The sequence below is a fragment of the Dipodomys merriami genome, unplaced genomic scaffold (assembly GCF_024711535.1).
Source record: "Dipodomys merriami isolate MVZ:Mamm:240054 unplaced genomic scaffold, mDipMer1.0.p SCAF_137, whole genome shotgun sequence".
Lineage (NCBI taxonomy): Eukaryota > Metazoa > Chordata > Mammalia > Rodentia > Heteromyidae > Dipodomys > Dipodomys merriami.
Window position 1 is genome coordinate 1495446 of NW_027202682.1, and position 1070382 is coordinate 2565827.

Below are 1070382 nucleotides of genomic sequence, written 5' to 3' on the forward strand. Positions count from 1 at the left end.
CCAGCTGGGGTTTTGGTGGGGCTTTGGAGAAAACCAAAAACACCACCAAACAGAACTCGCCAACTCCGGGACGGGAAGGTGGCTCCCGGAGCCAGCGTGGGGCCTGCTGCCCCGCGGCTCTTCCAGAGGCCGCAGCCCGGCATGCTACACCCCGGGGAGCCATCCGGGCCTGGGGGTCATGGGGTGTCTGGGGGGCCAGCCCCGGGGCGGTGGGTCACGGGGAGCCGTCCGGGCCTGGGGGTCATGGGGTGTCTGGGGGGCCAGCCCCGGGGCGGTGGGTCACAGGGAGCCGTCCGGGCCTGGGGGTCATGGGGTGTCTGGGGGGCCAGCCCCGGGGCGGTGGGTCACGGGGAGCCGTCCGGGCCTGGGGGTCATGGGGTGTCTGGGAGGATCCGTGCGAATCCAGGGGAAGATGCGGGCACCTCGGTCCCCGCGCAGCAGGGCAACTTTTGAAGCTGTGCAGGGTGTGGGCTTTGCCCACAGGGTGCGGGCTGTGCGGGGTGCGGGCTGTGCGGGGTGCGGGCTGTGGGGGGTGCGGGCTGTGCGGGGTGCGGGCTGTGCGGGGTGCGGGCTGTGGGGGTGCGGGCTGTACGGGGTGCGGGCTGTGTGGGGTGCGGGCTGTGGGGGTGCGGGCTGTACGGGGTGCGGGCTGTACGGGGTGCGGGCTGTGGGGGTGCGGGCTGTGGGGGTGCGGGCTGTGGGGGTGCGGGCTGTGCGGGGTGCGGGCTGTGGGGGTGCGGGCTGTGGGGGGTGCGGGCTGTGGGGGTGCGGGCTGTGTGGGGTGCGGGCTGTGTGGGGTGCGGGCTGTATAATGTGCGGGCTGTACGGGGTGCGGGCTGTGGGGGCGGGGCGTGTGGGGGCGTGCGCGGGAGGGGCGTGTGGGGGCGGGGCGTGTGGGGGCGTGCGCGGGAGGGGCGTGTGGGGGCGGGGCGTGTGGGGGCGTGCGCGGGAGGGGCGTGTGGGGCGGGGCGTGTGGGGCGGGGCGTGTGGGGGCGTGCGCGGGAGGGGCGTGTGGGGGCGGGGCGTGTGGGGGCGTGCGCGGGAGGGGCGTGTGGGGGCGGGGCGTGTGGGGCGGGGCGTGTGGGGGCGTGCGCGGGAGGGGCGTGTGGGGGCGGGGCGTGTGGGGCGGGGCGTGTGGGGGCGTGTGGGGGAGGGGCGTGTGGGGGCGTGCGCGGGAGGGGCGTGTGGGGGAGGGGCGTGTGGGGCGGGGCGTGTGGGGGCGTGTGGGGGAGGGGCGTGTGGGGGCGTGCGCGGGAGGGGCGTGGGGGGGCGGGGCGTGTGGGGGCGTGCGCGGGAGGGGCGTGTGGGGGCGGGGCGTGTGGGGGCGTGCGCGGGCGGGGCGTGTGGGGGCGGGGCGTGTGGGGCGGGGCGTGTGGGGGCGGGGCGTGTGGGGCGTGCGCGGGAGGGGCGTGTGGGGGCGGGGCGTGTGGGGGCGGGGCGTGTGGGGCGTGCGCGGGAGGGGCGTGTGGGGGCGGGGCGTGTGGGGGCGGGGCGTGTGGGGCGTGCGCGGGAGGGGCGTGTGGGGGCGGGGCGTGTGGGGCGGGGCGTGTGGGGCGGGGCGTGTGGGGGCGTGCGCGGGAGGGGCGTGTGGGGGCGGGGCGTGTGGGGCGGGGCGTGTGGGGCGGGGCGTGTGGGGGCGTGCGCGGGAGGGGCGTGCGCGGGAGGGGCGTGTGGGGGCGGGGCCCGCCGGCGCCGCGCCCGCAGTGGGCGGGAAAGGACGTTGGCGCCCGCCCCGCCCCCGCCTGTGCGCGCGCGCCCCCTGGTGTCCGGAGCGCCCGGGAGGCCGCGGAGGGGAGGGGGCGGGGCCCAACCATCCGTGGACCTGGCGCGGGCCCGGGGCGGGACCGGACGACCCCCTCCCGGACCACGGCCGCGTCTGGGGATCGGACGCGGCGTCCCTCCCCGCACCCCTCACGGGTCCGGACGTCTCCGTCGCCCTGGTCCCCGCAGGGCGGCCCGCGCTCGGCCCGGCCCCGCCCCCGCCCGGCTCGGCCCCGCCCCCGCCCGGCCCCGCCAGCTCGGCCCCGCCCCCGGCGGCCCGGCCCCGCCCCGGCAGCTCGGCCCCGCCCCCGGCAGCTCGGCCCCGCCCCCGCTCGGCTCGGCCCCGCCCCCGCCCTGCCCCGCCCCCGGCAGCTCGGCCCCGCCCCCGCTCGGCTCGGCCCCGCCCCGGCAGCTCGGCCCCGCCCCCGGCGGCCCGGCCCCGCCCCCGGCAGCTCGGCCCCGCCCCCGGCGGCCCGGCCCCGCCCCGCCCCGCCCCCTCCGCCGATCACTCCGAAGTTTCCAGCGCGGAGCGCGGACGGGTTCGCGGCTCGCTCGCCAGCCGGCCCGGCCGCGCCCCCGCCGGCGCCCGCCCCGCCGCGCGCCCAGCGGTTCCCCGTGGCCGGCAGCCGTCGCCGCTGCCGGGCGCGCCGGGGCGGGAGCCGGAGTCGGAGCCGCGGCGGGAGAGCCGGGTGCGGGCCGGGGCGGCGGGGACCTGCGCCCGGGCGATGCCCGCGGGGACGCCGCCGGCCGGCGGAGCGAGGTGAGCGGCGGCGGGGACGCGCGCCCGCCGCGCCCGGGCCCCTCTCAACTTGGGCGCCGGTGCGGGCGGGGCGGGGCGGCGCTCGCGGCGGGCGGGGGCGGGGCGGGGGCGCCGCCGCTAATGAGCGGAGACAAAGACGCCCGGCGGCCGCGGCGCCCGCAGCTCCGGCGCGCCCCGCGGGCGGGCGGCGGCGCGGTGACCGACCGGGCCCGCGCCCCGCCGCAGGTGCCGCCCGCCGCCAGCATGACCGAGGGCGCGCCGCCCGCCGGCGAGGTCCGGCTGGCCCTGGGCGCGGCGGCCCCGGCCGGGCCCGGGGCGCAGCGCGGGGCGGCGGCGGGCGCGTCGCCTCCCGAGAGCCCCGCGGCCGAGCGCGGCGCGGAGCCCGGCGCCGACGAGGAGCGGCCGGCCCCGTACCCGGCGCTGGCGGCCACCGTCTTCTTCTGCCTGGGGCAGACCACGCGGCCCCGCAGCTGGTGCCTGCGCCTGGTGTGCAACCCATATCCTTCCGGGCGGCGCGGGGCGGCGCGGGGCGGCGCGGGGCGGGGCCGCGGGGCCGAGCGGGACCTCGTGCGCCCCGGCCGGGACCGGGAATCCTCGCCGGCGTCCCCGGCGTCCGGCCCGGGGAGGGGGGGGGGACCCCGGTGCGGGGCCGGTGCGGAGCCAAGTTTTGCACCTGCGCCCCGCGTCCCTCGGGCGGGCGCGGGGAGAGGGGCGGTGCCGCGGGGAGAGCCCGACTCCCCGGCTGAGCTCGGGCCGGCCGCGCAGCCGCGGGGATGAAGGGGGGGAGACCCGGCACCGCCGCTCGCTGCTCACCACAGGCACGCAGACTTTCAAAGAAGGTTCCAGAACAGAGTTGGGTCAGGGCCAGGAGCCGTGTCTGGGGGGCAGCTCGAGGTCCGGCGGTCCCCAGCAGGTGGCCCTTGGGGACCATCCCAGCCAGGCCGCGCTGCCCGCGGGGTCCGGGGGGCCCGTGGCCGGGGTGGGCGCTGCTCCCTTCCCTCCTGGGCCGGGCTGGCGGGGAGGTGCAGGGGGCCGAGACCGGAGCCCGCACGCTGCCCCTGTGCGAGTCCAGGAGACAGGCGGGGGGAGCCGTGTGTGTATACATTTCCCTACCGTGTGTGCTCAACTGTATAAATATTAAATACAAAAGAGGAGTCTGCAACGAAAAAAAAAGTAATCAAGCCCGTGTTTCTCTTCTCTGAAATCCAAACACGGGGTGAGTCAGCTTGGGCCGCGCCGCGGTGGTCCCGGGGCTGCGGGCTGGGCCGCGGCCCTCTCTGAGCCGCTGGTTGCTAGGCCCCGCTGCTGCCTTTGTCCCCTGCAGCCTGGATGAGGTTTGCTGCTGGCATCTTTAAGCTCAGGCTCTCCCTCCCGGTCTCAAGAATGGAGACCGGAGGACTGGGCCACCTGGTCCAGGCGGGTGGCAATGGCCGCTGGCACGTGCCACGGACCCCAGGGGTGGCGGGGTGGAGGTGGCCGCGCCCAAGCCCTCCTGTCACCTCCCAGCTTGTGCACACCAGCAGGGGACGCTTGCTCTCCCCAGCCCCGTGTGAGCTGTCCTCTGGTAGTCGGGTCTGGGGCTGACCCTGTGCGCTGCTCCCCGAGGCCCCACACAAGTTGTTTGCACTGCCTTACACAGGGAAAGGGGCTCGGGCAGGTGGAGGCTTTCTGAGCCGAGGGCTGTGGGCTGCCCCTGGCCTGCGTCTCCTCCCTGGACTCCTACCTGGCCCAGGAGGACGCCCTGGTAGCCCAAAGAGGGACTTCGGCGTTGCCTGCCTTGGGGGGAGGGCCTGGAGAGCTGGCTGTGTGTGGTGGGAGCCCTGGGTGTGGAGAGGCCTGGGCTCTACTCTGCCTCCAGCCGCCACCATCTCCAGGGGCCCTGCCTGGCCCTGCTGTCCTGGCCCTCTGTGCCTCCCGGCAGAGTGTGACCATCCCGCTAGCCTCGAGCGCCGTCTGGAGACAATGGAGCTGGGCTCCAGGACGGCCCGGCATCTGTCCCGAGGGCTGTGTGGGGACCGACCTGACCTCCAGCAGATGTCAGGCCTGGGGAGGGTGTGTGTCTGGGACTCAGGGAGATCCTAAAATAAGCTGGCACGCCTGGACAGGTGGGGGGATTGACTTGCTGGGGAAGCCCGCGTGGGCCGGGGCTTTCAAGACTTCGCATTCCTGGGACTTGGAGGCTGGGAGCTGGGGGCGTTGGCCTGGGAGGAAGACTTTGTAGGGGGCTGGACGTTGCTGGCCTGGGAGGGGGCTTTGTAAGAGGCGGAGCACAGCGTCTCTCCAGGGTTGTGAAATGTCTTGTGGTCAGAGGGTATTTCCCAGGCCCTGGGTGTCCCCCACAGGTGGCACTGGTGTTGGCCAGATCCTTGTCTTTCCTGGAAGGGTCAGCCTCCAGCGAGGGGGCAGGACTTGCTGAGAACCCCCACTCTGACGCTGTTCTGCGCTGGTCCCTGCGGGGTGCTGGGGGTCAGGGAAGACCTCCCCCACAGCCCTGGGTCTCTCGGAAGGCCCAGAGGAGCGTCCCAGCACCACGCGCGTGGCCCTGGTCTGGCCTTAGGGGTGCAGAGGAGTCTCCAAGGACAGACCTTGTCTTGATTGATTTACTCTGCTCTTTAAAAATACAATCGGGCTGGAGCTTTCGGGTGAGTACTGCTGCTCCTACACAGGCTTATTTATAGAGGAAGGTGGGTGGCCCGGGTGCTGTAGCCGGCTCGGCTGGGTTATGTGCAGCCCCGGCTCCCCAGGCGCTGACTCCTGGCTGCCTGCGACGCAGCTGCCGGTGTCCCAGCCGAACTGGCGAGGCCTGGGCGGGTACCGGGCTGGGAGGCCGCTGGCCTGTCCTGCGCCGCGGGGCCTGGGGCTGCGCCGAGGGGCCCGGGGACGGTGGGACCGTCAGGAAGGTCCTTTCAAAGCTCGTCCACCCCCAGGGTCAGACACCTAATGCCCGGGGTCAGCCCGCTCTGGAAGGGCGAAGGACGTGCCAAGGTCATTGGCAGCTTTAGGGCAGAGCGGGGTTGGTGAGGCTTGGCGTGGAAGCTGGAGAGTTTGGTAGGTCCCTGGCTGAACAGGCCTGAGTGAGTCCCCGTGACATCTCCTACGTGTTGGTGCTTTGAGACGTTTCCTGTCACTGCTTCTGAGGCCGCCAGTGTCTGGGCTGAAGGCAGGAGCTGGTGACCCCCGTGAGGAGCAGGGGGGGGGGCCGGCTTTGTCCTGACTGCGCCTGCCCTGGCCCTCATGCTGCCCGTCATAGCAGTCTCAGAACTGGCTGTCAGGGCTGGAGGTCACGGGGCCGCCCAGGACTGAGCTGGAGACACTCAGCAGGCCAGGGTTCTGTCTGTCCCGTCTGGCGTGGCCTCTGGAGCCTCCCCTGTCCCTTGGGGGTGTCCTGGACCCCAGACCCCGGTCGGCACTGTGTAATTCTGTCCCGTCTGGCGCTGGCTGGATCTCCTCCTGGACTTGGGATCCCCAGGTGGGCGCTGTAGTACAGCTGCTGGTCTCTGCGCCCAGCACCGGGGACGAGGTGACACAGACGGGTGGGGCGGGCTGCCCGTGCTCCGCCGAGGGTCCGTCCGGGGGTCTGGAGAGGGCACTGTGGGCACGCCCCGTAATGTCACCTTTCCTTCTCCCCCCAAGGCCGGAGGTGCCCTGCACGGGGTTGTGTGACACACGTGGGCGTGACCTGCGGGGGGTCACGTGGCACACAAGGGCACAGAGTCCACCTTCGAGGCCTGCCTGGGCCTCTCGGGGCAGCCACGCTGCCTTGTGTTCAGGAAGGATTTCCCAGACCTGGGTGCCCTGTGGGGATGATGACCCTGGCTTCACCGCCCTCCACGGGGGTCTCCCACGTGGCGTCCAGTTGGCTTAGTTGGAACCGTCGCTGGCGTCGTCCGAGCCTGGCCTCCAGCGCATGGGCGCCCTGTAAGGCAGCTCGCCGGCCAGCCCGATGGAGGCTGGTTTGGAGCACAGGAGTGTGGAGGTGTGGGGCCACCTGTGGACAGCAGCCGTGATTCCTTTACTCAGGGCCCCCTGGCTGGCGCTGCCCCCCCCCCGGCTTGTGGAGGGTGGGGTGGGTCAGCACCAGCTGCTGGCTGGGCAGGACTGGCACGGGCCAAGGTCCTGGGTTGGCTGGCCAAAGATGCTGATGGGAAGAGGAGGTGTGCCGAGGGACCCGGCGGCCAGGGGAGTCCTGTGTGCTGTGGGCCCGAAGCTGCCCCAGGGAGTGTGGGGAGCAGCAGGGGGCTGTCTCAGGAACTCCGGGGTGGGAGGGGTATCGAGGCAGAGCGGGGGGGGGGGGGGAGGGCTTGTAGAGGGTACCGCAGAGACAGAGGCCAGGGAGGTGCCGGAGACCCACTATAAAGGAAGCTTGGCATCGCCCTCCGCCCCCCACTGAGGGCCGCTGCCGCCCTCCACGGCGCGCTCGGGGTGGTCTGGCCGCCCCCCTCCCCTCCTCCCCTCCCCACGCCGTGCCGTGGGCCGGGCTCCCAGCCGCCGGCGGACGCCCCTCCCAGGGTCAGGATGTGGAGGAGCACCGGGGACGGGGCGAGTCCCCAGCAGCCTGGCGGGCCCCGCGCCAAGTCCGATCAGCCCCGAGCAGTCAAGGTCAGGCACACATCCATTACCTTTGTTTCTCGCAGATGTCAGCCGGTGCTGAGCGGCCTCGAGGCCGGGCTTGGAGTCTCGCTCCTCCTCCAGACTGCCCTGTCCAACCCGCCCTCCTCCTCCGAGACTAGGGGCAGCCCTCAGCCCTGCGGCCCAGGTTGAATTTCCAAGCCTGAGATGGCAGACTGGCCCTGGTCCTCCCAGAAATGAGGTGCCTGGGCAGCTGCTGCCCGCAGAGCCGGGTCTCAGACACGATGTAGTCCAGGGCACGGACAGGGAGGCCTGAGAGAGATGGCGGTAGGCCTGGGTCCATCCCCGGAGCCTTGTCCGCCTAGGGTGACCTGGGCCCCCGAGCCACGTGCCGATCGCTCCCCGGTCCTGACACTAGACAGGTGTGTACCGCTGCCTCCACGCGTCTGTCCGGGCCCGTGTCCCGAGGGGCGGGTGGCGAGGGCGGTGCGCTGCAAGCCTGCCAGGGTGATTAGAAGGGATGCCCTGGAAGGCAGCGTGCGTGCATGCGTGCGTGCGCATGCCGGCTTCCCTGTGAGCTGGGTGTGGCCTCTGCACCATTCAGCGCCAGCCTTCCTGGCCTAGCACGGTGGGGGGGGGTCCTAGAGGACTGAGCGGGACCTCACCACCGTCCCTGGGCAGCCTCACCCCTGCGGCCCCTCCTGGAAGCAGAGGTTGTCCCCTGGTAGGGGGCCGCCGGCTGTCCCAGGAAGGGGCTTGGTGCAGGCCCGCCCTGCCGGGACCGCTCCAGGGTGGGTCATCTGCGTGGGATGGCCGCATTCCGAGTTGTGGGGGAGACCGCCCCGCGCGGGCTGTCAGGACCCCCTGGCAGGCGGAGTTGGTGGTAGCCGCGGGCCTCAGGGGCGTGGCAGGCCTGGTCTGTGGGGGTCGAGGAGCTGGGGTGCACCCCTGGGCCAGTCTCCGGGTAGCATGGCGCCCCAACCCCAGCAGCACGTGGGCGCTCTTGGCAGGAGCAGTGGCTGGCCCGGCCGCCCTGCCCTCCCCCCTCTCTATTTTGGTTCTTTCTCTCCCCTGCCCTCGGAACCCGGTGAGCCCCGGTGTGCGTGTGAGGTCTCCTCGCGTTGGTGTGAGGGCTGACGGGGTTAGAGGTGGCACCGGCAGCGGTCAGGGCTGACGGCCAGGCTGACCCTGCATCCTGCCTGCCTGGGTAGTGTCTTGGTTTCCCCACCCCGTGGTGCTTGGCGCTCCTCCTGGGTGACGGGTGGAGGGTCGGTGGGGGGCTGGATGTGACTCGCGTGACTCGCGCGAGAGGCTGCTGGCCTGGCGGCTCTGTGCGGGCCAGCGCTGTGGCTGGACAGCAGGAGTCTGGCTGTTCAGGGGCCGCAGGCCCTGTCACTGTGGCTGCTCTGGTCCCTGGCTCTGAGTGGCGCCCAGTCCCTGTGTTTCCCTGACCTGCGCTGGGGCGTGTGACGGGAGGAGGGAGTCTCTGGTAGTTTTCCCATAGAGCAGTAGATTTGGGGTGAGGCCCTGGTGTCCCTCAAAACCACAGTGACGGATGAGGGGCAGGTGATGGACAGGCGTAGGTGGTGGATGAGGGGCGGAAGGCCCCGCCTCTGCCAGGCCCTTCCCGGCGGGAAGCTGACCCCCTCGGTGGACAGGCTGTCCCCAGGCCTGTGTCCTTCCTGTGGGCCAGGCCCAGACCTCGCAGAGCGGGGGGAGCAGCCGGCTGGCCCTGGCCTCCAGACCGGTGCAGAGTACCTTTCTGTTCACCCGCACAGCTGTACTGCGTTCGTATGGGACACCAGCCCGGCCTGTGCCCCTCCCGCTGTGCCCGGCTGTGGGGCTCTGAGGCGGCCCTGCACACCCGTGCCGCCCCCTCCCAGCCCTGCCCGTGGCGCCCCACCCCTGCAAACCTCCGTGGGGCAGCAGGCCCCCGGGCAGAACACGTCTCGGCTAGACGCTGGCAGTGTGGGGTCGGAGAGGGGAGCAGTTGCTGGGAGAGGGGGAAATGGTCCGTGAAATCTGTCCTTCTGAGCACTTCCCACCTTGGTCCAAGGCCCTGCCAGGGGGTGGCGGGGCTCACCCCTGTCCTGGGGCCTCCAGGGAAGCCCTCACACTGGCAGTGTGCAGGAGCGCTCCCGTGGGGCCGGCTGGCCCACCCACCGACCTCTGTGAGTGTGGGACCCCGGTGCGTCCGCCCTGCCCCCTTGGTCCCGGCTGATCCCGACTTGGCCTCTGCTCCCAGGGGGCTAGGGTGGGGGTGGTGGCTGGGACGTTCAGCCGTGACTCGAGGCCAGGCACCCTGAGCCCCACCAGCACCGGCAGGCTTGGAGGGGACTGACTCCCGCTGCGGCTCAGACCTCTCACGGAGCAGGTTCGGGGCCTCGGGCGTCCATGGAGCAGGGTGGTGTCCATAGGTGGCCAGGGAAGAAGTGGCCAGAGCCCCGAACCCAGCCTCGAGCGTGCGTAGGGTGCACCCGGAGGCTGCATTGGGTGGGGGCAGGGGACACTCAGTCCCCCCACCGATGCCGCCCACCTCCGCTCCTGGGCAGGCAGTGCTCAGGAGCCAGGGTGGCCGGGAGCCGCTGCCGGCCGTGGAGGGCAGCCCTGGTGGCGTGGGACTGCCGAGATTGCTGTGTGCCCAGCCGTCGGTCCTGAGCCCTGGGCAGGGCAGGGCGCCCGTGTGGAGGTGGTCCCTGCCCGGGGGGTGGGCACGGGGTGTCGGCTGCGGGCGGTGCTGCACCCCAGGGAAGGAGACGGGCCTGGCTGGCGTGCCCTGAGCAGCCTGCACCCCGCGCCCAAGCCTGGCTTCACACGTCAAGACCACGCACGCAGGAAGCCCGTCCGGATGTCCAGGCCCAGGCTGCTTCTCAGAGCCACATGGCGCTGTCCCCGCTGCATCCCTTTGTCTTTGGCAGCGGACGCCCGTCCAGCCAGGGCCGGTCTGGTGAGTCAGCCTGCATTAGCGCCTCATTAAAATGGACCAGCTCTTCCCGGCTGGCGGGGAAGCCCGGCAGCCTCCATACTGGCGTGGCCCCGGGCTCCCCTGAGCCGGCCGGGTGCCCCGTGACCGGCAGCACCCCTCCCCAGCCTGCCACCGGCGGGCTCAGCCACAGGCGGGTGCTGGTGAGAGCCCCGGCCAGAGATGCCACTGCCCCCCACCTCCCCCCCCCCGGCTGGCTTGCTGTGTCACTGCAGGAACTCGGTCCCCAGTGAGTGCCAGCCCTCAGAACTTCTCACCCCCTGACGGACAGCAGCTTTAGGAGGCGAGGGGCTGACCCGTCCGCCCTCCAGGGAGTAGCCATAGGTGCCGAGGCCACCTCTGTCAGGTGGTGGTGAAGGGAGGAGCAGGCAAACCCAGGGGCCCGGGCCCCCAACATTGCCCGGCCCCGGCCGCCTGTGGCTGGGACAGACACCAAGAAACCCAGGCACCCAGGGAAGTGGAGTTGAGGGGAAGCAGCGGAGAATGCCTCAGGTCGGGGCCGCCCGAGCGATGTTGGAGCACGTGCTGAAGGCGGTGGATCGCAGGCCTCGGCTCAAGGGTGCGGGTGGGTAAGGACTGGAGGAGGGTCGCCAGGCCTGCAGTGGCAGAATGGCCTCGGGAGCAGGCATCCTCCTGCCCGGTGAGGAGGTCAGCCTCGAGGAGCCGCCGCGACCCCGCTGCCCCGGGCCAGCCTCGAGGACCGTGCAGAGGTGATGCTTCCTGGCACACCGGCCGTCAGCGCCCTGCCCACGGGGCGCCCAGGCTCGGCCCAGGCTCGGGCCGGCGGCTCTGGAGGGCGGTGCCCCTGCTTTTCCAGCTCCCTGGTTGGCTGTGACCTGTGTGCCACAGACACAGGCCAGGTGCCACTCACGTCTGCCCCATTCACACTGCAGCCGGCTTCCCAGGGAAGCCCTCGATCCCTCCCCAGCACACAGCCGACGGTCCCATCTGCTCACACCCTCCGCCGTTCAGGTCTGCCTTCTTCCAGGAGGTTTTGTGTGCATAGAAGCCTGCATGAGCCCCTCACTGGGGGGAGCTCACCGAGTCTCTGGTTTGGGGGTTCACCTGTGTGTGGCACGTGGCACTGCCTCTTTTTTGGGGGGTGCCATAATGGGCTTGAACTCAGGGCCTGGGTGCTGTCCCTGAGCTCGAGGCCTGGGTGCTGTCCCTGAGCTTTGTTTTGTTCAAAGCATTCCCCCTACCACCTGAGCTTTGGCTCCGCTTCTGACTTTTTGTGGTGATTAACTGGGAATAAGAGTCTCAGACTTTCCTTCCTGGACTGGCTTCAAACTATGCGGAGGCCTGCTGAGTAGCGAGGTTCACAGGCGTGAACCTCCAGTGTCTGGCTCCAACTCCTTTTTATGGGCAAGTTGTTGTGTGTGTGTGTGTGTGTGTGTGTGTGTGTGTGTGTGTGTGTGTGTGTGTGTGTGTGTGTGTGTGTGTGTGTGTGTGTGTGTCGGGGGGGGGGGATGAGGCCATGTGTGTCTGCTGGGGTGCCTAGGCTGCGGCCGCCTCTGACACTGCAGGTACTCGCGTGGACAGCCAGGGTCCAGCTCACGGGAGAGCGGTGTTTAGCCACACGAGGGAAAGCCGTGATCACTTGTGAACCCCTGGCCCTGCCCTGGGCTCTGAGCCACTGTCTTGGGGCTGCGGCAGCCCCGCGGGTGGGCGGTTGGGTGGGGCGGCCGCTGTCCATCGGCTCTGGGCCTTGGGTGACGGTTGGTCCCGGCTAGCCGCCTCTCTGCAGTCTCGGGGCCCTGGCGTGCAGGTGGGGTGGGCGCGGGAGGCGCTGGCAGGCAGAGTCGCCCGGACCCGGGCGGGGGAGTCACCGGCGCGTTATGTTTGCTCCGCATCCTTCCCTCCATCAGTTCTCCGGAGGATTTCAACACCCACGCCCGGAATAAAAAAAAAAATTATTAATGAGCTTGGTGCGGTTGCCATGGGAACCTGTTGCTAATGAATCTCTGGGGTTTCCTCTTCCCCGGCGGAGCCGCACGGCGGCGGAAGCGTGTGGAAGGCCGCGCTGTGCTCCCGGGCAGCATGTTCTCTAACCGGGTTGCTGTGGCAACGCCCGTCACTAATCCCCAGCCAGCCCCCGGTGTGCCGGCCGCCCCGGGAGCTGCTGCCCGCTTACGTAAAGCCACCTCACGCAGAGCCCCGCCGCCTGGCTCCCCGGGCTCACCCTCAGCGGAGCCTCCAGCACCCCGGGGCTCTGCCGGGGGAGGACGGGGCTGGGCGTGGGCAGGCCAGGCCATCCCAAGCGCGGTGGGGGGGGCAGGCCCCTCCGCCAGGCCCGTCCCCCATCCACCGGGCAGCGCACGCGGCGGGCAGCCCCCGCCCTGCCTCCCAGTTGTCCAGCCTCAAGGTGGGGGGATGGGAGGGTGGGGGAACTACTAGTGGGCTGTTCTCGGGCCTGTGAGCCCTGGAGAGCCGTGGACAGCACAGAGGGCTGGGCCAGCCGGGAGCGGGGTGGCGACCCGAGAGGTCCTTCTCCAGCCAGGTGCTGAGGCTGCCGGCGTCCGCAGGAAGAATGCCGGGCCCTCAGGGACGGCTCCTCCCCGGCCTCCGTCGCCTGGTCTGGACTCACAGCCCTGCAGGAGCCCAGCCAGGGCTGCGGTCTCCCCCCCAGGGCCGTGTGCGCTTGCCTGGCCCCTGGGGTCTCCTCCAGCCCGCGGAGGCTGCGGCCATTTGGGGAGGCTGGGAGTTGTCCAGGGGCCAGGGCAGGCTGGCCGCTGTGGCTGAGGGAGCTGGGGACAGACCTGCCCAACCTGTCCCAGGGGTCCTTCATCCGAACCCCAGGCCCGGCCCCGGACACGCTGGCCGTGTCCCTGTGTGTGCTCCCACCGGCGGACTCCACCACATGAAGAGTTCAGGGCTTGTGGCCAGGGAGTTTTCCTGTTCGTTTGAAATACGGTCTCCCGGCAGCGTTTGGGATCGGGTCAAGGGATGTTTTAATTCCTAATTTAGACTGTTTATGTGCAGAGCTGGAATCCCGGGGGGGGGGGAGCGCAGAGCCCCCGCCTGCCCCGCCAGAGCCAGAGCCTGCCTGCCGCCTGCCCCGTGCTGGCTGCCCGGTGAGTGCAGGGTCCGCCCTGTGCGGAGCAGAGCCGGCCACGGACCCCCGCTGCAGCCAGGCCGGGGCATCTTCAGCACACCTGGACCCCCCCCCGGCTGGCCGGGTGCTGCCCCCTCCTCCCTCCCTCACAGAGCCCCTCCCCTGGGCAGGCTGTCCTGCCAGCCAGCCTCCGGGCGGCCAGCAGGGTGCAGGGCTGGGGCTGGAGGGACTCTGGCAGCAGAGCACCCAGGAGGCAGAAGCAGGGTTGGAGGTGGGGGGAGCCCCTGGGGGCTCCGAGGGCTGAGGATTGATGGTGACTCGGACTCCGATTAGGAAATACTTGGCCGGGCGCCGGTGGCTCACGCCTGTCATCCTGGCCTCTCAGGAGGCTGAGACCTGACACCTGCAGTTCAAAATTGGTCCGTGCAGACACTGCCTCGACACTTTTATTAGCCAGAAAGAAAAGCAGAAAAGTGAGGTGTGGCTCAAGTGGTAAAGTGCCAGCCATGGCAGAAAAAGCCGGTCGAGAGCGAGAGGCTGGGAGTTCAAGCCCCAGCACAGGATTTACAAAGACCCCGTTTCCCCTTCAGGGCCCAGGCGGCTTTGCGGCTGCCGCGCCAGCCATCAGCACTCACTGCCCTGTGGCCGGGGCGCTGGGCTGCGGTGGGGCCTCCCGGCTTGCCAGGGCTGCGTGGAGCCGGCAGGACCCTGGCCTCCACTCCTAGCCGGCCGGCGCTGGGGCGGTGTGCCTCTCGCGTGCGTGCGTGCGTGCGTGCGTGCGTGCGTGGTGCTTTGTTGCTTTGTTTCACTCGGGGCTGGCTCCACGTCACCGGCTCTGGAGGAGGCCTGCGGGGGACTCCGGGGTCCTCTTTGGGTATCAGTGGACCGCTGTGCCCGGGCGCTGCCGCTCTGGTGCCTGGGAACCCGCATGCGGGCCGGGAGGGAGGCCGGGACGGGAGGCCCGGGAGTGCGGCCTGCTTTCAGACCTCCCGCTTTGTGCCCCTTAACCTGCACGCTGCTGCCCAACCCTGCGCCCCCCCCCCCCAGCCTCAGAGCAGAGGGAGCGGCCGCCACAGGCCCCAGCCTCACTCCTGGAGTGTGGAGACAGCACGGAAGTTTCTAGAAATGAAATTTGAATCTGAGGACGGGGCACGGGTGGGGGGGCTGGGTTCATTGTGGTGGCTGGGGGTAGGCCTGCCCTTGTTGTTAGGGGGCCCCTTTGGCCTGCACGGCCTTGGCCTCGGGACCGGCCAGCAGGAGCCTGCGGATTCCCTCATCCCTGGCTGACTGTTAAAGCGCCAGCTCCCTCTGGGCGGGCTTCCTGTGGCCCTGACACCCCATGTCAGCGTCCCCCAAGGGAGCGCAGTGCCCTTGAGGCAGCCACTCTGGGACCCAGGTCATGCTGCGGCCCTGACCCGCCCTGACCCCAGCCACGGGCCCGAAGCTGCGCCAGGCCGGGCTCCGGGACAAGAGGTGCATCCCGAAGGGGGCCTGGGGAGACCGAGGCTGGCCAGGAGCAGGGTGGGACCCCAGGGACAGAAACGAGTCCAGCGGGGCCGCCACGGTCACACTCTGAGGGCCGTCCTTGGTCAGGCGCAAGGCCCAGCAGGTGGGGGGGGGTGTGAGGGCCTGGCAGGCAGCTGGGGTGCACAGGAACCTAGAGCAAGCGGGCCCCCGGCCCGAAGGTGAGCCCGCCGGCCAGGCCTCAACCCCCGTGGCTCTCAGGGCTCGGGACCTGCCACGGGGCAAGGCCCTGGAGCCAGGGGCTGCGAGCGGGCCTCCGTCTCCTTGGTGCTGTCATTTCCAGGGCTCGGCGGTAGAGGGCTTGCCTGGAATGCGTGAAGCCCTGAAGTGGCGCTGTGGCTCTAGTGGTAGAGCGCTAGCCTCGGGCAAAAAGCAGCTCAGGGACAGTGCCCAGGCCCTGAGTTCAAGACTCGACGCAAAAAACAACAACATAAAACAGCCATCTTAGAATTAGCATATTCTTCCATGAAAAATGGCCTTTACCAAACGCAAAGACTCAGCAGGAGGACAAAGCTGGGCCTGGAGGTGAGGGGGGTGTTGGGTGTCGGGGCCAGGCAGTGGAGTGGGGCGTGGGGTGGGCGGGGAGGGGATGTGAGGGGCCAGGGCAGCAGTTTGTAGGACATGATGGGGAGAATTCTTGGGTGTTTCTGCCACGTGGCACCATGTGGGAGGACGTGACGCGCGGGACCCCACTTTCCTGATTTGGATGGAGGCCCCGGCGTGCTCGTGAGCTGTGAGGGAGGGTCACCAGGACCCTGAGGCTGCGCCCAGCCCCATCAGCCAGGTGTCCAGGCCGCTCTGCTGGCGTGCTGGGGATGGGGACCACACCAGAGTTCCCATGGTAAGCAGCTGCAGCCAGGGCAGGGCCAGCCGCTCTGAGGGGAGGGGCCAGCGCTCTGAGGGGAGGGGCCAGCAGCTGAGGGGAGGGGCCAGCAGCTCTGAGGGGTGGGGCCAACAACTCTGAGGGGTGGGGCCAGCAGCTCTGAGGGGTGGGGCCAGCAGCTCTGAGGGGTGGGGCCAGCAGCTCTGAGGGGTGGGGCCAGCAACTCTGAGGGGAGGGGCCAGCAGCTCTGAGGGGTGGGGCCAGCAGCTCTGAGGGGTGGGGCCAGCAGCTCTGAGGGGAGGGGCCAGCCGCTCTGAGGGGTGGGGCCAGCAGCTCTGAGGGGAGGGGCCAGCAGCTCTGAAGGGAGGGGCCAGCAGATGAGGGGAGGGGCCAGCAGCTCTGAGGGGAGGGGCCAGCAGCTCTGAGGGGAGGGGCCAGCAGCTCTGAGGGGAGGAGTCAGCAGCTCTGAGGGGTGGGGCCAGCAGCTCTGAGGGGAGGAGTCAGCAGCTCTGAGGGGAGGGGTCAGCAGCTCTGAGGGGAGGGGTCAGCAGCTCTGAGGGGAGGGGTCAGCAGCTCTGAGGGGTGGGGCCAGCTCTGAGGGGAGGGGCCAGCTCTGAGGGGAGGGGCCAGCTCTGAGGGGAGGGGCCAGCTCTAAGGGGGCCGGGCATGACAGGGCCATCAGCTCTGGAGAGAAGACCTGCTCTGCATCAGGCTCTCCATGAGCAAGGGCAGCCAGCACCTTCCAGAACATGCAGAACCTTCCAGAACACACGCAGAGGCAGCGTGTGGACAGCCTGCTGTGCAGGGGAGGGGAGAGACGCCCCACTGTTGGCTTTACACCAAAGTGACTCGGACAGTTCACAGAGCCGTCCTTTCCCTGTGATTTCCAGGAACTCCCCTCTGCATAACGGATCCAGCTATTAGGGGATCGATTCAGACAGGAGCAGCTGGCCTGGAGCCGGGGTGCACACGTCGGTGTGGCTCCGGCGGGGAGACTCCCCTGGGCCCAAGTCTGCCGTCAGCAGCCAGCAAGAGACACCCACCCTCCCCCCACCAGCCTCGCCCCGCCAGGGACCGTGAGGCTGGCTGGGCGGTCAGTCACCGGCACGGGCCCGCTGGGCACAGCCCGCGTGTGCACACCCACCAGGGTGGCAAGCTCATGACTGCTTCGCGTGAGTGACCTCCAAGACGGAAGCCCCCCGTGGGCACCCGGTGTGAGGGCCCGTGGGCAGGGGCTCCTGAGCGTGCACCCGGTGTGAGGGCCCGTGGGCACCCGGTGTGAGGGCCTGTGGGCACCCGGTGTGAGGGCCCGTGGGCACCCGGTGTGAGGGCCTGTGGGCACCCGGTGTGAGGGCCCGTGGGCAGGGGCTCCTGAGCATGCACTCTCTCTGGGGGAAGCAGACGGGCTCTGAGGAGGCCACCCCCAGTTCGCAGCACCAGGCAGGCCCCGTCCACCGGCTCCCGCGCCTCACCAGTGCCCGCCTCCTCCCCTGCATGTGCTCACCGCGCGGCCTCTGCGTGGCGGGCACAGGGCCTGCCGCCTGGCGCTCCGGTTCCGGGACCTGCACACGGGAAGTGCTCCATAAATGACCAGGCCCTTTCCTCCTCAAGGAAGGGCCCTGGTGTGGGGTTTGCAGCTGAGGAGGAAGGAAATGGGGAGGAGTGGGCAGCTGGTTTGTCCAGCTGGCCTTGAAGGTCACAGCGGGGGACTCTGCCCAGTGGCGGTCGCTGCCAGCGTCAGGTCAGCCGTGGGCTCCCGACCTCCCCGCCAGGCCCCTCGCGTGGCCGCCGTACTGTAAGGCTCTCCCCGGCTCCGCTCCCGGCCTGGGACGGAGGTGGCCGTGGCCCCCTGCGGCCCTCAGGGACCAGCCACGGAAGGCTCCCGCGTACCTCTTCCCACTTCCCTGCAAATTGGCTGGCATAATGGCTCGCCTGGGTTCTGGGCTTAAAGAATTTCCACGCGTGAAGCGCAGACGCCGTGTGGTTTGAAATATCTGTGCCGGAGCCGGGCTGGCTGGGAGCAGTGGCAGAGTCACCACCCGGAGCCCTGCTCACGTCAGGGCGTGGGTGCGGGCCACAGCACCCCGCCACGCCCCACCCAGTCCCGCTGTGCCTGGCCCAGACAGGCCTGGCCGGGTTTGGGGGTGGGGGCTCATCTATGCAGCACACGTGGGTCTGTGCTCTGGCCAGGCTGGCGAGGGGCTGTTGAACGGGGTTCCCCGGCCTCAGCACAGTAGAAACAGCGCTGGGGGAGCGGGGACCCCAGGGCTGGGCGCTGGCTGCCGTGGTGCGGTGGCCACCGGGTCTGGCCTGGCTTCACCGGTGCCCCGATGTGGGAGCTGGGGCCAGCCCTGGGCACTGTGGCTCTCAGAGTCCCTGGCTTGAGGGGCAGCAGGACCAACCAGGCCACAGGGCGTGGGGCCTGCAAGACCTCCAGGACTCGGGCAGGGGTGCGAGGTGTGGGGTGAGGTACTGAGGTCTGCCCGCTCCCGCAGGCCGGGGCCACCTCCTTGCCTTGAAGTGATGTCTCCCCGACCTCGGGATGCTCCACCTCCCCGCGTCCCGGTCCTGGACGCGCCTGAGGACCCCACCGAGCCCCTCTCCCGGGCCTCGCTTCACCTCTGTGTCCACACACAGTCACGTTCCGAGCGCCAGGCTGGGCTCGTCCTGAGTTTGGGGGACACGGCTCGTAGCAGGTGCAGACAAATCCCATGAGAGAGAGGGTCCATCGGGGGGCGGGCAGCGGTGAGGAGCTGAGGGCCGGCGTCCCGAGGCAGCTCTGGGGCCGGGGGCCCTTGGCGGTGTTGGGATCTCACCGCAAGCGGCGCGGTCCCCAGAGAGACACCTAGGTAGAGTTGTCCCTGCACCCCACAGGCGATCGACCTGTCCACCCGAGGCAGGCGGGCAGGACCCAAGCTGGCCGGCCCGCCCCGCGTGGCCTCCCGAAGCATTGCGGGGGAAGGACCCGCAGCCCTGGACTTGGGGCCAGGCTCTGAGGATGCAGCAGCCGTGTGTAAATGTCGGGTCAGATCTGAGGCCCACGTCAGAGGCCTGGCCTTGGAGGCAGGCTCTCGGCAGAAGCCGGGGCCCTGGAGGGTGTCTCCCTTTGAAGTTGGGCTTTCCGGGGGTCTTGGCCATCCTTTCAAAATGTCGTTGCTATTAATAACGCGGCTGCAGGTGGAGGGGGACAGGGCCAAGGCTGGCCACAGCGGAGCTTGGCCTCCACATTCAGAGGAAGTGCGGGAGCCGGGGGGAGCGTGGCCCCGTCCCCAGGGGCTGGGGGGTCCTGGGCAGCACCCCGGGGGCCCGCTCGGCAGCGGGAAGACAGCCAGGGCAGGTCTCGCCCGGTTTAACTTGCCATCACCAACTGGGCCTTTGTCCATCTGTGTGGTGGCCTGTCCGCAGGCACAGCCTGGTCGGGTCCCACGTCTGGTGTGGGGGGTGTTCCTGGGACCGTGTTGGTCTGCAGGTGCTGGGGGGGGCGCACCATCCTTCCCAGAGCCCCAGGACTTGCGTAGACTGCCTGGGCCTCTCATGAGGGGCCTCCCTGGGACTCTGCTCCCCGAGCTGGCCAGACAGGTAGCGCTCACTAGAGTGGCCGTGCAGCGGGGTCCCCAGCGCCACCTAGCCTCTTGCAGCCGTAGTGAGGCCGGGTGGCCAGCGGAGACCCGGGAGCCCGAGGGGGGATGTCCTTGCTGCTCTCAACCCTGCCTGGGAGAGAGAACGGCGAAACACTTGCCCTGATAGCTGGTGCCCGTGGCGGGCAGGGCACGAGGCGGGAGGGCCTGGAGCCTGGAGTGGGCTTCCCCACGCGGGGGAGCAGCCTGAGGACGTGCGGAGAGGTCTCCCTCCTGTTAAATAAAATCCCAGTTGCCAGGCAACACTGGTAGGGAGGCGGGACTTTGTAGGGCTGGACGGTGGGGGGGGGTAAGAGGCCAGGGGCACGGCCTGCTATTGGGCGCTGGCCTCCTCTGGAGGGGAAGCCGTCAGGCTCCCAAGCACCCCAGGAATGGCGTGAGAAGTCCACCCGTCCAGCGACCTGAGCGGAGAGCGTGGTGTGGGCAAGGCTGTGCAGACATGAGGGTGTGGGCAGGGGCGGGCTGCTCGGGCACCCTCGGGGCTCAGGCCTGGGGTGAGCAGCAGCTCTCAGCTCTCCTCAGGGCCCCAGGGCAGAGTGGAGAGCGGGGCCTGTGCACCAGGCAGGGCCCGCCCCGGCCACCACAGAGGGAAAGGGAGGACCGGGGCTGAGCACTGAGACGGGTCTGCCCCGGCCACCACAGAAGGAAAGGGAGGGCCGGGGCTGAGCACTGAGACGGGTCTGCCCCGGCCACCACAGAAGGAAAGGGAGGGCCGGGGCTGAGCACTGAGACGGGTCTGCCCCGGGCAAGGCAGGCAGGCAGGAGAAGCTGCAGCCTGGGACAGGAGAGGCAGGCTCCTCAGCCTCCTGGCCCCCAGAGCCCACGTGTGGCTGTCCCCAGAAGCCACCCAGGCCAGCGGGGGACAGACGCTCCGGCGGGGGCTCCAGCCAGCTGCGATGCGGCCTCTCGCAGGAGCCAGACTGGGTGGAGCGGGCTCGGGAAGCGCAGGCCCTGCCCCTCGCGGGAGCACCCAGTCCCCCGGGTCGCTAATCCAGGCACGGGCAGCTGCGCAGCCATGCCGGGCAGTTATTTCTGGCCCAGAGAATTCCAGCGGAGCGGGCCCTGGGGGCCAGCCGCGCTCCTCCCCAGCCCCCTCCTCCAGCTCCGTTCCCTGTGTTCTGGTCTCTCTCCCCTGGCCTCCGGTGGGTGTGCTGGGCAGGGGTGTGGCTAGGGAGACACCACCTGCTAAGGTCAGCAACCCCCAACTGGGGCAGGATTGCTCCGGGAGCCCCCCTCCCCCAGCCCACCCTGCTGCACGCTGGGCGAGCCCCCGCCGCACGCCCAGGAGGACTCGGCAGGGCCCGCCTTCCTGCAGGCTCTGGGACTGGAGGGGTGGCATCAGGTGCTTTTCCACTCAATTATGCTTTGAAAAGATCCGGAATCAAGCTCTTTATTAAGCGCTAAGCAGAGATGTTAGCGCTCCGCCTAATTAGCATGTTTTTTAAATGGTTGCACAATTAGAGGAAGCTATTGGCACATGTTCGGCTCCCTGGGAGGGACTGCAAGGCCAGGTCCAGCCCTGTGTCCAGGCCAGGAGCATACGTGCGTGTGTGTGTGTGTGTGTGTGTGTGTGTGTGTGTGTGTGTGTGTGTGTGTGTCACAAGGCACATGGAGCAGCAGGCAGTGTGCACACAGGTCCCCATCCCCCGCTCCCTTGTGTGGAACTGGCTCAGGCTGGGCCGACCAGAGGGCCCCCCCACTTGGCTGCCCACCCCTCCCTGTGCCCACGACAGACGGGCCGTGACCCCGCCAGGCTCTCGGTGTTGTGCCGCGGCTGCGCGGAGTGGATGGAGTCCCAGCCCTGGGCTGTGAAGGGCTTGGGCAGCAGCAGGGCCTGGGATGAACTTCCCAGACGCCACTGGCATGGTGAGGATCTGGGCCTGAGAAAGACCCTCGCTGCGGTGGAGCGGGCCTGTGGAGGGGTGCACCGCAGCCATGCGTGGCGGGGCGGAGCTCCCGCGGGAGGGCCCCCCCACCCCCCCACTCCCCCCCCCCCCGCGACCAGCCGAGCACTGGAGCGCAGACAGCTCCATGTTTGGCCTGCTCACCTCCCCCCCGGCCCGGCCGAGCTGGGCGTGAGTCACTCAGGCCCAGGCCCAGCTGTCCGGCCATGTTTCCTGGGCTAGGCTTGTGGGGGGTGGGGGCTCCCAGGTGGGTACTGAGGAAGGAGCAGAGCAGGGTCATAAGGGGCCATAGCGGCCTAAGACCCTGGACCCAGGAGGGGTCAACCAGGAGAGCCCCTCCCCCCGGCTTCCTCTGCCCCCCCGCCCGGCTTTGTGGAGCCCAGGCTGGCCGTGGAGGACGACCCAGCAGCTGAGCCTCCCCCACCCCTCCCTCCCCCTCACGTGACCTCAGGCAGCTGAGCTGGGGCTCCAAGAACTGAGGGACTGGGCTGGGGGGCCGCTGGGTCCCACCCCAGCCAGAACAATGCGTGCATGGTAGGGAGCACCGACTTCCTGGCAGAGCCGGGGCAGGGGGCTGCCTGGGGCACGCGGATCTGCTGCCCCCCACAGTTCTTCCTGTGCAGTACGATGGCCCCCACGCAGGGCCGGCCAGCCCTGTCCAGCGGCGGCTCCTTCCAGTGCCTGCCCCCCACGTGTTCCTCTCCAGAAGACTGCAGCTCCAGGGTGGGGTGGGGCTGGCCCGGGGTCCCGGTGACAGCCGTCCCGGGATCCCCTCGCACTCGGCCCTCATGGGGCCTGCAGGTTCAGCTGCTGGTCATCATGGCAACAGCTCCGGGAAGGAAGAGGAGCTTCCTAATCAGCACGTCCTAGGAGCTAGCGCCCGGACAAGAGCCCCCGGGACTGCCCGCGGGCCCTGGACGCTGTCTGTCCCACCAGCTCCTGGGCTGGATGCCTGCTTCGCCCCGGGCCATGGGCGCTTCACCCAGGCCCCACGCTCAGGGTGTCGGCTCAGGCCAGAGCCCGTGGGCCTGCCCAGGCCCCTCCGAGCACGGCTCAAACGCCGCCCCGGGAGGAAGCAGCCAGGCTCTCTGCAGGCCCATGCTGGGGGTGTCTGTCAACCTGGCCGTGCCCCCAGGTCCCCCTGATTCCCCCTCCTGGTCCGAGACTTGGCTCCATTCTGCCCTTCCTGAGGGTGCAGGCTGAGGTGTGGGTCCCCAGCCATAGCTTGCTGAGCCTTTCTGAGAGGAGGGCCCGGGGCAGGCCCCAGCCGCGGGCCCCGCTCCCCCCAGACCCTTCCAGGAGGGGCACGTGTGCACACCTGTCCCCGTGTGTGACTTTCCCTTGGGTGTTCCAGGATCTCCAGATACCCTGCCCAAGGCCAGCCACTGGCCTGGTGCACAGGGGGGTCTTGCAGGCCCTGAGCCTGCGCTGGACTGGCAGGGGCTCTGCCAGCCCGGGGGCGGGGTCCTCCGTGCTCCAGCAGCCGGAGCCCTGTGCTCTGGCGGTCTCAGAGCTGAGGATGAGTGAATAGATGAGTCAAACCCCAAACCCCCTTGTACAGATGCACACGCTTGGTCTGCTCAGCCATCGCAGGGTGTCTGGCCCGCCTCACAACGTGGCTCTTGTGAATAGTGCAGCGAGGAACATGGGTGTGCAAGTGTCTTTCCAGCATCCTGGCTTGTGTGTGAGAGTGGTATGGCTGGTCCTAGGGACGTTCTAAGTTTAGTCGAGGAATCTCCAAATAGCCACCCAGAGTGGCTGTGCGAGTTGACCTTCCCCCGACATCCCTGCCAGCACGTGCTGTTGTTCGGATTCTCGGTGGCGTGAGGTGGGATCTTACTGCCTCACTGGGCTCTTCCGTGTCGTCTCCACCGGCAAGGGCAGCGCACCCGAGAGCCGTGCTGCTCTCTGTGGGACCGGCTTCCTCCATCATCAACGAGCCTTCCTCCTTGAGCAGACTGGGAAAGGAAGGTTGGCTGCCCTGGAGGAGGGGCGGGCCGTGCGTGGTGAGGGAGGACGTGGTGAAGGAGGACATGGCGGGAGGAGGGGCGGGAGGAGGGGCGGGCCGTGCGTGGTGAGGGAGGACGTGGTGAAGGAGGACATGGCGGGCCGTGCGTGGTGAGGGAGGACGTGGTGAAGGAGGACATGGCGGGCCGTGCGTGGTGAGGGAGGACGTGGCGGGAGGAGGGGCGGGCCGCGCGTGGTGAGGGAGGACGTGGCGGGGGGTGATGCTTCCCGGCACACCGACCTGGAGTGAGTCCGTGGCGCTGCGGGGCCGGTGGGGTCTCCGTGAGGCTCCGGTCCCCTCGTCCCAGGCCCCCCTCTGCTCCTACGAGTCAAGCTGTTGTGGATTTGGTCTAATGGAGCTTAGCCGCCTAAGCAGATTGCGGCAGAGCTGCAGGTGGGATTGGGGTAGCTCATCCTTCTGATCCTCCCGCTGCGCGGCCGTGCCCAGCGCGTCCTGACCATGGGAGGGCAGGGCAGCGGCTGGGCGTGGAGACCCCTGACCCTGGCCCCAGCTAGCGTGGCTGTGGGTCTGCTGTACGGCTCTGGGCCCCTGAGGGTCCCCTGGGTGGGGGTGCCGGGCTGCCGCCGCCCAGGGTCCTCCTCACCCGCCCCCACACCCGTCCTGTCCCCCCACCCCTCCCCCACATACGGGGCCCAGGGGCGGAGCCTGTGTCAGGAGGATGTGTCACTGTGTGGGAGGGGCAGCATCTGAGGGAAAACGTTGGCTCCTTCTGTTTTACTGAGGAGAAACTGAGTCTAGAGAGGTCAAGTGGCAGATTGACCCCCAGCTGTCTAGCCTGGGTGTGAGCCGCCAGACAGGTGTCGGCCTGCGGCCTCGGCGCATGTCAGCCTGGGGCCAGGCCAGGCCGCGTGGCAACAGGACGGGGGCAGTGGTCAGGGCCATCCCGGGTCATGGCATCCTGAGGATGGCAAGGCCCCATGGAGCCCAGCGGGCTCAGATGCCAGGGAGCCCTCAGGGCCGTAGCCGGGTGGGCGAGTGGTGGACTCGGGCTCAGATGCCAGGGAGCCCTCAGGCCCATAGTGGGGTGGGCGAGTGGTGGACTCGGGCTCAGATGCCAGGGAGCCTTCAGGGCCGTAGCGGGGTGGGCGAGTGGTGGACTCGGGCTCAGATGCCAGGGAGCCCTCAGGGCCATAGTGGGGTGGGCGAGTGGTGGACTCGGGCTCAGATGCCAGGGAGCCCTCAGGGCCATAGTGGGGTGGGCGAGTGGTGGACTCGGGCTCAGATGCCAGGGAGCCCTCAGGGCCGTAGCGGGGTGGGCGAGTGGTGGACTCGGGCTCAGATGCCAGGGAGCCCTCAGGGCCATAGTGGGGTGGGCGAGTGGTGGACTCGGGCTCAGATGCCAGGGAGCCCTCAGGGCCGTAGCGGGGTGGGCGAGTGGTGGGCCTCAGTGCAGGGGTGACTGGGCCGCCCGCCCCGCATGGGTGCACCACCTCCCTGGGCTGAGGACGGGAATCGGCCGCTACCCCCTTTCCCAGGAGAGCAGTGTCCCGCTCTTCCCCCACCCCCCCTGCATAGGAAGGGCGGGTGGGCGGGAGAGCGGCCTCTGGGAAGGCGGTTCCACGCGGGGGACTGGGGGCAGCCGAGCCCCGTGCACCCCAGCCCTCCCCTTCCCCCCAGCCCGGCCCGCTTGGCCAGGCCAGACCACTTCAGCACCATGGACAGCGGAGGCCGCCGGCGCCTCCCTCCTGAGCGGCCTCCTCCTGGCTCGTGTGGGGCACGTTGGGGTGTTTATTTGGGGTGCATCGAGCCCAGCCCCCTGGAAAGGACCCCGGCTTTGTCCTAGGAGCATGTTGTGGGCTTGGGCACTAGCAGCGGTGGCCCCGTCCCGGGGAGGAGGGGAGAGCCTCCCGGCGGGTGCCCCTCCTGCCCGGTGCTGGGGCAGCCTGCGTGGCACTGACGACGGAGAGCGCAGCCGCCCGGCCTGGCCTGGCCCGCCCCGGCCCGCAGCGCTGCCCTCGCGGGAGGCTGATTTCTGTTTTCCACAGTCCCATTACAGCAGAGTCTCTCCTTACTGCCGGGCCCATTAAGCGTAATTAGGACGCGCTGGGTGGGAACGGTAATTACATCAGAGGCTCGGAGCCACGGAGCTTGGCGCCACCGTGGGCCGGGGGTCTGGCTGGGAAAGGAGGGGCTAGGATGGGGGGCCCCCCGAGAAGAGGAGCAGGGTCCGGCCCGGCCCTGTCCTCCGCTCCACGCCGGGCCCAATGGCAAAGCAAAGGAAGCTCCTCGAAGGAGGCGCCGGCCCCAGGGCCCTCCTGCCCCGGCCGCTCACATCCCCGGGGCGGGAGCGTGGCCGCAGGCAGGCCGCGTGGCCCGCTGGCCCCAGGACCCTCCTGCCCTGGCCGCTCACATCCCCGGGGCGGGAGTGTGGCCGCAGGCAGGCCGCGTGGCCCGCTGGCCCCAGGACCCTCCTGCCCTGGCCGCTCACATCCCTGGGGCGGGAGCAGGGCCGCAGGCAGGCCGCGTGGCCCGCCTTCCTGCTCTGGGCACACCCGTGTGGCGGGTGGGAGCTCTGTGCTGGTGGCATCCAGCTGCCCTGGGCTGTAGGGGGGGGTGGGGAGGGGCTGTTCAAGGTCTCGTGCTGAGGGCGGTTGCTGCGGTCCCCGCCACAGCGTGGAGACTGGGCTGCTGGCAGGGCCTGTTCTGCCCACGGCTGACTTCCAGAGGCCAATGTCCTACTGGCAGGGCACGGGGGCAGGGGGGCATCTCGGGGTGCTGGGCGTCCCTGAGCTGCCCTCACGCCCAGCCTCAGGTGCTCTGGCTCGGGGCCCAGGCGGCCCCGGTGGCTGGCCCCTTCCCAGAGATGCCTGGACTCTGGGCCAACACAGGCCCCTGCTGCCACCTTGTGGCCCCTCTCGGGACATGCATTCTTGCTCCAAGGTAGTCCCTGCGGCCTGGGGACACAGGGTGGAGCCGCACCCCGGGTGGGTAAGGTGCGCCCCACGGGGTGGGTGTCCTCTCCGAGTGCTCCTTAACCCGCCCCCCGCACGTGGTTCGAGCACGTCAGCATGCTGGTGATCATGCTCAACTGTGTGACCCTCGGCATGTTCCGGCCCTGCGAGGACGTGGAATGCCGCTCGGAGCGCTGTCACATCCTGGAGGTGGGCAGGGGCGGGGCGGGGGGGGGCGGGGGAGGGCCCAGACCCCCAGTCCTGACCGCCTTCTCTGCCAGGCCTTCGATGACTTCATCTTCGCCTTCTTCGCGGTGGAAATGGTCATCAAGATGGTGGCCCTGGGGCTGTTTGGGCAGAAGTGCTACCTGGGTGACGCTTGGAACAGGCTGGACTTCTTCATTGTCATGGCGGGGTAGGCCCGGAGCCAGGGGGTGGTGCCGGGATGGGTGTGAGGGGGGGCAGGGGGTCTGTGAGCCATCCTCGGGGTCCGCGTGGGCGAGGCTCTCCTGTGTGGACATCCCCTCCGCCTCCGCCCCCTCCCCAGCATGATGGAGTACTCGCTGGACGGACACAACGTGAGCCTCTCGGCCATCCGCACGGTGCGCGTGCTGCGGCCCCTGCGTGCCATCAACCGTGTGCCCAGTAAGTACCTGGCCGCCCCAGACCTCGTCCCCGCCTCTCAGAGCCAAGGCCGTGCCAGGGGACCCCACCACTCCGAAAACACCAGCCTCTCCCTCTGTGCGGAGGCTGGCAGGCCCTCCCGGTGGGGCGGGGAGGAGAGCTGCGCTCTGCCCTGGGACGGAGCCCCAGCCCGGGGGCGGGAGGAGCCTGGCCCGGGCAGTACAGGGCCGGTGCCACGGACAGCCCTTCAGGGCCGCAGCCGCGAGTGGGCCAGGAGGGGCCCTGCATCTCCCGTCCTGTGTGCGGACGGCTTGCAGGCGGTGGTCAGCGGTTTGGACGGCCGCTCTGGACACTGTGGTCTACTGAGCACAGCAGGGGGCTGGGTTTTCCTTACGTGTTCAGCAGCCAAATGGAGCTGCTTAGTTTGGGGGCAAGAGCACAGTGCCCAGAGTGTGGTGTGTGTGCACACGCGTGTGCAGTGTGCCTGGGCACGTGCACCACCGTTCCCACTAGGTACCTTGGTCCTGAGGCCTTGGCACCAGGGGCTGCTCTGCCCTTGCAGTGGTTACATCCACAGGGGGTGGCGGGGCACCCTAGCCCAGCCCTGGAGCTGCCTTGCGGAGGCTGGTCTCCAGGGGGAAATCACTGACCGCCTCTGAGCTCAGTACTGTCACAGTGAAATACTCCCCAGGCCCCGGGCAAGGTGTGGGGCGAGGGGTGAGGGAGGGGCATGGGGGTGTCTGGACCCTGGGCCCATTGCTGCACTGTCTGCCCGGCAGCGCCTCGGGCTTCCGCGTCTGGGCCACCTGTTGGATGCTGGGTGGGTGGTCTGCGGGTGTCAGCTGCCAGGGAAGCGCGTCCACGCTGGCGGGCGGCCCTCGGGGCTGCCGGCTCGTCTGCCCGGGGCCGCGCACTCCGTTGGCCTTGTGACCATGTGGGCTGTGGTATCCTCCGGTGGCTTTCTCCATCGGCGCCCGCTGAGCGCAGCTCACCCCCGCTCTGTCTGCGGCCTCGACTGACCCCGCCCGGGTCCTGGGGAGGGGGCTGCACCCGGCCAGGGGTCTGGGAGGGGCAGGCCCAGGACCGAGCAAGGGACATCTGAGCCTGTGGGGACCCCCTTCCTAGATTGTTCACATCCACACAGCCTGTGACTCCAAGCAGCAGTGAGTTAGCGCCCCCAGGCTGCTGGATGCCAGAGTGGGCGTTCCTTCCTCCTCCAGAAGGCACAGGCTGAGCTGTGTGGCTGGGGCCTGCGTGTGTCTGGGGCACGTGGCTGGGGCCTGCGTGTGTCCGTGGCGTGTGTCTGGGGCCTGCGTGTGTCTGGGGCACGTGGCTGGGGCCTGCGTGTGTCCGTGGCGTGTGTCTGGGGCCTGCGTGTGTCTGGGGCGCGTGGCTGGGGCCTGCGTGTGTCCGTGGTGCGTGGCTGGGGCCTGCGTGTGTCTGGGGCGCGTGGCTGGGGGCCTGCGTGTGTCCGTGGCACGTGGCTGGGGCCTGCGTGTGTCTGGGGCGCGTGGCTGGGCCTGCGTGTGGCTGGGGCGTGTGGCTGGGCCTGCGTGTGTCCGTGGCGCGTGGCTGGGGCCTGCGTGTGTCCGTGGCACGTGGCTGGGGCCTGCGTGTGTCTGTGGTGCGTGCTGGGGCCTGCGTGTGTCTGTGGCGTGTGGCTGGGGGCCTGCATGTGTCCGTGGCACGTGGCTGGGCCTGCGTGTGTCTGGGGCGCGTGGCTGGGCCTGTGTGTGTCTGGGGCGTGTGGCTGGGCCTGCGTGTGTCCGTGGCGCGTGGCTGGGGCCTGCGTGTGTCCGTGGCACGTGGCTGGGGCCTGCGTGTGTCTGTGGTGCGTGGCTGGGGCCTGCCTGTGTCTGGGGCGTGTGGCTGGGTCTGCGTGTGTCCGTGGCGCATGGCTGGGGCCTGCGTGTGTCCGTGGCACGTGGCTGGGGCCTGCGTGTGTCCGCAGCGCGTGGCTGGGGCCTGCGTGTGTCTGTGGTGCGTGGCTGGGGCCTGCGTGTGTCCGTGGCGCGTGGCTGGGGCCTGCGTGTGTCCGTGGTGCATGGCTGGGGCCTGCGTGTGTCCGTGGCGTGTGGCTGGGGCCTGTGTGTGTCCATGGCGTGTGGCTGGGGCCTGTGTGTGTCCACGGCATGTGGCTGGGGCCTGTGTGTGTCCACAGCGTGTGGCTGGGGCCTGTGTGTGTCCGTGGCGTGTGGCTGGGGCCTGTGTGTGTCCATGGCGTGTGGCTGGGGCCTGTGTGTGTCCACAGCGTGTGGCTGGGGCCTGTGTGTGTCCACGGCATGTGGCTGGGGCCTGTGTGTGTCCACGGCGTGTGGCTGGGACCTGCGTGGCCTGCACGCAGCGGCACGCCGGGTGGGCGGGTACGGGCCTTGGTTCAAGCTGTGCCCAGCACACAGCCCAGCCTGCCCCCGCAGGCATGCGGATCCTGGTCACCCTGCTGCTGGACACGCTGCCCATGCTGGGCAACGTTCTGCTGCTCTGCTTCTTCGTCTTCTTCATCTTCGGCATCGTGGGCGTGCAGCTCTGGGCCGGCCTCCTGCGCAACCGCTGCTTCCTGGACAGCGCCTTTGTCAGGTGGGCCCCTGCCCCGCGTCCCCCGCCTGGCCAGCCGGCCCCCTTGCCCCAGCACGGCCCCCCGGGGCCACCCAAGGCAGGGGCGCGGCACGTGTGCTGTGAGCCAGCGCTCGCTGCCCACGCCCCCGCTTGGACTGGCTGCCCACAGGCCCAGGTTTCAGCTCTGCTCCCTGCTCTCAGATTCTGGCACTTTCCTGGGGTGGGGGTAAGGCAGTGGGGCTGGATCAGAACAGGCCCCACTTGGGAGGAGGACCGGGGGAAGGAGGAGGAGGAGGAGGAGGGCTGCAGCCGCTCCTGGCCACGGGAAGAAGGCAGGGCAGGTCCACGGCTCCTTGGGCCGCGTCACGAGCGGCGGAGGGGGTGTGGGGGGCGGAAGGTGGAGCTCCGCCACAGGGGCGCAGGCCCCACACCCCCCGACCGTGGCCCCGCCTCCCTCCCCCATCCAGGAACAACAACCTGACGTTCCTGCGGCCGTATTACCAGACGGAGGAGGGGGAGGAGAACCCGTTCATCTGCTCCTCACGACGGGACAACGGTATGCAGAAGTGCTCACACATCCCCGGCCGCCGCGAGCTGCGGGTGCAGTGCACGCTGGGCTGGGAGGCGTACGGGCAGCCGCAGGCCGAGGCCGGGGGCGCCGCCCGCAACGCCTGCATCAACTGGAACCAGTACTACAACGTGTGCCGCTCGGGGGACTTCAACCCCCACAACGGCGCCATCAACTTCGACAACATCGGCTACGCCTGGATCGCCATATTCCAGGTGGGCACCGCGGGGGGGCAGCGGGCGCCGGGGCGTGTGAAGCGGGGACCCCGAGATAGACGCCCGCGTGGGAGGGTGTGGTGCCGGTCACCCCGCCACGGTGTCCGGGCGCTTCCCTCCCCAGGTGATCACGCTGGAGGGCTGGGTGGACATCATGTACTACGTCATGGACGCCCACTCCTTCTACAACTTCATCTACTTCATCCTGCTCATCATCGTGAGTGGGGGGGGGAGAGTGGGGGGGCAGCGTCCCCCGGCCCAGCCCTGGAGTGCGTGGCCCCCGGCACAGCCCTGCACCGGGACCCTCTTTGGGGAGGGTGGCTAAGGAGAAAACCGGCCGTGGGCTGCGCAGCATCGGCGGAAGGACCGCGTAGCCGTCGCGGATGGCCGTGTGGGGACAGACCGGAGGAGGGATGGCCACGTGGGCGGCCCCGCGGTGGGGGGGGGCGCTCCACGGACGCGGCCTCTCCCGCCCCTCCGTCACGGCCGCCCCCAGGCCCGGGGTCACCCGTGGTCGCCCCGCAGGTGGGCTCCTTCTTCATGATCAACCTGTGCCTGGTGGTGATCGCCACGCAGTTCTCGGAGACGAAGCAGCGTGAGAACCAGCTGATGCGGGAGCAGCGTGCCCGCTACCTGTCCAACGACAGCACGCTGGCCAGCTTCTCGGAGCCGGGCAGCTGCTACGAGGAGCTGCTCAGGTACGTGGGCCACGTCCTCCGCAAGGTGAAGCGCCGCAGCCTGCGCCTCTATGCACGCTGGCGGGGCCGCGGCCACGCGAAGCCCGACCCCGGCAGCGGCCAGGGCCCCGGCCCGCGGCCCCCGCGCGCCCGCAGGCGCACCGCCTCCGTCCACCACCTGGTCTACCACCACCACCACCACCACCACCACCACTACCACTTCAGCCACGGCGACCCACGCCGGCCCGGCCCGGAGCCCGGCACCGGAGACAACAGGCTGGTCCCGGCGGGCGCGCCGCCCTCCCCCCCGTCCCCCGGCCACGGGCCGCCCGACCCTGAGTCCGTGCACAGCATCTACCACGCCGACTGCCACGTGGAGGGGCCCCAGGAGAGGGCACGGGCGGCGCAAGCCGCAGCCACGGCGGCCGCCGGCCTCAGGCTGGCCTCGGGACTGGGCGCCATGAACTACCCCACCATCCTGCCATCGGGGACCATCGGCGGTGGCGGCAAAGACAGCATGGGCGCCGGCCCCAGGGGGAAGCAGGCTGCGGGACGCAGCCCCCTGAGCCCCTATGAGAAGATCCAGCACGTGGTCGGGGAACACGGTGAGGCCCGGGCCACGCTCCTGGAGGGTGTTAAGTGGGGAGGGGCCCTGCGCAGGGGTGGGGCCCTGCGGGCCGGCCCCAGGCACCTGGGCACCCAGCTCCAGCTGTGAGGAGCAGAGGGATGAGGTACACGGGGGTCCTGTCAGCATGGGGACTCAGGTGGTTGTTAGGAACCGTGAGTCCACTCAGTTTGGGGTGGGGACGCCCAGCGGCGTAGTGAGCCGACGTCTGCACACCACGGCTGCCGGCGCCTCCTGGGTACAGACGCTCTGTCCCTGCCCGTGGTCCACGCCCAGGGTGACAGGAGTCCTGGCGTGGGGAAAGGGTGTGTGAGTGTGTGTGTGTGTGTGTGTATGTGAGTGTGCCAGCTGTGCCAGCTTCGTGTGTGTGTGTGCCAGCTGTGTGTGTGTGCCAGCTGTGTGTGTGTGCCAGCTGTGTGTGTGTGCATGTGTGTGTGTGCGTGTGTGTGTGTGTGCCAGCTGTGTGTGTGTGTGCCAGCTGTGTGTGCGTGTGTGTGTTCGTGTGTGTGTGCGTGTGTGCCAGCTGCATGTGTGTGTGTGCGTGTGTGTGCGCTGAGGTAAGCGTGCCAGGCGTAGGAACGTGCTGGGTGTGCACAGAGGTGAGTTCCATCTGCACCGGGGAGCGTGCCCGCGTGCACGGAGGGGTGTCCGCAGGAGTGCGCGGAGACTTGCCGGGGTGTGTGAGTGTGCGGTGCGTGTGCCTCGGTGAGCAGAAGCCTGTGCAGGTGTGAGTGCCGCAGGACCCGGAGACCGGGCCGCTTGGGACATAGACACCCGCCGTCCACCTGCACTCGCGTCGTAGCCCGGAGTGGGGTTGGTCCCCCAGCATCGCCGCGGGGTCTCCCGTGCGGTGTCGCGTTTTCCTCCCCTGGAGCTGACCCCCCCCCGCCCCGTCTCCTTCCACAGGCCTGGGCCAGGCCCCCAGCCACCTGTCCGGCCTGAGCGTGCCCTGCCCCCTGCCCAGCCCCCAGGCGGGCACGCTGACCTGCCAGCTGAAGAGCTGCCCCTACTGTGCCCGCGCCCTGGAGGACCCGGAGCTGGAGCTGAGCGGCTCGGAGAGCGGGGACTCCGACACCCACGGCGTCTACGAGTTCACGCGGGACCTGAGGCACGGCGACCACCGGGACCCCATGCAGCCCCCGGCGGACACAGCCGCCCCGGGCAGCCCCCCACGGCTGCCGCAGCGGCAGGGGAGCTCGGGCTGGCCCGGGAGCCTGGGCCGCGCATGGGCCACCTTCAGCGGCAAGCTGGGCCGCATCGTGGACAGCAAGTACTTCAACCGCGGCATCATGGTGGCCATCCTCATTAACACGCTGAGCATGGGCGTCGAGTACCACGAGCAGGTGGGCGGGCGGGGGCGCCGTGTCCACCCAGCCCTCCCGGGCACAGGGGCCAGGGGCCCACAGGAGGGCAGGCAGGGCAGATTGCGTGTGGGCGCTGGACCCGCAGGGGCTGTCTGTGTGGTTGTTTTCATTTTTGCCAGTCAGTCCTGGGGCTTGAACTCGGGGCCCGAGCTACTTTTGCTCAAGGCTAGCACTCTACCGCTTGAGCCACAGCGTTTTCTGTGTATGTGATACTAAGGAACCGAACCCAGGGCTTCATGCCTGCTAAGCAAGCACTCTACCACTGAGCCACATTCCCAGCCCCTGTGTGTGGATTTTTTTTTTTTAATCATCGCTCAACAAATACGATTCCTTGAGCTGGTCTCTTTGGAGTAGCACACACAGCCCGTGGGGCTTCCGCTCTGGGTGAGGCTGTGAGAAGGCCAGACCCACCTCCCCCCCGACACACGAAGCCCAGGGACCAGAGACCCTAGAGCATTCACCCAGCTGCCTCGGTCCGTGGACTCAGGCCCAGATCTCTCTCGGTGCCCACTAGGGCCCCTCGGGCTGGGATGGTGAGCACACGGGCGTGGGGGGAGACCGGCCAGGTCCAGTGTGAAGCACACCTGCTCCGGGGACAGCAGCGCGGCCACGGCCTCTAAATCTGCTCTGAGTGAGGGAACGGATCTCTCTGCTCTCCAGGCTTTTCCAGTCGCTTGTTTCCTTTCATCTTCTGTTTTGGGGGAATCTACTGTTAGCCCCAGGCAGGCCCAGGGCAGGGCCGCCCCCCCTCCCCCAAGAGCTGGGTGAACGGCGCAGGCAAGGCCAGCCACCTGCGTGCGGATAGGCGCACGCGTGCAGCACGTGGACCCCTGGCTTCCTCCCGTGGCCGCAGCCGCAGAGCCAGCCTCCGAGGGGCTGATCACCCCTCCCTACCCACAGCCTGACGAGCTCACCAACGCCCTGGAGATCAGCAACATCGTCTTCACCAGCATGTTTGCCCTGGAGATGCTGCTGAAGCTGCTGGCGTGCGGCCCGCTGGGTTACATCCGGAACCCCTACAACATCTTCGACGGCATCATCGTGGTCATCAGGTGCGCCCAGGGCCTGGGAAGCTGGGCTTGGGTGGAGACCTCACCTGCTTCCTGCATGCTGGGCTGACCAGAGGCCACTCTGGTTCTGGGCTGGTGACCCTGGCCCCGGGGCCAGGCCCGGCCCCCCCCAGCTCACGGCGGGAACTCTGGCCCGCAGCGTGTGGGAGATCGTGGGGCAGGCGGATGGCGGGCTGTCGGTGCTGCGCACGTTCCGGCTCCTGCGGGTGCTGAAGCTGGTGCGCTTCCTGCCCGCGCTGCGGCGCCAGCTCGTGGTGCTCATGAAGACCATGGACAACGTGGCCACCTTCTGCATGCTGCTCATGCTCTTCATCTTCATCTTCAGGTGCGCTCTGCGGGCGCGGCCGGCAGACGGGGCGGGGTGCAGCCCTGGAGCGGCCCGGGGCGGCCGGGAGGCGGGGAAGGGAGCAGAGGCCCGCGCGGCCCTGCGTGGTCCCCGGAGGTTGCCTGCCGCGGCTCTCATGAGCGTCCCCGTGCTCCGGGGGCTCTGGTGGGTTCACAGAGGCAGGGTGGAGACGGAGAACCCCTCAGACAGACAGATAGACATAGACTGGGGACAGGGCCTGGGTCCCAGCGGAGCTCCCGAGCACTCCCTGTGTTCTGGCTGGGCCCGGCGAGGGTGTTAGGAGGATGGGCAGACCGAGGTGGGCATCCCCGCACGGACGGCTGCCCGGAGCCAGGCGGCCTCCAGTTGTGCCACCCCTCAGCAGGAGAGTCTCTGCAGCCCCGGGGCCCGTCAGTGCTTACAGAGCGCGGGCGTGGGGTGGAGGGGAGGGCCCCCCGTGCTCAGTGCCCGCCCCCTGCAGCATCCTGGGCATGCACCTCTTTGGCTGCAAGTTCAGCCTGAAGACAGACACGGGGGACACCGTCCCCGACAGGAAGAACTTTGACTCTTTGCTGTGGGCCATCGTCACTGTGTTCCAGGTAGGCGACACACAGGATGGCCTCCCGACGCGCGGGGTTGGGGGGCTGCGGGGCCGGGGGTGACCAGGGCGGGCCCGCAGATCCTGACGCAGGAGGACTGGAACGTGGTGCTCTACAACGGCATGGCCTCCACCTCCTCCTGGGCCGCCCTCTACTTCGTGGCGCTCATGACCTTCGGCAACTATGTGCTCTTCAACCTGCTGGTGGCCATCCTGGTGGAGGGGTTCCAGGCAGAGGTGAGGGGCGGGGAGCCGCAGGGCTGGGTCCCTCCGCACACCCACCCCTGCTCCGCCCGCTCCCAAGGCAGAGGGTCCCACACTGGAGCCTCACGCTGCCTCCGCCACCTGGGTGCAGGGGGACGCCACCAGATCCGACACTGATGAGGACAAGACATCTGCTCACTTTGAGGAAGACCTGGACAAGTTCAGAGACCTGCGGGCCACAGGTCTGTGTGTGGGTGCTGGGTGGGCGGGGCTTGTAGGAGGGCCCACCCACTCCGAGTGGTGGGGGCGGGGCTTGCAGGAGGCCCACCCACTCCCTGGATGATGGATGGGAGGAGCTTGCAGGAGGACCCACCCACGCCCTGAGTGAGTGATGGGTGGGTGGGCTTATAGGAAGGAGGGTGGGACTTAGGGTGGGGCTTACAGGACTCTGAGTGATGGATGGGCGGAGCTTGCAGGAGGACCCCCTTTCACTCCCAGAGTGGGTGATGGGTGGGGGGGCTTGCAGGGGGACCCTCCCTCCACTCCTGGAGCCCTGAAGGCTCAAGGACTCACTACCACCAGAGATGAAGACATACTCGCTGGCAGTGACCCCCAATGGGCACCTGGAAGGCCCGGGCAGCCTGCCCCCACCCCTCATCATGCACACGGCCGCCACGCCCATGCCCACCCCTAAGGGCTCCCCGCACCTGGACGCGGCCCACGGCCTCGTGGACTCACGGCGTGGCAGCAGCAGCTCCGTGGACCCTCAGCTCGGGGACCAGAAGTCTCTGGTAGGCACCGTCCCTGGGCCTAAGATGCCCACCGTGACATAGGTCAGCGCTGGGGCCTGGAGCTGGAGGCCTTAGCCGCCGCTCTTGGTCAGCTTTTCCACCCGACCAGCCCGTCAGAGCCTCCAGGGTCTCCAGACAAACCACGGGCAGGGCTCGGCCGTGCCGCGGCCGCCCCGGCTCCCGGAAGCCTAAGACCCAGTGTGGGTGGGCGGAGGCCTGGGCAGGGACACCAGGGCGCTCGGGGAAGCCACACACCCCGAGAGACAGCGCGTCCCCACCAGTGCCGGGGCCGTGGGGAGGTGGCGGAGACGTGCTAGCGGTGAGTGAGTCAGCGTGGCTGCGACCCCTGGGTCCTGAGACGGCAGCTCTCTGCTCCCTGCCAGTCCGCGGGTTGAAATCTTTGCCGCCAGACGCTTGCTGGGTGAGCCTCCCGCCGCGCCAGGCGTGGGCCACCCCCGTGGCAGGCAGTGTCCCCTCCCGGCCAGGGGGGTGACCCCCATGCCGTGACGGCGACGGCCGTGGGGCCCGGAAGCCGCGGGGGGCGCGGGCCGGTGCCAGCCCGCTCGCTCTCCCCCCGCAGGCCAGCCACCGCAGCTCCCCCTGCGCCCCCTGGGGCCCCGGCAGCGCCTGGAGCAGCCGGCGCTCGAGCTGGAACAGCCTGGGCCGCGCGCCCAGCCTCAAGCGCCGCAGCCAGAGCGGGGAGCGCGAGTCCCTGCTGTCGGGAGAGGGTAAAGGCAGCACCGACGACGAGGCCGAGGGCGGCAGGCCCGGGCCGGGCCGCCCAGGCTCCCCGCCGCGGCCCTGCGCCTCCCCGCCGCGCCGGGCCGCGTCCCTGGACCGCCGCAGCACGCCGGACCTGAGGCCCCCCCGGCCAGCCGCGCTCCTGCCCGCCAGATTCCAGGACTGCAACGGGCAGACGGTGGCCCTTCCCAGCGAGTTCTTCCTGCGCATCGACAGCCACAAGGAGGACGCCACGGAGTTCGATGACGACGTGGAAGATGTGAGTGGGGGGGAGCGGGGAGGCGGACCCACGCCCGGCCCCAGGGACCCAGGAGGCGGGGAGAGCTCGGACAGGCCCCGGAGGCCTCTGGCCTCAGCCAGTCCCAGAGCTGCCCCTGAGCTCTCTGTTCTGCTGAGCGCTGGCAGGGGAGCAGGGGAAGCGCTCTCTGGGAGGGTGTGGACCCCAGCAGGGCCCCTCCCCTAGCCGGGCAGGGGGGGCGAGGCTGGCCGGCACGTGGCAGGAGGGCACGGGATGCGGCGTGGACGGGACCGACTGACGCCACCTCCCCTTCCTCCAGAGCTGCTGCTTCCGCCTGCACAAGGTGCTGGAGCCCTACACCCCCCAGTGGTGCCGAAGCCACGAGACCTGGGCCCTGTACCTCTTCTCCCCGCAGAACAGGTAGGGCGCCAGCCCCCACCAGCCACTGGGAGGGGCAGGCCCGGCCCCGCCCGGCCCGGCCACAGGCACGCCCTGGGACCGCTCCCAGCATGCCTCCCGCTTCCTGGCCGCCCCCCAGGCTGCGCGTCTCCTGCCAGAAGGTCATTGCGCACAAGATGTTTGACCACGTGGTCCTGGTCTTCATCTTCCTCAACTGCATCACCATCGCCCTGGAGAGGCCGGACATCGACCCCGGCAGCACCGTGAGTCCCGCGGCAGGGGCCGCCCCGGGGGTCGGGGGGACGCCAGGCCAGATGGACAGCCCTCCCCAACACGGCTTCCCTCCCTGCAGGAACGGGCCTTCCTCAGCGTCTCCAACTACATCTTCACAGCCATCTTTGTGACAGAAATGATGGTGAAGGTACATACGTGACCCGTATGTATGGGGGCCCCAGCACGCCTGCACACGCTCCCCGGGACACGCCTGCACACGCTCCCTGCAGGTGGTGGCCCAGGGCCTGCTGTGGGGCGAGCACGCATACCTGCAGAGCAGCTGGAACGTGCTGGATGGGCTGCTGGTTCTGGTGTCCCTGGTAGACATCGTCGTGGCCATGGCCTCGGCCGGTGGCGCGAAGATCCTGGGCATCCTGCGCGTGCTGCGTCTGCTTCGGACCCTGCGGCCTCTGAGGTGGGTGTGGGGCCGCGGGCGGGCGGGCGGGCGGGCGGGCGACCCTCCGCCCTCCCAGGCAGCTCTCGGGCCACCCTCCGCCCTCCCGGGCAGCTCTCGGGCCACCCTCCGCCCTCCCGGGCAGCTCTGGGCCACCCTCCGCCCTCCCGGGCAGCTCTGGGCCACCCTCCGCCCTCCCGGGCAGCTCTGGGCCACCCTCCGCCCTCCCGGGCCACCCTCCGCCCTCCCGGGCAGCTCTCGGGCCACCCACCCTCGGCCCGGCGGCCAGTGCGCGGTGTGTGCCCAGCGGCCTGCCCCCTCTGCCCGGTCCAGGGTCATCAGCCGGGCCCCGGGCCTCAAGCTGGTGGTGGAAACGCTGATCTCGTCGCTCAGGCCCATCGGCAACATTGTGCTCATCTGCTGTGCCTTCTTCATCATCTTCGGCATTCTGGGCGTGCAGGTGTGTGGCCTGCTGGCCTGGGGTGGTGGGAAGGCACGTGGGGAGGTCCGGGACCAGGCCCCAGGTGATAGCCCCACCTTCCAGCTCTTCAAGGGCAAGTTCTACTACTGCGAGGGGGCGGACACCAGAAACATCTCCACCAAGGCCGAGTGCCGGGCTGCCCACTACCGCTGGGTGCGGCGCAAGTACAACTTCGACAACCTGGGCCAGGTAGGTGCAGGGGGGGTGCCCGTGGGGGCATCTGGAGGCCTGAGGGCATGCGCGCGCGGCCCCCTACCACGTGGGTGACCTGCCCTGCCCCTGCCCGCAGGCGCTGATGTCCCTGTTTGTGCTGTCCTCCAAGGACGGCTGGGTGAACATCATGTACGACGGGCTGGACGCCGTCGGCGTCGACCAGCAGGTGCGTATGGTGAGGGTGGCCACCAGCCAGAGCGCGTCTGGGGCCCCAGGACCTGCCCTCCCCTGGACCTGGGCCAGCCAGGCCACTCCCGGGACCTGCCCCCCCCCCGGGACCTGGGCCAGCCGGGCCACCCCGGGACCTGCCCCCCCGGGACCTGCCCCCCCCCGGGACCTGGGCCAGCCAGGCCACCCCCGGGACCTGACCAGCCAGATCACCCCCGGGAGCTGGGCCAGCCGGGCCACCCCCAGGACCTGACCAGCCAGATCACCCCCGGGACCTGGGCCAGCCAGATCACCCCCAGGACCTGGGCCAGCCGGGCCACCCCGGGACCTGCCCCCCCCGGGACCTGCCCCCCCCGGGACCTGGGCCAGCCGGGCCACCCCCAGGACCTGGCCAGCCGGGTCACCCCCGGGACCTGACCAGCCAGATCACCCCTGGGACCTGGGCCAGCCGGGTCACCCCCGGGACCTGCCCCCCCCGGGACCTGGGCCAGCCGGGCCACCCCCAGGACCTGACCAGCCAGATCACCCCTGGGACCTGACCAGCCGGGTCACCCCCGGGACCTGGGCCAGCCTGGTCACCCCCGGGACCTGCCCCCCCCCGGGACCTAGGCCAGCCGGGTCACCCCCGGGACCTGGGCCAGCCTGGTCACCCCGGGACCTGCCTCCCCCGGGACCTGCCCCCCCCCCGGGACCTGGGCCAGCCGGGTCACCCCCGGGACCTGGGCCAGCCTGGTCACCCCCGGGACCTGCCCCCCCCCGGGACCTAGGCCAGCCGGGTCACCCCCGGGACCTGGGCCAGCCAGATCACCCCCGGGACCTGGGCCAGCCTGGTCACCCCGGGACCTGCCTCCCCCGGGACCTGTCCCCCCCCCGGGACCTGGGCCAGCCTGGTCACCCCGGGACCTGCCTCCCCCGGGACCTGTCCCCCCCCCGGGACCTGGGCCAGCCGGGCCACCCCCGGGACCTGGGCCAGCCGGGTCACCCCCGGGACCTGACCCCTGCCCGGGACCTGGCCTGCGGTGGGCACGGTGCCCGGGCAGGTGGGGACCCACCACCTTGTCGCCCAGCCCGTACAGAACCACAACCCCTGGATGCTGCTCTACTTCATCTCCTTCCTGCTCATCGTCAGCTTCTTCGTGCTCAACATGTTCGTGGGGGTGGTGGTGGAGAACTTCCACAAGTGCCGGCAGCACCAGGAGGCGGAGGAGGCGCGCCGGAGGGAGGAGAAGCGGCTTCGGCGCCTGGCGCGGCGGCGCAGGAGTAAGGCGCGCAGGGGGGCGGGGGCCGCAGCTCCCCTGCGGTGGCCAGCCGTGGCCCCGGGACGCCGCGTGGGCCCAGCTCCCTGGCCTGCGGGTCCCACGTGGACACCCTGGCCCGTGGGCCGGGCCCCGTGGACACTGGGGCCACGTCCCAGGCCTGCAGCCCAGAGTCCGAATGGCTCTGCACAGGGCCACCTTCCGCAGAGGTCTTGGCAGGGGGACGGCAGCGGGCAGCCAGGGTGTCCAGGAGGCTCCCCCAAGGGCCCCAGGAGCCAGATGGGACCCCCCCAGACTCCCTCCCGTGTGTGAGGGCCAGGTCCCCGCCCCACAGGACCAGGGGTTGCCGCTTGGGAGCAGGGGGGCTGCTGCACAGGCCCCGGGGAGCCCGGGCAGCCGCTCAGACGTCTCCTTGTCTTTCCAGGCACTTTCCCCAACCCAGGTACCTGCCCCATCCCGCATCGCATGCTCGGCCCGCCGCTGCCACCGCGGGGAAGGGTGGGCGCGGGTGCCAGGGCGGTGGGCCCCGCGGGCAGGAGGAGGGGCTGTGGCTTGCCGCGTGGTCCCTTGCCGCTCGTGCCTGTCCCCCGCCCCGTGCCGGCCGCGTGCACGCTCCCCGCCATGCTCCGGGGAGCCCTCCCCCCCGCTCCTGCAGCCCGAGGCAGCCCTGCATCCGTGGTGACCTCTGGTGGCCGGCTGGCCCGAGCTCCCCAGCGGCTGCATGCTGGACGGGGGCGCATGGGGGGCTGGCATCTGCTCCCCGGCCCTGGGCCTCCCACCCTCCCGGCAGGGTGCATGGTTCTGTGGCTGAGGTGGTCCCGGGTGTGGGATGCGCTCTGGTGCTGTGGCTCTGGCGTATGCGCATGCCGGGCGGCGCCCGCAAGGCTCCGAGCCCGAGGCCCCCGGGGGGCCCAGTGGCCCCGAGGGGGACAAGGAAGGGCCGACCTGGGGGCCAGCAGAGCCCAGACTGGGAGGTAGAAGAAGGGTCGCTCTGCCTCATCAGCAAAGTGTCTGAGTCCTAATAACGGCCCAGGGCAGACGCAGAGGCAGGCCTCGGGCCGTCTAGCCTTGAGGCCCAGGAAGGCGGGGTCTAAGTGAGGGCTCGGGTGGGTGGAGGGGCTGCGCTGCCGCCACACCCTTCCTGTAACCCAGGGCCCCACCATCCAGGAGACCAAGCCGGCCGCAGGGGCCGGGGCTGGCAGGGCCCTGGAGCTGCCCGGGGGCTGCCTGGGACGGGTGCCGCCGCCCCCCCTCCCCGGCGACAGGTGCAGGCAGCCCTGCCACGCTCACCGGCCCCCTCCCCGCAGAGGCCCAGCGCCGGCCCTACTACGCAGACTACTCCCACACACGCCGCTCCATCCACTCGCTGTGCACCAGCCACTACCTGGACCTCTTCATCACCTTCATCATCGGCCTCAACGTCATCTCCATGTCCATGGAGCACTACAACCAGCCCAAGGTGGGCCCTGGGGCGGGGAGGGGGGAGGGCGGGCTGGGGGAGGGCAAGGGCCTGGGCGGGGGAGGGTGGAGGGTGGGCTGGGGGAGGGCAGGGGCCTGGGCGGGGGGAGGGGGGCTGGGACCCAGCTGGGCCCGTGCTGGGAAGCCCCGCAGCCCCGCAGAGCACTGGCCACCGCTGTCCACAGGGAGGGACCCGCTGCATCCCAGAGGTCCCCGCACGTCCCCATTTCCATCCTGCCCGTCTGCCCCTTGACAGCAGGATTCGGGCCGAGCGCGGTGGGCAGCAGCTGCCCCGCCCCTCCCAGGGAAGCGGGGGCAGACCCCCCAGGCCTGGCACAGGGTGAGCTTGGCCTTGGGGAACGGCTGCCCTGGAGGCTTCCTGGCGTCGCCTCTGCCGCTCGCTGGTCCCCCGGTCACGGCGACCCCGTGGCCTGCACCTGTGTGCCAACGGGAGACCGACCACCAGGGCACGGGGAAGCCAGCCTGCCGCCCGAGCGGCTGTGGGAGGCCTTGCGTGCCTGGGGACGGGAGGGGGGCACGCCCTAACCAGCCTGCCCCTGCCAGTCCCTGGACGAGGCGCTCAAGTACTGCAACTACGTGTTCACCATCGTCTTCGTCTTCGAGGCCGCGCTGAAGCTGGTGGCCTTCGGCTTCCGGCGGTTCTTCAAGGACAGGTGTGTGGGTTCGGGGGGAGGACGGCCCGCGCGGCCGGGTGGGCCTGGGCGGAGCCCTGGGCTGGCGGCGGGCTGAGCCACACCCCTGCTGGGCAGGTGGAACCAGCTGGACCTGGCCATCGTCCTGCTGTCCATCATGGGCATCGTGCTGGAGGAGATCGAGATGAATGCCGCGCTGCCCATCAACCCCACCATCATCCGCATCATGCGCGTGCTGCGCATTGCCCGTGGTAGGCCAGCGCCCCGAGGGGCGGGGGGGGCGAGCGGGGGTCTCAGGGTGGCCCGGAGAGGCCGTAGGTGGGCTCTGTCCTGGGTCTGTGTCTGAGGCGTCCCTGGCTGGAGGTCCCCCCGGTGTCCAGGTGGGAGCGGCAGGACTAGGGGCAGGGCCTCCGCACGGGGGAAAGGTCAGCCTGGCTACACTAACGCCCAGCTCCCGGCTCTAGTCCTGAAGCTGCTTAAGATGGCCACGGGCATGCGGGCCCTGCTGGACACGGTGGTTCAAGCCCTTCCCCAGGTAGGTTGTGATTCGGCACTGCCGAAGCAGGGCGCCCAAGCCCGCGGAGGACAGCACCGCGGCCGGGTCCGCTCCATCCTCCCCTCCCCCACCGCCCACAGCCCAGTCCGTGCCCTGCTGCCAGCCTGCCACCGGAGCTCACGCCCGCGAGCGGGCGGCCGCGTGGAGCGGGCACAGAGGGCAGGAAAAAGGGCGGAGGTTGTGGACGGGGTGGACGGGACTCGCAGCCTCAGTGCAGCCTCTGGGCAGGAGAGAGACCGTCCCCGACCCAGCCGCACACCTGGGACGCAAAGTAGGAGGTCGGGGCCGAAGCCAAGAGGCCAAAGCGGGACTCGGGCCCGGCGCCCCACTTCCTGTCCTTCTACCCTGACCCCGTGACCCTCTGTGTCCCCCCACCCGTCCCCCGCCACAATGCACCCCACCACCCCCACACCCGCCCTCCAGTGGTCACCCAAGCCCCGCCCCTTCCTGCTCTCTGATCCCCTGACCGTGACCCCCACCTCCAGGGCATCACACACGCCCGCCAGCCCTCAGCCGCCAGTTCACGCACTGACCGTTGAGTGACGTCCCGGGTGCTGCTTGTCCATCCAGGATCAGGCCTGGGGACCGGCGGAGGCCTGGAGCGGACCTGGGCTTGGTGCCCGTGAGTGCTGAGCCCCCGGGCAAGGCCTCTGTCCACTGAGGGCCTGCCCAGGGTCTGCCTCATCTACAGTGTCCCTCCAGAGTCACAGGACTTGAAGGGACAGGCTGTGTCCTCCCCTGCCCCACGGTGCCTAGGCTGGGGGTGGCAGGGTCTCCGAGGGCGGGCCCGAGCGCCCTGCCGACCTGGCTCTGCTTCTCTCCTGTGTAGGTAGGGAACCTTGGCCTTCTTTTTATGCTCCTGTTTTTTATCTATGCTGCGCTGGGAGTGGAGCTGTTCGGGAGGCTGGGTGAGTGGCCGCAGTGCACACGTGCCGGGCCTTCCGGGGTCATCCGCCGGCCACAGACTGCCGCAGGGCGTGGGCAGGCGGGACAGGCCGGGCAGGCCGGGCCTCGGGGTCCTCCCCAGCCTGTACCTCTGGAAGCCCGTGCCTCACAGCGGGCGGGGCCGGGCGGAGACGCACCCGTGTCCACCTGGCTGGCCCTGCACGCCCCTGCACACCCCAGTAGTCAGCGGGGCATGCTCCGGGGCTCGGCCTGCTCCCTAAGCACGCGCCGCAGAGCCACCTGGTCCTCGTGAGACAGGTGCCGATGCAGGCCCAGGCCTGTGCACTCTCGGCGGCATCCCGGTGGCCGCAGTAGATGGCACGTGGCAGACATGCCCAGCTTGGCCCCAGACCTCGGCCGGGAGGGGGTCGTGCCGGGAAGGGGCCTTTTGGAGGGCTGTGGGGGTCGGGGTCGTATAAGGGACCGGCGGGTGGAGCTGTGGCTCGCGGCACCCCAGCCCAGCTGTCCTCGTCCAGCGCGGGCAGCCCTGGCCGGGCTGACCGGCCGCCGGCTCCCTGCAGAGTGCAGCGAGGACAACCCCTGCGAGGGCCTGAGCAGGCACGCCACCTTCACCAACTTCGGCATGGCCTTCCTCACGCTGTTCCGCGTGTCCACGGGGGACAACTGGAACGGGATCATGAAGGTGAGGCGGCTGCGGGGCGATGGGGGGTGCCAAGGGGGGCGGGGCGGGGCCGAGGGGGCGGGGGGGCCGAGGGGCGGGGCCGAGGGGGCGGGGCGGGGCCGAGGGGCGGGGCTGAGGGGACGGGGGCAGGATGGGGCAGGGCCGAGGGGGCGGGGCGGGATGGGGCGGGGCCGAGGGGGCAGGGTGGGGTGAGGGGGCGGGGCCGAGGGGGCAGGGCGGGGTGAGGGGGCGGGGCCGAGGGGCGGGGCGGGGTGAGGGGCGGGGCCGAGGGGCGGGGCCGAGGGGCGGGGCGGGATGGGGCGGGGCCGAGGGGCGGGGCGGGGCCGAGGGGCGGGGTGGGGTGAGGGGCGGGGCCGAGGGGCGGGGCCGAGGGGCGGGGCGGGGCCGAGGGGCGGGGTGGGGTGAGGGGCGGGGCCGAGGGGCGGGGCGGGGCCGAGGGGCGGGGCTGAGGGGACGGGGGCAGGATGGGGCAGGGCCGAGGGGGCGGGGCGGGATGGGGCGGGGCCGAGGGGGCAGGGTGGGGTGAGGGGGCGGGGCCGAGGGGGCAGGGCGGGGTGAGGGGGCGGGGCCGAGGGGCGGGGCGGGGTGAGGGGCGGGGCCGAGGGGCGGGGCGGGCGATGGGGCGGGGCCGAGGGGCGGGGCGGGGCCGAGGGGCGGGGCGGGCGATGGGGCGGGGCCGAGGGGCGGGGCCGAGGGGGCGGGGCGTGTGAGGGGCGGGGCCGAGGGGCGGGGCGGGATGGGGCGGCGCCGAGGGCCCCCGCGGGGAGCCTGAGCCCTGCCCCCCCCCCCAGGACACGCTGCGGGAGTGCTCCCGGGAGGACAGGCACTGTCTCAGCTACCTGCCGGCGCTGTCGCCTGTCTACTTTGTCACCTTCGTGCTGGTGGCGCAGTTCGTGCTGGTGAACGTGGTGGTGGCCGTGCTCATGAAGCACCTGGAGGAGAACAATAAGGAGGCCCGGGAGGCGGCGGAGGCCGACGCAGAGGCCGAGGCCGAGCTGGAGCTGGCCACGGCGCAGGGGCCCCTGCCCGCGCCCCCACCGCCAGCGCAGGTCAGGCCGGGAGCGGCTGGAGGGGCTTCCGAGGGTGCCGTGGGCGACGCGGACAGCCTCCTCCTCCTCCCGCCGCAGGACAGCCCAGACCCCGGGCCAGGCGCCTCGGGTCTGGCCGGGCGCAAGGTGTCGGTGTCCAGAATGCTCTCGCTGCCCAACGACAGCTACATGTTCCGGCCCGTGGCACCCGCCACAGCCCCCCACGCACACCCGCTGCCAGAGGTGGAGGCCGATGCAGGCCACAGGCCCTCAGGTGCGGGCTGGGCAAGGGGGCGAGGGTGGGCAGCCGGAGGGAGGGAGAGTGGGTGTGGGAGGGAGGGAGGGGGGCCGTGGGAGGGAGGGGGGCCGTGGGAGGGAGGATGGGCAGCAGGAGGGCAGGAGGGTGGGTGTGGGAGGGAAGGTGGGTGTGGGAGGGAGGGTGGGCTAAGGGAGGGAGAGAGAGTGGGTGTGGGAGGGAGGAAGGGTGGGTGTGGGAGGGAGGGAGGGTGGGCTGCCCCACGGCCCCACGCATCCCCATCCCAGGCCAGGCTGCTACCACACACTCGCCGGCCCTGGAGCCCTGCGCCTCCCTTCCAGTCCCATCCACCCCGTCCTCCCCAGCCAGGAGCGGTGACCCCCTGTACGCCTGCTCTCCCCGGGACGCAGCCCGGTCCCCCAGCCTCGGCCGCGTGCTCTGCAGACAGGTATGGGCAGCCCCTCCCGCGGGCCTGGGAGCTGGGGGGGGGGTCCCCGTGTGGCGGGTGATCAAGAGCGAGCCCCGGGAGCGCTCAGAGCTCAGAATCTTCCATCTGCTGTTGGTGAGCCTCGGTACGAGCTGGGTGCTCGGGACAGCTCTGGGGCCGGGCCGCGGCGGTGGGGCCCACAGTGGCCAGCGCGCGGGCGTCTGGATCTCTGCTGCGCACAGACCGCCCCGCCTGGCCCCACCTGCTGCCCAGTGCAGGGTCCCTCACCATCCCTGCCAGCCAGCCCAGCCGCGGGCTCAAGGGTGGACAGCTGGCTGTTCTTGGAATGCCTGGGGGCCCCACCAGGCTCTGCCCACAGGAGCGCGATTTGGTGTAGGCCGCGTGCCCCGGCAGGCAGACGTGAGCGCGTCTGCTGAGGCCTCACGGGTCAGTCGGGAAGGCCAGGGTCTGGGGTGTCCATCCCCGGCCAGCCTGGAGGGCAGGGCGCAGCCGAGAGGGTCTGGGGTGTCCATCCCCGGCCAGCCTGGAGGGCAGGGCGCAGCCGAGAGGGTCTGGGGTGTCCATCCCCGGCCAGCCTGGAGGGCAGGGCGCAGCCGAGAGGGTCTGGGGTGTCCATCCCCGGCCAGCCTGGAGGGCAGGGCGCAGCCGAGAGGGTCTGGGGTGTCCATCCCCGGCCAGCCTGGAGGGCAGGGCGCAGCCGAGAGGGGCTGTGGCCACTGGACGGGCCGGTCCTCCCCTGACCTCATGTTTGCAGGAGGCTCTGCACCCTGAGCCCCTGGAGGTGCAAACTGACGGCTCTGGGGACAGCGTCCCGGGCCCCGCAGAGCCCGAGGAGAAGACCCCAAGGAGACAGGCGCGGCTGGCGGGCCCGCTGCAGTCCCCGCCCGGCTCCCCGCGGCCCGCCTGCGTGCACACCCACAAGCACGTCTTGGGGCAGCGCTGCATCCCCGGCCGGCCGCCGGCCCCGGGTGAGGAGGAGGCCGAGGCCGCTGACCCAGCCGACGAGGAAGTCAGCCACATCACCAGCTCCGCGCAGCCCTGGCCCTCCGCCGGGCCCCACAGCCCCGGGGCCTCGCCCCGGGCCTCCCCGGCATCCTGCGTGGCGGTGGGCGGCGGGCAGGATCTGCGCCGGTTCCGAAGCGTGGACGGCCAGGGCTTCCTGGACGCGCCGGGCCGGGCAGACACACAGAGGTGGCCGTCCATGGAGCTGGGCGTTGGGAACAGCCACCTGGACCCCGGAGAGGCCAGGGGCCGGGCTCCCGAGCTGGAGCCCATGCAGGGGCCACGCAGGAAGAAGAAGATGAGCCCCCCCTGCATCTCCGTGGACCCCCCCACGGAGGACGAGGGTCCCGCCCGGCCCCCGGCTCCGGAGGGCGGCAGCACCACCCTGCGACGCCGAACCCCGTCCTGTGAGGCCCACAGGGACTGTCCGGAGCCGGCCGAGGGCCCCGGCACCGGGGGCGACCCCGCGGCCAAGGGGGAGCGGCGGGCCCCGGCCCCCTGCCGGGCCGAGCACCTGGCCGTGCCCACCTTCGCCTTTGAGCCGCTGGACGTGGGGGGCTCCGGGGGAGACCCGTTCTTGGACAGTGGCCGCGGTGTGAGCCCGGGGCCCCGAGGGCCTCCGGCTGTTCAGGAAGCAGGGCCGCCCGTGACCCCCGGCGGTGCCCTGGAGAAGAGCCAGGGGCTGTACCTCACGGTTCCCCAGGCCCCGGCCCCCGCGGACGCCCCGGCCGAGCCCGTGTAGCCGGGGCCTGGCGCACACCGCGTCACCAGGGACGGGGCGCCCCGGGCAGCGGCCTCAGGTGAGGCCGTGCTGAGCCCCACAGGGCAGAGGGGCCGGGGAGGACGCCAGCCCCGGGCCGGGCACGGCCCCGCGGGCGGCAGGGCGCAGCCCCTCGCGCGTCCACCACGTGGATCCAGGTTTAGGTTTTCCTAAGTTTCGCCACCACCGCGGGCATGGCACCGGGGCCAGGCCAGCAGCCCGGGACTGGAAAGGACCGGAAACGCCACCGCAGCCCAGCCGCCTTCACAGGGAGCACACACCTGCGCGGCGGGCAGACGCCACGCCCCAGGCCGCAGCCAGTCACCTCCGCTCACATATGACCCTCGTGCGCCCCCCCACCCCACCCCTGCCGTTCCATCCACTCGGGTATTCCAGAAACATCCAGTGAGTCTGGGAACGGCCGTGTCACGGGGAGGCGTACCCACGCAATAAGACACCCCGGCCTCCCTCCACCTCTGTTGATTCCTTCTGTTCTGTTTTTTATAAATTCAGGTTAAATGTTGCAATAATCTGATGCAGAAATCTCAGCTTTTTAAGGGGGATGGGGAGGAAGGAGGCAGAGCAGAATAAATACTAACTTATTTAAGAAATGCGCTGGATTGCAGGATCGGGGTTTGGGGGTCCCCGGCTGGCAGGGCGGGAGCCGAGCCAGGCTCTGCGGCCAGCACTCGGGACACAAGCGCAGGGCGGCAGCAGGAGGCCAGAGCGCGGGCCTGGGCTGGAGGCCAGAGCGCAGGCCTTGGGGCTCTAACCCGAAGCCCCGTGTCTGGGTGTGGCAGTTCACTCAGGGACAGCGTGGTGTCCAGGCTGGCCACACCAGCCCGCAGCCAGGCCCCTCCGGAGCCCACAGTGTGGGGAAGAACGCCCCGGGGACAGGGGCCCTGGGCTCCCCAACCCGCTCTGCCTGGCCCCTCGCCCAGGACGCACGCGGGTTTCCGGTAGGGGGTGCAGCCATCCCGGCCAGGGCGGCCCGGTGTGGAGACCCGTCCTGCCGCAGGGGGTCCGGACGGCCAGCACACAGCCCAGACTCCCTGCCCCAGCGGACACTCGGGGGTCAGACACAGGGGCCAGTGCGGGGTTGGCTTTGAAGACCATCAGCTCGGCAAGTGCGGGGTGGGGGGGCAAGCTCCAGGCCTCCCAAGTGGCTATCGAGACCCTCTCTGTGAGTGCCACCGGGAACACCGCTGCTGCTCCTCCCCCATCACCACACACCTCCTCCCTCCCCTCCCCCCCCCCATCACCACGCACCTCCTCCCTCCCCTCCCCCCCCGTCACCACGCACCTCCTCCCCCATCACCACGCACCTCCTCCCTCCCCCCCCGTCACCACGCACCTCCTCCCTCCCCCCCATCACCACGTACCTCCCCCCCCCCGTCACCACACACTTCCCCCTCCCCCCCCCATCACCACGCACCTCCTCCCTCCCCTCCCCCCCCCCCCGTCACCACGCACCTCCTCCCCCATCACCACACACCTCCTCCCTCCCCTCCCCCCCGTCACCACACACTTCCCCCTCCCCCCCCAGTCACCACGCACCTCCTCCCTCCCCTCCCCCCCGTCACCACGCACCTCCTCCCCCATCACCACACACCTCCTCCCTCCCCTCCCCCCCGTCACCACGCACCTCCTCCCTCCCCCATCACCACGTACCTCCCCCCGTCACCACACACCTCCCCCTCCCCCATCACCACGCACCTCCTCCCCCCGTCACCACACACCTCCCCCTCCCCCATCACCACGCACCTCCTCCCTCCCCCCCCCCGTCACCACGTACCTCCCCCCCCGTCACCACACACCTCCCCCTCCCCCATCACCACACACCTCCCCCTCCCCCATCACCATCACCACGCACCTCCTCCCCCATCACCACACACCTCCCCCTCCCCCTCCCCCATCACCACACACCTCCTCCCCCCGTCACCACGCACCTCCTCCCTCCCCCCCGTCACCACGCACCTCCTCCCCCTCCCCCCATCACCACGCACCTCCTCCCCCTCCCCCCGTCACCACGCACCTCCTCCTCCCCCCCCGCCCCCCCCCCCCCGGTCACCATGCACCGTGTCTTAGGACAGGAGCCAGTCAAGGCCTCTAGGCCTCTAGGAGGCAGAAGGGCAGAATCTAGAAAAGATCCCAGGGCTGGGCTGCACCGGGGTGATATCCACACTGTGGGGGCCGACACTCAGGATGACCCCACTCCCAGAAGTGGGGGACACCGTGGCCGCTCTCCTAGATGCGTTCAGGGGCCTGGAGAAGGGGTGAGGGCGGCCACCAGTGACCAGCTGCAGGGTCAAGGGTCGCATGCGCGCGCACACGCACACACCAGGGCCCGACGCCTCGTGGCGTGAGGTACGGGAGAGCCGGGCCGGCCCGGGAACGTGGGAGCCCCCGGCCCCTGCCACCCCTGGAGACGTCCAGCAGGACAGAACCGCAGACACTCGAACCCACACCCAGTCGGGAGGTGTTTCCTCTGTGGGAGCTGTGCGGCTGCAATCCAGCCGGGTTTAGCAACGCTCTGAGGCCCTGGTTCAAGGCCGGCCAGAGCACCTGCTAACGCCGTCCTCCCCACAGCGCCGGCCCGGCGTAAGGGTTTGAACTCGGGGCCTGGCGGAAGCTGCTGGGCGGGCCTGGCCCTTCCCGCCCGTGTGCAGCCAACCGCGGCTCATCTCAGCAGCCCGGCTTGAGCTGCTCGGGATCTGGGATCTGATAGCTCAGCCCTGGGTCTCTGCCCCGCCACCCGCTTCCCCTTCCTGCCCCCCTGCCCCACGCTGAGCCGCTCTTGGGGAGCTTGTGCCTCCGCTGAGGGACACCTGGGGGGGTCATCGGGGTGCAGCGGTCATGGAGTCACCCACAGCACCCTCAGAGTGGGCGGGAAGTCCCCCCAGAGACCAGAAAGCAGGTCTTCATCCTTCTGGTTTTACAATAGGTACATACAGTTCTCCTGGAAAATAAATACCAAAGGGCCAGTGCCTACAGCAAGACCCTGTCCTAAATGTATCCAGTGGGAGAGGGCTGGGGCGTGGGGCGGCAGACTCGTGCCAGCGGGGCAGGCCAAGCCCCAGGGCTGCAGATTCATCAGTCAGCAAATACCATGACCTGTGCTGACCGAGAGCGGTCCGCCTCACAGACGCCCCGGCCCGGACCCTGGTGCCTCTCAGCTGGGGGTGCAGAGGTCAGGGGCTGGGGGCAAACATTCAGTCTCCTCTGAGGACAGAGGCCATTTCTACACATCCTACGGATGTGTGCTTGGCGATGGAAAGTCCCTCCCCTTCCCCCCTGCACACCCTGGAGGAGGCAGGACGGAGCTGTGCGTGGTGCACACGCAAGATCAAGTCCAGAGAATTCCGGAACTGCTCCAGGGTGGACCTGGGGGTGGACGGAAGGAGCTGGCCGAGCTCTGCTCCCGCTGCTCCATCTGTGAGCAGCCGAGGCAGGAAGGGCCGAGGAGGGGCTGGCGGGACACACCGTGCCCGGAGGGGCCGCGGGCGTCCTGGGGAGAGGGCCTGGCAGCCGGGGCCGGGAGGAGGCGCGGGCTTCCAGCCCTGCTCTGCCAGTGCCCTGCAATCAGCCTCCCCAAAGAGGGACACCAGCACGGGGCGCGGGGCGCCGTGTTGGATGTCCATTCGACGGGGGGACATAGCGGTGGTCTGATCCTCGGGGACCCCACGGAGCAGAGGTCCAGGGCTCCTCCCAGCAAGAGCCTCCCTGGCGGCCATCCCCACAGTGCAAATGGGCTGCGGCACCAGAGGCTGCTGGCCCTGTGGGAGGATGGGAAGGGAGGATGGGAGCCCCCCCCCACCCCCCGCAGCCCTGTTGGGGCCTGGGTGTGAGAGGTGCGGTTCTGATGAGTGGAGAATGGACACCCCAGGACCAGCTGCCCCCTTGCGGGTCCCAGCCCATGCCCGAGAGCCATCCTGGCCCTCGCCCTGATTCCCATCAGCCCCAAGGTCGGAGGTAGCAGTCAGACGCGGCCACCTCACAGGATTCTGTACAGCCCGGGAGGAAGTGACCCGGCAGTGTTCCAGAAAGTTCTAGCAAATCAGTGACAGCACCCTCATGGCCAGGTCAGGAGGGTGACCTGACCCGGCGCCTGGCTGACCTCTGGCCTTCCAGCGTCTCTGCTCTCCCGTTGTCCTGGCCCCCGCCCTGCGGGCCGCTGCTCAACCAGCCCGGGGACCAGGGCCGTGAGGGGACCCGCCACACAGCCAGGCGCCGAGCCCCAAGAGCTGCGGCCCGGCCCTGGTGAGGGACACCCCCAAACAGACGCAGGGGCGGCCAGCTGCCTTCCTGTCTTTAATGAAGGGGGAGAGCGGGGGGGGGGCAAGTCAGCATGGGGGAGGGTCCGGGGCGGGGGGGAGGGGACCTGGCCCTCCCGCGACAGGCTGTCCTCTGGCTCAGGGGTGCTTGGGGACGTGGCGGTGGATCCAGTCTAAGTAGCAGGTGACGCGGGTGTAGACGCTGGGCCGGTTGGGGTGCGCACAGCCCTCGCCCCAGCTCACCACGCCCGCCTGCAGCCACGTGCCGTCCACCCTGCCCACCAGCGGCCCGCCGGAGTCGCCCTGGGGAGGCGGGAGTCAGTGCTGGGCCCAGGGGCCCGGGGAGCGAGGCCGGCGCTGGGGGGCGGGCGGGGGAGGGCCCGGCCAGGGGGCGCGGGGTTCCGGGACCCACCTGGCAGGAGTCCGTCTGGCTGTTTCCGGCGCACAGCATGTCGTCCCGCACAATGTGGATGTTGTTGCGCGTGTAGACGCCACTGTGGTACTTGGCGTCACAAAGGCGGTTTTCCACGATGGGGACCTTGGCCTGCTTCAGGGGAAAGGGCGGCGGGAGGGGCTCTGGAAGAGGGGAGGCCTCAGCGGGGGCCCATGCAGCTCCAGGTCTTGGGGGGATGTGCTAGAGCCGGCCCCCCTCCTTGCCGCCCGCTCGTGCAGACCCAGGTCTGGGGGGGGACGTGGGGAGAGCCGGCCCCCCCCCCGCCGCCCGCCCGTGCAGACCCAGGTCTGGGGGGGATGAGGGGGAGCCGGCCCCCCCCTGCCGCCCGCCCGTGCAGACCCAGGTCTGGGGGGGGATGAGGGGGAGCCGGCCCCTCCCTGCCGCCCGCCCGTGCAGCCCCAGGTCTGGGGGGGACGTGGGGAGAGCCGGCCCCCCCCCCGCCGCCTGCCCGGCCGCCAGCACCCACGTACCCTTATCCTTCACGTCACCCCAGCCCGTCACCCAGCACGGGGTGCCCGCGGGGAAGGGCTCCAAGGCGGGGGGCAGGGACACGGGCCCCTCCAGCTCCAGCAGGGCGATGTCGGCCCGGTCTGGGCGGCGTAGTAGTCGGGGTGGGGGACGACGCGGCGGACGGGCAGCAGAGGTGCTGCTGGCGCAGCTGCACGCGGAAGAGCTCAGGGGGGAGGATGTGCCTGGGGGGACAGCCCTGCTCGGGAGGGCCCAGGGGCGCGCGGGGGTGCTGCCCCCCAGCCCGGCCCGACCCCCCCACTCACGGTCCCACGCAGTGCACGGCGGTGAGCACCCACTGCGGGTGGATGAGCGAGCCCCCGCAGATGTGCTTCCAGTAGACGAGCTGGACTCTCAGGCTCACCTGCCAGGGCCACGTGTTCTTCGGGGCCTCCTGGCCCCCCACGATGCCCGCCCGCTCCATGGCGGGGCTCGGGGCTGCGCAGGGGGAGATCTGACCACCGGCCGCGGCCGGGCCCGCCCTCCCCCGCACCAGGGCGGCCCTGAACCCCCGTCACCCCAGCCCGCAGGTCCTGGGGCTGGGGACAAGGACAGGACGGGCCTAGGAGGGACTCACCAGGAGCGGCCAGGGCCAGGCTGGACAGGAGGGGCAGTGCCAGCAGCGGGAGCATCTGCAAGCAGCCAGGAGAGGACGGGGCGCGGGCTGCCGAGTGGACCCGGGGCGTCCGGGCCCCAGGCTGACGCCCAGCCGCCGCCCCCCAGGCCTCGAGGACACGGTGCCGGACTTACCCTCGCCGTCGCCTCTTCTCTCCGTCTGGGGCCCGGCCTGCCCCCATTTATCCCTGCAGACTGGCATGGGGCAGGGGCGGAGGAGGGGCACCCCCATCCTGACATGGAGGAAGTCCTGACTCAGACCCCTCGCCCACCCCCACCCCCACGTGCCCAGCCGGCGCCCACGGAGCGCAGCACAGCATCCTGTGGGCCCGTGGTGGCCAGGAAGCCTGGACCAGCCCCAGGGGGACCTCCAGGGCCGCCCAGGGCCTGCCACGTCCATCAGATCGGGGTTCCCCACTGTGGACTGGGCACTGGGCATCCCAGGGTCCCCCTCCCGGCTGGCGGTCTCTGGTGCTGGGACAACGCGGCAGCCAGCGGCTGGGGTGGGGCCCCTGCCTCCTGCCCGGGCCAGCGTGGGTCTCCCGAGGGGGCCTCAGACTCGGGGCCGCCCCCCAACCGTGCGCCACCCCCTGCAGCGCGTCTCCCCAAGGAAACACGAGGCGTGAAGCAGCGTCTGTGGGCCACCTTCGAAGAAGCAGTTTGGGCCAGCCGCATCCTGTACCCAAGTCCTCCCCCACCACGGGAAGATCATATGAGACCCTTATCAGAGCAGGGATCGGCCTCGGGGGAAGCAGCCGCAGCGCCCGGCCGGCCTGCGGTCCGGCAGATAACCCCCGGGTGCCGCTCTGGGCTTCACCCCCAACTCTGCTGACCCTACTCGGCATCTCAGACATCTGAACCCCAGCAGCAGGGGGCCGCGTGGGGGGGTCAGGGCCACGACAGCACCAGAGGCCGGTGCCAGCCTCCCCTGGGAACCCCTCCGCCCCACACCACCTCCCGCCCAGGCTGACACCGACCATCCCGCCCCTCCACCGCCCCCTCCTGCTCGCCCCGCCTGCTGTCCTCCGCTCCCAGCCCCTCCTCACCTTGCGGGTCTGATCCTGCCCGTGTGGACGCCTAGGCCTCGCTGCCGCTCCCAGGGCCCCTCCCGCCGCCCAGGGCAGGTCCTGAGCCCACGCGCCTGCCCTCACCCGGGTGGCACATCGCCGCTTCCTCCGGAGAGTGGGGCACGTGCGGTGTCCTGCCCGGCACGTCCGGTCCTGTCCCCATTCATTCTCTAACAACTTCCCTAGAGGTCTTTCAAGCCCAACTGACAAGAAAGGACCTACAGGGGCTGGGAAGGTGGCTCAGTGGCAGAGCGCTTGCCTTGCATGCATGAGGCCCTGGGTTCCATTCCTCAGCCCCACATAAGCAGAAAAAGATGGAAGTGGTGCTGTGGCTCAAGTGGTAGAGCGCTAGCCTTGAGCAAAGGAAGTTCAGAGACAGTGCCCAGAGCCCCAGGACTGGCAAAAGACAAAAAGGCCAGGCAAGCCAGGCTCCGGTGGCTCACGCCTGTTATCCTAGCTACTCAGGAGGCTGAGATCTGAGGATCATGGTTCAAAGCCAGCCTGGGCAGGAAAGTCTATGAGACTCTTTTATTCCTTCTTTTTTTGTTTTTTGTTTTTGTTGGCCATGGGGCCTGAACTCTGGGCCTGGGTATTGTCCCTCAGCTCTTCAGCTCAAGGCGAGCACTCTACCACTTGAGCCACAGCGCCACTTCCAGCTTTTTCTGCTTATGTGGTGCTGAGGAATGGAACCCAGGTCCTCATGCATGCAAGGCAAGCGCTCTACCACTGAGCCACCTTCCCAGCCCTGTGAGACTCTTTATCTCCAATAAACTACCAGAAAACCAGAATGGCGCTGTGGCTTATGGTAGAGCGCTCGCCTTGAGCTGAGGAGCGCAGGGACAGCGCCCAGGCCCAGAGCTCAAGCCACAGGACCGACCAAAAAAAAAGGTCCAGGCACTCGGTGCTGCTTCCCCTGAGGCCGATCCCTGCTCTGATAAGGGTCTCATATGATCTTCCCACCGGGGGGGGGGGGGGGGGACTCGGGGTACAGGGCGCCGCTGGCCCAAACCGCTTCTTTGAAGGTGGCCCACAGACGCTGCTTCATGTCTGTGTTTCCTTGGGCAGGTGCTCTACGCTTGAGCCACAGCTCCATTTCGGGCTTCTTGGCAGTTAATTGGAGGTGAGAGTCTCTTGGACTTCACCTGCCTTGGCTGGCTCTGAACCTCCAGTCTCTGATTTCAGCCTTCCAAGTAGCTAGGATTAGAGGGGTGAGCCACAGGCTCCTGCTAAAAATGCAGCTTAAGCACATGGTCACTGACCTCTGTCACTGTAGTCAACTGTATCGTAACAATAGAAAGTTAAAAACCAAAAACCACACCGTCACACCCCTGCATGCCCCCTCGGGAGCCAGCGCCCCGGCCGACCCCCCTCGGGAGCCGGCGCCCCGGCCGACCCCCCTCGGGAGCCGGCGCCCCGGCCGACCCCCCTCGGGAGCAGTTCCTCAAGTTTCTCCCTGGCCAGATGCACCGCACGACCCCACAGCGCCACGCCGAGCCCATCCAAGAGAAAAACAGAGACCCGTTCCCACAGACACGCGCACGGCAGCCTGGGTCCTGGGAGCCCAGCTGGAGGCGCCGTGGGGGCCCCAGCGCCGCGGGGTCCTGTCCGCGTGAAGCCGGCACCCAGCCCTGGAGGAGCCCAACTGCGCAGGGACACCAGGAGCGCAGGGGTGGCGCAGGCAGGGAGCCGGGACAGTGCAGCCAAGGGTGGACCGGCCAGGCCGACGGCCATCCTCGCGGTCATGGCCGCCCCGGTCCGTGGCTCCCGGCCTCTGCGGGACCTCGGGACGCCGCGGCCTTTCTCCAGCTTTGGCGCTCGGCTGGGCGGCGGCTGGCACCCCGCTCAGCTCCACGCGAGCGAGCGCCCGGCTGGCCTAGCTGGGGCCGGGCTGGCCCCACGGGCCACGGACCCTTCCCCGTCGGCCCCCGGGGAGGAGCCCGGAGGGAGGACCGCGCGCGGGGACCGCGGCCCCGGAGGCCAGGCACATGGGTGACGCTGGGGGACACACAGGGGTCTCAGGTGGCCGGTGGCCTCCCTCCCTGTCCCTCCCCAGCGGCCGGGGATGAGGACACAGGCACGGAGAGGCTCGGGTGCGCGGGTCCGTGCCCCACCCGCCCCGAGTCCCGCCAGCCTCCGTTCCCTCGTCTGAAGCCGGCGTGGAGACCGAAGGCGCGGGCGCCTCCCAGAGCAGCGCCTGCGCTCAAGCAACACTCGACGCGGCGGCGTTGGCAGCATTTTTATTCAGCATAGCCAGGGAGGGGAGGCCGCCGGAGCCTTCAGCAGCTGGACCCTGCGCGTCGCTCCTGCGCCCCGCCCCGCCCCGCCCCCCAGGACCTTCCCCAGCAGGCGGCCGGTCAGCGGGGCCTCCCGCAGCCCCGCCATCTCCCGGTCAGAGCAGTCCAGGCTCCCGCAGGCCCGAGGGGGCCGGGCTCGGGGTCCAGGCGGAGCTCGGCGTCGGCGGTGCGGGAGCGGGCAGCCGTGCCCCCGCCCCCCGGCTGGGCTCAGGAGAACCTCTGCACCTGCTTCAGGACCCAGGGCACGAAGGACTGGACGCGGGCGTAGACGCCGGGCACGTCGATCAGGGCGCAGCCGTAGCCCCAGCTGACCACGCCCATCAGCGTCCAGGAGCCCGACACCTTGCAGACCAGGGGCCCTCCCGAGTCGCCCTGGGGGAGAGGGGGGAGGATGAGGAGGCCGTGAGGGAGGGGCGGGAGGCAGGGCGGGGAGGGGCGGGCGGCCGGAGACTCACGAAGCAGGAGCCGCGGCCGAAGCCGCCGGCACACAGCATGTCCTCCTGGATGAACCTGCGGCCGTGGAAGCGGTGCCAGGTGGCGTTGTGGAATTTCTCCTCACAGACGGCGTTGCTCACCACCCGCAGCTTCGCCTCCTGCAGGCGGTAGGGCGGCGGCAGCGAGGCTGGGGAGAGAGGCGGGCGGCGGTGACGGCGCCGCCCTCACCGGGGCAGGACCCCCTCACCGGGGCAGTACCCCGGCGGGCCTCCGCGGCCGGGCCTCCGCGTGGAGCCTCCAGTGTGGGGGGAGGGGCTGGTGTGCAGCCCGAGCCGCTGCTCTGCTCTGCGACCCGGCCCGGCACCAGCTTCCTCCCACCGGGACTCAGGGGCACAGCCCCAGTCCCTCCCCGACTCCCCTCAGCCCCCCACACTCACAAAACAGGCTGACGTAGCCCCAGCCTGTCACCCAGCACTGGTCCAGCGAGGCAGCGTCCAGGGAGGCGGACGGCAGCCTGACGGGCTTGACGTTGGCCGAGCACTGCACGGGCTCCGCCAGCCGCAGCAGCGCCACGTCCGAGCCCACCATCCAGTGCACGTAGTCCTGGTGGACGACGACCTTGCTCACGCCCAGCAGCTGCTGGCCCCCGTACAGGTACACGTCCCCCACGTGCACCCGGAAGGCCGCCGGGTCCGCGTCCCGCCTGGGGTCAGAAGGAGGAGGTCACGCAGGAGCTCGCTGCCCCGGGGCCCGGCCCGGCACGGGCAAAGGCACGGCGGCCCCGACGCTGACCCTCGAAGCCCCAGAGCCCGGGATCCCGGGGTGGACTCACCGGCGGATGCAGTGGGCGGCGGTCAGCACCCACCGCGGGTGGACGAGGGAGCCGCCGCAGATGTGCACCCAGGACGCCCAGTGGTAGCTGTAGACCCTCAGGCTGACCTGCCACGGCCACCGCCCCTGGGGGGCGCTGGACCCGCCCACCACGCCCACCAGCTCATTCTTGGTGACAGGTGCTAGAAGCAACGCCAGGAGTCAGGGGACGGGTGCTCGGCCCGCTGCCCTGTCAGCCAGGGCAAGGGCATGCACCCCAGGACCCCAGGGACCCCTCATGACCCCAAGGGCCCCCCAGAACCTTGAGGCCCCTCAGGGCCCTGAGGACCCTCCCCAGGACCCCAGGGACCCCTCATGACCCCAAGGACCCCCAGAACCTTGAGGTGGCCCCAGGGCCCTGAGGACGGGGTTCACAGGCGTCCTGGGGTCCTCAGGCTCAGCAGTGGATCCCGCCAGCAGGAAGAGAGTCAGGCCCAGCAGGCTCAGCATCTGCAAGGAGACAGCATGGAGGCCCTGCCCGGGAGGCCCAGCGTCCCGGGAGGCCCTGCCCACGAGGCCCGGCGTCCCAGGAGGCCCTGCCCGGGAGGCCCTGCCCAGGAGGCCAGGCGTCCCTGGAGGCCCTGCCCGGGAGGCCCTGCCCGGGAGGCCCGGCGTCCCTGGAGGCCCTGCCCGGGAGGCCCTGCCCGGAGGCCCTGCCCGGGAGGCCCTGCCCGGGAGGCCCTGCCCGGAGGCCCTGCCCGGGAGGCCCTGCCCGGGAGGCCCGGCGTCCCTGGAGACCAGGGCTGTGCACTCACCTCGCCAGGTCCCCACAGGTCTGTCCTCCCCCGCCGCCGCCGAGCCCCTTTATCCTCCAGCCACAGGAAGTGGGCAGGGGGCTCGGCCCGGCCGCGGGGCCAGGAGGAAGTGGCGTGAGCCGTGGCGAGGCGGCGGGGGGCTGCCGGGTGGACCCGGGGCCTCCCCGGGCCCAGCCCCACGTCACACCTGTCACCGTCTGCTCGCAGGGGAGGGTTCTGGAGAGAGGCGGGCTGGGGCTTTGTCCGGCCAAGCCCTCCGTCCCTCGCGGTCACGGCCGGGCCGAGGCCCTGCGCTGGTCCCCGCCGCGTGGGGCGCCTGGCCCGGCCGCCGTGGTGACCAGCCGTGGGCCCGGCGCCCGCGCTGCCCCCGGCCGAGCACGTTGTCAGTGGCCAGTGCAGCCGCTCTCCGCGGCATCTGCTTGTGAGGACCTTGTGTCCAGTGTGGGACCCACACAGATGCTGAGGGGCGTCCTGCACTCAGGACAGCCTGGGGGCCAGGGGAGGCTCTGGTGGGGGGTAACACCCCTCCAGGGCGGCGGTCAGCCGTGTCTGGGCTTCCAGGGGGACACAGCAGGGGGAGGCCCTACAGGGTCAGCGAGTCAGGCCCGCGTGCACCTGCCGTCCCTCCACCGCCCTGCCCCCCTGCCCGTCCCTCCCCCGCCCTGCCCCCCTGCCCGTCCCTCCCCCGCCCTGCCCCCCTGCCCGTCCCTCCCCCGCCCTGTCCCCCTGCCCGTCCCATGGTGTATTTGGGGACCAGCCCTCCCCACTCCCAGCTGGAGCCTCGCAGTCCTCCAGGTCCATGCAGGGCGGCCGTAGGGACACTGACAGGACAGCGGCCATGTCTGGAGAACCGCAGGGGCCCCGCGGATGGCCGGGGGTCGGCAGGGGGCTGGGGCCGGCGCCCGCGCTGGAGGCCGGGTCTGGTATCGCGGCGGGATCAACCCCGTCCCCACGTGGACGTGCCCGCTGCGGCCACTGGGCAATGGGGAGAATGGAGGCAGGACGCCTGTCCTGCCCGATAGGGCGGGCCGGGCCGATACGGCAGGACAGGCCACCCAGAGAACCCGGGCGATAGGATCATTGAGACGGCCGGCCCGGGGCGTCCCCGCCGCGGCCAGAGCGGGGCTCGGGAGCCGTTAGGGGAGCGGCGGCTGCCCAGGGCCGGTGTCGCAAGAAGGCTGGGTTGGGCAAGCACCGGGCAGAGGGCCAGCGCGGCCAGGCGCGCTTCCGAGCGAAGCCCACAGAGGGCCCGGCCCTGCCCCGGGGAGCGGGGCTTCATCCACAGCGGCCACAGCCGCTCGACCCGCAACTGCCTTGGGTACCGGGATCAACCCTGCCCCGCCACCTTCCCCACCCAGGGCGGGTCCACAGTGTGTGCAAATAACTGGGCCTCGGGACTCGTGTGGCCCTGCGCCTCGGTCTCCTCTTCTGGAAACTACGTGTGGGAGAAGGAAACAGTTCAAATAGTATGCTTGGAGTCTATCAAGAACATTCCAGAAAGGGCTCCGGCCCCAAGAGAACCGTGCACGGTGCTGACCGTGGGATCAGCCAGCTGTTGGTTCCCCAGGGCGCCGTGGAGGGCCTGGGCCCAGGCACCCAGCCCGAGCATCTCGCCCTAGCCCGGACTCACCCGTGAGCACGTCAGCGCCCATCGCCGGGTGGTGCGGCTGCTGCTGCTGCTGCTGCTTGCTGCTACTGTAGGGTGGATACACAGAGGGCTTCCCGCAACAGGAATCACGTGATGAGTACAGTTCTTCTTGTTTTGTCGGTCGTGGGGCCTGAACTCTGGGCCTGGGCACTGTCCCTCAGCTCTTGAGCTCAAGGCAAGCGCTCTAGCACTGAGCCACCTTCCCAGCCCCTACAGTTCTTTTTTGAACCATGTCCCCCCTTCCCCCCCCACTCTCTCCCAGTTTTTCCCTCCTGTCACCACCCACAAGATGTGCAGTTCATTTCCACGTGCTGTGCAGCTCATTTCCACGTGGTGTGCAGCTCATTTCCACGTGGTGTGCAGGTCATTTCCACGTGGTATACAGCTCATTTCCACGTGCTGTGCCGCTCATTTCCACGTGCTGTGCAGCTCATTTCCACGTGGTGTGCAGCTCATTTCCACGTGGTATAAAGCTCATTTCCACGTGGTGTACAGCTCATTTCCACGTGGTGTAAAGCTCATTTCCACGTGGTGTAAAGCTCATTTCCACGTGGTATGCAGCTCATTTCCACGTGCTGTGCAGCTCATTTCCACGTGGTGTACAGCTCATTTCCACGTGGTGTACAGCTCATTTCCACATGGTGTGCAGCTCATTTCCACGTGCTGTGCAGCTCATTTCCACGTGGTGTACAGCTCATTTCCACATGGTGTACAGCTCATTTCCATGTGCTGTGCAGCTCATTTCCACGTGGTATACAGCTCATTTCCACGTGCTGTGCAGCTCATTTCCACGTGCTGTGTCGCTCATTTCCACGTGCTGTGCCGCTCATTTCCACGTGCTGTGCAGCTCATTTCCACGTGGTGTAAAGCTCATTTCCACGTGGTGTGCAGCTCATTTCCACGTGGTATACAGCTCATTTCCACGTGCTGTGCCGCTCATTTCCACGTGGTGTACAGCTCATTTCCACGTGGTGTAAAGCTCATTTCCACGTGGTGTGCAGCTCATTTCCTCGTGGTGTAAAGCTCATTTCCACGTGGTGTGCCGCTCATTTCCACGTGGTGTGCAGCTCATTTCCACGTGGTGTAAAGCTCATTTCCACGTGCTGTGCCGCTCATTTCCACGTGGTGTGCAGCTCATTTCCACGTGGTGTAAAGCTCATTTCCACGTGGTGTGCAGCTCATTTCCTCGTGGTGTAAAGCTCATTTCCACGTGGTGTGCCGCTCATTTCCACGTGGTGTGCAGCTCATTTCCACGTGGTGTAAAGCTCATTTCCACGTGGTGTGCAGCTCATTTCCTCGTGGTGTAAAGTTCATTTCCACGTGCTGTGCCGCTCATTTCCACGTGGTGTGCAGCTCATTTCCACGTGGTGTAAAGCTCATTTCCACGTGGTGTGCAGCTCATTTCCACGTGGTATACAGCTCATTTCCACGTGGTGTGCCGCTCATTTCCACGTGGTGTAAAGCTCATTTCCACGTGGTGTGCAGCTCATTTCCACGTGGTGTAAAGCTCATTTCCACGTGGTATACAGCTCATTTCCACGTGGTGTAAAGCTCATTTCCACGTGGTGTAAAGCTCATTTCCACGTGGTGTGCCGCTCATTTCCACGTGGTGTAAAGCTCATTTCCACGTGGTGTAAAGCTCATTTCCACGTGGTGTGCCGCTCATTTCCACGTGGTGTAAAGCTCATTTCCACGTGGTGTAAAGCTCATTTCCACGTGGTGTGCCGCTCATTTCCACGTGGTGTAAAGCTCATTTCCACGTGGTGTAAAGCTCATTTCCACGTGGTGTGCCGCTCATTTCCACGTGGTGTAAAGCTCATTTCCACGTGCTGTGCAGCTCATTTCCACGTGGTGTAAAGCTCATTTCCACGTGGTGTAAAGCTCATTTCCACGTGGTGTGTGGTGGGAGCCACCGAGGCATTCATTCGCCCTGTTCCAGCTCTACAGCCCCCCTCCCCCCAGGCACCAGCAAAGTAACAAACAGGACAAAGGGAAAGGAAAACAAAAAACAGCAACAATGGAGTCCCTTGCTTCCTTTTCTTGGAGTTCATTTCACAAAATAACAATCTGAGGCAACATTTCATCAAGTGTTATTTTATCAGCCCCCAGGGGCTGCGCCTCCCTCAACCCCCGTAGCGCTGCCTCCTTCCGGCCCCGAGTGCGAATGTCTAGAGTCCTATATAATTGATCATACATATCCCAGTGTGCGTGCGTGCACACACGCACACGCACAAACACGCACACACATGCACACACATGCACACACACACACACTAATCGTTCCATGGTGCTTTTTCCTTTTAACTCTGAAGTATTTTTTCTGTAGGAGTTTTTTCCCTTTAGTTGTTTTTCTGCTCTAAGGATGTGGGCGCTGTTGACATCATCTTCATTTTCAAAGCACACGGCGGTGTACGGGCCGTTCCCTGTGGGGAGCAGTGTGGGGGTCCCCAGGCCACAGCACCAGCCACAGTGGTGCTGAGCCTCGGCGGCTGCAGATGCCCCGGCAGGGTCTGCGGGGTGCGGGACCAGGCTGCGTGGCCTGCCCGGTACGGGGGCCTCCATGGGCCTCCACGGTGGCTCTGGGCCTCTGCAGACGGGGGGGGGGAGGAAGGGGGGCTGTGTCTTCCCCTCCACCTCCACCTCACGCCCATCCGATGCAGCCCACTTTCTAAGCACTGAGGCCGGCTCTGAACCTACGGCCAGGGCCACGGGACCCAGTCTGTGATCTGTGGCTTGTGTGGCAGAGCGGCTGCAGTTTCTGTTTGGTTTTGCTCTGAGTGAGCGGGTGGCCGCAGTGGTGGCGTTCCTGTCCCCTCGCGGTGCGCTGAGGGGACATCTCTCTGGCCATGGCTCTGAAGAGAAGCTGAGCGCCTTTGGCATGGAATTAGGGCACAGAAAGCACTGTCCCTGGGGCCTGGCCCCCTTGTTAGCTGCAAAGGGGCGCAGGGGACCAGGCCCCGGGCACCCGTGCCTCAGGAGGCCCCATGGGGCACAGGGCACGTGCTCCGAGCCCTGGATGAACTGAATGTAGCCACTTCCCCGGCCCTCACCGGCAACAGTGACGGGGGGGGGGGGGCAGAGGGACTTTGAGCAAAGGGACTCCGACCCTGGATCAGCCAGCGAGCCCCCCCCCGGGCCTGGCGAGGACGGCAGCCCTGAGGGAGTGGGCACTGGATTCCAACAGCAGCTCGCTTGGGTCTGGGTTAGGGTTTTTGTTTGTTTGTTTTACCAGTGCTGGAAGGTTCGTTTCTGTCTGTGGTGGTACTGGGATCTGAATTAGGGCTTTTGTACTTCTCAGGCAGGTGCTTTACCACTCAAGCAATGACTCCAGCCCCAAACAGCCACGTTGGCCTGGGAGCCCAGGGCCGGGGACAGGGACACAGCGCACAGATGTGCTTGAATGACGCAGGGCTGACCACCACAGGACCCCATCTCTGCAACGTTTGTGCCTTGGTTTACTCGTCTAGAACCAGCATGAATGCAGAACCTGTGGGTGCTGTCCCAGAGAGACCAGTGCTCACGCAAATGGGGACCATCACAGCATCTTTATTCAGAGGCCAGGAAGCAGAGAGCCTGACTGGACCTCAGCAAACTTGACCCTGCGCCCCCCCTTGCAGGGACAGAGCCAGGACCTGGGCCTCGCCGGCCATCTGCTTCCTCCCCGGTGGGGGAGGCTGCCCGGGCTCTGGCCGGGCTCCGGGGTCGCGGTGCAGGAGTGGGCAGCGGTGCCCCCCAGCTGCAGCAGGCTGGGCTCAGGAGAAGGTCTGCATCTGCTTCTGGATCCAGGGCACGTGGGCCTGGACGCGAACATAGACCCCGGGAATGTCTGGTAGGGCGCAGCCGTAGCCCCAGCTGACCACACCCACCAAGGTCCAGGCGCCGGACACCTTGGAGACCAAGGGCCCACCAGAGTCGCCCTGGGGGAGGGAAAAGAAGGGGAGGCCGGGACTGAGGGTCGGCAGGCGGGGGGGGGGGGAGGGGAGGCCGGGACTGAGGGTCGGCAGGCGGGGGGGGGGGGCCAGGACTGAGGGTGGGGAGGCGGGGGGGAGGGGAGGCCAGGACTGAGGGTGGGGGGGCGGGGGGGAGGGGAGGCCAGGACTGAGGGTGGGGAGGCGGGGGGGAGGGGAGGCCGGGACTGAGGGTGGGGAGGCGGGGGGGGGCCAGGACTGAGGGTGGGGGGGCGGGGGGGGCCAGGACTGAGGGTGGGGAGGCGGGGGGGGGCCAGGACTGAGGGTGGGGGGGCGGGGGGGGCCAGGACTGAGGGTGGGGAGGCGGGGGGGCCAGGACTGAGGGTGGGGGGGCGGGGGGGGGAGGCCAGGGCTTACGTAGCAGGAGTCCCGCCCCTCGCTGCCCGCGCACAGCATGTCGGGCAGGATGATCCTCTGGTCTCGGCGGTGGAACCAGGAGGCCCGGTGGTACTGCCTCTCACAGAGCTGGTCGTCCACCACCTGCACCTGCACCTGCTGCAGGCGGTAGGGTGGGGGCAGGGAGGCTGGGGAGAGACGGGAGAGGGGAGGAGAGGGCAGCAGAGGGGAGGAGGGGGAGGGCGGCAGCGGCACCGCGGGCCTGGCCCGCGCACGGGTCCCACGGCCCGAGTCCCGCTTCCCCACGCTTACCATACATGCTGACGGCGCCCCAGCCCGTCACCCAGCACTGGTCCCCCGAGGCGAGCTCCGCAGAGCCGGACGGCAGCCTGACGGGCCTGACGTTGGCCGAGCACTGCACGGACTCCGCCAGCCGCAGCAGCGCCACGTCCGAGCCCAGGTGGGCAGCAATGAAGTCGGGGTGGATGACGACCTTGCTCACGCCCAGCAGCTGCTGGCCCCCGTACAGGTACACGTCCCCCACGTGCACCCGGAAGGCCGCCGGGTCCGCGTCCCGCCTGGGGTCAGAAGGAGGAGGTCACGCAGGAGCTCGCTGCCCCGGGGCCCGGCCCGGCACGGGCAAAGGCACGGCGGCCCCAACGCTGACCCTCGAAGCCCCAGAGCCCGGGATCCCGGGGTGGACTCACCGGCGGATGCAGTGGGCGGCGGTCAGCACCCACCGCGGGTGGACGAGGGAGCCGCCGCAGATGTGCACCCAGGAGGCCCAGTGGTAGCTGTAGACCCTCAGGCTGACCTGCCACGGCCACCGCCCCTGGGGGGCGCTGGACCCGCCCACCACGCCCACCAGCTCATTCTTGGTGACAGGTGCTAGAAGCAACGCCAGGAGTCAGGGGACGGGTGCTCGGCCCGCTGCCCGGTCAGCCAGGGCAGGGCATGCACCCCAGGACCCCAGGGACCCCTCATGACCCCAAGGGCCCCCCAGAACCTTGAGGCCCCTCAGGGCCCTGAGGACCCTCCCCAGGACCCCAGGGACCCCTCATGACCCCAAGGGCCCCCCAGAACCTTGAGGCCCCTCAGGGCCCTGAGGACCCTCCCCAGGAACCCTAGGGCCATTCCCAGGACCCCAGGGACCCCCCAGAACCTTGAGGTGGCCCCAGGGCCCTGAGGACGGGGTTCACAGGCGTCCTGGGGTCCGCAGGCTCAGCAGCGGATCCTGCCAGCAGGAAGAGAGTCAGGCCCAGCAGGCTCAGCATCTGCAAGGAGACAGCATGGAGGCCCTGCCCGGGAGGCCCGGTGTCCCCAGAGGCCCTGCCCGGGAGGCCCGGCGTCCCCCGAGGCCAGGGCCGCGCACTCACCTTGCCAGGTCCCCACAGGTCTGTCCTCCCCCGCCGCCGAGCCCCTTTATCCTCCAGCCACAGGAAGTGGGCAGGGGGCTCGGCCCGGCCGCGGGGCCAGGAGGAAGTGGCGTGAGCCGTGGCGAGGCGGCGGGGGGCTGCCGGGTGGACCCGGGGCCTCCCCGGGCCCAGCCCCACGTCACACCTGTCACCGTCTGCTCGCAGGGGAGGGTTCTGGAGAGAGGCGGGCTGGGGCTTTGTCCGGCCAAGCCCTCCGTCCCACGCGGTCATGGCCGGGCCGAGGCCCTGCGCTGGTCCCCGCCGCGTGGGGCGCCTGGCCCGGCCGCCGTGGTGACCAGCCGTGGGCCCGGCGCCCGCGCTGCCCCCGGCCGAGCACGTTGTCAGTGGCCAGTGCAGCCGCTCTCCGTGGCATCTGCTTGTGGGGACTTTATGTCCAGTGTGGGACCCACACAGATGCTGAGGGGCGTCCAAGACCCCCGCCCAGGCTGTCTGGGCTCCCTGGGTCCAGGCCAGCCCTGCCTCGGCGGCCAGCGCTGCCACTGAGGACAAGCTCCACGGCTCAGGCCGCTTCCTGTCCCCGCTCAGCGCGCGCTGTCCCCAGGCCCAGGTGCTGAGCGGCCGCCTCTGGCTGATGACACTGAGAGACAGTGGCTCCGAGTAGCCAGAAAGGAGAGGCCAGGGAGGCGCCCCCGGAGGCCTGAGGTTCTGAGCCAGGGCGCGGGGAGACAGGGCACGGGGAGCCAGGGCGCGGGGAGCCTGGGCGCGGGGAGCCTGGGCGCGGGGAGCCAGGGCGCGGGGAGCCAGGGCGCGGGGAGCCTGGGCGCGGGGGTACTCCCGTGGACAGGCGTGGGAAGACGTGGGCAGGCCCGGGGCAGGCCTGGGCTTGGGGAGGCCGTGCGGCCGTTAGCCACGTCCTGACCGCGTGAGGGCCCCGCAGGGTCTCAGGGCCTGGGCCAGGAGGGGCCCTTGGGAGAAGCTGCCAGGAGCGGCTGGAGGGGCATCCCCAGGAGCCGCCGGGGTGGGGAAAGGCAGTGGGGGTCCTTGTGCCCCGAGAGGGTGGCGTGGGACATGTTCGGCATCCAGCCTGCCCCGCTGACCGGGAGGGCGGGGGGCCCCACATCCAGGCAGCCTCGAACCTCAGGGCCTGGAGACGGGACGCCCGGCCCGCCAGATAGGGGAGGACGGGCCACCCAGAGAACCTGGGCGATAGGATCAGAGAAACGGCCAGGGCCACCTGGCTCGGGGCCGGGCCTGGCCGGGGAGCCGCGCCCCGGCCTCAGGGCTGTGAGATAGGACCGTGGCTGCGGGGCCGGTGTGGCAAGAGGGCCGGGTTGGGAAACGCTGGGCAGAGGGCCAGCACAGACCACCGCGTTGCATCATGAAGCCGGCAGGAGAGAGCCCGCGGTCCCCGGAGCCCGGGGGTGCAGGGGGCTGTGACCGGGCCGCTCCCCCATCCCCAACTGTAACCCAGCTTTGTGTGCCCGTGGAACACCAGTCCATGACAGACCCGGCCCCTCTCCGTCTCTTGCAGGGCCGAGAAAGCCCTCTGCCCTCGTACAGGGTGGCCTGGGGGGCACGGCCGGCTCCTCCTCCACCGGGACTCACCCCTGCCGGCCCACCTTGGCTGCTCTGCCCGGGATGCACCGTGGGTCCCAAAGGCACTTGGACAGGGACTTCAGGTTTGGGCCCCCTAGAAGCAACTATGATGTAAGAAGCACTAAGTCCTCGGAGATGTGCCTGGAAACCCAGAACCTCGGCTCTCACTCCAACATGAAGTGGGTTTGTTTCTGTGCCCGTGCTGGGGCTTAAAACTGGGCCTGTGCTGGCCATGAAATCTTCTCAAAGCTACAGCTCTACCACTTGAACGACAGCACCACTTCTGGTGATTAACTGGAGATAAGAATCTCACAGAGCCAGGTGCCCGTGGCTCACACCATAATCCTACCTACTCCCGAGGCTGAGATCTGAGGATCATAGTTCAAAGTCGGCCCAGGGCAGGAAAGTCCAAGAGACTCTTATCTCCAATAAACCACTCAGAAGAAGCCAGAAGTAGTCTTGTGGCTCAAAGTGGTAAAGCCCTCGCCTTAACCACAGAGAGGCTGAGGAACAGTGCCCAGACCCTGAGTTCAGGCCCAGGACCAGGAAGAAAAAAAAAAGTCTCACGGACTTTCCTGCCTGGACTGTCTTCAAACTGTGATCCTCAGATCTCAGCCTCCCGAGTAGCTATGATCCCAGGCGTGAGACACCAGCGCCCGACAGAGATAGCTTTTATTGTAAGAATAATGTAGGGCTGGGAAGGTGGCTCAGTGGTAAAGCGCTTGCCTTGCAAGCATGAGGCCCTGGGTTCGATTCCTCAGCACCACGTCAGCAGAAAAAGCCGGAAGTGGTGCTGTGGCTCCAGTGGTAGAGCACTCACCTTGAGCTGAAGAGCTGAGGGACAGCGCCCAGGCCCTGAATTCAGGCCCCACCACCGACAAAAAATAAATAAAATAAAATAATAATGTAAATATCTCTGGTTATAGAGAAGAATGTACGGTTAGTATAAGCTCCCCATCCCCCTACCCAGCACTGGTGGGAGATGGAGATGGAGATGGAGGGGTCAGAACTCTGGGGAGATGCCGAGGGCATGATGGGTCCCACACAGTCCCGGGCGTGGGTCTCGGCACCGTGGCTCGGCTACGGAGGTCAGGGTCCCCCTTCCCTGTGCCCTCCACTTCTCCCGTGACACAGCCAGCTCCACAGTTTAAATCCCGCCACGCATCTCCTCCCCCTCCAAACTGAGTGCCCAAGAAGGCAAAGACAGAGCAGATGCCAGTAGCTCACACCTGTAGTCCCGGCTATTCAGGAGCTTAGATCTGAGGATCAGGGTTCAAAGGCAGAGGCTAGGATTACAGGCATTAGCTACCAGCCCTGGAGCTGTCACTGCCTTTCCAATCCTTATACCTTATTTAATAGTTCCCTGACCCCTGGGGTGGTCTGCAGGGAGCTGGCAGGCAGGGAAGCGGCCATCCCTGTCCACCTGCCCTCACGAGGAGGAGGAGGAGGAGGAGGAGAAGATGGAGGAGGAGGAGGAGGAGGAAGGAGGGGAGGAGGGGAGGAAGAGGAGGAGGGTCTTACCTTTCACCGTTACCCGGGACGTTTGCTGTGGTTTTCGTAAGAAGACCCCCAATTTTATCAAGAGTTTTATCTCGATCAGTGGAGGATTTATCAGCCAAAAGATCGGATGCTTTCTCATCTCTGGAGATCTGGGGCCGGGCGGCGTCTCATTGGTGTGGTGAAATGTTGGCGCCAAGCAGGCTTTCTCCGGCTCCCCTGCTGGGCTTCAGGTGCATTTGTTCCGGTGCCTTCCGCGTGCGGGGGGCCTCAGCAGGACTGGGGCAGGGGGACCGGAGGGGGCAGGGGGACCGGATCCCGGGGAGAGGGCTCAGGAGCAGAGGCTGTGGGCAACGGAGGAGACACACGTGTGCACACGTGTGCTCCTGCATGTGCAATCCACTCACGCTCACGTAGACGTGCACCCGTGAGTACCTGCAGACACAGGTATAACACGTGTGCGTGCCGTGACACGTGTGCACACGGAGGAGAGCACCCGCACACACGCAGGTCTGCCCCGCGCCCGCTGCCCAGTGGGCCCCAGACCCCCCCACAGCCAGCTCCATCCAGCACAAACCACCGCCTCAGAGAGGCCCAGGAGCACAAGCTGCACAGGGGACCCGCAGATTCCGGGGCTGCCTGGCCGCGTGGGGAGCTCCCCCCGGCCCTCGGGATCAGTGCAGCTGCAGCCCCTGTTCCCGGAGCCCCATCAGTGGTCTTCCCGGGCCTGGCCTCCCCCTCCAGCCGGGTCCTCCCGGGCCTGGCCTCCCCCTCCAGCCGGGTCCTCCCCAGGCCTGGCCTCCCTCTCCAGCCGGGTCCTCCCGGGCCTGGCCTCCCCCTCCAGCCGGGTCCTCCCGGGCCTGGCCTCCCGCTCCAGCCGGGTCCTCCCCAGGCCTGGCCTCCCTCTCCAGCCGGGTCCTCCCGGGCCTGGCCTCCCCCTCCAGCCGGGTCCTCCCGGGCCTGGCCTCCCCCTCCAGCCGGGTCCTCCCCAGGCCTGGCCTCCCTCTCCAGCCGGGTCCTCCCCAGGCCTGGCCTCCCCCTCCAGCCGGGTCCTCCCAGTCCTGGCCTCCGGTCCTCCCCAGGCCTGGCCTCCCCCTCCAGCCGGGTCCTCCCGGGCCTGGCCTCCCCCTCCAGCCCGGTCCTCCCGGGCCTGGCCTCCCCCTCCAGCCGGGTCCTCCCGGGCCTGGCCTCCCTCTCCAGCCGGGTCCTCCCCAGGCCTGGCCTCCCCCTCCAGCCGGGTCCTCCCGGGCCTGGCCTCCCCCCACAGCCCGGTCCTCCCGGGCCTGGCCTCCCCCTCCAGCCGGGTCCTCCCGGGCCTGGCCTCCCCCTCCAGCCGGGTCCTCCAAGGCCTGGCCTCCCCCCCCAGCCGGGTCCTCCCCAGCGCAGACCCCCACTGGCTCCACACTCCAAGTCCCACTGTAGGGCAGCCAGGTCTGTACTCCTGGTACCGACTGACCGGGCAGCAGCCAGCACCCACGGGGTGGACATGGCCCCCGAGCTGATGGGCCGCTTGTCGTGTTCTTGGCCGAGACCCTCAGTCCAGTCCCTGGGGTCGGGAAGCCCCACGCTGCCCCCCGGTCAGCCCGGCTGGGGCGAGAGGCACAGCGGCCCCCAGGCAACCGAGGGCCAGAAACACCCGTGGAGGTGGGAGGGCGCCGGGCACCGGAGCACACATGGCGGGCACCCACTCACGGCGGGCCGGCCCTCCCAGCCCTGCTCCTCCGTGGGGAGGCCCGGGACGCGGGGCGACGGCGATCACAGGGGCACAGCCAGCCCGCGTGGCCTGGAGCCTCGCACCCTCTTCCCGCCCCTCGGCCCTCTTCCTGCCCCTCGCACCCTCTTCCTGCCCCTTGGCCCTCTTCCCGCCCCTCGGCCCTCTTCCCGCCCCTCGGCCCTCTTCCTGCCCCTCGCACCCTCTTCCTGCCCCTTGGCCCTCTTCCCGCCCCTCGGCCCTCTTCCTGCCCCTCGCACCCTCTTCCTGCCCCTTGGCCCTCTTCCTGCCCCTCGGCCCTCTTCCTGCCCCTCGCACCCTTTTCCTACCCCTCGGCCCTCTCTAGGTATCCTGGTGCTGGCAGAGCCTTGTCCCTTCCTATGAGCTGAGCCGGCTCACACTGTCCTGCACGAGCCAGGAAGTCCCACCCACCACGACACCCCCGCCCCCAGCTCCCCAAAGTCAGCACCCACTCCAGTACATCTGCAGACGCCACTTCCAGGAGGTGGGCTGCTGGAAGACCCCCGTGTCCCCAGGAGGGGAGGAGCAGCCATTGGAGGATGCGGGTGGTAGACGGGCTTCTCCAGAGACTAGGGTCTGGTTTCTCAACTTTAAAAGAAATGTCCTCTTGGGGGGCTGGGAAGGTGGCTCAGTGGTAGAGCGCTTGCCTTGCATGCTCGAGGCCCTGGGTTCAATTCCTCAGCACCACATAAGCAAAAAGAAAAAAGCCGGAAGAGGCGCTGTGGCTCAAGTGGTAGAGCGCTAGCCTTGAGCTGAAGAGCTGAGGGACAGCACCCAGGCCCAGAGTTCAGGCCCCATGATTGGACCCCCCCAAAAAGAAAGGAAGAAAGAAAGAAAGAAAGGAAGGAAGGAAGGAAGGAAGGAAAGAAGGAAGGAAGGAAGGAAGGAAGGGAGAAAGAAAGAAAGAAATGTCCTCTTGCAGGGCAATAGAGTTGGTGGCTCATGCCTGTCATCCTAGCTACTCAGGAGGCTGAGATCTGAGGATTGCAGTTCAAAGCCAACCCCGTCAGGAAAGTCCATGAGACTCTGATCTCCAATGGACCACTAGAAAACTGGAAGTGGCGCCGTAACTCAAAGTGATAGAGTGCTAGCCTTGAGCTAAAGAGCTCTGGGCCAGCGCCCAGGCACTGAGTTCAAATCCCATGACCAACAAAAAAAAAAAAATGTTCTCATGACCTGACTTATGTCACTGCAAACCCTCTGTACACCACTGCCACTTCCAGTTTACTGGTTAATTGGCGATAAGAGTCTCCTGGACTTTCCTGCCCAGGCTGGCTTTGAACCATGATCCTCATATCTCAGCCTCTTGAATAGCTAGGATGACAGGCATGAGCCACCAACACCTGGCTATATAACATCTTTATAATAAGAATTTTTTTTGGCTGTAGATCTTTTATTTTTTTGGTCCAGTTGGGGGGCCTGAACTCTGGGCCTGGGTGCTGTCCCTCAGCTCTTCAGCTCAAGGCTAGCACTCTACCACTTGAGCCACAGCGCCATTTCCGGCTTTTTTTCATTTTGCTTATGTGGTGCTGAGGAATCAAACCCAGGGCCTCAGGCATGCAAGGCAAGCGCTCTACCACTGAGCCACCTTCCCAGCCCCTGGTTGTAGATCTTGAACTCTGGCGCCCGGCTAATAATAACAATTTTAACAAAATAAAAAAAGAAATCAGAGAAAGGCAAGCGGTGGGTTTTAATGTTATTTTTTTTTAATCCTAACAGTTTCATTGGCCTGCGATGTGGACCGCACGGTTTCTGGCTTGGGTTGCGGTGTGCATTCTGGCGTTCCAGGCGGCAGCCAGGCCCTGTGCATCTGTGGGTCCTCCTCCCGCGGTAACGCCTGTCTTTTTGCCCTCACTTCCGGCTGTCCCGCCCGGTGTCCCACCCACTTTCTCCCCCCCCCCCGCGACTCTCCCTTTCCTGGGCATCTTGCACTTTGTGGTCCTTGTTGGCTGGAGACCTGGAGCTCCTCCCTGAACCCATGGCCCAACCCCGGCCTGCCTGGGCCCGGGCTGGCCCGCGGGGCTGGCCTGCCGCTCACACGGTCCTGAACCGGCCCGGACTCCCTGGCCGCCTCCTCACGCCGCGCACGCGCGTGTGAGCTCAGAGCCGTTGGGAAGCCAGAGGTCCCCAGAGGGCAGCGAGGCCAGCCCGCGGGCGCCCAGGACCCGCGTCCCCGCCCTTCACCAGCAGAGGGGGCTCTGGAGAAGCCGCAAGGCACCCCGGCTTGGGAATCGGAACGGCCGCCTGGGCTCAGAGCTGGGCATGCTGACACGGCTGCGTGACGCGTCCCCCGAAGCAGAGACCCCAGCACTGCGTCCACAGACCCCCATGCTGCAGCCAGAGACGCCGCGCCGCGGCCACTTCCCTCCCCCTCCCCCCGCGGCCAGCTTCCCTCCCCCCGCGGCCACTTCCCTCCCCCTCCCCCCGCGGCCAGCTTCCCTCCCCCCCGCGGCCAGCTTCCCTCCCCCTCCCCCTGCGGCTCAGCCACCGCGCCGCACAGTTCTGGGCACAAAATTCCAACAGAGAGCAAGGAGGAGAGGTCAGGGCAGGTTTAATGGAAGGCAGGGGGTGGGCGAGTGCCCTCGTGGGCTGGGTCTGGGGCTGGGTCTGGCCACTCCATCCGCGTCTACTCTGGCCCAGCTGGGTCAGGGCACCTCCCGCCCTGGAGCGGGGGGGGGGGGGGGGGGAAGGGGGGGTTGCTGGGAGGTTGGGATAGGAGTGGGAAGAGGTTGGGGGGAGGGCGGGATGGGGTGGGAGGGGGTTGGGGAGGAGGCCAGGATGGGGTGGGAGGAGGTTGGGGGGAAGTCAAGATGGGGCAGGAGGGGGTTGGGGGAGGGGCGGGAGGGGTGGGAGGGGGTTGGGGGAGGGCGGGAGGGGTGGGAGGGGGTTAGGGGAGGGGTGGGAGGGGTGGGAGGGGGAGGGCGGGAGGGGGGGAGGGGGTTGTGGGAGGGGCGGGAGGGGGTTGGGGGAGGGCGGGAGGGGTGGGAGGGGGTTGGGGGAAGGGCGGGAGGGGGTCACGGAACGCCGGGTCTCTGTCACTTGGCCCCGTCAGGGCCCAGAGAACCAGGGCACGTAGCGGCGGATCCAGGGCATGTAGCTGGCCACGCGGGTGTAGACCCCAGGGAAGTTTTGGAGCCCGCAGCACCTGCCCCAGCTCACCACGCCCACCTGCACCCACGTGCAGTTCCACCTGCAGACCAGGGGGCCCCCGGAGTCACCCTGCAGGGAGAGGCAGGCTCAGTGCTCCCCGGAGAGGGAGGGCGGGGGGGGGGCTGGCGGGGGAGGGGGACTGGGCAGGGGGGCTGGCGGGGGAGGGGGACTGGGCGGGGAGGGGGCTGGCAGGGAGGGGTACTGAGTGGGGGAGGAGGCTGGTGGGGGGGCTGGCAGGGGGGGCTGGAGAGGGAGGGGGCTGGTGGGGAGATGGCGGGGAGGGCTGGAGGGGCTGGCGGGGGAGGGGGCTGGCGGGGGAGGGGGACTGGGTGGGGGAGGGGGCTGGCGGGGGAGGGGGACTGGTGGGGAGGGGGGCTGGTGGGGCGGGGGGCTGGCGGGGAGGGGGGCTAGCGAGGAGGGGTCTGGACGCCACACCTGGCAGGAGTTCTGGTCCTGGTCCCCAGCACACAGCATGTCGTCCCTGATGGCCGGCTGGTGTCGGGAGGAGTTGCGGTACTTCTGGTCACACTCCCCGTTTCCCACCACGGCCACGGCCACCTCCCGCAGGTGGTAGGGGGGCGGCAGCGGCCCTGTGGGGAGGGGGGTTGAGTGGGTGGGCGGGCGGGCGGGCGCGGAGGGGGGGGGTCCCGATACCCACTGTGGTAGCCGAGGTCGCCCCAGCCGGTCACCCAGCAGATCTTCCTGGCGGGGACGCTCATGGCGGCCGCGGGGAGGGGGACGGGGACCCCGCGGCCCCGCGGCACGTCGGCCTCCAGTCTCAGCAGCGCGATGTCGGCGCCCCCGGCCGCCCCCAGGCTGCTGTTGTACTCGGGGTGCCTGATGATCTGGATCACCCTGCTCAGCTCCTCGCCGGGCGCGTACAGCCTCAGCCCGCCCGCCTGCACCCGGAACGCGCAGGCCCCCAGCTCCTGCCTGGAGAGCGGCCGAGCCCTCAGGGAGGCGGGGGGGGGGGGCCGCCCCGGGGCCAGCCCCAGACGCCCCCAGACCCTGCCCCCCCACCGGGCGGGTCCCACTCACGGGTCCAGGCAGTGGGCGGCGGTCAGCACCCACCGCGGGTGGATGAGGGAGCCCCCGCACAGGTGCTGCCACCGGTGCCGCCGCATGCTGTAGAACCGCAGGCTCACCTGCCACGGGAAGCTCCTGGCGGAGACGGGGCAGCCGCCGACGATGCCCGGCCGCGCTGGGCCTGGGGTGGGTGGAAGGAGAAGGAGGGGGGTCCGGCACAGCCCCGGCAGCGGGGGCCGATCTGGGGCGGGGCGGGGGCTTGGCGGTGTTAGGACTCACCGGGGGTCCCGGGTGCGGAGCCCCCCAGGCAGGGAAGGATGAGGAGCAGCAGCCACAGCATGGCGGGGCGGCGTGGACGTGAGCTCAGGGCACAGGTTCCGGGCGGCCTGGGCTCGGAGCGTGGACGTGAGCTCAGGGCACAGGTTCCGGGCGGCCTGGGCGCGGAGCGCGGAGGAGCTCAGGGTGACTTCGCTGTCCAGCCCCGCGCTGTGATGCCACCGAGCCCCATTTATCCTGCTCCCACAGGATGTGGGCGCGGCGCACCCAGCCGTCCCTGGGGGGGCGGGCGGTGGCCAAGCACAGGGTCTCCTGCCCTTGGGGCCCAGGGGCTCTGAGATGGGTGTCAGCGCCTTCGGACGGGGTGCGGGCGGGCAGCAGCGGCCCAGCCCTCACCGCCTGGCCCGCAGTGGAAGCCAGAGACGGGAGACGGGGCCTGGGCGCCACGGTTCAGCCTGTGACCATGGACCCCCTCGCCTCCTCCCTGCGCCCCGTCTCCCTGCTGCTCTCCAGCCCGCACCTGCCACGCGCTCCGCCAGGAGCCTCAAACTCCTGGGCTTCTCTGGAGCAGCTGCAGGGGTGAAGGAGGGCTTGCCGGGCAGGGGAGAGGCAGGCAGCGGTCACAGACAACAGTGCAGTCCCCCCGGCCCCAGAACCACCAAAAAAGAGCGTGCACGCACACACACACACACACACACAGGACCAGGGAAGGTAGTCACCTGCAAGCCGGGGATGGGCAGGGAGGGGGGAGGGGGGAGGGGGAGGGGGGAGGGGGAGGGGGAGGGGTACCTTCACCTCCAGTCAGGTTCCCAGACTGTGGCGATTCAGTACCTGATTGGTCTTCTTTTTTGTTGGAAGTACTGGGGTTTGAACTCAGGCCTGTGTGCTTGTTCAGCCCGCGGCTGGCATTCTGACCCTTGAGCCTCACCCCCAGCCAAGCCCCTTGCCAGTGTTTTTGGAGATGGCATCTCGTGGACTTTTCTGCCGAGACCGGCCTCGTGAGCCGGCCTCCTGCGCAGCTGGGGTTACAGGTGTGCGCCACGGGCTCAGGGCCTGGCTTGTGTCCCTCCGCTTGGCTTCATTCACCGGCTGGGCCGGGTCAGAAGTGCGATTCCCCACCAGGCCACGTTTGTTTCTATTTCACGTAAGCCGTCGACGCCAGGCTGGGCGCTGGGGGCCTCTGGGGCCCAGCTCCAGCCCCCTTCAGTGCCATCACACTTTTGTGTCTGAGCCTCAGTTTCCCCCGGAGATTCACTCTCCACTGACCACAAGGCCGCCAGAGCTGGCTTCTGCCTCCCACAGGGTGTTGCAGGATGAGATTAGGCAGCGGACTGGGCATTGCCCAACCGCCAGCTCAGTCCCGGCCCCCGGGCCCCTGTTACATCAGAGCTGAGCCTCGAGCCTCAGCCCCGCAGGGAGACCACGCCCACAGCGCGGGTGCGGCAGACCCGAGGGACACAGGGACACTGGCGGCCCTGCGTCCATCCGCAGAGGGCCGGCTTCCCTGCCCACGGAGGCCCCAAATGCGCCAGCCGGCCCGGCTGATGATCACCATGGCAACGGCCTCGGGTGGTCACCACATCACCCCTCCCGCCAGGCCATCTTCCCTGCAGGCCTCCGGTACCGAAGAGCGGCCGCCAGCCCCAAGCAAGGGACACCCGCAGATTCTGTGCCCACACAGGGACCCACAGTCTGGAAGCCTGTCACCCTGTGGCTATAGATTCCGGGCTCATCCCCACAGCCGAGTCTGAGCTGATCCAAACGGACAGACAGAAATACGGCTAGGTCCCCCACCTGGCCCTCTGCCGGGCGGACCCTGCAGGCGGACAGGGAGCGGGAGGCCAGCGCTGGCCGGGCCCACGCTCCTGCAGGCCGCAGCGGGCACCGGCGCTGGGCAGGGTGGCACCCCTACCCGCTGCCTGTCCTGCAGCTCCCAGGGAGGGCTGGGCACCCCCTCCCCGCCTGGCCGCTCTGAAAGCTGTGGGGATGAGATTCCTGGGAGGCCAAGCAATTGGGGGGCTGGTGGGCAGACCTGCATCAGGTCCCCAAAGTTCCCCGCAAACCCAAACCCAGGACCCACAGCAGAAGCAGGCTTCCTGGCACCCACTCCCCCTCCCCCGCTCATGCACACACGACACGCACACACACACATGCGCACACAACACACGCATGCACACACACAAGCACATGCACACGCACACGCACACACACACAAGCACATGCACACACACAAGCACGTGCACACGCATACACACACATGCGCACGCGCACACACGCATGCACACACAAGCACATGCACACGCATACACGCACACACACAAGCACATGCACACGCATACACGCACACACGCACGCACACATGCACACACACACAAGCACATGCGCACACACACAAGCACATGCGCGCGCGCACACAAGCACATGCACACGCATACACGCACACACGCACGCACGCATGCACACACACACAAGCACATGCGCACACACACACAAGCACATGCGCGCGCGCACACACACAAGCACATGCGCGCACACACACACGCACACACACAAGCACATGCACACACAAGCACACACACATACATGACACGCACACACACATGTGCACACGACACACGCATGCACACACACAAGCACATGCACACGCACACACACAAGCACATGCACGCACGCACACACACACGCACACACACGCTGCCCCCAGGTGCCACTCCCAGCCCAGCTGTCTCGCAATCAGCTCCCCCCAGAGTATAAGAGCACGAGGGGCTCTGGAGAGAGCCAAGGCCAGGGCCGGGGTGTGGGGTGAGGGCTGGGGTGTGTGGGGTGAGGGCCGGGGCCGGGGTGTGGGGTGTGGGGTGAGGGCCAGGCCGGGGTGTGGGGTGAGGGCCGGGACCGGGGTGTGGGGTGAGGGCCGGGACCGGGGTGTGGGGTGAGGGCTGGGGTGTTTGGGGTGAGGGCCAGGGCCGGGGTGTGGGGTGAGGGCCAGGCCGGGGTGTGGGGTAAGGGCCAGGGCCGGGGTGAGGGGTGAGGGCCGGGGCTGGGGTGTGGGGTGAGGGCCAGGCCGGGATGTGAGGTGAGGGCCAGGCCCGGGGTGTGGGGTGAGGGCCAGGCCGGGGTGTGGGGTGAGGGCCAGGCCGGGGTGTGGGGTGAGGGCTGGGGCCGGGGTGTGGGGTGAGGGCCAGGCCGGGGTGTGGTACATGGATGAGAGCTGGAGCTTGTCTTCTTCTTCTGTTTTTGTTTTTGTTTTTTTTGGTCGGTCATGGGGCTTGAACTCTGGGCCTGGGCGTTGTCCCTCAGCTCTTCAGCTCCAGGTGAGCGCTCTACCACTTGAGCCACAGCGCCACTTCCAGTTTTCTGGCAGTTTATGGGAGATAAGAGTCTCACAGGCTTTCCCGCCCCAGCTGGCTTTGAACCGCGATCCTCAGATCTCAGCCTCCTGAGTAGCTAGGATGACAGGCGTGAGCCTGTCTTTACAGGAACTCGTTTGTACTCCATGCTGCCAGGTGTGACACACACTTGAAAGATGGAGGAGGCAGGAAGTTCAGGCCAAGCCAGGCAGAATAGGGAGAATATTTCCTCTCCAAAGACAAAGAAATTTAAAAACCAAAATGAGCCACTTGTATCCAGTCAATGAAGCGCAGTGCATTAGCTAAACTAACAACAAGGTTGGGTCAGAAAAATGAGGCACGTTGTATCAGATACTTCCAATGCAACTGTGATGCAAATCAACCAGGAAGTATTTTTAACTGACCCGCAGGAATAGGTTTGGATAAATAGACCTGGAATGTTTATCAGAGGGAACCTGCATTCAAGGTGAACGTAGGGCAGAGACCCTGTCTGGGCGGCTTAGATAAGACTCTGAAGGAAAAACAACTGGAAGGGGGTGGGAAGAGGGGGGGACGCTGCAAGAGATACAAAGGAGCAAAATGGTGAACACTCAGGTAGTGGAGCTCACTGGACACTATGTTGAAAATGATCAATACAGCCTGTGGGTGGGGGACGGAAGGGAAAAACTGGAGGGGGGGGAATGTCCTCTTCACCTGACTTAGTAACTGTCACCCCTCCATACAACTCCTTCCCAATAACAATAAAAACAACAGGAGACAGAAGGCAATCAAATACCATCACTTACTGATATCTTTAGAAAAGAGTTAACACTAAACACTAAAAAAAAAAAAAAGAGGGAAAATGGGGCTGAGGAAGTGGCTCAGTGGTAGAGCGCTTGCCTCGCATGCATGAGGCCCTGGGTTCGATTCCTCAGCACCACATAAGCAGAAAAAGCCGGAAGTGGTGCTGTGGCTCAAGTGGTAGAGCGCTCGCCTTGAGCTGAAGAGCTGAGGGACAGCACCCAGACCCAGAGTTCAGACCCCCCACAACCAGCAAAAAAAAAAAAGTACACGGAGGCATGGCTCAAGTGGTAGATCATTTTTCCAACAGTGAGATGTCCTGATTTCAAACCCTAATACAAAAAAAAAGCCCAAACCTTTAAAATGGTACGTTTAATGTACAGCAGGCTGTGGGACGTAGCCCGGGGCTCAGAACCGGGGGGGGGGGGTGCAGGCGTCCCTGGGACTCACACTTGGCTCCCTCTCACCTGGCTGTTTTTTTCCCAAAGCTCCCACATTCCCACCTCGGCCGCCAGAGGGTGGCAGAGAGGCAGGCGCCGGCGTGGGGCCCGCGGTGGCGACTCCACCATCCCGGTGAATCAGCCAGGAGAGGAGCTGCGTGACCTCCCTTGGGCTTCTGCCCGGCTGGCCCCCCTGGACTCCAGCGCCTCCCAGAGCATTTCCTTCTTGGGTGGGGGTGGTGGTGGTGGTACTGGGGTCTGAACTCTGGCTGCTTGCAGAGTGCTCTACCCCTGGGTCGTGGGCACAGCACACACCACCCAACGCAGCCATTGGGGGAGATGGGATCTCCGGCCCCGCCCCCAGGCCTCATCTTCTGAGATGCTGGGTTTGCAGCACCAGCCTGGACAGCAGTGGGCATGCCAGACACAAGTAAACAAGCAAAGCCATTCTGGACTTTGCCTACTCCCTGTCCATCCACTGGCCCGAGCCCAGCAAGTATGGCCAGAGCACCTGCCCTGGCCTGGGCGGAGGGGGGAAATCACATCTTGGAGCTGCCCAAACTCCCCGCCTGGGATGCTAGAAACAGCTTGCCGGGACACGGGGGAGCGACCCCAGGGAGGGTGTGTGCCAGGAACCCCGGCCGGGCAGAGCGGAGCGCTCCCTCCGGGAGAAGGAGGGGAGAAGGGCACCCTGGGATCGGGGCGGGAGGCCCTCAAAGTCAGGGGTGTGTCCTCAGTGGGGGGAGGAGGCTGGGCTGGGGACAGGGCGGCCTTGTTCCCGGCCTTCCCTGTAGGAGCTCTCTATGTTGTAGGTATGGACTCCACAGACAGAGGCACAACTGCCAGGACTTTCATTCTGGGGTGGCCTTCTGCCTGTCTTGAGAGTCTTCCTTTTCAATGAAGTCCAGTTAATCTATTTTTGTCTATGTTGTCTGTGTTTCGCATTTGCCAGGGGTTTTATAGTGTTTAGATCTTGAGTACACTTTTGGGGAGTTCTTATAGCAGGCCTGAGGTAAAGGTCCAACTTCATTATTCAGTGGTGTGTGTGTGTGTGTGTGTGTGTGTGTGTGTGTGTGTGTGTGTGTGTGTGCGCGCGTGCACAAGCCCCATGACAGACAAAAAAAATCTCAGACTTTTCCTGCTGGGCCGGCTTCGAAGGTCATCCTCAAGACTTAAGCCTTCAGAGCAGCTAGGATTACTACAAGCTTGAGTCTCTGGGGCCCGGCCCCACCCACCTTCATTCTCCCAGTCCTGTGTGTGAGCAGCCTGACCCCTGCAGGCCTGAGGAGGGCCGCCCGGGGGAGCCACGCGCCTCTCTTCCAGTAGGACTGGAAAACATGTAGACACAGCACCCCAAATCCTCCCTACTTTATTGTCAGGGTTTCTGCATGACGCTCCTGCCCCTCCCAGTGCGTGGGTCTCCTCCCGTACCGAGGAGCTGGCCCCACTGGAGTCTAGTTCTCCTGTCTTCTGAGCATGTGTGCAGGGGAGCAGGCTGCTCATGGGAGACTTTTGGGCTGGAGGTCCGGGATTGGAGAGAGCCCACCTTCCTAATCCATCCTCCAGATAATACTCTCTCGAGCCTGCCAATCTCCAGATCCTCTGCACACGACACACCGCAAGGGGGATTGTTAGTGCTGGCTGGAACTCAGCAGTGCACCTGGGAACTAAGGACAAGTGTCTCTTCTCCACCATGGGCCACACTGAGTGGGGAACAGGCCCCATTTTGTTTCTGCTCCACAGTCTTCCCCTGAAATCAGATCACACCCTCCCTACGCATACACCAAGTCTGCCTTCCCAATGTGCGTCTTCCATGACACCTTCAAGTCACTCTCACACCTAGCCAGCCTTTCCTCCAGAAAGCCCCATCACCTGGAGCCCAGAGCCACTCAGAGTCACAGGCCCAGAGATCTGGTCTTCCAGACAACCTGTGAATAGCAGCCCCAGACAGCAGTGGGTGAGTGGGAGAGATGGAGGAAGGAAGCTGAAGGGAGAGAGGAGGGCAAGGGGAAGGAGGAAGACAGCTAAAGTAAGCAGAAAAGAGAGAATGGACCAATGGATGGATGGAAGGATGGATGGATGGGCAGATGGATGGAGGGATGGGAGGATGGATGGATTGATGGTTAGATGGATGGATGGGCAGATGGATGGATGGATGGAGGGATGGATGGATGGTTAGATGGATGGTTAGGTGGATGAATGGGTAGATGGGCAGATGGATGGATGGATGGGAGGATGGATGAAGAGATGGATAGTTAGATGGGAGGATGGATGGAGGGATGGATGGTTAGATGGGAGGATGGATGGAAGGATGGATGGAGGGGTGGATGGATGGATGGATGGGAGGATGGATGGAGGGATGGGTAGATGGATGGGAGGATGATGGATGGATGGATGGGAGGATGGATGGAGGGATGGGTAGATGGATGGGAGGATGATGGATGGATGGATGGAAGGATGGATGAATGGATAGATGGGCAGATGGATGGATGGAAGGATGGAAGGATGGGAGGATGATGGATGGATGGACAGATGGATGGATGGATGGGAGGATGATGGATGGAGGGTGGAGGGATGATGGATGGCTGGATGGGCAGATGGAAGGATGGGTGGATGGATGGATGGAAGGATGGGAGGATGATGGATGGATGGATGGATGGAAGGATGGGAGAATGATGGATGGCTGGATGGGCAGATGGAAGGATGGGTGGATGGATGGCTGGATGGATGGGAGGATGATGGATGGATGGATGGATGGATGGAAAGATGGGAGGATGATGGATGGGTGGATGGCTGGATGGATGGGCAGATGGATGGATGAATGGGAGGATGATGGATGGAGGGGGGAGGGATGATGGATGGATGGGCAGATGGAAGGATGGGTGGATGGATGGATGGAAGGATGGGAGGATGATGGATGGATGGGAGGATGGATGGATGGGAGGATGATGGATGGATGGACGGATGGATGGAAGGATGGGTGGATGGATGGATGGATGGGAGGATGATGGATGGATGGGAGGATGGATGGATGGGAGGATGATGGATGGATGGATGGATGGATGGGAGGATGGGTGGATGGATGGATGGAAGGATGGGAGGATGATGGATGGATGGGTGGATGGATGGATGGAAGGATGGGAGGATGATGGATGGATGGATGGAAGGATGGGTGGATGGATGGATGGAAGGATGGGAGGATGATGGATGGGAGGATGGATGGATGGGTGGATGGATGGATGGAAGGATGGGAGGATGATGGATGGATGGGAGGATGATGGATGGGAGGATGATGGATGGGTGGATGGATGGAAGGATGGGAGGATGATGGATGGGAGGATGATGGATGGGAGGATGATGGATGGGAGGATGATGGATGGGAGGAGGATGGATGGGGGGGAGGGAGGATGGCTGGATGGCTGGACGGACGGATGGTAAGGCCGCCACTCCCGCCGCCCAGCACCGCTCCAGGGCCGCCCGCACCCGCGATCGCCCAGCGCTGTTCCCCAGAGTGGACTCCGGGCGGACCCCGTCCGCGCACACGCAGGGCTGGCAAGCAGCGGCCCGGTCGTCGGTGCCGTCGGTGCGGGGGGGTCCCGGGGCCGGCGGGGGCCGCGCGGGGTGCGGGGTGCGGGGCCCGCGGCGGGGGGGCGCGCGCGGGGGCGCCGGCGAGGAGGGGAGGGGCGGGGGAGGGCCGGGCCCCGGGTTAGGGAGCGTCCGCACTTTCCCTCCCGTCGGTCAGGCGCGCGTTCGGCCCTCTCTGTGGAGCCAGCTCATTGGGAGAATTCGAAGGACGCCCCGCCCCGGTCCCCGAGCCGGCCAATTGCAGGGGCTTTCACAGAGCGCCGCGCTCCGAGCGCCGTCTCCATCCTGCGTCGCTTCGGGGGCTCCTTAGGCCTCAGCGGGCTTCGTCCCCCAGGCCTGGGCCCTGACCCCAAGGAGACCTCCGGGACCTGTGCCAGGACAGGTGCCCGCCGGGCATCCGGGCCGCCCTTGGGGATCTCGGCTGGCTCCGCCCGGCTCGGCGGGCCGCCGTGTCCTCGAGTGGAGGCGCGCGCCCCGAAGGGGAGTTTGCAGACGCTCCCTCTCACCGAGGCCGCGGCTCCTTTAAGGGTGCGGGCGTCCAGAGCGCCGCCTGCCTGCAGAGACGCCGCCGGCCCGGGCTCCCCGGGCGGACCCGGGCGCCGGGCCCGCGGCGGCGGGGCGCGGGCGGCGCGGGGGCCCGGGCCGGGCGGGGCGGGGCCGGGCCCGGGGCGGCGGCGGCGGCGCGCGGGGCAGGCGCGCGGCGGGCAGCCCGGCCGAGGCCCCGCCCCGCCCGCCCGGGGTCCTGCGCTCGGGGCTGCGCGCGGCGGGCGCGGAGGGAAGTCCCGAGACAAAGGAGCGCCGCCGCCTCTGCCGCCGCGACGCGCCGGGCCGCGGCCGCCCAGGTGAGCCGCCGCCCGGGCCCCCGCCGGCCCGGGGCCCCGCCGCCGCCGCCCCGCCGCGCCCCGGCCCCGCGCCCGCCGCCCGCCCCGGCCCGGGCCCCGCCGCGCCGCCGCCGCCGCCGCCGCCGCGCTTCCGCCCTCGGGGGCGTGCGGGCCGGGCGCGGGGCCCCGCGGGCCGGGCGGGCGCGGTGGGGGCGGCGGCCGGGGCGGCGGGCGCCGGGGCCCAAACAGCCTCGCACGTGCCGCGGGCGGCGGGCGGCGGGCGGCGGGCGGCGGGCGGCGGGGCCCCGGCGGGCGGCGGGCGGGAGTCTCCCCGGCGCCGGCCCCGGCCGCGATCGCTCGGGGCTGCGGGGTCCTCGTCGTCGGGCCGCGCGCGGGGCCGGGGGGAGCCGGGGCCCGGGCCGGGGCCGGGGGGCGGTTAGGAGCCCCGGGGCCCGCGGGGGGGGCCGGCTCCGGCAGAGCACCTGCCCCGGGTACGAGGCCCTGGGCGCAGATCTGACGCCCGACAGCCGCAGCTGGCGCCGGAGCGGCCTCGGGCCCCCTCCCGTCCGCGGCGGAGGCCGCCGGGTCCCCCGCAGGGGCCCGTGCCCCCGGGCCTCTCCTGGGCCCCCCCGAGGGGGTCTGAGCGGAGTCTGGGGCAGGCAGAGCACCGCCGGCCCGCACGCACCCCCGGGGCCGCCGGGGCCGGGCAGCCTCGGGCAGGCCTGGCCGCCCTTCGGCGGGCGCTGCTGGAGGAGCGGGTGATGTGGTCTGCATGGGTCCCGGGCTGCCAGACGGCCACTTGGTGGAGAAGAGGTGGTGGAAGTGAAGGGCTGACAGGTTTGTGGAAACGAGGCCCCGGCTCCCACCTCTGACCCTGGCCTTGGCCTGTCTGTAAGTCGTGTGCCACCGGGTTTCTCCGCACACTCGGGCGGGCCCGCTTCACACCTCCCCTCCCCTGGGTAGCGGCGCTCACTCCCCACGGGCCCCAGGGCCCCACGGGCCCCGGCCAAGGCCTTCCTGCCCTTCTTAGCGGAGGGCTGCTTGCTCCAGTTTCTTTTTTTCTTTTTGCCAAAACTGGGATTTGAACTTGGGGCCTCTCCCTTGCTATCAGGTTTTTGCTAGTTGGAGAAAATAGTCTCTAGGATTTGTCTGCCCCGGCTGGTTGCGAACCATGATCTTCGTGTCTCAGGCTCCTGAGTGGTAGAATTGGATGCATGGCCCGCTGGCACCTGGCTTCTCGCCCACCTGTGCGGGAGCGGTGGGCTCACTGGGGCTCCGGCCTGCGGGCTGGGAAAGGACACTTTGGGTTTGAATACAAGCCTTGTGGGGGGGGAGGGGGCTTGATTTTGAGGGAAGGTGGAGTCTTTAAACCGTGTGATTTGTGATCAGGTGTTGCCATGTGTGAGTCTGTCAAGGCCTTGTACCCAAACTTACAATTTTTTGATGCCTTGAGTGTTTGTTACTGTTGCAAGTGCTTCCCTGGGTAGGTCTGCAGTGGCTTTACCCAACTCTCCCTTTTAAAAAATACAAAAAAAAAAAAAAAACCTAGTCAGGCACTGGTGCTCAGGCCTGTGAGGCTCACCCTACTCAGGAGGCTGAGAGCTGAAGATCGTGGTTCAAAGCTAGCCCAGGCAGGAAAGTCTATGTGACTCTGTCTCCAGTAAACCGCCAAAAAGCTGGAAGTGGAGTTGTGACTCAAATGATAGAACTCTAGCCTTGAGCCCTAAAGTTCAGGGACAGCACCCAGGCCCTCAGTTCAAGCCCCAGGGCTGGCACAAAAAACAAAAAAGAAACACCTGGGCTCTGGGGACGGGCAGGAGTTGCTTGGAGCCTCTGGCGGCCATCCCCAGCCCCGGTGTAGGCCCCAGGCAGACAGGAACTGGCATACATGGTGGCACCTGACTGTTGTTCCTGACAACCGTCTCAGGTGCTGCCAGTGGCAGGCTGCCCTGGAACAGCTGCAAGCTGTGGGCACCTGGGGCGGGTGCTGTGGACTGTGGGCAGCGAAGGCCCTGCCCGCCGAGTGGACAGCCTGAACCCAGCTGGAGACCTGAGCTTGAGTAGAGGCTCCAGCCTGGGGAGGGCTCTGCATACCTTCCCCACCTGAGCTGACTCCGCCCCTCGTTGGTCTTGGGGCTGAGTTGGAGAGCAGGCTAGGCTGGTGCTGGTCTAGCCTGGAGACGGGGCCTCCCAGCCTCCTGTGGCACCCCAGAGGTTAGACCTAGATCTGGAAGCAACGGGGAGCTGTGCAGCTCGGGAGGCTGAGATCTGAGGACCTAGGTTAGATAGAGGCTAGGAGCTGAGGCTCGAGGTAGGTTTAAAGCCAGTACGGGCAGATAAATCTAAGAGACTCTTATCTCCAGTTCACCAGCCAAGAGTGGGGGTGTGGCTTAAGTGATAGAGTGCCAGCCTTGAGTGGAAAAAGCCAAATGAGAGTTTGAGGCTGTGTTAAACCCCAGAACCAGCCCTAAGTATACAGAGAAGCCTGAAGCCTACCGCTCGCAAGTTCCCTGTGAGCCACTTCAGAGAGAGCCCTGCTCGGGTTAGAGCCTCGCCCGGCGCTCAGGTGGTGGTTTGCGTGTCCTTGACCCCGTGAACTGAAGATGCACACATGCTGCAGCAAGTTAGTTCTGTGGCCCGAGTGTGTTACACGTGACAGGGAGTGAGCCCTGGAGAAGCGGGGAGGCAGGCACGCTGCCGCCTCTGACCTCCAGCCTCCTGGGCTGCCTCACAGGGCGGAGCTGTGGGCAGACGGATGGAAGGTAGGGCTGGCCTGGCTTCACCCACTGCGCTGTTCTCACTCTGCTGCCTTCCAGCGTGATGGTCATCCTCCCGCCAGGCCGGATCTGAGCGGAGTTTGAGCAGCCCCCCATACCTGGTGTACCATCACGGTTTTGTCTGGGGGGTGGGGCGTTATTTGCGGTGGAACCCAGGACTTGGTGCTCACTGGTGCCCCCTGCACCACCGAGCTGCACGCCCGGCGCTCTGCAGGGCCCTGGTCGCCTTGTCCCTGGGGACGCTGCGGGGGAAGGGGGGCGAGTCGTGGTCATTCGGTCCTGCTGCAGCCTGCGATGGAGGAAGGGACTCGTGCGCTCTGTGTCTGCTGGGGGAGTGATTGCCTCACTCCACGGCCCGCCGTGGCGGGAGAGACCGGCCATCAAGTCCAGGGCCAGCACGGGCCGGCGGGCAGCAGCTGCCGCAGGCCGGCAGGCCTTTGCTAACTGCCCTCTCCTGTCTGTTCCAGGAGTTTGAATATGTCGGGGATTGCCCTCAGCAGACTGGCCCAGGAGAGAAAGGCTTGGAGGAAAGACCACCCGTTTGTAAGCAGAGCTCTGAGTCCGTGTAGCCATGGCCTCTGGCGGGCTCAGCCTGTGCCCGCGCTGGTTTTCGGCCCACGGCACTGACGTGCTTCTGTGCTGTTCTCTCTCAGGGCTTTGTGGCTGTCCCAACCAAAAATCCCGACGGCACAATGAACCTGATGAACTGGGAGTGCGCCATCCCGGGGAAGAAGGGGGTAAGAGCTGCGTCCCCCACCACACACCCCACACACCCCTGTGTTGTCTTTAGCAAGACTTGGCGGCAGGAGGGCTCGGGTCAGAGTCCGTGTTGTCTGAAGGCATGGCCTTGCGCTTGCTGTCCGAGCGGGCCACTTTCTCTCTGCCTGGCCCAGGTAAAGCGGGCACACCAGCCCCGAGCATGGTGGTGGCTGGAATAGTCCCGCGGAGCACAGGTGCCAGGTCTGGCTCCGGGCCTGAGCTCCGAGGTACCCTTGGGCAGCCCGGGGGCTGTGGTCCGATCTCTACTTCTTCACTGGCACGGGGGGGGGGGGGGGGGGGGGCGGGGCAACCTTGCTTCTGGGCCTACCTCAGCCCCCAGCCCGTGTCTAACCACAGTCCCTTCTCCACAGACTCCATGGGAAGGAGGCTTGTTCAAACTGCGGATGCTTTTTAAGGATGATTATCCATCTTCCCCTCCAAAATGTAAGTTAACACAGGAAGACTGTGGGCCTCCTCCCAGTCTCAGGCTGCTCAGCACCCCTACCGGCTGGTATGTGGGGGAGGGAGGGAGTACAAGATCAAGGCCGCGCGCTCTAGTGAGGTTGGGCTTTGGTCCCACTTTGGCCCTGGAGATAGGGTGCATAGATGAGCCTGGTCTCTGGTCCAGCTGAGGGGATCTGGCCCTTCATAGTTAGCAGCTCTGAGCACTTGCACTTGGTGCGTCCCTGTGCCCGGATGGGGGTACAGGCCAGGGCTCAGGGCTGGGCCTCAGTGAGGAGCATGTAGATAGCATGTACCAGACCTTGGTTTCAAGCCAAGTACCAAATAAAAGGATCGGGTCTGCTACGACCCCATTTTCCTGTTCACACAGCTGGGCTGATCCCTGTTTAAATGGCAGCTCTGTGCTGGGCGTCGGGGGCGCATGCCTGTAATCCTAGCTACTCAAAAGACTGAGACCTAAGGATCTCTGAAGTGAGCGGGAAAGTCCATGAGACTCTTCCCTCCAGTTAACCACCAAAAAGCCAGAGGTGGAGCTGCTGCTCAGTGGTAGAGCGCTCCTAGCCTTGAGTGTAGAAGCTCGAGGACATTCAAGCCCCAGGACTGACAGACACACAAAATGAGCTCCTGTAAAGTGACCCCAAGGCAGTCGGCAAGGGGAGGGGTTCGTCCCTCCACTCTGACTGGCCGCCAGAACACTGCCCACAGTGGGCACTTGGTGGGATTGTCCCAGAGATGGACCAGAGGACTTGTGGATCCGGTGGCACTGAAGAAAAGCTATACCCACCTGTGGAATGGCGTGTGAGGGCGAGCTCGGGGGCAGCGTGCGCTGCAGGCCTGCAGGGGGTTGGGGGGTTGGTGGGGCCGGGGGCAGTGTGCGCTGCAGGGTGGTGGGGGGTGGTGGGGCTCCTGGAGGAGATGTGGGAGGCACAGCTGTCCAGGGAAACACTGGCCCAACTGATGACCACTTGCGAGATAGCCAGAGCGGGGTCAGAGCGGAGATGGGTCAGAAGCTCGACCTTGGGCAGAGGAGGCCAGCGGCCTGAGGTGGAGCGCTGGCTTCACTGTCAGAACGGAGGTGACCCCACAGCCCTGGGCAGTGGTGCTCAGGCACACGGCGGACACTGCGCTTTGGAGGTGTCCCTTTGGAGGGCTGTTTCCTGTGACAACCAAAGCTACACTACAGTTGCTGAGTTGCAGTGAGGGTTCTCTGTAGTCCTAGCTACTCAGAAGGTTGACATCTAAGGATGTGATCGTAGCTCAAAGCCAGCTTGGGCAGACAAAAGCTGGAAGTGGAGCTGTGGCTCAGCTGAGTGAAAATTCAAGTTCAAGCCCCAGTACTGTATGCATTGAAACGCATGCGTATACTCACAACGGAAGCGATGAGGAGACTAGTAGGCTAGGCATGATGACTTACACCTGTAATTCTGGCTGGATGGAAGGTAGAAGGATGGCTGTTTGAGGCCTGGTTGGGCAAAATATTACCAAGACTGTTTCAAAGAAACCAATGAGCTTGGGGCTGGGAAGTTGGCTCAGTGGTAGAGCGCTTGCCTTGCATGCCCGAGGCCCTGGGTTCAATTCCTCAGCACCACATAAGAAAAAAGCTGGAAGTGGAACTGTGGCTCAAGTGGTAGAGCGCTCACCTTGAGCTGAAGAGCTGAGGGACAGCGCCCAAGCCCAGAGTTCCGGCCCACGACCAGACCCGTAAAAAAGAAACCAGTGAGCTGGGCTCCAGTGGCTCACACCTGTAATCCTAGCTACTCAGGAGGCTGAGATCTGAGGATCACAGTTCAAAGCCAGCCCGGACAGGAAAACTCTGTGAGACTCTCCAATAAACCACTGGAAAACCGGGAGTAGCACTGTGGCTTAAGTGGTAGAGCTTTTATTTTGAGCTGAAGAGCTGAGGGACAGCGCCCAGGCCCAGAGTTCAAGCCCCACCACCAACCAAAAAGAAAGAAACCAGTGATGGCTCTTCAGGCAGGTGTAGTTCAGATGAGACCCTGGTTGGGTACACCTATAATCCTGGCTACTCAGGACCACAGCCTGAGGATGCGGGTTTGAAGCCAGCTCACTGGGTGAGCAAACGCATAAAACTCAGCCAGCAAAACACTGGGAGTGGAGATAGGACAGAAGCAGTAGAGCACCAGATGTGAGCAGGAAAACTGAGCACGAGTGTAGCCTTCAGTTCAAGCCTCGGTGCTGGACACACAAAGTGAGACCCTACCCAAAAACGGGCTGGAGGTGGGGATTCAGCATCTAGCAAGCACAAGGCCTGAGTTCAAACCCAGCGCCACCAAAAAGGCACATGGTGGGAGCTGGCGAGGGTGTGTGTGAGAGCGCTGGGGCGTGCACTGCGTGCGGGATCGGCCGGTAGAACCAGGCGCCTGCTGCTGCTGTCTCTAGGTGAGTGTCCTGCGGTCAGGCCTCCTGTTTGCTGGGATGTCCCAACCAAAGAGCAGGGCGTGGTGCTCGGGACTGGATCTGTAGAGCAGGCCTCCGATCAGTGTGCTTGGACCACCCGGGGCCCAGGGGTGCACTTCCCATGTTGGGCATCACACAGCCCTGCTCTGAGCCCCATGCCAAGCCGGGAGCCGAGCTCAGCTCACCGTGTGTATCATAGCCAGGAAGGTGGCTGCAGGTATTAGAGGGCAGGGGGCGAGGTCGGTGGGCATTTTCTGGGAAGTGTGTTGGGGGCTGAACCTGGGTGTGTGTGCGTGCATGCGTGTGTGTGTGCGCGTGTGTGTGTCGAGCGCTCAACTTCCTCCCTGGCCCCATTTCAGGCTAGCTTCCTGGGCTGCCTTTAGGCTTGCGCTGGGTATAGCTACGTATCTGACGGTGTAGACATCGCTGGTGAGCGCAGTCTCCTGAGCCTGAGTAGCCTGGTGGGTGGGGCCCGTTCCGGCAGATTTCCCGTTGTGTCCAGTTCCTCAGCGCTGGACAGCGTCCTCAGCCTGCCTGCTGCAGAGGTCGCGGTGAGGTCCCAGGGCTCGCCCCGGCCTTGCCTGTGGGCTTTTCTGGCTGCCCAAAGTTCTTACATGGAGCAGAGTCCTGAGAGGATGCCTAGCCGTGTCCATGCTCTTGCTCTGGAAAGATGCCGGCTTGCCTTCCCGCCCCTCAAGGTGCTGGCGGCTTCCAGGGCGTGGCCCGGGGAAGGGGACGAGCAGCTGGCTCCAAAAGCGTGTGCTTTCTCCCCTGCCTCCAGGTAAATTTGAGCCACCACTGTTTCACCCAAATGTGTACCCCTCCGGTACAGTGTGCCTGTCCATCCTGGAGGAAGACAAGGACTGGAGGCCCGCCATCACGATCAAGCAGGTACCCGAGGCCTCGCGGGCTGCAGGGCCGCGGCTGCCTTCCCAGCCGCTGAGCCCGGCCGTGTTTTCTCCTTGTCTCGCGCAGATCTTATTAGGAATACAGGAACTTCTAAATGAACCAAATATCCAAGACCCAGCTCAAGCAGAAGCCTACACAATTTACTGGTTAGTAGTGCCTGCTGCTGGCCGCACGCCCCCCGAAGTGCAGCCTGGGCCACCTGCGGGTGTGCAGCTGGGGCCGTGCGGGACGGGGTGCGGAAGGCTGGGGTGGAGCCGCGTGTGGCCAGTCTGGTGGCCGGAGAGGGAGGGGCTTGCACAGAGGCACACAGCCCACTTGGCACGGCGCCAAACAGGGTTTGAGGCCCACACCGAGCTGTCGTGGGGCTCCTGCACCCCGCCCGCCCCTGTGGACCCCGTGGGCCTGGTCTGGATGTGAGGGACCGCCACACGCCGTGCTTCTGCTGCCTTGGTCCCTCCCCATTGCTCCCGTGTGGCTTCCCACGGGACTGGAGCAGCTCCGGGAGGTGCGCGCCTCGGCCGGCATGGCGCCGTCTCTCCTGGCCGAGGCAGCGCGGGGCCTGCCACCTGGCCCCCTCGGGGTCCGGCTTGGGTCTCCCGCTCCCGGCCCCGCGTCAGACCCTGAGCTGTGGAAGGGGGCGTGCTGTCGAGTCCAGGCCTTGTCTCATGGCCTGCCGTCCCATGGGTCGCAGCCCTGTGGTCTGCCTCTGTCCTGGCACCGGTCTGCCCGGGATAGTGTGCACATCACTTGGTGCTGGGCCGCTCCGAGTCGGCACTGTCTCTAGAGCGTGTCTGTTTGGCTGCCAGCCCGTTTGATCCTCAGCCTTGGGCGTTTTGAGAACCCCAGGGCCCAGGCCGCACGCCATAGGTGGAGGCTGTGCCGGGGAGGGCGGCGTGCTGCAGGTGCCTGTGTGTGGCGTGGCTGTGGCGCCTGCGCCGCTCTGAGAGGCCTGGCTTTGGCGCCTCTGCCGCCCCCCCCTCCCCCCCCCGCTCCAGGCGCGGGGCTCTTGTCCCAGGTGCACCCTTGGGCTGCTCAGGTTTGCTGGGTCTCAGGCTGAGCCTCATGGAGCCCCAGCAGTGGATCTGGACCTAGACCACCATGCCTTGCCCTGAGCAACTTGGGTTTTTGGAAATGAACCAGAATTAGTGGCTGCACAGTCTGTTCTCCGCAATTGCTAACAGACTCTCAGACTTACTGCCAGTAGCTGGTAAGACTGGAGTGTGCCTGTGGTCCCAGCTCCTTGGAGGCTTTGAGCCCAGGATGTGTCACTGTTGATAGATGTATTTACCCATTGGTGGGCAAATGGCACTTACTTTCATAAGGCTTGGGCTCTGGGCCTGAACTTTTCTTTTTTTTTTTTTTTTTTTTTTTTTTGTCGGTCGTGGGGCTTGAACTCTGGGCCTGAGCGCTGTCCTTCAGCTCTTCAGCTCAAGGCGAGCTCTCTACCACTTGAGCTACAGCGCCACTTCCGGTTTTCTGGTGGTTTATTGGAGATAGGAGTCTCATGGTCTCTCCTGCCCGGGCTGGCTTTGAACCACGATCCTCAGATCTCAGCCTCCTGGGTAGCTAGGATTACAGGCGTGAGCCACCAGCGCCCGGCTGGCCTGAGCTTTTCTGCTCAAGGCTAGCGCTCTACCACTTTGAGCCACAGCACCACTTCTGGTTTTCTGGTAGTTAACTAGAGATGAGGGTCTGCAGACTTTCCTGCACTTGCCTGCCCAGGCTGGCTTTGAACTGCAGTTCTCAGATCTCGGCCTCCTGAGTAGCTAGGATTACAGGGGTGAGCCGCTGGCGCCCTGCTCTCTTCTTGTTGTTGTTGGTTGTTGTTGTGGTTGTCTTTATCCTCATCGTTGTCAGTTCTGGGGCTTGAACTCAGAGCCTGGGCATGTCCCTGAACTGCTTTTGCTCAAGGCTAGCACTCTCCCATTTGAACCACAGCTTTACTTCTGGTCTTTGTGGTAGTTTAGTGGAGGTAAGAGGCTCACAGCTTTCCTGCCCAGGCTGGCTTCTAATCACAGTCCTCAGTCCTCAGCCTCCTGAGTAGCTGGGATTACAGGCGTGAGCCACTGGCACCTGGCTCTTTTTGTTGTTGTTGTTGTTAGTCGAGGGGCTTGAACTCTGGGCCTGGGCGCTGTCCCTATGCTCCTCAGCTCAAGGCAAGTGCTCTACTACCTGAGCCACAGCGCCACTTCCAGTTTTCTAGTGGTTTATTGGAGATAGGAGTCTCATGGACTTTCCTGCCTGGGCTGGCTTTGAACTGCGATCCTCAGATCTCAGCCTCCTGAGTAGCTAGGATGACAGGCGTGAGCTACCAGTGCCTGGCTTCTATTTTGTGTTTTAAAGACAAGGGATAGCCAGGGCACCAGTGGCTCACGCCTGTCATCCTAGCTACTCGTGGCTAAAATCTGAGGATCACAGTTCAAAGCCAGCCAAGGCAGGAAAGTCTGTGAGACTCTTTTTTTTGTTTTGTTTTGTTTTGTTTTGTTTTTGGGTCCGGTCGTGGGGCCTGAACTCTTGGGCCTGGGCGCTGTCCCTCAGCTCTTCAGCTCAAGGCTAGCGCTCTACCACTTGAGCCACAGCGCCACTTCCAGTTTTTTCCTTTTTGCTTATGTGGTGCTGAGGAATCGAACCCAGGGTCTCAGGCATGCAAGGCAAGTGCTCTACCACTGAGCCACCTTCCCAGCCCGTCTGTGAGACTCTTTATCTTCAATAAACTACCAAAAAGCCAACTGTGGCTCAAGTAGTAGAGTGCTAGCCTGCTCTTAGTTTCAGCCTAACTGACCCCCCCCCCCCCCAAAAGGCCTAGGTCCAGGCATCATTGCAAATAACATCCCATCCGGTCACGAGTCCTCTTTGCTGCCCACGTGTAGGGCCACTCCGCCGAAAACTTTGGGGTGGCCACCTAGCCTTCCTGCCTTCCCCCACCCTCAGACTGCCAGCTGGGTCTTGGGGAGCCCTCCAGCCTGCTCCTCGCGCACACCCCTCGGCACCCCTCCCGGAGCTCGCTGGTCCCTCCCGGGCCGTCCCTGGCGCGGCCTCTGGGTGGCCCCGGGTCCGTCTGTCTGCTAATGCGTCTTTTCTCTCCTCAGCCAAAACAGAGTGGAGTATGAGAAAAGGGTTCGGGCACAAGCCAAGAAGTTCGCGCCCTCGTAAGCAGCGCCCACGGCACCGTGAAAGGAAGGGATTGGTTTGGCAAGAACTTGTTTACAACACTTTGCAAATCTAAGTCGCTCCGTACAGTTCCCCGCTGCCTGGGAGGGTGGGCAGGCGCCATTTTCCATTTCCGCCACTGGCATCCACTTCTCGATTTCGCTGAATTGCCCCAGTTTTTCATACAGGGTCTCTTCCTTCAGTCTTTTGTATTTTTGATTGTTATGTAAAACTTGCTTTTATTTTAATATTGATGTCAGTATTTCAACTGCTGTAAGATGATAAACTTTTATACTGGGTGAGCCCTAGGAGCGAGATGCTCGCTCTCAGAGCAGGCATGCTTCAGACGTTTCAGACCTTTGTAGCCCCGCTGGCTGTATGAAAAACCACCACACCGGCCCCCCCCCCCCCTCACCACCACCCGGGCTGTTGCTTATGAGCCTCAGATCCAAAGTCAGCCGGCGTCTCCATTCTGCACCACTTCCTTTGTGTTTATATGGCGTTTTGTCTGTGTTGCTGTTTAGAGTAAATAAACTGTTTATATAAAGGTTTTTGTTGCATTATCGTCTCTGCGCGTGGCCGCCCCCCACCCGGCCCAGCGGCTGCTGGGAGGTGAGCCCCTGCCCCGACGCACGGGGCGCGCGCGGGCCCCGCTCCGCCCTGGCTCTTTGTAAATAGGACTGCACAGAAGTGTCTGCGCTCTGCTCCCCACCCCGGGTAGACGCCGGAGCCTGGTGAAGTCGGAGCCCGCGACCAGCCCTCAGCGTGAGGTCCGAAGTCGGGCCTGGCCCACCGGGGAGCTCACAGCGACCGAGTCAAGACCAGGGCTGAGGACACCGCAGCCGGCGCCTGCTCTCCATGCCCGCTGACCGCCCGTGCAGGCCCTGGGGCCCGGCTGCTTGCTTGGTGGCTGAGGTGCCCTGTGGGGACCGCCAGCCCCAGCAGGTGGCAGCAGGCACCTCCCCCAGCAGCTCACAGCGCCACCCCGCGGCCTCGGTCCTGCCGTGCCCACCCGGCTGAGTGCAGGGAGGCGGCATGGACACAGCTGGGCACACCAGACTTGTTCCTGAGACCGTCTGCAGCCAGTCTGCCCTCAGCCAGAGGACCCAGCCTGCAGCTGGTCGCCTGAGACCTGAGCCCATGGACGGAGGGTTGGGGCTGGTTCCTGGGGAATGGAGCGGAGGTTGGCGGGGCGCCGGGGTCTCCGCCAGTGTCTCCATCTGCAGTTGGGGGACTTGAGGCACCCCTAGAGACGCCCCTAGAGCTGGTAGTACCTGTGGCCCGAGGGCACCGCGCACGGCTGTGCTCACCCTCACCCTGTCCACGGCTGAGCTGTGAAGGGCGCGGACTCACGCAGGGGCCTTGCTTGTGGGATCGGCTGGCGCGTGCGCTTGTAGCCTGCTCCCTGAATGTCTTATTTTGTAACGACTGACATTAGTAATAGTTACACATGTATATGGTTAATATATGAAAATTCGATATATTTTATAGTTCAAAGTATTCTAAAGCAATTGATGTTTCTAGCAAACTGTAGTGACTTGAGCTATGGAATGTTCCTTTTGTACCACAGTCCTCGGCTTAATGGAGCTGTGACTCTCGTAACCCAAGAGCGTGAACTGCGGTCGTGCTGCTGGAGGGGTAGGGCAGCAGTGCCCAGCATGAGGCCTCGTCTCGGGGAGGAATTGTGGGCGACCCATTAACCACTGTACCTAAGAATCCTCCATTAAAACATTTCCACAAACTGCAGCCTTCACGTCGTGTCCTTTGCTGCCGTCCTGCCCGCCCCAGCCCCAAGGCCGCCTCCAGCCTCTGTAACCGCCGCAGGGCAAACAGCGCCCTGGGGTCCTGCGGGGACCTCCCTGGGCAGCCCCGCAGGGAGTGGATCTGGGATGCTCACAGTGCTCGTGGCAGCCAGGAGCGTTATGGAGACACCTGTGTCCCCACCTCAGTGGCCAGCCAGGCTGCGGTCGACCTCCACCACATCGTGGCCCCTGAGCCCCGCAGAAGCAGCCCCAGTTCCCAGGTGCCCCGGGCGGCCTGAGGAGTCCTCCTGCCTGTGTCTGGATCGACTGAGGCGTTGCCATGACAACTCATGCCAGGTTGGAGGGCCCAGTACTTAACATGCACCTGCTGGAACCTGTCTGGGTCAGCTCCAGCAGGGAGGGTCCCAGGACGCGGGGTTTGAGGATCTGCCCCCAAGCTGGGTCAGCACCCTGATACTGAGCTGGGGCTTCTGCCCCCCCCAGGGCCCCTCAGAAACCACACTCCCACAGTGCACCCTGTTTCTGAGCCGGCTTCACCTGTGCCTGGTGCTGGCCACAGAAGATCCATGGAGCATCCACCGTGGATACAGGTGAGCGCAGAGACCAGGCCCAGGCACACACACAGCAAAGTCACAGCTCCTCGGGACAGAGGAAGATTCCTACAGTCCTGCCCCGGGCAGGCAGCGCCTAATGGGTCTCCAGCCTCTGACCCCAGTGACCTCTGCCTACTAGGAGTCCCTCCTGGGCCCAAGTGGACATCAGACCTCTGAGATCAGCCTCCAGGTGTTCCTTCCCTTTACAGATAAGGGGAACTGAGGCACAGGGCAGTGGAAAGAGATGGGCAGGGGTGAATGGAGCCAGGACGCTGATCAAGGAGGCCTGACTCAGTCTCAACACCATTGGGGGAATGGCGGGATGGGGGAATGGTGGGATGGGGAGTCCGTTGTTCGGCAAGCTCCCCGAGCCCCCAGGGAACAGATCTCGGGAGAATGGAGGTGCAGGTCTATGGGCCCAAAGTCCTTTCGTACGTCTGGGCCTCAGTTTCCCTACCTGTAAAGAAGAGTACTGAGAGTCACCCAGCCCCAGCCAACTGATGGGCAGGGCTCCTGCAGGGGGTGGGCAGCCCTCCCCGGCAGCCTGGCAGCTGCCCACCCCAACTTCCTGTTTACAGCAGCTGCGGATCATCTCTTCACCCCAAAGCCATTATGATCACCATGGCAACCAGACTGTGTTTGTTCCAACAGGTTGGCAGAACCTGACGCAAGTCGGTAACGGGTGGGGTAGGAGGGAAGCATCAGGTCCAGATCCAAGAAGGGGGGGGTCTGCCGCCCAGGCCCAACTCCCATCCCCTGCAAAGGGGGGTGCCCAAAGCCCAGCCCCCAGGCCCGCCGCGGCTCCATCTCCAGAGTCCTCCCACGCACAGCCACGGGCGCCTGGCCAGACTGGGCAGGATGGAGGGGGCTTGGGGTTGGGCAGCTTTGAACAACACACCGCCACTCTGCCTCCTCCATCCGGCCATCCTCGCGGTCCCTGTCCCCGCAGACAGAGGTCAGGCTGGCGGGCCGGAGTTGGGGTCCACAGGTCTAGACAGCAGCCATGTCCACCCCCACTGTATCTCCGCCAGGGTCGTGTCCAGGTCGCTCCTCTCTGCCAGACAGGACGAGTGGGGGCTCATGGGACCCCATGGCCCTGGGCCCAGCTGCCCACGCTCTCAGGGAGGCCTCTGGGGGGTCTGCTTCACCTCACCAGCTCCCCAGAACGGGCATGTGCCTTCCCTCAGCTCCGGGGTCCCAGGACTGCCCCACTGCCCACAGGCAGGAGCCACGCCACGGGGGGCAGGCTCCAGGTCAACGCCCCACATCTAAGTGGGCCTCCCAGCCGTGGAGTGTCGGGTGGCGGTGTCCGGCCCGGGCTGGTCCCGGCTGCAGCCCTGGGGCAGGTGCGGAGACCGCGGCAGGTGGGCACTTGGAGCCAGACCCCGCCCCGGCCCCCTTGGTTCAAGCCCTGGGTGACCCTGATGCATGGTGACTGGCCCGACCCTGCCTGACCCTGCCCGACCCTGCCCGACCCTGCCTGACCCTGCCCGACCCTGCCCGACCCTGCCTGACCCGGCCTCCCTCCTCTGGGAAGAGGGGTCCTGGTTGTTGCCAAAGCAGCCTGAGCCCAGGGACAGAGTGAAGCCTGGGCCTCAGGACAGGGAGCCGTCCCTCCCCCAGGCCCCCTCCCCCAGGCCCCCTCCCCCAGATCCCCTCCCCCAGGCCCCCTCCCCCAGGCCCCCTCCCTCCAGGCCCCCTCCCCCAGATCCCCTCCCCCAGGCCCCCTCCCTCCAGACCCCCTCCCTCCAGGCCCCCTCCCCCAGATCCCCTCCCCCAGGCCCCCTCGCAGCTCCCCCCGCCCTCCCCCGCCCTCCCCCGCCCTCCCCTCCGCCCTCCCCAGCCTGCTGGGGGCGGGGCTCCGGGCGCCCGCCCCGCCCTCCCGCGCGCCCTCCCGCGCCCCCCGCCCGCGCGCCCCGCGCCGCCCCGCGCCGGCTCCGCAGTGCTGTCGTCTCCGGCGAGCGCGGCGCTGGCTCGGGCGGGCGGCGCTGAGCCTCGGGGTCCCCGCGGAGCCCCCTTCCCGCGCCGCTCCCCGCGCCCGGGCCACGGTGAGTGCGGCCCGCTCCCGCCCAAGCCGTCGGGGCTCGGCCCGCCGGGGACGGACGCGCTCGGCCCGCCGGACCCGGGGGGGGGGGGGACGGGGGGCGGCGCCTGGGGAAACTGAGGCCGCGCGCGCGGTCGGGCGCGGGCCGGGGGCGGGGCGCCCGAGACCCCCGCGAGGCCGACCTCCGACCCCGGACCTCCGACCCCGGCTCCCCGCGGGCCCGGCACCCGCCACCCGCGGGGAGGGGGCGTAAACAGCGGAGCAGCCCCTTCGCACCGCGGAGGGCGGGGCGGGGCGGGGATGGGGGGCGGGGGGCGGGGGGCGGGGAAGGGAGCGGGGCGCCAGGAGGGGGGCGCGGGGCGGGGAGGGGAGGGGGTCGCCGGGAGGGGGGCGCGGGGCGAGGAGGAGGGCGCCGGGAGGGGGGCGGGGGACGGGGAGCGCGGGCGGGGGGCGCCGGGCGGGGGGCGCGGGGAGGGGGTCGCCGGGAGGGGGGCGCGGGGCGGGAAGGGGGGCGCGGGCGGGGAGGGGAGGGGGGCGCCGGGAGGGGGGCGCGGGGCGGGGAGGGGAGGGGGTCGCCGGGAGGGGGACGCGGGGCGGGGGGCGCGGGGCGGGGGGCGCGGGGAGGGGGTCGCCGAGAGGGGGGCGCGGGGCGGGAAGGGGGGCGCGGGCGGGGAGGGGAGGGGGGCGCCGGGAGGGGGGCGCGGGGCGGGGAGGGGAGGGGGTCGCCGGGAGGGGGACGCGGGGCGGGGGCGCGGGGCGGGGGGCGCGGGGAGGGGGTCGCCGAGAGGGGGGCGCGGGGCGGGAAGGGGGGCGCGGGCGGGGAGGGGAGGGGGTTCGGGGAGGGGGGCGCGGGGCGCGGGAGGGGGGCGCGGGGCGGGGGTTCGGGGAGGGGTTTCGGGGAGGGGGGCGCGGGGCGCGGGAGGGGGGCGCGGGGCGGGGGTTCGGGGCGGGGGTTCGGGGAGGGGGTTCGGGGAGGGGGGCGCGGGGCGGGGGTTCGGGGAGGGGGTTCGGGGAGGGGGACGCGGGGAGGGGGGCGCGGGGCGGGGGTTCGGGGAGGGGGTTCGGGGAGGGGGGCGCGGGGCGGGGGTTCAGGGAGGGGGGCGCGGGGCGGGGGTTCGGGGAGGGGGTTCGGGGAGGGGGGCGCGGGGCGGGGGTTCAGGGAGGGGGTTCGGGGCGGGGGTTCGGGGAGGGGGGCGCGGGGAGGGGGTTCGGGGAGGCGGTTCGGGGCGGGGGCGCGGGGCGGGGGTTCGGGGCGGGGGTTCGGGGCGGGGATTCGGGGCGGGGATTCGGGGCGGGGATTCGGGGAGGGGGTTCGGGGAGGGGGGCGCGGGGCGGGGGTTCGGGGCGGGGGTTCGGGGCGGGGATTCGGGGAGGGGGTTCGGGGCGGGGGCGCGGGGCGGGAGCACGGGGCGGGGGGCGCGGGGAGCAGGCTGCGGGGTCGCCGCCCCGGCCCCGTCCTGACACCGAGGTCCCCGCAGCGGAAGCCAGCCCTGCAGCACCACGAGCGATAACAATAAGGGCCGCAATGACCCGGCCAGACCGGGCTGCGGGACCCCCGCGGGTGACCGGCGCCGGCCTCAGCCCCGGTGCGGGGAGGGCGGGGAGACACGGAGGGGGGAGGGGCAGCCAGTAGGGGACAGTGGGGAGGCGGCCAGAGGGGGACAGGGGGTCAGAGGGCAGGGAGAGGGGCAGCTGGGGGGACAGCAGGGGAAAAGCAGTGGGGGGACAGTGGGGGGGACGCGGCCCTGGGGTGGGGGTGGGGGTGGGGAGACACCTGTGCCAGTCAGTCCCTGGCAGACTGAGCTGACCCCGCTGGGGACGGCCGGGGCAGACACCCACCCGGGCAGGTGTCTCCGGGGCCTCTTCGGTCAGCGAGACGGGTGCCCCACGCATGGGGGGTCCTGGGCGGCGCGGCCTCCACAGGTGCGGGCCCTGAGGACGGCTGTGCCCCCCAGCACCAGGCCAGGGTGCTGAGCCTCGGCCCGGGACGGCCAGGGCCACGCCGCCGCCCCACGCCGCCACCTGCGCTCTGCGGCTGGACCGTCACCCAGCGCAGCGGCCCCACCGGAGCGCCGGGCGCTGAGCGGACACCCCGAGGGGCTGAGCGGACGCCCTGAGGGGCTGAGCGGACACTGGAGGGGCTGAGCGGACACCCCAGGGGCTGAGGGGACACCCCAGGGGCTGAGGGGACACCCCAGGGGCTGAGCGGACACCCCGAGGGGCTGAGCGGATACCCCGAGGGGCTGAGGGGACACCGGAGGGGCTGAGCAGACACCCCGAGGGGCTGAGGGGACACCCCAGGGGCTGAGCAGACACCCCGAGGGGCTGAGCGGACGCCCCGAGGGGCTGAGCGGACACCCCGAGGGGCTGAGGGGACACTGGAGGGGCTGAGGGGACACCCCAGGGGCTGAGGGGACACCCCAGGGGCTGAGGGGACACTGGAGGGGCTGAGGGGACACCCCAGGGGCTGAGGGGACACCCCGAGGGGCTGAGCGGATACCCCGAGGGGCTGAGGTGACACCGGAGGGGCTGAGCAGACACCCCGAGGGGCTGAGGGGACACCCCAGGGGCTGAGCAGACACCCCGAGGGGCTGAGCGGACGCCCCGAGGGGCTGAGCGGACACCCCGAGGGGCTGAGGGGACACTGGAGGGGCTGAGGGGACACCCCAGGGGCTGAGGGGACACTGGAGGGGCTGAGGGGACACCCCAGGGGCTGAGGGGACACTGGAGGGGCTGAGCGGACACCCCAAGGGGCTGAGGGGACACCCCAGGGGCTGAGCAGACACCCCGAGGGGCTGAGCGGACGCCCCGAGGGGCTGAGCGGACACCCCGAGGGGCTGAGGGGACACTGGAGGGGCTGAGGGGACACCCCAGGGGCTGAGGGGACACTGGAGGGGCTGAGCGGACACCCCAAGGGGCTGAGGGGACACCCCAGGGGCTGAGCAGACACCCCGAGGGGCTGAGCGGACGCCCCGAGGGGCTGAGCGGACACCCCGAGGGGCTGAGGGGACACTGGAGGGGCTACCGCCCGCTCCTTGTCGCAGACATCTCCTTCCCACGGAGACCCCGGCCCTGCGGCGCGGGCTGCTTGGTTCCTGCGTCACATTTGTCTCGGGGACCGAGAGCCCCCGTGGCCCCATCGCACACGGATGCGGCTGCCGGTTGCCCCGGCAACGGCTCAGGCCTGCGCGGCGGTGGGCTCGGGTCACGGGGAGCGGCCTCTCCCACTCGGCTGGGGGGGGGGAATTGTGCGTCCGGCCACGGGCCCCATGTTGAGGGGAGACTCGGGGGGCAGTAACCGTGTGGAGGCAGCGAGGGGGCGTTCTCTGAGTGCTGCCCCTCCCCCAGGCTCCTCGCCGTCCTCCACGGGGTGGTCAGCGGGGACCCGGGGCTCCCCGCGGTGGGGTGAGGCCCGAGCCACCGACAGCAGCGAACTCGCCCCACACCTGTGTGAGCCCCGGGCTGTCCAGTGCGGCGGGCTGGTGCGTTTCCTCTTCTGTGTCCCTCGCCCCTGGCCGGGGTGGCTGTGGTGAGGGCACCAGGCAGCGCCAGGCAGCGGGGTGGGTGGCGGGGCAGGGGTGTCCTGTGAAGCAGAGGAGGTGCCGTGTGCACCGGTGTCCAGGCTGGGGGAGGAAGGAGACCGTGGGGAGGCCTCGGGGCGGGGCTGGACGTCCGGGCTGGGCAGGGCAGGAGCTCTCACCCTGACTTTGACTTAGGGTCTACAAGGGAAACTGAGGCCCTGCTAAAGGGTCACCTAGGTGTTGGGCTGGGCTGGGGACCCTGCCAGGATATGTTACAACAGCAGGAATGGTCGGGATCCCAGACTGCGCCCTGGACGGGGAAGGGGGGCCTCTGATTTGCAGTCCCGGGACCCAGACCTCTATGGTGTGTCGCCTGGTCCCCGCCTCCGCCGCCGCCCCCTCCCCACCCCCTCCCAGGGCTGGAGACTGGCTCAGCCCACTCCTGCTCCCCCTCCCCAGTTAGTGCAGGGTGAGGGCGGCGGGGGTCTTCCAGGGTCCCCGCCCCAGCAGAGGGCCGCTCTGTCCCAGCAGGAAGCCGGGCTGCGCCCTGCCAGCAGGATGCCCGCGCTGCCGAGCGGCCGCGTTACCACAGCAACAGGGAGGCGGAGAGCCCAGGCCACGGGTGGTTCCTGGCTGTGAGGGCAAGCTCTGTCTGTGGGGTCGCTGGCCGGACTCTGAGCTGAGGACCCCAGACCGTTCCCTCCTGGACATTCCGGTCACGTGATCTGGGGTCCACCCCGCCCGGTCCCGGCCTCTGCCGCCCGGGCGCCCTGGATCACTGTGCGGCCACGGTCTCCAGAACACACCGGGTGCCGCTTCCCAGAGGCTCCGTCGGGTTTCTGGCGTGGTCCGCCAGTCCCGCGTGGGCAGCGGCCTCCCAGGCCCCTGCTCTGTCCCGCGTCCCTGCGGCCTCCCCGGCCAACACCAACCCAAAGCCTCATCCTGGCAGGTGAGCGGCGCCATGTCCACTCTGCTGGAGATCAAGAGCAGCGTGCTCAGGCAGGTGCAGGCCTGCCCATCCTTCCTCCGCAAAACCGGGCAGGAGCCTGACAGCAGCGCCCACCTGCAGGAGCCCGCCACGGGGGCCTGGTGGGTAGCGGGGGCCGGCCCGCACGCCAGCCCCGCCTCCCCTCCCTCCCTGGCGTCCACACGCCACTGTGGGCCCGGCTAGCTCACCAAGGTGGGGAGGGGGCTGAAGGTCCGGGGCACGGTGGGGGCCACACTTCCCCGCCCCCGTGCGCCCCAGGGGTCGCGTGTGCCCGTCGGGCTCACACTGAGCTGACCGGCCCCTCTCTCTCAGGAAACCTGGTGATGGTGTGGAATTCTTCGCCCACATGCGCTTCCTCCTGAAGAAAGGAGATGGCAGACAGGGCCTGCCCTGCCCCGAGGTGAACTCCCCCCCCCCCCGCCTGCCCTGCCCCGAGGTGAACCCCCCCCCGCCTGGGCTGCAGCCATCCCCCCCAGCCTGCCCTGCCCCGAGGTGAACCCCCCCCCCCCGCCTGCCCTGCCCCGAGGTGAACCCCCCCCCGCCTGGGCTGCAGCCATTCCCCCCAGCCTGCCCTGCCCCGAGGTGAACTCCCCCCCCCTCCCCACCTAGGCTGCAGCCATCCCCCCCCCAGCCTGCCCTGCCCCGAGGTGAACCCCCCCCAGCCTGGGCTGCAGCCCACCCTCCCCAGCCTCCCCCCCTTCTCCCAGGAGGAGCTCTGCTCAGCCAGCCATGGTTCCCTGGGTCGCCTCGGGCTCAGAGCCCTCCCCAACTTGGGGATCCTGGCCCTCCCTCCTTCCAGGTCCTCTTGCGCAGTGGTTCCCCAGCTCCCGCCGAGCCCGTGGACCCCAACCGTGGCCTGAGAGCCCTGACCCAGGAGGAGGTACTGACACGGGAGGGCTGGGGCGGGGGGGGGGGGGCTCAGAGGCCTGCGTCCCGCCGCAGCCGGCAGCGCAGGGCGATTGACGGGGCGCAGGGCAGCGGGCGCGCAGCGGCCCCGGGCGGACACTCGGGAGCTGCCGCCCGCAGGTGGAGATGCTGTACGAGGAGGCCTTGTACACGGTCCTGCACCGCGCGGGCACCATGGACCCCGACCAGGTGGACGATGAGGCGGCCCTGCTGGGCTACCTCCAGCAGGTGAGCAGCAGCCCGGTCCCCGTCCGGGGACAGCCACACCACCACCACCAGGGTGACACAGAGTGGACACAGACACAGGTGACAGGTGACAGGCCCCGGAGAGGTGAGAGGTGGCATTCACACACAGGGATGGACACAGAGGGCGCGGGACTGGGACTGGCGGGAGGATCCGGACAGACCGGTTGGAGGCGGGGAGTGGACTCCGCCCGCCACGGCCCCGCCCACAGCCTGGCGGCCTTTCCAGGCTGGGGCAGAGGCGGGGCTTGCTCCCTCCCCTCTCTCGTGCTCCCTGGAGGTCCGTGGTCCCTGACTGGAGTCCCGCTCCAGGCCTCACCCCCCACCTCCCGCAGGTGTTTGGCACCAGCCCCGAGGAGCACGCTGCGGCCATGGAGCGTGTGAAGAAGGCCAAGGTAAGCCCCCCCCCCGTGCGCTGACAGGACGGGGGGGGGTTGCAGGCGTTGACGGGACGGGGGAGCAGGCGCTGATGGACGGGGGGCAGGCACTGATGGATGGGGAGCAGGCGCTGATGGATGGGGGGCAGGCGCTGACGGGACGGGGGGCAGGCGCTGACGGGACGGTGGGGGGCAGGCGCTGATGGGACGGGAGGGGGCAGGCGCTGATGGATGGGGAGCAGGCGCTGATGGATGGGGGGCAGGCGCTGACGGGACGGTGGGGGGCAGGCGCTGATGGGACGGGAGGGGGCAGGCGCTGACGGGTCAGGGGACAGGCGCTGACGGGACGGGGGGGCAGGCGCTGACGGGACGGGGGGGCAGGCCCTCGTGTCCTGCTGAAGCTGCCCAGCCCCATGCGGTGTCCCACAGGCTCCCACCTATGCCCTAAAAGTCTCCGTGGTGCGTGCCAAGAACCTTCTGGCCAAGGACCCCAATGGTGAGTGGGGACCGGGTGGGCCCTGGCTGGCCAGGCCTGGCGTCTGAAGGGCGGAGGGCGGAGGGCGGAGGGCGGAGGGCAGGCCGCTGCGGCCTGAGGCTCTGCCCGACGCAGGCTTCAGCGACCCGTACTGCATGCTGGGCATCCTGCCCGCCTCGGGCGCCCCTCGGGAGCCCAGCGGGCAGAAGGAGCAGCGCTTCGGCTTCCGGAAGGGCAGCAAGCGCAGCGGCCCACTTCCCGCCAAGTGCATCCAGGTCACGGAGGTCAAGAACAGCACTCTGAACCCCGTCTGGAAGGAGGACTTCCTGTTGTAAGCTTCCTCCGCCCCCCCCCCCACTGGCTCAGTACCCTCTGCCCTCAGGGGACGAGTCCCAGGCTTTATTGCTGCCCCTAGGGACCCCAAGGAGGGGCTGGCTGGGTCCGATGTCCAATGGAGAGTGCGGGGGGGGGGGACCATTCTGTGCCAGCCCTGTGCTGCGCCCCAGCGGCCACCCAGCTGGCAAAGCCGAGATGTGAACACAGGAGCTGGAGCTGTGGAGACTCCCTACTGTCCCTGGACTTGCCCCTGCCCAGCCCTGGAGAGGCGGGCCGGGGACCCACACGGGATCTCTGTGCTCCCTGCAGTGAGATTGAGGATGTCAGCGCGGACCAGCTGCACCTGGACATCTGGTACGGGGCCTTGGCTCCGCGGGCCTGGGGGGCAAGGGCAGGACCAGGCTCTGGAGCTCCAGACAAGCCTGCCCTCCCCGCAGGGACCACGACGAGGACGTGTCCCTGGCAGAAGCCTGCAGGAAGCTGAACGAAGTGATCGGCCTGAAAGGCATGAGCAGGTGCCGTGCTGGGGCCCCACGCCCCGCGCCCCGCACCCCACGCCCTGCCCCGCGCCCTGCCCCGCGCCCTGCCCCGTGCCCTGCCCTGCGCCCCGCACCCTGCCCCATGCCCTGCCCCGCGCCCCGCGCCCTGCCCCGCGCCCTGCCCCGCGCCCCGCGCCCTGCCCCGCGCCCCGCGCCCTGCCCCGCGCCCTGCCACGTGCCCTGCCCCACGCCCCGCGCCCTGCCCCGCGCCCCGCGCCCTGCCCCGTGCCCTGCCCCGCGCCCCACGCCCTGCCCCGTGCCCTGCCCTGTGCCCCGCACCCTGCCCCGTGCCCTGCCCTGCGCCCCGCGCCCTGCCCCGCGCCCTGCGCCCTGCCCCGTGCCCTGCCCCGCGCCCCACGCCCTGCCCCGCGCCCCACGCCCTGCCCCGTGCCCTGCCCTGCGCCCCGCACCCTGCCCCGTGCCCTGCCCCGCGCCCTGCCCCGCGCCCCGCGCCCTGCCCCGTGCCCCGCGCCCTGCCCCCCACCCCGCACCCCTTTCCCCTCACCCCCCCACCTGCAGCTGCAGCTCGAGGCCCTGAGGTCAGTGGCTTCCTGGGGACGGCCAGGGTGACCCCCACATCCTGTGCCCAGGTACTTCAAGCAGATTGTGAAGTCGGCCCGCGCCAACGGCTCTGGGGGGCCCACCGAGGACCACACCGACGACTTCCTGGGGTGTCTCAACATCCCCGTGCGGGTGTGTGCGGGGGAGGGAGGCAGCGGGGGGGGGGGGAGGGAGGCGGCGGGGGGGGGAGGCGGGGGGAGGCGGCGGGGGGGAGGGAGGCGGCAGGGGGGAGGCAGCAGGGGGGAGGGAGGCGGCGTGCGTGCGGGGGGCCCAGCCCGTGTCCTTGTGACGCTGCCCCCCACCCCTTCCCTGGGCTGCCCGGAGCTTCCTGACTTCAGTACCCAGTGGGTCCTCCCCACGTCTCCCCAGCCTCCCATGGGGGCCGTGTGGGAGGGGGGGTCACGCGGGCTGACCCTCCTCCCCCAGGAGGTGCCCGTGGCCGGGGCCGACCGCTGGTTCAGGCTGGAGCCTCGCTCCAGCGCCTCCCGGGTGCAGGGGGACTGCCACCTGGTCCTCAAGCTCATCACCACCCAGGTGGGTAGCCCTCGGGAGCGCGGCCCTGACCCCGCCGACGGGGCGGGCAGGCCCGTGACCCCGGGCTGTGCCGCCTTCCAGAGGGACACGGCCCTGAGCCAGCGCGGGCGGTCCGGCTTCCTGTCCTACCTGCTGCTGCTCAGCCGCGTGCTGCGGTTCGAGCACCGAGTGGAGGAGGTACGGGCGCCTGGCGGGCCCCGGGGAGCGGGCCGGGCCGGGGGCGCCTGGCGGGCCCCGGGGAGCGGGCCGGGCCGGGGGCGCCTGGCGGGCCCCGGGGAGCGGGCCGGGGTGGGAGCTGCCAGGCTCTGCTCACCCCGCCTCCCCCGCAGCCCAACTCCAGCAGCTGGCGTGGTGAGCTCAGCGCGCCCGCCACCACAGTCCTCTGCCTTCACGGAGCACAGAGCAACCTGTCGCCGCTGCAGCTGGCCGTGCTGTGAGGGGCGGGGCTCCTTGAGGGGCGGGGCTCCCGTGAGGGGCGGGGCGGGGCTCCCGTGAGGGGCGGGGCGGGGCTCCCGTGAGGGGCGGGGCGGGGCTCCCGTGAGGGGCGGGGCGGGGCTCCCGTGAGGGGTGGGGCGGGGCTCCCTGAGGGCGGGGCGGGGCTCCCGTGAGGGGCGGGGGCGGGGCTCCCGTGAGGGGCGGGGCTCCCGTGAGGGGCGGGGCTCCCGTGAGGGGCGGGGCTCCCGTGAGGGGCGGGGCTCCCGTGAGGGGCAGGGCTCCTGTGAGGGGCGGGGGCGGGGCTCCTGTGAGGGGCAGGGCTCCCGTGAGGGGCGGGGCTCCCGTGAGGGGCGGGGCTCCCGTGAGGGGCGGGGCTCCTGTGAGGGGCAGGGCTCCCGTGAGGGGCGGGGCGGGGCTCCCGTGAGGGGCGGGGCGGGGGCGGGGCTCCCGTGAGGGGCGGGGCGGGGGCGGGGCTCCCGTGAGGGGCGGGGCTCCCGTGAGGGGCGGGGCTCCCGTGAGGGGCAGGGCTCCTGTGAGGGGCGGGGGCGGGGCTCCTGTGAGGGGCGGGGCTCCCGTGAGGGGCGGAGCTCCGTGAGGGACGGGGCGGGGGCGGGGCTCCCGTGAGTGACAGGCCCCCCCCCCCCCAGGCACTGGCAGGTCAGCAGCCGCCACCATCAGACACGCACTCTAGACTATGGCTACCTCCTGGGGCTGCTGGAGGATATGCAGGCGCACTGGGAGGAGGCGGCCTCCCTGCCCCAGGAACAGGTGGGTGCCCTGACCGCGGGGGGGGGCAGGGTGAGGTTACGGGGACAGGGTGCTGCTTGTGTCAGTCACCCCGAGAAGATGCCACGGACATGTGTGTGTCCAAGGCCACCCGAGGCAGCGAGCATGGGGGGACAGGCGTGGGCACTGGCGGGCGGGGCAGGGGGCAGCAGGTGCAAAGGCCCCGGGCTCACAGCCACCGAGGGGGACTGGGATGGCCCGCAGAGGTGTGGTTCTTCAGGACGGGGGGCAGTTGCAGGGCTCTGAAGAGCTCTGTCCCCCAGGAGGAGAGCCTGGCCGACAGCTTCTCTGCCTTCTCGGAGTTCGGGCTTCGGCTGCTGCGCCAGCTCCGGGACTATTTCCCTGCCACCAACAGCACCGCGGTGTACCGCCTGGAGCTGCTGCTGAAGTGAGGGGGACGTGGCGGGGCGGGGCGGGGCAGGGTGGGGGCGGGGTGGGCGTCCCAGGGCTGAGGCTAGCCCGGGCTGGGACTCCCACTCCAGCACCCCCCCCCCCCCCGCCCCGTCCTCACCAGGTGTCTGGACAAGCTGCAGCTCTTCCAGCCCTCCTTTGAGATTTGTCCCTTTGAGACAGAGCTGAACATGGACATTGCTGCAGCCCTGAAGGTCTGCTCCAACCGGCCCGGGCTTTGGGGGGCCCTGTCCCCCCTCTTCCCTCCCACTGATGACTAAGTGACTTCTTTGCAGAGAGGAAACCGAGAGTGGTATGACAGGCTCTTGAACGCCAAGAGTCCCCGAGAACAGGTGTGGCTCAGGAAGGGCGCGGGCATGGTTGGGGGGGAGCAGGCACGGTTGGGGGGAGCAGGCTCAGTTGGGGGGAGCAGGCAAGGTTGGGGGAGCAGGCAAGGTTGGGGGGTGCAGGCATGGTTGGGGGATGCGGGCACGGTGGGGGGAGCAGGCACAGTTGGGGGGAGCAGGCAAGGTTGGGGGGCATGGGCACGGTGGGGGGCAGCAGGCATGGTTGGGGGGAGCAGGCATGGTTGGGGGGAGCAGGCATGGTTGGGGGAGGGGTGCAGGCATGGTTGGGGGAGCAGGCACGGTTGGGGGAGGGGTGCAGGCATGGTTGGGGGGAGCAGGCACGGTTGGGGGAGGGGTGCAGGCGCACTTTGGGGGGCTGCCAGGCGTGGAGGTCAGTCCGAGCCGGGCTCCCTCGCAGCCAGCACCGCAGCGCCTGCCTGGGCTCATCGAGCTGGCAGACATCGTCTATGAGGACCTGCAGTCTTGCTACGGCATCTACGCCAGCCTCTTCCACGGGTAGGCTGCCGGGTGCGGGCGCGGGCTGGGCACGGCGCGTGGGCCCCGGGCCCGGGCGTCTGACGTGCGTCCTCCGCAGCATCCTCAACGTGGACTTCTTCACGCTCACCTTCCGGCAGCTGGAGCGCCTGGTGAGGGTCGGGGCCCGGGGGGGGCGGGGGGCCCTGTGTCGCGTGGATGGTCTGACCCCGCCGCTCCCGGGCAGGTGGCTGAGGAGGCGTGGGTGCTGACCGAGGAGCTGAACCCCAAGATGGGTCTGGAGGTGGCTGCGGGGCTCTTTGAGCTCTACCTGACGCTGGCAGACACCCAGCGCTTCTGGAGCTGCGTCCCTGGCCGGTGGGTGTCCCAGCCTCCCCCAGGCGGGGTCGGGGGCCGCAGCCCCCGGGGAGGGGGGCTCTGTGCTCCCGGGTCCCCTTGTGGCCCAGCGGAGCCCTGACGGCGCCCCCTGTAGGGACAGCCGCTCCCTGGCCCTGGGCGGCCTCCACACACCCTTCCTGCCGGCGGTGAAGCTGTGGCTCCAAGTGCTGCGTGATCAGGCCAAGTGGCGGCTCCAGGGGGCTGTGGACACGGACTCGGTGAGCGGGCGCGTGCCGTGGACTCGCGTGAGCGTGTATGATAGGTGTGCGTGCTATGGATTCTTGCGTGAGCTGCGAGCATGCGTGATGGGTGTGGACTCGGTGAACAGGCCTGCGTGGTGGCTGAGGACTCGGTGAGTGGGCACACGGGGTGGATGTGTCCCCAGGCCCTCCGGTCCGGCTCCCTCACGGCCCCGCCTCTGCCCTTCCCAGCTGGAACCGGTGGACTCGGCCTCCAAGCACAGCAGCTCTGCGACCACCGCCAGCCTCTGCCTCAGCCACATTCAGGAGCTGTGGGTCCGCCTGGCCTGGCCCGACCCGGCCCAGGCCCAGGGGCTGGGCACTCAACTCAGCCAAGTACATGGGCAGGGGTGGGGAGGGAGCAGGCCCAGGGGACAGCGGACAAAGAACAGGGCTCACCCCCCCCCACTCCCCCAGGACATGTGTGAGGCCACGCTCTTCTACACCGAGCTGCTACGGAAGAAGGTGGACAGTCAGCCGGGGGCAGCGGGCGAGGTGGTGAGCCAGCCGGTGAGGGGGGCCCCGGGGAGGCTGGCGGGGCGGGCTGGCGGGCGGCACGCGCACGGCCCCGCCAGCTGCCTGGCTGCCCCTCCCCAGCTCTGCGTGGTGCTCAACAACGTGGAGGCGGTGCGCAGGGCTTCGGGGCAGGCTCTGCGGGGCCTGGCGTGGCCGGAAGGAGCCTCGGGGGTGGCGGGGGCGCTGCCCCGGGCCCTGCTCGGCTGCACGCAGGCTCTGGACGAGGACCTGCAGCGGGAGGCCCGCACCGTGACGGCACACCTGACCTCCAAGGTGGGCGGCCGGGGGCTGGGGCGTGCTGGACCCGGGCACCGGCCGGTCCTGGTGGCCCACGCCCCTGAGCTAAGCGTGGCCCCCCTCAGATGGTGGCGGACATCCGGAAGTACGTGCAGCACATCAGCCTGTCCCCCGACTCCATTCAGAATGACGAGGTGAGCCCTGGGCTGGGGACGCGCCCGGAGAGGGGCGGGCCGGGCCATGGCGGGGCGGGGCTCAGCTGCCCTCATGCTCTGCCCGCAGGCCGTGGCTCCTCTCATGAAGTACCTGGACGAGAAGCTGGCCCGGCTGAGCGCCTCGCTGGTGAAAGAGAACCTGACTCGGTACGGAGCCGCTGGCAGGGCGGGCAGGTGCCCGGCGGGGCTGGTGCTCACAGGGGCTGGCGCTCACGGGCTGGCAGGGTGGGGCTGGCAGGGCGGGCAGGCGCCCCAGTAGGACTGGCGCTCACGGCTGTGTCCCACAGGGTGCTGGAGGCGCTGTGGGAGCTGCTCCTGCAGGCGGTCCTGCAGGCCCTGGGTGCCAACAGTGACGTCTCCGCCGACTTCTACGGGCGCTTCCACTTCACACTGGAGGTGAGCCCAGGAGTCCCTGGCACCCCCCCCCGGCCGCCCGGTCTCAGGTGCCAGCTTCCTCCCAGGCCTCCTGGGGTATCCGGGTATGAGAAGTGGCTTTGTCCTGGTTCTTGAGAGCGAGTATTGCTGTGGTCTCCGTGCCCCCGGCCAGCCAGGCCCTCTGACGTCCCTATGTCCCTCTCCTCTCCCCGCCACAGGCCCTGGTCAGTTTCTTCCACGCAGAGGGCCAGGGCCTGCCCCTGGAGAGCCTGAGGGACGGAAGCTACAAGGTAAGGGCCCCGCCTGCTCTGCCCGGCCCCGCCAGCTGGATGGGGCGGCGCAGGTGCACGCACCCCTCCCCCCTCCCCGTCACCCATGGCTCCCGGCGGCACAGGTGCACGCCCCCTCCCCCCTCCCCGTCACCCATGGCTCCCGGCGGCGCAGGTGCACGCCCCTCCCCCCCCCGTCACCCATGGCTCCCGGCGGCGCAGGTGCACGCCCCTCCCCCCTCCCCGTCACCCATGGCTCCCGGCGGCGCAGGTGCACGCCCCCTCCCCCCCCGTCACCCATGGCTCCCGGCGGCGCAGGTGCACGCCCCTCCCCCCTCCCCGTCACCCATGGCTCCCGGCGGCGCAGGTGCACGCCCCTCCCCCCTCCCCGTCACCCATGGCTCCCGGCGGCGCAGGTGCACGCCCCTCCCCCCTCCCCGTCACCCATGGCTCCCGGCGGCGCAGGTGCACGCCCCCTCCCCCCCCCCTCCCCGTCACCCATGGCTCCCGGCGGCGCAGGTGCACGCCCCTCCCCCCTCCCCGTCACCCATGGCTCCCGGCTCCCCGCAGAGGCTGGAGGAGGAGCTGCGGCTCCACAGGTGCTCCACCCGCGAGTGCATCGAGCAGTTCTACCTGGACAAGCTCAAGCAGGTGAGCAGCGGCGGCCGCGGGAGCGGGCGCCGGCCCGAGCGTCTCTGCTCACCGCCTCTTTCTCAGCGGTCTCTGGAGCAGAACCGGTTTGGCCGCCTGAGTGTCCGCTGCCACTACGAGGCGGCCGAGCAGCGGCTGGCGGTGGAGGTGCTGCACGCGGCAGACCTGCTCCCCCTGGACACCAACGGTGAGGCCTGGGGGGCGGCGGGGGGCGGGGGGCTCCCGGCTGTACCCCGCAGGCCTGGGGGGGGCGGGGGGCTCCCGGCTGTACCCCGCAGGCCTGGAGGGGCTCCCGGCTGTACCCCGCAGGCCTGGGGGGTGGCGGGGGGCGGGGGGCTCCCGGCTGTACCCCGCAGGCCTGGAGGGGCTCACGGCTGTACCCGCAGGCCTGGCAGTGCCGGCGAGGGGCGGGGGGCTCCCGGCTGTACCCGCAGGCCTGGGGGGGCGGTGGGGGGCGGGGGGCTCCCGGCTGTACCCCGCAGGCCTGGGGGAGCTCACGGCTGTACCCCGCAGGCCTGGGGGAGCTCCCAGCTGTACCCCGCAGGCCTGGGGGAGCTCACGGCTGTACCCCGCAGGCCTGGGGGAGCTCCCAGCTGTACCCCGCAGGCCTGGGGGGGCGGTGGGGGACGGCGGGCTCACGGCAGCACCCCGCAGGCCTGAGTGACCCCTTTGTGATTGTGGAGCTGGGCCCGCCACACCTCTTCCCGCTGGTCCGCAGCCAGAGGACGCAGGTGAAGACGCGGACGCTGCACCCGGTCTACGATGAGCTCTTCCACTTGTGAGTGCCCGGCCCCGTGCCCACGCGGCTGCGGCACACCCCTGACCGGCCACCGCCCGCCTGCAGCTCCATGCCCCGCGCCCACGCGGCTGCGGCACACCCCTGACCGGGCGCCCGCAGCTCCGTGCCCCGCACCCATGCGGCAGCAGCACACCCCTGACCGGCCGCCCGCCCGCAGCTCCGTGCCCCGCGCCCACGCGGCAGCGGCACACCCCTGACCGGCCGCCCGCCCGCAGCTCCGTGCCCCGCGCCCACGCGGCAGCGGCACACCCGACTGGCCGCCCGCAGCTCCATGCCCCGCGCCCACGCGGCTGCGGTACACCCCTGACCCGGCGCCCGCAGCTCCGTGCCCCGCGCCCACGCGGCAGCGGCACACCCCTGACCGGCCGCCCGCCCGCAGCTCCGTGCCCGTGGAGGCCTGCCGGCGCCGCGGGGCCTGTGTGCTGTTCACCGTCATGGACCATGACTGGCTGTCCACCAACGACTTCGCCGGGGAGGCGGCCCTGAGCCTGAGCGGGGTCAGCGGGGTCCTGAGGCCTCAGGCCGGAGGGGGCGCGAGGGCCAGCCAGCCCGTCACCCTGCACCTGCGCCGGCCCCGGGCCCAGGGTGAGCAAGCACTGGGGGCCCTGCCCGCCGTGAGGCCAGGGTGTGTGTGTGTGTGTGTGTGTGTGTGCGCACGCGCCGTGGGCCTGGCCCCGCCTCAGCCCCCCCCCCCCCCCCCCGTCTCCCCAGTGAGGTCTGCGCTGCGCATGCTGGAAGGCCGTGTGTGTGTGTGTGTGTGTGTGTGTGTGTGTGTGTGTGTGTGTGTGTGTGTGCGCGCGCGCGCCGTGGGCCTGGCCCCGCCTCAGCCCCCCCTCCCCCTCCCCCCCCCCCGTCCCCCCAGTGAGGTCCGCGCTGCGCATGCTGGAAGGCCGGAACAACAAGGAGGCGCAGGAGTTTGTCAAGAAACTCAAGGATCTGGAGAAGTGCATGGAGGCTGACCCCTGAGCTCCCCGCGTCCCTCGGTGCCCCCCTGCATGCTGGCGTGGCTGTGACGTGCTGTGAACCCCTCGCACACCGCTCCAAGTGTGGGCAGCTCATGGGAGGCGAAAGGACACGAGCGGCGGCGCCCTGAATGGCGGCACCCTGTAATGGCGGCGCCCAGGAGACGCGCACCCTGAATGGCGGCGCCCTGAATGGCGGCACCCTGAATGGCGGTGCCCGGGAGACGCGCACCTGAATGGCGGCGCCCTGAATGGCGGCCCCCGGGAGACGCGCACCCTGAATGGCGGTGCCCTGAATGGCGGTGCCCGGGAGGCGTGCACCCTGAATGGCGGTGCCCTGAATGGCGGTGCCCGGGAGGCGTGCACCTGAATGGCGCTCGTGCCCACGCGCGCGGCACGGGGTCGAGAACAGCTCTCGAGGAAGTTCTACCCGGTCCCCCAGGTGAGACAGGAAGGCCAGGGCTCGGGTTTGGGTGACCAACTTTTAAGGAAAGTGGAGGTGTGAGTGCCCAGCCCGCCCCTCCCCCGACTCCGGAAGCGCGGCTCACAGGAGGCGGCAGGCCGCGCGTGCTCATCCCAGGCCCGTCCGGGGTCCCAGAGGCTGCGAGCAGGACAAGGAGCTTGGTGTCCCTCGGCTGCCCTCCGCACACGCGCATGCACCACAGCCCGTGCCCCCGGCGCGCACCCGGGCAGGCAGCGCTCCCGACCCTCCGCCCAGACTTGCGCCCGAGGCCCTTCCAAGGCCTGCGGCTTGCGGAGAGCCCGAGGCGGGCCTCAGCCGTGCCCCCGCGGCAGAGAGGGGCCCAGCCTTGTGGGCGCGGGCGGCTGCAGCGGGCTGGTGCTGCCAGGCCTGTCCACCCCATGTCCCACGGCCGTCGCTGGACTTCCACAGTCCTCTCCTCAACAATGTCGTGTCTGCAACCTTCAGTCTCTTTGCCGTTTCTTAATTCCTTTCCAAGCTGGGGCTGGGGCTCGGGCCCCAGGAGCCGCCGCAGCCGCCGCCTCCTCTTCCTCCCCCTCTTCCTCCTCCGCTGCCGCCTCCTCCTCCTCTTCCTCCTCTTCCTCCTCCTCCTCCTCCTCCCCCGCCTCCTCTGGGCAGCTGCCGCCGCCGCCGCCTCCATCCTCAGAGCCAGGCCCCTGATCCTCAGACTCCTCACTGTCACTTGTTTCCGTAGGCAGTCTGGAAGGGAGCGCGTGCGTGTCCCTCGTGGCGTCCTCCCTGCCCCGTCCATGGCCCTCCCCATGGCACTGACCTCAGAACCTTGCCTCCTGCACTGCGAGTCCCGCCCGGTTGTCTTAGGAGACCTCACCCCCTCCCTTCACCGCCCCCCCCCCCCCCCCCCGCCCGGTTGTCTTAAGACCTCCATCCCCTCCCTTCACATCCCTCCCTCTCCCCCCTCCCCCCCGCCCCCTCCGCCAGAGGCCTGAGTCATGCTGGTGCTGTGCTATCACAAACCCCAAAGTCCCCAGGACCTACCGGGTGCTGGCCACAGGTCTGTTGGGGTTTGCAAACTCTCGACCTGAATCCACATCAAAGGGATCTGAATGGAGAGAGAGGACGGTGACCAAGAGAGCCAGGGCAGAGACACGTGCGTGCCCCAGAAGCTCCGGCCCATACCGCAGCCCTCACCGATTTCCTCCTCCGGGGGCCTGTCCTTCTCGCTGGCCAGGAAAGCCTGTTCTGCCTGCACTACCTCCTCCGGACCACTGCAGGCAGCGTACTTATCCAGGAGGTGGCGGTTCAGGTCCAAGAAGCCCTTGCCCCACTTAAACTTCTGCAGCAAAATGACACCAAGATCTGGAAAGCCTGCTGGTGCAGAGGCCAGGAGGCCAGGGTGTCAGCGTCTCTCTGGAGAGTACCCTGACCACCCTGCTGGTGCAGAGGCCAGGAGGCCAGGGGTGTCAGCGTCTCTCTGGAGAGTACCCTGACCACCCTGCTGGCTGGTGCGGCCTCCCAGCAATTCCCCTCCCCCGGGGGTTCCTCTCTCATTCCAACTTCTGAGTCTCCATATGGGCCTCCAAGAAGTGCCTGAGGACAGCCGGGCGCCGGTGGCTCACGCCTGTCATCCCAGCTACTTGGGATGCTGAGATCTGAGGATTGCAGTTCAAAGCCAGCCCGGGCAGGAAAGTCTGTGAGACTCTTATCCCCAAGTAACCACCAGAAAACTGGAAGTGGAGCTGTAGCTCACAGTGGTAGCGCGCTCGCCTTGGGTGAAAAAGCTGTTCCATCTTTCTTCTATAAACTGAGACTTGGGGGCTTGGATTGAAACCATCCTGCCCGGTAGCCCCCTGAAATACTTCATACCCGTCCGGGGGCTGCGTGGGAAAAGCCAGGGGTGGAGGCACGGTGAGACCACCAGGCCAGGCCCCCCAGGACTCACCCACAATGCAGAAGGTGGCAGCAAAAGCCTCCACGCAGGAAAGCCTGCAGGGCCGGCCGTAGTTGACGGGGTTGGCAGCCACCAGGTAGGGCAGCAGCCGCGTGTGGCCACCCCGCATCTTCTCCAAGGGCGTCTCGTCCAGTCTGGCCCACGAGCAGTCTATAACAGCGATCCCAGACCGGGCCACCAGCTGCCTGCGGGACAGCGTCGGTGGACCCTGGGGTGCCCTGAGGGCGGGGTGCTGGGCGCCTGGCCTGACGGGTTCTAAGCCAGCCATTCCCCAGCCCTCACACCCCAGCGAAGGGCCCGTGGGGCGCCCGAGGCCGCGGCGGCCGGCCTGAAGGCAATGCTTCCTGGCTTGCTCATTCAAACAACGTGTACCCAAAGCCGTGCCCTAGGCCAGGCGCGCACCGGGCCTGCGGGGGAGTCCCGGGCAGGGACCCGGGTCCCGGGGGCGGGGACAGGGACCCGGGGGGCGGGGACACAGGGACCCGGGGGGCGGGGACACAGGGACGGGGGACAGGGACCCGGGGGGCGGGGACACAGGGACTCGGGGGGCGGGGACAGGGTCCCGGGGGGCGGGGACACAGGGACCCGGGGGGCGGGGACACAGGGACCGGGGACAGGGACTCGGGGGACAGGGACACAGGGACCCGGGGGGCAGGGACAGGGACCCGGGGGGCAGGGACACAGGGACCGGGGACAGGGACAGGGACCCGGGGAGCGGGGACACAGGGACCCGGGGGGCGGGGACACAGGGACCCGGGGGGCAGGGACACAGGGACTCGGGGGGCGGGGACAGGGACCCGGGGGGCGGGGACAGGGACCCGGGGGGCGGGGACACAGGGACCCGGGGGACAGGGACAGGGACTCGGGGGACAGGGACAGGGACCCGGGGGGCGGGGACACAGGGACAGGGACCTGGGGGGCGTGGACACAGGGACAGGGACCCGGGGGGCGGGGACACAGGGACGGGGGACAGGGACAGGGACCCGGGGGGCGGGGACACAGGGACGGGGGGGGACAGGGACCCGGGGGGCGGGGACACAGGGACAGGGACCCGGGGGGCGGGGACACAGGGACCCGGGGGGCAGGGACACAGGGACAGGGACCAGGGGGGCGGGGACACAGGGACGGGGGACAGGGACAGGGACCCGGGGGGCGGGGACACAGGGACCCGGGGGGCGGGGACACAGGGACGGGGGGGGGGGGACAGGGACCCGGGGGGCGGGGACACAGGGACAGGGACCCGGGGGGCGGGGACACAGGGACCCGGGGGGCGGGGACACAGGGACCCGGGGGGCGGGGACACAGGGACCCGGGGGGCGGGGACACAGGGACCCGGGGGGCGGGGACAGGGACCCGGGGGCCGGCCGCGCCTACCTGTCTGCCGGGGACACGCACTGCACGCCCGCGGGGCTGAGCACCAGGCCGCCGAACCTGTGGCCCAGGCGCAGGCCGCGCACCAGGCCCAGGCGGGCCAGCTTGCGGCCCGTGCAGCGCCGGGGGTCGCAGTGGCCCAGCTCCCACATGGCCAGCGGGCAGGGCAGCGCTGCCGGGCCCGGGCCGCCCGCGTCCACCGCCGCGGGCTCCACGCACCCTGCGCCGGGAAACGGGAGAGCGCGGGGGCCTCAGTGGGGGGCCGAGCCGACCCCCCGCCGGCCCCGCCCCTCCACACCTCCGGGCCCCGCCCCTCCACACCTCCGGACCCCGCCCACCCACACATCCGGACCCCGCCCCCACGTCCCCGCCCCTCCACACCTCCGGGCCCCGCCCACCCACACATCCGGACCCCGCCCCCACGGCCCCGCCCCTCCACACCTCCGGGCCCCGCCCCTCCATACCTCTGGGGCCCCGCCCCTCCCAGGCCCCGCCCCGGCCCGCCCCTCCACACCTCCGGGCCCCGCCCCTCCACACCTCTGGGCCCCGCCCCTCCAATGCCCCACACCTCCGGGCCCCGCCCCTCCACACCTCCGGGCCCCGCCCCTCCACACCTCTGGGGCCCCGCCCCTCCCAGGCCCCGCCCCGGCCCGGGCCGGCCCCCGCTCACCGCGCAGCGCGGCGCCCACCTCCTCGGCGAGCGCCTCCAGGGAGCGGCCGGGCGGGCGCCGGGCGCGGGCGCCCTCGGCCCCAGGCCCGCGCGACGCCCTCCGGCGGCCCATGTCCCGGGCCGGGTCCCCAACCCCGGTCCCGCTCCTCAGCCCCGGCCGGCGGTGCGCGGACCGCTCCGCACGCGCAGGCACGCCACCCCGGCTTCCGTCGCTCCGCGGACGCCACTTCCGGGTTCCACGCCCACGTGACCCGAGAGGCGGGCACGGGGTCGCGCGCCGGAGCGATGGCGGCGCGGCCAGCGCGCCTGCTGCTGCTGCTGCTGCTGCTGCTGCTCGGGCTGGCGGCGCACGGTCGGTGGCTCGGCGCCCGCGTCCCCGCGTCCCGCACCCGCACCCCGCGTCTCACCGCCCCGCTCCCCCACCCCGCGTCCCGCTCCCCCACCCCGCGTCCCGCACCCCCACCCCGCGTCCCGCACCCCCACCCCGCGTCTCACCGCCCCGCTCCCCCACCCCGCGTCCCGCACCCCCACCCCGCGTCCCGCACCCCCACCCCGCGTCCCGCACCCCCACCCCGCGTCCCGCACCCCCACCCCGCGTCTCACCGCCCCGCTCCCCCACCCCGCGTCCCACCGCCCCGCTCCCCCACCCCGCGTCCCGCTCCCCCACCCCGCGTCTCACCGCCCCGCTCCCCCACCCCGCGTCCCGCACCCCCACCCCGCGTCCCACCGCCCCGCTCCCCCACCCCGCGTCCCGCTCCCCCACCCCGCGTCCCGCACCCCCACCCCGCGTCCCGCTCCCCCACCCCGCGTCCCGCACCCCCACCCCGCGTCCCGCACCCCACCCCGCGTCCCGCACCCCCACCCCGCGTCCCGCACCCCACCCCGCGTCCCGCACCCCCACCCCGCGTCCCGCACCCCACCCCGCGTCCCGCACCCCCACCCCGCGTCCCGCACCCCACCCCGCGTCCCGCACCCCCACCCCGCGTCCCGCACCCCCACCCCGCGTCCCGCACCCCCACCCCGCGTCCCGCACCCCGCACCCGCGTCTCACTGCCCCGCTCCCGCACCCCGCGTCCCGCACCCCGCACCCGCGTCTCACCGCCCCGCGCCCCGCGTCCCACCCCGCACCCGCGTCTCACCCCGCACCCGCGTCTCACCGCCCCGCTCCCCGCAGGGCCCCTGCCGGCCGGAGCCGCGAAGATGAAGGTGGTGGAGGAGCCCAACACGTTCGGGTGAGCGGCGGGGCCCGGGGCGGGCGGTGGCCCGGGCCGGCCGGAGGCTCAGGGCGGGACGGGGCGGGCGGGCGGTCCATGCGCGGCCCCAGCCGCCTGCCCGCAGGCTGACCCGCCGTGTCCACCAGGCTGAACAACCCGTTCCTGCCCCAGACCAGCCGCCTCCAGCCCAAGAGGGAGCCGTCGCCCCTGTCCGGTGAGTTCCGGGCCCCACCCGGGCGCCTTGGACCAGGGGCCCCGAGGCCCCGCGTCAACACCCGAGAGGCCATCAGCGCCTTTTTTTTTCTTTTTTCTTTTGTCGGTCGTGGGGCCTGAACTCTGGGCCTGGGCGCTGTCCCTCGTCTTCAACTCAAGGCGAGCGCTCTACCACTTGAGCCACACTTCTGACTTTTTTGCTTATGTGGTGCTGAGGAATCGAACCCAGGGCCTTATGTATGCGAGGCAAGCGCTCTACCACTGAGCCACCTTCCCAGGCCAGGTCAGCACTTTTTACCGCTGGCGTCTGAGGTGTTGCAGATGGGCTGGTGCACCCGGGACACTGCCCTGCCCCCAGAAGGAGAGCTAGGAGCATTCGGAAGGAGCCACGACTCGGTTTTGTCTAGGAGGGTGTATGCCCAGTGACTGGGAAGGGCTCTGCACAGGCTCACCTGTGGGCATGCACTGCCCAGGTGCCTGCATTGGCTTCACCTGTGGGTGGAGGGGGTCAGGCGTTCCTCCAGGTGTCGGCTGTTTGGGGTCTTGATTCTGCCCCCTGTAAGGGAAGCAGCTTGGGCAGTTCCTATCCTGTACACCGTAACAGAATGAGTCAGTGCCACAAGAACTGATCACCGAGCTTCATCCTCAGCCTGTGTGTGTGAGTGTGTGGGTCGTGGGGCTTGAACTCTGGGCCTGGGCGCTGTCCCTCAGCTCTTCAGCTCAAGGCAAGCGCTCTACTTCTTGAGCCACAGCACCACTTCCAGTTTTCTGGTGGTTCATTGGAGGTAAGAGTCTCATGGACTTTCCTGCCCGGGCTGGCTTTGAACTGTGATCCTCAGATCTCAGCCTTCTGAGTAGCTAGGATGACAGGCTTGAGCCACCAGTGCCCAGCTTGCAAGGCCTCTTATTTTGAGACGAGTTCTTGCTACAAAGATCCTCCTGGGTCTGCCTCCCACCAGTGGGCAGGGTTGGTGGTGAAGAGTCCAGCGCCAAGTGTCGGGAGCAGAAGGACATCAAGACAGGTTGTAGCCGGCTGTCTAGGAAGGCCAGTACACTTCCTCAGAAGAGCCGGCGCCCCCAAAGCTACAAGCACCTGGCCCAGCCTCCAACAGCAGGAGGATGGCCCAGGAGCAGCTGCCCCGTCCCTTCCCCACACTCCCGCTGGGGCCTGGCTGGCTGACCGTTCTGATGTGCACAGGATGCCCTCACCCCACGGTCGGAGGGCGTGGAACGTGAGCACGTAGCATGTGAAGTGCAGCTTTCTGAAAGTGTACTCTGTGTGTGTGTGTGCACGAGCGCACTATCCTGGGGCTTGAACTTGGCCTGGGCACTGTCTCTAAGGTTTTTTGCTTGAGGCTAACGCTCTATCACTTGAGCCATAGCTTCATTCCCAGCTTTTTTGGTAATAAATTGCCGGCTTCCTTGGTGTAGGTAGTTGGAGATACAAGTCTCACAGACATTGGTGCCAGGCTGGCAATTTATTCTTTGTCTCAGTTGAAATGGTTCATGCAGCCCCGCTCCATCCCATCGATGTGGTTTACCAAATGCTGTGAGTGTGGTGTATCAATACTGGTTGGCTTTGTGTTCAGGGAAAATTCCTCACTTGACCGAGTATTTTCCTTTCTACTTTTGAGTTTGGTTTGCTAAGATTTTTATTCAGAAGTGCTGGGGGTCAAGCCCTCTACCACTGACTACAGCCTCAGCTGCCCGCCCCCCCCCCCATTTGTTTCTCTGGGATTTGAACCCTGGACCGTTGATCTTGCTAGGCAGGTTACCACTTGAGCCACACTTCAGCCCCACCCCCAGCCTTTTTTTTTTTTTAGTCCTGGGGCTTGAACTCTGGGCCTGGGCGCTGTCCCTCAGCTCTTCAGCTCAAGGTGAGTGCTCTACCGCTTGAGCCACAGCGCCACTTCCAGTTTTCTAGTGGTTTATTGGAGATAGGAGTCTCAGACTTTCCTGCCCGAGCTGACTTTGAACTGTGATCTGCGGATCTCAGCCTCCTGAGTAGCTAGGATTACAGGCATGAGCCACAGGTGCCCGGCCCAGCCCTCATTTTTGAGCCTGGTTTATTAGTGTTGAGGATTTTGGTTGTGCTGGTACCAGGGCTTAAACCCAAAGCCTTGCACTTAGCTTTCTTGCTGGCAGTCGATGCTCTACCACTTAAGCCATGCTGTGTGTGTGCGCGCGCGCACACACACGTGCTAGAACTTTCAACATGTGATCTACCACCTGAGCCACACCTACACTTAGAGCTTTTTGCTGGTTAACTAGAGATGCCTCACTGACTTTCCTTCCCCAGCTGGTTTCCAACTGTGATCCCCAGCCTCCTGAATAGCTGGGATTATAGGTGTGAGCCATCTTGTCTAGTTTGTTTAGGATTTTAGCATCGTGTTCATGCAGTGTGTTGGTCAGTTTCCACGATGTCTCTGTTGGGCTGATAGCTGAGCTACATGGAGTGAGCTGGGTTGTGGTCTCTTCAAGTTTTGAAAGTATAAGAAGGGTTGGTATAAATGCTTTAGATGGTCAGCAGAATTTACTGGTGAAACTGGGCTTTTTTTTTTTTTTTTTTTTTTTTGGGTCCGGTTGTGGGGCCTGAACTCTGGGCCTGGGCGCTGTCCCTCAGCTCTTCAGCTTAAGGCTAGCGCTCTACCACTTGAGCCACAGTGCCACTTCTGGCTTTTTTCTTTTTGCTTATGTGGTGCTGAGGAATCGAACCCAGGGCCTTGAGCATGCAAGGCAAGCGCTCTACCACTGAGCCACCTTCCCAGCCCAGAAACTGGCCTTTTTCTTGGGAGGTTTCTTCCTTTTTTTTTTTTTTTTTTTTTTGGGTCTGGTTTTGGGGCCTGAACTCTGGGCCTGGGTGCTGTCCCTCAGCTCTTCAGCTCAAGGCTAGCGCTCTACCACTTGAGCCACAGCACCACTTCCGGCTTTTTTTTCCCCTGCTTATGTGGTGCTGAGGAATTGAACCCAGGGCCTCATGCATGCGAGGCAAGCACTCTGCCCCTGAGCCAACCTCCCAGACCTCTTTTTTTTTTTTTTGGGTCCGGTCGTGGGGCCTGAACTCTGGGCCTGGGCGTTGTCCCTCAGCTCTTCAGCTCAAGGCGAGCGCTCTACCACTTGAGCTACAGTGCCACTTCCGCTTTTCTGGTGGTTTATTGGAGATAGGAGTCTCACAGTCTTTCCTGCCCGGGCTGGCTTTGAACCGCGATCCTCAGATCTCAGCCTCCTGAGTAGCTAGGATTACAGGCGTGAGCCACCAGCGCCCGGCTACTTTGGGTTTTTGCTTGATGGTTAACTAGAGATGATGACGGGCATGTGCACTGGCACCTGCTGCTCTTCTCCTGGGGCTTTGCCTCACTTCCTGTCATCTCCCCGGTTTTGCTGTGTGCGCCGGCCCCCACCGGCCCGGCCTGGCGGTGCTCTGGGCCATCACAAGGACTGGCCCTGGAGGTTGGGTCGGGCAGCGTCTCGTGGCTCCTGGGTTCCATGGGGACAGACATGGGCTTTGGGGGCCACTACCCTCCCAGGTGGCGTGTCTCGGTCTGTGGCCCCTAGGCCTTGCAGCGTGTTGGCGTTTTCACAGTAGCGCTCTCCTCCCCAGGGCCTGCTCATCTCTTCAGGCTGTCTGGCAAGTGCTTCAGCCTGGTGGAGTCCACGTGAGTGTGGGTCGGGACAGGGAAGGGGGGCGAGGGGCGCGGCGGGGTGGCAGTGCCCAGGGGTGGCTCGATGCTCCCGTGTCCCCAGCTACAAGTATGAGTTCTGCCCATTTCACAACGTGACCCAACATGAGCAGACCTTCCGCTGGAACGCCTACAGCGGGATTCTAGGGTGAGTGGCGGGGGCGGGGTTCTGGGTGGGGGCGGGGCTCTGCTCTCCCGCCCCAGCTTGCTCTCCTGCCCATCCCAGCATCTGGCACGAGTGGGAGATCAGCAACAACACCTTCACCGGCATGTGGATGAGTGAGGGCGACTCGTGTCGCACCCGGAGCCGCCAGAGCAAGGTGAGGGCTGGGAGAGGCCGGGGGAGGGCCTGGACCCACGCCCGTTCTGAAGCCTCCTCCCCAGGTGGAGCTCACCTGTGGAGAGAGCAACCGGCTGGCCCACGTGTCGGAGCCCAGCACCTGTGTCTACGCCCTGACCTTTGAGACGCCCTTGGTCTGCCACCCGCATTCATTGCTAGGTGAGACGGGGCAGGGCAGGGCAGGGCAGGGCAGTTGGGGCTCCTCTAACCCGCCCCTGTCCCCAGTGTACCCGACCCTGCCTGAGGCGCTGCAGCGGCGCTGGGACAAGCTGGCGCAGGACCTGGCCGACGAGCTCATCACCTCCCAGGTGAGCCTGTGCCCACCTGGGGGAAGCCGGGACCCGCACGCCCTGCCCCTGCCCCTGCTCCCGTGCCACGTCCACCTCTAGGGCTACAAGAAGCTGCTGAGGGCGCTGTTTGAGGATGCTGGCTACATGACGGCCCTGGGAGGAAACTCGCCTGCCCGGGAGGGGGCGCCAAAGGCCGTGGGGCTGGAGAGTCTGGAAACGTGCAGGAAGGTAGGGCGTCAGGACAGCCGGCCACGGAGGCCTGACCTGCCGCGCCACGCTGACCTACCACTCCCACTCTAGGCCCACTCGGAGCTGACCGAGGAGATCCAGAGGCTCACCTCGCTGCTCAGCCAGCATGGCATCCCCTTCTCAAAGCCCACAGGTTGGTGTTGGGGCCCCGGGCATTTGGGGATGCAGTGCTATGGGGCAAATCCCAACTTGCTCCCTGGGGTTTTGGCAGAACCATCTCGTTTGGAACAGCACCTGGGCCAGGGGCTCCCCACTCACGGGCTCTCAGAGCAGCTGAGAGGTGACCCTGGGCTGCGTGGCAACGCCCTGTGACCCTGAGCAACGCGGAGGAGGGGAGGAGGAGGAGGAGGAGGAGGAGGAGGAGGAGGAGGAGGAGGAGGAGGAGGGCCAGGCAGGCCAGCGGGCCGAAACCGCCTCTGCGCCAGACAGTGCGTCCCTCAACGCGAGCACAAAGGAGACCTGCACAGTAAAGACGGAGAGGTTTAATTTGAAGTCCCATACTGATAAAAATAATTCCATGAGTTCTGTAAACCATTGCGAAAATGCTATAGTGTAAAAAATTTAAACAAAACGTTAACAGCTGACCACACGTAAGTGATTATGCAGTATAAACACGCCTTGGAGACCAGGAGGCCTTCAATGCACACGCACCCAGGTGTGCCACAAGGCTTCCGCACCGCACTGAAGTCCACAGGAAGTGCCCACACTGGAGAAGCCTGCCACTCTAATCTACTGTGAACAGCGACCGCAGAGACACATGGGCAACAAAGACAAGGGTGGGGCGGGCTCACACACAGCCTTGGCTCCTGAGCCCAGGCCTGGCACGGGCCGCCAGCCTCCTCCCCTCAGCCCCTTGCCCAGGAATGCTCTGGACCCACAGAAGGGAGGTGAGGAGCCGTGCCCTGGGTCAGTAGGTGCTGGCCGTTCCCTGTCTTCAGGCTCTGGAGCTCCTTACCCCACACAGGAACTGGCCTGTGTGGATGGAGCCTAGCTGTTCTTCACTAACTTGATAAAGTCTAGGCACGATACCAATAATCAACACTGTCCTGTTGTCCCCGAAAAGACCAGAGGCCCACATGGGAAACAAGTGCATAAATACCAATAAAAATAATCAAGAGTGATTAACAATAGCACAAAAATACGTGGTTTCTAGGTAGTGAGCTAGTAAGTCATTCACTATATAATTAAGAACAAAATAAGATTCACTAAAACCAAGAGTTGCTTTCAGTAACAACTAGCTGTGGGATGTCATGAATTCATTTCCTTTAAAATGATAGAGAATTCTCTACCTGTGTCATATTAAAAATGCTTTTAAATCTCCTATATTAAATACATTCTAGTTTGGTCATTGATAAAAATGTTAACCTAGTCACTTTGCACTTTAAAAAATGCTATTAAAAGTCTTTGGCAAAGCCGCAGGGGAGGGGAAGCCTGGTGTCCAGGCCATCCAGTCCTGACCAGCTAGGGCCCAAATCACTGCACTGGACTTGTACTGCGGGTCCAGGCCAGGCCGTGGTGGCCTCTGCTTAGCGGTCCGCGTAGGTTGATGCCCCACTGCACCCCATTGTCCATTAAGTCTGCCCATTCCCCCCCCTCCCCGCCCCCACGCCCAGATGGCTCTGGGAAGTTACAAAGCACCACTGCCTGTTAGGTAAGTCTTCAGAACACAGCTGCTTCCAAAGTGAATGTCCGAGACTCTCCAATGCGAATCTGGGCCCTTCTGTTAGCATCAAATTGTCTTCACAGGAGAAATCAAAGCCAAACCAGTCACTTCCCTTACTTCTGACGCAAGGCACAGGCACTTAGAGAAGGTGGCCGCAGGTTACGCGATGCGTGCAGACTGCTCCGTGCCAGCTCCGGACATGAGCACAAACTGCTACCTGTGTGCACGTGCTCGCTAGGAAAGTGAGTTCCTCAGAAAATTCAAGACCTCTGTCTTTCAATAATCACTCTGCTTATAAATACTATTTGTTTGCAAATAATTTGAAAAAGTAAAAATCCTAGATCTTCCTGGCTACTAGATAAATGCTCTCACTTCGTAAGTAGTTTCAGAATACGAAATCTATTCACTGTACTAAGAGTTAACAATAAATCGATAGGAAACTCCAAGTTCACAGTACATACATAAAGCTTCATGTTACCTCATATGAAAAACATGAACCTAGAAAGCAGCTTAAAATGTCTAACTAAATTCCTCGGTTTACAAAGTGCTTTGAGAAGGCCTGGCCTCGCGGGAGGCTGGCTGACCGGCACGCGCCCATCCGCGGCCCAGACCTCAAGGTACGAGCCCCCCCCAGACAGGGTTGGGATCTTGTTTTTAAGGTGTTTGAAACCATCTTGGAACCACCGGTGAGCACACGGTTGGCAAGAGACTCACGTCCTGGCAGCAGTGTAGGGAGGGACGGCAGTGCTCGCTGGGCCGTGCACGGCGCTCGGCAGCGTCGGCTCCCGCTCCGGTCACCACGGGCTCTGGCCCTCGCAGTAAGGGCGCTCGGGTGCCGAGGCTGCGCATGTGTTGCACAGGACCTGGTGCTGACAGGGCTGCACAGTGGTGCCAGGAGCCCGCTCCTGGCAGGCCACACACTGCCTGGCACGGAGCTGGTAGATCACCTGTGGGAAGGAATGGGTGGGGCTTAGAGTCCGAGGCTATCTGCAAAGCCAGGGGCACTCAAGGATGAGGGGTCCCAGCCAGACGGGTGGGGGCTGGGCAGTCAGAGGCGGGGGAAACGTGCTCCCGGAGCACCAGGCCACAGGGGAGGACCGGCAGGTGGGGCCCCGAGAGGCCCGAGGCGCTGGATTCAGCTGCAGCCGCAGCAGGCGCGCGTGAGGCTGGGCTGTGAAACGCCCCAGAGGTGCCGGCAGGATGACCCAATGTGAAAGACGGGGCGAGGAGTGGACAGGTTGTGGGCTGTCACCTCCTCAGAGCACCCCAAAGGCAGCCATGCGGCAACACACGCTTCTAACCCCCTTGCAGTGGGCAGAGCCGGCGTCTGCACAAGGCACAGCCTACTGACTGCCGGAAGGGAAAGAACAAGAGCACAGAAGCCAGCCTGACAGAAGACGCTGGCAGCAGCCTGTGGGCCTGTCTGCGCTGTCAGGAGGGGGAATGGGAGCTAGACCCCACCCCCTCGGGAGACAGCCTAGAAACTGCCACTGCCCTGGCCAGGACTCACCCCGTCCACAGCTTCCAGCTCCAGGCGCAGCTGGCTCTGCAGGGAATGCAGCTGGGGCAGTGGGACGCTGCCCATGTCGCTGGGCAGCGGCGACACCAGGCCGAGGCCCTCGAGCTCCTCCTGCAGCCGCTTCACCTGGGCCTCCACCTCCTCCTTCCTCCGCAGGGCCAGCTGGCGGTCGCTGTCTGCCACCCGGGCGCGCTCCTTGGCCTCCTGGGCCTCTCGCTGCCACGCGTCGCAGGCCTGAAATCCAAAGGGTTCATGCAGGGGCGAAGCCGGCGCGGAGGGGCACCGGCTCACGCCTCCCACGTGCGGCCTGTCCACCCGCTCACCTGCTTCACCTGCCGCCAAGACTCCTCCCACCGCCGGATCTTCCTTCTGGCCTCATCCAGCTGCCGCCTGACCCGGGCCAGCTCGGCGCTGCTGGGACTGGCGTTTGCCGGGGCCATGGTCCCTGGGTTCAGGACGGGGGACGGGCTGGGGGAAAAGCTGCCAGACACGAAGTCCCAGATGCTCCCAGGAACGCCATTCAAGCCTGAGGGGGAGTTGGAACAGAAAACTAAAAGCTACAAGTTCTCGAAGGCTCTACACCCAAGGTGCTGAAAGCCCTGAAGTGGTTCTGCTACAGAGAAGACTGATGCATTTTTTAAAAAAAGAGCATTCCGCGTGGAAGGTGAGTGCTGAATGCGTCGCAGCACCGGACGGACGGCGCGCAAGGCATGCCGCAGAGCCGCAGAACAGGAAGGAGGTGGCACCGAGGTGACATGGTATCGGCAGGTCGGGAGTCACCACGGGGAAGCCCCTGGGTGCCATGCGTGGGCATGAACGAAGCGGATGACAGGGCACCCTGTTGGGGAGTAGGAGTGGAGAGGGTGGATGGAAGTTCGACGGGTGCTAGGGAAGATGGAACACTGAGAGCTGTTGAGCTGGTTTTAGTCTGAAGGTTGGCGGGGAGCTGGCGGGAGGCGAGCAGGGCTGGAGGCGGCCCGGGCGGCAGAGGTCAGCGGGGTGCCTCAGGCAATAGGGACTGTCACAGCGAACGCGTGTGCATTGTGACAGACGCCTTCAGAGGAATGGCCTCTCCCAACCAGGTCCAGCGGGGCTGCCGCAGGAAGAGTCAGGGAGGGCCTCCAGGGGAAGAGGCCCAGCCGCGGTCAGGTGAGCCTCCCAGGGTGGGGCAGGGGGGCACCCGGCACTCACCTAAGGAGCTGTAGGAAGAGGCTGCGGAGCCCAGGGGGCCCGGCTCTGACGGCAGGGGCAGCGGTGGCTGCTGGGGGGGCGTCATGGCTGAGGAGACCAGAGGCCCGGACAGGGGCTGGGAGAGGGAGCCGAGTGGAGAGGTGGACAGCGAGGAGGAGGACTGCAGGGACGGCGAGCGGGGCAGGGGGCCGGGGATGGTGACGGGCGCCGAGCCCCCCAGCGACCTGGCGCCTGCAGAGGGGGGCCGCGTGAGGGGAGGCGCACAGGCGGCGCACACACCCCTGCACCTGCGCACCCGTCCCGCTGTCCCCTGCCGAGCCACCCGCGTCTCCAGGAAGAGCCACTCAGCACGGGGGCCCGAGAACAAACCGCCCCCCAAACAAGCCATGCCTGCTGGTCACCCGAATCAGCCCGCCGTCCAGGGGACCCCGGCGGACGGCCTGGTCCCGTTCTGTCCGGCTGGCAAAATGGGTTCCTCTACAGCACGGGCAGAGATGCGCTGGGGCCGTTTGAGCAGCGCCTTTCCTACCCGCTCTCCCTATTTAACCCGAGGCCGGCATCGGCGCCGTCCCCCTCGGGTGCGTGGGATAACCTCCCTTCCCCGCTCTCTGCCGCGTCTCTATCTGGTGTGGGGGGGCAAGTGGCCAGATGTGAGGTGGGACTCCTGGACTTTCGGCCTGAAGTCTGAAAACGTTTTCAGGAACACCTGCCCAGAGCTCTGCCCTGCGGACCCCGGGGCGGGGCGGGGCGGGGCGGGGCTCAGAGGGCACTGGAGAGACTCTGGCCCCCAGAGCTGCTCCTGCTCCTACCCCTGGCTTGGCGGATCAGCCCCGCGGCATCTGAGCAGGGAGACCTTGCAGGGGTCCTAGGCTCGAGCCAGGGGCCCTCCGGGGTGGTGCTCCCAAGGGCTCCGGGGGGTCCCTGAAGTGGCTAAGATCTGAGGAGGTCTGCAAGTGTGGCAAAAGCGGCAGCCAGCCAGGCCTGACTCGAACACCGTACTGCCAGAGGGAGAAGCAAGCCGGCAGCCCAGCACTCACCTGGCGGTCCTGGGTCCCGGCGTTCCGGCTCCTCCAGGTCTTTCTCTAGGGATGCAATATTTATGTCGCTAAGACGAAGATCTAAGGCAGAACCTGTGAGAATAAGCAGCCCGCATTGCCGTGTACCGCTCAACCCGCAGCGAGCCTCCGCCGAGAAGGCTGAGCCTGAGCCCGGGGGCCCGGGCTTGAAGCCAGGGGCAGGAGGGGTGCTGGGGACAGAGCGCGGCCGCCGCCCCGGCCCCACCCGGCATGGTGGCCAGGCGAAGCCCCCACAGGGCTGCCCACCCGCAGAGGCCCACTGCACCCGCTGCCTCTCCAACGCCTTGTCATTTGTTAAGCACTAGCCATACAACTCTCCCACGGCGCAGGCCAGCAAGCGTGTGGCTCCTGGCACCGTGGTTGGGCAGCAGGCCTGCGGGCCCTGGCACCCCCACGGCTGAAGGCGAACTTAGAGGCTCCACCAGCAAAAAGCAGAGGCCACACCCAGGGCTGGTCTTCCCTAACACTCCTGGGGAAACCGGGCCGGGTCCTCCCCTCTGGACGGACGGCCTGGTGCCAAGGCCCTTGGCGTGGTCCCGCTTCCCGCTTCCCAAGCCTGTTGCTGGTCCTTCCCACAGGCCTAGGTCCCCCCGGCCTCCCCGTGGGGCCTTGTCCCTCAACGGCAGCCCTGGCCCTCCTGTGGGCAGCTCGTGAGCCTCCCCAGCAGCGGTGATCTCAGCCTGGTCTCATGGACGCTGCAGCCTGAAAACTCAATCCCCCGGCGGCCGCAGTGTCCACTCGGGGGAAGCACGGGAAAGCGAAACAGAGCCTCCACTGCGCTAGCCTCTCTCTCCTGGCCGCTCGGTCCTGGTGCTCACAGTGCACCCCACGTGGACCTGCTCCAGCGTGGCCCAGCACAGCGGCAGGCCCCGTTCCCCGGATGCCGAGTCCCACTTTGATGCCACGGTCCCCCGTGGATGGCCTCCCGCCCCTCAACCACTCCTGGCTCACTGCCCTTGCTGGGCGCATTTCTTCAGAGCAGGATGAAGGGACCAGGTGGTCGGGTCTTCCTGGGTGGGTGGGCAGGGGCTCCCGGGGCCCCAGTGCCCTCCTGCAGCTTCGCATACGCGCAGCCCAGCGCTTACTCCCAGCAGCACCGGGTGTGCGGGAGGGGGGACCCCACTCCGGATGCTGAGGCCGCCTTCCTGCCCGCAGCAATGGCCACCTCCCCGACGTGGACACGTGCCACAGCGCCTTCCCCTCCACACCACAGAAGGCCCACGCCACCGTCAGGCTCTGCCAGCACCTCTGACCTCCGACCTCTGAGGATGAGCTGTAGTGTGCAGACCTCACAGCGCCCCAGCCGGCCCCTCCCCGGCCCCGCACCTCCCATGGCTGCTGTGGAGTGAGAACAGCCTTTCAAATCCTGGATGTGCGTGGCCCTAAAACTTGTGTCAGCCCGCAGGATGCCAATGAGCCTGCACAATGGTGGTGCGGGCTGCCCTGCTCCCATCTCTCCTACCTCCAGGGCCCTGCCCTGGATGGAGCTGACCGGGCGCGGCCGTGTGGGCCTGGTGTTCAGTACCCAGAGAACCAGGTAAGAGCGATCCGTGCCTTATTCTGGCAGGCTTCCAGAAACTCGTGAACTAGGGCAGGAGCGAAGGAGGCGGGAGAGGGAACCAGCTCCTCCCTGGGCAGCGCTGACTCAGCACGGGGACTCCAGTGCCCGGGCAGCGGGGTGAACCCCACAGGGTGGGACGGGACTCCTGCTGCAGCTCAGCTGCAGTCGGCAAGGGTGAGTGGCTGCAAAGCGGTCAGCATGTCCCTGGGGCCTCCTGGAGACCAGAAGCTGCTCCTCCTCCTCACCCCACACAGCTGGGCCCAAGCTAGGGCCCAGGGCCTCGGGCTGCCCCGAGCGCCGCCCACCTCAGCACCAAGAACACATTTTAAAAGCCACTGGGGGCCGAGAGTGTGGCTGGGTGCTGGAGTACCTGCCTGTCGTGAAGCCCTGGTTCCATTCCTCAGCACCACATACACAGAAGACACCGGGAGTGGCTCTGTGGCTCAAGTGGTAGAGAGCTCGCCTCTGGGACAGCTCTACCTGGGACAGCGCCCAGGCCCTGAGTTCAAGCCCCAGGATGGGCAAACCCAAAACAACAAAACCACCAGAAATCTGAGACTCATTACGTAAACACAGGAAGGCTGAGCTGTAGCCCCAGACCCAGCTACCAGGAGCACCTGGGACTGGGAAGGGCACAAGCTGGGGAGACAGCCAACACCTGGCCCAACATGACTCGGCACAAAGGCCGGGGGCGCGCGGGTCCCGGGGTGAGAGGGCGCGGGGAGGCCGGGGGCGCGGGGAGGCCGGGGGCGCGCGGGTCCCGGGGTGAGAGGGCACGGGGAGGCCGGGGGCGCGGGGAGGCCGGGGGCGCGCGGGTCCCGGGGTGAGAGGGCGCGGGGAGGCCGGGGGCGCGCGGGTCCCGGGGTGAGAGGATGCGGGGAGGCCGGGGGCGCGCGGGTCCCGGGGTGAGAGGGCGCGGGGAGGCCGGGGGCGCGCGGGTCCCGGGGTGAGAGGGCGCGGGGAGGCCGGGGGCGCGGGGAGGCCGGGGGCGCGCGGGTCCCGGGTGAGAGGGCGCGGGGAGGCCGGGGGCGCGCGGGTCCCGGGTGAGAGGGCGCGGGGAGGCCGGGGGCGCGCGGGTCCCGGGTGAGAGGGCGCGGGGAGGCCGGGGGCGCGCGGGTCCCAGCCGCCCCACCCCGTTACCGGCTCCGGCGCCGCAGCCCGAGCACGCGCGCCCCCAACCCGAGCTCCCGGCCGCCCGAGGGCGGAGAGCCGGGCCTGGTCCCACGGAGGAGCCGTGCGCGCCTCGCGCCTCGCGCCCCGCACTCACCGGCTCCGGGAGCACCGGCGAGGGGGACGCCCGCGCGCGCCGCTCAGCGCACCGAGTCACGGTGCCGCGCCCCGGGGTCGCCGCGCCGCCGCCGCAATGCTGACTCACGCCGGCCGGCGCCCCGCTTCAGCGGCAGATTCAAACCCAGCCCGCGCTCCGCCCCCGCCCGAGGCCCCGCCCCAGCGCGCGGGCCCGCCCCACGTGCGGAGTACGGAGACCCCGCCCCCAGCGCGCGGGCCCGCCCCACGTGCGAGAACGGAGACCCCGCCCCAGCGCGCGGACCCGCCCCACGTGCGGAGTACGGAGGCCCCGCCCCCAGCGCGCGGGCCCGCCCCACGTGCGAGAACGGAGACCCCGCCCCAGCGCGCGGGCCCGCCCCACGTGCGAGAGCGGAGACCCCGCCCCAGCGCGCGGGCCCGCCCCACGAGCGGAGTACGGAGACCCCGCCCCCAGCGCGCGGACCCGCCCCACGTGCGGAGTACGGAGGCCCCGCCCCCAGCGCGCGGGCCCGCCCCACGTGCGGAGTACGGAGGCCCCGCCCCCAGCGCGCGGACCCGCCCCACGTGCGAGAGCGGAGGCCCCGCCCCAGCGCGCGGAGTACGGAGGCCCCGCCCCAGCGCGCGGGCCCGCCCCACGAGCGGAGTACGGAGACCCCGCCCCCAGCGCGCGGGCCCGCCCACCTATGTGGAGAGCGAGCCGACCCGCCTTTCCCATATAAAGAACAGAGGCTCCGCCCCCAGAGCGCGGCTCCCCCCCACATAAAGAGGCTCCGCCCCCAGCACGTGGCCCGCCCCTCCCAGAGAACAGAGGCTCCGCCCCCAGCGCGCGGCCCGCCCCGCCCATACAGAGAAGCTCCGCCCCCAGCGCGCGGCCCGCCCCGCCCATACAGGGAAGCTCCGCCCCCAGCGCGCGGCCGACCCGGTGCAGACGCGCAGCCCGCGGCGGCCCCGCTCCGCTCCGCTCCGCTCCGCACCGCAGCGCCCGGCTGGCAGGTGAGGGCGCGGGTCAGTGTGCGGTTTCCCGGGCCAGGCCCCGCGGTGGCCCGCCTTCCGGGGCGGGGAGGGGGAGCGGGGAGCGGGGAGCTCCGGGCCCACAGCGCCGCCTGGCCCCGGGTCGCACGTTCTGGGCGTCTAACTCCCCCCGGAGGGTCACGCGCCCAGGCGGCCGGCGGCCGCGGCGGCCCCGCGCGCTCCCGGGGTGGGCGGGGCTGGGGCGGGGCCGCGGACTCACCTAGCACGGCTTCCACGGTGCTGCCCGCGGCGGCGGCGTCCGGCGCGGCGGTGGGGGAGGAGCTGCCCGAGCCGGGGCTCGAGCCCGCGCTGGGGGCCCGGGGCTGAACCACTGCGAACACGGCCAGGTGGTTCTGTCCGGAAACACGCACAAGGTGAGCCAGTGCCCGGGTCTGCTCCGGACCCCGGCCCGAGCCCAGCCCCCTCCTGCTCGGCGGCCCGCAGCGCGGCTTCTCCCCCCGGCTGCGTGCGCCCAGGGCGGGCAGACGCGGGCCCGGAGCAGGCCGGGGGCCGGCGGCCCCGCACCGCGCTGTGGACCGTCCTTGTCCGCAGCCCCGCGGGCACCAGCGCACCATCGCCAGGCGGGGGTCGCCGTCCATGCCACCTCCCGCTGCGAACTTCGGATTTGTTTTTAATTTTTTTTGTTTGGAGAAAATTTACCATCTTGATCGTCCCCACGTGCTGGTGTGGGGGCTTGAACTCAAGGCCTCAAGCTCTCTCACTCAGCTTTCTTGCTCATGGCTCAAAGGCTACTCATTGAGCCATGCCCCCGGTCCAACATTTTGGAGGTTCACTAGAGAGAGAGTCTGGCAGACTATCCTGCCCGAGCTGGCTTTGAAGCTGCCAGTCCTCCCGGCTCAGCCTCCTTCAGCAGGTAGGATTGCCGGTGTGAGCCAGCGCCCCAGGCCCCCACCTTACCACTCATCAGGACTCTGAGGCGGGTCCCTCCCCCCTCTTCCAGTCAGGGTCTCAACATGTAGCTCAAGCTGGCCTCACACCTGCCACAGCCTCCACCCCCCCCCCCCCCGTGCCCACCACGCTTGGACACGCTCACTGCTTTCCAGTAGCACAGGCAAAACACGCCCCGCCACTGAATCTGTAGAGCAGCACTGTCAGGAGGAAACGGTGCTTCTCAAAACACCAACACCCGCACCAAGTGGCGAAGCCAGGGCTGCTCTGTCTGGGAGGGCAACATGAAACCACAGCACACTGAGGCTCGGCAGGGCTCGTGAAGACAGACTGACAGACAGAACAGAGGCCCGTCCACAGGCAGTCCCACTGGACCTCAGGTGTGCCCAGAGCCACTTCTTGGGGACACAATCAGGTGAAGATGAGCTCACTCGGATGGCGCTCACCCAACTAACTCATGTCCATACAAAAGAGATGACGGGCTGGCTCAGTGGTAGAGTGCTTGCTTCGCATGCACCAGGCCCGAGGTTCGGTTCTTCAGCACCACATACACAGAAAAAGCTGGGAGTGACGCTGTGGCTCCAGTGGTAGAGCGCTCGCCTTGAGCTGAAGAACAGTGCCCAGGCCCAGAGTTCAAGACCCACAACCAACCAAAAAGAGAGAGAGAGAGTAGGGCCCCTCACCTGCCTGCCCCTCCACCCCTGCATGGCCTCGGGACTTAGAGAATGAATATCTGTGAGGCTGTCACAGCTGACCACAGCGGGGTGCTGAAGCTACCCTGAGCTTCCACAGAGAAAACTATGGAGGTTTGTTGTTTCCTAGGACACAATGTTTTAGGCAATGAAACACTTGAATACAAGGAAAAAAAAGATACTTTTAGGAAAAACAAAAAAACCCAAACCGGTATTAGCCGGATGAGCCAAGAGCCAACAAGAACCGCAGTGTGTTCAAACAAACAGGTTAGCAAAGGCACTAGGAACCCTCAGCCCCTGGGCCCACCTGCTTGCCGTCCAGCTGGCTGCACTTCTGACTGCCTTCCGAGGGCGCCTCTCTCCACTTGGCCTGCAACAGAAAAACTGCTCAGGCTGGGAAGACCTCGCGGACCTCGCCCGGCAGCACACAGCCAACGCGCCGCTCACGGTTTGGAAATGTGAAAAGAATTATTATTTTTTTGGCAATACTAGCCTTGAACTGGGGTCCTCCCGAGCTCACCCTCCCGCGTAGCTAGGATTACAACTGTGACCCGTGAATGCCCTGATTCCTGCAGAGTCCCACAACAGCTCGGTGCGGACGCAGCCCTGGTGACAGCATGCGAGCACCATGCCCCACGCCCGCGCATGCCCGTGGCCCCCACCGCCTGCCCTGCACCTGCAGAGCCTTGGACAGGGCCGGGCCTGGACACGCACATGCCCCTCCTTTGGTCTTGCTCGGGTGCCTGGCCCAGATCCGAGGTGGGGAAGAACCCATGAGGCCCCTAGGCACCTGCTCAGCCTGGCTGTACAGAGTGGGCGTCCCCAGGAACAGCCCTGCCCGATTTCCCAGGGGAGGCCCCGGGAAGGCAGGGGTCTCAGTATGCGGAACGCCAAGGACCCCGTGGGTAGGAGCAAGTCCCAGGAGGGCAGCGTCTCCTGGGACTGTGCCCAGCTCTTCACCCCCACCAGCCCACGCTAGCCAGCCGACTGGACGGGCCTGGGCAGAGGCCCCACTAGCCCGGACACAACTGGCCTGCACCCCGGGCAAGCCGACTGGGGGGCGTTTCCTTGTGCCTGGAACTTTCTTAGAAGCAAATGAGCATGTTGGTTCCCGTTTCAAAATTCAGCTAAACTTTGACCCCCCACAGTCACGACCCAGGGAGCCCAGCTAGGGGCTGACAGCAATGAGATCGTGACTTCCAGACGAGAGCGAGAAGCTGCCTGTCTGCGCCCTCACGCCCCTCTCCGCCAAAGCCCGGTGTGCTGGAGTGCCAAGGACAGGGTGTCACACACACCATGCCGCTCCGTGATGACCTCTGCACCCCCAGCTCTGTGAAGACAAGCACCTGCTAGGCCAAGTCCCCTCCCACTGGCCGGCACTGCAGCGCCCGCTGAGGTTCTTCTAGACTGTGGAGAGGAGCCCCAACACCAGCAGGCAGCCATCCTGCCTCAGGCTGCCGTGGGCCCGGCGCGTCTACTTACCTGTCCGGGCTGACTGCTGGGGGCCAGGGCGCCGCCGCTGGGCAGGTCACGACAGCCCCACTCGCTCCCTAGGCCGAGGCTCTCTGCCAAGAAAGAGAAGTGGGCGCTAAGGGCCACCGGCAGCGGACAACACGCCAGTCTTTCAGGCCCTAGAGAGTCAGGACTCGGAGTTCATGCTGCTGTGGGGACAGTGGCCAGCCAAGATGGTCACATGGACCAAGGCCTCCGTGAGGTCTTCACATTCAAGCCTTGAATGAATTTAACACTCAAAGTCCACGTTTAAAATGTAAAGAGTAGAAAGCTGAGCTGGGAGCATGTCTCAAGTGGTAGAGCACCTGCCTGGCAAGCTCAAAGCCCTGAGTTCAAACCACACTACTGTCAAAATGAAGGATAGGTCTGTGTCTCACTCCAGCTGAGATCTGAGAATCATGGTTCCAAGCCAGCCCAGGCAAGAGGCTCTCTGAGACTCTTACTGCCAATTAACCAGCCAAAAGCCAGAAGCAGAGCTGTGGCTCAGGTGGTAGGATACCAGCCTTGAGCAAAGATCTCAAGAGACAGCACTCAGGCCCTGAGTTCAAGCCCAGAATTAGCACAAAATAAAAAGACTAGAAAGTAAATTTGAGTGTGGGTCTAGGAATGTGCAGAGTGCTTGCCTAATATTCATAAAGCCCTGGGTTTGATTCTTCAGCACCAGACACACAGAAAAAGCCATACGTGGCGCTGTGACTTAAGTGGTAGAGAGCTGGCCTTGAGCAAAAGAAGCTCAGGGACAGTGCCCAGGCCCTGAGTTCAAGCCCTATGACCAACCCAAAGAAACCAAAAAACTGGAACCCAAATGCTGAAGTGGGGGGTGGGGGAGTGCGCGGAGGAGGCTGCCACACTCCTCCCTGGGGACAGGACTACCTGCAATGAGCACCAGGCCGAGACCGGCCGGCCTCACTTCTAGGGACTCTGGTGCCTCCCCAGGGTGGGCTGAGAGACGCCCCTCCCTCCACAGGGGCCCCGCCCCGGGTCCTGGGCAGCAGGGCCACCCCGGGCGAGGTGCGGGTGAGCATGTGGGGCAGCAGGACAGGACCCAGGTCTGCAGGGATCCCGGGGGCTGGAAGCAGGAGGCCCCCTGGGCTCCGCACCGCCAGGTCTATGGCAGGTATGAAAGGAGGGTCCTGCGCCGACCCCCCTCTCCCCCAGGGGGCCGAGCGCAGCCAGCAGGCCTGGTCCTCGGGCCGTGGAGCCACGATCCCGTTTCCCTAGCCCTCAAAGCTTGCTCGGGATGACTCTAACAATCACACGTGCTGAAGGAGGGCCCCAGACCACGCGCACTACACGTGTGCACCCCGGGACCGCCGACTCACTCTCCGCGTGTGCGAATGCACAGAAGGGGCCTCGCGGGCAGAAGCCGGTCTGACGCATGTCGTTGCACTTGGTCGACTTGTAGATCTAGCAAGGAAAACCGGAGGTGAGGGCTGCGCTGGCGGGCGGCTGGGAGAAGGGCGGGGGGACCAAGCCCCTGTCCTGGGGCTGCCAGTCCACCGGCAGCGGACCAGACGGCCATGACGACCTCTCCTGCCGCCGCCTCGCCCTTGCTCCACACCCAGCGAGGCGCAGCCGTCCCGCTCCGCGTCCCTGGAGCCCGACGCCAGGGACCCCCTGCTCTCCCTGCCCCCCCCACGTGCGGCGCTCACCTCGGGGTGGAACTGCTGCTCGGTGCGGGAGTGGCAGTACTGGCAGCCGTCCCCGCCATCGCAGCGGGAGGGCTCCCCCCACTCATCGCCAAGCTTCACGCTGGGGCACGGTGTGGACCTGGGGGCGAGGACCAGCGCGGGTCACGGCCGCCCGGGGGCCGGGCCGGGGCAAGGCGCCCGCCCAGGGGCCAGCGCCGGCCACGCCGCAGGGCCGACGCCCCTCGGGGCGGGATGCGGGTGGGAGGCAGCGTCCGTGCCTCCAGAAGCGCCGCGGGGCCGGGGCCGACCCACCCACCTGTACTGGAACCTCCCGGGCTTCCGCCGGCGGTCCCGGCTGTTGTGGTAGTGTGGGCAGGCGTAGCCCTGGCGGCACAGGCGCGGCGGCTTCGGGCACTGCTCGGTCTTGTAGCTGCCCAGAACGAAGCTGGCATCTACAAAACAGGGGGGCAGACGCCTGGCCCCGGGGCCTCCAACCGACCCACATCCACATGTGAGCGAGCATGGCTGACCACATGATGGACACTCCAGCCACGAGACGGCGGGCTAACAGCTCCCTCCACGCGGACCAGCCCCGAGAATGCCACACACAGCAGAAGCCACGGACACGGGGCCACGAGGCTTAGATGTACAGAACAGGACGTCCAGATACCGAAAGTGGAACAGAGGCAGAGGAGGGGGGCAGGGCAAGACTACCAATGGGGATGGGATTTCCTTTCCTTTTGGCCAGTCCTGGGGCTTGAACTCAGGACCTGGGCGCTGTCCCTGGACTGCTTCCGCTCAAGGCTAGCACTCTACCACTTGAGCCACAGCGCCACTTCTGGCTTTGTCTGTGTATGTGGTACTGAGAAATCGAACCCAAGGCTTCGTGCATGCTAGGCAAGCATTCTGCCACTGAGCCACATTCCCAGCCCCTGAGCTTTCCTTCTGAAGCAATAAAAATTAGGGCTGGGCATAGTGGTGCACTCCTTCAATCCCAGATACTCAGGAAGTAAAGATCAGGAGAATCACCGTTCAAGACCAACCTGGGAAAAAGTTAGCAAGACTGCTATCATAAGCAAGCTGAGCGTGGTTTTGGTTCAGTGCTTTCTCCACGCACAGGCAGACCCTGAGTGCCACCATTGGCTTGTGGCTCCATCGGTGCATCCTTGGGGATGAGTAGGCTATTCTTAAAACTTCACTACCCAGAGAGATGTGGACAGAAGCCAACAGACAGAGGCAAGCAAGCGGGCTGGGAAGGTGGCTCAGTGGTGGAGCGCTTGCCTTGCATACCAGAGGCCCTGGGTTCGATTCCTCAGCACCACATAAGCAAAAAGAAAAAAGCCGGAAGTGGCGCTGTGGCTCAAGTGGTAGAGCGCTAGCCTTGAGCTGAAGAGCTGAGGGACAGCACCCAGGCCCAGAGTTCAGGCCAGAGACCGGACCCAAAAACAAACAAACAAACAGAGGCAAGCAAGCAGGGAGTGGGCTGCTGCCATGGGGTTTCCATCTGGGGTGGCGGGAAAGTTCTGGAACTTGACACGTGATGGCGGCACAACACTCAAATGTGCCGCTGAGTTGCTCACTTGGACACCGTGAACTCGGCATGTGCTCTCTACCTACAAAACCCCCACGCCTTCCTTGGTCACCACCACCATGCCAGCCCCAGGCACCAGAGGGCGCACACAGGTGGAGGCCCAGGGAGACGGGCCACCAGCGCAGCCAGGCCAGGGCGGGCAGGACGCCTGGGCGCGGACGTGCACCACCCCACGCCAGCCGTCCAAGCGCCCACAGCGCCCGGGCCGGGTCCCCCCGGGCGGCGCTCCTCCCACTGCCCCATCGGCTCACCTTGCCAGCGGGGGTCCTCGCCCAGGGTCTTCTCGATCATGGCCCGGCTGGCCAGCACGCCAGGCTGCAGGTCCGGCACACCATCCCCACTGCCAAGCTGGCCATTCTGCAAGGCCTCCTGAGCCTGTAGCTCCCTGCAAGAACACAGCCGTCACAGGCCCGGGCAGCCCTGGGGAGAGATGGTCCTCACCCAGCCCCCACGAGTCACAACTAGCTCTGCTCAGAAACGTGCGGGTCCACCCAGGGGGCCAGGTGTGGCGCACACACCTGTAATCCCAGCCTTCAGAGCGCTGAGGGGGCGGGGTCTGGAGTCTGAGGCTAGGCTGGGCTACACAGCCACACACCCCAAGATGGAGAGCAAGGCAGAGAATGAAGAAATGCATCTCCCTGGGTCTCAGCAAGCTGGGATTGGAGCCGCGCCCCTGGGGGCCGCAGGGACCGTGTGTCCTCACCGGATGTCGCACACCGGCGGCCGCAGGTCCAGGGGGCCGTGCGCGAAGGCACAGTGCAGCCCGTTCTTCACGCAGTGGCCCCGGGCGTCAGTCTCATGGATGCACGTGCCCGTCTTATAGTAGCGCAGGTGGTACTTGCGCTCGGTGTCCCCAGTGGTCCGGTGCAGGTAGGGGCACCTGGGAGCAGAGAAGTGGCGCGTTCCCTCGGGTCCCTCGGATGGGGGGCTGACCCTCAGCGCCCCCCCGCCCCGCCACACCCGGGCCGCAGACTTCCGATCTGGCTGGAAAGAGGATGATACCAAACACGCACCTACCCCCAATTTGGGACCCTTGCCTAAGGACTGAGACCAAATCTCCCTGTTGTATACAGCAGGGAAAAAACAGAAACAAACACAACCACTGACTGCGCGGGAAGCCAGGCCTTGGGCACGTGTAGTAACAGTTCTAAAGCTGTCCGTGCCCAGCATGCGGGCCCGTCCTTTCCTGGCAGGCCATTATCAGAGAAGGCGTGGTGACTACCTCCAGCATCCAGGGAACCCAGGGACCAGGAGAGGGGAAGGGGAGGCTTGGGGGTGGGAGAGCCCGGGCCTGGAGGGGCTAGGGAAGAACCGCGGTGGGAGCCAGGCTGAGAGGTGCAGACGGTGGCATCGCCTGCCAAGGCCACGCAGCAGGCCCAGCCACGGCTTCCTCAGAGAGCGACGGGCAAGCGACTCGCAGGGCAGTGGCTCAGCCCGAGCCTCCCAGAGCCTGAGCTGTCCCTCGGATAGGAAAGAGGAAGCTGCGACCTCAGGGACTGGAGGAGAGGGCCTGAAGGCCCGGGGCGGAGCGCACACAGGCGCACGCCAGGACCGGCTGCCCACCAGGCTGCACGCCGTTCCTATGGGGGCAGGGTGTCACCCACATGACCCGGGGAGGCCAACGGAACCCCACCTGGGGCAGGGCATGCCCACCGGACCAAAGTGTACCAGGTGGCCTCAGAGCCAGGCCAGTGGTGAGGGGGCGGGGTGGGAGGGGGACAGGGTGGTAAGGGGGATGGGGTGGTGAGGGGGACAGGATAGGAGGGGGAGGGGGTGGGGAGGGGGACGGGGTGGTGAGGGGGACGGGATGGGAGGGGGAGGTGGTGGTGAGGGGGATGGGGTGGGAGGGGGACAGGGTGGTAAGGGGGATGGGGTGGTGAGGGGGACAGGATAGGAGGGGGAGGGGGTGGTGAGGGGGACGGGGTGGTGAGGGGGACGGGGTGGTGAGGGGGATGGGGTGGGAGGTGGGAGTGGCAAGGGCAGGAAGGGTGGGGCCGCCTGGAGAAGGGAGGGAGACAACCGGGAACAACGACAGGGTGCCAGCCTCCTGCTCAAGACCCTCCAAAGAACCGTTCAGAACAAGGCTCGGTGTAAGTTCATGGTTTAAATATCAGCTTGGGCTGGAAGGAGCGCACTGACACTGAGCACTGGACCCCTAATCTGACTTAAGACATTGTAACCTCTCTGTCCAACCAGGTAATAGATAATAAAGTAAAATGATGAGTTTGGAGCTGGGACCTGATGGCTCACCCCTGTCATCCTAGCCACGCAGAAGGCTTGAGATCTAAAGATCTCAGTTCAAAACCAGCCAGGGCAGGAAAGTACATGAGGCTCTCATGTCCAATTAACCACCAAAAACAAAAAAATACTGGTAGTATAGCTGTGGCTCAAGTGGTAGAGCAGCCTTGAGCGAAAAAGCTAAAGGATAATCAATACCCAAGCCCTGAGTGCCAGCGCGCACGTGTGCACACACACACACACACACACAGAGCCAATGAGTTCAAAAGACCTCATTCTTGCCAAAAGGAACTACCCGTTCACCATTTCCTAGCAACTCTCATTGGGAGGAACGGCAGCTGCTCCTGTGCTTGGTGGCAGCCTTCTCGTTGGAAGGATGGGATGAGCGGAGAGAGCATCCGGAGGGAGCCAGCTGGCCAACTGCTGCCCAAAGACCTGAAGCCAGACACTGTGCTGAGTGGCAAAAGCCTGCGGCCACACGGTTTTCCAGGCGTCCCAACCAAACCCTCGGGTGCTCTTCTCTCACTGGTTCCGCAGTGATGAACCACTGTGCAGTCAGACGGTCTATGAACCTGTCTGTAGTAACTGCATGATCCAATTACTAATTTTTTTTTTGTTGGGCATGGGGCCTGAACTCTGGGCCTGGGCGCTGTTCCTCAGCTCTACTGCTTAAGCCACAGCACCATTTCCGGTTTTTTTGTGGTTTTATTGGAGATAAGAGTTTCACAGGCTTTCCTGCCCAGGCTGGTTTTGAACCGAGATTCTCAGATCTCAGCCTCCTGAGTAGCTAGAATGACAGGCATGAGCCACGGATGCCAGGCTCCGTGAGATTCTTATCTCCAAGAAACCACTAGAAAACTGGAAATCTGGAGGTGGCAGTAGAGCGCTCCCCTTGAGCTGAAGAGCTGAGGGACAGCGCCCAGGCCCGGAGTTCAGGCCCCACCACCGACAAAGAAAAAATAAAATGGAAGCCAGCGCCGGTGGCCCGCGCCTGTCATCTCAGCGACCCAGAGGCTGGGACCTGAGGAGGGCGGTTCAAAGCCAGCCCGACAGATGAAGTGCGCGAGACTGTCTCCAGTGCACTAAACGACTTCAAAGTAAAGCCGTTGGTGCTTAAAAACACAACGTACACAAAAGCTTCGTTTCTGGAAGTTTGCAAGTGTGACATAGATGACACTCTGCAGGGGTGAGCAGCAGGAGGGGCGGCACCGACCCGCGCCCGGGGCGGGCGGGCGGAGCGGGCTCCGCAGCCCGGCACCAGCCGACCCCCAGCCCCAGGATCGGCGGAAGCCCACCGGCCTGGGAAACACAACCGGAGCCAAAGGAGCCTGCCCGGCAGAACCGCCAGGGCCCGGACAGGTGAGGCAGGCCAGCGACCTGCAACCCGCGGGCCCCCAGCTGGCCTCACGGTGCCCGGCCCAGGTACAGGGCGGGGGCGGGGGAGGGAGGAGGGTGGCAGAGAAGGGGACCTGGCAGGGGGACCCCGGCCCCGCCCCTTCCCACCCCGGCCGCTCCCTTCCCTGGCCCCTCCCTTCGCCGGCCCCGTCCCGCCCCCGCCGTACCCTCGCAGGCAGGCCCCGCCCCCACACCGAGCCCCGCCCTCAGCCGCTTCCCTCGCCGGCCCTGCCCCTCGCCGAGCCCCGCCCCCGACCACTCCCCTCGCCCCAGCCACTCCCCTCGCCGGCCCCGCCCCTCGCCGGCCCCGCCCCTCGCCGAGCCCCGCCTACTCCCCTCGCCGAGTCCCGCCCCCGGCCACTCCCCTCGCCGGCCCCGGCCCCACCCCCTCGCCAAGCCCCGCCCCCGGCCACTCCCCTCGCAGAGCCCCGCCCCTCGCCGGACCCGCCCCCGGCCGCTCCCCTCGCCCCAGCCACTCCCCTCGCAGAGCCCCGCCCTCTCGCCGGCCCCGCCCCTCGCCGGCCCCGCCCCTCGCCGAGCCCCGCCCCCGGCCGCTCCCCTCGCCGGCCCGGCCCCGCCCCTCGCCGAGCCCCACTCACTCGTCGCCGTCGGGGCAGAGCCCGGAGGCCTCGTCGTACTTGGCGCAGTACACGTCGGGGCTGTAGTTGAAGGTGCCGTCGCGCCTGCGGAGCGGTCTGCGCCGACGCTGATTTAGGAAATGCCAATGGAAACAGGTAAATGGCCTGTGCTGGCTGCACCTGTGCTGCACAAACAGGGCGCACTGCTCTGTCCTAAACTCCTTTAGATACCTAAAAAGACAAACAGCGTTGCGGGTACTTCCGCCGCCGCCGCCGCCGCCGCCGCCGCCGTCGGGCGGCCCGGGACTCATGGGCGGGGCGGGTCCCCGGTGCGTGCCCACCCGGAGCCCGGAAGACCCGGATGCACCCACGGACCCCGCCTCCGCCCGTCGGGACGGAGCCCGGATGACCGCATAGGGCGCGACCCCGACCCCGGCGCACCGGCTGGACCCCGGGCACGACCCCGACTCCGGCGCATCGGCTGGACCCCGGGCACGACCCCGACTCCGGGCGCATCGGCTGGACCCCGGGCGCGGTGCTAACCCCGGGCGCGACCCCGACCCCGGGCGCATCGGCTGGACCCCGGGCGCGACCCCGACCCCGGGCGCATCGGCTGGACCCCGGGCGCGACCCCGACCCCGGGCGCCTCAGCTGGACCCCGGCGCCGTTCCGACCCCGGGCGCGGTGCCCCCCTTCGGTTCCAGACAGGCCTCAGGGCGAGGCCCCGGGGCACGCGCGACCCCCGACCTCCGCCAGGCGCCGCGGGCGCCAGGCCCGGCCTCCAGCCCCCCACCCCGGAGCCCCGGCCGCGGGGCGCCGGCCCGCGCCCACACGGTCGCGCGTCTCCCCGGACCCCGGCGCGGCCCCGACGCCCACCCCCGGGCGCGGCCTCCAGGTGCCCGGAGAGGCGCGCAGCACCCAAACCCCGGGCTGCCGGGCCCCGGGCGGCGCCCCGCGACCTCAGGCGGGGCCGCCCACCCCCCGCGCCGGGCCGCGCGGGCCGCGGCGGGTCCGGGGCGGCCGGACACTGACCTGTAGTGGGTCGGCTTCTCGGTCTGCGGGGGGGACCCGCTCAGCGCCGCCGCCGCCGCCGCCGCTTTCGAAACCGACGGCATTTTCAGTCAAAACAATGCAGCGCGCATGCGCCGCCCCCGCCCCCGGATCTCCCCCCGCGCGGAGCCCCCCGCGCCCCCCGCCGCGCCGGCCACGCCCCCGGCCACGCCCCCGGCGGCCCCGGGGCCCGGACACGCAGGGCACGCGCGGCCCGCCCGCCCCCGGCGCCGAGCTCCGGCCCGCACACGCGGGGGCGCGCCGCGCGCGCGCACGCCGGCCTCTTCCAGCCCGAGGTCTAAAATTAAAGCCTCGTAATACAGGCGGATCGCCGAGCGTGCGAGCGAGGTGTGCGCCGCCGCGCGGGGGAGCGGCGGAGGCGGGGCGCGGAGCCTGGGACTGGGGGGGCGGGGCGAGGAGCCTGGGACGGGGGGAGGGCGGGCCGCGGATCCCTGGGAAGGGGGGCGCAGATCCCGGGACATGGGGCAGGGGCTGGGCGCGTGGGGGCGGGAGAGCCACAGCACCAATAGCAGTTTCCTGGTGGTTGATTGGTAGATAAGAGTCTCAGGGATTTTCCTGCCTGAGCTGGCTCAGCCTCCAGAGCAGCTAGGATTACAGGTATAGATAATTTTTTGAAATATCAATAGAGAAAAATGAGAACTATCACTGGCTGATAAGGATGAATGATTTCATTCATTCACAGTCTAAAGGGACTACTGCCTCTGTAAACATTACATCTTCAAGTAAAAATAAATTTAAAAAAAATTAAAAAGGTGAAATATCCTTTGATTTGACAGGGCCTTGCGCGCTCCTGCTCTCTCTCTCTCTCTATAGTCCAGGCTGGCTTGGACCCTCCAGATCATCACGCTTCAGTTTCCAAGCGCTGGAAGTGCACACATGTACTAGGACACCACCAGTGAAAGAGTATGTCCTGGGCTGGGGATGTGATCCAAGTGGTAGAATGCCTGCTTAGCACAGCCAACAGCAGCACTGGAGTTCAAAATACTGGATCACCATTAAATAAAAAGTATCCAAGTAAATCAAGCAGAATGTGAAGGGTGGGGCCTGGGCACTGTCCCCCAGTTCTTTTTCTCAAGGGTAGAGCCACAGCTCCACTTCTGGTTTTCTGGTGGTTAATTGGAGATGAGTTTTAAGGACTTTCCTGCCCTGCCTGGCTTCAAACTATGACCCTCAGATCTCAGCCTCCCGAGTAGCTAGGATTACAGGCATGAGCCATGGGTGCCTGGCTGTGTTTTTTTTTACCCTCTTCAGGAGCCAGTGAAAGCAAAAGCAAGCACTGGTTTTAAAGACTGCCCCCTAAAACAACCTCAGCTCTGCAACTCCAGGAACTAGGTCAATCGGTCTTTTCAAATCTCTTGAACACATAAACATACTTGTCTCCACCCTACTTCTCTCCTAGTTTTGGAAAGTGTGCTGAACCCTTGGAGCATGTTTGGAGAAAGGCCTTTAGAAGGCAACGTTTACCACAGCCAGGGCAGCTTACAGACCTCTCACACATGTGCGTCAGAAAACAAAAAAACTCATTTCCTTAAGTTTGTTTAAATAAAAGTTCCCTTTTACTCAATTTTCTTTTAAAATTCAGAATTAGCAAGCATTTTTCCCCTTAGTACCTGAAAAAAATATCATGTAGGTAATCCAAAACAGTGCCCTTCATGCAAAGAAATACTTTAGCACTATTTAGAATCCACAATTTGTTTTTAATTTTACTTTTGTGCCCATACTGGTGTTGAACTCAAGAGCCTTGGCACGCTCCCTCGCTTTCTACTTAAGGCTGGCATTCTACCACTTGAGAGCCTTCTTAATAGGATTACAGAGTGAGCCCCCAACACCCAGCGCATTTAAGTTCCTATTTAAGTAAGAAAAACCATCTAGCCATCTTTTTAATTACATGGGAGGAAAATAAGAGAAAAAAGAATCACCTTAACCTGGCTTTGGTGTTGTCACACTATGATGTTAATATGTAAAACTAATACCCACAGGTTATTAGCTACACACATGGTGCCACCTTATAAACACTGCTGCCAGCTATTTTGTCTCATACAGTAAATGACCCACAAAACGGCCCTGTGCTACTTGTGTCACCAGAACAGCGTCGGATACACGATTAGGTTGTAGGAAGACCACGAATCCAACGGCATACAGCGCAGGCCAAACGTCTGTGGAGCTGAAGTCTTGGACGTAACCCTGGCTATCCGCGTCAGGCAAGAGAAGGGTCCGAGATGCTGACTTTCTGCCCGGTCTGCGCGCGTGTCAGCGGCGAGTCCTTCGGAGCGGACGGCCCGTGCTTAACCGGGATAGGAGCCGCCGGAGCCGCCTTTCAAGGCGAGGGGCGGCGGCCCGCCTCCTTCCCGGACCGTGTCAGCTCCCCGCCACGCGGGCGGCCGGAGCCGCGAGCTGCTCCGCGCCGGGGCCGGGCGCGGGCGCCTCTCCGCGCAGCGCCCTCCTCCACCGCCGGTCCGCGCCGCCCTCCTCCCTCAGGTAGCACCAGACGACCACCGCCAGGAGGGAGAAGGTGACGGGCAGCACCTTCCTCCCGGAACGCTGCCGCTTCTCCCGCAACGAGTGCAGCACCGTCCAGCGGAACGGGTGGGCGCCGCTGGGTGCGAACGGGAAGGGGCGGCTGGGGTCTTCCCCCGCGGGCCCCTGCGCCGGAGGCCGGGGCGGCGGGCCGCTGCCGCCGGGCGGCGGGTGCAGGCTTCGAGCCCAGCGCGCCCGCACGGCCCTGGAAGAGAGAGAGAGCAGTGAGCGTGCGCGTGCGCCCGCGCCCGCCGCGCCCGCCGCGCCCGCCCGGCCCTCACCCGGCCGCGGGGACACGCAAGGCGCCGCTCATCGCGACCTCGGCCCGGCGCTCGGCGCCACGCGTCACTTCCGTCGCACAAGAGCGGAAGGGACGTCATCCCGGGCCTCCGCTCACGACTACAGAACGTGAGCCCGGCGGCGCGGCGGAAATGACGCACCCCCTCGGGCGGGCTTTTCCGTGCTGTCAGGACCCCTGGGGGCGCGGGGCATACCGGGAAATGTAGTTCCTCGCGCAGCAGGCCCGAGCCTGGGGGCCGGAAGTCGCGTCTGTAGTTCGGCGGGGGGGGGGGGGGGGTGGCTGGAGGGACGGAGCGTGGACGGCGGCCACCGCGGGCCTTCGTGGTGGCGGTGGCCGGTGTTTGTGGTTAGAGGACGACGCTTCCTACCAAACACCACCCTAAGTGACCCGCGCCAAATGACGGCGGCCTGAGCCCGACCTGCCGGCGCCGGGGACGGACCCCCGGACAGCCGCGGGACCCCGGCCTCCGACGGCCAGCCCGCCCGGCCCGGAGGGGCCACACGTGCCGGGACGACAGGGCGGCCCTGAGACCACGCGCGGTGGCGCGGGCGGGCGTGGCCAGGCAGCCCCCCCCGGGCCTGGGCTCTGGACCGAACCTCCGCCGTCTGCGGTCGCCCGGCCGTGGGGGGCCCGCGGGCCCCGCGACCCGCCGGCCACGCACCCGAGCAAGCCCATGCCGTCACCCTGCGTCCCGCACACCCTCCCCTGAAGCAGATCCCCGGCTGGGAGGCCCTGCCCGCCCCCCGCCCGCGCCCCTCCCCCGGACATAGACCAACACCTGAGCGCTCATTATCGCAAAGCACACACAGAAATTTCACGGGAGGCCTAATGTCCCGCTAATGGGGTGGGGAGGCCGCGCCCTGTGTGCTTAATGGCAGGGTAATTTATTGTCATGCCACTTGAGAGCTGACATATTGGAGCTATTGATTTTCCCCAGGAAGATCAATATGGGGGGGGGAGCAGGGCCGCAGAGCCATCCTTCAGGGCCTGAGAGCTGGAGGCTGGCGGGCGGTGGGCAGCGCTCCGAGCGCCCCAGCCTGAGGTGGGAGACCGGCTGGGAGCAGATGCTGGGATAGATGCTTGAGCCCCAGCCGGGAGCCCAGATGGGTGCTGGGGGCTCAGGGACACCACGCGGCAGACCCTGGCCCCCGACCCAACCCTGGTAGACACGAGCAGGCATTGACTCCATGAGTGCGCATCTTTGCCAAGCCATTGTCCCTCTCCAGTCGCTGTCCCTACCTAACCTCACCAGAAACAAAACCCAGAGAAAGGGGCTGGGAAGGTGGCTCAGTGGTAGAGCGCTTGCCTTGCATGCCTGAGGCCCTGGGTTCGATTCCTCAGCACCACATAAGCAAAAAGAAAAAAAGCTGGAAGTGGCGCTGTGGCTCAAGTGGTAGAGCGCTAGCCTTGAGCTGAAGAGCTGAGGGACAGCGCCCAGGCCCAGAGTTCAGGCCCCACGACGGACCAAATAAAAACAACAGAAAAACAGAAACAACCTGGTGGACGCCTGGTGTTCCTGAGCTTAAAACTCAGACAAGGGGCCGCGTCGCCCACCCCTGCACGAGGCCCCAGGCAGGCTTTGGAAATTGCTCGGGGCCGTCCCCATCAGTGCCCCTCAGCTCACCCTGGAGGTGGACCCTCCCCACTGCCTCCTTCAGCTCTGACCAGGCTCGCTTCCCAGGCACACAGCCACTCTGGTTCCTTCCCTACTCTAGAATTTTCCATCCCAGGCTGGGTTTTTCCTCTCTCATCTCTTTTCAGGCAGGAACCACCACCACGATTCTGCAGGACAAACAATGGGTCTGGCAGTCGGGGGAAGGGACAGCTTCCAGCAAGCACAAGAGGCCTTTGGTCATTGCAGGAGTAGGGGGTAGGGTCAAAGCCGGGATGGGGGAGCAGTCCCAGGGGGTATGTCCACCCATGCCCTTGCTGGCAGGAGTGATTCCCGCTTTAGGCTTTCCAGGGACACATGCATAGGCACCCTCCATCTCCTGCTCCGTATTTCCCAGCCCTTCACGAGACCTGACCTGTCTGCCCAGCTCCACCTCCAGCCAAGCCTCCAGCTATGACTTTTCCCTTGTGCTGAAACGGATGGCCACAGCTGAGTGGCTTAAATGACACTCGGCTCTGGAGGTCATGATCTAAGATGACACAAAGGCCTGGAATTCAGGTGTTGGCAGGTCAGTTGGCTTTTTGGAAGCCCCAGCATCCCTTGGCTTATGGCTTCTTCACCTTCAAAGACACAGTGCAGCATCTTCGAGCTCCGTCTCTAATCTCCCGTGCCTATGTCTGTATTCAGGGGTCCTGTGCCGACATCCAGACGCCTGGAAACCAGGAGTCCATAGCTGTGGCGTAGCATGCGGGCCCTGCCCTCTGCCGGGAGCCCCTCCGGAGGTTTCTAAGGCAGGAGGGACCTGCTTGAGGGCAGGGCTGTGTCCCAGCCACTCACCTCAGCCCGGGCTCCCCACCACCCAGGGCTGGGCCTCACAAGCAGATGGCTGTGACCCCAGCCTCAGCCCCTGCCTGTCCTGACTCTGGTCAGGGTGGGACACACAGGTCCTTCAGGCCCCTCCTGAGGCCCTGGGTGCCCCCCCTTCTCCCCGCAGAGGCGAGGTGTGCCACAGCGCCGCCGCACCTCTGCACCTCTGGAGGGCTGCCAGCGTGGACTCTACCTTCGTCTTCTGCCCTTTCCTACACCAAACAGCAGGGGGCACTGTGCCTCCAGCCAGGCATTGCTGTGGCCTCCTCCACTCTAGGGACCATTTCTGGGGTCCTGGCAGGTAGGGAAGGGGGCATCCAGGCCCCAAGGCCTGAAGGCCTCTGAGCCTACAGGAGGTAAGACCTGTGTGTGTCCTCACTTGCAGAACAGATGTCTGGAGCCCAGTCCTGGGCGTCCTGATGCACCAGGCCAGAGCCGAGGACGCTGAGGCTGAGGCTAGGCTGCCCACGGCCAGGACAGGGCAAGTCCCTTTGGATTCAGGAGTCAAAGCAGCCCCTGTACGATTCACAGCTCGAGCCCCAGTCTGGCGTCCACACGCCTGAGCCAGAGGTTGGGAGCCGTGGAGGCAGAAATGGGGCCCAGGCCCGGGAGGGTGTCACGGCATGCCGGGACGGCTGGACCCAGTGCAGAATGCTGAGAGCCACGGAGCTGAGCTTGCGTAGACCCAGGGTCACTCCAGACACAAGTGGTGGGGCTGGGGTGGGTGGATTTGTTGTGCCCCCCACACCCCCGCCCAGCAGGCATCCTTTGAGGACCGGGGATGCTGACACACAAGGACAGTGTGGGGACAGGGACATACGGTCACAAGTCCAAGAACCGTGGGTGGCCAATGGCCACCGGCATGGGAGAGCAGGACCAGATCCTCAAACCCTGGGGACCCTCCAGAGTGAGGGCGTGCATATCTCTGCCGCCTGCAGTCCCTGCCTGTGACCATCCCGGATCCTCACACGGCCCCACGTGGCAGGACCCCGGGAAGTCCACTGAGGCGGGCCGGACGCCAGGGAGGAGGGGCCACCTCAGCCCTGGGTTAACCAGGCCGGCTGCCCACACCCGTGGCTCTGGAAGAGCCAGGTGGCAGCTGGGTGGGGCAGCAGCCCTGCCTGGGCTGGCAAAGATGACCACGGCCGTCCCCAAGGGCCGAGGGGGGTGAGCAGGGGTTCCAGGCACTACCTACACAAGCTCCGTGCCCTGGGCCTGGACACGGCCCCTTCCCACACTCTGTCCCTCTGGTCAGGGTCCAGGCAGCTCCGTCCCCCCCCCCCGCCCCCCGCCCAGCGCCCTGGCGGCTCTGTTTACAGCCCGTGCTGTGCGGACAGGATGTCTTCTGGAGAGGTGCACTCCAGAACTCAAAATAGCATGAAATTTAATTTTCCGCCTATTTGGCAAGGCCTGGACCAGGCCCAATCAGCAGCAGAGATAAGAGTCCTCGGGCCCAAGGTGTGGGCCAGCTGGGGCCAGGCAAACACTCCACGGTCCCCCGGCAGGCCGGGGCCCGGCCGGTCTGCAGGCACTGTCCCCATCGCGGGGCCCCGGTTGCCGGGCGCTAAAGCAAACGGGCTCTATTTGCCCAGTCTGCGAGGACAATGCCGTCACCAAATATTTGCCGGCCCCAGGCAGCCCCGGAGCCCGGCTATAAATGCTTGCGCCCAGGTAGAGGCGGGCCCGTGCGCAGGAGCTGCAGCCCCCATCAGGTAGGAGCTGGGCGAGGCTGTGGGGAGGGCTGGGGGGCAGCTGCCTGGCGGGGCGGGGTCTCTGCACCCGCTGGGTCTTGCTGGACCTCTCCCTTGGGAGGCCCTGCTCCAGGAGTGACCATCCTGACGGCCAGTGCTAGGGTTCCCAGAAAGGTCCTACACCAAGGGAACCCAGCAGGAGAGGACCTCGGAGTGGCCGGGCCAGGCGGGAGCAGGCAGGGGCGGCTCCAAGCTCACCCACACTCCATGCCAGAGCCTCAGGCCCCAGGAGGGGCCTGCCTGGGTCAGCCAGACCCCAGGAGACCTGCACAAGCGCACCCTACACCACAGGTCTCTCAGAGAGGCTACTCTGAGTGCCTGCTCCCTGCCTTTCTGCTTTTGGGGGGACCCACTCAGCTCCAGCCTGGGGAGGGACGTGGTGGCATTTGTCCTGCTGGCCACTTTCCCAGCGACCCCCCCCCATCAAGCTCCAGGCCCAACTGCTTCCACTGGGCCTTCCTGGGTCTGCACAGAGGCCCCTGGCTCTCTGTTCACGCTGGGGTCCTACCTTGGGATCCCCCCGACTGAGCGAGAGGTGCGGGTTGGGCTGCTCTGGAGTCCTCGCCTCCCCGGGAGGTCAGATGTTGGGTAACACCAGAGCCTAGCTGGGTGTGGTGTGTACCCGTGACCCCAGCACTCAGAAGGTGGGGGAAGAAGGGAGCGAGTTCAAGACCAGACTCAGCTAGGAACAGAGCTCCCCAAGCCCTGGAGCTTGTTGGAGGGGCAGGGAGCACCCTCCGCCCACCCAGGCAGCCCTGGGCCGGGGGTAGACGCCCCCCCCGCCTCAGCTCTGGGCAGGGGGCCCCGGGACCTCTCCCTCCTGCACGGTTCTCGGTGGTTTGAGGGCTCCGACGGGCATCTTGCTCCCTGGGCCCTGAGGGGAGCCCCCGACCCCAGGCAGGCACTGCACCAGTGGGCAGCCCTGTCCTGCCCCCCAGCCTGGCACACGGGGGCCGGCCGTGTGCCCACCGGTCTGCCCACCTCTTTGCTGCTGAGCCATGTCTCCCTAAGCTCCGCAGGGCAGGGGCTCCAGGGAGCGGGGGGCGGGTGGCCTTCTTTTTTTTTTTTTTTTGTCGGCCGTGGGGCTTGAACTCTGGGCCTGGGCGCTGTCCCTCAGCTCTTCAGATCAAGGTGAGCGCTCTACCACTTGAGCTACAGCGCCACTTCCGGTTTTTCTGGTGGTTTATTGGAGATAGGAGTCTCACGGTCTCTCCTGCCCGGGCTGGCTTTGAACCTCGATCCTCAGATCTCAGCCTCCTGAGTAGCTAGGATTACAGGCGTGAGCCACCAGCACCCAGCTGGGGTGGCCTTCTTAGGGGCATCGAGTGCACAGGGCACGGCCAGGCCTGCCATAACCCGTCCCTCTCCACCTCCCAGCAGTGCCCACCGCCCAGACGCCCAGGCAGCTCAGGTCGGGAGGAGATGGCCGCGGGCGTGATACGGCCTCTCTGTGACTTCCGGCTGCTGCCGCCATCCCACCAACCCTTCCTGTCCTTGGACCTGGAACCCCCAGAAACTTCTGAGGAGGAGGAGGAGGAGGAAGAGAAGGAGGAAGAGGAGGAGGAGGAGGAGGAGGAGGAGGAGGAGGAGGAGGAGGAGGAGGAGGAGGAGGAGGAGGATCTGCAGGTGGAGGGGGCACAGGCCTGCTGCCAGCCCCCCCCGAGCTCAGGGGTGGCCCCCCAGGGTCCCGGCAGCCCTGAGACGCCGCTGCAGCTGCTGCGCTTCTCGGAACTCATCAGCGGTGACATCCAGAGGTACTTCGGCCGGAAGGGTGGGGGGCAGGACCCAGACGCCCGCGACACGTCCGTGCACAGCCCGCCCGCCAGCCACTCCGCCCGGGAGCTCTACTACGCGGACCTGGCGCGCCTGGCCCAGGCCGGGCCTCTGGAGCAGGAGGAGGCCGCGGAGCCGGGGCTCTGTCCCCCCGAGACGTCTGAGGGGCAGGCACACCGGCCGGGCCTCGGCAGCGGGGGGGCCTCGCCACTGGGGCCCCTGGCCGAGCTCTTTGACTATGGGCTGCGGCAGAACTCCGGCCGCAGGCTGAGACTGGAGCGCAAGTATGGCCACATCACCCCCATGACCCAGAGGAGGCTGCCCCCCTCCTTCTGGAAGGAGCCAGAGCCCAACCCCCTGGGCCTGCTCCACCCCGGCACACCGGACTTCAGTGACCTGCTGGCCAGCTGGTCAGTGGAGGCTGAGCAGGAGCTGCACAGCCAGGGCGCCCGGGCTCTGGACGCGGCTCAGCTGGCTGAGGCCTAGCAGAGGAGGGGCCCTTCCCAGGGTGCCCATTCCCCCACCCCCTCTGGGAGCCGGGGGAGAGCGGGAATGCGCACATCCAGCCCACCTGACACTGACCCCCACAGCTCCCACTGTGCGCAGCCATCTCCACAGCTCCCCACGGGAGCGGGGACTCGGGTGGGAACCGCGGCTTCCAGGGCGGGCGGGGAGACCTGCTGGGGAGGCACCCCTCCCTCGGCAGGGCCGGCCTGGCACGCCAGGGCTGCGCACAGGCCCAGCCCCTCCCCAGACCCGTGGGGAGAAGCCGCTTCCCTGGGCTGGAAGGGGGAGGGGTGCTACGCAGAGCTGGAGACACCCCAGATGGGCCTAAGTCGAGACCCATAGCACCCGCCTGCCCTGCCAGGTGCGGGACTGGGCGCCTCTGTGCACACCTGCCGGAGCCCTGGCCCCCTGGGGCGTGGGGCCCCGATGCTGGGCAGGGCAGGAAGGTCCCGGGGGACGGTCCAGGGACTCCCTGTCAGCCGCAGAGCCCGTGGGAGGCTGTCCCAGAGGCGTCAGGGGACTGGCTCTGACGGGGACAAGCACTGTGCTTTTATTTCTGGGAAGGGGACAGAGACGGCAGCTGGGACACAGGCTTTTGGCGGGAGATGGCACCTGGCCTGCGCTGGGCCAGCAGGTTCATGAAGACAGCCTTCCACTGCAGCCACCTGCGTGCAGACACGGCTCATGCAGCCCCGCCCGCCTGGTGCGGGGCGGCCGCCATCCCGGGACGCCGGGCGCCCTGCTGCCCACCTCAGAGCCTGGTACACGCCCCAGCGGTTCACAGAGACCAGCTCGCTGGGCGCCACGTCCTTGACGAAGAACCGCTGCCTCACCAGGGACATCAGCATGCGCTTGCTGCCCAGCGTCAGCGGCCAGGGCCCCGCCCCACTCCACAGGAGCAGCACCGTCTCCCGCAGGCTTGCCAGCTCCTCCTCGCGCTGCGGGCACAGGGTGCGAGTGCTCCCAGAGCCGCGGGGGGCGGGGAGGGAGGAGGACACACGGGCAGCGAGCGGGGGGAGGGGAGTCGTCTCCCGCGGGGGGCAGCGGTGCTGGGCGGCCTCCAGGTGGACAGCAGGCCGTGGAGTTGGCAGGACTCGGGCCGGGCTGGGACCCGAGGGACCGAGGGACTGGGGGGTGCTCACCAGCTTGGTCTCTGTATTAAACTTCAGGTTCTGGATGGTCTTGTTAGCTTGGATGCTATCCTCCAGCTTTAGCACTTGCTTCTGAAACTGAACAGAGCCTGTTCCTGAGCAGCCCGCGGTGCCCAGGGGCCCCGCCCAGGCCGACCAGGCTGAGGGGTACCGTGGCCAGGTTGCCCTGGATCTCAGCGATCTTCCGCCCGGGGTGGTCCTCCTTGAGCAGCTGCATGGATGACTGCAGCGAGGCCAGCTCCTGCCGCACGAGGCCCATCGCGGCCTTTCTGTGGGGGCGGGGGCTGGCTGTGGGGCACCCTGGGGGCAGCCAGAGGACGGCGTGGGCGGGGCGGGGATTCCTCTGGCCATCACAGGCTTAAGGAGCTTGAGGGGCTCGGCCCTGCCGCTCTCCAGGGGGTCTGTGGCAGAGGTGGGGGCGGCGGGGGTGGGGAGGGGCAGGGAGGCGTGTGGACGGAAGAGCCGGTGCACTGGGCTCCCACCTGGCCTTGCTCTCCACGGAGACCTTCAGGTCGGCATCACTCTTGCGGAAGGCACACTCCTCCGAGACGCCTTCTATCTGAAACGCAGAGTGGGCGAGACTCAGGGCGCCTCCAGACCCAGCCTGGGGCAGACACGGGGAGAAGGGAGATGGCACCCACCTTCTGGGAGAAGTCGTCCACCTGCTCCTGCACGGCCCGCAGCTGCGCTACCGCTTCCTTCAGCCCCAGGGCCAGGTCCTCCTGAGACTTCCTCTCTGCACATTCCCACTCCGTCTTCGCCTAGGATCCAGATGTGAGGTCAAAGCTGGAGTCCAGAGCGTGTGGCTGGACAGACGCGTGGACGGGAGGGGGGAGGGAAGGGGAGACCAGAGCCCAAGTCCACCTGTGACTGCCAGCACACTTGTGCACAGACCTATACCCTGGGACAGCCTGGGGCAGCCTGGCCAGACACAAACGGACAAGCCAGCAAGGCCAAGGAAGAAGGAAGCCCCAGGCCCCTCCAGGCAGGGTAGCCCGGCTGAGAAGGACCCAACCCCTTTGCCAGGGTCCGAGGCTGGAGCTGTTCTGACTCCACGTGTGCGCAGAAGGGCCGCAGGGCCAGCCGGAGGAGCACGGCAGACCCGTGCCACCAAGACAGGCTCAGGGAGAGAAGCCGGGGACACTGCATGACTCCTCTGCGAGAAGTCTCCTCTCCACAGCAGGCCGCTCAGAGACAGGAAGGAAGCTCATCTCGTCCAGCCGCTGAGGGGCCAGGGAGGGCGGCATTGGGCCAGGGGGCTTCCATCTGGGATTATGGGAAAGTTCCAGCACTGACTAGATGCACAGCTCTGTGGATCAACGAGTCACTGAATGGCACACCTTAAGGAGTGAACGGCCAGAGGCACCAGTGGCTCACGCCTATCACCCCAGCTGCTCAGGAAACCGAGATCTGAGAGTTACAATTTGGAGGCAGTCTAAGGAAATGATTCCCAGAAATTCTCATCTCCAGTTAGCCAGGAGAAAGCTGGAACGTGGCTCAAGAGGTAGCGTGCCACTCAGCTGGAAAAGCGAGTGAGGGTTCAAGGTTGAGTTCGAGCCCTAGTACCAGTACAGAGAACAATGCCAGGATGCCAGGAGCTGGAGCTGCCTCCCCAGCCGGCGGCCCACCCCCAGGATGGTGGAAAGCCACAGCTGTGGCGCCAGGCGCTGCAGCGTCAGCAGTGGGTCCTGGGCAACTAGCCAGGGGCCACTGCCTGTGACAGTGCCGGCCAGGGGAGGCCAGCGCGGGTCAGGCCTCCGCCCTGGGCCCATCTGTCTGGAGAGCTCACCTGGGATAGCTTCATGCCCAATGTCTGCTCCTGCAGGTCCAGCCTCCAGCTCAAGGCCAGGCAGTGATCACTCAGGTCCTTCAGTTGCCGGGCCATGTCGGCCACCAGGCCCTCCAGCGCCTGGCTCTTCTCTTGGAGCTGTAGGGGGAGGGAAGGGGTGGAGGAGGTCCCGGCCCGGTGCCCGCGTCTGGCTTTACGGAAGTCTCTGCTGGCCCCTTACCAGCTCCAGTGCACTCTGCGTCTCCTGCTGGGCCAGCTTACCAGCTAGCTGCACAGCCTCCAGATTCTCCTGAATGTAGGACGCCAGCTCCCCAGCCTGGCTCTCCTCCAAGCTCACCATGGCCTCCCTGTCACCAAGAGTGTCCCTCAGCCGAGGCTTGACCCCAGTCCCACCGGGGAGGAGGGGCCCAGCCACCAGCTCCGGAGCCTCCCATGAGATCCCACAGACTAGAGGGTGGGGCGTAGACACAGGTGCTGCCACCAATGGGGGGGGGGGGGCTGCACTCTCCAAAGAGGGAGGGACAGGATGGACAGGGAAGGGTTTGTGCCACAGACCCACCAATCTGCACCCATATGGCCAGCGGGTGAGCTGGGGGGAGAGAGGGGCAGGCAGCAGGGCTGAGCCTTGGAAAGCCCCAGCAAGCCCCTGCAGACGGGCCTGGGTGGCCCTGCAGGCCACACCCACCGGGCCTTCTGCTCAGCCAGCAGGACACGGCTCAGTGACAGCTGATTCTGCCGCACAAATGTGGTGAGTTGGACCACGGCTGCGTCCAGGCCCTGGCACTGGCCCAGCAAGTGGCCTTCTTCCTCCTGCGACAAAGATGGCCCTGATAGCTGGGTGCCTGTGGTTCACGCCTGTCATCCCAGCTACTCAGGAGGCTGAGATCTGAGGATCACGGTTCAAAGCCAGCCAGGGCAGGAAAGTCCGTGAGACTCTGATCTCCAATAAACCACCAGAAAACCAGAAGTGGCGCTGTGGCTCATGCGGTAGAGCGCTTGCCTTGAGCTGAAGAGCTGAGGGACAGCGCCCAGGCCCAGAGTTCAAGCCCCACAACCGACCGAAAAAAAAAAAAAAAGATGGCTCTGAGTTCCAGCACCTGTCCGCCCAGCTGTCAGCTCGGGCCTACCTGACGCTGAGCCCGCACGGTCTTCATGTGCTCCTTAGTCAATTCCAGAAGCTTCTGCCAGCGGACCTCTAGCTCTTCTCGCAAGCTGTTCTCCGCCTTCAGCCTCATGGTCTCCAAAGTCTTCATTCTCTGCAGGGACAGAGAACGAGCCTGTGCCCCTGCCAGGTGGGCAGCAAGGGGCCATCCCAGCCGGGACCCCTCCCGGCGTCCAGCCCAGTCCCCACCTGCTCCAGGGTCAGGAAACTCTTCTGCAGAAAGCCGCACAGCTTTGCCTCCCTCTTGAGGAAGCGGAGGCTCATCTCCTCCCCACGCTTGGTCACCAGGACCTGGGGAGGCAGGCACATGGTCACCTGCAGCCTCCCCGCGGGACAGCCTGCCTGGCCCCCCAACGTTCCTGGGCCCAGTGGCGCTAGGCCCACCACATTCAGGTCAAGAAGGGCGGGGGGCAGCGGCCACAGTCCCCACTCCCCAGAGGACCCAGCTTGGGAGTCAGGAAGGGCCTGAAGGTCAGGACACCCTGAGGTCTAGAGATCCTGGGCGTGTATCAGCCTCCAGATGCCCTCGGAAGGCTGCGGGATGGCCACAATTCACATGGTGAGCTTTGGCCTCAGGCAGGGAAGCGGGTCAGAGATGGCCCACAGACAGAACTTCCTTGGAGCATGACAGCCTCCACCTCTGGGGCCCCCAGAGGGTCTACAAGCTTGGGGGCCTCCATCCCGTATCTTCTGTGTCCATTCCATATTCTTTACGTCTCCATAACATAAACTCTCTCTCTCCAGACCTCTTTTCCACAGCCAGGTGCTGAGTGTGGGCCATGAGCAAATGGGCTCTCCCTCCATCTGAGCACCTGCTGACATTCCTGCCCATAAAAATATTGGAGTGCCTTTGAGCAGGGTCAGCAGCCAGACTACAAATGCTTCAGGTTTTCAAAGGTCTCTCTTAAAGCCTTTACCTCCCATTTTTACCACTACAGCCCCAAGGTAAATAATTTCTAAATGTTCATGGCTCTGTGCCAATAAAACTTTATTTACAAAAACAGTCACTGTGTCATCATGTGCTGACCCCTGGTCCTAGAGAGCCCTTCCACACCCCTGTGCTCAGAGAAAAAGCAGGCAGGGCCTACACCCAGCACATCAGGAACTTCAGCTCCACACCCCTGCCCTCTTAGGAGAGCCCATATGTTGATTTCCCAGTGGGCAGTGAGCGGACACCACCAGCTCTGGGCAGCAGAACTATGTGGGAGCGGCTGGGAGTTCCTGGCCTGGCCCCGTGAGGAGCTGGGCTGCAGATGTGTGGGCCCTGTCCCCTGCCCCACGCCGTACAGCAGGCCCCTCCTCGGGATCACCAGTGGGAGGGAGCTGGTGGCTCAGAACTTATCACCCACCCGGAGGGAAAGGCTGAGGCCAAACATGGCTGTGGAAGGGGCTCAGAGAGCAGATATCCCTTTTTCTGACCTGGTTGGAGCGGCTTGAACTGGGAGAGGGAGGCGGCCACGGCAGCGGCCCCCCGGCAGCGGCCCCCCCCTCATGGTACCTGCAGCTTGGCCACCTCGCGGTCCACCTTCTGGCTGGTGTCCTTCTGACTCTTCTGCAGGGCGTCACAGGCCACTTCTCGGCTCTGTTCCTCTTGCCTCAGCAAGTCCGTGAGCTGCGTTAGTCTAGGGACGGTGGAGACTCATACCAGCCCCAGGGAAGCAGACGGGCTGGGAAACACAAACCACTTGGGTAACACATGGCAATGCCAAGCAGACTGAGGACGGGACAAGCCTTGTGGCTCCACAGACGGCCCCACAAGCGCAGTACTGATGATGGGCATGCTCTGGGGGTGCTGAGCAGCGGGGTAGGACTCCATCCGTGGCTAGATCAGCCATGCCCAGACACGTACACCAGGCGGGTGGCTCAGGGCCAGCGTGGGGAGGCCCGGCTCACCTGAGGTTCATCTCCTGCTCCACACCCTTCCTCTCCGAGTTCTGCAGAGCCTGAGTCCTCTGGATCTGCATCAAGGCTTCCCGGACCTCCACCAGCCTGGCACAGAAGGAGTCACCTCTGCCAGGCTCAGGGCAGGTGGCACAGCCTCCCCGGCTAGCCTCCCCGCTGCCTCCCAGGGCAGCCTGGGGAAGACCCAGGGCAGAAGGTGGGCCACGTGCAGGAAGACAGCTGACTGGGCACCCCAGGGCTCGTGGCCCCCACTTCCCACTAAGCCCATACCTCTAGAGGAGGGGGGGGTACCTTTTCTCCAGGACCTGCATCTGGTTCTCCTTCTGGGACCCAGGGGACTGCAAAGAAGAGGGCATGGAGCTGAGCAGGCTGGCTTGTTGCCTCCCGAGTTCCTGCAGCACAAGGAAGTGTGTGCTGGGGGGCAGTGTTAAAGGCCTGGGGTGCTGTGCACCCTGGCATCAATGACCCAGCTGGACTCAGGGTCCAGGGAGAAGCTGTCCCCGTGCCCAGGGAAGGGGCCATGCGTTGTGGTTGGACAGCCGTGCACTGTGGAGGGCAGGGGGCTGTGGCTACTGCCCCAGGCTCACCTCCAGCGCCTCCTTCTCCGGGGCCAGGGCCATCTGCTGTGCCTTCTGCTGCAGCTGCTGCACCGCTGAGGTCTGCAGATGCAGGCGTGTGCGCACCTGCAGCAGCTCCCGAAGCAGGCCCAGCGTGACATGTTCGCAGCGCTCTTTGTGTCCTCGCAGGCAGGCCACGTCGGCCTGCAGGTCCGCCACGCTGGCCAGAGTGGGCGGGCTCAGCTGTGTCCGTCCTGGGGCGGGGGTGGGGGCAGGGAGTCCCACTCGGCCCGCCTCAGCCCCGCAGGCAGCTCACCACTGCTCCAGCTGCCCTTTGTAGTTGGAAGCTTCCGGCTTGGGGGTGGAGGAGCTGGGTGCCCCGTGGCTGCGCTCGTACCTCTCCGGAGTCTCTTGCAGGCTCAAGGGCTCGGGGCTGGTCAGGGCTTCTGCCAGGAGCAGCTCCAGGTCCTCCAGCGCCACAGTGCTCGGCTGTGTCGGGGGCGACATCCCCGACAGCATGCTGCCAGCCAGCTCTGTAAGCTCTCAGGAGCGGGCTCTCGGGGTACGCCCGATCGCTGTAACGGGAACCAAACTGCAAGGGTCACACCCCAACCTCTGGGTGTCTTCTCTTAGTCTGGCCTGGGCTGGGCAGGGGTTTGGCTCAGCAAAGTCTAGGGCCCTGAGAACGCACAGGTGGCCAGCAGGAACAAGACAGGGCTCCCATCTGCTAGCTGTCTGTGGGGGTCCAGAAGCAGAGTTGTCCCATGGACCCTGTCCATCCCGGCTCGTCTGACGTTACCACCAGAAGCCCCTACCTGCAGGCCTGGCCTGGGGCCCAGTGCCTGTGGCTGTCCTTAGAGACCAGGCCGAGGCAGGCGGGGAGTGGCCGGAGGCAGGAGCGAAGTCAGGCAGAAGGCTGGGGGCCTCTGGAGAGGATAAGGGCTGGGCCGGGGGAAGCGGCAGGGGAGGCCGGGTGGGGAGTCGGGCCCCTGGGGGGCTGGTAGGATGGCTGGGGCGCTGGGGGTCGGGAGCGGGTCAGCAGGGGGGGCAAGGGCCTCGAAGCAGTGAGGCGCGCGATTCCTGTCCTCACACCTGGCCTCCTCAGAGAATCCCAAGGGAGGTGGGTACAACCTGGCAGCAGGGTTATTCTGGAACCTTCCTTTCCTCACCAGAACCTTATGACTTCATGGCCCAACTGCCAGTGGAACCTGAGCTCTCCCCTGACCTGCCAGTGTACTTCCACAACTGCCAGCGTCTGCGCGGCTGAGGGTACTGCAGTGTCTGGCAAAGGCCGTCCCCGAGCCCTGGCTGCTGCCTGCGCAGGCAGGGGACCCCAGGAGCCACCCAGGTCCTGGGGGCCCAGACCTGGAGCAGGGAGACGAGGGCCGGCCGCGCCCCCCTCCCCGAAAGCAGGGGTGGCCACACAGCCACGGCAGCTTGGGGACTTCAGCTGTTCCAGAAGCCACTGAGACAGGAGACGGTCGAGTGAGTTTTGGTAGTTCCTTTTATTTACCTAGTATATCCAAAATATCATCTCAACATGTAACTGACATAAAACTATGAACAGGATTGCACGTGCTTTTTTGGTACCAATCGTCTGAGGCCCTGCGCAGTCCCTTCCCTTCCCACGCAGAGGCTTCGCGGACCCCCTCCCCACCCCACGAGGGCTCAGACAACACCTGGTCCTGCAGCTGTGGGACGGCTGGGCCTCCCTGGGGAGGGGGCCGGCCTGGGCGCTGGAGAACAGGGTCTGCAGCGAGTTCCTGGGAGCAAGGCCGGGCCCACAGGCGGCTGCCGTTCCTTGAGTGCGGGCCCCTGCCCACAGAGCACTGCGCGGGCATCACAGGAGGCCCGTCGCCCGGTGCCACCGTGCTCAGTGCCCTGACCTCTAGGCCCCAGGCAGGGAAAGGGATGGCGCCAGCCGACTTATTTTCTCACATGTTCATAAAAGAGACCCGAGGAACACTATCTGGCCAGGCCTGGCTAGCTCGGCCCATGCCACCAGACTAGCGCCACTCTGTGCTAGGCCACAGATCACCCCAGTGGTGCGCACTTGGTGGCCACTGTAGCCGGAAGTGAGCCACTGCTGACACCGCGGCCCCCGTGCTGAGAACCTGTCTTCCCGGCTGTCTTCAAATGCAAGCCTCAGGCCCGCAGGGACCCTTAGGGCCCCAGCCCCTGGCACAGGCCCCATCTTCCTGTCTTCAGGGCCTGGGATCACCTAAGTCAGGTGGGACCTGGGCCACCCGGGGCTCCCCATGGAGCAGTGTGGCATCCTTGAGCCCCGGCTGTGAGGCTTCTGGTGGTGAGGGCAGTGTGGCTGGCGTGTGGGTCCCACAGCAGCAGCAGCAGCAGCAGCAGCAGCAGCAGGGGCACGGCTCGCCTGCCTCGCGCTCTGCCCCTCCGCCGGCCTCTGGGGAGCCAGCAGCAGAGACACAGCTGGGAGGAAAGGAACGGGGGTGGCGGGGTGCCAAGGGGCCAGGCACAGGGCAAGTACTAAGGACGTAAACCACGCGTCCATGAAGAAAGGCAGGCTCACAGGCCAGCTAGACCCGAGATGGGGCTGCTCGATCCTGCTGCTGTGCTGCCCAGGAAGTAAGGCTTTGGCCAAGAGACCAGGGACCCCAGGACAGAGCACAAAGGGGCCGGGCTGCCGCTGCCCACCAGGGTCCAGGCCTCACGTCTGGGCCAGCGAGAGTTCTTCCAGGCCGCCCTTCCCCAGGCGGTACCTGGCCAGGTCCTTCCTGGTCACCAGCCCGACCACCTGCAGGAGCAACATCAAGTCAGAGCCCTTGTGGAGCCAGGGTCCCAGGGCACTCCACGTGGAACATGGACCACCAGCCTTACCTGATTGTGATTGTCCACGACCACCAGGTGCCTCAGGCCCAGAGCCCGGAACAGCTTGAACACCCGAGGGAGAGACGCTTCCTGCAAGGTGGGTGTGGTACTCAGCCTGCATGCGTACCCCAGGGGAGGATGGGATCCCCACAGCTCCAGGTGGGTAAGAGGAGGTGTCCCCCTCCCCACCAGGCCTCTCTGAGGCCTTAACCCTCTCCAAAGCACTGCTCCCAAGGGCCACAGCACCCCCACCCCCAGGTCCTGCCCCGATGCCTTCTGGGCACATGGCGGGTCCTTGCAGACTGCCAAAGGGCAATGGCCTGCTCCGCCCCACAGGTGGGTACCCGGGGCTCGGTATAGGGAGGGGCTGGATACCTGGGGCACAGTGTAAGGGGAGGGGTTCATGAACTCGGACAGGTCCATGGAGCACTCGCGCTCATCCTGGGACACGTGGATGGACTGGATCGGGGGGAAGCGTGGATAGGCATCACGGAAGTCCTTCAGCCTCAGCCGGCGCTGCACCAGGCCCATGTTGGACCTCTCTACAAACACCTGTGGGCAGCGGTGGTCAGGGCCCGTGGGAAGGCCAGGCCCTCCCCTGCCCCGACCAAGCAGGCCCACCTTGTGCTTCAGAAGGACAATGAGCTGGGAACGCAGGATCAAGCCCTGGAGCCTGGCTGGCTGTGGGGGAGGAAGGGTCAGAGGCAGCGGGATGCCAGTGTCAGGACCGCAGTCGATCCTCTGGTCCCTGAGAGCCACCTGAGTGGCTTGCAGTGAATTAGTTCCTACTCAGTCTGGTGAACCTGACACAGAGACACGGGTGTCCCCAGCCCTCCCAGCCACCACTCCCATGTCCAGGGCATCCCACAGGCTGGGCCTAGTGAGGGGCACAGTGAGGCTGTGTTCACGGAGGCCACAGCGCCCAGCAGTCAGGCTGGGGCACTGGACAGCGCGTGCCGGCTGCGGGGCTCCCTTCCGCAGACCGGAGCGGAGCGGGGCGGGCGAGCGGGGCGGCCCGCTCAGCACAAGCTCTCCTGCCTGGTACCTGGGTGTCGTCCGTGTCTTCCACCACGGGGAAGCCGTTGTGGTTGGAGGCCGTGTCACTGAGGACGTCCACGATGACACCGACCTTCTCCCTCCTCCGCAGGCACGTCACAGGGGTGCTCATCACCTCCCTGCCAGGACCCCGGCGCCCGTCACCGCCGCGCCGCCATCCACGCGTCTCAGCGGGCACAGGCGCTGGGGCCATGGCGCTGCCACACTAGGAAACAGCGTTCCCCAGAACACCCCCCTCCCCATGCTGCTGGCTTTAGCACCAGGAGCCCAGCAGGGACTGAGCAGTGATGCTCACAGGCCCGCAGCCTCCTCCCTGCCTACCCTCTACCTGCAGCCAGCACGACCCTCCCCCGCCCCAAGCTGCAGCCTCAGACCCGGCCCTCCAGCCTGGGTGCGGGGAGGCTGCTGGCAGTACCTGGCGGTGAGTGAGTGGGAGGTGACCGGAGCCTCCCAGTGCAGGAAGGGCACGCTCTGCAGCTGGATGTGCATGTCGTACAGGCCCTGAGGAAGGGGCGGCAGGTGAGGCGTGGCCGCGCCCCCAGGGCATCTGGAAGGGCATCTGGGTGGCTGCACAGGCCTGCCACAGGCCCCCAGAGCCCGGAGGACCCACGACCCCCGGCTGGGGCCAACGTGTGGGGTGAAGGGGCCAACAGGCTTCCCGCTCTGCACACCTCGATGAAGACATCGCCCACGATCTTGGCGGTCATCAGCACCAGCATGATGGGAAAGCCGTAGGTCACGTTGCTGGTGGCCTCCATCATGATGACGGTCAGGCTCAGGGTCATCCTCACGATCCCACCTGCGGGAGTGGCCGCAGGCCTCACCATGCACGAGAGGCCCGTGACTGCCTGGCTGAAGGCTATTGGCTGGCCGTGGGGAAGAGGAACACGGCCGCCTGGGATCCCCGGCCCTGTTCTGCTCACTTTGACGGACTCCCGCCTGGGGGGGCGGTGCCCTGCCCTCTCACCTCTCTGCAGGTGCCCTTGCCCTCTCACCTCTCTGCAGGTGCCCCTGCCCTCTCACCTCTCTGCAGATGCCCTGCCCTCTCACCTCTCTGCAGATGCCCTGCCCTCTCACCTCTCTGCAGGTGCCCTTGCCCTCTCACCTCTCAGCAGGTGCCCTGCCCTCTCACCTCTCTGCAGGTGCCCTGCCCTCTCACCTCTCTGCAGGTGCCCTTTCCCTCTCACCTCTCTGAAGGTGCCCCTGCCCTCTCACCTCTCTGCAGGTGCCCTTGCCCTCTCACCTCTCAGCAGGTGCCCTGCCCTCTCACCTCTCTGCAGGTGCCCTGCCCTCTCACCTCTGCAGTGGTGAGAACCAGGACTTACCGAGCTGGGCAGCAGCTCCCATCAGGGCGTACTTGCCAGGGTCTGCCCAGATCTGCAGGAGGTAACACAGGAATGACGGCATGAGGTGGCAGCCCTGCCCAAGCCACCAGGAGGCAGCACTGAGGACACCTGGACTGGCACGCGCACACACAAAAACTGAGCGGGGGGGGGGGGGGGGGGGGGCGGGAGGCTGGGAAGGTGGCTCAGTGGTAGAGCACTTGCCTTGCATGCTCAGAGCCCTGGGTTCGATTCCTCAGCACCACATAAGCAAAAAGAAAAAAGCCGGAAGTGGTGCTGTGGCTCAAGTGGTAGAGCACTAGCCTTGAGCTGAAGAGCTGAGGGACAGCGTCCAGGCCCAGAGTTCAGGCCCCACAACCAGACCCCCCCCAAAAAAACAAAAAAAAACTGAGCGGGGGGGGGTGGGGGGGGCTGGGAAGGTGGCTCAGTGGTAGAGCGCTTGCCTTGCATGCCTGAGGCCCTGGGTTCAATTCCTCAGCACTACATAAGCAAAAAGAAAAAAAGCCGGAAGTGGTGCTGTGGCTCAAGTGGTAGAGCGCTAGCCTTGAGCTGAAGAGCTGAGGGACAGCGCTCAGGTCCAGAGTTCAGGCCCCACAATCAGACCCCCCCAAAAAAAACAAACAAAAAACAAAAAACTGAGCGGGCTGGGAAGGTGGCTCAGTGGTACAGCACTTGTCTCGCATGCATGAGATCCTGGGTTCAATTCTCAGCACCACATAAACAGAAAAAGCCAAAGTGGGCGCTGTGGCTCAAGTGGTAGAGCGCTAGCCTTGAGCTGAAGAGCTCAGGGACAGCGCCCAGGCCCAGAGTTCAGGCCCCATGACCAACGACAAAAAAAACCCAAAAAACCAAAACCAAAACACAACAACAAAAAACTGAGCAAGGAATGGTGGTGCACACTTGTGACCCCAGTGCCTGGGAGGCTGAGGAAGGATGCTATGAGTTCAAGGCCAGCCTGGGACACACAGCAGGCCCATCCCTGCACGCATGTTTGTGGAGCGTGTGGGAAGAGCTGCACTTCAGGGATGTGGTCCCCAGCAGACTTCCCCGACTCACCGCTGCCCCCGTCAGGTAAGACAGAGAGATGCCAAAGAGCCGACCCCAAGCAGCGCCGATGAGCAGGGACGGGATGAAGACCCCAGCAGACACAGTGAGGCCGTAGGTCCAGCAGGCCAGGAAGAAGTACACGATGGTGAACAGGCCCAGCGTCATGGGGTTATAGGAGCCTAGGGAGAGGAGGCTGCCGGTCCTGACTCCTGCCCACGCACAGCTGCCCCACCCAGCCCACAGCTCCATCCCGGAGCTGGGCCACCGAGCCCCAGCCTGGCTGTTCTTCAGAAGGCTCGACACTCGCCTTTTCAGGATGGATGGGCCTCAAGAACTGGAGAGGGAGCCAGTGCCAGTGGGTCACGCCTGCAAACCTAGCCACTCAAAAGGATCGCGGTTTGAAGCATAAGACTAGCTCCAAAATAGCAAAAAATCTGGAAGCATGGCTCAAGTGATGGAGTGCCAGCCATTCAAGCAAGCCTGAGCTTAAACTCTGGTAACAAAAAACAAAGGAGGAGCCGGGCACCAGTGGCTCATGCCTGTAATCCTCCTAGCTACTCAGGAAGCTGAGATCTGAGGATCGCAGTTCAAAGCCAGCCCGGGCAGGAAAGTCCATGAGACTCATCTCCAATTAACCACCAGAAAACTGAAAGGGTGCTGTGGCTAAGAGCCCAGGGGCAATGCCCAAACCCAGAGTTCAGGTGCCACGACTGACAACAACAACAATAAAGGAGATGGGAAAGCTGTGGGCTCAGCAGGGAGGCCTGGAGCCATGGCACAGGCACTGAGTCCCCAGGCAGCCCCGGCCTGCATCAGACCCACAGCCTGGAGGGCTCTCTGGGGACAAGGATGTATCACACACCCCTGCGGGGAACAGCTGAGCTGCTGGGCCTGCTGTACATCAGTCTGACCACAGGGACCAAGTGAAGGAGGAGGCCTCTCTGAAGCCAGAGCAAGGCCTGGGCTAAGGAGGCCGGTGGAGGTCAGTGGTCAGTGGACCATCCTCCTGGCGGCAGTGGGTGGCAGAGGTGAGCTCTGCTAGGCCACACAGGCAAAGGGCATGGAGATGTCACTTCTGAGAAGTGTGCAGCACGGCCGGGCCTGGAGATGGCCACTGTGATCCCCAGTGGCTGAACACTAACTCTTGATTGCTCTTCCTGGATGAGAAGCCAGGGAAATGAGGCTAAGAAGGGGGAAGGCCACAATGACCAACACAGATGTCTACAGCAGGCTGGGGCGGTCCGTCTATGTGCCAAAGGTACTATGGCACAGGCCAGAGGTCAGAAGGGCCAGGCCCCTGAGCCACACGTGAATTCCATGTCCTTGATCTGCTCCATTTCCTGACCCCCTCCTATGGGCAGATCCAGAGACAGGGAAGCTCTTGGTGGCCTTGTCAGGCAAACAATGAAAAGCAGTGTCCCCACGAGACACATGGGAAAGCAGGGCCAAAGCCAGGCCCAGGCCCAGCCCGTGCTAAAGGCTCTACTCTGGCGCAGTTTCCATGTCACAGGAGTAGCTGGGGGAGGGCAAGGCCTGACACAGAGCCGCTGGGCTCTCCGGCTGAGCGGTGGCGCTGACCCAGTGTCTAAGGCAGGAAGTAGGTGGGGGGGGGGGGGACCACAGCCAGCCCTGCTCTAGCGTTTGGCTACCAGCAGCTGTGGACCCAATAGCCCTTTCAGTCTCACCACCCCAACTTTGCCTACTAACGCTGGCTCAGTGCACCCTAACATGCCAGGGTCAAGTCCTCTAGATCGGGACAGCAGCCTGGCAGCATGGCTCGGCCGCACGGCCCGCACACACCTGGTGGGTCGTGGAAGAGGCTGACCACACTCTTCTCAGGGGTGTTGAAGAAGGCCGCAGCCATGGAGTTGTACTCGCCATCCGCACAGAAGAGCTGCAGGAGCAGGAGAGCACAGGAGGGGGGCTGGGCTGGGATGCAGAGCTGTGCCGCCAGGGCCCGGGGGCTCGGGGCCACAGCACACCACTGTCCCTGTCCTGATTGTGGCTGCTGACTGCCCAGCAAGCAAGGTCACCTCCTCTGTCTGGGCGCCAGGACAGTGCTCACTCTGGGACGCCCATCAACAAATGGACTCAAACGTCTGTGGAAGATGTGTGTGTGCCACGCCCACAGTGTGTGCACGCCCCTTTCTGAGGCTCTCACCAGGGGCTGTTCTGGAAAGAGGATTGTGGTGGTAGCCCTGGCACTGCCACCTGTTCCCTGGGTGCCCTGCGGCCAGCCTCTGCCTTTCTGGGACCTGCTGGGCGACACAGGCACACTGGCACACTCAACTTGAGCCAGGCTGTGTCCGACAGCCCTCAGCCTAAGCAGGATGTGAGCAAAGACCACCTGGCCTGCTCAGGGTGCTCGCCCACAGGGCCCCATGCCTACCTGGAGCGGGTAGGACATGGAACTTCCCTGCAAGGGCTGGCAATCCCGGGACGAGTAAATCAGCACAAAGGCGACCGTGGCTGTGACAGCGGCCACCAGTATGGCCTCAATCACCTGGAGGCAGGGCCGGTGGATGTACCTAGAGCCCAAAGCCAGGATGCACCTCACTGCAGAGACAGCCCCTGCAGCAGCCCCACCGTCACGCCCACCGCGGCTGTCACGGCAGCCTGCACCCGAACACACTGCTGGGAGAGTGACACACCACAGGTTTCATGGTCAGGTCTCCACACACTGCAGACCATCCTGGGGTCATCTCTCTCCTACGGGTGACAGGCTAGCCACAGTGACGGGCGCTCACAGTGGCCAGAACTGCACAAGTATAGAAGCAGCTGCCCCCAAGCCAAGACGCTCCATCAGCACACCTAACAACAGGGCTAGCAGGCAGGGTGGACAGAGCCGGTGCCCTGGCAGAGGCCGAGTGGAGTCTTACTCCTTCCTGGGCTTGCTCTTCTGCCCAGGGACACCCCTCAGGCAAGGAGCCCTGCTTCTCTCTGGAGAGACCTCTGCTATCTGGCTTGCCCCGCTAGCAGACCATACAGCATGTCCCCAACTGGTCTGTAGGCACAAATCAAGCTCTACTGGGTGTGGTTCCAAATCGTAAGGCCAGATGTCAACTCCATTCATGAAAATGGAGGGGCTTTCTCACCTGATTCGAAACATGGTCAGCCAGTAGTTCAAGGCATTGAAGACAGCGCCGAGAATGCCACCTACAACCCGGAAGGAAGCACCCATCAGTTGGATGGGACGCAGGGGGGAGTCCCGGCCAGGAGCAGAGAGGCGTGGAGAGAGGCCAGCCCGGCCTCACCCTGCCCTGGCGCCCCAGCTCTGCTGCCGCCCCCCCCCCCCCCCAGTCACAGGAACACGTTCTCACAGAGCAGCTCAGGCGTTTTTTTGTTGGTTGTGGGGCCTGAACTCTGGGCCTGGGCGCTGTCCCTCAGCTCTTCAGCTCAAGGCCAGCGCTCTAGCACTTGAGCTATAGCTCAACTTCTAGTTTTCTAATGGCTTATTGGAGAGAAGAGTTTCATGGACATTCCTGCCCGGGCTGGCTTTGAACTGTGATCCTCAGATCTCAGCCTCCTGAGTAGCTAGGATGACAGGCGTGAGCCACCAGTGCCTGGCAAGCATTCCTTTTTCCCTGGGCACTGTCCCTGAGCTGCTTTTGCTCAAGGCTAGCACTCTACCACTTGAGCCACAGCACTATTTCTGGCTTTTTTTGTTTATGTGGTACTGAGGAATCCATCCCGGGGCTTCATGCTTGCTAGGCAAGTACTCTACCACTAAGCCACATTCCTCGCCCTGAGCATTCCTTATCTGGAACTCCCACCCACAAGTGGGAAATTCTGCATCTGGCCCATGGAAGGCCCTGTTGAGGCAGTATACGTAGGTGGATGGAACCGGTAGAGTCTGGTTTAGACTTGGGTCCCTATCTCAGAATATCTCATGGGTTTAACTATGTTCCAAAATCTAAAAATAAGCTGGGCACCGGTGGCTCACACCTGTAACTCTAGCTACTCAGGAGGCTGAGATCTGAGGATCACAGTTCAAAGCCAGCCCAGGCAGGAAAGTCCATGAGACTCTTATTTCCAATTAACTACCAGAAAACCAGAAGAGGTGCTGTGGCTCAAGTGGTAGGGTGCTTGCCTTGAGCTCAAAAGCTGAGGGACAGTGCCCAGGCCCAGAGTTCAAGACCTACAACCAATAAAAAAAAAAAAAAAGAAAAAAAGAAAGAAAAACCTAAAAACAAAACAACAAAACCAAACACCAAAATCTAAACCACCTCTGTCCCACACCTTTTATTTTGGGGGCCATCCTGGGGTTTGAACTCCACGCCTCACGCTTGCTAGGCAGGTCACTATCATTTGTACCATGACTTCAGAGCCATGTCTCCAACTCATATTTATTTTTTTCATAGTATTTGGGGAAGGGATTCTCAAACTATTGGTGCTGTGGGACCCACAGCATTCCTCAGGAACCCTGGCCAGCCCTGGAGCTTTTTTTTTTTTTTTGTCAGTTGTGAGCCACCAGTGCCTGGCAGGCCTGGGATTTTGTCTGAACACAAAGCCAGCCTACAGTCCTTCCTACATATCACCATACAGGGCTCACCCCCAGCCTAGCCAGCGCTCTACCTGTGAACTGCAGGGTGTGGAGGCCTAACCTCTGGACACTGCAAAGCTGTACTGGGACTACAGTCATCCAGCACTGGGGCCCCAGGGACCGCAGTTGCCTGGCACTGGGGCTTTGGGGACCTCGGTTAGCTGGCACTGGGGCTTTGGGGACCCCGGTTATCTGGCACCGGGGCTTTGGGGACCTCGGTTAGCTGGCACTGGGGCTTTGGGGACCTCAGTTAGCTGGCACTGGGGCTATGTGGACTGCAGTTATCAGGAATGGGGCCCTGGGGACCGTGGTCATCTGGCACTGGAGCCCTGCTCTACTCCATCCTGTGGGGAGGAGGACACTTACCCACCACTCCCATGGCAATGAAGACAGGGATCTCATGGATGGTGTAGGCCATTTTCTGTAGAGAAGAAAGGGAAGGTGGTAAGGAGTGTCAGTCTGTGGCTTTGCTTGTAGGGGCTTCATAGCTGGCTGGGCTGGTGGGTGAGGCGCTCCCTGATTGGTTGAAGGACTAATCTTGATATTTGCAAGTGGCTCCTGCCAGTTAAACCTCAGGGCTGCATGTGAGCTGACTCTGTTCATGGAATTTTCTAGCACTTTCCCACAGACCCACAGAGGCCCCATGGGTAGGAGAGCTGGGTCCCTTTAGCAGACCTCACGCCTCCTCAGAGCCCTGCTGGTGTGGGTGGCGCATGCACTGCGGCTGGCAGCACACAAGCCGTCCCTGCAGGGTAGCTGTGAGCTCCTGGAAGCCCCTACAACACCAAGGGGCCTCACGTCTACCCACAGCCCAGACCAGAATCCCTACACACACACCAGGCTGAAGCCCCGGCCTTAGACAGGCGGAAGGGCAGTGAGGCGGGTGGAGAGCTACCTCTGAGTCAAACCTTCCGAAGTTGATGAGGCCTGGGCTGGACAGGTCCCACATGTTCCCATGGTAGATACTCAGGACACAATTCAGAGTGAAGGTGGAAATCATGGAAGCAAAGAACTGCAGCACAGAAAGAGTCAAAACCTCAGGGCTGTGGCCCAGCCAGGGCCCTAAGGGGTGTGTTGGAGCCCACCCAACACGCTTGGGGGCGCCAGAGGCCATAACTGAGTGCCGGGAACCAGATTTGGGGGGGAGGGGAGAGACAAGACCAGCAGGCAGGCCCTGTAAGCCTGGAGGATCCACCCCATACAGGAGGGAGAGAACTAGAGCGCCAAGCAGGCCCAGCCCACTGCCTGGTGAGGCAAGTGCTGGAGACAAGATAGTGACAAGGGGACGGTCCAGGGCTGGCAAGGACTCACGAGAGGCCGTGAGGGGACGGACAGGTGTGGCCCCTGACCGTGGGGGAGGTGGAGAAGAGGGAAACATGGAGCCTTAGTCATGGGTGGCCAGTGGATACTCACAATTCTCCATGTCAAGAACTGGTTCCAGAAAGAAGCACCTTCTTCCAGGCTGAACAGGACGCCACCTGGAAGAAGGCAGGCAGGCCTGAAGAGCCACCTGGCTACAGGGTGGCTGTACTCGTGTCACCCCACCCCCAAATCCAGGAAAGCAAGACGGGGGGGCAGGGCACAGGGAGAGGGGCCTCTCAGGGGTCCCAGGGCCCGTCCAGGGCTCCTGACAATAGTACAACCTCTCATAAATCCCCTGGCTGGTGACTGTGAGCACTGGCCACACCTGACCAGTGCTCCTCTGCAATTACCAAGGCCAGACCTTCAACCAAGCAGGGAGAGCTTCGCTCCCTGGCCTAGTCAGCGATGAGCACACAAACACCCCCCAAAGCACAGCCACAGGCCAGGCAGGGCCGGCCCCTCCTCACCCACGGGCGCTCCAAATGCAGCTGATACTCCAGCCGCAGCTCCTGCTGAGACAAAGTCTCTCTTCTCCGTGTCTCTGCGGAAGTACTCAAAGATCTAAAGGAGGAAGGGATGGAGAACGGCATGGGTAGACTTGTAGGGGATACAGGCTGCCATGAAAGGGACTAAGACAAACGGGGGACAATCGCCCCATCAGCTACTGGAGTCACAGAGCTGCCATGGGCAGCACAGAGTCACAGCCAGCGCCCTGCAGGCCCCAGCACCCTGCAGGCCAGCACCCTGCAAGGCCCCAGCACCCTACAAGGCCAGCACCCTGCAGGCCCCAGCACCCTGCAAGGCCAGCACCCTGCAGGCCAGCACCCTGCAAGGCCAGCACCCTGCAAGGCCAACACCCTGCAAGGCCAACACCCAGCAGGCCAGCACCCTGCAAGGCCCCAGCACCCTGCAGGCCCCAGCACCCTGCAGGCCAGCACCCTGCAAGGCTCCAGCACCCTGCAAGGCCTATGTGGCTGGCACACCGCGTAGCCCGCTGAGATAACCAGAGGAGCCCATCTACAACAGCAGCTCAGCTTCACTACACACACACAGACTATTAACACAGCTCTACCGAGAAACCAGAAGGAAACCAAGTAAGTGGAGAACCCAACCCTGCTTTTCATTTTATACACAATTGAAGCTGGGCATTTATGGCTCACGCCCGTAATCCTAGCTACTCAGCAGGCTGAGAACTGAGAAATGAGGTTAAAAGCCAGCCCTGGCAGACTCCAGGTAACCCCAAAAACCCACAAGGGGAGATGTGGCTCAAGTGTCATAGCACTGGGCTTGAGCGAAAAATCTAAGTAAGAGTACAAAACCCAGAGTTTCAGCCCTAGTACCAAAGAAAATGGAAGGTCTTAGCCTTAGACTCTTATCTCCAATAAATCACTAGAAAACCGGAAGTGGTGCTGTGGCTCAAGCGGTAGAGCGCTTGCCTTGAGCTGAAGAGCACAGGGACAGTGCCCAGACCCAGAGTTTAAGCCCCACAACTGAAGAAAAAAAAATATTTTTTTTTGGAGATGAGTCCGACGGACTTTCCTGCCCGGGCTGGCTTTGAACTGCAATCCTCAGATCTCAGCCTCCTGAGTAGCTAGGATTACAGGCATGAGCCACGGGCACCCGGCAAGACAGCTGTTGTAAGGTCTTGAATTCAATTACATTACACAAAAACAGAACTGCAATGTGGCTTAGTGATAGAGTGCTTGCCTAGCAGGCATTAAGCCCTAGGTTTGATCCCTCAGTACCATACAAACAGAAAAAGTCGGAAGTGGTGCTATGCAGTGTCCAGGCAGAGTTCAAGCCACAGGACACACACACACACACACACACCCCTACATAATATACATGTTCTGCCTCTAAATTCCATTTTTTGATACAGGTCACTATGTAAACCACCAGTCTGGCCTCAAATTTTCAACTCTTTAGCCTCTGTTTCCCAAGTGCCTGGACTATGGACATGTACTATCATTTCCAGCCCCAAACAAGCTTGGACAACAAGCGCCAGCGAGTCCATTTACACACCCTTCACACACACACACACACACACACACACACACACACACACACACACACACACACACACACACACACACTCTCTCTCTCTCTCTGTGTCTCTCTCTCTCTCTCTCCATGCAGTTCTGACTTTCTTCAGCTGGCTGGCGTCACAGACTCTTCACATACACACACACTGGGATTGTGCAGAGAAGGATGCCACATGGGGCAGAAGCAAAGGATCCATGCCTGCCTGGGCTGGAAGCAGTCCAGGCTGCCACTTAGGTAGGGTTGGGGATAGGGATGGAGAGGGGACCAGCTCCCCTGCCAGGAGGGATGGAGCGATGAGGAGAGGGAGAAGAGAGGAGCTCTTATTCACACGCCTCCAGGGGAGAGGGCTTACCTTGAAATCTCGCTTGAGCGATGTTGACCTTCCCTGGGAAATCCCGGCAGCGATCACGGACCCGGAGTGGATCATAGGCCCTTCCTAGAAATACAGCACTCAGAGGACGCCCGCAGGTCCTGGCTTCCTCTCAGGGGCGGGGTCAGAGCGGGGGGGGGGGGGGGGGTGTGGGGGGGGAATGTCGTGCACACTCATTACCTTTCCCACAGCCAGTCCTCCCACCACGGACAGAATCACGCCGGACACCTTGATCACCAATGTCTAGAACACAAGAAAAAACACGTGTGGATACAGAACTCTGGGCTTGAGCCTGGGCTGAAGTGCACACATGGTGGTAGGACCCTGGGATGCGGGAGCTGCTGGGCTCCAGGAGGATGCACAGGCCAGGACGTGGCTCCCTTCTCCACACTCTGAGGGTAACCCCCCCCACACACACACACGGGACATGTCTTTTCCCTGGTTTCCTTCCCAAAGCAAGCTGGCCACAGTACAGCATGCATCAGGCATCCTCCACTGACAGACAGGCAGCCCACACCTCAGCGCAGGGACTGTCATTCTGGGAGCCTCTTCCCACCTCACAGCACCCAGGGCACACGGTCCTGGGTCCCTGTTGGAGGATGTGTGTGCACCACCAGCCTCCCATGCCAGGCAGGAGTCTTAAAGGTAGCCCTTAAGTCTGCTAGAGCGTGGCAAATATTCACAGCACATGAGAGACAGTAGAAGTGACTGCACCTAGGCCCCCAAGGGACAGAACACACACCACATATGCCTGCCTGCCTGCCTGGGGCACAGATCCACAGGGGAGAAGAGCTCATGCTCAGTGCAGGCACCGAGGAAACCTACAGGAGGCCTGGGAAGGCGGCTCAGTGGTAGAGTGCTTGCCTTGCATGCATGAGGCCCTGGGTTCAATCCCTCAGCACCACATAAGCAGAAAAAGCTGGAAGTGGCGCTGTGGCGCAAGTGGTAGAGAGCTAGCCTTGAGCTGAAGAGCTGAGGGACAGCGCCCAGGCCCAGAGTTCAGGCCCCAGGACCAACAAAAAAAAAGAAAGAGAGAGAGAGAGAGAGAGGGAGGGAGGGAGGGAGGGAGGGAGGGAGGGAGGGAGGGAGGAAGGGAGGAAGGAAGGAAGGAAGGAAGGAAAAAAGAGCCTACAGGAGGACCCAGGCTCCGCACAACCAGTCTCCTGAACCAGGGACAGGAAGCCCTCTGACCAGTCTCGGTCTGGGAAGGCTGACCATGTGGGCTAGAACAGGAATAGGCGGACTGTGGTCAAAACCACCCAGACTTCATGGAGCTAGGAGGCCATTGCTGACACTAAGCATGATGAGTACTAAGGAAACTTTTTTTTTTTTTTTTTTTTTTTTGGTCCGGTCGTGGGGCCTGAACTCTGGGCCTGGGCGCTGTCCCTCAGCTCTTCAGCTCAAGGCTAGCGCTCTACCACTTGAACTACAGCACCACTTCCGGCTTTTTTCTTTTTGCTTATGTGGTGCTGAGGAATCGAAATGCCAACACCCACAGGCTCCTATATGACGGCACATTCTACGTGGCTGCGACCGTAACACGCACTGGCCGAGTGTGCCCGTGCTGGTTAACTCACGCGCTGGCCGAGTGTGCCCATGCTGGTTAACTCACGCGCTGGCCGAGTGTGCCCGTGCTGGTTAACTCACGCGCTGGCCGAGTGTGCCCGTGCTGGTTAACTCACACACTGGCCGAGTGTGCCCGTGCTGGTTAACTCACGCGCTGGCCGAGTGTGCCCGTAATGGTTAGTGAGTGCTGCCACTTGCGGAGTACCCCTGCCAGCACCTACGCGCACACCAGCAGCAAGCACAGAGGAGGGAAGGGCGAGAGACATGCCGGGAAATCCCGAGTGCCGCACCGTGTCACCACAGCTCACCTTGAGCCGCACTACATGGGGGATCTTCACCCCATTGAGGAAGCACTTGATCTGGGGGATCCCACTGCCGGCAGCTACTGGCTAGAAAGAGAAGGAGACTCCACTGAGCAGGTGGTGGGGTGAGCAGGAACAGCTCCATGGCCCAGGAGCCAAGTGGAGCCAGGCCCAGGAAGGACTCTCTGCCTGGTACGCGCAGGTCCTCACTTCCAGCCCAATTCTGCCAAGGAAGTAAACCCTGTGGGCTGTGCCGGGGCCTGGGTGGAGACATGATATCCGTGCACCCCACAGGGGCAGCTTGGGGCCTGCTCCAGATTGAGCATCGTCTAGCACAAGCAAGCAGACCTTCTGTACGTAGGGCTGCTGTGATGCCCTCATGGCTCTGGAGCTGCAGCTTCTTGTGTCTATCACCCCATGACAAGGATGCTAAGGGCAGCAGCCTAGAAAAAGGGGAAGATCTCCGGGCGCCGGTGGCTCAAGGCTGTCATCCTAGCTACTCAGGAGGCTGAGATCTCAGGATCACAGTTCAAAGCCAGCCTGGGCAGGAAAGGCCGTGAAACTCTTATCTCCAATGAACCACCAGAAAACTGTAAGTGGTGTTATATAGGACTCAAGTGGTAGAGAGCTAGGCTTGAGCTCAAGAGCTGAGGGACAGCACCCAGGCGCAGAGTTCAAGCCCCATGACCGACAAAAAAAAAAAAAGGGGGGGGAGGGGGGGATGGCGGACTCCTGGGAGTCCCAGGATAAGAGATGCCCTCTGCCTTGGGGCAGAGTGAGTCCCCACTGGGGAGAAATTGGTCCTGCCCTTTTCTCGTCCTAGCCCATGTCCACAGCACCCCCCCCCCCCGAGACCCACAGTACAGGCCATGGAGGATGGGGTCTGGGTATGCCAGTGCTCTGGGCAGATCCTGCTTTGTCTGAGCATGGGGCAGGTACGGGAGACCTGCCTAGGATAGGGGCTGAAGGTGGGTATGGCATGGGAATGGGGGACCGGGGCTGAGGGGCTAAGGCCTGGAATGGCATCACGCAGGGTCTGGGCCTAGGCAGCGCAGGTGGTTTTCCTGTCTTACCACTAGATCTCACATGGCTCCTGATTTCCACTCGCACAAAGCATGCACGCGCACCGGCCACCAGGGTGCGCCTGACCCTGTGCTGCCTCCTGCCCCCACCCTGAGATGCCCAGTGCACATCACTGTACCTCAATGAAGGCCACTATCACAGAGCCTATGAGCACAAAGGCTGAGTTGAGCGTGGCCCACAGCAGGAGGGAAAAGGACAGCCCGCCCTTCTCTGTGAACCTGTCAATGTCTGGGAGCAAGTCAAGGCTGAGAACAGCTGTCCTCACAGCCCACGGGCGCCCTGTCCTCTCCCGTGGCTAGTCTGTGTGCAGTGGTGTCCTGCAATGCCACGGGTAAGCGGACACCACAGATGCTTCCCAAGTAGGACAGTGGTGCAGCTGTTAGTCCAGGCACCCCCCCCCAGGCTGGATGGAAAGCACCCACAGGGCTGGGCCGCTTGGCTCCGCCCACTCGTGAGGGCACAGGCTTCAGCCCCCACTCTCTGCTAGGTGGTGTGAAGGATACTGTCCTTGATGACCCTGTACTTGAGGCCGGCCAGGTTCTCTACCACGATGTCAATGAAGCAGGCCACGAGGCCTGTGAGGATCCCGATGAGGGCACAGATGACCCAGCGCTTGATCTCCACCGTCCTGAAGGCCTGCCGGGAGAGGTGGAGTCGGATGTGGACATCTCAGCCAATGACAGGCTGCAGACAGCTCTGAGGCTGGCCCTCAAGGATGCCACACACACACATAAATACACACACACATAAATACACACACACAGCGCCCAGGACCAAGTCTTGCCCCCCCCCTTTTTTTTTTGGTTGATCGTGGGGCTTGAACTCTGGGACTGGGCGCTATCCCTGCGCTCTTCAGCTCAAGGTGAGCGCTCTACCGCTAGAGCCACAGCGCCACTTCCAGTTTTATTGGAGGTAAGAGTCTCACAGAGAGGCTGGGAAGGTGGCTCAGCGGTAGAGCGCTTGCCTTGCATGCCTGAGGCCCTGGGTTCGATTCCTCAGCACCACATAAGCAAAAAGAAAAAAGCCGGAAGTGGCGCTGTGGCTCAAGTGGTAGAGTGCTAGCCTAAGAGTCTCATGGACTTTCCTGCCCAGACTGGCTTTGAACTGTGATCCTCAGATCTCAGCCTCCTGAGTAGCTAGGATGACAAGCGTGCACCACCGGCACCCGGCCTTTGCCCATGTTTTAATGACATGCAGCACCACAAGACATGAGTGGGTGACGTTCCCAACAAATCCACACAGCTGCTGACCGTCCAAGGCTGCCATCTGTAGGGACAGCCTTCTTGGTTGCCATTAGCACGTTTCCTCCTACAGTCTCTACCGTGAGAGGCCAGATGTCACGTGGCCCTCAAGCAGTGGTGTCAGAACCCCGAGGCTGGGGACAGAGGAGGAAAGGGAGCAGGCAACACACCACCTGGTCACAGGACAGCCCCCCCTTACCGTGTGGTTGATCCGCCTCTCCTCTTCCAGGAACAGCTGGTTCTCACTGTTGTCGTAGTCCAAGCTCTGCAGAGCAGAGCGCATGGGCCATTACCAACCAAGGACCTGGGCGGGAGGGGCAGGGGAGGGCGAGGGCTGGGGTCCAGGGCAGAGGCCCACCTCATACTTGAGGGACAGGAGCTTCTCATTGTGTGGGATCTCCTTGGGGAAGGGGGGAGGCGGGTCCACTTCCTGTGGAAGGAAAGGCAGAATCACAGGTTTTGGGGTTTTGTCTCGCTGTGTATGTAATCTAGGCTGTCCTGGAACACTCACTCTTCCTGCCTGAGCTTCTCAGGTGCTAGGCTTACAGGCATGTGTTATCATGTCCAGTTTCTGTACTTTCTTTGGGAATGAGGAGCAAAGGGAAGAAGAAGGGACACTCATACCAGAGGCCTGCACTCTCCCAACACTTCCAGGCAGGCCGGGAAGTCACAGGAGCCTAACATCTGCCCTGGAGCACAAGCAGCAGCATCCTCTAGGGCAAAGATACGCAGTCGTCCAGATAGAAAGCAAGAGATCCAGGAACATCATGACTGAGATGGGCTTGTCTCAGGAACACAAGGGTTTTTGTTGTTGTTGTTGTTGTCAGTCGTGGGGCTTGAACTCTGGGCCTGGGTGCTGTCCCTGAGCTTCTTCAGCTCAAGGCAAGCACTCTACCACTTGAGCCACAGCATCACTTCTGGTTTTCTGGTGGTTTCTTGGAGATAAGAGTCTCATGGCCTTTCCTGCCTGGGCTGGCTTTGAACCATGATCCTCAGATCTCAGACTCCTGAGTAGCTAGGATTACAGGCGTGAGCCACCGGCACCCAGCATCACAAGATTATTTTAACACCCACAAATCTACTAGTACACAGTGCTAGGCCAACAGAGCAAAGGACAGCTTCCATGATTCCATATATGGCGGGCAGGTGAGATGCACAGCCCTCAGGCCACTGGGACAAACTGGAGTGCCACCAGAGAGGAAGTGAATTTGGGCATCCCCCAGTGTGGTAGAAGGGCCAGAGTCCACTCTGGTGTCAGAAGATATGACCAACCCTCGCTCTCCAAGGATGCCCTACCCCTCAGGGACCCCCTCCTCACCTGCGCCAGAGCCAGCCCTTTGGCCCCTGAGTCTCTCAGACCATATCCTCTTCTGCCCAGGGCTCTGTGCTCCATGATCCGTCTTCTACTACTCCTGTCCACCTCTGCTCTTCCAGCTGGCCACGCTTCCCTGGAGCAGTCTACCTCTGAAGCGTCTCTGGGGGCCCCTGCTGTCTGCCAGCCATACTGTCCCGCCACCCCCATTGCCCACTGTCCTCCATCCTCAGGTGGGGCACTGCCCTGTGAGGATGCACTTCTGTGAGGCCAGGAGTGAGGGTGCGGGCCACTCACCGGGTCCAAGAGCTCATCATCCAACTCCATGGTTTTCATTTGTCCAACTTGGAAAAAGGCAGAATGAGGCAGCTAAAAGCGGAGGAGGGGTGGTGGTGAGTGCCGCGTGGAGCCGGAGGGGCTGCGTTCTACTCCCACCCTCGAGGCCAGGCTGCTCCCACCGCCGAGCCCAACCGCGGAGGGCGGCACGGACTTTGCTCACTCTGCGCTCCGCCTTGCTGCAGCAAACTGAGGGAGGGCGCTGTCACCCCTCGGGACAAACGCAGCAGTGCCCGTGCCGGGGGGGTCTGTCTTCAGCCACCATGCCACGTACCAGTGTGGCCTTTCTGAGCCCACCCAGCCCGGGATGTGCTGCAGTGGGCCTCCAGCAGAAGGGTGAGCATGATGCAGAGCTGAGGGGTCTTAGCCACAGAGGTCTCCAAAGCACAGCGTGGGCAGGCGGGAGGCAGCGAGCCCCTTGTTGGGCTCCACCCCTGCCTGTGAGCCCAGCTGCTGGCGGGGGGGGGGGGGGGGGATGGCTGAGTGGAGGAGATGGCACCATGCGCTTCTCCTTCCCCTAGTTTCTGAGTTTTTACAAACATGATGGGGGAGGGGCTAGTTTCTGGGCTCAGAGCCACAAATGGGTGCCCCACGGCCAGTATTTTTTTTTTTTTGGTCCGGTCGTAGGGCCTGAACTCTGGGCTTGGGCACTGTCCCTCAGCTCTTCAGCTTAAGGCTAGCGCTCTACCACTTGAGCCACAGCGCCACTTCTGGCTTTTTTCTTTTTGCTTATGTGGTGCTGAGGAATCGAACCCAGGGCCTCAGGCATGCAAGGCAAGCACTCTACCACTGAGCCACCTTCCCAGCCCTCATAGCCAGTATTAAAAAGCAAAGGGCAACAGAGCAAGACTCTGTGGTCGGTCCCAGCAGCTGATCACCCAGAGCTGAGACAGTCACCTTTACCACCAGCATTTCCACTTTGAAATCTCTGAAATCCCACACATTTCCCAAACAGGGCTTCCCTCCAGACTTGGCCAGAGCCCCCCACGCACCTGTTCATGATGCAAAATGTAGCGGACACACTAGGGACCAGCCAGGTAGTGAGGGAAGACCAATCCCCTTCCCCCAAGCCAGATAAGGAACGGCACCAGTGATAGGTGGGGACACCCCAGAAGAGAACAGTCCATGCCAAATGAGGACCAGCACCACTGACAGGTGAGGACACCCCAGAAGGGAATAGCGGGCAGATCCAAGGCCTCTGAAACAGGCTCTAAGAACCTGATCTTCCCGTTCACCTGTTGCTCTGTGCCCAGGACTCCACTGAAGTTGGCAGGGTCCCCTCCAGGAGCTGGGGACAGACTGCTGGGCCTGGGAGGAGAGCAGGCACACCGAGAATGCAGGCCATTTGCACAGTCAGAGGGAAGTCCCAGTTCACGCCTGAATTCTGCCCAGGAGCCAGGGCAGCTGCTGCTTCCCTATCTGTGTATGAGCGAAGGCGCATGTGACAGGCAGCATGTCTAGCAGGCCTGCTCCCCACAGGACACTGGGGGCAGCAGCCAGTGACCCCACAGGGAGATTCTACAGCACTGGCTGCAACAGACATGTGGCAAAGTAAGGCAGGCTGATAAACACAGCACAGAGAAGCTATCAGCACCAGCTCGCAACGGCTGTCATGAGCCGGAAAAGCTAAGGACCTTGCACTGCTCCATAGCACCCAAGAACACAGACTTGCATCTGCCTGAGGCACCTCAGCAGGTTTTGAGAACCATGGGAGAGGGGTTGGCCACAGGCCGGCCAACAGCACCTGCTCACAGGAGGATGAGTCCTCGGCCAGCCTGGGAGATGCCAGGTATGCTACAGTCACACCTGGGAAAGCACGGTCTGGCAGCGGCAGGCAGAGCTGAAAATGCACTTCGGTAAAGGCCGCGGGACAGGCTGGGAGTCCTGGCCCTACCACTGACATTGCCGGCTGTGCTGCTGCTCCTGAAACAGTTTCAGTTTTGCAAAATGAAAAAAGTTCTGGAAATTTGTTGTACAACAGTAAATATCCTAGCTAGAAGTAGATGCCACAACTGTACCCTTGCTACTCCATAAAAGGACAAGTTTGAGGCTACTCTGGCCTAAGGTCACCCTGGGAAACCCAGAGGCCCTGTTTCAAAAGAAAGAGGCAGCAAGAACAGGTGTATATGTTCACTTCACCAGAACATTCTCAATGGCTGTCGGCTGAGTCTATCCAAGGCCCCTGTCAGGCTGCAGGAGGTGCCTGACCCTTTGCACTGCCCACTGGACGCAGTACAGCCTCCCTCCAGGAAACTTACTCGGTCGCTAATGGAGCCACGCATGACTGTCAAGAGTGCTAGAACAAGTCATTTGGGGGTTGCCGTTTCCCCCACTTTGTTGCTGCTCTTAACGCTGTTAGGAACAACTAGTATCTATTGAGTGCTTCCTCATAGGCACCATGCGTGGTGCGGTGCTGCATTAACTTTTGGGCAAATGACAAAACTGGCACAGTCAGGTTACAGACCCTGACGAGACCCTCGGGTACTGCTGTGCAAAGGAGTCAGGACTCCCAGCCTCCAGCTGTGCCCCCAGCTAAGGCAGGCTGAGCTTCCCCTGTGCCAGAGTGCCCAGCTTCCCCGCCCCCCCAGCCAAACGCAAAGCCAGCTCATGCACAACAGGTCTGACCTCCACACCCACCCTGTGTTCCGAACTATTGCAGAGTCTCAAACACACACACACACACTCTTTGTCCTCTGCTGTTGCTCTGCCTGCCTCAGGATCTTACACTTCTCAAGCTAAGCACCAATGTGACCTTCCATCCATCCTTGTAGGGCACTGAGCGGGTCTATGGGAAGGAATTTTTTTTTGGGGGGGTGGGGGGGTCGGTTGTGGGGCCTAAACTCTGGGCCTGAACTCTGAGCCACGACCGACAAACAACAACAAACCCCACTAGACATATTCCAAGAAGGAAAGAACTATTCAAATGAAGCGGAGTTACTTCCTACCGGCCAAGAGCATGCTCTGTGTCTTCACGGGACTGGAAGAACTAAAAGAAAGTTCTACAGGCGCAGCCTGCTTTGTGTGGTCTTACAGGTGTGTAACAGACCCACAGATGAAGGATCGTTACCGAGCAGACGGAGAGCAGCCGCAATGCCCGCAGGCCGACAGCCTGAGGCTAACTCCTGCGGACCCCGGCCCCGCGCCCGACCCCAGCCCCGCGCCCGACCCCGGCCCCGGCCCCGCGCCCGACCCCGACCCCGCGCCCGACCCCGACCCCGCGCCCGACCCCGGCCCCGCGCCCGACCCCGGCCCCGGCCCCGCGCCCGACCCCGGCCCGCACCGCAGTGGCTGACCCGTGCAGGGCTCCCGCCGCCCGGGCGCGCGCGCCGTCGGCATTCAGAGGACGGTGGACCCGAGGGGAAAGCCCGAGCCTCCCCTGGGGAAACTGCCGGGCGGCGGCCGCCGGGGCGGAGCGCGCGGGACCCTCGCCTCAGACGCCCGCGGCCTCGCCCGGCCCCCGCTCCCCTCCGGCCCCCGCGGCCTCGCCCGGCCCCCGCTCCCCTCCGGCCCCCGCGGCCTCGCCCGGCCCCCGCTCCCCTCCGGCCCCCGGCCCCCGGCCCCCGCTCCCCTCCGGCCCCCGCTCCCCTCCGGCCCCCGCGGCCTCGCCCGGCCCCCGCTCCCCTCCGGCCCCCGCGGCCTCGCCCGGCCCCCGCTCCCCTCCGGCCCCCGCGGCCTCGCCCGGCCCCCGCTCCCCTCCGGCCCCCGGCCCCCGCGGCCTCGCCCGACCCCGCTCCCCTCCGGCCCCCGGCCCCCGCGGCCTCGCCCGCGCGGCGCCCCGCTCCCCTCCGGCCCCCGCGGCCTCGCCCGGCCCCCGCTCCCCTCCGGCCCCCGGCCCCCGCGGCCTCGCCCGCGCGGCGCCCCGCTCCCCTCCGGCCCCCGCGGCCTCACCTGGCGCGCGGCCGGGCCGGCCCCGTTCAGCAGCGGCGTCCCCTCGTCGGGCCGCGCCGCCCGCCGCAGCAGCGGCGCCGCCTCGTCGTCGTCGCGGTCGCGGCCGGACCAGGACACCTTCTTGGAGACGTTGGCCATGGCCCGCGGCGGACGGACCGGCCGGCAAGCGCCCGCCGCCCCGGGTGAGTTCTCGTGACCCGCGCCGGCGATCACGTGATTCGCGCTGGCGGTCACGTGGTGGTCGGCCCGGGGCACGTGGTTGGTGACGGCGGCCGCCGAGGCCGGGCGCGCGCGAGGCCTCCTGGGAGCTGTAGTCCGCGCTTCCGCCCGGCCCAGGCCCGGGGGACGAGGCGCCCTCTCCCGGGGCCCGTCCTGCGATCCCCGTGCGGCCGGCCGCGGAGTCGCTGCAGGCCACAGCCCCGGGGTTGTAACCGCCCAGCCCCGAGGCCGAGGGACCCCGAGGCGACCCGAGGGGCACCGCGGGAAGGACGCCCGCCCGCCCTGAGCCACACCCCAGCCCCACCGACCCGCAGCAGGCGCCTCGCTCCTGAGGAGGCCGGGGTCCGAGGAGCGAGGTTCAAGGCCAGCCCCAGGAGGCCGGGGTCTGAGGAGCGAGGTTCAAGGCCAGCCCCAGGAGGCTGGGGTCTGAGGAGCAAGGTTCAAGGCCAGCCCCAGGAGGCCGAGGTCCCATGAGCGAGGTTTAAGGCCAGCCCGGGCAGGAAGAGGCCCTGCAAGACGGTCTGGCGACATTTTATAACTTCAAAACTTTCCAAATCAAAAATTTCAACATTTCAGAATTTCTGAGCACCTGATGCTCTGGAGAGAGCAAAGCCTCCTCCCCAGACCCAACCGAGAATAAAACCAAAGATAATGCAGACTAGGAAGTTCATCGGGTTTCAGTTTCCACCCTGCAGTGCTTGGTGTGACAGACCAAGAACGACATTCTTTCACAAAAGCTTGCTTTGGGGCAAGGGTGCAGTCCAGTCCCCTCCGAGGGACTGGACAAGGACTTTGCCAAGCCCCCCGCCCCTCTTTCTGCTCTGAGTCCCAGGGTTGAAAAAGGCAGGGTGCCTGGCTTGCTTAAAGGTCCCTAGGAGCAGGCAAAGAGTTGCACTGCGCGTTGAACGTTGGTCAGTTTGGTTTCAAAACTCTTGAGGCAAGTGCTCCACTGCTGGAGTTACCGTCTCCATGGCCACCAGGGTGGAGTCATTTCCTAAAGATGGCTCCATTGCTTCCTAGAGACCAGAGGCCTCAACTTGTTGTCCACCCCCTCGCCCCCTGCAATCTGAGGTGCTGGGGATTGGAACCCAGGGCTTCATGTCAGGCAGACGCCGGGGTGGAGAGAGGCAAAGGCAGCCCAGGCTCCTTGTGAGGAACCACCTGCTCACTAGAAGGCTGCTCCAGCTCATTTTGTTTTCCTTATCTGGGAACGGAACAAACTGGTTAATGGAAAACGTTGGTGGTATTAGAGGGGAAGGTGGATCATACTTCAGAATGTACACATGACCATGTTGCTCTCTCCAGTGGGGTGGTGAGTCACTCGGTGGACACATTCACACTGTCTGGCTCCCAAATCCCCACCCATCTCGGCCTCCTACTGTATTTCTGGATGCTGCCCCAGGCCCCTCCCTGACCCCCATCCAAGCCCTCACTCCGGTGTTCAGCCCCCAAAGCACCCCATACAGTAGCCACAGCTGTACTAATTGATGCCGGTATCTGCTGAACTCTTGACACTTCACAGTCTGTGGACACAGAGGCAAATGCTGCTGGGACCTCTGTAGTGTCCTGGTGCCCTCTCCCTGTCCATTGTGGGCACCTCCTGAACATAGGGAGATGGTGGAAGCAACACCCTGCTCAGGCTTTCCTTGTCTTGGATCTGAACCCCTGGGGTGGGTAGAAGGAACTCACAGTTGCTTTTATCTCTTACCTAAGTCTGAGACCAAGAATTCTGCAACTAGGGCTGGGAAGGCGGCTCAGTGGTAGAGCGCTTGCCTTGCATGCCTGAGGCCCTGGGTCCCATTCCTCAGCACCACATAAACTAAACAGAAAAAGCCGGAAGTGGCGCTGTGGCTCAAGTGGTAGAGCGCTAGCCTTGAGCTGAAGAACTGAGGGACAGCACCCAGGCCTTGAGTTCAAGCTCCACGACCGACACACACACACACACACACACACACACACACACACACACACACACACACACACACACACACACACACACACACAAATCTACAACTAGACCACCAGAGATCAACTCCTGCCTGCTTCTATGCAGGGGACCTGGCATTCCTTCAGGAATACTAAGCAGCTCACCAGTCTTTGCTCCCTCTTCAAATGCAGAATGAGAAGAAGCAAAAGAATTCCAGAAATCACGGGAGGAGGTGAAGAGGAGAAAAAGATGGAGAAGGGGGGGCTCTCAGCCCTGAGTGTATAATCCTAGGAGTCTGAGTCCAGCCTGAGCAGCGCAGAGAGACCCTGTCTCACACACAAAGGCAGGCAGAGATAGATGGCTGTCCACCGAGTTCCATGGTCCTGGGAAAGGGGAAGCCAGCAAGTGACTCAAGCGTGCACACAGCATACCTCCACAACTGTGACTCGGGACCTGCCAGCGTAGCGCGGCCAGCTGAACTTGAGCTGAAGTCCTGGAGCGCCGGTCCACGGGAGATGGGAGAGATGCTGGGGAGAGGGTGAAGGGGCATTGAGGTCTGCCACGGCGCAGCTGGGTATCGCGTCATACCAGCGGGCTGCGTCCTTGTGGGTCAGGAGAGGCAGGCATTGGTCTAACCTCTGCAGAGCGGATGCCAGCTGCATGGGGGGCCTGGGGCCCCCGGCTCTGCTAGTGTGAGGCAGAGGCCTGCTCCAGTCTACTCTCTTGCTTTCAAGATGGGAGCGGACAATGTGTGAGTTCTGGGAACCAGGCCTGTTCCCTGCCTCGAGCCCCACAGGACTCCCAAGAGTAACCTTTGGCCAAAGGCAAGACTGCCATGGCTCCCTCTGCCTCTGACGGATCTTGACGTTGGGATCTTGCCTTTGGCTGTTCTTTGGGAATCTGAGGGTCAATTTTTTTTTCAATTACATTTAACATACCTTTTCTAATTGCCAATGCATGTATTTTTTAGCCTGTCAGAATAGGGAATTCTTTTTTTAAAAAAGATGATCAAAAGACACAATACTAAGTGATGTTGAAAAATGAGGCATTTGCCAGGCATAGTTGCCAGGAATATGTTGTAATTCTAGGGCTCAGGAGACACAAGTTCAAGGACAGCCTGGACAAAAAAAAAAATCACAAGCCAGGAACAGGTTGCTCACACCTGTCATCCTAGCTACTCAGGAGGCTGAGATCTGAGGATCGCAGTTCAAAGCCAGCCTGAGCAGGAAAGTCCATGAGGCTCTTATCTCCAAGAAACCACCAGAAAACCAGAAGTGGCGCTATGGCTCAAGTGTAGAGTGCTCACATTGAGCTGAAGAGCTTAGGGACAGCACCTAAGCCCAGAGTTCAAGCCCCACGACCAAATGTGTGTGTGTGTGTGTGTGTGTGTGTGTGTGTGTGTGTGTGTGTGTGTGTGTGTGTATAATTCATCCACAAAAAGAATGAGATGCAAACATTCTACAGCATGCGGAATGTGGAAGACGTTATGCTGAGACTAGACACACAGGCCATGTGATATAGCACTGCATTTATTTGAAATATTCAAAACAAGCCGGGGCACTGGTGGCTCACGCCTGTCATCCTAGCTGTTTAGAAGGCTGAGATCTGAGGATTGTGGTTCAAAGCCAGTCCAGGCAGGAAAGTCTGTGAGAAAGCTGGAAATGGAGCTGTGGCTTCAGTGGTAGAGTACTAGCCTTGAGCAAAATATAGCTCAGGGAGAGTGCCCTGAGTTCAAGCCTGGGACCAACACACACACACACACACACACACACACACGCACACACGCACGCACGCACGCACGCACACGGAACATCCAGAAAAGGCAGACCCACAGGTAGATCTGGGGTGCCCAGGGCTAGGGGTGGCTATGACTGAAATTCTCTAGGACCAGATGTTGGTGATGTGGCCGGGCAGGTCAGCACATTTACAAAAACCTTTGAACTGTGGACTAGAAAAGCCCATTTATAGCATGAAAATTACACCTCATGAAGCTGATTTCAAAGCATTGCCTGTCTGTCTTTAATGGCAGCCCTGGCGGCCCCACCACCACAGCACGACAGGACAGGTCTGACCGGCTGCCCGCCAGGGTGCTGGGAAAGGGAAACCTCCCAGGCCCTCTCCGCAGGAGCTCGTGGGACAGCCGTCACCCAGGGGAACACTTAGGAAGTCATCTGCCAAGCAGGTCACATCCATATGAAGGCCATCTCGGCAGTGTCAAGGAGCATACGGGTTGGTCCTGGACCAGCTAGTCTGTGATCACTGCGCAGGCGCTTCAGAGGAGAGGCCTTGTCTAAGCCTAGCACTCCTGTGGGGTGTGTCCGGCCGGGGTGAACTAGTATACTGCACAGAACAAGGGAGCCAAGGTTCTTGGAGGCACAGTGTCGTGGGAATGGAAGGGTACAGTCTCTGTGAACTTGGCTGGCCCCCCCATCAGATGTTTTCCCACGCACCCCCACTACCCAAGAAGTGATCCCTGAAATGTGTGGGAGGGTCAGGGCCGGCTCCTTGCAGGGACGCCCCCGTGGGGTGCTGTCTCAAGGACAGTGCTCCAGGCAGGTGCAGCTGACCCTCCGCACAAATCCCCCGGCCCACGTGGCATTGGCTAATGTCAGAATGGCACCTGTGGGGAGCCCTCTCCCCATGGCAAGGTCTGCCACTTCCCCAGGGACCAGGGCCCGGTCCCAGATGGCCAGGCCCGCCACGCTCCCCACGAAGGCCTCGGCACCGTCAAACCCGCCCCCCACGCGGTCTTGTTCCTGGCCCACCACGAGGGACCCTCCGGGAGGGATCTCGTAGCCCACTCTGAAGCGCGAGCCCGTGGCCGCCAGCCTGCGGTCCACGTGCAGCCAGTACCTGCCCTCGGTGGACGCCCAGACCACACACACATGGTGCCACTGGCCGTCCAGCAGCGGCTGCAGCGGCAGCTCCCTGAAGGCTGGGTCTCCGATCACAAAGTGGACGGAGCCGGGGGCCAGGGAGTCCCGGCCATGCAGCACTAGCTTGTTGTCGTTGTCCTGGGTGGCGTAGGAGAGAAGGGTGCCCAGGTGGCCAGCGGCCGCGCGGACCCAGCTGCAGAAGGACAGGGCTCGCAGGGCTGTGAGGAAGCCGGGACTGAAGGAGAGCACGTTCTGTGTGGAGGCATTCGGGAAAATAAACACAGGGCCCACGTTGCAAACTAGAAAAAGAAGGGGGTGAAGAATCAGTCCCCGAACTGTTCGTGAACCCAGAATTAGCAACTCCCTGAGCTGCTGTGTCGTGTTGACCTGTAGCGACAACTTTACCTGGCCACAAGATCACCCACTCCACAGGTAGGACCTGGGAGCGAAGGCAGCCTGCCAGGAGCCCTGCATGCCTGGGTGAGCCGAGCCATCTGCCCACAGTGCCGACCGGAAGCTCCCTACCATGGGAGGAGCCTCTGCCTGACCGCCCTTCCACTCCTGAAACGAATCACCACCCACTTACCAATGGAAAGCCGCCCAGCTCCGGGCAGGAGCAGGAGGATCATGAGTTAGAAGCCAACCTGGATAAAGTGAGACCCTATCTGAGGATCGCGGTTCAAAGCCAGCCTGCGCAGGAAAGTCGTGAAAACCAGAAGTGGAGCTGTGGCTCAAGTGCTAGAGCGCTATGTTTGAGTGAAAGTGCTGACAGCACCCAGGCCCTGAGTTCAAACCCCGTGACCAACAACAACAACAACAAAAGGCTGATTGTTTAACTCAAGTGGCAGAGAAGGCAGCCCTGGGCTTGATCCCATTATAGGAGAAAACAAAAACAAAAAACCCAGCCCAGGCCCGGGTCTATTACTTTTTGTTGCTGGTGGTCAAATCCACTGTGGGTCTCACATAGCTCAGGTCAAAACCGTGGCCAGGGAGGTTTCCTCCACAGGACACAGACACACAGAGAAGAAGCGGCCTCCTCCCCCAGCCCGGGAGGGAGGTGCCCGCGGTCCCTGGCTGCGGCCCTTCCTAGAATCCTGACATAACTGTCAAACCTCTGCCTTTGTCCGGTTTCTGCTTCTGCCACATCCTGTCTTGCTGTCTTGCTTTCCGTGTCTCCTCCTTACTCTTCCTCCTCCCTGACCCTCGGTAGTGACATGGGGCCACTGGGATAATCTGGGATCATGTCCCTGTCTAAACCCATGACAGCGACCCTGAGAGACACCCTTCTGCTGTGTAAGGACCATGGTGACCTGGCCCGGCGGGAGCCTGCAGACAGGCTGTCATGTGGGAGAGGGGACACAAAGCCAGGGTCCTCTCCTCATAGCCCTTGGGGAGGAAGCTCAGGAGGAGCTGGAGGGGCAGCTGGATATCTGAGGCGGGGCATCAGGCCTGTGACACTTACTATGTCCCTGTCCCTGGGGGACCCGTGCCAGCTGAGACGGGTCCTGAGGGTGCACGAGAGACCGATGGACGCTCGGGTCAGGGAGGGCAGAGGTGTCTTCAGGGTGATTCTGGAGTGCGGAAGCCCCCGGTGTCTGCCTACCCCTCTGCAGCTGCAGGGAGCCTGGGCCTGGCTTTGCAGGCCGAGAGGGGGTCAGGGCTGAGGGGCCGTGATGGTCAGTCCGCAGATGCCCCTCGAGGACGGCCAGTCTGGCTCCCTGGCTGTGGATCTGGCGTGTCAGGCGGGCCAGTGTGGCCTGCATGGCCTGCATGTCCCGTGCCAGGCCGGCCAGGGCTTCCTGCCGCGCCTTCTGCTTGTCTGCCTCCTGTGCCCGCTGCCTTCCCTGCGCGCTCAGGGCAAGGTGCAAGGCCTGGAGCTGCGTGTCCACCTTCCGGCTTCTGCGCTGGGTCTTCCTCACCCAGCTCTTCAGGTGGGCCAGGTCCCCCCAGACTATGGCCTGGGACCTGTTGACTGCGAGAGCCGTGGCCTGGCTGTCTTCTTCCAGGCTCTGGAACCGGGCATCGATGTTGTAGGACACGTTGTAGTTGCTGGCAATGCTTTGCAGGTGTGTTAAGGTCACCTCTTGGAATCTCCAAAACTGCAAAGAGGTCACAGCAGTTATGGGTGGGGGGGAGAGGGAGACTGTTTCCGCTCATAGCAGAAGCACCTGCAGCACTGTCTGGTGACAGGGTTGATCGTGCCGTGACACCGGAGACGTGGGCAGATAAATGGCCACGGCTGGTCCTGCAGCTTCGCAGTGAGGGCGGGGGGCTCCAGGCGCACGGCGGCTGTCCTTCCCTGTGGTCAGCGGCTTGGCTGCCTAGCTTGCGGGGGGGGCAGCCGGATGGGGTATGGGCCGTGGGATCCCTTTGCTGGAATAGAAGGACACACACAGGGCCCCCGGGGCTATCTATAACCTCTGCTTTGAGATGCACTAGAACCTTCTCAGTCCCATACCTGGGGTAGTCTGGAAACCTTGGGCCCCCAAGCTCCCTGCTGCTCAGGCCTCTCAGATGCCTGGTGTAGTTTTGCAGGCCCTGCCGCAGATCATCTGACTGTACTCAGAGCCTGAGCCAGCTGGCCCTTTCCTGATGTCCAGATAGGTGAAAATGCCATTATCTGCTAGCAAAAAATCCCCCCAAACCCCAAACCCATCAAACCAAAAACAAAAAAAACCCTCATGTCCACAGAGCACCAATGCTTACAGCTGTTTCTGTAACATCCACCATTCATCTGTTGCCATTAAAAAACAAAACAAAACAAAAAACAAGCCAGGAGCTGGTAGCTCACACCTGTCATCCTAGCTACTCAGGAGGCTGAGATCTGAGGATCATGGTTCAAAGCCAGCCTGGGCAGGAAAGACCGCGAGACTCTTATCTCCAATACTACCAGAAAACTGGAAGTGGTGCTGTGGCTTAAGTGGTAGAGTGCTTGCCTTGAGCTGAAGAGCTGAGGGACAGCGCCCAGGCCCAGAGTTCAGGCCCACGACCGACAAAAAATAAAACAAAACCCAACCCAACTGCCCCAAGTGAGGCCCGCCTACCTGCTCTTCTAGTCTACGGAGCCTCTCAAAAAATGGTTTTCTTTGCCCCGCTGGGCCTGTTTCCTGAGATGAAGCCCCATGTAGATATACTAGCATGAAGACAAGGAGGAAAGACAGAGTCTTCCTCCCCGAGCAACCCATGTTGAGAGGTGTGGAAGTCCCGCAGTCTCCAACGAACGCAGGAAGCCGCGTCTCCCCACGCATCTGCCTTTCCCCCGTATCTTCTCTCTTCTCGGATGAGTGGTTTTCCTTCCTCAGCCCTGGCTGGATGTCAGCTTCTTCCTGCCACCTTAATGAAAGGCCTGTGCCTTGAGGCGCATGGGCTCTGAGAAGAACCCCGGGTTCCCAAGGAAACAAGTGTTAAAACAGAAGCAAACAGTTTATTTTGGAAAGTCATGCCACGGGGTGCATGTGAGGCCCGGTCGGGTTGGCCCAGAGACTGATGGGAGCTAATGGCTCTAACAGGAGCGCATGGACTTGCAGAAGCAAGATGGGCAACCCCACGGGGCCTGGAGCTCACTGGAGCCAGGTCCGCACTGGCCTCCGATTTGGCCATGCATGGCCTTTCTCGCTCTCTCGGAGAGGGAACTGAAATGTGATTAGGAGTTAATTTTTTTTCAAGGACTTGATTACTTTCATTTGTTGCTTGTTCTTCTGAAACAGGTCTTGCTAGAGTGTCTAGGCTGGTCTTGAACGCCTGGGCTTATGCAATCTTACCTGACTCAAGTCTCCCAAGTAGCCAGAATTACAAGGGTGTGCTGATACACAAAAACATAAAAAATTCGCACATTCATGGGATCATAATGTTTTAATATTTGAATACACTGTGTAATATTCAAATCAGGTTAAACATAGCTGTCTTCTCTTTTTTTTTTTTTTGCCAGTCCTGGGGCTTGAACTCAGGGCCTGGGCACTCCCTCTGAGCTTCTTTTTGCTCAAGGCTAGCACTCTACCACTTGAGCCACAGTGCCACTTCCAGCCTTTTCTGTGTATGTGGTACTGAGGAATTGAACCTGGGGCTTCATGCATACTAGGTAAGCACTCTGCCACTGAGCCACCTTCCCAGCCCCCTAAGTTCTCTTTAGATGTAGGCTGTGCAGTGGGGTGAAAGCTGATTCTGAGGGAGATTTGTGAAGTCCTGAGCCTGGGACCTGTAAACACGAGTTTGTGTAGACAAAGTGTCTTTGCAGAGCTGCAGATGGATTATCCAGATGGGTCCTGAGTCCCAACAGGCAAGCGTCCTTGACTCAGATGGCAAGAGGACCCAGAGCGGATGTTCCTGCAGAGATGGTGGTGGAGAAGGGAATGAGTTGCCACGAAAAGCACCTGGAGCCCCCAGAAGCTGGACAAGAACAAAGATGGGCCCTCCCCAGACCTCCATGACCGTGGAAGGGTAATGTTACTTGTTAGAGGGTCCTGGTTTGTGGTAATAAAACAACCCAGTAAAGTGTCCCCGACCAGATATCCGTCCTCCCCAGGACTGATGAGCCCAGAGCACCAGGCCAAGGGGTAGGCCACTGACCCACAGCTCGGCCTGGCTCATGGAAGGGATGGAGCCTGTCCTGGGGAACCACTGGCTCCTCAAGGCCCAAGATGGAGGAGCAGGCCTTAGGCTTTCTGAACAAGGATGGTTTCCATTTAAAACTGTTCATCCAGAGCAAGGCACCGGTGGCTCACGCCTGTCATCCTAGCTACTCAGGAGGCTGAGCTCTGAAGATCATGGTTCAAAGCCAGCCCGGGCAGAGCCCCAGCCACGAGGGAGGCCCAACGTCTCGAGACACAGTCACGCCCCCCCCGCCCCCGCCCCCAGGACCAACTGCTGCGGATCAGCCGACAGCAGGAGTTCACGCCCACCGCCAGACTCCAAGGTAAAACCACGCCCACACGGCCACAGACCACGCCCCACAGGGCCACGCCCACAGAGGAAAGCCGTCTTCTGCGCAGGCGCAGACCCAGTCGCTGCCGTCGCACAACTAATTCGTCAGGCGCGGCTGGCGCGTTCCGGCCCACAGCCTTTAAACACCCGCGGCAGCCGCCTCGGCCGGGAGACTCCAACTCGCGGCTGCTGGCCGGTCCTGACGGACTGAGCAGTTCTCCCGGGGCCGCGGCGCTGTGGCGAATCGGCGGTGACGAATCCAAGGCGGGGAGTCGGCGGCACCCGGGATCCCGGGGCGCAGCGACGGCTCCGGAGCCCGGGGCAGGCGGGGGCCAGGTCGGCGGCGGGGCCGGGGCCCGGGGCAGGCGGGGGCCAGGGCGGGGGCGGGGCCGGGGCCCGGGGCAGGCGGGGGCCAGGGCGGGGGCGGGGCCGGGGCCCGGGGCAGGCGGGGGCCAGGGCGGGGGCGGGGCCGGGGCCCGGGGGTGACGGGGGCCAGGGCGGGGGCGGGGCCGGGGCCCGGGGGTGGCGGGGGCCAGGTCGGGGGTCGGGCTGGGTCGGAACCAGGCTGGTGATGGTGGGGGGCCCGGTCGGGGGCGGGGCCGGGGCCTGGGCCTGGGGGTGGCGGGGCCAGGGCGGGGGCGGGGCCGGGGTCCGGTGGTGGGGGGGGGGGGCCCAGGTCGGTGCCCAGGAGGTGGGGGCTGTGAAGCCCAGGCCTGGCAGGATCCGGGAGGGAGGGGGATGAGGAGGCCGGGACGGGAAGGCCAAGGCCGAGGTGAGCTCTGGGCGAGGAGCCTGGGAGGAGGGACTGGCCTCCCCACCTCGGCTGACCTCTGGCCTTCCTGTGACCCTCAGGCTCGCCCTGCAGGATGGACCCTGAGCTGTCTGCCGTCCGCATCTCCGTCCGAGAAGCCATTCACACCCTGTCCTCTTCTGAGGATGGGGTTCACATCCTGTCCACCCTGGGTGCCCTGAAGCGGTATCTGGGTGAGGCGGGCGACCCAGCCCTTGGCAGAGAGAAAGAAGAGTTTGCCACTATACACTTCTCGGCTTTCCTCAGATGTCTGTTCAGCAAGCTGAGCCCCAGCTGGTTGGAGCTGACCCCAGATGGCCAGCTGGAGCAGATCTGGGGAAGCTTCTTCCTGGAGGGCCCTGCTGACCAGGCCTTCCTGGTGATCATGGAGGCCATCGAGGGCACTGCCGGGTGAGGGGCAGGGGCGTGGCCCAGGAGCGGTTGGTTACGGTGAAAACCCGGCAGCTGCATGGGCCTCTCAGCCCTCACAGTAGGGTGTCCTGGAAGGCGTGAAAAGAGGACTGAGAACTGTCCTTTCACAGCTGGACCCTGGTGTCCATTTCTTCCCGGGGAAGGCCCTTGCCTCCCCTCTCCGCTGCCTGGGCGAGCAGGGCTCGCATCACTGGTGCAGGCAGCGAGTCCGCTCCAGCGGCAGCAGCACAGCTGGCGCCTGCTGACCTCGCTCAGGGCAGCGTGGCCTAGCTGCTGTAGGCACGCCACAGACACCAGTCCCAGGCGGTTTCCAGGTTGGCCGTCAGGTCACATGCCGTTCCTTGTGAGGACACTCTGAGCGGCACTCACATCCCACCACCAGTATCCGCTCGTTCAGAACAGGAGTTTTCCTTCAGCTCATGAGTCAGGACACCGATGTCGCCTGCGTGCTAAGGGCTGTGGGAGGCGGGGGAGGAGAGGCTCGGGGGCTTCTAACACACCTGCACTGTTCAGCCCCAGCTTCCGTCTGATGAAGATGGCGCAGCTGCTGGCCAGGTTCCTCAGCGAGGGCAGGGTGGCAGCTCTGATAGAAGAGCAGTGTCGGCCACGGACGCAGCCCAGCTTCCCGCTCCTCCAGGAGACACTGCTCAACAGGGTGGTGGGCCTGCCTGACCTCCTGGGCAACCGCCTGCAGCGGGACAACCTGGCTCCCTTCTTCCCCCAGAGCTACTTCCCTCTGCTGGGGGAGGAGGTGGCCCGGGCCCTGCGGGCTGCCGTGGACACCCTCCGAGGTGAGTGCTCCACCGTCTTAGCTGTCATCCCCTCCTCCATCCCATCTAAGGAGGGTTTGATGGCTTGTGGGGACTTTGGGGTCCTGGTGACACGATCAGGTTAGGCACCGGGGCTTCATCATGGGGGCAGGGGGGGATCCTGAATTCCCTTAGTCCTTGGTTGGATACTGGGCAAAGCCACCAAGCTGGGGCCTGTTCTATGCCTGTCCTTTGAGCTGAACTGCACTGCACAAGGGACTTGTCCTTGTTGGCTGTGCCTGTGCTGGGCGTCCACACCGTGTTGAGGTCTTTGGGTCTGAGGCGAATGTTGAGGCTGACTTCGACCCCTCCAAGTCACCCAGAAATCCAGCATAGCCCATGGAGTGTCAGAGGTTAGCTCTATAGGCGTGTTCAAGAGTAAGGTGGGAGTAGGAGCCACTGAGTTCCATGAGGACGTGGCTGTCACACTCATGCCAGCAGGGTGCCAGCAGGGTAGACGTGTCAGAACCTTTGCCGACTCCTGCAACATGGCCTATTTTTTTTTTTTTTTTTTTTTTTGGAGGGGGGTAGTAGTGGGGCTGGAAATTTGGGACCTCTTGTTACATTTGCTTATTCATGGTTGGTACTCTACTACTGAGCCATGCTTCCAGCCCAACCTTTGTTTTTAAATGTGACAGTACTGGGGCTTGAATTCAGGGTTGATATTGCCCTTTATCTTTTTTTTTTTTTTTTTTGGTCAATCATGGGGCTTGAACTCTGGGCCTGGGCGCTGTCCCTCAGCTTTTCAGCTCAAGGCTAGCGCTCTACCATTTGAGCTACAGTGCCCTTTCAGTTTTCTTCTGGGTTATTGGAGATAAGAGTTTCATGGACTTTCCTGCCCGGGCTGGCTTTGAACCATGATCCTCAGATCTCAGCCTCCTGAGTAGCTAGGATTACAGGCTTGAGCCACCGGTGCCCAGCCCCCTTATCTTTTTTGCTCAAGGCTGGTGGTGTATTACTTGAGCCACAGCTCCACTTTTGGCTTTTTGATGGCTAATTGGAGATATGAGCTGCTCACAACACTTTTTTTTTGGCCAGTCCTGGGGCTTGAACTCAGGGCCTGGGCACTGTCTTTGCTCAAGACTAGCACTCTACCACTTGAGCCCCAGTGCCACTTCTGGCTTTTTCTGTGTATGTGGTGCTGAGGAATTGGACTCAGGGCTTCATGCAAGCTAGGCAAGCACTCTACCGTTAAGCCACATTTCTAGTCCTCTCATAGATGTTTCTGCCCAGACACTTCTGTCCAGGCTGGCTTTGAACCATGATCTCCGATACCAGCCTCCTGAGTAGCTAGGATCACAGACATGAGCCCTGGCTCATGAGCCCAGGTCTCTCCTTGTTCTCGATCTTCTCATGGCTCCTCTTTCACTGATGAGCAAGTTCTTTACTTTTTCGTGAGTGGTGGCAGCTGCTCCAGTGTCCACCACCAGGCCGCAGTTCTGTAGTGGGCCTGTGACTGAGTCCCCTCTCAGTACCTGCTTTTCCTTGGTGACTTTCTGCCCATTTTCACGTGGCAGGCATTTAGTGATGGCTAGGTGGGCTGATTGGCATGGGTGAAGCTTTGGCATTTTCTGAGTGCCATTCCCCGTCTAGATCTTGGCTGGCAGGAGACTGGCTTGTTCTTGTACACCTGTTCTGAGTGGAGCAGTGTTCTCACAAAAAGGAGCCACTTCTTGGCTTCCTTACGGCCGTCGCGCCTTCACAGTCAGTCTTGTTTTCTGTCTCAGAGGGCCAGGACTGTTGTGTCTCCTTCGTGTCTCGAGTCCTGGGGAAGGTCTGCATCCAGGGCAGGCAGAGTGAGTGGCACCCATTCCCCTCGCACCTTTCCTTGGGGGTGGGGGGTATGGGAGTGGGTGTGGGGGGTAGTCTGGTGTCACTGTGCATCCCCACAGTCTTGTCCTCAGTGGACCCCTTGTGGTGTCCACTCTGAGTCCTGGCTGTGCTGTGAGCCCGTGGCCCCCTGGCCGGGCACAGCTCCTGAGGCCCAGGCTTGTGTCTCCTCAGAGGAAATCCTGGGCGTGCTGGTGCCCCGGCTGACGGCGCTCACCCAGGACAGCTGTCTGTGGCAGCGGGTCTGCTGGCGCCTGGTGGAGCAGGTGCCTGATCGGGCCATGGAGGCTGTGTTGACTGGGCTCATGGAGGCTGCGCCGGGGTAAGCTGCTAGGTGCCCCTCTGAGTTAGTGTTTCTCTGGGGCGCGGGTGGGGAGCCCACTGAGGCCACTGTCTATGTGCCCTCCACCCTGGTTGTGCTTGTGGGGTGCGAGGGCTGGCTCTTCCTCAGCATCGGTGTTTCTAGATAGCCACTGGTTGCACAAGTGCAGGTCCTTATGCTTTTCACAGCCTAGCTGCCCCCCCTCCACCCCGAGTCTATGCCCAAGTAGACCCCCAACCTCTGACAGGCCTCCCAACTCTGCCCAAGTAGACCCCCAACCTCTGACAGGCCTCCCAACTCTATGCCCAAGTAGACCCCCAACCTCTGACAGGCCTCCCAACTCTGCCCAAGTAGACCCCCAACCTCTGCAGTCCACAGGATTTTTCAGTCCCAGGGCCCTTGGCGTTTCCTGGTGAGAAGAACACAGATGGGAGAGTGCCTTTCCTACACTCCTCCAAGGACGGCTGTGACCCAGCCCCTCCCGTCCCTACCCACAGGCCTGAAGTCCTGTCTCGACTTCTGGGGAACCTAGTGGTGAAGAATAAGAAGGCCCAGTTTGTGCTGACCCAGAAGCTTCTGTTCCTGCAGTACCGGCACACGGTGAGAAAGCAAGCAGGGCGTGTGCTGCCCTGAGCACTGGAAGAACTCTACCAGAAACGGAGTTGGCTGGGAATGGGCTTTGGTGGGCAAGAGCCTGCCTGCTTGTCCTGCATGAGACCTGGCGTTCCATGCCAGCGCCACATGCACAAACCCCCCCCCCCCGAAGGGTCGGTGAAGTGGGGGCACTTCCCTCCCTACTGACAGGCTGCTGTGACCCGGGCACTGGGCACCAGGCAGGCGTTCCACAGGTCCCTGGCCCTCCTTCCGGCCCAGGAGGTGCCCTTGCCAGCTCTGTTCCGTGATGCCAGGATGTGGCTGCCACCGTCCTTGTGGCCCAGCGTCCAGCGTCCAGCTCAGGGTGCCAGCATGTCGGCATCAGGTGTCAAGAGCGGGACAGTGGGGCTGGTTTCTTAGTGATTACTGTGAGCTGAACTCTGTCTTGGGTGTGCCACCTGCCTCACAGCCATCACCCTCTGCGAGGGGGCCCGCGCTGCACGCGAAGCCAGCAGTGCACTGCCTCACCAGGAGCTGCTGGGCCCTGGGGGCAGGCCAGGGCTGCAGGGGTCTGCAGCAGACCTATTGAGCACGCGAGAGCAGCGCCCTGGAGGAGGCCTGGCCAGGCCCAGCGGAGCAGCCTCCGAGTGAGCCATCAGGAGGGTGGGCCAGGCTGACCTGAGCTGGTACTGGGTCTCTCTTGTGGCAACGGCAGGAGGCAGGGAGCTGAAAAGGCCAACTAGGCTGCTGGCAGACCTGAGCAGGGGTGTGCCGAGTGGGCTGTGGGCCCGGTAGTCATTCTGGCTCTTGTGAGGACTGAAGTGGAGCCACGGTGGAGCTGCAACTCAGTCCCCCACTGGCTGCGTGGCGGGCAGCTGGGGACAGCGGCCTACACTGGCAGCCAGGTACCACTCTGCATAGAGCAGGAGGGAAGCCCTGAGCTCTTCATAGCTCAGCTGCTGGCCAAGGGGCGGTGGGCAAGTGCAGTCCCGAGTAGATGGAGAGCCAGAGCTGCCCCACCCAACCCCGTGAGGGGGTATCGGAGCCCCTCGCCCCACAGTCCCAACGGGACGGCCACAAAGCAAGAACTGCAGGTGCCAGCGTGGACGTCAGGTGCCCTTTCCTGGGTGAAAGAGCAGCTGCTCAATGAGCGGCCCGAGGCCAGGTCAGCACCCAGTGAGGCTGGCAGCCTAGAGCCGAGCGTGGCCAATGGCGGCCATCAGAGCAGGTGTTGGAGTTGGTGGCAGGATTCTCGTCCCCACCAGTGCCGTCAGTGAAGCGCAGGGGAAGGAGAAGTGGGAGTTGGGAGTCAAGGAATTGAATTTCATAGTTCTGCTCACGGAAGAAGGCCAAAGAGTAAGGAGAAAGCTGCCCCTCGGTGTGTCCCGCTGGCATGGGAAACACACCGGGGTGTGGGGCCACAGGCAGGCTGGGATCCCAAGTGCAGTGCTGAGTGACTTCCGCTCTGCGAGCCGGAACTCGGGCCAGCTACTCCATCGCTAAGCGTGTGCTCCAGCCTGGAAGACACGGACAACTGCCTTAGAAACACTAGGTGGCAGGGAGAGCGTGTTCTCTGCGGTGACAGTGCGGGCTTTTGCCGCAGACGCCCATGCTGCAGAGCCTGCTGGGGTACCTGGCCGCGGACAGCCAGCGGCGGCCGCTCCTCGTCCAGGTAAGGGCCGCCTTTCATCTCATCCCCAGGGTGCCCGGGCTGTCCTCGGGTGGGGAGGGCGGGTCTAGCTTTGCGTGTGCCGGAGCCCCCTGCAGTGGCTGGACAGCCAGCCACGCGCGGTCCTGAGCCGTGGCAGAGTGGCTGCCTGACCAGGCAGGACCACACCACCCACAGGCACTGAAGGAGCTGCTGGAGACGTGGGGCAGCGGCAGCGCCGTCCAGCACGCGCCCCTGGCTCAACAGCGCTACATCAGCACAGCCATCCTCATCTGCCTGGCACACCTCGGGGAGCCGGAGCTGCAGGACAGGCGGGACGGTGAGCGTGCGGCACGCGTGGCCCGGGCGCCGCCTTGCCGTGGGCGCCCCCAGGAGCGCTCAGGGCTCATGTCTGCTGCTTCCAGAACTGCTGGCCAGCATGATGGCGGGGGTGAGGTGCCACTTGGACAGCAGCCTGCCTGCCGTGCGCCGCCTGGGCATGGTCGTGGCCGAAGCCCTCAGCTCCCGCACCCACCCCGAGGGGCCCGCCCTCAAGTTCCAGGTAGGCGGGGCCGGCCTCCTGGGGGCTGGGGTGTTGGCGCACGGGGGCTGCGCCGGATTCATCACAGACGTCCTCCAGACGGGCGGGGGAAGAGCCTGTCTTGTTGCCCGGGGCTGCTGGGAGGCCTGGCCAAGCTGGCGACAGGTCGCTCTGAGCAGGTGGCTTGCTTCTGCTGCCTGCTGTGCCAGCGGTTACCGCTGGGCCTGACCTGCATGGTCCCTGACCGCGCCCTGCCTAGTCTCACGGTGCCGGCCCAAGTTCCCTTGTCTGCTGAGCCCCTGGGATGCCCTTGGGGCATGGCACCGCGGCCATCCTCAGCTCCTCGCAGGGGAGATGAACCAGCTCAGCATGGCCAGGCTCCATGGGGTTGGACAGACTGGGGAGGCCAGGCTGCGGCTGTCCCTCGGGGGCATGCGCCTCTGTGGGCAATGCTGACCCTGGCACATCTGCGCTTGCAGTATGAAGACGATGACGAGGTGAGCCGTGAGATGCTGGCCTTGGCCACCCCCCAGCCTCTGGGGGACAGCCCCCAGGCGAGGTGAGGGCCCCCGCATTCCTGGTCTGAAGCTCCCTCTGGGAAGTCGGTGGCCTGGGTGGAAGTCAGGGATGATGTGGGTGGGTGTGGCAGAAGCCTCACCACAGACGCCGGCCGAGGCTCCCACGGGCGGCCCCCGATCACTTCGCTGTCCTTCCCTAGAGACCCATCCCTGGCTCCTCCGGCTGCAGAGACCCCTGCAGAGATTGCCGGAGATGGTGCCCAGTCCCCAGGTCTGCCACAGGGCTCCGGCTCGGAGCTGGACAGGTAGGGCAGGGCCCCTGGAGAGTGGGGTGAGTGAGCGAGCGGTCTGGGCAGGGGGTGCCCTGCGGGGCTCCTGTGCTCCCGGCGCCTCCGCTCTTGCTTTCAGCCCGAGCATCCTGTCCCCGCTCTGATTCTTGCAGCCCTTGCTGGTTGCCTTTCCTGGAGTCCTGGGGGAATCTCAGCATCTTCAGGATTTGTCCCTGGAGAGTGGGAGTCTGCTCCCTGGGGACAGGTGCTTCTGCCGTCTGCTCTGTGTCCACAGTGACGATGAGTTCGTCCCCTATGACATGTCACAGGACAAGGTGCTGAAGAGCAGCAAGGTGCCCCTGTATGTTCGAGACTGTGTGGAAGGTGGGTTTTGGCTGGGGTCCCACGTGGGCCTCACTGTGGCTTTGGCCGAGGGGTGGCTGAGCCCGCCTATCCTCATGGCCGTCCTGACCGCCCGGGCCCACCGGCCCCGGGGCTGAGGCGGGCCTGCCTGGTTCTCTGCAGTCCTGGCCGCGTCGGAGGACCCGGAGTGCTGGGAGGCCGCGCTGCAGGCCCTTGAGGGCCTGGTCCACAGGAGCCCTGAGGCCACTCGGGAGGTGAGCAGGAGGGACTGGGCCACGTGGTGACAGCTCTCCTGGAAGGGAGCCTGCCTCATCAGAGCCCTGCTGAGCGGGTGGCGGGGGGCGGCCCGGGCCGCGTGGGCAGTGGCTGGCTGGGGCCGTGGGCCCCTGACCCCACCCCTTGGCTCTGTGCCAGGTGAGTGTGGAGCTGGCCAGGGTGCTGCTGCACCTGGAGGACAGGACCTGCCTGGTGGGATTCGAGAGACTGCGCCAAAGAGCCCTGGTGCTGGTCACGGTCACGGACCCCGCCCGGGTGAGTCCCCGCACAGTGACGCAGCCAGGGCAGCCGGTGGGGAGCACGGCGCAGGCGCTGTCCCGTGCCCTGCAGCAGCCTCGGGAGGCCGGGCCCATGGCGGTCTCTCTTCTCATGGCTTAGGTAGCAGAGTATCTGACCTCACAATTCTACGCTCTGAACTACAGCCTCCGGCAGCGCATGGACATCCTGGACGTAAGTGCCCTGGCCCTCTCGGTCCCAAGCTGCCCCAAGATAGGGAGCCCCAGATCCTTGCAGAGAGTGATCAAGGTCCCCCCCAGGGCTCTGATGGCCGCGGAGCTGACGTGTAGAAGGTCCTTCCGCAGAGCTGTGGCACCGCCCTGTGTCTTCTCCTCTAGGTCCTGGTTCTGGCAGCCCAGGAGCTGTCCCGGCCAGGGCGCCTCCAGAGGCCTGGCTGTTACGGCTTCCCCGGTCCTGGTCCCCAGAGCTTGCCAGCGGTGGCCACCCCTCAGCCTGGCAGCGCTGCGGCTCCTGACTGGCGCGTGGTTGTGGAAGAGCGGATCAGGAGCAAGACCCGGCGGTTCTCCAAGGTCAGCCGAGCTGGACTGCATGAGGGGGTGGCAGGGTGAGCAGTCAGGTGCTCCCAGGGTCCGTGTGCACCAGGGGGCGGCTCCTGTGCTGGTGAGGCAAGTCAAAATGGGAGTTGGAGTAGCCCATCAGAAGCCAGCCAGTGGCCGCCGTGTGGCTGGGCTTCCCGGCCAGCGGTGATCTTACCCTACCCCACATGTCGGCAGTATCGAGACAGTCTGGGTTTCCACAGGGCTGACCGAGAGCCTGGGGGCTGTTCAGCATCACAGTGCCGAGAAGTCCCACCGTGAGGACCAGGCGTGGTGAATGTGGGATGTCCGGGGCCGGAGCAGGCCGGTGCCGGACCCTGCAGCCTCCAGCTGAGGTGACCTGTGGGACATAGCGGCCACCTTAAAAAATTTTTTTTTGCCAATCCTAGGGCTTGAAGTGAGGGTCTGGGCGCTGTCTCTGAGCCTCTTTTGTGCTCAAGGCTAGCACTCTACTTGAGCCACAGGGCTACTTCCAGCTTTTTCTGAGTTGTTTACTGGAGATGAGTCTCACAGATTTTCTGCCAGGGCTGGTTTCAAACCACAATCCTCAGATCTTAGTCTCCTTAGGAAGTAGGTTACAGGCATGAGCCACTGGCCCGTCTTGGCGTGGCCATCTGATGGGACCGTGTGTGTCTGGCAGGGTTCTTCCCGGCAGAGGCTGCCAAGTGGCCCCAACGACTTCAACTCTGTGGCTGGGTGCTTCTTCTTTCCCCTCATTCAGCGCTTTGACCGGTGAGCGGGTTTTCTGGGGCCCTGAATGCAGTGTGCACACGGTGCTGCAGGGTAGAATCTGAGATGGGGTTTTGCACAGAAATGTGTTGTGAGCATGTCTGGAAGGGCCCTCTGCTGGGGAGCGTGTGGTGAGGGTATTGGTCATCCATCGCTCTCTTCCTGTCTCGGGCTCAGGGTTCTGTTGTGTTAACACGGAGCCTGCCTGGCACCGCCCACTTCCCGCCACTCCTTCCATCTCCGAGTTGGGCTCCACCCCTTACTCAGGCTGAGAGCTGGGGTGACAGTAGGGGTTACACTCCTGACTCAGGGCCCGGCTTGTACTGTGTGGGTCAGAGTAGGCAATACAAGAGGGGGTGTCTCCTGCAGTAGCCCAGGAATTCAGGCAGCCAGCCCTGAAGTCCTGATGCTGCCTTTCCTCTCTTCTGTATTGTAGACCGCTGGTGACCTTTGACCTTTTGGGAGATGACCAGCTGGTTCTTGGAAGACTAATCCATACCTTAGGGGCCTTGATGTACCTGGCTGTGAACACCACGGTGAGCAGAGGCATGGGAACCAGAGGCGTCTGAGGAGCGTGGGAGCAACCACCCAGCCCCTGCCACATGTCCGTCTGTCTCCCTGTCTCCATCCCTGGGCTGGACGGTGGTCAGGTCACGGGTGGGAAGCGCTGTGTACCCGAGTCCATGCCCACCTGCCCCTGCTCTGGTGTCAGGTGGCTGCATCCATGGGGAAAGCCCTGCTGGAGTTCGTGTGGGCCCTTCGCTTCCACGTCGACACGTGAGTGCCTGTGGGGGTGAGGGCGGCCATGTTTCTGGGGAAACGGGCCTGGCACCTCCCAAACACGAGATGGGCTGAGCAGGGGGCTAAGGGGGCTGGGCTGAGTGCGGGTACTTGGGGTGTCTGTTGGACTCGGGAGCAGCGTGCAGTCTGTCCTCTGCTTCCTCTTACCACACTACGCCTCCCCTTCTCTACCCCGTGCCGGTAGCTACGTGCGCCAGGGCTTGCTGTCGGCTGTGGCCTCCGTTCTCCTCAGTGTGCCGGCGGAGAGGCTGCTGGGAGACCTGCCGGAGGAGCTTCTGGAAGCCAGGTCCTGGCTGGCTGGTGCGTGTGCCGGTGATCACCAGGGGTCACTCGGGTGACTGCAGCAGCTGGGGGAACAGTAGAGGGTCTGGAAAAGGAACTCTGCACGTGGCTCTATCGCCTGGCCCGGTCTGCAGCTCTCAGGGAGGAGGGGGATGGGTGGTGATGGACAGTGGAGGAGGGTGGTGGACGGTGGCAGAGGGAGGAGGAGGGTGGTGGATGGGAACGGGTGGTGGGTGGTGGTGCGGGGCATCTTAAAGCAAAGGCACAGGGCAGTCCCTCAGTGCCACCTGTCTTGCTCTTCCCTCCTCCCTCGGCAGATGTGGCTGAGAAGGACGTGGATGAGGACTGCAGGAAGATGGCGGTGAGGGCTCTGCTGCTTTTGGAAAGACTCAAAGACTCGCTCCTCCCTGCTTCCTCCCCCTAGTCCTGCAGTGTCCCGTCCACAGGGAGAGGGGATGGGTGGCCTCCGAGGAGGGCCTGAGGCAGTGGCTTGGGAGCGTGCCTGGCCTGGAGGGCCGTGCTGGGCAGCGTGCAGCCCGCAGCCCCTTCCCGGCCCTGCTGTCAGTCGAGGAGGCTTGTGTTCAGCTGACAGGAGGGCTCTGTGCGGTCCCTGCCCCACTGATGGGCTGTGTGTGGGGGGCTCTGGGCCAGGGCAGCCCTTCCTCCAAGGGGCAGGGTGGATGGGGTCTAGCTGGCTCCCCGGGAGGGCTCCACCATACTCCTTCAGGGTGTCGGGCAGCAAAGCAGTCGGGTTGGCCCTCTGGTCCCATAGCGCGGGGCTTCTCAGCACTAGGTCCCGGAAAATAAACAGGGTAGCAGGCGATAACGCCATCTTCCTCTGTTTTTCACATGCCTCATGAGGGCAGCCACGATGGGAGACAGGAAGGGGCCCGGGCCTCTGGGAAAATACTTTATTGGAGTCATAGCCACTGAGGCGGGCCCGGAGGCAGAAGAGCATGGACATCAGAGCATAGGCCTGGGGCCCTGCCAGGGGCTGTCTGTGCCAACTTGGGCAGTTAGCAGAAAGGGGCATCTACTAGCCTCAAGTAGCCACAAGGACACAAAGCTCTAGAAGCTAGACTCCACCATCTGTGGTTGGGGGAACATAGGAACGAGGAGTCCAACTCTCCTGAAAGGAGCTAAATGGCATCCTAGGAGCCCCCAGGAGCCGGGCACGCAGAGGCGGCTTGCCCTCCATCCTCGAGGCCTGGACACGGGGCAGGCCCACAGCACACCGCCTCCCAGGCGTGGCCCTGCCCCTGCCACTACCCCATTTATGTGCGGCTCGCACCGGGGAGCAGGGCCTCAGGGCTCACTCTCCACCTCCTCCACCACTTCCTCGTCCACCTCCTTGTGGTCCTCCATGCTGTTGTGGCGGATCCGCTCAGGCATGATGCGGGACAGCGGGAGGCCCAGGGCCTGGTGCACGGCGTCCACCGTGCGCTGGTCCACATAGTAGGACATATTGGCGGAAGGAAGTCTCTTCCGCATCTCCTCAAGGTACTTGTAGGCCTAGGGCAGAGATCATGAGTCACGTGAATGCCTAATGGTCATGAGGGCCGGGGATTGTGGGAGCCCCCATCCCCTCACAGTAAGGAGGTGTCCTAAACCCCCGTCGCCCGACGCTCTGCCCTGGGGTAGGGACAGCCTCGCAGCTTCCCGCTGCGCGGAGGCTGCTCAGCACTGACAAGGGCCACTGGGTTCCTCGTGGCACATGTCTTGAGCTCTGGGCTGCTAACACTAAGCTGTGATGGGTATAAACAGCTGAGCCCCAGACCCGAGGCCTGCGGCAGCCTGGCACAAGCCTGCCAGGGGGAGGCAGACTATTCATCCACACTGAGACACCTGCTTGTTGGAGAGGAGGGCTTCGCTGGCCTGGAACTAAAGTCTCCTGCGTGGTGGGCCTTGAGTGTACACTAGAACGCAACCTGCACAGATCGCCAGAGATCAGTATAAAATGTGAGTGGCTTTGTGCCATTAAAAAAGCCATCAGCCCGTATCCCTAGCTGTCTGTCAATGGAGAGCTGGCATGAACCTCCAGGAATGAAGATGCCTCCCTGGGCACTTAACGGTTGCCTGTGTGTGTCAGCACACTGCTGGGCACAGAACAAGCTCGGGCCCGGGAATGCCAGGGTGCAGAGGCTGGCGCCCGTGTGCCCTGAACACAACCAGGCCTGGGAAGATGCCACGCCAGAGATCAAAGGACCAAGTGTGGGATGAGGAGTTGGGTGGCAGCAGCAGCAGAGCAGACGCTGGAAGGAAAGCTGGTGAACTTGGAAGGGGAGGAGCAGCAACTGCCCCACGTGAGAACAGAGCGGGGAGGAAGGGAGTCAGAGGTGTGGCTGCGAGGGGAGGTGGAGGAGGAACAGAGCACAGCACACTTCCTCACTGTGTGAAGGAAACAGTTACACGTCCTACCAGACAGAGATGGATCCACACCAAGTGATGTGTGCAAGTGGGGCTGCGGTGGACAGCATGACCACACAAGCTGGAGCAAGGGGGAGCGGCGCTGTGGGCAGCTGCCGTGGTCTGGGGTGACTGCGGGAGCCTGTCACCTCCAGGACAGCAGGATGGACAGGCTGCCAACAGTGACTGAGCTACGGGGCACCGGGGCACCGAGCTGCGGGGAGCCGGGGAAGCAGGGGCCTCACCATCTGGTGCTCCTGCCTGTGCACGTGGTGCTCCACCAGGAAGCCATAGACATCGCCGATGCGGATAGTGCTGTCCAGGTCTGGCTCCTCCAGGAGCAGCTCGCACTGCCTCACCGACTCCTTGGGGTCCTCCGTGTAGTTCCTGCCAGCAGACCAGAGAGGTCTGAGCTGGGGCACACACAGCCAGAGGCCGGCTGGCTCCTGTCCTGCAGAAGCAGCCCCGGGCAGTGGCCAGTGACAGGTTCTGGAGTTGTTATTCCACTAATTCCTTATCTATTAGTTGATTCACAGGTGGGGCTGGGAAGCTGGCTCAGTGGTAGAGTGCTTGCCCCCCATGCATGAGGCCCTGGGTTTGATTCTTCAGTACCACATAAGCAGAAAAAAGCCGGAAGTGGTGCTGGGGTTCAAGTGGTAGAGCGCCTTGAGCTGAAGAGCTGAGGGACAGCGCCCAGGCCCAGAGTTCAGCCTCCACAAACGACAACAACCCCCACCCCAAAAGAAAAAAAACAACACCCCAAAACCAAAAAACAAATACTGGTGATGGCAGAGCCAAGTCCTTGTCCCAAGCCAAAGTCTCCTAACCTAGTCCCAGGGAACATTCCAGAAGAAGCCCACAGAGGGACGTGTGCCATCTCCAAGGCAGTTTGGAGGAGCAGAGCACAGGTCAGCCCGTGTGCCAGGTGCAGGGGTTTCAGGGCGGGGCGTAACTGCGCGGCCACTACGGCAGGCCCTGGCTCCGTAGTCTTGGCAGACAGTGACCCGTCCAGAGTGGACAATGAGCTGTGACGGGGTCAGGGCCCATCAGCCAACCTGGCCACTAGCCCAGAGCCTTGCCTGCCTTAGCGCTGAGCGCTGCAGGGCTGTCTCCCCGGCCCCTTGTCCTGCACCCTGTTCTTGGTTAATGAGTCCAGGCTGGGAGAAGACAGTCTTCCTGAAGCCCACTGTGTCCGCGCAGTCCACAGCCTTCCCGGAGCCCACTGTTGTGTCTGCTGCAGTCCACAGCTACAGGATTTTTTTTTTTTTTTTTTTGGGTCTGGTCGTGGGGCCTGAACTCTGGGCCTGGGCGCTGTCCCTCAGCTCTTCAGCTCAAGGCTAGCGCTCTACCACTTGAGCCACAGCGCCACTTCCGGCTTTTTTCTTTTTGCTTATGTGGTGATGAGGAATTGAACCCAGGGCCTCAGGCATGCCAGGCAAGCGCTCTACCACTGAGCCACCTTTCCAGCCCCCAGCTACAGGATTTGAAACGTTGTTTCAAATGTTTTGGGAACTCGTTGTTGGGAACTCTATTTTCAGATAAGTAAAAACAACTGATCTTTCGGCAGAAGCTGTTTTGCTCCTTATAGCACGGACACAGGAGCTGCTTTGAAAAACTGAATTATCCAGCAATAGATTTAAAAGTCCTGAAAAACAGAGGCAAGCCAGGTGGAGCTGAGTTGTGTGTGTGAGATCGGCTAACACCGCTGCCCGCACCATACCTGCCCCTCATTCGATGCCCCACTTAACCCCAACACCCCGCCAGGTCCCCTATCAGATACTGCGCCCCCTCATCCCCTTCCCCTCCACACCAGCCTCCCTCCCGCTGGCTCTGATGCTCAAACAATCCGGCTGGCGCCTTGGTTTTGAAGCAGTTGTTGGGTGCGGCTCAGCTGTATCCCCCAAATTCCTATCTAGTCCAAGGAGCTGGGAGCAGGTACTTGGTCTGGTGTGGTCTTGCAGACAACCTGAACTCCCCTAGAGTTGCGGACAATGAATGAGGTGCAAACGGAGCCTAGGGGGTACAAGCCGGGCTCCAGGCGGCCTGCGCCGGGCCTCTGGGGCACCTACCTGCGGGCCTGGATGAATCTCTTCACCAGTGTCATCTTGCTCTGCAGCTGGGCCAGCTTCGTCTCCTGGTCCAGCGGGCTCTTGGCTTTGGCCTTGGACAGGCACTTGTAGGCCTCGGTCAGTGCGCCATGGGCCTTGTCATAGTTCTGATATTCGTCGATCTCTACCTGTGCCCAAGAGGAGCCCCCATCAGGACTGGGGCTCCACCATCCTCCCCAACCTCCCCGCCCCCCGCCGGAACCCCAAAGAGGGTCTGTACCTGGGCACAGGCATCATAGAAGCCGGCCAGGAGGTCCAGGGCTCGACCTTTGGTGTAGAAGCTGATGATGTTCTTCATGATCTCTGGCTCCTTCCGCCAGTCCAAGGACTGCAGGTAATTGGCAGCCATGATGTAGATTTCCTTCTGCCTGGAGACACCCGCAAAGAACACAATCTTCTCTGTGTCCCCAGACTTGAGCAGCGCTCTCATGGCCTAGGAAGACAATGGGGGAGGGCTTGGGCGGGCAGCCAGGGGTGAGCTGCCTGGCCCGGCTCCAGAAAGGCTGGAAGCAGGGCACTGCATGACACATCCACAGGGATGCCTGGCTCCACGGGGCAGCGGGCGGCCCACCTTCAGCTTGTTCCCGGCCTGTGTGTACTTCTTGGTGGCCAGGTGGTAGTGGCCCTGGCGCATGCAGCAGTTGGCAATCTGTTCTAGCAGCTCTCGCCGCGACTCCTCAGTCAGCTCCTTTGAGTCTTTGGACACGGTCATCTTCTCAGCCATCTCCTCAGTGATGGTCATATTCTGGTCCACACACAGCTGCAGAGCCTCCTGATACTGAGAGGGGCAGGGAAGCAGAGATGCTGAGGGCCGAGGGCTGGTGTGCCTGCACATCCCCGCGCCCCTCCCCCCCCCACACCCGAGGAAGCCAGGGCCATGGCGGCCGCTGTCTGGGCTGGGCCGCAGGTGGAAGGGATGGGATGTTCCCCGCATGCCAGCCCACTGTACTAGACACAGCCACACAGGCCCATCCCTTCCTTCCTTCCTTTTTTTGTTAGTCGTGGGGCTTGAACTCTGGGCCTGGGCGCTGTCCCTCAGTTCTTCAGCTCAAGGTGAGTGTTCTACCACTTGAGCCACAGCGCCACTTCTGGCTTTCTGGTGGTTTATTGGAGATAAGTGTCACAGACTTGGTGGTTTATTGGAGATAAGTGTCACAGACTTTCCTGCCTGAGCTGGCTTTGAACCACAATCCTCAGATCTCAGCCTCCTGAGTAGTTAGGTTTATATCAGTGAGCCAGGTTTATGCCTGTAATCCTAGCTACTCAGGAGGCTGAAATCTGAGGATCATGGTTCAAAGCCAGCCCGGGCAGGAAAGTCTGAGAGACTCTTATCTCCAATAAACCACCAGAAAACCGGAAGTGGCACTGTGGCTCAAGTGGTAGAGCGCTCACCTTGAGCTGAGGAGCTGAGGGGCAGCGCCCAGTCTTGCTGGTAGAGCACTCGCCTTGAGCTGAAGCGCTGAGGGGCAGCGCCAGTCTTGCAGGTCACTCGTGTGGGTGGTGTGCTCTGCCTGTGGTTGGTCATCTGAGTGAGCAGGTGTATGTTTTTCCTGCTGTGCTTGTCCGTGGAGGCCTGCTGGCTGGTGGGAGACGAGCTCTCCGCTTATGCTGGGTGCAGCCTGCTGTCCTGCCCTGGGCCTGAGCACAGCTGCTCTGTATCTCTTATTACAGGCGTGTGCCACCACAGTGGAGCCTCTCACCACCCCTACCCTAGCCACCTCTCCCCCTGGCCTTGAACCTTCTTGGCAGCCAACAGCAGGTCCACAGCCTTCTCAAACTGCTTGTGCTCGATGCAGAAGTCGGAGCATCGGGCCAGGAGTGCGGGGTCCGACTTCTCGTCCAGGTCCTCTGCTATGAGCTGCAGAGCCGCAAACTGCTGGGTGGCGAAGGCCAGCTCCAGGGCCTTGGAGAAGTGGCCAGCCTGTGGACAGTCGTGGACTCTGAGCAGCTGCGCAGGCTGCAGGAACGTGCCTCACATCCTCCCGGGTCACCAAGGGTGCTGCCTGCCGGTCCCTGGGTGGGGCCAGGCCTCACCTTGTGGTAAAGCATGACAGCCCTGTCCATCTGCTCGCCCTTCTCCTCGTAGTACCTCGCGGCCTCGATCATGTCCTCTGGGGAGCTCAGCAGGGCCAAGTTCATGAGCTGGTCATCCAAGTTGTTCTCCTGCGGGGAGGGGAGGCAGGACTCCATGGGCCATACCCACCGCACACAGCTAAGGCTGCAATCTGGGAGTCTGGCCGGGTGGGTAAGTCTCCTTCAGCCTGGTGTCTGCAGGTCCTGTCTGGCACTGCCTTTTCTTTTTTTTTTTTCTGTTCCTGTATTAGGCTTTGAACTCAGGGTCTCACTCGCGCTCAGCTTTTTCACTCACAGCTGGCACTCTACAACTTGAGCCACACCTCCAGCGTGCTGCTTAATGGGGTGGGGGGCGGGGGGGAGACTCCCGGGGCTGGCTCCGGATGACACCTTGGTCTCACTAGGTGTTTGTGTATTTTGTTCTATTTTATGAGGCACTGCAAGAAATACCCAATTCAGGAGAAAATTCCAGAAATGAGATCTGGATTGGGACTATTTATCAATGTCCAACAGCTGACATCTGGTTCACGAGCCCCGGATTTAGAACACCCAGACACAATTCAGGGTTCTCTGCACATACAAGGTCAGATGGAGGGTGCTAGAATGGGAAGAGGGCGGGGAGCATGAAGAGCAGTGAGGGGAAGACGAGGGAGGGGTCAGGGAGGGGGGGGCGAGGGTCCGGGTACAGCTGGGTGGAGGGGGGGGCGAGGGTCCGGGTACAGCCGCTCAGTGCCGGTGTGGAGAACCGTACCTTGCACAGGCGGATGGCATTGTTGAAGGCCTGTGCGCGTGCGTAGAAGTACACGGCCTGCCTCACATCCTCCTGGCTCTCGTACTGCCTGGCCAGGTGATAGGACGCAGCCCAGTTTCCAGTCTCGTTGGCTATTTCCGCAGCCTACAAAGACCCAAAGCGGCCCGAGGCCTCGTCTCGGCCCGGCAACCTCATTCCACCTGATGGGCTGATGGGCTGGCTCCCTGAGATGGGCTTTTTTTTTTTTCTTTTTTTAAAAATTAAATGTATGTTTTGGCCACATCAGGGGTTGAACCCAGGGCCTCACGGGAAAGCTGGCGCGCTAGGCTGCCTGCAGACTGTGTCCAGCCGGGCGACCGGCTCGGCGCTCACCTTCTGAATGTTGCCCTGGAAGCAGTGAATGCGGACCAGGGAGAAGTAGTCCTGGGCCAGCTCGTAGTAGTGCAGCGCTGAGCTCATCTCCGCCTGGCTCTCCAGGTACTGGGCCCACCACCTCCACAGCGTCCTGCAGAACGGCACGCAGCCGCGGGCGCACGATCAGTGAGCCTGGGAGAGGCTGGAGACCCAAGAACACTCCCCACATCCACCTGGGAAAGGACATGCAATGACCGCCCCCAAAAAACACCCCAAGAGACACCAGCAAGCCTCGCTAATGGGCAGGGTGGCCTGCGGACACTCACTTGTCCTTCATCTTGTTGATGTAGAGCTCCAGGGACTGCAGGTCCTCGGCCAGCATCCTGGGCACCTCGAAGCGGTGCGTGTCTGACTTCTCGTAGCTGTGGAGGGAGGGGACGAGAGGGCCTCATTTCCTCCTGCCTCGGCCTCCTCACCAGTACAGGTGAGGGCGGCCTTCTGTGGGGAGTGGCGCCCGGCCTACAGCCTGTGCTCTTGCGGGGCTAGAGTGTCCTGTGCTGCGGGCTCAGGAGGCTTGTCCCATTTCCTCACACTGATTCCAGAGTGGGGGGACTGGTCCGTGGCCGGGGGGAGCGGGGAGGGGGCACATTGGATCTGTATCTGGCAGCGACAGGGCAGTGGTCGGGCTTTCTGAACTCGCCATGACCGCAGGGGCCTCCTTGGAGAACTGCCCGGGCCCTGCGGACAGGCGATGCCAGCCAGGGCTCACCCCGCCGGGGGAGACGTCTCCCTGCGGGGCCTCGGAGCCCGCCGGGTACTCACTAGCTGAGGGCCAGGCCGCAGTGGGCGCTGGCCTCCAGGTGCCTGGCGTAGTTGTAGTAGGTGGTGCGCAGGTGGATGCGGTCGTGGAGCTCGGCCACCTCCACCGCCTTCTGCCACTGGTCTGAGGCCTGGTAGAACTGGTTGAGGAGGTCGTAGCGCTGGCAGCGCTTGTACAGCTGCTCAGCGTCTTCCTGGGAGTGGAGAAGATCGAGCACAGGGCTGACCCCAGAGGCCACTCCACTGCTTCAGCAGGGTAGCGGCCCAGCCCACGGGGCAGATGCACAGCAGGCACTGGCGTCAGATACCCTGGGTGTCTAACATGCCACACAGAGAACGACCTCACGCTCCCGCATGGTGTTCTGTGGCCGGCTGGAGAGGGGCCTGGTCCAGCCAGCCAGCCTCGCGTGGAACAGCGCCGTGGACAGCAGCCCCCTCCTCAGAGCTGCCCCACGCTCACAAGTGCAGCCCGCTGCTCAAGGCTGCACCGTACCCTCGGCCTCAATCTGATGGCACTTTTTGAGTTAGCTTTTTGTGGGCCCCTCTGGGAAAGCAGATGTGATGTGAACTCTGAGAGGGCGTAGAAGGTGCCGGACTCCGACACGGACACCTCCCCAGGCCCGGGCCCCACAAGAGCTGACAGCGCCTGCCTTCCCACCAGCCTCCCCGGGAGGCAGCACCACTCACCAGCATGCCCAGCTGAATGGCCAGCATGGCCACTCTGGCCTCCAGCTCGGGCTCAGACTCGGCCTCCCGCAGCGCCCGTGCCCCGCGGGCGTGGCCCATGTTCCCCAGGCACACCTTGGCCACGTCCAGACGCTGGGTTTTGACACACATGCGTGCCATGTTCTCCCAGACGGCTTCGCTGCGGACAGAGAGGAGCCTGGTCAGCTACCAGCCCCAACCACTCGCCAGGGCACTGGCCCACGCACAAGTCCCATGTCCCAGAAGGAAGGAGGGGGAAGCAACCCCCCGCCCCCCAAGCCGCACGTCTCTCATGAACTCCCTGGGGAAAGGCAGGGGGATGTGTGCTTGTGAGGCCATTTCCTCTGCACCACATGCGGTTCTTCTGTTTTTTGGGCAGGTATTGTGCGGAACTGCAGACCCCGCCATAGTGTTGCGCTGGTTATTTTATTTATTTATTTATTTTTGTCCGGCATGGGGCTTGAACTCCAGGCCTGGGCGCTGTCCCTCAGCTCTTCAGCTCAAGGCGAGCGCTCTACCACTTGAGCTACAGCGCCACTTCCGGTTTTCTGGTGGTTTATTGGAGATAGGAGTCTCACGGTCTCTCCTGCCCGGGCTGGCTTTGAACCGCGATCCTCAGATCTCAGCCTCCTCAGTAGCTAGGATTACAGGCGTGAGCCACCAGCGCCCGGCTGTGCTGGTTATTTTTGAGACGGGCTGAGATGGAGGTCCACCGGCCTTTCCACCATGGCTGGCTGGGAACAGTGATCATTCTTGTGTTTTTGGATATTTTTTGAATTCAAGGTGTCTCGGTTGCTAGGCTGGCGCTCTGCCACTGAGCCACATCCCAGCCTTCTTCACCATAGTCATTTTTCAAATAGGGTCTCATGTTGCTGCCAGTCTTTTGGACAGTGATGATCTTATCTGAGGCCTTCTACAAAGCAGGGATCATAGATGCAACCACTGCGAGAGAATGGCTGACCTTCCTGACTGCAGGCAGGAGCCATCAAGACTTATGACTATAGCATTTCTACAGAACAGATCCTGGGGAGTGGCCTTAGGGCCCGGCAGATGCAGGCAGCAGTGTCTGATGGAGACTCCCTCCCGGCCCTCCTACCGCATTCCAGCCACTCTCTAGATAAGACAGGCGGGTGCAGCCCCCCTCTCTGGAGGTGGAGCAGGCCTGTTACACCCCAGCCTCGCAGACCTGGCTGCACTAAGGGACGTGGCAGGGCCGAGGCCCACGAGAAGCGGCCACTGTCCTGGTGAGTGAGGGGCTCGGGGCTCCAGGGTACTGGTGCCCCAGCAGAGGACTGGGAGGGCGGTCCTCTAGAGAAGGTAAGTAGTCAGGTCGTGTCCCACTGCGATCGTGCGTCTCCATGATGGAGGAAGACCTGCATCTCAGGGTCCCCAGTGTGGACGGAACTAGCGCAAGAGCTGCAGAGGCAGGGGCTCCGTGGAGGCCACTCCGAGGCTCTGTCCAGGGAGGCCATGGCTGTGGGGGCCGGGACTGAAGCCACACTTCCAGGTAGCCTTTCTTGCATGCTGACACAGTCAGATCTGCCTGGGTCCTGTCATGACTGGTTTAGCAGATGCATGTCTTGGGGTGTTGGGAGGGCAGGCAAGACACATGTGTTTCAGCAGGACACCCCTGGAGTACGAGGGACGGCTGGATCAGAGGCTGCACTTATGCCTGTGGCACTGGGCTGGGAACCGGGTGACACATCTACCTGAACCCCAGGCGGGACCAGCCTGCTGGGGGTGGGGGTGGGGGAGGGACGTCCAGCCCCTTCCCCTGGGGCTCCTCCTTTGTCGGCCTCTCCTGGGGCTTCTCACCGGCAGGCCCACAATTCCTAGGATACGCAGGAGAGCTGCTGCGGTGAGGGTGACAGCCAGCGTGGCGGGGCGGGGCCTCCGGAGGTGCTCATCGCCGGGTGCCCGTCTGTCCCCCAGGAAGCAGGCCGCATCCCCTGGCTTTGGCGCCTCCCTGCCTGCCGCCGCTGGATGGCCCGCCTCAGAGGACTGCCAGGCAGGGAAGCACTGTGTCTCAGCACACAAACTCACAGCTGCTCCCTCCTCTGCCGGAAAGGGCCACGAGTGTAGAACTGGGTGTCCTTAAAGGGACAAGATAGAGGCGGCCTCTCCTGGAGGGCTCCCGGGCCCCCGCCATCTGTACACAACCCAGCTGTGTGTGCAAGGGCCGGTGCGAGCATGCTTGGTGGCGTCAGTGTGCCCGACGGCACTTCTGCGACGGTCCTCGTGCGACCCAGCGCCGGCTGCCTTCCTGGGCTGGCTGCAAGAGAGGCGTCAGAGGCCCCGGTGCCTAGTCCCTCACGCTCTGTTCCAAGCGACTCCGCAGGACAGAACCCTCTCCCGAGGCCTGGGGGCCAGGCTGGGCGGCGTGGGCCTCTTGGCCTCTTTGTGCTAGAGTAGCTTCCTTTCTTCTGGCTGGTCTTGAGAGCGAATGGCAGCTTGCGTCTGTGTCCAGTGATGGTAAGTGCAGGACTTCCCTGGGGGCAGAGGCAGCTGGCATGTGACCTGAGGCTCCCTGGCAGAGTGCTCTTGCCAGGGTGGTTAGACTTAACTCAGTGTCCCTGTGCTTCTCTGGCCCTGGGTGTGACAAAGGCCCATCCATGTTGTTGAAACGCCGGGTCATTTCCATGTGGTTTTCTGCCTGAACACAGCTCTCGTCAGTGGTCAGGGGGGCTCTGGAAGTACAGCCCAGCCAGGCCCAGTGCTGAGAGGGTTTGTTTGGAAGGCCAGGGCTAAGGCCACTGCATAAGCCATGGGAAAGCAGGCTCCCCGCCCCCTGCCAAGTCCAGAGCTGCCGGAACAGCCTGGACGCAGGGGAGCGGCTGCCCGCCGCCCGCACAGTGCGCTCCGCAGCGGCCTTCCAGCCCAAGTCGGCCTCAACCCCCACGCCATTCTCAGCATTCCACACACAGCTTGCCAAGCCTGGGCAGCTCCAACTCCAGGCTGGAGTTCTGGACTGTGCGTATGACATAAATTCCAAGAAGTGAACACCCTCCGAGTCCCGTCCAAGTCTTGAGAGTTTCCTGTTGTCCAAGTGTCTGCCAGGAGTGACCACATCTGTCCTTCATCAGCCCTGGGCGCCTGAAATCAGAAGCAGATGTGGCCGGGGGATGGGGAGGCGGCCCCGAGCTGGGCCTGGGCTTTCTGCAGAAGTCCTCCGTCAGGACAGTGGGCAGCTAGGGGCCCTGCAGCTGCCCAGCCACGCTGCTCCGTGTGTCTGGGTGCAGGGGAGGCGGCTGCACGGCGGGGGCTGCAGTCAGACTGGAATGCAAGGCACCGCCAAAGACAGCAGACAGCAGGCGGAACAGGAAGGAGCGGCCATGGAGGCCGGGCCGGGCGGGAGGGTGGGGGGAGGCCCTGCCTCCCAGGAGTCACACAAGAACCCTCATCCCAGGAAGGGCCATCACCCTCCCGATTCTCTTCTAGTGCAAGCTTCAGGGTGCACTGGGATTCCAAAGCCATCTGGCACACGATGTGCGTGGGAACACTGGCTGTTGGAGACGATGAACCCCGAATCTTCCTGGGGAGGGAGTGGTGGGGAACAGTGGCTATCCTGCCAAGGGTGGTGGATGTGGGCGTGGGTCTCTTCTTCTTCCATTTCCTTTTGTGCCACACCCAGGCTTGAGCTCGGAGGTCCCACTTTTTGGTTTCTTGCTTTTTTTGCTCATGACTGGAACTCTATCACTTGAGACATGCCTCCAGTCTGGCATTTTGCTGGTTAATTGCAGTTGGGAGTCTTAAAGCCTTCGCTTCTTGGAATGGCTTGAAGCCTGATCCTCCAGGTCTCGGCTTCCTGGCTAGCTGGGATTCGAGGTGAGCCACGGGTACCCGACACCCAGGGTCTTTGGTGTGCGCAAGGACGCATGGCACCCCATCCCCTACATGATGTAACCCGCCACACAGTGGCGGCACAGAGGCTCATAACCAAGATCCAAGAATGGAGAGCAGAAAGAAGTCTGTTTGGGTAAAACCTCCAGTGGGGAAAACCCTAAAATAGGTAAAATCCCTTAGGGAAATTAGGAATAAACCCTTGGCCAAAAGTGGTCAGTGCTGACTTCACACGCAGCCATGTGACTGGAGGCGCCAATCCCGGGGAGTGGGGGGCTTTGGGGCAGCACGCTGGCCAGGCCAGGGCACATACATGGCCATAGGAAATGCCTGAAGCCGGTGATCTAACGGCCCAGGAACCAGCTGGCAACAGAACTTTTTGTTCCCATAATGACTGAGCGCCTACCTAGCAAGTGAGGGGCCTTGAGTTCCATCCCCAGTGCCATCTAAAATAAACAAAAAGCAAAAAGCTCTGCCTGAATAACACCCCAAGAGCGTGCACCCAAGGCCACGTGGACGGAACACCGCAACTGCAGGGTACTGCAGGCGCCCAGGTGCGGGGAACCTGTGGGTGGCTGGGTGCCTGGCCCCTTAGGCTCCAGGCGCAGCACGGGAGCCGCTTCTGCAGCTGGCCAGGCTCAGGAGTGACAAGTGAGGGACAAGTACGCGAGCCGGCATCCCCAGCCTCTCCTCTGGGACAGCAAGCAGGCGGGCGGGCGGGCAGCAGGGAGGGCGGGCTGGAGGGGGGCCCCACAAGTCTCCCAGGCCTTTCCCATCAGGAAACGCATCCTGTTAGTGTCTGGCTCTGCGCAGGGCTGCTATTTGTTGCAGCCAGTTGGTGACGCCCTCCTGCTCACCAAAAACAGCTTCAAAAACAACCATTTCCTCTCTGCTGAGCGACAGGGAAAGGCAGGCCCGTGTGCACACGCGCGCACACACACACACGTTCTTGCAGCAGCCGCTCTGCGTTCCAGGACCTGCCACTCGTGGCAGAGGCACCAGGCAGGGGCCTGGACAACAGAGAGGCGGCCGAACCCACGCCGCTCCCCGAGTTCCGCTTGGAGCGGCTCCCACAGCCAGCTGTGGAGCGTGAGCCAGCCGATTCCCACGCTGGGCCTCCCTCTTGAGTAACTTTGTTTTCCGCTGCTACAGGACAGAAGGGGTGCCTCGGCCTCGGCCTCCCGGGCCTCCGCTTCCTGGGAAGACGGCACACTCACAACTCTGGATTCACGCTCCTGTCCCCGTTTTCTTCCTGGGATGGGCCTCTTGGTGCCCAGCTTCAGCACAGGCCTGGCCCTCCTCCAGGTGCAGGAGGGAGGGTAAGGCAGGGCGGTGAGCCGCTCACCTGGACATGTCCCATGGGCCTCTCTCCACCCCTGCGACGTGGGTGCGCCCAGCTGGAGCTGCTGCTCGGCCTCCGAGAATGAGCGGCGATGTTCTCTAGCTTGCCCTAGCAGCATCGGCGCTCCCTGCGTGCCCCGAGGCTGACTGGGACTAGGGATTTTCTCCGAGATAAACGGACCACACCGGCAATCTGCGATGACTGTCCAGAAACTTGTGGCCACAGCTGTGCTGGTGGCCCTGGTCTCCCTCATCCTCAACAACGCTGCTGCCTTTACTCCCAACTGGGTGTACCAGACCCTGGAGGATGGGCGCAAGCGGAGCGTGGGGCTGTGGAGATCCTGCTGGCTGGTGGACAGGGGCCGGGGAGGAGCGAGCCCCGGGGCCAGAGCTGAGCACGTGGACGCGCAGGACTGTGAGGCGCTGGGCTGGGGCTCGGAGTCGGCAGGCTTCCAGGAGTCTCGAGGCACCGTCAAACGTGAGTCTGCCTGCTTTCCTGTCCTCTTCAGAGGGGCTGCATCCAGGGGATGGGGGGGGGGGGCAGGTCCCGCCCCACCCCCCACTGGTGGGCAAGGCCACACGGTCATCCCTGTTTTGTAGGGAATTTGTCGCACGCCCCCAGGGCTTCCTTTCTACCACTCTGCGTGGTATACTAACACATTGAGGAAGACGGTTTTCCTTGGTTGAAAATAGATGAGTACAATAAACTAGAAGCTCGAGACTGTGTGGGCGAGTTCTAAGTTCATTTCCATGGTGGTCAGGGCCTTGGGGCTGTGAACAGCAGGGTGGTGGGAGAGTGGAGGTGGCGGGAGGGTGGGGAGCGCGCGTTCGGGCTTGAGGGGAAGGAGGAGACAGAGGCATAAATAGCAAACAGGCAGCCACGCATGCATCTGCCGATGACTACTGCGGAACACCACGGAACCTTGAGGGTAGAAGGCTCCTGCCGGGAAGGGACAACACCGGCCTTGGAGAGATGAGACTTAGTTGGCTGAGGGCGAGTTCCTCGGTCCTCAGCACCACTCTGCATGGCTGCTGGTTCTTGGCCCGGTCCCCAGACCACAGCACACACAGAGCCTGGGTTGGGGCAACGCCATCCTCATGTCACAGGCAGAGAAACTGAGGCTGGCACCGGCCCTGTCTTCTCTCCTGGAGGGGTCTGATCCCTCCATTCACTTGCCACTCTTGCTGGTAGAGGCTGCTCTGCCCGCAGAGCCGGCAATGCCTGGGCCTGTGCACCCATGCCCTGGTCTGCCAGACCACCTGCCACCTGCCCCGCCGTTAGCCAAGCCGGTTCACAACTCAGCCCTCCTGGGGACCAGCTAGACAAACACCTCTCACACGCTAGCTGGCATTCTCTACAAACCCCTCAGCACTGTCTGTGGCTGCAGACAACGCTATCTTGAGAACCAGCACAGGACGTGGGGGTGGGGGGGTAGGAGAAAGGGGGAAGGACAGGTAACAGGGCCATGCCATGAGGCACTGCCACCGGCACCTGGTAGAGACGACATCTCATGCCAGGGCAGGGTCACCATCACGGAGTGCATGTCACTGGCAAACACCAAGTGGCCTGCCCAGGGCACCAGGGACAGGTGGGCTACTCTATGACATTCCAAGCCGGCCAGGGCCCTCTGTGCTGCCGGGGGTCCCAGGCACGCTGGGTTGGGCCTGGGAGGGCGAGTCCTAGGTTTGTCCTGTCCAGGCCCCTGTAGCCCTCCCATGTCGCACTGGGTCTTTGCTGAGGGGATCATGGGGGATTCTCCTGCCAGCTGATGACTCCGCCCCCCGTTGTGCCCCGGGTCTTCCAGGCACCTCAAGTCCTTTGCTGAACCCTGGCTGTACACGAGCAATGACTGAAGCTTGATGGGGCGCAGCTGGGCTCCGGGCGCCCCAGCGCCGCCAAGGGTCTGCACATGGCCTGTCCACGTTCTCATGGGGGTGTCTAGGGCTGCACCACTGGTGAAATGCCAGTACGGCGAGCCTCTGGGTGCGGGGCTGAGGCCTGCGTGGCAGCCTTGCAGAGACTTGCCTGGCACACAGCACAGTGTTGTGCACTCAGGGCCGCCGCCGCCGCCGCCGCCGACGACACAAGAGTCAGCCCAGGCAGAGGACGAGAGGGAGGACGGTGCAGGGCAGGACAGGCTGGCAGTCAGGTCTGTGCTCCGTTTTCTGGTCTCACTGCACTGACACGCATGTCCTGAGCCACGCCACTCAGGCCGCCCCTGAAACCATAGGTCCAAGCCCCGCAGCTGTGCAGGGTGAGGGTCTGGGGGCCCCGGTGTCCAGCCCTCCACCTCGGCAAGCCCCTGTGCGGTGATCTGCCCAGGCCACAGGCTGCGGTGCCATGGTCAAAGAACATCCTGCCCCTGACCTTTCCATCCCCCGCCCCCCCCCCCCCCCCCCCCCCGTCTCTGCTCCTCCATGTCCTTCCGGACTGTATTGTACCTGAACTATGGAGGACAGATCTAGACTGGGATCTGCATTTAATTCATTTAGTCCTGGTATTGGCGGTTTGAACTTGAGGCCTGGGTGTTGTCCTTGAGCTTTGTTGCTCAAGTCTAGCGCTCTACCACTTGAGCCACAGTTCTACTTCTGGGTTTTTTGGTGGTAAACTGAAGATAAGAGTCTCAATGAATTTTCCTGTCCAGGCTGGCTTTGAACCACAACCCTTACATCTTAGCCTCCTGAGGAGCAAGGATTATAGGTGTGAGCCATCAGTGCCCAGGTCTATGTAGCTCCTTATATATGTAGCCTGTTCAAGAGACCTGTTAGCCTAAGAGCTGTTTGAACCATCCACAGGATGGAGCAGACATGTTGGGAGAGCCTGGGATCTGGGACAGGAGGCTTTGCTGTGGAGGAAGCAGCTCAAAACACAACAGGCAGGACAGGCCGGGCCCTGGTGGCGGCGGGAAGGGGCATAAAACCCCTGGAAGACTCAGACTCCAAAGCCTAGATATAGACAGGACCCACAAAGAGTGTGGGTCACAGACAGTGGCCTGCTTGCTGATGGGTGGGATGTACCGGGCCTCGGGCAGGGGACGGTGGCCCCACTAGCTCTGTGGTTTCATCCCACATTCTTGCCCCTCCGCGATGGGGTAAAATGCCCTTTTTCATCCATGGTCTCTCAATGACCCCCCACCCCCAACCTGTGAGAAGGTGACTCCGGGGCACACTGAACCCCCAAGAGCAGAGCCCTGGGCCAAAGACCTCTGAGGCCCATGGGCTCACACCAGGAGGCCTGTGTATCTTCAGGAACTTCACCTCCACCAACGGGGTTCCCAAAAGAGGCAGGAGGAGCGGGGCACAGAGGGCAGGGCTTTGCCAATGGCAGCAGTGGAGGAGCAGGGATGGGGGGGCATCCCAGGCCGGGGCGGGGTGCAGGGAACCATGCTCTGACTATTCCGTGACTCTATGAGCATCCACAAAAGCGGATGGTGAACCATATGGGGCTGCATGCGCCTCAGCCATTCACAGCCCCACCCCTCCGTCCCGGCACCCGCTCCCCTCACTGCCTCCCACGGCAGGTCTGGGCAGTGGGCTGAGGAACTGCGAGTCTCTGGAAATGGGGCCTTGTAGGCCCCCCTCACTCACACACAGATCACCTCCCAGTGGGCACCGTGGCAGGCTGCGTCTTCTCGGTTATGGAGGCTGACAGTTCAGCCTGTGAGAGTCAACGTCAGCTCAGAGTGACGTGGAGCAGGGCAGCAGAGGCACACCGGGGCGACCCTGGCCCCCCAAAGTGCAGCACAGGCTTTGCTGGGAGGTGGAACTGGAGGGAAGTTTCTCTGCCAGACACAATCTGCTCCCCCGTGGCTCGGCCACTTTGGCTGTCCACCCTGACCACTCTCCTGAGACCCGGGTGTGCTGCACCCCGTGGAGGAGGCAGGCGCGGGCAGGCGTGGGCAGAATCCAGACACGGGGTCCCATGGGGTGCAGCGTGACCAGAGCCTGGGCTCAGCAGAACAGGTCTGCCCTGCTCTGCCCTGGCTGGCTGTCGGAGGCTGAGACCAGTCCCTCAGTGCCGCCCTGCAGGCCCAAGTCTCTCCCCCACAGGCAGGGGGCCCTTGTGGGGTCCCCGGGGCAGGGAGCACAGCGCTGTTGGTATGCATCTCCCTGATTACAGCCGCCATGCAGCGCCTCTGGGGAATGCTGGGCCCAGCCTGGGGGAGACGTGGCTGCTGCAGCCAAACGGGCTGGGATAACTTTAGTGGCTGGGAAGAGGCATGGTGCAACGCAGGTGACCAAGAGGCTTCCAGAAGGTTCTGCCCCAAGAAGACACTGGCTGTGCCTACTGCCTTTTCAAGGATGCCTCTGGGGGCTGGGAAGGTGGCTCAGTGGTAGAGCACTTGCCTTGCATACCTGAGACCCTGAGTTCGTTTCCTCAGCACCACATAAGCAAAAAACAAAAACCAGAAGTGGCGCTGTGGCTCAAGTGGTAGAGTGCTAGCCTTGAGCTGAAGAGCTGAGGGACAGCGCCCAGGCCCAGAGTTCAGGTCCCACGACCGGACCCAAACAAGGATGCCTCTGGTGTGGCCCCTAAGCGCGTTGGCTCTCCTGATCCCCGCTTTCCCTCCTTGCCTGCAGTGCAGTTCGACATGATGCGCGCGTGCAACCTGGTGGCGACAGCAGCCCTCGCGGTGGGCCAGCTCACCTTTGTCCTGGGGCTGACGGGCCTGCCCATGATGTCACCAGAGTCCCAGTGCTGGGAGGAAGCCATGGCTGCTGCATTCCAGCTGGCAAGTAAGTACCTCAGGCAGGGAGGATGGCTGGGCCACACACCTGCTAGCACCTGCTGTTGCAGGAGGAACTCTACAACTCAAGTGGCATGGGGTGGTTTCAGGTTGCAGCTCTAAGTGTGGCCACAGGCAGCATCGTAGGTCACTACTATGGATAAAAGCAGGGCAGAAACACGTTCCCAGGGCTGAGCACACAACTTGCCCCCCTCCATCAGTCACAGCCTTTCCATTTAACTCATTATTTCTTGGTGTTGTCCTGGGGTTCGAACTCTGGGTCTGAGCCCTGTTCTTGAGCTTTTGTGCTTAAGGGTAGCACTCTATTACTTCATCCACAGCTCCACTTTCAGCTTTTCGGTCATTAACTGGAGATAAGAGTCTCATGGACTTTCCTGCCTGAGCTGGCTCTGAACTATGATCCTGAGATCTTAGCCTCCTACGTAGTGAGGATTACAGGTGTGAGCCACTGGTGCTCGGCTCCTTTTCCATTGTACATGATGTGCTGTGCCGTGCTTGGCTGGCTGGGTTCAGGCTCTTGTGCTGGAGACACAGGAGCAATGAGGAGTGCGCAAGCCTGGCGCCACCCAGATGGGCATGCGCACAGGGGGAGGTCAGGGGAGTCAGGGCTGGGGCACAGGCCTCTTCTCATGAGCAAAGAGAGAAGATGCTAGCATGTCACACATGCTCCTACCCTGGCTGTAAACACAGATGTAGACCATAATCTGGCAAGTGCTGGGGGAGCCCTGGAGGGAGGCCAGGAAGTCTGGCTTTGGGCCAGAGCAGACAGCTTCCTTTGAACATGGATCTGCCACCCACTCATCAGCCTGGGAAAGATGGGATGGGACACAAGAAAACATCGTTGTTTAAATGATGAGCAGCGGCATTGCCAGAAATTATGCACGATTGTTCTGGGATGTTCTGGGCAAAGAGAAGCCATGGCAGCTTTTCACTGTGACCCAAGTGGTGGGGGGCTTGCCACGCTTCAGGGGGTGCGTCAGCCGCCTTGCCTGCCTTTCCCCTGCCTTCCTGCCCGCCCTGCGGTAGAACGGACCTTTCCAGGGCTGAATGACACTTCCAGCAGAGGAAATGGCAGGAAGTCCAAAGTGAATCATTCTAGGAATAATGGATCCTAGTCCCTTATCTTTCTTGAGGAATGGCAGTTTCCCGAATGGGGCTGACAGGTATTCCTGGGCTGGCAGTGCCCCGGTAGGCTAGAGGAAACCTGGCTCTTCGAGTACTATGAATAGCACGGTAGTGTGGCCCTGGGCAAGTCACTTCCCAGTGGCTGGTCGGAGGCAGAGCCTGAGGGCTGTGAAGCCCCATGGAAGAATACAGGGCTACTACAGAGACAACTGGGCCATCCTGACCCCATCAACACTGATGTGAACCTGGGCAAACTGCTGAGTAGTTTATCCAACCACGGAGCAGGGCAATACCGGAATGAATGGGGGGTGGGGACATGCAGTGATAGCCCCCCCCCCCCCCCCCGCGTGACTCAAGGGCCTTCTCTTCTGTCTGCTCTAGGCATCAAGGCATATGTAGGAAATTTACTCACTTTGCCCTCCATAGACCCGAAGGCCATAAAAGTTTTCTTTGCTCTTTGGGCCTCCATCATGTGTGACCCTTTGAAATTCCATCCCTTCCAGGAGGAAATGGAAGATTTTGAAAACCCGATTGGAAAAGCTGGGTCTAAAAATCTCCAGACTTGGGGGTGGAGGTGTGGCTTGGTAGCATGCTAGCTAAGGAGTGAAAGCACCAGATACCGAGTCTGAGTTTAGGTCTCAGACCAAAAAATAAAAACCCTACATTGTAGAGGCACAAAAGAAATAAAAGTGGCTGGGTGCTGGTGGCTCACGCCTGTCATCCCAGCTACTCAGGAGGCTGAGATCTGAGGCTCATGGTTCAAAGCCAGCCCGGGCATGAAAGTCCATGAGACTCTTATCTCCAATAAACCACTAGAAACCTGGAAGTGGCGCTGTGGCTCAAGTTGGTAGAGCGCTTGCCTTGAGCTCAAGAGCCTAGGGACAGTACCCAGGCCCAGAGTTCAAGCTCCATGACCGACAAAAAAAAATAAAAGTAATAGTGCTTGATTTCAAAAATAACACCTATCAGGATGATCAAATTATTCCTTGTCTTTCTTTCTTTGCTGTTGTGCATTATCCTGGAGCCTGAAATCATGGCCTAGGCACTGTCCCTGGGCTCAAGCTCAGGCTTACCCAGTAAACCACAGTGCCATTTCTGAGTGGTTTATTGGAAATCAGAATCGCATGGACTTTCCTGCCTGGGACGGCTTCAAACTGCAACCCTCAGATGTGGGCCTCTGGTGGAGCTAGGATAACAGGCTCCGCCAGCAGCGCCCCGCGCATCCGTGTCTCACTAGCCGTCCCTGAGACTCTCGCTGGCGTCATCAGAGGACTGCTGCGGTCTGGCCTGTCAGGACTCCTAACTCGCCTCCTGCAACTCCTGCTTCAGGAGAAGGCAGAGTTGCTTCCACATAAGGTATTACAGGAAATAAAACTGGGTTGAAGCTCCCCATTAGCTAAAACTGAATTGCTGGGGGCAGGCCTGAGGAGCTGTGCTGAGCAGTAAGGACCCTGAAGGGGAATATGGGAACTCCTGAGTTTTCTGGGCTGGTGTCTGAAAGGACTGGAGCAGTCTGTCCTGAAATCCTCAGACCGGGGCAATGGCAGAAAATGGCAGAGCACAAGGCAGGGGCCTGGGCAGACGTTTAGGGGGTGCCCCTCCTCCCCAGGCTGCTTCACCCCCTGGTGCCTGAGCATCGTGTCTGACAGGTCTGTTTTGCCCAAAAAGGAAATGCATTTGGCCTGTTTAGACTTGTTTCATTGACAAACAGTACAGAGAGCAGCGATGTGCCTTTCTTCTATCACCCTGCTAAATTTAGCGCTGGGTTTTTTCCTGTTCTCGGGTCTGTTTTAAAGCCAGGGAGAGACTGCAGGGCGCCAGGATGTCCTGTCACAGGACGAGGAAACGCCTGCTATTACCTGTTGTCAAGTGAACCTCGAGTCCTAGGGCTGGGGCGAGGTGGGCGGGCAGGGGAAAGAAGATGCTGATGAAAAGAGGAAGAGAAAGTATGTGGAGCTGACTGCTGTGGCTGGAAAACTCTGGAAACTGGCCATGGAAGGGGGCTCCCCATTTACTCTGCAACCACAGGAGCAGCTGCTCGCCCACGTTCACCCTCACTTCACATCGACCTCTGGGCAGCGTGCATATGGGGGTGGGGGTGGGGTAGGAGGGAGCCTTCATGGCAGTGTTAATGGGCCAGAGATGTGAACATTAGCTGTTCACCCTACTGTGTCCACCCCTGCATGTGCGACGCTGTTTCCACCATCTTCTGAACACTGATTCTATGTCACCTTGTTCTATGCCCCGCCCACCCTGGACACCCTCCCTGTGATGGGTCCCCATAGTCTGTCAGGGTGACAGGGCCTGGGGTACAGGAACTCTGGGCAGCCATGCGGGCACTGGCAGGGTCCTGGGGAGAAAGGTGGGTGTGGGTCAATGGCGGATGTCATCAGGGGCAGCTCTGCACTGGTTCTCTTGCTCTTCCTCTCCCTTCTCCCGTGTTTTCCCCTCTCTTTGGTAGATGACATTAGAGCTTGTACAAAACACACATGAGGACATTCCTGTTCTCTCCTTCCTGAGGCCCTGTGGGCACAATCAGCCTACACACACTCAGCAACCCTCCCGACGGAACCTCTGGGTACACACACAGTCAGCCTACACACACTCAGCAACCCTCCCGACGGAACCTCTGGGTACACACACAGTCAGCCTACACACACTCAGCAACCCTCCCGACGGAACCTGTGGGCGTGTGGCACTGCCCGTCCAGGCCTGAATCCTCCCTGGTTACCGCTGGGCGTGTGGCACTGCCCGTCCAGGCCTGGATGCCTCCCCCAGGGCTTCCCACAGGCAGCCGCATGCCTGTCGCACACTCCGGCTCAGCTTCCCCTATTGGCTGTTTTCCATCTTCTTTTTCGTGGCCTCTTCTCTCTGCTGCCTCTTTCATGGTCTACAATCTCCATTTGTACAGATAGGAGCAGGATTGGTAGAATAGGGGAAGTGGCATTGAACAGGTCAGGGCAAGTGGCCCGTGCAGATGACGGGCTCTCCTGTCATCTGGGAAGCCAGCATGGACTGGCAGAGCACCGCCCAGGGACCAGCTGTCTGAGTGAACTGTGAGGCCTGAGGAGCACTGACTCTGGGGCAGGCCCCGGGTTGAGTCCGTTTCTATCCTCGTCTGCCATGAACTCCTGGCTGAGTGCCTCTACCCCAGGGCTTCTGCGCTCACAGGAGTGCGTCTGAAGGATGGCATTGGCTGTCACCGCGCCTTCGAGTCCTGTTGGGGGCCCTTGCACGGAGTGGCCGTCCTCTCTGCCATGGGCAGAGCCTGGGCTTGCCTGCCATACATGCCCAGCGGGTCCTAGTGAGAACTCTTGTATTTCTGGAGTGTTCCTCCTGCCTTACCAGCCTGCCTGCTTCTCTGGTGTTTACAACGGTGCCCATGACCTACTGTCTGCTACCCAAGCCCCACGAGGTGAGGCCCAGCCCAATAATCCCAATCCTGGCTGAGCTCTGCACTTGACTCAACGGCGTCTTCAAAAGGCAACTCCTCAGCTATCATCGAAGCTTCCGGCACAGTCTTGCTGCCCATCAGAGTCCAGTATAAGGACAGTGCAGTCATGCACTGGGCCGAGAGGGGAAGGGCCTCACCATCCCCAGTGTGGCACTCTTGTTTTGGTCCATGCAAGGATCTGTGGGCCTGTCCCTTGTCCTGGGAGCTCAGTGGGCAAGGATAACCTTGGGACGGTGAAGGCCACACTTCCTGCTTCTTCCTCTAAAGATCCTCTTTTAAAATCCAATACCATTCCTGTTGGTTTAACCTCTTTCTAGCCCTTTCTGGAAAATGGTGATGTACAGTCTACCAAAGTCCCCAGCATGACAAAGCACCAATCTGTGCCGGCCGGCGCTCAGGGGCCTCCTGGGAAGAAGTGGTCGGTGGAAGCTGACTCATGTTTCATTCAGGGTTGCTTCCTCGTGGCACCTAGGTCTTCCTTTTCCCAACAATAGATCTCCTTGGATGGAAGCTAGCCAGCAGGCCCGGGCCATGTGCTATGCCTACCGTTTTTTCTTCTCCCAAATTGAACTTGAACTTGTCCATTTTGGAGTGCTTGCACCTGAGTTTTTTGACAGCTTGGATTTCGCAAAGCCCACGTGCAGACTGAGATGTTTTGTGGCTCTCATGTTTGCCAAGACTGCTTCTGGCACTCTAGGCAGTGCTGACTTTGGCCAAAAGCTGCCACAAGTCTTTCCCAGCTCCATGCCCGCCAGCTTCCTTTCTCCTTTTTCTGGAAATTGTACGATTTCTTTTCATGACAGAAAAGCTTATGCTCACCCCAGGGCTGCTGAAGACGCTGATGTTGTCCAACATCAGAGATGACCAACACTGAACTGGCATCTCACAGGTCAACGGGGAATGTTCTGTTTTCTTAGACTTGGAGATTGTCATGGAAGATAAAATAGACTTGCTTGACTGGATACCTCACTTTCCATCCTATTTACTGAGTCTGCAAGCAATAGTCTGTGTCCCAGCCATACCTTCTCCTGTCTCTGCCTTCCTTCTCCATCTGAGACTATGTGGAGCTTTGGGCTCCTGTGGAACTACTTGACTTTCCTCCCTCCAACAACCCTAGAGCCTCCTTGAGGAGGAGGAACCATCTGATTAAAATCTGCCCAGTGTCCTAGATCTCAGGAGGCTGAGAGCTGAGGATCGTGATTTGAAGCCAGCCTGGGCAGGAAAGTCCATGAGACTCTCATCTCTAATGAACCACCAGAAAACCAGAAGTGGCGCTATGGCTCAAAGTGGTAGAGTGCTAGCCTCGAGCAAAAGAGCTCAGGGACAGTGCCCATGCTGCAAGTTCAAGCCCCACAACCGGTTTAAAAATAATATCTGCCCAGATTTCCAACAAATGGTTTTCAAGACCAGTAACAAGGGAAGTGGAGAGCAGGCTTGTTTGCTGATCCTGCCACACAAACGCCGGCCCCCTGGGCAGCCTGTGCTGCTACACGTGAAGCACGGGCACTCTGTTGGCTTGCAGCTGAGTGTGAAGCATCGGGGATCAGCTTCAGGGTCTTTGCTTTGATGCCACCTGTGTGCCATGCTTGATACTCATTCCAAAGGGAAGGACTTGTGACAGAAGCCGAGTCCCCGGGAAGCAGGCAGGAAGGAAGAGAGGAAAGGGCCGCTCTCTGGCTGCGTTGTCATCCACACCACCCGCGGGGCCAGCGCACAGGAAGAGGCTGTTTGCTTTGGCAACCCGATTCTGTGGAGATGGAATGGATCCGCAGTGCAGCATTTAGTGTACGCCGAAGCCCTTCCCTTGGATTTGTTTCTGGACAAACTGATTACATCACAAAAAAGTTTTGGGAGAAAAGTGTTCAGGGGAAAGGACACTGAGGAGAACAGGAGCCTTCCTTTGGGGAAGCGGCCGAAGAAAGAACTCGGAGTTGAAGGCCAGCTTCAGCTCCCTGGTCCATCTGCTTCCAGCCTTCCTACTGTCCCGGCAGAGAGGGTTCAGAGTAAAAGCTGTTTCTGAGTTCCGTCTGCAGCGCAGCCCATGGAGCCAGCAACCCCAGGTGCCTCTTCATGGATGACAGAAGGCCCAGGTCAGCGACGCACTGGGTCTTTAGCCTCCGTGTTGCCAAGTGGTTGTTTGCAGACACATGGAACAAGACCACAGTATTGCGTCACATGTCTACTTAGTCCATAAATCTGTCTACTCAGAGCAGCACCTGGATGATGGTCAATCACAGGAGCTGCACAAGGCTCTCCACGGCTGGGCCTGTGTCCCCTTCCCAATCCATGAAGGTTCTCGGCCTGGCTCATAGTTCTGAAGGTTCTGTGTATGACAGTGTACTGAGAGGCTCTTCTGAGTCCCTAAGTCCTTTTTCTGCCTCTGTCCATTCTAAGTCAAATAGAAAACCAGAAGCCTACACGGGTACTCACACAGAATGAGTGATATGTGGAATTTTTCGTTGGTAGTGGTTGTAGTTCAAGACCACGTTGGTCTTGAACTTGAGCTTCTCCTATCTCAGCCTTCCAAGTACTGTAATAGATTACGGGTGAGTGCCCTGCACAGCCCCAGAGTGTACTTCAGTCATACCCTTCCACAGAGAACAGACCCGGACTCTGCACTGCTTTTCTGCAGAACAGGCACTTAAGGGGCAGCTTCTGGATTACATTCCAGCCAGAGAAAGCAAGGCTCCCAGAACTTTGCCAAAACAATCGTGGTGCCAACACATGGCTTTCAAGGCTCATGATGGAAGAGGTAGAGTGCTGGCTTGTTCACCATGCATCTGTTGGGCTTTGGTTTACACCAGATCCACCATCTTTATCACTTTCCAATGTGTACCTTCAGGACAGAGGTGGCTATGCCATATCTGGATTTCTATTTAATAAATGTAGTCACACACTTCTGAGTATTCTCAGAAGCAGGTACAGTTTCTGAACTTTGAATTTGTGTACACGGTAACCAATACAGATGACCATGGCAGGGAGGGATAATAGAGTGTACTCTGTTGGGTGATGGTGCCTCCCACCTGTAATCCTATCTATTTAGGAGTCTGAGACCTAGAGAATTGAGATTTGAAGCTAGCCTGGGGAGGAAAAGTCATTGAGACTATCTCTAATTAACCAGCAAAAATCCAGGCTGGAGGCATGGTTCAAGTGTCAGAGTACCATCTGAAGCTGAGTGAGAAAGCAAGGCTCTGAGTTCAAGCTTCAGAACCAGCCAACAACAACATGCCCATTTTCAAAGATATTCTATGGTGTGTCTGGGAAGGTGGCTCAGTGGTAGAGTGCTTCGCATGCATGAGGCCCTGGGTTTGATTCCTCAGCACCACATAAGCAGAAAAGGCCGGAAGTGGCGCTGTGTCTCAAGTGGTAAAGTGCTAGCCTTGAGCTGAAGAGCTGAGGGACAGCACCCAAGCCCAGAGTTCAGGCCCCAAATGAGTGAAGGAGCTGGACACCGGTGGCTCACACCTGTAATCCTAGCTACTCAAGAGGCAGAGATCTGAGGATCATGGTTTGCAGCCAGCCCAGGCAGGAAAGTCCATGACTCTTTTTTTTTTTTTTTTTTTTTTGGGTCCGGTCGTGGGGTCTGAACTCTGGGCCTGGGCGCTGACCCTCATTTCTTTTAGCTCAAGGCTAGCGCTCTACCACTTGAGCCACAGCGCCACTTCCGGCTTTTTTCTTTCTGCTTATGTGGTGCTGAGGAATTGAACCCAGGGCCTCATGCATGCAAGGCAAGCACTCTACCACTGAGCCACCTCCCCAGCCCAAGTCCATGATTCTTTTTTTTTTTGGGGGGGGGGTCCAGTCATGGGCCTGAACTCTGGGCCTGGGCGCTGTCCCTCAGCTCTTCAGCTCAAGGCTAGCACTCTACCACTTGAGCCACAGCACCACTTCCGGCTTTTTTTTTCTGTTTATGTGGTGCTGAGGAATCGAACCCAGGGCCTCATGCATGCAAGGCATGCGCTCTACCACTGAGCCACCTTCCCAGCCCAAGTCCATGATTCTTATCTCCAATAAACCACTCAGAAGGAGCTGGAAGTGGCGTTGTGTGCTCATGTGGTAGAGCACTAGCCTTGAATACAGATAGGCTCAGGGACAGAGTCCAGAACCTGAGTTCAAGCACCAGGACGGACAAAAAAGATAAAAGGAAATATGAGTGAAGGGCTAGGGTGTACTTCAGTGACAGAGTGCCTGCTTAGTATGCTTGAGGGCCAACCCCAGTACTAGGGGAAAATGAAAAAAGAAATGTCACTAAAGCAACAGTTAATTGATTACAGTACAGATGAGTGCCTGGCCTGCAGGGGGAGCTGCAGGGGAGCTGCAGGGGGAGCTGTTCTGCTTCCTGCCTGCCTGGTGGCCAGGGTTCCCCTGTGCCCCTGAGAAAATGGATCAGCCAGGACTGAGAAGCCCTCACCCCAGGCTGCTAGGGGAGCACCCCCATAGCAGCCCTGGAGCTATGTGCCGTCTGCCCCAGGATATCGTGTCTCCCCACAGCACGGGGTTTAAGGTCTGTACTCGCTACTTGGAGCCTGCTAAAGGAAAGCTCTGTGAGGCTGGGTCCAGCCTGTCTCTCCACCTGCCCCAGGCACGGTGCAAATTTCACCTGCACCCCAGGAAGGACACCAGCAATCTCAGGACAAATCAGTGGGCCTGGGCCATCTGTGAACTCTAGTACTACACTAATGCCTAGTGCTGTCCTAGCACTTGAAACAGGCAAATGTGACGAGTGCAAATCAACCCCTGGATGAATGTATACTTCCACAGGCTTGTGCAGTCCTGACTTGGCCGTGGTGGGGGACAGGAGCCTGTCCCCCTGATAGGGCTCACGACACTCTACTCTGTTGTGCTGTCCTGAGGTTATTTACTTAGCAAGTGGTTACGGAGAGTCCCAGGGGTGCCATGGTCCAGGCTTGAGGGCACCAATGGGTAAATAAACAGGAGGAGTGACAATGGGAGATACCAAGTCCCCCGAGAGAGCTAAGGATGTGCGCAACCCATCAGGGATGGGGTGGCCAGGCAGAGGGATAGCAGCACGAGACATCTAGAGCAGGAAGACACAGAGGAATTGAAAGGGTTTGGCTTGGCTGAGTCGTAAGAGCCACAGGCGGCAGAAGGGGCACGAGGCCAGCCAAGGCTGCCAGGCTGTGGGCAGGCTCGTGTTCTGCGGCATGGGAGACACGTTCAGTGAAGATCGGGCAGGCTATGGGTGGAAGTGTCAGCCTGGCCTCACTGCCCCTGGGGAAGGGTTCTGTCCTCTCTCTGTGGGACACGTCCTCACAGTGGAGGCCTTGGAGCAGTGACTCCAGCCCATGGGCCAGGTGAGCCCTTCCACGCGGGGGCAGCCATGCCCAGCTGCTTCTCACCTAGGATGCAGCTGAACGGTGGGCAGGACGATTCTGGGTGCCTGTCTGGTATCTTCCAGGGCTACCAGGTGTGACTCCCCTGTGTGGGGCTGCTCAGAAATCTGCGCCCAAGGCCCCTGTCCTGGCTGGCTGCAGCCACCACAGGAGCCCATGACGGACCGTCGCTGCAGCCAGGGTTGATTGGGGCCATGATGGCGGGGTGGGAATAGAACTGTCGGTAACCATTCCTGTGCGGCCTTGTTGATGAGGGCAGGTTCGTTCTTTGAGTGTGCCAATGCTTGGTGATAGTTGCTGTCCTATGAGTGCGCTTCAGTCCTTTCCAGAAGGTTCAAGGTTGGCTCTGAAGTTCTCAAAGCTCACAAGTCTTCAGAGAAAATATCTCGCAAGCTGTTCGCTCCAGACCCCCTCTTTTTACATCAGGGATGCCCACTGTCTGTCCCCCAAGTCTGACCAGGGAGCCGTGTGGGAGCTGACCCTGCCGGGTGCTTCACCCCCAGTCTGGACAGAGATTCCATGTGCCATTCTGGTGGAGGATGTTGTGGAATTGGAGCTGAGGGCACATAACACATTCTAAAAGTGAGTTGAGCACTGGTGGCTCACGCCTGTCCTTCTAGCTATGCTCAGAGTTGAGGATCTCACTTCAAGGCAAGCAAATCTGAGAGCCTCTCATCTCCATTAACCAGCAAAAAAGCCAGAACTGGGGGCAGGGCTCTGGTGAAAGACCACTGGCCTTGAGCAAAAAGCTCAGCAGGGGTGCAAAACATCTTGTACCAAGCCCCAGTACACACGTGTACACACACACACACACACACACACACACACACACACACACACACACACACACACACACACACACACACACACACACACTGTCTATAACATGTACACACACACTGTCTATAACATGTACAGACTGAAGGGGAGCTGGAAAAAAAGGGTGAGTGGGTCGTGCCCTGGCAAGGGAGATGGATGTCTGGTAGCTCCCGTTACCACTGCCTGGGCACATTCCTTCTTGCCTGTCCATACTTTTGGCCTATCTCTGCAGCCTTGGCTTCTTGCGGCACTCAGTTTCCTCACACCCTGCCATACTTACCGCCTCTTGTCTTTGAAGACAAGTGGGCACCCAGAGCCTAGACTGCCTCAATTCCACTTCTTCTGGGTGTTGAACAAGCTTAAGGCACTGCTCTCGCTGGCATCATCTTCCCTAAGACATGAGTGAAAAGCAGGGAAGCATACTGCGCGCATCTTCATTTTCAGTGCAGTTCTGTGACCCACAGACTGCAGGCACAGTGCTTGTGCTTCATGGCACAGGGTGGGAGGTTTCCCTCCCCCAGCAGGCATCACCGCAGAGCACTAGCTTTAGTAGGAAGGAAGCAGCCAGGAGCTCTCCAACACACGAAAGCTCCCAGTACTGCAGAGCACTGCCTTCACTTAGAACAATGCGACGCAGGCAAGTGTTCAACTCGCATTTCCTATGAGGACAGTGATAATGAAGCAAGCATGTTCACATCTTAGCAAAGTCAAGTCTGCAATCCTCCCCTCTCCCCTCCCACCCCTGGCTCTGTGTCTGTCTGTCTCTGTCTCTCTTCCCACATTGCTCTCTGCTCTGGGACCACAGAGCATGCCCATCTGGAACATTCTTCACCAGAGCAAGGACTGCACAGAGCCCTGAGTAACCGTCGTCAGGGCTCTCTGACTTGGCGGCTCTGCTGTGGGCTGGTCAAGGCCCACAAGGGGTCTCTGTGCTAAAAACGCCCTTCTAGGGACTTCAACTATGAGTAGCCTCTGAAATAGAACAGTCTAGAAGCCGAGGAACCCTTCCAGGCCAACACATGGGATAAGTCTTCTCTACCAGACATCAGGACCATGAATGACTTGACTTTCTGAGGAGAGCAGAGACGTATTGGGAGGAGCGAGGCTGGACAGACACACAGGTGTTCAGGAGCCAGCTGGTGGGGTCCAGCAGGGGAGTCCAGCCAGGAAGGCCTCAGCTTTTTCTCTGCCTTCTTCCTCTTGTGGCCACGGCTCCAGTTAGGCACCCGGCATCCTGCGCAAACCCCCTGATGTTCATATTAGAAAAACTAACAAAATGAAATCACTTGCCTCCCTCAAGACAGCCATGAAGGTGAAACCCTGGAAGGAACTCCTGACTGAACAGCGCCCACCCATCCCATAGTGCCCTGCCGGGTGGGCAGGTGGGGGGCGGCGGCAGCAGGGAAGGAGGTCTGGGCAGAGAGACAGGGGCAGATTCTGAAACTACGCACTTCTCTTCAGAAGCTAGTGGGGAAGCCAGACACACAAGGAAAGCTGGGCCGCACCGATCCCCCTGGAGGGAGGAGCCACGCTGACCTGAGAGGAAATCTCCACTTCCTCTGAGCGCACGGTCACGGCGAGAACACACACAAACAGGAATCTGGACTAAGTGCGATGCCAGTCTGCTTCTAGATAAGACTCAGAAAATATCCATGCTGGCTTTTGCTTTGAACCCGTGAAGCATTTATAAAAGTCAGACTTAACAGTTACCAGTGCTTGGGGTGGGCCAGGCTACGAGGTGCTGTTGCTGTGAGGGGCGGTGCTGAGACCCCCAAGTCCAGAGACAGCATTCCCATATCCACTCCCTGCCCCCCGGCCCCAAGTCCAAAGGCCCCAGGAGCCCCTAGAAGGCAGAGACAAAGGGGCTCAGTTCCCACCCAAGGACAGGGCTGGGAAGAGGTGGAGCCTGCCTTCCAGGGGGCCTGGCCAGAGCTCCCCCTTAGAGTCAACCTTCTAGAACATTTCTTTTCCCTCTGCAGGTTTTGTGTTAGTCATCGGACTGGTGACCTTCTACAGAATCGGCCCCTACACCAACCTATCATGGTCTTGCTATCTGAACATTGGTGCCTGTCTGCTGGCCACCCTGGCAGCTGCCATGCTCATCTGGAACATTCTGCACCGCAGGGAGGACTGCATGGCCCCCCGGGTAATTGTCATCAGCCGCTCATTGACAGCACGGTTCCGCAGGGGGCTGGACAATGATTATGTAGAGTCTCCGTGCTGAAAGCACCCTCCTCAGGACTTCATCTTTATAGCCACTATAATGGATTAGTCTAGGAACTGAAGGGCTCACCCTGACTCTGCTTGTACCGAGGCACGGGGTGAGTCTTGGTCATATATACATATGTATATATATATGTATATATATGTATGTATGTGTGTACAATGCTTGTGCACACTTACTATGTTATACATGAATATGTCAAGTGCCACCTGTTTCTGACACCATCTTCTCCAGCCAGTCCACTGCAGCTTCACATCATGCTCGGCTGAAGGGTGGGGACAGGAAGCTGGGCAGGGGAGGCAGTGGTGTGGGCGCCCTGCTCTCTGCCTTCGCTTGGGATTAATTTATTCTGGATCTGCTTAGGAGGACACCCCAGTTATATTTTACTTTCATAGAGCAGAATACCCAGGAAGCTTTCCATGAGGTCTCTATGGTATTTCTTTATTAAGTTAGAATTTATAACCAGATGGTAATGGCTTTATGCCAGAATCAAATTAATAGTGTACGTTCTGTTCCTGGTTATTTTTCTAAGTTAAAATAAACTCAAACCTCTTATCTCTACCTAAAACTTGTATTTTATCCATCCATCCCACTATGTGGGGGCAGAGAATCTGGTCAGTTTTTCTGTGTTTTTCCCAAGATGATACTAAGAAAGAGTTAAAAGGTCTTCACTGAAGAGCATATACCCTAATCCATGGCTCTGGGCAACCAAATTTCAAAAAAATCCACATTTCTGGCTGGGTGAGATGGTGCATGTCTGTAACCCAGCTACTCAGGAGGCAAAGTCTGAGAAGAATGAGGTTTGACGTAGAACATCAGTGAGACTCCATCTACCAATAAGCTGGGAATGTGTTTGTCATCCAGTTATGTGGGAAGCATGAATAAGAGGATCAAAGTCCAGGTTAGTCTGAGGAAAAACTTAAGGTTCTATTCAAAAAATAGCTGAAGCAAAAGGACGCAGGGCACTCAGGTGATAAAGTACCTGTCTAGCAAGTGCAGGGCCTGGAATTTAAACCCAAGTACAGGTAACAAAAAGAAAAATTTAGACTGGGCACCACTGGCTCTTGCCTGTAATCCAAGATACTAAGGAGGCTAAGATCTGAGGATCACTGTTCAAAGCCAGCTCAGGCAACAAAGTCCATGAGACTCCTATCTCCAATTAATCACCAGAAAACTGGAAGTGGCGCTGAGTGCAAGCCTTGAGCCAAGAGTTTAAGGACAGCACCCAGGCCCTATATTCAAACCCACAAATAACAACAACAACAAAAAGAAGTTATAGAGAAAACGTTTACATTCCTAGAGTCTCTGAACACCATGGTGTGGGATGAAAATCAACATGAGCAGAGTAGTAGGGAACAAGTAAGTGTGTTGCTTTTGAGTGTCCCTTTAGTTAAATGCTGGATTGGTTCTGATACACCTCAGTCCAAAATGCCTCAGGAAGGCACAAAACCTGAGAGCTAACCTGGGGAAGGGGAGGTAGGGTGGTTAACCTGCCCAACAGAATGCAAGGCTGTAACAAGTCTGGTAAACTCCTTCTCTGGCCAGTGCTGTACTGTGTGACCATGGCCACCAGGGGGCAGTGTGGGAGGAGAAGCTGATACTGATGGAGAAAGCTCAAAGCCAGATGTGGATCATCTATCTGGTTGCTGCTCCTCTGCAAATGTCTAGCTCTGTCACTTACAAGCCTCTGTGGAATTGAAAGCGATCCCTTTAGATTCTCTCTCTCTCTCTCTCTTTTTTTTTTTGCTGGCACTGGGGCTTGAACTCAGGGCCTGGGGGCTGTCCCTGAGCTTGTGTCAAGGCTTGTGCTCTACCACTTGAGCCACAGCACCATCTCTGGCTTTTTCTGAGTAGTTTATTGGAAAGATAAGAGTCTCACAGACTTTCCTGCCCCGGCTGGCTTTGAACCACGATCCTCAGATCTCATCCTCCTGAGTAGCTAGGAGTACAGGTGTGACTCACCGGCAACTGGATTCCCTTTAGATTATGAAGTTCATACTATGCCAAGGATTTGTCTTTAGTCATAACAAATGGTGAAACTGGTGGTGCTTTAAACACATCAGGTAACTGATAATGCCCAACAAGCACTCATGCCATCTATGACCCACTCACTGCCCATGGTACAGTACCCTGAAAGACACACAGAACCGGGCCTTCCTTCTACCTGACTCGAAAGCCCTTCCAACTGCAGGAGGCTCTGGCCTCACTGGCTTAGATGGATCGTGGTCCAGGGGTCCCATGCTATCCTGAGTATTTTGAAAGACACCTTCCCTACTACAAAATCATCATTGCAAATGGAGTTCCCTCTGAGCAACTTAATCTTACAACATTTTCCCTCCACAGTATCAATCTTCTCTAGTTTTTCTTTTCTTTTGGTCATGGGGCTTGAACTCTAGGCCTGGGCACAGTCCCTCAGCTCTTCAGCTCAAGGCTAGCACTTTACCACTTGAGCCAGAGCAGCACTTCACCACTTCTGGTTTTCTATTGGTTTATTGAAGATTATAGTGTGTCACAGATTTTTCTGCCTGGGCTGGTTTTGAACTGTGATTCTCAGATCTCAGCCTCCTGAGTAGCTAGGATTACAGGCGTGAGCCACCAGCACCTGGCCTTCTCTAGTTTTTCTACCCTTTTGAGATTAAAATTTGATAAATACTCTTGCCCAGAGTTACTGAATTACCTCTGCAATGGAGAGAAAGGTACTTGCTGGACAGCTTCTAAATGATGCCATCTTTTATAATTTTTTTTTGTTGCCGGTTGTGGGTCTTGAACTCGGGGCCTGGGCGCTGTCCCTCAGCTCTTCAGCTCAAGGCTAGCGCTCTACCACTTGAGCCACAGCGCCACTTCTGGCTTTTTTCTTTTTGCTTATGTGGTGCTGAGGAATCGAACCCAGGGCCTCAGGCATGCAAGGCAAGCACTCTACAACTGAGCCGCCTTCCCAGCCCCATCTTTTATAATTTTAATTGCATTTCACCTCCGTTTTAGTGTTTATGTACTGACACTTTTTAGCAGAATTTAACACTTGCAGAACTTCCAACTAGGAAGTACCTTGAACACTTTCTAATGAACAAAACAGTTAGGATAATAGCCTAAGAGCTTCTGGTACCACAGAGCAAAAGTATCAGGCTCACCTTCTCCACCAAATACACCTGCTCTGGGAATGGTGTACGCATGCCCTGCTCTCTGAGCTCCACAGCTTTTCACTGAGTGAAAAGACCACTAAATGCACCATGACAGTCACTAAAGGGTTAATGACATAAACTCGAATTGAGTAGGCCTAAGAAAAATAAAGCCTGTGGGACGCGTGCCTCCAGGAATAGAATCCTTACCTTTTAATGAGTTTGATAGATTTGAAAGCTTCATCCATGTCTCCAATGGTGGCGAAGAAGCTGAAATTGAGCATGGCATCTCGAGTGGGCTTGTCGCAGTCTTCCAGCCCCACAAAGTCTCGCAGAGGTTTCTTGGCCACCATCTGGGGTATCTGGTGGTGATCAGAATCCACCTTGTCTTCGGTGCCTGCCTCTCCAGGCTGGAGGAGAAAAACCAAATTTGCTTGTCAGTCATGTGCAAAGGTACGTCTAACTCTTGGTCGCTTCTACATTTATGTCATCCTGAGAAAATCCACCTGTAGGCAGGCCCAGGCTAAATGGTCCTCTCAAGGTGCTAGAAAACCTTTAGAGTCACTGGAAATGATCTAGTCTCAAATAACAAGTAAACAAAGGTTGTTGAGATGAACTCTTTATTGAGCCTCTAATTCACTAACAGCAGAGACTCAGCAACTAAAAATGGCTTTTGCTAGCCAAGTATGGTAGCTCAGACCTATAATCCTAGCTACTAGGGATTAGAGACTAGGAGGATCATGTTTTAAGGCCAATTCCGCTAAAAAGTTTGCAGGATCTCATCTCAACCAATGTGTGGGGCTGTGCACCTGTGGTTCAGCTATGCAAGAACATAAATAGGAGCATCTTGATGCAGACTAGTCTAGGCGTAAATGCAAGACCTTATTCCCACAATAACTAAAGCACAAGAGGCTGGGAGCATGGCTCAAGTGGTCGAGTACCTGCCTAGCAAGCATGATACCTTGATTTGAACCCCCACCCCCACCTGGGTTCTCTCCCTCCCTACTTCCTTTTAAAAGTTTTGCTCAAGGCTGGCACTCCAAAATTTGAGCCACATTTCTACTAGGTTTGGCTGGCTAAGAGGTAGGAGTATCTGAGATAGTCCACTGGGCTGGCTTCAAACTGTGAAGCTCAGATCTCCGCCTCCTGAGTAGCTAGGGTTACTGGTTGGGCCACCAACTCCTAGAAGCCTGGGTCTCTAGCTTTCTACATCCAACACTTCCTACAGGAACTACTGGGCCCCACTGCTCTCCCACCATCTTTCTCCTGCTCCCACCTCTTTGTGTGCTGCTCTACATGGCACTGCCCAGTGCACTTTGCCCAGGCTGGAGCCCCAGCTCTGCAGGCCGTCTCTCAAGTGGAGGTGATTAATTATGATACACCCTTCCTGGACCAGGTCCCTCAACAGTCTGTACCTCTCACTTCTGACTTCTGTGTGTGTTGTCAGTCATGGGGCTTGAACTGTGGGCCTGGGCGTTGTCCCTGAGCTCTTCAGCTCAAGACAAGGACTCTACTCTACCATTTGAGCCACAGCACCACTTGCAGGTTTCTGGTGGTCAATTGGAGATAAGAGTCTCACAGCCTTTGTTGCCAAAGCTGGCTTTGAACCGTGATCCTCAGATCTCAGTCTCCTGAGTAGCTAGGATTACGGGCACGAGCCACTGGCACCCGGTTTCTCTGTGTGCTTCTGAAGACTAGCCCATGCTAGTCTTTAGTGTGCAGTCCTCGGGTCGCACTTTCCCAAGGCTAGGGCTATGGGTGTGCACTATCGGTGACTTCCTCTGGCTCAGATCTGAATAACTCAGCCTCACTTCTCTTTTGAAGCTGACCTGCAACTCAAGTGCCCAGGCCCGGGGAAGGGTGGTGGGGCTCGTCAGGCCTGGCTGTGCCTTTCCAGGCACAGAACAGAACAGGACATAAATAAAAGCCCTGAGGCAGCTCAGTTTAGGGAGGCTGAGTTTTGGGCCCACAGATTTTAAACTCTCAAATGGGAAGCTAAAGAGTTTGATCTAAATGAGTGGGAAACTGTCAGGAAACGTACAGAGAAACCAGTGACACCTTATTCACAAAAAAAAAAAAGCCTGCTCCACTATAATGCACGGCAGCCAGACTTCCCATCGTGAGCCCCGTCAGCCCTGTTAGGGTCTCATTAGAAGCCGCTTCACTGAGAACACCTTGCGGATATCAACAGCTGTGAGAGGTGAGGACTAGCTATGTCAAGCCGTGACTGTGTGATCACCACCACGCCGTGCAGGTCCTAGGGATAAGAGCTGCTGGATTATCGCCTAGACCACCCGAATGAGCGCGCGCTGCACACCTGGGTGCTGCACACCTGGGTGCAGCGTAACAGGAATTTGCACGTAGGCAAATACATAGGCAGTAACTATTTATTTATTCCTGTATATATGCATGCACGTACGTGTAAATGTGTATGTTTGTTGTTCATTCAAACTTGAGAACCTCCTGCTTCCAGCTCCAGGGTGCTGAGATTACAGGTGTGTTCCACTATGCCTGAGCATAAAGTAGGTAGCCTTTAGAAGAACCAAATGCCTCATGGCTATTCTTCAGCATTGCTTTTACAGCTAAACAAACAATCCTCCCCACATTGCAAACACAGGTAACTAAGCACACTGTCCACAGACATCAGGGACAGGGCTGTGCAGGCCACAGGTCCACCCAGGCTGCAGGTGCACATGGGACCTGGAGTTGGCAGACTCCTGGCAAGCTTTGCTAGGTGATGTGGGGCCCTGCTCAAACAAAACAGCCCCAGGGGCTCAGCAAAGCTCTCTACTGGGTGGGAAGTGCATATACAACACAGTGGAACACGCAGGACAAGTCTGGAGGAAAGGACAAAGTCAAGGGAACACACTGTAACCCGGCTCTGTACTTACGACTGTGCTGTACAGTCCTCCTCTCTGGAACAACAACTGTGAGTGCGGGTACAGATGTGAGGTGAGAATGAGAGAGGAGAGATGTATGAATGTGGGAAGAAACGAAAACCACACGTGGCACTAACGTGAAGAACTTAACAGAAAGAATTATAATTTTTATTTTTTGTCAGTTGTGGGGCATGAACTTAGGGGCTGGTCACTGTCTCTGAGCTCTTTTGCTCAAGGTTAGTGCTGTATCACTTTGAGCCATAGCACCATTTCCAGTTTTCTGGTGATTAACTGGAGATTAGAGTCTCATGGACTTTTCTGGTTCCAAACCTCGATCCTAAGCTCTCAGCCTCCTAAGTAGCTACGGTAATAGGTGTGAGCCACCAGCACCCAGCTGATAGAAATAATTTTAAAGAACTTTACTATTTGATTTCTCAAATCAAAGAGACATTAAAGCACATAAGAAATTCGAAGTAGCTGGGTGCCAGTGGCTCATACCTATAATCCTACCCACTCAGGAAGCTGAGAGCTGAGGATCACAGTTCAAAGCCAGCCCGGGCAGGAAAGTCTGTAAGACTCTTATCTCCAATAAAGCACCAGAAAACTGGAAGTGGAAGTGGTGCTGTGGCTCAAGCAGTAGAGCATTAGCCTTGAGCTGAAGAGCTGAGGGACAGCGTCCAGGCCCAGGGTTCAAGCCATACAACCACAACCAACCAACCAACCAAAAAAAAAAAAAAAGCAAAGTAAGAATGAAATTTAGAAAACCATCAGCCCAGTGGTTGGAAAATCTATTTAAAATGAGGCCGTCAAGGAAGGCTGCACAGACAGAGCAGCGAGTCCTTGAGCTTGCTAAGTCACAAGAACTCTTCCTTCTTCATCTTCATGAAGATCAACTCCATTTCAATGTACATACAAATATAATACATAAGATGTTCATATGCCACCCTCTAGTGACTGTGCAATCCCATACATATGGCATTATGTAATGACTTGGAAAATGCCTCAGGGACACATACCTTTTTTGTGAAGTAATAGTGGGGTACTTCCACCCCCAGGAGGGTCTGGTAGGCAGAGGGAAGGGGGAAGCTGTCATGGAGCAGGAAGCCATGTTCTTCAGAAGCGAAGAATGACAAAATCAAAACACCTTCCTGAGAGAAAGGACACTAATTATTCCAGTTTTCATATTCTTCTTGGTTTTCATTTTCATTGCCAAGGTGTTTTATGAAACCCAGAAAACACAGGAAGGAGCGCGCACAGACATAGCCAGGCTCCCCTTCGGGGCCTGACCTCTACACCTCCCTGCCAGGGCTTCTCAGCCCTCATCAGCCCATGCTGAAGAACCAAGATGCTTCCCAGAGAGATGCACCTTGTAAGTCTGTGACAAGCAGACCCTGGGGATCCCTTCTACCTGAACTGGTAGAGGAGGCTAAGATCTGGTTCAAAGCCAGCCTGGGCAGGAAAGTCTGTAAGACTCTTATCCCCAATTAACTGCCAGACAACCAGAAGTGGCGCTGTGGCTCAAGTGGTAGAGCGCTCGCCTTGAGCTGAAGAGCTGAGGGACAGCGCCCAGGCCCAGAGTTCAAGCCCCACGACCAACAACAACAACAAAAAGTCAAGAGCAACAGAGGCTTTCTGCTTTGCTTTGGAGGACTAGTGAGAGTTGGGCCTTATGGTGTGCAGGAATTTCTGAATCGGAACTAGTAAGGGGCGAGAAGGCGGACCTTTCCACATGGCAGTGTGAATGCTTACAACTGCACGTTACCCTCACAGAAGATGAAAGGAACTCAATCAAATGGCCAGGAAATACCCTTCCCACTAACATGCCGTCTCCTTTCACTCAGCTAGGTACTGTTTTCATTGCTCCCTGGCCCTAACAGCATAATTCCTCTGCCAATTTTCTTTGTTTTCCTCATTCAATGACAGAGAGGATATCTCAACATTTTTCCACCTCGCATTTAGGATCCAGGCCCGAGTTTGCTCTTGAGAACTTCAAGGCACTGACACCAGCTGCTGATCCTAGAGCAGACTGTGACCATAAACATGAGTGGAGTAATCTGGCTGGAGCCCAGTCCTGTGGGCTGAGGGTGGGCTGACCTGCGCCAGCTGGCTGGCGTGGGAATGTGGGGCCTGACGCTCCAGTGTCACTTCATTCAATGGGAAGCAGGAAGCAGATCGTCTACTCCACATGAATGAGTTTTCCTACTCACTCTCCCGTGAGCCCTTTCATGAAGCTGTGATGCAGTAAAGCAGGAGGTACCGAGCGTCTGCTGCTGTCCTCCAGGGGGGGCTGCCGCTCTGCAGCCTGCGGCGATGCTCCGTGTGCCTCCTGCACAGCCTCACACACAAAAAGCCGCGGCTCGCTCTGATCCCAGAAATGGCTTACAGGAATGTAATTTGTCAGACTCTCATCCGCAAAGACACGGTTCCTAAAACAGAAGAGAAGATCCACCTTGAACTCTGAGAAGAGCATTTTTGTTAACACTACCCATAGCCATGGAGGAGGGCCTCAGCCAGCCACCATGATGGTGGCCCTTTGCACCCAACATGAGCGTGTGTCCTATAGGAACACTCATTCAGACTTTCAGGCATCAGATCAGTCTTCAAGTTCAGTGAGGTCCAGTTTGATGACGTATAGGTCTGGAGATCTTCTAGAGTCTAGAACTCAGGCCTCACGCTTGCTAGACAAGTAGTCTACCTTTGAGCATCCCCCATACTCACCCTCCCTTTTTTGTTGGCCAGTCTTGGGCCTTGAACTCTGAACCAAAGCACTGTTCCTAAGCTTTTTTTTTTTTTTGGTCCAGTCGTGGGGCCTGAACTCTGGGCCTGGGCGCTGTCCTTCAGCTCTTCAGCTCAAGGCTAGCGTTCTACCACTTGAGCCACAACGCCACTTCCGGCTTTTTTCTTTTTGCTTATGTGGTGCTGAGGAATCAAACCCAGGGCCTCAGGCATGCAAGGCAAACACTCTACCCACTGAGTCACCTTCCCAGCCCCTCCTAAGCTTCTTTCACTCAAGTTTAGTGCTCTACCACTTGAGCCAAAGCATTACTTCCAGCTTTTTCAGTAATTTATTGGAGATAAGAGGCTCACAGACTTTCCTGCCTGGACTGGCTTCAAACCATGACCCTCAGACCTCAGCCTCCTGAGTAGCTAGGATTACAGGTTTGAGTCACCAGCTCCTAGCTTTTACTTTTTGTCTGTATTACTAGTAACTGTTGTAAGGTCCTCTGAAGTTTGGAATATAACTTAGCAAACAACCTGCCTGGAAATTGAGAAGCAAAAACCGTTCTCAACAAAATCCTCCCGCCACATTTACTTGTTAGTCTCGTGCCCGTTAAAGGAGAGTGTCTCTCGCTGGTCAATCTGCCCAGTCTTAAAGTCGAAGACAGTCACCATGTCCATCTCAACGTCATAGAAGCAGAGTTTGGAATCGGGGCTGTTGTCAGTCTACAAAAGAGAAGACAGGACAGCGTTGTCCGGCCTGTGACCCTGGCTCTATATAATGCACGAGAGAAACACCCTGCCGTTAGCCACACTGCCTTCCAAGGTAGAATACTCTCAAGATTCAAAATTTGAAGAGAAACTTTCCTTTATCCTCAACAGTTTTGAGATACTACTTTGTTATTTCATGCATATTATATTATAGAACTAGAAATTATAAATACACTTTGCATTTGAGCCACACCTCCAGTTTTGGCTTTTTGCTGGTTGACTGGAGATAAAAGTCTTACAGCCGGGCGCTGGTGGCTCACGCCTGTCATCCTAGCTACTCAGGAGGCTGAGATCTGAGGATCGTGGTTCAAAGCCAGCCCAGGCAGGAGAGACCGTGAGAATCCTATCTTCAATAAACCACCAGAAAACCGGAAGTGGCGCTGTAGCTCAAGTGGTAGAGCGCTCGCCTTGAGCTGAAGAGCTGAGGGACAGTGCCCAGGCCCAGAGTTCAAGCCCCACGACCGACAAAAAAAAAAAAAAAAAAAAAAAAGTCTCACAGATTTGTTTGCCTGGGCTGGCTTCAAATAATGTGGAAGGTAGGGAGAAGAGATGAAGGGTTGGCCTTGAACTCAAAGAATTACCCAGAAGAGGACACAGCCAGAGCAAGTAGAAGCGAGTAAGTGGGATCCAGAGGCCCCCCCCTCCCCCCCCCCCCCGCAGACCACAGCAGCAAGGACACGTGTGAGCTACCTTACTGAGCAGGATGCTGATCTTGCTTCCACTGGCATTGCACCGGAGGGAAGAGATGGCCCCCACTCCAGGGAGCAGCTCAGCCAGGTTCTTACAGTTGCAGTGCACCTTGGCCTCCCTGTGGGAGCAGAGGGGTCGGCATCAATGCCAGGTGCTCTTCACACCTGCCAGCCTTCTCCTTCCTTGCACAAGTCACTGACAGGGCCCTTCCTCTCTGACTGCAGGACGCTGGCTTATGGTGAGTTCTGCCTAGCAGCTTGCTGCTTCTCATTCTGGCATCACAGGTGCCCAGGAGCCAGGCCAGGCCTGGAACGCAGTGTGGGGAGGGGCGCGCTGGAACAGACCTGGGACACAGCGGGTCTGTGAGGGCCATGCTGTTGTTTTCAGCAAATGCTTTCCTCTTGTCAGACAATGCTGCTCCCCACCTTGTGCCTCCCTTTCTATCATGCTATGGGCCTCTACTGCAGGCAGGGAAAATCCCTCATCCTTCCTCTGCTAGCAACCTCCAGCAGGTCCTGGTTTACTGCCAGAAATGATCCTCAGAATGTAGTGCGGCTCTGTTATATACCTTGTTCCCAAGAGCCCATGTGATGTTTACTCTTCATATTTCTTTTTTTGTTGTTGTTGGTCGTGGGACCTAAACTCTGGGCCTGGGCGCTGTCCCTCAGCTCTTCAGCTCAAGTCTAGCGTTTTACCAGCTCAAGGCTAGTGTTTTGCCACTTGAGCTACAACCCTACTTCCAGTTTTCTGGTGGTTTATTGGGAGATAAGAGTTTCATGGACTTTCTTGCCAGGGCTGGCTTTGAACTGCGATCCTCAGATCTCAGCCTCCTGAGTAGCTAGGATTACAGGCGTGAGCCACTGGGGCCTGGCTTACTCTTCATGTTTCTTTTTTTTTTTTTTTTTTGGGTCTGGTCGTGGGGCCTGAACTCTGGGCCTGGGCACTGTCCCTCAGCTCTTCAGCTCAAGGCTAGCGCTCTACCACTTGAGCCACAGTGCCACTTCTGGCTTTTTTCTTTTTGCTTATGTGGTGCTGAGAAATTGAACCCAGGGCCTCAGGCATGCAAGGCAAGCACTCTACCACTGAGCCACCTTCCCAACCCCCTCTTCATGTTTCTTTAGACTCCTCTAGCTAGGTTCTCAGACTTGCCTAGTTTTTGAAAACCTTGGCAGGTTAGAGGGGCTCTGTTGAGGAATGGAGTAGGACATCCCTCTACTGGGATCTGTGAGCTAACATTCTGTACCCTCTGTATTCCACTCTGGGGTCCCCCAGTCTTCTAAGTGATGTTCACACTTGCTGCAGAGAGCCAGCCTGGCTTTGACGAATACATCAAACAGAAATACCCTGCCCACAAACACCCCCATGCCCTGCCTCCTCCTGCAGTGTAGCCCCTCACACCAAGGCCAAGACCTGAGGCATATTAAAAATGAGGTGGCACAAGAATGTTCAAATCTAAGGAGATTTCTGGCATGGATCTTATTTTCTACCAACACACAGTTAATACTTCAATTTGGACAAAAGTTGTACCTTCGGGAAAGATCAAAGCTTTTGAAGTGAGCTAAGTCTGTCCCCACAACCAGGAAAGTCCCACAGATGTCCAGGATGCAGGGGTTCCCTTCAGTCTCAGAAAACAGCAGCAGTTGCTTGACCGTCCCCTGAGGAAAGAGGAAACCAGAATTCAGGACTGCAGCTCCCATGGCTCTCCATTTTTGTTACTCAACATTCTTGGGTCAGCTGGCACAGCCCACTGAGCAGAGCACGCGGCATTACTGTGGGTAAGGCAGGGACGGGCACATCACCCAGGAACCTAAAGATGCAAACTGGCAGGGGAAGATAGGACTTGGAGCTGTTCTTTCTGTGCCCTCCCTTTCGTCTTCTCTTATCACTGTACTCTTTACTGTCTGGCTACTCACTAGATGCCAATGCCATGAAAGGGCCCCGTCGGACAGTCACAGGGAACCACAGGGATTCCAGCGATAAAAATCACAACCTAGCTAAAACTAGCTGTGATCTTGTCACAGAATGCTGCTGCATGTAGTGGCCTGGCGGTGGCCATGGCTTCCCAAAAGGTATCTCTACTTGAAACCTGTGGATCAGACCGCATTTGGTATTTAGAGACGTGATTAAGGATTTTGGAAAATCATTCTGATTTAGCATGGGCCTTATACCCAATGAGGAGTGTTTATTTTTCATGCTGGAGATAGAACCCAGGACCTCATTCATGTTAAGCAGGCACTTACTGAGTCAAAGTGTGATTAGAGACAAGAAAGAAGACGCGGAAAGATACCGTGTGTGAAGATAGGGCAGAGTGAAGCGAGTGCTCTGCGAGCCAATGACACCAACAATCGCCAGCGTTTCTGGCTCCCGGAAGCCAAGAGAGGCAGAAGAGGCCTATGAAGAGGCTCCCAAAGCAATAAGCCCTGAGAACATCCGGATTCAACAACAGCTTGTACAACTGAGAGAGTAAATTTCTGTTCTCTGAAGCTACGTTGTTTGTGGTGATGTTACAGCAGCCACAGGAAGCTAACACCAAGTTATATTAGAGTCTGGCAACATGGTGTGGGATGCAGACATGGGAAGGGCTGTCTGACTCTACACTGCTCCCCTCCCAGCTTCTCCCTCACACAAGGAACAGCCCATCTGGAGACACTCAGCCCAGCCCCGTGTATTCAAAGGCCAGCAAAGTGGTCCTTTTCACTGCCAAAGGCACTATCTAGCCCTGCTTCCCAGTTTCAGAGGTCCCAATAGCCATGGATGAAGTGGCTTCCTTATAATCCACTTGGACGAATCACTTGGTGGGAAATCGGATAGAGGCAGACAAAGTCAACAAAGGCTCTGGCTCAATCTAGAGAAAGAATCTGGGACTGCTCTGGTTTTCTTCATTATCACAATTCACAGCAGCCACTTACCTGCCAGGTCCGAACTTGAACTCGGTTTGGCTCCACTGTATAAACACTTTCCTCATACATCGCTAACACAGGGGACTCACACAGGAAGGAACCTAGAATGAAAGATAAGCACTGACCCAGCAGCAGCTGGTAATTCCAGAACATCCAGGAATCAGGGAGCCCAGGCAGGTTGGCGAGCGCAGGTCTTGTGGTTTTCAATGATGTTGACTGAAATCAATAGGCTGTGGTGTGGGAGGCCCTGGCAGCATAGACCAGAGCCCCAGTGTGGGCAGGGAAACTGATGTGAGGGTCACCCCATGTGCCAACACCCTGCGGGTGTGAGGAAACTCCCACCTGCATTCCGTAAGGTGGTTCCAGAAGGCTCAAAGATCGCTATCTGTTTTCCATTCCACACAGCCACAGCATCCTAAGACAAACATGTCCAAAAGTAAAGGTCAGGAAGAGTGGATGCAGACTACAGACACCACACACTGCCAAAGCCTGCCCCCCTCTCTCCACTGCAGGGTCCGCACCTCAGCCCAGCATTGGGCCACTGTAGCTCCCACAGACAAAATGCCCCCGAGTTTTGATGATTACTTTCTTTATAAATATGACACACATGGAGACTCAGAAAGGCAATCCAGGATGGAACTGGATGTGGAGGCTCCTTGCTATCCTGAATCCCCCCAACCAATAAGTGGGCGGTGTTGAAGCTCCGCGTGTGACCCCAGTAGCTGCCCCGGGAGTCACCTTGGTGACAAACACTCCGCTGATATGCATGTCTGTGCGCAGGCTGTGCGAGCTTCCCGTGGACAGGAAGCACACGTTGAGTAAACTGGGAGAGATCTGTACGGCAGCCACTTGCTGGTTGAAGTGTGAGGACATGGCCTGCTCACTGAGGATGGACACGGAGCTGATGGTGCTCACCGCCAGAAGATTCTTTCTGGAGCCCCACTGCAGTCCCGTGTGCAAAGAAAAAGAATAAGACATGTGAGAAGCTCACCTAACAAGAGGTTCAAAGTAGCTGCTACAGATACTCTCATTACAATAAGCCATGCTTGATCACGTGAGGGAAGGTGTATAGTCATACATGTTGTTGGAGACAGCACATCAATAAAGGGAAATAAATTATATATAAAAAATCAAAAGCCCAAGAAAAATACAGCATATGTTCATACAGAAAGTCATGTAACAAACGTCACAGCAGCATCATTCGGTTACTGTCCGAAATGTCTATGAGCCGATGAACAGATAAGCAGACTGTACTCCAGTCATGCGATGATACATAACTCAAGCATAAACACCGAACCCTGACAAGTGACACGGCATGGAGGAAGTAGAAAACATGGTGCTCAGTGACAGCAGCAGCCACAGGGACAGCAGGTTACATGATTCTACTCTGGTGCAATGTTCAGAATAGGAAACTCCAGAGGGACACAAAATAGATTACAAGCTTCCTACAGCTGAAAAGGGAAATGGAGAAGGGGTATGGATTCTGGACCTCCCCCCCTCCCCCGCCAATTGGTCGTGGGGCTTGATCTCCTGGCTTGGGCACTGTCCCTCAGCTCTTCAGTTCAAGGCCAGTGCTCTACCACTTGAGCTACAGCGCCACTTCTGGTTTTCTTGTGGTTAATTGGAGATAACAGTCTCTCAGACTTTCCTGCCTAGGCTGACTTTGAACCGCAATCCTCAGATCTCAGCCTCCTGAATAGTTAGGATTACAGGCGAGAGCCACCAACGCCCGGCATGAATGTTTTTACAGTGACCAAAATGTTCTAAGATTTATTGTGGAGAAAAAAAATTAATCATGGAGGTATCTGAAGAATTTTTTTTTTTGGAGGTCCAGTCATGGGGCCTGAACTCTGGGGCTAGCGCTCTACCACTTGAACCACAGCGCCATTTCTGGCTTTTTTCTTTTTTGCTTATGTGGTGCTGAGGAATCCAACCCAGGGCTTCATGCATGCAAGGCAAGCGCTGTATGAAGAATTCTATGAAGATACTAAAAACCATTTGGCTGGGTGCCAGTGGCTCAGGCCTGCAATCTTAGCTATAAAGGAGGCTGAGATCTAAGAATTGCCATTTGAAGCCAGCCTGGGCAGAAAAATCCCCATGAGACTCTTATCTCCAATAAACTACTCAATAATGGGAAATGGTGCTGTGGCTCAAATGGTAGAGCACTAGCCTTGAGTGCAGAGAGGCTCAGGGAGAGCACCCAGGCCCTGAGTCCAAGATCCAGGACTGGCAAAAACAAACAAACAAAAAACAAACAAAAACCATGCCTGGTGCTGGTGGCTCATCTCCAATTAACTACCAAAAGTCAGAAGTGGCACTGTGGCTCAAATGGTAGAGTGCTAGCCTTGAGCTGAAGAGTGCAGGGACAGCTCCCAAGCCCAGAGTTCAAGCCCTACAACTGACAAAAACAGGTGAATCATATCAGAGATAGAAAGATGGGTAACAGGGACTGGGAAATTGGCTCAGTAGTAGAGTGCTTGCCTCAAATGCATGAGGCCCTGGGTTCAATTCCTCAGCACCACATAAGCAAAAAGAAAAAAGCTGGAAGTGGCACTGACTCAAGTGGTAGAGCACTAGCCTTGAGCTGAAGAGCTGAGGGACAGCGCCCAGGCCCAGAGTTCAGAATTCAGGCCCCACAACTGGACCCCCCCCCCAAAAAAAAAAAGAAAGAAAGAAGAAAGAACGATGGATAACAGATGGACAGAAACGTATTTATACAGGCTTCTAGTCCCTCATCTGAAATTCTGAAACCCAAAAGACATCTATCTATCTATCTATCTATCTATCTATCTATCTATCTATCTATCTATCTATCTATCTCTCTACCTACCTACCTACATACCTACCTACCTATCTATCTTGCTATGAAGTCTAGGCTGGTCTTCAGCTCTTGGCCTCCATAGTGTGGGGATTTAAGGCATTACAGCACATGCCTGGCTGCCGTGCTCCACTTTAAGCTTTGTTACTGTTAGTTTTTTTTAAATATACTCTAACATAACATTATTGGTTATATAGCCTTAAATCATTGGTAGAAATAGGTCCAAAGCCAATTCCTTCCTCCATTTTGTGAAGCAGAAAAAGGGCATATTAAGCACCCTGTAGAGCTATACCTTTATTTGTGTGATGTTTCCTTCAAGCTCAGTGGGCGTCCGGAGGGCCCACGCATCCTTTCCTTCTACCCCACGGCTGCCTGGAAGGCCTGGCACTTTTCTCCACATGGCTATTTGCCCTTTACTGGTACCAGCTGCCAGAAGACCTAGAGGTGAAAACAAAGTGCATGGGAATTGAGTTGAAAAGTGGATTAAGTCAGGTGCTGGTGGCTCACACCTGTAATCCTAGCTACTTAGGAGGTTGAGATCTGAAAATCACAGTTCAAAGTCAGCTCAGGCAGGAAACTTCATGAGACTCTTATCTCTAATTAACCACAAAAAGCTGGAAGTAGAGTTGTGGCTCAAGTGTTGGTGCACTAGCCTGTTGAGGCTGAGTTCAAGACCCAGTACGTGTGCACATGAGCGCGCATGCAAAGAAAGTATTGTTGTTTTTTTGTTTGGTCATGGGGCTTGAACTTTGGGCCTGGGCACTGTTCCTCAGCTCTTCAGCTCAAGGCTAGTGCTCTACCAATGTGAGCCACAGCTCTTCTTCAGGTTTTCTGGGTGGTTTATTAGAGATAAGAGTTTCATGACTTTTCCTGCCCGGGCTGGCTTTGAACCATGATGCTCAAATCTCAGCCTCCTGAGTAGCTAGGATTACAGGTGTGAGCAAACAGCACCTGGCTCCAGTCTGGCATCTTTGCTGGTAAATAGAAAATTTATTACCTATTCTGACTTGAAATGTCAATCCCCTGATCTCAGGCCACATAAGTAGATAAGACTGTAAATGAGAGCTACTGCTGCGGGCCAGGTTTTGTTTCTTTCATGAGAAGTCAAGTAATCTCACCTTTGGCTTTACAGTAACAAACACAGTTTATATTTTCTCCTTTTTCAAAGCCAAACTTCTCCTCTGGACTTAGTATATAATTTTCTCCTCGTTCCAAGTCCCAGAATCTGCAAGGGAAGAGGAAAGCGCCGTCAAGGCTGTGTTAGAGACCTCCCTCTCCCCTTCCCTCTGCTCAAAAGAGTTGAACCTGTGCAGCAAACTTAAGACCGGGCAAAGGCTAGCGTGTCCAGATTCGTAGTATAAAAGAGAAGCTGGGTACTGGTGGCTCATGCCTGCAATCCTAGCTACTCAGGAGGCTGAGATCTGAGGATCACAGTTTAAAGCCAGCCCGGGGGGCTGGGAAGGTGGCTCAGTGGTAGAACACTTGCCTTGCATGCATGAGGCCCTGGGTTCGATTCCTCAGTACCACATAAGCAAAAAGATAAAAGCCGGAAGTGGTGCTGTGGCTCAAGTGGTAGAACACTAGCCTTGAGCTGAAGAGCTGAGGGACAGCGCCCAGGCCCAGAGTTCAGGCCCCATGATTGGACCCCCCAAAAAAAATAAAAATAAAAAAATAAGTAAAGTCAGCCGAGGGAGGAAAGTCCGTGAGACTCCTATCTCCAATAAACCAGTAGAAAACCGGAAGTGGCGCTGTGGCTCAAGCGGTAGAGCACTTGCCTTCAGCTGAAGAGCGCAGAGACAGTGCCCAGACCAGAGTTCAAGCCCCACGACCAAAAAAAAAAAAAAAAGGATGTTTATAACTACTTTATGATCTTTTTTGATAGTTAAAGAGCAGTTTCTTACAGGTGGTTCATATATGACATTAGGTCATGCAGAGAAGACTCAAACCCTAATCACATTAAGCAACACCAGAAGCCCCTGAACCAAGTGTAAATTCTATTCATTTCCTGCAGAGGAAGTTTTGGTGATACATACCTAGACAGGAGATAGGAATATTGTTTGAATACAGGAGCTAGAGATCTCATCTCAAAAACCAAAACAGAACCCTCCCAATAGCAGGCAAGCCATTCCAGGGGTGGACAAAGGGGTCACGCTATTGGCTGGGGCAACGGACTGCAGGGAGGTGAGCCAGGTGGATGTGGTCTCTTGGGGCCTCTATGCTTTGTTCCTCCTCTGAGAGGTGGTTGAGCATGTTATTTCTAATTATAAAAATTCATCATACCAGCTGGGTGCTGGTGGCTCACACCTTAATCCTAGCTACTCAGGAGTCTGAGATCTGAGGATCTGAAGTCAGCCTGGGCAGGAAACTCCATGAGACACTCATCTCCAATAAACTACTCAGAAAAGGCTGGAAGTGGTGCTGTGGCTCACGTGGTAGAGGGCTAGTGTTGAACACAAAAAGGTTCAGGGTCGGGGCTGGGAAGGTGGCTCAGTGGTAGAGCACATGCCTTGCATGCCAGAGGCCCTGGGTTTGATTCCTCAGCACCACATAAGCAAAAAAGAAAAAAGCCAGACGCGGTGCTGTGTCTCCAGTGATAGAGCGCTAGCCTTGAGCTAAAGAGCTGAGGGACAGCGTCCAGGCCCAGAGTTCAGGCCCCATGACCAGACCCAAAAAAACAAACAAACAAAAAAAGGTTCAGGGTCAGTGTCCATGCCCCAAGTTTAAGCTTCAGGATTGGGAAAAAAAAAGCTTGTTTCTGGCAGAATTTTCTAGAAGCATACATTTGAATGGAGATAAGCTCTTACCTGAGGACAGCTTCCCCTATGGCCATCACAAGAAGGCTGCCCTCAATCAAAGCGATGTCTGCCCGGTGACCGGTTTTCCCACTCAGCTTCACCTGTATGAGGACAACACAGCTGAAGGAAGCCTGTGACCCCTGCTGAGATGCCAGCTCCAGATTCTGTGAGCCTGGCATCTGGGCTTCAGATGCCCCAGGTGGAGGGACTACAGGACAAACCATGCAAATGGAGATGTGAACTTGTTTTTCAAGATGTATATATGCAAAGACTGGACCTTTAGGAGGGAATTAGGCCCAGAGAATTCCTAAGGGAGGATGGAGCCCTGGTGCAGCGAGAGGTGGCATCTGTCATGTTCCACGGCGTGTGAGCTAGCCCACTGAGTGGCTGCAGTCCAGGAGCTAGTGCAGGCTCCCCCAATACTCCTTCCACTTACTCAATTACTGGAAAACCTTGTTTCCCTTACCTGTATGGACTGACCTACCCATGGTATAAAAGTAAGCCTGAATAGCCAGTTTAGATGCCCCTGAACCGTGGCTGCAGCTGTCCAGTCTTGCTCATCAAGACAGAAAGGAAGCCGGGTGCCGGTGGCTCACGCCTGTAATCCTAGCTACTCAGGAGGCTGAGATCTGAGAATCGTGGTTCAAAGCCAGCCCAGGCAAGAAAGACCGTGAGACTCCTATCTCCAACAAACCACTAGAAAACCGGAAGTGGCGCTGTAGATCAAGTGGTAGAGCGCTTGCCTTGAGCTGAAGAGCTGAGGGACAGCGCCCAGGCCCAGAGTTCAAGCCCCATGACTGACAAAAAAAAAAAAAAAAAAAAAAAGACAGAAAGGACACTCAAGGTAGGCATGAGAACTTGGCCCCCAATTCTCAGCATGAGCCCATTTTCCTACTTGCCTTCATCACTTCTTCAGCCTCCCCCTCAGGTGTCACCACGTAAAGGGACAGTAGAAGCTTCTCTGTGACCACCACCAGTGCCTCTCTCTTCTCAATGTAGAAGAGCGTCTGGATGGCGCTGTCTGTGGATGCCACCTGGGTGGTCTTACCCTTCTCATCCACATAGTGCACCGACCCTGGGGACAGAGGAGGGTCACTTTAGGGGCCCTGGCTTATCTGTGTTTCTGTGACACTCACACGCAGCCATTTCTATCTACTTAAAGACAATTCCAAAATAAGACATCTTCATTGTAAGAATTTAGAAATAGCACATTTGATGGTGTGATATCTATTTTATCAGCCTAGTTGTCCCTGTCAACTCCTTTCCCATTGCGCTTGTGGAGGGTCGTGGTGTCTGCTGACCACACTGGTTCTACAGCTTAGTGACTCACGTCATCTCCGTTGCTACTCGGGTTTATCCACACCCTCCCTATACCTGTGCTTTCAGGGAAGGCCCTTCCTGTCCCACTGCTGCTGTGCTGCTGGTGTGCTCTCTGATTTCGTGCCAGGTCTCTCTGTACCTCCCTCACTTCTCCTTGTCTAAGCTGTAGAAGGCAGCTTAGAGAGAAAGTCCTAGAGTGACCTTTTTCAATGTCCGGATTTCTCTACCTCCTGCCTTGCATTAGACTGTTGCTCCAACAACAACTAGCCTTGTCTTGGCGTCCTTTCTTCCCTCCTGAGTGTCTAACCGTGGTGGTGAGACCAGTTCAAGGATCGGGGATTGCTGTGGCTCATACAAAACTTGACTTACTAAATGGAAACATTCAAGATTATCTTGGCTAGGGCTGGGAAGGTGGCTCAGTGGCAGAGTGCTTGCTTTGCATGCATGAGGCCCTGGGTTCGATTCCTCAGCACTATATAAGCAGAAAAAGCCGGTGCTGTGGCTCAAGTGGTAGGGCACTAGGAAGAGCTGAGGGACAGCACCCGGGCCCAGAGTTCAAGCCCCATGACCAACACCCCCCCCCCAAAAAAAAGATTATCTAGGCTAGTTAGAATAATAACTGTTACTAAAATCCTGACCAGACTTCTCTTAACATGCTTTACTCCTGTAATCACAAACCATGTTCCTCACCATCGGTCAGACTGACAAAGAACGACAGCCCATCTTGAGACCCCATCTTCAGCAAACTTCCGAAGCCACTTTTCCTCCAGTTAAACATGTCCAAGGCTTTCTCATCACCACTCACTGCTGCCTTTGCCAACTGAACCAAGTCTCTGAGAATAAACAAAAAGGCAGTCAGTAATGGTGCACCTACTGCAGAAATGAACTCTGCCTTGCTGAAAGGAAACAAACAAAAAGAAGAAAATAAAGGCAGTCAGGATTCCCTTGAGTGACAGGGGGCTGGGAACCACCCTCCCTCCAGTCAGGAGCCGCACCCCAACCTTCAGGACGGAGAAGACACACCTCCCTCCAGTCAGGAGCCACACCCCTGCCTTCAGGACAGAGGAGACACACCAGATGCTCAGGAGTCTCAGACTTAATACTTACTCGCCAGGAGGGGGCAGCCGGAAGATGCAGTGGGTGAGGTGCTTCCCATACTCATGCTTCAGCAGGGGTGTCCCCTGCACACGGCCCCGTTGGTCCAGTCTCCACAGGAGCAGGACACCAAGCTGTAAGACACCAATTGCATGGGTGAGCAGACATCTTTATAGAATGAACTAGGAGGAGATGAAAGGTCAATGACCCAGCAAAATAAAGGCTGGTCCCTAGCTCAAGAAATTAGAGCTAGGGCTGGGAAGGTGGCTCAGTGGTAGAGCACTTGCCTTGCATGCCTGAGGCCCTGGGTTCGATTCCTCAGCACCACATAAGCAAAAAGAAAAAAAGCTGGAAGTGGTAGAGCGCCAACCTTGAGCTGAAGAGCTGAGGGACAGCGCCCAGGCCCAGAGTTCAAGCCCCACGACCGGACCCAAAAACTAAGAAATAAAAAATAAATAAGTAAAAAAAAGAAATTAGAGCTAGGCGTCAGTGGCTCAATCCTGTAATCCTAGCTACTCAGGAGGCTGAGATCAGTGGATTGCAGTTCAAAGCCTTCCTGGGGCAGAAAAGTCTGTGAGACTTTCTTCTTGTTCATAGACTTTTCTGTCCAGGCTGGCTCTGAACTGAGATCCTCAGATCTCAGCCTCCTGAGTAGCTAGGATTATAGCCAGCAGGCACTGGCTTCTGAGTTTTTTTCCTTCCCCTTTTACTGTCAAGGTGATGTACAGAGGGGCTACAGTTACATAACTAAGGTAAGAAGTACATTTCTTGTCGAAACTTGTTATCTCTGATCTGAGACTCTTATCTCCAATAAACTACTCAGTAAAAGCCAGAAGTGGTGCTCTGGCTCAAGTGGTAGAGCACTATCTTGAGCACAAAGAGGCTATGGGATATAGCCCAGGCTCTGAGTTCAAGCCTCAGGACCGGTAAAAAAATAAAGAAAAAGAAAAAAAAATTATGGAACAATTACATGTGTACCATGGAATAAAAACTATTCAAAAGAAAAACAAATCAGAAACTCTTCTCTGCACCTCCTTTTATCACTTGGAGATAGCAAGTATTATTTGTTCAGCTCTTTATAATGCACTGTTAATTTCGGACTAGATTCCAGTTACTAAAAACAGTGAAATTTCCACTTATGATAGCCAGTTTTCCCTATCATTACATTACAAATAGTATTAGTACATTTTTTATAATTTGTACAAGTGTACAATAATTATGGTACATTTTTAGAATTTTTAGAATAAATTGATATTACATTATTATTAACTAATGTCCACACTTCACTCTTAAATCCTTTAAAAAATTTTTTTTTTTGTCAGTCCGGGCAAAAAAACTCAGGGCCTAGGCACTGTCCCTGAGCTTTTTTTATTCAAGGCTAGCCACATCACCATTTCTGACTTTTTCTGTTTATGTGGTATTGAACCCAGGGCTTCTTCAGGCATACTAGGCACTGTACCACTAAACCACATTTCCAGCTCTTATTTATTTATTTATTTATATTTTTGTTGGTCATAGAGCCTGAACTCTAGGCCTGGGCACTGTCCCTCAGCTCTTCAGCTCAAGGCTACTGCTCTACCACTTGAGCCACAGCACCACTTCCGGCTTTTTTTCTTGCTTATGTGGTGCTGAGGAATTGAACCCAGGGCCTCATGAATGCAAGATAAGTACTCTACCACTGAGCCACCTTCCCAGCCCCTTCAGACCTCTTTTAATAAATCTTTTTTTCTTTTCTTTTTGGTTGGTCATGGGGCTTGAACTCTGGGCCTAGGTGCTGTCCCTCAGCTCTTCAGGTCAAGGTGAGTGCTCTATCACTTGAACCACAGTGCCACCTCCGGTTTTCTGGTAGTTAATTGGAGTTAAGAGTCTTATGGAGCCGGGCGCTGGTGGCTCACACCTGTAATCCTAGCTACTCAGGAGGCTGAGATCTGAGGATCGCGGTTCAAAGCCAGCCCGGGCAAGAAAGACCGTGAGACTCCTATCTCCAATAAACCACCAGAAAACCGGAAGTGGCGCTGTAGCTCAAGTGGTAGAGCACTTGCCTTGAGCTGAAGAGCTGAGGGACATTGCCCAGGCCCAGAGTTCAAGCCCCACGACCAACAAAAAAAAAAAAAAAAAAAAGAGTCTTATGGACTTTACTGCCCAGGCTGGCTTTGAACTATGATCCTCAGATCTCAGCCTCCTGAGTAGCTAGGATTACAGGTGTGAGGCCACTGGCACCCAGCAATAAATCATTTTTAAAAATTGTATTTAAAGTTAGGGCTGGTAGTATGTGCCTATATTCCTAGTTACTCAGGAGGCTGAGATCTGAGGTTCAAAGCCAGCCTGGGCAGGGAAGTCCTTGAGATTCTTTTTTTTGTCAGTTGTGGGGCCTGAACTTTGGGCTTGAGCACTGTCTCTCAGCTCTCTTAGCTCTTCAGCTTAAGGCTTGTGCTCTACTATTTGAATCACAGTGCCACTTCTGGCTTTTTCTGCTTATGTGGTGCTGAGGAATTGAACTCAGGGACTCATGCATGAAAGGCAAGCGCTCTACCACTGAGCCACCTTCCCAGCCCAGTCCTCAAGATTCTTTTTTTTTTTTTTTTTTGGTCGGTTGTGGGGCTTGAACTCTGGGCCTGAGCGCTGTCCCTCAGCTCTTCAGCTCAAGGCGAAAGCTCTACCACTTGTGCTACAGCGCCACTTCCGGTTTTCTGGTGGTTTATTGGAGATAGGAGTCTCACGGTTTCTACTGCCAGGGCTGGCTTTGAACCATGATCCTCAGATCTCAGCCTCCTGAGTAGCTAGGATTACAGGCGTGAGCCACCAGTACCCGGCTTCTCTTTTATACTACGAATCTGGACACTCTAGCCTTTGCCCGGTCTTAAGTTTGCTACACAGGTTCACAGCTTCCTCAAGATTCTTATCTGCAATAATCTACTAAAAAAGCCAGAAGTGGAGCTGTGACTCAAGTGGTAGAATGCTAGCTCTGAGCAAAAGAAGCTCAGGGACAGCATCTATACACTGAGGTCAAGCCCAAGGATGTACATGCAAAATAAATAAATAAATAAATAACATTTTAAAAAACTCATGGTATCTGGGACTTTCAGACATCTTTATAAATGCAATTTCCTAGCAAAGTATGTTTTTAACATTATGGACATACATTGACCATAGAACGTGATCTTAGAAGGACAATTTTAAGATTTGCTTCTGAGATAAAGTAAAACAATTTGAAATGATATCTGACAAGATCAGCTCTATCTGGGCGCCTGGCCTTAAGCATGTTTTGCCTGGTGCATCCTTAAGAGCATGGTGGGAGATGGAGACTGAATGTGCTTACCCTGTCACCAGACACCAGGCAGCTCCCACTGGTGCTCCAGCTGAGGATGGTGATGTCGGCACTGTGTGTTGTGGGCACTGTGTGCTGTTCCTTGTCCTGCTTGTTAAATACTATCACTTCTCCAGTCTCCCAGCCGATTGCCAGGACCAGCCGTGTTGGGTGCCAACAAAAGGAAGCCACCCGGAAGGACCTCTCGATGTGTGTGTCTGGCACAGGCTCACCCTATGTTGGGTGAGAAGAAAAATTCCATATTATAGATATTGGTGGCTACTTAAACAATTTCTGCCTCTGGGAATGTAGCTTAGTTGTACAGTGCTTGTCTAGCATGAATGAATCCCTGGGTTCAATTCCTTAGTAACACATAAATAGAAAAAGCCAGAAGGGTGCTGTGGCTGAAGTCGTAGAGCATGAGGCTTGAACATACAGAGGCTAAGGGACAGAGCCCAGGCCCTGAGCTCAAGCCCCAGGATCAGAAAAAGAAACAACAACAACAACAACAACAACAAGAGTCTCTGCCTCTAACATCAACAAGAAGCTCAAAGATGCAGCTAAATTTCATGCCTGGTGCTGGTGGCTCACACCTTTAATCCTAGCTACTCAGGAAGTTGAGATCTGAGGATCAGTGTTCAAAGCCAGCCCTGGGCAGGAAAGTCCGTGAGACTCCAATCTCCAATAAACCACTCAGAAAACTGGAAGTGGCACTGTGGTTCAAGTGGTAGAGTTCTAGCCTTGAGCTGAAGAGGTGAGGGACAGCGTCTAGGCTCAGAGTTCAAGCCCCATGAGCAACCAAAAAAAAAAAAAAATTCAAGAACACCAAGGGCTGATGGCAATAATAGAATAGAAGCTAAGAGGTCACAAGACAGACTTCAGAGAGACCATGGCCCTACCAATACCTGATGTTAGACTTTTGGTCTTTTTTTTTTTTTTTTTTGGTCCAGTCGTGGGGCCTGAACTCTGGGCCTGGGCGCTGTCCCTCAGCTCTTCAGCTCAAGGCTAGCGCTCTACCACTTGAGTCACAGCACCACTTCTGGCTTTTTTCTTTTTGCTTATGTGGTGCTGAGGAATGGAACCCAGGGCCTCATGCATGCAAGGCAAGCCCTCTACCCCTGAGCCACCTTCCCAGCCCAGACTTCTGGTCTTCACAGCTGTGAGAGAGAATGAACTTCTATGCTTTAAGTCACCCAGTTTATAGTAAGATGTTAATTCAACCACAGTAAACTACTCCAGCTTCAAATGGTAATGCGAAGTGGAAGGCAGAGCTAGAACTGACAAGACAAGGGCTAAGTATCCACAGACCATAGAAATTAACCACTAATTGACTGTGGAACCTGTCTTAAACATTTCTAATCATGTACCCAAACCTAAATGGCAGTGGTAAAGGAACTGTCCCCAAACCACAGAATTCATGATATTGGAATATGAACCTAGATGAGAATGGATGAGGGAAAAACTAGAGCAAAGCAAATCTAATATATCTTCCCCCAGCCACACCCTACTCAAGAACAAAGGAAATACAAGAACCAGAAGCTACTACAGTCAGCAATGTAGCTCCAGGGACTCACTTGTTCCAGGTAGATGTCCACACTTCCTCCTGACATTGTGCCAGTGGAGGCCACTGCCAGGAATGGGTGGACAGGGTGCCAACTGATGTGGGACGGAGACCCAGCTGCATCTGGGGCTTGGATTCGGTGATCAAAATAGAGGGCCATGACAAAACACAGGCCTAGGCAGGGCTGAAACCTAAGGGGCAGAGAGAATTAAAAAAGAAAGAAAAGAAAATCAACTAGGGAGAGATACATTAAAATTACAAAAAGGAAGCAAACTTACCATCATGATACATTTGGCAGCTTAAAATAGCTCCTTTGAATAACTATTTAGAAGACAACTTTGTTTGGAAGAGTTAACAGAGAAAAACAAAAATGAGAAGCAATTGAATATGAAATGACTTTGGATATGATGAAAAATAAAGTGCATATCAGCAGAGGATGGAGAGTATGAGAGCAAATAAGCTAGCACAAAAGCCCAGACTACAAATACGATTCTTGATAACTTTTATTCCAGTAGTAAGGACGATTTCAATTTCTATAGCTGCCTTTAAAGCAAACTGCCCACAAGAGGGTCTCCCCTCCCCCCAAAAAAAGAGCATTCCTGTCCTTTACAGAAAGCATAAAACTTCAAGGATGTTGTCTAGTTCCAACTCCCAAGTGGTATATAGAACAGAAATATTTCCTTGTTGGAGAAATCAGAAACAAAAGCCAAAGCAGCTGTAGGAAAGACGAAACTGATTTACTACAAGAACTTAATCAGTGGCATTCTATTAACGTCCCCAGGAAACACTCTTCCACCGAAAACTGGCAAATACAGAACTCAGGGGAAAAGGAAAAGCATTTCACTATTCTATTTGCTTGACTCCCCTCATCTTCATCTTTAGGGCCTAAATGTGTCCCTTAAATCGGCTTTTTGGGAAGAATGCTGCGCTCAGCGGGTTACTTCTCGATGACAATGTCAGGGACTCAAGGATGGGTTCCAACATAGGCTTTCGGGGGCGGACACCAGTGGCCACCCTCTGTCTAGCCCTCTAGGACGGCTCTGGGCACCTATCTGACGTCTGAAGAGCAGGCGGGGTGGGGCGGGGGAGCGGTGCAGCGTCCCCTGCTCCAGGGTTCCCCTACCCCGCTTCCTTCCAGTGCCCAGGGGTGGTGCTGACCGCTCCACACATATCCGTCCACAGCACCCCCCCCCCCGCCCCAACAGCAACTGGTGCCGGTCGGGGTGCCTGAGACTGGTGGGGAGTGACTTCGGGAGCCACACTCGCCACGGAGGAGGAACCCGAGGCCCGGTTCCCGTCCTCCCCGGCCTCGGCAGGCCCGAGTCCCGCGGGCCGGCCTCCAGCCTCCACCCCGGCGGGACCCCGGCCCAGCCGTGACCTCTGCAGGCCCGTCCCCAGCCCCCCTCGGACTCGGCGCGGGCCCGGGGCACTCACCTGGGGAGGGACCACGGCGCGGCCCGCGTTGCCCCGACAACGCCGCGCGACAAGGCGGAAAGAGCCGAAGGCGGCCGGCCGCGTCCGACGCGCCTCCCAGGCGCGGCCCCGCCCCGGAGCCCGGCGGCGGTGGTTCCTCCTCAGCTCCCGCTGCGCGGCCCTAGCGGCGTCCGGCTCCCCGGCGCTCTCTCCGGGCTTCCCTCACCCGCCCCAGGTCCCTGCTGCCCACCGGCGGCCTAGTTCTGGCGCCGAGCCGCGACCCGAGGCCGGGACATCCGGGGCCCGGTCAGCGCCGTTCTCTCGCGGCGCGCCCTGGGCCCATCAGGCCGCGCCCGCGCCTCTGGCGAGCGAGCCGCAGGCCCAGCCTCGAGGCCGCGGCGTCCAGTCCGCCAACGGCCGGTGAGGTGCCGGACAGCAGACGCGGCGACGGCACGTCCGCGCCGGCGGGCCAGAGGGCTGAGGGGCGCTGGCCTCGCCTGCAGGGGGGGACCCTAGTTTTCAAACCTCAGTCTGGTAAACACTAGTTTCAAGAACTCCCTCAACGCCATGATGAGGGGAGGGAAAAAAGTGACACGCCACACCGCGGCGTGCGAAGCCTCTCACCCGCTCCCCACCCGGGTTCGCGCGCGATTCAAGACGCCGCGTTGAAGCGGCGACTTCTCACGCATCCGTCAACACGGCGGCAGCCAATCGCAGCCAGGGTGCTGAGCCCATTGGCTGTCGGTTTACCAATCAGAATCGACGCACGGGCGCGGGGACGGAGTCACAACACGCCTGGCGTCGCGAGCCGTCCCCGAATCCCGTGCGTGAGAGCGCGCTCGCCCGCCCTGGGCCAATGGTAGCTCGCCCTGGGGGGCGCGTCCGCCGGAAAGCTCCTGCGTGCTCGCCCCCGTCCGGGACGCCCGCCCCGCCCCGCCCCGGAGCCGTCTCGGTGTCTCCGGCGGCAGCGGCAGCCGGAACTGTGCTGCGATCGGCGGTCCGGGCCTCCGCGGCCGAGCAGCGGCGGTCTGGGCGACCGGGGCCCCGTCAGCCGCGAGCCAGCTCGCAAAGCCGGACGTGCGGGGCCCACATTTCTCGGTGACTGCGGCCGGTCCGCGGCCATCCGCCCGGCGTCGCGGCCTGGCCGCAGCTGCCCGGCCCGGCCAGTTCTGCGGGCGCCCGCGGAGGCCTGGGGGCCCGGGAAGCCAGGCTGCGGCGGGGCGTGGATGAAAAAGGTGACCGCAGCCTGCGTTCGGAAGTCGGCCGGGGAGGCCGCGCGGCGCGGGGGCCCGCGGGGGGGGGCGCGGTGCGCACGGGGCCCGCGGGGCTGAGGGGTCGCGCCGCGTGCCGCCGAGCCGTCCCGTCCCTCGGGGGGGTGCGCGCTTCTCCCACCCGGGAGCGGCACGGAGAGTGTGGAGCGGGGCCGCGGCCCGCCGTCCCGGCGCCTCCCACCTTCAGGAAGTGACGGACTCCCGCCCGAGCCGCCGCCGCCGGGACGCGGCCTGGCGCACGGGCGAGCGCCTCCCGTGTCGGCCGGGTCGCGGGAGGAGGGTCCCGGGCGCCCCCACCGCGGGCCCCAGGAGCAGGCGTCTGGGGACCTGGCGCTCGGGTCGGTGGAAGTGAGTTGGGCTGAGCGAGCCCGGGGTCGGGAGCCGTGGGGTCTGCCCCGGCCCGGGTGTGCGTCGTCGGTTCTCCGTGGTGGTCTGGAACACACACGGTCAGCGCTCCTACTCGGTCGAGTCGGGGTTCGGAGCGACCCCGTCCTCTGAGCAGAGGGCGAACCCCGTTTCGTGGCCGTTCGCCCCGGAGTCGCGGCGCCGCTGTGCCTTTCTGCCCCGGTCCGGGTCTTTGCGGAGGGACCCCGGCCGCCGGGCCTCCGCCGCGGTGCCGAGTCGGTTCCCGTCGCGGGGTCGCGTGCGGGTCTCCCCGGTGAGTGGGGACGGGCGCGGCCCGGTCCACGCTCGCCCCTGCGGTCCTCCCCGGGCGGGGGTCCCTCCGCCCCAGGCCGCCCGCCTGGCCTTTGGTTGCGGACACTTCGCGCCGCGGCCGCGGGTCGCGGGCGTCTGTCCCTCGGGCTCCTCGCGCCCCGGCCCGGGCGTGGCCGGGCCGACCCTTTCCCGGGTGTCCCCAGCCCGTTCCGCGCAACAGGCTCTTTGTGGCTCAAGCTTTGCGGTCCGCCCCCCGGGCGGGTCCCGCGCCGCGCAGCCCGAGCCTCCGCGTTGCCGGCCGGGGCTCCGCGGCCGGCGCGGGCCGTTGCGCGGGGCAGGTGCGCGTCGGGACCCCGCGCGTCTCGGGCGGGGAGGACGGGCCGCGGGCGAGGGCCGGGCAGCTGCGTGCGGCGCGGGAGCGAGGAGGGCAGGCCGGGCCCCGCGGGGTGGGCGGCGGGACGGCGGCCCCCGGGGTGGGGGCTGAGGCGGGCCGGACGCCCGGCGGGGTCGGGCTGCCGATCCGCCGCGCCCGGGGCGGCCGGCCGGGCGGGGGGGGGGGGCGGCGGGGCCGGCGGCGCGGGCCGGGCCGGCGCGGGGCCGGGCGGGCCGGGGTGAGGGCCGGGGCCGGCGCCGTGCGGGCCCCGGCGGGCCGGCGGGCGGCGCTGGAACAAACAACGGCCGCCATGTTGGGAGGCCGGCGGTAAACTTCTGCCCGCGCCTCTCACCGCCCCTCGCCTCTCCCGCCGCAGGATGACAGTGAAGTTGGGCGACTCCGGCAGCGGGGAGGACGGGCTCAAGAAGCTGGGCAAGCGGGCAGCCGATGAGGAGTCGCTGGACGTCGAGGGGCCCGGCGGCGCGGACGCGGCCGAGGACGGCAGCGGCACAAAGAGAGACGGCGCGACCCCGCGGGCCGGCGGCGCCCCCGCGGGCCCCGCCGCGGCGCCGGCCTCGTCCCCGCCACAGGGCAGCTCCCAGGACCAGCACCACTTCCTCCGGTCCAGCGTGCGGCCCCAGAGCAAGAGGCCCCGGAAGGACGCGCCCTGCGCCGTGGGCAGCGGTGGCGCCAGCTCGGGGCCCCGCGGGAAAGGTAGGCACCCCCGGGCCGCGGCCCTGCAGCCGCGGACCCCCGCCCGGGACGGCCCCCGGCGAGGGCCGCGTCCCCTCCGCCCTTCCCCGAGGCGCTGCCTGCTGTGTGGGTGCCGGGCGAGGGGCCAGGTCGTGCCCTTCCTTTGGGCCAGTCCGATAGATGTCCACAGCGCACAGGGTCGCTGCTGACTTTTCTCAGATGGCCACGTAAAACTACAAACAATAGCTTAGGGATGGGGGGAGAAAGTACCTGCTCTGCGGGTCCCCAAACTGTCAGGGGCTGGGAGTGCAACAAAGGAACCTGCTTTGAAAACTACAGGGGAGGAAACTGGTAAGAAACCCAAAAAGAATGACCAGCAACCACAGGAGTGGACCGGTTCATTGTCCCAACACTCAGGTGTTCTTGGCTTGGAAAGTACCAAGGGCGCAGGGAAGGGACTCCTGCAGTGTCAACCCAGTCCTGGTTGGTGCGCAGACGTTTGCTTCCTCTCCACCCTACCCCGTGGCCCCACTTGAGGCCACGCTCTGGTGTGCTCATCCTAGGTTGAGGATGTGACTGCTGGACTGGGGCTCCGGGGTCCCCACTGTGGGAATAAGTAAGATGCATGTCATGTGTTCCATGTGCTCATACTTCCTCGTCTGCATTCTGCTCTTTTCTTAACCGTGAGGTAAACTGCTCTTAAATTCTTTTGTTTCGAGCCAAGTTTGCAGCACTTTTTAAAAACAGCAAATATCTCACTGATTCCTGGTGTGTTCTGTATGGGGAAAAAATCTTTCACTTAGTTCCTTGGACAACATTAAATTTACTCATGGTAATGGTGGTTATAAAAAGAGAATACCTTGGGGCTGGGAAGGTGGCTCAGTGGTAGAGCGCTTGCCTTGCATGCGTGAGGCCCTGGGTCCAATTCCTTAGCACCACATAAGCAAAAAGAAAAAAGCCAGAAGTGGCGCTGTGGCTCAAGGGGTAGAGAGCTAGCCTTGAGCTGAAGAGTTGAGGGACAGCGCCCAGGCCCAGTGTTCAGGCCCCATGACCAGACCCCCCCCCCCCAAAAAAAAGAGGATCCATTTTGCCAGTGTGTCCCATTAAACTCACTGCTATTCAAAATTGAAGGGGGTGGAACCCTGAATTCCCTGGGATTAGTAACTCAGTGACAAGTTTTGATGTAAATAGTCTTGCTTAAAGATTTAAGTGTGAGGTAACCTTGCTTGTTTCAGAAATTAAAACTTGCCTCATGTACAAGTAATTCTGGTGTGAAAATCGCTAATGGGTTAGGAAAACTCTGAATTTGTATCATAGCCTTGACTTTTATTTTTTTTTAAAAAGTACCTTCTCTGCTAGTTACCACTACACTTGACCTCAGGTCTGCCCTCACGCACGCAAACTCCTTGGCTTGGACCCGGATGCCCCCTGGTTCCCCACACCTCCCATCTCCCAGGTCCTCCTACTGCACTTTGCTTTTGAGTTTGCTTTTCCATCAGAGGTGTGTCTCTGTCGCCCCCCCCCCCCCAAAACCTATGAAAGAAGGGATGGGGGCCCCTGCTGTGGCCTTCAGCTGGGGTTGCTGGGAAGAAATGTTGGTGTAAAGGCACTGACAGAAGCGCTACCCCCTGAACATCAAGGAGGGTCGCGGGGTCTTGATGTCCAGGTGGGTTTTGACAGGGCAGTGGAGGGAGGGAGGTGTGCTTTGTTTTTACAGTTGGGAGGCTTACCCAGGTGGAACAGGTTTCTGGTTGACTTGGTGGGTTATTGATGCTTCTGATCATGATTCTTGCCCCCTGGGTAGCTTAGAGCCGAGATTGACTTTTCATTGTGTAGTATTTAGTATTAATAAGATGTGTTAGTTGTGCTTCTTGTGACTTCTCTTTTCCAGTTGTAGCAAGCTAAGCTGTAAAGGCTTTCTCTGGAGGGAAGTGGGGAGTGTTGTCTCCTTTGCGTTGAGCACTCTGCTGTGGAAGCCCTGAGCTTCCTGCTGAGGGCTCCTTGTGATAGGCCCTCCCCATGAGAGGCTCTGCGGACCCTGCAGACCCTTTGATGCACTTTACTGTTCCCTGGACATTCCCCGTCAGGCTTCAGAGAGAATGGTACTTTCGTCCTCCACAGGAGAGAAGGCCAGGCGTGACTGCAGGTCTGTGTATGTTGTCCAGCCAGTCTCTAGAACTGGTTCTGTGGAGGATCTCTTTCCTGTGGACTGGAAATCTCCACTTGGAGTGGCTAAACAGGGAGGGGTCAAAAAGAAACGAGCATTTTTTTACTTTGCAACAAACTTCCACGGGAAAAGCTCACGGTTGAGGCACTAGCAGCTTTTTTTCCTAATCTTTTTGTTGGTTTCGGTTTGTTAAATTTATTTGTTGTTTTGTTATCTTTAAATACTTATATAATACTTGTGTAAAGGGGTCTCAGCACTACATGCCTGCTTATGAGTACAGAGCGTTGATGGGTCTTACCTCTTCTGTCACCCCCACATCTGCCTCAACCCTCCCCAGGCCCTCCGCTTACTAGTTCCATTTTCACATACGGACATTGACTGTTGGGAGTGACAGCTCCTTCAGTTGCTGCCTTCCTTGCCAATCTCAGTCCTCCTGGACATTGGTAGCAAAGGACTTGGGGAGAAGATGGAGGCCTTTCTTATCCGGCTTTGTCCACACACCTCTGCTTTATTACTCTGAGTCTTTAAGAGTAGACTTTTTTTTTTTTTTTGGTCAGCCCTGGGGCCTGAACTCTGGCCTGTGCGCTGTCCCTCAGCTCTCCAGCTCAAGGCTACCACTCTACCACTTTTGAACCACAGCGCCACTTTCAGCATTTTCTGAGTATGTGGTGCTGAGGAATGGCACCCAGGGCCTCCTGCGTGCAAGGCGAGCCTCTACCACTGAGCCGCCTTCCCAGCCCCTTGTTTTTGTTTTGGTATGTATAAACTTGTACTGGCGCTTGACCGCTGAGCCGCTGTCCTAGCCCTTTGTTTTTGTTTTGGTATGTATAAACTTGTACTGGCGCTTGACCGCTGAGCCTCATACTCCCACTTGGCGGGTTTGCTCATTTGTGACTTGCTCACAGCTGGTGCTTTACTGCTTGAGCCACAACTCCATCTTAGCTTTTTGCTTGTTATTGGAGTTAGAATCTTGAGGACTTTTCTGCCTGGGCTGGTTTGGAACCATGATACTCTGAGCATTTATTTGTTTGTGTTTAGTTCTTCGTAGTCTTAATAACAACATAACCACCTTACCAAATTTCAGCCTCTTATGTCTCTATTTTTCCTTAAAATACAAGTTACTTCACACTTTGAAATACAGAAATTTTTTGAAGATGACATAAATTTTCCCAGCATTGTCAAATCATGACATTTTGTTACCTTCGCTTTACAAGTAAAGAAAAATAATATATATCCAGGAGCTGGTGGCTCACACCTATAATCCTAGCTACTCAGGAGGCTGAGATCTGAGGATCATCGTTCAAGGCCAGCCCATGCAGGAAAGACCATGAGTCTCTTATCTCCAGTAAACCACTAGAAAACCCGAAGTGGCACTGTGGCTCAAGCGGTAGAGCTCTTGCCTTGAGCTGAAGAGCTGAGGGACATCACCCAAGCCCAGAGGTCAAGCCCCACGGCTGACAAAATAAATAAATAAATAAAATAAGAGGCACAGAGTTTGGTGTCTCTCTCTCTCTTTCCTTCTCTCTTGTGTGCACATGCGTGCCGCACTTTCTCTTGCTTTCTCTTTCTTGCTTTCTATTTTTGTTTGGTGCCCATCCTGGGGCTTCAGCTCGGCCTGGGCGCTGTCTCTGAGCTTTTGTGCTGAAGGCCAGCACCACTTCCAGCTTTTATGGTAGTTAGTTGGAGATAAGAGTCTCACTAGCTCTACTGCCCAGGCTGGCTTCAAACCTCAGCCCTCAGATCTCAGCCTCTTGAGTAGAATTACCTGTGTGAGCCATCAGCACCTGGCTGATTTTCCAAGAGGTAGAAATCTTCCAAATTCCTAATTTCTGCTATTCAACAGCTATGTGGTTTGGGAAAGTTATTTAACCTCTGAATTTCCTCATCTTCAGTAAGTAGGGGAGAAATCTTAAGAACAAGTATTCATCCCAAGACCCTGCATTCTAGCCTTGTGTTTAATGAAGAAGCAGATGCTGAAGAACAGGGTGGCGCGCTGCTGGGGAGCTCTCCCACTTGGTGCAGGGAGGTAGGTTTGCAGCGGGAGGACGGGGTCAGGCTTGGTTTGTGCTGCCTAGCAGCCTTGCCTCAATTTCCCCACCTGTACAAAACATCTGAGCAGTAAATCTGCATTGAAGGATGAGAACAATCTAGGCTTTTGTAAGGATGAGAAAAACCTAGTGTTTTGGAGTTGAAATAAGGTTCTGTATTCCCAAGCCTGCTGGGTACTGGGTGGCTGTAGATGGAAGCCAAAGTGCTTTTGTCTTCCCAAGATGGCAGGCAGGCAGGCAGGCAGACCAAGGCCACATGCCTGCTTTCCTCAGGTGAGCGCTGTGACAGTGGCCTGCCATAGGGTAGTGGTGTGGGAGAGCTGAGAGGCTGTTGGACTTCTTGTGACAGCTTTGTGGGGTGAAGCACGGGGCCATGGGACAGCTAGGACTGAGGTGGACGTGGACTGGGAGGAAGGGGTTTGTCCTGTGCATCCGGAGCCTGGGGTGTGCGGGTGTGGGGTCAGTGACAGGCAGGAGGAGTCCAGTGAAGTATCCGGGGCCGTAGCCCTGACTGCCATCGAGCATGTGCTGTCAAGGCTCCCGCTCACTGGGAGAGCAAGGCGCTGTCTCTTCGCCGAGGAGCCACTGCCCCCAGGCTTCTTAGGTGCTTGGCTTCTTACCATGCGTGTGAATTCAAACCTCTCTGTGGACCCAGAAATGCCCTTGGAGTTGGTCTTTTTTTTTTTTTTTGGTTGGTCATGGGGCTCAAACTCTGCCTGGGTGCTGTGTCCCACAGCTCTTCAGCTCAAGGCGAGTACTCTGCCACTTGGGCCACAGCACCACTTCTCGCTTTCTGATGGTTAATGAGAGATAAAAGCCTCATGGACTTTTCCTGCCTAGGCTGGTTTTGAACCATGATCCTCAGATCTCAGCATCCTGAATAGCTAGGATGACAGGCGTGAGCCGCCAGTGCCCAGCTGAAGCTTGTCTTTGACTCTCTTTGGTTGGACTTCTCACACCCCCACCTGGAAAGAATTAAAATTGTCTTCCATCTCTTGTATTTCTTTTCTCCCTTTATCCTTTGCTTTTGCTCTTCCTCTTGGTTACTATCCTAGGCCACCCCCCCCCCACCCCCTGCCAAACTGAGGGTAACTTTTTCTAGATAGTTTCCTTTATGGTCCACCAGAGTATCTTTGTCTTTGGGCCTCTTCTATTTTTATACTGCTTGAGCTAAGCAAGGAAGCCATGTCCTCATCTGAAGTTCCTGGAGTAGATCAGATGGACTGCGCTTTTCTCTGAAGTATGTGAATCTACTCTACTTTCACAGTACCTTTGAGGTCTAGAATGCTGGGATGATTACATGGGTGATTTCCTTTCTTTGGATATCCAGCTTGCTTTAATTTCCTCTGCAGAAGAAATATTGCTTAGGAAACATCAGAAAGAAGGACTTAGCCATCTCTCAGCTGACTGCTAGTCAGTGGAAAGGTTATCTGGTCACTTTGAGGAGTTGTTTGCCACTTCAGGGCCCCATCAAAGTCAGTTTTACTAGTACAGGTTCATTTCATGTCTCCAAGTGTGAGTTACCCTGGCCTTTGCCCCTGTGGTCAGTTCAGATATACTTCCATTCTGTTTTCATTTATGATTCATGCTCATCAGATTTACCAATGCTATGTTTCAGTGAAATCTCCCTAACTTATCATGGCATCTGACTTAAGCTGTGTGTTCTTTCTTACATGCACAGAAGACAAGACTGTTGAAGTTAAGCTAAACGGTCAAGGGCTGGTTGGCAAGCTGGCACAGGAGGAGAGAGTTCATGAGTATTTGTTGTGAAACCTGAAATGACGTTAAAACTCTATATCATGGGTGGGTGATGCAGAGTGACTGAGCAACCCTTTCTCAAACAGTCCTTCATGAGGAATTTGCGGCTCAGTGCACACATAGTGCACAGATAGTTTGATATTTAGAGCTTTTTTTTTTTGGTGGGAATTTGAACTTAGGGCCTCATTCTTAATAGTCAGGTACTGTACCATTTGAGCCACAATCCCAGCCATTTTGCATTGGTTATTTTCTTTTTTTCTTTTCTTTTTCATCTGTCATGGAGCTTGAACTCTGGGCCTGAGCGCTGTCCCTCAGCTCTTCAGCTCAAGGCAAGTGCTCTATCACTTGAGCCACAGTGCCACTTCCGGTTTTCTGAGTGGCTTATGGGAGGTAAGAGTCTCAGGGACTTTCCTGCCTGGACTGGCTTTGAACTGTGATCCATATATCTCAGCCTCCTGAGTAGCTAGGATGACTGGCCTGAGCCACTGGCATCCAGCTGGTTATTTTCAAAGTAAGGGCTTGCCTTATGCCTGGCCAGCCTGGCTCTAATCTTGCTACTTGTGCTTTTTTTTTTTTTTGGTTGTGGGGCTTGAACTCTGGGCTTGGGCACTATCCCTCAGCTCAAGGTGAGCGCTCTACTGCTTGAGCCACAGCACCACTTCTGGTTTTCTAGTGGTTTATTGGAGATAAGAGTCTCACAGACTCTCCTGCCGGGGCTGGCTTTGAACCATGATTCTCAGATCTCAGCCTCCTGAGTAGCTAGGATGATAGGCGTGAGCCACCGGGGCCTGGCTTACCTGTGCTTTCTTGTACCTCTGGGGAGGACAGACACGGGTCACAGCGCCCAGCCAGTATGCTTCTCCAGTGACTGGGAAATGTCCAGCCATGGACTGAGATGGAATCTTGCAAATTTCTTTATTTCAGGCTGACCTTGAATCATAATCCCCTGATCTCTGCTTCTCAAATAGCTAGGATTACAGGCTTGAGCTACTACATATGACTGAATTTTTTACTTTTCTTTTTTTAACCTTTGTTGAAAAGTTGTTTCATCGTTGGAAGATTTCTTAGTATTTCATGGTCTTACCTTATCCTTACCGGAGGAAGGAAGTCAGGAGGTCAGAAGAACATCTGTGACCTCCCTTTCCCCTCCAGGCTTCCCTGTATTATATGTTAGCTGTTAGGTGTTATGTGTATTGCCTGGAAGGACGTCCAGATTAGGGGCTGGTACTGTATGAGGACTTGGGAACTTCACAGTGCTTAAAAACCCCAGTCTGGATATGCACCAAGAATACTTCTAACATTATAGATCCACTGGCTTTAAATGGTTTATAGTCTGATGTACTGGTGTGTCTAAATGAAGGCCATGTTTTGCACACACAAATGTTCTTGAAGTTCACTTCTTTATTTGAAAAGATGGTAGAAGAGACTGTGAAATACAGTATCAGCTTTGCCAAGGGGATAGGTCTCTGCACCCTCTGTGAGTATGAATGTCAAATTAAACATCAAATGCGCAGCATTGCTGTGCTGCTCAGAAAGTACATGTGGTCTCTGTCCTCCTTACTGTTAAAATAGCTTAAGAATCATCTGCTCAGTTCAGGCTTCTGTTGTGAGAGACTCATTTTCTCTGAGTGTTACATGCTGGCGTTCCTGGTGGATTAGCTGCAGTGAGATGGTGGGCAGTGTGCCCCTGCCCCCGCTTCCCCCTGCCCCTGCTTCCCCCCTACCCCCGCTTCCCCCTGCCCCTGCCTGCCCTGCCCCCTCTTTCTGAAGAGGTTACTGTATAGTCCTTTCTCTCCAAGGAGCGGACAGTGGTGCGTCGTCATCTGGAAGCGTGTCTGGGGTTGCCCCTGCCCCCCCTGCGGGGGGCTCGCGCTCTTCCTCCCGGAACTTAGGGCCCTCAGGGGCTGAGAAGGAAGAAGGCAAGAAGGTGCGGCGGCAGTGGGAGTCATGGAGCACAGAGGACAAGAACACTTTCTTCGAGGGACTGTATGAGGTACGTCGTCGGTTTGAGAAGGGCTGGCCGGTGCGGCCGTCCTTCCTGAGTCCTCCCTCCCACCTTGTCTGTTCCCCGCATCTCCTGCCCCACGGCTGCTGGGTGAGCAGGATTCGTCAGGTGGCCCCAACAGTGGTGGGGTAGATAGGCATTTCTTTAGCTCCAACTTTGGCCTCCTGTTTCCTCTTGTGGGACAGGAGAGTGACTGGTACGATAAATTTCAGTGACACTTTTGTTTTGTCCCAAGGTTCTCACTGTTTCACAAATACACTGCTGGTTCTGCCTTTCCCTGGCTGCTGAGTGGGCTGAAGGGGGGGAGGGGAGGGCTTGAGTAAGGATGCCCAAGTGGATACCATCAGAGTAGCCGATGAGTAACAGAAGACACCGCAGCTAACCTGAGCCAGATAAAGTTCTACAAATTAAGAAGTAACTGTCCAGACCCGTTGTCCAGTGAGGCGGCCACACTCCTGCCCGCTGCTCAGCTTTTTTATTAATGCTTATAAATGCTCTATTTCAGGTATAGACAAACTGACCTGTGTGTACACTGCCTGATCTGTAGAGTTACACCGGCACACAGCGTGCCCCCTCTCTTTGTGTGTCGTGTCTGGCTTGATCCAGTGGCAGAGTCAAGTAGTCACAGCAGACGGGGAGTGTCCCTTGAGACTGGCCAGTCCCAACACCACTTAACTGTTCTCCATGCTGGTCAGTGCCACCCTTCCAGATGTTGTCGATAGGAATAATGCAACAGTGAACATCTTTGTGCACAATCCTTACGTGATTTCCTTGGTGTGTGGAATCGGGAATAGGTTACTCAGTTAATAAGCCTTTTCCTTTTTTTGCCGGGGGGGGGGGGGGGGGGGGGACGACACATGTGTCAGCATGGGGCTTGAACTTGGGGCCTACGTGCTGTTACTGAGCTCTCTTTCCTCAAGGCTAGTGCTCTGCCACTTTGAGCCACAGTGCCACTTCCGGGTTTCTGGTGCTTTATTGGAGATAACAGTTTTGCGGTTTTCTGGTGATTTATTAGAGATAACAGTCTTATACTTTCCTACCCTGGCCAGCTTTGAACCACAATCCTCAGATCTCAGCCTCTTGAGTAGCTAGGATTATAGGTGAGAGCCAAGTCTAGGAAACAAATTCAGTAACTCTGAAATGTAAGCCATAAATTGTTTACATAGAGATAGGAAAGACATAGCTAAAGGGGACAGCAGACTTGACCCACCACTGATAATGTTCCTTCTGAAGTTGCCTCCCAGGCGGACATCACTGATCTGCCTGCCAGTAATCTCTTTGTCCCTGAAAAGAGATGAGACTTTGGATAGATGTGAAATCATCTAGACAAATCCAAAAGTGTTCTTTGTGCGTGCGTGCGTGCATGCGTGCGTGCATGCATGCATGGGAGCGCACAATTCATAGGGCTTGAACTCGGGCTGGGCTCTGTCCTTGAGCTTTTTCACTGAAGGCTAGCACTGTACAATTTGAGCCACCTTTACAGTTAGAGCCACCACTCTGTTTCTGGCTTTTTCTTTTTTTTTTTCTGGTTAATTCGACATAAGAGTCTTATTGACTCCTTGGTCTGGCTTTGAACTGTGATCCTTAGATCTCAGCCTCCTGAGGATCTAGGATTACAGGGGTGAGCCAGGGGTGGGTTTTTTTTGGGGGGGGGGTCAGTAATGGGGCACTCTACCACTTGAGCCACAGCGCCACTTCCGATTTTCTGAGTAGTTTATTTGAGATGAGTCTCGGAGTTTCTTGCCCAGGCTGGCTTTGACCCACGATTCTCAGATCTCAGCCTCTTGAGTAGTTAGGATTACAGGCGTGAGCCACTGGCTCACGGCCTCAATGTTTTTTTTTTTTTTTTTTGGTCGGCCATGGGGATTTGTCCTTCAGCTCAAGGCAAGTGCTCTACCACTTGAGCCACAGCACCACTTCCGGTTTTCTAGTGGTTTATTGGAAATAAGAGTCTCACGGACTTTCCTGCCTGGGCTGGCTTTGAACCGCAATCCTCAGATCTCAGCCTCCTTAGTAGATAGGATTACAGGCATGAGCCACTGACGCCCAACTCTTACTTATTTTTATTTTGATGCTACTGGGGTTTGAACTCAAGCCTGCTAGACAAAGCTGCTTGAGCTGCACTTTCAGAGCCTTATTTCATTTTCTGGGAAGTAATGTTTTTAGTTTTCCAGAAAACTATTACTGGTCTATTACTGTCTATTACTGGTACTTTGTATCTCACAGTAAAAGAGCATGTGAGTAAAGTATACCTGCTTTATGCCTGACATTTTATGTGTCTGACTTTGATGGGGCCTCTCTTGCGGCTCATTGTTTGGGGGGGAGTGTGGGAAATGAAATCTTGAGCTGTGGGACTGTGGTGGAGCGCAGACCTCCACCCTGAGGAACATTGTTTCTGCGGTACTGATGAAGGTTTGGTTCCCCAACCCTTGTTATTGTGAGAGGAGCCTAGAGTCTTGTGTCTGCTGACCACAGGGTCCATCGCTGGGCGCACACCTAGCCCTTCACTGCCTTTTTGGTGCAACTCACTTCTGCTTGGGCTTCCAGCAGAGCCCTCGCCCAGAGCAGCACTAAATGCAGAGGAAACAGGAGCGCCTTCTAAGCCAGATGGGCAGTGGAGAGAGAGTAGAACACCAGAGTCTTGCCAGATGTGCAGAGCCAGCCCTGCCCTTCAGGGAATTACTCCAGCAGGCATCTATGGGGTTGACTGTAAGGTATATAGTTGGTTTCAGGAGGCAGAGCCCCAGGTGCTGGGCCATCCTGGTGTGGCCTCTGCTTCCACTGTCCCCTGTCTAAGTTGAAAGTGGTTTGGGAAGAGATGGCCTCTGAGCCAGACGTGGAAGGAGGTATTTCAGATCTAGCTTTGCCTTTCATGTTTTATGTGCCTCTTTTTTTGTTTTATAGGTGACGTATAACAGCGTCACCTTTACATATGCCAGTCATAAGTACATTTCCTTTTACGTAGTGTCATCTGTTCTCCATCTCTACCCACGAGCTGCACAGGTTACTTTCATCACTGTCCAGGGCAGCCCGTGCGCCCCTCTAATGTACTTGGTCACCTTTTCCCTCAGATTCTGGGCCCTCCCCCGCCCTCCCTCAGGTGTGCAAGTGAACACACTGTGTATAAGGTAAATAATACAAAATCATCCGAAAAAGATAAATTACAAAAAATGTTTTGTTTCCATATCTTTGAAGCTCGTCTCAGTTTGTATATTATTTTATACACGTGTGAAGAGGTGCTGGGGCGCATTGCGCCTTTGTGGTTCTCTCCTGTGATTGTCCTCTTCTGGTCTTACTGTTGTGCCTCTCTAGAACTCTTGTGTAATGCCACTTGTTTGTTTGTTTTTGTTGGTCATAGGTTGTCCCTTAGCTCTCAGCTCAAGGTGAGCGCTCTACCACTTGAGCCACAGCGCCACTTCCGTTTTCTGGTGGTTTATTGGAGATAAGAGTCTCACAGACTTTCCTGCCCGGGCTGGCTTTGAACCACAATCCTCAGGTCTCAGTCTCCTGAGTAGCTAGAATTACAGGCACCCGGCTTGCCTCTTGTTTTTTAAGATGGGATCATGTCTCACTGTGTTGCCTTGACTGAACTCTGTTGTTGTTGTTGTTTTTGTTGTTGCTTCTTGTGGGACTTGAACTCAGGGCATGTGTGCTGTCCCTAAGCTCCTTCGCTTGAGTTCTAGCTCTTTGAGCCACAGCTCCACTTTCGGTTTTCTGTTAGTTAATTGGAGATAAGACTTTCCTGCTGGGCTGGCTTTGAACCATGATCCTCAGATCTCAGTCTCCGTAGTAGGTAAGGTTACAGGTGTGAGACACCAGAGTCTGGCTGGCCTCAACTCTTTTTTTTTTTTTTTCATTCTTCTGGTCCCTTGTATGGCTTGAATTCAGGGCCTAGATGCTGTCCTTGAGCTCTTTTGTTCAAGACTGGTGCTCTTCCACCTTAAGCCACAGTGCCACTTCCTGGCCTGAACTCTTGATTGTTTGCACATCCTCCTACTTCAGCTTCCAGATATCTGCAGTTAGAGGCGAGTGCCACTGTGTCTTGAAATAATGAGCCTCTTTTATTTTAACTGCTACTCTTTATCATGGGCTTTTTTTCTAGCATGGGAAGGACTTTGAAGCTATTCAGAACAACATTGCTCTGAAGTACAAGAAAAAGGGGAAGCCAGCAAGCATGGTGAAGAACAAAGAACAGGTCCGGCACTTCTACTACCGCACCTGGCACAAGATCACCAAGTACATTGACTTCGACAACGGTGAGTATGTGGTGGCGTCCGCCTCAGGGCCACCAGACAAGGGTGGCTTTTGCTGGGGAGTGCCCTTAGGTCATCTCTCTGCACTGTCCTCATGCACTTAGCCCAGGACTTGCTTCCCAGGGACGTGCCCAGTGCCTACTGGTCAGATTTCATCCCGATGAGGCTGTTTTCTCCCCTGCTTAGTTCTGGCTTGGGACGGCCATGCCCTGCATTCCTGCAGTGTCCTGGAGCTTCCGCTTCTCGCTCTTAGACTAACTTCTGATCCTCCCCTTCAGATACTATACTTCCTGAACAGGGTAACTAGGACAGCTGTCACCACCTTGCTAGTCCTCCACCTGTGCCTTTGACAGTCACTATCTTCACCACTCCTTTGTCCAGGTCACTTCCTTTTCTCTCCATGGAATACGTTACATTACTGTAATTTTCAGAGAAGACAATGCCATGTCCCCACCTGACTACGGAGCAGAGCCCTCTGGTGTCCCCCATCCTCCTCTGCTGACCATTCTGTGTCTCTCGAGGCCTTGCTTGACCCAGTGAGAGCATTCTCTTGTGCACACAGTGGGTCTTTTGCTAATGTCAGTGAGTTTGTTTTCAGCAGTTTCATTGAGTTCAAGATTTCCTGATGTCACCACCGTGGCTGTGTATCCTATCATTTATTTATTTACATATCTGAGCATTGTTCTGGTCCTCTGATTGATGTCCTAGGCTAGCTTGGATTTCTGGGTTTTTTGTTTTTCCTTCAGTCAAGGGGTTTGAACTCAGGGCCTGAGGAATGTCTTGAGCTTTTTTGCTCGAAGCTAGCACTTTATCACTTTGAGCTACAGCACCACTTTCTGGTGGTTAGTTAATTGAAGATAAGAGTTTCACTGACCTTCCTGCTCTAGGCAGGTTTTGAAACACGATCCTCAGATCTCAGTTTCTTAAGTAGCTAGGATTATGGGTGTGAACCACTGGCGGCTGGCCCTATCTTGATTTTGCCTTCCACAGCAAGTTGGGTTTACGCCTCTGATTTTCCTTTTGGGGTCTTTTTTTTTTTTTCCTTTGGTCCTGGGGCTTGAACTCCACAGCTTGGGCGCTGTCCCTGCCCTCTTCAGTTCAAGGCGAGTGCTCTACCGCTTGAGCCACAGCACCACTTCTGGTTTACTAGTGGTTTATTGGAGATAAGTATCTCACAGACTTTCCTGCCCAGGCTGGCTTTGAACTGCGATTCTCAGATCTCAGCCCCCTGAGTAGCTAGGATTACAGGCGTGAGCCACCGGTGTCCAGCTTTTTTTTTTTTTTTAAGGTGGATAATGTTATTCAGTAACATTCTGGTTCGTTTTTTTTTTGGGGGGGGTCGGTTGTGGGGCCTGAACTCTGGGCCTGGGCGCTGTCCCTCAGCTCTTCAGCTCAAGGCTAGTGCTCTACCACTTGAGCCACAGCGCCACTTCCAGCTTTTTTTTTTTGCTTATGTGGTGCTGAGGAATCGAACCCAGGACCTCAGAGGCATGCAAGGCAAGCGCTGTACCACTGAGCCACCTTCCCAGCCCCACTCAGTAACATTCTAAAACTCAGGCTACACTGGCTGGTTTAGGAAAGATCTCACAAGGTGGCCAGCACACTTAGGGTTTGGAGCCTGTTGTGGTTGACGTGTGGATGGAGAGGCTGTGTCTGGGGTGGGACCGGGGGGTGGGCCCCACGTTTCTATGTGGTGGACAGTGCCCTTGGGTTTCCTTCATGGCGCTGAATTGCAAGTGCTCATTCCCAGGGCCTGCTAAACCCACATTTCTCCCATGCTGATGTCAGAAAGCGGTGAAGCAGATGATGCTTTTCAGTTGTTTTTCACCTTCTGTCCTCACTCCTAGCCCTAAGCTTCCTAGGTACCTGGAAGCATCATTCTTTGACCTCTTACGTATCTCCAGGGGTGAGGGGTCACGGCTCTGTGTCAGCAGACCCGATGGGCATCCTTTCCTCTCCTCCAGCCCCCTTCTGTCCTGACCGTACACAGCTCCTCTTCTTCCATGGCAGTCCTGAGGTTCCAGTGGGTCTGCCAATGTGGGTCTGAGCAGCTAGGGACAACTGCCTCTGAACCAGCACCAGGAGGCTCACTGGAATCCTCGGTACTGTCCAGTCCCTTGGCAGCTGGCTGGCTTCTGCCATTGGGGAAAGCTGTGCCCAGGGTGGTCTGTCTATGTTGTTATGCCACATTACACATAGTAGCAATGGCTCCTATATTTTATATGTGTTTTTGGTGGTCCTTTGTTACTGTTCTTATACATTATAAAAGCACCAGTTAGCAGTGTAAGGTGATTTCATTTTGACATGTCCATATATGCATTTGGTATACCTTGATCAGATTTGCCCCCATTGTCCTGAATTTGTTGAAAAACTACTTCATTTGTAGTTTATCAGAAGTTTATTTTACTCCTTAAGAAGAATAGGTTACCTGTTTCACTATATATGATGTTGGTATATGTGGAGGGGAAGGGAAAAAACAAACTGTTAAAACAGGGATACAGGAGGACCCATTGCAACAATGAGATGTACAAGTCGTTATGTCCAAAAATGAACTTTACAACTTGGGGGGAAGGGCCTGGGTGGGGGGAGGATACGAAGGGATGGGAAGGGGAAACAAAGCAGGAGGCTACAATGCTTGGTAAGATATGTGCTCATTATCTTACTCATGTAATTGTAAACCCTCTGTACAGTATTTTCACAATAAAAATATATTAAAAAAAATATACTACTGGGCCTGGTGCTGGTGGCTCATGTCTATAATCCTAACTACTCAGGATGCTGCGATCTGAGGATCAAGCTCAAAAGCCAGCTGGGACCGAAAAGTCTATAAAGACTCTTAAAAAAAAAAAAAAAAAAAAAAAAAAAAAAAAAAAAAAAAGAAGAATAGGTTAGAATGTGTGACTTTAATATCACTTTCTCACAGTTAATATAACTTATAATATAAATATAACTTTCTCAGTTAATCACAATAAAAAAATTGCTATAAAAAAAGAATAAGAGCCAAAGCAGGAGTAAGCCAGGAGGGTATGTGCTGCCGGGTCTGTAGCTCTGTGTGTTCCATGTGGGATTATGGCAGTCTTAATCCTGCCTTGTTTCCACACGGATGGCAGGGCCCAATGGCTGTTACATCAGGATCACAGTGCCCCGGTGCCCGAGGTCCAGACTTGCAGGGTGGCAGGGCCCCAGGACCTCCTGTCTGTGCTTTGCTATTCTCTGTGTGTTGCTGATGTCCAGAGTGGCTTGAGGCAGCAGGCACCTGCCCAACTCAGTCCGTTGAATGAGCCTTCTGGAATTTCCACACATTTGACTCACACTGATGGCCAGACATAGTGGGTTCCTGTTCAGTGGTACCTGTTTGTCTCCTTGCTCTCTAAGCTGGTGCCTGCTCGTGAGGTGGGAGGGGTGGACATTGGGTGGGACTTAGCGGCAAATCCATTGTGAACTAGGGAGGGCACGAAGGCGGGAGAGGTAGTTTCTAGGTGTGAGCCTCATTTGTGCTGGAAAACTCCATACTGAGAAGAGCCCCTACCTGCTGGAGGATAGATAGGGAGGTGCTCTCATCCACTCCTCCCAGCTGCAAGAATCTCCCATTCTGAACAAGTGACTTCCTCCGGGACACATTTGCTCTGCTCTCCAAAAGCAGTGTTTTAAACTCTAAATTCATTTTGTGTAGTTTTTTTTTTTGCTTGGCCGTGGGGCTTGAACTCTGGGCCTGGGCGCTGTCCCTCAGTTCTTCAGCTCAAGGCGAGCGCTCTACTGCTTGAGCCACAGCGCCACTTCCGGTTTTCTAGTGGTTTATTGGAGATAAGAGTCTCGTGGACTTTCCTGCCGGGCTGGCTTTGAACCATGATCCTCAGATCTCAGCCTCCTGAGTAGCTAGGATGACAGGTGTGAGCCACCGGCGCCCGGCATTGAGTAGATGTTTATTTTGAACATCTCCAACAGTGTTCCTGTATGCTCTGCCAGCTTCTCCCGCGGTCGGCATTGTGCATGAGTGAGGGCCGGGTCGCTGTGTCAGCGGAGCCTCCTGGGATCCACTCTGTGCCACTCCGCACGCACAGCTGCCCCCGCTGAGTGTCTGCCCCCCTTCCTGAGCGCTGTCTTTCTCTTGTCCTGCAGTGTTCTCTCGAGGGCTGAAGAAGTCATCTCAAGAGCTATATGGCCTCATCTGCTATGGGGAGCTCCGCAAGAAAATCGGGGGCTGTGAGTATCGCTGCCCATTCTCAGAACGGCGAAGTGGCACTCAAATTACTCTTGTACATCTTTGGAGCCTATGCGGGGGCTGTTGGCACAGGGAACTGTCGGAGCCCTTGGCCCTGCAAGGGGTTCTCCTCAGGAACCGTCCTGGTTCACAGAGCTTGCCACGTGTGGAGTCCCCAGCCCCACTGCTCTGCTCTGTCCTCTTGAGGAAGTACCTCTTGACCTGTTTGTGTTTTCCCAAGCATGTGTGCATAGGCTGCTCTCTCTGAGCCCCTTGTAAAATGAATTTGAAACTTCTCTTCAACATACCTCGTTCTGCCTAGGGTTTCTGACTGGAGTCTCTGTCCTGTCCTGGAGTGTCCACACACTGATTATGTGAAGCACCCTCGTGGCTTCTCCGTGGGCTAGTGTCATCCATTTAGAAAAGGATTGTGAGCACTCAAGCTTGAGGGCAGTAAGTGATCTGCTTAGGGTTGTCTGCTTCTTCAGCCTGGAGAGGCAAGGTGGGCACCACCACCCTTGAATAGCGGTTCCTTGTTGGCTCCTTAGTCCATGCCTTCATGAGCAGAAAAGTTCTGTGCAAAGGTACTGCTTGGGCCTGGTACAGTGCCACAAGCCTAGGGGCTGGTGATGGGTTCCAGGGGGTAAGGTGTGGTATTCCTTATATCCATGTCCTCTCGAGACCATTCAGCCAGGGGCTGGAGCGTCTCAGGTCACCAAGGTGGGCTTCCTTGTCTCCTCTCCCCTTCCCCTCTTTCTGTCCTTCTAAGAACAAAGTCAAAAAGTCCCATGTGTCAACAAGTGATCTTGTTTCATAGCCTCCTCCCTTGGGCTTCTCCCCCAGCTCTCAGTGTCTAACCTGCCAAGTGCAGACCAGACTGCAGGGTCTTATGCCTGCCCCCCCACTCCCTCTCCTGAGATGTGTCCTGGAGTAGGTTCCAGGCCAGGTCTCTTTGTCTGGAACTGCCACGCCCTCCACAGGCCTCTTGGCTGTGGCACAGGGAGGTGGGATCACTGTCCTTCCGAGGGAGGTGGTGCATCTGACTCCATTTCCACGCGTGCTCACTGCATGTGCCCTCTCCTGTGCTCTTCCTCTCCAGAAGCATCATTTCCCTTTCAGCAGAAACCTGCTGAATTTTTATTTATTTATTCATTTATTTTTGCTAGGCCTAGGGCTTGACCTACAGGCCTGGGCAATGTCCCTGAGTTTTTTCTGTTCAAGGATAGCACTGTACCACTTGAGCCACAGCACCACAGCTGGATTTTTCTGTGTCTGTGGTACTGATGAGTTGAACGTAGGGCTTCATACCTGCCAGGAAAGCACTCTGTCAGTAAGTCACTAAAGCTTTTTTATTTTTTTGGTGGGTTGTCAGTCTTGAACTCTGGGGCTGCACGTTGTCCTTGAGCTCTTCAGCTCAAAGCGAGGGCTCTGCCACTTGAGCCACAACACTACTTCCTGTACTTCTTATCAAGGAAGAAGCCAGTTGCACCAACTATGATTTCTTTTAGTTATTTACCCAAAAAACTTTAATTTTGTCTTTTTTTTTTTTTGGTTGGTCGTGGGGCTTGAACTCTGGGCCTGGGCGCTGTCCCTCAGCTCTTCAGCTCAAGGTTGGCGCTCTACCACTTGAGCCACAGTGCCACGTCCAGTTTTCTAGTGGTTTATTGGAGATGAGTCTCACGATGTTCCTGCCCAGGCTGGCTTTGAATCTCTATCCTCAGATCTCAGCCTCCTGACTAGCTAGGATGACAGGCATGAGCCACTGGCACCCGGCTTTTAATTTTGTCTTTATTCTGAAAAAAAAAAAAATTTTTTTTTTTTTTGCTGCATATAGAATTCTGACTTGATAGTTTCCCTTTTCTCTCCCTCCTGTCTTCTCTTCCTTCACTGACTTAAACCCAGGGAATGCAGGTACCAGACAAGGGCGCTACCACTGAGCCGTGTCCCCCGCCCCTCAGCTCCTTCATTGAGTTAACATTGTCCAGGTCTGGCCGGCGCTGTTTCTAGTGAGGATCATTGGGTTCTTGTTCCTTCTGTATGAGTGCAGTCTGTGTCTGGCTGCTTTTACAGTTTTCATCTTTATCTTTTTCAACCTGGCTGTGTATTGTTGGTCCCCAATCACGCAGAAGATTTAAATGAACTTTAGAGTGAGCACCGACGTTCCCTCCCTCAGTTCTCCCATTAGCTTCTTTCCCACACATACTGAGGACAGTGATGAGACTGGAGAAAACAGTGTGGGCATCAGACGTTCCCTTTCCCTGGGATTCTGAGGATTCAGCCTGTATACCTGAGTCAGTCAGGGAAAGTGTGCCCAGTATGTCACAGGCTACGGATCCGTGAAGAAGCAAACTCACCAGAGCTGGGTGATCTGGGCTAAGGCAGCAATTTATTTGTCCGTGTCAAGGGATGAGGAAGAAGGACTCATTTTTGCAGAGAGCATGGTGGACTCTTGAGAAAGTGACGAGGAAGACCTATGCAGGTGTAGAAGCTCTGTGGGGTGAAAGGTCTTAGCTCTAGGTGGGGAGGTGGAGATACCATAGATCTTTTAGTCTGGAAAAGCCCAGATACTCAGTATCAGGATTTGGAGTCTGGGAGGAAGGTGATAACAATGAAAAGAATCTAATGGCTTCACTCATTTGTCTTTCCATTTAAAGGCATGGATGACAAGAACGCCACGAAGTTGAACGAACTCATTCAGGTTGGGTAAGTCCCAGTGGAATGCACTGTGAGGTGTTCACTCCTGGGAGTACATTTACTGAAATACAGAAGTGAGTGCTTTCTCCACAAGGACCACCACAGTTGGAGCTTCCTGTCCTCCCAGGCTTGCAATTCATTTGTGCAAAGGAGGTTCAGCCCAGGGCAGTGACTGTTTCCATGCACCCATGTCTGCAGTTTGGTCTGAGCACAGCCAGATTCTCTGCTCTGTCCTTGCCCTGGTATTTACATGTCTTCTCTTTCCCCTTATGTTTTCACCAGTCTCCTGGGCTACTTCCAGTGGCCTCTCTGGCCTCCTCTTGCTCTGGAGCCAGTGCTCCCTGCTGGCTGGCTGCTCTTCTTCCCTGATTTGCAGAGCTCAACTGTTCTTGTACTCACAAACCACCAGGGTCATGGACTGCTCAGTTGAGGCATGCTCAATCCTGGCTGCTTTTGACGATCTCTGCTTCCAGGGTGTCATTTACACAACGCTTGTTCTGTGAATATAGCCTGACTGGTCCTCAGGATTTTTTGGTACACTGTCCGGCACTCACTAGCCTAGCCTGTGCAGTTTGCCTTTGAATCTTCTTGAATATTTCTATGTTCTGATAGTCTCCAGAGTCAGCCCCCAAGTTCGGAACGTGTCAGCATCCTGAGCTCTTCCATTTTATAGCTGCCCTCTGGCTCTCTCTTGAAGCTGTATCAGTACCATTTTCAGCTCCTTTCTCACAACACTTTTTTTTTTGATCAATCATGGGGCTTGAACTCTGGGCTTGGGCGCTGTCCCTCAGCTCTTCAGCTCTAGGCAAGTGCTCTACTGCTTGAGTCACAGAGCCACTTTTGGTTTTCTAGTGGTTTATTGAGATAAGAGTCTCATGGACTTTACTGCCCTGGCTGGCTTTGAACTGTGATCCTCAGATCTCAGCCTCCTGAGTAGCTAGGATGACAGGCGTAAGCCACCGGCGCCCGGCTTCTTACAGCACCTTTTACGGTGGTTATTTCCACTCTTCCCAGGGCCTTTGTCACTTCATCCGGGTGAACAGTCCAGATCTACCCATCTTGCTTGTCTGCATCTTGGCTATAAGTCCCTTCTCCTGAAAGCCTGAACTTTCCTGTTTCCCTTTCATGCTCTCAGTGGGCTGCCCCCCTGTCTTGGTTGGTTGGAGGCTCGGAAGCTCCATCGACCCTCATGCCTGTGCCGCCCACGCCGCCCACCTCAGCGCTCACAGCTGCCCTGGGTCAGTCCTGGGAGCATGCTGCTAGGCAGCGCTGCATGGCCCAACCCTGCCGCTGCCTGCTGCAGAGGAGGGACTGGGCGGGTTTTCTCACTTGGCCTGTGATCCTCTTGGGTGGCTTCCATGCCTCTCAGTCCTCTCCCCCTCAACGCCACTCAGCCCACCGGGGCCTTTCTGTTCCTTGAAGGTGATATTTGGTCTCCATTCTCACCGAGACCTGTCTGGACTGTTGTGGACATACCAGTTCCTCTGTCTGGAGCATGGCCTCCTTGAACCCCAGGTGCTTTCTCCAACCCTCTCCCCCATAGGCCTGGATTTCACACCTGGTAGTTGTACTTTTCAGGGTGACACACGGGGTTACCTGTATGTCTTCCCCAGGATTAGATTTCTGAGGCTTTATTTATATAATTACCCTATTAAGATCAGTTGCACTACTTACTGTGTGGTGAAGAGCCATGACTGGCCAGGGCTGCCACGTATCCCTGAAAACAAATGGGGGACTGGGCAATAGCACATAACACACCTGGGTGGCGGAGGTGGAGGATAGCGAATTGGAAGCCCATCTAGAGCTATATTGGTGCAGCCTCAACACAAACCAGCGAGAGCCTGGGGAGTGCCCAGGGGCTGGCCACAGCTGTGTATCGGGGAGGCCATGGCTGTGGAGAGGGAGCCCTGCGCCACACAGGGGAGGCCATGGCTGTGGAGAGGGAGCCCTGCGCCACAGCTGGGTATCGGGGAGGCCATGGCTGTGGAGAGGGAGCCCTGCGCTGGGCCTCCAAGTCTGTCTCAGAGCTCCCGTTCACATTTTTGCTTCTCTCAGCAGTAACCTTTTCCAGAATGCTGAAGTTCCTGGGGGTGTGATGTGTTCTGGTGTTATTTTCTTCCCCACAGATGAAGGATTATCTCTCTCTGAGATGTGATGTGATTTGGGGCAAATCTTACTTGACTTTTTGTGTATGTATGCTGGTCTGGGGCCTTGAACTCAAGAGCTTGAGCACTATTTCTGAGCTTCTTTTGCTCAAGGCTAGTGCTCTTCCACATGAGCTCTACTTCTGGCTTTTTGCTACTTTATTAGAGATAAGAGTCTAATGGATTTTCCTGTCTGGGCTGGTTTTGAACCCCAATCCTCATATCTGTCTCTTGTGTAGTTAGGATTATAGGTGTGAGCCCCTGGCTCTTGGTTCTTTTTTTTTTTTCCTTAATGAAGCCAGTATCCATGAAGGTTAGTTGTCCCTACTATAGCACTCATCGGGAAAGACCCAAGTGTTTGAAGATGGCCATGGGTGCTGATGGGGCTTGTGCTTTGTTAGCAGGAGTTACAGCTCATGGCAACATTGCATGTGCTGTCACCATCCTTCAGTAACGGCGAAGTCCAACACGGTGCTGTATCTGCTGCGCAACCCTGGTAGGAGCTGTGTTCATCTACCTGTGCTGCCAGGCACAAGTCTGGGCACTGGTGTGCCCCGCACTGGTTAGCTGCTGTGTCATACAGCAACTGCATGTTCTGGATTGTAGTCCACCTTTTTTTTTTTTTTTTTTTTTTTTTTTGCCAGTCCTGGGGCTTGAACTCAGGGCCTGGGCACTGTCCCTGAGCTTCTTATGCTCAAGGCTAGCACTCTACCACTTGAGCCACAGTGCCACTTCCAGCTTTTTCTGTTTATATGGCACTGAGGAATTGAACCCAGGCCTTCATGCATGCTAGGCAAGCACTGTCCCACTAAGTCACATTCCCAGCCCCAAGTCCACCTATTTTTAGGCTTTTCATTTTAGCTGGCAAGATAGGCACAACTATACCCAGAAGGGGTCTCTAGAGTAGCCCTAGGTTGATCTCAAACCACAGTTCTTATTTTAGCCTCCAAAAGTAGGATTACATGTATGAGCCACCAGTGCCTAGTCAGATTTTTCTTTTAGAACAGTTTAGGTTTACAAGAAAATGACGTATGGGGTTGAAGATTTAGCTCAGTGCAAGTGCAAGGCCCTGAGTTCATTCCTCAGCTCTAGGAAAAAAGAAAGAAAATGGTGTAGAGAATACAGAGTTCCACAGTCTTGCATTATTGTGCATTCTTACAGTTGGTGAATCTCAACAGATGGTGGTACACAGCTATAACACCAGCATTTAGGAAGCTGAGCCTTAAGAATAGGAGTTTGAGAACACATGGGGAAAGATATTGATACACTTCTGTGGATGCATTATTACCACCCAGAGACCATGGTTATATTAAGGCTCCCTCTTGGGGAGACACATTTTATGTAAGTTTGAACAGATGTGTAATAATGCATCTCCACCTTTACATTATCTTGGTCTTCTTTGCCTGAAAAAGTCCTGCGGGCTACTTGTTCATACCTCCCCCCACTCCCTGGCAAGCACCAGTGGGTTAGTATCTTTAGTTCTGCCTTCCTTTAGTGTGGTCTTGTTTGGCATCACCCCGTTGCAGTGTCTTGCACTGTTGGCTCTGTGAGTTTAGTGAGTATGCGCAGTTGTGGTGGACAGGGCAGGTCTAGCCCCCAGGCCCGGCTACAGGCCACTGCGTCACTGCTTTTCTTATTCATTGTAGTTTGGCCTTTTACAGAAAGCCATCTGAAAGCCATGGTGCAAGGTCTGTGCTGTGCCCTGAAGCTCCCGGTGTTGGAATGCGGAGCTGCTGCTTATTGCCCTCTCCTACTGAGTGGGTTCTGTCATGTGAGCATGCCCGTTCCCCACCTGTGGAACTGAATTGTGCTTACCTCCTCCATGAGATGTTCATGTGTGCATGGGTTCCTGTGTTAGTGAACCAAGGAGGAAGAGGAGAGGTAGTGTGGGTCTTGTCTCTTGAGGCCCCTCCGAGTTGCCTTGCAGTTGCTCCCACATCCCGTCACTGAGCTGTCCTGGTGGGTGTAGAGTAGCAGCCTGTGTGCCTCTGCTTTCCCTTCCCTGGTGCTCAGTGATGCTAAACATTTTTCCTAGCACATGCTCATTTGCTACTCCAACATCTTCTTCAGTGAAGTGCATGTTCAAATCTGTGCCCATTTAATGATTGTGTTTAGAGAGTCCTTTCTCTGTTCTAGCTCTAAGACTTCTATCTGATAGGTGACCTGGACACATGTGTCTGTGAGCCATCTGCATTTCATTCTCATTACTCAGTGTCTCTCACAGAGCAAACATCTTTATAAGGTGGATGAAGTCCTGTTGGTCAGCCTCTCCAGTGATTTGGGCTTCAGTCAAAGATTTTCCCATATTTTCTTCTAGAAGGTTTATACTTCTGCATTGAAGTTTGAGAGCCACTCTGAATTAACTTTTTATTTGCTGGGGAAGTTTAGACGGGGATCATCTTTTTGCCTACAGTAATTGTTTCCCAGCACCGTTAGAAGTCTCCCTTCCCCCAGCAAGCTGCTATGCCACTGCTTACATACGTTGACTCTAAATATATGTGGCTCTATATCTATATCTGGACCTTCCACTCCACTGATTTATGTATCTATTCTTTTCCCGACAGACTTTAGTTTTTAAGGACAAACAGAACAGAAAGAAATAGGGAAGATTTTTGTGTAACAAATTGATTCTCAGGGTCCTGAGTTGTCCGCTTTTTCTGGCTCTCTACCACTTAAGCCACGTCTTCACACTTGGTTAATTGGAGATAAGAGTCTCTTGGGTTTGTCCGCCCTGGCTGATGGGCTGGCTTTGAATCTGGATACTCAGATCTCACTCAGCTTCCTGAGTGACTAGGATTACTGGTGTGAGCCCCAAGTGCCGGGCTTGGCAAAGTGATTGATATAAGATGAAAAGCAAATTGGAGTGCTTGACTTCCTGCCCAAGCTTCCAAATGCAGACCTTTTTCAATTACTTGTAAATCTCCTTTCAGTTATAGAATTGTAACATTAAATTAAAGAGTAAATGAATTGAGGAAAGCTCTTAACTAAATGAAATCCTATTACATTGTTTGAAGACCCAGAGGCATTGAATGTGGCATGAACTGATTAGATTTATTCAGTAGCTTTGTAGAGAAGGAAATAAGTCTCCTATGAGAAGGGACCCAGACTTGTGGTTCATAGAGGAGTCACCCTGGTGTCGGGGATCCCATAGAAATATTCACGTTGAACCCTGATGTCATACATGTAAAGGGAGCTCAGGTTAGGAGTTTTCTTAGTTTCTTTGTTCCAGGGACTGTCAGAGACAGCCCTTGTTACCTGAGAATGTGAACATAGCCATTGAACTGTATAATGCACCAACTTTAGGCTGGTCATAGATTTCGTGTTTGAGGGAGAAGAAAGAAAGATTAGAATTGAAGAGTGATTATATCAAGTAATATAAATATATGAACTTGGTTTTGAGCCAGATCTCCAGTTCATCAATTTGCTAGTTAATTGTGGATTTTCTGCCTGGGCCAGCTTTGAACTGACATCCTCAGATCTCAGCCTCCCGAGTGCTAGGAAGATGTGTATGCACCACTACACTTGGTTCTCGGGTTAGAAGAGGCCAGTCTTGCTTTTATATTTATTTCCATAGCTGCATGTTATTTCTTTTTTTTGGGAGGGGGGGTCTGGTTGTGGGGCCTGAACTCTGGGCCTGGGCGCTGTCCCTCAGCTCTTCAGCTCAAGGCTAGCGCTCTACCACTTGAGCCACAGCGCCACTTCCGGTTTTTTTCTGCTTATGTGGTGCTGAGGAATCGAACCCAGGGCCTCAGGCATGCAAGGCAAGCGCTCTTCCCAGCCCCTGCATGTTATTTCTTGTAAGTCTAATCCATAGAAGGTCTGGAAAGCAGTGTTTGGATCGGCCAAAGACTGAGCATGGATTTGTAATCTTGCTCTCTGACCACACGTACCCTGGCTTTACCATTGTGGATTTCAAGGGACGGGGTATGGTATGCATACAGTTGGTTGATTGTAAAAGGCAGCACAGAAGTTGTGGAAAGATGGATTGGCAGGTTCCATAGAGATCACATAGATACTCCTCAGTTTCTTCAGCTCTCAGGCTCCAAGAGTGAGGTGCACATTAAGATGGGGACCGCCTCCAGAGAGGTGTTAATTGTGTTAACTATGCCTCCCTGAGTTCACTGAGCAGGAGAGGAAATGGCCAGAACTCACTGCCTCAGTCTACAGTCCTGGGTGGTCAAGTCCAGCTTCCTGGGGGCAGGGTGGGAGGCTGAGGGGGGCAACGGTTGGCCCCGTCCTTCTGCTTGCTGTGCCTTATGCCCGCCAGCCTCTCACTTCCATTCACTTGGAGGCCTGAGCATTGCTTCCTCCCTCTTTCCCCAGGGCCACCACAGTGCGTTACAAAGGGAGAAATCTGCGGATCAAAGCACCCATGTGCCGGGCCCTCAAGAAGCTCTGCGATCCTGATGGTAGGTGGTCTGTGGAGTAGGCACAAGCAAGTGTGGCTCACGTGACTTTATTCCATTTTGTGATGGACAGGCTGAGCTAGCAATGTGTCTTCTGTAGTCGTTTTGTGTTTGACCCCACTTAACCTCAGTCCCATGGATGGTTTTTGAATTTGGAATGCTCTGGGCCTAGTAGTGTGTCCACATCCTGTCTAGCTATGGCAGCATTCGGACAGGAAGAAGTCTCATGGACTCTCAATCACAAGCAACCATGTCATTGCAACGGTCTCTCTGCCTCCCTTTCTATTCCCTGCTTTCCATCACAAGGCAGTCTACCCACAGCTTTCATTCTTTTGGTTTTCTGCCAACGTGCTTTGCTTCCTGCCTTGAAGTTGTATGCCTCGGACATTCATGGTCTTCCTTTCACAGGCCTCAGTGATGAAGAAGACCAGAAGCCAGTGCGCCTGCCCCTGAAAGTTCCTGTAGAGCTACAGCCACGCAATAACCACGCCTGGGCCCGAGTGCAGAGCCTTGCCCAGAACCCACGCCTCAGGTGATACGCTGCTCAGCATGAGGAGGGCTTCTGATGCCTGGGCAGGGCTTCCGGGGTGGCACTGGCATTTCTCTCAGGGAATCCCAAGATGGAGGCTTTTTTCCCTTGTGCTCTGACATCACGCGAGGATGGGGCAGTGTGACACTAGTATAGGAGTCATCTGACCCCACAAGGCCTGGAGGCACTGCCTGAAGCTCCATGCCTGGCCGGAGTCTTGGGGCTGAGTGAACGCTTGGAAGGATGTTACAATCAGGCGGAGTGTCTGCTGAGTCTTCCTCATCTTTTCGTAAAGCCCTTACTAGCCCTCTCTCTCCAGTTCCCCAAAGATTTGAATTTGATTTATGCACAAGGTACCACTGTGGTTAAAGAATTTTTTCCCCCATTTATACACTTTCAAAAATGGAGGTAAGCCAGGCACCCGTGGCTCATGCCTGTAATCCTAGCTACTCAGGAGGCTGAGATGTGAGGCAGGAAGGTCCGTGAGACTCATCTCCAATAAACTACCAGGAAACCACTGGTAGTGTGGAGCACTGTGGCTCCAAGTGGTAGTGTTAACCTTGAGCAAAAAGGCTCAGGGACAATGCCCAGGCCCTGAGTTCAAGCCCAATTGCAAAAAAAGAAAAAAAGAAACATTAGTCATTTTAAAGTTCGCTGTTGTGTGTCCTTTAGTACATTCATAGTATTATGCAACCTCCACCTCTGTCTACTTCCAGAAAATTTGTATCACTCCCATAGCTCCATACCCATTAACAGCCATTCTCGGAGGATGCTTGCCTCTCCCCAGCTCCTGGCACCTGCCCATTTACTTTCTCTTAGTGTAGATACTTCATATTAGCGGAGCTATACACAGCACTGGCTGTGATTGCTCCTCTCGTTGGCTGTAAGTGTTGAGGTTCTTCCACATGGTAGCACATGCCAGTGGTGCATCCTGCACATGAGTACGTTTCGTTTTCTTTTTTTGTTTGTTTTGTTTTTGTTTTTTTGGCCAGTTGTGGTGCCTGAACTCTGGGCCTGGGCACTGTCCCTCAGCTCGTCAGCTCAAGGCTAACACTCTACCACTTGAGCCACAGCACCACTTATGGCCTTTTCTGCTTATGTGGTGCTGAGGAATCGAACCCAGGGCCTCATGCATGCAAGAAAAGTGCTCTACCACTGAGCCACCTTCCCAGCCCTGCGTTTCATAACGGTGCCCAGGGGGACTTGGCTGTGTGAAGGGGACCTGAGCCTCACCACATTATTTCTTAGAGTTTCACGTGAACCACGGTGCTCTTAACGGATAAAGCCGAGTTTTAGTAAGGGGAGCCATGGATCTTGCTGATGTACCTTCTGTGGCCTGCTGCTCTTTCTTGTGTGGTGATCTGCCGCAGGTTTCCTCCTCAGTTAACGACTGCTGTCTGTCACGTTCATAGGATGATCGTGGAGCTACATCGGAAAGTGTCCAGCCTCATTGAGTTCCTGAAGCAGAAGTGGGCACTCCATGAAGTGCGCATTGTATCTTTTCAACTTAAGCAAACTTCCCAAACATGGCAGCTTCTTCTACTTGAGTGACCAGGCCTCCCTTCCTAACCCATGCTGCTGCTGTGGGCCTTGCAGGAGCCCTGTACCCCAGGGTTTGTCTATGGAGACCTGCCTGTGGTCTCCATGCATTGCAGGGCTTGGTCACAGCAAGCTCTCTGAGCCGTGAGTTCCCCTCTGTCTGGCCTTTGGGATGTGGCCAGAGCATCCCGCCAGTAAGGTGAGCAGCATGACAGGGCCTTGCCTTCCTGGCCTACGTGGCCTATTGGCCCTGGCTGAACTCCCGATCCAGTTTAACAGGTGTGAATCTCCTAAGGACGTGGAATGGCTGGGCCAGCATTGTTTGGTAGTGGCTTGAGGCGAGTCCCTAGGGTCAGGGTACAGCTCTGAGTCTCACTGCAGCCTTGTGCCTGTCAGTTGGCATGACATGGAAGAGCTGGTGGAAGTTGCTCCTTGACAGTACACCCAGCGGAAGACACTAGAGGAGCGGCAGCTGCAGGGCTCCAGCACGGCGCAGATACAGGAGAAGGTGGCACTGCACCTTTTCCCAGGCGAGAACTGCACACTGACGCCGCTGCCTGGCGTGGCCCGTGTGGTACACTCCAAGGCCTTCTGCACGGTGCACTGGCAGGAGGGTGGCCGGTGCAAGCAGAGCACCAAGGATGCCCACTCGCTCCCCCCAGCCCAGATCCTGGGCATCCAGAGTGGGCAGGGCACTGCTCGAGGCCAAGTGAAGTGCCCGAGGGGCGGTGCTGAGGGCAAGGGCGGGGGGCGCCCTCTTCCCACTGCCGACGCGTCGCCGCAGAGCTCTGGAGAGAGTTCCCCTGAGAGTGCCCCTGGGGAGGGGGCCGCCCCGAGTCTGAGCAGCCCGGGCGCTCCCGACGGGCCGCCTCATGGGCTCCAGGACTGCGGGCCACACCTCGAGAAGACCCCTGCAGCGGGCGGGGATGCCCCCATCCGGGAGCCAGGGGTCTTGCCCTGTGCCTGCAGCCAGCTCCCAGACTTGGAGGACGAACTCTCACTCCTCGACCCTTTTCCCCGCTATCTGAAGTCATGTCAGGACCTCATCATCCCGGAGCAGTGCCGCTGTGCCGACACGCAGCCGGGGAGGGAGCGCCCTCCCAGCAGGCCGGCCTCCCCCGAGGCGCCGGCCCCCTGCAACAGAGAGCCCACTGACCTTGTCCCCCCCGGCAAAGACCCCCAGCCTCCCCCGGGGCTCCTGCCAGACGCTTGCACTAAAGACCTGACAGATGCACCTGCAGAGGAGCCCCAGGAGAAGGGGAGCCCCTCCGAACTTCTGCTGTCTCAGGGACAGCCTGCCACCAGGCCCCCAAAGGAGGTCCCCGCCAGCCAGCTTGCCCAGCAACTGCGCGAGGAGGGCTGGAGCCTGCAGACCTCTGAGAGCCTCACGTTAGCTGAAGTCTACCTCATGATGGGCAAGCCAAGCAAGCTGCAGCTGGAATACGACTGGCTGGCCGTGCTTGGTCCCGAGGGCCGGGTGCCCACTGGGCAGAGCCAGGCTGCCCACCCGGGCTCCCCACCTCCTGCCCTCCACCAGCAGCGCCTCCTCAGCTGCCTCCTGAGGCTCATCTCCACGGAGGTCCATCCCAAGCTGGTGAGTGGGAGGGCTGTCAGCCCAGGCAGTCAAATGAGTGGGTCTAGAGGTTCAGCCCTGCCTAGGTTGCCCCGTGAGCGAGGCGAAGGCTACCCTGGGCTGGTGAGGGGTCGGGCATGGGGAGGGGGCAAGGCAGCCTGGTGATGCTTCTGAGACCAGGTCTGACAGTGGAGGGGGTTGCAGTTTTAGCTGCGTGGCGTTGACCCCTGGACATGCAGTGGTCAGGTGTGACCAGATAGATGTTGAGTATAGATGACTGCTTTTGGTGGAGAAGTGTGATGGTGGGAAGCCCCAGAGGGGAAACCAGTTAAGACTTCTACCATGTGGGGAAGTGGTAGGAGGTCCTGGCTTTAGCTTTGACTGGGTAAGAAATGTGGTGGCCCGGAACAGTATTGTGGGTGGTGAATAGTGGTAGGAAGCTGGCTTATTGCCTAGAGTGGACCAACAGCTGCGACTTGTAGACTTGGGTCGGGGGAGGGGCTACACCTGTCGGGAGGTGAGGCAGCCAGGACTCAGAAAAGACAAGAGTGAGGCTGTAGGAACGGTTGGCAGACTGTAGATAGCTTCCTGGGTAACCTGGTGCAGTGCGCAGTACTCGCAGTCAGGGAGACTGGAAACCTCCGGCTGGGGGGCTCCGTCCGTCCTGTTTTTCTGTTCCTGCTTGCCCAGCGGAGCTATGGCCGACAAGAAGGCCTGAGACTTCAGACTAAGCAGAGTTCACAGAAACCCTCAGTGGGAGGTGGGGTAGTAAGAAGGAACTTGGAGGTGAGAGCGTTCCCTAAAAGGGACCAGGGCTGGCAGCTCTTTGGGAGCTATAGTGGGGGCACAGGCAGAGGGAAAACTGAGCTGAGGAGCTGGACATGCCTCCCCTGTGGGAGCTGGCTCCAGGAGGGGTCTTCGGATGGCTACTCGGACACCAAGTGCGTGTGTCGCGGGAGGAGGGTGTGAAGAAGTCTAGCATCTGGCCAGACCTTCCCATTAGGCTAAGACTCGAGATGGGGTTAGAGGACAGGGCTTTGCTACCAGGCCTGGAACCTTCAGGGCCTCAGATATCTGTGAGGTGGGTCTTGCTGTGAGAAAGCTCTTGAGCTCTGACTGCTGGACTCTCACAAGTAGATCTGACACAGGGAGGCTGCTGCCCTCCAGCGCCACATTTTACGGTGGCTTTTAAAACGGCAAGCTGTTACCACCTGCTACCAGGGCCTCCTCGCACCTTTAGCTGGGGCCAGTGAATCCTGGCCATGTTAGCCCAGCCCCCTGCCTCTGCTGTCGACCGCCTGCCCCTTCTCACCCCCGTGTCCAGGCAGGGGACACACATGGGCTTCCCTGAGGAGGATGGCAGCTACTGTGGATACTCAACTGGCTGGGGCTTTGCACTTTGCAGTGTGTGTGTGTGTGTGTGTGTGTGTGTGTGTGTGTGTGTGTGTGTGTGTGTGTGTGTGTGTGTGTGTGTGTGTGTGTGTTACACACCACCGGCTTGTGATTTTAAAAACTGGCAAGTTGCTGAGTGACCTTGGGGCTTGTCAAGGTCAGTTATTTCAGCGCTGTTCTTTACCCCCGTGAGCTCTGTGCCACCTTCGAGTCTTGAGGTTGTGCTCACAGCAGCTCCCGGCACTCATGCCAAAGCCATTTGCTCATGTTGAGCCTGGTGTATTTTGGCTTATGTCTGACCAGGCTCTGGAAACAAACACCGCACCTGCCGCCTCAGTGAGGCCCACCCCAGAGGAACAGTCCACACCGCCCCCCGGGAAGGTGGTGGCCCTCAGCTCGCGGAGCCCTCGCTGCCCTCGAAGCCAGTCTGCCCTCCGCAGCAGTAAGACCCTCCCTTCTGGCTGTGCACCCTGCTCTCCAGGTGAGGAGTGGTATATCCACCCAAACCAGACACCTGCCTCGGGCCAGCCCTGCTTTCCATTTAAATCAGTGACGGCCTAGACAGTGGGGGTGGTTCCTCGGGATGAGTGCGGATGCTGGCTAGGGAGGCCTGGGTCCTGGGTGAGCTGCTGGCAACGGAGGAGGTGGGTGAGTGGCAGTTGGCCGCTTGGTCACTGCAGGGTTCCTGTGCTGTGAGACCTGCACACACCTCCACAGCGTTCTGTCACTAGCTCCACACCCCAGAGGGAGGCTGGGCTTCGATCCAAAACATTAAAATAAGGCAGCTCCTTGAGGAAAGTGCTAGCTGTCTAACACAGTTGTAAAGATGGAGTAGCCTGCCAGCCCGTTAGTTCAACTTGGACAATCTTTTTTCTTGTTTTGAGATGCTGGGAACAGAACTTGGGGTCTTACACATGTCAGGCAAGTGTGTTACCACTGAGCTGTATCCTCATACAAAATAAGTTAAATTTAAATGGATAATTTCCACCACTTTGTGTATAAAACACCTGAGATACGTATGCCCCATGTCTCTGGGAATGTTTTGCTTGCTTTAGACTTTCAGTGTTTTATAATAAAACAGCTTATCACAGAGTGATGAGGGCTACATTAGTTTTAAAAAGTAGGCCGGTGCCAGTAATCCCAGCTACTTGGGAGGCTGAGATTGGGAAGATCATGGTTCAAGGCCATCTTATGGAGAAAAGTTGATGAAATCCCTCCTCAACCAGTAGCTGGGCACAGTGGCATGTAACTGAGAGAGGAGGATTGGGATTACAGGACAGCCCCAAGCAAAACAGGCTGCATCAAAACAGAATGCCATCTTGAAGAGACTGGGCATAGTGGCACATCCCTGCCATCCCAGTACAATGAGAAGCTGAAAACAGGAGCATCACAGTCTAGGCATCTGTCTTGTCAGGAATCAGATCTCATCTTAAAAATAACCAACGCTTCTAGCTACTTGAGACGCTGAGATTGAGATTATCTCTGGCAGAAAAGTTTAAGAGACTTTATCTTTATAGAAGGAGTCTCAAGGGGCGTTGGTGGCTCTTGCCTGTAATCCTAGCTACTCAGGAGGCTGAGATCTGAGGATCACCGTTCAAAGCCAGCAGGGGCAGGAAAGTCCATCAGACTCTTATCTCCAGTAAACCACTAGAAAACTGGAAGTGGTGCTGTGGCTCAAGCGGTAGATCGGTAGATTGCTAACATTGAGCTGAAGTGTGCAGGGACAGCGCCCAAGCCCAGAGTTCAAGCCCCACAACCAACCCCCCCCCCCAAAAAAAAAAAAAGGAGTCTCTTTGAGAGAAGTAGGATGGAGTGGTATGCAACGGTGTCACCAGCACCAGTGGGAAGCCTAGCCTGAAATCCTGACTCTGAAAGGAGACAGGTAGAGACTTAGGAGAATTGAGCCCCTTTCCTGAAAATAAACAGTGAAAAACCTGAGGCATTGGGGTTAAGGGTGAGGGTTGAGTTAAGTATTAGGGTTAGCGATTGGCGTTAGGGGTAGAGGTGCCTGGAATCCCGGCTGCCTGGGAGGAGGCAGATGGAACGTCAGAAGTGAGGCCCTGTCCTGAAAATAACCAGGGATAAGAAAGCTGGAGGCGCTGGGGTTGGAGCTGGGGTTCCAGTGGAGGCTGGAGGCGCTGGGGTTGGAGCTGGGGTTCCAGTGGAGGCTGGAGGCGCTGGGGTTGGAGCTGGGGTTCCAGTGGAGGCTGGAGGCGTTGGGGTTGGAGCTGGGGTTCCAGTGGAGGCTGGAGGCGTTGGGGTTGGAGCTGGGGTTCCAGTGGAGGCTGGAGGCGTTGGGGTTGGAGCTGGGGTTCCAGTGGAGGCTGGAGGCGTTGGGGTTGGAGCTGGGGTTCCAGTGGAGGCTGGAGGCGTTGGGGTTGGAGCTGGGGTTCCAGTGGAGGCTGGAGGCGTTGGGGTTGGAGCTGGGGTTCCAGTGGAGGCTGGAGGCGTTGGGGTTGGAGCTGGGGTTCCAGTGGAGGCTGGAGGCGTTGGGGTTGGAGCTGGGGTTCCAGTGGAGGCTGGAGGCGTTGGGGTTGGAGCTGGGGTTCCAGTGGAGGCTGGAGGCGTTGGGGTTGGAGCTGGGGTTCCAGTGGAGGCTGGAGGCGTTGGGGTTGGAGCTGGGGTTCCAGTGGAGGCTGGAGGCGTTGGGGTTGGAGCTGGGGTTCCAGTGGAGGCTGGAGGCGTTGGGGTTGGAGCTGGGGTTCCAGTGGAGGCTGGAGGCGTTGGGGTTGGAGCTGGGGTTCCAGTGGAGGCTGGAGGCGTTGGGGTTGGAGCTGGGGTTCCAGTGGAGGCTGGAGGCGTTGGGGTTGGAGCTGGGGTTCCAGTGGAGGCTGGAGGCGTTGGGGTTGGAGCTGGGGTTCCAGTGGAGGCTGGAGGCGTTGGGGTTGGAGCTGGGGTTCCAGTGGAGGCTGGAGGCGTTGGGGTTGGAGCTGGCGTTCCAGTGGAGGCTGGAGGCGTTGGGGTTGGAGCTGGGGTTCCAGTGGAGGCTGGAGGCGTTGGGGTTGGAGCTGGGGTTCCAGTGGAGGCTGGAGGCGTTGGGGTTGGAGCTGGGGTTCCAGTGGAGGCTGGAGGCGTTGGGGTTGGAGCTGGGGTTCCAGTGGAGGCTGGAGGCGTTGGGGTTGGAGCTGGGGTTCCAGTGGAGGCTGGAGGCGTTGGGGTTGGAGCTGGGGTTCCAGTGGAGGCTGGAGGCGCTGGGGTTGGAGCTGGGGTTCCAGTGGAGGCTGGAGGCCTTGGGGTTGGAGCTGGGGTTCCAGTGGAGGCTGGAGGCGTTGGGGTTGGAGCTGGGGTTCCAGTGGAGGCTGGAGGCGTTGGGGTTGGAGCTGGGGTTCCAGTGGAGGCTGGAGGCGTTGGGGTTGGAGCTGGGGTTCCAGTGGAGGCTGGAGGCGTTGGGGTTGGAGCTGGGGTTCCAGTGGAGGCTGGAGGCGTTGGGGTTGGAGCTGGCGTTCCAGTGGAGGCTGGAGGCGTTGGGGTTGGAGCTGGGGTTCCAGTGGAGGCTGGAGGCGTTGGGGTTGGAGCTGGGGTTCCAGTGGAGGCTGGAGGCGTTGGGGTTGGAGCTGGGGTTCCAGTGGAGGCTGGAGGCGTTGGGGTTGGAGCTGGGGTTCCAGTGGAGGCTGGAGGCGCTGGGGTTGGAGCTGGGGTTCCAGTGGAGGCTGGAGGCGCTGGGGTTGGAGCTGGGGTTCCAGTGGAGGCTGGAGGCGCTGGGGTTGGAGCTGGGGTTCCAGTGGAGGCTGGAGGCGTTGGGGTTGGAGCTGGGGTTCCAGTGGAGGCTGGAGGCGTTGGGGTTGGAGCTGGGGTTCCAGTGGAGGCTGGAGGCGTTGGGGTTGGAGCTGGGGTTCCAGTGGAGGCTGGAGGCGTTGGGGTTGGAGTTGGAGATAGGATTGAGGTTGGGGCGGGGTTCAGAAGGCATAGAGGCGGCTAAAGGGCTGTGGAGAGAATTCCTTCATGGACCTCTGCCTGTGGGTGATGCGGGTGAGTCAGTGTGTGGCCCTTCTTTTCTAGGGTTAAGAAATCCCCCAAGGCCCCTTTTGGTGGCCGGCCCCTCCAGCACTGGGAGCAGTGACTCAGATGGTGGCCTCTTTGCCGTGCCCACAACTTTACCACCCAACAGCCGACATGGGAAGCTCTTCTCTCCCAGTAAAGAAGCAGAACTGACTTTCCGGCAGCACCTGGACTCCATCAGTGTGAGTGCCAGGCCTGGGATGCCCCTGTAGCAGGTGCTGTGTCAGGGGAGGGCATGCCTTTAGTGCTCATGTCCCTTGCAGATGAAGCTGGATTTCTTCCCTTACAGATGCAGTCTGATTTCTTCTCACCAAAGCCCAAGAAACTGCGGAAACGGCACCTTCGGAAGCCATTGGTGGTCCAGGTGAGGGAACTTTGTGTGGATCTAGCCAGCTGTGGCCGCTGACTCTCCCACCGGCTGAGCTGGCTAGGACACAGGGATATTACCTGCCTTTCCTCTTATTTCTCAGCACCACCTAAGCAGGAAAAGCCAGAAGTGGCTCTGTGGCTCAAGTAGTAGAGCCCTAGCCTTGAGCTGAAGAGTGGGGACAGTGTTCAGGCCTCACTATCGGCAAAAACAAACAGACAAAAAACAAAAAGAAAAAAGACAGAAACACAAGGGACTGGTCGGGTTCCTTTCACAGAGGATCCAGTGTTACCAGGCTCAGGACCCGCAGGACAGAAGGCGTCAGACCCATGCATCCTATGCATGCAGTTGTTATTGGCTCCGAAGCAAGCTCCCTGCATGCTTGTACCGGGCTCCCTCCTGTTTGAATACTCCTTTGTAACACAGTTTCTGATGGATTTTTTGGGTATTGGTATCTTCTCGCCACCTTGATTTTTTTTTTTTTTTTTTTTTTTTTCTTCACAGAGAACACTGCTTCCTAGGCCATCTGAAAATCAGTCCCACAATGTGTGCTCTTTCTCCATCCTGTCCAATTCTCCCATAGCTGGTAAGGCCTGGGTTTCTCTGTGTGCTTTTGCTTCCTGGACGTGGCCTTGCCTTGGGAATGCAGATGTTGGTTTCCATGGTTGTTGTGTACCAATGTGCCCTCAGTGGTGAGCACAGTAGTAGGGGCTTTGCCTTCTCAGAGGTAGGAACAATTGGCCCTGTTCAGGTTTGTGGATTCTTTGCTTCTACGTTCTGCATATGATTATGTCAGGAAGTTCATGGAATAAATGTGTTCTTGGGCAATATAGATCATAGTTTCTTGTGACTGTAAATTTAGTAGGGGCCCTGGCACTTCCAAGTGAGCAACATCAGACAGAGTTCCTCAGTAAAACACATGCTATATGATTTATCTTTGCTGGTCTTGTTTCTGTGTGTGGGTGTGCGTGTGCGTGCGTGTGCGTGCGTGCGTGCGTGCGTGCGTGCGTGCGTGTGTGTGTGTGTGTGTGTGTGTGTGGAAAGGATGTGGGGATGGGACAAGGAAAGGGTGGAAGAGAGGGCCTCAGATACTACTGTGGACTGCTTCCAACCAAACCTTCTTGATCGTGTACTTAAAAGGCCCAACAGCCATCAATGGCTTTTCTCCGGCTAGTGAAAACAAATGGCTGTGGCAGAATTTTAGTCCATGGTCTGATACACTGACTGCCCCCAGGCCCTGTATCTCTCTTTGGGAGTTTGTCACCCTTAAAATGCCTTTCCCAGGGCATGATAGTGGAGACTGCAGATCCTAGCAGAATTGAGACAGGGTGCCATCATGGAATGTTTTAGGGCTCCCCTCTCTTGGGAGTCTGTGCGGTGTGAAGCAAGTGTTGGGAGCGTTGGGTAGCTTTGTGTGATCCCCGGTGTGTCTGGTGAAGGAACTCCTCTGCAACCTGCTTTTGCGCTGAGTCAGCACAGATCTGCCGGACTGACATGTTTGCTTTTGTCTTCCCCTTGCAGGCAGAGGCTGGTTCCGGCCCATACAGTCCTCTCTGGCCAAAGCAGCTCTGTCTCGTCCGATTGTACCCAAGGTCCTTCCTCCCCAGGGCACCAATCACCTGGCCAGTAAGTCTCTAACCTGCAGTGACATCTACTATGTGATCTTCCTAAGTTGGCCTTTTTTTGTCTGTGTTGGGCTTGAACTCAGGAACTGGGCATTGTCCCTAAGCTCTTTTGCTCAACTTGCACTCTAGTAGATAATTAGAGATCAGAATTTCATGGACTTTCCTGCCCCGGCTAACTTTGAACCAGGACTCTGAGATCTCAGCCTCCTGAGGAGCTAGGATTATAGGTGTGATCACACTAGCCCCTGTGCCTTTTTTTTTTAAATCAGAAGCCTTTTTAATGGGCTGGGAAGGTGTCTCAGTGGTAGAGCGCTTGCCTTCCATGCATGAGGCCCTGCGTTCGATTCATCAGCACCATATAAGCAGAAAAAAAGCCAGAAGTGGTACTATGGCTCAAGTGGTAGCGCGCTAGCCTTGAGGTGAAGAGCTGAGGGACAGCGCCCAGGCCCAGAGTTCAGGCCCCACGACTGGACCAAAAAAAAACCCAAAAACAAAAACAAAAAACAGAAGCCTTTTAAATAATTCTGTCTTCTCCAACTCACAGTATCTTGTTATCTTTCAAAAGAACACTAAAACTGGGTGTTGGTGACTTAGGCCTGCAATCTTAGCTACTTAGGAGGCTGAGATCTGAGGCTTGTGATTTGAAGTGAGTCTAAGAGGGAAGTCCCTGAGACTCTTATCTCCATTTAACCACCAAAAGCCAGATGTGGATCTGTGGCTCCAGTGGCAGAGCACTAGCTTTGAGTAGAAAGCTCAGGGATAGCACCCAGGACCTGAGTTCAAGCCCCAGGACTGGCACAGAAGGAAACAAAAGGAAAAGCACAATAGCTTTGAGCTCTTCATTGAATTGAGGTTGGAGGGGAAGCGGCCCCCGGATTCTCTGGATACATACATGCAGTATCTGGAAACAAGGCTTTAAAATGTTACTCCTGTCACCAGGTGCAATCGACTTAGCGGCTCAAAGTGCTGGAATCATCCCGAGGAGCCAGCTGCCAGTCTTGGATACCAAGGGCTCGCCTGGCATCCCTTCACTGACTTCAGAGGAGGTGACTACCACGGTCTCTGGGCAGGACTCAGTCAGACCCCACCAGAGTGGCGGGGCCGTCCCTGCTGTGGGAGTGAGTATCTCTGGAGGAGCTCTTGCTGTGATAGATAACTTCTGGGGTTGGTCTTCTGGAGCCTGGCCCTGGGTCATGCTAGGCCCAGTGGATCAGGCCTGATAAAGCTTACAAGCCACTGAACAAGGAAGGCCGTGTAATGAACATGGCCCTTGCAGCAGAGAAAGGGAAGGAGGGAGCACATATTTGTTGTTCAGAGCTCAGCCATGCGTGGCATTGTGGCGCTGACCTCATGCGCTCATGACCCCTTCTTGGGCACTCAGTACTTTGTGAGCCTGGTTTGGCCTTGTTACCCATCCTGCCTGATTCTCCATGCCTGTGTTTCTTGGCCAGCTTGTGGGCTGCCTAAGTCAGGTGTGTGGGCTGGCTCTGTGAGAACCCCGGGAGCTCAGCTGTACTGGTGTTCTGAGGTCAGATTCTGACTTGGGCTTGAATTCACAATGAAACAACCAAAAATAAATAAATAAATAAGTGTAGGTCCCTAAATGCTGTGTAACACTTCCAGCCTAGAGCAGGGTCCGTTACCTGCCTCTCTGAGCTGCTCCAGGCTGGTGGTTGGTCATTGCTGAGCGCTGATCCATCCACTCACCAGTCTTCCTGGTGTTGTTGCAGGGCACGGACGACCCATTTATCAGCGTCCCCCTGAGGCCAGAGCAGGAGCCAGTGACAGACGGTTTCCAGGTAGAGTGTGCTTTGGGGCTACAGAGCAAAGTAGCTTCTGCAGTGCCAAGTCCCCACCCCTGGCCACAGACAGACCACAGCATTCAATGATTGTTTTGTTGTCCTGTCCACCTCACCTACTGCTGGTGATTGAATGAATCTGGCGATCTCCTCATTCCAGCATCCTTCCTTCACACCCAGTTACAGAAGGACTGGGTGTTTTGGGGCTCAGGAGCAGCAGGAGGTCATCAGCTTATGCCTCCTGTGGCACTCAGTCTCCACCTGGGCGTCACCAGCAGCCCTGAAGCAGCCCCAGCCCCCCTTGCCATGGCCTGACACTGCTCACCGTCTCAGGAGTAGTCAATTCTGAGCGTGTGCTCCCTTGGGGGAGGGGGGACGCGTTTGGGGCACTGTGCCTACGGCAGCCACCAAGCTGTGAGACTGAGGCCATAGTCATTGTTTTGCTTTGGGTTCTGGTTTTCCACTTGAGCCATAGCAGTGCCTGTTTCCTGGCAGGGTTCTTCTGTGCTCTCCTTACCTGAACTACCCAAGACTCCTCTCCCGAATGGTCTCTCCATACCTCTGCCTTCATCAGAAGGCTCCAGCACCCGGCTCTCCCCACCTAATGTCTCTGCACTGCTGGACATCTCCCTGCCTGGCCCACCCGAGGATGTGCTTTCTCAAGGAGAGCCCACCACGCAGATCAGCGACTCCATCATCGAAATCGCCATTAGCTCGGGCCAGTATGGTAAGACTGGGTGGCCTCCCATCCCCCGGCAGCCAGGTCCCCCAGGAGGCGGGGATTACATTTGCCCTGTGCCGTTTCGATCTGCTGCATATTCACTAAACTTCCTGGAGGCTTCCCAGTTCATTGTTACCTCTGCGCATCACATCACCTTCCACTACAAGGTGCTCCGGTAGGGAGTGTTGATGGAGAGGTGGTCCTGACCCTCCTGCTCATGGTCTTATGGGAGGATTTCTCTTGACCTTGAAAATAAAATAGCTCAGTCCTCGAGGCCCTCTGTAGCCTAGGTATCACTGTCCCGGTTGAATGAGTCTGGCAGAGAGCTCACCGTCTGCAGCACTATGGCAGTGGCTGGAAAGGCAGCCACCCTCGGCTGTGGCCCCATCTTCTCTGTCTGACAGTGTTGGGTGGTGAGTGCTGTCATGTTGCAGTCCTGCAACACGCCCTCCCTGCAGCATGAACCACCAGGAAGCTCTGTGGTATGGGCTCAGGAGTTTTGAGTTTCCTTGAGTGAGCAGTGTGCAGCCCCGCCTCCCACTGTCTTCTTGCTTGGCGGGTTGGGGAAGTGTCTCTGACCCGTAGTATTGGTTGGCAGGTGAAGGAGTCCCTCTTTCTCCAGCAAAACTAAATGGCAGCGACAGTTCCAAGAGTCTTCCCTCCCCATCTAGCAGCCCCCAGCCCAACTGGATTGCCTCTCCCACCCACGACCCACAGTGGTACCCCAGTGACTCCACAGACTCTTCGCTCAGCAATTTGTTTGGTGAGTGTCTGGGGGAGGGTTCTCCTTTGCCCAGTAGCAGGGACTGGAGTCCAAAGACTGCGTTCTGCACTCTGGCCACACTTCTGCTGGGAGTTGTTGCTTAGTTCTCAAGTGTTCGTTTTTTCCTTTGTTGGTTTTTTAAGCATAACGTTTATATTGAACAACAGATGCTCAGTAGGTAGTTGAATGAATGTTGACACGTTTATAAACCCTGATCGATAGCCCACCACACAGTAAAGACAGAGCGTCCCATCCCCCTCGTGGTACCGGCTCCAGTCTGTCCAGGTGGCCTGGTCCTGCCCGGCTAGGCTCTTACAGGCTGTAGCTGAGCCAGTGAGGACGTGAGCAGTCCATCTTAGAGCCCCTCCTTCCTTCCCTCCCTTCCCTCTTTCTTCCCCCTCCTTCCCTCCCTCCTTTCCTTCCTCCTTCTGTAAGGCAAACTGAAGTGAATGTTATAGAGATCTTGCAGCATATTGTTGACCAGAGTGGGGGAGTCATGGAGTTTGTGTTCGTCTGTGCATTTCCCTGATACTGAATGCTAGTGTGCAAGAAGAAGCATACTTGGAAAGGGACAGCATCCCTGGTTCTCTTGTGACCAGCGTAGATAGAGCTCCCCTTTGCATGTCTGGGTTTAGCCCCCTGAGGTCTGAGTGTGGTGAGCACGTAGGGTTGGTCATGTGATAGGCAGTCCTGAGGAGGCATCTGGAACACGTGATACACTTGGTTAGCTCTGCCTTTGGGCACCATGCTTGGTGGTCTAGAAGTACTGGGGGCTTTAGATAATTGGGAAGTAGAAGAAGCCAACCCCTCCCCTAAGTGGTTCCTTTTGTTACCAGTGACAGTGCAGATGTGTGCAAGGTAACAGGCAAATCATGAAAAATTTAAAGCAGCCTTGGTGCCTATTAATGAGGGACTGGTTGCAATCAGTTGGTGCAACAGCGGGACCCGTGGAACACAGTAGGACAGGCGCGTGATCCCGGATCACTGGCTGAGCAAAGCCAGTCACGAGTGAGGTGGTGGCCTCCCTGTGCCAGAGTCAAATTGTGGCCTTTGGCTTTCTCTTTCCAGCTAGCTTCATCTCCCCGGAGAAAAGCCGGAAGACGCTGCCAGCTACCATGGGGGCCAACAGTGGCACTTCTTTGCTTGGCCCCAGCTTGTTGGATGGAAACTCCAGGGACTCTTTCGTGTCCAGGTCTCTGGCCGATGTTGCAGAAGTAAGTGCCCTCCCATGCACCTGAATCTGACTGTCCACCCCTGCTCTAGAGGGTGCCTGCTTCTTCCTGCAGCCTGAAGTTTGCAGGAAGTCCTCACTAGGGTGAAACCAGCATTCAGTAAATACAGATCTGAAATGTGCCGGTACTGGGCTGTGTCCAGTGACACCCTGCTCCTTGAACACATCAGAACTGGAAAGTGCTGAAGCCAAGGTGAACAGTTCTGCAGAGGCAAGCAGACTGGGTCTCACTTGTTCTCTTCCACATGTATGACCTCAGGCTACCTCGATTTCCTGATCTGAGAGATGTGGAACTGTTGTGAGGTGTACATGGTTGTGTCATCACCAGTCCTGTCCTGGTGGCAGGGATCTTCACATCTCCCTGTGCTGTGCTGTGTCCATGGCTTTGTCCTTCCGGTGGAAACCATCATTTCCCACTCATTCTTGTCCCACACTTACTTGGTGACAGTAGGTATCATGTTATGGCAGGTGCTTGACTGGCCAGTGTGACCAATCAATGGGCCATTTTTGTTATTAATGCTTTAGAGAGGGTCTCACTGTGTAGCCTGAACTCTGGGCCTGGGCACTGTACCTCAGCTCTTCAGCTCAAGGCGAGCGCTCTACCACTTGAGCCACAGCGCCACTTCTGGTTCTGAGTGGCTAAACTGGAGATAAGAGTCTCACAGACTTTCCCATTCCGGCTGGCTTTGAATCTTGATCCTCAGATCTCAGTCTCCTGAGTAGCTAGGATTACAGGCATGAGTCACCATCGCCCAGCTGTTTGTTTGTTTGCTTATTTATTCTGTCATGGAGCTTGAACTCAGGTATTATGGGAGCTGTCCATGAACACTTTTTGTTCAAAGCTAGTGCTCTAACACTTTGAGCCACAGCACAGCTTTCAGTTTTCTGTTGGTTAATTGGAGAGAAGAGTCTCATGGACTTTCCTGATCGTGTTAGCTTCACATCAATCCTCAGATCTCATCCTCCTGAGTAGCTAGGATTACAGGTGTCAGTCACCAGTACCTGACTTGCTTTGCTCATTTTGAAAACATATTTCAAAAGTTTACCATGACTCAGACTCACAATAAAAAGTTTAAAATTTAGTTCATACCATAGCTCTACTAAAAAATTTCAAAAGGAGCTGGGCACCAGTGGCTCCCACATGTAATCTTAGCTACTCAGGACACAGATCTGAGATCATGGTTCAGAGTCAGCTCGGGTAGGAAAGTCTGTGAGATTCTTATCTCTAGTACTGTAAACTACTAAGAAAAAGCCAGTAGTGCTGTGGTTCAAGCAGTAGAGTGCTAGCCTTAAGCCAAAGAAGCTCAAGAGTTGGCGTCCAGGCCCAGAGTTCAAGTCCTGGGCTAGCAAAAAAAAAAAAAACAAAACAAAAAACCCAAGGTTTCTTATTCAGTATGCCACGTAGTTCATAGGGAAGTCTTTGTGGCCTACTCTGTGCTAGGCACTGCTAAAGTCAGAGGCAACAAGACAAAGCCCCTGGCTGCAGGCAGCTTCCATTTTCAGAAGCTCACTTTAAAAAGTGGAGGGGCCAAGTCTCTTGCTTTCAGCGTAAAGTTGTGCTAACCCAACGCCCTACAGAGCCTTTCGTCCCTCTTGATCTTCCTTTCTGCCTGGGCCCTATGTCATGTGGAGGGCTGGGAGCAGTGCCCACTTCAGGGCCTTTGCAGTTGCTATTTCTTTGGATGAAGATATTCTTCCTTCATACATTCATGTGACTTCTTCCCACGTTCGTCAGATCCTGACATGTTGGAGACCCTCGTCTGATGCTGCCCCTGTGGCAAACTCCCCTGCTCTCATTTCCTTCAACTTTCTCTCTCACCTCTGCCTTCTGGTGTTACTTCTGACTTTGTCTCTTCACGGTTCTTCCCCTATGCCCCAGTGCTCCCCGGTAAGTCTCTGGAGGGAAGGAGCTGCAGCTCTAATCCCAGAGCCAGCCATGCTGGGCTCCCATTTTGCTCTCTACAAATGGTACAGAAAGGGCTCACTGGATTCCGCCAGTGGCATCCCTTGGTGTACAGTGGCCTCCCATGCAAATGGTGGTGCATATGACCTGGTTTTCCTTGTCCCTTCTGTCTTGCAGGTGGTAGATTCCCAGCTGGTGTGCATGATGAACGAGAACAGCATCGATTACATATCTAGGTTCAATGACCTGGCCCAAGAGCTGTCCATCACCGAGCCAGGCCGCCGAGAGGTTCTCTTTGATGGTGGTGGAGGTGGACCGCCTGTTGGCGACTTCTCCCAGTGACTGTGCCTCATGGAGAGGGCGTTCTGTATGATGCAGGGAAAAGCTGATGCGGCTGAGGTTATCCTCACTTTTGACAGATGAGACCTTCCAACTAGAGGAAAGCAAGTCAAGCCCAGAGTCCCTGAAGATTGTCAGCACAGGGCACCTCTGCAGCTCGGCGTGTGCAGCACATAGGAGCAGCTGATCAAGGCTCCATTCCATATGCAGAGCCTGTGATATCTCAGGGCGAGCTCTGAGAAGGGCTGACCTCAGAAACTGCCATGGTGTGGGAGCCTTTCCTTGTTGTATTGGGGCCTGGGCTATATGGGCTAGGCCTTCTAGAGTGTCTCCCTGCATAAGTCATGTCTGGCCCAGTTGACTTTGGAGCTATGATCTGTGCAGAACGCTATAGCCCCTGCTGTCTCCTCTCTGAAGCCCAAGCCCTCTTCCCTACTTGGCTGATCTTTGGTGATGACACCAAGAGTGGTGGTGGGCGTAGCACAGACTTTGGCCACACATACTTTATGGATGCTCTGGTCATGTGGCAGAGAATGGTCCCCCGGCCTATGCAACCAACATCATCTCCCAGAATGCTGACCCTTGCCTGAGTTTTCCCCTTCCAGTGGCTTTGATTGGCCTGGCATAACCAGAAGGGGGAAAGAATCATGTCTTATGCAGGTTGTGGTCATTTTATAGGGTCCTGCTAAGCTGGTTGAAAATATTTTATGCTTCAAGAATTAGGAGGCATGGAAAAGAAAGAACAGAGTCCTTCCTCTCTAGCTGATTTCCTTCCAGTGTTCTCCAGCAAGTTCCTTTAAGTGACCTGAAATTTATTTTTATTGAGCTTTCTACCCTAAGCACACATTAATATGGCTATAGTTAGGGCTTCTTCCTGGCCCATTCTGTGGCAGACCTGCCTTTGTAGGGTTGATTTTCTTTTCCCGGCATTGGTTCAGTGTACACGTAGCTCATGCGTTGTAATCTCTCGCATGTCTCTGACCCAGGACTTACTTCCTCCTTTTCAAGGACCCTGGCAGATTTTAGACTTCACCAGTGTGTCCTCCTGGTGACTCCCTCCTGGAGCCCCACAGGGGCCCCTAGTTACTACTGCAGGTAGTAACTAGTGTCCAGTGTCCAGACTTTTCCAGAATAGCGCCATCTTGCCTTCTCAGTTTGAGGAGGTTGATTCCAGCTCACAGATCACCAGCTGACCGTATCTGGCATGGCAGGAGCCATGGTGCTAGGCAGGTGAGACGCACTGTCTCTGCTCACCCAGCATGAACCCTTTCTCTTCCCTACCTGAACCTTGCCTCTTCTCCCACTCCCTGGTGCCCCAAAGCCAGCCTAGGCTCTCCGCCGACTTTTCTTCCCATCTGCTGCGACCCAGAGGGAAGAAAAGCCCCCTGTTAGATCTTGCCTCTGGCGGGGGGGTAGGGGGGGGTCTCCCCTAGATTTCATTTTTGCCAAAAAGAAATACATGTACTGGGGTGAAAAGCCACTAGATCTTACCTCTACAACACTCTAAATCAACCAAGCCATGTGGCCACCCCTGACTACAGGAGTAGAGGAAGAGATGAGAACAGTGGCTCTAGACACCAGCTTCTTTCTTTTGCCTCCCTGACTAACTGGCTTCTCTCCTGCAAATCCTGACACTATGTGCAGCCTCCTTCCCTGCAACTGAGAAAACAGCTCCTGGCTGTGGAGGGGCTAGGGGAGTGCACCGCTGAATTAGCAGGTAGACCACAGTGTACAATGGCCGTACCCTGGCTCATGCTGTGCTTAGTACTGCGGCCTCCTGGAGTTGGCACATTACTGAACTGAAGAAACCTCTCAGATGTCTAGCCCACTGCAAGTCAGGACACCAGGCTGAGCAGAGGCAACTGCCAATATCCTCACACTCAGAGGGTCGAAGCCATTGACACCAGTAACAGGCATGGAAGCTAGCTGTAGCCTGGGGTATTTTATCAGGGCAGTTGGCACCCTGAGCTGTGTCCTGTCCTCTGATAGGAATATAACTTGAGACTAGGCTCTTGTATACCCTATCCTGTTCCAACCCTAGGCAGAGACGGCTTGTAGGAAAAGCTGCTTGCCACCATTGTCACCCAGTGGCTGGCTGGCTCATTAAGTGGCGGAGTGCACTGATGAGTCTCCTTCAGTGAAGCCGACAGGATTCTGGGGCTTTAGCAGCCAGACAGGTGCACATGTTTGGTTGCCATGATTTAGGCAAGAAAGTGGTGAATCTCTTTTCTCCTAGTCTAAGTGAATTTTGTCTGTAAAATAATCTGGCAACTGCTAAAAGCTGGAGTTTTCAAAAGACCCAGCAGAGAAGCCCCCAGGCCCTCCAGGCCCTCCAGCCTCTGCATTTCGGCGTGGCTGAGGCGAGCGGGGTGGACCTGGGCTTGGTCTGGGTGTGGGAATGTGTGAGTGATTATGATGAGACAAGTTTTTGTTTTTGTTTTTTGTTTTTTTAAGGAAATCTTTCCCTAATGTCTTCCCCTGATCCGATCCTTTGACTAACTCATCTTTCCTGCATATGAAGACCAGTTTTATTGGTGTTGAGGAAGGTGGGGTCTGTCCTCAGGTGTTTGGAATGTGCAGTGATAAACATCACGTCTCTGGGTGTGGAGGCAGGTAGAGTGCACACGTCAGGTCGGGCGCTTGCTCAGGGAGCCGGGACCTTGGGCATCCATCCGCTGGTCAGTATACTGCCCCGACTGTTCTCAGCATGGGAATGTTTCATGTTCATTCCGTGTGTTGGCCTCCTTGCTGGCAGGAGGGGGAGCTCCCTTTAGAAAGTTTACTGACATTAGACCACCCCTAAAGTCTTTGAAGTCCGAATCTCTGCAAGACCAAGCCAGGGAAGAGGGAATGAGTACAACTACTTTTTATCACATTTCTGTCAGATGCATTCATAAGAAAATACCGCACTTTGTCTTAAAAGCAGATCTTTTTTTAAGCTAAGAAACCCCACAATACACCTTTCCTAGGTGTGGCCCTGATCTCCCAGTCAGTCCTAGGTCAGTCCAGTGTAGGAAGCACTACACCAGTCCGCCCCTTCTTCCTTGATGGGATCATCGCCTGGCGCTGCAGCCAGGCCACAGAACTCAGTGCTGTTTGCTTTAATAATCGTTAAGCCATATCATCTAAGGTTTCCGGCTTGTTTGAGATGTGAATTTGTCTTATAGATATAAATATACAGTGTATTATAAAGCAGAATGCCTGCCCTTCCTGATTATTTTTTGTACCATATTGTAAATTATATTATTTATTCTTTACCAATTTGGGGAATAAGGTGTTTTGGTTATTTAATATAATAAAAGCTGTTAAACTTATGTTTAAACTTCCAGTTCAAAATGTAAATGTTTTTATTGTGCATAAATACATACTAATACTTGACCTAACACGTGTCCTGTGCCGGTGTTTAGCGCCAGTGCGCCTGGTGAGCCCCGGGGCAAGACCAGTGCAGTCCCTGGCCGCCGGGCTCGCCAGGGCTTCGGACGGTGCCTCCCTCCCAGCAGGTGCCCCCGCCCCGTCGGGGCTGGGAACCTCGCCTTCCACCCCACCCGGCAACTGGGGCCGGCCCTCCGCCGGCCGCAGGGGCGGGTCCGCGGCAGAGGGCGGGGCGAGCTGTAGGCCAATTCTCAAGGCGAACTCTTGAGCGGCGTCTGCTTCGGCCAATCCACCACCACCGCGACGCCGGCCCGTGCAGGCCTCCCTCGGGTAGGGGGCGGGTGGTTGCGGAGGGGGAGGGGGCGTGAAGCCTTGCGCGACGATAGGCTATGGGAGTGTGATTGGCACGCGGGAAGTCCAACGGGCGCGGAGAGGCCAGGATACCTGCGCTGGTTCGGGCGGGAACCGCGTCTTGGTGCTGAGGGAAGCGCGGAGCGCGGACGACATGTTCCAGGGTGCGGACGGCGAGGTTGGCCGGCCGAGTTCCAGGTACACGGCCGCGGGCCGGCGCGAGCGGCCAGGCTCGTGCGAGGGGCGGCCGCGTGGCAGGCGGGCGGGGCTGGAATTGTCCCCCATTCGGGCAGAGTCGTGAGCGGCTCCCCTCCGGGTGCGGAGCGCGCCCTGGGGCCGAGGGGCGCGGCGGGCGGCGCGGGCGGGCGGCGCGGGCCCGGGAGGGCCGGGGGCCGAGGGGCGCGGGCGGGCCCGGGAGGATCGGGGGGCGAGGAGCCGGCGGGCGGGCGGGCGGGCGGCGCGGGCCCGGGAGGATCGGGGGCCGAGGAGCCGACGGGCGGGCCCGGGAGGATCGGGGGGCGAGGAGCCGGCGGGCGGGCCCGGGAGGGCCGGGGGCCGAGGGGCGCGGCGGGCGGGCGGGCGGCGCGGGCCCGGGAGGATCGGGGGCCGAGGAGCCGGCGGGCGGGCCCGGGAGGATCGGGGGCCGAGGAGCCGGCGGCGCGGCGGGCGGGGGGCGCGGCCCGGGCTCCTGAGCGCCCTGCGTTTCCCCGGCGCTCGGTGCGGCGCCGGCGTGGCCGCGCCCCCCGGCTCCCCCTCCCGACGCGGCGCGGTGGCCCCGGCCCGGCGCTCGCCGTCCGCAGGGCGTGGGCGCGCGGCGGGGCCGGGGCGCGGGGCCGCAGCGCCGCTTCTGGTTTTCTGGTGGCTCGTTGGCGGTGAGAGGCTCGCGGACTTTCCTGCCTGGGCTGGCTTCGAACCGCGATCCCCAGATCTCAGCCTCCTGAGCAGCCCGAGGCCAGGCGTGAGCCGCCCTCTTCATTGCACGCCTCTGCCGGGGTTCGGGCGGGAACCGCGTCTCTGGCGCTCCGGGCCGCCCCGGCTTCTCCCGGAAAGGAGCGCACCTGCGGCCGTAGTTACCTTTCCAGGTTTTTTCTTCAGACCCTCCACTTTCTGTTTTCATTCGCTCATTCATTTCTTGGTGACGGTGGTCTCGTGGTAAGACTTTTCTACTTTTAAAGCAGGCCTTACCATGAATCCAAAGTCATTTACACTGTAATTTATTATTTATTGATGGGTGCTGGCCCTGGGCATTGTCCTTGAGCATTTTCACACAAGGCTGGTGCTCTACCACTTGAGCCACAACTCCACTTCCGGCTTTTTAGTGGTTAATTGGACATTGGAGTCTTATGGACTTTCCTGCCTGGGCTGGCCTCAAACCACTATCTCCAGATCTCAGCCGCCTGAGTAGCTAATGTTTACGGATGTGAGCCAACAGGTGCCCAGCTTTGATATTTGTACAGGATTGGACAAAGTCCGTTTTCACATCTTCTCTCCAAGCCTCCTCACCCGTCCCCAAAAGCTTTTGCAAAACAAGCGGTTGAGCAATTTTGAACTGGTCAAACGTGAACACTTTTCTGCCTCTCCAGTCCCACAGTCCACCTGAGCATTCTTCCAGACGTATGTCTCTTATTTCCTATATTGAATATCTTTACTAAAACACAATGAAAGGGGTATCACAAGAGGAAAATGTAATTGGTGCACACCATATTGAAAATTTGTCCTAAAGTATCTGAGCTGGCTAGCACTCCCCTCCCCCAGTCTCACTGTGGTAACGTCTGCTTGAAGCTCCCAGGAGGCCACAGTGGGTCATTGTTGTGGGTCCTATTTTTATTGAAAGGCCTGTTGAACTCAGACCCTGCTTGCACTGGCATGGCTGCTGGAGGCTGTGAAACCCGTTGTACTGGGCCCCACTCACTGCCTTTGTGATGGAGATAGCCTCAGACCAGGTTCCCAGGCCAGAACATGCTACAGCACTATACTTTCCTTTTCTATGCTTGTTTTCCAATGAAAGAAAAATCAGAATGTAACATCTTGTATTTCACCACCCCAGAAACGGTTCATTTGAAATAAACTGCCACTTGCCTCTTAGGTCTCTCCAGAGACAGCTTGGAAATTGCCAACCTTCTTGTGCTTTGCTCTTACTCTTGCATGCAGTACAAACCTCAGACACAGCTGGTTTTCCCCTTAAATCTGAGGTTCTGGTCAAAGGATTTGCTGTCATTCATCTTCATGTCTAGAAGGTTTCGTGCAGAGTTGCAGTGTTACATTATCTGGAGTTGTGTTAGAGACAGAGGAAAAAGAGACTGTAAACCCAAGCATGTTAGACTTGCAACTAGGTAAGAAAAATAGGACAAATAACCAGAGCTGGGTGATTTATAAGTGGGCGTGGAAACTTCATGGCTTTGTCCTCCAGCAATACACCTATGGTCTTGTTAAGTTCCTTTCTAAGCCTGATTATTGGTGATTAAAACAAGTGTGTTTTTTTTTTAATCCATAAATTTTTCAAGGTATCATTAACTGCTGAACAAGGCAGGTTTTTTGACACATCGGCTTTCCCCTTTTTGCAACAGATAGGGACCTAGTACCAGCTCCAAGGCCTGCCAGCATGTGCCTGGCATCTGTGGTGATGAGTGGCCAGCGGAGGCTCTCTGTTGGGGCATGGGTGCCGCATTGTCTGCACTCCGAAGAGCATATGACTTCCTCACTTTCTGCTGTCCTCCCTTGTGGCAAACTGAATGCTCCATTTGTCAGCTGCTCCTTGTACTTTGGAGGGAACAAGAGCATTTTCATTATCCTATTCCTTTTAGCTCCACCATGAGCAACCCATGTCCCTGTGGATTTCCAGTGAGGCGTAACCTCCTCTTAGCTGTCACACACACAGTTTCAAGTAGTTGTAAGTGTCTGAGTCACTCCCATTTCTGAGGCCTTAGGGGGCCACACACTGGTTTAAGATTCAGTTTCTGGAGATTTCGTCTCCGGAATGAATTTTAAATCTAACTGAATGTCTAGAGAAGACACTCGCCCCAGATGCCATGGTCGAAAATACACAATGGTCCTGTTAGGTGCTTCCATACTACTACTGGGCATTTCACTGTGACACCAGGCTTGGGCCACAGACTACAAACCCTGTAAGTCACACAAGAAGCAGTAGAATCATAAGTCAGGTGGGCTGCGGCTCATGCACGGACTGGACACTCTTGTACCTTTCTTTTTTTGGGGGGGGGGTCTGGTTGTGGGGCCTGATCTCTGGGCCTGGGTGCTGTCCCTTAGCTCTTCAGCTCAAAACTAGTGCTCTACCACTTGAGCCACAGCACCACTTCCGGCTTTTTTCTTTTTGCTTGTGTGGTGCTGAGGAATCGAACCCAGGGCCTCAGGCATGCAAGGCAAGCGCTCCACCACTGAGCCACCTTCCCAGCCCCTCTTGTACCTTTCTGAAGTCCTTTTGTACCTTTCTGAAGGCTTAACACAGGTCAAACCCAACCCCCACTGCAGGAGCTGAGCTCTACCAGGGACATCCCAGGCCACTGTGTCTCCTGGCACTTGGGTATGGGTAGTGAGGAGGGGGATGTGCTACCAAGTGTCAGCTACTCACTGGGGTTGAGGCATGGAAAGAACAAAATATCTCTTTAATCATGCCTTTCAGGGCTGGGGATATGGCTTAACAGTAGCGTGCTTGTCTAGCATGAATGAAGCCCTGGGTTCGATTCCTCAGTACCATATAAACAGGAAAAAGCCAAAAGTGGTGCTGTGACTCAAGTGGTAGAGTGCTAGCCTTGAGCAAAAAGAAGCTTAGGGACAGTTTTCAGGCCCTGAATTCAAGCCCCAGGACTGGCCAAAAAAAAAAATGTCTTTTATTCCATTCACACTCATTTCTTATAAAGTAGCTTAATTTAAATTTATTAGAATGAATTTCTGATTTGTTCTTTTTATAATGTGGCTCCTAGAAATGTGAAACTCCTCGTGGTTTTTGTGTATATGTGTTTGAAACATGGTCTCACTGTGTAGCACAGTTTGTCCTCAAACTCTGGTCCTCCTGAATACTGTTCTCAAAAGCATACACGATCATACCCAGAGTGGCTCTCATTTCTGCTGCCCACTGTTGTAGCCTGGTGGGAAAAATCACCACCACCAATCTGCTGATTCCTGAGAGCCTAGGGCAGACACCAGTGACGTGTGCTTACCTGTGCTTACAGGTCCATGAAGCCCCCAGGAGGAGAAGCAAGCAATATTTTTGGAAGTCCAGAAGAAGCGGTTCCTTCATGCAGGCCTAATAGGATGGCATCTAATATTTTTGGACCAACCGAAGGGCCTCAGAACATACCAAAGAGAACAAATCCCCCAGGTATAGACCTTTGTAATTTTTAGTTGTAGGTTTTGTGGAGTTTATTTGCCTCTATTCTTTTCTGTTGTTCCTTTGAAAATATGTGCTATTTCTTTTGTTTGTTTAGAGTCAGAGTCTTGCTGTGTATCCCAGATTACAAAAACTTACAGAGTTTGTGGCTCACACCTATAATCCTATCTACTCAGGAGGCTGAGATCTGAGGGTCCTGGTTCAAAGCCATCCTAGGCAGGAAAGTCCATGAGACCCTTAACCAACTAACCACCAGAAAACCAGAAGTAGCACTGTGGTTTTACCCTAAGCTTAAGAGCTCGGGGATAGTACTCAGCCCAGAGCTCAAGCCCCATGGAAACAGCCCCCCCCCCCCAAAAAAAAAAAAAACAAAAACAAAAACACAGCAATCTTCCTGTCTCATTTTCCCTAGCACTGAGATTAAAGGGTTAGCTTACTGTGCCAGGCTTCTATTTCTTTCTATCCTCTCAGATATTTTCTGGTATATGTTATCCTTTGGCATCGAAGTTTTTCTAAAGTAAAAGACTGTACTGTCACTTTCTCCCTTGTGAAGAAGGCTTGAGCACACAAATCCCATCTACTCATCAGACACTGATTGAGTGAGGATATTGAACTGAACAGTAGGAGTTTGGTTCTTGGACTCTTGGAAATTCTTAAGTTCCATGCAAATATTTATGCATTCAAGCATTTTTCTTTCTGTGTGTGTGACAGAGAGAGAGTCAGTACTGGGGCTTGAACTCAAGGAATTAACACACTCACTGGCATTTTTTGTTCAAGGCAGTCAGTCTACTGGCTTTTTGCTGGTTAATAGGAGATATAAGAGTTTCATAGACTTCTTTGCCTGGGCTGGCTTTGAATCATGATCCTCAGGTCTCAGCCAATCATTTTTATGGTGTTATTGATTTTCAGTGGGATTAAAACTTTGTAGACAGCTAGACAGTTCATTACTTACCTGCCCTAATGGTTAGAGAAGAAAATAATTTTTATTTTTGTAAGAAAATTTTAAGTTGGCTCATGCCGACCTAATGAGGAGGCTGAGATCAGGACAGGAAAGATCTTGAGTTTGAAGCCAGCCAGTCGGGGCAAACTCTTAAGACTTCAAAGCCAAACTTAAGACAACAAAGACAGGTCCCTATGGCTCATGTATGTAACTTTAGTTACTCAAGAGGCTGAGATCTGAGGATCATGCTTTCCTGCCAACCCAGGCAGGAAAGTTTGAGACTCTTATTTCCACTTAACTACCAAAAAACAGAAGTGGAGCTTAATTAAGTGGCTCAAGTGGTAGAGTGCTAGCCTTGAGCAAAAAAGCTCAGGGATAGTGCCCAAACCCCAAGTTCAGGCCCTAGGATCTACACGTTCTGCGCATGGGCGCGCACACACACGCACGCACGCCGACAAAATAAGCTGGCTAAAGGTGTGGTGTAAGTGTTAGAGCCCTAGGCAGGCTAGCAAATTAGCTGAGCAAGTATGAGGTCATGAGTTCAAAAGACTTAGTTTAGTGTCTAATCCCTAGTCTCTGGAGGTTGAGACAGAAAGATAGTGATTTTAAGACCAGCCCGGATTAAATAGCCAGACCCTGTTTCCAAAAGAAAGTGTGGTAGGAGAGAGAAAAGGAGAAGATGTCTCCATGATAGCAGGGTTTGTTTCATCCTTAAAAGATCTGAGATTTGATCAAAATGTTACAACGAGAGCAGGAATTGCTCCCTACCTCCTTCCAGTTCTGGGTACAATTTTTTTTGACCAAATGTAAATAATTGTTTTGCTTATTGGTTGGTGGCTGTTGGAGTTGTTGGAATATGGTCAGCAGAAACGCCTGCAGCTCCTAGAGTCACTGATGTTCTCATGGTGTCCAGATCAGGTTAGGGCCAGGAATGGTTAGCCCCTTGGACCACCATACCAGGACAGCAGAGCAGCTTGTGGTATGCAAGGTCATCTCAAGCCCAGGGTAGCTAGGTGAGCGAGAGCTGAAGGTGTGGCCCTTCCTCAGTGCAGGGCCTGTATGGTGGTTTATATGTCCGTTGGGCTTCCTGGAGAGCTTAGAAGCCCGTGTCGGGCCCTTGAACCTCATGCCCATGGACACTGGAACACTGGAACGCCTGGTGGGGAGCCCGGACCCCTTGACCAGAGGGTCAGCAGCGTGTTTGAGGAGCTGCACCTGCTGCTTGCTGCCTGACCAAGTTTCTGCATCTTGTGGCTCTGGAGTTTCTTTCCATCAACCAGAGGCTCTTTGAAAATACTCTGAAGCCCCAAAGGTACAAACAAAGGCAGAGTGTGCTATCTCTTCCCCTTTTTTTCATCTTTCTTCCTCACTACTGGCTTGTCTAGGTCTTTACTGATTGTTTTCTGTGTTTACCTGAGTGTGATGATGCTAAGTGTTTAGCATGTGGTTTTTCACCACAATTATAGGAGGTAGGCAGTAGTGTGGTCCTTTGACGATAAAACTTTCCTCTGTAAGAAGCTTCTGCAATAGGAAAGCACTGGCACGCCTGAGTCCTTCGCCTACTTAGCGGCAGGAGTAGCTTTTGGATCTGAGTTTTCCTGCCTCGTGCCTGTGCGCTAACCTTACCTCCTGAATGCGCCATCTGGATAAATCTCTTGAAATATAGAGTCCTGGGTCAACAACTTGCAAACAGTCCTGTGGTTTATCCCTAGTGTATATATGCGCTTGTATGTACCAATATAGTGGTTACCTTGCATTTATTTTCCTTCAGTTATGAGTGAATGTAGGCTTTTTTTTTTTTTTTTTTTCTAGTCTGGGGCTTGAACTCAGGGCCTGGGCACTGTTCCTGAGAACAGTGAGAAGCTAGCACTCTACCACTTGAGCCACAGCGCCACTTCTGGTTTTTTTCTGCTTATGTGGTACTGAGGAATTGAACCCAGGGCTTCATCATGCTAGGCAAGCACTCTACCACTGAGCCACCTTCCTGGCCCTAGCCAGCTTTTCTTGCTTCAAAGCTCAACTCCTCTTTCAAGAAAGATGTTGAGTAATAGTAAGTATGTGATTAAACTATATTGAAAGGGTAACGAGTGTGTGATTTGGTAAGCCTTCGGGGATGACCAGGAATGACATGGTGGGAGGGGCCCCCTCTCTGCCTGGTGATCCAGACGCCTTTGCTAGCAAGGCCACAACCTCACCAAGGGGTGCCTGCAGGACACCTGCATCAACTGCTCCAATTCAGTACTCACTGGGTAGGAGTCTTATCTATTAGTTGAGAAGGTAGGTCACACAGCGAGTGAGTGACAGCAGGGACTCTGCCCCTAGCAGCAGCCTTGCCCCAGAGGCCCAGTCCGGTCCCACTCCATACTAGCTTTACAAACCACCGGTGTCCAGTTTCCAGATTGGATCTGGGAGGTCCACAGCTGGGGTTTGGGAATGTTTTATGATAACCCTGAAGTTGCCCAAGTCCAACCTGTCCCTGAAAGTTCTGGTCTCCGCCCCCCACAAAGGCAAATGCACTGCACAAGCCCCACTTTCCATGCACAGGTAAAGACTTCCTGACAGCATTAGTTTAGGCCTCTAGAAGCTGACACTCCCTGTTCTGCTTTAGGCCCCACCCCACTGAGGGCTGTGTGGATTGCTCCTGCTCCCCTGTTCCTCCTGCGTGTGGGTCAAGTGATGCTTATCAGCCCTGTGGTGGCCATGTGATCATCATAGCCAGTAAATAACTTTAAAATGTAATTATTTGAAAGTAGAAAACACAAAAGACAACTCTTTACAAAGAGCTTCTTAGATTCCTTACACTTTCTTACACACCCTTGGTCCTTATATTTCTTACACTTTCTAATACTACACACCTGTCTTTCCTACTTTCCTGAGTATTCCCCCCACCCCTTCTTTTTTTTCTTTTTCCTTTTTTTCCTTTTCTTTTTTGGCCAGTCATGGGGTTTGAACTCAGAGTCTAGGTGTTGTCCCTGAGCTTTTTTTCCCCCACTCAAGGCTAGTGCTCTGCCACTTTAAGCCATAGTACCACTTCTGGTTTTCTGCTGTGGCTGGCTTCAAACTGCAGTCCTCATATCCCAGCCTCCTGAGTAGCTAGGGTGACAGGTGTGAGCCACCTGGGCTTGGCTCCTGATTACTTTTCTTTGTTTTTGTGGTATCGAGATTTGTACTCAGGGCCTCACAATTTATAGGCAAGGCACTTTGCCACATTCTCAACCCCCTTTTTCTCTTTCTTGAGTTATTTTTCAGGTAGGGTCTCTGTCAGGTGTGTCTCCTGAGTAGGGGATCACAGGCTCACCACCACACCTGGTCTAGTTGTTAAACCAGCTATTATCTTGTTATCTTGCCATTTTCCTGCTGGGCTGAACCTTGACCCTCCTGTCTCCGGAGAGGTTGGGATTTCAGACTTCAGGAAATCACATTTTTCTTTACTCAAATCCAAGCCAATGAGATCCCTCTTTTTATATTAAAATGTTATAGTGCTATACAGATTGTTCATAGAACATGTGTAACAGTTCTTTCTTCTTACTATATAGAAAACCATAGCTGATACTTATTGAATGTTTAAATCCTAGGCATTGTTCCATGCTACAGTATCTCATTGAATTTTCATACAGCCCTGAGAGAAAAAACTTTTTATTTTCCCTACTCTACAAATGAGGAATTAGAGATAGAAAAAGGCCAAGTGTCTTTTTTATAGCCACACAGGTAGTGAGTGGGTGTCTTTTCTTTCCCTCTGTAGATTTGTGGGGTACCAATGCTTTGAGTTTGATATCTGCCTCCATTTAGCATAGTGCTTTGTGGAAGGTTGATCGTTGCTGTTTGCAGAGTAAAGACCAGTTGGTATCATATAGTAGGCATCTTTCTGCCTACCATAGATGTCTAGTAAATGTTATTTTCCAGATTACAAGTTTGTCTCCAGTAGGGCGTGTTAATAACTAAACAACTCTACATGAACTCAACATGTTTGTTGTTTTGAATAATCAAGTGTTCAGGAAACTCAAGAGGGGCAATGTGCTGTGTGTTTCCTTCTAGAGGCCTGCCTGGTTGGTGGGGGGGAGGGTGCTGATCTAGAAGACATGAAGGCCCAGCTGGCCCCGGTAAAGGAGTTGGCTGGCAGCAAGCTCGGTACCTGCACTGTCACTGTCGTGAGGTAACAAACGTAGTGACAAATGTGAGGAAGCAGCAGATGGCTGCTGCAGTGCTCAGTGTCCTGTGGTTGTTTCTGCAGGGGGGAAAGGAAGTGGTATCTTTGACGAATCAACTCCTGTGCAGACCCGGCAACGTCTGAACCCACCTGGTGGGAAGACCAGTGACATTTTCGGCTCCCCAGTCACTGCCACTTCACCCTTGGCACACCCAAACAAACCCAAGGTATGGATGACATTCAGATAGCAGACGTGAAAGAAAACAGAGTGGAGCCAAATTCTTAGAAAAGGCTCCAAGGAAAGCAGTCTGGAGGGTCCTTAGAAAGCTAAAGATTGACCTCCCTTACGACCCAGTCATACCACTTCTAGGCATCTACCCTGAACAACAGGAACCAATATACAAAGACACATGCACCTCCATGTTTATTGCAGCACTGTTCGCAATAGCTAGGATATGGAAACAACCTAGATGCCCCACCACAGATGAATGGATCCAAAAATTGTGGTATCTATACACAATGGAATATTATGCAGCCATTAGAAATGACAAAATAATGGCATTTGCAGGGAAATGGATGGAGCTAGAAGGAATCATGTTGAGCGAGGTAAGCCAAGAACGAAGAGACAAACAGTACATGGTCTCCCTGATAAGTGGATGATGAATCCAAAATGTTAGGTGATATGACAAAACTAACAGGACTTAAGAAACAAAGAACTCCCACTCATCTGGTTGAACCACTACTAAATATCCCCATGCTGCTGATCACATATATGGTATATAACATATGAGCACCGTTATATATTACAGACTGTGATAGACAATTTGCTCCAGGAAAGTTAGAATGAACTTGTGACTTTAAATGAGCATCATTATTCCACAATACTGTGAATTTCCGGAAATTAAGTAATCACTTAATCACGATAAAAAAAAAAAAGAACCTTGGGGAAGGGAGGGAGGGAGGGGATGGTAGGGGGAAAACAATGGAGGGGGTAACAATGTTCAAGAGGAAGTGGAAGTGTACTCATTACCTCACTCATGTAACTGTAACCCTCTGTATAGTATCTCTACAATAAAAAAATTAAAAAAAAAAAAAAAGAAAAAGAAAAGGCTCCAAGGGGGCTGGGAAGGTGGCTCAGTGGTAGAGCACTTGCCTTGCATGCCTGAAGCCCTGGGTTCGATTCCCCAGCACCACATATGCAAAAAGAAAAAAGCCAGAAGTGGCGCTATAGCTCAAGTGGTAGAGTGCTAGCCTTGAGCTGAAGAGCTGAGGGACAGTGCCCAGGCCCAGAGTTCAGGCCCCACGACTGGACCCAAAAAAAAAAAAAAGAAAAGGCTCCAAGGCAGGTGTGACATGACTTAAGAAAAGGCAAGGTGGATGACGCCGAATTTCCTGGTGTTGTCATTTGCTGTTGGGTTGGGAGATCCCCTGAGTCACCCAGGGAACTAGGAACAGGTTCCAGCCTCATGAGGCCCGATGGGACTTGTGGTGAGCAGTGTGCTGCTCTACCTGTGCTCCTCACTGTGCCGGAGAGAGGAGGAGAGCACCTGGCACAAATGTGGCTGTACGCTGTTCATTTTGGAAAGAAAGATGATGGCTGATGATGGGTTATTCACCATAGGATGACGAAGTCCTTGTACTTGATACCAGTGTGCATAACTACAGCATTCTACACACCTTTGATGCAAGATGAGCATAGTCTCCTGAACAGTAGAAAGATGGAGCAAGTACAGATTAGATACCTGTGAGCCCCTGGGCTCCAGGTCCGGTGACGGGTGAATCCTAGCTTCCCTGTGTACCAGGGCCAGCACAGCCTACCTTGGTATTTGTGGTAGGCCAAGTGGTGGTAGACTTTTCTGTTCTATACTTTGGCTAGAGCTTATCTGTACTAAAGGTCAGGACTTTACTGCCAGTTATGAGAATGTTTTTCTTTTTTTTTTTTTTTTCTTTTTTTTTGCCAGTCCTGGGGCTTGAACTCAGGGTCTGGGCACTGTTTCCAAGCTTCATTTCTTAAGGATAGCATACTGCCACTTGAGCCACAGTGGCACTTCCAGCTTTTTCTGTTTATGAAGTACTGAAGAACCCAGTGTTTCATTCATGGTAGGCAAGCACTCTAACACTAAGCCTCATTTCCAGCCCCCTAGAAATACTTTTAAACTATGCTTTTCCACTTATTTTTGTGATCAAAGAACCAGAAGCAAAACAGCGTGAACCCACCAGTGCCCAGTGAAAATTATATTTTTTGAGAGGACATTAAAATTTAAAAACGATTTAATATGTGTAAAGCACTTTGGTTTACCAAGTACTGTAGCATTATTCATCCCAATATCCCACCGAGTCCCTAGAATGTGCAGTCCATGAAGGTGAAGACCTGGGTTTGCTAGTTGTCTCAGTAGAGCATGTATCTCAGAGCATGAAGAGGAGGAATCACCCACTCATTGAGTACCCTACCATTCATGCTGGTCCTTCATATATAGAATCCCACATCAAGAGTACTTTAACAGAGGAGTATATTGAGGTTTAGATAGGACCTTCCCGAGTTCTTCAGAGATTTTTTTCTTTGCTGAAGCTACTTTGTCCCTAAGGAATTTGTAAATCAGTTTCCTGTAGTATGTATATGATTTCCCCAGACATAGGAACAAAGCCCAAAACTCAGCTCTACCAAAATGGAGAGCCTGATTTGCAAGGCTTCTCCCATAATCTAGTGTCTTAAGGCACTACACCTTTGGCATAAAGGTGAGTCAGAAATAGCTTAGTCGGGCTGGGAAGGTGGCTCGGTGGTAGAGTGCTTGCCTTGTATGCATGAGGCCCTGGATTCGATTCCTCAGCACCACATAAGCAGAAAAGGCCAGAAGTGGTGCTGTGGCTCTGTGGTAGAGCACTAGCCTTAAACTGAGTTCAGGCCCCACAACTGACCAAAAAAAAAAATAGGTAGCCCACACCTATAATCCTAGCTACTTTAGGAGGCTGGGACCTGAAGATCACAGTTGAAAGCCAGCCCAGGAGGAAAGTCTCCAAGTAACTATCAAAAGGCTGGAAGTAGAGCTGTGACTTAAGTGGTAGAACATTAGCCTTGAGCAAAAAGCTCAGGGACAGTGCCCCATGAGACACACACAGACACACACACAAAAATGTATAGTTCTCTCAAACTGAAAAGCTTTTTCGTGTGTGTGTGTGTGTGTGTGTGTGTGTGTGTGTGTGTGTGTGTGTGTGTGTGTGTGTGTGTGTGTGTGTGTGTGTGTGTGTGTGTGTGTGTGTGTGTGTGTGTGTGTGTGTGTGTGTGTGTGTGTGTGTGTGTGTGTACAGGGGCTTGAACTTGGCTTTCCCGCCCAAGGATGGCACCTGAGCCTCAGTCACTGCCCCACTGCCAGCTTTTTGCTAGCTAATTAGAAATAAGAGTAAGAGTCTCACAGACTTTTTTTTTTTTTTTTGTCGGTCATGGGTCTTCACCTCTGGGCCTGGATGCTGTCCCTCAGTTCTTCAGCTCAAGGCGAGCACTCTACCACCTGAGCTACAGCGCTGCTTCTGGTCTTCTAGTGGTTTTTTGGAGATAGGAGTCTCATGGGACCCTCAGATCTCAGCCTCCTGAGTAGCTAGGATTACAGGCATGAGCCACCGGCGCCCGGCTTCTCACAGACTTTTTAACCTTGGCTGTCACCCTCCTGAATGAATAGGATAAAGTCTCCATTTTTAGCGTGGGCCAGCCTGGACTCTCATTCTTTGATGTATGCCTACTGCATAGCTGGCATGACAGACACACGATATACTCAGGGTTGTTGTTGTTGTTATGATAAAGGTGGCATACAGAGTCACTCAGCTTTGTAATGGTTGAGATGGAGGTCTTGTGAGCTTTTTGTCCAATCTGGCCTTGAATCACAGCTCTTCCTACCTCAGCCTCCCAAGTAGTTTAATTTAGGCATGAATCACCACACACAGCTAAAAGAAAATTCTCAACCATTTCTGGATAAATGAAATACCTAAATATCTTAAGAATTGGTGGGGTCTAAGGCTAGGTGATAAGGGTGAGAGACAGAAGACAGTGGATGTCACTGAAGCAGTTAGCAGGCTACATGGGACTTACTGTGTGACTCCATCTGCTTTGTTTTGGTAGCACAGAACCCAGACTCTCTTGGCTAGCCCAGCCCTCTACTGCTTATGATTAAATCATCCATGATAAAATCATGTTTTAAATGTATCTGGGGGGGGGCAGGGGAAGGGAAAGGGTAAATGAGTAAAATAAGTAAGTACTTTATGTATATGTGAAAATGGAACTGTGAAACCTATTAAGATTAGTTTTAAAAAGGCAGGAGGGGGAGATAAGAGATCGGTAGAGAGATATTGTTAGGCTATATGGGAATATCACAGTGGAATACCCCTCGCATAAACTAATTTTTGCTAATAAAAATGTTTGCTTTAGCTGGGTGCCTGTAATCCTAGCTACTCTGGAGGCTGAGATTTGAAGATTGTGGTTCAAAGCCAGCCTGGGCAGTAATGTCCATGAGACTCTTATCTCCAATGAACCTGCCAGAAAACCAGAAATGGCGCTGTAGCTCAAGTGGTAGAGCACTGGCCTTGAGCTGAAGAGCGGAGGGACAGCACCCAGGCCCAGAGTTCAAGCCCCATGACCAACAGAAGAAAAAAAAAAAAAGTTTGCTTTAAGTTAAACAGATTGTTCATGTCCTGGTCTTCATTGTCCACTAGAATGAGTACTGACCTGGTGGTCTGTCTGGTTGCAGGACCATGTTTTCCTGTGTGAAGGAGAATCCACAAAATCTGATCTTACAGGTGAGCTTGATCTCTGCCTTTGTCCTGTGTGGCGTCACCTTGGGAGCAGAGCGTTGGTGGTGTGCCTGGCAGCACAGAAGGGCATGTCCCTCTGTACCTTCCAGGCAGTCACAGTGTGTGCGTTGTTGAGGAAGGCTGGGGACACAGTGGTTATTTCTGGACAAATGTTTATATTTTCTTTGCCTCATCAAGTCAGCCGTGCACCAGTGGTTCACGCCTGTAATCCTACTACTCAGGAGCCTGAGATCTGAGGATTGAGGGTCAAAGCCAGCCCGGGCAAGAACGTTACAAGTATCCACCTCCAAAAGTAACCAGCCAGCCACCAAGCTTGGAGTGTGCTCAAGTAGTAGCACAACAGCTAAAAAGACAAATGACCACGAGGCTCTGAGTTCACACACCAGTACCGGTGTGTGCTGGGGGCGGGGCAGGGACATAGAGGAAAACATGAAAGGAGTATTTAGTCATCCTTAACTTTGCCACATTTCCAGAGCTGCATCTGCTAATCAAGCTGAGTTCTCTTGGTGCAGTGCAGGAGAGAATGAATGCTTGGCTTACTTTCTCTCCCGGCACCATGTGAAGGCTTGATGAGCTGTTATGAGGCTGACCTTAGTGCAGCTTACCTGACAAAATAGTGACCGAAAGGCAAATGCAACCCAAGCAGAAAGTAACCTAGACAGAGTCTGTGAGGTAGAGAAAAAGATTTATTGCCAGTAGAGCTGACAAGGCCAAGTTCTCATGAGGAAAGTCGAGAATGGTGCCCTCTGGCTCCTTGGAGGCCCCTTTTGGGGGAGGAGGGTGGGAGTGCCCAGGAGCTGCCATTGAGGGCAGAGATTAGGTCTGGGAGGTGGGTGTTTCCTTGCAGTGGCTACCACTAATAGACATTGTACGGGCTTTGTCTCACAGCTGCAACCCATGCCGTGCCCCGAGAAGAGCCTGGTGAAAAGGGGAACTCTCGAGGAGACCATGCAAAGGCACCTGAGTCCATACCTGCGGTGGACAGCCACGAGCCCAGGCTGGGGCCCCGGCCTCGCTCCCACAACAAGGTCCTGAATCCTCCAGGAGGCAAATCCAGCATCTCCTTCTACTGAGAAGCGCCTGCTTTGCCTGTAGCCAGACCAGACACTTGAGAGATAGGGGATTGAATGTTAGAGTTTCCTTTCATGCAAACTAGTGGATGGGAGAGGGTTATTGCACATGAGGCTGGCTGCTTAGTGGCTTTGTTGCCCTCTTAAGAGCCACACAGAGGACTGTGTCTTCTAGGCTGCTGTGAAACACATTTAGGGATAAAATGGGACTCTTGGTATCCATGCATTGGTGGTTCTCTATGGAGCAAAACGAAGATGAGAGAAGAAACGTGGCAGGACCTTCCCTGTCCAGGTATCAGCAATCTGCTGGCTGGCCAGGCATCCAGGGACGGATAAAAGAAATCCAAACAACCTGTCTGTCCCTGGGGAAATGTGGGAGCAAAGTGTAAATGGAAATACTACAAAGCTGGTCTCTGCCTTAAACATTCCCTGGAAGGGAGTGCTGCTGCCAGCATGGCCTTCCCTCCCAAGATTACCTTTCCATCTTACACCCAGTGTATTGTCCTGCAGTCTTGAAACCGGTTCTCAGTCTTCTGCTTTGTGGAAGATTTTTATGCACTAATTCTCTGAATTGTCCATTCCTGAATCTAAAACAATGGCCCAGTCTCACAAATCTTCGGGGGCTGGCTCTGCTCCTTGTGATGCCAGGTTTGCTTCTAGATTGTTGTTTTTGTTTGTCTCATCAACCCTAAGTCTAGGCCCCCTTCCACAGTTCTTTCTACACAAGACCTCTAGCCTCTGCAGAACTTAAAACATCTAGATATTTCGAAGTACTGGGCTTAATCAGTTTCTTCCTTTCTGTTCTGTTCCTGTAGTTGGTGGGAAGATGTGCATGAGAACCTTGGGTTTGTAGGTTGGTTTCTTTAATAATACCTGAAAAGTTGTTTTTAAATAACAGCTTTTCATAAATGCCTATAGACTCAATTCCTAACATCTAGGGGCGGGGGAAGAGTCCCTTTCTCAGGCACACCAAAGAAGAAAAAGAGCTTTTCCAGCCCCCTGTGGAAAGCCTGAAAGCCTCTGGAACACATTCACGTATTCTGCTCCTTCGGCCAGGATGTTAAGTAGTCTGCCAACAGAGATACTGTGCTGGCACAAGTTGTGTTGCATCTTCTGCCTGGTAGAGATCTCTGCTCAGCCCAGAAGGGCTGCAGCCTCCATTCCCTACTTCCCTCCCGCCTGGTGGATAACAGTTAACAGGAGAGGTTCTGGATGCTGCTACTGCTCCTGTCTGCAGAGTTCACACCAGATGCCAGGTGTCATCATTTTTATTAAGCTTAAGAAAAGCAACCGCTTGTACAGTCACACTCGTGTTTGCTTAACTTCATAAGTGCCTGCAGGAGCTCTGTTTGCTATTCCTGACCTATTGAGAGGTCTGCACTGGGCTTTGTCAACCAAAGAGTCCCCACCCACCCCCCACCCCCCCTTCAGTTGTCCTGCAAACTCTGGAGCCAAGAAACAAGTATTTCATGTAATGGTCAGATTGCAAATGGGTTACAGTTAAAATCATTTATAAGGATGTCATTTCAAATTCAGGGCATGTTTGGTTGTTTTTTGCTGTTTAAAAGAAATGTCGTAAATGTTTCTTAACTTTTTAAACCAAAACACAGTAACTTGTTTAACTTACCAGCAAATACTGATGGTAGCAATGAACATTTTGTGACTGTTAATGAGAACTTGTGAATTCTGAATTGGATTGCCAAGGAATCCAATGTTAATTACTATTTGGTCCAGTGGAAGGTAATTCTCCAGTTCTGCCCACTGATGGGGACTTGTGGGTGGAGAAGGGGAACCTACAGCAGCAGCCCAGGGTACCCTCGACTCCCTGGGCAGCAGAGTGCCCTGCCTTACTTTCCCTTTCTCCCCCTTGTCTTCCTGTGAGGCTGTGGGTTGGGCTGAGGGCCTAAGCAGTGCAGAGGATCATCTGAGCCAGTTATCATTTGCATGGGACCTCTGGAATGCCTGTGTGCGGATGAATACTGTTCTCACCATCTTTGTCGCGTTGAGAAATTACTAGTCTGTATTAAGCCTTAAAACTTCTTTTAAGTGCATTTGGTGCCAACTTTTTCTACAGCTGTATGAAAACAAGCCTGTCCTCACATCACAATGCAATTTTGATAGGAACACTTTGTTATTTTTATGAAGTAGAACAGGATATAACAACTGAATTAAACGTAGTTAACCGTGTCCGCAGTCTTGGCCTGTTACTCTGTGCTTGTTCTCAGCCGTGGGCGCAGACCCCTGGCTGCTCTCGCCGCGGCTCTTCCTGCCTGGGCGGCGCCCAGGCCTGAGCACCGGCGCGGGTGCGTCTGTGAGCGCACCGCCGGCCCGCGGCGCTCGGGCAGGGCCGGCCTGGGGACTGCAGCTGTCCGCGAGCCCAGGATGCCGGCTTGTGTCCGTGCGGCGGCGGGACGCCCTGCGGCCACGGGCAGAGCCGAGGCGCGGCCGCGAGCCCGGGCCACCCGGGGGCAAGCGCGGCCCGCAGCGCAGCGGCCGGCGCCTGACGTCATCGCGCGGGGCGGGGCGCCACCTCCCCGGGAGGCGGGACTTCCGGCGGGCGAGTGACGGGCGCGGCCTGGGCAGCGGCGGCGGCGACGCAGCCTGAGGCGACAGCGGCTGTCCGGTTCTCTCTGCGGCCTGCGGACCCGGGCGGCCGGAGCGGGCCGCGCTGGCGGCCACCATGATGGAGATCCAGATGGACGAGGGCGGCGGCGTGGTGGTGTACCAGGACGACTACTGCTCCGGCTCGGTGATGTCGGAGCGCGTGTCGGGCCTGGCGGGCTCCATCTACCGCGAGTTCGAGCGCCTCATCCACTGCTACGACGAGGAGGTGGTCAAGGAGCTCATGCCGCTGGTGGTGAACGTGCTGGAGAACCTGGACTCGGTGCTGAGCGAGAACCAGGAGCACGAGGTGGAGCTGGAGCTGCTGCGCGAGGACAACGAGCAGCTGCTCACGCAGTACGAGCGCGAGAAGGCGCTGCGCAGGCAGGCCGAGGAGGTGCGCGGGCCGGGGGCCGGGGCGGGGGCCGGGGCCGGGGCCGAGGAGGTGCGCGGGCCGGGGGCCGGGGCGGGGGCCGGGGCCGGGGCCGAGGAGGTGCGCGGGCCGGGGGCCGGGGCGGGGGCCGGGGCCGGGGCCGAGGAGGTGCGCGGGCCGGGGGCCGGGGCGGGGGCCGGGGCCGGGGCCGGGCCGAGGAGGTGCGCGGGCTGGGGGCTGGGGGCCGAGGAGGTGCGCGGGCCGGGGGCCGGGGCCGGGGGCCGGGGCCGGGGCCGAGGAGGTGCGCGGGCCGGGGGCCGGGGCGGGGGCCGGGGCCGGAGCTGGGGCCGGGGCCGAGGAGGTGCGCGGGCCGGGGGCCGGGGGCCGGGGCCGGAGCTGGGGCCGGGGCCGAGGAGGTGCGCGGGCCGGGGGCCGGGGCCGAGGAGGTGCGCGGGCTGGGGGCTGGGGGCCGGGGCCGGGCCGAGGAGGTGCGCGGGCCGCGGCTGGGGGCCGGGGCCGGGCCGAGGAGGTGCGCGGGCCGAGGAGGTGCGCGGGCCGGGGGCCGGGGCCGGGGGGAGGGCGGGGACGGGGGGCGGAGGTGCGCGGGCCGGGGGCCGGGGCTGGGGGCCGGGGCCGAGGAAGTGCGCGGGCCGGGGGCCGGGGCCGGGGGCCGGGGCCGGGGGCCGGGCCGAGGAGGTGCGCGGGCCGGGGGCCGGGGGCCGGGGGCCGGGGGGAGGGCGGGGACGGGGGGCGGAGGTGCGCGGGCCGGGGGCCGGGGCTGGGGGCCGGGGGCCGGGGCCGGGGGCCGGGGGGAGGGCGGGGACGGGGGGCGGAGGTGCGCGGGCCGGGGGCCGGGGCTGGGGGCCGGGGGCCGGGGCCGGGGGCCGGGGGGAGGGCGGGGACGGGGGGCGGAGGTGCGCGGGCCGGGGGCCGGGGCTGGGGGCCGGGGGCCGGGGCCGGGGGCCGGGGGCCGGGGCCGGGGCCGGGGGCCGGGGGCCGGGGGGAGGGCGGGGACAGGGGGCGGAGGTGCGCGGGCCGGGGGCCGGGGCTGGGGGCCGGGGGCCGGGGCCGGGGGCCGGGGGCCGGGGCCGGGGGCCGGGGCCGGGGCCGGGGGCCGGGGGCCGGGGCCGGGGGCCGGGCCGAGGAGGTGCGCGGGCCGGGGGCCGGGGGCCGGGGGCCGGGGGGAGGGCGGGGACGGGAGGCGGAGGTGCGCGGGCTGGGGGCCGAGGAGCGGGGGGAGGGCGGGGACGGGGGGCGGAGGTGCGCGGGCCGGGCCGGGGCGCGCGGGCGGACCGTGGGGTGGGCGCGAGGCCGAGGAGGTGCGTGGGCCTCGCGCGGGCAGCCGCGCCGGGCCGGCGGTGGGGTCCGAGGCCGGGGCGGGGGCAGGGCAGGCCCGGGGATGCTGAGGCCCGCACGCGTTGGGGGAGAAAGCGGGCCGAGGCCCAGCGCAAGGTGTGGCCGCTGGCCACTCCCCTGTGAGCGATCCTCCGGGTCGCTGCAGGGCAGCGCTGTGCCTTCCTCTCCTCCGTGGGCAGACCCGCAGCCTGGCCTTGGCGGAACTCGGGGAACTGGGCTCCCTCTCCGCTCGCCTGTGACCTTGGCCACTGGGCTCGCCACTCAGGGTTTTGATTTTCCCCCTCACTCCGAGGAGCGAGTTGGTCTGCGTGGTCTCCAACCCCAGAAATTCGGTTCTTTGGGGGTGAAGGAGGTGTTACTTAGATCCGTGATAGAGCCTTCTTAAATGATGTTAAATTGCTCTTCGATCCGTGATAGAGCCTTCTTAAAGGATGTTAAATTGCTCTTCACTTGTCTTAGACTCCTAGAGACTAGGATTGAAAAGTGTTTTGGTAGTTTGGCTCTTTCTTAAACTAGGGTGGCTTGTGTCTTCACTTGGATCAAAGGGTATTTATCTTGAATCATTCTTATTTGCCATACTCTGCTTTTGGCTCTCGGTGTCTGGAGGGGCTGTTGTCTATCAGCTGGGATGGTCCATTCAAGATTGTCAGGCTGTATTTAAGAGCAGCTGGTGCGTGAGAGTTCAGGATGATCCCAGGCCTTTATTGGAGAAGGAATGAGGTCCTAAGAGGTGGAGGAGCTGGGCCAAGGTTACATGCCTCCACAGGTACCATTCCAAATTCAGAGTGTGCCCTAGAGCCTCGCCTGGAGTCTTCCTTCTCGGTCACATTGCAGTAGGGGGTGAGCCCCACCACTGCTACCCCAGAAGTTTGGAATGCTGGGTTCTTCTGGCTCTGCCTTGGGGCTGTGGTCACCTCCCTGTGCTGGGCAGCTCACTCCACTGCGCTGAGCAGGATCTGCTCTGGGTCCTCCTTCAGTACCTGAACCAGACACCAGGTGTGTTTCTTTTCTTCATCCTGCATCTATCTGTGTGGTCAAAATAATGGATAAGGAGAGACTTAAAGAAGAAAACCAAAAACAAAAAAAAAAAAAGAAGAAAACCAGAGTGGAGAGCATGAAGCTTGAGTGGTAGCCTTGTGGCTTAGAAATGAGCTCTGACTAGAGTAGGTACCCTGCTCTGTGCAGCGCCCTCCCTCTTATGCTCAGGATGGACAGAGACCACTGGGTATATGTAGTTTGCAGAGAGTGTGATAATGCCAAGACTCTCCACTGCCCCTGCTATTTCAAGAAGCTGCACAGAAGCTTCATGAGCAGAGCAGAAACAAACCAATGCTGGGCTGGCCAAGTGAAGGCTGTGGTTAAATTCTCCTAGCATGCCCTTGGAAAGACCTCAGGAGATGTTACGACTGAAGAAAAGGGCTAAATACTATAGATATTATTAGGTATTCTCGCACCTTTATGGAATCAAGCAGACATTTTCAGTTTTGTGGAAGAGACCACTGTGCACTACAGGCCAGCTCTTTTTCTAGATGGGGCCTGGTGATCACAGACGAGTGTAAGCCCCGGGGCTGAGGCAGGCAGTGGTGCAGGGGAACCGCCGTCAGCACATGCTGTCCCTTCCACTCCGCTCAGTTAGGCTTAGTCAGAGATGGGTAACCTGATCCACCAACAGCCTCTGAGAGAATCTGCCTTGAGCAGATTCTTGCCTATAATAACCGTAATGAGGTTCCCGGTAAGGCCCCTCTGGGATCCTGGCAGAGGGTCTCAATCCTGGAGTCTTCAGGTACCAGCCTGGATTGCACATCCACTGAGTTTCTCTCGGTCTCCAGGCCAGTGTCCACCCTCGTCAAGTGAGTGGGTTGCCAGAGGTGACAAGCTAGTTCCATCTCCAGTGCCCTGAAGAACTATGGCAAGGGGCTTTAGCACAGCCCAGTGGGGGCTCGGCAAGCCTTGCGTCTCATGGACTGTGCCTGGTAGTTGTGATTTGGACAATTTCTGATTGGACAGGTTCTGGTACAAAATGGTTTGACTGCTAGCACCAAGAGGACCACCCATGATCTTATAAATCTTGGAGGGAGGCTGTGTTTACTGTGTTCCCAGGCAGCAGAGCCTCTTTGCTTATCATGATCAAACACTTAAACTATAAGAGGAAAAATAATGAGGAACAGTATTAGTCATTATTTGCCTTAAATTATTCTATTCTAAAACAAAAAACAAACTCCCCCCCCAAAAAAAAAAAAAAACTGCTCATAGCAGCCCTCCACTCATCCCAAGCACCTCAGGCAGGTTCTCTGGCCATGAGACATGTATGCAGATATCAGCTGATGAGCTGATGATTTGGTTTTTATGCTATGTGAAGAAAGCATGTAAACAGAGGAAAATTAATTTTTTTAAATTTTTTTTTGCCGGTCATGGGGCCTGAACTCTGGGTCTGGGCACTGTCCCTCAACTCTTCAGCTCAAGGCTAGTGTTCTACCACTTGAGCCACAGCTCCACATCTGGCTTTTTCTGCTTATGTGGTGCTAAGGAATTGAACCCAGGGCCTCATGCTTGCAAGGCATGCACTCTACCACTGAGCCACCTTCCCATCCCCAACAGAGGAAAATTTTTGTTGTTAATACTGGGGCTTGAAGTTGGAGCCTTACACTATCCCTTGGCTTTATTGGTCATGAGGCTTGAACTTGGGTCCTGGGTGTTGTCCCTGAGCTCTTTTGGGGCAAGGCTAGCGATCTACTACTTTGAGCCTCAGTGCTACTTCCAGTTTTCTGGTGGTTAATTGGAGATAAAAATCTCATGGACTTTCCTGCCTAGACTGGCTTTTGAACTGTGATTCTCAGACCTCAGCCTTCTGAGTAGTGAGGATTACAGATGTGAGCCACCAGCACCAGGCTTTCCTTGGCTTTTTCTCTCAAGGCTGGCTCTCTACCATTTGAATCACATTTCTACTTTTGGCATTTTGCTGGTTAGTTGGAAATAAGAGTCTCAGACTTTTTTTTTTTTTTTGTCATGGGGCTTGAACTTGGTCTGGGTGCTGTCCCTGAGCTGTTCAGCTCAAGGCAAGCGCTCTACCACTTGAGCTATAGCGCCACTTCCGGTTTTGTGGTGGTTAATTGGAGAGAAGAGTCTCACAGACTTTACTGCCTGAGCTGGCTTTGAACCATGATCCTCAGATCTCAGCCTCCCGAGTAGCTAGGATTACAGGGGTGAGCCACCAGGGCCCAGCCGAATCTCAGACTTTCTGCATGGACTGGCTTCAACCAACGATCATCAGATCTCAGCCTCCTGAGAAGCTCGGATTACAAGCATGAACCACCAGTGCCTGCTAGAGAGAGTTTGTCCCAAGACTTGTTTTTCTAAAAGCAATCTATTTCACAAAAGAACATTAAGGTAGAATTAAGCTGGGAGAAAAGAAAATCCTCCTTTCATAAGTGAATAGATTGAATCAGAATTTCTTGTTCTTGTCCCATATTACAAATAGTAAGTTCATCCTTATGTGAGGGATCCAGTCTGGAACCTAGTCCATTCTAGTCAAGGCATTGTACCATTGAGCTCTACCCACAGCCCCTGAGAGCAGTCTTAAACATTGATTTTTCTAGATGAAGCTCTTGAAAGGTGGTAGCCAGAGCTGCTTTTCCTCATTGCCTCCAAAAGGTGGTCCAGGGACTGGGAAGGTGGCTCAGTGGTAGAGCGCTTGCCTTGCATGCATGAGGCCCTGGGTTCGATTCCTTAGCACCAACCACATAAGCAGAAAAGGCCAGATGTGGCTCTGTGGCTCAAGTGGTAGAACACTAGCCTTGAGCTGAAGAGTTGAGGGACAGTGCCCAGGTCCAGAGTTCAAGCTCATGATGGACAAAAAAAAAAAAAAGAAAGAGGGGGCTGGGAAGGTGGCTCAGTGGTAGAGTGCTTGCCTTGCATGCCTGAGGCCCTGGGTTCAATTCCTCAGCACCACATAAGCAAAAAGAAAAAAAGCCAGAAGTGGTGCTGTGGCTCAAGTGGTAGAGCTGAGGGACAGCGCCCAGGCCCAGAGTTCAGGCCCCACGACCGGACCCAAAAAAAAAAAAAAAAAAGGAAGAAAGAGAGAAAGAAAAGAAGGAAGGAAAGAGAGAAAGAGGAGGAAGGAAGCAAGAAAGAGAGAAAGAAAAAAAAAAGTAAGTTAGTTGGCCCAGTGTAGCAGTACCAGAGTTGCATTTACTTAAATTTTTTTTAAATTTTTTTTGTATTAAAAAATAATTCTCCACAGGCGCCAATGGCTTGCGCCTATAACCCTACTCAGGAGACTGAGATCTGAAGATCACAGTTCGAAGTTAGCCCAGGCAGGAAAGTCCATGAGACCACAATAATGGAAGAGGCACTTTAGCTCAAAGTGGCAGAATGCTAGTCTTGAACTCAGCACCCAGGACCCAAGTTTAAGCCCCATGACTGACAAAAAGAAAAAGAATAGATCCCCTGTGTCAGTGGGGATTGAGTCCGGAGCTTTGAGTGCACTAGACAAGCACTGAATCACTGAACACACATGCCGTCTCACCACCACTTTGAAAGATGGAAACAAGTTCAGGAGCCATGAGCAGAAAGTGTGCTTGCCAGCCAGAAAGCATGGGGGAAGCCGGCCTGAGGCTGGGAGCCTCTGGACATCTCCCGTCTGCTGCCCGGCAGACTGGCGGTGGGACCAAGCACCAATGGAAACCAGTTCCTCCAAAATCAGGAGTCCTTATTTAAATACAACTACTTTTAAATGTTCTGCTTTCAATTAATATACAGAAAAAAACGGCAAAATGACCATGTTTTCCCATGTTGCTGAGATCCCAGGCTCCTGCCTACCCCTGCAGCCTCCTGTATTCTGGAGTAATCCCTTGTTCTCTGCTCTCTGTGACCTTGGCGTATGACAGTGCAGCTCTGTCACTTTGCAGGATATACTCCCCGGACGGTTTTCATGAGAGCAGGTGACCAGATGGAGGAAGGAAGGACCAGGACTGCTGAGCCTGTGGCCTCTGGCGCTGGGAGAGACGGGTGTCTGGGAGGGGCGCTGACCTAGAGGCTCTGCTTTGCTCAGGTTTCCCCTGAACTGGGAGGGACCTGGACTTCCACTTCCCAGTCTGTGCTGCTCTAGCGCCTTGTCCTCTAGGGCTTACCCAGCCACTCCTGTCTCCTCCTGACTCCTAGCATCTAATGGTACCAGGTCAGCCTGAGTGGTCCCCAGTAGCCCTCTGTTGGGCCTCCCGCTCGTGACCTTTCTTTTCTTGCGCTCTCCTCCCGGGCTCTGCACTGGAAAGTTACCAGCCTGTGTAGATGAGAAGGCAAGCCGGCTTCCACCTCTCCACACGCCGCTTGGGTCTGAGGGTCAGGGACTGTATTTGGAGCAGCAAATGGCTGCTGTCACTGCCTCTCCCTGCCTTAGAGAGGGCAGATAATCGTTCGTTTCAGGCCAGAAAGGAAGATGCTTTAGCAGTGGTTGGAATTTTTCAGTGGATACATTCCAGAGATCGTGGGTTGCTGCTATAGAAGAGCAGGTAGTGGAAGACGGGGCGGGCAGGACAGGGTGTCGGGTGTCGGCTGTCTAGGAAACGGCAGGGAGGAGGTGATGAAATCCTGCAGGGCTGGGGTGTCTGCTGGGAAAGCCTTTGCACTGGGAAGTGCTGTCAGGAATAGGATGGAGGCCTGGCCTTCCTTCTCTAGTAGTCTTCTCTTATTGGGAAGGGGCGTAGCACTGTCATTGAGGGTCCGCTGACATGCCCAGCTACACATGTTCAGTGCCCAGTTTGAGGAGTGTGTCGTCCCCACAATAAAGGAGGGAAAAGTGCCCACCACCCAGGCATTCCCTTCTGCAGTCCTGTCCTCTGCCTCCCTGCCCGCAGGAAACCACCTCTGCTTGCTGCTACACTGGATTAGTGTGCATCTTCTAGAGGTCTGTGGCGTGGAATTGTGCGGCATATATGCCTTTGATTTGTTTGGCTTTATTCACTCTGCAAGTTGTTGCCTGTATCCTCCCTCATTGTGGTGTTCCATTGTGTAAAGAACAATTCCATGGTTTGTTTGGGGTTTTTCTGGTTTTGTTTTGTTTTTGTCAGTCATGGGGCCTGAACTCTGGCCTGGGCACTGTCTCTCAGCTCTTTAGCTCAAGGCTAACGTTCTACCACTTGAGCCACAGCGCCACTTCTGGCTTTTTCTGCTTATGTGGTGCTGAGGAATCGAACCCAGGGCCTCATGCATGCAAGGCAAGCATTCTACCCCTGAGCCGCCTTCCCAGCCCTGTTTGGGGTTTTTTGTCTTACTGTATGTTCCAGGCTGGCCTTAAACTCAAGATCCTCCTGCCTTTGCCTCTCAGTGGGATTAGACATGTCTCCATGCTAGTTCCATTGTGTAGGGTTTTTTTGGGGGGGTCTTAGGGTACCTGACAGTATCAGGTCCGGGGCCTGTGCTTGCTAGGCAAGTGCCCTTCCACTGAACCTTGTACCTGGCTTGTTTTGCTTTAGCTATTTTTTAGGTACAATCTTGAATTTTCGACTGGGGCCAGCCTTAGCCTGAGATCTTCCTACCTTCTCCTCCCGTGGAGCTGGGGTCATGGTTTATATACCACAGCCTGCTTATTGCTTATTGAGATAGAGTCCCAGCCTTTGTCCCAGAGATCTGGGCCTTGAACCAAGACCCTTCTGAGTAGTGGGGGTAACTGCCATGAGCCACTAGGCCTGGCATTCTACTTTTTTTTTTTTTTTGGTGCTGGTCCTGGGGCTTGAACTCAGGTCCTGAGCTCTGTACCTGAGCTTTCTTTTGCTCAAGGCTACTGCTCTATCACATGAGCCACAGCTCTACTTCTAGCTTTTTGGTGATTAATTGGAGATAAGCATTTCACAAACTTTGCCGCCTAGGCTGACTTCAAACCACAATTCTCAGATCTCAGCCCTCAGCCGTGTGAGTATCTAGGATTACAGGCATGAGCCACCAGCTCCTGGCTTGAATACTGTTTTAAAATATGATATTGATAGTGAGAGGGAAGGTTGAAGTATGGCTTAAAACCATCTATTCAGCTGGGTATTGGTGGCTCATGCCTGTAATCCTAGATACTAAGGAAGCTGAGATCTGAATATCACAGTTCAAAGTCAGCCCATTGACTGAGCATCTGGTTATGTGCATGAAGCCCTGGGCTCAATCCCCAGCACCTTTCCTCCCCTTCCCTCACACAGCTCAACAATCAATAACGTGTTTATAATTCTTGTACTGATGGTATTCGCAGATAATTATTCAAAATCATTTATTTGATTTTTTTGTACAGTTGTAAAAAAAAGAAAAAAATCCTGTATTTTTCAAGCTGTAGGGTGTTTTTCTGTTTCTTTTTTCCCCTTCATTTTATCCAGCTTCCTTCTTGCTATAGCCTTTCCCCCACAGCCCCTTCCTCTGGGGTTTCCCACCCCCACTGATGGCACAGGCTGAGTCATCTTTCAAATGGAGCCGTGGGATGGGCTGCTATGGGAAGGACTTACACTGTGGGGCTGGGAAGGTGGCTTAGAGTAGAGTGCCTGCCCAGTATGCATGAGGCCCTGGGTGCCATTCCTCAGTACCACATACACAGAAAAAGCAGGAAGTGGCACTGTAGCTCAAGTGGCAGAGCACTCGCCTTGAGCAATAAAGAAGCTTAGGGACAGTGCCCAGGCCCAGAGTTCAAGCCCAGGACAGGTGGGGCGGGGGGCGGGGGGAACAACACTTCCACTATGGGGTCACAGCTGCACCTGTGCACACAAGTCGCTCTTCCAGACACACCCGGTAAAGTCTACCAGCTTTGTGTTCCTTGCTTTTGAGAAGTCTTTTTTTTTCTTAGCCATCCAGATATTTTGCTTTCTGCAAATGAATCTTTTTGATAATATTCCCATTTCCTACTCAGTAAAACTCAAGTGTTGGCACACCTCCTCTACCCTGATGCTGTGGGAGCAGGCGTTGCCTCCGTGCCTGGGCCTCTGCAGAGGCTGGGGCCACACTCGGCGCCTTCTTCACTCCACCTCTTCCAGCTCAGATCTGTCAAGAGTATCGCCTTTCAGTCTGGGCATGGTGTGTACACCTGTAATCCCAGCACGTGGGATGCTGAGACAGGAAAGATGGAGGGGCCAGCCCAGGCAAAGTTGTATTGGAATCCTCTCTCAAAAACAAAATTAAAAAGAAGAGATACAAAGTGACGGTGGCTCACGCCTGTAATCCTACTCAGGAGGCTGAGATCTGAGAATCAAGGTTCAAAGCCAGCCTGGGCAGGAAAGTCTGTGAGTCTCTCTTTTTTTTTTTTTTGGTTGGTCATGGGGCTTGAACTCTGGGCTTGGGTGCTGTCCCTGCGCTCTTAGCTCAAGGTGAGCGCTCTATTGCTTGAGCCACAGCGCCACTTCTGGTTTTCGAGTGGTTTATTGGAAGTAATAGTCACGGACTTTCCTGCCAGGGCTGGCTTTGAACCGCAATCCTCAGATCTCAGCCTCCTGATTAGCTAGGGTTACAGGCTTGAGCCACTGGCACCCGGCTTTTGTGAGACTCTTATCTCCAATGAACCACCAGAAAACCGGAAATGGTGCTATGGCTCAAGTGGTAGAGCGATAGCCAACCTTGAGCTGAAGAGCTGAGGGACAGCACCCAAGCCCGAGTTCAAACCCCACAACCGAGGGGGGGGGGGAGCACAAGAGTAACGGGAAAAATTCTATTCTGTCGCACACAAGGCAAGCTAAAAATTCAAGATGGCAACAGTGGGGCATTAACCAAACCCAAGGTACATGAGGATACTCATGTACGAGAATTCCTAGTCCTTGGTGAAGTAGCTTCCAGAACAGTTTTGTATTCCTCTTGTGTGTTCTCGGGCCTTGTCTGTGCTGACGTTTGCCTGGAGCAGGGAGTGGCCCCGCAAAGGGATGGAGGAGGGTCTAGGACCAGGAGAGGCCCACTCTGCCCCCCACTGGCTGCTCCAGGCCTCAGAGGCGTGATTGGCCTCTTGGGTCTGTGACACTTGTGGTCCTTCCTGTAAAGGGCTGATGTTACCTCCTGAACGTAAACACTAACCAGGCCTGCTCTTGTTCCCAAACGCAGAAATTCATCGAGTTTGAAGATGCCTTGGAACAAGAGAAGAAAGAGCTACAAATCCAGGTGGAGCACTATGAGTTCCAGACACGCCAGCTGGAGTTGAAGGCCAAAAACTATGCAGATCAGAGTAAGTGGCTGAGGGAGAGATGACTCACAGTTGAATTGATGTAGCTCAGAATTGCCTTTGCCAAAAAGAGATTGGGGGCTGGGCACAGTGGTTTGTGCATGCTACTAGCTAGCTACAACAGAGATTGCCTTGCAAGATTACTGTTCAAGGCTAGCCAGGATAAAGAGTTAGCAAGATCACGTCTCAACCAATAAAAAAAAAATGTGGGTATGGAAGTACATGCCTGTCGTCCCAACTACAAGGAAAGGTTTAAACAGGAAAATTATGTTTCAGGCTGGCTGGGGCAAAAATGCAAGACCTGCCAGATGCCCGTGGCTCACAACTGTCATCCTAGCTACTCAGTAGGCTGAGATCTGAGGATTGAAGTTCAAATCCAGCCCTGACATGAAAGTCTGTGAGACTCTTATCTCCAACTAAACACTAAAATTTTGTAGGGAAGCTGTAGCTCAAGTGGTTGAGCACTAGTCTTGAACACAAATGCTCAGGGACAGTGCCCAGGCCCTGAGTTGAAGACCCTATCTGAAAAATAACATAAAGAGGACTGGAAGCTTGGCTCAAGTTGTGTAATATCTGCCTAGAAGCCAAATGTCAAGTCTCCAAGGGAAAAAAGAGGGGAGGGGGCCCAGTGGTGATTTTATTTTTCACCATCCTTTTCTCAATCGCTTATTTTATCTCTTCACACTACTCTGTTTCTTCCATCAGCCCCAGCTCCATTGTGGAAATAGGAAACTTAAGTAAATCCCATGGTCCTTTGGGTGCATGTATGGTTCTATAGAACCAAACACCCATCATCACGGGGTAAGCTAAGGAGTGCTGGTGGTGGTGGTGGTGGTGGCACTGGTGGCAGTGGACTGTAGTTACTGAATCATGGAGGGCATCATCACTGGTCAAGGGTTCTGTAGGAGAACCCTGCCCCAAAGGCCCAGCGAAGAAGGGATGTTTCTTGAATGTTACTATAAGACATTTATTTTAGTCTCCAGAACTGTATTTAAACAGTAGTCTTGGAACTATTTAATACTGGTTTAATTAGATGGCTGAAACTCATCACTGCTTCCCTGGTTATCTTAGATGGTAGCTGCCTCTATTTCTCTGAAATGTTAAAGCCAAATAAGAGGAACAACTGCTTTGATAGTTGGACTGGTGTCTATCCCAGGTCAAGACTTGGAGGCCGCTGGGAGGTTGGCTCAGTGGTAGAGTGCTTGCCTTGCATGCATGAGGCCCTGGGTTCGATTCCTCAAGCACCACATAAACAGAAAAAGCTGGAAGTGGCGCTGTGGCTCAAGTGGTAGAGCGCTAGCCTTGACCTGAAGAGCTGAGGGACAGTGCCCAGGCCCAGAGTTCAGGCCCCACAACCGACAAAAAAAAAAAAGACTTGGAGGCCACTGTGCTAAGCAAATGGCCTCAGTGGGTCAGGGCAGTAAGTGAGTCAGCCCATTTAGACATGTGCAGATAAAACACTCAGTAATTACACAGGCCTATAATCCTTCCTTGGCGTAGAAAACATTTCATTGTGGGGCTGGGAATGTGGCTTAGTGTGAGTGTTTGTCTAGCATGCAGGAAGCCCTGGGTTCGAGTCCACAGTACCACATAAAAAAAGGAAGTGGCGCTGTGGTAGAGTGCTAGCCTTGAGCACAGAGAGGCTCAGGGACAGTGCCCAGGCCCTGAGTTCAAGCTCCAGGACTGACCAACAAGAAAAGAAGAAAAAGAAAACATTTCACTGTGAAAACTGAAAACATTTCACTGTGAAAACTTCCCAGCCACTTTCTTAGAGGAAAAAACAATATTGACTCAGATTACAGACTGAAGTGATTCACGGGGTCAGCCCAGCCTGAGGACGGGACACATGCCCAGACAGCCTGTCCCTCCCTCTGTGGACCAGAACAAGAGGCCAGGCTCAGAACACAGCGGGCATACAGGGTCCTCTTCCCTCTGACAGCCACTGGTGTGTGTGTTGCCAGTCAGTGTGGATGAGTCACACGATCACACACCAATTCCTATGAGTCATGTGTACTCTGGGTGCTGAAGCCTAAGACACTTGTACTCTGTGCCAGTGTCTGTCAGTTACATGAGTGCAGGGTGACAGTGCTTGGAAATCATGTGTCCTGATGTCTGTGCATCACATGTACACTGAGTACTGATGTCTCTTCAGTTACATGTGTGCTGATGCCACTGTCTGCAAGTCACACGTACACTGGTGTCCTTTCTACTGGGGTCCACAGTGCTATGGGCTCTTGGAGGGAGAGCGGAGGAGCCTGCACCTACAAAGGAGTCACACCACGCGAACACAGGACGCTGCCAGACCACAGAGCAAAGTGCAGACCAAAGTGAAGCGGGGAACACAACATTCATTAAATTCATTTTTCCCTAATTTTTTATTGTGATTAAGTGGTTACATAATTTCCCAAATTTCACAGTATTGTGGGATAGTGATACTCAGTTAAAGTAACGAACACATTCTAACTTTCCTGGAGCAAATTGTCTATCACGGTCTATAACATTTATGAGTTCTATGAGCTTCAGTTATTTCTTCCACATTGGGTGGTATGTACCTTTCTTTTGTTTTGCATAGCATCAGCTGTTCCCTCTTTCCCACTAACAAGTGCCATTGAGTTGCTTAGTTCATTTTGGTCAATGTCCAGTGCAGCTGATGGGTCCCGCTGTTGTATGTTTTTCCCTGATTTCCTCTAGTTCTGTGTCATCCTCCTGGTTTCCCTCCGGTGTACACATATATACCATACATGTGATCAGCAGCATGGGGTTATTTAGTAGTGATTCGACCAGATGAGTGGAAGTCCTTTGTTTCTTAAGTCTTGTTAATTTTGTCATATTATCTTACATTTTGGATTAAACATCCACTTATCAGGGAGACCATGTGCCATTTGTCTCTTTGCATTTGGCTTACCTTGCTCAACATGATTTCTTCTAGCTCCATCCATTTCCCTGAAAATGCCATTATTTTGTCCTTTCTAATGGCTGCATAATAGTCCATTGTGTATAGATACCACATTTTTTTTTTTTTTTGGTCGGTTGTGGGGCTTGAACTCTGGGCCTGAGCGCTGTCCCTCAGCTCTTCAGCTCAAGGCCAACGCTCTACCACTTGAGTTACAGAGCCACTTCCGGTTTTCTGGTGGTTTATTGGAGATAGGAGTCTCACAGTCTTTCCTGCCTGGGCTGGCTTTGAACCGTGATCCTCAGATCTCAGACTCCTGAGTAGCTAGGATTACAGGCGTGAGCCACCAGTGCCCGGCTAGATACCACAATTTTTGGATCCATTCATCTGTGGTGGGATATCTGGGTTGTTTCCATATCCTGGCTATTGTGAACAGTGCTGCAATAAACATGGAGGTGCATGTGTCCTTGTATACTGTTTTCCGAAGTGGTTGTATAAGTGTACATTCCCACCAGCAGTGTAATATGGTTTTTCTTTCTCCGCATCCCCTCCAGCATTTGTCGTTTGACTTTAGGCTGTGGGCCTAAAGTCTGACTGGGGTAAGGTGGTATCTCAGGGTTGTCTTTATTTGCATTTCCTTCACAATCAGGGATGGTAAACATTTCCTCATGTGTTTCTTTGCCATTTTTATCTCTTCTTTTAAGAAGTCTCTTTAGTTCCCTTGTCCATTTAGTAATTGGATTGTTAGGTTTGGGAGGGATTAGTTTCTTGAGTTCCTTGTATATACTGGATATTAACCCCTTGTCTGATGTATTGCTGGTAAATATTTTTTCCCAGTTAATTTCTAGCTTGGTTGCTATAGCTTTAGCTGTGCAGAAACTTTTTATTTTAAGGTAGTCCCTTTTGTTGAGTCTCTCTCCAATTTGTTATAACCCTGGGAGGGGGGACCAAGATGGTGATGGGACAGTAGGGAAATGCCACAGCTTTCTCCAACCAAAAAGAGAGTTCGTGTTCCAATACTTAATTTCTCCGAGAGACTGACAACAACAAAATGATGAACACCCTGAGGGGCTGGGAAGGTGGTTCAGTGGTAGAGTGTTTGCCTCCCATGCATGAGGCCCTGGGTTCAATTCCTCAGCACCACATACACAGAAAAAGCCAGAAGTGGTGCTGTGGCTCAAGTGGTAGAACGCTAGCCTTGAGCTGAAGAGCTGAGGGACAGCGCCCAGGCCCAGACTTCAGACCCATGACCAAAGGAAAAAAAAAAGATGAACACCCCGAAAAAAACAGGAGGTGGGAAAAAAACAAAAAAGAAAGAAAAGGAAGAATTTCAGAACAGAGAAGCACAAAGACCCCTCCCCCAACCTTTACTGGCCACGCAGCAATGCCCCAAGCCGCGGCCGGCCCGGCCCAGCAGGGGCTGCCGAGTCCCCAGAGACATGGGGTCGGCTGCAGCTCACCCATGCAGAAGACGCCCGAGTTACCAGTGTTGGACCCGCTGATCACGACAGAGAAACCTCCGAGCCTGGAGCCTGCACAGATCCCACCCTGCCCCTCACTCTCCGAGCAGACATCGGGAGGTCAAAATCAGTGGGCCATGTCACTGTGCCACCAGAGCCCAGGACATGCCTTTGTCCCCTTCCCCTCTTGGTGGCCTGAGGACAGAGGTTGGATAGAGGGGCTGAGGAAGGCATCCACGCAGCGTGGCCACTGTCTGTATTGGTGGCCACACTAATGGGTCACTGGCACTGCTGCTAGTTAGTCCACTGGGCAGGCACCTGTGGGACCCAAGCCCCCCTCCCCAGCGCCCCACTTTACAGGGGCCTCACTGCAGCCTGGAGGGGCACATCCAGACGCGGCCTTCCCAACCTGGCGCCAGTACCCGTACACATGTAAGACTGGCTCCATCTTAGTTGACTTTGATATTCTATCTAATATGTCTTAGGTTACTCCATTGAATCCTTTTTTTTTTTTTTTTTTTTTTTTTTGTCGGTGGTGGGCCTGGGCGCTATCCCTCAGCTCAAGGCTAGCGCTCTACCCCTTGAGCCACAGCACCACTTCCAGCTTTTTTTGTGTATGTGGTGCTGAAGAATCGAACCCAGGGACTCATGTATGCAAGTCAAGCACTCTACCGCTGAGCCACCTTCCCAGCCATTGAATTCTTTTCATGAGTTTCTCACGGTAGCTTGTCGGTTTCTCTTGTGGTGCTAATAATTCCTTGCTAAGCAAATTGTCTGCCACTGAGCTACCCCTTCCTGCCCCCAAGTGCTCATTCCCTTCTCATCTACCATTTGTGAGTTTAGTGGTGATTCAGGAATTCTTGGCCATTCTGAAGAGAAATCACGTTTATGCATTTGAACCTTGCTGGTATTATTAAGAGTGGGGAATTCTCACATATGTGTGGCACATACTATGTGTCACCCAAACTGGTCACAGCCTGCCTCCTGTGGAGCAGGGAAGCTGTACCAGTCCACATCAGGTGCTAGAGTCTGGCTGTGGCCCAGGGCAGAGGTAGTAAGTCCCTCCGTGGGCAGCGCAGCTGACCACAGTGCTTGTGTCTTCTAGTCTCCAGGCTGGAGGAGCGGGAGTCGGAGATGAAGAAGGAGTACAATGCCCTGCACCAGCGGCACACAGAGGTAGGCACCATGGCATCCGCCCCAGGGTTCAAGGGAGTGAGCGTTGATGCAGCCTAACGTCTACCATTTGCCAGTGGAGCACCTTCTCTGGTGTCGCCTTTGTCTGGTTAAATCCATTCCTCTGAACTTGGCTATTTCCGTCTGAGCACAGTGTGGACTATAACACTGGGGCCCGGCAGGCAGCACTAATGACAGACCCCTCTTGACAGATGATTCAGACCTACGTGGAGCACATCGAGAGATCCAAGATGCAGCAGGTTGGGGGCAGTAGCCAGACAGAAGGCAGCCTGCCAGGGCGGAGGTAGGTCACTAAGGGCGCAGTTCTGGCCGGAGGAGGGTGTGGCAGGGGGTCAAGTCTGTCTCTCAGGCTCACTGTCATTGCTCACTGCTTGTAGATTCCATGTCTACAAATTTGCCACTCACTAAAATGCATGGGAAACCTCAGAATCATACTTATTGCACTGTCTCAAGTCATGCTTTGAGAAAACATGCAGGCTCTTGATCAAACCAAATTGGGCAGTGTTCAGCCTAATGAGCTGGCTTAGAAGCCCAGATCCAGAATGTGTTAGCTGGGGCTACTCTATCACCAGAGGCTTGTCTACCAGGATGAGTTTGGTGGTTCTAATACTAGGATCTCTGAGAAATACTTAAGCATTTCTCCTTAGAGCAGTAGTTCAGTGTTCATGAGTTTGTGTTGGAGGAAGCTAGACCATATTACCACTGACTGTCTTGATAGGAGGAGGCCAGGCCGGCTTGCAGGCAAGACTGTCTCCCTCCCTCCGTGGGGCAGGACAGTGCCAGAAGATCGCAGCCCTCTGCCGGGCCCAGGCCCCAGCTCCGCTGCTGGTCTCACTCTGCCGGGCCCAGGCCCCAGCTCAGCTGCTGGTCTCACTCAGGCCCAGGCCCCAGCTCAGCTGCTGGTCTCACTCAGGCCCAGGCCCCAGCTCAGCTGCTGGTCTCACTCTGCCGGGCCCAGGCCCCAGCTCAGCTGCTGGTCTCACTCTGCCGGGCCCAGGCCCCAGCTCAGCTGCTGGTCTCACTCAGGCCCAGGCCCCAGCTCAGCTGCTGGTCTCACTCAGGCCCAGGCCCCAGCTCAGCTGCTGGTCTCACTCAGGCCCAGGCCCCAGCTCAGCTGCTGGTCTCACTCAGGCCCAGGCTCCAGCTCAGCTGCTGGTCTCACTCTGCCGGGCCCAGGCCCCAGCTCAGCTGCTGGTCTCACTCTGCCGGGCCCAGGCCCCAGCTCAGCTGCTGGTCTCACTCTGCCGGGCCCAGGCCCCAGCTCAGCTGCTGGTCTCACTCTGCTGGGCCCAGGCCCCAGCTCAGCTGCTGGTCTCACTCTGCTGGGCCCAGGCCCCAGCTCAGCTGCTGGTCTCACTCAGGCCCAGGCTCCAGCTCAGCTGCTGGTCTCACTCAGGCCCAGGCCCCAGCTCAGCTGCTGGTCTCACTCTGCCGGGCCCAGGCCCCAGCTCAGCTGCTGGTCTCACTCTGCCGGGCCCAGGCCCCAGCTCAGCTGCTGGTCTCACTCTGGCAGCAAGACAAAGCTGCCAAAGCCCAGCTCCTTCCCCACTTCCTGTGGCTTTGAACTCAGGGCCTAGGCACTGTCCTTGAGCTTCTTTTGCTCAAAGTTAGCAGTCTACCATTTGAGCCACAGCTCTACTTCCGGCTTTTTCTGTGTATGTGGTGCTGAGAAATCAAACCCAGGGCTTCATGCCTGCTAGGCAAGCGCTCTGCCACCAGCCACACTCCCGGCCCCTCCTTCCCCACTCTTCGTACCACTTGAGTCAGGACAGAGCTGTACCACCAGCTTCTGGAAACAGTGTCAAAGGTCATGTCCAGGAGGTTAGGGTCTGGACACGTCTCTGGAATGACCTCATTGGGAGCTCTAGCTCAGGCACAGAATGCACAGGCACTAGCAGGAGCCTGTGTGCATCTGTGTGCTCCATCACCCCCTCTCCCCCCACCCCCGTGCCGAAGTCCTCACATGTCCCTGGTGCTTCCGTGACTGGACACGTGTCCACTGGACACTGTCCTGCTACACAGTCCCTGTCTGGAGGTCTCTTGTCAAAGCCAAGGTTTGTGCACGGCATGTGTGCCCTTGCAGACATCTGTTTGTGACTGTAGTTGTGTAGCGGGGGTGTAGGGCGGGCCCCCAGTCTCACCATCACTGTCTGTGCGCTTTCCCTCACCTTCTGTCTCTAATGTGATCTCCTTGTCCTGCGCTCTGTGCTGTCGCCGCTGTGTGCTGGCCATTGTGTCTGTCGCTGCCTTCAGTCCTCGCCAGTCATGGAGGAAAAGGTAAAGCCTGAAGGTTGTTGTCTGCCATGGGCTGGGGTCCACTTGGAACTTGAGACAGTCTTAGGAGGGCCAGAATAGCTTTTGGTTTTCATCACAAGCACGTTTCTTGATTAGCATAGACCTATTTTCTATACCCCGAACAGCAGATCAAAAGTACTTGCAAATGCCTTCATAAGCTGGGCACCAGTGGTTCACTCCTGTAAGCTAGCTCCTCAGGAGTCTGAGATCTTAGGATCACAGTTCAAAGCCAGCCCGGACAGGAAAGCCATGAGACTTTTACCTCCAGTTAACCACCAGAAAACCGGAAGTGGTGCTGTGGCTCACGTGGTAGAGCACTAGCCTTGAGCTGAAGAGCTGAGGGACAGCGCCCAGGCCCAGAGTTCAGGCCAAGTCCAAGCCCCATAACTGCAAAAAAAAAAAAAAAAAAAAAAAAAAATCCCTTCACAGGACGGGTCTGATGGTCCCTTTTCACACGCCAAATCACCAGTGAGGAGCATGTAGCCAAGCACTGCCCGGCACTGACTGGAGCCATCATGCCCCCGCCACTCTCAGGTGGTTCTGGCCCAGTACGATCACGTAGCAGCTCTGCATCCCAAGTAGGCTTGATTGGCACTGGTGGGCAGCATCGCCCCAGGGTGATAGTCTGGAGAAGATGGCCGTTTGCCCACCCCTGGGGCCGTGAGGATACGATAAATGGATAAGAAGGCTGGCCTTTGCGTGAGCCCCATCAGTCAGCAACACCTCCACAGAGATGTTCACCTGGCTCAGCAACCAGGTCCAAATGAGATTCTGTAGGGAAGAGCAAGGGCAAAATACCCTGTCCCTGATTACAGATAAACTTCCAGTAGACATAGCAACCTGGCTGAGCATGGAACATGTCTGCTGTCCACACTGGAATTGAGTGGTCTGTTGTCTGTTCGTCACCCTTTTTGTGAGGCAGGAGTCCCTTCCCCCACTCTCATCCTCATGGCATCTCGTAACAGCTGGGATGGCCCTGCTTTGGGACCTGTATTCTTCCCAGGGTCATGAGTAGAAGTCCTTAATGGGGTCAGGACTGGTCCCCAGGGTGTTTTCCAGACCAGAATCGGGAACTCAAGGATGCAAAGTCTGGGCAAGGGGGCTGGAAGCCTGGTGGCAGACAGGGGTGTGGCCTTCGCCAGCCTGAGCTGTGTAGCATTTCAGTAGCCCAGAGACCTTGCTGAATATGGTCAGTTGCTCAGTGCAGCTGAGCCACAGAGGTTCTGGTACCTGGGCAGAACAGAGCCGTCCATCTGTACGCGGGTTTCAGGACCCTTTTAGGCCTTGCCCAGTAACCAGCACAGGCCTGTCCTCTGCAAAGGGTCCTTGGAGCGCAACTGCCTCCTGTCCTGTTTCAGCACGATGCCTTCTACAGCTCCAGACTGGAGGGGAAGCAAAGGGGTTGGGGGCAGGACTGCGCCGTGTACCCAAGAGGCAAAGGCAGAGCTCACAGCCACCGTGACAGGGAGGCAGATCTCGGCTTTGTCTTGGCAAAAGTCACCACTCAAAGCGAACAGTTACTGCCTGCCTAGCTCCAGAAAATACTACAGGTGCTCTGTGGGACTGCTAGTGCTGGCATTTGTCCCTCAGCTCTTCAGCTCAAGGCTTTTTCTGCCTATGTGGTGCTGAAGAATCGAACCCAGGGGGCTGGGAAGGTGGCTCAGTGGTAGAGTGCTTGCCTTGCATGCCTGAGGCCCTGGGTTCGATTCCTCAGCACCACATAAGCAAAAATAAAAAAAAAAGCCGGAAGTGGCGCTGTGGCTCAAGTGGTAGAGTGCTAGCCTTGAGCTGAAGAGCTGAGGGACAGCGCCCAGGCCCAGAGTTCAGGCCCCACGACCGGACCCAAAAAAAAAAAAAAAAAAAAAAAGAATCGAACCCAGGGCCTCATGCATACACAGCAAGCACTCTACCACTCTCTACCACTGAGCCACCTTCCCCGCTATTGGTGTCTTTTTAAAGGTGAACTAAATGAAATAGGAAATCACAACATGACAGAAGAGGAAAGGTTACATAGGGTCATAAGTGGAGATGCCCCCAAAGATATAGACAGGGCCGCATAGCAATTACCTTCCCAAGCAGCACACCCCACCGTGTGCGTGTGTTAAGAGAGACTCCTGCTCCCTTATATGCCTCCAGCTAGCCATCTGCTTTCTCTTCTTCTCCCTCCCACTCCAGCAGGAAGGAGCGCCCCACCTCTCTGAACGTCTTCCCCCTGGCTGATGGCATGGTACGTGCACAGATGGGGGGCAAGCTCGTGCCTGCGGGGGACCACTGGCACCTGAGTGACCTCGGCCAGCTTCAGTCCAGCTCCAGCTACCAGGTTTTGTAGCCGTGCGTGGAGTGAGGGCCCCTGCTGCTGGCGTCCCACATCCATCTCGGGGACACAACTCTGTGCATCTCTCCCTGAGTTAGTCCACCCTCCGCTGATGTGAGTCAGGGATAGAGAAACCAAGCCAGGTGTCGGGAGGTGTGGGGTCTCAGATGGACCCTTTGCTGTCACAGCTACTCTTTGTGGCCTTGTCCTGGTACCTGTTAACCCAGGCTATGACTCTCTGCCTCTCAGACCATTCTGCAATCTGATACCTATATGAGGGCCGAGCTTAGCAATGCTGTGCTAAGCACACTCCCAAACACATGCCTTCTGTCACACCGTTAGGATACCTGTTGCTTCTGCTCTCATGAGCCTTTAGAAACGAGAGTCCCAGGTCTGATTTCTGCTAGGAGGGGACAAGCTCCCTCGTAGCCCCTTCTCCACATGTCCCTGGTAACTCTCCTTACTACAGGTTGAGGAACAGGATCTCCCCGCTCCTCCACCCCAGGTGTGCACAGCCTACCAGTGAGTGTACTTTAAAGGTGGCACCCAGAGAGGGCCAGGTCACATTCAGGGCCCCAGATGCCTTGCCATAGTTGGGTGTATGCCTCAGACTATCTGAAAGACATAGCAGACAGGGTCATGGCTACGCTGCCAGGTAAGACCTGCCTTCCTTGGGTAGAAGGAGAGATCTTGGCTCCAGTGGATTCAGGGAGGCATTGGGGGACACCTACAGAGTCAACAAGGCCCCGGGACTCCGGGCTGGGGGGGCAGGCGGGTGAGGGTCCAAGGCTTTGGAAATCTCCCTGCTGCTCCTTTGGCTGACTGTCCTTCCACCTGTATCCAGCTTGCCTTCGAGGGCTGTTGCATGCTGCCAGCTCTGTCAGAAGGTGACACCACTGCTTCTGCTCTTGTTCCTGGGGGGAGCGTGTCTCTGAGACACAGAGATGCCTGTCTGCTTTTCACTGTCCTGCTGTTGGTGGTGCCCTGGGAAGAGGGCAGCAAGGCCTATGGGCCAGCCGGTTATGCCAGCCGCCCTCGCCCACCTGTACCTGCTCACACCAGGCCTGTGGTAGGGCTACCCTGTAAGCATCTGTAGAAACCTCTGAAAACCAGATGGAGCCCACCTGCCCTGTCCTGCTCCGGGCACCTGCTCGGGTCCTTGTCTGGAGCAGCTTTCCTGGCCACACTGTCTTCTCTCCCTACCACCTTGTCTGGAATAGTCTTGCCATAAATCGTAGTGTTTCATGTTTTAGTTCATTCTGTGTTTTGTTTGGTTTATCTTGTTTTTAAAAGGTAATTACATTTACGTTCTTTTAATTTCATGTTCCAGATTTTAAGGATTTTCTAATTTCTTAATTTTTTGTTTTGTTTTTTTTGTTTTGTTTTTTTTTGTTTTTGTTTTTATGTACTGTAGTGTTTTAACCAAACAGTTGTGACTACTCATGGTGAGGAAAGACCGCTAAGAGTGTGGGGTCTTTGCAATACATTGGAGGTCACTGCTCCCGTTGATGTTAGGAGGTTGAGAGGTTTGCCTTAGGTAAGTGTCAGCCAGGGGGAGTGTCCCCTGGGTAAGTGGCGGTCCTGTAGGATAACAGAGCTGGGGCTCTGGGGGCAGCCTGGCCAGAGGGCAGGAGCCCCACCGTGACCAACAGGGTGCCTGCAGTCAGGGGAACACGGCCGTTAAGGAAGGTGGTCTGGAAATGTGTTTGGCTCATGCCCCTGGCTTTAGCCCAGCCTGAGTGGAGTCCCTAGTTTGCCCTTGCTGGGTAGTAGCTGAGGCCTGCATCTGGTGGGCACCTGGTGCCCCTGATGTGGGGCAGGTGCAAGTTCTTAGCGAGCTGCACCTGACGGACCTGTGTGAGCCAGCTTCGCCTTCTTTACCACTCCTTCTCATGGTGGGCATGAAATGTAGCCTGCATCCAGCTCAGACCAAAAATGCAGACATGAAGCTGCTCCTACACCAGAGGGGCTGCTCCCTGGGTACCGCTGGTGTGTGGGCACTGTGGGGCAGCATCCCTGACCTCTGCCAGTTCTGTGTGGTGACAGCAAAGCTGTCCCTGCATCTCAGTCGCCCCTTGAGAGGCTGTTGTAGAAGGTATGTGGCACTTTGAGATTTCTTGTGTAGAGACTCAGGAAGCTGGTGAATGTCTTGCCCTGAGGGGCCCCTGAGCCTGCAGAGAGTCAGGCCACCACAGTTGTACAACTGCCCCAGAGTGCACTTCTCAGTTCAAGCCCCGCCCTCACCCCGCTCTGGACAGGGAGGATCATACACCTTCCTCTCCACTCCCCGACCCTCCTTTGGGGACCCCGAAACCAGTACAGGGAGCCTCCTTGGTTTCCCCAGCTGTTCTCCTCTGCCGTGAGGGAGCACAGAGAAGAGACCAAGGGGACACAAAGGCCATCTTCTGCCTGGGCGTCCCAGATGACCAGGACAATACTCAGGGTCATGTGGTCTTCCATATGTCTTAAGTAAGTATGAGGAGTGTTTAGGGGCAATTTTTGTTGATATTGTCCAGATTTATATATTTATTTTTATTTTATTTCATTTTTTATTTATTGTCAATCATGGGGCTTGAACTCTGGGCCTGGGCGCTGTCCCTGAGCGATTCGGCTCAAGGTGACTGCTCTATCACTTGAGCCACAGCACCACTAGACTTTCCTGCCCAGGCTGGCTTTGAACCATGATCCTCATAGGATTACCGGCACCCAGCTTGTCCAAAATTTTTAACAGGAAATACCATAAGAAAACAATGTGTTTCATGTTCCATACCCTCAAATAGACACTGCTTTTTTTTTTTTTTTTTCCAGTCCTAGGGCTTGAACTCAGGGCCTGGGCTCTGTCCCTAAGCCTCTCTGTGGTCAAGGCTGGCACTCTACCCCATAAGCCACAGCACCACTCCCAGCTTTTTCTGTTTATGTGGTACTGAGGAATCGAACCCAGGGCCTCATGCATGCTAGGCAAGCGCTCTACCACTGAGCCACATTCCCAGCCCCCTAAAGAGATTCTTTAGCACTAACTACAGTGTATAAAAAACTGAGCTTTCTCCCTCACACCGTTGGTAGTGTCCTATTTTGTCAAAATGGACGTTGAGGCCATTTGAATTTGTATTGATGTTAGGGCCAAACTTGGGCCAGTTCAGCCATGGAGAGAAGCATCACGCACATCTGTTAGGCAGCCACAGGTGTGAGACGCTGTAGCTGTGTCCCGCCATGGCCTTCAGCCACAGCTGGGGAGGCAGTTCCTAGAGAACACGGGGGAGAAGGGTGGGAGCACCCCCGCATGCCGCATAGCCCACCTGCCCTGCCGGCTGCCTCCTAGCTGAAGGTGCCCAGGTAAGGCATTTGCCCGAGGGTGCCACTGATTTCTGTCCGGCCACTGCCTGTGAACTCACCCACTGTGTCCTCCGTGTCCTCTGTGTCACATCACTCCTATCACTCACAGTTTCCCTGTGGAAGATGCAAACAGGAAGCCAGGTGGTGGCTGCTTCTGGAAGTCTTGAAGCAGCTGCCATTTGAGCAGAACAACTCAGAAGTGACTGGGCCAAGACAAGGAGCTGCCACGGGGCAGAGGGAGCTCATTCCCCCGCGAGCCTGTGGCTGCGGAGCCACAGCAGCATCCTACAGCCTGTGCGGCCACCCCCCCCAGCCTCAGCACCGTGACCTGCCCCCCCCAGCCTCCAGCACCGTGACCTGCCCCCCACCCCCAGCCTCAGCACCGTGACCTGACCCCCACCCCCAGCCTCAGCACCGTGACCTGCAGTGACAGGCCTCCCCTTCCCCGTGTCTGGCCCTAGGGTCCAAACGATGAGATGTCTGAGTCCGGACAGTCCTCAGCCGCTGCCACACCCAGCACCACAGGCACCAAGTCCAACACGCCCACGTCCTCCGTACCCTCTGCTGCAGCCACACCGCTCAACGAGAGCCTGCAGCCGCTGGGGGAGTTCGGCGGTGGCACAAAGAACAACAAGCGGGCGCGGGAGAAGCGCAACAGCCGCAACATGGAGGTCCAGGTCACCCAGGAGATGCGCAACGTCAGCATAGGTATGCAGCCGGCCCGCCACCCGGCCTGTCTCGCCCAGGCCAGAACCGTGAGCCCACACTTCCACAACAAAGACCACAGGCCAGGTCGCGCTGACAGCAGCGGAGCTTTGTCTTCCCATCCCATGCGGTGTGTGGGCGTGGCCGTCCCCTCAGCCCCCTTGCGAGGCCCGCAGGTGGCTGCCTCTTTCCGCATCTTCACGGGGCCCAGCCGCGCCCAGGCCGGTTGGGTTAGCACCTGCCAGTTACCTCTTGTGGAGACTCAGACGCCACATCCCATCCTCCTGTAATGAGAGAAAAAAGAACGTAGGCATATTTGGTTTCCTCAGATACAACCACAAGGTGATGACCTGCTGAGTCCTGGTCTCAGGTTCTGGGCCCTCTGTGCACAGTGCTAGGGTCTCCAGACACCTGTCCAGAGGGGCTCTGGGCAGGGCCGGGGTCGGCAGGCTGTCCTCTGACCCCGGCTTCTCTGCTCCACCAGGCATGGGCAGCAGTGACGAGTGGTCTGATGTTCAGGACATTATTGACTCCACCCCAGAGCTGGATATGTGTCCTGAGGCCCGCCTGGACCGCACCGGAAGCAGGTACTTCCTCAGGCGGGCCCTGGGCTGGGCTGCTAGCCGTCTGAGCTGCTCCCTTTGGTGAGCTGCTGCCTCACGCTCATGCCTGCTCCCGCAGCGTGGGGCCGTGGTCAGCTGTCTGTCAGCTGTGACAGCATCGCTGGGATAATGCAGGTTGAAGTGGGCTCAGGGTCACACGTTCAAAAGTCAGTCGTTGACCCTGAACCTTTGGCCTGTGGCAGCACAGCACATCACCCGGGGAAGCATATGGCAGAGGAGGCGGCTTACCTCCTGCAGGCCGGGGCTAGGAGGCTGCGGCCCCACTGCCCCTCAAAAGCACTCCCAAGGAGCTCACTTCCTACAGGACGCCTCACACCCTAAAAGCCGTACCACCTCCCAGGGCACCTCAGGCCGGGATGCCGCCCGCGACGGCGCTTTCCTCCTGTCTCCACAGCCCCACCCAGGGCATTGTGAACAAGGCTTTCGGCATCAACACTGACTCCCTGTACCACGAGCTGTCCACGGCGGGGTCCGAGGCCATCGGGGATGTGGACGAAGGGGCCGACCTGCTAGGTAAACACAAGCGTCCTCCCCACGTGGTTCTGTGGCAGTAAGCGCTCAGCTCACCGCTTGGTTTGTGGTAGAGGGCAGACACGTCTCCCTGCCTAGATCTTTATTTTTTAATAGTTTGTTTGAGGGGGAGTCTCATAACTCAGCTTCATCTCCTCAAGGTCTCCAGTCTTGCAACCATCAGCACTAAGTTATAAGTACGGCCTCATCTTAGAAGCCACTTGGCCCCCAAATTCACTCCACCTGAGCAGTCTGCTCAGGGAGCTCTCAGGAGAGCAGCACTTCACCAGAGCCTCTCCTTGAAAGAGTAGGCAGAGTCCTTGCAGTTCCTGGACCCTTCTGTTTGTGTGGAGTCCATCTTCCCAGGGCCTCTGAACACAGCAAAGCCTGGGCCACCGGGCCCCGAGTCCTCAGCCTTGCCCCTGGAGCCTTGAGCCCAACCTTGCTGCCCACAGCCCAGCTCTGGGCTAGCGCTCAGTCTCGGGCTGTACTGGAGTCCCTCTTGCCCTCAGCAGCCCCACCAGGGTGGCTTGTGGACTGGCCGTGCCCGCGTGCCGGGTAGCGGGGCCTCGTTCTTTGGTTTCGGCAGCTACTTCCTTTTCACCGCTGCGCAGAACCAGCCCTGGCCAGACAGCCACCCCACACACAGGCAGCTCGGGACTTGAGTGCTCCCAGAACGTGGTCCTGGCGTCACCTGCCCACACAAAGTGTCCTACATCTTAAAGTTTGCCTTGCCACTCTCTCTGCCCTGTCCTCTCCCACTGGTGTCCCCTGGCAGCAGGAGGCCTTCTAGCCTCAGACACCTGGCTTTGAGTGTAGCAGAGGGCCAGCCTGGCCTACGTGACGTAGCATGCTCTTGTTCTAGGCTTGCTTAACTTGGCCTGTGGGGCAGAGCCCCCTCAAAGAGCAGTGTTAGAGGGCAGATTTCTAGGAGGATCATCGGGGGAGATGTGGGGCTCTTGCTATGCCTGGCTTCCTGCTGTCTGTTTCTGGTCTTCTTCCACGCTGAGGCATGCGCTGTGCGGTGAGGCAGTTGTTCCTGTGGACTGGGTGTGGCCCTGCGGAGATCCGCACTGTAGAGAGAATTCAGCATGACCTGCCAGTGGGCTCCGTGTGTGCGTGCGTGTGTGGTATGGCTGCGTCCTTCCGGCTGAGCGCTCTGTCCTGTGGATGGCCAGGCTCTGTGTACCCGGCACTTGCTGTCACGCACAGCTCCGTGTGTGTGTGTGCGCGTGCGTGCGTGCGTGCGTGCGTGCGTGGTATGGCTGCGTCCTTCCGGCTGAGCGCTCTGTCTGTCCTGTGCACGGCCAGGCTCTGTGTACCCGGCACTTGCTGTCACGCTCGTTCCGGCCTTGGCGTGGGCCTGTAGAGGGTGTCCCCCTACTCATCAGCGCCCCAGCTGCCACACCGTCCCTCCTGCCATGCCTGCCTGTGCAAACACTGGCCACCAGCCAGCTCTGTCCCTGTCTGCCCCTCCTTACCTGACAGGGAGCTCCAGGGCAGTACGATGCCCCTGTGGTCCCTGCTGCCTCCTGATTCAGGCAGCTACCTTTGCCCCAAATATTACCTCCATACAAGAATCTCTAGGAGTAGCAAGGGGGAAGCAGAGAACTGGAAGCAGTGTGTCAGGGAGGCTTAGCTAAAGACCCTGTCGCTCCTGGAAGCCGGGTGGGCCGCCTGCCTTACCTGGGTAATCAAGGAGTCCTGATAGGGTACTGATGTCTTTGTTCCAAGGAATGGGACATTGGCTCCTGTTTTCTACCGTTAACAAATATCACATGCGATGTGCAGTAGTACCTGTACTGTCCTGCTCTGCGGGGCAGTGGCCATTCGATGCCACCTACCTTGGGTTTCCATGAAACCTGCATTTGAGTCAAATATGAAAGTGCCCGAGGCCTCCATGTGCGGCGCTGCTGGGATGCTGAGTCAGAAGCCTGCTGGCTGTGGCTACCACTGGAGGAGTGAGCTGGGTCTGTGTGTCTCCATCCCGAGGGCTGCCCTGGTATCTGCCTTAAGCCAGCCCCCACCCATTCCTACAGCACTGGTGTTTTCCAGGCTGCACAGGACAGCACACAGTGGTGCTGCCTTGCAGCCTCGTCAGCCTGAGAGTGCTTCACAGCAAACAAGTCCTGGAATCTAAGGAGCACTGGAGTCCATGCACAGCACTGGAGAAACGCTGCTGCATGTCGTTGGTAGTGCTGGGAGGTGTCCCATAGCCCTGAGGACTGGTGAGGGCTGCACATTTCACAGTGGAGCAAGGACGAGGACCCAACCTACCACGTGCTGTCTCCATCAGACCCGCTGCCCAGCAGGCTCAGGGTCCGGTCGTGGGGCCTGAACTCTGGGCCTGGGCGCTGTCCCTCAGCTCTTTAGCTCAAGGCTAGCGCTCTACCACTTGAGCCACAGTGCCACATCCGGCTTTTTTCTTTTTGCTTATGTGGTGCTGAGGAATCGAACCCAGGGCCTCATGCATGCAAGACAAGCACTCTACCACTGAGCCACCTTCCCAGCCCAGGCTCAGGGATTCCTGAGAGGAAACAATTTGCTTCTGATTAAAACTGAAGCATACCAGTGGTTAAGATACCTGCAGTTTTATAAATGTAGAAATGAGGAAAACACACATTTCAGAATTGGAGTGTAACAAGCCACTGCTGTGCTATTCCTGACCCCACGTGTGTGGTCTGGTGGGAATTTCATACACGTGCACCTGAAGGAGCTAACCTTTCAGATTTACAAACACCAAGTTCCGAAGGCAAGCAGCTTGCTCTGCAGCGCTTCCTCAGATCTGCGTTCTATCAGCTGACCAGCTCATGCCCCGTCGCTGTGCACGCGTCAGGCTCACGCCTTCCACGACGTCCCAGCCCTGGACGTCTAGAAATGGACACCACATAAAGAAAGCCAGAAAACCTAACTTGGAAGTGGACGTGCGGCTCAAGGGGTGGAGCGCCAGCAGCCATGAATCAAAAAGCTGAGTTGAGAGCAAGAGGCCCTGAATTCAAGCTCCAGTACAGAAATCACCACAGAAGCTGTCAGTACGAAGGGGAGCAGTACCGCTCCCAGGCCCAGTAGCTGAGTCCTCACTCTGACAAGCAACATCACAGGCCAGCCTGCTGCTGGGTTCTCTGAAGCTTCTCAACCAGCAGTGCCTGTGCGAGAGAGCAGAGCCGGGCAGAGGCTGTGCAGGAGCAAACTGGAAGGATCACCCTCCCTGAGGCCAAGGTCTGCCATGGGCCTGGGAGCCCACAAGCAGGCCTGCCTCAGGGAAAGTGGGGTCTGTTGCTGCTCCAACCAAAGTGAAGTAGTGCACTTTGCTGAAATACGGTGCAAATCTTATCCAGTGCCATGCCATGGAACAAGTAATTTCTAGATCTGTCTGTCAAAGATGTAAAAATAAAAATAACCAGGGAAAGGGCATTAGATTTTTTTTTTTTTTCGGTTATGGGACTTGAACTCAGGGCCTGGGTGCTATCCCTGAGCTCTTTTGCTGAAGGCTAGCACTCTACCACTTTGAGCCATAGCTCTTCTTCCAGTTTCCTGGTGGTTAATTGGAGGTAAAAGTTTCATAGACTTTGCTGCCCAGGCTGGCTTTGACCCACAATCCTCCAATCTCAGCCTCCTGAGTAGCTAGAATTACAGGCATGAGCCACCAGCACCTGGCTCTGGAGAATATTTTCATAATCTCGGCCTCTGCTTGATTATGACATCAAGGAAAATGACAGCTGTGACTGTATGAAAATTACAAATATATGAAATATATATATATTAAATATGTATTTAAGTATAACTACTTAAAGATAATTTTCTTTTTTTTTTTTTTTTTTGGTCCAGTCGTGGGGCCTGAACTCTGGGCCTGGGCGCTGTCCTTCAGCTCTTCAGCTCAAGGCTAGTGCTCTACCACTTGAGCCACAGCGCCACTTCCGGCTTTTTTTTTTCTTTTTGCTTATGTGGTGCTGAGGAATCGAACCCAGGGCCTCAGGCATGCAAGGCAAGCGATCTACCACTGAGCCACCTTCCCAGCCCAAAGATAACTTTCTTAAAGGAAAAAAAAGTACCAGATAATTAATTTAGTGTATATGGGGCTGGGAATTCAAAAAAGCAACTCTAAAACTCCAAAGGTCATTCAACTAAATCATGAAATAAAAATTAGCAGAGAAAAAAAAGCCAGACAATACCCACAAATGTGAGGGGAAAAAAACCTGCTTAACTTTAAGATTAATAAAGGAAAAAGAAAAAAATAAAGGAAAAAGAAGATAGAGCTGTTTTTCTGTAAAGATTGGCAGGCATGAAGAGAATGAAGCCGACAGAGCTGGCCCTGCCTGCCGGGGCCGGCGGAAGCGGGCCCTGGGTGTGCTGCAGGTATGAGGAGGGCATCGATCGCTGCCGCCAGTGAGGCTGAGTGAGAGGGGACACTGCTCCATTTGCATCATCCAACCACTGATGTATTTTATTGTTTAAATCAAGCGGATTTTAAAATTCTATTTTTGTTTTCTTTTTGGTGCCAGTGCTGGGGCTTGAACTGAGTTTTATAATCTTAATTCTTCTTTCCATTCAAGGCTGGGCACTTTATCGCTTAAACCACATCTCCACTTCAGCTTTTTGCCAGTTAATTGGAGACAGTATTCTCAGATTTGTCTACACAGGCTGGCTTCACACCTTGATCCTTAGATCTCAGCCTCCTGAGTAGCTAGTATTACAGACATGAGCTACCAGCTTGTGGCTCAAGAGATTTTTAATGATTTCCTGACTTGCAAAATGTACCCAGTAAAACAAAGTTGTTTCATCAAATCTCTGTCGAAAGATGTGTTTTCCCACCATGCCCTGTTTTACTTTGATTATCCTCCCTGCTCACCTAGAGACCCCTTGGCATACTGCTGCTCCCAGTACATGCATACATACCTCCCCCTCTTCCTCTTCTTGGTGATGCTTGGGTTTGAACTCAGAGCCTCTTGTGTGCTGTGCATGCATTCTGCCTCTTGAGCTTTGCCTCCAGTCCATGGGCCTCCCTTTGCAGGCCTCCCTCATTGGAGGCCGGCCACCTGCTGAGCAGGTGGTGGGAAGAACAGGAACCAGCAATGGCCATGGTGCATGGAGCCTCCCAGGGCCTCTTGGGTGCTGAGGGGTGTCCATTCCGGCCTTTCTCTGCCTTTATGGCTTCTGCCCCCATAGGATTTGTTACCCTGGACCTGCTAAAGTATGTTGTGTTTTTGTTTTTCATGCCCTCCAACATGGGAATGGCTGAACCGTGGTTGCTGTTTCTTTAATAAGAGTTTCTTTATTTGTTGGTTCCAGTCACCAATTGACCTTTGTCGCTTCCTTCCCCGTCTCTGCTTCGCTGGACGCCACCCAGGGGAGTTCTCAGGTGTGTATCTCCTCTGTCTCCGCGTGTCCCCTCTTCTCACTGTGGGGGGCAGCTGGAGCAGGGCGCACACACGGATGCTCCCCTGCGCTGTCCCCCCCCCAGGATGTACACGTTGACCCCTGCTGTCCATCTCCCAGGGCTGTCCACACTGAACCCCACTCTTTACCACCAAGGGCTGTACATGCTGACCCCTGCTGTCCATCACTGAGGGCTATACACGCTGACCCTCACTGTTCATGGAAGCCCAGGGCTGTCCACACTGGCCCCTGCTGTCCATCGCCCAGGGCTGCCCCAGGCCACCAGGCCCTGGGCTTTGATCACAGCCTTCGGCTATCTGAAAGATGATTAGGTCGGCTCAACTGGTCACCAGACCCTCCATAGGTATCTCCGCTTCCATTAGGGACAAAGGATGTTTTTTAATGTACCCTATGACGTGCACCTCACAAGCCTAGGGCTCCCTGAGGCCCTTCCACGCACAGCTCAGGGCCTCTGTCCTGGGCAGGCGGCCAGGCTACACAGCCGACCTGCAGCCGGAGGCCTTGCGGGCTCCCTGCCCTGCCCTCCCCGCGCGCCCGCTAGTGTGCACAGCAGCAGCCAAGCCCCTGGCGCCGCTCCCCTCCCTCGTCGGTGTCTTCGCCTGCCCTCTAGCCAGCATGTGACGAGATGTTACTGCACTCATGGGTGGTTCTGGCTTGGCAGTCGGCTGCGCATCCAAGGATGCTTTCTGGACGGAGTAGCCTGCTCTATCCTGCCTCCTGCCCTGAAGTACCACCCACCTGCTACTTCCACGGCTTAACGCTTCTTTTCTCTCCCTCCTCCCTGCCCCGTTGCCCGTCTCCCGTGGGACTGGGACGCTCCCGTAGTGCGCGATGATTTTTTTGGTAAGGCCAAGGCCCTGCTTCGGTGTGTGCTTCTCTTCCTCGCTTCCTCTCTACCCAACATCTCATGCCTCATGAGCCGTTCGCTTTGTGCTGCATGGTGGGGGTAGCAGGGCTCAGCGGGGGCCATGGGCTTTCTGAACACTGTAGGACTGGGGTCAGGTGACACTCCCTCTAGGACAAACTGTGGATGGTTGGCTCTGAGCCTCCCAGACCCTGCCTGTTCTCCTTGGGTCCATGCTGTACCTGCCCAGGGAGAGGCCGCACATGCTCCCAGTGTGGAAGGCCAGAAGGGACAGTGGCACGACTCTTGCCCCGGGCATCATCACGTCATTGCCTTGGGAGTCGGGGTGGGCTGGGCCCTGGCGCTGGCGCTGTCTTGAGGATCTCGCTGTGTTCTTCCTGGCTAACGGGACATGCCTGCAGGGAGCTCCGTCTGGGGGGTCTGCTTGGGGCGGATCCCTTCCTCCTCATGTCCACTCCGCCCTCTGCGTCCTGCTGTCCCCCCATCCAGGACCAGCAGGCCCTGCTCGTAACCCCAAGGACTGTACCCGCCATGGGTCATCCCACCACGTGGCCAGCTTTTCCAAGTCCTGTGCTGTTGCCATCTGTCCTGGCACTGCTGCTCCACCATGCATTCATTTGGCGGGGAGTGGGGACTGAAAGCCACCTGCAGATCTGGGGGAGGGGTGCACATGAAGCAGCTGCCCAGAGGACAGTTGGGGTCTTGATAGAACACATCCCCTCCTGGGGAAGTTATGAGAAGTAAAACACCCAAAGCCCCGGTGTGAGTCCCAGGCAGCCAGTTCCACCAGCACTGCTGGCTGGAGAGCACAGGGCTGCATGGGCCTCTCCACGGCTCAGTTTCCCCGTCCTCACCCCTTCACCTGTCATCAGAGCACAGGAAAGTTCCTTTCGAGGGCAGAGTCAGGTACCGTGGTCACAGGCTCAGGGAGAACCACACCTCTCGTTTCAGGAATGGGCAAAGAAGTGGGAAACCTGCTGTTGGAAAATTCACAGCTCCTAGAAACCAAGTAAGAGACCTTCTGTGCTACAGCCGGGCAGCCTTTGGCCCGGCTGCAGCCTGCCCCAGGGCAGGGCCCACTGGAGGGGCCCTGGCTCACACAGCAGGGTTCACCTGCCTGGGTGGATGTCCACACAGACAGGACCGTTTCTGTCAACTCGTCCGGGAGGGGGAGGTTTGTCACTGGACTGCGGTTCATTCCTTTAGTAGGACTTTGAGACGGGGGGACCCTGGAATCCAGTGCTGAGGGTAGACAGGCGGGTGTGCCTTCTGAGATGGGAAGGTGCACTCGGACCCCCAGCATCCCAGTTACATAGTGCATGTGGGCTCATGGCAAGGCCCCTCTTTCTGCATTCTGAAGGAACGCTTTGAACGTGGTGAAGAATGACCTCATTGCCAAGGTTGACCAGCTGTCGGGGGAGCAGGAGGTACTGAAAGGGGAGCTGGAGGCTGCCAAGCAGGCCAAGGTTAGACTGGAGAACCGAGTCAAGGAGCTGGAGGAAGAGCTAAAGAGGTGAGTGGCTCTCAGCTCACGGTGCGGGCCCGGGCGCTGGCGCCTCCACCTGCAAACCCTTCCCCGAGTACCTCAACTTCCTCTCGGCTTTGGCTCCAGATCCAACCAATGTCTCCTCTGGAGCCTGCCACGCTGTGGCCAGGTGCAGCATCCTGTCCTGTGTGACCCTCTGGTATCAGTCTTAGCTCAGCTCTCACCCTGTTCATTCAGGAGGAGGGGCCCCGGGAATCAGGTCTACTCTGGACTTGTCTGACCAGCTCTGGCCTGCCCCGCCATCCCTCATTTCAATCTTTTTCAGCCTTTGCCCCCCTCCTCCTTAGTGAAAGCAGTCAGATATCTGGGCTTTGAGGCCCTGTGAAGCAGGTGTTGGGATTGCTGTGGGACAGCCTTGAGTTTTGGGCAGTCTTGAGGCCTGGGTAGGATGCTCACCTGCCTGCTTCCTCCCTTGTCTACAGAGTGAAGTCTGAGGCTGTCATTGCCCGTCGTGAGCCCAGAGAAGAGGTGGAGGATACAAGCAGCTATCTCTGTACAGAACTGGTATATGCTACTATTAACTGTGCACACAGGGCCGGGGAGCGGGGAGGAGGAGGAGGGCAGGGGCACAGGGCAGGCTTCCTGGGCTTCCCCCTCCCACAGGACCCTGAACCTCCCTTCCTGGCTTTCCGTTTACCCGTGACTTATTTCCCAGTGTCACACTCCTTCAGCAGGTCCTGCCCAGAGTGATCCCAGTCCTCATCCTACACATGGTCTTAGCTAAAAGGCCAAGAAACAATATATAGATTCCTCTTTGAAATTATGTTTTGGTGGTCTAGGGTTTGAACTCAGTGGCTCGAGCTTGCTAGGCATATGCTCTGCCACTTTAGTCCCGTCTCAGTCCCTGTCCTGGTGGGCGCCGTCCCCAGTTACAAGCAGGTCTCCCTGCCCCCAAGGGTGGCTGCAGAAGCAGCTCCTGTCCCTCAGTGCCTCTCCAGGCCCCGCGCACCCTGGTGGTGCTGAGGAGAACCCTCTTCAGCCTGAGCTCGGGGCCTCCCTGAGAGCCCCCATCTTCCCCCAGGACAGGCCCCGGAGCGCAGGCCCCCAGCCCAGGCCTCACCCTTCATCTGCTCCTTCACACCGGGGTGCAGTGAGGGTACGGTGAGTGTTCAAGGCCGGACTAGGCTACACAGCAGGACACCTGGAAAAGTGGGGGCGGGCCACGCACAGCCGCTCCTGCCCGCGATGGACTCTCCCCCTGGGGAAGTGTCACACCTTTTATTTTGGTTGTTCCCATTTCTGTCTCAGCTCTTCCAGATCACATTTTTCCTGAAAAGCCCATCCTCCTTATTAACAGGTCCAGAATCCCATCAAGTCTTTTTTTTTTTTTTAACAGTTGGTTTCTATTAAAAGGTGGCCACATTTAATAAGCTTTGCTTGCTGGGCTACCGTGGCTCACTCCTATAATCCACCTCCTGGAGAGATGGAGATGAGGAGGGAAGATCACTGTTGGGAAAGTGATGAGACCCGTCTCAACTATGAAAAGCTGTGGCATGCGCCTGTCATCCCGGCTCCCTTGTGCCATGCCCTCAGAGTCGGCCGTGATGTTCTGGAGAGAGCCGGCCCTGGTGGGCGGGTGCGCTTTCCACTCACATCCTCCTAGCCCACAACTCTGTCACCACCACGGGTGCGTGGGCTACCGGATATCCGTACACAGCCGCGCCCACCTGGAGGCCAACCCCACCCAGGTGGCAGGAGACGAGCCGTGAGAATTGCTTGCCCTCACTGGCCTGAGCGAAACTGCCCGTCCCCTCCGCAGGACAAGATACCCATGGCCCAGCGCCGCCGCTTCACTCGGGTGGAGATGGCACGGGTGCTCATGGAGCGCAACCAGTACAAGGAGCGGCTCATGGAGCTGCAGGAGGCCGTGAGGTGGACCGAGATGATCAGGTGGGTCCCGGCGCTGAGCTCACCTCTCCAGTTCGGACTGTGGTCACTGAACACAAAGAGCAGGCCAACCTCCCCCACCTCCCCTCCCCTCCTCTGCAAAGGGCGGGGGGAGCGGGGGAGAAGTGGGGGAGAAGAGGGGGAGGTCTCTGGTGGCAGCCGGGGGTCCCAGGTAGTAGTCTCAGCCAGTTCCTCCTTGCCTCCACTTCAGGGCATCGCGAGAGCACCCGTCTGTTCAGGAGAAGAAGAAGTCCACCATCTGGCAGTTGTGAGTGGGCGCCGGGGGGAGGGTGGGCCCAGGACCCAGGTGCACGCCCTCTGACCCCTGTGTCTCCACCCACAGCTTCAGCCGCCTCTTCAGTTCCTCCTCCAGCCCGCCTCCCGCCAAGCGCTCCTACCCGTCAGTGAACATCCACTACAAATCCCCCACCACTGCCGGCTTCAGCCAGCGCCGCAGCCACGCCATGTGCCCGATCTCAGCCGGCAGCCGGCCTCTGGAGTTCTTCCCAGACGAGTGAGTGTCCAGCCTTTGCTGTCCCTCAGATCATATGAGGGGGAGAGGGCTGTGCAGCCCGGGACAAGCCCGGACTTGAGAACACATGGAACCTCCATGTCCTCCCGATCAGTGACTGCACATCTTCCGCCCGGCGTGAGCAGAAGCGTGAGCAGTACCGCCAGGTTCGAGAGCACGTGCGCAATGACGATGGCAGGCTGCAGGCCTGCGGCTGGAGCCTGCCTGCCAAATACAAGCAGGTGCGCGGGCCGGGCAGGGAGGGCCGGTGTGGCGCTGGGACCCGCCTACAGGCGGACGGTCTGGCCTTCTGCCAGGCTCCGAAGAGGCAGGCCCCTACCCAGTTTGTGCTGCAAAAAAGCCAAGAAGTATGCTGCGAGTCGGGTTTCTGGAGGACGGTGTGCCTGCTCCTGGCCCAGACCCACAGCCTCTCCCTGCCCTGTTGCAGCTGAGCCCCAGCGGGGGCCAGGAGGACACGCGGATGAAGAACGTCCCTGTGCCCGTGTACTGCCGCCCCCTGGTAGAGAAGGACTCCACCATGAAGGTGAGCCCAGAGGCCCGCACCCCGCCTGCGCGGGCCTGGGCAGCGGCCCTCGGAGCCGGCGGGGAGCCGTGCCCCGGCCCACAGCCCTGTCCTTACAGCTGTGGTGTGCCGCTGGTGTCAACCTGAGCGGGTGGAGGCCAAGTGAAGAGGACTCTGGCAATGGAGTCAAGCCGATTCCCGGCCGTGACCCTCTGACCTGTGACCGGGAAGTGGAGGGCGAGCCCAAGGGCGACCATGCGTCCCCTGAGAAGAAGAAGGTCGGTGTGGTGACGATGCCGTGGTCCCGTCCCTCTCGGCACTTGCAGAGGGAGGGACCCCGGGTGCTGTGCTGGGTAGGCAGGAGGCAGGTGCTGCCCGTGCAGGCCAGCTGCTGCTTGGTCCTCAGGAACCAGAGTCAAGAGTGTAGTCCCAGGGTCTGTGCCATGAAGCATGGCCGCCGCACACAAGAAGAAGATAAAACTTTTGGGGGTGGAGCCCAGGACGTAGACGTGCACCCAGCTTGACCTAGGGTAGCACCTAACCTCTCAGCTCATGGTCTTCCTCCTGGAAGCCATCCCTCGATGTGGTTCTGAGTTCTTGTCAAAGCCTGGGGAGGTCAGCTAGTCTGGAGCTGGGGCCAAGACTATATTCTAAGCTGGGTGCCGGTGGCTCACGCCTGTCAGCCTAGCTACTCAGGAGGCTGAGCCGGTGGCTCACACCTGTCAGCCTAGCTACTCAGGAGGCCGAGACCTGAACATCATGCTTCAAAGCCAGCCCAGGAAGGAAAGTCTGTGCGAGTGTTATCTCTAATTAGCTACCAGAAAGCCAGAAGTGGTGCTGTAGCTCACGTGGTAGAGCGCTCACCTTGAGCTGAAGAGCTGAGGAACAGCACCCAGGCCCAGAGTTCAAGACCCACGACCCACCAAAAAAAAAAAAAAAAAAAAAGACTACATCCTATAATACCCAAGGAGACTCGGTAACACACTGCTGCTGGGGTGGCCTCAAGGTCAGGAGCCAGCCTTGGACTCCCTCATCTCCGCCACAGGTCAAGGAGGTGCCGGAGACCGATGCCACCTCCAGTCGGGTGTGGATCCTCACCAGCACCCCAACCACCAGCAAGGTGGTGATCATTGACGCCAACCAGCCCGGCACGGTCGTGGACCAGTTCACAGTCTGCAACGCTCACGTCCTGTGCATCTCCAGCATCCCCGGTGAGCCTGGGCACTGCCCTTTGAAGTTGGCACTTGGGGGAAGGCTGGCTGGGACAACTGGCGAGCATGTGTGAAAGGCCTGGGTGCCAGGAGTAAGTGGACACTAGCTGACCAGAGGCGGCTCTGGGGGCATGCCCAGGGCACTGGCCATCCCATGATTTCATAGCCTCAGCCTCCGCACCGTGCTGGGGACCAGGTGATGAAGGCTGTAGGTCTCTGCTGTGAAACCTTGCCCCTGAGCTGAGACACCCTAAGCTTCCTAGAGCCACCACTGTCACGTGATCAGCCATTTATGCTGAGGACCTGACTCTCAGCTCCCCCAGCCCAGGGGCCCAAGTAGCGGAGCCAGCTTGCTGGACTCCAGGTACTGGTCCTACGGGCGCCGTGTGGAGCTCGGCTGGCTGCCCCTCTGCTGTCTCTGTGATTGGGCCATGGAGGGCCTGTTGGGCGTTAGACTAACCTGGCGTCTGCGCCTCCTCCCGCAGCGGCCAGCGACAGCGACTACCCCCCGGGGGAGATGTTCCTGGACCGCGATGTGAACCCCGAGGACTCCAGCGCCGACGGCGTGCTAGCTGGCATCACCCTGGTGGGGTGTGCCACCCGCTGCAACGTGCCACGGAGCAACTGCTCCTCCCGGGGGGACACCCCCGTGCTGGATAAGGGGCAGGGTGAGCCCCAGGCAGCCGCCTTCTCCCCCCCACCGCCTGTCCTCCACTTCGACGCGGCCCAGCTCACCCCTCCTTCCATAGGGGAGGTGGCAGCCGCGGCCAGCACGAAGGTCAACCCGTCCCAGTCCACGGAGGAAGCCACGGAAGCCACAGAGGTGCCAGACCCTGGACCCAGCCAGCCGGAGGCCACTGCTGCTCGGCCTGGGCCCCTTACAGAGCATGTGTTCACTGACCCGGCACCCGCCCCACCGTCCAGCACCCAACCTGCCAGGTGGGCTCCGCAGGCCAGGGAGAGGGGAGTGGAGGGCAGGCGGCCCCAGGTGGGAGGGATCAGCACCTGCACGGGGGCAGGCCTCTGCGCCTCCCTGGAGCTGCCACGTCCCGTCTGTAGCGAGGACAGGCCGGAGCCAGGTGTCAGCAGGGAGCAGCCGCCGCTCGAGCCCAGCGCGGAGCCCTCGGCATCCATCAGCAGTGCGGCACCCACCATGTGGCTGGGAGCCCAGAATGGCTGGTAGGCCGGGCCAGGGCAGGGGTGGGAGGGGCCCTGGAGTGAGCCCCGCTCACCCCCCTCCGCCCACAGGCTCTACGTGCATTCAGCCGTGGCTACCTGGAAGAAGTGTCTGCATTCCATCAAGCTGAAGGACTCCGTGCTGAGCTTGGTGTATGTGACCCAGCATAGGGCTGCGTCTCGGGAGGGGCCTGGCGTGGCCTCTTGGCCTCGACCTAGCGTGCTGTCTCCGTTCCAGGCACGTGAAAGGCCGCGTGCTGGTGGCTCTGGCGGATGGGACCCTGGCCATCTTCCACCGTGGCGAAGGTAAGCCCTGAAACAGGTCACAGCGGCTCCATAGACGGGAGGTGGGCCTGGCCCCGACCAGGCCTGAGCGGTCCTGGGCTCTCTCCAGATGGCCAGTGGGACCTGAGCAACTACCACCTGATGGACTTGGGCCATCCGCACCACTCCATCCGCTGCATGGCCGTGGTGTACGACCGCGTCTGGTGTGGCTACAAGAACAAGGTGCACGTCATCCAGCCCAAGACGATGCAGATTGAGGCAAGTGCCGCAGCCCAGACCCGGGGGAGATGGGCTCCGGCTTCCCAGCAGAGTCCATGAGGAGCCACCCACTCGGGTCCGTGTTGTTGACGGTCACGGGCAAACAGCTACGGGCACATATCCCGCCGTGTGCCTGGAGCCTGCCCTCAGCTGTGTGTCCGCCTCGGGGATGCACCCTCCCCCTCCACTGGGCCCTCCCTCATGGACCCCAGAGGAAGGCAGGTGCAGGGTTGAGACCAGAGGGGCTACACGGACATGGGACACAAGACGTGGTAGTGAGTTCCAGTCTCCCTTTCCCGCATGCCCCGCCCTGTTGATGGGCGGCCGTGTCCCCCACAGAAGTCATTTGATGCCCACCCGAGGCGGGAGAGCCAAGTGCGGCAGCTGGCATGGATTGGCGACGGGGTGTGGGTGTCGATCCGCCTGGACTCCACCCTGCGGCTCTACCACGCCCACACCCACCAGCACCTGCAGGATGTGGACATCGAGCCCTATGTCAGCAAGATGCTGGGTGAGGGACCGTGGGGTGCGGGGACGCGGGGCCCCAGCTCGGGTGAGCCACGCTGACCTTCTCCCGCGCCCCCAGGGACCGGCAAGCTGGGCTTCTCCTTCGTGCGCATCACCGCCCTGCTCATTGCAGGCAGCCGCCTCTGGGTGGGCACCGGCAACGGGGTCGTCATCTCCATCCCCCTGACCGAGAGTGAGTGCCCCTCCGCTCTGCTTACCGGGCGGGCCCGGGGGGTGGTGCTCCCGGACACGCCGGGAACTAACCAGCCTCCCTGCCTCTTTCTCAGCCGTGGTCCTCCACCGAGGCCAGCTCCTGGGGCTCCGAGGTAAGTCCTCCAGCGTGCCTCTGCTCCATCCTTCCCCCCTCACTAGAAATGGGGTGGCCCTGCCCTCCTCCTCCTCTGTCTCTAGCCAACAAGACCTCCCCCACATCTGGGGAGGGGACCCGCCCAGGGGGCGTCATCCACGTGTATGGGGACGACGGTAGCGACAGGTCCGCCAGCAGCTTCATCCCGTACTGCTCCATGGCCCAAGCCCAGCTCTGCTTCCACGGGCACCGCGATGCCGTCAAGTTCTTTGTCTCGGTGCCAGGTGAGTGAGGTGCAGCGCGCATCTGCTCTGCCCGCGGCCCCACAGCGTGTGGCCCTCGCCCCTTCGGGAGGCTGCGGTCTTGAGTCCCCTGCCCACCACAGGGAACGTGCTGGCCACGCTCAACGGCAGCGTGCTGGACAGCCCGACCGAGGGCCCGGGGCCCTCCATGCCTGCCGTGGAGGCCGAGGGCCAGAAGCTGCGCAACGCACTGGTGCTCAGCGGCGGGGAAGGCTACATCGACTTCCGCATCGGTGAGTGGGTGCTGGCGGGGCGGGCCTGGCTGGCAGCGGCGGTGGAGAGCTGCGCTCACAGCTGCAATCGCTCCGCTCCGCTCCAGGGGACGGAGAGGACGACGAGACGGAGGAAGGCACCGGGGACGTGAGCCAGGCGAAGCCCGGGCTGTCCAAGGCTGAGCGCAGCCACATCATTGTGTGGCAGGTGTCCTACACCCCGGAGTGAGGCCCTGCCCTGCCTGATGCCAACCTGTACATAGGACCCCTGCCCGCCTGCTCCCGCCTGGCCCCCTGGGGCAGCCAGACACCCATCCACCCCTCTAACCTCTCAACGTGCAGCTTTCACCTGAGCCCTGGGCCCCGCGGGCAGGGAGGTGATGCCGTCGCTGGAGGGCGGGTGTGGGTGTCACTCCTGGTGAGGGGGGGGAAGGCCCTCCGCACCTCCTCCCCAGCAGCTCCCGACCACTGCCCCGCCCAGCTCCCCGGAGCCCAGGGGCGCCCTGGAGCCAGCCCTGCGGAGGCCCGGCCCCCTCCCCACTGCGGGAGGAGGCCCCTCTTCCGGCATCCTAGTGCTCTGCATGCTGTCCCTGGGCTGGGGCCATGGCTCTCAGACCCTTGTTCCACAGAGGAGCCGGGCCCAGCCACCATCCTCTGCCCACAGAGAGGGGGCTCGGACTGCTCAGGTACCTGGACCCCAGCCCATCTTCTCTGGCCTTCCACCCCAAGCCCATTCCCTTCACCCCGACCTGGGCTGCGCCCACAATCTGGCATGGAAGCTCGGGCAGGGGCAGCTGCTTCAGAAGATGAACCGGACACTCCATATCCTACTGGAGCCTGAGGCTGTCGGCCCTTCATTCCCCACGTCCCCAGGCTCTCCCTGGGCACAAGCCCCACCGCCAAGGAGCAAACCCCTGCTGCACTGCCCCTCCCAGAAGCCCCTTGGGTGGAATTCTCAGGCTGCCGTGGCAGGCGCAGGCCTCAGGAAGAAGGGAAGGCCCGGCCTCCCCTGGGTCAGGCCTAGGATGCAGGCTCAGCCTCAGGTTGGTGGGGGGTGGAGTGCTCCTGGGGCCTGCCTCCTACACAGGGCTCCATGGCGTCCAGCTCCCAGACACGTACTAAGTGCCTAGGGTTGCCCTCTGTGGCCTGCTCCCCCGGAGAGCAACTGAGGAGAGGCAGAGGCCAGGGCCGAGGGTGGGCCGGGCGGCCCCGCTGACGGCGGGCGTCACATGGGTTGCTGGCCTCCACCTTCCGCCCAGGCCTTATTCCTGCTCTAGAGGCCCTGCCACCCCTCCCACCAGAGAAGCACAGATCTCGGGGAGCTGTCCCCTGCGCCCAGCTGGCCACGGCAGGCTGCAGGCTCCTCCCCACTGCCCTGCCACCTCTCCACTGTGATGTATGTCCTCTGTCTGTTCCTACAGGAGCATGAAGTGACTGGGGCTAGCTGGGTGGGTGCGGCTGGAGGAAGGGGCCGGGCGCAATTCTCCTCAGGCTTTGGCCCTGCAAGTGAACCACATATCTGCCCTGTATGTAATAAACGTCTGAACACCGCACCTCCACGTCCCGAGCCCGGCCCGGCAGTTTATTATGAAAGGAGCGGGGGAGAGGGGCCCGGGTGGCAGGTGCGCGCTTCCGCGCCGGCTACTGGGCTACTCGTGCAGCCAGCGCGCGGCGCCGTCCCCCGCGCACAGCAGCTCGTCCGCGCCGAACCACAGCGCGATCTCCCGGCGGGCGCTCTCCGGAGAGTCGCTGCCATGGACCAGGTTCCTGCGGGGCGGGGGGCGGGGCGGGTGCGGTGAGCCGCGGGGCTGGGGCTGGCGGGGGACGGGCGCGGTGAGCCGCGGGGCTGGGGGGGGACGGGCGCGGGGCTGGGGGGGGCGCGGTGAGCCGCGGGGCTGGGGGGGGACGGGCGCGGGGCTGGGGGGGGCGCGGTGAGCCGCGGGGCTGGGGGGGGGACGGGCACGGTGAGCCGCGGGGCTGGGGGGGGGAGGGCGCGGGGCTGGGGGGGACGGGCGCGGGGCTGGGGGGGGACGGGCGCGGTGAGCCGCGGGGCTGGGGCTGGGGGGGGGCGGACGCGGTGAGCCGCGGGGCTGGGGGGGGACGGGCGCGGTGAGCCGCGGGGCTGGGGGGGGGACGGGCGCGGTGAGCCGCGGGGCTGGGGGTGGGGCGGGGCGGGCGCGGTGAGCCGCGGGGCTGGGGGTGGGGGGGGACGGGCGCGGTGAGCCGCGGGGCTGGGGGGGGGACGGGCGCGGTGAGCCGCGGGGCTGGGGGGGGGACGGGCGCGGTGAGCCGCGGGGCTGGGGCGGGGCGGACGCGGTGAGCCGCGGGGCTGGGGCTGGGGGGGGGCGGACGCGGTGAGCCGCGGGGCTGGGGGGGGACGGGCCACGCACTCACTTGCCGACCTCCACGCAGAAGTCCCCGCGGATGGTGCCGGGCCGGGCGTCCGCCGGGTCCGTGGCCCCAATGAGCGCCCTCGAGGCGCGCACCACGTCGGGCCCCCGCCACACCTGCGGGCGCGCGGGTCAGCGTGGAGGCCCGGGCCGCCCGCCCCCCGCCCGCCCGGACTCACCATGGCCACCACGGGGCCCGAGCGCATGTAGTCCAGCAGGCGGCCGAAGAAGGGGCGCCCGCGCAGCTCGGCGTAGTGCTCGCGCAGCAGCTCCTCGGAGGCCTGGGGGTGGAGGCCGCCTGCGCCAGCGCCCCGACCCGCCCCCGGCCCCGCCCCCGATCACAGCCCCGATCACAGCTCCGACCCGGCCGCGTCCCCGTCCCCGTCCCGCCCCACCTGCACCAGCTTCAGGGCCACCAGTTTGAAGCCCTTCCTCTCGAAGCGCCGCACGACCTCGCCCACCAGCCGCCGCTGCACGCCGTCCGGCTTCACGGCCACGAACGTGCGCTCCTGCGCGGCGCCCGGGGCTGCGGGGACTCGGCGTCAGGCCCCGCGCCGGCCGCCCCCCCCCCGCGGCGCCCCGCGCCCCCCGCGCTCACCCGCCGGGAAGAGGTTGGCGAAGATGGTCAGCACCAGGCAGATCATGGCGGCGGGGCGGGGCGGGGCGGGGCGGGGCCGCCCTTAAAGGGACGCGCAGGCGCCGATCGCCCCACCGCACCCCGGAGCCGGGCCCGGGCTCGCCCTCCCCACGCAAAGAAACACAGCCCGGGCCACTGCGTGCGTTTATTGCCGTTCACTGAGGGCGGGGCGGGGCGGGGCGTCGGCCAGGCTCCCCGGCTCCCCCAAGGTCCAGGGCCTCCGAGCCGCAGGCGGCGGGCGCCGCGGCCCGTCAGCCGTCCGCCGCCCGCCGCGGGGCGCGGGGCTCCAGCCGGGCGGGGTAGTCCCAGGGCTCCGCGCGCGCCCTCGCGAGGCTCAGCAGCGGCTCCTCGACGCTGGGGTCCCCGTTTTTCTGTCTCTCGGCCAGGATCATGGCCCGCAGGAGCGGCGGGTAGGGCACCGGCGGCGGGGCGTCCGCGGGCGCGGGCGCGGGCGCGGTGAAGGCCGCCTCCTCGTGCTTGGGCACCAGCCGCCAGTCGTGGTACATGACCTGCTCGATCTCCCGGGCCTCGCCCTCCGTGCGCCCTGCGGACGGCGAACGGCCGCGTGAACGGCCCGCGCTGCGCCCCCCGCCCGCCCCCCTCACCGCGCGCCGGCGCCGGCCTCACCCTTGAAGGTCAGGACGCCCCAAGCCTTGCCGTGGTCCAAGTTCTGCGGAGAGAAAGGGGCTCGACTCAGAAAAGCCCCCGGCCCCGGGACGGGCCCGTCGCCGACGCGGGGGGGGGGGGGCGCACCTGGGCCGCGGGGTCGGGCCGCACGCGCGTGAGGCGCCAGTAGCACGGCTCGTCGTGCTGCCACAGCCAGGACTTGCGCGTCACCAGGCGGCCCAGGCCGAAGGCCGGGAGGCGGGCGAGCAGCTGCAGCAGGCGGCTCTCGCGGCGCACGTCGGCCCCGGCGCGCGCCGGCAGCCGGCGGCCCGAGAGCGGCCGCGTCAGCGACCCGTAGTCCAGGGCGTAGCGCTGCGAGTCGCGCGGCCGGTCGCGCTGCTCGCGCAGGGCGCGCACGCGGCGGGCCAGCTCGGCGATCAGCCGCGGCCGGGGCTTCCGCGCCATGGCCGCGTCCGCGTCCCAGCCCGGCCGGAAGTCGCGCTCCCCAGGCCCGCCCCGGCCGGAAGCGGGTGCCGCGGGAGGCGGGGCCGTGGCGGAGGTGCGGCCCCCGGGGGCCGCGGGCTCGCGCCGGGGCCGGGGCCGGGGCCGGGGGCCGGGCTCGCGGCGGGCCCCCACCTGGGAGATCTCGGACTCGGACGGCGAGGCCGCGGAGGCCCCGGCGGGAGCGCGCAGGGCCGCCGCCCGGGTCCCACGTCCCGAACGAGTCCTTGGGAGCCTGGTGGTGTGCGTGGACCCAGGTGCGGGCGCGGGGCGCGCGGGGCCCGGGCGGGAGCGGGGACGCCCGCCGCCGGCCCCGGCCCTGACCGCGCCGTCCGTCCCCGCGCGCAGCCGTCCTGGAAGACGCCGGCGCCGACGTCCTGCTGGCGGCCCTGGGCGCGCTGGGCTGCGAGTGCCGCATCGAGCCGCAGCGCCCGGCCCGCAGCCTGCAGTGGAGGCGCGGGGCCCCCGGCCCCCGAGCCGTGAGTGTCGCCGGCCGGGCGGGGAGGCGCTGCCCCGGGGTGCGGCCGCGCGCGGCCCCGCGCCCCGAGCCGAGCGGCGGACCGCAGCGCCCCGTGTCCCCCAGGTGCCTTCTGAGCTGCCAGCCGAGGACGGGCCGGACCTGCTGCTGCTGCTGCTGGAGCCCCACGAGTTCCTGCGGGGCGCTGCCCAGCTGACACAGGTACTGGAGAGAACACAGCTCTCCCTTGCCCTGGGCTGGCTCAGGCACAGAGCTCATCACCGGCCCTGGAGAGCTGAGCCGGGGAGAGAGGTCTGGGGCTTGGGCTGGGGGGCGGGTCGTTGCTTAACGCTCGGTAGACTTGAGCAGTGGAGAGACAGCACACCCAGGGTCTGCGGGCCAGCATTTGCTGACCATCTACTTAGGAATCAGTCAAGGATCAGGCCCAGGGACAGCAGTCTAGGAACAAGGGAGCACACTCCTTTTTTCCGGATCTGGGGTGTGGTTGGCACTACTAAAGCCCCCTTGGCCTAGTGGGGGGGGGGGCAGAGTTAGTTTTCTTCAGAGCTAGCTGGGGGGGAAGACAAGTCATCTGGCGGCTGGGCAGAGCGGTGGCATGCTGCCAGGGCCCTGGGGCACACACCATGCTCTCCCCCCACCCCCCCAGGCCTCAGGCCTCCCTTCCTCCGTGCCCTGGATTTCTCCTGAGAGCCCCAGCCGCCCCCACCTGGCTGTCATCGGCCTGGACGCCTACCTGTGGTACCAGTGACCCTAACACACCTGGCAGGGGCAAGGGCACCCCAGGGTCTGCGCTGCCGCAGCCCATCCCCCCACACACTCACACCACAGCTGGGCAGAGGGGCTCTAGGACGGCTCCCGACCCGAGGCTTGGGGGTGTGGGGGTCTGGAAGGTCACTTTCGCCTAGGTCTCAGCATCCAAGCACCCAGCCGGAGGATCCACGGGAGGCCCAGCAGGAAGCAGCCACCGGCTGGCCCAAGGTGGAAGAGGTGAGCGCCAGCCTGACCTGGGAGAGCTGGCTGGCCTTGGTCTTGGCAGGGACAGGTAAGGCTTGGAGAACAGTTAGGTAGAACTAGGGCTCCCGCCTCCAGCCCCCCTTCTACCTACCCTCCCCAGGCCCTCGTGCTCCTCCAACTTCTGGCCGACATAGACGTGCTGCTGGTGGACTCGTGGCAGGAGCTGAGTCAGCACGTGTGCGCCTTCACAAAGGCCCTGGCCCAGCGCCCCTGCAAGTAAGGGGCTGGACGGGGGTGGGGGGGGCTCTGCCCCGCCCGCCGCAGGGGAGGTTCTAAAAGGCCTGCTCACCTCGCTTTAGGCAGCACCGGGACACCCACACCTTTGCCTTCTGCACAGCAGGGCGCTGGGCCTCTGGCCAACCAGTGGCCAGAGATGGCTCAGGGCTCCGGGGAGTGTGGTGGAGGCAAATCAAGCAGTTTAATCGCGTCAGCCCGGCTGTGGCCGAGGCCATAGTTGCTGCCTTCCCCTCCCCCCGCCTTCTGCAGGAGGTGAGTCCTTGTTCCCCACCCCTCCCCGGTGTAGAGACCGAGGCCTACCCCGTTCATTTCTGTGCCTGCCACAGGCCCTCTCTGCCTGCAGCACGGAGCAAGAGCGCCGAGGCCTCTTGGCCGACCTCCCTGTGAATGTCCAGGGCGGGCGACCCCGCAGGGTGGGCCCGGACCTCTCCCGCCGCATCTGCCTCTTCCTCAGCACCACCAACCCCGACCTCCTGTTGGATCTGGGATGCTGACCTTGCCTGCGGGTGGGTCCCTGCAGCATGCAGAACAACACGGCACATGTACACACACGCACCACACAACACACGTGTTCTCACACACCCCAGCCTCTGGGATGGACCAGCGAGACTGAGCAGAGAGCAGACCCTGTGAGGCAGGTGAGGCCCCGCACACTTCTGTAGGCTGCCGTGAACTGTCCCTGGTGGTCAGATGTGAGCTGCAGAGGTGGTGAGGGATGGCGGGAGCCCTGGGGTGCACAGAAGCACGTGTTCCCCGCCGGCCGGGGAAACCTGGTGAAGGGCTGCGTGCCCGGATGGGCAGTCAGACTCAGGGCAGGGCCCAAATGCACAACCCCTCCGAGGCTTGGGACGGGCGGCCTGGGAAGCAGTAGGAACCTCGAGGGAGAAGCCAGCCCCTCCCAGGCTGACCCCCAGACAAAAGCGCGGTGCCGGGAGGTCAGGCTTCGCAGGGCTCTTTAATTGTACAGCGTGAGAGGTGGCCGCCTGCGGTCAGCAGTTGTTGGGAGCCTCCGCTGAGGGCAGCGGCAACATGCAAGGCAAGTCAGAGAAACCGAGGCCCAAGGGGCAGGAGGCCTGTGAGGCAGGAAGAGCTGAGCCCCGCGGCCCTCCCGGGCCGCCACCTCCCTGCTCACAGGCGGGGTCCCGCAGCAGCCCGGGCAGAGGACAGGTGCTGCTCCCTGCCACACGGCAGGAGGCTGGCCGCGGACACTGGCGTTGTGCCTATGGAGGTCCTGGAGAAAGAACTGTCCTGGCTTCAGCCCAGGGAGCCCTCAGCCCCGCTCTCCCACCTCCTGCTGCCCCGGCAGAGCCTGGAGGGAAGGAGGGCAGTCCAAGCCCGAGAAGGCAGCGCGCGCCGGGCTGGGTCTGCGCCAGTCAGGTCCGTCGGCAGCGCTTCCTCTGGCAGGGCCTGGTGTCGGGACAGGGGCTCGGCGCGTCGGCGGGGAGCGAGGGCGCGGGGGGCTGGCGGTGGCTGCAACTCATGCTCAAGACCCAGCCCAGCTTGTTGTGCAGCACCTGCTTGAGGCCGGGGGGCAGGGGCAGGCCCTCCAGGGTGTCGCCCGAGTCTGGCCGCAGCTGTCGCAGGCGGTAGCAGCACAGGTACTGCAGGGAGGTGGTGCTGGCGCAGGAGCGGATCACCTTCATGCTGCTCTTGGCCGCCGTGGAGCACACCATCGGGTAGAAGCGTTTGTTCTGCAGCTGGGTGGCCGCCACGCCTACGCGGGAGGCATGGCTGGGTCTGGGGGGGCCCCGGCCAAGGCGCCCGGGCTGCCACACACCCCTGTGAGCCAGGGTGCCCGCCTCCCATCGGCCTGGCCCTGCCTGGGACAATGGCCTCAGGCCTCCCTGGGCCCTGCGGCGGGCGCTCTTACCTATGCACTTCCTGTTCTTGAAGAAGGTCAGCGTCCCGTGCCAGGTGTCCAGGTGCACGCCGATGATGGAGCCCTGGCCGAAGCGCGAGGAGAAGCTGGTCTTGTCGCCTTTGTGGTGGAGCAGCCCTGGGGACACCCGGCACGGTGAGGTGGGCCGGGAGCCGCCCGGGGCCCGGCCGGCCCGCCCACACCCCAGCCCCACGTACCAGTGTAGGAGAGGCCCCAGCTGTCCTCATCCCTGCCCAGAAGGCTGCAGAAAGTGTGGTGGTATTTGTCCAGGTCCACGTCCGATGTCCCGATGCCCACCATCTGGGAACAGCGGGGCTGGCAGAGGGGCCTGGTCCCAGGCCCCTCCACACCCACCCTCTGCCGGCGCCACTTACCATGTCAGTGCCGTAGACGGGCGAGGTCATCTTGATCTCCCAGAAGTGCTGGCCTTCGCCCAGCTCCTTGGCGCCTCGGATGGCGGCGGTCCCGCAGCTGTACTCCATGTGGAAGCTCACCTTGCGTTTGTCGCAGCTCAGCAAGGTGGCTGAGGACCTGCTCGCGTCATCCCAGACCCAGTCGAAATCTGCTGAGCGAAGGGAGGGCCGTGCTGAGTGCCGGTCTGCCGGCCCGTGGACCGACCGACCGTCCGTCCGTCCGCCCGCCCGCCGGCCGCGCCCCGTCCCCTCCCCTGCTCACACTCGTCTTCCTCCCCGCAGCGGCAGTCCTTGCTGCGGTGGGCCGGGCGCAGGCTGCCGCACAGGGAGGCCTCGCGCTGGCCCTGGCAGTCACAGAAGGACTCTCCTGTCACCGGCACGGCGCTGGGGATGGATGCTGGCAGGGACGAGCACTCAGGGTCAGAATCCGAGTCACTGTGCTGGAGGGAAGGCAGGTGTGCCCGGCTGTGAGCTGCCCCTCCTCTACACAGAGCCCGAGTGCCCCTGGCCCGCCCCGACATTCCAGAGTCTCAGGTGCGCCGTGCTCCCCTCACAGCCCAACGTCTCTGCAGCCAGACGGCCCTCAGCCTTGGTGGAGCCATCAGCTCCGCCCTCCAGCCTTTTCCAGCAGCTTCTGAATCTCAGATCATCTCCAGGCCTGGCTCTGCCGACCAGGTCTGATGTGACCCTAATAAAGACAGCGGTGCACGCTCCAGCTGCCTCCTCTGGGAGAGCGTCCCCACCATCCAGTACGTGCAAACACTCTGCATCCTGGACCAGCCTGCCCAGGGCCAGGAAGACACAACCGACCTAAGCAGCCCAGAAAGATCTGGCCTCTGCCCTGTCGCTACAAAATGACCCAAAGACCTTTGACCTTACCAGACCTGCTTCCTCTGCCGACTGGCAGGGTAACGTCTCCAGCCAGGTCCACCATTCGTGTCCCCCCCAGCCCCCTCTATGCCGCCAGCCCTGACCGTGTCCAGCCATCCAGCTCCCTGGGGTGGTGCCGTGGCACTCACTTCACCTTCCTGGGTGGAGGTGCTGGGCTGCAAGGTACATTCCCTCAATTCCACCACTTCTCTGGGGTCTCTGCTGTCTGGTTCCCTGCCCTCCCTCTCGGCTGAAAGCCCCTGTGGGTGGGTGGGTGGGGGCCACAGGTAAAGTGACCGGGCGGTGGCTGGCAGCAGGTTGTAGAAGGGAGCCTGGGCTTCCTGTCTGCTGCCCAGGGTGTAGCTGTCCCCAGGGGGCATCCCCAAGGGAACATGGGCTCATGTCCTGCTCCACCATGACTGCATAGAAGGGCTACCCCAAAGCTAGAAGAGACAACACAGGGCCACGCAAGACCGTACTACCCATGGAAAAGGCAAACTGGCTTTGCTTCTGGCCGAGTTTGGGGACAGAAAAGGGTATTGTTCAGTCCAACAGTGCCCAGGTGACCACTCATTACCTGTGCACACTGTACCACAGGGTCAGATCACCACCTGTGCACACTGTACCACAGGGTCAGATCACCACCTGTGCACACTGTACCACAGGGTCAGATCACCACCTGTCCACACGGGGTGATTGCTCACCACCTGTCCACACAGGACATCACAGGCCCATTAGGTGACAGCGTGCAAGCAGCATGTGTGTGTCACCGCCCAACCCAGACACACCGCATCGCACAGCCGTGAGCCTGTGAGGCAGGGACACAGGTAAACAGGCTGCTCTGGGCCAGACAGTCCGGACAGGAAGAACATGTGGCATGACAGGAATGCAGGCCACTCTCCGGCTCCAGAGGCTCCAGGGAGGCTGGGACGCTGCCCACCAGGTCAGTGAGCCAGTGGCTCCCAGCTGTCCACTCTGGCTTGGTGGTCCACAAAGCTCTCTGAGAGACCACTTCTACCAAGACGCCTGACGAGGTGAGAGTACAGAGCAGAGCCAGACTCGGCCTGAGACGCCTCAGGAAGCCAGTGGAGAAGCAGCATCCCGAGAGAACGCACAGCCTAACCCACAGACGTCAGCACAGAACTGCTCACTCCCCAACGGTCTCAGAGAGCCGGGGGTCCGGCGGGAATCGGGTCCTCAGGGATCACAAGCTCTTATACACAGGTACTGAGTGTGAGGCGACCCACACGTTGCTATGGTACAAGCATCTCCGAGGGCAGACCACGCGTACGGCAGGACCTCTGGAAACGCAAAGGCCAGGGGGATCTGCGGCGCGTCTGAACAGCGGCAGCCTCTCCACACTGTGCTTGTCACAGGCCAGGCTGGGTGGAAGGCCTGTCCTGCGTCCCTCTGTCCTACGTGCCCGGGCTCCTCTACCAGACCGAAGAAGCCTCTGCGCGGGGCGTCCCGGGGAGGCGGCCCCATTCCCCCGCTCCCCGACCTCCGGTCCTCACACCAGCCGGGCTCACCTCCCCTGCAGACCTACCTGGCCATCAGAGTCATAGCCCCAGTTGGTGGTGCCTGTCAGCGCCACGGCGCGCGCGTCGGCCTCGCGGCGGGCTGCGCTCAGGACCAGACGCCAGGCTCGGCCGCTCCGGGGCCGTCTGGCCATGGTGACGAGGACCTGGGAAAGGACGAGTTCTGAGCCTGGGAGACGAGCCTCCCCTGGAGCTCCGCGGCTAGACCCGCGCCAAGAGGTTCCCGGCCCCGCACCGGCCGAGGGGCTCTTCGGCGGCCCCTACCTGGCTCCAGAGCCGGAGCACCTGGACCAGCCCCAGGGAGCCGGTGCAGATGCGCACCCAGACGCGCATGGCTGCGGGCGGCGCGCCGCGCGGGTCCCTCGCCTGACTGGCCGCGCCGCCGCGCGGGGGGCGGGTGGCATCCCGGCCTCCACTTCCTCGTGCCGGGCGCGGAGCCGCCCCCTCCCGCCCCGCCCGCCCGCCCGCGCCGCCGTGCGGGTCCTCCGCGCCCGCTCCGGGCCCCGCTTCCGGCCCCGGCCGCCCGCGCGCCGCCCCCCCCGGCCCCGGGCCCGCGCCGCCGCCGCCGCCGCGGAACGCACAGGGTCGCCGGAGCCCGCGGGCGGGCGGGCGGGCGGCGGCGGCCCCGGGGCGCGGCCGGCAGGGCCGCAGGGGCTCCCCACGCCCCGGGTCGCCGACCTCGGCTCCGGGCGACGCTGCCGGCAGCGATGGATCCCGCGGCGCCCGCCCGGCTTCCCGCGCACCGCCCCAGGAAAACAAAGGGCGGGGGCCCGACCGCGCGCAAGGTCAACGCGCCGGGGCCGGGGCCGGGCCGGGCGGGCGCCGCTCACCTGCCGCCGCCGCCGCCGCCGCGCTCCGCCGGCCGTGACCCACTTTCCGCTCCGGCCGGGACGTAAACAATCCCCGCCCCCCGCGCCGCATTGGCTGGGAGGCGGGAGCGCCCGGCCGGCGGGGCGGGTCTCTGAAGTAGAGGCTATTGTCGAGAGGTTGCAGGACCCGCCAATCCTGAATGGACCTCTCCCATTGGTCGTCGCTCGAGCGGTCCGGGGCGAGCTTCGCACGCCTATTGGGCGCGGATACGGAAGTCGGCCGACTCCGTTCGTCCTACGCGCCGGAACCTGAGGGCTACAGGAACTCCTCGGGAGACCTAATTGGCTGAGGGGAGAGGGCCTGCACCTATCACAAGGGGACGGGGGCGGGCTTGTTCCGCCCATTGGCCCAACGGCTCTTCATTCGGGCTCGGAGCGCCGAGCGCCGCGGGCGGCATGGCGGCGTCCGCTGGTGAGCTCGCGGGGCCGGGGGTGCTTTGGCGGGCCTGCAGTCGGTGCTGACCCGGGAGAGGTGCGGGTCGCGGAGCGGGGCCGGGCGGCGGCGCCCGCGTCTTGGGCCGGCCCGGTGTCGCGTTGGCTCGGGGCGCGTCCGGCCGTGGCCTCGGCGCTCTCCCCGCGCTCGCGCGCCGCCCCGGGCCCGGCCGGGCCTCGCGTCCGGCCCGGACCCCTGCAGCCTCGCCCGCCCGCGTCCCTCCCGCAGAGCTGGGGAACCTGGCAGGCGTCCGGCACATCATCCTGGTCCTCTCCGGAAAAGGGGGCGTCGGGAAAAGCACCATCGCCACCGAGCTGGCCCTGGCGCTACGCCACAGGGGCAAGAAGGTGAGGCCTGTGCCCGGGCGGGGCTCAGCCCGGGGCGAGCGAAGCGATGGCCGCCGGGTCCCCCCCCACCCCAGGCTTCTCCCCACGCGAGGGCCGCTGAGCCTCACCCGCTTGGCAGGTGGGGATCCTCGACGTGGATCTGTGTGGCCCCAGCATCCCGCGCATGCTGCACGCCCAGGGGCGGGCCGTGCACCAGTGCAGTGGTGGCTGGGTGCCCGTGTTTGTGGATCAGGAGCAGAGCATCTCCCTCATGTCTGTGGGCTTCTTGCTGGAGAAGCCTGATGAGGCTGTAGTCTGGCGAGGCCCCAAGAAGAACGGTAATGACCTTGTTTGGGGGCCAGAGCTAGTGGCGTGCCTGGGGGGCGGTAGGGGGGCCAGAGCTAGTGGGGTGCCTGGGGGGGGTTGGGGGGCCAGAGCTAGTGGCGTGCCTGGGGGGGGGGTTGGGGGGCCAGAGCTAGTGGCTGCCTGGGGAGGGGGCTCCCGCAGGTGGGCGCCAGCAAGCACAGGAGTCAGTTGCTCCTGGGTGTGCTGTTGAGGAGCTCCGGAGTTCCTTGCAGGGCATCTTCCTGGGACTTGGGCAACAGGCCCTGCTACAAATGCCAAGGCTCCCTTCTGGCCTGTGTGTTAGGAGGAGCTGCCAGTCCCCACAGGTTGGGGATGCTGAGTTTGCAAGCACTGGGGAGCAGGGGGTGCTGGGGGGAAGGATGGATGCTCCTGCATGAGACGAAGCTCCCATTTGACCAGCCCAGCCCCTCGCTCATGAGCAATGGGCATCTTGGGCCTTTGCAGCCCTGATAAAGCAGTTTGTGTCTGATGTGGCCTGGGGGGAGCTGGACTACCTGGTTGTGGACACCCCGCCGGGGACCTCTGATGAGCACATGGCTGCAGTAGAAGCCCTGCGCCCCTGCAGGCCGCTGGGGGCCCTGCTGGTCACCACGCCTCAGGTAGGCCCCTTACACGCGTGGCCTGCTTGTTGGGCTGTCCCCACCGTCCTCCCCGCCTGTTACTCCTTTCTTGGCTAAGTGCGCAGCTGCCCAGCCCGTCTGGACTCTCCCTCTCTAGGCCGTGTCTGTGGGGGACGTGAGGCGGGAGCTGACCTTCTGCAGGAAGACGGGGCTGCAGGTGCTAGGGGTCGTGGAGAACATGAGCGGCTTTGCCTGTCCGCACTGTGCTGTAGGTCCTGGGTGGGCGTGACGTGGGGTGGGCTGGTAGGGGCACCAGGCTGGAGGTTATGGAGGGGCAGGGCTCTGAGGAGCCGGGTGACCCCGCAGGGCAGGGCAGTAACTGCACAGCGCCAGAGGATGCTGGCGCCACGTGGAGGGCAAGTCTGCAAGCTTGCCTTTCACGGTTCGTCTCCTAGGAGTGCACCAACGTCTTCTCCAGGGGCGGCGGGGAGCAGCTGGCCCTGCTCACCGGAGTCCCTTTCTTAGGTAAACATGGGGCCAGGCTGGCCAAGGTCTCAGCTCCCTACTCCTGGTCCCTGGACTAGACGGGTGTGAGTTCCAGGAAGGGAGGGGCCCGCGGGTGCCTGGCCGCTCACTGTGTCCCTGATGGCGGATACCGAGGGTCCCGGGTGACCGTGAGAGGCAGGACTCAGCCTGGACGCAGCAGCCCGGGCTCTTGGCAGCACGGGTGCCCAGATGCCGCCCCTCTATCTCGCAGGCTCTGTGCCCCTGGACCCTGAACTCACCAGGAGTCTGGAGGAGGGCCGGGACTTCATCCAGGAATTCCCCAAGAGTCCTGCGTTTTCTGCACTTATCTCCATAACCCAGAAAATTCTGGACAGGACACCCACTCTGCTCTCCTGACACGACCCCACGGCCATCCCCCCCCCCCCCCCCCCCCCCGGCACATCTGAGTGCTGGGCTTGCAGCTTCCAAAAACCTACGGGACAGAGTCCTCGGTGTGGTTCCTGGGACCTGCAGAGGCTAGTCCGAGGCCTCCCCGGCCAGCCCAGCCCTCGCGTCATGTTTTCGTAGCATCTTGGCAGAGCTTGCTGGCGGGAGCTCCGTTCTGATGGCCTGTGGCTAGGACAGCTTGAGTCCGGGTACCTTAGGATGATACCAGGCTCTCCACCAGCTCCTGTGAGCCTTGGCCGAGACAAGACAGGTTGCTCCTGAAAGCCAGTGTCCCCGCTGTCTGCAAGTTACAAGACCCTGGGGCAAATGTGGAGGGCTCTGCTGATGGAGCAGAGTGTAGTAAGCAGTCCAGAGTGTTGTAACCACCCAGGACCTGCCATTAAAGCTATCACGCCGCGGCAGCGGCAGTGGCAGTGGCATCCCCAGACAGTGCCCTGCGTACCGTGGCTTTTGCTTTCTGCTGCCCTGGGGCTACAGCAGACTCTGGTGTTCAGGCCCCTGAGGCTCAGGCAGATGCCGTGGTCTCAGCGCGTTGGTGCGGTTCTGTGCGTCAGACACCTCAGTGTCTGCCCCTCATGCCACACAGGAGGCCTGAAGCACAGCCAGCCCACAGGGCACCTCGGAGCGCGGCAGCAGGTCCCAGGCCTCCCCCAGACCTGCCTGCGTCGGGCTGGGAAGCCGGCTCCGTGGTAGGGTGCTTGCCTTGCATGCGTGAGGCCTTGCGTTCAATTCCTCAGCACCACATAAGCAGAAAAAAGCCGGAAGTGGCGCTGTGGCTCAAGTGGTAGAGCGCTAGCCTTGAGCTGAAGAGCTGAGGGACAGCGCCCAGGCCCAGAGTTCAGGCCCCACGAGCGGACCCAAAAAAAAAAAACCTGCCTGCAGCCCCATGCCACCCTCTCCCGTCCCTTGAGGGACAGCTGGCGGGCCTCTGGACAGGCCTTGTGGCCTGTGGGTCTTCCAGTGCGTGCTGCCGGCCGGCGGGCCGCATGGGCCACATGGGCCCCGGTGGTGCTCTGTGGAAGCCGGCCTATCCCCCACCATCATGGCAGTCCCCTCGAGCCCCGGCCAGACCTGTGAGGACACTGCCCGTTTCCAGCACTGGCTCTGAAGAGGGCGCGAAGCTGGGGTTTCGGGTGAGTGCCACGGCTCCAGCGGTGCGGGCGGGGAAGGGGGTGTGGCAGCATGAGGACCTCACGGTGTTGGGGCGCAAGGTGTGCTAGGGCGGGGGAGCACTCCCGGTACCATCGAGGCTCAGGCTCCACGCTGAGGCAGAGCCAAGACGAGAAGGGGGATGGACGGGGGACCAGGTGACCCCCCTCAGTGTGGCTGGCTGTCACATGCCGTGGTTCTTGTACGCTTTAATGTTTCCCCGCGGAGCCCCCACCCTCTGGCCAAGCTCTGGGCAGCTGCCCACGCCCTGCCCTGTGCCCACACCGTGTCCCCTGCCCACTGCTGAGCCCAGCTGCCATGCTGCCGGGACCGTCTGTCCCGTGAGTGAGGAGCTCGTGCTTCTGGGGATGGGTCAGCAGTGTGCGAAGTGCTCCCGGGGGACGTCCCGCAGGTCCAGGCCCGCCACGCCCGCGGGGCCGGCGCAGGTGATGTTGTTGTGGGTGTACGCGGGCTGGCAGTCGTCCCCCTCGCACCTGGCCTGCACGGAGCGGGGCACCACGCCCGGCTTGCTCAGGGCGAGGTCCCGCAGCGCCCTGAGGGGGCAGCCGCACTCCCAGGGGTTGCCCTCCAGCCAGAGGCGCTCCAGGCCGCGCGGCTGCGGCACGAACGTGTGCAGGGAGTTGTTCCTCAGGCTGAGGTAGCTCAGGCGCCCCAGCGGGGAGAGGGCGCCCTCGGCCAGCGCCTCCAGGCGGTTGTGCGAGAGATCCAGCCAGAAGGCCCGCTGCAGGGGGCTCAGGAGGCCCGGGGCCAGCGAGGCCAGCCGGTTGTGGGAGAGCAGCAGGTACTCCAGCTGGCCGAGGCCCTGGAAGAGGCGAGGGGGCAGGTGCGTGAGCTGGTTGGACGTGAGGTCCAGCTCCAGGAGCTCTGGCAGCGCGGCCAGGCTCTGCTCGTGGATGCTGGAGATGCCATTGTCCCTGAGGAAGAGCCGGCGCAGCCCGCGCAGGCCTGAGAAGGTGTGCTGGCGGACGCGGCCCAGGCAGCTGCTCTCCAGGTGCAGGCTGTGCAGCCGGCCCAGGCCCCGGAACACCTGCTCTGGGAGGCCACGCAGACAGTTGCCCGAGAGGTTCATGACGGCCACGTTGACCAGGCCCAGGAACGCGCCCACCTTCACCTCCTGGATCTGGTTGTCGTTGAGCGCCAGCACCTCCAGCTGCCCCAGGCCCTCAAACGTCTTCTCCGCCAGGTGGCGGATGCGGTTGTGGCCGAGCCGCAGCTCCTCCAGGAAGTGCAGGTCCTGGAAGGTGCGGGGCTGGAGGCCGGCGATGGCGTTGTGCGCCAGGCGCAGGACGTGCAGGCCCAGCAGGCCCGGGAAGGCGTCCTCCAGCGGGCCGGCCAGCCGGTTGTGGGAGAGGTCCAGCCAGCGCAGGGCCTTCAGGCCCAGGAAGGCCCCGGGGGCCACGGCGGCGATGAGGTTGCGGTCCAGGTAGAGCTTCTGGAGCCGCGGGAGCTGCACGAAGACGTTGGCCTTGACACTGCGCAGCGCGTTCCTGCTCAGGTCCAGCTCGCGCAGCTCGGCCAGGCCGCAGAAGAGCGCCGGCTGCAGGTAGGCCAGCCTGTTACCCGCCAGCACCAGCTCGTGCAGGTTGCCCAGGCCCTGGAACACGGCGTCGGGCAGCACCACCAGGCTGTTCCAGCCCAGGTGCAGGTCCCAGAGCTGGGCCAGGCCCCGGAAGAGGCCCTCGTCCAGCCGGGCCAGGAGGTTGTTGCCGAGGCTGAGGGAGGCCAGGCTGGGCGTGTGTGCGAACACCCCGGCGGCCAGGGTCCGCAGCCGGTTCCTCTCCAGGTGCAGGTGGTACAGGCTGCGCAGGCCCAGCAGCGCCTGCGGCTCCAGGCGGCTCAGCTGGCTGCCCTGCAGGTTGAGGAAGTCCAGGCCGGACAGGTTCCGGAAGGCCGCGGGGGGGATGGAGGACAGGTTGTTGCCGTCCAGCCACAGGGCCTTGGCGCTCTCCGGGATGCCGTCGGGCAGCCGGGTGAGGTTCCTGGCGCTGCAGAAGACGCTGAGCTCGCCCGTGTAGTCGTCCAGGCCGCAGGCGCAGGCGGCCGGGCACCGCGGGTCCTCCGGGGCGCCCGGCTCTGCCCCCTCCAGGCCACAGGGGCCCAGCGCCGCCCAGGAGAGCAGCAGGGCCAGGAGGGCCTCCAGTCCTGTGGGGAGAGGCTCGGTGAGGGGCGCCGTGGCCTTCGGGGTGCTCGCAGGAAGGCCTGGCGCCCTAATTAGGTTGCAGGCGGTGGCCGAGGCCGGCCGGGCCCGGGGCGCAGAGGCTGGCTGCCCCTTCCCGCCCCACGGAGCCACCCTGCGGCAGACGCGGGGGGCCAGGCACCGGGGGGCCCGGGCCCTGCCTGTGAGGCTCGGGGGCCGAGTGTCGTCTCCAGTATGCACGCCAGCCATGCCGGGCTGCCACAGCAGCCTGGGAAATCGGGGGACCAAGCCGGCAGCCAAGAGCTAGTCATTTCCAGAACATTCTAGCATTAACCCAGCGTTGCTTATTATGGCAGCCAGTGAGCCAGATACCCCGCCCCTTAAGGCTGTAGGTTACTGCAGAGCGGGACACAGGCAGCGACCCAGCGACCCAGCCAGCAGCGCCCTCCACCTGTGCTGGGTGCGGGGCAGCCAGGGCCTCAGCCAGACTCCAGCCGCCATTCTTCACTGGCCACTCAGCTAGCAGGGGTCTCAAGCCTGGCACGGTGGGCTTGTCCCCAGTGCCCAGTGCAGCCCGCGGTGCCCCCCTTGCAGTGTGGTCCTGAGGAACATCTAAGTCCTGCCCTGTGCCAGCCCAGTGCCCGCCACCCACGGCCACCCAGCGCCCTCACCTCTCCGCAGCGCCATCTCCCGTGCAGCGCGGACCGCAGCCAGCCGTGGGTGCTGGCGTCTGCAGGCCGGTGTCTCCTGCCCTCTGAGTTCCCCTCCGCTGGGACAGCCTGCTGGCCAGCCCTCCCCGACCCGGCTCCTTAACCCCTTCCTGCTGGCTGGCTGCAAGTCCCTTAGGTGATGATTGTGCAGGGGAGGTGGGAGGGGCCCAGGCTGGGCGGGGCGCAGCTCCGGGGCGCTCAGAGGTCCCCTGGAGTGTCTGGTGAGGGGGTCCTAGTGGCCACAGGCAGCCTGGGGTTGGGGAGATCTCCCCACTGAACCCCACATGTCAGAAAGCAGTGTCGGGCTAACTGGCCTGCATTGCCAATGCCGCCCACCTGTCTGCCCGCTGCCACTCTGATTCCCACTGCCCCTCCCATCTGCCAGTGACCCTGTACCCCCAAAGCCCTGCCCATCTGCCTGGCAGGCTGCCCAAGCTGGGGTTCCCAGCAGCCTGCCTGGGCCCCGGGGCGGCTGCCCCCCCCCCCCCAGCCTCTTCTAGGAACACCTGGCAGCGCCTCTGCACCTCATATTTGCCTTTCCTGGGCCAGTCCCAGGAGAGGCGGGAAGGCCGCGGGTCGTGCCCCCCTGCTGCCGTCTGAGGCCACGGCGGCGCAGGCCTGGCGCTGGCTGGAGGGCCGGAAAAGGGGGCCCTGGCGCCCCTCGGCCTTCGCCGAACCACACTTCTGCCTCCTGCAGGGCTGAGTGGGTGCAGTGTGGGCCCCCCCCATCGCCCTGGAGCCTTCTCTGGCCCTGCCCTTTGGTCCTGGCCGGGTCTGTGGGGACGTGCGCGGGCGGGCATCGGAGGGACACGGGGAAGAATCGTGTCTGAAGACGGGCAGTCTCTGGGGTCCGGTGGACTCGAGCCCAATGCAGGGGAGGCAGAGGAGGAGGTAGGTCGGGGGATATTTTCCAGGTCACTCCTCAGCCTCTTCTGAGAAATTATAGATCTGGAGGGAGAAAGTCCACGCCCGGAGCCCACAGAGCAGTTTACACAGCGGAAAGTGCCGCCTCAGCAGGCCGCGGGCCAGCAGCCCGGCCTCTTCTTGGAACGGGGGGGGGGGGGGGGGGGAGGGAACCCATGCCGCTCACCTGCAGGAGGGTAGGGCTGGGCAGCTGTGTTAGACTGGCATCAGGCCCGAAGCTTGCCCAGCGCCCTGCTGCCCCTCGGTTCCCTGGCAGTGCCTTCCTGCTGAGCTAGGTTGGCCTGGGCTGGGCCGGCCGCATTCTGGGCACCCACAACAGAGGGTGCACCAGCCCAGATCGGCCTCATCCTCGCCCCACCTGTGGCTGGTCGCGTGGCTCTTCCCACAGGCCTTTTCCATCAGTGCCACCGTGGGCCGGGACCGCGGCGTGGCCTGTGTGCACGTGTGCGTCTGCGGGGCAGGCCACATTCGGGGGGTGTGCACCCACGCTCCTGTGTTACGGCTGTTTTGCCTGTTGGGGCCTCCTCGTTTCTTACCCCATCTCTGGGGACGCAGCCCATCACAGGCTGGTTGAGTATGGATCTGATTCCTATTTTTATTTATTTTTTTTTTGTCAGTCATGGGGCCTGAACTCTGGGTCTGGGCGCCATCCCTCAGCTCTTCAGTTCAAGCTAGCGCTCTACCACTTGAGCCACAGCGCCACTTCAGGCTTTTTCTGCTTATGTGGCACTGAGGAATCGAACCCAGGGCCCCATGCATGCGAGGCAAGCGCTCTACCACTGAGCCACCTTCCCAGCCTCTGATTCCTACTTTTAAAGGGCTGGGTACTGTGACTCGTACCTGTAGTCCCTAGTGAAAAGCAGGAGGTATGAGACCAGTCTGGACAACAGTAAGAATGCACCTCAGAGAACACGGTGGCTGTAACGGGAGCCATGAGAGAGGCACGGCTAGGGGTCCCGGCGCCCCAGGCAGAAAGCATGAGGCTGACGGAGGGGTGCAGACATGTGTGCCAGTACCCCAGTCTTGAACTCGGGGCTTTGCGTGCACTCGGCTTTTTTCTCATAGCTGGTCAGGGCCAGCTGCTTGGTTCATTGGGTGGTCACAGGCTGGCTTTGGACCACGGTCCTCATGCTAGCTACGTGGCTGGCGTGGACAAGCATGAGCCTGCAGCACCCCGTTTGCTGGCTCTTTTAAGACTTTTGCTAAACCTCTACCAAGGCAGCTGTGCTGCTTCCCTGCTGGCCTGTGTCTCTGTCCGGGCTGGGGTGGGTTTGTGTGAGCGTGGCGGGTGAGGGGCCACACAGCCCTCCTGCGGTGCGCAAGCCGGGGTCCCAGCAGGTGCTGGGCCTGGGCGCCCTGCGTCCGGAGCAAAGCTTCCCCTCGGGGTGGCCTTGTCCTGGAGGGGCCACCGCGGCGGTGACTGTTCCAGCCACAGCCCGTGCGCCTCTGCCTGTTGGCGCACCTGCCGGTGTGCACACGGTCCTGGCGGGAACGCGAGGCCCCTTTGTGCCTAGGGCCGATTCTCCCAAGTGGAACTGCTGTTGGCCACTGTTCCTGCTGGGTCGTAAACCTCTTCTACACTGAGACGGTGCCCAGCCGAGTTCAAGCCCCACAACCGACCAAAAAAGCCCTCTTCTAATGTGAACATGGCCCTGCTCCTCCCCGCACGCACACACGGCGGGGTTTCTACTTTGTAGCGTGGTGCTTATCTATTCTGAGGGGCGGACATCTGTCATTGCTGAAGCAGTGTGTATAAGTCTTTGCCAACTTCGTCCATATTCTTTTTGTTGGTGGTGGTCGTGGGGCCTGAACTCTGGGCCTGGGCGCTGTCCCTAAGCTCTTCAGCTCAAGGCTAGCACTCTACCACTTGAGCAACAGCGCCACTTCCGGCTTTTTCTGCTTATGTGGTGCTGAGGAATTGAACCCAGGGCCTCATGCATGCAAGGCAAGCACTCTACCACTGAGCCACCTTCCCAGCCCTGTCCATATTCTTATAAGTGACTTAGGAAGCTGTAACGCACTGGAGACTGTGTTACAGATGACTTTCCCAAGTCCGTGGCTTGCTTGTTTGGGCTTTTGTCTGGCAGTGCTTCTGTTTGAGTTCAGTGCCTTCTTCGGGGGGAGGCTGGTGCTCTCCCACTCGAGCCAGCCCCCAGCCCTAAATAGTGCCTTTGAAAGTGACTGTCTCTCAGGAGTGAAGCCAGTGCACGGCTGTCTCCTGTGAGGCCAGTGATCCGGGTGTCACGTGTGAGCCCTGCTGAGCCCAGGTGGTGGGGGAGCTCACCAACCCCGGGGAGACGTGTGTGGAGGGCGGCAGATGATGCAGAGTCTGGAAGCAGAGGTTATGGGAATAAATACTTTAAATTTTTTCTCTGATAAATACGCATTAGAGTGCGTGTGATCGCACACGCTCCAGCTCTGAAGTTAATTTCAATTTAAAATGAATACTGGGTTTCCGGGGGGATCCGCGGGACAGTGGGTGCCCAGCCCCCGCCCCGCCGGGCGGCCCTCAGTCCCGGGGCACCTTGAACTGGTCCTTCTCCCTGCGGAGGGCCTTCATGGTGGTCACGGGGTCTGTCTCCCCCACGTGCTGCTGCACCGTCTTCTCCCTGCCGGCATGGGAGAGGGACGGCTCGGCTCTATGCACAGCCTCGCACCCTGCGGGCGCCCAGGGAAGGAGGGAGCCCGGCCAGGCGGCCAAGTCGGACACTGCCCATGGGGAGGAGCGACCCGAGCGTGGGGTGCGGCCCTTCCCCCGGCCCGGGCCCCCCCCCCACCTGACTCTCATGAAGGGATTGTAGGTGAACTCCTCCGCGAGGGTGGACGGCACCGTGGGCTCCCCGATTGCATACTTCTCCTGCAGGGGAGGACAGCGTCACTCGGGGCCTAGGCCCCGCCGCGCCCCGCCCGCCCGTCCTGGCACCATCCTAACTGGGGGGCTGTGTGGAGGGCGGGGACGGCCGGGGACCCAGGGTTGAGAACGCACAGCCACGCAAAAGCCTCTGGTCTCACAGAAGCTGAGGACCGGCGGGGTGGAGGGAGCCGCCCAGATGCTGGCTCGGAGCAAGGAAAGCGGTCTAACGGGACGACAGGAGGGGTGCGACGTGAGTGGGTGTGTGAAGCTGGGAGGCGGCTGTGCGTGTGCGTGTGTGTGCGTGTGCAATGCCGCACCGGCCCCGCTGACGCACCGCACCCTGTCGGGGGCAGGGCCAGAGCCTGCAGCCGGGTTACAAACATGGAGTCTGAACCCCGAGTCAGGCGCCGTGCCTGGCCCCGTGGGACCGCGTGCCCACTCGCCTTGGCCCAAGCCAGCTTCTCCTGGACAGCCGCGTTGCTGGGCTCCACGTGGCGCGCGAACTTGAGGTTGTTGATGGTGTACTCGTGGCCACAGTAGACTTTCTAGGGAAAGCGGACAGAGCGCTCTCCTCCCCGCCCGGCCCCCAGCGGACGCGTGGCTCGTGGACGCCAGCGGCCACCCTGGGCTGGCCACCCGCACACGCCAAACGCCAAGGCAGGGCTTCCGGGGCTGCCGCCCACCGCGCACCCAGCTCAGTGAGGCCGCACAGGCGCGGGCTCCATTCCCCAGCAGCGGCCCAGGGCGGGGGGGGGGGGGGGGGGAGGGGGGGGGCGGCTGAGGGGCGCGGGGCAGGGCGGAGGGGGGCCGGGCAGGAGGCGGGGCCGGGCAGGAGGCGGGGCCTACCGTGTCTGGAGGCAGCCGGCCCAGGACTTCCAGCAGCGCCTTACACATCTCGTCGGCGGTCCCTTCGTAGAACTTCCCGCAGCCAGCCACAAACAGGGTGTCACCTGGAGCACGGGTGGCCGTGAGGCGCGGCGCCAGCCCGCAAGGCCTTGGAGGAGCCCGACTGGCCTCCTGCCCCCGGGGGTGCAGCTGCAGCGCCCCGGCCTGTTACCCGGATGCCCGTGGCCTCCCCACCCCGCCCTCCCAGCCCCCACGTTATGCCCCCAGACTCAAGTGGCAGCAAAGCCACCGAAGCGGCTCAGGCGCACCCACCCCACGGTCCCTGGGCCCCACGCATCCTCCACTGCCGGAGCACATCTCCAGGACTTCGCTGCCTGGCCCAGCCTTGAACCTCAGTCCTCCGATCTCACCAGAGACCCTCGCCTCTCAGTCACCAACAAAAAGCCAGACGTGGAGACATGGCTCACATGGTAGATACCAGCCATGAGTGAAAAAGCCAGGGGAGAACCTGCAAGGCCCTAAGTTCGAGCCCCAGTACTTGCTCTAAAACAATAGTAATGGCATCGTGGGTGCCTGCTCCCGTGCCCCACCTGCGGGCCTGGCCACCGCCTCTGCCCGGCCTCCCACAGGCACCCCGTCTCGGAGTCCACAGGCATTACCCCCTCTGCAGCTGCCAGACACCCGGCCCTCCCTCCCCCCACCCCCACCCCCCGCCGCAGCCTCCCTCAGCAAGCGCCCCCTGCCTCTCAGCACCCGAGCAGCACGGCTCATCACCGGGGGCTTCACGCAGCCCCGACACCCCTCATGGAGCCAGCCCTGAGCCGGGAGCCGCCGCAGCCGCGCCTCATCACCCAGGGCCACACGGGTGACCAGCGCCAGCCACGTGGGACACCCTGGGGCGCCAGGGCGGGCCAGAGGCCTGGCCCAGGCCAGAGTTGAAGAAGTGGGAACTCTGTGGTGGAGATGTTCAGAATAAATGCAGGAGCACGCACTGGCGCTCACACCTGTGGGCCTAGCTCCTTAGCAGGCTGAGATCCCAGAATCACAGTTTAAAGCCCATCAGGAAAACAAAAGTCTGGGGTACGCTGATCTCCAGTTGTCTACCAAAGAAAGCACAAATGGAAGTCTGGCTCAAGTGGTAGAGCGCCAGCTTGAGGAGAAACACTAAGCAAGGACCCCGGGACGGGCAAGCGGGGCGCTCACTCACCAGTGAACACCGCAGGGGGCCCCGCCACCCCCGGCTTGCTCACGAAGTAACAGATGTGCCCCGAGGTGTGACACGGCGTGGCCAGGCATTTGACGTGGAGAGACCCCACCTGGGACAAACGCGGGTGTGAGTGCCGGCTCCACCCCAGCCCCACCCCACCCCCACCCGTGGGCACCCGGGCCCCGCCCCCGCCCCTGGAGACAGGGCCGCCCCAGGCCACTCTGCTTGCTTTTGGCCAAAGCTCAGGAGCTCATGTTTTCTCCTTCAAAATTGGGCCAAATGAATGGCCAGCACCCAGCAGCTCTTACCAGAGTCCACCCCCCCGTTCTCGCACCTTCCCCCTCGGCAGGCAGCCAGCCCGCCCCACCCCTGGGCTGGGTGCTGCAAAGGCAGCCCCCACTGCACCCCAAGACACCGGCCCCGTCCCCGGCGCCCACCCCTCGGAGCCGTCATGTTAGTCGGCTTTCTTGGGCCTCTCCCCAGAGGACTGTCGGGGTCACCCTGAGAACCCCTCCCTCGAGTGGAAGCTGGGGGCTGTGGTTCTCCGGGCCCCGTTCCAGGCAGGGCCGGCGGGGCGCCCTGCGGCCCCTCACCTGCAGCGTGGTCAGGTGTGTGACCTTGTGCGTCAGAGCTCCGATCCGGTCGTCGCCGCCGTACACCTTCAGCCCAGGCTCCATCTTGACCAGCTTCTCGTTCCCGCCAGCATGGTCCCTGCAAGTCAGATGGGCAAAGGGGCCGACCCCTGCATTCATCCTCCAGTACTAGCGGGGTTTCTGGTGTGTCCTTCAGCCCCATGCCTGGTGCCACAGCGAGGTCCCCGCGCCCGCCATGCCCACCGCACCCGCTGAGCCCGCCACAGCCACCATGCCCGCCGCGCCCGCTGAGCCCTCCACGCCTGCCGCTGCTCTCAGTCTCCACTCAGCCCAGGCAGGCTTTTTTTTTTTCAGTCCTGGGGCTTGAACTCAGGGCCTGGGCACTGTCCCTGAGCTTCTTTTGCTCGAAGCCAGCACTCTACCACTTGAGCCATAGTGCCACTTTTGGCTTTTTCTGTGTATGTGGTACTGAGAAATTGAACCCAGGCCTTCATGCATGCTAGGCAAGCACTCGACCACTGAGCCGCCTTCCCAGCCCCCAGGCTGGCTTTGAACTGTGACAGGGCCGGGTAAGTTCCAGGTGGGTGGGGGCCCTCCCTCACTCCTCCAGTGGCCACTGTTCTGCTCCAGGCTGCGGCACCCGTCCTGGAAGCCCCATCAGGGCTCCAGGTTTCCCTAGGGACCCTGTGATCTGAGCCCCAGGGAAGGGACCAGGAGAGGCCTGGAGTGCAGCCAAGGCCTAAGGCCTCTCCCCAGCAAGAGATGACACAAGACAAAGAGGAATCATACAAAATGCTGACACTGATAAAGAACCCTGGAGCCTGCCCTGGTTTGTGACATAAACATGACAGGGTGCTGAACCCGTGTGCGTGCACGCAGCCGTGTCGGAAGGAGCCTCAGCGGCCCCTGCGGGTGTGACAGTGCCCGCCAGTGCCCAGCGCTGAGCAGGCATCGGGGAGGGCCGGGACCTGCGGCCACAACAGGCAGCCTCTAAGCCCGACCCAGACCAAGGCAGGGGACACCAGCCTCCCGCCCCGGTGCGGCTGTGGCTTGGAGTCTGGGCCTGACCCCTGCACAGCTGACCAGCACCCAAGTGGCTTTGCTAATGACAGCTGCGGCTCCAGGAGTTCCTGAGCAGAGATGCCTAGGGAGAATGGGGGGGGGGGAGGCAGCCTGGGGGCCTTGTGTGGTCTAAAACTAAGAGGCAAACAGGTATTTCTACTGTACAAGAACTTCAGGCGCATCAAAAATCCAAAAAGAATCCTTTTGGGGCTGGGAGGTGACTCAGTGGTAGAGTGCTTGCCTAGCAGTAATGAAGCCCTGGGTTCCATTCCTCAGTACCACACACACAGAAACAGCCAGAAGTGGTGCTGTGGCTCAAGTGAACGCTAGCCTTGAGCACGGGAAGCTCAGGGACAGCGCCCAGGCCCTGAGTTCAAGCCCCAGGATTGGCAAAAACAAAAAAGTCCCTGAGCACTGTCCCTGGGCTTTTTGCTCAGGGCTAGAGGTCTGCCACTTAACCACAGTTCTGCTTCTGGCCTTTCAGTAGTTAACTGGAGAACAAAAATTAAAAATATCTCTTGAAACATAGCTACTTTGAAAAAAACTCATGGCGGCCATTGTTCTGTTCATCAGCCCACGATCTAGACAAAAGTCTCCGGGTCCTCTTGTGGCCAGAAAGGCGGCCCTGCACTCTGCCACCAGTCCCACCACGCGGGCAGTGCCAGGCACGGTGCCCCAGTGGCCCCAGGGCAGGAGGACAGATTCCTGTGGGGGAGGGGAGGGCTGCCCGTGTCCAGGGCACCCGGCCCCTCCAGGGCCGGCCCGGCCCGCACTTACCAGTGGTGGTGGGTGGTGAGCACTGTGGTCAGCTTCACCCCGTGCTTCTTCACCGTTTCTACAACCTGCAACCACACGGTGCGACAGGTGCGGTCATACCCCTCTCCCCTGCCAGAGACCAGTGCCCAGCCCGGTCCTGCCCCGCGGGGGCAGCCCTCAGCTCCCCTCAGACCTCTCCAAGCCATTCTGACTCCAAGGTTTGTCTGTCTGTCTGTCTCTCCCTCCCCCTTTCTCTCCCCACTCCTCTCTCTCTCTCTTACACACACACAGGCAGTGCCAGGCTCCATGGCCTCAACACTGCAAGGCTTAGCGTGCCGCACGTGAGCTGCTGCCACGGGGGCCTGCTGGCCCCGCCCTCCCTACACTTCTCGGGGTGCTAGATGCTGAGTTCTTCCCAAGTCAAAAGGACTGATCCCCCCGGGCTTCTGCCAAGCTGTGGGGTCATGGCACTGGGTCCCAGGGATGAGGGTGGGCAGGGTGTCGGGCTCAGGCACCGTGCAGACAGCCACGTACCTTCTGGGGCTGCACGGGGTCCACAATGGCAGCCTCCCGCGTGGCCTCGTCGATGAGCAGGTACATGTAGTTGTCGGTCAGGGCGGGCAGCAGCTCCACCTTCATGGCGCCCTGCTCCACAGTCAGACCCTTCCTCAAATCCGGGTGATAGCAGAAGACTCCCAGCAGGGCCGGGCCTGAAGGTGCGGGGTGCAGCCTCAGGTCGCAGACCTCAGACCAGCTCCCCATGTGCACACGAGGCTCGGCGCTCCGGGTTTCCTAATTTCCTCTGACAGAAGAACCACATCCATGAGAAAAGTGCAGCAAACGACTCATGCCGGCACGGTCTCAGAGGTGGGGTTCTCGTCTCCCTGAGCTGGGGGCAGAGCCGGGGGCTTTGCGCAAGTCGGTGTGTGCTTCAGCGGAGCCATGCTCCCAGCTCAGAATGAGGATGCTTTCCTCTCAAGGCTCTGAAGGACAGACCTGCCGGCCCGGGGTGGGTGCAGGCCTGCCTGCCCCGCGGCGCGGCGGGTAGCGGGCAGCCTCTGTGCCCGGCCTGTTTCACAACGCCTCTGACGAAACGGCATTTGCTACTGAATGACAGACATCCGAGAGTGGATAACGCACCTCGCAGCCCCGACAGGCTGCGCAGGCCTCAAGTATGACGGATGCAGAAAGGCCAGCGGTGAGCCCCAGGCCTCCCCAGAGCCCAGCCGGCGGTGAGCACCAGTGCACAGACACCAAGGTACTCAGAGCCACGAGACGATTCCATCTAAAATGCTTGAGGCCCCAACAGCACGGTTCAGTGTTCCTGTCCAAGGGGTGGACGACCCCGCAGGGGACAGGAGAAATGCCTCGGGCCCACCTTCATCCGCCACAGCCAGCAAAGCCTGCACTGCGCGGGCGCAGACCGCCGCAGCGGCTCCAACCCAGGGCCTGGAAGCCGGCTGCACAAACCTTACCACCTGAGTTCCCAGGTCTCTTTTTCGACACATCTCCTGTCCTGGGTTTTCCAGATCCTTCTAATGCTCAACAAAACCTCTTGGTCGAATGCAGTTTCTGCCATACTCTGCATCCCCTCCGGCCCCCCTCACCCGCGGGGGATGAGGACCTGGGGGGGGGGGCCCTTCATGAAGTGTCCTTGGACGCCAGGCACCCTTGGGAGGACCGAGGCTGGAGACCGGACAACGTAAATAACGTCCACGAGACCCCACCGCAACCGGCCGCCAGGCTCACAGGTGCACAGCGAGGCATAAACGGGGCACATCCGGGGCCCGGCACCGGCTCCAGCCCGCAGAGCCCCCGCCTGGCGCCCCTGAAGCCCAAGTTCGAGTCCCAGCACCGACTTAACGTGTATTTCCTAGAAACGCCGCTTCCTCGCCGCGAGGACCCCTCCGGTGACCCCCCCCCCCCGTGCCCGGGAGGGCGGAGGTCCCCGAGGAGGGCACTGGCCCGGGCCGCGGGGGGGGCGCCGCGTCGGGGCCCAGGTCGGACGGGCGGCCCGACGTCAGAGCCCCGGCCGCGGGCTGGCGGGACGGGGAGCGGCGAGGAGGCCCCGCTCGTCCCCGGCCCGACCCGGGAGCCCCCACGCACTGGGCGCCGGCCGCGGCCACGTTAGCTCGGGCTGGACGGGGCGGAGGGTCCGAGATGGAGAGCCTGGCTGGGCCGCCGCCGCCCTCCCGCCCCTCCGCCCGCGGCCCCGCGTCGGCGCTGCCCTCCCGGCCGGCCCGCGGGCGTCCAGGCACCTGAGCCGAGGGACGACGCCGGCGCGCCCAACCGACGCCCTGCCCGTCGGCGCCGAGCCGCGCCCGTCCGCGCCCGGCGCACCTACCCAGGCCGCGGCGCGCGCAGGACAGTCCCAGCGCCGCGAGTCTCCGGCAGCAGAGCGGCCCGCGGCCCAGCACCATGACCCGCCGGGCAGCACTGCCCGGGCGCAGAACCGCAACACCGGCGTCGGGGGCCGGAACACCGCGTCGGCGGCCGCAGCCAATCAGCGCCCGCCGCGCCCCGCCCCGCCCCGCCCCCGACAAGCCCGGGCCCGCCCTGCGCCGCGCGTCCCCCACCAGCTAGTGCCCACCCTGTGCCGATCGCAGCCAATCAGTCCCGGCCCTGCCCGCCCGGCCCGCCCCGGCCAATCAGCGAGGCCGGAGGCGGAGTCTGGAAGGCGGAGTCGGCGGGGTCGCGGGACGCCGCCGAGTGCCCGCGGCTCCAGTGAGCCGGGCGGCTGGCGGCCGCGGCTCCGGCGTACGTGAGCGTCGCTGGCAGCGCGTCCCGCGCGGCGAGGCCTCCTCTCCGGGCTGCCGTAGGCGCCGGGACCGGCGGCACGTGACCGGCGCGGCGCCATGGCGGGCCCCGGGCCGCTGTCCCGCTTCTGGGAGTGGGGGAAGAACATCGTCTGCGTCGGGAGGAACTACGCGGACCACGTCCGGGAGATGCGCGGCGCGCCGCCCCGCGAGCCGCTGCTCTTCCTGAAGCCGTCCTCGGCGTACGCGCCCCCGGGCTCGCCGGCGCGCCTGCCCGCCTACTGCCGCTGCCTGCACCACGAGCTGGAGCTGGGCGTCGTGCTGGGCCGCCGCGCGCGCGCCGTCCCCGAGGCCGCCGCCATGCGCTGCGTGGCCGGCTACGCCCTGGGCCTCGACATGACCGCCCGCGACGTGCAGGACGCCTGCCGCGAGCAGGGCCTGCCCTGGACGCTGGCCAAGGGCTTCTCGGGCTCCTGCCCCGTCAGCGCCTTCGTGCCCCGCGAGCGCGTGCCCGACCCGCACGCCCTGCGGCTGTGGCTCCGCGTCAACGGCGAGCTCCGGCAGCAGGGGGAGACGGCCGCCATGATCTTCTCCGTGCCCTTCCTCATCAGCTACATCTCCAGGATCATCACGCTGGAGGAGGGCGACCTCATCCTGACGGGGACGCCGAGCGGCGTGGGGCCGGTGGCGCACGGCGACGAGATGGAGGCGGGCATCGAGGGCGTGGTCGGCATGCGGGTGAAGGTGGAGAGGTCCGCACACTGACGGCCCGCCGCGCGCCCTGACCCGCAGGGGCAGCCACCACCCCGGAGAAGTGGGGCCCCCTGCTCGTGGGCGCCTGGGCGGCTGTCCTGGTCTGTAGATTCTGTGTGCAGAGATGCCTTTATTCTGCAAATAAACACAGGGCTGTAGGGGTCCGCGCGCGTGCTTTCTTGCTTTCTTGCTTTCTGGGGGTGAGTCCCACCTGCGGGTACTCACACCTTGGTCTCTGGCCTTGGACCTGCTCTGCAGTGCTCTAACCTAGCGACCGAGCTAGCCAGCGCCTCCACCTCTCCACAGAGGCTGCGGCCCAAGGGCTGCTGTTGCTGGATAAGTATTTATAATCTCAGAATTCAGGAGGCTGAGGAAGAGTTTGAGGCAGCCTGTACTACAGAGTCCTTGGCTCAAAACCTCTCCCTAGCCCGGCACTAGTGACTCACGCCTGTCATCCTAGCTACTCAGGAGGCTGAGATCTGAGGATCGTGGTTCAAAGCCAGCCCGGGCAGGAAAGTCCGTGAGACTCTTCTCTCCAATAAACCACCAGAAAACCGGAAGTGGCGCTGTGGCTCAAGCGGTAAAGAGCCGAGGGACAGCACCCAGGCCCAGAGTTCAAGCCCTAGAACCGACCAAAAAAATCAACCTCTCCCTAAACAAATTAGGTAGTCTATGGTCACCATGTTTAAGCTGTACTTTATTGTTACTTATGTATATGCCGGTAACGGGCCTGGAACTCGGGCCTTGTGCTCTCTCCTGGCTTTTTCCATTCAGGATTGGCACTGTCCTACTTGAGCCACAGCTGCATTCCTGGCTTCTTGGAGGTTAATTGGAGCTAAGAGTCTCATGGACTTTCCTGCTGGGGCTGAGTTTGAACCATGGTCCTGAGATCTCAGCCTCTTGAGGAGCTTGGGAAAACAACTGTGAGCCATGAGTGTCCAGATGCCATACAGCTCCTAACCTGCTTTTTACGCTGTCGTGACTGTCCTTCCACTCAGTCAACACAGTCCACAGCACAGTCTCCATGCACGTTCCGACACCCCGAGCCCATGCCTCCACTCGTGGACAGTGTGCTTGTACGATTGCTTGCTGGTGGAATCAGCACATTTGTGAATTCCTTTGGCTCGGTTTCCACAAGTGGAAGGGATGGGTGAAGGGGCGTGCTCCCATTGAACGTGTACTATTAGTCTAGCTAGCAAGTACAAGGTTCAGCTGAGATCTAGCCACCAAGACCATAGACCAATAAAATAAGCTGAAGGCTGAAGCTGAAACTGCTCACGTGTAGCTCCAGGGATGGCACAAGCCAGCACCCAGGGCAGACAGTGCCCTGGGTCAACGTCCACCAGCAATGAATGAGCTTGCCTCAAACATACAGCATTCCAGCTGTAGCACACAGAGTCCTTGCAGGCAAGAGTCAAAAGCTGAGAAGCCAATTCCCACAATTCCTGAAGTTATGAAGTTCCTAGCACTCAAAAGGTTCCTTCTCATGTAGCTATGAAAAGAGTGAAAAATCCATCCCAGGATCTCCAGGTACCTATCAGTGAATTCAATAACTGCCATTGCTAATCATTCCTAAAAATTAGTTCTGTAATATGTTAAGTTTGTGTAGAATATATATGGCTTGGCGTCTGATTTTTTTTTTTAATATGGCCAGGTGGCTCATGCCTGTAATCCTACCTACTCAGGAAGGCTGAGATCTAAGGATTGCAGTTCAAAACCAGTCTGGGAAAGAAGCTAGCCTGAGAAGGAAAGTCCATGAGACTTTTATCTCAAATTATATTAACTGCCCTCCCCCCCCCAGCCAAAAAAATAAAGGAAGCAGAGATGTGTGGCTCTAGAGCCACTGACCTTGAGCACAAACAGCTCAGGGACAGTGACTAAGCACTCAGTTCAAGCCCTAGAACTGGCACACATACACACACAAACAGAGAGAATGAAAGAAAGCAAAAGCAACCCCAGGATTCCTTAAGATAAGTAACAGACAAATATACTGTTTCTGTCACGTGCAGAGTACTGAATCAATGAACCCACCAAGAAAGAATTTGGAAAGGAGAAGCTTATTGAATGAACCACTAGAAGACTCAGAAAAATCATATAATCACGCAGCACCAAAAAGATCAGGAAAGCTCTGAACCAGCAGGTGGTAATACTAAAAGAGTAGCTCCTGGAGGATATAGGGTGATACTATTTATGTTTTAGGGAAGCTTTCCTGTGTCTGCCTTAGACCTGCTTCAAGACAGTGATTCTCCTGCCCACAGCCTCCTGTGTATACAGTAAAACACTCTAGTCAAATAATGGCATAGTAAAATACACTACCGGGTATGTATTTCATGCTAATGTAGAGGATGCATATTTACTTCCTTGACAGCCTGGATTGAGGCTAATCTGCAACTGAATTTCAGGTATTTTGTAACTTCATTCATAACTGTATACATTAACCCGTAGTACATCTTTGATTCGGTGTGACACCTAGCCTGACACCTAGCTGTCACCAGGTAGAAACAGCAAAGGGCTTTCCCCTATGTGATGGTTCAGGCAGGTGAGAATGCAGTCATCTTGCACCCTCTGCTGGCCATACTAGGGCTCAGCGGTGGCTGGGAACGGGGACTGCTCCCAGCGTGCCTGTGTTGGAATCACGGGGAGACAGCTGGAGAAGCAAACACCCTCAGGCCTGGTGGTGTTTCCTTGTTGTTTTGCTTTGTTTTGTTTTGTTTTTGTCAGTCGTGAGGCTTGAACTCTGGGCCTGGGCACTGTCCCTCAGCTCAAAGCTAGCGCTTGGCCGCTTGAGCCACAGCACCAATTCTGGCTTTTTCTGCATATGTGGTGCTGAGGAATGGAACCCAGGGGCTCATGCATATGAGGCAAGCGCTCTACTATGGAGCCACCTTCGCAGTCCAGGACTAGTGGTTTTGAACCTGCTGCTGGAGGCCAGGACAGTAGGCCCTGGCAGAGCAGCCCAACACACCTGGGCAGCCCCAGTCCCTCTCTCCTGAGCTCTGGATGTGGGGCCCAATTTGGGGCAGAGATCTGTTACATTTGGATTTAAGATGTTACCCAGAGTCTGCGTGCTAGCTTGGCAGCTAGATGATGGGCTTCTGGAAGTGGTTGGACCAGTAAGGCTGTGATCACACCAATGGATTAATCCAATACTAGGCTCATCCTATGATAGATTGCTGGCCGTTAACAGAAATTTAGGAGGTGGACACTGGGAAGATGGAGGTTCAACACTAGCCTGGGGAAAAGATCACCGAGACTCTACTGTAATGAAGCAGCCAAGCGCACACGAGGGTCCCAGCTACTCCTGAGGCTTAGGCAGGAGAACCACCATCTGAAGCGGGTCCTAGGCAAAGACAGGGCCTACCTGAAAACTAAAGCAAAGCAGGGCTGAGTAGACTCAAGTGACAGAGCACGCGCTTGGCAAGACTGAGCTCTGAGTTCAAAAGCCAGCACCACCACAACCAACCAACCAACCAACCAAGACCAAAAATTAATTAATTAATTAAGGAGATGGAGTGGGCATGCTAGCACATGACTGTGGTCCCTGTAATTGTGGTCTTGGCAGGCTGAGGCAGGGGAGGGGAGGAGAGTCCTAGCTGAAGCCTGGGCCGTGAGGACTGGACCATGTCCCCAGCCCCAGCCTCACACCCTCTCCCAGGCACTGTGAGGTGGCCAACATTGCTCGGCCACATGCTTCCATGGACACCTGGGCCTCTGCTCAGGCCTCTCCTCAGGCCAGGGGACTGGGACCATCAGCCAAATAACTCCTTCCTCCTTAGGTTGACTTTTTTTTGGGTGGGGGGATTTGGTTATGGGGCCTGAACTCTGGGTCTGGGCGCTGTCCCTCAGCTCTTCAGCTCAAGGCTAGCGCTCTACCACTTGAGCCACAGCGCCACTTCTGGCTTTTTTTTTCTGCTTATGTGGTGCTGAGGAATCGAACCCAGGGCCTCAGGCATGCAAGGCAAGTGCTCTACCACTGAGCCATCTTCCCCGCCCCTTTATGTTGATTTTTTTTTTTTTTTTTTGTATTTTGTTACAAAACACCACCCAACTCAGGCACCTTGGCTGCTCTTGTGTAACCAACGGTGCTGGCAAAAGGCGCTCAGCCCCTCCCTCCCCTCGCTCTTTGCCCCTCCATTCTGGTCCCTTCCTGACTCATCTTGCTTCACTCCCATGTCTTCTCCCCAAAGAACAATGCGGAAAGTCAGTCCTTGACCACCATTTCACACAATGAGGTCAAGTCCTTCGTGGCCTCCTCAATTAGCTCACTTTGGATGCACCCAGGGTCACATGACCCCTCCTCCCACATGCAGACAAGAAAAGCTAGAGAAAACATGATGGCCAACCTAGGCCATACTCACGTCTGCTTTCTTCATTTAGTGCCCACTGGATCATATGTCACTGTCTGACCGGCCAAACCAACCCCAAGCTTCTCTGTCTTGTGCTGATCTCACCATGGATCTCCAGAGGGACTGTGCCAGAAGTAGCTCCCACTGGAGCGGAGCTGTGCAGTGAGCTGGAGTCACTATGGAGGAGACCAAGATGGATGAAAGGTGGTTGCTGGCTCAGAGCAGGCTTGGAGGCCTGCGGCTCAGGGATCGCTCACGCAGCCTCTGCAGCTCATAAACACCAGCTTGAATGGTGCGTCTTCCCATGCCCTGGCAGCTTGAGTGGCACTGCAGAAGGCTTAAGAAAGAGGTCATTCAATCCAGATGCTTGGCTTACACTGTAACTCTAGCTGCTCAGGAGGCTGAGATCTGAGAAACATGATTGGAAGCAACCTGGGCAAGAAAGTCCCAGTGAGACTCCAAGGAACCACTCAAAAACTGGAATGGTGCTGTGGCTCAAAGTGGTAGAGCATTAGCCTTGAGCACAAAGAGCTAAAGGACAGTATCCAGGCCCTGAGTTCAAGCTCCACCACCAGAAAGAAGAAAGGAAGGAGAAAGGAAGAAAGAAAGCACTCATTCACTCTTGTGAGGAAGATTAATCTTATTTATTCTTGAGTGCAAACATCTCCCACCTGTAAGGAGACAGAACAACAGGCCCCGAGAAGGAAGGAGCTCGCAGCTGGAACAGCTCATCTCGCTCCTCGTCTGCAGGCCAGCCTTGTGTGGTCAAATGGGGTCAAGGCTGTGCTTCCTGAGGCATGCCCCTGCTCGCCTCCACAGGGTCCGAGCGCTTACAGGACAGAACGCTGACTCTCAGCCCACCCCTGGCTCTGCTCGATAGAACAAACTGAGGGAGAGAAAGGAAGACAGAGGCCGGCTTTAGCTGGGCGCTGGTGGCTCACACCTGTAATCCTAGCTACTCAGGAGGCTGAGATCTGAGGATTGCAGTTCAAAGGCAGCTTGAGCAGGAAAATCTGTGAGACTCTTATCTCCAATCAACCACTAGAAAACCAAAAGTGGTGCACTGCTCAAAGTAGTAGAGCGCTATCATTGAGCAAAAAAGCTCCAGGACAGTGCCCAGGCCACAATTCAAGCCTCCACGCTGACAAAAAAGAAAAAAGTAAACATAAATGTCATCGATGCACGGGAGAGAAGGAGCTTGATGACATGTGCTTCCAGGTGCCGTCTGGGGCAGACATCGCCCTGAAGGCTTGAGCCTGGTTGTGGTCTTGAACCACAACCTCCCCAGTTGGTGCCTCCCAGATAGCTAGGATTCCAGGCACATCTGATTTCTGTCTTTGAGAGCGGCTCTTGCTATATTGCTAGGGTGCAGTCAAACTGCAGGACTCAAGCAATCCTCAGTCCCTGAAGTAGCGCAAGTCACGCTGGCTGAGTGGTAGAACTGAGATGCAGACCCATTCCATCTCGCTCCAAAAGCAAGGCGCTTGGCTACATTCCCCCCCACACACACCCCCCCCGAGGAAGGCACAGCGCCCGGTGGGCAGGCAGGTCTGGGAACAGCCCAGTTTCCTCTCTTGCTTTGTCTTGCAGTTAGCATTTAAGGTCTTCTCCATTGGTCTATGTGCTGTCACTTGTGACTCCCTTTATACTACATGGGCAGAAAACCCTGACTATTTCCATCGTTTTTAACATAGCCAGGTCCTTCTGCACATTGCTCATTATTTTCAAAATTGATTCCTGCTGGATGAGGTGTGGCACACCTGTAATCTCAGTACTCAGGAGGCAGAGACAAGGGTTTACAAGCTCCAGACCAGCCTCTGCTACACAGCAAGACCTTGTGTCAAACACCAAAATTAATTCCTGGGCTGGAGGGTGGAACCCTTGTTTAGTATGCGTAAGGCCCTGGTTTGAATCTCAGCACTGCCAAAAACTTCCTTATTTAAATTTATTTCTTCTTTGTGCCAGTCCTGGCACTTGAACTCAGGGCCGGGGTGCTGTCCTTGAGATTCTTTTGCTCAAGGCTAGCCACAGAACCACTTCTGGCTTTTTTGGGAGAGGCAGGGAGCAGTTTATTGGAATAAGGGCCTCACAGACTTTCCTGCCCTGGGTTGGCTTCAAACCTCCATCCTCAGATCTCAGCCTCCTGCATAGCTAGGATTACAGGTGCAAGCCACTGGCACCCAGCAAAAATTTCCTTAATTATATATTTATAAAATTATTTGAATCTGTAAAATAGCGAGAGTACTAACTTTTACATAAATTTTGCTTCTTTCCAAAAGAAATTGCCACTTCAGTGCTGTTTTCTGTTCATCAGTCATTGCAAGAAATTGATGTGCCTAGTTTTAAAAAAAATCAAATATTTTTGAAACAGACATGGATAACTAATTTTGACTAAATTGTAAAACAAACTTGCTCACTAAACACAGAATTTTACTCAGAATAATTGTAGCTCAATTCTCTCGATGGCAGACATAGCAATTTTAAGACAAAATATTCAGTTTGAAAATATTTCTAGCCCTTTTATTTCCATTTACCGTGCAGCCCAAAGTATCCTCAGCAACACTTCCGGAGAGACTACAGGAAGGGAGGGTTCCCGTGTGGTCAGTGATATCAACCAGCATGTCAAAGCTGAGAGAAACAGGCCTTAACTGAAAAGAACCTTTGTTGCAAGTTAAGCAAATGTTGGATGTTTCATTTACAATATAACCGCAGTTGGAACTGAAAAGAAACAAAGAAAAATGGGATGATCCCAAGTGACAACTGTGATCTCTAGTAAATATCAAAGTGAGGCATGGTAGTACATGGCTGTAATCCAGCACCTGGGAGCCTGGGGTAGAAGAGTCTGAGGCCGTGCTACAGAACAAGGCCCTTTCTCAGAAAAAAAAAAAAAAAAAAATCTAAGCATGTAGAATGCCCGCTCCCTGAGTGTTCAGTGTGAAGCGGAGCACACGGCAAGCAGCCCACGGGCGCTGTGCACAGCGGCCTCACCCCAGCATCTGTGACCCTCTGGAGCCGGGGATGCCGTCCTTTCTCAGAGCGCCCTGCTTCCCTGGGCATGGTCGCTGCCTAGTCCCTACGGTCCAGTGGCCTTCCTTTCTCTGTAGGCCCCCTTTCCTACACCCCTGCCATGGCCCCTTCTTTTCTGGAACAGCTGCAGAGCTTAGGCTGCAGTGATGTTTGTGGCCACATCTACTCTCCAGGTGGGCAGGCCCATCTCCCGACTGGGAGCTGGGAGGGCGGGAACTGTGCTGACTTGGGCCGGGTAATCAGTCTCCTGTACCCATACGGAAAACCCCTCAGCTGCAAAGATTCCTATCTTGGGGTTTGACCTTGGGGCCTAGGCACTGTCCTTAAGCGTTTTTTTACTCAAGGCTAGTGCTCCACCACTTGGGCCACACCTCCACATCCAGTTTTTTGGGGTTTTTTTTTGTGCTTCATTGGAGATAAGAATGTCACAGCTTTCTTCACTAGGCTAGCTTTGAACCACGATGTTCAGATCTCAGCCTCCTGAGTAGCTAGGATTACGATTACAGGCGTGAGCCACCGGCACTCAGCTCATACTTTGTAGTTCTGAGGCAGGCTTTAACCCCGCAATTTGGAACGAGGAAGACTCATTCAAATTTCTCAAGCAGAAGAAACATCTGAGACCATAGTTTCTCTCCTGTGTAGCTACAGATCGCAGAGTGCGAGGCCCTAAGTTCAAGCCCCAGTACTGGCACATACACAGAAATTTTTAGCTATATGGGCTGGGAAGGTGGCTCAGTGGTAGAGTGCTTGCCTTGCATGCATGAGGCCCTGGGTTCCATTCCTCAGCACCACATAAGCAGAAAAAAAAAGCCGGAAGTGGCGCTGTGGCTCAAGTGGTAGAGCACTAGCCTTGAGCTGAAGAGCTGAGGGACAGCGCCCAGGCCCAGAGTTCAGGCCCATGACCAGACCCAAAAAACAAAAACAAAAAAAGAGAAATTTTTAGCTATAAAAATCCATAGGGAGCCAGGTGCCAGTGGCTCATGCCTGTAATCCTAGCTACTCAGGAGACTGAGATCTGAGCATCACGGTTCAAAGCCAGCTGGGGCAGAAAAGGCCGTGAGACTCTTACCTCCAATAAACCACTAGAAAATCAGAAGTAGCACTGTGGCTCACGTGGTAGAGCTCATGCCTTGAGCTGAAGAGCGCAGGGACAGGCCCAACCCCAGAGTTCAAGCCCCACAACTGACAAAAACAAACAAATAAACAAAAATCCATAGGGAGATTTTCAAAATAACATTTCCTAATGTTTTGGGGCGGTACTGAGATTTAAATTCTGGGCCTTGTGCTTGCCAACCAGATGCTCTACCATTTGAGCTATAACACTAATCCACACAGTAATATTTGAGATGCTTTTTGCAAACTAGTTCAACTAAGATTATTAAAATCTGCTGTGGTTTACTTTCTGTGAGGCAATATTAACCACGACCTTGGTGAGATTGGAGATCATATGCATAATGCAGTTCAAAGTACATTTTTAGATTACTGTCACTATATTACTGTAAGATATGACAACCAAGAGTTTTCTTTTGTATTTTTCTTTCTTTTTTTTTTTTTTTTTGCCAGTCCTGGGTCTTAAACTCAGGGGGCTTAGGCACTATCCCTGAGTTTCTTTTGCTCAAGGTTAGCACTCTACCACTTGAGCCACAGTGCCATTTCTGGCCTTTTCTGTGTATGTGGTACTGAAGAATTGCATTTTAGGGCTTCATACGTGCTAGGCAAGCACGCTAGACTGAGCCACGCTTGCCTAGCATGTGGTGGCATATTCCTGTGATCCCAGCTGCTCAGGAGAAGGCTGTCCAGGCTAGCCTCAAGCTCCTGACCCTCCAGCCTCTAGCTCCTGAGTGGTATCACGGCCTGTGCCTCCATGCCAAACTTCAGGAAAACTTACCAATTTTTTTTTTGGTGGCACTGAACTCAGGACCTCACACTTGCTAGGCTAGCGCTCTTTCACTTACACCATGCTCCTAGCCTATGAAAACTTTTTTTTTATTTTCTTGGTCCAGTCGTGGGGCCTGAACTCTGGGCCTGGGCGCTGTCCCTCAGCTCTTCAGCTCAAGGCTAGCACTCTACCACTTGAGCCACAGTGCCACTTCCGGGTTTTCTTTTTGCTTATGTGGTGCTGAGGAATCGAACCCAGGGCCTCATGCATGCAAGGCAAGCGCTCTACCCACAGAGCCACCTTCCCAGCCCCTATGAAAACTTTTATCCTTTATTTACGTATACATTTCTCTCAAATACTTAATCACCATATGTCAAATAATAGCTGTAACTTACATAAAGCTTAAAATTTATTCATGATTATTTCTTATAAAATTAATTACCATCTATTTCGAACTACTCTTGTAGTTCCATCATCAATGCTGAGGGTAGAAATGAAAGCGTAAAGGATGCCATAGAAAGGGTCTGCTTTCCCTTCATTCTTTGAAGCTTTTTCTTTTAGTTGTTTTACCGTATAGACATCCACTATTGAATTCACTAAATGTAAAAAGAAACATTACAGTTGCATATATATTCTAAGACCTACAGAGGATTGTATCCAAATAGAAAAGGTATAAAGTTCAAAAAAAGAACATTTAGTATCTTAAGTAACAGAAAAAAAAATGCTGTACTAAAACATTATACAACCGGGCGCCGGTGGTTTACCCTTGTAATCCTAGCTATTCAGGAGGCTGAGATCTGAAGATCTCAGTGCAAAACCAGTCCAGGCAGGAAAGTCCTTGAGACTTGTATCTTCAATAAACCACCAGAAAACCAGAAGTGCCTCTGTGGCTCAAGTGGTAGAGCACTCGCCTTGAGCTGAAGAGCGCAGGGACAGCACTAGGCCCAGAGTTCAAGCCCCATAACCGAAAAATAAATAAATAAATATAGATAGATAGATAGATAGATAGATAGATAGATAGATAGATAGATAGATAGATAGATATAAAAGCCACAAAATAAGCTTTTAAAAAGGGGGAAATATAAGAAATTACTCTTCATTAAAGGAGGAATTTCTGTTCATCAAAAGACTCCATTAGCCAGGCACTGGGTGGCTCACAGCTGTAATCCTAGCTACTCAGGAGGCTGAGATCTGCAGATTGCAGTTCAAAGCCAGCCCAGGCAGGAAAGTCCATGAGACTCTTTAATTAACCACCAGAAAACCACAAGTGGCATTGTGGCTTAAGTGGTAGAGTGCTCACCTTAAGCTGAAGAGCTGAGGGACAACGCCCAGGCCCAGAGTTCAAGCCCAGGACCAACAACAAAAAAAAAAAAAAGACACCATTAAAAGGTAAGAAAGAGCCAGGCACTCGTAGCTCACGGTTATAATATAGCTACCCTGAGATCTGAGGACCATGGTTCAAAGCCAGCCCAGGCAGGAAAGTCTGTAAACTTTTATCTCCAATTATCCACCAGAAAACACCAGCCTTGAGCCATAAAGCAATGCAGACAAGCAATGGAGTAAAAACTTGCTAGCAGTCCACTGGGAGATAAAAAGAGTCATTTGGAATATTTGGAATTTTTCTTTTTCTTTCACTTTTTTTTGTTGTTGTTGTTGGTCGTGGGGCTTGAACTCTGAGCCTGAGCACTGTCCCTGAGCTCTTCAGCTCAAGGCTAGCTCTCTACCACTTGAGCCACAGCGCCATTTCCAGTTTTTCTTGAAGTTTATTGTTTTTGTTGGTCATGGGGCTTGAATTCTGGTCCTGAACACTGTCCCTCAGCTCTTCAGCTCACGGCTAGTGCTCTACCACTTGAGCCACTGCACCACTTTCGATTTTCTGAGTGGTTTATTGGAGATAAGAGTCTCATGGACTTTCCTGCCCAGGCTGGCTTTGAACCACGATCCTCAGATCTCAGCCTCCTGAGTAGCTAGGATGACAGGCATGGCCACTGGTGCCCAGCTGGAGTTTCTTTTTCTTGATAGTAAGGATTGTTCATTAGCTTTCATCAGATTGGCTAGCCATAATATAGTCCCCCAAAGTTTTAAATTAGTTTTCTAAAAGTAGAAATATAGTAGCCACAGAATAGGAATACTGTATCTTTTACAATGTCAAACCAAAAGTTTAGGCTTAAGGCACTTTTTAAAAATCCAAAGAGGGATGTGAAGGGTAAACAAAGGAGGAGGCTGCAATGCTTGATAAGAAATATATGCATTATCCTGCCCATGTAATTGTAACCGCTCTGTATAGTATGTTCACAAAATTAAATAAATAAATAAATAATAAAAATCCAAAGAGCCAGGTGTGGATGTTCAAGCCTGTGGTCACGCTGCCTACTTGGGAGATGCACATCACATCAGGGGCCCTCGGCTCACCACCAGTCCAGGCAGCAAAGTTGCAAAGACTCCATTGCAATGAGGGAGCAGGTGCTGTGACATGTGCCTGCTATCCCACGCTACTGGGAGGGGCAAGGACTGGGTGAAGTGACCCTCGCCTGCTATCCCAGCTGCAAATAGGAGGACCACAGTGCAGGCAACCCCAGGTATGAAACATGATCTATTTTAAAAATAACCAACATAGGGCTGGGAAGGTGGCTCAGTGGTAGAGCGCTTGCCTTGCATGCCGGAGGCCCTGGGTTCGATTCCTCAGCACCACATAAGCAAAAAGTAAAAAGCCGGAAGTGGCGCTGTGACTCAAGTGGTAGAGTGCTAGCCTTGAGCGGAAGAGCTGAGGGACAGCGCCCAGGCCCAGAGTTCAGGCCCCACGACCGGACCCAAAAATAAAAATAAATAAAAATAACCAACATAAAAAGGAGCTGGAAGAATGGCTCGAGTGGCAAAATGCCTGCTTAGCAAGCATGAGGCCCTGATTCAAAACCTAGTAGCACCAAAAAAAAGAAAAGAAAAATTAAAAAAGAGGTCTATGCCAACACATAGAATCTGGCACCCAATGTCATGTTCATGGGGCCGGGAACAATCCTCAGAACCAAGAAAAAGAACCCTCCAGATGTTCCAGAGGGATATAGCTCAATGGCATGATTTTTTTTTAATTGGTCATGGGCTTGAACTCAGGGCCTGGGCTCTGTCCCTCAGCTCTTTTTTGCTCAATCACAGCTTTACTTCCTGTTTTTGAGTGGTCATAAGAGTCTCACCAGGACTTTTCTGCCTCAGCCGGCTTTGAACAGTGATCCTCAGTTCTCAGCTTCTTGAGTAGATGGATTACAGGGGTGAGCCCCAGTGTCTGACAGTAGAGTTCTTTCCTAGCATACATGAGGCCAGGATTTGATCCCAGCATTGCAATTTTTTTTTAATCAGAAGATATTTAAATGCTGGGCACCAGTGGCTCAGGTCTGTAATCCTAGCTACTCTCAGGAGGCTAAGATCTGAGGATCATAGTTCAAAGCCAGCCCTGGCAGGAAAGTCCTTGAGATTCTAATCTCCAATAAATAATTGAAAAAACGGAAGTGGCACTGTGACTCAAGCAGTAGAGCACTCACCTTAAGCTGAAGAGCTTGGGATAGTGCCCAAGCCCAGAGTTCAAGCCCTAGGACTGACAAAAAAAAAAAAAAAAAAAAAAAAGAAAGATATTTAAAGGGTTACTTACAATTTACAGGTTCTTTAAAAACACTGTCAATTTCATCAGCCAGAACATTCGTTTCTTTATTTTCTCTTATATAATTCAGTAGGATGTTAGCTTCTGGAGTATCTTAAATTGCAAGAAAGCAAAGGCTCCAAAATTACTTTAACAGTAAAATGTGAAGTCATACATACTCTTCAACTGCTAATAAGGTGATGAAAACTCTAGAATAACTCTAAAATCAACCACTAACAGGATGAGAACTCTAGAATAACTCTAGAATTAACCAATAACAAGGAAGAGATTTTCTATCATTGAAAGATAAAATAAGCCAGAAATAATCCTAACTACTCAGGAAACTGAGACCTGTAGAAGTTCAAAACCAGGCCTGAGACTCTGTCTCCAAATTAACCAGCAAAATGCCAGATTGGAGGCATGGCTCATGTAGTAGAGCACCAGCCATGAACAAGCAAGCTGAGCAAGAGTATGAGACCCTGAATTTGAGCCCAGGTACAAAAAAGATACTTAAAATAATAAACCATTGTAACCCCCTCTAACAATGGAAAGGGAAACAAAGGTAGCATTGCTATCCTAAGTGTTGGTTAAGAAGAGACCATGTGTATGACTCCACCGAGTTTCAATACAGCAGCTGGCATGGAACTTAAGTAGGCATGGTGCTACATTTCTGTGATTCCAGCACTGTGGAGGCTGAGCTCAGCCTCGGCTACATATAATCACATGTTTGAGACCAGCCTGGAATGCATAGTGAGTCCCTGTCTTCAAAGGAGTAAACCTATAATCATTTTCTTAAAACGTAAACGTGCTTTATAATTCTTAGTCACTGGTAGAGCTGTTTTATAGACATGACCTTACGTTAAAATGACATAGTGCTGTATTTCTCCCTGCTTGAGCTTGTGTTATTCCACAAGCTGACCCTGCCTGAACCCAGAGCACCCTGACAGCTCGGGGCAGTAAGTCTCTGACTTCCCCAGGTCTGACTTAGAAAGCCCACTCCTTTAGCAAGCACTGCAGGAGGTCCTGGGTGATACAAACGTCAGTTCATAAGCTAGGATCAAATGATGGACTACATATATGTACATATTTTTCAACATTCTAGCAGTAAAAGTTACTTTGATATGGTGAACTATATTTACTTTTTATATAGTCCACACGCTTTTTTACCTGGATTAGTCGTAATAATGGTTTTTGAGATTACAGTTGCTGTCATGCAGTCTCGAAATTTGTCAAAAGTTATTCTTACATCTGAGGCAAATATTACTGTTTGGGAAAAATCCTTTTAAAATTAATATACTGGTGATTAAAAATGACAAGCATTTGGGGAAGGTGGGGAGGGAAGGGACAGTAGAAAAAAATAAAGGAGGGGGTAACAATGCTCGACAAGAAATGTACTCATTACCTTACTCATGTAACTGTAACCCCTCTGTACAGCATCTTTACAATAAAATAAAATTAAAAAAAAAAACTGACAAGCATTGTAAACAGTCCCTGAACCATGATACCTGTTTCTTGTGGCACCCAGCTCTGTGCAAGCAGAATGGATTCATTATCCCAACTGCATTTGTTTAAGAAGAAATGATACAAAGTGAGTACATTGGGAAAGTCCATCACAACACATTATTCACCAAAAAAGGAAAGAATAAAATGAAACCCTGCCTCAGTGTCTGGTATTTGCAATTTCCCACATGGTCAAAAACAGAAGTTAAAGGGCCAAGCACCTGTGCCCTCACGCCTGTGATCCTAGATACTAAGGAGACTGAGATCTGAGGATCACACGTCCAAGCCAGCCTGGGTAGGAAAGTCCGTGGGACTCATGTCTGCAATTAATCACCCAAAAGCTAGAGGTAGAGCTGTGGCTCAAGTGGTAAAATGCTGGCCTTGAGCAAAAAAAGTTCAGAGACAGTGACCAGGACCTGAGTGCAAGCACTAGGACTAGCATAAAACACCCACCCCCCCAAAAAAAAAAAAACAAAAAACAGAAGACAGAGTATTTAACATCTACACAGTGCAATTCTTCTTTCAACAGTCTTCTAACAACCTCTACTCTACTAATTGTTTATTTTTGCAGCACTTCATTACTCCAGGCTAACTAGAAGTGAATGACAGTCTTAGAACTTCAAACTTCTGACCATTAAAGCAGGGCCCCCACAGTGGTTAAACTGCTTAGTAGCCTCGATAGGTAGAGGCCACTTTCCATGTGGGATCCAGCCTGAGCAAGGGGTGGTGCTTTAGCTTAGCCCCAACTTGGTGAAAAACCTCCAACATTTTGGCTTCTTTCCTATAGGTTGGACCTAAAAAAACCCACTCTGTTAGGAAGCACATGTTCACTGTGCTAACAAGGACCTGATTTTAAGCTGGAATCTATAACAACTCAGCACTCTACAGTTTTAAGGCAGTTTATCTCCTATGATTACCCAGTGATAACAGCAGATATTACAGCTTGGAAGAGATGTGGGAGATTACCAGATCATTGTAAAAGCAGGCTCTGTTTCATCATAGAGTTTAATTTCACACCTCTGGCCTCTTCTTCGGTCTGAAGTTGTAAAGTGTTTAGGCTCTCCAACCTTAGAAAGTGAAGAAAACCATTATCCCTCCGCTATAGACGCAGAGGCAAGTGCTGCTCATGGAATAATACTCAGACATAACTAGAAATGTCAATGGGAAGAACTGCACGTTTGTGTTTCATGATTTGAAAGTACCTTTTGTGTAAACTAAGTATATTTGGCTGAATACATACACTTTGAAGAGAACCACAGATATATGCCTTAAAGATAAACCTGAGTCTTTTTCACATGCCAGGACAAATGTGTCACCACAGGCCCCTGGTGGCATCGACGTGGAATCCTTGGCAGCAGGACATGGTTATCTATATCTGTGTCCTGAGGCTGGCATGGAGTTCATGTGATTGAATGCACTGGAGCTTTCTAGGCCTAGCCCCAAGCAGCGATGCCTTCACTGTGTCCTCCAGAAGGGAATGGTAGAGGGAAGTACTTCAACACAAAGCATTCTGCCTACAATGCAGGGAGAAAGGACAGAGGAGAGGAGGTAAGCCCAAGGCCTTTGTCTGACTAGAGGGTTCTCAGCAGGTGCATCTGCAGTCTTCACAGCAGAGATCCAGGACAGTGGCTGGCTACCCTGCGCCACATTCACCAGGGCACCTATGGGCAGAACTGAGTCCCATGGGAACAGGCTAAAGAAAGATGCAAAGGTATCAAAAGCCAGGCTCTATAAGAAAAAGTCAGAGGAAAGAAGAGCCAAAGGATGAGAGTGGTCAGCCATACTGTATTGGGTGGGGGAAGAATGTTATGGTAAAAGGAGCTGAGAAGTGGAAACACAGTGGAGGTGAGGAGGGAGAAGAACAGGTTAAATAAAAATTGGAAGAAAAAAATGAAAAGGATTGAAATAAAAGGGAAGATGAAAGGCATGAAAAGCAGTGATGTGACACATGGCAGAGGGCGTCAGGCTGGTGGGGGTGGAGCTGTTGCAGGATTTTACAAGCCTTAGAGACAGGTCTTATGACATTAATAATGTAATGGCATTAAGGACTATGGGGAAACAGCACAAGGGAGAAACAATTAACAACAACAGAGGAGGAGGAGGAGAGGAGAAGAGGAGGAGGAGAGGAGGAGGAGGAGGAGGAGGAGGAGGAGGAGGAGGAGGAGGAGAGGAGGAGAGGAAGAGGAGGAGGAGGAGGAGGAGAGGAGGAGACTTAAAGTGATTTCTCCTATGCTTCAAGATTGCTATATAGCCTGTGATTCCTCTAGTCTAACATATTGTGCTCCACAGGGCCAGGTGGGGCTAGGATAGAAAACAAAACAGATGAGGCATGTGTATCCACTAACTTGCCATCTGCAGAGTGAACACCCCCCAGGCAGGATTCAATCTTAAAATGCAACTAGTGTTTAGTTACAACACTGGCTACAAGAGGGGCATAAGTCAATGTGTCTCCTGATTATCCTTCTTCCACATGTTTGAGAAATTGTGTCCCTTTAAATTTTCTGAGTATTGGGCTGGGAAGGTGGCTCAGTGGTAGAGCGCTTGCCTTGCATGTATGAGGCCCTGGGTTCTATTTCTCAGCACCACATAAGCAAAAAGAACAAAGCCGGAAGTGGTGCTGTGGCTTAAGTGGTAGAGCGCTAGCCTTGAGTTGAAGAGCTGAGGGACAGCGCCCAGGCCCAGAGTTCAGGCCCCACGACCGGACCCAAAAAAAAAAAAAAAAAAAAAAGTCTGCGTACACTTTATTTTGTGAGGCTTTAGTCTTAGTTGGGGGGTGGTAGGGATTCAACTCAGGGTCTTGCACATAGTCAGCAAGAGCTGTAGCACTGAGCTGCAGGACCTGTGAAGATTTCCTTTTGAGGTCCACCTCTAAATCTTTGTACAGTGCCTTTGTCTGTTATGCAGACAGTCCTTACTCAGCTCAGAACTTTCCTCAGTAGTCACTGAGATGGATTCTGATGTTCTTGGGGCCCCTGGAGTGCTGTCCTTACCTGCTGCTCAGGGCCCTTCTCAGCAGTCCTACCCAGTACAATGAGTATTTTTCCTTCCTCCTCCCTCTCTGCACAGCTCTGAGAACACAGGTACCAAATGATTGCTTGACTCATTCAACCACATTGGCTTTTCAAGTCAATAAGCTTATCCTTTCTATTTATGTGTTTCTTTAACCCAAGTATGAATGCTGTCAAATACTGCATTATTTATAAATGGTAAAATGCTACATTTAGCAATATGATTTTTATTTTGCTGGTTATTCAACAGGAAAAATGCTATCTTATTCCCTTTAATGAGAAAAGTTACTATTTTCATAATATGACTTACTACTGTGATAGGAAAAATTGCTCCCACTGGTCCTGACCATTGATTCCAAAGTTAAGTTGGGCAACAGAGCAGTCTGTCACATTGCATTTGGATCTGACTTACCCATCGCACAGCTGCCAGCACATTAATAATCCTCCCATCAAGGCTGGGTCCGTTTGCAATGACATCACCCAATGAATAGTAGTCACTAGACTCTTTAACAGGTAAGTGTATCAAAGAAAGTAACTTGGTGTCCACTTCATAACTGGAACAAACTTTCACCACGGAGTGATTCTCACTGAGCAATAGTTTATAGTTGCTAAATTCCAAAAACACATTTAAAAAGTTAATATAAATGATGTTTAATAAAAAACTGCTTCCAGATTCAAAAGTCAATTCCTTTTTTTTGGGGGGGGGTCCGGTCATGGTGCCTGAACTCTGGGCCTGGGCGCTGTCCCTCAGCTCTTCAGCTCAAGGCTAGCACTCTACCACTTGAGCCACAGCGCCACTTCCGGCTTTTTTTTCTTTTTGCTTATGTGGTGTTGAGGAATTGAACCCAGGGCCTCAGGCATGCAAGGCAGTGCTCTACCACTGAGCCACCTTCCCAGCCCACTTGTTTTTTTTTTTTTAGAGAAATATGGCTATAAGCTAGCTGAGACAAGAAAGTCCATGAGGGGTGTGAGCAATAAATCTGAGCAAGAGCATGAGGCTTTGAGTACAAGAAGGTACAAGAAGGGAAGAAGGGAGAGAAGGAGGGCAGGAAAGAAGGAAGAAGGAAGGAAGGAAGGAAGGAAGGAAGGAAGGAAGGAAGGAAGGAAGGAAGGAAGGGAGGGAGGGAGGGAGGGAGGAAGGGAGGGAGGAAGGGAGGGAAGGAAGGAAGGGAAGGAGAGAAAGAGGGAAAAGGAAGGAAGGAGGGAGGGAGGGAAGGAGGGAAAAAGGGAAAAGGAAGGAAGGAAGGAGGGAAGGAGGGAGGGAAGGAGAGAAGGAGGACAAAAAGGAGGGAAGGAGGGAAGGAAGGAGGGAGGGAAGAAGGGAGGGAAGGAAGGAGGGAAGGAGAGAAGGAAGGAAGGAGGAAAGGAGGAAAAGGAGGGAAGGAAGGGAGGGAGGGAAGGAAGGAGGGAAGGAGGGTGGGCAAGCAAGCCAGGTGTCTGTGGCTCAAGCCTGTAATCCTGGGTACTCAGGAGGCTGAGATTTGAGGATCACAGTTCGAAGCCAGCCTGGGCAGCAAAGTCCCCATAAGACTTATTTCCGATTAACCACCCCAAAACCAGAAGTGGTGCTATGGCTCAAGTGGTAGAGCACTAAGCCTTGAGCACAAAGAGGCTGAGGGACAGCACCTAGGTCCAGTCCCACAACAGACAAAAAAAAAAGAAAGAGGGGAAGGAAGGAAGGAAAGGAGGGAGGGAGGGAGGGGGAGAGAGAGAGAGAGAGAGAGAGAGAGAGAGAGAGAGAGAGAGAGAGAGAGAGAGAGATAAAGAAAGAAAGAGAAAGAAAGAAAGAAAGAAAGAAAGAGAAAGAAAGAGAAAGAAAGAAAGAAAGAAAGAAAGAAAGAAAGAAAGAAAGAGAGAAAGAAAGAGAGAAAGAAAGAAAGAGAGAAAGAAAGAAAGAGAGAAAGAAAGAAAGAAAGAAAGGGGCTTTATATTTACCTCGGAGTTCCTGGGCTGAACTTTTCTTCTCTTTCTAATTCCTTTCTTTGGATCAGGGGATTTTCTATTATCACTAAAAGAGAGGTCAAATTGTGGTGTCCTCACAAAACTGTAACAGGATTAAATGAAAACCGAGTGTGGCTAACAATGAGCTGTACTTTGATTCTAACTTCTGAGCTGGCAGGAGAGGTATGCGTCCTCCAGTCTTCATCCCACATCACTATAATGAATGGAAACGTGGAGGTGCAGCCATTAGTTTGAAGAGTTTTGCTTTGTGTTTTAGTCCCAGCAAGTGACTCATACTAGTGTTACTCCATTGATTCAGTTTTACTTGACACTGATTGGGTTACAACATACCATTCAATAAAACACTACTTAGAGAGCAAAGCTAAACTCAGAAAAGCTCACTAAGATGTAACCTCAGCTACTTACAGGCTTTGTGAATTCAAAATGTTAGGGCTTCAATTTCCCCATACCTCAAATTCCACCTTTTTTTTTTTGGTGCTGGTCTCAGGGCTTGAACTCAGGGCCCAGGCTCTGTCCCTGAGCTCTTTTGCTCCAGGTGAGAGCTCTAGCCCCCCCCTTTTTTTTTGAGGGGGGATGGGGGGGTCCGGTCGTGGGGTTGAACTCTGGGCCTGGGCACTGTCCCTCGCTCTTCAGCTCAAGGCTAGTGCTCTACCACTTGAGTCACAGTGCCACTTCTGGCTTTTTTTTTTTTTTTTGCTTATGTGGTGCTGAGGAATCGAATCCAGGGCCTCATGCATGTAAGGCAAGCTCTCTGCCACTGAGCCACCTTCCCAGCCCACGAGAGAGCTCTAGCCCTTTGAGCCATGTGTTTACTTCTGCTTTTCTGGTGGTTAATTCGAGATAAAAGTGTCATGGACTTTCCTACCCTGGCTGGCTTTGAAATGTTATCCTCAGATCTCAGCTTCTTGAGAAGCTAACATTTTCAGGTATGAGCCACAAGTGCCCAGCTTCTTGTTTCTTGTATAAGCTAGAGCTGTCATCTATCAAGTAACTAAGTTTACACTTTGTAAGGGGTCATTAAACATTACCCCAAACATAATCAGGTATCGTTTCACAGCTGAGAACAATAAGATTAAGAAATGTTCTCAAGGGCTGGGAAGGTGGCTCAGTGGTATAGCACTTGCCTTGCATGCCTGAGGCCCTGGGTTTGATTCCTCAGCACCACATAAGCAAAAAGGAAAAAGCTGGAAGTGGCACTGTGGCTCAAGTGGTAGAGCGCTAGCCTTGAGCTGAAGAGCTGAGGGACAGTGCCCAGGCCCAGAGTTCAGGCCCTACGACCGGACCCCCCCCCCAAAAAAAAAATGTTCTCAAATGCACAAGGTAAATAAATGTGGAAACTTGGATTTGAACCCATATAGATGTTTTCAGAATCCTTGTTCTTCCCATAGTCATAAAGATACTATGGAGAAGGGAATGTGCAAAAGAAATGGTATTCCGCCAGGTGCCAGTGGCTCACACCTGTAATCCTAATTACTCACGAGTCTGAGATCTGAGGTGGGCAGTTTGAAGCCAGATTAGTCAGAAAAGTCCCTGTGAGACTCTTATCTCCAATTAGCCACTCAAAAAACCAGAAGTGGTGCTGTGGCTTAAAGTGGTAGAACACTAGCCTTGAGCACAAAGAGGCTCAGGAACAGCACCCAGGTCCTGATTCTAGGCCCAACAACTAACCAAAAAAAGAAAGAAAGAAAACTATTTCAACTAAAACAAAGTTCCTTAAAATTCAAATATCAATTTTTGGACCTTTTTTTTTTGGGTCCAGTCGTGGGGCCTGAACTCTGGGCCTGGGCACTGTCCCTCAGCTCTTCAGCTCAAGGCTAGCACACTACCACTTGAGCCACAGCACCACTTCTGGCTTTTTTCTTTTGGCTTATGTGGTGCTGAGGAATCGAACCCAGGGCCTCAGGCATGCAAGGCAAGCGCTCTACCACTGAGCCACCTTCCCAGCCCTCAAATATCAATTTTTTTTGCCAGTCCTGGGGCTTGAATTCAGGACCTGAGCATTATCCCTGAGCTTCTTTTGCTCAAGGCTAGCACTTTACCACTTGAGCCACAGCACCACTTCTAGCTTCTCGTTTATGTGGTACCGAGGAATTGAACCCAGGGCTTCATGCATGCTAGGTAAGCACTATACCACTGAGCAACATTCTCAGCCCCAAATATCAATTTTTATCAAAATTTATTCAGTGGCCCTATCATGTGTTTACAAAGGTAAATGACTGTAATAATGATAGGAATTAATGCAAACTGAATTGTGAAATGCTAGTAAAACTATGACTAATCACATTTCTATGTTTCAAGTCATATGCCATATGTCACATTAATGCTCTTCATATTTGGCTTTTGTTCTGATAAGATTCTGGAGACCTGCCGGGCGCTGGTGGCTCACGCCTGTAATCCTAGCTACTCAGGAGGCTGAGATCTGAGGATCGCGGTTCAAAGCCAGCCCGGGCAGGAGAGACTGTGAGACTCCTATCTCCAATAAACCACAAGAAAACCGGAAGTGGCGCTGTAGCTCAAGTGGTAGAGCGCTCGCCTTGAGCTGAAGAGCTGAGGGACAGCGCCCAGGCCCAGAGTTCAAGTCCCACTACCGACCAAAAAAAAAAAAAAAAAGATTCTGGAGACCTGTGAGCTATGTTTTATTTCATTGTGAGTGCTTCAATATAGCTATCATAAATATACCACAGGAAAAATACTGCAGCTGAAACCGTTTAAGAATCAGTGTTGGGGCTGGGAAGGTGGCTCAGTGGTAGAGTGTTTGCCTTACAAGCATGAGGCCCTAGGTTCAATTCCTCAGCACCACATAAGCAGAAAAAGTTGAAAGTGGTGATGTGGCTCAAGTGGTAGAGCACTAGCTTTGAACTGAAGAGCTGAAGGACAGTGCCCAGGCCCAGAGTTCAGGCCCCACAACCAACAACAACAAAAAAGAGTCAATGCTAGTCTGAAGCAGAGCGATGTAATTAAACATTAATTCTAGAAGTGAGGAGAAAGCAATTGAAGGGCAGGTCAAAATAAAGAAGCTTAGTGTTGGGACTTGTTTTGAAAATAAAGTATCTTGAAATAAAAAAAAAATAAAGAATCAACATTAACTTACCACAGTCACCCACCCTAAAACTGTCAGAAAGTGGCCTGATGTACTCTTCTTTACCCCAGCATGCTGCATTTACAAAACAGGCTGGTGAATCACGAATGGTGAAACTGAAAGTGTATCTTTCGGATCCAATATCTAAGGGAAGACCAATGATTTGTTTAATCACATGATTTTTGATGATCATTATGATTATAAAAAGTTAAATGCATAGCAGAAAGTGCTATTTCTTTCTCTTTTTTGGGGGGGGGGTGTGGTCATGAGGCCTGAACTCTGGGCCTGGGTGCTGTTCCTCAGCTCTTCAGCTCAAGGATAGTGCTCTACCACTTGAGCCACAGTGCCAATTCCAGCTTTTTCTGCTTATGTGGTGCTAAAGAATCAAACCCAGGGTGTCAGGCATACAAGGCAAACACTACCACTGAGCCACCTTCCCAGCCCCAGAAAGTGTTATTTTTTATTATCTCTTTCTCCTTCTCCTTCCCCCTTCTCTCTTTGTCACTAATTCTCTGTCTCAGCCATACTGGACAGGGCCCCCACCTTGCTAGGCAGGGGCTCTGCCTCTGGAGGCAGACTCATAGCCCTTTCTGGCTTTAGTTATTTTTCAGATAGGTTTTTGCATGTTTGTCCAGGGTTCAGTGGTAGAGTAACAGCTTAAGAAAAACACAAAAAAGCCCAAGTGAGAGCATGAGGCCCCAACTTCAAGTCCCACTACTGGACAAAAAAGAAAACAAACTGGGTGCTGGTGGTTCACACCTGTAATCTTAGCTACTCAGGGGGCGGAGATCTGAGGATTGCAGTTTAAAGCCAGCCTAGGCAGGAAAGTCCATGAGACTGTTATCTCCAATAAACTACTCAGAAAAAAGTTGGAAGTAAAACTGTGGCTCAAGTGGTGAATGCTAGCTTTGAACACAAAGAGGCTCAGGGACAACACCTAGACCCTGAGTTCCACCCCAGAACAGGAAAAAAATTATAAAAATTAAAAAAGGGCTGGGAATATGGCTTATTGGTAGAGTGCTTGCCTAGTATGCATGAAGTCCTGGGTTCAACTCCTCAGTACTATATAAACAGAAAAAGCTGGAAGTGACACTGTGGCTCAAGAGGTAGAGCACTAGCCTTGAGCACAAACGAACTCAGGACAGATCTCAGGCCCTGCCTGAGTTCAAGCCCCCAGACTGGGAAAAAATAAACAATTTTAAAAAAGAAAAAGCAAAACCGGGCACTCGTGGCTCACACCTGCAATCCTAGCTATTCAGGAGGCAGAGATCTAAGGATCACAGTTCAAAGCCAGCCCAGGCAGAAAAGTCTGAGACTCTTATCTCCAATAAACCACTAGAAAACTGGAAGTGGCACTGTGGCTCAAGTGGTAGAGTGCTCACCTTGAGCTGAAGAGCACAGGTACAGGCACAAGCCCAGAGTTAAAGCCCCACAACAAACAAAAACAATAAAAATATGATCTATGATCTATCTTCATCCTCATGTATGCGTCTTACCATACACAATAACATGATCTTTGCTCTTAGGAGATTGAGCAGGCATGGGAAATGTAATCAGTTAAATACACTTTGCTACAGACATAAGCCACACTTGATGAAAAATGAGGCAAAGCGTTAAAAAGAACTCAGCTTTTTCTGTCTGGAAAGCCTTTGACATCTGTTTTCCCAATAACTATACCGATTATTTTCTGAAAAACAAAAGAGTATAGAAGACCAATATTAAACACAGATGTAGATGGTAAATTTAATTTCATGGGATTGTTATATTTTACTGGCTCTAACAAACATTTTTTGTCTAGGAACCATTTAAATGTTTTTAATCCAGACAAACACGTAAAAGAATTCCATAAATGCTCAACTCTACAAAGAATAGTACAAAATAAAAAGACAGCTGTTATTATAACTATAGTTGTTTGATACTTTGCATGTTTCTAGTTTATTTTCTTTTTTTAATTTTATTTTACTGTAAAGATGATATACAGACGGGTTACACTGACATGAGTAAGGTAATGAGTACATTTCTTGTCAAGCATTGTTAACTCCCTCCTTTGTTTTTCTCCTACTATCCCTTCCTTCCCCCCCCACCCCCGTCTAGTTTATTTTCAGTCACTAGGTGGCGCACACTAACTGCCCTATGCTGTAGCTGTAGATCCTTACTGAATCTTTTTTTTTTAATATGTTGTGGGACTTGAACTCTGGGCTTGGGCTCTGTCCTTGCGCTCTTCAGTTCAAGGCGAGCACTCTACCGCTTGAGCCACAGTACCACTTCCAGTTTTCTAGTGGTTTATTGGAGATAAGAGTCTCATGGACTTTCCTGCCCTGGCTGGCTTTGAACCGAGATCCTCAGATCTTAGCCTCCTGAGTAGCTAGGATTACAGGTGTGAGCAACCGGCGCCCAGCATTACTGAATTCTTCTAGAGCACATGTATAATGCAATTTCATTTGCTATTGTAGTCAAAGCTTTCCCTTAGCCGGGCGCTGGTGGCTCACGCCTGTAATCCTAGCTACTCAGGAGGCTGAGATCTGAGGATCGCGGTTCAAAGCCAGCCCGGGCAGGAGAGACCGTGAGACTCCTATCTCCAATAAAACCACCAGAAAACCGGAAGTGGCGCTGTAGCTCAAGTGGTAGAGCGCTCGCCTTGAGCTGAAGAGCTAAGGGACAACGCCCAGGCCCAGAGTTCAAGCCCCACGACCGACAAAAAAAAAAAAAAAAAAAAAAAAAAAAGCTTTCCCTTATATGGGTCTGCTAACATGAAATTGTTTAGCTTCTTAATCCAAACATGCTGGGCAGTAACATAAATTACACATATGTACATATAGAGAGAGGGGGGGAGAGAGGAGACTGTATATATATATATATATATATATATAGAGAGAGAGAGAGAGAGAGAGAGACTGTATGTATGCACACACACACACACACACACACACACACACACACACACACAGAGCTGCTAATAAATTTAAATTTTAAATTCTAAAGTCTTGGATCTTCTGGGCTAGAAAGGTGGCTCAGTGGTAGAGTGCTTGCCTTGCATGAATGAGGCCCTGGGTTCGATTCCTCAGCACCACATAAGCAGAAAAAGATAGAAGTGGCTCTGTGGCTCACGTGACAGAGCACTAGCCTTGAGCTGCAGAGCTGAGGGACAGCACCCATGCTGAGAGTTCAGGCCCCACAACCGGCAAAAAAAAAAGTCTTGGATATTCCATTTCAACTTCCTTAAAAGTTGTCATGTTAGCTGGCGCCTGTAATCCTAGCTACTTAGGAGGCTGAGATCTGAAGATCATGGTTCAGAGCCAGCCCAGGTAGGAAAGTCCATAGTATACTCTTATCTCCAATAAACCACTAGAAAACCAGAAGTGGCGCTGTGGCTCAAGTGGTAGAGTGCTCACCTTGAGAGTTCAGGCCCCATGACCTACCAAAAAAAAAAACAGTTGTAATATCCCCTTTAGTAACTATCAAAACAAAAACTGCAATTTTGAAATGTGTTTTAAGAAATAAAAATAAAGCTGGGTGCTGGTGGCTCACGCCTGTAATCCTAGCTAATCAGGAAGCTGAGATTTGAGAATCACAGTTCAAAGCCAGCCCGGGCAGGAAAAGTCCATAAGACTCTTTTTTTTGGGTCCGGTCATGGGGCCTGAACTCTGGGCCTGGGTTGTCCCTCAGCTCTTCAGCTCAAGGCTAGTGCTCTGTCATGTGATCCACAGCACAACTTCCGGCTTTTTTCTTTTATGTTTATGTGGTGCTGAGGAATCGAACCCAGGGCCTCAAGCATGCAAGGCAAGCGCTCTACCACTGAGCCACCTTCCCAGCCCCTCCATGAGACTCTTAGCTCCAACAAACCGCCAGAAAATGGGAATTGGTTCTGTAGCACAAGTGGTAGAGTACTCGCCTTGAGCTGAAGAGCTGAGGGACAGCATTCAGGACCAGAGTTAAAACCCCATGAAAGAAAGAAAGAGAGAAAGAAAGAAAGAAAGAGAAAGAGAGAGAGAAAGAGAGAAAGAAAGAAAGAAAGAAAGAGAGAAAGAAAGAAAGAGAAAGAGAGAGAGAAAGAAAGAGAGAGAGAAAGAAAAAAGAGAAAGAGATAAAGAGAGAAAGAAAGAAAGAAAGAAAGAAAGAAAGAAAGAAAGAAAGAAAGAAAGAAAGAAAGAAAGAAAAGGGAGGGAGGGAGAGAGAGAAAGAGAGAGAGAGGGAGGGAGGGAGGGAGGAAGGGAGGGAGAGACAGAGGGAGGGAGGGAGGAAGGAAGGAAGGAAGGAAGGAAGGAAGGAAGGAAGGAAGGAAGGAAGGAAGGAAGGAAAGGAAAGGAAAGGAAAGGAAGAACCATGCACCAGTGGCTCATGCTATAATCCTAGTTACTCAGGAAGCTGAGATCTGAGGATTTCAGTTCAAAGCCAGCCCAGGCAGAAAAGTCTGTAGCATTCTTATCTCCAGTTGGTTAACCTGCAATAACTAGATAACTAGAAACCCAGAGTGGGGTTGTGGCTCAAAGTAACAGAGTGCTAGCCTTGAACAAAAATTGCTCAGATACTGCCCAGGCCCTGAGTTCATGCCCCACAAGCAACAAAAAAAATGAAAAAATAAAAATAAAAATAGTTATCTTCTTTCAAAGGGAAAAACTAAAATGACTAACTCTAGACCTTGATTTTAACCTTGCAATAATCAGTGACATTAAAAATATAATGAAGTTTATTCTAGCTAAGTTCTTAGCTCCTCTTCCTGCAGTGTGGACATATTGATACTATTTTTTTTTTTTTTTTTTTTTTTTTTTTTTGTCGGTTGTGGGCCTGAACTCAGGGTGTGGGCACTGTCCCTCAGCTCTTCAGCTCAAGGCTAGTGCTCTACTATCTGAGCCACAGCGGCACTTCCAGCTTTTTCTGCTTATGTGGTGCTGAGGAAGTGAACCCAGGGCCTCATGCATGCAAGACAAGCACTCTACCACTGAGCCACCTTCCCAGCTCCCATTGATACTATTTCTTACACACATTTACTAAAATGATCCCTTTATTAAATATCAAAATAACACAAAAGTCTTTTGATTATTTTGAACCATTGCTAACCATATCTACAATGATGTCTCCTGCTCTATAAACAGAAGATTAATTTTTATTTCAATAACATAATACAAACAGGTTTAGGGATGCTTAATATCTATAATTATATTAATGAATAATCTACATGCTTATCAATTTTATAAGAATGTATCCAATAAATTTGCTACACTGAATGCTACGAGATTTCACTTTTCATGAGAATAATCAAACCAGTTTTGAAACCAGAATTGAAACTTACCAGATTAGCCATATTTTGCTGCAGATCTGCAAGTGCAGTAAAGGTCCTCAAAGCAAAGGAACTTGCCATATTCAATCTGCATGTTAGAAAATACAATTTAGACATATAAATTAAATATCTGAAATAATCATGAAAAATTCCAAATATTAAAATAATTTAAAAATCTATATGATTTAGTCAGACCTACAATCCAAGTATTTTTATAAAAACAGAAATGAGTGTGGCAGGAAGGTATGACAAAGGTAGGTGTCTGTGTGGCTGACCAGTTAGGAATGAGACAATGTGAGGAGAACTACTGATCCACTGAAAGAAAGCATTGGATACTTTACTTTGGGGGAAAAAATTATTATAATGATGAAATAAATATTAATTCAGGTAGTCTTTTTTGGTGGTGCTAGTATCGGGTTTGAACTCAGGGCCTCATGCTTACTAGACAAGAGCTTGCCCCCTAGAGTTCCTCACATTTTTACCCTTAAGCATCTCTTGATGATTTGGTCAGTAACTGACATATGACCTCTTTGAGATTTTTTTTTTTTTTTTAACTTTGTCAATCCTGGGACTTGAACTCTGGGCCTGGGTGCTGTCCCTCAGCTCTTCAGCTCAAGGTGAATGCTCTACCACTTGAACCACAGCGCCACTTCCAGTTTTCTGGTGGTTTATTGGAGATCGGAGTCTCACAGACTTCTTCCCAAGCTGGCTTTGAACCGTGATGCTGAGAGCTCAGCCTGCTGAGTAGCTAGGTTCACAGGCGCGAGCCACTGGCGTCAGGCTTCTTTGAGATTCTTTCACTTTCCACAATCATTTGAAGGATATGGCAGAGTGCAGGGACCTCACTCTCCGTGCTTTCCCAGGCCCGTAGAAGGCTGTGGCAGTGCTCTGCCTCGCCCAGATGCAGCCCCTCTTCCTTGATGCTCCCCACTCTGTGACACCTTCCACCTTTCCTGTTTGGGAGAGGGTCCTCCACACTCCTCAGGGGTCCAGGAGAGGCTTTTCCTGTGGCCCGCCTCAACTATCCCCCACTCTCAGCAGTCTCTGCTGTGGTGGTGGAGGTGGTTATTGTGATCGGTTGGCGGAGCTTGAACTCAGGACCCGCCCCTGAGCTTTTGCCCGGAGTTTTTCCCCTCCAGGCTAGCGCTCTACCACGCCTCCCCTAATGTTGTCCCAGTGGTTAATAGGAGATAAGAGTATCAGGGTGGCCGGGAAGGTGGCTCCGGGGTAGAGCGCTCGCCTTGAGCAAAAGCAGCTCAGGGGCAGCGCCCGGGCCGCGAGTTCAAGCCCCAGGACTGGCCGAAGAAAGAAAGAAACGTCTCACAGGTTTTTCCGTCCTGGCTGGCTTCAAACCGCGATCCTCGGCTCTCAGCTTCCCGAGTATCTACCGAGAGAGACAGGCGTCAGCCGCGGACTTGGGGCTGTGGAAGATTCTAGAGCCGGGACCGAAGCCCAGAATTGTCGTTTCCATTCTGGCTCGGTTCACCCTTCCCGCGGGGTTTGGGTGATTCCTGCTGGGGGGGGCGCGGGGGTCACGGGCCGCACGGGCGTCGGCGACCTCGAGGCCCCACCAGAACCCCCGTGCGCGGGGCAGGCCGCGGGGGCCCGCGCACGCGCGGTCCGCACGCCTCGCACCGCCGCCCCGGCGGGTTTCACCTCAGCGCTCCGCGCGGGCCTCCTCCCCGCGGCCCCGGCCCTCGGAACCGCAGCGACCGCGGCTCACCGGGGACGTCCCGCCGGAGAGCTGCTCCGTGCCGCCCGCCCCGGCGCCGCCCGCCCCGCGCCTCGCCGCCGCTCCTCAGCCACTGGGCGGGAAGCCTGGAGTCCGCGCGACCGCCACGCGCGACCGTTAGCACGCGGCCCCGCCCACCGCGCGGCGGCCCCGCCCCACCAAGGCCCCGCCCCCGCCCAGGCCGGTCCCTCACACGTACTGGCCTCGCCCGCCAGGGCCCCGCCCCTTTTATCTTACTGACCCCGCCCCTCCGATGCCCCGCCCCTTGCCTAGTGCTGGCTCTGCTTGGTTCCCACCGAGGCCCCGCCCCCACCGTACTGACTCCGCCCCCTCGTCTCTCTCCCCGCGCGGACCCCGCCTCCCAGGCATGCGGGGCTCTGGGAAAGGGCCGCGGAGGACCTGCGGCGCCCCGGTGTCTGCAGGGACGCACGGGCGCCCGCGACGCCCGCCTGGCGGGCCAGCACCGCAGGGCCCTCCTTTCCATTGCTCGGTCCGAGTGCTACAAAAGGAAGCCGCGGGGGCTGGGCGGGTGGCTCAGGGGTAGCGCGCTCGCCTCGCATGCACGGGGCCCTGGGTTCGATTCCTCAGCACCACATAAAGCCGGAAGTGGCGCTGAGGCTCAAGTGGTAGAGCGCCTGCCTTGAGCTGAAGAGCTGAGGGACAGCGCCCAGGCCCAGAGTTCAGACCCCACGACCGACACACACACAAAGAATTTGAGGCTAAAGATCAGAGAGACAGATGGCACATGTTCTCTCTGACACGTGGAAGTTAGATCTACGACGCACTGGGATATGACAAATTACACAGGATTCTAGATACGACAGTGACACCAGCAGAGGAATCTTAGGAGAGAATCACAAAGGCCCAGTGCCCAAGCACCTCTTCATGTGTATATAAACAAATATACATACTGAGACGAACTCCAAGATATGGAAACAAGAGACTTTTTGTAATTTTTCTTTCTGATGACTGTGTATTCTTCACTTCATATACAGTGTGTTCACGTGCACATCTGGGGGGTTGGGGAGGGCACAGAATCCAAGGCAAAAGGTGACCAAGTGCAATAGCTGCACTGGACATTGATGAAAGTGGAGATAGGAGGGAGGGACTGGGAGAGGAGGGGGAGCAGAGCCGTCCTCCTTGCCTGATACACGCAAATGTAACCCCTCTGTACATCACCTCTATAATAACAATAAAGTCAACTGGAAAGAAACAAAGAATTTGAGGCTAGCCAACAAAGTTACCAAGACTCATCTCCAAACCAACATAAAAACAAATGGGTGAATGGAGGGGTAACAATGTTCAAGAGGAAGTGTACTCATTACCTCACTCATGTAACTGTAACCCTCTGTATAGTATCTTTACAATAAAAAAAAAAAAAAGGAAATACCATGGTTAGGGCTGGGAAGGTGGCTCAGTGGTAGAGCACTTGCCTTACATTCCTGAGGCCCTGGGTTCGATTCCTCAGCACCACATAAGCAAAAAGAAAAAAAATGGGTGAGGTGTGGCTCTGTGTGGGACTGAGCCTGGCCTGGCATCGGGTGTGTGTGGGGGGAACCACTGGACTGGGGGGCACCCTGCCACATGTCACCATTCAGAGAAGGAAGCCATGGTGAGGCTCTGCAGGAACTCCACCAGCCATCTTTGCAACTCTCTGCTCTGTCTAAGATGCCTTCACAATGCAGTTAACGAAATGTAAAACCAAGTCAGGCGCCGGTGGCTCACGCCTGGAATCCTAGCTACTCAGGAGACTGAGATCTGAGGATCGCAGTTCAAAGCCAGCCCGGGCAGGAAAGGCTGTGAGACTCTGATCTTCCACTAACCACCTAAGAAACCTTTAATGGAAGCTGTGGGCCAAGTGATAGCGAGCCAGCCTTGTGCAAAAGAGCTCCATCCAGAGTTGCCTCTTCCTCGGAAGTAATTGTGCCTGTGGCCTTTAACGCTCCCCTGCATCCTAGTTGCCAGGAATGTGTTTTGTCAACAGAGCAAAACCATCGATTTTCTGCCCATCTATCCAGGGCACAAAGGGACAAGTTGCCGAGGGCCTGGTATCAGGGACGGAAGCTGGAGAGGCCACCCCTGGCTGGCGTGGAGTCCTCCCCAGGCGTCTGTTTCCCTGTCCACCCCGCCTTCCCGCTGCAATTTTGCTTCTGTGAGGAGAAAGGGCAAGAACGCTCCCATTGTGAAGACGGCTGGAGAGCCGCCAGCCGGAAGCTTCCAGGGCTCGGGGGCGTGGTCAGCAGGTGGACGGGGCGTGGTCACAGACACAGCGCAAGGCTGCTGCGTCCCGCCTGTGTAGATAGCTGTCACCTGCCCAGCAGTGCGCGTCCGCCTGGTCACTCTGTGAAGGGAGCGGCCGGTGCCTGTGTGCTGGGACAAGAACACCAATGGTGCCCGTCCCTGGGGGAGGGCGACCTCCACGAGCTGGAGCTGGTGGGACACGCTCTCTTCCACAACACAGGTCCAGTCCCCCTGGGGCCACTGAGAACGTGGCTGTGCCCCCTGCAAATATTTGCACAAGTAAACAACCCAGGAGAGGCGTGAGCACTCACTCCACAGAGAAGGGGGACCCCTCACCCCTGCCCTCACCCCTGCCCGCAGCTGCGCCCCCCCGATACTGCCCCCACCCCACGGCTCTTGTCAGACCCCAGTGGGCTTGCCTCACCCCAGCCTCACCCCCCCACACCCGTCCTCTAGAAGGGGGGTGTCTCACAGGCCTCTGAGTCTTGGCCCCTCATCTAGCACATTCTTCCTTGGTTGGCTTAGTTCAATATTATTTTTCGGTGCTGCATTTAAAAAGACAACAATAACTTGGTCTGCGGGAGTGGCTGGCAGAGTCCCCTAAGAAAGCCCAGCGCTGCAAAAATAAAACAAAAATAGCAAAAATGAAGAAGGAAACACCGTGTAACGCAGCATTCATCCATCGGCTCAGGTTCCCGTGGACTTGGAACCTGAGAGGCTGTGCGGGGCCCCGCTCAGCACACCCAGAGAGCTGGAAGTCGAGGCTCACTCCTGCTGCCCCAGCCACTCCAGGAATCGGGAGGATCCAAGTTAAAGCCAGCATGGGCAAGTAAGCAAGACCCTCCCTCCGTCGCTCAGCCCAGTGTGGCGGTGTTGCACCCGGAATGCCAGCCCCACCCGAGCTGCTGCGGCTGGGAGGACAGAGGCCCGGAGCTCAGAAGTGCCAGGCAAAAGTAGGAAATCCTACCTCTATGCTGATTAAAAGCAGACACAGAAAGGGGGAGACATGGTCCGGAGGTGGAGCACCTGCCTAGCAAGCACAAATCCCCGGTACCACCAAGTCAGAAAAGAGTTAAAAACTGTTGGCCAGGGCTCTTATTCAGTGCCGGCCGTGGGCACTGGTCACTCCCTTGTGGGCCGCTCACCAGGTGCTGCTGGCGGCTGGCTGGTGTCAGGGGCTTCAGCTCCTGTAAGCTGCATGAAGCTCCTTCCCAGACCCCCATGGACGGGGCTCTTCCAGCCAGGATGCCAGGACACCGCCCCCCCCCCACCACCCTGCTTCTATGTCTTGCCCTCAAGATCCCTTTTGTACCTCATCTTTGTGTGTTGTGCATACTCTTGTGTTTTTTACCCTGGGGCCGGCCTCAGATTGCAATCCTCCTACGAACAGCCTCCCACGAAGCTGGGATCACAGGCAATACACCACCTCCATAGTACAGAAGACCCCTTTTTTTGTTTGCTTTGTTTTGTTTTGTCGGTCGTGGGGCTTGAACTCTGGGCTTGGGCGCTGTCCCTCAGCTCTTCAGCTCAAGGCAAGCGCTCTACCACTTGAGCCACTGCGCCACTTCCAGTTTTCTAGTGGTTTCTTGGAGATAAGAGTCTCATGGACTTTCCTGCCCGGGCTGGCTTTAAACCAAGATCCTCAGATCTCAGCCTCCTGAGTAGCTAGGATGACAGGTGTGAGCCACCGGAGCTTGGCCAGGAGACCCCCTTTAAAGAGCACCCCCCTCCCCCCAGAAACCCTCCTCCCTTGCTGAGCTCAGCAGAACACGGGAGCCACCTCTGTCAGGCAGCATGCGCGGGCTCCCCACACCCCGCACCGGGATCTCCAGGACGCACACCCCTGGGTGGAAGCACCCCTACACCCTGCCCATCACGGACTTTCCCAAGGGTGTTCCCCACTCCCTCCCACATGGGCCCATTCTTGGTAAAACATGGCCTCTCCCTGCCTCAGTTTATCATCTGTAAAGGAGGATAAAAGCCCAGTTGCTTGATACACAAGGGTTGATGGCCAGAGAGGGTGCACGGACAGCGGGCAAGGAGCCTCTACAAAGAGCAGCACCTCTGTGGCCACCCTGGTCAGATCTGCCTCCTCACCGGCTCCTTTCTGATGTCCAGGGCTTTTGAACAAGCCATGGGGGGCAGGGGGAGGACAGTGAACTCTCTAGAGACCAGGGAATCTGCCTTTGTTTCCCCAGCCCAAGCCTGCCACAGCTTCTGAGCCACAGATCTCTCACTCCGTCTAATCCCCACAGGACCGGCCAGCGCGGAAACAAGAGAACCGTACCCCGTCACCCTTGCGCCAGCCCCCTTCCCAGCCCCGCAGTCCAGACAGTGCAACCAAGGGCCAGACAGTCTCCGGATGCTTCTGTGCCAGAACTGGCGTGGTTGGCACGTTCCCCCTGGCCGCCCAGCCTCCCAGCTCTTCAGTGTGTGTGTGGGGACGGGGGGGGGGGGGGGGGGGGGACGGCAGGCCTTCCTCCGGGCGGTTATGGCATGTGTCTCTGGATCAGTTTCCCATCAGATATCCTGTCCTCCATCCCCTCCTGCAAGAAGGAAGCGAGCTGATAGGATCTGACCGTGGGTGGCCGTCTAGCCAGCTCTGCCCCCCAACACACACACACACCGCAAGGAGCACAGGAGAAGACACCGGGAACAAGATCTCTGATTGTTCTCGATTGCCCCACAGCAGGCCTCAGATCCCGCTCAATCGGAAAGCTGGTGTATGAAATGCTTCTGGCAACAGCCTCGCAGCCCCTGCTCGAGTTGACTGACAGCTTTGCAGACGGCTCTTCCGGCCAAACACGCAGCCCTGATGCGGTTCAGATGAAGCAGCAGGAAAAGGATCCTAGAGGGGAGCCCGGCTCCGAGCTGCACGGGAGATCTCAGCTCAATGTCATTGTGCGGGGACTCACGGGCAGGGAGGTTGTCTGAGGTTTGGTAATTTATGGGTGACACCTGCACCCAAGGTTCTGTGTGGGGTTCATCAACCCCCCCCACACAGCCAGTCCCTGAGACTCGGCCCTCCGGCTATGTTCCCGGCCGAGGGTCATCACACAGCCCGTCTGGAGTCACAGCGCGGCCCGCTCACCAAGGGGAGAGGTCCCGCCCCATGGACCCCGCAGCCTGGCCAGCCCGAGACCAGCCCCATCCGGCCTTTCCACGCTCACCCCACCCAGATTTTGCCCAGGTCAGCTTGCCCAGCGCACTGCACCCCTTGGTCCTGATTGACACTGCTCCACCTCTAAGGCTGAGAAGAGAGGATCCGGCAGCCCTCAAACTCACCAAAACCGAGCTGTGTGTCAGGAGTCAGGCCACGAGCCTCAGCCTCACAGGTGACACGGGACGGAGGCCCTGCCCCCACCCCCAGTGTGTAAGAAACAGCGTGGGAGAGGACGCCTGACGGGCAGTGCTGCACCGGAGCTGGTGACACAATATCCCATCCATCGGAGAGCCAGAGGCGTGACTCAAGCAGGAGAGTGCCCCCGAGTTCAATCCCCAGAGCCACCCCTAGAAAAAGAGATTCACGAAACAAGAGGACAAAGGCGTTTAAGATAACAGGCCCACTCGGATTGAGAGGTCAACTGGGAAAATGGAAATCCAACGTGTATTTTTTTTTTGTTGGTGGTTGTGAGGCTTGAACTCTGGGCCTGGGTGCTATCCCTGCGCTCTTCAGCTCAAGGCGAGCGCTCTACCACTTGAGCCACCACTTCCATTTTTTCTAGTGGTTTACTGGAGATGAGTCTCACCGACTTTCCTGCCCGGGCTGGCTTTGAACCTCGATGCTCAGATCTCAGCCTCCTGAGTCGTCAGGATGACAGGCGTGAGCCACCGGCGCCCAGGCAAAGTGTAGCTCTTAAACATTCTGTCTCCGCAGGGCGCGCAGCCAGCCCGCTCTGACTGTGTGCGGCTACCGGCTGTGTCAGGAAGGCCGCCCCGGCTCAGTCCCAGCCGAAGTCCTGGCCAGTCATCTGGTAGAACTTGCGGTTGAAGGGCCGGTAGAAATCACGCAGTCTCTGAAGCAGGGCCGGGGCCACGCGGGGGTGAGAGCGGCCCTTGGATTTGCCCAGGCAGCGAGGCCGGCTGCTCCCAGGGGCCCTCGTGAGGCACGGGAAGCCCTTGGTGGCGTTAAAGTAGAAGTGCTTGCCGGTGACCACACGTGTAAGGCCCAGGAAGTCCTGCACGCGTCCCACCTCCCCGGCGGGGTCGCTGACCAGGCGCTCGCCGCTGACGAACAGGAAGCGGGACAGCGGGAAGTAGCGCAGCCAGCGGCCCAGGTGCAGGGCGTAGAGGCCGATGCGCACCGCACTCCAGGCGGTGTCCACGGGGCCCAGGCCGTGGCGGAAGGCCAGCGCTCGGAAGCTGGGCAGGCCTGGGGTCTTGGACAGGGTCTGGGCGTAGTCGGAGACGGCTCGGGTCACGGGGTTTCGCACCACCACAATCAGCTTGGTGTCGGGGGACATGGTGTGGATGCGGCGCGGGGCCTCCCGGGTGACGAAGTAGCTGGGAGTCTTCTCCATGGTGATCTGTCCGTCCACCGTGCGGGGCATCAGGCTCCTGAGAGACCGCAGGAGGGGAGCTGGCCATCGGCCATGCCCCCTCCCCTAGCCCGCTCCCCAGGGACCCAGGACCAGCCCCTCTTCCTCTGGTGACATCCCCCAGGCCCAACCCCTAAGGTGCAGCAATGGGGAGCCTGGTAGGTGCAGTGCGGGGTCCCGGCCAGCCCGCACAGACCTGCAGTAGGGGCCACCCACCAGGGTGTCCAGGGTGTCCATCACCGGGGCTCAGAGCTGCCGGAGTGTGTTTACTGGCAGTTTATTATCTCTCAACAAATTCTCTGGGCCCTCATGTCAGGGCAACGCCCTCCCAATGACCACCCCACCCAGAGCTGCTGTACCCCAACCATGGTGCTGCTTTCCCACCCAGACCTGAGGAGCCCGAGGCCAGCCACTGTGGACCTGTGACACCCAGCCTCCACGCTGTAGTCATTGGCCCCGAGTGAGGTCATCAATAATGAGTGGCAGGTGGACTGCTCTCCCGCCCCCCCACGCCGAAATTTAATTACACCTCTCCCTGCCCTTAACCACAGCCCTGCCCACCCCTCCCCCTTCTGGCCCAGCTCTGAATGCCAAAGTGCCAACCAAAAAAGCGGGGTGCGCTTGTGTCCATTAGCAATGTGGTTGTGATCGCATCTTTCTGGGCCACTGGGGGCTATCTCGACCTTGCAAGGGCCAGGGTGCCAGGCCTGAAGCCCGGCATTTCTTTTCTTTTCTTTTTTTTTGTTGGTCATGTGGTTTGAACTCTGGGCCTGGGTGCTGTCCCTGTGCTCTTCAGCTCAAGACGAGCACTCTACCGCTTGAGTCACAGCACCACTTCCAGTTTTTTAGTCGTTTATCGGAGATAAGAGTCTCACGGACTTTCCTGCCCGGGCTGGCTTTGAACCTCGATCCTCAGACCTCAGCCTCCTGAGTAACTAGGATTACAGGCTTGAGCCACCGGCTCACATCATTCGGATGTGAGTAAGGAAGGCACCGGCCCATTCCCAGGTCCAGAGGAGGAGAGCTGACCGCAGACCCCTGCCTTGGGAAAATGCAAACAGGCCAGGCGCCTGCAGCCAGGTCCCAAGACAACACCTGCTGTCCAGGTAGCTCAGGGTGGGGGGCCGAGTAAGTGGGGCTGGCCCTGGCAGGGCAGGGCAGGGTAGGGCAGGGTGCGGGGCTGGTGGGGCAGATCAGCTGAGCAAACAGCTCCAAGGAAAGTCTGGGAACTAGGTCAACAGAGGCAGAGGCTTCAGGGCTGTGCTAGGGAGCAGACACCCCTGCCCAACCCCACCCAGTCTCACCCAGCCTGGCCTCCCCCCACCACCACCTCAGAGTCCCCAGAGTCTGCCCTGGTCACGTGGACACCCAAGATGAGTGAACAAGTGCATAGACCATGGGCTAGTGACAGGACAGGACCCCCCCCACACACACACACACGCACGCACGCATGCGTACACACACACAGGCGGAGACCCAGGGCTGGTTGTGGTGCTTCACTTCACACCCACAATCCCAGAACTTAAAGCGTCTGACCAGAGGCTCTCCAGTGTGAGGCCAGTCTGGGCTACTTGGTGAGACCCAGAAGTACCAGGTTCCAGACGCTACTATGGCCACAGCAGGGCTGGGGAGACGGGAGAGAACAGAGAGCCTTTCCTCTCCGCCGAAGACGTCAGCTTCTTCCATCATGTGGCAGAGAGAGCCAGACCTCCCCCACCCCGTCACAGACACACTGGACAGGGGTGCACGCACACACACACACACACACACACACACACAGCTCACAGGAGGCACAGGAAGGGTGGAGGGGGGCTCACTCACGCCACTCTGAGATCTGAGGTCTTTGGGATCAGTTCTGTAGCAGCCTGTCCCAGTGGGGCGCCAGTGGGGGGTGTAACGCAGAGACTGGCATGTTGGGGGCTGGGGGACAGCAACGGCGGGGGGGGGGGGGGACCAGGGAGAGCAGAGCAGAACTCTGGCTATGCATGGCAAACATCTGACAAGTTGTTCTGCGGGCCGTTCCGCGGAGCCCACCCCATTTGGTCTGCATTTCCCGACAGCTTCCAGCCAGTGGAGGCCGGGACATGGGATCCCTTTCCATCACAACCAGAAAGACCTGGGGGTGCAGGAGCCCAGGCCTGCTCCTGCCACCCACTGCTCACTCCCCAGGAACTGAAGGATGGTTCCAGAGTATGAGGGCCAAACCACTTCCTACCTGTCCCCGGGAGGAGGGGGGAGGAAGGGGAGCCCCCCTGACCAGACAGGAGCGTTTGGAGACCCCAGCGCCTGGCAGCAGTGCCCGCCCCACGCAGACAAGAAGACACAGCCCCTCCCCCACCACACCGGGACGCGCCGGGACACTGAGGCAGGGGGGGGCATTTCCAGAGGCCCAGGGCACAGTCCCCTCTCACAGCTGCACGCTGTGTGGAACAGGCCACGGCTCCCCTGGGCAGGTCAGCGTCCCCACCAGCCCCCCGGCTCAGGATGTGACCCCCCAGCCTGGGCCTGGGTCTCTCTCCACAGCCTCCTCCCCAAGCCCGACGCTGCCCAGGGTGGTCCTGAACCTGCCTCTCCTCCAAGGAGCCCAGGCCCTGGCCATGGGGGTCCCTGGGGTCCCACTCTGCAGCCTCCTTCCTCTCCCGCTTTCTCCCCGCTGAGATCAAGTGGAGTGGGGAGCCCTCCCGTCCCCCTCTGCTCAGAGCCAGCCCCGCCCGGCCCCCCCATCCTAACAGGAGAGTCAGCGTTCACAAATGGGGGTGAGGGGATCTGCGAGCACCGGGTCCTGCCACCCCCAGAGTCCCCAGGCCACCCAGGCTGAGGCAGAGGACGGGGCGCGGGAGGCCGCACCCCAGGCCTGTCCCAGGAGGGGGGCAGGGCAGTGCAGGAGATAAATCCAACCCCCACCCCTGGGCCCAAGGGCAGTGCCCGGCCCCCAAGGCCAGGAAGGGCTCCTCAGCTCCCCGGGGAAGCAGAGGGGAGGGGAGGGGAGGGGGAGGGGAGGGGGAAGGGGAGGGAGGGGAGGGAGGGGAGGGGAGGGGAGGGAGGGGAGGGGGAAGGGGAGGGAGGGGAGGGAGGGGAGGGGAGGGGAGGGAGGGGAGGGGAGGGGGAGGGGAGGGGAGGGGAGGGAGGGGAGGGGAGGGGGAAGGGGAGGGAGGGGAGGGCGGCGCTCACCGGTACCAGGCCAGGCCGCGCCCGTAGCACCTGTCGAAGAAGTGCGGCTCGGCGCCGGGCGCGCGCACGTCGGGGTGCAGCCGCAGCGCCTCGAGCAGCGCGCGCGTGCCGCCCTTCTTCACGCCCACGATCAGCGCCTGCGGGAGGCGCCGCCGGCCGGGGCCGGGGCCGGGGCCGGGGCCGGGGCCGGGGCCGGGCGGCGCGGGGCGGCCCGGGAGGGCGCTCAGCGCGTAGACGCCGAGCAGCAGCGCCGCCGCCAGCGCCAGCGCCGCCCGGGACGCCCGCGGCGCGGCCCCCGGCCCCGGCCCCGGCCCCGCGCCCGCGCCGACCCCGGCCCCGGCCCCGCTACCCGCCATGGGGCCGCGTCGCGGGCGCCCCGGGGAGCGGGGACCGCAGACGGGCGCACACGCCGCCCGCGCCTGGACGGCCGGCCGGGGGAGCCGGGCGAGGGGCGGGCCGGGGGGCGGGGCCGGAGCTGGGGGCGTGCTGGAATGGGCGTGGCGGGTCGGAGGGGCGGGGCCGGAGCTGGGGCGTGCTGGAATGGGCGTGGCTGGTCGGAGGGGCGGGGCCGGAGGGGCGGGGCCGGAGCTGGGGCGTGCTAGAATGGGCGTGGCGGGCCGGAGGGCGGGGCCGGAGCTGGGGGCGTGCTGGAATGGGCGTGGCGGGCCGGAGGGCGGGGCCGGAGCTGGGGCGTGGTTGAATGGGCGTGGCTGGTCGGAGGGGCGGGGCCGGAGGGGCGGGCAGGGGAGGAGGGGGCGGAGCTGGGTGGGGTGAGTCCGGGGCCTCTGGGCGTGGTTTGTGGGCGGGGCCGGAGCTGGGGGCGGGTTTGCATGGGCGGGGCTGGTCGGAGGGGCGGGGCCGGAGGGGCGAGGTCGGGGTGGTGGGCGTGGTGCAATGGGCGTGGCTTCTGGGCCGGAGGCGGGGTCTGGGCGCCCGTCCCCTCCGCCCGGCCGGCTCGGGGACTCTAGGACCCCGCCGGGCCCCTGGCGCACCCGGACGGGCCAGCCCGCCCGAGAAGGCGCCTTCCCGCCCCTCCTGGACGGGGAGGCCTCCACAAGTGGGAGCCTAGCCGGGCACCCAGGCGGCTGAGAAGGAAGGTGGCCGTTCGAGGCCCGCCACGTCCAGGAGGCTCTGCTCACTGGTCACCAGGACGCCAGCCTGGAGCCAAGGAGCTCAGAGACAGCGCCAGGCCCTGAGTTCAAGCCCGGGACTGCGGGCTGCGCATGCGCGCGCGCGCACACACGGTGGGAGCCTCGCCTCCGGACCAAAGAAGCGCACGGGCCCCGACGTCAAGGGGGAAACGAGGCCACGTCCGCAGCCTAACGCGGCCCCCGTCCCCACATTCTGTGGTCAGAATCCGCTTTGGGCCCCAGCTCGCAGGCGCCACCCAGGTCGGTGGGAGCCCTGCCCCCCAAGAAACAGCCGGCCTGGTTCCGGGATCCGCCCGTCGGGGCCCAGTGAGCTGAGTGCAGACCCAGGCTCCGGAGCCACCCCCCCCCTCCGCCCCCCGCGGTCCCCCGGGAGGGTGTGAAAGGCTCAGGGCAGTGCTCATGGGGGAAGAGAGGGAACTCCCTCCCAGCGCCAGGAGATTCAGGAGATCGGGGCCTGGTTTACCACACCCCAGCACTGCCCACAAAGGAGAGGGAGGGCCGGTGAAGCCCCAAGAGGACCAGCCACCTGCCCACTCCCAGCCCCACCCCAGGCCCAGCCCCTCCACCAGACCAGGCCTCTGTCCCTTCTGCTTGTTAGGGGTTGGCTCCGGGCCTAATGGCACCTGGACATGTCTCAGCTGTCTCTGAGGGACACCAGGCCTCCAGGACCCACCCAGCTGCCACCCAGGGCTGCCCCGGCCGCAGAGGGCCATGCAGGGCCACGCGGGGCTAGTGGGGTAAAGACCACTCACGGCCCCTCTAACACAGCCCCCAGGGCCAAACCTGCTTGTCAGGGCAAGCCTGAGCCTGAGGCCCTGCGGGCAGGTTGTTGGCATGCCACTGTCTGGGAATCATGCTGGCACACGCTGGGGACAGGAAGTTCTTCGTCTAGTCTAGCTTAAAATGAGATTTGTTCCAGACTGGCTGGTTCTCCTCAAAGCCTTCCCACAAAAAGCCACCCAGGCCTACAGCACCCACCCAATCCGAGCAGGCGCCAATCAGGACTCCAAATCCCCTGGCGTGTGTCCCCCTGCTTATTCTCTGAGGATAATTCTCTATCTCTGGGAGCCAGGCCCGGCCCTTTTTTTTTTTTTTTTTTTGGTCGGCCGTGGGGCTTGAACTCTGGGCCTGGGCGCTGTCCCTCAGCTCTTCAGCTCAAGGCCAGCGCTCTACCACTTGAGCTACAACGCCACTTCCGGTTTTCTGGTGGTTTATTGGAGATAGGAGTCTCACGGTCTCTCCTGCCCGGGCTGGCTTTGAACCTCGATCCTCAGATCTCAGCCTCCTGAGTAGCTAGGATTACAGGTGTGAGCCACCAGCGCCCGGCCTGCCCTTTCTTATCCCTGAGGGATAACGTTTCCTCAGGCCCCCACCTGCTGAGGGAGGATGGTCTGAGAGGCTCTGCCTCCTTCCTTCCTCCTCCTCCTATCTGGGCAGCTCCTCCCCCCGCCAGGACCCAGCCTGGCATCCTGCCGACTCCCTGCTTGGTGATCTTGGGAGACGGGGTCCCTGTCTCTGGAAAGGTCACTTGCGTTCTGCTGTCTGATTATTTTTTTCCTCTATCCAGAACACCTTTCTCTGTCTCTTTCCCAGCCTGCTCCGGCCCCCCAGCCCGTGGTGCCCCCTCTCCCCCTAGGCAGAGAGCTGTTAGTCGGGGTGCAGCTCCTCCTCAGCGGGGGACAGCTGGGGGGGGTTCACACATGAACAACTCCAGGACCTCCCTCGCACAGCCCGCCCTGCACCCCCACACCACACCACAGGAAGGAGTCTGGCGAGGGGAGCAGCGGAGGGCTGCGGCCCCAGGGCAGGCCCAGCTGTCCTGGATTTGCGTGGGGTTTTTCCACTCGGATGCCGGATGTGCCCAAGAGAGAATGTGGCTGTCCTGGGCAGGGGCCGCTGCCCTGCTTCCCTTCCCCCGGTGGGAGACGGTGGTACAGGGGCTGCAGCAGTGACTTCATGAAAGGATTTCCAGGTCTTCCCTGCCAGGGACCCAGCTCCCTCGCCTCCCTTTCCATGTTGTGGAAGGTGGGAGTGGGGAGGGGAAGTACAGGCCCTGAGGCTTGAACTCGGGCCTGGGTGCTGTCCCTGAGCTTTTGTGCTCAAGGCTTAGGGCTTTACCACCTGAGCCACAGCACCACTTGTGACCTTTCAGTGAGTCATTGGAGATGAGTCTCACAGACTTTCTTGCCCAGGCTAGCTTTGAACCTCAGCCTCCTGAGTAGCTAGGATTACAAGTATGAGCCACCAGTGGCTTCCTCTCCTGTTTTTATTAAAGATGACAAACCCCTCCTCTCCAAGGGCCTGGTCCTGGTAAAGAGACTGAGGACATGTACCAGGGACCATGGGACTGCGGGAAAAGCTGCACCACCCCCCCCCCCCCGCCCAGCACCTGAGCACCTCCTGCTGTCTGCCTTGGGGACAAGACCAGAGGGGAAAGGCGTCTGTGGCTCCACTTTCCAAAACCCGGGGGTTTGCTGGTGGAGATTGGCAGATACAATGGCAGGGAAGGGTCGTGGGCTGGCCAGGGCTGGCCAGGACTGACCGGGGCAGACAAGATTGACAGTGTCAGAACTGAATCATGAAAAACGTCCCTGTGGAAGGGAGAGGAGGCAGGCCCTCCCCGCTTAGCAGCCACACCAGGCCACACAGCCACCACGCACCACAGCAACCCGAGGCCAGCCTCTGATGGAGAGACTGCACTCAGCCTCAGCGAGCTGTGGCCATGGGTGTGGGGAGCTCTTCGACTTGGACAAAGAAACCTCAGGGGGGACAGCGGTGTACCTGCAGTGGAGGGAGGGAGAGGGCCACGGGGGGTAGGGGTGGGGCCTCTGGAAGGATTCTGGCAGTAGGGAGGGACTGGAGAATAATGAACAGCAAATGCTGGGACCACCCTGCCAAGATGGCTGGCTGGCGGAGGGGCAAGGGGGTGGGCTACAAGAAGCATCCTGCTCTGCAGCAGGGAGAGATGGGGGCAGAGGAACAGAGATCTGCAGGGCTGCAACTTCAGCATCCAGGCCTAGGGCGGGCCAAGGCCCAAACTCTCAGGGGAGAGGACCAGGGAGGGGGCATCCGTGCAGATGGGACCCCACCAGGGACCTGGAGAGAGGGCTGGCACTGGGCTGCATTTGGGAGATCCTGCCTGTATCTGCGCCTCCAAACACTCCCAGCTTCCCAGTCCTGACCCTTCCCTTATCCTCCACCTGTCCCCCATCTGTCCTCCTTTCTTGGCTCCAGAAAGGGGAGTGGGTCTAAAGGCGCCCCCTGCACAGGTCACCCAGGACACGGGGCCCGCTAGGACCCTGGGGCACCGGGCTAATGGGTCCCAGATGAGGCTGGGCCATGCGATGCCCCCCAGTGGCAGCTCCTGGAAACTGCAGCCCAACATGCCCCAGGCCTGTGGGCCATGAGCGCCCCCTGCGGGCAGGCTCTGGGCCGGCACCTGGGCCTGGCCTCCCAGAGGCCACCTTGGGCCTTCCTGTAGGAAGGCTGGGGGCCATTCTTGTTTGGCAATTGCCTCACGATTAGGAGGTTGCCGCACACCCCGGACTGAGGGGGACACTGGTGCCTCTGGGAGCGTGGCGCCCAGGGTCTCCCTGCTTCCCTGCCCCGGTGCACAATCAGTGCAAGGCCAGATTAACCGTACAGCTGAAGGCTGCCTGGCCTCCCTGGCCGCCAGGCTCTGGGGCCCCAAGGCAGCAGGACACTGCTGTTCTGGGGTTCATGCGAGTCTTCTGTTTCTCGGACCGATACTTGTTCAGTCCAGTCAGGGGTCGGCCCATTTCACTTCTAGAGAAGCCGTGGGCCGCGCTAGGTCTGAGGGCAGCTGGGAGCCGTGGGCACTGTCACTTGGTCCCTGCCGCTGTGGGTTCCAAGGACTTGCATGACTCCGCTCCCTCAAGCCAGGGGTGATGGCTGCACCTTCTTACTACTGCCTTCCAGGGTTCACACAGGCTTTCTGAGGGCGGCCTCCATCTACCTCAGTCCCCATCTTGCACACACAGCTGCATCCTCAATACAGAACCACAAATATTTTCAGAGCACGCAAGAGTAAAGTCCTGATGCTCACCCTCCCTCTGCATGGGAACCAAGACAGCAGGCCGGGCCTGGAGCAGCACCGTGCGCGCGGCCAGGGCTCACCTTTATTCATTTCCACCTGATTACTCTAAGACTCGAGCTGGGGGACAGGCTTCTGCCTCCCCCGTCCTCCCCTGGCAAGAGCACAGGGCTTGGGACATCTTTGCAGGTGTGGACCGAGGCCGGTGACCGCGGGGCAGCTGCACCGGCCAGGTCATGAAGCAACAGTACCCGCAGATGGTGAAACAGGGCTGGGATGGCTCTACTCTTCCTGCAGGCCACAGGTTGTCACCACCCTGGCTGGCCTAGGAGGGTTTAGCCAGGGCAGATCATGCAGTGACCAGGGCTGGAGGGGCCGGCGGGGCGGCCGTGTTTGCTTTCCTCCTCCCCCCGCAACAGGCAAGGGAAGGCACAGGGCTTCGGTGGGGTCCAAGGTTGGGAACTGGTGTCCCTCGCAAGACATACAGAAAGCCAGGGAGGAAATGGGAAAAATACGTGGGCCCATGGGCATATGTATAAATGTCCTGGCGGTATGTAAGTCTCCTGGAGACTGCGTACGCCAAGAAAGGCCGAGGCTCAGCCCTGGCCTCTGGGGTGCTTTGTGCAAGGAGTCTGTCCTTTCCGATGTCTCAGCCACCCCCGCCCTGCCTTCCTGTCGGAATGCCGAGATGCCACAGCCAGGGCCCAGCCACCGCGAGTCCATGGGGGGGAGGGAGGCTGCCCATCTACTGCCCTTGGGCAGCAGAAGTTTCTTTGCCTGAAAAAAAGGAGGGAGAAGAGAGAAAACAATCGGGCATTAACTCATTCTTCGGCCAGTAGGCAAGTTAGAGGGCGCACACGTGAGTCCCCGAAACCTACAGGACCGGCGGTCTCTTCCTCCTCCAGGACAATAAAGATGGAGCCAAACGTCACCTCAGGCTCCTGGTGGAGCCCCACACCGGCCTGTGCTACTGACAGTCCCGCACTGCTGAGTGCAAGCAGGGGTAAGGGACGGGGGTGGCCCTGGGGACAGCGAGAGAGGAGGTGGAGGTGGAGTCACGGAGCACGGGGAGGGGTGACCCTGTGTGCAGACAGGCTGGGGGGGTGAGGACCCGGTGAGCCGAGAGCCGCGGGCCAGGCCAGGCCGTGGAGACGGAACTCAGCAGCTCCGACCTGACACCAGAGGCCACGGCCAAACGTGGCCGGGTGCGGGTCCACCTCCCCTGACAGGACTGGGCGGGACTGGGGCTGGATCGGCGGACATTCACCCTGTTGTCCCTGACGTGCCGCGTAAGTGGACAGGCACAGGCTGGATGCGCCTCGCTCCCCGCCCATCGCCTCCCCAGGGGACCGGGGGCTCCCCCCCCCCCGTGCCCCTCCCCACTCACCTTTAGGGATGAACTTCAGCGAGCTGCTGAAGATTCAGAATCGGGACTGCCCACGCGTGGGACCGTCGTTCAGGAACTCATGGCCCAGTCCATTGCCACACTTGCCACAAGACACCTGGGAAGACCACACGCCGCGTGAGCTGCGGGCTCACGAGAGGCTGGGCCTGAGGGGAACGTGCCCCGCCGCCCGCGCCCTGCGCCAGGCTCCGCGGCCCAGGCTGAAAACCTGAACCGGCCTTGAAGGCCCAAGCGTGTGAGGGGAGGGGGGGAAGGGGGGTGGCCCGCTCTCGGGCCTCCCCGGCCACCCACCTTCAGGGCTTCGGGGCGATGGGGCTCCGGGCGTTTGGCCACACTGTCTGCGTGGATGGTCTCGGTGAAGGCCGGCCACGGGGACGAGTGTGCGTACTTGGAGCGGCTGGAGAAGAGCTCGTAGCTGCACTTGGCGCACACGTACACACCTGGGCCGGGGGAGTCAACGCAGAGACCTCAGCCCAGCCAGTCCGGACGCCTGGCCCCTGGGCGCTCTGCCCACTCACGCATGGGTCACCGCGCAGAGACCCCGGTGGCTCGGGGGACACGTGGCACTGAGCTCACACTTCACACTTGTCTTATGCACACTCTCCACAGCCCATTTCCAGTTTACACGTGAGCAAGGAGAGGTGTGACGTCACAGACACCCAGAGAAAAGTGTGTAGCCGGATGGACGCGCACCTCCACCCCTGCAGGACTCGCAGGGAAGCCCTGATGTGACCCCTGAACCCCACCAACCCCCAAATGGCTACCCAGGAAGGCCCTGGACTGAGCCTCCAGTCAGTCAGGAGGAGCAAGAGAATGGTCCCAGAAACAGGCCGCCAAGCCGGGAGCCGTGGCTCATGCCTGACATCCCAGCTACTCGCAGGCTGGGATCTGAGGATCACAGCATAAAGACAGCCAGGCAGGAAAGTCTGAGACTCTCATCTCCAATGGGCCACCAAAAAGCCAGAAGTGGAGCAGTAGCTCAAATGATAGGGTTGCCAGCCTTGAGCTTAAGCGCCTAGGCCCTAAGTTCAAGACGCCATATTGGCACACACACAAAAAGCGTCCAGGTTGTCAGAGAGTCAGAGAGACAAGGGGGCTGGGGCTGGGTTTTCTCTTTCCCCAAAACATCAGTGTGGGGCAGCACAGGGGCAAGGAAAGTTACAAAAGAGTTGCACCACTACTTGAAAGAATAAAAACAGGAACCTCCAGGGGCACGAAGTCACCCCCCCAAAAAAAAAGAACCAGAGAACCTGGGGACAGCCTTCCTGAAGTCTGTGGCTGCCCAGCCTTTACCCGGAACTTGAGAAGGAAGCAGAGGCCCAGGAGTGCCGTCCGCAGCTGGGCAGCACACCAGGACTCGAGACAGAGGTGATCCCCAGCCACAGCCCCAGAGAAGCCGTGTCATAGCCTAGGTCCCTAAAGGAGAGACACCCCACAAGACTCTGCCCCAAAGACACCCAAGTCCCAGTCTTGCCTATGAATGTGGTTTGTTTTTAGTGCCTGTAGGGGGGGGGGGCTTGAGTTCAAGATCTTTGTACACTTGCTCAACGGTTTCCCCTCATGGCTGGCGCTGCAACACTAGAGCTCTGTCTCCAGTTCCTAAGCATGTGTTTTTACCAAATAAGTCCGTTGTCAGCAGAGCTCCGCTAAGAAGGGGCTGGCCAGAACCGTTCACAGCCTGGAGCCGGAGCTGAGAGCTAGCCTAAAGCCTGCAACCAGACTGCGCACCACTCGGGCAGAACAAAGTTCACTGGACCTTGGCAGGGGCTGGCTGGATGGCACCCGTGGCTCCCGGGCAGAGGCCCTGGGCTGGCACATCCAGATCTGAAGGGGACAAGGAGAACCTGTCCAGTCACTCCAGAGACCTCTGAAGGGGGAAGGGGGGGGGTAACAGCTGGCACTGCCCTGGACCAGATGTTCCGTGGCTTCCCCCCTCAGTCGGAACCCCGACCCCGATGGCCCCCCACCCCCACTATCCCCACCCCGACCCCGATGGCCCCCCACCCCCACTATCCCCACCCCGACCCCGATGGCCCCCCACCCCCACTATCCCCACCCCGACCCCGATGGCCCCCCACCCCCACTATCCCCACCCTGACCCCGATGGCCCCCCACCCCCACTATCCCCACCCCGACCCCGATGGCCCCCCACCCCCACTATCCCCACCCCGACCCCGATGGCCCCCCACCACCACTATCCCCACCCCGACCCGATGACCCCCCACCCCCACTATCCCCACCCCGACCCCGATGACCCCCCCCACTATCCCCACCCCGACCCCGATGGACCCCACCCCCACTATCCCCACCCTGACCCGATGACCCCCCACCCCCACTATCCCCATCCCGACCCCGATGGACCCCACCCCCACTATCCCCACCCCGACCCCGATGACCCCCCACCCCCACTATCCCCACCCTGACCCGATGACCCCCCCACACCAACCACAGTACCCGGCCCCACAGGTTCTCGGAAAGGTTCAGGGGGTCCCCTCTCTCCTCTCCGGCCGCCCCCCCCAGGCCCCCGATCTTCCAGGCCCGGACAGTGGCGGCGCCCCTCCAATGCACACCCGCCCCAGCCCTCCCGGCCCGCGGCCGCCGGCTGGACCTGGCTCAAAGTGGTTCTGGAAAACTTCGCCCCCGAAGAAGCTGCAGAAAGACATGGCGCCACCGGGACCCGGGCGGCGAGTGCGGGAGCGGACCCGACCGCGGGCGGCGGACCCAGCCCCGCCCCGCCCCGCCCCGCCCCTGCCGGGGGCCAATCGCCTCGCGACCGCCCTCGCCCCGCCTCCTCAGAGGCCACGCCCTCCGCGAGGACCAGGTTCCGGTTTCCGCCACCAGGAGGCCTCGCCCCCTCTCGAGGACCTGTCAGATTCCGCCTCTCCCGCAGACCCCGCCCACCGACGCAGGGCCTTTCCCTCGGAGCCCCGCCCCGCGGCTCCCGGCGCGCTCCGGGGTTCGAGCCCCCGCGCCTGGCCGGGCCCGCGGCGCCGCGTTCTCCCCCGGGCTGCCCCGCGGCTGAGCCCCTGCCGCCCCCCTCCGCCGGCCTTTCCGCGCCTCGCGACCCCGAGACACGGGGCAGTGCAGCCTCGGGACTTTATTTCGGGGCCGGGGCGGGGCCGGGTGCGGCGGGCGGGGAGCGCCGGGCCTAGAGGTCTCCCGCCTTCTCCGGCCTCTCCTTCTCCAGGTGCTTCTTCTGGGGGCCCTGCGTCGGAGGGCAGAGGAGCCTTAGTCACCGTCCTGCCCGGAATGCACCGCTGACCACAGCCACCCAGGGCCAGCCCGGCTGGACGCCCGACCCCCCCCCCCGGGGCCAGCCCGGGTGACCCCTGACCGGCCCCCCCCCAGGGCCAGCCGGGGTGACCCCTGCCCAGCCCCCCCCAGGGCCAGCCGGGGTGACCCCTGCCCAGCCCCCCCCAGGGCCAGCCGGGGTGACCCCTGCCCACCCCCCCCCGCAGTCCAGCCGGGGTGACCCCTGCCCGCCCCCCCTCAGTCCAGCTGGGGTGACCCCTGCCCGCCCCCCCCCACAGCCCAGCCGGGGTGACCCCTGCCCACCCCCCCCCGCAGTCCAGCCGGGGTGACCCCTGCCCGCCCCCCCTCAGTCCAGCTGGGGTGACCCCTGCCCGCCCCCCCCCACAGCCCAGCCGGGGTGACCCCTGCCCACCCCCCCCCGCAGTCCAGCCGGGGTGACCCCTGCCCGCCCCCCCTCAGTCCAGCCGGGGTGACCCCTGCCCGCCCCCCCCCCCCGCAGTCCAGCCGGGGTGACCCCTGCCCAGCCCCCCCCCGAGGGCCAGCCGGGGTGACCCCTGCCCACCCCCCCCCGCAGTCCAGCCGGGGTGACCCCTGCCCGCCCCCCCGCAGTCCAGCCGGGGTGACCCCTGCCCGCCCCTCCCCCGCAGTCCAGCCGGGGTGACCCCTGCCCGCCCCCTGCCACCCATTCAGGAGTGACCCTGGGGGTGGGGGGCAGCGTACCATGAAGGCTCTCTTCTCCTCGGCTGTCTGGAAGCGGCCATGGCCGGACTTGGAGGTGGTGTCAATGAACTTGAGCTCGATGTTTTCCAGCGCCCGGCGGCTGTGGTGCACCAGGAGAGACTGGGGGTCCACAGGAGAGGAGGCGTGAAGGCCAGAGACTCCCCTTCCCCTCCCCTCGGGTCACCTCCCGCCAAAACCCACCCAGAGCAGGCCAGGAGACAAGACGTGATGTCCAGGCCTGCCCACCGTGGGTCCTGCCCCCAGCCTGCGCTGACCTTCCTCAGCGTGATGACCCGCTTCTTGGTGCCCGCGATGCAACCCTTCAGCATGACGAAGTCGTTGTTGACTTCCCCGTAGTGTGGGAAGCCGCCCTGAGGAAGGGGAGGAGGACGGGGCTCAGAGCAGACAGACACAGGCCAGGCCAGCTCAGGGGCTGACGCCGGGAGCCCTGGGAGAATCCCGCAAGCGGGGCTGTGTTAGGAGGAGCCCTGAGTAACCTCCAGGAGCAGGGGTGCCACCCTCACGCTCCAACGCCGATGGGGACCGTGTCTGAGCCCCAGGCTAACTCCTTTTCCTGCATCGTCTCACTTAACAGTATAGATTCCCGGCTACAGCCTGGCAGGCCGTTGAGCCCCAGAGCCCCATCTGGCCGTGGTGTGCACACACACCTCCAGCTCCCGGAGCAGAGCTGCGCCCCGCTGCGTCTGGGCCCCTCCACTGCGTGCCATGCCCCCCAGAGCAGCCTGGCTGCCCACGCTCACCAGCGGCGTGATGGACTTGTCAGTCACGTCGTAGCTGGTGGACGCGTTGTTCCGGACCACCTTCCCGTCCTCCACGTGCAGCCCCCGGCCGATGCGGTAGATCTGCCACGAGAAGGAGGGAGGGTGAGGGCGGTGTGTGTCCAGGATGCCCACGCCCGTCAGCGCTTGCGCTGTGGCTCAGGCCCTGGTAGGGGTATTTCGTCTGCCTGCCTGGTACCCACTCCGCCCAGTGGCGCGGGCTCCACAGGCTGTGCACACACCTTCTTGTTGAGCTCTGTGCGGTGATGGTAACCTTTCTGCCCGGCCCGGGCGATGGAGCAGCCCACGCGGGCCGGGTGCCAGGCACCAATGCAGGCCACCTTGCGCAGTCCCTTGTGCGTCTTCCGTGGCAGCTTCTTGGTGTGCCAGCGGCTGGTGACCCCTGCGGACGGCAGGGGCCGGTGGCTGAGAGGCCTGTCCGATCCCCCCCCCCGCCGGGCAGCCGTCTCAGGGGCCGGAACCCCCACCTGACCCTACCTTTGACCCCGCGGCCCTTGGTGACGGCGATGACGTCGATCACCTCACTCTGGCTGAACACGCTGTGCACCGGCACCTGCTTCTCCAGCCGGGCCTGCGCCCAGGCCACCTTCTCGGCCACCGTGCCACCGTTGAGCTGGATCTCCATGATGTGGGCCTTCTTCTGCCGGAAGGGCAGCAGCTTCATCTGCAGGACGAGGAGACGGAGTCGGCCCCACCTCCGCGCACCCCAGCCACGGGCCGGGTCTACGCCAGGCACCGCGGGTACAGCTCGGAAGAGGCAGGCAGGGGGACGGACAGTTGGGGGGACGGGCAGACGTCCCTGTTGGAGAGGGCCAGCGGGCTGGCGGGCTGGGGGGGGGTGCTTCAGCTGCAGTGATGAGGTACCCTCTGAGAAGTGACAGGAATAGCAGGAGGGAGCTACTCGCTAGGCCCTTTAGACAAAAGGAGCAGCCTGGGAAAAGGCCCTGCGGCAGAGAAGATCTTGAGGAGTTGGTGGGACAGAAAGGAGGTCAATATGAACAGATGGTGGAGGGAAAGGAGGGGGCAGGGACAGAGGAGAGCGGAGGCCCGAGCCTCATCTTTGTAAGTGGACTCCGGCTGACATGGACGGCCCGTGTGCAGGGAAGCAGTGGGGGACACAAGACTTAGATCTCGGTGTAATGCTCAGGAAGCATCTGTGGAGCCTGGAGCCCTACAGCGTGGTCCCTGCCCCAGGCCTCTGCCCCGAGTCTGCCCTGGGGATGGGCAGGAAGCCACGATTCACCCACCAGCTACCAGTGAGACAGTCCCTGTCTTCCCCCAGACCACACACCCAGGACGCTTCCAGAATTGCCTCCCACCCACACAAGGCCAGGTCCCGGTGCGGCCGGCCCTCAGGCTGGAGGTCGGGACCCTTCGAGTAATTCAGGACCACCTTCAGTAGAGGGGCACGGCTGGTGGACCCTGGCACTCAACACCCCATCCCGGGACTGGGCAGCCAGCCCCTGGGCCTGTGCCCACGGCTCCTGGTATTTTTAGGCAGACATTTGTCAGGCTCCTGGAGGCTGCTGGGGACGGGGGAGGGGGGAAGGGGGAAGGGGGGAGGGGGACTGACCTGGGTGTGGACAATGACCCGAATGACCTTGCAGTACTTCTTCATGGCGGCGAAGTCTTTGTGGAGCTGCTTTTTGCCGGCAGCGTCCCGCCATCGCTTGCAGGCCTTGGTGAAGGCTTTCTTCTTGCTCTTGTGCCTGCGCAGCACACAGGAAGCGCTCAGAGCCCCCCAGCCCCAACCCCTCACCACAGCCACCATTCCACCCTACCCCCATCTGAAGGGAACCTCGGTCTCCTATTTCCTTCCTTTTGTTTTTTCTTCTTTTTTCAAACAGGGTCTCAATATTCAGCCCAGGCTAGTCTTGACCTTGAGCGTGCCAGGATTACAGGCATGAGCAACCATGCCCAGCGTTGTTAACATTTCTAAGGCCAGCGGTGGGTGCTGCCCACAGGTGTCATGCTTCAGGGGTGGCACACAGCATGTCTAACCCTCGCCCAAATCCGGAAGGTAGAAAACACCATCCCCACTCCAGAGGTGAAGAAACGGAAGTTTGCGGGGATTGAAGCCCCTGGACAAGAGGCCAGGGCACGGTAGAAACAGGACGGCTTGACATTTGGCGGGTCTTGTGCCCTGTGCCAAACACTCTGCACCTTCCCCTACCCTGTCCTCAGGACAGCCACGCGACGGGATCCCCACCCCGCTGGCAGCAGAGGGCCAGGGACAGAGAGCGCCTGGCCGGCTGGCCTCCAGCACACAGGCCGCACCAACCGGGACCCGCACTCGGCTCCTCTCATAGAGGGTCAGGAGAGTGTGGTGCTGGGGTCTCCATCAAGTGAGAACTGGGGTGCAGGACAGGCTCCTGGGGCAGGTAGGCCTTTCCCACCAGGGAGCAGAGAGGCCTAAGGAAGCCTTTCTTTCTACGTACAAAAGCTTCTTGGTGGGGCTGGGAAGGTGGCTCAGTGGTAGAGCGCTTGCCTCGCATGCATGAGGTCCTGGGTTCCATTCCTCAGCACCACATAAGCAGAAAAAGCCAGAAGTGGCGCTGTGGCTCAAGTGGTAGAGCGCTCGCCTTGAGCTGAAGAGCTGAGGGTGCCAGGCCCAGGCCCAGAGTTCAGGCCCCATGACACACACATATAAAAAAAGCTTCTTGGCTGACTGTTCTTTTCACTTGCGGTGCTAGGAAGCTCAGTCAACTCTGCCGTGTCATCAGATGAGACTGGAATATCCTCTTCCTTTCTCCTTGACCACAATTTCCTCCCCAGTACTTTACTATGTGCTCAGTTCTCACTGAAGTGAAGACAGACACACAAACACACGTACACATGAGCACACACATCCTACTGGCCACACAAACCACCGCCTCTGGCCCCGCGGCTCACCAGTCCTTGTAGAAGCGGCGGCGGCACTGGTCGCTGAGGTGCTCTGCGAAGATGGTCTTGAAGCTCCGCAGGCCGCGCGGGGTGGCCACGTAGCCCACCACGCCCACCACCACCAGCGGCGGCGTCTCCACAATCGTCACCGCCTCCACCTCCTCACGCTTGGAAATTTCTGGATGAGACCCAGGGACAGGGCAGTGAAGGGGCGGTCCTGAGGCCCACAGGAAGCGAGCGGAAGAGCTGGCCACGGGGCCACCAGGTAGAGCATGGGCCCTGGCCCTCGGGCAGGGAGGCCGCCCTGCAGAGAGCATCCTGACGTGTGTGCGTGTGCGTGCGTGCGTGCATGCCTGCGTGTGTGTGTGTGTGTGTGTGTGTGTGTGTGTGTGTGTGTGTGTGTGTCCGTCCTGGGGCTTGAACTCAGGGCCTCAGCATTGTCCCTGAGTTCTTTTTGCTCAAGAAGAGCACTCTACCACTTTGAGCCACAGTGCCACTTCCAGCTTTTTGGTGGTTCATTGGAAATAAGAGTCTTGTGGACTATCCTTCCCCAGGTTGGCTTTGAACGGTGAGTCTGAAATCTCAGCCTCCTGAGTAACTAGGATTACAGGTGTGAGCCAGACTCCCGGTTCATTCTTTTTTTCTTTTTGACCAGTCCTGGGGCTTGAACTCAGGGCCTTGGCACTGTCCCTGAGCTAGCACTCTACTAACTGAGCCAAAATGCCACTTCCGGCCTTTTCTGTTTATGTGGTGCTGAGGAATTGAAGCCAGGGCTGCATTCATGCTAGGCAAGCACTCTACCACTGAGCCACCTTCCCAGCCTGAAATACATGTTTTTTTTTTTGGTTGGTCATGGGGCTTGAGTTCTGGGTTTGGGTGCTGTCCCTCAGCTCTTCAGCTCAAGGCTAGCGCTCTACCACTTGAGCCACAGCACCACTTCCAGCTTTTTTTTCTTTTTGCTTATGTGGTGCTGGGGAATCGAACCCAGAGCCTCAGGCATGCAAGGCAAGCACTCTACCACTGAGCCGCCTTCCCAGCCCCCCACTTCCAGTTTTCTGAATGGTTTATTGGAGATGAGAGTCTCATGGACTTTCCTGCCCAGGCTGGCTTTGAACTGTGATCCTCAGATCAGCCTCCTGAGTAGCTAGGGTGACAGGCGTGAGCCACCAGCACCTGGCTTGAAATACATATTTTTAAAGTGAAATAAAGCCCTGAGTCCTAATCCTACTAGCAGCAAATAAGTGAAAGAAAGGAAGTAGGGAGGGAAAGAATGAAGGGAAGAAGGGAGCGCAGAAGGAAGGGAGGGAAAGAGGGGTCAAAAGGAGGGAGGAATGGGAGAAGACCTGAGCAAGCCAGGAAACCTGTACTAATGCCACTGAGAAGTAACCGTGGTGGGGGCCGTCACATTGCCTGGCAAGTGTATCAGTACAACAGGGAGAGGAGGAGGGCCATGAGAAGGGCGGGCCTGAGCGTCTGGGGGCTGAGGAGGGGCTCCTGGGAAGCGACACTTCCCATGCCTACCTGTGATGCTACCATGATCACAAAAGGAAAAGCAAGCTGCCAGCACCCACCTCCCAAAGGGGCTCTAAGCCCAGGAGCCCCACGTCCCGGGCTCTGAGCCGGGCCTCGGAGCTCTGTGCCTTTATCTCGTGTGTAGGGGTGACTGAACCCCAGAGCGTTCAGCGAGGACCAGCGCTCTCCCTGTTCTGACTCCTCTGAGCTGACACCTGGAAGGCTGTACACCTGCATGCGCGAACACGGATGCGTGCATGCACACACGCACACACACACGTGCAGCAGCCACTCACTGAGGCCGGGCCGGTGCACCTCGCGCAGCGTGTGAGTCATCCCCGCCTTGTAACCCAGGAAGGCGGTGAGGTGCACGGGCTTGCTGGGGTCGTCCCGGGGCCACGTCTTCACCTTGCCCCGGTGCCGGCGGCTCCTCTTGTGGGGCAGGAAGCCCAGGTGCCCGTGCCGAGGCGCAGAAAACTTCCGGTGAGACTGGGGGAACAAGAAAGAGGCTCTCAGAGCCCCCGGGGCTGCCCACCCACCTGTGGCCCGGACCGAGAGAGGGGTTGAGATGTTGAGGGTGGGGACTCCTCACTCCCAAGCCACCTGCTACCGGGGGCTCTGGGAAGGATCCACCGGTGAGAATGAACCCTGAGCCCTGGCCAGGTGGCCTTCTTGCCCCTTCTCTGCCCACAGCCCAGCCCTGGCCCTTCATGTCCTCTAAACTTCCAGCCCCAGGACGGACCCTGCAGGAAGTGCTGCCCCTGTCCCCCTCCCCAGAAATGCCAGTTTGATCGGGCTCCAGCCCACTGACCATGGCGGCTGTCCCCGCAGGCAGGAAGGGACCTCCCTGCCACCAGCCGGAGGTCGAGTGAGGGCCAGGACACACGGCAGCCAGATCCCAGATTTAGCCTCTGGCGGTCAGCCCCCGTGGCCAGCATGGTCTCTGGTGCCAGGAGCAAGTGGAGGCAGGGCACTGGAGGGCAGCCTGGAGTCGGGACACCTGGACCAGGCCGCCACTTCCTTCCTCTGTGGTCCGAAGCTATCCTCGCCTGAGCCTCTGGCATAGCGGAGATGTGCTCCATGGCACCCAGCTAGCTTATTTCCAAGAACATGGCTCTATGACCTTGTGTCTTGTAGCTGTGTAGTCTGGGAGTTCTTCAGGGCCTACAACAGCACGAGGGAAGGTGGATTTTTTCTTTTTTTTTGGTCCGGTCGTGGGGCCTGCACTCTGGGCCTGGGCCCTGTCCCTCAGCTCTTCAGCTCAAGGCTAGCGCTCTACCACTTGAGCCACAACGCCACTTCCGGCTTTTTTCTTTTCTTTTTTTTTTTTGGCGGTTGTGGGGCTTGAACTCTGGGCCTGGGCGCTGTCCCTCAGCTCTTCAGCTCAAGGCGAGCACTCTACCACTTGAGCTACAGCGCCACTTCCGGTTTTCTAGTGGTTTATTGGAGATAGGAGTCTCATGGTCTCTCCTGCCCGGGCTGGCTTTGAACCGCGATCCTCAGATCTCAGCCTCCTGAGTAGCTAGGATTACAGGCATGAGCCACCAGCGCCTGGCCCGGCTTTTTTCTTATGTGGTGCTGAGGAATCGAACCCAAGGCCTCAGGCATGCAAGGCAAGTGCTCTTACCACTGAGCCACCTTCTCAGCCCCCGGGGAAGACAGATTTTGCATTGCTGCATAGTCAGATCCGTTGACCTGTCAGTTTGTAATCTGAAGATCTGACGTTTGTATCAGCGATTCTAGATTCTAAAGCGGCTTCACGGACTGCAGCCTCGGTGCCTTTGGCCTCTTGACATTGGATAGGAGGTGACATGTGCCCTCCCGGGACACCAGCCAGGGTGCACGGCAGGTGGCGGCCAGCCCTGCTCCGTGGGCTGCTGTGGAGCACAGAGGGTCGGTCCGCCATGGAAACAACAGGAGCGGCCCAGAGCACCCTGTGTGGGAGTGGGGTGGAGAAGCCCCCTTCCCACGCCCCCTTCCTCCTCCACCCACAGCAGCCCCTAAGTTTACCAGCATCAGCCAGCTCAAGAGGGGCCTTGGCAGGGACGGGGGAGCCAGAGCAGGCTGGAGGCGCTGGGCAATCCTCCAGTCTTCCTGGACGAGCAGGGTGTTCGTTGTTCCTCATTGCTGATGACTTCTTGTGTGCTGTCTACCTGCCTCTGTGTAGCTGAACCCGGGGCCAGGCCCATACACTTCCCAAAGGGCTGGCGGCGGGTGCAATAACACAGGTGCCACGAGGTGGCGCGCGCGACACGAGCCTCAATCCCGTGGTGCCTCGCGCGGCCGCTCTTTCCCCCCACCAACCTCACATCCTCCTCCGCCGCCGCCCCCGGCGCAGGCGCAGTAGCCGCCCCCGCCCGCGCCCGCGCTTGCGCGCTCCTGCGTCCGGGCCGCGGCGTCCAGCGGTCACCGGCCCCGCGATCCGCCGCCGTCCGCGCCCGCCGCAGCCATGCCGGACTCCTGGGACAAGGATGTGTACCCCGAGCCCCCGCGCCGCACGCCGGCGCCCCCGCCGCACCCCTCGCCGCTCAACCCCGTCCCCTACATGACGAGGGCCTTTGACCTCCTCGTGGACTGGCCCGTGACCCTGGTGAGAGGTACGCGCACCCCGCGCCCGCGACCCGGCGTCCGCCCCCGGTCCCCGGCCGGCGAGCGGCTCGTGGGGTGCGGAGCCCTGCGGCCCCTTCCACGCCCGCCGCCCCCCGCAGCAGGCCCGGCGGGGGCGAAGGCCGGGGGCGAGGCCGGCGGCACAGCACCCCGCGCCCGCTGCGCCCCCCCGCGCCCCCCCGCGCCCGCTGCGCCCCCCCGCGCCCCCCCGCGCCCGCTGCGCCCCCCCCGCGCCCCCCCGCGCCCGCTGCGCCCCCCCCGCGCCCGCTGCGCCCCCCTCCCCCGCTGCGCCCCCCCGCGCCCGCTGCGCCCCCCCTCCCCCGCTGCGCCCCCCCGCGCCCGCTGCGCCCCCCCCCGCGCCCGCTGCGCCCCCCTCCCCCGCTGCGCCCCCCCTCCCCCGCTGCGCCCCCCCCGCACCCGCTGCGCCCCCCCCGCGCCCGCTGCGCCCCCCTCCCCCGCTGCGCCCCCCCTCCCCCGCTGCGCCCCCCCCGCACCCGCTGCGCCCCCCCTCCCCCGCTGCGCCCCCCCCGCGCCCGCTGCGCCCCCCTCCCCGCGCCCGCTGCGCCCCCCCTCCCCCGCTGCGCCCCCCTCCCCCGCTGCGCCCCCCCTCCCCCGCTGCGCCCCCCCCGCGCCCGCTGCGCCCCCCCTCCCCCGCTGCGCCCCCCCCCGCGCCCGCTGCGCCCCCCTCCCCGCGCCCGCTGCGCCCCCCCTCCCCCGCTGCGCCCCCCCCGCGCCCGCTGCGCCCCCCTCCCCGCGCCCGCTGCGCCCCCCCTCCCCCGCTGCGCCCCCCTCCCCCGCTGCGCCCCCCCTCCCCCGCTGCGCCCCCCCCGCGCCCGCTGCGCCCCCCCCTCCCCCGCTGCGCCCCCCCCGCGCCCGCTGCGCCCCCCTCCCCGCGCCCGCTGCGCCCCCCCTCCCCCGCTGCGCCCCCCTCCCCCGCTGCGCCCCCCCTCCCCCGCTGCGCCCCCCCCGCGCCCGCTGCGCCCCCCTCCCCGCGCCCGCTGCGCCCCCCCTCCCCCGCTGCGCCCCCCTCCCCCGCTGCGCCCCCCCTCCCCCGCTGCGCCCCCCCCGCGCCCGCTGCGCCCCCCCTCCCCCGCTGCGCCCCCCCCCGCGCCCGCTGCGCCCCCCCCTCCCCCGCTGCGCCCCCCCCGCGCCCGCTGCGCCCCCCCTCCCCCGCTGCGCCCCCCCCCGCGCCCGCTGCGCCCCCCCTCCCCCGCTGCGCCCCCCCTCCCCCGCTGCGCCCCCCCTCCCCCGCTGCGCCCCCCCCGCGCCCGCTGCGCCCCCCCCGCACCCGCTGCGCCCCCCCTCCTCGCGCCCGCTGCGCTCCCCCTCCCTGCGCCCGCTGCGCCCCCCCTCCCCCGCTGCGCCCCCCTCCCCCGCTGCGCCCCCCCCCGCGTCCCCCCTCCTCGCGCCCGCTGCGCCCCCCCCGCGCCCGCTGCGCCCCCCCTCCTCGCGCCCGCTGCGCCCCCCCTCCCCGCGCCCGCTGCGCCCCCCCCCCTCCCCGCGCCGCCGCGGGTGAAGCTGCTGGCTACGAGGCTCCGCAGTCAGCTCAGCCGAGTTTGCTCCTTGCGTGCAGAATTTATAGAGCAGCAGCAAGACAAGAACAAGCAGTACTACTACCACCGGCAGTACCGGCGCGTGCCCGACCTCACCGAGTGCCAGGAGAAGGACGCCCTGTGCATGTACGAAGCCGAGATGCAGTGGAGAAGGGACTAGTAAGTGACCTGCCCGGCCTATCTCCAGCCACTATTTCCTAAGTGTGAGGCAGGTCAATCGTCTCAGCCCTGTCCTTCAGGGCGTTTTTTCCCAGTCCTGGGGCTTGAACTCAGGACCTGGGCCTTGTCTGAGCGGCTTTTGCTCAAGGCTGACACTCTACCACTTAAGCCACAGCTGATTCTGGCCTTTTCTGTTTTTAGGGTGCTGAGGCATCGAATCCAGGGCTGCATGCATGCCTAAGCCACCTTTCCAGCCACCTTTGTTTTTTTTTTTTGGGGGGGGGGGCCGGTCGTGGGGCCTGAACTCTGGGCCTGGGCGCTGTCCCTCAGCTCTTCAGCTCAAGGCTAGCACCATACCTCTTGAGCCACAACGCCACTGGTAGCTTTTTTCTTTTTCCTTATGTGGTGCTGAGAAATCGAACCCAGGGCCTCAGGCGTGCAAGGCAAGCGCTCTACCACTGAGCCACCTTCCCAGCCCCCCCCCTTTGTTTTCTTTTTAACAGCAAAGTCGACCAAGAAATTGTCAACATTATCCAGGGGCGACTTAAAGCCTGCCAGCAGAGGGAAGGAGAGAGCCACAAGCAGAACTGTGCCAAGGAACTGGAGCAGTTCACCCAGGTGTCCAAGGCCTACCAGGACCGATGTAAGCCTTATTGCCCACCAGTGACTCATTGAGTAAAAGCCGCTGTCAGTTCCTTTAGTTTCTAACCAAAAAAAGTCTAGTGGGTCCCTTCTACTTGCGCTGATTCGAACCCGTTCTTTTTCTACATTTTTCCAGATTTTGACCTGGGGGCCAATTACTCTGCCAGGAAGTGCTTGGCAAAGCAGAAGCAGAGGATGCTGGAAGAGAGAAAGGCAGCCAAAAAGGCTGCAGCCGCCTGAAGATGCCTCTTCTTTGTATTGCTAAATAAATGAGGTGACACAACCAGCCTGAGTTTCTGGCATCCTCTTATCAACCCCCAGATTCAAACCACAAAGACAGGTTAACAGGCTTGATTCACTTTTATTGTTTTTGTATAAAATTCTATGTTGTAGCCACAGCTGGAGCTTGGGTCCTCTGCACGGAAACTCTGGTGTGGGTTTTCACAAGATGGTCAGTGAATTCCTAAAAAGACAAATAGAACTTTGTTGCCACACACGGCCTTAGGAAGGGAGAGCCATGGTGACAACTGGACTGTAGCTAAGCCAAAGGCAGCTCAAAAACCCCACAAGCAGTACCTGATAAGGAGATTTGGTGAATACGGTCTCTTTCCAGAGATCAGGGGTCAGGTAACTGTAGGTCTTAGAGATGGCATCAAAGGTGGCTTTGGCTAGAGAAAATGGGAAATGATAAGACCAACCCTACCACCAGACTAAAGACCAGTTTGGGCTATGTGATCCAGCAGAGCTAAGAACTTGGCTGTTGGCGTGAAACCTACCAAAGTTCCCCAAGGTAGCAGTACAGCCCCTGGCTGAGGTGTAGCAGTCATCAATTCCAGCCATCATCAGCAGCTTCTTGGGGACAGGAGCTGACACAATCCCAGTGCCTCTGGGGGCAGGAATGAGGCGCACCAGCACAGAACCGCAGCGGCCTGTCACCTGGGGGAAGCAGGAGTTGTAAGACAGGCGTGGAGGGAGACTAAAGGAGGCCCCATCACGTACCCCTCAGCCTACCTTGCACGGGACAGTGTGAGGCTTGCCGATCTTGTTCCCCCAGTAACCTCGCCGCACAGGGACGATGGAGAGCTTGGCCAAGATGATGGCCCCCCGGATGGCCGTGGCCACCTCCTTGGAGCACTTAACCCCCAGACCAACATGGCCGTTGTAGTCACCAATGGCTACAAATGCCTGTAAAGAGACAGACGAGGTGACCCACGGTCCTCCATAATAAAGGACACCCAGTACACCCAGTGGAACCTGTTGTGCTCCAACAGGAAAGAGAGACCACAGGCAGGCCACCCCAGAGTCCTGAGGAGCTCTTTCCTCTCTCTCCCTGTACGAAAGTCACACGGATGAGGCTTAGTGTGACTATGCAGAATGAGAGAGTCTCACCCAGCCCTTCAGGCAGCTGGCAGATACCTTGAACCTGGTGCGCTGGCCAGCTCGTGTCTGCTTCTGCACAGGCATAATCTTCAACACCTCATCTTTGAGTGACGCCCCCAAGAAGAAGTCAATAATTTCAGACTCCTGCAATGAAGGACATTTTGAGCATAAAGTGGCGGCCTGCCCGTTCACAACCCGATTGCTAGCAGAGCAGGAACAACCTCAAGTGAATTCCTCTTGCCGGTGCTGCCGGTACACGAATGCCCACACCCAAGAGACGACCCGGGCCAGGCCCTAGCTGGCCCCTGGGACAGTCAGTCCTTCCGCTTGTACCCAAACGTTGCTCCCGGGGACTGGCTGGCTGCTGCGGTACCTTGATGGGCAGGGAGAAAAGGTAGATCTCCTCCAGAGACTTGATCTTCATGTCCTTAACCAGGCGGCCCAATTTGGTGACGGGGATCCACTGCGGGGAGGAGAGCGGCGGATCAGCGGGGGCCGGGGAGGGGGGGGGGCGACACCGCGACACCGGGGCAGGAGAGGAGCGGATCAGCGCGGGCCCGGAGGGAGGGGACACCGCGCGACACGGGGGCAGGAGAGGAGCGGATCAGCGCGGGCCGGGGGGGGGGACACCGCGCGACACGGGGGCAGGAGAGGAGCGGATCAGCGCGGGCCCGGAGGGAGGGGACACCGCGCGACACGCGGGGAGGAGCGAGCGCACCCCCGAGCCCCGCGGGCATCCCCGCCGCCACGACTTACTTCCTTGTCTTCGGCCTTGCCTCCACGAGCCCCGCGGCCGCGACCCCGGCCTCTCCCACGGCCGCGACCTCGGCCCCGGAGGCCGCTACCGAAGCCTCCACGGAAGCCGCCACGGCCTCCCAAGCCCGGGCCCCCGGGCCCTCCGGGCCCTCCCGCTGCACCGGCGTCATCCGCCATTTGCTGTTGGAGAACAAAAACCCGTCCGTCAGCGGCGTCCCGGACCGCACCTCCCGCGCGAGGAGGGCGAGGCGGTGCGGACCCGACCCCTCCCCGGCCGGATGTCCGCGGATTCGCGCAGGCCAGGCCGCCGCCGCCGCCGCCGCCGCCGCCGCCGGGGGACACTCACGTGTTTTCCCGGAGAAGGAGAAGAAGAGCGAGGCCCCCGCGGAGGGCGTATTTATACCCCGCCAAATACCGCGAGATCCCGCCCGTCGCGCTCCCACACGCCCCCACGCCCGAAGCCCGCTGGCTTCTGTGATTGGCTCTGCGTGGCAGGGCCCCGCCCCCGCGCTCTGCGTGCGCCTGCGCGCCTGCGCTCGCCGCGGCGGCGCGGCGTCTCCTATAAAGGCGAGCGCGGCTGCAGCGCCGGTGCTCTCAGCTCCCGTGTCCAGGTAAGCGTTTCCGCCGTGGCGGCTCGGCCTCGTTCTCGCGGACTCGCGGCGCTCGTTGAAAATCACCCCCGGCTCCGGCCGTGGCCGCGGGTGAGATTCGGCGCCCACAGCGTCCCGGGCCCTCAGCTCACGGCCCGCTGCCGGTGTGGGAGCGTGAAACCCAGGCCCCGACAGGCGCCGCCCGCCGCCGGCCCGGCCCGCGGCCCCGCACCGCCGCACCCCCGCCGCTCACCCCGTCTTCTCTCCGCAGGCCGCCCGGAGCCGCCGCAGGAGGGCGCCGCCGCCGCCGCCGCCGCCGCCGCCGCCGGCCCGGTACCGCCGGGGGAGCAATAAACGAGTAAAACCGCCTGTCTGTGTGTGCTGTCCTCTGTGCATGGCCACCCGCCCCCTCCCCGCAGGCCGCGTCCGTCGCCGCCCTCGCAGGCTGCGCTTGGGCGGGGGCGTCTCTGCGGGCCGGCCCGACTCCGCTTTAGACACCGTACAGGTACTTGGCTGGTGCCTGCTGAGATCCTGAGGCTCGCGGTCCAAAGCCAGCCTCCCTCCCCGCAGGAAAGTCTGAAAGATTGGTCTCCGGGGCTGCGAGGTGGCTTTGATACAGTGTTTGCCACGCATGCATGAGGCCCTGGGTTCGATTCCTCAGCACCACATGAGCAGAAAAAAAAAGCTGTAAACCAGGCGCTTGGGGCTCAAGTGACAGCGCTGGTCTTGAGCTCAAGAGCTGAGGGACAGCACCTAGGCCCAGAGTTCAGGCCCCGCTACCAGGGAAAAAAATATTGTATGCTCAAGTGCTGGGGAAATAGCTTAAGATAGATTATTTGTGGGCTGGGAAGGCGGGTCGTGGTAGAGCACTATCCTTGAGGGAAAAAGCTCAGAGACAGCACCCAGGTGTGGTAGAGCACTATCCTTGAGGGAAAAAGCTCAGAGACAGCACCCAGGCCGTGTTCAAACCCCATGACCAACACACAAGGTATTTGGGAGTATGGCTGGAAACTTACTCGGTGTCTCCAACTCGAGAAGCCTGCCAGGAAGGATAGGAAGCAGTGTTTCCCTCCCACTATCAGCACAGGGGTGTGTTCCTAAAGCTTCCCCAGGCTTGGGTCCGCCTGCATTCCAGCCATGTTGAACCCGCAGGAGCATGTGTTTCCAGGCCGGAGCCAATTTCCTCAGCCCCTTCCCCATAACTGAGCAGATAGAAGAGCCATGCCAGGCCTTCTGGAGGAACACCAGGGGCTGTAGATATCAGTGAAGATAAGTAGTGTCTTGATTGCCTGTGTGCTTGGAGGTTGGGCCATCCAGTTAACACTGGGGGTGGGGACACAGCTATCCACTTCATCCTATTGGCCTTGGGTAGAAATACATGACCCGTCCAAGTTGGTACTGCCTTGCTGCTGTAAGGTTCCAGGGGTCCCAGGACTGGAGCTGTGATTGGCTTGAGCTGGACAATGCCTCTGTGATGTCGGCCCACTGCTGCAGTGAAATGCAGGCTTCTGAGCCCTGGGCTGCAGTGGAGCCGCTGTCTAGCCAGACCATGGTAAGCCCCAGCCCTGAGACTTATATCCAGCAGTGGGCACCAGTCATCAGGGATGGGCCTCACTCAGAAGGTTACACTCCCTATAGAGAATGAGTGACGAGACTTTCCAGAAGGCTCTAGCTGGAGGTTGGCAATTTTGGAGGACTCTGGTCCTCCACCCTTCTACCTCAAATGGGTGCTAATCCGCATCTCCTTGGGGTTTTCACGTGGCCCACCTCCCTGCCCAAAGATTGCTGGGGGTTCTCTGGGTATGAGAACACCGGGAGGCCAGAACCAGGCCTCAGCCAGGCCTTGATGTTGGCCTGGAACGTTGCAGAGTGGCGGATATGATCTCAACCTCTTCACCACCCCTCCTGACTGCAACTTCCTGTGCTCTGTCTGCCATGGGGTACTCAAGAGGCCAGTGAGGTTGCCCTGCAGTCACATCTTCTGCCAGAAGTGCATCCTTCGGTGGTTAGCCAGGTGCCATCAGGTTCCCAGGGGGGCTGGGAGAGCGGCTGTGAGTCTGGAGACCTTATCAGTGGCCCAGAGAATACCAATGTCCATGAGGCCCAGCTGCATTGTATGGGTCCTTGTTACCCGGTGGTATTTGCAACCCCTGACCTCCACCTTGGAGCCCATAGCTACCTGCAGTAACCCCTCATTCCTCCAGCTGGAGAGGGGATCATCTGGGTCCCCTATGAAACCTTGGCCTGGCACATTTGTTCTCTTTTCCCATGGGAAAATACTCATGTGCACCTCCCCCTCCACGGCCCGTGCCTCCTTCCAGACAAAACACCTGTCCATGCTGCAGGAAAGAGGTGAAAAGGAAAAAGATGGTCCATGTGAATCAACTCCGGAAAACCATTGGTCGCCTCGAAGTCAAGGTAGTTCTTGAGCATCTTTTCCTCCCACCCTCGTAGGGGGTGGCAGAGCCTCACACAGCAGCCCGGGGATGGGCAGACCTGGCTGCGTTGGGTGGATGGCTCCCTTGAACTCCTGGAGAGATGTTACCAAGTTTCCTAACCCCTGCCTGGGCAGTAAAATAGGTTTGTAGTGCTGGCAGCACTGTACACACACGCCCCAACTTCACCGCTAGGAAATCAGGCTTCAAAATGGGAGCTGGGGCCGCGGCTGGGTGGTGGAGCGCCTGCCTAGCCAGGCCAAGGACCTCGGCTGGGTCTCGAACACCGCCAGTAAAAAGAAGCCCGGCCAGCAGACCAGACCCGCCCGGGCAGCCCCTGGGCCGCCACCCGCGGGGCTCACACGCGCCTCTCTCGCATCCGCAGTGCAAGAACGCGGAGGCCGGCTGCGCGGTGACGTGCGCCCTGGCCCATCGCAAGGGACATCAGGACACGTGTCCGTTCGAGCTGCTCGCCTGCCCCAACGAGGGCTGCGCGGCGCGCGTGCCGCGCGGGGGCCTGGCCGAGCACCGGCAGCTCTGCCCGCGGGGCGGCCGGCAGCGCTGCCCCCTGGGCTGCGGGGCCACGCTGGGCCCCGCCGAGCGCGCGCGCCACAACTGCTACCGCGAGCTGCGCGACGCCTGGAGCGCGCGGCAGACGCGCAGCCGGGCGCTGCTGCAGAGCCTGCTGCGGCGCGTGCGCAGAGTGCACCGCACCACCGACCTCATCCGCCGGCAGCTGGCGCAGCTGGGCAACTTCCTGGACGAGGACGACGCCGCGCTCCTGCGGGCCGCGCCCGAGGCCGAGGCCGCCTCGGACGGCAGCGTGGTGGCCGAGCTGTGGGGGCCGCGCGGCCAGGGTGTCTTGTGAATTCAGAGGGGAAATAAATGCCGAGCCCGGGCCTGGCCCGTCTCTGCGCCTCGGCCCGCGGGCCGCGCCGCCCTCCCCGCGCACGCGCGGCTCCGCAGCCGCGTCCCCCGTCTGGTCATCTGCCCCGCGCGCGCCACCCGGCGCCGGCAGCCGGTGCCGCGCTGTCCCCGGGGCCTCCCAACGCCGGGAAGAAGGGCTGGGCTGTCGGCCCGGGGTGCCTGTCACCGGACACGCTGGCACGCTCAGGATGCTGAGGAGCAGGAGCGCGGCCGGGCAGGCTCCGCGGAGGGCATCTGTCTTGGAGAAGTTGGGGCGGGGCACAAACAAAACGAGACCCTCGGGATCGGCCTAGCCCCCGGCCCCGCCGTCCGCCAGGCCGCAGCCCGCCCGCCCGGGCCCCGCCTCCTGCCCGGCCGGGACGCAGCCCACATCAAAGATGGCGGCCCGGGCGTCGTGACGCACGCGGTGTCACAGTTGTCGCGGGTCGTGACGTCATCCGGGCTCGCCGGCAGTGCGGGGTGTGACTCTCCGAACCCCCTCACGCGGCGTCGGCGGCGGCGGCGGCATGGCTGAGGCTGCCGCCCGAGTGAGCGGCTTCAAAGCCAAGTGAGCGCGGGAGCTGGGGCGGGGGCGCCTCGTCCGGAGGGCGGCGGGCTCGCGGCCGGCCTGGGGTCGTGGGCGAGGCTGCGGCGACCGAAGGCGGGAGAGCCAGCCGGAGCCGGGCGGGGGTGCGGGGAGCGGGGCCGGGGTGCGGGGAGCGGGGCCGGGGGTGCGGGGAGCGGGGCCGGGGTGCGGGGAGCGGGGCCGGGGTGCGGGGAGCGGGGCCGGGGTGCGGGGAGCGGGGCCGGGGTGCGGGGAGCGGGGCCGGGGTGCGGGGAGCGGGGCCGGGGTGCGGGGAGCGGGGCCGGGGGTGCGGGGAGCGGGGCCGGGGTGCGGGGAGCGGGGCCGGGGGTGCGGGGAGCGGGGCCGGGGGTCGGGCTAGGCCGGCCAGCGCCCGGCTAGACGGAGCGGGAGGATGGAGAGAAGTGGCCCGGGACGGGGCGTGTGGGGGGGAGCTGAGCACAAATGGGGGCGGCTGGGTGGGGGCGGCTGGGTGGGGGCGGGCTGGGGCTCTCTCGCCTGTCGCCTTGTTTCTGGAAAGGTAGGGGTGGGGCGGAAGTGGTCAAGGGGTCTCCGAGGCCTTGGTTCCTAGCCTCCCAAACGGCGAAACCTAACCCACTCGGCCCGTGGATAAAGCATGTCCTCAGCGGCCCAGTGGCTTAGGTTGTGACAAGTTCGGTGCTGAACAGTCCTTCCGTTGGAGGATTGGGAGGGGTACAGAAGATGGGGGGGCAGGTGGGCTTTGGATCTGAGAGGAGAGCCCATGGTACATACATACCAGGCCACAGAAGGCCTGTCCCGAAGGTGGGCAGACATGATCAGTAGGGTTGAAAGAGTTGGAAGGGAACTAGTAACCAGCCATCCAGAAACGACAGTAACCTGGACAAAGGCAGAGGGGAGATGGCAGCAGGAGGCAGGCCACAAAAACAATGGGCTGCCAGTTGGGCATGGTGGTGCAAGTCTGTAATCCCTGAAGCAGGAGGATCAGGAGTTGCAGGCCAGGGGACAGATACGTGGTGATGCCCAAAAATGGGAGGGAGCAGAGGAAGAGGAAAAGAAAGAGGGGTTGCTTTGGGGTGTTGGGTCAGGTGAGGAAGTCTGGGAGAGAACCATGGTGGGGATCGGGTGTGCTGGGGCTCACCCTACTTAGGCTGGGTTACCTGGACTGGCCTCCCACATTCAACAAGGAGCCCCCGGGACCCTGGTCTAAGGACTGGAGTGTTGAGCTGCCTCCCTGGGATTGATGCCTGCCTCTCCTAGCCTGCAGGGCCCCTGTGGATAACCAGCCAGCCCTGGGTCCCACCCCTCCACTACCCCCAGGACTGCCTCATTGTCCCTCAGGATCTCTGTTGCTGTTACGGTCTTAGCACTCCGACAGATCAGGGGCCTGGAAATGCAGGTGACTGATGACTCACTTCCCTCTCTTCTTCCCAGCTATGCTGTTGAACGGAAGATCGAGCCTTTCTACAAGGGTGGAAAAGCACAGGTACCAGCCTCAAGGCCAGTGGGGGCTGTGCATTGAGTGCTGAGTGCTACCTTGGCTGACACCTCTCTGTTTCCAGCTGGATACGACTGCCCAGCACCTCTTCTGCATTTGTGGCACCAGACTCAATGTCCTGGATGTCGCCTCGGGGTCTGTACTTCGGAGCCTGGAGCAGGTGAGAGGAGAGTGGACAGGTTTGAGAGTGAGGGGAGGGAGGAGGGACGCAGGCTAATATGCTACTCTGTTTTTGTTCTTCCCTTAGGAGGACCAAGAAGACATCACTGCCTTTGATCTCAGCCCGGATGATGAGGTACGGGTTGCAGGGGTGGGGAGTGGCCCTCAAGGGACAAGGGCGCCTCACACCCAGTTGAACTGTGCTCTCTCCCAGACGCTTGTGACAGCCAGCCGGGCACTGCTGCTGGCTCAGTGGACCTGGAGGGAGGGCACTGTGACCCGCCTGTGGAAGGCAGTACACACAGCCCCTGTGGCCGCCATGGCCTTTGACCCCACCTCCACACTGCTGGCCACAGGTAGGGCCCAGCCGAGTGCGCGGGCTGTGGGGGGGGGGGCTTGCACACCCTCCCTCACCTCACACATGTGCCCGTAGGAGGCTGTGACGGGGCGGTGCGCGTCTGGGATGTTGTGCGGCACTACGGGACACACCACTTTCGAGGCTCACCAGGCGTTGTGCAGTGAGTGGGGGAGGCGGGGGGCGGGGGGGGGGCTGCCGAACCATCCGTGGGCAGAGGCGCCGTCCGTGGGCCGCGTACCTCACCACCCACCCCAACCCGCCTGCAGTTTGGTAGCCTTCCATCCGGACCCCACTCGCCTGCTGCTCTTCTCCTCAGCTGCGGACTCTGCCATCCGCGTGTGGTCCCTCGAGACCCGCCTGTGCCTGGCCCTGCTGACCTCCCACTACAGCGCTGTCACCTCGCTGGCCTTCAGTGCTGACGGCCACACCATGCTCAGGTTAGCAGCCGTCCTCGGAGGGAGCGGGCGGGAGGGCAGCACTGGACCTGAGGGAGCTGCTCCTCTTCAGCTCCGGCCGAGATAAGATCTGCACCGTCTGGGACCTCCGGAGTTGCCAGGCCACAAGGACCGTGCCCGTGTTTGAGGTAGGCGGGCACAGGGAGTCGGCTGGGAAGGAGGGGTGGCTTGGCTACAGTCTTTAACCCAGGTCTCCCGCAGAGTGTGGAGGCTGTGGTGCTGTTGCCTGAGGAGCCAGTGCCTGCGCTGGGAGTGAAGAACTCGGGCCTGCACTTCCTGACAGCTGGTGACCAAGGTGTGTATGGCTGACCACGAGCGGGCTGCAGGGGCGGGGGGCGGGCCGGGGGTCTGAGTCCCAGCGGCCCCTGTCCTCACACAGGAATCCTGCGCGTGTGGGAGGCGACTTCCGGGCAGTGTGTGTACACCCAGCCGCAGCCGCCAGGCCCCGGGCGGGAGCTGACCCACTGCAGCCTGGCGCGCGGCGCTGGCCTGCTCCTCAGCGTCACCGCTGACCACAACCTGCTGCTGTATGAAGCCCGCTCCCTGCAGCTGCGGAAACAGGTGAGCGCCTGCCCCGACGGGCCCGGGGCTGGGGTCCCAGCTCCCCGCTCACCAGGCCCTTCACCTCCATAGTTTGCTGGCTACAATGAGGAGGTCCTGGATGTCCGGTTCCTCGGGCCCAAGGACTCCCACGTAGTCGTGGCCTCCAACAGCCCCTGTCTGAAAGTGTTTGAGCTGCAGACATTGGCCTGCCAGATCCTGCACGGCCACACAGGCAAGTGTGGCTCCGGAACCTTATCCCTCACCCTGTGCCCCCTAACCTTGCCGGCGCCATTGCTGACTGCTCCCCACTCCCCTCCCAGACACAGTCCTGGCCTTGGATGTGTTCCGGAAGGGGTGGCTCTTTGCCAGCTGTGCCAAGGTGAGGTCCCATGAGAGGTGCAGAGGCACGGGCCTCCCCGGTGGGGGCGCCAGCGTGGCAGCACCGTGCCCCACCTCTCTCCTCAACCCCTCCCGCCCCCAGGATCAGAGCGTCCGCATCTGGAGGATGAACAAAGCTGGCCAGGTGGACTGCGTGGCTCAGGGCTCCGGGCACACGCATAGCGTGGGCACCATCTCCTGTTCTAGGTAGCCTGGTGTGGGGGAGGCTGAATCGGGGGGGGGGGCAGGCGGAGGGGGCGGAGGCCCAGAGCTATCAGAGAGTCTAGTTGGGGAGGGGAGGGGTGGCGGTGGCTGGGCTGCCCTTGGAGGTCCTCATTGCTGTGAGGGGTTTCTAGACGGCGACGCTGAGCAAGGTCCGGGAAAGAAAGTGACTCCTGCAGCTATGGCCTGGGTCCGATTAGGATACGGTTGAAGGGGCAGAGGGATACAGGCAGGGGACCAGAAACATTTTGGAGTGACACAGGCTAGTGGTCTGGACCGCGGCTTAGAGGCCAGAGTGGAGGTGTGCGTGCGGATAGTCCTCGGCAGAGCCTCCCTCCTGTCGCTGCAGGCTGAAGGACTCCTTCTTGGTGACGGGCAGCCAGGACTGCACGGTGAAGCTGTGGCCCCTCCCCGAAGCCTTGCTGTCTCAGAGCACAGACGCAGGTGGCAGCCCCGCGCTCCTGCAGGCGCAGACCACCCAGCGCTGCCATGACAAGGTGACCAAGCGGGCCCCTGGGAAGTGGGCGTGGCTGAGCCCTGGCTTGGACCGTGATCTGAGCTGTCACCTGTACCCGTCACCAGGACATCAACAGTGTGGCCATCTCCCCCAACGACAAGCTGCTGGCCACCGGCTCACAGGACCGCACCGCCAAGCTCTGGTCCCTGCCACAGTGCCGGCTGCTGGGTGTGTTCTCGGGCCACCGACGCGGTCTCTGGTGTGTCCAGTTCTCCCCCATGGACCAGGTGCTAGCCACAGCCTCAGCAGATGGCACCGTCAAACTCTGGGCGCTGCAGGACTTCAGCTGTCTCAAGGTAAGCAGCTCGCTCTTGTCCCAGCCCTCCCACCCCACAGCCGGGTGCCTCACGCCCTTCTCCCCTGCAGACCTTTGAGGGGCACGACGCTTCCGTCCTGAAAGTGGCCTTTGTGAATCGCGGCACGCAGCTGCTGTCCAGGTGAGTGGGCCGGTGGCAGGAGGGGTGGCCCGCGGGGAGAAGACTCCAGTATTGAGCCTCTCCCGATTCCAACCCCAGTGGCTCCGACGGCCTGGTGAAGCTCTGGACCATCAAGAACAACGAGTGTGTGCGGACGCTGGATGCCCACGAGGACAAGGTCTGGGGGCTACACTGCAGCCGACTGGACGACCACGCCCTCACCGGCGGCGGCGATTCCCGAGTCATTCTCTGGAAGGTTGGGGTGCTCCAGGGTGGGTGGGGCGGGGTGAGGGATGGGTCTGGAGCCTTGTCTGACTCCAGTCCGCTCTCAGGATGTGACTGAAGCTGAGCAGGCAGAAGAACAGGCCAAGCGGGAGGAGCAGTTAGTCAAGTAAGCCTGGGCTTCGCAGCGCGCCCTCTCCCTGCCTCCTCTGTGTGGCATGAGGGCGCTGAGGCTGGGCGGGTTTCAGGCCTGGGGGTGCCCAGACCCAGGCCTGCTGTTCTGACTCAGCCCCGGCCAGGGTCCCTGAGTAGCCCTGTCCTTCCTCTCCCCCCTCCTCCCCGGCAGGCAGCAGGAACTGGACAACCTGCTCCATGAGAGGCGTTACCTGCGGGCCCTGGGCCTGGCCATCTCCCTGGACCGGCCCCACACCGTGCTGACCGTTATCCAGGGTCCGTGGCTGGGGGTTGGCTCTGGGGGTACTTTGGGGACCATCAAACTCCTTCCTTGAGCTCAGCCTTCCCTCCCACAGCCATCCGGAGGGATCCTGAGGCCTGCGAGAAGCTGGAAGCGACAGTGCTCAGACTGCGGCGAGACCAGAAAGGTGGGGGGAGCGGTGTGGTGGATAGGGCTGGACGGGGCGGGATGGCCTGGCAAGGCTTCTGACCCGCCCTGTTGCCCACAGAGGCCCTGTTGCGCTTCTGTGTCACGTGGAACACCAACTCTCGGCATTGCCACGAGGCCCAGGCCGTGCTGGGCGTGCTGCTGCGGCACGAGGCCCCCGAGGAGCTGCTGGCCTACGAGGGGGTGCGGGCTGTGCTGGAGGCCCTGCTGCCTTACACTGGTGTGTGGGCACAACCCTTGCTGGGGGGGGGGGGGGCAGACCCGGCCCGCGGGGCGCTGAGCACCCCTGACCACTCTCCGTCCTTCCCCAGAGCGGCACTTCCAGAGGCTCAGCCGGACGCTGCAGGCGGCCACCTTCCTGGACTTCCTGTGGCACCACATGAAGCTGCCCTCTCTCCCTGCTGCCCCCCGGCCCTCTGAGACATAGAAAACATGTTTCTTTTTTAATCACGGCTCCGTGTGTAGTTCAAAACCCCAGCCTCGGCCAGGGGCCTGGCTCTGCACTACCCCGTGCCCTGGCCACACTGGCACGCGGTTAGGTCACTCAGAAGTTTTATTCAGTTCAGGAAAAGGGGGTTGCCACCTCCTGGCCCCTGCAGGTTGAGTCCCACCCTCATCCAGCTCCTCTGCCCCTGAGGATGGTGCGTCCACCCTTAGAGCCTGGAGCCCAGGACCGGGTCCTCTGCCTGAGGCTGGGGTGCACTGCAGGCTCCTGGCAGGCTTGCAGACCCCCTCAAAGGGCGGTCCTGCCAGAGTGCCCTGCGGGTGAGGGTGCAGCAGCGGCTCTGGATGGCGCCCGGCGCGGGCCGGGCCGGCACTGCAGGGGGAACGGGTCGCCCGGCGTCCCCGAGGACTGCAGGCCCGCTCAGGAGTGCCCCAAGTCCCTCGGGGCGCAGCAGCACTGCGGGCAGCAGACCCGTCTGGGGGCCGTGCCTGTGGGGAGGGGCAGAGCTCAGGGGTCTGGTGGGCCGCGCGCCGCCCCCCCCCTCCATCCGGCCCGGCCGGGCCCAGCACCTGCACCGCCACCAGCCTCGGTCTGAGGTCTCCAGCACGCACACGCGCGCACCCGCAGGCACCGACAGCTCGTCTGCACGGCTGCCCTCGTAGGCCCGGGAGGCACAGAACTGCGTCCCTAGAGTGGATGTCGGGGGGTCACTGTGGGGCCACCCCCTCATGCAGGGCGGCCCCGAGGACACAGACCCGGCCCTGCCACAGCCTTCTCCCGGGCGGGCCCGGGCTCCTACCGCTGCCAGCCCGCACCGCACCCGCCCGGCCCCCGCCGGCCGGCGCCTCCTCCAGGTAGGGAGCCGGGAACCAGGCCGTCTGCTGGTCCTCGTTCTCCACCAGCCACCAGCCTGCGGACGGACGGAGGGTCGGGACTCAGCTCTGGCCACGGGACCCGGGACCCAGCCGAGGGGGCGCCCGCCCGGGCCCCGCCCTACCAGAGGGGTGCCGCAGCAGCACGGCCAGGCTCTCGCCAGCCCGCGCCTGGAAGGGCCTGCCCCGCGTGTCCTGGGTGCCGAAGGGCTGCAGGCAGCGCAGGCGCGGGGCCTCCAGGCTGTGGGCGGCACCGCTAGGGTCCTCAGGGTGCGGGGCCTGCGCCTCCGGGGCGGGCAGGATCACCAGGCTGGAGGGGGTGGCGGGGGCAGGGGGCAGGGTCACCAGGCTGGAGGGGGCGGCGGGGTCGGGGGCAGGGTCACCAGGCTGGAGGGGGCGGCAGGGGCAGGGGGCAGGATCACCAGGCTGGAGGGGGCGGCGGGGGCAGGGGGCAGGATCACCAGGCTGGAGGGGGCGGCGGGGTCGGGGGCAGGGTCACCAGGCTGGAGGGGGCGGCGGGGGCAGGGGGCAGGATCACCAGGCTGGAGGGGCTGGGGCAGGGGGCAGGGTCACCAGGCTGGAGGGGCTGAGGCAGGGGCAGGGGGCAGGGCTTGCCAGCTCTCCCACGGGGCGGGGGCGCGTGCGGCACCTGCCGGCGGGCAGCGCAGGCTCCAGGTCCAGGGGTTGCGGTGAGAAGAAGCCGGAGAGCGCGGGGCTGCGGGACACGCGGTCGGCCGATGCCAGCAGCGCCCGCGCATAGGCGCCCAGCAGCCGCAGCCGCGCCAGGCCGCGGCCCGTGCGCCCCGCGCGCGCCAGCAGCGGGGCATCTGCGGGCACAGGGCGCAGTGAGGGCGGGGGGGGGGGGGGACCGCCGCGGGGACCCGCCCGCCACCGGGACCTGCCCGCCACCGGGACCAGCCCGCCGGCCCGCTGACCCGAGAGCTTGGGGAGAACGCGGTCGGATCTCTGCAGCAGCCCCGCCTCGATCGGGAAGGCCTCCTCGAGGTCTTTCTGAGGGGACACGCGGGTGTCGGTGACCCAGAGCCCAGCGGGCTTCCGGGCGAGGCGGGGGCCAGGGCTCGCGTCGGGCCGGCCGGGACCCCCACCTGGAGCCGCCGGAACTCCTCCCAGCTCCTGCGCACCACGGTGTCGCTGCCGTCCGACCAGCGCACGGAGAAGGCGAAGGTCTGCGGGGGGCGGGGGGGGGGGGGGAGGCGCGCTGGAGCCTGGCGCGGGCCGCGCTCCCCCTCCCGCCCCGGGCCCTGCGCCTCCCCCAGCCCCGGCCCGCGCCCCCCCAGCCCCGGGCCGCGCTCCCCCCCAGCCCCGGGCCGCGCTCCCCCCCCAGCCCCGGGCCGCGCTCCCCCCCAGCCCCGGGCCGCGCTCCCCCCCCCAGCCCCGGGCCGCGCCACCCCAGCCCTGGCCCGCGCCCCTCCAGCCCCGGGCCCCGCGCCCCCCCAGCCCCGGCCCGCGCCCCCCCCAGCCCCGGGCCCCGCGCCCCCCCAGCCCCGGCCCGCGCCCCCCCCAGCCCCGGGCCCCGCGCCCCCCCAGCCCCGGCCCGCGCCCCCCCAGCCCCGGGCCGCGCTCCCCCCCAGCCCCGGCCCGCGCTCCCCCATCCCCGGGCCGCGCTCCCCCCCAGCCCCGGGCCCCGCGCCCCCCCAGCCCCGGCCCGCGCCCCCCCAGCCCCGGGCCGCGCTCCCCCCCAGCCCCGGCCCGCGCTCCCCCATCCCCGGGCCGCGCTCCCCCCCAGCCCCAGGCCGCGCTCCCCCCCAGCCACGGCCCGCGCCCCCCCAGCCCCGGCCCGCGCGCCCCCAGCCCCGGCCCGCGCGCCCCCAGCCCCGGGCCCCGCTCCCCATCCCCGTGAGGCCGGAGCCCCGGGCCGCACCTGAAGCCGCTTGTTCTGCACCAAGGCCAGGGCGCTCACGGACTCCGGGTGCCGGGGGCCTGCCATGGCCCAGCCTCCCTCGTCCTGCGGTCCTGGCGTGTGGCCGGTGTCCCCTCCTGTCCGTTCTGTCCCGGGAGGAGGCTGCGGGCAGCCGGAAGCCTGGCCCGAAGGAATTCCCCACCGAGGCCCCTGCGGGGCGCGGGGAGCCACGCCCCTGGTCCTCACCACACCCCGGCCCTTCCCTGCTTCCTGGTCGTCCCCAAGTGGAGTGGTCGAGGGGAGGAGAGCAGAGCTGGGGGCAGGGCTGTCTGAAGCCGGGCGCTGCCGGGGTCTGGCTCCTGAGCCTGACGGTGGGAAGAGGGACTGGGGGGCGGGAAGGCCCCTCTCGCCTCATGCCCTGCCCCGCCAGGCTGTGCCTTCTGCTCTGGCACTCTGCTTCAAGGCTGTCACCTGAACAGACCACAGGCGCTCTCCTCTCATCCTACCAGGAGAGGAAGGGTCTCTCCAAGGTCCCATTTTCCACAGAAAGGTAGAAACTTAGATTACACGGGTAATTGCTGTGTTGAAATTATTCTAGAAAGGCTAGGGGGGGGCTGAGCTTCAGTAGGCACCAGCCCCCAAGGATTCCTTTGCAGCAGAAAGACAAGGCACCAGAGAAGTAGGGTCTAATTTGGGGTCTGGGGAGGTGGACTGTTCTCAGAACCTCTCCCAAATCCATGCGGAATTAGAACTCCCTGCAAACAACCAACCACAGCCTCTGCGGACATCATGGACAGTGACCCATTCCATCCAGGGGGAGGGAAAGAGGGCTGGCCGGGGCCCCGTCCCTCAGGGGGGCTGCTCCCTTTTAGGGTGCCTCCCAGAACCCCATCCTACCCAGTGCCCAGCAGTCCCTGCTACTAAGGCCAGCAGCTGGGCATCACAAGGATTCCCCTCCTCCAGGCCCTCTAGAGGACGGGACTTCTGGGACATGTCTAGGAAGTTGTCCCAACCTCAACAAAGAGCCTTTGTGGTGTGTGTGTGTGTATGTGTGTGTCTGTGTCTGTGTCTGTGTCTGTGTCTGTGTCTATCCATCCCGCCAGCGGCTCTCTCTGAAGCCCTCTAATCTGCCCTGGCATTGACCCAGGTAGTGATCACCTGTTGACACAGGTGACTCACAGGATGCCTTCAGCCCAGCTATTCACCTCCTCTCCTGGGTAGAACAGACGCCCAGCCCCTCTGTAAGGATCCAGCTTGACATAATTACAGACACAGCCATCTTGGTTTGGGGTTTTTTTTCAGTCCTGGGGCTAGAACTCAGGGCCTGAGAGCTGTCCCCAAGTTGTTTTTTTGTCCTGTTTTGTTTTGCTCAAGGCTGGTGCCACTACCACTTGAGCCAAAGCTCCACATCTGGTCTTTTGGGTGGTTTACTGGAGACAAGAGTCTCAAATTTTCCTACCTGGGCTGGTTTTGAAATAGGATCTGCAGATCTATCTCCTAAGTAGCTAGGATTACAGGTGTGAGCCACGGGTGCCCTGCTTGAGTTTTTTAGGTAGTTTTAGGTTCTGATTGGCCAGCTTTCATTCTATAAGTCTCTAAATTGTGCTGTAATGGGAACAGATACCTAAACATGCTGTAGTTGTAGCCTAATGCCTATTTTATTGGCCAGGTGTGGCTGGCTCATGCCTATAATCGTAACTACTCTGGAGGCTGAGAGCTGAGGATTTTGGTTAGAAGCCAGTGTGGGCAGGAAAAGTCCATGATCCTCTGCTTTCCAATTAACTACCAAAAAAAAAAAAAAAAAAGCCAGAAGTGGCACTGTGGCTCACGTGGTAGGTTGCTAGCCTCAAGCCAAAAAGCTCAGGGACAGCACCTAGACCCCTGAGACAGGCACAAAACAAAGCAAATCCAATTTTGTTAACCATTCCTTTCATACATTTATAAACGTTTTGAACACTTTGGTTTTCTTGCTCTCCCCTGGTGTGAGGGCGCTGGAAGCATGTCTTCACAGCTCCGGACAAGCTCAAGCTCCTCTCCTTATCTCACTAACAAGGAGTGAGCAGGGCCAGGCCAGCCAGGGGGCCAAACTGGGGAGCCTAGTGGGAATAAGCAGACCCAAGAAGGCACTGTCTGCCTGGAGTCCTGCCTCAGCAGCTACCTCCAGGAAGCCCACAGCCCTGGACTGTCCTTTGAAAACCCATCTTCCCACCACAGCTTCTTCTTTTTTTTTTTTTTTTGGGGGGGGGGGAGTGTCAGTCATAGGGCTTAAACCCAGGGCCTGAGCACTTTCCTGAGCTCTTTTGCTCAAGGCTAGCATTTTACCACTTGAGCCATAGCTCCACTTTTGGTTTTCTGGTGGTTAATTGGAGATTAAGAGTCTGACAGATTTTCTTGCCAGGGGTTGGCTTCAAACCATAACCCTCAGATCTCAGCCTCCTGATTAGCTAGGATTACAGGTGTGAGCCACTGGCACCTGGTTTAGTATTGGAGCTTTTGAGATAGCTCACACCATCTTTATTTTGCCTATTTTACTTGAAAATATATATATATATATAAAAGCCGGGCACTGGTGGCTCATGACTGTCATCCCAGCTACTCAAGAGGTTGAGATCTGAGGACCACAGTTCAAAGCCAGCCCGGGCAGGAAACTCTGTGAGACTTTTATCTTTAATAAACCACTCTAAAAACCATAAGTGGCTCAAGGTAAATGCTCTACCTTGAGCTGAAGAGCTGAGGGAGAGCACCAAGGTCAAGAGTTCAAGCCCCACAATTGACCACACACACACACACACACACACACACACACACACACACACACACACACACACACACACACACACACACACACACACACACACACACACACACACACACACACACACACACACACACACACACACACACCCCTTTACTTCATCTTCTCCAAAAACTCAGATCTCATTATTTGTGACTTGGTATTGAGTTCAAGGGATGGCCTTTGTGATATCAAATGTGGCACACAAAGTAAAGGACAAGGTCCTTGCCCTGAACCCCTGGACACTGGTAGAGCAGGAGGAGGCCCCAGGTCGAGCTCTGGGTCAGCTCCAGCAGAGGCCTCCACTCTTCCCCATCCCCCATCACTCCTGCTTCTGGAATGACTTAGGGAAAAGGACACAAGATCCCAGAAGATGTAAGGCCTGGGTCAAGCTTGGGTGAGACCCCCATATCCCTTGCTTCCACTCTTTGGGGCGGTCCCTGGGGGATGCTCTGGCTCTGTGGGGGCTTTTTGTGTGGTGGAAGTCAGGGATTGACTGTGAGTGGGGAGTTAGGGGGACTTATTCTTGCCTGTTATCTTCCTCATTGGGTTACACAGTGACTGTTCATTGGCCTGGGTTCGAGGGACAGCCCCCTTGTTTGTGTGATTTGTGTTTATGTGTCACATTTCTTATGGGTGTTGCTATGTCTATTCTATCTGAAAAGCCCTGTAGGAGGGATATTGAACAAGGGAGCCATCTATAGTTATAAGTCTATGACAAAGAAAGTAATAAAATTTTATTACAGTACTGCTTTGCTTATGTATACTTTGAAGAATGAAGAAAGATGATCTTTAAGTAGAACTTGGAGTTATTACATCATTTTGCAGTTAGCGTCATTTTATCAGAAAGCAAGTAAATAAAATTCCCTATTACTGGCATCTATACAGTTCAATAACAGAATCTAAGCAGCAAGAAATGAAGTTGACAGTACAAAGAAAATCTAAGTCTCCAGAGCATCAGAACCACCCCCTCGCCCCCCCCCCAAAAAAAAAGGTTAAGAAAATCTTATTACTTTTGAGTATAGTAAATAGCTCTTGGGCTGTGCCAGTGACACACACCTGTAATCCCAGCTACTTAGGAAAATGAGATTGAGGATTAAGTTTCTAAGCCAGCCCAGAGTAGGAAAGTCCACAAGACTCTGATTTCTACCAAAAAGCAAGAAATAGAGCTCAGGTGATAGAGTGCCAGTCTAGAGCAAAAAAGCTCAGGGACAGTCCCCAGGACTTGAGTTCAGGTACCAGTACTTGGCTCATACATACACACACACAGGAGCACAAAAGATAGTCACATAGTCCTTTTGCATGGCAAAATTAATAACCTTTTGTCTTTCTTAATGTTTTTTGTTAGTTGTGGGGCTTGAACTCAGGGCCTGAGCACAGTCCCTCAACTCTCACTGAAGGCTAGCTAGTGCTCTTCCACTTTGAGCCACAGCTCCACTTCTGGTTTTGTGGTGGTTAACTGGAGTTCAGAGTCTCACACTTTCCTTGTCCAGGCTGGCTTTGAACCACAATCCTCCAATCTCAGCCTCCAGGCACGAGCCGCCCGAGCCAGCTTCCTACTGCCTTTAGAATACTCCCCACCTCCCACCAGCTGACAGGTTGCGGGTGGGTCCTTCCACCCGTGACCTCTGTCACCTTTGGCTTCGCTTTGGAGGTGCTCCCCGGCTGAACCCGCAGCCTACAGCCTCTGCCTGGCCTCACCGCCTCTGGCAGGTCTTGGCTACTGCTTGGGTTGGTGAGCAGAGGAGGCCTGCCTTATTCCCTGTCGTGCGTGGAGCAGAGAGGCCACCGCAAACAGTTACGAATGAATGAGCCCATGCAAGTAGTTGAGGAAGGCCAGGGGACGGGGCGGGGACGGCGGGGCCGGGGCCGGGGGCCGGGCCTCCACCCAGGCCGGCGGGGCCGGGGCCGGGGCCGGGCCTCCACGGAGGCCGGCGGGGACGGGGGACGGGCCTCCACCCAGGCCGCGGGGACGGGGGCCGGGGCTCCACCCAGGCCGGCGGGGACGGGGGACGGGCCTCCACCCAGGCCGGCGGGGACGGGGCCGGGGCCGGGCCTCCACCCAGGCCGGCGGGGACGGGGCCGGGGCCGCGGCTCCACCCAGGCCGGCGGGGACGGGGGACGAGGGACGGGCCTCCACCCAGGCCGCGGGGACGGGGGCCGGGCCTCCACCCAGGCCGGCGGGGACGGGGCCGGGCCTCCACCCAGGCCGGCGGGGACGGGGCCGGGCCTCCCCCGAGGCCGGGCTCCCGGGCGCTGCCAGGCCGCGCGTTGCCAGGGCCGCCCCGGGCCGCACCGCGCCCGCCTGTGTGCGGTCACACCCAGCCCCGCACCGCCGCGGCGGGCGCCGGCCGTCCGGCCGCAGACGGGTGGGGACGGCGCCCCGCTGAGGACGCAGAGCCCGACGCGCGCACGCGGGGACGGGACCGGACGGTCCGAGCGGAGATGGGGGCGACGCGGGACCCGTCTCGGGCCTCGCCGCAGCCTCAGTCCCAGGACGCGACGCGACCCCGGCGCGTCTTCCATAACACGCTGCTGTTCTACTGGAGGAAGCGCGAGCGCCCGCACGGCGTGCGCACTCCGGGCCCGGCGCGGGTCAGCAGGCTCCGGGAGGTGCGGGGGACGCGGAGGGCGCGGGGGGTCCGGGCCTCCGCCTCCGGGTCCGCCGCCGCCGCGCGCTCCTCCCCGCCGCGGACGCGCGCCGCCAGCCCGCCCCGCGGCCCCGCCCACAGCCCGCCCCGCGGCCCCGCCCACAGCCCGCCCCGCGGCCCCGCCCACAGCCCGCCCCGCGGCCCCGCCCACAGCCCGCCCCGCGGCCCCGCCCACAGCCCTCCTCGCGGCCCTGGCCCCGCCCCCGGCCCCGCCCCCCGCGCGAGCCCGGCTCCCCAGGGCGCCGCGGGCTCCGGCGGCCGCGCGCAGGCGGTGGCGCGCGCGCTGTCCTGGAGGCCGCTCTGGAGGCCGCTCTGGAGGCCGTCCTGGCCCGGCAGGCTGTGCGCGGGCAAGATGGCGGCGCCCGGCGAGCCTGCGCGCTCCTCCCGGGCCAGCCTCTTCTCCTTCCTGCCGGGAGGCTCGCGCTCCGTGGGGACGGACGACCTGGCGACCGACGCCCGGGGCCGCGGCGCCGGGCGCCGAGACGCCGTCGCCTCGGTGTCGGCGCTGGCCGCGGCGGGGCTGGGCGCGGAGGACGCGGCGCTGAGGCGGCCCTGCCGGGCCTGCGTGGACTTCAAGACGTGGATGCGATCGCAGCAGAAGGTGCAGACGCCCCGCACCCCCCGGCCCCCCGGGCCCCGGCCGCGCGTCGGCCTCCTCCGGGCCCGGGACCCCCCCGCCCGGACCGGGCCCGGGCCCCCCCCGCCCGGACCGGGCCCGGGACCCCCCCGGCCCCGCCCCCCCCCAACCCCCGGCCGGGCCCGAACTCTCCGCTTTGAGCCGCACTCGGCCCGGATTGGCAGCAAGACTTCCGTCCCCGGTCGGTCACAGGGCTGTTGGCTGAGGCTGGAACGAAGGGGGAGCTTTTTCTTTCCTTCTCTTTCTGTTCCTTCCCCCCACCCCCGCCCCCGGCTATGTGGTGCTGGGAGTTGAACCTACGGCCTCGAGTAGAGCGGGCGCTCTGCCACTGGCCTTCCTCGAAGGGGGAGCTGTGTGTGGGCTTGTGTGTGGGGGAATGAACTGACCCTTGGTCGGCCTACTTCTGCAGCGGGACATCAAGTTTAGGGAGGATTGTCCACAGGATCGTGAGGAACTGGGTCGCCACAGCTGGGCTTTCCTTCACACGGTGGCCGCCTACTACCCCGACCTGCCTACCCCAGAACAGCAGCAAGACATGGCCCAGTTCATGCGTTTATTTTCCAAGTTTTACCCGTGTGAAGAGTGCGCTGAAGACATAAGAAGGAGGTAAGCGGTGCTGTGCCTCTGCGGGCAACAGAGCCATACCCCTGGAGGGGTCCCCACGGCTGACCTCAGAGGCCAGCCAGCCTGGAGGCTCCCAGGAAGGGCCTCCCCACCACTTCCTATGTTTAGTTAGCACTTAGGGGCTTCTGGAGGCCCCTTAGCTCTAGGACTCTATTTCTGCCTATCTTCCAGAGTTGGAATGCTGGCTTTAAGAACTTGGGAATTTGAATTTAGAAGTGTCCTGGTTGGTTGAAGCCTGAGGCTGCTAGAATGAGGTCTTCTCCTAGGTCAAGCACTAGGGCCTCCGGTGCTAGCAAACAGTTAGGTGGTTGTGCCAGGCCCCACCTCTCTGTGGCCTGCCAGAGACTGGGGTGAGGCTGCCTGATTGTTACAAGGTTGTAAAGTTGCCTAGTGTCTGCTTTAATGTCTTGCCCTAGGCTGGCTCTTAGCTGGGTTTGCCAAGCTCCCCAACTGGGTACGTGAACTCTTGATGGAGTCCACCCACGCTGGAAACTACAGGGTCAGGCCTGTGCTTGGCATCCCTGTCCCTTGGAACATGAGGGCCCTACCAGGATTAGCTCACTACAATGCCCCAGCTCGTCAACAAGCCTGAAGAGTCACCAACTTGCATTTGGGGGTGAGGAAGGGAGGTATAGACTCATGTGAGAGCTTGAACTCAGCGTCTGGATATTGTGCCTGGTGAGCTTTTTAGCTGGCTTAGGGTTAGGGTTACCACTTGAGCCACAGTTCTACTTCTGGTTGTTTGATAGTTAATAGAAGAGTCTCACAGACTTTTCCTGCCCAGGCTGGCTTGGAACCATGATCCTCAGATTGCAGCTTCCTGAGCAGCTAAGATTACAGATGTGAGCTCTGGGTACCCGCTAACCGCCACCTTCTTCCCTCCTGTGCTTCCCTCCTGCAGGATAGACAGGAACCAGCCCGATACCCGCACTCGGGCGTCCTTCTCCCAGTGGTTATGCCGACTGCACAATGAGGTGAACCACAAGCTGGGCAAACCCACCTTCGACTGCTCGAAGGTGGATGAGCGATGGCGTGACGGCTGGAAGGACGGTTCCTGTGACTAAAAGATGGACAGCCAGAGCCTGGGGGGTGTGGGCGGATGCCAGACAGAGCCTTGTGGGTGGCCTGGCTGGAGAAGGGTGTGCGGGGAGCTGATTAAAGTGCATCTGAGCCAGAACCTGTCATCTCCGTGGGATGGACCCCTCCCCTCAGGTCGGAGAGTAGAAGTGGAGGTATTCACTGTCGTGCCTCTCCGTTGAGGCCTGGCGGGGCTGCAGATGAGGGACGCAGGAGCAGCCGCACCGCCCCTGCCATTCAGTCTGCAGTCTTTTGTCCACCCTGTGTTCTAAGCCAGAAGGCCGTGGGCCTGGCTGCAGCACCCGGTGCCTGCCCTGTGTGGTCCGCCTGTGCCTGCCCACCCGCCTGGGCAAGGAACCTGCAGAGCTGTGGCTCTGCTTTGGCCCCTTGAGGGTTGAGGCCTAAGTGTGGGCTTTCCCTCGGGCAAAGGCCCGTCCTCCACGCTGCCTCCTCACTGCTCGGGACGTGGCCTTCCGTAACTGTGCCAGTCCTGTTAGCAGGGGGTTCTGGGACGGCTTCCTCAGAGTCTTAAGACCAAAATTAAATGCTGGAGGTGATGGAGGGTCTGGTCTTTGTGTGCTTTGTGCTCAGGGGTGGGCCCGCTTTCGGCTCTGGACTCCTCTGGCTCCTCCTGTCTGAGGTTTGGCTCCACGGGAGCAGGAGAAGGTACCAAGGTGGGAGCAAGCCAGAGTGGCTCCAGAACGGCAAGGAGGCCCAGGGGCTGGGGCAGAGGCCAGCACAGCAGAGGACACTGAGCAGGGAGGGAGGGGAGGCCCAGGCAAAAAAAAAAAAAAAAAAAAAAGCCCAGGGCTTGCAACCAAGGAGTAGCAGGGTGAGGAGCTGCCGAGATGAATGAGGAAGGGAGGAAAGTGGCTTTGAAGCTGGGAAAGCTCTCTAGGGTGGAGGAGGTAAAACCAGAGAATTCCCAGGGTGGAAAAGGAGTGGAAGACTGGGGCTGTGGCCAGGGAGTTGGCCGCAAGGACTTGCTGAAGGCAGTGTTTCAAGTTCAGGGTGACCTGGACTCGGCTTTTATGTTCTCCTCGTCCCCAGGCTGTATCCCAACCAGAGTAGCCAGGCTGCAGTGTGTGATCTGGAAGCCCCTGGCACCTTTGACTGCCTGGCATCTCAGGTAGAGAAGCCTCAGCACTGCATCTGGTGGCCAGGTGACCAATGAGAGACTAAAGCAGTTAGAAGTGGCTCCTCCCCCATTCAGGGTTCATCTGCCTCTCCCTTTCCCCCAATTAATGTGTGAACTTGGCCTGTTGGTGGGAGCTGTCACTTGACCACAGTCCCAGCCCTCCTTTGCTCTAGTCATTTTGCCTAAGGCTAGCCTCAGATCAGGGCTCTTCCTACACTCCCCACCCTGTCTGGATTGGAGAAGCTCACCCTGAACTTGGTTTACATCGTAATCTCTGACTCTTCTGCCGAGGCTGGCCTGGTACCTCGTTCCCTGAGTGTGTAGGGTTATGGTTGTGCACCACCTACTCTGTCCAGCCCCCTCTGGCATTTCTTGGGATTTTTCTGCCTGTCTGCCGTGGAACTGGGAGGGATCCCACTAGACCCACGATCCCATCAGCACACACGGCCCAAGGCATTCCGGGGGTCCAGGCCAAGACCAGCGGACCCGGGGGGAGTTCTGCCTCCCGCTGGCATCCGAGAGGTGCTGGTACAGGGAAGGGAGTGAGCGTGGAAGGGGAGGAGTCCCAGGACCACGTTCTGGGCTTCAGTCCACAAGGAGGGATCCAGAACCCGGGAAGAGCGCGGCATGCCTGTGACCCCAGCCGTGGGGGCCGCCCTTGAGTTCAGGCGAGCCCCCAGGAGTGGGCCGCGCGGGGCACAGGGGCACAGGTGAGCGCCCGGGCCGGGCTGTGTCCAGTGCGGGTGGAAGGCCAGGGGCGGGCGGACTGCCGCCGCCCAGCGCCCAGACCTGCGGCCGCCCAGCCCGGGGGGCGGGGGGCTTCCTGTCAAGGAGACTAGAACTTTCTGGAGAAGCTGGGGCCCAGCGGGGTCACGGGGAGACCCCGGAGCCTGACTCCAGCCCAGGCCTGCCTCAGTTCCCCCTGCTCGGGGGCGCGGCGCGGCCTCGCTCGGCCTCCGGTGGGGTCCGGAGGACGCGGGCAGGTGAGGGCGGGCGGGGCCGGCGAGCGCCGGGGCGCAGGGACCCAGCGGGGGGCGCCCGCGCCGCCCCGCCCCGCGCGCCCCCGCCGCGGCCCGCGCGCGCTACCGGGAGACGGCGGCGGCGGCGGCGCGGCAGCATCCCGCGGCCTCGGGCGGGGCCGGCCGGACCCACGGACCCGGAGCCTCGAGGGCCGCCATGGAGGGCGCCTCGTTCGGCGCGGGCCGCGCGGGGGTCGCCCTGGACCCCGTGAGCTTCGCGCGGCGCCCCCAGACCCTGCTGCGGGCCGCGTCCTGGGTGAGTGAGCGGCCCGGCCGCCGGGCCCCCCTCCGCGGCCCGCCCGGCCCCCTCCGCGGCCCGCCCGGCCCCGCCGCCTCGCCCCCTCCTCACCCCCCCTCCCCACTCGCCCCCGGCCCGCCCGGCCCCGTCGCCCCCCTCCCCACCCCCCTCCTCACCCCCGCCACGGCCCCGCCGCCCCCTCCCCACCCCCCCTCCCCACCCGCCGTCCCCCGCCTCACCCCCTCCCCGGCCCCGCCGCCCCCTCCCCACCCGCCGTCCCCATCCCCACCCCCTCCCCGGCCCCGCCGCCCCCCTCCTCACCCCCTCCGCACCCGCCGGCCCCACCGCCCCCCTCCCCACCCCCCTCCTCCCCCGGCCCCGCCCCGGCCCCCTCTTCATCCCCCTCCTCATCTCCCCCCACCTCGCCCCCTCCCCCGACCCTCCCCCTCCCGGTCCCCTCCTCGCCCCCTCCCCCGCCCCGTCCCCCTCCCGGTCCCCTCCTCGCCCCCTCCCCCGCCCCGTCCCCCTCCCGGTCCCCTCCTCGCCCCCTCCCCAGCCCCGTCCCCCTCCCGGTCCCCTCCTCGCCCCCTCCCCCGCCCCGTCCCCCTCCCGGTCCCCTCCTCGCCCCCTCCCCCGACCCTCCCCCTCCCGGTCCCCTCCTCGCCCCCTCCCCCGACCCTCCCCCTCCGCCCAGGTCCGGTGACGTCACCGGGCGCGCCCCCGGCCTGCCCGCGCGGGAGGGCGGGGGCTCGGGGACCTTGAGAGGTCACCGCGGCGGCTCGCTCGGAGCCCACCCCCCGCCCTGCCCGCGGCGCCTCCGCTCTTCCGGTGGGGGCGGGGAGGGGGTCCCGAGGGGCGGGCCGGGGCCCGCTGTGAACGGAGGGGCAGGGCTCCCTACGGACGGGGTTGCCAGAAGGTTCTGCACCCCGTGAGGGCTTCCCGGAGGTGGCGTGGCGAGGAGGGGGCGGGCGCGCGGCGGCGGCGGCCCCCCGCCCCAGCAGGCAGCGGGGTGCCCGCACCTCCGCGCCGTCCTGGCAGAGGGCGGGGCCGGGCTGCGGGTGGGGCGGCCGCACCCAGGCTCGGCCCGGCCCGGCCCGCTGCGTGGGGTGACCGGACCAGAACCTGGACCCCGGCCCTTCCGGGCTCCGCTTGTGCCCCGGGGCGCATGGCACGCCCTGACCTCTTCACCCCGAGCTGGGCGGGTCGGAGGAGAAATGACGCCAGGGAGCCGGGCCGTGTCCCGGGGCGGGGGCGCCGGGGAGCCGGGCCGTGTCCCGGGGCGGGGGAGCTCCGGGGAGCCGGGCCGTGTCCCGGGTAGGGGGAGCTCCGGGGAGCCGGGCCGTGTCCCGGGGCGGGGGAGCTCCGGGGAGCCGGGCCGTGTCCCGGGTAGGGGGAGCTCCGGGGAGCCGGGCCGTGTCCCGGGGCGGGGGAGCTCCGGGGAGCCGGGCCGTGTCCCGGGTAGGGGGAGCTCCGGGGAGCCGGGCCGTGTCCCGGGGCGGGGGAGCTCCGGGGAGCCGGGCCGTGTCCCGGGGCGGGGGAGCTCCGGGGAGCGGGCCCGCGGCCCCGATCACCCTGGCCGCCGCCCCTGGCCCGCGCCCGTCCCCCAGCCCCGTCCTGACTGCGGAAGGCGGGTCACGCCGGTGCCGGCGGGGCTCGGGTCTGCACACCCCGCCGGGGCGCGCGGACACGCCCGGCCGGAGCCCTAATCGCCTCCATCACCGTCCGCAATTTTTATTTTTGGGCGCGGGATCCGTGAGCAGAACCCCTGTGAACGCGGGGTTTTAGCACCGGGCTTGGGGGTGAGCCGCCCCATCCCCGGCTGTCAGTGAGGACGGAGCACGGGGCGGGGGTCGGGGCGGGCGAGGCGGGGGTCTCCCTGGCCGCTGAGCACCGCCCGTCCCCCCCCGCAGGTGTTCTCCATCGCCGTGTTCGGGCCCATTGTCAACGAGGGCTACGTGAACGCCGACAGCGGCCCGGAGCTCCGCTGTGTCTTCAACGGGAACGCGGGCGCCTGTCGGTTCGGCGTGGCGCTGGGCCTCGGGGCCTTCCTGGCCTGCGCCGCCTTCCTGCTGCTCGACGCCCGCTTCCAGCAGATCAGCAGCGTCCGCGACCGCCGCCGCGCGGTGCTGCTGGACCTGGGCTTCTCAGGTGGGCGGGGCCGCGCGGGCGGGGCCTGGGCTGACCCCACGTCCAATCAGCGTGCGCGCATGCCCGCGTCCCGCCGCCGCGCTCCCGCGGTCGGGGCGGAGGGGCGGGGGCGCAGCGGGGACTCCGGGGCCCCGCCGCCCGCCCGGCCGCGCCCGACCTCCGGCCGCCATCCCCGCAGGGCTCTGGTCCTTCCTGTGGTTCGTGGGCTTCTGCTTCCTCACCAACCAGTGGCAGCGCACGGCCCCCGGGCCCGGCACCGCGCAGGCGGGGGACGCCGCGCGCGCCGCCATCGCCTTCAGCTTCTTCTCCATCCTCAGCTGGGTGAGTGTGGGCCCCGAGGGCGGCCTGGGGGCGGGAGATGCCCGACCGGCCGCCGCTGACCCCGGCTCCCTGCCCAGGTGGCGCTGACCGTGAAGGCCCTGCAGCGGTTCCGCCTGGGCACCGACATGTCGCTCTTCGCCACCGATCAGCTGGGCGCCGGGGCGGCCCAGGCCTACCCTGGCTACCCGGTGGGCAGCGGTGTGGAGGGCACCGAGACCTACCAGAGCCCACCCTTCACCGAGACCCTGGATACCAGCCCCAAAGGGTACCAGGTGCCTGCCTACTAGTGGTTGGCAGGCTGGGGCCAGGGCTGAACGGCCACCCCACGAGCGTCAGGGACAGAGAAAGTGGCCATTGTGGGCTTCTGGGGCCTAAGACAGGGCAGCCTCCCCGAGGTGCCCGGGCCCTTCAAGTTCAGTCAGCCTCAGGCCTGAGGCCCTGAGCAGGACAGCTTGGCCTCCAGTGGACTGGCCCGGGAGAGGTCAGCCATCCTGGGATTCGCTTGTCCACTCACGTGCAGAAGTCCGGCCGCACCCCTGTGGCTGGGTGCAGGGGCTGCCTGGGACTAGAATGGGGACACTAACTCCACCCAGCAATCGTTCCCTATCATGTGTCTGTGGGCCGTGGCTGTCTTTGATCCTGTCATGTGGTCCCTCCATTTCTTCTTAAAGGTTTGCCAGAGCAGCTGGGCCTGTCAGTGTTGTGATTGTGGTCAAATCTCCAGGTCTCATCTAGTGCTCTGCAAGCTGCCTCTCTCTCTCTCTCTCTCTCCCTCTCCTCTCTCTCTCGCTAGTGCCCAGGTGTGGGTAGTTCTGACCAGGAAGGCACAGACAGGCCTGAGCACCAGCCCTTCAGTAAGACCTTGCCCAGGGGAGGAGGGGGGACCCGTGAGTACCGGAAGCCAAGCCCCAGAGGCCCTCTCACAGGAGAGGCCTAGGCCCATTCCATCTATCCATGGTGCCCCTGGAGACCACCATTCCTACAAACTGCTTTATCTTGGCTTTGTGGACTAGTCCTTCCCTCCCTCCCCAGTACTGTTTTAAGGCCCAGCCCCTGGTGGGGGTCCTTGTAAGTAGTTGAATACTCATGCATTGCTTGAAGCTGGCTTTTCACATTAAGTCGAAAGCAAACACATTGCCATATTTCATTCTTGCAGACAAGATGCCTCCCTGTGGAGCTGCAGTGGCCTGACAGCCCTGTACATTGTAGCATAGGTCAATATGTGGGTATTTAAGTGGACATGTTTACAATTTTTGTATGTGTAGATCTCCCCTCCCTCTTCTGAAAAAAACAAATCTGTGATTGTTTCTCCAGTGTCCTGTTATGACTGCAGCTTCTTTACAATAAAGACTGTGTGTTGACCATATGTGGCCACTCTTAGAATCATTTCTGCCCTTCCCCTGCCTGGTGCCAGGGGCTCCCCCACTTCCCCCTATTGCTTAGAATTCCCTAGTATAGATCTACACAGCAGTTTAGCGATTCACCCAGTGAAGGGAATCTGGGTTGCTTCCAGTTGGGGGAGATTACATATACAACTATTATGTCACTCACAGGGAGGTTTTTGCTTGAATGAACATAAGTTTTATTTCTCTGGGATAAGTGCCCAAAAGCACAATGGCTGGGTTGTACAGTAAGTGCACATTTAGTTTTAAAAGAAATGGCAAACTGTTTTCCAGAATGTTTAACTCCTTGAATAATTGATGTTCACTGTACAGAATAGCCTTTATTTAATGCAGTAGATCTCTCTTCCCAGGCCCCAGGCACTGCCCACGGTGCTGGGCTTTGTGTATCCTACCAGAGACACCTGTGTATATATCAAGCAGAACTTTGGAGCAAACTCCCTTTCCTTAATGTTAACATTCAGTGTTTTTTTGTTTTTGCTTTTTTTTGGTCCTGAGACCTGAACTTTAGGGCTTGGGCACTGTCCCTCAGCTCTTCAGCTCAAGGCTAGTGTTCTACCACTTAAGCCACAGCACCACTTCCGGCTTTGTTCTTTTTGCTTATGTGGTGCTGAGAAATCGAACCCAGGGCCTCAGGCATGCAAGGCAAGCGCTCTTACCACTGAGCCACCTTCCCAGCCCTGAAGTGGGTATTTCTTGAAGTGAGATTTGAGTGCTCAATCAAGCATGGCCACATCTGTTCCTGGAACACTGGGCAATGCCAGGCCACAAACAGGTCCTGGGATCTGGGACCTGAGGATGATGGTCCCTTCCTGAGAGCAGACCCCACCCACCTAGCTTCCCGGCAAGCTGCCTGCTGGCAAACCCATGCTGCCGCATCTGAGCTCGGGCGGCCCAGTGGCCGGGCGATGGGGTGGGTGTTCACTCAGAGAGCAGACAAGCACAGGACAATGGCTATGTGCAGTACTGCAAAATAAATTTATTTGAAGATAAACTGTCTTATAAAAGGTCAGAGGCAATGTGAGATCCCAGATACAGCTTGTCTCATAAAAAGATTCAACTTCAAGTAGCACAATTTTGTGTCTGGTTTAATCTGGACCATTCTGAATTATCAAAGAGCCAACTGCTTACACAACACGCTCAACCTGTGACTCCAGCACCAGTGGGCCTGCGGCTCTGAGCTCTGGGGCTGCGGGCTCGAGGCCAGGCACCCACTGTGGGCCCTGGGCCTGACCCCAGGCTCCCATCTCCGCACCCTGCTCTTTCCCTCCCCTGGCACCTTACGAAACACGAAAAAGCACACGACAGTGCCCACTACTGAGCAGAGGACGGGACTTCTGGGTGTGCATGTGGCACACGGCAGCCCTTCCTGGTGACTGCTGGCGGCCTGGCCAGCCAACGGGCCTGAGCAACAGCCTCACGGGAACCCTGCCTAGCTGCACGGCAGCTGGGAGGGGGAGGAGGGAGACACAGGGTGCGAGCCCCGGCCCTCGCTGGCAGCAGCAGCTACGTGATGATCCTAGCAATGGCTTGGAGAGAGGGAAAGTCATCGTCGCGGGCTGCGTGCAGCGCCTGGTGGTTCTTGATGTCACCATGCGCGAGCACCTGCTGACAGGCGGGGCACACACAGCAGTCCAGGCCGGCCTGCGGGGCGCTGGCCTGCCACGTACTCCTCTTGTTCTTCTTGGATTTGGCGCCCATGGGCTTCTCGTGGCTGCGGAAGTCGGCGTGTGCGGACAGCAGCTCCTGCTGTTTGGCCGTGTCCGGCAGCAGCACCAGCAGCTCGCTGAAGATCTTCTGGAAGTTCTCCCCGAGCAGGTCCCGGCAGCTCTTATAGTACTGTGCTGCAGAGACCATCCCCTGGTGCCAGAAAGCCATGCCAGTCACTCCCGGCCCGGGCCCAGCAGGCCGTCCTCCCGGCCCCGGTCCGCCCAGCCCCGCTCACCTGTCGGAACTCTCCCGAGTGGCTCTTGAACTTGCTGAAGCGGGCCTCATCGCTCTGCAGGAAGTCTTTGATGGACTGGATGAGCTGTAGGTTCCTTTCCCGGAAGTTCTCGGGCACCAGGTAGGCCTGGGGTGTTGTGGGTGGCAGCCTGGGTCTGGGGTCAGATGGCGACGATGAGGCTGCCGCATTTCAGGTGGCTGGGGAGGGTGGCGCCCTCTGCCAAGCCCCCGGGTGGGCCTGGCGCCCGCCTCACTTACGCTTTGGCGGTGGTGGTGGGGCTGGGGGCACAGGGTGTCTGGGAGCCGGGCAGGAGGCTGGAGAAGCCGGGTGGCGGCTTGCTGGCAGGAGGCACCAGGCCTGGCGGTGGCGGTGTGCCCTTCAAGAGCACAGCGCTGTTGAAGCCTGGGGCGGGTGGAAGGATCTGAGCGGGCTGGCCGAGGCCCCCAGGCTGCCTGCCCCCTGCCAGCCTGTCCACAGGCTGGGCAGGCTCACGCTGGGGCAGCCTGGCTTGCCTGACAAGGTGCTCTGGATGGGTCAGGGGAGGGCGCAGGGTTCCGCGAGGTGAAGATGCTCCCTGCCTTCCAGCTGTTCCCAGGCCGCCCCAAGCCCACCGCGATGGCCCTGCCCCGCGCCCCGTCACTGCCATCTCTGGGCTCCGACCTGATGCCACCACCCCAGCCCTTCTCGCTAGGAGCACCGCCAGCGTACCTGGCGGGGGAGGCATCCTCGGGGGTGGGCAGGGGCCTCCAAGTGCAGGGAAGTCTTGGCGGGGTGAGCAGGGGAGGGGCCCCACGGGCCTTGGGAGCCCCGGGGGTTCCTTGGGGATGCTCTTTGCCAGGACTAGCCCCTCCGTGTGTCCATTAACGACGACGCCTACTGGCGGCCCCTCTGTTCCGCCTGGAGGGGCTTCAGGGGCCTGCTCCACCCCAAGGGGCTTTGGGGTACGGTTGGGAGGTAGTGGTGGGGGCGATGGAGCCTTGAGCTTCTCGGAGCCCACCTTCTTCTTCCTGCCGACCTTCGCGGCGCTGGGAGTGGCCGCGGGCGGCGGCAGGGCGGGGGGCGCAGCGCGCTGGGGCGCAGCGAGGCCGCCCCGCTCCTCTGCCTCCACGGGGGGCGGGCCGCCCTTGCGCCCACCCCTGCCCCCCTTTCCTGCCTTCCTCGGGAGGTGGGCGCCCCCACCCACAGCTTGGACCGCTGGGGGGGGCGGGGCCCCCTTTTTGCTACAGCTGTTGTTCCAGGCAGAGGCAAGGCTGGGGGGCCCGGAGCTGGGCTTGGACGAGGAGGACACGAGGGCAGGGAAGTCTTCCTCCTGGAAGGTGCTCCTGCCCCGCGCGGGGCCGGGGTACGCCAGCGCCAGCCCCACCGTGCCCGGGGTGCCTGCTGCGGGGCAGGAGGAAGCGGAGGCACAGAGACTGGGGAAGTCTTCATCCTTGAGTTTTGGGGTGGGCAGCGGGAGGGCGCTAGGTCAGGAGAGAGCAGAGCTGGTCAGGGACACGCCAGGCCCCGGCCAGCGCCCCACACAGGTGCCCCCCACCCCCGCGGGCACACACCTGGGAGCGCCGGCCACCGCGCCGGGGCCCGCGGCCGGGAAGGCTTCCTGGCTCACAGGCCCATTCGCTGAGGTTTCTTTGGGGCCTAGGAGACCAGAGGCACCATCAGACCACGGGGATGGGCTTGGGGAGAGCGCAGGGGGCGGGGGCGGGGTCCCTGGCATGCTGCCGGGCCCGGGCTGCCCGCTCTCCGCCCTCCCCCCAAGGCCTGGCTCACCTGGGCCTTCTCCCTGAGGCCGGAGCAGGCGTCGGGAGCCTCGGGGCTCCTCAGGTGCCCGGGCTGCCGCTTCCTCCTTCTTGGGCCTGCCACCCTCCTCTCGGCCCTCACTCCTCCGAGGGTCCTCCTGCTGCTGGGCAGCCACCGAGGCCCGGATGGCGGCAGCCACCTCTCGGTCCTCTTCTTCTCTGGGGGGAGGGAGGGGAGGCTTCAGACTGTGAGACAGGCCAGCCTGGCACAGCTGTGCGTCCAGGGCCTTCCGTCCCAGCCTCCGCGCTGACACCGGCTGCGTCACCGCCCCTTCCCCTGGGCATGGCGTCCCCGGCTTCCACCAGGGAAGGGCCAGAACGTTTTCTCACTAAGGACACACAGCAGATCCTGTTGGCACCCCAAGATCCTGAGCCAGAGCCCCTGCCCATGTCCTTTCCCAGCGCAGCTGGTGGCCGTGCCACCGCCGGCGGGTAGCACCAAAAGAACGTCAGAGGCGCGCGCGCGGGTCGGCCCACCTCTTGTACCTCCAGCTTCCTCGGCGGCTCTGCTGGGCCCCGCGCCCGCTGGCCCGGCCCGCACGGCCCTGGCGGCTGTACCTGTCCACCTCCTCGTAGTCCTCGCCACTGACGACCCCTGCATCGGCACACAGCCCGTCACCCACCCCGGCCTCGGAGGGCCGCGCGCCCGCAGCCCCTGGCCGTGGGCACACACCAGCGGTGACTCGACGACCTGCGGCCCCGAGTCAGAGGCGCAGCTGAGCGGCACTCAGCTTCCGGATGCAGAGAGCCCCAGAACTCCAGGCGCAAGACGCTGAGAGGCAGGCGGGAGGGGGCTCCAGGCGCCCACAGGGGCGCAGACGGGGCACAGGCGGGGCAGCTCCTCCCCGCGGGAGACGGATGCAGACCGGGGCCTGAGATCTCCAGGGACCCCGCACACCACCCGGGAGCCGGGCCGGGCCGGGCCGGGCCGGGCCGAGCCCACCGATCGCTCGCTCACCCTCACTGCGGCGGGAGTGCCGCGGCGCGAAGCTGAACTGCAGGTCAATCTGGCGGTTCTGGCGCGCCTCCGCGCGGCTGCGGCTGTGGCAGGCCGTCTTGTGCGCCTTGAGGTCGATCTCCGTGCGGAAGGCGTGGGTGAACTGCTCCGTGCTGCAGCGGCCCTCCTCACACAGGAAGTGCTTCTCCCGGAAGTGCTCGCGCAGGTACGTGTAGTCACTGAGGGAGTGGGGTGTCACGGGGTGCCCTTACGGCCGCCCGTGTGTCTGGAGGGTCACCTGGCCCGCCCCGCCGGGCCCCGCCCACCCCGCCGGGCCCCGCCCACCCGTAGTAGTCCTGCGCCCCGCCCACCCCGCCGGGCCCGCCCACCTGTAGTAGTCCTGCGCCCCGCCCACCCCGCTGGGCCCCGCCCACCTGTAGTAGTCCTGCGCCCCGTCCGCGTCGCAGAAGTGGCAGAAGTAGTGGTCGCGGCGCAGGTGCTTGAGCAGCTCGTCATTGTCCAGGTAGCGCTCGTCACAGAACTTGCACAGCGGGTGGCCCCGGTGGGACGTGTCGTCCGGGTCCCCCTGCATGCGGTGCCGGGCCAGGTCCTTGCGCGAGTACCACTTGCGCTCGTAGGTGAAAATCTGTGGAGAATGTGGGGGTGGGCACGGGCTGGGGGCTCCCGGGACCCCCCCCCCGGGCGACAAAGGCACACCTTGAGGTGCTTGAGGCACAGCTTGCAGCAGAAGAGCTCGTGCTGCTTCCGCATGTGCTGCTCCAGGTCTCCGAAGAGGCCGAAGGGCAGCAGCTGGGGACACCGCGGGCACTCATGCTGCAGCAGCTGCCTGGGGAGACAACACAGCCCCCAAGGCACACATTCAGCGTCGTGCGGAGCGGCGTGTGCCAGGCCCCAGGCCCACGAGGGGCCCTTCTCACAACTCTCCCGGGTGCTGGGAGCTCAGGGCAGGCACCGCCTCGCCCGCCCTCTCCCGCCCTCAGACGGCCCCGACAGCAGCGGCCACCCACCTCCACGGCGGCCTCGGGGAGGGCGGCACTCAGGGCTCAGGACAGTCCAGCCCGGGGCACACGGCCCGTCGGGGCAGGACCCAGGGAGGACCTGGCCCTGTCCCCGCTTCCCCTGTGGCCCCGGGCTTGGGCCGGGAGGCGAGGGCAGGCACGCGGTCTCCACACACTCATGGCCGCTGCAGACCCCCCAGGCTGGGTTCACCCACCTGTACAATGCAAACACCTTTCCATCTGCAAAGTAGATGTCATATTTCTTCTCGTGCTGCAGCTGGTGGATGGGGATTGTGGCAAAGGCAGGAAGCTTCTTCCCGAAGACCACCTGGAGACACACAGCAGCGGGCTTGGCAGGGTGGCAGGGGCACACAAGAGGGCTCCGGGCCCCAAGCGGCAGCAGCCAGCCTAGGCTTCCTCTCCTCTCTACAAAAGAACTGTTGGCACAGACTCCATCCCAAGTCTCCACGGGGGGCAGCCATGCGCCTGCAGGTCCTGCAGTCACCCACGGCTCCAGAACCAAAGGGGGACAGGGGCTGAGCACCAAGCAGCTTTTTTTTTTTTTGGGGGGGGCATGCTCCAAGGGCAGCTACAGAGCATGTGCTGCCAACTTAGCACGCATCAGGTGACCTGCACGAGGCCTGGCGAGCCCCGCCAGCACCCCTCTGGGGCTTCCACAGGCCTGGCATCCCCAGCCAACCACTCCAGCTCCTGCTGCAGCCTGGCTGCCAAAGCACCCCTCCCCTGTCCCTTAGGGTCGGGCTGCTGTCCTGCCCCACCCCAGACGGATGGCCTGGAGCTCCAACAGGTTGCCCTTTTCTCCAAGAAGCCCTGCAACGGAGGACCTCACCACCGCACTCCTCCCGCCCCTCACCTGGCATGGCCGGGGCCAGCTGGCTCTGGGGCCGTACCGAGACAGGTCACCAGCTTAGGCTGAGCTGAGCTGTGTTTGGGACCCGAATGGACGTGCCCTTGGGGGCAGCTCGGGGCAGGCCGGGAGCAGAGCCAGTGACAGGCTCGCGCGTGGCCACACACCCCTGGCCGTGCGGCCACTGCAGCGGCCTCCCTCGGGGGGGCTGGAGAGGGAGCCAGCAGCCCGTTGGTGGGAGGGCGGGCCAGGGACCCGGCCGCCCTTCCTCATCTCCCCTGGTCTCCTCTGGCCGGGCAGGAACATCACTGCCTAACTGTCCTGTGTCCCCTCTGCCTCCGGGCAGCTCGTCCCCAGGCCCCCATAGGAGCAGAATGTCTGGGTTCTGTGCGGGCCCCTTCTGTCACCTGCCCTCCTGGGCGGCTGCGGCTGTGAACCAGGGAGGATGCTGGTGGGACACGGCGCTCATCCCCCCCCCAGGAGGACCCACAGGCCTCACACGTCCAGTCCTCCTCTGGGGCAGCAGCTCTAGAAGCCCAGCTCCCCTTCACAGTGGCTAAAAGAGCAAGCCCAGCAAACTGCGCAAGGCTGCCAAACAGACGCCGCAGCGCAGGAACAACCTCCTTCCCCAGAGGAAGCCGTGCCAGGGACGCCCCCATCCCCACCCGCGCCGGGCCCGGCTTCCAGCAGCGTCCTCAGACCCAGCCTGGTGCGTCTTGAGCTGCAATGGAGGAGTCCATCTGCTTGGGGGACGTGAGCACCCCGGCAGCCTCCTCCACGGCGCTCTCCCGAGGACACCTGCGTTCAGGAGGAGCCAGGCGGCGCTGAGCGGAGCGTCAGTCCCCTCTCCTCACCACCGCTCACCCCATGGCAGCCATGATGACCTGCAGGCCGAGGCCGCGAGCAGAGACAGAGAACCCGCACGCGGCCTGGGGTGCACGCCCCTCATACAGGGCCTGGGGAAGGGAGACGAGAGCACTGGGGTGCGAGAACCAGGGAGCCAGGCCTGCTCCTTCCCGAGGCCACAGGCCGGGTGCGGGCCGGGCGTGTGGCGCAGGCGCCGCGCCACGGCACCTGCGGCAGAGCCCGGGGTGTTAGCCCTCCTGAGCAGCCTGGCACAGGTGGTCCACGCGGGTACACAGTGGGACTGGAAGAAAGAAAAGGCTTAGGACAGTAACGGAGACCTCAGGCTGGCGCTGCTGCCGCTGCAAGGTGGGCAGATGACGGCACTGCAGCGGGCCTGGGGTAGAGCAAGCAGTTGGACGAGGGTGAGCACAAGGGCGAGCACAAGGGCACGGCAGCCAAGCCCAGGACCGACCGCAAGAGTCTACCAGGGCTCTGCTAGCAATACTCTTCCCCCTGGGGACAGTGAGGCGGGGCTGCACGCGAAGACGGCCCTGGGCTACACAGGGAAGAAAATCAGGAGTCAAGAGACAGCAGGCCTAACACCCCCCCCCCACCCCCCCCCCCCCCGGCAGAGAGCTCCCAGGATGCAGCGTGGGTTAGGCCTGGACCACCGCTGGGTAACTGAGGCAGCAGATCATCCATGGGAGAGACGTCCTCGGTGAGACACCCCAATGGTTCCCTTCCCATGGAGGCCGAGAGGCCTGGACAGGACCAGGAACTCCCTAGAGAGCCTCCAGGGTAAGTCAAGTATCTGCCAGGGAGCCTTGCTGCCCCCTGCTGCCAGCACGCAGCGGGCACTCAATACATGAGAAGAAAGGCAAAGCCTGTGACACATACCTGTAATCCCAGCATTCTGGAGGCTGAGGCCAAGCCTGACCCTGTTCCCACCCCCCAAAAAAGAAAAGACCAAAGAACAAGTGGGGCAATAGAATATCAGAAGGAAAATGCCAGCGGGTGCCAGGCTCACGCCTGTAATCCTAGCTCCATCCGAGGATCAAGGTTTAAAGCCAGCCCAGGTAATATCCTCCAGGAGACTCTTATCTCCACTCAACCACCGGAAAGTGGCAGTGTGGCTTGAATGGTAGAGCACTCACCTTGAGCTGAAGAACTGAGAAACTTGGGGCTGGGAAGGTGGCTCAGTGGTAGAGTGCTTGCCTTGCATGCATGAAGCCCTGGGTTCGATTCCTCAGCACCACATAAGCAGAAAAAAAAAGCTGGAAGTGGTGCTATGGCTCAAGTGGTAGCGTGCTAGACTTGAGCTGAAGGGCTGAGGGACAGCGCCCAGGCCCAGAGTTCAGGCCCCACGACTGGACCCAAAAAAAAAATAAAAAAATAAAGAGAACTGAGAGACAGCTGGGCGCCAGTGGCTCACCCCTGTAATCCTAGCTACTCAAGAGGCTGAGATCTGAGGATCACGGTTCAAAGCCAGCCCAGGCAGGAAAGTCTGTGAGACTCTTATCTCCAATAAACCACCAGAAACCAGGAAGTGGTGCTGTGGCTCAAGTGGTAGAGCGCTCGCCTTGAGCTGAAGAGCACAGGGACAGTGCCCAGGCCCAGAGTTCAAGCCCCATGATCAACAAAAAAAAAAGAGGAAATACCAAATGTTGCCAACCTAGCATGGGTCAGGTGACCCATCATCAAGCCTGGCTATCTGGAGGCCTGGTGTTCCATTCCTGTAAGCCTACCTAGCAGGGAAGCTGAGACCTAGAGGATCAAGGTTCAAAGTCAGCCTGGGCAGAAGACTCCCTCACCAAAGTAACTGGCAAAAAGCTGTGCTGGAGGCATACCTCAAGTGATAGCAAAGCACAGATGCCAGACAAACAATTTTGTGGCCCTGAGTCCAAACCATGGTACTTGCTAAGAAGATAAGTAAGCATGGGTCCCAGAGAAGAAGGCTCAGGTGTGGGGAGGAAGCGCAGCGGGGAAGCCGAAGGTCACTCCAGGAGCCACTTGGAGAACCCAGAACCCAGGGATCATGGGTGGGGGCTGGAGAAGCTTTAACTTCACACAGGGCTTGCCCTCAGACGCAGGGTTTGGGGTAACCCTGGGCTGGCCTTCAGTACTCTCCTCCCACTTCCCGGCCTGGGAGCCTGGGTGTGGCTTCATTGGGTGGCTGAAGCACCATCAGGACTCCTGGGAAAATACCAGGGACAAGATGCCAGACACATGTAAAAGGGTCAGTGGGAAAGATGTGTCCAGAGGGAGGCAGTGGGGCCCCAGGTGGGGGTACCACACCCAGGACCTCTCCACAGAGGTGGGTCCCAGACCACTCCCGGGTCCCACGCAGGAGCAGCCTGCACTGGCCCCCACCGGAAGGGAGCCTGCCTCAGCTTCCACGCGAGCGCCCGCCGCCGCTGCGTCCAGGTCGCCTGGCTCTCTGCCTGAGCGGCAGGCTGCAAGGCTGTGCTGTGTCTGCTCCAGCCATCCCCAGCCCCCACCCTGCAGCCCGCACCGGGAAGGTCAAGGTGTACACAGTCACTCAGAAAAGGAAGCTTATGGGCTGGGAAGGTGGCTCAGTGGTAGAGTGCTTGCCTTGCATGCTCAAGGCCCTGGGTTCGATTCCTCAGCACCACATAAGCAAAAAGAAAAAAGCCGGAAGTGGCACTGTTGCTCAAGTGGTAGAGCGCTAGCCTTGAGCTGAAGAGCTGAGGGACAGCGCCCAGGCCCAGAGTTCAGGCCCCACGACCGGACCCAAAAAAAAAAAAAAAAAAGAAAAGGAAGCTTATTCACCCCACACTGCATCGGAGCACAGGGAATCCTCTCCATTTCCACAGACCTTGCTTTCAGGAAGGGAGAGCAAAGCATGACCACAGCTGAGGGACTGGGGGGGGGGGGTCATCCTGCGATTCCTGAGCAGGCACAGGGCACCTCCAGACATAACATGGGACTACGCAAGGGAATAGGAAAGAGTAGAGTGAAGCTATAAGCTCAGGAATGGGAGAGCAGGAAGAGCAGGATAGAGGAGGGGCGAGGGAGCTGGGAAGCAGCTACTTAACCCACAGCAAACTTCCTAGGAAACCTCTGCTGCCCAGCAGTGCAGCACAGGCCCAAGAGGCAGCCCAGATTTGGTGAGGCGCGCCCACGGCCAAACAACACCCAGGGGCTGCCCACAGGTCGCGTCAACAACCCCTGCCACGCAACGCTGAGGGTACTGTGCCTAAGAGGAATGAGAGAGGGCAGACCCCGGCTACAGTAGCCACACCTGACTGTTTACTTCCTAAGTGAGACCCAAAGTTGAGGCTAGGACTCACATGTAAAGACCTCCACGGTACCTTCTTTCTGGCAGAAAGCCGCAGGTGTGCGGGAAATCTGTCACTACAAGCAAAAGGGCAGGGGTGGGGCCTTCAAAGTATGCCACTGGCCAAAGGCTTCCCGAACTTCCTGCGCTCCAGGCCCACCACATTAGAGACTGCTGGCATCTCCACATGCTTTGCTTTCCAACAGGTGCCCAGAACCGGTGCCCGTGGAATGTTCCTGGGTCCCAGTACCTCTCTGGCTGCTTTCACATACAGGACAAGAAAGTCAGATTCCCTGGCAGATGCCACCACCAAAACCTTCTGTGAACAAACCAAGGGGATTTCACAATACTAGAAGCAAACAAGCTCTCTAAGGGCAGCATGTCGGCGGAGACCCGGCCAGATGCGCCCTGCGGCGGGGCTGCCAGGGGGCTGCCCTCTGACCCCTCCAGAACCTCCGAGTCTGGATCGAGTCCGAAACATGGCTCTCTTGTCTGGAAGGAAGCTCCTAGCAAGAAGAGCAAAAACTTCCTCCTGTTTTGGTCCTCAGCAGTCAGACTCCGGGTGGAGTCAGATCCCGGAGTCACCGGGAGGATCTCAGGGTCACCAGGGGAGCCCAGAAGGCTCGCTGGGAAGGGAAACGTGCAGTTGAGCTCTCCGCTCCCAGGAACCGCCCCGGGCGGATCCGGGCGCCGGTCCCCGCGAGCCCGGCGGAGACCCCGGAGTATGAACACCCACGGACAGGCGAGCCGCGACTCCCGACCCGCAGCAGCCTCTTCCGGAAGCCGGGGCACCAGGGAGCCCCCCCCCCCGCCCCGCCCGGGCCTCGGGGGCGTCGCTCGGCCGCCGCCGGCCTCCAGGCGCCAGGCGGCCGGACCCCGCCCCGGGGGCCCCGGGGCCTCGGGCGGGCGCGGCCGGGCCGGGCGGCCCCCCGCGGCCCCCGCGCAGCCCCCCACGCAGCCCGCCGGCCCCCCGCGGCCCCCGCGCAGCCCACCGGCCCCGCCGATCCCCCCCGGCCCCCGCGCAGCCCGCCGGCCCCGCCGATCCCCCCCGGCCCCCGCGCAGCCCGCCGGCCCCCGCGCAGCCCCCCACGCAGCCCGCCGGCCCCCCGCGCAGCCCGCCGGCCCCGCCGATCCCCCCCGGCCCCCGAGGCCCCCGCGCAGCCCGCCGGCCCCGCCGATCCCCCCCGGCCCCCGCGCAGCCCGCCGGCCCCGCCGATCCCCCCCCGGCCCCCGCGCAGCCCGCCGGCCCCGCCGATCCCCCCCGGCCCCCGAGGCCCCCGCGCAGCCCGCCGGCCCCGCCGATCCCCCCGGCCCCCGCGCAGCCCGCCGGCGCACCTGGCGCAGCTCCTCGCGGCACACGGCGCAGTAGCGCTGCTCGCACAGCACCCGCATCTTGGTGGAGCAGCGGTAGCACACCGGGTGGTCGCAGCGGCCCAGCGCCGTCGCCTCCAGGTCCCCGCAGCACAGCACGCAGCTCCCGCCGCCCCGCTCCGGCGCAGCCGCCGCCTCCAGGGCCGCGCGCCGCCCCTCGGCGCCCGCCGTCGCCGCCATAGCCCGACTCCGGCCCCCCTCCCGGCCGGCGCGGCGCGGCGCGGCGCGGCCTGGCTCCGCGGACCCGCCCCTTCCGGTGACGTCATCGCGAGGCAACCGCCCCGCCCGGCGGAAGTGCGGCCTGCGACTTCCGCTCCCGCTCGGACTCCGGCTAGAGCGGCGTCCGCGCGCCCGGCGCTCTATCCGCCGCGGGCGGCCGGGCGGGTTCCGGCCCGCCGGCCTCCCCGGCCCCGGGCTCGGGCGCCCGGAGGCTCCGCTCAGCCATGCCTAGGCTTTGAGTGCCGGCACGCGCCGGAAGGCCGTACTTGGCCCGAGCGCTGCCCTTGGTTCCTGGGCCGCGGCCTGTGTTGTCGGCCGGCGCTGGCCGCGGGGCTGCCGAGGGCCGGCGGGCGGCCTCCCCGCAGCGCCACCGCGTGCTGCCCTACCCGAGCCCGGCGCCTGGTCGGGAGCGCACGCTGCCCCTGAGCCGGGCGCCCTGTCTGCTTCCCAGCCAGGCTCAGGCGGCTCACGTCTGGAAGGGCAGTCAGGTCATCCGTCGTCGTCGTCGTCAGATCTCAGGGCTCTGAGAGCTGAGCATCTTGGTTGGAAGCCAGCCCGGGCAGGAAAGTCCACCAGACTCTTCAGCTAAACCACCCAAAAGCCAGAAGTGGAGCTGAGCTAGCTGAGAGGGTCAATTACACTTTGCCAGAGAACCACCCAGACACCCAGGTACAGAGAACAAAGGAAGGTTTATTGTTGGGAAAGGAGTGGACAAGACTCCTGCCCACAAGAGGAGTGAGAAGAAGCGCCAGCTATTGTCCGAGGTGACCTATATGTCCTAAGAGGTTTAGGAGGGGCTAGAGGGGACCAGGAGGCGAGATCCTGGTGTGGACTTTTAGAGCAGGAGCTTCATCATGGCGGCTAGGATTGAAGGCTGCTGTCCAAATAGATAAGAAGCTCTGCAGCTGCCCAGGCCTGAAGGTCACTCGAAGGGGCTCTTGTTGCCTTATATGGTGGTGGCTGCCCCAGACAAGTGCCATCTCTAGGTAAAGGGGAGGTTGGAGGCTGATTATTTACTGCCTTGACTACATGGGCCTAGTGTTGCCTAGGAAGGGAGCATGCCAAGCTGTGGAGATGGAAAGGAGTGTATTAAGCTATAGGACAGGAGCTCATTTGCTAGCTCCCAGGCCCCGAGTTCAAGCCCCAGGACCAGAACACACATACACAGAAGATGGCAAAATCAGCCAGGCACCAGTGGCTCTAGCCTGTAGTCGTAGGTACTCAGGAGGCTGAGATCTACGGATTGTGGTTTGAAGCCAGCCTGGGCAGGAAAGGCTTTGAGACTCTTATCTCCAATTAACCAACAGAAAGAGCTGGAAGTGGTGCTGTGGCTCAAGTAGTAGAGTGCTAGCCTTGAGCAAAAAGGAGCTCAGTGACAGCATCCAGCTCCAGAGTTCAAGCCCCAGGACTGGGGGGAAAGGTGGCAAATGGAAAGATTTGCTTATCTGTGTTTTCCTTACTGCAGAGCACCTGTTAACTTCCAGGCTCTGCAGACTCCAGACACATTTAATGAAGGGCTGCTGCAAGGAGGAAGAGCCCCAGAAAAGAAGTCAGTGCTCTCTGATGACTAGGCCCATCTTTCACAGAACCCCTCCTCTCCTGCAGCCCTGGTCTGGGAGCAATGCAGAATCTGGTCCTCTAACCCCATCGGCACCCTCTGTCTGCCTCTGCACACCCCAGCCCAGGCATTCCGTACCGTGCTCGAGACACTTCATCCTTCAAGGATATTTTTACTTCTAGCACTGTCCCTAGGCAGGATGGGGGTATCAGTTGCTTGTTTCAGTGGTGACACAAAGAAGCGATACTCTTCTTTCCTTGTGCAATCCTGCTTTTTTTTTTTTTTTTTTTTTTTTTTAAGATTTATCCACTCTACATTTCTAAGTGCCGGGAGGTCCACGATACCCAGATAATCCTCCAGGGGGTGCTCTACACCCTTCCAGTTGGATCCAAGTTCCCCAGGGTCTCCCAGCCTGAGCAGGTGGTGGTGCCAGGGGACCCCAGTGGCTGGATTGTGGCCTACGTCGTGACGTGCCACCCGCCCACCTGCCACTCCAAGTGGCTCTCCAAGGTGGGCAGAGTGGGCCCCGGGGAGCGTGGCGGGGGTGGCTTGTGGCGCAGTCGCCTGGTCCCTGAGGTCCTTCAGATACTTAGCCCGTTCACAGCCCCTGTGTGGAAGTGTTCTCCCCAACAAGTAGGGTAATAGCAACAACAACGGAGCCAACATTCACTGCGGGCCAGGAATGGTGCCAAGACCTCCTGGTTGTTAATGCAACAAGATAATAAGAGGAGCACTGTCACCACCTTCAGTTTTAAAGGAGGAAACTGAGGCAAGTGAGGCGGTGACACTACTGCTTCTGCCCCTACGCGCACACACACACACACACAGACACAGAGCCAAAGCTCCAGGGCTAAATGCTCCTGGTTCTGGGTAGTCTTTGTGGGAAAGGCTGCAGGTTCTAGTATGCTCCATTGCGGTTGGCACCCCCAGGGTGTTCCAGCGTGGGGAGCAGGTGGCTTCCTCTGTTTCCCCCCTCCCTCTCCTTAACCCTCAGTATTCTTTGAAGTCCAAAAGTGAAGCATTTTACAATGATCCCAAACAAGACCCCCCTATTTTCTGGGACCTTCTGGAGGAAGAGGTCGATCAGGTCTGATTATCTGCAGGCCAGATTCACCTGGGGCTGGGGTCACGAGAGACTGCATCCTCGGGTCTTGCTGGGTGGGCGTGGGCTGTTCTGGCAGGAGAGCCTTGGAGGAATGCTCTGTGGCTGCACCAGCCGTTTTGTCGGAATCCTTGAGGATGGGTGAAGGTTTGCCATGTAGAAGGGGAAGGGAAGAGCTCTGGGCACAAGCAATCATAGGCTGTTGGTTAAGACTCCACACCGTGGAAGTTGGCTGAAGAAAGTGGTCTCGGGAGAGGGTTGGTGGTCAAATAGACCGCAGTGGAGTTTGGCAGGGCTCCGTCGGGTATCTCTTGGCCATCATCAATGGCTCTGTGGGACCAAAGTTGGGGTTCCCAAGCATGCATCCTGCTGCAGTGGGGACGTGCTGGTGGGGGAGGCTTGGAGAGCCTCCGTGTGGCCCCCCCCTCCCCCTCCTCCTCCTCTCCTCCTCGGGGAGTGATCCACCTGCAGGCCCTCCGTGCCCACCTGGGTGCCAGAAGCTCCTCCTGGTCAGTTCCTGGGGTGGGGGAGGAGATGCAAGAAGGGAGTCTCAAGGGCGGTTCTGGCCAGGGGCCCATTCAGTGAGCCTCTTCTAGCAGCCTGGGGTGGGGGGACCCCCCTTCTCCCTCCGCCTCCCAGAGCCCCGCAGTTGCTGTGGGGGCGGACGGGGCGGGGCGACACAGCTGTTAATAGTCGGGGCTCCGGGGTCGCCTGGAGCCCCGCGCTCTTCGCCACCGCCACCGGCGCGCACGGCCCCAGCCGGCCGGTTCCAGGTCCTCTTCCCCGGGGCCGTCGGCGTGAGAGCCCTGGCGCCCAGGCCGGCAGCGCGGGGCCCCCGGCCGGGGGCTCCTGCGAGCCGGGCGCTGCTGGCCGGGCTGCTGCTGCTGCTGCTGCCGCCCGGGCCCGCCGCAGCCTGGTACAAGCACGTGGCGAGTCCCCGCTACCACACGGTGGGCCGCGCCGCCGGGCTGCTGGCCGGGCTGCGCCGGGCCCCCGCGCCGTGGCGCCGCGAGCTGCGCCCGGCCTGGGCCGGCCCGGCCCCGGGGCCCGCCGCCCGCGCCGCCCTGGCGCTGCTCCCCCCGGGGGCGCCGGGGCCCGGGCCGCTGCGGGAGGCGTGGCGCGCCGCCGCCGTCCGTGCGCCCCGGAGCCCGCGCGCCGCGCAGCGCACGCGGGAGCGGCGCGGCCCCTGCGCCCGGACCTCCGCGGGGACGGCCAGGTAAGGTGGGGAAGGAGCCCGGGATGGCGGGACGAAGGCAGGGCGCACGTCGGTGCCCCGAGGCGCCGGGGGCCAGGCCTCCCACCCCGCCCGGCCTCTTCCCAGGGTCCCGATCTGATCTGTTCTTTCCAGAGCCCTCGGAGAGGCCTTGGGCGCCCGGCCGCGGTTCCTGCGCTCGCTGCCGCCTTCGCCCATCCCCGTCCCTGAAAGCATCCCGGACCCGCGGCACCCGGGAGCCGCCGCCGCCGCCGCCGCCAGGACGCCCGGCCCCCAGCGCCCGCCCAGCCCCTTCGCCCGGTCAATAAACCCAGCCTGATTCCCTCGCCCGCGTGACCCTCTCCTCTGTGTACTTTGGGGCTGGCTTCGGGGCGCACCCACGCACTGGCAAATGTCAAGCCCCCTCCATGGCTAGTCCAGGGGCCCTCACCAGCCGCACTAAGCTGCGTCACTGCACCGCCTCCCCGGGACCTGGGTCCTGCTGTCCACCGGTGCCCCCCCTTCAGGGGTGGACTCATCCTCCCCCCCATGGTAGAGACTCCCTGGGGGCCCACGCCATCTACCGAGGCAGAGAAGGGAGAGCCTGGGGAGGACGGGTGCCCGCCCACCAGGAAGCCTCCAAGGCCTGTCCTGCATTGCTGTTGTTTTTTTTCTTTTTGCCAGTCCTGGGGCTTGAACTCAGGGCCTGGGCACTGTCCCCGAGCTTCCTTTTGCTCAAGGTTAGTGCTCTACCACTCAAGCCACAGCACCACTTCTGGCTTTCTGGTGGTTTATTGGAGATAAGAGTCTCATGGACTTTCTTGCCCAGGCTGGCTTTGAACCGTGGTCCTGAGATCTCAGCCTCCTGAGTAGCTAAGATGACAGGTGTGAGCCACCAGCTCCCGGCACTTCTGGCTTTTTCTGTGTATGGTACTGAGGAATCAAACCCAGAGCTTCATGCATGTGAGTCAAGCACTCTACCACTGAGCCACCTTCCCAGCCCAGTATTTGTTTTTGAAACAGGATCTCATGATGCACCTCAGGCTAGACTCCAATTTAAGGTCCTCCCACCTCAGCCTCCCAAATGGCAGGATTCTAGATGAGTACCACCATGCTGAGCTCTAGGCATTCATCTACAGCCTGGACCTCATGCAGGGTGCCCTCAATTAGAGATACTACTGAGCATTGGACATATCCTTCCTGAAAGCCCATTCCCAATGAACTTGACCTTTTTTCTTTGTTCAGTCTTGGAGCTTGAACACAGTCTTTTTGCTCAAGGCTAGTGCTCTACCACTTTGAGCCACAGTGCCACTTCCAGTTTGGGGTGGGCTAATTGGAGACAAGAGTCTTAGAGACTTTCCAGCCTGGGCTGGTTTTGAACCAGGATCCTCAGATCTCAGCCTCCTGAGTAGTTAGGATTATAGGCTTGAGCCACCAGTGCCCAGCTAAACCTGACCTTTATACATGGATGTCCTGACCTTGCCACCCCCCAAAACACAACACCTCAAGGGCACCCCACTGTGGGTGTGACAAACTCCAGGTTCTCAGGGCAGGCCACTGGGCTGGTCCAGCCCCCGGTCTCATTGTCTGATTCCTGCCCTCCCTCCTGCTGCAGCCCGCAGGAACAGCATGGAGCCCCAGCCTGCAGATTCCCAGGCCCCAGGCTGAGTCAAATGTGTCTCTGCAGGCTGCCCTCCCTATTCCTGGGCCTCTCTTGTTTAGGCCAAGGTACACAACCTCACCACACACACACACACCCACACACACTCCCGCTTCCCTGGGTCTCAGCGGTGTTTACCCAGAGCTTGCCAGCGCCCGAAGCCTAGTGGTGTGCAAATGTTAGATCACAAGAGCTGCCTGGAAGTACTTCAGCCTGGAGAGAGGTGGGTGGCAGCTCCAAGGTGAAGGGCTGGGTCGGGGCGGAGCTTCTCCTTGTCTTCTCCCCGGCCAGCTGTGGGCCTGGGTGTCATTTCCAGCCCCAGGGAAAAGAGCGTCGGCGCAGCTCCATCCTGCAGTAAGCCCCCAAGGCCAGCCCAGGGAGGCGCGTCCCGGGGCAGCTCCGACCGTCCCCGCCAGGTGGCGCTGCACTGCAGCTGTCGCCGGCGACGGCGCCCGACCGACCACCAGCTCCGGCCGGGGGCGGGGCCTGGCGGCGGGGGCGGGGCCTGGCGGACGGGCGGGGCGAGGCCACCCCAGCCCTGGGCCGCGGGCTTCCTGCCTTTCTTTTCGGGTCCCTCCTCCCTCTCCGGTTCTGGTCTTCCTTTCTCTCCCCCACCTCTCCTGTGGCGCTGGTCCCGTCCTGTCCGCTCCGATTTCGGGCTCCAAAGAGAGCTGTGGTGTGATTGAGGGAGGAGGCCCTGAGCAAGACTCGGTGATGCTCTCTGGACCATTAGCGCCCATTAGGGAATAATCAGCGCCCGCCCAGGATGCTGGGGTTGGGCATTACCCAGGATCCACCCCCAGATCTCCTCCCAAGCTGGCTGGGGCCCGTCTCCACCTCCACGCCAGGCCCTCAGCACTTCCTCTGAGTTTCTAATCTATCTTCATTGGCTGCCTTTTTAAATTAATTAAATGTATGTGCCTGCGCACTGCTTTTTGCTGGTGACTTTGAACTGTGATCCTCCGAGTTCAGCCTCCCGAGTAGCTAGGATTTCAGAGGTGGGCCTCCCACACCCATCTTCTCTCCTCTGGTTGCCTGTATTCCCATGCTGTTACCCACAGCACTTCCTTTGTTATTCTGTTACATTCCTTGGCACCTCCTTTTCTCTTTGGGATCTCCTCTGCTCTGACTGTGTGCAGTGTCCTGTGACACTGTGGTGTCCTGGTCACTGGCTGTCACCACCTGCCCTATCCTGCACTGCCTTGACCTCCAGCCTGGCTTCACCTAAGCCAATCTTTACTCACAGGCCAGACGGTGCCATTGGGTCCTGGGCTGCAGAAGACCAGTGAAGGCACATGGCTGAGTGGGAACCTGAGGGGGAAACTGAGGTCTCCGAGCCTCCTGCCGTTGAGGCCCTGGGCTCCATTTGTTTCCTACTCTCTCGCCTGGAGATTTTCCATTCTAACTCTCCAGAGTGGCCACAATGCAGCAACCAGCAGGTCTGAGATGGTCCTAGTTGCTGGAGAATGACCCCCCCCCCCACCAAAGCTGGACAGGTTCACCAGTGCTTCTGCATAATCTCCATAGGCTGGGCTCAGGGAAACCAGAAATGGGCCAGATAGGCAACCTCTAGCCAGGCAGACAGACAGATGGAGGAGGCCAGGAGCCTAGGCAGCATCAGTCAGGAGTTGTGAAGATATGGAGCAGCCATTCAGCCACAGCCTACCTAAGTGGCTTTTAGGGGTAGTGGATGGGGTGTGGGCACCCAAGGGACCACGGCCCAGGATGCTGCCAGAGGCGGGCTCTGGGCATGGGTGGGGAGACCATGCCAAGGACACTGGAGAGGAGTGGAGGAGAGGAGAGGAGAGGAGAGGAGAGGAGCGAGGACAGAGGGAAGCCTGATTCTCCTGTCCACATGGGAAGCTGTCTAGGCTGGCTATGCCTGGCCTCAGGGAGTCCGGTATGTAAGCCTCTGAATGCTGGGGGGCTAGGAGGAGAGTCGGATGTGGCTGGGAGAGCTCGGGCCCACCCGCAAGGAATGTGGTCTCACAACCCTGGCGGTGGAGAGCCTTACGTGGGTCTCTTCCCTCTCCACACCTCCGTGCCCTCAGCCGTCTGTCTGTCGGAGGGGTTATTCAGGTGCCTACACCCAGAGGGACAGGAAGTGTGTGATTCTTTTCACTGGCTGTTCAGGGTGAAGCCTGGCAGTCACGCTGGAGGAGGGAGCAGTGGAGGGCTGGTGACTGACTGGGGAGGGGGGACCTGCAGCGGCCTGTTTAACGTAGGGCAGCTGACCACTGCCCAGAGTCCAGGGACCAAAGTCCTCGGCCCATTTGAAGGCCGCTCAGACCCCCGGCCAGCCTGGCACACTCGCGTGCCCACGGTCAGGGGGTGCTGGGGGCAGGATGGTTAATGCTGTGTAGGGCAGTGACCACACAAACCTCCCGGGAGGGGCGGGGCGCCGCGGTGATGGTGCGTGTGAATGTGTGTGTATATATGTGTGTGTGTGTGCGTGCGTGCACACGCGGGCTGCGTCCCCTCCCCCAGGTCCCGAGCTCAGCTCTGGCTGCAGGAAGGAGTCCGAGTGGGCGGGGGGGGCAGGGGAGGGGGGGGACAGGGGAGGGGGGCGCGCGGGCCCGGCGGGGGGAGGGGGGGAGGAAAGGCCCGGACCCCGCGTCCAGGCCGGGCCCCGCAGGTGTCCAATACGTGTTCCTGGACAGAAGGGGGCGGGGCCTGGAGGGGGATCGAGGGGGGATCCGGGAGGGGAGGGCGGGGTCCCCGGCCTGCGGGCCCCGCCGCGCACCGCCCCCCCTCCCCGCGGGTTGGCGGGCGGCCGGGGCGGGGGCCGGGCCGCGGGGCTCGGCGGGGGCGGGAAGGGGCGGGCGCGGGGGCGGCGCCGCAGCCCGAGCGAGGCCCGAGCCCGAGCCGGAGGCGCCGGGAGCGGAGCGCGAGCCCCGGAGGCCGCTGCCGGGTCCGCCCGCGCCGTCCCCGCCGCCCGCCGCCCCGAGAGCGCCGCGGGCCGGGGGCCTCCGGCCGCCGCGGGCGCCATGGCCGCGCCGGAGCCGTTGCGGCCGCGCCTGTGCCGCCTGGTGCGCGGCGAGCAGGGCTACGGCTTCCACCTGCACGGCGAGAAGGGCCGCCGCGGGCAGTTCATCCGGCGCGTGGAGCCCGGCTCCCCCGCCGAGGCGGCCGCGCTGCGCGCCGGGGACCGCCTGGTCGAGGTCAACGGCGTCAACGTGGAGGGCGAGACGCACCACCAGGTGGGAGCCCGCGCGAGCCCGGCCCGCGCGACCCGGAGCCCCGCGCGGTCCCCGGACCCCCTCGCGATCCCCGGACCCCCGCGCGATCCCCGGGCCCCCGCGCGACCCCCGGACCCCCTCGCGATCCCCGGACCCCCTCGCGATCCCCGGACCCCCTCGCGATCCCCGGACCCCCGCGCGATCCCCGGACCCCCTCGCGATCCCCGTCCCCCGCGCGATCCCCGGACCCCCTCGCGATCCCCGGACCCCCGCGCGATCCCCGGGACCCCTCGAGATCCCCGGGCCCCCTCGAGATCCTCTGACCCCCTCGAGATCCCCGGGCCCCCTCGAGATCCCCGGACCCCCTCGAGATCCCCGGGCTCCCTCGAGATCCCCGGGCCCCCGCGCGATCCAGGACCCCCCCTCGAGATCCCCGGACCCCCTTCGAGATCCCCGGACCCCCGCGCGAGTCCAGGACACCCCCCCCTGCTCGAGTCCAGGACTCCCCTCGAGATCCCCGGCCCCCCTCGAGATCCCCGGCCCCCCTCGAGATCCCCGGCCCCCCTCGAGATCCCCGGGCCCCCGCGCGACCCCTGGCGGCCGGGTCCCCCCACCCCCATCCTGCCGCGGTCCGGTCGTGCGCAGGCTCCAGCACCGAGGCTCCCCGGGAAGCTCCGTCCTGACCGGAGGTGGAGGGGAAGGGGAAGGGGACGCGGGGTTCCCCGCCCGTAGGGGCCGCACTGCGGCTGCTCGGGCCACCCGGCCAGGCTCTGGCTGGTTTGGCCTTCGCAAACCGCCACCAGCGCCGCCGGGGTCAGTCGCTGGCGGCCCTGCGAGTGTGTGGGCCTGGGGGAGATCACAGGGACCTCGAGGAGGAGCTGGGGCTCCGCCAGACCTGGGCAGACCTGTGTGCGTCTGCAGACACGCATTGGTCCCCGTGTCCTGACGTGTGCGGGCTGGACATGTGTGTGCCCTGTGCACATGAGGCATGTGTACACACAAGTGTCACGGGCGGTGTACCAGGGTGCCTCCCTCCAGGTCTGCTGGGTGCCATGGAACTGGCCCCAGGGGCAGCACGTCCCCGGACTCCCGTGGTCCCTTAAGTGCCACCACCCGATGTCCTCAGCTGGCAAAAGGCCTTCCCGCCTCCCCTCTGCAGCTTCTGCGAGGTTGGATGTCTGGCTGACCCCTCTCAGACCCTCCCTGGAGTCCAGCCTCCCTCCATCCCTTCCCTCTGGGTCTCCTGGGTCCCTCACAGCAACAGCAAGTCGGTGACCTGTCTGTGTTCACACCGCTGGAGTCTGGAGATAACAGATGGGTACTTGGCTGGGCTGGCCACCAACTCCTATCTCCCCCCCAGGGCCCTGTCTGTTCAACCGCCTGCTGTCCCGTCTCCCGCCTGGAGTTTCCCCTGTTTCTGGTTATTTGTTCAAGAAGGGTGGGAGCTGGGCCGGAGGTTTGGCCCAACCAACGGGGAGGGCCTGATAGGGGTGGCATGTCCTGCCTCTAACACCCTGCCCAGGCCCAAGGGCACCTGTTTGTCTCAGGCCTGAGGGGTGCTGGTCTCTAAGGACTCCATACACAGAATCATAGGGGACCTTTTCCATTGTCCAGGAGGGCAGGACGTGTGACTTCTGGTCCTTCCCCCCAAGTTACAGATGAGGAAATTGAGTCTCAGAGATTGTGGGGGGACTGGCTCAGTGGGGTGCTGGGTTCCCCTGTTCTGCGGGGCTGCAGGGAGAGAGGAGGGACAGGTCAGGCTTTCCCATGTGTTGACGTTGGCTGAATGGAGTGATGGTACGTGCCCCCCCCGGCCGAGGGGACAGAGTGGGGTGGTTGTCTCTCCTCCCCTCAGGTGCACCCGACGCGCCCATGTGCCCTCTGTGCCCCATCTCACACACACACACACACACACACACACACAGCCGTAAAGCTGTGCTGTCCCGGGGTGCTCCCCCCCCCCCCGTCCTGGCCTGCTACTTCCGGATGTGTGGGAGCTGCAGCCACACACATCCAGGGTTCCTCTCTTTGCAGGCTCAGCAGGCTGGGGTCGAGCTCCAGGTCTGTCTCTGCAGCCATCTAGGAAAGACAGGCTTTTAAACAGATTCGTGTCCAGGAACACCTGTGTACACACATGTGCGCATGCACGCATGCATGCAGACGCGGGCCGGCACCCGCTCAGGTTTTTCTCATATCGGGACAGATGGCATCTGTGTCCTGCAGCAGCTCCTGGCCTGCCTGGACAAGGCCCTAAGTCAAGGGCCAGGCCCTTAAGAGGACACCCCCTCCAATCCTGGCAGCCTGGGCCTTCGTGTCAAGAGCCCAGGGAGAAGAGGGAGGGAAGGAGGGAGCTGCTGGCCCCTGGAGGTGGAGGGTGGAGCCTGCAGGCCTCTGGTGCAGCCACCCACCGCTGGCAGACCGGCCGCCTGTCTGCTGGGGCCAGCCCGGAGTGGTGGCACTGCCCATGTGCTGCCCAGGGTGTTGGCCGCCGACCCACCCCTGCTCCCGCCCCCGCCCAGGTGGTGCAGAGGATCAAGGCTGTGGAGGGGCAGACGCGGCTGCTGGTGGTGGACAAGGAGACGGATGAGGAGCTCCGCCGGCGGCAGCTGACCTGCACCGAGGAGATGGCTCACGGAGGGCTTCCGCCGGCCAGCGAACCCTGGGAACTGAAGTCCGACTGGGCACGTGTGGGCAGCCTCAGTTCTGACACTGGCCAGAAGGTACGGCAGGCTCTGACTCCCGGCCACCTTGGCTTTCTCCAGGACCGCCATCTCGGCCTTTAAATAACAGCCTTTGCCGCTGGCCGCCTCCCCAAGCCTGCATTCCTTCTTCCTTTCGGGGTCCTTTCCCTCCTGCAGTGACCGCCCTATAGGTCTCTTGGGACCACTCTCTCTGCCTGCAATCAGCCTGCTCTCTGCGCCCGGTGGCTGAGGAATCCTGGGACATTTGAGGACGGTGTCCAGCCTTGTCCTCGTCTCTATGTGCTGTGAGGGCCTGGCGCAGGGCAGCTGGCCGCCTCTGTGGGTGTTGTGGCTGGACCGGGGCGGGGGAGGGCTGGTGTCCAGGGGAGCTGCCATCAGCCCCCAGCAGCCCAGGTGCCGAGCTGGGTCGTTGTAGAGCGGGCTCACCTTCACCCCAAACGTGGACACCCAGTGGCAACCCCTCCCCCTCCCAGACCGGACCCAGAAAGAACAGGGAAAGGCCTGCTCTCCGTCCTTCCCGTGGCCAGCCTGGCCTTACCTGGAAGTCAGGAGGAAGGACCCAGACTGTGTGCGTGGCCTCTTGGAGGCTCTGGTATTATTATCTCTTGTACCTTCCACGCTGCGTGTGTGTGTGTGTGTGTGTGTGTGTGTGTGTGTGTGTGTGTGTGTGTGTGTGTGTGTGTTGGGGGGGAGTTTGAACTCAAAGCCTTGTGGCTTGTGGCTTGTGCTTGCTAGCTAGACTAGTGCTCTGAGTCTTTGTTTTTTTCTCCCTTCTTTTCTTTTCTTTTTTTCAACAAATCCTTTGAAGGGATTTAAGCACCGGAGGTTTCCAGGCACCCCTTGGCGAGCCGTGGCTGAGGGCTGGTAGACTGTCAGGTGTGAATGAAGTCGTGGGTCTGCAGGGCCCCCGGCCTCTGCCCTCTCCCCATGGGTGCTGGCTGGGCTGTGAGCCGGGCCAGGCAGGCCTGTTGTGGTGTGGGGAGAGACTCCTTCACAGCAGGACCCGTGGCTGAGGGCTGCCGTGGGCCGGGCTGTGAGGTGCTTTTGCTTCTGGGGGAGTCCAGGGCAGGTGTGGAGGCTGGGCAGCTGGGCTTTGCTCCGTGGCTGCTGACCGGCCAGGACGGGACCCCACGTGGGTGGCCAGCTGACACGGGGGAACCTGGCCGCTCCAGGCCCCGCGTGCCCTGGCCGAGGATGGGAGCCGGCTTCTTTCCCAGCACCCCGCCCTCCCCGACGGGAGGAAGCCCCCCTCCCCCCCAGACGTTTGTCCATTCATTTAGACACAAACAGCTGAGTTCACCTTCCTGTGGAAAACTCTGCCCTGGACCCTTATCTGGAGGTGGGGGTGGGGGGGCCTGGGCCTCGGGTGGGGCCTTCCCCCTGGGCTATTTCAGGCTGCAGGAAGGCCTAGGAGGGGGCTGCCTCCGGGCGTATTTTTAGAGAAACAAAAGGGGTATGGTGGGCAGCCCAGGGGTCAGGCGTGCCCCTGGAAGGGAGAGGAACAGCCTCTTCTGATCTCTGAAAACCAGGCTCAGAGGCTTCCCCGCGGGGGCCGGGGCGGGCTGTGCTCTAACGCGGGTGTGTTGCTGTGCTTTGTTGTGGGGTTGGGGTCTCACCTGGTGCCCCTTAGTGCTGCGCTTGCCCTGCCTGGGCCTCTGTGTCCCCTGTCCTGGCCGGGACAGGGGGGTGGAGCCCCTGAGGATGCCCATGTGCGGTGGGGAGCCGTGGAGGCTTTGGTGGCTCAGCCGGGGCCGCCTGGGGCCGGGGGTGGCTGCAGCTGTGGGGGGGTGGCAGGGACACCCCCGCGGTGCTGGCCGCGCCAGGGCCGGCGGTAGCGGTGCCATAGCTGGCCTTCTGCCTCCTCTCTCCCTCGGGGTCCCCACTCCGGGCCTGGGGGGGTGCACTGAGTGAGGAGAGAGGCTTGGGGGAGGGGGATGGCTCCCTCCCTCCTCTTCTGAGCTGGGTCCCCTCCCTGGCCGGTCTCCCCATCCGTCTGTCCAGCCGTGGGTCCCGAGCAGGGCAGGGCCTCCCAGAAACTTCCTTCCTTCCTTTCTTGGGACGGAAATGTAGCTGGGGGGGGTGTGCCTCAGCCAGGGAGGGGGGTCAGTCACCACCCTGCTCCCCAAAGTGACTCAGCCCCCCTCTGTCCCCACCCACCCATCCCCAGGGAACTGGGGTCACTGCGGGAGATAGATAAGTGGGTGTCTGTATGTGCCGGCCGGAGAGCTTGAGCCACCGGCACAGGACCACCGCCGCCCGCCCCGCAGGGCCTCTGTCCTCCCCGCATGGCCCGCTCTGGGAGTGTCCTGCCGCCCGCCCCAGCCCTAGGAGCCACAACCCAGCGGCAGCAGCCCCCGGGGCTGGCACAGGTCAGGCGAGGGCCGAGCTGGAGCTGGCTGTGAGCACCGCAGCCTTCGGCTCCGGCTCCAGGGAGGGAGCGCAGATTCAGGGACCGCCAGCAACAATGGGGGCCTTTCTCTGCCAGGCCTAGTGAGTCACCCGGGTGGGGGGCATAGCCCGGCTCCCGGGGCACCTCCATGCCAGCCTCTTTGTCTGCTGACGGGCTTGGCGGGGGAGCTAGGGCTTGCCCGGCGTGTTGACCGTGGGGCTGGGAGCCCGTGGGAGCCGCCTGCCTGCGGGAGGCGCAGGAAGTGCGCTGAGCCAGCCCTGGGAGGAGGAATGTTAGCAATGCGCCCCTCCTGCTGCTGGGGGGGGCACCTCTCCTTCCCTGCCTTCAACACCCCACAGCTTGGCCAATGGGGCTCCCGTGTTGGGGTCCCAGAGCATCTATCCGCAGCCGCAGGACCCTACCCTGTGTGTAAACAGAGGGGTTGAGAGTTGCTGGGTGTGGTGCTGGGTGTGAGCTGAGTGTGCTGGGGCAGGGGACAGCCAGCGTGACACCCCTGAACCCCCAGAACACGGATGTGGCCTCCGCCTGGCCTTGTGACTCTGTGACCCCGGATACCCCGCCAAATCCTGCTTCCCGTTTGGAGCCTTGAGAAACCCCGTCCTACAGACAGTTACAGGGGCCATGGGAAGAGGCCACAGGCGGGGCAGGGGGGGGGTGGCACCGTGGAACTGGGTGTGTGTCTGTCTCCAGGACCATGCCCTGTGGCCCTGCTCCGGTGCTGTGTCCACAAGCCTCGCGGGCCCATGCCACACCGCCAGGCCTCTGGGAGCTGGCTCTGGTTTCTGTCTCTGCTTCTGCTCTTCCTTCCCTTCCCTTCCCTCCCTCCTCGTGGGTGGGTTGGGGAGGGCTGCCTTGACCTGCACCCTGACTGTGTCCCTCCCTGACACTTCTGTGGGGGGACGGCCAGACCTGTCCCAAGGCCCTAGGGCTGGCTGGGAAGCGTCACCAGAGCTGGGCTCTGGAGAGTCCTGGATTTGGCTCCCTTGGCAGCCCCCGATGAGCCCCCAGGGGCTCAGGGGCAGCGCCAGTCCCCAAACTTCCTGGGACGGTGGGGCAGATGGTGGCCATACTGCGAAGGGGGTGAGAGGGCCAGCAGGAGGAGGGTCTCACCAGACTCTGGGGTGCGGGAAGGGCTTCCTGACGCAAGGCTGAGAGGGCCGGAGTCCCGCACATGCTCCCCGGCCGGCACGGAGGTCCACAGGGCGCTTCAGGAGGCCGAGGGCCCAGCGCCCCTGTGAGCCCGGCCAGTGCGCTCTCACCTGCGCACACCCCCAGAAACCTGAGCCCCGCCGCCCTGTGTAACTGAGCACCAGCAGCCTCTGGCCATTCAACAGCACGGCCACTGCCCTGGCCCCCTGGCCGGGTGGGGGTCAGCACCAAGCCCAGCCTCTGCCTGCACAGCCCCCTCTCCCCTGGCTTGCAAATCCCCCTGCAGGATGCCAGAGGTAAAGTGAGGCAGGGCTGGGGGGGGGGGTGAGTTCCATGGGGCTCCGGGAGTCCTTCCGCGTGGGGATCTTGCCTTCCAGTCCTTTGTGGGCCCCAGCGGGGTGGGGGCGTCTCCCGTGTGTGTGTGTGTGTGTGTGTGTGTGTGTGTGTGTGTGTGTGTGTGTGTGTGTGTGTGTGTGTGTGTGTGTGTGTGTGTGTGTGCTGGAATGTGAAAGCAAACACAGCCGGCACCGCGCAGCCCTGCCGCCCAACTGCCTCTCTGAGGCCTGGGGAGAAAGCAAAGCTACCCCGGCCACAGGCGGGGAGGGAATGGGAGGCATGCGCACCCCTTCCCTCCCTGCGTGTGGCCCCAGCCTCCCTGGATCCTGTGATGGGTGTGTGTGTGTGTGTGTGTGTGTGTGTGTGTAACTCATCCTGCCTGGCCTTCTCTACCTCCTGAACCTGCACCCCCCCAAGGCACGGGGGCCATCCGACGTTCTGTGTTTGGAAACAGGCTCTGCCCCAAACTCCACAGCTAGAGCCGGGCCCCAGGCGGCTTCACGGAGCCCGTGGGGTGTGGGGTGGAGTCTGTAGCTGTCTGGGGCTGGGCGGTGAGCAGGGTGGGGAGGAGTGGCCGCCGAGGCTGGAGGCCAGCCAGATGCCCCTCTCCTGTGCCCACAGGGTGTCAATGGGCCCCCAAGGGAGCTGCGCCCGCGGCTCTGCCATATGCGCAAGGGACCCCAGGGCTACGGCTTCAACCTGCACAGCGACAAGTCCCGGCCGGGCCAGTACATCCGCTCTGTGGACCCGGACTCCCCTGCCTCCCACTCTGGCCTCCGGGCCCAGGACCGGCTCATCGAGGTACTGCGCCCCCACCTGCGCGTCTGTGTCCCGGGCCCTGGCCCCCCCCAGGGGAAGGGAGCCCCGGGGAACCTGAGCTGGCCTCGGCTGGCTTCCTCAGCTGGTGTGGCTCTGATGAATATTTGATGGCACACCCGGCTGGGTGGCGCGGGGCGCCTGCCCCTGGCCGGGCTGACCCCGTGTGTGGCGGGCGGCAGGTGAATGGACGGAACGTGGAGGACCTGCGCCACGCCCAAGTTGTGGCCAGCATCAAGGCGCGGGAGGACGAGGCCCGGCTGCTGGTGGTGGACCCCGAGACGGACGAGTACTTCAAGCGGCTGCGGGTCACCCCTACCGAGCAGCACGTGGAAGGTGGGCTGCCACCCCACGGGGGGCGGGGTGGGGGGCCGTGGGAAAGCGGGGTGGCCACCGACACACTGTCCCCGCAGGTCCACTGCCATCGCCAGTCACCAACGGGACCGGCTCCGCCCAGGTGAGAAGCACCCGCAGGTGGACCGTCTCCCCCTGCCCCGTCCCCAGCACTGCACGGGGGCCGCGTCTCCTTCAGCCCCCAGGTCCAGGTCCCTGGGAGCTGGCGCTTGCCCACCCCGGGTGACGCCCCCGCCGCTGCCCCGCGCCCGCAGGCGCAGCCGCTTGCCTGGTCAGGGCTGGTGCCACGTCCTGCCCTGCCGGCTGTGTGGTGCTCACTGCCGCGGGGGTGTGTGTGTGTCTCTGTGGAGGTGTGTTGGTGAAGACCGGGGGTTGGTGGGTGCCCAGGCCACAACGTGCCCTTGGTTTCCTAGCTCAATGGTGGTTCGGTGTGCTCGTCCCGCAGCGACCTGCCCGGCTCTGACAAGGACACTGAGGTAACGCCTCTGCAGGTAATGCCTGCACCAGGGGAGCAGGGCCGGGTCCTGCGGAGCAGTCCCGGGGACCCCACCTCCCCCCCCCAGCCCTGCAGGCAGGTGGCCTTGGGTATGAGCTCCTTGGGAGACTCTGGTCTGGGGCATGAGTCTAGAACTCACATCTGCCCCCTGTCCCCCCCATCCCTCCCAGGATGGCAGTGCCTGGAAGAGAGACCCCTTCCAGGAGAGCGGCCTCCACCTCAGCCCCACGGCAGCTGAAGCCAAGGAGAAGGCCCGAGCCACGCGGGTCAACAAGCGGGCACCGCAGATGGACTGGAACCGGAAGCGGGAGATCTTCAGCAACTTCTGAGCCCCTCCCCGCTGTCCGGGCCCCTGGACCTCCTCCTGTGCCGACCTCGGGACCGAACCAAGCCCCTCTGGCCTCACTGGACGAGAGGGCGGTCTCCACGCCACCCAGAAAACTACCCATGCCCCAGGGAGCCCCCAGTCCTGCCTCCCATCCACTGGGTGCTGGGGCTGCTGCAGCAGGTGGAAGGGGAGAGAGAGGCAGAGACATGAGAGACACAGAGATCGAGAGAGACAGGAAGAGAGATACCAGGAGAATGAGAAAGACAGAGACAGAGAGAGTGGGACGGCGTGGGACTGCTGGCCAGCGTCTTTGCTGCTCTACCCTGGGTCTGCTGACTAAAAGGAATGAGTTTCTGCCTTTTTTTTTTTTTTTTTTCCAAAAAGATCTCCAGCTCCCCACATGTTTCCACTTAATACGAGAGCCCCCCTCCCCCCCACCAGGACATGCTCTCCAAATAACCGCAATAAAACAAACCTTTCACGGCAAACCATTTCCTCCACGACCCCTTGGCCGCGCCATCCTGAGTGGAGCCCCAGGGGCCCCAGGCCAGGCCCACATGGGACTCTGGGTAAGGCTGGAGAAGCCAGGCGTTGCTGTGAGAGCCATCCTCCACCCTCCCCGTGACCGCCCTGGTGTGTGGGTGTGGGGTTCCTAGGCCAGCCCCCCCCCCCCCCCGCTTCTCTGTGCTGCTCCCACCTTGCGGGTGGGCTGGAGTGAAGGGCCTGGGCTTGATGACAAAGGCCCCACCCCCCAAGGGGATGGCCTCCGGACAGGCCCCCCGGTCCTGCACCTCTGCTCCAGGCCTGGGGATCACGGAGCTGCTCCCTGGAAGACCCCTGGGCTTCAGAAACCAGCCCCTGCCTTGCGCCTGCCTGGCGCCCACCCCCAGACACCCCGTCAACTCTGCCCTTTCCTCAGCACCCTGAACCGCTGGACCCGATCGACCAGCACTGCTGTCTGCCTTGTAAGCCATAGCGCATGCGCGCCCTCCGAATAAACGGGCCTTGCCTCTGACCCCGTGTCTGTCTGTCCTGAGTCTCTGGTCGAGTGAGGGCTGGAGGTGGGGACCCTGGGGGGGTGAGGCCCGCTCTAAGGGAGCCACAGTGGCCTGCAGACCGGGCGGCTTCTCGACTGGGCCTCAGGACCTGTCCTGTGCCATAGTCGATCACATTCTGGGGGCCCTGCCCCTTTCCACACGGCGGGCCCCCGCCTCCTGCCCTCCGGCCGGGGCTGGCCTCACCGCGTCCTTGCCCCTCCGGCCAGTGGGTCTCAGGCCAAGCCCATGCGCTGTCCGTCAGAGCCCGGGCCTCCCTCTCTCCCTTTCTGAGGATGTGTGTGTGTGATGTAGGGGGTGTGGGGGGAGGCTGGGGGTGGGGGGAATGGGCTCTTGCACAAGCTCAGGAGCTGGTGGGGGCTCTGGGTGGAGAACCTGCCGGGCCTGTAGACTGCGAGGCCAGGGGCTGCAGCTGGCTGCCCGTTTCCGCCTCCTGATTCTTGGTGCCCCACGCTGTCCCCCCTCCGTCCCTCCCTAAGTACACAATGTGGGTTGTGTCACGTTGCCCCCCCCAGGTGGCCCTGCTCCAAACACGCGAGCACGGGGCACAGGCACGCATGTACACGCGCTTCCCGGCCTGCTCCTACACCTCAGGAAAAGAAGGCAGCCAGACTCCAACTGTAACCCCCCCCCAACGTTTATTAGACTGTGGCTCCCCAAGCAAAGGCACTTTACAGATAGCGGCCGCTTCAGCACCCAGGCCAGAGCCCCTGGAGCTCAGAAGCCCTGGGCAGCCGGACACAGGGCCCGGTTGAGGCAGGCCTGGCAGCGAGGGTGGACAGGCAGGCAGGTCTGCTGGCCAAAGCCCACCAGCAGCCCGTTGATCTCGCCCCACAGCTCCCTGTGAGGATGAGGGCTGGGTGAGAGGGAGAAGAGGGAGCGGGGAGTGCTTCCCGCCCGTCTCCCACCCACCCCGGCTTACCTAGGCAGCCATTCCTCCAGGGCTTCCCTCGTCTTCTCTGGGGACTTGGTTGCCTTCTTGGTCCATCCCAGCCGGTTAGCAATCCTGTGCACGTGAGTGTCCACTGCTGCACGGCAAAGGGCAGAGGAAGCAGGGAGTGGAGACAGGCTGAGGGCGGGGTCTCCCTCCTGCACCGCCCTGGGGCCACAGTGCTGGCTGAGGGTCTGAGTGACTGATACGCCTCTGCCACTGGGCTGCCTCAGGTGTCAGCACCCCAATCATGGGGCAGCTTGGGGGCGTGTAGCTTCTGCTCTGGGCTGACCCATTCTCAGATGCTCGTTTATTTTTATTTTGGGTCCGGTCTTGGGGCCTGAACTCTGGGCCTGGGCGCTGTCCCTCAGCTCTTCAGCTCAAGGCTAGCGCTCTACCACTTGAGCCACAGCGCCACTTCCGGCTTTTTTCTTTTTGCTTATGTGGTGCTGAGGAATGGAACCTAGTGCCTCAGGCATGCAAGGCAAGCGCTCTACCACTGAGCCGCCTTCCCAGCCCTCTCAGATGCTCGTCTGGTGCCATCTGAACACGTGTGTGTGTCTGTGTGTGTGTGTATAAGCACTGCTGCCCTGGGCTCGTCTTCTCTTGACAGTAACACAGCTAACCCAGGTACAACACTTGTGAGTCAGGCCCTGTGCTGAGATTTACCTGCCTCAGATTAGGAAGTTGTTCTGGCGCCTGGGGCTGGGGACTGGGGACTGGTCCTAGGGCTTGCACTCAGGGCCTGGGCACTGTCCTTGAGCTTTGTTGCTCAAAGCTAGCATTGTACTACTTGAGCCACAGCTCCATTTCCAGTTTTTCTGGTGCTTAATTGGAGCTAAGAGTCTCACAGACGTTCCTGTTCTGGCTGGCTTTGAATCACGATCCTTAGATCTCAGTCTCCTGAACTGCTAGGATGACAGGCGTGAGCCGCCGGCGCCCGGCCTCAGGAAGTCTTTATGAGGCACCTAGCCATAGAAACTGAAGCCTAGCAGGGTCCTCACTCCAAAGTGTGTGCTTTCTGGGGGTGCAGCCCAGCGGCAGAGGCATGCTTACGGTGAATGAAGAAACACAAGCGTGGACTCCCCTACCTACAGTCCCTGGGGAGAAGGCCTAGGCCAGGAAGGGCCTTGCCCTGCTTCCTCTGACCAGACTCCCGGGGTTCAAAGCGGAGCGGCACAGCTTGGCCCCGTGAAGTGGCCCGCGGTCACTGCTGCGGAGCGGTCACTGCCACTAGACACCAGGGCCCGAGTGGGCAGTGCGGCCTGGCGGCCGCAGCTGTCACACCTGCTCCTACCAACTGGCCACCGTGACTCTCACTGGGGCGGCCTCCTGCCCAGCCGCAGCCCTGGCCCTGCTAAGTGAAAGTCACCCCCCTGCCAGCTTCCTGTTTCACTGGCAAACGGCATCCTGGAGCTGTAGGCAGAGGACAAGGGTCAAAGGACCACACCATGGGATCCCTGAGCCTCAGTTTCCTCCTCTGTAACACGGGGATGGCTGTGTTCCTCACGACACCCGGGCCCAAGACTGGGCCCTGTCCTGTGTGAGGCTCCCGTGCCAGCCAGAAGAGCTTTCTGTGCAGCTGGGCAGTTAAAAAGGGCAAACGTGTCACTATTTTGAAGCCAAAGCTCAGAGAGGCCAAGAGCCTGACCTGAGGTTGCCCAGTGGCATGCAGAGGGCAGAGCGAGAACACACTCCTGTTCCCCCGGCTCCAGCTTAAGAGGGAGGACTTCTTTCCTTTAGGAGGAAGCCCTCAGGGCTCCCTGTTGGCAGCCACCAGAGGCTGGCATTCCGACACCATCTCAACTTAATGCCACAGGCCCCTCCCCGAGAGAATGGCCCAACCTCAACACAGCACTCCTGGGACACGGGCAGCTGAGGACAGCACCCAGATAAGCTCGAGTATCTGCTGAGAGGCTGGTGGCGGGGTACCGAGTCAGGTGCGGGAGGCCAGCCTGGCTCTTCCGGGGGCTGCTGCTTGCAGTCCTTCTGGGTGGCCGCCGGCTCCCAACAGAGCCCTGGCCCCCTAGCTGCCCTCTTCCCACCTCATGGCCGGCCCGGGGCTTTCCTGAGAGCCTCTCACCTCCACGGCTGGCCCAATCCCAGAGGAGCCTGGAGTGTGGGGGCACACCGGGAGGCTGGGGCCAAACCCTGGTTTCTGGGTTGGCAGGTGCGGTGTTTTTCCTCTGAGGAGGAAGCAGCGTGGTGCCTGCCTCAGTGAGTCGTCTGTGCCAGGAGGAAAAGGGTTCCAGGAACCGCTTCCTCTTCCTCCTCTTCTTCCTCCTCCTCTGCCCCAGCCTGCCTCAGATTGTCCCACTTATTCATCTCATTCCAGAACTTTCTGCTCCTGCCCTGTAGCTTTTTTTTTGGCCAGTCCTGGGGCTTGCACTCAGGGCTTGGGCGCTGTTTCTGAGCTTCTCTGGCTCAAGGCTAGCACTCTGCCACTGGAGCCACAGCGCCACTTCTGGTTTTTTCAGTGTACGTGGTGCTGAGGAATTGAACCCAGGGCTTCATGCACGCTAGGCAAGCACCCTAACTGAGCCACCTGCCCGGCCCTGCCCTGTAGCTTTGCAGACAATGCTCCTGGTGCCTGGAACCTGCCTCCTCCTCCTGGCTTGGCTTACTCCACCTGCCCCGCACTCTCCGCTGAAATACCATCTTGGGGACTTCCCGGCCACCTGCAGCCAGGCCTGGCTCCACAGGGCTGGCCTGCCCACCCACGGGGGAGCAGCGTTACTGACTCCTCCCAGCGGCCACACAGACCTGCCCCTGGCTCTCAGCACATGTGAGCGCCTGCTGTCACTCTCGGCGATGAGCAGCCTGCAAACACCTTTCCGACCGTTTGGGCTGAGTCCTGAGTGATACTAGAGCTGGGGTCACAGGTCACAGAGGCAGCGGGCAGCAGAGAGCCAGCTCCTCCCTCTCTGTGGTACGTGCCACTCACCTATGCCTGACACAGAGCCCCAGGCCACAGCCATAGCCAAGTGTGCCATTTTGGGCCCAACTCCGGGCAGGGCCACCAGCTCCGCCACGGAGGCTGGGATGTCACCGTCGTAGTGCTGCTGCAGGATGGCACTGGTCTGCTTGATGAACTTGACCTTGCTCTGAAAGACAGTGGTGAGGTTCATAGCCGGACCTGGAAAGCCGGGGCCCTGGAGAGCCCCACAGGTACCCAGCTGCCAGCCGCCTGCCCAGAACTCCTGTAGGGGCGCCGGGCGGCCCTTCTGCCCAGGAGGGGGAGAGGGGGACTGGGGAGGTCTTCAGGCAGGTCTGGATGCCTGGTTTTAGTGCTCACACAGGTCAATGACATGACTACTGTGGGACCTGGCCTGGGGCTCCCTGACCTCTGGTCCCCCAGAAGCTGGGGTCAGGCCATGAAGGCAAGCCGTGCCTAGGAGCTGGGCGTGGCGGCACCTGGGCCTTTGGGAAGGAAGGCTGGAGCCCGGCTTTTGGGCGGGCCAGGCGGTTCTCATCCTGTGCCTATTTAAAACCCATCTGACACACCGCAGCCCACACGGTGCCAAGGGAAGCGGCCCCACCCACCCAGCTGCCACTTTCAACAGATCCACCCACCTACTACCCAGGGCTCTGCGGGGTCGGGGAACAGCCTCTTTTGGGTGTGCCATTCAGACTCCAGGGAGGCGAGGAGTAAACAAAAGGGAAAGCAAGGAAGGGAAGGGCGGGCGACTGGGTGGGGAGCTGGAGGAAGGAAGGGGGGACCAACAGGAAAGGCTAAGGAGCACCAAGGACAGGCACCAGCCCCACAGCCTGGCCCCTCCCTCGGGGGGTGGGGGTGGGCAGGAGGTGAAGCAGAGGCATCGGGCTCTGGCGGTCAGACGCCTGCCTTGCTCGCTGACTGTGTCTCCCAGGCGAGTGCCGTCCTTGGTCCCATTGTCAGAAGCTGGCTCACCCTCCAGAAGCCCACGGGGTAGATGAGCTGGCCCAGTGTGCTGTCATCCGTCTGCAGGATCCTGTCCACCGTCAGGCCCCGGGCCCGCAGCCGCTTCATGGCACCCGCCGTCACCTGGTCTTTGGTCTGGCTGGAGAGCATCAGTGACAAGAGCACCTGGTATCTCTGTACCTGCTTGAGAGGTGACGGGGACCAGAGAGGAAGTGGGCCCTGGCTCTCCTCACCTCCATGTGGTACCCTCACCTCCTACCCACGGGGGTCCATGGGGCCATCACCCAGGACATGGCATGTGCCTCCCAGGACAGGACAGTGTGAAGCCTAAATGAATTAGCAAAATACCCGGGATCTCACTGGGGGCCGGTGGCTCACGCCTGTCATCCCAGCTACTCAGGAGGATGAGATCTGAGGATTGTGGTTTGAAGCCAGTCCCAACAGGAAAGTCCGTGAGACTCTTATTTTCAATTATCCACCAGAAAACTGGAAGTGGCGCTGTGGCTCCAAGTGGTAGAGGACTAGCCGCGAGTGAAAAAGCCTGGGCCCTGAGTTCAAGTCTCACAACCAAAACCAAAAACCAAATCAAATCAGAAAAAAACACAACAGTAAAAAAAAAAACTTTCTGGGCGTTTGTGGCTCACGCCTGTAATCCTAGCTACTCAGGAGGCTGAGATCTGAGGATCACGGTTCCAAACCAGCCTGGGCAGGAAAAATCCATGAGACTCTTATCTCCAATAAACCACTCGGAAAACTTGAAGTGGCACTGTGGCTCAAGTGGTAGAGCGCTCGCCTTGAGCTGAAGAGCTGAGGGACAGCGCCCAGGCCCAGAGTTCAAGCCCCGGGACTGACCAAAAACAGAAACAAAAAATGACTACCCATTTTATGGGTGAGAAAGCATGTCAGACACAAAAATATGCATATCAACTGGTAGCAGAGGGAGGATGAGAATTCATGTTGTCTAAGGAGTTAGGTTTCACGTTGGCAAAGTCTTATTGAATGCCCACATTGGCTAGCACTGTGCCAAGGAAAAATGTACAGCCCGAGGCCCCACAGGTACCCTCAGGCCTGCGGAGTGGTTACAACGAAGCAGCAATGTTGCCAGGTACTCTGGGCTATGTGCTCTCAGGATGCCACCTGCAGGGGAGGGTCAGGCGGACAGAGAGCCGCCAGGCCTCAAGCTTTCATGTCAGAGGTCAGAGGCCTGAGAGGAAGCACGCATGTTTCTTGCCCGGAGAAAGCTGGTGCGTATGGGTCTGCTGCGTGATGGAGTCCCTACTCACTTTGGGAGGGACACTGGTGTCAAAGCAGTGCTCAGCGCCCAGCTGGTCCACAGGTGCATCCTTCTGGCTTCTCATGGTACGAATGTTAGCCAGCTGCCGCTGCCAGTCTGGAGGCTCCCAGGCAGGCACCCAGAAGGGCTCAGCCCGGGCCCCTTCCTCACCATTTGAAGCCTCGTAAGCCACACGAAGTCTCTTCCAGGGACGTTTGACAGGCTTGTGGCTTTGTCTTCCTTCTGCAAAAAGTGTCACTCAGTCTGAGGAGCAGGGTGAGAGTAGGGTACACGTGCTACCTGCCTGCTGGGCTACCCAGTTAGTTACTGGATTTGTTCACTGAACGACTGCTCAGGATCAGAGAGGAGACTGTCCTTGGCAGGGTAGGGACAAAGCACCCGTCAGCACCCACAGATCATCGAGCTGCATCCGAGAGCACTTTCTACCAGCCTAGCTTGGGCGAGTACCACTCTCCTTGGCAATCAGGATGAACTCCAACCTCACAAGCTCCTGTGGCGCTGGCATTCTGGCCGGCCTTCCTCCCGCCCCCCCGCCCCCCAGGCCCAGGCCGAGGTCCCGCTGGGCTTCTTGTCGGTCCCCGCGCGTGGGGCGCACGCACAGGGCGCCGGGTCCTCAGTGGCCACAGGACGGGCGTTCGGTGGATGCCTTGCCCTTTCCTGTTTTCTCTCGGCCCGGCGTCCCAGCTCCCCAGCTCGGGGAGATTCCCCTCAGGGAATATTCTAGGCGCCCAGCCTGGCTGGGACAGAGGCGGCTCCGGGCTCAGGGCCGAGCCGTCGGGCTGGGAACCAGGATGGGTGTGCGGGAGCGCCTGCGCCCGGCTCCGCGGGCCCGCGCCTGGCGGCCAGGGGTGCCGGGTCCGACGCCAGCCCGCACGGCCGGCCCCCCGCACGGCCGGCTCCCGCACGGCCGGCTCCCGCACCGCCAGGCCCCCGCACGGCCGGCCCCCCGCACGGCCGGCTCCCGCACCGCCCGCTCCCCGCACGGCCGGCCCCCCGCACGGCCGGCTCCCGCACCGCCCGCTCCCCGCACGGCCCGCTCCCCGCACGGCCGGCTCCCGCACCGCCCGCTCCCCGCACGGCCGGCCCCCCGCACGGCCCGCTCCCCGCACGGCCGGCTCCCCACCAGGCCGGCTCCCGCACCGCCCGCTCCCCGCACGGCCGGCCCCCCGCACGGCCCGCTCCCCACCAGGCCGGCTCCCGCACCGCCCGCTCCCCGCCCCCCGGCTCCTCCCGCAGCCCCGAGGGCGCCACGCTACCTGCCCCCGCCGCCCCAGCCGCCGCCGCCGCCCCCGCCGCCGCCGTCCCGCTCGGGAGCGCGGCGAGGCCCTCCCCACGCCCGCGAGACGCGGCCGCCAGAGCGCGGCTCCGGCTGCGAGTCAGCACCCGCATCGCCGCGGGCGCGCGGGGCCCCGCGAGCTACACCGCCCGGCGGGCCCCGCCACGTGACACGCGAGCGCGCAGAACTACAACTCCCGACGAGCCTCGCGCGGGCCACCGGCGCTCTTCCCGCCCCTCCCGGAAGTGGCGGCCGTGCTTCCGGCGGCGGCTCGTGAGGGGCCGAGGGGTGTGGGGCGGGGGGTGGCGCGCCCTTCTCCACAGCCCGAGGCCGAGCGCGCGGCGCGGGGGGCGCGCGGGGTGAGTGCCCTGAGACCCGCGGGCCGCTAGCGCGGGGCCGGGCCGGGGCCCCCCGCCGTGGGGCCCCGCGGCGCCCGGGCCCGGGCACGCCCACCGCCGCGGCCGGGCCCCGGCTCTGAGGCCCGGCGGGGACGGGGCGAGCCGCTCCGCGCTGCGGGCGCGCCCGCCAGCGCGCCTCCTCCGCGTGGGGAAGCGGGGTGGCGGGCCTCCTCCGCGTGGGGAAGCGGGGTGGCGGGCCTCCTCCGTGTGGGGAAGCGGGGTGGCGGGCGTCGGGGCTCCCCGGGCCTCGCGGCCGCGGGCTGCATGTCTGGGGCCTGTCCGTGGGCCTGTCCGTGGGCGTCACGCCTGCCCGGAGCAGCGGGCCTGCGTCGCCGGCGGCGGCGGCACGGGTGGGTGCACCGTCAATGCCGCGTGTTTGCACTGCTGCTTTTCCTCTGCAGAGGATTCCCCGCGTGGGGCCTCGTCCACCATGGCCAAGCCCACCAGCAAAGACTCAGGCTTGAAGGAGAAGTTCAAGATTCTGTTGGGACTGGGGACCCCACGACCAAATCCCAGGGCTGCAGAAGGCAGACAGACAGAGTTCATCATCACGGCGGAAGTCTTGAGAGTGAGTGAGCCGCCTGGCTTGGGCAGGCCCGAGGCGAGGGCCAGGAAGGCTGGATTAGGTCTGTCGCCAGGTTCTGTGGGAGATGCATTGTTGGTGACCTCGTGCTATCCTCAGGCCTAGGGGGACAGACCTTCAGAGGATCACTGGGATCACTTGGGACGCTGACAGTCAGATCCGGTGACATGCTTGCGTGAGCATCCTTGTGTTAGAATGCAGGTGACACATAGATGTGGCCTGGACACTTTCTTCATCTTCACAGGTGGCTAGGGATAGGGCCGGTTTTAACTGGTAATTTGTGAATTCTTAAGAGAACACTTAAAAAACTTTTTTTTTTTTTAAATTTTGGGTGGAGCTGAGGTCTTTTTCCTTCCTTCCTTTCTTTTTTTCTTTTTGGTTGGTTGTGGGGCTTGAACTCTGGGCGTAGTGTTGGTTCCTTTGCTCTTCAGCTCAAGGCGAATGCTCTACCGCTTGAGCCACAGCGCCACTTTCAGTTTTCTAGTGGTTTATTGGAGATAAGTCTCATGGACTTTCCTGCCCGGGCTGGCTTTGAACCGAGATCCTCATATCTCAGCCTCCTGAGTAGCTAGGATGACAGGTGTGAGCCACTGGCACCGGGCTCTGAGGTCTTCTTTAATCACAGACATTACCAGGACTATCCTATCCATTTTGTTTTATCTTATTTTATTGTCAGTTGTGGGGCTAGAACTCAGGGCATGAGTACCGTCCCTGAGCTTTTTTTGAACTAACAGCCTCAACAATTTTCACTTGCTTTATTGCTCACAGCTGGCCCTCTACACACCACACCTGCAGTAAAGGACCTTTCTATATAGCCCAGGCTATTCTAAACTTGAGTTCCTTCTGTGTCAGTCTCCCAAATGCTGAGATTACAGGCATGTACCACCATGCTTGCTCATTTATGTGTATATGTGTTTGTCTTAGTCTCAGGGCTTGAATTCAGTTTTTTTTGTTCAAGGCTGGTATCCTACCACTTGAGCCACACCTTCCCTTCTGACTTTTTGCTAGTTAGTTGGAGATAAGAAATTTGTCTACTTCAGGCTGGCTTTGAACTGGGGGCCTTCATGGGCTGGGGTGTAGCTCAGTGCAAAAAGCTTGTCCAGCAAGGGCAATGTCCTGGGTTCCATCCCAAGTACCACAAAAGAATGAACTGGGAGCCTCAGATCTCAGCCTTCTGAATAGGTAGGATTGATTAAAGGCATGAGCCACTCGAACCTAGCCCGCCTTTACTTTTCTTTTTTTTTTTGGGGTCCAGTCGTGAGGCCTGAACTCTGGGCCTGGGCGCTGTCCCTCAGCTCAAGGCTAACGCTCTACCACTTGAGCCACAGTGCCACTTTTGGCTTTTTTCTTTTTGCTTATGTGGTGCTGAGGAATCGAACCCAGGGCCTCAGAGGCATGCAAGGCAAGCGCTCTACCACTGAGTCATCTTCCCAGCCCCCGCCTTTACTTTTCTATGAATGTTTGAATTGAATCCTCTAACCTGGCTCATAAAGAAGTAAATGTTAGCCAGGTGTGGTAGGTCACTCACGCTGTAATTCTAGCTGCTCAGGAGGCTATGATCTGAGTAATGTGGTTCAAAATCAGCCAGGGCAAAAGAGACTTACTTCCAATTAACCAGCCAAAGCTAGAAGTGGAGATGTGGCTCAAGTAGTAGAGTGCCAGCCTTGAGGGGGAAAAAAGCCAAGCAATACTGAGAAGCCCTGAATTGAAGCTGGCACCGGAGGAAAAACAACAACCAAATAAATGTTGAGTGTTTGCTCTTGTAATATTTTCCACAGAGAAACATCCCAAATACTCCTTGACTGATAAGGGTATTAGTAAAATGTGGTAAGGGATATAACAGGGTGTGATTTTGCAATAGAAAGCATGGCATGCGTCAGTGAACACTGAAATCATGCTAAGGGAACAAAGCTGCTCATAGAGATCTTCATAACACATGAGCTCATTTGTTTTTGTGCTTGTTTGAGGCCTTGAACTCCAGACCTCCTGCTCTCATTCAGCTTTTCCACTCACAGCCAGTTCCTTACTATTTGAGCCATACATACCTCCAGTTTCTGGCTTTTTGAGTCCTAAGGATTTATCTGCCTAGGCTGGCTTCAAACCTCGGTTCTCAGACTTTAGCCTCCTGGCATCTGGGATTACAGGCCCGAGTCACAGATGCCAGGCCACGTGAGCCCAATTTTATGAAATATCCAGACAGGCAAATACAAAGATACAGAAAGCAGACCAGTGATTGTTGGGGCTGTGTGGAGGAAGGAATATTAGTGTAGTTTCATTTTGGAGTGATGAAGGTGTTTTTAAGGTAGTGAAGATGGATGTAAGCATCGAGAATATACCAAAGCCCGAGTTTTACAATTTAAAATTATCATTATTGCCAGTCCTTGGGTTTGAACTTGAGTCCCTAGTGCTGTCCCTGAACTTTTTTGCTCAAGGCTCTGCTCTGCCATTTGACCTATCACTCCACTTCTGTTTTTTTTTTTTTTTTTCCCCTACTGTTATTTTGGTGGCTAACTGGAGGTGAGAGTCTCATGGACTTTGCTGACCAGGCTGGCTTCAAACCATGAGCCTCATATCTCAGCTTCCTGAGTATCTAGGATTATGATTATGAGCTAAAATTACTGTATTTTAGGTGTGTGTGTGTGGGGGGGTGGTATCAGGGTTTGAATTCAGTGCTCTACCATTTGAGCCATGCCCCCAGCCTTGTGGGTTTTTTTTTTGCAGCCCTGGGACTTGAACTCAGGGCCTGGCCACTGTTCCTGAGCTCTTTTGCTCAAGGCCAACACTTTACCACTTGAGCCACAGCTCCCCTTCTGGCCGTTTCTGTTTATATGGCACAGAGGAATCGAATCCAGGGCTTCATGAATGCTAGGCAGACACTCTACCACTAAGCCACATTCCTAGCCCCAGCCTTATGTTTTGGGAATTACTCTGAAGATGAAGTCTGGTGGGGTTTTCTGCTCATTCTGGTATCCAACTGCTATCCTCCAGATTTTAGACTTCTGAGTAGCTAAGGGTAACAGGAGTGAGCACCCAGCTTACATTACAAGCTTTATCTCCATAAAACCTGCAGGTATGAAACACAAAGCTGCCCATTGTCAGTCCACAGAGGAGGAGCAATGTGCGCTCAGGGAATCCTGACTATGTAAGGATCTGCTATAGATTTCCAGTCTGGAAAGGACAGAACGGCTCCTGGCCATTCAGGAGACTGAGCACTGGCCCCTTTCTCTTCTTTCTCCCCTCTAGGAACTGAGTGTGGAATGTGGCCTCAACAATCGCATCCGGGTGATAGGGCAAATCTGTGAAGTAGCAAAAACTAAGAAGTTTGAAGAGGTAGGTTTTTCTCAGTTGTGCATGTCAGCTGCCCCTCAGAAGCCTCGTTTGATTTTTTTTTTTGTTGGTTGTGGAGCTTGAACTCTGGGCTTCGGCGCTGTCCCTCAGCTCTTCAGCTCAAGGTGAGCACTCTACTGCTTGAGCCACAGCACTACTTTTGGTTTTCTAGGATATCACAGTCTCACGGACTTTCTTGCCGGGACTGGCTTTGAACCATGATCCTCAGATCTCAGCCTCCTGAGTAGCTAGGATGGCAGGCGTGAGCCACTGGTGCCCAGCAGGTTTGCTTTTTCTAAGATCATAGCTATAGCTAGCTATAGGATGATTGGCGAATGTTCCTCTTTTTAGGGAAGTTTTTGATTATGATGGGGAGGCTTCTGGGAATGCCTTGAGAATAACCCATTCTGGGTGGGGCAAGAACAGGCATTTCCTGCAGATTCCAAAAAGGACCGTGAATGATAGCATACTTCTTGCCCGATGACCCTCTTACAGTGTACTTGGAGAGGAAGGGTAAAGGGACTCTAGGCAAGGATGAGTCTTTACAGGGAACATGTCAAGACCCCCCAGACTCTGCCTTCTGGGGACCTCTCACATAACAGAGTTGGCTAGGTTTATTTGCACAGGTATTTCCAGGCTCTTGCTGTCCTGCAGGTGGTGGGGGCTGTTATTCCAGGAGCCAGAGTTGTGGGGCACTAGAGTTCCATCTGGCCTTGACCAGCGTTTGTGTGAAAGGCTTGAGAGTGGACTCTGGTGTGCTATAGAAACAACTCCTGGCCGGGCGCCGGTGGCTCCCGCCTGTCATCCTAGCTATTCAGGAGGCTGAGATCTGGGGATCATGGTTGAAAGCCAGCCCAGGCAGGAAAAGTCCATGAGACTCATATCTCCAATAAACCACTCAGAAAACCAGAAGTGGTGCTGTGGCTCAAGTGTTAGGGTGCTAGCCTTGAGCTGAAGGTTTGAGGGACAGGGCCCAGGCCCAGAGTTCAAGCCCCCCAAAAAAGAGAAAGAAACGACTCCTGTGTCATCCAAGAGCCACCTGGTGCATGATATCCCCTGGTGGCTTTGTGGCGGGTCTGTCGGGGTTGGAATCCTGTCTTTGGTGGGTACCAGTTCACACCGGAAACCCATGGAGCAGGGCTTCTGGTCAGGCCTAAGGCCCTCCCCGAGACTCTTCTTACCACCCTCTCAGTCTGAGCTGCTCTTCAGAGGACAACCTGCTGGTCTACAGGAAGCCATGTCCTTCATTTCCCAGCCTGTGTCCTGGGGCCCGTTAAAGAGATTTGATTGGGTTTAAGATAGCTCTAAGGCTATAGGAAGTACAGGTGCAGGCTGTCTAGGAGCTGATTTTAGGTCAGAAAATCTGCTGTGCCACCCTGTTCTTGTCCTGTCCTGTCCTGACCAGGATTCTTAGCAACTACATTCTTACTGCCACTCCCTCTGTTCTGGTGGCAGCATGCCGTGGAAGCACTCTGGAAGGCGGTCTCAGACCTGCTTCAGCCAGATCGGCCTCCAGAGGCCCGGCACGCGGTGCTAGCTCTGCTGAAGGCCATCATACAGGGACAGGTGAGGACCACAGCTGGGTGGCTTGGGGGTGATGCCAGGTCTCCTGCTGTTTGGACTCCTGCCATTGGTTGGGATGCCAGGTAGGGTGGTTAACCCATGTCTGTGGGACCTGGGCCCTTGTTGGAGCTTCCCGAGTTTCCATCTTATTGGGATGTTTCGGGGTGGTAGGAGGGGATTCGTGGCATATCATCTTGCTGTAGCTGCCAAGTCCCCCGGCCCATGCCACTCACTCGAGTCACTACGTTAGAGCTGGGCAGGCCTTGCCTGAGCCTTAGACACCCCGGGTCCCCTTCTGATCCTGCCTGGAAGGCTTCTCCTCCAGCACCCATTCTCTTCTTTCCTAGCCTGGCTGCTTGGAGAGGCTTGTCTGTTCTGTTCAAGCCCTTTGTGGTGCAATAGTGCTTTCGGTGTTTGTGATACGAGCATAGACATGTTTACCCTGGGCCAGGATAGGTGCCGTTATCCCCTGCTATGGGCTCCCATTGTGCCCAGAACCTATCGCAGTAGATGCCTCCCCACCGCCAGCTGTGTGCTGAGCCCCACTGACATCCTGAGAGGTGTTGTGGGAGAAACGCAGGCCAGTTCCGGGGACTCTGCGCTCACGCTCATTCCACTTGTTCCTTGGTAGTTTTGTGGAAGACCCTAGCAGGGCTCTGCTGACTCTGGTTCTGTCTCAGGGTGACCGCCTGGGGGTGCTCAGAGCCCTCTTCTTTAAAGTCATCAAGGATTACCCCTGCAACGAAGACCTCCATGAAAGGCTGGAAGTTTTCAAAGCCCTCACTGACAATGGGAGACACATCACCTATTTGGAAGAAGAACTAGGTGGGTGGTGCTCTGTGGGGTGTGAGGTTTCTCTGGCCTTGGGTCCAGTTTACCCCACGCCTAGGAGGGTGCTGTGTTTTGCAAGGAGTATCCTGCAGAGGATGCAGCGTCATGCACCCGCTGTCCTGGATCCCTGTCCACTGGGGAATTGAGTACAGACTCAGGACTCGGAGTTCCACAGGAGAAGGGTCCATGAGGGGCTGGTGGGTGCATCTGTCATTGGAGAGGGTGCTGTGGACTTGAAGGCTTTGCTGGCTTCTTACCCACCTTGCTGACCTCCCTCCCTTCCCCTGACATTAGAAGGTTTTGGCCAATTTGTTATGGGGAGGAGAAGTAAGAGGAGTCAGTAAATCTTTTTCTGCTTCTGCCCCTCTGCGGCGCCCCCCCTCCCCTCTCCCTCCCCCCCCCACACACACTGTCACTGAGCTATTTTTTTTTTTTTTTTTGCTCAAGGCTAGCATTTTACCACTTAAGCCACAGTGCCACTTTTGGCTGTTTTGTGTATATGGTACTGAGGAAACGAACCCAGGGCTTCATGCATGCTAGGCAAGCCCTCTGCCACTGAGCCACATTCCTGGCCTTGTTTTTTTCTTTTTTCTTTTCTTTCTTTCTTTCTTTTTTTGGTTGGTTGTGGGGGGCTTGAATTCTGGGTTTGGGCACTGTCCCTCAGCTCTTCAGCTCAAGGCGAGTGCTCTACCACTTGAGCCATAGCGCCACTTCCGGTTTTCTAGTGGTTAATTGGAGATAAGAGTTTCATGGAGGTCCCTGCCCAGGCTGCCTTTGAACCATGATCCTCAGATCTCAGCCTCCTAAGTAGTTAGGATTACAGGCATAAGCCACCGGCGTCTGGCTGTTTTTTTCTTTATTAGTGTGTGTTGGTTATACAAGGGTGGGTTTGATTTCACTGACATTTCCACACACGTGTATAATATATTCCCACCTCACCCCCTCTGTCTCTCTCCTCTCCCATTTCCTAAAATTTCAACAGGTTTTATTTTTACACGTGCAGGCCATCTACTTGGAGTGTCTCGTCCATCGTTTACCCTCCATGTTAGCCCAGCCTTCCCCCCAGTACCTTCCCCTGACAGAGCCTGCTTCTTTTACCCGCCCTCATAGGCCCCTATTGGCCAGAAGCATTCATTGAGGTTCTTTATGCTATTTTCATAAATAGTTGCAATGTATGCATCTAGAAATACCCTTTTTTGGTACTATACTGGAGCTTGTACTTAGGGCCTGGGCATTGTCCCATATATATGTGTGTGTGTGTATATATATATATATATATATATATATTTTTTTTTTTTTGTCAGTCGTGGGGCCTGAACTCTGGGCCCGGGCGCTGTCCCTCAACTCTTCAGCTCAAGGCTAGCTCTCTACCACTTGAGCCACAGTGTTACTTGAGGCTTTTTTTTGCTTATGTGGTAATGAAGAATCAAACCCAGGGCCTCATGCATGCAAGGCAAGCGCTCTACCACTGAGCCACCTTCCCAGCCCCTCAGATCTGAATTTCTTGAGAAGCTAGGATTGCAGTTGTGAGCAGCAGCCCTCCCTCACCCCACCTCCCCACCCTGCCCCCAGTACTGTGGTTTGAACTCAGAGGCCTGTGCTTGCCATGCTGGCCACACCTCAGCCTAAGGAGGGAGTAAACTTGACCGAGGCTCTGCTGCTCTGTGGATGGTCTGGTCTGCCTGCCTTCAGAGCGGGTAGACAGGGATCTTGCCCTCAGTTTTCTCAGGTTCTGTGGCCTGCAGCTGTGCCTGTCTCTGAGGGGACAGGGGGCACTCGGGGACTGCCTCCAGGGCCTGTGCCACCTCAGGATTATGTCCTTGGCGGAATGTGAGATGCATACTTTATTGTTGGTCCGGCTTTAGGCTCAGACCATCCTGGAGCTGGCTGATGGCAGTGCTGGTGTCCTGCCTGCTTGAGCCCTTTGTGGCCAGCCTGTCACCGGGGGAGTGCTGGCATGCCTCCCAGTGGGAATGGGATACAGACATGTTTTCCTGAGTGAGCAGGCGAAGAGGAGATGTAGCCTCAGCTTCTCTGAAAACTGCTCTCCTCCTCTCCTTCCCCAGCGGAGTTTGTCCTGCAGTGGATGGATGTTGGCTTGTCTTCGGAATTCCTGCTGGTGCTGGTGAACTTGGTCAAATTCAACAGCTGTTACCTGGACGAGTACATTGCATCAATGGTTCAGTAAGAAAAGAGTTGAAGTGGGGGAGTAGGGGTACAGCTGCGTGGTAGAGCACATGCCTGGTACAAGAGGCCCCGGGTTCAATTCCTGGAGCAGAGTAAAAAGAGCTTAAGTAGTGTTATTTACTAGCCTCCTGCCTTGAGTCTTAAGTTCATCTCTGCAAGGTGGAGAAAATAGATGAAACTACCAACTAACTGGGAATTGGATGGAGCCACCTTCCAGTTTACATCTGGTGTTGCAGATACTGTATTTTTGTCATTTTTTTTTTTTTGGTTCAGTCGTGGGGCCTGAACTCTGGGCCTGGGCGCTGTCCCTCAGCTCTTCAGCTCAAGGCTAGCGCTCTACCACTTGAGCCACAGCACCACTTCCGGCTTTTTTCTTTTTGCTTATGTGGTGCTGAGGAATTGAACCCAGGGCCTCATGCATGCAAGGCAAGCGCTCTACCACTGAGCCACCTTCCCAGCCCCTATTTTTGTCATTTTTATTACAAATGCCCGTGAACTAGGTGCTAGTGGCGTATGCATAGAATCCTAGCTACTCAGGAGGCTGAGATCTGAGGGTCTTGTTTCAGATCCAGCCTGGACAGGCAAGTCTATGAGACTGTTAGCTCCAGTAAACTACTAAAAAAAGCCAGAAGTGGAGCTGTGTCCTGAGTGGTTGAGCACTAGCCTTGAGTAAAGGAAGCTCAGGGACAGCACCCAGCTCCTGAGTTCAAGCCCCGGGATCAACAGCAACAACAATAATGTGCCCTGGTGTCCCTGAGAGTGGGGTTTTTACTGCCTCATCTATGTGGGACACTCAGCCCAGAGCGGGCACCCTAAGGGAGGAGAGCCACTCACCTGACCGACGTCACAGAGGGACTGAAGGAAGTGTGGTTGGAAACGTTTTCCGAGTTAACTTAGGTGTTTTATTCCCTAGTATGATCTGTCTGCTGTGCATCCGAACTGTGTCCTCCGTGGATATAGAGGTCAGTGACTCTCCTCCCAGGAGATAGTTAATTGTACCCTTGTTTCTTGGGGGGGTTGGGGCTCTGGGTTCAAGTCCTACGTGCTACATTGGCTGTGTTTCTCCTGGCAGCCACTTGGCCTCTGTCAGCTGTCAGGACAGTTGGCACAAGCAGAGCTGGTGCCCTGCAGTGCGGGGCTGTGGGAGGGCCACTGGGAGTCCTCTGGCTCTTGGGTGGGTGGCAGCGGCACGGGGGTGATGCTCTGCTCCTCCTTAGGTCTCCCTGCAGGTGCTGGATGCTGTGGTCTGCTACAACTGCCTGCCGGCCGAGAGCCTCCCTCTGTTTATTGTCACCCTCTGCCGCACCATCAACGTCAAGGAGCTCTGCGAGCCCTGTTGGAAGGTGGGGCTCTTGTAGCGCCTTCCTTGGGGTGAAGCTGGAGGGTCTAGTGCAGGGCTGGACAAGGGCCTATGCACCTTTCCCAGGTGTGGAGGTGGGGCCGGGTCTTGAGGGGAGTTTGGGTAAGCCAGGCTCAGGCAGTGCAGCCGCACAGGCTTGGGAGGGGTGGGGAGAGCTCTGTGCCTCTGTGTGGGAAGGGGCTGCACAGAGCTCCCTCCCTCGAGTGGGGCCTCCAAGCCACCAGTCCCTTGATGCGTTCTGTTCCTCAGCTGATGCGTAATCTTCTGGGCACCCACCTGGGCCACAGCGCCATCTACAACATGTGCCGCATCATGGAGGACAGGTGTGTGGGCAGGCAGGGCCCCGGGCGGGGCAGGTTGGGCCTCCTGGGTCCTCCCGGGAACAGGTGTGCGCGTGGTGGCACTTGTCCAGCATGGATGGTGTTGGGACTTTGCCTTCCTTCGGGGGGCTGCTTCACCGGAGCCAGGCCCATGATACCTGTGATCTCCCACCCTTCCCTCTGCCAGTCAGAGCCTCTTCCCCTGCCTGGTGTCCTGGGATGGTGCCCTCACTCATCATCCTGATACCAGGCTAGGTTGGGGTGTCAGCCCAACCTCTCCCTTGTCCTCGCCCGTGCCCTGTAGCCAGCCATCCAGAGCTGGTCCTGGGAGGTGTGCTGCATGGTGGACACGCCAGGGGGCGCACCTTCTCCCTGCCGCCTGTTGTCTGTAGCCTCGCGAAGTGCATTATCCACCCAGCAGCCCAGTGACCCCTTTCTCCTCCCACCCTTTGCCTGCAAACATAGTGAGGGCCAGTGCCCCCCCCCCCCAGCTCCTTAGGCTTCTCGTCTCTTCCTCTTGCTGTTCCTCCCCTCCCCTCTAGGGCCTTTGCATACACCAGTTCCTCCTGCTAGAATGTTCTTGCTGTCTTCCTGTTCTTCCCTGTTGAGGGCTCTGGAGGTCGGGATGTGGTCCTCAGTGCCCTGGCCTCCTGCAGCCCTTTCACTCTTGGGCCCACAGCTTCAGGTGGGGACTTTGCCCTTGAGTGATTCTTTGGCCTCTGTATCTTCCAGGAGGCTTGGGCCTTCTCTCTACCTGGGTTCCTGCATCTAGTGTCACCCAGGGCACATAGCCTGGGTGGCAGTGGTTGTTTCTCTTTTTTCCTCTTCCCCCTTCTCTTTGAGGGTTGGGGTTTGAACTCAGGGCCTCAAGCTTGCTGGGTAGGTTTTCTAGCACTTGAGTCACGCCCCAGTCCAGAGACAAGTTAATCAGTAGTCACAGTTGCTGCCGGACTGTTCTCTTCCTGTCCCGGTGACACTTCTGCATAAGTGGTAGGACTGCTGGGGGCCCCGCCAGGGCCCAGGCTTCCCTCTGGTCTTCTGGGATGGGGCTCATGTCTGTCTCTCTGGTGCCCACTTGCAGATCCTACATGGAAGATGCCCCGCTCCTGAGGGGTGCCGTGTTCTTTGTGGGCATGGCTCTGTGGGGAGCGCACCGACTCTGTTCTCTCAAGAACTCCCCGACGTCTGTGTTGCCATCTTTTTTCGAGGTATGGGACTTGTGTGCTGCAGTGAGCTGTCAAACTCGGAAGCCCTCACTGAGGGCTCCCCACCCTCCAGGCAGGCCAGGGCTCCTGGGGCGGGCTTCCAGGCATTTCCAACAGAGAGAGAGAGAGTGGTTTTTACTGGGGGTGAGGTCTGGCTCTGCTTGAAGGTTTGTTTTTCAAGCACATGTTGTATTTTCTGAGTTGCACCTGCTGCAGTTGGCAGTGAGGCTGCTCGCTGTTCCGATGGTACAGGGATCCTCTTTCGGGTGCCGACTCTGGCTTGTCAGGAGGCAGTCTTGCTCTGCTGTCCTTGGATGATGCTGAGACAGAGCTTCTGTTCTTGGTGCCTTCAGGGATCCAGAGTGCTTCCTTGGTATGCCTGTATAAGTTGTCACGGTTCCCCGGGGAGCCATGGCCGTCCCACCGTGGTCCTCATGTCGCGGAGCACAGACCTAGCCAAGTTACACCCCCTCTGTTACTCAGGGGCTCCTGCTGAGCCCCTCCTCTGCAGGGGGGCAGCCGTGGTGGGTGTGTCTTTGCACATTGCTTTCACAGTCTCCGCTGTGCTGCATGCCTGGCACAAATGTGAACTTACTGGTCTGTCCAGGTTAGGCCTTCTAGAGGTGGGGTTCTGGGCCCTGTCTAGGAGAGCAGTGTAGAAGCCCCCGCTGTGGATTCTTCACGTACTTATGGGCCACAATCGTGTCTGGCAAGCGCTGTGACCCAGGTGTTTCATTCCCAGCTCTCCGATGACATGAGGGGGCTTACTCTGCACAAGGGAGAAGTGGCTGACTCTATTTGTTCCCTGTGTCCTGTGTTCCAGGCCATGACTTGCCCTAATGAGGTGGTATCCTATGAGATTGTGCTGTCCATCACCAGACTCATCAAGAAGTATAGGAAAGAGCTCCAAGCTGTGACGTGGGACATTCTGCTGAACATCATCGAACGGCTGCTTCAGCAGCTCCAGGTGAGGTGACAGGTACAAGGCTCCCGCCAGGTGGGCCGGTCCCCTGTGCGATCCCCTCTGCCATGGTGGCCTGGGTGCTGATGGTTCTTGGTGGTGCCTCTTACCTCCCAGAGCCTGGACAGCCCAGAGCTCAGGACCATCGTCCATGACCTGCTGACCACCGTAGAAGAGTTATGTGACCAGAATGAATTCCACGGATCTCAGGAGAGATACTTTGAGCTGGTGGAAAGCTATGCAGACCAGAGGCCTGTAAGGAGCCCTGTCCTGGTGGGGACTGGTCTCAGGTGCAGAGGGCTGGGGGCAAGGTCTTGCGGGTCCCTGGCTGCAGGTGTGAAGCTGTGCTTTCTGCATTGGGCAGGCACTGGCTTTCCTGAATCTGTGCTCCAGCAGGAAACCAGGCGTCAGCCGGGGGGAGGAGGTGGGGGGCGGGGGGGGGGCTGTTGAAGAGCGCGGTGCTAGCCTGACCAGCATTCTCCTCCCACCTGGGTGGAGGACGGTTCCAGGCTGGGTCCAGCTGGCTCCATGTAGGCGGTTCTAGGCGCAGCAGTCATTTTGCCAGGAGTGGTCCACTCGCTGCGAGGAGCTTCCCACGGCGGGGAGGCCTTTCCTCTGCGGGTCCCCACCCGGGCTTGCTGAGCGCACAGTCCCGGGGTGAGCACCCTGGGACGCTGGGCAGGGCCCGTGGCTCACTCACTCTGCCTTTGTCTTTTTGACAGGAGTCCTCCCTCTTAAACCTAATATCCTACAGAGCTCAGTCCATCCACCCGGCCAAGGATGGCTGGGTCCAGAACCTGCAGCTGCTGATGGAGCGCTTCTTCAGGTAGTGGGGCCTCACGGGCCAGCGGCACTGCTCTCTGGGGTGTCCCAGGCGTGGCCTCACACTCCAGGGAGGCGGAGCTGGGGGCGCGTGCGCGTGTGCGTGTGTGCGCACGTGTGTCACACTCCAGGGAGGCGGAGCTGGGGGCGCGTGTGCGTGTGTGTGTCACACTCCAGTGAGGCGGAGCTGGGGGCGCGTGTGCGTGTGCGTGTGTGTGCACGTGTGTGTCACACTCCAGTGAGGCAGAGCTGGGGGCGCGTGTGTGTGTGTGTGTGTGCACGTGTGTGCGTGTGTGTGTGCGCGCACATGTGTGTGCGCGTGTGTGTGTCACACTCCAGTGAGGCAGAGCTGGGTGCGCGTGTGCGTGTGCGTGTGTGTGCGCACATGTGTCACACTCCAGTGAGGCAGAGCTGGGTGTGCGTGTGCGTGTGTGTGTCACACTCCAGTGAGGCAGAGCTGGGTGTGCGTGTGCGTGTGTGTGTGTGTGTTCGTGTTCCTAGGGCTTGAATCAGAGCCTGGTGTGTGTGTGTGTTCGTGTTCATGTTCGTAGGGCTTGAACTCAGAGCCTGGGCACTGTCTGAGCTTTTTTGCTCAAGGCTAGTGCTCTACCGGTAGAGCTACATTTCAACTTTTGGCTTTGTTTTTGTTCTTTTTTCTTTTTTTTTTTGGTGGTTAATTGGAGTAAGGGTTTTGTAGACTTTCCTGCCCAGTCTGGCTTTGAACTGTGATCCTCAGTCTCAGCCTTCTTAAATAGCTACAATTACAGATGTGGGCCACTGGTGCCCAGTCTGTCCTTCCTGATTCTGGAGGAGAAAAAGGAAAAAGAATTGTAGCTGAAGGAAGGCCGTTCTGGAGTAAGGGTCTAGAAAGATGGCCTCTCGCAAGGCAGAGTTTTCTGTCTCTGCCGAGCTTCTGTTTGGGTGTCAGCGAGTCTGGGCCCAGGGGAGAAAGCGCAGGGTTAGGCCCGCTTGCCTCCACCCAGACATGGGCCTTGTGTGTGTGGGCCCGGGGGTACAGGTGCTCCTGGCCCACCCCAGCAGGCTTGCTTCTCCGCAGGAACGAGTCCCGCAGTGCTGTGCGCATCAAGGTGCTGGACGTGCTGTCCTTCGTGCTGCTCATCAACAGACAGTTCTATGAGGTTTGTGTCTAGGCTTGGCCTCAGGGCTACAGGGGTTCCGGGCTGTGCTGCTGCCGGGCCTCTGCACGTGCTCCGGCAGAATCTGGGGTCTGCCCGGACTTCCGGTCCTGCTAGCACTCCTCCTGTGACAGGCTTTCAGCTGGCTTTGCGCCTCTGTTCACCCCTTGCCACCCCCTCTGCTGTGCCCGGTGCAGGAGGAGCTCATCAGCTCGGTAGTCATCCCACAGCTCTCCCACGTCCCTGATGACAAAGACCACCAAGTCCGAAAACTTGCCACACAGCTGCTGGTGGACCTGGCGGAAGGCTGTCATTCCCACCACTTCAACAGTCTGTTGGACATCATTGAGAAAGTAAGAGCCACAGGGTTGGAGGCCACAGTGTCCTGTGGGCAGAGATGCCCTCTCTAGTAGTGCTCAGCAAGCTGACGGACGGCGGTCTTCCCCCCAGCGGGGAGGGCTGGTGACGGGAGACAGGGTCAGGCTGCCTGCTGCTTGGACAGCGTCCGTCACAGGCCTTTGGAAGTGGGTCTCAGGGCTCCCTGAAAGCTGAGCTATGCACCTGAAGACCACACAGAGCTAAGATGCGGGGCCAGGGCTACAGCTCGTGTGATTTCTAAATGGTCTCTCTGTGAAGTGTATTTTTTCTCCTGAGAAGTGAGAGGGAAGGTACTGGTAAGGAAGTGTTAGAGCTGCAGGGAGCCACGAGCCAGGACTTACAGGCTGATCTCTTTCAAGGTGATGGCCCGCTCGCTCTCGCTTCCCCCTGAGGTAGAGGAAAGGGATGTGGCCGCCTATTCGGCCTCCCTGGAGGACGTGAAGACCGCAGTGCTGGGGCTCCTGGTTATTCTTCAGGTAAGGGCTCCGCTGGCGGCCCCTGCCCGCAGACGCTAGCGTCAGCTCTTGTCTGCTCAGACTGGCCGCTGTCCTCCAGGGAAACGGGGGCTCTCCCCAGCGGTCCTGACCGGCAGCAGGGTGAGGTCAGGGCATTGTGGGAAGTCGCTGTGGTCTGTGCTCCAGGCGGCCTGCTGTGTCCTGACAAATCACGTGCCGTCCTCCTCACCCTAGCCTCGCCCGCCCCTTGTTCTGTCTCTACAGCTGAGGGAGGAGGGAAAAGCCCAGGCTTCCCTAAAGCTTTTTTTTGGCAAGTCCTGGGCTTTGAACGTGGCTTGGGCACTATACCTGCCCTTTTGCTCAAGGCTAACACTCTACCACTTGAGCCACGGTGCCACTTCCGGCTTTTTCTGTGTATGTGGTACTGAGGAATTGAACCCAGGTCTTCATGCATGCTAGGCAAGCACTCTACCAGTAGACCACATTGCCAGCCCATAGTTCATTTTTTGTAATGACCATTGCGTGCTGGTACTGAGGCAAGGCCTGTGTGTTGTCAGTTCTTTTCGTCAAGGCTGATGCTGTACCACTCGAGCCACAGCTCCACTTTTGGTTTTCTGCTGGTTAATTGGAGAGAAGAGTCTCATCAGCTTTCCTCCTGGGCTGACTTTGAATGGTGATCTTCAGATACTAGCCTCCTAAATAGCTAAGATTATAGGTGTAGCCACAGGCCTGGCTTTTTAAAACTACTTTTTGTGCCAGTACTGGGGCTTGAACTCAGGTCCTGGGTGCTGTCCCTTAGCTTCTTTTTGCTCAAGGCTGGTGCTCTACCATTTCAGCCACAGCTGCCAGCCTTTTGTTGATTAGAGACAAGAGTCTCACAACTTTCCTGCTTGGGCTGACTTTGAATTGGAATCCTTAGTTTTTTGTGTTTTTTTTTTTTTTTTTGTCAGTAATGGGGCTTGAACTCTGGGCCTGGGCGCTGTCCCTCAGCTCTTCAGCTCAAGGCTAGCGCTCTACCACTTGAGCCACAGCGCCACTTCCGGCTTTTTTCTTTTTGCTTATGTGGTGCTGAGGAATTGAACCCAGGGCCTCATGCATGCAAGCCAAGCGCTCTACCACTAAGCCACCTTCCCAGCCCCTTTTTTTTTCTTTTAAATAAGCTGGACACTGATGAAAGTGAATTATACAACTCATGGAACTCATGGCTGGAGACAGGAGGGAGGGCGGGGAGAGAGTGAGGGACAGAAAACACTATATAAAAGGAAATGTACTGCCGGGCGCTGGTGGCTCACGCCTGTAATCCTAGCTACTCAGGAGGCTGAGATCTGAGGATCTCCGTTCAAAGCCAGCCCGGGCAGGAGAGACTGTGAGACTCCTATCTCCAATAAACCACCAGAAAACCGGAAGTGGCGCTGTAGCTCAAGTGGTAGATCGCTCGCCTTGAGCTGAAGAGCTGAGGGACAGCGCCCAGGCCCAGAGTTCAAGCCCCATGACCCACAAAAAAAAAAAAGGGAAATGTACTCATTACCTGACTCATGTAATTGTAATCCCTCTGTACAGCATCTCTATAATAACAATAAGGTACGTATTTTTTAAAAAGCATGAGAATATTGGAGAATATGAAAAAAAAGACAAGGTCTTGAAAAAGTGTCCCTTTAGGGTGCTTGGCTAGGGGATACGAATGAATGACGGTACGACAGATTGCTTCTGCATGACTTTGTAGAGAGGCGCTCCTGCTTCCTCTCCTCCTCACAGCATCGCCCCCTCCTCGGCGCGTTGCCCTCAGAAGGATTGCTACCCTCTCTCCACAGACGAAGCTGTACACCCTGCCTGCCAGCCATGCCACGCGTGTGTACGAGACCCTGGTCAACCATATTCATCTGCACTACAAGTACAGCTACTCGCTGCCCATCGCCGGCAGCATCCGCCTGCAGGTACCGTGTGCTCTGCCACACGGTCATGTCCCTGGGGGCCCGGCCAGGCTCTAGCCTGCTGTCCACAGGCCAGAGAGGTTATGTGGTCCAGGGAGGGGTCCTCTGCAGGCTCTTCTTTCTTGGCACCCACTGTGGCTTGTCACCCTGAGTCACACTGACCCACAGACGGGTGTGTGGCCCTGATGTTCTTGGTGCCGAATTATCAGCCAGTGAGCTGCAGCAGAGGGCTGGGCCGGCCTGGGAAGGCTGGTAGGGCAGGGCTTGGTGAGCGGAGCAGGGCTGGGTTGAGGATGGCTGGGAAGTCTGGACTGGGCCAGGCAGGATGGGAAGTAATGCCGGGCTGTCTGGAGCTCCCTGGGAAGAAACCCTGACCCAGTTGGAGTGCCTGCCTTGGTTGGACCTGTTGGTTGGGGTGCCCAGCACAGTTCGCTCCCAGGGGAGGTGACGAGGCTGAGCCGTGGGGAGGTCAGCGGCTGTGGGGAGTTCTGGGCCCTGTGCGGGACACCGGCCTCCGTGTCCCTGGGACGCGCCCATCCGAGCCACGAGGAGTTTGCCATCGGCCGTGGCTGGCCGCTGCCTGATTAGATAGCACCGTCCGCTCCTCTGCAGGCCTTCGACTTCCTGCTGCTGCTGCGGGCCGACTCGCTGCACCGCCTGGGCCTGCCTACCAAGGACGGGGTCGTGAGGTTCAGCCCCTACTGCCTCTGCGACTGCGTGTACGTAGGAGCCGCGGGGCGGGGCCAGCCTCACCACGGCGAGCCTGCGTGCCGCCACCCACATCAGGGTGGCGCGTTTACAGCACTGTCCCTGAGGGGCTCCCGGTGACAGGCCGGCACCGGAGGGAATGTCTAACGCCTGTCCCATTTGGGTTCCACAGGGAGCCTGAGCGCGGCGCAGAGAAGAAGGCCAGCAGCCCCCTTTCTCCTCCCACTGGGCCTCCCAGCCCCGTGCCTGTGGGCCCTGCCGTGAGACTCGGCCACCTGCCCTACTCCCTGCTTTTCCGTGTCCTGCTTCAGTGTCTGAAGCAGGTGAGTCGGGTCTTCTCCGTGAGGTCAGATGGTGCTGCCCCAAGGACAGAGTCTTAAGACCAACCTAGTTCTTCCCCTCAGAGTAGTCACCGGGGGACTTAGTGTGCTTCCACAGTTTGCAGCAGGACTCGCATGTGTAATAACGGTTGCTGTCCATCAGCACACGCCTCCCAGGGAGGGCGCACACGGACTCGGCACCAAAGGGATGCAGTTCTTTTCTGAGGGCCGCCTCCCAGGCCAGCTGGAAGGTGGAGTGAGCAGAGCTTGTATGTCCCATGCTGATGTGGACATACTGGCCGAGTCAGGGGCCACGGCTGGTGAGGGCAGGTGAGCAGCTGCGGGGAGGGTAGCGGGAGGGGAACCGGATCCTGAACTGTGCCAGGCATCCGCGCTGCAAGGCTGGCAGATTTCCCAGAGTGCAGGGCTGAAATGCTCCCTGCACCGTGTCCTGGGCTGTAGTGAAGTGCTCCCTGCACCATGTCCTGGGCTGTAGTGAGGTGCTCCCTGAACTGTGTCCTGGGATGTAGTGAGGTGCTCCCTGCACCATGTCCTGGGCTGTAGTGAGGTGCTCCCTGTACCATGTCCTGGGCTGTAGTGAGGTGCTCCCTGCACCATGTCCTGGGCTGTAGTGAAGAGCACACTGCACTGTGTCCTGGGCTGTAGTGAGGTGCTCCCTGCACCATGTCCTGGGCTGTAGTGAGGTGCTCCCTGCACCATGTCCTGGGCTGCAGTGAGGTGCTCCCTGCACCGTGTCCTGGGCTGTAGTGAAGTGCTCCCTGCACTGTGTCCTGGGCTGCAGTGAGGTGCTCCTGCACTGTGTCCTGGGCTGCAGTGAGGTGCTCCCTGCACCGTGTCCTGGGCTGTAGTGAAGTGCTCCCTGCACTGTGTCCTGGGCTGTAGGGAGGTGCTCCCTGCACCATGTCCTGGGCTGTAGTGAAGAGCACACTGCACTGTGTCCTGGGCTGTAGTGAGGTGCTCCCTGCACCATGTCCTGGGCTGTAGTGAGGTGCTCCCTGCACCATGTCCTGGGCTGTAGTGAGGTGCTCCCTGCACCATGTCCTGGGCTGTAGTGAAGAGCACACTGCACTGTGTCCTGGGCTGCAGTGAAGAGCACACTGCACCGTGTCCTGGGCTGTAGTGAGGTGCTCCCTGCACCGTGTCCTGGGCTGCAGTGAAGAGCACACTGTACTGTGTCCTGGGCTGTAGTGAAGAGCACACTGCACTGTATCCTGGGCTGTAGTGAGGTGCTCCCTGCACCATGTCCTGGGCTGCAGTGAAGAGCACACTTCACTGTGTCCTGGGCTGTAGTGAAGAGCACACTGCACTGTGTCCTGGGCTGTAGTGAAGAGCACACTGCACCGTGTCCTGGGCTATAGTGAGGTGCTCCCTGCACCGTGTCCTGGGCTGTAATGGCTCTGTGGCTGTGATGGTTGTCTTGCTGCTCTTCCTCATCAGCTGTGGTTATAGCTTTCCTCCTCCTTCTGTGTTTTGTCGTCTTCATTGTTGCAGATGTTCTGCGGGTGCTCAGGCTGTGTCAGGCTCACCCCCCTTGCCATCAGCCCTCCTTCCCTTCCCCCTCCGTAGGCTGTGGCTGGGCCACAACCCAGCCTTTGAGGAGAGGACAGGACCGGGCATGTGGGTGTCCTGAGCTGCTCTCAGCCGGCTGCTGGGGTGCTGGCCGCTGGCCAGGCTTCGTTCACACAGTGGCTTGTGGTGACAGGCCACAGTTCATCACATCCCGGAGCTGTGCCGCTGTTGCCCTGCCTCGTGCCTGACCGCCCTCTCCCTCCAGGAGACCGACTGGAAGGTCTTGAAGCTGGTCCTGAGCAAGCTGCCCGAATCTCTGCGCTACAAAGTCCTTATTTTCACCTCCCGCTGCAGTGTCGACCAGCTGTCTTCCGCCCTCTGTGCCATGGTAGTCCCGTCCCCCCCCTCTCCCCCTGTCTGCCACCCCCCCCCCGTCCGGCCCTGGCCAGGCTGCCTATCAAGGAGGCCGGTGGGGGGGTGGGGGTCAGGGCCGCAGTCCAGGCTCTGCTTCAGAAGCCAGAGAACCCCAGGCAGGAGTGCGGAGACCGTCTCTGTCAGGGCAGGTCGGGGCTCCTGTCGGGAGCATGGACAGGCGTGGATGCTCGGGCCCACGCCCGCGTGCCCCCAGCTTACCCAGCACCGGTTCCCCTTTTCCTGGCTAGGGCCCCGTGATCCGCACCCACACCCCTGCCCCTTGCTGTGGGTATCGAGGGAGGCGGGCTCTCTCACCTTCTGCAGAGCTGGAACCGGCTCTTCCTGGCTCTTGCCTCTACCCTGTCCCTCCCCAGCACGCCGGCCGCCAGCCGGGGCCTCACGGGGTCCCTTGGTCATTAGCTTTCAGGTCCAAAGACACTTGAGCGGCTCCGAGGCACTCCAGAAGGCTTCTCCAGAACCGACCTGCACTTGGCCGTGGTACCGGTGCTTACAGCATTAATCTCTTACCACAACTACCTGGACAAAACCAAACAGGTGGGATGTGGGAGTTGTGAGGACTTCTCTTGTGCTGGCTCTTAGGCCAGAGGGTGTGCCAGCTTCACCCGCGGCCGGCTAGAGCCAGAGGCTGAGCTGGCTGTCGCCCTGGGGCTCCTGACGGCCGCTGGGGCTGCAGGTGCGAATCCTCTCACGTCCGGTTCTTTCGGGAGCCATCCTCCCCTCCTCTAGGAGTACTCCTCACTCCCAGCCTGTGCCTGTTAGGGCTGTAGGGCAGGTAGCCACGCCGGGTTTTTTTGCTTTTGGTTTTTTTTTTTCTTTAAATTCTTTTGGTGTTAGTACTGGGACTTGAATTCAGGACCTGGTGTTCTTATTTGTCTGGTGCTACTATTTGAGCCACAGCTCCACCTCCAGCTTTTTGCTGGCTAGTTGGAGGTAACAGTTTCATGGGTTTATCTAGGCTGGCTCTGAACGGCAGTTCCCAGATCTGAGCCTCACTTCTGGGATTGCAGGTGTGCGCACTGACACGCGCAGCCAGGACGGTTGGGAGGAGTGGGCTGGGGCGGGGGTCCCCATCTCCATCCCCCCACCAGGTCACTCACATTCTCAGCTTGCAGCAGTGAGGAGGTGGGGGTCTCAGCGAGGTTTGGTGCTCCTGATGTCCTGCCTCAAGGGGCTTGGCTTCCTCTCCTGGGCCCGGGCTCTACACAGTAGCACCATCACGTGCTGATGCCTGGCTGCAGTAGAAGCCCACCCCGCTGGCTGTGTGCTCTGGCCAAGCCCAGAGCGTTTCTGAGTCAGGACTAGAGAACTATTCCCAGAACTATTGAGGCCCTGGTCTGTGGCCTGAGCTGCCATTTCATTCCTGTTTTCAATACTGAGGACACTGCCCAGGGTGGGGTTGGGACAGTGGTCTCGACCTGTCAGTGGTTCCTCTCCTTACGAGGCTCGCCCAGAACCAGGGGGTCTGTGAACTCAGAGCTGGGAAGCCCAGGGCTGTTATTGAAACGGAAGCACCTGACACCTGATCTAGAGCTACCCACCACTCGGGGTCATGTAAGCATTTAGGAACCATCCTAAGTCCTCCCCCCCTCCCCCTCAGAGCACTTCGGAGTGGGTCTGCGAGGTATGAGGCCTGCGGGAAGGGCAGGGCCCCCCCCCACACACAGGCGGTCTGACGTGTTTTGCTCCCTGCAGCGGGAGATGGTCTACTGCCTGGAGCAAGGTCTCATCTACCGCTGTGCCAGCCAGTGCGTGGTGGCCCTGGCCATCTGCAGTGTGGAGATGCCCGACATCATCATCAAGGCGCTGCCAGTCCTGGTGGTGAAGCTGACGCACATCTCCGCCACGGCCAGCATGGCCATCCCACTCCTGGAGTTCCTGTCCAGTGAGTGTGTGGCTCCCCTGGGGGTGCACTGTGCCGCGGGGTGCACCTGATTCTCAGCTTGGTGTGCTGATTGTTTTTCTACCCTCCTGGGTGTGCACAGGCTGGACTCGCTGGGGAACCTGGTCCTGGAGCCTGTGCTGCCTGTACTGCTAGCTGCCTAAACACTGCTACACACATACACAGGGCAAAAGACGCTGTAGGCATGGTTCGCGTGGCAGAGCACCTGCTTTGCAAGCAGGAGACCCTGCATTCAGTCTTCAGTATCAACAAAATTTAAAAAGTAAAAGCTGCTTACGGTTCATAGATTATACACGTATGAGCCGGGGAACCGTTGGGGTGGAGGCTGTGACCTTCCAAGTCTTCGACCACAGCAGCTTTGGCTTTTAGAACTGAGGTGCAGGACCCTGGGGACAGGCCCACCCCACCGGCCGCCCTCACAGCTGTCCTTGCTCACAGCTCTGGCCAGGCTTCCTCACCTGTATAGAAACTTCGCTGCAGAGCAGTATGCAAGCGTGTTTGCCATCTCGCTGCCTTACACCAACCCCTCCAAGTGAGTATGGCTGTCCAGGCCCCGCCCTCCCAGCTGCGACCCTGCCCAGGCCCCTCCCTCCCAGCTGCGGCCCTGCCCAGGCCCCTCCCTCCCAGCTGCGGCCCCGCCCAGGCCCCTCCCTCCCAGCTGCGGCCCCGCCTAGGCCCCTCCCTCCCAGCTGCGACCCTGCCCAGGCCCCGCCCTCCCAGCTGCGGCCCCGCCCAGGCCCCTCCCTCCCAGCTGCGGCCCCGCCCAGGCCTCTACCCTGAAAGCCATGCCTGCCACTGCCACTGAGACTCACCCAAGGCCCTGGCAGCTCTGCCTTGTGCGCCTGTCGGGAGCGCTGACGTGTGCTAGGAGGGAACCCAGTCCTTGCGGTTTCTCCTTGTCTCAGGTTCAACCAGTACATTGTGTGCCTGGCACATCACGTCATAGCCATGTGGTTCATCAGGTGCCGCCTGCCCTTCCGGAAGGATTTTGTTCCCTACATCACTAAGGTTAGGGGCTGGGAAGGTGGCTCAGTGGTAGAGCGCTTGCCTTGCATGCATGAGGCCCTGGGTTCGATTCCTCAGCACCACATAAGCAAAAAGAGAAAAGCCAGAAGTGGCGCTGTGGCTCAAGTGGTAGAGCACTAGCCTTGAGCTGAAGAGCTGAGGGACAGCGCCCAGGCCTAGAGTTCAAGCCCCACAACCGGACCCAAAAAAACAAACATCAGTAAGGTTAGCCGGGGCCGCCTGTGTGTCTCGGGGCCAGGACCTGCTTCTCTGTGGCTAGTGTAGGGACAAGCAGGCGAGAGGAGAGGGCTGCCGCTTGGAGCTGCGTTAAAAGTACCCAAGTTCCCACGGGGCCTAGCCTAAGGTGGGCACACGTGGGAGCTGCCGCCTTGTACTGGGCTGCAGCTTATCCCAGCCCCCACAGTCCCTCACGGCCGTCCTCCCTGCTCCAGGGCCTGCGCTCCAACGTCCTCCTGTCTTTTGATGACACGCCTGAAAAGGACAGCTTCAGAGCTCGGAGCACCAGCCTCAATGAGAGGCCCAAAAGGTTCGCCTTTCGGGGTCATGCCTGGTCCCGTGGGGAGGGGGCCCGGGCTGTGCGCTTGGTGCCGGCCGGCTGCCTGCAGGTCAGTCTGGGCCAAAGGCGTGTCGCCCTGTTGTGGGCTGCCTACGATGCCCAGGGCCCTGCGAGGCGGGTCAGGGCCTCCCAAGGCCGCGCCAACCGCCGTGGCCTGTGCACTGTGCAGCCTGAGCCGCAGGTATGGGTCTGCCAGGGGGGGTTGGGTGCCAGCTGTGGGCATCAGGGTTTAGGCCTGGCGCACGCACCAAAGGAGCCCAGAGGCACGTCGGGGCATCTAACTCTGCCTGGGCAGGGGACCCATGGCTACCCCGTCTGCAGTCTCGTGACGCACGGTTAGCCCAGCTCTCAGCCAGAGCCACGCCTCTCCCTTCAGAGCTGCTCGTGGGGCACATGCTCTCCTTCACCACCACAGCTGCTTGTGCCCAGTCTGAAGCCGGCTGTGCTAGGCCTGTGTTGTTGTGTGCACTCGTTGGCCAGCTCCGCACCCGCCCCCTGCTGCCAGGCTGTCGGCTCTCCCCAGGTGGACACGGCACTTTCCAGGGCAGCCTCAGCTCATGCCGCCGGGGCGGGGCGGGGCGGGGCGGAGCTGGCCCATCGCTGGCCATCGCTCTGCTGTCACACGGAGGGCTGGCTTCCTTTCACACACTGGGCCCGGGGCCGGCCCGGAGTCCGTGGCGCCTTCTGCGTCCAGGCCCGGTGAGGTCAGAGGCCTCTGCGTGGGTGGGTGGGGACTGCTGGGCGGCCCAGCCTGGAATCTGCCGTGCCGGTGATCCACACACACGTTTTAATTTGCACTAATGTCCTTTGTTTTGGTATCACACGTAAAGCCTTACTTTTTTTCTCAGTTGCATTTATAAGATGTATTTTTATGCGTTTTTGTTTTCTGTCTCTCTTCCCTGCTAACTGTCCTTTGGCATGGTTCTTTTGTTCATCTCACCCGCGGGACCTCTCCATCTTGACCCTGTGGCCTGGGACCTTTCCTCCTCACCCCTCCCCTTCCCGGGAGCTGGGCTCTCTGGGGCTTTGGGGCTTCCTTCCTCGCCCGGTAGTTTGAGGATAGCCAGAGCCCCCAAACAAGGCCTGAATAACTCTCCACCCGTGAAAGAATTCAAGGAGAGCTGTGCAGCCGAGGCCTTCCGGTGCCGCAGCATCAGTGTGTCTGAACATGTGGTCCGCAGGTAGCGGGGCTGTGGGGGTGGGGGGCACAGACCCGGAGCCTGGCCCACGAGCACCGGGCGGTGGTGCATGGGGCTGCTTGCATGACCTCATGTTGGTGCCCTTCCTGGCCGGGGCTGGAGAAGACCCCAACCCAGGGGAGCCTGGTGGCGAGGGGGGAAAGGTTGCATTCTGTCCTAAGCCCCTAGGAGCACTGCTGGCCACACAACCTAGTCAGAGGCCGGCCTGGGGCCCTGCGCAGACCTGCCGCTCTGGGAAAGCTGGGCTGGGGGAGGAGGGGCTCTGTACCCTGCAGCCTCGGGTGGCTGGATGGGCATCCTCCCCAGGCTTGATCCTCACTTCCTGTGATGAGGACTTTGTCCCTTGGGCTTCCTTTCAGAAGGGATGTGTGCTTCCTCGTGGCCGCAGTGATCTCTGGCTTTGGGGTGGGGCTGGCGTGGGAGGGGCACAGCCCCCCTTCCCTTCGTGATTCTCCCAGCTGAGTCGGTGTGTGCTTGGTCTGTCCCGTGAGCTGCCCCTGCAGGCTCTAGCCAACGAGACGCTGCCCTCTCCCCGCTCCTCCCCATCCCTGCCCCGGCTCTCTGGCTCTGTGGCTCTCTGGTGTGGGGTCTGGCGAGGGGCTGGGAGCGGCCGGCTGCTCAGTGAGGCTTCTCGGCTCTCTTTCTGTCACATTCTTTATCATGAGCAGAGTAGGGCTAAAGAGTGCAACACTGGTACCAGATTAAGCCTGGACAAAGCCTTCCTGGTCGCTACAGTGCCGTGGGCTGCGCGCACAGCCCGGCCCCGTGTCCTGGACAGCAGGCGGCCGTGTGGGCAGAATGCAATCTTGCTCTGTCCCAGTGGCCTCGAGTCTCTGCATGGACTAAGCTGTCTGCCGCGGCCGTGGCCTAACTCGCTCCTGTGTGCTTGGGCAGAGGGATGTCCTGTCTCGTCTCTGCCATCTCTGCTCCCGACAGAAGGGCCACCCCCTCCTCTCCGGGATAACACGGTCCACGCGATTGGCCAGACGCGGCTCAGCTGGCCGCCGGGCCCAGGCCTGCTGGGGTTTTTTCCGAGCGAGGCCCTCTCAGTCATGCATGCGTTGAGCTTTGGCCCCTGGTGGTAGGTGGCTTGGCATGGTCCTGCCAGGAGCCCTGACCCCGGCGTGGGCTCTCCCTCCAGCAGAATACAGACGTCCCTGACCAGCGCCAGCCTGGGGTCTGCAGACGAGAACTCCGTGGCCCAGGCTGATGACAGCCTCAAGAGCCTGCACCTGGAGCTCACGGAGACCTGTCTGGACATGATGGCCCGCTACGTCTTCTCCAACTTCACCGCGGTCCCCAAAAGGTGGGCGCTGCATCTCCACGTTCCCTGTGGAGCCGCGCCTGGAGCCGTGGGGTGGCACACAGCCACACGGGCCTTGTCTCTGCGCCCGCCCTGGGCTCCATGGCAGGCGGAGACTGGGGCTTTGTGCTTTCAGGTCTCCTGTGGGTGAGTTCCTCCTGGCGGGCGGCAGGACCAAAACCTGGCTGGTTGGGAACAAGCTGGTCACCGTGACGACGAGTGTAGGGACGGGAACCCGGTCCCTGCTGGGCCTGGACTCGGGGGAGCTGCAGAGCGGCCCGGAGCCGAGGTGCCTGCCCTGCCCCGCCCCGCCCCGTGTGTCCTGCCGGTCTCACGACTCCCACCCTGGTGGACCACATGCACGGCCGCTTCCCTCCTCAGCTCCCAGCCCGGTGCACATGTGAGGCAGACGAAGGAGGCGCCTGCCAAGCTGGAGTCGCAGACGGGACAGCAGGTGGCCCATGGGGCCCGGGCCCGGGTCCGGTCCATGTCAGGTGAGCTTCCGCCTTCTCGGTGCCCGGGAACGTGCCGCTGGCTCTGGCATTAGGCCTGGCCGCTACCTGCTGAGCCTCACCGCGGCGTTGGCTCCGGTGGGGCAGGAAGCGATGGGCGGGCCCAGGGCTGCTGGTGTGCTGGGTGTTTGCGTGGCCCCCGAGAAAGCCCGGGGCCCTCTACCGTGGGTGACGAGGGCTTGGGCCCGACGCCTCTTGGCCGGCCAGTCGTCCTCACCAGCCGCCGCGCCCCTCTCCCTCAGGGGGCCACGGCCTTCGCGTGGGTGCCCTGGACACAGCGGCTTCACAGGTCGCTGGCGGCCCCCCTTCTCCGGGGGCACAGCAGAGCGCCCCGGCAGCCAAGGCCGAGAAGAGTGCTGCGGGCGCCCAGGCCCCGGCTCCGGAGAAGACGAACCTGGCCGCCTACGTGCCCCTGCTGACCCAGGGCTGGGCGGAGATCTTGGTGCGGAGGCCCACAGGTACCAGGCCCACGGCGGTGTCCCCACAGGCCAGCACCGGTCTCGGGGGGACCGGGTGGGGAGAAGCGAGGCGGTGTCGGGTGGCGCAGGACGCCCTGCGGGGCACGGCACGTGGGGTGGCTGCCTGCATGGTCCTGGGTCTTGGGGCCGGGGCGTGGGCCCCCAGGGTCCTGGGTCTTGGGGCCGGGGCGTGGGCCCCCAGGGTCCTGGGTCTTGGGGCCGGGGCGTGGGCCCCCAGGGTCCTGGGTCTTGGGGCCGGGGCGTGGACCCAGGACAAACGCTTCCCTGCCCACTCACACGGTGCCTCAGGCCTGAGTCCGGGTCTCCTTCGCCTGCTGAGAGCATCACCAGACTGACCCGGGGCTTGCGTCTCAGGGCCTTCCGCAGTGATTCTCAAGACCGAGGGGATGGTCTTTGTCCACTCAGCAAGCAGACGCCCCAGTTCAACCTCTAGGCCTGTCCCAACCAACCATCCAAAAAACAAGTTTTTCTGGGCATTGGAGGCTCACGCCTGTAATCCTGACTGTTCAGGAGACTGAGACCTGAAGTCCCAGTGCAAAGCCAGCTGGGTAGCAAAGTTTCTGGGACTTCTAATTAATCACCAGAAAAGTGGGAGGTGGACCTGTGGTTTACGTGGTCTAGGCTTGAACAAAGATGTTCAGGAACAGTGCTCGGGCTCTGAGTTCAGGCCCCAGGATCGGCACAGACACTAAACATTTCCGGCCGGAGCCTTCCCACATACAGTCGCTCAGGTTCTGTGAATGAGGGCAGGATTTGGAGCGGGCAGGGACGTCAGGGGCATTTCAGTCAATAGGAAGGGCTTACCAGAAAGACCTGAGTACTTGGGGGCTGGGTTGTGCAGGCAGGGCTCAGGGCTTGGGACTGGGTATGGAGTTGTGTGAGCCTAGGATTGGGTACTGGGGACTGGGTTGTGTGGGCAGGGCCCAGAATTGGGTACTGGGGACTGGGTTGTGCAGGCAGGGCTTGGGACTGGGGACTGGGGACTCAGGACTGGGTTGTGCGGGCAGCCCCAGGGCTGGGGACTGGGGACTGTGGGCTGGGTTGAGCAGGCAGGGCCTGGGATTGGGGACGGGGTTGTGCGGGCAGGGCCCGGGGCTGCGTTGCGAGGCTCTTGGGAGACTTGGCTGAGGCGTGGCCTGCCCTTGGTACACGTGCTGACCTGGTGGGGGGAGGGGGGGAGGCAATAGTTCTGGGGACCAGATCCCAAGGCCGGCCCGGGGAGCCCGGATGCTCGCCCGCCTCGGGCAGCACCTGGGGACTCCCGGGCAGCAGAGGCCTGAGGGTCCCGCCCACTGTCCTCAGGGAACACGAGCTGGCTGATGAGCCTGGAGAACCCGCTCAGCCCCTTCTCCTCGGACATCAACAACATGCCTCTGCAGGAGCTGTCCAACGCGCTCATGGCCGCCGAGCGCTTCAAGGAGCACCGGGACACAGCCCTGTACAAGTCCCTCTCGGTGCCGGCCGCCGGCACGGCCAGGCCCCCTCCGCTCCCACGTTCCAACACAGGTGAGCCGGACGGGGCGGGGCAGCGGGGTACGCTCCGCCGGGGCCCCCACGTCGGCAGAGGTCTTGGGGGGGTTCCCGCGTCCTGGGCCCACTGCGGGGCGAGTCTCCACCCCTTCCGCGAGACTGGCCCCTGCTTGCTGTCGCTGGCCCTTGAGGGCTGCGGGCGCGGTGCTGCCGCAGAGGTGCGCAGGTGGGGTGCATGCCCCCGGCTGCCGCCCACCGCCCCCGCCTGCCGGCCGAGCACTGTCCGTCTAGGCCGGGCGCCCGGCCGCCCCTGTGGCTGCGGATGGCCCCGGAGACCGTGGACGCCGCGCGCGGGGAGCGGGCCAGCGCTGCCGCCAGGAGAGCCCGGGCGCCGGCCTGGCCGCTGGCCCTGCCTCTCTCCTCTGCAGGCTCGGGCCGTGCCGCCCTCTGCGCGGCCTGCGCGTCTGCTGTTGACGTGGCCGCTGGCGTGGTTGCCTTGCAGTGGCCTCTCTCTCCTCCTTGTACCAGTCCAGCTGCCAGGGACAGCTGCACAGGAGCGTGTCCTGGGCAGGTACTCGCGTGTGCCGCAGAGCGCTCTGCCCCAGACGCCGCCCTCATCGCCCTCATCCGGTCATCCCTCCATGGCCCCGTCCTGAGCCTCATCGTCCTCGGGGAGCAGGGTTCTGACTGACTCGAGGACATCTGCAGACACCTTTGCTTTACCAGTGGGAGTCCCTGCACTGCGGCCTGTGCGGCTGGGCTCTGCCCTGAGCCGCGTGCGGCCTCGGGCCGCCAGGGGGCTCTGCCTGGCTGACCTGCCCTGGCCTCTGCTGGTTGCTGGCCTTGGGCACCCGCGGGCATCGCCACAGCTGCTTTGCATTGTACGCCCGGCCCTGCCAGCTGCCCTGACTCTGGCGGGTCTCGCGTGGGTTCAGAGGCCAGGGTGGCGGGGGGGGGGGGGGGGCAGTCCAAGGCCACGTGCAGGGCCACTGCTGCTTATCCGCCCGCCCGCCCCTGGCTTGGGACCTTAGCCCCCTCTCCCCAGCTTGCTGGGCTGCAGGCATGAGTCTGCAGACGCGGCGTTCATCCCTAGCTTCCTCCATTCAAAATCCTGGAAACTGGCCGCGGTCAGCGCCTCCCGAGCCGGGGCCTCCCGGGCTCTTCCTTGTGCTCTGCTGCCTGCCCTGCCCGAGGTGCCGAGGGGCGCTGGTGGACGCCACCCAGTTCCCCTGGGGCACCCACTGGTCCCTGGGGCCTGGGATCCCCACCCAGGGCTGGTCAGGCCCTGCCCGGCCCCCTGCTGGGCCGCCACGGTGGAGCTGCTGCGGCCGGGCAGGGAGGAGCTGAGCCCTGAGGCCTGCAGGGCACGGGCCGCTCACACCCTCGGCCTCCTGTGTCCCGCAGACTCCGCCGTGGTTCTGGAGGAGGGAGGGCCGGGCCAGGCCCATGCACCCGGAGAGCCCCCCGAGCTGGAGGACTTTGAGGCCGCCCTGGGTGTGCACAGGCTCAGCCGGCGCCCCGCCCCCTACAGCAGGGTGAGTGTGTGGGGTCCTGGGCAGGAGCGCGGGGTGCGCGGCCTCCACGCTGCCCGCGGATGGGGGCGAGCCTCCCTCCTCCTCCCCCGACCCCGCCTCGGGTCGGCGGCTCGGGCCCCGGCGGCGGGACCAGGGCAGCAGGCCACAGGCTGAGCGCCTGCTCACCAGGCGCTGTCCGTCCCGCAGTCGTCCTCAGCCTCCAGCCAGGAGGAGAAGGCCTGCCCCGCCGAGGTGCTGGCCGCCGGCGGCATCCCCATCGAGAGGGCCGTGTCTCCGGAGGGCGGCCGCCCCCTGGTGGACCTGTCCTTCCAGCCCACGCAGCCCCTGAGCAAGTCCAGCTCTTCCCCCGAGTTGCAGACCCTGCAGGACAGCCTTGCCCACCCTGGGGACAAGGCCGACACCGGCCGCCTGAGCCCCGAGGCCAAGGCCCGCTCCCAGTCCGGGACTTTGGAGGGGGAAGGGGCGGCCTGGTCAGCCCCTGGGGAGGAGATCCAGGGCCCCGCCCCGCCCCAGGGCCCGCTGCCCTCCAGCTCCCCCCGGTCACCCAGCGGCCTGCGGCCCCGTGGCTACACCATCTCCGACTCAGCCCCTTCGCGCCGGGGCCAGCGGGTCGAGAGGGACGCCTTCAAGAGCAGAGCCGCGGCGTCCGGGACCGAGAAAGTGCCGGGCATCAACCCCAGGTGGGCCGTCTCCTGGGCAGGCACTCAGGCCCGCTGGGGCACAGCAGGCCGGGGAACAGGGCCCGGGCTCTCAGCTGTGGCTGCGGCTCCTGCCCTCCGTGTGGGGGCCTGGGACCCCGTTCCTGTCCTCACCCCGCTTCTCTCCGCAGCTTCGTGTTCCTGCAGCTGTACCACTCGCCCTTTTTTGGTGACGAGTCCAACAAGCCCATTCTGCTGCCCAACGAGGTAGCTGTCTCCCCCTGCGGCGTGGCCCTCCCCCCGCGTGGCCCCGCCCCTGCTCACGCCCCATGTTTCCGCAGTCCTTCGAGCGATCAGTGCAGCTCCTGGACCAGATCCCCTCATACGACACTCACAAGATCGCCGTCCTGTACGTGGGGGAGGGCCAGGTGAGGCTGTGGCTTCCAGGGCCGGGATGGGCCGGGACCCCCGGGACGGCCGGTGGGGCCCCCTCCCTCCCACAGCTCAGCCCCTGGTCCCCCGCAGCAGCGGGTGCACAACCGTGGTAGGCTGGGGTGTGGGCCTGCGGGTCAGGCAAGGCCAGGCAGCGGTGTAGGTCTGGAGCTGGTAGCTCACGTCTGCGATTCTAGCTCCTCGAGGGACCGGGCTGGGATCTCAACCTGAGGATCGCAGTTTGAGGCCAGCTTGTTAGAAAAGCCAAGACTTATATCCGGGTAGCCAGCCAGAAAGTTGGACTGGGGGGGGGACCGGAGATGTGGCCGTAACGGAAAAAGCTAATAATAGCACGTGGCTCTGAGCTCAAGTCCCGGTGCGACAGGCCCTAACAGCCCTGCGTGGGCAGGCCCAGGGAGGGCGGGAGTGGGGTCGTGGGCAGCAGGGCCAGCGAGGGCACGCTGCCGTCCAAGTGAAGCCGAGCGGCGTGCCGAAGGCGTCTCGCTGCAGTGCAGCCTCAGTGGAGGTTGGGGGTCGTGGCCCACGGGAGGAAGAAACGCAAGGCTGCCGAGCAGTGTTGGGGTGCCGGGTGTGCTTAAAGCGGGAGCTGGCCGGCTAGGGCGGAAGGTGAGGGCGACGCGGCGCCCCGGGAGCCGCGCAGCCACACCTCTGGCGGAGACGCCGCCGAGCCTGCAGCGGCTGCGTCAGCACCGCCGCCGCTTGCCTCCACAGAGCAGCAGCGAGCTGGCCATCCTGTCCAACGAGCATGGCTCATACCGCTACACCGAGTTCCTGACGGGCCTGGGCAGGCTCATCGAGCTCAAGGACTGCCAGCCAGACAAGGTGTACCTGGGCGGTCTGGACGTGTGCGGTGAGGATGGCCAGTTCACCTACTGCTGGCATGACGACATCATGCAAGGTGCAGAGGCCCCTCCCAGGGCACACCCTTCCCGCTCGTGCTGCGCTGTGAGCGCCCGTCCTGGGGCCTGAGCTCAGGGCCTGTGCACACTGTCCTTGAGCTGTTTTGCTCAAGGGTAGCACTACCATTTGAGCCACACACCACTTGCCTTTTTGCTGCTTAATTGGAGTCTCACTAATCAGCTAGGATTGTGGCTAGGAATGTGGTAGAGTGCTTGCCTAGCATGTGTGTAACTCTGGGTTTGGTTCCTCGGTACCACGTACGCAGAAAAAGCTGGAAGTAGAGCAAAAGAAGCTGGGGACCGCGCCCAGGCCCCGAGTTCAAGCCCCAGGACTGGCCCCAAAAAAAGTCTTGCTGATTGTCTTCCAGTAAGGGTGTCAGTCTGTGATCCTCAGATCTCAGCCTCCCGAGCAGCTAGCATTACAGGGACGAGCCCCCGCGCTCAGCCGTGATGCCTGCCTTTGCCAGCTGTGCTCATGGAGGTTCTGGGGTCTGGGGTGGAAGTGCTTGGGCACGAGGCCTGCTCCCAGAGCGCCGGTCTGGGAGGAGCCATCAGCCAGGGCTCCGTTGGTGGGCGGCAGAGGGCCCGACGCGGCCCCGTCACGGCCCCTCACTGCTCTGCCCAGGGTCCTGCCCGGCACCCAGCCTGGCCTTGTACACCCCACAGCTGTCTTCCACATCGCCACACTGATGCCCACCAAGGACGTGGACAAGCACCGCTGCGACAAGAAGCGGCACCTGGGCAACGACTTCGTCTCCATCGTCTACAACGACTCCGGGGAGGACTTCCGGCTGGGCACTATCAAGGTGAGCGGCGCCCGGGCCGGCGCCGAGCCACCGCGTCCATCCTGCCGCTCACTCGCCAGAGGCCAAGGCGGGCCGCGGTGCCCGCTGGAGGCCTCCAGTGTCACTCGGAGGCTCGTGCCCTCAGTCTGGTGAGAGCAGCTGTGGGCGTCCCCCGAGTCGGGGTGCCCGGGGTGCCGGGCACGCTGACGGTGAGGCGGCCATCCGCGGGCCCGGGAGTGCCAGGGCAGCCGGGACAGCGGGCACGCAGGACGGCCGGGCGCAGGCTCCGGGAAGAATTGAGCCTCGTGCCGCTTTGGGAAGAAGCGCAGCCTCGGCGCGGTGGGCGGGGGAGGGACGGTGCTGTTGGCGGCCCCGAGAAGGCGGCGCCGCTGTGTCTGAGCCGCAGCAGGCCCAGCCACGGAGGACACCCACGAAGGCAGGGACACGCGCGTCACGTGACCTCTGCTGTTTGGCAGGGCCAGTTCAACTTTGTCCATGTGATCATCACGCCACTGGACTACGAGTGCAACTTGCTGACGCTGCAGTGCAGGAAAGGTGAGGCCTGGGGCGGCGGGGTGGAGGGGCCGCATGCGCGAGCGCGTGAGCCCAGAGCGAGCCTCGCGTCTCCCCGGGGTGGAGGGGCCGCATGCGCGAGCGCGTGAGCCCAGAGCGAGCCTTGCGTCTCCCCGGGGTGGAGGGGCCGCATGCGCGAGCGCGTGAGCCCAGAGCGAGCCTCGTGTCTCCCCAGGGTGGAGGGGCCGCGTGCACGCGAGCCCAGAGCGAGCCTTGTGTTTCCCCAGACATGGAGGGACTTGTGGACACTAGCGTGGCTAAGATCGTGTCTGACCGCAACCTGCCCTTTGTGGCCCGCCAGATGGCCCTGCACGCCAATGTGAGTGTACAAGGCGCGGGGGGGGGGCGCAAGTGTGGTGCAAGGCGCCCCATCATCTCCCCTCGTGGTCCCCAGATGGCCTCGCAGGTGCACCACAGCCGCTCCAACCCCACTGAAATCTACCCCTCCAAGTGGATCGCACGGCTCCGCCACATCAAGCGGCTGCGCCAGCGGGTAGGACGGGGCGGGGGGGGGGGGGGGGGCCTCAGAGCTGGTCGGCATGGGCGGGGCTTGCTGCCCAAGTGTCTCCCCACAGATCCGGGAGGAGATGCACTACTCCAGCCCCAGCCTGCCTCTGATGCACCCCCCAACCCACACCAAAGCGCCGGTCCCCGCGGAGCCCACAGCCAGCTACGAGACGGGCCAGCGGAAACGCCTCATCTCCTCTGTGGACGACTTCACGGAGTTTGTGTGAGGGCGCCGCCCGCAGCACCCTGTCCCCATAAGCAAGCGAAATAAACCGGCCGTGCCCGCCCGGCGCACGAGCAGCAGCACAGGTAGCCGTCAAGGCAGCGCCTTTATTTGACTTTGTCTGGAGGGACTGGGGCAGGGTCAAGGCCGTGGCTTCAGCTGTGCTGCTCCTCAGGGCCCGCACGCACTCACGCCGGCCCCGGCCTGGGAGCCAGCCCCAGGAGGGGTCTCGTCCCTTCGCTTCACATTCACCACGTTCTAGTCCAGGCCCGACCCCAGCAAGCCTGGGCGCTGGCCGCCGGCTCGCTGCCAGCAGGGGGGAGGGGGGCAAGGCCACGGTGGCAGCAGGAACACGAGGTGAGGCGGTGGTGCCCACGCCCACCTCAGGGCCAGACTCGGATCCAAGAAGCAGCGGCAGCTCCCCCAGCCGGAGAAAAAGAAAATAAAGTCAGGTCCCTCCGCACTCGAGAGTAGCGACATACAAAAATAGACACCTCTGAACCCCGTATAAATTACTGACGGTGCGCGCAGGGGACGGGACGTGTGCAGGGCGGCAGGAGAGGTAATTAATAACTTAGGGGATGGCAGCGGGGTGCGGCTGAGCCCTCCCCGGATGGGATCCTTCGCCAGGCGAGGCGGCTGGGCACAGCCCACTGTACCTGAGGACTCGGGAAATAAATTAGCGTCTCGGAGGCTGCTGCTCGCTCAGCCCAACACTGCCGTGTCCCGGCTGGCTGGCCGGCCGGACCGGCGGCCGCTAAAGTGCTGAAGCCCGCGGGCGGCGGGGCTGCCGGTAGGTAGGTAATACTGAGCGGTACGGTATCTGCCCTGGTTTCTGAGGGGCCGGGCACAGCCACGGGCCCTGCCCGAGGAAGGGCGGCTGCCCCAGGGGAAAGCCTGGTCCAGGCCCCCGGGCCTAGGTGCTGCTGGGGTGGACCTTGTTCTTGCCCCACAGGGACACCCTGCCGGGATTGGCAGCGGGGCCCACAGCCCGCGAGGCCCGGCAGGCGGGGCAGGGGGCCAGGGCCCGCGGGGGGCCCGGGGCACGGCCAGCGGGAGGCAAGGCCCGGGGCTGACCGGTCCTCTGGCCTTGAAGGCTCTGCAGCCGCTGCTCCAGTTGGTAGACGTCCTCTGTGGCCTGGTTGAGTCTGTCAAACTGCATGAGCAGAGCCTCGAACATGGAGTGCAGGCGGGAGGGCTCGGGCTCGGGCTCTCTCCGCAGCCCGTCGGGCTGGCTGGAGGAGGAGGTGGAGGGGCGCGAGGCCTCTGAGCCGGCGCTGGGGGGCGGGGCGGCCGGGGGGGACTTGGAGGCCCGGGACGAGCGCGAGGGCAGGGGCTCCATTCCTTCGAAGCGGACCTTGTGGCGGAACTGGGGGCGGCACAGGGGCTCGGTCAGTCCGGCTGCACCTGGGCACAGTGGCCCAGGTGTGTCCCTCTCCCCCCCTCTGGGCCGTACCCACCTCCTTGACCTTGCTGAAGCCCATCCAGAGGCGCAGCCTGCGCAGGAAGAGCTCCACCATCTCGTAGTCCTGGGGCTCCCAGGCGGGGCGGTACAGCTCCCCGCGCAGCGCATGGTACCGCCAGAGCAGGAGGACGGCCCCCAGCCTCAGGGCCCCCCACGCCCGCAGGGCCCAGAGCGCCCCACACAGCAGGGGGGACAAGTACCAAGACTCCGCCGGGCACAGGGCGGGCACTCTGGCTCCCGGGCACAGGGCCCAGATGGCCCGGGCTGCGTTCTGGAAGGAGTCCATGCCGGAGGAGACGAGCTGTGGGAAGCGGGGAGTGAGGCGGTGCTCCGGCCAAGGCCCCCCCATCCCACAGGTCCCCTCAGCCACCTACCGAAACGGCCAGCTGGGCATAGGCCACGCCGAGCACAGCCAGGCCCAGCGTGGCGCCCAAAAGCTCCGGCAGGGCCCGGCACAGTGTCTTGCCAAAAATGGACCAGTGGCGTACGAAGCGCAGCTGCTGGGCGGCCTGCGGAGGGTGCGGGGTGTGGTCAGCCGCCGGCAGGAGCCTCGTGCCCGGCGCAGCCCGGCCAGCAAACTCACCTTGATCAGGAGCAGGAAGAGCAGTGAGGCAGCCAGGCCGCGGGCGGCGGCGCTCAGCTGGGCCACCTGGTCGAAGCTGGTGAAGCGGACAGACCGGCCCCTGCGGCCCCTCAGAAACCTGCCCCATTGGCGGTCAGCTGCGCCCAGCTGGGCCAGGCGGACGAGGGCCGCGGCCGCCGTCAGGATCACCAGTAGCCACCGCACCCAGGCTCCGGGCCGGGTCACGCGCGCCAGTCCCTCCCTGCGCCATGCACGCGCCTCGGCCGCCAGGAAGTAGAGGGCAAACAGCAGCAGGCTCACCTGGGGGGCAGGGGCCCCGCGAGACGGGGGTCAAGGGTTTGTGCGTGTGGCCTGGGGCGTGCCGAGGGGACCCTGTAGGGGCGGCTGTTACCGAGGTGAGGAGTGGCAGGGACAGACCGCTGCTGACGCGTGGCAGAGCGAACGGCCGGATGCTGAGCGTGGCCAGGGCCCGGCCGGCGGCGGGAAACTCGAGGCCCAGCGTGACGGCAGCGTGCAGCCCCACAGCAGGGCTGTACCCGGTCAGCTCCACGAACACGGCACGGCTCCTGCACACGGACATCTCAGCAAGGCCCCTGGCCTGGGTGGGGGACCCACACGGGGCGCACAGGGCTGGGGCGGGAGGGGGGAAGCTGCCCTGGCTGGGCCCACCTGCTGTCCAGCCAGTTGTGCAGCTGGAGGTAGCCCAGCCGTCTTCGGCTCTCCTCCAGGCTCAGGCCCAGCTCCTGGACGTAGCCGCCACTGTCGTACACGGCGCAGGAGCCCCAGTGCCAGGCGCTGTCGGAGAGGGGGAACGCTGCGTGTGGGGCGCTCAGGAGGGCCTGCCCGCCCCCCCCCCCCCCCCCCCGTGGGCCTCAGCCCTCTGCGCTTACCCCAGCAGGTCTGGTGCAGAGTAGGCCCACACGTCCGATCCGTTGTGAGCCGGGCTCTGCCAGCCAACACCGTAGTCGCTGGTGCTGAAGCCTCCGGCAGCTGAGCACGCGTGCGCATGGGCCCCGGAGCTGGGCAGGTCTGCGCAGAGCAGAGGGTCTGGCGGGCAGAGCCCAGGGCGGGATGAGGGGCGTTCGCTGTCAGCAGCGGCCAGAGCCCTCCCGGCAGCTCCAGGAGGAGGGGAGGGCCGCGTCTCACCTTCCTGCAGCCGCACTTGCCGTAACCGCGGGGGCCCCAGCTCAGGGCCGGGCCCGTCTCCGTGGACAGACGGCAGCAGCACGCCGGTCATCCACGGCCAGAACTCCTCAGACCTGCGGGCAGCACGAAGTCACTCACCAGCCCCAGGCTCCTCTGCCCAGCTCGAGTGCAGGCTGCCCAGCCCACTGTGCGGGGCGCATCTTTCTGTCCCGAGCCTGCGGAGCGGAGCGGTACGGGAGACGGCACTCCCCCCCTCAGCGGCTCCCATCCCCGTCAGGCTGGGCTGGTGTCGGGGCCGCCCTGCCCCGGGGGGCCCTGGGGGACCCCGTGCGTGTGCGTCCCTGAGCGTCCTACCGGGTGATGGCCAGGAAGGCCTGGCTGTCCAGCTCCTGCTTGATGGCGCTCTGCAGCCGGTAGGCGTGGGCGTGGCCTGCGGCATCCCCGTAGTTAGCCAGCAGCGTCACCAGCAGGAAGACCATGTATACCAAGAGGCTCTGGGGACAGGGCAAGCCTGTGGTCGGCGCTCCCGGCCACCGCGCCAGGGCGGGGTCACGGGGCCGACACCAGGGCGGGGCCTTGCTGGGAGCAGGCGTGGTCACTGAGGGGCAAGCAGCTGAGCCCGGGGCCCTGGAAGGCCGGGCAGGAGCAGGGGCGTGAGGGAGCATCCTGCCCCACGGGCAGCGGGCGGAGGGGTTGGGCAGGGTTTAGGGCAGGGCTCACCCTGAGCATGCCGTGCAGCTTCTTGACCTTGCGGGCCTCCTCCTTGGCCAGGAAGAGGGCGAAGCCGTGGGGGGGGCGCACGCGGGGCACGCGCTCGCTCACGGGGGTCACAGCCGGGCTCTCCACTAAGGTGTCGTCCTCCTCCGGGTGCAGCCGCTTGGCCACCAGGGAGAAGTAGAGGGCTTCCAGGAGGATCTGGGGGAGGGAGGCGTCAGCGGGCAGGCTGGGCCCCGCACGGCCCTCCCCACGCATGCGCCCACTCACCTTAAGTGGCTCCCAGCCGAGGAACGAGGCCAGGAAGCTGCAGCTGCTCGAGAGCAGCCACGTGAGGCCCACGCTGGGAGGGAAGCGGGCACCGACCCACCCCGAGACCCCCACAGCCACGGCCACCAGGAGCAGGCTGAGCCCGTGGGCAAGGGGTGCACACCAGGAGGGCAGCAGCCGCTTGCGGAGACCCTCCACGGGCCCTGGGGGCAAAAGGACAGCTGCAGAGGCCGCTGGCCCGGGGGGGGGGCTGGGGGGGCTGGGGGGGCTGGGCCCGGGCCCCGAGCGCACCTGTCGCTGAGCACCGGGGCGGGGGGCTGGGGGGGGTTGGGGGGGCTGGGCCCGGGCCCCGAGCGCACCTGTCGCTGAGCACCGGGGCGGGGGGCTGGGGGGGGTTGAGGGGGGCTGGGGGGGCTGGGCCCGGGCCCCGAGCGCACCTGTCGCTGAGCACCGGGGCGGGGGGTTGGGGGGGCTGGGGGGGCTGGGCCCTGGCCCCGAGCGCACCTGTCGCTGAGCACCGGGGCGGGGGGCTGGGGGGGGTTGGGGGGGCTGGGGGGGCTGGGCCCGGGCCCCGAGCGCACCTGTCGCTGAGCACCGGGGCGGGGGGCTGGGGGGGGTTGGGGGGGCGGGGGGGGCTGGGGGGGGCTGGGCCCGGGCCCCAAGCGCACCTGTCGCTGAGCACCGGGGCGGGGGGCTGGGGGGGGTTGGAGGGGCTGGGGGGGCTGGGCCCGGGCCCCGAGCGCACCTGTCACCGAGCACCGGGGCGGGGGGCTGGGGGGGGTTGGGGGGGCGGGGGGGGCTGGGGGGGGCTGGGCCCGGGCCCCGAGCGCACCTGTCGCTGAGCACCGGGGCGGGGGGCTGGGGGGGGGCTGGGGGGGGTTGGGGGGGCTGGGCCCGGGCCCCGAGCGCACCTGTCGCTGAGCACCGGGGCGGGGGGCTGGGGGGGGCTGGGGGGGCTGGGCCCGGGCCCCGAGCGCACCTGTCGCCGAGCACCGGGGCGGCGGGGACTGCCCGCCACTGGGGCTGGGCTGGAGCTGCTTCTCTCCCGGCCTCTGCAGCAGCAGCGTCTCAGGCCTCTCCCCGGGCGTGCTGGACCTGGGCACAGGGCAGAGCTGTGAGCGCCACACCGCCGCCGCGCCAGGGAAGCAGCGGTGCCGGCGCCTTCCGGGCTGGAGCTCAGGGCCTGGGGCTTTCTGCTCAGGCCCAGGCTTTCTCCCTTGAGCCAGTGCTTGGCTTCGAACTGCGATCTTAAGATCTCAGCCTCCTGTGTAGTTAGAATCACAGGCGTGAGCCACTGGTGCTTCTTGAGCATCTCATGCTTTCCTATTTACACACTCTGAATTCTGGCTTACACGCTCACCATGAGACTCATCTCCAATTAACCACCCCAAAGCCGGAAGTGGAGCTGTGGCTCAAGTGGTATATGGCTAGTCTAGAGCAGGAAATCTCAGAGACAGCACTTAGAACCCGAGTTCAAGCCCCGGGACTGGCACATTGACAAGAAAAAAACCCTTAAAAACAAAATAACAGGCTAACATTGGTGGCTCATGTCTATAATCCTAGCTCCTCAGGAGGCTGAGATCTATACAGATCACAGTGCAAAGCCAGTAGGAAAGTCTGTGAGGCTCTTTCTCCAATAAATCACCAAAAAAGCTGGAGCTGTGGTTCAGGTGCAAAGCAAGGTAGCACAAGAAGGTAACCTTGAGCAACAGACACCCAGACAGCGCCCAGGCCCTGAGTTTAAGTCTCAGGACTGGCGCACATGCACAGACACAACAAAGTTAGGCCCCTGTGGCTCACACCTGTAATCCTGCCGACTCAGAAGGCTGACACCTAAGGATCACGATTCAAAGTCAGCCTGGGCAGAAAACTGAAAAACTGTCTCCAATTAATTAGCAAAATGCCAGAATGTAGGTGTGGCTCAAGTGGTACAGCATGATGTGTGAGAAGAAAGCCAAACAAGAGCCCTGAGTTCAAGCTCTGGTTCTTTCACCAAAAACAAAACAAACCCGTAAGGGCTGGGACCATGATTGAGTACACTGGTAAATTCTAATGTATGTGCATATGAGTGACCATGACCAAGAAACCCCTCCTGTACACTAGTTACATTTTAACGTAATTAATGTAATTAAGAATTACATTAAAAATGAGAACAGCAAGCGCATGAAGCACAGGACAGTAGAGCGCACTCCTGGGCTGGGGCACCAACTGCATGCATGGGGTGGAAGGGAGGGGCGGGGGAGGGAGGCAGGCGGGGAGGGAGAGATGAGGAAGCGCCAGACTGGGGTACAGCGTGTGCAAGCATCACGGTGAACCCTCCAGGCAACTAATCTATGCTGCTAAACGTCAAGTATTAAACACTCTCAAAATGAAAACCAAGGGGCATCTCGCACCCGGCCCCGAGTTCAAACTCAGGAATTTGTAAAAAAACAAAAAGCGCTTCCCAGCTCAGCCCTGCAGACTGGCCGCTGGTCTGCTCTCGCAACCCCCATGCCCCGCAGCCTCCTACCCTGGAGTTGCGGTCACTGGCCGGCCGGGAGCCCAGGGCAGAGGCGGGAAATGCTCCGCACCAGGCGCCTGCCCTCTGCCCGTCAGCCTGGGCCGCACAGCTCCCACCAGCGCCCACCCCGAGCCTCACTCACAGGCCGGTGAGCAGGTCCGTGTCCACGTGGGCGTCCCGGGTGGGGGCCAGGGCCTGCCGGATCAGGTCTTCATCTGCAGGGAGTGGGACGCGTCAGGCAGGCCCAGCCCGGGGGGTGGGGGTGGGGGTGGGGGGGCTAGAACCCTGCTGGGCTCACCTGATGCTGACAGGTGCTTGGCAGGCGAGGGGGGGCCGTCCTCCTCCCGGCCCAGCCCTTGGCTGGTCTGACCCCATGCCAGCTGCTGCAGGGCACTGCCCACGATGGACGGGTCGCTGAGGAGGTCTGGCCAGCTGAGCGTGCCTTCGCTGGACGGCCAGCACACCAGGCTACGGGCCACACAGGTCAGCATGCCGCCACCCCGCCCACGGCGCCAACGCACCACACACACGACACACAGGTCAGCAAGCCGCCACCCCGGGCTGCAGAACGCCACATGCCACACGCAAGGACACGTGCCACACGCAAGGACACGTGCCACACGCAAGGACACATGCCACACGTCCCCAGCACCGCCCAGGCACAGCCCACTGTTCTGTGACCTCCGTTCCTCTGGGCAGACACACCTTTTAGAATCATCCAGAAGAAAGTCACTTCTTACTTGTCCAGCAAGGGCCTGTTGAGAAGCGCAGAGAGCTGTCTGGGCGGAGGCCCGCTGTGCCCGCGGGCTGACCCACCTGGCCCCATGCCCCCCAGGCCGCACCTCAGCCCGGAGCGCCGACAGTGTGAAGAAGGAGCCGTTCAGCACGGGTGAGCCCAGGAAACTGTCGGTGTCCAGTGCGGGCTGCCCTGGGCAGGTGGGGCCTGGGCCTCCGACCACCTGCATGGAGAGGCCAGGTGCTCAGCAAGAGGCAGCAAGAGAGGTGCTGGTGGCTCAGGTCTGTAATCCTAGCTACTGAGGCTGAAGTACAGAGGACTGCAGGTCAAGGCCAGCGTGGGTAGAAAAGGCCATTAGACTTCATCTCCAAAATAAGCAAAAAGGCTGGCGCCTGTCATGCTAGCTACTCAGGAGGCTGAGATCTGAGGATCGATGTTTGAAGCCAACTGGGCACAAAAGTCCATGAGACTCCAATGAACCACCAAAAAACCAGAAGTGGGGGCTGGGAAGGTGGCTCAGTGGTAGAGCGCTTGCCTTGCATGCCTGAGGCCCTGGGTTCGATTCCCCAGCACCACATAAGCAAAAAGAAAAAAGCCAGAAGTGGCGCTGTGGCTCAAGTGGTAGAGTGCTAGCCTAGAGCTGAAGAGCTGAGGGACAGTGCCCAGGCCCAGAGTTCAGGCCCCGTGACCGGACCCAAAAAAAAAACAAAAACAAAAACAAAAAAAAAACAGAAGTGGAGTTGTGGCTCAAGTGGCAAAACACTAGCACTGAGCAATAAAGCTCAGAGACAGCGCCCAGGCCCTGAGTTGTTCAAGCCTGAGGACTAGCATGCGCACGCACACACAAATACCAAGCACAAAGTAGTACTGCGGATACGGAGACATGGCTTAAGTGGTAGAGCACACATGCCACAAGCAAGCAAAACGGGCAGTCACAAAGTCGAGTTCAAACCTGCTACCAGTCTAAAAAAGTTCTTCAATGAATGAATTAGCTCTAATTCTTCTTTCTGGCAGTACTCGGGCTGAATTCAGAGCCATGCACTAGATAGAGGCTACTCCCAGCACAATCACCCTTCACGTGTGTAAACCGCCACCCACGGCACGTGACCGCCATGCACCCCTGGAACACCCCTCTCGGCCTTGGTGCATAGCCTTCCTGGGGTGCCGGAGGCCCGGGCGTGTGCGCGGCTCTGCGGTGGCCGCCCGGTGGCCGAGGGCAGTGCTGGCCTCGCGCGAGCTCAGAAGGCTCCCCTCCTGTGTTTTGGGGAGCTGAACGGTTTGCTGGGATTCACCAGCCGGGCCTGGCTTTCACGATGCGCCCTCTTTACGCATATTTACGTCCTTGGGACATTTGCTCTCTGCAGTGCCTTCCCAGCAGGGTCTTCCGCCCTCGCCCGCGCATGCTCAGCATGCAGCTTGTGCATGGTCTTCAGAACCTAGTCAGTCTCTGCAGGGGAACCCCCGAGGTGACCTCTCTTTCATTATTTTGGTGTGTGTGTGTGCGCGTGCGCATGTGCTCACACACGCGTGCATCCTAGGGCTTGAACTCAGGACGTGGGCCCTGTCCCTTAGCTTTTTTTGCCCAAGGCTAGTTCTCTACCACTTGAGCCAAAGCTTCACTTCCAGCTTTTGTATGGTGAATCGGAGACAAGTCTCACAAACTTTCCTGCCCAGGCTGGCCTTGAACCACAATCCTCAGATCTCAGCCTCCTGAGCAGTTAGGATGACAGGTGTGAGCCACTGGCGCATGGCTCTGAGAACCGTTTCCCATCCATGTCCTTTTAGGCGTGGCTGGTTTTGTGGACGCTTCCAAGGGGCCTGCTCTGGCCTGTGGTCTCCCGGGGGCTGCCGCACTGCACTCCCAGTGGCTGGGTGACACGGCCACCCGGGACCACCCTGGACCCAGCAGCCCTGACCTGGCCCAGCACACCTTGCTCCGAGACATGCGGAAGAAGAACAGGACAGCCAGGTAGACAGGGTAGACGACCACACTGGACACCAGGCCAACGGCGACAGCATCGGCACCGGGGGGGACCAGGCTGGACACGGGCCCCACACTAGGGCAGGAGGGGAGATCCAGGCGTGAGGAGGCTGGAGGGGCAGAAGAGTGGGCAAGAAGGCCGCATCACCTACCCCACAGCACCTACCTGTGGGTGGCATCTCCCACGACCCCGTACCACACGGCATTGGCGCCCAGGAAGAGGCAGAGGAGGAGGGCGCAGCATGTGGCCCTCTGGACACGCGTGAAGCGGCTGCGTGGTGGCCGGTCCCACACGGAGAGCCAGATGTGCTTGTCAAAGAAGCCACACTGCAGCTCTGCCACCAGGAGGCGCCGGAAACGCCACAGGGCTTCGTCACCTGGGGAGAGGGAGGGAGGGGCAGCGGCGGGGAGGGGGAGGGGCAGCGGCGGGGAGGGGGAGGGGGAGGGGGAGGGGCAGCGGCGGGGAGGGTGGGCCCCGCCCCTGGTGGGGAGAGGGCCTTACTTGCTGCCAGCACCTCCTTCTCCACCAGGCCCCCGTTGGCCTCGGTCTCCACAGACAGCCAGTCGTTGACCAGAAAGAAGGTGCTGCGGGCGCTCTGCAGGTCCCGGACGATGACGTGCTGCAGGAACCAGGCGGGGCTCAGGCCTGCACGGGGGACACGCGGTGAGGCCGGGGCGGCCGGCGGGCGCAGGGGCGGCAGTGGCCCCCACCCGGACCTTTGTTGTCGTGCCACACTCGAATCTTCCACAGGCTGCCCAGGCTGCGCGGGGTGGCGATCTGGAAGACGTCCAGGCTGTTCCGGTGGAAGGCTCTGTCCCCGTCCAGGTGCCGGTGGCCGCTCTGGCTGTCCGCCCCGTACAGCATGATGCCCACGTGGGCCGTGGTGCCTGCGGGAGGGAGGAGCGAGACCTGGTCTTCTGCCCGCTGCTCGGGGCCAGGCAAGCTTTTCTGTCTGCCAACCTCCATTCGCCAAGCACCGGCAGGCCCTGCTCTGCAGCGGCGACAGACGCACACTCAGGCTTTCTCAGCTCACGGAACCATCACCAGCCCGGTGCCACAACCCAACATCCGTCAGCTTTCGGCTGCCACGGGGTGCGTGCCAACCCCCGGCGATGCTGGCATACAAGCCTGGCGCCGCTCCCGAGCCCCGAGCCCCGCACAGCACGGTCTGAGACGCAGCCCTGGCCTGCCGTGGAGGGGCTGCGTGCGGCTCCTCTCCCAGTGAGAGCCAACATGGGTTTTGTGCTGGTCATTGGGCTTGAGCTCGGGGCCGGGGCACAGTTCAAAACAAGCTCCGGGCTGGTGCTGGAAGCACACCTCCACTTCTAGCTTTTGCTCAGTCAAAAGAAGTTTCAGGACTTCCCTGCCCAGACTGGTTTTGAACTGCAAATCTCAGACGTCAGCCCCAGGAAACTAGGATGTCAAGTGTGAGCCACCAGCATCCAGCTCCTGTGGCGCTTCTGGAAAACGGACAGTCAAAAGAGAACAGGCAGGGGCCAGAGGAGGCAGTGGCTGCCCAGCGCTGCAGCTAGAAGCTGGGGCAGGGTGGACGCCCAGGACCCCCACGGCCACGTCCCCTCACCTGAGCCTCGGCCCCAGCCAGTCTTGACCAGGATCTCATACTTGAAGCGGCCCCCCTTCCCGCAGAATGGGATCGCGCGGACCCGGCGGACGTCCAGCTGGTCTAACTTATGCAGGACCACGGCCATGGCTGCGTAGGTCACCAGGCACATGGCACACGTCAACAAGACGACATAGTTCACACCCATGGATGGCTCCTGGGAAGAGAGAACCACGAGGCCCAGTCCCGCGGCCCGCACCACCCGCTGTGGACGAAGGAGTGGAGAGCGCGGGGACAGGAGGGCCACTCACGGGAAAGATGAAGCGGACACGGCTGGGGGGCACGAAGAGGCTGGCGCCGAACGCCGTGAGGTGGCGCGTGAGGCACACGGCCTGGCGGGGCGAGGTCTCCTCCAGCGGCGCGAGCCCCTCCGTCCTCCACATCATGTCCTCCTCACTGAAGTACTGGCACAGGGCCGTGTACAGCCCCACGGACACCTCCAGCGGCGACCAGTGGAAGTGGCTGGTCAGGTTCAGGTGGTAGCTCCCCCCGGGGGCCCGGCTCCTGCCAGAAGGGGCGGGGTCAGGGCCAGGCTTCGGGCGTCCGGGCGGACGGCGCTCTGCTCTCGGCTGCCTGGCCCGGCCAGCTCTCCAGGCTTCCGACAGAGCCACACACACGCCTGTGCCCAAAACAGCCCACCGTGGCCTGCTGTCCGGGCCCACTCCTGGGCCTCTGGCAGGGGCTCACCCCGGGGCGATGAAGAAGGTGTAGAGCCGGTGGTCAGCGCCTCTGAGCGCCTCCAGGCTGATCCTCTTGTCCGCAGAGCAGTTGTACTCGTTGGGCCGGGGCGCCGAGTGCAGGTACACAGCCAGGTAGGGCTCGGGCTCCTCAGACAGGTAGCGCTCTGGGGGCGACACGCGGTGTCAGCTGCCCACCCCCAACGCCGGCCACCATCGGGAAACCCTGCAGCTCTGTCAGGGGCCTGGGGCAGCACGAGCTTCTCTGTGGCTCCTCACTGGCCTTCTGGCGGGACACCCCGGGCCGCCCCCCCCCCCGGGAAGGGGCTGGGAAGGGGGCGGGCAGTGTGTGCCCAGCCACGGCACCCACCATTGAGCACGGTGTAGGTGAGCCGCAGGTGCAGCCCAGCCTCGGGGTTGCTGTCGTCTGGGGTGACCACGGCACTGACCGAGGCCCGGGGCTGCACGACGGTGGAGCCTGCTGGGGTGCGCATGCTCTGGGCGACCTGGTCTGAGTTGCTGGGCACTTTGACCGTGATGGCGCGCTCCGTGGCGAGCCGTTCTATGGGGATCTGGGTGCCGGCCTGTGTCTGGAGCGCCATGGACGCCACCTTGGTGGAGACCGTGTAGTTGTTGATGTAGCCGAAGGGGAAGGGGTTGGAGTCCATGAGGATGATGAGCTGCACCACATCGCTGACGTTGGAGAGGGCGCCGCTGAAGGCCTCGGGGATGGAGAAGTGGCAGCCGGACGTGGACGTGTTGCCGTAGCACAGCAGGCTCCTCGGGTCCGAGCGCTTGCCCTGGGCCACGATCTCCTCCCCAGACAGGGTCAGAGGCTCCTCGTTGAGCACGCGGGAGCGCATGAGGATGCACATGAGCGCCGAAGACAGGTTGTAAGCCTTGGATGCCACCATGGGGGAGGGCGGCTCAGCCCCCAGTTCCAAGGGCTGCAGGGCCTGCACGTCAGAGCTGGCCAGGTGGATGAGGTCCCCTGCAGATGGGCACGGGAGGGGGCTGCGTGAGCGGTGGCCGGCGCCTGGGAGCAGGGGGAGGCGGGCGGGGCTGCCCACCTGTGATGTTGAGGATGCTGTCGGCGATGGCGGTGGGCGTCGCGGTGCCCTGGGTGGTCTCGGCCCGCAGAATGCGCATCGTGTCCTCCAGCTTGTGCAGCACCTTCTTCAGGCACGGGCGGCACATGAGCTCCCTGCTGGCCACCTGCGCAGTCCCAGCACAACTTCCGGACCCGGCCGGTCGGCAACCTCCCTGTGCTCCTCCCGACCCCGGGAATAACCCTGTCCCCGGGGCTCAGTGCCATCTTTTCACACAACTGACAGCTGTTGAGCCACAGGACCCCATGGGAACAGCGCCCCCACCCCAAGGCTCTGCTTCTTCCTGCCCTCCCAGCGAGCCCCCCCACTGCACTCAGCAGCTGCCCCCACCCATCAGCCTGTACTGCTAAGCTGCGAATTTGGGCAGCGGACAGCTCGTGTTGGACAAGGCCACATCAGGTGTCAGCGTGTGACCGCAGGCCTGAGAGGAGGCCCAGACAGGATCTTTGTGTCTGATGCCGCCACCCCCCCCCCCGCCCCCCGCCATCCCCCCCATACGCTGAGCTGTTCTTCCCACCTGCGGGCTCCCGGAGGGGGCGCTGTGGGCTGCCGCTGGGTAGCATCAGGGGCTCCGGAGTGCTAGCACAGGCCAGGAAAAACACTCCAGGGCCGGAGGCCTGGCTGAGGCTCCAGGGCCAGAGGCCTGGCGGGCACGGTGAGCCTGCTGTCTTACCATGCACTGGGCCAGCGCGGCCGTGATCTGCTGGATGTCATCCACGGTGTGGACCCGCAGCGAAACCAGCGTCTCCGTGATGTTCTTGCGCACCTGGGCTCGCATCTGCCGCTGCTGGCTGGGCTCCACTCCTGCGTCCGGGGCCTGCTCATACTGGGGTGGGCAGTGAGCAAAGGGGAGCCGTGAGCGGGGCGGGGCAGGGCAGGGCGGGCCGCTCCACGGAGAGCAGAGTATGCCTGGTCCCCTGCTGGCCACCAGGGGCAGGGGCACACAGCGCTGCATCGTTTCCTCAAAGGCCAAACGGGGCATGCTCAGGACGCCCGGCATCCCCACGCGGCGGCGGGGCTGTGGGCGGCTGGCATCAGAGTGCCCAGCGTGAGGGATCGCCGTCCCCGCCCACCCTTACTGACCTCATTGAGCACAGTGACGAGGGCCAGGGAGTACTCGATGACGTGCTGTGGGTCAGCCTGCCGCAGCAGCCCGGGCAGCACGCTGGCCGTCAGGCTGTGCAGCCAGGGAACCAGGCCCGCCGAGCTACCGTTGGGCTCAGGTAGGATGATGGCCAAAGACCTGCACGACAGAGGCAGGCGGCGCGGTGAGCAGGCGGCGGGCACGCCATCTCCCCTCCCCGGGCGCAGCTCACCTGTTGAGTGCCACCACGGCAGCGCCCAGCTGGTCCTGCACCACCACAGCCAGGTCCACCTCAAAGTGTGGCCCGAAGCCGGGCGGCAGGACGGCCCCGTAGGCCGGGAGGCTACCCTTGTAGACACAGAAGTTCTCACAGTAGCCGCGGCGGCAGCGCCGCAGGAGCAGGGCGTACACCAGGGGGGCACTGGCGTCCTCGGCGTCCCGCCAGCCTGCAGACACGCCGTGGCATCAGGAGCAGCGCCACCCCACGCCGGCCTCCCCCCGGAGCCCCACTCACCCGTGCATTCGAAGTGCACCTTGGTGGTGAGGGCCCGCACGGCCTCCAGCGGGGAGAGGCGGCAGGAGCCCCCGAGCGGAGGGCGGTTGGGGGAGAGACGGATGGAGGCGCAGCCCTCCTCCTCCCCGGTGCGGTCCAGCACGGTGAGCGTGAAGGTGTAGCCCTCGCCGTCCCGCAGCACGCCCTGCCGCACCACCAGCCGCATGCCCGCGCCGCCCGTGGACGTGGTCGTCTCATCCAACACCAGTGTCTTGTTGCTGAAGGTGCGCGCGGCCCAGCGCTGAGGACGGGAGCACGGGACGGTGCGTGCGGGCCCGCCCTCTCCATCCCCGCCCGCCCAGGCCCCTCTCCCTGCCACTCACCCCACGCTTGGAGCCATTGCTGCAGTTCTGACAGCGACCCTCCAAGTACACGTAGGAGCTGCGGCTCACTTCGTACACTGCCTGCGCCTTGCAGGACACGCACTCCAGGGACACGATGGGCACCCGGCCACTGCGGATCAGCACCTGGGGCGGGCGGGGCACAGGGAGGCCTCGTCCATCCCCGCCAGCCCAGGCGCGGGCTCTGGGGAAGGCCTCCTGCATCCAGTGGAAATGCCAGTGCGGGGAGGGGCCGGTCCTCCCACGGCCGAGCTGCCCGCCGTGTGCAGTGTGCAGCCCCAGGGCCCACAATGGCAGGCACAGGGCACACTTAGGAAGGTTCCAGAAACAGATGCTGGAAGGAAGCAAGGCACCCATGCAAGGGGTGGAAAGCCCTCTGCACCCAGGAGTTTCTACGGCCGAGCAGGGCCCTGGAGCCCTGAGGAGCCCGGGCACCTCCCCTGAGCAGGCGGGCCAGGCGGGGGCAGGCCTGGCACAGAGGGACGGCCTTGCGGCGGGGCACCACACCCAGGCAGGGCCCCTTCTACAGCAGCAGGCGTGGCGTGGCTCCCCGCTGGGGAAAGGAAGGGGAGATGTAGCCTAACCACGCACGGGGTGGCCGCCCTGCACAGCAGCGGCCTCGCAGCATGCCTAAGGAACCGCGTCCCGCTTCTGACAGAGTGTGGGCGCCAAGTATTTCATGTGGAGATCAGAACCACGTGAGAACTGAGTTCTCAGCCCGAAGAGCACCTGGCCCAGAAAGCCTGATGGAAGTGGGGCAGGCCGGCACGGCACGCACCGTCTGGTTGGCAGACTCCTCCTTCCGGCCCGCCTTCCACACGGTGAGGCTGAAGGTGTACTCCACACCCGCCCCCAGGCGCTCCCGAGCAATGGTGACCGTGCTGCTCCCACGGGGACCGAAGTTCAGCGCACACGCGCCAGCCTCGCTCTGCAGCAGACAAAGGAGAAGCATGGTGGTCCGGGACCCTGGCAGAACCTGGCCCAGGGGACAGCTCCAGAGACGAGACCACCTCCCCACATGAGCACTAACACCCAGCCCAGGGCAGCGCCTGAGACCGGGTAGGCGAGGCCCAGCCCTCCCTGCACGCGGCTGACCTGGGTGGAGGCCACACAGGCCCAGTGGAAGCTGAGCGGCGTCTGGTCGCCGTCCTCCAGGTTCGGGTCGTAGGATTTGCTCCCGTCCAGCACAAGGTCCTGGGTGTCAGACCACACGCGGTACGAGCCGCCCTCGATGATGGGAACCAGACGCTCGGCGGCCACGGTCACGTTGGCCTGAATGCTCCGAGCCAGTGGCGTGTCCCCGAGCGACACCACGAACACAAAGCAGTAGTGGCCCACGGGCAGCGCCAACCGCGGCACCACCAGCTGGGGCCGGCTCACGTCCACGCCAGGCAGGGCCACGCGCGCCGGATGCCCTAGCCGCTGGCAGCTGGCGGCACGGTACACCTCCCAGCGGTACTGGGCCTGGTAAGTGACGCAGTCGCGCAGGTCCACATGCGCCTCCAGGTAGTTGCGCTGCGAGCGGCGCATCAGCACCTGCGAGGGCAGGGCCACGCCCACCTCGGGCTCCCTGCAGGCCAGCACCTGCACAGTCACGGTGGCCTGGGCCACAAAGAAGCTCACCAGGTTGGTGGCATTCACCTCCACGCGGTAGTCCCCGGGCTGCAGGTAGGTGTGGGCGGCCCAGGGCTCCTCTGTGTACTGCACTGGGGCCCCGTCCCCGAAGTCCCAGCGGAAGGCTACTCGCCGGGGGCTAGGGCTTGTGGCTGCCTCAAATCGGGCAGAGCGGTTGGTGAAGCAGCGGCCACTCTCGAGAGCCACGTACTGGATGACATCCTGGACCTCCATGGTCAGCGTGAGGTTCACACTCCCCAGCTCGTTGAAGGCCCGCAGGTGGATCTCCAGCAGCCCAGCGGCCACCGGGGTGTAGGTGACGTCGCGGCCAGAGAGAATGACGAGCGAATCGCCCTGGACCTTCTGCAGGGAGAAGTACCAGGCATAGGCGACCCGGGAGCCGCGCCGCACCCGGGCCGTGAAGTTCTTCTCGGTGCCTGTGGCGATGCCAGGCTCGCAGCAGTTGAGCACGTGTAGCCCACTGATGGCCTCCAGCACTAAGATTCGAACCTGGACCTGGGCCCGGCTCACATGGTTCTCAGCCTGCACGCTCACCACGTGCTCACCGACCCAGGAGAAGCTGCGTGAGAAGTGGGGGGTGGGGAGCGGCTCGGGGCCAGCCCCGCCAGCCTGCAGGTGGAAGCTGACGGCTGAGCCTGCGGTCAGCAGGATCTGGAAGTGCACAGGCTGCCCGGGCGCCACCACCTTGCTGCTGGCCCAGAGCGCCAGGCCCGCGACGGGCTCCTCCACCGTGAGCGTGTGCACGGCTGCCACCCAGCTGACGGCGTTGGAGGCGTTGAGCTGCACGGAGAAGGTGCCCGCGTCCGGGAAGCTCAGGGCTATGCGCTGGCCATGCTTGCTGCCACCCAGCACAGACCAGCGCCAGCTCACATCTGTGCCCGCTGCCAGCTGCCCCCAGAAGGACACAGAGGACCCCGCTGCCACAAAGCCGCTGTCCGGCTCGCCAGCCCTGATGCTGAGGCCGCTCACGGGCACCTGCACGGCCACCTCGACGGTGGTGTTGGCCGAGCCCAGCTGGTTCCCAGCCACGACGCTGACCGGGTGCAGGCCAGCCGAGGAAAAGGCGTGAGTGGTGGATGGCTTCCACGTCTCCCAGCTCAGCCCGTCCTCCACGGACCATGTGTAGACGACCCCGCTGCCACTGGCCAGCTCAGCGTGGAGAGCCACGCTCGCGTTGACGGCAGCCGGGTTGGGGGAGGCAGTCACGCCCAGCCACCCCACAGGCTCCACAAACTCCACGGTGCGGTTGGCGGCGGCACTGCCCAGCATGTTGGTGGCCCGCAGCTGGATGCGGTAGGTGCTAGCTTCAAGCACCGTGAGGGAGAAGCCCTTGCCGCTGCCCGTCAGGGCTGGGCCCCCATCCCGCTGTGCAGTCCAGCTGTAGGAGATGTTGGTGCCATCCCTGACAGCGGCCTGCAGCTGCAGCGTGTGGTTGGTGGGGAAGCAGCAGCCCCCGCCGCCCCCCACCACCTGCAGCCCCTCGATGAGCTGGAGAACGTAGATGAAGATGCTGTCCTGTGCGGCGCCCACCTCGTTCTCGGCGGTGACAATGATGTTGAAGGTCCCCACGGAGCGGAAGGTGTAGGAGATGGTGGGGCCCCCGGGGATAGGCGTGCAGCGATCGCAGAGCACCCAGGAGTAGCGCACGTCGCTGCCCGCCGCCAGCGAGGTGCCGAAGCTCACGCTGCCGTTCAGGGGCACCACCGTGCGGCTGGCGTTCACGCCGAGCCCCTCGATGCGCTGCTGCACGGTGACGTTGCGCCGGGCCTCGCTGCGGCTCACCTCATTCCAGCCGGCCACTGCGACGGTGAAGCCGCCTGTGCTGCTGTAGGTGTGGGTAACTTCGGGGCCCTCGAGCTGAGCCCCATCCCCCAGCTCCCAGGAGTAGGTAGCGGGGCGCCCACGGCCCTCAGCAGAGAACAGGTAGGGCCGCCCCATCTCCAGCACGTGGGAGCCATTGACGCCGATGGCGGTGATGTCCACCGGCTCCTGCACTTCCACCCGCGCGGACGCGTTGGTGGCTGAGACGTTGTTGGTGGCAGTGACCGTCACCACGTAGGAGCCGGGCTCTCGGTAGGTGAACGCAGCGTCGGGGCCCCCAGCGTGGGTGGGGGTGGCGCCTTCCGTGCCGAAGTCCCAGATGTAGCGGTACGGGAATGGGGGCCAGGCGCAGGCCGCCAAGCGGGCCGCGTCCCCGAGCCGTACAAACTGCCTCTCGGGCTGCAGAGTGAGGTTGCCCAGCTCGGGCTCCACACAGATGCTGGTAAAGTAATGCGCCTTGTTCACGCGGCTCGACAGGACCAGCGCTAGGGGGAACGTGCCACTCCGCGTGAAGTTGTGCGTCACTGTCGGGCGCCCCTGGACAGTGATGTTAGAGGAGCCATCCCCAAAGGTCCAGTCAAAGAGGTAGCGGGCAGGGTCCCCGGTGACATGAGCTGTGAGGCGGGCTTCGGGCTGGACGGGGATGCAGGCGGCAGGCTCAACGCGCAGCACCTCCAGGACAAAGACCTGCACGGGCAGGCTCTGGGTCAGCTGGCCTGCAGGACTGGCTGCAACCACTGTCACTGTATAGTTTTGTGCCCGCAAGTACACATGCTGCACCGTGGGCTCAGGGCCCGTGAACATGGTGCCATCCCCCATGTCGAATGTCCACGTCACGTTGTCACCCGTCTCTACGGCCACGTGCACAGCCACAGGGGCTCCCTGCTCCACCGCTGGGCTCAGGTGCACGCTCAGGCCACGCAGCTCCTGGAAGACGTGGACATCGGTGTGCGCCCCCACGCTGCTCACGGTGTTGTTCACCTCCAGGCTGACGCGGTAGGTGCCGGGGTGGAGGTAGGTGTGGTTCACAGCTGGCTGGCTCTGCACCAGGCGAGGGGAGCCATCCCCAAAATCCCACGCATACAGGATGCCGCCAGATGAGGGCCGAGGGTGCGGGGAGAAGGTGACGGGCTGGCCCACCACCAGCACGCTGCGGCTCGCTCCCACGGCCAGGCTGGGCAGCGCGGGGCGCACGCTCACGGGCACCTGCTGGGTCATGTTCTCGTAGGTGTTGGACGCGAGGACGGTCAGGTTGTACTCACCTGTGGAGAGGCCCACGTGCCACGTCCTGCGCACAGGATCCCCGCCCGGCACCCAGCCCAGGCTGTGCTGAGGATGGGGCATTCCTGGGCCTGGCCGTGCGGAGCACGCGCGGGGCGGCGGGCTATTCCGCGTGGGACACAGGGGACAGCACCATGTGAGGCGGCTAGAATTTTACACGTTAAAACGCTGACCCTCTTCTAACTTCTGGAAAATTCAACTGGGACGGTCCATCCCTCCACACACCCCTTCGACTGAGTACAGGCCTCAGTGGCACTCTGGGCGGGGTCAGTCAGAGTGGGGAGATGAGGGCCCCTCTCGGGTGTGCCACCCCCAGGAGAGGGCCAGCTGCTCACCTGGGCTGGCATAGGTGTGTGTGGCGTTGTGCTCCACCAGCACCTGGGCCACTGTGGGGTCTGGGACCTGGAAGGCCTCACCGTACGGAGGCTTGAACTGGCCAACCACCTGCTCGCCATCTCCAAAGGTCCACCTGCAGGGCAGTGGGCAGGTGGTCAGTGTACCAGGGAGGGGCAGGTGGCCAGGCTGGCTGCTCACACACAGTGGGGAGCCCATGAGTCCCGGCCGCAGCTCCCTGCAGGCGTGCCTGTGGCGGGGCACAGCTGCATCTCTACCCCGCCGCGCGCCTGCGGGATCCCTGCGCAGCAGCCTCTTAGTGGGGAGGAAACAAGGACCCAGAAAGCCACTCTCCCCGTCTCTTCTATTTCTCCCTTTTAAACCTGTTACGCTAAAAATAAATCCTTGCTAAGACTTCTAAAAAAGAGCAGCTCTCAACTTCTCCACCGGGACCCCATCCAAAGGCCAACGCTGGAATCCCAGCCCCTACCAGGCCCTGCCCGGCTGGCGATGCCTCCCAGCAGGCCCAGCGGCACTCACAGGAAGGCCACCTCCACCGCTGCGTCCACCAGCACACTGGCCATCAGCTCCAGCGTGGCATTGAGGGGCAGTACGGCCGGCACCACAGATACTCGAAGACCCCGCATCCTGTTCATCCGCTCCACGGAGACGTTGTAGTTCACGGTGACATTGCTCACGTGATTGGAGGCTGTCAGCTGAGAAGAGAAGACAGGGCTCGGTGGACATGGGGCCAGAGGCAACCACAAGGACAGACCAACAAGCAAAGAGCCCAGAGCCCCAATTCACACCGCCGGTCCACACTCACCCACAGCCACAGCAGGGTCCTCGAGGGCAAAGCAAGGAAGAGGAGAAGGCAAAGGTGGGCACCCTCACATCCCAGCACCCCCAGTCCCTGCCCGACCCCAGCCTACTGAGAGCTTGAAGATGGCGGCACTCTGGTAGATGACGTTGAAGACGACATTGTGGAAGGTCAGGGACTGCTTGTCATCGATGGTCCACCGGAAGACCACGTCTGAGCCAGACTCTACCATGGGGCTGTACCGCTGTGGGTGGACATGGCATGGGCCCAGGCTGTGACTCTGCCCTACTCTGAGGCTGGCTTTACCCTCAGCCGCAATCTGCCTACCTGGATTTGCCACCCTCAGAGTTCCTGAAGAGCGGAGGGGACATGAGGGCCACTAGCTAAGTGGTGACAAGTTACCCCGTATAGGGACGGGCAGAGGGGCCAGGCCATCTTGGCGTCTGTCCTGTAACACCCAGCACATGCTTAGGTACCAAGGCCCTGGTCAAAGCCAGCTTTCCACCTTGTCACGTGGCCTCGGCCTCCCTGTGCCTCCCTTTCTGCATCTGCAAAGTGGGTCCAGGCCCAGCAAGAGTCCGCCTGCCTCTGGAGTCCTCCCCAGCTCCCATCCCAGGCTCCACGGAGTTCCTCAGGTGGAAGCGCCGGTACGTCACCTGCAGGGCCCTGAAAGGACCTGCCAGACCCTACTGAACCTCTCCAGAAACATCCGTGTTGCTCCCTCCCTGTGGAGCCTCCCTGCCTGTCCCCACCCGTGCACACCATGGAGGACGGAGGGGTGGGGAAAGGACACACTCACCACCAGAACACCCTGCAGCACCCGGGCCTCAGGGCTGGGCACGGCTCGGAGGCCACGGATGGGCTCCTCAGCGGTCACCCTCAGGCTGAGGTTGGCCCGGCTGTCGCGGTTCTGGGCTACAATCTCCACTGCGTGCTCCCCCTCGCTGAGCCGGGGCAGGGCCAGCACCGAGAACCAGGTGCGATTGGCCTCTCCTGTGCAGTCAGGCTGGAAGGTAGCCCCCACAGAGGGGCAGGCAGCCTCGAAGGGGGCAGTAATGTTGTCCCCGGGCCAGCTGGCTGTGGCCGTGGCACTGGCACCAGAATCCACCTGAAGCACCAAGACCGAGCCATTGGTGGGTATGTAGAGGTGGCCATCAAGGAGGGCGGGGTGGATGACGCGCAGCCCCGTCAGCGGGGAGACCACACTGAAGCCACAGGACAGGTTGTGACTGGACACGCGGTTGCCCACTGTGGCCTGAACCTTGTAGCGCCCAGGACGCTGCAGCCCAGGATTGGGCCCGAGGCCCAGCAGCACGGTAAGCTGCTCTGTGGCCAAGCGCAGTTGCAGGGCACAGGCAGGGCCAGTCCGAGCCCCCTCCACCTGGGCAGGCAGGCTGGCCAGCCAAACGGAAGTGTTGGTGGAGAAGTACACAACCTCAAGGCCGGGATGGTTGGATCCCAAGGGACACTGCAGTAGGGCACCTGGGCCAGCGTCATGTTGCAAGCTGATGAGGTCACCAGGAAGCACCAGGATGTCCTGATCATGGACGGGGACCTATGAGAGAGGAGACAGGCCTCCATCACACCCCCAGAGTAAGAGCCTGCACAAGAACCACGGGGCAAAACCCATGGGGCAAGGTGGGGAGTCAGGGCTCCTGGTGGCTGCGTGCAGCGCCTACCCCCGGGCGCTCATGGCATGACAAACAGGCCGGTGCAGACGAAGAAGATATGCATGGGGCTGCCCTCAATGGGAAGGCTTGAGGGACAGGAAGAAAGAAGCCAGCTGTCCCTTACAGAGAGAAGAGGGAAGACCACTCAGGCTGGAGGAGGGAAGAGGTGCAGGAGGCGGGGGCTTAAACTGTCTGGTGGAACACGAGGACTGTGGGGTGATAAGGGGGAGTGGCCCAGGGAGCTGATCAGAGAGAGACAAGCCTAGACTGGTGGCACATACCGAGTAGCGCGCGGGGGGACCCGCAGGCACAGAGAACAAGAACTCCCTCCACAGCGTGTACGTGACCCCGGGGAGCCAGGGCCCCAATGCAGACCCACTGGCAGGGGGTTGAGGGTGGCAGGAAGCATCCACTGGCACACAGACATTGGCGCCAGGACACCAGTGCTCCTCCAGTAGACAGCCGGGGCCTGGCTCAGTCACGTTTTCAGGCTCACTGCTACTTTCTGGGGCTACTACAAAGACAGGAAGGTATTTGGGGCCTGACCCAGCAGTAGGCCCTACCTTAATTAAGACCAGTCCTGATCAGGTAGAGCCCCGGCCCACACCAACACTCTCCTGCCACTGGGCCACCCTACCCACTCCATCCCTGACATGCAGAGTAAGAGCTGGCACCTCTGAGACCCTGCTGTCTTCTTGAGGCTTAGCCTAATTGAACCCCAATTCCCACCGCCTTCACAGAGACCTACCTGCTCCTCCTGAGGGCCGGAACACCTGCAGCCGCAGCTGTGCAGGCCCCCCAAGTTCCTGGATTCCAAATTCTGCTGCAGTGAGAAAGGCTTCACGGCTTGGGCCAGGCAGCACTATGAGCTGGTGGGGAGAGGCTGCCTCAGCACCAAAGACCCCACCCCAGGCCCAACCCCACCTGGGGAAGCTACCACCAGGAAGCTCCCAAGCTTCATTTCACGTCACTTGGGAAGTAAAAAAAACCTGACCCAAACCCTCTGAGAGCAGTAGGGTCCCTAGGAGGCGTAGTGCACAGCAGAGGCCCGGGAGCGGTGCGGGTCCCTGGGCGGGCATTCCATGCTTAGATGCCTCTCATCTTTGTGCACCAAGGACTTTCTGAACTGTCTTCACTGGGCACAAACAACTTTAAGAAGCCTCTGCTAACCAAACCAACATCATTTTTTTCTTTTTTCTTTTGTCGGTCGTGGGGCTTGAACTCTGGGCCTGGGCGCTGTCCCTCAGCTCTTCAGCTCAAGGCATGGGCCACCGCGCTACTTCCAGTTTTCTGCTGGTTTATTGGAGATAAGAGTCTCATGGACTTTCCTGTGCTGGCTGGCTTTGAACCGTGATCCTCAGATCTCAGTCTCCTGAGTAGCTAGGATGACAGGCGTGAGCCACCGGCACCTGGCTTTTGTGTGTGTGTGTGTGCTAGTACTAAAGATTGAACTCTGGGCCTAGGTACTGCCCCTTAGCCTTTTTGCTCATTTATGGCTTTTTGGTGGTTAACTGCAGGTAGGAGTCTCATGGGCTTCTCCTGCTCAGGCTGGCTTTGAACCTCAATCCTCAGCCTCCTGAGAAGCTAGCATTTATAGCCACTGACAGCCTTTGTTCCCCCAGTGCCAGGACCTGGCACATGCTAGGCAGGTGCTCTTACCATTGAGCCACACCCCAGTCCCCAACTTGACTTTCAAACAAACAGCAGCTGGGTAAGGCAAGGCCCGAGAGGCACGGGAGTTCTAGCTGAGAGAGGGCTGGCCTACCTCCAAGGGCTGCTGAGGGGCCAGGAGGGCCTCCTGCCGTGCCAGCGGCCTCAGGGGCCCCTGCAGGCCCCCATCAGGCACTCCCTCGAGGAAGTTCTCAGCATCCCACACGGGGCCTGGAGGTGGTGAGTATGCAATAAGGCACCAGGGCCAGGCCAGAGACACAGCGGGCACATCCAGGGCGGGGCCCGACCCCGCTCTGAGCCCGCAGCAGCTCCCCCCTCCAGCTCCCTCCATCTGCTGTTTGTTTTATTTTTCCTGGTACAGCCTCGTCCAAGGAGTAAGAGCCAGCACGGAACATCGAAGGATAAATGCAGGGAGAAGCAGCACCGGTGACCCTGTCTCCCGCGCACCTCCAGGCCGCAGCTCACAGACATAGCTGTGGGGCGCGGAGCACAGGTCTGTGTTGCACTGCCCGGCGGGGCCCAGGCGCACACAGTGCTGGGCAGTGGCCGGGTGCGGCTCTCCTGGCAGCCAGTTCTGGCAGCTCTCTAGGCTGAAGGCCTCGCCCTGGGGCGCCAAGCCCGCCTCTGCCCCCTCCACAGAGGAGAATCCAATCCACACGTCCAGGCCCCTGCAGGAAGACAGCAGGGAGGGTAGGCCACTCAGCAAGCAGCAGCCCTCATGGGCACCCCCCTCCAAAGACCCTGGCAGGTGGAACCTACCACCATCCTCATTCTGCACATGGGGAAACAGACACGGCAAGCAAGGCTCACTATCCAAGCCCACAGCCGCATCTACTGGGCAGCTTATGCCTACAGGGCCGCTGGGCACAGGCAGGAGCTCTAATGCTCTGCCTCAGCTCTGAGGACCCAGGCCACCCCCACTGTGGCCTGCAAGGAGGCTGCTGCTGCAGTCTCCAGAGGCCAAGACATCCAGTGGAGCCAACCGACACCTCTGCAGAGGTACGAGCCCTGCCTGGAAGTACAGGCCCAAGAAGACGTGAAGACACAGGCATGGGCCCGCGCCCGGGGTGGGAAGGGCCACGCTGTGGCCCCAGATCCCCATGCCAATGTCATCCACTAATTACATGGCCCTGGGGAAGAACTCAGCACTGGAGATCTAGATTCCCTCTGGCCCCTGCTAATGCACAGGGTATATGATCAGCCTCTGAGGTAACAGGCATCCTTCCCTGCTCTGACCCAGCACAGAGACCCGGGGAGGTTGGTCAAGTCTCACCTCCACCTCTACCCCAAACAAGAAAACTAGAGATACAGAATGAGGGCCTGGACCACTGCACGGCTCCACAAGGCTGGAGAAAGCAGGAGCCCAACGTGCTCTCCAGTGCACACAGCAGCCCTGGCCCACTCCAGGCGGGACCGGAGCAAGAAGCGACAAACAGCAGCAGCACAGCCTCACAGCTGCGGGGAGGCCCAGGGAACAGCCCTGTCAACAGGGCTCGGCTCCTCCCATGATGGGCGGGGACGGGCCAGGGGCCTGAGCCCGGCTGCCACTGTGATTCATCACACAGGGCTTCGGGAAGCTGCGGAGAAACGTCTGCAGGGCAGGACACGGCCCCCATCTCTCCTCCTCCACAAGCTTTAGGCTTTGCTACCATCTCAGCATGCTGAGCAAACCCCCCATCTGCCTGTGGCCTTTCCGGGAGCTGGGGCAGGCACCTGGTAACCTGGGAGACCAGGAAGCGCTGGATGGCAGGGCTGTCCACCATGGCCAGGGCAGCCCCAGCCCAGGTCCGGCATTGTTCCTGAGCCTGCAGCCAGGGTGCCTTCTCTGCCACCAGGCGGTAGCAGTGCCCACTGCCAGGGAAGATCTCTGTGTCCGAAGGGCAGAGCGGGTGCACCACTGGGGAAGAGTAGCAGAGAACAGGGTATCACTATGAGCCTGTGGCCAAAGCACCAGGCTCTGCTCGCTCTGACCTTGGGGGAAAGGGGAGATAAGGGGCCCGGGCAGCTAGGCAGACACCTACCTCTCGCTGGCTCCTCATCCAGAGCCAGGATGGTGTAGGTGGCCTCAAGGGCCGAGCCTCCGCGGTTCCGGATGCTGAGTCTGAGGCTCTCATCACTGTGCAGAGAGGATGGGCACAGGAGCTCCAGGGCAGCAGGGGCTGCCTCCACGCGCACCTCTGTCCCCAGCAAGGCCGAGGAAGACCCCATGACCAGCACGGCTGTCACGTGATAGCGTCCAGGCAGGGCATATTGGTGGGTGGCAGCTGAGCCAGCCACATCCACCGCTGGAGAGCCATCTCCAAAGTCCCAGCGTGTGGAGCCGATGGGCAGAGGAGCAGCAATATGGAAGGCTGCTGGCCGACCAGAGGCCAGGGGTCCATGGGGCCCCACCAGGGTGGCCCCAGGGGAGGCTGGGAAGACGTTCCGGAGAAGCGTGGGGCCGCTGCAGGTGGGGCTGGGGGGCTGGAGGAGGCTGGAGCACAGGGACTGGCAGGCCGCAGAGGTGTTGGGCAGCTGGAGTGCCCCGCAGACACACCGGCCCTGCTCCGCCAGGGCTGCGAAGCCCTTGCCGGCTGAGAAGCAGAGAGCACCACAGGCCTCGGGTTCCAGGGGGCCCTCGTGGGCAGAGGAAAAGGCCACCACTGCCGGGGCGCCCGAGCTGTTGTCAGGGAGGCGGCAGGCGATGTACTCCTCACCTAGGACAGACACACACACGGTCTACTTTGTGGTCCCGGCACTCTCCCTCAACTCCAGGTCACACCCCACCCCACAGCCCTGCCCCTCTCCAGAGAGGCCTTTCTGATCCCCAGAAAGGAGGGCTTTCCCCAGGCCTACACTGCCCTGCGCAGGCTGGGGGACCCCTAAGCCCGGGTCCCGGCCACACTCGCCCTGCACTCACCACAGCCTCCACTCAGCAAGGCGACACCGAGGGGCTGGCCAGTCAGGGGGCCAGGCCCAGCACACGTGGCCACCCTGGCCGGCGCCACGCGGACCCGCCGCTCCTCCACCCAGCGTGGCAGCCATAGCAGGCCGCAGTCGCACTCGAATGGGTTCCCACTCAGGTTTCTGCAAGGGAGGGCAGGGGTGGGCACAGGCCGGCAGGAGAGCAGGGTCTGATCGCCAACTCCAGGGAGAGTCACGCCAAGACGGGAGGGCAGGGACACCATACCCACCAAAGCAAAGCAACTCACATTTCACTTAAATTAAATAAATTAGCAAATACTCCTTCTTCTAATGTAGAAATCTTGTTGTCGCTTATATCCCTGGGAAAAGAGGAAGAGGCGGCGGCGTGACGGGAGCCCTGTAACGCGACAGGCAGGGGCAGGCAGCCCTGTGCGCCCTGAGACACCCCAGCAGGCCAGCAGGACTGGGCAGGAGGGAGGACACTCACAGCTCCACCAGCGCAGAGAGGTTTGCCAGGAGCCCGGCGTCCAGCGTGTGGAGCAGGTTGTGGGAGAGGTCCCTGAGGAGCAACACATCGTGGGTCAGGCAGGAGCTCCAGGCTGGCACAAGGCCATCCTAAGTCCCACACCTAGGCACTGCCTCGAACCAAGATGCAGCCTCCTACCCTCTATGCACCCCTGTTCTCAGGGGCAAGGAAAGTGCTTTTCTGATGAAGGATCTGAACGAATTCATCTGGGGAAACGGAGGCAGCAGAGCCAGAGCCCTCAACACGCTGCACCCCTCTCCTCCCTGTGCTAAGTCCTGCAAAGCACAGCTACACAGAACCACTGACCCAGGCACCTGGACAAGCACAGTCCCTTCTGCTAGCCCTGCCTCTGCCCTCTCCACAGAGCCCGGGAGCCTGGGCTGCTCCTGGCCCAGCAGAGTGGTCCCACAGCGGAGGCTGACTTCAGCCCTGACCTTAGACAGGAGCTGGGGGTGCAGCAGGCAAGGAGGGCCCAGCTGCCAGTGCAGGGGTGTCCTCACAATATCCCTAAGATGCAGCGTGGGCACAAAGAGGAAATAAATGGAGAAAGGGCCCTGGTCGATGACCCCCCAAGCTACAACTGAGTCAGAGTAGATTAGGGAAAATGAAGCATGGGAAACAGCAGTCATGAATTCACACACTGTATTGAGTAGCTCTATTAGAAATATATAAGTATGAGCTAGGTGCTGGTGGCTCACACCTGCAATCCCAGCTACTCAGGAGGCTGAGATCTGAGGATCGCGGTTCAAAGCCAGCCCAGGCAGAAAAGTCCATGAGACTCTTATCTCCAATAAACCACTCAGAAAAAGCCAGAAGCGGACCTGTGGCTCAAGTGGTATAGCATTAGCCTTAGGCTTAGGGATAGCACCCAGTCCTGAGTTCAAGCCCCACAACCAGCGATAGATAGATAGATAGATAGACAGACAGACAGACAGACAGACACACATGAGCACTTATCACCCCTCGTATGCTTCGGTATCTGTACAAGCACAGCAGCTCTCTCCCCCTGGCCTCTCCTGCTTGCCCAAAACAATCTGTTTGCTTTGCAAACTAAGCAATGATCCTTATCAGCCAGGCGCTCACGCCTGTCATCCTGGCTACTCAGGAAGCTGAGATCTGAGGATCTCGGTTCAAAGCCAGCCAGGGCATGAAAGTCTGTGAGACTCTTCAATGAGCCACCAGAAACCCAGAAGTGGTGCTGTGGCTCAAAAGTGGTAGAGTGAAAGAGCTCAGGGACAGGCACCCAGGCCCGGAGTTCAAGCTCCAGGACCAACAACAAATAAAAATAATAAAGCCTATCTTAAGGAAGGCACCTGTCTTGAGGGGCGTACGGCATAATTCCTCCTCTGTTTGAAAGGATGCCCATACAGCAATGACCAGGTGTATTACAGGCCAACTTCAAAATCTCTGGCCCAGATGATTAGACAGTGTAACATCAAGAAATGTACCAGAGCACTTATCTGAAGCCCAACCTTCTGTTTCACTATACATACCTGTGACATCAAACAGTTTTGCACCTTTTACTGAATATACATATATCCATGTCTGGACTGTGAACTATCTTTCTTGTTTCACTAATAAACTTCCTTGGTCTCTACCTCATTGTGTCTTTAAATTCTTTTTTGTGCATCAAGAACTTGATACACCAAGGGCCAGGTAGAGGCCTCTTCCTTTTTGGAGACCTCCCTGGAGCATGGCTGGTCACTTATTGCCTAACACCGCTGCTTCACACAACTAATCAAAAACCCCCAGTGCCGGGTGCTGGTGGCTCTCGCCTGTAATCCTAGCTACTCAGGAGGCTGAGATCTGAGGATTGCGGTTCAAGGACAGCCCAGGCAGGAAAATCCGTGAAACTCTTATCTCTAATAAACACTCAGAAAATCGGAAGTGGCGCTGTAGCTAAAGTGGTAGAGCACTTGCCTTGAGCTGAAGAGCTGAGGGACCGCGCTCAGGCCCAGAGTTCAAGCCCCATGACCGACATTAAAAAAAAAAAAAAGATATAACAAAGGCTCATCTGATGGCATTGATAAGAAGTCAGGAAGTCTGAAAATATGAGTCTGTGGCTTCTTTCTGCTGTGCCTTTATGCGGAAGCGGACTGAGCACTCCAGACAGAGGAGTCACAGAACCCCTGGTCTTCAAGAACATCAGAGGGGAAGCAGAATGTGAGTGAGCCCCCCACCCTACCCCAGGCAGCAGAGTGACAACCAGGCCTCAGAACTCAAGTCACAGGAACACGGAGCAGAGCCTGAACACCCTCGCTATGAGTACTGCGATGGTCACGTCTTGTAAAGCATGAAGCTACAGGCAGAAACAAAGCAGGAACCGGACACCAGTGGCTCATACCTAGAATTCTAGCTCCTCAGGAGGCTGAGATCTGAGGATTGAGGTTTGAAGCCAGCCTATCTCCAATTAACCAGCAAAAAGCTAGAAGTGGAACTGTGACTCAAGTAGTAGAGTGCCAGCCTTGAGGAAAAAGAAAAAGAAAACAAGCAAGAAGACGAGAGCTCCGAGTTCAAGCCCTATAACTACACAGGCAACCTCCACAAAAAGAATATGAATAAAGTCAGGAAAGAAACTACAAATGTGATCCAAGTACAGGGATGTGTGCCGTGGGGAGGTTGAAGCAAGAGGAAGCAAGGTCAGTGAATGCAATATAGACTATCTCAATGATGGGGCTGGGAAGGTGGCTCAGTGGTAGAGCGCTTGCCTTGCATGCTCAAGGCCCTGGGTTCGATTCCTCAGCACCACATAAGCAAAAAGAAAAAAGCTGGAAGTGGAGCTGTGGCTCAAGTGGTAGAGTGCTAGCCTTGAGCTGAAGAGCTGAGGGACAGCGCCCAGGCCCAGAGTTCAGGCCCCACGACCGATCCAAAAAAAAAAAAAAGAGGCAGCGGTGCGGCGTGGAGAGCCTGCGGTGCGAAGCGATCAGGCTGCAGGGGAAGCAGCAGTGGCCTTGGAAACGAGGACAATGCAGAGACACAGATGAACACTCGGGTTCCCTGCCCTCTCCTCTCACTCGGACAGGGAAGGGAAGAAGGCACCAGGGCACTTTCCAGCCTGGCTTCCAAATGGAGGAGAGACGAGAGAACTCCAGATGTTCCTCCACATTCCACTTGCTCAGAAATCTACAGTGTTTGCCTCGCAGGCATGAGGCCCTGGATTCGATTCCTCAGAAACACATAAGCAGAAAAAGCCGGAAGTAGCGCTGTGGCTCAAGTGACAGAGCGCTAGCCTTGAGCTGAAGAGCTGAGGGACAGCACCCAGACCCAGAGTTCAGGCCCCACAACTGAAGAGGGGGGGGAGGGGAGGGGAGGGGAGGGGAGGGGAGGGAAGGGAAGGGAAGGGGAGGGAAGGGAAGGGAAGGGAAGGGAAGGGAAGGGAAGGGAGGAAATCTACCCTACAGAGCAGCTGTGTGGGGTCTCTGGGGTCATCAGAGACAGGTCAGCCTTGGGGTCTTTGCACACACCCCCCTTTCATCCCAGAAACAGCGCAGAGGCAGCACTTCTCACCACAAGACTCAGGGAGCAATCTGTGAGGCTCTCCAGCCTGGGAGGCAGAAAGGCGATCTGAACAGAAGCCAGGTCCTGCGCTGCCAGCCTGTGCCCTCAGGGAGGGCAGGCACGGGCAGGCAGGGCACCACTGCTTGGCTACAGAGCACAGGAGGCACGCATGTCCTCACCAGACCCCAAACCATGGCCTCAAGGCCCTGAATACCAGCTTTTCCACCTGTCTGTTTGCTGTGGCTGTTAGGGTCCTGGGAGAATGCCAAGACCTGGCCCATCCCTCCCCAACAGCTCCCCTAGCTTCCTCCACACACACCCCCATGTGATGTCACCAGTCTGATGACCTGGCCCTCCACTGGGATTCCCTGCAAAGATCATGGAGGGGACACAAGCAGGTTCTGTGTCCCTGGCAGGAAGGACACAGAAGTGAGGGCACTGACAGCAACCACAGGCCCTTCACCCACCACTAGGAGGAGAGCCAACAGCCTCGCTGGGAGCACCTGAGAGCACCAGGGGCAAGGAGGGGGGCCAACCCCTAGTGGGGGCCATGCTCTAGGGCAGCTGGACCCTCTGAGCCCTGCAGCCCAACAATTTACAGGGACTCCATGGGCAACACTGGAAGGGGTCAGGCCGGGTTAGTATAGGGACTGATCTGGGAACCCCATGTACCAAGGGGGCAGGCAGATGCCCATGACAGCCTGAGACATGGCTCAGGAGACACACGTCAGGCCCCACAGCCCGGCAGGCTGCTCCCCACCGCCTGTACAACTGGTATGCAATCGCACATTTTGTGACACAGGTAGGAAACATGCACACCTGGCCTCTGCTGATGGGTCTCCTGCTGCATCAAAGCGGCTAGGAAGGTGGCTCCATGGTACAGGGCTCACCTTGCATGCATGAGGCCCGGGTTCAACTCCACAGTACCATATAAGCAGAAAAAGCCGGAAGTGGCTCTGGGGTTCAAGTGGTAGAGTGCTCACCTTGAGCAGAAGAGGGGCAGCGCCCAGGCCCAAAGTTCAAGCCCCATGACAAAAAAAAAAAAAAAAAAGCATCAATGTGTTGGGGAGGGGTGAAGGGAGACCCCGCTGGGCCCTTTTCTTCCCCTCTGCCTGCCATATCAGAGACTCGGGAAGGAGCACCTGTGTGCCTAGGGCTGAGACACCTCTGTCACCTGTGGAGGCCCCCAGCCCAACAAGTAGGCCCTGGGTCTCCCACAGGAGTGGTCGACAGCCCCGTATCAAGGCTCAAAGGAGAAAACAGGAGCTCCTCACCCTCTCCCCTCCTAGTGGATGCCCAGGCTACTGACAGTGGGGTGACACCATGAGGCAGGCTTCCTGGGCAGGCTTTCTGGAGAGATGGGCGGGACGGCATGCGTGTTAGGCCGGGAGGGACACACGGGCACTTGCGGCGTGAAGGACGGCGCTCAGGGCCAGTCTTGCTCTGGAGCCATGGCAACAGAGGCTCAAACTTTTTTTTTTTTTTTTTTGGGTCAAGTCCTGGGGCCTGAACTCTGGGCCTGTGCGCTGTCCCTCAGCTCTTCAGCTCAAGGATAACGCTCTACCACTTGAGCCACAGCGCCACATCTGGCTTTTTTCTTTTTGCTTATGTGGTGCTGAGGAATCGAACCCAGGGCCTCAGAGGCATGTAAGGCAAGCACTCTACCACTGAGCCACCTTCCCAGCCCGGGGCTCAAACTTTCTAGCCAACAGCTAAGCAGCCTCAGTTTCCTCCTCTGCCAAGGCAGGGAGTGGTCTGGTTGCCTGCTCCCCAATCCCGATGCTGAGAGTGAGGGTGGCCAGTGGGAGCCCCCAAGGAAACATCTGCGCATTCCAGACGTATGTGGTCAGCAGGCGGGCGCATGCCAGGCCCGGCACCGCCGCCCCACACTGGCTGGCCGCCGTGCTGGAAACAGGGCTCAGGGGGAACGGCTCCGAGGGGCCGCCTGCCGACGTTATGTAACCCACTCTGCCCCACAGCCGCCACCTCCCTCTGGCGGGCAGGAAAGTTCGGGGAGGAGGTCCACCCTCCCCAGAGGAGCAGACCCCTCTCTGCAGCAAGACGGACCCCCCCCACCCCATGCACATCTCCTAGAGCAGAAAGGAGAGGCCGCGCGAGGGCTGGGCCCCGGCTCAGGTGGAGGGAACAGAGCCCCCAAGCGGCCTGGATAACGGTGTCTTTCAACGCTAATGGACTTTCCTTTTGGGAGCCCAGCAGCGGGAGCCAGTGTGAGTTCAATATCCTCACACTGTTTTCATTCCCTTTGCTTTCTGTTCCCTTCTATTTATGGCAAGCGAGGCTGGCTTCCAGGGCCGGAAATGATGTTTAACTTAATGAATTCAAGTTTAGGAAAGAGAGCTGAAGAAAAACACAAGGAGTGTGCTGGCGGCAAGAAGGCCGGGGCCACTCAGCTGCACCTACCCAGCGTTTCCCGGGAGAGAGGCAAGAGCTGGGGCAGCCCCACCCGCCCTGGACACGCACAACAGCTCCTGCCTGGGCCACACCAGGGCGGGGCAAGCAGCAGGGGAAAGGACACTGGGGCCCCGACAACAGACACAGGAGTGTCCTGTGGGGGTGTGCCCACGAGACCCGGGGGGCCTCCCCGTCCCAGGGCCCGGACTGTAGGAAAAGCCCTGTGTTACAAGGTTCTCTGCGCTCCTCGACACAGACACTGAGTGCTCCGACAACCGACTGTCACGAGGATGCGTGACAACCCATGAGGTCCTCCAAGCCCTCAGGCAGGACAAGACTAGGAGACCCCGGCCTCAGAGCCAGAAAGAATGGGATGAGAGAGCGGAGGATGGCGTCCTCCTGTCCCGGCAGGAGGAGGCCCAGGTGTGGAGGGCGGGGTCCGCCCGCCCCTGGGAAGCTGCTGGTGTTCTCCATCTGGGGACTCACCAGACTAGGTGGAGGAGAGGTGGCAGCGAGGGTGTGCCCCACCTGTAGCTAGGGTACCCAGGCCACCGGTTCAGGAGGAGGGATACGAAGACCCCAGCCCGCCACACCACCCCCTGGTGGCCCCTCACGGTGACTCGGCATCAGGACCACCTAACTGCCTGGGCCACGCACGGCGAGCCGGGGCAGGAGTGTGGAGGCCAGGGCGCCTGTCTCCCCACAGCACCCTGAGGTTCAGCCAGCAGACTGAAGACTGTTCAGAGAGAGAGAGGCTGGGCAGGGGAGAGCAAGGGACGGGGCAGGGGCCTCAGTCCACCACCACTCAGGTGCTGAGCACGGCTGAGGTCTGGTGGTGCCCAGCGCCTGGGCTGTCAAGTCCTATGGAGGCTCAAGACCCCAGAGGCCCCCCACTCCCAGCCACGCTGCGCCTCGATCTGTACCCTGTAACTACAAACACTGCCCTCGCGTCCCTGGGGAACAGACAGGGATGGGTTGCACCCCTGCCCTGGGACGATGGCTTGCCACGGCGGCTCCCCGAGTGCTGAAGATGCCACTGTTTGCCAGGGCTGGGCCTGTGAGACCATCAGGGAAACAATGCCCTGCTCACCTGGGCCACAAAGCACAGGCCCGCTCTTTGGCGTGAAGCGCCAGGGCACCATTGGGCCCCTTGGTGAAGACAGCTGCCAAGCCAGAGGGAACGAGGTGTTCCCAGAAAGGACATGAGCTGCATTTTCCAGCTGCATCGTGTCCTGCAGGGAGACGGGCTCACACCCCATGGCGCCCGGAGTGCTGGCCCGCCCACAGCTGCACCCACTCCAGGCCAGCTGGAGCCCAGGCCGTGGACGGTCAGGCCAGGCCTGAGCACACCCAGCCCAGACGGACGCCACCCCAGACAGCAGCAGAAGGATGTTTTCATTCCAGAGAGCGAGGCGGGCTGGTCGTCTGGGCTCCTGCTGCTGGCGCTGGCCACCAGAAAGGAAAATGTGTCTCCATCCAAAATGACTTCCTCGGTTGAAACCCAACCCCAGGCAGGGTCTCCCTCTGGAGCCGGGTTTCCACACTGCATGCCCTCTGGCAGAGCACCCCGGGGTGCGGGAGGGGCGGAGATGGAGCAGAGCTACCCCTCGGCCCCAGGGAGGCTCGGAGCAGCGCTGGCCAGGCAGGAGCCACATCTGGTAATGGCCACCCAGTTAGCTGTCACAGGATGGCAGCCCAGGATGCAAGGTTCACGGGCTGGCAGGACAGACAGGGGAAGTCCCAAGAAGTGCCCAGAGAGAACAGAGGCGCCTGCAGCCTGGCACAGCCTTCCACAAAGCCGTACAATGCCAACTCAAGACAACACTCCGGTTCAAATGAGTGACAGCCAGGCAGGCTGGGCACGCCGGGCACAACAGCTGCCCGGGGTGGGTGGAAGAACAGGACGCACCAAGAGGATGGGCACCAGTCACTGCCTCCTAACAACCTCGCCGCCACATACACGCCAGAGATGAGTGACTCAGCCAAGGTGACACAGGGAGAGGAGGAGCTGGGCTGAACTCAGTCTGATGCCAGGCCTGCATGCCTCCCTCCGGAAGCCAGCTGAAGCGACCAGCGTAGAGATGGACAGAGAGCTCGGGGAGGCGCAGGCAGAAAGACCACAAGTACTGCCGCCGCCACCCCTCCCTTCAAACACCCCACGCCTATTCAGGAGGCTCCACAGCCACCTTTCCCTGCATCCCTGAACCGAGACTTCCAGGTTGAATGTGCCATTTCAGGGGCTTGCTCTGGAGGGGCCAATCGTATCACCACTGTCATAACACTCTGCGTGATTTAAGAAATGACCCAGGGGGCTGGGAAGGTGGCTCAGTGGTAGAGAGTTTGCCTTGCATGCATGAGACCCTGGGTTCAATTCCTCAGCACCAGAAAAAAAAAGAAAGAAAGAAAGAAAGAAAAGCGGGAAGTGGCGCTGTAGCTCAAGTGGTAGAGCGCGAGCCTTGAGCTGAAGAGCTGAGGGACAGCGCCCAGGCTCAGAGTTCAGGCCCCACGACCGGACCCAAAAAAAAAAAAAAGAAAAAGAAAAAGAAATGACCGGCTTCTAGGAGTCTGATTGTTGGCCCGTGGATCTGAGAGCTGCTCTAACCCCACAGCGCCAGTAAGGCATCAGTGAGAGAAAGGACAGTAAGTGGCGTCACAGGGCCCAGACAGAGGGAGAGGACGTAAGGATATAAGGACGGGGTCTCCATAGGTACTCTCCCAGGGTGGTTTTTGTTTTTAAACAAGTATATAAAGTTTACCAGAGCAGACAATTCAGGGATTTTTAGTACCTAGGCAGGCTGAGCGTTCATCACTAATCTGTACCACACAATTTCATCATCCCCAAAGAAGCCCCACCCCCTGGCTACCAGCCCTTCCACCACCACCACCACCACATTCTGTCTCTGTGGATTGATTAGCCTATTCTGGGTGTTTTCTGTCAAGTTTGTTATTTTATGTAGCCCAGGTTGGCCTTGTACTCTAAATCCTCTTGCTGGTATTACAGGTGTAGGCCACCAAACTCAGCTCACTGTGATTTTGACTAGCATTTCCCTAATGACTAATTACACAGAGCATCTTTTTTGTAGTTGTTTATCTTCTTTGGTGAAATACCTCTTGGGATCCTCTGCCACTTTTTTTTTTTTTTGGGGGTCCAGTCGTGGGGCCTGAACTCTGGGCCTGGGCGCTGTCCCTCAGCTCTTCAGCTCAAGGCTAGCGCTCTACCACTTGAGCCACAGCACCACTTCTGGCTTTTTTTCTTTTTGCTTATGTGGTGCTGAGGAATCGAACCCAGGGCTTCAGGCATGCAAAGCATGCACTCTACCACTGAGCCACCTCTGCCACTTTTTAATCAGAATATACTCCAGGACGGGCGCTGGTGGCTCACGCCTGTAATCCTAGCTACTCAGGAGGCTGAGATCTGAGGATCGCGGTTCAAAGCCAGCCCGGGCAGGAGAGACCGTGAGACTCCTATCTCCAATAAACCACCAGAAAACCGGAAGTGGCGCTGTAGCTCAAGTGGTAGAGCACTCGCCTTCAGCTGAAGAGCTGAGGGACAGCGCCCAGGCCCAGAGTTCAAGCCCCACGACCGACAAAAAAAAAAGAATATACTCCAGATACAAGTCCTAGCGCAACAGGGGAGATGACCCACGGGTGCCTCTTGGCCCTGGAACTGCTCCTGCAGCACTACTCACAGGGACACAGCACACTACTGGCTCCTGGGGCTCACCTACTTTTTATTTTATTTTTTTGCCATGGGGCTTTAACTCAGGACCTGAGCACTGTCCTTGAGCTTCTTTTGTTCAAGGCTAGCACTCTACCATTTGGGCCATAGTGCTGCTACTGGCCTTTCTGTGTATGGGGTACTGAGGAATCAAACCCAGGGCTTCGTGCATTCTAGGCAAGCACTCTACCACATTCCCAGCCTGGAGCTCACCTACTTACTTATGACCCTGAGTTCTGCAGAGGAGAATAGGACTGGCTGCAGTTGAGATGTTTCTTTGCATATAAGATAGAGACTCCAGAGACCAGGCCTCACACCCATAATCCTAGCTACTCAGAGGCTGAGATCTAAGGATCACAGTTTGAAGCCAGCCCAGGCAGAAAAGTCTATGAGATGTTTATCTCCAATTAATTACAAAAAAAGCCGAAGTGAGCACCCAGGCCGAGTACAAGCACCAGGACCAGCACAAAAAAACAAAAATAAAAATAAAATTGGATCATAATCTTCCCTCCCCTCAGCTGGGCAATCACATTAAGAAGTTGCTCCTTGTCCACATTTTTGGAAAATTTCCATTTCATGTCTAAATAGGAAACAAATGCCAAGTGTGGCATCCTATGCCAGCCAAAGTTCAGAGATTGAAGGCTAGGCCAGCAGCACTTGCAAAATGGCATCCTTCCCTACACGGGTCCACATAGCAGCCAGGGTTTTCTATTTCCTTCCTTCCTTCCTTTCTTCCTTCATTGGTCTTAGGGGCTTGAACTCAAGACCTGGGCACTACCAGTTTGAGTTAAAGTACCACTTCCATTTTCCTCGTGATTAATTAGCGACAAGAGTCTCAGACTTTCCTGCCCAGGCTGGAGTTTTGTTTTGTTTTGTTTTGCCAGTCCTGGGGCCTGAACTCAGGGCCTAAGCACTGTCCCTGAGCTTCTTTTGCTCAAGGATAACACTCTACCACTTAAGCCACAGCTCCACTTCCAGCTTTTTCTGTGTATGTGGTACTGAAGAATTGAACCCAGGGCTTCATGCATGCTAGGCAAGCACTCTACCACTAAGCCACATTCCCAGTGCCCCCTAGGCTGGCTTTGAACCATGATCCTCAGATCTCAGCCTCCTGAGTAGCTAGGATTAGAGGTGTGAGTGCCTGGCCAACCAGGGTTCTTTCTAGAAGGACCAGGAGTTAGGGATGTTACTCAGTAGCATAGAATTGTCTAGAAAATGCCAGCCACCCTGCTTCCTCCCTGGAACCCTTAAGTCATCCCTACTTGCCTTCCTATAAAGGCCCGACATCGGCCAGGTGCCGGTGGCTCATGCCTATAATCCTAGCACTCAGGAAGCTGAGATCTGAGGATTGCAGTTCAAAGCCAGCCCGGGCAGGAAAGACTGTGAGACTCCTATCTCCAATAAACCCCTAGAAAACCGGAAGTGGCCCTGTAGCTAAAGTGGTAGAGCGCTTGACTTGAGCTGAAGAGCTCAAGGCCCAGAGTTCAAGCCCCATAACAGACAAAAAAAAAAAAAAGGCCCTTCATCTCATGTCTCTGGGGCTCTATGAAACCACCTTTCTTGGAAGGAGTGACACTGATCAAGATGCATTGTACAGGAGCTGGGAAGGTGGCTCAGTGGTAGAGAGAGCGCTTGCCTTGTATGCATGAGGCCCTGGGTTAGATTCCTCAGCACCACATAAGAAAAAAGAAAAAAGCCAGAAGTGGCGCTGTGGCTCAAGTGGTAGAGTGCTGGCCTTGAGCTGAAGAGCTGAGGGACAGCGCCCAGGCCCAGAGTTCAGGCCCCACGACTGGGCCCCCCCCCCAAAAAAAAGATGCATTGTACAGACTCATGCCTGTACCCCTAGCTACTCAGGTGGCTGAGTTAAATTGTGGTCAATTAGAAGTCAGCCCAGGTAGGAAGTTTATAAGAGCCTACCTCCAATTACCACCTAAAAGCTAGAAGTAGAGAGCTATGACTAAAGTGGTAGAGCACCAGCCTTAAGTGAAAATGCTAAAGAACAGTACTCAGGCCCTGGGTTCAGGTCCCTATACACAGACACAGACTCACACACACACACACACACACACAAAACTAAGACAAGTGAAAATTTGAACACACCGTTTAATAGGACTAAAGAATCATTCCAAGCCAGGTGCTAGTGGCTCACACTCTAATACTAGCTACTCAGGACACAGAGTTCTGAGGATCATGGTTCAAAGCCAATCTGGGCAGCAAAGTTCATGAGACTCATCTCCAATTAACCACCAGAAAACCTGAAGGGGAGCAGTAGCTCAAAGTGGTAGAGTGCTAACTTTACGCAAAAAGAGCTCAGAGACAGCGCCCAGGCCCTGAATTCAAGCCCCACAACCACCATCACCAACAACAAAAAAGAATCGTCCCATGCTTTAAGTGTGTTCTGAGTGTATATATCACTCCAAAACACAGAAAAACTTGCAGGATGCTAGCATTTTGCTCAAAACTTGTAGCAGGGGCAAGGAGGAGAGAACATGAGAGTCATCATTCTGTCTGCCTACTGTTCTCCATAACAAAGCTTTAAATTCTCCATAGCAAAGCTTTAAAAATAGCAGAGCAGCAACCTTTGCCAGTAATGTCATCTTGTTCCAGCTGCCACATCATTTTAACCCAAGAAAGGCTGGAAGTCTGTGGTCTCACCTCCCACTGGCTCAGCCAGTGGAGGGCCTGTGCTGACAGTGAGAAGGTAGCGCTCGCAGTGCTCTTTCGGTGCTCCTAAGCTCTGGCCTCGGAGGCTGCAGTCTCTGGCCCTGGCCTCTCCCATCTCTGAGACCCACCTATCTTGCTGGGAGTCTACAGGGCTGACAACCTACCTAGTGCAGACAAGGGTTTCTGGGAAGAAACCCAGCAGGAAGAAGTCTCTACACCTGCCCCTAAGGCCCTAGTTTCCTGTGTTCTCTCTGGAAATCTCTCAGGGGCAGGTTACCCACCTGCCCACCTGAGTCCATGCTGAGGCCCCACTGCACACAGAGTGGCCAGGATCCCCGAGGATCCTGCCAGATCAGGCCAGGCCAGGCTGCCAGGGGTATGTCCCCTCCCCCAAGGACAACGCCTGGGTGCTCCCACAAATAGAAGGCCGAAAGCCCCCAAATCCTAAATCTGTGACTAAGCACTTATTGAGTCCCTGATACATGCCGCTTCCTAGTCTCTAAAATACATGAGACAACACCAGGGCCAGTAAGGCTCCTTTACCAAAGCCCAGGACCAGAATGTAACAGGACCCACCAAGGTAAGGGCTCAAGCTCCAGGCCCTCCTCCTCTACTTCCTCCACAGCTCCTGGGAGACCAGCAGAGATGCAACAGGGGCAAGAGAGGCTGAGGAAGCAGGAACCAGTGGGAGCCAGGCCGTTCTCCCAGAGTAGCCAGTCAACAGAGAGAGAGGTGCGTTCACCCTCAGCATCCAGAAACAATGGGTGGCACGAATCTGACGCAATTCTGTGAGCCCTGCTGGCAGGCGGGAGGGGGCATCTCCACAGACAGGCCTGAGGCATGGAGCCTTCCAGTCAAAGAGCACAATGACAAGCCCTGCAGGCCCCAGTCACAGCTCCTGGCCAGCCCCACAGAACTTGCTCTTTTCCCACTCCCAAGGCCACTGGGCAAAACCCCAGGGACACAGGACTCCCCGTGTGGCCCTCCATGGGGCCACCCAAGCCGAATGCCCAGGACCCATTTATGGTTTAACCAGAGCAGAGATGGAAGAAGCTCCCCAGGGGAACCCAGCAGGAGTTTCTGGAAGTGAGGTGCTGGAAGTGCCCGGAAAATTCTGAGCCTCTTCAGCCTTGGAGGGTCAGTGCCTGCAATCCTGTTCTCTGCAAATCCTTTCCAGTCCAACCCTAGGTCCTGGGCACTGCACGAGGCCAAGCCCTACTCAGTGGAGATACCTGAAACCCACTGCGTCATGTCTCCAAAAAAACGACTTCTTCACCAGGAAGGCTGGGGTTCCCCTGCACCTATCCACCCCCAAAGAAAGGCTGCTCCCAACACAGACCCCGAGGCTGGGTTCTCAGGATAACGCTGCCACAGAGCACCTGGGCCAGTCCAGGCCCCGGCCCACCTGTGGGTCCGCTCCCCCACCCGCTCCACGGCAGGGCCCGGCCCCTTCCCGCCCTCTTCCCCCGCCCCGACTTACCCGGGACCGATTCTCACACACCCATCGACCCTTACCGAGGGCCTAGCGCCCACCACAGACCCGCCCAACCCCGGCCCGGAACCCGACCAGCCTCCCGCCGACGAGGCTCCAATTAGCGCGTCTGTCCTCCCCGCGCCCCCGCCCGTTCCCTCGGCGGGCGTCCGCCGAGCCCCGCGGGGAGGGGCGACGTTTTCTCCTCAGAAACCGGGAGTCCCGGCTGGCCCCGGGGCCAGGTTTTCCTTATTTAGCCGGGCGGACGTCCCAGCTGGAGCTTCGCCCTGGGAGCGGCCAGGCCCGCGGCGTCCGGCAGCCCGGGGCCGGGGCCGGGGCCGGGGCCGCGCCCGCCGCCCGCCGCCCGCCGCCCGCCGCCCCGCCGCCCCGCCGCCCGTCCCGCCGCAGCGCGGCTACTCACAGCGCCGTGGCCGCCGCGGGGATGCGCAGCGCGGGGCCGAGCGTCCGCAGCCCGCGGCCCGAGCAGTTGACGCGGCAGGCGGCGCCGGGCCCCGGGTCGCAGAGACAGGGCCCCTCGCAGGGCCCGCAGCCGTGCCCGGAGCCCCCCGCCAGAGCCCCGAGCCACAGGCCCAGGCCCAGGGCCAGCGCCAGGCGGGCGGGCGCGCCGGGCGGCATCGTCAGCGCCACGCGCGCATGGCCTCGGCGGCCCGAGGCCCGCCCGCGCGCCCGCGCCTCAGGAGGGGCCTGCGGAAGGCATGGCGCAGCACCGGGCTGGATCCGCCGGCGGCCCGGGGCCTGTCTGTGGCGCGACACCCGCTCAGCGCTCCGCGGTCAGGCCGCCCCCGAGGTCCTCGGCCGCCCGCTAGCGCGCTCGCGCTGCACTGCGGCGCCGCCGCGGGCTCCGCCTCCTCGCGGTCGGGGGGCGGGGTCTACCGAGGGCCCCGCCCCACGACGCGCGCCGGCGGTGGGCGTGGCCAGAAGGAGGCGCAACCTCCTCGGCCGCAGCATCTGCCGACCTCGCAGACTCCGCCCTCAGCTCTGCAGTGCCCGGGGCGGGGCCGGAGGGAGGAGCAGGCCCCGCCCTCTTGCCGCAGCCTCGGTGCGTGCGCCTCGGGAGGAGGCGGGACCGCTCCCCGCGCAGCGTTGGCAGGGGCGGGGCGTTCGGAGGCTCCGCCCTCCTCGCTGCAGGCCCCACCCCCGGGGATGAAGGAAGGCGGGGCAACGCTCTGGCGCTGCGCAAAGGGCGGTGCGAGGCTGGCGGAAGTCGGCGGCCGCGCCCCGCCTTCCGGGGTCTGGTCCTCAGCCCCGGGGAGGACTCGGGCGTCCCCGCCGGTGTCTGGGCCGTCCGCCTCCGCCACCCCACCCTCCCGACGTTACAGACGCCGGCCCCGCAGCCCGGGCCTTCCTCAAGCTCAGAACTGGCCACACACAGAGGGGTGCAAGGAAAACAGCCCAAGGGGCCGGGAAGGGGCCTCCGTGGTGGGGCGCTGGCCTGGCAGGCCTGAGGCCCTGGGTTCGAGTCCTCAGCGCCACAGACGCGGAAAAAGCCGGAAGCGGCGCTGTGGCTCCGTGGGAGCGCCAGCCTTGAGCACAGAGAGGCCCAGGGGCGGCGCCCGGGCTCTGAGTTCCAGCCCCAGGACTGGCACACAACAGCCGTTCGTGGGAAGAGCCGGCCGCAGGGACGGATCCCGGAGCGGGGCGCCCCCCGCCCGCAGAGCGCGCGTCTCGGCCCGTGCAGGGCGCGGGCGGGCAGGCGCTGGGCGACACCGCCCCCTGGAGGCCCCGCGGGCGCCTTTCACCTGGCTCCCGCACCGGGCCCCCAAGGCCGCCCCCCAGTCGCCTGAAGTTAGTAAACTCACCTGAACGATGGAACTTGGGACTGTCTGCAGAAGGAAGGAACTTGGGAGTGTCTGCAGATGGTCTGCCCGGGGCTGGGCATCTGGACACGCAGCCCGCTGAAAACGAACTGGAACCGTAGATACACTCCTTCCCCTAACTGGTGTACAAAGGGTAACAATGTCAAAACGGATCCAATTGTACACTTTACTTCTTTTTTTTTCTCAGCACTGAGGTTTGAACTCACTCTTCTTCCCCTCCACCCCCCCAGTCATGGGGCTTGAACTCTGGGCCTGGGCGCTGTCCCTCAGCTCTTCAGCTCAAGGTGAGCGCTCTACCACTTGAGCCACAGCACCACTTCTGGTTTTATAGTGGTTTATTGGAGATAGGAGTCTCACGGTCTTTCCTGCCTGGGCTGGCTTTGAACCTCGATCCTCAGATCTCAGCCTCCTGAGTAGCTAGCATTACAGGCATGAGCCACGGGTGCCCAGCCTATTTTATTTTATTTTTTGTCTGTTATGGGGCTTGATCTCAGGACCTGGGCACTATCCCTGACCTTTTTTACTCAAGACTAGCACTCTACCACTTTAAGCCACAGCTCTACTTCTGGTTTTCTGGTAGTTAATTGGAGATAAGAGTTTCACACTTTCCTGCCCAGGCTGGCTTCAAACAACCATCCTCAGATCTCAGCCTCTTGAGTAGCTAGGATTCCAGGTGTAAGCTACCAACACTTGGCCCAGTTTATTTGGTACTGAGGAATTGAACCCAGGGCTTCATGCATGCTAGGCAAACACTCTACCAACTAAGCATCTTCCCAGCCCAAGGCCACAGCTACTTTTAAAGGTAGAGACAGGAACAATACAGATTGAGGCCAACTTGAGATATGTAGTAAGATGCTGTCTCAAACACACACACACACACACACAAAATCTGGGCTCCTGTCTTTACCTTGAGTTCTTGACATGCCACCAAAATCCTAGATTCTCAGGCTGGAGGTGTAGCTCAGTAGAACATTGGAACATTTGCCTGATATGCTCAACACCCTCAGTTTGATCCCTAAGAAGAAGAAATAATGCAAGGGTAGCACTTGGCTCAGTCTGGGTAGTCAGTGATTGATGACTTCAGGAGCTGTGTGGTTGTTTCTGGGGTGTGAATAATCACTTCATGGACCGACCCTGGCATGTCTGTTAAAGGCTCCCAGGGAGCCTGGAGCCATTTGCCCTACTCAGCCCTCTGTGCTGGCCACAGGGGCTTTGGCTAGGGGCCGGCTGCTGGCCCTGGAGAGAGCTGGCCTCTGATGGTGTGAGTGGACAGACCGGCGGCCACAACCTGCAGGCTGACACTCCTTTAGGATGGGTGTGTGCATGGCTGCCCACACAGGCCAGTACCCAGCTGCTGTGGCCACCCCTTCAGCCTTCTGGGAGGGACTTCTGCTCCACATGGAAGCTCCCCGCCCTTTCTGGGCAGGGATGGATGGCAACCGGATACCACTAGTTATCAAGGTCACTGACCTGAGTGGGCTTCTGGGGGTATCCTGCCAGAGTCAGAACACTTAAGAGCCCCCCTACCCCCCACATACCTGGATACCAGAGAGGCCCCTGACTACCTGGACACTAGGGCCAGCCAGCACACCTGTGTGATGTCCATCGCTTCTGGTCTCTGAGGTGACTCACTTCCTCCTCCCCCCTTCCTTCCTCTCAAGGAAGTTGAATTCAACGCTGCTGCAGTTCCTCTGACAGCTCCATGGCAACGTTCACACGGATTTCACAGCACAGAAGGTGTTGGCGCTGGAAGGGCCCTTGGAGATGAGTTCCTCCTACCCCGCTCCGCCGCGTTTCACGGGAGGGGAACGTCAGACACCTAAGGTTACCAAGCAAGCCGGGGACTGGCGGGCTTCTGGCATGCTTCCTACTCCAAGAACTGAAAGCCGAGCTTTTTTTTTGGGGGGGGAGCATCTCTTGGGGGCTCTGCTGCCATTTGCCACAGGACCCCCCTGAAACTCAGCTTAACCCTCCATCCCAGAGCTCTGCCTCAGTGGAGACTGGCGCGGGCAGAGTCACTGCACACCGATCGGGGAGCTGTAATCTGGCAGGCAGATTACAAGAATGACTGCTCCAGAGGCAAGAAATTCATTTCTGCGCCATCTATTGGTCTAAGCAACCAGATTCAAAGGCAGAAGACATAGACCCTCTTCCTTCAGGCTGTGGTTCTGTCCCTACCACCTCTCCCCAGGGTGCTGAAACCTCCTCCCCCCCCCCTCCTGTAGCATCTGCTACATTGTAACAGAGTGGATTACCTCCCCTGATGTTCCCTCATCACCCACCCTGATCTGTTTTGCCCTCTACCTGGTGTCTCCTATTGGACCTCTATTCTACCTTCAAAGCTCAGTGCAAATTTCCCTTTCCCCATAAAACCTCACTCTCACACGGAGCCCACAGTGGCTTTCCCACCCTTGCACTAACAAAGATTCTGTCTTAAATCCTTTTTTTTTTTTTGTCAGTCACGGAGTTTGAACTCTGAGCCTGGGCGCTGTCCCTAAGCTCTTCAGCTCAAGGCAAGTGCTCTACCTCTTGAGCCACAGCACCACTTCTGGCTTTTTCTGCTTATGTGGTGCTGAGGCATCAAACCCAGGGCCTCACTCGTGCAAGGCGAGCGCTCTACCACTGAGCCACCTTCCCAGCCCCTGTCTTAAATCTTTGTCAGCAATTACGTGTCCTCCTGAGGTGAGGCCCATGTTTCTCATTGTTCATTCTCCAACTTCAGAGCTGCTTGTTGAGTCCTGGCACTGGCTTCCAGGGAGATGGCAGTGACCAAGACAAGCTGCTTCCTGTGCCCAGAGAGCTCACGTTCCAGAGGGGAAGACAGATGGCAAACGCAGGAACCAAGAGACATAATGATCAGAGATGAGGAAGGAGGAGAGACCAGAGCCCAGGGGTCTGAGTCAAGCACCCAGAGCTCCCACTTTTCCCAGAGAGATCAGAGGAAGCAAGGTGGTCATACACCTACTCACATGGCAGCAGTAGGAGGATCAAGAGTTCAAGGACAGCCCAAAGCAAAAACAACAACAACAAAAATAAATAAAACAATAAAACAAAAAAGAAAGAAAGGCTACAGTCCTAGCTCAAGTGGCAGAAGGCTTAGCAAATACAATTTTCTGGGTTCAATCCCCAGCAATGGAAAGAAGAAGAAAAGAAGTGAGAAGTCAGAGACCTGGATTTTTATGCAAATTCCTAACTTTGCAGGCAGACCTCCTCTGCCAGCTCCTCCTTTCTGCAGCTCCCCGCTGCTTTCCTCTTCCTCCTTGCCACCCCACCAGCACCTCCCCACCCCCCAGATGCCCTACTTACAGCACCCAACCCCAGCTCCTAGCTGAGACCCTGGGCCAGCCTTCCTGGACACACAGAGCTGGAGATCAGCCTGAAAGAGGGTGAGGAGACAGAGGGGGACAAGGAAAGAAAGGAATGGGGAAGGGGGAGCTCTAAGAGGACTTCCCTGGGTTCTAGTTACAGCTCCGACAGGTTCCTGAGAGGTCGATCTGAGCCAACCCTTCCGTGAGATGGTTTCTAGTCTCTGGAAATAGTTCTCACAAATAAATCCTGGTTCTACCACCTCCTAATCCAGTGGCCATGGACGGCTCCCCCCTAACCTTCCTGGGCCTCAGTTTCCCTATCTGTGCATTGGGGCCCTAGAAGTACACATCTGACCAACGGTTTTGAATACACCGTGTACCTGGTATAGGACAGCACCCAGAGTCCCCCTGTGTGTGGGGGGGATCGCTGCTGGGTGGCAAGGCTCCATCACTGGCCCCCCCCAACCAGCTGCCCCCTCCCACGGGGCTCTGCCAGTCGAGCTGTCCCTCCAGCTCCCAGATGACCCAGGGCACTGCCCTGGGCCCCTCGGCTTGACGCCCCCTCCCCAGGTGTAGCTCTGGAGACCCGGGGATCTTCAGCGGGGCTCTCGGGACAGAGCCCCAGCCAGCTTGGATGGAGGGCGCGCTGGGCCGCAGAACGCTGGGCCAGGGTCCACTTTGGGTTTGAAGAATCAGCCCTGGCGGTCGCCCTAGGGTCGGAACCCGGCCTGGGAAGGGACAGGGACGGGCACCGCGGGGGGCGGAGGCGGCGGGGGCCGCGCTGTCCCCAGCCTGTCCTCCCGATAACCAGCTGTCAGCCGGAGCTTCCCGGACCCGCGCGCCCCGGAGACGACGGAGCGCGGGGGCCGGGGGCCGGGCCGGGGCCCCCGCTCGGCCGGACCGCGTCCCAGGACCCCCGGGGGCGGCGGCGGGCTCCTCGGGATGGCGCCTCCCGGGCGCAGCCATTGGCGGCGGCGGCGGGCGGCCGGGCCTGAGTGGCTGCGCGCGGGCCGGGGGCGGGGCCTGGGCGGGGCCTGGGCGGGGCCCCGCCCCGAGGCCGGAGCCCGGGATGCCGCCGCCGCCGCCGCCGCGGCACGGGTTCGCGTGCGAGTCCCGATCCGGGTCGGGCCCCGGGCGCGCCCGCCGACCATGTCCAGGAAGAAGGCCCCCCGGAGCAAGGGCGCCCGCGCGCCCGCCGCCTCCGCGCTGCCCTCCGCCGACCGGCCCCGCTCCGCGCGCCCGGGCCCCGAGGCGGCGCCCCCCGGGCCCCCGCAGCCCGGCCCGCCCTCGCTCGGCGGCGGCGACTTCTACAACGTCGCCTTCAAGGTGAGCCGGGCGGGGGCCCCGCGGGCGCGCGGTGGCGTCGGGGCCGGGCCCGGGGGAGGGCCGGGGCGCGCGGCGGCCCCGCGCCCCGAGGTCCCGAGCGGCGCCCCGCCGCCGGCCGCGTTCAACAGCTGGCACGGGTGTCGGGGGGCCCGGGCCCCCCACGCACGCATCCGGGCTCCTCGGGGCCCCTCCGGCTCCCCCCCCCACCAGCTCCCGCGTTATCGCTTCCCATATGGCGCCTTCCCTCGCCGGGGCCTGCGGGTCTGGGCCGGCCTCCCCTCCCCAAGGGGGGCGGCCAGGAGGAGGCTCGCTAACGGGGGCGGGGGGGGGGGATGAGGCCTCCCCGGGACCAAGGCAGAAGCGATGAGTGTGACCTGGGGTGGACAGGCATAGCCCTGGGTTCTGGGACGTCGGGTTGGGGCTGAGCTGGCTGGACGGGGACAGGACGGGGCCTGGCCAGCCCCACCTGGCCGCGGATGGGGCCCAGACGCTCTTCAGGTCAAGACCTGACCTGGTCAGCCTTGTAGGATGGACGCTTGGCGTCCTTGCTGGGGTTTGTTTGAAGAAGCCCCCCTGGCACACGCCTCCCAGGACTCTGGAGGCCACAGCTGACCTCCCTCCCTCCCCAGGGTCTGCTCCCCATTAAGCTCCAAGTAGGGACTGACCTCCCAAATCAGGTGTGGGAGGACTGGTGGGGTTGTGAATGGGATCCGAGGCCCTGGGGCCCCCTCCATTGAGATGCGCGCTGTTGGAGATGGGACAGAGACCCTTAGGGGCAGAGACTGGGGGGTTCAGATTATTGGAGACTGTAACTGCTCCCCGGCCTCTCCCCCAGAGGCCTAGAATGCCCCTTTTCTCTCCTGCCCCTGGCCCCCGGCCCATCTCTGGCCAGAACTGCTCAGGGCAGACTCTGTGGCTGGAACAGCGCCCCAGTCCCCTTTTCTCAGCCTTTCTCCCCTACCCCCAACATCCCGGCCTAGGTCATGCTGGTGGGCGATTCCGGTGTGGGGAAGACCTGTCTGCTAGTGCGCTTCAAGGACGGAGCGTTTCTGGCGGGCGCCTTCATCTCCACCGTGGGCATCGACTTCCGGGTGAGCACAGAGGCTGAGGCCCCCGGCTCCTCCCCGGCCCAGCCACGCCCTGGTCCCCTCACAGGCAGTCCACCCAGGACCCCCTCTCCCCAACCTGTAGCTACAGCTCGGGGTGGAGCTGTCCTGAGCCACCAGGCTTGGTGGCGGACACCTCCCCACACCTGCTCTAGACTGATGCAGAAATAGGTTGTCCAGTGCCGGGGGTTGGCACCACCCTAGGGCTGCGTCTCCACCTCCTCCAGGCAGAGGGGAGGCCAGGCTGGGCCCTGCCCAGGCCCTTCAAGCCACGTGTCAGTCTTGCAGCCTGTGTTTGCTGGGTGGGGAGGGGCGGGGGAGTGTTACCTTGGGGTGAGGACACTTCCCCCAGCACCTCAAGAGGACTTGGGGGCTGTCAGATGGAACCCCACATGTTGAGATGCTGGTGTGATTCTTAGCACATTCTGAATTCCCATTTATTTCTCTCACCCTTTAATTAGACCGAGTTAGCAGGAGGCTGAGAAGGCCCGGATGAGGTGCTGTGGAGCAGTAGACTTGTTTCAGAACAGTTCCATTCTTGGTGTCTTTAGCAAGGAATTGAACGACACTCGTGAGCGAGGAGAAAAGCCACAGGTTTATGAAAGCAAAAGTGCACTCAGGAGTGGACCAAACAGGAATGCAAGACCCTCTGGGTCCTGTGTTAGGGCGCTTTTAGGCTGAATTGGGTCAAAGGTCTCTCCTCCGTTGTGGTGGGACAGTTTTGAGGTGGCAGCTTCTGATTACATAGTAGTTCCTTACATTCTTACCCACAATGCACCAGGAAAATCCCAAGGGGGGCAAATTTCAATGCAAATTATATGGTAATGACCAAAAAGCGATCTAAGGGAAAAAGTGAGATTCCAGACATCCTTTTTGGGGCGAGTTACCCTTCTGGGAGAAACTTCCTCCATCAGGATGCTCTGAGAGCAAAATCAGCTGTTTAGGAAGGAGTCAGCGGTGGGTCCTGGGTAGGGATGGGGTTGAAGTCTCCACCTCCCTCTGTCATGGCTACTTCTCCTCCCTCATTTTCCTGAAGATGGGATCCCAGCAAGTCTTTAGGAGGTGGGAAGAGTGATGGGTTCTTCAGTTTGGGGCTGGCAAGGGGGTGTAGCTGTACCTGCTGGGGACTGCAGAAGTCTTGCTGTGTTCTAAGCAGAAGTCAGCCTTCAGGGCAGTACTCTCTTCCACCAGAAGCTCTGACTGGTGCCATTAATTTTGCCCACGGTCACTTCTTCAGGTACAGGATGGAACGTCTGTGGGGACTGTCATTTCTAGGCAAATGGCTCCTCGGTAAGAAGAGACAAAATAAATACATACATGCAGGATCCATGACCCAAAACATGATCCCAGGAAAGTCACTACTGAGGGGGCTTATGAATGGGAGAAACCATATCAAAATCCTGCTGTCCATGGGTGCCAGTAGGTTAGCTAGCCATCTTTCTTTTTCTTTTCCCTCCCTTCTTTCCTTCTTTCTTCCTTCCTTTCCGTCCTTCCTTCCTTTCCGTCCTTTCTTCCTTCCTTCTTTCTTTCTTTCCTTTCTCCCTCCCTCCCCTCCTCCCCCCTCTCTCTCTCTTTTGTGCCAATCCTGGGCTTGAGCTCAGAACCTGGGCGCTGTCCCTAAGCTCTTTTGCTCAAGGCTAGCACTCTATCACTTGAGCCACAGCTCCACCTCTGGCTTTCTTTTTTTTTTTTCTGTTAGTTGTGGGGCTTGAACTCAGGGCTTGGGCACTGCCCCTGTGCTCTTCAGCTCAAGGAGAGCGCTCTACCACTTAAGCCATAGCACCACTTCCGGTTTTCTAGTGGTTTTTTGGAGATAAGAGTCTCACGTACTTTCCTGCCCAGGCTGGCTTTGAACCATGATCCTCAGATCTCAGCCTCCTGTGTAGTTAGGATTACAGGTGTGGGCCACTAGTGCCCAGCTTACATTTGAATTTTTTGCTAAACTTTTTTCTACTTTTCCTGAGGATTGATCACTTTGTGTACTCTGCAGTAATCCAGATCTAGGAATTATTTATTTGTGTATTTATTTCTTCCTTCCTTCCTTTTTTTTTTTGGCCTATCCTAGGGCTTGAACTCAGGACCTGGGCACTGTCCTTGAGCTTCTTTTGCTCAAGGCTAGCACTCTACCACTTGAACCACAGCGTCACTTCTGGCTTTTTCTGTGTATGTGGGACTGAGGAATCGAACCCAGGGCTTCATGCATGTTAATCAAGCACTCTACCAACAGCGCCACATGCCCAGCCCTAGGAATGATTTCTTTTTTTGGGGGGGTGGTGGGAGGTCCAGTCATGGGGCCTGAACTCTGGGCCTGGGTGCTGTCCCTCAGCTCTTCAGCTCATGGCTAGCGCTTGAGCCATACTGCCACTTCTGGCTTTTTTTTTTCCTTCTGCTTATGTGGTACTGAGGAATTGAACCCAGGGCCTCATGCATGCAAGGCAAGCGCTCTACCACTGAGCCACCTTCCCAGCCCTAGGAATGATTTCTTTAAGTAGATCTTACCACTTCCAGGACCCTTTCTGTCCCCATGGCAAAGACTTCTGTCCACCCAAGGTGTGGGTCAGTCAGCACAGTCCTCGTTGACACCCTCTGTGGGGAGGCATATGGGGACCTATTTGCCAGTCATCATCTGACATTCTCTGGCTAGATCTGACCAGAGGGGACAATCGTGGTCTAGGGTTGTGGCAGAAGGACAGGTGAGAAAAACCTGATTGGCCATGGAAGCTATTCCGATTCTGGAAAAGCTCTGCTCCACACGCCCCGGTGGCATCCGCCCGCCTATGGCATCCATAGATGTCCCCCTGAATTGCCCGGGGCAGAAACTGCTCATTAACGAACCAGGTTCTCTCCTTCTGACACCCCCTGCCTGTGGGCTTTTCCTGATGCGTTGTGGATAATATGCAACAGAAAGGAAATGTTATATAATCCCCAGCTGTCCATCACCAAAGGGGAAGGGCGCTCAAAGCCCTCCCCTCCACCCGACTCAGCTCCGTGGGGCTTGGCACCCTTGCTCCTCCCCCTCCTCCTCACGGAGAGTTTTGCTTTAATAAACCTGTGGCTCTCTCATTATTCATGTTTTGCTTAATTCTTTGTTCCAGATGCCAAGAACAGGGAGTGGTTTTGAAATGAGCCTATTACGGATAACACCGAGACAGGGAATGGGGGGGGGTCCCGGGTCCCCTGCAGCTCTGTGAGGTGAAGGAAGGGCTGGGCAGGACGGGCCGAGTAGAGCCGTGCTCCGTTGCCTGTCCTGGTCTCCCTTTTGGGTCTGGGGCAAGGGATGAAGAAGGGCGAGCTGTTTGATTTGTAGCTTGTTTCAGGGTGCCAGGGGAAGTGAGGTATGGTCCTCAGCCTGGCAGATGGCTGAGCCTGGTTCCCCGGAGACCCAGAAGTACCCCAACAGGAACTCAGGAGGGCAGTAGAGCCCAGGACTCGGCCTTGGGGAGTAACTGTTTACCAGACAGTTCTAGGCTCTGTGGCTGAGCGGTTGGATCTGCTAAGCACAAACCCAGACCCAGGGCATTGCAGGTCCCATTGGGGAGAGATTTTTTTTAAACAAACAAACATCCTAAGCTGGGTGCTGGTGGCTCCAGCCTATGATCCTAGTTCCTCGGGAGGATGAGCAGTCTGACATCAAGGTTCAAAGCCAGCCTGAACAGAAAAACCCATGAGACTTATCTTCAATTAATACCAAAAAAGCTGGAAGTGGAGCTGTGGCTCAAGTGGTAGCAGAGTCAGCTGTGAGTAAAAACACTAAAGGACAGCACCCAGGCCTTGAGTTCAAGCCCCGGCACTGGCACAAAAACAACCCTATCCAGAACAAATTTAATTAGCCTTTTCTCTGGGTGAGATGTTTTTCCGTACATACAGCAGCTCATTCATTAAGCTATCTGAGCAGCCATGGAAGGACACCCCAAGATGCCCATTTGCAGCACACCGAGGGAGCTAATAGTGGACCCGAGTCATGACCCAAAAGGCTTCACAATAAGTACGGATGGCTGTAAGCAGCAACCGCTCCTCCTGCAGCCCGTGAGTCTGCGCTCTAGGCAGGTGGTCAAGGAAGACCGCAAGCCCCATGGAGCAGGAACGGGGCGCTCTCCAGGGTGGTGGAGGAAAAATCTAGCTGGAGAGAACCAGGCAGCCCTAAGGTTTCCTTGGAAGCCTAGACGGTAGGCAGAGGGAAGGGAGGCGGCAGGAAGGCTGGTCCTGCGTTCAAGAATGACTTACAAGACTTAGCCAGGGGCGGGGCAGAGGTTCCTCGTTTTCCCTGTCAGCGGGACGGGGCTGGGTTCGGTTCTGACTTACAAGCCCCTCTGCTCTCCCCTTGGAAGTCCCAAGGCAGAGAGTGGCACTGGGCCCCTGCTGGGGCTGATTCTGTTTCAGAACAAGGTTCTGGATGTGGATGGCATGAAGGTGAAGCTGCAGGTGAGGCGAGTCGGGGGAGGGTGGAGGGAGAGAGGAAGGTAAGGGGGCACCAGAAAGGGGCCGGGCATCGTAACCAGAGCCATGTTGCCACAGATCTGGGACACGGCTGGCCAGGAACGCTTCCGCAGCGTGACCCACGCCTACTACAGAGACGCCCATGGTGAGCACCCACGGGGCGATGGGGGGGGCACACAGGGGAGGGCGGGATGCTGCCACGCCCCAGACCTGGGTACGGGCGTGAGCAGCGGGAGTGGGGGGTGGGGGCGGCTGACAGGAAGCCACGGGGCTCCAGGCTGTCCTCACCACCCTGTCCCCAGCGCTGCTGCTGCTCTATGACGTCACCAACAAGGCCTCCTTCGACAACATCCAGGTCAGTGGCCTCCTCTCCCGGTGGAGGGAATGAATGGGCCACCAGGGCCCCCGTGGCGTGAGGCTCCCCAAGTTCCCAGAGCCCTGCAGACTGCGGTGACGGGCACCGACGGGCCCGTGACCCCTCCGGTGACATCCGGCCCTGTCAGCAGGCCCCGGGATCAGGCGTCTGTGAGGCGGGCACCTCTGCCCAGCGCACAGGCGCCAAGGTTCCAACAGGACGAGGTGCGAAGGGGGTAGGAGCCCCCACCTGGTCCCAGCTCTCCCCACAGGCCTGGCTGACGGAGATCCAGGAGTATGCCCAACACAACGTGGTGCTCATGTTGCTGGGAAACAAGGTGGGCAGCCCGGCCCTGGGTGGTGGCGGGTCTGTGTGTGTGTGTGTGTATGTGTGCGCGTGTGTAAGCCACAGGTCAGGCCATCACCCAAATCCCTGTGCTGTGCCCGGGCCAGGTGGACTCTGCTCAGGAGCGCGTGGTGCGGAGGGAGGACGGGGAGAAGCTGGCCAAGGTGAGTGGGGGCGCCGTGGGTGGGGCGGGGCGCCTGGGAGGGAGGGCAGCCGCGGCTGCCCCTGCCGGGCCTGGGGCAGCTGGCACAAGCCGTCTGCAGGAGTACGGGCTGCCGTTCATGGAGACTAGCGCAAAGACCGGCATCAACGTGGACTTGGCCTTCACTGCCATCGCAAAGTAAGTCCTGGTACTGGACAGGAAGTTTCCCCCCCCCAGACTTGGGGTGCGGACCCTCTTGCTGGGGTACGGGAGGCCGTCTTGCTCCCAGTCATCGCCCCTGCTCTGCAGGGAGCTGAAACAGCGCTGCACCAAAGGTCCCAGCGAGCCCTGCTTCCGGCTGCATGACTATGTGAAGAGAGAGGGTCGAGGGGCCGCCTGCTGTCACCCCTGAAGCCTGGCTGAGCTCAGCCCTGCCTGGAGGAGCAGCTGTGTCCGGGAGGGCCGGACAGGGGGGCTATAGGCCCTTTTGACGTCACCCAATGGACACCCCCGTGTCAACCATTTCCAGGAGTCCCGGGCCCAAGTTTCATCTTTGTCCCAATGGCTATCTATCTCAATCCTCAGCCCAGACAAGCAGACCTCAAAGCCACGGTAACACCACGCCAAGGCAAGGCGCTCTGCTGCCCCCGCCTGGCCGTTCCCAGCTAAACCGGTCCCAGGCCAGTTCAGTGCCTGACTTTTGCTGTTTTTCAAAGCCATGTGTCTGTCTGTCCATCCACCACCACCGGACTCCAGCCTACAACAGAGGCCTCCCGCCACGAAAGCACGCACTTATGCGTCTCAAGGCCCACAGCCTCCTCTCTCCTCCTAGCTTACTCCCCAAGTGATTTCCAGGCTGTGGCTTTCTACAACAGCAAATAGCTTGTGGGAGAGGGCTGGGCGTGGAGCTGGGCGAGGCCTTTCTACTGCTGACACCAAGCTCTCCCCACCCCGTTCTTAAGGCACCAAACCAATCATGACTGCAAGTCTGTTTTTCAGTCCTACTGAATAAAGGTGTTTCCTTGAGTGTCTGTTGAAAATGGACCACTACCACAGCAGGTTCAAAGCCCACCTGTGTGGGAGCAGGGGCTTCATGTTAATGCCCCCCTCAACTCTGATCAGATGAGCTTTAAAAGTTGCCACTGCTCAAAGTTGAATAACATGAAGGGGAGGAGTTGCCATGTGCATCTTCCCTTTTTCATTAGTTTAATATTTCCCCACTCTTACCCCCTTACAGATTCACACTTCCATCTTTAATATGTAGTTAGGTATCAGGATTTTTTGTCAGTGGTGGGGCTTGAACATGGGCCTCAGTGCTGAGCCTCTTTGTGCTCAAGGGTAGTACTCTACCCCTTGAACCAGCCAGTACCACTTTTGGTTTTTGAAGAGTCTCACGGAAGTCTAGAAATGTGGCTTAGTGGTAGTGCTTACCTAGCATACGTGAAGCCCTGGGTTCGATTCCTCAGGACCATACACACAGAAAAAGCCAGAAGTGGTGCTGTGGCTCAAGTAGATATTACCACATTCCAGTGCACTTTAGACCTAGCATCTCCAAGCTTGGCTTACATCACTTAGCAGGGTTTGTTCTACGTCCATCTATTGCCCTGAAAGTGACATATTAACTCTATTGAGTTATTTTTATATGTAACAGTGATTGTCAGATGAGGGCTTATTTTCTAGACCACTATTCCAGGTGTGAGCCACCAGTGCCTGGCTTTGAACAAAGTTTAAACATTCTTGTAGCTAGCTGCTGTCAGCGAACGTTAGCTCCCGTCACTTTGAACACACTAGCCTCCAGCAGCTCAGGCCCCTATGGAGATCTCCCCTTAAGCCAGTGCAGTTTCCTGGCACTTAGCTTTAAGTCAAGTCCATTTGGATACCATTTGCCATAGACCAGCCCTGTCAAGCTGTCTGAGGTGAGATGTAGATTAGATGGAGAACACATGTACTTTATAGAGAAGCTGGAACCAGAACAGGGGCTATCTTCAGTCCCTAAGACTTCCCACCTGGCCATAGCTCTCTCCTAAGTATAAATAGGAGTTCTCAAGGTCCTACCATCTTTCTCAGTGACAGCTGGAACAGGCTGGTCCGAGGCCACAGAAGTGAACTCGGTCCTGTGCCAGACTAGAGGTTACGAAGCCATGACGGGGGAGGAACTCTTGGGCCTGGGCACTGTCCAATGCTAGCGCTCTACTACTTGAGCCACAGCACCACTTCTGGTTTTCTGGTGGCTTATTGGGGATAAAAGTGTCATGCATGGGCTGGGAAGTTGGCTCAGTGGTAGAGCACTTGCCTTGCATGCCTGAGGCCCTGGGTTCGATTCCTCAGCACCACATAAGCAAAAAGAAAAAAAGCCGGAAGTGGTGCTGTGGCTCAAGTGGTAGAGTGCTAGCCTTGAGCTGAAGAGCTGAGGGACAGCGCCCAGGCCCAGAGTTCAGGCCCCACAACCGGCAAAAAGAAAAAAAAAGTGTCATGCATGAATTTCCTGCCCGGGCTGGCTTTGAACCGAGATCCTCAAGATCTCAGCCTCGAGTAGCTAGGATGATGGGCATGAGCCATTGGCGCCTGGCTTCTGCTGTTTTTAGGAAGTTAAGGGTTGCAGAGAGGAAGCGCCACACAGGTCAGGAAGAAGCGAGTATACTTGGGAGAGCCCTGGTGAGGTTGGGTGTTGGCGAAGCACGTGCTGGAGAAGACAGTCTAAGACAGCTAAACATGATTTAGAATCAGTGGGGAAGTTTCCTAGCAGGAAGGGCCGTCGTACCTTAGTTCAAAAGGGACTAAATGAGGCTGGGGGATAGCAGGTAGAAGTGCAGGCCAAGATGGTTGGAGCTCCAGAGAAAGCTTAGGAAGTTGCTCTTTGACTTTGCGTCAAGACTAGGGTCTGTAAACAATGCGGAGGTTCCACGGGATTCTTAAGGAAACCCCCACTTGTTGGGTTATTTTGGAAATGAAGGCTGATGGCAGGGAGGTGAAGGGACCCAGGTATGGGGGGAGGGGGGGGGCGAAGCAACAGAGCAGAGGTTTGAGGTGGGCAGCTGCACCCAAGATGTATGGCCTGCTGAATCAAGCGGTCCTTCCAGGAGCAGCCATCCCTGTATCACCTGGGAGGGTCCCCTCACTCCTGTAGGCCGGTGGCAGCAGCGCAGGAGCCAGAGGCGTCTCTGTGCAGCTAGCTTTTGACAGAGCGTCCAGTCCCGGCTGGATCCCAGCATCCTCCGCAGTGAGTCACAGCTGCCTGTTGTGGGAGGACTAATGAAAGGTATGTCCCCTCCCCGCCTTTTTGCCAATCCTAGGGCTTAAAGTCAGGGCCTAGTCACTGTTCCTGAGCTTCCTTTAAGGATAGCAGTCTACCACTTGAGCCACAGCACCAATTCTGGCTTTCTGTTCATGTGGTACTGAGGAATCGAGCCCAGGGCTTTGTACACACTAGGCAAGCACTCTACCAGTAATCCATAATCCTTCCAGATTGCTGCACATGAATGTAGAATAATAGGCAGACTTTTCTACTTTGCCTGGAGAACATCAGAGGGTTTGATATTCCTAGTTGGGATTCCAAATCTGCACTAATTCCTCTGTAATAGCAATTACTTGTCTCCCTAAGCCAAGATGTCCAGACAGGTGGTGACTGCGATATAAAGGCAGCCTGGGGGCAGGAAACTGAAGACCAGACACTCGGTCACATACAAAGGAAAAGGAATTTATTGCCAGTAATCTGATTGGCTACCTCACTCGATGGGTAGCAGCCAAGCAGACGGTTTTTATGGGGGTTAGTTTGTGTAGGATGTGAGAGCGGAATTCCACTGTGGCCAGGCTAACATTTATGGTTGTAGTTGTACAAACAAACTGCTTTAATGGGGAGGGAGGGGGTGTCTGTTAGCAATTGTAGCTGCTTCTTTTGAAGTAAGCTGTGTTGGGGAAAGGCTGTGCTTTACCACACCACTAAAACGGAGTAGCTCCTACGATGGAGATCAGACTAGCACTCCCCTTTTAATATTTGGTGAGGATGGCTCTTGCTAACTTCCTGATGGATACTGGGTGGGGTTACATGGAAGTATTCACTGGATGAGGGGCAATGTGGCATTGTCTCAGGAGCCAGAAGCCTCTGACTATCTGGAGCCAGGAGCCTCTGATTCACAGTCTGGTTGACCAAGGCTCTTGCTCTTTCTGTGAAGATGTTTTGCAGCCTTCTATAAATGAGGGGTAAAATTAAAAGTAAAGCCAAAATAGCCATAAAGCATCCCAACACAGGCAAAATCCATGAGGTTGTGTCCCCAATTGTTATGTGAGTGGCAAGCTGGTCTATGGCCTGTATTTTTTCTTCCACCTCTTCTGACAGGTTTTGAAATGTGGGGGGAAGGGTGTTACTCATCTTTAAGACTGGGTCCTGGGGATGTGTTGATGTTGTGAAGTCTTCCAGAATGTTGGGCAGGCTCCACTTGGTAATCTGCACATGCAGAGGTCCCGTGGAAACTACGTTGGGGCCGTCAATCCAATCCGCGTGGCTCTGGCCCTTGGGAGCTGTTGTGGTAAGAATAAAGGGGTTAAGGATTGTAACGGGAAAGCTGGAGGCATGAGGTTGATGGGAATTGGGAAATGCTGACAAACTCCAAAGGTGCCCGGGAAAGCTGTGTGTGTGTGGGGGGGGGGGGGGGGTGTGTGTGTGTGAGGGAGCTTGTTAGAAGTTATGGAAGCAGAGGCAGGCTGAGGAAGTAAGTGGTAGCCCAGAAGAGGGGTGACCATGTGGAAGTTCTAATGGGCTGGTCAAGAAGGTTCCTCAAGCCGGGCGCTGATGGCTCACGCCTGTAATCCTAACTACTCAGGAGGCTGAGATCTGAGGATCGCGGTTCAAAGCCAGCCCGGGCAGGAGAGACCGTGAGACTCCTATCTCCAATAAACCACCAGAAAACCGGAAGTGGCACTGTGGCTCAAGTGGTAGAGCGCTCGCCTTGAGCTGAAGAACAGCGCCCAGGCCCAGAGTTCAAGCCCCACGACCGACAAAAAAAAAATAAAAGGTTCCTCTGGCTCCTAAACAAAGGGAGCCAGAGGAAAAGGTTTATGGGTAGTTAAGACTTGTTTCTGTTGAGAAATGAGTCCAAGGTATGCGACTGGAGTCTGACATAGACGGGCTGTCAGAGGCCCTGTAGCCCAGGCAGCAAGTTAGGAATGAAAAGGAGATATAATATAAGCCCCAACATTCTTCACGAAGGGCAGAGTACGGTCAACGGGAGAGCCCGGATTCGAGTCAGGGCACCAGTGAAAGGCTCCCCCAAGATCACTCGGATACGTGGCCACGTGCAAAGAAAAGGGAATTTAAGGGCAGTAAGCCGACTGGGCACCTCACCGGCTGAGTAGCAGCCGGGCGGAGCTACAAGCACGGTCTGCGCGGGGCTTGGGTTCTCGCAGGAGAGCGGGAATCCCGCCGTGACGGTGCGAACGGGAATTACTTTATCGGGGCGCTGTGATGGCCACTGCCCCTTCCGGGGGCAGCCACGCTTCCCCGCCAGGCCTCGGCTCCTCAGGGGGAGATCCCATCAGGCCAGCCACCCCTACCCCAGCCCCGTCGAGGGCGCGCCGGCCTCAGTACTGCTACGTCATCAGGCTGCGCGCGCAGCGTTCAGACGAGGTGTCAGAAGTCTAAGCAGTTCATCACGGGCCGCGCGCTCCGCGGGGCTAACGGGCCCGGCCGCTTCTTACCTGGGGGAAGCGCCAGGCCGCCGAGCCCGGAACCGACGCCTCAGCGCCGAGGACTAAGGCGGACTCGGCCCTAGGCCCGGCCGCGGACGGAGCGCGTCCCTCGAGGCCGCCGTTTCCGCAAAACCTGGGCTGAGGTGCGCAGAGAACGCGGGACGCGGAGCCGGGCTCGCGGCCGCAACCCAGAAAGACCGAGGCCGCGCCGGATTCAAGCATTTATACAACTTCCTCCGCCTCCGTTGATTGGGCAGTCTTGGAGGAAGTGCCCGCCTTCCCTCTTCGCTGATACGCTCAGAGAGATGTTCTTTCCCCCAATTGAATCAAGGGGGGGAGGGGGACGGGACGTTCTTCCGGGCCGAGTCTGGAGGTCCTTCCTTTTGCAGAGGCCATTGACTTTAACTTGTGAGCGACCGTGCATTTAACCAATCAGAGCCATCGATCCCGCCCCACGACGTCGGCGCCGCCGGAATTTGTAGTTTCTGTGGCGCCGTGAGTGGCTCGACTGCTGGGGCAGCCCTAGAGCCGGAGGACTACAAGTCCCGGCTCTCCTAGCGCCCGAGCGCTTCCGTCTCGCGCATCTCGTCCCTTTCCCGGCAGGCAACAGAAGGGGGGGGGCGGTGGGGGTACGATGAAATCGGGGGGTGGCGCGGCCGCTCCCCAGCAGCCGCGGGCGGGTAAGTGTCCGCGCGGTGCGCCCGGTCCGTACATTCGCGCCTCGGGACCCCGCGGCGGTGCGAACGCTTGGCGATCGGGATGGGCCGGGCCTGGGGGGCGGGACCGGGTCCCCCGCCTCTCCCCGCGCCCGCTCGCTCGCTCCCCCACTCCCGCGTTCTTTCTCCACTCCCGGCCGCATTCGCTGAGCGCCGCCTGCGTGCCAGGCGCCGTGGTGGGCGCCGGGGAGACTGCGGAGAGCGGGGTGGTCGGCTCGTGCGCTCCTCGGTGGCCGCGCCGGTGACAGCGGGGCCCGCGGCCAGCGGTCCCGAGCCTCGCGGGGTGCTGGGCCGCATCTGCGGCTCCCACCCTGCCCCCCTTCCCCGCCTCCGGCCCGGGGTACACGTCCGCGGGAGGGCACCCCCCCCCCCGAGCCCTTGGCCTAGGGAGAGGAGGGGGCGACCGGTGGATAATACGATTAAAATCACGGACGGGGGGGCGGGGGGGACAGGTAGGAAAAGTGCCGAGAAAGTGAGTGCTCCCGGCTCCCGGATGGCTGGGTGGTGTTCCTGCGGTCAGCCGAAGGCCCCGGGGAGCGAAACTTAACAAAGGCCCGCAGTGAGAAAGGCCTGGGGAGCCTCGGGAGCCTCGGGCGGGGAGGCCGGGCCGGGCCGAGCCGGGAGCTCACAGCCAAGCAGGCTGTGGAGGAGCTGAGGAGCCCGAGGTGGATCAGGTCTAAGTCCACCCCTGGTTGTGTGAGGTGATGGGCTTTGGGTCTCAACCCAGATGCGGAAGAGAATGAGAAATCTGGGCCTCTGCCTACAAGTTCTCATTGGGGCCCAGCTCTTCTGAGGCTGGTTGTCTTTTGAGTCAAACCAAGGTTTGTTTAGTCTACAGCTGCCCCACCGGTCTCCACCTTGATCCCGCAGCTCCCTGCGGAAGGTTGTTCACCTTTGGCCTGCTTCAGCAGCAGTGTGCCTTCCTTCCTCATTCCTTCTCTTTGGACCTTTCCCTTCCCAGACTTCTTTCCTGAGGTTTGTGTGTTAGACAAGGCCTCACTGTCATCAACCCCTACTTTTACCTCTAGGCATGTATTCACTACAGTCTTTCCAAGAAGCTGGAGTCTCTTCTGGCAGCACATTCGCTGCCTGGCTAAGGGAGTGACAGGCCAGGATGGAACAGCCAAGGGTGGTGCCCAAACCCCAGAGTGTCCTGGAAGATTTCTCTGAGGCTGTGTATCAGGGTTTTTCTGGATAGGATCAGGAATCAGTGGCTCACGCCTGTAACCCTAGCTGCTCAGGAGGTTACAATCTGAGGATTGAGGTTTAAAGTAAGACAGGGCAGGAAAGTCAGGGAGACTTGATCTCCAGTAAACCACCAGAAAACCGGAAGTGGCACTGTGGCTCAAATGATAAGTGCCAGCCTTGAGTGAAAAAGCTAAGTAAGAGACAGCACCCCGGCCCTGAGTTCAAGCAAGGGAACCAAAAAGAAAGAAAAGAAAGGATCGGATTTTCAGTTCCCGCAGAGAAGTGAGAACTTCACTTGGCAGACTGAGTAAAAGTTAGTGGGGTTTCCATCTGTTCGTGTCATTCCCCTGCCCTCCCCCCCCCCAGAGCTTCAAACTCCTTCTTCAGGGTCAGGGTCAGGCTTACCGCTAGCCATAGGCATGTCCCCATGCTCCAGTACAGAGTGACCCTTGACCAGCTGGTTGGACAAAGCAATGGGAAGAAGATGAAGCTGAAAGACCTGAGCTGTGATTTAAGGTCTTCCTTGGTTTTGCTGCCAGGAGATGGCTGAAGGGCACCGGGACTCCTGGGTTTGTTGTCAGCAGTGGAGGAAGCAGAAGGATTGGAGCTTGGATAAGCATTGTCATGACCTGTCACTGGCAGCGTTTGTGGGTCAACGTCTTGAGCTTTCTTAGCCCTCAGAGAGCGACTGTTCTTGACAGACCCCTCACTTTTTTTCTTTCTGGTACTGGGACTTGAACTCAAGGCCTCATGCTTATTTGACTGGCTTGCTTACTTGGTCCGGTTGGCACTCTAGCATTTGACCCATGCCTCCAGCTTGGCTTTTTGCTGATTGATTGGCGATGGAATCTACTTTGCTGCCTGGGTTGGTTTCAAACCTCAGTTCTCCAGGTCTCCGTTTCCTGAGTTGCTAAGGTTACAGCCACTGGTACCCAATTAGATCCTTCATTCTTATTGTTGTCACCTCTCATGACTCCTTCTGGATGTAGGTCTATTTCTGCTGTGTGTGTGTGTGTATGGCAGGACTAGAGTTTGAGCTGTGTGTGTGTGTGTGTGTGTGTGTGTGTGTGTGTGTGTGTGTGTGTGTGTGTGTGTGTGTGTGTGTGTGTGTGTGTGTGATTGTGTGTGTGTGTGTGAGTACTAATCTGAGCTCTGAGGCTGATGCTTGCTAGACAGGCATTCTACCACCCGAGCTGCTCTACCAGCTTCGCTTTGTGTGTGTTGGTTGGTTGTGGGGCTTGAACTTGGGGTCTGGGCGCCATCCCTGAGGTTTTTACTCAAGGCTAGTGCTCTATCACTTTGAGCCACAGCGCCACTTCTGGTTTTCTGAGTGTGAGTTGTGGTAAGATCTCTTGACTTTCCTCCCAGGCTGGCTTTGAGCCACAATCCTCAGCTCTCAGTCTCCTGAATAGCTAGGATGACAGGCGTGAGCCACCAGTGCCCTGTGTATGTGTGTTATTTATTTATTTATTTTTTGATCAGTCTTGGGGCTTGAACTCTGGGCCTGGGCGCTGTCCCTAGGCTCTTCAGCTCAAGCCTAGCACTCTACTGTTTGAGCCACAGCACCACTTCTGGTTTTCTAATGGTTTATTGGAGATAAGAGTCTTACAGGGGCTGGGAAGGTGGCTCAGTGGTAGAGCGCTTGCCTTGCATGCCTAAGGCCCTGGGGTCAATTCCTCAGCACCACATAAGCAAAAAGAAAAAAGCCGAAGTGGCGCTGTGGCTCAAGTGGTAGAGCGCTAGCCTTGAGCTAAAGAGCTGAGGGACAGCGCCCAGGCCCAGAGTTCAGGCCCCATGACCGGACCCCGAAAAAGAAAAGAGTCTCACAGACTTTCCTACCTGGGCTGGCTTTGAACTTCGATCCTCAGATCTCAGCCTCCTGAGTAGCTGGGATGACAGGTGTGAGCCACCGGCGCCTGGCTTGTGTGTGTTACTTTTAAGATAAGGCCTCCCTTTATGCTTCGGCCAGCTTGGAGCGCAGTCCCCCTGTGTGTGCCTCCACACGTGGCTGGGCTAGCAGGTACGCACCACCGCGCCCAGCGATGGGTCAAGATCGAATCTTAGAGCTTTGCTTTTTGCCAGGTCTGGCTAATCTCCCATCTCCTTCTGAGCAGCCAGGGTTACAGGCTTGAGACTGTGTCCAGCTTCCATTCCATTTCATAGTGAGGAATGTAGGATTCCCTCCCCGGCTGCCAAGAGCAAGCCACTCACCCAGTCACAACCACATATCTATTAAGTGGGTTTGAACCCAGATCTGATTGGATATGGGGCCTCTGGCCTTTAACAGGTCTTACACTGAACCCTTTAAGCCTTCCCAAGCCCTTTGATGAGCTGGCTCAGGAGGGTCCCTTGGAGAGCAGGCAGAGGGAAGCCGGTGTGGGTAAGAATCCCAGGAGTACCTGGGGGAGGGGTGCTCCAGTACCAGGAACAGGTGTGCTCTAGCATGGGCTAGAGCAGAACCGGGGGCACGTCTCTGCCCTCTGCATCCCCCATCTGGCTTGAGGCATCTCCCCTTCTCTCCCCCAGCGTCTGGGGGTGGCAAGAAGAAAGGGGTCCTGGGGGGTCTGGCGGTGTTAGTGCTCAGGACAGCGCTGGGCACTTAGCTCTGGCCCAGGACCAGTTCCCGCGAGTTTCACTCAGCCAGGCCTCTGTTTCCTGGTGCCCTTGCAGCTGGACACTGCGGCCGGAGGAAACATGCCCTCACTTCCCCTGCTGTGTCCGCGCTGGAGCTCGCCAGCCTCTTGCTCCGGGAAGGCCGCTGGCCTTGTAGCCTGGGCCCTGTCCCCACACCACAGCTAGCCAAGAGATCTGCCCCAGCAGGGGCAGGCTGGGCAGGGAAGCCCATTCCTGCAGTCCAGCCGGCCACGTGGGAGGGACTTCCTCCAGCAGAGTGAGCCGTGGGTGCCAGCGAGGCTTGGCCAGGGCCGGAAGGTCCAGGAGGCTGGGTGTGGGGCGTGAGGGCAGGCCCCCGGAGGGCCTTTGTAGCGTTGGGGCCATGGATGATGCGAACGGCAGAGGGGAGTGAGGCGGCGCAGAGGCTGGGCTGGGGAGACCCAACGGGCTTCTGCCCGGGCCTGTGGAGGCTGAGGAAGCCGAGGTCAGGAACAAACACTGGGGACCCCAGCGTCGCACCCTGCTCACCTGGATGGAAAAGTGAGGAAGGGAGCACCAGGGGCCCAGCGCGTGCTCTGCTGTGGCGTCCAGGCCTGTTTCTGTAGGGCCGGCCCTAGGCTTGGCTGGGGTTGAGCGGCCGGCCGCAGGGGCTCGGCGGGCAGCCGCTCCCCGGAGCTGGCTCTGTGATGCCAGGAAGCTTGCTGGGCACTCTGGGTGACACCCAGCAACTTGGCTACGACCTCCTGAGCCTTAGACCACCAGGGCTGTCACAGGTCCCAGGGAGGATTCCCAAGTGGCACCTGCTGCCTTGAGACCTTGGAAGTAGGCTGCTGGGGCGGGGGGTGGGGGGGGCGGGGTCTGGGCTGGGGCAGGGAGCTGAATCTGCAGACCTTTCCAACCCCTATTCCAGCACGGCCACCGGTGCCACCCCAGCCACCAGCCGCCAGGCTCGGACCCAGGGAAACTGGGACCCTGGACTGGCAAAGCCACAGAGACCTGTCCCCCCCCCCGCCGCACCCCCATGGCACCTCAGCCAGTCTGGTGCTGAGGGGCTCTAAGCCTTGGATTTTCTGCTGGGCTTGCTCCGGAATGAGCCTCATCCTGAGCAGGTGGCTCAGTGGATCTTTCTAGAAGGGGGCTGTAGCTTTCCGTGCAGGTGGAGGGAACTTCTCCCCCACTCCCCACATCCTTGTGGATGTGAGCAAAGAAGTTTGAGCCTTGATCCTAGACGGAGCTGAGGTTGGGGAGGATGACAGGGAGAAAGAAAGAAAAGGCCCCACCTCAATGCACACTCCCTCCCCACCCACCTCCTTACACCCCCCCACCCTCTTATACCTCCCCACCACCTCCTGACACCTCCCCCCCACCCCCCACCCTCTTATACCTCCCCACCACCTCCTGACACCTCCCCCCCACCCCCCACCTCCTGACACCTCCTCCCACCCCCCACCTCCTTACACTCCCTGCATGTGTGTCACTCCCTTCAGAATCTTCTCTCTGGCAGCTAGAATCCTGGGCTGGGCAGAAGGAGGCGTTGTGGATGAGCCTGGGCTACACCCAGCAAGAGACACCTTGTCTTTTAAAAACATAAAACAAAAAAAATCCAAGGACTGGGGATGTGGCTGGGTGCTAGAGCGCGGGTCCAGCCCACCTGCCTGAGGTCCCAGCACGGGAGGGGGGAAGGGAAGGCAGCCTGGCAGCTGATGGCTGCCAGGGTCAGCCCTTTCTGAACCCACTCCTCACAGCTATCCCCAGCTTGGAAACAGTCCATCCCTCCAGCAGCCTTCCCTCCTCTCCCCCCCCCCCACTGGCACTGGAGACAAAGTGTGGGGGGAAAGAGGCTCTGCTCCCCCTGGGGGGCAGGGCTTGTCCCCTGGGCCCAGATGGCCTGTGCCATCTGGGGTGCTGAGACCCTGCGTGTTGCTCCCAGGGCTGTGGCCTGCAGGGTGGTCTCCCTGCTGCCTACGGCCAGGCCCAGATTGCAAAATTCAGCTCCTTGGGGGTTGGACTGAAGCGCGCCTGCGGCTTCCCGCTAACTCCAGCCCGGATCCCAGCCTTACAGAGGGGCACCCAGACCCGGCCCCACCCAGCCCAGAGCCCCTGGTTGGGCTGAACCCTTGTGAACTGGGGGAACAGCAGCAGTCCCGGGGTCCACCTCCCTCCTCTGTTCAGCTTGGCTCTCAGGCCACTCCCGCGCATCCCCCCTCCCTCCTCCCCCCCAGGCCTTCCTTGGGACTTTCCAGCTGATGTGCGTGTTGCGCGTGCCTTTCTGTTTACCTCAGTGTGGGAGACGCCAGGCTCTGCGCCCGCAGCCCCCCGCGGCAGGCGGACAGGCTGTCTGCCCTCCTAGGAGCCCTGGGGTGCAGGAGCTCCCAGCTGCCTGCCGCCCTTGAAGCCAGCAGGGAGGAAGCAGATGGGTGTGACGTCCAGGCCAGTGGCACCGCTGCTGCCTTCCTCCAGCTCTGGAGAAGAGCTTTGGAGAAAAGGGCTAAATGGTCGTGCTGATGCTGACGGCTGCCCGACCTTCCCCACGGAGGGGATCCGGAGGGTGGGAGGCGGGGCGCGAGGCCCCGGCTAGCCTCTTGAGCTGCCCCACCTCCCCAGACCTGAGGAGCGAAGGGGGGGGGTGACAGGGCCACGAGCGAACCCTGGATCCGGGGTGCAGGACTGGGGGCCGTGGGGGTGGCACTGGGTGGAAAGGAACGGAGTCGCCGGGGTGGCAGACAGGCTGGGGGGGTCAGCCTCCCTCCCCTGAGGGTGGACAGCCCCAGGAGGGCTGGCCGCCTGTTGGTATCGCCGCGTGGCCCGGCACGGGCCTCAGTGGAACCCCTTGCCCTGGAAAGGATCTTCATCTGTCCCACACGCCTCCAAGCTGCCACCGGCACTTCAGACCCTCTCGGGAAGGGGCGTGGGGGCCTTCGGAATGCGCTCTTCCTCCCCACGGAGATGTCAGGCTTCTGCTCGGACCAGGACCCCCACTAGGAGCGTGGTGGGCCCTCAGCTCCTAGACCACGGGGTCATGAGTGTGGGAGACCTTGGGGGGCAGCTGCTGGCAGTACCGCGCACCTTCAGAGTGGGTGCAGGTGCTGAGCGACTGCGGGCAAGGGCCGGGCCCCTGCTCCTGGGCAGGAAACGGGCGGTTGGCTCTTTTGTTCGTTTTGTTTTGTTTTTGTCAATCGTGGGGGTTGAACTCTGGACCTGGGCGCTGTCCCTGGGCTTTTCAGCTCAAGGCGAGCGCTCTACCACTGGAGCCACAGCGCCACTTCTAGTTTTCTGGTGGATCATTGGAGATAAGAGTCCCATGGACTTTCCTTCCCGGGGCTGGCTAGGATCTGAGCCCCCTGAGTAGCTGGGATGACAGGCGTGCACCGCCACGCCCGGCTGGGTTGTTGGCTCTTGTGTGCTTTCCTCGTGCCCTCTCCCCGCCACCCAGCCCTTGAGTGCACACTTGGGGGGCCGGGACCCTGCACAGGGTAGACAGCTGGGACTTGTTTTTGCCGTGACCTTCTCGTGTGATCTTCCTATGATTAGAACTCAGGAGAGGTCAACACCCAGTTGCTTCACCCTGAGTTCTCGCTGGGGCGTGGTGGGGTCCCCTCTGACTTGCAGATTGAAGCTGGCTGGTTCAGACTGCTCCCGCTGGTGCCAGGTGACGGGTCCCGGTGATAGGCCGAGGCTCACGACACACAGGGCAGCCAGCACTGGTTGGGGACAAAACTCAGCAGAACGTTGAGGGGACCCCCTCCCCGTCCTGGCAGGGGGAGGCCGCTTGCCTGCGCCTGGGGCCTGGGTGCGCCCTGGAGGGGAGGGGGAGGTCCACGCTTGCCCCCCCCATTGGTGTTAGAAGGGGGTGGGGGTGTCATGGCCCTGTGGTAGGTAGCCTGGCTGGCGGTCAGGGACCCGATGCTGCCTCCTGAGCCCTCACTGGTGTTCCTCCCCCAGGAGATGCTGCCAGGGAACCCGGATGCCTCGCTAGAGCATGAGCTTGGGCGAGAGTGCCTGCTCCAACTGCTTGTCTGGGGGCCCCGCCAGCCTTCCCTCCCCAGACCTCAGCGGCGGGGTAAGGGGGTGGCTGGGGTGCTGGTGGGGGTCTTCCCACTTGGGGTGCCCGTACTGTAGGTGCCCAGCATGCCGGCGGGCTGCCAGCCGCCCCTCCCTCCCTACAGCGCCCTCCGGGCTGGACGCGTGGGCCGGCGGGCCTGTGGGTGGGTGGCCACCGCGCCTGTCCAGACTCTGTCCAGGGACAGGCCGGGCCTCTTCCGTTCTCTCGTAGACCAAAATGGAAACGACCTTCGGTCCCACTTTCTCAGCCGTCACCACCATCACTAAAGGTGAGCCTCCACGTGGGAAGGGCCCAGACCCCTGCCCCGCTCCAGGGGTGCTCCCTGGCGCCCGACACTCACTGGGGAGAAGGAGCGCGGCCTCGGCTCTGCTCCTGCCATGTCTCCGCCTGGCCCAGTCTTCCCGCTCCGTCTCAAAACCTTGCCTCTCTCTCCAGGGAGGGCCGTGCTGGCGTCCCTGGCGCCACCGGGAAGCCCCCCTAGTGACCCACGGTTTGTCCCCAGCCCCAGACTCTAGCCTCTGAGAGGTCGTGAGTATCATGGGAGCCTTTCTCAAGTGTGGACCAATGCCCTCAGCCCCAGCACAGGTCCAGGAGGTCGTAGAGAATGGCAAAAGGAGCAGCGTCCTGTCTGAAGGCTGGGGAGGGGGTGAGTAGCCCTCCTGGCAGGGCCTGGGCTGCGGGGCAGGTGCATTCTGCCTTCCTGGCTCTCTGCCCTGCAGAAAGATGCCAGCCACTAATTGGTTTTTTAATTGCCTTCCTCTGGCTAAAGGAAATCATGGCTGCCGGGGACGCCTGCTCACCTAGCTACTTTTGCTGCTTGGTGACTCCTGGGGCTCCGAGAGAGCCTCTTTCCCGACCCCCCCCCCTTCCCTTCTCACACGGGGCTTGTTTCTAAGGAGAAGAATAAAGTGAATATCATCCGGAGCCCCGCCCGTCCCCACTGTCAGCCGAGCCCTCCTGGAGCCCACCCCGGAGGGAGTGGGCGGAGCCTGGCAGGGAGGCCGGAATGGCTGCCTCTCCTGTTGCCAATAGGGAAACTGAGGCCTGAGGCCTGACCACAGGGTCAGGCAGTCCGAAACCTTACCTTAAACCAAGGCCTTCAGGGCTGGTTGAGGGCGGGTTGAGGCACCTGGGCCCAGCCCAGAGGAGCAGCCTCCCGGCCCCAGGGTGGCAGCCTGCAGCGCCCCCACGTGGACGCCCGCTCGGCCTCCTCAGGCCCGGCCAGGCCAGGCTGGGTGGCTCGTGGCGGAAGGAGGTGGAGGCCGCCATGGCTCGGCCTGGTTCCCGGCGTGGCTGCCACAGAGGTGTGCGGGAAGGCCCAGGCCACCAGAACCCGGTCCTCCCCAACCAGGGGCCAGCCGCGGGGCTCAGCCTCTCCATCAGAGAGCGCTCCTAGCAGAGTTACCTTGCAGGTCCACAAGAGACCCCCAGCTCCCGCCAGGCGACCTGAGGTGGGATCATCTGCGGTCGGGCTGTGCGTCAGCCGGCATGGGGTGCCCCAGCCGGGCTGGGGGGGGGGAGCTTGTAAAGACCTCATGTGGAGCCGGGAGCCCTGCCCAGGTGCAGGCCGAGCCTGAAGACACATGTGGCACCGTTGACATTGGGAAGCCAACCGGCCACCTTCAACCCATCTGTGTGCGCGCTCGGCCTCGGGAAGGGCTGAGCGCCAAGAAACAGGACCCCGTGTTCCACATAGGCCCCAGCAGCCAGGCCAGCCTCTGCCCCGTCTGGTCACTGCAGGGGCCCGTGCTCACGGCTCCTGGACCTCTCTCCCTGCAGCCGATGGGGCCGGCACCTACAAACAGCACCGCCGGACGCCCTCGTCCTCCAGCACCCTCGCCTTCTCCCCGCGGGACGAGGAGGACAGCATGGTAGGTCTGCGCCCCGGGGGCCGGGCCCTTCTGGCCTCCCCTCACAGCTCCTGTCCTGAGGACCAGGTCTCAGGAGGTGGCCTGGGTGTGTGGACATCCTGGGGTCTGGGTACACGTGGCAAGTCCGCTGGACTGCGAAGGCCTCTGGGCCAGGTAGTGGCAGCAGAGAGCAGCTGGTGTGGGGAGGAGGCTGGGACTAGGCGCTTTGGGCCCTTTTTTGTTTGTTTGTTTTGTCAGTCGTGGGGCTTGAACTCTGGACCTGGGCGCTGTCTCTGAGCTCTTCAGCTCAAGGCCAGTGCTCTACCACTTGAGCCACAGGGCCACTTCTGGCTTTTTCTGCTTATGTGGTGCTGAGGAATTGAACCCAGGGCCTCATGCATGCTAGGCAAGCCCTCTACCACTGAGCCACTTTCACAGCCCAACTTTTGGCTCTATCTTAAGTGAGGTAGGGCCCAGAGAAGATTTTACTTTTCAGTTTTTTGCACCCGATAAAGTCCATGTTTGTTCAGTGCCAGTACTAGGGCTTGAACTCAGCCTGGGCCTTCACTCTGAGCTTTTGTGTTCCGGGCTAGTGTTCTACCACTCAAGCTACAGCTCTACTTTGGCCTTTTTATTTTGGTGATTAACTAGAGATAAACGTTTCGGGCTTGCGGGGCGCTGATGGCTCACGCCTGTAATCCTAGCTACTCAGGAGGCTGAGATCTGAGGATCGCGGTTCAAAGCCAGCCCGGGCAGGAGAGACCGTGAGACTCCTATCTCCAATAAACCACCAAGAAAACCAGAAGTGGCGCTGTAGCTCAAGTGGTAGAGCGCTCGCCTTGAGCTGAAGAGCTGAGGGACAGCGCCCAGGCCCAGAGTTCAAGCCCCATGACTGACGAAAAAAAAAAAAGTCTCAGGCTTTTCTGCCTGGGCTGCCTTCAAATCAGGATCCTCAGATCTCAGCATCATGAGTAGCTACTGTCGCAGGCATGAGCCACTGGGGCAGGACTAGAATCCTGCTTTTGGAACGTTTTGGAAGCTTCACCCATGGCAGCGACAAGGTGGGGGGGTGGGTGAGGAGTCCTGACTTGGAGGAGGCCACGGTGTGTGTGGGAGGGCAGGAGATGCCGCTGGGGGTCCCCGAAGGCCAGCGGACCTGTGGGGTCCGGAGGGGAGCGGGTGAGGAAGTGGTGTTGTGGGCAGCCGGGCTGGCTGCCGGTTCCACTCCCTGCCAGTCAGGTTTTGGCCTGTCCTGGCTGCTGGCAGACCTCAGCCCTGCCTGGGAGGGGCAGCACCGGGCGCCGCCTGCTGCCTCACAGTCCTGCCCCTGGCTGCAGGGATGTTTGACTCACTTCCTCTGATCTTCCCCTGTTCCTCGCGTGCGCCTGTGGTGTCTCCATGCACCAGGGCCACTTGGGGCGGGGGGGGGGGGGGTCTCCGCTGACTGACTTCTCAGGGTCCAGCCCTGGGGTGTTCCAGGAACAGGATGGCTCCTCAGCTGGGCAGAGGCCGCTGGACCAAGGGCCGTGGGCCCAAAAAGGGTTAGGGCTGATGAGAGACGGCCACGCGGGTTCTGTCAGCCTGGAGGGGGGCGTGCGCCGAGCCAGGACTCAGCTACCGTGCAGGTTTCTGGGCCAGGATGGGAGGAAGGGACTGTAGCCATCCCTCCTTCCCCTAGGGTCCCCTAGCCTTTTTGTGGGGGCTCAGGGAGAAGGGGCCCTGTGGTTTTCCCCTCTGGCTCAGGATGCTCAGCGCCAGGGTCGATTCCTTTCCGTCCAGCCGTCGGGGGGCCTGGGCCGTCCCGGGATTGGCCGGGGGTGGCGCCCCCTCCCTCACGGGAAGCAGGAAGCAGCCCCGGCCCGGCCTCGGAGAATTGAATAGCAGGAAGTCTCTCCATTTACACAAAGAAAAGAAAGTTGGCAGAGAGCGGCGGCGGCCCAGCACCAGGTCCAGGCCGGCCTGGGTGGGCAGGGGGGACGGGACTGCGCTCCCCTCCCCCCAACCCGCAGGCACCCCCCCCCGTGGGCCGCAGAGGTGCCCCCCAGCCCCAGGGGCTCCGCCGCCCCTCCCCTCCCCAGAGCTCTCAGCCTCCTCTCTCTCCGCAGCCCCCCATCAGCACTCCGCGCCGCTCCGACTCCGCCATCTCTGTCCGCTCCCTCCACTCGGAGTCCAGCATGTCCCTGCGCTCTACGTTCTCGCTGCCCGAGGAGGAGGAGGAGCTGGTAGGTGTGGGGGCTCCGTGGCCCTCCGTGGAGGGGCTTCAGGCCGGTCCCTGGGTCGCGGTGGCATGGGGACACCTTCCCCTCAGGCCAGCCCTGCCCACCCGAAAGGCCGAATGCGGCCTGTGGGGGCTCAAGTGGCCAGGCTGGGCTCTCCGGGCACAGTGTCCCCATTCCCATCAAGGACAGCAGGAAAGGGGGTTCTCTCCAGTCTGTCCTGGGAAGGTAAAAGCTGGGCCTGCCTCCAGGGCCACACCCCTTACGCCCCTGGGGCGCCCCGGGCCTGGACAGGGCAGAGCGGGCAGCCTCTGCAGGCTGCCTGGGTCACCGTGGACCCCCACACCCCCTGTCCCCCGCGTGGTGCAGGAGCCGCTGGTGTTTGCGGAGCAGCCCTCGGTGAAGCTGTGCTGCCAGCTGTGCTGCAGTGTGTTCAAGGACCCCGTGATCACCACCTGCGGCGTGAGGCTCCCCCACGCGCGCCCTCCGCCACCTTCCCCCGGCTGGCCGGCTTCCCGGGCCCCGTGAGCCCGGGTTCCGCTCGCATCCCCGGTGTGGCTGCCCTTCCGGTGCCCTCTGCACGTGGCCGGGTGCGGGATGGGCCCTGGACCTCCACTGACCTTGAACTCCGGTGAAGGACACCGACCGCCCCTCACTGTAGCCTCTTGTCTCCACAGCACACGTTCTGCAGAAGATGTGCCTTGAAGTCAGGTACAGTGACCTCTCGTTCGGACCCAGCCCCTTAGTCCCCAATAGGGAAGACACACGGCAGGCCTGCCTGCCCCCGGCTGCCCCGTGGACACCGCTGGCTTCTCCCTTGTGCCGCACACCACGTCCCGGGATGCCCGCCGTCTCTTGGCACTGGGGTGGTGCTGTGGGCATCGGGCCCGGGGAAGCCACGAGACTGGAACTCCTGGCATCTGTAGACTCAGCTCTCCCCGGGCAGACCCGGACCCCGCCACCCCCTCCACACCGAACCGGCTGCGTGTCCCCCCAGCCTGGCCAAGACTTGCTGGGCCAGCCGTCACCAGCCGCTGCTTGTCCTGTGTGCTGGGCAGAGCTGCCCGGGGCAGGGGAGGGGGGCAGGCGGGCATCGGCATGTTCCCCTCCCCAGAGAAGTGCCCCGTGGACAACGCCAAGCTGACGGTCGTGGTGAACAACATCGCCGTGGCCGAGCAGATCGGGGAGCTCTTCATCCACTGCAGGCACGGCTGCCGGGCCACCGGGGCGGGGAAGCCTAGCGTCTTCGAGGTGGACCCCCGCGGGTGCCCCTTCACCATCAAGCTCAGCGCCCGGAAGTAAGTGCCCCACGCCCCCCCCCCAGTTCCCTGGGGCTCCATTGCGGGCCCCCCCGCCCCGGCTCAGCCCTTTCTCCACCGCCCCCCCCCCCACCTGGGCTAGGGACCACGAGAGCAGCTGTGACTACAGGCCCGTGCACTGCCCCAACAACCCGAGCTGCCCGCCGCTGCTGAAGATGAACCTGGAGGCCCACCTCAGGGAGTGCGAGCACATCAAGTGTCCCCACTCCAAGTACGGGTGAGTGGGTGGGGCTCCCCCCCCCCCCGCATGGTGCCGGGACCGGCGGTGGACCTGAGCCAGCGGCTGGGCCCCCAGTCATCATAGCCAAGGCCCCGGGAGGCCCAGCCCAGGGCGTGTACAGAGAAGTCACCGTGTGGCTGGCGGGGCTCAGAGCACGCGAGGCTCTGCCAGGGCAGCGGGTGTCAGGCTGGCATTGTGGGCTGCGGGGAGGGGCGGGGCGCAGGTCTATTCTCAGGTGGGAGGAGGCCCTTGATAAGCTCAGTGTGGGGCGAAAGGACTTGCGAGGGCCGGGGAGGCAGCCCGCACCGGAGCGGAGCGCACCGCCGGGGAGGGTTTCTCTGGGTCGGGGGCCGGATGCGGGTCCCATCGGGCAGCCGGCCGGTCCCCCCCCCCAGGTGTACATTCATCGGGAACCAGGACACGTATGAGACGCACCTGGAGAGCTGCCGCTTCGAGGGCCTGAAGGAGTTCTTGCAGCAGACAGATGACCGCTTCCACGAGATGCACGTGGCGCTGGCCCAGAAGGACCAGGAGATCGCCTTCCTGCGCTCCATGCTGGGCAAGCTCTCGGAGAAGATCGACCAGCTGGAGAAGAGCCTGGAGCTCAAATTCGGTGAGATGCGGCCTGGAGAGAAAGGGATACAGAGGCTGCTGGGACCCCGTGACACCGCCCCTCCTCCCCCTGCTTAGATGTCCTGGACGAGAACCAGAGCAAGCTCAGCGAGGACCTCATGGAGTTCCGGAGGGACGCGTCCATGCTGAACGTGAGTGGGCAGGGCTGCGGCCCAGGGTGGCAAGGCGCAGGCAGGCCGTTCCCGTGGCCTGTGGCCCCAGGCCCAATGGCTCTGCCTGAGGCCGCGGCAGCCCCACCCATCCCTCTCGCTCTCTGCCCTTGGTCTTGCAGGACGAGCTGTCGCACATCAACGCTCGGCTGAACATGGGCATCCTGGGATGTGAGTATGGCCCGCGGCACCCCGCCCATGTCCCCAGAGCCCCGCTGGTCCCTCACTGACGTCTCCCGCCTGCAGCCTATGACCCCCAGCAGATCTTCAAGTGCAAAGGGACCTTCGTGGGCCACCAGGGTCCCGTCTGGTGTCTCTGTGTCTATTCCATGGGAGACCTCCTGTTCAGCGGCTCCTCGGACAAGACCATCAAGGTAGGCAGGGCCCTGCCTCAGGCTCCACAGCCCACCCCTGCCGCCCCTTGCCAGGCCAGGCCCTCGTCCCCGGGGGGATTGCTGGCTGGCACTGGGCCGACCCTGACAGGCCCGGCCGGGGCGGGGCCTTCATCTCTGCAGGTGTGGGACACATGTACCACCTACAAGTGCCAGAAGACTCTGGAGGGCCATGATGGCATTGTGCTGGCTCTGTGCATCCAGGGGTGAGTCCCGGCATAGATGCACCTGTCGACATCCCCCGTAGGCCAGGAGCTGTAAGCGGCAGTCTGTTTAGCTTGTCTGCCGTATACCTACGGTGCACTGTGGACCGAACCATGCCAGGTTTGGCCTGGCGCCGCCAGGTGGTATGTGGGGGCCCTTGTGTGGCTCTGGAGTTGTGTGTGGATAACACTTGGCCTGGCTGGCCTCCCGCAGAGCCTGGCCCTGCTGGGTCCCGCGGCCAGAGGCTGACAGGCGCTTAGACACCACATGGAGGCAGGCGCTCGCCCCTCACCAGCATGGCCGGCGCCCTGGGCACTGCTCTGGGCTCAGGCACAGGGCGCGGTTGCACCGGCCAGTCCCTCACCCCACAGTGGCCTCTGCCCTAGACCTGCCCCATCTCACGTGCTAGGAGGCTGTGTGTAGGCCTGAGTGTTGGGAGAAAGAGCAGAGCTCACCCACTGGCTCTATAGCTCCCTGAGGTCAGTGCAAGGGAGCTGACCTCCCGGCCTGGCCACCAGATGCGTCCCAGGCAGGCCTGAGGGGTGGACCCACCGTGCCCAAGGTTCCTGTGTCAGCTGAGGCTGTGGTTCCAGGAAATGGCAGCAGGCTGAGCCGTTGGTCCCAGAGGCCACCTGGCGGGGTGGGCGAAGCTGGTGGTCTCTGGGCTCACGTGACGGCCTTGCCCCTCCAGGTGCAAACTCTACAGTGGCTCTGCAGACTGCACCATCATTGTGAGTGGGGAGAGGGGGAGGGGAGGGGCGGAGGAGGCTCGGCGCTAGCTCCCTCCCCGCCGGGACCCTGAGGCTCAGCTCGCCTTCCCCAGGTGTGGGACATCCAGAACCTGCAGAAGGTGAACACCATCCGGGCCCACGACAACCCTGTGTGCACCCTGGTGTCCTCGCACAACATGCTCTTCAGCGGCTCCCTGAAGGCCATCAAGGTACAGCCCAGGTGTGCACGCGCGTGCACGCGTGTGAGTGTGCACGCGTGGGGCGTGGGGGGCCCGCCCAGCCTCTCCTCATAGCCATCCCCACAGGTCTGGGACATCGTGGGCACCGAGCTGAAGTTAAAGAAGGAGCTCACAGGCCTCAACCACTGGGTGCGGGCCCTGGTGGCAGCCCAGAGCTACCTGTACAGCGGCTCCTACCAGACAATCAAGGTGCACCGGGCTACCCTCCTGGTGGCAGGATCTTACCAGGCTGGCCCGAGACTCCCTCCTCCCCTGCCCCTACCATCATGCATGGGGGGGGGGGGGCAGGGTGCTTCCTGTTGGCCCCAGAGGCCCTGGGAGTGAGGCAGGCACCAGGCCTGAGATCAGGAAGCCACCCTTGCCTGTAGATCTGGGACATCCGGACCCTGGACTGCATCCACGTCCTGCAGACATCTGGAGGCAGTGTCTACTCGATCGCTGTGACAAATCACCACATTGTCTGTGGCACCTACGAGAACCTCATCCACGTAAGGCCTGGGTGCCCAAGGCAGGCCCCCCTCGCCGCCCCCCACGCCAGTCCCTGCCCCTGACACGCCTGTGCCACCTCCTCCCAGGTGTGGGACATCGAGTCCAAGGAGCAGGTGCGGACCCTCACCGGCCACGTGGGCACTGTGTACGCCCTGGCAGTCATCTCCACCCCCGACCAGACCAAAGTCTTCAGTGCGTCCTATGACCGGTCCCTCAGGGTAAGGGCTGCGGGGCTGCGGGGAGGGGGGGAGGGTGGGTGGGAAGGAAGCTGTCCCAGACACGCCACCATCCTGCATCCCCAGGTCTGGAGCATGGACAACATGATCTGCACGCAGACCCTGCTGCGCCACCAGGGCAGCGTGACCGCGCTGGCAGTGTCCCGGGGCCGGCTCTTCTCAGGGGCTGTGGACAGCACCGTGAAGGTCAGTGGAAAGGGCCACGCAGGGCGGAGCAGGCGGTGCAGGGGGAGGAGCCCTGAGCAGCGAGCCCTGGGCTGCAGGCGCACCTGACTCGGAGCTTTTTCTTCACAGGTGTGGACATGCTAACAGAGTGCAGGCCAAGCCGTGGCTCCCACTGGGCCCGTCTGAGCCAGGCTGGCCACATGGGGTGGCCCTTGGGGTTTCTCCCTGCCCTGTGGGGATGGACCCCGGCAGCAGGGTGGTACCCCTGCCTTACGCCCAGCAGGTCCCCCTCCAGCAGGCTCTAGCTCACTGCTGCCAGGGAGATGCCCACCCCCCCCGCCCCCCCGTGGGTGCCAGGTACGATGCCCCCCGAGCCCACTCTTCACTCCCACTCCAGATGCCCCCCGAGCCCACTCTACACTCCCACTCCAGATGCCCCCCGAGCCCACTCTACACTCCCACTCCAGATGGATGGACTGAGGGCCTTTTTACTCACCTTTTCTACTGGTTTTAGACTGTATATAGATTTTATTACTTCCGGATTGAAATAAAAGCTGTACAGACTGTGGTGGAGACAGGTTGTGGGGCCAAGGCCTCTCTGGCCCTGATGACACCGGGATGCAGAGGGAATTGGGGGGGGGGGCGACCTCCCTCCCTTGGCTCCTGGCCTCCCAATGCCTCAACCTTCCTTTCCCCAACAGATGTCCCCAAAAGAGTGAGCCAGCCAGCTCGGTTTTCTGCTGTTTATTGACAGCTGACAGCTGCTCCCTGCCCAGACCCCCCTCCCCACTGCCAGGACCCCAGCCTGGGCTGGCCACCCAGGAGAGGCCGGCAGCCCGTCCGCGGGGAGGCGCCCGGTGTGGCGGCTGAAGGCCCGTTCACGCGCAGCCCGGTCAGCTTCCCTCGCCAGCCCACACCCACACCATTGCTGCTTTGGACTTTTTTTTTTTTTTTTAATTTTTCTTTTTTTTTTTTTTTTTTAAAGAAATGTCAAAGTTGTGCCCAACACTTGTGGATTAGCAAACACAATAGAGACCAGTTAGTATTTTTTGGAGGGAGGAAAAGAGGGCAAGAACTACACAACACAGCCTTGGACCATGAGCAGAAGCGTCCGTGGGAACTTGGGGGGACTGGCTGGCTGCGCGGGGGCCGCCCTGGGCACCTCTGCCCATCAGCCTGGCATGCACACCCTGCTGGCACTCGCCACGTGCCCGTGTTCACCACGATGAACACACGGCACCCACCCCCTCACCCCAGCACCCCCAGGACATAGCCACACACCAGGAGGAAGGAACCTTCCCCGAGGCCTCGGACGCGGAGAGCACAGCCCGGCAGCGAGCAAGGCACATCCTTCAAGTTCTTAGGACTCAGAGAAGTTAGGAGAGCAGGGAGAGGCCCCCATCCAGGACCAAGTCTCCTGTGTGTGCTTGTGGCCAGAGGCAAGACCACTCCTGGACAGAGGGAGGGGAAGACAGACAGACAGATGGCCTGGGCCTCTGACAGCTTTTGACTCCAGCGGGACTCCAGTGTCCTTTCAGTTGGTAAATGGTTTTCTATAGACTCAATAATATTTCTTTCTTTAAATATATATTTGTTAAAGTTATACCTTTTTGTTCTCTAGGGAAATCTGCCTTAGCTCATTCCCAATAAATTAATACTCTTGATAGCTTATATTCTGGGGGGTGCAATGAGGAGGGCCGGTCTGGGCCTCCGTCCCCTGTGCTGCTCTGAGGAGAGGGCTAGCAGAGGCTCCCCAATGGGCAGTTCTGTGCTGGGCATAGGCCTGTGCTCTGCCACAGATTGGGGAGGGGGCCATAGGGCCTTCAGGGACCGCCACCCTTCCCCACACCCCTGCCCCAGCCTGCCTTGGCAGGGGAGGGGCCGCCCTCCACGCGCAGGGCGGCCCGGTGAGGCAGAGGGGCCTAGCAGTTATTGCACGGGGAACAGCAGGCAGGGACGGGCACCCGCGGGGCAGCGGGGCTGCCCAGAGCCCTTGGAGCCCCCAGCCAGGCGGTCCTCCAGACTGGCGTCCGGTCTGGGCCAGGGGCGGGAGTTGTGCTTGTGCAGGAGCTGGGCAGCCCGCACGTCCAGCCCGGCCCCAGCCCCTCGGCTCGGAGGCGCCCGTCCTGAGGTAAGGGTCAGTGTGTGGCCGAGCGGGGGGCGCAGTGGGCCCGATGTGGGCAGCCGCCTCACTCCAGCATGGCGTCCAGCTGGTCGGCCAGATCGTCGAACATACTGCCGATGTCATCCAGGATGCTGCCGGCGCTCTTCGCAGCCGTGGAAGGGCTGGGGCGGGGGAGGGCGTGTCAGGGGGGAGGAGGGGGCGCAGATCCCACCCCAGGCCCTGCACCGGGAAGACCTCCCCCAACCCGCGCTCCTCTCACACCCAGGCCATGCTTCACCTACCAAGGCCCCGCCCTGTCAGCCCGGTCCCGCCCTCACCTATCCCAGGCCACGCCTGCATCCACGAACCCTGCCCAGGCTACGCCTGTATCTACCAAGCCCCGCCCCATCCTCCCAGGCCTCGCCTGCATCCACCAACCCCCGCCCCGCCTGCCCAGGCCACGCCCCTGCCCAGGCCACGCCTGCATCCACCAACCCCGCCCCTCCTGTCCAGGCCACGCCCCTAGCCAGGCCACGCCTGCATCCACCAACCCCGCCCCTCCTGCCCAGGCTACACCTGTATCTACCAAGCCCCGCCCCATCCTCCCAGGCCTCGCCTGCATCCACCAACCCCCGCCCCTCCTGCCCAGGCCACGCCCCTGCCCAGGCCACGCCTGCATCCACCAACCCCGCCCCTCCTGCCCAGGCCCCACCCCCGCCCAAGCCACGCCTGGATCTACCAAGCCCCGCCCCATCCTCCGGGCTTCGCCCGCCCCGCCCCGCCCCGCCCGGCCCTGACCCGCACCTACCCCAGGCCCTGCCCGTCCTCCAGCCGGATCTTTTCCTCCACCGCCTGCAGCGCGGCGGCCAGGCTGGCGCTGGTCTCCTCCAGCCTCTGCCTGGCGCTGTCCCCGGGCGAGGCTCCGTCGGGCGCGGGGTGCGGCGCGGAGGGGGCGGCGGCGGCCGCGCGCGGGGGCTTGGCGGGCACGTGCGGCGGGGGCGCGCCGGGGGACGGGGGCGCGCCGGGGCTGGCGCCGGGGGCGGGCGGCGCGGCGGGCGGCTTGGCCAGGGCCGCGGGCGGCTGGCGCGCGGGCGAGGGCGCGGGCGACGGGCCGGCGCTGCCCGACTGCAGTCCCGCCGCGGCCTTGGGCGGCTTGGGCGCCGTGGGCGGCGGCGGCGGCTTGGGCGACACGGGCGGCGGCGTGCCGTGCGCACGCTTCACCTCTGCGGGGAGACCGTGACGGCACGGGGGTGGCCCGGCCCCGCCGCCCCGCTCCCTGCCCCTCCCCGGGCGCGGCCGGCGGCGACACGCCAGCCCGCACCCGCCCGAGCCTCTGCGCGGCCACACGGCTCCGCACCTGCCCCGATTCCCTGCGCCCTCGCCCGCACCCGCACACGACCCATGCCCCGCGCCCCGCCCGCACACGACCCATGCCCCGTGCCCCGCCCGCACACGACCCATGCCCCGTGCCCCGCGCCCTCGCCCGCACCCGCACACGACCTATGCCCCGTGCCCCACGACCCATGCCCCGCGCCCCGTCCCCTCACCCACACACGACCCATGCCCCGCGCCCCGTCCCCTCACCCACACACGACCCATGCCCCGTGCCCCACGACCCATGCCCCGCGCCCCACGACCCATGCCCCGTGCCCCACGACCCATGCCCCGCGCCCCGTCCCCTCACCCACACACGACCCATGCCCCGTGCCCCACGACCCATGCCCCGTGCCCCACGACCCATGCCCCGCGCCCCGTCCCCTCTCCCACACTCGCCCCGTGCCCGCGTCCTGTCCTCTAGTCTGCACCCAGGCCATTCCCAGACGCCCGGGACCTTGCCACACTAGCGCCAACATACACTGGCTTTCTGTGCGTCGCTGGGAGTGAGGGAAGGGCCTGGTGCTCTGCTTCCTCTCTACCCCCGCGCATGGACAGCCCCCCCCCCCCCCGGCTCCATCACATCCAACAAAGGCTGGGCAGTGAGTAGGGATGGCCACCCCCCCATACAACATACCTGGGCTGCCGGGGCCTGGCAGCGGCACCTTCTTGGAGGCTGGGGTGGGTGAGCCCTGGGTCTTGGGCACAGGCTGAGCCAGGACAGGCTTGGGAGACACGGGTGGCTTGGCCGGCTTCCGGGCATTGCCGTCGGGCAGGGGCAGAGGGGGCAGGTGCGCCAGGTCGGCGGGTGGCGGCTCAGCGGGCGGGGGTGGCGGGGGCAGCTCCGGGGTCCCGGCCTGCTCTGAGGCCGGTCTGCGGCGCACGGTGGCCATGCCGTTCTGGTACACAGACAGCGGCGGGGGTGGCTCGGGCCCGGCCTCCCGCTCCTTGGCCTTGGGCCTGCGCTTCACCGTGTCGGACTCGGTCAGGATGAACTTGACATTCTCCTGCTGGCTCTGCTTGGCCCGGATGCGCCTCTTGAGCGTGGCACTGGCCTCCACCCTGGCCAGGGGGGGGCCTTCCGCGCCGGCCTCTGCCTTGGCTGGACCTCGAGGCCGCTGCCTGGTGGCCCCATCCTCCACCAAGTGGCCCTGCTCCGTGGGTTCTCCCGGGCCCCTGCGGGCTGCGGCCAGAAGCCCCGTGACGGGCCCACTGAGAGTGCGGCGCCGGTTCACCACCTCGCCATCCGGCCCGATGGCCTCTTTGTGCTTCACCGAGGCCAGCACTGTGGCCACCCGGCCAGGCTCCGGACTGGCAGGACGAGGGGTGGGGTGGCCTTCGGGGGGTCGGCGAGCGCCCCGTCCCCCACCCCCAATGGAAGACAGCTCAAGCATGGCCGCGATGCTCTTCACGCTGCCAGCGCTGCCCGTGTCCACGCTGCCCGCGAGGTCGCTAGCCCGCCGGCGCTGGGCCCGGACGCCCAGCCGGTTGTCTGGGGCAGGCTCGGCCTCGGCCTCGGCCTCGGGAGCTGGCTCGTCAGCCATGTTGGCGCTGGCCACGGCGGAGCTGGAGCGCTTGGGCGGGGGCGGGGGCGGTCCCTTCTTGCGAGGCCGCACGGCGAAAGACTGACTGCGGTTGACGTTCTTGTCGTGGGCGGCGGGGACTCTCACGGAGTGGCTCCGGCCCACGCGCCGCTGGACCGTGGCGTAGGGCCCCGAGGCGGCGGGCGCCAGCAGCTCATCTCGCTCCGGCTCGCTGTCGGACGCCGCGTAGCGGTTCAGGCTGTGAGCCCGCTTCTTGGGACGCCCGGGCTCCACGTCGGCCTCCGGGGGCAGGCAGAGAGTGGGCACGGTCGTGGGCACGGGCGGCGGGGCGGGCCCCGGTGCCACCGGCCCCACCTCGCTCTCCACGGGCTGGGGCAGCACGTAGGCAAAGCCGCGGTGTGTTGGCGACTGCGGCAGGGAGCGAGGTGACGAGGGCCGCTCGGCCGGTGGCAGCAGCTGTGGGGTGGGCTTCACCTTGGCGGTGGCCGGGCCGTGAGGTCCCCCCAGGGCTTGAGGGGAGCCCGGCCGGGCTTTGGTGGGCGTCTGCGGGGGGGTGAAGGGGCCGGCCCCCGGCGGGAGGACCTGCCGCGGTTTGCCGGGCACCGGGGGCACGCTGGCCCTCTTGATGCTGTGGCCGTGGCGGCCTGGCCGGACCTCCTTGGGCGGCGTGCCGGGGGCCGGCCCCTCGTCCAGCAGGTACTCCTGGCTTCGTGACATGGGGCTGCTGGGTCCGGGGGGGCCGTCGCCCAGCAGCTCCTGCGAGCTGCTCATGTGCCGAGCCCGCCCCCCCAGGCTGGGCTCCGGCCGCCCGGCCGCCCTGGGGGTGGGGGGCAGGCGGCCAGAGGGCTGCTCTGCGGGTGCCGCGGCCTCGGCCGGGCCGGTCATGGCGGCCTGCAGCTCCCCGCTGAGCTCGCTGTCCTGGAAGGTGGTCATCTTAGGAGACTGGCAGTCGGCGGGGGCAGGCTCAGGCAGGGGGGGCGACTCTATGGCCACGGTTTCGAGCGACTGAGGTGCCTTCCGCCGCAGGGGTCCCCCCTCGTACTTGGCATATTCGGCCTTCTGCAGCTCGGCCAGTTTCCTCACCGCCAGCATCAGCTTCTTCTGGTGCCCTGAGTGGGGCAGGGGGTGGGTCAGGCGCGGCAGGAGGTGGAGGGGGGCCTGGGGGCGGGGGAGGGCCCTCACCCAGCTTGGTGATGCCGATCTCCTGCAGGTCCTCCCAGGTGATGTCGGTGATGAAGTCGATGTTCTCATAGCCGTTGTCCACCAGCACTTTGTAGTACTGGGCCAGGCCGATCACGGACAGCCACACGGCCAGGTTAGCCTACGGAGCACGGACATCGAGGGGCAGCCGGAGCTAGCCGCTCACACCCTGCCCCCCGCTGGAGCTGTTGGAGGGAGGGGCACTAGGCCAGCAGTGTACGACAGAGAGAAGGACAGACAGACAGGCCCAAGGTGTCAGTATTGAAAAGCAGCAGGTGCCTAGCCTCCTCAGGCCCAGGCCGGCAGGCGCCCCCGCATCCCCACTGGACACCAGTGTGCACACGAGCCAACACACAAACACACAGGGGCCTAGCTGCAGGACACAGCTCCCGCAGAAGCAACGTCCTTAACTGGCCAGGTGGCCACAGACACAGTGCCCTGAGACACACCCACACGGGGACAGGACACGCAGCGTCACGCCGGATACGTGCATCTGCACACACCCTGAACACCGTCCTTCCAGCCACCTGCACCACACTCAGCTTCCCTGCCTACATCAGACACATGCTACACACCTAACACACACCCCACACAGCCACGGCACGCGCACGTGCGCGCACACGTACGCGCATATCCACATGGTCGTCATTCAGAGTAGCTCAGCAACCCTCTGGGCACCCAGTCAGTACCACCCGTACGCCACACTCAGCAGCCTCAGTCACACCAGAGACAGAGTGAGGCGAGGCACACAGGGCCCGGGCACGCTCCCCGGAGGCCCTGATCTACTGACCAGATGGGCAAGGCCGGGTAGAGACTAGTGCAGGCATGGAAAGATCCAGAGCCCAGGGGAACGGGGGCATGGGGCAGCCAGCAGCCCCTCTTCCACAGAGCCCTGACTCCATGTGCTACTGTCACATCCGGGGGCCTGGAAGCCGCCCTCCCGCTCTGCCCCCGCCCCTCCAGGTGCCTACCCATTCCTACATCAGGGGCCCAGCCGTCCGTGCACACACCGCCGGAGACCAGACTGTGAGCAGCCAGCACGGGCGGCCCACACCGAGGGCCCTCCTCCCCGGGCACCCCGACGGAACCAGCCCGAGGTTCTCACACGGGCTGTGTGGCCAGCAGTGCTGTGACCCTCTGCAGGCTGTGTGGGCCCAGTGGACAGCGCCATGGGGAGGCTGCCTGAGTGTAGAAAGGGCACTCCTGGCTCCAGCCCCCAGCGTGAGCCCTGGCCCTGCCTGGCGGGCATACCGTGGCCGGCATGCAGGCTCTCCACGCGGCTCCCAGACAGCAGACCATCCTCCACTCTCCAATCCCTGAGGCCCCGGGGTGGGAGTGGGGGTGGGGTGGGGGAGGGTTTAGTCAGGGAGACAGCCTGTCTGTTGTCTGTCTGTCTGCCTGCTGGTCCTGGCTCGGCCTCCAGAGTGCGGGAGCCTTACGGGTTTGTGCTCGGGCAGCCAATCAGGGATGCTCAGGCCACTGATCTCAGCCGTGATCTTCTTCCGGTGGCCTGGTTTGGTGACACCGATGGCCGTGAGGTCCTAGGCAGGTAGGAGGTGCATTAGCAGGAGGCAGGGGCCCCTCCCCGGAAAAGGAGGCGGCTGGTGGGAAAGGAGGCCGCGAGCTCACCTCAGGGGTCATGCGGCTGATGGTGGGCAGGTCATAGCCAGCACTGGTGAAGTTGGGGGCGTAGAGCTGCAGCTGGAACGTGGCAAGCCACTGGCTGACTGCCTCGGCGCTCTGGAAGACACAAGGCATCAGGGCTGCGGCCGCCCGCCGGGCCTCACCCAGCCTCCTCAGCACCTCCTTCTCTGTTTAGCCGGCAGGCAGGCGGGAACGTTTGGTCCTCCGTGGTGATCCGTGAGCAGCCAGGCTCTGGCAAGCCGGGGCCTGGCAGTCTGTGATCTGCCGCCTGCACAGCAAGCGTCCGCAGCCCCGCAAGCTTCCTCTGCGGGCTCCACCCGGCCGGTCCAGCTGCTGTCCGGGGCACAGCCGCCCAGCCCGGCCTTCCCCATCCTGCACCGGGTGCTCCCACAACCATCTTGAGAGGCAGGCGGCTGGGAGGGGCTCTGGGGGAAAGGGCTTCAGGATGGGTTGCTCAGCGCTGTCCCTACCAACATCCCTGAAAGTGGACCCGTGCCACCGGCGGGGCCTCGCCTCCTCTGCTGTACAGGACTCAGCCAGCAGCTCACACCTCCCAGCACACAGGAGCACGCACACGCGCCCCACTGTACGCGTGCTCACACGTCATCCATCTGCCTAGCCACACGCACGGGTGCCTAGCTCACAATTACACCATTCATACACAACACACATGCACACACACAATGTCACCCTCCACACCAAACGTGCACACAACTAGCGCACAGCCTACATGACAGACAACACCTCTACACTGTACTTGTGTGTGCACACACAACTGCACACACAGACAGACGGACAAAAGGACAGGGTCTGACCTGTCCGGGCTCCTGGCAGCTGCTGTGGCCAGGCAGGCTGCCTGCGTGCCCGTCAGCCCATCAGCCCGTCAGCCCCACCCCTCCCCGGGAGCAGCCGGGCCCCGTACCTTGCCCTCTGAGGCTGCTTCCAGCTTCTTCGCCGGCTGCTCCCCGTAGAGCTGCCCGCCGTGGGCTGCGGGAAGCTGGGGCCTGCCGGAGCCTGCTGATGAGAGGGGGTGGCAGGGCACGGGCGGCGCAGGGGCGGCCTCTGCCGGGCCAGTGGAACGGGAGCGGGGGGGCGGGGGCCTGCTTTTACCTGTGGGGCCCTCAGAAGGCTTGACGGGGCTGTCCCCCGGACTGGATTCCGAGGTGGACTTCTGAGAGAGCACCGTGGCCAGGAGCTGCAACCCAGACAAGCTGCTGGCCGGCGCTGCCCCGGGCCTGGCCCGCCCCGGCTGCCCGGTGCCCGGCCCCACCCCACTGACCTTAACACCTTCGGAGCCTGCGTGCAGGGCATGGCCCCCGCCGCTCCGGCCACCAGTCCCACTGCTCAGACTGCCGCTGCGCTCGCCACCTGCCAGCCGAGGGAGGAGCGTGAGGCCGGGCGGGGCCCTGTCGGAGCCCCACGGTGGTGCCTGGCACAAGTGCTACCACCCCAGTAGTCTGGAGGCCCCTGGCCTACCTGCAAAAGGCTTCCTCAGCACCCAGATCTCCTCTGGGGGCGCAGAGGGCCCCGCCGCACTGCCTCCCTGGGGCGGGCTTGGCTCACTGCCTGCTCGGGCACCTGCAGGCCGAGCACAGCCTCCCTGAGCCCCGAGCTGCCCACACCCAGCCAGAGGCACGAAGGGCCCAGCAGAGGCCCACGCACGCCGCTAGCGGTGTCCCAGCCTCCTCCTGCACTGGCTGTCTCCAGGGGAGCTGACAGACCCTCAGGAGACCAGGAGAGCCACCGCTCCCGGGGCCCTGGGGAAAACGGGGCAGAGGACGGCCGCAGGGGTGTGACCTCTGTGCTGGGCACCCGACGCTGATTCCTGGTCTAGATGGTGACCTCGGGGAACACCTTTCCGTCTCGGTGGGCTCTGTACGAGGCGCACAGAGCCCAGCACCCTGAAGCCGAGCCCTGGGGCTTCTCTACCTGGCTGGCCCGCCCGCCCCTCTGCTCCCACCGCGTTGGCCTCCTGTCCCTCCGGGTGACTAGCTCCTTTGTGTCCCAGTGCCTTTTTTTTTTTGCTGGTCGTGGGACCTGAACTCTGGGCCTGGGAGCTCTCCCTCAGCTCTTCAGCTCAAGGTGAGCGCTCCACACTTGAGCCACAGCGCCACTTCTGGCTTTTTCTATGTATGTGGTGCTGAGGAATCGAACCCAGGGCCTCCTGCATGCAAGGCAAGCGCTCTACCACTGAGCCACCTTCCCAGCCCCGCAGTGCCCTTGCACGTGTGGCTCTGTCTGCCCTGCTCCGTGCCTGGCTGGGCTGCCTACCTACTGCAAACCTCCCTGAAACCTCCCTGTGCTGCTCCTCCTCCAGTCTCATGTCCTCCCATGCGTCTACCACTGGCTCCCCAAAAGTGCAGGCTGCGTCTGTCTGGGTCCCCATGCGTCCCTAGAGGCGGCCTGAGCACTGGACCGTAGTGGGCAGGTTGTGCCTGCGCAGTATGTGAAAAGGGGCCAGCAGAGCCCCCTGCCCGGCCACGGCCAGCAGGCCAGGCTCTCGGCTCGCTGGCTCTCCACTTCCACTGAGCAACCCCAGCTTCCCTCCTCCGGGGACTCCTCCTCCGAGCGGAACTTGCCTGCTCGCTTGACAATGGCCTCGCCCAGTGAGGATGGAAAGTAGCCCACCCGGTCGTTGCCCGTCCGGTTGTCGTGGATGCAGCCTTTCCACCGGCCGTCGGGATGCTGCTCAAGGACCTGGCCGAACGGGTGGGGACACGCTGAGGAAGATACTCCAGGCGTGGCCTGCGACGCAGCACCCCAGCCCGGCTGCTAGGAGAGGGTGCCCGGGGACGCCCTCCCCCCCCCGCCCGGCCGCCCGCAGCCTCACCGTGATGATGTCCCCCGCCTTCACATTGAGGCTGGTCAGGTCGTAGTTGTTGCAGTAATCCTTGGTTGCCCGGACCTGCAGGGCTGCAGAGGCCTCTGGGGACACAGGAGGTGACCCCTAGTCCCGCAAGCTGCCTGCCCATGGCTCCCCCCGACCCGGGCCCCCCAGGCCCACCTCGTAGCAGCTGCTTGATCTCCTTGCTGGCCTGGGAGGTGGTGAATTGGTGCACGATGTCCAGGGCCGTCTGACTATAGGTGTTCCTCACCTGAGCGTTGATCCCGCTCTACATCAGCCGGAGGAGAAGCCGCTGTCACTGGCCTCTCCCCTCTGACCCAGCCCCCCCCCAGCCCCCAGACTCACGTCCAGCAGCAGCCGGACCACCTCCGTCTTCCCACAGAGCGCGGCCTCGTGCAGGGCCGTGCCAGCCTTGGTCTGCCGGTTGATGTCGATGCCAGCCTGGAGGAGGAGTCTGGGAGGAGGTGGGGGTCATAAGCAGGACTTCCCCAAACAGGCTTCAATGCCCAGGTGTCCCGCTGGCACATGCAGTATCTGAGGTTTTACCAAGCACTTGCCCAAGGCCTGTCCCTGGCTAACCCTTTGTCCAGTCCTGGTGGAGGACCTTCTGTGTTGGAGCCCTATCTTACAGCTGGGGAAACTGAGGCATGGAGGAGTACCCAGCTGACAAGCTGCAGGGGCCACATCCCCCAGCCCACCAGGGTCACCCTCACCTGGGAAGCGGGAAGCCACACGGCAGGAGGGGGTGTCTGACCACATGGCTGGGGCCCCCAGGAGCCCCCCAGAGCGCCACCCACCCACCCGCCATACCTGATGATGTCGATGTGGCCGTTCTTGGCTGCCAGGTGCAGGGGGCTGGTGCTGTTGGGGTCGGTGGCATCCCCCGGCCGGGGCTCCAGCAAGGCCACACACATGTTGCTGCTGAGCAGCAGCTGAACGACCTTGAAGAACAAGTGGACAAGTGGGGGGCGGGGCCCTAGCGTGGAGCTGCCCGCGACCCCCCCCCACATCCCCACCAGGAGTGAGGAGGCCGGGAAGGTGGAGCCCGGCCTAGTTCCCAGGAAAGACTTACCCCGACACGGCCAAACTCACAGGCCAGGTCCAGGGGCGTCTTCCCGGAGTTGTCTACCATGCAGGGGTTGGACTGGTGCTGTAGAAGCATCTCCGACTGCAGGTGCAGGGCGTGGTCGGCCCTGGGCGTCTTCCTCCCTCCCCCTCCCCCTCCCCCTCCCCCTCCCCCTCCCCCTCCTCCTCCCCCAAGGCCTCACCACGTCGTAGTGGCCGTGCTGAGCTGCCAGGTGCAGGGGGATGTGGCCCTCATCGGACGGGATGTTCACCGCCGAGCCGGCCTTCAGCACCAGCTTCATGGGCTCCTTGCGGCCCTGCCAGGCTGCGTAGTGGAGCGGCCGCATGCCTGGACATGGGTGGGGACGGGCGGGGACAGGTGGGGACCCTGGCCTGAGGACACATTCTTTTTTTGTGTTGTTGTTGGTTGTGGGGCCTGAACTCTGGACCTGGGCGCTGTCCCTCAGCTCTTCAGCTCAAGGCGAGCGCTCTACCACCTGAGCCACAGCACCACTTCCAGTTTTTTCTGCTTATGTGGTGCTGAGGAATCGAACCCAGGGCCTCATGCATGCGAGGCAAGCGCTCTACCACTGAGCCACCTTCCCAGCCTTGAGGACACTGCTTCCACAATGGTTCTCCCTGACTCAGACCCAAACCTGGGCACAGAGCTCAGCAAGGTCTGTCCAGGCCAAGGGGAGTGACTCCTGAGCTTGGGTGTCTGCCCCTGGCTTTATGGCCCCACACCAGGCTTGCCTTTGTTGTCCTTGATGTCCACAGCAGCCTGGGCCTCCAGCAGCAAGGTGATCAACTCCGTGTTGCCGTTCAGGGCCGCGTGGTGCAGGGCTGAGAAGCTGGGCGACCAAGGATGCAGTCTAGGAACAGGTACGCCACCCCTGGCCCTCCCCAGAGGCAACCTACCCCACAAAGGCTGCCACTGCCCCAGCTGGGAACTCACCCATCTGGATCCTGGAAGTTGACGTTGATCTTCTTGGTAGAGCCCAGGAGCTCTGGGGGAGGAGGGAGACACAGTGAGGGGAGGCTCTGCCCAGAACCTCCAGGCAGAGTAAGAGCAGGGGAAGAGAGTGGGAAGCTCCGGGCAGGCTGGGAGCCAGACTCCTGGTCCACAGCACAGATGTGCAGCCTGCGCTCGGCTCCAGGTACCGGCGTGCCCGTGCACCGGGGAGGACGGCGCGGTCCCCGCGGGACCTGGCCTCTGCACCTGGAGATGGCCTGCACGCACCCATGTGCGCACACGCTCCCTCCTTGGGGACACCTACCATTGGTGGGAGGGAGAGAGCCGGCCCCATCTGTCTCTCCGAAGGACCCAGATGGGGCCGGGGGTGGCCAAGGAGGCTGGAACGCCCGGAAATGGGGGTATCTCTGGGGGAAAGAGCCGCATCTCCAGGGTGCAGCCCCCTCCACCCCCCACTGCCAGTCCTGGCCAGGGGAAAGGGAGGCATGCAGGGCCGGGAGGGCCTTCATATAAGCGGGCATTGCTCAGAGCCCAGGTTCAGCACCCAAGGCCTGGGGGCTACCCTTTCCCTTTGGGGCGGGAGTTCCCCGCCGGGCCGTCCCCCATCCCCGCCCGGCTGCCAGCCAGAGCGAAGGAGCCCACCAATAGCTCCCCCGTGGCCTCCCGCCAGCCCCCCTGCCCGTCTGGGCCGTGGTTACATAACCCATTTGTGGGTCAGTCGCTCCGTGAGAGGGGGCTGAAGACAGAAGCCCCTTTGTCCAGGCCCAGGGCAGGGGTGGGGGCAGGGGCTCGAGGGCAGGGGAGCCCAGCAAGTAGAGTCGCGGAGGGGAGGGCTGGTGCAGGGCTCCACTCCCGCTGGGCCCTGGGCCCTGGGCACCCCTGAAAGCCATCAAGTCAGAGGGCCCTGAATTCACCTCTCTGCCTGACCAAGTCTGAGCTCTGGGGCCTCCGCCCTGAGATGGAAAGAGTGGCAGCGCCTCCACCTCCCGCCCCGGCCCTCGCGGTGGATGCTGCTGCTGCTGCTGCTGAGTGCCCTGGAGCTGAGGGGCAAAGCCTGGGCGTCCGCCCGGGCTCCCGGCTCCACACCCGAACCCTGTGCTCAGGTACAGCATGCTGACTCTGCCTGGAAAGCCACTCACTCGCCCTGAGCTCCTTCACCCAACCTGCATCACTGCTCCCCCGTGCCCCCGCCCCGCCCCTACCTGGCACACTGCTAGACACAAGTGAGGGCCCCTAGTGCGGTGATCCCCTAGACTGAATCAGGGCCCCCCGGGGCCTCCAGCAGGGTCTCTGCTCGCACCTTCCCATCTCCCTTAGACCTTTGTAGTGACCCTGCTCCTCTCTTGCTCCGCGTGCAGGGCCAGGCAAGGCCTCCTCACCCTGCCCTGCCCCTCCCGTGCAGAGGCTCAGCCTCCCACCCTGTCCCTGGTCCTCCCTACCACCCCCCGGAATCTCATCGGCTTTTTTGTTGTTGTTGTTGGTCATGGGGCTTGAACTCTGGGCCTGGGCGCTGTCCCTCAGCTCTTCAGCTCAAGGCAAGTGCTCTACCACTTGAGCCACAGGGCCACTTCCGGTTTTCTGGTGGTTAGAGATAAGAGTCTCTTGGACTTTCCTGCCAGGGCTGGCTTTGAACAGTGATTGTCAGATCTCAGCCAGTTGAGCCACAGGCGCCCAGCCCATCTGCTTATTAACTTGTCTCCTGTCCATTTCCCCACTGAACTAAACACGCTAGTAGGATGAGGTCTTTTGCTGACTGCTCCCGGCTGTCCCTGTGGGGCTAACCCAGGGCCTGCCACCTGTGCGGTGGTGCTTAGCGGCGTCCATTCGTAGTCCATGAACTGTCGCCATCAAGGCCGGCTTTATGGGCAAGTAACCTGCTCGGCCAAAAACTCCTGATGTTTGGATAAGGACATCGCATACTTCATTCTGCATGACAGCCTGCCCACGGTGTGGCCGGGCCTGCCACAGTCCCATCCATCGGGCCCGGGGCTCTGCTTGAAACCCTGCCACCCTGGAGTGCTGCTCTCCCTGCTCTCCTCAACCCCAGTATAGCTGTCCCCATCTCCAAGATGTCCCGGGCCCTCTCCCAGCTTCCACGCGGGGCCTCCAGGCAGCTGGAGGTGAGTTCAGGCCAAGCACACCTGCTCTTGGGGAGTGTCTAAGACTTCAGCGGGGCCTTGAGCATGACAGACTCCAGTGGGGTGGAGCCTCTGCCAGGCAGGCCGCTAAGACCCCTGCCCATGATGCCGAGCTGCCCGGGCCTCAGGGGCCTGCAGGGCATGGCCGTGAGGGAGGGCCGAGGAGGCCGTCCCACCAAGGGACAGGAGTCCAAAAACTCAGGTTCTCCCACGGAGAGACTGGTTTTCTGAATGAAACAGGAACAAGGCATCACCGCAAAGGGCTCGGAGATAAGGAGGTGCCAGTGGGGACCAGCCGATGGACCTGGGGGTGGGGGGGTTCTCTTTCTAGGAGATCAGAGGCCTACGATTCAATATCAGTCTGTGCACAAACCTGAGAACCCAACATGACCCACTTCTTGGGATCCTCGTTCACGGTATCCCTGATAGCACCCACCTTCGAGGTCACACTCAGACTCAGGCTGGAAGGGAATTCTTAGCGGCCTGGGGTGTCCACGGAATCCCTCCCCAGCCAGCCTGCAGTGGGGCTGGGGCCGAGAAAATGGCAGCGCTCGCTGCTCCCCAGCAGAAGGGCAGCCCCTGCCGACATTTTCCCTCTAGAGCTCTCCCTCCTCCTCTTCAAGGAGAGCTGCTGAGTGTGTGCACACGCACGTGTGAGGGGAGAGGGCGGGGCTGACGTGGAGGGAAGGGGCGGGGCACAGGGTGGAGCTCAAGGTACAGGACCTGCCCTGGGAACACCTGGTGCCAGCAGGGGTGGGGTGGGTGGGGGTCTCTGGAGGACACTGCTGGACACCTCCAACCTTGTGGCCCAAACTCCAGCTGTACTTTGCTGAATCAAAATACATCTTACTCCAAAGCAGGCCAGCGTTGCCATGACAACTGAGCTAATTCATGGAGGGATTTCTCGACTGATTTATTACTCCCGCCCCTGTGAGTCAGACCCTAGACTCAGGGGGCCAACACAGTGTCTCTCCTGCCCCAGAGGCCACACCAGGCCAAGGTGGAGGTAGAGTCCCAGGGAGAGAAGAAAGACACCCCCCCAACTTCCCCAGGGTAGCAGAACCGAAGGTAAGGGGGACCCTGCTCCCAAACTGCAGGTCCCGGATGGGGAAGACAGGTCGTGTTGACGTGCACTTTCTCACCGACCGTCCAGACACAGCAGAGAGGCAGGGACGGCCCAAGGCCCATCCTGCGGACAGACTGGGCCCCTGCAGTCAGATGTGGGTGTCTACAGACTTCGCAGCCGCTAGGTGGAAGCCTGGACCTCGCTTGCCTGGGCTGTGTCTGCCTCTCCCTGGAAGCCCTCCCTTCCTCAGCGCGGAGACCCTGCACAGGGCCCTGGTGAGAGGAGCCTTCCAGCCGGCTGTGGGGCTGTGGGGCTGGGGGCTGGCCGCGGTGTGTGCGTGCCTGTGTGTGCGTGTGACACCTGTGCCCTCCCTCTGCACAGTGGACAGAGGGAGCCAGGCGGGGCTGCTGGAGGGCGGGAGGGGGAGGGGGTGTCTGCGTCTGTCCTTCCTGCAGTGCCAGGACTTGGCACGGCTCTGGAGAGCGAGCCCCCCCCACCCCGCGCTCCTGGGTGGTCTGTGGGGGGCAGGTGCCCAGGGCATGCGGCTCCCCAGTGCCGAGCGGCGCGGCCCTGGCCGTGTCCGCACAGGTGCCCCGACACACTGACACGCTCCTACGTGCGCAGCCGCACACGAGGCCGGTCCACACGCCCATCCATCCACCCATCCACCCATCCATCCACCCATCCATCCATCCACCCATCCATCCATCCATCCACCCATCCATCCACCCATCCATCCACCCATCCCTCCCCAGCGGCCCCCGGGGAGGCTCGGGGCTCAGCCGGGATGGTGCGGGATCAGGGCTGCCAGCTCGCAGGCCTTCCCTGGGGTCTCCACAGTCCGGGCCGGGGGGGCCCCCAGCCCCCGCGGGGACGCTCGGGGTCTCGCCCGCAGCGCGCGCCCCACGCGCCCCGGCCCAGCCCCGCCTGCCCCAGGCCGGGCGACCTTGGGCGTCTGCGCCCCGTCGGGAAGCGGCCCCGCCGGCCACACCCCCGGCGCGGTCCTGCCCCCCGCCGGGCGCCGCCAGGCCCGGGGCGCGGCTGGGGGGGGGTCCGCCGCGCCCTTCACCGGGCGGGCCGGGGACCGAGGGGGGCGGCCGGGGGAGGATGCGAGGGCCCGGGGCGGCGCGGGGAGGGGGCGCGGACCGCGGGGCGCCGGGGCCGGGACGCGGGCCGGGGGTCGGGCGCCGCCAGCCCCGCCCCGCCCCCGGGGACCCGCGGCGCCCCCCCCCCCGCCCCGCGCCCCGCGCCCCCCGCACTCACTGGCCTTGCCGGGCCGCGGCCTCTGCAGCAGCCTCTGCGCGGTCCCCACGTCCTCCGCCTTCACCGCCTGCACCAGCTCCTGCTCCTTCCCCATGGCGCGGCCGGGCCGCGGCGGCTCCCGGGGCGCTCGCGGCTCAGACGCGGCGGCGGCGGCCCCGCATCCTCTCCCGCCCGCGCCGCCTGCGCCGCCCTGCGCCCTCCGCGGGCTCGGGCTCCGGCTCGGGCTCCGGCGCGGCGGGGCGGGCGGCGCGTCACGGGCGCGGGGCGGCCCGGGGGCGGGGGCCGGCGGCGGCGGCGGCGGCGCGGCGCGGGGCGGGCGCGCGGCGGGCGCGGGCGCGGGGCGGGGGCGCGGCGTCGGAGCCGCCTCCCGGACGCCTGGGTCCGCTCCCGCGGCCGCCGGACCTCCGTCAGCCCGCGCCGGCCGCGCGCGCCAGGCTCCGCCCCCCGCGCCCGCCCCGCGCCCGCCCCGCGCCCTCTTCCCTCCCCCGCCGCGCCCCCGCCCCGGCCCGCGCCCCCTCCCCGCCCGCGCCCCCGCCCCGCCCGCGCCCCCTCCCCGGCCCGCGCCCCCGCCCCGCCCGCGCCCCCTCCCCGCCCTCCCTCCTCCCCGGCCCGCGCCCCCGCCCCGGCCCGCGCCCCCTCCCCGCCCTCCCTCCTCCCCGGCCCGCGCCCCCGCCCCGGCCCGCGCCCCCTCCCCGCCCTCCCTCCTCCCCGCCGCGCCCCCTCCCCGCCCGCGCCCCCGCCCCGGCCCGCGCCCCCTCCCCGCCCGCGCCCCCTCCCCGCCCGCGCCCCCTCCCCGCCCTCCCTCCTCCCCGGCCCGCGCCCCCTCCCCGCCCTCCCTCCTCCCCGGCCCGCGCCCCCTCCCCGCCCGCGCCCCCTCCCCGCCCGCGCCCCCTCCCCCGGGCCGCCCCGCGCCCCGGCCCGCGCCTCCTCCCCGCCCTCCCTCCTCCCCGCCCGCGCCCCCTCCCTGCCCTCCCTCCTCCCCGCCGCGCGCCCCCTCCCCGCCCGCGCCCCCTCCCCGCCCTCCCTCCTCCCCGGCCCGCGCCCCCGCCCCGGCCCGCGCCCCCCCCCCCCGCCCCGGCCCGCGCCCCCTCCCCGCCCGCTCGCCCTCCCTCCCCAGCTGCGGACCAGGCAGGGTGGAACCAGGAGAGGCCGGGCAGGGCTGGGGAGCCCGGGGAAGGGGGCACCGCGCTCAGGGCACGGGGGGGGGGGGGGGGGCGGGGTCAGGGCACCAGGATAGGTCAGAGTCAAGGGGCAGGGGCAGGGCATGGGGACAGGGTCAGGGCATGGGGACAGGGACAGGAAAGGGCACAGGGACAGGGACAGGGGACAGGGACAGGGCACGGGAACAGGGACAGGGCACGGGGACAAGGGCCAGGGCACGGACACAGGGTCAGGGCACGGAGCAAAGGCCAGGGCCAGGGGACAGGGTCAGGGACAGGGGACAGGGTCAGGGCACGGACACAGGGTCAGGGCACGGACACAGGGTCAGGGCACAGGGACAGGGTCAGGGCACGGACACAGGGTCAGGGCACGGGGACAGGGTCAGGGCACGGGGACAGGGCCAGGAACAGGGGACAGGGACAGGGTCAGGGGACAGGGTCAGGGGACAGGGACAGGGCACAGGGACAGGGACAGGGGACAGGGTCAGGGCACGGACACAGGGTCAGGGCACGGGGACAGGGACAGGGTCGGGGGGCACGGGCATAGGGACAGAGCACAGGCGCCAGCAGGGGCTCGGCCCACTAGACACTGTCAGATGTGTGTGTGGCCCGCAGGTGAGGCGTCGGGGCTGTGAAGCGGAATCTCCTGGTAATGAATTCGGTGTCGGGGATCCGCATGGTGCACCCCACACCCAGCAACACCTCCCAGCAGCCTCAGCTCCTCCCTGGCGGCTACAGCGCAGCCCCAGCCCCACCCCTGCTCCCTGCACTCCCAGCCGTCCACCGTCACCGGGAGACGCCTCAGCTCCCAGCATCCAAAGGGACCACAGCCTTTCTCCCTTCCTATCTGAAGGCTGTCCTCTGGCCCTTCCTTAGCTCTGTCTCCATTTCCTCAGTTTCCCTGTTTGCAGGGAGGGGCAGGTCAACACGCCTCAATTCCAGAAGGCTGTTGGGAGAAGTTGGTGTGGGCTGCACTAGCATGACCTGACTCTCTGCCCCTGCGGTCCTAGGCCAGCAAGCAACCACCAGGATGACCAGAGGACAGGAAAGAAGAGACAGCAGAGGGAACCCCAAGATCATGTGATTCCCTCATCACCCAAGGGGTCAGCTCCTGTCAGGCTCTGGGAACAAGCCCAGGACTCCTGGTATGTGCCCGGCTCCCAGAAATGGGCCCTAAACGCAAGGACCTTCACTCTGTTAGCAACCAGTTCCTGGGTACCTCACTTGATAGGGTTGAATTTATTGTCCCCATTTTACAGATTAAGAAACTGAAATTCAGGTGTGAGGTGGCTCACACCTGCCACCCCAGCTACTCAGGCGGCTGAGATATGAGGATCACGGTTCAAAGCCAGGCCAGGGCAGGAAAGGCCTTGAGACTCTTATCTCCAATAAACCACCAGAAAACAGGAAGTGGCGCTGTGGCTCAAGTGGTAGGGTGCTAGCCTTGAGCACTGGCCTTGAGCTGAGGGACAGCGCCCAGGCCCAGAGTTCAAGCCCCAAGATGGGAAGAAAGAAAGGAAGGAAGGAAGGAAGGAAGGAAGGAAGAAAAAAAGAAAGAAAGCTGGTGGAAAGAGCGAACCTGAGATCAGTGAAGTTTTGTGCAGCCAGGCCCCAGAGCCTCACAGCCTAGCGTCTCCACTTTTGGTTCCCTTCTGTTTGTTTTTGACACCGAGTCTCCTCCTGTAGACCCTGCTGGCCTTGAACCGGCTGTGGCACCCCCGCTGCCCTCAGACGCTTCATCCTCTTCTCAGAGCAAAGCGCTAGGATGACAGGGGGGTACAACAGCCCCAGGCTGCGGTCTGGGTGTGGATCCCTGTTTATTCAGAGACTTTTCCCACTTCTTCTTCTTACAGGTGACCCTGAGGTGGTTACTTTGTCAGAGCCTCTGTTTCCCCTCAGGAAAACAGGGGTGAGTGTGAGACCATTAAGCTACTTCAGGGATGAGATGCTACCAGCGGCCACTCCAGGATCACTCAGCCAATGATGGCAGGAAGTTGTTTCGGGTCCCCCTGCCTGGGTTGCAACAGTATTTGATTCATTGTTGCACATTCCTTACCAAGCACAGGCCGCTTTATAAAACAAAAATAAAAGTTAGAAGACACTATCATCATCACTACTATTGGGTTTGGAGCTGGTGAAGGGGGGAAAAAAATCACCTTAACATTTACAGAAAAATACAGAGAGTTCTGAAAGCTCAAATAGTGTAACTCGCATTAATAACCTGTTAAATAAAATATGTTCTATGCTCTTACCTTGGCAAACACACTTTCATCATGACCTGAAAGGCCGAGTTTAAATTTAGAATTCTTGCCTGTCTGGGCACAGGTAGCTCACACCTGTAATCCCAGCTACTCAGGAAGCTGAAGTTTAAAGCCAGTCCTGGCAGAAAAGTCCATGAGATTTTTATCGCAATTAACCAGAAAAAAAAAAAGCTGGGAGTGGAGCTGTGGTTTAGGTGGTAGAGCACCAGCCTTGAGCAGAAAAAGCTAAGGAATAATACCTAGGCCCTGACTTCAAGCCTTGGACCAATACAATAAACAATAAAACGAATTAATTTATAATTCTTAGATTACTTTTGGGTGAGGAACCAGTGCCCTATCTGCAGGTGCCCTGTTCTTGCTCATTCTTGGTCTCGTGTAGGACCCTGGTGGGCAAAACAGCTGGGCTGCAGGTAGACTCCCACTCCAGGGCCCAGAGGTTCCTCCCGCCCAGAGTGGCAGGAGGCGGCCTACGACTCCCCCTGCTGGGTGACACCACAGCCCGGAGCTCACTCCGCCATCCATCCAGTGACCTTGCACAGGTTTCTGCTGCTTATTAGCCACCTTGCTTGGCCCAGCTTGATCCGGCGGCAGCAGCTGATGGAAACAGAGACGCACCCCTGCCGGGGACCTCCAGCCCAGGGATGGGGGAGCTGCGGGACGAGGATGCAGAGGCGCGGGACTTGGGCAGCCCTCCAGGAAGCCAGGCCTCGGAGGACAATCCTGGGAGGAGGAGGGCCGCTGAGCCAGCAGAATTGCTGAGGCTCAGCCTTGGAGTAGAGCCGCGGCCGCTCACTGCAGCTCCGCCGGGCTGCCCTCCTTCCTGGAAGCTGGTTGCGCTGGGCCGGCCTGGAGCCTCAGCCTGTGCTCAGTGGCACCCCCCAAAGACTGAGCGCTTGCTCCTCCTATGGAAAAAAGGGAGCGTGGATGCACCTCCTGCAGGTGTCAGCTGCCATACTTCCTATCCTTCCTGCAGGCAACCACTTCTGTGAAGCAAGGTGCCCAGAAAGGCACAGAGCCTCGAGATGCATGCCCCAGCCCCCCTCCCGCCCCTTCTCCAGCTGAGGAGCCTGGGCTGCTCAGACTGGCAGGGGCCCGCCCGCCCAGCTTCACAGCCATGCTGAGGGCAGGCTTGAAAACCAGCAGCCTCCCTGGCCTCTCAGCTAGCCCCCCCCCCCAGGTCCACCTGCAGCCCCACAGAGAGGGCAAAAGCTCAGAGCCTGGAGGCAGGTGAGGACTCACCCATGCCTGCCACACTTCACCCCTACTCCTCCATCTGTCTTGATTTATACCGATCCAGACCGTCTCCTGTCAGGAGAACACTCATCACGATTTGGCAGTTCCTCAAACAGCTGAACATAGTTAACATTCCACTCAGAAGATATTTCCAAGAAACATGAAATACAAACAGGTGTATGTAGATATCTATATCTACTTATACATATCTATTGTATGTCTTGATATAGATGTATAGACACACAGGTCTATCTGTATATATTTATTGTAACAGCAGCATTCACAACAGCCACAAAGGAAGAAATAGCCTGGCACCAGTGGCTCACGCTTGTCATCATCCTAGCTACTGAAGAGATTGAGGATTGTGGTGTGAGGCCAGGCTGGGCAGAAAAATTCACTGTTTACCACTACAACCCGCACAAAGCAGGAGGTATGGTTCAATAGGTAGAGTACCAGCCTAACAAAGAAAGAAATGGGCAAATTTATAGAAGTGGGAAGAAGAGTTAGCTGCCAAGGGGTGGGGAAGCTGAGGAGTTACTTCTCAGAAGGTGAAGGTATTCTTTGGTGATAGTGACAAGTTCTAGAGATCCACAGAGAAAGTGGTTGCATGACATTATCAATGCACTAAGTACCATTGAATTATTCACTTTATTTCACATTATGTTGTGTGTGTGCTGGCACTAAAGCTTGAACTCAGAGCTTGGGCACTGTCCCTTTTTTGGGGGGGGGGCTCAAAGCTGGCACATTAGCACTTCAGCTACAACTCCACTTCTGGCTTTTCACTAGTTAATTGGAGATAAGAATTCCATAGGGGCTGGGAAGGTGGCTCAGTGGTAGAGCGCTTGCCTAGCATGCATGAAGCCCTGGATACGATTCCTCAGAACCACATACACAGAAAAAAAAACAGGAGTGGTGCTGTGGCTCAAGTGGTAGAGTGCTAGCCTTGAGCAAAAAGCTCAGGGACAGCACCCACGCCCTGAGTTCAAGCCCTAGAACTGGCACGAAAAAAAAAAAAATCAAAGAATTTTCCTGGGCTTTCCTGCCCAGGCTGGCTATGAACAATGATCTCAGCCTCCTGAGCAGCTAGGATTACAGGTATGGACCAGCACAGCCCAGCTTACAAGCTATATCTTGATTGAAATCTGAACGATTAGTTTTACTCAAAATAAAAACACCAGAGCACAAAGTTCCACTTAAAACAAGCACTTGAAAGGTACTGAGAGCCAGAATCTGTGAAGGTGAGCCAAGATGGAGAGACCGAGAGGCCCCCGGTGGGCAGGGGCCAGGCCCAGGACCTGGAAGGTGCCAGCAGATTCCAGAAAGTTCAGGAGAGGCAGGTAGATAATGCCGTACACAGGTTTGTAAAAGACCACTGTTTCATACAATGGTGCGCAGAGCAAGCCGGGAGGCGCTGGGGGTGGGGTGGCCAGACTGCAGCACTGGAAGAAGACAGGAGGTCACAGGAGGTGAAATCTGCTGAAAAGAAAAGGCAAGGGAGGGGCTGCCTCTGGAGTAGGCACTCACGGGGCAGAGGGACGGGCAGGGAGGAGTTGCCTGGACTGTGGAGTGTCTTCTGTGGAACCACGGGTGTGCGTGTACAAGAGTGCGTGCCTACGCGTGCGTATACGCACCAGCAGTGGATGGAATGCCGAGCCTGAGCACTGTCCCTTGTCTTTTTCCACTCAAGGCTGGCCTTCTATCACTTGAGCCACAGCTCTATTTCTGGCATTTTGGTGAATTGGAGATAAGAGTCTCATGGAGCCGAGTGCCAGTGGCTCACACCTGCCTGTAATCCCAGCTACTCAGGAGGCTGAAATCTGAGGATCGAGGTTCAAAGCCAGCCCAGGCAGGAAAGTCTATGAGGCTCCAATTAATCACCAGAAAACGGGAAGTGGTGCTGTGGCTCAAAATGTAGAGTGCTAGCTTTCAGTAAAAGAGCTCAGGGACAGTGCCCAGGTCCTGAGTTCAAGCCCCAAAACTGACAAAAAAAGAGAGAAAAAAAAGAAAAGAAAGGAAAAGAAAAGAAAGAAAGAAAGAAAAAGTCTTTCTTGCCCCAGCCAGTTTCAAACCTAAATCCTCAGATCTCAGCCTCCTGAATAGCTAGGATTACACACATGAGCCACTGGCGCTCAGCAGAGCTGTGTTTCTTAGGGAACTGGGTATGTGTGGAGGAAGAAGATTTAGCAACCTCTTCTGGTGTTGGAGACCGAGTGGAAAGGCTTCAGAGGAAAGAAGGCATTGGAAGTCCCAGAGCTGGGGCTGGAGCCTCCAGGGACCCTGTGAACAGAGCGGTGTCTGCAGGGCACCAGCCTCTGGAGAACATAAAAGGGAATGCATGCCAAGGTAGGGACGGAGGGATGGGAAAATTTTCAGGCATTGTGTTGCCAACCCTGGGACAGAGTGTCAAGAGGTGTGTGTGTGGGGGGCTGGGAAGGTGGCTCACTGGTAGAGCGCTTGCCTCGCATGTATGAGGCCCTGGGTTCGAATCCTCAGCACCACACAAGCAGAAAAAGCCAGAAGTGGCACTGTGGTTCAAGTGGTAGAGTGCTAGCCTTGAGTGGAAGAGCTGAGGGACAGTACCAGGCAGAGTTCAGGCCCCACAACCGACCAAAAAAAAAGGGGGGTGGGAGGAAAAGTATCCACTGAAATTGGCGAAGAGAACCAGCCAGTGACCTTGAAGAATTTTCACTGGAGAGTCTGGAGAGTCTGGGGTAACACTGAAGAATGAGTGGGAGGCTGGGAACTGAGCCAGTGATGTGGAAAGGACAGGTCTCTGAGCCAGTGGCCATGTAAGGAGAGCTTAGGGACTGTTCTGTTGTTAAAGCCAGTCAATATAGGAGGAGGTCTCTGGGTGGATGGGCTGAGAATGGGGTACATAGAAGGAGCCAGACCTACTGTCCACCAAGGACCAGCTCAGTCCCATCCCTAAGTGCATAGCAAGGAACTAAGGGAGAGCTGGACACCTGTGGCTCATGACCTGTAATATTAGCTACACAGGAGGCTGAAATCTGAGGATTGGGGTTCAAAGCCAGTCTGAGCAAGGAAGTCTGAGACTCAGATCTCCAACTAACTACCAAAGAGCCGGAAGTAGAGCTGAGGCTCAAGTGGTAGAGAATTAGTCTTGAGCAAAAAAAGCTGAGGGACAGTGCCCAGACTATGAGTTATTTATTTAGTGCTCCAAGACTAACACTAAATAAAATTTAAAGAATAAAATAAAAAAGGAAGAAAGACATTGAGGGAGAATCTGTGTGGAGGGCTAGGCCTTCTGCACCTGTGTGGTTTATAGGGCTGAGATAGAAAAGGGGGTGTGAGGTGAGGGTCCCCTAGGGCTGGACAGGCCTAAAAGGGCCCAGATTCATTTTGCTACATCTAGCAAAAAGAACTACAGGACTTTAGCTTCATGTGAACTCTGGGCCTGGGCGCTGTCCCTCAGCCTTTCAGCTCAAGGCTAGCTCTCTACCACTTGAGCCACAGCGCCACTTCCAGTTTTCTGAGTGGTTTATTGGAGATAAGAGTCTTACAGCTTTTCCTGCCCTGGCCTGGCTTTGAACCATGATCCTCAGATCTCAGCCTCCTGAGTAGCTAGGATGACAGGCGTGAGCCACCGGCACCGGGCTAAGTTTTTGGTTTTTTTATTTTTTATTTACACGAGATATCACATTTTTTTGGGGGGGACAGGGTTTTGCCACGTAGCCCAGGCTGGCCTTGAACTCATGATTCTCCCGCCCCAGCCTCCCTAGAGCTGACAGTACTGGCTTGTGGGTGACACTCTGGTCTAAGTCCGTGCCATGCAACGTTTATGATATGCTTACCCTAAACATAAAATAACTTCGTTGCTATCCAAAATTCACAGCTTGGAATCTGCCTGGCAATCCCGGGCCTGGTGACGGATGCGGTGCAGGGGCCTGGAAGTCGGGCAGCAGCGGGGTGCGGTGAGTGGCGGGGACGAGGCCGCGGCCCCGGAGCCCCCCCCGCGCCGCAGGACGTTGGTTTCGTCCCAGCTCCCCCCTCCCGCGCCGCGTGGACTCGTCCGAAGGGCCCATCGATAACTCTAGCTTCGGCCCCGGCCTCAATCGACTCGCTCCGGCTCTCCAAGCCGCCCTGGACCGCGGCCGAGCGCTGCGCGCGGGTTAAGGTACGGAAGCCGCGGGACGGAGGCTGGAAGGCGGCTGCTGGGTGGCTGGGAGGACCCGGCCGGGGGAGCATTCCAGAAGGACGGGGCCGGGGAGCTCGACGGAGCAACGGGAGAGTTCGGGGGCGCCGGGGGGGGGGTCCAGGCCAACAGCGCCCCGGCCCTCTGGGGCCTGCCGCCGTGCAGCCGCACATGCGCAGTCGCGGCGCCCGGCTCCTGCGGCCCGCTCGCCGGCCGGCCCGGCCGCGCATGCGCAGCTCGCTCCTGCGGCAGCCAGCCACCTGCGTGACTGGCCGGTGCGGGCGGCTGCGGGCTGAGGCCGGCCGGGAAGGCGCACGCGGCGTGGGGCCCTGGGGGCTGAGCTTGCCGGAGGCGCTTGCCCCGTGCCCCCCAGTCCCCCCACGCCCGTCTCCTTCCCAGATGCTCTGAGCTTTGCCCGTTGCCGGGCAGGCCTCGGCCCGCCATGAACACGTCCCCAGGCACGGTGGGCAGCGACCCCGTCATCCTGGCCACGGCCGGCTACGACCACACCGTGCGCTTCTGGCAGGCCCACAGCGGGATCTGCACGCGCACCGTGCAGCACCAGGACTCCGTATCCTCCACCCCGCCCGGGGGCGGGAAGGTGGCCCCCGCGGGACACCGGCAGGGGCCTCCGGGCTCTCTTCCCTGCCACCTTCCTTAACACACCCAGCAGGTGAACGCATTGGAGATCACGCCCGACCGCAGCATGATTGCTGCTGCAGGTACAGGTGATTCTTGACTTCTGCCCACCGCCTCCCGGCCTCTGACGGGTCCACCCAGCCCTGCTTCAGTTCCGCCCGTGTCCCCAGGTTACCAGCACATCCGCATGTATGACCTCAACTCCAATAACCCCAACCCCATCATCAGCTACGACGGGGTGAATAAGAACATCGCGTCCGTGGGCTTCCACGAGGATGGCCGCTGGATGTACACAGGCGGGGAGGACTGCACAGCCCGGATCTGGGATCTCAGGTGTCCGTCCGGGTGCTGGGCAGGAGGGGTCCCCTGCCTAGGGTTGGCTGTGGGCTGAGCCAGGGTGTTTTGTGTTGGCGCTCTAGCGAAGGAAGGAGAAAAGCCTGATGGAGCTATCCCTACCTTGAGGCTAGGCGCTGGCCTTCCATTTCCCAGGGAGGAAAGGCCAGAATTCCCCACGAGTCAGCTCCCAGCAGCTGGCGGAGAAGTTGGCCAGGGCAGGGCATCCAGCCCGAGACAGTGTGTGACTCTTGACCGCCACCACAGGTCCCGGAACCTGCAGTGTCAGCGCATCTTTCAGGTGAACGCGCCCATTAACTGTGTGTGCCTGCACCCCAACCAGGTGAGGGGCATTCCTGGGGCCGGGCACCCCAGGGGGCTTAGGGGGACCAGCAGCGTGCTCACGCCTCGCCCACCCCGCACACCCCAGGCGGAGCTCATTGTGGGTGACCAGAGTGGCGCTATCCACATCTGGGACCTGAAGACCGACCACAACGAGCAGCTCATCCCCGAGCCCGAGTTCTCCATCACGTCCGCCCACATCGACCCCGACGCCAGCTACATGGCAGCCGTGAACAGCATGGTGAGCCCAGTGGACGGGCCGGAGGAGAGGCAGCTCCTGGGGACGGGAGCATCCCTGGGGGTCCCGCAGGCCCCGTGCTGCCCCCTCCATCCAGCGCCTCACGCCAGGAGCCTCCACGTGCCACTCCCGCTGGCCCCCTTGCAGCTTGCCCTGTCCCCTGCCACCACCCGCCCCGCAGGCCGGCCACTCCCCTCCCCTGCTCACCTCCTGGTGCTGGTGGGCTCCCTTCCTCCTCTCTGGGCCTCCGGACCTAAGTCACCTATTTCTTCCTCGGCCATTGAAGCGTCCTGCAGCCTTGCTGGCCGGACTTCGACGTTCCCCTAAGGAGACCACGAGATGCCGGGCCCCTTCCCACGGCCCAGAGAATACTCTGGTTTGGGACCTCATTGTCTCCCTTTACGTCACTTAAATCCCAGCATGTTGCTTTTTCCACATCCCAGACTTCTCCCTGGGTACCGCCTGTCCTCCGTGCTTCCCTGCTGGCCAAGTAGCACCCTTAGCCTGTGGGGGGGGGAGAGAGAGAGAAAGAGAGAGAGAGAGAGAGTGTGACAGGCTGGTGTTGACTCGTGTTCTTGGCTGGCTGGGCATGGCCTTGAGTGGGGCCAGGCCTCCCTGGGCCTCCTGTAGGCAGGAAGTGCAGGACCCACCTGCCTGCCCTAGCTCTGGTCCCTTTGCATTTAGCCACCTCTGCGGGTGTCCCCAGATCCAGGTCTAGGTTTCAGTGCATTCTGGTGCTCTGGGTGTAGAATGACTGCCCCCCACTGTCTGTAGGGCAACTGTTATGTGTGGAATCTCACGGGGGGCATTGGTGACGAGGTGACCCAGCTCATCCCCAAAACCAAGATTCCAGCCCATACGCGTTACGCCCTTCAGTGCCGCTTCAGCCCTGACTCCACGTACGTGTTGGCCCGGTGGCTGGTGGGATCTGACCTGCCTGGGGCTGGCAGCTTGGCGGGGGGGGGGGGGGGGGGGGGGAGCTGCATCCCCACGCGCCCCTCCCCCCAGGCTCCTCGCCACCTGCTCAGCTGACCAGACATGCAAGATCTGGAGGACGTCCAACTTCTCTCTGATGACGGAGCTCAGCATCAAGAGCAGCAATCCTGCAGAGTCGTCTCGAGGCTGGATGTGGGGCTGCGCTTTTTCCGGGGACTCGCAGTACATCGTCACCGGTGAGTCTCGCTCGCCACCCCGCCCCGCCCCACCAGGGGGGGCCCATCCTCCATCCTCCCCCGTCCTCTGCCGAGAGCCTCCCCCTCCTCCCCCCTCCCCCCCCCCTGCCAGGAGGGCCCTCTGGAGGGGCTGGTTGTGCTGCCCTCCTCCCTCTGCCCTAGGCCTTGGCCCTGAGCTGCCGCTCCATTCCCCTCTGTAGCCTCGTCTGACAACCTGGCCCGGCTCTGGTGTGTGGAGACTGGAGAGATCAAGAGAGAGTATGGTGGGCACCAGAAGGCTGTTGTCTGCCTGGCCTTCAATGACAGTGTGCTGGGCTAGCCTGAGTTCTCTGGACCGCAAACAACCACCAGGCCGTGGCTCCGGTGGGATTCACCTCCACAGCACCCTGGCCGAGGGGCGCCTCTGCGCGTCAGGTCAGCTCTCCCTCTCGGCCAGCCCAGATCTGCCAGGCCAGCCTGCTCTCTGTGCCCAGTTGCTCTTCAGGATGCCCACTGCGCCAGGCTGCATTGCCTGGGTGGGGAAAGGCCGCACCCCCTAAGAGACTGGACCCCGACCTGAGGCTGAGCCCCGCCCCCGCCCCACCCCGTTCAGTCCTGAGGCTGCAGAGAGCACCACCATGGCGAGATCAGGGTTTATTAGTCTCTGACAGCAGCCGGCCTCCGTGGCGCTGGCCGGGGACAGGGCCGGCCTGGGCCAGGCGGGGTTTTAGTCTGGGAGGTAATAAAAGCAGACGGACACGCAGATGTTGCTCGGGAAGCAGATGTCGATGCAGAGATAGATCAGTCGCTGCCTCTGGGGCCCTGGGGAGGGAAAAGGGGCTCATCAGTTCCTAAAGGGCTCTCCTTGCTTAGCCCGTCCTGTGGGAGCCCAGTCCCCTCCACACGCCTGCCCCGACTCACCCTCTGCTCGACGGGCCCAGTAGATGGGGGTCTCTGCACAGAGGTGCCGCACGGGAGCCCCCACCTGGGCAGGGTCCACGGCGCGGTCCCCAAGCACTGCCAGCAGTTCCTGTGCGTGCTGGGGGTCCTGGCCAGGCGTGCGGGGTCCTTGGGCCTGTAGAAAGACTCAGTGGGCCCCCCTGTGGAGGCAGTGCCCTGCCCTTGGCCCTGTGGGACGTCACCTCCCGCCCCCACCGCCGCAGCACCTGCTCCTGCCAGCAGCCTCAGCAGAGGGAAGATAGAGCTTTCTGTTCCTCTGAAACTGGAGCCCTGGCTGGCCAGCAGGGCTGCACACAGGACCTTTTGTCTGGCCCCTGGCCTGCAGGCCCGGCCAGCTGGGCTTGCTCACCCTAGAAGTGTCCACCAGCAGGCGCAGGGTCTCCCGGTCTCGGGCCTCCATCGGGCGGAGGAAGCAGGCCTTGTGCTCCGCAGGGCGGTAACAGACGCAGCCCTGGGGAGGCAGGTGGGTGAGGCGGGGGCATCCCAACCCCAGGCAGGCTGGCAGCCTCCCGGCCCACTCACGCTCTGCCCGTCGAACAGCACAGCCCAGCTGCGGTTGCTCTGAGGCGGAGTCACTAGGATGGTTGCCATGTTCCTGGCCATGTCCACTAGGGTGGTTTGGTTGGACTGGGGCCCCGGGAGCGGGAGCCGGAGCATCTGCGGCAGCGGCTGGGGGAAGAAGGTTAGACTTCAGCCGTGCAGGCGTCCCAAGCACGCCATGCCCTGGCCCGGGCCATTTCTGTTTTCCGCGTGGCCTTTCCCTGTACTCTTTCCCCATCCGGCCAGTGTTCTGGCCCTGGCTCCACTGAAGGGCTGAGGGGGAGCTGCCTGGCGCACCCCCTCTGCTCACGCCCGGCTGGAGGGGCTCACCTTGGGTGGGCTGTGAGCAGAGCCGAGCAGCGCTCCGGTCACGGCCCCCGCCGCAGCCAGCGCCAGCAGCAGCAGCAGCCCTGCGCCTCTCCAGGCCCCGAGGCAGGATTTGGTCTTCAGCTGGGGACATCAGAGCAGGCTTGTTCAGGGAAGGAGGGGCGGCGGGGCGGGGGGGGGGAGCGTTCCTGTCCCCTGCTCAGGACAGCTCAGGTCCTTGTCCCAGGGGAGAAGGCGCTTACCTGGGCAGGCCTAGGCCCTGGGCTCCCGCTGTGGCTGCCCTCCTCCATACTGCAGCACCTGCTGACAAAGCACCAATTGTCCGCTGACCCCTTCCAGCCCTCGGCCAGGGAAGTCTCAGGAAGCCTTTGATGAGCCCAACGACTGTGCCCTCCCAGACCCCACCGCCTCCTCCCCGCCAGTATCTGATATCCCTGATAGTGCCAGGATGGCCCTCTCCCCCACCAGCTGGCCCGGTCCTGGACGCCTGGCTTGTGCGGACAGAAGAGCATGGGGTCTTGGGAGGGCATGAAAGTGAGGCCTTCGCAGGAAGCCAGCCCAACTGGCCGGCTAGGGAGCGCCCAGGCCCAACTGGTGATTTTGTCTGGTTTGGGCAGGTTTAACGCTTCCTAGTGTGTTTCTGGTGCCTGTTACCTCAATAAACGCGTGTTCAATACACTAAGGGTGCAGGGCTATGCCGGTCCTTCCCAGAAGCCAGCGCCACCAGAGAGCTGTGAGCATCCCATAGCCGTGCCCAGGCCTGCCCACAGTGAAGCCGGCCTCCAGCACGGCCTCCAGGACAGTGAAGTCAGCTTCCCCGCCCCCCCCTCGCCCCCAGCACCGTTTCTGCCCTCCTCACATGGCCTTGTGTGGGTGTGCCCACCACCCACCACCACCCCTGAGGCCCTGTCTGGGGGCTCTGCTTTTCCTGATGCTTCTCTGAAGTGGACTGGGCTGCAGCAGCCAAGTGTTCCAGCTCTGGAATTGGAATCCCACCTTGGCCTTCCTTTCTGTGCTGGCCTTGGGTTTTAACCCAGGGCCTGTGCACTGTCCCTGAGCTTTTTTTTTTTTTCAGTTGTGGATCTTGAATTCTGGGCCTGGACGCTGTCCCTGAGCTCTTAAGCTCAAGGCTAGCGCTCTACCACTTGAGCCACTTCTGGTCTTTTCTGTTTATGTCGTGCTCAGGAATCAAACCCAGGGCCTTATGCATTCAAGGCAAGCACTCTACCATTAAGCCACCTTCTCAGCTCCTCCCTGAGCTTTTCTGCTCAGGGCTAGTGCTCTATCACTTAAGCACAGCCCAAGTAGAGACAAGACTCATGGAGCTGTTGCTGACTTAAGACTCTGATGCTCAGATCTCAGCCTTCTGAATAGCTAGGATTACAGGTGTGAGTGAGCCTCCAGTGCTCTGCTACCTATTCTTACCCTGTCGCCACCCTCCCCTAGGCAGAAGTCCCTGCTATGAAGACGAGAAGACAGCTCAGTTGGAGTTTTAGAGTTTAATGTGCATTTGGGTACACAGTGAAGTGGGTGGGAGGTGGGGCACATAAGAGACTTCCGGGCCCCTCCCCAGCAGATCAAGGCTGTGGCAGCTGCTGTGGGGGATGAGGCCCTCATGGGCCTGCTCAGTATCCAGACACACTGTTAGCCATCATCTGCACTGCCACCCTCCACTGCCCGGCCACGGGGCCCCTGGCCGTGGGGTGCGTGGTTGCAGGTACGGGACACTTTATTGCTGTGAGAACTTGGTGAATGGGAAGTGTTGTGGCCACTGGGATTCAGGGTGAAGCACTGGGAAGGAGTCGGCCGGGAGCCATGTTCCAGGCTCTGCCCAGTGAGTGCTGCAGACGCCCCACTCTGCCAGGTCAGCAGACAGGGAACAGGTGCAGGAGAGGAGGCCAGGCCCTGCCGAGAGCCTGCTGGCCGCTGGGCCCTGCCCGTCTTACCATTCGGCTATCAACAAAGGAGTCTGAAGCCAAAGCAGGTGGCTTCACAGGCCACTGATCAAACCCCACCCTGACCCAGGCTCACCCCAGGACAAGGGAAGACAGGAAGAGTGAATATTTTGTAAAGGACTTCCTGCACTGAGGTTGGGGCACCTCTCCCCTTCTTACCCCGGGGGTGGGGGTGGGGGCAGGAGCCACAGGAAATCCTTGGCCAGCACACTGCTAGCCTTCAGGTGAGCTGTGGGACATGGAAATTGTTCAGTGGGATTTACCCCTATGAGACAGAGCACAACCATTAATCTACACACTTACAATTCAATGCCACCACTCACAAATGTGTTCACAAGTTAAAAAATAATGGTTTTTGGTACCAATGCTGCTCTGAGCTACCTTCACAGCAGCCCAGAGTTCAGTGACGGCACCCACACCCACTCGGCCACTGGGCCTACCATATACTCAGTCTGAGTCACCTGGGTTTAAATGCACACTTCAGACAGCTGAGGTTTGGCTGGGCAGTTAACAGAAGTGGGCAGCTGAGTGTGAAGAGCTGCAGCCCTGGACATCTGAAACGGAACAGATACTCAATTGTGACATCAAAGTGGTTTTCAAGGAAGCAAGCAGGCAGTGGCAAGGCAGCACCTCTCACCCCGAGAACAGGGTGGCACCATCAGGGAGCAGCCCCTCCTCCACTCCACAGAGGCGAAGCTGGACGTTGCATCGGGCTGCTGGGCTGCGTGGGCACACTGGAAGCCACAAGCCAGCCCTTCTTCCTCTCTGCCCTTCAGTGATGATCCCTGAATTAAGTTTTCCAGTAAAACATGTGACGTATACCCCTAGACCCAACTCGATCTCACAAGCAAGGCTTGAGGGCTACCTGAATCCTGGGCAGATACTATGTGTGCCCTCACTGACAGATACATAGCCCAAGACCCACCTGACAATGCCCTCCAAGCTTAAAAGTGCATCTTAAAATATAAGCATCTGTAAACAACACCTCCCCCCAAGCGTTTACTTACAACATTAACAACTACCACCCTCTGCTTAACTTCAATTGCAGTCTGTGGCGACTCCAACCATGCCTAAGTCCCACCTATTAATCTGGGTAACTGATTTTTCAATTTTCTTTTTTTTTTTTTTTTTATTCCCGAGGTTAAAGACACTAGATCTTTAACCTTGAAGGGCGGGCAAGAGGTCAGCTATGCTGTCAACATAGAAGTCGGGGACCATTTTCTTCTTGGACATACAGTCACTTTCCTGATTGCTCTTCACATCCCCAAGAGTGGAGACTCCGGTGAGGGTCAGGATGGTCTTCAGGCCACAAGTGGCGCCCAGCAGGATGTCTGTGTCCAGGCGGTCCCCCACCATGATGGTGCGCTCCGGGACGATGCCGTATTCCTGGGACACGCAGTCGAAGATAAACCGGCTGGGCTTCCCGATGATGTCGGCCTGGCGCTGGGCAGCCATCTCCACGGCTCGAACCAGGCAGCCGGTACCTGCGGGACGGAAGGAAGGGGACGTCTGGGTCAGGGGGCAGGCAGGCAGGCAGGGGCCGAGGCCCGCCCGGCCGCCTCCCCGCCCCGGGGCGCACGGACCCGCGATGAAGTGGCCGTTCTCCAGCGGGAGCCGATTGTCCATGTTGGTGCCCACGAGCAGGCAGCCGGGCTGCTGCAGGTAGCGCACGGCCTTGGTGAGCTTCATGTAGCTGAAGTGCGGGTCGAAGCCCACCACCACCGCGCGCACGTCCGGCTCCAGCGGGGCGGCCAGCCAGTCGCCGGGACCCTCGCCCCGCAGCGGCTCGGGACCCACGCCCACGCTGGCGATGCCCACGGCCTCCAGCTCGGCGGCCAGGGCCGGGCTGCCCAGCACGTAGGCCTTGGGGGCCGGCGCGCCGGACAGGCGCTGGCGCAGGTAGAGCGCGGTGCAGTAGGCCGTGCCGAAGACCTCGAGGCCGGCGCCGGGCCCCGCCGGGCCGCCGAAGCCCAGGCGCCGCAGCTTCTCGGCGTAGGCGGCGCGCGTCTTGCTGCTGTTGTTGGTGATGAAGCCCAGGCGCTTGCCGCGGGCCCGCAGCGCCCGCAGGGCCTCGGGCGCGCCCGGCACGGCCGTCTCCCCACGCCACAGCACCCCGTCGCAGTCAAACAGGACCGTGTCCACGTCGGCCAGCAGCGCCTGGGCCCGCTCGGCGCTCAGCCGCACGCAGCGGGCGTCGTCGCCGCCGGCCTCCGACTCCGCCATGGCCGCCCGCCGCCCGCCGCCCGCCGCCACCGGCCACCGCCGCCGCCGCCGCCGCCACCGGCCGCTCCTCGCAGCCGCCCGCCGCGGCGCTCGCCCCGCCCCCGGAGCGCTCATTGGCCCCGCGCCTCGCGCGCGCCGCCCATTGGTCGCCGTCCGCGCCAATCCGTGCGCGCGTACCGCGAGCTGCGAAGGCTCGGCGCCAACGGCCGCGTCCCAGTTCGGGAGGGCAGGCGGGCATTGGCCGCCGGGCCCCGGGAGCCCCGACGATTGGCTGGCCGGGCGCCAACCGGCGTTCAGGGTAGAGCGCTCGCTGCGGAAACGTTGCGGACCGAGCGCGGCACGGAACGTAAGACCGCTGCTCATTGGCGGCCGCGGGGCAGCTCGCCCATTGGAAGCCGGCGGTCAGCATAGGTGACGGAGGCCCTCGGTTAAGTGACCCAGGGCCAGGACGGCTGCTGATTGGCCGGCTTTCCCCTTGTGGGCGGAGCCCCCGCTGGAGCCGGTGGGGCGGGGCGCGGGCTTTCCCCGGCCGGAATCACGTCCGCAGCCTTGCGGGGACTCGCGGGGGCCTGCGCTCACGCTCGGGCCGCGGCGTCGGCGCGTGAGGCGCAAACCGTCCGGGTCCTGGGACCCAGCGGAGCCTTCTTCCCCAACGGGCCCGGCGCCCCCGCCTGCAGCCTCTGCCGGGACCTTGGCGGTGACAGGACCCAGCCTCTGCCGGCGGCGGGGCGGGGCTGCGGCCCAGCCCGACGCGTCCCGGAGCCGCCGGCCGCCGGGGTCCTCGCAGCTTCGTCTTCACCCGAGGGGCATTGGGAGCACCGCGGCCCGGTGGAATGTCCACCCGCAACCCCGGCCAAGTGCGGGCGTGCTGCACCGTTCGTGTCGGGACCAGCCGGGACCCACACGCCTCACCCACCCACGCCGTTTACTTTCTAGCACACGGAGCCAGAGTCTGATTTTCCTTCGCATACCTTGCGTGTGTGCGTGCGTGCGTGTGTGTGTGTGTGCGTGTGTGTGTGTGTGCGGATTCTGGGCCTTGATTCTGGCATAGTCCCTGAGCTTTTTTGTTCAAGGCTTGGTGCTCTTAGCATTTGAGCCACAGCTCCATTTCCGGGTTTTGAGTAGGTTAATTGGAGATAAGAGTCTCTTGGGAACTTTTCTGCCTGGGCTGGCTTGGAACGGTGAGATCCTCAGATCTTGGCCTCCTGAGTAGCTAGGATGACAGGTGTGAGCCCCTGTGCCTGGCCATGGGGCTGGTTTAACTTCGGATAATTATGTCTGCAGATGGCAGAAAGTGGGCTGACCTAGCTGTAGAGGTACAATTCACCAAGAGGGGAAGATTTGGGGACAGTGTCCTGGAGAAATCTGGAAGTACCAGTCGCCCTCAAGGAAGAGTGCTGAACTTTGGTGGGAACAGGGAAGGATGACCTTGTGCCACACCTGCAGCCCTGTCCCCCCCCCTTTTTTTTTTCTGATAAGTTAAGAGTTGGAATCTGAAAGGATTTTCTGCCCAGGCTGGTTTTGATCCTTGATCTTTTGGGTCTCAGCTTCTTGAATAGCTAGGCTTGCAGGCAGGAGCGCGACCAGCATTCAGCCTAAAAGGGCTCCTTGATGTGTATCTGAAACACAGTACACCTCCAGTTGATGGCACCGTTAGGCCTCCCCCCAAGTGAAAAACTGCTCTCAATGCTTTTTTCTGGTTCCCCGAGTAGCCCAGCACTGCCCTGGCTTGCCCTTGAGTCCTCTAAGCAGAGATTATCTCTTTAGCCAGCTTTTCTGGCTTACCTACACATTCAGGCCATGCAGTGCTTTAATGCGCTTCCTTCCTCAATTCCCTGGATGCTGCTGGCTTTTCCACTTCTTTCCTCAGCATACCCTTAAGGGAGTGTTACAGGGATCTGGACTCAACTTCTCTTGAGAAGCCCTGCAGATCCATGCTCCAACCCCCAACCTGCTGTTTCTTCTCTTTGTCTCTGAGACATCCATACTAAACCCTGACAGCTTCTCCAGCTCTCTTCCTGCCTCTCTGTTGAGCCCTGAGATCCTTCTAGTGGCAGAGGGATCCTTGTTAACTGGCGGGTAACACAGTTTGAACCTGCTTGTTCTGCTGGTACTCCACTTGAACCACCAGCCAGAAAGATCCTTAGGAAACACCAACAGTCATTCTTCTTAAAACCTATCGGTGGTGTAGCAGGGTATGGAGGCCCACACCTATAATCCTAGCTATTCAGGAGGCTAAGATCCAAGAATCAAGGTTCAAAATCCAGGCAGGAAAGTCTTGAGACTTTGATTTCCAATTTACCACCAAAAATCTGGTAATGGAGCTGTGGCTTATGTGGTAAAGCAACAGCCTTAAGTGAAAAAGCTAAGGTCAAGTGCCCAGGTCTTGAGTTCAAACCCCAGTACAAAAAACAAACACAAAAAACCTGTCAAGCCAGGTGCCTGTGGCTCATGCCTGTAATCCTAGCTACTCAGGAGGCTGATATCTGAGGACTGCAGTTCAAACCCAGTCTGGACAGAAAAGTACCCATGAAACTTTTTTTTTTGGTCAGTCGTGGGGCCTGAACTTGGCCTGGGCACTGTCCCTCAGCTACTCAGCTGTAGACAAGCGCTCTACCACTTGAGCCTTAGCTCCACTTCTGGCTTTTTCTGCTTATGTGGTGCTGAGGAATCGAACCAGGGCCTCATGCATGCAAGGCAAGCACTCTTACCACTGAGCCACCTTCCCAGCCACTCCCCCCCCCCATGAAACTCTTATCTCCAATTAACTGCTCAAAACCCAGAAGTGGATCTGTGGCTCCAAGTGGTAGAGTGCTAGCCTTGAGCAAAAGAGCTCAGGGACAGCACCCAGGCCTTGAGTTCAAGCCCCAGAACTGGCAACAAAACAAAACAAAACAAAACAAAAAAGTCAGTGGTAAGTAACTCATGACTTGTTTTCAGAATGCAGCTCCAGGGCTAGAGGCATGGCTCAAGTGGTAAAGCATCAGTTCTGAGGAAAGTTGAGCCAAGATGCCCTGAGTTCAAGCCCCTGGTACCTACCTGCACGCAGGAAAAACTTCATCAATCATTCCACGCTGCATGCTGATGACCCCTGTCTGCTTCTCGTACATCTCAGCTGCCGCCAAGCCAGGTTTCCAGGGGCCCAGCTGGGCGGTGCAGCATGGAAGCAACTTTTCTGTGTCCTGAGGGTAGAGCTGCCCCCTCTGGGCTTACGTCCGAGAGCTCTGTGTGGTGCTCCATCCTCCTTGGAGATGATCTGGAATGGCTCTCAAGGACCCCTCACACCAGCATCCAGGTGGTACACTGAGAATAACAGTCGGCAAAGCCAGCCTGGTGGGTCTCAGCCTGGGTCTGTCGTGGGATCGGCCTCCAGGCAAGTATCCCAGAAGGTCTGCGCTGCTGCCTTTTCATCTTCAAAAATGGGGATGATCTCTTAGATGATTCAATCCAACAAATCAGTTTCAAAGAGGTCACTAAATGTAACCCGTATAAAACATTAAAAGGAACTTAAGTAGGAAGGACCAGAGCAGCACTATTCACCACAGTCAAAAAGGTGAGAGCCATGAGAATGTGATGGAGAATATAAATGTGCTCTGTTTGTACAATGTTAATATGGTTTGGTTATAAAAAGGAATGAATCAGTTGGGCGTGGTGGTGCATACCTGTAATCAGCACAGAAGCCAAGGCAGGAGGATCAGGAGTTCCAAGACAGGCCGGGCACCAGGGGCTTAGGCCTGTCATCCTTCCTAGCTACTCAGGAGGCTGAGATCTGAGGATCGCGGTTCAAAGCCAGCCCGGGCAGGAAAGTTGTGAGACTCTTTTCTCCAATTAACCACCAGAAAACTGGAAGTGGCACTGTGGCTCAAGTGGTAGAGCACTAGCCTTGAGCTGAAGAGCTGAGGGACACTGCCCAGGCCCAGAGTTCAAGCCCCATGACCGACCAAAAAAAAAAGCTCCAGGACGGACTGGCCTGGGCTACACAGTGAGAGACCTTATCTTTAAAAAACAACCCCCAAAATACTATAGCCTGGATACCTTGTAAGTATGCTGAGTGAAAGAAGTTGGACACAAGCGTCTGCACGTCCTATATGACGCGCTTCAGAGCAGACAAGTCCCAGGAAGTAGATGGGGTCGTGGCCACGGCTCAGGGAGGGTACGGACCGAGGAGACGGATGCCGGGTCGGTACGCACGCAGCCCCGGTCAGTGGCCTAAAGGTCACCGAGGAGGACTGTCGTGTGGATCTGACAGGAGGTAGAGCTTGGCGGAGCTGCACGCGCACGGGGGACACGCGGGGCGGAAGCGAACCCCCGCGGGGCAGGGGCAGGCAGGCCGGTGGCGGCCGCCTCGAGCTCGGCTGCTGGCCGGCGGCTCCGCTTCGGCCCGGCCCGGCCCGGGCCCGCGGAAGCCGGCTCAGCGAACAGACCGAACCCGAGGGCCCGCTCCTTCCCGGCCCCGGCGCCTGCGGCCGGGACACGCGGAGATCACGCCCAGGCCCGCTTCTCCAACGTGAGCCCCACCCTCCTGGGCGCCCCGCCCCCGGCGGGCCCCGCCCCCCGCATCCCGGGCGCCCCGCCCACCAACCTCAGACCTCGCCCCACCTCCCGGACGCCCCGCCCCAGCTCCCGCAGGCTCCGCCCTCCGCCTGTCAATCAAAGCCGTCCCGGCGGCCCGTTGTTATGACGACACGGTCGTAAATCCGCCATCTTCCTGCGGCGCGTTGCGACATGGAGGGCGCGATGGCAGTGCGGGTAACGGCCGCGCATACGGCAGGAGCCCGGGCCGAGGCCGGGCGGGAGGCGGGCGAGGGCGGGGTCGCGGCGGCGGCCCTGGCCCCCGGGGGCTTCCTCGGCCTTCCGGCGCCCTTCAGCGAGGAAGGTAACCGGGTCCCGAGGGCCCAGCGCGGCCGGGAGCGGGCGGCCCGGCCCGGGGACGGCGGGGCCCGCCGACGCCCTGGCCCGGGCTCCTCCTCGGCCCCGCGGGCTCCACCGCCGGGCCCGGGCCGCATGCGGGCCCGCAGGGCGCCTGGTCTCGGGGCCCCTCGGAGCGGGGCCGGCGCACGCTGTCGGCCTGGCGTCGGGGCCCCGCTCGGGGCTCGGGCCGGGCCGGGGCGGGGCCCTCGGGGCTCGGGCCGGGCCGGGGCGGGGACTGGGCACCGCGGGCCGCCCGAGCTCGGCTTCCTTAAATGAACCCCGAGAAGTGGACCCCCCCCGCGCGGGGAGGCCGAGGTTACGGGGCGTGGACGTGCGGGGTCACGGGGGCCCGGCGGGCGGGGAGGACCGCCCCGTCCCCCCGGCTTCACCCCGCGGGCTTGCAGGGCGCGCTCCCCGCCGCCCTGGGCTCGCCCGGGCCGGGCCGGAGGCGGGGCCGCCGCCGGGCCTCTGCGAGGCCGGGACTCCCACGGCCATCAGTGCGCGGTGCTGAGTCAGACTCCCAGCGAGGCGGGGCGGGAGGGTTACGAGGGTGGCTGGCCCCGCAGCGCTGGCCGTGATCCCCTCTAGCTTGCCCCAGGACGAGTCATTGCTTTGGTGTGGCTTTTTGTTGGTGGTGGTGGTTGTAGTCTTGGGGCTTGATCTCGGGGCCTGGGCACGGCCCCTGGGCTTTGTCTGTCCAAGTCTCCCCAGTGCCCTTTGACTTCAGCCACAGTTCCACTTCCTGGCTTTTTGTAGATGAGACCCTCAGATTTCAGCCTCCTGAGTAGACAGGATTATAGGCGTGCGCCAGGTTTGGCTTTTTTCTTTTTCATGTTCCCATTCTCCAGGCCTGAGTTGATGTTGGTGTGGGGCGGAGTGTGAGGTGCTGGGAACTAGCAGACCTCCCAGAAGGAGGAACAAGGCAGCTCTCAGTTCAGATGGTAACCTTGAACCTTTCTCAGGGTGAAGTAGTTGTTCAGCCAGGGTACTGGCAGGACTCGGTGATGCCGCCACACAGTTAGGCCCCAGTGAGTGGGAAGTATTTCCTGCAGTCCCGGGATGGGTGCAGTGACCCTGGGGTAGGAGTACAGAAGGACTGGCCTTGGCATCTACATTTGAGTAGGAGTGCTCTGGGAACCAGTGGAGATTGATTGGGTCTGTAGCTCAGTGGTAAGAGTTTGTGTTTAGTAGACACAAGGGTGGGTTTGGCCTCCAGTACCACCTACTTATAGTGAAGTAACCAGGGTGGTCGGGGAGCTGGGCTCCTGTGACTCAGGCCTATAATCCGAAGGCCCGGAGGATCTTGGTTTGAAGACAGTCTGAGCAGAAAAGTCGGAAAGACATAAATAAGCAAAATGCTGGGCTGGAAGCATGGCTCAAGTAGAATACAGATGTGGGCAAAAATGCCGAGCAAGAGCAAATGAAAAGAATGGTCATCGTTCCTGTTTTCCAAAGGTTGCTCCCTTTGCCAAAGCCTTGTGGGCATCAGCTTAGTGACCCTTGCTGTGCCCTACACACACACACTGGTCAGCGCACTTTATGGATGAGGAGACAACTGGCAGAGGAGCCATGAGATGCCACGTGCACATTCAGTCCCCATGCGTTTCTGTTTTTGAATCTTGGGCAAGCGCTCTACCATAGGGCTAGATCCCTTCTCCCCACAGCCTTAAATCCTGGTCATCTGTGGTCCTCAGGCTCTCGAGTGCATGCCTCTCTTCCCTCACCGCCGGAGTGGGGTTTTGGTGTGGCAGCCTTGGTAGATCCCTGCAGGCTGCTGGTCTCCTGCGGTACTGCCGAGCATGGGGACTGCACCATGAAGTTCCTTAGTGCTGCATCTTGCCAATGCATTCTCAGCTGCCTTGGGGAGGGCCCGGCCCCATCATCGGGGAGCGCAGCCCACTGGATGGGCTCTGGTGGCCCCTCGCTCCCCTGACGGGAGGCTCATTGCAGATGAAGATGATGTGCACAGGTGTGGCCGCTGCCAGGTGGAGTTCACTGCCTTGGAGGACTTTGTTCAGCACAAGATTCAGAAGTCCTGCCAGCGGGCCCCACATGAGGCCCTGCCTGCCACCCCTACTGCTACTGCCCTGCTGGGCCAGGAGGTGAGCTCCTACCCACCCCCGTTAGACACTGGCTGAGGAGGGGTTCCTGGCGACCTGGGGGCAGGCAGAGGACAGAGGGCAGGCGTCTGCTTGTGGGTGAGGGGGTGGTCCAGGCTGTCCTAGTTGAGGCTAGTGCGCAGGGGGGCTGCCCGCATGCCCAGGGCTGGCTTGGCCCTGAGGAGGCACCGTTTTGAGATGGGGTCCTTCCTTCCTTTGGCCTCAGGGCCTCTCTTAGCTTGGGTTTCACGTAGCTTTGCCTTCTTGTCCTGGACTGTGCTCTGCTCACAGTTCCTGGGGCAGGGCATGGTGGCCGGAATACAGGGATGGGTCTGGCCCCAGCTCTAGGGCCCGGCTGGGCGTTGGGCAGAGCCAGCCAAGGTCCAGTTGGGGAAGAGCCCCTTCCAGCCATCCCACCCGGGGGCAGGTGTGCCCCTGCCCTCCCCACCCCAGCTTTCCACCAGGGAAGCTGGCCACGCTCTGGAGGCGGAGTCCATATGTGCCTCCTGTTTGTCCCCTGATCCTGTCGGTAGATGGTGCCAGCAGCAGGCCCGGAGGAGCCCATCACTGTGGCCCACATCGTGGTGGAGGCCGCCTCCCTGGCAGCGGACATCAGCCATGCGCCGGACCTTGTTGGTAAGACAGCTCAGTAGTGAACATGGCGCTGTCCACGCATGGCGCTCGGTTCTGAGCATCGGAGGCTGTAGTCCTTCTAGAGGATGGGGTGTCTCTGCTGCACATAACCCCTACTCTTGAGAGCAGGGCCTGGCCACCAGGACACAGGCCTTGGCTGAGCCCTCCGCTGGCCCCGGGACTTGGGCTTGCTCCTGGTGCCAGGCCCACACAGTCCTGGGGCGCTTACAGCCAGGCAAGTCTTCAGCTCGAGTCTCATCATGGCTGTCTCTGCCTTAGTCTTCCTAGAACCTTCTGCACTGCTTTTCTTGGCCCTACATGGCCCACTTGACTCAGTGAATGGTGTTGCAAGGTTGGTGGGTGTGGACAGCGCCCCAACCTGTTCGTGTCCTTGCTCTTCACTCCCAGGGTTGCCTTCATTGGTGTGGAGTTCCTGCCCTGATTCTCATCGGGCTTTTATGAGCGTGCGATGCCAAGCCTCTTTGATGCTGTGTTTTATGATCACGGGCTTGCTGGTGTGTGTGTGTGTGTGTGTGTGTGTGTGTGTGTTGGGGTGAATGTGAATGTCAAGCTGTGGTTAATTGGAGGCTGCTGGGTGCAGAGGAGCTGAATGCTGAACGAAGGCAGTTGAACGTGAAGGATGAGAGGCTGGTGCGCAAATGTCAGGGGAGGGCAGAGGGGCCGGGCCTGGGCGGCGGCGGGTTGAGAAGGGAGCAGTGGTTCCCTGTCTGGCTGCTGCTGAGGGGCAGAGGCGGGTGGGTGAGTGGGCAGCTGGACAGGAACTGGGTTTGGACAACAGGTAGAACTTGGCTTTGTGAAGCTGCAGGAACCAGCTTAGGCAGGAAGAAGAGGGAGGATCTGTGGGGGAGGCCAGCCCCAGGCTTGGGAGGGGAGTCTGGGCGGGTGGCCTCCCTAGGGAGGTGCTGCACACCTGTGCCCATCACTGCCTTTCCTGGAGGTTCTGCAGCAGACATGGAGCAGTGTGGTGTCTGGGGTGGGTGTTGTCCCTTGAGAAACGAGTTCCTTGGCTTCTGGCACCTGTGTAGACTCCAGACCTTTAGCCTGCTGAGCCCCTCTCCACCCACCTCTGACCTCTAGTGGCTCTAAGTCTTTGCTGGGCGCCATCATCCTTGAGCTCTCCGGGCACCTTCTGCCTCTGCATCCCGCAGCTATGGCTGCCGGGTTCCTCACCTGTCAGGTCCTCTGGGAAGATACTTGTGGATTGTTGAGAGTGTCAGCGGGGATCTGGGTGAGAGATCCCCTTAATTGTTTATGAGTCATGATGCTTTCATTCTGTTTTGAGAGAATGGCCTGTCAAAACAAGGTGCCATCCTGGTGGAGATGGTTTCTAAGAAGTGGCTTCACAGCTTGTTCCCACTTGTCACGTCGTGAGCAGAAACGTGGAGCTTGTTTACATGATAGCTTTCCACATCGTCACATTTCCTCTGCACCACGGGGGAAGTGCAAAACCCTGCCTTCCTTTCCTCAGGCCATCTCGGGTGCCTGGAAAAAGCATCCCCAGGGCTGGCGTCCCGTCCCAGCCTGCACCGGGCAGGGCTCTTCTTTCCACTTCTAGCAGCTCAGACCATTGCCCCTCTCTCCATTCCACCCCTCCGTGCACGCAGCCTGTTGCAGGACGTGTGCCCCTGGGCATGGGATGGTGGGTCTGCTCACGCTTCCTACACTGGACACATTCTGGGGGCCCTGGAGCCCTTCAGGCAGCATTGTGGCGCGGGAGGGGTTGCCGCTTGGGGCCTGTGGAGCCCTCCCTCAGTGCTGGTCGGGTTTGGGGCCAGGTGCAGAGCAGGGGCCCCGCCCTGTGTGTTGAGGACAGGTCAGGCCCCGGGGTCTCCCTCAAGGGGGTCTCTGTGGGCCAGACCTGTGCCAGGCCCCAAGGCTTATGTCCACCCACCTCTCCTCAGACAGTGGGCACATCAAAGAGGTCATTGTGGCTGCTGAGGCCGAGCCTGGAGACGGAGAGGTGCCCGAGGCCCCAGCCCGGCAGGGACCGGGGCTGGCTGAGGAGGCCGAGCAGGCCCAGGTGAAGCTGCTGGTGAACAAGGATGGCCGCTACGTGTGCTCGCTGTGCCACAAGACCTTCAAGACGGTGAGCCCGGGGTGGGGCTGGCGCCAGGGGCTGGGGCTGGCGTGGCCCCACTGCCCGGCCGGGCCCGGGCCCCTGAGCCGCGCCGCCGCTCCTCCGCAGGGCAGCATCCTCAAGGCCCACATGGTCACCCACAGCAGTCGCAAGGACCACCAGTGCGCGCTCTGTGGGGCTTCCTTTCGGACCAAGGGCTCGCTCATCCGGCACCACCGGCGGCACACGGGTGAGCGGCGCGGGGCCGAGGGCTGGAGCCGCCCTGTCAGCCCGTCCTGACCCTGCCCTGCTCTAGACCTCGTGCCCCAGCTCCCCCGGAAAGCGGCAGGGCTCCACGGCTGCCTCCCCTCCTCCCCGGCTCACCCTGTTCTCCCCACAGATGAGCGCCCGTATAAGTGCGCCAAGTGTGGGAAGAGCTTCCGGGAGTCGGGCGCGCTGACCCGGCACCTCAAGTCCCTCACGCCGTGCACAGAAAAACTCCGCTTCGGCACGAGCAAGGACGTGGTTGTGGGCAAAGAGGACGCACCTGCGGGTACGCGCGGCCGGGAGGTTGCCGGGCCGCGGGGGCCACGGGTCTGGCGCCGCCATTCAAGGACACGTTTTGGCTTTACCCTGAAGGGCCGGGCGCCTCTGTGGGGACAGTCACGTCTGTGGCCGGAGAGCCTGTGGAGACGTCACCCGTGATTCACCTGGTGACAGATGCCAAGGGCACTGTCATCCATGAAGTCCATGTGCAGATGCAGGAGCTGCCCCTGGGCGTGAGAGCGCTGGCCCCGGAGGTAGGGGTCGCGCTAGCTTCTGCCTGCTCAGTGCCAGGCCCGGCTTAGGCCTTGGTTCCAGCCGCAGGCCCAGGGCGGACTTGTGCAAGCTGAGCTCCACGGGGACCTCAGTTTGGTCTCGGGATGGGAGGGGCTGTGTGGTTGGAGGGGGAGAGAGGAGGGAGGGCTGGGGTTCGTCCAGTGAGCACAAAGGCCGCTGGCCGCATACTGTGGGGAGGTGAGGATCTGCATTGAGGAACCTGGGAGGAGAGCCTGGCATGGGTCGGCCCAGTGGGGTGACTGAGAGGGCACCCCCATGCTGGGCCGCTTGGCAGCCTCCCTTCACCTCCTGCAGCCCCCTGTCCCTGCGGAGCGCCCCTGTTCTGCGGAGGGCAGCCGAGAGAACTTGCTGCACCAGGCCATGCAGAATTCTGGCATTGTCCTTGAGCGGGTTGCTGGGGAGGAGGGCGCCTTGGAGGCCGCCCCTCCCTCTGGGTCTGGTCCGCAGCCCCTGGGAGAGGGCCCTCCGGAGCTGCGGCTTCTGGAGACGGAGCAGATGGAGACGGTAGGTGTTTGCTGCTGGCGCGCCGTGTGCTTCCCGGCCCGGCTGCCGGCTCCCTGCAGCGGGAAGTAGCATTGCTTTCTGCGGTGACTTTGCTTCCTGGCCTGTTTCCTGTCTATTCCTTGGGCCACAAGGGAGCCTGCGGGGAGGGGGGGCAGGGAGCGGGGAGCAGGAGTGGAATCTTCTATTTGTGCCTGGAGCGCAACCCAAAGTGGGTGTTTAGCTCTGCCATATGGTCTCCCAGCAGATGGCCAGAGAGGCTTCGGCTGTGCCCAGGACCCACCCGTGTCCTCAGTGCAGCGAGAGCTTTCCCACGGCTGCCACCCTGGAGGCCCACAAGAGAGGCCACCAAGGTGGGTGGCAGGGTTTGGGCGGCCACAGGCAGCAGAGGTGCAGTTTGTGGCCTGTGGTTGTGTCTGACCTGAGCGTGCTCGGCTGCAGGGCCGAGGCCGTTCACCTGTGCGCAGTGCGGCAAGGCCTTCCCCAAGGCCTACCTGCTCAAGAAGCACCAGGAGGTGCACATGCGCGAGCGTCGCTTCCGCTGCGGGGACTGCGGGAAGCTCTACAAGACCATCGCGCACGTGCGCGGCCACCGGCGCGTCCACTCGGACGAGCGGCCCTTCCCCTGCTCCCAGTGCGGCAAGCGCTACAAGACCAAGGTACGCGCTGGCCCCTCGCCCCCCCTTGACTCCCCACTCCACTTAGACCCGGAGGCTGGGTCGGGGAGCTGGGGTCCTGTGCTGAGGCCCGGCCGCATCCCCTCAGAATGCCCAGCAGGTGCACTTCCGGACACACCTGGAAGAGAAGCCACACATTTGCCAGTTCTGCAACCGGGGCTTCCGGGAGAAGGGCTCGCTGGTGCGCCACGTCCGGCACCACACGGGCGAGAAGCCCTTCAAGTGCTACAGGTGTGGCCGCGGCTTTGCAGAGCACGGCACGCTCAACCGGCACCTGCGCACCAAAGGTGTGGCCCTGGCTGGGGGGGCGGGGGTGGGGGGCTGGGTCTGACAGGGTGTGACCCCCTCCTGCCCACCCGCCTGCCCCAGGGGGCTGTCTGTTGGAGGTGGAAGAGCTGCTGGTGTCGGAGGAGCGCTCCGCGGCCGTGCTCACAGAGGACCCCCACGCCCACGCGGTGCTGGTGGAGTTCTCGTCCGTGGTGGCCGACACCCAGGAGTACATCATTGAGGTGAGGTGGGTGTGTGGCGGGCGGGACGCAGCCCTGCTCGGGCCAGCACGGGCTGACCAGGACTGTCCGTTCAGGCCACTGCAGATGATGCGGAGACCAGTGAAGCTGCCGAGATCATTGAGGGCGCCCAGACAGAGGTGAGGGCTGGGGCGGGGCGGGGGCGGGGCGGGCGGGTGGACTTGCCGCCAGGTGGTCCCTTGAGCCAAACAGTGCCCCCAGGTGGACAGCCACATCATGAAGGTGGTGCAGCAGATCGTGCATCAGGCGAGTGCTGGGCACCAGATCATTGTGCAGAATGTGACCGTGGACCAGGAGGCGGCGCTGGCCCCGGAGGCGGCGGCGGCCGACACCATCACCATCGCCACGCCGGAGAGCCTCACGGAGCAGGTGGCCATGACGCTGGCCTCGGCCATCGGGGAGGGCACCGTGCTGGCGGCCCGGGCAGGCGCAAATGGCACCGAACAGGCCACAGTGACCATGGTGTCATCCGAGGACATTGAGATTCTTGAGCATGGCGGCGAGCTGGTGATCGCCTCGCCCGAGGGCCAGCTGGAGGTGCAGACTGTCATCGTGTAGGAGGGGCCGCGTCCCTGAGGGCCAGGGGCAGGGGCAGGGGCAGGACCCTTGGGTGCCTGCCCATACCTGCCTGGCCTACACAGGAGACGGCCTAGAGCTTCAGGCATCCGGAGGGGATGGGGCGTGTGAATACGTAAAGGATTTTTTTGTTGTTGCTTTTCAATAAAATATGAAAACCTGCAGCTTGTGATGTTGGGGCGGTGGCGACCTCCGGGGCCGGTGCCACTGCCGCTGCAGGTGCCCTCTGGAGGCGGCTGCCTGGCTGGACCACCCTCTGCTCTCCAGGTCTTGCTCCAGCCCGGGAGCTCTGCCAGCCCTGGCGGCGCCGCTGTGGCGTGTGGGTGTCTCTGGCATGTGGATAGGCTGCCTTGCCCAGCTGGAGCTGTGATCCCAGTTCCCCTCGCCGTGCCAGAGGGCGAGGACGGGGATGGGTGCTGCCTGCCTTGCCGGCTGCCTCCTGCTGTGGGGCTGTCCTGGGCGTGCGCGCTGAGGCTGGGACGCGGGGCTGGGACAGGACCAGCTGCTTTTTTCTCTGAGGTGAGGACAGGTGTCAGAAGCAGCAGGGGGTGCTTGGCCAGGATGCGACTGGTCTTCTCCATTACTCCACCTATTTCTCTTAGGGAACACAGCTCAAGGAAGCAAATTCTGGGTGACCTAATTTCTGGGGAGGTGGAGGCAAGAACAAGATCTAGGCTGTGGATGTGGCTTTCCTCTTCAATCCTGAGGCCATTCTAGGGGGCTGTCAAGGGCTTTTCCCACTGTTCAGGGCAGGCCTGGAGCAGGGCAGGGGCCTCTCCCATCATTCTGGGGCAGCCTCCTCTCTTGCCCTCTTGGATCTCTGGGAACAAGAGCTAGGAGTTCTGGCCTCCACGGGGGTGGGGGTGGGGGCGGGGCCCACACCAGCCCCTCCCCTGGACCAAAGGCCTCAAATACCTGCTGGTGCTTTGGCATGAGAGCTGCTGTGGAACCAAGACGCAGCAGATCCTGGCCACAGCATCCTCCAACCTGGCCTTCACCCCAGCGGCCCAGGACGCCTGAGCCTCGCCACACCACCAAGTCCACATCCCAGGTAAGTCAGCCTTGAGTGAGCTGGGGATGGGTGTGGGGGGGGAGTCCTCCATCTGAGCCTCAGTTTTCCTCATGGGAGACAGTCTTGAGTTGACAGCCACCCCCTGTGCCACCCCCACCCCGGGGGCACAGTGGGGACAGTGGAGGGGTAGAATGTGCTGTTGGGAAGGCCACTGGAGTGGAAGGCAAGCCTGGTTTCCCAGGCTGGGTGTGGGTTGGCGAGCATAGCTTGTTGGCTGTGCCTGTCCCTCAGGCTGCCGGTTTGTCATGGGTGGGCCCTGGGCTGTGCTGGCTGCGCTCTGGGCACTCGGGGCTGCCGGGGCTGCTGCGTTGCGTATCGGAGCCTTCAACATCCAGAGCTTTGGTGACAGCAAAGTATCAGACCCAGCCTGTGGCAGCGTCATAGCACAGGTGAGGCACAGCCGGGGGTGGGTGGCCCTGTGGGTGAGTGGCCGGGCCTGTGGCTGAGTGGCCGGGCACTGTGGGTGGGTGGCCGGGCCTGTGGGTGAGTGGCCGGGCACTGTGGGTGAGTGGCCGGGCACTGTGGGTATGCGGCCGGGCCCTGTGGCTGAATGGCTGGGCTCTGTGGGTGAGCGGCCCGGCACTGTGGGTGAGTGGCCGGCCCTGTGGGTGAGTGGCCAGGCACTGTGGGTGGGTGGCCGGCCCTGTGGGTATGCGGCCGGGCACTGTGGGTGAGTGGCCGGGCACTGTGGGTGAGCCGCCGGGCACTGTGGGTGAGTGGCCGGCCCTGTGGGTATGTGGCTGGGCCCTGTGGGTGAGTGGCCGGGCCCTGTGGGTAGGTGGCCGGGCCCTGTGGGTAGGTGGCCGGGCCCTGTGGGTGAGCGGCCGGGCCCTGTGGGTGGGTGGCTGGCCCTGTGGGTGGGTGGCCGGGCCCTGTGGGTATGCAGCCGGGCCCTGTGGGCGGGCAGCCGGCTGCACACCTGCGGCTCCTCCCCAGATCCTGGCCGGCTACGACGTGGTGCTGGTGCAGGAGGTGCGAGACCCAGACTTGAGCGCCGTGTCCGCGCTGATGGAGCAGATTAACAGGTGCGGTCTGTGCCCAGCGTCCCGCGCCCCCCTTCCCCCCCCCCCCCCGCGCTCCCCGCGCCCGGACTCAGGCCCGGTCTCCCCTCAGCAAGTCCCGGCACGAGTACGACTTCGTGAGCAGCGCGCCGCTGGGCCGGGACCACTACAAAGAAATGTACCTGTTCGTCTACCGGTGAGCAGAGTGGCGGCGGGAGGGCGCGGGGCGGGGGGCGGCTCAGCGGGCCCGTGTCCTCTGCCTCAGGAAAGCCGCGGTGTCGGTGGTGGACACCTACCAGTACCCGGACCCGGAGGACGCCTTCAGCCGGGAGCCTTTCGTGGTCAAGTTCTCCGCGCCGGGCTCCGGTGAGGCTGGCCCCGCCCCTCCGCCCCCTCCTGGCAGCCCTGGCCCCGCCCCTCAGGCCCCGCCCCTCCGCGCCCGCCCTCACTCCGGGCTACCATGGCCCCGCCCCCTCAGGCCCCGCCCCTCCTGGCAGCCCTGGCCCCGCCCCCTCAGGCCCTGCCCCTCCGCGCCCGCCCTCACTCCGGGCCACCATGGCCCCGCCCCCTCCTGGCAGCCCTGGCCCCGCCCCTCCGCGCCCGCCCCTCCGCGCCCGCCCTCACTCCGGGCCACCATGGCCCCGCCCCCTCCTGGCAGCCCTGGCCCCGCCCCTCAGGCCCTCTTTCCCCCGCAGCCGCCGGGGAGCTGGTGCTGGTCCCGCTGCACGCCGCGCCACACCAGGCCGTGGCGGAGATCGATGCCCTGTACGACGTGTATCTGGACGTGATCGACAAGTGGGGCACCGACGTAAGCCGCCCCGGGTCCCGGCAGGCCCGCGTGGGGGTCCAGGCCCGCGTGACCGCGCCCCTGCCTCTCCGCAGGACATGCTGTTCCTGGGCGACTTCAACGCCGACTGCAGCTACCTGCGCCCGCAGGACTGGGCGTCCATCCGCCTGCGCAGCAGCGAGGTCTTCAAGTGGCTCATCCCCGACAGTGCCGACACCACGGTGGGCAACTCGGACTGCGCCTACGACCGCCTGGTGGTGTGCGGCGCCCGCCTGCGCAGGAGCCTCAAGCCCCACTCGGCCGCCGTGCACGACTTCCAGGAGGAGTTCCACCTGGACCAGGCCCAGGCGAGTGTGGCGCGGGACCCCGGCCCTCCGCACCTCGGCCCTCCCAGGCGCTGAGGCTCCACTTCCTTTCCCTCCAGGCTCTTGCCATCAGTGACCATTTTCCCGTGGAGGTGACCCTCAAGTCCCACTGACAGTGAAGGCCCGGCCGCGGCTACCACTTACCCTCAGACCCCGAGAAATGGACACCGTGCGAGATGGCCGGCCACCCCTGCCCCATCAGTGAGGACGTGGGGCAGGGTCATCTGAATGTGGAAGAGTGCCTCAGTTTCCCCAGCACCTTCCCCATAGGGTTGGGTGAACACTGTCCTGGCTCACACCTGTGCATTAATAAATAAGCCGTCTCAGCCAGGACCACGATGGGGACCAAAAGTTCTCTGTTCATGCTGAGGACCAGCTGTGCTGGGGTGCAGTCTGGTCCTGGGGGGCCTTCTTCCCACCCCCCTTCGGGAACAGGGACAGCCTGCACCAAGTTGTCCTGTGGGGACGGCTATGAGACAGCTCAGGGAAGTTGCCCCCCTTCCTCCCCATGCTTCTGAGAATGCAGAGTGGAGCATGGGGGGCGGGGGGGAGTGGCTTCTTGGTTTCAGAGCAGGCTGATGCCATGCTGCCACCAGGGAGCCTTAGGCACTCACCGGATCCAGAGGCCTAGACTCCACGGGGAGCCCTGAGAACAGGTAGGCCACTTGGGCCTAAGGCTCTACCTGGTGACTGTACACTAGGCTGGGTACAGCCTTCAGACGCGCGTCCCTGCTTGGAGCCTGGGCTGAGCGCAGGCTCAGGACAGTGCTTTGCACCCAGGAGAGCCAGCCGTCTCCTTAGCAGGAATGCATGGGACCCTGTGATGTTTTGGCTTTCCGAGCATCTCTCTGACAGGATTTCAGCTTGCCAGAAGGGAAAAGCTGTTCAGAAAGTGGTGCTGGGATCGAACCCATGCAAGGCAGGCATCCACCTGGAGCTATATCCCCAGCCCCCAAGTTTGTTTCTTATGTAAGATTTTCCCAAGGTGCTTCAGGTCCTTGCCTCTGGCTGAATGAATGGGGGTGCTCAGGGGCTTTTAGGGGGCAGGGGCAGGTCTCTGTGGGCCACTGGATTCCGAAACTGCCTGGACTCCCTGTCCAGCAGGCAGGGAGGATAGGACAGGTCAAAAGGACTTTATTTACAATTCTGCTTTGGGACAGGGGACACTCAAGTACAAATGTATACAGTGTCCCCTTGCCACTTATTTCCAAAGTCCATACCCTGTCCTGCCAGGCGGGAAGGTGGAGGGCCTTCCATCTAAGACAATCAGGAAATGTAAAGTGAGAGGGCTTTGTAAGTTGAAAAATACCTTGCTTGACCCTCAGAGAACCTTGAGAGCGGACCTGAGGACTCTTGAAACCCATATACAGCTGAGCTTAACCTTTCTTTTGTTTGAGCTTTTCTAAGTATATGTGCAGGGACTTCTGGATGGAGTCTTTGGAGATGAAGCTGACGAAGTTCTGGATGTCGGCCTCACGCTGTTTGATCAGGAGATCTGCTGTGGCTTTGCGCATCATGTTCTTGGTCAGCTGTCGAGCATGTTCTAAAGAAAATGGGATTCACCCGTGAAAACCCACCTTATTTTTCTCTATGAGAATACTCTCTATCAGTATTCAAACAGAAACTTGGTCATGAAGGCTGTGGTGGTCACATGTCCACAGTCCTAACAGTTACGCAAGTGGAGATCAGAGGACCCCAGTCCATCACAGTGGGCACAAGATTCTATCTGAAAACCATGACTTAAGTGATAGTGTGTTCAACTAGCAAGTGCAAGGCCCTGGGTTCATTCCGTAGCACTGCAAAATCAAAAAACCCAAGCTGGCAGAGAACTTAGGGTATCAGGTAGAAGACAGCAGCCACTATCCCTGCTGCCTACCAACTTCTCTAAAAGCATTGGCATTTGTGGAGATTGCTTTCTTTTTTTTTTTTTTTTTTTTTGTCGGTCGTGGGGCTTGAACTCTGGGCCTGGGCGCTGTCCTTCAGCTCTTCAGCTCAAGGCGAGCGCTCTACCACTTGAGCTACAGCGCCACTTCCAGTTTTCTGGTGGTTTATTGGAGATAGGAGTCTCACGGTCTCTCCTGCCCCAGCTGGCTTTGAACCGCGATCCTCAGATCTCAGCCTCCTGAGTAGCTAGGATTACAGGCGTGAGCCACCAGCGCCCGGCTGAGATTGCTTTCTTAATGTGGTACCTTCACTGAATTGTATTTTGAAAATGCACTGTGGACACATATTAGAAGTTGAAGCACACTAAGAATATTTCTAGTGCTCTACCACTAGAGCCACAGAACCACTTCTGGTTTTCTGGTGGTTAACTGGAGATAAGAGTCTCATGCCTGGGCGCTGGTGGCTCACGCCTGTCATTCTAGCTACTCAGGAGGCTGAGATCTGAGGATTGCAGTTCAGAGCCAGACTGGGCAGGAAGTCTGTGAGACTCTAATCTTCAGTAAACCACTCAGAAAACCAGAAGTGGAGTTGTGGATCAAGTGGTAGAGCACTAGCCCTGAGCTGAAGAGCTCCGGGAAAGCACCCAGGTCCAGAGTTCAAGCCCCATAACTGACCAAAAACAAAAAACAAGAGAACAAAACAAGTCTTAGAGATTTTCCTGCCTGGGCTGGCTTTGAACCTCAGTTCTCGAATCTCAGTCTCCTGAGTAGGATTACAGAGTGAGCCACTGGCACCCATCCAACTGTCCATTAATGGACATGTTCAAGTTGTAAACACCCCTGCAGCCTGAAATGTGACCTTATCTAGAAAATGTCTAGATTTTTGAGATGAGATGGCTTAGGGTACAAGCAGGGCCCTAATTCAAAGCAGAAACCCTTGGAAGATCTAGGACAGACACAGGAGGGGAAGTCCCTACGTAGAAGTGATTCTGTTGTCAGTAAGAACAAGCGGAGTCCACCAGGAGCTGAAGAGGCCAGGGAGGCCCACAGCGCAGGCGGGTGGCTGCCAGCCGCCGGGCTGTGTGTAGCCCTTCCATAGAGTGAGCGGCCCTTGCCTCACTGAGGTGGATCTGCGGGGGGGCTTCCCTTTGCCCCGGCTCCTCACCTGGGATGGCCAGCCACTGGGCCATCACGGAGAGGGCTTTGCTCTGCACCTGGTCCTCGGGTACCACCTGGTCCACCATGCCCACCTGCAGGGCGTCTGCAGGGGGGAAGAGCAGCCCGAGCTGCAGGGCCTGCTCCGCCGTCCGGTGCCCGATGGTGTTCACTAACGTGTCTTTGAACCTGGAATGCAGATGCACACTCACTTGTGCCTCTGGGATCTGTTCAACCCAAGTCCACAGGCAGTGTGGGTGCAGGTCTAGGTCTTACCAGAAGGGGGCGACGATGCCAAGCAGAGTCTCATTGAGTCCTATGTTGTACTTGGGGTTGTCAGCCAGGACTCTGTAGTCTGAGCAGAGCGCCATCAGACAGCCCCCGGCAGGAGAGGCGCCCTGCAGGGAGAAGCCGGAGATACCCAAAGGAGGGCTGGGCGGGTATAAGCATGTCCACGCAGCCATCAGCCAGCGGCTGACCACAGCAACTTCAGCTTCTGGGTCCAGAAAAATCCCTCTCCTGGGTGGGGAAGGCGGCTCAGTGGTAGAGCGCTTGCCTTGCATGCCTGAGGCCCTGAGTTCGATTCCTCAGCACCACATAAGCAGAAAAAGCCAGAAGTGGCGCTGTGGCTCAAGTGGTAGAGCGCTAGCCTTGAGCAGAAGAGCTGAGGGACAGCGCCCAGGCCTCACAACCCTCTCCTAGTCTTTGGGTCAGGGGTCACATGGCTTCTCCTCTTTAGTTGCTGTACACAAACTTTCCGAACCAGCACTGAGCCACAGTGCTCATCTCACCTCAGGCCCCATGGACTAACCTGGGGTGTGGGAGGAGCCCTCAGGCAGCAGGTGGGGGCATGTCCTCTCGTCCTTTCCGCCCCCTCCCCCTCCTGGGGCTGCAGCTCCACCCTCCCACCAGCTGGCGCTGCTCTTCGGCCCCCCTCGCCTTCCGGGTCTGACCAGAGTAACATTTATAAAATGCATATCTGGATGCAGGCTGGTCATCTTGGCCCCGCTCCCGAACTGGCCTGGAGCCGGTGAGAGGCCCTAAGGTAGGAACACTCACGTTGATGGCCGAGATCACCACCATGTTGGACAGATAGAGCCTCAGCCACAGCTCCTGCACCGCTCTCCAGTACTCGGCATAGTGGGCCGGGTTCCGCCCGTACATCTCCCTCAGGTCCAGGCCGGCAGAGAAGATGCCGGGGCGGTCCTGTGGGGAAGCAGCCAGGGCCGAGCTGTCAGTCCACCTCCGGGTCAGCAGCATTCCTGCCAGCAGGGCTGGGATCTGTCAGGAGTCAGGACGTGGCCCCTCCCTCCCCAGTTTCAGGCAGACGCTGCCCAACTCATTCAAGACTGAGGCTGAACTGGTCCGGGAGGGCCTAAGGGTAGTGATAAGCCTCCTTACAAGGGCAGGGAAACGCACGCGAGGAGAAGTCCTGGCAGGACTCTGGGTACCACTGGGAGCCTCACAGAGCCTTTTGAGGAAACAACCTCCTGGCGTGCAAGTCAGAACGGGGAACCACTGGTGGTGGCGATCACAGCGGCCACAGGACATCCACACGGATGCCAGGATCATGTGCTGAGCGCTCCCTGTGGGCCAGGACCTGTGTTCAGTACACAGCAGGTGCACAACACAGAACACGAACTCATCAAGGCATTGCCTCTGGAGGAACTGCGATCACACACGCCACGGCGGGGGCCCTCTCATTCGGAAGCTCCTGGATCTGGGAGACAGCTTTCTCACTGCAGCAAGAAAGTGTCCTGCTAGGGCTGGGAAGGTGGCTCAGTGGTAGAGTGCTCGCCTAGCATGCATGAAGCCCTGAATGCCATTCCTCAGTACCACAGACACAGAAAAAGCCAGAAGTGGAGCTGTGCCTCAAGTGGTAGAGTGCTAGCCTTGCGCAAAACTCAGGGACAGCGCCCAGGCCCTGAGCTCAAGCCCCACGACTGAAAAATACATAAAGAAAACAAAAAGAAAAAAAAGCAAGTGTCCTGCTAGCCAAAGCCATCTTGGAGTGTTTCAGAGTCATCTGAGACTGTGGGAAAGCAGCTTGGGGCTCTGGTGCTTCCGAGCTCCCAGTCTACCCACCAGGAGAGTCTGCAGCAAGCCCCCTGCACCAGTCAGGTGAGGTGGGTGTGGGGTCACGCTGCTCTGCGTCTCCAGCTCCAGGGCAAAGGGACTGCCAGCAGCCAAGAGCCGCCCCTGACAGAACTGGGTGCCCACCGGGATCCTTGGGAAGTTACAGTGGCTAAGGCAAGGTGTATGTCTGACCCGGCACCTTTGCTGACCATGCCATGATTCAGCTGTCCCGTGGTGCCTGCCCTGGATTTTTTTTTTTTTTGTCGGTTGTGGGGCTTGAACTCTGGGCCTGGGCGCTGTCACTCAGCTCTTCAGCTCAAGGCTAGCACTCTACCACTTGAGCCACAGCACCACTTCCGGTTTTCTAGTGGTTTATTGGAGATAAGAGTCTCACAGACTTTCCTGCCCAGGCTGGCTTTGAACCGTGATGCTCAGATCTCAGCCTCCTGAGTAGCTAGGATTACAGGCGTGAGCCACCGGCGCCCAGCCTACCCTGGATTTTGTATCATGGTGGCCACTCAGCTCTGGAGAATAAGCACTGTTGGCCTCATAGTGATCTTCCCAACCAGTGAGGGTTGGAGTTAGTACCACACTCGTGGTCCTGGCACCGAGGGGTGCGGTGTGAGCAGTGAGGCCCGGGCTGTCTGGCACCCCACCCTCTCTGGTGCTTACAGATCCTCCCTGACTCGAGTTGACACGGTTCCATTCAGGATCCTGTGTTTGGCACATGTCAGCATTTGGGGACCATGCTGATTAGGCTCCTCTGAAGAATTCAGATGGGGCCAGGCACCGGTGGCTCACTCCTGTAATCTTAGCTACTCAGGAGGCCAAGATCTAAGGATCATGGTTTGAAGCCAGCCTGGGCAGAAAGGTGAGGCTCTTATCTTCAATTAAATTACAGAAAAGGGGCTGGGAAGGTGGCTCAGTGGTAGAGGGCTTGCCTTGCGTGCATGCATGAGGCCCTGAGTTCAATTCCTCAGCACCACATAAGCAGAAAAAGCCGGAAGTGGTGCTGTGGCTCAAGTGGTAGAGTGCTAGCCTTGGCTGAAGAGCTGAGGGACAGTGCCCAGGCCCAGAGTTCAAGCCCTACGACCAACCAAAAAAAAAAAAAAAAAATTACAGAAAAAGCTGGAAGCAGTGCTGTGGCTCAGGTGATTGACTGCTACTCTTTTTTTTTTTTTTTTTTTTGTCGGTCGTGGGGCTTGAACTCTGGGCCTGGGCGCTGTCCCTCAGCTCTTCAGCTCAAGGCGAGCGCTCTACCACTTGAGCTACAGCGCCACTTCTGGTTTTCTGGTGGTTTATTGGAGATAGGAGTCTCACGGTCTCTCCTGCCCCAGCTGGCTTTGAACCGCGATCCTCAGATCTCAGCCTCCTGAGTAGCTAGGATTACAGGCGTGAGCCACCGGCATCCGGCTGAGTGCTAGTCTTGAGCAAAAGGAGCTTGACAGTGCCCAGGCCCAGAGTTCAAGCCATGGGGATCAGCCAAAAAAAATTCAAATGGGAGTGGAGCTCCCATGTGAGCCAGAGCTCCTCAGCCAGAGGCGGAGTCCAGCTGGGGCCAGCTCCCGCTCAGGAAGCCACGGCCAATGGGCACTCAGGACGCACCTCAGTCTCAGTCATCCTGACCAGATGACTGACCCACCCACCGGCCCACCCCTGCCTGCCTCCACTCCAGCCCAGACCCCGGGCCGCTCTGCCTTGGAGCGGACAGGCTGCCCGGACACACGCCATTGTCAGCGGTACCTTGGATGCCTCTGGTGGTGTGTGTGGCATCCAGGTCACCAGAGGCTGCAGGCTCCTCCCAGCCACACGGTGACAACAGGCCCCCGCCTTCTCGGGGCCTCCCCCCTGCGCCAGGGCCCGGCCCAGCACCTACTGAAGTCAGGATGAGACCACGGAAGGACTTGTCATTCTCCAGCTTCTCCAGGCTGATGACCAGCTCCGTGAGGAGCTCCAGGCTCAGGCTGTTCACTGGGGGGTTCTTGAACTTCATCACGGCGACCCCTAGGTTACAGGAAGGGGAAGCTTGCACCTCGTCCTGGAAGAGTACCCGACTAGACTGTACCCCCACACAAGCCGCATGATTCTGGCATCTTGAAATTGGCACCAGCAGCTCACACCTGTCATCCCAGCTACTCAGGAGGCTGAGATCTGAGGATTGTGGCCCAAATCCAGCTCAGGCAGGAAAGTGCAAGAGAATCTTATCTTCTGTTTTTTTTTTTTTTGAGTCTAGTTGTGGGGCCTGAACTCTGGGTCTGGGCGCTGTCCCTCAGCTCTTCAGCTCAAGGCTAGCGCTCTACCACTTGAGCCACAGCGCCACTTCCGGCTTTTTTCTTTTTGCTTATGTGGTGCTGAGGAATCGAACCCAGGGCTTCAGGCATGCAAGGCAAGCGCTCTACCACTGAGCCACCTTCCCAGCCCCGAGAGTCTTCTTAGCCACCAAAGAGCTGGAAGTAGGACTGTGGCTCAAGTGGTGGAGCGCTAGCCTTGAGCATAAAAGCTCAGGAACAGCGCCCAGGCCGAGTTCAAGCCCCAGAACCAGTACACCCCCTCACCACACAATACCCCCCTAGAAACAGTTGGCAAGTAAATTGACTTTTTTGGGAGGGTTACTGGGGATGGAAGCCAAGCCTCCACGCCTGCTCTTCCCCCTTCCTGAAGGCGGTGGCGGTCTGGAGGCAGTCCTGACCCCCACCCAGGGCGACGGGCCGCCTGGTGTGTGGACGAACCAACTCTGTGCAGGCGGCTGGACAAGGAAATGATTGAGCGCCTACTGTAAAGCCAGCTGTCTCCCTGCGCCCACAGCCCAAGACTTCTACTTCCAGAATGAGCACTGAGGACCTGGGCTGGGAACACAGCTCAGCGGAAGAGTGCTTACCTGGAATGCGTTAAGCCCTGGGTTCCATTCCTCAGCACTACATGCACAAAAGAAGCATGAAGTGGCACTGTGGCTCAAGTGGTAGAGCACTAGCCTAGAGCAAAAGAAACTCAGGACAACGCCCAGGCCCTGAGTTCAAGCCCTGGGACTGGCAAAAACAAAACGAAAATGAGCACCTGTTCTCCTTACCTTCAAAGGAGCAAAATGAAAAATATTCATTTCACATCACATCTTATAGGTTGCAACGACCCTTGATGTGGGGAAAATTCTCCTTTAGTAGCAAATTTAACAAAACAGAACAAGCAAAACAGGGCTGGTTCTTGGGTGTTTTTTTTTGGGGGGGGTGGGCAATACTGGGATTTGGACTCAGCAAAACAACACAATGAACTCAAGTTGTCTTTTTTTTTTTTGGGGGGGGGGTCCGGTCATGGGGCCTGAACTCTGGGCCTGGGCACTGTCCCTCAGCTCTTCAGCTCAAGGTGAGCGCTCTACCACTTGAGCCACAGCACCACTTCCAGCTTTTTTCTTATGTGGTGCTGAGGAATGGAACCCAGGGCATCATGCATGCAAGGCAAGCGCTCTACCACTGAGCCACCTTCCCAGCCCCTCAAGTTGTCTTCTTTTCTTTTTTTTGTTTGTTTTTTCTTTTCTTGTACTGGGGATTGAACCCAGGATGTCACCCTTGGTAGGCAAGCGTCTTACCATTGGGCTTCCTCCCTGCCCAACTTCAGGTTGTCCAGGGCTTGCACAGCAAGGACAAGCACAGACCGGAACAACAAAAAAAAGAACTCTTCTGCAAGCCTGAGGCTGTTTACAGCAGAGCCCGTTAAACAGGCAGGGCAAAGGACCAGCCACATCATCAATGATCCTCTCCCTCTCCACCTTCCAGCCCCACCGTCCTTAAACATTTGCTATGCCTGTACAGAGCCAACGAATGAAGATTTGCAGCACTGAATGCCCCTCCCCCCCTTTTTTTTTGCTGGTGGTGGGACTTGAACACTGGGCCTGGGCGCTGTCCCTGGGCTCTTCAGCTCAAAGTATGCACGCTGGAGCCACAGTGCCATTTCTGGTTTTCTAGTGGTTTATTGGAGATAAGAGTCTCACAGAAGCTGGGCACCTCATGCCTGTAATCCTGAGATCTGAGGATCGTAGTTCAAAGCCAGCTGGGGCAGGAAAGTCCATGAGACTCCTATCTCCAATAAACCACTTGAAAACTGGAAGTGGCCCTGAGGCTCAAGTGGTAGAGTGCTCACCTTGAGCTGAAGAGCGCAGGGACAGCACCCAAGCCCAGAGCTCAAGCCCCATGGCCGACAAAAAAAAAAAAAAAAAAAAAAGTTTCACAGACTTTCCTGCCAGGGCTGGCTTTGAACCATGATCCTCAGATCTCAGCCTCCTGAGTAGCTAGGATTACAGGCATGGGCCACTGGCGCCCAGCCTTCCCAAGTCAATTTTTTTGGCCATTGTTGGGGACTGAACTCAGGGCCTGGGCACTGTCCCTGACCTTCTTTTGCTCAAGGCTAGCACTCTATCACTTGAGCCACAGCACTACTTCTGGCTTGTTCTGTGTATTTGGTACTGAAGAACCAAACCCAGGGCTTCATGCATGCTAGCCATGCACTCTACCACTCTACTCAGCCCTTCAATGTATTTTAAAACATGCTTCGGTGTATGTGCCTCAAGTTGCCCAGAAGTAAAAAAAGGATTAGAGTATTTTCACTGTACAATGTCTGGCTTTTTCCTTCAGGGAGGATGGAACCATGCTTGGCTGCTACTAATGTAGTCAATCTGGCCTTGAACTCTGGACTTTCTGCCTCAGTGTCTACTACTAGAGTTTTGGGTGTGCACCTCCATAGCACAAATCCTACTGCTTTTTTCTTTTTTCAGTGGTTCCAAGGTTTGAACTCTGGGCCTGGCACTACCCTATGACTAGTGGGCTCTCTGAGGCTCACTTCCGGTCTCCAAACCTCCAGTGCCATGCAAATACCCTGAGGTCAACATTTCTTACATGGTGGGGTGAGAAAGCACTTCATCTTGCTATCCAGAAAGTTCTGGGGAGGGTGGCACACCCCAGAGGTGTAGCCCCTCGCCCTTCCCAGCTGCCTGACCCGCACCTCAGCTATTTCCAGCAAATGTGCACTCGATGCCGGGCCTGCCTGCCCAGCCCTCAGAGGATTCAGCTCTCTTTCCCCTTGCCTCCTGCTCTTTCTCCTCTCTCTCCTCTCCTCCCCTCCCATCTCCATTTTTGTAGTGCTGGATCAAGCCCAGACCTTGCACACACTAGGCAAGTACCCAGGGATTAGTTCTGCCCTGCAGCTATCTGCGACAGAAAGTACAGCAAGTTAAAGCCCGTTTTGAGTCCACAGCTCAAATGCCAATTAGTAATCTATTTGTTCAGTTGGGTTGAAGGATTTTGAAAACAGACCGAAGTGAGCATTATCATTCCAGATGAACTGTCTACGACAGTCATGTTCCTGCAAAAGGACTCCTGCCAAGATGGAAAGAAATTAAGAGTGTCTGCAAATCTTACACACCTCCCTCTGCTTGCAATGTAGAATATTTATTTTATGGAGACGAACGTTATCAATCAGGTAACGTTTTGAGCAATGGAATCATCTGTTTAGTCTGCACTGAAAGTAAATATGTGCCAGAACACAAAAACCAACATTTTAAAGCCAGGCACCAGTGGCTCAGGCCTTGAATCCCAGCTATCAGAAGCCCGAGGCCCAGGCAGAAAAGCCCCCAAGACTTTTATGACCAAATAACCAGCAAAAAGCCAGAGGTGGAGCTTTGGCTCCAATGGTTGAGAAAATAAACAGCAGCTCAGGATGCACCGAGGCACCGAGTTCAAGCCCAGGGCGAGCACCCAGCATTGAAAATGCTTTTCGCGGCTGGGCGTCCGGTGCTGCTGGGCGGGAGGGGAGGGCCCCGCTCCTGGGCGCTGCCACCTGCGGTTCGGGGAAACGGAAGCCTAGTCCCAGGAGACGTGCAGCCCCGCCGCCGGCCGGACCGACCCGGCACCGCACGCGCCGGCCACGCGGGCTCCGGCCGGGCTCGGGCGGTCGAGCGCCCGGCGGACGGCGCCGGGGCCCGGACCCAGGTCAACCTCGAACGGAGACCTCCGTGCCGAGCGGGCGCCGCCCGCCCGCGCTGCCGCCCCGACGCCTGCCGCCAGTTCACCTGAGCCCGAGGCCGCCGAGGCCGCCCGCCGCCCGCTCGCCTGAGGCCGCCGCCGCCCGCTCACCTGAGGCCGCCGCTGCCCACGCGAGGTCGAGGCCGCCGCCGCCCGCTCACCTGAGGCCGCCGCTGCCCACGCGAGGCCGAGGCCGCCGCTGCCCACGCGAGGCCGAGGCCGCCGCTGCCCGCGAGGGTGAGGCCGCCGCTGCCCACGCGAGGCCGAGGCCGCCGCTGCCCGCGAGGGTGAGGCCGCCGCTGCTCACGCGAGGCCGCGGCCGCCGAGGCCGTCACAGCCGCCCGCCGCCCGCCCACCCGAGGCCGCCGCCCGCCCACCCGAGGCCGCCGCCCGCTCACCCGAGGCCGCGGCCGACTCCACCAGCACCCGGTGGTTCGCGAAGCTCCGCGCGCCGACCCCGCCGCCCGCCGCCGTGCGCCCGAGCCCGGGCCCTGCGGACCGGACGGCGCGAGGCCCGTTAGAAGGTCCGCGCCCGCCCGGCCCGCCGGACCCCGCCGCCGCCCGCCCGGCCGCCCGCCCGCCCGGCCGCCCGCCCGCCCGGCCGCCGCACCGGCGAGGAGCAGGACGCTCGCGGGGACGCGTCTCGCAGCCGCCAGCGCCATCTTGACCGGCCGCGGGGTCGAGGCGGCGGCGGCTCCGGCCGGGGCGGGGCGGCTCCGCCTCCCCCTCCGACCCTGCCCCGCCCGCCCGCGGCTCCCCGGGCCCCGCCCGCCGGCTCCCGGCCCCGGGCCGCTCGTGGGCGCGGACGCGGACCCGGGCACCGGGGACCCGCACCCCGGGCCTCGGCGGCCTCGGCCTCGCCCACTCGGCCGGCCGGCACCCCGGTGGGGAACTGTGGGAAGGCAGGCCCAGGAGGACCGGCTTCAACTCTGGAATTTCAGGCTCAATTTTAAGGGAAGATTTTGAAACCCAGGGCTCCCTGGTGGGACACCGATGCCAGCAAGGACTGTCCAGGCCGAGCGCCGCCCGCCGCTGCCACCTGAGCCACGCGTCCAGCCCAGCTTTGTTGTTGTTGGTCGTGGGGCCTGAACTCTGGGCCTGGGCGCTGTCCCTCAGCTCTTCAGCTCAAGGCTAGCGCTCTACCACTTGAGCTACAGCGCCACTTCCAGCTTTTTTCTTTTTGCTTATGTGGTGCTGAGGAATCGAACCCAGGGCCTCAGGCATGCAAGGCAAGAGGGCCTCAGGCATGCAAGGCAAGAGGGCCTCAGGCATGCAAGGCAAGAGGGCCTCAGGCATGCAAGGCAAGAGGGCCTCAGGCATGCAAGGCAAGAGGGCCTCAGGCATGCAAGGCAAGAGGGCCTCAGGCATGCAAGGCAAGAGGGCCTCAGGCATGCAAGGCAAGAGGGCCTCAGGCATGCAAGGCAAGAGGGCCTCAGGCATGCAAGGCAAGCCTCTACCACTGGGCCACCTTCCCAGCCCCAGCCCAGCTTTTTGCTAATCAAAAACTGGAGTCTTTTTTTCTGCCCAGACAAGTTTTGAACCACGACCCTCCAGTTCTTGTCCTGAGTAGCTGATTACAGGTATGAGCACCAGTGCCCAGCTTCCCATAGCTACTTATAGCCACAGAGGAGTATCAGGCAGAATCAGAAGATGCTGGGAAGACAGATTCAGGTGCAACAGCATTCCCCTCTCCACGTGCACAAACCCTGCATCTCCCGAGGGCCTTTGGAGATGTCAATTTGGAAATGAAACAAGACTTCAGGTATTGGTTGTACAGGCACAGAATCATGCCCAATTAAAATGCTCTAGAGAAAGGCAGTGACCAGTACTGTTCGCATTCCAATCCTAGATTTATTCAATACAATTCTTTATTCTACACAACGAAGTACAAACACAACCTTACCTAAAATGCTAGTTACAAAACTCAAATTTTATAGTACTGACTGTACAATAAAAGCCAAAAAACAAAAAACAAAAAAGAGCAATGTACATGTTGCCAAGGCAAACCTGCAAGACCATCAGGAAAGGCAAAGGGGGCGGGACAGGGTTCTGCGGGCTGCAGAGCAGGCTCAGCTGCTCACCAGCTCAGGAGGGCAGACGGGCACAGTGAGGACATGGGAAACAGACCCATTCGTGGCAACTAACACGGGTAGAAGAGGACTCGGGCAGGGCCAGGCCTCACACGAACAGTAGCTTGGTCCCTTTCTCCTGCCAATCACTGCAGGAAGAACAAGGGCATGACCAGGCCGCCAGGCGCCCAGTACCCTGGGGCAAGTCTGGAGCACTGCCACCGGGAGGCTTGTCTGTTGGCCCTGCACCGAACACTCTCAGAACAGAAGGGGTGAACTCTAGCCAGAACACTACAGGGCACCTTATGAACAGAACAATCCCACAGCACTTTGGCAGCCAGAACTCGCCCACAGAAGAAATGTTTTATCTGCTGCTTCCAAGCCTGCTCCCAGCAAGGGATTCTTTCCCACAGGCCCTCCTTTGGCTAGTGAAGTGACAACGGGGCTGAGTGGGCACAAGGTGCAGGGTGAGCGCCAGGCCCTGCCTATCGGGAGGAGTTGGAGCTGGAGCGGCTCCGGTGGCGCCGGCGGCCAGGAGAGCGTGATCTCCGGCGCACAGGGGACCTGCGTCTCGGAGAGCGGGACCTGTGGGAAGAGGAGAAGCCGTCAGTCAGAATGTCACAACCAAAAGTCCCAGCAGCAAGCGGTTTGTTTTTTCTTCCTGGAATAAAGGTCACATTTTACTTTTCAGCCCCAGGGACAGGACTGCTGGTTGGACGGAACCGTGTCCTTAGCTATATGAAGGCTCTCATGGTAGCCCTAAGCCCTAGGGAAGAGGTGCTTCCAGTCGCCTGGCATTGACACCTTTGCCCTTGTCCTGTTCCCGACAAACTCCCAGAGCTCCAATGTTAACCTGCCTTTTGCCTACTGCCTCCCCACAGCAGTGGAAGGCAGAAAACGTTGAATTAAAGGTCTCAGAACCATCAGTCAAACCAACCAGTCTGGTGGGCACATGGACTTACCTCCTCCTCATCCGCGGGGGTGACCTGCGCCACATGGGAGGCGGCGGCAGCATTCTCCTGGGAGGACTGAAGCGCCGAGGGGGTGGCCTAGGCCAAGGGGCCAGCACTGCGGTAGCTGTGATCTCCTGGCCATCAATTTGACCTAGTGAAAAAGGACCCACATCAGGAAGCATGCAATAATCACCACCTTGACCAGCCATGAAGGCAAATCCTGGGCATGCTATGGTGAACAAGACAGGCTGGAGACAATGATATCCCAAAGCAATCCTACCAACAGCCACAGCAGGACTGTTTTTGCCAGGGAAAACTAGGGGCACGGATCTCAAAGGGGACATTTGCTTACGTACAGACAGCTTCCTAGAAGAACCACCACCCAAACAAAGACCTAAAGGAAGTGCTGGAACCTTCAAGATAGCAGTGGAACAAGCTTGGGGCGGGATGAAGAATTTCCTTAGGTTTCCAGTACTGAGACAAACTAATATGAATCAAAAGGGAGGGAAAGCCAGGCGCCAGTGGCTCACTCCTGTAATCTTAGCTACTCAGGAAGCTGAGATGTGAAGATCGAGGTTCAAAGCCAGCGCCGACATGAAAGTCTGAGACTTATCCCCAATTAACCACCAGAAAGCCAGAAATGGTGAGAGTGAGAGTGCTAGCCTTGAGTAAAAGAACTCAGGGAGGGGCTGGGAAGGTGGCTCAGTGGTAGAGCACTTGCCTTGCATGCCTGAGGCCCTGGGTTCGATTCCTCAGCACCACATAAGAAAAAAAGAAAAAAGCAGGAAGTGGCGCTGAGGCTCAAATGGTCGAGTGCTAGCCTTGAGCTGAAGAGCTGAGGGACAGCGCCCAGGCCCAGAGTTCAAGCCCAGGACTGGCAAAAAAAAAAAAAAAAAAAAAAAGGAAAAAGAAAAAGCCGGAAGTGGCGCTGTGGCTCAAGTGACAGAGTGCTAGCCTTGAGCTGAAGAGCTGAGGGACAGCGCCCAGGCCCAGAGTTCAGGCCCCATGACCGGACACCCCCCCCCAAAAAAAAGAACTCAAAAGTAGCTCTGTGGCTCAAGTGGTAAAGCACTAGCCTTGAGGCTCAGGGACCCTGAGTTCAAGTCCTAGGACCAGGTAAAAAAAAGAAAAAAGGAGGGAAAAGGATTTAGAGAATGCTCGAGGTGAGCTAGCTTGGTGGGGTAATGAGGTGAGGTGGAGTCTGGAAAAAGGCTGGTCTTGACTAGCAGCTGGCCAGATACGCGCTCATCTTAACATCTAGCTGGTGCCATGAAATTGCTCATTTGGGCTGGCTTTGGCAGTGGGCTGGTGGCCAACTTGGGCTTAAGTTAAGCTCCCCAGCCGCTCTGTTCTTCACAATTTCCCCCTTATTTTCTATTCTTCTTTTTAAATATTAGTCCCCATATGAATTATTCCTACCATACCCAATTACCTTGTCCCAATCACAATGAGACATCAGAGCTGAAGTCAGCACTCAGTCACCTACATCTGCATGGGTTTTTTTTTTTTTGGTCAGTCGTGGGGCTTGAACTCTGAGCCTGGGCACTGTCCCTCAGCTCTTCAGCTCAAGGCGAGTGCTCTACCACTTGAGCCACAGCGCCACTTTTGATTTTCTGTTTCGTAAGAATCTCACAGACATGGGGCTGGGAAGGTGGCTCAGTGGTAGAGTGCTTGGCTCCTATGCATCAGGCCCTGCATTTGATTCCTCAGCACCACATAAGCAGAAAAGGTTGGAAGTGGTGCTGTGGCTCGAGTGGAAGAGCACTAGCCTTGAGCTGAAGAGCTGAGGGACAACGTCCAAGCCGAGTTCAGGCCCCATGAACAGCAAAAAAAAAACTCAAGATGTTCCTGCCCTGGCTGGCTTTGAAGCGCTATCCATAAATCTCAGCCTTCTGAGTAGCTAGGATTACAGGCCTGAGCCACTAGCAGTTACCTCTGCATTTTTACTTGATAGTCCCACCCAGGGACCTCACTACTGAGGATCAAAGTACAACCTTCACCCTTTCCTAATTCCTTTCTTCCTGAAGTTAACCCTCTCCAGTGTGCATGTAAATCCATATGCTTGGGTATTTTGCAAGGAAGTTGATAAAAAGATGAAAGAGCTCTTGTGCTCTTTGAGGGTAGAGAAGGGACTGTGTTGGAGGAGCTGATGCTCACAGCTGTGGAGGCCGTCTCTGAAGTCCAGGGTTCCTGAGTCTGCGCCTCATTTTTATTTGCTTGTTACATCCTGAAGACTGTGGATTCCTGGAGCTTCTGTACCAAATAGCTTTCCCGTAAACATTTGTTCATGCTGACACCGACACCCCCCACCTCTTTGTCCACAGTGCTGGGGACCGAGCTCCGGCCTTGTATTCTTTTGCTCCAGCCATGGTTTCAGTCCTTTTTCAGACTGTAAGTCTGCCTGCAGCACCTCTCCCTCTGCCCTCCCACACAAAAATTTCTACATTAAGTCAAATATATTCTTTGTAAGAAAAGCTTCATTTGATTCATTACTTTTAACAGACTGAAATTTCCTAAAACGTTAACACATTCACATTTGCTGCATTTCAAGAATAAAAACCATAATCCTGAATAAAATCGGGAATCCTTAAAGAGCTCCAGTGATACTCATGGAGCTTAGCTGGAAATCAGCTCCCCCCATCGGCACAGACCCCTGGAGCACAGAGGCAGGAGGTGCGGGGTTACTGGAAGGACCACCCACCTCCATCCATGTGCTTCAGCGCCTTCTCGGCCTCGTCTGGATTCTCAAACTCCACATACGCGTAGCCTTTGGACAGGTGAGGGTGCATTCTCTCTACAGGCATGTCAATCATTTTAATTTTCCCATAGGTAGAAAATATCTCCATAATATGATCCTACAGGAAAAGAATGGTTATACTAATAAACAATTTGTTTTTTCTTTTTGGCCAGTATTGAGGCTTGAAGGTTTGAACTCATAGCTTCATTCTTGCTTAGCCAGCACGCTACCACTTGAGCCATGACTCCAATCTGGCATTTTGCCGGTTATTTTGGAGATGAAGCCCTGAGGATTTTTCTGTCTGAGCTGGGTTCAAACCTTGATCCTCCGGATTTTAGCCTCCTGGATAACTAGGGTTACAGGCCACTGGCACACAATGTACCCACATATTTCTTAAGAGGCAAAGAGAATTTACCGTGCAAACCCCAGTGTAAAAATGTTCTGCTACCTGACAAGAGCTTAAGCCTCATAGACACATGTGCTGTGTGTTAAAGGGTCACCCAGTGTGCCCCTTAAATCACACGCCGCACCAGTCCTGAGGCACACTTGCTAAGCACAGTGCACTCACTGCTATGGGTGCTGCGCCCCTCACCTTGGTCACGTTCCTGGTGAGCCGCCCGATGTGCACCTTGGTGGGCTTTGGGGAAGGGCTCCGTCTTTTCCGCTCCTTTTCATCCCTTTTAGGTGGTTTGGATCTGACAGAAAACAAAATATCAAAAAGCAAATTCTGTCAAGTAAGAATGTAATGACAGTTTCACTGGGAGTGGAGCGCAGTGTGAGACCCTAGTTTTCATGCTCAGTATTCAAGGCGGTGGGTCACAGTTAACGGGGTCAGGACTGACTCCTGTTTAGTGGGATCTATCTGCTTGTCTTGCGTAACATCTTTCACAAGGAAGAGTTTCCCGTCACTTTATGCACACTATTGTCTCAGATGGCCCTTCAGATCTCCTTTTCTAATAATCACGGTACATTCGCAGCCCCGACCTGCTGGCATACACTCACTTAGAACGGGAGCGCCGTCTGTTGTCGTGCCTGCGCCGAGAAGGGCTGGGGGAGCCAGAGGAGCTGCTGGAACTGGAGCTTCGGGATGTGCTAGAGCTTCCTGAACGGCTGGATGCAGAGGAAGAGCTGGAGCCACTGCTGGAGCCTGTGCTGGTGCTAGAACCGGAGCTGGAGGTTGAGCTGGACCGAGACCTGAGGGCAAGACAGGTGGGCTGGGTAATGCCAGGCAGAAGTTGTGTTTCTCCACACAAGATGAAACTTGCTGTTTAGATACTGCTAGACCACAATGCTTTCTCCCCACTGGGGAGACTGCCCTCCTATGAGAAGATATCACTGTGTGGTGGTGGGAGGGAGGGCTGGCTGTTGGGGCCACACAGAAGCTCTTCCGCAGGGAGGTAAAGGAGAAGCCTGTCAGAGATCTGAACTACCACTTCATTTTCAAATACTGAAGAATGAGCCTGAGATCAGACCAACCACAATTTTGAAGGAAGGTCCATTTAAAAGAACAAGAACAGAGTCAGGTACTGGTGTCTTACGCCTGTAATCCTTGCTACTAAGGAATCAGATCTGAGGGTCACAGTTCGAAGGCAGCCCAGACAGGAACATCTTTGAGATTCTTACCTCCAATTTACCATTAGAAAACCCAAAGCAGCACTGTAGCTCAAGTGATAGAGCACTAGCCTTGGAAACAAAGCTCAGGACAGTGCCCAGGTCCCAAATTCAAACTCCATGAAAAACAAAACACCAAGAAGAGACCCCAGAGCTGGGCACCCGAGCAGATTGCCTCACCTGGTGCTGCTGCTCCCACTGGAAGCACTGCGTCGCTTCCGAGCCTTATCCCTGCCGCGGTCCTTCTCGCTAGACTCCTTGGCGGCCCCTTTATCTTTAGAGCGATCCTTTGACTTCTCGTCAGAGCGGTCTTTGCGTTTGGTAGGAGAAGGAGCCCTGGATAGCGAGGAAGAACATGAGGCTGTATGCTCCTGACAGACCCGTGAAACAACACAACTCAAGAGAGGGGTCCAAAAGGGCAAGAGATCCCAAGCAATCACAGAGCAAAATGATCTGTGGCTTAGGACAGAATGCAAAACCATTTTTGGTCTCCCCTTTCTAAGGGTTCCTAGCAGCAAGCACCCCCAAAGTAGCACTAGAAAAATCTTACAGAAGGATTACCTAGTGCTGGACTTTTTATTATTTTCTTTGACTCCTAGCAAGCTCTTCTTTTTCACTCCTGATAAATCCATTCTCCCCTTCTGAGGTGTTCAAAGCAGCAAGGACGGCCTCACTTATCTGAACTCTCACTTCTAACTTGAGTCTGAGAAACGATCCCTAATCGATTGCAATTTACGCCAAAGAGCAGCCTAATAAGATAAAAGGGTTTAAATAAAGAATGAACGAATTGGCAAGGCAACAAATCCATCTTGTAAAATTGTGAAGACACAAAAGGTACAGGGGAACACAGTAACCAAGTGTGCACAGAGCGAGGGCACGCAGGGACAGACCCCAGGCGCCGGTTCCTCAGGGAGGACAGGAGCCCAGCCCCCTCCCCTGCAGGTAGGCGTCACCTGTTTGTCTTACATTGAAAAGAACACACAAGAATATATGCCTAAGGCATGGGAATGTCAAGATTCTTCAGGTGGTGAGGTTGTGCAACTCTAGATCTCACCCAGAAGTCTGATGACAAGACCTCCACAGTCCTTCCAAAATGTTACAGCACCACAGAGTAGAGAAACACCTAACAAGTATGGTCTTCTGACAGGGTCAGACCTCTTTGTCTTTTTGCTGTAAATTCCTTTTAGGATACATTAAATGAGGACATGACTAGAGGTGAAAACCACTTTTAGATCGACAGACAACAATATCAGAGCATTTAATACCAAAGGTAAATAGAGAAAATATTTCAGGATCATGAAAAAGGACTTAATTTGTTAATCATCTGAACACTGGGCATGTGGAAACCTATAAGCCTGAAATTTAATGATACAAAAAAAATGAACTGCTAAGCTTTATGTTCCTGAAGGATAATTCAGAAACATGACTTGTGAAGTCACGTGAGCACAATTGTACAATGTCCATTCCTTCAACCTTTTGTGATTTCAAAAAAATCTTGGGGGCGGGGGGCACTGGGAATGTGGTTTAGTGGTAGAGTGCTTGTCTAGCATGCATGAAGCCCTGGGTTCGACTCCTCAGTACCACATACACAGAAAAAGCTGGAAGTAGCCCTGTGGCTCAAGTGGCAGAGTGCCAGCCTTGAGCAAAAGCAGCTCCAGGACAGTGCCCAGGCCCCAAGTTCCAGCCCCAGTATTGGCACCCCCCCCCCAAACACACAAATCTTAGGGAAGAAGGTAGACATTGCATCAGGTAAGACACTGCTCATCATCTAAGTGTTTAGCAAAGTGCTAGTACTGAACCAATTGCTTGGTAATGATGACCAACTTTACTAAAACAACTCCTCCTCTGTCCTATTTTCAGGGATGGCTTCCTTCACTATTCCAGTCAGTGAGGTATATCAATTTTCTACAACTTGTCTTCTTTAAGGTAGACAGAGCAAACCACTGGGGGTTTTGCTCACACCCAGGCAGGGGTGCCTCAAAATCTTCTGAGCCAAGAAAGAAGAGCTGCTGACTGGCAAGTTAGTGGAAGAGGTCAGCATATCACCTTCTGTTCCTTTCTAGGGCCGTAAAATCTTTTCAAATTGTTTTGTTTTAAAATAGTAATGTAGCCGGTAGCTACTCAGGAGGCTGAGATTTGAGGATCACGGTTCAAAGCCAGCCCTGGCAGGAAAGGCCATGAGACTCTTACCTCCAATAAACCACTCAGAAAACCAGAAGTGGTACTGTGGTTCAAGTGGTGGGGCACTTGCCTTGAGCTGAAGAGTTCAGGGACTGCGCCCAGGCCCAGAACTCAAGCCCCACAACTTACCAAAAAAAAAAAAAAAAAAAGGTCATGTACTATAAACACCCACAAGGGCAGCACTGGCTGCGCTTTGACAGTCAGTGCACCTAATTCAGTGGCTGAAAGTGTAGTGTCAGCATGCTTGGATGCAAGGCTCAGCTAGGGACCCAGGGTGTATCTCAGGAATGAGGCTTCTCGTTAAGTGTGATGACAATTACAGTTATCCAATTGAGCACTTGGTAAATGCTAGACAAGGATGCTTTCCCACGGCAAAGCTTTTGATCACATCCACTCATCTTCACAGTCACATGACTTCTAAATGTTCCACAAGGTTCCCCAAACAACCCCTCTAAAAACCCCTCAGAAACATCAATCTAATCAGTGTGGGGCTGGGAAGGTGGCTCAGTGGTAGAGTGCGTGCCTTGCATGCGTGAGGCCCTGGGTTCGATTCCTCAGCACCACATAAGCAGAAAAAGCCAGAAGTGGCACAAGTGGCAGAGGGCTAGCCTTGAGCTGAGGGACAGCACCCAGGCCCAGAGTTCAGGCCCCATGACCCACCAAAAAATAAGTAAATAAGAATGTGGAGCTGGGGATCGAACCCAGGGCCTCACACAAGCCAGGCAAGTGCTCTGCCACTAAAAACATTTGTTGATAAACCTTTTAAAATGACTACATTACCAGACAAACACAGCTCTAGAGTAGAGATTACTTAAGATTCTCTCCCCAATCTGTCCCAATGTATTTTATGAAACAAGCACTAACAGTCGCTCTTAAGCAGTTAAAAAAAAAAAAAAAGAACCACAGAATAAGTGAATGCTTTGCTGGTTGGGTCGAGGGCTAGAAAGCAAAGGTTGAGGTGCTCTGTTCACACAAGTTCAGGTAACAGCTCGGGACCTTGGTTACCTCCCCCATCCTCCGGAAAGGTGCGCGTCCAACAGCCAGAGAGAGGAGAGAACAATTAGTTAAATCTCGAGCAGATGGCGTTTCAGTGCAAATCTTCCGAGCACCCTCCCCATGTTAAAAGTACAGACGCGGTGCATGCGAAGTGGCAAGGGCCGAAAACAGCCTACTCCACGTCTCTCTGCGATCACCCCCCCCACACTTTTCCCTTTGGAGCTCACTGTGTTTGGGCCACACTGCCTGGGCCCGATCCCCGGAGCTTAGCGCCAAGCACGGCTCGGTAAACGTCCTCGGAGTTCGCGTTTGGATTACCCACTCGGGGGGTGGGGGGGAGCCCCGGCCTTCCAGGCGGCCCCACAAAGCGACTCCGTACCCACCCGCTCGCCCCCGGCCCTCGCTCGTGCGCGCACTACTCTCCAAGAGAGTCCCCGCCGAGGAGAAACCAGGTCTCCCGCCCAGCCGGGAACCCCGAGGACAGAGGCCGCGCTCCGAGCCGCCCCTAGGGCCACAGACCTCGCTGGGCCGCCCCGCCTCGGGGGACGCAGCCAGGTCGTCCTTCCGTCCGCGGCGGCACCGACCACTTCCGGGCCGCGGCCTCGACGCCTCCCACTCCACCCTCCCCGGGCCCCATTCTTTCTCTTCGGGGCCCGCGGTGCGCCGCCAGCCTGCCAGCACACCACGGGGACGCACACCGAGCCGGCCCCACGATCCGCCCCACCGGGCCTGACACGGGTCCCCCGACGCTCGGATGCGGTCGGATTCCTCCCCTCCACTTACATCTTCCCGCCGCTACCACCTCCTCCCGCTCTCCTCCGTCGCTGAGGCCGGCGCGGCTCTGACGTCAGGGTTCAGGAGCGGGAAGACGCCGCCGTCCGGCGCGCCGTGATGACGCCAACGGCGGCAGCCAATGGGCGGGAGCGACGGAGCGTCAGCGCACCGAGGTCGTCTGCGGTTCGTGGTGCGCGCGCCGACTCCGTTCGTGGGCTGGGTGGGGGCGGGGCCCCCGGAAGAAGCGGCCTCGCGTCCCCGGGAGCGCGACGCCCGTCCCGGAGCTGGCCGCCGCCCGGGTGACCTGCCTGCCGCCCTGCCCCGGCCCCCGGGCCCCCGGCCCGCAGGCCTTGGCCCCGCACCTTCTCGGCACGGGTGCGGGCGTGGAGCCTGGCTGTGGCGGCGAAGGAAGCCGCCGTCGGGGTTGGGGCCGGGGCTGTGGGTGCGGTCCCCGGTTTGCCGGCCGGGGGAGGCACCGGGAGGAGCCTGGGGACGGGCGCGCCGGCGGCCGCGGACCGGCATCGGCTCGCCGGAGGCGGGGAAGGCAGCGCCGTACCCGGCTCTCGGGAGCGGGTCTGCGGGGTGCAGCTCGGCGGTGGCGACACCCAGAAGACGTGGCCGCCGCAGCGCGGGGCCTCCACCCCAGCCGAGTCTGGAAGGGCCCGGGAGCGGCTCACTCACGGGGTCTCCAGCAAAGACCCGGTGAAGGCTGGAGACCCGGGCAGGAAGCGCCAGGGAACCGGCACCAGCGCTGGGAGGTGCCCTGCACTTCCTCCCCTCGCCAACCTCTGTGCCTGGCAAGCGTGCCTTCGGATGTGATTTCTTGGGGAAGGGACGTGTGAGTAAAAGGGAGGAGAACGGAAAAAGGAATAGGTCAGACTCCATGGTCAACGGGCCCAGGGACTGCTTACTGTAGCCAGCAAGGGGCACAGACCTTCCCGGGGTTTGGAGGTTGTGGGAGGGACTGGATTTGGAGCTGGGTTTGTGTGGAGCATCACAAGGAAGCCGAAAATTAAAAATGGGCTCTGGTCTCTTGCGAGCCCAGGGCGGTGTCCTTGCCAGGCCCAGAGTGGAATGATCAGGCTGGGGTGAGGGGGACTTTGGCCGGAACAAGCCTGTCTGCGGGCCAGCAGGTGAGGGTGTCACGGGTGCTTTGCTTGAGCTGGGAGAATTAGGCGGGAGTCATTCCTACGTATTATATATATATGTAGTCAGTCATGGGACTTGAACTGTGGGCTTGGGCTCTTCAGCTCAAGTCGAGCACTCTACTGCTTGAGCTACAGCACCACTTTTGGTTTTCTAGTGGTTTATTGAAGATAGTCTCATGGACTTTCCTGCCTGCACTGGCTTTGAACTGTGATCCTCAGATCTCAGCCTCCTGAGTAGCTAGGATTACAGGCGTGAGCCACTGGCACCCAGCTATATTCCATATAAAACCATTGGGCCGGGAGGGGAGAGACCAGTCCTTCATATCGGAGGTGCACTCAGTGACTGCCATGGTCCCCACGGGTTCAAGACATCAAGGGAAAAAAGATCCAAGCCAGTGTTTTATAGAAACGAATCAATAATCTAGAGGAGTATGTGTTGCAAGCAAGGGACAGGAAAGAGACCAGGATGCCGATGGATGATCCCAAACGGATGGAGGGAGTGAAAGGTTCAAGTAACTGAGGACAAACAGTTGAAAGCACTAGCCTACTTCCAGAGGCCTGTCCTGCTGAGACCCCGTTGGTTCCTGGGCCGGTCATGATGATGTGGCCAGGCAAGAGTTAGCTGAGTGGATAAAGAGGCCCTCCCTGTTGAAGGGGAGGGGCCCTGGAGGCTCTGTGGAGGTATTGAGGTGGCTTTGGTGGTCAAGCAGACAGTACATGGAGTTCTCTGAGGAGGTAGTGGCTGGTGACTAGAGACACTCCAGAAGGCCCCAAATCAAGAGCCTGTGTCCAGGGCAGCACTCGTGCCCTGAGTGGAAGAGTGTGCTCTGTCCCCCCTCCTCCCCCACCCCCTCCTAAGAGGAGGGTGAGAACAAAACCCGCTGGGCTGTCAGCCCTCCCTGGTTTTTAGTTTAACATGCATATAAGCTATTTAACACATTATATATTAAAGCCAAAGCATGGTTTATTCAGACACTGATCACGTTTGTTTCTAAATATTAGTGAATTTTGTAATCAAACGAGCTATTAGCTGTTGAGTTTTCAAACAGCGCATCCTGGCTCCTAACCATTTTGAAGATCAGCAGAAATGTGTGTGTGTGGGGGGGGTTGGGTAAGATGCAAAACCCTGAGGCCAGCCTGGGCTACCTAGCGAGACCTTGCCTCAAACACACAAAACATGTTGGCTCTTTTGCCGAATGGGGCGTCAGTGGCTAGCCAGTGCCTTGGAATGATGCAGGGCATTCTCTGGGGCCTGGCCAGGGTCCTGCCCCAATTTTTTTTTCTTTCCTGGGGCTTAGGGTCACCTGGTGCTGCTCTAGTGTTGAGAGCCTGCCATGTAAGGCAGACTATCCTTCTGGGCCTGATGGTCTCTGAGCTACACCTTTAAAGCTTGTTGGCCTAGGACACTGCCAAGGTGGGCTATAAAGGAGATCAGGTTAGCTTTGGATCGTTACCACTCTCGTAAGCCATGCCAAATAAACATCTACCCATCATGAAAACCGAGCTCTGGGCTAAGGCCAGGTGGAAGATGGAATTAACTTGGGAGCAGGGGAGAGCCAAGTGAAGATGTGTGCTGAGAGTCTAGTCACCAAGGCCAAGTACCTGCCTGAGGAGAGGTGGGGCTGAGGGGTTTCTGGCTAGGTTCCTTTGGAGGGCCAGAATAGGTTTGATAGGGTTTCCGGGTAGCTGGCTTAGTTGGTGACCGAGGCTTGCTGGGGGAGTTACTCGTGGGAGGTGCCTGCAGCTGTGGGCTTGCATCAGGAGGGGCGCTGGCCTGCAGAGGCTCCTCCGCCAGGGGCCTCTGGGCTCTTGCACAGTACTGGCCTCCCTCTGCAGATGCGTGAACTCAGGGCTCAGCACTCGTCTGTATCTCAAAGCCACGTGTCCTTTCCCATCATGAAGATGACATCATCTCCCATCTCACAGGACGGTGGTGAAGGCCAGATGCAGTCATGAGCTGATACGCTGGGTGGCCCTGGGGTGGAGCTGCCGTATGGAGCAGTAAAGCTGGCCTGGTGTACGCTGCGGCTTGGTAGCATTGGATGCTAAAAACTGGGGTGTGGGCAGGGCCCCAGGAACAAGTCCTGAGAACCCCGAGTGTTAAGGAAGGTAGTATTAGGATCCATCACAACCATCCCAGGGGACCACATGGAGTCAGGCAGGCACAGGAGAAGGATTATTATAAGGTTTATTGGGGGGCATATCTCCCCTGGGAGAGGGAGCACACTGGTCCTGTCCAGGTGGGTAGCTCTGGGACAGCCTGCCTGCCTCTGCGTGGTCCCTTGGGGTGGCCGTGATAGAGCTCCCATTCTCTGGGTCTGACCCCAAGATTTACTCCCTCACTCGACTGCCCAGAGTCCAGGTCACGTTAGGTGAGGAGAACACGTGATCCATCATGTCACCTGCTGAGGTCCTGCCAGCAAACAGGGGAGGGGAAGCTGTTGGGCACAGCACGCACTACCCGTGTAGCCGAGTATGTTCTGGGCGATGCCGGACCCAGAAGTGAACGTCATTATCTGGGTGTGCCCTCCTCTCCCAGTCCCTGCTTCCAGGCAGCTCCCGACCTTGAGGAAGGGCCGTCACTGGGACAGCAGGACAGGGAGTGGACGTTGGAGGTGACAAAGCCCTGCACTGTTCTCTGGGTTCCATGCATTGTTGAGAAATAAACGACCTTGAAGCTGTGTGTGTGTGTGACGTGGGGTTTTTGTACATGAAGCAAGGTGGTCGTGGATGTGGGCTGCTCTTGGTCTGCTCCTTCTGTGTGGAGTGAGGGCAGCCCTCTCCTGTAGACCGTGACGCAGTGCAGGTTCCGCCTCAGGCTGCCCACCGCAGGCTTCCCCCTCTGTGGAGCCCTCCTCTTCAACTTTTGTCGAGCTACGCGGCTGGACTGACTAGGTGGAACCAGACAAAGCACACAGGCTGTTCCACAGACCTTGTCTGTCCACAGGCGCTGGACCTGGGGCTGATTAGAATTTGGAGTGGAGTGTGAGCCGGGGTCTCTGGGGAAGGATGGGCACCTGTGTAGGCACGGCATCCCCAGTGCCACCTGGACGCTGGTATCTGGAGAGGAATGGACAGAAAGGATGCAGTCTCTACCCCCTTCTCTGGTCACTGCCATTGCTTTAAAAAAGCCATTGAGAACTGGGCGTCGCTGGCTCACGCCTGTAATCTAGGTACTCAGGAGGCTGAGATCTGAGGATCTCGGTTCAAAGCTAGCCCGGGCAGGAAAGTCCATGAGACTCTTCTCTCTGGAAGTGGTGCTGTGGCTCAAGTGGTAGAGCGCTAGCCTTGAGCTGAAGAGCTGAGGGACAGCGTCCAGGCCCAGAGTTCAAGCCCTATGACCCATCAAAAAAAAAAAAAAAAAAAAGTCCATTGGCTCCGCCTTCAAAGTCACTAGAACCGGGCTGGGATGTAGCTCAGTGGCAAAGGGCTTGCCTAGCAAGTGCAACGTCCTGGGTTCGATCCCCAGTACCAAAAAAGAAAAGACAAAAAGAAAAACAACAAAGTCACTAGCACCTAGGGCCAGGCCTCAAGGTGACCCAGGGGACTATAAAGACTTCCTGCTGCTCCAGCCTAGGCTCCTACAGACACTGAGAATCTTCTAGATTTTCCCCTTAGCTTCTGGCTGGCAGCTCTGGCCTGCCTGTGGGAGCATGGCCAGTTTGCACACACTGGGGAAGGCTGCTTTCAGAGTCTATTCTTCTGTGCTGTGACCTTTTCTCACTTTTTTTTTTTTTTTTTTTGGTCTAGTCGTGGGGCCTGAACTCTGGGCCTGGGCGCTGTCCCTCAGCTCTTCAGCTCAAGGCCAGCACTCTCCCACTTGAGCCACAGCGCCACTTCTGGCTTTTTTTTTTTTTTCTTATGTGGTGCTGAGGAATTGAACCCAGGGCCTCGAGCATGCAAGGCAAGTGCTCTACCACTGAGCCACCTTCCCAGCCCCTCCTCACTTTTTTTTTTAATATCAAAACAGAAGAGTGGCAGATCCCAAAATGACACGGACTGAAATCAACTTCAGGGACCCCCTGTGGCAGGGCTTTAGGGGAATTTGAATGTGCAGCCAGACAACATCACAGTCTCCTGCCTCTGCTCTGACCCTAGACTAAAGTGGCAGGCCTGCGGACGAGTCATGGGACCGGGTGAGGCTGCCTCCCAGATTGGATTTCTTGAGTAGTGTTTGGGCCACAACCCCTAAGTTATTTTTTTTTTTTTTTACAAAATGGAGTTAAATGCTAATAGTTTGAAGAATTTTAAGAGTAAGAGTGCTGCAGGAAACTGCAGCCTTCCTATTGGAAAGATTAAAAAAATTGGGGCTGGGCATGTGGCTTAGTGGTAGAGTGCTTGCCTTGCATGCATGAAGCCCTGGGTTCCATTCTTCAGCACCACATACACAGAAAAAGCCAGAAGTGGTAGAATGCTAGCTTTGAACAAAAGAAGCTCAGGGACAGTCCAGGCCCTGAGTTCAAGCCCCAAGACTGGTAAAAAAAAGGTTTTGTGTGTGTATGTGTGTTGAAGTTCTCCCAACTGAGCCAAAGTGATTAAAAACAAGATTTTCTATTAACTTTTTTTTCTTTTTTTGCTAGTCCTGGGGCTTGAATTCTGGGCCTGGGCGCTATCCCTCTGCTCTTCAGCTCAAGGCTAGTGCTCTACCACTTGAGCCACAGTGCCACTTCCGGTTTTCTGGTGGTTTATTGAAGATAACAGTCTCACAGACTTTCCTGCCCAGGCTGGCTTTGAACCTCGATCCTCAGATCTCAGCCTCCTAAGAAGCTAGGATTACAGGTGTGAGCCACAGTGCCCGGCTCCCTGAGCTGCTTTTGCTCAAGGCTAGCGCTCTACCACTTGAGCCACCGTACCACTTCTGGCTTTTTCTGTTTATGTGATACTGAGGAATTGAACCCAGGACCTCATGCATACTAGCCACATTCCCAGCCCCTCTATAATTCTTTTTTTTTTTGGGGGGGGGGGTCCGGTCATGGGGCCTGAACTCTGGGCCTGGGCGCTGTCTTTCAGCTCTTCAGCTCAAGGATAGAGCTCTACCACTTGAGTCACAGCGCCACTTCCGGCTTTTTTCTTTTTGCTTATGGGGTGCTGAGGAATCGAACCCAGGGCCTCATGAATGCAAAGCAAGTGCTCTACCACTGAGCCACCTTCCCAGCCCCCCCCTCTATAATTCTTAAGGAATGTAAAATGCAGATATTTCAAATCACAGTTTCAGAAAACCATAAATAGTATGTAAGAAGAGGGGCTGAAGAGCGTTCTGGAAATGCCACAGCTAGAGACCTCCTGCCCACTCAGCTGTGCAGGTCTGCTCCACCCAAGCCATGCTGTTTTCTGGTTGCTGACAGGGCTCTTTGGGCACTAGACCCACTACCTTTTTCATTTGTCCTACCGGCCTTGACTGTAACTTCATGCAGTAGATCCTGTGGCTTTTCTCCCTATTGAGAAAAGCAAATTCTTGCTTTTGTTTGAAATTTGATATAAGAGACTTGTGTTGGATTGTGGGAGTGGTTGGGTCCCAAGACACGCTCCCCCCCCCCCCCCCCCATTGCATGTGTGACTTGAAGAGTCTGGTCATGTTCCCTCAACCTTTATTTTCTGGTTAGAGTCACCATATGTCTAGTAAGTCTGCAGGAGACAGCTGCTGAGCCCTCTGGGCCCTGGCTGTCCTGTGACAAGTGACCTCCTGAAGGTGCAAAGTTGGGAAGAAAGGCCTGTGCTAGCCACCGCCTCTTCCTGTGCTGGCTGCTTCTGGACGATGCCTCGGGATGACCTCCGGCCTGGGGTCAGCTCCGCCTGGTGTAGCTGAGCATCAGCTCCAAGGAAGTGCTTCTGGGGCTGCACTGAAAACTAAGCACTGGGTCACGCTGACCTCTTCCCATCATTGATAGTAATCGTAACTTTTCTGTCCATTCACAGAGCCTGAAAGGCCTGACTTCCTTTTTCTCTCCCCAGGAGAGTAGTGTCAGGTGGACACATGGACAGGGTGCTGAGTCCTCCAGGTCGATGCAGACCTACCAGGGGCAGCCCTCCACCCAGAACCACAGCCAGCAGTACACACTGCCGCTCAGGCTCCGGGTCTGGGAGTGTGAGTTCCTGAGTTCCTGAGCGTTTGCCTTCAGGGGTGGAAATCCACATGCTGTTCCTACGTCAGGACACTGACACACTCGGTCCATTCTGTGCATGATTCTTTTCCACCTCAAAATTTTTTTTCATGTCCATCATAGAAAAGAGTGATTAAAAAGAAAAGAGAAACTCAGAGGGAGAGGATGCAGAGTGCACTGGCTCATCCTGCCCTGCCAGGTGCCCTGTAGGCAGCAGGAGGCTCCTCATCGCCCCTCCTCCACAGTCGGGGGCTGCAGGTGGGCGAAGCTCAGGAAGACCTGCTCCAGAGAGATCTGGCTTACTGAGTAGTCATCCACTCCGTACTTTTCCTTGGCTTTCTCCAGGATACCAAAAACCTTCGGGAGACAGAAAAGCTACTGGTAAACCAGAACGCAGAGCTTGGCTTCTTGGCGAGGTGAGCAAGCCCTTTGCAGTGAGAGGCTGGTAGCCCCGGAGGTGTCGCCAGTGCCCAGCCCTGCCTCAGGATGATAGGAGAAGTTGGCCTCACAAGCTCAGCTGTGCTCTTGGCCAGAGGCTGCCTCTGGCACCAGGACAGCAGGCACGGGGCCAGGCTGCCTCTGGGCCCTGCTCCCAGCTTAAAGTATGTGCCCCCTCCCTAGGCCAGTTTCCCTTTTTGTAATGAGTTCTTCCCATCTCAAATATTTACATGTAAACCCACAAAACTCACAGATATTAGGATATTAGAGGAGCAACAGGAATTAATTCACCCTGAAAAGCGCCTGTAAAAGCCCATAAAAGGGGGAAACCCCAGGAGATCTTCCCCTAGTCCCTACTAGCAAACACACAGGAGTCCAGGGCTTGCACTCACCTTTGCCCAGCTGAGGTCTTGGCCGGGTAGGTGGTAATGGACCATACCCTGGTGCTCATCTTCCAGGACGCTGCCTGCACCAGAGACCAGGTGTCAGTGATGGCTGGGCTGGAGGAACAGGGAGGGCAGCCTGGGGGACAGGACTATGGTCCTCATGTCAGGGCCAGGCGTGTGGGACGGACTCTGGACAGCACAGACAGGGCCCAGGGCCACCCAAGAGCACTGCCAGGCGCCCCCACACACCTGGGAAGGTCATGTCCACGAACACCTTGAACTCCTCCAGAGCCTCCTGCTGCCCTTCGCTGTGGACCTTGGCCTGCAGGGAGTAGCCGCTGCCAAACTTGCTCTTGAGGTGCTGTGGGCTGCCCAGACACTTGAACTGGCCCTGCACCATGATGGCCAGCCGGGTACACAGCGCCTCACACTCCTCCATGCTGGGCGGAGGGACACAAGTGTGACTCGGGGCTGGGGAAGGCTGACCCCCACCCGGGTGTGAAGGGCCTGTGCTGAAGGGATGCTGATTCTTAGACCAGCCCATTCCTGATTCCCATGTTCAGCGCAGACCCCGTGCAGGGCCTGGGGGATATCCTGGCTGAGTCTGTGCCCATGGCCAACAGGTCTTCTGCTCCCTGACCTCTTCCCAGCCACCTGTCCTGGCTCTCCACGGACGCAGAGACCCAGGATCTACCTGTGGGAGGTGATGACGATGGCCTTGCCAGACTCCCGGGCCCGGGCCACTGTGTCCCACAGCAAGCGTCTGGCCACGGGGTCCATGCCAGTGGACGGCTCATCCAGGAAGATGACTGCAGGCTCTCCAATGAGGGCGATGCCTGTGCTCAGCTTTCGCTTATTGCCACCGCTGACAGAAGGAGGGTGGGAAGCAAGGCTGATAGTTAGCATAGGCTCGCTGGTCCCAGCAGACCCCCATCATGGTTACTTCAGAGGCCCCAGGTACAAGAAAGGAGTTTGGTGGGCCTAGAAAGCATACTGCCCGTAGCTGTGCTTATGGGAGAGCTGGGCTGAGTGGTGGGCCCATGCCGCGTGACACAGGAACACCATCTGTCTGCACAGGAGCCTGACAGCCCCTGCTGTCACTCCGCGCTGGCCTCGGCTCTAGGTAGCAGGGGCCCTCAGCGAGTCCTCTGACCTGAGGAAGCCCATGTCATGTTTCCAAATCCTCGCTGATTTGGAGTTAAGGAGAGAGCCCAGCCACTGACTGACACTGCTTTATGCCAAGGGAGGCCCTCAGTCCTCTCCTCAAGGGGGAAGGGCTGGACAGGGGTCGCACCTGTATGTCCTGACCAGTTTGTTAGCATGTGGCTCCAGGAGCAAGCCCCGCAGTGTGTTCTCCACACAGGGGCCGATGAGGCGCTCAGGAATGCCCCGGAGCCGTGCATACATGACCAGCATCTCCCGGCCGGTCATGTGGTCCAGCAGGGCATCAAACTGGGGGCAGTAGCCCATCCGCTGCCGCACCTAGGTTACAACACAGCCCGGGTGAGGCGGGGTGGAGAGGCCCAGAGAAAAGTCTCCTCCTTCCAGGTGAGAGCTGCTATGTGCCGCTGCTAAGCTCAGCCCTCGTCTCTTCCAGCAAGTCAGCCAAGGAGACAGTGCCCGCCAGGCCCTGTGGCTGAAGCTTTCTGAACTGTGACCCAGTAGAGAACCAGGACAAATCTGGCTGGTTCAGGAAACCTTCTAGAGGGGTCAGACAGGGCCCAGAACGTTCCAACCTGGAACTTTTTCCACGACAGCTGGCCACAGGGCTGGGGGCCTAAGAATAACTTCATTATTAAACAAGTTTCCACCACCAGAGCCACTGCAGCTGATGACCGGCCACCGCGCATCTGCTCTGAGCTAGGACGCTGGCTGCATCGCCGCTGGCAGGACTCGCTCACTGGCTGCCACCGCGGCTGGTACTGGACCAAGTGCCCCCGTCCACAAAGCCAGGATGCAGTGTGGCTGAGGCAGGTGCCCGCCGCCCCGCGGACCTCAGCAGCCCGTGAGGCATCTGTGCTCAGGTTCCGTGGCTTTGGAGACCATAGTCCTTTTCTTTATCCTCCTTGGAGTTCCAGAACCAGCTTTTAATGGGTTTGGGGCAATTCTTGGCCAGTACCTTTTTGGCTGAAAATGTAAATCTGGCACTTTTCGCCTGTGCCTGTCTCCAGATCTTGTGTTTTTCTCTCGCTACACATATTTCCAATTGCATTCTTTCCTGAACATAGTGAACATTCATGTGCCTGGCTATTGCAGATCTACAATCTGTGGCTTCATCCCTCTTGGGGCCTCCGTATGTGGATTCTGGTTACATTGGCCCCCTTGGTTTGGCTGGTTGCAGGCTGTGCTCTGTTCATAGGCTGGCATCAGTACCTGGGGACCTGAGAGCTGTAGGTGAGCCCTTCCCCAGAAAGCCTGTACTCGAGTCCCTGGGGTGCCACACACCAGCTCAGGAGACTCTGTGGCCACTTCTTAGACTCAAGCTCTCTTCCTCCTTTCCTTTTGCTTGCTCTGACTGCTATGGGGCTGGAGCAAGAGGGCTGCCCTTGGCCTACTACTCCACGGGGTTCAGTCCAATCCAGGGAAATCTGTGGGCAGGTCCTGGGCTTCCTACAATGCTGCCTTCACATGTCAGGGCTTCTGTCCCACATTCATGAATCCTGGACACAGGGATCTCTGAGCACAGGAGGCTAGGCTAGAGCTAGCCATGCCTCTCTCCCCCCATCTCTTTCCTTACCTGCTCAGTTCCTGTCCTGCTATGCACAAATGTGCCTGTGCGGCCGCGAGCCACGGACCAGCCAACCTGAATCTGGGACTCTGCGCCCTGGGAGCCAGGGGCCAGCCAGCCTGCCTCTGGGACTCTGTGCATCCTGGGAGCCAGGGGCCAGCCAGCCTGCCTCTGGGACTCCATGTGCCCTGGGAGCTGGGGGCCAGCCAGCCTGCCTCTGGGACTCTGTGTGCCCTGGGAGCCAGGGGCCAGCCAGCCTGCCTCTGGGACTCTGTGCATCCTGGGAGCCGGGGACCAGCCAGCCTGCCTCTGGGACTCTGTGCGCCCTGGGAACCGGGGGCCAGCCAGCCTGCCTCTGGGACTCCATGTGCCCTGGGAGCCAGGGGCCAGCCAGCCTGCCTCTGGGACTCTGTGCGCCCTGGGAACCGGGGGCCAGCCAGCCTGCCTCTGGGACTCCATGTGCCCTGGGAACCGGGGACCAGCCAGCCTGCCTCTGGGACAGGCCCCCTTTGGTCCAAGCCCATCATGGCCGGCCTGCAGCGCTCACCTGCTGGATGTCAGAGCTGATGCTGTAGCCTCCAACAAAGGCGTCCCCTGAGGTGATGGTCTCCTCCCCTGTGAGCATTTTGAATGTGGTGGTCTTCCCAGCTCCATTGAAACCCAGAAGGCCAAAGCACTCCCCCTTCTGAACGGCAAGGGAAATCCTGTCCACAGCGAGGAGCGGCGCCCGCTGGTCATATACCTGTGGGGTGCCAGAGTCGGGGGGGGGGGCACAAAATGAAGAGGCCTGCAGTCAGGCCCAGCACCTTGCCTCAGCCCCTGCCAAGCTCCTAGGCCCCAGCCAGGACTAGCTGTGTGTCCAGGTGGAGGCTAATACCCATGTCTTACCTTAGAAATCTCCTTGATGATCAGGGGTGTGTGGGATTCCAGGCTGGGGGCCAGGACTCGGTTCCTCTCATCTGCCACATCTTGGTCCTCAGGAAGCACTGAAGTCCGGCTATGCAATTCTGCCTAATTGTTCCAGAAAGAGACATTGTGTGTGAACCCTATCCCCTGGGAGGAAGTGCAGGGACCAAGACTGACATGGGATTGCCAATGGGACTAAGGTGTTCAAGGCCCTAGGAGTACGGGCATGAGCCGCCAGTCTAAGCTGAGATAGAAGTCTTTTATTGTCCTGGGCCCAAGCAGGAGCGTGGGGAGCCTGGGGTCAGTGTCCCCGAGCTGTCCAGGAGCCACTCACCAGTGTCCACCTCCTCTGAAAGGCACAGATAAAGGTCCTCAGTCTCCACAGCAGGTTGGTCTCGATGAGGAAGAGCAGGCTGAGGTAGGCACACCCCGAGGCAGCCATGGAGGTCACAAACCTGCCCACCCCCGGCGTGTTCCACGCGTAGAAGTTTTCCTGGTACTGGATGTCTGCGTAGAGCAAGGAGCAGTCTGGGCCCTTGGCCAAGCACTCCCTCCCTTCCTACACGCCAATCTTGCCCTCACTCCCTGGGCCCTCCATGGGGACGGTGCCCTCTTCTTTTCAAGGATGTGCCTTGGGTTTGTCAATGCCACACAGGAGGCTCAGGTACTTCCCAGCTGTGCGGGACGTTTTGCTGCGTGTTTTGCTGCGTGCAATGCCCTTCGTGTGCCTTTGACAGGGACTGCCACTCAGGCTTGCCACCTTGAGTTACACACCGTGCTGGATGCCAAGATCCCAACCCCACCTGTCGCCCCCACTCCAGGCACCAGTGCCTTGGGGGGGCAATGGGCACATGACAAGCAACCACAAGCCCATGCCTGCAGTAATGCTCAGCAGGAGCGGAGAAGGGCGTGCGGGCTCTGCAGAGGTGGCTACTGAGCTGCCAGCTGATGTATAAAAGAGAGGCTCCAAGCACAGAAAGGCCTCACAAAGATAGGTCCGAGGGCTAATAAGCCCTAACCTGTGGACACGGCTCTTCAGAAATGGGGTCTCTGAAGGTCTATTTAGTTATAGGCCTTATGGAAGGCCTATCCAACGACAAGAAAGGCAGGAGACCCAGACACAGGAGAAGAAGCTGTGTAGACAGAGGCAGCGATAGATAGACTGGTAAAGCTACAACACAAGGAAAACCACTGGAGCCAAGAGAAGCAGAGAGAGGCAGCATGGGGAGGCACGTGCCCTGCCCTCTCCTGGGCTGTGAATGTCCAGCAGGAAGCTTCAGGGGCGGGGTTGTGTTTACTGGCTAAGTTGCAGGCTGCGGTCATCAGTTTTACAGGCAGAAGGACGTCAGATAGGTAGAAAGAACTGAAGCCCAGAGGCGGGCCCAGATGTGCATACAGGCAGCCATGAGGGATTGGTGTGGGGCAGGGGAGCAATGCAGGAAAGTCTCCAAGCACTCAGGACATGGAGGAGCACTGAGATGGTTTGAGAGGCTTCCAAGGTGGAGGTGTTGGAATGTGATCCCTTGTGTGAGGAATTAAGAGGGCAGAAGCTGAATGCGATGGTGTGCAAAGGTTGGGGCCGCAGGGAGGTGATCAGGACTAGGCAGAGTTCTGGGAGAGACCCCCCAGAACTGAATCTGAATGGTTTTGGAGAGGGAGAGAAGTAAGAGGACAGACACACAGCTTGTGATCCCATCTCAGGCCTGTGAGGCCTCTGATGGCCTTGGGTCTCTGGCGGGAAGATGCCGTCAGCAGACAGGACCGGCCCTTACACTCGGAGGGCTTCAGCCACGCGATGCTTGTTTCATAACTTCTCTAGCACTGTGCTATTGGTAACAGAAAACGGACAACATTCACCCCTTGGCACCCCAGGCAAGTCCGGGGGTGCTCTGGCTGCCTGGGGTGAGGGCCGAGAGGAAGGGGGGCTGGACACTCACTGTACTTCTTGCAGTAGTGCGAGGCAACTTCTGAGGAGGTGCAGTACTGGCGGGTTTCATAGTTCTCGTAGAAGCTGCTGACTGCCATCCCCAAACAGTGGTTGGGCAGCACCAGGAACACATGATCCAGGGTTCTGGAAAGTTCTTCCAACTTTACCGCTGTAGTGAGGAGGAGGTATAGACCAGTTAGTGCCTGAGGACAGAGGGGGCACAGCCGTGGGCATGGGCAGGTCCCGGGTATTCCCACAGATCAGGCCCCGCCCGCCCTGCCCCGTGTTGGGTAGTTCAGGGAGGCCCCTCCCTCCCGCGGCTGCAGCTGGCTCTGTGGGCAGCAGTGGGGTGGAGGCAGTCTCCCAGCTCCCACCTGGGATGCGCATGATAGTGACCATGATGAAGGTGACGATGCCCGACAGGATGTTGAATATGGTCAGCCTGGTGTAGGCTGTGGATGCGCTCGAGAAGAAGAAACTCATGAGGTACATGAAGGGGATGATGGCCCAGCCATACAGCAGCAGCAGCAGCAGGAGATCGGCCATGTGGCCATCCCGTGTGAAGGCACGCACGTCAAAAGCTCGAAACACCACCTGCAGTATCACACACAGGGACAGCTCAGCCCACAGGCAGTGGGCAGCTTCCCAGGGGGAGGAGAGACTGGGGGGAGCATTCAATGGTCTTTAGGCCCTGGCCAGTGAGCCGTCTCAGGCTCCTTAGCTCCATAGCCCCACTGCATCTCTCAGCCCTTGGACCGGCAGTTTCCATTTTTCCCCAGGGTTTCAGAGGAGTTGGAGCCGTGATGGCTGGCCCAGGGCCAGCTTCCCCAACATGGGGCTGCAGCAGTGGCGCAAACAGGATGAGGTGGGAGCCACGGGAGGTTTTGACAGCCTCCCCAATCAGCGCAGAACTGCCAGATGGACTCTCCTGCTGGTTCTGGGTCTGCGCAAGGGCCCCTGAATGAGGCCCCTGTGGTCTGCAGGGCAGGGCCTGGCACTACCCAGCACTTACCAGCAGCAGCAGGGCGGGGACGAGGAAGGAGAGGAGGTCCCACAGCAGAGCAGAGAGCCAGAAAGTCGCCACGTGGGCGCCGCTCACAAACTGGACATGCTTGGCCTGGACGGCCCTCTCGCTGACTGCTAGGACAGAAAACGTGCTGGCCAGAAATGCCATGGCGAAGAGCAAGTTGAGAGCGATGTCAAATCCTTTCCGGCCCCTGGGGAGGGCAGAGCACAGTGTGTCTAGGCAGCAGGAAAGTCGGGGCCTTGGTCTTCACCATCCAAATGAGCAATGCGGAGTCCAAATCCCTAAGAGGATGGGGGAGCCACAGAGCCACGGGGTGGCGGGGGGGTGGGGGGGGAAGGGGGCAGCGCAAATCCTTGAGGACAGCACCTCCTTTGGACTTCCTGTCTCAAACCAACAAGGGCGGCAGTCTCTCTTCAGGCTCTTTGAATGAGCCCGAGCCACACCCATTCCTGCACACTAGGGCCTGTAACACTGGTCTCTCTGCCTGTCACCCATGTGGGTACCTGGGGAGTCCCTGCCCAGCTTCCTGTATCAGCCCTGGACACCACTGTCTCATGCCTGGATCACTGAAATAGCTAAATCTTACTTAATATTCTCTATCCGGTTGCCAGCAACACATTCTAGAAATAGACCTTGATGGCGTTGCTCTGGTGCTTAAAAACTTCCTGGTTAACTCAACACACCATGCTGGGACATGGGATACTGTTTGGCAAAATGAGAAGGAAGGGGAAGACAAGAAGTAGAGAAGGAAGGAGGAGGAGGAGGAGGAGGAGGAATAGAAGAAGGAAGAGAAGGAAGATCAGTGAAGGAGAAAGAAGAGGAGAAAGAAAAGGGGAAAAAGAAAGGAAAAGGAAGGAAGTAACAATGCCAGAGCTTGGGTGAATTTAAGACCATGAGACTCTTTTTTGGGTCGGTAGTGGGGCCTTCTTGGCTTGGGTGCTGTTCTTCAGCTCTTCAGCTCAAGGCTAGCACTCTACCACTTGAGCCACGGCGCCACTTCCGGATTTTTTTTTCTGCTTATGTGGTGCTGAGGAATCGAACCCAGGGCCTTAAGCATGCAAGGCAAGCGCTCTACCACTGAGCCAACTTCCCAGCTTGGGTGAATTTAAAAATACCATCTAGATGAAAGGAGCCAGGCACAAAAGGTCACACATAGTGCATGATTCCATTTCTATGTAATGTCTAGGATGCTACAGAGACAAAGCAAATCCACAGCTGCCCAAGGCTGGCTGTTGAGAGATGGGGAGTTACAGCTAATTAGTGGATACAGGTAGTGCCCATTAATCAGAAGTTTAGGTGCCACCCCTGGCTACGCCCGCAAGTATTCAAATGTATGTTGTGAGCAGGTAAACTGTGGGTGAAGGAACTATTAGATCGGCCTCCTCCTGCCTGGTCCACCGTCACCCTAATAAGCTTGAGTTCCTTAAACGGACCCTTGGGACTCCTCGTCAGAGGACCCCACAGGGGTGCACTTGCTGTTTCTGAGCTCCCAGCACAGCCTGGCCCCAGACCCTGGGCTGCTGGGGCCTCTGCTGGGAAGAGAAAGCAGAGCTGCCCGCAGGTCCTCGGATGCTCCCTGTGAGGGCTGCAGTGCTCAGCGCTGGGGGCCCTGGGCACACCGAGAGCTGGCAGCACCCATGGGACAGACATTCTGCTTGCTCTGGGTGGGTGGGGAGGTGTGTACGTACTCGCTGAATTGGTCCTTGGCAACCTGCAGGGCATTCCGGGGCTGGGGATAGTTGGAGACCTCAATGGAGGCGCGAGGGCCGCACAGCAGCTTGAACAGAAGGTTGTCCACGATGGCCAGGGCGGTGGCTGGAGAGTGGTACGCCTGGTTGTTGAACAAGGCGGTGACCACCATCTGTCCTCCCTCGTCTCTGAAGGACGTCGCCACCAGGCACCGCTCATTAAAACCACCTCCCTCCACCGAGGCCCGGAAAACCAGGAACTCTTCCAGGTCACCTGCGGAGCGAGAGCAGGGGTTGCTGGGGAACAAGCAGGGATCCTCACTACTATCGCAATGATGCTCACCAGGGGCTGACCTCGGGCACGGCCAAGCTCCCTGGGCTGTGAGGTCTCCTGCCCGGCCAGCAGTGCCGCTACAATGCTGGAAGGCTCCCACTGCCAGGGCACTCAGGCTTTCCTTGGCTCTGCCAAGATCTTACCATCCCTCAGTTCACTGAACCTCAGCCTGCGGATGAGGACATGGGATGGAGCCATGAAATGAGAAAACTGCCTAGCACATTCTTTTTAACCAGAGCATGGCTGTTCTAAGTGCACTACATCATCGGTGGCCATTAGACAATTTTACATTTCAAGCTTGGAAAACATGTCACAAGGCAAAGACACACTGTGACCAGCCTACTCTATAAACAAAGACAAGGTAAAGACGGTGGAACTTTCGTGTTTTCTTACAGAAAGCTGAAGAACAGGGGTGTAGTAAAGGAACACCTGGCCACGTCTAGCCCTAGTGAGGCGGCTGGTCTCTGCTGTGCCTCAGGACTGCCTCAGCACCGTGAGTTCTGCCCCGGGGGACATCTGGCAAAGGCCAAAGATGATTTTTGATGGTCATGATAAACAGAGAGGCAAAGTCAGGACTCTGAACTGTCCCAGGAGACACAGGACAGCCAAGGCCTGCCCGCCCAGAGGCTGGTACTACTGCAGGGAGAAGCTGGTCTCACCGGGCCCCCTGACTCAGCTGCCCCTTACCCAGCACCTCGCGGGGCTCCTGGCCCTCAGCCTGTAGCATGTCTCTCAGGAGCTCCGACAGTTGCTGATCCAAGCGAGAGGTGCTAGAGACCGAGAAGGGCACCACGGTTCTGCCGTACTCGCCCAGACTCAGCCTCAGGAGCGGGTCGTCGAAGAGCTCGGTGGAGTAGCTGATGGCCAGGAGGGCCAGGGTGATGCAGGTCAGGGGGACAACGACCTGGGCTGCCAGCATCTTCCACTCTCGCCAGCTGTACGCAGCCTTCTTCAGGAACATGGCCCACAGCTGCTGGCAGTGGAGGGAAAGCTGCGGCAGAGGAGAGGCAGGTAGCAGGGGAGCTGGCATCTGGGCCCATGGCGGTACTGCCTCCATGCCACACCAGCCTGGGGGGGCTTCGCTGACTATCCCTCGGATGGCTACACCAGGAGCAACCTAAAAGCCGTGGGTGGAGGACGCGGTGGACTGCCTCCAGGTCAGCACTTCATGGACTCGTGGGGGGAGGAGGGAGTGTGGCTCACAGCCATGAGGCATGGCCTATTTAACCCAGCTGAGGGCCCCCCGCCTCCTGCTGGAGACACCGTCGGGAGGAGACTGTCCCAGAGCTCATGCATAAGTCGACAGACAAACCTCCGCACCCACTGCTCTGGACACCGGCCTGCCCTCCTTCCCCAACTTCTTCCCTTCCTGGCCCTGTAAAGGTAGAGCCTCAGGGGCCTCAGGTCTTAGTTCTCCACACACGGGCCATCTGATTGGCCCGGGCCTCTTTCTTGTTTATAAAGTTGGAGCAATGTTACTCCTGTTGTCTTTTGCAAGTTGCGGTAAAGCCAGGTTGGCACAGAGGTGGGCACAGGACAGGTTGTTCAAAGGGCACTGTTAGTGTTACAAGCAAATATTCTATCTTAGCTGAGTACATGAAGCCGCTCCAATTGCTCCATTAAAATGTGTGCAGTGAGCTGAGTGCCCTGCTGGGCGTCAGCAGCCCCACCACAAGGGGCCAGGGGTTGTCTGCTCTCCCTGTGCTGGCCTAGAGTGACCCCAGCCCACAGCACGCACCCCGGTGTTGAGCTTGACCATGGTGTGGTCCTCTTCCATGAGGCCACCGATGCCATCCGTGGGGTCCATCACCCCACACAGGTTGCTGTCTACCGCCCAGTCGCTTGCCCGCCTCTCGTGTTGGTACTGCAGGGCAGGGAGCTGGATGGCTTGGATGTCCATGCTGGTGTCCACTAGCTTGCCAACCCTGCCCCGAAGCATAGAAGTATTGTCATAATCCAGCTCCCAGGTTGGGAGGAGGGACACAGGAAGAGGGCTTGGGTGGGTGGCTGGGAAGCAGTGCTACATTAGCTTGTTCACTCATTCCATTACGCTCTCAGGATGAGCAGCCTGTGCGTGGCCCACAGGATCTCAGGCCGGACCCTGGCAAGTTCACACATGTCTCACATATGGGCTGTGGTTTTCTAAGTGTACAGGCATGCAAACTTCAGGCCAATGGTACCCCTGCCCTGTCCCCACTCTAGAGCCCCCTCTACCCTCTACTCTGGAGAGCAGAATGAGGCTGACTGCCATACTTTTTACCCTTACCAAAATTACCCCCAGTGCTACATCTGGGACCAACAGGAAACTCATGTCTACTGACCGGAGGAAAACCTCTTCCATAGTGGTAACTGAAGCCCCAAAGCTGGCAATGCCCAATTCCTTCTGCTTCTTCTCCAGTTTGGCAAAAAGACCTTCAAATCTGGGGGAAATAAAAAAGACCCAGAGTGATGAGGTGCTTCTCAGACACTTTCTAGGTAATTCATTCCGAAATAATCACTGGGTAGAACAAGTAGGGACAGAGTATAGAAAACTTCTTGCCAGGTCATTCTTTTATTTTCCTTAATTTGTTTTCAGTGCTTGGGGATCAAATTCAGGACTTGGCCCATATTAGGCAAGCATCCTACCACTGCACTGCCCCCTGTGCGCAATGCCACTCACAAAACAAAACACTCCAAAACTTGGGTTCATACGATCTGGTGTTATTTTTGTTGTTGCTGTTGCTTTGTTTTGCCAGTCCTGGGGCTTGAACTCTGGGCCTGGGAGCTGTCCCTGAGCCTCTTTGTTATCAAGGCCAGCACTCTACCACTGAGCCACAGCACCACTTCTGGCTTTTTTTTTTTTGAGTAGTTTATTGGAGAATAAGAGTCTCAATGACTTTACTGCCTGAGCTAGCTTTGAACCATGATGCTTTGATCTCAACCTCCTGAGTAGCTAGGATCCCAGGCATGAGCTATCAGCACCCAGCTTTGCTTTTTGTCTTGTCAGAACTGGGTTTGAACTCAAGATTTCATGCTTGCTAGGCAGTCACTCTTGTTTTTAGGACACACACACACACACACACACACACACACACACACACACACACACACACACACACACACACACACACACACACACACACACACACACACACACACACACACACACACACACACACACACACACACACACACACACACACACACACACAATTAGGTTTGTAGCAACACCAAGGGGAAGAAAGATTTCCTTTATTTTTAACTATGTGTACTTAGGCTTGGACACATAAAATCACAGAATGGAAAGGAATTGGTAAAAATTCATTTTGTCACAGGGCAGGGAAATACTTTCTGAGAAGAAAAGTAATAGAAGAAATTACAGTAGGAAAGATATGACACTTTTAAATGTGAGATCCATATGGGAAAAAAAATGTTACAAAAATCAAACACAACAAAATAGGAGAAAACTGCAACAAAAATGGTTAATATGAATATATAAAAGTGGTGCATAAATGAGCAAAAGACATAAAGATAATGGGATCGAGTGACCCTAAAGGTGTGTGGACTCCTCCTGCCCCCTGCTGCAAGAAGCAGAGAAAGGCCACCATTCAGTAGAATTCAGTACAATGTATACATTATGCAGAGCAGCTACACTGCCGTATCCTGCAAACAAGGAGGGGAAGCTAAACATCCACTCAGAAGGAAGCTGAGTACTAACTGCCTCACTGCTGGGAATCATCCTGAGATGGTGTCTGTTGTGCACATCCACAATTTGTCTGTGAATGCTAGTTATCAGTTCCACAAGTAATTCTGAACGCAGCAGCTGCCACTGCATTAGGAGGGAACTGCACACTAGGTATGGATGGCAGGCAGGCATAGATCCCCCTCCCAGCCCCACCTGGACGACGTGGTACCCTGCACCAGCCAAGCATTGTTCCTAGGGGCTGAGTGGTGCTCAGTGGCTGAGCCGGCGGAGGTACGGGGTAACTGAGCAAGGAGGCCTCCTAACCAACTCGTACCTAGCCTTCCCACACCTGCACCTGTGTGTCCTACAGCGCACATACCTGTGTGTGCTCTCCTTAGGAAGAATAAAGGACAGCTCAGCCCCAGCATGGCTCTCCAGTGTGGCGTTGGGGACATGGCGGTGCACCAGCTGGGAGATGGCTTCAGGATTACAGTGTGGTTCTTTCACTAGGGTCATATGGTAGCCAGCACCTGGAACACAAGGGCCAAGAGTGAGATCCTCTGGCTTTCCCTCAATGGAAAAGGGGCTGGAGAGCCACCACAGGGACATCTGAGTGCTCCTTCATGCTGTTCTAGAGTCCCCCATGTTTTACTGGGTAAACTGTGGGGGAAGCCTATCAGGAAAGCTTGCTTGAAGCCAGGGGTGCAGCCACCAGCGAGGGGCCAACAAGACCACCTTGACCTTCGATCCCCATCTCCATCTCCGAAGTAGCTGGAATTATAGGCTTGAGCTACTGTGTTGGGTTTATACCATGCTTTTGCTTGTACAACTGGTGCTCTACCACTTGAGACATGCCTCTAACTGTATGCAACACTTCTGTCGGGAGTCAAAATGCTGGTGAGCACAAGTGGTTTTGACAAGAGCCACCAGCTCTTGAAGGCAGAACGGAGCCCAGCCACTCACAATGTTCTGTCCCACTACCCTCCCTCATTCCCACATGGGGTGAGTAGACGGGAAGTTGAGAGGAGGTCACTTCCCACCCGTCAGGGCCCTTCACAAAGGCTAACGGTGGGCAGTGCCCCTCAGCACAGCAGGCAGCAGTGCTGGCCCTGTCACAAGACGGAGGTCCATCTGCCCGCCTGCTGCCCGCCACTCACCATATTTCTGCTTGAGGAACAGAGACGACCCACAGCACTGCAGCTCCCCATCCGCCATGATGGCGATGCGGTCCCCCAGCAGGTCAGCCTCGTCCATGAAGTGCGTGGTCAGCAGGATGGTGCGGTCACTCTTCTGCTGCTGAAGAAGGTCCCAGATGGCCCTCCTGGAGATGGCGTCCATGCCCGAGGTGGGCTCGTCCAGAATCAACAACTGGATGGCAGAGGCAAAGTTGTGACAATGGCAGAGCCGCTTTCCAGACCGGGGCTGGCTGTGCTGGGGATCTGCTAAGCTACCTTGAGTTCTAGTGCCCAGATACGTGTTCACTGTGTGTGGGGAACCTGGCCTGGCCTCATCAGGAAGTGGGGTGCAGCCGCCCCATACCTTGGAACCCGCTATGAGGGCAATGCCGATGGAGAGCTTGCGCTTCATTCCTCCACTCAGGTACTTGCACCTCAAGCTCCGCTTGTCCTCCATACTGAGGGCGTATAGCATGTGCTTCACTTCTTCAGGACACTTTTGGGGTGACAGGCCTTTCAGCTGCAATGGTGGAGGATGGGGTAGGAAGATGAGGCTGCTGCTCATGGGATTCCAGCTGCCCGGAGTTCCCTAGAACTCTGAGACATTTTCCCCCGGTGATGTTGGCTCTATACACCACCTCCTTTACTGAAATCCCAGCTTTCATGCCATGGCTCTTCAGGCCAATCGTGTCTTTTGGTGAACTCAGAAACCCAAATGCATCAGCAGTGGATTTACCGCCCCCCCCTCCCCGTCCCCCCACACTCCGCCTACCTGCGCATAGAAGTAGAGATGTTCTGCTACTGTCAGGTTGTCAAACAGGACATCATGCTGGGGGCACAGGCCCAAGCTCTTCCGGATCAGAGCCATGTCTTGGGAGATTTCATATCCACTGATGTACACACGCCCACTGGTAGGAGGATAGAGACCTGGGGCCGAGCAAAAGACTCCCAAATTCAGTGTGAGAATCCAGCTTGTCTGCATGAGGTGTCATGACCTCCTCCTAGTCACTGCTTCCCTCTGCTTGACCAAGCATCTTGCCCACCAGAGTGCCAGGAACCCCCACTCCCCACCGCAGTAGGTTCTGTCTAGCTAGGCAGTGGGAGACAGAGGAGGGAGAGGGACAGAAGAGGGATGGCCATACAAGCTAGGCAGGAACAGGAAATGTGCCCTCACACATCTGTCTGCACACGGGTGTGCAGGAACAGGAAATGGGCCCTCACACATCTGTCTGCACACGGGTGTGCAGGAACAGGAAATGTGCCCTCACACATCTGTCTGCACACGGGTGTGCAGGAACAGGAAATGGGCCCTCACACATCTGTCTGCACACGGGTGTGCAGGAACAGGAAATATGCCCTCACACATTTGTGTGCACAAGCATGCAGAGGTGCTTTCACAAACCCGCATGTCAGATCTGGGCCTCTGCTACCACGGGTGACTCAGCACTGGGGGAAGGTGAGGAACAGCCTTGGAGTCCAGTGTGGGGCAGAACGGGTGAGCCCACTCCTCGGTGTTCAAGGATTAGCCTTGCTCGCCTTTGCTGATCCCACTGCGCTCAGGCATTCATGAGCAGGGCTGAGAGGGGGGCCGGCATGTGTTCCTCTGGGCCCTGGGCCCTGGGCTGCCTGAGTGTAAGAACACCTCACTCCTCACAGCTGGGACTTAGAGGCCTGGGGTTTAGTGGAGCAGTGCTAGGGGAGGGCCTGCGGGCCAGAGGCTCACCTGTGAGAACAGAAAGGGTGGTAGTCTTCCCTGCACCATTGTGGCCCAGCAGGACAGTGATCTGGCCCTCGTACAGGTTCAAGTTCAGGTCTCTGACAACTGCCTTGTCCTTATTTCCCACTCGGAACACCTGCAGGCCAGGCAGAGAGCCACTGTGAACTTTCCACAGCCACAAGGGACCTTCTTTTCCCTCTACAGTACAGCCCCAGTGCCTCAGGTTACCAAGCCAGGTGCCAATCGGCATACAGAGGACTGAAGTCTGGGGCAGATGGTGGACCCTCCTGCCCTGCTCCTAACATGGCCACGGCCCTCTGGATGTCTGCATCATTAAGAGGCCAAGGTATCTGGTAGAGAGGAGCAAGCATATGCTGAAAAGCTGGCAAGCGGCCCAGCCCAGGAGGCACTGTGGCTGATGCCATTGAATCTGGAGCCATCACCTGCACTTGATCAGACACAGAATGGTGGTCTATGCCCTGGAGGACAGGTCAGGAGCAGATGAGGGGCCCTGGACCTTCTTCATCAGAGGAAGGGAGTAAGGCCCAGAGACAGCACCTGCCATGGAGTAGCTTCCCCTAAAGACCTCGGCCCTGTCTCTACAGGGAAGTGGCACCTTGGACAGATGCTTGATCTTGAGCCCGGCTACCAGGTCTTCTGGCTCTGCTTCAAAGTACTCCGTTCTGAGAGCTTTCTCAGGGTCACTGTCCTCTTCCTCTTTTTCAACCACTGTTCTTGGGCTCCCGCACCAGTAGGAGGGCTGGCATAGGGGACAGACAGATGCTTGTGTCAGTTTACTTTGCGATCAATAATGTAGACAGCACCAACACACTAAATACACACTACAACATGGCTTCCTCTGACCCTTTCAAGGCACATGACTGAAGAGAGGACACTGCTTACAAAGCTCCTCTGCTTACAGATCATCCCTGGGATAGCTCTAAGCCTTACTTTCCTATCTGGCAAATGGGTACAACAGAAACTCACAGCTTGTTGTGAATGTCAACATGTTTGCTATAGAGAGGAGAGGGAGTCCGTCAACCATAAAGCTTAATACAAAGAGAGGTTACTAAACACTCCAGTCCAGAGTAAAGGAGCTGTGTTTCCATGCTACTCAGCTCTGTCCCTTGGCTTTTATCACTCAAAGCACTCTACCACTTGAACCACACATTCACTTGTGGCATTTTGCTGTTTAAGTGGAGATAAAGGTCTTACAGACTTTCCTGCTCAGGCTGGCTTCTTACTGTGAACCTGAGATCTCAGCCTCCCAAGTACCTAGGAAAACAGGTGTGACCCACCAGCACCCGGCTTCATTATTATTATTTTACTGTGTTTGGTGAAAACCATGTATTGCTTTATTAAGCAAATGTAGCAGTGTCACATTGGGGCCTGTGTGGACAGCCACCTGGCAGCACAGGCACAAGACAGGTCTATGGAGGCACAGGACAAGTCTGCAGAGACACAGGCAGAGCAGGACAGGTCTGCAGAGGCACAGGTGGAGGACAGGACTGCAGGGGCACAGGTGGAGGACAGGACTGCAGGGGCACAGGTGGAGGACAGGACTACAGAGACACAGGTGGAGGACAGGTCTGCAGAGACACAGGTGGAGGACAGGACTGCAGAGACACAGGTGGAGGACAGGACTGCAGAGACGCAGGTGGAGGACAGGACTGCAGAGACACAGGTGGAGGACAGGACTGCAGGGGCACAGGTGGAGGACAGGACTACAGAGACACAGGTGGAGGACAGGACTGCAGAGATGCAGGTGGAGGACAGGACTACAGAGACGCAGGTGGAGGACAGGACTGCAGAGACGCAGGTGGAGGACAGGACTGCAGAGACACAGGTGGAGGACAGGACTGCAGAGACGCAGGTGGAGGACAGGACTGCAGAGACACAGGTGGAGGACAGGTCTGCAGAGACACAGGTGGAGGACAGGTCTGCAGAGACACAGGTGGAGGACAGGACTGCAGAGACACAGGTGGAGGACAGGACTGCAGGGGCACAGGTGGAGGACAGGACTACAGAGACACAGGTGGAGGACAGGACTGCAGAGATGCAGGTGGAGGACAGGACTACAGAGACGCAGGTGGAGGACAGGACTGCAGAGACGCAGGTGGAGGACAGGACTGCAGAGACACAGGTGGAGGACAGGACTGCAGAGACGCAGGTGGAGGACAGGACTGCAGAGACACAGGTGGAGGACAGGTCTGCAGAGACACAGGTGGAGGACAGGTCTGCAGAGACACAGGTGGAGGACAGGACTGCAGAGACACAGGTGGAGGACAGGACTGCAGGGGCACAGGTGGAGGACAGGACTGCAGAGACACAGGTGGAGGACAGGACTGCAGGGGCACAGGTGGAGGACAGGACTGCAGGGGCACAGGTGGAGGACAGGACTGCAGAGACGCAGGTGGAGGACAGGACTGCAGAGACACAGGTGGAGGACAGGACTGCAGAGACACAGGTGGAGGACAGGACTGCAGGGGCACAGGTGGAGGACAGGACTGCAGAGACGCAGGTGGAGGACAGGACTGCAGGGGCACAGGTGGAGGACAGGACTGCAGAGACGCAGGTGGAGGACAGGACTGCAGAGACACAGGTGGAGGACAGGACTGCAGAGACACAGGTGGAGGACAGGACTGCAGAGACACAGGTGGAGGACAGGACTGCAGGGGCACAGGTGGAGGACAGGACTACAGGGGCACAGGTGGAGGACAGGACTGCAGGGGCACAGGTGGAGGACAGGACTGCAGAGACGCAGGTGGAGGACAGGACTACAGGGGCACAGGTGGAGGACAGGACTGCAGAGACGCAGGTGGAGGACAGGACTGCAGAGACGCAGGTGGAGGACAGGACTGCAGGGGCACAGGTGGAGGACAGGACTGCAGAGACACAGGTGGAGGACAGGACTGCAGAGACACAGGTGGAGGACAGGACTGCAGAGACACAGGTGGAGGACAGGACTGCAGGGGCACAGGTGGAGGACAGGACTGCAGGGGCACAGGTGGAGGATAGGACTGCAGGGGCACAGGTGGAGGACAGGACTGCAGAGACGCAGGTGGAGGACAGGACTGCAGAGACACAGGTGGAGGACAGGACTGCAGGGGCACAGGTGGAGGACAGGACTGCAGGGGCACAGGTGGAGGACAGGACTGCAGAGACGCAGGTGGAGGACAGGACTGCAGAGACACAGGTGGAGGACAGGACTGCAGGGGCACAGGTGGAGGACAGGACTGCAGAGACGCAGGTGGAGGACAGGACTGCAGAGACACAGGTGGAGGACAGGACTGCAGGGGCACAGGTGGAGGACAGGACTGCAGAGACGCAGGTGGAGGACAGGACTGCAGAGACGCAGGTGGAGGACAGGACTGCAGGGGCACAGGTGGAGGACAGGACTGCAGAGACGCAGGTGGAGGACAGGACTGCAGAGACGCAGGTGGAGGACAGGACTGCAGGGGCACAGGTGGAGAACAGGACTGCAGAGACATAGGCAGAGCAGGACAGGTCCACAGAGGCAGAGGCAGTAGGAAGTGCTGCATACTCTAGCAATATGACCATTTTTACAAATCCTGAACTGTAGGCCCAAACCCCAGTAAGATTTCCCAGGAGCAAGAGGCAGCAGGGGGTCGGGGGACGTGGCAGCAGAGTCTGCACGTGCTGGTCTGGTAGAAGAGGGGCTAGGAGCTTCCTCTCTGTACCCTTCTCATTTCAGATCCTGCAGTGGGTCTTCATCTTTCTCAGAACTAATGCAAAGGCTCTCAGAACCCTGGAGCAGAGAACAGGTCGGTTCTGTGGCACGTTTGTGCAGGTGCTGTGTGCTAGGGTCCCTGGGTGAGCGCTTACCATGAGGAAGAAGTACCAGGGCTGCGGCACACCGAACTGGCCAGGGAAGACAGCCTCCACATACCAGGTCACCAGCCCGTAGAGCACCGAGTCCAGCAGTAGCATCCCCAGCACTTGCCCGAAGCAGAAGTCATCATCCACGTTGACAGGACTCAGGAGGTCTCGCCACTGGATGCCTGTGCCTGAGGAACATTCCAGGAAAATAGCCCAAGCTGGGCAGGCTGGGAAGGCCCAAGTGGTACACGCGCATGCAGTCACTCTGTGCTGTCATTGGGAAGGCAGTGTGAGTGTTCCCCTTCCAACTTTATAAGCGACCTGATAACTTCCTTCAAGTTGTTATGATAACGGCAAGTTACAAAATCAGTAAGTCCCAGAATTATTTCAATGGGCTTGCATTTCATTACCAATGAACACAAATATAGACACATATGTCTAGAGATGCACATAAAGACAATATACATGTGTGCACAGCTACCAATATGCATATGCACACACACACGTCCAATGTGAATTAATGTGAATGTAACAAGCCCTTCTTAAAACTGAGACACCTGCCGGGCACCGGTGGCTCATGCCTGTAATCCTAGCTACTCAGGAGATCTGAGTATCACGGTTCAAAGCCAGCCTGGGCAGAAAAGTCTGTGAGACTCTCATCTCCACTAAACCACTAGAAAACCAGAAGTGGCGCTGTGGCTCCATCGGTAGAGTGCTCGCCTTAAACTGAAGAGTGCAGGGATAGCGCCCAGGCCCAGAGTTCAAGCCCCACAACTGACAAAACAAAAACAAAAACAAAAAACGAGACACCTGAGACAGACGGGAAGCCTGTTTAACAGCACTTGGTTTGCTGGCAGCACACTGCAGAGCAGACATGCCTGGGCCTGGGGGTCTGCCCATCCCTTGCTGGCTGAGGGGCCCTGGATGGAAAGGCCTGCTCTCCAATTGTGGCTTTGTTTTGTTGGGAGATTTTTTTTTTCCAATGTGAATACCATGTAAACATTTTATGTTTAGAAATTTTGAGATTTTCTTTAGAGTATTAATAAAATTGTCAATAAACCTATTTATTGTTAAACTAAAAAAGAGTATTTTAACCCTGCAAGGCTGTATTCCATTAACAGGATACTAAATATGAAAATTAATACTAAAAAGCTACAGTCTGGAAAAACTGCCAACTGAAGAAAAAAAGTTGTAATTAAAGGCAAGGCTATTCTGTGGCCTGTGGCTGCTCATCCACCTTCTTCTGCGAACCCATGCATGTGGAAGCTGTGCCCAAAGGAGTTACAGGGCCATGGTTTGAACGCCTCCCAGAGTCCACAGTGGGAAACCAAGGCCCGGGGCAGCAACACTGGGAGCCTGCAGGCAATGTGTCTGCACCGTCTGCACGTCTACTACGGGAGGGGTAGTGCTCAGGGTACCACCCTGAATGCACTGGGCCCTACCAGACACCAACCTGCTGGTGTCTTGATTTGCACTTCCCAGCTTGCAGAACCCTGAAAAATAAGTGTTGGTTCCTCATGGATGACCTAGTCTTTGTATTATGGGATAGCAGTACAAATGGAGCAAGATACACAGCTGGGAGAAATGGGCAGATCTGGTTTCAGAAAGGGAACAGTTGGGCAGGGAGGGGCTGAGATGCAGGCCAGCTCCTCAGAAGAGGGACTGCATGCCATGTCATTCCTTCCAGGAGAACCAGAACAACATGCAAAAGCCCCAGGACGGTGGCTGCTGAGTGTACACCACAGGAACTGGACACATGGCTGCTCAAAACCTCATCTCTCCTGCAAGGGGAGAGAGAGGTGGGCTGGGTCCCAACCCACAGCCATTTTTCCCTCCAAAGATGTACTGAGAGGGGCTAGAGCCATTCAGACATGAACCAGGGCCTCGTCCCACAAGGAGAGTGGTCTGTCCTAGAGATTTCCCAGCAGAAAAGGGGTTAATTTGGCTCCATTGAAAATGGGATAAACCTTGCAAAATGGGAGATCACAGGCCAATCAGTGTAAACAAGTGTTTATTTGACCCCCATGACCTTTTAAAAGTCAGGAAAAAAATTTCTTGGGCTATCACTGGTGTCCTGGGCCTCCTGGCCCTCATCTCCAATCACTGCAGGAGGAGTTGACTCAATTCTTTTCTTTCTTTTTTTTTGGGTCAGTCATAGGTCTTGAACTCAGGGCCTGGGGAGCTGTCCCTGGGCTTCTTAAACTCAAGGGGAGCCCTCTACCACTTGAGCCACAACACTCTTCCAGTTTTTGGTAGATAAAGAGCTTCATGGAGTTTCCTGCCTGGGCTGGCTTCAAACCATGATCCTCAGATCTCAGCCTCCTGAGTAGCTAGGATGACAGGTGTGAGCCAGTTCTTCATCAGGAGTTGGTGGCAACAGAGGTCAACACCTGGTCACTTTGCGGTCTCTGGTACAATCATTGTTGGTGTCTCAGGAAGCAGGAAGAGCTCAGAGGCCAGTGAGTTAAGGCCCTCAGACAGAAGCAGGTGTTACGGCAATGACTCTAGGCATCTTCACCTTTGGTGGTATTTGGCCCACGTCCCTCAGGGCTCCAGTCACCTCATGGCCTGTCCCCATATTGCGTAGGGCCAAGTTGGAACTTTATACAATGCCAGTGCATGTCTGCCTATGAAGCCTACACTGGAGGCTCCCCATTTATTTACCTGCCACTGCTGGAGGCGCTTCTCACAAGACGCTCCTCAGTTGAAGGACAACACTTACCTTTGGCTTCAAATTTTCCTATGAGTTGGGCTCCCATCGCCATGGCAACATTGGACAGAAGACACGACAGGAGCTTCTGGCTCAACGTCATCCAGTTGTAGTGTGGAGCCACGAAGAAGTAAGGGATATAGGTGAAGAAGTAGAGGAATCCTCCCACGGCTGCCGCGATGTTGGCTGTGGGGAGGGGACGCCTGGGATGTGCTGCACATTTGCCAGCAGATACGTGCCTCACGGCAGTGGTCAGGGAAGAGGGTGGGCCCCACCTGGGCCCAGTGCTGGGGGGACGCTGGGCTCACAGCCCAGAGCCTCTTTACTTCTCATTGTACATGTTCCCTGGGGATAGCACCCAGCCTGGGGTTCCTGGCTCCCTACTGCAGACTCTCCCTTACAGCCTTTTCCTTGACATCTCACCCCAAGTCTCCTCATCCGCTTTGCCTGACGGCTCTCATTTTTTCATTCATCCACCCATTAAATACTCACTGAACACCTACTCTGTCCAGGAACTAGAGATGGTACCACAGAGCAACCCTGTACCCTTCTCAGAGCCTGGAGGCCAGCATTCCCCTAGGGTCGTCCGTCTTCAAGTAGGAAGTACTGCACACAGGGTGCCCCATGGGACAAGAGCTGGGCGCAGCAGCAAGGCTTAGAATGGGAACCAGAAGGCTTCATGGAAAAGTGACATGTGGGCACCACCCAGCAGAGGCAAGCACGCAGCTTGGCGCGTGGTGGGGCAGGGAGCTGTCAGCTCATGATGGCAGTACACAGATCTCTTGGCATTAAGATCCCTGCACGGGCCGGGTACCTGGTGGATCACACCTAGACTCCCAGCTACGGGGGAGGTGGAGACAGGACTGCTGCTGGAGGCTAGCTTGGACAAAAACTGAACAAGATCCCATCTCAACCAATAAACAGGCGTGGTGATGCATGTCTGCGGTCCCAACTGCGCAGGACACAGAGGCAGGAGAATCATGCTCAGAGACCGTCCCCAGGTAAAAACTCAAGACCCCATCTGGAAAGTAACCTAAGCAAAAACAGGGAGGCTGGCTCAGGAGGTAAAGCACTTGTCTACAAGCAAAGGATACTGAGTGCAGTCCCGAGTTGTGGCTCAAACAACTCCCCACTTAACCAAAAAAATCCAGTAATAACCACTGACAAGCTTACACACATTTTGTTATGAAAAATAGCTGCATTTCCACAATGCAGTGAGAAGAACAGCCTGGCTTCATGTGTTTGCAGTCTCTGGAATGTGTAACCTCACAGATAGCCCTTGCATTCTCGCTCTGCACCGTGTTGCCTGGCTGAAGAGGAAGAAGCAAACATGGCTTCAAGTTGTACAGCTGAGTGCTGTGTTAGGCCATGCAGACACTGGTAGCTATTCCCGATACCATACCGTATGTGCGGGCAAACCAGCCGATGGACATTTCACTCTGTCCTCTGAGAAACTTGGTTTATCTTGTACTTTGAATGGATTTATCCTCTTCCTTGATTTTGTAACATAAGGCATTCATTGTTCGGAAAATATTGCTTATTTTATCTTCCACTGACACATTTTATTACACAGTATCAAAAAGATCACATTAGTTAATATTATACCAGTCTCATGAGAAACTCTTAAAGGTTGGAAGCTGTCATATTCATGGTGATAGACTTGAGGTAGTAAAATCCTCAGTTGTTGTTTTGTTTGCTTGAAAGCTTTAATTTATTAGGGGTATCAGATATTATCAGTGATTTAACATTAGAAACAAAAACCAGGCTCAGATTTTCTTTTGAGAATGCCTATCAAATCTACAAGTGCAAACAACTATAGCCTAACAGTCCTTCATAAATAAAGCAGCTAGTCTAGCTGATAATTCACACAGCTGTTCATGTGCTGTTCCTGAAGACAACTGCATCCAGTATACAGCGAGGTACCTTACGTGTGTATCCCATTTCATCTGCTGAATATTGGAAGGAGTGTACTCCGGTGCTGAATGTGTGGCTCAGTAGTGGAATGCTGACCTATGATGTATGATGCACTTGGTTCACACCCCAGCACAACAGGTTTTTTAAAAAAAGTATATTCAGAGATGAAGATTTAATAAAAGTAGTATTTTTACTGTTTCATTAAGGAAGTTCTTTCTCCTTCCTTTTCTCTCTCCCTTTCTCCCTCCTTCCCTGCCTTGTCTCTATGTCTGTCTTTCTTTTAGAAGCCTAGGAAGTTAATAAACACTCTGTGGGGTACACATTGATCCTAGATATGTTGATTAACTTAACTTTTTGAAAGACTTCAAAGGTAATCATTTACGCTCAACACTAAGATGAATCACTAAGAAGAAGGGAGACACAGTTGATATTTTCCAAATCATCAGAGGTAAAAGAACCCAAGGAACTGTCAGTCTGACATAAGATAGAATATGAGAAAACATCAGTCCAGGGAAATGACAGTAAGTAGAACACACAGAATCCAGAAACAATCCCAAAAGTAACAGGAATGGCCGGTGAGTGTATCTGAGCTTTTCCTTTGGCTACTCTTGGCGTTCCACACAGCAGCCACACTTGCCCGCTGCAGCCCCCATGCTCTAGCCATCCTGACTCCTCCCTAGCCTTCAGCATGCGCCTTCTGTTCTCCTTCCAGCTCCTTTCTGGGAGAATTTGTGACGCTTTGTCACAGGCCTGTGCCGGTCCCCTCTAAGCCTGTCCCTCACTGCTATAACCTACTATGTGCAGTCCCAGCCTCCCAGGTCCTCTCTTTTGGCAACTCAACCTCTGGGGCATCTACACAGATGCCCTTTGACCCCTTCATCTTTTTTTTTCTTTTTTTGGGTGGTCCGGTTGTGGGGCCTGAACTCTGGGCCTGGGCGCTGTCCCTCAGCTCTTCAGCTCAAGGCTAGCGCTCTACCACTTGAGCCACCGCGCCACTTCCGGCTTTTTTCTTTTTGCTTATGTGGTGCTGAGGAATCAAACCCAGGGCCTCATGCATGCAAGGCAAGCACTCTACCACTGAGCCACCTTCCCAGCCCCTGACCCCTTCATCTTACATGAACTGTCCCACTTTCCTAAGTTATGATCACCCCACAGTCCTTCAGCCTGAGAGGAGCCTTACCTTTACTGAAGAAGGTGCTGACCATGAAGCTGAAGGAGATGGAGGAGATGGCAAAGCACAATAGGAAGACCAGCACCAGAGAAGGGTCACTGCTTGAGAGCACTGCTATGTCCTTTTTCACCTGCAGGATGGACAGCCCCGAGCCAGACAGGGGGGTTAAGCCAGAGAAGCCAGGGCTGGACCAGGGGTAGCCTAAGTGTCTAGGTCACATGGGCACTACTCAAGTTGGGAGCTGGCCCTTGTCTCAGCCAGCAGAAAGCCCTGTAGTCTCCTGGGGAACCTGGCCTGAGGTCAGGAGTCTGAGGTGAGACATGCTCTGCTGGGTACAGTGGGCTCTGTGCCCTCCTCCCCTCAGAGCCCCACAGAAGTCACACTCACCTTGACGCACAGGAGAAGGGTCATGAAGGAGACTGCGATGAGGAGGAAGAAGAAGAACATGAGGAACCATGCGGTCCAGTGCAGCCAGCTGCTGAGCCCCATCATGTGCATGTACTCCTGCCAGGGGTGGGGGAGGCGTCACACCTGTCCGCAAACTGCGGGCCTTTCCCCAGAGCCGCGTGTGTGCTAGTGTGTGTGGCTGCGCCCGCCCGCATGTGTGCATGTGCGTGCGTGTGCGTGTGTGTGTGTGTGTGTGTGCGTGCGTGCGTGCGTGCGTGTGTGTGTGTGTAGGTTCTGTGCCTACCTAGAGACCAAGAGGAGGACCAGGTACCTGTGCTGTGAACCAGACACAGGACCCACACAGCATATGTTGGGAAAGAAAAAAGGCCCTAGTTTAACCATTACATCAGCCCTGGGGGCTTAGGATTTGTTGTTGTTGTTGTTGGTCCTGGGGCTTGAACTCTGGGCCTGGGCGCTGTCCCTCAGCTCTTCAGCTCAAGGCTAGAGCTCAACCATTTGAGCCAGAGTGCCACTTCCAGTTTTCTGAGTGGTTTACTGGAGATAAGAGTCTCATGGACTTTCCTGCCAGGGAGGGCTTTGAACCTTGATCCTCAGATCTCAGCTTCCTAAGTCGCTAGGATTGCAGGTGTGAGCCACCAGCGCCAGTTGGTCTAAGTATTTTTCTCCTGCCTCATATGCTCTCCCACCTGGGCCTGTCCCTGGACCAACATCCCGATGAACTGCTCCAAATCCCTATGTTGTGCCCCGCCCTCACTGCCCACGCCTCTACACGGAGTAGCCTAGCTCTTCCTCAGAGCACACGGAGTAGCCTAGCTCTTCCTCAGAGTAAAGCAAAGGCTTTGTCCTCCCACTGGCTTCACTAGACCCCCTCATGCCAGCGCACCCCTTCTTCATATGTGCTATAGTCAGAGGTTAATACGGGTGCTGACTGATGTCAATTAAGCTGGTTGATTCTCTCCAAAGTCCTTTAGAGTGCTCCCATGTGCTATGAGGCAGTTCCAAATTGTGGGGAACAGTTTCCAGTCTCTTATGGTACCCGAGGCACCCCCAAAACTATAGGTGTGGCAGCTACGACTAGAGTCCAGAATCAGCCTGCCTGGCCCCTCCCCAGGCTAGCAGAAAGACCCTGCAGGGGACTTCATCAGGCTCCTGAGCTGAGACATGACCCTGCTCAGCTTGTGCCTGTGAGCTTGCATTAGAAGCGCTTGCATTAGGCAGCCACTGCCTCACCCCGCACTGTTCTGAAAGGAGGGGTCCAGAACGTTGGTGGGAAAGGTGCCTCATGTTGGGGAGCAGGAAGGGTTAGGTGGGCAGCAGTTCTGATTACACCTTCCTTCCCCATGTGCATGTCAAGCTGTCAGAGACGCTCTGAGGAAGCCGAGTTCCTCCACTGACCAACACACTGCCCAGGGAATACGGGACATCTAAGATGTACTGTCCAGTAGTATAGCCAGTGGCTACACATGGCTATTTCAACCTAAGAAAAATCAAGTGAAGTTAATAATTCACTCCCCATTGGGGATGAAGTTGCATGACAGAGAACTTGCCTAGCAGTCATGAAGCCTGGTTGCCACACACACACACACACACACACACACACACTCTTAACACCTTCTTTCAAGAGTTCCACAGTGACTGCAATAAGCAGCAGTTACAATACTTGTTCAATGTCACAGATACACATACAGCTCCACTGAGAAGAACTGACTCAGGGAGGAGACCAGGACTGACTGAGTCTTGCAGGCACAGAGTCAGGATTTTCCAAGTTATTGTTATTACTCACAATTCCAAATCCTTAGAAAAATTGGCTGGGTATGGCAGTGAATACCTGTGACCCCAACTATTTGGGAGACAGAGTTAGGAGGATTGACATGAGAGGCTAGCCCCATGCAAAAAGTATGAGATTCGAGTTGTAGCGTGCCTGTCTGGCAAGTGCAAGGTCCTGAGTTTAAAACCCAAGTCCTCAAGAAATAAAAAGGAAAAAAAAAAAAAAGAAAGGAAGAGAAGAAGAAAAAAAGTATGAGATCTTATCTGAAAAGTAGGCTAAAGATGTAAAAAGAGGGCTGGAAGGTGGCTCAGTGGTAGCGTGCTTGCCTGAGGCCCTGGGTTCGATTCCTCAGCACCACGTAAGCAAAAAGAAAAAAGCCGGTTCGACTTTTTTTTTTTTTTTGCCAGTCCTGAGGCTTGAATCAGGGCCTACGTGCTGTCCTTGAGTTCCTTTTGCTCAAGACTAGAGCTCTACCACTTGAGCCACAGCCTCACTTCCAGCTTTTTCTATGATTAACTGGAGATAAGAGTCTCATAGACTTTCCTGCCCAGGCTGGCTTTGAACCATGATCCTCGATCTCAGCCTCCTGAGTAACTAGGATTACAGATGTAAGGCACCAGCGCCTGGCCTGATCAACTCTTAAACATTTTTAAGATTACTTCCTGTTCAACAGGAGACATTTTCCCTTACTGTGGATGTACTTCCAAGAGCTGCAGTGTCCAGTGTCTCTTGGCAAAGGGGAGGTACAGTGGTGGACACCCTGTACCTCAACTCTTCTGGCTCCCACATGAAGGGATCCTGGCCAAATGGTAGGTCATCTCTGAGACAAAGCCAGTTCTTTCATGCAAGCCCCAGGGCACACAAGCATGGTGGCACCACTCCCACAACCAGCAGGCCGGACTGTCACAACGCCCTCCCCCACAGGGTTACCTTTAGTTTTCTCTCTTTCTCCTGCACCACGGACCGGATGATGGTGAGGGAAGTGTAGGTGAAGCTCAGCATGAGTAGCAGGGGAAGCTGGTACTGGATGGCGATAAGGAAGGGGTCTGAGATGAATGGTGGGAAAGGGAACCTCTTTGCCTTCACCGTGAGTTTCTGGAAGAGCTGCTGTGTGGAGGCATTGGCATGGTAGTGCATGATGGCTTTGTCCACAGCATGCTGCACCACCAGGAAGCCTTCGCGAATGTACCCTAAGTACAGAAATGACAGCGGTGTCACAGGTGCTTCTTGTCAGAGAGCCACACATCCTGATCAGCCTTGCGGGGGCTGCAGAGGCAGGGGCACAGCAGGCAACTCGGTCAGTTCACCTGCCAATCCCAGCACAGATCAGTGAGCCCATGCAAGAGAGAAAGCACACTGCTGACTGACAGCAAACAAGAACAGCGATGTTTCTGTCCCTTCCACTTCCTAATGAGCCCCATGTTACAGGAGCACATCAAGAATATCAAGAGATGAGTAAATTAACTCCAATGACACATTGCTCTACACGATATATCCTAAACATATATCTTTTTAACAGATAAGCATGTGTCGCCGGGGATACAGGCTGAAGAGAGCACTGCTCTTTCCAAAGCTTATGGTAGACTTTAGAAACCAGTTTCCCTGGATGCTTTCCTCCTTCTTCTAAAAACAAGATAAAGGGCTGTGAATGAGGCTTAGTGGGAGAGTGCTTGGCTAGCATGCATGAAACTCTGGGTTCGATTCCTCAGTACCACATACACAGAAAAAGCTGGAAGTGGTGCTGTGGCTCAAGTGGTAAAGTGCTAGTCTTGAGCAAAAGAAGCTCAGGGACAGCGCGCAGGTCCTAAGTTCAATCAAGCCCCAGGACTGGCAAAATAAATAAATAAATAAAAATAAATGAATGAATGAATACATAAATAAAAACAAGATAAATATTCCTAAGAAGCATTTGTGCCTGGACATGCCAGGCAGCTTTGTTCTCATAGCTGGCACCACATGGCAGTCAGAACTAGTAATGTGGCCCCTAAAAGTGCTGCTCACCAGGTTCCCCACCATCAGGGGATGTGGGTTCCCTTGGTCCTGGATTTGGGAAAAGTGGAAAAAGGGAATTGGTGTGCCAGCCATCTGTTTCTTTCAAGAAAAAGTTGCCTGTTTGGGTCCATATGTAATTTCTTCGTGCACAACTGAAGCGTAGGTGGTATTTCACCTGTGGAAACAAAGAGAAGAGCAACTGTTCTGAGGGGTTTGGACAGAGGAGTGGATGCTAGAGTCCCACAGGGCACATTCCCAGGTTCTTCATCACCAAGACTGGTGCCTCCAGGAACTCACCACACCCTCACCATGCCTGCATGCAGGGATACCTTTTGGGTATTAGTAACCACTTATCTCTTGAGAGCTGGCAATAGGAACACTGTACCACATATCTGGAAGGAGGCAGGATTTCTAGATGGGCACCAAAACCAGGCAAGACCAGGCAAGACCATTTCCCAATCTTAATTCCATCAGGAAAGCAAACAACTTTCTTCTTTCTTTCTCTCTCTCTATTTTTTTTTTTGACAGTCCTGGGGCTTGAACTCAGGGCCTGGGCGCTGTCCCTGAGCTTCTTTTGCTCAAGGCTAGCACTCTACCACTTGAGCCACAGTGCTACTTCCAGCTTTTTCTTTGTGTGTGGTACTGAGGAATTGAACCCAGGGCTTCATGCATGCAAGGCGAGCACTCTACCACTGACCACCTTCCCAGCTCCTCTTCCTCTTCCTTTCCCTTCCCTTCCCTTTCCTCCCCTTCCCTTCCTCCTCTTCCTCCTCTTCCTCCTCCTCCTCCTTTTTCTTTTTTTTTGGCCAGACAATATTTAAGTCCTAAATTTCTGCTACTTGCCTATCTACCCTATCTGACTCTTAACTAAAAAGAAGCCTAGACATTAGTAACATTTTTTTTTCTAAAATGGGAGAACAAAATAAGTCTGAAGCAGCACTCTGTGGGTGCTGCAGAATCAGTCGATTAAAATATCATCAGGCTGTGCTGGGAAGGTGGCTCAGTGGTAGAGCACTGGCCTTGCATGCATGAGGCCCTGGGTTCAATTCCTCAGCACCACATAAACAAAAACAAAAAAGCCGGAAGTGGCGCTGTGGCTCAAGTGGTAGAGTGCTAGCCTTGAGCTGAAGAGCTGAGGGACAGCGCCAGGCCCAGAGTTCAGGCCCCACGACTGGACCCCCCAAAAACAACAACAACAACAACAACAAAAACATCACCAGGCTCTCTCAGTGAAGTCCAAGTGGTGACACGGACTCAGAAGAAGGTCATGCGCACTCCTAGGCAGGCAGGGGTTAAAGAAAGCAGCCATGTTTTTTTGGTTTTTTTTTGGGGGGGGGGGTCCGGTTGTGGGGCCTGAACTCTGGGCCTGGGTGCTATCCCTTAGCTCTTCAGCTCAAGGCAAGCATTCTACCAGTAGAGCCACAGCACCACTTCCGGCTTTTTTCTTTTTGCTCATATGGTGCTGAGGAATCAAACCCAGGGCCTCATGCATGCAAGGCAAGCGCTCTACCACTGAGCCACCTTCCCAGCCCCAAACAGCCATGTTTGAAGGTCTAATTAGTGTGAAAAGGACGCTGCAGGTAGGCAGGATGCTGGGGTGCAGCCTCACCGCCAGTGGCAGCGGGTCCTTGCTGTGATTGAAGACGTGCTCAAACACCACCGCGGCCAGCACGTTGGAGGAGTGGTTGTCATACCGAATGTAGTCCTCGAAGTCCTTCTCAGAGGGAAAGCCTCGTACTGTGGACAGACAACAGAGCTGTGAGTTGCCCAGTGGTCCTCATCCCTTGAAAAGCCTAGAAGTGTCGGGGCCCTTCAGCTAAAGACTGAGCCCACCAGGTGCTGGCCTTTCCCACTGGTAATCCTAGCTACTTAGATGGCTGAGATCTGGAAAGAGTGCAATCAGAAGCCAGCCTGGCCAGAAAGAGACTCCATCTCCAAAATAAGCAGCAAAACCCAGGCTGAAAGCTGGGCACTAGATCACGCCTTTAATTCTAGCCACGAGAAGGTGGAGATCTGAGACCAGTTTGAAAAAAGCCTGGGCATGGGCTGGGAAGGTGGCTCAGTGGTAGAGCGCTTGCCTTGCATGCTCGAGGCCCTGGGTTCGATTCCTCAGCACCACATAAGCAAAAAGAAAAAAGCCGGAAGTGGCGCTGTGGCTCATAGTGGTAGAGCGCTAGCCTTGAGCTGAAGAGCTGAGGGACAGCGCCCAGGCCCAGAGTTCAGGCCCCACGACCGGACCCAAAAAAAAAAAAAAAAAAAAAGCCTGGGTAAAAAAGTCCACAAGACTCTATTACCCATTAATCACCAAAAAAGCTGGACTGGAGGTGTGGCTCAAATAGCAGAATGCCAGTTGAATGAGCAAGCTGAGCAAGTGCAAGATCCTGAGTTCAAACCCCAGAACCCAGAAAAAAAGAAAAAAAAAAACAAACAGATGACAAACTGAAAATATTCTCCAGGGCTCTGTGAAGCTTCTCCTGAGACTGGAGTGGCTTTTGTCTTAGCAGACAGACCGGCTGTGTAGGCAGCCCCAGGCAGTGGGCTCTCCCGCTGCAGGTTTAGAGCAAGGCTGCAGCAAAGCTCAGCAAAAATGAGCCTCAAAAAAGAAAGGGTAACAACCTCAGGCTGGGATCTGCAGCCAGGGACGTCTTCTTTTTTCTCATAAACATCATGGCCTGTTTTAAAAACTGGAGTGTAGCCCAGGCATACTGGCTCATACCTATAGTCTCATCTACTTGGAAAGCAGAGTTAGGAGGATTGTGATTTGAGAAAAGCCCCAAGCAAAAAAGTTAGCAAGATCTCATCTCAACTACCATGCTGGATGTGATGGTTCACATCTGTGGTCTCTGCGATGCAGGAAGAATAGAGCAAAAATGGGCCCAAGGGGTAGAGTGCCAGCAAGCACAAGGCTTTGAGTTCATACCCCAGTGCCACCAAAAATAAAAATTGGGAAGGATGTTAACTTATAGTTTCTAAATTATTCTCTGCCTCCCATTTTACAGAGAGAACTTTAGTATAATAATTTGCTGAGACAAAGGAATATCTTATAATTGCTGCTACCCAGAGCTTCACCTGCTCTAAGAGGCATGTGCCAACAGGAAGAGGTAAAAGGTAAAAGACAAAAGGTGAATGGGGTAAAAGATAAAACAGGAAGATAAATTTACTGAAGGCAAGGAAAAGGTACACATTTCCTGGGCGTCTCCCTTGATAGGCTCTTTAGAGCTGCCCCTTAAAACAACAGAAAAGGTCCTTGGTCCAGGCACTTGAACCTGGCTGTGCTTTTATAATCAAAGGCTTTCCTTGGCGGGGTCCTCCTAACTTCCTCTGTTGGCACTGGTGTGGCTGCAGAACCTGGTATGGCCAATGCGGCCACACACGAGCCCTTCCATGAGATATGTGGTCGCTGGATGTAACAACCTACAAGAGCTACTGAGAGTGGATGCAAAGCTGCAGCTTTTTCCTTTTTCTTTCATTTTTTCTGTCAGTTGTGGGGCCTGAACCCTGGGCTTGGGTGTTGTCCCTCAGCTCTTCAGCTCAAGGCGAGCGCTCTACTGCTTGAGCCACAGTGCAATTCCAGTTTTCTAGTGGTTTATTGGAGATAAGAGTCTCATGGACTTTTCTGCCAGGGCTGGCTTTGAACTGTGAACCGCGATCTTCAGATCTCAGCTTCCTAAGTAGCTAGGATTACAGGCATGAGCCACCAGCACCTGGCTCAGCTTTTTCTTTGCTCTCTCTCTCTCCCTCTCTCTCTCTCTCTCTCTCTCTCTCTCTCTCTCTCTCTCTCTCTTTTTTAGTACAGGTGATTGACTTAGTCATGGAGTAGCAAGAAGTCTACTACTTAAGCCATGCCCACCCCATCCTCTTGGTACTAGGATTGAATTCAGGGCCTCACAGTAGCTAGGCATGCTTCCAGCCTTGCTATTTGATGGCTATTATTCTACTTCCTGCCAGGGCACAGAGATGCTTGTCCTGCGATCCGCCTGGTTTTGTTTTCCCCTTGCTGCTGGATGACAGCTGAGTGCCACCACATCCAGCTCCCTTGCCATGGAGATGGACTCTTGTGGACTTTCCTGCCTGGACAGGAAGCAGGCATGCACGATGTGCTGGGTTATGGGTTCAGAAGGGCTCTCTCCAACATCCCTGCCTTTTAACTGTGATCTTCTGGCCTTTTACTGGGACCTTCCTTCCTTCCTTCCTTTTTTTGTCAGTCATGGGGCCTGAACTCTGGGTCTTGGCGCTGTCCCTCAGCTCTTCAGATCAAGGCTAGCACTCTACCATTTGAACCACAGCGCTACTTTTGGCTTTTTCTGGTTATGTGGTGCTGAGGAATCGAACCCAGGGCCTCATGCATGCAAGGCAAGTGCTCTACCCCTGAGCCACCTTCCCAGCCTTACTGTGATCTTATCATTCTTATCCCCCCTAGTAGCTAGGACTACAGCTTGGGCTGTAACTTTTAACTGCGTCTTTTCTGTAAAGTAGAGCCCGAATCACAAATCCTCAGCCCAAGGTGATAGAACCACAAGGAACAGAACCATCAGAACCCTGGCCCAGGCTCATGGAATCTCACCTCTTATGTTGACCTGCAGTGCCCTCTTCACTGTCTCAGTGACTGTTCTGGCAGCTTCGCTATGGGAAGGGACATAGGCAAGTTCCCAGGTGCCTACTGATGGGGCTAAAGTGAAGAAAAAAGGCAGCTGCTGGATGGACTGGCTGGGGTAGACAGTAGCGTTGGGCACATTTTCTGACTGAATCTTCAAGCGAAGCCAAATCAGGATCCCAGAAAACAACAAGGGCAGGAGGAGTTCCAGGATTGTCACCAAAACCTTCCGCTTCTAGAAGACAAACAACCACCCTATTGATGGAGTGCTCTTCCCTTGAGGATGTCCCAGCACCACAAGCACCCCTCCTTGGGCTGGACCCACCTTCAGAGTATAGTTCTTCCAGAGCAGGAGGGCCAGCTGCCGCAACACCGACATCCTCCCTCCAGTGGGGTGCCAGCACGAGCCGTGGACCAGAGGTGGAAACCTAGACCACTGGTATCCGGGGAAGAGCCATGAGCTGTCTTCCTCAACAGCCATTCTTTAACCCCAAACACCTCCACAGAGAATGGCACAAGGCTCTGTCCCACCCTGATTCCCAAAACACGCAGTTCTGTAAGATGTCCAAAGATCATATCCTCTTTGGAGGGATTTATGTCCTTGCCTTGGTAGCAACTTGAGCCATGCACCCAGTCCTTTTTTTCTAATTTGGTCATTTTTCGGGTAGAATCTTGTGCTTTTGACCAGGCCCTCCTGTTCCTCTAGCATAGCTAGGATCACAGCTATATACCACACCGAGCTTCTTCTTTTCTTTTTCTTTTAGGTCCCAGAACAGGACTCAAATTCAGCACTTGATACTTTTGCTCACTGGCTAGTTCTCTACCAACTAAGCCAAGCCTCCAACCCCAGTTTGTTCTTTTTTTGCTCAAGCTGGATTCAAATTGATTCTTCCATGTCTACCTTCTGAGTAGATGGGATTATAAGCATAGCCAACAGGCCTGGGAACCAGCAACATGCTTTTTTTTTTTTTTTTTTTTTTTTGTCGGTCATGGGGCTTGAACTCTGGGCCTGGGCACTGTCCCTCAGCTCTTCAGCTCAAGACGAGCGCTCTACCACTTGAGCTACAGCGCTACTTCCGGTTTTCTGGTGGTTTATTGGAGATAGGAGTCTCACGGTCTCTTCTGCCCGGGCTGGCTTTGAACCACGATCCTCAGATCTCACTCCTGAGTAGCTAGGATTACAGGCGTGAGCCACCAGCACCCGGCAGCAGCATGCTTTTTTTTTTTTTTTTTTTTTTGTCGGTCGTGGGGCTTGAACTCTGGGCCTGGGAGCTGTCCCTCAGCTCTTCAGCTCAAGGCAAGCGCTCTACCACTTGAGCTACAGCGCCACTTCCGGTTTTCTGGTGGTTTATTGGAGATAGGAGTCTCACGGTCTCTCCTGCCCGGGCTGGCTTTGAACCGCGATCCTCAGATCTCAGCCTCCTGATAGCTAGGATTATAGGCGTGAGCCACCAGCGCCCGGCAGCATGCTTTTTTTTTAAATTAAATGAGCACTGTGACTGCTGTGGTGGTGTTTATCATTTGATCAGTGTTATTCAGATAATCTCTGTAGTTCATGCACATTTGCCACTTATTAACAAAATATTCAGGTTAATGGAGTCCTTCTTTCTGACTGGCTTTATTTTCAACAAACACAGAACTGTTAAAAGATAACTGAGAAGAAGGGGTGACATTGTCTAAAAAGGAATGTACTCTTGGCAAGGTGCTGTGCCAAGGGCTCATATGTGTAATCCTAGCTACTCAGGAGCCTGAGATCTGAGGATCACGGTTTGAAGCCAGCTGGGGCAGGAAAGGCCGTGAAACTTTTTGTTGTTGTTGTTGTTGTTGGTTGTGGGGCTGAACCCCAAGACTTGAGTGCTGTCCCTGAGCTTTGCTTTTCCTTTTCTTTCTTTTTCTTTCCTTTCTTCTTGCTTTCTCTCTCATTTATTTTTGCCAGTGCTGGGGCTTGAACTCTGGGCCTAGGAACTGTCTCTGAGCCTCTCTGTGCTCAAGGCTAACACTCTACCACTTGAGCCACAGAGCCACTTTCGGCCTTTTCTGTTTATGTGGTACTGAGGAATCCAACTTAGGGATTCATGCATGCTTGGCAAGCTCTACCACTAAGTCACATTCCCAGTCTTCCCTGAGCTCTTTCACTCAAGGGTAGAGCACTTTACCACTTTGAGCCACAAAGCCACTTCTTGTTTTCTTTTTTTTTTTTTTGTCGGTCATGGGGCTTGAACTCTGGGCCTGAGTGCTGTCCCTCAGCTCTTCAGCTCAAGGAGAGCGCTCTACCACTTGAGCTACAGCGCCACTTCCAGTTTTCTGGTGGTTTATTGGAGATAGGAGTCTCACGGTCTTTCCTGCCCCGGCTGGCTTTGAACCCGAGATCCTCAGATCTCAGCCTCCTGAGTAGCTAGGATTACTGGAGTGAGCCACCAGCGCCCAGCTCACTTCTTATTTTCTTATGGTTACTTGGAGATAAGAATCTCTTGGGTTTTCCTGCCAGAGCTGGCTTTGAACTGTGATCCTCAGATATCAGCCTCCAGAGTAGCTAGGATTATAGGCCTAGAGTGGAGAGGCTCTTATCTCCAATTGATCACTAGAGAATGGGAAGTGGGGCTGTGACTCAAAGTGGCTGAGTGATAGCTTTGAGTAAAAAGAGCTCTGGGACAGATACCAGATCCCGAATTAAAGCCCCACAGCCAACAACAACAACAACAACAAAAAGAAATGTACTTTTTACTGGACTTATATAACTGTATCCCCTCTTACATTATCTTTACAACAATAAAAAATTTTAAAGAAAAAAGATAACTGGAGAGAGAGAAAGAGGGGGGGGAGGGAGAGAAGGGGAGGGAAATGGGGGAGGGCAGAGGGGGGAGAGGAGAAACAAGTGGCCCAGCATGGTGATATACTGAACACTTGTAATTCCAGCACTTGGAAGGCTGAGAAAGGAAGATCACAAGTTCAAGGACAGCCAGGGCTTATATAGCAGAGTCTATCTAAAAAAAAAAAAAGCAGGAGTGGGGAAAAGAAAAAGAAGTATCTACTTAGTGTCTTAGCTGAGGATGATTTCTAAGATTTGAAGAGGACATAGGTAAAGGGAGGTAAGGAGTCCTGGAATTGGGTGTGCATTGGCTTTGCTGACCTAGGGGCAGGATGGGGTAGATAGATTAGTGTATGTAGAATGATCAACTATTTTCTCCTGCCTTCAATCTAAGGATTGATTTGTATAAGTATGGGAATCAGAATTGCCATTACACAAGACTAGCCATCCCAGGCTTAGTGGTACATGCCTGTAATCTTAGCACTCCAGATTTGAGGCCAGCCTACACTAGAAACTCAGAATGTGATACAAAATATAAATAAATACGCTGGGCTCATGGTTGTAAGCCTAGCTACTCAGGAGGCTGAGATCTGAGGATTGTGGTTCAAAGCCAGTCTGGGTAGCAACATACGTGTGACTCTTATCTCCAATAAACTACTAGAAAACTGGAAGTGGAGCTGTGGCTCAAAGTGGTAGAGTGCTAGCCTTGAGCAAAAGAGCTCAGGGACAGTCCCCAGGCCCTGAGTTCAAGCCCCATGACTGACAAAAAAAAAAAAAAGTAAAAAATAAACAAGCTAAAACCAAATAAGAAGACCAGTCATTTTCATCTTTATCAATAGTCCAAAGAAAATATCTCCAAGAAATTCTCTATTATATTTACATCTGACGAACATAACTGGAGAAAAAAACGTGTCGAGAGATTATCAAATGCAAATGATAGCAAAAACAAGAGCTTATATTTATAAAGATATTTGACAATTTCGAAAAATTCATTTTGCTAAATTTCAAATGTAAGAAATACAGACACCGAGCCCAAAGTTCATTCACTGCTAACCTGTTGGGAAAGTAGGTAGATGAATAAGCCCAGGGAAAGCTGGAGACTCAGGACTGTTCCGAAAGCCGTAGGCCTAGAGGTACAGGAGGTGCAGGTGAAGGAGAGAAGGTGAAGGAGCAGCTGGAGGAGTCCCTGTCCTCATCCAGTGCTGAAGCTGCAAGCAAGCAGAAAGGAGCACTCTCCAGCTCAGCGTCCTCCAAGTAAGGCAGGCAGTGAGTCACTGGGGGAGAGTTCAAGTAGTTAATCAAGGCTCATACTAACCAAACACCTTCCCTCCCTCAGTGGGGATGGGGAAGAAAGTGAGTGACTCATTCCTTAGTGAGCACAGCTACTGCTGTCAATGGGAGCCTGGAGACTGCAGAGCATTGGGTGGAGAGGCTCTTTTTTTTTTTTTTGTCGGTCGTGGGGCTTGAACTCTGGGCATGGGCGCTGTCCCTCGGCTATTCAGCTCAAGGCAAGCGCTCTACCACTTGAGCCACAGCACCACTTTCAGTTTTCGTATTGGAGATAAAAGTCTCACAGACTTCTTCCAGGGCTGGCTTTGAACCGTGATCCTCAGATCTCAGCCTCCTGAGTAGCTAGGATAACAGGCGTCAGCCACTGGCACTCGGCTAAAAGCCTCTTTTTATTTAGGAATCTAAACTGAAGACTCTATGAGGAGTTCTATTTTGTATATTAAATACCACATGATAAAATATGAGTAGCATGTGAAGAAAGCTAAGGTATGTGAGATGTTCTTAAACAATTTAATAAATTATCTCAATTCTTTAAAAGTTAATAAAGGTTGGGAATGTAGCTCGGGGACAGAGTATATGTGAGGTCCTGGTCCCAACGTTAAATAAAGAAATAAAATCAATGTGGAAGAATGCTTTTTAAATCAGCTGCAGACAATGAATAAAACAGCATGACTTAAGGCCTGTGGTTTACCTGTCCAGTAGAGCTGGACAGATAGACAGACTGGCTAAGATAAACTTCCCTCCAAAGACAGAAATATACAAAGTTCACAGTTAAAGAAGCTTTCTGCGGGGGCTGGGAAGGTGGCTCAGTGGTAGAGCACTTGCCTTGCATGCATGAGGCCCTGGGTTCAATTCCTCAGCACCACATAGCAGAAAAAAAAGTCGGAAGTGGCGCTGTGGCTCAAGTGGTAGAGCGCTAGCCTTGAGCTGAAGAGCTGAGGGACAGCGCCCAGGCCCAGAGTTCAAGATCCACAACTAACAAAAAAAAAAAAAAAAAATAGCTTTCTGGTCAGAGAAGTAGATGCCTTCCTTTTCTGGCAGTTTGTCCAGAAAAGAAAACACCTCTTCCTGTCTACTCCCACCCAGGGCCCAGGGCAGTGAGGGAGACGCATTCCATCCTCCTGCTGGGGCTGCAGAGGCCAAGGCAGAAACTGACCTGAGTCAGGCAGAGGAAGGGTGGCGGCAGCTCCTCAGGGCTGCAGGTGAACTGGAGTCCTGGTGGTGGTGCTACGCAGAGGAGTCTGAGGATGGGGCCAGCGAGCCCCTGGAGTTTAGCAGGGTAGGCCTGGGATGCAGGAACGCTGAGGTCTCATGGGATACCAGGAGGGACCCAGAGCTCATGGACATGACTCTCTGGCACCTTTTGGACAGATGGAGGGTGCTTAAGCATAATTGGGAAAATTATTTCAACACACACCTTATCAAGTTAGAAAAGAAAAGCATGTTGCTTCAAGAGAGATCTGACAAGAGAGAGACTGGACTTAAGAGTACGCATGCCTGGGTGGAGCCTGGTTCTCTAGGGTGCAGAAAGGAGATGCTTGTGTATTACACCCTTTCGTACTCCAATGGCTCTGCTCCAATGGCCTCCAAATGTGGCTTGGGCTCCTGCTCCAATCAACCTTGATAGACAAGAGCAACAGGAAGTACCAGCCCAGAAAAGGAAGCCCAACAGGTCAGGCTTAACATCTTAACCTCTGTACTTCATCCTGTGTTTCCTCCTGTGCACCCTTCTAAAAGTGTCTGAGATGTAACATAATTTCTCTTTAGCCCTACCACTTCCTTAGAGACTTTCTTTGCTCCTATACTGCCCCCCTCCCCCCAGCCTGCTTTGTCCATGCCCTGCCTTATCAGAAGACTCAGAGAACACTACCTACACTTGTGTCGGTTCCATTTGAGCTAAGGAATTTAAGGGAGGAGATCTGAAATTACAAAATCTGGAAATTTTCTGGTTACAAAAGCCAATGTATACCACGGAAGGAAGTTAAGTTCCTTAAAACACTCTACACTGGGGTGGCACAGAGAGTCCTAAGAAGTGATTTAGGATTGGCCCAGGGGGCCTGCCAGCTACCCAAAGGCAAACAGAGAAACTCAACCACTTGCGAGGCAGACACCCCCTCCCAACAAGAGTGCTCTGAGAACTTGCCACTGAGGAGGGCTCACTCTGCGCCTCCTGGGGACAAGCTAGGGAAGGAAGCCAGGTCCCTCTCCATCCCACTAAAAAGCCTGTTTGCTTACCGTTAAAATATTAAACATTACACAAGCCATCGAGTGTTTCAGTGTTTGTTAAGTGAGTATGTACTGTGGGCTGCTAATTTCTGAGAACTCTTGGTGGAAGGTCTGATTCCCCTCAAAATGGTCTTTCCCGTAACTGCTGTTAGCTCAGGAGCTCTGGGTTGTGCTGGTTTATAAGCACCATGGCAGCAAATTGTAGGAATCTCAAATTCTTCCACTTCTTTTCTCGTATGTGTGTGTACATGTGTGTGTGTGGGGGGGGGGGGAAGTTGTTGTTTGTCCCTTAGCTTTTTTGCTCAAGGCTGGCACAAGATTCTCCTTTTTTTTTTTTTTTTTCTGGTTAACTGGAGATAAACATCTCTTTGACTTTCTTGCCTGGGCTGGCTTCAAACTCGACCCTCAGAACTCATCCCCTGAGTAGTGAAGATTACAGGTGCAAACCACAGGTGCCCAGACTCTTTTATTTTAAATATATGTACTAAAATCTGTCCCTTCAAGGAAAAAAAAAACTGATGATACATGAGAGTTGTGTCATTCTCAAATCTGCCAAGAACAATGCATGTATGAAACATGTATGTATGGAGACCAAAGGCCCATGTGTTAAAGGCAAGGTCCCTAGCTTGGCACTATTGGAAAGTAGCAGAGACTTTAATAGGGTTCAGTGAGAAATTTTAGGTGACTGGAGGCATGTTCTTATAGGAGGTGGGGAACCCCAAGTCTTTCTCACTCTCTCTTTTTTCTTTTTTATTGGTCATAGGATTTGAAATCAGGGCCTGGGACATTATTCCTGAGCTTTTCGCTCAAGGTGAGCACTCTACCACTTTGAGCCACAGTGCCACTTCTGGTTTTCTGATGGTTAACTAGAGATGTCTTACAGACTTTCCTGCCCAGGTTGGCTTTGAACTCCAATCCTCAGATCTCAGCCTCGAGTGGCTAAGATTACAGGTGTGAGCCACCGGCACCCAGATCACTTTTTCTCTCTTTTGGGACCTAGTCATGAGAAAAACAATTCCGCTCTGCTGCACACTCATTCCCTGACATGCTGTGCTGCTTCGCTACAGGGATTGTACACAGAAACCTTGAAAACTGGGCCAAAATAAACCTTTTTTGTTTCAAAGTTGACACAGCTCAGGTGTTTGCTAACAGCAATACGAAGCTTAGGAACACAAGATGCTTTCATACTTACGTTATTATGCTTCTAAAGATGCATAAGAGTACTATCTACACAAACACGTATCAAAAAGCCTTGGAGACCTGACTTCCTATCCACCCTGACAGCCCCCGAACATATTCCAATCCAAACACATTCTGAGCACTGGCATAGCTGGAGAATGGGATGGAAAGTGAGCACTCTGACCCTGAAGTGCGGTCGAGGTGCCTTCACAGGAGTATCGAATGCACCTGTAAACGCCACCATTGGGTCCTGAAATAAAGAGGATTTAGAACCAGCTGGTCACATGCTGAGACTTCGGTTTCACCAAGAGTTTATAAATGGGATATGAACTTGATCACATAACTTTCATTTCAAAAAAAGCAATTTATGCACTAGGTTGTATACAATTCACATGGTAGAAAATTTTAATCATGCTTACCTCATATCTCATTCCCTTACATTTGTATGTCTACACCTAACTGTATTTCTATGTTCATAATATGTCAGAACAATTGCATGTAGTAGCTATAGTCTAAAATCAGATAAATTATATAAAAGTGTGTACTTAATTTTTTTTTTCTGCCAGTCCTGGGGCTTGAACTCAGGGCCTGGGTGCTGTCCCTGAGCTTCTTTTGCTTAAGGCTAGTACTCTACCACTTGATCCACAGCACCACTTCTGGCTTTTTTTTTTTCCGGTTGATTATAAGGCTTGAACTCTGGGCCTGGGCACTGTCCCTTAGCTCTTCAGCTCAAAGCTAGCACTCTACCACTTGAGTTACAACGCCACTTCCGGTTTTCTGGTGGTTTGCTGAAGATAGAGTCTTCACAGACTTTCCTGCCCAGGCTGGCTGTGAACCACAATCCTCAGAGCTCAGCCTCCTGAGTAGCTAGGATTACAGGCATGAGCCACTGGCACCCAGCACATTTCTGGCTTTTTCTGTGAATGTAGTATGGAGGAATTGAACCCAGGGCTTCATGCATACTAGGCAATCACTCTACCACTAAGCCACCTTCCCAGCCTTAAATTGTTATATACAGTGTATAGGAAAACTCTGAGGATGGCTTTACACAGTGGACCTTGTGCCTTAGGCAGGCACAAACTTCCAAACTGCCAGGTCTGCGGCTGGGTCATTTGCTTTACAGGTGGAGGTGAAGACCCAGTTTTGTGGGGTACACAGTACTACTAGCGGGTTTGCCCAGGTCAGGAGGCACTAGTTTCCCTAGAATATGAAGTTCCTGGTGGGGCTTGGACGGGTGTGTTTTAGACCAAATATATAGAGCAAAGGGGGCTCTAAGGGACAAGTTCCACAAAATCTGTGTAGCTGTCTGCTTTTCTCTCCCTTGATGCAGCCTGGGTCCCATTCCCCACCCATGCCACCAGACTGCCTTCCTAGGTATAGTCAATGAGGCAACAAGAATCCCCTGAGAGGTAACCATGGATCTTCTGCCATAAGCAAGGCACCAAGGAGCTCATTACACAGCTCCTGCAAAGGTACCCGGTAGCCTGTTGACTCCAGACTTGGCACCATCTATGGGGACAGGGGCTGCTGCAGGAAATGGGTCGTCTTTATCTCCCTACATACTATGCTGGCCTTCAGGATTCGTCTGCTTGGACTATGTCTCACCACATCTGGCTCTATAGGCTCAAACCCTATCAATTCAAGTGGCAGGATCTCTGTGAGGCAGGCTCTGATAAGCTTGGTGTGGGAGTTTTACCATGTTGGCTATACAACAGAATTATCTGGGGCTGCTTTCAGAAAGAGAATGATGTCTGATCCCTACCCTATCCTCTAAGTTCCTGGGCTCTGGCCTGGACATGTGAACATATACCTGGGAAATGCTAAAGTGCAACCTTGGTTCAGAGTTCCTTCTGTTGAAAGTCATCGGCTTCCACCTCTGGACACTTGTGGCAATCTTTTCTGGATGTGTCATGTAGCACTTATTTTGCTCTGTTACTTGGGAATAATTTCTTTGGCTCCATTCTAAAGACACCAAGAGTAGCAACCATGTCCATTGGTCCTAGGAATCATGCCTTGAGTCTTGCCTGCTAGAAGAGTGATGGGTAGACCTCAGTTCTAGAATGTTCCTCTGGATAGACTCAGGAGCAAAGGAGCCTCCTGCCATTGTAGAAAGCTGGGTTGAAGCCAAAACTGTAGACTCAGAAATCTGAGTGGGGTCTTTCCAATTAAGATTAACTCAATATAGGTTCCTACAACACTGCCTGGCCAGTGTAGTACTGGGGGAAGGCTAGTATCTTGATCAAAACCATTTCCTTATGCTCCAAAACAGGCTGCTCCATCAGGATGGAAGGAGATCGCTTTAGAGATGCAGAGAGATAGAAAGAGATTACTGTATTTGTCAGATATAGTAAGCAAAGGCTCATTTTTTTTCTTTTTCTAAGTGTGTGTGTGGGAGAGTCCCACAGCATCCATTTTAACCAATTTCCTCCCTTTCTCTTACATTTCCCATGAGGCAAGCGTTCTAAAATGGTGGTCTTTTCAAGTTTATACACGTTAACAGAAAAACTTTCTGAATGAGAGGATCTGGTTGCTTAGGAGAAAAGAATGGTACTTGCTCCTTTCATCCCCGACTGAGCTTCAGCCACTCATCTGAGGGACATTACCGGAGTTCCCCGACGTGCGGGGTGTGCAAACACCCAAACTGTGAGGCAAACAGGCAGGCATAACCTTTGAGCCAAGCTCGCCACGGGCCGCAGAGGGGAGGCAGCCGGGCACTCAGGCGCCCGGCACACAGAACAGCACTTGCCGGGGGCTGATGAGGAAGGGAGCTCTGCCCTGGGGCGCTGGCACCATCCATCACCTACTTAGACGCATGGCCCTGAGAAGCGGCCCTCGGGCCACCGCAGGCCCGGCACACCTGTGCGGTCCCGCACACGGGAGGTGCCCCCAAATCCTACGCTGACCTCCCCCTATTCCGAGGTTCGCTAAAACGAGCAGGGTGGGGCAGGGCGAGCAGTGCAGCAGCACCCCACCCCGCACAGCCGCTGGGTGCGGCCGGGCCTGCTCTCCGCAACCGGGGAGCGTGGGGGGGGGCGCCCCGCCGCTCCGAGACGACCGGCGGCGCGGGGCGTGCGGCGGTGGCCACCCGTCCACCTGCGGGGCCCGCACAAAGGACCCCGCCGCGCCCCGGCGGCCGGAGCCCGTTCTCCCGCGCCCGCCGCAGCTCGCGGCGGGGCGGCCCACGCCGGGCAACACCCAGACCCGCGAGCGCCGCGCGGCAGGCGCACCTGCGGGCCGGGCGCCGGCGGGCCCGGCGCGGGGTCGGGGGGCCGGTCTGCCCGCAGGGCCCCGGCCGGGGGCGCGGCCCGCCCAGGGGAGGGGGAACAGCCGCGAACCGGGTCCCGGGGGCACTCACCGACCCTCAGCGCCCGGGCGGCGGCGGCAGGCACGGCCCTCGCGAGGGCTCCCCTCCCTCGGCCTCCCGGCTCCGCCCCAACCTCGCAGGGAGAAGACTGCGGCCGGCGGTGATGGCGGTGACGGCGGTGAGGCCACCTAGCGCGGAAGGGCGCCCGCGACCCACCGCCCGCGACCGCTGACTGACACGTCGGGCGGCTCCGGCTCCGGCTCCGGCTCCGGCAGGGGGCGCGCCTGCCAGCGCGTGCGCAGTGAGCCGCCTCTGCAGGTGCCGAATCAACCCCGGAGGTCTCAGTTGATCAAGCGTTTAAGATCTCGGGCCTGCGCAGTAGGCACATGTCCAGCAAAGGTGTGTGTGAGAGAGATAGAGGAGGGGGCAGGTTGACGCACGGCATTGCGCATGCGCCCCCTTTGCCCTCAGGCCTCCGCTCGTGGCACCTGCACAGGGTCCCACCCACGTCGCCCACGTAGGCCGCCACACCCTCCCTCCCCCTCCCCGCGCGCAGCATCTCGCGCGTGCGTAGTGGGCAGAACCTGCGGTCCGCGGCGCCCCTCGTTCACGCCTGCGCAGTGTGCAGCGCCGACGTCGGAGTCCCACGTGCGAGGCGGAGCGCTCGACGCCGAAGTCGGCCCGGGAGCGGCGGCGCTGACTGGAATGTCTGTGGACGCGGGCCTCGCGGTGGTCGCGCGGGGGGCGGGAAGGGGAGTGTTCTCTGCCCACGGCCATCTTTCCCAGTTCCCTGTCTTCTGTCCCTCCTCGGCCCCAGTTGCAGTCAGGTTCCAGTCAGGCCGGGTCCGGGGTCGGCGCGCGGACGGCTCAGGCCGGGTGGGGTCGGGCGCGGGGCCTACAGTTGCCCGGGGCGGGGCTCGGAGCACCGGCGACCCGGGGCCGCACCGGGGGTGAGTGCGGCTCGGCGAGGCCGCGGAGGCCCCGCCGCGCCCGGACGCGGCCGGGACACGGAGCGCGCTGGGCTGGGCGGGAACGTGACGCCGGGCTTCAGCCTCCCGCCCCGGCCTTGGGGGCGAAGGGGCGGCGCCCGGCCCCGCGACACCGACGCCGCGCCTCTTTCTTTCTGAGGGGGGGGTTGTGGTTTGGTTAGCCCGGCCGAAAGGGCCTCGGCCTGGCGCGTGCACCCTGAGCCCCAGAACGCCCTGCTTTAGTGTCTGAATTAAGGTTAGGGGTGCTCACTGTTGGAGAATATATACATACATATATATATACATACACATATACCTATACACATATAATGTGTACATATATATGTATGTGTGTGTGTGTATATATATATATATATATATATATTTCCGAACTAGAAAGATGGTTTGTGGAAATAAAACCATTTGTGTCCTTATAATGTGGTATCTAACACGACTGTATATTATACTTGAGAAGCAAGATTAAAGAGAGGGGGAATGTTCTCATCAAAATTTTGTTTTGGTGGTACTGGAGTTTGAACTCAGGGCTCCACAAATGTTTTACCACCTGAGCCACACAGTCTCAGTGTTTTTTAATCTTCAGGCATCTTTATTTACTTATTCTTACTCCAACTATATGCCTACTACATATATGCCTACCTCTTAATTAATCAGTTAATTATGTCATTGTTTACCGAGTGCCTGCCGTGTGCTACCTCTGTTCTTGTGTCTAGGAATTTAACAGGTGGACAGAATTTCCCTGGCTTCACTGATCACACATCTAGTAGGAAAATCAAATGAAACAACATGTTCCGTTGTTTAAAACTGCTAAGGCTGAATGTTGTGGCTAATACCTATAATCCCAGCTACTAAGGAGGTGGAGATCAGGATGATCATAGTTCAGGGCCAGCCCAAGCAAAAAGAAAGACTCCATCTCAGTAAATTGGATTTGGTAGCATGCATCTGTAGTGGCAGCTCCATGGGAGGCTATAGGTAGACAACAGATGTTTATGTATGTCAGTACTGGGGATTGAACCCAGGACCTTGCAATTGCTAGGCAAGCTTTTAGCCATTGAGCTATATCCCAGTCTAGCTTTTCTTTCTTTCTTTCTTAAAAACTTTTTTCCCCTCAGTCTTTTCTCTCTTTTTTGGCTTTAGGGAATTGAACCTAGGACATTGTACTTGCTAGACAAGTGCTTTGCCACTGAGCTACATCCCAGCCCAGAAGGGCTTAGGTACAAGGTTCATAGTTCAAGGCTAGTTCCAGACAATAATGAGACTCTATCTGAAAAATAAAGCAAAAAAAAAAAAAAAAAAGACTAGGTTCCTGGCACAAAGCTGAAAGAAATAGGGGACTCATCCATCTTAACACAGGAGGGCATTGTATACTCACATCTGGTAAAGGAAACACAGATGTTGCAGCAGAAGTATGTTTAGGAACAGCATCTGGGCCTATGACCGAGGAGCAGGAAAAGGAGAGGAAGTGAAGTAAAATGAGAGCATTAACAACAAGAACTATATCTCACAAGACTTTGTAGGTCATTGAAAAAGCAAGATATTTCCTTGGAGGAAAATGGAAGCCATTAGAGAATTTAGGGCAGAGGATAGAAGTGATCTGAGTTGAAGCAGGTCATACCTGTCAATGTGTGGAAATTGGATTGCAAGGAGGCCAGGGTCGATGAAAGGGCAGCACTGTGAAGGCTGCTTGAGAAATTCATACGAAGATGCTAAGAGTGAAAGTGACATTTCAGTAGTATGGCCATTACAATTTGCTGATGAATCGGAAAAGAAGATGAGAGGGCTGGGAAGTTGGCTCAGTGGTAGAGCACTGGCCTTGCATGCTTAACGCCCTGGGTTCGATTCCTCAGCACCACATAAGCAGAAAAAAAGAAGCCGGAAGTGGCGCTGTGGCTCAAGTGGTAGAGTGCTAGCCTTGAGCTGAAGAGCTGAGGGACAGCGCCCAGGCCAAGAGTTCAGGCCCCACGACCGGACCCAAAAAAAAAAAAAGATGAGAAAAAGAGAATGAATAATATGTGAATAATCTTTTATAATGCAAAGAAAGGAAAAGACAAGAATTGAGGTGGGAGAGACAGTAGAACAACTTGCTTTAGGAGGAACAAAAATAACCCAGTTCGGCCAAGTCACGTTTGAGGTAAAGTCTGTGGAATTAGGTATTAGGAATTAAAATTCAGAGCAAATTCTAGGCTGGAGACGTAAATATAGACATAAGTATGTAGATGCATCCTCCCCAAGACTGGGTGAGATCACTTAAGGAGTGATGTAGAAAAAGAGTCAATAGAACAGAACATTTTATTGTTTAGAGGCTGGGAAGGGGGAGAAAATCACCCCAAAAGATTGACAAGGGATACTGGAAAGTTAGGACAAAGTAGTCTGGCATGATATTCTAAAAACTTACAAGAAGAAAGTCATTCAAGGTTGAAAAAGCTAAGAACTTTTTTTTTTTTTTTTGGGTCCGGTCGTGGGCCTGAACTCTGGGCCTGGGTGCTGTCCCTCAGCTCTTCAACTCAAGGCTAGCGCTCTATCACTTGAGCCACAATGCCACTTCCGGCTTTTTTTTCTGCTTATATGATGCTGAGGAATCGAACCCAGGGCCTCATGCATGCAAGGCAAGCACTCTACCACTGAGCCACCTTCCCAGCCCCAAAGCTCAGAACTTTTATGTGTAATATTTCCTCCTTTGCTTCCTGACTAGGGGTGAGCTTCTTCAGCTGGAAAAATGACAGTGTCCAGGAAGTTAAAGCTTCTTCTCTGGAAAAATTTTATATTAAAGGTGCGTATAGCATAATACATATGAAAATAGCATAATGAAACCTGTTTAAAAAAACAAACAGTTAAGCTGGGTACCAGTGGCTCACGCCTTGTAATCCCAGCTACTCAGGAGACTGAGATGGAGGATCCTGTACAAAGCCAGCCTGGGCAGGAAAGTTATCTCCAGTTAACCAACAGAAAACTGGAAGTGGCATTGTGGCTCAAGAGGTAGAGCCCTTGCCTTGAGCTGAAGAGCTTAGGGACAGCACCCAGGCTCAGAATTCAAGCCCCATGACAAAAAAAAAAAATCCCTTTACAAATAATGTTCTTAATTTTCTGTTCATTTGTTGTGAAGCTTGAACTCTGGGCCTGTGTGCTGTCCCTGGGCTCTTCAGCTCAAGGCAGGTGCTTTACCACTTGAGCCACAGCACCAGTTCCTGCTTTGTGGTGGTTTATTGAAGATAAGAGTCTCATGGGGGAGCTGGAAAGGTGGCTCAGTGGTAGAGCACTTGCCTTGCATGCATGAGGCCCTGGGTTCCATTCCTCAGCACCACATAAGCAAAAACAAAAAAGCCGGAAGTGGCGCTGTGGCTCAAGTGGTAGAATGCTAGCCTTGAGCTGAAGAGCTGAGGGACAGCGCCCAGGTCCAGAGTTCAGGCCCCACGACCAGACCCCCCCCCCAAAAAAAAAGTCTCATGGACTTTCCTGACCTGGCTGGCTTTGAACCATGATCCTCAGATCTCAGCCTCCTCAGTAGCTAGGATTATAGCCATGAGCTACCACTGCCTGTAAAGGGATGTTTTTCTGAAAATCATATTTCCATAGTACTTCTGTTGAGGCTTATTATTAAAGATGACATTATTGTCCCTGATTTTTAGTCATACTGTCATAGAAAAGGTGAGGTGGAAATGTTGCTAGCTAGTTCTTTTTTGTTGTTCAAATTTAGTATCTGATGTTTTCACTCATTGGCTGGCACTCTACCACTTGAGCCATGTCTCCAACCCCTTCTAGATAGTTCTATCCTTTTTTAATGTGTTGTCCAGGGAAGCTGGAAGAAATCAAAGGAATAAAGTAATAAAAGAATTCTTAATGGAAGAACATTTGCCACATAACGGTTAACTGGTGTTCTATTTTAGGCTAACATGTAGCTTTTGTTTTTTATTTTAGAAGCGGAAGACTTTCATAACCGTCCTTGAAATCTTGATGCCATTACTCTTTTCTGCACTTGTGTTGTATCTACGTTTCAGCAGTATACCAAAAACAAAACCTCCTACTAGCTACCACCCAATTGATGTCAGTTCACTGCCAGAATTCTTCTATAACTATCCATTGAAAACTAAATTTCAACTAGTTTATATTCCTTCCAGAAGTGAAACTTTGAAAGCTCTCACTGAAATAGTGGAACAAACCTTTGATGTTGAGTTCGAAGGTTAGACATAAGATGGGGTAAGAGTGTGTGTGTGTGTGGAGGGGGTTATGATGCATAGTTGGAAGCTTTTTCCTGAGAGTTCTTTAAAAAATGATTCCAAACCTGAGGTCTTTAAACCCTATGTGCCAATGTAGTTAAGGGGAAGCTGATCAAAACATCCTTACTTGTTCAAAGACCACAGGTTTCAAGGTTAAGTTGTTAAAAGTTAAGTATTTGTTTTTAACTTTAACTCACTATCTTGACTGTTTTCTCACGTTAACCAGAAGGTCTGATTGCCAGTTCTTACAAGTCTGACTAAGCAACTGTGGAAAGCATTCAGATTCTGACAGTCCTCTCTGCTTCTACTCTTGTCCCATTGTAATCCAGTCCCCAGGTGGAGGCATAGAGGTCCTCAAAGGTCAGTAGATTTGACCCATCTCCAACTTAAGCCCATCAGTAACTTTCCAGACTCAGCCAAGCTTTTTTCCCCCAGCTTCCTCAGGCATTCCTCTTCCCTATACTCTCAACACACACTGTCTCTCTCTCTCTCTCTCTCCTCACTAGGAACCCGCCATTCCTGTGTGCCATTCCCACTGATTCTTTAGATTTCAGCAGAAACAACCCCTAGGAAGGCAACTAAATAGCTTTTAAGTTTCTTGCCTTTTCTTTTTGTCCTTTATTGAACCTGCTTCATATTTTCTTAGCATTTCCATGAATGTTTAATCCCATTCTCCCTTGTTCTCTGCATATTATCTGCCTTTCCCATTAGAACACCTCTACAAGGCAGAGGACCCTGTCTGTTTTGGTTAGCACCATGCCTCTTACAGTGTCTGGCACATAGTAAGTGGCCCAGTAAGTGTTTCTTAAATAAATTAATATGGTTCGGTAGATAAAATATTTCCCAAGTGTTGAATCTACAAAAGAAATTTATTCAGTTACTTTGTTACTGTTAGGTTTTTTAAAAAGAGGTAGCCGAGTAAGAACTGCACCATACACGTGGTATTCAGGTAAGGGGTAGGTTTATTCAGCAGACCTGCTGGGACCAGGCAAGGTTGGCACTCCACGTTACTGGGAAAGGCCTGGGAAAGAGAGAGAGCTGGGAAAGAGAGAGAGAAGAGCTAGAAAAGAGCTGAGAGAGAGCTAGAAAAGAGAGAAAAGAGCAGAGAGAGCAGAGAGAGAGCCTCTGGGCCTGAACTAGGCCTTATCTAGGGTATGGGCGGAGAAAGGTGTGGCCACATCAAATTCAGATGTGACCTCAGTGGATGCAGATGTGACCTTTTCCAGGTGTCCCAGTTGCCTAGGTAATGCAGGTAGTGGGTGGAGACTTTGCTGCTAGGAGGGTGGAGTCTGCTAGACATCTAGGGACCTTACAGTTAAATATACTAGTATAAACATATTCCTATAACACAGGTCTCAAATGAAAAGAAAGATTGCTTTTCTTCCAGCTCTTGTGCTGCTCAGTATGAATAAGTAACCCTTAAAGGTCCTCCCTTGTAAAATGTGTGAGAACCACCATTGTGAACATATTGTTAAGAAAACTTTCCAAGCTGGGCGCTGGTGGTTCACACCTGTAATCCTAGCTACTCAGGAGGCTGAGATCTGAGGATTGCGGTTCAAAGCCAACCCTGGCAGGAAAAACCATGAAACTCTTTTTTTTTTTTTTTTTTTTTTTTTTTGGGTCCGGTCGTGGGGCCTGAACTATGGGCCTGGGCGCTGTCCCTCAGCTCTTCAGCTCAAGGCTAGCGCTCTACCGCTTGAGCCACAGCGCCACTTCCGGCTTTTTTCTTTTTGCTTATGTGGTGCTGAGGAATGGAACCCAGGGCCTCATGCATGCAAGGCAAGCACTCTACCACTGAGCCACCTTCCCAGCCCACCATGAAACTCTTATCTCCAATAAACAACTAGAAAACCGGAAGTGGCGCTGTGGCTCAAGCAGTAGAGTGCTCACCTTGAGCAGAAGAGCCCAGGCCCAGAGTTCAAGCCCCAAGACTGACAAACAACAACAACTTTCCTAGCACAAATGCTTTCTGAATAATGTTAATCACAGATAGCCAAATTAGAACTAGATTATAGACAGTGGAATAGTTCAGTTTGTCTTTTAGACCCTGAAAGTATTCACAGATAACATGTCATTTAGCAGATTGAGGTGTGTGTGTGTGTGTGTGTATGAAACTTCTAGAAATGAAAAAGAAAACATGTAAAACTCAGATTATAAACAAGCCTGGAAGGCATAAAGTAGGATTTAAACTTCCTACAATAGCAAAGATCCCTCTACAACAAGAAGTCATAAGATTTGATGTAGGTCTCAAGTTATAATGATCAGGGCTTAAATTCCTTCCTTCTTCAGCATTACTTCCTTGATGTCTTACAACAATGCCAGCAGTTCCTAGGATCACTACATATGTTGCTAAAGTTCTGAAGTGAATAACAATAGTTATTTTCTTTTTCTCCTTTTTTGTATGTTTGCAGAATGAATGAGCAAGTGAATGGAAAAGTAAGCTGGCATATCAAATTGTACGTACAGCCGGGCACCAAGTGGCCCATGCCTATGATCCTAGCTACTCAGGAGGTTGAGATCTGAGGATTGTGGTTTAAAGTCAACCCTGGCAGGAAGTCTATAAGACTCTTATTCCCAGTAAACAAAAAGCCAGAAGTGGAGCTGTGGCTTAAGTGGTAGAGCACCACCCTTAAGCATAAAAGCTCAGGAACAGCACCCAGGCCTAGAATTCAAGCCCCAGGACTGACAATACATACACACACACACACACACAATTGCAGGTAAAGAGGAAGGGAGTGGGCTGGCAGCATTTGCCTTCAAACCCATTTACTCACTGATTGGATTTTTCCTCTTTGTAGTTCTAGGATTTTCTTCAGAGCCCTTGTTTGAAAGTTATATAATTAAGGATCCCAAAGCTTTCTACGCATTGGTGGGAATTGTTTTTGGCCATAATTTCAGTGACAGCAATGAACCTTTGCCACTTTCGGTAAGAAAATCATTCTGTAACAATCTTACTTGCACCCTGACCTTGAGTATGGGTTGATCAAGCTGATCTGCCTCTTTCCTTTCCTCTGTGGTAACTTTGCCATCTTATTGTACAACCTAATCTTTAGAGTACCAGTTTTCAGACTTTTTTGTTTTTTAGATGGATACTATTATTAACTTGCATTAGTTATACAGGAGGGTTTTTATTGTTATATTTCCACACATGTTTATAATACATTCCAACCAATCTTACCCTCTCTGTTGCTCTCCATTCCCCTTTTTCCCCTTCCCATAATGATTTCAACAAGTTCATTGTTCTGTTTTCATAAAGTTGCAAACAATCTATTTCTTTTTGTTTTGTTTTGTTGGTCATGGGGCCAGAGTGCTGTGCTTTGGGCTTTTTTGCTCAAGGCTAGTGCTCTACCACTTTGAGCCACAGCTCCACTTCCAGTTTTCTGGTGGTTGCTTAGAGATGAGTTTTTGTTTTTTTTTTTTTTAAAGATTTTTGTTGTTGTTGTTGGTCATGGGGCCTGAACTCTGGGCCTGGGTGCTGTCCCTCAGCTCTTCAGCTCAAGGCAAGCGCTCTACCACTTGAGCCACAGTGCCACTTTCGGCTTTTTCTGCTTATGTGGTGCTGAGGATTCGAACCCAGGGCCTCATGCATGCAAAGCAAGTGCTCTACCACTGAGCCACCTTCCCAGCCCCGAGATAAGAGTTTTGCAGACTTTCCTGCCCAGGCTAGCTTCAAACCATGATCCTCAGATCTAAGTCTCCTGAGTAGCTAAGATTACAGTCATAAGCCATCAGCACCCTGCCAAAAAATCTCTTTCAACTATATTCGTCCTCTTTCATTTCAGCTTTGAGATTATTAAAAGATATTTGTTCTGAGCAGACCTCTAACCTGGGTATAGGATGATATGTATTTACCTGCTGGATTATAGAAGCCAACTCCAACACCAGGCCATGTAATCTGTCTCTGTAACTCCTCAGCTGTCTAACCTTGGGAAAGTTACTAGAGTTTCTGGGCCTCAGAGTCATTACTAGTGTAATGGGGTTAAAATTGGTGCCTAATTTACAGAGTGGTTATGAGAATTAAATAACTTTATGCCTGTAAAGTGCTAAGAACAAATGGAACCTGAAATAGGAATATTCCATAAGGATTAGTTATTTGTTATTATTAATTGCACAGACATCAGATATGGTGGGTTTGTTGTATGTTTAAGGAAAAGGCAGTGTGTTAAACATGGGAATATTTGGTTTGTCTTTTGTGCTGTAGAGTGAAGCAATTGTTAAAACTAGCATAGAGTTAATACTATTTTATAATCAATTATTCTAAGCGTATGACAGACATCATCTCACATATTCCTATAGGCAACCTATGAGACAGGGACTATTAATATTGTAATTTCACTGATGAAGAAACTGAAGCAAAAAGATTAAGTAACTTGCTGAGGGTAACATAGCTTTTCAGTAGGAAATTAGGGTTTAGATCCAAGTAGCCTGGCTCCAGAGCACTCTATACTATATTACATCTACTCTGATTGATCTTAGGGATAAGTTGCAGAGAACTTAAGGAAAGATCACTGTGACAATGTGGTCCCAAGAGGGACACCTGACAGCGTGGGCTTTTCCTCCAGTCTTAGTTACTGTCAAACACGTTTTTACTCTGTCCTGAGTCATTGCTGGATCTCTGGATCTCATGGCTGAATTTATTTTCTCTTTATTCTTCAAGGTTGAATACAGCTTGCGCTTTAGTTACATTCAGAGGAACCTTTTATCTTTGAAGCATGTGTATTTTCAAGCTGACTTAGAAGGCTGGTGCACATCCTTTCTTTATCCTCCTAACCCAAGCCAAGAACCCCGGGAAATTGTATATGCTGATGGAGGAACTCCTGGTAAGGAATTCCCAAAGCCTGTGCCATTACCATGACCACATTATTTTTGTCCTGTTGCACATATATAATGACATTTTTATTTTTATTGTTACCTCAACACTTGCTAAACTGGGCATTTCTAAAGTAGTTGAAGGAGTTCATTTAGAAATTATGGCATTTAATATAAGGCTTACATTGTTAAATGTAGAATTGTTCAAAAGAAGGATGGAAGCATTTCACAGAAACAAGGTGTGCGAGTCTTCCTTGTGTTTCTGTATAAACTCTTCTGTTTCAAAACAGACATATTGCTGGACACTGGTGGCTCATACCTTGTAATCCTAGCTACTCAGGAGACTAAGATTTGAGGATCATGGTTCAAAATAAGCCCAGGCAGAAAAGTCCCCGTGAGACATTTATTTCCAACTCAAAAACCAAAAGTATTGCTGTGGCTCAAGTAGTAGAGAGCTAGCCTTGAACACAAAGAGGCTCAAGGACAGTGCTTAGGCCCTAAGTTTAAGCCCTAAGACCGACAAAAAAAAAAAAAAAAAACGAAACAAAACATATTATTGTTCTCTACATATGGCCATTTAAGTGGCTTTTTTTTGTTGTTGTTGTTAGTTGTGGGGCTTGAACTCTGGGCCTGGGTGCTGTCTCTCAGCTCTTCAGCTCAAAACAAGCACTCTACCTGAGCCACAGTGCCACTTTCGGTTTTTTCCTGGTGGTTAAATGGAGGTTAAGAGTCTCATGGACTTTCCTGCCTGTGCTGGCTTTCAACCACGATCCTCAGATCTGAGCCTGCTGAGTAGCTATGATTACAGGCATTAGCCACTGGTGCCTGGCTTTAAATGGCTTTCTTTAAGTGGTTAAAGCTCCTATAAAACAGTTATTCCTTTATCTTTTCTCTTTTCATGTTAATAATGTATTACTGGGATGGTGTAACTCAATGGGAGAATATTTACCTAGCAATGCACAAAACCCTGGGTTTGACTCTTACTGATGCCATGATAGCTTCCAAGGGTTGTACCAGTCAAGCATCCCTGATGGTGCCAGCATGTCTTGCTCTCTGCTGTACCAGCCTTCCCTCCAGTGATAGGCTTAGAAGCCCAGGAGCCAATCTGTCACAAAAGACTCACACTTTCTAATTCACTACATTTTTTTCCTCCTTTTAATGTTTTATATTTTATTATCATTTTATAGTTTTACAAAGGGGTTTCAATTTAACATGTTAATTTATGAGTTTAATACTCCAATTCACTTTTTTTCTTTTTTTCTGGCCGTGGGCTTGAACTCAGGGCCTGGGTGCTGGCCCTCAGCTCTTTAGCTCAAGGCCAGCGCTCTACTGCTTGAGCCACAGCGCCACTTCTGGTTTTCTAGTGGTTTATTGGATATAAGAGTCTTTGGGGCTGGGAAGGTGGCTCAGTGGTAGAGCGCTTGCCTTGCATGCTCAAGGCCCTGGGTTCGATTCCTCAGCACCACATAAGCAAAAAATAAAAAGCCAGAAGTGGCGCTGTGGCTCAAGTGGTAGAGCGCTAGCCTTGAGCTGAAGAGCTGAGGGACAGCGCCCAGGCCCATAGTTCAGGCCCCACAACCGGACCCCCCAAAAAAGAAACATTTACATTTACAAGAGTCTTTGGGACTTTCCTGCCCAGGCGGGCTTTGAATTGTGATCCTCAGATCTCAGCCTCCCAAGTAGCTAGGATTACAGGCGTGAGCCACTGGCACCCAGCTCCAATTCACTTTTGATTTTTTTTTTTGTCTCCCTCTGTGAGAGTATTAGAGTTGACTATCCTCTAAGAAACTAATTGCTCAGAGAAAAATAAGTTGATAATCTGTTTCTCACTGAAGAATGATCACACAGTTAGTGTGAAGCTTTGGGCCTGCATGTCTACCAAGTAGGAAACCAAATCCAAGTATTTACAGTTTCATGTAATAGGTAGCACAATTCAGAGACTATAGTCCTGGACTGTGTATCAGTAACAACTAAAAAAACACACACACAGGGAGGCCATGTCTGTTAGCAAAATGGACAAGAATGGAAAAGAAATAGGCTGGACTGGATTGCCAACAGGGAATCACTGTTTATTGCCAGCAAGGGGCACAGACCTTCCCCCAAGTTTAGAGGTTGTACAAGGGACTGGATTTGGGGTCTAGGTTAATATGGGTCTTAACAAGGAAACAAAGGAGTACAAATCAGGTTGTAATTGCTGGAGGGCTAGGGCTGGGTATGTTCAGTTAGGTCCAGAATGGAACGTCCCTCCAGGGATGACAGAGACTTTCAGCCAGGCCTAGGTGGGAATAACCTGCCGGTGGACAGGCATGTGGTCAAGCCTGTTCCTGTTCACCTGGTGTCTTGCTTGATCTAGGGGAATAAGGTGGAGTCAATCCTGAATATTCCATCTGTAGATGCATAAAAAGATTGGGTCAAAAGAGGAAAGGCAAGTCCTTCAATGTCTTTTATGTGTTTTGAGTTTAATCATCCTGTAATCCTGTACATGTCAGATGATCAAAATTTTAGTTCCTCAAGTTGGAAGGTTCTTTTTTTTTTTTTTTTTTTTGGTCGGTCATGGGGCTTGAACTCTGGGCCTGGGCGCTGTCTCTCAGCTCTTCAGCTCAAGGCTAGTGGCTCTACACTTGAGCCACAGCACCATTCTGGTTTTCTGAGTGGTTTATTGGAGATAAGAGTCTCAGACATTCCTGCCTAGGCTGGCTTTGAACCGTGATCTTCAGATCTTAGCCTCCTGAGTAGCTAGGGTGACAGGCATGAGACACTGGCACCTAGCTTGAAGGTTCTTGTATAGGACATCTCTCATTTTTCTGCTCAGGTCTCCAGAACTCCACTTTGGAAATGCCATTGCCTCAATTCCAGGGATCCCCGGTGACCACTTCACTTCTCTCTGAGCTGCTGTAGTATGTGGGTTCTAGGGATGTTTCCTGCTGCTGTTTTACTGAATGGCTAGCCATGATCCATCTGAATCCTTTCAGTCGTTTCCTTGTCTTCAGTCTTTCTTAATTTCTTAGGTTTGATATTCTGTTTCCTTGTAGGCTACCATAAAGAAGGCTTCTTGGCCATTCAGCATGCTGTGGATAAAGCCATCATGTGGCACCATGCTCACAATGCGACGGTCAACTTATTTGAGAGTCTCAGTGTACTATTGCAGAGGTTCCCATATGGACCTCATGTCCAGGACAAGTTCTTCATGGTGCTTCAGAATGAGTTCCCTCTGCTCCTCATGCTTAGCTTCATTTGCATCGAGCTCATTATCATTAATTCCATTACACTGGAAAAGGAAAGAAAACTTAAGGTAATAGTATCTAGACACCTCTTCTGAGACAGGGATATGAGGTGGTTACTAATGAAAAACAGCATAAAAATGTGGCCCAAACAAGTAAGATATTGCTTAGGTGCAGAGCAACCTTTCAAGTGAGTTGGAACTCTGAAGTCGTTTCTTACTGTTTGCAGAATGCCACCCATTATTATTACCTGAATCTTTGCACGTCTGGCTTAGTAGGTCCTGCTTGGCTAGCCTACTGCCTGTCACCAGAAAGGTGCTCAGCCAGTGCTTGTGCAGGGTCTAGGGAAAGATTTTCCTCAAGTGAGTCTCCTTTCATGGTCAGGTCAGGTAGGAAGACAACCTACAGTTTGATGATGCTCAGTTAGTTGCTCCTGAAATAATCAGTGTTACTCACTTTTGGCACTCTTCTGCTAACCTACTTTCTCCTATTACTTCTTACTTTCTACCCTTTAAAATAAAATCTTCAGTCTTTTTTTTGTTGTTGTTTTTTGTTTGCTTCTCACACAGGGTCTTTTTGTGTTTCCCAGGTTGGCCTAGAACTTGAAATGTTGCTCAGACTGGCCTTAAACTTGGCATCCTCCTACCTTATCTTCCAAGTGCTGGGATTACAGCCACTCACCACCATGCCTAGCTAAAATATTCTCTTGTACTTTCTTTTCTTTGATTATTAGTTCTCATAACTATGTTTCTTTTGGTAGTATAGAAGTTTGAACTCAGGCTCTTGTTCTACCTCTTAAGCCATAGCATCTAGCCCTGCTTTTGGCTGGTTATTTTGGAGGTAGAGTCTTGCAAACTTTTTTTTTTTTGGTTGGTTGTGGGGCCTGACCTCTGGGCCTGGGCTCTGTCCCTCAGCTCTTCAGCTCAAGGCTAGCGCTCTACCACTTGAGCACAGCGCCACTTCCAGCTTTTTTCTTTTTGCTTATGTGGTGCTGAGGATTGAACCCAGGGCCTCTGGCATGCAAGGCAAGCGCTCTACCACTGAGCCACCTTCCCAGCCCCACCTTGCAAACTTTTATGCCAGGGCTTTGAACCATAATCCTCTGGTGACCAGTACTCCTTTTAGTTCTGATGTAGACAAAGTTTGACCTTCCCTGTATGTTCACTACTTCAGCAACAAACTGGTAAAGAGAGCCAGGGCACCAACTTTTTGTATTTTGGTCATTGGATTGGTCATGTTTCTTCTCCTCTCTTTATTTTATTTTTTTATTTTTTTGCCGGTCGTGGACCTGAACTCTCAGCCTAGGCGCTGTCTCTCAGCTCTTCAGCTCAAGGCAAGCGCTCTACCACTTGAGCCACAGCGCCACTTCTGGCTTTTTCTGTTTATGTGGTGCTGAGGAATTGAACCCAGGGCCTCATGCATGCAAGGCAAGCACTCTACCACTGAGCCACCTTCCCAGCCCTCTTCTCCTCTCTTTAAATGAGCAAAGGTTGGGGGCGGGAGAGATGGGAAGGGATGAGAAGGGGAAACAAAGGAGGAAGCAACAATGCTTGATAAGAAATGTACTCATTACCTTGCTCTGTAATTGTAACCCCTCTGTACGGCATTTTCACAATAAAAAATGAGCAAAGGTTAAAGAACACTTTTTAAAAACTTCAACTGCCAACTGGGTGCTAGTGGCTCACACCCTTAATCCTACTACTCAGGAGACTATCTGAAAATTGCCATTCACGGATAGTCTAGGCAAAAAAGCCTATGAGACTCTTTATCTTCAATTTAACCTGCAAAAAGCTGGAAGTAGAGCTATGACTCAGTCTTGAACAGGAAAACCTAAAACTAAACGGCACATCTGAACCTTGAGTTAAAACCCCCAGGACTATACTGGCACCAAAAAATAAAAAAATAAGTACTTCCCTGCCAATAGAATTTGTTTTATTTGTTTATTTATTTGTGTCGGTCCTGAGGCTTGAACTCAGAGCCTAGGCTCTGTCCCTGAGCCTCTCTGTGCTCAAGGCTTAGCACTCTACCACTTGAGCCACAGTGTCCTTCTGGCCTTTTCTGTTTATGTGGTACTGAGGAATTGAACCCAGGGCTTCATGCATGCTAGGCAAGCACTCTACCACAAAGCCACATTCCCAGCTTGCCAGTAGAATTTAAAAGTAGGACATATAAGGAATTTAGACTTTATCTTCAACACAGTATGACCCATTGATTTATAGGAGGCATCAGTAAATGAAATTAGCAGTATACTTGCCATTTCAAAAAGAGAATAATTTTATTTTATTTATTTATTTTTTTTTACCTTTTAAAGTAACAATAGTTCACCTTTATTTTTTTTCTCGTGTTTTTTTTTTAATTTTATTTTATTTTATTTGAGAACATACTGTACAGAGGGGCTACAATTACATGGGCAGGATAATGCATACATTTCTTACCAAGCATTGCAGCCTCCGAGAATAATTTTAATACAATGCCTACTGTACCATAACCAAACCAGATAACTACAACTCACTGGTTTTTACTCCTTTTTTTCCCAGCCCATTCAGTCTCTTGTCAGTTCCCACTAACTGCCTCTCCTCAACATAAGCCTACCCAACACTTCATCCCATGCTGATGGGTTTTTAGTAACAGACTGACAAGCTGGACCAGATAGGCTAAACTCTAGACTGTAATATATGATTCTTTTGCTTTTTTTTTTTTTAGGACTATATGTGTATGATGGGATTGGACAGCTGGCTACACTGGGTTGCTTGGTTCATCATGTTCTTTATTTCTGTTTTCATTGCTGTTTCTGTTATGACCGTTCTCTTCTGCACAGAGGTACATATCTCTTGTTCTTTGGGATGTGCTTACCTATGAAAGGTGAGAAAGAAATCTGGTATGTTGTGGGTGATACAATTTTTTTTTTTTTTTTTTGCTGGTCATGGGACTTCAACTCAGGGCCTGGGTGCTGTCCCTGAGTTGCTTTGGCTCAAGGCTAGCACTCTACCACTAGAGCCATAGCCCCACTTGCGGCTTTTTCTGTTTATGTGGTACTGAGGAATAGAACCCAGGGCTTCATGCATGCTAGGCAAGCACTCTACCACTGAGCCAAATTCCTAGCCCGTTGATACAATTTTTTTTTCTTTACAATTTTTTGTTTTTGTTGGTTGTGGGGCCTGAACTCTGGGCCTGGGCACTGTCTCTCAGCTCTTCAACTCAAGGCTAGAGCTCTACCACTTGAGCCACAGCACCACTTCCAGCTTTTTTCTGCTTATGTGGTGCCAAGGAATGAAACCCAGGGCCTCATGCATGCAAGGCAAGCACTCTACCACTGAGCCACCTTCCCAGCCCTTACAATTTTTTAATGTCTACTCAATCTTGTTTATTGGTTTTCTGTTAGATAAGACACAATTCCTGCTTTTTTGAAAGTAGTTATACAAAGGAGTTTCACTTCAAGTCAAATTATGATTACAATGCTTCTTGATCAGTGTCACTCACCCCTTTCTATTTGTTTTCCCCATCCTTTCTAGTCCTATCCATACCCTCAAGTTAGGCAGTTCCATTTTTACCTATGTATTGAATATAATGACTGTTTGTCATTATATTCTTCTCTCTATTTATCAACCTCATTTCTCTCTCTCTTCTTTTTTTTTTTTTTGGTCGGTCATGGGGCTTGAACTCGGCTTGGGCATTGTCCCTGGGCTCTTCAGCTCAAGGCAAGCATTCTACCTCTTGAGCCACAGCACCACTTCCAGTTTTCAAGTGGTTTATTGGAGATGAGAGTCTCATGGACTTTCCTGTCCGGGCTGGCTTTGAACCATGATCCTCAGATCTCAGCCTCCTGAGTGACTAGGATTACAGGTGTGAGCCACCTGCGCTGGCAACCTCCTTTCTCTTATCCTCCTAATCCTTGCCCTCCCCCCCAAAAAAAAAAAACCATGTTTCAATTTTCTTGTATTTTTTTTTAATTAATCCTAGGGCTTGACCTCAGGGTGTGGGTGCTGTCTCTGAGCTCTTCATCTCAAGGCTAGCACTCTACCACTTAAGCCACAGCCCTACGTCTAGCTTTTTTTTTTTTTTGTCGGTCGTGGGGCTTGAACTCTGGGCCTGGGCGCTGTCCCTCAGCTCTTCAGCTCAAGGCGAGCGCTCTACCACTTGAGCTACAGCGCCACTTCCAGTTTTCTGGTGGTTTATTGGAGATAGGAGTCTCACGGTCTCTCCTGCCCGGGCTGGCTTTGAACCCGAGATCCTCAGATCTCAGCCTCCTGAGTAGCTAGGATTACAGGCGTGAGCCACCAGCGCCCAGCTTTACATCTAGCTTTTTGGTGGTTAATTGAAGACAAGAGTCTCACAGACCTTTCTGCCTGGTCTACTTTTGAACCATTATCCTCAGATCTCAGCCTCCTGAGATTTACAGGCATGTAAATCTAGAATTACAGGCATGAGCCACCAACAAATGACTTTTCATTTGTTAAAATACAGTTATTAGCTAGGTACTGTTGGCTCACATCTGTAATCCTATCTGGGAGAGTGAGATCTGAGGATTGCATTTTGAAGCCAGCTGAGGCAGAAAAGTTCCTGTGAGATGCTTACTTCCTATTAACCACTTAGAAACAGGAAGTGGAGCTGTGGCTCAAGGTGGTAGAGTGCTAGCCTTGAGCAAAAAGAGCTTAGGGTTAGCGCTCAGGCTCAGTTCAAACCCCACAATGACAAAAAAAAAAAAAAAAAAAAGATACAGTTACCGATGACAGTTTGGAAAGCCTCATGTTGATACTTGCTTGTGTTTGCTGAAAGATATAAGAGGTGGCTCAAGTTGTAGAGTGCTTACTTAGTATGCTGAGACCTTAAGTTCAAACCCTAATATTGCAAGGGAATAAAGGAAGATATGAGATACTATAGCTGGGCGCCGGTGGCTCACGCCTGTAATCCTAGCTACCCAGGAGGGTGAGATCTAAGAATTGCAGTTCAAAACCAGCCTGGGCAGGAAATTCTGTGAGACTCTTATCTCCAATAAAAACCACTAGAAAACTGAAAGTGGCACTGTGGCTCAAGTGGTAGAGCTCTTGCCTTGAGTTGAAGAGCTGAGGGACAGCGCCCAGGCCCAGAGTTCAAGCCCCACGACTGACCAAAAAAAAAACAAAAAAAAAATTTATATGTCAGTGATAATGACAGTTGTTAAAAGAAGGAAAACATTCACATTGTGTAAAACATTAGATTCAGCTGGGTGCTGGTAGCTCCTGCTTGTAATCCTAGCTACTCAGGAGGCTGAGATGAGGATCACGGTTCAAAGTCATCCTGGGCAGGAAAGTCCATGAGAATCTTTTTTTTTTTTTTTTTTAACTTTTTTTTTTTTTTTTTTTTTGGGTCCGGTCGTGGGGCCTGAACTCTGGGCCTGAGCACTGTCCCTCAGCTCTTCAGCTCAAGGCTAGTGCTCTACCACTTGAGCCACAGTGCCACTTCCGGCTTTTTTCTTTTTGCTTATGTGGTGCTGAGGAATCGAACCCAGGGCCTCAGGCTTGCAAGGCAAGCATTCTACCACTGAGCCACCTTCCCAGCCCCTCCATGAGAATCTTATCTCCATTAGACCTCTAGAAAACCAGAAGTGGCACTGTAGCTCACGTGGTAGTGTGCTCGCCTTGAGCTGAAAAGCCGAGGGACAGCACCCAAGCCCAGAGTTCGAGCCCCAGGACCAACAAAATAAAAAACAAAAAAAAAATTAGATTCACACTCATGCTTTTTACAAAAAAAGACTCATGCACTAACAGTAATTTGTAAATGACAGTAGATTCTGAATTACATGTCTGCCTTAAAATATGCCTACACATACTTTTTAGCTTAAGATAATCTTGAATATTAAAAAATATTTTTCTACAATGTTGATTGATGCTTTATGCTTTTTCCACATTCTCTCCATGTAAAGACTATGTATATCTGTGATCGTTTTGTAGATGAACAACGTGGCTGTATTCAAGAACAGCGACCCTAGTTTGATATTTATTTTTCTAACATGTTTTGCCATTGCCACAATTTTCTTCGCATTCATGATAAGCACGTTCTTTGAAAAAGGTAAGTACTAATGTAAGTTTCTCTCAGTGGGTGCTTATGACTTCTTTTTCTGGAAGCATTGCCATTCCCATTGCCTATACCATTAAGTAGTATTCTTCCAGAACAAAGTTTTCAGTTTTATGGTTACATCCCCATTATAGGCTTGTTTGAACATTTCATTTAACTGTACTATAATTTCAAGTGGAAGTAAATGATAAGTTTCAATTCAGTGAAAATGGAAAGATAAGATATCCAAAGCAGAGTGGTGCCTGTGGCTCAAGTGGTAGAACATACAGATAACTTTCTAGATTGTGTGTGTGTGTGTGTGTGTGTGTGTGTGTGTGTGTGTGTGTGTGTGTGTGTGTGTGTGTGTGTGTGTGTGTGTGTGTGTGTGTGTGTGTGTGTGTGTATGGTAAAGATACTGTACAGAGGGGTTGTAGTTACATGAGTAAGGTAATGAGTACATATCCTATCCAGCATTTTTACCCCCTCCTTTGTTTTTCCCCTTCCATCTCTTCCCTTCCCACCTCCCCAACTCCTCCCTGTGCCCCCCAAGTTGTAAAGTTCATTTTCAACATAGTGTCTTGTATATCTCATTGTTAATAGGAACTTCCTAGATCTTGATTATGAAGTTGGGGCACAAGAAAAGGATGGCTTCTAAGACACCGTAATAAGAAAGGATTTCTAGTGGGGTTGGGAATGTGGCTTAGTGGTATAATGCTTGCCTAGCATGTATGAACCCCTGGGTTTGATTCCTCAGTACCACATACACAGAAAAAGCCATAAGTGATACTATGGTAGAATGCTAGCCTTGAGCAAAAGAAGCTCAGGGACAGTGCCCAGGCCCTGAGTTTAAGCCTCAGGACTGGCAAAAAAAAAAAAAAAAAAAAAAAAAGGAGTTCTGGTGCCTCAGGTTCCTGTTCAAACACTTCTTCCCATAACACTCTGGGTGTCCACTCTTCTCAACCAGCGACAAAAGCCTGTGGTATACACACAAACCACACAATGAGTACAAGCCCAGGGAAGGGGACATGAGAGGACTCCACTGTAGGTCAGTGACGGCCCTCTGAGAGGACTCCATGGCACTCCTCTTTGTGTCCCCTCTCCTGACTCGCAAACTTCTCTTCTTCACATTCAGCCCTTAGAATTTCTTTTCTTTCCTTTACTTTCTCTTCTCTCTCTCTCTTTTTGTTTTTTATTTGGTCAGTCATGTGGCCTGAACTCTGGGCCTTGGAGCTGTCCCTCAGCTCTTCAGCTCAAGGCTAGCGCTCTACCACTGAGCCACAGCGCCACTTCCAACCTTTTCTGCTTATGTGGTGCTAAGGAATCGAACCTAGGGCCTCGTGCGTGTAAGGCAAGCACTCTGCCACTGAGCCACCTTCCCAGCCCCAGTCCTTAGATTTTCAACTCTTTTTTTTTTTTTTTTTTGCCGGTCATGGGGCCTGAACTCTGGGTCTCGGCACTGTCCCTCAGCTCTTCAGCTCAAGGCTAGCGCTCTACCACTGGAGCCACAGCGCCACTTCCGGCTTTTTTCTTTTTGCTTATGTGGTGCTGAGGAATCGAACCCAGGGCCTTATGCTTGCAAGGCATGCACTCTACTGCTGAGCTACCTTACCAGCCCCAGATTTTCAACTCTTATTCTCTTAACTTTCTGAAGTCAAATATATGCATTTCACTTGTGTTCAGCTGCAGAACTTTGGCTGGATAGATCTCCTGTCCTAATCCGGAGCCATTGTGCATACAGATGGTAAACCTTTAATCCATTACTATGATTTACTAGTTCCATGACACTGAGGAGACTTAGTTAATATGACTATGTTTCTATTTCCTTCTCTGAAAAACAGGGAGGTTGTGCAGACTGAATAAAATGATACATTGAAAGCTCTTGCTATAGTGCCAAGCTGGGCTTAAAGATGCAATGCAAGTCAACACTCATTTTTTTTTTTTTTTTTTTTTTTTTTTTGTCGGTCATGGGTCTTGAACTCCGGGCCTGGGCGCTGTCCCTCAGCTCTTCAGCTCAAGGCGAGTGCTCTACCACTTGAGCTACAGCACCACTTCCGGTTTTCTGGTGATTTATTGGAGATAGGAGTCTCACGGTCTTTCCTGCCCGGGCTGGCTTTGAACCGCGATTCTCAGATCTCAGCCTCCTGAGTAGCTAGGATTACAGGCGTGAGCCACCAGCGCCCGGCTAACACTCATTTTTGAAAAGAGTTTTTGTTGTAGGAGACACTAGTACAGTTTTAGAGAGCAAGTTTTACACAAATATGAATATCTGTAAGGGTCCTTTCATTTATTAAGTGCTGCAAATATTCCTCATCTTTTAATAGTAATAAGTTCCAGTATAAAAGGTTTCTTAAAGAATGCTTCCTTTCTGAAATGCTGAGACAAGTGCGGAGACACTTTCTTCACCAGAACTGAGAAAAGGAGTATGTGTCACAGCACTTCGTACATTGCTAATGAAACTCTTTGTTTTTCCTTCTGAACTTACAGCCCACGTTGGAACTGCTATAGGAGGAATCATCTTCTTCTTTACCTACCTCCCCTACCTGTACCTCACTTTTAGCTACCATCAGAGGAGCTATGGCCAGAAGATCAGCTTTTGTCTCTTCTCAAATGTTGCCATGGCAATGGGAATCCGATTCATCTCTATTTTTGAGGCAGAAGGTGAGATTTGTCTTTCTCAAACTGTCTTCAGGTGACCTGGATGCTTTGCTCCAGGTAAGGGTGACCTACTTTTCAATAAACTTAACACACTGATACATTTCATTTACAGTGTACTTACAGCTATAATAGGTTCTGTGTGGGATGCTAAAGTAATACACAATATGGTTCATATAATAAAATTTATAATTGGGGAGAAAAATGAGCATATTAAAGAATTAGTAAATTAGAGCCACGTATGGTGGTATGTGCTTGTAGAAGGCCGGAGCAGGAAGAACTCTAATGCTAGAGTTGAAGTCTAGCTTGGGAAAAACAGTGAGACTCTCACAAAAAATTACTAGGAAAATAAATGCGTATGTTATTAGATAGGCATAAATTATGTAGACGGTATGTTTGCAATATTAAATGACTCATGTTAAATTCCAGGTCTCTAGTTGGTGCCACTGTGTGTGGAAGTTCTAGAAACTAGCAGATTGACCTAGAAGTAGGTAACGGGAACAGATGAAGATACCTTGTTCTTCCCCCTGCCTCCCGTTCCTGTCGGTCTTTGCTTCCTGTCCACCAGGAGGTGAAGAAGTTCCTACTATATATAATATGTCTGTCATAATCTGCCCAAGGCATGGGGCCAACCACCCTCACAGTGAACTCTCTAAAATCATGAGCAAAAATAAACTTTTATGCCAGGCGCTGGTGACTCAAACCTGTAATCCAAGCTGCTCAGGAGGCTGAGATCTGAGGATCACAGTTTGAAGTCATCCCCAGGCAGGAAAGCCCATTAGACTCTATCTCCAATTAAGCACCAAAACCAAAAGCCAGAAATTGAGCTGTGGCTCAAGTAACAGAGCACTGGCTTTGAGCAAAAAACTCAGGGACAGGGCTGTGGCTCTTGAGGTCAGCACAAAATATAAATAAATAAATCTTTCCTCTAAATTGTTATGTCAGATAGGTCTCTCCTCGCAAATGAGAACAACAGATTTATGACTAGAAGCTGAGATAGTATTTTAGAACTTCCAAATAATGTAGTACTTTGTATCTATTCTTTATTCTCATTGCCTTGAATATATCCTTTCTACAGATTTGTATGGAACTGTATTAGTTATCTTTGTGTTATTATAATGAAATATTTGAGGTAGTTAATTTATAAAATTTTTTTTGGGTCCAGTCGTGGGGCCTGAACTCTGGGCCTGGGCACTGTCCCTCAGCTCTTCAGCTCAAGGCTAGCACTCTACCACTTGAGCCACAGCACCACTTCCGGCTTTTTTCTTTTTGCTTATGTGGTGCTGAGGAATCGAACCCAGGGCCTCATGCATGCAAAGCAAGCGCTCTACCACTGAGCCACCTTCACAGACCTGAGGTAGTTAGTTTATAAAGAGAAAATGTTTATTTTGGCACACAGATTTGGAAGTCCCCTTGCCTTGTTTCTGGGAGGTGGGTACATTACGGGAGGTACATGGGTGGAGTAACTGCTTATAGTGTGAACCAGTGAGTAAGAAGGAAGGGATTGAGTCCCATAGTTTCCCCCGTTTCCCCTCCATTTTTTTTGTGGGTCCTGGGTCTTGAACTCAGGGCCTGGATGGTGTTCCTGAGCCTCTTTTTGCTCAAGGCTAGTACTCTACCACTTGAGCCACAGTACCACTTCGGGCTTTTTCTGAATAGTTTATTGATGATAACAGTCTCACAGACTTTCCTGCCCGGGCTGACTTCTAACCGTGATCTTCAGATCTCAGCCTCCTAAGGAGCTAGGATTACAGGTGTGAGCCACCCAGCACCCAGCTTCCCCTCCATTTTTTTGTGCAAGTGCTATCATTTGAATTTAGGGCCTCACACTGTCCATGGCTGGCTTGCTCATTGCTATCACTGTAGCCATACTTCCAGTTGGGTATTTTGCTGGTTAATTCAAGATGGAGTCTTAACATTCTGCCTAGGCTAGCTTTTTTTTTTTTTTTTTGCCGGTCATGGGGCCTGAACTCTGGGTCTGGGCGCTGTCCCTCAGCTCTTCAGCTCAAGGCTAGCACTCTACCACTGGAGCCATAGCACCACTTCCAGCTTTTTCTGTTTATGTGGTGCTGAGGAATCGAACCCAGGGCCTCATGCTTGCAAGGCATGCACTCTACCGCTGAGCTACCTTACCAGCCCCCCTAGGCTAGCTTTGAACTGCAGTCCTCAGGTCTCAGGTAGCCAGATGTTGGGGATACTAAAAACCAAGAGTTCTTGGCCCCAGAGACTGCGGAACTGGAGACAGTGATGAGTGGGCAGATTGACAGTGGAGGACAGGATCTCCTCTGAGCTATCCATATACACAGGGCTGGGCATGTCACCCCAACAAGGAATAGGGGTACACGGTCCTTGGGAAGAAGTCACTGCCATGAAGCTGATCTTTAAGGTAAGAATTAGCCAGAACAGATTGGGAGGAGTGGGAAGGTATTCCAGTAGCATATGTACAAGTGTGGAGATGTATATTTAAGATTGTGTCTCATTTCTTACTTTTTTTTGGTGTTGGTAAAAGTACTACCACTTTACAGCAAGCTTTATCTCATGGGAGCAACTTTTTTTTAAATCTCTTCCCTCTTCCTGTACCTTGGGTTGGTCTTACAGTGTTGCAGATGCAAATAGTATAGTTTTGTTCCTGGCCTAACCCTTTACTATTTGACTGGAAGGTTCTGGTGACTTCTTTGCCTTTGATACAGTCCTGTCCTTCCTCTGTGACAGGCACAGGTATACAGTGGCGGAACATGGGCAGTATCACGGGAGAGTTCAGCTTCACTCAAGTGCTGCTGATGCTACTCTTGGACTCATTCTTGTACTGTCTGATAGCCTGGTACATGGAGAACATTTTCCCAGGGAACTTTCAGACCCCCAAGTCCTGGTACTTCTTTGCTTTGGTGAGTTCTAATGCTGCTGTTTTATAAATGGATGTTGCTTCTCATGTTCCTATGTCTCTCAGTGATATCCTGATTAAAAATCTTAAACCCCAGGAAATTTATCCTGTGTTTATCACAAACCTGTCAGCTAATAGAATATGATTGTCAGCTAATGGAGCTAATGGAGCATGATTACCAGGCCTAGTTTCTCTGGTACTTGCTCTATAGCTGATGCAATGAGCTTGAGTGGGGTCCAGTCTCATACAGAATTCCACTTGTAGTGATACAGCCCTCTCCCATTCTTCTCCGTTCAGTCGCACTATAGGAGACACCCTGAAGTATTCTAAGACCTCTGTTCCCTATAGGACACCTATAGGGATATAACTTTTCTTTTTTTTTTTGGGGGGGGGGTCCGGTCGTGGGGCCTGAACTCTGGGCCTGGGCGCTGTCCCTCAGCTCTTCAGCTCAAGGCTAGCGCTCTACCACTTGAGCCACAGCGCCACTTCCAGCTTTTTTCTTTTTGCTTATGTGGTGCTGAGGAATCGAACCCAGGGCCTCAGGCATGCAAGGCAAGCGCTCTACCACTGAGCCACCTTCCCAGCCCGGGGTATAACTTTTCTTGATAACTCCCACAGTTTTCAGAATCAGTTCTCTTCTTGAATGACTTTTTCTTATGAAGTTGAGCTTCTCATTCTTGATTTAGTCCTTCATCAGTGCCTTTGGTAGCCTACCCTGGGCTGATAATCCCAGTGAAATCACAGGCACTTGATGGGGCCCTCTACAGACTCTGCTTCATATCCCTTCTTAGATTGTGGAGGAATGGATAGACCATTAGCTCCAGAATTTCTCCAGGCCCCAGCCACCAGCTTCAGGGATCCTGACTGCTGGGACAGTGGCTTTGGGAGTATATCAGGAACCTGGAGATGAGGCAGCTCTCCCAGTTCCTTCCTAAGGAGCATGGGTTGGACTGAAATTCAGTTGACTGGTGTTGAGTTTGTAGCTAAGTAGATTCACTTCTCTAGGCCCCATTCAGTATTTGCTGGAACATGTAAACTGCCTTTGGGGTGGGGATATGGATGCCAATTTACCAAAACACTTATTTTCCAGAAGAGTCCACATAAATGATTGATGCTTAGGTTGACTTCCTCTGCAGCCCTCCTACTGGCTTGGGAACCATATTCCAGTGACAAGGCCACTGCTGCACATGGAAGATTCTGAGAAAACAAGGGGAAGTCAGTTCATGCAGGAAGAGCCAACTGATCTGATAAGAGGGATTGAAATCCATCATCTGTACAAGGTATCAGCTCACACACCTCCTTCCAAGAACTTAAGAACAGCCAATATAAGCATATATTTTTATTCTTGTAAAATATATTCTTATCACAAGATATCCTTTGTGACTGAGAACTTCAGTCACTTCTGTAATGCTACCCTCAGAGTTAGAGATGTAGCCCTCAATGCCCTATTTCTGGCCATGGAGTTAAATGTCTGCATGGAAAGTTTCATGTGTCTCTCAGAAGGAGTGTCTTATCTCCAGTACCAAACACCTTTGGACTTTCACTGGAATTCAGTCATTTGGTACATTACATGATGATGATGATGATGATTGTGATTATTATTATTATTATTATGTGGGTGTACCAAGAGGTTACAATTCCATCAGCCAGGTTATAAGTACAAGGCTTCTTGGTCAATATCACCCCTTCCATCATTTTCCCCCAATCTCCCCCTTCCCATCCCTACCCTCAGGTTATCTAGTTCAGTTTCTTCATAATGTGGTATGTAATTTTACCTACAGTAGCAAATTGAAAACCAGATTGTGCTGTTGTCTTGCTGGTGTAAAAACAGAGGCAATTGTTGTTACACAGGTCATGGCAGAGCCTTGCTCCACATAGAGCACTATGGTGATGAAGGACTCTGGCAACAAGGTGTGAGCTAAGTGCTCTGCTTCCTGGGTGTGGGTGTTACACTGCCATTCATGCCTTGACCTTCCACAGGTGTTTCACAGAGGAAGGAATAAATACATAGCAGTCAGAGATCTGAACATGAATCTATACAGGGGGCAGATCACTGTGCTACTGGGACACAACGGAGCTGGAAAATCCACTACCTGCTCCATGCTCACAGGTACCTGTATGTGGTCAGCCCTCCTGAGGAAGCACTGAAGAAAGCATTAGCAAACCTAAATTTGGGGTTTCATTTCTCCTGATAGACCTTATTGATACTTTAACGAAACACCATTTGTTGTTTATTTTTACTGTCTATTTAACATCTGATTACTCAGTATACCCCGTGCCAGGAAAAGGATATCTTTGCCTCTCTCAGTCAATCTGCAGAACTCAGTGTCATTCACTATGAGAAGATATTAACAGTAACTAGAAGTTTCTTTCCAGATAAAACTTTCTTATGATTGCTAGGCATTGCTAATCTTTCAAAAAAATTGTCCATAAATGTCTGTAACTTTTGATTGCCCCAGGAATTAGAATAATGCTTGTGAATTATTTGAAAATGATTCTAGTTTCAGAATAATTTTATGTCTAAAGTAATTTTATGCCTAATTTTTTGCATCTAATCAACTAAAATATTATTCTGTAAATTTGAAAACTAATATAAGAGGCATTATATATATATATATATATATATTTTTTTTTTGGTTGGTTGTGGGCTTGAACTCTGGGCTTAGGTGCTGTCCCTGTGCTCTTCAGCTCAAGGCAAGCTCTCTACCACTTGAGCCACAGCACCGCTTCCAGTTTTTTATGGTTTATTGGAGATAAGAGTCTCACAGACTTTGCTGCCTGGGCTGGCTTTGAACTGCGATCCTCAGATCTCAGCCTCCTGAGTAGCTAGGATTACAGGCGTGAGCCACTGACGCCTGGCTAAGGCATATATTTATTAAAAGCTTCACAATTATAAAGTTCTGAACAAATCAGTGAGATGCATTTTCTTTTTTTTCTTTTTTTTTTTTTCCCTTGGCCAGCATTTCCTTTTTTTTTTTTTTTTTTTTTTTTATTGTAAAGATACTATACAGAGGGTTACAGTTACATGAGTGAGGTAATGAGTACACTTCCACTTCCTCTTGAACATTGTTACCCCCTCCATTGTTTTCCCCCTACCATCCCCTCCCTCCCTCCCTTCCCCAAGGTTCTTTTTTTTTTTTTTTTTGATTGTGATTAAGTGATTACTTAATTTCCAGAAATTCACAGTATTGTGGAATAATGATGCTCATTTAAAGTCACAAGTTCATTCTAACTTTCCTGGAGCAAATTGTCTATCACAGTCTGTAATATATAACGGTGCTCATATGTTATATACCATATATGTGATCAGCAGCATGGGGATATTTAGTAGTGGTTCAACCAGATGAGTGGGAGTTCTTTGTTTCTTAAGTCCTGTTAGTTTTGTCATATCACCTAACATTTTGGATTCATCATCCACTTATCAGGGAGACCATGTACTGTTTGTCTCTTCGTTCTTGGCTTACCTCGCTCAACATGATTCCTTCTAGCTCCATCCATTTCCCTGCAAATGCCATTATTTTGTCATTTCTAATGGCTGCATAATATTCCATTGTGTATAGATACCACAATTTTTGGATCCATTCATCTGTGGTGGGGCATCTAGGTTGTTTCCATATCCTAGCTATTGCGAACAGTGCTGCAATAAACATGGAGGTGCACGTGTCCTTGTATATTGGTTCCTGTTGTTCAGGGTAGATGCCTAGAAGTGGTATGACTGGGTCGTAAGGGAGGTCAATCTTTAGCTTTCTAAGGACCCTCCAGACTGCTTTCCAAAGTGGTTGTATGAGTGTACATTCCCACCAGCAGTGTAATAGCGTTCCTCGTTCTCCACATCCCCTCCAGCATTTGTCGTTGGCTGATTTGTGGATGTGGGACATTCTGACTGGGGTAAGGTGGTATCTCAGGGTTGTCTTTATTTGCATTTCCTTCACCACCAGGGATGATGAACATTTCCTCATGTGTTTCTTTGCCATTTTTATTTCTTCATTTGAGAAGTCCCTCTTTAGTTCCCTTGCCCATTTAGTAATTGGTTTGTTGGGTTTGGGAGGGATTAGTTTCTTGAGTTCCCTGTATATACAGGATGTTAACCCCTTGTCTGATATATTGCTGGTAAATATTTTTTCCCAATTAGTTGGTTGTCTTTCTAGCTTGGTTGCGATAGCTTTATCTGTGCAGAAGCTTTTTATTTTAAGGTAGTCCCATTTGTCGAGCCTCTCTCCAATTTGTTGTGACCCTGGGACTCTGTTCAGGAAGTTCCTTCCTGTGCCTATTAGTTCAAGTGTCAGTGAGATGCATTTTCAACCTTCAAGGAGCTCTAGAAGTCAGTCAGAGCACCACACTGTAGGAAAGCAGTCAGACTGCTGTGACTTTCCTCACAACTGCCATGTAAATGTCTTCAACCTTCTATTAAAAACGTTTAAAGAGTTTGTGCTAGTGGTTTCTACCTGCAATCACAGGCTTAAATCTGAAGGATGATAGTTTGAAGTTTTCTAGACTCCACCTTCAAAATAATCAGCAAAAACTGGGTCTTGAAGCATAGCTAAAGTGGTAGAGTGCCAGCCAAAGAAGCAAACTAAGTGGACATGAGGCCCTGAGGTCAAACCCCAGTACCACAAAAACAAAAAAGAAAACTTGAAGGGCAGCAAATAGTGACATTTTGTGGGAGGTGCTTTTGGTCAGCCTTCTGCTTGCAGAACTTTGGAAATCAACCCTCAGCCAGCGAATATTCAACGGAGGGGCTCCATGTATGTCAGGATGAAGTCTGAGTCTCATAGTATGCGGGACAGGCACACTGGTGTTTCTAGCAAAGTGGTCCTCTTTTGGGAATAGGCATTGCTTTTTTTTTTTTTTTTTGTCAGTCATAGTGCTTGAACTCTGGGCCTGGGAGCTTTCCCTCAGCTCTCCAGCAAGCCCTCTACTTGAGCCACAGCACCACTTCCGGTTTTCTGGTGGTTTATTGGAGATAAGAGTCTAATGGACTTTCCTGCCTGGGCTGGCTTTGAACCGTGATCCTCAGATATCAGCTTTCTGAGTGGCTAGGATTACAGGCGTGAGCCACCAGTGCCCAGCTGGCTTTGCTATTCATGATGGTGTGGCCAGTTAAGAGTCTTTCTCCTAATGTGTTTGTAAGGTGCTTATTGCTGAAAAGAAGGTCCAACCACAACCCCCAAGAGAAGTATCAAAGAGGCAAGTCAGATATTAGATCATAACAGTGAGGCCATAAGTATTTTTCACCCTACAAACTCCCATATTTCCTTCCCTCTTGTTTTGTTCCCAGCATTTCTCAGTCATTTGTATGTATGTGTGTTACTTCTGTGTCTCCTCAATCCTATCCTCCTCACTAAGGAATTGGTTTTGTTTACTTCTGGGTCAACAGTGTGAATAAATGACTTAATATAATTACAAGCACTGCCAAAATAAGGCAATAAATGCTATATCAGAGAAGCTTCACCACAGATTTCTACTAGCGTGACTTGGCATAGAAAACAATGTTAACTCTGTCCCAGCAAAAGTGATACCAATCAGAGGCTCATATGGGATTCATATGTGCTTGGCTGGGAAGGAAAACATGGCTACTTGTCCTGGATGTTAGACAGCAAAGGGCCTCCATACCACAGTTGTTTGTAGAAAGGTCCCGAAGTTTGTAATGTCTTAGACTCCCTTTTCTCTGTCCAGCAAAATATGTGGCTATTTGGGTTTTCTATTAATTCTTCTGTTATTATAAGTTTACGTGAAGATTTGTTAAAGTTAGGATAGAATAACACCACCTTTTAATCTTTTGTCCCCAAAATAATCATAAATGTTTTATTAAACACAGAGTAGAAGATTTAAAAACCCAATCAGTGGGGGGTTTTTGGGGGGCGGGGTCAGTCATGGGGCCTGAACTATGTGCCTGGACGCTGTCCCTCAGCACTTCAGCTTAAGGCAAGCACTCTACCACTTGAGGCACAGCACCACTTCCAGCTTTTTCTGCTTATGTGGGGCTGAGGAATCAAACCCAGGGCCTCATGCATGTAAGGCAAGCACTCTACCACTAAGCCACCTTCCCAGCTCAGTAATTTGATAGTATTCATAAAATATTTTTTTCTATCTTTTTTTTTCCTGTCTTTTGATATACCAAATCCACTTAAAAATATATTGAGTAGGGCTGGAAAGGTGGCTCAGTGGTAGAGTGCTTGCCTTGCATGCAGGAGGCCCTGGATTCAATTCCTCAGCACCACATAAGCAGAAAAAGCCGGAAGTGGCGTTGTAGCTCAAGTGGTAGAGTGCTAGCCTTGAGCTGAAGAGCTGAAGGACAGCACCCAGGCCCAGAGTTCAGGCCCCATGACCAAACAACAACAACAAATATATATATATATATATATATATATATATATATGTATATATATATTGAGTATAAGCCGGACGCTGGTGGCTCACAGCTGTAATCCTAGCTACTCAGGAGGCTGAGATCTGAGGATCATGGTTCAAAGACAGCCCGGGCAGGAAAGTCCATGAGACTCTTATCTCCAATAAACCACTAGAAAATCGGAAGTGGCACTGTGGCTCAAGTGGTAGAGCACTCGCCTTGAGCTGAAGAGCGCAGGGACAGCACCCAAGCCCAGAGTTCAAGCCCCAGGACCGGACCCAAAAAAACCCTCAAATTTATATACGTTCACTTTTTTTTTGGGGTCTGGTCCTGAGGCTTGAATCAGAGCCTGGGTACTGTCCCTAAGCTTTTTTGTTCGAAGCTAGCACTCTTACCACTTGAGCAACAACACCACTTCTGTCTTTTTGGTGCTTAATTAAACAGTTTCACTGAGTTTCCTGTCCTGACTGGCTTTGAACTGTGATCTTCAGATCTCAGCCTCCTGAATAGCTAGGATTACAGGCCTGAACCACTGACACCTAGTTTGTTTTCTTTATTATTCTCTTTTCTCTTTTTCCAACTTTATTTTTTTGCAAAAAAGACATTGCCTTTTTCTTTTTTCCTTTTTTTTTGGGGGGGGGGGTCCGGTCGTGGGGCCTAACTCTGGGCCTGGGCGCTGTCCCTCAGTTCTTCAGCTCAAGGCTAGCGCTCTACCACTTGAGCCACAGCGCCACTTCTGGTTTTTGTTTTTTGCTTATGTGGTGCTGAGGAATCGAACCCAGGGCCTCAGGCATGCAAAGCAAGCACTCTACCACTGAGCCACCTTCCCAGCCCGACATTGCCTTTTTCATCCTAATGAGAATAAAGACAGAGATACTATGCTATTAGGCAGCCTTTAGGGTTTTACAGGCATATATGTGGCAGTGAATGCATTCATTGAACATATATTTATTGGGAATCAAAGATAAAATTGTAAACTTTGCCTTTGAGGATCTCAATTCAAGACTTGTATTCCCAAAATACTTTTTTCCCTCACCACATTACTAAAGTGATGTTAATTTGTTTTAGAGTTGCATATGTTTTAGTTACTTAACCAGATTGAAACTGCTTAAAAGCAGAAATGGTACTTCCTATCTCTAACCATCCCCACACATCCTCGTACACTAGTTCACAGAACATATATTTCTTGAATGCAACTAATTGGCTGACAGTGGCAAAGAAATAGAATAAGGACTTGTTGGAGAATGAGTAAACAAAGGGGCGTAGAGTCATTAGGCCTTGGTACTATTGAATCCTCTGACTGAAGGTGACTTTAGGATGTTTCTTCTACTCGGTTCTAGGCCTTACTGTCCCTTCAAGTGGACAAGCATATATCAATGGATATGACATTTCAACCGACATGGTTCAAATTCGGAAGAGCATGGGCTGGTGTCCCCAGAAAGATATCTTATTTGAAAACTTTACAGTAGCAGAACAGCTTTCTTTCTATGCTCAGGTAAATTGGTAGGTAACGGAGATCTGTTTCCTCTGTGTCCTTCTTTGGGATAGTAAAGCTGCAGCTCTCTGACTCATTTTGGGGAGGATCTTTTAAAGGAACACTCAAATGTTTTCCACTGTCAACACTTGTGACACATTTGATGTAAGACTATTGAGAGCCGGGCGCTGGTGGCTCACACCTGTAATCCTAGCTACTCAGGAGGCTGAGATCTGAGGATCGCAGTTCAAAGCCAGCCCGGGCAGGAAAGACTGTGAGACTCCTATCTCCAATAAACCACCAGAAAACCGGAAGTGGCGCTGTAGCTCAAGTGGTAGAGCACTCGCCTTGAGATGAAGAGCTGAGGGACAGCGCCCAGGCCCAGAGTTCAAGTCCCACAACCGACAAAAAAAAAAAAGACTATTGAGAGTAGAAAGGAAGGCAGATTCTCCAACACCAATCCAGTTATCCTATAATTCAGTTCTGATACTACCTGTACTCCCTGCCCAAGTCAAAGGTTCAATCCCACAAGACTCTCTCCCACTTCAGAAGCCAATTATAAGTTTCTTTCTTTTTTTTCTTTTCTTTTTTTTTTTTTTTTTGGGGGGGGGTTCTGGTCGTGGGACCTGAACTCTGGGCCTGGGCGCTGTCCCTCAGCTCTTCAGCTCAAGGCTAGCGCTCTACCACTTGAGCCACAGCACCTCTTCCAGCTTTTTTTCTTTTTGCTTATGTGGTGCTGAGGAATCAAACCCAGGGTCTCATGCATGCAAGGCAAGCGCTCTACCACTGAGCCACCTTCCCAGCCCCCCCATTATAAGTTTCAAGTTGTCACTTGTACTTCTGATCAACTGACTACCAATTGAGGATTCTTTTTTTGTTGTTGTTGTTGTTTTTTTTGTTTTTGTCGGTCGTGGGGCTTGAACTCTGGGCCTGGGCTCTGTCCCTCAGCTCTTCAGCTCAAGGCAAGCGCTCTACCACTTGAGCTACAGCGCCACTTCCGGTTTTCTGGTGGTTTATTGGAGATAGGAGTCTCACGGTCTCTCCTGCCCGGGCTGGCTTTGAACCGCGATCCTCAGATCTCAGCCTCCTGAGTAGCTAGGATTACAGGCGTGAGCCACCAGCGCCCGGCTCAATTGAGGATTCTTATAGCCTTCCTCTCAGGTTCAGTAATCTTCTGCAATTGTTCATAAACTCAGAGCAACAAACATACTTGCATTGAGTAGTTTATTGTAAAGGAGGCAGATGAACACTCAGATGAAGAAGGTCATAGAGCAAGGTATGTGGGTACTAACCAGCCATGCTCTCTCCTAGTACAACATTGTCTTCCAAACCCAGATGTCCCACACCCATAGTTCAGTGGTTTTATGCAAACTATATTATTTAGGCATGATGAATTATTGGTACAGTCTCCTGCCTTTCCCTCCTCCCTAGAGGAGGAGGAGTGGGGCTAAAAGTTGCAAGGTTCTAGTCATGGTTTAGTCTTTCTGATGACCAGCTCCATCTTGACACTGTCTAGGAGCCTTCCACAGATCACTTCATTAGAACAAAAGGCATTTCTATCAGGAAATTCCAAGGTATTTAAGAACTCAAAAATCAGTACACAAAAGGGGTAGAGATGTAGATAGATGGAAGAGCACCTGCCTGGCCAGTATGAGACTTCAAACCCTAGTCTCACACATCCCCTTAAAAAACAAAAAACAAATTTGTGCTGGGTGTGGTGGCATATTTAAATGTGTTTTCCATACAAGCCAAAATAATTAAATTTGATGGCCCTGACATCAGCAGTTTACTCAATAAATCTAGGTTGATGAATATTTAGTAGAAATAGTGATGGATAACTATCCTTATGAAGGGATATATTAGCCCAAACTGTTCCAGGTCTCTCTCTTTTTTTTTTTTTTTTTTTTTGTGAACATACTGTACAGAGGGGTTACAATTACATGGGCAAGATAATGAGTACATTTCTTATCAAGCATTACAGCCTCCTCCTTTGTTTACCCTTCACATCCCTTCCCAGCCTCCCCCCGCCCCCCCCTACCCAATTCTCCCCCCCTCTCCCCCCCTTCCAGGTCACTAGTCTAACAAGCTCCTATTTTATGTCACTAAGTTCAGAGCAGAAATCTAGCCTTAGATCGCCACCCACTGTCAAACCACAAGTAACTACAGGTTCAAATAAGATTGCCAGGGGCTGGGAAGGTGGCTCAGTGGTAGAGTGCTTGCCTTGCATGCATGAGACCCTGGGTTGATTCCTCAGCACCACATAAGCAGAAAAAATCGGAAGTGGCGCTGTGAAAAGTGGTAGAGAGCTAGCCTTGAGCTGAAGAGCTGAGGAACAGCACCCAGGCCCAGAGTTCAGGCCCCACAACCAACCAAAAAATAATAATAAGATTGCCAAACTGGTCTGGGAAAGATAGTATGTTTAAGTTACAGTTCATTTTCGTCAAGTTCTCTATAAGATCATACAGTCTCCGTGGGAAATAGTTGTATTCTTTTTATCAACCTGGATGATTCTTTTCCCTACCTACTTCCCTACTTTCCCTTCTTATAAGGAAAAATTTTAGATTTACTGTTAATTATGATGGGGCCTGTGTGCTTTTCATATTTGCTCTTTTTTGTTGGTCCTAGGGCTTGAACTCAGGGTTTGGGCACTGAACCTGAGCTTTTTTAGCTACCTCTTGAGCCACAACTCTAGTTCTGTTTTTTTGGTTCATTGAAGATATAGTCTCATGGACTTTCTTGTACTGACTGGCATCAAACCACATTCCTCAGATCTCAGCCTCCTGAGTAGCTAGGATTATAGGCATCAGTCACCAATGCCCAATTCATCTGTGCTCTTTACATGCTGAAGAGGTTTCTTTCCATTCAAAAAAAAAAAAACACTATTTTTTAAATCACCAAAGGTTGTTGGATTTTGTTTTTTTGTTGTTGTTGTTTTTTGTTTTTGGTTTTTTTTTTTTTGGTCCGGTCGTGGGGCCTGAACTCTGGGCCTGGGCGCTGTTCCTCAGCTCTTCAGCTCAAGGCTAGCGCTCTTCCACTTGAGCCACAGCACCACTTCCGGCTTTTTTCTTTTTGCTTATGTGGTGCTGAAGAATCGAACCCAGGGCCTCAGGCATGCAAGGCAAGCACTCTACCACTGAGCCACCTTCCCAGCCCCTGTTTTCTGTTTTTTTGTGTGTGTGTTTTTTGGTTTTGATTTGTTTTTGTCAGTTGTGGGGCTTGAACTCTGGGCTTGGGCGTTGTCCCTCAGCTCTTCAGCTCAAGGTGAGCGCTCTACCACTTGAGCCACAGCACCACTTCCAGTTTTCTAGTGATTTATTGGAAATAAGAGTCTCACGGACTTTCCTGCCCAGGCTGGCTTTGAACTGTGATCCTCAGATCTCAGCCTCCTGAGTAGCTAGGATTACAGACATGAACCACCGGCGCCCTGCAGATTGTTGGATTTTTTGGGGGAGGGGAGATTCCGGTCGTGGGGCCTAAACTCTGGGCCTGGGCACTGTCCCTCAGCTCTTCAGCTCAAGGCTAGTGCTCTACCACTTGAGCCACAGCACCACTTCCGGCTTTTTTCTTTTTGCTTATGTGGTGCTGAGGAATTGAACCCAGGGCCTCATGCATGCAAGGCAAGTGCTCTACCACTGAGCCACCTTCCCAGCCCCAGGTTGTTGGATTTGACAAATGCATTTCTGTCTTCTGAGATTATCTTGGGTTTTTTTGTTTTGTCGGTTGTGGGGCCTGAACTCTGGGCCTGGGTGCTGTCTCTCAGCTCTTCAGATCAAAGCTAGCACTCTACCAGTTGGACCATAGCACCACTTCTGGCTTTTTCTGCTTATGTGGTGCTGAGGAATTGAACCCAGGACCTCATGCATTCAAGGCAGGCACTCTACCACCGAGCCATCTTCCCAGCCCTATCATGTGGTTTTTGTCTGTTACTATGTTGTGTACTGCAGTGCAATTTGATGCTAATAATGAAGTTAGCACAGAATTCATATCTTTTTTTGTCGGTCATGGAGCTTGTACGCTGGGCCTGGGCGCTGTCCCTCAGCTGTTCAGATCAAGGTGAGCACTCTCACTAGTTGAGCCACAGTGCCAGTTCCAGCTTTTTCTGCTTATGTGGTACTAAGGAATCAAACCTAGGGCCTCATGTATACAAGGCAAACACTCTACCACTGAGCCACCTTCCCAGCCCCAAGAATTCATATCTTAAAAAAGTAATTGTGGCTGGATGCCTGTGGCTTATGCCTGTAATCCTAGCTACTCAGGAGGCTGAGATCTGAGGATCACAGTTTGAAGCCAGCCCAGGAAAAGAAACTCTGTGAGACTCTTATTTCCAATAAACTCCTCAAAAAAGCCAAAGTGGTGCCTGTGGCTCAAGTGGTATAGAGCTCCCCTTGAGCAAAAAGAATCTCAGGGACAACGCCTAGGTCCAGAGTTCAAGCCCCAGGACCAAAAACAAAAAAAAAGGAAAGAAAGAAAGAAAGGAATTGTGTCTACTCAAGAAACCTTCCAACAGTCTTCTGGTAAGATGGTTGTAAATTTGGAAGTCCCACTACATAATTGGGATGACTGTCAGAATTCACAAATTCACTGGGATGAGTGACAGAACCTAGGAAAGCGTTGCACTTATGATTACTTTATTATTGAGGTACCCCTGGAGTCTAGCCAAAAGAAGAAACATATGGTATAAGTGTAGGCTGGGAGAATCTTGTTTTTTTTTTTTTTTTTTTTTATGTCAGTCATGAGGCTTGAACTCAGCCTGGACACTGTCCCTCAGCTCTTCAGCTCAAGGCAAGCACTCTACCCACTTGAGCTACAGTACTACTTCCGGTTTTCTGGTGGTTTATTGGAGATAAGAGTTTCACAGACTTTGATCCTCAGATCTCAGCCTCCTGAGTAGCTAGGATTACAGGCATGAGCTACCAGCGCCTGGCTTGGGCTGGGAGAGTCTTGAGCACGGCGCTGGTCCTGAGACTGTTTCACCTTCATGGCAAATGGATGCTGACCAGGTTGCACATCTGAGCTCAAAGTAGTTAGTTTTTATTAGCATTTTATTACATAGATGGGAATGATTAAATCATTGGTCATGTAAATGAACTAAAAATCCAACCTTCCTCCCATCCCAAAGTACTGAGAGTCTGAGGGTGTATGACTCAAAGCTCAGGCCCTTTAATTACACAGTTGACCTTCCTGGTCTGATCAGCTCCCATCCTGAGTTACTGCCTTAGCATAATTCAAGCATGACCTGAGTAGCCACCGCATGTAACAGACAGTCCTAGCATTGGACATTCCAAGGCTTTAGGAAGGTCTTTCCAGAAACCAAGGACAAGATGGGCTGGGAAGGTGGCTCAGTGGTAGAGCACTTGCCTTGCATGCCTGAGGCCCTAGGTTCAATTCCTCAGCACCACATAAACAAAAAGAAAAAAGCCGGAAGTGGCGCTGTGGCTCAAGTGGTATAGCACTAGCTTTGAGCTGAAGAGCTGAGGGACAGCGCTCAGGCCCAGAGTTCAGGCCCCATGACCAGACCCCCCTCCCCCCAAAAGAAAAAGAAAAGAAACCAAGGACAAGAGCCAGACAAATTATTTCATTTTTTTGTATGTTGAACCACTGGTATTCCTAGAATAAATGCCACTTCATGATGCATTACTGTCTTAACATGCCGCCATATTTAATTTTACTGTCATACACTTACTTACATAGTTCAACATGAAAAAGTCTATCACTTTCCTTGAAAATAGTTCCTTGTATAGTTTCCCTGGCTGCCTGTTCCTCCTAGATAAACAGCCTCATCTTCCCACCCCATCCTCCACCATTGCAGCTGAAAGGCCTGTCACCTAAGAGGTGTTCTGAAGAAGTGAAGCACATGCTATACGCCCTCAGTATGGAGGACAAGCGGAGTTCGCCATGCAAGTACCTGAGTGGAGGAATGAAGCGCAAGCTCTCCATCGGCATTGCCCTCATAGCGGGTTCCAAGGTACGGGGCGGCTGCACCCCACCTCCTGATGAGGCCGGGCCAGGTTCCCCACACACAGTGAACACGTATCTGGGCACTAGAACTCAAGGTAGCTTAGCAGATCCCCAGCACAGCCAGCCCCGGTCTGGAAAGCGCTCTGCCATTGTCACAACTTTGCCTCTGCCATCCAGTTGTTGATTCTGGACGAGCCCACCTCGGGCATGGACGCCATCTCCAGGAGGGCCATCTGGGACCTTCTTCAGCAGCAGAAGAGTGACCGCACCATCCTGCTGACCACGCACTTCATGGACGAGGCTGACCTGCTGGGGGACCGCATCGCCATCATGGCGGATGGGGAGCTGCAGTGCTGTGGGTCGTCTCTGTTCCTCAAGCAGAAATATGGTGAGTGGCGGGCAGCAGGCGGGCAGATGGACCTCCGTCTTGTGACAGGGCCAGCACTGCTGCCTGCTGTGCTGAGGGGCACTGCCCACCGTTAGCCTTTGTGAAGGGCCCTGACGGGTGGGAAGTGACCTCCTCTCAACTTCCCATCTACTCACCCCAGAGGAGGAACCTATAACAGGAATAAGGAGGAAATTAAGTAGCCTCCATCCAGGCCTCTTGCTAACCTTGCTCTCCCAGCCATGAATGGCTGTCCTCTGCTCCTCAGGTCACTACCTGGTTGCCCTTACATAGATGTCATATTCTCAGTGACAGCCTTCCTTCTTCATTGTGTTTAAAATTATATATTTCCAATATTAACTGTCCTCATTTATTTTTGCTTGTTTATTGTCTTTTTTTTTTGTCCTGGGGCTTGAACTCAGAGCCTGGGTGCTGTCCCTGGGTTCTCTACCATTTTCAGCCACAGTACCACTTCCAATTTTCTGGTAGTCAGTTGGGAGATAGGAGTCTCATGGCCTTTCCTGCCTGGGCTGGCTTTGGACTGCAATCCTCAGATCTCAGCCTCCTGAGATTAGGATTATAGGCATGAGCCACCAGTGCCTGATTTGTCTCCTACTTGTTCAGTGAAAGCCCCATGTGAATGATTATTAGAACAGTGCCTGCCATGTCTTATGGCTTCAAAAAATGTTAGTTGATGGGGCTGGGAAGGTGGCTCAGTGGTAGAGTGCTTGTCTTGCACGCATGAGGCTCTGGGTTCGATTCCTTAGCGTCACATAAACAGAAAAAACCAGTAGTGACACTGTGGCTCAAGTGCTAGAGCGCTAGCCTTGATCTGAAGAGCTGAGGGACAGAGCCCAGGCCTAGAGTTCAGGCCCCACCACTGATAGAAAAAAAAAAAAAGTTAGGGACTGGGAAGGTGGCTCAGTGGTAGAGCGCTTGCCTTGCATGCATGAGGCCCTGGGTTCGATTCCCCAGCACCACATAAGCAAAAAGCAAAAGCCAGAAGTGGTGCTGTGGCTCAAGTGGTAGAGCGCTAGCCTTGAGCTGAAGAGCTGAGGGACAGTGCCCAGGCCCAGAGTTCAGGCCCCACGACCGGACCCCCCAAAAAAAAATATTCAGGAAAAAAGTTAGTCAAATGACTCCCTCTTCCTATATGATAGAAAAAATTATTACTGATTTCTGAAAAAAAAAGGTTCAAATGCTACAAGGTATATTTCCTCAAAACCATGGGCTTTTTGTTTTGCTTTTTTTTCTTCTTGAGTTTCTGAGGATGAACTCAGAGCTTCATATATGGTAGGCAAGCACTATGCTAATGAACTGTATCTCTAACCCTGTGGTATAATTTTTATATAATATCTTTGGTCTTAATTTTCAAGGCATCTGCTTACTAAGTCTTCACTTCCTCAAGTTAGTTATCATTTAATGGGAGTGTTGCCTTAACATCACCTCCATGTGCCAGCATTGCTAACCTTGCCACAGTCACCTTCCAATTCCAGAGCAGAGGAAGACTACTAAATAGAATTTCAGAGCTCCCAAGGCCAGTTCATTATGGTTAAAACTTGATCGCATAGGGCTGTTCAGCTTCTTTCCCCAAGCACAGTCCCATTGTAAGCTGCAGAAAACTAAATATGGTCCAAGAAGAAAAGTATAGAGTAAAATGGTTTTATGGTCTTTTACGTGGTATTTCAGGTGCAGGCTACTATATGACTTTACTGAAAACACCTTTCTGTGACACACAGAAGCTCTGTCGTCTTATCTATCATCACATACCAAATGCAGTCTTGGAGTCTGATGTTGCAGAAGAATTAATATTTTTACTTCCTAAAGAGAGCACACACAGGTATGGATTGAGAGGTTAGCACAGTATATGCTGGCCACAGAAATAATGTCCTTCACGTGTGCCCACAGGCAAAAGACACATGACCCTAAGCCTCAGCCCATTAGAGAATCAGCACAGACTTAGGATCTCAATTCTGGAACATGTTTAAGTGCCAGTGAGACTTCTCAAGTGTGGGATTTGGATTTGACTCTTTGGGTATTGTTCTTTTTATTTGAAGATCTGAAACTAAAGAGAGAATTATCTGATCCACATATATCCAGTTCATTAGAGATGAAATGATGACATGGGTAGGATCATCACAATATTTCTGAATATTTCTATTCAGAATTGAACAAATAAGAGGTACATAAAAGGTACATAACCTTGTTGTTAATATTTAGCCATTCTGCCGGGCGCTGGTGGCTCACGCCTGTAATCCTGGCTACTCAGGAGGCTGAGATCTGAGGATCTCGGTTCAAAGCCAGCCCGGGCAGGAGAGACCGTGAGACTCCTATCTCCAATAAACCACCAGAAAACCGGAAGTGGCGCTGTAGCTCAAGTGGTAGAGCGCTTGCCTTGAGCTGAAGAGCTGAGGGACAGCGCCCAGGCCCAGAGTTCAAGCCCCACGACCGACAAAAAAAACAAAACAAAAAAAAAAAAAAAAACATATATATATATATATATATATATATATATATATATATATATATATATATATATATTTAGCCGTTCTGAATTCTAGGAGTTATCAATTTCCGCTTTTTTTAGGGTCAGGAAATGTATATTAATTGAGACAAGACACTCTTCTGCTTCTTCTTTTCTTTTTTTTTTGGTCGTGGGGCCTGAACTCTGAGCCTGGGTGCTGTCCCTTGGCTCTTCAGCTTAAGGCTAGCATTCTACCATGAGCCACAGCACCACTTCTGGCTTTTTCTGTTTATGTGGTGCTAAGGAATCGAACCAGGGCCTCATGCATACAAGGCAAGCATTCTACCACTGAGCCACCTTCCCAGCCCCAACTGTTCTGCTTCTTAAGAGTGATTTTGATCAGGTCTTGACTTCACTCACTGGCTATTGACTTTGCCTCATATATATTATATATACACATACATTTCCTTTTTTTCATAAAAACTGATTACTTGTATCTTTCCTGCCTATAGGAGATAGACCAGAGACCATTTTTAAAATTTTGTCCAATACCATGTAGATTTCCTAAAACCAGGTCATGAAATGAACTTTGCTAGACTAAAATTATATTCACAGTCTTCAAATCCACTTCCTCTCAGCTGGGAACGAGGCTCAAGTGGAAGAGCACCTGCATGATGAGTTCTAGTGTCTGAGTTCAAACCCCAGTACTACCACAAGAAACACACACACACACACACACACACACACACACACACGCACACACGCACGCACGCATGCACAGGCCCTTGTATACCTTGGGCTAAGAGCCATGATAATGTAACACAGTGCCTGCCTGAATTTTAGAATCCTTTGTCCAGATGATTGAGGCTAAGCAGTGTGTACCTCTGAAATGTATCAACTAGCTCTCAGCAAAGGGCTTCAGAGCTGGAGAGTGAAACCATTCTTTATTCTGAAGCAATATTTCATTGTCATTACTTTGGCTTTCATTTTGCCCCTGAGAATTCCAAGACCTTTTACTGGAAAGACTGTCACAGTGCCTCTGTATTTTCTTTAATTTTTGTTAAGCATTTGATTGTTTCATTTTTTCATTTTTGTTTTGTCATGTGCAGTTAACACTTGAAACATTATAACTGGACATACCCGTAGGAATTTACCCACAAGTTCATTAAATACTCTTTCAATCTTTTGTTACAGCAACTGAAACTGTGGCCACATATATTTCTGATGACATGAAAAATTAAAGAATTTTCTCACTGTTCTTCCAGCCTCTGTCTAGAATTCTCCTGCCTTCTATCTGTTCCCAGAGCCATATTGCACATTCTAGTTCTTTTTATTTTGTTACAGTGCTTCTGGGATCAAATTTTGTTTCAGTTGTATATTACCAAATAACAAATTACCTCAACATTTGCTGGCTTAAAATGACAACCATTTTATTGCCTCTCATAGTTGTATAGCCTGACTGGACTCAGCCGGACAGTTTTTATAATGACTGAGACTAAAGTTGTCCAGGGCCTAGAATGAACTAGATGGAATGATCCTTCTCCCAGGGGATAACGGTACTGCCTGTCTGTCACTTGGGTGCTCCTGGGCTGCTGACAGTGGCGCTCAGAACTCCTGCACATGGCGCCTCTCAAGGCTGCATGCACTTCTTACAGCAAGGTAGGAAAGGTCCAAGCAGGGGGATCTTAAGAGTGCCTATTCAAAAGGGGAGAAAACTAAAAACAGCCCCTCTGCTTAAGGCCTGGGCTCAGAAATACCAAAACATCACTCCCATCACATTCTCTTGCTCAGAGTAGTTAAAGGGAGAGGAAAATAAGCACTACGTCTTGATGAAGAGTGAGGACTGGCATGCACAGTGTGGGGAGGAGACTTGGAATTTTTAGGTCACAAGAAGAGACGGTGAGTCCATATGTCATAAAGAGTTACGCTCTTTATGTGTATATGCCTCATCACAGAGCTTGAAAATACCTAGACAAATGTCGACAAAAATAAATGCAGTCAATTTTCGACTTTTGATCTCTAGAACATGTAAAAGGGCTAAGAACACTCTCCTGGCATTTAGAAAGCACTTCAAAATACAACTACTTAAAGATAATTTTAAAAAAGGAAAATAAAAGAGAGAGAAAGCACTTAAAAATAGTATCATTGTTTTTCTCTATTCAAAAGGAAAAAATTGATTATTAATGATTTTGCATCTACATGATGTGCTAGATGTTTTAGGCATATACCTACAGGAACCATCCAAAAGAATTTCTGTTACCCTCATTCAAGTTCTTGTGCTCTAGTTCTAAAAGTAAAGTTGAGATTTGAACAGAAATCTTGACCACACGGCCCATGCCTTTTCCTCTGTAGAGAAGTATGGGTGGTAAAGGATTCACCTGCAGACTTTCAGAAATGGAACTGTCCTTTCCTTTTTAGGTTTGAATCTCTATTTGCTGACCTGGAACTGAACCAGTCAGAGCTGGCAATCTCCAGCTTTGCAGCCTCTGTCACCACCATGGAGGAAGTGTTCATTCGGTAGGCTCCAGCCTATCAGTGTTGGAAGGGAGGCTAAAGGTCATGTATCTAAACATGGCCCATGGGGCTGGGAAGGTGGCTCAGTGGTAGAGTGCTTGTCTTCCACGCATGAGGCCCTGGGTTCAATTCCTTAGCACTACATAAACAGAAAAAGCTAGAAGTGGTTCTGTGGCTCAAGTGGTAGAGCGCTAGCCTTGAGCTGAAGAGCTGAGGGACAGCGCCCAGGCCCAGAGTTCAAGCCCCACAACTGGCAAAAAAAAAAAATAAACATGGCCCAATGATTAATCTTTTCACTAACACCCTCACTGAATGGCTGTCCAGCACGGATTGGTACTTCCAATATTGGGGATATTAGATAAGGGAGTTTATGTTAAACATAATACTCAGCAAGCCTAATTTTAGAGAATACATTTTTTTAAAAGCATTATATCATTTGAGATGTTTTTGCTTTCAAGTATCAAATAAACAATAGAAGAATTTGTTACTTCATTTAAAAAGAATTCCTAAGCCAGATAATAGTGGCTCATGCCTTTAATTCTAGCTACTCCAGGTCTCAGGGGAGACTTGGAAGAAATCAATTTGAATCCAACCCAGGCAAATATAGTCTATGAGACTATATTTTCAGTTAACCTGCAAAGTATTAGACTGGAGGCATGGCCCAAAAGGCAGAGTGCTGCCGGGCACTGGTGGCTCACGCCTCTAATCCTAGCTACTTAGGAGGCTGAGATCTGAGGATCGCAGTTCAAAGCCAGCTTAGGCAGGAAACTCCATGAGACTCTTATCTCCAATAAATCAGTAAAAAACCCAAAGTGGCATTGTGGCTCAAGCTGTAGAGTGTGTAGAGCGCACGCCTTGAGCTGAAGAGCTGTGGGATAGCGCCCAAGCCCAGAGTTCAAGCCCCACGACTGACCCCAAAAAAATAAATAAATAAAAAAGGCAGAGTGCCAGCAATGAGCAAGAAAACTAAAAGACGTCATTTGGCCCAGAGTTCAATCCCAGTGCTCTGGTGCTGGCACAAAGGTAAAACAAAACAGGCAATTTAATATGAAATTCCTGAAGCAGAATGGAAGCTTGTTTCTATCTAATGTAGGCCTTGCTAGACAGCTGCACGAAACTCTAGACAGGGCTGCACCAGGCAAAAGCTTGGCAAAAGCAACAGGGGTGACTGTATGTAGTAGAGTGATACCTTTTTTTTTTTTTTTTGTCATTCGTGGGGCTTGAACTCTGGGCCTGGGCACTGTCCCTGAGCTCTTCAGCGCAAGGCTAGAACCCTACCACTTGAGCTACAGTGCCACTTCCCATTTTCTGGTGGTTTATTCAAGATAAGAGTCTCACAGACTTTGTTGCCCAGGCTGGCTTTGAACTGTGATCCTCAGATCTCAGCCTCCTGAGTAGCTAGGATGACAGGCGTGAGCCACCAGCATCTGGCAATACTTGTCTTTTAACATGAGGATCACTGATAATATATTCACATTTATACCTATCATTTGGTATTTTTTACCAGTCCTGCACATACACATGGCTTTTTCTCTACTGTTTTTGGATTTTTTTTTTCTCATCCTATTTTCAGTTATCTCCACGTACATGTTGTAAATTATGCTTTTTTATTGATTATTTCAATTATCAGCCTAGGTATTGAGATACATACACAAATATATATAACTATATAAATATATCATATATGACATGTATATACCAAAGACTCACACCAATTAAAATCTTCAGTCTATTTTTGAAAAATACAGGGCTGGGAAGGTAGCTCAGTGGTAAAGAGTGCTTGCCTTGCATGCCTGAGGCCCTGGGTTCGATTCCTTAGCACCACATAAGCAAAAAAAAGAAAAGAAAAGAAAAATACAAGGACCTTTAATTTCATTGACATGCATCCCACCATCAACAGCTTGTATATATTTTTGTATACTTAAAACATGATTATTTTTGTCTGCTAAAGAAAGTTATTTAAATTCTTATGCTCATCTGCCTCTGTTTGTTTGTTTGTTGCTCTGCTTTGTGTGTGAAGAACTATGTGCATCCCACCCTGGGAAATGAATCCAGCTGTAGCCTTGTCAATAGTTTGGCTGCAAACTCTTGAAAAATCTGGAGATACAATCACCTATCCATGCCACATCCAAATCCCTCTCCCACAGAAACTATGTGAGATAATACTTGCTGTTTTAAGCTATCAACTTTTCGAATAATCTGTGTCACAGCAATAAATAGCAAATATATAATCTTTTACATGACTGAAAATGAGCCACAATTTACTGGGCATTTTGCTGTGACAAGTTGTTAGGAGTAGGTTTTTGGCCCACCAACCATGAATGGACATATATTTCCCGGCACCTGAACACTTAACTGTCAACAATAAATACATCTTTTTGCTTAGAGCAGAGGTCAGCAAACTTCTATTTAAAGGACCAGATAGTAGGTATTTTTTAAGGATATTACACAGGTACTTATATAACCACATAGCATGTATCTATTTATATGATTCTATTCTGAGCTTAAGGCCAGACAAAATAGGCCTTAATGTCAGGCACTGGTGGCTCACACCTGTAATCTTAGCTATTCAGGAGGCTGATATCTGAGGATATCTGGGCAAGAAAGCCTATGAGACTCTTACCTCCAATTAACCATCAGAAAACTAGAAGTAGAGCTGTGGCTTAAAGTGGTAGAGTGCTAGCCTTGAACAAAAAAGCCCAAACCCTGACTTCAAGCCCTATGACCTATCCAAAAAAAAATTGGCCTTAGCGGGGCCAAAGATCACCCACTGGCCAAAGATCACCAGCCCCTGGCCTATAATCTCAGCATTACTATGTTCCTTGACGTTCAGTTTGCTTATAAAATAGATATTAAATATGTTACTTTCTTTTCATTTTCATGTGATAGCTTTTTAAGGAAAATAACAAATATGGCAATTTTTACTGGTTCTTTGAAAAAGAATTGTGAAGATCTTGTAACCCAGGATACAAATTAGATATAGCTCCTTTTACCCTCATATTCTTACCCTAACTTCTCAAAACTTTTCAAATGTTCGTTGTATTATTTAAATCTAAACAAAATGAAATGTGTTCTAATTTTGAGACTTTGTATTTGATTATGTTTTTGTTTTTGTTTAGGGTTTCTATGTTGGCAAGCTGTAGTTCACGTAGCCTAACTAAGAAGCAACATACTGTCCAACCTTACCCTCTCATTAACAGAGTTCCTATTGACAGAATTAAACATCTTCATTCAAGGATCTTCTCAATAGAGTCTGGCCTGCCAATCAAACTAAACACTGGTGTAAGCAGCATATTTTAAACATATACAAGAAAGAAAGATGTGGTTTAATTCTCAGAATTATGCTATCATTCTGTCAAGAAGTGTATGTCAACTTTCACAGAGACTCAAGAAAAAAATATTTACATTTTAGGCATAAAAGACTGGATCTGACCCAGTTGTGAGGGCACAACTGTAATTCAGTCTTCAGGCCATTGTGGCAAGAGAATAATGAGTTGCAGACTAGCCTGGGCTGCATAGCAAGACCTTTTGTCCAAAAACAATTTACACACACACACACACACACACACACACACACACACACACATCCTTATAAATGTATAAACAACATATAATATTCTTTTAATAGTAACAAAAGAATATAGATAAACATTTTATAAAGTACTCTTGACTTTAGCTATCATCAAAGTATCATGTGAAATAAGACTACTATGAGTTAGAGGTTGATTTCCATGATTCTTAACCTTGAGTCACATAGTAAAAGAAAGGGTATTATGTAGGGCGTCTTCAAGGTAGGAACAATCTAAGCACTGTCTGATCCAGCCACCTGTCTGTAACAACCATTAACAAGAGATTAGATGGCTCCACATGGCCAAGAACTACTTTTGGAGATGGTACCGGAATTTTCTTTTTTTTTTGGGGGGGGGGTCCGGTCATGGGGCCTGAACTCTGGGCCTGGGCGCTGTCCCTTAGCTCTTCAGCTCAAGGCTAGCGCTCTACCCCTTGAGCCACAGCGCCACTTCTGGCTTTTTTTATTTTTGCCTATGTGGTGCTGAGGAATCGAACCCAGGGCCTCAGGCATGCAAGGCAAGCACTCTACCACTGAGCTACCTTCCCAGCCCTCAAAAAAAATTTTTAAGTCAGATTTTTCAAGCACTGGTGGCTCATGATTATAATTCTAGCTACTCAGGAGCCTGAGATCTAAGCCAGTTCTAGGCCAGCTGGGTAGAAAACACCTTAGGAGACTCTTATCTCCAAATAATGACTCAAAAGCAGGAAATTGAGCTATGACCCAAAGTGGTAGATAGCTAGCCTTGAGCAAAAGAGCTCAGGGACAGCACCAGGCCCTCAGTTCAAGTACCACAACTGGAAAAAAAAGTCATATAGTATTTGGTAGAGACTTTCAGGTATTTGTTCATATTTTAGGTAGGAACTTAGAATGTCTTTCTCAGATCCCTTCAGGGGTTCTCAGACCAGGGACTGTACATATGAAAGTATTGCTTCCTCCCCACCCCACTCATGCAGACCCCAGAAAAGCCATGTGAGCACCTTCAGCAAGCACTCTGAGGATCCTACCCCAGGCTGACTCTAGTTGTTAGGACCTCAGGACATAACTGCACATGGTGACATTGACTGCCATCACCACCAGGGGCGTGTTTACATGCAGGCCTTATGTATTCATACAAGCCATCTGTAAGATACATGACTAGGATCGAGATACCTTGGTTAAAGAGTATCTGGGTATGAGATTATTTTCATCTAGACAATTCCTTTTCAAAATCTGTTGTGCCAAATGAATACTTCACTAATGGTGGCATTTTCCCCAAATTTCTCAACCTTAAGTTTTTAACATGGAAAAAAAATATATCATTTACATTTGGTACCTTAGGTTCTACTTTCAGATTCTTTTTAAACCAGACACCGGTGGCTCATGTCTGTAATCCTAGCTGCTCAGGAGGCTGAGCTCTGAGGATCGCAGTTCAAAGCCATCCTAGGTAGGAAAGTCTGTGAGACACTTCATCTCCAATAAACCACCAGAAAACCGGAAATGGCACTGTGGCTCAAGTGGTAGAGCGCTCACCTTGAGCTGAAGAGCTCAGGGTCAGCACCTAAACCCAGAGTTCAAGCCCTACAACTGACAGAAAAACAAAACAAACAGAAAAAAACATTCTTTGTCATTTGTACTTTCTCTTCGTGCCATTTAATATCAAATCGTGAGGCATTTTAACTTGAAGCAAATTTTGAACATGATTAAAAAGTTAGGGCTGAGAAGGTGGCTTTAGTGGTAGAGTACTTGCATAGCATGCATGAAGCCCTGGGTTTGATTTCTCAGTATCACATAATCAGAAAAAGCTGGAGGTGGTGCTGTGGCTCAAGTGGTATAGAGTTCTAGCCTTGAGCAAAAAGAAGCTTAGAGACAGTGCCCAGGCCCTGAGTTCAAGCCCCAGGACTGGCAAAATAAAAAAATGATAGATGAATTGTGAGAGATGCAAGTGGCTAGGAGCCAGGAGCGTCAGGACCTCCAGCTTCTGTTGCCATGTTGATGCAGTGCCTCCTCTCTTTTTTTCCCTTTTATTGTAGTTCAATCTTCTCTGCCAACAATTTTATGCCATGCTCCTGAAGAGGGTTACATATTCTTGGCGGAATTGGATGGTGATGTTATCTATACAGATCCTGGTGCCTCTGGTGGTCATTGTATTCACCCTCATGTTCTTCAGCTTCCAAACAAAGAGCCTGGAGAGTGTTCCCTTGAAGTTGACTCTAAAAACATATGGTCGGACTATTGTTCCATTCTTTGTCTCTCAGAACTTCACCCTGGATACTCAGCTTTCAAATCACTTTGCAGATATGCTTGAGGCTGAGGGGCAGATTCCTCTGCAGATCCCAGGTAAGACTCAGAACACAGGGGAATGGGCACAAAGTAGGCTAATTTCATATTTTACAGGGAAATTATATCCTTGTGGCTACTTGCTGTTCTCGGCAAAATGACAAGAAAGAGGGTTGCTAGGAATGAGACCAGGCGTGTTTCTCTAGGAATTAAGGTATTCCCCCAAGGCAAGTGTATTCAGAAGAATATAGATACAGATATATATCTCAAAAGAGTTTGTAGGTAAATTTGTGATAAATACAAAGAAAAAGTGGAGTGGAAGCTGTATAAGAAATAAATACAGCCAGGCGCCGGTGGCTCATGCCTGTAATCCTAGCTATTCAGGAGGCTGAGATCTGAGGATCATGGTTCAAAGCCAGCCCGGGCAGGGAAAGTCTGTGGTGAGACTCTTATCTCCAGTAAACCACTAGAAAACCGGAAGTGGCGCTATGGCTCAATCGGTAGAGCACTCACCTTGAGCTGAAGAGCTGAGGGATAGAGCCTAAGCCCAGAGTTCAAGCCCCATGACCGCCCAAAAAAAGAAAGAAAGAAAGAAATACATTGGTGGGGTGCTGGTGGCTCATGCCTGTAGCCCTAGCTCTCAGGAAACGGATCTGAGAAACATGATTTAAAGCCAGCATGGACAAGGAAATCTGTGAGACTCTTAGCTCCAGTTAAGCAGCAAAAATCTGGAAGTGAAAACAAAACCAAGCAAAAAAGCTAGACTTAGAGTTGAGGCTCAAGTGGTAGAGTGCCAGCCTTGAGCAAAAAAGCTAAAAGATGGCACCCATGTCCTCTAAGTTTAAGCCCTGGTACTGGCACATGCGCACGTGTGCACACACTTACACACACACTTTAATCAAAATTTGGTTTTAACTTTAGTGCAGGAAGAGGGGGGGGAAGTCCGTAGGGCATGTGCCTCTGAAAACAGGCCCTCAAGATGGTATGGGTAGCATGGCATACATCTGTTTGCATGTTTCTCATCATGTTTTATATGAATATTCAATATTTAAGATTATAATTTCTACTAAGTAAAAATTCAAAGCAATGACTCTTATAATAAAGAGATCAAATGCAGAACATGATATAACAAAACAGTTGAATCATAAGGCCCTGTACTAGAACTTGGATTTTTGTTGTTGTTGTTGGTGGTGGTGGTGGTGGTCATAGGGCTTGAACTCAGGGCCTGGGTGTTGTCCCTGAGCTTTTTCACTCAAGGCTAATACTCTGCCACTTTGAATCATAGCAACACTTCCAGATTTCTGGAGGTCAGTTGGAGATGAGAGTCTCATGGAGGGGCTGGGAAGGTGGCTCAGTGGTGGAGTGCTTGCCTTGCATGCATGAGGCCCTGGGTTTGATTCCTCAGCACCACATAAGCAAAAAGAAAAAAACCAGAAGTGGTGCTGTGGCTCAAGGGGTAGAGCGCTAGCCTTGAGCTGAAGAGCTGAGGGACAGCGCCCAGGCCCAGAGTTTAGGCCCCACGACCAGACCCAAAAAAAAAAAAAAAAAAAAAGAGTCTCATGGACTTTCTTGCCTGGGCTGGCTTCAAACTGCAATCCTCATATTTCAGCCTCCTGGGTTACAAGAAGGTTGTAGTAGTAAGCCACCAGCACCTAGCCAATCCTTCATTCTTAATGTGTCACCTTTCATAGCTCCTATGGATATAGGTCCATCTCTGTTAGATGTATTACATTGAAATTTCCTTTGACCAGAAGTTGGTGTAAAAATGACTGTAAGGAAGTTGGTGGATGTAAAATGTTCAGATGTATCCTTTGAAGCAGAGATTGGAGGTCCTGCATAGAAAGAGAGGAGCTTTATCTGGGGTCACATAGCCTAGGTATAGATGATGGGGCTAGAATCACTTGAAGTAAAAAGAAAGAGAAAAGTAGACAGAATTGGAAGAGACTTAAAAGAGAGACATGCTAGTGACTCATACCTGTAATCCTAGATACTCAGGAACCTGAGATCTAAGGATCCTGGTTCAAAGCTAACCCAGGCAGGAAAATCAGGGAGACTCTCATCTCCAATTACTAAAAAAAGCCACAGGTGGCACTGTGGCTCAAGCGATAGAGCACTACCCTTGAGCAAAAGGAACTCAGGGACATTGCCCAGGTCCAGAGGTCCAGCTCCAGGACCAGTATAAAAAAGATAAAGATGGAGGGGGGGGGAGGAAATGCGTGGAGCTGGGAGGGCAGGGATGGTAAGGGAAAAACAAAGGGGGAGGCAACAATGATGGATAAGAAATGTACTCATTACCTTGCTCATGTAATTGTAACCCCTCTGTATAGTATTTTCACAATGCAAAACTTATTTTAAAAAAAGATAAAGAGGAGCTAGGAATGTGGCTTAGTGGTAGGATTCTTGCTTAGCATACATGAAGCCTTGGGTTCGATTCCTTAGTACCACATACAAAGAAAAAGCTGGAAATGGTGCTGTAGCTTAAGTGGTAGAGTGCTAGCTTTGAGCAAAAAAATAACTTAGAGACAGTGCCCAGGGCCTGAGTTCAAGCCCCAGGACTGGCAAAAAGAAAGAAAGAAAGAAAGAAAGAAAGAAAGAAAGAAAGAAAGAAAGAAAGAAAGAAAGAAAGAAAGAAAGAAAGAAAGAAAGAAAGAAAGAAAGAAAGAAAGAAAGAAAGAAAGAAAGAAAGAGAAAGAAAGAAAGAAAGAAAAAGATAAAGACACAAGACTTGGAGATAGCCTGGAATTCAAGGTGGTATAGGGCAAGAGGAGGCCAGCTTTGGTGGTGAGTAGGGCTGGTTATGAAAAGTAGGAGGAACAGAAGGTTGGGGAGCCTATGTAGGGGCCCATGTGACTCCCTCCCACCGGCAACTGCCTGAAGTGTTCTGCTTCCCTTGCAGACCCTATAGAGGAGTTCCTGTTAAGAAAGGCAAAAGAGGAGCCCGAAAACTTCGATAGGCTTTATGTGGTGGCAGCTTCCTTTGAAGTCAAAGACAATGCCACCATAGTTACTGCACTGTTCAATAACCAGGCATACCACTCCCCTGCCGTGGCTCTGGCTCTGGTGGACAATCTCCTCTTCAGGTTGCTTTCTGGCGCTAGTGCTTCCATTACCACATCCAACTACCCTCAACCTCAGACGGAGGAGGAGCTCTCCGAAAGCCTCCTGTACCAGTAAGCACCGCATCCTTCCTCCCAGCACCACACTCACTTATCTGAAAGGACTGTTTCTTTGTCTCATTTTAATTACGAGTGTTATTTTGGAAGAAGCTTGCTGTTACATTTTGACCTAAGCTATTGTGTCTCTCCCCATGTCCTATCTTTTTCAGGGGCGCTAAAGGATATTATCTTATTATCAACTTGCTTTTTGGGATAGCTTTTCTGTCTAGCTCTTTTTCCATCTTGACAGTCAGAGAGAGATGCATGAAGTCCAAACAGCTGCAGTTTGTGAGCGGTGTCTGCATAACTGCTTTCTGGTTCTCTGCTCTGCTGTGGGACCTCATCTCCTCCCTTGTCCCCACTCTACTGTTACTGGTAAGCAGTGAGTGGTGCCAAGGGCATTTCCTGCAGACCAGGGATTCCTGAATGGTCCCTACACAGAACCGGAACAAGTCAACCCTGGATGAGGAATCGCCTGTATCAATGAGCCTTTTACTAAAGGTTGCTTGGCTCTAGCACGCTTGGGAACAGAGGGGCCTGCTCTGCGATTCTCATGTGGTACCCACAGAACGGTCCCCTCAAGCCAGTGAGAGACAGTGACTGGGACACATGCTATTGCCCAAAAACAGCTCACCATAGAAGTGAAGGGTTGAAGTGTTTGATTGTGGTTGATATGAGTAATTCAGGGGTTTGATGGTTTGGGTTTTTTTGTTTTGTTTTGTTTTGTTTGTCAGTCTGGGCCTGGGTGCTGACCCTGAGCTCTTCAGCTCAAGGCTAGTGCTCTACTACATGAGCCACAATGCCACTTCTGGTTTTCTAGTGGTTAATTGGAGATAAGAGTCTCATGGACTTTCCTGTCTGGGCGGCTTTGAACCATGATCCTCACATCTCAGCATCCTGAATAGCTAGGATTACCTGTGTGAGCCACCAGCGCTTGGTGTTTTTTTTTTTTGTTTTTGTTTTTGATACAGAATAGCTCACTTCCTGCTTTGTTCTACCATTGTGTTTTATAAGCATCTCTGCACCCCTTATTGTAATGCATTAGGCTACTGGTCCCTAGGGCAGCTTCTGAGAACAGAGGCCACCACTTGCTCATTGCTTCCTGGGAAGATGAGGGGAAGAAGGAAAGTGCCTGTGAATATTACTTCTAAAGCTGAGATTAGGGCTGGGAATGTGGCTTAGTGGTCGAGTGCTTGCCTACCATTCATGAAGCCCTGGGTTCGATTCCTCAGTACCACACACACAAAAAAAGCTGGAAGTGGCACTGTGGCTCAAGTTAGAGTGCTAGCCTTGAGCAAAAGCAGCTCAGGGACAGTACCCAGGCTCTGAATTCAAGCCCAGGACTGGCAAAACTAACAAAAATATCTAAAGCTGAGATGACCATACTCTTCAGTATTTAGGATAGATTTTGAATGTCCTTCCCTTTCCTAAGGTGGTGTTTTTATACTACAATGAAGAGGCTCTCACCCAGCATGGGAACGCCCCAGCTGTGGTCTTGATGCTGATGCTCTACGCCTGGGCCATCATCCCCTTCATCTACATGATCAGCTTCTCCTTTGACAATGTTGGTAATGCTTGCGTTAAACTTGTCATAATACTGACCTTTCTGAGCATTGGCCCCACAGTGCTAGTCTTAGCCACCAGTGAACAAGGTGAGGACAAGTCCATGTCTGCGTCACATAAAAAAAAAACAAAAACAAAAAAAAACAACAACTTTGGGTTTTTTCCCTCTAACTGCTACAGAAGTTGTGCCCACAAAGGTGTGTGTTTCCCAAAAAATGTTCATAGCAGCTATGAGCCAAACAGTCCCAAGAACACAGATCCAGGTGGATGGACAAACACTGGAACGCATGCATTCAGTGGATTGTTGCTTAGAGATGGGAAGGGAATAGTCAGCAGTGTGGCTAAACACCAGAGATCCAATGTTGAGCCAAAGCAGCTGCCATGCCTGGTGTCTGTGAACAGATAAAAGGAATCTTGGAGACAGGATCAGAAAAGTGATTGTTTTGGGGGTGAGGGGAAAAGAACTAAGGTGATACACCAGGGGACTTTCTGGAGTAAAGACATTTATTTATCTTGACTGGAGTTCTTGTAAATTAATTGAACTATCTACATTTCACTGAAAAGCATAATTTCTCAATATAAAAGGTAATGGGAGAGTGCTAGCCTTGAGCTATTAGCTGAGGGACAGCGCCCAGGCCCAGAGTTCAAGCCCCACGACCAGACACACACACACAAAAAGTAATGGGCTGGGAAGGTGGCTTAGTGATAGAGTGCCTAGCATGCATGAAGCCCTGGGTTTGACTCCTCAGCACCACATAAGCAGAAAAAGCCGGAAGTGGTGCTGTGGCTCAAGTGGTAGAGTGCTAGCCTTGAGCTGAAGAGCTGGGGGACAGCGCCCCGGCCTAGAGTTCAGGCCCCACAACCGACGAAAGAAAGAAAGAAAAGAAAAGAAAGAAAGAAAGAAAGAAAGAAAGGAAGAAAGAAAGGAAGGAAGGAAGGAAGGAAGGAAGGAAGGAAGGAAGGAAGGAAAGGAAGGAAGAAAGAGAAAAAAGAAAAGAAAGAAAGGAAGGAAGGAGAGGGGGAGAGAGAGAGAGAGAGAGAGAGAGAGAGAGAGAGAATGAACGAACTCAGACTGAGCCATTATTCACACTACACATACCTAAAACTGGCATCTTCATGTTTATGCTGCTATCTCTATCTGGGTCAGGATTAAATAAATGTGCTGATATGTCACCTCTACAGTATTTTTTCATCTGCACTTTGTGCTAACACTTCCTTCAGATTGACTTTAGGTTCTTTTTTTTTTTCACTTAAAAAGGAAGTAGCAATTTCAGTCTGTATTTAGGGAGTTACTCTGTCTCCTAAAAAACCATTCATGATAGTTTGATCTCCAAATTTTATATAAACTTAGGGATGGACCATATTCTTCTTCCTATCTGCAGATGGCACTCCAACAACTCCCTAGAGGAGGTTCCAGCTCCCCTCAGACAAGCCTGCCCCACCTGTACTGCCTCCACTGCCCATGAGTCCCCACTGCAGCCATTTCCTGCCTGATATTCCCAGACATGCAGTACTCTCTCCCATACTGCACAGGCAATCATAATGGGAATAAGGGAGAAGAAAAACCAGGAGTCAGGGGAAAACTAGGCTTCAGTCCAGGAGAGAAGCTGCTGCCTTTTTCTTCTTGAACGTAGAATTAATGTTTTCCATTCTCATTACAGGTCTGGGCTACACAGAACTCTCTCAGTCCTTGGATCATGTATTCCTAATATTTCCAGGGCACTGCCTAGGGATGGCCTTTTCCAATTTGTATTACAACTTTGAACTAAAAAAATTTTGCAGTGCCAAGAACCTAAGTGATATTGAGTGCAATGAAGTTTGTGAGTATAATAAATGGAATTTTTCTTTTTGTGGTCATGGGGCTTGAACTCAAGGTCTGAGCACTGTCCTTGAGCTTTTTCACTCAAGGCTAGCACTCTACCACTTTAAACTGCAGCCCACTTCTAGTTTTCTAGTCGTTAATTGGAGATAAGAGTCTCATGGACTTTCCTGCCTCAGGTGGCTTTAAACCATGGTCCTCAGATTTCAGCCTCCTGAATAGGTGTGATTATAGGTGTGAGCTACTAATGCCTGTCCTTCAGCCTACTCTTAAAGTTTTACAACAGAAATGGTCAGTGATCAGGTGAAAAATGATTGAAAAAGTCAAACATATTTTGTATTTCAAATAGCTGTCATATATCAGGAAAAACCATTATTATTATTCAGTGCTGGTAATTGAACCCTTAGCCTCATGCATATCAGCATCCCTTTAATTTTTAAAAATATTAGGACAAAAATTGGGCCAGATAAAGTGGATCACACCTGTAATTCCAGTTACTAGATGGGCAGGGGTCAGGAAGTCCATGGTTCCAGGCCAGCCCAAGTAAAAGTTCATGAACCTCCTTATCAACCAATAATGCTAGGCATAGTGGAGCACGCCAGTCATTTCAGCTTTATGTGAAGCAAATATAGGAAGATTGTGGTCCGGCTAACACAGAGAAAGAAAAAATATGGGACTCTATCTCAAGAATAACCAAAGCAAAAAAATGTATATATTTGTGATATACAACCTGAGAAAAGAGTATTATTGTTGTTGTTGTTTTGTCGGTCATGGGTCCTGAACTCTGGGCCTGGGCACTGTCCCTCAGCTCTTCAGCTCAAGGCTAGCGCTCTACCACTTGAGCCACAGCACCACTTCTGGCTTTTTCTGCTTACGTGGTGCTAAGGAATTGAACCCAGGTCCTCATGCATGCAAGGCAAGCACTCTACTACTGAGCCACCTTCCCAGCCCTATTGCATTATTTTTACATAACACTTTTTTTTGGTTGGTCGCGGGGCTTGAACTCTGGGCTTGGGCTCTGTCCCTGCACTCTTTAGCTCAAGGCGAGCGCTCTACCACTTGAGCCACAGTGCCACTTCCTTTTACAAAACACTTTATAAAGAAAAAAGATTTTGTGTTTACCATTTGCTAGAAAGTAGTGTCAACATTAATGATAATGAAACTTCTTTTAATAGTTGTTATGGGGATTAACCTGCTATATACAAAGTGAGGACAGGCATTGGAAATCATCCAAGGGTAGTAACATCTATTTGTCCCCTGTTAGCAGAAGGATATGAGGCACAAAAAAACATCTATGCCTGGGAGTCCCTCGGGACGGGAAAGTACTTGACAGCCCTGGCCATCTTAGGACCTTTGCACATTATCCTGCTTTTCCTTGTTGAAACCAATGTCTTCACGAAACTGAAAGCCAAGCTTTATGACTTTTGCAGGAAGAAAGATTTGGTGAGTAGGTCAGAGTGTCAGTCTCTAGGGAAAGGTCAGGGGTCTAGCTCTATGGCTTCCTTCCTGTGCTCTGTAGTTGCCTTGATTCTCTGCATCAGAGGGGGCCTGGAGACTTGTCTGGTCCAATCTCGGGCCAGAGAGGTGACAGCCCATACTCAAGGACCCTAGAAGGGAAAAACACATCTGGCTCAGCACCTGTAACCCTGCTCAGCATGCTGGTCACCTGGAATGCTTTAAGAACCACCCTGTCAGCTGGCTAGACTTAAGACTTGGCTTCCTAGAACCAATTGTCTTGTGACTCTTCCCCAGTTATCTGTGAGTCAGACCAGACACAGGTCTCTTCTGTCAGCTCTTGGTGTGAATATTCTCCAGAGGCTTAGGTCCTCTGGGTAAAATACAGGAAATGATATGGTTGTATCTTGACATCCCTGGGCTCTAGAGTTGACACCATGTGACATTTGCATATTCACCCCATCATAGTTGTGTCAACATGAATTTAGACTTGGATACTGGAGATCAGTAGGGACACCTTTGGGATTTGCAGGGTGTTTTTAGCCTTTGTGGCTCCAGTCTCTCCTTCCTGGCCTCATAGACAGTTGTATTTCTATCCTTATCTTGTGAATGTAGGCAATGGACCTCAAAGCAGAGTCTGAATACCAAGATGTAGAAGAAGAGGTGGAAGTCATCAAGAATTATTTGGAAACATTGTGCAAGACAAATCCATTAGTTGTTAAAGAAGTGTCAAAGGTAAAGTCAAACATCATTTTATTATGCATTTATTCATTTATTCAGACAGTATCTTACATAGCATAGGTTAACCTCAGACTCAGGTTTAGATTGACCCACCTCAGCTTCCTAAATGCTAGAGTTACAGAAAAAATACTAGCATGACTGGCTCAAGATGTGGCTTTAGAAGCTCATAGAACCTGTGCATTTGGAGTCAGCCAGCTGGTAGGCTTAGGATGCCTGCAGTAAGTAACATATGAGCTTCCAATGGAGGTGAGGAGAATAAGGTATGTCTGGGCTCAGTTATCCCCAGAGATAAGCAGCTCCATCCTCCACAGTCTCTTCTGTGGTCCACGAGTGCCCTAGAAGAAAGGAGGGCTAGAAAGTGAGGCCTGACTGGTTGGACCTCTCCTGCTCTAGAATGTGATTGTAGAGAAAGCAAGGGGTAAAGCACAACCCCAGCTTCCTGAGTCTCCCTGATAATCCCAGGAAGAACTTTGAGAGGCCCTTTAACCAGGCACTTTATAGCATTTCCCCAAGATTTTAGTCCTATTGTTTATAGTTACTGGTGTTTAAAGGGAATATTTTCCCTTTATCCTAGGGGAAAACCTGCGGTTTTATTAAACCCTAGGCAACATAAAAAAAATTTATTGGTTGAGTTTGGATGTGTGGTTCAGTTGGTAGAGCACCAGCAAAATACTTTTTTTTTGGGGGGGGGGGTCCAGTCGTGGGGCCTAACTCTGAGCCTGGCCATTGTCCCTCAGCTCTTCAGCTCAAGGCTAGCGCTCTACCACTTGAGCCACAGCGCCACTTCTGGCTTTTCTCTTTTTGCTTATGTGGTGCTGAGGAATCGAACCCAGGGCCTCATACATGCAAGGCAAGCGCTCTACCACTGAGCCACCTTCCCAGCCCCAAGCACCAGCAAAATACTGAGTTTGAGTCCTGGTCTCACAACAAAAAGAAATAATTTGTTGCATCTGAGACAGAAGGGGGAAGGCCTTACCTTAGGGAACTAAGTTCTTTAGATGCATGAGCAGCAGGAAGGGAGAAAGCCAGAGAGAGCCCTGCTGGGAGCAGTGTCTGAAAGGAGAAGGCAAGTCTGAGCCTGGCTACAGAGAGGTTACCTGGACCCCAAAGGCAGCTGGGATTTGCCAGAATGCGTGTGCAGCGACCATGGCTGGCAACCTCCTCACTGGGTCTCCTGTCTGTGTATCCCAGGTCTATGATGTAAAGGTTCCCCTGCTAGCTGTGAACAAAGTATCCTTTACCGTTCAAGCTAAAGAATGCTTTGGCCTTGTTGGCCTCAACGGAGCTGGAAAGACTTCCATTTTCAAAATTCTGACAGGACAGAAGCCCGCCACTTCTGGGGATGCCTTTGTCAGGAGCCTCAACATCAGCTCTGAACTAGGGAAGGTGAGTGTGGCCCGAAAACAGACATGGGTGGTTGACAACAGGATTCAGGAGCAGGGAACTAGAACGGGCCTTGATCTCTCGAGCTATTTACCCAGCACTTTTTTTTTTTTTTGGCCGTGGGGCTTGAACTCTGGGCCTGGGTGCTGTCCCTCAGCTCTTCAGCTCAAGGTGAAGAGCCACAGCGCCACTTCTGGTTTTCTGGTGGTTAATTGTAGATAAGAGTCTGATGGGTGCTGAGAAGGTGGCTGAGTGGTAGAGTGCTTGCCTAGCATGCATGAAGCCCTGGGTTCAATTCCTTAGTACCACAAAAACAAAAAAAAAGCCTGAAGTGCTGAAGTGGTACTGTGGCTCAAATGGTAGAGCACTAGCTTTGAGCAAAATAAACTCAGGGACAGTGGCCAGGTCCTGAGTTCAAGCCCAAGACTGGCCAAAAAAAAAAAAAAAGGTCTCATGGACTTTCCTGCCTGGGCTGGCTTTGAACTGCAATCCCCAGATCTCAGCCTCCTGAATAGCTAGGATTACAGGCATGAGCCACTGGCACCCGGCCCCAGCACTGGGTGCTGGAATCTTAATAGGCTTCCAAAATGTCTCTACTCCTTGCCACCCCCCTTGCCATGTTTTCTGGGTAGTAAGAAGCACATGTGCACCTGCTGTTGAAGACACCATCCAAGGTGCCCATGGCAAGTGTAGTTCAAGGATGCTCTGCCTCCAAATGACCATCCAGTCTGTTCTGTTGGTGCTGAAGACACCCTAGTAGAGATGACTCAATTCTGGTCTGTATCTTCCTTAATGTTTCTGCAGCATTCAGTAATGGCCAACCTTTTCAAAACTTCAAACTCAAGCTTTGTTCTGCTTATTCTGTAGCTTTGGTCTCTCCTTGATCTTTTTTTTTTTTTTTGGGTCAGGTCGTGAGGCCTGAACTCTGGGCCTGGGCGCTGTCCCTCAGCTCTTCAGCTCAAGGCTAGCGCTCTACCACTTGAGCCACAGCGCCACTTCCAGCTTTTTGTTTTTTGCTTATGTGGTGCTGAGGAATCGAACCCAGGGCCTCATGCATGCAAGGCAAGTGCTCTACCACTGAGCCACCTTCCCAGCCCTCTCCTTGATCTTCTTTATCAATGACACTTCTTTCTTAGACTCCTCTGGTAGACATAGTTTTGTTTTGTGTTGTCATGTTGGGTTTTGTTTTGAGACAATGTCTTGTTATATAGCCTCAAATTCACAATCCTCCTGCCTTTGCTTCCCAAGTACTACTATTACAGCTCCTTTGGCAGATATTCATCTGGCCTGGTAGGTCTTGGTGTCACTGAGAGTTGTTCCCACTTTCCTTCCACAATCCTTATGTGGGCTGGCCATTTATGTCACACTGGTTCTCATTACCACCAATTTGCTAATGTCTTCTAAATAGTCACAAGTCCAGTCCAGTTCCAGACCAGTGTTTCAGACTGTAGAACTCATCTTTCATAACTGTGTGAGCCAGTCCACGTGACCTCTTTCCATATGCTATGTATGTACTGTATATAAAAGATGCAGTGATGATAAAGTTTACTCTGTGTGTGACGGATGTGCTGAAAGGAGACAAAGTAGTATTTGAAACCCTAGTAATCTGCCTACTAAAAGAATGCATTAAAATAAATCAGTAAGCTAGCTGCCGGTGGCTCATGCCTGTAATCCTAGCTACCCAGGAGGCTGAGATCTGGAGATCAAAGCCAGCCCTGGCAGGAAAGTCCATGAGACTCTTATCTCCAATTAACCACCTGAAGTGGAGCTATGGTTTAAAATGGTAGAGCGCTAGCCTTAAGCAAAAGAGCAGCACCCAGGCTGTGGGGCTGAGTTCAAGCCCCACAACTCTCTCTTTCTGTCTGACTCTCTCTCTCTCTGTCTCTCTCTGTCTCTGTCTCCTTTCTCTGAGTTCCCTAGGAGCATTTTAATGAAACTTCAGAAAACCAAACACAAAAAGAAAATCTAAGGAGCCAGAAATAAAAGGTGGGTCAAGTTCATGAGAATAGCAAGTACACTGAGATCTGGCCTCTGAACAGAAACAAGGTAGCAAGGGCCACATCCTGTATTCCTCAGCATCATTATTATGCTGGAGCTACACACGGCAGGTTTGGGTATTGGCAGTGTAGAGGCAAGAGCTGGACTGAAGTAAGACCACGGGAGACATGGGGAACCTGGCCAGAAGAGGCTGCATTCTGACATGCCTCCCTCTCTGGGCTGTGTTCTCAGGTGCGGCGGTTGATTGGTTACTGTCCTCAGTTTGATGCCCTGCCAAACTTCATGACAGGCCGAGAGACACTGGTTATGTATGCCCGGATCCGAGGCATCCCGGAAAGCCACATCAATATCTGTGTGAACCAAATTATTGATGACTTCATCATGCTGATGTATGCAGACAAGCTGATAAAGACTTACAGGTGAGAAGCGGGACTTCCCCCAGCTTCCCTGCCTGCAGTTACAAGATGAGCTCTTGTTCTCATCACTGGAGTGTGGGTCCAGGCCTATCCACTCAGACATGACTGGCTACAGTTTCTGTTGAAGGCACGCATGGCCTGCACTGGCCCAACACATCACTCCATCTTGGTCCTGAGGAAACTGGGGAGCTGATCAAGCCAGAGGCAGTACCTATAGTTGAGAATAGGCAAAGGGCACCACACGTATTGTACCAACAGTGAAAGCAGTCCATCCTTTCCTCCACTTCATGACAAGCTTTCCATTTTTTAGTAGGTTTGTATCTCCTGAAGACCTTCCAGACTTCCATTGCCAGAGATAGAATATCCAACTCCATCTATCTGTTAGCTTGAGTTTCAACAGACGCTTCCTTGTATATTTGAATATCAAATGAATTTAAATTTGCAGAGTTTACAATGGTAAAATACATAATAAATGCTTTGTGAATATAAAAATGAATAGAGTGAAGTGGTGGTGCATGCTTGTAATCCCAGCATTTGGGAACCTGAGGCAGGAGGATCAAAAGTTCAAAGCAAGAGTAGGCTACATAGTAAAACTCTGTCTCAGCTTTTTTTTTGTCAGTCATAGGGCTTGAACTCTGGGCCTGAGTGCTGTCCCTTAGTTCTTCAGCTCAAGGTGAATGCTCTACCACTTGAGCCACAATGCCACTTCTAGTTTTCTGGTGGTTTGAGATAAAAGTTTCATGCTTTTCCTGCCTGTGCTAGCTTTGAACTACGATCCTCAGATCTCAGCCTCCTAAGTAGCTAGGATTATAGGCGTGAGCCACCAGCATCCAGATGTCTCAACTTTTTTTTTTTTTTTTGGGTCCGGTCGTGGGCCTGAACTCTGGGCCCGGGCGCTGTCCCTCAGCTCTTCAGCTCAAGGCTAGCGCTCTACCACTTGAGCCCCAGTGCCACTTCCAGCTTTTTTCTTTTTGCTTATGTGGTGCCGGGGAATCGAACCCACAGCCTCAGGCCTGCAAGGCAAGCGCTCTACCACTGAGCCACCTTTCCAGCCCCAGATGTCTCAACTTTTTAAAACATTACATAAAGGGTCAGGAAGGTGGCTCAGTGGTAGAGCGCTTGCCTGACACGCATGAAGCCCTGGGTTTGATTCCTCAGTACCATATAAGCAGAAAAAGCCAGAAGTGAAGCTGTGATTTAAGTGGTAGAGTGCTTTGAGCAAAAGAAGTTCAGTGCCCAGACCCTAAGTTCAAGCCCCAGGACTTGCGGGGGCAGGGGCAGGAGCGGGGGGGGGGGGGTGCAGTTGGGAGAAGGAGAGGAGGATCGGAAGTTACATAAAATGGTCCTATATCCTTGTTAGCAGATTGGGAAGTGCCCCTCCCCCCCCCCCCCAATATCCCTCAAAGAGACTCATTGACTCATGTTGGAGGACATGGTTTAGCTCAGTAGCCCTGCAGGGTATAGTAGAAGGAATAGTAGGTATTTGACCAGCAGGACTCACCACTGCAGATGACCATTCTTCATGACTCCTCCTCCCCCTCTCCCATCAGCGGTGGCAACAAGCGAAAGCTGAGCATTGGCATCGCCCTCATTGGAGAGCCTGCAGTCATCTTCCTGGATGAGCCGTCCACTGGCATGGACCCCATGGCCAGACGCTTGCTGTGGGACACAGTGGCCCGGGCCCGGGAGTCTGGCAAGGCCATCGTCATCACCTCCCACAGGTAGATCCTGGGTCTCTCTGTATCTGTGGAGAGCCAGAACAGGTGGCTGGGAAGAGGTCGGGGAGCAGAAGACCTGTTGGCCGTGGGCACAGACTCAGCCAGGATATCCCCCAGGCCCTGCACAGGGTCTGCGCTGAACACGGGAATCAGGAATGGGCTGGTCTAAGAATCAACATCCCTTCAGCACAGGCCCTTCACACCCGGGTGGGGGTCAGCCTTCCCCAGCCCCGAGTCACACTTGTGTCCTTCCGCCCAGCATGGAGGAGTGTGAGGCGCTGTGTACCCGGCTGGCCATCATGGTGCAGGGCCAGTTCAAGTGTCTGGGCAGCCCACAGTACCTCAAGAGCAAGTTTGGCAGCGGCTACTCCCTGCAGGCCAAGGTCCACAGCGAAGGGCAGCAGGAGGCTCTGGAGGAGTTCAAGGCATTCGTGGACCTGACCTTCCCAGGTGTGTGGGGGTGCCTGGCAGTGCTCTTGGGTGGCCCTGGGCCCTGTCTGGACCTGCCAACTGCTGTCCAGAGTCTGTCCCACACGCCTGGCCCTGACATGAGGACCATGGTCCTGTCCCCCAGGCTGCCCTCCCTGTTCCTCCAGCCCAGCCATCACTGACACCTGGTCTCTTTGGTGCAGGCAGCGTCCTGGAAGATGAGCACCAGGGCTTGGTCTGTTACCACTTACCTGGGCACAACCTTTGCTGGTCAAAGGTGAGTGTCCCTCTTATTTCACCCACTTCTTGGGCACCTCAGTCTGTCTCTCAGGTAGAAGTTGGCTGACGTGCCTTGATGTCAGGTGTGTGCTGATGTCTCCATGGCCATGTTCATGCAGATTCCTAGACCATAATCCTCAGATGTTAGCTTCCCCCTCCCTTAGGCTTTACAAAGCAGAGAGCAGCCCACAGAAGGTACCACATGACCAGGCTCACATAGCAAGCCAGGCACCCCAGGTCAGCCTCTGCCTTTCTGGCAGAGTCCAACCCTGGGATCAGACAGCTGAGTTCCATGGACTGACTTCTTGAGAAGTGCTATCGAATACCAAAGAGAAGGAACAGCCTTTGGATGCCTTGTTACAAGCCCAAAGGTTGGCCCTGTCCCCACCCTACGGACATCCTAGCACCTATAGACCAGCCTGTTTACAGTAGCCTCCTTCTCCCTTCCACAGGTGTTTGGGAGTCTGGAGAAAGCCAAGAGAAAGTACAAGTTGGAAGACTACTTCATCAATCAGGTCTCCCTGGAGGATGTCTTCCTGAGTTTTACCAACCCTATACAACCCACTCAAAGAAAAGACCAGGCGCAAGCAGGCTCCTCCCTCTCACTGCCTCCCCCGCCACCTGCTCAGCCCTCCTCACCTTCCTCCTCACAACTTTCCATCTTCTCCACACATCTGTTTCAGCCCCCCTTACATCCTCCCCCACTCCCTTCCTCAAACACTATCCTACTATAATAAAGATCCTAGTGCAGGTCAGCTCAGGTGTGCATGGCCTGCCGTGGTTGTAACAAAAGGGTGACCATAGACCAGGCTGGACTGCATTTGAGTGGAATCTCACAGAGTCCATGAATTCTAAATCCACACGTGTTTTCAGGTTGTGGTGTTTCTGAAGGTAGGAGGAGAGAACATATTTTTGAATTTTAGTAGCTAACATTAGTCTTGGTGGGGGGGAAGGGGTGATTGTCTTCCTACCTCTCCCTTTTGCCCTTCCTACTTCAACCGTAGTGTCCTAATTCACCCTATGAGAAGACAGCATATTGACACATTTACTAACCTAAATAATAGTTTTTCAGTATTTCAATATTTAGAATAAAAAGCAATGTAGTTCCTTGAGCCCCACTCTAGATCTTCTGAGTTAGAAGCTGGGGGGGGGGAGGACCAGCAAGCCACGTTGTCATTAACCCCACAACAAGTGCTCAGATAGCCCCAGTGCGGCAGCCATGTCGCAGCTAAGCTTCCCACTCCCTGAGCCCAAAACAGCACTTCTCGTGGCCACACCAAATGTCTTCCTGGGCCTTTTTTTCCCCAAGTTGGCTGCTCTGTGGCGTTTTCTGTGGGAAAAAACTCCCTGGGCCTCCACCCACTCCAGGCTCCTCTACTCTGAGTGATGGAGGTCCTCAAGTTCCAGACTCTTATTTATTGAGTTTGTTTTGGAGACAATGTTTCTCTATGTAGCCCAGGCTGGCCTGGAACTCCTTCAGCCTCCCCAGTGCAGAAATCACTATACCAGCAGGCCTGGTCCTATTTTTCCTTACTATAATCTTTGGACTGGCGGCTCTTCTGGTCTTTGCTTCGTTATTCTGCCAGAAATTTCCCTGAACTCCAAAGAGTTGAGGTTTTCCCGAGTTCTCTCATATCTCGAGGCCCAGTGGGAAATGGACACATGTCACAACTTCTAAGAGTGACCCATGCCCCAGTTTGGCCCTGAGGACCCCACTGCTGGAGGCCCTGGAAGCATAGCTGTAGCATCATTATAGTTGTAGCCAAGAGAATACCCAATTCCTACAAAACACAGCACAGAGATAGGCATCCTCCAGTTCCAGGCCAGCCTGAGCTACGTAGTAATACCCTCTCACAAAAAGCAAAAAGGACTTTTTGCCTCAGAATAAAAGAAAATGAATAGGGTGTAAAGAAAAAGATGGGAGCCAGGTGCTGGTGGCTCATGCCAGCCTGTGGTCTAGCTACTTAATCCTAGCTACTCAGGAAGCTGGGATCTGAGGATTGGTTTAAAGCTAGCCCAGGCAGATAAGTCTGTCAGACTCTTATCTCCAATAAACTACTCAGAAAAGGCCGGAAGTGGTGCTGTGTGGCTCAAGTGGTAGGACACGAGCCTTGCGCACAAAGAGGCTCAGGGACAGTGCCAGGCCCAGAGTTCAAGCCTCAAGACTGTCCAAAAAAAAGGTAGAGGTTGATTTTGCTAAGTGGAAGAACACTTGCCTGGAAAGTGCAAGTCGCTCAGCCCTGCAGAAAAGAAGGTAGAGCTGAAGGCACATGGAGGGGCTCTGCGAAACCAAGGGTGCTGTTTATCACTTGTTGAATTTATTAATCTCTTCTAGACACTACCAAAAGCAAACATTGGAAGAGTATTTCTGTTCTGGGGACCAAGTAACATGCAAGGAAGGAGGGCAGCAACAGTGAGGACAAAGTGAGGGAGGAGAAGTCTAGGATCCCACCTCCAAGTCCTCCCTCTCTCTGTCCTGGGAACCAGGAGCATGGAGGAGGGGGCCAGCCTGAGCTGTGCAGGGAAGAGTCGCACCTCCCAAGGACCAAGTTCTGCTTGTGGGGATCCCTGGGGCTCTCCTGCTCTCTGGGTTGTGAACACCCGTTTATTTCCCTCCCTCCTGCTGCAGCCTGCTGGGACCTGGACACCCAGCACCCACCTGTGTTCCCAGCACAGGCCAGGTACCCCGGGGATTCAGAGAACACAGAGGATGGGGGTGTGGGGACAAAGGCTGGCCACATCGCGAAGAAGGGGGAGCCCGGGCTCAGCTCCCCTGCCGTCCCCAAAGACTGTCTCTTCCTTGGGTACAGAGTCTATGAAGAGCTGGGGCGTGGGGCGCCGGGGAAGCTGAACCCACAGCCCAGCCGACTGCGCCCTTCCCGGGGCGGGGCCGGGCCTGCAGGCGGCGAGGACAGCGAGTGTGCCGGGCGGGAGGCGTTCCGCGGGAGCCCACGGAGACAGGCCCGGGCCTTCGTGCCAACGCCCGGCGTCTCGACACCGGGCCCGGTTCCCGGAAGCCGGCGGCAGGGCGTCAGGGGCTAGTCCGGAGGCGGCCCGTCAGCCGTCCTCAGACGGGAGCTCGCCCGCGCTGGCACGGAGGACCCGAAGCCCAGCACCGGTTTCACAGACAGCCCGCCGGCGCCAGCAGCGACCGAGCGGTACCGGGACCGACCCCGGCGGCCCGAGGCCGCGCTGGCCTAGCCAATCCACGGCCACCATTCGAATTCGCGTCCCGATCCAGCCAGTCGCGGCCGGAGGGTGGAGCGGGAGGCCCGGGCGCGGCGGACAGATCGGGGGCGTGGCCCGCGGCTCAGCCAATAGAAGAGCCGGGCGCGTTTGAAAATAGGGCGGGGGCGGGGCCGCGCCTGCGCGCGGCGGAGGCGGCGGAGCCGGCGCCGGGGCGCTCGCTGGCGGGCTCTGGGGCTGCAGAGTGAGCGCGGCGATGGGGAGTGGCGGTGGTGAGTATTTGCGGGCGCGGAGCGGGGCCCGCGGGTGGCGGGCCTGGGCCGTGTGAGCAGGAGCGTGGATTCCACAGTCCGAGCCCGGCGCGGCGCTCCCAGCCCGGAGCCCGCCCGGGTCCCCGGTTGCGAGATTTAAATGCCCTCCGGGCGCCCGCGCCCGCCCGCCCGCCGCGCTGTTCCCCGCCTTGAGTCCCCGCGGCCGGCTTTTAAGTTTTCTGATGCGCCAAACTACGGAACTCCACCGAAGTCTGGAGTCCCGTGCCCGTGGACCGAGAGGCTGGCGTCTGGCGATCCCTGCCACCGAGCCCGCCTCGCGTCCCGGCCGCTCCCCCGCGCGCCGCCGCTGCCGGCGCCGGAGCCGAGAACTGCCGGGGACGCGTCCCACCTACGGGGCTTTGGGCGTGGGACTTCGGGTGTTAACAGTGGTTACTGAATCTTTTCAGGCATTTGTTCTGAAATGGGTGGATGCAGAAGCTTTTTTTGGTAATACGGTATGATCTTTGGGATCTTGGTCCTGGGGATACCTCTTTTTAACTTGGCAGCGCATTGAGTTTCTGACAGGAAAACCCAGGTCAAGAGGAGGGTGTGAGCCACGGCTATTACTCCCGCAGAGGGAATCACCTATATACAGAAAGGAGCAGCTATCTGGGAAGAATGGATTGGAAAGACTGGCGAGCCGGTAGACTGGGAGGCAGGATCTTGAATCGTGACCCAGGGCATTTTCCTGTAAAAGAAGGGGTAAAGCTGAGTTGAAAGGACCCAGTGTGGGGAGATGGAAGAGTCATCTGAGGAGCTTGACTGGGCAGCAGCTGACATGTCCGGCCTTTAGTGCTTGCAATCACTCTGTGTGAAGCTGCGTGTTGGGTTGGTTGGAATTTTGACAACCTTGTTGAGTAGCTGTCAACTCCCCATTTTATAGAGGACAACAGGGAGGTTCATGGCCTGCTCAGCTCTGACATTTGCAGAGCTGAGATTTGCAGAGGGACTGGCCTGGCCTCTCAAGTCCTTTTGACTTCCTGCAGAGTTGACTCTCAATTTGTGCTCCAAACCTATACTCTTTACATCTATGGATCCTCATTGTATGGTCTGGTTCTTAGTCACGTGTGCAAATAGAAGTGAAGAAAATGCCAGGGCTGGGAATGTGGCTTAGTAGCGTGCTTGCCTAACATGCACAAAGTCCTGGATTCAATTCCTCAGTACCACATACACAGAAAATGCCAGAACTGGTGCTGTGGCTCAAGTGGTAACATGCTAGCTTTGAGAAAAAGAAGCTCAGAGACAGTACCCAGGCCCTGAGTTCAAGCCCCAGAACTGGCAAAAAAAAGAAAAGAAAAAAACCCTAGTGGTTCAAAGGGCTTTACCTGAACATGAGATTCAAGGCAAATAGTCCTCAGTGTTCGCTGCCTGTTGCCCATTCCTAGTTGCAATGTAGACTCTTGGCCAGAAAGTTTCCAGTGGTCAGGGTGCATGATACCTTAAGTTTGCTGTGAATATTTGCTAGATATTTAACAAATGGTGAGTTCTTCTGTAGTTCATATAATGCAATTCCTTTATAATCTTTGGGAGTAGTTCATTTTGTGATGCAAAGAAACAGTGATTTAAATTGCCTTCATTCATATATAACTTTTCCTTTCATCAAGACTTCTTTTTTCTCCCTTAAGTGATCCACTGTAGATGTGCCAAATGTTTCTCTTACCCTACTAAGCGAAGAATCAGAAGGAGACCCCGAAACCTAACGATCTTGAATCTCCCGGAAGATGTGCTCTTTCACATCCTGAAATGGCTTTCTGTTGAGGACATCCTTGCTGTCCGAGCTGTAAGTCATTAGATGAAAACAATTTCAGTCCTAGCCTTGTTGATTATACAGTCAAGACTTGGTGCTCTTATGTCAGAACAAAACTTTGGAGCCATGCACCAGTGGCTCATGCCTGTTATCCTAACTACTCAGGGAATTTGAGATATGAGGATCACAGTTCAAAGCTAGCCTGGGCAAGAAAGTCTGTGAGACTCTTATCTCCAATTAACCATCAAAAAGTCAAAGTGGCTCAACTGGTAGAGTGCTAGCCTTGAACAAAAGAAGCTCAAGAACAGTCCAGCCTCTGAGTTCAAGCCCTAGGACTGGCGCACGCGCACGCACACACACACACACACACACACACACACACACACACACACACAGAGCTAGACATTGGTGGCTCACACCTGTAATCCTAGCTACTCAGGAGGCTGAGATCTGAGAATCATTGTTCAAAGCCATCCTAGGCAGGAAAGTCCATGAGACTTATCTTTAAACACCAGAAAACCAGAAGTTGCATTGCAGCTCAGAGTGTTAGATTGCTAGCCTTGAGTGAAAAGCTCAGGGACAGAGCCCTGGCCCTGAGTTGAAGCCCCATGACAAAACAGACAAACAAAAAAACCTTTGTATAAAGAAGGGACAGAAGGCTTTGTATCTGTTTCTGTCCTGTCTTCAGGAGTTTCTAAGAACAGGGATTTGAGGCAATCGCTATGTAACCCACACCTGGTTTTCATTGCTCTGCAGGTACATTCCCACTTGAAGTATCTGGTAGACAACCATGCAAGCGTGTGGGCCTGTGCCAATTTCCAGGAACTGTGGCCTTCTCCAAAGAACCTGAAGCTCTTTGAAAGGTATCTTCGCCCTGAGAAAGATGGCTTGATTTGCTCTTGCCTTTGAGCTTCTTGGTATTTCAGTCTGGGTCTCATGGCCTGATCCAGGGATCTATTTTCCTGTTGCTGTCTCCCAGAACCTTGCCTCATTCTTTGAGAGTAACCCAGGGCTGTAGACCTCAGCTAGTGAGGTACACCACTTCCTTACTCATCACCTCCCACGTCCGCCATGCTTCCGTGGATCCCCTTTGGCCTGTGACTTATTCCCATGATTCACCTGCTTTAGCCTTCTTTTCCTTCATTCAAAATCATGTAATTTCAGGGGCTGGGAAGGTGGCTCAGTGGTAGAGCACTTGCCTTTGCATGCTCAAGGCCCTGGGCTCGATTCCTCAGCACCACATAAGAAAAAAGCCAGAAGTGGCGCTGTGGCTCAAGTGGTAGAGTGCTAGCCTTGAGCTGAAGAGCTGAGGGACAGCGCCCAGGCCCAGAGTTCAGGCCCCACGACCGGACCCAAAAAAAAAAAAAAAAAAAAAAAAAAATCATGTAATTTCAGGGCTGGGATGTAGCTCAGTGGCAAAGCGCTTGCCTAGCAAGTGCAACGTCCTGGGTTCGATCCCCAGTACCAAAAAAAAAAAAAAAATCATGTAATTTCAATTTGATTGCCTTTCATTCATTGGTTGGTTCCACCCTCTTGCTAGGGTTGTAACCCCAAGGGAAGTCTATCATGAGCCCTGGTGCAAGCCACTAGGCCCACCTCCAAAACTGCTAATGGTTCCAGAAGCTACCCTTAAAATCCAGTGGCTCAGCCTTGAACCTCCTTGTTTAACAAACTGAAAAAAAGCACTACTCTGAAGGGGATTTTCCTGCCAAGTTTACCTAGGTCTTTATCCACTTGAGCTGCCAGAAACCCAGGTAGACTTACGGCCACAATTACACAATGTGGTGCTGTGGTGGCCATGCTTGGTCTCCTCCTGGATAAAACGCATAGTTCTTGACAAAATCCACTCGCCATACAGCTCGTGCATTTAAAGTATACTGCTCACACCTCTTCATATATGCAGAGTTGTGCAAACATCACGCTAACTTAAATGGTGTTCCCAGTCACTCCTCTTGTTTCCCTGTAACCCTAGAAGACAGTCTACCCCTCGTGTATTTTCTTGCCGACTCTAGACATTTTATGTAAATGGAACCATAACATTGCGATTTCTTATGACTGACAGGCTTCTTCCTTTGAACACTTTTTTAAGGTTTATACATATTGTAGGGTAGAATGGATAAAAGAAACAAGTAGTTCGTGCTAAGTTCAGTGGCAGCAGTACATAGCCTCTGACGTAATGTGACGTGTTATATATGCTCTTAATGTTCCAGGGCTGCTGAAAAGGGAAATTTTGAAGCTGCGGTGAAGCTGGGTATAGCCTACCTCTACAATGAAGGCCGTGAGTCCTTGCCCACCCCCTCACAATTAGCTCTTTCCAGAGACATCCCCAGTACTAGCAGTTTAGTCATTCTTGCTGTATCTGCCTCTCTCAGTGCCCTGTATCCAGAGACCTTCTGTGAGGGCTGGTGATACTCCAATTTAGGTTTTGAGAGTTATTGCTTACTTTTCCAAACCCTTTAGGGCAGCCAAGAATAACTTTGAGCAGAGCCTCTGAACAAGGACTGAGAAGACAAATCAGACCCCCTGCCTTCACTTTTAAGACATCCTCTGTGGAGCTCTTGGACAGAGTCAGCATGCCTGACTCTTAGAGTGACAATGACTTAGTCAGAGCCATAGATCCCCGTGGCAAGGCTGGGTCAGAGCCAGCATTTATATACCTTTTCCCCCAGACTTCTTGAAAAATCCTCATGTATGCCAGGCGCCAGTGGCTCACGCCTGTAATCATGGTTCAAAGCCAGCCTGGGCAGGAAAATCCAGAAAAGTCTGTGAGACTCTTATCTCCAGTTAACCACCAGAAAACCAGAAGTGGTGCTGTGGCTCAAGTGGTAGAGAGCTAGCCTTGAGCTGAAGAGCGCAGGGACAGCACCCAAGCCCAGAGTTCAAGCCCCACAACTGACCAAATTAAAAAAAAAAAATCCTCATGTAGGCTTCTCTTCTGCCTGCTTCTACTTAATCTGCTCCTCATCCCAAAGATGAGCAATCCCAATCTGTGCTGTCCCAGCTTCCAAACTGCTAAAGCTTAGGTATAGAAATGTTTTCCTGTTCCTAAAAGTTCTGGTATCTTGCTAAGTAACAGGCCCTGCCCTTGGCCAGCTGAGGGAGCAGTCCTGTCCTCCAGCCTCAGGAAAGCCCAGGTCCTGCCCCCACTTTCCTGTCAAATAGCATTGTACCAACAGTATGCAATACTGTGGTTTCATAACATTCAGTTTTGTAACCGTTGCCGCTGTTTCAAAACTTTGGGGGAGGGGCTGGGGGGCTAGGAATGTGGCTTAATGGTAGCATACTTGCCTAGCATGCATGAAGCTCTGTGTTTGAGTCCTCAGTACCACATAAACAGAAAAGGCAAGGAAGTGGTGCTGTGGCTCAAGTGGTAGAGTGCTAGCTTGAACTCAGGGCCTGGGCTCTGTACCTGAGCTTCTTTTGCTCAAGGCTTATGCTCTACTATTTGAGCTATAGCTCCACTTCCAATTTTCTTTTCTTTCTTTTTTTTTTTTTTGGCAGTCATGGGGCCTGAGCTCTGGCCCTGGGCGCTGTCCCTCAGCTCTTCAGCTCAAGGCTAGCATTCTACCACTTGAGCCACAGCGCCACTTCTGGCTTTTTCTGCTTATGTGGTGCTGAGGAATCAAACCTAGGGCCTCATGCATGCAAGGCAAGCACTCTACCACTGAGCCACCTTCCCAGCCCATCCACTTCCAGTTTTCTAACAGTCTTTCTTGCTGGGGCTGGCTTCAAACAGTGATCCTCAGCTCTCAGCCTCCTGAGTAGCTAGGATTTACAGGCATGAGCCACCGTTGCCTGGCATTTTAGAACATTCTTATCCCCAAAAGAACCTTTCCCCCAACTCATTATTGGGGACCAGGCAGGAGTTTCTGAATGAGGAAGGTTGGGGACCATGCCTTTGAGGTTCATCTTCTCCTGGTAGCAAGAATTCAGGCTTCCCAAAGGACTCTTAGCAGGAGCCAACCCAACCAGTCCTGAAGCTGGACAAAGAAGAGAAGAGGAAGGCATACTAGTCTAGAAGGGCTCTTCTGTCCTAAAACACCAGCAACTTTCCACTATACCTGGCTTATGGTTTTTCTTTTTGTTTTTGTTTTTGGGTTGTTTTGGGTTTTTTTTGGCCAGGACTAGAATTGAAACTCAGCTTCCTTGCTCAACTGGTGTTCTACCTCCTGAGCTACACCTTAAGTACAGGTTGGCTTCAAACAGCAAACCTCTGGATCTTAGCCTCCTAAGTAGCTACCATTACAGGCAGGAGCCACTGGTGTCCAGCTCAGGAAGCTTAAGTGTTTAGACTTTGCAAAATGATTATGGAGAAGTTTGTTTATCCCATTTACCAGAGACATCCTGGGTTCTATTCTGTTGTCTGCCCTGCAGTTTCCGTGTCTGATGAAGCCCGTGCAGAAGTGAATGGCCTGAAGGCCTCTCACTTCTTCAGTTTGGCAGAGCGACTGAATGTGGGTGCCGAGCCCTTCATCTGGCTCTTCATCCGCCCGCCATGGTCGGTGTCTGGAAGCTGCTGCAAGGCCGTGGTTCATGAGAGCCTTAGGGCAGAGTGCCAGTTACAGAATGTGAGTCTTGGCAAAGGGGCACGGGGGCAGCACCTGAAACCAGCTAAAGGGTCACAGAAAGCCAAGCCCTATTTAAAGTCAGGGACGTAAAGGAAATGGACGTACAAAATAGGAAATGCAGGGCTGGGAGTGTAGCTCAGTGGTCGAGTATTTGGCTAGCACGCTCAGAGTACTGCATTTTATTCCTAGCACTTTCCCTACTGAAACAGATGTGGGTAGGAAAAGAAAAGAAGGGAGGGAGGAAATAAATCGCCTTAGGGCCAGAGGGTGATCGCAGAGCTCTTAGTGGGAGTGTTTGCAGCTGGAAACTTTAAGGATTCAGGCTGCATAAGTTGAAGACTGAAATAGAGGTGTGGGCCATGGTGTGAAGTTAGGGGCTGCACAGCAGGGCGGGCAGGACCTGGCAGTTCTCCTATTGAAAATCACACTTTGTTCTCCTTTTTTCAAGACTCATAAAGCATCCATACTTCACTGTTTGGGAAGAGTGCTAAATCTTTTTGAGGTGAGTAGAATTGCTGCAAATCCCTGGCTAGACTCCAGGAAGTACTTGAAAAACAGCAGAAATGGCTGTGCAAAGTGAATATAAAAGGCAAGCCTTCTTGCCCTTAGAGGCACCTGAAGCTGGGTCAGGGCAGGGTTGCTGGCTTCACTCTCTCTGCCTCCAGGGCGGGCCCTGAGCCTGTTACCTGACCTGGATTCTGAGTATCTTTGAGAATTAAATGGGACGGCATGGGTAAGAGGCAGAGCAGCACAGATGCATCCGGAACTGAGCCAGTGATGCTAGCCTGTTTGTCTGTTATTGGCTTGGCCATTGGTGAGTCTTACAGACATCTGTGCTTTTCTGGTCTTGAAGCTTTAATGCGCTTTGTGATCAGTGAGCGCCTTTGTAATAGCTTCAGGAAAGGGAAGCTACAGAGAGGGATGCTGAAGGCCACTAAAGCCATGAAGAGAGCCCCCACACCATACCCAGGCTGTTTGAGGCATTAGCTTTGGCACCTCGTGTGAACCACAGGCCTTGGGTTGTGAGAGCTGAGCTCCAGGAGGAAAGCAGAGCCCCGAGGCTGAGGCCAGAGCTCTGAGGTCAGGCCTCTCATTGGCTGTTCAGCACGTTGAAATGTCTGTAGAGAAGTCATTTCTGCTCTGACTCAGTTAATTCACAAATATGATTATTTAAGAGGATGGATGGTTGTTGGGATGACGTAGTAACTAGCATAGGGTAAGGAAAGAACCAATTGTGCTTGGCCTCCATCTAGGATGAAGAGAAGAAGAAGCAGGCCCGCCAGTTGTTTGAAGAGTCTGCTCACGAGGGTTGTCTGGCCAGTTCATACCTCCTCTGGGAAAGTGACAGAAGGACGGATGTGAGTAGAATCTGGTCTGGGAAGGGGGCTCTTGGCTGAGTTCTATTGGCAAAAGTATGGGTCCTCACAACTCCTGATCTGTCAGCTGTCAGGCATAGCTGAATGGTGGGCTACTTTCCAAAACAACCACCATTGTTTGGGAAGACAACAGAGGTAGAGCCTTTCTGGTGGTAGGAGCAGGGACACTTAAGAGCTTGATGGGTCAGTTCTTAGTTCCTCCCACATCACATAAAAATTGAGGTATCTTTCTCCCGCTGACAGGTGTCAGATCCTGGACGATGCCTCCACAGCTTCCGGAAACTCAGGGACTTTGCTACAAAAGGCTACTGGGAAGCCCAGGTAACATGGGGAGCTGGCCTTTTTCCTTCTGTCTTAGAAATTGCTGTTTGAGGTCAGCCCAGGCAAAAAGTTAACAAGACTCCCATCTTAACAGCCTAGTGAGGTGGCACACCCCTATCATCTCAGCTGTGGGGTAGACATAGGTGGGAGTATTGAAATCCAAGGCAAACAAGCCAGGTGCACACACCTGTAATCCTAGCTATTCAGGAGGCTGAGATCTGAGAGTCACCATTCAAATCCAGCCCTGGCAGAAAAATCCAAGAGACTCTTATTTCCAAGTAACTGGAGATTAAAAAAAAAAAGTTGGACTGAAGGGATGGCTCAAGAAGTAGATGTGGCATTGAATGTTATACAGAAAATAGTTGTCTATATGTGTTTAATCACATGGAAAACCTTATATTACTATTAGGTGGACAAAAGAAAGCTAAAATGTATGTAAACCTCAGTCACAAATGTATGTGTAATGCTATGTCAAAAGTGCTTGGGAGGGCTGGGAATGTGGCTCAGTGGTAGAGTGCTTGCCTAACATGCATGAAGCCCTGGGTTCGATTCCTCAGTACCACATAAACAGAAAAAGCTGGAAGTGGGGCTGTGGCTCAAGTGGTAGAGTGCTAGCCTTGAGCAAAAGAAGCTCAGGGACAGTGCTCAGGCCATGCTTGGGAAAATTCAGAAGGAAATGGTTTCTGGGAACCATCTGAAATCCACAGTGGATCCCCGTGCCAAATCCAGATACTTATCAGTCTGTCCTCGCCTGCTAATCCATGGACTGTTAATAGTACAGATTCATGAAAGAGGAAACCAAAGAATAGAGGGGTCCCCACTTTGCTTGTGATCTTAAACCTAGATCTTGCAAGACATCCAGGCAGCTCTTCTCACTTTGCAGTGTAGCTCCAACCCCTGAACCCCACCCAAAGAAGCACCTAACTTTCACATCTCGGGGTAAACAGAAACAGGCAGGTTTTGAAACATAGATAGGAGACTGGCTGAGGATTTGTACGAAAGCAACTGATGCTTCATCTTCTAAAAATAGTGGCTTGTGCTGTATTATTCCAAAAAACAGCAACTCAAAAGAATTTGACTGGTCTGAAAAGTTGATAAGGCTTAGGGAGCAGAAAATGCTCCTACTTTTGTTTTCTACCTTCACTCGGGCTTTGCTCGATTTCATGTTGACCTTGTCTTTCAGCTGGCCCTAGCCAAAGCCTGTGCAAATGGAAACCAGCTCGGACTGGAAGGGAAAGCCTGCAGAGAGGTCGTCTGGCAGCTGTTCCAGTCCTCCCAGGCTGTCAGTAAGCAGCAGATCTTCTCTGTGCAGGAGGGGCTCAATGACACAATGAGGTGAGACATCTCAGAACATGGGTGTTTGATTCCAGGGCAGAAGGCTACCAAAGAGATCTATTACTAGGCAGTGTGGCCAGCCCTCTAGGATTCTTGCATTGTGTGTGTGTATTGGGGGGGGGGAGTTCCCCTTAAAAATAAACTAGCGGGCATTGTGGCTCACACCTGCGATCCGAGCTACCAAGGAGGCTGAGATCTGAGGATCGCAGTTCAAAGCCAGACCAGGCAGAAAAATTCCTATGAAACTCTTATTTCCAATTAACCACTCAAAAACAGGAAATAGAGCTGTGGCACAAAGTGGTAGAGCACTAGCCTTGAGCAAAAGAACCCAGGGACAGTGCCCCATGACAAGATAAACAACAAAAGTTTTGTCTAAGCAAAACTATGAAGAAGAAAATACCCTGCTCCATTCTTCCCAGTTCCTTTTTTTTAAAACAAAACAAAACCATAGAACATGCAACCTGTGTGAACATCTTTCTAAAGTGATAGGACTTGAGTCCTCCATTTTTACAGTTGCAATAGAGCCTTTTTTTCTGACAGGCTAAGGATGGAATGTTAGAGAGGAAACCATAGGCCAGTGAATGATAAGCAACACCAATTTTCTTTATGGCTTATCTGTACAAGCTCAGTGACAGCAACCAGGTCCTGAGTTCAAGCCTTCTACCAACGAAAACACTAAAAAATATATATATATATATATATATATATATATATATATATATATATATATTTATTTATTTGTTTGTTTCAAAAATGGCAGTTTCTTCCCAAGAAAAGCTCAACCTTACACACACACACACACACACACACACACACACACACTCACTCACTCACTCACTCACTCACTCACTCACTCACACTCATAAGATCACATACACACGGCCCAGGAATCCAGCACCCTTTTGCCCTCGTGTTGGCAGCCTCAAGCTGGAGTGCTTTCACAATCCTGGGCCTGTGGTTGGTATCCAGCATCTCACCCCACCTACCCACCTCCCTCACCCCCAGCTCTTCTTTCCCTCTCTGTGGAGGACTCTTACACTGTTTTGCTTTTTTGAGTAGTCTTGCTATTTTTTTTTAATTTTATTTTATTTGAGAACATACTGTACAGAGGGGCTTAGTCTTGCTATTTTATATTATATATTACTATATTATACTATATAATATATAATATATCATATATGTATGTAATATATATATATATATATATTTATTTATTTTTTATTTATTTATTTTTTTGGTCGGTTGTGGGGCTTGAACTCTGTCCTGGGCACTGTCCTTGTGCTCTTCAGCTCAAGGCGAGCACTCTATGGCTTGAGCACAACACCACTTCTGGTTTTCGAATGGATGGTTTATTAGAGATAAGAGTTCACGGACTTTCCTGCCCAGGCTGGTTTGAACCATGATCCTCAGATCTCAGCCTCCTGAGTAGCTAGGATTACAGGTGTGAGCCACCAGCGCCCGGCTGTAATATATATTATATGCTATAATATAATATATATTATACATCTGGCCTTTGTTCTTTGTTGTGTTGGTTTTTTGAGAAAGTCTTGCTGTGTCATCCAAGTGGGCCTTAAATTGATGATCTTCCTGCCTCAGCCTCCTGATTGCTGAGGCTACCACCATGCCTGGCATATTTAATGTATACATTTCAGGGGTGCATTTTAGAAGTCAAATTACTAAGCTTATTAAGTCTTAACTGTTCAGGAGAACTTTCTAGTCTATTTAGTCCTGGCCAATTTAAACCTCAAAGATCTGTGCCCTGTGTTTTTCCTTCTACTCATCCTCCCAGGAACAACCTCCGGGGGCTCCTGGGGCAGGGTGTCTCTAGCCATTTGTGAGTCCACAAATGCGCGCTGAGAGTGTGGTCCTTGGAGAAGCCTGTCCTTGTTCTCAGGGGTGACGTCTTCTCCGCAGGTACATTCTGATAGATTGGCTGGTGGAAGTGGCCACAATGAAAGACTTCTCCAGCCTGTGCCTGCACTTGACGGTGGAGTGTGTGGACCGGTACCTGCGGAGGAGGCTGGTGCCCCGGTTCAAGCTGCAGCTGCTGGGCATTGCCTGCATGGTCATCTGTACCCGGTGAGAAACCCCTTGGCCCATGCGCTTGCGTGTGTTGGCTCTTCTTGGGCTCAAGTATGGTCAGCTGTCCCTGGACTGCTGGCAGAATCTTAAGGGAAGGGAGGTTTTATTTTTGTTCTGTGTGTGTGTGCGCGCACATGCGCGTGCAATACCAGGTTTTGAACTCAGCCTTACGTTTGTTTGGCTTGCTTGCTCACCTGTTGCCATCTAAGCCACACTGCCAGTCCTGCTTTTTGCTTTTTTTTTTTTTTTGGCAGTCCTGGGCCCTGAACTCTGGGCCTGGGTGCTGTCCCTAAGTTCCTTTTGCTCAAGGCTAGCACTCTACAACTTAAGCTACAGTACCACTTCTGTGAGTAATTGGAGATAAGCCTGGGCTGGCTTTGACCACGATCCTCAGATCTCAGCCTCCTGAGTAACTAAGAGTACAGGTGTGAGCCACTGGCACCTGGTTTTGCTGAATAGTTTTGAAGATGGAGAGGTCTTTGTGGACTTTTCTCCTTGGGCTGGCTTTGAACTGCAATCCTCCAAATCTCAGCCTCCTGAATAGATAGGATTACAGGCATGATGCTCTGGTACCAGCTTGGGAAGTTAATTTTGGGGGTCTTAACTGGCTCCAGCCAGCATAGAGCACTGGGGAGTGGGCTGCTCCTCGGCAGAGCAGCAGCTGTTGGGCTGTCGTGCTGTTTGCTGGCATAGCTGGACCATCTTCCCAGCTTTGAGGGTGACTGTTAAAGAGGTGGCGGAAGGCCACCCCCTCCTAGGTCCTCGGTGTTCACAGACACACAGCTCTGAGACTGAGCTCTCAGGTCTCCCCCTCCAAGGTTCCCACACTCCTCCCGGGTCAGACATCTCACCTCTCACACCTCTGAGCCTGCCACATGACGGAACTCAGCCTGCTTCCTGACTTCCCTGCATTTTACCCAAACCTGCCTCCCTTGAGCCAGGGCCCGATCACCCTTGTTTTATCTTGGACAGCAATGTGGAAGGCGATACTCACAATGCTTTTCTCACTCAAACTCCAGTATCACTAAAAAGGGGGAAAATATCCTTGTCCATAAGGGTGTATGAGGTCATATGAAGACAGGATGATGGTTGGATCTGCATTCTGTTTTATATTCCTGAGCCCTGAATCTTTTTTCTAGTACTCTGTGTGTGTGTGTGTGTGTGTGTGAGTGTGAGTGTGAGTGTGTGAGAGAGAGCGAGAGCACATTGTGTTTGCTAGGCAGGTTCTGTACCATTTGAGCCACACACACCCAGTCCATTTTTCTGTAGTTGATTTTCAAATAGAATCTGTGTTTATGCGTCAGAAGGCTCGGCCTGACTCCTCCTGCACAGCCGGGATGACGCCTTCAGCTTCCACGGGCATGAGGGTATTGCATACTTCTTTGTTTAGCCTCGCTGTGAATCCTGATCCTCTTGAGCCCCACTTCCTGTGGAACTAGATTATACATAGGGGTCACCACACCCTGCCTCTTCTCAGCATCTGCCACGCTCCTTGCCAGCCACGCTGTGTGACATGCTTTCGTCATGAAGCCCAGAACCCATGTGCCCTCCTTACATCGAGGCCTCCCAGAGCCCTGCACCTCCTTAGCCTGCCTCAGGAAGTGGGCTCAGGGCTGAGACCCCATTTCCACACTTCAGGTTCATCAGTAAAGAGATCCTGACCATCCGAGAGGCCGTGTGGCTCACAGACAACACATACAAGTACGAAGACCTGGTGAGAATGATGGGAGAAATCATGTCCACCCTGGAAGGGAAGATTCGAGTAAGTGAAGGTGTTCTTCCCCTTAAATCCACGTTGTAGTTGTTTCTGTGCTTGAAGTTTCAGGAGGGCAGGGGGAGTAGAAGTGGATGAAGTGCGTCCAGCTTGCCTGTCCTGGGAGGCCCTTAGTGGGCCCAGAGGACAGCAATCTGTGCCACACCCAGAGCCCCAGAGCCAGCGGCTGCTGTGCCCCCTCGAGGGCCTGAAGCCTGAGCTTGGGCAACACGCTGAGCATCAGCAGGGCTGTGCTTCCACGTGGAGTGGATGGAGGGGGCTCTCCATTCACCTCTCCCTTCTGTCTAGATCCCCACCGTGGTGGATTACAAAGACGTCCTGCTGACACTGACCCCTGTGGCGCCCAGAACGCAGCACCTGTGCAGCTTCCTCTGCGAGCTGTCCCTGCTGCACACCAGCCTCTCCGTGTACGCCCCAGCCCACCTGGCCTGCGCAGCGCTGGTCCTCGCCAGAGCCATACACAGGCAGAGTAAGGAGCCCCTCTCCCGGGTCCTGGTGCTGGGGGGTGCTCCGACGGCAGCCGGTGGAGGGCCAGAGAGTGAGTCCCCATCCGTGCTGGAGAGGAAGACGGTGGTGTGAACCACGGTAGTTCATTCCACAGATACCAAGGTGGTTCTAGCTTAGTATTTCTCGGATTTGTGGCAGTCGGGTTGTGTGTTCTTTAGGGTTTTTTTTTCTTCCCAAAGCCATTTTAAAGGGATCACAAGACAGAGCTCAGGGAGCCTGTCACGCACAGCTGGCAAAGTTGTATTGTGAGTGTGGACCAGGCGGCCCTCACAACCCTGGCCTGCTTTCCTCCCCAGCACAGCCCTGGACCCCGCGCTTGTGGGACCTCACTGGGTTCTCCTTGGAAGACCTCACTCCCTGCGTCTTCAGTCTTCACAAAAAATGGTACGTCTCCGAGGAAATGCCCAAGCTGGCGGAAGGCCAGGCAGGGGTCTCAGGTGCCCTGGGCGCTTCGCCGCTTCATGGCAGCCAAGGGAGTCTTCCAGGCTGACATTTTATTTGATTATTTTATTTTTTTGCCAGCCCTGGGGTCTGAATTCAGCGCCTGGGCACTGTCCCTGAGCTGCTTTTGCTCAAGGCTAGCGCTCTACCACTTTAGGCTTTTTCTGTGTATGTGGCACTGAGGAATCAAACCCAGGGCTTCATGCAGTGCATGCTAGGCAAGCGCTCGGCCACTGAGCCACCTTCCCTGCCCTGAGACTCTTTCCCACAGGGAGTCTCTGTGTGTCTGAGCTGACTCTGTGCCTGGTCTCCACACCCCACCGCTGTGGCCTCCACACTGTGCTCCCTCTCTCCGGGCGCCTCCCTCACCTCATGCTGCTGCTCCCCGTGAAGTTTGTAGAGCACCGCAGGCCACAGCATCACAGAAAGTCAGGGGGAGAGGGAGCAGAGGGGGGAGGGACTGGCATGTGGACGGGGCCAGGGTTCTCCTAGAGGAAGCACAGCACTAGCAGGTGGGCCAGCGCGGGCCAGGGAGTCTGTTGGCTGTGAGCAGAGGATGGGGGGACGTGCGGGCAAAGGGGTCCCTGGCTGCAGCTGCCTCCCCATCACTTCCTCCTCCACTTTGTTCATGGACTTCCACTTCTTGGTTCCCTCCCTCAGAGTCTGGTCTTCCTAACCAGCTCTAGTCTGCTTCTTCAGTCCTCACCCTAAGGAGCCAGGAAATGCTAGCTTCCTGCTACTCCGCAGAACCTCTCCCTGGGGTACTTGGCCCCTTCCAGGACATCGCACCTTGGCTCTGACCACCTTGCTAATGTCTGTGCAGTTGCCCTGGTTTCTAGTTGAGGATTCATCCAGGTCGTGTCTTAGTAGATTATATTTGGAAATAAAAATCTTATGGAAGCCAGGTGCCAGTGGCTCATACCTGTAATCCTAGCTACTCAGGAGGCTGACATCTGAGAATTGAGGTTCAAAGCCAGCCCGAGCAGAAAAGTCCCTCTGAGATTCTTATCTCTAATTAACCACTCAAAAATGAAGTGGAGCTGTGGGTCAAAGTGGTAGAGCACTAGCCTTGAGCAAAAAAGCTCAGGGACAGCACCCCAGACTATGAGTTCAAGCTCCACAACAAACCCCCTCAAAAACCCAAAAAGACTCTCATGGACTTCTTCCCTGGGCTGGCTTCCAACTGATCCTCCAGTTCTCAGTCTCCTGAGAAGCTAGGATTACATGTGTGAGTCACCTGAACCTAGCACTGCGCTGGTTTGGAAAGCTTGTAGTTCTATCAAACTGAGGGAATTGGACTAAAATTGGGGTGGGGAACAAGTATGGTGGCTCACACCAGCCTTCTGGGAAGAGAGAGTGGGAATGTTTTGGTTTGAGGCTACCCTCATTAGTAAGACCCCAGGCTCAACCAACAAGCTAGGGGTAGTTGTGCAAGACTGTTAATACCAGCTATGCTGGGAGGCAGGGAGGTAAGAGTGCAGTCTCAGGCTGGACCAGCAAGAAACACAAGACCCTGTGGCCACCCGCCTAGCCGGCCAGGACCCTGTGGCCACCTGCCTAGCCGGCCAGGACCCTGTGGCCCACCCGCCTAGCCGGCCAGGACCCTGTGGCCACCTGCCTAGCCAGCCAGGCCCTGAGTGCTGGAACTCATCACTTCCAAGAAAAGTAAAAACAAAATTGGGGAGGAGACCCTCAGTGTCTGCCTTGTGGCTCTTTCTAGCTTCCACGACGATGTCCCTAAGGACTACCGGCAGGTGTCTCTGACGGCTGTGAAGCAGCGATTTGAGGACAGACGCTACGAAGAAATCAGCCAGGATGAGGTGCCCCCCCCTCGGCGTGTGGGGATGGTACGGGGTGGGGCGGGCTCTGTGGCCCTGGACCTCGGTCCTGCCCGGGGCACCCTTCACTCATCGCCTCTGGCCTCTCCTCAGGCGCTGAGCTATGGCCAGTTGTGTGCTGTGTTGGGTGTGAAACGAGAGACCCCGGAGCCCCTGACTTTCCTCGGTGCTGAGGAGATCCACACCTTCCTCAGCTCTCCTTCGGGAAGGAGAACCAAACGGTCAGTCCTCCCCCTACTGCCCCCCTCCTCTGGCCAGGACTGTCCATGGGATGCTGGCTACACACGCCCCAGCCCAGGTTCCCTGTTTGATCCTTCGGCCATATTGGGTCCACACTCCCTTGCTGATCCAACAGCCATCTGAGACTTTTGTTGGAGAAACAGCAGGTCCCACGCAAAAACCTGGGGCTGTTCCTGAGTTTGGCAACCTCCACACCTCAATCCTTCCTCAGAGGCCGCTGCCTCCCCTGCTTCCTTGGAGGAAGATTATTCTGAGTGTGGTAGATCTGGCCCTGCCCACGCCACCATGAGCCATCCTGCGTCACTCGGTTCCATGATGGCACTTGGCTTGTAACCAGATTACTGCCCTCCTCACTTCCTTTCCTCTCATTCCCTGTGTGTAATCCCCTTTACCCTGGCTTGCTCTCCTGGGGCAGCCTCTCCCTGCCTCACCCATCTGAAGAGCTCCCATCAATCCCACAAAAGCCCATGTGTGTAGGCCCCACTTTGCTGCTCTCATTGCCTCCGCAGACCCCTGAACCTAGCACTGGCTCTTTCACTGGGCTGAACATGGGGGGTTTGGGCTTCCAGAGGGCCTCTGACACCTCGCTGCATGCAGCACCCCACTCCTCAGGGGCAGGGTCAACATGAGGAAAGCCACGACAGACACATGTGTCTGTGCTCTAGGAAATGTGCTCCTCTCATGCACCCAGCCTTCCAGTAAAATCTGCTCCCCAGTCTCCCATAGCCCTATCCGGTGTCCAGGAGAGACACCCCCACACACATACACACTCACACAGAGATACTGGGGCAGCCACCCCGACTCCCTTAAATCAGGAAGCAGAAAGGGTCCTGAGTATGGCTGTTTCTCCCAGGGCCAGGCCAGCGCTTCAGCCTCTTGCCCTGACCCCAGGAGGGCAGATGTGCAGCCCTTTACCAGAACGGCAGGTCTAGTGCCTGGCTCAGAACTCTAGAGGGTAGGATGCGCTTCCTGCCAGTTTCCAGAGGGGCCGAGGGGTTAGTACCCTCATCATGGCCAGCCACACCACGATTCACACAGGCCAAGGACACTGCTGTTCTTCCTCTGGACACGCCCCTGCTCTCCAGAACGCTCCATGGCGTTTTCTGCCCAGCAGACCTTTCGAGACCCTTGTCAGGGCCAATAGCTTAAGGCAGGTGCAGAGGACCAAGTTTGCCTTCCGACGCTGCTGCCTAGCCTGGGGCTGTCTGGCTCCTCCCACCTCACAGGAAGCGGGAGAACAGCGTGCAGGAGGACAGGGGCAGCTTCGTGACCACCCCCACCGCAGAGCTGTCCAGCCAGGAGGAGACCCTGCTGGGCAGCTTCCTGGACTGGAGCTTGGACTGCTGCTCCGGCTACGAGGGTGACCAGGAAAGTGAGGGCGAGAAGGAAGGCGACGGTGAGTTTGGGCCTGGGTGCGGCGGAGGGAGACTCTTCAGAAGATGCCCGACCCCGTGCCTCCTGGCCTCCAGTGCTGTGTGCAGCAGAGGACCCTGCGTGGAGACCTGGGCCTGGCCAACCAGCCCCACACCCTCCCCATAGAAGGGCATCCAGACACAGGGGAATCATGGGAGGAGAGCCCCAAAATAGCTGAGCGAGAGGTTCTTCCACACCATGAGGAGATTTAGGCCAAACCCATGCCTAGCTCCAGCCGGTTCTGTTTTGGCTGAAGGACATCACTTGGGCAGAGGGAAGACAGAGACTGTCTGGAGTTTCTGATGAGATTTCTAGAACACTGAGATGTGCCCTGTAGGATATATGAACCACTTACCCCCGGCGGGCTTCAGGCAGGGTATTTCTCCCATGTTCTGGCCAGGACTGGTCTGGCTGTGGCAAGTTTCTCTTGCTTGTCCAGTGACTCACCTTGGTGTCCATGAGGGATTCAGTAAACTCCATGGCCATTGTGTTGTCTCCTGCTGGCCTCGGCAGAGGGTGACTCTCTGGCCTTGAGGGACATGTGTCACCGGGAGCTGTACAAGGGCCTTCAGCCTGAACTACTGGGCTGCTTGGGCTGTGACCAAGCAGAGGGTACCCCCTGATGCTCGAGCTGTGGTACAGCCGCCCTCTGTCTGTTCCCCACAGTGACAGCTCCCAGCGGCATCCTCGATGTCACCGTGGTCTACCTGAACCCAGATGAGCATTGCTGCCAGGAATCCAGCGACGACGAGGCCTGCCCAGAGGATGGGGGATGCCAGGGGCCAGCCACCCACAGACCAATCCCAGGGCCCAGGCCCCTTCTCTGCAACAGGAGGGAGCTGGGCAAAGACATCACAACCTCAGGGTACTCCTCCATCAGCAGCACGAGCCCCACAAACTCTGTGGATGGCAGTGCGGGTGGCGCTCCTGGATCTACCTCACCGCCTTCCCCAGGCAGCGAGCCCAGCACACAGCCTTGTCATCATCAGGCCAAGAAGTCATGTTTACAGTGTCGGCCCCCCAGCCCCCCGGAGAGCAGGGCTCCCCAGCCACAGGTCAAGCGGCAAAACCTCTCCGTCCACAGTGATGAGGACGCGATGTTGGGCTTCCGGAAGCTGTGAGCGCGTGTCAGCGGGTGCCGTGTGAATGTTTACAGGGAAGGGTTGATGTCCTGGAGGAGGAGTGGGCATTGAAGGTGGGTGCTCGGTGGCCTTCGCCCGAAACTCCCAAGTGCTAACTCCTGGACACCAAGTTTCTTTGTCCAAGGAGCCTCATCTGAGCCATGGGAACATCAGATTCCGTGAAAAACTTAGCTGCTTCTCCTTGGAGAGTCTAGCCACAAAGCCAACACGCTACAACACGTGAAGCCCATGTCTCTGTATCCTCTTGTGTCCTGCTGTCTCTCTCTGGAAACTTCAGCTTGTGTGTGTTGTAGTCTTTCCAGCCCTTCCTCAACCCATGCCAGAAACCAACAGCTTGCACGCTCTGAGTCCGTAGCCATAGTGTGCTGGCAGGCACAGCTCGAGCCTCTGCTAGAAAGCTGCCTGCTTGCGGGCCCCAGCAAGCAGCTCTCCGCACACCTCTGTCCCCTCGCTGCCCTCCCACTGCATGCAGCATTCCCTTCCCTACAGGCTGCAGGTGTGACCCAGAACCGGGGCCACAGGCTCCCTCCCTCTGGTATGTTTGTCTCATCTTAGAAATCTGTTTCCTTCCAGAACGGGTTGTCTGTCCCCATGATATCCATGTGAACATCTCTGCACTGAATTTCTGGGCCATTCTTTCTCATCTGGATTTCTTCCTCCTTTCAAGATGAAAACAAAAGTAACATTTAAAACAGAGGGTATTGAATAAAAAGAGAATAGACTTCCGGCATTATTTATGCACAGCTGAAAAAGAAATCTGATGTCAGACAGTCGGTTCTCTCCTGGCAGCGTGCAAAACAATTTTCCCAGAGGGATGACCAGGAAAAAGTCATTTGTCAAAACTGAGGTGACCAAGATGAAGAGCAGAGAAGTCTTATCATTGGAGTTGCCTCTTTTCCATCAGAAGAGGGCAGATCCTACTCCTCGGTCTAACTCATTTCAGAAGTGATAGGCCTTAGCTCAGTGGTAAAGCACCAAGTATGCTCAGTATGCGGGAAGCCTGGCTAAGGAGGCTGCCACAGGCTGACCACTGCCATACCAGCCGTGTGGTATACTGGTTGCTTTCCTATTTGGGTGTGTGTATGCAGGTACTAGAATTTGAACTCCGAGATTGTCTTACTCTGCTTTTTTGCTCATGGCTAATGATCTTCGCTTGAGCTGTGTCCCCACTTCCCACCTATTTTGCTGGTTACTTGGCTGTCTCCCAACCTGGACCCTCAGATCTCATCCTCCTGAATAGCTAAGTGAGCTGTCAGTGCCTAGATTTTTTTCCTCTCTTCAATATTAAGAATCACTTAGCCAGGAGTGTCCACAAATGCTCTTGAACCAGAAGTACAGAAATGGAGGGATAGACTCAGTGTTCATTTTGCTCTGTGTGTGTGTGTGTGTATCTATCTTGATGTTCCTGTGCTGTCTTTCTGCTACTGTAAGAGTTCTTACCATCCTGGCTGAGGCATGGATGGGCTAAGAACCCAGGTGTTGGAATTGTAGACCTGTGCTATTAATTATGTGCTCCTGGGCATGTGTGAACCTCAGTTTCTTCATCTGTAAGATGGGGCAATAATACCTACCTCACAGGGATGTTGTGAGGATTAAATGTGATGAGGATAGTAGCGCACGAGTGAGACCATCCCTTAACGGCCTCCCCCTTTGCTCATGGTCTCTGTTGACCAAAATCGCACCTCTGGATAGATGCCTTCTCCTAGTCTGCACCTATAGGAAGAACCTGCTCCTGGGAGCAAGTAGGGATCACCTGCTTCTCCCCAAGTCTTCATTGTCACTTCAGTGCCTCTCGTCTGTGCTGTGGGGTTTTCCTGCCTTTCTCCTAGGTGTTGGTTCCAAGCCTTCCTTCTCTGCTGCTTCACCGGAGGCAGGAATGTCCACAGTCCATCCCAAGTGTGGTCATGGGAATTCCTGAGTCCCGTTCCTTTCTCTTGAGTACCCTGGGTTACCCTTCAAAGATCCATCCCCACCATCCCAGGGGGCCACGCGGAGGCAGGCCGGCACAGGAGAAAGGGTTTACACGGTTTATGAGAGGAGGAGCACCAGGCGCCCTTCACTGTCTGGGTAGCCGTGGGGGGTGGGGGTAGGAAGTGGGGCGGGTGGAGCACAGGTGGGTCTGGGCCGGGAGAGGGAGGGCCAGCTGCAGGGCGGGACTCCGGGGCTGGAGGAGCTGAGGACCCGAGGCGGGCCTAATGCCTACCCCCCTCCTGGGAGTTCATCTGGGACTTTAGCTTGGCCAGTGCTGGGGCTTGAACTCAGAGCCTGGGGCGGCGCCTGGGCCCCGGCGCCGCTGCTGAGGATTCGAACCCGGGCTTCACGCATGCTAGGCAGGCGCTCCAGCCCCGGGGGAGTGAGGCCTCGTCTTCCCGCGCCTCCCCGTCACCCCCGGGCCCGGCCGGCCGGGCTCCGCAGCGCCTGCCCGCGACCCCTCCGGGACGTCGCCCGGACGAAGGCCGCTGGGCCCGTCGCTCCCCGGGCGCCATTCTCCCGTCCGTGCGCTCGGCCCCGTGTCAGGCGCCACATCTGTCCCTGCCTGAGGCGGTCGGACAAGAAACCGTCCGGAGCGCTCCGCCAGAGGAAGGCGGGCTGGCGCCGGCGGCCGCAGTGCCGGGCCGGCCGGCTTCCGGCGGGGGAGCGGAGCCGGGGAGGGGCGTGGCCAGCTCGGGGCTCACGATTGGGCGGCCCGACCGGATGGGTGCGGCCTCCTTCCGGAAGGGGCGGGACTTCGCGGTGGCGGCCAGCCCGGGAAGCCCGAACCGCGGCGATGCTGCCTGCTGCGGGCGCGCGCCGGTGAGTCCCGCGCGGCCGGGGGCGGGGCGGGGGGGCGGGCGCGGGGCCGCCGGGACGGCGCGGTGCAGCGCGGTGCGTCTCCCCAGGCTGTTGGCCGAGCTTCAGAGCGCCCTGGACGCCTGCTCAGCGCGACAGCGGCAGTTGGAGCAGAGCCTGCGCGTGTCCCGGCGGCTGCTGCGGGCCTGGTACGCGCACCCCAAAACCTCCCACCGCCCCCCACACCCCGCCAGCCCGAGCCCCAGGCGCCGGGCACCAGACCCGGCCGCCCGCCTCCGCTGCCACCCGCCCTGCCCGGCGGGCCCGGGAGCGAGGCCGCTGCGGGGCGGAGGCCCGGCCACGGCTGCGCTGTCTTGACAGGGACCCAGCCGGGACCTCAGCCCCGGATCCACCCCCAGTACCCGAGAGTGCAGAAGCTGGCCCGTGTCCAGGTAAACCTGCGGCAGCCGTTCCTCCGGGCGCCGCCTCCGGACGGTGTGGCAGGCAGTGATGAGGGCCTCGTCCTGGGGCGCAGGGAAGAAACCCCCTCCCATGATGGTTGCCTTTCACAGCACCCACACCAAGCCCCCAAGAGCTCAAGGAGTTAGAGCTTCTGACACAGGCCCTGGAGAAGGCTGCCCGGGTGCGCAAAGGCATCCCTAAGGCAGGAGGAAGAGACAGACACCCCAGTGAGAAATCCGGATCCAAGGCTGCTGCCTCAGGCCCGGCCGGCAACCGTGTACCGGTGACAAAACCCACCAAGGGCCTCCGCCAGACCACCACGCAGGCCAAGGAGCCCACTGGGCCCAAGCTTCTGTCGGTGGGCGATAGGAAATATGCGGGGATAGGGCCCCAAGCTACCACATGTGGACCAAGACTCCAGGACCAACCATTGGCCCCATGTGCCGCTCCTGTGGCTACGGAAGCCTTCACCCTGGAGCAGAAGGGGTAGGTTTCCCTGCTGTCTCCATCTCTCTGTGCAGACCTTGGCCAGCATCAGGATCTAGGATCTGGGGTGACATGAGGGCAGGGCATTGAGCTGGAAATGGGGTCCCTGGAGGGTCATGAGGCCAGTGTTCTGTGGCAGGCAGAGGGGAGCAGCTGGCTGGACGGTGCTAGGTGTGACCTCGTTGGCCGCGTCCTTCTCCCAGCTCGTCCTTTCCGTGGGCCCTGAGGTGAGGGGTGAGGGGTGGGGGGGTGGGGATTGAACACGGGCTTCTTTGACAGGACCCAGCTGCGGCTGCCTGGGGCCTTCAGGAAGGCGGCTGCTCAGAACTCTCGGTAAGGCTGGGTACCGGCAGAGACTGGGACACCATCACCAGCTTGGGGACACAGACGAGGCCTTCCAGCAGGTCCTTGTATTTTCTGGCAAGGAGTGGGGGGAGGTCACTGTCTAAATTCAGGGTCTGCCTAGTTAGCAGGCACAAGTGCAGCAGGCCCTGATGCCTCCAGCTCACGCACAGGTATGAGACCTGAGCATGATCCTTGGCACCTCCAAACCCTGGTGTGTCTAGAGGTGACGGGAATAGACCAGCTTCACAGAGGTGTTGTAGAGTGCCCTGCTGTCACTGGGCAGAGTCAGGCACCCAGCCTGCCACAGGCCCTATTCTAGTTGGCTAGAATAACTGTCCCTCTCTGGTTCCTGGGATTCCCTTGTACACACCCCAGCCTGTGGGCCCAGCTCAACTCCACACAGACCGGCGACTCCACGGATGCCACCCGCGCAGCCAAAATCCACTTCCTCCGGAACATGCAGGTGGCCAAGTCCTTGCTGGGCCTGTGGGCATTGGGTGGCTTCCTGCTCTTGGTCTGACAGTCTTACGGAAGGGCTAGGTTGGGGCGGCCATGGCTTCTTCCCAGCCCCTCCTCAGTGGGAGGCTGCAGTCTGGCCACAGAGCGCTCTCTGATGTGTGCACAGTCAGGGTCGCTCAGCCCCAGACCCAGTGCTGTGGAGGTGGAGGCCGAGGCCCAGCGCCTGCAGGAGGCCTGCGCAATGCTGAGGCTGCGCATGCAGGAGGAGCTTGCAGTAGGTCAGCGGGGCCAAGTGGGGCTGGAGGAGAGCGGAGGGTGAGGTGGACAGGGGAGGGGTCGAGGATGGCCACTGACCCAGCCTGTTCTCCCTGATCTGCACAGCCCCCGCTGACTGGATGCAGGAGTACCGCTGCCTCCTCACCCTGGAAGGGCTGCAGGCCATGGCCGGGCAGTGTCTCCACAGGCTGAAGGATCTGTGCGCAGGTGAGGTCCGGCCCTCACCCTGCACGGCTCCTCCCGCCACTACTTCCCCTCCTACCACTCCTCCCAAGTGCACTCACTTCACTAAGTAGCATGAAAATCAGAGACTCCAGGGGCTGGGAAGGTGGCTCAGTGGTAGAGTGCTTGCCTTGCATGCATGAGGCCCTAGGTTCGATTCCTCAGCACCACCTAAAGCAGAAAAAGCCAGAAGTGGCGCTGTGGCTCAAGTGTTAGAGCTCTAGCCTTGAGCTGAAGAACTGAGGGACAGCGCCCAAGCCCTGAGTTCAGGCCCCATGACTGCCCCTCCCCCCCCAAAAAAATCAGAGACACTAGGAGATGTGTCATGGACAGCAAAGCTTTTTATTAGCCGGGCGCTGGTGGCTCACGCCTGTAATCCTAGCTACTCAGGAGGCTGAGATCTGAGGATCGCGGTTCAAAGCCAGCCGGGCAGGAGCGACTGTGAGACTCCTATCTCCAATAAACCACCAGAAAACCGGAAGTGGCGCTGTAGCTCAAGTGGTAGAGCGCTCGCCTTGAGCTGAAGAGCTGAGGGACAGCGCCCAGGCCCAGAGTTCAAGCCCCACAGCCGACAAAAAAAAAAAAAGCTTTTTATTACCCTTTTTTTTTTTTTTTTTTTTTTTTGCTGGTCATGGGGTCTGAACTCTGGGCCTGGGCGCTGTCCCTCAGCTCTTCAGCTCAAGGCTAGCGCTCTACCACTTGAACCACAGCGCCACTTCTGGCTTTTTCTGTTTATGTGGTGCTGAGGAATCGAACCCAGGGCCTCATGCTTGCAAGGCAAGCACTCTACCACTGAGCCACCTTCCCAGCCCTTTATTACCCTTCAATTGCTTGAAATTTTAAAAGTTTGGGTCAGTCTGTCTCATAAGCACCCGAAAGACACCCAGGAGGCAAAGGGAAGTCCTATAAGAGTCAAACTGCCAAACCAAGGATGCACACCCCCACGCTGCCTACCTGACCGCTCCAACAGCCCAGCCTTTCGCCCCTCAGCAAGGCAAATAGGCCCCGCACTGACCCAGAAAGAAGCTGTGGCTGCTTCCCATGACACCATGTCCTCCCGTCCTCACAGCGGCCACGGAGCAGACCCCAGGACCACAGCTGGGGAAGCCTCCACAGACTCCGCTGCCCTGGAGAGGGGAAGCGGACCCTTCCCAGAGCCCTCCGCTCCTTCTCTACACCAGCACTGAGGAGCTGCAGACGCTGGCAGCCCTGAAGCTGCAGGTGGCCATGCTGGAGCAGCAGATCCACCTGGAAAAGGTGCCTTCCCAGAAGGGGGAGCAAGGGTGCATCTGGCCGGCTGTGGGCTCAGGCCCTCTGAGGACCAGCACCGGCCCCCAGAGGGGGGGACTCGGTTGGGGCATGACTATGCTGCTGGTGGGAATGGGAAAGACGTGCCGGGTGCTGGTGGCTCACGCCTGTCATCCTAGCTATCAGGAGGCTGAGATCTGAGGGTGGCAGTTCAAAGCCAGCAAGGGGAGGAAAGTCCGTGAGACTCTTATCTCCAATGAACCACCAGAAAACTGGAAGTGGTGCTGTGGCTCAGGTGGTAGAGGGTTGGCCTTGAGCTGAAGCACTCAGGGACAGCGCCCAGGCCCTTAGTTCAAGCCCCACTGACAAAAAGGAAAAAAAGAGAAGACATGAACCTTTGGGCCTCTGTGTGAGCCGGGAAGGGCCCCAGGGACTTGAACACATGGGTTATGGGGAACCTTGGAGGGGAGGGCTGGAGCACGGAGGCTGTGGGAGCCCCCGACTGGCCCTCTGGAGTGGGGCCCCCTGTGACCCTGACGCTGCACTGCCTTCCAGGTCCTGATGGCTGAGCTCCTTCCCCTCATAGAAGCCCAGGAGCCCAGGGGGCCCGCCTGGCTGGCCCTGTGCCGGGCCGCGCACAGCCTGCTCTGTGAGGGCGGAGCGCGCTTCCTCACTGTCCTCCGAGACGACCCTGCTGACTGAGCCCTGCACCAGCTCCACCCGGCCAGAAGGCCGGAGCGCACAGGGACTGCGGAGAAAGCCCCTGGTTGGTGAATCAGGCGGCATCCTGGGAAGCCTGGGTGGACGGGCACCAGATCTGCGGTTGGGGCCTGGCTTGGCCTCCCGGGGATCCTGACAAACAGCCCGAGCCCCACAAGCTTAGGGAAGCCTTTTTTGGTTCCTTCTGTTTTCTTTCACTGTGCTCTTAAAAAAAAGCCACCTGTATGCTATTAAAACTTTTAGAAAGTATCTAAGTCACCCTAAGGTAGGACCTGGAATGGATCTTTTTGTAGTTTCTTCTTTTTTTTTTTTTTGGTTGGTTGTGGGGCTTGAACTCTGGGCTTGGGCGCTGTCCCTCAACTCTTCAGCTCAAGGCGAATGCTCTACCACTTGAGCCACAGCACCACTTCCGGTTTTCTAGTGGTTTATGGGAGATAGGCATCTCAGTCTTTTCTGCCCGGGCTGGCTTTGAACCTCAATCCTCAGATCTCAGCCTCCTGAGCAGTTAGGATGACAGGCGTGAGCCACCAGCACCCGGCTCTTTGTGTTTTCCATTCAACAGTGCATCAAGGAAGGGGGTGCACACCCCCGTCATCTCACTACTTGAGAGGCGGAGGGGCGAGGCTGATGCTTCAGGCCAGCCCGGGCAAACCCTTAGTGGGATTTCATTTCAGTAACAAAATAAAACTTGGCTGGACAGAAGGCCCTGGACAGCAAGAGCATCTGTAACCAGGGCATGGTTTGGGTCATAGAGTGTCTGTCTAGCAAATGTGAGGCTCGGAGCTCAAACCCCAGGACTACCTTAAAAAAAATACATTGAATGAATTTATCAAACAGGCCTAGTGGTGCACCTCTGTGGTCCCAGCCCCGGAGATCTACCTTAAATAAGCAAAATCTGGGACATAGCTCAAGGGGTAGCGAACTTGCCTGGCATGTGCAAGGCCCAGGGTTCAGTCTCCAGCAGCACACACAACACATGTCTCAGGATAAGGAAATAGGCAAAGCCACTTAAGTTGGTGTTTGACCCCGGACACCTGTGGCTTCTCTGCTCGTGGCCAGAGCTGCCCTGGGCTTGTCAGGGCAAAAGACCAAGTTTCCTCACTGGAGAACTCGCCCTGTCCACAGGCACCGCTGGCTCCATCTCTACTCTCCTGGGGCAGATACGGGATTCCCACCCCCATAACTTCTTGCAGAACTTCACCAGGGAGGAAGCCCACACCACGGTCATTTCTCATTCCTGGAAGGAGCGAGGGTCAGCTGTGGCCTCTGGAGCTGGGTTTGCATGGTGACTGCTTCCAGCTGTGCGACTTTCAGCCTTGGTTCCCCAGACTTGTCCCCACTGCCATGCTGGGGGAGTGGCTTCTACCCCATGGGGTCTGTACAAATGCCGCAGGCAGCTATGGTGGCAGGGCCGAGAGGGGGCGCCTAGCTCTGTGCTAGGATACCTCATCTCATTAGTTTTTGTTTTTGCCAGTCCTGGGCCTTGAACTCTGGGCCTGGGCACTGTCCCTCAGCTATTCGGCTCAAGGCTAGCGCTCTACCACTTGAGCCATAGCACCACTTCTGGCTTTTGCTGCTTATGTGGTGCTGAGGAATTGAACCCAGGGCCTCATGCATACAAGGCAAGCGCTCTACCACTGAGCCGCCTTCCCAGCCCTCATCTCTTGTTTTTGAGATGGTTCTCTGCTGTGTAGCCATGCTGGCCTCAGGCGTTCTGAGTGCTGGGATTACCGGATTACCGTCGTGCCCTCCCATGCCCGGCACAGCAAATATGCTTTTGGTGAAACTGAAATGGAGTGGCTACTGCATCCCAAGCATTGCTGGGCACTGGTCCCAGTGTAGGTGGCTGCGAGCTTCCCCACTGGGCGCTGAGGAGAGCCCTGCATGGAAAACACCTCTGTCCTGTGGCGCCCAGGCGGCTGCAGGACAAGCCATGAGTGCTGCTTGTGGAGAGCTGGGGAAGGGGCTGGTGTGGAGACTGGGCTGGGAGGCGTGGACTGGCCCGGGGTGGTCAGGGCCCGGGGTTCTGGCGTGGATGGCCAGCCGTGGCCAGGAGGTGCCCTGGGGAGGCCTGGGACGCGTGTCGGCGAGGAGGCCGCGCGGGGGAGGGCGCCCTGAGCTCCAGCGCCCACCGGAGGCCGGAGGCGGCGGGGCTCCCTGACGTGCCCCGCGGCGTCACCGCGTCTTGGGCCAATCGGTTCGGACGAGGCGGCCCTGCCCCGGGGCTGGGGCCGCGGTGGGTGCACACGCACGCGCGCACCCCCGGCATGCGCCCGCCCGAGCCCCGGCCCGCCGGGCCCGCCGAGCCCCCCGCGCCCCGGGAGCCCCCCGCCGCCCTGCGCGCGCTGCTCGTGGCCACGGGCGGCGCGGGGCGCTCGTGGCCCCGCTGCGTGCTGCCCTTCGGCGCCCTGGCCACGCTGGCCGGCGCGGCGGCCACGGCCATCACCTTCTCGCTGCGCGGGCCCCGCCTGGACCTGGCCCAGGGCGCGGCGCTGGCCGCGCTGGCCGCGGGCCTCGGGCTCCTGGCCGCCGCCTTCCTGTGCTGGCGCGCGCGGCGGCGGCGGCGGCGGCGGGCCGGGGACGCGCGGGGGGCGGCGGGCGCCGGGGACGCGCGGGGGGCGGCGGGCGCGGCGGACGCGCCGCCCTCCGCCGCCCCCTCCCTGAACCGTTAGCGGCTGCGGCCGTCCCTCCCCCTAAGGTTGCCTGGCGCGCGCGGAGCAGGCCTGAGGGAGCGAGCGGGGCCCCGGCCTGGCCGCGGGTGCGGGTGCGGGCCGCGGGCCGGGCCTGGCCGCTCTCTAGGAGGGCGAAGCAGCAGCGGCAGCTTGCGGTGCCCTCCCCGGACGCCGGCTTTCCAGGCTGGCTGGGGCCCCCGGCGGGCACACGCTCAATAAACGTTGGTGGAGCGCACGGCGGCGGCTGCAGGCGTCTGTAGGCCCGGGCCCCGCGCGGGCCTGGGTGGCTTCATCCGCGGGCATCTTCCTGCCGCCGGGGCCTCCGCGCCCCTCCCGCCGTGGTTGCCTGTGCCGCGCTGCGGTGTGTGCCGCAGAGGCTGCGGGTTGGGGGGCGGGGAGAGGCCTAATGTCTCTGTCAATGAAGGTGCCAAAGGGGGCAGGGACCAGAGAGGTGAGAGGCCCGGCAGAGGCGGCGGCAGGTGGCCGAGCCGCCGGGGAGGGATGAGCCTCGCCTGGAGGCTGTGGGAACGCGCTCCGGCCCATTGCACCATGTGCGAGGGGCCCAGGGGAGAACAGGGCCGAGGGTCATTCCAGAGAAGACATCTGCAGCCCACAGCCGCGGCCGCAGCCCGTGACGCAAGGGTCCTGCAGGCCCCAGGTGCGCGGGGCGCGCTCTCCCTCCCTCCCTCTCCCTCTCTCACACACACGACCCCATTAGGGCTGAGCCCCAGGCACCAACTTCCACTCACACCATATGCTCTGCCTACAGGAAGCCCCATGGAGACAAAAGCCCGCTCTACTGTGAGGACGCCCTCTCTCCCACACCACGGTGACCGGCCCGAGTCCTGGAGCCCGGGGCTGGGCTTCCTTCCCGGGGGCTTGTCTTAGGCAGGGGCCTTTCTCTCCACTGTCTCAGAATGGTTGGTCTCCTTCCCCAAGCTCTCATCAGGACTCCTCTCAACGCCGTGCGTCTGAGGGTGAGAGGACCTGGAAGCCGGAGCTTAGGGCGCGTCGGCAGTGAACTTGACCCATCCCGAGACAGAGTGCAGGCCCATCACCGCTCCTAAAGGACCCTTTCACCTTCCCTTTGTTGGAAATCTGCGGGGCAGGTCCCTGTGAGCGCTGGAGGTGAGGGGGGATCCAGCCCGTGCGCACACACGCGCGCACACCCACAGGCCTGGCGAAGTGCCGGCGCCGCCAGAGTTGGCTCCCCACGGGTGGCAGTGGCTTCCTCCCGCCGCCGAGCTCAGGTGGCCCTGGGTGGCTCGGGGCTTACACTCACCCCTGTGCACTCATTTTCTCCCCGCACGCCCCAAAGGTGAATGAACTCAGGCTTTTGCTGATGAGGAAACGCATCCAGGACACACGGCTAGAAATCGGCGGAGCAGGCCTGATGCCAGCACGGGGACACCCCACAGTCCTCCCCCCCCCATCTAGGGAGCATCCAGAGGGGCCTGGGCTGTCAAATCCAGGCCCATCAGCCAGGGGAGGAGGTGGCCGGACCCGGCCAGCACGTGGCACCGCCCCGGGAGCGGCCGGGCCCTGGCTCCGGGCCCAGGACCCTGCTGGGTGGTCCCCCCGCGGGCCGCCGGGCGCCCCCCCCCGCAGCCCCCTCCCGCCGGCGCATTCCAGGCTCCGGGCCCCTCCCCCGGCCCCCTCCCCCGCCCGCCCGCCGGGGTCTGGATCTGCTTCTGATTCCGGCTGTGCAGCCGCCGCCCCCTCCTCCCCGGCCCGCGCCGCCCCGCCCCCGGCTGGGCCCCGGCTCGCGCCGGCTGCGCCCCCCGCCCCCTCGCGGCACAGCTCGCCCGCCCTCGCCGCGGCCGGGCGGAGGTGTCGGCCCGGGCGCCCCAGGCCCCGCCCGCCCACTGCCCTTCCCGGGAGGCCCGGAGACCTGCTCCGCCCGGTGGGTGAGTGCGGGCGGCGGGCGGCGGGCGGGGCCTCCGCGGGCCGAGGCACCGGAGCGGGGCGCCGCCTGTCACCGCTCGGGGCCCCGCCGCCGCGCCCGGCCCCGGCCGCTCCCGCCGCTGGGCCTCGACTGAGGCCGCCCGGGGAGGGGGGGCACCGCGGGCTGACGGGCGGGGCGCGGAGGCTCCGGCCATGCCCGGCGGGCCCTGGGGGCTGCTGCTGGCGGCGGGCACGCTGGCGGCCGCGCTGGGCCCCGGGCCCCCGGCCGGCGCCGACCCCTGCCGGGACGAGCGCGGCGCGCCCCGCGGCTGCGTGCCGGGCCTGGTGAACGCGGCGCTGGGCCGGGCGGTGCTGGCGTCCAGCACGTGCGGGAGGCCGGCCACCCGGGCCTGCGACGCCGCCGACCCGCGGCGGGCGCACCCGGCGGCCCTGCTGACGGCGGCGGCGGGCGCCGGGGCCCCCGCGTGCTGGCGGTCCGCCCCGCTGCGCCGCGCGCCCCTCAACGTGAGCCTGACGGTGCCGCTGGGCGCGGCCTTCGAGCTGGTCTTCGTGAGCCTGCGCTTCTGCGCCGCGCCGCCCGCCTCGGTGGCCCTGCTCAAGTCGCAGGACCACGGCCGCAGCTGGGCCCCGCTGGGCTTCTTCTCCTCCCACTGCGGCCCGGACTACGGCCGCCCGCCCGCCCCCGCCGACGGCCCCGGCGGCCCGGGCCCCGAGGCCCTGTGCTTCCCGGCCCCCCGCGCCCAGCCCGACGGCGGCGGCCTCCTGGCCTTCAGCGTCCAGGACGGCGGCCCGCCGGGCCTGGATCTGGACCGCAGCCCCGTGCTCCAGGACTGGGTGACCGCCACCGACATCCGCATACTGCTCACGAGGCCCGCGACCCCCGGGGCCGCGGGGGCCGCCGAGGCCGCCGTCCCCTACTTCTACTCGGCCGCCGAGCTCCAGGTGGGCGGGCGCTGCAAGTGCAACGGGCACGCGGCGCGGTGCCTGCCCGACGGCGAGGGCCGCCTGCTCTGCGACTGCCAGCACGGCACCGAGGGCCCCGACTGCGGCCGCTGCAAGCCCTTCTACTGCGACCGGCCGTGGCAGCGCGCCACGGCCCGGGAGGCCCACGCCTGCCTGGGTGAGGCCCGGGCGCGGCGGGGGCCCCGCGGCCTCCCCGCCTCCCCCCCCCCCCCGCCTGAGCCCCGCGGCCTCCCCGCCTCCTCCCCCCCCCCCCGTCGGGGCCTGAGCCCCGCGGCCTCCCCGCCTCCCCCCCCCCCCCCCGCCTGAGCCCCGCGGCCTCCCCGCCTCCCCCCCCCCGCCTGAGCCCCGCGGCCTCCTCCCCCCCCCCAGCCCCGCGGCCTCCTCCCCCCCCCCGTCGGGGCCTGAGCCCCGCGGCCTCCCCGCCTCCCCCCCCCCCCGTCGGGGCCTGAGCCCCGCGGCCTTCCCCACCCCCCCCTGAGCCCCGCGGCCTCCCCTGACCCGGCCGTCCTTCCCCGCAGCTTGCTCCTGCAATGGCCACGCTCGTCGCTGCCGCTTCAACATGGAGCTGTACAGACTGTCGGGCCGCCGCAGCGGGGGCGTCTGCCTCAACTGCCGGCACAACACGGCCGGCCGGCACTGCCACTACTGCCGGGAGGGCTTCTACCGGGACCCGGGCCGGGCGGCCAGCGACCGGCGCGCCTGCAGAGGTGAGCACGCGCCCGCCGCCCCGAGGGCCTCTCACCGGCCCACCCCTGCCCGCGGGGGGACCTCTGACCGCCCCCCTCTGCCCGCAGGGGGTCCTCTGGCCGCCCCCCCTCTGCCCACAGTGGGGACCTCTGACCGCTCCCCTCTGCCCACAGTGGGGACCTCTGACCGCCCCCCTCTGCCCACAGTGGGGACCTCTGACCGCCCCCCTCTGCCCGCGGGGGGGACCTCTGACCGCCCCCCTCTGCCCACAGTGGGGACCTCTGACCGATCCCCCCCCTCTGCCCACAGTGGGGACCTCTGACCGATCCCCCCCCTCTGCCCACAGTGGGGACCTCTGACCGCCCCCCTCTGCCCGCGGGGGGGACCTCTGACCGCCCCCCTCTGCCCACAGTGGGGACCTCTGACCGCCCCCCTCTGCCCACAGTGGGGACCTCTGACCGCCCCCCCTCTGCCCACAGTGGGGACCTCTGACCGCCCCCCTCTGCCCACAGTGGGGACCTCTGACCGATCCCCCCCCTCTGCCCACAGTGGGGACCTCTGACCGATCCCCCCCCTCTGCCCACAGTGGGGACCTCTGACCGCCCCCCTCTGCCCGCGGGGGGGACCTCTGACCGCCCCCCTCTGCCCACAGTGGGGACCTCTGACCGCCCCCCTCTGCCCACAGTGGGGACCTCTGACCGCCCCCCCTCTGCCCACAGTGGGGACCTCTGACCGCCCCCCTCTGCCCACAGTGGGGGCCTCTGACCGCCCCCCCTCTGCCCCGCAGCCTGTGACTGTCACCCCGTGGGTGCTGCTGGCAAAACCTGCAACCAGACCACAGGCCAGTGTCCTTGCAAGGACGGTGTCACTGGCCTCACCTGCAACCGCTGCGCCCCGGGCTTCCAGCAGAGCCGCTCCCCCGTGGCCCCCTGTGTCAGTGAGTGACCCCTGGCCTCGGTCCCCTCCGCAAAGCCACTTCGGCTCCTGCCTGCCCATCTGCCCCTGGAGCCCCGGAGATCCTGCTGTCCCCACCCCCCAGCCAAGACCGTTCTCCACCTCCGCAGAGACCCCTGTCCCTGGACCCACGGAGGACAGCAGCCCCGTGGACGCACAGGGTGAGCGGTGGTGGATCCGGGCCCGCTCCAGACGATGCGGCCTTGGGGGAGGGGACTGACGGCCCCTCTCCCCCCTTAGATTGTGAGTCGCACTGCAGACCGGCGAGTGGCAACTACCGGATCAGCCTGAAGAAGTTCTGCCGGAAAGACTACGGTAGGCTGCCCCGGGCACCGGGGCGACCCCGTCCTCTTCCACCCCAACTCCCCCGTGAACATCTTAGACCCCCACCCCGGGTCCAGCCGTCCTGCAGGCCCCGCCCTTCCAACCCCCAGTGTCGTCGAAGTGCGGTCCTCTGCTGGGGGACCTGTGCGTCCGCCCCACGCGGGGTGGGCGCCCGGTGTCTGGCCGGGAGCCCCGCCCACTTCCGGGCCTGACCACGCCCCTCCCTCCCCGCAGCGGTGCAGGTGGCCGTGGGCGCGCGCGGCGAGGCGCGCGGCGCGTGGACGCGCTTCCCCGTGGCGGTGCTCGCCGTGTTCCGGAGCGGCGAGGAGCGCGCCCGGCGCGGGAGCAGCGCGCTGTGGGTGCCGGCCCGCGACGCCGCCTGCGGCTGCCCGCGCCTGCAGCCCGGCCGCCGCTACCTGCTGCTGGGCGGCGGGCCGGGGGCCGCGGCCGGGGGCGCGGCGGGCCCGGGCCCGGGCCTCAGCGCCGCCCGCGGGAGCCTGGTGCTGCCCTGGAGGGACGCGTGGACGCGGCGCCTGCGGAGGCTGCAGCGGCGCGAGCGGCGGGGGCGCTGCGGGGCGGCCTGAGCCCCGGCGCGGGCGGGCGCGGCCCCACAGCCCCGTGCGCGCGCGCTCGTGCGTTCTTCTGCTCGCGTGCGGCGCGGCGCCACCCGGCCCCCGCCCGCCCGGGCCGCCGGATGCTCCCCGCGTGCCTCCCGCCCGGGCCGCCGCAGCCACACCCGGGCCCCGACATGCCGCCTGGAGGCTTCCGGAGCGGGGCGGCACCCCCGCAGTGCCCGAGCCCTCCGCCCCGCGCCCCGCCCGATCCGATCGCCCTGGGCGGCCGTGGACTTCCGTGTGATGCAGGACCCCGGCCGGACCCTTCTGAGGCCGCCCCGGGCAGGGCCCCCCGAGGGCGCTGCGGCTCCGCTCCCGCACGCGGAGGCCGGTCGGGTCCGACTCTGCGGGCCCGGCCCCCGCTGCGCCCAAGCCCGCCTCCCCCCCCGCCTCCGCGGTCCCCGTGCCCAGCAGTGCGTCTGCTGCGTCCCGTGCAGCTCTACCGGGTCTCCGAGCCCCGACCTCGGGGCTCCCGGGGACGGGTCCCGCCCCCTGGGCCCCCCCTGGCGCCCGGGACGCGCGGTTCGAGTCCACAAAGACCGGGCCGGGAGGAGCTCAGGTGGACAGCCGTCCCGGCGGCGGACACCCGCGGCGTGGCCCTCGGCCGAAGCTCCGCAGCCCGGAACCGCCGGCGAGGCCGCCGCGCTGGGTGCGGAGAACCGCAGCCAGCGCATGCTCCCGCCCGGGGCGCCGCCGGGCGCCAGCGCGCATGCCCAGACGCGACTCGGCCTAGACGCGGGGACTGGGGTGGGCGGCCGGCGGCGCGTGTCGGGGGGCGGGGCCGCGCGTGCGCGTGCGCAGGAGCGGGCTGCGCTACCGCGCGGCGCACTGAGGCGGGCGAGCGGCGCGGCGCGCGGAGGTGGGTGCGCGGCGGGGGCGTGGCGGCCGGGCGCGGGCTCCGGGGCGGGCGGCCGGGCGGGGGTGGGGGAGGGAGGGTGCGGGCGCCGCTGTCACCGCGCGGCGGGGGGGGGGGGCGGGGGGACGGCCGTGCGGACGTGCCGCGGGAGGCGACCGGGACCGCGCTGGGGACCTGACTGCGGTGGCGCTCGGGCTCGGGAGCCGCGGGACCGGGAGCGCCTCCGGCAGGCCGGCCCCGCCCGCCGGCCGGCCCCGGGCGCGGTGTCGCCGCGCCGGGCCACCGCTCCGAGTCCCTCTTCCCTGGGGCGCTTCCCGTCCCCGCCGGGTCGGAAATCCTCCTCGCGCGGTGGGAGATTGCAACAGCTGCCCGCGCCCCTCCCGCCGCCGAGACCCGCAGCGCCCGCCGCGCCCGCCGCGACGCCCGACGCCTAGGTACCGCTCGCAGCCCCCGCGCTCTGCCCAGCGCGTCCGCCTGGCGCCGGGCAGCCGCTCGCCGGGCCCGCCCGTGGAGGTGGCCGCGAGCAGCCCGGCTCTGCCGCGGGAGCCCCGGGAGGCTGGGCTGGAGGGCAGAGCCGGCGCCCAGGGGCGGGTGGGCCGCCCCGCCGGGCCCCCGGGGCAGGGGTGCTGGCAGCCTGGGCACCGATTCTCCAGGGTGACCCGGTGCCGTGTGCAAATAGTGCTGTGGGGCCTCCTGGGTTGGGAAATGCGGGGCTGACTTTAAAGGCCGAAGGTTGCCTCCTTCACCTGGGCGCCGTGCAGGTAGAGGCCAGCTGTCGTGGTGACGGTGAGGTGACACGGTGAGGTGACCGTGTCTCTCCAGACGAAAGGCGTCTGCCTGCCTTTCCACGGTGGGTAGAGGGGCTGGAAGATGCCCTTCTTCATTACACTGCCCCGGAGTCAGCAGGTACTTTCCAGGCAATTTGCAGAGTTCTTCCATAATTTGGCTTGTGTTGTCATTTCCTCTATTTGAGAGCAAGGCCTGTGTTTCACGTTTTATACTCAGTTCATAGTACGACCTTATAAATGTTTGTTTGATTGTTTTGAAGACAAGTGAGTCCCTCTCCCTCCCTCCCCCCCCCTTCCTCTTCCTCTTTAAGAAAATGAACTGAAATGAGAATGAGATCCAGAAATCTCAAAGATTTTACAGGTACCATTCAGAGCAAGTGGTATGACCACAGTAAGCAGTTATTTTCTAATTCTGAGGGTTGATCCTCAGCTAATCTTCTTGGTATTCAGATGAAGCCTTTATGGGAAATTCTTCCTGGGTGGCTAGTCTGTGAATGGGCTGGGACCACATCGCGTCCATCTTTGCGCCTCCCTGTGTCCCCCATTGCCTGGCATAGGGTGAGCCAGGTTCTCTCTAAGTGGTTGTTGAAAGGAATCAAGGTTCTGTTGTCGTGGTGATAGGCGTTCGCTAGAGGACTGGTGCAGTGGCTCTCAGCTGGATTAAGGGTGACCTTCTGGGATGCAGAAGTAATCTAGTAATCTGGGTAGGGTTTTCATAACAACCATAAAACTCACCCCCCTGTGTCTGCAAGTTCACCTGCAGGAGGGCCATGCTAGCTCTAGCTAACCACACCTGTCAGGACTGTCCAGCAGGTCTGTGACCTTGGGCATACCATATTGCTCTTAATTCTCTTTAGAGACTGAGCCAACCTCAAAAAGCATATGAAGTGTTTGCTTCTGGATGGTTGCTGGTTTCAAGTACATAGGACAATGAAACAGGTTGTAAAAAAGCACTTAAGGTTTACCCTGTTCAATGTTTTACCTGTTTGAGCATACCTTTTCTGTTATGACAACTCTGTGAATGGAAGAAAGAAGCCCTTTTCAACTTGAAGCAGTAATTTCAGTGGCTGTTTGTAGTCGTCACCTTCCAAATGGAGATAATATCAATGAAACAAAACCTCAGGCCTTTTACTAAGAACCAGACTGAATTCATCTTCCAAAGAGTTTCCTTATTCTCTCTCAACATTTGTTGATTTCATATGAGGAGGCACTGTGCTGAGGACACAGCACTGAGATTGGATCTCTACTTTTAAGTTGCTTTACAGAGGGGTGAGGAAACAGGCAAAGAAATGTGTGGTAATAGATGTTTTAAGAATGGGGGACAGGACTGGGAAGGTGGCTCAGTGGTAGAGTGCTTACCTTGTATGCATGAGGACCTGGGTTCGATTTCTCAGCACCACATAAGCAGAAAAAGCCAGAAGTGGCGCTGTGGCTCAAGTGGTAGAGCGCTAGCCTTGAGCTGAAGAGCTGAGGGCAGAGCCCAGGCCCAGAGTTCAGGCCCCACAACCAACAACAACAACAAAAAAAAAAGAATAGTGGACAGAGCATGCTGTGGTGTGAAGGGACTAACATCCAGCTAGAGGGTGGTGGGTAGAGGGACTCAGAGAAGGGCTTGAAGCTTCGTTTTAAATGATAATGAGGAGGGGAAAAACATATGAGAGAGAACCCTCCAGACAGAGGAACGGTATGTATGGAGTCACAGAGCCATGGTCCCACCTTCAGCTGTTGGAGAAGGGCAGTGTCGTGTCGGGAGCCCTAAGGAGAAGAGAGGGAGGGGAAGGTAGGGAGTTAGGCTGGTGTCACACTGGGAAAGGCTTTGAGTGCCAGACCCCCCCCCTTTTTTTTTTTTTTTGCCAGTCATGAGGCTTGAACTGAGGGCCTGGGCGCTGTCCCTAAGCGTTTTTTGCTTAAGGCTAGCACTCTACCACTTCAGCCACAGCACGACTTCCAGCTTTTTCTGCTTATGTGTTACTGAGGATTTGAACCCAGGACTTCATGCATGCTAGACAAGCACCATTAAGCCACCTTCCCAGCCCTAGGCCCAAGAATTTGGTACTCGTAAATATTACATCCTTAAACAATTAGGAAATAAAAGCTGGACACCAATGGTTCATGCCTAACTGCTCAGGAGGTTGAGATCTGAGAATCAGTTTGAAGCTACTTCAGATAAACAAACCCCTGAGACTCTTGTCTCTAGCCAGTAGAAAGCCATTAGTGGAGGTGTGGCTCAAATGGTAGGGCACCTGCCATATTGGAAAAGCTGAGTGAGCGTGAGGATCCTTGAGTTCAAGCCATAGCACAGGCACAAAGAAAAGCAGTAAGAGAACAGAAGGCTAATTGATTAGCTGTTGGCTTGGTGGATGGGGGTAGAGTGGAGAGCTGCTTCAGGGATATCAGACACTAAAGGTACAAACTCCAATGGCTCCTCTGTCCTTCCGGAGACTTTATTGTCTCACCTGTGCTTACCTTCAGGGAAACCTTTAGATTAGGTGTCACTTATCTCAAAAGACAGCATTTTTTATACTACAGATTAGTCCTGGAAGAGTGTTCGGAGTTTGGGGGAAGGGGGCCAAAACCCTTCAGGCCCAAGGATCCACAGTTGCAGAATTCTTAGCAATGCCTTGCTTCTCCAGAACCCCTTGCTGCTAAAGCAAGCAGGACTTTGGAAAGAATGGACTAAGGGTAGATGTCTGATGTTCACTCTCCAATCTTTTCCCACTCTGGGGGCCTCCTTGGACAAAGATGAGGAAAAGCTGACACTGCGGAGTATGCCTCTGTCTGCGCAAGGTTTACAGCTCCTGCTTCTAGGGTGTGTGTAAGCAATGGTGGTTTCCCTCCTGACACCAGGGCATGCTCAAATGGCTGAGACTGCTCCGGACACAGCTTGGACTGTTTCTCTAACTATGTCTGAAACTGTGTGTCTCCCTGATCCTTACATAGTTCATTCAGTTTTGTTGCTCTTGGTTTTGTTTTTTGAGACAGAGCCTTGCTCTGTAGCCTAGGTTGTCCTCAAACTTGTGGTTCCTCCCGACTCAGCCTCCCAAGTGCCAGTGTGTATCATCACATATGCTTGTTACAGTTATAATTGGATGCTACACACTCTTCTGTTGTTAACCAATAAAAGCCTGTTGACTGTTCTGAGTGCAGCTCGTTCCTGGGCCCCACCAAAAGCTTCCTCAGCTCTGTCCTGCCAGCCTTTCCTTGAGTCATTTTGCTTCTGATCCCTGATTACTCCACACCGTTCCTATGCTAGCAAAAATCCTTTGTGCCTTCCTGACTTGGACACCTGTAGGCCTTAGGAGGATCAAGTTGTGGTGTGGGGAAGGTACCTCGCTCCCAGACTTCAGGACGCTGTCCCTTGGGGACAGCACAGAGACTCCTGGGCCCTAAGGCTCCTTCAGCCTGTGAGCTGGACTGTAGCATCCTTACTTAATCTGAGTGCAGGGATGCTCACTGGCCTGTGCCCCGGCTCCAGATGGGTTCTGTCTTTTGTGGCCCTGTCCTTTGCCCATGCTGTCTCAGATACTTCCTTATTCTTTGTTATTCTTCAGCTTTGGCTCTAAAAATCCTTCCCTGAACCCTTTTTCCTTGTGTGTGCGGGGGCAGCGTCCTTGCCTTCCAGTCATAGCACCTGCCCTTCTCATCAGGGTAGTCAGTACACTGTCCCGAGCCAGCGCTCACTGAGAGCTGGGGTGAGGCCTTGCCTGTCTGAGCTCCAGTCCTTGGCACCCTGGCATGCAGGAAGCATTCTGAATGCCTATTAAAGTGATTCAGCCTTCAGGACTGCATCCCAGGAGGCAGGCTAGCTAGCTCTGGAGTTGCGTGCTGAGAACCTGCCCCGTGCCTGGCTTTCCACAGGGACACCTGTCTCATATTACTTGGAACTCAGGTCCATCAAAATTCTAGTGCTGCTGGGTTTGGGCTGCGTTCTCTCTTTTCTACAGATTCTTATTCTGTGTCCTGCGATGTGTTTTTCCTGACCTGCTGTTGGGAAAACCCTTTTGAGTTCAGACAATAAAAGATATTGAACGAGCAGAGCCTCATTCCAGCCACTGTGAGCAAGCCAGACCAGTCTGAGAGAAGGTATTCTGCCCAGGAAAAGGACACAGGGAACTTGGAAGCCATTCTGAGTGGCTAGCCAAGCCTAAGCCTCAAAGGCCCTCCTCACAGTCCAGTGGGTGGGGGGTGGGGGGCTCAGGTACCACTGCACTGCCGAGCCCTGCGCTTGAACGTCCAGTCCTAGCTGGCAGGCCAGCTGGCCCGCGGTGCTGTGACTAACACCTCATTACTGGTTACATCCCTGCTGCACCTGCACGTGCCTGCTCTTGTGTGCCATCAGCAAAGGGCCCACTATTGAGTTCCCTGTCACCAGCGGTTTGGTAGTCACTGTGGGGTGCCAGTCACCACTCACCTTTGGCAGATTCCTATGCTGTGCTTCAGCGCGGAGGGCGGCGTCCACCTGGCCTTCCTGGTCAGGTGAAGCTGCCTACTGGGGAAGGCCACTGCCTGGGACCAGCTGGCAATGCGGTCTGTTGTGATTCAGCCTTCAAAATTAAATTTCATCTTGGGCCCAAGTTATTTGCGATTTTCTCGAGTCGCTTCCTGTTTCCTCCTCCATTTCCCACTTGCCAGGGCACACTGGGGAGGAGAGTCACCATCCAGTAGAAGAGTGGGACATGGAAGCAGGCCACTGCAACGTCTCACTGTGCCAAGAATGGAGACAGATTTGGACAGGGAGGCCCTGGCCCCGGAGCGCTGGGAAGGAGGGGTGATCGGAAGAGGATGGCGTGTTCTGCTTCTCCTCCCCACAGGGACGTTCCTTCTGAGCCTGGCATGTCATGAGTGTAACGCTGTTGGCACCGTGCCCCTGAGCCACTGTAGGAGGGGCAGGAAGGGGTCAGGACGTGTCTTAGGGGGGCTGCCACGGGCCAAGCCTTGAGCACAGTGGGTGGGCCGGGAGTTGGAGCTGAGTTACACCGGAATCATGTGGAACATGGAGGTTGTGAGACACCACGGAAGCCACGGGAGGCGTGGGACTGAAGCCCACATGGGAGCTTCCGGGCCAGAGGAAGCCAGATTCCTACAAAATGACACTGAGGGGCCAGACGCTGGTGGCTCACAAGCCTGTAATCCTGGCTACTTAGGAGGCTGAGGATGGCAGTTCAAAGCCAGCCTGGGCAAGGACAGCCCATGAAACTCTTATGTCCAATTAACCACTGGAAAACCAGAAGTGGCGCTGTGGCTTAGAGTAGTAGAACCATAACCTTGAGCAAAAGAGCTTAGGGACAGTGCCCAGGCCCTCTTCAAGACATTGACGAGTCGGGAATGAACGCAGAGCTGGCGCAGCAGGCAGACACCCCACGCGAGGTCTCTGTTCTACGTGGCAGCCATGCTAGCAGGCAGAGAAGCTCTGCAGGAAGGAGTTGGGTGGAGCCTGCTACGGTCAAAATGGAGAGGCAGCGCTAAGAGTGGAGCCGGCACTGTCTCAGCCAGCATGCATGGGACAGGGAGTCCACAAGGTGAACCTGGACTTGGGCCATGGCAGCTGTGGGGATGCAGATAAAGGGGCAGCTCCTGCCTGGCAGCCCGCTCCCTTCCCCCGCCCCAGTCCCCAGCAGTGCCAGAATCCAGGAACAGGGGAGGGTGCTGAAGGTGAGCAGACAAGGCCTCGGGGCAGCACCAGGTGCCAGCCCTGTGCAGGTCCTTGGAGCATGTGGCTTGATTTCACTCCCCCTCTGAGGCATCACAAAGCTTGCTTCGGCCTGGCTGGCCCATGCCGGGCACTGAGACAAGCAGACAGGACGGTGGAAGCTGAGGCTTGGCTGAGCTTCCGGGAATACAGAGGGTGGCATCAGTGGCTCGTGCCTGTCACCCAGGCCACCTGCGAGGCTGAGATCTGAGTGTTCAGACCATCACGAGAGGAGAGCCAGTCAGACTTCCCTCCAAGTAACCCCTAAGAAGCTGGAAGTGGGTGCGACTCACACATTGGAGTGCTAGCTTTGATCACAGAGACGCAGGGGCAACACCCAGGCCCTGAGTTCAAGCTGCAGGACCGGACAAAAAAAAGAGAAAGACTGGCATATGGGTGAAGGGGAGGTGGTACTGAGGAAGGGTATTAGGAGAGAGGGGGTATTTGTGAGCCTCTGAGCAGTCTGCTGGCCTGGGTGTGGTAAGGGGGTGGGGATGGACAGGCTTTCCAGCAGGAGGTTCCTGAGAGCTGGGGCTGAGCTGCCCCTGGCTTTGCTAGCAGAGGGCAGCACAGGGCGCAAGACTTAGGCCCACAGAGCTCAGCCGGGAGCCCCGGGAGGGAAGGAGGGGACGGGTACTCGGGGAGAATGAGGGGGTGAGGTTGCTGTAGAGGAGGTCACCTCTTGAGAGAGAAATGATGGGTGGGGGGGGAGGTCCTGGGAGTAGAGGTTAAAAAAAAAAGGCAGAGGAGTAAGGCAAGGGGTAGGGAAGGCCTCTGTTTAGCCATGGCTCTGCCAGAAGTGGGGGTTCAGTGGGGGCCCAGGGGAGTGTGCTCAAAATATGCCGGTGCTGAAGCAGCGCCTCTTCCACCCTGACAGCCACAGCGCACGGGAAGCCCAGGCCGGAGCCCGCCCCGGGCAGCCAGCTGCCCCCGACGCCCCCCAGCGAACGGAACAATCCCAATGGCTGCGGCCTCTGGTTCCACTTTGCAGACTTCCAGAACAAAACAAAACCAGATCCCAAGTAGAAAGCTTGGCTGCTTCCTTGCCTCAGTGCCCCATGCCCTGGCACCCATCCGTCCCTGGTAGGACAAAGGTAGAGCCTCCTGGCGGGAGAAGGGCCTTTTCGATTTGTCCTCCCCACCACACAGACGCACACTCGGAGGAGCCGCTGTGGTCAGCGAGTCTCTTCCCTGCTGCCACCTGTGCGGGTCCTTCACCCAGAATGCCCACCCCACTCCCACCACCATCCAGGCTGAGTGCTGTCTAATCCCCTCCGAGAACAGCTACCAGAACCTCCACCAGCTCCTCTAGCTATGGCCCACGTCTGCCTTCTCTGCGCCTCTATCTTCATGTGCCTACAAATCTGTTTTTCCACCTGTTCTGCCAGGTGTCTTATTTCTGTATCTGCTATACCTAGCTTGGCTGCAGACACTTAGTGTAGGTATTGAAAAGGTTCTGGAAAGAGTGGATGTGGCTCACTACTGTAATCTTAGCTACTCAAGAAGCTGGGATCTGAGGCTCAAGGTTTGAAACCAGCCTAGATAGAAAAGTCCACAAGACTCATTTCTAAGTAACCAATAAAAAGCCATAACTGGAGGCATGGCTCTAATGGTAGAGTTCCAGCTATGAGTGGAAAACAAAAACAATAGAGCAACAAGCCCTGAATTCAAGACCTAGTACTAGCAGAGAGAAAGAGAGACAGAGAAAGAGCAGGAAGGGATGTGCGTGCAGTGGACACATTAGACTAGTGGCTCCTTTCTCTCAATTCTCAGAGTCCTGACATGTGCCAAGACTTAAGAGGATAAGCAGCTGCTGTCAACCTCTTACCACCACCGCCTCGCGCCTGCCCAGGATTCCTGACCAGGTCCTAAAGGTGATTGTGTCTCTGGAATGTCCAGTAGGTCTTGGGGATGGACACAGTGGGCCTCTGCCCTCTTTGTGGCGGGTGGGCAGGAAGGCTGGACCGCTGCGCGGAAGGGTCCAGGAGGGTGTGATCACCACCTGCCGCCGAGCGCCAGCGGCTCCCCCTGCCCTCGCTCCCGCCCGCTGGGACTCTTCCATAGCTACTTTCATGCCCCGTGCCCAGCCGTGGCCCCTCCAGCTGTGCAGTGTGTTTCTCCAGCCTTCTCCCTCCCTGCGTCTGGGCAAATATACCTGTAGATCACCCCCCCACAACACCAGCACCTCTTCTCCACGCACCTGCCCCCTGTTCTGCCTGGACACCCTTCTAGACTCCCTCGCCACGGGCACCTGCGTTCTCAGCCACCAAACACGCCTCCCCCGCATTCTGCTCTCAACCCACGCCCTGGGGCGTCCCTGGCACTCTAAGTATCTTCTTATCAGGCATCAGAGTCATCTTGTGGTAATGACTGTGTCCTCTTCATCCCTAGACAGCACACCCCGGGGCTGGAATGGGGCTTGTCGGCTTTCAGGCCGTCTCTCTGGCCTAGTCGGCATGGTTGGTGCCAAGCAGATGTGGAGGCCTCTGTCTCCTTAACTGTCTGCTTATCCTGCCTTGTGGGCATCGATGGTGCTCAGCAAGGCTGAAGGGCAGGCGTGGGCACGCTTTGAGTCCCAGCAGGAGCCTTCTCAAGAAGAACAGGTACTTCTCTGTCCTGTGCCTCTCCCTGCCCCCTCTGGCTGCTGTCCATTGATGCTGTGCATCAAGGTTTCCCGCATGCTTGGGCTGGAGCACGTATTTCACTTCCTCTGCTCTTCATTTCTGCCCATGTCCGCTCCTGCACTCTGGGAACATGTGTAGGGATTGCTGTGGTGCCGGGCAAGAGCCGAGCTGGGCAGCAGCGGTCATCACCACTGCTGGCAGGGACCAAAGCTCAGCAAGGCCTGGGCCCAGGTCCCAGTCAGCCTGGTCCTGTGGGGCGGTCGGGGTGGGTATTCATTAGAATCTGGGAAGGTTTCTAGGCCTGGGGTACTTCAAACGAGTCTTAGCAAGCGTGAGATCCCCTCCGGGAGGCTCTCTGGGCTTCAGTCTGGCGGCACTGCCTTGGCCTTTCCCTGGTGTCTGAATGTGCCGGGGCCTCCCTCCCCGGGGCCTCCCTCCCCTCGGGCACCACAGGGACAAGCCATTGTTGAGAGGCCAGCTGGGCCTCGCCTGTGCTCTGAACTTGCTTGAGAAGATCTCATTGAAATCACCATGAATACCCTCCTTGGCTGGCCTGGTGCACACGCGCGCATGCGTGTGTGCGTGTGCGTGTGTGCGTGCGTGTGTGTGTGTGTGTGTGTGTGTGTGTGGTGGGGCTTTTGAACTCTGGACCTGAGTGCTATCCCTCAGCTCTTTAGCTCAAGGCAAGTACTCTACCACTGAGCCACACCACCACTTCCAGTTTTCTGGTGGTTTATTGGAGATAAGAGCTTCATGGCTGGGGCTGGGAAGGTGGCTCAGTGGTAGAGCGCTTGCCTTGCATGCTCGAGGCCCTGGGTTCGATTCCTCACATAAGCAAAACAAAAAAAGCCGGAAGTGGCGCTGTGGCTCAAGTTGTAGAGCGCTAGCCTTGAGCTGAAGAGCTGAGGGACAGCGCCCAGGCCCAGAGTTCAAGCCCCACGACTGGACCAAAAAAAAAAAAAAAAAAAAGAGCTTCATGGCTTTTCCTGCCCAGGCTGGCTTTGAGCCTCAATCCTCAGTTCTTTTTTTTTCTTCTTCTTCTTCTTCTTTTTGGTGTGAGCTACCGGTACCCGGCTCCAGCCACTCACTTCTTTTTTTTTTTTTGGTCCGGTCATGGGGCCTGAACTCTGGGCCTGGGCACTGTCCCTCAGCTCTTCAGCTCAAGGCTAGCACTCTACCACTTGAGTCACAGCACCACTTCTGGCTTTTTTCTTTTTGCTTATGTGGTGCTGAGGAATCGAACTCAGGGCCTCAGGCATGCAAGGCAAACGCTCTACCACTGAGCCAACTTCCCAGCCCGCAGCCACTCACTTCTTAGCTAGACTTTTCCTCCTTTCTCTGCCTCTCATCCTAGGCCACCAAGGAGATCTTTCCTTCCTCTCCTCCTCTCCTCTTTTCATTTCCTTTTCCTCTAATCTCTGCCTCTCAAGTAGCTAGGATGACAGTCTTGAGCCACCATACTTGCCACTAGGAAGATTTTTCTTCTTTTTCTTTTTGTCAATCATGAGGCTTGAACTCAGGGCCTGGGTGCTGTCTCTGAACTCTTTTGTTCAAGTCTAGTACTCTACCTTTTGGAACCACTTCCAGTTTTCTGGTGGTTCTTGGAGATGCGTCTCATGGACTTTTCCTTGCCCAGGCTAGCTTTGAACCACGATCCTCAGATCTCAGACTAGGGAGATTTTCCTAAATGCTAGTCTGAAGTGTCAGGTACTTAACCTTTCATACTGCCCCTTACATGGGCCCAGAGCCTGCTGTCTCTCATGCCACCCCACCCCCACCAAGGCCCTACCACACTGCCATGCCCTTCCCGTAGATCTGTCTCAGACCCGCAGCAGGCTAACCACATGTCTTATAGACCTGGGGTGCCACCACCCTTCTGCGCTCCAGTGCCGAGCCAGCCCCTTCCTCCATGTCCCCGGCTCCGTGCCTCTCCCTCTCCTCCCCACGTGCATTTGTGGTTGTGAGTCTCTTTCACTGCCACTGTCACCCTGTCTTATCTCCAGGCCCCAGCCTGGGGCCAGCAGGGAAGAGGCCAGACCTCACTAGAAGTTTGGAGAATGAATAATGGTCTGGGGCAAAGGGAGCCATGGTTGTGGGCCCCTCTGCTCCCCGGGAAGGCAGGCTCAGCAGCCAGTGCGGTAGGTGTCAGATGTAATCACCAAGGCTGAATGGAAGGCTGTGTGTTTGTCACATGGGAGTGAGTTTGTTTTCAAATCCAACTGTTGGGGAAAATTATGTCCTCCGCTCAGAGATGAGAAAGCAGAGGTCTCGTGACTGCCAGGCTGAAGCAGTGTTTGTTGGGAAGTGAGTCCTGAGCTTGTGGAGGAAGGAACTGGGGCAGGGCTACTCCAGCCTGGCTAGCCCACTCGCAGAGGGAGCCGTGACCGTGGGGAAGGTTCCAGGCCCTGCAGAGTCCCTCAGGCCAGGTCTTCCTTCCTGGGCTGGGCACCCTCTAGTACTCCTTTGTATCTGTGTATGTGTGTGCATGCATGTGCATGCGTGTGCACATGTGCATACCAATACTAGAGCTTGAACTCAGGACCTGGGGACTGTCCCTGAGCATTTTCACTTCAGGCTAGTGCTCTGTCATTTAAGCCACAGCTTCACTTCCAAATTGCTGGTGTTCAGAAAGGAGATGAGTCTCACAGACTTTCCTGCCCAGGCTGATTTGGAACTTCAGTCCTCAGATCTCAGCCTCTTGAGTAGCTGGGACAACAGGCGTGAGCCATGGGTGCTTGGCGCTCTTTGTTTTTGTTTTGGGGTTGTTGGTTTTTTTGGTTTTTTTTGTTTTTGGTTGGTTGTGGGGCCTGAACTCTGGGCCTGAGTGCTGCCCCTCAGCTCTTCAGCTCAAGCAAGGTTAGCGCTCTACCACTTGAGCTACAGCGCCACTTCTGGCTTTTTCTGTTCATGTGGTGCTGAGGAATTGAGCCCAGGGCCTCATATGTGCAAGGTGAGCACTCTACCATACATCTTTGCCCCTGGGTCTGAGATCATAGGCATGAGACACCAGTGCCCCGCCTGTTTTGTTTTGTTCTTAAAAAGAAACACACTTATGGGCTGGGAAGGTAGCTTAGTGGTAGAGCGCTTGCCTTGCATGCATGAGGCCCTGGGTTCGATTCCTTAGAACCACATAAGTAAAAAGAAAAAAGCTGTGGTTCAAGTGGTAGAGCGCTGGCCTTGAGCTGAAGAGCTGAGGGACAGTGTCCAGGCACAGAGTTCAGGCCCCACAACCAGACCCCCCCCCCAAAAAAAAAAAAGAAACACACTTAGCCAGTGCAATGGCTCACGCCTTTAATCCTAGCTACTCAAGAGGCTGAGATCTGAGGATCTTGGTTCAAAGCCAGCCCGGGCGGGAAAGTCTGTGAGACTCTTATCTCAATAAACCACCAGAAAACTGGAAGTGGCACTGTGGTTCAAGTGGTAGAGTGCTAGCCTTGAGCTGAAGATCTGAGGGACAGCGCCCAGGCCCAGAGTTCAGGCCCCATAACTGAAAAAAAAAAAGAAAGAAAGAAACTGGTTTTATCTACTTTTTTTTTTTTTGCTTATACTAGGGTTTGACTTCAGGGCCTCGCATTTTACTTGGCTTACTTTCTCAGCTAGCACTCTGCTTCTTTAGCCTTTAGTCCAGATTCTTCGTTGGTTATTTTAGAGAGTGTCTCATGGAGTTTTCTGTTTGGGCTGGCTTCGAATAGATCCTCCAGATCTCAGCCTCCTGAGTAGCTAGGATGACAGGCGTGAGCCACCGCTACCTGATATCTTTTCTCCTGTTAAAGAAATGCTTGCTTGCCTTCTTGAGGTGCACTGAGCTCTCACGTGGGTATGCCAGTAGAGGTGAAGCTCGCTGGAGGAGCTCACAGTGAGGGAGAGGAAGTGGCCGGGCAGGGAAGCCGGGCTCGAGAGCAGTGTGTGGAAATCCTCACCAGCCTCGGCTGCACGGCTGAGTCTCTCACACTGCTCCTCTCCACAGGACTCCCAGTCACTGCCCTGCGGGGTGTCACTCCCAGGTGCTCCTGAGTGCCCACCAAGTGCCGGGCAGGGCACTTGAGGGGCAGTCACAGCTGGGAAACGCTGGACGGCTGAGCAGCCATGCTGATGGAGTGCTTCCTATAGACTTTTTATCTTCACAACAGAAATGCCAGTTGGATCGCACACTTCCCTGCTTCCCACTGCATTTAGCGAAACCTGCAGACTGCTTGTGCACCTGCAGCCCGGGGTGCCCGCTGCCCCTCCCATGCACAATCTGCCGCTCCATTCTCTCCACAGAACCTGTCCCTGCCCCAGGGCCTTCACCCTGCCCTGTGCACTGCGCCGGGCTCTCTGCTCAGCTCTCCTCCAGCTGCTTTCCTCTCATCACTCCAGCCTCCCTGCCCCCCCCTCCCCCAGCTTCTCTGGGGACAGTCATGCCCTGATGACCCTCAGTAAAGTAGTTGTCCCCTGGCAGACACAGTTTGTGGAAGCCCTACCACCGGAACCTCATGAGTCAGCAGGTATAGAGCGGAATTTTTCCTATATCACTTAGGCAATAAAATGTTTTGTAGGAAACAACTGCTCTGGACCCATTTTACAGATGTCCTTTCCATTAGGCCCCAGAAACAGCCCGCTTTTCTTATTGGGGCCTGGAGAGGGAAACGGATCATGAAATGTGGGGTCCCTTTCCATCCAGCGTGCCTGATTATTTTCCCCCCACACCAAACACCAAACACCCTTTTACTACTTCTCTGGGAGGTAACCTGCAAAGTACACGCATTGCCTTTGGAGATTCAAGTTTAATATTCAACCTGAACGTAGGGCTCGCAGAGTGAAGGCTGGTGCTGCGCCGCACAGCTCCCATTATGGTGATAAACATGTTTATTTCACAGAGAAGGAGCAAGTTCTTTTCACCCACACAGGATGGGTCTAGGCTGGCTTTAGAGGTTCAGACTCCATAGATAACTGAGATGTGAGCCGCTGAGCTGTGTGCCCACAGACAGGCTGTCCTGATGACCTCTTCAGAGCCAGGGAGGAGAAGAGACCCCCTCTGCTGTCCCTCCCAAAACAAAGTGACCTCCATGACTACCAACTAGATGCTTTCTGCTGATGGGACCAGCCAGGCAGCAGGCCTGGTCTTGTGTGGGCCGGGCTTTTCCAATGGGATGTATTAAAATCACATTAATGGCTGGGAAGGCGGCTTGGTAGTAAGAGCACTTGCCTTGTATGCATGAGGTCCTGGGTTTGATTCCTCAGCACCACATAAGCAGAAAAGGCTAGAAGTGGCACTGTGGCTCAAATGGTGCTAGCCCTGAGCTGAAGAGCTGAGGGACAGTGCTCAGGCCGAGTTCAGGCCCCACTACTGGCAAAAAAAAAAGAAAGAAAGAAAGAAAGAAAAAACCCATCACATTAATATGATGGTGATGCTTATTAGAAGACCTTCAGCCGGGCGCTGGTGGCTCACGCCTGTAATCCTAGCTACTCAGGAGGCTGAGATCTGAGGATCGCGGTTCAAAGCCAGCCCGGGCAGGAGAGACCGTGAGACTCCTATCTCCAATAAACCACCAGAAAACCGGAAGTGGCGCTATAGCTCAAGTGGTAGAGCGCTCGCCTTGAGCTGAAGAGCTGAGGGACAGCGCCCAAGCCCAGAGTTCAAGCCCCACGACCGACAAAAAAAAAAAAAAAAAAAAAAAGAAGACCTTCATTTTTCTTTCATTTGCAGTACTGGGAAATAAATCCATAGTCTGGAGTATGCTTACTAAGTATGCTACCACTGAGGAACAAATACCCCCAGCCCCAGAAAACTTTGTTTTAGTGAGTGTTTTCTTTTCTTTTTTTCTTTTTTTTTTTGGGTCCAGTCGTGGGGCCTGAACTCTGGGCCTGGGCGCTGTCCCTTAGCTCTTCAGCTCAAAGCTAGTGCTCTACCACTTGAGCCACAGCGCCACTTCCGGCTTTTTTCTTTTTGCTTATGTGGTGCTGAGGAATCGAACCCAGGTCCTCGAGCATGCAAGGCAAACGCTCTACCACTGAGCCACCTTCCCAGCCCTTAGTGAGTGTTTTCTATAGGAAAGCCTCTGTAAACCCATCAGTGAGTATAAGCCTGAAACACTGAAAGTGTTGTGACCTTCTTCATGGAAGCATTATCCACAGTAACCCAGAGGTGGATGTAACCCACATGTCCACCCATCCACAGGTGGTAAACAAAACTGGTCCCTCCATAGACAGAATATATCTGGGCCTTGAAAGGATCAGAATCTGTGCCCCAGCGTGGCAGAGCATGCCTACAATCTCAGCACTCAGGAGGGAGGCTGAGGCGGGATGAGGGAGGGTTTGAGGACTGCACAGAGAGGCTCCTGTCATCCCTCTCCTCCCTCCAGGAAAAGAAAAGGAAGTTCTGCTGGTGGCTACCCATGGATTAACTTTGAGATCATTGTGCAAAGAGAAATAAATCAGTCAAAAGGACAAATAAGCCAGGAGCCAGTAATTATAGGCTACACGCCTGTAATCCTAGCTACTCAGGAGGCTGAGCTCTGAGGATTGTGATTCAAAGCCAGCCCAAGCAGGAAAGTCTATGAGACTCTTATCTCCAATAAACCACCAAAAAGGCAGAAATAGGGCTTTAACTCAAGTGGTAGAATGCTAGCCTTGAGCAAAAATAATTCAGGAATAGTACCAGGGCCCAGAGTTCAAGTCCCAGGACTAGCACAGAAGAAAAAAAAAAGGACAAATAATGTACTCATACAAGGTACCTAGAACAAATTCATGAGGACAAAAATTAGAATACTAGGTGCTGGGAAGGTGGATTAGTGGGAGAGTGCTTGCCTTGCATGCATGAGGGTTTGATTCCTCAGCACCACATAAACAGAAAACGCCAGAAATGGTGCTGTGGCTCAAGTGTTAGGGTGCTAGCCTTGAGCTGAAGAGCTGAGGGACAGGCCCAGAGTTCAGGCCCCACGACCGGACCCCCCCAAAAAAAAGAGGAAGGAGGGAAGCAGAGAGGGAGGGAGGAAGGCAGGAGAGAAAAGAAGGCGGGAGTTACTGTTGAAGCAGGAAAGTTCCACTTTGGAAAGGTGAATGGTGTGGAGAGGGTGGGGCCACAGTAGCACAGCAATGTGGAAGGGACTTGGTGCCACTGAATTCTGCCACCGGGCCAAGTGGTAAATTTCATGTGTATTTTACCACACATAGCACCATGCCAAGATGCGTGCTCAGGATAGCCCTACACATTAGATTTTACTTTGTAATTCTTTTTCTTTTCTTCTATTTTCAGGTGAAGGTTCTAGATGCAAGAGAAACCAGAACAGTGTAGTCATTTGCCAACACCCACTGAAGCTGACTCCTGTGACATCTCTAGATTCTTGGGCTGTCCTGGGCAGAAAGGTTCGTGTGATGTGCATGGAGATTCCGTGCTGCCCATGCAGAACAGCAGCCTGGGGCCGGGGCAGGTGTCAGAGCTTCCTGTCCAGAGTCTGGAGTAGCACATTGCCAGTTGGAGCAGCTGTCCACGTGACCAGCCAGCACCGAATCCCAACACTGGCTCTGTGGGCCCAGAAATGTCTGGTTCCCAGACCGGCATGTATGAGCTGCGATTTCTCAGCTCTCCCCACAGTGATTCCGTCCAGAATTACCTACCGAGAACCTAGCTTTCAAGCGGGCAGGATCAGGAAGTTAGGAGCTGAGTTCAGAACTCCATCTGACGCGGGGAGCAGCGGGTGCCCGGCCACCTCGCAGCGGCTCCGGCACTCCTCTCACAGGCTCCAAGAAGGCATTGCCAGCGGTCTCCTCTGATCCTGGCTCCTCGGTAGATAGCTGTCAGGCCAAGGAGTCTGAGAGGATCTCCCCAGGTGGAGAGCTGTCTGTAGCCGTCTGGGACCCAGTCCAAGCTTCTAACTTGGAGCCACGTGACAAGTTTGATGTTGAGAAGTTCTCAAGGACTTCTTAGAACTGCCACTTTGGTTTTTTCTTTCTTTTTGCTTTCAGTCTTGGGGTTTGAATTCCAGGCCCTGTGCTTACAAGAAAGGCACTCTGCCACGTGAGTCCTCGGTCTAGCCCTGCCACATATTCTAAATGCAGTAGTACTTTACCGAGAGTACTTTTTAGATGCCGGGCGCTGGTGGCTCACATGTATAATCCTAGCTATCAGGACGCTGAGATCTGAGGATTGCAGTTCAAAGCTAGCCGAGGCAGGAGATTCTTCAATTACAGAAAAAGCCAGAAGTGGGCGCTGTGACTCAAATGGTAGAATGCTAGCCTTGAGCAAAAGGAGCTCAGGGGTTCAAGCCCTGGGACTGGCAAAATAATAATAATAATAGGGGCTGGGAAGTTGGCTCAGTGGTAGAGCGCTTGCCTTGCATGCATGAGGCCCTGGGTTCCATTCCTCAGCACTACATAAGCAGAAAAAGCCAGAAGTGGTGCTGTGGCTCAAATGGTAGAGCGCTAGCCTTGATCTGAAGAGTTGAGGGACAGTGCCTAGGCCCAGAGTTCAGGACCCACAACTGACAAAAAAAAGTAATAATAACACTTTTTTTTTGGTAGGTCATGGGGCTTGAACTCTGGGCTTGGGCGCTGTCCCTACACTCTTCAGCTCAAGGCGAGTTCTCTACTGCCTAAGCCACAGCACCACTTCCAGTTTTCCAGTAGTTTATTGGAGATAAGAGTCTCATGGACTTTCCTGCCTGGGCTGGCTTTGAACCATGATCCTCAGATCTCAGCCTCCTGAGTAGCTAGGATGACAGTGTGAGCCACTAGTGCCCAGCCACTTTTTTTTTTTTTAAAGCAAGAGTACTTTTTAGAAAATGAGGCAAAATCTTTAAAAGGTGACTTTTTTTTTTGGATGTGTGTGCTTCAATCTTACTCGGTCTGGGATGGCAGGCAGGTTGGAGGGAAAATTCTGGAAAGGGGGCTGGATGATTTAACGATTCTGTTCTCTTTGCTGGCAGCCCAGGGCTCTCCTCCCAGACACACCAGGCGCCATGGACTCCTCGGGGTACAACTGCTTTGTGGACAGGGACAAGATGGATGCTGCCATCCAGGACCTGGGGCCCAAGGAGCTGAGCTGCACGGAGCTGCAGGAGCTGAAGCAGTTGGCGCGCCAGGGCTACTGGGCTCAGAGCCACGCCCTTCGGGGGAAGGTGTACCAGCGCCTGATCCGAGACATCCCCTGCCGCACAGTCACGCCGGACGCCAGCGTGTACAGCGACATCGTGGGCAAGATCGTGGGCAAGCACAGCAGCAGCAGCCTGCCTTTGCCCGAGTTCGTAGACAACACACAGGTGCCCACCTACTGCCTGAACGCCCGGGGTGAGGGCGCCGTGCGCAAGATCCTCCTGTGCATCGCCAACCAGTTCCCCGACATCTCCTTCTGCCCCGCTCTGCCAGCTGTGGTGGCCCTGCTGCTGCACTACAGCATCGACGAGGCCGAGTGCTTCGAGAAGGCCTGCCGCATCCTAGCCTGCAACGACCCCAGCAAGAAGCTCATCGACCAGAGCTTCCTGGCCTTCGAGTCCTCCTGCATGACGTTCGGGGATCTGGTGAACAAGTACTGCCAGGCGGCCCACAAGCTCATGGTGGCCGTGTCCGAGGATGTCCTGCAGGTCTACTCTGACTGGCAGCGCTGGCTCTTCGGCGAGCTGCCCCTCAACTACTTTGCCCGCGTCTTTGATGTCTTCCTCGTCGAAGGCTACAAGGTGTTGTACCGAGTTGCTCTGGCCATCCTCAAATTCTTCCACAAGGTGAGAGTGGGCCAGCCCCTCGAGTCAGACAACGTGAGACAGGACATCCGCATGTTCGTCAAGGACATTGCCAAGACGGTGTCCCCCGAGAAGCTGCTGGAGAAGGCATTCGCCATCCGCCTCTTCTCCCGCAAGGAGATCCAGCTCCTGCAGATGGCCAATGAGAAAGCGCTGAAGCAGAAGGGCATCACCGTCAAGCAGAAGAGGTAGGCCGGCCCTGGGCTGGGCTGTGTGTGTGCGCGCGCGTGCGTGTATGTGCAGGTGCGTGTGTGAAGCCTCTGCAGCCTGCAAGGGGTCTCCACACAAGTGGGCAGCTTTGGTGCGGTGCATCCTCGGGGTCTGAGCGTGAGTTCGTCCTGCTGATCGCTTGGTCTGCTTCTGGCCATCTGTCTACCTGGCCCCATGAGAAAGCAGGAAGGGGCTACCTGGCTATATCCGGAATGAGACCCACAGGGGCCTGCCCTCAGGGACCAAGGCCCATGGCTGAGGGGGACGCTGGACCTCCCATGGGTCAGAAGATACAGCGGGGCCAGGCCGGCTCCAGGAGTCTTGTCGGACAGAGCAGCCCCTGCTGCGCCCTCCACAGCGGCTGGCTGGCTGGGTGTGGCCTCCCTGCCCTGGGCGCAGCCCCCGGGAGCGTGCTGGTTCACAGCCCGTGCTGAGATGGTGCTGTAGGCATGGCTGTTGGCATGGAGTTCTCTTTCTCCTGGGCCAAAGAAAGTGTGATCAGGGATCGGGACCCACCACTAACTTCTCCTTGTCTATTTTATTTTTCTTCTCCGTGTCCGTTGCTTCCTCCTGTTTTTCAGTGTCTCGCTTTCTAAAAGGTAGGTCTGAAACCACACCTCCACACCTGGCTTCTCTGCTTTCCTGCTGTCCCACTGTGAGCTGGCTGCTTGCTGTTTCTCAGGGCCTGGCTGGTTCTCATGGGCTGGCTTCCACGCACTGCCTCAGCCTGACTCCAGCACGGTTCATCTGTCTGTCTTGTCTGTCTGTCCGTCCATCCATTTTTCTGCCTTGGCTGTGTAACCTGCCGGTGCTTGGCTAGTCCCGCAGCACTCTTCTCATCAGAGCTATAGTCTGTCTTGATTCATGAGAGAAAAGTTGCTTTTAAGGGGGGTGGGAGATAGGGAGAGGAGAAGGGAAGGGGAATCCCAGAGAACAGATCGATCCTGTTTGGCACCTGGAACCAGGCTGTGAGCCGGTTGAGGAAGTGAGGTGTCCCCTTTAGCTTAGTTTCAAGGAAAGGTGCTGGGCTCAGGCCGGGTGTGTGGTCAGGGCTGGGGGCACTGACCCCTCCCTTCTTTTTGCAGGCAGTTTGTGCACTTGGCCGTGCACGCAGAGAACTTCCACTCAGAGATTGTCAGCGTGAAGGAGATGAGAGACATCTGGTCGTGGGTCCCGGAGCGATTTGCCCTCTGCCAGCCCCTCCTTCTCTTCTCCTCCCTGCAGCATGGGTACAGCCTGACCAGGTGAGGCTCTGGAGCCTCAGGCATATTCTGCTGGCCACCTGCGGGAGGTCACGGGATGACCAGAAATGAGTCTTTGAGCTTGGGCCTCTAGGGAGGCCCAGCCTCACTTATGGAGCCTGAGAATTTGAAGCCCTTTTTCTGGGCTTCTGTTATCCCAGGCTGCCCAGACTTTGAAGGTCATTAATGCATACACTACAGCTCCGGGGGGACGTAGGGGAAGAGGTAGCCTTCTGCCTCAGGAGGGCATGGGACCGAGGGGAGGACTGAATGGGACGAAGCCCGGCCTCCTGGCTCCTCTCTCTCCCCCCCGCCCCCTGTGTGGGTCACTGGCCTGGCGCAGGTGGCAGTTTGCGTGGCCGAAGCTGTGCCAGCCCGTGGCTCGGTGACTCCACCCGCCACTCGCGTGGCATTCTGGCAGGCCACCTGCCCTCCCAGCCCTGGGGCAGTGTGGGCAGGGTCACCCCGATTCAGCACTTCAAGGCTCAGATGAGTTAGTCACAAACTCTGCTTGTGACCTGGCAAGGGTGGTGCAGGCAGAGTGGCCCAGCCCCCACCCAGGCCCGTCTGCAACCGCCGTGCAAGCATTTTAGCACAGCTGGAGCCACTTCGCTCAGCCTACAGGGACACTCGCCAAGCCCGGCGTGCCAGGCGGCCGGGACATGTGCTCTCCTTCAGCAAGGACCTCTTCCTCTGGGTCTCATTTGCCCACAGCGCCTGGCACTGGGCTCTGCCCACTGGGGGACACGTGCCGTGAGGCTTCTCCTTCCCCTCGCACACCGGGGCAGGTGCCGGGGCAGCAGCAAGGCGCGAAGGTGCACACGAGACAGCGCAGAGGGGCCGCTCCAGGCTCCTGGCCTCGTAGCCCGGCAGCTGCTGCAGGCGGCCAAGAGGGGCGCAGAGCGGCATGTGTGGTCTCTGTCTGCAGGTTCTACTTCCAGTGCGAACGGCATGAGCCCACCCTCCTGCTCATCAAGACCACGCAGAAGGAGGTGAGGAGGCCCCGACGGGCTGGGGACCCGGTCTCAGGCCAGCGTGCCCGTCAGTGGGCTCACACCACCGTCAGTGTGGACACGGTCCATCCCGGGAGCTTCCTCCTGAGCTTGAGGGCCTGTAGGGGAGACAGAAGTATCGGGAGGACCGGACCTCAGCCCTCTCCCCACCCACCTTGCTCCTGGTGGGGAGCTGTAGCACCCAGCCCCCCCAGCTGCGACTGTGACTGTCCCCAGCAGGCGTGCACCGGGCAATGTTGCTGAGGGCCAGGCCTCAGCCCAGCCTTCCTCCCCAGGTGTGTGGCGCCTACCTGTCAACAGACTGGAGCGAGAGGAATAAGTTTGGCGGCAAACTCTGCTTCTTTGGGACTGGAGAATGCTTCGTGTTCCGGGTGAGTGGGGCCGAGAGTCTTCTGCTGGGGAGTTGTGCGACCTGAACCCTGGCACCCTGGCTTACGTGGCCCTGGCTTGTTTCTATGGTAGTGGTCCCCCTCTGGGGCAATCTCCTTCGCCTCTAGTCCCTAATGCCCCCCACCTCGAGAGCCCAGCCCCCCCCTCCGCCCCGCAAGCCAGCAGGGCCCAGCTGGCCCACCGCAGAGTGGTGGACTGGAGAAGGCCGGGGCTGGCAGGGAGGGGCAGAAGGCGCCCAGCGGGTTGGCATGTGCCAGGAACTCACGCTTCCCCGTTCGCCCTCAGCTGCAGCCAGAGGTGCAGCGTTATGAGTGGGTGGTCATCAAGCACCCAGAGCTGAGCAAGCAGACAGCATCCTTCCTGTCCTCAGAGACCACTGCCACTCCCTCCCCCTTCAGCCACCCCGTGTCCTCAGACCCCGCTGACCGGCTCTCCCCCTTCCTGGCTGCTCGGCACTTCAACCTGCCCTCCAAGACCGAGTCCATGTTCATGGCGGGGGGCAGCGACTGCCTCATCATCGGTGGGTGCCCAGTCCCTCCACGCCAGCCTGGGCCCGGCCTGTCCTGCGAGGAAGGCGCGGGGGGGGGGGGGGGGCGGGGGGAGGCTGAAACCCCCATGTCCAGCCAGAGGTCTTACCTGAGCCCTGTGATAGCAACAGAAGAGGCCCTGTGCTGCCGGAGAGACCAGGCAAGGGGTTGGGAGTCACGGCGTGAACAGCAGGTCCAGGGGCTGGGCGGGGAGGGCGGAGGTCAGTGGGAGATTTAGGGCCAGGAGAGCTGGATTCCCGTGCGGGGCTGGGCTCCTGGCGGGTGGGAGGGGCGCGGTGCTGGGCACAGGTGGCCACTGACCTCAGCCTCCCACAGGGGGAGGTGGCGGCCAGGCGCTCTACATCGATGGGGACTTGAACCGGGGCCGCACCGGGCACTGCGACACCTTTAACAACCAGCCCCTGTGCTCCGAGAACTTCCTCATTGCCGCCATAGAGGCCTGGGGCTTCCAAGACCCTGACACCCAGTGACGGCCTCTGCTGACGGTGACTGAGCCGCGGCTCTGGGCAGGTGGGGTGTGGCCCTGGGGTGGGCAGGGTCGGCTTACATCATGGGCACCACCTGGCCCTGCGTAGTCTGGCTGCCCCTCCACCTCAGGGATGGGTTGGTTCTCCCCCAGTGACCAGCTTCTCTGGGAAAGCTCAAGAGATACGTTGCCCGCTGCAGCCCTGCCCAGAGCCCATGTGGGGAGCACAGGGTGCTCGTACCCAGGCCCCTGGCTCTTTGTGGAGGGGTCCTGGCCCCAGCTTGAGCCTGTGGAAAGTACGCTGCTGGCCCTGAGCCTCATCTGCACCCAGTGGAGGGCGTGGGGAAAAGTAGAAGGACCTTCTGCCCAATGTGGGCCGGTGCTGCCCCCTGCTGGTGTCTCCTGATATTGCGGCCCTCCCACAGCCTGGCTTCTTGCTCAGCCCTTGGACTTGCTTCCTGCATCTTGCAGGACCGTCCCCTCTCCCCCCCCCCAGGCCCCAGGGGCATTTCCTCCCTCATGGCACCCAGTCCCTCCTCCCCCAGAGCTTCCTCTCTGGAAGTTACCCTGCCCTGGAGGCTCCCCTAGACTGCTTGAACAGTCGCGGGATAGGAGAGAGGAGAGCAGGGTGTGTGCTGAACACACACACACACACACACACACACACACACACACGCACGCACGCACGCACACACACACGCACACACATACACGCACGCATGCACGCACGCACGCACCCTTCTGCCTGGCAGCCCTGGGGCTGGCACACACACACGCACACACACACACAGCAGGCCCTGGGCCCGTGGGACGGGCACCAGAGGGAACGTCATGTTTCCTTATGTTTCTGCAGAGCCAGAAACTCTCGCCAAGCCTGGTGGAGAGTCCACAGCCGAGGAGGTGCATCCGGGCAGCCTTCCTCCATTGCCAAGGACCTCCTGGAGATGCGTGGACTCGTGGGGACTGCCCGGCCCCCTCCAGCCCCCCCACAGTCTCTGCTGCTCTCCCTCCCTCCCTGTGGCTGCAGAAGCTGGGCTACGCCCACTCCCGTCAGCATGGCATGCCTCCTCAGCCCGACCCCTCCCTGCTCTTCATCGGGCCCTGTGCCCACGTCCTGCCCACCCAGCACCTCTGCCACTACTCTGCTTGGACGTTTGACCCCCCCCAATCCCCCGTGTCTGGCACTGTGCCACAGTCTTCTGCGTGCTGCCCCCTGTCCCTGTGGCCTTCGGGCCACCGAAGCCTGCACTGGCCCAGTGCACTGTGGGTACTGTGAGCACTTCAGGAAGCGCCACCTCCCCATGACCCCCCCAGGGCTCCACAGAGGAAAGAAGGGAGAGGCAGTGACCCAACTGGCTACCTGTGGGCCGCGGAGGCCTGGGTCTCGGGCACAGGCCTGCGTCCCGCTGCACATGGCTGCCGCTAGCACGCCTCAGAGATGCCATGTGCCAGGCCGGGGCTCTCTCTGTGCGGGCTCATCCCACCCTGCAGCAGGGTTACCGCGACGCCTGCCAGACCCAGGGACCCTGCAAGGCCTGCCAACCCGCTGAGCCAAGCGTGGGCCCCTTGGGAGGGGCCAGTCCCGCCCTGCTCTACTCCCGGGGGAAACGCCGGGAGGGGTGCCACTGCCTACCCCAGAAAGCACCGCAGGCCTCCCGCACCTCCCCATGAACCCGCCACCCGGGCTTGTATCGCAGACCTTGGTGTTCATTAAACACCATCTTTGGTTTTCGTCTGGGGGGAGGGGTGTTTATGAGACAAGGTCTCACTACTCGGCCTGGGCTGGCCTCCAACCCCACGTCCTGTCTCAGCTCCCTGGGAGTGCCGTGATCACAGGCGGGGACGCCTGGCTAAACGCTGTCTTGTTGCATCATTAGCTCCCAGGCTGAGCCCGCTGTCCTCAGCCAGAGGGGCCCCGGGGCTTCCCCAGGCCCAGCCAGCATGAGAGTCACGTGCGTGGTTACTGGGACTTTGAAGGCCCTTTGAAAATGAAGCCTTGCAGGAAAAGATGAAGTGACCCTGAGCATTGCTGCGGAACTCTGCCGGCAGTCTGGCGTAGGAGTGGGCTGCCCACAGAGCCCTGCGTGGCCATCCGGGGGGTGTCCGCCCCAGGAGACCACTTGCTATTTGCACATCATAGAGGAGAGTTCTTTGCTGTAAAGGTATACACAAAATAGTTCTTTTATTATCATACTTTGGGGCAATACTGTGGTTTGAACGCAGCACTGCGCTCGCTAGGCAGGTGCTCTTCCACTTTCTATTAGTATGAATAGGGTCTCACTATTTTCCCAGACCAGCCTGGATTAAAATCCTCCTATTTACACTTACCATGTAGCTGGAGGGCAGGTGGGGGCCAACAAACCCACACATTTTATGAAGATGATCTCCTTTGCTGTCCTCAAATTACAATCCTCCTATCTTGAGTACCTAGGATTACAGATGTGAGCCCCTACACCTTGCTAAAAATACTCAGTTCTTCAATTTAGTATCTTGGCTTTTTTTTTTTTTTTTGTCAGTCGTGGGGCTTGATTTTGTCCCTGAGCTCTTTTTGTTCAAGGCTAGCACTCTGCCACTTTGGGTCACAGCTCACTTCCTATATACTGTTGGTTAAATTGGAGATAAGAATCCCACAGACTTTTCCTGCCCAAGCTGGCTTTGAACTATGATCCTCACATCTCAGCTCCAGAGTAGTTAGGATTATAGATGTGAGCCACCAGCACCTGATATAATATCTTTTTATTCCTGACTTTTCTACAAAAAGGAAAGTATGATAATTTTATTTTTACTCTTATTATTATTCTTATTTTTTTGGAGTCCGGTCATGGGGCCTGAACTCTGGGCCTGGGCTCTGTCCCTCAGCTCTTCAGCTCAAGGCTAGAGTTCTACCACTTGAGCCACAGCGCCACTTCCAGCTTTTTTCTTTTTTCTTTTTGCTTATGTGGTGCTGAGGAATCGAACCCAGGGCCTCAAGGCAAGCGTTCTACCACTGAGCCACCTTCCCAGCCCCTTATTGTTGTTCTTATGACTAGATACTAAATATCCTGAGTTAGCACAATTTATTTTATTAATGTTTCCTATTCCTTGGTTATTAGCTTTTCATGTTAAAAAGTGGACCAACATTTGATGGACTTTCATAATGAATTATCATTTTTAGAAAATTTTAAACATTTATTTTGAAACCAAATATTGAATCTAACTTAAGCCAGTTCATTAAATTAAATTCATTTGTTATTGAAGATCATATGCCTGAAGGGCCTTAGAAAATCAGCTTTTTAAAAAAAAATTTATGACTGCAAGTCACTTGTATTTTATGAATTACTTGAGTTAATTATTCAACTGAGTATTTCAGTTTTTACTTTAAATAAAAGAAGCAATTCTGGGGCTTGAACTCAGGGCCTTGGGGTCACTTGGCTTTTTCACTCATGGCTGGTGTTCTACCACTTGAACCACACCTCCAGTCCAAGGATTTTGTATTTAACAATTTTCGTACCTTCTTGTTTTGTTGGTACTCAGGTTTGGCTCAGGGCCTTGTACTTGCTAGACAAGTATCTGCCAGTTTGAGCTGAGCTGGCCTGCATTTTTTTTTTTTTTTTGGAAGTGATTTGCAGAATTGCTGCTGATATGGCAGTTTCCAGAGACCCCTGCCTCACCTTCCAGTGTTAAGATTAACACAGAAACTAGCGTGGCCGGCGCGGCTAGCTCAAGCACAGAACCCTATCCAGATTGCCGATTGCCCCTACAGGAATGCATTTAATTTTTACAGATAATTACTTTGTCACATTTCTTATTAACTCCAGCGTATCATCAGACTCACAGGATTAATAATTGCTTCCGGTTAGGCAGAAGTCTCCAAGTGGACTCTCATAGCTTTTCCCACTCAGCTTGCAGGGAAGCGTGGTCTGGGTGAAGGCCCAGGAAGCGGGTGTACCAGGCTGGCCTCACACTCTTCCTTCGTGTGTGTACATTGGGTAGGAAAGTATGTGGATTTTTTTTTAATCTGGTATAAAAGCGGCGGGGGGGGGGGGGGGGATTGTTTTGTTTTGTTTTTTTTGTAGTACGGGGGCACGGACTCGGGACTTGGTGCTTGCTAGGTAAGCACTGAACCACCTAAGCCATGACTCCAGCCCGTGAGTTTTTAAGGCTCTCCTTTCTGTCCGTGTCTGATTGTGCTCGGGAAGTCAGCAGTGACTCCTGCCCAGCTGCGAGGCTCGTCAGCGCTGCTTGGACACATTGTCAGTCTGGATTCATCCCTCTGTGGTGGGACAGGAACCGTCGTCCAAGCCAACAATGCCTTGCACAGCACTGCTGGGTTTCCAGCTGCGCTGCGTGCCCAGCTGCCCAGGCTGCTGCGGGGTGAGAGCCGTCGCGTCCACCGCCACATTCGTGGCTGGGAGAGGCCAGCAGGGCTGTGCCCATCCAGGAGCCCTGTGGATGGCGGGGAGGCAAATGCCCTTAGGTCTTGTGGATATTGGTTTGAAAGAGAGCTCTCTAGCCAGGCTGGTGGCACGTGTGGAGGCAGAGGACCGAGAGTGAGTGTGTCTCAGGTCGGCCTGGGCCTACATCGTGAGATCTTGTCTCAACAAAAACTAGCGGTCACCGGATTGACCCTGTGGGGCATCTGTGAAGATGTGTGTGTCATAAAACATGCTCACAGAGCTCATGTGCGGATTGGCCGCTGAACCCAATTTGTGAATGTGAAAATACGTGACGTGGTGATGTTCAGTTGGTGTTGAGTCCTAAATAAAATGAGTGGTAACCGAGGGAGCAGCGTCATTGTGAAACGGAAAATCCTCACAGCTCGGCACCTTCCCCAACAGCCACCCCAGACCTTGAGGCGGAGAGGAGGCAGCTAGACGGAGGATCTCAGCCGAGGGTAAGAAGTTTCTCTCCATCGAGACCCGGTACGTCCTCGGCTGCTTTTGCCACCATGGGGCCACCGCCGGCCAGGGAAACCACGAGCCCCATGTTCAAGGCATTCCAGGAGTCCACCAGCCTGTCTCTCTCCCTTACCGACGTCCTCAAACAATTTCAGCAGGTTTTATGTGTTTTCATAGATGCAAAGAACTATTTCAGCCCTATTCATCCTTAATGCAAGGGCTTCTCTACTGAGGTTGGGGTGCTGCAGCCTGGCCCTGTCTGAGAAGTCGGGGTCTGCTAGCATGCAGAGGGGCTCATTCATTTAAGTTCAAACATTTTCCCCTCCAATCTATTTCTGGGCCTTCGCATACACTGCTGACCACACTTATTCCTGGAGACTTTTCCCAGGGGTTCCCCACTGAGGCTGAATTCTCTGTTGCGCAGCTTTGTAGGATTTGGGGTAACAGCTGCTCTCCTGTCCCATACCCTGCAGGCCACCAGTCCCCTGGGAAAGACGCGTCCTTCCTCCTAGAATAAATAGCCAGGGCACCAGGCAGGCCCTTGCTCCTCAATACTGCCTGCGCCAGTGTTCTCACGCCTCACACCGCCGGCTGAGGGCTATCTTGTGGTTGGCACGCATGCTGTTACAAGCCAGAACTGGGTGGGCAGAGCTGTGGCCGGCATTTTCTGCGTGTGCCTCTCTCAAGCTGGCTCCGTGGGTGCCTGTGAGAGCCTGGCCCTTCCCTCAGCCACCCCCACCTGCACACCGGGCCGGGTCTGAAGCAAGGGTCCCCCCCCCAGCCAGCCACGCATCTACTGTGTCTACTCTTGATAGAACTCAGGTGATGGAACCAGCCCCACCGGCTGGTTTCAGCAGGCAGGCATCAAGGGCATTCACGCATTGCTCGGCCCCTACCTCTCTGTAGTTCCCAGTGTTCCCAGCGCCCCAGAGGAAACCCAGTTCCTATTCCTTCCTGTGGTAGTGGTTTTGAAAAGTCAGGCTGTGCACGCAGTAGAAAACTCACGCAGGAGTGTGCACAGTGACCCCCTAGACTCTCCACTCCTCCCCCCACCCCGCCCCCAGATCCTCCAGAGAGATCTCCAGATCGTCTGCCTCTCCCCAGCCTCATGCAGTGGAACAGGTCCGTCAACCAGCTTCGGTCTCTGTCCCGCTGCGGGCAGTGCTGGTTTGGAATTCTCCGTGACTTGTCCAGACAAATTGGATCCTTATAGGCGTGAGCCACCAGCGCTCAGCTGAAGTTTTCGTTTTGATAGTACTGGGGTTTCAACTCAGGGAGTCATACTTGCTAAGCAGGTATTCTACCGCTCGAGCCGTGCCCCAGTCCTTTGTGCTTGATTTGGGGGATAGGGTCTTGCATGTTTGCCTAGGCCAGCCTCAGACCTTGATCCTCCTGTCGGCGCCCCCCAAGTGGCTCAGATGACAGACACGTATCTCCAGGTTTTCTTCATCTCTTAAGCCCTCATTTAGTGACCACTTCTCCTGGGATCACCTGAGCCCGCGGCAGCCCCTCTTTCTTTGGAGCCACGCCTGCGCTTAGCAGCTGTGTTTCCAGCTTAGATATGAAGGTACCACCTCAGGCTTCCTGTTCCCCTGGGGTGGCTGGTGGCTTTATGGTGTTGGGGACTCACTGGTCCTTGCGTTACCAGAGCCTTACATAGTGTCTGGCACCAAGTGGGTCTCTAAAAACGAGTTCAGCGGAGGCTGGCACCGGTGGGTGAGTCGCTCCAGTGATCTCAGCTGCGGAGGAGGCAGAGAGCCAGAGAAACTTTCTTTGAAGCCAGCCTGGGTAGGAAAGTTTGCCACAGGCCAGGTGCCTCTAGCTCACAGGAGGCTGAGATCTAAGAATGGTGGTTCAAAGCCAGCCCAGACAGCAATGTTCGTGAGACTCTTACCTCTCCAATAAAGCATTAGAAAACTGGAAGTGGCGCTGTGGCTCAAGTGGTAGAGTGCTCACCCTGAGCTGAAGAGCTGAGGGACAGCGCCCAGGCCCAGAGTTCAGGCCCCATGACTGACCCCCCCCAAAAAAACAAACAAACAAAAACAGTGTTCTAGACTTCTCCAAAATAACCTGCAAAAAGCAGAGCTAGAGGTGTGACTGAAGTGGTAGAGCATGAAGCCCTGGGTTCAAACAGCCTGGAGCTGTGAGTCCTGACAGCTACTGTGGGGTCTGGGATAGGCCTCCTCAGCAGGCGTGGGGCCCCTCTGGCTGTCTGCCCCCGGCATGTGGTACACTGAGAACCTGCTTCCCAGGCAAGCCCAGCCCCAGGCCCTGGTTTACTGTAGATCAGCCAGAGTCAGAGAACTGTGCACTACCCCCTATCTCTACCGCTCAGACCACCCGTCCAGCTCCAAAACTAGGAGAACCAACCAATCAGGCTGGGTGACTGAGACTCAGGCCTAAAAGCTCAGCTACTCTAGAGGCTGAGATCTGAGGATCTCTTTGAAGTCAACTCAAGAAGACAAACGGGTGAGCTCAGGTAAATCACATCTGTCTTTAAACCTCCAATAAGCCAGAAAAAAAAAAAAACCAGCCAGAATTGGATACATGGAACTGGAGTCCCATTGCTGGAGTACATGAGTGTACATACACACACACACACACATCAGACCTCTTTTTTTTTGGTCAGTCATGGGGCTTGAACTCTGGGCCTGGGCGCTGTCCCTCAGCTCTTCAGCTCAAGGCTAGCGCTCTACCACTTGAGCCACAGCGCCACTTCTGGCTTTTTTTTTTCTTTTTTGCGTATGCAGTGCTGAGGAATTGAAAACCCAGGGCCTCATGCATGCAAGGCAAACGCTCTACCACTGAGCCACCTTCCCAGCCCCTACATCAGTCCTCTTTGCGTCAAACCCTGAAGACTGAGGTCAGCAAGCAGGGGGTCATCCCGCTGACCGCTTGCCCCTCTCTCAGACTGGAGTGATAAGGGATTGGCAGACCATGTCCATCCCTGCCACTTCCTGTGCCGTGGAGTAAGTAGCCCCGCACCACGGGAGGGTAGTATCATTGGGTCCCACATGTACCACATTATATTTATACGAGAGGAAGCCAAAGACCTTAGCTGGGCACCAGTGGCTCGTACCTTATAACCCTAGCTACTCAGGTGGCTGAGATCATAGGATCTCTGTTTGAAGCCAATCCAGGCAGAAAAGTCTGAGTCTCCATCTCCAGCTGACCAGCAGAAAGCCAGAAGTAGAGCTGTGGCTCAAGGAGCCTCGAGTGAAAAAGAACACCCTGGCAAAAACATACACAAAACCACCTGTGATTGTATGGTGGTTCCCAAGCAGTGCACTGCACCGTGATCGTGTGGTGGTTCCCAAGCAGTGCACTGCACCGTGATCGTGTGGTGGTTCCCCAAGCAGTGCACTGCACTGTGATCGTGTGGTGGTTCCCAAGCAGTGCACTGCACCGTGATCGTGTGGTGGTTCCCAAGCAGTGCACTGCACTCGCAATCACTTCTGGCCATGTGCAGGCCACAGGTAGCTCTATCTAATCACAGTGAGAGACAGGCACCGCGTGTCCCGCTGTGCACCTTCATGATGGCGTGGAGGAGGAGGAGGTGTGTGGAAGGCTCGCGCAGGGACATTCTTTTTCTACACTTCCTGATGTTCTCTTGGAGGCTATGGGACACACTTCAGACTTCCTACTTCTCTCTTCCTCTTTTTTTTTTTTTTGGTCAGTCATGGGGCCTGAACTCTGGGCCTGGGCACTGTCCCTCAGCTCTTCAGCTCAAGGCTAGCGCTCTACCACTGGAGCCACAGCGCCACTTCCGGCTTTTTTCTTTTTTGCTTATGTGGTGCTGAGGAATCAAACCCAGGGCCTCGAGCATGCAAGGCAAGCGCTCTACCCCTGAGCCACCTTCCCAGCCCTTATTGGGGATTTTTACTTCTCTGCTCCCCATCTTTCCCTGGGACTTAGGTAAGCTCCCAGGGCCCTCTCCCAACCCCTTCTCTGCACTCATTCCTTTTCCTATGGGGTCTCTGACTTGCGCGTCTAAAATCTCTTCTCAGTGTCTGGGAATCCCCACATCTCAGCCACGGGGACAGTGATGGGCCGGGACTCGTGACCGTGATTGCGAGTCACGAGGAAGTTGCAGTGAAGCAGGAGGCTGCGGTGCACCCTCACAGTCCCGTTCCTGCCCACTCCAAACGCAGCTCCACCTACAGCCCCCACTCAGGCCCGGGAGCCGCAGGGGAAGTGGGCTTGGGTCCTCCCCAGGCCCCTTCGCTGGCCACAAGAGGCCCTGGCTGAGCTCTGGATGGAGGCAGGCCGCAGCTGGGGGGGGCTTGCCGATGGCCCAGGAGAGGCTCCTAACCTTCGCAGGCCTGCTTCCATGTGCACAAAACAAACGGGAGAACTGGTAAGAGCTAGATGTGACCACAGCCCCTCAGTGCTCGACACTATCAGCCTACCAACCCGGATCTAGAGTACAGGAAAAGAGTCTCTGTCTCTCTCTCTCTGTGGGAGAGACTGAGTGGAAAAGGGCAGGAACGGAGGTTCATCCAAAGAATAGGAAGAAGGAAGGGAAGAGAGCTGGAGGCTTCCTGGAGGTGAATTCTAGATTGAGGTGCACCCCCTATGTAAGGAGGAGAAAGTTGGTGCCACTGCTGATGGGGAATCCGAAAGATCAAGAGAGCCCACAGGAAGAGTCAGGACTGCCCGGGGACGGTGCTGGCAGAGCCGGGCGCCGGAGGCTCCTGCCGGCCACCCTAGCTGGGCAGGAGGCTGGGGCGAGAGGATCCAAGTTCAAATCAGCCAGTTAAATACCCAAAAGCCGGAAGTGGCGCCGTGGCCCAAGGGGTAGGGCGCTGGCCTTGAGCTGCAGAGCCGCGGGCAGCGCGCAGGCCCGGAGTTCAGGCCCAGGACACCCCCCCATGAGAGTCCCGTGTCTGTGGGAATGAATGGGTGCCGGGGTGGCGGGCGGGGGCCGCGGGGCGAGGCCGGCAGGAGCGCGGGACCGGCTCTGCCGTCCCGGGACCTCAGCAGCGCCCGGAGGCCGGCGAGGCCTCCAGACCGGGCGGAAGGCCGCGGCGCCCGGGCTCGGCGCCCCCCGTCGGGCCTCTCCCCCCAGGCAGCTTCCCGGCCCACCGCCCAGCCACCGCCGCCCTGACGGCGGGAGTCCGGGGCCAGCTCCGCTCCCGACACGGCCCCGTCGGCTGCGGCCCCGCCCGGGCCGGCGCGCGCTGCCTCGTGGGGCAGGGAGGGCCAGGCGCGGCGGGGGGAGCGGGAGCGCCGCGGCCGCGCGCGGCGGGAGGGGCCTCGGGCTCCCGGCCGGGAACCCCAGCGCCCGCGGCGCCCGGAATCGAACGCCCCGGGCGCCGCGCAGCCGCAGAGAGGGCGGGGCACCCCGGCCCCGCCCCGTATGCTAATGAGGCGCTTCCAGCCCCGCCCCCCCGGGGACCGGACGCGCCCAACGCGGCGGGGCGGGAGGGCGGCGGGGCCGAGCCGGGCCCCCTCCTCCCCCCGAGCCAGAGTCGGGGCGCCGCGCCCGGGGCCGGGCGGCGCGCTGGTCGCGCGGACCGGGCACGCCGACGGGCGCGGCGGGCGTCCGGGCCGCGCGCCCCCCGCCGGCGCGAGGTGGTACGGCCCGCGGGGGCGGGGCCAGGGTCATGTGACGCGGCCCCGGCCGCCATTTTGCTCTGCGGTGTTGGTATTTAGAGCGCAGCGGCGGAGGAGCCGGGTCGCCTTCGCCTTCCGCGCCGCTCGCCTCCGCGCCGCCTCGCCGCCGCTCCCGGCCCGCCGCCGCCGCCGCCCAGCTCGCCCCCGCCCCTCCCGCAGACATGTCCGAGGCCAAGAACCCCGAGTACGCTTCGTTCTTCGGCGTCATGGGCGCCTCGTGCGCCATGATCTTCAGCGGTGAGCGCCGCGGCCGGAGGGCCCGGGGCCGGGGCCGCCCGGGCGGCGCGGGGCCGGGGCCGCGGCTCGGCGGGGCCCGGCGTGACGTCACGCGGACGCGGGCCTCGCCGTCGGGTCCGGGCCGCACGGCCGCGGGCGGGGCTCGGGCCGGGGGGCGGCGGGGCGCCCCGGGGGTCCCGGGCCGCGGCCTCTTCCCGCCCGCCGCCGCCCGGGGCGGGGGTGGGGCGGCGCCGCCGCTGCCATCTTAGCCCGGTGAGGGGGGGGCTGGGCGGGGGGCGCGGGAGGGCGGGCGGCGCGCCGGCCTGCGCCTGCTCCGCACCCCGCGTGCTGCGGCCAGGTGTGAGTGACATCACCTCGGAGGCCGGGGCCGCGGCGGCGGCGGCGGCGGCCCGGGGGTGCCCGCCGACGGAGCCCCGAGCCCCCGAGCCCGTGTCCCCGCCAGAGGTCGCAGCCTGCGCCTCCGGGGCCGTCTGGCCGGCCGGAGTTGAGGGGTCCGTACCCCAAATAAGACAGGTGCTTCCGGTCGGAGCTGGCCGCGATTTCCCAATAGTTGTGTTCTGGCGAATTGATTGGTTGGGAAAGCTGGCGGGGGCCGCGGGGGGGGGGGTCTGGGAGGGAGAGGCTTGCTTGAGGGTCTGTGCTTCGAGGGGGTGCAAGAGTAACGAGGGGTGCCAGCATTTACAGGATTGGGTCTTTGTTCTTTAGGAAAGGCTTCAATTCCAGCCTTAGGAATGAGTGAATGAATGGGTGAATGAATGAATGGGTGAATGAATGACCTTGAGGGGGGCTGACCAGGGAGGGGCTGCACTGGATGAAGAGAAACAAGAGTTCTTGATGGCACCTGCTTCTGAAGTTGGGCCTTGGACAGTCCTGGGGTGTTAAATTCAGTGGAAAAAAAAATTGGCCTTCCTGGGAGGAAAGAGCGTGGGCCAGACCCAAGACCGAGGGATGGAAGCAGGTAAGTCCCAGCTCCCCGGGACTGGTCTGGCCTGGTCCCGGCCTCCTCTGTAGGTCTAGTCCACGGTTTAAAGGGCCCCGCCCTGCCTGCCCCACCCTACCTGGTGGACTGGGGAGGCTCCTATTGCAGGTATGTGGAGGGTTTGAACTCCAAACAGTGCCTGCTGACTGTAAACACCTGTAGGGTGGGGGCTTTGGGGTTCTGGTCTCTTGGAGGCCTCCCCTGCTTGGGCCTGTCTTGCCAGTCATGTGCTGCTGAGTGAGCTTTGCCCTTCCCACTCCCTTTAAGTAAGGGGTCATTTGTGGTGGGAGATGTGGTTTAGACTTCTCCATTCCTTCCAAGACTGGCCTGCACTTCCCACACCTTTGGGCTTCTTGGAGCAGACTGCCATGCATTCCCTTCCCCAGAGGTTCCACTGCTGGGGCCACCTGTGGTTATTGTTTGTGCCTGTCACTCATTAGCATATCTTGGCTGAATTTTTACTATGTGCCCCATATTAGGGAGACATTTGGTGAACAAACAAGATCCCTGCCCATGTTCTATCATAATGATTCCTGCCACCTTGAGTTTGCCCACTAAGTCCTGTTTCTGCACCCAGCTCCCTGTTCCCTTGTCAGGTACCTGAGTGTGCTTCCATTAGGGCTGGCTGGCGGGTCACTGCACACGGCTGAGCAGTATTGTTGGCTTAGGTCTTACCTGCCTGGCACTGGCTCCTGTGGATTGAAATCTGCACATTTTCTTTGGTCTCTGTGTCCTTCCACCCCCCTCCCCCCCCCCCCTCCATATATACTCACCCTGTCGGCAGCCTTTTTCATGGCCAGTTGAGTCACTGCCTTCGTTTCTCTCAGTGAAGCACGACTTTCTGCAAAGCACATCTTCTACTTGAAAAAGTCCCTCTGGCAGCCTCTGGTGTTGCCGCTGGGCCAACTCCAAACTCACCTGCATGCCTTGCACTTGACTGATCTTTTTTTTGGGGGGGGGGCTTGAACTCTGGACTTGGGCACTGTCCCTGTTCTTTTCTGCTCAAGGCTAGCCCTATTCCACTTTGAGCCACAGCTTCTGGTTTTTTGTGGTTAACTGGAGATAAGGGTCTCACGGACTTTCCTGCCTGGGCTGACTTCAAACAGTTATTCTCACATCTCAGCCTCCTGAGTAGCTAGGATTTCAGGAGTGAGCCACCAGTGCCCAGCTCTAAATGAAGTTGACACATCTCGCCTTCCAGCTTCCTTTTTTTTTTTTTTCTTGTGTGTGACAAATATCCTGTTGATTCTTTCTTCATCATGTCTTCCATGAAAGCTGGCAGTTGCTCCTTTTCCGTATTTTCTGTGACTTCCTCTCTTGGTGAGTTCCTGGAACTGCCTTCTGACCCTGCTCTCTCTGCTCCAGTGCATTTGGCGTTGTTGGCAGCACTGCCTCCTGCAGTTCTGCATGCTTGGCCTTTTTACTACCTGCTGCTGCTCAGGCCTGAGCTGGCTTTATCCCTTTTTGCTTGGGGTAGGGGTGGGGGCTCCTCCCTATTTCTCTTTGTTGCTTTCTTCCCTACCCATCCCCCAGCCACATGACCTCTTTGCCTTCCTCTGAGGAAGGCCCCCTGCTCACTTCCTGCCTCTCTTGGCCCCACTATTGGTGTGCTGAGTTCCCTATGTTCAGTCCCCCCCAGCCTGCCTGAAACATGGCCGGGGGTGAGTGCCAGCACTGCCCCTACACATCTGCCATGCAGCCTGACCGGACTGGGAGCTGAGAACATGTACTGCTAACCATAATATGTGACTTGGAGTCATAAGCAGATCATTAGGCTATAATGCTCTCTTGAAGACGGAGCCAAGCAGGAGCTGGAAGTGCTGCAAGTCTCACTGCGGCTGTGTTGGGGTAGCTTGGCGCCGCCCTCCGCCCACGCCTCAGTGAGGACCCTCCATCTTGCTTGTCACCCCACATAGGCCCAAGGATCACTCTGATCTACTCGCCCGGCTCTTCCACCCCAGCCACTTGGTCCTTCCCAGACCCTCATACTGTGTGCCCTCACCCTGTTCTGTAAGTGCTTCTGTCTCTGGGCTATGAGCCCTGAAAAGGCAAGCTCCACTGCTCAGTGCCTGCACAAGTGGGCATCTTTGCTAGCCCAGAGATGAATAAAAATGAGGAGGCATGGCTAGGATTGTCCTTGCCCCTTCTGCCTCTGCCTGTTTTCTGTGTAAAAATCCAGGATGATGATGGCGTGGGTGCCTGGAGGGCACGTAGCCATGAGAACAGCTGCATTTTAAGAACTGAGACAGGGAAACGGATTTCTGGAAGGAAAGCATCATTCCCTGGAGTCCTGCCTCCCTGTCAGGCTGGAACCTTGAGGGCCCAGTGCAGGCAGGGGCTGCCTCTGGAAGGTTTCCTGGCTGGGCACTGTCCCCTTCGGCTTGCCCTTGTCCCTCCCTGGTTATACTTGAAGAAGAGGATGTTGGACCTGTGCAGGCCCTGGGGTCTGCTGTGTAGAGGTGGTTAGGAGCATGCCCCTCCGAGCACCCAGTTCAGGGAGTCGTGGGAACTTGGATGACTTTAGAAGTGCTGGCCTGTAGGACAGGACTTACAAGGTCAGCTGATCCTGAGGTGAGGAGGGGCTCTGTCCGGGTGGCTCTACATCTAGACCACTGAGAGGCTGAGAGTGCTGAGGACTTGGGGTACAACAGAAGGCTCTCAGAGTCTCGCAAAGTGTCTGGAACCCCAGCTGTCTTAGAGCTGCCTGAAGTCCTGGCAGCAGCCTGGGAATGTATCCTAGGGAGCAGGAGCCCTGTGCGGATGAGGCGCTTTTGGAAAGGAGAGGTGGGCCGGGGTGGGGGTCTGCCTGTGACCCCCCTGCTCTGCCGGGTACTCGGCTCCTCCTGTGAGTGGGAACTGGGGGAGCCGTCCTGGGGCTGCACGCTGATCTGGGCTCGCCTCCCTTCCACAGCCCTGGGTGCTGCCTATGGCACGGCCAAGAGCGGCACCGGCATCGCCGCCATGTCTGTCATGCGGCCGGAGCTGATCATGAAGTCCATCATCCCCGTGGTCATGGCTGGCATCATCGCCATCTACGGCCTGGTGGTGGCGGTCCTCATTGCCAACTCCCTGAATGATGGCATCACCCTGTACAGGTGAGTGTGGGCCCGGCCGCCGCCGTCTGCCGTCTGTTCCTTGGCAGGGGCCGGGCTGAGGGCCTCGTGTGTCTTTTCTCCACAGGAGTTTCCTCCAGCTGGGTGCGGGCCTGAGCGTGGGTCTGAGCGGCCTGGCGGCCGGCTTCGCCATCGGCATCGTGGGGGACGCGGGCGTGAGGGGCACCGCCCAGCAGCCCCGGCTGTTCGTGGGCATGATCCTGATCCTCATCTTCGCGGAGGTGCTGGGCCTCTACGGTCTCATCGTGGCCCTCATCCTCTCCACAAAGTAGCCGCGCGGAGCCACCGGCCACCGACTCCGATGTAAAGACCACCCCTCCTCATTCCAGAACGAACAGCCTGACACATGCACGGGCCGCCGCCCCTCCGTAGTTGGTCTTGTAAATGCGCAGTGTCCTAGTGCCCATCGTCCGTCGCCCCGCCTGGCCCCCGCCGCCCCGTGCTGTGGACATCTGGGCCCACTCCTCCCACCCAGGTCCCTCCGCGCCACCTAGAGTGCTGTGTATAAAGTGTTAGGGTCGTCATTCTTCACTGGATGTTATTTATGAAGCCCCGCCCGCCCGTCCCCGTCCCCGTCCCCGCCCGCCGGCGGCGCCGCCCCGCAGCCCCCTTAGTACCGTGTCCCGTGGTTCCCGCGCCCCGGACTGCTTGGGCGGAGCCGGCGGGGCCGCGTCCCGTCCCGGCCGCCGGCCCGCGCCACGCTGTGTCCAATAAAGTTCTCGGATGTGACGCGGTGTGCGTGCGGTCTGCTGTGTGCTGCGCGCGCAGGGGGCGGGCGGGGCGGGGCGGGCGCCGCGCGGGCCGGGTCACGTGCTCCCGCGATCACGCGGACCGGGTCATGTGACGGCAGCTCTCCAGCTGGCGGTCACGTGGCGCGGGCGGCTCCGCCTCGGGCCGCGTCCGAGGTGCGGCGGCGGCGGCGGCGGCCGGGTCCCCCCTCACCATGCGCGGCGGGGAGTCGGCGCCGGCCCCGGTGCTCCAGTTCACCAACTGCCGCATCCTGCGGGGCGGCGAGCTGCTCAGGTGCGGGCCGGGCCGGGGGGGCGGGGAGCGCGGGGGCCCCGGGCCGGCCCCGACGCCCCGGCAACCCGCCGGCCGGCCTCGGCCGCTCTGTCCGCAGGGAGGACCTGTGGGTGCGCGGGGGCCGCGTCGTGGACCCCGAGAAGCTGTTCTTTGACGAGCGGCGCGTGGCCGACGAGCAGCGGGACTGCGGAGGCCGCATCCTGGCGCCCGGCTTCATCGACGTGCAGATCAACGGTGCGGCTGGGCCGGGCCGCGGGCCGGGGCGCGCGCCGGGCTCCCTCCGACCCTCTTTTCTGTGGCCACAGGTGGATTTGGTGTGGACTTCTCCAAGGCCACGGAGGACGTGGGCTCCGGGGTCGCCCTGGTGGCCCGGAGGCTCCTGTCCCACGGCGTCACGTCCTTCTGCCCCACGCTGATCACGTCCCCGCCAGAGATTTACCACAAGGTGAGGTCAGGCTGCCCGCGCCGGCCCGCGGGGCGCCCGGGCCCCAGCTCCTCGCTCAGGCCCTCCCGGCGCGGCCCCTGCGCGCTCCGGCCCGGCCTCCCCCCTGGCCTGGCCTTGCCCCCGGCCTCGCCTCCGCCCGCCTCCCCTTGGCTTCCTCCATCCACCGTGGGCCCCTGGTGTCTGTAGCTGTCCCGCACTTGCTGTTCGCATTCCTGTCACACCTCGCCACTGCTGGCTGGTGCTTCCGGGCTGCCTGGGATAGCAAGGTCGCTGACTTTCTGCCTTTTTTTGGCCTGTATTGAGGCTTGAACTCAGGGCCTGGGCACCGTCCCTTAGCTTTTTTGCTCAAGGCTGGCCTACCATTTGAGTTCTAGCACCACTCCCCCTCCTTCCCCCCTTTGGTGATTCATCAGAGGTAAGAGGCTCCCAGTCTTTCCTACCTGGTCTGGCTTCAAACCTCAATCCTCAAATCTCAGCCTCCTGAGCAGCTGGGATTACAGAGGTGAGCCACCAGCGCCCAGCCTCTCCAGGGACTCTTGCTTGAGACAACCATTGTCTCTGGTCTGGTTCTTCCTCCCTAACCTGTCTGTGGCTTGTGACTCAGGTGAACACACCTTGGGGACAGAGCTGCTCCCTGGAGTTCTTGGCCACCCTCGCCCTGATCCTCTCCAGAAGAACTTGTGTTGTGACCGTGGGTGACATGCACCCCGCGTCCTTACCCTCAGTGTTTTTTTTTTCGTAGGACACAGATATTCTCACTCATGCCCGCAGCATGGCTGGCAGGATGCAGAGCTTGATGCTGTTAGGTGATTTTAACAGATCCTGCTCATTCGTGTCTCATTCGTGCCCTAGCCACTTTTTCCTCAGTGCAGGAGCAGTGTAGGCTCTGGGTGCTACCTGTGGAGCTCTGGCTGGGAGATGTGGGTGTGGTGTGGGCTCTGGGCTTGGTCCTGCTCTTCTGACTTCTTGTGTCAGCAGGAAGACTTGGGACTACCTTACTCCTTTCTGAGTGTCGGTTTCCTCAGGCCTGAAGGGAGCATAATTAGTTTCCATCTTATGGGAAGCTGGGGGCTCAAAGCCCGATGCATGGTACATACTAAACACTTAGAAGATGTTAGATAGAGATGTCTTTCTGAGAACTTCTTGCCTCATAGTCAAATGTCAACAACCTGTAGCTCTTGTTTTGCTGCAAGTGAGCTGCTTCTCCCAGTCTCTGGCTTACGTCAGTGTGATTCCAAGATAAGATTCTGTGTCTCTTCCCTCCAACATTTCCTCCATACTCTGCAGGCACATTCCAGCAAACTGGGTGTCCTCTCTCCTGCCCCCTTTCCTCCTGCACCGCAGCTAGGCATGCTGCTGCAGTGGGTCTGACCTGCACAGTGCAGGCAGCCAGCTGATTCTTCCTTAAATTTTCTTCCTAGTACCCACTGCTGTCCAGGTACCTAATAGACTCTCCTGACAGACTCTCCACAGACTCCACAGACTGACTAGGAGAAAGGCGGCAGAAGGCAGGCAGCAGACTACTGATGGTGGAGATCATGGAGGGCTTTGATGTGAAAACTTACTGTCAAGCCATTTTAGAATCCAGAGGACACTGAGCAGGTGTGGTAGAGTATGCTTATCCCAGCTGAGTGAGGCATTGGCAGGCAGGTCTCCATCTTACCCAGGCCTAAAAGCAAGAGCTTTTTTTTTTTTTTTTAAAACAAACAAACAATTTAGCCGGGCAACGGTGGCACACACTTGTAATCCTAGCTACTCAGGAGGCTGAGATCTGAGGATCTCGATTCAAAGCCAGCTACTTTGCCAGAAGTTACTTTGTTCTGTGGTCCCAGAGTGGTTGGATGACAGCACCTGCTGTTGGTCTTGAGTCCACCTCCTTCCCCCCCGCCCCCCAGCCCTGCCCTTTGCTATCCTTCCAGGAGTCCTGTCCACCTGTATTCTCTTCTTCAAGCCTATTTCACTTTTATAATTAATATACATGTCTACAGTGTATGGGTTTCATGGTGATATTTCTATACATGCACAGTTTGAACAGATTCACCTGTTTCAGAGTCCCTTATCTGTGGAATCAAGATCGGACCCCAGTGTCCCTCTGCTTGTTTATTATCCCAGCTGCTTTCCTGCCTTAAATGTGCCCCAGCCCGTTCCCTCTGCTTCCAGCCTATGGTTTATCCTGCTTTTTCTCTCACTCCCTCGCTCTCGCTCTCTTGCTCTCTCGCTCCCCCTCCCCCTCACTGATACTAGCATTTGAACCCAGAGCATCATGCTTGCTAGGCAGGTGCTCTACCACTGGAGCCATGCCTCCAGCTGTTCTGTGTGCTTCGTGTTCTTATTCTGACTTTGAAGTTTTGTTCCATGAAAATTTAGCCTGGTTTATTTTTTTATACTGGTACTGGGGCTTGAACTCAGGGCCTGCGTATTGTCTCTTGTTTTTTTTCTCTTAAGCCTGGCACTGCACTTGAGCTACACCCCCATGTCCAGACTCTGAATTGTTAATTGGAGTAAAGAGTCTCATGGACTTTCTTGCCTAGGCTGGCTTTGACCCTAGTTCTCAGATCTCAGCCTCTTGAGTAGCTAGGATTACTGGTGTGAGCCACTCCTAGCCAGTCTTTCTGTTTCAGGCCCTATCTTGTTTCTCTCAGGGGAAGGTCAGAATGATGCCTCTCTCACCTGCTTGCTACACTAGCCCAGAGGAGTTGCTTGGACTAGAGCTTGGTTCGAGTAATAGAGCACATTGCTAGAAAGCTCAAGGCTCTAAGTTCAGTCCCTGGGTATACAAGTGTTCTCACACACACACACAGCCTTACCTATTACTGAGATAAGCTGTATCTCCAGTCTTTGGGCTTGTGAAATCCAGGACTTTGATCCTCCACGGATCACGTTGCTTTCTGAAAACCTATAGACTCTTTTTTCTAGAAGTTTCAGGGCTGGATGCTTCAAGGATAGGGATGTCTGTGTGTGTGTGTGTTGCTTTTGGCCTTTGGCTTGGTTTTCTATTCTGGGCTTTTGCTGGCTCACCAGGGCAAGTGCTGGACTCTGGACCACTGAGCTGGGGTCCTGCTAGCCTGCCTGGCTGTGTGTCCCTTGAGCTTTTTCCTCTGTGACAGTTGTCCTCTGGGGGAGCCCCGTGGTCTATGGTTGGTGCCTGGCTGTGTGTCCCTTGAGCTTTTCCTGTGACAGTTGTCCTCTGGGGCCCCGTGGTCTATGGTTGGTGCCTGGCTGTGTGTCCCTTGAGCTTTTTCCTGTGACAGTTGTCCTCTGGGGCCCCGTGGTCTATGGTTGGTGCCTGGCTGTGTGTCCCTTGAGCTTTTCCTCTGTGACAGTTGTCCTCTGGGGGGCCCCGTGGTCTATGGTTGGTGCCTGGCTGTGTGTCCCTTGAGCTTTTCCTGTGACAGTTGTCCTCTGGAGCCCCGTGGTCTATGGTTGGTGCCTGGCTGTGTGTCCCTTGAGCTTTTCCTGTGACAGTTGTCCTCTGGGGAGCCCCGTGGTCTATGGTTGGTGCCTGGCTGTGTGTCCCTTGAGCTTTTCCTGTGACAGTTGTCCTCTGGGGGGCCCCGTGGTCTATGGTTGGTGCCTGGCTGTGTGTCCCTTGAGCTTTTCCTCTGTGACAGTTGTCCTCTGGGAGCCCCGTGGTCTATGGTTGGTGCCTGGCTGTGTGTCCCTTGAGCTTTTCCTGTGACAGTTGTCCTCTGGGGCCCCGTGGTCTATGGTTGGTGCCTGGCTGTGTGTCCCTTGAGCTTTTCCTGTGACAGTTGTCCTCTGGGGGCCCCGTGGTCTATGGTTGGTGCCTGGCTGTGTGTCCCTTGAGCTTTTCCTGTGACAGTTGTCCTCTGGAGCCCCGTGGTCTATGGTTGGTGCCTGGCTGTGTGTCCCTTGAGCTTTTCCTGTGACAGTTGTCCTCTGGGAGCCCCGTGGTCTATGGTTGGTGCCTGGCTGTGTGTCCCTTGAGCTTTTCCTGTGACAGTTGTCCTCTGGGGGCCCCGTGGTCTATGGTTGGTGCCTGGCTGTGTGTCCCTTGAGCTTTTTCCTGTGACAGTTGTCCTCTGGGAGCCCCGTGGTCTATGGGCCTCCGGCAAGCATGCCCCCCCCTCCCCCACCCCACTGTCTTTCTTGCTGGCTCCCACTTTCTGGACATTTTTCCAAGCTTTTTATCTTCCAGATCAGTTCTTGGGTTTCTCGCTTGCATTTTTTTTTTTAACTGTAAAAAGCTTGTTTTCCCTTCCTCTCTCCCTTATCCACCAATGTTTTGTGTTTTTTTTTTTTTCTTTTTCTTTTTCTGGGCATAGTACTGGGACTTGAACTCAGTACTTGGGTGTGATAGGTATGAACCACTTGAGCCAGCTTTTTGAGCCACTTTTTTGTTTTATTTTTCAGATAGGATCTTGAGTCTTTTGCCCTGGATCAACCTCAGAGATCTTCTTACTAATGCTTCCTGAATGTCTGTGGGTAGAGGCAGGCTTTTCTTTCCTTTTGTTTTTTTATTTTTTATTTTTTTTGCCAGTCCAGGGGCTTGAACTCAGGGCCTGGGCACTGTCCCTGAGCTTCTTTTGCTTAAGGCTAGTGCTCTACCACTTGAGCCACAGCACCACTTCCAGCTTTTTCTGTGTATGTGGTACTGAGGAATGGAAGCCAGGGCTTCATGATGCTGGGCAAGCACCCTATCACTAAGCCACCTTCCCAGTTCCTCCTCCTTTTTTTTTTTTGGGGGGGGGGGCGGGTCGTGGGGCCTGAACTCTGGGCCTAGGCACTGTCCCCCAGCTCTTCAGCTCAAGGCTAGCACCCTGCCACTTGAGCCACAGCACTACTTCCGGGTTTTTCTTTTTTGCTTATGTGATGCTGAGGAATCGAACCCAGGGCCTCATGCATGCAAGGCAAGCGCTCTACCACTGAGCCACCTTCCCAGCCCAGCTTTTTGTTTTTTTTGGTCCAGTCGTGGGGCCTGAACTCTGGGCCTGGGCGCTGTCCCTCAGCTCTTCAGCTCAAGGCTAGCGCTCTACCACTTGAGCCATAGCACCACTTCGAGTTTTTTTCTTTTTGCTTATGTGGTGCTGGGGAATCGAACCCAGGGTCTCATGCATACAAGGCAAGCGCTCTACCACTGAGCCACCTTCCCAGCTCCTCCTCCTTTTATTTAAATCAGTGCTGGGGATTCATCCCAGAGCCTTGTGTATGCTGGGCAAGTGGTCTACCATTGAGACGTATCCCCAACCCCAGATTCTTGCTTCACAGGGGTAAGACTGTTCATGATGGCTCTGTCCGCGGCCTCTCGGTGTCTGTTTCTCTTATCGGGCTGTTTCTTTCCGTCCGGCCTGGCTGTGTGCTGTGTGTGAGGCAGGCTCTGGCTGGCACTGGGAACATCCAGACCAGAGGATGGGGTTGCAGGTCAGCTCCCCTGGGTCCTGTCCCCTGGGAGGATGGTCACCAGGCCTGCCTGGTGACTACCTCTCCATCACCTGCTTCCCAGCATGCCTCACGCCGGCTGCCTGTGGCTTCCTTCGGCGGGGCGCCATGGGAGCAGGAGCTCCTGAGGTTCAGCTGCTGTCTGACAAGGCTCCATTGTCCTTCCCTCGTCCACTGCTCAGGGTACCTCAGGCTGCAAGGGCTGGGTCCCCATCTGCGCAATGTCTGCCTGTCTAGCTCCCACATTCTGCCTGTCCCGCCCCGTTCCTTTCTCTGTCCCTAGGTTAAGTATCTTAATCGCCTCTCACTTTAGTTAGTGGGGGGTTCCAGGAAGGGGCCCAGCCCAGCCACCATCCTTGCCCAGGGCCTGCCAGAGCCGTGGGTTCCAGGATGTCTCCATGCCCTAACCCCGCTGGAGGGACATGTGCGTGGGGTCCCCCGGGACCACCCTGATGCCGTATCGGGTGTGAAGGGGTGGGGTCTAGCCTTTACCCATCTGTGCTGATTCCTCTGGCCTTCACCCCTGCTCACGTCCTGCCCTCTCCCGCCTTCACCCCTGCTTTGTGATCTGTAGCTCAGGGAGGCCATTGTCACTGCGGGGTCTCACCCCGACACTCCCCCCCCCCCCCCCCCCCCCCGCCATGCAGGAGCCCCATGCCTGCTGCCGCCCCTTCCGCGTCTCCTCCCTTCCTGCTCCTGACGGCCCCATGGCTGTGGTGGAACACCATAGGGGGAACCCGTAGGGCCCGGCCGGGGTCCCAGGCCTGTGACCTGGGGGCTCTGCCGCCGGCCGGGCTGGGGGGGACGGAGCGGTAACAGCTGGTTCCCCCCAGGTCCTTCCTCAGATCCCCGTGAAGAGCGGAGGCCCCCATGGGGCCGGCGTCCTCGGTGAGTGGCGGGCCCCTCCCCCTCAGAGGATGGCAGGGAGGCGGGCAGGCAGGCCTGAGGGTCGAGGGCCGGCGCTGGGCGGGTGGGGGTGTCTGCTGAGCCGCCCTGTCCCCTTCAGCAGGGGTGCACCTGGAGGGCCCCTTCATCAGCCGGGAGAAGCGAGGGGCACACCCCGAGGCCCACCTCCGCTCGTTTGAGACGAACGCTTTCCACGATGTCCTGGCCACCTACGGGCCCCTGGACAATGTCCGAATCGTGACGCTGGCCCCGGAGCTGGGCCGCAGCCATGAGGTCATCCAGGCCCTCACCGCCCGGGGCATCTGCGTGTCCGTAGGTGAGTGGGGGGGGGCGCTGGGGCCTGCGGGTGGGGCTGGCACGGGACGCCCCGCAGGGCCCCTCACCCAGACACCCCCACACAGGGCACTCGGTGGCTGACCTGCAGGCCGCGGAGCAGGCGGTGCGCAGCGGGGCCTCCTTCATCACTCACCTCTTCAACGCCATGCTGCCTGTGAGTGCTGCCCCCGGGCGGGGCTCCCCCCTTCCCCCCTCTCCCAGCTCACCCTGCCCTCCCCCTGCCAGTTCCACCACCGGGACCCCGGCATTGTGGGGCTCCTGACCAGTGATCAGCTGCCCCCCGGCCGCTGCATCTTCTACGGGATGATTGCCGACGGCATCCACACGAACGCGGCCGCCCTGCGCATCGCCCACCGGGCGCACCCCCAGGGTGAGCAGCGCACGTCCTTGCGGGGCGGGGGGGGGGGGGGCGGGACAGCCAGGTCCTGAGCGTGCCTCTCCTCCAGGGCTGGTGCTGGTCACTGACGCCGTCCCTGCCTTGGGCCTGGGCAATGGCCGCCACACACTGGGGCAGCAGGAGGTGGAGGTGGATGGGCTGATGGCCCACGTGGCAGGTGAGTGAGCGGTGTGCCCGTGAGGACAGCCCCGAGGCCTTCTGCTGGGGTGCGGGAGACCTTCGTACCCCTTGCCTGCTGCTCCCCCACTCTGCAGCCCCCCACTGAGTCTGGCCCCTTTGCTCTCAAGGTACCAAGACCCTGTGTGGCAGCATCGCCCCCATGGACGTGTGTGTCCGCTATTTTCTGCAGGCCACAGGTACGTGGCCGGCTCTGCCACCCGTGCAGTCCAGAGGGGAGGCTCCGTGGGGCCAGGAGCCGGCTGCTGGAGCTGGGTGATGGCAGCGAAGCCCTGGCCTCGGGAAGAGCGGCAGCCCTCAAGTTGCGCACGGGAGGGCCACGGCCCAGTGCTGTTGTGGCCACTCCAGGGGCAGGGCTGGGGGCAGTAGAGCAGGTGCAAGTTGCTTTTCCAGGGCTCCAGGGCAGCCATGCAGGGGCCTTCTGGGGGCGGCGAGGAGGGGGGCACCCTGGCGGGTCCTGGAGGCTGCGGCATCGGGTCTCAGAGCAGACAGGCTGGGGACACGGGGCCGCGGGAGGAGCCACCTGGGCATCAGGAGACAGATGACAGGGGTGGCATGGTCACCAACTCTAGATTGGGGGCAGAGTGCAGGCCACCAGGCTGGTGGAGGTAGGTAGGCCTAGGGATCACTTCTTGGCATTGGGGGGGGAGCAGGCTCCCCAGGGCCAGGAGGAGGCAGAGGGGCTGGGACGTGTTTTGTCAGGGAAGAGCAGAGCCGTGTCCTTGGTGGGCAAGGCTGGGCCTTGCTAACCTGCTGTGGGAGCCCTGGGCCACCCCCTCGCCCCAGTCCTGAGCCCGGGAGCTCGTGTGGTCACCTGCCCCGCGTCCCTGAGCAGGCTGCAGCGTGGAGACAGCGCTGGAGGCCGCATCCCTGCACCCTGCCCAGCTGCTGGGTCTGGACAAGCACAAGGGGAGCCTGGAGTTCGGAGCTGATGCAGGTGAGGCCCCACTCCAGCCGGGGGGGGGGGGGGGGGGGGGGAGGGGGGGAGGGGGGAGGGGGGAGGGGGGAGGGGCGTGCTGGCAGTTCCTGCCCAGGCTCCTGGCCAGCCTGCTGCCACCGCCTCTTGGGCCCCTTTCCCAACAGCCACGCTTTCTGTTGTCTGAGTGAGGGCGGTGGGTGGCAGGGAGCACTGTCCTGGGATTCCAGCGGGAGGAGCCGCAGCTCTTGGTTCCAGACCTCTGGAGGGCTGATGCGCCAGGCACCGGTGGTGGTCCTGGGCCTTGGCTCCCCATTGGGCACACATGGGGGCATGACTTTGTGGGAACAGCCCCTCCCCACCGTCTCCCCTCCTCTGACTCCATCGCAGACTTTGTGGTGCTCGACGAGGCCCTCCGTGTCCAGGCCACGTACATCTCAGGAGAGCTGGTGTGGCAGGCGGAAGACGCCAGGCCGTGACAGAGGGCCCTGGCTGGTGTGGCCCCAGTTGGGTGCTGGCAGCTGGCAGGGTGGGTGCCGGGGAGCTGGTCTCCAGCCCTGCCCTGGTCTGCAGCCACCCCCGGGGGGCAGCGGTGTGGATAAACATGCAGCCAGCAGGACTTGCCTTGTCTGAGTGGTGTTTGCATCTGGTGCTGGGCTCCTGGCTGCTTTCAGGGCAGCCTGGGGCCTCGGGGGAGGTGTCGGGCTGGGGCCCTGGGGTTGGGGGGGCCCTGGGGTTGGGGGGGCGGGGGGCTGTCTACTGCTTTCTGAGCCACAGGAAGATGCCAGGCGGGGAAGAGGGAGAGCACACTGTTGGAGGACCGTGGGAAGGGGCCGGAGGACAGCGGATGGTGTGCGACGTGTATTCGCTGCCCCTGGGCTGGGTGGGCCTCCCAGCCCTGGCACTGGGGTCACTCAGCAGCAAGGACCGTGGGTGGTGGCCTGGGGACCCCTGGGCCTCTCGCCCTGCCCCCTGACCTGCCAGCCCCCAGCGTCCAGCTGGCTGGCGAACAAGATGCCACTCCCAGGGGACCTTCGCTCCGCAGCCCGGCTCCTGACTGGCCGGGCTGGGGTGACGCGGGCTGGGGTGCTGCTCGGCCGGGGTCACTCGGGCCAGCACCAGACTGTTCTCCCCACTTAGCTGCACCCTGGCCCGGGGGGGCGGGTCACGCTGACTTCCTCATCTGGGGCTCGGGGCTCACGGGTGGTTTCAGGTGGACTGTCTGGGTGCAGGGTTACAGACAGACGGCCGGCCGGACGCGGCCGTGTGCGGCTCCTTTGAACAAACGGTCCCGGGGTGCGCAGTGATTTAAGAATTGGGCCTCGGTGCGGGTGGAGCCGGGGCGGCCTGGGGCGCGGGGCGTCTGCGGGGCTCTGGGCCCGCTGTCAGCCCAGGACGGCGGTGCCGGGTGCAGAGCGCCTGGGCGGCCCCCGAGCCTGCACCCCAGTGCTGCGTGCGCGTCCTCCTGTCCTGCAAGAACCCCGAAGCTGGGTCACCCCGGTCCCCATCCAGGGGCCGCCCCCCGCGCGCCTCGCTCAGCTCAGGGCGAGCGCCACAGCGCCACTTCCGGTTTGTCTGGTGGTTTATTGGAGTAATGAGTCTCAGGGACTTTCCTGTCGGGGCTGGCTTCGAGCCCGGATCCTCAGATCTCAGCCTCCTGAGTAGCTGGGATGACAGGCGGGAGCCACCAAGCCCGGCCCAAGCGCTGGAAGTGGCCCGCGTCGTGGCGCCCCTCCCCTTCCCTTGCTTCCCCACCCCCACCCCCACCCCGCCGCCTTTCCTGGCCCTGGGGCGGCGCGGAGGGCGCAGGTCCGCGCGGGGCCTGGGCTGGGCTGGGCGCGCGGCGATCCCCGGTGGCCGAGCCGGCCCGCGCGCGCGCCCTGGCGGCCACCCGGGGAAACAGCGGCCGCCTTGCCGACCGCGGTTCGGGTCCTTTTCCCCAGGAGCCCTTGGCTCCCAGGGGCCCCGGGCTGGAGGCCCCGGCTGGGGGGTGGAGTGGGGAGTGCGGGCCACCGCAGAGGCGGTGCTGCTCGGGCTGGCTTCGGACTGCGATCCTCAGATCTCAGCCTCCCGAGTAGCGAGGATGGCAGGCGGGAGCCACCGGCGCCTCTGTGATCTCACAATATCAGGTCAAGGCACACGGTCCTTGAAGGTGACCCTTCAGCCATAACAGAGACTGGGGCTGAGAAGGGACAGAGAAGGAAATCTCGCAGCTCCCTCTAGCCGACGTGCGATGACCTGCGCCAGGCCGGGTGAGACCATCTTCCCTAGCATCCTTCATCCCGGGGTCTGCCTGCCTCTCCAGGTGCCTGGTGGGGCCTCGCCCGGCCTTGCCTGCTGGCAGTCTTCAGGGCCCAGGAGGGCTGAGCGCCGGCCTCCCTCGGCCTGCCCCTCCCTTGCCCCTCTGCTGCCTCCTCCACGGCTCTGGCTTCTGCTGCTCCCGGGCTCTCCTCATCTACTCACACTCTCTGTGTCTCTGAGATTGCTCAAGAACCATGTGACTGTGTCGCAGCAATGGGCTTAAGCAAGAAAAAAGCAAAGCAAAAGAACCCAGATCACTCTCCAGTCGAAGTCAGCCTCCACTGTGGTTGCCTGTGTTTTGTTCTTGTTCTTTTGCACTGGCTTTACTTACACCGGAGTCTGGAAATGTAGATCACAGGTAGAACTCTTCCCCAGCACGCGCAAGGTCCTGGGTTCCGTCCTCAGCAAGTTGTACACGTGCTTATGTTTCTAGGAGGAAAATCGTCAGGGGCTGTTACTTTTCTTGGTATTGTTGGGTTCAGGGTCTTTGTAGCCTGGGCTGGCCTGGAATTTGTGACCTTCCTGCATTAGCCCTTTGAGTGCTTGGTTCTCATTGTGTGTGTATATATATTTACTGTATATATGCAGTATATTTGGGAATTATTTTTGTGTCTGTTAGGAAAGAGATTGACCCACACGAGTCCACAAACATTTATCCCATCCACAAATGGACTATCACTCATCGCTTCGGTGAAGTCTTCTGCACCCTTCACAGCTGAGGAAGCGAGCAAGCGAATGTCAGGAGAGTCAGGTGCTAGCGGTTCATGCCATTTAGGAGGCTGAGATCTGAAGACAGAGGTCCAAAGGCATCTCCAGTCGTCAGCAAAAAGCCCGGACTGGTGGCACAGATCAAGTGGCATGGTTGAGCCTTAATGCAGAAAAGGTGGAGGGAGCCAAAGCCCGAGGCCTGGCTGCAGGCCCACCCCCGGCTACGTGCAGAGTGTGACACGGATGGCCGTGGCCATCGCAGGACAAGGCTATGGCTGCCCCCCGGGCTGGTCCACGACTGGCGGCCTCAGGGGCCCCGCCGGCAGCTCTCCTACAAGCTGCAGCGCTGCCCGCTCCTGCCTCAGTTTCTTCATCTGAAAACTGGGCAACAATATCGCCGATGCTTTCAGACCTCAGTAACCACGACAACACCCGCAAGGGAAGGAGATGGGAGAGACGTTCAGGACGGGCGGAGGCGCTCAGCCCACTCAGAGCCCTCCGCGAGCTCGAGCGCAGCCCCGCCGCCGTGGCGGCTGTGACCTTGGCGGGCGGGGGCGCGCACGCTCGCGGGAGCCTCAGTTTCCAGGACTGCGAGCCCAGATGACAGCTCGGCGCGGCCCCGCCCGGCCCCGCCCGGCCCCGCCCCGGGGCTCCGGATAGGCTCTGGCCGCGTTCCCCCCTCTCCGGGCGGGCCGGGCCCCAACCCGGAAATGCAGCTCCGAGGCGAGGGCGTGGCCCGCAGGGACCGTGGCGAGCGACGGTAGGCCTGGCCAATAGGCGCTGGGCGTGGCGGCACTCGTGCGGAAGTCCCGCCGTGCGTCGCGCGGGGGCGGGGCGGCGCCGGGGGCGGCGGGCGGCGGGGCGGGCGCAGGATGAGGGCGGCCATTGCTGGGGCTCCGCCGCGGGGAGGAGGACGCTGAGGAGGCGCCGAGCCGCGCAGCGCTGCGGGGGAGGCGCCCGCGCGAAAGCGAGGCCCATGGCCAGGACCACCAGCCAGCTGGTGAGCGCGCGGCGGCGGCGGGGCTCGCCGGCCCGTTACCTGAGAGCGCGGCGGCCGCCGGGGTCCGGCCGGGCGGGCCGGCCCGGAGCCGCGGGCCGGGCGGCGCCTCACCTGTGGCGGGGCCGGCGGGTCGGGCGGCGGGCGCCGGCCCGGGGCCCGGCCGGGCCGCGGCGGGGAGCGCGGGCCCGGGCTGCGGCGGGCGCCGGGCGGCCGGGGGCGCTGACAGGCGCGCAGGGCGGGGGCGGCCGGGAGGTGTCACCCGGCCGGGCGGGGTGGAAGTGCCTGGAAAGTTTGTTTTCGGCCCTGCGCGGCCGGGAGCCGGGCCTCGGGGCGCACCTTGCGGTCCCGCCCGCCGACGGAGCCGCGGCCCCGGGGGCTTGGCGGGGTGGCGGGCGGCCCCGCGTCGAGACTCGATGGGGGTGGTCTGCGGGCCGGGGGGCGCCGTCCGTCCGTCCGTCCGTCCGCCCGGCCGTGCGGGAGCCCCTCCCGCCCGCGGCCGGGCTCGGAGGCCCCGCCGAAGGGAGTGTGAGTTTGACAGGGAGGAGGGGTTTCGGGGAGGAAAACAACACCAACCACTTGTTGGGTGAAATGTTTCCATGTTTTCTCTGCGTTGCCAAAAGTATCCTCCGTGTTGTTGTTGTTTAATTTAATGTTTGTTTTTCTCCTGTTAAGTCCTGGAGTCTGGGTTAAGCACGAATTATCCCTCTTGTGCGTTGTGAAGTGGATGGATGGCAGAAAAACGTGAGGCAACAAGCAAAATTGGGTTCAAAAGCTCTGGGCGTGATTGATGTTCAGCGGTAGTGTTTGTCTAGCATGCACTGGGGTTCCCTACCCAGCTCTGGGGGCCGGGGGGGGGTTGGTGGGGGGGAAGGCCGGGTGGAGGGCAGGGAGAGGGCAGGGAGGCAAATCTCTGCTTTGAAGGAAGAACCCAAGAAGCTCACTTGGGCTATTATCTTCCAGGATGCGGCTTTGTGGTGGCAGTTCTTCATGTTTTTGGAGGGTCATGAGCCTTGTTGAGAATCTGAGGGGGTGCCGGGTTCCTCCTCAGAAGTCTCCAGTCAGTTACAATGAGTTTTCTTGTGTGTGTATACGTGTGCGCATGTGTGCTGGTACTGAGGCTTGAACTCAGGGTCAGGTGCTGTCCCTTAGCCTTTTCACAACGGGCTGGCACTCTACCACCTGAACCACAGGTCTACTTTCAGCTTTTTGGTGTTAAGTGGAGATAAGTCTCTGAACTTCCCTGCCCCAGGCTACTGGCCACACTGAGACTCCAGGGTCCCACTACACTGAGTTTTCGTTATTGCTTCTGGAGGCTCTTGAGCCATTGTAGCTCTGCCATGGACTTCAGGTTACAACCCGGTGTTGTAGAGGTGGGTGATAATTAATCCAGGGTCTTAAAGGCGGTCCTGTCCAGTTGAACAAAATACAGTGAAAGGCAGAGGAGATGTCCTTTGACTATTGGAATGTGCAGTGTGTGTGAGGCAGATCCCCTGGGATGCCTGGGTTAGCACATAGAAACACAAATCAGGCTGCTGGCCAGCTCCTGGAGGCTGAGGTGAATGTTTATATGTGCACTCGCACATAGTGATGCTGTTGCACTGCAAGGTGTGCCTTTGACGGGGTCCACAGGAAGTGGGAAGAGCACACTTTCCTTCTCAGGGCCTTAGGTTCTTGAATATTATGGACATTTGTCATGTGCAGTTTGCTTTCTATTAGACAGCTTTTTTTGCATAAAAACACTGAACTCCAGTGAACAAAAGAGAGAGGGTAAAGGAGAGACTTGGGGTAAGGAAGCACCAGGGACTTAGTCACCTACACATGGGTGAGAGCATGCCATATTCCCGTCAGTAATGCAGACGTGGGCCCCCAATTAGATTTTCACCTGAGGTATGCACAGTTCCAGTGGAGTTTACTCTGGAATGCTGCCACTGTATAAACCCCCATTCCAATGCACTTTCCCATGAGTTGTGTGTGTGTGTGTGTGTGTATTTTGTGTCTTGGGGCTTGAACTCAGGGCTTGAGCCACTGTCCCTGAGCTTCTTTTACCTAAGTCTAGTACTCTACCACTTGAGCCACAGCACCACTTCCTGCCTTTTCTGTGTATGTGGTACTGAGGACTAGAACCCAGGGCTTCATGCATGCTAGGCAAGCACTTTACCACTAAACTACATTCCCAGCCAGTCCCAACCAATAGAGAGGGCAGTATGAGCTGGGAAGGTAGAAAATGGTCTAGTTTGATCTTTCCCAAGAGTTGGAGGCTGTATGTCCTATTTATTGAGCCTTTCATTTACGTCAAACACTTTGCTATGTAATTCATTTATAACATATTGTGAGGGAGACCCATTTTACAGGTGGGGAACCTGGAGGGAGAGGTTAAATCCCTGTTTCACATTAGCTGAGTGTGATTTGACAGAAACTCCAATGTCACCCTGCCTCTTACGTGAGAAACCCCCAAGAGAAGGTCTTCCCAGGCAGTTCAGCCCAGCACTTGGCATAAAGATGTCCTCAGTGCTACTGCCCACTTCAACTCCAACTTCTTTGGAGTTGAGCTTGAGTATCTTCACTACACTGGGACAGGAGGCGCGTCTTCACATGGAAGGACAGCACACACATATCTTTGGGCAGATGGTTGCATTCTTTGACCCCTGGAGCCTGTTTCAGCTCTGTGCTGTCAGAGAACAGCTGTTTGGAAAGAAACTGTGGTTTGTCCTCATTGTGGGCTGATTATCTGGTTTAGAACCCTTCTTTTGGAAAAAGGAAACAAGCATCAGTTTTGTCAGAAGGAGAAATGGGGTGCTGTCAGAGCAACTCCCCGTACCTTCTAGGGTACTTTATCTTTTACAAGGGTGCTGCATCTGAAAGGAAAGTCAGGGGGTGAAGTGTCTCATGATTGTCACACCTTCTTGACTAGCTTTTCCCTGCATGCTTGCCTAGCATGGAGCATGATACATTTCTGTCCCCAGTGACACCCACCCCAATAGTAGTTACTAAGCTGGCAAGAGAAGGGTCTCATATGTTCTGTGTTTTACCAGAAGCCTGTGTAGAAGTCGGCCTGAAAGATACCTTGTGTCTTCAGGGCCCTTCTTGGCCTCTAAGTTGCCTTTAGCACAGTTTTGTGGAGGAGGAGCAGGTGGTTCCTGGACATGTGCCCCTTTTTTCCTGCTGGTCCTGGGACTTGAACTCAGGTCCTGTGCTCTGGTCTCTGAGCTCCCTCGGCCCACCTGCCAGGGCTAGCATCCTACCACTTGCCATAGCTCCACCTGGCCTTTTAGTGGTTAATTGGAGATCAGAGTGTCATGGACTTTTCTGCCTGCCCTGGCTTTGAACTCCTATCCTCAGATCTCAGCCTCACGAATGAGGCATGAGCCATTGGCACCTGACTATGTGTACCTTTTTTTGGGGGGGGGTCCAGTCGTGGAGCTGAACTCTGGGCCTGGGCGCTGTCCCTCAGCTCTTCAGCTCAAGGCTAGCGCTCTACCACTTGAGCCACAGCACCACTTCCCCCTTTTTTTCTTTTTGCTTATGTGGTGCTGAGTAATTGAACCCAGGGCCTCAGGCATGCAAGGCAAGCGCTCCACCACTGAGCCACCTTCCCAGCCCCTATGTGTGCCTTTTTTAATCTGTGTTCTCGTGGTCTGAGCACCGGAGCCAGGGTTGGGGTGGTTCTGAGCATGGAGTTGGGAAGGCTGTGTGACACTGGTCCGTGCTGCAGATTCAGGATGAGCGTGGCCGGTCTCATCTAGGTGATGTGTTGGGATGGAGGAGAGTGGTCCCCGGCTGTGCCTTCCCCTTCTCATGGAGGGCCTTTTGTGGAGGGATTTGGACAGAACCCCTGTGTTTTTCAGCTCTCTGAGGTCAGGTTGGTGTTGAGGAACACTGGGTGCAGGCTTGACTCCCTTAGCAGGTGTGAGGCCCAAGCCATGGGGTGTGCTCCAGGCCTGCCCGCGGGTGACAGGTGGTGCTGGGGTGCACAGTGCAGTTGTTTGAAGTCAGGTTCAAAGGGCAGTACGGTGTGTGTGGGGGGGTGCTGGCATGGAAACTGTAACTTTTAGACATATATTGCTCAGGTCTTAGCCATACATTCTTCTGTGACTGGATCATATTCTTCATTTGTTTGGTGTGGTGCCAGGACTTAAAAAAAAAAAAAAAGCTATTTGAATGTTGTGAACAGGTTGTGTGTTCAGTCTCCAGCTGCTAGATTGTAGGCAAAGTGCATGTTCTCAGAGTCACGGGGGAATGTGTTCTCTGAGAGGAGAAAGGCCAGTTTGGTCTTGTGGTTGCTGTTAGGGTCTGCTGTACCTGACATTGGTTGCATTTATATACGTGTACAAAATCTTTTTTCACTGTATTAGTCCAGAAAGTTGTTTTAACTGTTATTTATTAATTTATTTATTGGGTCAGTTGTGGGTCAGGGCCTGGGTGCTGTCCCTCAGATCTTCAGCTCAAGCCCAGGGCTCTACCACTTGAGCCACAGCACCACTTCCGATTTTCTGTGGTTGATTGGAGATAAGAGTCTCATGGATTTTCCTGCCTGGGCTGGCTTTGAACTGCCATCTGCAGATCTCAGCCTCCTGAGTAGCTAGGATTACAGACATGAGCCACCAGCCCCTGGCTCTGAATTTTTTTTTAAATTGGTCTTGGGGATTGAACTCAGGGCCTGGGCATGGCCCTGAGCTTTTTCCCTCAAGGATAGTGCCCTACTACTTTGAGCCCCAAGTCCACTTCCAGTTTTCTGGTGGTTAATGGGAGATAAGAGTCTCAGGACTTACCTGCCCAGGCTGGCTTTGCACTGTGATCCTTAGATCTCAGGGTTACCCTAGTGATTTTTATATGGGCTTCACATCCCTTATCAGAGCACCTGATTCAGCCATGAGCAGGATTGTGTTTAGTTGGATTATGAGGGCCCACCCGAGAGCTGCTTGTGTGGCAGATCCTGTATGGAGAGAAAATGGACAGTCCTGACTTTGGCAGCCCAGTCCTGATTGTGCGGTGCGTGGCTTCTTTCACTGGGTGTTTTCAAAGAGCCCTGATAAAGGTGGGCACGCGGGTCTGGGCTGGCTCAGTGACTTTCTTCGTTCTGTAGGTTGGATCAGTGTCCTCTGTGCCAGCTCAGTCCTTTTTGAATCAGCTTATTACCTGCAGAATGGAAATATATAGAGCTGTGGTTTGAAGCTCTGTGCAGATGCCAGGATCTTGGTTCTGGAGTGCATGTCTTCTGTGTGTCTGGGCGGTGAGGTCAGGTCCGCCCACTTAAGGGAAGGCTCTGGCCATCATTCATCCAGCTACAGGCATAACTTTGCAGTGAATTCCTTGTGAAAGTCCTGTTCGTCCGCTTGTTGTTCTTTTGAAAGGGACTTCGCTCCAGTGAGAAGGACTTATAGCTCTAGCTGACAGCTGTGTATTGGATGCTGTCCGAGAAGGCTGGGTAGATTTTCAGGAAAGTCTTGAAGCTCTCGAAATTCTCACCAAGTACTTGGTTTGACCTGCAGTTCAAACTTGTGGACAGGGACTTGAGCTAACTTTTCTGTTTTTCCTTAGTGTTTGTGGAGACCTGAGGAGGGAGTAGGTATGGAGAAGACCTGCGGTGAGGAGTGGGTGCAGAGGAGACCTGGGGGGGGGGAGTGGGTGCAGGGAGACAGGATCTGAAATATCCATTGCTCTTTCCTAGCTATAAGTCCTGGGGCTTGAACTTAGGGCCTGGGCACTGTGCTTGAGCTTTTGTGTACAAGGCTAGTGCTCTATCATTTGAGCCACAGCTTCACTTCTAGTTTTTTGGTGGTTAATTGGAGGTAAGAGTCTCACAGATCTTTCTGCCCCGGCTTCCAACTGTGATCCTCAGATCTCAGCTTCCTGCATAGTTAGGATGACAGGCGTGAGCCACCACCACCTGGCTTTTAAATTTTTTTTAAATTTATTTATAAAGGATGATGTACAGAGGGGTTACAGTTACCTAAGTCAAGTAATGAGCACATTTCTTTTTGGACAATGTCCCCCTTCCCTTGCTTGCTCCTAGTTTTTCCCTCCTATCTCCACCCACAAGTTGTATAGTTTATTTTCAGCGTAGTGTTCAGTGAGCACCACTGCAGCATTTGTAGCTTTCCAGCTTTGCTTGGAGCCTGAGTCCTAGGTGTTCCTGATCCCCACCTTGCTGGACTTGGGGCTCCCTTCAGGGAAGATAAGATGCAGTGCCTTGTGCTTTCTCTTTTCGCTACACTATGGCCATTGCCCTCTCCTTCTTCCCCCTTGTCTGGTGAGACAGCATTCTAAGGACTTTCTGGGTGGTTGTCTGGGAGCCAGTGTGCCTACACATCCCCTCTTCCTCATCTGTCACTGCACCTTCTTCCAGAGGTCCTGTCTCAGACGTCTGGTCTGCATCCCCAGGGTGTTCATGATTGCCTTCTTGGGCTTGCCCGCCTCCCTCCGTCCCTTCCCTCCTTCCCTCCCTCCCCTTCCCTCCCTTCCCTCCTTCCCTCCCTCCCCTCCCCTCCCCTCCCTCCCCTCCTTTCCTCCCTCCCTCCCTCCCTCCCTCCCTCCCTCCCTCCCTCCCTTCCTTCCTTCCTTCCTTCCTTCCTTCCTTCCTTCCTTCCTTCCTTCCTTCCTTCCTTCCTTCCCCTCCCCCTCTCTCTTTCATCAGTCGTGGGGCTTGAACTCTGGGCCTGGGCGCTGTCCCTCAGCTCTTCAGCTCAAGGTGAGCACTCTATCACTTGAGCCACAGCCCCACTTCAGGTTTTCTGGTGGTTTATTAGAGATAATAGTCTCTTTCTTGCCCAGGCTGGCTTTGAACCTCAATCCTCAGATCTCAGCCACCTAAGTAGCTAGGATTATAGGCATGATCCATCAGTGCCAGGCAGTGTTTTCTTTTTCTATATCAATATGAACTCAAAGCCTCACACTGGCTTGGCTTTCTTTTCTTTTCTTTTCTTTTTTTTTTGGGTCCGGTCGTGGGGCCTGAACTCTGGGCCTGGGTGCTGTCCCTCAGCTCTTCAGCTCAAGACTAGCGCTCTACCACTTGAGCCACAGCACCACTTCCAGCTTTTTTCTTTTTGCTTATGTGGTACTGAGGAATCGAACCAGGGCCTCAGGCATGCAATACAAGCGCTCTACCACTGAGCCATCTTCCCAGCCTTTGCTTGGCTTTCTTACGCTATTAGTGCTCTACCACTTGACCCACACCACCACCCTGACTTTTTGCTGGTTATTTTGGAGATAGACTCAACCTTTCTGCTTGAGCTGGCTTCAATCTGAACACTTCTAGATCTCAGCCTCCTAAGAAGCTAGGATAACAGGCTTGAGCCACCAGCATCAAGCTTTCCTCAGTGGAAAGCTTGTCTTCTCCAGGTTCTTCCTCTGCCTGAAGAAATTCCCCTCTGGAAGCCCCTGGCTGTACAGCCTTGTCTGACCACCTGCCTCTTCCCCAGGCCTTTAGGGCTTTACCAGGTTCTGCTCTGTGATTCAGGTCTGCTTTGCACTTACTGTGGCCTTCGCTTTCAGAGCCTCTAATAGTTCCTCCTGTACTTTCCTCACTTCTCATTGTTCTCATACCTGAGCACCTGCATTGTATTGGCTACAGGTCTTTATATGAACAAAAACATGTATAAATGCTGCAGGTGGTCTTGACTTTTCCTGGATCAGAGCATCAAACATATGAGACAGAGAGAGTATCATCATAAATGGTTGCCTACTTGATGCCCAGTGTGAAGATGACTTCTACCCATAATGAGGTTAGATAGCTAAGAAAATGACCTGGTGCTGGGAGTGTGGCTAAGTGGTAGAGGTCTTACCCAGCGCCGAAATATAAGAAAAAAAGCAGACTCAAGTCTACTTTGTGTATGTGTGTGTGTTGGTTGTGGGGCTTGAGCTTAGAGCTTGGGCGCTGTCTCTGAGCATTTGTGCTCAAGGCTAGTGTTCTACCACTTTGAGCCACTGCTCCACTTCTGGTTTTCTGATGGTTTGTTGGAGATAAGAATCTCACAGATTTTTCTGCCCTGGCTGGCTTCCAACTGCAATCCTCAGATCTCAGCCTCCTGAGTATTTAGGATAACAGACATGAGCCACTGGTCCCCGGCCTGCCTTTTTTTTTTCTATGTATATTAAAAGGGTTGTTATTTATTTATTTTTTTTGTATTTGTCCTGAGACTTGGACTTGGTGCCTGGGTGCTGTCCTTGAGCTTTTTTGCTGGAGGCTAGGGCTCTATCACTTGAATCTCTGCTCCACTTCTGCTTTTTGGTGCTTAATTGGAGATAAAAGTATCACAGACTTCCTGCCAGGGCTAGCTGTGAACTCAGATCTCAGCCTCCTAACTAGCTAGGTCACTGGTGCCTGGCTAACAAAAAAGTTTTTACAAAATAACTAAAAACCCTTTGATCACAAAGAAATCCTTTTGTATAATTAGTATATGTCAATAAAAAGTCCTCATTGTTAGGTTGTACAATCTGTTATGTTGCTCAATGCCATTGAATTGTGATGTTTACTTAGTAATGGTTACATGGTAAATCTTGTTATCTATATTTTACTACAATTAAGGAAAACCACTTTGCCATATTAATATAAATGAGAATGCAGTAAGGAGAGTTAGAGGGATGAGACTAGGAGTAAAAAGTCTCATATAAAATGTCAGTTTGTTGGGGCTGGGAAGGTGGCTCAGTGGTAGAGTGCTTGTCTTGCATGCATGAGGCCCTGGGTTCCATTCCTCAGCACCACATACACAGAAAAAGCTAGAAGTGGTGCTGTGGCTCCAGTGGTAGAATGCTCGCCTTGAGCTGAAGAGCTGAGGGACAGTGTCCAGGCCTAGAGTTCAAGCCCCACTACCGACAAAAATAAAAAATAAATAAGTAAGTAAGTTTGCCAAGCTGTGCATGTATGTCTATGGGAGGGATAAGTCCTCCATGTGTATTTAGAGAGGTGAATTGTATGATTCAGTTTTGGGATGATGTGTGTGTGTGTCTGTGCGCACACCAATATTGGGTCTTGAACTCAAGGTCTCTCATTCTCAGCTTTTTCACTTACCACTGACAGTCTTGAGCAACACCTCCAGTTCTGGCTTTTGTTTGGTTGGTTAAACACAAGAGTCTCTTGGATTTGTCTTCCAAGCTGGCTTTGAACCTTGAGCCTCAGATCTCAGCCACTTGAGTAGCTAGGCTGATAGTCGTGATCCACTGGCACCTAGCTAGTTTCTAGAAATTTAAAATCAGTGAAGAATTGAGTTGTGTACAGAAATCTTGTTTCTTATCTATATCACAACTTTAAAAGGGGAGAATTGGGAATATCCTGAATTCCCCTTTGTGGGAGATAGCTTAAGAACACAGTGGAGAGTCCAAGTCTGTTTTCCTGAGAGATGGTTACAGTGTGTTTTAGAAGATCTGATTATAGAGCAGTATGCCTAAGAGAATTTTGTAAAAGCCCAGAAAGCAGCTTGGGAGGTGGGGGAGGCTTTCACGTAGTGTGAGTGGTGATTTGCTCGGCTGGTGGGAGTGGGACACAGTGAGAATCAGGTGGTCTTGGACCTGTTCTTTTGAAGCTCACCCAGCCCACAGAATCCTTTTCTCCCCAATTTTCTTTTAGAATGATCACAAACAAAAGTTTTTAAAGGGCTGGGAAGGTGGCTCAGTGGTAGAGTGTTTGCTTTGCATGCCTGAGGCCCTGGGTTTGATTCCTCAGCACCACATAAGCAAAAAGAAAAAAAGCCGGAAGTGGTGCTGTGGCTAAAGTGGTAGAGCGCTAGCCTTGAGCTGAAGAGCTGAGGGACAGTGCCCAGGCCCAGAGTTCAGGCCCCATGACTGGACCCCCCCCCCAAAAAAAAAAAAGTTTTTAAAGATTAGTGTAGCCAATTGTCTTAGCTGGATTTTTGCCAGTGGTTAGTTTCCCTTATTTGCTTGTATATGCTGTCAATTTGCATTATTATTATTTTTTAATCTTCTGTGTGCCAATATTGGGGCTTTAACGAAGGACCTCTTGAACTTTCCCTTAGCTTTGTATTTTTTTATTTTTTGGCGGGTCCTGGGGCTTGAACTTTAGGCCTGAGCACTGTGCCTGAGCATTTGTGCTCAAGGCTAGCACTCTACCACTTGAGTCACAGCTCCACTTCCAGCTTTTTCTCTACTTCCTTCCTTCCTTCCTTCCTTTCTTCCTTCCTTCCTTCCTTCCTTCCTTCCTTCCTTCCCTCCCTCCCTCCCTCCCTCCCTTCCTCCCTCCCTTCCTCCCTCCCCCACTCCCTCCCCCACTCTGTTGTGGGGCTTGAACTCTGAACCTGGGTGCTGTCCCTCAGCTCTTCAGCTCAAGCTGTACCTCTTAAGGCATAGCGCCACTTCTGGTTTTCTGGTGGTTTATTGGAGATAAGAGGCTCATGGACTTTCCTGCCTGGGTTGGCTTTTAGCCTGCATCCTCAAATCTCAGCCTCCTGAGTAGCTAGGGTTATAGACATGGGCCACCAGCACCCTGCTTTGCTTGTTAATTTAAAAGTATGTGCTAGCTGGGTGCTAATTGTTTGTAGTCTAGCTGCCTGGTGGGCTGGGAATGGGAGGATTGCAGTCCAAGGCCAGCATGAGAGCCCCTTCTCAGCCTGTCACTTGGTGTGGTAGTACGTGCCTATGATCTGTGTGGATGGATGTGGCCACTTAGCCACAGCAACAGCTCCCAGGGTCATTGTGTGGCTGGTGATACTGGGTGGGGTGGATCCTGCAATCGGTCCGAGCAGCCCGCCGCAGCTCAAGTTCTTGTCACGTGCCTATGCACGGTGCTTCATGAGTGGATGAGAGCCCTGCCATCCTAAGGGAGTACAGCTGGTATCCTAAGTTGGAGCCACTGTGTTGACCTGAGCTGGGGTAGTGCTTCACTGATTTTTCCTTTGAGCAGTGGTGAGGACGGATCACCGTTGGGAGGATTGCCCGGGCTTTGGCTTTGGTCTTAGGCTTTTCTTCGATAGACCAGACTGCTTTGCAGAGCTCTACCCGCCAGATGCTGGGAAGCAGGCATTCTAGAATCTGAGACGCACGCATTCCTGGGCTGGCTGCTGTTCCTGACTTCCTTGAGGACGTGCACTTGGCTGTCCTTCACCCTGTCAAACAGTGGGTGTGTGGCTTACCCTGGACCTGGGCTCCCAGAATGCACTGCTCACACCCCATGTACCATCACGACGTTTACTGCTTGCTTTTCCTATTATCCACTCATTTTTTTTTCTTGCTGCATTTTGGTATTTCTCTTTCATGTTTTTTTTCCATTGGTCAAAATTACAGTCTTTTTGTGATTGTATGTTATAGCTGGTTATTATCAGATACACAATTTTAAAAGTGTACATCTAAATATAGATTTTATTTGTGAATGCATTTTATTCTTCTAAAAACAACAAAGAAAAACAAAATGCAGGGAAAAAACTGATCTAAGTGGCTTTGTTTTGGTTTTAAGGCCTACCAGACAGTTGTGCAGCTGCAGCTGCATGGGCATTGCATCCGGGGCCAAGGGGCAAAGAAGCTAGTGGTTGGATTAGAAAAAGTTAGAAACAATGGGCTTGTGGACAGATCCCTTTGGCTCACATCTATAATCGTAGCTACGCAGGAGACTGAGATAGAGGATTGAGGTTTGAAGCCAGTCTGGACAGACAAATCTGAGAAACTCTTAGCTCCAATTTAAGAGTGTAAGGTCTACTCCTGGATGTCTAGCAGACTCCACCCTCCTCGCAGCAAAGTCTCCACCCAGTACCTGCGTTACCTAGGCAACTGGGACACCTGGAAGAGGTCACATCTGCATCCGCTGAGGTCACATCTGAATTTGATGTGGCCACACCTTTCCCCGCCCATACCCTAGATAAGGCCTAGCTCAGGCCCAGACGCTCTCTTGCTGCTCTCTTCTTGCTCTCTGTTCTATTCTAGCTCTCTCTCTGTTCTTTTCTTGCTCTTTCTCTTTCCCAGCCACGTGGAGTGCCAACCTTGCCTGGTCCCATCAGGTCTACTGAATAAACCTACCCTTTACCTGAATACCACGTGAGTGCTGCTGTTCTTACCCCTCTTTCTGCTCTTTTCTAGCTCTTTCCTCTCTTTCCCAGCTCTCTCTCATTCCCAGGCCTTTCCCAGCCACGTGGAGTGCCACCCTTGCCTGGTCCCAGCAGGTCTACTGAATAAACCTATCCCTTACCTGAATACCACGTGCGTGCTGGTGCTGTTCTTACTCGGCAACCTCTTTTTAAAAACCTAACAAAGAGAAAGGAACTGGAGGAGGTACCACTTAGTGGTAGAGTGCCACCTGTGAGTGAAGAAAGCCGAATGAAAGTGCAAGGCCCTGAATTCAGACTCTGGTACTGGCATAGCAAAGAAGAAAAAAAGAAAAAGTTTTAAAGAACCCCAAAGAAACTCCACTTTTATGTTTTGTTTTTTGGACAGTATAGGAGCTTGAATTCAGAGCTAGGGTGCGCTTCCTTAGCTTTGCTCAAGGCTGGCATTCTACCAATTGCCTCAGCTCCACTTCTAGCTTCTGGTGGTTGACTGGAGATAAGATCCTCAGGGACTTTTCTTCCCCTGATGGCTTCAAACCTCAGTCCTCAAGTCTCAGCCTCCCGAGTAGCTGTAATCCTTACAGGGGTGAGTTACTGGTGCCAAGCCTGGCTGAAGAAATTCTTGAGTGAAAAAGATGATGACCGCCTAGGGAACAGCTTACTTGGCATTCTGTCCTGTGAGCCTGCCAACCAGAACCCTGCCGCAGGGCCTGAAGGAAATGGTCAACAGCATGCCTGTTTCAGGTGCAGTGATGGTACCCTGCCAGGAAAGGTGGCCAGCCTTTGTGGGGCTGCTCTAGAGGGGTGTGCAGGAAGGGTCCATGCTTAAGGTGGAACAGATAGATACAGCAAGAAGAAGGGACATGGCTCGGTGTGAAGACAGTTCCCAGGATGAGGTGTTGTTTTATGCAGGCAAGGAGGGCTGAATAGGCCCTACTTGTTTGTTACAGCTGATTTTGCATGAAGAGTGGATTTGTTTTCAAGATCTTTGGACAATATAAACCCAAGAAGTTTGTGATAGTAAGGGGTACATTCTGAGTCTCACACTGTGCATTCTTCAACCTCCTTGGAGGTTGAGCCAAGTTCATAAGTTGGAGGATAGCAAAACCTTGTCTCAAACAAAAGGGCTCCACTGGCTCATGCTTGTAATTCTAGCTGCTTAGGGGGCTGGGATCTGAGGATCCTGGATTGAAGCCAGCCCTGGTAGGCAAGTCTGGGGAGTCTTATCTCCTAATTAATTACCAAAAAGCTGGAAGTAGAGCTGTGGCTTAAGTGGTAGAGCACTAGCCTTGAACAAAACTTAAGGCCCTGAGTTCAAGCCCCAGGACACACACGCACACGCACACGCACACGCACACGTGCGTGCGCGCGCGCACAAAAGGAAAAGAATTCATGCCAACCTTTTTACATTAGGGCTTCCCCCTTTTAATCATTTTTCTTCAGTAGCCCTACATTCTTCAAATTAATGTTGTTTATTTGTCCCCAGAGCATTTTCAGATCCTTTAAATTTATGTGAAGCTATCAAGATAGCTTCAAAAAAATAAAGTTTATTTTGGAATACTTTTCCCATAACATCATCCTCAACCCTACTTGACTTCTTGCCTTTCCCTAATGTTAGCCGCTTACACAGCCCTGACGCTTACACAGGACCTCGCCACAGCTGAAACCACAGGCTGGTTTGAAATTCCAGTAGTGCTCTCTCCTGTGTTCTCTTTGTTCCAGATCCCATCCAGATTACCACATTGCGTTTAGTCATCATGTCTCCTCAGTCTCCCCTGGTCTATGACCTTTATTTTTCATGACCTTGATACTGATACTGGTTAGAAGTTTGTAGAATGCTCCACAATTTAGGCTTGTCTGATGTTTTCTTGTGACTAGACAGATTATGGGTTTAGAAAGAATTGGGTACCAAAGAGCTAGCCTTGAGCATAGAGGCAGTGCCCAGACCCAGAGTTCAAGCCCCAGAACAGCAAAAAAGAAAAAGAAAAAAAGAAAGGAAGGAAGGAAGAAGTGGAGGAACAAGGGAGCAAGAAAAGACCCACGAGGGCAAAAACTGGAAGTGACGCTGCTATAGCTCAAAGTGGTAGAGCACTGGCCTTGAGCAAAAGAGCTTAGGGACAGCGCCCAGGTCCTGAGTTCAAGTGCCAGAACCAAACTCCCCCACCCCCCCAAAAAAAATGCCTTCTACATCCTGTGCATGATGTCATCACTGATGGTGTTAAATGAAATTAGTTTTACTTAAAAAAATAAACCTATGGCCCTGGTCTGCTCTCTGATGCTTGGAGTATATGTTGTCATTCACCAAAGGTGTTTTAATTTTGAAGGAACCTTCCTGTTCACCCAGACTTATCCTTCCTGTGGAGAACATTGAGAACTTGGGCAGCTGATATTTAAGATGAGAGCCATGTGGAAGGCTTCTGACTTAGGGCAGAGTTGGCCTGAAGTCCAGGCTTTTCATTGATGACCACTTACGCAGGTGTGGTTGCCTCCAGAATGCTCTACAGACAGAAGTGTTCCAGCTATAGTAAAGCTGAGCTCACAACGTCTGCTTTCTGTTTGGAGCCAAGCTCGTGTCCTCGAGCTGGAGGGGGCTGGCTGTTGGATCACATCTGCCCTGTTACTACTTGCTCAGTCTCTTGCTGTTTTCTTGATAGTGAGAACTGAGGTTGCATCTTGGGATTGGTTTTGACACCTTTTCAAGCTTGTTTTCTTTTAGGTGAAGCTGTATATTGTACAGAGTATATTGTACAGGGTATATTGTACAGAGTCCTTTGCCTCCAGTCACAATTGAATGTGAAGGCTGCTACTTGAGGCTTTTAGAGTAGTTGGATGGTTTGCTTTTGTGTTGCCTAGGCTAGCCTTGAATTTGTGGCCCTGCTGCCTCAGTTTCCCGTGAAGCCTGAATTAGAGGTGTGTACTACCACACCCAGCCTTGTTTAAGACTTTTAGAATGAACCAAGGGTGATGTTTCTTCTAGTGTAGAACTTGGAAGACTGGCACTTGAGACAGGGCTCATTTGTCTGCTGGTTATTTGCTTGTTTGCTCTGCTGTCTCCCCTCCAGCCTCCTCTCCACATAGTGACAGTAGAGACAGGATGGTAGAAAGGGAGGAGTGGGTAGGAAGATAGCCACAGATCTTAGCTATAAAGGGAAAGTACTTTGAGAAAATGGTGACTTTGTTTCCTGTCTGATGGTAACTGAGATCTATGCTGGTAGTGGTCTAGTAGGCTTCCAAGGGGTTGGGAGGGGCTCCAGGGCCTTTGGCCCGTTGAGGACTGAGGTTAGGTACTAAGAGTTGACTGTGAGCAGTTGGAACCCCAAAGTAGTATGCTGCCCTCTCTTTCATTCTAGTTTTTAATGACTAAACTCTAAAATGGTGTTTAGGGGAGGTATAGATGAATGTCATGCTTAAGCAAATAGATCTTTCTGTACAATAAAGTACTTACTCTGTGTTTTACTGTACCTTTTTTTTTTTTTTTTTCTGTCGGTCATGGGGCTTGAACTTAGGGCCCAGGCGCTGTCCCTGAGCTCTTCAGCTCAAGATGAGTGCTCTACCACTTGAGCCACAGCACCAGTTCTGGTTTTCTGGTGGTTAATTGGAGGTAAGAGTCTCACGGACTTTCCTGCCTGGGCTGACTTTGAACCTCGATTCTCAGATCTCAGGCTCGTGAGTAGCTAGGATGACAGGCGTGAGCCACTGCTGTCTGGCTTGTACCTTCTTTTTACAGCCAGAATCTCACTATATAGTTCAGGCTGACCCTGAACTTTGAGATCTTGCATCTGTTTCACAAGTGCTGGGATTATAGAGTACCATCATATACAGCTTACTTGGCCTTTTTCTTTTCTTTTTCCTTTTTGGCCAGTCCTGGGGCTTGAACTGAGGGCCTGGGCACTGTCCTTGAGCCTTTTTGTGCTCAAGGCTAGCATTCTACCACTTAGCCACAGTGCCTCTTTCGCTATTTTCTGGGTAGTTTATTGGAGATAAGGTCTCATGGAGAGGCTTAGAATGTGGCTTAGTGGTAGAGTGCTTGCCTAACATTCATGAAGCCCTGGATTTGACTCTTCAGTACCACACAATAGAAAAAGCTGGAAGTGGCGCTGTGGCTCAAGTGGTAGAGTGCTACCTTGAGCAAAAGAAGTTCAGGGAGGCCCCCAGGCCCTGAGTTCAAGCCCAGGACTGGCAAAAAAAAAAAAAAAAAAAAAGTCTTGGATTTTCCTGTCCAGGCTGGCCTTTAACTGTGATCCTTAGATCTTAGCCTCTTGAGTAGTTACGATCATAGCCATTATTGGTCCCAACAAGAGCTTTTTACTCAGAATTTGTAGGTAAGGATCCCAAAATGAGGAATACATATTTCTGGGGCATTTTGGAGTGTTAGGTAGGTTTTCCCAGTCTCTTGTTTATGCAGTTACCCTGCTGGAAGGCATTCCTTTGCTCACATTAGTTAGTGGTATTCTAAGGGCCAGATAATAGTTTGAGGATCAAAAACAAAAACTTTCCAGGGGTTGGGCATTGAGCTCAGTGGAAGAGCCTGCTACGTGCAAGGTCCTGAGTACGTTCCTCAGCTCTGAAAAAGAAAATAACACAAATTTTTTCCCCCCAGGATCACTTGACTAGAATAGCCATCTGTATTCTAGTGGTTTGTAGGTGTATGAGGGAAAACAAAACTCAGGGCACCTTCAAATGGAGACTTTGTGCAGGCCCCTCGGCAGAGGGCAGGCATTTTGTACCTTCCTTGGAAGATGTTCATGTGGGTACTGCCCGGGCCATGGCCTGTGCGGACAGTGATGGATGGAGAGGAAGGGGAGAGTGAGGCGAGTGTGGACAGGCGACGGATCTCTGCTGCAGTGAAAGGGCTGGTAGAGATGCGAGGCGGGGCAGTCAGTGCGGACAGAGAGGGTTGGGAGAGTCGGGAACTCCTGGGAAGAAGGTTCCTGCTGCATGGCAGGTGTCCTTGTGTGCGCCAGAGTTCATCTCAGTGGGTCTTGGGAGGCTGAGGAGGTGCTGTGTGGAGGCAGAACTTGGAGTGAGGACGAGGCACCAGAGTAGGACTCCGGGGGAAAGAGGGGACTTGCTCGTTACCTGCTGATCCTGAGGCATTCTGATCCCCACACCAAGACTGTGGGGAAACATTTGCTGAGTGAATTTAATTCCCAAGGAAAAACTCCTATACATGTGTTGTATGAATAGTGTGATTTCAGATTACAAATGGAATTCTCCCCCCCTCCCCCACTGCCCTCGGTCCTGGGCTTGAACTTAGGGCCTGGGCACTGTCCCTGAGCTTTTTGCTCAAGGCTGGCACTCTGCCACTTGAGCCACAGCACCACTTCTGGCTTTTTTCTGTTTATGTGTTACTGAGGAATGGAACCCAGGGCTTCATGCATGCTACGCAAGTACTCTACCACTAGTCACATTCCTAGCCCTGCCATTAATTTTAGCACAACAGAAAATAAGAGCCTATTGATACTATTTTCTGACTAGGAATAGATTTCAGGAGTAAAGGTTTTTTTTCTTTACTGCCGAAAGGTCTTTAATGTTACCTAATTTATATTTTTATAATTACCAATAACTACACCATGAGGTTCCAAGATTGCTTTTACAAAGGGCCAAATACATAAAGTAAACCACCTATCTTAAGTGGTGACACAGTAAGTAGCAGAGCTAGGATTCAGACCCAGGTGGTGTACACAATTCACAATTCAGGAGATGGCCAACATGTTAATTCATGAGTAAAGTTGTTTTTTGTCAGTCGTGGGGCCTGAACTCTGGGCCTGGGCGCTGTCCCTCAGCTCTTAAGCTCAAGGCTAGCACTCTACTACTTGAGCCACAGCACCACAATGGCTTTTTCTGCTTATATGGTGCCGAGGAATCGAGCCCAGGGCTTCATGCATGCAAGGCAATCACTCTACCCCTGAGCCACCTTCCCAGCCCTAGATTAATTGGTTTTTTGAAGTGAGGTTGTGATAGACACAACTGTAGTAGTTAATAATTTCTGTCCTGCCACATGCATATTTGTCCTGAATGTAAGTTCATTTAACCTTTGGCAGAACAAATGAACCTGTAAGTTCAAAAGGCTTACCAAGCCCCAAACTGCATGACCAGTATCCAGTTAGGACTTAGCTGAGCCTCAGGCATGAGTCATTAACTTCCTCCCTTGCTTTCTCCTCCCCAGACAATGCACTGGGGGCTATTCCTTCTGAGTGTGCCCAGGCCACTCTGTCATTAGCTGCTGTCTAGGTTAACAGTTAAGTGATCAGATCTATCTCTTCCTAGCTCAGAGGTCATCACTGCTAACTCATTGCTCCCAAATTGGGATCCTCATTATATACCAGGCATTTTTGTCTTTTGCTGTTTTCCCTTAATATTTTACATTTCTGTAAAATTCTCTTTTGGTGGCTTTATAACATTCCACTCTTTTGATTTTTAGAAACAGGGTCTTGTTGTACAGCCCAGGCTGGCCTCACATTCTGAGGCTCAAGTGATTCTGTCTTCTGGCCTTAGCCTCCTAAGTACTTTGGGCTATATGTGTTCACCACCACAGCAGATTGAATGTGTGTATTGATAATATAAATCTTTGCTGTGTGCTGGTGGCTCATGTCTGTATCCTTCTCAGGAGAATGAGACTTGGAGGATCATAGTTTGAGGCTAGTGTGGGCAGAAAAGTGTGCAAGACTCCATCTCCAGTTAATCAGCAAAATGCTGCACTAGAGGCTTGGCTCAACTAGTAGAGTGCCAGCTGTGAGCAAGAAAGCTGAATGAGAGCATAAGGCCCTAAGTTTAGGCTCTGATACGGCACAGATAAAAAATATTTAAACTCTGTTTTTTCTTTCTTTCTTTCTTTTTTTTTGCCAGTCCTGGGGCTTGAACTCAGGGCCTAGGCGCTGTCCCTGAGCTGCTTTTGCTCAAGGCTAGCGCTCTACCACTTGAGTCATAGTGCCACTTCCAGCTTTTTCTGCTTATGTGGTGCTAAGGAATTGGGCCCAGTGCCTTGTACATGTGAGGCGAGCGCTCTACCACTGAGCCACCTCCCAGCCTCTCTGCTTTTTCTTTTGCTCTTTTTTTTTTTTATTGGTTTTTTTTTTTCAAATGTTTGTACAAAGGGGGGGAATTTCATTTAATACATCAAATTATGTGTACAGTGAATCTTGATCGGAGTAACTCCCTCAATCATTCTCCCCTCACCCTTTATCCTGTTCTCTAAAATATAGATCTTCCTCTGAATTTCTGACTAGATTCTTTGAAGTCATTGGCTAGGTCATATGGGCAAGACTTGAGCTACTTTAAAAAGATGCTAATGACTACTTGTTTGCCAGTTTCCCATCTCCTGTTCCCTGGTTTAGCACAGAGTAAGTCTCAGGTGGATGGATGGTCCTTCCGATAACTGGGAGGGTTGAGAGTGTTGATTCTGCAGTTGAATTCTGTTGCAGAATTGGATAGAGTCTCACTGCCAGGTGTGCAATTGCACAGCCATCTGTTTGTTGTATGCCTCGCTGTCCACAGCTGTAAGAAGAATGAGGCCATAGTACTCTGTCCATATCAGAAACAGACATACTTCCTGGCCAGTGCACCAGACATGTTACCAGAAATTTAGGACAGCTAAGTTGATTTTTTTTAATTTTTATTTTCATTTTTGTCAGTCGTGGGGCCTGAACGTTGGGCCTGGGCACTGTCCCTCAGCTCTTCAGCTCAAGGCTAGCGCTCTACCACTTGAGCCACAGCGCCACTTCTGGCTTTTTCTGCTTATGTGGTGCTGAGGAATGGAACCCAGGACCTCATGCACTCAAGGCAAGCACTCTACCACGGAGCCACCTTCCCATCCCCTAAATTGAGCTTGACCCTTGGGTTTGGCAAGAGAATTCAGGTAAGAAGTGAACATTGTAAAAAATGATAGGAAAGTTGATTGGAGAAGAAAGTGAAGAGAAAGAAAGCACATGACATAGACAGACCATGAGGAGACAGCGCCTCAGCCCATCTCAGCCGTATTGCTCTCATCTTCCTTGTTGGAGTGTGGCCTTGGGTTAATAAGTAGGGAAAATTTGAGTCCTTGAAGATGGCCTTCTGGCTGATGGCTCTTCTTTCTGCTTCCTATAAAGTTTGGTGGAGATGCCAAAGATTCGCTGTACTGCCCTTATCTCCTCATTCTTTTGTTCCTCTTATTTTCTCCTCCTTTTGTTACCCCCTGCCCCCATTTTATCAAACAGGTTTTGACTTTGCCTATCCTGTCATCTGCAAGTTGTATAAGCCACAATTCCCTGACTGCCCACTTTCCTAATGAGAATAAGAGCAGAGCAAGAGAGCAAGAGCTCCAGGGTCTTGCTGGGTAGCTTAAGCTGTTCCTGATCTGACTCTGTAGACCAGGCTGGACTTGAACTCAGTGATCCTTCTACCTCTGCCTCCCTAGTGTTGAGATTACAGGTGTTCCCTTCCATGCCTAGCAGTTCCCAGTTTCTATCCTGATTTTTTTTTGGGGGGGGGGGGCAGTCCTGGGGCTTGCACTCAAGGCCTGGGATACTGTCCCTGAGCTTCTTTTGCTCAAAGTAGCACTCTACCACTTGCCACAGCATCACTTCTGGTTTTCTAGTGGTTTATTGGAGATAAAAGTCTCACGGACGGGGGCTGGGAAGGTGGCTCAGTGGTAGAGTGCTTAAGTCTCACGGACTTTCCTGCCTGGGCTGGCTTTGAATCACAACCCTCAGATCTCAGCCTCCTGAGTAGCTAGGATTACAAGTGTGAGTCACTGGCGCTGGCTTCCTGATTTTTATATTAATGAATCTAGTGTTGTTTAAATTATTACTTTAGTCGAGTCCAAAGTGCAATAAGTACTAGTAATAGTTTCACATTCATACTTAGAAATCTTATATTTTATTGTTTTCTGCTATGTTTGTAATGACAGGTATTGGAAGTTGATACTGAAAAGATGTAAGTGAAATTCAGAGTTGAGCCTTTAGTACTAGGCCTCAGGCCTTCTGTCTGCTCTGGATCTGTGAAAAGTTCTGGTGGAGGCAAGTGGGTCTTTGAGGTTCACTTATCTCATGCTTTTCCCTCCCTCCTTTGTAGACAGAAACAGTCTTATTGTCAGTGCTTCACTCAGTGGACGTGGTTCCACATTGATTAAGATGCACTGCATTTTGCTGTGTATTACATTGCACAAGACCATTGGGGACTGCTTATCTCAAGAGAGCTAGCTCCCCACAGACGTGCCGTTATGGGAAGAAGTGGTCAGTGCTGTGAGTACAGAAAGATTGCTAATTCCCTCCTGCCATGGAGTCTGTTGTGTGAGTTAATGTACCTGAGTCTACAAAGTGCTTCTGCTCCTGTTTGGTGAGGCACCAAGCAGCTCTTGTATGGGTTGAGGGTGTGTGTGTCCATGCCAACAACCTCATTTTATGGAAGCGTAATTATGGTTTAGAGAGGTAGGGGGGACAGAGGAGGGAGCGAGAGAGCAAGCAGCTTGCTTAGAAGAAAGTTGGAATCTAGAAGGTGAATTGGGTTCTTGATTTTGCTACTTTACCAGTTACCCTTGTGCAGAGGGGGAAGCCGCGAGGATTATGTCCTGAAGACTCCTACCTCCTGCTGACCTTCTAGACTGTGTCTAGCTTTGTGGAATTTCCTGGGCTAAGAGGAAGTTCTTCCAGAATGTTTTCTGCTAGTAGCACAGCCTGCTTAGAAACTGTATCCCTTTGGGCGTGAGCTGAATGGACTTTGTCGCAGCCTCACACAGTTCCCCGCCTCCGTGCTGGGGACCAAACTCAGTGCTAGGCAGAGTCCTATCACTGACGTACATCGTTAGCCTCCCCACAAATAGGGACCTAGAGAGAAGTGCTACCACTTGCTTTGTGTGTGTGTGTGTGTATGTGTATGTGTGCACACGCACTGCACCTGTTGCAGTGCACTCAGGGCTCCAGATCACATGCCGGCATTTAAAGACAAGTTGGCATTTTGAGTTTGGGATTCTTTCTCTTGCTGACTGAAGTGTTAGGAGGCTGTGTGGCCATAGAAGGCTGTTATTTCAGTCCTGATTTCTATGTGTATATTAGGGAGCTCAGCCATTTTTTTGGGGGGGGGGTCCAGCCGTGGGGCCTGAACTCTGGGCCTGGGCGCTGTCCCTCAGCTCTTCAGCTCAAGGCTAGCGCTCTACCACTTGAGCCACAGCACCACTTCAGGCTTTTTGCTTATGTGGTGCTGAGGAATCAAACCCAGGGCCTCATGCATGCAAGGCAAGTGCTCTACCACTGAGCCATCTTCCCAGCCCCTCAGCCATTTATGCTATGGTGCTGTCAAAGAGAGGTTTATTGCTGCCTTCAAACCTTTCATTGGAATTTCTCTTCGTGCTGAGTCTTTTGCCTGGCATCTTAAAAGAAAAAGTTAGTATTAGATGCCTTAGTGTTCACAGAGGGGAAAGACCTGAGCTGAAGCCTCCTCTGATGACAGCTCTGAGAGGGACACGGAATGTGGTTTCTTTAGCTGTCTCAGTCCCAGCTCACTGGACACCCATAGGGAACAGTGCTAAGCTTGGACTCAGAACGGGAGAAAAGGGAGCTTAGTTCTTTATCTATTGCTGAGTAGAATGGGAGTCAAGGAACACTGTGAAAGCTCCCTCAGAAAAGAGCATCTGTGGGTTGGGCAGGCTCAACCAGGACTTCTTCCATTCAGGCTTTTGATTGTGTTTGTGTTCTGCAGTGGTTTGCTGAGCCATGGAAGAAACAGGGTGTTCTTCATAGCAACAGACTTGGGCCTTAGGTATGTCTTTTATCCCTGTCTTGTGCTGAGAATTTACTTTGTAAGCTGGCTTATTATGTTTTGTACTGGTACTGGCCTCTTGCACTCTCCCTTGGCTTTTTTTGTTTTTTGCTTATGTGGTGCTGAGGAATCGAACCCAGGGCCTCATGCATGCAAGGCAAGCGCTCTACCACTGAGCCACCTTCCCAGCCCATCTCCCTTGGCTTTTTTGCCAAGTGATTCTCTACCAATTGAGCCACATCTCCACTTATGGCTTTTTGTTGGTTAATTGGAGATAAGTCTCACACACTTTTCTGCCTGGGTTGGCTTCAAACTGCAGTCCTCAGATCTAAGCCTCTTAGGATCACAGGCATGGGCGGCCAATGCCTGGTTTACTTTGTAAGTTAAAAAAAATTAAATCAGAGAAGTTACTGGGTGTGACCTTATAGCAAGTGAAATGTCAAAGGCTGGCATTTGGAAGCAGCATTGTTAAGCAGAGTTCCAGCCAGAGCCTGAGCTGTGACCAGCTGAGCCAGAAGTCCAAGAGAACTTGGATTAAAAGGCAAGGGATGGTGCTTGGACACAGGGACACAGGCCCTGGGTGTCTCCTCCCCCCCCCGCCCCCCCGCCATTTGCTGTTGGAAAATCACTGTTAGGTGAGGAGGGGGGAGGGGGATGGCAGGCTGGAGGGTATCTTTACCCAAGCGTTTGGAGTTGTGCCATCTTCCCTGGGTTGGCATGTCATACCCCTTTGCTGCTGCTGAGGAAGTGGCTGTATCACCTTCGCCTGAAGGGGGTATGCCTGCTTCCCTCTTCCCAGCCTCCATATGGCCTTATCCTTGCAGTTTTCTTCCCACCACTTGTGCAGCGCCTTAAACGGCTCCCATTCTCCCTTCCTTGGACTCCTAGTATGCTCCTGGTGCCAGAAGTATGCTCTGTGTGCTCTTCTTCCCCACTCTGCTCCAAGTCAGTGTTCCTGGACTTAAAGTCACACCCCTGATTTTATACAGAATCTGTGAGGCCAGAACAAGTTCTCAGTAGGAACTGTTGACCCATGGGCCCAGTCATTCTTTGTTGTGGGGTGTCTCCAGATACCAATAATGCTTTCTCCAAAATGTCTCCACTCATTGATAAGTTTCAGCTAGGGGACAAAAGCACCCTGATTGATAGCCTATCCCTGGGATAGAATATGTCAGGGTATCTGAGCTGGAGGCATTAGGCATGGCCATACCTCTAAGAGGTTGCTGTGGGACTGCATCTGTGACCACTGCTTATACCCTGGACATCTACAGTCCCTGGGGGAAAGAGCTTATTTAATGGTCTGTTTGATGACCAGGTAGTTATAGTGGCAGAACTCAGTCTCCTGCACTGAAACTGGCCAGGACCAAGTGGCTTCTCTTCTGATGCCTGAGTTCTGTGCAGTGAAAGTGGCTACTCAGGAATGTCGGGCTGGGAAGGTGGCTCAGTGGTAGAGCGCTCGCCTCGCCTGCATGAGGCCCTACCTGGGTTTGATTCCTCAGCACCACATAAGCAGAAAAAAGCTGGAAGTGGCGCTGTGGCTCAAGTGGTAGAGTGCTCTCCTTGAGCTGAAGAGCTGAGGGACAGAGTTCAGGCCCCACGACTGGGACTGGGTTGGGGGTGGGGAAATGACATGTCTGGGGCTGGCTGAAGTGGATCTTTGCTGCTCCATGATAAACAGCACCAGTAACAACAGAACACATCCTTCCTGTCCTTTATATCTCAGCTTCCCACGGCACCCTCTGTCTTCTCCACACCCGCTCAAGTGGCTTGAGGTTTCCCAGGGCACTTACTGTCTCGTTTGTAGACTAGTGTTGGAGAGGAAGCAGGCAGGCTTTGTACCCAGTGATGCTTTGCTTTTTCTTGAGTCAGTGCTGCCTGGTATCCTAGGCTCTGCTGGGGTAGGTTGAGCTGTCCACAACATTAGCATTTCTAGCAAGCCCCCATGATCTGGCTGGCAAGTGCGATGGACTATAAGAGCCTTGGCCACGTGGCCTGGTTGGCACCTAGATTGAGGGATCAGCAGAGTGCAGGACAAGTGCAGACATACCCTTATGAGGGCATTGCTGTCCTGTAAGGATCTGTTCTGGAGGTCTTCATTGTAACCATGGAAACTACTCAGCTAGAAAAGAAGAGCCAGGCACCCATAGTCCACACCTGTAAATCCTAGCTACTGAGGAAGCTGCAATCAGGGGATCAGGGTTCAGAATCAGCCTGGGCAGGAAAGTTGTGAGACTCTTTTTTTTTTTTTTTTTGGGTCCGGTCATGGGGCCTGAACTCTGGGCCTGGGCACTGTCCCTCAGCTCTTCAGCTCAAGGATAGAGCTCTAACACTTGAGTCACAGCGCCACTTCCGGCTTTTTTCTTTTTGCTTATGTGGTGCTGAGGAATCGAACCCAGGGCCTCATGCATGCAAGGCAAGCGCTCTACCACTGAGCCACCTTCCCTGCCCAGTTGTGAGACTCTTAACTACAATTATCCACCAGAAAACCAGAAGTGGCACTGTGGCTCAAAGTGGTAGAGCACTAGCCTTGAGCAAAAGTAGCTTGGGGACAGCACCCAGGTCCTGAGTTTAAGCCCTATAACTGAAAAGAAAGAGGGAGGGAGGAAGGAAGGGAGAGAAAAGGGAGGGAAGGAAGACAAAGAAAGAAAGAAAAGAAAAGGTTCCCTATACATTTGCCCATAAACCAGAGGCCCAGGGATCTGCTTCCAGGGGTCTATATGTTTCAGGAGACTACCCAAGCGTCAGAACTCTTGTTAAAAGTTGCAGTCAGGAAGTTTTGAGCTGAAGATAGTTTTTCTTGGTAAGTGATCCTAAGGTCAGCAAAAGCATTCTTTGTTGTTTTTTGTCCCTCAAAAGGGTGTTTGATACCAGGGTTGTCTTTCCAAGAATAGCCAGTTTGATGAGAGGACGTCAGGACCAGTTCTTCAGTAACACCTGGCCTTTTGTTGATGTGCTCTACCTGCTGCCTTCAGTACCATCTTCTCAGCCATTGTGGCAGGCTGGAACCTTACTTCTTGGATGTCACTTATAGCATAAGGTGGGGCTGAGGTCCTGACTACCATAAGGAAGCAGTACTGCTCACCACCTTGACCAAGAACTAACTTTCCCTCCCTCCCTCCTTTCTTTTCTCCTCTCCTGCACTGGGCTTAAACTCAGGGCTTCATGCTGTCACTTGGCTTTTTTGTTCAAGGATGGACCTCTCTATCACTTGAACTACACCTTCACTTTTGGCTTTTTTGCTAGTTGATTAGAGATAAGAGACTTTCATTTTTGTCTGTCCAGACTGGCTTCAAAATGGGATTCTCAAATCTCAGCATCTTGAGTAACCAGGATTATAGGCATGAGCCACTGGTGTCCTGATCCGCTTCTAGCTTTTTGCTGGTTAGTTAGAAATAAGTCTTACAGACTTTTCTGCTCAGACTAGCTTTGAGCTATAATCCTCAGAGCTTAGCTCTTGAGTTGCTACAATTAGAGCATGAGCCACCAGCACCAGAATAAGAACTTTCTTGGTTGGTGGAGTGCTTGACTAATGTGTGAGACCCAGAGTTTGGTCCCCAGTATCAATCTTAGCAATTTTTTCCAGACTGCTTGTTGGATCAAAAGGCTTGTGAATGCAGAGTTAGGTCTTCTATCCTAACTGACAGTCACAATCTGAATTTATGTCCAAGATTTCACTCCATATGCAATTGTCTGTTTTTAGGAAACAACACATTCTCCCAAATCTCTGAATTAAGGCATTTTTGACTTGCTGTGTCACTCACTAGCCACTGGTTGACGGCTAGCTCTGAAGATCCTGTTAGGTTTGCTTGTCGCTGGCTGGAAACTCCCTCACCTGGTCGAAAAGCAGCTGGACCCATCTTGCTGGAGGACAGTGTTACCATCGCCTCCTTGGGCCTTGCTTGGCAGGAGACTTGAACACACAGAATTTAGGTTCAGGCTTGTAAATGCTTGGATTCAGGGCTTGGGCGCTGTTCAAGGCTGGTGCTCTACCGCTTGAGCTGCAGCTCTGTGCGCTCCTTCCTTCCCCACTCTGTTCCAATTCAGTGTTCCTGGATTTAAAGTCACACCTGTGATTCAGATTTTATACAGTTTATATCACAAAACTAAGCTTTTAAGCCGGCACCTGTAGCTCACGCCTGTAATCCTAGCTACTTAGGAGGCTGAATCAGAGGATCGCAGTTCAAAGCCAGCCCTGGCAGGAAAATCTGTGAAACTCTTATCTCCAATAAACACTCAGAAAACTGGAAGTAGCGCTGTAGCTCAAGTGTTAGAGTGCTAGCCTTGATCTGAAGAGCTGAGGGACAGCACCCAGGCCCAGAGCTCAAGCCCCAACTAAAAAAAAAAACAAATTTTTTTTATCATTTCCTAAACATCACATTAGGATTTTTAATGTGCCTTGCAGACTGGACAGCATCTTGCTCTTTCTTTAACCCAACATCCTCTGTGTGTGTGTGTGTGTGTGTGTGCGCGCGCGCGCATGTACATGTGCATGCATGCACGTGCACATGCATGCAGTTTACATACTGTTGATTGTGCCAGCTGCTGGTAGCTCATTCCTATACTCTTACCTACTCAGAAGGTTGAGATCTGAAGATTGCAGTTCAAGCCAGGCAGGAAAGTCTGTGAGACTCCAATCTGAACTGAACATTGAGTAGGACAGTGATGATAACCAAGGCTTGGCCAGGTCAGTTTCCAATGATGGAGTGTGCCCAACACTGTGAGCTGTAAAGTACTAGCTCCTTTTACCTCTCCCATTATATGTCTCGGCAGGTTAGCCTTCTCCCACTGTTCCAAAGTCTAATCTGAGGGTTTGCTTACAGGGCAGCTGGGGAGACTCTTCGCTGGGTCCAGGAACCTTGCAAAGTGCACTTAGAGTGGCATTCTGCACAATTCCTCTGGGAGCCCAGTCCTGGTAGATCACAGTCCTTGCCGGTCTTGAGCCTGGTGACCACTTTTTCCTATTTATCATTGCTCCTGAAAGTAGATAATTCTTGTCATCTGCAAAGGGAGAGTTGTGAGAATCTGTTTAGATTTGTGCTGTAAGTTCAGTGATAGGGGAAAAATCATTATGGTATTGATAGAACCTAATCATGAAGTCACTGACTCTGGCGGAGAAAGTTAAGAGGGTTTTCAGTGATTCCAGCAGTGTCGAGGACTGTTTCTAGACATGTCAGAGATTCTGGACTGCCAGCCTTCCTTTTCCTTAGCACAAACCCCTTGGTTTCAGTTATATTTGACCTGGCTTTATTGCAAAAAAATAAAATAAATAAAAATATGTAACCTCACTATTTTAACAACTATTTTCCATTTTGTCAGTGTCTTCTATAGAGAATACTAACATTTTGCAATGTTCGTAGTCATCTAATTTTGCATTCTCTAACACTATATTTCACTTTTACTTAGAATGAATTCCAAACTTACAAAAAGTTGCCAGAGGGGGCTGGGAAGGTGGCTCAGTGGTCGAGTGCTTGCCTCACATGCATTAGGCCCTGGGTTTGATTCTTCAGCACCACATAAGCAGAAAAAGCTGGAAGTGGCACTGTGGCTCAAGTGGTAGACTGCTCGCCTTGAGCTGAAGAGCTGAGTGACAGCGCTTAGGCCCAGAGTTCAGGCCCCATGACCGGACCCCCCGCCAAAAAAAAAAAAGAAAATACTTTCTAGTATTTGGGCTTTTCTTCAGTTTACTAACACTCTACATCTGCTGAGGATTTCAGTGGGATTTTAAATACCCTTTGGCACACTGGAAAATGAAACTCATTGATCAGATTTTTAAATACTTACTACAAAGTCAGCTGTTCCCCTATCATTGATAAAAGTGTTTGGTAGGCCTCTCATTTTAAACCATAGTCGTACATCTTGGAGTGACTCTGTCTTCACCTTGCAGTGAATGGTGGCCATAGCAGACCATCAGAAGGAGAACTGTCTCTCCTGAGCTATGGAGCAAGTGCAGATTTCCTGATGCTACCATTTGGCAAGAGTCCATGGCGGTATGCTTCTGGGCCTCCTGTGGGGAGCCAAGGAGCTCCACCATACCCCAGGACAGCCAGGTGCCTGCCTGTCATCACCATCTGCTGCTTCCCTTCTCTACCTCCACGCTCATCATGTTTGGGTCACAGGATGTTCCTTCTAGATTTGTTTTTATCCTCATTGGGCATTTTGTGATTTTCAGATGAGCATCTCCAGTAGCTTTTCTCTATGATTTTCAGATGAGCATCTCCAGTAGCTCTTTTCTATGATTTTCAGATGAGCATCTCCAGTAGCTCTTCTCCATGGTGGCTTAGTTGCCATCTAGGCTCACTCTTGCCTATTGTGGGCTCACTTACCTTTCCCATGCTTGATACAGTTACTGGTTTTCAGAACTTTTGCTTCTTCATGATTCTCACTGTGTACCTTTCCTATTTACCTAGAGGAGTATAAAGAAACATTCAGACAATTCAAGGGAAAAACTATGTGTCCATACTCCTTTATTCTCATGAATTCATATTAACCAGTCTTTTCAGCTATTCATTTATTTTGTGCTGGTACTGGGGCTTGAATTCTGGGTCTCTGGGTTTCTCTTATCTTTGTGTGTGTGTGTGTGTGTGTGTGTGTGTGTGTGTGTGTGTGTGTGTGTGTGTGTGTGTGTGTATTTGTGTGTGTGTGTGTGTGTGTGTGTGTGTGTATTTGTGTCTCTGTGTCTGTCTGTGTCTTGTGTGTCTGTGTCTGTGTCTTCTGTGTCTGTGTGTCTGTGTCTGTGTGTCGTGGGCACTTGAACTTGGGGCCTGAGCAAGGCTAGTGCTCTACCACTTTGAGCCATGGTGCACTTTCAGCTTGTTCTTGTTGTTGTTGTTGTTGCACTTTCAGCTTGTTCTTGTTGTTGTTGTTGGTGGTGGTGGTGGTGGTCATGGGGCTTGAGCTCTGGGCCTGAGTAGCTAGGATTACAGACATGAGCCATCATGCCAGGCCATTTCCAGTTTTCTAGTAGTTAATTAGAAATAAGAGTTTCACAGATTTTCCTGCCCAGGCTGGCTTTGAACCCCAATCCTCAGGTCTCAGTCTCCTGAGTAGTTAGGATTACAGACATGAGCCACCAGCACCCAGCTTCCCTTATCTTTTTTACTCAAGGCTGGTGCTGTACTTTTGTGCCATGTCTCTACTTTCTTAGCCTTTTATATTATCATATTGATAGACTTTTCCCACATTTTTTTTTCAGTTTTTTTAATTGCATTTTTTTTTTTCGTCTTTTCTTTTTTGATACTGGGGATCGAACCCAGGACGTTGCACTTGCTAGGCCACTGAGCTACATCCCAGCCCAATTGCATTTTTTTAGTGTATATTTTTTATTGTAAAGATACAGTACAGAGGGGTTACAGTTACACGAGTAAGTTAATGAGTACATTTCCTGTTGAGCATTGTTACCTCCTCCTTTTTTTACCACATTTTTAATATCATTGTAGTCCTATGGCTTTTCTCAGTATGGTTTTTTATTTGAATGGGCTTCATCTTGGCCAGTAAAAGTTTTGGCAGGATACTGCCCTGTCCTTCCCTCCTGTGGGAACCAGCGGGGAGGCCCCTGTTTTTCAGATACAATGTGGGTTCCAGGACCACACTGAGATAAATCCAGTGCTCTCCTGGGTTCTGTAGTGGGAAGGACTGTTAGAGACTAATACCTGGATGCCCTGATTGCATGTTTTATTATTTTTATTTTTATTTTTATTTTTTGCCAGTCCTGGGGCTTGCACTCAGGGCCTGGGCACTGTCCCTGAGCTTCTTTTGCTCAAGGCTAGCACTGTACCACTGGAGCCACAGTGCTATTTCTGGCTTTTTCTTTGTATGTGGTACTGAGGAATTGAACCCAGGGCTTCATGCATGCTAGGCAAGCACTATACCACTGAGCCACCTTCCCAGTCCTCATGTTTTCTTTTATAGTTGAGCCAGTGTCACTTCTGTGAGGACACACCATGGGCAGAGCTGGAAAAAAACATCTTTGATGATTTGGGTACAATTTTGTGTAGTGTCAGTTTGGCTTTAAGCATTATCTGATCCTTTCTCTTTCCCACTTCTGTTTTGTTATTTGTTTATTTATATGTAGCCTCCTTTGTAGCTCAGCCTGGCCTGGAACTCAGAATCTTCCTGTCTCAGCCTCCTGTGTACTAGAATAACCAGTGTGCACAACCACAGGCTTCCATTTCTGTTTTTTAACTATATGTATCATCTTTCCTATTTCTGTGAGTAGTCATTTTGTTAACAATTGCCAAATTGCTTTCCAAAAACCTTTGAATAGCAATACTGGTTTTGGGTGCCAGCCACAGTTGTATGAATATGCTTGCTTTATCAAAGTCATTATTGAGTGTCTCTGTATATTGTAAACCTATTCAATCATTGCTCTTATCTACTCTTCTCTCTTAATTAAAAGTGCACAGCGCTATCTGTGGTTGCCTTAGCTTGGCCTTGAGGGGTTGGTTAAAGACTGCAGTGCTGAAGGAGAGACGAGGACTGGCCTGCCACACACATCAGGATGTGAGCAGGGAAGAGAGAGGGGAGGGCTTCGGCCCTAATCGCAAGGCAAATGGGCTTTTCCTGCCCTCAGCATTGTTGAGACAAACTGTGGAGTTACACTGTGGGCAGTCTGTCTGTTTAGGGCAAGTGAGCTGCTTAAGTGTTACCTCTCTCCTCTGTGCCCACAGTATGATGCTGTTCCCATTCAGTCCAGCGTGGTGTTATGTGCCTGTCCGTCCCCATCAATGGTGAGGGCCCAGACCGAGTCTGGCGCAGCCTCTGGCATTTCCAGCAGTGTCAGCAGGCAGGGATCCACCATGGACGGTACCACAGCTGAGTCCCGGCCAAATACCAACCCCCTGCAGCACGCTTCCCAGCCGCCTCCACAGCCTCGTAAGAAACGGCCTGAAGACTTCAAGTTTGGGAAGATTCTTGGCGAGGGCTCTTTTTCAACCGTGAGTATGTGTTGTACTGCTTGTTAAACAAGCTTGTATCCCTCTCCGTGGCGGGTTGTAGTGGGCCTTGGAGCTAGCATACCCGACTCCACGCCACCGGCCAGGCCAGTGGAGTCTGTGGAGAGGGTGGATTTCCCCTAGTAGACCCCCGGGGAGTGTGGCTAAAACATCTAAACCTGACTTCCATCTGGAAGCTGTACAAAGCATTGTTTTATACGGATGACATGTACCTGCAGTACTAGTACTTGGGAAGCTGAGGCAGGGTGACTGCTTAAATCCAGGTGTTTAAGGCTGGCTTGGCAGCATTGTGAGACCGTGTTTCAAAAAAAAATAAAAAAAGCATCTCTTGATTGATTGATTGATTGATTGATTTTTAAGTAAAATTTGTGGTTTTTGGCAATATTGGGGTTTGAGCACTGAGCAATTTCCATTTGCTAGGCAGGTACTGTGCTGCTTGAGCCATGCCTCGAGCTCAATTTGTGTGTGTGTGTTTTAAAACACAGTTAAAATTTCATTCTAATATAGTACTAGCAGTTTATCTTGTTCTATATCTCCCCACCTGTTGTCAAGCTACCCTCCCTACAAGCTTTTCAGTTCCTTAGGTTGAAAGTTAGTATTAATGTTATTATCTCATCAGAGATTTTTGGTTACATTTAACTACCTTTTTTGAGTACATTTCTTTTATTTGGGGGGGGGGGGCGGTCATGGGGCCTGAACTCTGGGCCTGGGCACTGTCCCTCAGCTCTTCAGCTCAAGGCTAACGCTTTACCACTTGAGCCACAGCGCCACTTCCAGCTTTTTTCTTTTTGCTTATGTGGTGCTGAGGAATCGAACCCAGGGCCTCATGCATACAAGGCAAGCGCTCTACCACTGAGCCATCTTCCCAGCCCCTAACTACCTTTTTTGTATCTTCCTTGTGTGTTAAGTGGTTGGTTTGTGTTTTGCTTGCTTTAATATGTAAAGTAGTATGCCTTGGACATTTGTTTTCAATTTCATAAACAGATATTACCTTGGTTGGTACCCTCAATCATCACATTCATGAGATTTACATTTTCTAGTGTTTTTTCCTCTGAAACTGGCAACCTCAAAAAAAGTTTTCCAGGTGCCAGTGGCTCACACCTATAATCCTAGCAACTCTCACAAGGCTGAGATCTGAGGATCACAGTTCAAAGCCAGCCCAGGCAGGAAAGTCCATGAGACTCTTATCTCCAATAAACCACTAGAAAACCCGGTAGAGGGCTTACCTTGAGCTGAAGAATTGAGGGATAGCGCCCAAGCCCAGAGTTCAAGCCCCACGACTGACAAAGAAAAAAAAGAACAGCCCAGTCACAAAGATAGTGAGACTCTGTCCCACAAACAAAAGGAAGCAAAAAGAACTGAGACATAACTAGGTAGATCCTGGGTTCATTCCAAAATACCGCCAAAAAACTTTTTTTTTTTTTGGTCTTTCAGTGCTAGAGATCAAACCCAGGGTGCTGTGTGTACTAAGCAAGTATCGGGGTGTATACTGTCAATTCAAAGCCCCCACAAAAAGAGATTCCGGCACTGGGCGGCCTCATTTTGTGGTCTCCATTCTCACATGGGCACTGGAGGTGCCTCACTTTTGAGAGTTCCTGAATCACCGGTCTTTCTGGCATGGCCCTTATGAAAGAATCCATATATGAAATTTATTTTCTTTTTATTTTCCTGTGTCTTTTTTTACATTTATAAAGATTCTAAAATACAAAGAACAAGAACATCTGGTTTAAATTAATGCTAAACTTCTGTAGCCCGTACACTTCTTCCCCCTCCCCCATCTCTCTCCTTCCGTGTGTGTGTGTGTGTGTGTGTGTGTGTGTGTGTGTGTGTGTGTGTGTGTGTGTGTGTGTGTGTGTGTGTGTGTGTGTGTGTGTGTGTGTGTGTGTGTGTGTGTGTGTGTGTGTGTGTGTGTGTGTGTGTGTGTGTGTGTGTGTGTTGTGTGCTGGCCCTAGGGCTTGAACTCTGGATCTGAGCACTGTCCATGAGCTGTTTTTGTTCAAAGGTAGTGCTCTACCACTTGAGCCACAGCACCACCTTCAGCTTTTTCTGTGATTAATTGGAGATTGGAGCCTCATGGACTTTCTTGCCAGGGTTGGCTTCAAAACAGGATCCTCAGATCTCAGCCCTGAGTAGCTGGGGTTACAGGTGTGAGCCACTGGCGCCTGGCTCTCTCTCTCTTATCACCACCACCATCATCATCAGTGATGATGATGATTATTGTTGTTGTTGTTACTATTATTATTAGTTGTGGAGCTTGAACTCTGTCCCTGAGCTCTTTTGCTCCATAATGCCACTTCTGGTTTTTTGGTGGTTTATCGGAGATAAGAGTCTCATGGGCTTTCTTGCTGGGGCTGGCTTTGAACTGTAATCCTCAGATCTCATCCTCCTGAGTAGTTAGGATTATGGGTGTGAACCACCTTTGCTTGGCTGGTATGCGTTCTCTTTCTCTTTGTCTCTCCCCCTCCCCCCCCTCTCTACACACACACACACACACACACACACACACACACACACACACACACACACACACACAGTCACACACAGTCACACACAGTCACACACAGACATACATATATAGTTTTTGTAGGTGGTGAGGCTTGAACTCTGGGCCTGGATGCTGTCCTTCAGCTCTTCAGCTCAAGGCGTGTGCTCTGCCACTTGAGCCACAGCGCCACTTCTGGTTTTCTGGTGGTTAATTGGAGATAAGAATGTCAGAGACGCCGGGCGCTGGTGGCTCACGCCTGTAATCCTAGCTACTCAGGAGGCTGAGATCTGAGGATCGCGGTTCAAAGCCAGCCCGGGCAGGAAAGACTGTGAGACTCCTATCTCCAATAAACCACCAGAAAAGCGGAAGTGGCCCTGTAGCTCAAGTGGTAGAGCGCTCGCCTTGAGCTGAAGAGCTGAGGGACAGTGCCCAGGCCCAGAGTTCAAGCCCCACGACCGACAAAAAAAAAAAAAAAAAAAGAATGTCAGAGACTTTCTTGCCAGAGCTGGCTTTGAACTGTTATCCTCAGATCTCAGCCTTATGAGTAGCTAGGATTATAGGCGTGAGCCACCAGCGCCCAGCTAGCTGGCTCTGAATTTTTAAAAAAATGTAATTTTACTGTTATTATGAGGTATTGTACAGAGGGGTTGCCATTTCATAAGTCAGATAACGAGGACATTTCTTTTGTGGACATCGCCCCTTCCTTTACTGGTTTCCCTGCCCTTACACTTTTAATTTAGATTATTTTCATTAGCAATCTTTGTGAAATAACTTTGTTTTTAGAAGGATTGTGTTGCCCTTGTGGGAAAAAAAACTCCCAACCATGAAAATAGCTCCAGGGGTTCTGGCTCTTACTGCTCCTTGCAGGAAGAGACCCCTTTCACCACTATGACAGGTCAGTGAAGTTTCCTCTCGCCCGCAGCTTTCCTCCTTTATCTTTTTTTTTTTTTTAAATTTTGTTTTTGGGTCCCGTCATGGGGCCTGAACTCAGCCTGGGCACTGTCCCTCAGCTCTTCAGCTCAAGGCTAGCGCTCGACCACTTGAGCCACAGCGCCACTTCCAGCTTTTTTCTTTTTGCTTATGTGGTGCTGAGGAATTGAACCCAGGGCCCTCATGCATGCAAGGCAAGCGCTCTACCAACTGAGCCACCTTCCCAGCCCCCTCTTTTATCTTGACTAAGAGTGAGGACTTCCTTGTGGTATCACCCTTGACCCTGGGTTGTTCTGGGTGTGCAAGAGATGCACCATCCTTCCTGGGTGCTGCAGCTGTCTTGGCCAGTGCTGAGCTGCTTGGGGACAACTGCAGGCCTGCTTGGAACCTGCAGCCTCCATCTCAGATAAGAGTTTCCTGCCAGTCTGCCTCACCATTTCTGAAACAGCACTTAGAATTAGACTTCCAGGGAAGGGTGAGTATGCATGTGAAGCAGTGTAGTTACCAGCAGAGCAGAATCTTGACATGGCAGAGCATAGTGCTACACAGTGGGCAGGCCCCTGGGGACACTTCTGCTGCCATGGAGGAAATCGCAAATCACACGTGATTTTTCTAGAAGATCCTTCTGTTCCTGTGGGAAACCTGCTTATGAAATTCTAGACAATAGAAAGATTACATAAGTATCTCCTTAGAAAGGATTCTACTGAGTGATAGTGTTCTATGACAGCTTCTTCTTCCCTTTTCCCGAGTACGAAGCTAGCACTTGTGCTTGTGACATGTTCTTCAAGAAAGATCGTTTGAGGTTTTTCCACGTAAGTAAGTAAGCCTGATGTTCTCGATAACAGCAGGCATCTCAGTGCTCTTCTAGGACCATGTCTGAGGAGCTTGTCACAGACTGGGACTCTGAGTCACAGTATTCCCACAACCCTGTGTCCGCCTCAAGGTCTTTGTACCAGGCCCAGACTGTCCCTCTACAGGCATTTTATGAGACACACGTGTTCATTCTGACCATGGAAGGGCCAATGCTCCCATAGCAGAGCTGTTGCTGGCACGCTGTAGTCAAATGTTGTACCCATCAGTTGCTTCCATTTTGCCTCAGGTGTGCCTAGAGTTTGCTAGTGCAGATTGGTCTTTTCCATGTCAGGGCAGCTGCGTTGGATACCCTGTCCCTGCATGGGGGTATCCTGGAAAGGTGAACTCCTGTGCTGTTTCCTCCCCTTTGCCTTTTATGCCCATGATCACATTTAGTTATCAAATGAAATGTGAGCTTGCAGTGAATATATCCTGAAAGGACCTATCTTTCAAGGTTTATTTGTTTTGTTGTTTTTTTTTTTTTTTATTTTTGGTAGTGATAAGCCTCCAGCCTATTCTTTTTTGTTTTGTTTTTGTATTGGTTCTGGGGCTTGAACTCCCTGAACTTTTGTGTTCAAGGTGAGCATTCTACCACTTTGAGCCACAATGCCATATCTGGCTTTTCAATAGTTAATTGGAGATAATCTTACAGGCTTTCCTGCCCGGGCTGGCTTTGAACCAAAATCCTCAGAGTAGCTAGGATTACAGGCATAGTCACCGACACTGAGCCTCTGGTTATGTTTTTGAGACAGGTCCTCGATCTTTGGTTGGAGCTGGCCTCTTCACCTCTGCCTCCCTAGTAGCTAGAATTATGAGGATGAGCCACCAGCACCTGACGAAGTCTCCGGTACCCACTTGTTGATAGTATTTAGAAATGTTAGTCTAGAAGGTTCTTGAATTTATACTTTCACTACACTATGAAGACTACCAAAAGTTGACCCTTCTGAAAGCACATTAACATGGTCAGTGGTTCTCTGCTGTTCGTTGGTACAGAGCTCAAAGTATTTAAATATTTCAAGCATTGTATAGGAATGGGGAAGTATTTGTCAGACTCTGTTTCCTGGTATGTTTTCCTTTTCCTTTACAGTGTGTTTTACAGTGTGTTTCTTTTTATTTTTCTTCCCAAACCAGGTTGTCCTGGCCCGAGAACTGGCTACCTCCAGGGAATATGCCAGTGAGTACTACCGTGAGCTGTATACCTGGGATTGAGGCAGGCAGGGTGGCAGTGCGGGGAGGGGTGGGGGAAGGGGCGTGTATTCTACATTTGGAGTCCAAGGCCTGACTAGTCTTAGAGACCATGAAGCTGTTATAAGTGAGTGATTTTAGAAAAACTACAATTAAATTGTATCTTCAGTATTTTTTTTACCTTATCCAACTGTAATAACTCACTTCTCTCTACCTTAAGTTAAAATTCTAGAGAAACGTCATATTATAAAAGAGAACAAGGTCCCATATGTAACCAGAGAGCGAGATGTGATGTCACGCCTGGATCACCCCTTCTTTGTTAAGCTTTACTTCACATTTCAGGACGATGAAAAGTTGTGTATCCTTTGTGTGATCAGTGCTACCTAAAGTCCCATCACCTGCCACGTCATAGTTTTTCCTCCTGAGTGTCCCCTTCCCTGGAAGGGGAAGGGTGGACCCTCCTCCTCCCGGACCCTCAGGAGTTGGTAGGATGCTGCTGTCCCGGTGGTTCCCTCTGTCCTCTAACATCTCTCTTCTCCCTCCATCTCTGCTGCCACTGCTCGTACAGCAGCCTTTTCAACTTTTTAGATTCTCTCACTTGTGTGGCTGCCTTGATCCCTCCCTTTTGTCCCTTGGGTCCCCTGCGACCCCTTCTCTCTTTGAGCTGGTGGAGTTCTGGCTGTTAGACGCCCAGCAGTCCAGGCCTGGGCTTTCCTGGAGCAACAGCATTGGTTATGAAGCACTGTTATTGGTCAGCCAGCTGTGTCACTTCCAGAATTACCTGAGACAGCCCTCTTTGTCAGGGAAGGCGCTTGTGTAGCTCACAGTTTGGAGGCTGAATGGCCAAACAATACTGTGCAGGCCGTGGCCCTGTGGTGGATGGTGGATAGTGCATATGTCTGAAGGAGTGATCACATCTTAGGCCGGGAAGCTGAAAGAGTGGTAGAATGGGGAGAATTACCAGTTAACAAGGAGTGAGAGTCTGTCTCCTATTTAATGACTCAAGGACTATCCACAGGTCCTGCCTCTTACAGGTTCTACCACCTTTCAGTACTGCCACCCTGTGGACCACACTTCTAATCACATGTACTCTTGGGAGATACCCAAACTCTGGCAGCTCTGGCACCACACTTGACTTGGTGTTCTCCCACCATTGTAGCCCAGATGAGGGTGCTCTTGTAGTCTGATTTCCAGATGGCGCTGGCTAGAACAGGTGGACATGACTCAAGGTCTTTGTCTGGTGGTATATATGTTCTTGATCATTTAGGCAAATTCCAGAGTCCTAGTATACTTACCTTCCATAAGCATGAGATCAAACAATGAATTCTGCCCCCACTGCAAATCCTTGATGTTCATTGTGTTGAGAAGTGACTGCAAGATATACCCACATACTTGCAGAGAGAAGGCGTCTGGGACATCCTTGCCACAGACTGACAGTAGGCAGATGGAGCTACAGAGGAACCATTGAGGCTCTTCACCAGATGCAATGAGGGGAGGAGGGAATGAGTTCAGAAGAAGCCTGTCGGAGACAAGGTCTCCCCCCACATGCAGCTCTGGCTGGACCACAGCCTCAACAATAAAGAATCTTTCTCATGCTGGGCGCTGGTGGCTCACGCCTGTAGTCCTAGCTACTCAGGACGCTGAGATCTGAGGATCACGGTTCAAAGCCAGCCTGCGTAGAAAAGTCCGTGAGACTCTTATCTCCAATAAACCACTCAGAAAACTGGAAGTGGCGCTGTGGCTCAAGTGGTAGAGCGCTGGCCTTGAGCTGAAGAGCTGAGGGACAGCGCCCAGGCCCAGAGTTCAAACTCCATGACCGGCCAAAAAAAAAAACAAAGAACCTTTCTCAGGTACAGATTAAGACTGAAGGGGGCTTGAATGCTGCTATCTCCAGCTCTTGCCAGGCTGGTCTGTACCTATTTTTTCCTCATGATATAGGGTCATAGCATGAAAACAAGAACATTGCCATTGACCTCAGCTTAGTTTTGGTCCTGTCTTTAGCTTTGTTTCCTTTGAGTCTCTCTCCAGCACACATCTCACAAATAGATCAAATGAATCAAGAATTTTAGAAACTTGGTTCTCTTCGAGAGCATGTCACTTTTATGCATAGGAGGAATGGCTGCATGTGTGGATTGTTGGTACCACACACCGTGCACAGAGGTTGAGGCAAGGCTCAGAACTGTGCACTGCCCTGTAGGTTCAGTTGGATCCCATCTCCCTGAGCTGTACCTCTGTACTTGAAGCCACCATATGTTTGTTGCTTGTGCCTTGGCCAGGGGTTGCAGGCAGGCCTGCCAGCCACCTAGTGGTTCCCGCTCATAGGCCACAGATGCCTCTGGGGATTATGTGACCAGAAGTGCAGTCTGCACTGAGGTGCCATCTGTACTTTTCCAGGGACTGTGTCATTATATCTTAGAAGGAACCCTACACTGAAGCCTGGTCCTGGAGCCGGGCTTGGATCTGACTCAAAAAAGAACAACTGTCTTGGGAGCGCACAGGTACCTTCAGTTTGCATTTAATAAACATTTCTTACTGGATTGTTAAGTCTATTAAAAAAAAATCTTCCCCATTCTTCCTTAACTGTATGATGTTCAGATTTTGGCCTTAGTTATGCCAAAAATGGAGAACTGCTTAAATACATCCGCAAAATTGGTTCATTTGATGAGACCTGTACCCGATTTTACACAGCTGAGATTGTGTCGGCTCTAGAGTACTTGCACGGCAAGGGCATCATTCACAGGTAAGAGAGCTCCCCTCTCCCCCCCAGGGGCAGTGCTCACAGGACCCTCACTGTAGTGATTAGGGTTAGTGGCCATGTGGCCTATAAGCTATGACTGACACCCAGATCAGCCCTCTGGGGTTAGCTCTGACTTACTTTGTGGCAGCTCACTGAGAGTTGAGAAAAGGCTGGTGGTGGAAGGAATCTGCAGTCCCTGCCCTTACAGTCTTACACCATCCATCACCGGTCACCATGGCTGTGTGTCTTTCTGCAAGCAGCCACTTGTATCACCTGATACTTTCATTTTGTTACTTGTAGCTTTTGTGTCTTCTTATTTCTGATCTCATTTCCCAAGAGTTTATTCTGATAAACTCAAATTGAAAGTACTCATAAGCTCTTTATGCATTGAAAAATGATAGGTTATTTTTCCTTAAAAAGTTTATTAAAAGTGACATATGTAGTTATAATTTATATAATTTGATTGTCCTTATTATATGCATTTTCTGTTTGGTGTGAACTTCAGGGGTTAGATTCTTGGTTCTTAATCTGTAAATATGATAATTACTCATCAGTTATGTTTTATTACAATGCACAATGATAATGCTGCTCTTTTAACTATTTCAAATGTAGAAATCTACTTTTACAGGGACCTTAAACCAGAAAACATTTTGTTAAATGAAGATATGCACATCCAGATCACAGATTTTGGAACAGCGAAAGTATTATCTCCAGAGAGCAAACAAGGTGTGTGTGAGCTTGATTTCCAGTAGAACCTGACTGAGCTGAAAGCTGAGAGCAACTCCAAGAAATGTGTTACATTATGTCCTCTTGATCGTTAATGGTGCCTGTGCCGGAGGCCTGCCATAAGGTCTTAGGCAGCGCTTGTGTGTCTAGTAGTGGAGGGAGGCTCTGGTGGTCCATGATTCTGCACAGTGCCAGTGGACCAGGCATGAGGTTGACTCCTGTGGATGCTGTAGGAAGTGTCTCAGGGAGCGTGCTCCTGGACTCGGATGCCTTCTGCCTGCCCATCCCTCTGTGTGCCCCGTCTGCTGTGTGCAGATGTCTATGGTAGCTCAGGCATTCTGATTGTAGAATCTACAAAATTACAGGAATGGTGGCTGATTTTGCTGCTGGTGTACTGGCTGACCTTTCAAGTCCTGTCCCTTTGAGTTAGCGTTTGGCCACCAGGACCAGAGGAGGTTCTACACAAGCCTCTAGCTGCTAGGGAACGGCTGTCTGACTTTCTGATGCGGACTGGATAGAAACCACATGCTCTAGAGGTGTAAAGAAATGCAATTGAACTGTGGACTGCTGCAACCTTGGTAGAGAGGATGTGGTCTGAGAGGAAGGGTGTTGACTTGTAGGTTAATCTCATGAAAGGGTCTTGGCCCTAAAGCATGTGACCTGTGGTCAGGAGGGTGACCTGTCTCTCCCTGTGAGAGAAAGACCCTGAAGTACAATGCTGGGGGATGCATGCTGGCCACAGGCTTGGAGTGTGTGTACACGTGTGGACGTGTATGTGTACGTGTACATACGGTATAGGAAAAGGTTCTGACAGAAGCATCGTGGTGCCCTGATTGCTTTCTGAGAAGGGATGCAGTAGTGAAAGGCGGTGGTGGTACTTCAGCCTTTCCACCATGGGAGCCTGAGATGATGGCAGCCAGGTGGAGGGGCCGACAGGCTTCCCCCACAGCAAACCTTACATTCACGCCTGGTGGAGTTCATTTGGCGAATTTATGTTCAGACTCTGTGCTTGACCTCTGTGTGGGTCCTGCGGGGATAGGCTTCCTCCTGTTTGGGAGTTCCACAGGTTCTAAAGTTCCATCCTTGGGGAGTGATAGAAGGCTTGGAATTGAGGAAGATGCTCTTGTTTGCTCAGATGGGATAGCCTGGTGGCCCTTTTCTCCTCCTGATACTTTTGAGACGCCCTCAGAACTGGGTCTGTTTGACTGGTTCCTAGCAAATAGTGCCCATCTTACTAGCAGGTAATCTTATTTTTATGGACTTGGTGTAACCTCATAGAATTAAGTGTCCATGACAGTTAAGTCAGGTTTTCTTGTGGGGAATCTGTCAATCCCTTGTCATACTTGTGCAAACTCGTCTCAGCTGAGACAAACCCACTGTGTTCAATCGTGGGAACCTCCCAGCTGGGCTATGCTTTAAGGCATTTCTTTCTTCATGCAAATTTTCTTCACAGTTTGATAATTTAGCACAGGGCTACTCTTTAAATTTTTTTTTTTTTTTTTTTTTTGTCAGTCATGGGACCTGAACTCTGGGCCTGGGCGCTGTCCCTGAGCTCTTCAGCTCAAAGCTAGTTAGTGCTCTACCACTTGAGCCACAGCGCCACTTCTGGCTTTTTCTGCATTTGTGGTGCTGAAGAATCAAACCCAGGGCCTCACACATGCAACGCAGGCGCTCTGCCACTGAGCCACCTTCCCAGCATGCCACAAGGCTACTTAAAAATACATAAAAATTTAAATTCTTTGGTGAAATAAACCTTTTTGGAAGCAGGAAGCTAAAAAACCCTTAGGTTGTTATCAGCAAGGGACAATCGCTTTTGCATATGGAGGAGGTGGCAGAGGAGGTTTTCTTGCTCCTTAGAGAAAAAGAGAATAACGCATGATTTGTTTTAGTAACTTATTCTCACCTTCTGTTTGAAGTTGTTCATAATCTTGGAATCTCCTTCTGATTGGTTTCTTTTTCATTTGCGGGGAGGTAGTTTCCCCAAAACATCTTGAAAGCTTCTAAATAAAGTGCTGGTGGGAGCCAGGTCCTAGGCTCCTCATCTGTTCAGCGGGCATGTTGTTCTGTCTCCCTAAGTCTGCTTGTTTACCACAGACTTGCATTTAGAGGGAGCCCATAGGTGGGTTGGGGGCTCTAGCCACAAGGGCAGGTGGCGTGTGATAGAGCCGTGCGGCTGTTGAGGGCCAGGAAGGCCCATGAGGACTTCTTAGTTGTCCTCACCAAGTAGCTGTGTCCTGGTGAGAGCAGCTAACTTACTTGGAGTAAGACCCGCATCTGCCCCTGGCTTTTGCCCTCTTTCCAGAAGCCTTGAGGAGCTCACGATATCCTGGAGGTTTAGACATGGGGTTTGTTTCTGGAAACCTGTATTCTGTTCTACGAAGGCCTTTCTGGTATTCTTCCGAGCGTGGAGGGTCAGCAAAAGGAAGGGAAGAGGCCAGCAGATGTCAGTAAGTGGCTAGAGTGTGGACAAGAAGCTTCCTTCGCTGCAGTGGCTCTACAGGGCTACCTGAGGATGCCCATTGACTGGAACCTCAGACCACTTGCAGGCCTGTGGGTTCAGAAGGCAGGCCTTAGAGCCAGCCATCTTGGCCTTGCTGTCATTTTAGCATGGCCAATTTGATAGGCTTTCATGTTTTCATTTGTGCTTCTTTGGTTTATTACTTAGTTGAATGCCCTCCTTTTGGTTTTGGCTCTTGGTTTGGTTTAGTTTCCTTTTGAGCCTTCTTCGTTTTCCTTCCAGTAACTTTCAGGATCCTGGCAGGATACACAGGAAGCCATGAAATTGTCATAGAAAACCATGTACTGAAGGGACCATTTACAGGGCTGCGGAACTAACAGGCTGGTCCGTGTAGTGGAGCTATGGCTGGAGGGGCTCAGAAACGGGGCTGTCTGCCTGCATGGCAGCAGGTCCTCTTGGTCTTGGGGTTGCCAAGGGGTCTCCAGTGAGGGGTGGGTCTAGAGTGTCTAGGTGCCAACCCTGTGGCCTGCAGGTCAGTGTCACACAGGCTAGGACTGGAGGCACCAGAATGGGGAGGGTTCCTGGGATGGAGGCCCGAATCGCTCTTCCTGAGCTGTTGGTGACTGAGAGGAGGTGCTTCCTGGCGGCAGCTGTCTGTTAGCAGCTGCCTGTTGTCCAGCAGTGAGCACGACACACAAGATCTCTTTCTTGGTGCTGCCCGTCTGTGGTGGCAGGACGATGAGTGGACAGGACGAGTGCCTTCTGCACTCAGTTGTCAGAGGAGGGGCTCCAGGGAGGAGGACGCCTGTCCTGGGGGTCAGCAGGTATCATCAGGTCGGGTCTGGACAGTTGGATTCCTAGGACTTCTCAGTTCACACTGGTGACCAGTGCCAAGCTCATGATGAGCTCAGCTACCGTGCTGTCCTGATGAATGGGCCACGGAGCCACTTTGGTAGAAGTCAAGGAATATGCTTTGGAGTGTGATCCTTTCTCTTTCTCTTCTTCTCAGCTAGGGCCAACTCATTTGTAGGAACAGCGCAGTATGTTTCTCCAGAGCTGCTCACAGAGAAGTCGGCCTGTAAGAGGTAATCACTTATCCAACTGTCCTCCTCTCCATGTCAGCTGTTAGGGTTCTTCATGAAGGAAGAGCAGAATTCACTGCTGATGTGCTGTGCCACATCGAGTTACTGCAGATCAGGCAGGTGGAAGGGTGGCATCTTCCAGTTCCAACTTTAGGAAAAGTCTAACAGCGAAGCATCTTCCTGAGGAGTGGAGCTGGGAGAGCTGGCCAGGACACTTCAATACACTCTTGATCAGTTCATGCTGGTAGAATGCCAGCCATGAGCAAAAAAGCTAAAGCAAGAACTTGTGGCCCTAACCTAAGTTCAAGCCCCAGCTCCAGCACAAAAATAAGAAAATCAGTAAGTGAAGGAAAGAAAGCAGTGAAGGAGTGAAGGAGAAAGAAAGCAGTACAGTTATGAACACAACATGTCCCGAACCTCACATAGGAGGGAACTGAAGCTGTCACCTTTCCTGCCATCATGATGTTTCCTGGCACGTGCAGCTCTCCTGTCCCCCTCCATACACTGAGATGACCCCACAGTCTTCACCACTCTTGTGTTCTACCTTCCATTACCAGCTGCCCAAGTATCAGTGCTACCTTTGGGCCACACTGCCAGTCCATTTTGGAAAAGTCTCTGTCTGAACTGGCTTTTTATCATGATCCTCTGGATCTCAGCCTCTTGAGTAACTAGGATTACAGTGTAAGCCATCGGCACCCATCTGTACAAGAATTTTTTGTTTTTTTTGGTCGGTCATGGGGCTTAAACTGGGCCTGGGCGCTGTCCCTCAGCTCTTCAGCTCAAGGCTGGTGTTCTACCATTTGAGCCAGAGCGCCACTTCCGTGTGTGTGTGTGTGTGTGTGTGTGTGTGTGTGTGTGTGTGTGTGTGTGTGTGTGTGTGTGTGTGTGTGTGTGTGTGTGTGTGTGTGTGTGTGTGTGTGTGTGTGTGTGTGTGTGTGTGTGTGTGTGTGTGTGTGTGTGTGTGTGTGTGTGTGTGTGTGTGTGTCTCAGTTGTTGTGGGACTTGAATTCAGGGCCTCGGCGCTGTCCTTGAGCTCTTTTGCTCAAGGCTTGTGCTTTACAACACTTCAAGCCACAGTGCCTCTTGCAGTTTTCTGGGTTAATTGGAGATAAGAGTCCCATGGGCTTTCCTGCCCAGGCTGGCTTTGAACTGAGATCATCAGATCTCAGCCTCCTGAGTAGCTGACAGGCGTGTACAAGATTTTTTTTTTGGTCAGTTAGTACTTGGACTGGGGGGCCTGGGCGCTGTCCCTGTGCTCTTTGCTCAAGGCTAGTGCTCTACCACTTGAGCCACAGTTCCACTTCTAGTTTTCTGGTGGTTAATTGGAAATAAGACTTTTCCTGCCTGGGCTGGCTTTGAATCATGATCCTTAGATCTTAGTGCCCAGCTTGTATAAGAATTTTTTAAATGCTCAGTTGAAACAAGTCATGCCATTTTCTGAACTGTACCCATACCATGTAGTAGGATTAAATCGTACAGATTCCTGGTTTTAAGGGACGGGAGTGCATTGGAGGCTGAAACTGGGGTGGTGTAGAGTGAGTGGGAAATGAACCTTGCTTATTACTTTTGCCAATACCATTTTTCTTTGTCTTTTCCCTACCTTAAAGTTCAGACCTTTGGGCTCTTGGATGCATAATATACCAACTTGTGGCAGGACTTCCACCTTTCCGAGCCGGGTAAGAAGGAGCCTGCACTTGTCAACTGACAGCAAGTAGGAGGGTAACACCAGGGCTCACACCCAGCTGAGGAGGTGCAGCTGTGCAGGGCTTGTTGGCTTGTTGGCTTGTGAGTGCTTGAGAAAGAGCAGACTGAGATGTGCCCAGAGAGGGCACTGGCTGGTACTAGAGGTTCAAAGTCCTGCTCAAGTGACTTCCTCTTTTTTTTTAATTCACAGAAATGAATATCTTATATTTCAGAAGATCATTAAATTGGAATATGACTTCCCAGAAAAATTCTTCCCTAAGGCAAGAGACCTTGTGGAAAAACTCTTGGTAAGCATTTTGAATTTTCTATGTGAGGGGTCCCACAGCCACTCAGCAAATCCTCTGACTCCATGTTCAGAGAAGCAGCCGAGAGGCCCTCCTGCTGAAGGAAAGATGTATTTAGGGTGGACAGTGATTATAGACAGACACGTATCTTTATATCATATCATCTCCTCTCATTATCATCCCTTTCACTTTCCAAATGCCTGACTCTTGACTTTAATAAGACAGGAAATTACTGTATCATTCTACATGTGCTCATCCTCACATAGCATTTTAAGTTATTGCTGCTAGAGCAACTGGGATTTATTGCAGTGGCAGATGGCTGTAAATTCTACTCTGACATCTGCTGATACCACCTTTAGAGTAAGCTGCATGCAAGCTTTATAAAGATCAACCCAGGTAATGAGGCAGAGAGAAACAGATTTACCTGGGAAAGATGTGTCCATTTGTATTCTAGAGAAGGAAGCTTCCCAGCCCTTATGGCTTTGGAGCTTCCCTCCTTTCTAATTCTTTAGGAATCGGTCTGGTCTACCTCCAGAGGCAGGACCAGGATCAGCTACTCCTAGCCATCCTCCTGGCCTCTTTCCCCCATTTCACCCCTCAGGGAGAGTAGGCTTGATCCACTTGGGAACCTGGGAGGCTCAAGCTCATCCCTGGGCGAGACGGTGTTCCACTGTGAGAGCATCTTCCCAGACTGAGTGTTTCTCCCTTCTTTGTGGCTAGAGTCATCAGTTCATTTCACCCTTGTTTTAGGATTTATTTATTTAGTGTGCATCCTAGGGCTTGAACTCAGGGCCTGGTTACTGTCCCTAAGCTGCTCTGCCCCCCTCCACCCCCTCTCAAGGCTAGTGCTCTTCTACCTGAGCCACAGCTCTATTTTCCACTTTTTGATAGTTTATTGGGAATAAGAATTTCATGGAGTTTACTGCCCTGGCTGGCTGTGAACTGCAGTCCTTAGATCTTAGTCTTCAGAATAGCTAGGATTACAGATAGGAGCCACCAGTGCCCAGCTGGTTTAGTATTTTTGACTTCATGCTTTTTAAAAAGGAATCTTCCTTCTCTCTTCTCTTCTCTTTCTTCTCTTCTCTTCTCTTCTCCTTTCCCTCCCTCCCTCCCTCCCTCCCTCCCTCCCTCCCTCCCTCCCTTCCTTCCTTTCTTCCTTCCTTCCTCCCTCCCTCCCTCTCCTCCTTCCTTCCTCCCTCTCCTCCTTCCTCCCTCTCCTCCTTCCTCCCTTCCTCCCTTCCTTCCTTCCTTCCTTCCTTCCTTCCTTCCTTCCTTCCTTCCTTCCTTCCTTCCTTCCTTCCTTTCCTTCCTTCCTGTATTGGGACTTGAACTTGGCTTCAAGCTCTTGCTTGGCTTTTTCATTCATGGTTGGTTCTCTGCCATCTGAGCTACACCTCCACTTCTAGTTTTTTTTTTTTTTTTTCTGGTTAATTGAAGAACAGGCTGGCTTTGAACTACAGTCCTCAGACTCCCGCATCCTGGCACTGGCATCTGGTTGCTGTCTGTATTTTGAGTTTGAGATTGGTTTTTATCTGTGGGAGGAGAGGAGTGGGTCTTGGGGTGAATCAGGAACCTCAAGCAGTCTACCCTTGATGGAGCAGATGGGCAGGGAATAGGCTATAGCACCCTTGCTCTGCCTAGTAGGTTCTGAGTATTGGAAATAGTTGTTCAGAAAGACCTTTTTGGTCCAAATTTCATTTTAACCCTGACAGTGGTTTGTGTTGACTGTCATTTAAGGTTTTAGATGCCACAAAGCGGTTAGGCTGTGAAGAGATGGAAGGGTACGAACCTCTCAAAGCGCATCCATTCTTTGAGTCCATCCTGTGGGCGAATCTGCACCAGCAGACACCTCCGAAGCTCACGGCTTACTTGCCAGCCATGTCAGAGGACGACGAGGACTGCTATGGCAATGTAAGCTGGTACCTGTGGAGGTGGCTTGGGCAACGTTTTGCTTGCCACGCTATGTGTACAGGAGCTTCATGCCTGTGTGCCACAGGGCCCCAGTGGATATGACTAGTGACTGAAATATGTGAGCCAATATTGTGGATCCATTGGTGATTTACTTTGCTGCCTTGCAGCAGTACCCACAAACCTTGGGAAGATTCCTCCCTTTCTATTCCCTCCAGTGAGAAAGGGCCTGGTGGGGTGGGGGTCTGGGTAAGGGACAAGTGTTTTGTCCTTGTTCGCTGGGTCGTGCTCTTGTCCCTCGGCTCTTGGTGCGGGGACTCCCTGGTGACTCATCATTGGTGGCTTTTAGCACAGTGCCTTTATAATTGCTTCTGAGGCATTCTGGAATGCTCCTTTCCAAGCAAAACCAGGAGTACTGCTGCTCTGACCTTCCAAGAGATGTGGTTTTAGACGGTAGGCCCTGATCCCAGCAACTTAATATTCAGCAGGAGAGGGCCCAGTGCCTAGTCTTAGTCCTGAGTGGTGCAGACCCTGGCATCCGTGAGCACCTGCCATCACTGTCCTGAAGGCCTTTGTGTTTCAAGGTTGACCCTAGTCACAGGGCCTGAAGCATACTTTATTCTTTGTGTTTGTTTGTTTGTTTGTCCGTCCATGGGGGGGGCCTGAACTCTGGGCCTGGGCACTATGCCTCAGCTCTTCAGCTCAAGGCTAGCGCTCTACAACTTGAGCCACAGCGCCACTTCCGGCACTTTCTGCTTATGTGGTGCTGAGGAATTGGATCCAAGGCCTCGTGCACTCAAGGCAAACACTCTACCACTGAGCCACCTTCCCAGCCCGCATACTTTATTCTTAAAACCTTTCTCCTAGAAGCTGAGAAACATGCACAAAAGGGACAGAAAAGTCATGGAGCCTGCCATTACCTCCAGTCTTCCTCACCCAAGCTCTTCTTACCATCTTCCACTGTGGCCCCCATATTTAAATGTGATTCTGAAACTTTATTATCTTTGATAGTCCATTTTTCTGATTTGATCTGTCTTTGTGAGTTACTATTATTATAACTAATTATCATGCATCGAAGTCCATTTGAAGAATTCTAGCTTTGGCTAGTTTTCCAAAGCTAATTAGAAATCACTATTTTCACTTTTTTTTTTTTAAATAAAAAAGAATATTTCCATAGCTAGAGTACTTTTTTTTTTTTTTTGGTCGGTCGTGGGGCTTGAACTCTGGGCCTGGGCGCTGTCCCTGTGCTCTTCAGCTCAAGGCGAGCGCTCTTCCGCTTGAGCTGCAGCGCCACTTCCTAGAATATTTTATTTTACCTTTCCCAGTTATTCTCCCTTTCCCCCCAACTCCCAACCTCCTCCTCCTCCTCTTTTCCCCAGTCCTGAACTTGAACTCAGGTTCTGGGCGTTCTCCCTCAGTTTTGTTTTGTTTTTTTCAGCTCAAAAACAGTGATCTACCACTTGGCCACAGCTCTGCTTCCCGCTTTTCTTCGGTGATTAGAGATAAGAGTCTCATGGATTTCCTGGCCAGACTGGCTTTGAACAAAGATCCTCAGATCTCAACCTCCTGAGTAGCTAGGATTACAGGCATGAGCCACTGGCAACCTGTGTTTCTTTTTCTTCTTCTTCTTCTTCTTCTTCTTCTTCTTCTTCTTCTTCTTCTTCTTCTTCTTCTTCTTCTTCTTCCTCTTCCTCTTCCTCTTCCTCTTCCTCTTCCTCTTCCTCTTCCTCTTCCATAAATGGAAGCCTACAATAGGTAATTTTTTTTTTTTTTTGGTCAGTTGTGGGGCTTGAACTCTGGGCCTGGGTGCTGCCCCTCAGCTCTTCAGCTCAAGGCCAGTGCTCTACCGCTTGAGCCACAGTGCCACTTCCGGTTTTCTAGTGGTTTTTTTTTGGAGATAAGAATCTCATGGACTTTCCTGCCTGGGCTGGCTTTGAACCATGATCTTCAGATCTCAGTATCTGGGATTACATGCGTGAGTTGCTGGTGCTCGGCTTTAATAGGTAATTTTTATACCTGGCCTGTCACCTAATATTTTTTGTGAAAGTCATCTACAGTGTTACGTCTTTTCATTTGTTTACATTAACACACAGCATTCCTTTGTATGAATTATGCCACAATTTATCCACTCTGTTGTGGTTGGAATTTCATATTGCTTTTCATTTTGGCAATTTATCTTTTTTTAAATTTAAAATCAGTGATAAAGTAGAGAGAAATTTAAAAAGAGAGAAAGATTACTTGCTCCCCATTCAGGAAATGAGGGTAAAGACTCATTGTTCTGGCAACTTAAAAAGATAATTTTTATGCCTATTCTTGAACTTGTTTCTGGATCATTTATTCATTTCTGGAGTGGAAATCCTTAATTATAAGTTATGCACATTTTCATTTAGTAAGGCTGCTAGACAAGATTTGTAGATCTATCAACAATGCTTTCACTTCTTAAAGATCAGAGGTTCACTTTATCTCTTACTACTATACAGCATACTCCCCGTTTGTCCTAAAATGCCCTTGTGCCCGGACTTGAATAGAGCTGAGCTCAAGAGTATATATCTGCTTCCGCTCTCACAGCTGTGTCCACTGCTGAGAACTCTGCCCAAGAGCCGGCAGTCCCTCAGCCACTCCTGCATGCTGCCTACGTACTGCCAGTTGGTGACACCTCTTCACACAGCAGGAGCGGTGGGGCTTCACGCCTTTCTGATGGCCGTCATTCCTGGAGAAGTCCTGCCCAGGGGCGGCCTTTTGCCTGTTCCCATCACTTCTCCTCACTCCCAGGGGCAGCCGAGCTGATCCTGCATAGACTATACCCAGAATCCTCTCTTCACCCTGCGTGTGCAAGTGCATGAATGTGTGAGTGTGTATATCTCTGCAGGCCTCATTTGTGCTAGGGAAGGCACTGGCTTCTAGATGACAAGCTTTGGCCGCCACCTGTAATATCTGGCTTGTGAGCAGCATTAGCAACTTGGTTTGATTAGGTGGCCACTTCTGAACTCTTCATTCCAGAGTTGAGGGCCTTGGGAAGTTCTGGGCAGAGAGGAGAGATTCTCCGAAGAGATTTGGCCTTGAGAGAGCAAACTCTGGGGAAACCTGCTCCAGAGGCAAGTCACCCCCTCTCTGTGAGTGGGGTGCCTGTACTCTGGGTCTGACCTCCCCCAGTAGAGAGGGCCTTGCCTGAGGCAGATGATGATAGCTATTGTCCATTCTGAAGTCAGGGCATAAGGAAGCAAGAGCCTAGTGCCTGACTCCCTGCTGCATGCTGGCCTCTGTGGCATCGTAGTGGGCCAGGCCACGGCTGGGTTTTTTGTAGAAGGTCTGCACTGGGTCAGCAGAATTGGATATTTCCTGCCGCTTGGTGCCCCATGGCTGCCCTTCCCCACTAGTTCTGCCTGGCCTACCCCTGAGCTTGGCTGCTGGAGGGGTGGGAGGAGTGGGAGGGGTGGCAGGGAGATTGGCTAGAAGAACCTCAGGAACATCTTTGGAACAGTTCGTGGGGCCCAGGGCAGGAAATAGCCCAGTGTGCGTAGTCCTGGCCGTCAGTGAGCAGCTCTATGATACGCGAGTTCAGTTTTGGCTAAGGGAGTTACTCAGTTCCTTGTGCAAAGTAAGACCACAATAGCCACCACCTTTATGGCTTAAAAGGTTCTTGCGCCCCTGGGTGGGGTCCTGTGGTCACCTCTGTGAGCCTCGTGCCCAGGCATCCTCATATTGAGAGCCCTCGGGGAGGAAGTCTGCCGTGAGGTTGTGTGCTCTGAGCCAGGGTCCATGAGGTCTGATGAGAACCAATAGTCATTGGTCTCTGGCAGAGCTCAAGATGTAAGGCCAAAGCTGGGCACCGGGGGCTCACGCCTGTAATCCTAGCCACTCAGGAGGCTGAGATCTGAGGATGATGGTTCGAAGCCAGCCTGAGCAGGAAAGTCCATGAGATTCTCGTCTCCAATAAACTACTCAGAAAAAGCCCGAAGTGGCTCTGTGGCTCAAGTGGTAGAACATTAGCCTTAAGCACAGAGAGGCTCCTAGACAGATCCCAGGCCCTGAGTTCAAGTCCCAGGACCTGCAAAAAAAAAAAAAAAAAAAAAAAGAAAGCTGTAAGACTGCATTATTTATACTGCCTAGCTCTGTGCCGAAGCTGCTTTGTCCTGTCACTGCCTTGGAAGTGTGTGAGTGCCTGGGTTCTGCTTATGTGGCATGTTTGTGAGTAGTACTGTGGTTTCTGGTTTTGGTTTTGGTTGGTTGTGGGGCTTGAACTCTGGGCCTGGGCGCTGTCCCTCAGCTCTTCAGCTCAAGGTGAACGCTCTACCGCTTGAGCCACAGAGCCACTTTCAGTTTTTGAGTGGTTTATTGGAGATAAGAGTCTCATGGACTTTACTGCCAGGGTTCGCTTTGAACCCCGATTCTCAGATCTCAGCCTCCTGAGTAGCTAGGATTACAGGTGTGAGCCACCTGGCGCCCGGCAGTTCTGTTTTTGTGTGTGTGTGTGTGTGTGTGTGTGTGTGTGTGTTAATACAATTGTAGTTTTCTCAAACTATAAGCAACTTTATGTCAAATCTGATTAATCCCTACTGAGATTAGAAAGGAATATTTTTGGGTTGGAAGCATGGCTCAAGTAGAGAACCAGTTGAACATGCAAGCTAAGCGCTAGTCCTCTGGTTTAAACTTGACCTCTAGGCACTGTCCCTTAGCTTTTCTGTTCAAGGCTAGAACTCTACCACTTGAGCCACAGAGCCACTTCCAGCTTTTTTGGTGGTTAATTGGAGATAAGAGTTTTACAGACTCTCTTGCCCAGGCTGGCTTTGAACTGCCATCTTCCAATTTCAGCCTCCTGAGTAGCTAGGATTATGGGCGTGAGCCATTGGTACCAGGTTTGCATCTCATTTCACTTACCACCCTTGTTAGTGCTGTGTCGGGGGAAGGTTCCAGGTCTTCCCTCCCTGGAAATGGTGGCTGAGTTATAGATCCTCTTTGACTCCTGTTCCTATCAGAAGAGGGATTCAGAGCACAAAGGTGTAGCCTTGCCTTGGCCTTAGCAGCAAGATGGCCAGTGGAGAATCAGAGCTGTTCACATGCCCCTGCGGAGCAGAGAGTGTGTGTAAACTCACCAAGTGTTAGAGAGCTATGGATGGGGCAGTATGTAGGGGGTTTTGACCCTAGCAACAACTTTCTCCTTTCTCCTTCCTTGCAGTACGACAACCTTCTGAGCCAGTTTGGCTGCATGCAAGTGTCCTCTTCCTCCTCCTCCTCCTCCCACTCCCTGTCTGCGGTGGACACAAGCCTGCCCCACAGGTCAGGCAGCAACATAGAGCAGTACATCCACGGTCTGGACACTAACTCTTTTGAACTGGACTTACAGTTTTCTGAAGATGAGAAGAAGTTACTATTGGAGAAGCAGGCCTGTGGAAATCCTTGGTAAGCAACATTCTTTCTAGAAACAAGTGAACGTAGAGTGACACCCCACTACCTTGAGTACTCTGCAGAGAAGTGCCTCCAAGGGGTGTCAGGAGATTATGGGGCTAGGGGTTGAGTGGGTTTGTACCTTTGGGTGCCCCACCTTCAATGGGAAAGACTGAAAATGGCTCCCTTCCTTGGCATCTGGACATTCTAGATTCAGGGTTTGAATGTAGGGTCTTGCTAGGCAGGTCTGTGTGCCTCCACTCTGCTTTGATTTTTATTGGTATTAAGGCAGACATTTTACTAAATGACAGGATATGGCAGAGTAAGGCACTGGCAGACACTAGAGTCCAGTTCCCTTCTCCTAAGTCAGACATTGGATTTATAACATGCACAGGAGTGCCACTTGTTTTATGCTGCTTCCAGGACCTGAACTCAGGTCTTCACACTCTCATTTTTCTTTTATCTGTTGAATTCTATGGTGTTACACATGTCTTTGCGCTTTGTATTTTCCATGTCACTCACAATGTCCTTGACACTACATGTCCTTTTAAGAAATCTCCAGGGGCTGGGAATGTGGCTCAGTGGTAGAGTGCTTGCTTAGCATCCATGAAGCCCTGGGTTCGATTCCTCAGTACCACATACACAGAAAAAGCCTGAAAGTGGTGCTATGGCTCAAGTAGTAGAGTGCTAGCCTTGAGCAAAAGAAGCTCAGGGACAGTGCCCAAGCTCTTGAGTTCAAGCCCCATGACTGGAAAAAAAAAAAAAAGAAAAAAAGAAAGAAAAAGAAGATGACATCTCCAGGTTTTCTGTTTCAAATGTTTGTTGAAATATAGAAAAACTGGACACTAGGGTCTATGTGTTTTTTTTTTTTTTTGGGGGGGGTGTCCGGTCTCTGGCCTGAACTCTGGGCCTGGGCGCTGTCCCTCAGCTCTTCAGCTCAAGGCTAGCACTCTACTACTTGAGCTACAGCGCCATTTCCAGCTTTTTCTGCTTACGTGGTGCTGAGGAATCGAACCTAGGGCCTCAGGCATGCAAGGCAAGCACTCTACCACTGAGCACCTTCCCAGCCCCTATGTGTTAAGTTTTACCTGTTTATTAAATACATCTGAGAGGAGAGATATTGCCCTTGTCGGTCCTTCCTTGCTTCCCTGTTCCTTTTTTTTTTTTTTTGGCTGGTCCTGTGGCTTTAACTCTTGAGTCTGGGTACTGTCCTTAGGCTCCTTTTGCTCAAGACTAGTGCTCAACCGACACTTGAGCTACAGGTTACTTCCATGTTTTCTGTGATTAATTGGAAGTAAAAGTCTCTTGGGTTTTCCGCATGGACTGGCTTCAACCATGATCCTCAGATCTTAGCCTCCTGAGTAGCTAGGATTAGCCTTTGGCACCTAGCTTCCTCCCTTTCTTATTCAAAATCTTGTTCGTTGTGAAAGACCACACAGTGTGGGTTGTGACCTGAGGCCAGGCCATCGGTGGTATGGTTGGTATCCCTAGGAAAGGCGATCTGATCAGGTTAGTAGGTCAGGACATGTAGTCAGTGAAGCTTGGTGGGATTTGGTTCCACTAACTGAGCCCTTCGCACATGTGCTTTGCTCCCTGGGCAGGTGTGAGCTTAGTCCAGTTTCAAATGTAATGCATAGTATTTCTATAGTAGAACCTTAGATCAAGAATTCCAGTAAACTCAGATAGTAGTCAGAGGTAGGAATACAGCTTAGTCCAGTTTCAAATGTAATGCATAGTATTTCTATAGTAGAACCTTAGATCAAGAATTCCAGTAAACTCAGATAGTAGTCAGAGGTAGGAATACAGCCCCATGGTAGAGTGTTTACTTAGCATGTATGAGGCCTTGAGTTCCGTCCCTGGCACCTCAAATAAGGTAAAACATAAGCCAGTAGCTATGAGCTTTAACCCAGTGAAGTAAGCTGTCCCCAGATGAGGAATCTTTTTTTTCTGCCAAGGGTCATTTGTGTGTGATGTTAGGTGAAATTGGTAATGATGTGAAAATAGCTCCCTGATTTATGGAATTCAGCGAGGTATCTGCAGTTTCTTGGCAGGTCTGGGCAGGTATACAGGCCGGTGCCCCCACCCTGCTGTAGACACAAAGGCAGTCCCTCATGTTACATGCTGTTAATGCGCATGTTCTCTTCCAAATCCCTGCCTTTTTTTTTTTTTTTTTTTTCTTTTGGTCCTGGGCCCTGAACTCTGGGCTTGGGCACTGTCCTTCAGCTCAAGATTAGTGCTCTACCACTTGAGCCACAGCGCCATTTCCAGCCTTTTCTGCTTATGTGGTGCTAAGGAATCGAACCCAGGGCCTCAGGCATGCAAGGCAAGCGCTCTATCACTGAGCCACCTTCCCAGCTCTCCTGCCATATTTTATTTTATTTTATTTTTTATTTTCCAGGGCTGAGGACTGAACCCAGGGCCTTGTACTCGCCAGGCGGGTGCCCTTCCGCTGAGCTAAACCCCCAGCCCTTTCTGCTATATTTTAAAAAACAAAAATGTGTTTATTACTGTGGCAGAAAATATCCTTCCTCCCCATCTTTGGGAAGTGAACCCAGGGACCTAGGGCTTGGAGCATGCTACTAAGTACACAGTCTAACACTCAACTACAACCCAGCCAGAAAATAAGGTCTTAAATCAGATCTAAACTTGGATCTTTCAAGGTTTAGGATTGTACTGACTAAATTCTAGCCCCTAAAAGTTCTGGCCTAGAACATACTTAGGGACAATATCTTATTTTTGGTCGGTTATGGGGCCTGACTCTAGGCTTGGGTGCTGTCCCTCAGCTCTTCACCTCAAGGTGAGCGCTCTACCACTTGAGCCAGTTCTGGTGGTTTATTGGAGATAGGAGTCTCACCGTCTTTCCTGCCCAGGCTGGCTTTGAACCGCGATCTTCAGATCTCAGCCTCCTGAGTAGCTAGGATTATAGGTGTGAGCCACCAGTGCCTGGCTAGGGACAATATCTTGTTTTTTTTTTTTTTTTTGGTTCTGGTTGTAGGGCCTGAACTCTGGGCACAGCACAGCTAAAGGCTAGCGCTCTACCACTTGAGCCACAGCACCACTTCCAGCTTTTTTCTTTTTTTGTTTATGTGGTGCTGAGGAATCGAATCTAGGGCCTCATGCATGCAAGGCAAGCGCTCTACCACTGAGCCACCTTCCCAGCCCTAGGGACAATATCTTATCTTAAAGTTGACTCCCAGAAGGATTTACTCTTAGAGAAGAGGCTGTCTCCCCGGAGTTCTGTTTTGTTTTGTTTTTATACTGATCACTTTTGTAATGTGATTATGATATGTGTGTTGTCTTTTGATTTTGTGCCATTGTTTCCCCTCACTAGCTCTGTTACGTAGGTAGTTGGTGCAGAGAGGTGATTATAAGAATGTAGATTCTGGGGCTGGGAAGGTGGCTCAGTGGTAGAGCGCTTGCCTTGCATGCCTGAGGCCCTGGGTTCGATTCCTCAGCATCACATAAGCAAAGAGAAAAAAGCCGGAAGTGGTGCTGTGGCTCAAGTGGTAGAGCGCTAGCCTTGAGCTGAAGAGCTGAGGGACAGCGCCCAGGCCCAGAGTTCAGGCCCCACGACGGGACCCAAAAAAAAAAAAGAATGTAGATTCTGGGGCTGGGAAGGTGGCTCAGTGGTAGAGCGCTTGCCTTGCATATATGAGGCCCTGGGTTCGATTCCTCAGCACCACATAGGCAAAAAGAAAAAAGCCGGAAGTGGCGTTGTGGCTCAAGTGGTAGAGCACTAGTCTTGGGTAAAAGAGCTAAGGTGCTCAGGCCCTGAGTTCAGCCCCATGACCGACCCCTTCCACCTCACTTCCTCCCCCCCCCCCCCCCCAAAAGAAAAAAAGAATGTAGATTTGGGGCTGGATGTGATGGACCTCTGTCCAATGCATTTTGGAGTTACTTCCTGGTCCTAAAGAGAGGCTGGATCTGTGAGAGGTAGGCATGGCTAAAGCAGTGCCTGCCCGTGGAGGTCCTGGGGAGTTTATTCGAAGGGAGGTATGTGGAGAATTGCTATGTCTCATTCTTGTTTTCTTTTTTTATAGGCACCAGTTTGTAGAAAATAATCTAATACTAAAAATGGGTCCGGTAGATAAGCGAAAGGTGAGTCGGGTCCTTGCTGCTCTGCTCAGCCACCTCAGGCTTCTAAGCTTGGATCAGCTCATGACCTGCAGGAGACAGTGTCTTTTGAGTCCCACAGGTGGAGGAGTGGGATCTGGGCAGGTGGAAAACCACTGCCATGTCTGTACTTTGCAGCTCAGTTTCCCATTGCTGCATGACGCAGAGTTCACCAGGCCAAAATTTCTGGTACTACTTATTATGATTGTGCAGCATGGATCGGACCACACTAACATTAGCAGCACGTATCGGACTGTGCTGACATGAGCAGCCCATATTGGACCATACTAACATGACTCCTGGCATCCCTTCAGAGCTGTAAGAATCATCACAAAGGTGGACTGCAGCATGTCCTGTAAGGAAGAGAATGCTGCCTTGAAGGAGTCAAGGGGCCTAGGACAGTAGCTGCCGGCAGCGGCGAGTCTTTGTGAGTCCAGCAGTAGGGCCTATGAGACTAGGGGAGGAGCTGTCTCAGATGAGTAATGAGTGACTGAGGTTCTTCCAGTGTAGATCCTTCCTCTCGGTGCATTAGTAACACAGTGTTTGGTTTTTGCTCAGGGTTTATTTGCACGGAGACGGCAGTTGTTGCTCACAGAAGGACCACATTTATATTATGTTGATCCTGTCAACAAAGTCCTGAAAGGTGAAATTCCATGGTCACAAGAACTCCGACCAGAGGCCAAGAATTTTAAAACTTTCTTTGTCCACACGGTGAGTCTGTCCTGAGGACTCTGGCTGGCAGTGTTCTGGGAAGACCTCTGTGCCTCTGAGGAGAGCCTCCCTTGCTTTGGCCTTGGGCCGTTAGGGCCCTGCATTAAGCCCTCAGGCCTGAGTGGGCCACTCTGAGCTGGCTCTCCATTTAGGGTGGGTCACTCACCTGCATGTTTAGTTTCTGCGCGTGTGGAAGGAAGACCTGGTGAAGGTGCTTACAGGAGGACTTTAGGTGCTGTCTGGGGTGGGTTAGGGGACTCCCTGGAGGACATCAGGTGCTCTGTCTTTGCAGCCTAACAGGACGTACTACTTGATGGATCCAAGTGGGAACGCTCACAAGTGGTGCAGGAAGATCCAGGAGGTTTGGAGGCAGCGATACCAGAGCCACCCAGATGCCTCTGTGCAGTGACATGTCCTGCGGCCGGGCTGCCCTTCGCTGCCAGGACACCTCCCTTGGCGCGGCTCGGCCGCCACCAGGACACTTCCAGACCACCTGCCACCGGCCACCTCAAAGAACGCAGATGGCAGGAACCTTGCAGCTTTTTTATTTAAAAGAAAAGAAGAAAAAAAACCACCCAACCACACAAAGAACAAAACCAATAGCAAACAGGAATTCAGGGTTGCTTTGCTTGCTCTCTGTGCTCTGTGGAGGCTTCCACATGCTGTTGTGCCCGTGGAGACCCAGCTGCTGCCCAGACCAGTGGCCGCCTAGCAACCAGGGGAACTTTGTGCCCGCTACCACTCCTCCCACCTGCCCCAGCTTCTGCTGCGGCTGAGGGGCTGGGTGTGTTTTGGCTCTTTGTGCCCACCCTCATTGTCATAGAGCCCTTCACCAGGGAGCCTCTACACCCCTTTGCTGGGCTGAGCTGCCGCCAGCTGGCTGTGGGCACCAGGGTCTTGGCTCTGGGTGCACACTGCCTTCCTTGAGTCTGTCGTGCCCGACCCTGGACGTGTGGCTGGCCCTCGGTGCCTCTAGCAGGCCTCGTTGCCTGTGATGTTTGTGCTCCCTGCTCTGGAGGCGACATGCAGAGCAGGCAGTTACGGTTGCGGGGAGCCCCGCCAGGTTCCACTTCTGCAGCCCACCTCCTAGCAGTGTCCATCAGTGCAGTGGACACCATGCCAAACATATGTCCAAGAAGAATGCCATCAGCCAAGGAATGGTTAACACCCAGCTGGATCACTGCACCTGGGCCAGGCCAGGAGGCCCCCTGGAGGCACCAGCCAGAACAGCTTAGGCTGTTGGCCTACAGGGGGAAAGTAGGGCCACAGACCCTCCTGAGAGTCTTGGAAAGGTTTCAGTGTGCCGGCTGCTGCCGCACAAGGAGGGTCTGAGAGAACCTTGGGACCAGTGGTCTCAGGCTCTGTCAGTTTCTGGCCCATTCTCATATGCCCCGTTTGTATTATGGGTAAACACTTCTCAGCTAGCTCAGCTTTTGTGTCTCTACATTGAAAATTTAAAAGCCTATTTGGTCCATAAAGAGTGGATTTCTACCAAAAAATGTTATTCACCAATGCCCAGGCCATGAGAACAGCCCACTTAAACCCAACGCCTGGCCTCCCTTGTCTGTCCCCTGCCATTCCAGGGCGCTGCTGTGGATGCCCCGCGGTGGTGCTCTGCTCTGCAGTGGGGGTGGCCTGGCACACACCAGCCTGGCTCCCTTCACTGCTCAGGCAGAGCGCCCCTAAGAGGCTCCTCCGTGCCTCTCTGCCCAAGCTGTCCCTGGTGGGGACGCTCTGGGAAGGAGAGGAACGGACAGTCAGCTTGCAGGTACACCTCGGACGCCCTGTCCCCGGGGCGGGAACACTTCCGTTCCTGTAGACTCACAGAGGCCCCAGTAAATGGCTTCCGCAGAAAAGCCCCTGCCCCTCCCGTCCCCGCTGACCGCCTGTGTGCCGAGTGGCGCCTTTTAAGCCCGGGGCAAAGTGCCGATGCAGGTCCTGCTGTTTGTGCTAGTGTGGAGTGCTGGAGAAGAGCAGAAATGTTCCCTGGGCTTTCCAGGGGGTCAGCAGCCAGGGTCAGGGCCGTGCCTGTCCCTGGGGAGTGTGACACTGCCTGGCTTGCAGCTCTCGGCCTGCGGGCCCCTCTCCCAGCTGCTGAAGAGGCTTGCCTGTGTGGAGCCAGCTTGGAATTTGTTCCTTAGAGTTCCTGTTCCGGCTCCTTTCCCTTGTAACTGGTTAGCCTTTTCGTCCCTCCGGAGAACAGCCTGTACCAGTGCGGCGGGGGCTCCCTGGCTCTTTTGCGTAAGCAAACAAGGCATCATTTTGGCTGCAGAGGAGAAGGTGAGGCTGAAGCTAGGCTTGGTCGCTGTCTCCCGCTGGAGAGTGTCACTACCTCCTCGCCCCACCCAGCCGTCCTGCCGGCAGCCACCGCCGTGGGGCGACCCAGCCCTGCCTGCCGCAGCTCCGTCCTCCCACTCCCTCTTTCCTGGCCTTTGGTTAAAGGCCATACCTCCCTTCCATCAGCGCCCGTAGAGCCACCCACGGCATGCAGGCGGCGCCTTGCCCTGTAGGACAGGTGTGTGGGTGCTAGCCTGCCCAGCAGCACACTTGGGATCTGCCAAGGTGAACGAGGGGAACCTGCTGTCCCGAAGCCCTGGTGGCCCTGTGGCCTACGAAGCAGGGTGGGTGTGAAGGTTGGAACCACACCCTCTTGGTCCCTCCCACCAGTATGGGAGGACCTGAGGCTGTAGTTGTCGTAATTCCTGTCCACTGTACCCTACCGTAGGACACGGAAAACTGGACTTGGACGGGTGGGTCCCACCCCTTTGTCTGTGCCCTCAGCTAGAGAAGTGGCATCCCTGTGTGGAGCTCTGAGCCCCTCCGCTTCAGGGAGCGGCACTGTGGTGTGGCTGCCTTCCACTGCAGGGGGTGGCGCCGTGGCATGGCTGCCGTGCTGAGCCCTAACCTCCTGGAGGTTTGCGGAAAGTTTGCTCTGAGAAACTTGTCAGGCCAGCGCTGGCGGAAATTCACCTCTAGGCCTCTGGTGTCTGTGGTCCATGCCTGAGGATGGCCTTGTGGTACAGAGTCTTAGATGCCAGCAGAGGAGCACCTGGTAAAGATCAACGACGAACTCACCAACCAGGGGCTACTATGAGCATTTTGACCTAGATCCTGCCCCTACCTGCCCCCCAATATTATTTCATTCCTCCTCCCTTCCTTTTTCCTTTTTCTCTTCCCTAGTCCCCCCCCCCATCCGCACTCCCCCCGCCCCTTCCTCCTTTTTGCAGTGTTGGAAATTGAGCCCAGGGACTCAAGATGCAGGAAGCGCTCTACCACTGAGCTACACCTCCCCCCCCTTTTTTTTTTTGCTTTCCTAACTAAACTGGGAACACACAACATGCACATACTTTTACATCCAGCCTTTTCATTTGATATCCAAGCATTTCCCTGTGCCACGGACAGTTGAAGCAAGTATTTAGTGATGGTAGAGTCCAATGGTTGTACATTTTATCAATTTATCTGACCATTTCCTTTTTGTAGATGAGTTCTTGGTTTTCATTATTTAATGCTGTGATGTTTTTGATTTTTTACCTTAGACATTTTCCCCCTCAGATACCTGCAAGTGGTATGTGTGTCAGACGACTTTTTTCATGGCACAGATTCCCTTTGGTCTCATATTCAGATGCTCTGTGTTCCAGTAACAGTCCTGCTAAGCTGTGTGTTCCAAGCAATGTTTGAATATGACTCTCCTTCCCCAACCCCTTTTCAACGGATTTTTTTTTTCTCCCCCTGAGAACCAGCTTCCTTATTTTCATTGCAAGAATCTGGTCATGTTTGCATGTTAGTCTCTTCCATTCCTGCTGCTATGGCTTCCAAGTGCTTGGTGGTGTTTTCACAATCTTGTCATTTGTGACCACAATGGTACTGAATCTGTTTCTGCAGTTAGCAGAGATAAAAGTGTTGTACTGACCTTTGCCACATGCTTAGTGGGTGATTCGTAATTACGTTTATAGACTCAGAAAGTTCATTGGGCTATTTGGGATCAATAGTGGAGTAAAAGCTCTGCTTTGAAAAAGAAACCATGTAAATGATTGGGTTTTATAAAAACTCCTTTGTGTGACCCTCAGGAGGTCTGGCCTTTTTCTTGTACAGTGTGGTGCATGCCCCGGCTGGTATGGAGGGAAGGCCACCTTCTTTCTCCCCTCTGCCCATAGTGCTGTAGATTGACTGGTCTTGAGACTACCCAGATTTGATTCTTGTTTCTTCAGGTTGGGCGGTGGTCCATTGATTTAGGTAGGAAACAGGATTCTTCCAGGCACCAGACTCAGTGCCACTTGACTCTACCAGAGCTTATGGCCTCTTGTCCTCTGATGCCTGGAGACTCCTCCCTGACCAGACCAAAGACCTAGGGTGCTCCCTGCTGAGATCGGAAGCTGCCAGGAGAGCAGCACAGAGGTCCCCTTTCTGGGAGAGGTCGCCATACACTGTTTTGTGTGTTGTTTCTGTGCAGGTGCAATATTAACTGGTGGTGACCTAGGTCCCTGTGGTTCTTTTTAGGCAGAATATGTCTGGAGCCCCTTCACACCTCTGAGGGGCACTAGCTTCTGGCCCAGCCTGCAGGACTCTAAATCAGGCTCTAGGGAGGAAACTGTGTTTAGCAACAAGCAGTTTTATCTGTCACTGAGATGATGATGGTGGGCAAATGAATTAGCTGGTGTACCTGGAATTTCCCTGTAACTCATTTCTTTAGTATGAAGAAACCAAACATCTGTAAAAAGTAAGACTTTTTACAAAGGGCAAGCTTTTTTTTTTTTTTTTAAACCAGTGCAGCCCTCCCTAGTCTAGCTGTCTGACATAATGACTACAAGTAGTTTATTGTGTCAGTGACAAACTCTTGTCACGACAGTAGTTTGATTGGATGTGGACAAATTAAACTTAACAGTATTTTGAGCTGCTGCAGCTTGTCCGTAACTGAAATAGGACGAATCAATAGTATGTTGCTGTCGTTCAGGTTGGTGGCAGTCAGTTAGAACGTGTGTAATATTTTCTACCTGGTCTGTAGCTGTAACTGTGATGTACAGGCAAAGCAAAAATTTTTAAAAAAAACTTATGAAAACAAATAATGCAATGATACTAGGATATACACTTTTGTATTTTTATTCTTATATAAGGTTATTTGCTGGCTAAGGTTGGCCTCTAGTTCAGTCTGTGTTATTTAAATTCTAATATATGAATTATTTGGATTGAATTCATGTTCGGGGCCACCGTTGTTGTATGTATTGATGTACAGCCTTGAATGTGAATAATTATTGTAAACTATATTTTACAACTTTTTTTCTGGCTTTATTATATAAATTTTCTATTTGGTCATAGTTTAATCATATCATAATTTAATGAATCTTTTTTTTCCCTTTTTTCAAGTATCTGTGCTTTCGATGTAGTTACTGAATGATGAATTTCCCTCGTATGCTCAGTAGTCTTGTAATAAAAGCATGTAGTGTGTACTGCTTCGCGGCCTGGCTCCTCCTTGGGCGGGGCCGGGGGCGGGGCCGGCGAGCGCCGGCCGGAAGGGGGCGCTGCCGGCCGGCGTTCCGGGCCGGAACTTCCGCGTGACGCCGGGGCGGGCGCTTTGCTCCGGAGGACACTCTTAAGGACCGGACGCTTCCGGCCGGGCAGCGCGGTGGCAGGGCTTGCTGGGATCATGGCGGAGAACCACTGCGAGCTGCTGTCGCCGGCCCCCGGCGGCCTCGGGGCGGGGCCGGGGGGCGGCCTGTGCCGCCGCTGCAGCGCGGGGCTCGGCGCCCTGGCGCAGCGCCCGGGCGGCGTGTCCAAGTGGGTCCGGCTGAACGTCGGCGGCACCTACTTCCTCACCACCCGGCAGACGCTGTGCCGGGACCCCAAGTCCTTCCTGTACCGCCTGTGCCAGGCCGACCCCGACCTGGACTCGGACAAGGTGAGGGCCTCGCGGGCCGGCGGGGCTGGGGAGGCCGGCGGAGGAGGCGGCGGGGCTGGGGAGGCCGGCAGGGGAGGCGGCGGGGCCGGGGAGGCCGGCGGGGGAGGCGGCGGGGCCGGGGAGGCCGGGGAGGCCGGCGGGGGAGGCGGCGGGGCCGGCGGGGCTGGGGAGGCCGGGGAGGCCGGCGGAGGAGGCGGCGGGGCCGGCGGGGCTGGGGAGGCCGGCGGAGGAGGCGGCGGGGCCGGGGAGGCCGGCGAGGGAGGCGGCGGGGCCGGGGAGGCCGGCGAGGGAGGCGGCGGGGCCGGCGGGGCTGGGGAGGCCGGCGGCGGCGGAGGAGGAGGAGGAGGAGGCGGAGGCCGAGGCGCCCCAGACCCTGGACTTTGTTTCGGACCTACTTTATTTCTTCCGTCGGCTGGCGTGGCCGGGCGTGTGCGCGTGCGCGCGCGGGGCGCCGTGGCGGTCCCCTCGGCTGCCCGGGGCCGACGTTTGAATCGGCGCAGCTCGGGGGGCGGGGGCCGGCGCCCGCCCCGGTGACTGGCTCCCTCCGTCCCGGCCGCGCCGCGCGGGCCGCCGGCCCCTGCGCGGAAGATGGCTCCCTGCGGGGGAGAGGGGAGCGGCGGGAGCCTTTTTTGTTCTACCTTGATTTCTAGGCGTCGTTTCCTGCCAGCCTTGCAAAAGAACGGCCGTGTCCAGGCTCACGGCTGAGTCTCCGACCGAGACTGCGTGCGCGTTGTAGTGCAGATAGTAACGAAACTAACTTGCTGCTTACCCTGAGGAGAGAGTGGCTCAGGAAGGTGAACGCGGGAGCCGCGGGGTGCAGGCTCGGGAGGGTGCGTGGACTTCTCCGGTGTGGCAGGCACGAGCCCCATACTAAACCTGACTGGATTTCCCAGTAGAACCTATAGGACTGCACTTGGCAGTGTTCCTTGCCAGCTTGCCATATTTGCAGGAGGCTTTCCAAAAAGACGAGGAGCTCTCTCCACTTAGAAAATCCTGACGGAGACAGTTCTCGGTGTCAGGACATGAGAACTCGGGTCGCCACAAAAACACCCATAGTGGGCAGAAATTAGGGCCTTGAACACACACTCTCTCAACTCTCCTCCCTCTTCTCCCTTTGTCTCCCCCACCCCCTCCCCTTCTCCAGCTGTTCCCAGTTCTCATTTGATCAAGCTCCCTACTCTTACTTAAAAGAGACTTGACCTCTGGAAAATGACTGCCATCTCCAGGATAGAAATAGGCTTTTGTCAGCTGTGGTTTCTCTCTTGTAGTGTGGGTGTATGTTTACTGTTGTTCTTAATCTTGTTCTGACCCTTTACTTGACTTTCTACTCCAGCAGTATCCCTCGCTTTGCTTAACTCGATTTTAAATTGTTCTTGTCCATTGGGTTCTTTTGAGGCAGTGGCAGCCTGTGCAGCACTGAAACAGTAGATTCAGAGCCCGATGACTGTAGAATAGTCGATTCATCCCGTCATTTTATTTTTGCAGCTACTTTTAAGAATTAGGCTTTACTGCATTTGTGATCCGTGTGTATGTGTGTGCAATCTTATCTATCAGAATGTACCTTTGTTGTAGTTGGTTTTTAAAAATCATATTCTGTTTCGGAAATGTCAAAGTGAAATTCAGAACATACAGGTAATCTAGCAGATACAGTCTCTCATACAGTTGGTAGCAATAGATAAGGGTTAGTTCTAATTACAGATAAGTTGCCAGAAAGAGTAATTCTCACTAGTCATGTCACTAAACTGATATTTCACATGAGAAAATGTATAACATGAGGGTCTTCTCGGCCCCCTCCCAAGCTTCTGATGAAAGAATGTCCAAGGAGATACCTCCTAGGGTAAGGAATCTGAGGGTGGAGGGTGGAGGATCGGGGCATTAGCAGTGGGAGGCCATTAATTACACGTTGAAGACAAACAGGATGTTGATTCACTTGTGAGGATCTCCAAACTGACCTCATTAAGAGATTGAGGAAAGAATACCTGATAAGCTGTTCCTAGAGTTGGACTTCAGCAGGAACCTGCTACAAGACCCCTTCCAGGGATGGGTCCTAGTGTTGGGCATTTGGCATCCGGCCCCCTCCAGTAGTGATTGTGGAGCTCCTGCGCTTGCCAGGTGCCCTGGTAGGATCAGAGTTGGGTGAGGACCCTTCAAATCAAAACCTTCTGGGGTTCCGCAGGGGCTGGCGTGAAGACTTCCGTTCTTCTGCACCCCCATCCCCCCAGTTCTTAGAGCCCAAGTTGGGACCCACTTCTGGCCATGCTTGTGTCCCCAGACCCTCGCCCTCTGGTCTCCTGTCACCGCTGCTGTGAAGGTCTCTGTATAGACGGCCTGAGTGGGACACAGTCCAGCGGGACTGTGCTGGTGTTGGCCGTCTGCTGTCCTGTCTTTTTTCTTCCCCATGTTGCCCCTGGGGCAGGCCAAGCTCATACTCCTTCCCATGCTGCCTGTGGGGAGGGTTTGATTCCCTTTGGCTGTGTCTGTCTGTAGTCCCAGCTGTTGTACTCCAGAGGCATTGTTGTAAACACAGCTTGTGTGTCGCTTCACTGGCCCCTGACTTAGCGTGGAGACACTTCAGGAGGCCAGGAACACCTAGACGCTGGAGTTGGAAGCTATCCTGACTGACATGGGTTCCTTCGCCAGGCCTCCAGAAAACTCAAAAGTTGGACATGAGCTTTTGCTGCTGGCACAGGGTCGCTGTCCCAGCTTGAAGGGGCAGACAGGGTGGCACCCGGTGGATCTTTGGGGGTGGTCCTGGTGTGTCCTGTGATCAGGCCCTGCAGTCCTTTCTGGTGCCCCCTCCGAGGGCACTTGGTCCTGGTGAGTTTTAGGGTTAGAAGGGTAGGAAGGGTTAGGGGATGGCGTGTGGGCGGGAGTGCCATCTTTGGATCGGCTGCTGGCTTGGCAGGAGAAGTAGGGATTGCTTAGAGTGGAAATGGCTGATTATGCTCTGCAGAACTTAAGTCAGAGAAGCAGTGGCCTGACAGAGTCCTGCAAATGGCCTGTGCGCTGGACATGGAGGAGGCATGAAACAGGTTTTGGTTTTTTTTTTGTTTGTTTTTTTGTTTTTTGTTTTTGGTCGGTCGTGGGGCTTGAACTCTGGGCCTGGGCGCTGTCCCTCACCTCTTCAGCTCAAGGCGAGCGCTCTACCACTTGAGCTACAGCGCCACTTCCGGTTTTCTGGTGGTTTATTGGAGATAGGAGTCTCACTGTCTCTCCTGCCCTGGCTGGCTTTGAATTGTGATCCTCAGATCTCAGCCTCCTGAGTAGCTAGGATTACAGGCGTGAGCCACCAGCGCCCGGCAGGTTTTGTTTTGATGCTTGTGGTCCTGGCTGTGGAGCCTGGGCGGCATCTCCCACCTCCTCTACCACGGGTGCTTGACCTCTCTGAGTCTGTGATCACCTGATGCAAGGCACATAGCCCATTGGCTGTGAGCAGGCCAGTGTTGGGAAGGATGGACCTGTCCTTTCATGGGACGTTGGACCCTTCCTCCCAGGCCTAGGCCCCATGGCCATCGGCTGCAAGGCTGGCCCTCTTTCCAGTAGGCAGTGCCTGGTCTCAGGTTAGCCCAGGAGTCTGACAACACTTGCCAGGTTTTCCACACAGAGTGTTCCCGGAACCCACAGATGCACCTCAGCCTCCGGATGGGTGTGGCCGCTCTGTCTCCAAAAGGGCGGGACCCATGAAGCTGCGGCCCAGTGAGAGCGGAGGCGGGGCGGCGCGCTGCGCCCTCTCTGGCGTCCTTATGCCAGGCCAGGTGTCACCCCAGCTCCCTTTCAGAGCTCAGCATGCGCTCCGCTCCTGCGGAGGGCCCTCTGCACACCAGGCCCCCGCCACAGCCTGTGAAGTTGGGAAAGAGCCTGGTTTTGACTGTGATGTGATGGTGGTGACTGTGACTGGCGTTAGGGTGACTTCCGGCTGAGCAGAGGCTCACCTGCTCAGTCGGGGGAAGTGGCAGGAGCTGCCACCTGGCACTGGGGCGGTGTAGTGATGGATGCACTTAGTGGTCATTGCTTTATCCTTGTGCTTCAATTTCATTTATTTATTTTTTGGTTGGTTGTGGGGCTTGAACTCTGGGCCTGGGCGCTGTCCCTCAGCTCTTCAGCTCAAGGCTAGCGCTCTACCACTTGAGCCACAGCACCACTTCCGGCTTTTTTCTTTTTGCTTATGTGGTGCTGAGGAATCAAACCCAGGGCCTCATGCATGCAAGGCAACCGCTCTACCACTGAGCCACCTTCCCAGCCCCTGTACTTCATTTCTTAAATGAACGCATCCAGATGCTTTCTCCCCACAGAGTTTTCTTAATGTTTGTCTCCTGCATAGTCATTGCTGTGAACCTTCCAGAGTGGGGCTGGGCTGCCCGAGGCTCATGGATGGCTGGAAGGGACCAGGGTGCCGGTCGGGAGCCTTGCCGAGGGGCCGGGGCCGGGCTGCCTGGGCAGCAGCGAGCCTGCGAAGCACAGCGCCAGGGCTCCAGTATGCTGCCCGGCCCTGTGCTCTGTGTGGACTCGCCTACCCTGGGCTCCCGCCCCGCCCACCTTCCCCGGCGTCCCATGGCTCTCGGGTCCTTGGTGGCTGTGGCACCTCTGCGCTCCGCGGCCTGGTTTTGCAGGTCGGGCCTGTGCGGGCTGAGCGAGGCGCAGGTGCCACTGGGGACTGGGCAGGCCACGGCGGGGGGGAAAAGGAGCCAGGGGTGCCCTTGGGTCCCAGCAGGAAATCAAGAACTCTCTGCCTTGTCTGTCCAGCAGAGGCCATCTTAAAGCTGCTGGGGACTGCGGAGGGGACCGCTTCGGGCCCCACAGCTGAGGGGTGAATGTTTGGCCGGGCTGTCCGGGGCGCAATGTTCTGCACAGAGTGGGGAGACTCGGGCTGGGGCGGCCGCACCCCAGTCCCACAGAGCCACCGGGCTTGGTTTGTGCAGCCTGGTCCCTGCTCACCGCCGCAGTCCCCGTTTCTACCTCCCACCTGCTGCCACTGGTGGCGTGCCAGATCCACACACTCAAAGCGGCAGCAGCGCGTGTCCGCTGTGGACTCTCGTGGGCCATCTAGCCTGTTCTAAGTTAGGAAACTACCAGGGTGGGCGACCCCAGCCCAGAGCACAGAGCCCGCGGTGCGGCCGTGCACCTGCCCACCCGCCAGCAGGAAACAGCCCTCGGGGCTCCATCCCCCGGGAATCAGGAGCAGGCTTGTTCCACAAGAAGCCACGAGAGCTCGTGTGGGGGGGGTGGGGAGGGAAGGGGTCCCCTTTGGGGGCCCATCACATCTGCTTCCGAGCTTCGTTTGACTCACACACGGGAACGTCAGCGTCCTCCATTCTCGTTTCCAGCGGTGTGGAGGGACCGCTGCCTTCTGGAGCTGGGAGGCCAAGGCCTGAGATTGAGGGGCTCCTTCCAGGGGAGCCGGCCGCGCGCCCCTCCCTGTCTCACTCGAAGCTGCTGTTCCCCGGTGCACACAGGCAGATCAGGACCGTGTAGCAGAGGCAAGTTGAGCGGGAGGGTCTCCCGGACCCTCGCAAGCTGTTAGGAGTTGGGGCCACCGCAGGGGTGCTGGTGTGGAGGTGGCAGGCGCAGGGTGCAGATTGGTCGCTGGCGGTCCTCGTCGGTCACCGGTGGTGTCAAAGGCCTCTCTGGGGTTGAGGCTTGTGTGGAACAAGTCAGAAGGGTACAGGCGAGGGTCGCATGTGAACATGGAGTCACTTGAAACGTGCCTTGAGATTTCAGAGGAAGAAAGCCAAGTGTGTGTCCCAGGCTGGTGGGGATATTGGGATATTGGTGTGGGTTAGATGGGGGGCTGCTAGGGTGCTCGCTGCGTTTGTTCTACAACACGCTCCCGCAGCCCACCGTCCCAGACGCACTCGCTCCTCTCCTGAGCTACTCTCAGAACTTGAACTCGCAGCCCGCCCCTCGGGCTCCCACTCAGCTGAGCGAGCAGTCCTAATTCTAGCTCTTCTATAAAACAACGCAAACCTCCCCACCATGCTCAGGTAGCCCGTGCCTGTTATAGGGATGGGGCTGGGAAGGTGGCGCAGTGGTAGAGCGCTCGCCTTGCATGCCTGAGGCCCTGGGTTCGATTCCTCAGCACCACCTAAGCAAAAAGAAAAAAGCCGGAAGTGGCGCTGTGGCTCAAGTGGTAGAGCGCTAGCCTTGAGCCCAAGAGCTCGGGGACAGTGCCAGGCCCAGAGTTCAAGCCCTATGACCGACAAAACAATAAAAGTAATCATAATCGAAATACAGGAATTCCAGTGGGAAATTCGCGTGGGTTTTAAGATGCGCGTCAAGCTGCCGGGGATGGTGAAGTGGGCTTTGTCATGGGTGCTGTCCTGGACGGCGTGGCGGTGTGATGGGGCTGGGTGGGAGAGGTGTTCCTGCCGCTCCCGCCACGCCTCCTGGGCGGCTGGGGTGCTGAGCAGCCGCAGGCTCGCGTGGCGCATGCGTGGCTCCTGGGTTCGTGGGCCTCTCACTCTCGCCACCCTCCCGCCGTGGCCGCGGTGAGGTGACAGCAAACGCCCTGGGCTCCCTGGGTCTCGTTTTTCTGGAAGCCTCCAGGAGGATGAGGGTGAAGTCACGAGAAACCACCATGAGAGAGAATGGGCCACCCGACCCCCCTAGCCTGTCCCTCCGGCCCGGGACAGGCAGGTTTCTATGCGTGTGCAGCTGTGGGCGGTGGGAGGAAACCCCCACACTCAGCCCTGGGTCTGGGGAGGGATGTGAAGAAGCAAGGTCCTGGCAGGACATCCTGCTTCGTGGCTGGCTCCAGGCCTGGTGGGCCTTCGGGCCCTGCAGCTCCCATGCAGGCCTGTCCACCTGGCGTGGGAGCTGCGCCCACCGTGGATATGTGAATCGCCTTCCCCAGCCACTGGCCGGGGCCTGGCTGCCCCCTGGCTGCGGGCGGGAAGCGGCCACCCTCTGTGGAGGTCTTGGCACTGCTGCCCTGGTGTCCAGGGGCAGGGCACGGGCTGGGACGGGGCCGCCTTGCCCTCGTGGGGGGCCCACGTATTGTGCAGTTGAGCTGTGGGTCTGGCCTTGCTCTGACTAGCGCGGCCTTCGTTCTTCGCAGGATGAGACTGGTGCCTATCTCATTGACAGAGACCCCACCTACTTCGGGCCTGTGCTGAACTACCTGAGGCACGGGAAGCTGGTTATCAACAAGGACCTTGCAGAAGAAGGCAAGTGGTGGTTTTTTGTGCAGAAACTTGATCTTGGGGGCAGTCCTGTTGTGCTAAACGGACTAGCCAGCACCTCCCTGATTCTGCGGGTCTCAGGGAGGGCTGGTGGCCCCGGGTGACAGGTGGCCTCCGGCTGGAGGGAAATCCCAAATCCCAGCTCGGAGCAGCTGTGGTTCCATACCTCACCGGGCGTGAGGGTGCCCCTGCTCCACACTTCCCCCCTCCCACCCCCCCCACCCCCCCCAGAGCTGCAGGGATCCGTGAGGACCTCAGGGCAGGCTGGGCTGGACAGAGCAGGTGAAGTGAAGATCAGTTGTTCCCTCTGTTTCAGGAGTGTTGGAGGAAGCAGAATTTTACAATATCACCTCACTAATAAAACTTGTAAAAGACAAAATTAGAGAACGAGACAGCAAAACATCACAGGTAAGTCAGATGACTAAAGCGTTGGTGCCTTCTCCCCGTAAACACTGCTCACCCTCCATCCCTGGGAGGCTTTTGACCACAGCTGTCCCATCCCCCCCCACACCCACTCCTACACCGACCCCCCTCCATCCCCACTTCACCCACTCCCCCCCCTCCATCCCCACCCCCACCCACTCCCCCCCTCCATCCCCACCTTCACCCACTCCCCCCTCCATCCCCACCCCCACCCACTCCCCTCCTCCATCCCCACCCCCACCCACTCCCCCCCTCCATCCCCACCCCCACCCACTCCCCTCCTCCATCCCCACCCCCACCCACTCCCCTCCTCCATCCCCACCCCCACCCACTCCCCTCCTCCATCCCCACCCCCACCCACTCCCCCCCTCCATCCCCACCTTCACCCACTCCCCCCTCCATCCCCACCCCCACCCACTCCCCTCCTCCATCCCCACCCCCACCCACTCCCCCCCTCCATCCCCACCCCCACCCACTCCCCCCTCCACCCCCACCCACTCCCCCCTCCATCCCCACCCCCACCCACTCCCCTCCTCCATCCCCACCCCCACCCACTCCCCCCCTCCATCCCCACTTCACCCACTCCCCCCCTCCATCCCCACCCCCACCCACTCCCCCCTCTATCCCCACCCCCACCCACTCCCCTCCTCCATCCCCACCTTCACCCACTCCCCCCTCCATCCCCACCCCCACCCACTCCCCTCCTCCATCCCCACCCCCACCCACTCCCCCCCTCCATCCCCACCTTCACCCACTCCCCCCTCCATCCCCACCCCCACCCACTCCCCTCCTCCATCCCCACCCCCACCCACTCCCCCCCTCCATCCCCACCCCCACCCACTCCCCTCCTCCATCCCCACCCCCACCCACTCCCCTCCTCCATCCCCACCCCCACCCACTCCCCTCCTCCATCCCCACCCCCACCCACTCCCCTCCTCCATCCCCACCCCCACCCACTCCCCCCTCCACCCCCACCCACTCCCCCCCTCCATCCCCACCCCCACCCACTCCCCTCCTCCATCCCCACCCCCACCCACTCCCCCCCTCCATCCCCACTTCACCCACTCCCCCCCTCCATCCCCACCCCCACCCACTCCCCCCCTCCATCCCCACCTTCACCCACTCCCCTCCTCCATCCCCACCCCCACCCACTCCCCCCCTCCATCCCCACCCCCACCCACTCCCACCTCTATCCCCACCCCCCCCCACTCCCCCCTCCATCCCCACCATACCCATCCCCACCTCTATCCCCACCCACACCTACCCCCACCTCCAGCCCCACCTACACCGACCTCCCCCCCCCCCCCAGCCCCATCCTGGTGGCCTCCAGCCATGCCCTACAGCTCCTCCCACGGAGCTGGGAGATCATCCCCTCCCCACCCCCAGACATTTGTGCAGAGGTTTAGGGAAGGCCATGCCATGTGGGCAGGAAGGCCCTGTGGGAGGGTGGGAGGAAGCCTCTCCTAGACCTGCAGAGAGCCTGTGGCCAGCAGGGCTGAGGGAGGCTGGGAGGAGAGCATCTCCCGCCCCTGGGGCCTTCCCACATGACCATGTGGCACCTGCGCTGGGCCAGCACCTTCTGGAAGGAGGTACCGTGGTGTTAGCGTTGTGCTGGCCACGGAGCCGCCCCCAGCGGGCTCTCCTCCAGAAGGATGCTGGGAAGTGAGCCCCGCACCACACCACACTGGGCCCACGCCGCCCCACCCCTCCCTCCCTCTGTGCACCTCGCAGCTCGGGGTCCTGGGCGGAGGCTCGCGGTGGCCTGGCACTTAGGGGCCAGGGGAGGGTCGTGCCTGGGTTGTGCACAGCCCTTGCTAGTGGAGTGGGGCGGCCCGGGCCGCTCCCTGTCCCCTGGGCTTTGCAGTCTTCTTCCTCTTCCGCTCTGCCTCACCTCACGGCCGTGCGGCTGTGCGGGAGGCCCGCGCCGTGCAGGGCCTGGGCCTGGCCTGCCACGCTCAGTGGACAGGAGGCGTCAGGAGGCGCTGTGGGGCGGGCGCGGGTCTGGCGGCTGTGTGTGGAAAGCTCTTCCGGCGTGGGGCAGCGCCTCACCCCTGCAGGCCAGGCTTTCGTGGGAGGTCCTCCCCAGACAGACTCGCGAGACTGACGTGGCCTGGCCGGGAGCAGACACAGACGTCGAGCGTGCTCACGGGGAGCCATGGGAGCTCCGAGGGGGTCAGGGGTGCGGCCGGTTGTGCGTTGGGATTGAGAAGGAGGTGTCTGTCTGGAGGGAAACCATGGCGCCCAGCAGCTCAGAGCACCGAGCCGTGGGGGTCTCTGGGGAGCCCGCCCCTGTGGGCACCCGCAGCGCTGCTTAGGGTGGGGTGCGGGTGTGGCCTGCCCTCATGTGTGCTTGTCCACCCGCCAGATGCCGGTGAAGCACGTGTACCGCGTGCTGCAGTGCCAGGAGGAGGAGCTCACGCAGATGGTCTCCACCATGTCCGACGGCTGGAAGTTCGAGCAGGTGAAGGCCCGCGCCCGTCCAGGCCTGCGCTCAGCCCCCCCCCCCCCGAGCTCCAGGGCCGGGCATCGGGGCTCAGCCCTAGCTGCGGGAGGAAGCCCCTAGAGACTGGGTTCCAGGGCCCTCAGCACGGTGGCTGTAGGGAGTTTTTTTGGGGGGGTGGCTGTTGAGAGACCGCCTCCTCCCCGGGTGAGGGATTTGGGTTTCCTTCTAGTTCTCTCAGCAGCTTGAGGAGGCTGTATGGGGTTGCAGGTGCCTGCGGGCTGGGCCCGCCTGGGGTCTGGCCAGGCTGTGCAGCATCGCTGATGCCCACCCGGCTGCGGGGTCTCGGGGCCTGGGCCCAGCAGGCTGTGTGGGTGCCCGTGGCACTGCCGGCCGGGCTCGCTGGGGCCCTGTTGCCATCCTGGCTCTCGGAGCTGGGTCGTTCTTGTTGGCACTAGTGTCTTGAGATTTCTGGCTTGATGGGGAAGCACTCTTCTAAGTCCTCTAAGCTCTGTCCTGTTGTGGGTGACCGGGACAGGTCACGGGGCGCCCCCCTCCCCCAGGAGCAGGCCTCCTGAGCGAGGCTAGCTGTGGCCAGCAGCCGGGTTGGCACGCTGTGCCGCCGTGGCCAGCAGCTGGTGGTCACACAGACTGTGTTCCTTCCCTGGCCGTCCTGGCTGCTCCCGCCACTCCCCAGCTGCGGGAGCGGCTGGTGCGGGTGTGAGTCCACAGGTGACACTGTGGCTTCTCCCTGGGTGGGGCAGTGTCCCCTGGGCCGAGCCCAGCCTCGAGCCCTCCGGCCCCCTGGGAGGGCCTGTCCTGGCACGTCGGGCAGTTAAGTTAGGTGCAGGCAGGTGCAGGAGCTCCTGCGGGGGGCGGGGGGGGTTGCTCTCCACGCACCTCCCTCTGCGGGCTGTGCCGCGTGCGCCTCTGGTGCCGGGGCTGCGCGTCACAGGCCGCGTCTCCCCCAGCTGGTCAGCATCGGCTCCTCCTACAACTATGGAAACGAGGACCAGGCCGAGTTTCTCTGCGTGGTTTCTAAGGAGCTGCACAACATCCCGTACGGCACCACCAGTGAGCCCAGTGAGAAGGCCAAGGTGAGGGGGAGGGTCCCGTGGCTGGGAGGGAGGGCCCACGGTGTGGGGGTCCCCTGGGGGGAGGGTCCCGGTGCCCCAGCCCTCGACATGGCGCACGCGCCGCTTGGCTCTTGAAAGGCCTTCCCTTCCTCCTGCCTCTGGCTCGCGGGCCCCTGAAGCTCCTGGCGGCTGGTTCCGGGGCTCCCGTGCCTCGGGCTGGCCGTGTCCTCCGCGCTCAGCGCAGGCTGCTGCTGCGGGCGTCCTCCAGCCCGCTGGCCGGCTCAGCCTCAGGACGGCCGCGGGGAGCCGCGTGCCGCCGGCCTCAGCCGGAGCGAGCGGGAAAGGACATCCTGCCGCCTCCCCCAGGGACGGGGGCCTGGGTGTCGCAGAGGGGAGTGGAGCTGGGCCTCCCCCAGGGACGGGGGCCTGGGTGTCGCAGAGGGGAGTGGAGCTGGGCTGAGCACAGAGGGGGCCTGACTTCGCCGGCCTTCCTCCCTGACGCGTCCTTGGGCCTGGCTCCAGGCAGACTGGACCACCTCAGACCTCTGAGCCGCGTCCACTGGGGAGCGGGACCCCTGGGCAGCTGGCAGGGCTTGCTGACCCGCGGGAGGCCCAGGGTGTTGCGCGGGTTGGGAAAGAGGCCAGACCGGGGTGTTTAACCTAGGACTTGGGACCAGGGACTCTGGCAACCCAGCCCTTGACCAGTGGCCCTGGCAGCGTCCAGTAGCCATCCCTGGAGCCTTTCCTGGTCCTCAGGCCAGGGCCCGGGCACCGAGAGGCCCTCACCGCTGAGCCTGTGCGTGACACACGCACACGCACACGCACACACGCTCCTGTGCTGGGACTCGGGCGCCTGGGGGGAAGCCAGGCTGCAGATGGGCGAAATCGGCTGCGGAGCCAGCCGGGGCGAGCGGGCCTCCTGTTGGGCCCGCGCCTCGAGCAGCCAGCGGTGGAGGGACTCTTACACATGGCTTTATTTTTAGAAGCCTGCTATTTCTGAATTCATGGTTTCCATGCTGAAAGTCAACGGGGCCCGTCTCCCTCTGTGGCCCTTCAGCTGTCCAAGGGCCCCCGCGTGACCCTCAGTCCCTTTGCTGTTGAAAATGTGGCCCCATTTCCCTTTCCAAAAATACCTGGCTCTGAAGTAGGACAGCTGCAGAAGCTTCTGGATGGAGCGGCTGCTGCAGCCCGCCAGGACGGGGCTGCAGATTCCATTCCTGCCAGTTATCCAGCAAAGAAGGGAGGAGTTTGGGGCTAGGGGGTGTTCTCATTCATTCCTTCATTTGGTCACACTGGGCCTCGTGCTTGCTGGACGGGTACTCCGCCGCTCGCCACGCCTGCCCTGCCCTGCCCAGGGCTGCGCTTGTTAGGGCCGGAAGCCTCTTAGAGCTGTGTCCCGTGGGCTGTGGTCACGGCCACCTTTTCACACTGAAGCCTGTCCACGTGTGTGGCTGACGGCCCTGTCTTCTTCTCCCTTCGGCTCGCTGCCCGCCACACCAGAGTGACGACGACGACACGGGGCGCCAGAGCAGCGACTCAGATTGAGTTGTGTGTCATGGTGAGCTCCGTGGCCCTTAGCTCCTCCCACGACCTCCGTCTCCTTAACCCGTGACCCGCTGGCCCTCGCGCCCGCCTCCTCCGTGTGCCTGTCCTGCCTGTAGCTGACAGAGCCTCCTAGATGTGATTAGAGCTGCCTGCGGGGAGGGGGGCCCGCTGGAGTGGCCTTCCCTGGACAGTACTGGGGCAGGAGGGCTGGGGTCAGACCATAGACCCCGTGACCCGAGAGCAGCCACGGGCCAGGCAGTGAGTGCGGGCTGCAGCCGGCCTCGGGCAGGCGACCTGCCATCCCTCCAGCGGGGCCGCCTCAGGCTCCCACGTGCGCTCGCCTCCCTGGGCCCTGGGCCACCTTGGCCACGTCCAGGGCGTGGTCCCACGTGTGGGTCCCTCCTGCGTCTGTCTGTGTGTGGAGCCGGAGGCGGCGGCACCCCACGGGGTCCCTGCCTCTCAGGCTGGCCACACAGGCTGGGTGCCTTCTCCACTGCCCCCGCCACACCCAGCCGCAGCCCGGGCCAGTCCCCTCCTGCCCAGCCCTCCAGCCGAGAGGCCTTTCCCTCCACCAGTTGTACCTTGAGGTCACTGAGTATGGGATTTGTCTCTGGACCCACAGTGTTTTATCACGTGCTGTGTGGAGCCAGGGGACATTGTCCCTGTTGGAGGATTCATCACCAGGCCACGTTAGACAGCCAGGTGGCCCTCACCTGTCACCACACGGGGGAGGCAGGAGGATCACAGGTTCAAGGCCAGCCTGGGCTACATATCCCACCCTGCATCAAACACTCTCCTCATAAAGAAGGGAATGTAAATAATACTGGTATGCAAAGTGCTACTTTTATTTTTTTTATCTCTCATGGGGCTTGAACGCACGCTCATGGTTTGGACACTGTCCCTGAGCTCTTTTGCTCAAGGTGAACGCGCTACCACTTGGGCCACAGCGCCGCCACTTCTGGGGTTTTTTTTGGGTGGATAATTGGAAATAAGAGTCTCACAGACTTTGCTGCCCAAGCTGGCTTTGAGCCATGATCCTCAGATCGCAGCCTCCTGGGATCACGTGTGAGGCGCTGGTGCTCAGCTGCTTATTACTGTTATACAGAGTCCCAGCATCAGGCTCAGCCTGGGCGCAAGCGTGGATCCTGATGTGGGCTGTGGTCTGGGCTCCATGGCCTCCTGGGCTGCGGGTGCGCTGTCCCCTGCCCGAGGCGTGGGCAGTGACGGGTGCCTGGCTCCAGCCTCTGGGAGCCCCAGCTGCTGGGCCGACTGGAGGCTGGCCAGCATCGCGTGGGGCGGGGAGTGGGGGGGGGCAGCTTCCTTCAGAGCCATGGAGGTCACGCCCGCTGTAGGGCCTGGCTTACAGGAGGACAGTGGGGTACGCAGGAAGCCACCCTGGCTCTGTCCCGCCCGGATGGAGCTGTGTCCTCGGGGCCTCCGGTGGAGTGGACGAGGCTGCCTTCACCCCCTCCGATGTGTCCGGCTGTTCCCGGGGCACGGGGCACAGGTGCCGCCTGCCGGGGCCGGCCCTCAGCCGCTCACGCCCAGGATCGCCCGAGGTGGGCCGTGTGGTCCCCTCGGCACCTGGGGTGGGCAGGGCCCGGGGTGTTGGATGGGTAGGAGCAGCTGGCACCTGGGGGTCCCCCACAGCCGCGGGGCTCACAGCTGGGGCCACCCGCCAGCTTACTCACCGTCCCCAGCCCCGAGGTGCTGCGTCCGCGTCTTCTCCCTTTCCTGTCTTCAGCGGCCCGGGCTTGCTGGGGTTGAAGCAGTGGCACTTGGCAGCCGCCACTGCCAGGGTCTCCCAGCCTGCCGTGGGGGCCGTGGGGTTGGGGGGAGCTCCAGTGGAAACCAGGGGTGTGGGCCCGGCGTGGGCTCCGCCCTCCAATCAGGCGCCTCCTTGCCCGCGCCCCGAGTCCTCACACTGTGCACTTGGCCTTTTTCAGATTTTGCAAGAACGGGGCTCCAGGATGTGAGGCGGCGCTGACAGCCGAAGAGACGATTTCCTTTTCCCACAGAGCGTGAGCCGCCACGTCGGGAGGCGTGGCTGTGAGGAGAAACCTGCTTTTGATCATTTCTCTCGAGATCTGGGTGCGGATCCTTTTTGCCTCGCAGGTGGGTGGTGAGAGACGGCCCAGCTGTCGGAGCCCCGGCGTCCCGCGGGGAGGAGGCCGGGGCCGGTGTGGGCCATCTCTGGGGCTCACGCTGTTCTTTCTGAGTGCCACGTGGGACTGAGGCGGGGAGCCCCGGCCCGCTGGTACAGGCCCGAAACTGTTTGAAGGACAGGGTTCTTGGTGCTACAAACACAGCCTGGGCCTCGGCCGGGGAGGGGCGCCTTCCTGCCTGCTGTGGGCACACCGGCTCGGGGCTCACGCCGAGCACCCAACCCTTGATCTCGGGTCAGGGAGCTCCCCAGCCTCCAGGCGTGATCGCGACTCCCCCCCCCCCCCCCCCCCCCCCCGGGGCCGGGCCTCTGCCTCTGGCCTCGGGGGCTGCGGTGTATCAAGGCTTCTGATGTGTATTTTCCAGGCGAGAGAACTTTGCATCCCCTTTTTTCCGGTGTGGACAGGCCACCCGTGTTTATACTCTAGAAAGGCCTGAGCGTGCTGCGTTTTGGGTCTCTGTTAGCTCACTTCACAGAGGTGGCCGCGGCACCCTGTCTGTCCTGCCCGCGGGCTCGGAGGGGGGCTGGCGCCCACCAGTGCCTTCGTGGCGCCGGGGTGGACGCTGGGGCGGGAGGCCTGTCCACCGGCTCGGGGCCTGCTCTCGGGGTCACGTCGAAACTTGAGGATGTTTACAGTGCATCGCGTCTCTTCCACCGGCCCTCACCTCCTCCTACAACTATGCAGTTCTCTCTCTCTTTCTGGGCCTTGCGCACTCAGCGGTGACGCGGCGCCCGTCGGGGCTGCCCACCCGACACGACGTGGAGCAGCTGGGCCCCACGGCCCACCCCCGTGGGCTCCGCCCAGGCCCCCGGTCCCGGGGGAGGGGGCTGCCGGGACCCTGTCCGTTCCAATGCCTCCAGAAGCTCCTCGCCGGGGGCCCTCTTCCTCTTCTCCTTTGCCAGTAACCTGATTAACCGTGTTCTCCAGCACCTCGGGTGTACCTCCTCCTTCCGTAAGGTCTCTTGTATGTCGTTAAATGTTTGGCTTAAACAGTTTATGAAAACCTTGTACCGGGGTGGGGGCGTCAGCCACCAGCAGGAGCTGGGGGCACCCCAGGGCCCCTGCCGGCCGTGGGGGTGCCCTTTGGGGAGCTGCTGTGTGCTTAGCATTGTTTGATTTATGACCTTGACATCCTAGATAGGCTTGTGGGATTTTTTTTTAATTTAAAGATATTAAGACTTAATTCACTAAAATTTGTTCAAAGGGGATATTTATACTTTTATACTTTTTTAGGTATCCGTATTTTATCAGCTTACTGTTCAATGCCTAAGTTTCCCCTGAAAATAGCAAATAAAATTGTGTATTTATGAATGAGTCCAGGAACTGTTATTTTTTTAAATTTTTTTGTCATAAAGTAGTTGTGCAAGCTGTACGTGTATATGATGTCCTTTGATTACATTCGCCCCGTCCGCATTGTTCCGCTTGGTCCTTCCCCCTTTCCCTGCGACAGCTGCAGTGGATTTCAGTAGCACGGTTAAGGTTAAATCACGCTCACCCTTGCACCTGGACGCCTCCCAGGGGCCTTCGGGAGAGGCCTCAGTGCAGCGGTGTCCCGGACACCTGTCCCGTCTGCAGGGGAGGTTAGGAGGGAGATGGGCCGTGCAGGCCGGGCCCCGGGTACCTGCCTGCCGCCAGCCCGGAGGGGCGCCAGGGACGGGGCTCTGGGGGCGGCGTCAGGGCATCCAGTGCACAGGTGCGGCAGGAGAGAGGCTGGGGCCGGGGCCAGGGCCGGGGCCGTGCAGGTCTGGGGTTGGGTTTCCCACTGCCGGCGCCTTGCAGGGTGCCACATGGCCCGGGCCCTGCCCCGATGCCGGTGGGGAGTAAAGGGCCCTCCTCAGCGCCTCCAGCACCTTTCTGCAGAGCCAGCTGCGCAGGCGGCCACAGGTGTTGATGTGGCTTTCTGGGGTGTCGCTCTTGCTTTTCTCTCCACCATGTCCTCGTGCATCTGAGTATTAGACGGCGGCTTCCAGGCAGGCTCCTGGGCCTGGGACTCACCCTCACGGGCTCTTGGGTGCAGAGGGTCCTCCACTCACTGTTTCCCTCGTGGGACTTACAGTGTGCGTGTGTGTGCGCGTGTGCACACTTGTGTACACTTGTGTGTGTGCGCGTCGCTATTCTGGCATCGCCGGCAGCAGCACTCTGGTGGATGTCCCCGTGAGCCGCAGGGAGGACACCACCGCCCTGCGCTGCGCCCGGCTCCCCCCACGCTCCCTCAGCTGCCTGCTGGCCTGTCTGGTACAGCGGGGAGCCGGAAACACGGGGAATTTCCCGGGGTGGGGAGGGGGGAGGCGGGGGGGGGGGGGACGAGGGTTGGCTTTTTTTTCTTTTTTTTTCTTTTTTCTTCTTTTGCAGTCATGGAGTTTGAACTCTGAGCCCAGGCACTGTCCCTGAGCTCAAGGCCAACACTCTACCACTTGAGCCACAGTGCTACTTCTGGTTTTCTGGTAGTTTATTGAAGATAAACAGTCTTACAGTCTTTCCTGCCCGGGCTGGCTTTGAACCAGATCTCAGCCTCCTGAGTAGCTAGGATTACAGGTGTGAGCCACCAGCACCCAGCTGCATTTCCTGTTAACTGCACAAAGTAAATCCATCCTCCCTTCCTCCCTCCCCCCTCCCTCCCTCCCTCCTTTCCTTTTTTCCTGGTGTACCATTTGAACCACACCTCCACTTCTACCCACTTCTCTTCTCCGCCCTGATCTCCGGGGAGCTTTTCCTGTCTGCCATAGCTGGCTGCCTGTGGTGAGCAGCTTCCCACCAGCCGGGAAGAAGCTGGGGCCCCTCGTGGGCCGGCGCCCACCCTCATCTGGGGAAGACCCGGGGCACAGCCATGGCTGAGTAGCCAGAGGACGGCGGAGCCCTCGAGGGCGGGCTCCGCAGGTGTGATTATCTAAGCAGCCTCCCCGGGGGCACATGTGGGCACAGGTGTCCCTGGCCCCCCCCTCTCCACCGATTGTTCCAGATTCCAAGCCCACGGTGGGAGGGGTACAGCACCCTGCACCCCAAGTTATGCTGACTTGGCTGGAAAAGGCTGAGTGGTGCCTGGAGTTGGCCTCCGCATGGCTCTGGGCATCCTCCCCACAGGCAGCCCCGGGCTCTGACAGTGGGACGGTTGTGGGGAGCCCTCAGCCCCAGCCCGGTGATGTTCCCGCCTGTGTGTCCCGCCCAGTCCCACAGCGCTGGGAAATCTCCCCCTCCCCGCCCCCCTCGGCCAGCTCCCCAGTGATCCCCGCTCAGCAGCTGGCACTTTTTATTGGAGGTGAATGGAAATAAAAACAACTGGGTGTTTGAAGGGAGCGCGAAGGACTATTTACAAATGTTCACTGCGGAAGGGGCTCCAGGCTCAGAAGACGGGGAGCAGCGTGGGGGCGCGTCCCCGGGGGGCCGCTCGCCCGAGGGTCGCGCCGCCGGCCGCCCGCCCGGCCCTGGAACTGCAGCTCGGGGATGATGCGCCGGATCCAGCGGTGGTGGGAGGTCACCCGGATGTAGACGCCCGGCCGGTTGGGACGGGCACAGCCCTCACCCCAGCTGATCACCCCTGCCTGCACCCACGACTGGTCCACGCGGCACACCAGGGGGCCCCCGGAGTCGCCCTGCGGGGGCAGCAGAGCCCGTCAGCCCGCGCTGGACACACCCGGGCCGGGGCCACCTCCGGCCAGGGTGCTCCAAGCTGCCCGCCTGGCCCGCCCGCGTGCCCTGGGGGTGTTGGAGGAAGTGCGGCTCCCCAGCCTCCTGCGACGGGTCCCACGGGCCCGGCCGAGGCCGGGCGCCCAGCCTACCTTGCAGGCGTCCTTCTTGCCCTCGGCAAAGCCTGCGCATAGCATGTCGTCCTGGATGGCCTTGGGCTGCGAGTCGGGCTCCGCGCCTGTGCCGTACAGCAGGTTGCACTTGGGCGTGTCGATGAGGGGCACCGACAGCTTTTGCAGGGTCCGAGGGCTGGGCAGGCGGTCTGGGGGGGCCGGGGGGGCTGCTCAGCCGGAGCCCCCGCTCCGCCCCGCCTCAGCCTGCTCTGTCTGTCTGTCTGTCCCCCCATCTCTGCGGCTCTTCCTTCTGGGCAGCCGCCCCTTCCCCCCCTCCCCGGCCGGTCTGAATGAAGAGGAGGAGGTCTCGTGTCCGTGACCCTGGGAAGAGATGGTCCTTGCCGCCCGGGCCTGCCTTATTTCCTCATTTATGTATCAGCGGCGGGCGGCGGAGCCCAGGGCCCCGTGCTCCCCTGGCGCAACCCCAACTTGAGCTAGACCACCCCACCCCACCTGCCTGCCCCTGTTCATTCTGTTTTCGAGACAGGGCTTTGCTCCCCACGCCAGCCTGGAACTCGGTTCTCCTGCCTTTGCCTCTGGCGGCCTCCGGGCCGGGCTCTGCCCCGTCCTGCGGCGTGTCCTCACCCTGCTCGCTGGGGCTGCCCCAGCCGGTGACCCAGCAGCTCATGCCCGGTGCGAAGCTGACGGACGGGTCGGGCAGGCACACGGGGAGGATGTGGTCGGAGAAGGTCACGGGCGCCTCCAGCTCCACCAGGGCCACGTCGGCGCTGGAGGCCATGCCACGGTACAGCGGGTTGCTCTCCACGCGCCGCACGCGGGCGTACACGGCGTGGGGCCCTGGCCGCAGCAGCTGGCGGGCTCCGAGCAGGACTCTGTATGGGGCTGTGTCCGAGGTGCTGGCGGGGAGAGCAGAGCGCAGTGTGGGCACCCCATCCTGCTGCCGGGGGCCCCCAAGCACACCACACCGCCTCGCACCTCCGCCCGGCCACCTCGAGCCCGGTGGGAAGGGATGGGGGCGGGGGGGAAGCTGAGCAGAGCCGGCCCTGCTCTGTGAGACTCAGGCTAGGACAGTGGCCGTCCTCACTCCAGGGAAGGGAGACACCGACCACCTGCGGGGTGCAGGAGGCTCCGCCGGCCCGCACCTTGCACCGGCCGCCCACCCTAGCTGTGAAGTGCAAGGTTTTTGTAAGTCCCGGGGCTTGAACTCAGGGCCTGGGTGCTGCCCCTGAGCTCCTTTTGCTCAGGGCTCACACTCTGCCACTTGAGCCACAGCGCCACTCCTGGCCTTTTCTGTGTATGTAGTGCTGAGGAATCGCACCCAGGCCCTCATGCATGCTAGGCGAGCACTCCACCACGGAGCCCCCTTCCCGGCCCCTGTGTCCCTTTTAGAACTTCAGCTCTGTGGTGGGGCAGGAGGTGTGGTGCATGGGGACCCCAGGAGTCTTGGTGGGGGCCGGCCCCTTGCTCAGGGCTGGCTTCAGTGCTGGGGGAGGGGACACCCGGGTTCTGAGCCCGCTGCGCTGTGCCTCGGGGCTGGGGCAGCGGCTGGGCGCCCTGGCCGGGAGCGCGGCCGCTGTCCGGGGTGCTGAAGGGGCGGGACGGGGCGGGGCGGACTCACTTGGAGAAGCAGTGGGCGGCGGTGAGGACCCACCGCGGCGAGAGCAGGCTGCCGCCGCAGAAGTGGCTGCCGTCGCGCTGGATGCTCGCTTGCCACGGCCACTCCCGCTCCAGGGCGTCCCGCCCGCCCACCATCCGGCTCAGCTTCCTGGGGCGTCCGCAGGCTGGGGAGCGTGGGAGGCCTCACCGGGGTGCGCCGGGCCCCCACCCCGACCCGACCCTCACCCGGTCCCCGGCCCCCCTGGCCCCCGATGCTGGCCGGCGCTCCCGCGCGGCCCTGTCCTGCCAGGACAGCGCTCCACCCCCTTCACTTTTCCTAGGCTCCAGCTCCGCGCAGCCACCACGTTTCCTGGCTCTGCTTCCCGCGGGCGCTTGCTAGTCTTCTCCCGTGGGCCGCGCCCTCGGCCCTGGCCTGCATCTCAGCAAAGGCCACTCACCTGGCGGGGCCTTGGCCTCCTGAGTCCCTGGAAATGAGAAAGGGAGAGCTGTTGAGTGTAGTGCTGCACTCCTCTAATCCCAGCCAGTCTTAAAAACACAAACTACAAGCAAGAGGATGAGTTCTGCCGGCCTGTGACTCCCCGAGACAGCGCCCCCCATATCCCATAAAGACCGGCTGCCTCTGGCTGGGGCTGGGCTCGCGGGAGTGGCCGTGGGAGGCGCCCCCCCACTGTGGCCCAGCCCCTGACACCCAGGTGTGAAGAGCCGGGGCCTGCCTGGTGGGGTGCTGTTACCCCAGCTGGGGGGGGCAGTCACAGGGGTCCCCCCTCTGCTCACTACACAAGCCTTGGTCTCGCTGGCTCCCCCCACTGGGGCGCCCTGGCATCACACCCCTGGGGAACCACAGCGGCCCTTCCAAGTACCAGGAGGCTGGGAGGGGTTGGGGACATCTCCCTGAGGGGCGCCCAGTGCTCTCTCCCCCCCTCCCGGGCCTGGAGCCCTGCCCGGCCTGCGGTCGCAGCGCCAGGGCTGGGAGGTGACCTGGGGACGGGAGGCGGCCACGGGCGCCCAGGAATGTGAAGAGGCTCCCGCCCTGCGGCCGCGGCCGGCGGGAACCTGTGGGAACCTGCTGACCCCGCCGCTGCCCCGCCGCTGCCCCGCTGCTGCCCTGCTGCCGAGCGCAGCCGCTGGCGGCTCTCAGGGCCGGGGAGCAGCCGCCCCGGGGGGCGGGGAAGGTGTCCCTAACCCAGCAGGAGGCGGGGTGACCCCAGGAGCTTAGCAGCCCAGGGAAGCCTTGTCCTTTCTGGGAACAGTTCCGGGGGACACTTAGCCAGGGGTGACCTCTGACACAGGGCCCACAGACTCCACGTTGCTCTCCTCACCTCCACCATCCCCCCACCCAGGTGAAACTTCTAGAACCTTCTGGACAGCTGGGGGGGGGTCCTCGCTATTGGGTGGGGCATGTTCTGCTGCTCCAGGCAGGTGCAGGGAGTCGGGGGGCTACGGTTGGAGCCCCAGGAAGGGCAGAGGGGGCCCTTGGAGGTGGAGGAACCCCAGGCCCGGGACTCACCAGCCAGCAGCGGCAGCAGCAGCAGCAGCAGTGTGGGGGGCGGTGGCCGCCTCATGTCCCCGGCCCAGTGGGGGGGGGGCGGTGGGGAGCGTTCGAGGTCGCAGGCCGGTGGGGGGGGGGCGGGTGGTGGGGAGCGTTCGAGGTCGCAGGCAGCGGGGACCGGTGGAGGTCGTGGGCCGGTGAGGGGTGCGGGCAGGGTGGGGGGCAGGTGGCGGAGAGCGTTCGAGGTCGCAGGCCGGTGAGGGGTGCAGGTGGGGGGTGGCAGGTGGCAGGGTGGGGGGAGGCGGTGGGGAGCGTTTGAGGTCGTGGGCCGGGGAGGGGTGCGGGGGGGGGGTGGAGGCGGCGGGGAGCTGCTAGCGAGGTCCGGGCTCCATGAAGTGGGGTTTTATGCTGGAGGTGAGCGCCGCCTTGCTATGCCACCCAACCTGTCAGCCCGGCCCGCCCGGCTCCTTGGGCAGGAAGGAGGCGCCGCTCCTCCACTGCCCTGCCACCCAGCCCTGAACCCCCGAGCCCCCACCCCGCACCTGGGCCTGCGGGGCTGAGGAGGGGCTGCGGGGGGGGGGACCCTGGGTCCCCAGCCCCTTGCCAGGAGCTGCCCAGGGACGAGCTGTTCAGGCTGAGAGGCCTTCCTGGAGTCCTCCCTGACCCACTCCATTCATTCATTCATTCATTTATTCATTCAGTTCTTATGGGATACCTGCTGTGTGCCTGGCCGCAAGGCCCTTGGGTGGGGCTGTACACCACAGTGGGGCGCGTGTGGGTCCCCCCTTCCCCAGGACCCCGCCCCGGGCCCCCCTGAGGCGGCAGGGCTGCGGGCGGGGCCTGCGGGTCCAGGAAGGCGATGGGGACCAGTGGCTGAACCATCCCCATCCCGGAGCAAGGAAGTTATTTGGGGCACTGCGCTGATGTCACGCGGGGGCCGCTCCCACCCACAGGGCCAGCTGGGCCTGCCTCAGTTTCCTTGTGGTCTGAGGGCTGCCAGAGTTCCAGATCCTGGACCTCCCAGGCCCCCCGGGCCAGCCCAGGTATAAAAGTTGAAAGATTCCATCTCGATCATGTGGACATGGTGGCACACGGGATATCTCAGCAACAAAGGGAAAAACACAAATAGGATCTCAATTCAGTCCAGCCTGAGCACAAAGAGAGACCCTATCTCAAAATTAGCAAATGCAAGCCTGGCATTACACCGGTAACCCTAGGTACTGGAGGCCGAGGAGTTCTGAGGTTCAAGGCTCAAAACCAGCCCCCAAGGCTCTGTCTCCACTTACCAAAAGCCAGAAGTGGAGCTGTGGCTCAAGCACTAGAGTACCAGCCTTGAACAAAGTAACTAAGGGAAAGCACCTGGGTCCTGAGTTCAAACCCCAATACCAGCACCCCATCCCCCAAAACAATCCCAAACACACAACTTCCACTGAATCCTAAAGATGAATGGGTGCAGGACATAGACAGATTGCCAAAAAGGAAACTAATTTGGCTAATGCACTTGCTGGGAAGTGAACGTGCAGCCGTGGTAATTAAATGCAAATCAGAGCCACAGCACAGAGATAGAACTGTCTAGTACGGGCTTAGCACAGCAGGGAAGAATGCTGCTAGTCAGGGCTGTGGAGAAATGAGTAGGTCAGCTGGGGGCATGGGACCCATGGGACCGGCCCTTCTGTTAGTCCGTGTCTTTGGTGGATTTGGTTTTTTTTTGTGAGACAGGATCTTATTATATAGCCCAGGCTGGCTTTGAATCCACCATCCTTCTGCATGCTAGGATTATGGGTATGAGGTACCAAAGTTTGTTTATTGTGGTGTGTGTGTGTGTGTGTGTGTGTGTGTGTGTGTGTGTGTGTGTGTGTGTGTGTGTGTGTGTGTGTGTGTGTGTGTGTGCATGCACCGGTACTCAGGGCCTTGATGCAGTCCTTTAGCTTTGTGTTCACTGCTGCCAACCTACCACTTGAGCCACAGAGCCACTTCCAGCTTTTTCTGAGTGCTTAATTGGAGTTCAGAGTCTCACAGATTTTTCAACCTGGCTTTGAACCTCGATCCTCAGATCTCAGCCTCCTGAGTCACTAGGATTACAGGCATGAGCCACCGGCACCTGGCACCCAGCTAACAATATTTGTTGTATGTGTGCCAGTCCTGAGGTTTGAACTCAGGGCCTGGGTGCTGTCCTTGTGCTTTTCTGCTCACGGCTAGTGCTCTACCACTTGAGCCACAGCACCACTTCCAGCTTTTTGTCCAGGCTCACTTGGAAGCACAGTCCTCAGATCTCAGCCCCCTGAGTAGCTAGGATGACCGGCCTGAGCCACGAGCCCACTCGGGGCTTCTCTGATGGTTTTGGTGGCTCTTGATCAGGTCAGCAGGGGGCACCGGAGAGCAGCCACACTCCCCCCTCCCCAGCTGCTGTGCTTGACTCAGCCACCAGGGGGCGACAGACGCGGGGTGATTCACGGCCAGGGACCTGCAAGGCAGTATCCTGGCTAGCCCTGAACCAGGGCCATCTGGGAAAACACGTCCACCTGGCAGGATCGCTGGTCACTACTAGTTTGGTGTAGGGGTTGGTGAGGAGATGCGGGAGCTGTGTTTGGTGTGAGCCGTGGAGAAGTCTGGTGGGGTGGTTGTAGGTGGATTTCTGTCTTCCGGGACAGGTAGTTCCTGAAATGGTAACGTCCGAACAACTCTGCTTCACCCAGTGTACACTGCACTAGGCCATGGCTTCTCAGGTGTCTGTACCCAGGGGCCTCCGGTGCTGGTTTCCTCCAGTGGCAAATGGAGGTTGGTAGTGCAGGGAGCAGGGCGGTACTGGGCACAGTAAGGCCAGAGTCTTGGCATGCTGGAGTCCATGGCTCCCTCAGCAGGGTACGGCTCACAAGGAGGACTTCCAGGTCTTCCTGTCCCCACCATCAAGGGCCAGGGCATTTTCCCCAGAGAGGAAGCAGACACTGCACGGGGACGCGACAGGCTTAGCAGGGTCAGATACAGCGCATCGTGTCTGAGTCTTGGCCGTCCTACCTGCCGGCCAGGTGAGCCGGGGTCAGCTCCACGGTCCTCGTGGCTAGTGAGGTGGCCGGGGCTCCGGGTGGAAGCGGGTGCAGAGAGCAGCTGCGTGGATCGGATGCTGGGGGCAGACACAGAGCCCTGCCAGGCCAAGTGGTTTACAACTGAAGAATTACTTCTTGCCTCAAGGGTAAGAAGCAATTTTCAAATCCCACAGGTGTGTAAGGGGAAATATTTACCTCTATTTTCCTGCGATCAAGAAAGGAAAAGTTCAGAGTCAGGCTGGGAAGGTGGCTCAGTGGTAGAGTGCTTGTCTAGCATTCCTGAAGCCCTGGGTTCGATTCCTCAGTACCACATACACAGAAGCAGCCAGGAGTGGCGCTGTGGCTCAAGTGGTAGAGTGCTAGCCTTGAAAAAGCAGCTCAGGGACAGCGCCCAGGCCCTGAGTTCAAGCCCCAGGACTGGCAAAAAAAAAAAAAAAAAAATCAGACTAATTAGTACATAACTTCAGGGACAGCATGGGTTACATAGTAAGATCCTGTCTCCAGACAAACCCAACAGACAGACAAGGGGAAAAAAAAAACAGGTGGTTTCCATCTATAATCCCGGTGTCTATTGAGGATCATATTTCTAGGCCACACCTGGCAAAAGGTACTCAGACCCCATTTCAGCAAACAAGCTGAGTGTGGCAGTTCAAGCCTGCAGTCCCACCTCCACGGGGGATAGAGGTAGGGTTACCTTGGGTCCAGTGCTGACCTGGGCAAAAAATGTGAGACAATATCTGAAAAATAGCAAAACCTCCTAAAAACAAGGAGCTGGGGGCATGACTCAGTCCCTGCGCAGAAGACACAGCCCCTGAACCCAAACCCCAGTACTGCAGAGAGAGGAAAGAAGACAGCCTTTCCTGAGCCTAACTTCCTCGCGCTCTCCTTGCTGCTAGACTCTCCCCTGAGGAAATAATGAAGTCCTTTCAGAGATTCTTAACAGGGTTATTTTATTGACACATTATGCATGACAGCGAAAGCAGTGAATGTCCATTTCAGGGTCACAGGCTTGAGTAAGTTATAATTAGTTACACGATGGAATATTATATACACGTGACGTAAGAAGACAGGCTCTGCCGGGCGCTGGTGGCTCACGCCTGTAATCCTAGCTACTCAGGAGGCTGAGATCTGAGGATCGCGGTTCAAAGCCAGCCCGGGCAGGAGAGACCGTGAGACTCCTATCTCCAATAAACCACCAGAAAACCGGAAGTGGCGCTGTAGCTCAAGTGGTAGAGCGCTCGCCTTGAGCTGAAGAGCTGAGGGACAGCGCCCAGGCCCAGAGTTCAAGCCCCATGACTGACAAAAAAAAAAAAAAAAAAAAAAAAGAAGACAGGCTCTGTGTCTCCTCTGGATAACTGGCCCTCGATTTCCTGTGATTCCCTAGATGCTTTTCTATTAATTTGAAGTTTCCTCATCTGGTTTGCTTTGCCCACGGATAACACTGTCATCGGGTTTGATTCCTCACACATTGTGTGGTTTTGACCTATATAAGCTTTGTGCTAGTGACATTCGGGGCCGCTGGTCTGTGAGACAGGGGTCCACCAGCAGTCCCCCGGCTCTCTGATAAACACTCATAATTTGGCTTCTTATGTGTTGGCTTCTCCATTTCTCTCAACTGAGTTTCCTTACAACACACGATCAGGTCATAAATGGAGTACTGAATGGAATGTCAGAATGTGTTACACTGTAAGAGCGGCTTAATGTAGCAGAGCCGGTGGCTCACGCCTGTCATCCTAGCTACTCAGGAGGCTGAGATCTGAGGATCACAGTTCAAAGCCAGCCTGAGCAAATAAGGCTGTGAGGCTCTTATCTCCAGTGAACTACCGGAAAACCCGAAGTGGCGCTGTGGCTCAAGTAGTAGAGCAAAAGAGCTGAGGTACAGCGCCCAGGCCCTGAGTTCAAGCCCCACGACAGACAAATAATAGGTGATCCATAGTTTGTCTCACTAAGCAAAATGGAGAGTTTGTACTCAGCTAGTTCGTCATATGATTGGACAAACTTGCAAGCACACGCACGCCAGCTGCCGAGCATGTGCAGCCCACTGTGAAAAGTGTAATTTTCAGAAAAGTTAAAAAAAAAAAAAAAGATGCCCTGCATGTAAATATAGAACAAGTGCGCGTCAGTGATCTTCATTCATTGGCGAATGAGGCCAGAGAGGGTGCGGGCTGGGCTGGAGGGGCCTGGGGGCGCGCAGCAGCCGCGGTTCTGCGTGGATGGAATCACGGGGCCCGGCCCACGCACCGCGTCTGGCTGGAAGCCTCCGTGCGGAGGGACGGACGGACCCGCTCGGCTTCTAACCACGTCTACAGATCCGCAGCCACAGCGAGGTCACGCGCCAGGGCTCTGTTGGCTTTGGACGGCGATCCTCGGCTCTCACCCTCCTGAGCAGCTCGGGGCAGGCGTGAGCTGGGGGTGTGCAACGCGTGTGCAGCCGAGCGTCCCAGCGCTGAGGCCGCGGGACGGAGGGAGGCGGGGAGGGGCAGGGGAGGGGCAGCGGGGGTCCGTCGCAGCCTCTGGACCACCAGCCCCCCCCCCCCCATCTGTGCACAGAGAGGGAAGTTTCTGTACCTTCTGGAACGTTCTAGGCCTTGGTGCCCTGAGTGTGAGCTGGCTGGGCATGGGTGGGAGGAAGAGGATGAGTCACGATGACTCCCAGGCCTGAGGTTTGTGCGTGGTGCACGTGGGTGTGTGCACGTGTGTGTGTGTGAGAGAGAGAGAGAGGAGGCATTTTTCTTACCCAGCTGGTCCAAGGGTGCTGGTATTTGGGGGACCCAGTTCCCATAGAGATGCAGGGTAGAAATCCGGGTTCTGGTGTCCCCCTGGGGTGGGGTGGGGGTGGGGACAGGCAGTGTGCCCACCGGCACCCGGAGCTCCGCCTTCTGGCTGGAGAAATGAGCCACAGGCCGGGCCTCATTAGCAGCAATTAGTGGAGCCACTCCCCTCCCCCGAGGCTCCCCACCCTTGGCGGGGGGAGGTTTCTCCAGCTTCCTCTCCAGGGCAGGCGTGACCTGGTGACCCTGGTGGCCAGGCCACTCTGCGGGCTCGGGAAGGGCCCCCAAATGCTGCATCCCCAGGAGAGCCGAGCCCTGAACCTCAGCCCCTTGCTCACCCACGCATCTCAGACACGGAGTGACCTCTGACCCGAGTGGTCATGTTCTACAGCCTGTTCCCTTGGGGGTGGTTGGCAGGTCAGCACCTACGTCTGTCTGTGATACTGGGATTTGAGCTCAGGGCCTTGGCCTTGTAAGCGCTCTAGCATTTGAGCCCTGGCCTGGGTGCCATCCTTCAGCTCTCTACTACATTGACCCACAGCACCAAGTCTGGTTTTCTGGTGGTTCATTGGACCTAAGAGTCTCACGGACTTTCCTGCCTGGGCTGACTTTGAACTGTGATCCTCAGATCTCAGCCTCCTGAGTAGATAGGATGAGAGGTGTGAACCAACAGCACTCGGCTGGGTTTTGTTTTTGAGACAGGGTCTCTCTAACTGGGGTGCTACTTATGAGAACAGCACCACCAGTGTGAGAAATGTGCTTTATGTCACACAAATCTGCTTAAAGCTGACTTATTAAGGTCATTATTATTATTCTGAGACAGAGTCTTGCTGTGCAGCTCAGGTTGACCTCCCATGGTGCAGGGATTACAGGCATGCACCACCACGGTCAGCAGCAGCCAACTTTTCCGCAAGTTTGTAAATAAACCGAAAGTGGGCACTCTGGGGAAGGTGTCCAGTCCCCGCTCGGTGTCCACGGCCTCCAGGAGGCCACCCCAGGGCTCAGCATCACCTTCCACAGGACTAGGAGATGCTTGTAACCTTTGATTGATGGTGCAAAGTGCGTCCCAGCTGGGTGTGGTACGGCATGCCTGTAGTGCCAGCGCTCGGTCAGCCGGGGCAGGAGAATCAAGAGTGAGTGCAGCCTGGGCTGCGGGTAACACATCACACCCCAGGCCCCTGCACCCCAGCCTGCGGGGGACTCTCCACGGCGGGTGAGTCAGGTCTGGGCTTTGGCATCAAGCCCCAGCAGCTGTGCCTCCGTGAGCGGCCCGCCCTCCCTCCTCCCCCCGCACAGGTGAAGCCAGGCCAGGATGCCCGCCGTGCACGCCGCAAATACTTTTCGCTGAGTGGATGTTGAGTCATACCCCAGTTTCCGCCTCATTCTCAGAAGTGTTTACACCCCGGGAACGGGAGCCAGGGCCCCCCAGCATCTGTGCCAGGAAGTCTTCGTTATTTTTTCCAGCATGGGCGGCGGGGGGAGGGGCAGAGCTTGAACTTTTGTCCTTGAGCTTTTGTGCTCAATGCTGGCGCTCAACCACCTGAGCCGCAGCTCCACTTCCGTGTTTTGGGTGATTCATGGGAGCTACGAGTCTCAGACCTTTCCTTCCTTTGGCTGGCTTTGAACCAGGATCCTCAGATCTCAGCCTCCTGAGTAGCGTGGATTATGGGCGTGAGCCACCAGTCTGGCAGCCGCTCAGGACGTCTGCTGGTGTCAGCTGGGCAGCTCCGCGAGGGGTGCAGGCCAGTCCCGTGGGTCCCCAGCACCCTGAGCCAGGACTGAAGAAAGGCAGAAAATGCTGGAACAGAGAGGAGGGGGGGGATGAAGAGACAGAAGCAGAGAGCAGAGCTGCGGCCCCGCCCCGCTCCCACGCGAATACACTCATCATTCGTTCATTCATTCGCTCAGCGAACGCCACGCACCCGGTGTGCGGCACGGGTCCCGGGCCGTTCCCCCGGCCCGCGTGGCGCCCGAGGCCGGCGCGGGTCCCCAGGCCACCGCTGCCCTGCCGGTCACCCCGTCACGTGCCCGCCTCCCACGCAGGGGACACGCACGCTTCCTGGGCTCGGGCCGTGTCCCGCCCCCGGGGCTGAGTGGGTGGGGCGGGGCTTCCGGCCGGAGGCTGGCGCTGGCCACTCGTGTGGGTGTCTGGGGCGACCCCAGGACCCCTGCATGGAGAACCCCCAGCCAGGCATGGCCAGGCCGGGCCCCCTGCGCCCGCGTCCTGTGTGTGAGTGCCAGGGTGCTGTGTCCAGGATGGGGGGGTGCGCCCCGGCCCAGGGACAGCGCTGCGCCCCGGCACTGAGTCACAGGGCCCCGGGAAGTGGGGTAACGGGAAACCGGGGCCCCAGCATGGCAGGTGCTCAGGACTGAGTCACAGCAGCCAAGGCCCCGGAGGCTGGGGCCAGTGCCGGGCCCTGGGCCCCGCCACCTCCCCCAACACTGTGCCCAGGGCCAGGCCTGCCCCCCACGGCCGAGAGCGAGGCCCGCGTGGAAGCGGCCCGGCCGCCCCCAGCCGCCCCCGGCCCGCGCGGCCGGCGACCGGTCCTGCCGCATTCCACCCCCAGCATAAAGCCCGCAGCGCCGTCCTCAGCCCCCCGCCGCCTCCTGCCGCGGCTCCCTGGACGAGCAGCGCCTCACTCGGGCGCATGGGGGGTTCCGGAGCGCGCCCGGGCCTGCGCGGGGGCCGTCGGGGGCCGCTGGCCGCGCGGCGGCTGCTGCTGCTGCTGCTGCTGGTCCCCCCAGGTGAGCCTGCCCCCCCCGCCCCCCTTGCCTGGAATCTGGGCCCGCTGTGCGTGTGCGTGTGCGTGCGTGCGTGTGTGTGCACGCCTGTGATTTCTCTCTAGCATGCTAACGACCCCTTGCCTCAGTGTCCTCGGGGGCACGCCGTGCTCTCTCCCCACCCTCCGCGCGGCCAGCGCCTCGACCGGGCCTGCGTTCCGGGCGGCGCGTTGGCAGGGCAGGCGCGGGCATGGAGCTGGGGCCGGGCCGGGAGCCCAGGCGGAGGCCCTGACCTCCGCCGCCCGTGGACACGGAGCTGGAGCCGGGGTCGGAGCCGGGGCCGGGGAGGCCGACGTCCGGGACCGGTGTTGGGGATCCCAGGGTGTGCCCCGGGCGGGGCGGAGGCCCTGGGGTGGCGGCTGCCCCAGTGCCCCAGGCCTTGGCTTGTCTGCCCCAACGGGACTCCGGGTCGGGGGGGGGGGCCGGGGGAGCCAGGGGGGGGGTGGCTGGGGGGCTGGGGGGCTGGGGGAGCGGGGGGGGTGGCGGGGGGCTGGGGGGCTGGGGGAGCGGGGGGGTGGCGGGGGGCTGGGGGGCTGGGGGAGCGGGGGGGGGTGGCGGGGGGCTGGGGGGCAGGGGGAGCGGGGGGGGTGGCGGGGGGCTGGGGGAGCCGGGGGGGGCTGGGGGGCCGGGGGAGCCGGGGGGGGGTGGCTGGGGGGCTGGGGGGCTGGGGGAGCGGGGGGGGGGTGGCGGGGGGCGGGGCGCACGCCTGGCTGCCTCATTCTGCCTTTCTCGTCCTCAGCCACCCTCGGTGCGGCCGCCATCTCGGGTGAGTGGGGCGGGCGGGTGCGGGAAAGACCAGAGGGCAGAGACCGTGGGCCCTGGAGGGGGGTCGCCGAGGGGGGGTGGGTCAGGAGAGCACGGGGGGAGGGCAGCGCAGCGGAGCGAGTGTGTGCGGGGCAGGGCCGAGGCCCGGGTCACAGGGACGGGCGGCGGGGACGCGGCCTGACCGGCCCTGCCCCCCCCCCCCGCAGCGCCCCCGGAGTGCGGAAGGCCGCAGCGGCTGGACAGGGTGGTGGGAGGCCAGGACAGCGGCGACGCCGAGTGGCCGTGGGTCGTGAGCATCCGCAAGAACGGCACGCACCACTGCGCGGGCTCGCTGCTCACCAGGCGCTGGGTGGTCACTGCCGCCCACTGCTTCAAGGGGTACGTGGGGCGCAGCCCGGCGAGGGGCGAGGGTCCCCGCCTCAGCTCGCAGGCGTCCCTCACACCCTGCCGCCCCTCCGTGGAGCCCCCCGGGGCCCCTCCCCTCGCGGCACCCCTCCCTTCCTTACCCCCCCCCCCACTTCTCTCCTCTTCCAGTTACCTGCAGCAGCTCTCCCTGTTCTCCGTGCTGCTGGGGGCCTGGAAGCTGGGGAGCCCCGGGCCCCGCGCGCAGCGGGCGGGCGTCGCCTGGGTGCTGCCCCACCCCCGCTACTCCTGGAAGGAGGCCGCGGGCGCCGACATCGCCCTGGTGCGCCTCGATCCCCCCGTCCAGTTCTCCGAGCGGGTCCTGCCCATCTGCCTTCCAGACGCTTCCGTCCGCCTCCCGCCGCACACCCAGTGCTGGATTGCAGGCTGGGGGAGCATCCGTGACGGAGGTGCGGACCCCACCGCCAGGGCCGCCCCAGCCCCTCAGACACACACGCCACCAGCAGGGCAGAGGCCAGAGGCCAGGGTCCAAAGATGGGAGGTCACAGAAGCCCAGGTGGGCAGCGAGGCACGCTCTAGGTCAGAGGTGCCCCGCTGTGTTTGGGGTAATCACGGCCGCTGGCCAAGCATGGAGGGCTGGGTGGGCCAAGCTGGGTCCTGGAGGAGGGTAATCAGCAGATTCTCAGCACCCCCTGGAGGCAGCGAGACACAATTGCAGGCATCGGAGTAACATTTGGTTCTAGAAACACAAACTGGATCAAATAAAAGACCAAAGAGCCAGGCTCCGGTGGCTCACGCCTGTCATCCCAGCTACTCAGGAGGCTGAGATCTGAGTATTAAGCTTCAAAGCCAGCCCAGGCAGGCAAGCCCGTGAGACTCTGATCTCCAATAAACCACCAGAAAACTGGAAGTGGCGCTGTGGCTCAAGTGGTAGAGCGCTCACCTTGAGCTGAAGAGCTGAGGAACAGCGCCCAGGCCCAGAGTTCAAGCCCCACCAACAAAAAAAAAAAGAGAGAGAGAGAAGCAAAAGAAAGAGACAGATTCGCAGGTAAAGATGTGCAGAGCAAACCTGGGCTGGGCAAAAGAAAGGCAGAAACAGTCTACAACAGAGGAATGATGAAGATTGGAAGACAGAGTAGGGGGAGATGGAGACTGGATATAGATACAGGAAAGGAAAATGGGGCTCTAACCTGGTCTAGAACTGCTTAGTTGTGTGGGGACTCAGGTCGCAGCCTCCTTGGGGAGTCTACAGACCAGTTTGTGGGTGTGGGGGCGCCCCCAGGTCCTGGTGTCATTTGTTGCATAATGGGACATTAATCAAAGACACTGCGCAATCCTTTGCTGGATAAAGTAGTGTCAGAAACAGGAAATGAAAAGTTGACAGCTTAGCCCCTTGGGGCATTAAGGATATTTTTTTAAAAATTGTTTTATTTTGTTTGTTTTTTTTTGGTCCAGTTGTGGGGCCTGAACTCTGGGCCTGGGCGCTGTCCCTCAGCTCTTCAGCTCAAGGCTAGCACTCTACCGCTTGAGCCACAGCGCCACTTCCGGCTTTTTTCTTTTTGCTTATGTGGTGCTGAGGAATCGAACCCAGGGCCTCATGCTTGCAAGGTGAGCGCTCTACCACTGAGCCACCTTCCCAGCCCAAGGAGATGGTTTTTAAATCAGTTCACTAATTACAGAGTCTGCTGTGTAGCCCACGCTGGCTTTGAACTTGCAATGGTCCTGTTTCCAGCTTCCAAACGCTGGGGTTACAAGTACACGCCTCCCTTCCCAGCCCAGGGAACTTACTAACGATGGCGAATCTCAGCTGCATCTTCAGATTCAGATTCAGATTCAGCGGGTCCAGAGATGGAGACCTGGAATTCGGGTTTTCTGAAAGCACCTGGGGGTGGGGGCTTCGTAGGTCTGTGAGCAATGCTTGCTTCTGTGGGAACGGCTGGGGCTGGCCCCGCCGAGGGGAGCCGCGGGGCCTGACCACCTCCTCCCTCCCCAGTGCCCCTGCCCCACCCTCAGACCCTGCAGAAGCTGAGGGTGCCCATCATCGACTCGGGGATCTGCAGCCTCCTGTACTGGCGGGGAGCCGGGCAGGAAGCCATTACCGAGGACATGCTGTGTGCGGGCTACCTGGAGGGCCAGCGGGACGCCTGCCTGGTGAGTGCCCGCATCACCCCTGCCCGGCCACCCCCCTCCCCCCTCCCCAGTCACCGGTGACAGACACCAGGTCCTTGTTCCCTATCCGTTGGGCATCAAGCAACTTCGAGTTCAGAGGTGCCAATTCATTTTTTTTTGGGGGTGTGCGTGCCAATCCTGGGTTTTGAACTCAGACCCCTGAGTGTTGTTCCCTGACATTTTTTTGCTCAAGGTTAGCAGTCCATCTCTTGAACCTCCAGCTTCTCTGCTGGTTCATTGGCAACAAGAGTCTCACACCTTCCTGCCCAGGCTGGCTTTGAACCTCGGTTCTCAGGTCTCAGCCTCCTGAGTAGCTAGCGACTCTTGGCCTGGCTGCCAACATGGTTAGGAGCTGGCATGCTGTGGGGACCCCTTGCCCCTGAGGCCGGGCGTCCCGGGGCATGGCACAAGGCTCCAGCGGTCAGCCCCTGGGTTCGGCCAGCACCGGCCGGCCCGGGGCAGCTACTCACCCACATCCCTGCGCCCGCAGGCGGGGGAGGGCCAGCTGCTGCCCGTCCTGCAGGAGTGCGGGGTCCTGAGCTGCCCCGTCCTCCCCCCGATCCTCCCCTCCCCAGTCTTCCCCTCCTCAGTCCTCCCAGTCCTCCCCCCAGTCCTCACCCAGTCCCCCCAGTCCTCACCCAGTCCCCCCAGTCCTCCCTCCTCCCCCCCCAGTCCTCCCCTCCTCCCCCCCCCCCGTCCTCCCCTTGTGCTCACCCCCCCCTGCCCCGCCCTAACCTCCTCCCTTGGCCGCAGGGTGACTCCGGGGGTCCCCTCATGTGCCAGGTCGAGGGGTCCTGGCTGCTCGGGGGCATCATCAGCTGGGGCGAGGGCTGCGCAGAGCGGAACCGACCCGGCGTCTACACCAACCTCCTGGCCCACCGCTCCTGGGTGCAGAGGGTCGTGCAGGGGGTGCAGCTCCGCGGGCGTCCGCGGGGCGGAGGGCCCCCGGGGCCCCCGGGGGCGGGGCGGGGCGCGGGAGCCCGGGACCGCGGCCGCTCCCTCCCTGGTAAATAAGCCGTTGGCCTCCGGGGGGCGCTCGCGGGCCCTGCCGGCTGAGGCCACGCCCACAGGGCGAGCCACGCCCACCGAGCCACCGCCCAGCGATCCGGCCACACCCTTCGAGCCGGCCACGCCCCCGGCCGGCCACGCCCCCGGCCGGCCACGCCCCCGGCCGGCCACGCCCCGGCGGCTGTCCCCGCCATGTAAATAGGTTGCTCTGATTTTTACAGCGCTTTGTGACCCTGCCCCGTATTTATTCTCCCAATTTCAATAAATTATGCGCTCCAGGCCCTGTGCTTCCTGTGGGGGGGCGTCCGTGGGGGCCGTGTGAGGTTGCATGGTGGCCTGGCTGCGGACATCCAGACCAGGCCTTTGTCCTGGTGCCCTCCGTCCCCGAGGGGAGAGGAGGCCGGGGCTGTGACCACCCGGAGGCCCGGCACTGGAGGTCCAGCTCTGGAGGTCCAGCTCTGGAGGCCCGGCTCTGGAGGCCAGGCTCTGGAGGCCCGGCTCTGGAGGCCCGGCTCTGGAGGTCAGGCTCTGGAGGTCAGGCTCTGGAGGCCCGGCTCTGGAGGTCAGGCTCTGGAGGTCCAGCTCTGGAGGCCCGGCTCTGGAGGTCCAGCTCTGGAGGCCAGGCTCTGGAGGCCCGGCTCTGGAGGTCAGGCTCTGGAGGTCAGGCTCTGGAGGTCCAGCTCTGGAGGTCAGGCTCTGGAGGTCCGGCTCTGGAGGCCAGGCTCTGGAGGCCCGGCTCTGGAGGTCAGGCTCTGGAGGCCCGGCTCTGGAGGCCCGGCTCTGAAGGCCCGGCTCTGGAGGTCCAGCTCTGGAGGTCCAGCTCTGGAGGCCCGGCTCTGGAGGCCAGGCTCTGGAGGCCCGGCTCTGGAGGTCCAGCTCTGGAGGCCAGGCTCTGGAGGCCAGGCTTGGGCACCGAGGCAGGCACGCCTGCGGGAAGCCCCAGCAGAAAAGGGTGGTGCCCCTCTCCAGGCCTGGGCACCCGCTCCTGGTGGCAGTGCTCCGGCGAGGGGACTTGGATGGAGAGGTCCAAGTCTGGGCCACCAGAGCCCCTCCCTGATCTGAGCCTGCGCCCTCCCTGCCAGGCGCTGATTCATGCAGTGACTCAGGCTGACTTACACGTTCCTCCCCACCACGAAGGAACAAAACAATTCCGCAGAGGGCCGGTCCAGTCTTCCCTCCCCGCACCCCTCCGTCCTCAGCCATGCCTCTGCCAAGCCTGCCGCTTCCTGCCCGCCCAGGGACCCGGCGATGCCCTCCCCCGGGCCTCAGCGCCCCGCCCCCGGCCCCGGGTAACCCCTGGGTGACTGGGGGTGGCTCTCGGTCCGCGTGTATACATACATAATACAGAATTCACACGCATTTCACATATATAATATATAAACGTATACAGTATAGTCACATATTAATTTACGTCTTTTTCAATATGCGGTTCATATATATTTCATATATATCATTATATAACGTATGCATGCACGTATTTACTTTTGATGTTGCTTTTCTGTTGTTATTGTTTCCAGTTCCTGAACTAGGTCTTGAACCCAGAACCTGGGTGCTGTCCCTTAGCTTCTCCACTCAAGGCTGGTACTCTACCACTTCCGGCTTTTGGGTGGTTCTTTGGAGATAAGGGTCTCATGGCCATTAATGCCCAGGCTGGCTTCAAAATGAGATCCTCAGATCTCATCCTCCTGAGTAGCTCGGAATTCAGGGGCGGGACGCCAGCTCCCAGCCGATACTGGGGTCTGAGTTCAGGACTTTGCCTTTGCTAGACAGATACTGCTGGAGCTGGGCCAGCTCCTGCTCGCTCTGGTTAGTTGTAAGAGGGTCGGGGGCCTGACCGCTGGGCTGTGATGGAGCTGGGGTCGCAAATGTGGCCCAGCACGCCGGGCTTGTTTTGTGGAGAAGGGGTCCCGCGAGTGCTTTGTCCACGCTCCCTTCAAGCCGTGGTTCTCCCGAGGATGGCCTAAGTGAGCCGCCCCGCCCGGCCTGTTTATTTCTTCATTGCTGGGGATGGAACTCGGGGCCTCGCATGCTGAGCGAGCTTCTGCCCAGAGTCACAGCCTGGCCCCAGTCACATTGTTTTGATTACCTTGAGATTATTTTCAGAAAACAATGAATGTTTCTTTAAAAACAAACGAGCTGCTGGGGAAGCAGCTGGAGAGCCGTGAGTCAGGGCGGCCACACCGGTGGCCCTCGGCCTTGTGACCCAGTGCCCTTTTTGCCGATGACTGTCCCTGACCTTCCTCTTCCCAGCCCTCATTTCCTGGCCTCCCTCCCTCCCTCTTCCCCACTGCGCCTCTCACCCCAACAACCCCCCAGCCCTCGCCTCCTCCCACCCGGGCCTGCCCCTCCCTCCCTCCCTTTGCATGGTTTTCTCTCCCCTAGTCTCCCTCGTTTTTTCTTGTCCCAGATTGGTTTTCTGTTTTGGATTGCTCAGTCTCCTCACCAGGTCCCTCCTTCCTCTCCCCCCCTCACAGAGGAGGGATCTTTGCAGAAGCCCCTTAGAATCCATGCCCAGAGGGCTGGGAAGGTGGCTCAGTGGCAGAGCGCTTGCCTAGCATGCATGAAGCCCTGGGTTCGATTCCTCAGTACCACATACACAGAAAAAGCCAGAGTAGAGTGGTAGCCAGTGGTAGAGTGCTAGCTTTGAACACAGAGAGGCTCAGGGACAGCGCCCAGGCCCTGAGTTCAAGCCCCAGGACTGGGGTGGGGAGTGGGGGGGAAAGAATCCATGCCCAGAATGATCTCAGGTAGAGGAGCAGCCATCAACACCGTGCTTGGGTGAGGGGTGGGGCCCCTGGATGGAGACCCCAGCCTTAGGGGCCCCCAGGCCTGAGAAGCAGGCTGGGCCGTGGCGTGGGAGGCCGAGGCCCCTCCCCCAGAGCGGCCAGCACTTCCTCCAGTGCCCCGCGTCCTGCGTGTATGGGGCCAGGATGCTGGTGCTGTCCAGGAGGGGTCCCCTGGCGCAGCGGGGTCCAACCCACCCCTGCAGCCTCGTTCTGGAAGCTTCCTAGGTGTGTGCTCTGCTCAGGTCCTGGTGCACACCTGCACTGACGGGAGCGGGGCCGGCGCCGCGTGGAGGCCCAGAAGTTGCAGTTATGAGCCATGGGGCCCAGGGCTCTGGGAGCCCAGCGAGGAGCCCAGAAAACAGCACTGGGGAAGCTGGGGCAGCCAGCCCCTCCCTCCTCCCAGCCGCCCTCCCCCGGCGCCCCCTGCTGGCAGAGCGTCCACGCGCCCGCTTGAGGTGACCTCGAGTACTAGAGTCCAGCGTGAGGAATCCCGAGGGACCCCAACATTCACAGCATCGCGAGCGGATCATGGTGATGGCAACGAGCGTTTCTTTATTTGCTCCTGTTGCTGGTTTTCTTTTTTTTTTTTTTTTTTTTTTTTGTCGGTCGTGGGGCTTGAACTCTGGGCCTGGGCGCTGTCCCTCAGCTCTTCAGCTCAAGGCGAGCGCTCTACCACTTGAGCTACAGCGCCACTTCCGGTTTTCTGGTGGTTTATTGGAGATAGGAGTCTCACGGTCTTTCTTGCCTGGGCTGGCTTTGAACCGCGATCCTCAGATCTCAGCCTCCTGAGTAGCTAGGATTCCAGGCATGAGCCACCAGCGCCCGGAAAAGGGAACAGGATTTTTTTTTTGGGGGGGTCCAGTCGTGGGGCCTGAACTCTGGGCCTGGGCGCTGTCCCTCAGCTCTTCAGCTCAAGGCGAGCGCTCTACCACTGAGCCACCTTCCCAGCCCCTCCTGTTGCTGGTTTTTGAGTCGGTCCTAGGGATTGTCCGTAGGGGAGGCGCTGCTCCTGAGCTTTTCCCTTTCTTTGCTTTTTTTTCGTTTCCTTTTCTCAAGGCTGGCACTCTACTCTCCGGGCCACAGCTCTGTGGCTGACTTTTTGGTGGTTAATTGTAGAGAGGAGTCTCACGGATTTCCGTGCAGTGGCTGGCTTTGAACTGTGGATCCTCAGATCTCAGCCTCCTGAGTGGCTAGGATGACGGGGGGGGGGGGGGGAGCCGTGGGTGTCCAGCTAGTATTTGCTCATTTGGGGCGGGGGCTGAGCCTCCGCCCCCTGCGCCCCCCTGCCGTCCCGGCCCTGGGGCTGTGTGTGGCTGGTCTGTGCAGTGCGGCTGGGCCACAATCTCTCCTGCCCCCCGCAGGAGGACGGCTTTTCCAGCGGGCTCTCCTTTACGGTGGGTGGTCTGTGTCCTCTCTCCCATCCATCCTGGCCCCTCCCTCCCCCGTGCCCTCCCCTCCCCTGGGCTTCCAGCACCCCAGGGGCCTGCCCCAACCTTCTGAGTGCCTGTGGAAGGTTCTGGCTTGCCGGTTTGTCCACCTTGTCTGACGACTTCCTCTGGCTAGTAACTTCCAAGTGTCGTCTTGCTGCCGCCAGCCCGTCTCTCCACCGCTCTGTTACACCAAGAGGACGGGACTCCTCGTGTCCTCTGCGCTTCTGCCGCCACACTGCAGCTGGTCTTCCTGCCCAGCCTCGACCTCCAGCCTCCTGTCCAGCACCAACGCCAGCCACCGCGTGTTCCGGAGCCCACGGGCCCCAGGCAGGCCCCCACGCCCATTTTCCAACAACTGGGGGCACCGATGCCCCCCGGGGGCTCCCCCACCCACCCTCCCCGCCTCTGCCCCCCTTCAGGCCCTCACAGATGACAGGAGGGGGCCGAGGCCGTGGCCAGCACCCGGCCTTTGCCGGCCGCCTGGCCTTCTCTTCCCTGTCCTGGATCCCCACAGGGGTACACGTGGCACCCGGGGGGGGACTTGAACACACACCGTGTCCCTACGAAGACCCCTCCCCAGCTCACTACGGCAGCAGGAGCCAATCAAGGGCGTGGAAGCCGGAGCAGCGGTGCCTGTCCAGCCAATCCCCGCCCGCGCCCGCTGGCCGCACTCTGGGGCACCCGGCCCTGCAGGCCCTGGACTGTGACGGGTTTGTTCCGGGCCGGGCGGGCCGCGTGCAAGGTTGTGTAAGAGGAGGCCATCCGCAGCCAGCACGTAGATGAGCTCCGGAACATGGATGAGGAAGTGGTTACAGGTGACCCCAATGTTCTGGAAGAGAGACGGGCTGGCTTCTGTCACCGGGTGGAGGGGTGATGGGGCCAGGACCAGAGGCACCGGCAGAGGCGGGAGGCAAAGGGGGCGCCCGGCCCCTGACCCCCCGGCCGGCGGCGCAGGGCCCGGCCGGGCGCCTCCACTCTGCACTTAGAGCGGGCCACGAGTCACGAGGTCACATGGCGCGCCCGGGGCTGGGCCTCGGTTTCCACAGCAAGAAAAGCCAAGTGGGGGAGGGGGCACCGGAGCCCGAGGCAGCGGGAAGGCCGTGGGACTTGGTGGAAATCTGAATGACTCACCGGAGAGTGACTCCACCTTCAGCCCTCCCAACCTCATCTGGAAACACTGGAAAAGAACAGCCGCCCGAGGTGTTGATGGCAATTAAACCAGCAACAATTGTGCAAATGTGTTACGCCATGCCCGGTCCCCACAGGTGTGTGATGAATGCTAGTGTGTTCCTCCACCTACCCTTTCCTCTGTTCATCCACCTGTCCACCCACCCACCCATCCACACGTCCATCTGTCCATCCATCCACCCATCCATCCAACCGCCCATTCATCTATCCATCTATGCACACATCCACGATCCATCTACACATCTCTCCATCCATCCACCCACCTAGTAACACATCTTATTCCAAGAAAAAGATTCAAACTACAGATTTCAAGCACAAACATCCAAAAAAAAAAAAAAAACCCAAAACAACCAGTAGAAACCCATTTCTCCACACAGCACAGAATTTCTCACTGTTGTCCAAACCTCTCTCCCTCCTCCTCTCGCATTCCCAGCTCAGCCTCGGGTTTTGGCTCTGCTGAGACAGAAATCACACATCTGAATGAGGGTTGTTGGGGCTGGTGCTGGAGCGCTGGGAGACAGAGTGGGGTCACATGGGGCAGCTGCTGGGCCGGCTCAGGGCTGCTGCACTCATCCTTTGATCTTGGCACTGAGACTGCATCGCAGGGCGGTCTGCTGACCCCCGGGGCTGCGCTCCCATGCCCCCTCGCTCGGTCACCACCCAGGAAGGTAGGTAGAGGTCACTGCGGGCACTGGACGCCCGCGGAGCTGAGGGACGGGCGAGCACGGAAGGACATTTCTATAAACAGGGCCTGCACACAGAATAAAAATCCCTATCTCTCATTAACAACAGAAAACATGATCTGTTTGTACACAATGCTAGAAGCATGGAGCTGGGCGCTGGTGGCTCACGCCTGTAGTCCTGGCTACTCAGGAAGCTAAGATCTGAGGATCACTGTTCGAAGCCAGCCCTCACAAGAAAGTCCATGAGACTCTTCAATTAAGAACCAAAAAAGGGCTGGGAAGGTGGCTCAGTGGTAGAGTGGTAGCCTTGAGCAAAAGAAGCTCCGGACCAGTGTCCAGGCTCTGAGTTCAAGCCCCAAGACTGGCACTAAATAAATAACTAATGCGCCAATGTTGGAATCAGGGCCCTGGGCCGCACCAGGGCCTCGTTTCGCAGATATTCTTTCCCTTTTCAGGGCTGGGAGTGTGGCTCACAGGGAACAGTGCAAACAGGAGATCTTCGGTTCAATCCCCACCACAGGGAGGAAAAGTCCTTGGGAATCTCTCAGAGTATGTGTCACACATATCAGCCCAGAGAGATCGGGGTCCAAGAACAGAGACGCCGTTGAGGCAAGCTGATCCCTGAATCTGAGGTTTGGGGCCCAAAGAAAAGCACCCTACCCTAACACCTGCCCCTGTCTGAAGGGGTCCACGAAAGCGGGACCCTTGATTCTCAGGACCCACAATTCTCACCTCCAACGTGGAAAAGAATTCAGGCCTAGCTACCGGGCAACGGCGGAGACGCAGGCGCGGCCTTGCCCTGGCCGCAGAGCTGTCCTGCGCGGGCCGCTGGCTGCTCAGCCTCTCCCGTGACAGCTCTGCCATTGTCACCCGGGCGGACATCACCCGTGGAGGTCCCTGTGGCGCAGGAGTCTGCTGTGCCCTGGGTTTCTGGGTGTTTCTTTCTGTGGAGTTAGGCAGATAAGGTCAGGGTGCTGCTTTCCGCGTTGCTGTAGCTCAGTGGGGGACTGTGAGACCACGGCGGGGGGGGGACCTCAAACAACAACAAAGCCCCATGACACCTGTGTGCTTTTAATCGAGTTGGGGTGCGCAGCGTCCTGCGTCCCTGACCTGTCCCGCCTCCACCCTACCAGAGCCCTGGAAGGGGCGGGGCACACAGGGTGCTGGGCAGGCTGAGAGGCTCAGAACCCCCCAACTTCTTTTTTTTGTGGGGGGGCCCAGTCGTGGGGCCTGAACTCTGGGCCTGGGCACTGTCCCTCAGCTCTTCAGCTCAAGGCCAGCACTCTACCACTTGAGCCACAGCGCCACTTCCGGCTTTTTTCTTTTTTCTTATGTGGTGCTGAGGAATCGAACCCAGGGCCTCATGCTTGCAAGGCAAGCGCTCTACCACTGAGCCCCCTTCCCAGCCCCGAGCCCCCCAACTTCTACTTGGAGCCCCATACCTGCCTGCTTGCCCACCCCACCCCACAGGCCAGGGGTCTTCTGGAGACCAAGGACCTCCCCCAGTGGGACCCCCAAAATGTCTCCATTCACAGCCAGTTACCTGACCCTGATGTAACAGGCACTTCAATGGCTCATCGCTAAAGCAAAAGCAAAAACAAAACCCAAACATTGACTCCTTACTCCATCCGGCCCAGGACGCTTCTGTGTCACAGACTGTTGCGTCCGCCCCCACGTCTTCTCTAGTTAAGCCTAAAGCACTAGCTACTCAGGAGGCTGAGATCTGAGGATGGAGGTTTGAGGGCAGCCATGGGGTGTAACTGGCAGCCCTGGGCCTAGCGGCTCCCGAGAGCAGGTCTTCAGCTCTTGGTGGAGACCAGGCCCGGGAATGGCTGGGCAGAGGCCTCCCTGCCGAGACACGACCCTCCGGCCAGCAGAGATCAGGTGGCTTCAGCCTGCTGGGACTGGAGGGAGAAGGCCTGGCCCCTGCCCCCCCAGCCCCCCTCCCGCCCCTCCCAGGAAGCTGCCCTGGCTGGGCAGGAGGAAGGGCCCTGAATGCAATGAAACCTGCAAAGGAGGTTTTCCGCCTCAGGCTGGTAGCCGGGCCGCCAGCCCTTTGTGTGGTGTTCCCGGTGCCCTTTTCCTGGTGGTTTGCTGTTTGCTGAGGGCTCTGCTCCGCAGCTCCTCTTCCTCCTCACCCCACCCCGCTCCCACTGCAGTCAGGAGTCTGTGCCAGGTGTGGGGCGGGGGGGGGGCTGCCCAGCACTGAACACCTCTCCCCAGGCCCTGGGCAGGTTGGCCTGGGGCTAGGCTGGGCTGCCCCTGAGCTAGGGAGAGGAAGAGGGTGCATGCTGTCAGGGGACCCCCGGGGCGAGGGTGTGGGGGTGCTGGACGCCCGAGGGAGGGTGCTGAGGGGGAGCTGGATGGTGCAGGGGCCATAGATGCCGCTCCGAAGTCAGACACCTGGACGCAGGTGCCAGTGGCTCACGCCTGTAATCTTAGCTACTCAGGAAGCTGAGCAGCCGCCTGATCTGAGGATCGCCAGTGGAAGCCAGCCCAGACAGACAAATCCCACAGATGTGTCTTGGTGGTGGTGGGGCTTGAACTCAGGGCCTGGGTGCTGTCCTTGAGCCTCTTGGTGCTCAAGGCTAGCGCTCTACTACTTGAGCCACAGTGACTCTTCCCTCTTTTCAGTGGTTAATTGGAGATGAGTCTCTTGGGGACTTTTCCTGCCCAGGCTGGCTTTGAACTGCGATCCTCGGATCTCAGCCTTCTGGTAGCTAGGATTACAGGCATGAGCCACCAGTGCCCAGCTCCAGAGACTCTTCAATTAAGCGCCAAAAAAAGCTGGAAGTGGAGCTGTGGCTCAGATGGTAGAACGCTAGCCTTGAGCACTAGAGATCAGGGGCAGTGCTCAGGCACCCAGTTCAAGCCCCGGTATCAGACTCCCAAATCAAAACCAATACAGGTGGAGCTGGAGTCAATCTTGGTCTCCCTCGGCATTTCCTTGTCTTTGGCTACAAAACGAGCCCCAGGGTGAAGCCAGGTTCAAGGTTGTATTGAAGCTCCAGGGAACTTGGCAAGAGCCCTGGCCGTGTTTGCGCTCGGTTCCTGCGTCCTGGGTGCTGGAGTGAGCAGTCCCTGCAGGGAGGCGTGGGGAGCGAGTCTTTTGGAGGACGGTGTTGGAAGTCACTTCCACCACCTTTGTCCCAATGAGGGGGCGTCCTGCCCGGTCTCCAAGGCCGGCCCTCGGCCCTGGCCCTCGTGGGTGGGATGTGCGCTCCTCCCTCCCGCATGCGCCTAGGCCTGGACTCAGAGCCAACACCAGCCCCTTGGCCGGGGTCCCTTGCTTGGCCGGGGCCCCTTGCTTGGTCAGGGCTGCTTGATGTCACCAAGTGTGACCCCTCCCTCCTCAGCCAGCTCCGGGGCAGCCTGTGGCGGCTCCCCGTCGAGCGTGGCCTAGCCTGAGGGGCTCGTTTGTCCCTGGGCTGTGGACGGGAACGCAAACAGTGTCCCAGGATGGACAGTTCTGTGCTCCGGCACGTACCCCTCCTGGGTGTGGAGCCACAGTAGTGGGGGTTCTTCCCAGCACCCCAGTATAAACGGGCAGCTGAGGGCCCGGGCCGCGCAGTGCAGGTAAGGGGTGGGCTGTCACCTGGGAGAGGCAAGGGGGGGGCGTGGGGGGACTGCCAGGAGCTAAGTCAGGGAGCAGGGGGCCCTTCCCATTCGGGACTCTCCCTGGAGCAGCCACAATTTTGGGGGTCCCGGGATAGGACACTGTGGGGCTCCATGATCAGACTTGTTAGAGCGCTTCCCCTTCCCCACAGTGACACTGGAGCAAAGCCACTGGCTCTCCTGTCAGCGCACAAAGGCTTCGGGAGTGCAGCTCCGGTGGCTCACGCATGGAATCCCAGCTACTCAGGAGGCTGAGAGCTGAGGATCGCGGTTCAAAGCCAGCCCGGGGCAGGGAAGTCCATGAGACTCTTATCTCTCATAAACCGCCAGAAAACCGGAGGTAGTGCTGTGACTCAAGTGGTAGAGCATTTGCCTTGGGCTGAAGAGCTGAGGGACAGCGCCCAGGCCCCGAGTTCAGGCCCCACGACCACCACCAACAACAAAAAGACTGGAAGATGCTGACTGCCAATAAGATCACCAAAAAAGCCAGCAGTGGCGCTGTGAGAGAGATCTAGTTTGGAGGGAAGGTGCTAAGGAACAATGACCAGGCCTTGAGTTCAAGCAACAGTATGGACATACGAGCGCGCGCGCGCACACACACACACACACACACACACACACACACACACACACACACACACACAGCCTGTATGGGAAAGGAAGGAAGGTTCCTGAAAGACCCTTGGCTCTCCCTTCCAGGTTCCTCACCTCTGAGGTGTCCTCCCCAGGAGAACGTCCTTGAAGTCTGGCCTCGGCCTGAGGCTCCTGACTGCGGGGTGTGACGGGCCTGGCCACCATGCTGTTTCTGCTGACCCTGGGCCTCCTCGCCAGCCCTGCCTGCCGGGCCCAGGGTGAGCCCCGCTCCGCCCGGGCCTCCCCGGCCCCCACCATCCCGCCAGGAAGTTGGGCCCACGTGTGAAGCCGCAGCATGGTGCCAGCTCTTTCCCGCTGCCTTCTCCCAGAGATGCAGGGCCTGGGAGGCGGCACCTACTTCTACGTCCAGGGTGAGGATCAGGGGGAGATCCGGGCCATCCGCGTCTTCGTGGGCATCCTGGGCTTCATCAAGGGGTGAGTGGGGCTCCATCCAGGGGTGAACCGAGGCTCTGCCCTAGCCCTCGATGCCCATGTTGTGCCGGGCCTCGCGGCTGCTCCCTTAAAAGCCACACTGTCTTCCTGACCTCAATTATCCAACGCTCCTGCCTGGACTGAAAGCTCCTTCTGCAGGCTGAAATGCCCGGCCCGGGCGGCGGTGCGGGCGGGCGGTGCGGGTGGGTGGAGAGGCCCTGGGAAAGGGGACCCTGGTCAAAGAGGACCGCTGAAGCTCTGATGTCCCCTCCTGACGTGGCTCTGGTGGCCTTAGCGTCCCTCAGTAGTGACCAAAACCATGCGTGGGGCGCAGGGGAAACTGCTCACCCCCGGGCTGTGTGTGGATTTGAAGTGTGCGAGTTCCTGCCCACGTCCGCAGCGCCCACAGTGGCTCCAACTGTAGGTGCTAAATTTAGCAAATACAAGTACAGGACACCCCGTGTCTCTGCGTCCCAGATCGACAAGGGGTGGTCGCTCAGTCCAAGTGTGTCCTGTGCGTGCAGGGTTTGGAGCATATTTACTCCTTACAACACTGAAATGTAGCCAGGCGCCTGTGACTCACCCCTGTCATCCTAGAGACTCAGGAGGCTGAGATCTGAGGATCGCAGTTCAAAACCAACCCAGGCAGGAAAGTCCATGAGACTTTTATCTTCAAGTAACCAGCAAAAAGCCAGAAGCAGGGCTGTGGCTTAAGTGGTAGAGCGCCAGCCTGGAGCTGTATTAATTTTTAATGTAACACTCATATAAAAATCATTCCTTATCTGAAGTTCAAATTGAACTAAGGTCCTGCATGGCATCTGGCAGCTCGCATGGGGTGTCTTAGCAGGCCAGGGCAGGGACAGCCGGATTCCGGCAGTCTGGACCACCCCAGGGCAGTCTTAGGCTCCAGGACCTCAGGCCTCAGCGTGGCCGCCGCTGCTGCTGCTCACCCTGCGTGCTCGGACGCCTCCCAGATGGGCGTGAGAGCTGGGCCTCAGGAGGAGGTGGGGGTGGGGCGGAGCCTACTGGGGCATCGGGCTGGGCGTAGCCTGCCGGGAAACCACAGAGACATCACCCAGGACCCAAGCCGGGCTGGGGGCCTCGCCAAGTGGGTCTGAAAGAAGCCAGGGCCAGAGGACCCACTGATCTGGGCCAGGCTGCACACTGCCTCTGTCCCAGAGAGACAATGACAGACAGACTGACCGACCGTCCTACAGATAGACAGACACAGAGAGACCTACAGACAGACACACACAGACCTACAGACACCCAGACACATAGACACACAGACACACACAGACCTACAGACACCCAGACACATAGACATGCAGACACACAAACCTACAGACAGACACACAGACACGCAGACACAGACAGACCTACAGACACACAAACAGACCTACAGAGAGACCTAAGACAGACAGACACACAGACATACAGACAGGGTTACAGACAGACACAGAGAGACCTGAAGACAGACACACAGACACACAGATCGATGCTCATGCTTTGGGAAGGGGGGGGTTGAGGCAAGAGAGGGAAGGGCCAGGTAGGTGGGCAGTGCGGGCTGACCGGCCCCTTCTCTCCCCGTCCCACCCCTCTCCATCCCTCCCCTCTCCGCCCCCCTATCCTCACACCCCGCCCCTCATGCCCCGCCCCGCATCACGCCCCGCCCTTCCCGTCCCACGCCCCGCCCACCGTGCCCCGCCCCTCCTCACGCCCCGCCCCTCCTCACGCCCCGCCCGCCACACCCCCGTCCCCACGCCCCGCCCATCACCCTGCCACACCCCCTCACCCCGCCCCCTCCTCAAGCCCCGCCCCCTCCCCTCCCCTCCCCACCCTCCCAGCATCCAGCTGCGGTTCGGCTCGGCCTGGAGCGCGCACTACGGAGCGCCAGGCGGGCGCGCGCGGGAGCTGACGCTGCGGCCGGGCGAGCGCGTGATCGCGGCGGACGGGCGCGCGCTCGCCTGCGTCTGGCGGCTGCGCTGGGTCACGAGCGCGGGGCGCGAGGCCGCCTTCGGCCGCCCGCTCGGCCGCCCGTTCCGCGCCCAGCCCGCGGCCCGGGACGCGCGGCTCCTGACCGTCAACGGCCAGCACCGCCTCCTCTGCCTGTCCGGCATCGGCTTCAAGTGGGGGTCGGCTCCGGAGGGGCCCGCCACGCCCACCCGGGGGCCCGCCACGCCCACCCGGGGGCCAGCCACGCCCACCCGGGGGCCAGCCACGCCCACCCGGGGGCCCGCCACGCCCACCCGGGGGCCAGCCACGCCCACCCAGGAGTCAGCCACGCCCACCCGAGGGCCAGCCACGCCCACCCAGGAGCCAGCCACGCCCTCCCCGGAGTCAGGGGCGCTCGGCTGGCCCGGCTGGGCGGCCCGGTGACCCGCGCCCAATAAAGCTCTGCACCCGAGTGCGCCCGCCTGGTCCTTGTCTCTGGGAGAGGGGGTCCTGCCCCAGGAGAAGGGGGTCCTGCCCCAGAAGAAGGGGGTCCTGCCCCAGAAGAAGGGGGTCCTGCCCCAGGAGAAGGGGGTCTTCCCCCCAGAAGAAGGGGATCCTCCCCCAGGAGAAGGGGAGATCCTCCCTTTGGAAAGCAAACACAGGCCCTGAAGAATGTTCTAGAACACGCAGACTTGGGGGATATGAGGAAGTTCTCGGCACGTGTTTGCTAAGTGGACAGCTGAGCGGCCAGGGTGCGGGGCTGGTGTCCGGCGGGGGGCCAGGGAGACGGGCAGCCTTGGCTCCTGACCCCTCAGAGGCTGTGGGACTGGCCTGGTTTTCAGACAGGCCCCAAACCCTGGGCACCTTCGCCTCCCCGGTTACCTCCGCCCGCTTCTCCTTCCAGCCCCTCAGGCTCCGTTCCCCCCCCCCCCCGTCCCCCCCATCCTGTGGCCACTGGGACACAAGGACCACATCTGGACGCGGCGTTCTTGCAGAAACTTTATTTATTGGTGGAATCAGATTCCAAGTCCCAGTTCAGTTACCCCAATACCACTACGAGCGTACCCCCCACCCAGACAGCTCAGCCCGGGGGCTCGGAGGGCTCTGTCTGGCCGTGGACTCTTAACAATTCACGGTGGTGGAGTTTTCCTTGAACTCACCCCAATAAAAGGCCAGGGACCTGATGAAGATGGAGTCGCGGAGCCCACAGATGCCCTTCAGCACATCACCTCGGTGGTAGGGGTTCACCAGGAACTCCTGGCCCTTCATTGTCCCGAACAGGTGCTGGCGTTCCTGGGTGTCCACCAAGATGCTGCGAATATTGCCCAGGATGGAGCCCATGATCGAGGTGATCCGTTCCCCGGGACGTAACACGAGCTCATTGACCATCCCTCTTCCAGTTCTGCCATGTAGGGGACTCCAGCAGTCTCCGAACTTCGCCTGAATCCTGGAAGAGAGCCGTACACTGAGCCCCGGGGCGCTGGCCTCTCCCGGCCTCCAGCCCGGCTTCCCGGGACACACTGCGCTCTCTCCGGCCTGCGCGCTTCCCACAGCCCTTGGTGCACGGCTGGTGCTCCAATGCTTAAGCCACAGCTCCATTTTGTGGCTAATGGGAGATGAGTCAGACTTTTCCCGCCTGGGCTGGCTGGGACCGCCATCATCAGCTCTCAGCCTCCTGAGAGCCATTCAAGCCAGCTCCTCTGCTGTGGTGCCTCTGTGCCCTCTCTTTCCCATGTCCCTGACACCCCAAAATGCAGGGTAGAGATCCACCTAGAAGCTGACTGCTGGCGGCTGGCGCTTATCATCCTAGCTGCCTGAGATCTGAAGATCCAAGTTTGAACCCAGCCTGGCCAGGCAGACAAATCCCAGAGACTCTTATCTTCAAAGAACCAGCAAAAAACCACAGCTGGGTGCATGGCTCAACTGGTAGAGCACCAGCCTTTTGGGAGAAAAAAAGCCAAGAAAGAGCTTCAGGCCCTGACTTCAAACCCTAGTACCAGTGCATGTGTGCACGCATGTGCGCGCGCGCGCACACACACACACACACACACACACATCGGGTCTTGGATTTTATAGCCAAGACCAGTTCACTCGACCCTCGTCAGCTTTGCCTCTTTGACTCTAACCTGGCAGAGTTGCCCTTGATTTTTTTTTTTTTTCCTATCAGCACCGGGACTAAGGCCCTTGTGGGTTGAGTTGTGTTTGGATTGAAAGGCAGAAAGGCACTGGCAACCCTCTGGTCATCCGTCCAAGGTGACAAGGAGTGAGGCTGACAGCCACAGAGGAGGTGGGGGGTGCAGAGGCTGGAATCTCTGGGATCCCAAAGATGAACTGACCCCAGAGCACCCTTGGCAGCCAGACGGGAGCACGGGGAGGGGGAGCTGGCCGGGAGCCCCCGGGGCCGCCGGACATACCCACCCGATCATGTGGTCGGACTGTTCGTACACCCGCAGCCCCGTGAGGTCGTCTCCATCATGGGAGTAGATGCAGAAGTGGGGGGCGCACATCCTGCCATAGTAGTCTGTGTGGAGGACAATGGGGAAGAGTCCAGGTGCGTGGGCCCGGCGGCTCCGTCACCAAGCCAGACACCATGGCCCTGTGTCCACACTTGGTCTGGGACCCGGGGGGGGGGGTCTGGGCTGGGGGGGCTGGGGGGTAAGGGCAAGGCAGACTCACTGCTTAGAAAGCCAGCGGCGCTGCCCAGGAGGGAGAGAGCCAGCAGGAACAGCATGGTCTCTGACGGAGCGTGCGTGCAGGGCTCTGGCGAGAGGAGGAGGCCGCTGGGCCTTCAGAGAGGCCCCGGCCGACCCCACCCACCCGGGCCACCCACGGGAGCCCCGCACCTCACCTGCGTCGGAGTCGGTCGTGGGAGCCGGCGCCTGGCGCCCGCGCCTCCCCTTATATGCTCCCGGGCTTCTAGGCTCCTATCCAGAAGGAAGGAGCCGAGGCCAGCGGGGGCCAGGAAGGAGCCGGGTGGGGGGCTCTTCCTGGGGGAGTCCCCTGAGCCCCCCCCGGGGAGCCTCCGGACACACTGTGTTTGCTGACTTGGTCCGGAGCCCACACAAACAGGGCCGGGGACGGCGGGCGGCGTCTGTGGGTCACCTCCTGCGTCCTCCCGCGTGGTCACCGGGACTGACCTTGACAGTGGCCCAGCAGGGGGCACCGCGCCCCGCCTGGCCAGCGAGGTTTGGAACCCTGGGGAGGGGGCCATAGGGCCCCCGAGACGCCAGGGCCCTGCCATGCGCAGCGACAGGTCCAGGGCCTCTGCCACGCTCACCTCTGGGTACCCTGCCCCAGGCGCAAGCCGCCCCCCAACAATAGACCCCCCCATCAGTCTGGCGTCTGCAGCCTCTCCTCTGGGTTTGGGTGTCATGGGGGGCGCGAGCCACAGAACAGGACACAGGGTGGGAGTGGAGCTGTAGATGGAGCACAGGTGCCAAGGTGGCGGCCAGCCCTTCCCTGGCGGGGAGCGGCCACCCCCGCGGCTGCCATGCTTGGGCTCCAGGCAGACTGCAGACGCCAGGTCCTAACCCCTGTCTCTCACCCAGCTCATCCCCCCCAAGGTGACCTCCACACCCCTGTGTGTAGCTCATGCTCAACACCCCCCCCCCAGAGGCCAGGCTCCCGCACCCCGCAGAGTGCAGGGGGGCGGACTGGAAAAGAACTGGGGTCCGGGGAAGAAGAGAGGGTGGAGGACAAGGAAGAGGGGGTGCCGAAGTCACGCCAGGGCCCCTGTAGATTCCAGAACACCCTGGGGGAGGAGGGAGCTGCCAACTCCAGCTTCCTGCTCACTAGAGGTGAGATCTGGGGTGCTGCGCCCGCCCCTGCCCCGCCCTGCACCGCATCGCCCACCACGCGTGGAGAATTAGAGAATCTGCTTTTGGGGTGCTGGTGAGGAGGTGCTAGGCTTCTCCACCTAGCCAGCCAGGCGCCCTGGCTCACGCTTGTAATTCCAGTTACTCAGGAGGCCGAGATCTGCAGACCATGGCTCGAAGCCAGACCAGGCAGGAAAACGCAGGAGACGCTGCTCTCTAAGGAGCCAGCACGCCCTGTGGCGGCTTCTGGGGAAGAGTGCCAGGCTTGAATGGAAAAAGCCAAGCAAGCGTGTGAGGCCCCAAGTTCAAGCCCCAGTACCAAAACACGCACGCACACACTCATGCACACCCAGGAGCTCAGGAGCTAAGCCTCTCACATGTGAAAAAAAAAATCACTAGAAGCTGGGGCACTGGTGGCTCACGCCTGGAATCCTAGCTACTCAGGAGACTGAGATCTGAGGATCACAGTTCAAAGCCAGCCCAGGGAAGGAAAGTCCATGAGACTCTGATCTCCAATAAACCACCAGAAAACCGGAAGTGGCGCTGTGGCTCACGTGGTAAAGCGCTCACCTGGAGCTGAAGAGCTAAGGGACAGTGCCCAGGCCCAGAGTTCAAGACCCACAACTGATAAAGAAGAAAAAACATCACTAGGGGAAATTCCCTCGGAGTATTACATTCACGAGCAGGCTGTTGGGTGCACATGCACATCGTTTCATGAAATCTGGAAGCCACGGTGCTGCCATGTGCTGCTGGAGTGTGAGGGCGTTGGCGTGTCAGCGCGGCTGATCTCCCGTGACACAGACAGGCCACCAACGGTGCCGTCTCGGCCTTCACATCTTTCCGTCCCTGGGGGACACCAAGCCTGCACTACTGTCCATGGCGGAGGCTGGGCAGGGCAGGGGCCCGGGCTCTGCCCCATGAGGGGTCTCCAGCAGGGGCAGAGATGCGTCCCCGGTCACCAGGCCGCTGGCTCTAAACTGCTGCTCTTGGGGGCTCCTCCGGGTTCCAGCCTCCACTGTCCAGCACTGCCCAGGTGAGCCCCCATCTGCCCACTCCCCCCCGTGACTCCCACCATCCAGGGGCCATGGAGGATGGGCTGGGGTGGGTGGGGGACCCCTCCCCGGGTCCCGGGGGGACCTCTGGGGAGGGGAAGGAGAAATAACCTCAGCTCCTGGCAGGCTGTGTGCCCTGAGGCTGGGCCTGGGAGGTGACGCAGCCAGGCAGTGTTCCGTCCCGGGCGCGGTCTGGGGACAGCGCGGGGCACCTGGTGCCAGCTCCAGTGCCGGGGCCCAGGCCGGGTGGGGCAGGAGGGATTTGCTCAGCGGCACAGCTGAGGAACAATCTCCCTTTCTTTCCCCAATCTTCTATTTCTCTTCTTTTCTTTTTTCATCTTCTTCCTTCTTTCTCCCTCTCTCCTTCCAACCTTTTCTATTCCCTTTTCTTTTAAAAATAAAACATGAGGGTGACCCCCCCCCAGCTAGCCTCTAGGGTCTGTTGCTTTTGCAGATAAGAGTTCCACACACACCACCATCCCTCTTCCTTCCTTCCTTCCTCTTTCCTTCCTTCCTCTTTCCTTCCTTTCTCTTTCTTTCTTTCTTCTTTCTTTAGAAGCTGAGCTCTGAAGATCACGGTTCAAAGCCAGCAGGGGCAGGAAAGTCCACGAGACTGTTATCTCCAATAAACCACCAGAAAACTTTTCTTTTTTTCTTTCTGTTTTTTGAGACAAGTCCTCATTATCATGTAGCCCAAGCTGGCCTCAAACCTGTCACCTTCCTCGTCAGCCTCTGGGGGGCTAAGATGGAGGGGTTCACCGCCAGGGAGCTTCTACCGTGACGCTACGCACAGTCACGCCATGCTGGGAAATACCCGTGTGCACACTCACAAGGGCGCGCTACATACACACACACACACACACACACACACACACACACACACACACACACACACACACTGTGGGAGATCCTAGAGCAGCCACGCCCCACCCCTCCGGTCACTGAGGCCCAAGGCTGGCCCTGAGCCTGCGCCGTCCCAGCCTCCACACAGGCCCCCTTTGTCCCTAAAAATCGGCGCTTTCCAAGAGGGGGATTTACCGGGCGCTAATTCCCTGCCTTGGATGCAGCCCAGTCCCCGCTGCCAGCAAACCACAATGGAGCCTTCTCCTCCGGTTCTGGCCCGCCAGCCCTTGTGCGTCAGGGTGAGGAGACAGGAGGACCCCTCGGGACCTGGAACCCCTGCAGCCCCCCCCCGGCCCCGCCCCGTGCGCTGTGGGGGGTGGCAGGGCCTGGCTAGCCTCCTTCGGAGCCTGGGGTCAGGGGCTCTGGCTCTGGCTCCTCCAGACCAGGCTGCTGCTTGGTATGGCGCCGGGAGGCGGTGCACGCAGCATGTCCCCGCGGGGCTGAGGGACACCAGGACCCATGACACCACGGCTGCCGGGAGGCCGGAGGAGCTGCCGGGAGGCCGGAGGCCTAGCGAGACGATCGGAAGCAAAGGGCAAATGGAGCGTAGACTCCACCAGCTGCTGCCGGGGAAGGGAGGGCACCTGGGGCCACAGGGAGGCTGGGCTGGTGTTTGAGCCCATAAGTTTCGTAGCTCACTTTCCACACAGAGTATACTGAATGGCGAGGTTGCATCTGTTCACCTCACCCCTCCTCCCACCCTTTCTGTGCTCTTTTGTCCCCCCCAGCTCCAAGACAAAGCCAAAAAATAAATACCACCAACAGCCTCAAAATCCATGTTTTCAGTTCCTGGAACTTGTTTTTTTGTTTTTCTGGTGTTTTTGTTTTTGTCAGTCATGGGGCTTGAACTCTGGGCCTAGGCACTGTCCCTCAGCTCTTCAGCTCAAGGTGAGGGCTCTATCACTTGAGCCACAGCACCACTTCTGGTTTTCTAGTGGTTTACTGGAGATAAGAGTCTCATGGACTTTCCTACCTGGCCTGGCTTTGAACCGCGATCCTCAGATCTCAGCCTCCTGAGTAGCTAGGATGACAGGCATGAGCCACCAGCGCCTGGCCTTCAGAATTTTTATAGTTTTCACTACAGAGGTCTTTTACTCCCTTAGGTTGACTCCTAATTTTTTTTTGAGGCTCTTGCAAATGGAGTTGTTTTCCCGATTTCCCTCTCTACTTGTACATTGTCGGCATACAGAAAGGCTACTGATTTTGTGAGGTTTGTATCCAAAGGTATTGATCTGCTCTAGGAGCTTGGGGATGGAGCCTCTTGGGTCCCTTAGCTATAAGATCCTGCTGTTTGCAAAGAGGGGTAGATTGGCTTCTTCCTCTATGTGAATCCCTTTTATGTCTTATTGCTTTGGCTAGGCACTCCAGAATCACTTTGAAGAGGGGTGGAGAGTGGACATCCTTACCTTGCTCCTGATAGTAGATGCTGTTTTAGTTTCCCACCATTGAGTACGGTGCTGCCTGTTGGTCTGTATGCATAGCTGTTGCTGGGGTGCAGGGCTGGGGGGGAGGTGTTCCTTCTCCTGGCTTCTCCCCAGGTTTGAGTGGGGTGGAAGTTTTATTGGGCCAAAGGCTTCTGGCCTTCACTGCAATGCCCAAGGGGAGTCTTGTCTTGCGTTCTGTTAATGTGGTGTATTACATTGTGTCATTTACGTATATTAAACCGATCTTACGTTGTCTGGGGAAAATCCCACTGGATCCTAGTGTATACTTTTTCTGATTGGTCCTTCAATTCCATTGGCAATGACCACCAGCCGGGCCTCCCCATCAAGTCCGGTCTCCGCATTCCTCCGAGTGGCGGGCGAGGCCATCCCCACCTCCGCGCTCCCGGAGGCCCCAGGGACAACCAGCCGCCCGCTGGTCAGGGCTGCCCTGCTGCGCTGGCCGGCCACCCTGTGGGGCTGCTCGCCAGGGCCGGTGCAGCGCCCCAGCACCCGGAGTCCCGGCCCGCCCTCTACCTAAGCGTGGAGGAGGAGGCGGGGCCCTGGGGGCTGGGCCTCGGCCCCCAGTGCTGGCCTCCTTCTGCAAACGCCTTCCTTCCCTCCCTCAGTGTCCCCACACCCCCACCCCCAACACATGGGGCGCCTGGCTCCCCACCCCCACCCCAGCATCCCCACCCCCAACTCCTGCAAATGATGGAGTTAGCTGGAGTTTGGAGCTAAAATCTAGACAGATCATCAGGCTCTTCAAGGAAGCAACTTAGCGAAAGTGTATTAGTGAATGGGATGGAGGGCAGGAGGCGGGCCGCGCCCGGACTCCGCGCTCGCAGCTGGGCGGGTGTCCTAGTGCTCGGTGCCCACCCAGGTCGAGGGAGCTCAACTGGGACACAGGAGCCGGGAAGCCCAGGGTAGAGTCAGGAAGAGCAAGAGCAGGGAAGGGCCTCGCGCGGGCGCAGTGGAGGATATCAGCCACTGAATCCAAAGGAAGAAGGAGCTGACGTTGGTGTAGACTCCAGGCCTCCTCGGCCGACCGCAGCCCAGGCCCCAGCTCACCACGCCGACCTGATACCATCGTCCATCCAGGTCACAGACCAAGGGTCCTCCGGAGTCACCCTGGGGGGGAGGCAGGGGCGAGGCAGACCAGAGGTGAGGGGCAGGGGCGAGGCAGACCAGAGGTGAGGGGCAGGGCCAGTGAAGGAGCAGCGGGAGAAGGGCGGCTGTGGACTGGGCATGAATCCTACTCCTCCCCTTGGAGGACAGAGCCTCAGCTTTGCCTCAGCCCCGTGTGGCAGGGCGCACCCAGGAGGGGTGGGTAATGAAAGGGGGAAGGATGGCTTCAGGCCAGGGTAATTGAGAAACAGGACGGGTCTCTCCGGAATGAACCCGAGGGTGGGCTGGGGGAGACACCCCGGGCGGGGTGGGGAGCACTCTCGCGGTGGAGAGGAGCACTCACGCTGCAGGTGTCCACACTGCCGTCCTCCGCACCTGCGCAGATCATGTCATTATGGATGAAACTGCGTCCCGAGGACATGGAGAACAGAGCGTTACACCTGGAGTTGTTCAGGATGGCGACCTGCACTTCCCGGAGGTGGTAGGGTGGCTGGAGTTCTGGAGTGGAGCAGAGACAACACAGCAGGTCAGCCTCCGGCCACCCCTGGGGTGGGGGGAGGAGAGACTCGGTGCAGTGCAGCGTCCCCGGGGATCACCCAGCACAGTCAGGACCCACAGCGTCACAGAAGGACCAGGCGTGGACAGGCACCGAAGGCCCCAAAGCACAGATAGGAAGGAGTGAAGGACTGTGGGATCTGGAACAAAAATCCCCAAAATTGATCAAAGACAAACCAGAGGGTCCGGAAGCTAAGAGAACCACGTGGAGAGACATCGCGATCAAACTATCACAGGCAAAGACAGAAGCCGGAGAGAAGAGGGCTGTTGGTTCAAGGGACTGTCAGGAAGACCAACAGTGGGCTTCCTTTGAGAAACCCACGAGTCTTGAGAGCAATAGAAGACACGTTTAAAGCCGGCCAAGAATTTTACACCGTACAAACAACCCACAGGCCTATTCCCCACAGAATGCAGGAGGAATTCGATAAACATCAGCGTGGAGGCTTCCTCCCAGCGATTGCTGGGGTCCCGCAGGAGGGGTCCTTCAGGCTGAGATGGGAGCAGCCAGGCAGGACGGAAGTCCAAGTCACAGAAAGAAACCAGCTCTGGTAAAGCACGCCAAGCTGGAAGTGTGGATCTTTCCCTCCTCATCCTTCTGCATTTCCCACCCGACGTAAAAGTACAAGATATTTGTACTTCAAAAAATAATAAAGGACAAAGGCGTGAGGCTGAAGTGTGGCTTGGTGGGAGAGCAATAGCATTGAGTGAAAAAGCTAAGAAACGAGAAGAAATAGATAGATCCTATCTATCTAAGTGTCTATCTACCTAGGATGCTGATGTTCACAGGCTCCTCATTTACAATATTCCACAGGCAGACACCAACCAGGTGTCCACCAAACCCATGAATGGATCAAAACATGATGGTGTCCAGAAACTGTGCTGTGAGTAGAATGTTATTCTGAATGTAGGACTGCATGCATGTGAAATGCACAGGGGAGCACAGGGGAGGTTCTCAGGACTGTGGAGAGGGGCCGGGAGGAGGGAAGGCTTGGTGAGGGAGGGTCCCCACAGAGCCCGAGGCCGAGGGGCAGAGCCAGAGCCCGGGGAGGGGCTGCAGGGCCTAGTGCTGCTGGCTCAAGGCAAGGACAGGGCGGGGCCCAGCCCTCGGCCACGCCCACCCACGTGCACCCAGCCTCACTCTGGTTCTCTTGGAGCCAGCCCCAGCCGGTCACCCAGCAGTCAGGCCGGTGCTGGAACATGGAGGTGGAAGACAGGATGCAGACGGGCTGGATGTGCTGGTTGTAGGGGACGGGGGAGGCCAGCTTCACCAGCGCGATGTCGTGGAGCTCTCCCCTGGCTTTGGGGTTCACGATGATCTTCTTCACCTGGTACTGGTGGTGGTGGGCTGCCCGTCTCCAGCGAGGTGACTGGAGAGACAGCTCCCCGAGCTGGACAGTCCACTTGGAGACCTCAGGGGACCTGATGGGGAGCAGTCAGGACAGGAGGGGCCTCCCCGCATCCGACACGGAGCCCTCCCTCCGGTGCCATGGTGGGTCCTGGACACCATTACCGAGTCTCTGTAGACATCAGACAGGCTGCAGGGCTGGGGCCCGGGGGGGGGGTCTGCAGGGAGGGGGGCTGTCTGCAGAGGTCTTGTCACCTTCCCAACCTATCTTTAATGCATAGAAATCGCGCCCAGCCAGGCCCAGGGGCTCACGCCTGTCCTCCTAGCTGCTCAGGAGGCTGAGAAACCCCGCGACCAAAACACCAACAGAAGAAAGTGCGTAGGAATGCTCTACAAGAACCCGAGCAGGGTCTCCTCCAGGAGGAGAAACTGATGCTTATTAGTTTTGTTTCTGTGCGGCCTTGGGGCTTGAGCTCAGGCCTGGGCTCGGTCCCTGACCTTTCTCACTCAGGGCTGGCGTGCTGTCACTTGAGAAACAACTCCACTTCTGGCTTTCTGGTGGTTAACTGGTGACGAGTCTCACAGACTTCCCTGCCTCAGCTGCTTGGAATGGGGATCCTCAGATCTCAGCCTCCTGCATAGCTAGGGTGACCGCAGGCCTGGCAGATTCTGTGAATGGACTGCCTGGGCTCCTTGGGGCTGGGGGGGGGACGGCCACCTAGACCAGCAAGGGGCCTCCAAGGACCAGAGGCCACGGTCACCTCCCTCCCCCCCCACCGGCCCCCAACTCACTTCCCAAAGCAGTGGGCAGCGGACAGCACCCAGCGCGGGCTGACGAGGCTCCCTCCGCAGAACAGGCCGTCCCTGGCCATCACCAGGGCCTGCCAGGGCCAGCGCCCCAGCGCCGACTCCACGCCGCCCACTATCCGCGGCTGCACGGCCCGCTGGCCACAGGGGCCTAGACAGACGGACGGACACAAGCAGATGGACGGAGGGACACAGACAGAGGGACACAGATGGACAGAGGGACAGGAGGCGTAGCCCATGCGGCCCACCCTGGAGGGGGTTGGGGGCCGCACCCCCCCCCCCCGCGGCCGCCCCCCCCACCTCCCCCCCCCCCGCCCCGGGGCCGCACCCCGGTCCCCACCTCCCCCCACCTCCCCCCCCCCGCGGCCGCACCCCGGTCCCCACCTCCCCCCCCCCCCGCCCCGCGGCCGCACCCCGGTCCCCACCTCCCCCCCCCCCCCGCCCCGGGGCCCGGCGGTTACTGGTGAGCAGCCTGGCGTCCGCGGGACCTGCAGCGGACCGAGGAGAGCACCGGGTGAGGCCTCCGCGCCCCACGCGGGCCCCGCGCCGGCCGCGGCCCCCGGGCCTCACCTGACGCCCCGTCCCGCGGCGGCCCTGCGGGGGGCGGCGGGGGAGCGCGGCCGCCCCCGGCCCCGCCGCGCCCGGGCTCCGCGGGCCGCAGGGCTCCCGCCCGACACAGCAGCAGCCACAGCAGCAGCGGCAGCGGCGGCGGCAGCGGCCGTCCGCGCGCCGCCATGGCCGAGGCTCCGGGCCGGCGGCGGTGAGCGCGGGCGCCCCCTGCGGGACGGGCGGGGTGAGCGCGGGCGCCCCCTGCGGGACGGGCGGGGTGAGCGCGGGCGCCCCCTGCGGGACGGGCGGGGTGAGCGCGGGCGCCCCCTGCGGGACGGCGGCGGCGGCTTCAGGAGCAGCGCGTGGCCGCCTCGGCCGGCACCTTCTCCCCTGACCTCCCCGGGCCCAGGCTTGGGCTGCTTGGAAGGCCGCTGTGCCGCAGGCGTAGCCGCCCTCGGCCCGGGGCTGCCTGAGCCGGTGGGTTTCAGCCCACAGGAGGGATGGGTGCCGGAGGAGCCGGGAGAACGCGGGGTCTGCGCGCGGCGCCCGGCCGGGGCTCAGCGCGCCCTGCGCGAGGCCTGCGGGAGGCCCGGGTCCCGGGGCCGGGCAGCCCCGGCCTGGCGGAGCCCCTGCACACAAGCGCCTGTAGGCCTGCGCCGGAGCCTATCAACGAGAGCCCAGGGCCGGGACCCCGGAGCCTTGGCCGAGAGCCCCGGGCCAGCAACCAGGAGCTGCAAACCACGGCCGTGTGGGAAGCCAGGCCGAGTCCGCGAGCGTGGGGGCCCTGGGCCCCGCCCGGGCTGGAGGACAGGGTGGAGGCCCAGCCCCACCCCAGGGCAGCCCGGGGCCCAGCCGCAGCTGCAGTCTCCTTCCTGGACTGACTGGAACTCTGACCCCGCACGCAGCCACAGCGCGCGCCTGGGCGCCATCGAGCTGGCCCCGCGTGCCATCCTGCTCGCCCTCCTTCCTGGAGCCCTTCTAGTGAGCGTTGGTGTCGCCACCTGGAGGTCTCCTGAAGGATCGCTCCCTGTGAGCTGCTGGGCTCAGAGCTCTGTGCTCACCAGCCCGTTGGTGTGAGGGTATTTGGAGCTTGGTCTTGACTCCACCCCGCGGCGGGACTGCGGTCCTCCTCCCCCTGCTCCCCCGCGTCACTGGGATGGCAGCTTGTGTCATGGCGCCAGCTCAGGAGAACAGACACTCATCGTTCGGCCTAGGCATTTTTTCTGTTTTTGTTTGGAATCACACTGTGGCCTCCCAGGAAGCCTGGACGACTGGCTTTGGCACTGTCCGTGCCGGCTCCACCTGTGTGGACAGAAGCTGGCGCTGCTCTCCCCCTCCAGCCCGGGAGGCTGTGCCTGCATCATCAAGAACCCGGACACGCAGCCTCGGACAGGTGCAGGTGTCTGAGGGAGGCGAGGCCTGCCCACCGCCGCCCTTGGCTCCCCAGGCACCCCCTGGCCTCTCCTGGGCTTTGGGTGGATGCACCATGGGAGGAGGAAGACCCACCTCCTCGAGGTGACCCCGAAGCTGCAGCAAGGGGGTGCTAACCAACAGGCCAACCAGACTCCTTCCCAGTCCTGGACAGAGGCCTGGGGAGGTGAAGAGACCCCCCTCCCCCATTGCTGGGAATCCCTCGGGTGTGCGAGGACCCGAGGGCTGGACTCGCAGACTGACAGGCTCAGCGCTCAAATGCTGCAAGCTCCAGGCCTATCGCGCCCAGCTTTACAAGGTGGAGGCTGGCTGGGCCCTGCGGCTCACACCTGTAATATAGCAACTCAGAAAGAGGACTGAGGTTAGAAGCCAGCCTGGGCAGACAATTCCAAGAGACTCTGATCTCCAAGTAGACAGCAGAGAGCCAGAAACAGAGCTGAGACTTATGTAATGGAGCGCCAGGCCCTGAGGGCAAAATCTAAGGGACAGTGACCCAGGCCCTGAGTGAAAGCCCCGGACTGGCACAAAGGAAATGAACCAGTGACTGGGCTGGTAGCTGGGAGTGTGGCTCAGGTGGTAGAGCAACCGCAAGGCCTGAGTTCAAGCCTCACCGTCTGGTAGAAACAACTACGCTGGCACAGATGGACGCAGGGTGGGAGACAGAGGTGGGACTTGGGCTGGACTCGACGTGAGGGAGGTGGGGGAGCAGGGTTCAAGGAATGCTCTGGAAAAGTCAACTCCAATGTGTTTATTGGCATAAAAACGGGGGAGCAGAGCTCTGCTCAGCAGAAGGTTCTGGCCAGTGTGGGCCTGTGGCTCAGGCTGGTTGCAGGAGCCTGAGGGCCCAGGGCAGAACGGGGAGCAGCCCCACTGGGGAGGGGCGCGGCCCAGGGGTGCCATTGTGTAAAATGGTGGTTCGGATCCAGCGGACGTGCTGACTGATGTTGGTGTAGATGCCAGGCCGGTTGGGCCGGCCACAGCCCTGGCCCCAGCTCACCACGCCGACCTGATACCACAGTCCATTCTGCTCGCAGGATAGGGGTCCTCCCGAGTCACCCTGGGGAGCAGTGGGGTGAGTGGGGGTGGGGGCAGGCTGGGCGAGGCCAGGTGGGCTGGGGAGGCCGGGCGGGGTGGGCAAGGCCGGGCGGTCTGGGGGAGCACTCACAAAGCAGGAATCCTTGCCACCTTTGGGGTCTCCCGCGCACAACATGTCCCCCCAAATGTCCACGCGGAAGTCTGTCAGCTCAAAGAGGTGATTGCACATGCTGTTGTTCATGATGGCCACCTGAACTTCCTGGAGAATGTAGGGTGACGGCAGCACTGTGAAGACACGGGGCAGGGAGCAGGCAGCTTGATCCTCCCCGCGCCGCGGTGGACGATGCTGTGGACTGTGGGGTGAGGGGTGCCTTGGGTAACTGGGGTGCCTGGGTACTGGTTTGGGGTTTTTTTGTGTGTGGTTATTTTTATTTGCCCATACTGGGGCTCGAACTCAGGGCCTGGGCACGCTCCCTTTCTGATGAAGGCTCTCCACCACTTGAGCCACAGCTCCACATCTGGCTTTTTGGTGATTAATTGGAATAAGAGTCTCACAGACTTTCCTGCCCAGGCTGGCTTTGAACCGTGATCCTCAGAACTCGGCCTCCTGAGTAGCTAGGATGACAGGCATGAACCACCAGCGCCCAGCTCCAGTCCCCGTTCTTAACACTTCCAGTTCCAACCTGGACTCGACATGGATGGCCAACAAAACCACACAAGGACCTGGGCGATGGACAGGCAGGTCTCGGCTCTTCTGAGACTCTAGGGCAGGGCACGGGCTGTTTGGCTGGCCCGTTGAGCACGGCTGGCTGGGCTGTGACCCGGGAGTGACCCCTCCCTTCCCACAGGCTCACACTCATCCTCTTGGATGTCCCCCCAGCCGGTCACCCAGCAGTCGGTCCGGTTCTCGAAAATGGCTGTGGAGGCCATGAGGCAAATGGGCTGGATGTGGCTGGAGTAGCTGACGGAGGAGGAGAGCCTGATCAGGGCGATGTCGTAGGGAAACGTGCCCGGGTACTTGGGGCTCAGGAAGATGCTATCCACGTTGTAGCGGTTGTGGTAGGCCTGCAGGCTCCAGAAGGACGGCGAGGAGGTCAGCTCCCCGAGCTGCACCGACCACTCATAGGGGTCATTGGACCTGGCGGGGCGGGAGGTCGCGCGGGGCGGACTCCGTCAGTCCCTGCGGGGAGGGCGTCTCCCGGGTCCCCGCGGGCCCGGCCCCGCCCCCTCACCTGTCGAAGCAGTGGGCGGCCGTCAGCACCCAGCGGCGGTTCAGCAGGCTGGCCCCGCACATGTGGATGCCCCAGAGCCGCAGGCTGGCCTGCCACGGCCAGCGCCCCAGCTCCGCGTCCTGGCCGCCCACGATGCGCGACGGGATGGGCCGGTGGCCGCACGGGCCTGGGGGGCGCGGGCGGAGGCTGAGCGGCGTGGGGAGGCCGGGGCCTCGCCCGCGTGGGCCGGGGACGGAGGGGGCCGGAGGGGGCCGGAGGGGGCCGGAGGGGGATGGAGGGGGCCGGAGGGGGCCGGAGGGGGACGGAGGGGGACGGAGGGAGCCGGAGGGGGACGGAGGGGGATGGAGGGGGATGGAGGGGGATGGAGGGGGCCGGAGGGGGATGGAGGGGGATGGAGGGGGCCGGAGGGGGATGGAGGGGGCCGGAGGGGGATGGAGGGGGCCGGAGGGGGATGGAGGGGGATGGAGGGGGCTGGAGGGGGACGGAGAGGGATGGAGGGGGATGGAGGGGGATGGAGGGGGATGGAGGGGGATGGAAGGGGCAGGAGGGGGATGGAGGGGGATGGAGGGGGATGGAGGGGGCCGGGGACGGAGGGGGCCGGAGGGGGACGGAGGGGGATGGAGGGGGATGGAGGGGGATGGAGGGGGACGGAGGGGGACGGAGGGGGATGGAGGGGGACGGAGGGGGACGGAGGGGGATGGAGGGGGATGGAAGGGGCAGGAGGGGGATGGAGGGGGACGGAGGGGGACGGAGGGGGACGGAGGGGGATGGAGGGGGATGGAGGGGGCCGGAGGGGGACGGAGGGGGATGGAGGGGGATGGTGGGGGATGGAGGGGGATGGAAGGGGCAGGAGGGGGCCGGAGGGGGACGGAGGGGGACGGAGGGGGATGGAGGGGGATGGAGGGGGGGATGGAGGGGGATGGAGGGGGATGGAGGGGGATGGAGGGGGACGGAGGGGGATGGAGGGGGCCGGAGGGGGCCGGAGGGGGACGGAGGGGGATGGAGGGGGATGGAGGGGGATGGAGGGGGGGATGGAGGGGGATGGAAGGGGCCGGAGGGGGCCGGAGGGGGACGGAGGGGGATGGAGGGGGACGGAGGGGGCCGGAGGGGGACGGAGGGGGATGGAGGGGGATGGAGGGGGGGATGGAGGGGGATGGAGGGGGCCGGAGGGGGCCGGAGGGGGATGGAGGGGGCCGGAGGGGGATGGAGGGGGATGGAGGGGGCCGGGATCCGGGTCCCCCCCCCCCCCGCACGGCCCCGTTACCCGGTCCACCATGTGGGCGTCCTGGCGCGCCCGCGCCTCACCTGACAGCGTGTCCACCGCCTGCAGCTCTGCGGGGGGGGGGGGGGAGAAGGTGAGACGCGGCCCCCGCCCCGCACCCCCCGCGGCCCGCGCAGCTCACCCGGCTGCTTGGCGCCCACGCGCGACATCAGCGCGGCCAGGAGCAGCAGCGGCGGCAGCGGCGGCAGCGGCGGCAGCGGCCACCCTCCGCGCGTCCCCATGGCCTCGGCTCCCGCTGCTCCTGACGGCGGGCGCCCCCTGGAGGACGGGCGGTGCCTGGCGACGACAACTGCGGGCGCCCTCTACAGGTCGGGCGGCGCAAGGCAGACGGTGGCCGCAGGCGCCCTCTGCAGGACAAGCAGCGCAAGGCAGACGGTGGCGGCGGGCGCCCTCTGCAGGACAAGCAGCGCAAGGCAGACGGTGGCCGCAGGCGCCCTCTACAGGTCGGGCAGCGCAAGGCAGACGGTGGCCGCAGGCGCCCTCTGCAGGACAAGCAGCGCAAGGCAGACGGTGGCGGCGGGCGCCCTCTGCAGGACAAGCAGCGCAAGGCAGACGGTGGCGGCGGGCGCCCTCTGCAGGACAGGCGCGCAGGGCAGCCCCGGCCCTGCGCCTTCTATCCGCCTGACCTCCCCGGGCCCACAGCTGGCTGGAGCCTTTCTGCTCAGGCTGCACCTGGCCGCAGGCCCAGCTCTCTTCACCATCCTCCATAGGGATTATGTGTTTGGACATGGCGTCTTGCGAAGCAACCCATGCTGGCCCAGAACCGAGGTTCTCTGGCCTCCCAGAATGCCAAAATTACAGGCCTTGAAGGAAGAGACTCTGAAATATCTTTAGAAAAGCAATACCTTCAGCTAAGCCTCTGTCTTCCAGCTCCTCAAGAGGTAAAGGTCAGGAGGGTCCCAGTTCAGGGCTGCAATAGGTCACAATACCCTTATCTCAACTAATAAAAGCTAGGTGTGGCAGCACACACCTGGCACCCCTGTGCGAGCAGCGCAGTTGGGAGGATTGCAGCCCAGACTGGCATTGATTTGAGGTCCTGTTACAAAAACAACGTGGACTGTTTGGGGGGAGGGAAGGTACAAGGGAGCAGGGAAGAGAGTGACCAGGAATGAATCATATCAAAATACACTGCATCTGCCGGGTGCCAGGGGCTCACACCTGTCATCCTAGCTACTCAGGAGGCTGAGATCTGAGGATCATGGTTCAAAGCCAGCCCGGGTGAGAAAGGCCAAGAGACTCATCTCCAATAGACCACCGGAAAACCGGAAGTGGTACAGTGGCTCAAGTGGTAGAGCGCTAGTCTTGAGCTGAAGAGCTGAGGGACAGCGCCCAGGCCCTGAGTTCAAGCCCCCGCAACCAACAAAAATAATACATTGTATCAATCAACAAAGATGGCCTAAGGAAATTCAACACTGTTAAATAATAGGGGGCAGAGTGAAGGGACCAGAGAGCCAAAGAGGAAGTTAATCTGAATAAAGTATAAGATATGAATCTGAGAAATACCCTTTGTACAATTAATATACACTTTACAAATGCAAACAGGGGTACAACCCGGCTGCTGGGGGGCATCCGTGCATGGGGTGGTAGAGGGGTAAATATGGTCAATATGTATTCAAGTATGAAAGCAGAAGAATAAAACATTGAGGAAGGAAGAGTGGTAGAGAGATGATTTTGTTTTCTTTTTGTCAGTCGTGGGCTTGAACGCTGGGCCTGGGCGCTGCCCCTCAGCTCTTCAGCTCAAGGCTAGTGCTCTACCACTTGAGCCACAGCACCACTTCCAGCTTTTTCTGTGTATGTAGTACTGAGGAATCAAACCCAGGGCCTCATGCATGCAAGGCAAGCGCTCTACCACTGAGCCACCTTCCCAGCCTTTCTTTTCTTTTTGAGGCAAGGTCTTGCTGCATGGACCCCACCTGGCCTGGAACAGACGATGCAGCCCACCCTGACCTTGAACTCAAAGCTCATCTCCCTTCAGCTTCCCGAGTGCTGGGATTATAGGAGTGCCCCACCACACCCAGTTTACTGAGTTGGAACTTGAGGGCTGAAACTCTTTAACAAACTTTATTGCTTGGGGAGAAGGCTGGGAATTGAAGGACCGGGGAGAGGAAGAGCGGCTGAGAACGGCCCAGCCAGGGCCACACTCACTCACCTCGGGGATGGAACCTGGGGTCGTCCCTGCTCAGCTGAGGTGGGCGCAGGCCCGACTCCTGCTTTGCCACAGCTCTGGGGTTGGCATCAGAACCTCAGGACACTGAGACCGACCCTACCTCTCTGCCCAGGAGAGCCTGGAATTGAGCCCCAGGCCTGCCCACACCACTGGGATCCACGCCCACCCTCCGTGGTCCCCTCCGCCGGTCCTACGGGGTCCCTGGCGCCAGGGTACGTTCACAGGCGGCTCCTTGGGCCTAGCAACTGGGCTTCCCGGGACAGTGGGCGGGCCTCCTGCTCCCCTCCTCCGCCTCCCGTTCTGAGAACAAGGGGAGCCTCGGGTGAGCCTGTGTGGGTGAGGCGTCTCGGGGGACCCCCGGTGAAAGCTGTGTGGCGAGTTGGCAGAGGAGGAAGTGTGCAGGTCCAGGCTTTATTGCTTCAGTGAAACGGATCCACCCAGCCCAGGAGTCCCAGAAACCAGCCAAGTGCCCGGAGTGGAGGCCGCGCCCTGCGGCTCCGTCCTGGGTGAAGGGTGACCAGGGCCCAGAGGAGACAAATAAGAGGCCGGGGGTTCGCTGAGGGGTCCCCAAGAGTCTGAAGAGGAATCTGTGTGGAGGCTGGAGGACAGAGGACAGCAATGGCTGCCCACAAAGGCCCCCAGGAAGGGGCCTCGCCCAGAGCGCCTGCACCTGGCAGGGGTTGGGAGACACCACCAGTTCAGAGTGTGGGGGCTGAGATAAGGGGTACCCATCAGAGAAGCCACAGGGAGATGAGGGCAGCACCGGCGGACCCCAGGAACAACGGGCTGGAGGAGGGCGAGGAGAGGCTCCGGACTGGGGCTGAGTTCTGGACGCTGGCAATCCACGCCGTGTAGTAGCTGACGTTGGTGTAAACTCCTGGCCTCCTGGGCAGGGCACACTCGGACCCCCAGCTCACCACCCCTGCCTGCACCCACACGCCCACATCACACACCAACGGGCCTCCAGAGTCGCCCTGCGGAGACGGAGACAGAGAGATCTGGAGGTAGAGGCTGCTGGGCCGGCCGGCCTCCCTGTGAGACGGACTTCCCCAACCCCCGCCACCTCCCTTAACCTCTTTGGTACTGTCCCGCCCAGGGCTAGAAGGGAGATCAATCGATGGGAAGTTTCTGGAAAGTGGCAAAAGTCTGGGAAAAAGAAGGGGAATGCCTAGCACATGGGACAAGTCCTGTAGTGTGCACAATCTCTAAAACAAAATGAAAACATCTGCCAGCTGCCTGGGCCGCACACCTGGAACCCCAGCTGCTCAGGAGGCTGAGAGCTGAGGATCGTGGTTCAAAGCCAGCCAGGGCAGGAAAGGCCGTGAGACTCTTATCTCCAAGAAACCACCAGAAAACCAGAATTGGTGCCGTGGCTCAATTGGTAGAGCGCTAGCCTTGAGCTGAAGAGCTGAGGGACAGCGCCCAGGCCCAGAGTTCCACAACCGACAAAGAAGAGTTAGCACTCAGGGAAGAGTGTCTGGGTAGCTGGTGTTGCTGGTGCCTTTTTTTTATCTAATAAATCTCTTCTTTGAGATAACACAATAAAGAGGGTTTACAAGAGCGGTTGAAGGGTAGGCCCTGACTGCTGGAAACGTGGTCAAAGGCTCTGAAGTTCATGTGGGAGGACATTTTTTTTTTTTAAGATTCTTAAAAGCTTTCAGCTTAGAGATAAGATCCAGGACAAAACTGCAGGTCCTGATTTTTTTTCTTTTTTTTGAGATGCTGGGGATGGATCTTGGGGCCTTCAAAAGGCCTAGGCAAGGGCTCTACCCTGGAAACTTCTTTTTTTGCATTGACCCTTGTGTATAGATGTATAAAAAAATAAAAGAAGCCAGATGTGGTGGCTCACATCTGTCATCCTAGCGACTCAGGAGGCTGAGATCTGAGGATCACGGTTCAAAGCCAGCGCGGGCAGGGAAGTCTGTGAGACTCTCATCTCCAATAATTAACCAGCAAAATAAACAGGCAGCTGTAGAGCTGTGATTCACGTGGGGAAACACTAGCCTGGAGCCAAAGAGCTCAGAGACAGCACCCAGGCCCTGGGTCCCAACCCTAGGACAGCCACAAAAAGAAAAGAAAAAACAAATAAACATGTCTTCTGTCCTGGATCTCCAGGGGTGATGGGGAGGGGGAGGGACAGCCTGTGGACTGGGGAGCTGGGGGGACACAAGGGGGGCGGGCCCGGCTTGCTCACATAGCAGGAGTCCTTCTGGCCTTCCTCGAAGCCAGCACACAGCATGTCCTCCAGGATGAGGGACCCCTGGCCGGACTCGGGGTTCCCCTGGTAGTAGGCCTCACAGGTCTGCCGGGCGATGAGGGGAAGCTCCACCTCCTGAAGGGTGAAGGGGGGCAGGAGACCTGGGGGACGGGAGAGCCCAGCTCAGCCAGGGGACACGGCTGCTACCTCCATGGATTTCACATTCAAAAGCAAGCTCTCTCCTGCCCTGGCCCGGCCCGGCCCGGCCCGGCATGCATAGGTGTGATGGACTGAGGGCCTCACCACCAAAAAGCTGGGGCTCATCAGCCTGAGTAGCGAACCTGAGGGACAGCACCCAGGACCTGGGTTCAAGCCCTGGTAATGGTGTGTGTGCCTGTGCACACATGCACACACACACACACACACACTTTTTATGAAGGCTCACACCTGTCAGCTACTCAGGAGGCTGAGATCTGAGGATCACAGTTTGAAGACAGTATGGGCAAGAAAACCCATAAGACTTTTACCTCTAAGCATCAAAAAACTAGAAGTCGAGCTACAGCTCAAACAATAAAATGAGAGCCTTGAGAGCGAGATTTAAAAAAAAAAAAAAAAAGCTTGGGGACAGCACCTAGACCCTGAGTTCAAGCCCCAGGACCAGCACTAAATTCCTAAATAAACAAATATCAAGAAAAATTAAGAGAAAGAAATAGAGGCTCTGCAGATACTATCAGTCACTTAAGATGAGTCAGCTGGGCACAAGTGCTCACGCCTGTAATTCCAGGTACTAAGGAGGCTGAGATCTGAGAATCACAGTTCAAAGGTAGCCTCGGCAGACAAACCCAAGAGACTCATCTCCAATGAACCAGCATCACTTAAGCTGTGGCTCAAGTGATAAGAGAGCTGGTCTTGTGCAGAAAAAAGCTCAGGGAGAACAAGAGACCCTGAGTTCAAGCCCACCATGGGCACCAAAAGACACAGGAGAAGATAAGAAGCCCAGGTAGATGGACAGACGGACAGACAGGACAGCCTGGGGTGGGGGGTGAGGCTGAGTGAGGCTGGGCAAGGCCAGACACAGAGCGGTCCCAGCGGGAGCCAAGAGGCCCCGACAGCCCCTTCACCTCAGGCTGCTGACCCCCTGAACTACAAGCAAACTCACGTTTTTGTGTCTTTGAGCCGGCCCTTTTGAGGTGACTCATCACGAGCCCCAGGACATTAGCCCAAGACACTAAGGAAGGTGGATGAGCTCCCAGCCTTGTTAGAAATGGCCAGAACACCTCACATGACCCTTGCATCAACCCAGCACGTGGGGCACTGAAGATCTCAGTGAGAAACCAGGGCCCAGGGAGAATGGAGGCCATTCAGTGCGACCTGTGGCCACCGGGGTGGCCGAGGTGCACGCTGGCCCAGAGGGGTGGGCCTGCCGGGGGCTCGTGGACGCCCTCTGGTGGCCGTTCTTCGTGCATGGGTTCCATAGTTGACCAGCTGCTTCTGCTGAGCACCCCCCACTTCCTGTGCCCCACCCCGGGCTCTGAGCCTCCTTACTCTGAGTCGGAGAGGTGTTCCCCCAGCCGGTGACCCAACACCTGATGCCAGGATCCAGGGGGTCTCCGGGCTTGGGGAGACAGACCGGAAGGATGAGGTCACTGAAGGAGACGGGAGAGGCCAGCCGCAGCAGTGCGATGTCACCCATGCTGTGCTCCTCATCCGAGTAGCTCGGGTGCCTGAAGATCTGCGCCACGGCCCGCAGCTCGCCCGCCTCGCCGGCCTCTGGGTAGGAGGAGATGGAGCCCAGCAGCACCACATAGGCGGACAGGGGCTGGTTCCTGGGGGACAGGAAGGCCAAGGGGGCTGTTCAAGCTGTGCCAGGATCCCGGGTGTGTGTGTGTGTGTGTGTGTGTGTGTGTGTGTGTGTGTGTGTGTGTGTGTGTGTGTGTGTGTGTGTGTGTGTGTGTGTGTGTGTGTGTGTGTGTGTAGGGAAGACAATGTGCTACCCTGTGTGTGATCGCTATTCGAAGTCAACACAAGCCAGACACCGGCGGCTCACACCTGTAAATCCTAGCTACTCAGGAGGCTGAGATCTGAGGATCCTGATTCAAAGTCTGTGAGACTCTTATCTCCAATGAACCACCAGTAAAGCGGAAGTGGTGCTGTGACTCAAAGTGGTAGAGCGCTCACCTTGAGTTGAAGAGGGAAGGACAGCACGCAGGCCCAGAGTTCAAGCCCCACGACCGACCAAAAAAATAAAAACAAACATAAATTAAAAAATAAATGTAAAAAGCCATCACTCTGCAGTCTTCCCCGGCTTCAGTCAGCTGAGGGCGGGGCTCCAGGGCTCCAGACCTGGCCTGGAAAGCTCAAGGCCATGAGTTCAAACCCAGGTATCACACAAAGAAAAGAGGCTGGGAAGTTGGCTCAGTGGTAGAGTGCTTAACTTGCATGCCTGAGGCCCTGGGTTCGATTCCTCAGCACCACATAAGCAAAAAGAAAACAGCTGAAGTGCTGTGGCTCAAGTGGTAGAGCGCTAGCCTTGAGCTGAAGAGCTGAGGGACAGTGCCCAGGCCCAGAGTTCAGACCCCACAACTGAACCCCAAAAAGAAAAATCACCAATTGAAGACCTGTCACCAGTGCAAACGCCGGTATAATAATCAGTGCACTCAAGATTTTGGGTTCTCAAGAGGAACATCAATTTGGGAGAAAGCGGTGGTATCAGAGAGGAAGTGAGCAGGCTGGATTCTCCCATCTCCCCCCGCCCCCCCGCAGGCCCCAGTACTAGCCCAAGATCAGGGGCCATGATGGATAGAGAAGCAAGACAAGATGCCAGGAGGGGACAGCCTTGCCTCCTCTTCTGACCAAGTAGGCAGAGGTGAGGGTGTGGCTGGAAAGGAAAACAAGAGCGCCTGGAAGGGGCTTGTGCACCCTGGGGAGACACTCACTGGTTGAAGCAGTGGGCAGCTGTCAGCACCCAGTCTTCAGAAATCAGGGAGCCACCACACACATGCTGGCCATACTGCCTCAGGCTGACCTGCCAGGGCCACTGGCCCGGCTTGGCATCCTGCCCCGACACAATGCGATCCGACGCCTGCACACGTCCGCACACTGCAGAGAACCAGCACCGTGAGACACAGGGAGACGTGGCCACGCGCCCTCCCTCCCTCCCTCCCTCCCTCCCTCCCTCCATCCCCAGCCACCTTCACCTGTCACCACCTCTCGAAGGACCTGACCAGGGTGAGGCCCTAATGCCTGGGTTCCTAACAGGACCAGCCCAGGAACACGGCTCCAGGACCAGGGGTCAAGATTACTGGGGAGCTCAGGCTTTGTGGGCCCTCCTATAGTTCCTGTGTCTCCCCCCACCTCATAGCCTACCTGAATTCAGGTCTGTGCCATAGTCACTCTGGCTATCTGGGGTAGTTGGGGGGCTCTCGCTGACTAGAAGGGCTCCAGGAAGGAGGGCGAGCAGGATGGCACGCGGGGCCAGCTCCATGGCGCCCAGGCGCGAGCTGTGGCTGCGTGCGGGGTCAGAGTTCCAGTCAGTCCAGGAAGGAGGAAGGAGACTGCAGCTGCGGCTGGGCCCCGGGCTGCCCTGGGGTGGGGCTGGGCCTCCACCCTGTCCTCCAGCCCGGGCGGGGCCCAGGGCCCCCACGCTCGCGGACTCGGCCTGGCTTCCCACACGGCCGTGGTTTGCAGCTCCTGGTTGCTGGCCCGGGGCTCTCGGCCAAGGCTCCGGGGTCCCGGCCCTGGGCTCTCGTTGATAGGCTCCGGCGCAGGCCTACAGGCGCTTGTGTGCAGGGGCTCCGCCAGGCCGGGGCTGCCCGGCCCCGGGACCCGGGCCTCCCGCAGGCCTCGCGCAGGGCGCGCTGAGCCCCGGCCGGGCGCCGCGCGCAGACCCCGCGTTCTCCCGGCGCCTCCGGCACCCATCCCTCCTGTGGGCTGAAACCCACCGGCTCAGGCAGCCCCGGGCCGAGGGCGGCTACGCCTGCGGCACAGCGGCCTTCCAAGCAGCCCAAGCCTGGGCCCGGGGAGGTCAGGGGAGAAGGTGCCGGCCGAGGCGGCCACGCGCTGCTCCTGAAGCCGCCGCCGCCGTCCCGCAGGGGGCGCCCGCGCTCACCCCGCCCGTCCCGCAGGGGGCGCCCGCGCTCACCCCGCCCGTCCCGCAGGGGGCGCCCGCGCTCACCCCGCCCGTCCCGCAGGGGGCGCCCGCGCTCACCCCGCCCGTCCCGCAGGGGGCGCCCGCGCTCACCGCCGCCGTCCGTCCCGCAGGGGGCGCCCGCGCTCACCCCGCCCGTCCCGCAGGGGGCGCCCGCGCTCACCGCCGCCGCCCGTCCCGCAGGGGGCGCCCGCGCTCACCGCCGCCGGCCCGGAGCCTCGGCCATGGCGGCGCGCGGACGGCCGCTGCCGCCGCCGCTGCCGCTGCTGCTGTGGCTGCTGCTGTGTCGGGCGGGAGCCCTGCGGCCCGCGGAGCCCGGGCGCGGCGGGGCCGGGGGCGGCCGCGCTCCCCCGCCGCCCCCCGCAGGGCCGCCGCGGGACGGGGCGTCAGGTGAGGCCCGGGGGGCCGCGGCCGGCGCGGGGCCCGCGTGGGGCGCGGAGGCCTCACCCGGTGCTCTCCTCGGTCCGCTGCAGGTCCCGCGGACGCCAGGCTGCTCACCAGTAACCGCCGGGCCCCGGGGCGGGGGGGGGGGGGAGGTGGGGACCGGGGTGCGGCCCCGGGGCGGAGGGGGGTTCGGGGAGGCGGGGGCTCGGGGGGACGGGCGGCCGCGCGGGCTCCGCCTCCTGTCCGTCTGTCCGTCCTAGGCCCCTGCGGCCAGCGGGACGTGCAGCCGCTGATAGTGGGCGGCGAGGAGTCGGTGCGCGGGCGCTGGCCGTGGCAGGTCAGCCTGCGCCTGAGGAGAGCGCACGAGTGCGGAGGGAGCCTGCTGAACCACCGGTGGGTGCTCACGGCCGCCCACTGCCTCAGGAGGTGAGCGGGCCTGAGCCGCCCGGGGCGCCCCGCACCGCCCGCCCCGCCCCCGGGCGCCCCGCCCCGCCCCCCCACGTCCCCCCGCCCCCGGGCGCCCCGCACCGCCCCCGGGCGCCCCGCACCGCCCCCCCCCGTCCCCGGGCGCACCGCCCCCTGCCCTGGGCGCATGGAGTGCCCAGTCTCCCTTGTGCCTGTGGTGGCCAGTCCTGGGGCTTGAACTCAGGGCCTGGGCGCTGTCCCCAAGCTTCTTTTGCTCCAGGCGAGGGCTCTACCACTTGAGCCATAGCTCCACTTCTGGGCGTGCATGTGTGTGGTGCGTGTGCGTGTGTGCATGTGCGTGTGTGTGTGTGTGTGTGTGTGTGTGTGTGTGTGTGTGGTTAATTGGAGATAAAAGCCTCACCAGTTTCTGCCCAGGGCTGGCTTCGAACTTCGATCCTCAGATCTCCCCCTCCTGAGTAGCTAGGATCCTAGGTGTGAACCACCAATCCTGAAATTCCCATTCTTCTAGAAGGCTACACTAGAACACTTTATTCCTGTTCCCACTCCTGTTCTGTTCCTCCTCCTCATTCCTCTTCCCTCAGTTTTTACCCAAAGGGAGCCAGCCTGGGAGCACGGTGAGTCTGCATGTGGGTAGAGATGAGGCGGTGCTGGGCCTCGGTCCGGCCCGCGCCCCGCACAGTTCTCCAGAGCTGCTGCTTACTCCATCCTGCCCAGGGCCCCACAGTCACCCCAGCCACTATTGCTCAGGCTACTTAGGGGTACCCAGGAGTCCCCAGAGGACAGCTCTACAAGGTGACAAGACAGCCCCCTTCCTGCAGACCCCCAGAGCCCTGGCCCTGCTCAGGGCTTTGCTTGTGGCCCGTCTGCTATCTACAGGCTCTTGGCACTGGTGTCCAGGACGAGCAAGTGGAAGCAGCCCCATCCACCATGACCCCTAAGGGAGGTGCGGGGTGGATGCCGGGAGGCCGCCCTCCTGCCTCGACTGCTCTCTCCTACCACCAGGTCCCCTGATCCACATACGTGGACCGTCCAGTTTGGGGAGCTAACTTCCCGGCCATCTCTCTGGAACCTGAAGGCCTACTCCAACCGGTACAAGGTGAAGAAGATCATCATGAACCCCCACGCAAATAGGAAGCTCCACGACATCGCTCTGGTGAAGCTGGCCTCCCCCGTCCCCTACAACCAGCACATCCAGCCCGTCTGCATCCTGTCTTCCACCTCCATGTTCCAGCACCGGCCTGACTGCTGGGTGACCGGCTGGGGCTGGCTCCAAGAGAACCAGAGTGAGGCTGGGTGCACGCGGGTGGGCGTGGCCGAGGGCTGGGCCCCGCCCTGTCCTTGCCTTGAGCCAGCAGCACTAGGCCCTGCAGCCCCTCCCCGGGCTCTGGCTCTGCCCCTCGGCCTCGGGCTCTGTGGGGACCCTCCCTCACCAACCCTTCCTCCTCCCGGCCCCTCTCCACAGCCCTGAGAACCTCCAACCTCCGGATTCTGCCCCCCTGTGCATTTCACATGCATGCAGTCCTACATTTGGAATGTTCTACTCGCAGCACAGTTTCTGGACACCATTATTTCTTTGTCCATTGGTGACTGGTTTCTGTGTGCTGGTTCTGGGGCTTGAACCCAGGGTCTAGGTGCTGTCCCTTAGCTTTTTTACTCAAGGTTGGTGCTCTGGCAGTTGAGCTACACCTTCCTTTGTGGCTTTTATGGCTGCTAATTGGAGATGAGAGTCTTACAGGGTTGGGTGCTGGTGGTCATGCCTGTCATCCTAGCTACTCAGGAGGCTGAGATCTGAGGATCTCGGTTCAAAGTCAGCCCAGGCAGGAAAGATAATGAGACTGTCAGCTCCAATAAACCACCAGAAAACTGGAAGTAGCGGAAAACCATAACCTTAAGCAAAAAGAGCTCAGGACGGCGCCCAAGGCCCACGTTCAAGCCCTATGACTGCCTCCCCCCCCCCAGCCCTGCAAAAAAAAAACAAAAAGAGCCTCACTAGCTTATTCTGCCCTAGGTGTTTTCAAACCTTGACCCGCACAGCTCCGCCTGCCCAGTAGCTATGGTGTGAGCCAGCTGTGCCGGGAGCCACTGCTGTTTATGCCCTTACACACTGTGTAAACTGCTGGGAACTTACAATTGTTGTTTTCCGTGTCTTGGTCTCTTCTTGCTTTCTCAGTGCTCTGGGTTGAACCTGGAACCTCATAATCCCAGTACCTTCAGCTAAAGTTTTTTTTTTTAATCTTAGGAGTTTTTTTGTTAAAGACCAGAGGTTTAGACTGGGACACGATATCCACTCCAGCTCAGCTCAGAGATTAGAGGCTGATTAGCTCACCGCAGGCCGCAGGAGCCGCCAACTCAGTTCTTTCCTTCTCCGCTCACCCTGGGCCGTACCCCATTATCAGAAAACGCAGAGGACATATAAGTTGCAGCAACACAAAGAACAAATGGCCAAGAAAACTCTACAAACACTTTGGTAGCCAGGCCTGGTAACCCACGCCTGAATTCCCAGCACTGAGAAAGCAGATGCAGGAAGATGGAAATTCGGAGGCCACCTGAGGCTACACTGCAAGATCCTGTCTCAAAAAGTGGGGGGTGGGAGATTAAGAGGTGGTTCAAGTGTACTCGGCCCAAAAACCAAAACCAAAACCAAAATCAGAAACCAAAACTCCAGTGCTGCCACGTTGTACATTCAGCGGCGTAGTGCCCTTCACCGGCTCTCCTTGTTCCTTTGTAAGACTTTTGAGTTTTTTCCTGCCTGTCTTCCGTCTCAGCCTGATGTACCCCCTCCTCTGTGTCCCTACGGCCCCAAAGCACCTCCTTAGCCCCTTCCTACCTGGGCTTTTGTGAAGGTCAAGCCTGTCCATTCTTCTGTGACACCGTGAGTCACAACTGTGTGAGGTGACCCCCAGGGACACCCCCACGGGACCGGTGTCTCCTCCTCCTGGGGCAGGAGACTCATGTTGTATTGTCTCCGTTCCACTCCCAGAACTCCAGCCACCCTACCACCTCCGGGAAGCGCAGGTCACCATCCTGAACAACTCCAGGTGTAACGATCTGTACACCACCGGAAGACTTGATATAATCCAAAGCGACATGATCTGCGCGGGCGCTGAGGACGGCAGTGTGGACAGCTGCAAAGTGAGTGATCCTCCCCGCGCGGGAGCCGGCCCTGCCCCTCACCCCTGCCCCTCACCCCTGGCCCATCTCACCCCTGCCCCTCCCCAGGGTGACTCCGGAGGACCCTTGGTCTGTGAGGAGAACGGGCGGTGGTATCAGGTCGGCGTGGTGAGCTGGGGCCAGGGCTGCGGTAGGCCCAGGAAGCCTGGCGTCTACACCAACGTCAGTCAGCACTTCGACTGGATCCAGACCGTGATCCCCAGCGGCGCGCCCAGGCCCGAGCCCTGGCTGTCACGCCTGCTGCTCCTCACTCTTCCCTGGGCTCCCTCTCCGGGGCCCAGCCTGAGCCCTCCAACTTGGTGCAGGTCTGGATCTGGTGCTGCTATACCCCCCAGGCCCAGATCCGCCCAGTGTGGAGGGGAGTGTGCTCTGTTTTCCTCTTGTTAATAAACGCCATGCACATGAGCATGTAAGCTGATGCTTCGAGAAGCTTCATCAACTCTCCATTGACTTCTTGAAGACCACCCTGGGTTCACACTGAACCTCTTCCTAGCAGCTCCTAAACCTGGCCCTGGTTTTGATTCAAACACCAGAGTCCTTCCCAAGGAGAGGTCATTTCCAGAAGAAAGGCTGTCTTTGGGCTGTCTGGGGCCTTGGAAGACCAGACTGGGGAGATTCGACATCTCCTTGATGGTCATGGTCAGCTTGTCAGCCTCTAGAAGCTTGAGTAATTCATTTCAGCCTGAGCTCACAATATGGGCACAGATTCATTCCCTGCCCTGTGAGACAAACCTCACCCCCACCCCCACCCCCTCCTGAAGACAGATCGCTACTCTGGCATGGCCATGGCCAGAGCTATGAGGACCAGGCAGAGAGGACGTGTGATGGGCAGCCAGCACTGGAAGGGGACCCGAGAGGGGACGCACTGGCCTAGCCCGCCATCTCCCAGCCCACCCTGCCCCACACAGAGGATTGCTCTGATGTGGCCACCCCAAGCCAAAATGTGTATCATTTCCCAAGATGGAGGCTGTTTCTGCTCATGCTCAGGCAGGTTTGAGCCACTCACTTCCGGTCTAGCCCTGGGGGCTCTGGGTGGGCTCAGCGGGGCCAGGCCTGAGGTCTGAGGCCACGATCTAGGGTGTGGAGGTGCGTAGGAGGCTGGCTGGTCTGGGCTGAGCTGGGATTACAAGACTGAACAATAGAGCTCAGAAGCTCCAGTGCCCGCGCTCGGGACCAGGAAGCAGGCTCAGGTTCAGAGATGACCTGCCCAGGATCCTCCGGAGATCCCCGCCTGCCGCGGCCTCCCCCTCCCTGCCCTGCTCCTGGTGTCCTTTTCTTGCCTCTGCCAAAGTACTGCTCAAAGCATCTTTGTTTGAGGCTGCTTAGGGGAAGCCGCAGGCCCGCCTGGCAGTGTTAGTTTTCCCCAGGCGGGGCCTCCACCCCTCTGTCCTTTAAGCCCCCAGGTCCTCCCCTGGCCCCCAGTCAGCCAAGAGGGCACAGGCCGTGCGGGTGAGAGCAGGTTCAGGGCTCACCAGGGGGGAAAGACAGGGCAGTGGCTGGGGAATGGACAGGAGGATGAGATTCTAGAACAATTGTCAGACACACCTGCCACAGATGCCCACCTGGGCCTGGGCAGGGTAGGGGGTGTTAATCTGGGTGACAGAGACCAATCCAGAACCAAGCAGATGCCGCTGATGGCAGAGGGAAGAGCCGCAGAGGGGAGAGTGGGGTGGTGTGTCCCCAACGGCTGGGATGTTCTTCTCTGCTCCCTACCGACTTCAGACCAGAGTCCAAGCCCTGAGCAGTGCGACCTCTACCCAGACCAGCCCTGAAGATAGGATGAGGGGGGCTCCCCGCCTCTGGGTCCTGCTCCTGCTGGTGCTGGGTGAGTGGGGCTGGGGAGGGGGTGCTGGGCCTTGCAGCTGAGCACCCCGGCCCGTTCTTTTCCTTTATCATTTTGACTTGGTCCTGGGGCTTGAACTTAGGCTCTGTCCCTGAGTTTTTCCAGTCAAGGTTAGCGCTCTACCACTTAGGCCATAGCTCCACTTGCAGCTTTTTAGTGGTTCATTGGAGATCTGAATCTCAGGGACTCTCCTTCCTGGGCTGGCTTTGAATCTTGCCCCTCAGATCTCAGCCCCCTGAGTAACTAGGAATCACAAGGCATGAGCTACCAGTGCCCAGCCCCAGCTGGTTTAATTCAAAGGGCCAAGTCCTCTCTGACATCCTGCATGAATCCTGCATAAAGCCTAAGTCCCACCCTACCCTGCAGCTTAAATCAGGTGACAGAGTGCCCAGAAGCCGCTGCCACCTGCCCCATCTGCGCCACCTCTGCCCCAGCTTGTTACCTGACACCCGACCCCTAATCCAGTTCCTCCTCCTCTTCCTTCTTCAGAGACTGCTGGGGCGCAGGCATCCGCAGGTAAGCCCCCCTCAGAGCATGCGCCCCCTGAACCCCGAGCCTCCCTCCTCAACCCCTACTTCCCAGGCCCTGTCCCTGGTCCACACCCACTGTCTCTCTGTTCTCTCGAAGCCTGTGGGCAGCCCCAAGTGTCCAGTCGCATTGTGGGGGGCCGGGATGCTCGCAATGGAGAGTGGCCGTGGCAGGCCAGCATCCAGCACCGCGGGGTCCACGTGTGTGGGGGGTCACTCATTGCACCCCAGTGGGTGCTGACAGCGGCTCACTGCTTCCCCAGGTCAGCCCCCCACCCCCGAGCCCTAGGAAGAGCCGGGGGGAGGCCTGGGCGGTGAGGGCTCCCAGGGGCCTGGCCCTTCTTCCCCCTCCACAGAGCGGCCCCAACTCCTTTCTCAGACGGGTGCTGCCATCCGAGTACCACGTGCGCCTCGGGGCCCTGCGGCTGGGCCTCGCGTCCCCCCACGCCGTCTCGGCACCCGTGCGCCGCGTGCTGCTGCCCCCAGACTTCTCGGAGGACGAGGCCCGAGGAGACCTGGCGCTGCTGCAGCTCGGCCGCCCGGTGCCCCTGAGCGCCCACGTCCAGCCTGTGTGCCTGCCCCCGCCCGGCTCCCGGCCTCCTCATGCCGCAGCATGCTGGGTCACAGGCTGGGGCAGCCTCCAGCCCGGAGGTGAGACACAAGGGGGAGGGCAATGGGAGGCCCAGCCTCCTCCATCTGACTGAGGATCCACCTTCGCAGCCTCCCAGAGTCACTTTTTTTTGTGGTCGGTAGTGGAGCCTCGGCCTGGGCGCTGTCCCTCAGCTCTTCAGCTCAAGGCGAGCGAGTGCTCTACCACTTGAGCCACAGCGCCACTTCCGGTTTTCTGGTGGTTCATTGGAGATGAGAGTCTCACGGGCTTTCCTTGCCCGGGCTGGCTTTGAACCATGATCCTCAGATCTCAGCCTCCTGAGTAGCTAGGATGACAGGCGTGAGCCACCGGTGCCTGGCCCAGAGTCACTTCTGAGGCCCCCAATCTGCTCGCAGTGGGCCCTCGGAGGCCTCTGCCTGGCAGAGGGGCTGCGGGCCTCGTGCCCTCCTGACTCTCTCCCTCTCCCAGTTCCGCTCCCAGACTGGCGCCCTCTGCAGGGAGCGCGGGTGCCACTGCTGGACTCCAAGGCCTGTGACCGGCTCTACCACGTGGGCACTGACGTGCCCCGGGCTGAGCGCATAGTCCTGCCGGGCAGCCTGTGTGCTGGCTACCTCCAGGGCCACAAGGATGCCTGCCAGGTGCGTGTCCCCCGCGTCCCCCGCCTCCTCTGACCTCCACATCCCCAGAACCCAGGACAGGAGATCAGATCTCCAGCCTGAATTCTGGGGGAGCTGCCTAGAAGATTATGGTGGGGGGTGGGGGGGCGGGTACTTCAGCTGGCCTTTCTCCTGCAGGGTGACTCCGGGGGACCCCTGGCCTGCGTGCAATCTGGACGCTGGGTCTTGGTGGGTGTGGTGAGCTGGGGCAAGGGTTGTGCCTTGCCCAACAGACCAGGCGTGTATACCAACGTGGCCAAGTACAGCCGGTGGATTCAGGCTCACCTCAGCCTGTGATGCGTGTCAGCTGGGTGGAGGTCGGCTGCCTGGAGCAGTCACTTTGGTCCTCGGGCCCCCTGGCCTGTCTAGTCACATGCACATGCCCCAACCCTTCGGCCTAGAGGCTGACATGCTCAGGAGCCACCCAGCCGCCCGTCTGTCCATCCCCTGCCTCCGATCCTCTGAGGAGTCCACTGATCTCTGCCACCATCATTCGTGCTCACTTTCCCCCTTCCCTCCTGGTTCCTGGTGACCCTCCCTGGCCTGGGATGGGGCCAGGGCACCCAGAGATGGGCAACCCAGCTGATGGTTCATCTGGGCTGCGTGGCCCTCACTTCCTGGAGGAAGTCAGAGTGGAAACAGGACGGGGACTCGACACCAGGGAGTCTCCGTTGTTGGCTGCAGGGGCTGGTGGCTGCCCCGGCTGGCTGCATCCTCAGACTCATGATGACCAGAAAGCCAACTCTGCTAACATGTTGGGGCTTGGAGATAAATTCTTCCCCAACACCAGAAAAGAACCCAGTTTCAGCCTGCAGAGACCTGCTGAGCCCCTTCCCCTGGCTTCTCATCCACTGAGTAGTGAGTTAATAAATTTGTGTTGTTTTAAACTGCTACCTTTGTGGCAGGTTATTATACAACCATAAAAGCTAATCTAGAGCCTGGTGTGGTGATACACGCCTGTAAACTCGGCATCTGGTAGGCTGAGGTAAGATGAGGGACTTCTAGGCTAGCCTGGGGACAATGTGAATCCCTGTCAAACAAACAAACTCCTCCAGAGTTTGCACGCGGGAGGCGGGGCGTTCTGGGGGAGGAGTCGTGGCCCTTCGCCCCCCGGGGAGGCCCGGGCACAGACCTCACCTGTCAGCTCTCAGGAGGCACAGCCACAGCTCTTGCTGTCCGGCTGTTCATGGACACCATCTACGCCTAGGGGGAACCTAGAACCTGGACCCAGGCCCTCCCTCCCATCCCGTACCTCTTTCCGCTAAGGACCTGGAGTCCTCTCTCGGGACAGATAAGGATCAGTTTCTTTGTTTTACAGTGTAGGTACTGGGGCTCTAACTCAGCCCTGGGGCACTGTCTGTAGCTTTTTTGCTCAAGGCTAGTGATCTGTCTCCACTCTAGCTTTTTGCGGCTAACTGGAGATAAGAATCTTAGAGACTGAGCTGGGAAGGTGGCTCAATGGTAGAGCGCTTGCCTTGTATGCATGAGGACCTGGGTTCCATTCCTCAGTACC

The 1070382-nt window shown here is 58.4% G+C and overlaps 70 protein-coding genes, 5 long non-coding RNA genes, 3 other non-coding genes and 2 pseudogenes across 187 annotated transcripts; 40 read left to right on the forward strand and 40 right to left on the reverse strand.

Moving 5' to 3' along the window:
- The first annotated feature begins 26040 nt into the window (after positions 1-26040).
- Cacna1h (calcium voltage-gated channel subunit alpha1 H) lies at positions 26041-48055 on the forward strand. Of its 6 annotated transcripts, none has more exons than XR_011371397.1 (34): positions 26041-26147; positions 26219-26352; positions 26485-26582; positions 28979-29138; positions 29585-29900; positions 30025-30117; positions 30426-31182; positions 32109-32545; positions 33467-33618; positions 33776-33961; positions 34443-34560; positions 34641-34796; positions 34915-35005; positions 35346-35554; positions 36135-36554; positions 36853-36953; positions 37072-37195; positions 37285-37353; positions 37436-37620; positions 37933-38059; positions 38144-38269; positions 38370-38459; positions 39529-39721; positions 40142-40159; positions 41025-41176; positions 41740-41849; positions 41946-42079; positions 42293-42363; positions 43214-43292; positions 43806-43972; positions 44764-45021; positions 45100-45274; positions 45549-45704; positions 46459-46473. XR_011371397.1 is itself a non-coding variant. In XM_070019895.1 (34 exons), exons 1-34 carry the CDS (start codon positions 26055-26057, stop codon positions 47446-47448), a joined length of 6750 nt encoding a protein of 2249 aa, XP_069875996.1. In that variant the 5' UTR covers positions 26041-26054; the 3' UTR covers positions 47449-48055. The 6 variants fall into 6 exon arrangements, 5 of the variants coding, with proteins under 5 accessions (XP_069875996.1, XP_069876000.1, XP_069875998.1 ...); XM_070019895.1 differs by having other exon boundaries at positions 45544-45704; positions 46459-48055; XM_070019899.1 differs by having other exon boundaries at positions 45622-45704; positions 46459-48055.
- A 3823-nt stretch (positions 48056-51878) lies between these two features.
- On the reverse strand, positions 51879-53333 carry LOC138825305 (tryptase beta-2-like; annotated as a pseudogene).
- A 3277-nt stretch (positions 53334-56610) lies between these two features.
- On the reverse strand, positions 56611-62947 carry LOC138825277 (serine protease 29-like). Its single transcript, XM_070019673.1, has 8 exons — positions 62799-62947; positions 60368-60432; positions 58738-58934; positions 58321-58432; positions 57945-58125; positions 57550-57815; positions 57133-57299; positions 56611-57049 (listed from the first exon to the last, which is right to left on the reverse strand). The coding sequence occupies exons 1-8, from the start codon at positions 62945-62947 to the stop codon at positions 56885-56887; spliced, it is 1302 nt and encodes a 433-aa protein (XP_069875774.1). The 3' UTR covers positions 56611-56884.
- A 972-nt stretch (positions 62948-63919) lies between these two features.
- LOC138825306 (serine protease 29-like) lies at positions 63920-71242 on the reverse strand. The gene is made up of 8 exons (XM_070019704.1): positions 71199-71242; positions 69183-69502; positions 67671-67765; positions 65852-65963; positions 65397-65577; positions 65002-65267; positions 64711-64877; positions 63920-64302 (listed from the first exon to the last, which is right to left on the reverse strand). Exons 2-8 carry the CDS (start codon positions 69298-69300, stop codon positions 64138-64140), a joined length of 1104 nt encoding a protein of 367 aa, XP_069875805.1. The 5' UTR covers positions 69301-69502; positions 71199-71242; the 3' UTR covers positions 63920-64137.
- Positions 71243-73438: 2196 nt separating this feature from the next.
- Positions 73439-76573, reverse strand: LOC138825307 (mastin-like). Of its 3 annotated transcripts, none has more exons than XM_070019706.1 (6): positions 76174-76573; positions 75346-75452; positions 75079-75247; positions 74699-74973; positions 74476-74630; positions 73439-74109 (listed from the first exon to the last, which is right to left on the reverse strand). In XM_070019706.1, exons 1-6 carry the CDS (start codon positions 76308-76310, stop codon positions 73939-73941), a joined length of 1014 nt encoding a protein of 337 aa, XP_069875807.1. In that variant the 5' UTR covers positions 76311-76573; the 3' UTR covers positions 73439-73938. The 3 variants fall into 3 exon arrangements, with proteins under 3 accessions (XP_069875807.1, XP_069875806.1, XP_069875808.1); XM_070019705.1 differs by having other exon boundaries at positions 75346-75500; XM_070019707.1 differs by lacking the exon at positions 76174-76573 and having other exon boundaries at positions 75346-75527.
- A 7683-nt stretch (positions 76574-84256) lies between these two features.
- Positions 84257-95341, forward strand: Ube2i (ubiquitin conjugating enzyme E2 I). Of its 2 annotated transcripts, none has more exons than XM_070019901.1 (7): positions 84257-84336; positions 87560-87635; positions 87746-87829; positions 88223-88295; positions 91513-91622; positions 91707-91786; positions 94730-95341. In XM_070019901.1, exons 2-7 carry the CDS (start codon positions 87570-87572, stop codon positions 94791-94793), a joined length of 477 nt encoding a protein of 158 aa, XP_069876002.1. In that variant the 5' UTR covers positions 84257-84336; positions 87560-87569; the 3' UTR covers positions 94794-95341. The 2 variants fall into 2 exon arrangements, with proteins under 2 accessions (XP_069876002.1, XP_069876003.1); XM_070019902.1 differs by lacking the exon at positions 84257-84336 and adding an exon at positions 85049-85152.
- Positions 95342-103665: 8324 nt separating this feature from the next.
- On the forward strand, positions 103666-115691 carry Baiap3 (BAI1 associated protein 3). 2 transcript variants are annotated; one of them, XM_070019904.1, is made up of 33 exons: positions 103666-103800; positions 104012-104099; positions 104499-104579; positions 104726-104833; positions 105184-105243; positions 105655-105721; positions 105836-106031; positions 106346-106390; positions 106474-106551; positions 107166-107268; positions 107563-107670; positions 107752-107847; positions 108000-108103; positions 108753-108873; positions 109155-109279; positions 109406-109496; positions 109578-109634; positions 110047-110144; positions 110224-110275; positions 110350-110480; positions 110596-110719; positions 110933-111076; positions 111158-111250; positions 111338-111529; positions 111619-111687; positions 111776-111855; positions 111996-112104; positions 112302-112373; positions 112923-113003; positions 113070-113190; positions 113658-113781; positions 114182-114387; positions 114665-115691. In XM_070019904.1, the coding sequence occupies exons 1-33, from the start codon at positions 103673-103675 to the stop codon at positions 114766-114768; spliced, it is 3456 nt and encodes a 1151-aa protein (XP_069876005.1). In that variant the 5' UTR covers positions 103666-103672; the 3' UTR covers positions 114769-115691. The 2 variants fall into 2 exon arrangements, with proteins under 2 accessions (XP_069876005.1, XP_069876004.1); XM_070019903.1 differs by having other exon boundaries at positions 112923-113190.
- On the reverse strand, positions 115225-119362 carry Tsr3 (TSR3 ribosome maturation factor). 2 transcript variants are annotated; one of them, XM_070019906.1, is made up of 6 exons: positions 119196-119345; positions 118529-118745; positions 117146-117339; positions 116395-116571; positions 116242-116305; positions 115245-115944 (listed from the first exon to the last, which is right to left on the reverse strand). In XM_070019906.1, exons 1-6 carry the CDS (start codon positions 119305-119307, stop codon positions 115689-115691), a joined length of 1020 nt encoding a protein of 339 aa, XP_069876007.1. In that variant the 5' UTR covers positions 119308-119345; the 3' UTR covers positions 115245-115688. The 2 variants fall into 2 exon arrangements, with proteins under 2 accessions (XP_069876008.1, XP_069876007.1); XM_070019907.1 differs by lacking the exon at positions 116395-116571 and having other exon boundaries at positions 115225-115944; positions 119196-119362.
- Positions 119363-119442: 80 nt separating this feature from the next.
- On the forward strand, positions 119443-125758 carry Gnptg (N-acetylglucosamine-1-phosphate transferase subunit gamma). Its single transcript, XM_070019913.1, has 11 exons — positions 119443-119547; positions 120370-120427; positions 120556-120623; positions 124224-124278; positions 124367-124450; positions 124529-124622; positions 124687-124801; positions 124868-124950; positions 125032-125160; positions 125233-125314; positions 125393-125758. The coding sequence occupies exons 1-11, from the start codon at positions 119481-119483 to the stop codon at positions 125491-125493; spliced, it is 936 nt and encodes a 311-aa protein (XP_069876014.1). The 5' UTR covers positions 119443-119480; the 3' UTR covers positions 125494-125758.
- A 1785-nt stretch (positions 125759-127543) lies between these two features.
- Unkl (unk like zinc finger) lies at positions 127544-146135 on the reverse strand. Of its 5 annotated transcripts, none has more exons than XM_070019911.1 (15): positions 146047-146135; positions 145036-145245; positions 141507-141683; positions 141055-141188; positions 139529-139664; positions 139234-139351; positions 138904-138988; positions 137552-137634; positions 136377-136439; positions 134689-134821; positions 130592-130684; positions 129555-129785; positions 128687-128889; positions 128355-128597; positions 127544-127791 (listed from the first exon to the last, which is right to left on the reverse strand). In XM_070019911.1, the coding sequence occupies exons 1-15, from the start codon at positions 146127-146129 to the stop codon at positions 127639-127641; spliced, it is 2145 nt and encodes a 714-aa protein (XP_069876012.1). In that variant the 5' UTR covers positions 146130-146135; the 3' UTR covers positions 127544-127638. The 5 variants fall into 5 exon arrangements, with proteins under 5 accessions (XP_069876012.1, XP_069876011.1, XP_069876013.1 ...); XM_070019910.1 differs by having other exon boundaries at positions 128687-128913; XM_070019912.1 differs by having other exon boundaries at positions 128687-128913; positions 145036-145142; positions 146047-146128.
- Positions 146136-147618: 1483 nt separating this feature from the next.
- Uqcc4 (ubiquinol-cytochrome c reductase complex assembly factor 4) lies at positions 147619-148945 on the reverse strand. The gene is made up of 2 exons (XM_070019915.1): positions 148884-148945; positions 147619-148807 (listed from the first exon to the last, which is right to left on the reverse strand). Exons 1-2 carry the CDS (start codon positions 148913-148915, stop codon positions 148444-148446), a joined length of 396 nt encoding a protein of 131 aa, XP_069876016.1. The 5' UTR covers positions 148916-148945; the 3' UTR covers positions 147619-148443.
- Positions 148946-152932: 3987 nt separating this feature from the next.
- LOC138825308 (protein PERCC1-like) lies at positions 152933-155392 on the forward strand. The gene is made up of 2 exons (XM_070019708.1): positions 152933-153094; positions 154511-155392. Exons 1-2 carry the CDS (start codon positions 152987-152989, stop codon positions 155390-155392), a joined length of 990 nt encoding a protein of 329 aa, XP_069875809.1. The 5' UTR covers positions 152933-152986.
- Positions 155393-155903: 511 nt separating this feature from the next.
- Positions 155904-163091, reverse strand: LOC138825309 (coiled-coil domain-containing protein 154-like). Its single transcript, XM_070019709.1, has 17 exons — positions 162790-163091; positions 162291-162549; positions 162005-162194; positions 161709-161755; positions 161409-161504; positions 161014-161137; positions 159705-159806; positions 159481-159609; positions 159039-159163; positions 158574-158700; positions 158354-158491; positions 157206-157325; positions 157047-157123; positions 156716-156833; positions 156556-156642; positions 156164-156351; positions 155904-156078 (listed from the first exon to the last, which is right to left on the reverse strand). Exons 2-17 carry the CDS (start codon positions 162491-162493, stop codon positions 155964-155966), a joined length of 1986 nt encoding a protein of 661 aa, XP_069875810.1. The 5' UTR covers positions 162494-162549; positions 162790-163091; the 3' UTR covers positions 155904-155963.
- Positions 163092-163460: 369 nt separating this feature from the next.
- Clcn7 (chloride voltage-gated channel 7) lies at positions 163461-186498 on the reverse strand. 2 transcript variants are annotated; one of them, XM_070019916.1, is made up of 25 exons: positions 186305-186498; positions 182378-182449; positions 181127-181198; positions 180968-181033; positions 180031-180163; positions 179646-179755; positions 178451-178531; positions 176757-176819; positions 176559-176642; positions 174631-174724; positions 174215-174279; positions 173697-173813; positions 173168-173222; positions 171354-171414; positions 170648-170786; positions 170059-170152; positions 168268-168437; positions 167194-167245; positions 166540-166667; positions 166284-166369; positions 165858-165987; positions 165434-165493; positions 165188-165364; positions 164822-164902; positions 163461-164738 (listed from the first exon to the last, which is right to left on the reverse strand). In XM_070019916.1, exons 1-25 carry the CDS (start codon positions 186440-186442, stop codon positions 164652-164654), a joined length of 2415 nt encoding a protein of 804 aa, XP_069876017.1. In that variant the 5' UTR covers positions 186443-186498; the 3' UTR covers positions 163461-164651. The 2 variants fall into 2 exon arrangements, with proteins under 2 accessions (XP_069876017.1, XP_069876018.1); XM_070019917.1 differs by lacking the exons at positions 182378-182449; positions 186305-186498 and adding an exon at positions 182087-182344.
- A 3461-nt stretch (positions 186499-189959) lies between these two features.
- Positions 189960-194578, reverse strand: Ptx4 (pentraxin 4). The gene is made up of 3 exons (XM_070019710.1): positions 194371-194578; positions 192789-193425; positions 189960-191625 (listed from the first exon to the last, which is right to left on the reverse strand). The coding sequence occupies exons 1-3, from the start codon at positions 194572-194574 to the stop codon at positions 190985-190987; spliced, it is 1482 nt and encodes a 493-aa protein (XP_069875811.1). The 5' UTR covers positions 194575-194578; the 3' UTR covers positions 189960-190984.
- A 1732-nt stretch (positions 194579-196310) lies between these two features.
- LOC138825411 (telomere length regulation protein TEL2 homolog) lies at positions 196311-208148 on the forward strand. The gene is made up of 21 exons (XM_070019921.1): positions 196311-196582; positions 197099-197447; positions 197982-198259; positions 200005-200073; positions 200282-200429; positions 200927-201029; positions 202627-202695; positions 202870-203011; positions 203097-203233; positions 203692-203771; positions 203931-204035; positions 204295-204383; positions 204525-204616; positions 204777-204893; positions 205017-205088; positions 205253-205444; positions 206112-206203; positions 206637-206736; positions 206913-206977; positions 207186-207301; positions 207601-208148. Exons 2-21 carry the CDS (start codon positions 197113-197115, stop codon positions 207705-207707), a joined length of 2508 nt encoding a protein of 835 aa, XP_069876022.1. The 5' UTR covers positions 196311-196582; positions 197099-197112; the 3' UTR covers positions 207708-208148.
- A 32-nt stretch (positions 208149-208180) lies between these two features.
- On the reverse strand, positions 208181-267154 carry LOC138825410 (intraflagellar transport protein 140 homolog). Of its 3 annotated transcripts, XM_070019918.1 has the most exons (31): positions 266809-267152; positions 265388-265565; positions 263826-264047; positions 260519-260640; positions 260102-260244; positions 258991-259166; positions 258101-258192; positions 256415-256521; positions 255589-255734; positions 253217-253420; positions 252821-252893; positions 252488-252579; positions 251106-251233; positions 249579-249696; positions 248713-248843; positions 247657-247825; positions 246416-246547; positions 245412-245447; positions 242731-242930; positions 216482-216659; positions 215798-215988; positions 215302-215397; positions 214994-215126; positions 214622-214765; positions 213832-213960; positions 213536-213718; positions 212369-212575; positions 212018-212230; positions 211759-211925; positions 209935-210076; positions 208181-208795 (listed from the first exon to the last, which is right to left on the reverse strand). In XM_070019918.1, exons 2-31 carry the CDS (start codon positions 265532-265534, stop codon positions 208589-208591), a joined length of 4428 nt encoding a protein of 1475 aa, XP_069876019.1. In that variant the 5' UTR covers positions 265535-265565; positions 266809-267152; the 3' UTR covers positions 208181-208588. The 3 variants fall into 3 exon arrangements, with proteins under 3 accessions (XP_069876019.1, XP_069876021.1, XP_069876020.1); XM_070019920.1 differs by lacking the exon at positions 214622-214765 and having other exon boundaries at positions 266809-267154; XM_070019919.1 differs by lacking the exon at positions 245412-245447 and having other exon boundaries at positions 266809-267151.
- On the forward strand, positions 217638-239986 carry LOC138825412 (transmembrane protein 204). 3 transcript variants are annotated; one of them, XM_070019924.1, is made up of 4 exons: positions 217638-217743; positions 221492-222158; positions 226262-226417; positions 239160-239986. In XM_070019924.1, the coding sequence occupies exons 2-4, from the start codon at positions 221879-221881 to the stop codon at positions 239402-239404; spliced, it is 681 nt and encodes a 226-aa protein (XP_069876025.1). In that variant the 5' UTR covers positions 217638-217743; positions 221492-221878; the 3' UTR covers positions 239405-239986. The 3 variants fall into 3 exon arrangements, with proteins under 3 accessions (XP_069876025.1, XP_069876026.1, XP_069876023.1); XM_070019925.1 differs by lacking the exon at positions 217638-217743 and adding an exon at positions 218828-218971; XM_070019922.1 differs by lacking the exon at positions 217638-217743 and having other exon boundaries at positions 221116-222158.
- A 585-nt stretch (positions 267155-267739) lies between the features above and the next one.
- On the forward strand, positions 267740-316610 carry LOC138825413 (protein cramped-like). Of its 3 annotated transcripts, none has more exons than XM_070019927.1 (21): positions 267740-268022; positions 269465-269802; positions 277554-277747; positions 281862-282015; positions 286132-286215; positions 288868-288916; positions 295375-295460; positions 295866-295989; positions 297399-297480; positions 297974-299119; positions 300794-300971; positions 304490-304671; positions 304779-304853; positions 305361-305442; positions 306378-306482; positions 307421-307527; positions 308212-308280; positions 308776-309007; positions 309600-309764; positions 310833-310978; positions 313076-316610. In XM_070019927.1, the coding sequence occupies exons 2-21, from the start codon at positions 269466-269468 to the stop codon at positions 313238-313240; spliced, it is 3762 nt and encodes a 1253-aa protein (XP_069876028.1). In that variant the 5' UTR covers positions 267740-268022; position 269465; the 3' UTR covers positions 313241-316610. The 3 variants fall into 3 exon arrangements, with proteins under 3 accessions (XP_069876028.1, XP_069876027.1, XP_069876029.1); XM_070019926.1 differs by having other exon boundaries at positions 267741-268022; positions 307421-307599; XM_070019928.1 differs by lacking the exons at positions 267740-268022; positions 277554-277747 and having other exon boundaries at positions 269467-269802; positions 307421-307599.
- Positions 316611-317055: 445 nt separating this feature from the next.
- Positions 317056-334452, forward strand: LOC138825414 (jupiter microtubule associated homolog 2-like). The gene is made up of 5 exons (XM_070019929.1): positions 317056-317158; positions 321151-321299; positions 326480-326622; positions 331132-331180; positions 332084-334452. The coding sequence occupies exons 1-5, from the start codon at positions 317115-317117 to the stop codon at positions 332266-332268; spliced, it is 570 nt and encodes a 189-aa protein (XP_069876030.1). The 5' UTR covers positions 317056-317114; the 3' UTR covers positions 332269-334452.
- A 365-nt stretch (positions 334453-334817) lies between these two features.
- On the forward strand, positions 334818-377634 carry LOC138825415 (C-Jun-amino-terminal kinase-interacting protein 3). 22 transcript variants are annotated; one of them, XM_070019930.1, is made up of 33 exons: positions 334818-335263; positions 345644-345764; positions 351220-351290; positions 351500-351591; positions 353562-353585; positions 355779-355923; positions 359712-359958; positions 360440-360542; positions 360973-361091; positions 366436-366447; positions 367311-367328; positions 368302-368359; positions 368711-368863; positions 369319-369400; positions 370656-370786; positions 370995-371051; positions 371127-371297; positions 371410-371536; positions 371743-371838; positions 371937-372095; positions 372863-373028; positions 373514-373696; positions 373778-373967; positions 374088-374207; positions 374277-374357; positions 374443-374510; positions 374599-374747; positions 375087-375258; positions 375334-375447; positions 375542-375580; positions 375627-375845; positions 375947-376096; positions 376183-377634. In XM_070019930.1, the coding sequence occupies exons 1-33, from the start codon at positions 334946-334948 to the stop codon at positions 376302-376304; spliced, it is 4077 nt and encodes a 1358-aa protein (XP_069876031.1). In that variant the 5' UTR covers positions 334818-334945; the 3' UTR covers positions 376305-377634. The 22 variants fall into 22 exon arrangements, with proteins under 22 accessions (XP_069876031.1, XP_069876034.1, XP_069876044.1 ...); XM_070019933.1 differs by having other exon boundaries at positions 373790-373967; XM_070019943.1 differs by having other exon boundaries at positions 355779-355830.
- On the reverse strand, positions 377631-379156 carry LOC138825418 (nucleoside diphosphate kinase 3-like). Its single transcript, XM_070019956.1, has 5 exons — positions 379064-379156; positions 378861-378991; positions 378645-378746; positions 378470-378582; positions 377631-377842 (listed from the first exon to the last, which is right to left on the reverse strand). The coding sequence occupies exons 1-5, from the start codon at positions 379107-379109 to the stop codon at positions 377725-377727; spliced, it is 510 nt and encodes a 169-aa protein (XP_069876057.1). The 5' UTR covers positions 379110-379156; the 3' UTR covers positions 377631-377724.
- Positions 379157-379232: 76 nt separating this feature from the next.
- Positions 379233-380193, reverse strand: LOC138825417 (small ribosomal subunit protein mS34-like). Its single transcript, XM_070019955.1, has 3 exons — positions 379856-380193; positions 379730-379772; positions 379233-379646 (listed from the first exon to the last, which is right to left on the reverse strand). Exons 1-3 carry the CDS (start codon positions 380171-380173, stop codon positions 379354-379356), a joined length of 654 nt encoding a protein of 217 aa, XP_069876056.1. The 5' UTR covers positions 380174-380193; the 3' UTR covers positions 379233-379353.
- LOC138825278 (probable crossover junction endonuclease EME2) lies at positions 380172-382524 on the forward strand. The gene is made up of 8 exons (XM_070019674.1): positions 380172-380466; positions 380558-380688; positions 380793-380888; positions 381334-381425; positions 381593-381674; positions 381802-381917; positions 382001-382190; positions 382265-382524. The coding sequence occupies exons 1-8, from the start codon at positions 380172-380174 to the stop codon at positions 382430-382432; spliced, it is 1170 nt and encodes a 389-aa protein (XP_069875775.1). The 3' UTR covers positions 382433-382524.
- Positions 382525-383217: 693 nt separating this feature from the next.
- Positions 383218-387565, reverse strand: LOC138825419 (SPRY domain-containing SOCS box protein 3). 2 transcript variants are annotated; one of them, XM_070019958.1, is made up of 7 exons: positions 387469-387565; positions 386647-386784; positions 384493-384670; positions 384192-384379; positions 384015-384117; positions 383809-383934; positions 383218-383652 (listed from the first exon to the last, which is right to left on the reverse strand). In XM_070019958.1, exons 2-7 carry the CDS (start codon positions 386770-386772, stop codon positions 383312-383314), a joined length of 1062 nt encoding a protein of 353 aa, XP_069876059.1. In that variant the 5' UTR covers positions 386773-386784; positions 387469-387565; the 3' UTR covers positions 383218-383311. The 2 variants fall into 2 exon arrangements, with proteins under 2 accessions (XP_069876059.1, XP_069876058.1); XM_070019957.1 differs by lacking the exon at positions 387469-387565 and adding an exon at positions 387317-387418.
- LOC138825420 (cytosolic Fe-S cluster assembly factor NUBP2) lies at positions 387513-390575 on the forward strand. Of its 2 annotated transcripts, XM_070019960.1 has the most exons (7): positions 387515-387919; positions 388169-388287; positions 388406-388604; positions 389077-389231; positions 389350-389460; positions 389648-389717; positions 389950-390575. In XM_070019960.1, the coding sequence occupies exons 1-7, from the start codon at positions 387904-387906 to the stop codon at positions 390093-390095; spliced, it is 816 nt and encodes a 271-aa protein (XP_069876061.1). In that variant the 5' UTR covers positions 387515-387903; the 3' UTR covers positions 390096-390575. The 2 variants fall into 2 exon arrangements, with proteins under 2 accessions (XP_069876062.1, XP_069876061.1); XM_070019961.1 differs by lacking the exon at positions 389648-389717 and having other exon boundaries at positions 387513-387919.
- An 892-nt stretch (positions 390576-391467) lies between these two features.
- Positions 391468-394272, reverse strand: LOC138825312 (insulin-like growth factor-binding protein complex acid labile subunit). Its single transcript, XM_070019711.1, has 2 exons — positions 394125-394272; positions 391468-393458 (listed from the first exon to the last, which is right to left on the reverse strand). The coding sequence occupies exons 1-2, from the start codon at positions 394138-394140 to the stop codon at positions 391669-391671; spliced, it is 1806 nt and encodes a 601-aa protein (XP_069875812.1). The 5' UTR covers positions 394141-394272; the 3' UTR covers positions 391468-391668.
- Positions 394273-397429: 3157 nt separating this feature from the next.
- On the reverse strand, positions 397430-404854 carry LOC138825422 (hydroxyacylglutathione hydrolase, mitochondrial). 3 transcript variants are annotated; one of them, XM_070019965.1, is made up of 9 exons: positions 404750-404854; positions 402940-403115; positions 402427-402491; positions 400588-400705; positions 399995-400103; positions 398788-398891; positions 398385-398486; positions 397870-397944; positions 397430-397696 (listed from the first exon to the last, which is right to left on the reverse strand). In XM_070019965.1, the coding sequence occupies exons 1-9, from the start codon at positions 404823-404825 to the stop codon at positions 397523-397525; spliced, it is 999 nt and encodes a 332-aa protein (XP_069876066.1). In that variant the 5' UTR covers positions 404826-404854; the 3' UTR covers positions 397430-397522. The 3 variants fall into 3 exon arrangements, with proteins under 3 accessions (XP_069876066.1, XP_069876064.1, XP_069876065.1); XM_070019963.1 differs by having other exon boundaries at positions 397865-397944; positions 404750-404853; XM_070019964.1 differs by lacking the exon at positions 404750-404854 and adding an exon at positions 404664-404743 and having other exon boundaries at positions 397865-397944.
- Positions 404855-405104: 250 nt separating this feature from the next.
- Positions 405105-406078, forward strand: LOC138825423 (oxaloacetate tautomerase FAHD1, mitochondrial-like). The gene has a single exon (XM_070019966.1). It carries the CDS (start codon positions 405261-405263, stop codon positions 405924-405926), a length of 666 nt encoding a protein of 221 aa, XP_069876067.1. The 5' UTR covers positions 405105-405260; the 3' UTR covers positions 405927-406078.
- A 4830-nt stretch (positions 406079-410908) lies between these two features.
- On the reverse strand, positions 410909-435363 carry LOC138825421 (meiosis-specific with OB domain-containing protein-like). Its single transcript, XM_070019962.1, has 15 exons — positions 435345-435363; positions 434946-435005; positions 433634-433709; positions 429973-430030; positions 428356-428487; positions 425238-425310; positions 423715-423910; positions 421261-421361; positions 420300-420352; positions 419962-420057; positions 418807-418908; positions 415609-415762; positions 412795-412978; positions 412510-412596; positions 410909-411146 (listed from the first exon to the last, which is right to left on the reverse strand). Exons 3-15 carry the CDS (start codon positions 433700-433702, stop codon positions 411036-411038), a joined length of 1416 nt encoding a protein of 471 aa, XP_069876063.1. The 5' UTR covers positions 433703-433709; positions 434946-435005; positions 435345-435363; the 3' UTR covers positions 410909-411035.
- A 5769-nt stretch (positions 435364-441132) lies between these two features.
- LOC138825424 (heparan sulfate glucosamine 3-O-sulfotransferase 6-like) lies at positions 441133-445372 on the reverse strand. Its single transcript, XM_070019968.1, has 2 exons — positions 445304-445372; positions 441133-442151 (listed from the first exon to the last, which is right to left on the reverse strand). The coding sequence occupies exon 2, from the start codon at positions 442142-442144 to the stop codon at positions 441536-441538; it is 609 nt and encodes a 202-aa protein (XP_069876069.1). The 5' UTR covers positions 442145-442151; positions 445304-445372; the 3' UTR covers positions 441133-441535.
- A 5184-nt stretch (positions 445373-450556) lies between these two features.
- Positions 450557-454629, reverse strand: LOC138825425 (methionine-R-sulfoxide reductase B1-like; annotated as a pseudogene).
- A 362-nt stretch (positions 454630-454991) lies between these two features.
- Positions 454992-463191, reverse strand: LOC138825426 (large ribosomal subunit protein uL3-like). Of its 2 annotated transcripts, none has more exons than XM_070019970.1 (10): positions 463091-463191; positions 461377-461569; positions 459578-459746; positions 458259-458394; positions 457163-457349; positions 456907-457067; positions 456647-456748; positions 456161-456256; positions 455886-456005; positions 454992-455118 (listed from the first exon to the last, which is right to left on the reverse strand). In XM_070019970.1, the coding sequence occupies exons 1-10, from the start codon at positions 463094-463096 to the stop codon at positions 455062-455064; spliced, it is 1227 nt and encodes a 408-aa protein (XP_069876071.1). In that variant the 5' UTR covers positions 463097-463191; the 3' UTR covers positions 454992-455061. The 2 variants fall into 2 exon arrangements, with proteins under 2 accessions (XP_069876071.1, XP_069876070.1); XM_070019969.1 differs by lacking the exon at positions 463091-463191 and adding an exon at positions 461892-461998.
- A 265-nt stretch (positions 463192-463456) lies between these two features.
- Positions 463457-466327, forward strand: LOC138825428 (NADH dehydrogenase [ubiquinone] 1 beta subcomplex subunit 10-like). The gene is made up of 4 exons (XM_070019972.1): positions 463457-463677; positions 465261-465399; positions 465903-466042; positions 466178-466327. Exons 1-4 carry the CDS (start codon positions 463530-463532, stop codon positions 466279-466281), a joined length of 531 nt encoding a protein of 176 aa, XP_069876073.1. The 5' UTR covers positions 463457-463529; the 3' UTR covers positions 466282-466327.
- A 59-nt stretch (positions 466328-466386) lies between these two features.
- Positions 466387-468614, reverse strand: LOC138825427 (small ribosomal subunit protein uS5). Its single transcript, XM_070019971.1, has 8 exons — positions 468524-468614; positions 468178-468357; positions 467795-467884; positions 467458-467565; positions 467053-467226; positions 466818-466977; positions 466618-466709; positions 466387-466504 (listed from the first exon to the last, which is right to left on the reverse strand). Exons 2-8 carry the CDS (start codon positions 468352-468354, stop codon positions 466424-466426), a joined length of 882 nt encoding a protein of 293 aa, XP_069876072.1. The 5' UTR covers positions 468355-468357; positions 468524-468614; the 3' UTR covers positions 466387-466423.
- LOC138825506 (small nucleolar RNA SNORA64/SNORA10 family) lies at positions 467294-467425 on the reverse strand. Its single transcript, XR_011371417.1, has one exon. It is a non-coding gene; the product is annotated as a small nucleolar RNA SNORA64/SNORA10 family (small nucleolar RNA).
- A 224-nt stretch (positions 468615-468838) lies between the features above and the next one.
- LOC138825508 (small nucleolar RNA ACA64) lies at positions 468839-468964 on the forward strand. The gene has a single exon (XR_011371419.1). It is a non-coding gene; the product is annotated as a small nucleolar RNA ACA64 (small nucleolar RNA).
- Positions 468965-470303: 1339 nt separating this feature from the next.
- LOC138825313 (RING finger protein 151-like) lies at positions 470304-472434 on the forward strand. Its single transcript, XM_070019712.1, has 4 exons — positions 470304-470319; positions 470636-470781; positions 471089-471185; positions 471588-472434. Exons 1-4 carry the CDS (start codon positions 470317-470319, stop codon positions 472068-472070), a joined length of 729 nt encoding a protein of 242 aa, XP_069875813.1. The 5' UTR covers positions 470304-470316; the 3' UTR covers positions 472071-472434.
- A 126-nt stretch (positions 472435-472560) lies between these two features.
- LOC138825429 (transducin beta-like protein 3) lies at positions 472561-478507 on the forward strand. Of its 2 annotated transcripts, XM_070019973.1 has the most exons (22): positions 472561-472676; positions 474105-474156; positions 474233-474328; positions 474416-474463; positions 474542-474683; positions 474761-474845; positions 474952-475122; positions 475193-475268; positions 475342-475435; positions 475520-475701; positions 475774-475915; positions 476004-476062; positions 476165-476268; positions 476633-476780; positions 476866-477096; positions 477167-477237; positions 477316-477472; positions 477549-477607; positions 477785-477888; positions 477969-478040; positions 478122-478280; positions 478372-478507. In XM_070019973.1, exons 1-22 carry the CDS (start codon positions 472636-472638, stop codon positions 478485-478487), a joined length of 2409 nt encoding a protein of 802 aa, XP_069876074.1. In that variant the 5' UTR covers positions 472561-472635; the 3' UTR covers positions 478488-478507. The 2 variants fall into 2 exon arrangements, with proteins under 2 accessions (XP_069876074.1, XP_069876075.1); XM_070019974.1 differs by lacking the exons at positions 472561-472676; positions 474105-474156; positions 474233-474328; positions 474416-474463 and having other exon boundaries at positions 474595-474683; positions 475002-475122.
- A 100-nt stretch (positions 478508-478607) lies between these two features.
- Positions 478608-481430, reverse strand: LOC138825314 (NADPH oxidase organizer 1-like). 2 transcript variants are annotated; one of them, XM_070019713.1, is made up of 8 exons: positions 481260-481430; positions 480484-480564; positions 480313-480388; positions 480027-480204; positions 479503-479687; positions 479305-479415; positions 479075-479192; positions 478608-478993 (listed from the first exon to the last, which is right to left on the reverse strand). In XM_070019713.1, exons 1-8 carry the CDS (start codon positions 481323-481325, stop codon positions 478714-478716), a joined length of 1095 nt encoding a protein of 364 aa, XP_069875814.1. In that variant the 5' UTR covers positions 481326-481430; the 3' UTR covers positions 478608-478713. The 2 variants fall into 2 exon arrangements, with proteins under 2 accessions (XP_069875814.1, XP_069875815.1); XM_070019714.1 differs by lacking the exon at positions 480484-480564.
- A 5004-nt stretch (positions 481431-486434) lies between these two features.
- LOC138825430 (FAD-linked sulfhydryl oxidase ALR-like) lies at positions 486435-489582 on the forward strand. Of its 4 annotated transcripts, none has more exons than XM_070019978.1 (3): positions 486435-486645; positions 487763-487926; positions 488846-489582. In XM_070019978.1, the coding sequence occupies exons 1-3, from the start codon at positions 486478-486480 to the stop codon at positions 489006-489008; spliced, it is 495 nt and encodes a 164-aa protein (XP_069876079.1). In that variant the 5' UTR covers positions 486435-486477; the 3' UTR covers positions 489009-489582. The 4 variants fall into 4 exon arrangements, with proteins under 4 accessions (XP_069876079.1, XP_069876080.1, XP_069876078.1 ...); XM_070019979.1 differs by lacking the exon at positions 486435-486645 and adding an exon at positions 486981-487284 and having other exon boundaries at positions 487730-487926; positions 488851-489011; XM_070019977.1 differs by lacking the exon at positions 486435-486645 and adding an exon at positions 486993-487284.
- A 1676-nt stretch (positions 489583-491258) lies between these two features.
- On the forward strand, positions 491259-495251 carry LOC138825431 (synaptogyrin-3). Its single transcript, XM_070019980.1, has 4 exons — positions 491259-491434; positions 493327-493564; positions 493743-493885; positions 493963-495251. Exons 1-4 carry the CDS (start codon positions 491336-491338, stop codon positions 494170-494172), a joined length of 690 nt encoding a protein of 229 aa, XP_069876081.1. The 5' UTR covers positions 491259-491335; the 3' UTR covers positions 494173-495251.
- Positions 495252-496244: 993 nt separating this feature from the next.
- On the reverse strand, positions 496245-507556 carry LOC138825432 (E3 ubiquitin-protein ligase ZNF598-like). Of its 4 annotated transcripts, none has more exons than XM_070019982.1 (12): positions 507330-507556; positions 501198-501310; positions 500681-500810; positions 500398-500609; positions 499985-500202; positions 499513-499621; positions 498998-499185; positions 498781-498865; positions 497939-498690; positions 497488-497632; positions 497231-497384; positions 496245-497129 (listed from the first exon to the last, which is right to left on the reverse strand). In XM_070019982.1, the coding sequence occupies exons 1-12, from the start codon at positions 507543-507545 to the stop codon at positions 496566-496568; spliced, it is 2886 nt and encodes a 961-aa protein (XP_069876083.1). In that variant the 5' UTR covers positions 507546-507556; the 3' UTR covers positions 496245-496565. The 4 variants fall into 4 exon arrangements, with proteins under 4 accessions (XP_069876083.1, XP_069876082.1, XP_069876085.1 ...); XM_070019981.1 differs by having other exon boundaries at positions 499504-499621; XM_070019984.1 differs by having other exon boundaries at positions 496693-497145.
- A 190-nt stretch (positions 507557-507746) lies between these two features.
- On the forward strand, positions 507747-511783 carry LOC138825435 (uncharacterized). Its single transcript, XR_011371398.1, has 3 exons — positions 507747-508253; positions 509443-509652; positions 511593-511783. It is a non-coding gene; the product is annotated as an uncharacterized lncRNA (long non-coding RNA).
- Positions 511784-514931: 3148 nt separating this feature from the next.
- Positions 514932-525881, forward strand: LOC138825434 (Na(+)/H(+) exchange regulatory cofactor NHE-RF2). 3 transcript variants are annotated; one of them, XM_070019987.1, is made up of 7 exons: positions 514932-514996; positions 518795-518995; positions 523494-523673; positions 523871-524024; positions 524102-524145; positions 524456-524533; positions 524709-525881. In XM_070019987.1, the coding sequence occupies exons 1-7, from the start codon at positions 514952-514954 to the stop codon at positions 524865-524867; spliced, it is 861 nt and encodes a 286-aa protein (XP_069876088.1). In that variant the 5' UTR covers positions 514932-514951; the 3' UTR covers positions 524868-525881. The 3 variants fall into 3 exon arrangements, with proteins under 3 accessions (XP_069876088.1, XP_069876086.1, XP_069876087.1); XM_070019985.1 differs by lacking the exon at positions 514932-514996 and adding an exon at positions 516019-516296; XM_070019986.1 differs by lacking the exon at positions 514932-514996 and adding an exon at positions 516025-516296 and having other exon boundaries at positions 524456-524518.
- Positions 525882-526540: 659 nt separating this feature from the next.
- Positions 526541-533469, reverse strand: LOC138825315 (endonuclease III-like protein 1). 2 transcript variants are annotated; one of them, XM_070019716.1, is made up of 6 exons: positions 533304-533469; positions 532037-532269; positions 530763-530933; positions 529797-529956; positions 526844-526949; positions 526541-526762 (listed from the first exon to the last, which is right to left on the reverse strand). In XM_070019716.1, the coding sequence occupies exons 1-6, from the start codon at positions 533434-533436 to the stop codon at positions 526639-526641; spliced, it is 927 nt and encodes a 308-aa protein (XP_069875817.1). In that variant the 5' UTR covers positions 533437-533469; the 3' UTR covers positions 526541-526638. The 2 variants fall into 2 exon arrangements, with proteins under 2 accessions (XP_069875817.1, XP_069875816.1); XM_070019715.1 differs by having other exon boundaries at positions 530763-530936.
- A 141-nt stretch (positions 533470-533610) lies between these two features.
- Positions 533611-567916, forward strand: LOC138825437 (tuberin). 10 transcript variants are annotated; one of them, XM_070019994.1, is made up of 42 exons: positions 533611-533682; positions 534123-534289; positions 537548-537634; positions 539087-539197; positions 539875-540019; positions 542092-542209; positions 543126-543174; positions 543430-543555; positions 543822-543895; positions 544974-545100; positions 545921-546064; positions 546176-546313; positions 546781-546884; positions 547938-548019; positions 548214-548369; positions 548754-548870; positions 550661-550783; positions 551393-551499; positions 551661-551811; positions 553604-553726; positions 554173-554307; positions 555466-555655; positions 556112-556205; positions 556579-556681; positions 557131-557225; positions 558308-558436; positions 559596-559760; positions 559894-560046; positions 560139-560251; positions 560512-560727; positions 562051-562254; positions 562721-562789; positions 563623-563753; positions 563940-564433; positions 564583-564658; positions 564733-564819; positions 565556-565742; positions 566410-566549; positions 567005-567083; positions 567329-567420; positions 567496-567594; positions 567677-567916. In XM_070019994.1, the coding sequence occupies exons 2-42, from the start codon at positions 534152-534154 to the stop codon at positions 567833-567835; spliced, it is 5430 nt and encodes a 1809-aa protein (XP_069876095.1). In that variant the 5' UTR covers positions 533611-533682; positions 534123-534151; the 3' UTR covers positions 567836-567916. The 10 variants fall into 10 exon arrangements, 9 of the variants coding, with proteins under 9 accessions (XP_069876095.1, XP_069876096.1, XP_069876097.1 ...); XM_070019995.1 differs by having other exon boundaries at positions 559599-559760; XR_011371399.1 differs by lacking the exon at positions 567677-567916 and having other exon boundaries at positions 567277-567420; positions 567496-567586.
- Positions 567917-567918: 2 nt separating this feature from the next.
- On the reverse strand, positions 567919-612586 carry LOC138825436 (polycystin-1-like). 5 transcript variants are annotated; one of them, XM_070019992.1, is made up of 47 exons: positions 612466-612586; positions 611782-611889; positions 610857-610993; positions 595235-595306; positions 595035-595106; positions 594743-594909; positions 593865-594539; positions 593557-593740; positions 592291-592511; positions 591938-592053; positions 590921-591041; positions 590454-590686; positions 589302-590057; positions 588615-588746; positions 588223-588398; positions 587685-587818; positions 583708-587330; positions 583391-583540; positions 582595-582738; positions 582233-582512; positions 581951-582164; positions 581718-581877; positions 581308-581460; positions 580596-580740; positions 579896-580516; positions 579536-579692; positions 579100-579352; positions 578810-579005; positions 577944-578114; positions 577729-577872; positions 577393-577603; positions 577176-577302; positions 575352-575468; positions 575215-575264; positions 574808-574977; positions 574652-574724; positions 572989-573104; positions 572010-572212; positions 571746-571940; positions 571380-571519; positions 570770-571138; positions 570549-570674; positions 570271-570445; positions 569880-570179; positions 569671-569805; positions 569292-569597; positions 567919-569200 (listed from the first exon to the last, which is right to left on the reverse strand). In XM_070019992.1, the coding sequence occupies exons 3-47, from the start codon at positions 610934-610936 to the stop codon at positions 568748-568750; spliced, it is 12816 nt and encodes a 4271-aa protein (XP_069876093.1). In that variant the 5' UTR covers positions 610937-610993; positions 611782-611889; positions 612466-612586; the 3' UTR covers positions 567919-568747. The 5 variants fall into 5 exon arrangements, with proteins under 5 accessions (XP_069876093.1, XP_069876092.1, XP_069876091.1 ...); XM_070019991.1 differs by lacking the exons at positions 610857-610993; positions 611782-611889; positions 612466-612586 and adding an exon at positions 609458-609846 and having other exon boundaries at positions 570770-570926; positions 571026-571138; XM_070019990.1 differs by lacking the exons at positions 610857-610993; positions 611782-611889; positions 612466-612586 and adding an exon at positions 609458-609846 and having other exon boundaries at positions 590454-590683.
- Positions 612587-615279: 2693 nt separating this feature from the next.
- On the forward strand, positions 615280-622919 carry LOC138825438 (ras-related protein Rab-26-like). The gene is made up of 9 exons (XM_070020004.1): positions 615280-615508; positions 616489-616599; positions 620995-621036; positions 621130-621196; positions 621354-621406; positions 621678-621743; positions 621859-621915; positions 622015-622091; positions 622203-622919. The coding sequence occupies exons 1-9, from the start codon at positions 615332-615334 to the stop codon at positions 622303-622305; spliced, it is 753 nt and encodes a 250-aa protein (XP_069876105.1). The 5' UTR covers positions 615280-615331; the 3' UTR covers positions 622306-622919.
- Positions 617187-620211, reverse strand: LOC138825439 (uncharacterized). 2 transcript variants are annotated; one of them, XR_011371401.1, is made up of 2 exons: positions 619114-620211; positions 617187-617897 (listed from the first exon to the last, which is right to left on the reverse strand). It is a non-coding gene; the product is annotated as an uncharacterized lncRNA (long non-coding RNA). The 2 variants fall into 2 exon arrangements; XR_011371400.1 differs by having other exon boundaries at positions 617187-617900.
- A 2655-nt stretch (positions 622920-625574) lies between the features above and the next one.
- Positions 625575-627757, reverse strand: LOC138825316 (uncharacterized). Its single transcript, XR_011371391.1, has 2 exons — positions 627588-627757; positions 625575-626411 (listed from the first exon to the last, which is right to left on the reverse strand). It is a non-coding gene; the product is annotated as an uncharacterized lncRNA (long non-coding RNA).
- LOC138825507 (small nucleolar RNA SNORD60) lies at positions 627466-627548 on the reverse strand. Its single transcript, XR_011371418.1, has one exon. It is a non-coding gene; the product is annotated as a small nucleolar RNA SNORD60 (small nucleolar RNA).
- A 446-nt stretch (positions 627758-628203) lies between the features above and the next one.
- On the forward strand, positions 628204-645574 carry LOC138825441 (E3 ubiquitin-protein ligase TRAF7). 5 transcript variants are annotated; one of them, XM_070020012.1, is made up of 22 exons: positions 628204-628258; positions 636038-636155; positions 636369-636426; positions 636733-636804; positions 637938-638029; positions 640114-640230; positions 640594-640686; positions 640902-640935; positions 641339-641522; positions 641626-641760; positions 642159-642376; positions 642454-642527; positions 642668-642716; positions 642792-642919; positions 643061-643143; positions 643833-643872; positions 643965-644081; positions 644166-644300; positions 644480-644599; positions 644687-644818; positions 644903-645022; positions 645131-645574. In XM_070020012.1, the coding sequence occupies exons 2-22, from the start codon at positions 636075-636077 to the stop codon at positions 645143-645145; spliced, it is 2097 nt and encodes a 698-aa protein (XP_069876113.1). In that variant the 5' UTR covers positions 628204-628258; positions 636038-636074; the 3' UTR covers positions 645146-645574. The 5 variants fall into 5 exon arrangements, with proteins under 5 accessions (XP_069876113.1, XP_069876114.1, XP_069876115.1 ...); XM_070020013.1 differs by having other exon boundaries at positions 644178-644300; XM_070020014.1 differs by lacking the exon at positions 636733-636804.
- A 69-nt stretch (positions 645575-645643) lies between these two features.
- On the reverse strand, positions 645644-662437 carry LOC138825440 (caskin-1). 6 transcript variants are annotated; one of them, XM_070020007.1, is made up of 20 exons: positions 662218-662437; positions 657733-657784; positions 657531-657628; positions 656981-657126; positions 656785-656880; positions 656523-656653; positions 656058-656166; positions 655872-655980; positions 655698-655792; positions 655447-655564; positions 654344-654445; positions 654147-654235; positions 653978-654062; positions 653790-653881; positions 652853-652963; positions 652663-652764; positions 651206-651344; positions 649117-651132; positions 647914-648328; positions 645644-647287 (listed from the first exon to the last, which is right to left on the reverse strand). In XM_070020007.1, the coding sequence occupies exons 1-20, from the start codon at positions 662309-662311 to the stop codon at positions 647191-647193; spliced, it is 4296 nt and encodes a 1431-aa protein (XP_069876108.1). In that variant the 5' UTR covers positions 662312-662437; the 3' UTR covers positions 645644-647190. The 6 variants fall into 6 exon arrangements, with proteins under 6 accessions (XP_069876108.1, XP_069876106.1, XP_069876112.1 ...); XM_070020005.1 differs by having other exon boundaries at positions 653790-653884; XM_070020011.1 differs by lacking the exon at positions 662218-662437 and adding an exon at positions 658055-658143 and having other exon boundaries at positions 653790-653884.
- LOC138825442 (uncharacterized) lies at positions 661160-665580 on the forward strand. Its single transcript, XR_011371402.1, has 3 exons — positions 661160-661229; positions 664388-664522; positions 665231-665580. It is a non-coding gene; the product is annotated as an uncharacterized lncRNA (long non-coding RNA).
- A 5349-nt stretch (positions 665581-670929) lies between these two features.
- On the forward strand, positions 670930-674490 carry LOC138825443 (target of rapamycin complex subunit LST8). The gene is made up of 9 exons (XM_070020018.1): positions 670930-671006; positions 671424-671595; positions 671695-671746; positions 671834-671996; positions 672264-672339; positions 672427-672579; positions 673351-673475; positions 673585-673748; positions 673949-674490. The coding sequence occupies exons 2-9, from the start codon at positions 671467-671469 to the stop codon at positions 674065-674067; spliced, it is 981 nt and encodes a 326-aa protein (XP_069876119.1). The 5' UTR covers positions 670930-671006; positions 671424-671466; the 3' UTR covers positions 674068-674490.
- On the reverse strand, positions 674455-675853 carry LOC138825444 (BRICHOS domain-containing protein 5-like). Its single transcript, XM_070020019.1, has 6 exons — positions 675797-675853; positions 675558-675677; positions 675210-675356; positions 675037-675138; positions 674649-674802; positions 674455-674549 (listed from the first exon to the last, which is right to left on the reverse strand). The coding sequence occupies exons 1-6, from the start codon at positions 675842-675844 to the stop codon at positions 674455-674457; spliced, it is 666 nt and encodes a 221-aa protein (XP_069876120.1). The 5' UTR covers positions 675845-675853.
- Positions 675854-677038: 1185 nt separating this feature from the next.
- Positions 677039-679820, reverse strand: LOC138825445 (glycerol-3-phosphate phosphatase). Its single transcript, XM_070020020.1, has 2 exons — positions 679093-679820; positions 677039-678993 (listed from the first exon to the last, which is right to left on the reverse strand). Exons 1-2 carry the CDS (start codon positions 679730-679732, stop codon positions 678668-678670), a joined length of 966 nt encoding a protein of 321 aa, XP_069876121.1. The 5' UTR covers positions 679733-679820; the 3' UTR covers positions 677039-678667.
- A 4630-nt stretch (positions 679821-684450) lies between these two features.
- LOC138825446 (transcription factor E4F1) lies at positions 684451-692735 on the forward strand. Of its 5 annotated transcripts, none has more exons than XM_070020021.1 (14): positions 684451-684608; positions 686594-686745; positions 687276-687378; positions 689298-689482; positions 689582-689702; positions 689853-690005; positions 690092-690252; positions 690587-690796; positions 691038-691146; positions 691235-691452; positions 691559-691757; positions 691840-691979; positions 692054-692116; positions 692190-692735. In XM_070020021.1, exons 1-14 carry the CDS (start codon positions 684458-684460, stop codon positions 692553-692555), a joined length of 2331 nt encoding a protein of 776 aa, XP_069876122.1. In that variant the 5' UTR covers positions 684451-684457; the 3' UTR covers positions 692556-692735. The 5 variants fall into 5 exon arrangements, with proteins under 5 accessions (XP_069876122.1, XP_069876124.1, XP_069876123.1 ...); XM_070020023.1 differs by having other exon boundaries at positions 692199-692735; XM_070020022.1 differs by having other exon boundaries at positions 691041-691146.
- Positions 692736-693382: 647 nt separating this feature from the next.
- On the forward strand, positions 693383-696136 carry LOC138825449 (deoxyribonuclease-1-like 2). Its single transcript, XM_070020029.1, has 8 exons — positions 693383-693624; positions 693877-694034; positions 694582-694670; positions 694759-694842; positions 694912-695012; positions 695342-695454; positions 695529-695780; positions 695858-696136. The coding sequence occupies exons 2-8, from the start codon at positions 693891-693893 to the stop codon at positions 695909-695911; spliced, it is 837 nt and encodes a 278-aa protein (XP_069876130.1). The 5' UTR covers positions 693383-693624; positions 693877-693890; the 3' UTR covers positions 695912-696136.
- Positions 696137-696915: 779 nt separating this feature from the next.
- LOC138825448 (enoyl-CoA delta isomerase 1, mitochondrial-like) lies at positions 696916-707600 on the reverse strand. Of its 2 annotated transcripts, XM_070020026.1 has the most exons (7): positions 707531-707600; positions 707319-707411; positions 702789-702916; positions 699896-700042; positions 699113-699234; positions 698847-699025; positions 696916-697341 (listed from the first exon to the last, which is right to left on the reverse strand). In XM_070020026.1, the coding sequence occupies exons 1-7, from the start codon at positions 707580-707582 to the stop codon at positions 697175-697177; spliced, it is 888 nt and encodes a 295-aa protein (XP_069876127.1). In that variant the 5' UTR covers positions 707583-707600; the 3' UTR covers positions 696916-697174. The 2 variants fall into 2 exon arrangements, with proteins under 2 accessions (XP_069876127.1, XP_069876128.1); XM_070020027.1 differs by lacking the exon at positions 707319-707411 and having other exon boundaries at positions 707531-707599.
- A 1151-nt stretch (positions 707601-708751) lies between these two features.
- LOC138825450 (RNA-binding protein with serine-rich domain 1) lies at positions 708752-718319 on the reverse strand. Of its 4 annotated transcripts, none has more exons than XM_070020030.1 (8): positions 718251-718319; positions 714852-715039; positions 714471-714626; positions 713682-713873; positions 713272-713374; positions 712644-712797; positions 709952-710093; positions 708752-709574 (listed from the first exon to the last, which is right to left on the reverse strand). In XM_070020030.1, exons 2-8 carry the CDS (start codon positions 714920-714922, stop codon positions 709475-709477), a joined length of 918 nt encoding a protein of 305 aa, XP_069876131.1. In that variant the 5' UTR covers positions 714923-715039; positions 718251-718319; the 3' UTR covers positions 708752-709474. The 4 variants fall into 4 exon arrangements, with proteins under 4 accessions (XP_069876131.1, XP_069876133.1, XP_069876132.1 ...); XM_070020032.1 differs by lacking the exon at positions 718251-718319 and adding an exon at positions 717987-718068; XM_070020031.1 differs by lacking the exon at positions 718251-718319 and adding an exon at positions 717695-717797.
- A 6612-nt stretch (positions 718320-724931) lies between these two features.
- On the reverse strand, positions 724932-771109 carry LOC138825451 (phospholipid-transporting ATPase ABCA3). Of its 4 annotated transcripts, none has more exons than XM_070020036.1 (33): positions 770737-771109; positions 765133-765336; positions 763741-763813; positions 760203-760313; positions 759848-760112; positions 756893-757020; positions 755293-755458; positions 754222-754481; positions 751503-751619; positions 751125-751245; positions 748043-748216; positions 745327-745508; positions 742097-742240; positions 741487-741616; positions 740536-740690; positions 740128-740283; positions 739746-739956; positions 738968-739118; positions 737246-737344; positions 736663-736849; positions 735612-735915; positions 734591-734864; positions 732888-733092; positions 732250-732469; positions 731886-732044; positions 730283-730455; positions 729931-730053; positions 729590-729784; positions 727609-727796; positions 727009-727179; positions 726564-726754; positions 726321-726394; positions 724932-725847 (listed from the first exon to the last, which is right to left on the reverse strand). In XM_070020036.1, exons 4-33 carry the CDS (start codon positions 760254-760256, stop codon positions 725716-725718), a joined length of 5109 nt encoding a protein of 1702 aa, XP_069876137.1. In that variant the 5' UTR covers positions 760257-760313; positions 763741-763813; positions 765133-765336; positions 770737-771109; the 3' UTR covers positions 724932-725715. The 4 variants fall into 4 exon arrangements, with proteins under 4 accessions (XP_069876137.1, XP_069876135.1, XP_069876136.1 ...); XM_070020034.1 differs by having other exon boundaries at positions 763741-763894; XM_070020035.1 differs by having other exon boundaries at positions 763741-763960.
- A 223-nt stretch (positions 771110-771332) lies between these two features.
- On the forward strand, positions 771333-836300 carry LOC138825454 (ATP-binding cassette sub-family A member 17-like). 8 transcript variants are annotated; one of them, XM_070020039.1, is made up of 31 exons: positions 771333-771392; positions 774364-774441; positions 775587-775848; positions 778684-778811; positions 780543-780705; positions 783727-783986; positions 786619-786735; positions 789846-789963; positions 792433-792606; positions 795313-795485; positions 796618-796761; positions 797462-797591; positions 803171-803325; positions 809114-809269; positions 809440-809650; positions 811337-811487; positions 814530-814628; positions 817745-817907; positions 820206-820512; positions 823349-823622; positions 823778-823982; positions 825040-825259; positions 826832-826990; positions 828254-828432; positions 829060-829179; positions 830377-830571; positions 832798-832985; positions 834533-834703; positions 834960-835150; positions 835333-835406; positions 835861-836300. In XM_070020039.1, the coding sequence occupies exons 2-31, from the start codon at positions 774388-774390 to the stop codon at positions 836140-836142; spliced, it is 5223 nt and encodes a 1740-aa protein (XP_069876140.1). In that variant the 5' UTR covers positions 771333-771392; positions 774364-774387; the 3' UTR covers positions 836143-836300. The 8 variants fall into 8 exon arrangements, 7 of the variants coding, with proteins under 7 accessions (XP_069876140.1, XP_069876141.1, XP_069876139.1 ...); XM_070020040.1 differs by lacking the exon at positions 771333-771392 and adding an exon at positions 771595-771635; XM_070020038.1 differs by lacking the exon at positions 771333-771392 and having other exon boundaries at positions 773658-774441.
- LOC138825456 (uncharacterized) lies at positions 830165-835519 on the reverse strand. Its single transcript, XR_011371404.1, has 3 exons — positions 835381-835519; positions 834484-834726; positions 830165-830238 (listed from the first exon to the last, which is right to left on the reverse strand). It is a non-coding gene; the product is annotated as an uncharacterized lncRNA (long non-coding RNA).
- A 2533-nt stretch (positions 836301-838833) lies between the features above and the next one.
- LOC138825455 (cyclin-F-like) lies at positions 838834-857668 on the forward strand. The gene is made up of 17 exons (XM_070020046.1): positions 838834-838866; positions 840531-840685; positions 841409-841515; positions 842863-842930; positions 845027-845220; positions 845669-845722; positions 846474-846578; positions 846840-846917; positions 848101-848252; positions 850167-850331; positions 851973-852096; positions 852397-852577; positions 852912-852999; positions 854777-854876; positions 854988-855115; positions 856361-856530; positions 857214-857668. The coding sequence occupies exons 1-17, from the start codon at positions 838851-838853 to the stop codon at positions 857666-857668; spliced, it is 2340 nt and encodes a 779-aa protein (XP_069876147.1). The 5' UTR covers positions 838834-838850.
- Positions 857669-860415: 2747 nt separating this feature from the next.
- LOC138825457 (tubulin epsilon and delta complex protein 2-like) lies at positions 860416-864940 on the forward strand. Its single transcript, XM_070020047.1, has 10 exons — positions 860416-860482; positions 860569-860667; positions 860840-860910; positions 861031-861406; positions 861686-861739; positions 862127-862214; positions 862377-862488; positions 862592-862693; positions 863778-863965; positions 864512-864940. Exons 1-10 carry the CDS (start codon positions 860457-860459, stop codon positions 864656-864658), a joined length of 1263 nt encoding a protein of 420 aa, XP_069876148.1. The 5' UTR covers positions 860416-860456; the 3' UTR covers positions 864659-864940.
- A 4505-nt stretch (positions 864941-869445) lies between these two features.
- On the forward strand, positions 869446-872765 carry LOC138825317 (netrin-3). The gene is made up of 6 exons (XM_070019717.1): positions 869446-870373; positions 870735-870923; positions 871691-871840; positions 871968-872018; positions 872098-872172; positions 872416-872765. The coding sequence occupies exons 1-6, from the start codon at positions 869446-869448 to the stop codon at positions 872763-872765; spliced, it is 1743 nt and encodes a 580-aa protein (XP_069875818.1).
- A 1122-nt stretch (positions 872766-873887) lies between these two features.
- On the forward strand, positions 873888-900344 carry LOC138825458 (TBC1 domain family member 24). 7 transcript variants are annotated; one of them, XM_070020048.1, is made up of 11 exons: positions 873888-874085; positions 881902-882002; positions 889990-890099; positions 891659-892656; positions 893260-893277; positions 893764-893922; positions 894848-894911; positions 895208-895303; positions 895608-895842; positions 896186-896380; positions 897190-900344. In XM_070020048.1, exons 4-10 carry the CDS (start codon positions 891692-891694, stop codon positions 896338-896340), a joined length of 1692 nt encoding a protein of 563 aa, XP_069876149.1. In that variant the 5' UTR covers positions 873888-874085; positions 881902-882002; positions 889990-890099; positions 891659-891691; the 3' UTR covers positions 896341-896380; positions 897190-900344. The 7 variants fall into 7 exon arrangements, with proteins under 7 accessions (XP_069876149.1, XP_069876155.1, XP_069876151.1 ...); XM_070020049.1 differs by lacking the exon at positions 873888-874085 and adding an exon at positions 881135-881222; XM_070020054.1 differs by lacking the exon at positions 893260-893277.
- A 6501-nt stretch (positions 900345-906845) lies between these two features.
- LOC138825460 (V-type proton ATPase 16 kDa proteolipid subunit c) lies at positions 906846-911887 on the forward strand. The gene is made up of 3 exons (XM_070020056.1): positions 906846-907066; positions 910957-911140; positions 911226-911887. Exons 1-3 carry the CDS (start codon positions 906991-906993, stop codon positions 911428-911430), a joined length of 465 nt encoding a protein of 154 aa, XP_069876157.1. The 5' UTR covers positions 906846-906990; the 3' UTR covers positions 911431-911887.
- A 141-nt stretch (positions 911888-912028) lies between these two features.
- LOC138825318 (N-acetylglucosamine-6-phosphate deacetylase) lies at positions 912029-921377 on the forward strand. The gene is made up of 11 exons (XM_070019719.1): positions 912029-912181; positions 912279-912415; positions 912487-912626; positions 918860-918914; positions 919036-919248; positions 919334-919422; positions 919494-919638; positions 919715-919822; positions 919953-920021; positions 920678-920779; positions 921149-921377. The coding sequence occupies exons 1-11, from the start codon at positions 912102-912104 to the stop codon at positions 921235-921237; spliced, it is 1227 nt and encodes a 408-aa protein (XP_069875820.1). The 5' UTR covers positions 912029-912101; the 3' UTR covers positions 921238-921377.
- Positions 921378-922937: 1560 nt separating this feature from the next.
- LOC138825461 (3-phosphoinositide-dependent protein kinase 1) lies at positions 922938-988443 on the forward strand. 4 transcript variants are annotated; one of them, XM_070020058.1, is made up of 14 exons: positions 922938-923010; positions 956155-956421; positions 961838-961880; positions 962112-962249; positions 964487-964631; positions 965257-965354; positions 968822-968897; positions 970502-970570; positions 970789-970885; positions 972620-972793; positions 977967-978190; positions 982216-982273; positions 982847-982999; positions 983292-988443. In XM_070020058.1, the coding sequence occupies exons 2-14, from the start codon at positions 956212-956214 to the stop codon at positions 983406-983408; spliced, it is 1602 nt and encodes a 533-aa protein (XP_069876159.1). In that variant the 5' UTR covers positions 922938-923010; positions 956155-956211; the 3' UTR covers positions 983409-988443. The 4 variants fall into 4 exon arrangements, with proteins under 4 accessions (XP_069876159.1, XP_069876158.1, XP_069876161.1 ...); XM_070020057.1 differs by lacking the exon at positions 922938-923010 and adding an exon at positions 924626-924767; XM_070020059.1 differs by lacking the exon at positions 922938-923010 and adding an exon at positions 947432-947488.
- Positions 988444-988602: 159 nt separating this feature from the next.
- Positions 988603-1005030, forward strand: LOC138825462 (BTB/POZ domain-containing protein KCTD5). Of its 2 annotated transcripts, XM_070020061.1 has the most exons (7): positions 988603-988892; positions 995947-996055; positions 996387-996478; positions 998859-998954; positions 999905-1000030; positions 1001510-1001567; positions 1003501-1005030. In XM_070020061.1, exons 1-6 carry the CDS (start codon positions 988641-988643, stop codon positions 1001552-1001554), a joined length of 720 nt encoding a protein of 239 aa, XP_069876162.1. In that variant the 5' UTR covers positions 988603-988640; the 3' UTR covers positions 1001555-1001567; positions 1003501-1005030. The 2 variants fall into 2 exon arrangements, with proteins under 2 accessions (XP_069876162.1, XP_069876163.1); XM_070020062.1 differs by lacking the exon at positions 1001510-1001567.
- A 1934-nt stretch (positions 1005031-1006964) lies between these two features.
- On the reverse strand, positions 1006965-1010731 carry LOC138825319 (serine protease 27-like). Its single transcript, XM_070019720.1, has 6 exons — positions 1010602-1010731; positions 1009532-1009558; positions 1009096-1009258; positions 1008102-1008373; positions 1007496-1007665; positions 1006965-1007309 (listed from the first exon to the last, which is right to left on the reverse strand). The coding sequence occupies exons 1-6, from the start codon at positions 1010654-1010656 to the stop codon at positions 1007037-1007039; spliced, it is 960 nt and encodes a 319-aa protein (XP_069875821.1). The 5' UTR covers positions 1010657-1010731; the 3' UTR covers positions 1006965-1007036.
- Positions 1010732-1019046: 8315 nt separating this feature from the next.
- On the forward strand, positions 1019047-1023764 carry LOC138825279 (brain-specific serine protease 4-like). Its single transcript, XM_070019675.1, has 6 exons — positions 1019047-1019143; positions 1019919-1019945; positions 1020151-1020322; positions 1020479-1020756; positions 1022301-1022458; positions 1023230-1023764. Exons 1-6 carry the CDS (start codon positions 1019047-1019049, stop codon positions 1023488-1023490), a joined length of 993 nt encoding a protein of 330 aa, XP_069875776.1. The 3' UTR covers positions 1023491-1023764.
- A 13408-nt stretch (positions 1023765-1037172) lies between these two features.
- Positions 1037173-1043767, reverse strand: LOC138825280 (uncharacterized). Its single transcript, XM_070019677.1, has 6 exons — positions 1043668-1043767; positions 1039254-1039696; positions 1039035-1039110; positions 1038863-1038946; positions 1038605-1038707; positions 1037173-1037633 (listed from the first exon to the last, which is right to left on the reverse strand). Exons 1-6 carry the CDS (start codon positions 1043765-1043767, stop codon positions 1037309-1037311), a joined length of 1131 nt encoding a protein of 376 aa, XP_069875778.1. The 3' UTR covers positions 1037173-1037308.
- A 6168-nt stretch (positions 1043768-1049935) lies between these two features.
- Positions 1049936-1052962, reverse strand: LOC138825281 (testisin-like). The gene is made up of 6 exons (XM_070019678.1): positions 1052863-1052962; positions 1052765-1052791; positions 1051460-1051625; positions 1051082-1051365; positions 1050358-1050512; positions 1049936-1050249 (listed from the first exon to the last, which is right to left on the reverse strand). The coding sequence occupies exons 1-6, from the start codon at positions 1052960-1052962 to the stop codon at positions 1050010-1050012; spliced, it is 972 nt and encodes a 323-aa protein (XP_069875779.1). The 3' UTR covers positions 1049936-1050009.
- A 1821-nt stretch (positions 1052963-1054783) lies between these two features.
- Positions 1054784-1060659, reverse strand: LOC138825463 (serine protease 33-like). Its single transcript, XM_070020063.1, has 5 exons — positions 1060472-1060659; positions 1060042-1060204; positions 1058651-1058931; positions 1057103-1057266; positions 1054784-1055882 (listed from the first exon to the last, which is right to left on the reverse strand). The coding sequence occupies exons 1-5, from the start codon at positions 1060587-1060589 to the stop codon at positions 1055640-1055642; spliced, it is 969 nt and encodes a 322-aa protein (XP_069876164.1). The 5' UTR covers positions 1060590-1060659; the 3' UTR covers positions 1054784-1055639.
- Positions 1060660-1061476: 817 nt separating this feature from the next.
- Positions 1061477-1065634, forward strand: LOC138825282 (serine protease 41-like). Its single transcript, XM_070019679.1, has 6 exons — positions 1061477-1061642; positions 1061726-1061752; positions 1061897-1062062; positions 1063065-1063345; positions 1065043-1065194; positions 1065282-1065634. The coding sequence occupies exons 1-6, from the start codon at positions 1061477-1061479 to the stop codon at positions 1065618-1065620; spliced, it is 1131 nt and encodes a 376-aa protein (XP_069875780.1). The 3' UTR covers positions 1065621-1065634.
- Positions 1065635-1066925: 1291 nt separating this feature from the next.
- LOC138825283 (serine protease 33-like) lies at positions 1066926-1069661 on the forward strand. Its single transcript, XM_070019680.1, has 6 exons — positions 1066926-1067058; positions 1067566-1067592; positions 1067704-1067866; positions 1067983-1068254; positions 1068682-1068851; positions 1069008-1069661. Exons 1-6 carry the CDS (start codon positions 1066926-1066928, stop codon positions 1069164-1069166), a joined length of 924 nt encoding a protein of 307 aa, XP_069875781.1. The 3' UTR covers positions 1069167-1069661.
- The last annotated feature ends 721 nt before the right edge of the window (positions 1069662-1070382 follow it).

Coding starts and splice junctions, on each gene's coding strand:
- Cacna1h (XM_070019895.1), top strand. CDS start 26,055: ATGCTGGTGATCATGCTCAACTGTGTGACCCTCGGCATGTTCCGGCCC. Junction 38,270..38,369: donor ACTTCGACAACCTGGGCCAG/GTAGGTGCAGGG, acceptor CCCTGCCCGCAG/GCGCTGATGTCCCTGTTTGT. Junction 38,460..39,528: donor CCGTCGGCGTCGACCAGCAG/GTGCGTATGGTG, acceptor CTTGTCGCCCAG/CCCGTACAGAACCACAACCC.
- LOC138825277 (XM_070019673.1), bottom strand. CDS start 62,947: ATGGAGGCCCCCGTACCGGGCAGGCCACGCAGCCTGGTCCCGCACCCC. Junction 60,433..62,798: donor CTCCCCACAGGGAACGGCCC/GTACACCGCCGT, acceptor TCCACCCTACAG/TAGCAGCAAGCAGCAGCAGC. Junction 57,816..57,944: donor GCCGCCCACTGCATCCGCCG/GTGAGTCCACCC, acceptor TTCTGACCCCAG/GCGGGACGCGGACCCGGCGG.
- LOC138825306 (XM_070019704.1), bottom strand. CDS start 69,300: ATGAGAAAGCATCCGATCTTTTGGCTGATAAATCCTCCACTGATCGAG. Junction 67,766..69,182: donor GTCCCGGGTAACGGTGAAAG/GTAAGACCCTCC, acceptor CTTACATCATAG/TTGCTTCTAGGGGGCCCAAA. Junction 65,578..65,851: donor GGCCCTGGGGCCACCTCAAG/GTTCTGGGGGGT, acceptor CGTTGCTTCTAG/CACCTGTCACCAAGAATGAG.
- LOC138825307 (XM_070019705.1), bottom strand. CDS start 76,310: ATGCCATCTCCAAAAACACTGGCAAGGGGCTTGGCTGGGGGTGAGGCT. Junction 74,974..75,078: donor GCCGCCCACTGCCTGGACCC/GTGAGTGGGACC, acceptor GCCGCTCTCCAG/GCAGGAGCTGGGGGCCTGCG. Junction 74,631..74,698: donor GGGCGACCTCGGCTACCACA/GTGGGTATCGGG, acceptor CCCTCCCCACAG/GGCCGCTGCCGCCCCCCTAC.
- Ube2i (XM_070019901.1), top strand. CDS start 87,570: ATGTCGGGGATTGCCCTCAGCAGACTGGCCCAGGAGAGAAAGGCTTGG. Junction 87,636..87,745: donor GGAGGAAAGACCACCCGTTT/GTAAGCAGAGCT, acceptor GTTCTCTCTCAG/GGCTTTGTGGCTGTCCCAAC. Junction 88,296..91,512: donor TCCATCTTCCCCTCCAAAAT/GTAAGTTAACAC, acceptor CCCTGCCTCCAG/GTAAATTTGAGCCACCACTG.
- Baiap3 (XM_070019903.1), top strand. CDS start 103,673: ATGTCCACTCTGCTGGAGATCAAGAGCAGCGTGCTCAGGCAGGTGCAG. Junction 106,032..106,345: donor TGGAAGGAGGACTTCCTGTT/GTAAGCTTCCTC, acceptor TGCTCCCTGCAG/TGAGATTGAGGATGTCAGCG. Junction 106,391..106,473: donor CAGCTGCACCTGGACATCTG/GTACGGGGCCTT, acceptor CCCTCCCCGCAG/GGACCACGACGAGGACGTGT.
- Tsr3 (XM_070019906.1), bottom strand. CDS start 119,307: ATGGGCCGCCGGAGGGCGTCGCGCGGGCCTGGGGCCGAGGGCGCCCGC. Junction 118,746..119,195: donor GGTGGGCGCCGCGCTGCGCG/GTGAGCGGGGGC, acceptor TTCCCGGCGCAG/GGTGCGTGGAGCCCGCGGCG. Junction 115,945..116,241: donor AGACCTGTGGCCAGCACCCG/GTAGGTCCTGGG, acceptor GCTCCCTTCCAG/ACTGCCTACGGAAACAAGTG.
- Gnptg (XM_070019913.1), top strand. CDS start 119,481: ATGGCGGCGCGGCCAGCGCGCCTGCTGCTGCTGCTGCTGCTGCTGCTG. Junction 124,623..124,686: donor CCCGGAGCCGCCAGAGCAAG/GTGAGGGCTGGG, acceptor CCTCCTCCCCAG/GTGGAGCTCACCTGTGGAGA. Junction 124,802..124,867: donor CCACCCGCATTCATTGCTAG/GTGAGACGGGGC, acceptor CCCTGTCCCCAG/TGTACCCGACCCTGCCTGAG.
- Unkl (XM_070019908.1), bottom strand. CDS start 145,586: ATGCGCCCGGGGTCGGGGTCGCGCCCGGGGTTAGCACCGCGCCCGGGG. Junction 139,665..141,054: donor CGAGGACCCCCGCTGGCAAG/GTGAGCCGATGG, acceptor CCTGTTTTGTAG/ATGCCAGCTTCGTTCTGGGC. Junction 137,635..138,903: donor TGCATTCGCACACGCGGAGA/GTGAGTCGGCGG, acceptor CTTTCTTGGCAG/AGAGCCTCGGCCTAGGGAGC.
- Uqcc4 (XM_070019915.1), bottom strand. CDS start 148,915: ATGAGCGGCGCCTTGCGTGTCCCCGCGGCCGG. Junction 148,808..148,883: donor TTGCGTGTCCCCGCGGCCGG/GTGAGGGCCGGG, acceptor TCTCTCTTCCAG/GGCCGTGCGGGCGCGCTGGG.
- LOC138825308 (XM_070019708.1), top strand. CDS start 152,987: ATGCCGTCACCAAATATTTGCCGGCCCCAGGCAGCCCCGGAGCCCGGC. Junction 153,095..154,510: donor GGAGCTGCAGCCCCCATCAG/GTAGGAGCTGGG, acceptor TCCACCTCCCAG/CAGTGCCCACCGCCCAGACG.
- LOC138825309 (XM_070019709.1), bottom strand. CDS start 162,493: ATGCTGTCGGGGATGTCGCCCCCGACACAGCCGAGCACTGTGGCGCTG. Junction 161,505..161,708: donor ATGCAGGTCCTGGAGAAAAG/GTACCCCCCCCT, acceptor CTTCTGTGCCAG/GCTGGTGGAGGTCCGGGAAG. Junction 159,164..159,480: donor CCGTGCGGGCTCAGCGTCAG/GTAGGCCCGAGC, acceptor TCTTTGTCGCAG/GAGGAAGAAGGCCACTTGCT.
- Clcn7 (XM_070019916.1), bottom strand. CDS start 186,442: ATGGCCAACGTCTCCAAGAAGGTGTCCTGGTCCGGCCGCGACCGCGAC. Junction 173,814..174,214: donor AGTTCTTGACATGGAGAATT/GTGAGTATCCAC, acceptor TCTGTGCTGCAG/TTCTTTGCTTCCATGATTTC. Junction 165,988..166,283: donor TCCCACTCACTCACCGCCAG/GTACTGCCAGCA, acceptor GGGTCCTGGCAG/GGAGGTGATGAGCACCCCTG.
- Ptx4 (XM_070019710.1), bottom strand. CDS start 194,574: ATGCGTGGGGAGACGCGGCTTCCTGCGTTCGTTGGAGACTGCGGGACT. Junction 193,426..194,370: donor TCCGTAGACTAGAAGAGCAG/GTAGGCGGGCCT, acceptor ACCTCTTTGCAG/TTTTGGAGATTCCAAGAGGT. Junction 191,626..192,788: donor CCCCCAGGGACAGGGACATA/GTAAGTGTCACA, acceptor TTCTTTTTCTAG/TTTGCAACGTGGGCCCTGTG.
- LOC138825411 (XM_070019921.1), top strand. CDS start 197,113: ATGGACCCTGAGCTGTCTGCCGTCCGCATCTCCGTCCGAGAAGCCATT. Junction 204,036..204,294: donor TCCGGCTCGGAGCTGGACAG/GTAGGGCAGGGC, acceptor CTGTGTCCACAG/TGACGATGAGTTCGTCCCCT. Junction 204,617..204,776: donor GCCCTGAGGCCACTCGGGAG/GTGAGCAGGAGG, acceptor GCTCTGTGCCAG/GTGAGTGTGGAGCTGGCCAG.
- LOC138825412 (XM_070019924.1), top strand. CDS start 221,879: ATGACTGTCCAGAAACTTGTGGCCACAGCTGTGCTGGTGGCCCTGGTC. Junction 222,159..226,261: donor GTCTCGAGGCACCGTCAAAC/GTGAGTCTGCCT, acceptor CCTTGCCTGCAG/TGCAGTTCGACATGATGCGC. Junction 226,418..239,159: donor TGCTGCATTCCAGCTGGCAA/GTAAGTACCTCA, acceptor TTCCCTCTGCAG/GTTTTGTGTTAGTCATCGGA.
- LOC138825410 (XM_070019918.1), bottom strand. CDS start 265,534: ATGGCCCTCTATTTTGATCACCGAATCCAAGCCCCAGATGCAGCTGGG. Junction 264,048..265,387: donor TGGACATCTACCTGGAACAA/GTGAGTCCCTGG, acceptor CACCCAACATAG/GGTGAGCCTGTGCCAGACAC. Junction 246,548..247,656: donor AGGACAGCAGCAGACGCTCG/GTACCTCCTGCT, acceptor CCTTTCTCTCAG/GAAGGTGTTTTGATTTTGTC.
- LOC138825413 (XM_070019926.1), top strand. CDS start 269,466: ATGACAGTGAAGTTGGGCGACTCCGGCAGCGGGGAGGACGGGCTCAAG. Junction 295,990..297,398: donor GCCCAGAACCCACGCCTCAG/GTGATACGCTGC, acceptor TCACGTTCATAG/GATGATCGTGGAGCTACATC. Junction 307,600..308,211: donor GGGCCGTCCCTGCTGTGGGA/GTGAGTATCTCT, acceptor GTGTTGTTGCAG/GGCACGGACGACCCATTTAT.
- LOC138825414 (XM_070019929.1), top strand. CDS start 317,115: ATGTTCCAGGGTGCGGACGGCGAGGTTGGCCGGCCGAGTTCCAG. Junction 326,623..331,131: donor CACACCCAAACAAACCCAAG/GTATGGATGACA, acceptor GTCTGGTTGCAG/GACCATGTTTTCCTGTGTGA. Junction 331,181..332,083: donor CACAAAATCTGATCTTACAG/GTGAGCTTGATC, acceptor TTTGTCTCACAG/CTGCAACCCATGCCGTGCCC.
- LOC138825415 (XM_070019930.1), top strand. CDS start 334,946: ATGATGGAGATCCAGATGGACGAGGGCGGCGGCGTGGTGGTGTACCAG. Junction 351,291..351,499: donor TGCACCAGCGGCACACAGAG/GTAGGCACCATG, acceptor CCCTCTTGACAG/ATGATTCAGACCTACGTGGA. Junction 353,586..355,778: donor CGCCAGTCATGGAGGAAAAG/GTAAAGCCTGAA, acceptor CTCCCACTCCAG/CAGGAAGGAGCGCCCCACCT.
- LOC138825418 (XM_070019956.1), bottom strand. CDS start 379,109: ATGATCTGCCTGGTGCTGACCATCTTCGCCAACCTCTTCCCGGCGG. Junction 378,747..378,860: donor TGGCCCTGAAGCTGGTGCAG/GTGGGGCGGGAC, acceptor CTCCACCCCCAG/GCCTCCGAGGAGCTGCTGCG. Junction 378,583..378,644: donor CGGGCCCCGTGGTGGCCATG/GTGAGTCCGGGC, acceptor GCGCGCCCGCAG/GTGTGGCGGGGGCCCGACGT.
- LOC138825278 (XM_070019674.1), top strand. CDS start 380,172: ATGGCCGCGTCCGCGTCCCAGCCCGGCCGGAAGTCGCGCTCCCCAGGC. Junction 380,467..380,557: donor GGTGGTGTGCGTGGACCCAG/GTGCGGGCGCGG, acceptor CCCCGCGCGCAG/CCGTCCTGGAAGACGCCGGC. Junction 380,889..381,333: donor GCGCTGCCCAGCTGACACAG/GTACTGGAGAGA, acceptor CCACCCCCCCAG/GCCTCAGGCCTCCCTTCCTC.
- LOC138825417 (XM_070019955.1), bottom strand. CDS start 380,173: ATGGCGCGGAAGCCCCGGCCGCGGCTGATCGCCGAGCTGGCCCGCCGC. Junction 379,773..379,855: donor GGCCCGACCCCGCGGCCCAG/GTGCGCCCCCCC, acceptor TTCTCTCCGCAG/AACTTGGACCACGGCAAGGC. Junction 379,647..379,729: donor GGGCGTCCTGACCTTCAAGG/GTGAGGCCGGCG, acceptor CGCCGTCCGCAG/GGCGCACGGAGGGCGAGGCC.
- LOC138825419 (XM_070019958.1), bottom strand. CDS start 386,772: ATGGCCAGACGGCCCCGGAGCGGCCGAGCCTGGCGTCTGGTCCTGAGC. Junction 383,935..384,014: donor CTGGGGCCTCTCCTACACTG/GTACGTGGGGCT, acceptor GGGTGTCCCCAG/GGCTGCTCCACCACAAAGGC. Junction 383,653..383,808: donor CAAGAACAGGAAGTGCATAG/GTAAGAGCGCCC, acceptor CCTCCCGCGTAG/GCGTGGCGGCCACCCAGCTG.
- LOC138825420 (XM_070019960.1), top strand. Junction 388,288..388,405: donor TACGCCACAGGGGCAAGAAG/GTGAGGCCTGTG, acceptor CCCGCTTGGCAG/GTGGGGATCCTCGACGTGGA. Junction 388,605..389,076: donor GCGAGGCCCCAAGAAGAACG/GTAATGACCTTG, acceptor GGGCCTTTGCAG/CCCTGATAAAGCAGTTTGTG.
- LOC138825422 (XM_070019965.1), bottom strand. CDS start 404,825: ATGGTGCTGGGCCGCGGGCCGCTCTGCTGCCGGAGACTCGCGGCGCTG. Junction 403,116..404,749: donor CTGCGCGCGCCGCGGCCTGG/GTAGGTGCGCCG, acceptor CCGCACCTTCAG/GCCCGGCCCTGCTGGGAGTC. Junction 400,706..402,426: donor CTCACCACCCACCACCACTG/GTAAGTGCGGGC, acceptor TCTGACTTGCAG/GGACCATGCTGGCGGGAACG.
- LOC138825423 (XM_070019966.1), top strand. CDS start 405,261: ATGGCGGGCCCCGGGCCGCTGTCCCGCTTCTGGGAGTGGGGGAAGAAC.
- LOC138825421 (XM_070019962.1), bottom strand. CDS start 433,702: ATGGCAAGTTCCTTTGCTTTGAGGACCTTTACTGCACTTGCAGATCTG. Junction 430,031..433,633: donor AGCAAAATATGGCTAATCTG/GTAAGTTTCAAT, acceptor TTTGTTTTTCAG/AAAATAATCGGTATAGTTAT. Junction 425,311..428,355: donor TTTTAGGGTGGGTGACTGTG/GTAAGTTAATGT, acceptor CCTCTCTTTTAG/TGATAATAGAAAATCCCCTG.
- LOC138825424 (XM_070019968.1), bottom strand. CDS start 442,144: ATGCCCCGCACGGTGGACGGACAGATCACCATGGAGAAGACTCCCAGC.
- LOC138825426 (XM_070019970.1), bottom strand. Junction 459,747..461,376: donor GGTGCACCGGCCCGGCCTCA/GTGAGTGGCTGC, acceptor GGTCTCATCCAG/AAATTTCCAAGCGTGAGGAG. Junction 457,350..458,258: donor GGGTCATTGTCCACACCCAG/GTCAGTCCCCCT, acceptor CTCGTCCTGCAG/ATGAAGCTGCTGCCCTTCCG.
- LOC138825428 (XM_070019972.1), top strand. CDS start 463,530: ATGCCGGACTCCTGGGACAAGGATGTGTACCCCGAGCCCCCGCGCCGC. Junction 465,400..465,902: donor ATGCAGTGGAGAAGGGACTA/GTAAGTGACCTG, acceptor TCTTTTTAACAG/CAAAGTCGACCAAGAAATTG. Junction 466,043..466,177: donor CAAGGCCTACCAGGACCGAT/GTAAGCCTTATT, acceptor ACATTTTTCCAG/ATTTTGACCTGGGGGCCAAT.
- LOC138825427 (XM_070019971.1), bottom strand. CDS start 468,354: ATGGCGGATGACGCCGGTGCAGCGGGAGGGCCCGGAGGGCCCGGGGGC. Junction 467,885..468,177: donor GCAAGGCCGAAGACAAGGAA/GTAAGTCGTGGC, acceptor TCCTCCCCGCAG/TGGATCCCCGTCACCAAATT. Junction 466,505..466,617: donor TCACCAAATCTCCTTATCAG/GTACTGCTTGTG, acceptor TTGTCTTTTTAG/GAATTCACTGACCATCTTGT.
- LOC138825313 (XM_070019712.1), top strand. Junction 470,782..471,088: donor ATCCTTCGGTGGTTAGCCAG/GTGCCATCAGGT, acceptor GCCTCCTTCCAG/ACAAAACACCTGTCCATGCT. Junction 471,186..471,587: donor TTGGTCGCCTCGAAGTCAAG/GTAGTTCTTGAG, acceptor TCGCATCCGCAG/TGCAAGAACGCGGAGGCCGG.
- LOC138825429 (XM_070019973.1), top strand. CDS start 472,636: ATGGCTGAGGCTGCCGCCCGAGTGAGCGGCTTCAAAGCCAA. Junction 475,916..476,003: donor GATCCTGCACGGCCACACAG/GCAAGTGTGGCT, acceptor CTCCCCTCCCAG/ACACAGTCCTGGCCTTGGAT. Junction 477,608..477,784: donor CGGGAGGAGCAGTTAGTCAA/GTAAGCCTGGGC, acceptor CCTCCCCGGCAG/GCAGCAGGAACTGGACAACC.
- LOC138825314 (XM_070019713.1), bottom strand. CDS start 481,325: ATGGCAGGCCCCCGGCACCCGGAGTCCGTGAGCGCCCTGGCCTTGGTG. Junction 479,416..479,502: donor GCTGCTGCGGCACCCCTCTG/GTAGGGCGGGGC, acceptor GTCCGTCCGCAG/GCTGGTGGCTGGTGGAGAAC. Junction 478,994..479,074: donor CGAGGCTGGTGGCGGTGCAG/GTGCTGGGCCCG, acceptor CCCTCCCCACAG/GCACGGCCCCCAGACGGGTC.
- LOC138825430 (XM_070019976.1), top strand. CDS start 487,036: ATGGCGGCGCCCGGCGAGCCTGCGCGCTCCTCCCGGGCCAGCCTCTTC. Junction 487,285..487,729: donor GGATGCGATCGCAGCAGAAG/GTGCAGACGCCC, acceptor CTACTTCTGCAG/CGGGACATCAAGTTTAGGGA. Junction 487,927..488,845: donor GCTGAAGACATAAGAAGGAG/GTAAGCGGTGCT, acceptor TCCCTCCTGCAG/GATAGACAGGAACCAGCCCG.
- LOC138825431 (XM_070019980.1), top strand. CDS start 491,336: ATGGAGGGCGCCTCGTTCGGCGCGGGCCGCGCGGGGGTCGCCCTGGAC. Junction 491,435..493,326: donor TGCTGCGGGCCGCGTCCTGG/GTGAGTGAGCGG, acceptor CCCCCCCCGCAG/GTGTTCTCCATCGCCGTGTT. Junction 493,886..493,962: donor TCTTCTCCATCCTCAGCTGG/GTGAGTGTGGGC, acceptor CTCCCTGCCCAG/GTGGCGCTGACCGTGAAGGC.
- LOC138825432 (XM_070019981.1), bottom strand. CDS start 507,545: ATGGCGGCGACGGCGGGCGCCGAGGGGCGGCGCGCGGCCCTGGAGGCG. Junction 501,311..507,329: donor GCCGCGAGGAGCTGCGCCAG/GTGCGCCGGCGG, acceptor GTGTGTCTCCAG/GTGGTCTTCGGGAAGAAGCT. Junction 500,203..500,397: donor GGGGCGCAGGACTACTACAG/GTGGGCGGGGCC, acceptor CCACTCCCTCAG/TGACTACACGTACCTGCGCG.
- LOC138825434 (XM_070019985.1), top strand. CDS start 516,084: ATGGCCGCGCCGGAGCCGTTGCGGCCGCGCCTGTGCCGCCTGGTGCGC. Junction 516,297..518,794: donor AGGGCGAGACGCACCACCAG/GTGGGAGCCCGC, acceptor GCCCCCGCCCAG/GTGGTGCAGAGGATCAAGGC. Junction 524,534..524,708: donor CTGAGGTAACGCCTCTGCAG/GTAATGCCTGCA, acceptor CATCCCTCCCAG/GATGGCAGTGCCTGGAAGAG.
- LOC138825315 (XM_070019715.1), bottom strand. CDS start 533,436: ATGCGGGTGCTGACTCGCAGCCGGAGCCGCGCTCTGGCGGCCGCGTCT. Junction 532,270..533,303: donor GGCTGGGGCGGCGGGGGCAG/GTAGCGTGGCGC, acceptor CACTTTTTGCAG/AAGGAAGACAAAGCCACAAG. Junction 526,950..529,796: donor GGGCTCTGTGTCAGGCATAG/GTGAGTGGCACG, acceptor TTTGCCGTGCAG/CAGTGGACACTCACGTGCAC.
- LOC138825437 (XM_070019994.1), top strand. CDS start 534,152: ATGGCCAAGCCCACCAGCAAAGACTCAGGCTTGAAGGAGAAGTTCAAG. Junction 546,314..546,780: donor GCTATGCAGACCAGAGGCCT/GTAAGGAGCCCT, acceptor TCTTTTTGACAG/GAGTCCTCCCTCTTAAACCT. Junction 548,370..548,753: donor TGTTGGACATCATTGAGAAA/GTAAGAGCCACA, acceptor ATCTCTTTCAAG/GTGATGGCCCGCTCGCTCTC.
- LOC138825436 (XM_070019989.1), bottom strand. CDS start 609,672: ATGCCGCCCGGCGCGCCCGCCCGCCTGGCGCTGGCCCTGGGCCTGGGC. Junction 572,213..572,988: donor GCCCCGGTGCTCGGCGACAG/GTGCGCTCGGGG, acceptor TTTTGCCCCCAG/GGCCCGTGGAGGGTCTCCGC. Junction 570,675..570,769: donor TCTGCACCAGACCTGCTGGG/GTAAGCGCAGAG, acceptor CCTCTCCGACAG/CGCCTGGCACTGGGGCTCCT.
- LOC138825438 (XM_070020004.1), top strand. CDS start 615,332: ATGTCCAGGAAGAAGGCCCCCCGGAGCAAGGGCGCCCGCGCGCCCGCC. Junction 621,197..621,353: donor CTACTACAGAGACGCCCATG/GTGAGCACCCAC, acceptor CCCTGTCCCCAG/CGCTGCTGCTGCTCTATGAC. Junction 621,407..621,677: donor CCTCCTTCGACAACATCCAG/GTCAGTGGCCTC, acceptor CTCTCCCCACAG/GCCTGGCTGACGGAGATCCA.
- LOC138825441 (XM_070020012.1), top strand. CDS start 636,075: ATGAGCTTGGGCGAGAGTGCCTGCTCCAACTGCTTGTCTGGGGGCCCC. Junction 638,030..640,113: donor GGGACGAGGAGGACAGCATG/GTAGGTCTGCGC, acceptor CTCTCTCCGCAG/CCCCCCATCAGCACTCCGCG. Junction 644,600..644,686: donor CCTACGAGAACCTCATCCAC/GTAAGGCCTGGG, acceptor ACCTCCTCCCAG/GTGTGGGACATCGAGTCCAA.
- LOC138825440 (XM_070020005.1), bottom strand. CDS start 662,311: ATGGGGAAGGAGCAGGAGCTGGTGCAGGCGGTGAAGGCGGAGGACGTG. Junction 656,654..656,784: donor GTGAGTTTGGCCGTGTCGGG/GTAAGTCTTTCC, acceptor TTGTTCTTCAAG/GTCGTTCAGCTGCTGCTCAG. Junction 655,565..655,697: donor AGGCGGGGGACATCATCACG/GTGAGGCTGCGG, acceptor CCGTTCGGCCAG/GTCCTTGAGCAGCATCCCGA.
- LOC138825443 (XM_070020018.1), top strand. CDS start 671,467: ATGAACACGTCCCCAGGCACGGTGGGCAGCGACCCCGTCATCCTGGCC. Junction 672,340..672,426: donor TGTGCCTGCACCCCAACCAG/GTGAGGGGCATT, acceptor CGCACACCCCAG/GCGGAGCTCATTGTGGGTGA. Junction 672,580..673,350: donor TGGCAGCCGTGAACAGCATG/GTGAGCCCAGTG, acceptor CACTGTCTGTAG/GGCAACTGTTATGTGTGGAA.
- LOC138825444 (XM_070020019.1), bottom strand. CDS start 675,844: ATGGAGGAGGGCAGCCACAGCGGGAGCCCAGGGCCTAGGCCTGCCCAG. Junction 675,678..675,796: donor CAGGGCCTAGGCCTGCCCAG/GTAAGCGCCTTC, acceptor TGATGTCCCCAG/CTGAAGACCAAATCCTGCCT. Junction 675,139..675,209: donor TGCTGTTCGACGGGCAGAGC/GTGAGTGGGCCG, acceptor CTGCCTCCCCAG/GGCTGCGTCTGTTACCGCCC.
- LOC138825445 (XM_070020020.1), bottom strand. CDS start 679,732: ATGGCGGAGTCGGAGGCCGGCGGCGACGACGCCCGCTGCGTGCGGCTG. Junction 678,994..679,092: donor GAACGGCCACTTCATCGCGG/GTCCGTGCGCCC, acceptor TCCGTCCCGCAG/GTACCGGCTGCCTGGTTCGA.
- LOC138825446 (XM_070020021.1), top strand. CDS start 684,458: ATGGAGGGCGCGATGGCAGTGCGGGTAACGGCCGCGCATACGGCAGGA. Junction 690,253..690,586: donor TGAGAGCGCTGGCCCCGGAG/GTAGGGGTCGCG, acceptor CACCTCCTGCAG/CCCCCTGTCCCTGCGGAGCG. Junction 691,758..691,839: donor CCGGCACCTGCGCACCAAAG/GTGTGGCCCTGG, acceptor CGCCTGCCCCAG/GGGGCTGTCTGTTGGAGGTG.
- LOC138825449 (XM_070020029.1), top strand. CDS start 693,891: ATGGGTGGGCCCTGGGCTGTGCTGGCTGCGCTCTGGGCACTCGGGGCT. Junction 694,671..694,758: donor CTGATGGAGCAGATTAACAG/GTGCGGTCTGTG, acceptor GTCTCCCCTCAG/CAAGTCCCGGCACGAGTACG. Junction 695,781..695,857: donor TCCACCTGGACCAGGCCCAG/GCGAGTGTGGCG, acceptor CTTTCCCTCCAG/GCTCTTGCCATCAGTGACCA.
- LOC138825448 (XM_070020026.1), bottom strand. CDS start 707,582: ATGGCGCTGGCGGCTGCGAGACGCGTCCCCGCGAGCGTCCTGCTCCTC. Junction 702,917..707,318: donor GGAGTCGGCCGCGGCCTCGG/GTGAGCGGGCGG, acceptor CCTGTAACCTAG/GGGTCGCCGTGATGAAGTTC. Junction 697,342..698,846: donor CCAGTGGCTGGCCATCCCAG/GTGAGGAGCCGG, acceptor CATTTTCTTTAG/AACATGCTCGACAGCTGACC.
- LOC138825450 (XM_070020030.1), bottom strand. CDS start 714,922: ATGGATTTATCAGGAGTGAAAAAGAAGAGCTTGCTAGGAGTCAAAGAA. Junction 713,874..714,470: donor AGTGGGAGCAGCAGCACCAG/GTGAGGCAATCT, acceptor TCTTGCCCTCAG/GTCTCGGTCCAGCTCAACCT. Junction 713,375..713,681: donor AGACGGCGCTCCCGTTCTAA/GTGAGTGTATGC, acceptor GTTTTCTGTCAG/ATCCAAACCACCTAAAAGGG.
- LOC138825451 (XM_070020037.1), bottom strand. CDS start 760,256: ATGTCGGTGTTGCGGCAGCTGGCCCTCCTGCTCTGGAAGAACTATACT. Junction 741,617..742,096: donor AGATCAAGCATCTGTCCAAG/GTGCCACTTCCC, acceptor CCTGGCCTGCAG/GTGTTCCGAGTGGGAAATAA. Junction 739,957..740,127: donor CCCTCATAGCGGGTTCCAAG/GTATGGGGCGGC, acceptor TCTGCCATCCAG/TTGTTGATTCTGGACGAGCC.
- LOC138825454 (XM_070020039.1), top strand. CDS start 774,388: ATGACAGTGTCCAGGAAGTTAAAGCTTCTTCTCTGGAAAAATTTTATA. Junction 789,964..792,432: donor AAGCACGTTCTTTGAAAAAG/GTAAGTACTAAT, acceptor CTGAACTTACAG/CCCACGTTGGAACTGCTATA. Junction 823,623..823,777: donor TCCGAAAGCCTCCTGTACCA/GTAAGCACCGCA, acceptor TATCTTTTTCAG/GGGCGCTAAAGGATATTATC.
- LOC138825455 (XM_070020046.1), top strand. Junction 840,686..841,408: donor ACATCCTTGCTGTCCGAGCT/GTAAGTCATTAG, acceptor ATTGCTCTGCAG/GTACATTCCCACTTGAAGTA. Junction 854,877..854,987: donor AAGAAATCAGCCAGGATGAG/GTGCCCCCCCCT, acceptor GCCTCTCCTCAG/GCGCTGAGCTATGGCCAGTT.
- LOC138825457 (XM_070020047.1), top strand. CDS start 860,457: ATGCTGCCTGCTGCGGGCGCGCGCCG. Junction 860,911..861,030: donor AGAAGCTGGCCCGTGTCCAG/GTAAACCTGCGG, acceptor TGCCTTTCACAG/CACCCACACCAAGCCCCCAA. Junction 862,694..863,777: donor GCTGAAGGATCTGTGCGCAG/GTGAGGTCCGGC, acceptor CCGTCCTCACAG/CGGCCACGGAGCAGACCCCA.
- LOC138825317 (XM_070019717.1), top strand. CDS start 869,446: ATGCCCGGCGGGCCCTGGGGGCTGCTGCTGGCGGCGGGCACGCTGGCG. Junction 870,374..870,734: donor GGAGGCCCACGCCTGCCTGG/GTGAGGCCCGGG, acceptor CCTTCCCCGCAG/CTTGCTCCTGCAATGGCCAC. Junction 872,173..872,415: donor GTTCTGCCGGAAAGACTACG/GTAGGCTGCCCC, acceptor CCCTCCCCGCAG/CGGTGCAGGTGGCCGTGGGC.
- LOC138825458 (XM_070020048.1), top strand. CDS start 891,692: ATGGACTCCTCGGGGTACAACTGCTTTGTGGACAGGGACAAGATGGAT. Junction 895,304..895,607: donor GAGAATGCTTCGTGTTCCGG/GTGAGTGGGGCC, acceptor GTTCGCCCTCAG/CTGCAGCCAGAGGTGCAGCG. Junction 895,843..896,185: donor CAGCGACTGCCTCATCATCG/GTGGGTGCCCAG, acceptor AGCCTCCCACAG/GGGGAGGTGGCGGCCAGGCG.
- LOC138825460 (XM_070020056.1), top strand. CDS start 906,991: ATGTCCGAGGCCAAGAACCCCGAGTACGCTTCGTTCTTCGGCGTCATG. Junction 907,067..910,956: donor GTGCGCCATGATCTTCAGCG/GTGAGCGCCGCG, acceptor TCCCTTCCACAG/CCCTGGGTGCTGCCTATGGC. Junction 911,141..911,225: donor GATGGCATCACCCTGTACAG/GTGAGTGTGGGC, acceptor TTTTCTCCACAG/GAGTTTCCTCCAGCTGGGTG.
- LOC138825318 (XM_070019719.1), top strand. CDS start 912,102: ATGCGCGGCGGGGAGTCGGCGCCGGCCCCGGTGCTCCAGTTCACCAAC. Junction 919,423..919,493: donor TCTTCAACGCCATGCTGCCT/GTGAGTGCTGCC, acceptor TCCCCCTGCCAG/TTCCACCACCGGGACCCCGG. Junction 919,639..919,714: donor CCACCGGGCGCACCCCCAGG/GTGAGCAGCGCA, acceptor CCTCTCCTCCAG/GGCTGGTGCTGGTCACTGAC.
- LOC138825461 (XM_070020057.1), top strand. CDS start 924,744: ATGGCCAGGACCACCAGCCAGCTG. Junction 972,794..977,966: donor ACGAGGACTGCTATGGCAAT/GTAAGCTGGTAC, acceptor CCTTCCTTGCAG/TACGACAACCTTCTGAGCCA. Junction 983,000..983,291: donor AAACTTTCTTTGTCCACACG/GTGAGTCTGTCC, acceptor CTGTCTTTGCAG/CCTAACAGGACGTACTACTT.
- LOC138825462 (XM_070020061.1), top strand. CDS start 988,641: ATGGCGGAGAACCACTGCGAGCTGCTGTCGCCGGCCCCCGGCGGCCTC. Junction 988,893..995,946: donor CCGACCTGGACTCGGACAAG/GTGAGGGCCTCG, acceptor CGTTCTTCGCAG/GATGAGACTGGTGCCTATCT. Junction 996,479..998,858: donor GAGACAGCAAAACATCACAG/GTAAGTCAGATG, acceptor TCCACCCGCCAG/ATGCCGGTGAAGCACGTGTA.
- LOC138825319 (XM_070019720.1), bottom strand. CDS start 1,010,656: ATGAGGCGGCCACCGCCCCCCACACTGCTGCTGCTGCTGCTGCCGCTG. Junction 1,009,259..1,009,531: donor GGAGGCCAAGGCCCCGCCAG/GTGAGTGGCCTT, acceptor CACGCTCCCCAG/CCTGCGGACGCCCCAGGAAG. Junction 1,007,310..1,007,495: donor GCAAGAAGGACGCCTGCAAG/GTAGGCTGGGCG, acceptor CTGCCCCCGCAG/GGCGACTCCGGGGGCCCCCT.
- LOC138825279 (XM_070019675.1), top strand. CDS start 1,019,047: ATGGGGGGTTCCGGAGCGCGCCCGGGCCTGCGCGGGGGCCGTCGGGGG. Junction 1,019,144..1,019,918: donor GCTGCTGCTGGTCCCCCCAG/GTGAGCCTGCCC, acceptor TCTCGTCCTCAG/CCACCCTCGGTGCGGCCGCC. Junction 1,020,757..1,022,300: donor GGGGAGCATCCGTGACGGAG/GTGCGGACCCCA, acceptor CTCCCTCCCCAG/TGCCCCTGCCCCACCCTCAG.
- LOC138825280 (XM_070019677.1), bottom strand. CDS start 1,043,767: ATGGCCTCGCCCGCCACTCGGAGGAATGCGGAGACCGGACTTGATGGG. Junction 1,039,111..1,039,253: donor CGCCCGCCGTCCCCGGCCCT/GTTTGTGTGGGC, acceptor CCTTCTGGATAG/GAGCCTAGAAGCCCGGGAGC. Junction 1,037,634..1,038,604: donor CAGTCCGACCACATGATCGG/GTGGGTATGTCC, acceptor GCTCTCTTCCAG/GATTCAGGCGAAGTTCGGAG.
- LOC138825281 (XM_070019678.1), bottom strand. CDS start 1,052,962: ATGGGGACGCGCGGAGGGTGGCCGCTGCCGCCGCTGCCGCCGCTGCCG. Junction 1,051,366..1,051,459: donor GCCGCCCACTGCTTCGACAG/GTGAGGGGGCGG, acceptor CCGCCCCGCCAG/GTCCAATGACCCCTATGAGT. Junction 1,050,513..1,051,081: donor GGACATCCAAGAGGATGAGT/GTGAGCCTGTGG, acceptor GTGTCTTCACAG/TGCTGCCGTCACCCTACATT.
- LOC138825463 (XM_070020063.1), bottom strand. CDS start 1,060,589: ATGGAGCTGGCCCCGCGTGCCATCCTGCTCGCCCTCCTTCCTGGAGCC. Junction 1,060,205..1,060,471: donor TGGCACAGACCTGAATTCAG/GTAGGCTATGAG, acceptor GGTTCTCTGCAG/TGTGCGGACGTGTGCAGGCG. Junction 1,058,932..1,060,041: donor GCTGCCCACTGCTTCAACCA/GTGAGTGTCTCC, acceptor CCTGTCCCCCAG/GAACCAGCCCCTGTCCGCCT.
- LOC138825282 (XM_070019679.1), top strand. CDS start 1,061,477: ATGGCGGCGCGCGGACGGCCGCTGCCGCCGCCGCTGCCGCTGCTGCTG. Junction 1,062,063..1,063,064: donor GCCGCCCACTGCCTCAGGAG/GTGAGCGGGCCT, acceptor TCCTACCACCAG/GTCCCCTGATCCACATACGT. Junction 1,065,195..1,065,281: donor GCAGTGTGGACAGCTGCAAA/GTGAGTGATCCT, acceptor GCCCCTCCCCAG/GGTGACTCCGGAGGACCCTT.
- LOC138825283 (XM_070019680.1), top strand. CDS start 1,066,926: ATGTTCTTCTCTGCTCCCTACCGACTTCAGACCAGAGTCCAAGCCCTG. Junction 1,067,059..1,067,565: donor CCTGCTCCTGCTGGTGCTGG/GTGAGTGGGGCT, acceptor TTCCTTCTTCAG/AGACTGCTGGGGCGCAGGCA. Junction 1,068,852..1,069,007: donor GCCACAAGGATGCCTGCCAG/GTGCGTGTCCCC, acceptor TTTCTCCTGCAG/GGTGACTCCGGGGGACCCCT.